At 42.8% G+C, this 1,153,433-nt stretch overlaps 2 protein-coding genes, 2 non-coding genes and 2 pseudogenes across 7 annotated transcripts; 2 read left to right on the top strand and 4 right to left on the bottom strand.

The window, feature by feature from the left end:
* Nucleotides 1–90,861: 90,861 nt before the first annotated feature.
* Nucleotides 90,862–319,975, bottom strand: LOC126253117 (zinc transporter ZIP13 homolog). The gene is made up of 5 exons (XM_049954238.1): nt 319,401–319,975; nt 134,736–134,849; nt 113,555–113,910; nt 101,636–101,912; nt 90,862–92,412 (listed from the first exon to the last, which is right to left on the bottom strand). The coding sequence occupies exons 1-5, from the start codon at nt 319,651–319,653 to the stop codon at nt 92,234–92,236; spliced, it is 1,179 nt and encodes a 392-aa protein (XP_049810195.1). The 5' UTR covers nt 319,654–319,975; the 3' UTR covers nt 90,862–92,233.
* LOC126253751 (5S ribosomal RNA) lies at nt 139,654–139,771 on the bottom strand (annotated as a pseudogene).
* A 626-nt stretch (nt 319,976–320,601) lies between the features above and the next one.
* Trnav-aac (transfer RNA valine (anticodon AAC)) lies at nt 320,602–320,674 on the bottom strand. The gene has a single exon. It is a non-coding gene; the product is annotated as a tRNA-Val (tRNA).
* A 92,959-nt stretch (nt 320,675–413,633) lies between these two features.
* LOC126253116 (F-box/LRR-repeat protein 2) lies at nt 413,634–1,133,223 on the top strand. 4 transcript variants are annotated; one of them, XM_049954234.1, is made up of 11 exons: nt 413,634–413,754; nt 584,609–584,730; nt 988,091–988,290; nt 1,032,992–1,033,148; nt 1,048,648–1,048,765; nt 1,071,771–1,071,931; nt 1,086,653–1,086,758; nt 1,093,970–1,094,136; nt 1,101,160–1,101,362; nt 1,102,905–1,103,108; nt 1,132,058–1,133,223. In XM_049954234.1, the coding sequence occupies exons 2-11, from the start codon at nt 584,620–584,622 to the stop codon at nt 1,132,191–1,132,193; spliced, it is 1,563 nt and encodes a 520-aa protein (XP_049810191.1). In that variant the 5' UTR covers nt 413,634–413,754; nt 584,609–584,619; the 3' UTR covers nt 1,132,194–1,133,223. The 4 variants fall into 4 exon arrangements, with proteins under 4 accessions (XP_049810191.1, XP_049810192.1, XP_049810194.1 ...); XM_049954236.1 differs by lacking the exons at nt 413,634–413,754; nt 584,609–584,730 and adding exons at nt 910,698–910,806; nt 962,820–962,906; XM_049954235.1 differs by lacking the exon at nt 413,634–413,754 and having other exon boundaries at nt 584,605–584,730.
* Trnaa-cgc (transfer RNA alanine (anticodon CGC)) lies at nt 538,450–538,522 on the bottom strand. Its single transcript has one exon. It is a non-coding gene; the product is annotated as a tRNA-Ala (tRNA).
* Nucleotides 815,732–815,849, top strand: LOC126254291 (5S ribosomal RNA; annotated as a pseudogene).
* Nucleotides 1,133,224–1,153,433: the final 20,210 nt, after the last annotated feature.

Raw genomic sequence — 1,153,433 nt, 5'->3', positions numbered from 1 at the left:
CATCATTTGTTGCAGGTCGTGGTTGACGTTCCACATGTGGCTGAACACTTCCTGTTTTCTTAAATAACGTAACTATACGGCGAACGAAACAAATACCGTCTGCACTGGCGGAATGTTACGTGATACCACAAATGGTTCAAATGGCTCTGAGCACTATGGGACTCAACTGCTGTGGTCATTAGTCCCCTAGAACTTAGAACTACTTAAACCTAACTAACCTAAGGACATCACACACATCCATGCCCGAGGCAGGATTCGAACCTGCGACCGTAGCAGTCGCCGTGATACCACATACTTACACGTTTGTGACTATTACAGCGTCATCTTTCACTTGGATGATGTCGTCCGGGATACCGAGCAGCACACATAGCACAAGCCCGCTGGGCATTTTGATCACAATAGCTATACATCAACACGATATCGACCTTTTCCGCAATTGGTAAATAGTCCATTTTAACACGGGTAATGTATCACGAAACAAATACCGTCCGCACAGGCGGAATGTTACGTGATACCACGTACTTACACGTTTGTGACTATTACAGTGCCATCTATCACAAAGCGAAAAAAGTGGTCCAACTAAAACATCCATATTTCTTTACGTACTACACGAATATGTAATAAAAATGGTGTTTCCTATTTTAAAAACCAGTTGATATCCGTTTGACCTATGGCAGCGCCATCTAGCGGGCCAACCATAGCGCCATCTGGTTTCCCCCTTCAAGCTAGACAAGTTTCTTCTTTGTAGTTTTTTTGTTTGATGCTTATTTCGTGAGATATTTGGCCCGGTCACTATCAATGGACCACCCCGTATACAACAGTTTATACATAAACTCATTTCTTTTCTTTCATATTCATTCAGGTCATTCACGCAGAAAGTCTGGCCACCTAGTTGTGGTCAAGAGGTGGATTTTATTTCCGAGGACTCTTATGGGGTTGTTTGGCGACTCCGCGTCTTCTCGTAGAAGTTCTAGGTGACCGTCAGAACCTTCCCGCCAGTAGAGGGACGTCTGTCATGCGCTGAAGTTCTTCCATGGGGAATCGTTGTGGGAGGTGCAGGGTGTGTTTTAGTGGGCGGCTCTGCACAGCTTGTAGTCTTTTGAATGAGATCGGTGAGATGTTTCCACACACAACTGTGGCGTATTCGAGGATAGGGAATACCTGTGTGAGGTATAAGATGACACCAATTCTCGGTGGTAGTGTGGATGAAGCGTTGAGTACTGGGTACAGGGCTTGCAGTTTACCAAGCACCTTCTTCCGTGTCTCCTAGCTGTGAGGATGCCAAGTTAGTCGTCCGTCTAGCGTCACTCCTAGATACTTGGCTCCTCTTGCCCAGGGAACGGGAGTGCCCCTTACTTCCACTTGCCGATAATTTATCAGGACTGGTCTCCTTCCTAGTGGGACGGCTCAGTTCTTCGTTGTGTCGAATGACAGTCTCTATTTCTTTGCCTATTCAGTCAATGCATCGCAGGTGCTTTGTAGTCTTCTCTGGAAAAGGTTGGCATTGGCGCACCAGGACTACAGGGCAGTGTCGTCTGCATATAAGACCAGGTGTGTTGGTGTGTACATGATGTATACGAGTGGTCCCAGGACATTACCCTACCACACTGATGCGTCGTACTGTAGACGTTACATCTTGGACTCTGACGTGGAATGTACTTCCTTCCAGGTAGTTTTTCAGCAGCATTACGTGTTACAGAGTCGAACGCTCGTGAGACGTCCAGGAAAACGGCAGCAAAGTATTTTCTTCGCTCGACGGCATCCAGGGTTTCTTCGATCAGCCTTCGCAGTTGGTAGGTGGTCCCGTGTCCGCTTCTGAATCCGATTGGACGTCTGGAAGCGCTCTCTCGTCTTTAACGTGTCTCATTAGCCTCTTTGCGCATATTCTTTCGAACACCTTTTTATATGGTGGGCAGGGAGCTAATGGGTCTGCAGCTCGCTGGCAGTTTGTGGTCCTTTCCCGGCGTGGGTATGGCCACAGTTTCTGCATATTTCCGTGCTGTTGGATAACGACCGGTTGTGATGATGTTGAATGCAACTGTCAGAAGCGGGATGACGGTTGGCTGCATCTGTTGTATTAATTGGTTTGTTAGTAGGTCTGTTCTTCTTAGTTTTTTGGTGCTGAGGCATCGGACTTTGGATTCCACTTCTGTTGTGGTTATTTCTTCTTTGATATCTTCCTCTGTTCGATTTGCGAGGTACATTGGGCTTTCTGTTACGAGGGAGATGTGTTCTGGGTCTGCTGGATCGTTTATTGGCTACAAGTTTCCTGCGAGCACGTTCACCAACAGGTGACCTTTGCGTTCGATTCGCAGATTACGTCGTTTCCAACTGTTAACGGCGGTATTCCATTCGGTTTGTGCAGCAGATATTTTCTTGTTTTCCATGCAAATCTGCCCTGTAGATTTAGTGTGGCGACTTTATCTACCCACATTCTATTCCTGTCTTCCTGTACTTCGCATTTTATTTCACAATTATGGCTGTTTATTTCCCTCCTCACAGCTGGGGATCTTGTTTCTTCTCATTCTCTTCTCACCAGGGTTTTGCTCCTTATTTTGTCCAGCGGCTCTTGCTGCGTCCAGTGCATGTGATACGTAGCAGTGTCGTGTCTGTTCCTGCCGTTGATGGGTCGGTTGCTGTAGCCAGTGGTTCTGCTAGTGTGTCCTTACAGGTTCTCCAGTGTTTGCTCTTCATATTTATGCGACTATTTTTTTTCCATCCAGATCGATGTCGAAGACCACTGGTACATTGTCCTTCTAAGGAGGTAGCGTTTGTATTGAGGTGGATCCCCTTTATAATGGGAATGGCTATTTTGTTTGGCTGCCCTCTGTTGCGTGGGTGTATCGTGGGTGTATCGTGGGTTTATAGGGCGCAACAGTTACAGCATCATTCATATAATGGTTCTTTCCTGTCTTCTGTGGCTAAGGTTCGTCAGGTGGCTGTTCGAGAACGTGTTTTTTTTTCTTTTTTTTTCGCTGAAATCGCCTCCTAGAAATATGTTGCCTGTTATTGACAGGATGGCTTGAAACTCTTGTGGCTCTGGTCTCCCATTTGGCTGTCTGTACAACGATATGAATTTTATTTTGCCTATCGGTGTGTTGACTGCTGCTCCAGTTGCCTGTGTTGTGGTGAGATCTGACAAGTTTATGAGATGCTGTTTCTGAGATGTATGCACATGTATTGCGGCTCCTCCTCCTTACGTTGGTCTGTCAGTCCTATAGAAACTGTCATTTGTTGCTTTGATGTGTGTTCCTGGCGTCAGGTTGGTTTTCTTGGAATAGGCAAATGTCTATCTTTTCTTCGTGCAGGAATTGCCTAAATTTTCCACCTTGGTGGGTTAACTTAGCTTCAACATTCCATGTGGCTACTATTAGACCGTGTTGTGTAACATACATGTTAGTGCTTGGAGTTTACCTTAAAGGCTACTTGGACTGCAGTGTTGACTTTCTGTGGGTTTGTTTTCATCGTGACTTCCATGGCAAATGCGACAGCTGTAGTAACCGCTCCCTCCAGCATGGCCATGGTCACTGGTGCGTCTTCATCAGTCGGTGCTGTGGGTCTCTTCTTTGTTGGTTTGTCTTCAAGTCTCTGGGTTGTTGTTGCCATTGTCAGTACTGAAGGTGCTGTCCTGTGCGAGACGTTCCTCCTGCGTGGTTTCTCTGATTCTGTGCTTGCGTATGATTTACCTGGTCAACTTTTGGCAGCGGGTCTTGAGGCATTTTGTTGTCTTGCTATGTGTTTCTTCATTGCTTCACAGCCCATATAGTTTGCTAGGTGTTCTTTGAAGTAGTGGGCACAAGTGGTGGCTGTGTTTCTCTCTATGGTGCAGCCGTTTGAGGAATCGTCTCCTGCACATTTTAGACACTTGAGCTGCATGGTGCAGTGCTTCGCTATATGGTGTAGCCCTTGCCATCTGTAGCATCGTCTTTGGCCTCTTTTCTTCTTGGGTGTCTGCTGCCTAACGCTTATGTTTGCTAGTGAGGTGATGTTTCTTAGCCTTGAGTTCTCCGATGTATCTGTGGCCGCTATTTGAAAGAGCGGAGTTTCCTTCTTTGTCTTGGAAGATTTTGTTCTTGTGATTGGGCAGGGGATGATATGGAGTTCTGATAGCTCTAACTTAACCTTTTCGATGCTGATTGTGAAAGAAAGTCCCCTCATTACTAGATGAATGGGTTTGTCTCTGACAGTGGGTAAGTGTAGTATCCTCACTCCTTTGCTTCCAGCTCCTTGGTGACTCTTTCTAAGCCTGGTAGGGACTTGGTGAAGAGTCTGTAGGTGTCTTTCCCTACTGTTTGAAACTAAAAAAGGGAGGAGGTGTCTGATCTGACTGTTTACAGCTTGTTGTCATATTTTCCCTCAAATGGATGACGATGGGGGTTGGTGTTTTTGGTTAATAGGTTGCCTGGGGGGGTGGAGTTCCTGTTGTTCCTTCTGCAGGGTCTAGTGCTAGGTAAGCATTCGCTGTGGATGCTGGTGTGTGGCGTTGTGCAGGTATGTGGGGGAGGGGGGGGGGGTAGAGCTCGGGTGGTTTTGATGAAGCCCTCTTTGTCTACTGCGCCCCTGGTTTGCTTGTCTCTCATGGGGTCGCCTGATATGGAGGCGACTGGTAGTTAATATTCCTTCATCCTTTTCCTCGATTACTTGTCAAGGTCCATTGGTTGGCTGGGTGTTGTGGCGTCCAGCAGCGGTGCTTCTCCCATCACTGCTCTGGCAGTAGCATGGGTGGCTGGTGGGGCATTGTTGTCCTCGGCTGCTTGCATTAGGTTTGGAAAGCAGCCTTGCTCGAACAGGACACGATGTGGTGTCCCAGCTACCACTTCTGTGGTCCTCAAGGCTGTATGGAGTTCCACCTGGTGTTCCAGATAGCTGTCTGGGGAGGGGGCAGGCGGTGAGAAACATATGATGTGTGTGTGTTTTCTGTGCTCCTACTCATTTCCCTACAGTTTGTGGGGTGTAGAAGTTTGGGCGAAAGAAGATAGATTGCTAGCCTAGTGACTGCTGGCTTGTCCCACATAAAGGAGGCCCTGGCTCACAGCGTTCCCTAACAGTCCCTAGGTGCAATACAAATAATTACTGAATGATCTGTATTGCAGTCAGAACAGAGTTGTGTGTGCCTGGCACACGTTGAACCTGCGAGTCTTTCGACTTGACGATTTTACTTTTCCTCCCCTACTAGAGCAGCTATAGCTGTGGTCTCGGAGAAGTTCTTGAAGAATCTTGTAGACTCGGTGGTTTACTTTGTCACCCAGAAGTTCTTGAAGATGGGCTCGTCCTCTCTCCTTAGCTCTATTCGCGACACTAAAAGTCCTCTGGGATACATCCCCTGGAGAGAGGAAAGAAGTGGCTGGGGGCCCACCACTGAACTGGATGCTGTGGTCTCTCGCTGATGTCTGACCCAGCTGTCACTATCGCTGTCGCTTCTTTGGCGAGCTTTCCTTGCTCGGCATGTTGAGTAGTGTAGGCATGAAAATGCTGTTCCCACTGTTCCTGTGGAGAAGAAAATAAAAACCTTACCTATACAAACTGGCCTTATGTGTTGTGGTGATGATTACTCTCGCATAAGGACAGGCTAATGTGTGTTTGGCCAGTGATGTGGTTGATGGCCCAATCCTAGGATAAGCCGGTTGCAGGATTGACCTGCTTCCTCGTAGAACGACCTCGTAATGGTCCCTAACCTGTCCCGCAGGAGTAGGGTGCCTCTCTCTTCATGTAGACGAGTAGACACGAGTGAAATATTCTCTCAGAAGATATGAAGCAGTCTTCAGAGCAAGGTTCTGGATCCTTTGCAGGGTTACGATGAGCGTATCTGCGGCCTTTCTCCACACCAGAGCTGCGTACCCTGACACTGGTTGGACCAGATTTAGATTCAGCGAGATACCCTGTTGCGGCGGCAGCGTTGACTGCCGGGTTGAGCAGTGGGTATAGAGTGCAAAGGGGTCCTATGACTCTGCTTCTGACGTCTCAGATATATGGCGCCCAGGAGAGTCTTTGGTCTAGTGTTACCCCTAGGTAATACGTCGTCTTGCTCCATGGGACAGGAGCTCCCAGGATTTCGACTAGCAGGAGATGTGGCGGCAGCAGTCTTCGAATCTTCGGATGAAGATCACTGCCTGACTCTTCGCTGTGTTGAATGCCAGCCGCCATTTCGTTGGCCATGAATCCAGCGTGTCGCACTCAAGTTTAGTGTCTCGTTGAGCCGGCCGAAGTGGCCGTGCGGTTAAAGGCGCTGCAGTCTGGAAACGCAAGACCGCTACGGTCGCAGGTTCGCATCCTGCCTCGGGCATGGATGTTTGTGATGTCCTTAGGTTAGTTAGGTTTAACTAGTTCTAAGTTCTAGGGGACTAATGACCTCAGCAGTTGAGTCCCATAGTGCTCAGAGCCATTTGAACCATTTGTCTCGTTGACAAGTGAACTGCCATTCAGGGAACAGTCGGTTCATCTCGGTGACAGCTGCCAGGATGTGCGGCGGTAACACGCGAGAAGTATCAGGGCCGCCGCGGTCGTCTCTGAATGGCAGCATTTGCTGCATCGGATATTCTTCAGCTGAAGAAGGTTAGGGCTGCGTCGGTCCCGACAACTTCGGGGTTTTCCGCGCCTTTGAGTGACTCGAGTATTTCTGTGTGGAATTGCTCATGCCAAGTTTTTATAACTCGGACGCTGGTCTAGAAGAGAGGTGCCGATCACATCCATCTTGTAGGTGACTGGGACATGATCAGATGATAGGACGTTTTGCGTTTCACCATAAATGAATTTCCGATGCCTTTAAGGATCGCAAAGTCAATTACGTTCGGTTGGGCTCGAGCAGGGAAGTGAATGTGGTCAAACGGCCTGAGACAGACTGCGCCATTTCAATAATGATGTGAGAGAGAGTCGACGCCCATTCATGTTGGTAAGACGAGTGTTGCATTTCGGGGTTTTCACAATGAAATCCCCTGGAATGAAAAGTCGCCCCTCCAGTGAGAGTAGAGCATTGAAATTTGCTTTGTGTATCAGTCGATTGGGCCACCGACGCAAAGAGAATCTTCCTCGCAGTGGTACTGACGGCCTCACCCGTGGCCTCAAACAGATGTTCTCTGGTTGGACCTTGTAGAGATCGCAGCCTCCACCAAGAACACGGCAGAGTTTGGTAAGGGGAGAGGATCTTCCTGTGGCATGTGTCATAGCGTCCTGAGCACAGGATGGTGATTGCTGGTGGGCAATTCAGTTGTTTCAGCTGTGGCAGTGTCATCCCATCCTCTTCGGCTGTTTCCAGAATGTCACAATACTGGTTTGCTGTCTCCACACCAACTGGTTGCACGTGCTGGAGCTCAACAGCTCTGTTGGTGTTCTTCCAGTTGGGAGCGAAGAAGCTGTCTTTGCCAGGGATGTGCCACCCCTCCTCTTTGCCCTATTCTTTTGCTGCTTCATCCTGCACATGCTCGATTGGGTGGGGGAAGATTCGTCTATGGCTATGGCAGGGCGCTTCCATGAGGTCTGGGACGCCGCCATGTCTTCACCCTCAGTGGGTGGGTTCGACCCACGTTCCTTTGGTGTTTCCTCCCCTGCGGCATTGATCGTGCAGACTGCTGCAATCTCGTGGGGCACGGTTGTGGCCAGTGTCGCTGCTGCTGTCGCATCAGTCACGGTTGCCGCTGGTGTGGCTGGTTTGTTGCCAGTCACTCCACGGGTAGCAATTTGCGCTAGAGTGGCGGCGGTAGTCAGCATGCAAGCGTCACTGCTTGCAGAGTACCTAGCCTTCACTGCGATGAAATCATCATCCCCTGTGAAGTGGAACAGGTTGCCTCCTGTGCTGAGACGACACACCACAACTTCACAATGTTCAGCATTGGCAGCCATGGACACCTCAGGCGCTTGATTGCTCAGAGCAGTCGTCGCCAACTTGACGGGATTCGAAAGGTGGGAAGTGGATGTTGGCAGTGACAGGAAAGTTCCCGTCAAGCGCCCATTCCTCCCATCCTGCATTTTACAAGAGTAACTTTCTCTTTCTAGCTTCTCGGCCATGGGTTTGGGTCGTCTCCCACTGAACAGGACGCTTTACCTCCCGTGAAAGCACAAAACTGGCGCCAGCTTAGAGGCTGCGGCCCTTTATGCTTGCGGCAGCTGTACAATGGCGGATGTTCCTGCAGCACTGTAGTCGGGTGTGATACGGCCACGGCCTGCAGTGCCCATGGTTTATTAAATAGCCGTTCTCCAGGAAGAGACGTGCTGCCTCCTAATAACTCGTGACCGGGGGTAGCTGTGGTCGTGTAACACAGCCAGCGACCCCTTGCTCTTGCCTGGCGAGATACGAGACAGTCCGTAGCGCTCGGTGCACCTCTTGGTAGTCTGGGGGTGTACTTGAAACCCCCGCATGTCTGCTGCAGACCCCATGAGCGTTGTTTTCTGTGACTCGTGCGTTATAGCTGCCATGCGTGCTGCAGCTGGTGCCCCTGGCTACCATAACTAAGGATGTGGCCGGCAGCCGCAACCTGGAGATGATTTCAATGGTGAGGTGTAGGATGGGGCAAGGCCTCCATCCGTCACACACATATGAGCACAAACAAGAGACAATGCCACGTGGGCAGAGGGCCCATCATATGACAGCCCACCCTCTCCCCGATGCTTGCAGCCGCAGCAGGCTTAGCTCTCCACCACACTCTCCCAGTGGCCAGGAGGCAGCTAAGCGAGACGCTACGCCACCGTCCAGTCCTCCAGCCAAGTCTTTATGAGATTGTACATATTGTAATGATTAAAGGAGTAATTGTGGCTATGGCCACATCCTTGAGTAATTGTTTTAAAAATCGTTTTTCACGATACATCTAATACGTAATACATATTAAACAAATAGATATTACAGAGTATCTACCACACGTAATTATTAGCTTCAGAGAAGTTCTGTCACTTCATCTTAACAGAGCACGCTCGACAAGAATTGACGAAAATGTATATGCTAACACGAGATGTGTAATACAGACATAATCCATTCTAACAACTTAAAAGATCGTTGGTATACTATTTTACACCTAACACAACATCAGTTCTACGTGGCACATAGTCTTCATAATTTTCTAGAGATACATGACTTCAAATGTTTATGTAATTCACGCTCGTTTACGATTTTACAGTTGCAGTATTTTTCCATCACTCTGACAGAATGATCATCAATGAATTTATCAATCATTAACTGACGTTCCATTCACGACAGATGGCTCTCCCTGTTTGTTTCACTTTTCTGGCGATCAGAGACACAGGGTGTCACTCGTAAGAGTATTTACGCGTATTTTCCTCCGGTGTTACTACCATCTGTTCCTGTACCATTCGCGAGTGGTGCGTGGAAATAATGTCTGTCGGTAAAACTACGTAATTCCTCGTTGTGTTCATTCTGCGAGATGTGCATGGGACGCTGTAATGGCTCGAAAAGGGATTTTGCAAGCCGCTTCTTCATGGATCATGAATCCCGTTTCCGTAAGATTCTTCCAATGCACCTCAGCATTGCGTCTGATTCATCTACAACTTGCATTATGTAATCATTCTACGTTATCTGGGTCCAAGCTTTCGCTCCAAGGCATTATGTGCTTGTCACTAATCCAATGAAAAGTGCGCGCGTGTACGGCTTCTCATCGGGTAGGCCACTCACCTGGTGCAAGTCTTTTTAACTGACGCTACTTCAGCGACTTGCGTGTCGATGAGCATGAAATGATGATCAAGACAACACAACACCCACCCTCCGAGCGGAGGAAACTACGACTTGGGATGGGAACCGAACCTGGACCCCTCGCTTGGCTTTCTATTGCACTGACTACTTAGCAGGCGAGGCGGACACTGATTCCAATGGCTTACTGCCAGTAGCATAATCGAGCAGTGATGGACCTCTTCGCCTCTGTATATACAGGGTGTATCAAAAAGAATCATCCAATTTAAAGAAAGCATAACTACACTCCTGGAAATTGAAATAAGAACACCGTGAATTCATTGTCCCAGGAAGGGGAAACTTTATTGACACATTCCTGGGGTCAGATACATCACATGATCACACTGACAGAACCACAGGCACATAGACACAGGCAACAGAGCATGCACAATGTCGGCACTAGTACAGTGTATATCCACCTTTCGCAGCAATGCAGGCTGCTATTCTCCCATGGAGACGATCGTAGAGATGCTGGATGTAGTCCTGTGGAACGGCTTGCCATGCCATTTCCACCTGGCGCCTCAGTTGGACCAGCGTTCGTGCCAGACGTGCAGACCGCGTGAGACGACGCTTCATCCAGTCCCAAACATGCTCAATGGGGGACAGATCCGGAGATCTTGCTGGCCGGGGTAGTTGACTTACACCTTCTAGAGCACGTTGGGTGGCACGGGATACATGCGGACGTGCATTGTCCTGTTGGAACAGCAAGTTCCCTTGCCGGTCTAGGAATGGTAGAACGATGGGTTCGATGACGGTTTGGATGTACCGTGCACTATTCAGTGTCCCCTTGACGATCACCAGTGGTGTACGGCCAGTGTAGGAGATCGCTCCCCACACCATGATGCCGGGTGTTGGCCCTGTGTGCCTCGGTCGTATGCAGTCCTGATTGTGGCGCTCACCTGCACGGTGCCAAACACGCATACGACCATCATTGGCACCAAGGCAGAAGCGACTCTCATCGCTGAAGACGACACGTCTCCATTCGTCCCTCCATTCACGCCTGTCGCGACACCACTGGAGGCGGGCTGCACGATGTTGGGGCGTGAGCGGAAGACGGCCTAACGGTGTGCGGGACCGTAGCCCAGCCTCATGGAGACGGTTACGAATGGTCCTCGCCGATACCCCAGGAGCAACAGTGTCCCTAATTTGCTGGGAAGTGGCGGTGCGGTCCCCTACGGCACTGCGTAGGATCCTACGGTCTTGGCGTGCATCCGTGCGTCGCTGCGGTCCGGTCCCAGGTCGACGGGCACGTACACATTCCGCCGACCACTGGCGACAACATCGATGTACTGTGGAGACCTCACGCCCCACGTGTTGAGCAATTCGGCGGTACGTCCACCCGGCCTCCCGCATGCCCACTATACGCCCTCGCTCAAAGTCCGTCAACTGCACATACGGTTCACGTCCACGCTGTCGCGGCATGCTACCAGTGTTAAAGACTGCGATGGAGCTCCGTATGCCACGGCAAACTGGCTGACACTGACGGCGGCGGTGCACAAATGCTGCGCAGCTAGCGCCATTCGACGGCCAACACCGCGGTTCCTGGTGTGTCCGCTGTGCCGTGCGTGTGATCATTGCTTGTACAGCCCTCTCGCAGTGTCCGGAGCAAGTATGGTGGGTCTGACACACCGGTGTCAATGTGTTCTTTTTTCCATTTCCAGGAGTGTATTATGTTATTTGAGATATGTGTGTGAACAATGTACTGTTGGAAAGAGAAAACTCTCGAATTTTGAATGGTTCCTACTAGGTGCACCAGTGTTCGTCCACTTCAATTCAAGTAAAAATAGTGTCGAGACAACAGAAACCGTTTTGTGTTCTACGTTTTGCGCAGTGCGGGTCAGTAATAACCATTCAGCGTATCTCTCGTACTAGGTATGGTGTGGATCCTCCTACAGCACAGAGCATTAGACGATGGCATGAACAATTTCGAGAAACAGGATGTTTTTGTAAAGGCAAATCGCCGGGCTCTCCCCTAATGTCTGACATAGACGTCGAGCGCATCCGCCTTAGTTTCACAAGGAGTCGGCAGATATCCGTTCGCCGTGTATATCGACAGCTTAACATGCCCCCGATGTCCGTTTGGCATGTGTTGAGTTGACGTTTACACATGAAACCATACAAAATTCGGCTACTGCAAGCTCTTCATGAAAGTGACAAACAACAACGTGTGGAGTCCTGTTATTTCGTTCTTGGCAAGATGAGGGATGACAGTTTTCTTCCACGCTTAACATTTAAATGGAAATGTGAACCGTTATAAAGTGAGAATATGGGGTACGTAACAACCACACGAAGTTGTACAACATGAGAGGGACTCTCCAAAATGTGATGTGTTTTGTGGAGTTTCACGGGAAAAGGTGTATGGTCCATTTTTCTTTGCCGAGAACACTGTTACATGAAGTACATATCTCGATATGGCTGAGAACTTCCTTTTCACAGTTAGAGACTGATTCGAACGACTTCATTTACCAACAGGATGAGGCACCTCCACACTGGCATCTGGAAGTGCGGGAATTTTTAAATGAAAGAATTACTGAAAGATGGATCGGTCGTACTGGACCAAATGATTCAGCCTTACATTACTGGCCTCCGAGGTCACCGGACCTGACTGTACGTGATTACGTCTTGAGGGGGTTTATAAAAGACTCTATGTGCCTCCGTTAGCAACAACAATGAATGAACTGCGACATTGCATAGCAGCAGCTGTGGAACCTGTAACTCAAGACATGCTCGCTGCAGTGTGGGAACAATTTGAATACTGCGTTGACACATGTCGTGGATCTCAAGGGGCTATAACATTCCACAAGCCACTGTACTGTGTACGGTGGGGGCTACATCTTAACAGTATTATCAATTTTCTTTCCTATTCCACATATACTGATGGAGTAAAAATGACTTTCTTTATAGCTCTGGATCTATTATGACCGCTACACCAGACATAGTTCTTTTAATGGCAAGAATGTAGAGGAATAGTTCTCCTGAGCAATGATCAAAAACGTCTTACTACTGCACCTTTAACTATACATGATAACGGATTTCGACTAGAGTGTATACCACCCCCACACGGACACTGAGCGTACTCGTACCCTCTCTTCAATTGAATGACAGTGCACTGTGTGATTCATATTATGCGTACACTATATCACAAAAGTGTCTAGACACCTACATTTGGGCCGGCACGTATGGCCGAGCGGTTCTAGGCGCTACAGTCTGGAACCGCGTGACCTCTACGGACGCAGGTTCGAATCCTGCCTGGGGCATGGATGTGTGTGATGTCCTTAGGTTAGTTAGGTTTGAGTAGTTCTAAGTTCTAGGGGACTTATGACCTCAGATGTTAAGCCCCATTGTGCTTATGAAGCATTTGAACCTACATTTGTTTTGTAGGAGCTTAAACAGGAATCCATGAAAAAAAAAATACAATGGTTTTCTGAGCCGATTCTTGCGCCTGTATGGGAACTGTACTGAGAAATCAGATTCGTTATACCCTCATGTCAGATTACAGTATGTGGTGGAGAGTACATTACCACCCATATTCAAGTGGAGTATACCGACCTAACACGATCTTAGCAGCTACATGATGTGGCTGCTTCCCAGGTCAGCCACAACCAAGCACGTAACGTGATTTGATCAATGGTAGTGTTTTGGGAAACCACATTTTTCATGTATGTTTTACATTTCTGTCAGCCCAACAACTGCTTCCGCCATATGTACCCATTCCACTTCAGATCGGTTACGCCTAGGTGTTTTACAAGAGCCACTGTTTTCAGCCATAGTGCAGTGGGACAGTACTGGATTTCTTCCACTATGCACTCACGCTGTGTTACATCAGTTTCAACTTCATTTCTCACTGTACCAATCTTCGATCCTCTGTAATTCCCTGCTGTCTACTGGCATTACCATCTACCATCTTCTCCTTCTTACAGACAACTGCATCATCTACGACCAGCCTTTTGCGTATTGCTCAAATGGTTCAAATGGCTCTAAGCACTATGGGACTTAACATCTGAGGTCATCAGTCCCCATGTATATTGCAAAATCATAGTAAACCACGCCCACTTTATTATTTACCTAGCTTTGCCAACCTCACACTCTCTTCCTTACTTATGGAAAGCAGTTCATGACGTACTTCCAATTCTGCTTTTAGCATATGAGCCACATTTTTCCCGCGACATGATCTCCAACCAGGAAATTCAGAATAGTACCCCTCCCCACCACTCCAGACAACTTGCCCGCCCTGGACCGACAGGTTTCAACTTGATAGCCATCTCCCATCACCCGAGATAGATGTGGACTCTCAAGACTGGTCGACGCCGGTGGCCGACAGCGCCGTTGACCGAGGGAGGTAGCGCACTGGACTCGTTTCGGAAGGACGACAGTTCAAACCCGCATCTGGCCACCCAGATTTAGGTTTCCCTGAATCACTTGAGGCAAATGCCGGGATGGTTTCTTTGAAAGGGCACGGCCGATGCCCTTCCCCATCCTTCCATAGCTTGTGCTCCGTCTCTAATGACCTCGATGTCGACGGGACGTTAAATACTAATTTCCTCCTCCGCTGCCGTTGCCGCCGTCAGTCTCCGCTGCTGCTGACCGCTGCAGACTCGAACTCAGCACGCCTTCTTCTTTATTTCTTGGAGTTCCGCTCCTAATGTTCCCAAACCTAACTTTTTTTACCGATTCTCAACATGCAACTACTGTAAAATCGTATACTCAGAGCCCCCACGCAAACTGCATGCTAGGGAGTTCGCTTGGAGGCTCAGAGAGTAAGATTTTGCAGCAGTTGTGTGTACGTGGATCGGTAGCAAAAGTTAGGTGTGGGGAAAGGAGGAGAGAAACTTCAAGAAAGAAGAAGAAGAGTATGCAGTCAACTCCTGAGTTCGAGTCTGTAGTGCCAGCACCAGCAGACACCTCGAAGACGGCACGGTGTGAGGTGTCGCACCGTATATCGCTCCTAACTAGAGCCTGTGTATCGGGTGAATGACTCATTCGTCCCGGCCGTGGCAATTCTGACAACCGGTGGCGACTTCGTCCATCAGCATCAGCATTGGGAACATCCAGCAGCAGTACAGTAGAAGCAGCAAGCATGACCGATAAGTTAAGTACATACGCCGATAGTGTCAATACATGTGAACCCACAGAGCTATTGTCAGTGATAGAGCTTCAGACGAATAAGCAGTCACACATCATGTGTGGTTCAAATAATGTTAGTGGCCAGTTAGTCTCAATTCTGAATGCAGTGATAGGGAGCTTGATAGGGACAAATTAGAGAGTGGAACATAGTTTTCAAACACTACATCGTCACAATTAATGCAAATTTTCTAGAAATGCAATCTAGTATAAGGCCATTGAGGACAAAGATGGAAAAAGCAAATTCTGATCTGAATTCAAAGGCTGAAAGTGTAAAAGGTGAGGTGGACAAAATTAAATCAGATATTGAAAGGGTTACTGATACAAAAATTAAAAGTTATAATGGCAGACACGGGCAAAATTTCTGAGGAGGTTGGCCTTGATAAAACCAGAGTCGTTACAGTAGAAAAAGATTTCGGGGAAAAGTTGGAGGAGGAGGAGGAGGAGGAGATTAGTGTTTAACGTCCCGTCGACAACGAGGTCATTAGAGATGGAGCACAAGCTCGGATTAGGGAAGGATGGGGAAGGAAATCGGCCGTGCCCTTTCAAAGGAACCATCCCGGCATTTGTCTGAAGCGATTTAGGGAAATCACGGAAAACCTAAATCAGGATGGCCGGACGCGGCTTTGAACCGTGGTCTATCCGAATGAGAGTCCAGTATGGGAAAAGTTGGAAAAGATACGAGACGAACTAGTTAGTGATATTAACAGTTGTATCCTGAGGCAAAATGCGCTTGAGGAAGTGACCACTAAATCGGTTAACAATTTTTCAGGTAGAGTACTAGTATGCGAGAAAGAAGTACCTAAGAGCATTTTGAAGCTGTATTAATTAAAGAAGCTGTGCAGCATGTGCAGCAGTTTGAAGACAGCAGCAAATCAGGCTACTACTGTGTTGTGTGTTCCACGGGGTAGTTCAACAACAAAGTGTTTGGCAAATGTTGTAACACACCATCCAGTTGATTCTCTTGCTGCATGTAAAGATGGTTCTTTTTGTGAGGAATGTCGGAAGAGGCAGAAATTGAGTTCGCGTAAAGGCATGTTGAGGGCAATGCACAGTCGTGGGAAAATTTAGTGAGTGCTTCATTTTATACCTTTGAAATGTTTGAGATTTGATTCCCGGACAAATTCTGGAGTGAAGTGAAACAAACGCGACTCCAGAATGACTCCCTAAACGGAAAAATTTCAAACATGAAAGTGGGTCGATGCGGGATTTTTGTGTGAGTGAACTGGCTAAGCTGACGCATATAAACCGTCAGCTGGGAGAGTGTTGACGGAGATTACGACGCTCAAGAGATTTGACTACCGAAATTTTCACAATGGGATCTCGTCCATAGTCTGACAAATTCCATTGACGAATCTTTAGATTCCACAGAGAAACTTAAACAGGCGTTGAAATTCAAGCCACATAGTTAGAACAGTAGGCAGAGAAATAGGTACCAGAATGGAAATTATAATGATCATAACAGAAATAATTATCACCAATAATAATTTTCACAGGGGAAATGGAAACAGGACCTTTCATTACGAAAATCAAAATAGGGAACGAAGATCTGAAGGGCAACGCCAGAATATAAGAAATTAGGTTGGTTGGTTGGTTTGGGGGATTAAAGGGACCAGACTGCTAGGGTCATCGGTCCCTTGTTCCAAGACTTGAAAACGCCAACACAGAGTAAGAACGAAAAATGGAAAAGATGACAGACGACACAGGACGAGAGAAACTTAGACAAAGACCAGACAAAACGAATTAAAATCACACAGAGTGTGACGGTGGTTGGCCGACCATAGAGAAAAAAAAGGGAAAAGCCAACCACCGAGAAACATATTAAAAACTCAGGCTAAAACTGTAGGCCAGAAGCCAGACTCAATACTAAATAAAAATAGACACTTAGAGCAAATGATAAAAGCCCCCTGCCCGAATAAAACGCAAAACTAAGCCTGTCATGGCAGTGTCATCATGTAAAAAGGCACGGAGCGTATCAGGCAGCGCAAATGTCTGCCTGACCACAGCTAAAAGGGGGCAGGCCAACAAAACGTGGGCCACTGTCAAAGCCGCCCCGCGGCGACAGAGAGGAGGGTCCTCGCGGCGCAGTAAGTAACTGTGCGTCAGCCGGGAGTGACCAATGCGGAGCCGACAAAGGACAGCTGAGTCTCTGCGAGTGGCTCGCATGGATGACCGCCACACAGTAGTCGTCTCCTTGATGGCACGGAGTTTATTAGGGGCGGTCAGACCGCGCCATTCAGCGTCCCATAGCGCGAAAACTTTGCGGTGTAAGACTGCTCGTAAATCAGTCTCCGGGAGGCCAATGTCCAGGTTTGGTTCACTGGTGGCCTGTTTGGCCAGGCGGCCAACATGTTCATTGCCCGGGATACCGATGTGACCGGGGGTCCGCACAAAGACCACAGAGCGGCCGCAACGGGCAAGAGTATGCAGGGACTCCTGGATAGCCATCACCAGACAAGAACGAGGGAAACACTGGTCGAGAGCTCGTAAACCGCTCAGGGAATCGCTACAGATGACAAAGGACTCACCTGAGCAGGATCGGATATACTCTAGGGCACGAAAGATGGCGACCAGCTCAGCAGTGAAAACGCTGCAGCCAGCCGGCAAGGATCGTTGTTCGTAATGGTCCCCTAGAGTTAGAGTATAACCGACACGACCAACAACCATCGAACCGTCAGTGTATACAACGCCAGATACGTGGCTAGCATGGAATAAAAGCGGCGGCGGAAGGCCTCCGGAGGGACTGAGTCCTTCGGGCCTGTGCCAAGTCGAGCCGAAGGCGAGGGCGAGGAACACACCATGGGGGTGTACGCAAAGGGGCCCGGTAAGAGGGTGGAACAAGAAATTAGAGATCGCCGCATCTGAAGTCAGGAGGTAGTGAAATAAACCGGCATTGAAAAGAACACGTTATTTTAAAAATTCTTTGGTGTTGAAAATTCGGCAGGGCTCGGTGTAACAGGAAAACAGTCAGCGCAGGGAAGGCGCGAATGACTGGCCACTCACGGGCTGAGTTGCTTTCTGAATCGTCCGCAGTCTCGTGAGTATCGTGAAGGTTTAATATTCTACGAACAGGGAGTTCTTCATCCTTTACAAAGAAAGATAACCCGCAATGGAAAATAATGGATGTAACACAGTAATGTGAAATACAATAATGAACATAGTACAAGCAACTTTTTATTGGTTTATACAATTCATCCTTTCCTTCTTCCGCTTCTTTCTAAAGCCACCATCTTCCTGAGCTCTTTCACGAAACTTTATCTCTAATTTTGCAATTGAGCTTTTATTACATTTTATCCACAGTTGGAATATCATCTAGGAATATTTCAACATTATCTTTGTACACCCTGCTGTTTACATTGTTCTTCATGTAATGTTCCTGAATCATATTTCACAAACAAGGTCTTTCGCAGGACAATTTTATAATTTTTCGATGTGGTCAGTGGTCCACTCCTCCTTTGACATACTGAAAGCGACTAGATCTTGCTGTCACGTGCAGAAAACTCATTGACGTTTTGAACATGAACTGGCCCCTTGCTGCAGAAATACGCACATGTACGCCCAGATAATAAGGCTGGATTAGTTGTTTCGAGAATTACAGCTGACGGCACCAACGTCTTGTCTCCGCTAATGTACAGGCAAAGACAGCAGGTGTTCTAGAATCCGTCGGAAATATCCGTGTCCCGCCTCTAACAACCGATTGTCTGTGGCCTGTTAATGCAGTCCTACGTAGGCAGTTAAACGCAGGAGACTGTGACCAACCCCTATTGGGATATTATTATTTCTTTCCTTTCTCAGACGTTATGTCTGGTTAAAAATGGGAAGTGACGCGGACCTTGATCAAGCGTGACTTCCTTTTAACATTACGGTATATGTTACATTGCATTTAGGAACTTTCGGGTAATTGAACATGTACCAATAATTAGAGATTTCTGTAGTTGTATATATATGTTTGGATGTAGCTGTATTGCGTTGATGTACTGGTGGATATTGTGTGGTATGACTCCTGTAGCTGATAGTATAATTGGTATAATGTCAACTTTATCCTGATGCCACATGTCTTTGACTTCCTTAGCCAGTTGGACGTATTTTTCAATTTTTTCTCCTGTTATCTTCTGTATGTTTGTTGTATTGGGTATGGATATTTCGATTAGTTGTGTTAATTTCTTCTTTTTATTGGTGAGTATGATGTCAGGTTTATTATGTGGTGGTGTTTTATCTGTTATAATGGTTCTGTTCCAGTATAATTTGTATTCATCATTCTCCAGTACATTTTGTGGTGCATACTTGTATGTGGGAACGTGTTGTTTTATTAGTTTATGTTGTATGGCAAATTGTTGATGTGTTATTTTTGCTACATTGTCATGTCTTCTGGGGTATTCTGTATTTGCTAGTATTGTACATCCGCTTGTGATGTGATCTACTGTTTCTATTTGTTGTTTGCAAAGTCTGCATTTATCTGTTGTGGTATTGGGATCTTTAATAATATGCTTGCTGTAATATCTGGTATTTATTGTTTGATCCTGTATTGCAATCATGAATCCTTCGGTCTCACTGTATATATTGCCTTTTCTTAGCCATGTGTTGGATGCGTCTTGATCGATGTGTGGCTGTGTTAGCTGATACGGGTGCTTGCCATGTAGTGTTTTCCTTTTCCAATTTACTTTCTTTGTATCTGTTGATGTTATGTGATCTAAAGGGTTGTAGAAGTGGTTATGAAATTGCAATGGTGTAGCCGATGTATTTATATGAGTGATTGCTTAGTGTATTTTGCTAGTTTCTGCTCGTTCTATAAAGAATTTTCTTAAATTGTCTACCTGTCCATAACATAGGTTTTTTATATCGATAAATCCCCTTCCTCCTTCCTTTCTGCTTAACGTAAATCTTTCTGTTGCTGAATGTATGTGATGTATTCTATATTTCTATATTCTATATTATTATTATCAGAAATGCAAATCAAGCAGCAAAGATTTTCCAACTTCCAAGAATTAGAAAATTAGAAAATGTCTAAAACATAAAAAAGAACTTTCACTTAAGTTGGAGGAGAGAACTGACACGTATGTGAAGACAGCATGATATGGCAGGATTTCACACAGATCGCAGATACTCAAAATAAGTCTGTAGGTTTTGCAGATTGTAGTGACTGTCTTAAGTTGCTGGCTTTCCGTGATTGCAGTACTAGTAGCCTGCTGCAGTACTTGAATACCTGCAAGTGGCAACCTTCTGGCGTCAGCAAAATCCATTCTCGTGAAAAAGTTTATAACAAGTATGCATAAGAGACCTGCGGCCATTCAACAAAGGAGCACGAGAAAGCCTTCTAGATATTCCATAGACACTGCTAGAAATAGGAGCACGGTAGCCCATTGCAAGTGCAAGAGACGTGCTTCCTCACCCATCAATAATTTCTCGACACGAAAAAGAAATAGCGGACAGGATATGGAGGATGGTACAATTGACACGTGGACAGGTGTGTGCACTAAAAGGCATTATCTTACTTTTACGACGCATCCAGCGTCGTTCGAGTCGCAGTGCGAAAATCGGATTTTGTTTGTTGCAGAGTTATCTCTTGTTGGAAGAAATTGCAACAAATGTGCGGGACGAAACTGTAAGTAACATAAGCAAGTTAGTGATACTTACAAGCAATCTCTTGAAGGTTACGTTCGTCACCAATCAGGAGGCAAATGTGAAAAAGTCACTAGAGCACTGTCGCCGCCTTCCATACGACAACCACTCCCTCAGAACTGTTCTACGCCACACCCTTGAGGAAAAATGGTTGCAGGAATACTGTCCTAACATCCGCCCATCGTTGCAATCAACGAAACATACCGTAACTTATTTAAAAAGGTGTAGCCACATGGAAGACTCACGGTTGTAGTTTAGCGTGAAGCAGTACGGTGAGACTCGCTGGGATACTTAGTATGTCATGCTAAAATCCGTGTCTATGCAGCGTGAACAAATTGTTGAAGTTTTAAGTGAATTCGTAAACTAACGCTTGTGGGGATCTGGCATTACCAGGTAGTTGATAAAGTAATTCATTTCCTCGAAGTATTTCAAGGGGCCACCAAGACTACAGAAGCTGCAGTGATACAATGGTGCAGTTGCTTGTGCCATTGGTGTACCAGGTATAGGAAAACTGCTCAGAATGCGGCGGACAGTACCATAAGCACAACAATATATGTAAAAGAAAGCGTTTATAAACCAATAAAATTTATATTTTGGTTAAATATTTTAAACACCTATAACTGGGTAAGAAACCGTATTTGAAGAAGACGATGTGCCTCAATATTGTCAAACATTTGTGGGGAAATAATGTAACGTTGTTGCTTTAATTTGCTATGAAAGCGGTGCTGACAGACAATAAAAGCGGGTTAAAAGCTGTGAGCTGTCTGGGGAAGTTAACCTTGCATTACTGCGCAACTGTTTCACTAGGTATCCAGTCTAGCTTACCAAATTCTCAACCAGACTAACATTAATTATAATCTTTTAATAGTCGTACGACAACCGGTGATATATATATATATAAAAGAGAATTTAAACAAAAAGAAATAAATCAGTTTATATTTGGAAATTTATTTTAACATTGATCATTGAAATTTCAGCATATTAAACTTGATTCATAACTAAACTGGTGCCTTATTTAGGATTGTAAAAATGTGAGATTGTAATCTTACGGAACATATCAAATATGGAGCCAAGATTGGGAGACTGCATACAACACTGCATTCATAAAATAACACACGAAGAACGTTGAAACATATGCAAGAGGAAATTAACCACAACCAACCGATTCAATTTTCACCCAAAGAAGTTACGTTCGTAGCACAATCATGTCCGTCATGTAATTACCACACACTGGTATACTAAATTCATACTAACTCCCTCTGAAATCTTCCTATAAAGAATACCTGAGGGCTACTTTGATGATTACACCACATGCTTCACGTGGTCAACTTGGTTTACACAAAGAGTGTACTCCACAATAATTTTGATAATTAAAATAAATTAGATCGAAAAGCAATTTACAAAAGAAAAACCTCGAACTGGTTACTATCGTCTTACTATTAACCTGATGGGTCAAACAACTGTATAAACACGTGGTACTGGTCTCACAAAGTACACCCCACGTGGGTTGAACATAAAAGAAAAGTTGCTATATTGAAAAATATTGTCAAGTCGAGACGTTATAATCTCACGCACATTCGCATTTAAGATTGATGATCTTAGTTAGAGTTACTGATCAACACGTGGTTCCACTTTACTCACAAAGTAGTGGCAAAGTAACTACCGGAATATATTCTGAACTTCACACTCGAATTACACTGCATTGCAATTTAAGATAACATTAGATATTTTATAGCTAAACCTGAAATAAAGGTGATTAAATTTTCAGTTAGGCTGAACTTAAGAAATCCATTGTCTTACGGGACTTAGCAGACACGCGCTTAGCCGCAGATCTTACCACTTCAGACGCTCACCGCGGACAGACTGACCTGGGCTCCTACCAAGGGTGCTTCCGTATACAAAACGGAAGTGACCAGAGAGGCAGCTTCCTATACCAACATGACAAGGGACAGACAGGACCATACTAAGGATAGAAACCTCTTTGCTTTTAGAAAGCGTAGCTACCTGTTCCGACGTTGGTCCTACTGTTCTCTAGCAGACAGCATGCAACTAGAAATACATTTGCTCATTCATTCTTTCACACAGAAGGGAAGGGGGATGACAGTATCTTATCATATACAGTATATAAAAGAAAGCGGATGTAGGTTCCGTATGAGACTGTGTGACATGAATTACATATAAACTGTGTTTTAAAGTGTAGTAGTGTGACAGATCGTTCTTGTTTGTGTGTAAAAGTAACACGTTTCACTGCTCAGTCTCTCCCAGATAGTCAGAAACACCACAGTAAATTTAGAAGAGGAATTTATGCTGTAAATGACAACAGATTTAAGAAATTAACATGAAAGGAATCCGACAGAGACCTTTCAATAGCAGTGCTGAATGCGAGTGCTCGATACCTCTTAAGTGTAAACATGGAAATAAAGTCAATGAATTTGCTTCCTTTATTTATAGTACCCTGATGCGTCATCTAAAGCAACTCTCGATAACTGAGACGGAGGAAGTTTATGCCACAGCGCTGCACTACGAGGTAAACGTGATGTTGGTTAGATATTCTAAATAAATATTTTGTCAGTACCAATGTCCTCAATGTTTGATCGTATAGTGGTGGAAAGACGTAAATTCATGTGAGCAATACAACAAATTTATTAGCAGCTACGTGATGTAACATATTTGTCCTCGATGCAGGCATGTTGTATTATTTGCAAAATCTCATACAGAGAACGAAGACTCAGCATCGACGCCTTCAAAACGTGCAGAGAGTGTGGAACGTGAGAACAGTCCTGCCCTGATATAATCTTCAAACTTCCGTGTGTGTCAACAAAAACTTTGAAGTACTTCCCATTTCCTTCAACACTATTACAAAAAAATTCGATAATTATTAGGGCAGCCTTTAATAAAATTAACTACTTTCAATGCATCACAAGGTATGTACTTTTTCACATGCACTTAACAGTAAGTCGGTTTAACAATTACAAGCAATGAGATGTAAATCATCATCTTGTTACTGATGTTGGAGCCATAAGTTATTTTAATGTAACACCCGAGGTGAAGTACTGTGTCGGTAAATACTGTGCGAAGCAAAAAAACCGCTCGCATAAGGGCCGCAGAGATTTCGTTCTGCGCCCGCAGACGTGAGGAGCAGCCGTGCCGCACGGGCGCCCGAGCTGACTCGGGTTCTGTCGGGTCCCGGTGCTCGATCGCACAAGACGAGGTTTTAAACCTCGGCATGTTATGAAGTACTAGCGCCGCTAGGGGCGCTCCACCTTCAGTCTTGAGTGTTTGTGATGGAACTTTCATGAGGGGCTGGGGTATACTTGGGTTGTTTTTTTTTTTTTTTTTGGTAAAGATGAAAAGATAGAGGGACAGTAGAAGAAACGGAAAACGAACGGCCCATTTGGCTGGCCGGGGTATTATTTAATACTGACAGATGAAAGGATAGTAGAAGGGACAGTGAAAGAGAGAAAACGAACGGCCCATTGACTAGCCGGTTGTTTGCAGCTACATGACAGAGTAAAGGAGAGGAGGAGAAACAGTAAGAGATGAGTGAAAGCGAATGGCCATTGTCCTGGCCTCATCTTCGTGGCGGCGTCGGTGACGGCGGTGGCAGACAGTCTTGAAGGGAGGGGATGAAGGGGAGGGGGGGGGGGCGAAAGAGAAGTGAAATGGGAAAGTGGTTAGACCTAGATTGGGGCGGTGAGGGGGGAGGGGGGTGGATGGCATGACGTGGTGATGAAATGAAGCGATGATATCGAAAAGATGAAGTGACATGAAAGTGACCAGCGAATATGGAGTCATGGGGGGCGAAAGAGGTGGTCAGGCCAGCGGGTAGTGGCCAGATGGTGGACATGGGTGCCCAGGGATAGGATTGGGGGATTGGGAGACTGGCGGGTTTGCTGGTAGAAGGAAGCAGGGCCACGGTGCGGCTCGCCCGGCTGAGCGGGTAGCGCGAGTCGAGGCTCGCCCGGCAGTCATAGCTGCGGTCCCGGGCGGGACGCGCATGGTCGATACACGCCTCTGATTGCGGCTATAAAGAGGGTCCAGAGAATATTATACAATGCGTAAAGAAGGTTGACAAAGATTTGGGACTGAAAAATTTATTGTATAAAAGGGAAGCGAATGACGGTGTGAATGTATGTCTGACGGAAAAAGTGAAGTGAATCATGGAATTAATATATGTTCGGTGGAAAAAGTGAAGTGAATGATGGAATGAATGTATTTTTCGTGCAAAATTCTGTGATCAGAAAAGAGGCAGAGTTGGATCTGAATTTGATGAAGGTGGGATGTATGACGAATTCTGATAGCTACTACTCAGTGGCAACAACTATAGTAATGTAGGTGAAAGTAATGGCGATGATTTTGTATCAGGGAAACTAGGTGAAATTATCTGTGAAGGCGACGAGGCAGTGATCTTCGTCAGCTTGAAATGAATTTTGTGGTATATCTTGAAAGGGTCCTGTAGTCCCACTCCATTATCATTTTATTTAGTTTCCAGTGATAAAAAACTCTCTGGCAGGCGTGAGTGAATGAATGTGGGTGTGTTTCATGTTGTTATACGGTGGTTTAGTCTGCTGCTGAGAATCAGCGGTAGTCGCACATAAATGGCCAACCCCTGTCGTTTTCAGGTAGGCAAAGAGGTTTGCTCGACTTGCGTGAAAGTTACCGGTGTTAGGTTGGTGGCGGAAGCCTCATCTCTGGGTTTTCCTGGCCACGGAATCACGTGGGAGACCTTGGAGTGTGTGAGACGGTCAGTCTGCTTCCAGCGCGCTGAGGGTCTGCAGCCGAGCTCTCTTCGAAGGAGGGTGAGTTGGTTTGACCGCGTGGCGCGTTGTCTCGTTGTGAGAGGGGAGCTTCTAGCTTTTGGTCTCGCGTCTCGTCTTATGAAGATTGTTTAACCTTGTCGCAGCAAGGAATGCAAGGATTCTGTAGACTTTCAGTTTGATTCCTGCTGCAGACTTTGATCCGTAAGAACGTAACACAAAGGTGTTGCATATGTAAGAAGTGCGCCCTCGGTTCAGTGGGAATGTTTGTCTGCGTGCAACTGCGTCTGTATACGTTCTAATCGTTACTGAACTTTAATAATTTTGCCTCTTCGTGAATTTTCTTCGTCTCATTTACCTTATGTCCGCTGGAAGCCATCCTCAGGGTTTAATATTAGAGTTTGCTGGCCCACTGCCATCACCCTTTGTCCATTCAAATGTGCGTCCTGAAAAATGTTAATTGTTCGCGGCTGCTTGGTTTAATGTGGTTAAAACTTGGCCACGGTATGTAGAAACTGTCTCCGCAAACCACGTGGGCATACGACTGCGTTGTCAATTGTGTACCGTTTCACAAGAAATTGTACTTAGTTACCAGACAACAGCAGTTGTGTAGATGCATTACATCAATGTTTTATGGAATAAATAATTTTGCTGTGTACCGATGTTACGTCTCTATTACCTACGCCATTTACCTTGTAGTTTCCTTATTAGCCTATTCATAGCATTTCCATGTGAACAGGTCCAATAATTAGTGTTCCCTTTTTATTTAGAATAGATGTTGTTTTCAGGAGTGCTGCTGCAAGCTGCTCTTATGCAGTGTTCACGCATTGTTTACTTTATTTTAATATTTGAATCCCGTGAACAATGCCTGGACCAAACTAGTAATTACATCCCATTCTTTACGAGTGATAGTACAATGAATGTTCTCTTATGAGTCTTTTTTCTCATGATTAAATTAATTAATTTTGCGATTCAGCCGAACCCTTTATTTGGCGTGTGGCTAGAGTTGGTGGCGACCCAATCTTTTATATTGATTTCAATGTCAGATAGCATTTTCTTATTCAAAGTGAGCTTCACATAACGCCAATTTTTTCCACAACTTACACATAGTGACCATGACGCAAGCTAACTTACAATCTACATGCGGATATATTTGTGAAGACGGCATAGCAATAGTCTTGTCAGCTGTTGATGAATTTTATTATACAAGGTGAGTCACTAACTATTGCCACCAAGAATAAGTCCGAAAGTATGATAGCAGATGAAAAGTTTGTAGGACAAATGTTGCATGGGACAATGGGGCCCATAATATGACGTTTGGTTCTTGTTGCTAGGTGGGGTCGCATCAAGAATATGAAGGTCAACTTTTTTTTAAATGGGACGCTATAGTTTGGTACTTATTTTCTGATAGCGGCTATCGAGACGAATCTAGTGATGTATAACAGTAAGCTCTTTGAAGGTCAAAGAGGTGGCATGTACGTCCATTTACTGAAGGTGTTCGAAGTGATGACCATTGATATCAATGCAGTGCTGCAATCATCTTATGGATTGAATGGTATTCCTTATCACTTGGGCACTTATCGAAGCACATGCTAGTAGGGGGACAAGGGTGATGCCACCCCACTCTCCATTGTTGCCAAATTTATTCAAGACGGCGGCGATGACGTCATCCAAGATGGCGGCATGTAGACTTGGCAAAAGTGCATGACGTTCTCCAAGATGGCGGATTTTGGCGGGAAAATAGACCAATTGTGCTACATCCACCTACTAAACCTCAAGAAAAAATGGCGGGAATTTTGAATTTTGGCGGAGAAATAGTCCAATTGTGCTACGTCCACTAACCTAAGCCTCCAGAAGAAAAAATGGCGGGAAGTTTGAATTCCAACAGGATAATGCATGCAAAACCATACTTCTCTTTATTATTATTATTCATTATTATTGATAATCATTTATTAACATTCATTATCATTTATTAACATTCATTATCATTCATGGTCATTTATTATCATTCATTATCATTTATTATTATTGACCTGCCTCCAATAGAAAATTCGCTCAAAATTCAAATTCCTACACCATAATGGCTGCAAAACCTTACTTTTGTTTATTATTATTATTCATCATCATTTATTAACATTCATTATCATTCATTGTCATTTATCATCATTCATTATCATTTATTATCATTCATTATCATTTATTATTATAGGCCTACCTCCACTAGAAAATTGCACCAAATTCAAATTCCAACACGTTATTCTCTCGAAAACTGTACTTCTATGTATTATTATCATTTATTATTTATTCAAGATGTCCGATTTTCTCGGTGAGAAAGCCATTCTCCTTAAATCCATAACAAAAATCTATCACAAGTTCATATCCCCAACACCATGATTGATCACAAGTACAAGCATTCTCCGTCACTTACCTTTTTTCACTGGTAGCCTATCATAATCTCATCAAATAATAAACTGCACTTTTAGTAACGTAATTCACATCCTTTGATTTAGCAGGGGGGAAGGGACTGTAGACTTTATTTCAAGCAGTACGGTCATCACTTGTTCTCCAACACAGTCAGCACACACATCTTTGATATCGCAGTGAAGTCACGACGACGTCCGCACTCCAACTAAATTAGTTCAAATCCTCGCCACCCCCTGGCCAGCACGTGGAGACTCTGCCTACGCCTGTCACGTGAGGCGGCCGGCCACTAGCGCAGGGGCCGAGCCCAGCGATCACTCCCACGTCGTAAACATGTTTTCGCTGGACACGATGGAACTTGTCGAGTTTGACGTCACAGCGGCCCCTTGTCCGCTCACCACGTGTATTCGTCGCCTCCACACGTTTCCCGCCAAAATTGTCTCCCTCGGAGCTGAATCGCACAACGGTCGGCCGTTTCCCTGCAACACTTTCGGCGGCAAAGTTTGCTCGACAGTGGAATCCGCCATGACTATATAACAGCACGTTTGGACCGCACTAGAACGCCCGCTAATTGACTCGCTCTCTCGCGCGCGCGTAATAACTGTACAATCGCTGCGCCGCCGCCCCGCTTACGTCACACACCCTCCATACACGCGACCGGACATAGCCTTCTGTAAGTACCTGGAAAATGACTCTTTATTTCAGACATTACAGTCATGCAGGTGTGTTCCAACTGACTTCTCCATGCTCAGACAGCGAACCTCCAGAGCGCAGCTGGCGTACGCGCGGCCGGCTGAGCCCGCTACATCGGCAGCTCCCTGGCTGTCTGACGTCAAGCACACCCTCACGGCCAGCACGCCAGCTAGGCGGCGAGCGGCGCCTCAGGGCCCCGCTACAAACGGTCAGCCGCGCCCGCGAGCACTTAACGCTGGACACCATGGAACCTCTCGACCGCGTGCTGGACAAAGGATACGTTTGTGCGCCAGAGTTTCACCGATGGTGGAATCCCCCATGACCGTATAACAGCGCATTTACTCGTCGCAGGATGGCTCGCTAATTCACTCTCACCACCTCGCTATATTAAATAATTCAATTTACAATTTCATATACGTATGCAAACGTGTTCAACTCCCTAATTTCAACTACTTTTCGAGGACCAGACCGCCACCTCCTCCTCCTCCTCCTCCTCCTCCTCCTCCTCCTCCTAGGAACCAGCGCCAAGTTTCAAATCTGCCAGTAAACAAAGCTCACTTGCGCTTCCGCCACCAACCTAAGAAAATTGTTTCAAACTAAGCCACCAGCACTCAACCTCCCCCTACACGTTTCTGGTAAAATGGACTCACTCTGCAGTAAGTCCATGGATGGAGGAACGAATTTACTTTATTTAGGAATGGAGTATATCTATGACACCGACATGTCCCACATCATACAGTCCTGCAAAACACTCCTACATAACTCATTTATAATGTTCTACACACACGCTTGCTAATTGTAAACAGTTAAAAACAACTCATAGCACAGCCTACAGACATGCGAACCGCTCGTAAATAATACAAAACATTTACCTCCAAATAGCCAAACAACTGCTAATTTTCGGAAATAATTTCAGTTCATCGGCTGATGGAAGGAGGAACGAGTGTAATTTATTTATTTGCAACATATCTGTTTGAAACTTTTTACTTCTCATAGGTTTCGATATGTAAGGCTGACATAAGGCAGTAGTGCACTACACTTGGAAACACAACCACACCCATCAAGATATTCATTCCAATCCAGGCCTGTAACTCCTCTACAGATAAATTTGTCCAGTTATTTGTCTACTCACTCATATTCTGACCAGACTGCAGATATTGCGCAAAAACAGCTCAGACTGCGGTGTGCTGCTCGGGGAAGTAAGGAAGGGCTGCACTCTATTTATTTGGAGCCCTTTTATTTAGTCGTGGAGTATATTTCTCAGAAAATACCCGCACTGATCCCACTGTGGTCATCTGACACAGGCCACACACACGTAAACAACTCCTAATTTCACCACACAATACCAAACAGCTCTTAAATAATGCAGTACACAATATAAGCAGACGAGCTCTGTACTCTTACACTCTCCAAATAAAGCACCGCACAGTGCACAGACATGCTCGCAAAAGCTGCCAAACCGACCAAAAGTCTCTGCTCGGCCTTCCCCAAACATGACCTCAACACAGTCGCATTTGCACCTACCACCGGAGAAACTGATATCGCCTATGCGCCTTATATTACGCTTCAAGGCAGGCCTCGCGCGCGTGCGGTCGGTGGGGAAGGGGGTTCCAGAGTCTCCAGCCAAGTTCAGCTTCCGAGCGCTCGTGAAAGCCGACACATGTGAAAGCTGCATTGTTCTTCTCATGTAGACCGCCGGCGTCTCGGGTCTGGACCTGCCTTCACGTCTATTCTCAGAATAGCTCATAGCTCGTTGACTCACTCGATTAACGCGACCGGGAAAACATTTACTACTCGCGTGCAGCCGAGATGGTGACGGAAAACCAATCACTCTGATCTGCGCTGCAGCCGCGTGTAATCATTGAGAACACCCTATTTATTTTTTTGAACAACTTTCCCGCGTCGATTATGAACAAAGCCCGCCGCTTAAAGGATCACCTAGCCGCGGTCCGCTGAACAATTCAGCCCCTTCAGAGTGTTTGCCGTTCTCGCTCATTAACCCAAGGTCGACACCTACTTCCTGCTGCACTGCTACGTTCACCACAGAATCACTATTCTCCATGGTGACTACACTTTTCGACTGCGACCTAGTTCCTACGGACATTACGCAAAAAAAAAAATTATACAACGATCTTCCAGCCATGGACTACGTAGCAAGCGATTACATAAAAAAAATTAAAGATCCTCACCAATCCAGAAAGAAATTGCAAACAAAAATAATTTTACTTCTTAGCGCTACCACAATATATTCCATCAAAAAAATCTTAACAGCAAACCCTAACAGCAAAATCCTGGCAGGGTCGAAATTATGAGAGGCACCCACATGCCTTGCTCATACTGTGGCATCAAGCAGTCAGGCCTGCAAGATGAGTGGTCTGCCAAGCGAGTGGATTCATTATTTTATTTATCAAGTAACATGAACTCTAGTACTCACAATTAAGTTACAAATTATTCTTCTGTATGAATATTACGCAACGAAAACGCACATCTGACAATTAGTAATTTACACAACTCTGTTCACTACGCACTGGCAATACCACATTTTCTTTTTTATTTAACGGCTTTGATCAACACGTGGCCATCACACTGAATATGAATGGCGCACACATTATAAATTCTGGATATCATGGCAACATACAATTCGAAGGAAAAGGCCACCAATCTTTTTCTTTTCACTATCTTATTTATTCCGATAAATTCTATAACGTAAACACACAAATTCTATAACCTACAACAATAACACATGAGAAATTCCGCCCAGTGGGCATGGCTTTACATTGGTGATTCTCTATCTTATGGTCTCGTAATTATTTAACGCTACAGTGCACTTTCTGGATAGGATGGTGGATCTTTTGCTATATCTCACACTTCGACTCTCACGACCATCATCACGAAACTTTCCTCAAGACCGAGCGGTACAAAAGGAACATGCATAACCCACTACCTCTGAAACTACCTTGCTACTCTCCCATGCAAACCACACATACTTACATTTCATGAAATACATCACACCGGCAACATACAATACAAAACAAGGAATAGTCACAACGTTATAATCCCATCACCTTCAGCTTTCCCACTTCAATTAAAATTCATCCCATTTTCACACGACACTGCCCCACTTCGTAACTTTTCTTTCCTACTACGAACTCTGGACGATATATGCACGTCTTCCTGTTCAATGCAAGCCAAGTGGCGTTGCTGGATAGACGGCTGACTCACCTTCCTTCTCTCTCAAAGTATTATAGTTTGAATCAAGCGTCACACGAAAACATAACACGCAAAGTAATATTAAGAACATATTCATCACACACGCGAGTCCTCAACTGATACCATGGACGAGTACTTCTCTTTATCCTTTGTCTCATACACAGATTGAGACTCACACAGTACTCACCACGTGGAAGTACTCGTCTCTAATTTCAAGTCCTGCACACGCCATTTCTTAAATATTTCCAACTTATAGTACACGCGCTAGTAATTCAGCTTAACTTAAGCACTCGGAAGTATTTCAACTTATTGCTACACGTGGTTTCATTGTGACCGTTGGTCACTTCCGAAGATTACTACGATCCCATTAATATTACCTGCCTGACATTTAATTCTCCCCACAAAAGTTCCTGAAATAGAGAAACTATTATTCTAAACTACTCTTAAGTATTCCACATGCATACCATGTGTCCACTCTTTTGTCCTTACGGAGCACGCCTAAGACAGGTCTTACCAACACTAGATCCAGCGGCAGAGTGCTGAAACATGGCCGTTCTTCAGGTCATCTCGCACCTCTGTCGAGGTGGGGGAAGACCATGCTACCGTATTGGTCAGCCACATTTCAGGCGCTCAAAGCTCCAGTAAGTTTCATCTCTTTGGTTCCACCAAAGGTGGCCAAAGGATCGTCTCAAAGATGATCATATATTCACATTCACTATCTGCGGTTAGCAGACGACCATACATTCATTCATTTCACAGATCTCACCAAACTGGATGTAGGGATTTATTTTGTGGGAGTGCACATGTGATCAATTAAATAAATAAATTGTCATTCTTTCCCACACTGGCATCCGGCTTTGGTGTATTAATTGAAATTGAGTTATTTTTACAAAAAATATGTTGTTCTGACAAGAATAATGAAGTATGTTGTACCTATTTTCAACGTCGGGCGGTACTGTACCCTTTCAATGTCTTTACCTCCTATGACACTGTAGCACACTGCACATTGCTCCTCACACGACATTACATGGCCCTTTAACTAAACATAACTACACATCCCTGCTCTCGCCTCGTCGCCTGACCAGCCGTCTAAAAACCTTCTCAATATTATTCTTACTTTACAACATTTTAAAAAAAAAATAAGATCTAATTTACACCTCCCACTGCACCTAACCTCACACCCGTCCCACCATCAACATACGCAAACGTCTTCAACTCTATCTTGACACTCATATATCACCCCACAAAGCATGTCTATCAATCAATTTGCCATTCTCATCCCCTCTTTTCGAATTACAAACGTAGCCTCTATCTAAACACCAATCAACTCATCTTTCTCGCACTTTCAACAGTAAAATTAATTTTACACGCACCCAGAAATACCAAACGCAATTAAAGAGTCAAACTTTTATACTGAGCATCAAGCACATACGACAATATTCAAAGCCCAGTCCATATTTACCACCTCCACCTTCAATTAAATATTTTTACCATTGCCCCAACATTCTGCCAGCGCTCGATTTGTACCTATTTTTCCGCTCTTAACTGTTGTCACTAGCAGTCGAATACCACTGTCTATAGATTGCATTAATTTCCACATTTAAAAAAAATCTCGCCCCACTGTTTAGAGACTCCCATATCCGAGCACATAGCATCATTCAACTATCACTTGCTCTTATCTAACAACTCATCCATCAGGTCTGGGGGCAAGGTCATCCCTTTCTTTATTTCTTTTCTTTCTTTCAGCAGCAGACAGCTATTTTTTTTACAGTGGTAGCTAAACTGAGCCATCAACTTAACATCACCATTCCCGAAACATATCTTCAAATACGTAAACACACTTACTCAATTACACAGCGGTCCCACTGAGGACATGACCTTCAATATTACAGTTCTTAATCCAATAACCACCCAAACAAGTACTAAATGCTCAAACTAATCCCATAGCGCCTTACAAAGCGAGTGTCCGAGCGCCGCCGGCGGCATGTCAAAGCCACATAGCTGTCCATCTAAACAGCCGTCCACTCAGCCCCAGGACCAGAATGCTGAAGTGGGCTCTCCCTATACCTGCTCTCCAGCTATTGTCTAACGACATACAGTGCACAAATGGATCCCTGAATAGCGCAGATCTCTATCTCCCCCTTGCATCGCCAACAGGACATGTAAACAGTGTCTCCCCCAGCCAGCAAACCCGACGTCATTCACCCTTCGCTCACAATTTCCACTCGCATATATAATACCATATTCACTCATGCCAAAACTAACTCAATAATAAAAAAGCATTCTTCCTTTCCAATCATATATGAGTATGCATTTATCTTCACCCATCTGATCTCTGCAATTTAAGTCAGAGAAAAACATATCTATTACCTTCTGCAACCTGTCTATAAACAGAACGATCTCAGTTACTACAACAGGACCTTGTTTTGACCATTCGCCAGAAACGCGCGCAATGTTGTACGCCTCAAACTAGATACAAGTACAAAAGATCCTCAACACCCTATCATCTTTATCCTCTACCATCAAACAGTGAAAAAGTGACGAAGGCACCAATGCGATTCACCTCCAGTGCGGACAAACGGAATTCACAATACTCCCCCCGAATAACTCAGAGTGCAGCCATCCAAGAATTCCTAACAGCTCGCCAAATCCAACACCTCAAACTACAAATGCCTATATGAACAAGATCATATTAAATATACACACACGCTGCAGAGACCCCTTTAAAGTTTGATCACCCATACTCTAAGCGAATGAGAAGCTGCCTCTGGCCCTTGTTCAAACAGTGTTTTCTAACACGCTTTTGCACACTGCCAAGCATTTCGTCTTTCTACCACGACTTCGAAGTCACTGACTGATTCTAAACAGACATTAACATGAACTGATGCACGGTCTCTCACAGGAAACTATACCTATCACCTTATAAATAATATTCTTACAGTCGATAGCATAACATTGAATGATTTTAAATAAAGGACACCTACAACACAAGGAAAATAGAAGAGCCTGTTGGCGTTGTAGCCACTTCCCTCGAAAGTGATTGACCACCTCTACATTTAAACTCATGTCGCAGTGATCGAATAGTTTATGACTCTGCATTCAACTTCTAGTGATTGGCCATTTTTGCACACAAGTACAGGATCACCGTTTTCGGTGCTAGCAACCCTGGAAGTTGCGGTCCATCAGCCACAATTTCTCCCCCCACTCAAGCAAGCATTGTCAGTCAATCATTATGTCGTACCCAATGCACAGATGCGATGGATAAGACACCACCGATCTACTGTAATATTATCCATCACAGCTGATACCGCGAAAAATTTTACAGTAAGTCCAACACTGGCCAATCATGTGACAGCTTGTTTTCTTAATTTCAGTATCGTAGCTAAACCATACATCCTCTACTTTGCAAGTATCATTGCGACCATTCATAGATGACTGCTCAGCACGTCCATTCACACTTAATTCTCGAACACATAAAGACGATCAAATTATACCAGACAACGCTATACATATTTCTCAGACCTCGCGCATAGTACTCGATCAATCTCTCTGCGTATGGCGGTCACAGAGCTATCTAGTCCTCTTACGTTAAAAGACCATCCTCACCTCGGCATTGACCTACCTACCCCGCAACATCGCTACCCAATTATTCATCAACCGAGCAGACGAATACAGCTACACTCCACCTCTCTTGACTGAATAGAGCTTTCCTAGTCCTAATCCATCCAAGTGCACCACATTTCTCGAAATGTAACCAAGTCTTGGAGCTTAGCACACCATATCGATCTATAGTAACAGATCTCAAAGTGCCTTAATTTAATAGCATACAGTTCAGAAGAACAGGAACGGAGCGATATTTATACACAACGTAGTTCGATAGATTTTTAAGCAAATCATCCAATCTATCATGTGAAAAGTATTGTTCTAGAGTCCATGATCGGTGCATCGGAGGTTCCCGTAGGAGAGAGAGAGAGAGAGAGAGAGAGAGAGAGAGAGAGAGAGAGAGAGAGAGAACATAAACACACACTCTCCTAAGACTAGAACGTTCAGCACTTAAAAACGGGCAATAACCTTAGATCGCTTACTTTTCCGTCCTGTCACACATACATCCTTCTCCACTGGACTCGCATTCGGGAGGACGACGGTTCAATCCCGTCTCCAGCCATCCTGATTTAGGTTTTCCGTGATTTCCCTAAATCGTTTCAAGCAAATGCCGGGATGGTTCCTTTGAAAGGGCACGGCCGATTTCCTTCCCAATCCTTCCCTAACCCGAGCTTGCGCTCCGTCTCTAATGACCTCGTTGTCGACGGGACGTTAAACACTAACCACCACCACCACCATCCTTCTCCCCGGTCACCTTACGCTGAGCTATCTCTACCCCAATCGTAAACAGAAAACAGAGCAAGCGCTCTCCGAATGTGGAGGTGACTGGATACGCGTTGGTTACATTTAGAGACAATTTTAGAACACAGAACGATAACTTATGTCGTGGTCGCATGGATGGGTCTGACATAAAATCGAAAGAAATGCGAAAACTGATTAGCGCATAGATATAAACTAACCTAATATACACCGAAATGGGGTGAAAATGAGAACGTACTTGCTTATCTTCTGGTTCGGAGGGGGAATTTGTACATGGAGTCAAGTATGCGGCAACAAGAGGAATGCAGGAAAACGATGACGTCGATGCGAGCCGAATAAGGAAGGCAGTCAATTTTTTCTCGTTGAGTTCGTATTATAGTGTATGTCTTCTGAGGTAGCAGTGATACACGCGAGTTGAATACTGTATTTGATGCTTTTCAGGAGGACAGAGAATCATTTCACGTCTAAACTCACATCTGTGTTAAATCATAACAGAGGGTGTACGGGATGATCGATTGAGTCAGAGCTGCAGCTAGGTACGGTTCAAACGTTGACTCATTTATTCTAGAGAAGAACAAGTTGCTGAAGGTAGATTTTTTTTTCGAGTATTCTATTTGGATGCTTTAGTCACGTGATATAGCCAGCGTTCTATTCGTATGCGGCTACGTGCTCGGTATGTGATTTAGAGCGCTGTCTACTTGCGATCGTTAACGGTGAACCCGTCGGTCATCAGAGGACTTCCATCTCATGTGTGATGAAGGATGACACATTCCTCTAAATGCACTTTGATTTACGCGATCCCCACCCTATCGCTTGCTTGGTGTAAAATCGAGACTTTACCGTCATAACTAACAAGGGAACCTCCCCATCGCACTCCCCTCAGATTTAGTTATAAGTTGGCACAGTGGATAGGCCTTGAAAAACTGAACACAGATTAATCGAGAAAACAGGAAGAAGCTGTGCAGAACTATGAAAAAAAGAAGCAAAATATACAAACTGAGTAGTCCATGTGCAAGATAGGCAACATCAAGGATGTTGTAATCCCTGGAGCGCTGTGGTCCCGTGGTTAGTGTGATCAGCTACGGAACGAAAAGTCCTTGGTTCAAGTTTTCCCTCGAGTGAAAATTTTAATTTTTTATTTTCAGACAATTATCAAAGTTCAGACACTCACACGTAATCAACTTCGCTCTCCAAAATTCCAGGACATGTTCAGATTTGCTCAGACATATGCAGTATTTGACGGTCTACACACGGAAACGTTAAAAACAAGTTTTGACAGAGCACAGGGAAAACTGTGCGACTGTGAAACTGTTGCATTCATTTGTTGCAGTTTATGTGACAAAATCTTATGTTTTCATCACCTTTTTGGAAGTGATTATCACATCCACAAGAAAACCTAAATCGGGCAAGGTAGAAGTATCTTTTTACCCAATCGCCAAGTGTACAAGTCAGGTGGGTCGACAACATATTCCTGCCATGTGACGCACATGCAGTCAGCAGTGTCGCATAGAATATATGAGACGTGTTTTCCTGTGGAGGAATCGGTTGACCTATGACCTTGCGATCAAATGTTTTCGGTTCCCATTGGAGGGACACGTCATTTCGTCCACTAATCGCACGGTTTTACGGTGCGGTCGCAAAACACAGACACTAAACTTATTACAGTGAACAGAGACGTCAATGAATGAACGGACAGATCATAACTTTGCGAAGAAAGTAAAACTTTTCACTAGTGGGAAGACTTGAACCAAGGACCTCTCGTTGCGGAGCTGCTCACGCTAACCACAGGACCACGGCGCTCCTCACAAGGGAACCTCCCCATCGCACCCCCCTCAGATTTAGTTATAAGTTGGCACAGTGGATAGGCCTTGAAAAACTGAACACAGATCAACCGAGAAAACAGGAAGAAGTTGTGTGCAACAGTAAAAAAAAAAAAAATTAGTAAAATATACAAACTGAGTAGTCCATGTGCAAGATAGGCAATATCAAAGAAAATGCGAACTCAGGAGCGTCGTGGTCCCGTGGTTAGCGTGAGTAGTTGCTGAGCGAGAGGTCCTTGGCTCAAGTCATCCCTCGTACGAAAATTTTACTTTCTTTATTTTCGCAAAGTTATGATCTGTCCGTTCGTTCATTGACGTCTCTGTTCACTGCAATAAGTTTAGTGTCTGTGTTTTGCGACCGCACCGCAAAACCGTGCGATTAGTAGACGAAAGGACGTGCCTCTCCAATGGGAACCGAAAACATTTGATCGCAAAGTCATAGGTCAACCGATTCCTCCACGGGAAAACACGTCTGATATATTCTATACGACACTGGTGACGGCATGTGCGTCACATGACAGGAATATGTTGTCGACACACCTAACTTGTACATTTAGGGAATGGGTAAAAAGATTCTTCTACCTTGCCCGATTTAGGTTTACTTGGGGACGTGATAATCACTCCCAAAAAAGTGATGAAAAGATAAGAGTTTGTCACATAAACTGAAAATAAAAAATTAAACTTTTCACTGGAGGAAAGACTTGAACCTACGACCTTTCGTTCCGCAGCTGCTCTCGCTAACCACGGGACCACGGCGCTCTATGACTCCTAGTGTTCTTGATGTTGCCTATCTTCGCATGGACTACTCAGTTTGTATATTTTACTAATTTTTTTCATAGTTCCACACAACTTCTTCCTGTTTTTCGATTGATCTCTGTTCAGTTTTTCAAGGCCTATCCACTGTGCCAACTTATAACTAAATCTGAGGGGGGTGCGATGGGGACGTTCCCTTGTAAATTAACTGTGGGTATGTGTGAGGGGCTGTAATCATTGTGTACACACTTACCCGACAGATGGGTGTTTACAGAGTCGGTGACGGGATGACTTTTAATTCTCACATGTTGGACGCTGCTGTTATACGTATCTGTTTGCTCGTAGGATGTACCGGATACTAATAACTATCATTTTTTATATATACCTGATGGAGTAATAGTATTATTTCTGACTCGTGATCTGGTGTGATCATTGGGCACTAGACGTGTCCGCAGGGCTATATTGGGCTCGTATCATAGAAAGGAAAAGTTTTACGATTGGGGTAGAGATAGCTCAGCGTAAGGTGACCGGGGAGAAGGATGTATGTGTGACAGGACGGAAAAGTAAACGATCTAAGGTTATTGCCCGTTTTTAAGTGCTGAACGTTCTAGTCTTAGGAGAGTGTGTGTTTATGTTCTCTCTCTCTCTCTCTCTCTCTCTCTCTCCTACGGGAACCTTCGATGCACCGATCATGGACTCTAGAACAATACTTTTCACATGATAGATTGGATGATTTGCTTAAAAATCTATCGAACTACGTTGTGTATAAATATCGCTCCGCTCCTGTTCTTCTGAACTGTATGCTATTAAATTAAGGCACTTTGAGATCTGTTACTATAGATCGATATGGTGTGCTAAGCTCCAAGACTTGGTTACATTTCGAGAAATGTGGTGCACTTGGATGGATTAGGACTAGGAAAGCTCTATTCAGTCAAGAGAGGTGGAGTGTAGCTGTATTCGTCTGCTCGGTTGATGAATAATTGGGTAGCGATGTTGCGGGGTAGGTAGGTCAATGCCGAGGTGAGGATGGTCTTTTAACGTAAGAGGACTAGATAGCTCTGTGACCGCCATACGCAGAGAGATTGATCGAGTACTATGCGCGAGGTCTGAGAAATATGTACAGCGTTGTCTGGTATAATTTGATCGTCTTTATGTGTTCGAGAATTAAGTGTGAATGGACGTGCTGAGCAGTCATCTATGAATGGTCGCAATGATACTTGCAAAGTAGAGGATGTATGGTTTAGCTATGATACTGAAATTAAGAAAACAAGCTGTCACATGATTGGCCAGTGTTGGACTTACTGTAAAATTTTTCGCGGTATCAGCTGTGATGGATAATATTACAGTAGATCGGTGGTGTCTTATCCATCGCATCTGTGCATTGGGTACGACATAATGATTGACTGACAATGCTTGCTTGAGTTGGGGGAGAAATTGTGGTTGATGGACCGCAACTTCCAGGGTTGCTAGCACCGAAAACGGTGATCCTGTACTTGTGTGCAAAAATGGCCAATCACTAGAAGTTGAATACAGAGTCATAAACTATTCGATCACTGCGACATGAGTTTAAATGTAGAGGTGGTCAATCACTTTCGAGGGAAGTGGCTACAACGCCAACAGGCTCTTCTACACTCCTGGAAATTGAAATAAGAACATCGTGAATTCATTGTCCCAGGAAGGGGAAACTTTATTGACACATTCCTGGGGTCAGATACATCACATGATCACACTGACAGAACCACAGGCACATAGACACAGGCAACAGAGCATGCACAATGTCGGCACTAGTACAGTGTATATCCACCTTTCGCAGCAATGCAGGCTGCTATTCTCCCATGGAGACGATCGTAGAGATGCTGGATGTAGTCCTGTGGAACGGCGTGCCATGCCATTTCCACCTGGCGCCTCAGTTGGACCAGCGTTCGTGCTGGTCGTGCAGACCGTGTGAGACGACGCTTCATCCAGTCCCAAACATGCTCAATGGGGGACAGATCCGGAGATCTTGCTGGCCAGGGTAGTTGACTTACACCTTCTAGAGCACGTTGGGTGGCACGGGATACATGCGGACGTGCATTGTCCTGTTGGAACAGCAAGTTCCCTTGCCGGTCTAGGAATGGTAGAACGATGGGTTCGATGACGGTTTGGATGTACCGTGCACTATTCAGTGTCCCCTCGACGACCACCAGTGGTGTACGGCCAGTGTAGGAGATCGCTCCCCACACCATGATGCCGGGTGTTGGCCCTGTGTGCCTCGGTCGTATGCAGTCCTGATTGTGGCGCTCACCTGCACGGCGCCAAACACGCATACGACCATCATTGGCACCAAGGCAGAAGCGACTCTCATCGCTGAAGACGACACGGCTCCATTCGTCCCTCCATTCACGTCTGTCGCGACACCACCGGAGGCGGGCTGCACGATGTTGGGGCGTGAGCGGAAGACGGCCTAACGGTGTGCGGGACCGTAGCCCAGCTTGGGTGGTTATTGGATTAAGAACTGTAATATTGAAGGTCATGTCCTCAGTGGGACCGCTGTGTAATTGAGTAAGTGTGTTTACGTATTTGAAGATATGTTTCGGGAATGGTGATGTTAAGTTGATGGCTCAGTTTAGCTACCACTGTAAAAAAAATAGCTGTCTGCTGCTGAAAGAAAGAAAAGAAATAAAGAAAGGGATGACCTTGCCCCCAGACCTGATGGATGAGTTGTTAGATAAGAGCAAGTGATAGTTGAATGATGCTATGTGCTCGGATATGGGAGTCTCTAAACAGTGGGGCGAGATTTTTTTTAAATGTGGAAATTAATGCAATCTATAGACAGTGGTATTCGACTGCTAGTGACAACAGTTAAGAGCGGAAAAATAGGTACAAATCGAGCGCTGGCAGAATGTTGGGGCAATGGTAAAAATATTTAATTGAAGGTGGAGGTGGTAAATATGGACTGGGCTTTGAATATTGTCGTATGTGCTTGATGCTCAGTATAAAAGTTTGACTCTTTAATTGCGTTTGGTATTTCTGGGTGCGTGTAAAATTAATTTTACTGTTGAAAGTGCGAGAAAGATGAGTTGATTGGTGTTTAGATAGAGGCTACGTTTGTAATTCGAAAAGAGGGGATGAGAATGGCAAATTGATTGATAGACATGCTTTGTGGGGTGATATATGAGTGTCAAGATAGAGTTGAAGACGTTTGCGTATGTTGATGGTGGGACGGGTGTGAGGTTAGGTGCAGTGGGAGGTGTAAATTAGATCTTATTTTTTTTTTAAAATGTTGTAAAGTAAGAATAATATTGAGAAGGTTTTTAGACGGCTGGTCAGGCGACGAGGCGAGAGCAGGGATGTGTAGTTATGTTTAGTTAAAGGGCCATGTAATGTCGTGTGAGGAGCAATGTGCAGTGTGCTACAGTGTCATAGGAGGTAAAGACATTGAAAGGGTACAGTACCGCCCGACGTTGAAAATAGGTACAACATACTTCATTATTCTTGTCAGAACAACATATTTTTTGTAAAAATAACTCAATTTCAATTAATACACCAAAGCCGGATGCCAGTGTGGGAAAGAATGACAATTTATTTATTTAATTGATCACATGTGCACTCCCACAAAATAAATCCCTACATCCAGTTTGGTGAGATCTGTGAAATGAATGAATGTATGGTCGTCTGCTAACCGCAGATAGTGAATGTGAATATATGATCATCTTTGAGACGATCCTTTGGCCACCTTTGGTGGAACCAAAGAGATGAAACTTACTGGAGCTTTGAGCGCCTGAAATGTGGCTGACCAATACGGTAGCATGGTCTTCCCCCACCTCGACAGAGGTGCGAGATGACCTGAAGAACGGCCATGTTTCAGCACTCTGCCGCTGGATCTAGTGTTGGTAAGACCTGTCTTAGGCGTGCTCCGTAAGGACAAAAGAGTGGACACATGGTATGCATGTGGAATACTTAAGAGTAGTTTAGAATAATAGTTTCTCTATTTCAGGAACTTTTGTGGGGAGAATTAAATGTCAGGCAGGTAATATTAATGGGATCGTAGTAATCTTCGGAAGTGACCAACGGTCACAATGAAACCACGTGTAGCAATAAGTTGAAATACTTCCGAGTGCTTAAGTTAAGCTGAATTACTAGCGCGTGTACTATAAGTTGGAAATATTTAAGAAATGGCGTGTGCAGGACTTGAAATTAGAGACGAGTACTTCCACGTGGTGAGTACTGTGTGAGTCTCAATCTGTGTATGAGACAAAGGATAAAGAGAAGTACTCGTCCATGGTATCAGTTGAGGACTCGCGTGTGTGATGAATATGTTCTTAATATTACTTTGCGTGTTATGTTTTCGTGTGACGCTTGATTCAAACTATAATACTTTGAGAGAGAAGGAAGGTGAGTCAGCCGTCTATCCAGCAACGCCACTTGGCTTGCATTGAACAGGAAGACGTGCATATATCGTCCAGAGTTCGTAGTAGGAAAGAAAAGTTACGAAGTGGGGCAGTGTCGTGTGAAAATGGGATGAATTTTAATTGAAGTGGGAAAGCTGAAGGTGATGGGATTATAACGTTGTGACTATTCCTTGTTTTGTATTGTATGTTGCCGGTGTGATGTATTTCATGAAATGTAAGTATGTGTGGTTTGCATGGGAGAGTAGCAAGGTAGTTTCAGAGGTAGTGGGTTATGCATGTTCCTTTTGTACCGCTCGGTCTTGAGGAAAGTTTCGTGATGATGGTCGTGAGAGTCGAAGTGTGAGATATAGCAAAAGATCCACCATCCTATCCAGAAAGTGCACTGTAGCGTTAAATAATTACGAGACCATAAGATAGAGAATCACCAATGTAAAGCCATGCCCACTGGGCGGAATTTCTCATGTGTTATTGTTGTAGGTTATAGAATTTGTGTGTTTACGTTATAGAATTTATCGGAATAAATAAGATAGTGAAAAGAAAAAGATTGGTGGCCTTTTCCTTCGAATTGTATGTTGCCATGATATCCAGAATTTATAATGTGTGCGCCATTCATATTCAGTGTGATGGCCACGTGTTGATCAAAGCCGTTAAATAAAAAAGAAAATGTGGTATTGCCAGTGCGTAGTGAACAGAGTTGTGTAAATTACTAATTGTCAGATGTGCGTTTTCGTTGCGTAATATTCATACAGAAGAATAATTTGTAACTTAATTGTGAGTACTAGAGTTCATGTTACTTGATAAATAAAATAATGAATCCACTCGCTTGGCAGACCACTCATCTTGCAGGCCTGACTGCTTGATGCCACAGTATGAGCAAGGCATGTGGGTGCCTCTCATAATTTCGACCCTGCCAGGATTTTGCTGTTAGGGTTTGCTGTTAAGATTTTTTTGATGGAATATATTGTGGTAGCGCTAAGAAGTAAAATTATTTTTGTTTGCAATTTCTTTCTGGATTGGTGAGGATCTTTAATTTTTTTTATGTAATCGCTTGCTACGTAGTCCATGGCTGGAAGATCGTTGTATAATTTTTTTTTTTGCGTAATGTCCGTAGGAACTAGGTCGCAGTCGAAAAGTGTAGTCACCATGGAGAATAGTGATTCTGTGGTGAACGTAGCAGTGCAGCAGGAAGTAGGTGTCGACCTTGGGTTAATGAGCGAGAACGGCAAACACTCTGAAGGGGCTGAATTGTTCAGCGGACCGCGGCTAGGTGATCCTTTAAGCGGCGGGCTTTGTTCATAATCGACGCGGGAAAGTTGTTCAAAAAAATAAATAGGGTGTTCTCAATGATTACACGCGGCTGCAGCGCAGATCAGAGTGATTGGTTTTCCGTCACCATCTCGGCTGCACGCGAGTAGTAAATGTTTTCCCGGTCGCGTTAATCGAGTGAGTCAACGAGCTATGAGCTATTCTGAGAATAGACGTGAAGGCAGGTCCAGACCCGAGACGCCGGCGGTCTACATGAGAAGAACAATGCAGCTTTCACATGTGTCGGCTTTCACGAGCGCTCGGAAGCTGAACTTGGCTGGAGACTCTGGAACCCCCTTCCCCACCGACCGCACGCGCGCGAGGCCTGCCTTGAAGCGTAATATAAGGCGCATAGGCGATATCAGTTTCTCCGGTGGTAGGTGCAAATGCGACTGTGTTGAGGTCATGTTTGGGGAAGGCCGAGCAGAGACTTTTGGTCGGTTTGGCAGCTTTTGCGAGCATGTCTGTGCACTGTGCGGTGCTTTATTTGGAGAGTGTAAGAGTACAGAGCTCGTCTGCTTATATTGTGTACTGCATTATTTAAGAGCTGTTTGGTATTGTGTGGTGAAATTAGGAGTTGTTTACGTGTGTGTGGCCTGTGTCAGATGACCACAGTGGGATCAGTGCGGGTATTTTCTGAGAAATATACTCCACGACTAAATAAAAGGGCTCCAAATAAATAGAGTGCAGCCCTTCCTTACTTCCCCGAGCAGCACACCGCAGTCTGAGCTGTTTTTGCGCAATATCTGCAGTCTGGTCAGAATATGAGTGAGTAGACAAATAACTGGACAAATTTATCTGTAGAGGAGTTACAGGCCTGGATTGGAATGAATATCTTGATGGGTGTGGTTGTGTTTCCAAGTGTAGTGCACTACTGCCTTATGTCAGCCTTACATATCGAAACCTATGAGAAGTAAAAAGTTTCAAACAGATATGTTGCAAATAAATAAATTACACTCGTTCCTCCTTCCATCAGCCGATGAACTGAAATTATTTCCGAAAATTAGCAGTTGTTTGGCTATTTGGAGGTAAATGTTTTGTATTATTTACGAGCGGTTCGCATGTCTGTAGGCTGTGCTATGAGTTGTTTTTAACTGTTTACAATTAGCAAGCGTGTGTGTAGAACATTATAAATGAGTTATGTAGGAGTGTTTTGCAGGACTGTATGATGTGGGACATGTCGGTGTCATAGATATACTCCATTCCTAAATAAAGTAAATTCGTTCCTCCATCCATGGACTTACTGCAGAGTGAGTCCATTTTACCAGAAACGTGTAGGGGGAGGTTGAGTGCTGGTGGCTTAGTTTGAAACAATTTTCTTAGGTTGGTGGCGGAAGCGCAAGTGAGCTTTGTTTACTGGCAGATTTGAAACTTGGCGCTGGTTCCTAGGAGGAGGAGGAGGAGGAGGAGGAGGAGGAGGAGGAGGTGGCGGTCTGGTCCTCGAAAAGTAGTTGAAATTAGGGAGTTGAACACGTTTGCATACGTATATGAAATTGTAAATTGAATTATTTAATATAGCGAGGTGGTGAGAGTGAATTAGCGAGCCATCCTGCGACGAGTAAATGCGCTGTTATACGGTCATGGGGGATTCCACCATCGGTGAAACTCTGGCGCACAAACGTATCCTTTGTCCAGCACGCGGTCGAGAGGTTCCATGGTGTCCAGCGTTAAGTGCTCGCGGGCGCGGCTGACCGTTTGTAGCGGGGCCCTGAGGCGCCGCTCGCCGCCTAGCTGGCGTGCTGGCCGTGAGGGTGTGCTTGACGTCAGACAGCCAGGGAGCTGCCGATGTAGCGGGCTCAGCCGGCCGCGCGTACGCCAGCTGCGCTCTGGAGGTTCGCTGTCTGAGCATGGAGAAGTCAGTTGGAACACACCTGCATGACTGTAATGTCTGAAAAGAAGAGTTTTTTTCCAGGTATTTACAGAAGGCTATGTCCGTCGCGTGTATGGAGGTTGTGTGACGTAAGCGGGGCGGCGGCGCAGCGATTGTACAGTTATTACGCGCGCGCGAGAGCGAGTCAATTAGCGGGCGTTCTAGTGCGGTCCAAACGTGCTGTTATATAGTCATGGCGGATTCCACTGTCGAGCAAACTTTGCCGCCGAAGGTGTTGCAGGGAAACGGCCGACCGTTGTGCGATTCAGCTCCGAGGGAGACAATTTTGGCGGGAAACGTGTGGAGGCGACGAATACACGTGGTGAGCGGACAAGGGGCCGCTGTGACGTCAAACTCGACAAGTTCCATCGTGTCCAGCGAAAACATGTTTACGACGTGGGAGTGATCGCTGGGCTCGGCCCCCGCGCTAGTGGCCGGCCGCCTCACGTGACAGGCGTAAGCACAGTCTCCGCGTGCTGGCCAGGATTTGAACTAATTTAGTTGGAGTGCTGACGTCGTGGTGACTTCACTGCGATATCAAAGATGTGTGTGCTGACTGTGTTGGAGAACAAGTGATGACCGTACTGCTTGAAATAAAGTCTTCAGTCCCTTCCCCCCTGCAAAATCAAAGGACGTAAATTACGTTACTAAAAGTGCAGTTTATTATTTGATGCGATTATGATCGGCTACCAGTGAAAAAAGATCTCGTACATGTGATCAATCATGGTGTTGGGGATATGAACTTGTGATAGATTTTTGTTATGGATGTAAGGAGAATGGCTTTCTCACCGAGAAAATCGTACATCTTGAATAAATAATAAATGATAATAATACATAGAAGTACAGTTTTCAAGAGAATATCGTGTTGGAATTTGAATTTGGCGCAGTTTTCTAGTGGAGGTAGGCCTATAATAATAAACGATAATGAATGATGATAAATGACAATGAATGATAGTGAATGTTAATAAATGATAATGAATAATAAACAAAAGTAAGGTTTTGCAGCCATTATCATGTTGGAATTTGAATTTGGAGGGAATTTTCTTGTGGAGGCAGGTCAATAATAATAAATAATAATAAATGATAATAAATAATAATGATTAATAATAATAAAGAGAAGTATGGTTTTGCATGCATTATCCTGTTGGAATTCAAACTTCCTGCTATTTTTTCCTCTGGAGGCTTAGGTTAGTGGACGTAGCACATTGGACTATTTCCCCACCAAAATTCAAAATTCCCGCCATTTTTTCTTGAAGTTAGGTTAGTGGATGTAGCACAATTGGCCTATTTTCCCTCCAAAATCCGCCATCTGAGATGACGTCATGCACTGTTGCCAAGTCTAGGTGCCGCCATCTTGGATGAAGTCATCGCCGCCATCTTGATTAAATTTGGCAACAATGGAGTGTGGGGTGGCACCACTCTTGTCCCCCTACTCATGCTCTGACAATTCTCACTTGTATAGCGTGCAAATAGTAAATATTCGCCGAATACGCTGTATCCATCTAACGAGCCATTGACATGTAAACATCATTCGACGGTTTCGCAATACAACGCTATTAGGCACGGTAAAACTAGTATAGTCGAATCAAGCAAATGTGAATGACGTATTCCTTCGAAGAACAATTCTATATGCTTCTCATTTAATGAGAATGGCAATGAAATTCAGTGAGAGCTCAACGTACTCACCCTAAAAGTCGTACATTTTAACATGTGTGTGATAAATTGAGGACAACTGAATCTTCAATGGTTCGGAAACATATCCGGCAAAGGAAAGTTACTAACGAGGAAACGCAAATTGGAACTCTTGCCACAGTGATTCGAGATCCTTGTGTTACTTCGCGTCAAATCGCAAGGGAATCTGGCATGAGGCAGAGTAGTGTTGTTCGCGTTCTGCATTGCCATAAATATCATCCTCACCATATCAGTCAGAATTAACTGGAACGGACTGTATGCGTCGCATTGAATTCTGCCAATGGGCTCAACTTCAGCTTCAGAGGAATGGTTCAAATGGTCCAAATGGCTCCAAGCACTATGGGACTTAACGTCTCAGGTCATCGGTCCCCTAAACTTAGAACTACTTAAACCTAACTCACCTAAGTACATCACACACATCCATGCCCATGGCAGGACTCGAACCTGCGACAGTAGCAGCTGCGCGGTTCCAGACTGAAGCGCCTAGAACCATTCGGTCACAGCGGCCAGCTCAGAGGGATGACACGTTTATTAATTTGATTTTATTTACTGACAAGGCTACATTCACGAACCATGGAAATGTTACTTTGCATATCATGCATCATTGGGCAACTGAAGATCCATGTTGGCTGCGGTAAGTTGCACATCAAAAACCGTTGTCGGTGAATGTATGGTGTGGGATTCTGGAGGTCAGAATTATAGGCCCCTAAAAAAATCTTAATGGTAGGAAATACACCATATTCCTGCAAGAAACATTATGTCTGTTATTGGAAGAAATACCTTTAGAACAAGGAACAGAATGTGGTATCAACACGATGGGCGTCCAGCACATTTTTCACTGATGGCTAGAAATGAGTTGCAGAGACAATTCCCAAATCTTGGGATTGGACGCGCAGGAGATGTGTCGCGGCCGGCTCGTTCGCCAAACTTGATGCGCCTGGATTTTTTTCTTGTGGGGATTCGTAAAAGGCATTGTTAATAAAAACTTTCCAACAACACCTGAAGATATGCGAGAGGCAATTGTCAGAGCATGTGCTTCGATAAGTGCCGATGTGATAAGGAATACCACTCAATCCATGATAAGAAGATTGCAGCACTGCATTGATATCAATGGTCATCAGTGCGAACGCCTTCTGTAAATGGACGTTCAAGCCACCTTTTTGACCTTCAAAGACCTTACTGTAACACATCATTGGATTCCTCTCGATAGCCGCTATCAGAAAATAAGTACCAAACTATAGCATCCCCTTTAAAAAAACAAAATTTACCTTCATATCTCGGACACGACCCCACATAGCAAACAAAAAACCAACATCATATTATGGCCTCCGTTGTCCCATGAAACGTTCGTCCTACAAGCTTTTCAGCTCCTATCATACTTTCGAAGTTATTCTTGGTGGCAAAATTTAGTGACTCTCCCTGTAGATCGGCGAAAGTGGGTGATTTATTGTTATAAGTAGGTAAAGGTGATGTTTTAGGTGGTGAAGCTGCGAAAATTGAAGCTACTAATCTGGATATCCCGGAGGAAGGAATTCGTGCATTTATTTCTATCGACGGAAGTGAACCGAAGTCTCTTGATGAAAGTATCCATTATGAGTGGATGTGGAAGGATGAGCGTGAAAGTAAGTATTAGATAGTAGACCAGAAAGCAGAGTGCCATAGCAATATGAGAGGAGAGAAAATGTAACGCAGACGAAGGTGAATCCGAGTTTGGCACAAATCGGGTGTCCTGTGAACTATAATTTGGGACGATTTAGTAGCTGCAATTTATGTAGTGTGTCGGCAAGGGATTTAACCAATGTTTCAAGTAAATAAGCTTATGAGTTATCGGTAGATGTTAATGGAGTTAACTGTGATAAATTTTGTACTGTTTCGGCGGAAATAAGTGAGGATTTGTTTAAGAGAGAAGTAGTTTCAAATTGTGTGGTTAAATCGGGGGAAGAGGACAGAATGTTTGATGCTTACCAGGATGGTGTAACGATGGGTTTTGAGGGTGATTTAAATCCTATAGATGAGTTGGAGATAGATCAGGAGCATCTAGAAATGGATAATTAGATCAAGGGTTGTTCTGAAATTAAAATGTATACCAGAAGTAAGGTAAAAAACGAAGGGACGTTAAAAATGATCTTTTGAGAGAATAATGTTAAGAGACAGGTGAAATTAAAAATGTGCAGTCTTTAAGTGAAGTAATCGATGTTGAAAAAACAAAGTGGGCATTTCTCGAACCTAAAAATGGTGATCCAGCTGTGGTCACAAATTTTGTCAGTATAAGTGCGAGTCCATTGGTGGTCGACGAAAGGGGGCTCGAATATGAGCACGTGAAAAAGTGCAAAAAGTTGAGATTCAGAAGATACTCACACTAACGAGCTACATGTTATAAGAGACAGCAGTGGCAGAATTGCTCCTCGTAAATGAAGTACTTAATGTGAAAAAATTTTTGTTTAAAAAAGGCTATTTTCATGCATAGTTTATAAGAGTTTTGGGGGCTATTTCTATTTTGCGTAAGGGGGGATTTGGTAAATTTACAGTGCAAGTGATAAAGTATTCAGGCACAACATAGTGCAAGGAGTGAGTAAATACTGGCCGCAGAAATCTGGTGCTAGGAGGTAGGCAGAACGTAAATAAGTCGCATCATTTACGAAAGAGATAAATATAGATGGTACTGGTACTGTACATAAGACTTGGAAGAAAATTTCAAGGTGTTATTTATATGTGTTACTTGCAGTATTTTGCATGGGTTTTTTGTGTAATGTGTTTAGTTTATTTGTAGTCTTATTCTCACAAAAATTTTGTGTGTGGTGGTCATATGACCCCATTAAAATTTTAGTTGGTTGTGGGATTAAAACTTGTAGCTATGTCCAAAGTATAAGCAAAGTTTTGGAGATATATTCCATCGAAAAAATTCTGTAATATACGTTACTTTGGAACGGTTTTTTAATAGATTTCTATAGGTAAAATTCTCGGGATAACGGTATATTAATGCAAATAAGAGTGAACATTTTCTGAATATATGATGCTGTTTAGCTGCTGAGAAAGAGAGAGTTAAAAGTGCGATTTTTACACAGGGTAGGATTAGTTATAACGTTTCTAATTTTACGAGGTAAAATTGTGATAAGTGATAAAATGTTAGTTGATGTTTGGTGTCGAAAGTTTCATATCAAGAAAGACGTGTTTCCTAGCTGGAAAATGGACAGAGTGTTTGAATTGTCGCGCTAAGTCAATTAAGTTTTGCCTTTGCTATAGATAGCTTTTGCTTGTTTGTGAATGTATCGATCTCACTGGAGAGGGCGTTCAGTGCCTGATCTATGGGGATTTGGGAAGTCAAATGATTACTGATAACTATACCACTGTCTTATTTCGACAGCTATCGTCCTGCACTGACGGTGACTGCGGATTGAGGCATGTTTTGGCGCAGTACATGGCCAAGGGCGTCATGAATTCCGGCAGACTGCTGGACTACGAATCATCCAAACTTCGAGACCATAACATCACTTCTGTGCTGTGTCTGTGAAAGTGAAGCACTACGATGCAGTGGTCCAAGCAAAATATCCCATCAAATGAGCACAAAAGAGCTAAGAACTTCTGGAAAGAACAAAATTGACTCGAGAGTTTATTTAAATTTGTGTGTTTATTTGGCATTTAATTAATATTCCGTAATTTTATAAATTGTGTTACATTTACAAAATTTAAGCTGATAATATGATATACCATAGGAGGTACAAGCTGTTTCATATACCACGAGAAAGATACTTACTCTATTGTTTGGACACGAAAGTATGGTACTCCGTTTATTATGTAATGCACGTATTTATTATGTTATGTGTGTCAAATTTGGTGTCACTTAATGTGCCAAGTTAGCAAGCTAATGTCCCACATTACGTGGAGGTGAGTCACGTTACACTTACACAGGCAACGCAATTCGCCACCTAGAACTGGTACAAGGTAAGGTGATTTGTTTGCGAAGTTGTGCGGTCCAGAGTCGAGAACGCGCCGCAGCTGGGTGGGGCCACCATGGCTGCTGTAGGCGGGCCAGATGCAGAGAGGAGCAAAGGGCTGGATGTGGGGAAAATCCCAGTGGATGAAGCGTCGATTGCTTAAGAGGGCCGGCTATGCTCCTAACATCGGCGGACTTTGAGACAATCTGCAAGATGGCGTCTTACAGCTCTTCCAGAGTCTATAATAGTTCACCAGCAAATATTAATGCAGATCTGAATACATGGACAATCCCAAAAAAATCAGGTGCATCTAATGACACAACAAATATCAACGTCTTTAAAACTACAGAAATCAATTTTTCACTGCGAGTAAACATTTTCACAAAGAACCTTTGAGTTAGCAATTTTTAAACGCCTGATGCGATTTTAACATGTGATATCTAAGATCACCTCTAAGATGACCTTCCCCCATGAACCATGGACCTTGCCGTTGGTGGGGAGGCTTGCGTGCCTCAGCGATACAGATGGCCGTACCGTAGGTGCAACCACAACGGAGGGGTATCTGTTGAGAGGCCAGACAAACATGTGGTTCCTGAAGAGGGGCAGCAGCCTTTTCAGTAGTTGCAGGGGCAACAGTCTGGACGATTGACTGATCTGGCCTTGTAACATTAACCAAAACGGCCTTCCTGTGCTGGTACTGCGAACGGCTGAAAGCAAGGGGAAACTACAGCTGTAATTTTTCCCGAGGATATGCAGCTTTACTGTATGATTAAATGACGATGGCGTCCTCTTGGGTAAAATATTCCGGAGGTAAAATAGTCCCCCATTCGGATCTCCGGGCGGGGACTACTCAAGAGGACGTCGTTATCAGGAGAAAGAAAACTGGCGTTCTACGGATCGGAGCGTGGAATTTCAGATCCCTTAATCGGGCAGGTAGGTTAGAAAATTTAAAAAGGGAAATGGATAGGTTAAAGTTAGATATAGTGGGAATTAGTGAAGTTCGGTGGCAGGAGGAACAAGACTTTTGGTCAGGTGATTACAGGGTTATAAATACAAAATCAGATAGGGATAATGCAGGAGTAGGTTTAATAATGAATAAAAAAATAGGAGTGCGGGTTAGCTACTACAAAAAGCATAGTGAATGCATTATTGTGGCCAAGATAGACACAAAGCCCATGCCTACTACAGTAGTACAAGTTTATATGCCAACTAGCTCTGCAGATGATGAAGAAATTGATGAAATGTATGACGAGATAAAAGAAATTATTCAGGTAGTGAAGGGAGACGAAAATTTAATAGTCATGGGTGACTGGAATTCAAGCGTAGGAAAAGGGAGAGAAGGAAACATAGTAGGTGAATATGGATTGGGGGGAAGAAATGAAAGAGGAAGCCGCCTTGTAGAATTTTGCACAGAGCATAACCTAATCATAGCTAACACCTGGTTCAAGAATCATAAAAGAAGGTTGTATACCTGGAAGAATCCTGGAGATACTAAAATGTATCAGATAGACTATATAATGGTAAGACAGAGATTTAGGAACCAGGTTTTAAATTGTAAGACATTTCCAGGGGCAGATGTGGATTCTGACCACAATCTATTGGTAATGATCTGCAGATTGAAACTGAAAAAACTGCAAAAAGGTGGGAATTTATGGGACCTGGATAAACTGAAAGAACGAGAGGTTGTCGAGAGTTTCAGGGAGAGCATAAGGGAACAATTGACAGGAATGGGGGAAAGAAATACAGTAGAAGAAGAATGGGTAGCTCTGAGGGATGAAGTAGTGAAGGCAGCAGAGGATCAAGTAGGTAAAAAGACGAGGGCTAATAGAAATCCTTGGGTAACAGAAGAAATATTGAATTTAATTGATGAAAGGAGAGAATATAAAAATGCAGTAAATGAAGCAGGCAAAAAGGAATACAGATGTCTCAAAAATGAAATCGACAGGAAGTGCAAAATGGCTAAGCAGGGATGGCTAGAGGACATATGTAAGGATGTAGAGGCTTGTCTCACTAGGGGTAAGATAGATACTGCCTACAGGAAAATTAAAGAGACCTTTGGAGAGAAGAGAACCACTTGTATGAATATCAAGAGCTCAGATGGCAACCCAGTTCTAAGCAAAGAAGGGAAGGCAGAAAGGTGGAAGGAGTATATAGAGGGTTTATACAAGGGCGATGTACTTGAGGACAATATTATGGAAATGGAAGAGGATGTAGATGAAGACGAAATGGGAGATAAGATACTGCGTGAAGAGTTTGACAGAGCACTGAAAGACCTGAGACGAAACAAGGCCCCGGGAGTAGACAACATTCCATTAGAACCACTCATGGCCTTGGGAGAGCCAGTCATGACAAAACTCTACCATCTGGTGAGCAAGATGTATGAGACAGGCGAAATTCCCTCAGACTTCAAGAAGAATATAATAATTCCAATCCCAAAGAAAGCAGGTGTTGACAGATGTGAAAATTACCGAACTATCAGTTTAATAAGTTACAGCTGCAAAATACTAACGCGAATTCTTTACAGACGAATGGAAAAACTGGTAGAAGCGGACCTCGGGGAAGATCAGTTTGGATTCCGCAGAAATGTTGGAACACGTGAGGCAATGCTAACCTTACGACTTATCTTAGAAGAAAGATTAAGAAAAGGCAAACCTACGTTTCTAGCAATTGTACACTTAGAGAAAGCTTTTGACAATGTTAACTGGAATACTCTCTTTCAAATTCTGAAGGTGGCAGGGGTAAAATACAGGGAGCGAAAGGCTATTTACAATTTGTACAGAAACCAGATGGCAGTTGTAAGAGTCGAGGGGCATGAAATGGAAGCAGTGGTTGGGAAAGGAGTGAGACAGGGTTGTAGCCTCTCCCCGATGTTATTCAATCTGTATATTGAGCAAGCGGTAAAGGAAACAAAAGAAAAATTCGGAGTAGGCATTAAAATTCATGGAGAAGAAGTAAAAACTTTGAGGTTCGCCGATGACATTGTAATTCTGTCAGAGACAGCAAAAGACTTGGAAGAGCAGTTGAACGGAATGGACAGTGTCTTGAAAGGAGGATATAAGATGAACATCAACAAAAGCAAAACGAGGATAATGGAATGTAGTCAAATCGGGTGATGCTGAGGGGATTAGATTAGGAAATGAGACACTTAAAGTAGTAAAGGAGTTTTGCTATTTAGCGAGTAAAATAACTGATGATGGTCCAAGTAGAGAGGATATAAAATGTAGACTGGCAATGGCAAGGAAATCGTTTCTGAAGAAGAGAAATTTGTTAACATCGAGTATAGATTTAAGTGTCAGGAAGTCGTTTCTGAAAGTATTTGTATGGAGTGTAGCCATGTATGGAAGTGAAACATGGACGATAAATAGTTTGGACAAGAAGAGAATAGAAGCTTTAGAAATGTGGTGCTACAGAAGAATGCTGAAGATAAGGTGGGTAGATCACGTAACTAATGAGGAGGTATTGAATAGGACTGGGGAGAAGAGAAGTTTGTGGCACAACCTGACTAGAAGAAGGGATCGGTTGGTAGGACATGTTTTGAGGCATCAAGGGATCACAAATTTAGCAGTGGAGGGCAGCGTGGAGGGTAAAAATCGTAGAGGGAGACCAAGAGATGAATACACTAAGCAGATTCAGAAGATGTAGGTTGCAGTACGTACTGGGAGATGAAGAAGCTTGCACAGGATAGAGTAGCATGGAGAGCTGCATCAAACCAGTCTCAGGACTGAAGACCACAACAACAACAACAACAACAACAACAACAATCTAAGATGACAACAATGTACGATAGCTATCGTCCCTGAAAGCCATTACCGGTGTCTATTTTATATATTGACTTATGGCATTCTTTATAACTTTTTATTACACAAATGTTTGTCAGAATGTACGCAACTAATGAGTACAGCCTGAACACCTCACATATTGTCATACTTGTGTAGTTATTTAATGAACTGTTTACTATTTTGCCAGTTCCTTTATTTAAATGTTGATTGCAAGTGCTATTAAAAATTGTCTTAATTTAAAAGTGGACAATAGCAGTAGGGAGATGGCAATATTGGTGCAGTTTTGATATTAAATTGATATGCAAATTAATTAAATTGATCAACTAATTACCCCACTCACCCAACCACGCCCACCCCCACCCCCACCCACCGACATACTCACCTCCATGGATGATGTCATGTCTTTTCCTTAGCCTGCACCTGAGCCCCTGCATCCCCCTTCTTTCCACCCCTCCCCTCCCTCCACCTCCACCATCTACCCTATTACTTGGATATGTCCGAAAGAACAGACACCATTGATGACCTGCAGCCATCTAGAACGAAATTAGAATTAATTTAATACCTTCATCTGCTGATGGGTGTTGATATACATCAGTAGGAACAGGTGAAAATGTGTGCCCTGACCAGGACTCGAACCCGGGATCTCCTGCTTACATGGCAGACGCTCTATCCATCTGAGCCACCGATAGCACAGAGGATAGTGCGACTGCATGGACTATCTCGCACACACCTCCCACGAGACCCACATTCTCATCTTGTATGTCCACACACATGCTGTTTTAACTATTTATTTCTTTCTCCACCTCTGAAAACGTGGCCCGTCCAATTAGTGTGAACTGTGCAGTCACCTCTCCCTTAGGACACCTGAGGCAGTTAGTGCATCTTTGGCCCCCAGAACGAAACAAGCTACGCAATTCTGTCAAGACCTGCACTGCATCCCTTGCAGCCATGATATTTATGATCCATCCCTATACTTTGATAGTCTGAAAAGTGCCTTTTAAAGAAAAATGTTGCATCGTGGCTCATCACCTACTCTCCGTTCCTGGTCTGCATTCCTAGTGAAATGTATATACATGCAAATGGGAAAAGGGATTACTTAGAATCATATTCCGATCAACCAAATACACTTTCATTATCATTTGATATGCAAATTAAGTCTGTTACGCCCAAAGTATGGCATGTGACATTTCATTCGAATCGTCTAGTCGAGGAGATGCCCATTGAAGGTGGTAAAATAGACTGTCACCTTATCTATTGGCCATGAAAGGGTGGTAAAAATGGACTGCTACCTTACAAACCCAAATCTAAAAGGAAGTTGGCATTATTAGCCCACTTATCAGTATGGCGGGGCAGTCCCTCTGGCCTGGATGCTGATTCAACTGGGAAGGCTCTCAAAGCCCGTTGTAAATCCTTCCTGAGGAAAGCTGGTCCACTACTGTTGTAACTGGTCTTTGATATCCTGGAGACTGTCACTGGAACAGAGTTGACATCTCAGCTGGTCCCCCACATTTTCTATTGGGGAAGTATCTGGCCACTATAGTAACTCAACATCATGCAGTCATGTGTGGACAAGCACTAGCCTCTTGAAAAATGGTCCCACAATAGTGCAACATGGGAGGTAACACAGAAGGATCTAGAAGGAGCGTGATGGACAGTTTTGCTGTCAGAGTTCCTTCGGTCACTAACAGATGTAACCTAAATCCATGACATTAGGAGTAACACTGCCATGTCTCTCCAGAACATTGGAAGAATGGGACCTCGCTCCAGGTTGCTGCTGTACTCGTCAATGGTCATCTGGAGTACTACATAACTGTGATTCATCATTGAATACAGTGGACACCATTCATCTGCAGTCCATGCTTCCCAGTCATGGCACTATGACAAATGCAAGCATTTGTATTGTTGTGTTAATATCAGCATGTGCATAGGATGGTAACTTCCTGGATCGGCTGCTACCAATCTCCCATCAGTGGTGTGGGATGACACAGAATGTTACTGGGTACCCATTTATTATTCTTGGATATCAGGCACAGATCCGAAAGGGTTGCAGGGTAACTGGTGCAAAGTATGGTAATCCTCCCTTGTGGTGATCAGACCTGTTCGGTCAGAATCTTGATGATGAGTAGGGCCTATCCATGCTTCACGTTCAACATTGGGCTACCGTCACACATGAAGCCCCAAAAATCTAGATATTGCACAATTTGGCATGCCAGCCAAATGGAAACCCTTGGTGAGACCCTTCAAACTTTTTTTTTATTTCCACGTAACTGTCATCAAAGAATGTGACTGAATGAAATTTAAATTTTCATTTGGTGCCACAAACGGTCGTTACGCCACAGTCACTTAAACAATAAAATTTTTAGAAGGTTACATTACCAGTTTCGATGCACTGATTCGTCATTTTCAAATGTAATCACAAACCAGAAAAACTACATTACTAACTGCAACCACACTTCTTTGAAATATTACGAAAAATACTCTAAAACCAGTAAACTAAAGCAAAGACACTAGAAACGGGTCGCAAAATGTCATGACTGATCAACCAAAAATTGTTGTTTCTTGTAACCCATTTCTGCTGCCATTGCTTTAGTTTACTAGCTTTAGTGTACTTTTCGTAATATTGAAAATGAGTGGTTGAAATTATTAATGCAGTTTTTCATGTTTGCGATTATGTTTGAAACTGACAACTCAGTGCGTCGAAACTAGTAACAGAACCTTTTACAAAATTTTATCTTTATAATGACTAGATTAGATTAGTTTTCGTTCCATAGATCCGTGCTGAGGAGATCCTCGTGGATGTGGAACATGTCAATTTTTTTTAAGCTGAAATAACAATACTAATAGTATGAATATATACAATACATCATTTATTTCTATTAAAAAATTCGTCAATGGAGTAGAAGGAGTTGGCCACTAGTAAGTCTTTCAGGCTCCTTTTAAACTGATCTTTATTTGTAATTAAATTTTTTATGTTTACTGGCAAATTATTGAAGATGAGTGTTCCTGAGTAGTGGACCCCTTTTTGAACTAAAGTAAGTGCTTTTAAGTCCTTGTGCAGATCATTTTTGTTCCTGGTCTTGTATGTATGAACTGAGCTGTTTGTTGGAAAAAGAGATATATTATTTAGAACAAATTTCATTGATGAGTAAATATACTGAGAGGCAGTAGTTAGTATACCCAGTTCTTTGAAGAGGTTTCTACAGGACGTCTGTGAATTTACTCCACAAATAATACGTATTACACGCTTTTGGACTCTGAAAACTTTTGTTTGCTTACCCCAAAATATTATACCATATGACATTATGGAATGAAAGTAGGCAAAGTACGCAAGCTTTTTCATTTTTATGTCGCCTATGTCTGCTAACACCCGAATTGCAAATACAGATTTGTTAAGGCGTTTCTGCAGTTCTGTGGTTGTGTTCTTCCCAACTGAATTTATTATCAAGTTGTAATCCCAGGAATTGAAGACTGTCAACCTCTTCTATCTGCTCTTCTTTGTATTTTATGCATATGCTGGGTGGAAACCTCTTACAGGTTCTGAATTGCATATAGTGAGTCTTTTCGGAGTTTAATGTCAGTGAGTTGGCTTTAAACCATTTATTAATATCCATGAAAATATCATTAGCAGATCTTTCTAGAACTACACTTGACATACTATTTATTGCAATACTTGTGTCATCTGCAAACAAAACGAACTCTGCTTCTGGCAGTGTAACTGATGAGAGATCATTAATGTACACAAGAAAAAGCAATGGCCCTAAGATGGATCCATGTGGGACACCACATGTAATTTCTTCCCATTCTGATGATGACTGATGACTTAATTCACTAGTCCCTTGCACTGACACCCTTTGTTTCCTGTTAGTGAGGTATGACTTGAACCATTTTGCAGCACTGCCCGTGACACCATAGAATTCTAATTTATTTAAAAGGATGTTGTGGTTCACACAATCAAATGCCTTGAATGCCATCAAATGGCTTGATGACTGTTAGTGGTGTCTAATGAACATTTTAAACCTTCAAACTCTCTAAGTTGCTGATAATGCTGTCTCACAAAAGTACACAGTATCTCAGTGACCTTCACAGCGATCTCTGAACATCTGACACATGTTAATGTACCTTACCAGGCCTGGCAAGAATACTTACTACACAATTACGACACCAATCCACTTTGGTGGCCGTTCTACCTGTCACAGAAAAGTGCAAACTTTAATCATTTACATACTTACTGATGCTGTGTATGTGTACAAAGTTACACTGACATCCAACCATGTCTTCTGGGTACTTCATTTTTCTAACAAAATATTCTCTGGGTTCAAGCTGCACCAAGTGGTTAACTGCCCATTTTTTTTCTAGCAGAAATCTCCTTTGCAATTGTCAAGTGATTGACTGTCAGCAGTGCCGTCACTGTGCTTAGTCTCAGTCCTGCACCACATGTAGTAATGTTTTGGAGGCATGACTGTCATGTCTCCAGAATGAGATTTTCACTCTGCAGCAGGAGAGCTTCTGTAAAGTTTGGAAGGTAGGAGACGAGGTACTGGCAGAAGTAAAGCTGTGAGGATGGGGCGTGAGTCGTGATTGGGTAGCTCAGATGGTAGAGCACTTGCCCACGAAAGGCAAAGGTCCCGAGTTCGAGTCTCGGCCCAGAAAACACTTTTAATCTGTCATGTCTGTTTGAGATCCCCAATCATAGGCTGTGCCCAGCTGTAATCCACGTCTTTATTGAGGGTTTTGTCCAATATTTTGATCTCTATTGCTACGGTTATCATGCTATCCCAGAAGGCGTTGGTCCGTTTGATCATAGACATCTTCAAATGCAATTTGGTGTCTGTCTTGACCGCATGTTCCGCTACAGCTGATTTTTCTGGATAGCGTAGGTGGAAACATCTTCCATGTTCTATGCAGCGCTGTTCAATAGCGCAGACAGTCTGACTGACATAAAACTGCTCACACCCACAGGGTATTTTGTATATTGCAGACGTTCTGAGGCCTACGTCGTCTATCAGATGCTTCATTAGTTGCTGGGTTCTTCCTTGCTGGGAGCCTGAAGACTGCGATGATTTCTTGTCTCTTCAGGAGCCGGCTAATCTCTGTTATTGAGCCAAAAATTTCTGAAAACGCGATCTTCTTAAGGTCTTCTTTGAAGGCCTTCTGCTTTCAGGGCTTACACGAAACTGGTTGCAAAATTTGTCTGTTGAAACCATTTTCTTTGAAAACTTTTTGTAAAAGATTCAGGTTCCTCGACAGGTTCTTGGCGTCTGCGATGGTTTCAGCTCAATATACCAAGGTCTGCAGAACTGACCGTTTCAGTGCTGGGTGGTTGTAGCTCGTGGTGTGCAGATACTGAGCTGTGTGGTTGGGCTTGTGGTAAACACTGTGACTGAGACATCAATTAGGTTTGCAGCAGGCAAAGACGTCCAGGAACAGCAAGAAACTATCCCTTTCTATTTCATCATAAATTTTATATGGTCGTGGATGTTGCTGATGTGTTACAGGTACTCTTCCAGCTTCTTAAGTCCATGAGGCCATATGAGGACTGTATCGTTGATAGGGTTTCCAACTTTTTACAGAGAAAATAAGGGTTCAAGAAGGAATCCTACAAAATAAACAATTCAAATAGTGGTGGTGGTGGTGGTTGTTGTTGGGATGTTTAAGGGGGACTAAACAGCGGAGGTCATCAGTCCCTCAAATAGTGTTTTCTACAAAGAAATATATTTAAAATTTGCATACATGTTTTATTCTACATTACTGCTTGTATTTATTTACAGACTTTGCTTCTTTTTGCAGAGGTTCATTCGATTTTACATATGTGAAGAATTCTCCACGGTTAAAATTCACTGCTACTTGAAGTTCTGCTTTTATAAACTCGGTGATACATTTGTTGCACACCTCTGTCCATTTATGGTTCCTTAATGGAAAAATTTTTTCTGCATCAGCATTTGAACCAGAAATGTTTCATACAAACCTAACTACTTTCAAAAAATTGGGAACCTGAACATGTTTGGCTCTGAAGGTACAGAAAACATTAACCCACCTTCTGTTTGCATTGTCTTCCATAGATATGCTTTGCTTCAAAATATTCTTTACCTTACAAAATTTCTCATACAAACAATCTTTATCTACATCATCTATCTGCACTAACTCCCTTATTCCTTGAAGATGCTTAAATTTTAGCACAGAACTTAGATGAAGAAGTATCCAAGACGCAATTTACATTGGCAGTTGGCCTTCAGATTTGAAATTCTTGACCAAATATGTTTTCAATGACACACAAAATTCCGTAAGATTATCTTGAATGTGTTTACTGTTTATGGAACGAGTTAACTTACTTAAAACTTTATATTTGCCGCTACCAAAATATGTCACTCATTCTTAGCTCAATGTTACTGATATAAGTCTTGACTGACTCAAAAGTTTCCATTATAGTAACATCAGAGCGTTCTGAAAACAGAACAATCTAAAACAACTGCACCAACATGGCGAAAAAAAGTTAGATACATCTCCAAAGTTAACCCTTTTTTAACGTCTTCAAAATCATTTAAAAATGTCTTAAGAGCTTTGGGACAATCATCAGTACTTTTCACACTTCTTTAAACAGGTTCCCAATTTGTAACGATTCTATCAACTGCTTATGTTCAAAAGTCATCAGTAGGTACATGTCGAAGGATTTCATTCCATTCTACATCTACAAATTCAAAAAAGTATTTTAGAACTTCCTTTCGCTTTGCAGAAATGGAGAAGTGACCATACAATTTTAGGGCCAAATTTTCAACATCAACATCTATAGTATCCCAGACATGTTTCATCGCATTGTGCAAAATATGCTTCGAAGAGTTTGCCTTGATTATTTGTTTGTTATCATCATTTAATAGTTTACATACTGACTTAAGCTTTCTAAAATTAATGTTGGCATTAGCGGCACAAAAGCAAAACAATCGGAAATATCTTCATATTTTTTATGGTGTGAAGCAGCAGTTGCTAAGAGAGAAAAATTTACTGGATTAATTGCAATCGTTTAATTTTTTTTTTGTACCACTAGAATCACTGAATACATCCTTCGAGATTTTAACATTGCTGTCCAAGCTATTATAACTGAGATTACGTTTCACTGTATGATACACACATGTCAGTTCTGCTGCTGTGTAACCACTTGTGGTAGAGCTACCACTAGCAGAAAGGAAGTTGGAAATCTTGGGAGACTCCTACATGTCTTTCTCCTTGTTTGTATAGCCTAATGGTATTAAAGATATTTATTACTACATTAAATTCCTAGTTACTTCATATTAAGTTGCAACACACAAAGTAAAACTATGGTACTAAAAAATTGACTTATAGCTTACCTGTAGTTTTTGCATCGTGAGAACAGGCGGTATTGCCTCCATGTGCCATGCTACATTCCCGAATGCAGATACAACACAAGGCTTCAAAACAATTAGTCTTCACAGGACGAATCCAAGAATATGTTTCTTCCTAACATGAACGGTAAACACACATAGTCCATTAAATTTCTTCCACTGATATTTCTGCGGCCACCTTCAGAGTAAGTCGCAACACACGTGTTTTTCGTTCTCTTCCTTGTGGGTTATCTCACCCTGTCTTCGTCATTACTCATCTTAAATGAATAAATCTCAAACTCCTAATCTGACCACAACAACGTCACATCCCCTACTAATGTGTTTTGGGCTTCCACGAAAGCAGCTATGTTCACAATTGAAGTAACCAGTTAATAATTGGTGCCATTGAAATTGATAACACTATTAGTACCGCTGCTGACCAGTTAAATAAGGAACAAAACTTTCGGAAAGTACATATCGGCTATCAAAATGAACGCGAAATTAGAAGTACATGTGTAAGTGTCAAAGATGAAGACAATGCAGTCAACACCGATTAATAGTATGCTGTACAGTTGGCAACGAACATCTGTAAATAGCTACGACACGAAATGCACTCCCCCCCCCCCCCCCCCCGACAGCTACCGAGAGCCACCAACCAGAAACTTAAAAGCCCGCGTGCCAAGTTACAGTTCCGCATAAGTGTACGGCCAATAAAGGTGGGCCAAACGGTTATTCTGGAGTAACCGTTATCACTTCCAGTTATTCTTTGATAACCGTTATTTTTAACGGTTATTAATAACTGTCAAGTTATTTTTCGCTAGAGAATACCGATGTACCGAATACTCCGACGTGGCTACAGTTAAATAACTACATAGTTGGAATCCATCATCAGTTTAGTTATCAGTATAACTGCAAGTAGTGTGAAATGGCAGGAATGTCGTATGAATCGTGTCATAACCTCAGCTAATTAACTCTGGGTACATTTTAGTTGATGTTTGAACGATTATTAGTGTTTCATATTCTATGCTTGTAGGCTATTGGTCGCTATCAGAAATATTATCTTCACAGCTGCAACAGAAAGTGCGTGGAACTTCGCCACAGCACTGTTTAAGTAAAATGTTAACAAAGTGCGTTTTTAAGTATGAAGTAATATGTAAAGTGAATACTGTAGGTTAAATTCGAAGCTTAATTTCTTGTGCTGCTAACTAAATAGAATAAATGTACAGCCGTGTAATACAACAAAAAATATATGTAATGTGGCAGATTCGTTTACTCCTGTCCTGGAAAAGATAGTCCTATTGGGGAAAGTGTGAGTACGCTAATCCAAGTTTTATGTGAGATTTGGAAACTGCTCGATTTCTCCAGCTACAGCATGTTTATAACATATGAAGACATGCAGATCGAAAAGGTTGACAGTGTTACATTTCTGGGACTGAAACTCGATAATAAATTCAGTTGGGAAGGGCATACCACAGTACTGATGAAGCGCCTAAACAAGTCTGTATTTACAGTGAGAATGATGTTAGATGTAGGAGACATAAATATAGAAAAGCTTACATATTTTCACTCTGTTATTTCTCATATTCTGTGGTAACTCATCAAACATAGCAAAAGTTTTTCGCATGTAAAAGCATGTAATAAAAATCGTTTGTGGTATAAATTCAAGAACATCATGTAGGAACGTGTTCAAGGAACTTTGTATTCTAACCACTGCTTCCTAGTTTATTTATTCCTTAATGAAATTTGTTACAAGTATTTCCAACCAATAGCTCAATACATAATATCAGTACTAGAAATAGGAACAGCAATCTACATAAAGACCTAAAATCACTTACCTTGCTCCAAAAGGGGTCCAATATCCAGGAACATGCATTTTCAATAAACTGCCAGCAAGTCAGCAACCATTAAAAACTTGATTTCAGATAAAGCACGGTTTACAGTGTATTTGAAAGACTTTTTGATAAAGAAGTGTCTGATTCCACCTGTTGCTTTGACCCAGGAAGTCATCAATATGCCGGAAATGGCTATTTTAAGTGTGTCTATGACGTCAATATATACGCATGGCAAAAAACACGAAGATACATATAAATAATACAATAACATCTCCCACCAAAAATACCAACGAGACAACTGCGGGAAGTTGGGGGTTTTAGGGTGAGGACAATCTAGTAAAAAAAAACACACACCATGATCCCAAAACACTAAATGAAGAACAAAAAGAAAAAAAATACAGCATTCCGCTACACCAACAAAAATCTGCAGGAATCGGACACTTCCCTTGAACAATATGGGTCAACCATAGGTGACCATACCAAAACACCAATACCCACAACTAAAAGTACGATAATTGGAATCGGACATTTCCCTTGACCTACATAGGTCAACCTCAGATGACGATACCAAAACATCAACACCTACAAATATGAAAATGGGAATCGGTCATTTCCGGTGACCTATATAGGTCCACCACAACTACTGATGCCAAAAAACCAACACCTACAACTGCGAAAAATAAAACCACAATCCCAAAAATCCACAAATCAAACATCCCTACATAAATTAAATCACATTCAATACTCCATAAATACACAAAACATCACAACTAGAAACAAAATTAATTACCACCAGCAAATTCCATCACTGCAAACTAGATCGGCCAGCCCCCCCTCCCCCCCCCCCCACACACACAAAAACCAACTAATAAACACCGTGCCGTAATGGCATTCACACGCAACAACAACTTTACGTCAAAGCAGACGGGTGGAATCGGACGCTTCCCTTGGCCCCTACTTCTACTCTGTAGATGAATATCGTAACAGAGACTGATAGACCAGGTTAGGTAAAAATTGTGTTATATTTCAGTTTTAACAGCACTTGGTCGCAACAGTCAAGATCGGGTATTCTGTGTACGATAAATTAAAAGTGCGTAACTGTAATTTATTCTGACAGTGTATCAATTCTGTAAATATTAGCAGTTGCTGTAATATATTCACATATTTTGACACTCTCCTGACAAATGATGAGGATAATAATTATTATATTCAACTTATTATGTTATACTTTCTGACATGTTATTTGTCTTCCGGATGGCCAGCGGTTATTTCCGAAGAAGTAGGTAAATATTTGTTCGCTCCAGTAACTATCGTCTCTGGAAATATCACCCGGGGTCTAAGACTGGAGTCACTGTGTCAGGAACACAGGCAGACAGTTATTCCGTTACGAACTTTCAGGTTACCTGTAATGGTAACCCGATAACTGCTACAGAACGAGAACTGTGAGCCAATAATGATAACTGCCAGAGGAAAATACAGGTCTCTGACAGTTATTTCCATAGTCGCTCGTATTCCTTATGGTAACTCTCTTTATACTACCCGTCCAAGCTAAATTGACATATAAGGCGGTGGCTCAAGTGAACGACTGTACTTGTTAATGCCTGTACTGCAGCTCCTATCAGCCACCGCTCGGACATTAACTTTATTTAATTGTTTGTGCTAAAAGTAACGAAGGCGCACGATATAGTGCACAGTTCTTATCAACAGATGGCGCGCAGTCTCACAGTTATTCCCATGGCCTATAGAACGCCTTCCAAATGGTCTATCCCTCTCCTTCGTTCGTAGCCAGATCTCCGATGAGTTGACGGGAAAGGGTAGTATGATCTTCGGTCAACAGATGGCGCGAGGCACTGTTCACACTAGACAGTTATTGAAATATCTGCCTGTATCAGAGGAACGGTTATCGCAGTAACCGTTACTTTTAAGTAACGGGTTATTTCTATCAGTTACGTTATTTTTTGCCACCTCTAACGGCCAGACGGACGCTTCTCTAATGCAATGTGATTCCCCTCGGCTACGGCGATGAGCGTTCCTTTCACGCGCGTTTTTACGGCAAGTCATGCCGCCAATATAGATAACTATTTGTTTTAGTATTGCTTCGGTGCAAGCTGCGGCAACTTTTACTGCGCGCAGTTGGTATCAGGCGAAATACACTATTGAAATACTACTGCAAAAAGATTGAAAAATACGAGATAAATTCGAAATAATACAGGACACGGAATCTGACAAAAAAGGTAGCAAAAATACGGGATTTCCAGGGAAATACGGGATAGTTGGCAACCCTATTCGTTGACGTTATAAAAACAACTAAGCTTTCCAAGAGCTGTGTTCTAGGCGATGTCCTCGAAATGCTCAACAAAGAGGTTGGTTACAACTGGAGATAATGAGCTCCCTATTACGACGCCGTCCGCACTGAAGTATTCTCCACCATGTAAAACATACACTGTACATTTAAGTAAACCCACATGATGATGTCGTCAAAGAGACGGGACAGTAGGTCTATGGAGTCTGTGATGGGCGCATTCATGGGCAGGGAAACCACATCAAAACTAACCATAACATCTCCTTCAACAAGGTATAGATGTTTCATTGATCAATGAAGTCCAACATACTCTTTATACACTCCTGGAAATGGAAAAAAGAACACATTGACAACGGTGTGTCAGACCCACCATACTTGCTCCAGACACTGCGAGAGGGCTGTACAAGCAATGATCACACGCACGGCACAGCGGACACACCAGGAACCGCGGTGTTGGCCGTCGAATGGCGCTAGCTGCGCAGCATTTGTGCACCGCCGCCGTCAGTGTCAGCCAGTTTGCCGTGGCATACGGAGCTCCATCGCAGTCATAACACTGGTAGCATGCCGTGACAGCGTGGACGTGAACCATATGTGCAGTTGACGGACTTTGAGCGAGGGCGTATAGTGGGCATGCGGGAGGCCGGGTGGACGTACCGCCGAATTGCTCAACACATGGGGCATGAGGTCTCCACAGTACATCGATGTTGTCGCCAGTGGTCGGCGGAAGGTGCAGGTGCCCGTCGACCTGGGACCGGACCGCAGCGACGCACGGATGCACGCCAAGACCGTAGGATCCTACGCAGTGCCGTAGGGGACCGCACCGCCACTTCCCAGCAAATTAGGGACACTGTTGCTCCTGGGGTATCGGCGAGGATCATTCGCAACCGTCTCCATGAAGCTGGGCTACGGTCCCGCACACCGTTAGGCCATCTTCTGCTCACGCCCCAACATCTTGCAGCCCGCCTCCAGTGGTGTCGCGACAGGCGTGAATGGAGGGACGAATGGAGACGTGTCGTCTTCAGCGATGAGAGTCGCTTCTGCCTTGATGCCAATGATGGTCGTATGCGTGTTTGGCGCCGTGCAGGTGAGCGCCACAATCAGGACTGCATACGACCGAGGCACACAGGGCCAACACCCGGCATCATGGTGTGGGGAGCGATCTCCTACACTGGCCGTACACCACTGGTGATCGTCGAGGGGACACTGAATAGTGCACGGTACATCCAAACCGTCATCGAACCCATCGCCTACCATTCCTAGACCGGCAAGGGAACTTGCTGTTCCAACAGGACAATGCACGTCCGCATGTATCCCGTGCCACCCAACGTGCTCTAGAAGGTGTAAGTCAACTACCCTGGCCAGCAATATCTCCGGATCTGTCCCCCATTGAGCATGTTTGGGACTGGATGAAGCGTCGTCTCACGCGGTCTGCACGTCCAGCACGAACGCTGGTCCAACTGAGGCGCCAGGTGGAACTGGCATGGCAAGCCGTTCCACAGGACTACATCCAGCATCTCTACGATCGTCTCCATGGGAGAATAGCAGCCTGCATTGCTGCGAAAGGTGGATACACACTGTACTAGTGCCGACATTGTGCATGCTCTGTTGCCTGTGTCTACGTGCCTGTGGTTCTGTCAGTGTGATCATGTGATGTATCTGACCCCAGGAATGTGTCAATAAAGTTTCCCCTTCCTGGGACAATGAATTCACGGTGTTCTTATTTCAATTTCCAGGAGTGTATGATGCGCACAGTGTGTTGAGAGGAGTCCAGTCATATGTTTTGCAAGTCTACAGTTCGGTGATCTGATGGTGCTCGCTATAGACCTTAAAGGTGTCTCCTTGTGTATCTTGATGGGGTTTGGGTGTCTGAGGGAGGAGATTCTTAACACCACTCTCTTCCAGCGATGACCATTTGAGAAGCTCTGAAGTCTTCCTCACTGTTCTGGGTGTTGCGTTCTGAGACAGTTTTTGGAATGTGTATTCCTCCATCATGTGTCTGATTTTTGTGTCATTAGTTGGCTCGTTCCAGTAGGTTGGCACCATTGTCGTTGTCAGGTGGCGATGAGAGGATCGTTGCAGAGAGCACTGAGACCACTGTGTTCAGCTCTAGTTATGTTCAGTGATAATGTTAGTTGTGACATCGTTGCTGCATCAATCCAGTCCCCATCTAAAGCCAAAAGCAACCACGTCAGTGGCAGGTGAACGGCAAAAGGCTCACAGCCATTTGTGTCCAGCTGTTTTCAGGTGAGGTGTATCCTCTCCCACAGCAGGGCGAAACTGGCATAGCATAATACTCTTCTGGTTACTACAGTGTTAATGTGAAGGTTAATGGCAAAACATAGGCTCACCTTATCATATTGGCAGTGTAGTAGGAAGGCCAGCAAGCTTAATAACCTGGCCTTCTTAACATGCAGCTTCCACATGCATTTGATGCTGCGCCATGTCTCCTCCCTGTAGAGGTATGTTACGTATGAACTCATGTTCTTATAGTGACATCCATCAATAACATATTCTCGAGTTTCAAGTTTTATTAATGCATATCACTGCAACGGAATGAATTCATTCACTTTTTTTGTCAGACAGTACATTTGTACTCTCAGTTAACCACTTGTTTGTACATCGTTTGTTGTCCTAGTGGCTCAATCTATTATGCTGACAGAGTTTAGGAGCATGAAGAATGATACTGTTCTGTGATGCCATCACTTGAGATCTTAAGATTAAGGAAGACAAAGTAAATATGTGTAGATTATTGACTATTTTATTGGACTTGTAAAAAAAATAGTCTTTGCATAGCAGTTTATGTAGTTGTGGCCACTACTCTCTACAACTGACTTGTCCATATTACCTCAGCAGAGTACTACGTCACAATGTCAATTGCCAAACATTTCGTTCGCTTGTCACCAGCAATACGGGACTAATCGTCAAATCTTCTTCTCTGTCGTAAGTAGAAACCTAATTTAATGCATCTTTCAGATAGTGAAATATGTGTATCACTCGACATTCATCCTCAGTATTGCTTTTCCTGTATCTCAAGCAGTTTTTTCAGTATAGAGTGATATATGGGTTAGTTGCTCCTGAAAGGTCATAAGGCATCTCATTACATCAGGATAGGGGACCAAAGGGCAAAATAGCTTCATTTTCATCATCTCCAATGGGAGTTGACATCATAATGGAATCTTCAATTGAAAATCTTTCCAGTATTTTTGTTGTGTGCCTCTCTTGAATTAGCACAATCACTTCACATTGTTTTACCCTTATGCCAAGGAAACTGTTGAGGGCATCTGTCATTATACCAGATTCACAATTTTGAGTGTTCAGAACAACAAAAACTGTTATACAACATCTACCTTGTGTTTGCTATGTAACACAGAAGGATTTGCAACACTCTTTGAAGACCTTCTTTCTTCATGCATCCCATAACACATTCGTTCCAACAGCCTGGTGCTGGAACAAGTACATAAAACCACATATTCAAGAGATAAAGTCAAACTGCACAATCTTCAAAACTTTCTGGTTGTTCTAGATATATTTCATCTTCAAGTTGTTCATTCAAAAAAAGTGGTCATCACACTACAATTTTTTAGCAGAATCTTCTTTGAAGCAGCTATAGCTATCAAAGTTACAAAGGTGTCGTAATGTGTAACAGAACTAAACGTATCTGCATTATCAATTTTTGCTTCCTGACAATAATCTTATGCAAGAAGTGGGGCTTATAGTGAGCAGTTCCTTCAGATGCAATTTTTCAGCTTAGAACCCAGAGATTATACAAACTTTGGCATTCTTAGGATTAGGACATTCAACTAACAAACTTCTGTGATTCAGTTTCTTTACTAATACCTTGCATCTACCTTTCCTTCTCATTTGACGGCAATACTTCAGAAAAATAGCTTGGGTCTGTGTGTTCACAAGAACCAAGTTTTGTTAGAATCAGAAATTTGCTATTTCCCATTAATGTTTGGTTTTATTCATTGCCTTTTGTCTTCCTTCAGAATTTTGGAGAACATCTGCCGTTAAGAACTATGTTGGTTCTCCTATTTTGTTCCAGCACTTGATTCTTGAGTTCCTCCAGACTCAAGAGCGCTGGTGCTGTTCTTTACTTTTGCCTCTTCTGGAAACTTCAAATACCAAGTCCAACCATTTCAGAGCTGGGAATAAATTCATACAGAGACACATGAAATTTAGCATGATAGTTATGAAAAGTAGATACTTTTCATGTCTTTAATTTTGAGTCATGACACAATTATATATATATATATATATATATATATATATATATATATATATATATAACAGAGGGAAACATTCCACGTGGAAAAAATATATCTAAAAAGAAAGATGATGGGACTTACCAAACAAAAGCGCTGGCAGGTCGATAGACACACAAAAAAATATGTCTGCTTGTGTCTGTATGTGTGGATGGATATGTGTGTGTGTGCGAGTGTATACCTGTCCTTTTTTCCCCCTAAGGTAAGTCTTTCCGCTCCCGGGATTGGAATGACTCCTTACCCTCTCCCTTAAAACCCACATCCTTTCATCTTTCCCTCTCCTTCCCTCTTTCCTGACGAAGCAACCGTTGGTTGCGAAAGCTAGAATTTTGTGTATATATATATATATATATATATATATATATATATATATATATATATATATATATATATATATATATATATATATATTTACAGGGACTCCAAGTCTAAATCTATGTCACTGACATACTCTAAAAAGTAATTCAAAAACAGCTTTATCATCAACCTTAGAGTTGAATGGTTGTTTGCCAGTAACATGTACCAAAACCTCTGACGTGGTCAAATGTTCAACTGCTCGTTTGTCGTGAACATCACAAGACATTTGTATGGAACCAAAGAGAAAGATTCTCTCTCTTTGTTTAGAATAATAGAGCTTGCAGCACAATTTAAGATAGAGGCTGCTGCACTGTGAGCTTCTGTCTACAGTCCTTTCATTAGTTTACCCGAGTCCAGCATCAAGAGTGCAGCTTAAGAATTTGTAATCTATTTGGTCCTCCTCCTCTATTTTACTATTTTACATGAATCGGAGTCATTATCTTTTTCATGTCAAACAAAATAAAATACATCTGTATTCTACGAGAGACAATAATGATGGTGTAAACAATATACCACATTTAAACTGCCTATATCAGGAAACTGTAGTCTAACAAGGTGCAGGGCTCTAATGCACAGCAGCCTTACCTTTTCGATTCTGTATCGTCGAAGTCCAACTGCGTCATCGCCCCCCTGTCACATCCACCTGGTCTTACCCAGAGGACAGCTGACAGCATGTTGCACATCAGCATATGAATACAGAGGACGAATGTGCAACAAAAATTTTACTCTGGGGAAGTTATTACACCTATAAATAAATCACAGACACATCTGGCAAAGGTTAATACATTCATGAGGCCCACTGTCCTCCAATTTCTAAGGTGTACATCCATTACAGCAAATGCATAAAGGTCCAGCTGCTTTCATCAGAACTCACAGTGCTCTCACAAATGTAACTATTGATTCTCAGCCCGACATTACCAATATGCCAGTGAAATTTACGTGCACCAACAAGCACAATACTAATCTGGCACAAGTCTACCATGCTTTGAAACCTGAACCTGCCATACAGGTCTCGCTGTCACACTGCCAGCATAGTTTAGGAAATGTAGGCACTGTTGCAACAAACAGAGTAATTGAATTCTTTCCTTGCTGCTACTAAATGGTTATCAATGATAATAAATTTACAACACTGAGGCAGTACACATTAGAATGGGAAAGACAAGCATCTTACCTGCACGCACTGTAGTCATGGCATTGTGACTGGCATAAGCTTTGCACACGGTTTGACATTGTCTAAGTTGGTCAGTTTGTTACCAATCAAAAATACTTATGATCACCAAAAAAATTCACTTCCTATTTAACATGACTTGCAACTGCATTATTCACATACTATGTGCAAAGACAAAGCATAATTTGCCATCTTCTCAACACGTCCGCTCCCTTCAGGCACCAGCTATGTTCTCTCGAACAACGGTGCATCCTCCCCACTGCTGCCCTACCAAGGCGACAATGTTACCATTTTATTTAAGCCATAACACACATAATTTTTCTCAAAAAGAAAATTTGACAAAATTCATTGTAATTATATTTAACACATGTATGGGTACTGAGCTATTACCAAATCATCCCGCAGATCACTGATTCATTGTTATTTATATAATTCAGCAGTAGAGCAATTTACAGATTCAGATGGTATTCTTTGCATCCTGTTTCCTAAAGCACAGTTGTCACAACATTCATCCTTGTCTTCGTGTGTTATTTGTTCTAACTGCCGAATGGCAGTGGTACACTGGCAGTACCAGGCGCTACATATGCTCGATAGGTCCTTTTTGGTACAAAAATGTGCATAGTCAATACTTGCAGGCTATTTTTGACATAGATTACCATTGCAATTTTTACACCACAGTCTTAAAACACACATTTATAATATTCCGGCCCTTTGTTGTTATACTCTGCGACAGTGGGGCTCCAAGTGGACAGTAAGCTACACATCTGAATATGATACGAGTTTGAATAGTACTGTGTATTTGTAGTACAGCAATGTACATTTGTAACACAATTTTTGCAATGGGGAGCGTATGTAGTGCCAAAAAATTTGACAGTAACTAAAAAATTACACCACATCTGTCTTTCCTAAGTTAGGACGCTGATAGGTACGAAATGGTACTTTAGCGAACAATTTACTTACAATCCTCTTGTAATCTACAGATATTTACTGAAGAATGTTTGTTTCTTTTAAGAATAAAAAATTGCAATTAAACAGCAGGAGACTGGACCTTTTGCAGGAAGACGTCATATATCTACTCAACAATGTGAAATTTTGTTCAATATACTTCCAGTCAAATCAGAGAATGTGAACACAGAACATTTGTATGGAATGCAATAGGCCTAACTACCTTATTTAACTTACAAAATAAGCCAACAAAACTATAGCTGAAGGGGAAACCACACAGATGCAATAATAAAATGTCACAACAAATAAAAATGTTTACCAACACAGAAGAAACCAATTCCACAACTTATGCTACATCTGACAAAGCCAAAAATGGCAAGAATCTTCAACAAATTGACTTTTCAAGCAAAATGTATTACTTTTACTGGAATATTCATGCAATGGAAAGTCGAGTGCAGAGAAAGGACATTGGAATCACTAGGCTCAATACAAAATTGTTACGTGTAGAAGGAAGTGTCTATCATAATAAGAACAGACAACAGAAATATTTGCTTCTCATCCATGAAATATTTTTTTCAGCAGAGTAAACTGCAGTTATAATCACATTCGATAGTATTTCTTCATGAACAAACTGTAGCTTATGTCACTGACTCAGTGAGATTTGGCTATTTTTACATTTATTTCGTGATAATTCATGTCTGTTGACAGTTTACGAATGCTTGGAATGCAAAACTATAACAACAATCCAGTTAATTAAGTAGAAGAATAATTAAAAACAAACATTAATCTTACAGCTAGCTTACTCACCACTAGGGACACTGGGTCATTCCAATTGTCAGATGGTAAGAACTTTCACATCAGTGAGTGTCACGACTGTATATGTTAGACTGCGGTTGAAACTCAGGGTTGCCACAAATTTCCCCAAGTGAATTTGTCTGATATTTCCCTGATTTCCAGACAAGTTTTAGCATTTTTCCCTGACAAATTTTGAGATCTCAAGGGTAAGTAAAGGCACAAGTTGACAAAAAGATGTAAGGACTTCTGTATTTCTAAACATGTGAGCAAAAATCTTAAGTCCTAATATCAACATCTTTTGTAATGAAATGTTTTTAGATGGAGAAAGCAAGCCAAGTGGTATATGTGCTTCATTAAGACCACTGATGTTATTTTTGTGGCAAAAATAAGCATTTTGTTGGTGTTGCAAGACAGATTTTAAATACTTTCACTGTTTTCAGAAAAAACCTCAGAAAAAGTAGGCCTCTTGAAAGAAATGCATAAGGTGAGGAAGAGTTGTGTAAACCAAAACTACAGGTGACCGCCAATAAAATGTTGGTTCTACAATGTTTGTTATTGTCAGTTATTACCACTGGGTTATGTCTATTATTCTACAGGTATTGCGTGATATTTCTTTCAAGAAATGCACGTGTACATAGCATACAAATTGCCTGCAACTGCCACAATTTTCATCTTCTTATCGTCCATACTTATCAATAGAAAAACTACTTTTGAAGTACCAAAATGTACTAGAATAAATAAAATATCTATAAAACGTCACACTGTACGATTTACTTGTTGTGAGACAGTCTCAATTCCTCAAATCCATTGCCCATGACCACTGGCCTGCCGAGGAGCACCACAGTCCTGGGTCCATGGATAAACCACGAAAGTCCATCACATTACGCCACACACAAACAGACCTGGCCTGTGGGGTAAATCGGTGTGACTAGATCCGATGGGCAGGGCTTGCACATTAGTGAGAAACTATGGGCTTCAGATAGGCAGGCCCGATCCATTAGAGGTATCCACAGAAATGGCCTTCGGTTTTGGCTAGTCATGGAAGTCCACTCATGTGGCCAGCTATTCACGTGTCACAGACACCATGTTCATGAAATGAGACCGCGGTAATCACCCACACAACAGATAACTTGCTTAAATACTCTGAGAGTCCATACTAATGAGGGCAGGTAGCAACTCACCATAAGGATGGTTTCTGAGCCACAGACAGGCACATAGAAAAGACAAACACCCTCACAACTAAAGGTTATAATGCCCACGTAGTATTAGGAACAGAAAGTTGGTTCAAACCAAAAGTAAATAGAGTAGATGAAAAAAAAATGGGGGTTATGGCTCATTATTCCCAAATTGTCAAAAATCATGAAATCCTCAGAATTTCACAATTTTCTTCCAATTCTGGGAAAAATTATCCAGGATCCCGAATTTTTATCTATTATGCCCAAATATTTGTCATTCTTAGGATCATGGAGGTAAATGAAAGTAAATGAATTTGGCAATTTTGGGCCATTTTTTGTCCAGAACCAGCTAAAATTTACAAAAATGTGGTAAATGATATGAACTATAGGTAAATGATGATGAAATTCATCACTGCGCGATCTCCTGCTTCAGGAGCCACTAGTGAATTCAATATCATGAAATTATTTTCATGAACTTTTTTCATTCCTTTTTATCTCATCATAACACTTCCATCTTCAAAAAATTTGCAGTCCCAAACAGTAACCACGGAATCTCGAAGTCAAACAATTAATGTTATAATACTAAAGCATGAACAGTGCAGTAATCCTCAAAAAATTAGTGAGATATCCTCAGTTAAATTTTTAGGCACTTTGCTTAGGTTCACAAAAAAATGTACATGAGTTTAAAAGTCATCATGAAGTTAGTTTCAAAAATTATAAAATTACACACACTGAGAAAAGTCCATATATATCTTCATTAAGACACTACAGAATGACTATTTTACAAATATAACTAGAATGTCTGCTTACTGACAATGGCACCAACCCAATTAAAAAATTTGGAAACAATTCATGGGAAGAAATAAAATAGCATTTTGCATTATTAACTTACTTCAAATCCAGCACAGTGCATCATAAGAAGAACCAAAAATTTATCAGATTTTGAAAGAGTTGGAATAATGTAATCCATGGAAGTACTGACACACCACTTTGCACAGCATGAGTGTCAAACTCATGTCCTGCAAGCTGCATGTGGCTGTTGACAAATATTTTTGCCTAACCCATGTGTTTTTTGTACTTAAAACAAGGAAAAAGCAGGCAGTCACCTATAACTCACATGTGTGGAACGTAGAAACTCTCAACAGAATACGGTATTTGCACTAGATTTCAAACTCTTGCTCTTTCTCTAGCAAAAGTACACACATTCACATAGCCTGCTGGCTAAGGGGAGACTAACTGTTGATTATTGAGGGCAGATGGAGGTAAGGAGGCAGTAGGGAAGGATGCACGAGGCGAGGAAGGGGTTGCAGGATGGTGTGAGGCAGGTAAGGAGGCAGTAGGGAAGGATGCACGAGGCGAGGAAGGGGTTGCAGGATGGTGTGAGGCAGGTCTTTTGACAGATGAATTACCAGCTGAACAATAAGATAAAAGGAGGAGGAGGAAGGGAGGGGAGGGGAGGGGAAGGGGGAGAGAGGGGGAGGAGAGAGAGGGGCGGGGGTAGGAGGAGGAAAGGAATGGTTTGTGAGGGTGAGGATAAGGAGGGAAGAGGAAAAGAGAGAGGGGTGGAAAAGGAGGAAGGAGGAGGAAGGGAGGGGAGGGGAAGGGGAAGGGGGAGAGAGGGGGAGGAGAGAGAGAGAGAGAGAGAGAGAGAGAGAGAGAGAGAGAGAGAGAGAGAGAGAACATGCCACCATGGGCAGTGGGTGGGGGAGGCAGAGTGATAGGAGAAGGCAGCATATTGTCTGGGGAAAGAGAAATGGTGGGGCAACAGAGAAAGGAAAAGGTATAAGGTGAAGCAGTGAGAAACAGGTTTGTGAATGTTTAGGCCTGGAGGATTGCAAGTGCACTGGATATGCTCGAGAGACAATTTCCACCTGAATTGTTAAGGCTTTCATGGCCGCTTGTTGACAAACTGCCTATTGGCTTCTGTCTCGGGTTCTTCGGCCGACGTTCATCCAATGATTTTTCTGACGTTTCGCCAGCACGAGTGGCTGGCATTGTCAAAGTTTCACCCTCCATTGCCGGTGGTGAACTGGAGCCGAGCTCGCGGGCGCAGACTATATGTACCTGGCGCGTCAACGTCCGAGGGCTTCTCCGCGGTCATTTCCGGTGCAGTTCTCCTCTTCCTACCTGCGACGGTCGTTCGCTGCAGTACGGGAAGCCAGGATCCGTTGACCTTAAGGCTTTCCTCTTTCTTGTTCAAACTGTTCGCGTGTTTTTGTATTTCTACAGCTTCTCTGAACAAGCGCGTGTGATAATGCTTCTCTACAACCAGAACTTTGGTGTCGGCGAATTTTATTACGTGGTCAGTCTCATTCAGTGCGTGCTCTGCCACAGCCGATTTCTCCACCTGCCCCAACCTGCAATGTTGCTTATGCTCTTTGATCCTGGTGTTGATGGATCGTCCAGTCATTCCGACATAAACTTTTCCGCATGTGCATGGTATACGGTATATTCCCGACATTGCAAGTGGGTCTCTTTTCTCCTTCGCCGATCTAAGGCACTCTTTGATCTTTGTTGGCGGGAACCGCACCGGAAATGACAGCGGAGAAGCCCTCGGACGTTGGCGCGCCAGGTACATATAGTCTGCGCCCGGGAGCTCGGCTCCAGTTCACCACCGGCAATGGAGGGTGAAGCTTTGACAATGCCAGCCACTCGTGCTGGCGAAACGTCAGAAAAATCATTAGATGAACGTCAGCCGAAGAACCCGAGACAGAAGCCAATAGGCAGTTTGTCAATTTCCACCTGCATGGTTCAGAGAAACTAGTGTTGAAAGGGACTATCCAAATGGCTCATGTAGTGAAGCAAGTGTTGAAGTCATTTGCATTGCAGTTTGTAGCATGTCTGGCAACTGGATATAGTCAAGTTTGCAGTTTGTCAGAGTTTGGTGGTGGCCATTCATGCTAGCAGACATTTGGTTACTTGTCATATCCACATAAAAGGCTGCACAGTAATTGCAAAAATAACAGATATTAATGTGGTTGCTTTCACATGTGGTCCTGAATTTTATAGGGCAGGAAATGCTATAGATGAACTGCAGTAGGGTGCAGTGCGTCAGTGTATGGGACAGGTCTTGCACCTGGATTGACCAAAAGGGAATGATCAATAGGGTGCAGGATTGGGAGGAATATTGGAGTAGGTATGGACAAGAACATGCAGTAGGCTGTGTGGGCAGACAACTTTGGGTGTCATATTTACGATTTTGGGTAGAATATCCCTCATCTCAAGGCACAACAGGAGTCAGTCAAAGCACTGATGAAGGGAGTTTTTCAAGACCAGGATGATAATGAGTAATCAGAGTAGTACTAATAGGTGGATGCTACAGAAGTTTACTGGTATCTGGGAGGCGATGTGGCATGAGAGATCTGTTTGTGGATGAGCTGGATAAGATACTGTCTGTCAATAAAGGCATTGGTAACGTTATCAGCATATTTCGACAGCTCTTGTTTTCCTTTGCAGATGTGATGTCCTCTTACTTAGAGGGCAATACAAGTAACTTAGGCAGACTACATCGAAAGTCCATAGTGAAGTTCATTCACAAGAATAATCCACAAACTTGTAATCATACCATTAACATCTCACTTGTTATTGTATCATTAACATCTTTCAAATATGACAGAACAGTCTGAAGCTTGCCCCATCAGAAAATTTGTTAGTGCAGTCACAGCAGGGAATCAGATGCTTAAATTCCATCTTATTTATTTTTTAAACAAGAAGTTATATGCAGTGTTTGTGTCAGTTTACCAGAAAAAGAAATACTGCAGGCTGTTATTTCAACTGTAGAAGTGTTGGAAGTGAATGTAATTAAAAGAAATAATTATCCAAAATAATTTAAAGCACATTATACATCTGCAAACTTGCATCTTAACATTTGATACCCAGATCACTCTGAATGAAGTGTACATTCATGAAACTAGATGCTAGGCAACACCATACATACCAGCAGTTACACAGAACTGTTCACATTTCAGGTACGTAAGTACACAAAGCCATAGCCAGGTAAGCTATGCAAAGAATTTACAAATGCAGCAATATGGAGCTTCTGGTTTCATACCTTAAACAAAAGAAGGGGTTCAGAAGTGAGATATGTCAAAGTCTGTAGTGGAACCAAAGATGTCTGAAGTCAAGAGCAAGACAACAGTTGGCAATGCTGAAAATAATGAAGAAGCCAAACAGAAAGGCTTCCTCATTTACAAAGTGAAGGATACACAGGTGAAGCAAACACTGAAATGAGAGAAAAGAAATTAACAGAATGAGTTCTGTAATTTCCTCAACAGGAAGGTATTCATTACTGATATATGGAGCAAAGTTAACAGGTTTCAGAACAGTAAAGTTGATTCTACTGGATACGTGACACCCTCCTGACTAAACGACTTCCTTGATAGAATCACTTCAACTGCAATTAACAAAATTGTATTATTCACAGAAAACCGTAATTATAATAACCACTTTCTACTGCAGCCACTTTCAGTGGAAGAGCTTTATAACACTATGATTTAAACACTACAGCTCATCAGAAAAAGACTACCCAAATATGCAACTTACTGCAACTGCCTCAACTATCTTAGTTAAAATATTTAATTACATAATTATATGCAAGCAAGAAGTATGCAAAGACCTGAAAATACAACTCATCATCCCTAAACATGAACCAAGTAAAGACCTGTTGAAAGTCAGTGGTTTTCCATCCTGATCTGTAAAGACATTGGAGGTGTTAGTAAAACAAAGACTGGAAACATACTAAATGCTTTCACTAATAAAGTATGGATCTAGAAAATGCAGAGGAGCCATTATAACTTAGTGGTGTTATGCTGGAAATCACATTTGCCTTTCACAGGAACCGTTTTGTTGTGGGTACCTTTTTGGCTATTAACAGAGATTATGATAATGTGCAAGAGAATACATTAGCAGAAAACTATAAGCACATTAAATACCTAAAAGATTTATGTGAGAGGCAGAGAGGAAGTCTTTCTTCAGGTATCAGGATAATGTAATGGGCCCTGATACACTCATTCCAGATCACCACAATACTGGGTCACTTCCTTCATATTGTTTATTTGTTTGCATATTGAGTTGTGTGACCCAGTTCCAACCCTCATTCTTCACTATGAAGATGGTGTCAGCATCTGTTCGGCTCACCAGTTGAAAGATCAAGCAGAAGAAGATCTAAACAACGTTCATCAAGGGGACATAAACATCGGCAAAAAGTCATTGGTTGTATTGTTTTCAAAGAGGAGATTTAATACAATACAATCTGTTACACTTCTGGACTTATTTAACTTACACTAAAATCATGAGGATGATTCCTGGAAGTAACACTTGATGCCTGGATACCTCATGTCAGAAACTTAATTGCAAGTTGCAAATAATATACTTAACATTACTTAATCTGTCTCAAGAGTGTGGTGGAAGCACTCCCCAGTCATTTATCATGTACAGAACTCTAATTCTACAGAACAGATTATGGCAGCATTTTATACCACAACAGTCAAAAGTCACATTTGAAAGAATTAGACAATTTCAATATAAATGTAGTAGAACATGTCTAGAAGCTGTGAATAGCACACCTCGAGGCACTAAAGAAACTACAGCACATAAGAAGGCAATGGCTACCTAATAAATATTTCCTTTCTTCATTATCGTAAACTAAATACTCAGCTTGCCTAAAAATGTTCTTTTGTTTTGTTTTAGGGTGCAAAAACAGCTACGGTCATACGCACTTATGTCATAACCCCAGAACGCTAAAACGAAAAAGGAGTTAAAACAATTACACATTAAGCCCAATTGATGGAATGAAAGACAACTAAAAACAAAGAATTCTTCTTGGAGAAAGGTACAAAAAATACGCTGTAGAGACGACAGAGATATGAACTAAAGATTAAATGTCCTTCGCCATTCTTCTCCGATAACTGAAAAATAAAAATCTGGTTGACAGCCAGCACATCATTAGCTAAAACAGCCAGTAACTCTGACGGCAAACATACATTAGAATGTAAGTGGTTAAAAAGGGCATTCTGTCAGGAAATGGTAAACTGTCAAAGGTTGATAACAATGAGCACAAAGTGGTGGGGGATCACCATCTAACAAATGGCGATGGCTGAAAGACAGTGCCCAATATGTAACCTAGCTAAAATGATATCCTTGTGGCAAGAGAGCCAAGAGGAGGACGGCCAAGGAGCCAGGAGAGGTTTAATTCCCCTTGTTCCCATAAAGGGAAGACCAGCATTGATGCCAAAGTGGCACCACTTGCTGACAGATGGCAACATAGTGATCATTGGAAGGATTGGAAGAACTAGCTGGCTGAGGTAGGAGAGCTGCAGCCTTGACAGTAGCATCAGTAGCCTCGTTTCCTGTCCGCCCAATGTGACCAGGGACCCGCATAAACATTACAGTGCCTCCCTCAAGAGTGAGCAAGTGGAATCTTTATTGGACCCGTTGCACTAAAGCATGGACTGTGTACAGCACAGAGAGGCTCTGAAGGGCACAAAGAGAATCTCTGCATATGACACAACTGAGAAGCCTGTGTCACGAAAAGTACAGTGTGGCCTGATAAAGGGTGAAGAGCACTGCTGTAAAGTACTGGGCTGTGATCTGTAAGTCAATACTGAAAATGGTCAGTGCCAATGATGAAGGCACATCTGATACCACAGTCAGTCCGACAGCCATCGCTGATCCATGCAAAGGTTGAGAAACTTATAGCGATAGATCAAATCTAGAGTAGTGTCCCTAGGAAGTGAATGAAGTCCAAGGGGAACATGGGTCGCCACATGAAGCCAAGGCAGTGGAGGATCAGTCCTACCTGGAAAGCGGCAGGTAGCATGAAGTTTTCTGCTGGAGAAACAGGCGAAAGCAGACTCCAGGAAGCAACAGAGAAGAGGGATGCGCCCCATACTGGCAGTCAAAAAGAGTCATTGAAGAAGGAGGCACAGGATGGGTGGCCAGGCATGGCAGACAAATGGCATGCATATCTGCTGAGAAGAACATCACACTGGTATGACAGGTGTAGTTCAGCAGCTTCTGCATATAGACTCTCAACTGGGCTAGTGTAAAAGGTGCCACAGCTTCTGCATATTGATTGAAAATGAAAGATGACTGTCATGTAGAACGTCTTTTGGAGTAAATTCATCTCAGTAGGAAAATTGTTCCAGATTCCTCAATAAACTTTTACATTTATACCCGAAAGCTTCATGATAAAAGAGGCACTGAGGTTTTTTAGAAACTTCCTCAAAACAGAAGTGTTGCTACTATTAGACTATGTCTATAGTGAAAGCACTGGAGGTCTGGAAACATTCTAGGACAGGGAACCACTACATTATTAAAAGAATACAAGAGCTTACAGAATGTAGAAACTGCAATCGGACAATGGTAGTAGTAGTACGGATTTAACTACAGCAGTATAGTGGAACTTCGCTTAATGAGCACTTTCAATAATGCGCAATTTGTGTAACAAGCAAAACAAATTGTATAGAAATGACTTGCTTAATGAGCGATGTTTCACATAAGAAGTGATGACAATTTAGTGAGATCTCACCAGCCATTCAGGTGGGGAAATGTTCAACAATATGAACACTTTTCACTGTCAGCAGCGGCAATTTCTTTAGTATGCACTGCAGTCTGGGTTTAGTGCTCTTTCTGCTACCATTTTTCCAAACTGGTGTTCACACAGTGTTTTTTTGCATGCAAATTTTATAAACTTCATAGAAATGTCCTCGAATATAAAGTTTGAACAAGACCACCATAAGTGGAAGAAAATGACATTAGAAATGAAATGTAAAATCACTGAAAAACGCAAACATGGTGTGAGAATTGCTGAATTAGCACACACATACAATTGGTCTACATCAAATATTTGCACTATCCTTAAGAACAAGGACAAGATTAAAGAGGTAGACGCTTCAAAGGGAATGACAAGACTAAAGAAAAGTTTCAAATTCTGGAGGACACCAAAATATTGCTCCTTATATGGATAAATGGAAAGCAATTGTAAGGTGACACTATTAAAGAGATCATCATTTGTGAGAAGGCAAGAATGATTTTCACCGACCTGATTAAGAAGACACCAGGATCATCAGCGACCGAAGAAGTGTTTAAGGGAAGCCATGTCCGGTTTGAGAATTTTAAGAGAAGAACCAGCATCCACAGCACTGTGAGGTACGGCTATGCAACCAGCTCCAACACAAAGGCAGCAGAGAACTTCATCAGCAACTTCAAGATGCTTGTAGCTTCTGAGGGTAATCTGCCGCAACAGGTTTTTAATTGTGACAAGACATGTCTATTCTGGAAAAAGATGCCGAAGCCTACCTTTCATAACAGCAGAGGAGAGTGCATTCCCTGGTCACAAGCCAAGGAAAGACCATCTCTCACATCTATTCTGAGCCTATGCAAGCAGCAATTTGAAAATTAAACCACTGCTTGTTTATCGTTCAGAAACTCCATGAGCCTTCAAGAAGTGTAAAGTCCAGAAGTGCAGGTTAAATGTATTGTGGAGGTCCAACAACAAGGCTTGGGTGATATGATATTTTTTGTGACTGGATCAATGAATTGTTTGGTCCTTCGGTGAAAAAATATTTGCTTGAGATGAATCTGCCATTCCATGTCTTGCTTATTATGGACAATGCTCCTGCCCATTCTCCAAGACCACCTCCTTGAAGAACTTCAGTTCATCAAGATCCAATTTCTGCCTCCCAACACTACTCCGTTACTCCATTCAATGGACCAGCAGATTATTTTTAACTTTAAGAAGCTCTACACTAAAGCACTCTTTGAGCATTGCTTTGAGTTGATTGAAGCTACCAGTCTCACTCTCCAAGGGTTTTGGAGCATCAGTTTTGGAACACAGTTCAACATCGTTGCCTATGTCAAGATGATCATAAAGGCATGGGAAGAGATTACCAAGAGAACGCTCACTTCTGCTTGGAAGAAGCGTTGGCTGGAGTGCGTTGTTGAATATGACTCCGAGGCATTTGAGTCGGTACCTGTGGCGTCTGTAGTAATTGAGATTGCCTCTTTGGCCAACAGCATACGACTAGAACTGGATAACAATGATATTGATGAGCTTGTGGAAGATCACAGCCAAGAAATGACCACCAAAGAGCTTATATAGCTGCAGCGTGTTTCACAGCAGGAAGCTGTGGAGAGCAGTTCTTCTTCTTCTTCTTCTTCTTCTTCTTCTTCTTCTTCTTCTTCTTCAGAGGAGGAGGAGGAGGAGGAGGAGGAGGAGGAGGAGGAGGCAGCGGTAACAGCAAAGCAGCAATCTTCTGGCACAATAAGAGAAATGGTGAAAGCATGGGAATTGGTTGCATCATACACTGAAAATCATCACCCCAATAAAGCAGTGGCTATGTGCACTACAAATTTATTTGACAATAATGCTGTGTCGCATTTTTGCGGAGTGTTGAAGCATTGGCAGAAACAAATAATTATAGACAGCTTTCTAATAAAAATGAATAATAAAGCACATAATACTGTATGTATAATTTTCTTTGAATTTTCTTTTAGTACTTTTTCTGCATGGAATGCATTATTGTGTTTTACATTAATTTATATGGGACAAATTGTTTCATTTAACAAGTATGGCACTACGAGTAAGATTCTGGAATGAATTATGCTTGCTATGTGAGGTTCCACAGTATAACCAATAAAGAGAAGCAGACCCGTTGGCAAAGGAAGCAATTGATACGATGCTTCTGCCTGGCTTTGAAAGTCATGATCAAGTGGCAAAAACAAAGAATCATTAATGATGTGCACCTGTGTTTTCTGCCAAGTTGTTTCCATTTTCTGCTCAATAGTTCTGCGACTGACCCAGTCACCATGATCTACAGGTGCTGTGAGTTTTGCTGTTACTTGTGCTGACTTCCTTTAGCTCCACCAGGCTGGAGGATAAAATGGAAACAAGAACTCAGCAGAACACCCAGAAGCACACCATTAATCAATCATGGCAAGAAAATGTGAGACATGAAAGATCATGTTTGAAGAAGGTGCTACCCAGATGGACAACCTATCACCCACAAAAAAATCCTGTTTAAAGATCATGATTTGTCAAGACTAATCATCACTATGAGTTGGGTGTTTTCTGCCTCACCTATGTGGAATGAACATCAATGAACGCCTTTTTGTGACTGTGACAATGAGATGGTTGGAGATCTAAGCCACCTGTTGTTTTCTTGTAAGTTTTACTGTACGAATTTGAGAGTAATTAAATTAACAACACCTTGGGAGATTATATTCTGTACTATTTTAACATGTTTCCAATCATCTGTGTTTTAACATGTATTAGTGCCAGTTGAGGATTCTAGCTGATTCGCTGCAAGATGTTTGTTCTGAATGCTTGATATGAAAAATTTATTGTACCTCATTCATAAATGAGCAATTATTATAATGTGCAGCTGTCAACTGCCAAATAGGATGATTGTAAGGTTCTCACTGACCAAATGTCAGTGATATAAAGAAAAGTGATACTGAGTGTTTTTGGTAATGCCAAAGGGTGGGATCAACAGGTTAAGCACATGAGAGGAAAATCATCAGAAAACATATTGCTGAAACCTCCTGCTGAGGTTACTGAAGGCTGCCAATACAAAGTATCATGGAATGCGTGGGCAATTGTACTTTGTCCCCCCCCCCCCCCCCCCCCCCCCCACACACACACAATGTGCTTATGACATGGTGCTTTCTTCCGCTTTCCTCGAGTGGAGAAAACAGTACATGACAGATACTTCCAGAACGATGAGTATGTGATTTTTCAGGTGCAACATTTCCCAAACTGTCAAAATGCAGATTTCTACAACTAAGGTCTCCTCTATCACTGAGAACAATGTGTCTTATTGTAGGGTGAATGCCTAGAGGACAACTAGCCATCAAGTGTCATGGTCTTGACTTTATTTTTTTGCAGTGGTAATTTAAACTTTACGACTATTCCTTCTAGCCAAGCATGTTTATTTGAGTGCTTCTTTTGTATTTGTTAGCTCCAAAGGAGGACATTGTCTGACAGCTTGGAAAACTTTGAATTTTATGTGCCAGCCAGACATTTAGTATTTCAATTATATGATGTGTGGCTGTCTTTACCCATATCATTAATGTATGCAAGGATGTATAGGGTGTACGTCAAGTCCAGGAACACTTTCAATTATTTATTGCACAAGAACCATACATTGTACAGATACCCATACATATGTCATTTTTGAAGAGGAACCCTGAAAGACCCCCCCCCCCCCCCCCATGTATATCGCCACAGCGTGGTTTGGTAATTTGCTGATAGTCAGCACCAGTCACAAAAATGGAGAGTTCAAGTGCGGCGTGAGCTGTTTCACGAAATTGGCTCCCCGATCACCAGATCTCCCTTCGTGTGACTTTTTTCTGTGGGGGCACATTAAAAATCTACCACTTGATGTAGCAGAGCTCCAGGAGAGAATACGGGAAGCGATTGCCACAGTCGACGAAGCCATGGTGGGACAGGTATGGCAAGAATTCGACTACGGTATTGATGTCTGCCATGTCACTCATGGCACCAGGTACCAGGTGGTACCAGGTCGGGAGGGTAGTTGCGGGATGCGAAAGCTGTTGTCAGGTTGTTGGTGTAATGCTTCAGGGATTCCGGACTGGAGCAGATTCGTTTGCCACGAAGACCTAGGCTGTAGGGAAGGGACCGTCTGATGTGGAATGGGTGGCAGCTGTCGTAATGAAGGTACTGTTGCTTGTTGGTGGGTTTGATGTGGACGGATGTGTGAAGCTGGCCATTGGACAGGTGGAGGTCAACATCAAGGAAAGTGGCATGGGATTTGGAGTAGGACCAGGTGAATCTGATGGAACCAAAGGAGTTGAGGTTGGAGAGGAAATTCTGGAGTTCTCCTTCACTGTGAGTCCAGGTCATGAAGATGTCGTCAATAAATCTGTGCCATACAGAAGCAAATAACCAGAGCCACTTCCTCATCCTCTCAAACCCAGAACCTCCCACAGAAGAACCACAAAAGTGCCCCACTTGTGACAGGATACTTTCCGGGACTGGATCAGATTCTGAATGTGGCTCTCCAGCAGGGATACGACTTCCTCAAATCCTGCCCTGAAATGAGATCCATCCTTCATGAAATCCTCCCCACTCCACCAAGAGTGTCTTTCCGCCGTCCACCTAACCTTCGTAACCTCTTAGTTCATCCCTATGAAAGCCCCAAACCACCTTCCCTACCCTCTGGCTCCTACCCTTGTAACCGCCCCCGGTGTAAAACCTGTCCCATGCACCCTCCCACCACCACCTACTCCAGTCCCGTAACCCGGAAAGTGTACACGATCAAAGGCAGAGCCACGTGTGAAAGCACCCACGTGATCTACCAACTGAACTGCCTACACTGTGATGCATTCTATGTGGGAATGACCAGCAACAAACTGTCCATTCGCATGAATGGACACAGGCAGACAGTGTTTGTTGGTAATGAGGATCACCCTGTGGCTAAACATGCCTTTGTGCACGGCCAGCACATCTTGGCACAGTGTTACACCGTCCGGGTTATCTGGATACTTCCCACTAACACCAACCTATCCAAACTCCGGAGATGGGAACTTGCTCTTCAATATATCCTCTCTTCCCGTTATCCACCAGGCCTCAATCTCCGCTAATTTCAAGTTGCCGCCACTCATACCTCACCTGTCAGTCAACAACATCTTTGCCTCTGCACTTCTGCCTCCACTGACATCTCTGCCCAAACTCTTTGTCTTTAAATACGTCTGCTTGTGTCTGTATATGTGTGGATGGATATGTGTGTGTGTGCACGAGTGTATACCCGTCCTTTTTTCCCCCTAAGGTAAGTCTTTCCGCTCCCGGGATTGGAATGACTCCTTACCCTCTCCCTTAAAACCCACATCCTTTTGATTGTGTGTCTGTCGACCTGCCAGCACTTTCATTTGGTAAGTCACATCATCTTTGTTTTTAGATATATTTTTCCTACGTGGAATGTTTCCCTCTATTATAACCATATCATTAATTTGAACCCAACAATTACACACATATATAAAAAATAAATAAATAAAAAATAAAAAAAAAAACACTTTCAGAGTTTCAAAATGCAATATGTATGACATCTGTACAATGTTTAGTTCTTGTGCAATAAATAATTGAAAGTGTTCCCGCAATACTATCACACATGGTGTGAACCCAGATTCATAAAAGTTGCAATGTTGAGTAAAATGTTAGAAGAAAAAAACAATGAAAAGATCTTCATAAAGGAATTACTTAATGTCTGCCATTGTTTTACATATCAGAACAATTATCCAAGTAGTATGAAGACAATAATGTACAAGGTCACCTTCATTCTACAGCTAATAATGTAACAGAGAGAATATTTAGTTCTTAAGTTACTCCAACTTCAATTAGTTTTTTTGAAGAAAATATACCATTATTTTCATTTAATACAAATCAATTTGATGTGGGTTACAGTTGCAGAATGAGAAAAAGGCATATAGTAGTCACACTCAGAAACAAAAGAAGAGACCAGGTGATCAAAAGGAAAGATATGCAAAATGCTTACAAACTCGCTACGCAGAATGCTGATAGTTCCATAGTACTGAATATTGGCTACTTGTATCATATAAAAGGAATCATTTACAACTTGAGAAGCCATTCCCCTCAAGACTGTTGCACCAACTGTATCATTCTGCATAAAAGAATATCTTTCTCGAACTGACTGACATAGTTTTGAGCTGTTTTCTCATATGAAGGAAATTAGTATTACTGTATGTAACATTTACATCTTGTATGAACAGCATGTGGAACATCATTACTCTCTCAGAAAAAGAAATGTACAAAGAATGAAAAGAACATAATCTCACTGGACAAAAAATTAGCCACTCCAGTGCATGCAAGGATGAATCTTTAAAACATTTACAGATGGGGCAGCGGTCACATCACATGCTCAACCGTACATGCAGTGCCTCAATGTGAGCATAAGGCAGCAGTGATCAGTGAGGCATATAGGTTTCACATGGACATTGTATGGAAACATGAGTAAATGTGAGAGGGTGACAGAGCAGCACAAAGGGGCAATTGTGTTTGGCTGCCAATGGCCACACAGTGTGTCAACTTGTTGGATTTGTTGGCTTTTGTGGCAAACTGTTCAACACGATTAAAGCAGCGGTATAACAAATGCGGCCACAAAACACATCAGAACTGTGGCTGTAAAATGACACAGACTGAGGGGTACTGGAGAAATATTCCACAGCTTGTGAATCAAAATCGCTTCCAAGCTTGACAGGAACTGCTGCAGGCAGTGAATGAAGGTCCATCCCAACCCGTTGGCAGAAAACATTGGGGCAGGAATGACATGCAATGAACATTTGGGGTTGGTCACCTTGAAAAAGACCATTGCTCATACAGGCAAGTAAAGACAACAGCACAGGACTGGAAGACTATGTGACTCATTTTTTGAACACTCCCCACTCTATTACATCTTGACTGACCTGCATAGTCACCTGACTTGAACCTCACAGAAGATCTGTGGGGCACGTTGGAACAGCAGGTAAAACACAGCATCCCTGAAATTTGGTGGATTTCTGTTATCAAATCCTCAGCAATACCTGGATGTGGCATACCTGCAGAACCTCCTGGACACTCCCTACCCTAATCCAGCCAGTTATCAAACTACAGGGGTGGAATTACTCAGTATTAAATAATGCTTCTAATGATTTCTCTAGGGGTGACTAATTTTTTGTCCCATGAGCTTATGTACCTCATGTGTTTGAATTATAGTCTCTCCGAATCTGTTTAGTAATAAGTAATTAATACTTGCAAAACAAGTTTTTTAGCTATATCTTCACTACCAAGGCCACTGTAGAAGAAACATTGAGTAGAATGCTGACTAGTAAATACACATGCATTTATTAATCATATTTGAATATCCTGTAAATAAGACATCCTACCAATGGTGTTAAGTCAACAGAAGAAATTTTAATTAATTAGAAGAGCATTTTCTTTGTTTTATGCTGCAAACAAGTTTTGTCTTTCTGGCATATTGTTGTCAGTTACACAATATGATTTCTTTGCAAATAAAGTATATTTGATTGCTAATAGTCCCTGATTACGAAAAGATTTTTAATTATGGAATAACCGATAACAAGACACCAAGCAAGGAAACACACAAAGATAAAATATAATTTCTGGAAGTTTAAGGACAGACAATTAATAGTAATGTGTCCACCTCTAATTCACGTACTGTTAATAGTATATGGCATTGTGCAAAATTGTGTAGTTAAAGGAAGTAGCAAGGTTAATAAAAATAAATCAAAAGGTGTAGGTATAATGTAGACTCAAATATTTTCAATAAAATTTATATATTTTATATCTTACACAAAAATATTTTTTCATTTGTATTTACAATTAACCTGGTCAAAATGTACAAAATTCAAATGGGAGTTTATCTGTGATGTCACTCAGTTTCGAACACATTTGTGACTGGGTGCACATCGTCTACTAATTACAGCTTAACAACATTCTGACTAGTTGATATATCATTTTGTTAAAGCTATAAAGTTTCTGAGGACAGTGTGGAAAACACTGTGCCTTATAGTGAAATATTGTGTGTGTCAGAACATACAAAAATTACACTATCAAAATGAACGTTAACTACTGAGGAAAAAGACATTTAAAAAGACTGAAAAATTAATGTTTTTACATAAATAATCTCTCATGTCCTCATTTAGCTAACACTACTATTATTATTATTATTCATAACATGGTTTTAGAATGGAAGGATTAAAGCATTCTGCTGCAAAATTAATTTGAAATTTAAAACTTATCTACAGTAATGGCAAAAACATATTTTGTAAACAGCAATCACTTCTATTTTAGGAATCTGTAAACATCCTCTATCATTGTCATTCTCCAACAAAAACAAGTAAGTACATTAGCTTTCAAATTTTTCAACGAAAGAAGCTATGACGTAGGTCTACAAAATTTTGAAATCAGAATAAAGTGATTTTAAAAACTGGTAACTGCATCCAACAATGTGTGTATTAGTGCAACAGGAATTTACAGTTACAATACCGTTCATTTATATCAACATTCTCCATCAAATGAGGTATGTTGTGCATTATATAGAACAATGGCATTGTGGTAGACGCTGTCATCATGATGCAGACCACTTTGTCCAAAAAACTGAAATATTATGTGACGGCAGTGAAAATGAAGATTTGTAAATAAATTTTAGTCCAAAAAGCAGCAAATACTTAGTCATAATCAATTATAATTACAGCTTTCTGCACAACTGGAAACAACTAAGTAATGATAATGTTTCAAGGACTTTGTGTTACATTTAACACATTAACGAAAGGAACTTCAAATATTAAGAAGCACCACTTTGTGTAATATGACAATGTTCACATCATCTAATAAAAAATAAACATCAGATAATGAACTGAAAAAAAAATCAGAAGATATTACATCACTTTTTTCCAGTTCCCAAGTCACCTGATATAAAACTTACAGAAAAGGAATTTAACACATTATGGTATCAAATCCAATTAACTCTGTTACGTGAACTTATATTCCGTACTTTCTTTTACTGATATGATGTAGCTGCACCAACAAGCTCTCTTTTTCCTTTTAGTGTCAAAAACCTGCGAAGTCACAATGACATACTTCAAAATAATATTATGTCTTCTGCATTGTGCTGCCAAATGCACTTTTTACTCTTCAACTACTAAGCCTAGAAGTGCCATAATTGCTATACCAAACAGAAGTGACATAAGCTGCATTAAGGAGTCCTTTGGATTCTCTTCTTTCAGTAAATCTGGTAATACTGTTACCAAGGCAATGTGAAGAAACCCTCCTGCAGTGAATGGATGAATCCAAGACGTTTTTGCCTCTGAAAAACAAATATTCACACATTTTACACATGAATAAGAAACAGAGAAATAGTTAGATGACAGGCAGTAATCCTGTATTAAATATATGTTTTGGTGACAACACACACACACACACACACACACACAAAACACAAATTATAATTAAAAAAAACTGTAGTAAGGCACCTTAAGGTGTGTGGCTGACTTGTTTTTCAGGAACCAATATTAATCCCCCTCCCCTGGCTTTTCCCTCTTCCATTCACAAACGGTGTGTGGGAATAACAACTGTTAATTGGTCTTATGAGTTTTTATTTTCTCGTCTTGGTCATTTCACAAGAAGTATATGGAAGGAAATAATATGTTGCCTGACACTTCTTGGAACATATAACCTCATCATGGTGCACACCACCTGTCTCTTAGTGTCTGTTACCGGAGTTTGTTGATCTCTGTAACACCTTTAAACCTACTAAACAATGCCCTGATAAAACAAGACCCTCTTTGTTGGATTTTCCCTATCTCTTCCATTAATCTGACTTTGTAAGTTTCAATACTGATGAGAAAAACTTAAGAACTGGTTGCACCAGTGTTTTGCAAGCCACTTCTTTCATGTATGAATTGCATTTCTTCAAGATTCACCCAAAAAGTCTAGGCCTGCCACTTGCTTATCCTACAAATTGTTCAATTTTGTCATTTCATTTCAGGACACTCCAGACTGTTACTAGGTATTTTACAGCTGTTGCTGTTTCCAGTGACTTCTCACTGGGAGTTTAATCAAACAGTAATGGATCTCTTCATCACTTATATACAATAAATTACATTTCTTTACATTCAGATTCAACTGCCAGTCCCTCCACTAGCTGTCAATATTCTGCACATCTTCTTTCACTTCATTACAGTCACAGACAAAAAAAATCTTTCAAATTACATTTAGTGCTATATCTGATGTATCTTTTCATTAGCATCCCTTAGATGCAACAGTCATAAAAAACAGGTTGTCCTACAATCATATTATCAAACATGGTGACTATACGAGACATTTCAAACATATACTTACATTATTTAAAAAACAAAGATGATGTGACTTACCATACGAAAGCGCTGGCAGGTCGATAGAAAAACAAACAAACACATACATACACACAAACTTCAAGAGGGAAGGAGAGGGAAAGACGAAAGGATGTGGGTTTTAAGGGAGAGGGTAAGGAGTCATTCCAATCCCGGGAGCGGAAAGACTTACCTTAGGGGGAAAAAAGGACAGGTATACACTCGCGCACACACACACACACACACACAGTTTCTGTCTTCTGTATTCAAGCAACCAATGAATTAATAGCAACAAAAACACTAATCACTGAACTTCACTACAGTTTCATTTCTTTGAGTCTGTAGGTGTCCCTTATCTAACTGTGATGATAAATGCTTAACTCTTACTGAAAATTTACCACAAATAAATAGATGGGGGACCTGGGACTAATTAAAGAGTCTGTCATTATACCAAAAATGCAGATGTCAAGCAGTGTGATATACAAACAGTGCTAGGTAAATAGTGAAGTGCTTCGTAATGATGAACTGCAAAAACATATCCCACTCATTCATTTAGCATGTAGGTAACATTTCCTAGCAGGCTTTGAAATCTTTGAAATTTTTTTTTTTTTTTACTTCTAAAAACAGTGTAGAAGAAGAAATTTATGACCCAAGTTGACGAGAGAAATTCTGTCTAAAAGTAAACTAAAATTTCTTATTATTTTTCCATCAGTAACATTTTGATGGAGATTTACTATATCAGCATAAAATCCTCTCCATAACTAGTGTTAATAAACTATGTTTAGCTCCATACTACAAATATTACAATATACATCCTCTTGTTCATAACATTTTCTGCTTATTTTTGATTATCCTTCCATAGCAAAGTTTTCAGACCTGTTGGTTTCTTCCTATGTTTTCTTAACTCCTAAAGAACTAACCATCACTTTTGAAAATGCAATTTCTCATGTATTTCTATCACCCAAAAGCCCAGGGACACCCAAGTATTGTCAGTGATCATAAACTTGACCAAGGCAAAGGGAAAGGCTCCACCTAGAGAAAAGCTCCACACAAGCATTTACATGAAGAACAGAGCCTCTTCTATCAGATAGCCTAATGTAGTACTCTCATGATGATTTCGAAACAAGAAGAACAGAGTTAGATAAAAACTGAATATGCCACAGGATGTACAATGCAACAATATCATGATAGTTTTAAGAGTCTGTGTGCTTACAGAGCAGTGACAAGGTGGGTAAAAACTATCAACTGTCAACACCAAAACATGACAAATGTTTGTTGGCCAGGTCATTTTTGTGTCAGTGAAGTAAAACTGTCTGTTCTTACTGTATTAGTAAGAGCTGTCTTGAAAATCAGGATTAGTGTTTACTATTGTGCTTCACATTATGGAGAAACTCCTGAGCACGAGAGAAACTGCATTACAATGTGTTCCACACAGTTAGACAGGAATAGAGAATTAGCTATGACACACTGTTTGCTCATGCCACTTGAAATATTATGAATATGAAGTAGAGGTTTTCTTTTGCTCTGTCATCGTGCTGGGTGAGTCATGGACCAAATTGTACAAGCCCATAAAATTCCCATAAACCAAATGGCAGCATTACGGATTACCATGACAATCGATAGTTTTACAGAATCCTACAAAATAATGTGAAAATTACAGCTATTCTCATGTGCATTTGTGATTGTGTTACCCCTCACACACACCATTCGTCAAAGGCAGACTGTCATTGCTCCCCACAGATTATACACAATGCTGGTGTCTACTTTTAAGGGATAGTAAAACTATTTTGTACCAGTCGTAAGTGTACAGGGCCGAATATAAAACTGTATGGAAAATGATATGAACAGAGTTCATCTCTGAAGAACTGCACGATTACTGTAAAAGTGCCTTATTTGCCAGACCACGGACTGAAGCAGCAGAAGTTGCTAGTTCCAACTTATATGATGTTGAGCTCATGGGGGAAAAAAACCACATCATTTCAGCATACAAACCACCTAACATACCATTCCAGTTTATTAATCTCAGACCTTTGAATCCACTTGATACCAACATAATGATAACAGACTTCAACAACCACAATGAAGCAGATGGATAATCTGGAACTGATGAGAAGTGCAAAAGCATTTTAAAACGCTAGAAGAAAGTAAATTTGTATTGCTCCATGCTGGTGAATTCCACTTACTCTTAACAGTGCAACATGGAAAACGTTGCTATAACTCTGACTAAATTGTGGTTTCTGATAACTTGCCAACAAATTGCCAAACCAATAGGTGACTCTACCCTAACACACAAAACAGACTCATTATTTGCCATGATGTTGGCTCATTTAAGAATGTCAACTGGTCCATTGACAAGAAGATACAACTTCTAGAAAGTAAATTGGGTTAAGCTTCCTATAGAGCTTGATACCTCTACAACAAATATCAAACAATTTCCACATAACTACAGACATCTTATGAAAGCTGTTCAACAATCAGCATGGCACGACACATTATTCAAACAGGTTGGAGAATGGCATTCTCGCCTAATCTCTTGAAAAATACCATTTTAATCACATAAATTTTAACCTATCAATTGCAGACAAATGGCAGCTCTACACTGTAGCAGAGTAGACAGATGTTTTTTTCCCATTACACTCAATTAAATTTAGATGCCATAAATTTGAACAGCATTAAGCAACAGAGTGATAGTTTACTGTTAATACAGTACACAAATTAATTTTTTTAAATTTCCTTATCATTCATTAATGGATACCATGACTCATCCCACATCCCTAAAGGTTCTCTTTCTTGATTGGATATCCAGAACAAGGCAAATGAATGAAGCTAGAAGGCAAACTAGGCATCACCTTAAATGGATCCATACTACCTTCAAGAACCACAGACAAAATTAACAGAAGGCCCAGACAAGAAACAACTTACTTGCTACACTAGTCAATAACTGATGTGGAGCAGGCACTGCAATCATGTGGACTTCATATTCTTGTGTTGTGTTATTAATTAACTGAGTAATAAAGCAGAAAAGCTTCTTGCCTATTTCTAAAATAGAAACTCATGAAGAACTAATACGGGAAAATGGAGTTGCTGCATATACTATGACAAAACGTAAGTTCAGAAAGACTGAAACAATTAATTTTTGTAGTGATCAGCACATACAATTGTGTGCTTGTGAATTAATACTGATACATAATTCATTTTTAATTGTAGCTGTATATAGAGCCCCACTGCGAACTTATGATTTTTTTATGAGGCACATGAATTCCTTATTATGTTGTCAGACAGCAGCAAGCAGTTAATAGTCTCTGGTGATTTCAATGTAAATTTTCTAAAAGAGTCTCATAAGGAAAATTATCTGGAAACATTTGATCTCCTGCAATTTGATTTAGGTAACTGGCTTTCTAACACAGTTGGATAAAGACAGTAAGTCCCTAATTTACAATGTTTTCTTTGATGAAGCAAGTACACCCAGTACTGTATACCCAGTCACAAATACTCTCTTTGAATATGAAGTGCAGTTAGTCAGCATAAATAAGGCACTGCCTTATGGTAAAGATACTATTTACCGAAAATTAGTTAGAATAACTAATGAGACCAAGACAAACATTTTTCAGAATAGTTTACTAGAGATGACCTCTGATGAAATTTATAATGAACCAAATGTTGACATAAAATTTAATCTCTTCCATGATTAATTCATCTCATTGTTTGAAAACAGCTTCCCCGTAAGCTAACAAAAAGGGCATTAAACAGCCATGTCAGAAAACTGCAGAGTGCTAGATGGATTAAAGTGCCTTGTGGAAGGAAAAGGTAAATATGCACATGGCACAAACAACTCAAATTTGCTAAGATGAGTTATTAAAAAAATAAGGAACATGCACACTGTCTCAGAAATCAATATTTCTACAACAGACTTAAGGCCTTATGGGAAGTAGTAAAATGAGATACAACACAACAAGATACAACACAGAAACATTCTTTCTAAATGAAATGGAAGGGCTATTAATTTTTAGTCTCAGGTAACAGATATGTTAAATCATAATTTCTAAACTGTAGTAAAAGACATAGGTATGAACAGATCAACAGAAAAAGCACAGCGGTGTGTTGAAAAACAACTCTCAAAATTCAATCATATAATGTATCATGAACTTCTCCCTCCGAAATTAAGAACATTATCTATTCTCTCAAAAATAAAGTTTACCTGGATCTGATGGTGTTTCTCGCAGAGTACTGAAGACTTATTCACATCAATAAGTGCTGCCTATTCTGAAATATGCAATGCATTACTAACTCTGAGCATTTTCCCTGAGAGGTTGAAATGTGTCACTGTCAAAACTCTATACAAGAAATGTGATATGAGAGACGTCAATAATTACTGACAGATATCACTACTAATTTCATTTACCAAAATTTTTGGAAATGTCACATATTCTAGAGTAATATCCTCAATAAATCACAGTTTGGGTTTAAAAAAAGTTGCTCAACTGCGAATGCCATTTACACGTTCACTCATCACATTTTAGAATAACTAAATGACAAAAAAAGGGCCAGTTAGTATTTTCTGTAAGCTATCTATGGTATAGCCAACCAATGGATAATGTCATATCTAACCAAAAGAATGCAGAAAGCTATACTTAATACCTCAACCAATGTAAGCAGGCGAGAGTCTTCTGAATGGGGAGGAATCACTTAAGGGATCCTAAAGGTCAAACCAATTTCCACTATTGTTTCTTCTTTATGTAAATACCTTTAGTCTAATATACAACAAGCAGACTTAGCTCTTTTTACTAATTACACTAGCAGTGCGATCAGTTCAAATACATACACAGGAACAAAATAAATGATAAACAACTCTCTTAAAAAGTATTACTGAGTGGTTTTCTGCAAATGTTCCCACTGCCAGTTTCAAAAACACACAATATATTTAGTTCTGCACATTCAGAGGTACTACACCAACGATAATTGTAACATGGCACCAAAAAATATGGGGGCATACTGGAAATGCCTCTGAATTTTGTATGTGAAAACACTTATAACTTTTTAAAAATAAAACAGACTTTATTAACATTCTAAATCTTTTTCTTGAAGCCTTCACATTTATTTCTCAACATAATCACCCTGGCAACAAACACATTTATCCCAATGAGAGACCAGTTTGTTGATACCATCACAGTAGAATGTTTGACACTGTTGATGCATTCACAGCCTCAACTCTGCTTGCACCATATCATCACTATCAAAGTGAAGTCCTCGAAGGTGTTCCTCAAGTTGTGGAAACAGATGAAAATCGGATGGGGCCAAGGGGGGGACAGCATGGAAGATGATCGATGGTGAACCCCAGGAGTCAGATTGCTGTAGATGTCGTAGCGCTTGTGTGTGGTCTGGCATTGTCATGCTGATAGAGAGCCGATTCATGTGTGGATTAACTCTTGAAATTCATGCTTTCAGCTTTCTCATACATGATGCAGTTAATAAAGGCTTGATTATAGCCAGCAGTTCCATGTGAATGTACACTGCAATAGTTATGTAACTAAGAAGAGGCTTGAAGAGGCTTGCAGAGGATAGAGTAGTGAAGAGAACCCAGCTTTTGACAGAACACCACAACAACTATATCACAACTTCAGATATGGAAAAAATATATGACCAACACCCATGAGCTTGCACTATCACAAAAAAAGACCAATGCAAACAAATTTTTGTGGAGATGAGTGACTGGATGAAACCTGCCGAAGACATCACTCCAGGATATTATAACTGCCGTTCCTTAATAAATTGAGGACTGACGTGGGCAGATCAAAATATAATTCAGTTACATGGCGTATACTATGATGTGGAGCCATTGTGAGAATGGGGAAAACTTAATCAATATCAGATGTTTCAAAATGACCTCCAAATGCAGTGAAGTACATTATCAAGATGGACCTACTTCTATTGACTGAAAGAGTTTTAAAGTTAGTGATTGTGCAGCTTAATGTTCTGTTAAATTAAGTTTTTAAGCATACTACTGAAGCTAACAACCAGACCTGAGAAGTGTTATGTCACAGTTACTTTATCTAGCTACGTAGACTTTAGTTTTGATTTTCATTTCGTTGGTAACAGTAAACAATAGCTATGAAAGATTTTTAAGATGGCTGCAACAGCAACTGTTGAAATTCTTCACGATAAAGGATGACAGCCAAAAACAGTTGCAGGATAAAAATTTTATTAAAATTTCTTGACCAAGGTTTCGGTACATATAAACATACCTACATCAGAAGTAAAAAATCCTGAACAGGAAGACACTTTCATTAGAAAAGCCATAGCATCGGAAGTGAGAAACAAAAGCTTAAGTAACAGTGAAATTACCAAAGTAATACAGGCACAAAATCTTAAGTTACTTACTGAAATTACATCATGTAATTAACTGACCAAATTGTTAAGAAAAAAACAGCTGTAAAATGTTCAACTTTAGGAGATAACAGGGCGAAAAAGTATGAGGGTAATAACTTTATTTCTATTCCATTTTTGGGGAACGTTTCATATAAGATAAGAAGACTTTTACAGAAACAATACGGTTACAGAGTTGCCTTTTCCGTAAATAATAGCCTGAAAAAAAGAGTAATTCATAATATTGGAGCACGAGAAGAACTCGGCACTAAGTCTGGTGTATACAAAATTACTTGTAACGACTGCCCAAGCTATTACATTGGACAGACAGGTAGACCCATTAAAGTTAGGTATAAAGAACACATGTTAGGTAAAAATGGGGAAAACGTACATAATTCCATGTTTGCCGAACATCTATGGCTCTTACAGCATACGCCACGTGAACTGGACGACGTAGAGTTGCTTCATGAAGCGAATAAAGGTTACAAACTAGACTTGCTCGAAGAATTAGAGATTTTCAAGCATCTGTCTCTAAAAGATGGTTTTGTTCTTAATGAACAGGTGCAGCTTCGAAACAAAAATTTTTTAGACAGTTTCAAACCCCTCCTTGCCTTAATGTAATATAGTCTGGCTGACTAGAAGTTAATTTTCTTGCTTGTTGATGCCGATGAAATGCGCTTTTCCTGTCTTGTTGGGATTTTACGTATTTTTGATGTTTGTTGGTTGTGATTTTCGATGTGTATGTGTGGGTAATTGACTAGTATGTTTTTATTCACAACGACAGATGGTTTCGTTTTATTGTAACATTTTTGTTGTTTTCGCTAGTATGTATTTCACCGCCTACGTTACGCGAGATTCTCACGCATTACACTAGTGCCCTCTCTCGGTAGATGTTCCATAGCGCAAGCTTTATCTGTTTGACACTAGGACACAGGTAAATTGGTTCTATATTTTCTATTTTACATAAATGTTTTTAAATGGCCTGATACGTTTTATTTATTATGACAGAAAGTTTGAATTAACACAACTTTTAATAATTTTTGATGCGCTTATGTATGTATTCATGGATTTTAATATGCGCGAGTGTCTGGCACATACAAGTGCCCTCTCTCAGCGAAACCATCTGCCCTAGTGCTTTCACACTCTTGTCTCGATAGTTCATAGGCGAAGTAATGGTGCTAAACTGTTCGCTTTGACCCTGTGCCCATAGTCATGTTGTACAAATGGAGAAGATGTCTCAATTATTGACGACGCCTTTGGCACAATTGTTTTATTAATCTCCATTACATGATGTAATTTCAGTAAGTAATAAAGATTTTGTGCCTGTATTACTTTGGTAATTTCACTGTTACTTAAGCTTTTGTTTCTCACTTCTGATGCTATGGCTTTTCTAATGAAAGTGTCTTCCTGTTCAGGATTTTTTACTTCTGATGAAGGTATATTTATATGTACCGAAACCTTGGTCAAGAAATTTTAATAAATTTTTATCCTGCAACTGTTTTTGGCTGTCATCCTTTATCGTGAATAACTATTAAATTAATACAGCAACAGAATGAATTTAAAAAATAGAAATATTTTTTATTCCCACTAGAAGTACCTTCTGCAGATGTCTGCCAAACTTTTATGACATATGACCTAGACACTGCAACACATTTTCTGTTGTCAGACTATGTTGTATGCAACAGATGTTTGAGAAACAGAGGTAAAATGTGTTTTCTTTTGTAACAGTTAAGACTTTCACCAAACGCCCTACCCAACTCACAAGAAATACCTTGCTGTCAGTAATCAAAATACATAAAACAGGTTTATCAATATAATATACAAAAGTGTGCATACCAACTGTGTTTGATGCTCCACTGAGTAATATTGCTGTCATTGACCCAACAACACCAGCACCAGCTGTGTACACCTGGGCTTTTGCAGCATCCCACCGTGAGAAACCCGAACGCAGCAAGATTGCAAAGTCACCCACTTCATGAGGGATTTCATGGAGCAATATTGCAAATGTTGTAAGTGCACCATGAGGTAAGGACACCATGAAGCTACCACCAACTGCTAAGCCATGAGTGAAGTTGTCGAATGCATTAGCCAGCAGATTCAGGTAGCCACTCACCTATTCAAAAGAAAAACAAACAACTTAGACCTATAGAGAGAATAAATTACTATTCATTAACTGGTGGCACAGCAATAAACATGAGCAAAAAAAGCTAGCTTTCACTAACAGGCTACTTCATCCAGCAAGTAGGTGGAAAGAATGTGAGGAAACACAGCTATTCAGAAATAGGAAAGAAATTATAGTTGGAGCACAAGTTATTTTGTTCAAATTTCTTAATTTGCTATCACTTGGTAAATATTTGCTTTTTAAATTTATTTTAGATTTTTTTTTTTTCATTGCAGATGTCATTACAGATCCAGGTTTTTTCTTGTCTCTTGTCATGCAAAATTATCATCACATTCACAGGAACAATTTTAACTTAAATAATGATATAAATATATGTAACTCTGAAAAAGACTTCAGTAACTGAGCAAAAATAAAACTTACTTCAGTATGTATTCCAAGACGAAGCCGCAACAGGCCTTTTGACTACAGTGTTAAGTGAGTGAAGACTCTGTGGTTAAACATAACTTTTGTTTGCTACTACAAACTTCTACATGATATACATACTCCCTCCTTACCTTTCCTATAATAACATATCTTGAAGATTAAGGAGAAAAATGTATGGCAATGAAGACAAAACAAGTAAAAACTTTAGTGAATGTCAGTGACATATTGGAATTTTGAATAGTTTTATGAATTTTGTATCCCACTTAGAGACACTCATTCTCTAGTGCACACAACTTTCCACTTACACTTTACTTTTGTTTGACTTTTCCCTAGCACATGAATCAATTCCTTTCTCCGTCACTCTTCATCAAGAGGAGGAGAAAAAAGGAACAACTACAGCTGTACATTCAACACATAGAGTCTTAAGTGAAGCTAACATGGCTTCTGTAAAATTTTAAGAAACTTTTCCCAGTAAAATCCATTTTGATGCTCTTAAGAAATGTATTGTGACAGCAGCAAGATGAGCACATTGCCCTTGGCCAGTAGCAATTCGGAGACTTTGATTTCACAAAGGTTTTTATGACATGTCTACAAATAAGGTAGTCCAACTTTTTTGAATTTTTTAGACAACCTAACATTAAAAATACTGGGCTTCTGGCCATACTCTATTCATTAGGCGAGAATGGAATCAATGACCACTTTTCTTTCCCGAATTCTTTGTAAACAGGCTTGATGTGAAGGCATCTATGTGACCTTGGTTGTAGACACATTTTGCTTCTGTAAATGTGGCACTGTCCATTCCAATTTCATTTTAATATTGTGCTCTGATCTGGTTATTTGTATTTACTGTGTTCAGAGAGTACATTATTTCCAACTATGTGTCTGCAACATTCACAGGAACTCTTGGCAGAACCATTCATTTTACCTTAAAACTTAATTCACTTAATTTCTTTCCCCAACAGTACATTTTAAGTTCTTATTCTTGTAAGCAATAAAAGGTACTGATACCATAAGTGAATAAATTAGCAGTGTATCTAAACTCATGCTCATAAATTAAGGATAATGCTGATACATAGTGAAACAATGCTCTGGTAGGTGGTTTGCAGGTTTAAATCACCTTGGGGTATGACCATGGGGTGAATTTGACCTGCGGCCGTCGCACGGTGGCGCTGGCAGCAGTCCACATACGAAGAGGTGTGTTGGTGCATGTCAGAGTACGGTACAGCGACTAAGTGTGCAGAAGTTTTCAGATGTGCTAATGGTGACTGTGTTGAAAATGGCTCAAAGAACACATATTGATGACGTTACGAGGGGTGGAATACTTGGGCGACTGGAGGCTGGTCAAACACAGCAGGTCATAGCACGGGACTTCCGTGTGCCACAAAGAGTGTTCTCAAGATTGTGGCAATGATTCCAGCAGACAGGAAACATCTCCAAGCGCTACAGTTCACAGTGTACAACACCACAAGAAGACCAATATCTCACCATCAGTGCCTGCAGACAGCCATGGAGTACTGCAGGTAGCCTTGCTCGGGACCTTACCACAGCCACTGGAAGAGTTGTCTCCAGACACACAGTCTACAGACGACTGAACAGACATGGTTTATTTGCCTGGAGGCCTGCAAGGTGCATTACACTAACCCCTGGTCACACGAGAGCCTGTAAAGCCTGGTGTCAAGAACACAGTACATAGTCATTGGAACAGTGGTCCCAGGTTATGTTCACGGACGAGTCCAGGTGTAGTCTGAACAGTTATTCTTGCTGGGTTTTCATCTGGTGTGAACCAGGAACCAGGTACCAACCCCTTAATGTCCTTCAAAGAAACCTGTATGGAGGTCGTGGTTTGATGGTGTGGGGTGGGATTATGATTGGTACATGTACATCCCTGCATGTCTTTGACAGAGGAACTGCAACAGGTCAGGTGTATCGGGATGCCACTTTGCACCCGTATGTTCGCCTTTTCAGGGATGCAGTGGGTCCCACCTTCCTCCTGATGGATGATAATGCACGGCCTCACCGAGCTGCCATCGTAGAGGAGGACCTTAAAACAGAAGATATCAGGCGAATACCTGTTCTCCAGACCTGAACCCCATCGAGGACATCTGGGATGCTCTCTGTCGACGCAACGCTGCACGTCTTCAAACCCCTAGGACACTTCAGGAGCTCCGACAGGCACTGGTGCAAGAATGGGAGGCTATACCCCAGCAGGGGCTCGACCATCTGATCCAGAGTATGCCAACCCGTTGTGCGGCCTGTGCACATATGCATGGTGATCATATCCCGTATTGATGTCGGGGTACATGCCCAGGAAACAGTGGCATTTTGTAGCATGTGTTTCTGGACGGTTTTCTCAACTTATCACCAATACCGTGGACTTACAGATCTGTGTTGTGTTTGTTCCCTATGTGCCTATGCTATTAGCGCCAGTTTTGTGTAGTGCCACATTGTGTGGCACCACAATCTGCAATTATCCTTAATTTATGAGCATGAGTGTAGTTAACACCAAAGGTAGCTTCACTCTCACTGCACATTGATTTAATAGCAAACGGACTGTTCACATTCCTTTGTGCCACAATTAAAGTTGCTTGTGGCTAATCAACATGCAACCAATGTCTTTTGGCAATGGTTATACATTAATTTAAAAAAATATGCACTTTAGTTCTTTCTTGTTGTGTCTGACTTGCAACTACCAAATTGCTTCACGCTAATGTTATTACGTGAGAAGAAATGCTAATACTTTGACAGTAGTGTAGCATTTCATTTCATACTCTTCTAGCACAAACTCGTTACTTTTCAGCCTTTACATAAACACATTTGTTTGAGTATGATGCTGACAGTTGTCAGCTTGCTGAATTGTGATTTGAACTATTTATGTGAGAATACATATAGTTTTGACATTTACTAAGCACACTACACAACACGAAATTTTGTCCTAAAACATGTCTTCTGTGAATTACTCATAATTTTATTTGTAATTCATTACATTGTCACTTCAAAATCACAATCAAATCCAAATCCCAAAGCAGGATCATCGATGAAATGCAACACTTAGCAGTGAAAGCACATTCACTACTGACACCAACATACTGCTGCAACTGACTGAACTCCTGGACGGAGGTTGCAGCTACTAATACAAACACAGAATATTCCAGAATACACAAACATAAATATTTCATGAAAAATCCAGAAACGATAAATAGTAGATAGCATATAACTGCCAGTAGTTGGGTTTGAACTAGCGACCCACAGCACATCAACCAGCGATGCTAATCACTATGCCACACTGCACGCTCCATCACTCACAACATAATAGGCCCATAGTGGGCAAAAGTAAGCTTCACGTCATGTCCAATGTACATCAACCATGTTATACATTAATGTCAGAATTCATTTGCCCCACTGTCTTGTGACCAATTGGTGCCATCAATGATCAGATATAACAAGTGGTTAATGATTGACAAGTACAGGTTCAAATAAAACCAGGTTCAAAAGGCACAAAGGAGATATACATGAAGTCTGAGAAGGAATTTTAAATATTACAGGATGTGGTAGTACAGACTAATTCAAATAAAACATTCCATCTGGCAACCCAACCCACCTAAAAATGCAAGTCAAAGTCTGGCACTGGCATGGCAATTTATTTGTGGGCAAGGTCAGCCACTATCCCACTATGTGCACTGTACTGGCTAAAAGAGCCACACATTATGTAGCTAGCAGTCACTGCTAAGCCCTGCTCCTGCAGCTGCATGCGACATGGTAGCTCACAGCTGCCATCACTGCCAGGAGATTTCACTCCAAATGCCAATTACAGAGCACGTAACATTTGTGCATTCCAAGTACTTGACTCCAGTGCCAGTCTGGCATGGGTATCAAAATACATGAAAATATGGTGGGAAGCTTTAATCTATAATACAAGGTAAGTCAATTATTATCCAGAATTTAGTTAAATTTTTGGTTTTTTTGGTAGTACTGTCATTTTATGTTGATGACATATTCTTTGTTTATTTGTTGTTATATCTTTGCAATTTTCAAGCTGCTAAGGCAGTTTCGTTATCGCTGCCGTGTTGTTAATCATGGCTGCTGCATTATCTCTTTGCACCAAAGAGGAGCAACGTTCAGCGATCTGTTTTTTTGTGGTTGGAAGACGTATCAGGGGCCGAAATTCGTCAAAGACTTTCCGTACAGTATGGGAACAGTGTTTTCCTACAGCGGAGTGTCTACGAATGGACTGAAAAATTCCAAAATGGTCGCATAAGTGTTACGCATGATGAAGGACTCAGACGACCGTTTACTGCCACAAATGAAGAAACCAATGAGCGTTCACGTAAAATGATTCTCTTAAACAGACGATTACCTATTGACAAAGTGGCACATCGTCTGCAAATTAGTCACGGCACTGCCTACGAAATCATCCACAACAGACTTGGGTTTCATAAAGTTTGTGCAAGGTGGGTTCCAAAACAACTCACATAGTTGCATATACAAACACGCTCGGACATCTGCAAAAAAATTTGGATTGCTATAGTAATGAAGGGGACAACTTTTTAGACAGGATCATTACTGGTGTTGAAACATAGATCCATCATTACACACCAGAGTGAACGGCAGAGTATGGAATGGAAACATGCAAATTTGCTGTGCAAGAAAAAGTTCAAGACCCAACCGTCAAGGAAAACTGATGCTCATAGTTTTTTGGGGCGCACAAGGTCCAGTACTGGAACATTATGGGGAAAGAGGCACAACAATAAACAGTCTACGTTAGAGCGAGATGCTTACTGCGAGGCTAAAGTCAGCCATTCAAAGCAAACGCCGAGGATTGCTGTCAAAAGGTGTTGTGTTGTTACATGACAATGCCCGTTTGCATACTGCTGCCTAAACTGCTGAAACGCTCCAGAAACTGAAATCTGAAGTACTGGATATCCATATAGTCCCGATCTTGCCCCTTCTGACTATCATTTGTTCGGTCCCCTCAAAGAGGCATTAAGGGGCCGTCGATTCGCCTCGGACGCAGCAGTGAAAGAAGCGGTTCATTCCTGGCTCGCAGCTCAACAGAGAACCTTCTTTTATGAGGGCATCAGGAAGCTTGTACAATGATGGACTAAGTGCGTTGAAACTTGAGGAGACTATGTCGATAAATGATCTTGTAAATTTCCTATTTGATTACAATAAAATTTTATAACCCCTTTGCAGATAATAATTGGCTTACCCTTGTATGTGTGGAAGGAAATTATATGGATAGATGTAGAGACTCTAGTTATAATAATGTCATGTGGCTTGAAGACCTAGTGCAAGTCCTTCAGCTGGGCATCACTTCGTCAACTTGAGTGTCCGTCAGTTATCCAACAGGGGAAAGGGGACCTACATTTTAACTTTGAATCCAAGTCATGTCTGATTTCTGTTGTAGGAATTAGGACATGACCCTACAGTGGTGGGTGAAATGGGCTCCTGTTAGGTCACAATGAAGTACAGTTCCCAACTGGGACATGGGCTGTGGTGGTGGTGGTGGTGGTGGTGGTGGTGGTGGTGGTTGATGGTGGACCATTAGTTAAAAGTCCCTGGTTATGTCTTTTATTCATGACAGTTATGAAAAGCAAGAATGTAGACTCGCACTCACTGGTGCTCAATAATAGTGTAGCTGGGAGCTAGCTGGTCCAGGCTCATCAGGGAAGTGGCTGCCGGCAGGAGGAAGTCACCCAGTGGATGACCCAGCAGTGTGAAGACTTGAAGATTACTTCATACAAACTTAACTCAGATGGATACCTGCAGCTATTAACAGTGAAGTTTGTCAGCAGTGGCTGGCTTCTTCATCATGGACTGTGAGCGGTCTTCCTCTCACGGTTATTAGCATAGACTGCTTTGCTGGGCACACTGTACACACCTGGATCCTACTAAGCACAATGAGAATGAGGGTCTCATTTGGGTGGTATAAATGTGAACCAGGCTGGCTGGTGTTTCTCCAAAGGCAGCACTCGTAGCCTGGAAATCATAACAGGCTGAAGTGACTGGGCATCACCAAAGGGCAATGATGGCTTCATTTGCCTGAGTTTGCTGTTGTGGTAGAAGCAGCCCAGTTGTAGCTATAAGATGTCACAACTTTGGCTCTCAGAGCCACCATGTCAGCATATGAATTCGTGTTCTTGTGCTCTTAATGCTCTTTCTTGGGCCGTAGCGGCTGCTAATCAGACTGATGGGCACTATGATGTCATTCTCCTGAATTGACACAAGAGCAGTTCATCCTCCCCACTCGTATCGTCGCCATTCATGACGAGCCATCCTGGCCGCATTCAGCAAGATAATGCCCGCCCATGGTGGAAGTTTCTACTGCTTGTTTCCATCCTTGCTTAAGCCCGACATTGACCAGCAAAAATTCCTTGGAATGATGTAATTTTTAACATTTTTATGCAGCGACAGCAACAGATATTGTTTATATAAGAATATACAGCCTACAGTTGCAGGTTAACTTTATTGTTTACCTAGGTTTGAACGTTAGTAATAACGTCTTCTTCAGAACCTGCAACAAGTTAATATTATAATGCGCTAGTAAGTTATATTAGATATGGTCATCCTACAGGATGCAACGTATAGTACTTACATAAATTATTATTTAAATGTTTGCCTAAAACAGGCCATGTCCTAAGTCAACTTCTTAAAACTTGATGCATAACCGTAAGGTTTTGTCACTTCTATTAAACCAACTGTAGAAATTCACTTTAAGCCCGTTGTATGAGCCTCGTCGTATGACTAGAGACTGCAGACCACGAGGGCTTCGCGGTCTGCCTCACAGAGGGCAGCGCGCATGCGCGAGACGTACAGAGTCAAACTCTTATTACGCATGCGTCAGATAACCTTTTTGCTATGAATTAATTTTATATTTTACTATTGTAAGTTAATTACAATATCCAGCATGACTACGTTTTACATTCTACTACAGAGCTTTCTAAACTGACCAACAAATCTCGTATGAACATCTGTAGGAAAGGATCTATTATTACAGAAACTGTGAGGTCATATGCATTATGAATTATTGTAAACCTAGTATAGGTTGGAAGCCTTCGGAGTATGCCCTATTTTTTAGATACAGTTGATCGTTCAGTAAATTGCCTCTATCTGTAATTAGGTGTGCATAAATTTGTAGTTTCTCAAGCGTGTCGAGTCTATATCTCTTAACTTCATGATGTAGTAGCTCTATGTCACGTAAAGGTGTATGAGCCATTTGCACCAGATGTTCCGCAAAGGCTGACCCCCGTGTTCCTACGCCCTTGGAATGATGTTGCTAGATCTTTTCTTCGCCAGCACATGGTAACCCTTTCCCTTGCAGTATTTCTTTATGAATTCCATTTCTGATTTCTCGTCGTTAACTAACACTAATTCATTAAAGATGCCCACATGACAGTAGCTGTGCATGGTACTATTAATGCAGCAATACACCTATGTCCCTTTTTTGAAAAATTTTGAAGGGCAGGCATAAACAAATATCTTTAGGCAATTTCTTCTAAAATAGGATGCACTCTACTATAAATAAAAAAATTACAATATTGTACAGTATTATAAATCTGTATCAGTACCAATTTTTTCATAATGTAATTCACCGACCTATTCTACACGGAAAGTGTGTTTCACTTAATGAGTGTTAATTATGACTGGAATGAATAATGCTTATCAAGTGAAGTAACACTGTATAGTGAAAAATTTTACAATGCAAATAAATCATGCAAAATATGTACAGTCAGTTTTTATTATTATCATTAATAATAGTAATAATATTAATATTATTATTTCATGACCAATGAAGATACACATTAACTGGCACATACAACTGAAGGACATTTTGAAGCATTCAGCCTCAGCTGTTTTTTTCACAATATTCAATTTATTATACCCTGAAAATGATTGGCCAAATTCGGCCTCACAGGCCATTTTCAAGCACAGTAGGTGTCGATGTGTTATACGCTTCTTATCCTGTCAATAAATGGTGATTAGCTGCTCTGAAAGTTGGCGCATAACGTGCAACCATCAGTATTAAAACTGGGAAGTTTACTGCACGGAGTAATAGTCATGTTTCTCGCTAATGCCACGTCATAGGACAGTACATGGCTCACATTCGTTGTCAAGCTGGTATTTGAAAATGAAAGCATTACGAAAACTTCTTAACTGTACCAAGGAGTTTCGAGCAGTACCAGCGTAACAGACCTCAATAAAACTTGGACAGACTACTCGTATCGTTAGGTATTGGCCCTTGGGGCTTTGTGGAAATGCAAATTTGTCCATAAACTAAAATGATTGGATATCCTTATCTAACACATCAACTGGACAGAATCTGGCCCAATATCCCTTAGAAGGACATCCACCAACTCGACCAATCAATGCCAAGCCAAATAACCATTTGCATATAGGCCAGACATGGGCCAATGCATTACTGACTTACTCTGTACGTGAAGCTCTTTCTTTTGAATAAATCATTCAGTTTTTCTAAAACTGTTATCATTTGTTTGTCTGTACATGCAAATCACATCAACCGATTTCCGTCCCATTCAGATAATTCTTTCATGGCGTGTGTGTGTGTGTACTTGTGCCACATATTAGAATTGCCCAATAAATCACAACAACAGTTAGAAAATTCAAATACCTAAATACACGTAAAATTTCACGACTTCAAAACAAAAATGACAATTGATAATAAACTCACAGCAACTGGAGTACCCATGGTGTCCACTGTTACACACAGTACTCAGCCACAACCACACAAGGTGCCACCAGCGTGGCAGTTTCAAGTGTGACACCACACAGTTGTATTTTCATCCAAGCATAACTTCAAGAGTGTCTGTTTCTTTGTTATAAGACTTTCATTCTTGGATCTAGGTGAATGCGTAATAAAACTGCAGGATCTTGTTCTAACATTGCTAGGGTATTTGCTTTACCACCATTTATTTATTGCATCTTTTCCTAAAAGAAATACATCCTCTTCAATTAGTCCTTCCTGTGATTCAAATTAATCACATTCTGACACATCTTGTCTTATTCCTGAATCATATACGCTTTCATGTACACAATCCTGGTTCTCAGAGTCAGGAATACAATTGTCATGATCTTCATAACTCAGCTCATGACATCATTACAGTCATACATCACGACTTCTGCTGAAAACTTCCCAGATTTTATGACATTTATTAGAAAAACTACATCTACATTTATACTCCGCAAGCCACCCAACGGTGTGTGGCGGAAGACACTTTACAAGCCACTGTCGTTACCTCCCTTTCCTGTTCCAGTCGCGTATGGTTCGCGGGAAGAACGACTGCCGGAAAGCCTCAGTGCGTGCTCGAATTTCTCTAATTTTACATTCGTGATCTCCTCGGGAGGTATAAGTAGGGGGAAGCAATATATTCGATACCTCATCCAGAAACGCACCTTCTCGAAACCTGGCGAGCAAGCTACACAGCGATGCAGAGCGCCTCTCTTGCAGAGTCTGCCACTTGAGTTTGCTAAACATCTCCGCAATGCTATCACTCTTACCAAATAACCCTGTGACGAAATGCGCTGCTCTTCTTTGGATCTTCTCTATCTCCTCCGTCAGCCCGATCTGGTACGGATCCCACAATGATGAGCAATACTCAAGTATAGATCGAACGAGTGCTTTGTAAGCCACCTCCTTTGTTGATGGACTACATTTTCTAAGGACTCACCCAATGAATCTCAACCTGGCACCAGCCTTACCAACAATTAATTTTATATGATCATTCCACTTCAAATCATTCCGCACGCATACTCCCAGATATTTTACAGAAGTAACTCTACCAGTGTTTGTTCCGCTATCATATAATCATACACTAAAGGATCCTTCTTTCTGTGTATTCGCAATACATTTGTCTATGTTAAGGGTCAGTTGCCACTTCCTGCGCCAAGTGCCTATCTGCTGCAGATCTTCCTGCATTTTGCTGCAATGTTCTAATGCTGCAATTTCTCTGTATACTACAGCATCATCCGCGAAAAGCCGCATGGAACTTCCGACACTATCTACTAGGTCATTTATATATATTATGAAAAGCAATGGTCTCGTAACACTCCCCTGTGGCATGCCAGAGGTTACTTTAACGTCTGTAGACGTCTCTCCATTGAGAACAACATGCTGTGTTCTGTTTGCTAAAAACTCTCCAATCCAGCCACACAGCTGGTCTGATATGCCGTAGGGTCTTACTTTGTTTATCAGGCGACAGTGCGGAACTGTATCGAACGCCTTCCGGAAGTCAAGAAAATGGCGTCTATCTGGGAGCCTGTATCAAACATTTTCTGGGTCTCATGAACAAATAATGCGAGTTGGATCTCACACGATCGCTGTTTCCGGAATCCATGTTGATTCCTACAGAGTAGATTCTGGGTTTCCAGAAATGACACGATACCCGAGCAAAAAACATGTTCTAAAATTCTACAACAGATCGACGTCAGAGATATAGGTCTATAGTTTTGCGCATCTGCTCGACGACCCTTCTTTAAGACTAGGACTACCTGTGCTCTTTTCCAATCATTTGGAACCTTCCGTTCCTCTAGGGACTTGTGGTACACGGCTGTTAGAAGGGGCGGGGGGGGGGGGGGGGCAAGTTCTTTCGCGTACTCTGTGTAGAATCGAATTGGTATCCCGTCAGGTCCAGCTGACTTTCCTCTGTTGAGTGATTTCAGTTGCTTTTCTATTCCTTGGACACTTATTTCGATGTCAGCCATTTTTTCGTTTGTGCGAGGATTTAGAGAAGGAACTGCAGTGCGGTCTTCTTCTGTGAAACTAGACGTAAAGAGAATATTTACTTTTCTTACGTTAAGTATTCTAGGCAAAAAGCAAGTTAGCTGTAATTAGTTTTGATATGCCTAAAATTATGCACGCGAAAGTTGGACTGAATCTACGTAAAGAATGAAGTAACAGAGTTACTTTGTTTGAGACTGTAGCAGTACAGCTCACCCGGATGACCAGCATCCTCAAAGCTATATTAATGTCTTATAAACAATTCAACTTAACGTAACTGAAAGCAAATAATAATGGCTGAAGCTAACAGATGGTGAGTTGATGGAAATGTACTGAAAAGCGCACTGAATCAATCCTGTCCAGTCAAACAAAACAGAGCGGGAAAGTCATGTGGATGACAAATGCCAGTCGTGCGAGCGACAGAGGGTTTAGTGGCTGTTGGTAGGGAAGGGAGAGTGTGGTGACGTCGAGCACTCACGTGGATGGTGGGCTCGTCGTCCGGCTGCTTGGCCGCAGCCGCGCACAGCACGGTGCCGATGTCCTCTATCTGCTTGCAGACGCCGTCGGCGATGTTGGCGCACGCGAAGACGACGTCGTCGTCCACGTTGTTGTTGTTGCGCGCGCCGCGCGACAGGCGCTTGCGCAGCCGCTTCTCCAGCATGCACACCTCGGCGCTGCACGCCACCTTGCGCGCCGTCTTCTTCTTGTTCTTGGCGGCGCTCTCGTCCTCGCCGTCCTCTGGCACGAAAGTGAACATCTTCTCCAGCACAATGAACACCAGCAGCCCCGCCAGCACTAGTAGGCCCTTGTCGACGCTCGGATGTCCGCCGTGGTCTGCAACAGCCATTCAACCGTGCGCTGGTAAGTTGGTTCGTATATTTTATGCCTGGTGGGTATAATTAAAGGCCGGCCGCGGTGGTCTCGCGGTTCTAGGCGCGCAGTCCGGAACCGTGCGACTGCTACGGTCGCAGGTTCGAATCCTGCCTCGGGCATGGATGTGTGTGATGTCCTTGGGTTAGTTAGGTTTAAGTAGTTCTAAGTTCTAGGGGACTGATAACCACAGCAGTTGAGTCCCATAGTGCTCAGAGCCATTTGAACCACTTTTTTTATAATTAAAGTGCAGTTAGTCAGGGAGGTGCACTGTGGGCTGTAATTATCGAGAGGCAGCGAAACCTGGTAGATATTCCAACGCGTTAATGTGTAACAGATTTTCTAGTTCCAACTGTGACCGCCAGGTACAAATCTGTCGCTGTACACTGATTTTATGACGGTATGACATCTCTGAACCTTGCCGCTGGTGGGGAGGCTTGCGTACCTCGGCGATACAGATAGCCGTAACGTAGGTGCAACCACAACGGAGGGGTATCTGTTGAGCGACCACACAAACATGTGGTTCCTGAAGAGGGGCAGCATCCTTTTCAGTAGTTGCAAGGGCAACAGTCTGGATGATTGACTGATCTGGCCTTGTAACAATAACCAAATCGGCCTTGCTGTGCTGGTACTGCGAACGGCTGAAAGCAAGGGGAAACTACGGCCGTAATTTTTCCCGAGGGCATGCAGCTTTACTGTATGATTAAATGATGATGGCGTCCTCTTGGGTAAAATATTCCGGAGGTAAAATAGTCCCCCATTCGAATCTCCGGGTGGGGACTACTCAAGAGGACGTCGTCATCAGGAGAAAGAAAACTGGCGTTCTACGGATCGGAGCGCGGAATGTCAGATCCCTTAATCGGGTAGGTAGGTTAGAAAATTTAAAAAGGGAAATGGATAGGTTAAAGTTAGATATAGAGGGAATTAGTGAAGTTTGGTGGCAGGAGGAACAAGACTTCTGGTCAGCTGGATACAGGGTTATAAATACAAAATCAAATAGCGGTAATGCAGGAGTAGGTTTAATAATGAATAAAAGGAGAGCGCGGATAAGCTACTACCAACAGCGTAGTGAACGCATTACTGTAGCCAAGATAGACACGAAGCCCACGCCTATCACAGTAGTTCAAGTTTATATGCCAACTAGCTCTGCAGATGACGAAAAGATTGCAGAAATGTATGATGGAACAAAAGAAATTATTGAGATAGTGAAGGGAGACGAAAATTTAGTAGTCATGGGGGGTTGGAATTCGATAGCAGGAAAAGGAAGAGAAGTAAAAGTTGTAGGCGAATATGGAATGGTGATACGGAATCAAAGAGGAAACAGCCTGGTAGAATTTTGCACAGAGCATAACTTAATCATAGCTAACACTTGGATTAAAAATCATGAAAGAAGGCTGTGTACTTGGAAGAGGTCTGGAGAACTGCAAGGTTTCAGATACATTATATAATGGTAAGACACAGATTTAGGAATCAGGTTTCAAATTGTAAGATATTTCCAGGGGCAGATGTGGCCTCTGGCCACAATCTATTGGTTATGAACTGTAGATCAAAACTGAAGAAACTGCAAAAAGGTGGGAATTTAAGGAGGTGGGATCTGGATAAACTGAAAGAACCAGAGGTAGTTGGGAGTTTCAGAGAGAGCATTAGGGAACAATTCACAATAATGGGGGAAAGAAATACAGTAGAGGAAGAATGGGCAGCTTTGAAATAGAAAATTGTAAAGGCAGCAAAGGATCGAGTAGGTAAAAAGACGACGACAGCTAGTAGAAATCCTTGGGTAACAGACGAGATACTGAACTTAACTAATGAAAGGAGAAAATATAAAAATGTAGAAAATGAAGTAGGTATAAAGGAGTACAAACGTCTCAAAAATTAGATCGACAGGAAGTGCAAAATGGTTAAACAGGGATGGCTAGAGGACAAATTTCAGTTATGTAGAGGCATATACCACAAGGGGTAAGTAGATACTGACTACAGCAAAATTAAATAGACCTTTGGAGAAAAGAGAACCACGTGTGTGAATATCAAGAGCTCAGATGGAAAACCAGTTCTAAGCAAAGAAGGGAAGGCAGAAAGGTGGCCGGCCGTAGTGGCCGAGCGGTTCTAGGCGCTTCAGTCTGTAACCGCGCGACCGATACTGTCGCAGGTTCGAATCCTGCCTCGGACATGGATGTGTGTGATGTCAATAGGTTAGTTAGATTTAAGTAGTTCTAAGTTCTAGGGGACTGATGACCTCAGATGTTAAGTCCCACACTGTTCCGAACCATTTGAACCATTTGAGCAGAAAGGTGGAAGGAGTATATAGAGAGTCTGTACAAGGGCGATGTACTTGAGGGCGGTGTTATGGAAATGGAAGAGGACGTAGATGAAGAGGAAATGGGAGATGTTATTCTGCGTGAAGAGTTTGACAGAGCACTGAAAGACCCAAGTCGAAACAAGGCCCCAGGAGTAGACAAAATTCCACTAGAGCCACTGATAGCCTTGGGAGAGCCAGCCCTGACAAAACTCTATCATCTGATGAGCAAGATGAGACAGGCGAAACCCTCTGACTTAAAGAAGAATATAATAATTCCAATCCCAAAGAAAGCAACAGTTAACAGGTGTGAAAATTACCGAACCATCAGTTTAATAAGTCACAGCTGAAAAATACTAACACGAATTCTTTACAGACGAATGGAAAAACTTGTAGAAGCCGACATCGGGGAAGATCAGTTTGGATTCCGTAGAAATGTTTGAACACGTGAGGCTATACTGAGCCTACGACTTATCTTAGAAGATAGGTTAAGGAAACGCAAACCTACGTTTCTAGCATTTGTAGACTTAGAGAAGGCTTTTGACAATATTGTAACAAATAAGCTCTCGGTCACAAATATGAAGTCAAAATTGACCTGGTTTCGACGCTACTATGAGCGTCGTCTTCAGAATTAGACTAACTGTACTAAAACATTAGGTAAATAGTACATTAATAAAGTACAGTTAGTCTAATTCTGAAGACGACGCTCATAGTAGCGTCGAAACCAGGTCAATTTTGACTTAATATTTTTGTCCGAGGGCTTATTTGTTACAATATAATTCTGACACGGTCACTGAACCTTTGCAGCTATGTTCAAAGTTTTGCTTTTGACAATGTTGATTGGAATATTCTCTTCGAATTCTGAATGTGGCAGGGATCAAATACAGGGAGCGAAATTAACAATTTGTACACAAACCCGATGGCAGTTTTAGGAGTCGAGGGGCACGAGAGGGAAGCAGTGCTCGGTAAGGGAGTGAGACAAGGTTGTAGCCTATTCCCGATGTTATTTAATCTGTAAATTGAGCAAGCAGTAAAGGAAACAAAAGAAGTATTTGGAGTAGGAATTAAAATTCATGGAGAAGAAATAACAACTTTGAGGTTCGCCAATGACATTGTAATTCTGTCAGAGACAGCAAAGGACTTAGAAGAGCAGCTGAGCGGAATTTACAGTGTCTTGAAAGGAGGATATAAGATGAACATCAACAAAAGCAAAACGAGGATAATGGAATGTAGTTTAATTAAATCAGGCGATGCTGAGGGAATTAGATTAGGAAAAGCGACACAAAGTAGTAGCCGAGTTTTGCTATTTGGAGAGCAAAATAACTGATGATGGTCGAAGTAGAGAGAACATAAAATGTAGAGTGGCAATGGCAAGGAAAGGGTTTCTGAAGAAGAGAAATTTGTTAACATCGAGTATAGATTTAAGTGTCAGGAAGTCGTTTCTGAAAGTATTTGTATGGAGTATAGCCATGTATGGAAGTGCAACATGGACGATAACTAGTTTGGACAAGAAGAGAATAGAAGCTTTCGAAATGTTGTTGGTAGATAACGTAACTAATGAGGAGGTATTGAATAGAATTGGGGAGGAGTTTGTGGCACAACTTGACTAGAAGAAGGGTTCGGTTGGTAGGTCACGTTCTGAGGCATCACGGGATCACCAATTTAGTATTAGAGTGCAGTGTGCGGGGTAAAATTCGTAGAGGGAGACCAAGAGATGAACACGCTGAACAGATTCAGAAAGATGTAGGTTGCAATAGTTACTTGGAGATGAAGCAGCTAGCGCAGGATAGAGTAGCATGGAGGGCTGCATCAAACTAGTGTGTGGACTGACGACGACTACGACGACGACGACGACGACGACGACGACGACAATAACAGTCATGAGCTGTTAGTAAACTGTTTTATGTGAACGGCAGCAGTTACAGTCCTGCATGGAGAGAGTATCGCTGACTGAAAGGTCTGAGGGGAGGCCCATATGTCACTGAATAGCTTACAGAAAATGATAACGGAATTTGAAAAGACATGTTACTTTGTGATACACCTGGCAGAGCAAGACGTCCTATCGCGGTGGAGGTCGTCCACGAGGTTGTAACTGACCCTACAGCATGTGGGGCACATTGCTGCACGGTACTAGTACTCCTGCTGTGTCACGACAATTATCCATCCCATGGTCAACAGCACGAGTCTATACGACACTAGTACCTGTACAATATCCAGACAGAGCAGCAACTCAAACCTCATGATCTGCTGCAACGTTCATGAAGGATGACAATTTGCTTTGTCGTATTTGTGATCGAACTGCGCAGCTGTCATTGTCTATTTATATTTCTACATATGTTTATTTATAATGACTTGATTGCAAACAGGTACCTCTAGAAAATGGGATCTGCTCAAAACTAGTAGTGGAAGAATAAAACAACATATGCGAGAATGAATTGCACCTCTGTAGAAACAAATCTGCGACAAACGAAGCTGTGGAACAGCATACTTGAAAATTCGTATTTGATTACGCTGAGTCACTGAACCACATAAATGGGTTCGAGTGTGACAGTGCCACTTGTATGAAGGCTATCGTTCATGATGGGATTTCCGAGACAGGAATGGGGGTAGTGAACTCAACAAATGTGAATTCGAAGCAAAGGTTGTGGTTAGAGATTTGTGTGTGGCGTAGTCTGAAGTCTACACTGATATTGCGTTTAAGACAAACGACAAATAGGTCCTTTTCACTAAGAGGCAAGTACGGTTAAAATAAAGAAAATCATTTTGATAAAACGGTAAAAATCGGTTAAGACACGACAAACGTTTAAAATCCTGAGCTTTTGTTAAAATTTATATAAAAAAGGAACTGTGACGACAGTCAGAATCGCAAAACGGTTAAGATAACCGAGACTAGTGAGCAAAGAAAGGGGGGGAGTCAGTTCAACATATGTCAGTCACTTTTCAGTTGCCTTGTACATTAGTATTTCCAAGGCAATTTTGGGGCCGAGGACTTTAACATATTTTAAGGTATTGAAGCAAATCGAGCCATGTTATCGGGATACAAAATGCAATCGTTTAAAAATATTCTGCAGTGAAACCGATATGTCACACCGTGAGCAAGTGCACCGTAATGCAATGCCCTATCCTTTATAATGCTGTCTTTCCAAAAGAGCGACTGAAGCGATGTAGGTCTTGACCCTATAGCTGGCTTTCCTTGTTTTCGCTTATTAATTAGAATATTCATACACTCGTTCTCCCACTGACACTGGACCCTTCTCTTTAACATGCTCTCATGCATCCGAAAGATCCAAGAATGTCTGAGTAAATTAAGTTCCGTGACTCCTCACTTTACAGTACCACCTTCCTCGTTCCACAGATCAACGCTGATATTTTCTTCACTACCGCGAGCTACGTCGCACGTTGCTGACCCTGAGCACCAAAATGAATGTGAAAACTGGATTGTCCTCTTTACAAACACCTGTACCTGAACACAAGCAGTCTAGGATAGCACACATGAACATCTGACCACTTGTCACCACGTGACGTGAACATCTTGACTTCTCTTCTTGTGGGGTGTGCAACGTCTGGTTCCCTATACGTCCGAAGACATCTGATCTGTCGGTAAAGGCGAGCTTTCTTGCTGACTTGTTATTACAGAAACGTTATTTAAAGATAGCGTAGAGTGCGAGGCCACACACTGAACTGCATAGACGTAATATTCTAGAATAAATGGCGTTATTTAGAGTAAATGTGGTGTTATTAATAATTAAATACCATTTTTAGATGTAACACAAATAAAGTGTCTAAGGAGGTGCAATGACATTAAAAGCTACACCACAATTCCCACAGATACCCACAAAGCAATTCCGACGAAAGGGTGATAACCTCCAAGAGATCCAAGGTCTATGCGAAGCATGTTAGAGGAGAGAACATAATAATAAATAGCAATTTTTAAATATTTGCTAGGAAATGAGCAGATGTATCCAAGAGCGAGACCAAAGTTATATGAAAATCTAATACATAATTTAGTGGGATATATGCAACTCAAAGAAACCTGAAGCGAGCAGAAGATATTCAAGAGAGGAGTAATGAGCTGCTTGAAGAAAATCTGATTAACAGCGCTTTACCAGCGCGTAAGCGATGAGTTGTGTTTGTACAGGTTATTAGTCGAAGTTATCACAAAAATTCAAACTAGTCTAAAGATTTACAGTTACAAAATTATTTCTTCTTTACATATTTCACCTGAAAATAAGTCAAATAAAGCTTTGTTTTTAACGTGCAATGAGACGTCCATTCAGTAAAGTCTGGCCGTCTATCTGGCAACTGTGCGGTGTTGATATTGAAGGCACTGGTTTGTGTGCAATAATCTATAGTTTAACCCCTCGTTCCATCTCGAACGTCTTCGTTACATTCCGCACTTATCCGTCATAACGTCGAAATGATCGTATATTGTAATATGTAAATGACCGCGACACCATTTTTCAACTGTTGAGAAACACTGTTAAGTCACCTCTACTACGAGATTCTCGACGAAGAGAGGGAGCACAGACTGACAGAACAAGGGGCGATCAAAAAGTTTTCATTCGAAGGCCGCACAGTCCGTAATCGGTATGCCAATCAGGCAAAATGGCCGTGAGCACTGAGACAGTCACCCCACCGACGCACCAGGTTGAAGATACCCGTTTGGTAAAACACCGTGTCCTGCTGCGTCAAAAAGTGAATGAACTGCCTGCTGCATATCCTCCTCGAACAGGCCGACCCTTCAAGACCACTTTTAACAGGACATAGGTGAGATAAATGCATGGGGGGAGGAGGGGGGGGGGGAGAGATCAGGACAATAGGGCGGGTGCTAGAGTGTCTCCCATTTGAGTTGGAGGTGACTTCTACGTTACGACCAGCACGAAACCTGACGCACCATTCCACGACGGTAGTTTCCGACAAACATGGTGCCTCATACACATTCTTCACTCGATGGATGCCTACCGCCGTTTGTCCTTTGGCAGCCAAGAAGAGAGAAACAGCAGACTGGTCCTGTTTGGGTGCCTTCAACGTCGCCACAGTTCACGTTTGCACATTCACCGCACACACGTCGGTAAGGCACGAATTCCACAGGACGTGGCCGACTTCCTTTACCAACCTTGTATAAGGTGCGATCAAAGAGTTTCCGTTGCCGGCCGATGTGGCCGAGCGGTTCTAGGCGCCACAGTCTGGAGCCGCGCGACAGCTACGGTCACAGGTTCGAATCCTGCCTCGGGCATGGATGTATGTGATGTCCTTAGGTTAGTTAGGTTTAAGTAGTTCTAAGTTCTAGGGGACTGATGACCTCAGAAGTTAAGTCCCATAGTGCTCAGAGCCATTTGAACCATTTGAGTTTCCGTTAAAGGCATTGCTGCAGCATATATGCAACGTAGCCCGTCTCCGATGCGGGTGAACAGGGTGGTCAGAATCAGTCTCAAAGGCTTGTAAGGGTACTGCAGTGTAGGTTGTGTTGCGAAATAATTGGTTACAAAAAATTCGATACGTTGCGCAGTTTCCGAATTAATTAGCACCAAGTTAGGCAATCAGGTCGTTGCGCGCGCTAATTCTAGCTGCCCGTATATCATTGTTTAATGTCGCATCTGAGATTCCAATCACCGTATGGCATTACGAAAACCACTGATAATATTAAATCTAAGAAAGCAAATTCTGTGCCTGCTAAAAGTATTTTTTATTATTTATTGGATTCCGTAGATAATTCATGCACCCAGTCAGTCACCATGTGTCAGCCGATATATACACGGCTCGAGGCACGAAAAATATTACCATACGGAACAACTTACCGCTGTATGTGTGTTATATCACGTTAACTATATAAAGCGTGATTCTTTCATACGGAATTCTCTTACTGCAACATGTCCAGAATTCATTTTTATATTTGAGCTCCAGTCCTCAGCCCGCGTCCTACGATATTTTGCTACCCAACTCAGCACTGCGATGAGTGTATAGCAAACGAAAATACTGAATTTGGTTTACTAGGGGATCGGAGGGTGTTTGTATCTTACTGATGAAAAGTTCAAAAAATGGTTCAAATGGCTCTGAGCACTATGGGACTTAATTTCTGAGGTCATCAGTCCCCTAGAACTTAGAACTACTTAAACCTAACTAACCTAAGGACATCACACACATCCATGTCCGAGGCAGGATTCGAACCTGCGACGTAGCAGTCGCGCGGTTCCAGACTGAAGCGCCTAGAACCGCTCGGCTCACGACGCTTTCCCGCAAGACGGTTAAGCAATCTTGAGCAGAAGGCGCTGTCAAATAGGGTGCGGGCCACAGGTGGCACAAGCGCATCCAATCTGCGTGGCAATTGCGGAAGCGAATTGCGTGGTATACGGGCCCACAAATGGAATTCTGCTCTCAGCCCAATCTGCCCGATCATGACTAGAAAATCAATTTCACTACATACAGCATAAAACCTACCCGTTTGCAATCGGATACTACAACGTAATTTTACGTGTAAGGACTACTACTCTACAGGGCAAAGTGAAAGCATTGTTCACCCACCCCCAGTCAGAAACCAACTGCCAAATGACGAGATCAGGACGACAGCCAACTATTAACCGTCCGCCTTACTTGGTGATCGCATAATCAAATCGCGCATAAATATACTGTATGTCTATGCCCTCGAGCATGAACTAATGGAACGGCAAGAATTCTAAATTCAGTATTGTAGTGGGAAAGAAAAGGAAATACCATGTCATAACGTTGCCCTGGGGAAATGCTGTCACTTCGTAAATGCAGTACATTCTGTAACGTGATACTTCGCCTGTCTCCAAGATATCGAAGCTAAGTGCACTTCTTCGCCTAAGTGAATATTTTCCCGAAACATAAGGATTTGTGTTGCGAGTTTACACTGTAGGTTACACAAAGATGAGGCAAAACATTATGACAATTAGCTCAGCAACGTGGTGGTCCATATTTGGAACGCAATACAGTAGCGAATCTACGTAGTATCGATTCGACAAGTCGTTGCTAGGTTTCCAAAGGCATGTGGCACCAGATGCTATACACATGTCACACAATGCCCGGAAGTTACGATCTGGTGGTTTATGGGAGCAGGTGCCCCAGAAGTGTTCCACCGTATTCAGTCAGGTAAACTTGGTGACCAACACATCACAGTGAATTCACTATTAACAAGTCTCAAATCACTGTAGGACGATTCTTGCCTTGTTATGCTGCTGGACACAGTGTTCATGGTGCCTTAGATTACTACAGCAGGTCCCACGGTAGCCCAAGTGAATGTCCCCCGCAGCATGATGTTGTCATCACATGCCTGTGTTCGTGGCAAGGTGCAGGTTTCGCGCAGCCGTTACCCTGGATGATGGGATATCTGGTCGCAACCATCGACCTGGTGTAACAAGAAACCTGAGTCATCCGACCACGCGAGACGTTTACATTGATTCACAGTCCAGTGACCATGATTCTGTACCCCTTGCAATCTTAACCGATAATGTCGCTGGGTAAACATGTGAGCACGTAGGGGTCGTCTGCTGCAGAGCCCCAAGTACCTCAATCTGCGCTGTAGGATGTGTTCCGGAACAACTGTGCCTGCTCCAGCATCGCACTGTGTCGTCAGCATTGACACTGGTCGCCGCCTATCCTGTATCCTACATTAATTGGGTAATACAGGTAATACACTACGGACGGAAAAGATCTATAGTGGCTGCTATCTGGCGGTAACACTGGGGACACATGGCACAGTAACACCCCCCCCCCCCCTCCAGCACTAGGCGATTCTTTAAAGCATCAAGTTCCAATGTATGAAACAGCTATGTGATAGAAGTTTAGAAAAGACTTGACATTATGTTTGATGGAAGTCGGTAAGTGCTCTCATTGTCAAACAATGGATGAGTGTCCGAATGTTTATGACGTCCTCATGCATACTGTGTAGTATGTTGATATAATTTTGGGGGCACATTCAGTGACATATGTAGACACTGTCTGCGAAACGTGTTACGAGAAGAGATATCAGTAAATAAGTAATAAATTAAAACATAATGCCTGATTCTACAGTTTTACTGCATGAACAGCGAAAAATTTAGTAAGCTAAGAACTTCGATGGGCAGTGGCCATAATGGGCTTACACATGAGTCTATATATCTGGCGAAAACATCTGAAACGAGAGCATCTGCAGATATAAAATTATTTACAACAGCTTTCATCGCAACGTTCTTACTGTGGCGTCAGGTAAAATAAATGTCATCCTGCGTCAAGTTAATCTATTTTTGAATGTTTTCGTAATCAGCTGCCACGTTTTCTTATTGTCTTGGTCAGTATGACAATGCACAAAGATCGTCAACTTGACACAGTGTTCATGCTGCCTTCGATTACTACTGCAGGTCCCACGGTAGCCCAAGTGAATGTCCCCCGCAGCCTGATTTCAGGATGCTTGAAAATGATCAATGACCGTAGGCGGACGTACTTAAAACATTACTTATAAGTAGATATGCTGGTTTTGAACTGTAACTTAATTTTTGTGGTGGTATCACGAGCAATGCTCCAATCTGAGAATCCAAAGCCTTCAGTTGCTACGTCTCTGCGGTGACTGGAGCCATGTCGGCTCCCACCAAATCTCACTGTGGAGTGACGCACGTGTATCATCGGTAACAGCATTATCACGGGATGTAGTGTGTGTTGAGACTGGGATGCGTCATACTTCACAGAGACGTTGTGTTCTCCGCTCCACACACATCTTTAGAAAATCTGTTAGCTGCTGCGTCGTCAATGCGTTTGTTTTCTAGCTTCACGGATCCAATATTGGAAGAGGTTTTGGGACACTTGGAGGGCAGTTGTGAGTGCATTATCAAGTTCGCCGTGAAGTGGACAAGGAGTGCTTCCTAAGAGTGTAGCATGCTGAAAAGCTGACGGAAAACTTGGTGTGAACGAGAAAGCCAAATCATGCGGCTCTGTATCTGTATAGTCTCAGATACCAGCTCCAAGCACAGACGTAAAATGTCCTGGTGAATTCAGTACGCTGCGAAAGAATCATATTTGTCGCCGAAAACCTGTGCTTAGAACGAATTCACCAGTGTGAAGTATCCAACAGAAAGGTTTACAAACATCAACAAACATCTCATGCTTTATTGACAACAACAGGCGACAGAGCTTGGGTTTCTTCTGTTTTGTAACTAGAACGCTAATGAAGAGAAATGACATTAAAACAGCCTTTCGGTCTTCACAAATAAAAGGGAAATCCTGGGTCTTGTCAATGACTAGCCGTGCAAATGCACACAGGTCTACAGCGGACAGAAAGATCGCACTATAAAGCATTGGCATCGGAAGGTATATGAGAGTTATATACTAACACATTTATTCTTATTAGTACATAATACAATTTATACCAACATGTTTTAGCAATAACAACAACAAGCGAGCAGCAGATACGGAGCACCCGAGACGGATTGTGTTTCGAAACCACTGAGCACCGCGAAGGCCACATTAGTAGAACTCAAACAGTTCCTAGACGATGTAACAAGGGACAGTTATGATTAGAACCAGATAATTCAATTCAATATCTAAATTAGTTCAATAACTCCGTAGAGAGCTTGTTTTCAATTTTTTTTTCTTACAAGTAGGGTGGAGATCCAAACAGTACTCGTTTGGGCCCGCTTATAAGTTGTATGTGAGGGTGGATTATGTCTAGGGATCTTAAACTGTCCCTGACGACAACGAAAACGTCTACATTTACACGAAGTGATAACTAATGTTACTTTAAAGGTCGGGCAACCTCAGCCAAAATTCCACTTGGTTATTAAAACTTCCGGATTGGCTGTCAAAATACTTTCTAGTAAACGACACTACCGGTTGCGCATTAATAAAGATGTATATTCAGGTGATATGGACTGTGGACACCATATCGTTGACCGTGCTAACTACTGTGTCTACGGCGTGGTGCTCCGCTCTTCCAATCAGTTTATTAATGCACTACCGTTTTTAGCGTGCTATCTGTTTCTATCCTGACGATGAACGATGAGACTTGGCTCTACGCAATCACTATGCCGTGCCCTGATTATTTAAAAAGAAACCTATCACCTGAAGGTGCATCTCGCAAATGGTAGCGACTTTTTAATGAATGTTGTAATGTTCCGCCTAAGTCGTTGATATCTTGCTAATTGCTGTAAACGCACTATTTCACTCCAATTTACGGAGCTTGTTAGCACTTGATGTTAGGTTGGCGCCATTACAATGTATTGTATTGTAGTAATCGCTGCTGCTTGCTGGATCGCTGCTGTGTCTCGATGCTGATGCTGGCTCTAAATCTGGTTGTCTAGGGTTAAAAACATGAGGTCCCGTGTTTTTCATGTGCTTTTGATGATAAAGAACGAGCGAAACCAACACGTATGTAAACATCAAATATTTATTACTTTAGTGGCCATATTAATTGCACTGTCCACCAAAGACCATAACACAACACAAAGTAGTACTTCCTTTACATGTTCTTTGCCTTGTTTTGCCAAACAATAACACAGAAACACACTTTACCAAAGTGACATTCCGACTGCCCCTGACTGCCTCCGACTGCCTTTTTGACCTTTCTCGCTGCTTGTATTTATAACATTGTCAAAGAACTACTAAAAAGAGATACAGTTTATGAGTCACATGTACATCTGTTATCATAATTTGTGCAGAAAAGTTATTAATTTGCATCGAGTGACATAATTTAACATGTTATTAAAATGACAGACAGATTTGTTGACGTGACAGAATAATTCTTTGTTACAAAAAGGTCGTTTTTTAGAAGTTTGTCAATTGACTTCTCTAATTTGCATAAATAAGTAAGTAACGTGAATTATGAAGAATTACATTGGTTTTCGTCTAAAATAGGATTGATTACGTGAATACTGAGTGAAAACGCTCCTAGTGAACAAATAGGTTTCACTGGGTGATTTTTATTTAAGGAGATCCAAAATACCTATGTTGGCCACTATTTTTCGTACTTCATACTAATTATTTAAGATGAACTTAGTGTTTTTACATGATGGCATTTGCTGTATCAGTGATCAAGTGATATTAACTTTTGTGTGGGTCAGTTATTCAGTATAATTTAATGGGTTGACTGTTTATGGAGACATGTTGTGCAATCATTGTTAACATACACAATAACTTTTCTATAATCATAAATACTCGTTAAACTCGTTGAATTTGGAAGGGATCACATACTTCATTAAAGTAAAGCCTTTAATATGTTCCGTTACAATACCCCCCTCGGGTAATATCATTTACAGAATGTTAATGATATTAGCCGACTAGGACAAATGTGTCAATTACTATGCATAATGTGTATGTATACAACAACCGTTACACCGTTTCAAAATGACTTTTTCCTGAAAATATTTTAGTTGTGTTGTTTCAAATGCACTTTGTGTTATGTCAATCAGTATGACAGCATAATAAAAATATTTATTAATACATGAAAGTAAAAAAAAATGTTAATCTTTGCTCCCAGTGAGCCACATGGAAAATGATCAAAAAACAGACACAAATATATCACATGCGATTTTAAGATATATAAAAAATATATATGTAAATTATTTCAAAGTCAGCTCTCATTGAGTCACAGATTAGTCAAGATAATAGCAGGAACATAAATATATTACATAGATGGACAGGTCATATGTCCATAAGAAAATATTGCCACTGTCTGTTCCTTTTGAGCCACATAAAAGAAATGAAAACCAAGAACATAATTATAAGTATGGACATGATATATATATAAACACAAACACTAGAGAAGTCACATGTATGAATATAATATGCATTTTAAAAAAAAGAAAATATTTAAAAAACTTGTCTCCCATTGAGACACATAGTCAAGATAGTACAAGAACATATTAATACCAAAATTGCACACTTAATTTGGTCACAACATAACACAAACATCAAACTTGGTGAACATCTGATTAGCTGTAGAAAATTGTACACAAATCTTATGCCTCAAAAAGAATAGTAACAAAATGATGGGTCTTGCACAACAATTTTTTCATTGTCTTTTATATTTGGTGCAAGTATGTCCCATATTCAACAATACAAAAAGAAAGTAATAAATGTTTGTCACCTTCTTGCCCATTGCAAGTAAAGAAGATATCACAATATTTAATATTCAATAGTGACAATGAAAATATAAAAACATTGTCTCAGATATCTGGAACTTCTCCAGGGTCTGTAGTGGTAGTTGCTATTTGACACACCCAGTAAAAATCTTTGCTGGTAAAACACTTTACGGAAAATGGGTAAGTAACTGTATTCAAACAGGGAAATGTGCTTAATCATGTTTATATGGTTTCAATTCAGTGATGTTTCTTAATCCAAATAACCTTCTTGATCTGGGGAAGATAAGTCTATACGCATTAGGATGTGGGCTTTCTTTTATTTCAAATGGACAAATGTCAATGTTTACTTTAACATATGGATAACCTACCTCAACATCTTTGTCTATTTTAGTATTTTCAAACAATAGATCATTTTCAATTTCTTTAGTTCCTAAGTCTAATGTCTCTTTCCTACACTTAGACACATCCCTCTCTGTTTGCAAAGCATTGACATTTAAACATAAACCTTTGTTTTCATCTGTTCCTCTTAACACTGTGTTGCCACTCAACAAATTATTGTTTTCACCCCATTTTTTATAAAGTCCGCTACGGATTCTTATCCACCATATAGGATACAAGGTTGCACTTACCTTTGCTAATTCTTTCCAAAAGGCATCTTTGTTTATACAGTTTCCATAGTTGTTCCACAAAACTTCTAAAAAATTTTCCCCTTTTTCTTGAAAACACACATTTACATTCCATCCGTTTATATTTTCTTTAATATTATTATTATTACCATTCTCATAGATTAGCATTTCATAGTTCCCAATAGGCAATAGCTTGTCCTCAGATACACATTCCCTAGTCTGCATTTCACTTAAATTAACCTCATCATTACCCATGTTTGTCACATCACTTACCTTTACCACATAATCACTTTTCAATTCTACAAATACTTTTATTTCTTCCTCCACACTCTCATCAATAACATCACTTGATTTAGGATCATTATTTAAATGTCCCTCTATTACTACTTCCTCCTCCTCCACAACAACCTCATCTTCAGTTTCCCCCCTATGTATCTGAATCTCAGCAATTGAGTCTTTGGCTCCATTAAACACATCGTCATCCCCCTTCTTATCAAATAAACCCCCCAAAATAGATTCTACTTGTGGTGTGTCTGACTTGTTATTCACACCAGTATCCTTTTCAGCCCAACTATGGAACTCTGCAATACCTTCAACTTCTGCACTTTCACTAACTACCTGTGCTTGAACACAGTTTTTATTAACTGTATCACTTTTACTCATAGTATCCCAAAACCTTTTATTAAATTCTAATTTATTCATTCTAACAACTTCAGTATTTTCATGGTAATTACTCTTTACATTGTATCCTCTCCTTTTCCAGTTTCGGTTATGTGTTGTCCTGTCATAATATTGTCTAGCCCCAAAACTACGGACATCTAGTGGGACTGTCCACCGTTTCCCGGCTGGTTTCCTCGGTCTGTCCGTTTGTAGCTGTCGTTTTGTTCACTAGTTTCAACAAACCCCCTTCTATCTTGTTCTCTTCCCCAATACCTATTTCTATCATTCCTGTTATCTCTCCTCCATCCTCCCTCCTGCGTATTGTTTCTGAAATCATTTTCATATCTCTTATCTCCCCTATTTGGAGCATTATTTCCAGAATTTTCAAAGTCTCTCCTCCAATAATAATCTCTATTTACATTCCTGTTCCACCCCCCATACTGGTTGTTGCCAGAGCCAAAACTTTGGTTATTTTCTCTCTCCAAGGCCCTATCTATCTACAAATTTCAGGAACTCTTCCATTGAATCGTCTGGTCCATGGACCAATTCCCACTGCAGTTTCTCTGGTAATCTTCTTTTTAAAACATCAATTTGTGTCATAATATCAAAAGAGTTATTCAAGTGAGCAAGTTTTTTCAATTGATCTCTGCAAAATTTTTGCATTCCCCCTACTTTCCCTCTATACACTGGTCCATTTAGAAATTCTGACTTTAATCTGGCTTGTATGGACTGTGACCAAAATTTACAAATAAATTTAGCTTCAAACTCTTCAAACGTATTCCAAGAATCATTATTCTCATTTGCCCAGGATAGGGCCTCCCCTTCTAGAAACCGTTTTACTAACTTAATTTTTATGTTATCAGACATTCCTACAACAAACATATCCTTACATTGGTGAATAAAGTCAATAGGGTGCAGATTTTCACCAGGAAAGCATTTCACTTGGATGTGCCCATTCATTGCATTTTGATTGTAAATCGTTTGTTTGGACATCAATGCGTCCTCCAATTGTGTATATTTAGTGTGTATATTTTCTACTTTTGTATCTACATTAGTGGTGTACAGGTTGTATTCCTGTCTAAGGTTTTCTGATGTTTTGTCTATTCTCTGATCTAATCTTTTAGCTTCAGTATCTACTCTGTTGTAGATGACAGCAATGCTGTCTGTGTTCGCTTGTATGTTTTCATTTAAACTTTCAACTTTAACTTGAAATTCTTTTCTGAAGTGTATCAACTGTTCACTAGTGTTCTTACTGAGAGTAGTTTTAAATTCTTCACACTTCTCATTGAGATGAGTACTTAATAGATCAAAATCCAAACTTAACTTATCCAGTCTGTCTGTGTTTTCTTTAAGTTTTAAACTTACTTGTTCATTTGATTGTTTAAAATCCAAACGTACTTGTTCACTTGATTGTTTAAAATCCAAACTTAACTTATTCAGTCTATCTGTGTTTTCTTCACTTGATTGTTTAAGTTGCGAGCTTATTTGAGTTGCAAACTCTGCTAGCCACTCTGTTAAGTTTAATTGTTCACCATCCCCTGGTTCAATTTTTACATTTCCTACGATCTCATCACTCTCAGGTAAAGACATGTTCACTATTAATTTTGTAAATGACAACAATAACAACAAAATACCTTGCTTTATGTAGCTATGCTATGATGTCGTGAGCGGTGTTCTTGTTGGCTTTCTTCACATCTATTCGGTTTTATCGAAGCTGAAGTCTTGATTGATGAATTCCATTGACATAATCCAGACGTTAATCTTCCGAGTGGTGTGATGATAGTTTTTCGTAGTCGCACAAACACACGTTTTTTTTGTTATTCACTTTGACATATTTTCACTGTTGCCACACTGCACAAATAAACTTTTTTGCAGTGCTAAGCACTTACGAAATTTTTCGCTGCACTATTATCATCGATGCACTTAAAGATCCCGGCTGAGCCCCCACTTTTGTAATGTTCCGCCTAAGTCGTTGATATCTTGCTAATTGCTGTAAACGCACTATTTCACTCCAATTTACGGAGCTTGTTAGCACTTGATGTTAGGTTGGCGCCATTACAATGTATTGTATTGTAGTAATCGCTGCTGCTTGCTGGATCGCTGCTGTGTCTCGATGCTGATGCTGGCTCTAAATCTGGTTGTCTAGGGTTAAAAACATGAGGTCCCGTGTTTTTCATGTGCTTTTGATGATAAAGAACGAGCGAAACCAACACGTATGTAAACATCAAATATTTATTACTTTAGTGGCCATATTAATTGCACTGTCCACCAAAGACCATAACACAACACAAAGTAGTACTTCCTTTACATGTTCTTTGCCTTGTTTTGCCAAACAATAACACAGAAACACACTTTACCAAAGTGACATTCCGACTGCCCCTGACTGCCTCCGACTGCCTTTTTGACCTTTCTCGCTGCTTGTATTTATAACATTGTCAAAGAACTACTAAAAAGAGATACAGTTTATGAGTCACATGTACATCTGTTATCATAATTTGTGCAGAAAAGTTATTAATTTGCATCGAGTGACATAATTTAACATGTTATTAAAATGACAGACAGATTTGTTGACGTGACAGAATAATTCTTTGTTACAAAAAGGTCGTTTTTTAGAAGTTTGTCAATTGACTTCTCTAATTTGCATAAATAAGTAAGTAACGTGAATTATGAAGAATTACATTGGTTTTCGTCTAAAATAGGATTGATTACGTGAATACTGAGTGAAAACGCTCCTAGTGAACAAATAGGTTTCACTGGGTGATTTTTATTTAAGGAGATCCAAAATACCTATGTTGGCCACTATTTTTCGTACTTCATACTAATTATTTAAGATGAACTTAGTGTTTTTACATGATGGCATTTGCTGTATCAGTGATCAAGTGATATTAACTTTTGTGTGGGTCAGTTATTCAGTATAATTTAATGGGTTGACTGTTTATGGAGACATGTTGTGCAATCATTGTTAACATACACAATAACTTTTCTATAATCATAAATACTCGTTAAACTCGTTGAATTTGGAAGGGATCGCATACTTCATTAAAGTAAAGCCTTTAATATGTTCCGTTACAATGTGCGCAAGATTTCATTCATCATGATAGCAAAGAGGCACACAATAGAATATGGTAGAAAAGAAATATGTGGCTCAACTTGCCTAACAGAAAAAGATATATTGACTGCGTTTCACCATTTCCTGTTCAAATCGCGAACAATCCGCGGAAAGCATACCTCCGTGTGAGCTCGATTCTCTCTAATTTTACCTTTATTATCTTTTCGCAGGATACACGTTGGCCGAAGCAATTAATTGGTTGACTCTTCTACGAAAGTAGTCTAAAGTTATATAAGCTATCACCTTCGTGTTTGGGTTACACTTCCTGATGATTCTTCTACTGAATCTGTCATGCAACTGCCTTTCTACGATTAGTTATAGTGGTTGTTCCATTTTAAAACACTCTTTACGCCTACCCCTAGATATTTAATGCTCCCAGTGATTATTCTGCAATCGTGTGATCGTACAGTAATGGCCCTTCCTACCTATTTATGTGCTGTGCGATACGTTTGTTTATGTTGAGTGTCAACTGTAAATCACTGCACCAAACTTCGATCCTCTGCAGGCTTTCTGAACTTCGCCACATTTTTCTGAGGGTTGCGACGTCTCTGTTTACAGTGCTGAAAAAAATTTAAACTTTCGTATTAAATCTGTTTTATTCTGCCTTGTTGCGAAACATTATAGGGACAAAAAGTTTCTACCCCACTGGAATTAACTAAATTTTTTGTTTTTTCAAAAGTGACGATTAATCTGCTAATTTTCAGGGAAAAAATGGTCTAGCTCACAAGTGGCTCATCTTGCAACTGTGAGTTTCGGTATAAAACATAAGTTGTTTACTACTGTGTATTACCAAAAACTTGCAAAATTTGTTCACCCCACTGGTTTGGACTTTCTGGTTCTTAAAACTGCCTATTTTTTCTTGAGTTTTGTTTTTTCTCCCAACGTATTTTGAATATCCTGCCTTGACTTTAGGTTGGCAACAGACTCGGATGTTTTACTCTTCTTGTAGTACAAAATTGTTAAGGCTTTCGTGGCCACTTGTTGACAAACTGCCTATTGGCTTCTGTCTCGGGTTCTTCGGCCGACGTTCATCTAATGATTTTTCTGACGTTTCGCCAGCACGAGTGGCTGGCATTGTCAAAGCTTCAGCCTCCACCGGCAATGGAGGCTGAAGCTTTGACAATGCCAGCCACTCGTGCTGGCGAAACGTCAGAAAAATCATTAGATGAACGTCGGCCGAAGAACCCGAGACAGAAGCCAATAGGCAGTTTGTCTTCTTGTAGTGTTGTGGTATACCAGCCTTCTATCATCATGAGTTGTCTGTTTTACGTTGGAATGTTTTCACGTTGAGCAAAAAATCTAAAACAATGGGGTAAAACGAAATTCGTAATTTTTTTGTACTGCACAGTAGTAAACACCTCAAAGTTCTATTTTTGTACTAAATTCTTAGTGGTACAATGATCTGCTTTTGGGCTAGATCATCTTAAACATCAGGTAATTAGTCATCATTTTTGAAACCACATAAAGATTAACAACACCTACACCAACTGAGTTTATATTGCAAAATAGTTTCGCTAACAAGACACAATAAAACAAACTGATATGAAAGTACATAAGAAGTAAGTTAACGGGCAGCTTTGAGGTGACATTACATGTTGCTCTTAATTAGAGAACTGTACCTCACTCGGTAAATACGGAATCGTTATAGGATCACTTTTTTGTCCGTCCGTCATTCCGACTGTTCAAAACCTTTTTTCTTCTTCAGGAGCCTGCAGACGTATCAAAATGAGATTTAAAAAATTTGAAGTCACATATTAAGGCTTGCGGTCCTTTGACGATGCAAAAAAGTAAAGCTTCTAAGTCAATGAAGTCAGAAGATACGACCATATATGCCACATATTTTGGTACTCGCAAACTCATCAAAATCTACAGGGTACTTACGGTTTATCTCTTTCGATATTCTGCATTAAGTACAGATTATTCGACGAATCGATAATTTACATAGAGATGACAAATATCGATTTCTTTACCTATCCCTACTTCGGAATGAATGAAATAACTATAAAAAGCAGTAGAGTAAGTTGGCAACTCACCGAGTCGAAGCGCTTCCCGGCTCCAGATGTCTGGCAGCAGGTGCAGGAACACATCGCCCAGCAGACAGCCCACTGCGAAGCTCAGCAGCACCTTCAGCGTCCGCGAGCCTCCCTCTGCAACAACACACACTGCCAATCACGTCCGTGCTCTCCTAATAAGCATTTCCTTAACTGTTTCATACAGAACAAAGAGATGAAAGTACCAAAAAAACGTAGCTGATTCAAATGCACACACACGCACACACAATATATATCCGCATCCAGTCGTGCCTTTCAACAGAGGATTACACGACTGTTGGTCAGTGCCGTTGGGCCTTCCGAGGCATGAGACAACGTTTGTTAAGTTTTTCTCAGATTTTATATCATCCTATATTCCCCAACGAAATGTTGCATAGTAGCACATTAATGAAATGCTTTTTGCGTACACATTATTCATCTTTCTGACTATCGATATGGGTGATTCACAATCGAGGATACTGTCGTCCTTAGGGGCAGTATTTTCAAAATACCGAGGCAAGTTTTAAGAATTGTACCTGGTGTTAGCTCCAGAACATCCTGCACAGACTTCCTCATAACACTTCGTATTTTGACGACTGCTTCAAACAGATATATTCATTAATGCCCTTTATTGTTGCATTTACATTTTAAAAGAATAAAAAATAAATAAAAAAGAGACAGCGAAAAGCGTGGCTAAATACAATGACCAAAAACAGCCTCTTGACAATTCAATGGTTATAACATTTACAACAACCTGAATTAAAGAACTTTCTGCTGGACAATTCGTACTCCACTGAGGAGCCTTTTCACAGAAACTCTTACAATTAATGTTTTACGTAAAAGTTAAGTAAATTCGTACGGCATGGTTGGCTGGAAGACCCAGAGGGGCAGGTTCAGCCGCCGAACTGTGAAGTTTTTTCCTATCCTTCGCGCACATCGGCACCTTTCCTTCGCAAAGTGTGAGCCTGTTTGTTAAGCGCATATGGAGACGGATCATCATTAACAGTGTCACGTGCCCTCACTTCAGGAGAAACAGCGGCGGAGTTTGGAATTTAATCAGGGCATCGGTGCTACAGCTGTTAATCTGGAACTTAACGCCACTAAGCCTCCTCCCTTTTGACGGAAAGGGAGAGAAACAGCTAACAGCGCGTGAAGTACGCAGGCGGTTACCCACAGCTGGTGTTGCCTAACTTCGATGATCCTGAGGGGGAATCTGTGCATTCAACGAGCCACGAACGTTGGTCGTGTTTGAAGTTATACAATAACTAACATTAGCACTTTAATACAACAATATTTCTTAATGTTGAGTCATTTCGCTACATTGCACTTAACATGTACACCATTAATTTATTTCTACGTTCCGGGGGCCCCCATCTGCGGGTTCCTTGGAATACGACGAAGTAATATTATGGTGTCTACTCTTCCATAAATTTCACGTTATCATTGTCATTTTCAAGCACGTTCCGTCACCTTCTACACTGCCGGTGTCACTTATTTTTCATCAACACCAAAAAGTTTAAAACAAGCCGACTCGTCTGTCTAGACCAAATTTTTTTCGTATTCACTTACCTACTTGCACTGCGAGGTTACATCACGCACTGCTTTGAACTAGAACGTTTATGCATCTGCTCACGCGATCAAGCAGTTTCCCGCTTAAGACAGCTCTACAGTTTACTTCGTCGAGTATATTCAATATATGCACTCGCACTCACGTTTCGCCGAGACGTCAGTGACCTTTCCTCACTTACACATTTGACATACGCGAGACTTAATTGGGCGTCACTCCGGGACAGGCAAAAAATCCTAACAGGGGTTGTCCAACCGTTTATTTTGCTTCTACGGCGATTTAAGTAACTTCTCAGCACGTTGGTAATGAAGTGCCGCGGAATCTCCAGATAAAGCAACGACACTGCGTAACACGAAGCCATGCCGTGGCACAGCCCTTGACAAGTTACGTGCCCCGTGATTCGAATAGCTCACTGTCTATGTATGATTCCGATATTTCTCGAGATTGCTCTTGGCTAAAAACTCGGTGTCACTTCTTAAACAGTGACCAAGTTTCTTCTTCAGAATACGTCGTCGCTGGTGGTTTTGTTGTTCATGCTGCAGAACAGCTCAAGTCATAACGAGACCATACAGGCGGCACTTAGACGCAGAATTTCCCACCTACCTCTTTCCACCTTGCCAGCACGACGAGAAGCCCGGAAGAAAAAAGATAAGTAGTTTCTCCCATTAACAATTTTCCGATTAACAAAATATCGAAGAAAGCAACATCTGAAAAGAAATGCTAGGCAGTCAACGTCTCGAAATAATGTCACAACGTATTGAAATAACATCGGCCTTGAAAATAGAGTGATACGTATACAAGTGCCAGCTAAATCCTTTAAATCAGTTTACCCGCACACTGATATATTTACATTTGTCTCAGCAAAAGATTTTTTTCTTTTTATATGTGCTGTTGGTTACAGTCTTCGGTCATCCAGTTTTGATTTGGCCCACTGCCTCCATGCTGTCTGCAGATCTAACTAGTGGGGCATTCCAGGGGCATGAGACACTTCATACAGCTGCTCCCACTAACTATACTTTGTATTTTTGGCGGCCAGTACAAAAGCAGAAAATGCAGCGGCACGTGTTCACGCTCATTCGTACGTTACCACTTGATTTACGCGGAAGATGTTTCGTAGCAAGAAATGTTTAAGCCAGCTGAAGTGAAACCTAGAGGCAAAGGTAGGAAAATTGTAGCACGATAAGGGATTCGCTGAAGTGCATACAAATATATTGGGTTTGTTATAAATAATGGAATATTTGTATTAGGAATAAGTACACTTTTCGCCGACAGAAATGCTGTAGCGGTCCTAAAGGTATTATCTCTAATCACTTAAATCTGTTGAGCGGCGCAATTGTAAAACAACGTGGACTAGCTGCTAAATGATCTGTGAGCAGGCGAGGCAGATTTTCCCTTACTGGAAGAATAAATGTTGGATCTGTGGACTACTGGCCCATTATACGTCATTAACTCACCAGAAGACTGAAAGTGCAACTTTTTCGATTAAAATAAATTATTCATGAAGTAAACACTGTGTCTTTCTGTGCGTTTCTACGAAGCTTGCATAGTGTTATAGAAGATCTTTATATTGATTTTTATTTTCTTTGAATATTTGGATTCTATTCGTAGTACAGGAGATGAAAAAGGAAACATGTGTATTATGTAAGATAAGCTATGTGGCGGATCCGTTTGCGCTACGGAATCATGTTACCTCCCCGCCTGAGAAATGTAACAGCTTGTCTTTTATAGCAGCAATTTCCACAGTTCTGTTACTTACGAAAGACTTTCCTTAAACTCTTTCTGACTAAGGGTAGGTGGCAGTAAAGCGCAATGTGGCGAATTTGGTACACCGATTCCTCAAGAGCACAGCAAGGTGTGACAGATCTGTTCGAGTATAATGTCCCGTCGACGACGAGGCAATAGTGGTGAAGTGTGGAGTGGATTTAGATGGGGAAGGAAACAGACTAAGGCCTCCTTTTGGAATCATCTGTCATTCGTCTCAAGTGATTAAGGGAAATTAATAAGCATCTAAATCGGGAAGATGTGTGTGCAGTCGGGGAATTGCACCCCTCTCCCCCAAATCAACGCTTCTACGATCGGACAGTGTCCACTTGCATACACTACCACTCCATTTGTACGCCTTACAGCGTGTGACGGAGGGTACTTCCGACACCCACTTCTCTGCTCCATTCGTGAATGATGAGAAAAACTATTAATAGTAAACCTCCTAATGACCTCGAGTTTCTCAGATTTTTTCCGTCTGGATCATTTCATGAGATATTTGAGGAGGAAGTAATATATTATTTTGACTCCCCTTGGAATGTACCCTGTCTGTGGAGCACAACTCTTCAAAATTAAAGAAAATAAGTTTTATTCGAATGCTGACGTCAATTCTTCTTGAAGCATGGATCAAAAATGGTTCAAATGGCTCTGAGCACTATGGGACTTATCAGCTATGGTCATCAGTCCCCTGGAACTTAGGACTACTTAAACCTAACTAACCTAAGGACATCACACAACACTCAGTCATCACGAGGCAGAGAAAATCCCTGACCCCGCCGGGAATCGAACCCGGGAACCCGGGCGCGGGAAGCGAGAACGCTACCGCACGACCACGAGCTGCGGACGAAGCATTCCAGTATTTCTCCTCTGTGTCCATATTCTTGCACACAGTTTCGTTCTTTTCTCTCTGTTCATTAGCCTCTGATTTTGCAGTGCCCGACAACGTTACATCAAATAACGCTAATTTTTATTTTCCTGAACGTCGGAAACTGGAACAGGAAACAAATTACTGCAGACCTTCTATAACGTGGGAGCCACCTGTCCCCATTGCCTACTAGTCCTACAGTCATGAGAGCTGTCGAGTAAACGTACAACTTTTAACTGGATCCGTGTGACATGGACTTAATGCTGTAAGTGGAAATAAAGAGGCTGGGACTAGGGGGAGGGCCAGGCGCGCAATTGGATGAAGACATTCCAGCACACAAAATTCAACATATAACTTTTGACTGGACGAATTCGTGAGATGTGAAAGCAACTACGAGCGCAATCCGAGTGAGAATGTTGGAGGGCTGTTGCTGTTCACATTTAATATATTGCTTAGTGCAGTTGTAATAAATTACATACAGACATCCTCACAGAGATTCAGCCTCTCTATTAGTGAGAAAAAATATACTAAACTACTACCGAACAGGCCGTGAAGGCCAAACGGTACCGACCACCGGCCAGCCGTCGTGTTATCCTCAGCCTAGCGTCACTGGATGCAGATATGGAATGGCATGTGGTCACCACACCGCTCTCCCGGCCGTATGTCGATTTCCGAGACCGGAGCCGCCTCTTCTCAATCAAGTAACTCCTGACTGAGTGCATCTCGCTTGCCAACAGCGCTCGTCAGACCAGGTGGTCACCCATCCAAGTGCTAGCCCAGCCCCACAGCGCTTAACTCCGATGATCTGACAGGAATCGGTGCTACCACAGCGGCAAGGCCGTTGGCATCTATTAGTGAAAACCGTATCAGAATCCTTACAGCACTTCCTGAGATTAGCCTTCACATACAGACAGAAAATTCTGCGACGGATTTTATGTTATAAATTAACATTCAGAGATGGTCTTGTGGATAACGTCGGAAGCTCCGCAAGTCTGTTCGCAGGGAAGCCATAAAGAGAGGAAAAGTGCTTAAAGCCCACAAAGGACCTACGCTTTGTTCTGGTAGTGAACCTAAACATTAACAAACGTAACGTATTGTACACAAGATTCAATTATTACTGGACACACGATTGGCGATTAATCAACGAAAACAGTAATAAACATTTAATATCCAGGAGTATGCTTATGTTGTAAAAAAATACATACGCCAGACAGAATTCGCCGATGACTTAAGTAGATCACAAAACCCTCATTTGACTGATTCCTGATTACTGCTCGTCAGTCTGGGATCCTTAATGGGCTGAATTTATAGAGACGATTCAAAGAAGAGCGGCGCGTTTTGTAACGCGGTCCTTCAATCAGCATCATCGAAATGCTCATCGCAGAATCTAAACACGATTCTTGCCTATATGAATTAATCAAAGCTATATTTTAATTCTTTATTCCCCTATGGAGCCATTCGCTGTACTAAAAAAGCAATGTGGGGTTAAGTTCCAACCAAGAGTCTTTCTAGCGTGGCTGCGCTTTCAGGTTGCGACGTCTGAACCGACGAGACTCCTGATTGGCCAACGCTGACAACATTCAAACAATCTTACAAGGAAAATAGCATTGGATCTTCTTTCCATCACAAAAAAACATGCGAATCTCCCTACAGGCCAATTGCCTAGCAGTCAGCAGCGCCATCGCGCAAACTCGCAGGATACCTCGCTCCGTGTGACACGCGCCCTCGAGTGACGCCGTTCTATCTATACGCTTGCTCCGCGACGGTCAGCTATGGTCGCAATGCGGCCCATCAAGAATAAATAGACTTCGCACTCTCACATTTAAAGCAGGCGAGACACACCGTCGCCTGTATTCCAGTCTGCCCGCCAACTGATTCTAATGGCTCGCAAATCAAAGGTCTCAAACACAAAACCAGTTCCTGATAAAATAATCTCATGTAATTCGGATACAGGTAACGCACGCGGAGAGCAACGGCAGCGTTGCTATGGGTTGCAGGAATCTTGTGTTTAGTGACAACGAAGGGCTGCATAATTACGAACTTCATCAAAGGAGTCTTTAGCTGGCAACGTATTGAGCGTACTGGCTGCACTAAGACAGATCTACCAAAGAAACTTATTCAAACAATGGGAACTCCAGGTAGGAACGTCAACAATGTAAGAAAAGCCAGTTTGTTGCTTACCGTAACGAAGACACGTCAAGCTGCAGACACGCACAATTAAAAGACACTCACATATAGCTTTCGGCCACAGCCTTCGTCAGTAAAACACTCACACACACACACACACACACACACACACACAATATCCGCTGTTGCGACTACGAGTTGTTCTTTCGTTCTTCGATCGTCGAATACTGATGTAGAGAAGAGCCTACATTCTGCATCTGCATACATTATCTGAGCAAAAGTATTAGGTCATCCCTATTAGTGAGGACCTGGCCACTTACATCACGAGAGGCGAACCCGCCAACAGAAAAGGACGCGGGTAGTATTGTGTTTTAACTAGGGAAGCAGGAACAGTAGAGTGAGTCCGTCACGTGGCCTCTTTGGATGCCACCTCAGTCATTTCATCCTTCTAAAGCTGCCCCAGTCGACTGTTGGTGATGTTACTGCGCAGTGAAAATGCGAAGGAACAACTGCAGCTAGAACAAGACCAGACAGATCTCATGTAATAGTGGACAGCGATCTTAGAGCATCGCGCCGGTCGTTATAAAACAAATCGTACTAAATCAGTAAACAGGACCACTCGTGTGAAATCAGTAAACAGGACCACTCGTGTGTTCCGAAGCGCTACTACCAGTCTAGCTAGCACAATGATTGTGGGTGGTGAGTTAAAAAGGATGGCTTGCAATGATCCACCATCTCCCCTCATTCGCTACACATTTCTGTACTCAGTGCTAAACGACGCTTGATGTGGGGTAAAAGTGACGGCAATGGACAATGGATGACTAAAAGGAGTGATTTGAAGTGATGAATCACGCTATATCCTTTGGCAATACGTTGACAGGGTTTGCGTTTGGCTAATGCCTGGAGAACGTTACCTGCCATCATGTGTAGCGCCACAGTGATGTAAGGATGTGATGTTACAGTATGGAGGTGTTTTTCCGTGGTTAGGATGTGGTCCCCTTATTGCTGTTACAAAAGCGAAACTGCAGAACTGAAGTTAACGAGACGTGTGTATTCCAACGAAAGAAACAGAAATGCAAGCGTTGTGTGTCAGAAGATGGATATGGACAAATTAGGGCGCATTTGTAACAGCAGACGTAACATTTCTCCCCAAATGCTAAATACGAAGAAGTTGAACTATATGCTCGATTCAACAACCTACTTTAGCTTTCACAATATAAATTTAAAACCACCATATACTTAATATCAGGCCCATGTTCCGTCGACGAGCCGACGATCAGTTAGCAAAATAAACAGGCAGCCTACAACAATATTGTCGGCATTTGTTTAATTTTAACGTTTAAACATCATAAAGAGATTCAACACTCATTTGAAGTGAAATATATAGGACTGCAACGAAGAGATGGAACAGTACTTAGAAAACTGAAATCGTACTCTCAACTTAAAGTTTGCTCATTTAAAATTATGTTCGCGAGCTGTTCCTTAATTTTCATTTGTCTCGGGGTATGCTCTCTTGATTAAGACAGTGGCTGACACCTTCTCTATCTTTAACACAATGTGTCAGTACTCAGTTTCGAGTGACTTCAGTGACCAACACAATATATGGAAAACAAGGAGAAAAAAATAAAAATAAAAAAGGAACAGAAAACGTCAGGTCGTTTTCTCCCTCCCTAGCCAAGGTAGAAATGAACGAGGAGTGATAATCATGTACCCTGTTGCCTCCTACTCCATCCGAGTCCACTGTCTGTTACTATTAAGGCTCTACGCTCGGATGCTACAACACTGTAGTACGACATATGCAGTAATGGCATTCGAGACAAATACCATTCTGTAGTCTCACAATCGCTGTAGGCTGTATTGCAAATTCTTCGCAGATTAAGGCTGTGGGCCTCATTGAAACTTATAAACCAGACCTTCCCTTTTTATTGGACAAGCTCTTACAGATTTACTCCTCATAAGTACCCGAATACCTCAGCTGGTGTGGGTACTGATTGCGAGGGTCTGAGATAGAGTACTAAGCCGACACACAATATTAACCCTTTGGGTTGGCAGCATGAGAAGATCAACTGCTGAAAGTTCCCTAATGCGATTCTCCTAAGGGATGTAAACGGTCTTCATGGTGGAACAACAGGGCAGTTCTAGAGGGGCACTGTCGGGGAGCAGACGAGTCGTGCTGCCGTCTCCGTGAAGGGCGAGCACTGTTTCCGACGCCGGGTTCGCGCAACACTAACGTTACTGACGCCACAGCAAAACCACGTTTGAGTATTCAGATAAACTCTCCGTGCGCAATTGTTTCTCCGATTTCTCCCACGTTCAACGGCGGTCTCTTATGTTCATCCCACCATAGCCTGTGAACTGAAAGTTATCAAGCATGCAGTTCTTCCCAGGATTCCTGTGCTCACAATTTTTGTTATTAATTAATTTATTTTTTGCATAGCCAGCCCAAATAACAGATTGTGTGTTGCTACCCTCACCAATCTTGTAGCTCTGGAATCGGTGGACATGACACAATGTTATTGTGCAACGCTGCCGTTAGGATACTAGCGATGTCCTTTACTGCAGAGCTCAAGTCTATTTCTGTCATTGTATCTACTCCTTCGAAGGAATCATCTAGTATTATTATCTGACGGCCTTATTTTCCTTCAATTATTTCAACTAGCAATTCAGACAAAGTCTGTCTAAGACTAGGCTAACAAGGAGAGGTCTCCAGGGGTGCGACTGACTTTTTGAAACCATATGTATGGTTGTGTACGTTAGGGTTCCAGCTATGACATCCCGCAGCCATTCCCCATGGTTGTCCCTCGTTTGCAAGTAATCGGCGAAAAAAACTTTCGTAATTTCGTATGATAGTTTAATGCTCTAAAAATAGAAGCATTATACAGGCTAGTTGTATAGCGTAATCGTTCGGATATGTAACTTATATGCAGAAGATTCTGGATACGAATCCCGAAGGGTAGCTTTAAATTTTTTATTTTTAAATCTTTATCGAAATGAATTGCCACATTTTTAAATTTAATTAATTGCTTTAAATTAATTTTTATTTCTAATCAATTGTCACATTATTTTAGTCATAGTTTTAACTTTTTTATTTGCTTTCATTTTTTCTTACTTTCATTCTTCTTTCGTCTGGCATTGTAGATCATATGCCTTTAATTATTATTATGTAGTAATTTTTTTCCGTTTTTATCATCTCATTTTTTTGTCCATATTATTTTATTCATTATTTCTTTTCTTCATTTGGCATGAATTTTGTTTTACTTATAATTCTTTCTTTCCTTTGAATCTTCATCTGCTTTATTGTGTGTGTAGGCAACGGGAATTTATGAGGTAAATGCGAGCGCGACGATTACTATCCAAAGAAGTACATCTTGTAACGAAAAATACATTCTTAACACCATGACACAGTCAATATGAATAGATTATTTCGTATTTTGTTTCTCACCCATAGATCTGTATTGCCAAATTTTTAAATATTATGATAGATAAACAAAAATAGACACATGCGCAAAGATTCAAAATAAAAAAAAGTACTGAAAGGAAGAAAAGCGAGAGGCAATCAAAAAGTCAAAACGATGATTAAAACAATGAGATAAAGGATTAAAAATAAGAAAAATACAATCAACTGAACAAAAAAATGTGGGCATTCATTTCGATAAAGGCTTAAAAATAAAAAATTTAAATATACAGAATCTTCAGCATAAGAGTAATGTACCCCACACCATTACGCTACGCCACTAGGCTACGCAATGCTCCTTGTTTTGACGTTACAGGGCATCACGCGGAATTAAGAGAGGTTTTTTCGTTGATTATTCGCAAACAAGGACCCACCTGGGTGAATGGCTGGAGGCTGTGATACGTGGAACCTAATCTACATAACTATATAGATGGTTTCAAAAACTCGATATCACCCCCGAGTACCTCTCCTTATTAGTAACACATGAGCTATGAGCAATCTCAGGCGGAGACCCACAGAGGGCTACTGCCAAGCAGCATGGCTTGGATTGTGTGAAAAGACTGTGTTAACCCTAGGACGCCTAAGGAGGGGGTTCGTTGAACCCACAATTTTTTTATGTCCCCTGCTTTTGCCCAAGTAACTTTCATACTACATATTCCCTTTGATTTATTGTTTGTTGGCTATTTTATGAAACGTTAGCGTCAATATATTTTATAGAAAATTCCTGCTTTGAAAGAAAAAATAATTAAACTTATTACGGGTCCAACAACCCCCCCCCCCCCCCCCTTAGGCTTCCATGCTATAGAAAATTTCCCTTAGTAGGATGCAAGTTAGTTTCTTGTTGGTTGGTATTCTTGATATTCACAACAATCGGTTTCCTTTCATGGGACGTGATTGTTGATGACAATCAGCTATTATTTATCTTGTAAACTTGTAGTGAGTTAGTGTAGTTCCCAACACGGAGGCCTCCAGTAACTTTGGTGTCCTACACAGCAAAAACGAAACCAAGTAAAAACTTACTGATGTTTTCAACAATGCTCCAAGCTAAAGCCACTGTTGGAGGAGAGAAGAATAAAACCGAAATAAATGCATATTATAATTCCACTAAAGGTGTAATTGATGCAATCGATCAAATGGCGCGTATGTACACCTGCAAGAGGGGAACAAAGAGATGGCCTCTATCTGTATTTTACTCCCTCATCGACATTTTTGCTATCAATGGAACCACCATATTCATCCAGGAACATCCAAGATGGAATGAAAAGAAACACAACAAATGGAAACTTTACCTTCTGCAAGCTGGGATGGAACTAGTGAAATTGCAGGTAGAAGAAAGAAGTGCCAATGCAAGAGGGTTATCTAACCAAATTGTTCAATGTTGACTATTCTACAAAAGAAAATCAAGGAAGTGACAACAAAAGCACGTCAACCTCCTGCAGGGAAAGGTCGGAGGCATATTTGTGTAAGAAAAGCTAAAACAAAGAAGCAGAAGTACAACAATCTAAGTAAACCAAAACAGTATTGTGGACAGTGTCATAAACATGTGTATAACACACATTCAGAAAAAAATTGTGAAGTGTGTCTCTTGCCTTGAAGTTGAGGACTCAAGAGTAGCCTATTGAATATGAACACATCTGTATTTTGTATAGTAATACGTCAATTTTTTATTCACTCAATTCAATGTTTATAACAATTAACAACATTTATAAACCAATGCCTTAGTTAAAATACATAAACCATTTTGAAAGTTGTAATTTTTCGTCAGTAAACTTATTTAATACCTCTGGGCTCGCCGAACCCCCCCCCCCCCCCCTTAGGCATCCAAGTTAGAAAAAAAGGCTTGGGCGCCCTAGGGTTAAAGGTCATGGGCAGTGGACACTATCGGACGATGAGGGCAGCATCGAATAAGAGCCTATAGGTAAGGGGGTGAACGGCTTTGGCACTGATGATGTTTGTGTACAAGATAACGTGGCCCTGTCAAGTGAGGCGACTGTTCAACAGCCAGCCGTTCGTGACGGCTTGTTGATGCCCAGAAGGGCGCGCTCACTGGTCGGGCCGCCCCCGCGACAGAAATAAACGTCAGCGCTTCGACCAGGAGGGCGACGCCGCCGCCGCGGCCGCCGAAGCGCCAGTGACTGCCCAGCACCACGCGCCGCGTCTCCGCACCCGCCTCGACTCCCGCAGCTCGACCAGCCTCCGCTCGCTCGACTCCGTGAGTCGACCGCTGGAAGTCGATCGGTACCGGCGACCACCCCTGCCGCCTAGCAACCACGCCAAGTGAGCAACCTGCTTCTTCTTCTTCTGTCCTAACAGTGACATTGCTAGCGCCAGTACCTAGGCACCGGCAACCCATTACATACAATCCGATCACTGTGAAAGATCTCGTCCCTAGTGTGAGTGAGAGCGTAAAGAAGCGATGTAACTGAAACGAAAGTGACAGGTAACGGTGCATATAACCTTCGAGTCGCACGCACGTCACGACGTGGGCACGCGAGTGACGGATAAAAAGCTTTTATCCACAACTGTTATGGTGTGCTTCGAATTAGTTCGCGTATGAAGTTGCGAATTTTGGAATGTACTGTGCCCAGGTAGCCAAGACAGCGTTCCATTTTCCACGGCGATAAGAGATCGCTTTAATATCTGAAAACTACAAAATTCATGCTGTAAATACGAAATTTACCTATAGTATAGATCTGCAGAACGTATGTAACCCTCCCGGATATCTGTTATTCATTTTCATTAGAATCGGAATTTTTTTCCGTTCGGGAAATAGTTTCAAACTTATCACGTCATATTTCCAAAACCATTGAACGCAACGAAATAATATTTGTTTCTGTGACTACCAAAGTATCTCATTCCACAACGGACTAGGCGAAATTTTCTTATTCCCAGGTAAACTTTCGTAAATGAGAACTGGTCAGCACATTGCTTCGGAAAATGGCCATGGTAACAGAATGGCAGCCGACGATGTCTTCCATTAGCCTATTGCTGGCGGGAGCTGTCCAAGCCGCTCCCTGTCAAGTAAATCGTACTGTAGGAACGCGGAATTAGTCAGTTGTGGTCTTCACAATCTAAGTGTTCACGATAACGTGTATCATTATATTAAGTGTCAAGTACTAACTACAAATACAAATGTCTCTAGTCCGTGAAAAATCCCCTCCACTTCCCATGAAGGCATGAATTCTATCATACAAGATGAAGAAGTCGGAAGTTAGCACAGGCTAAATTAAAATAAAAAACACATAGGACGACGAAAGTCCTACTACAATGATGTAATATGGACTAACGCCATACAATGAAAAGAATACGGATAACAGAGCTCAGTATAATGTATTTGGCGGCGACGTTGTGTTCACGCTTTTCCTCTATTCTGTAAGCGATGTCTTTGCCTCCATTAGCTACTGTAAATAGAGACTGCCTTGAACGTCAATTTCCGGCCAATTTGCTCGCTGCAGTTCGCAGGATAAACTTCCGGCGCAGGAGCGATTGGTTGTCCTGGTGGTTTCCATTTACATTACGTAAGAAATTTCCACACTTAATTTCTAACATTACAGAAAACATGAGATATTCACTCACCGAAAAAAAATTTAATCGCTTGGGAAAATCTTACAATGTACAACACAAAACTCGATCGTTATATATGTAACAACTAGCTGACTCAGCGAACTCTGTTCCGCCTTACAGCCAATAAATAACCATATTTTGGATGTTAAGTTCAATTTTTTATTAGGAAATACAAATAAAAAAATTAAGTATTTTAATGATTCTTTATTCTTTATGTTTTTTGGTGCATAGCTTCCACTCTTCAATTAAGTACCTTGTGATACACATTTTTTGTTTTATTATCAGGCGCAAGAACAAACAACGCAGATGGTCCTTCCGACCCGTGAACATGCCACATATAATTGACCATGTGAAAAACATGGATATTCCAGATTTAAATCACAAACTTTCAAGGATTGGCTTTGTGATTTGTTAATGGTCATGGCGAATGCAAGACGGATCGGAAATTGAAGTCTTTTAAACTCAAACGGCATATCGGTTGGGATCATCGGGATCCTCGGAATGAGAACTTCCTCACCCTCGAATTTTCCTTTGAGAATCGTCACGTAAATAACATTGTGCATCAATTTACTTACCACAAAATGCGTACCGTTGCACAGTTTTGGTTGGTTTATGTTTCGAAGCATGATTACTACGGAGCCAACTTTTATGCGTAAATTGTGCGGTGGTAAGCCAGGCACAGCCAAGGAGTTCCAAAATTCAATAGGATAGTTGGTGGCTTCATCTTCATTTGTTACACAGTCAATAAATAGATTTGAATGAATGCGTTTTACCAATGATCTCATTCTGAATTATGTAGTTTAGGTCATCTATATCTTTATTCTTAGCCGCTAAAATTGCTCGCTCACTCAACCATTCATTACTTTTGTAGTTAGTAATGAAGTTTGGGAATACTTTGTTGATAATTTCGTCTTTCGATGAGACAAAGTTACATAAATTATGAGGAAATGAAATCAATCCGCTCGATTATTCGACAGGTACTCCACCATTACCGATAGTCAGCAATTGCTCAGAGAAATCTTCAGCAGATTTATCATTAAGCAATGCAACTCTCATGTTTGTTGTCAGCTGATGTTTCTTCACATAGCGCCATAGATTCGATGATTTCAGGCAAGCATTTATTTTGTTTGCAGCCGTTAATCTTGGAAGTACTGGCAGTGTTTGGCGGAAATCGCCAGACAGTAAAATCGTTGTTCCTCCAAAGAATCTCGAGTCATTGCGTAGATCTTTCAATGTTCAGTTAAGTGCCTCTAATGCACGTTTATGCCATTGTGCATTCGTCCCAGATGATATATACTGATACTTAACCAAGGCGTTTAGCTGTCATTTGCGTTTTGTTATTCCATGCGTTTTATAGCGGTAGAACGGGATCCTATGTCCGTCTCCTGGATCTAAGCTACCACTCCACCAATTTTCAGCCAAATCGGTCCAGTCGTTCTTGAGTTATAAATAGTGTAACTAACACGACTTTCTTTTATATATATATATATATATATATATATATATATATATATATATATATATATATATATATATATAGAAGATATACAATATGGCTGTCTTTACCGCAACTTTTACGGCTGTAATTGTAGACTGGTTCTTAGAATATCCTCCGCTGATATTTGAAGATTTATACTACACAGCTTGTCAGTGACGCTTATTTGCAAAGTACGATCTGAAAACACAATCATACACAACTATTTTTTCTATCATCAAACCTGTTACAAAGTGCAGTGTTCTTTTTCCATTTACATATACTCCTATCTTTTACGGACTGTTAATGTCACACGCCACTCTGCGTATAGTGAAGCTACTGTTAGCTAAAGAGAGGGTGAAGTCGATGTCGCCCTTTCACAACGTACTCGTGAGTAGCGGGCAAAAGCGATAAAGAGGGCCGGTGTGTGTCATCAACTTCCACAGCAACATGTATACCACGTGTCTCCTTGCAAAAATTTCAGAGGTAATTTCTATTTTTACAGCCTCTCCTAAAAGAAAAATTAAAAATCTGTTCCTTCTTGAATAACCTTACAGGGAATAGACTGTATAATGACGCCAAACCTTCTCAATGCTGTGCTCATTACTTTCGAAGATAACATAGAGCATAAAGGTATTTAGTCCAGTCAAATAGTAGATATACTTTGCAAAAGGTGGGGTAGAAGAGTTTATTTTTTCAACTCGTTCATATGGTCGGAAAGATTAGAAAACCGAGTTTTGCCAACAAAATTTCGCTTGGGAAAACTTTCTGCAGTCAAAAAATTTGGAAAATTTCGGCCGTTTTTCAGTTTTTTCAAAATATCTCAGTTTTTTGCTTCTATCGCTTTAACGTCTATTTTCTTTTTTAAAGAGCACAAAACTCTCTACAAATTTGATTCTTGCCATTTTTTGCTACTCCCAATATCTAAGGCGCTACAGCACCTCAAAAAATACCAATTTTTCAAATTTTGAGCATAGTGGCAAGATACCTTATTTTTGAACACTATTTTTCAGTTTCTGTTTGTGTAGTATAAATACATTACACATCATGTTATATGTTGGAATTTACCACGTCACTTTCAGGTATTCAAGTTCTCTGTGTGCAACATGAGGAATGCTGGGCACCCAACTGTTGTGATTCTTACATCATTACCTGAAGTTCACTATGGGCCACCTCAGCCCTGGTATTTGTAAAACTATAAATATAAAAATACATCATTAAGACACACACACACACACACACACACACACACACACACACACACACACACACACACAAAATAAATTGCCTCAGGAAACTGAACTATTATTAGCTGCAATAGGCAACCTAATTAGGTACGTAATTATTCTTGTATATAAAAGCCACACAGTTGACATTAAAAATAAGTGGCTTTGTTGTTGTTGTTGTTGTTGTTGTCTTCAGTCCTGAGACTGGTTTGATGCAGCTCTCCATGCTACCGTATCCTGTGCAAGCTTCATCATCTCCCAGTACCTCCTACCACAACCTACATCCTTCAGAATCTGCTTAGTGTATTCATCTCTTGGTCTCCCTCTACGATTTTTACCCTCCACGCTGCCCTCCAATACTAAATTGGTGATCCCTTGATGCCTCAGAACATGTCCTACCAACCGATCCCCTCTTCTGGTCAAGTTGTGCCACAAACTCCTCTTCTCCCCAATCCTATTCAATACTTCCTCATTAGTTATGTGATCTACCCATATAATCTTCAGCATTCTTCTGTAGCACCACATTTCGAAAGCTTCTGTTCTATTCATGTCTAAACTATTTATCATTCACGTTTCACTTCCATACATGGCTACACTCCATAAAAATACTTTCAGAAATGACTTCCTGACACTTAAATCTATACTCGATGTTAACAAATTTCTCTTCTTCAGAAGCGCTTTCCTTGCCATTTCCAGTCTACATTTTATATCCTGTCTACTTCGACCATCATCAGTTACTTTGCTCCCCAAATAGCAAAACTCCTTTACTACTTTAAGTGTCTCATTTCCTAATCTAATTCCCTCAGCATCACCCAACTTAATTCGACTACATTCCATTACCCTCGTTTTGCTTTTCTTGATGTTCATCTTATATCCTTCTTTCAAGACACTGTCCATTCCGTTCAACTGCTCTTCCAAGTCCTTTGCTGTCTCTGACAGAATTACAATGTCATCGGCGAACCTCAATGTTTTTACTTCCTCTCCATGAATTTTAATACCTACTCCAAATTTTTCTTTTGTTTCCTTTACTGCTTGCTCAATATACAGATTGAATAACATCGGGGAGAGGCTACAACCCTGTCTTACTCCCTTCCCAACAACTGCTTCCCTTTCGTGTCCCTCGAGTCTTATAACTGCCATCTGGTTTCTGTACAAATTGTAAATAGCCTTTCGCTCCCTGTATTTTACCCCTGCCACCTTTAGAATTTGAAAGAGAGTATTCCAGTCAACACTGTCAAAAGCTTTCTTTAAGTCTACAAATGCTAGAAACGTAGGTTTGCCTTTCCTTAATCTTTCTTCAAAGATAAGTCGTAAGCTCAGTATTGCCTCACGTGTTCCAGTATTTCTACGGAATCCAAACTGATCTTCCCCGAGGTCGGCTTCTACTAGATTTTCCATTTGTCTGTAAAGAATTCGTGTTAGTATTTTGCAGCTGTGGCTTATTAAACTGATTGTTCGGTAATTTTCACATCTGTCAACACCTGCTTTCTTTGGGATTGGAATTATTATATTCTTCTTGAAGTCTAAGGGTATTTCGCCTGTTTCATACATCTTGCTCACCAGATGGTAGCGTTTTGTCAGGAATGGCTCTCCCAAGGCCGTCAGTAGTTCCAATGGAATGTTGTCTACTCCAGGGGCCTTGTTTCGACTCAGGTCTTTCAGTGCTCTGTCAAACTCTTCACGCAGTATCGTTTCGCCCATTTCATCTTCATCTACATCCTCTTCCATTTCCATAATATTGTCCTCAAGTACATCGCCCTTGTATAGACCCTCTATATACTCCTTCCACCTTTCTGCTTTCCCTTCTTTGCTTAGAACTGGGTTTCAATCTGAGCTCTTGATATTCATACAAGTGGTTCTCTTATCTCCAAAGGTCTCTTTAATTTTCCTGTAGGCAGTATCTATCTTACCCCTTCTGAGATAAGCCTCTAAACCCTTACATTTGTCCTCTAGCCATTCCTTTTTGCCTGCTTCATTTACTGCATTTTTATATTTTCTCCTTTCATCACTTAAATTCAATATTTATTCTGTTACCCAAGGATTTCTACTAGCCCTCGTCTTTTTACCTATTGATCCTCTGCTGCCTTCACTACTACATCCCTCAAAGCTACCCATCCTTCTTCTACTGTATTTCTTTCCCCCATTCCTGTCAATTGTTCCCTTATGCTCTCTCTGAAACTCTGTACAACCTCTGGTTCTTTCAGTTTATCCAGGTCCCATCTCCTTAAGTTCCCACCTTTTTGCAGTTTCTTCAGTTTTAATCTACAGGTCATAACCAGTAGATTGTGGTCAGAGTCCACATCTGGCCCTGGAAATGTCTTACGATTTAAAACCTGGTTCCTAAATCTCTGTCTTACCATTATATAATCTATCTGATACCTTTTAGTATCTCCAGGGTTCTTCCATGTATACAACTTTCTTTCATGATTCTTAAACCAAGTGTTAGCTATGATTAAGTTGTGCTCTGTGCAAAATTCTACCAGGCGGCTTCCTCTTTCATTTCTTAGGCCCAATCCATATTCAGCTACTACGTTTCCTTCTCTCCCTTATCCTACTACCGAATTCCAGTCACCCATGACTATTAAATTTTCGTCACCCTTCACTATCTGAATAATTTCTTTTATTTCATCATACATTTCTTCAATTTCTTCGTCATCTGCAGAGCTAGTTGGCATATAAACTTGAACTACTGTGATAGGCGTGGGCTTCGTGTCTATCTTGGCTACAGTAATGCGTTCACTACGCTGTTCGTAGTAGCTTATCCGCGCTCTCCTTTTATTCATTATTAAACCTACTCCTGCATTACCGCTATTTGATTTTGTATTTATAACCCTGTAGTCACCTGACCAGAATTCTTGTTCCTCCTGCCACCGAACTTCACTAATTCCCACTATATCTAACTTTAACCTGTCCATTTCCCTTTTTAAATTTTCTAACCTACCTGCCCGATTAAGTGATCTGACATTCCACGCTCCGATCCGTAGAATGCCAGTTTTCTTTCTCCTGATAACGACGTCCTCTTGAGTAGTCCCCACCCGGAGATTCGAATGGGGGACTATTTTACCTCCGGAATATTTTACCCAAGAGGACGCCATCATCATTTAATCATACAGTAAAGCTGCATGCCCTCGGGAAAAATTACGGCCGTAGTTTCCCCTTGCTTTCAGCCGTTCGCAGTACCAGCACAGCAAGGCCGATTTGGTTATTGTTACAAGGCCAGATCAGTCAATCATCCAGACTGTTGCCCTTGCAACTACTGAAAAGGCTGCTGCCCCTCTTCAGGAACCACACGTTTGTCTGGCCTCTCAACAGATACCCCTCCGTTGTGGTTGCACCTACGGTACGGCTATCTGTATCGCTGAGGCACGCAAGCCTCCCCACCAACGGCAAGGTCCATGGTTCATGGCTTTATTACAATTAAAATGCATTTTCAGTTACTAAAAATGTTGACAGTCCTGGGTGTGTAATACTTGTAATATCGCACTTTAGCGCACTTGAGACAGATATGAGCATCACTTCCAACGTTTTGATGGGCCAGGTTACTCAGTGTCACCAGAAATACTTTGAGTTACGGATTCAGGGTCTGTACATAGAGTTGATCCCAGATTGGCCTCTTCTTTAAACAGCGAGTCAGCCTCAGAAAGTTCGTTGATTTCGTCAGCGGTTTCCTCAACATCCTCCGTAAAATCTTCTTCACTGTCTTCATATAAAAATTTTGGCACGTTTTCACGGTTGACCCCAATACATTTCTTGCAAATTGAAGAACATTTCAAACCCGCTTTTCTGCAGGAGCACGCTCCGCCATAGTTCAGCTTGCATGAGCATGAAACAATGTGAAGAAGTGCTTCAGGTGCTGGATCTTGGCTCATTATAACGGGTATTGGACCGTGGTCACTGTGATTCCAGCCCCATTTCTCAGGAGGTTTCCAGTTTCCCATCCAACTTTGGACTTGTTGGTAAGTCCGCAACGAATGATGTTGTGCAGCATCTTGTGTAGGTTGCAAACGTGCAAAGATTGAGTTTGCTTTTTGTGGCAGACTTGGCGAATAGCTGGTACCGCAAATGGTCTAGTGTGTGGGAATTGCTGACACCTCCACTATACAATGCGATAGTAACCTGTTCTCCAGCTGTTATTATTTCTTCACGGGTAGCATGTGGTTTATTGAACGTGCAAAGCGCTGAGGTTAGGTGTTCATTTTTCGCAACAATATTGCAGCACTTAATTTTTCCTTGACCAAAAAAAGCGGATGTTGTATCATATCCGCTAAAGGCGTGAGTGAACAGAATATATTCACTGTCAAACTTTTAAGATGCAGTGGAAAAACACTTGTCTTCTGCTTTTCCTCTTCCTGGCTTTAAGAAAAATAAGTTTCCAATGCCTTGCCCCAAACCGGTCATGAGCACAAGCAGGTTAACATCTTCTCCTACAACGACAACACTTCCAAAATCTTTGGTTCTTGAAATGGCAGATGTTACAATCATAACGTCAGCATCTTCTTGTGCCTGGTGCACTTCAATGCTACACTCCAGAAATTGCTTTTTAAGAAGTGTGATCAAACGCATCTTGTTTCGTTCGTTGTACAAGAACTTGTCCCGAGAGACTTGGTTCACCATCTCTGATTCAACCACAACGTCAACCGAAGAATGTTTTTTGGACCTACGAATCCTCTCAGCACTATTCGTGCTACATTTGTCTCCCTCACATGGATATCCATCAAATACAATAGCAAATTGAGATCCAAAATGACGTTGCAGGTAAGAAACATAGCTTTGGGCTATTGACTTGAAGCAAACATTTTGAGTCCAAGTCACTTTTTGGATAAGGTACCCTTCATCAATGACAAAAAATTTACTCGGTCCACCTGACTTCACATCTTCCACTGGAACGAAGGCATTGTAGAATCAAGATTTTGTTCCTTTTCACATGCCTTTTTCTGAGAATAGGGACATTGGGTAAGGACCAAGTTCATATTTCAGAAAGGCTTTTACCTCTTCTTCACTTTGTTTCATTAAACAAATCCTTTGGAAAAGATTTAAAGGATCAACAGGAGTAATTTTAGTGCTCCCAGCTTTCACAGAATTGAACGCAGAAAGGAGAGTCACAACTTTATCTTTTCTACGGAACTTTACATCGTGAAAATTGTCACCAACTATTCTTTTCATGCCTTTTTCCCCCCTCTTCGTGACACATGACAATTAACATCCTCCGTTCCGACAACACCATTGCTGATAGACATTATAAAATCACTTTCGGGGAAGGGAGGGTGCACTGAAAACCAATCACGCGGCTTATGCAAGTCTATGCCATCTCGTTCGATGCGACAACTTCTTGCATCTACATGCTGTTCTGATGTTACTGCGCTCACTTCGCAATACGACTCAATTTCTTCACAAATGTTCTGCATGTGAATCATACCCAATGTCCATCTGGTTAATACACTATCCGTAATTCCTCAGCCAGAAGTAAGTCCTCCAGAACTCTTCATGGTTCTCATCAATGTTTGTTCTATAGTCATGTCAGAAGGAACCCTTGACCAATACTTTTCTGATCGCCGGATTCTAAAATGTCCTTTCGTTGTGAACTTCTCATATTCTGATAAATCCATTTTTTCCTCGAGTCTCAACATATCCTGTAAGTAGAGGTGGCCACTTTTAGCGTACATCAAAGTCCAGCTGAATGGAAATAGGGAAGCATTTTTCGCACACTTTCAAGATGAAGTTTCCAATTGCCTGATCGATCCGCTTCAATAAATTCTTTCATGAGAGTGACCATCCTACATACTTTTTCTTATAACTGATCATTAACGTCAATCAACTGTAGAAAATGTACGGCACCTGCATGCAATCGTATTACATATTGTAACACAAACTTCACGCAATCCGACGTGAATGTGTTCGTAGTTACTGAATATGACGCTGTCAGTCCTGACCCTGCAGCAGAGTGAGATGGTAAATTCCAATGAATAACATGATGAGTAATATGTTTATACTACTCAAATAGAAACTGAAATAACAGTGTTCAAAAATTAGGTAATTTGCCACTTTGCTCGAAATTTGAAAAATTGGTATTTTTTGACGCGCTGTAGCGCCTTAGATACTGGGAGTAGAAAAAAATGGTAAGAATAAAATTTGTAGAGAATTTTGTGCTCTTCAAAAAAGAAACTAGACGTCAAAGCGATAAGAGCAAATGAAACTGAGATATTTTGAAAAAACTGAAAGAAGTCCGAAATTTTCGAAGTTTTTTGACTGCAGAAAGTTTTCCCAAGAGAAATTTTGTTGGCAAAACTTGGTTTTCTAACCTTTCCAACAATATGAACGAGTTAATAAAATAAAATCTTCTACCCCACCTTTTGCAAGGTACAGGCTTTTTTACTGACAATTTCACTGGACTAATTTCAAATAAAGGACGTAACGTGCTGGCTCCACTCCTGCGAATTATTTAGCAGGCTTTGCGCTACGATTCCAGGTCTCTGTTAGATGAAGTATTGACAGAATACGCATTTAATACCCTTTACGGTCTCAACGTTCGGACAATGCAAGTACTGCCAATTCACAAGGACAAAAGAGAAAAAACTTGCAGAGGTTACTGAACTTCTGTCAAGTGCTAAAATATTTGTATGGCTGTTTACAGTAACTAGATTTTACGAGCCACCCCCAATCGCCGACTGCCATGAACGACACGACAGTACAAACTAGCTAGGAAACTGATCAACGTGGTGCCAGCACTCGCATCCTGATGGAATGTGATTCAATCTCTACCAGGGCATCGAAATATAGATCTTTTCTCTCCACGTGAATGTCAGGACGCTTACTCTAAGTACTGTAGGTCATAACATATTTCCTTTCACATCCTTTTCCCACTGAAACAAAGATACCGCAACCATAACAGTAGTTTACAACGGTGGTACAAAGAAAAGCTGTCAACATGAAGGTGCTACGAACACCACAAAGTGTTATTTGGCACTGTTCTATTGGCATAAGCGAGCCACTGCCTTACTCCAGTTCACTCAGCTAGCGTTAATGGAACCCTGTCATTTATTACGGTACAAGAACGGCGGCAGAAATTTATTTTTTCACATACACTTTTACCACAGATGATGTTCACTTTAGCTACCATGAACAAAATCATAGGAACAAAACGAGATTCCATTCCAGGCCTCTCCATTTGTAGTCTGACACTTAATATAGCCATGAAGCCATACTGCAGATGAAAACGACGACACGATAATAAGCAGAAACATTCCTAAAAGGCTAGAATCTTTTTTCCAGTCACCACGGCATTATAACCAATTGTGAACTGAGCCAAAATCAACTTCCTCTTTCGTGTAAGATAAAGAAACCACTTTCAATACTTCACAATTCAAAAACATGTGTTTATTGGTGTGACAGTCACTACATCTTTCAAGAAAATACAACAATGGTGATGTTTAAATGTTTGTGAAATCTTAGGGGACTTAAATACTAAGGTCATCAGTCCCTAAGCTTACACACTACTTAACCTAAATTATCCTAAGGATAAACACACACACACCCATGCCCGAGGGAGGACTCGAACCTCCGCCGGGACCAGCTGCACAGTGCATACTGCAGTGCCCCAGACCGCTCGGCTAATCCCGCGCGGCACAACAATGGTGATATTCGGCTCAATGGATATGGGGTGGATTATGTAAAAACATATGTTAGTGTCGTTCCGGATTTCTGTGTCTTAACTTTATCATCATAAAACGAAAAATCTTGTAGATAGGTGTAAGCATTTGTAAATTCAGACCAACAAGGTAAGCGTTAACCTGCTACCAAATTTTTGCGAGTATGAAGTGGAGTAATGTGGTTTTACTGGGAGATTTTTTTCTTCTTTTATCATCTCTTTTCATCGTCATCATCATCAATAGTAGTAATAATAATAATAATAATAATAATAATAATAATAATAATAATAATAATCTTTTGCTGTTCACTTGGTAAGTACCTTAATATTTGTTTTAATTACAAAAATGAGACTAACTTTTAAAAAGTAATAGTGTGTTTTTCTCCTTTGACATATACAACAAACTCTGATGTGCACATATTCCTCTTCAGAATAAGTTAACACATTATATTTGGCATCGAATGGCTGCAGCTTCGGCGACTGCCAGCACTAAATACATTCTTCGCGCTTATTTGCCAATCACGACCGCGTTTAATAACGCCGCCACTACGAATTTCCACAAGTACTGTGGCTTTTTACCCACCACCAAAACAGCTACCAGTAAGGTAAATACATGCAATACATCATTAGATTAGACCTAATTTCAGTTTCAAGACACCTGCGATGTGACGTTCTGCGGGCTGCTGCTGACGTTATACTTCGAATTCGCGGATTTGTATGGCTGAACGAATGACAAGCGAAGAACTACTGCGTCTATCACAAATTTAATTTTGTGGATATTTACGGTGACTTATTTTCTACTATTGAGTCGCCTCCTAAAAAAAAAAAAAAAGTTCAAATGGCTCTGAGCACTATGGGGCTTAACATCTGAGGTCATCAGTCCCCTAGAACTTAGAACTACTTAAGGACATCAGACACATCAATGCCCGAGGCAGGATTCGAACCTGCGACCGTAGCAGTCGCGCGGTTCTGGACTGAAGCGCCTAGAACCACTCGGCCACCGCGGCTGGCCTGAGTCTCCTCTTCAGATCGTGTGCTATTCCATACAAATTCGAAGAATCGCATATTAATAATTTTATAAAAAACTGCACAAACATACTCTCGAAGGGACATGCATCAGTGATGCATCTCGTAAACGACACTGTCCGGAAATCACTGTCCAGATGCACACTTTAAAAAAAAAAAAAAAAAAAAAACTCTTCGACCATGCTAAACACGTGAAGGTAATGATATAGCGGAACGCACAAAACATTAGAAGCTTATGCACGTTACCCCTCTCTTTATGCTCATATGCAAACGTTGCCTACATCTTAGACACAAATTACGAAAGATGTGCCGCTATGCCTCATTTGTTGAAGACCTTGGATAAACTATCTAGAAACGGGTGAATCTGATAGAGGAAAATGCAATAAAGAGGTAACTGGGGCACATACTGAAAAGCAAACGACAGCTATACTGCAAGGTAACAGATTGGCTCAGTGATGTTCAAGTAAGGCCCGCTAAAAACATACGTTAACTACAGAAAAGAGAGAGGGGGAGGGGGGGGGGGAGGTTCCCGTTCAGAATAAGTTATAGTACGATAGACACTAGGCATCAAACAGTTTCGAGAAATTCATGCTAAGTAATATCACTGTGGTAAAATTGATGTCTGAATTTGTTACATTTTCTTTCTTTCTTTTCCTTAGCTTTGTCCTGTCTAGTATGGAGTCTGCAGTTTCAGGATTTGGCAAATTTACTTTCTTATTTAACTTTGTGGCCGGATGGTCTTCCCGACGCCATTGTCGTCGAGGTCTCCCAAGGGAAGTGAGGCCGCGTGCGCCATCTGCCTGTGAGTTGCGTAACGTTTCTCTGTGTGTGATCTATTCTAACTGCTTGTGTGCCATATTCTCTGAGGCGGAATCTGGGGACCAGAACGGCCGTTGCCTAAACGATGGTGGGAAACCGGTTAAAAAATAATAAATAAAAAACACTTTGGCTGTCCGGTGTTCCAGCCCCACGGTTATTAATCCGGCGAGTGGATTCGATCCGGGTTTGGCTCACCTCCCAGCCCCACAAGACAGCGCGCTGCACTTTACGACATCCGAGCAGGTCAAGCTGTTATATTTCTTTCACACACAGAAATCCTTGCAGGGACAAAACCAAACAATCTATCGAAAGTTACATACTGATCACTATAGGGGCGTTTCAACCGTTAGCCAAATCTCACTGCCTTCCTGGAACGTCCTCCCGCTGAAAGGCAGGTACGCAGCCGAATCTGTCGAACAGACCTTTCCTTCGGTAAACGACTACCTGAATGCCACTTTTACATTTTAACAGTCCAGAAGGCTGATAACGGCGCGAATAAAATTTTTTTCGCCGCACTTCCGGTAACGCGCGGGCAGTGATAACCCTCTTTCTGCTGCCGAATCTCAAAGTCTACACATCTGGTAGCGAAATGCTACACTTTGACGTGCCTGTTGACAATCATCCCTCTCGTAACCTTTTACAATGATGGCAGGTACAGCTTTACGCATTTTGCTATCCATTCGCAACGATGCTTCTTCCTAATCTGTCTAATGAATTTTACCAAAAAGTGTACTTTCATGTATGCTTCCACTCTTACCCGAGCACATTTCAGTATTATCTCGGTCTCTGATAAATTGCTTCTTCTCCTTATTAAGGTAACATGTTGCGTACAGCGACATGGCGTGTTGCGTGCGTCATGCTGCGAACTCACTAGCTCATAAACGAAGCAGAGGTTGGAAATTTTTGCATTTTCTATAGACAAGCTATCTTTCCCATTGACTTATGCATCATATGAATAGTTTTAATGAATGAACTTGTCCATTGCTGGAGGCAGGACTTTAGGATTGGGCAAATACACTACTGGCCATTAAAACTGCTACACCAAGAAGAAACGCAGATCATAAACGGGTATTCATTGGACAAATATATTATACCATAACTGACATGTGATTACATTTTCACGCAATTTGGGTGCAAAGATCCTGAGAAATTAGTACCCAGAACACCCACCTCTGGCCGTAATAACGGCCTTGATACGCTTGGGCATCGAGTCAAACAGAGCTTGGATGGCGTGTGCAGGTACAGCGGCCCATGCAGCTTCAACACGATACCACAATTCATCCAGAGTAGTGACTGGCGTATTGTGACGAGCCAGTTGCTCGGCCACCATTGACCAGACGTTTTCAATTGGTGAGAGATCTGGAGAATGTGCTAGCCAGGGCAGCATTCGAACATTTTCTGTATCCAGGAAGGCCCGTACAGGACCTGCAACATGCGGTCGTGCATTATCCTGCTGAAATGTAGGGTTTCGCAGGGATCGAATGAAGGGTAGAGCCACGGGTCTAACTAACCTGAAATGTAATGTCCACTGTTCAAAGTGCCGTCAATGCTAACAAGAGGTGACCGAGACGTGTAACCAATGGCACCCCATACCATCACGCCGGGCGATACGCCAGTATGGCGATGACGAATACGCGCTTCCAATGTGCGTTCACCGCGATGTCGCTAAACACGGATGCGACCATCATGATGCTGTAAACAGAACCTGGATTCATCCGAAAAAAAATGACGTTTTGCGATTCGTGGACTCATGTTCGTCGTTGAGTACACCATCGCAGGCGCTCCCGTCTGCGATGCAGCGCCGGCCGAAGTGGCCGTGCGGTTAAAGGCGCTGCAGTCTGGAACCGCAAGACCGCTACGGTCGCAGGTTCGAATCCTGCCTCGGGCATGGATGTTTGTGATGTCCTTAGGTTAGTTAGGTTTAAGTAGTTCTAAGTTCTAGGGGACTGATGACCATAGATGTTAAGTCCCATAGTGCTCAGAGCCATTTGAACCATTTGTGATGCAGCGTCAAGGGTAACCGCAGCCATGGTTTCCGAGCTTATAGTCCATGCTGCTGCAAACGTCGTAGACCTGTTCGTGCAGATGGTTGTCGTCTTGCAAACGTCCCCATCTGTTGACTCAGGGATCGAGACGTGGCTGCACGATCCCTTACAGCCATGCGGAGAAGATACCTATCATCTCGACTGCTAGTGATACGAGGCCGTTGGGATCCAGCACGGCGTTCGGGATTACCCTCCTGAAACCACAGATTCCATATTCTGCTAACAGTCATTGGATCTCGACCAACGCGAGCAGCAAATGTCGCGATACGATAAACCGCAATCGCGATAGGCTACAATCCGACCTTTATCAAAGTCGGAAACGTGATGGTAAGCGTTTCACCTCCTTACACTAGGCATCACAACAACGTTTCACCAGGCAACGCCGGTTAACTGCTGTTTGTGTATCAGAAATCGGTTGGAAACTTTCCTCATGTCGGCACGTTGTAGGTGTCGCCACCGGCGCCAACCTTGTGTGAATGCTCTGAAAAGCTAATCATTTGCATATCACAGCATCTTCTTCCTGTCGGTTAAATTTCGCGTCTGTAGCACGTCATCCTCATAGTGTAGCAATTTTAATGGCCAGTAGTGTATATTATATAGGGTGAGTCACCTAACGTTACCTCTGGATATATTTCGTAAACCACATCAAATACTGACAAATCGATTCCACAGACCGAACGTGAGGAGAGGGGCTAGTGTAATTGTTTAATACAAACCATACAAAAATGCACGGAAGTATGTTTTTTAACACAAACCTACGTTTTTTTAATGGAACCCCGTTCGTTTTGTTAGCACATCTGAACATATAAACAAATACGTAATCAGTGCCGTTTGTTGCCTAGTAAAATGTTAATTACATCCGGAGATATTGTAACTTAAAGTTGACGCTTGAAACCTCCGACGTTCAGTTGCGTGTTGTAACAAACACGGGCCACGGTCGGCGAGCAGCATCTGCAGGGACATGTTTACGATGACGACCGTGTTTACGAGTGTGGCTGTAGTGCACTGTTGTGGTTTGGTCTAGCTGCCGGAGTGTCCGCATTTAGCGCTTGCTGCTATTGTTATTCTGCATTCGTCTCCGCACGCAGACCAACTGCAGTACACCGTGTTACCAGACGTCTGTGATAGTGTAGTGTTGTAGGAACTGTGACCATGGTGTATTCTAACTCTGAAAAGGCGGAGATGATACTCATCTATGGCGAGTGTCGACGAAATGCAGCTGAAGCCTGCAGGGTGTATGCAGAACGGTACCCGGACAGAGAGCATACAACGTGCCGCACATTGCAAAACATCTACCGCCAACTGTATGCAACAGGTATGGTCGTAGCACGCAAACGGGTCCGTAACAGGCCCGTCACAGGAGAAGCGGGTGCAGTTGGTGTGTTAGCTGCTGTTACCATGGACCCACACATGAGTACACGGGACATTGCGAGAGCCGGTGGACTGAGTCAAAGTAGTGTCATGCGCATACTGCATCGTCACCGCTTTCACCCGTTTCATGTGTCGCTACATCAGCAATTACATGGTGATGACTTTAATAATCGAGTGCAATTCTGTCAATGGGCATTAACAGAGTATGCGTTGCATTTCTACCTGTTTACCGGTGAAGCGGGTTTCACAAACCACGGGGCAGTGAATCTACGGAACATGCATTACTGGTCCGCGGGCAATCCTCGCTGGCTCAGACAGGTAGAGCGACAGCGACCGTGGACTGTAAATGTATGGTGCGGAATCATTGGCGACCATCTCATTGGTCCTCACTTCATTGCAGGGACCCAAACAGCTGCAACATACATCGCGTTTCTACAGAATGATCTGCCAACGTTGCTCGAAAATGTCCCACTGGAAACGCGTCGACCTATGTGGTATCAGCATGATGGTGCACCTGCACATTCCGCAATTAACACTAGGCTGACCCTTGACAGGAAGTTCGATGGGCGTTTCATAGGACGTGGAGGACGCATAACTTGGCCAGCCCGTTCTCCTGATCTTACACCTCTGGACTTCTTTCTGTGGGGTACGTTAAAGGAGAATGTGTACCGTGATGTGCCTACAACCCCAGAGGATATGAAACAACGTATTGTGGCAGCCTGCGGCGACATTACACCAGATGTACTGCGGCGTGTACGACATTCATTACGCCAGAGATTGCAATTGTGTGCAGCAAATGATGGCCACCACATTGAACATCTATTGGCCTGACATGTCGGGACACACTATTCCACTCCTTAATTGAAAACGGAAACCACGTGTGTACGTGTACCTCACCCCTCATGGTAATGTACATGTGCTTTAGTGAAAAAGACGAATAAAAAGGTGTTAGCATGTGGACGTAATGTGCTGTTCCAGTCTCTTCTGTACGTAAGGTCCATCACCGTTCCCTTTGGATCCCTACGTAATTCGGTGCTCTCCGATACACACGATCGAACAGCGGAGGAGTGGTACTCAAGCGTCAACTTTAGGTTACAATATCTCCGGATGTAATTAACATTTTACAATGCAACAAACGGCACTGATTACGTATTTGTTTATATTTTGAGATGTGCAAACAAAACTAACGGGGTTCCATTTAAAAAAACGTAGTTTGTGTTAAAAAACATAGTTCCGTGCATTTTTTATGGTTTGTATTAACCAATTACACTAGCCCCTCTCCTCAAGTTCGGTCTGTGGAATCGATTCGTCAGTATTTGATGTGGTTTACGAAATATTTCCAGTGGTAATGTTAGGTGACTCACCCTGTATATCTTCCAGAAAACTGTAACAGCTCCAAGGTGATTAAAACAAAATATATCAACAGCTTCCCTGGGGTCATTAACGTTTCAGTAGATGGTCTAGATATGATCTAAGACTATTTACGATTAAAGAGGCAGTCGCTAAATCAATCGTCATTATCACTATAGAGTGGACTCTGGTTTGCCGTGTAGCCAAACTTCAGAGTACTCCAATCCTTGAACTGAATTAAATATACTAAGCACAGGTCAAGCAATTCCCCGAAATCATGGGATGACGGTTTACGGGCACGCAGCTGGCACCTGGTGTATGTTCCAATGGGTACAGATCGGGCACATTTGCTGGCCGAGATATGAATGTTGAGTTCACTATAATGCCCCTCAAACCACCGTAGCACGATTCAGCCCTTGAACACGGACCGTTATCCTGATGGAAGATGTCATCACCGTAGGAGGAGACTTCAAGCTTGAAGCGATGCAGGTGATTCGCAATAATGTTCACTTTGTTAACTTACTGCTGGCGCGATGCCTTAGATTACCATCAAAGGTCTCATGGAAGCCTAACTTAATGGATCCCACAGCATTTTTCTGTCCTTATCTGCATGCATCTGTGGCACGGTGCACGTTTCGTGCAGCCATTCGTCTGGATGACGGCGTGCAAGGACCCAACCATCGACTTGGTGTATGAAGAACTGCCATTCATTCGACAGGCAACACGTTTCTATCGATCCACGGTGAAAACTCGTACCCACTGCAATCATAACCGACAATGTCGTAGGGTCAACACAGAAACACGAAGAGGTCGTGTGATATGGAGCTTCATGTTCAACAATAGCCTTTCAACGGTGTGCTCCGTAACACTTGTGCCTGCACCAGGATTGAACTCTGTCGTTATATCTGCCGCAGATCGATGCTTATTCTGGATTACACAGTGGGGGATCCTCCGACCTCCACGCCTTGTGACGAGACGTGGTCGTCCATACCCTAAGGCCTACTCGTTATTCCACCATCCTTCAACCACTTTCGACAGGTGCTCACGACAGTAGTACACCAACAGACATTCTCGTTTCCAGCCGTAGCTCCACACAATGCGCCCTTTGTCAAAACCGCTTGTATCAGTGGATTTCCGCATTTGCGGCCCATGTCTTCGCTATAATGACTGCCAGCTCGACACTCTTCCGCTTACTTTCTTTCCTTACTGCGTCACGTGCCCGCAACACAGCCAGCAGGCATTCAACGCCGCGCGATGGGCAATGGTCATAATGTTTTGGCTCATCAGAGTATTTTAAACCATACATGAACGGAAAACTACTCAAGAATTTCGAAGGCTGCATGCTAACTTACGATACATGTCCACAGATGTCGACAGTGTTTCGAGATTTGTGACACTCCCAAGTTCGAATTAAACACAGCCATAGCAGGCTGTCATCGAAGTGTATGACGCAATCAAGCCTCGAATCGACAAATTACTTGCAATAATCACAAAGGGTGTGAACTTGTGGCTTGGCTAATTGCCAAACTACAGAACCAAAGGTTCAGGAATCGATCGCCAGTCGGTGCTAGGACTTTTTCCCTCATAGCTCCTCTCACCTCGGGGAATGTTTCGTGTATGTGAAAAATGCCAAGTTACATCATGATTTAAAGTACACATGTAACTAAATCCCTCATAAGTAGTTAGGTAAGCCAGTGCAAAGGTCGGAGAAAGGCGGGAACATACCAGCTCCACGAGAACGATGCCTGGAAAAACACTGCTGTTCTAACCAAACTCCCAGCCGAGGACAGCTTTACATACTTAGCCACAAAGAAATAACCGCATAGAATCAATTTCGTCCTGAGACGACGTCCTGGTTTAAACCCATCTTCAGTGATGGTACCCAGACGGAATGCACTTGGAGTCAAACAGTGGTGTCGCGTGCCGGATCTCCAAAGGGCACACCGTCTGGATTGTGGAGTCGCTTAAAATAAGCGGTATCTGGTGACTGCTCAAACGGGAAATGCTGTCCGAGAGAACGCCCGCTTCTGGGCGATGCTGTGCTGTGTTACCACTGTGTGATGTTCAATTGTGAAACCCTCTTCAGTTCAAACAACAGCCCATACATGTCTTACTCCCAAGCAAACATTTATCTAGCCATTACAAATTTCACACCCAGTTCGATCGTCAGATTACTGTTCAAATGCTCTGTTATAATCTCTACGCAGGCAGCCGAAATCTGTTGAATTTCCAAGCCCTATCTAGACCAAGCATAAATTTAAATATTACAAATTGTTTCTGTAAGCATTTGTCCGCGGTGTTTTCTTATGTGGAAGTGAAACGGGGCCGACAAACAGTACAGAAAAACAAGAAAATGAAAAATTCTAAATGTGATGTTACAGAAGAATGCTGAAACTTTTTTGAAATTATGTTCGGGTGATTTAGAGGACCAGTGGAGGTGCGATATGGTGCTTGAGTGATCGTCGATTCAGGAACGTGTGTGTTCACCCATGTGAACAAGACTGTCGTCACCTTAAAAGGCGGGAGTGCCCACAGCATGCTCGTCATGAACATGCAGAAGAAAGGGCTGCACCTGGTCAATGGAAATGTTAATATAAGCATCCTCATTCATGTTCGCAGTAACCAGAATGAGTGGGCCCAAGACAGTTCAAAAATGCCCCAAATACCAAAGCACCACCTCTTGCTTGAACTACACCCCCAGACATTGTGGGTTAAATGCCGCTTTGGACTGTTAGTGCACTAGTCGACCTGGATCACCCATAAGAGGTAAAACTCGCGATTTGTTAGGGCACATAGTAAGCCTCGAGTCAGACACTGTCCAGTTACTGCATTGTTTGGCCCACTGCTTTCTGCGAGGTACTTGATTTCAAACGGCCACTTCATGTAGTTCCTTTCGCAATTTTCTCCAGGAATCTGGCTGAGATGGATCTGCATACACTGACTGTCGAGTTTAAAACCAACTGCAACTTACAAGAGGTGATACTCGACTCTGAAGCCTGATGGTCTGGATCTTTTATGACCGCTGTTCTTACGCAATGTTACATGGCTGTGTGTGGGATACCATTCTTGGTAGACACGTTGGCAGTTCGCACTCACACACCAACGATTTCATTCACAATGTGGTCACAGTTACGTCCCAACAGGATAGCTTCTTTCTGCCATTTTGCCAAGTCTCCACATCAGCCCACATTATTGTGCTTACTCCATAAAACCGACTGGCGCATATCCACCACTTCAATGCAATGACTTGTCGTACCAGTTTCCCGCCATCTACTACTTCCATAGCGACCAATTTTCTTTTACGGAGGTGAATGATATATTGTTCGGTAATTTTATAATAGAATAAAAATAGGAGAAAAAAGCAGAAAAACTACAATAACTCAAAATATTAAAGGTTTCAAAGTGATCAAACATTGTCAGTGGATAGAATAAGTATCACGGGCTAAATAAAACATCAAAATTCCAGAGGTTGAAAATACCGGTTCAGTTGAAAAGTTCTTTTATTATCACACGACCGGTTTCAACCTCTGGATGTTCTTCCAACAGGACTGTTTCACATCAAAATTCATTTCAACACAGGTAACGTATGTACGATCTCATTACCTGTTAGACATGTACAAAACATTCCTATCAGTTTAGTGCAGTAAAACCTATATCAATACCGAGTGCAAAGTATTATGTATATAATGACGTTCACATGAAGAATCGTGCCACGACAGCATTCGAAATACACTGAAGCGCCAAAGAAACTGGAACCGGCAGAATACGGCGCGGCGGACGTCAACGCCTATATAAGACCACAAGTGTGTGACGCAGTTGTTAGATCGGTTACTGCTGCCACCTTGGCAGGTTATCAAGATCTAAGTGAATTTGACTGTGGTGTTATAGTCGGGCCACGAGCGACGGGTCACGCATCTCCGAGATAGCGATGAAGTGGGGATTTTTCCTTACGACCATTTCTTCACGAGTGTACCGTGAATATCAGGAATCCGGTAAAACATCAAATCTGCGACATCGCTGAGGCCGGAAAAAGATCCTGCAAGAACGGGACCGACGATGACTGAGGAGAATCTTTCAACGTGGCAGAAGTGCAACCCATCCGCAAATTGCTGCAGTTTTCAATGCTGGGCCACAAAAACTGTCAGCGTGCAAACCATTCAACGAAACATAATCGATATGGGTTTCGGAGCCGAAGACTCACTCGTGTACCCTTGATGACTGCACGACACAAAAAGTTTTACGCCTCGCCTGGACGCGTCAACATCGACACTGGACTGTTGATGACTGGAAACATGTTGTCTTGTCGGACGAGCCTCGTTTCAAATTATATCGAGCGGGTAGACGTGTTCGGGTATGGAGAGAACCACATGAATCCGTGGACCCTGCATGTCAGCAGGGCACTCTTCAAGATGGTGGAGGCTCTGTAATGATGTGAGGAGTGTGTAGTTGGAGTGATATGTGGCCCCTGATACGTCTAGATACGACTCTGACAGGTGATACGTACTTAAGGATCCTGTCTGTTCACCTGCATCCATTCACGTCTATTGTGCATTCTGACAGATATGGGAAATTCCAGCAGAATTGCTACAGAGTGGCGCCAGGAACTTTCTTCTGGGTTTAAACACTTCCGCTGGCCACCAAACTCCCCAGACATGAACATTATTGAGCAAATGGTTCAAATGGCACTGAGCACTATGGGACTTAACATCTGAGGTCATCAGTCCCTTAGAACTTAGAACTACTTAAACCTAACTAACCTAAGGACATCACACACACCCATGCCCGAGGCAGTATTCGAACCTGCATCGTAGCGGTCGCGCGGTTCCAGACTGTAGCGCCTAGAACCGCTAGGCCACACCGTATTGAGCATATCTGGGATGCCTTGCAACGTACTCTTCAGAACAGATCTTCACCCCGTCTTACTCTTACGGATTTATGGACAGCCCTGTAGGATTCATGGTGTCAGTTCCCTCCTGCACTACTTCATACATTAGTTGAGTCCATACTACGTCTTGTTGCGGCACTTCTGCGTGCTCGCAGTGGGCCCTAGTCGATATGAGGCACGAGTACCAGGTTCTTTGGCTCTTCAGTGTATATTTCGGTGGATTCAGGTCGCGAAATTAACCTGGCTACTCCCATATCTGAACTGTTTGCTGATGCTGCTATTGGTCCACGAAACGAGCCCTGTGAGGGAGAGCATCGTCTTGTAGGATGGTCAAATGACAAAGAACGTCGCGGGAAATGGTTTCAAAAACAATGCGATGATGTCATCTGTTTCACCGGAACGAGGCGCGCAAGGGCATTAGCCTACATCAGACTTGCGCAGTCATAGGTGCGCGTGGAAACACACAAAGGAGTCCACCTTCCAATATACTATACCTATACACGACAGAAATGACACTGCTTGCATTACCAAGAAACTATTTGCGTGGAAGTGCTTCTAGAGGCTAAAATTGTTATAGCGTAAGGGTATATTTCAATAAAAATCGTCGAATTCGGTCGCAATGGAGGCACAGTTCGCTGCACACGTGTTCTTGCGCTTCGCCTTCCGGCAAAACCGGCAGAGCTCTTGAGCAGTGTTTTGGAAGTTTACAAGGCAAGATCGGGAAGCCACGCACAACAATTTTTTTTTCTCCCCTGGTACTGCAGCTGGAATGTTGAAATTTCAGGACGATATATTTTGAAGTTGCTCTACAGAAGTTTGTTTTCATGTGCAGCTCTAGCAAAAGAAGCCTCAACTACGAAGAAAACATGGCGCTCATGTTACTGTCTTCAACGGGTGAGTCTTATTGCACGCTGGTAGTCACAGGTGACATCATTATGATGTGTACACGCTGTATCGACGACACGGAGGCCGCATATCAACTTTTGTGATGATTTGAAACGCTAAACTGTGGTAACCATTTTTACAGACGAATTATTGAATCAGTTCATTATATCTTCAGTTGGTATAATCACTACAATTTTGGAGGCCACTGATTTTCTTTGAAAATGTGATCCTGCCAATTTCTGTGGAAAAAATGACCTCATAATACGCTTTGTAAACGGTAAATTTAGACGATTAATCAACAGTGTCACAGTGGCTAAGTCAGTTTAATGCAGTTCTTCGGTGTCTGAGCTCGAGGGTTCGAAACTAGTAAGGTGGTGGTTTTTTTATGCAAAATTGTTGTACAGAGTCAACGTTGAACTCGACGCAAGTAGCGAACTACCTTCAGAAATGATTCAGTGTTAAAATTAATGACTAAAATGTCTAACGCCAACACAAATCCTCCAGATTATCGACCAGTTACACGTATCAATAAAATCCAAAGTTCTGCTAACATTACTCATCACAATCTAAAAAGCTTATGGGATGCCAAAGGACAATGTACGTAAGGAAAGTAGTCTACAGAAGGGCATAGCAAGCCACAGATTATTTTGCGGGTAGTTTAATATCTTCCCCCCATTTCATTAAAAAATATAATTGTTCAATCCAGTATTCATCATCATTCGGAAACTGCAATGAAAGTACTGAAAATTTTAAAATGTTTTGGAAGTATGTGTCCAATAAGTAATGCTAACAGAACTTAGCATTTTGTTGATATAGAGAACCATTTGCAAATGTTGTCTGTTCAGTACAGTCACTTGAAACTGGTATTTGAGAAAAAAATGCTCTTTGGTCACGTATTTTCTGCAAAAATGCTGTACCTATCATGTACACAGAAACGAAAATAGAAGTTAAATTTAGCATTAGATGTGACGAATGACTTCCCTGATGTCTCACAGTTAATAAGTCAGACTAGGGCATTCTCTCTAAAATGTGTTTGGAGGTCAGATTAAATAATCATTACTAACAAATAACGGTACTCGGACATCATCAAACACAATGATACAGTTCTCCAATGATGTTTGTAACTGGTTGACAATATGGAGGATATGCTTTGGCGTTAGACATTTCAATCTTTAATTGTAACTACTGAATCATTTCTGACGGTAATTCCCTACTTGCGACGAGTTTAACGTGGACTATTACTTGGCGGTAATTTTCGCATGGAAAAAAACCTTTCGGGAGGTATCCAACACTGGACCTCTGCCGATGCATAACTTGATTAAATTGACTGAACCACTCCGACGTTGATTCTATGTCAAAAATTTACGGTTTACAAAGCCTATTATGAGCTTATTTTTTCCAAAAGTTGATAGGTTCACATTTTGCCAGAAAATAAAGACATCAATAGCTTCCAAAACTGCAGTAACTATATCAATTAAAGACATAATGAGTTGTCTCTAAAATTCGTCTGCAAAAACGGCTGCCACAGTTTAGCGTCTCGACCGATCACAGAAGTAGGTACGCGGTCTCTGACGCCATGCGTGACTTTACCAGCGTGCGATAAGACTCACCCGCCGTTCAACTTGTGAACAGCAACAAATCGTTGTTCGATATTTGTGGGCCAAATGGTATAAACCAAGTGAAATTAACAGGGACATGTGTGGCGTGTGTGGGGATGACTGTATGGACCGTAGCAGTACTCTAGGTGGTGTGCATCCTTCCAAGAGGGCCGTGTGAACGTTATTCATTCGCCACGCTCCGGGCGACCGGCAACAGCCTTAATACAGCAGAATGTCGGAACTATTGAGGTAGCAATTTTGAACGGCCGGCGTGTGCAGCTGCGAAACTTATCGCAGGAGTTCAACATTTCCTATGGTGCGGTGTATGATATTGTTCACGACACACTGAAATTTCAAATGATGACCTGCTACGATCACTTAACAAGTTTCGGAGCAGAAGGGCAAGACTTTCTGAAAGCAATCGCGGGCGTACCACGAAACCAAGCAGACCTCTACGGAATGGAAACATGCTGGTTTCGCAGTACGAAAAAAAATTCTACGTGACATCTGCTATAGAAAAGCGCTTATGACAGTGTTCTGGGATATGCATGCATATTTATTATTGGTGGACTTTGCTGAATACGGGACCACTGTGAATGTTGCAGCCTACATTACCACTTCGGTTAAACTGTGTCGTGACCTTCGTGACAAACGCCACAACATTACTGTTCACGGCGTCAAATTTCCTCATGACAATCCTCGCTCCCATGTTGCTGCTCCCGTTCGTGAGAAAATCGCCAAAGGTGAGTATGAAGTGCTCCAGCATCCCACATACAGTCCCGTGAAGAAATTGCTGGCCGGCCAAAGCTTTGAGACAGATGCGGAAGCGAAATCAACAGTCCGCAGATGGCTACACTCCAACCAAACGGTCTTCTATGAATAGGGCATATTGAAATTGGTACCACAATGAGAGAAATGTGTTAAGAACGTTAGTGACTATGTAGAAAAGTAGGTAAAATACGTAAGTCATTTGTGATTTTTTTGTTTTGACACCTATTAAACTTTTTTGTAGTAAAATATTTGTGCGTTACTTTCCGATCTTCCCTCATACCTGCAGTAAGGGTTTAGGAAATGGAAGGAACGAATTCAGACTTCTGTGTGGACTCATAAGGGTCCTACCTTTGAAGGCAATTATCACAAATTCAGTACCTTTACTAGTATTACAATTCTGCAGCATCCGTCTAGTTTTCTTTGTGTCAGTTCTGATATGTGATGTTTTACACGGAACCCGAGAACACGGCTGTAGTAAACTGCTCGTCGACTGCCACTGGGGATATCGATCTTAATGGAACTTATTCCGAAACGAAGGCACAATTCAGAATTTAAAATTACAGTACTTGCGCACAAAAAGGTTGCGGAAAATGGTTTTCTAACAATGCCAACAGTCTCTTTTTGTGCAGAGCACACAAAGCTTCGTTGGAATGCATGTGTTTATGGATGGTAATAGGTTCAGCCTTCTCGTCAAATCGGAAAACAGATGTCACTTTGCAACCTAAACCGGGTGTCATCTGCAAAGAGAACGCTCCTGCAATTGTACATGTTGGCGCACTAGCTGCAGTCGTTTACTTGCCTCACAAGCACCGTGAGGTTCAAAAACGGCTGGACGCCTAATGTACATACAGGTTTGTAAAGTCTTCTGCGTACAGTGCTCGATGACAACGTTCTTCCAGTTTACTTGGCACGTAGCAGCTGTTGCGGCCAAGCCGTACCTTTCCAAGCTACCCATTTCTTGCGGTTAAAACCGTAGTTAGAGCAACCTAAGCAGATGCTGCAGCCCTCATATCCGGACAAGCAGCGAATTGGCCTGCAGTAAATGTCTATTTCACAAAATTCGCTATGGGCGTGTACTCGCGTCCTAGAGGCCATTACTTGTCCACAACTTTCGTTTCTCTTGCGAATCTACCTCTTTTGCAATCTTAAATAAGCACACAAATGCCAACAAATGTTCCTCCTAAAACTTCTGCAGAACAATGCTTACATTGCTAATACGCCCACGCCTCTGCAATTTCCCTCCCCTGCTGGGTAGTGCATTCTCCTGGATTCCCAGACTCGTCCATTGCGCTTTATCGTCTCTGACCCTTCAACAGATACAATGGAGCGTCTTTGTCTGACAGGACATTTTCCACCTGTCATCAGGCATGTCTATGTACAGACATACCACAAATTTCTTTCAACTTTTAGTTATTAACTTCGGATACTTTCTGTTAAAAAAAATTATTAAACATGACGACAATACTGATCAACTTGAAAAAGTATATCAGCAAGTAAATAAGCGTTCCTTTCATGAAGTCAGTAGCAATAATTACTGTAAAATCGGCACAAGAGATACATCACTAGCATCTTAGTATTTAAAAATCATTAACTACTGATTCCTCCCCCCCCCCCCCTCCCCATACCTGAACCACGGACCTTATCAACATGCGATGGCTTGCGTGTGTCAACGAATCGCACAGCCGTTGTACAGTAGATGCACCCCCAACGGAGGGGTATACGCGTATGTGGAGCGACCAGACAAACCTCTTGTTTTCTGAAGACGGGCAGTAACCCTTTCAATAGTTGCACGGGACAACAATCTGGATGACTGACTGATCCGGTATTAAACACTGCCCAACAAGGCCTTGCTGCGCTGCTACTGTGAACGGCTGAAAGCATGGGAAAGCTGTAGCTGTCATTTTTCCCAACGGCATGCAGCTCTAGTGGACGGTTACATGATGGCATCCTCTTGAGTAAAATATTCCGGAGTTAAAATACTCTCCACTCGCATCTCAGGACGATATTGTCATAAGGAAAAACAAAACTGACATTCCATGGGTCATAGCATAGAATGTTAGATCAGTTAATCTCCTAAGTAAGTTGGATAATTTAAAAGGGAACTAGGTAGCTTGAAGTTACGGAAGAAACTAGTGAAGTTCGTAAGTAGGCTGTTTAGGTTTTTATATTGGTAACGCCACGTAGCGCTCTGTATGAAAATCACTGGCTGTGCTGGGTGCAGTCTGTGGCTGGGTGGCATTGTTGTAATACTCGCTATTGCAGTGTTGGGCTGTTGGCTGTTAACAGCGCGTAGCGTTGCGCAGTTGGAGGTGAGCCGCCAGCAGTGGTGGATGTGGGGAAGTGAGATGGCGGATTTTTGAGAGCGGATGATCTGGACGTGTGTCCATCAGAAACAGTACGTTTGTAAGAATGGACGTCATGAACTGCTATATTATATATATATATATATATATATATATATATATATATATATATAATGACCTTTTGAACACTATTAAGGTAAATACATTGTTTGTTCTCTATCAAAATCTTTCATTTGCTAAATATGCCTATCAGTAGTTAGTGCCTTCAGTAATTTGAATCTTTTATTCAGCTGGCAGTAGTGGCGCTCGCTGTATTGCAGTAGTTCGAGTAACGAAGATTTTTGTGAGGTAAGTGATTTGGGAAAGGTATAGGTTAATGTTAGTCAGGGTCATTCTTTTGTAGGGATTATTGAAAGTCAGATTGCGTTGCGCAAAAAATATTGTGTGTCAATTTAGTGTTGATCAGAACAGGTAAAGAGCGAAACGTCTGAGTACGTTCAGTTTTGCTCAGCTGTTTGAAAATCAAATAATGTAAGAGGTTTATCAGCACAGTAATTCAATAATTTTTCTAAGGGGACGTTTCAAGTCTGGTGGCTGAAAGAACAGGACTTTTGGTCAGATGAGTACAGGGCTATACATACAAAATCAAATATATGTTGAAGTAGGTCTAAAAACGAATATGATATTTTGAATGAGGATACGCTGCTATGAACCGCATGATAAACACATTAAGGGGAGTTGGAATGCCGGAAAATGGAAAAAATTCACATTTTCAGTTTTTAACCTTATAACTTAATTTGAAATTTTCTGCTTAAAATGGTGCAAAATTTGTTAAGAAATTCCAATTGGAAGTATTTTTATTTAATTTTTCAAAATTACATGTGCGCCCAGCAAAGTTACCCATCTTGTGATTTGTACACATTTAAATCTTCGCATTTCCGAAAACATTACATATAGAAGGCTGTGGATTTCACTCTTCAGTTGTAGAATCTTTGATCCTTCCATAGGTACCATTGTTTTTACGACTAGCTGTGTTTATTGTTCAGTTTTTGATCTGTGAGTGTTTGTTTTGAGCCTCGAGTTTAGTTTGTCGCTCATTTGGAGTTTGTTATCTGTCTTGTTTTGACTTTCAGTGGTGAGTGCGTAGTTTCTACGATGCCTAGGAGTGCATCATTATTTAAAAAGCGAAAGTTTCGCGGTAATAGATTTACAAATAACGTTTGTTCAAGTGATTCTGCTTCAGCACCTGTTGATGCTGGTGAAAGTTCTGACGTTTGTACAGCTGAGATGTGTGAAGGAGACACGCCCACCAGTGCATCAAAAAAGAAGTTATCAAACTGTGCAAGTGAAATTACAGATGAAGCTTCTAATGAACAATATGTTTTAGTCGACTTTCCTGTTTTTACTGAGTTTATGAAGAAATGTTTGTGTTGTAATCTTTGTGGAGGTTCTTTTGATATGAACATAACAAAATCTATAGGACTTTCCTGCAAAATTGCTATAGTTTGTGCCAGTTGTGAAAATGAGACCTGTTTTTGGAGCTCTAAAACATGCAGTAGCAATTTGTTTGAGAGTAATATCAGGCTAATGTATGCAATGAGAGCAATTGGTAAAGGACATACTGCTGCTCAAACATTTTGTGCCATAATGAATCTTCCACCTCCACCTGCTAAAATTGACAATTACACTGAAGTGATAGGAGATGCTGTTCAGTCTGTAGCAGATTTATCAATGAAAGCTGCTGCCAGTGAAGCAAAATATATAAATGAAGGAAACCCAGATATCCCTGTTGCTTTTGATGGAACCTGGCAGAAAAGGGGTCACACATCCAAAAATGCTGTTGCTACTGTTACTAGTGTGGACAGCGGTAAAGTTTTGGACTATGAAGTGCTCACTAAACATTGTTACCATTGTGCATCTGGTAAGATAGAAGCAGCTCACATATGTAGCAAGAATTATGAAGGTACGAGTGGAGGCATGGAGGCTGCCGCTGCTGTGAAAATGTTTAGCAGATCAGAAAAAGAACGGGGAGTATTTTACACAAAATTCCTTGGAGATGGGGACTCCAAGGCATACAAAAGTGTTACAGAATCCATGCCATATGTCAATAAGACAATAACTAAACTAGAATGTGTCGGTCATGTTCAGAAACGAATGGGCACTCGTCTAAGGAAACTGAAACAGAATCTGAAGGACAAAATTTTGTCAGATGGTAAAACCATTAGAGGTCGCCTGTCAGATAAAATTATAAATGAATTACAACAATACTATGGTATGGCAATAAGAAATAATGCAAATAATTTGCAGGAAATGAGACAAGCTGTATGGGCCACATATTTACATCGATCATCAACTGATGATAATCCTCAACATTTTGCTTGTCCAGATGGTCCTCAGTCATGGTGCAATTATAGAAAATCTCAAGCTACTGGGGATCCTTATCACCATAAAAATTATATTCCATTGGCTGTTATGGAAGTAATTAAACCAATATATAGAGACTTGGGGCATCCTGATCTTCTGCGAAAATGTCTTCATGGTTGTACCCAGAATCAAAACGAGTCGTTCAACAACCTCATTTGGACTCGTGTACCTAAGAATGTATTTGTTGGGATAAAAACATTGAAATGGGGAGTCAGTGATGCTGTTATTTCATTCAATGATGGTCATATGGGTAGGCTAAAGGTCATGGCAAGGCTCGGCATTGCTCCTGGTATCAACACCATCAGAGGTCTTCAGCTTCTGGACAGCGTGCGAGTAAGGAAGGCTCAGTATGCAGCTGAATTTAATACAAAAAAAGCAAGGGCAGCAAGGAGAAGAAAGCTTCTAGGTGAAGAAGAAGAACTAGAAGATGACCCTGATTACTCTGCTGGACACTTTTGATAATAGAATAAAAGGTATTTGTGAATTTTCATAATAAATTACTTTAATCGCATTTTCTGGCATTTGACATTTTTAGTGTTACATGTACCTTTATCTCATAAACCACTCAACCAACAACATTCAAATTTTCAGAAATGCTGCAAAACAGTTCAAAGAGGCCACTGAACTAGAATCATGACAAGAACTGGCTTATTCTCTGAACTAGGGAAGTTTATGTTATACTTTTTCCAATAAAAAATGGCTTAATGGTAAAAAATTCATAAATACTATACCAACAAAAAGAAAACATTGGTTCTAGTTCAGTGGGCTCACAATATATGCTGAAAACCTCTGCCAGAATTTCAAAGTTCTGAAGATAATAGTTCCAAAGAAAAAGGTACACAAAGTTAGCAAATTTAACATTGGCGAGATAGGGCATTCCAACTCCCCTTAACGTAGTCAAGATAGACACGATGACAATACCCATCACACTACAACAAGTTTAAATCCAAACTAGCTCCGAAAATGACGCAGAGACCGAAACAGCGTATGATGAGACAATAGAATGTCTTTAAAAAAAGTTCAAATGTATGTGAAATCTTATGGGACTTAACTGCTAAGGTCATCAGTCCTTAAGCTTACACACTACTTAACCTGAATTATCCTAAGGACAAACACACACACCCATGCCAGAGGGAGGAATCGAAACTCCGCCGGCACCAGCCGCACAGTCCATGACTGCAGCGCCTAAGACTGCTCGGCTAATCCCACGCGGCTGAACGTCTTCAGATAGCTAATCGAGACGAAAATTTAATTGTGATGGGGGACTGGAATTTGACGGTAGGAAAAGGAAGAGAAGGAAAAATAGCAGTAGAACATGGACTGGGAGGAAGGAATTGAAGAGAAAGCAGCCTGGTAGAATTTTACGCAGAGTATAATTTAATCACCACTAATGCAGAGCATAATTTAATCACCACTAATGCTAAGTTAAAAAAAATAATAATGACAGAAGGTTCTATATGTGGAAGTGGACGGAGGAAAACTGCAGACTAATTAAGTAAGATCAAGAAAGAGATTTCGGAACCGTGTTTTAAAATGTAAGACATTTCCAGGGCACATGTCGATTCTTGCCATAATTTATTGATTATGAACTGCAGATTTAACCTGGAGACATTGCAGAGGAGATGGGATCCGCACAATTTAAAAGAGCCAGTGAATGTTGAAGAGTTTCAAAGGGAACATTAGGCATCGATTTACTGAACAGGGACAAGGTACACAAAAAGAAGTTGAATGGGTAGCCCTGAGAGACGAAACAGTGAGAGCAGCAGAGGAGACGAAGCCCTGTAGAAATTCTTTGTTAACGAAGGAGATATTTGATATAATTTACGAAAGAAGAAACTAAGAAAATTCTGCAAATGAAACAGGGAAAATGGAATATAGACATCTAAAAATTGAAATTAACAGGGAGTGAAAACGGCAAAGCAAGAATGGCTAGACGGGAAATGCAAGAATGTAAAAGGATGATAATTAAGGAAAAGGTGAATACCGGCTGTGGGAAAATTAAAAAGATATTTGGAGAAAAGAGGAGCACCTGCATGAATATCAAGAACTCAGAAGGTACGCCAGTACTAAACAAAAAAGAGAAATCCCAAAGAAATATACAGAAGGGCTATACAAGAGAAATGAAATTGTAGGCAATCTTACGGAATTAGAAGAGGAAGTAGATTACGATGAGATGGGAGATTTGACATTGAGAGAAGAATGACAGAGCACTGAAAGACCTAAGTCGAAACAAGCCGCCTGTAGTAGACATTCTCTCAAAAGTACTGACACCCTTGAGAAAGGCAGCAATGACAAACTATCGGTGTGCAGGATATATGAGATAGGCAAAATATCCTCAGACTTCAAGAAGAATGTAATAATTCTCATTCCAAAGGAAGTAGCTATTGACAGGTGTGACTATTACCGAACCACCAGTTTAAAAAATCGTGACTGCAAAATACTGACACGATTTATTTACAGAAAAATGGCAGAAGCCGACCTGGAGGGTTCAAGAGAAATGTAGGAACACGCGAGGCAATACTGATCCTAATACTCGTCTCAGAAGGTAGGTCAAGGAAAGCCAAACCTGCTTTTGTAGTACCATGTTGACTGGAACACATTCACCGAAATTTTGAAGGCAGCAGGGATAAAATACAGCGACCGAAAAGTTATTTATAAGTTGCACAGAAACCAGACTGCAGTTATAAGAGTGGAAGGACATGACGGGTTGTAGCCTATCCCTGATGTTACTGAATCTGCGTGTTAAGTAAGCAGTAAAGGAAACTCTGGAGAAATTTGTAAACAGAATTAACATTCAGAGAGAAGAAACAAAAAGTCTGAGCTTTGCTGATGACATTGTATTTCTCTCAGAGATGGTAAATGACTTTGAAGAGCAGTTGAACTGAATGGGTGTCTTGGAAAGACGTTGCAAGATTTACATCGACAAAGGTAATTAATGGAAGTAGTCGAATTAAAATTGGCGATACTGCAGGGATTTAAATTAGGAAATGGTACACTAAAAGTACTAGCAGAGGTTTGATATTTGGGCAGCAAAATAACTGATGATAGCCGAAGTAGAGAGGGTTTAAAATGCGGACAAGCTGTATAACGGAAAGCTTTTCTGAAAAAGAGAAATCTGTTATCATCTAATACAAATATAAATGTTAGAAAGTGTTTACTGAAGATATTTGCTTGTGTGTAACCTCGTATGGAAGTGAAACGTTGACGATAGGTAAGTCAGACAAGATGAAAACAGGGTCTCTGGAAAAGACGTGCTACACAAGAATGCTGAAGATTAGATGGGTTGATAGAGTAACTGATAGAGGGGTACTAAATCACATTGAGAAGAAATTTATAGCATAACTTGACTAACAGAAAGGATTAATTAGTAGAACACATTCTGATACACGCGGGAAACGTCAATTTGGTAATGGAGGGCTCTATGTTATTCCTGTAAGTTTTCTAATGACCTCACATTCCATTACGTTGTCGTCTCTGTCTTGTCTTTTGGAATCCAACAGAGAACTTCCTTCGCCAATCTTCCATCCAATCGCCTCGCTACACGAAACGCCAACGTGCAACTAATTTTCAATACAATCATAACAAAATCGTCCATACCAGCTAATCAGTTTATTTCTTTTACTGTCTCTCCTAATAATTACCTACTTATCCCTCTGCACTGCTTGCTGAGCGATCACAGACCATGAAATGTTTTCACATTTAAAATCCATGTCTCACGGTCTCTAAATTGGTAATGAATTACCAGCAAATCTGAAGCGCGGTCTTGAAAGCCTTATTTAGTTAACCGAAAAGACTCCAGGCCAATTTGTTCGCATCTCTTTACTTCTTTCACTGTTCATTCAGTCGTCGCATTAACTCCTTAACGTGTTCTATACCTTAACTGTAAATTTGCATGATTTTCTCGTTGACATGTTGACCATTCATTACTCACATTTACTGCATTTTATTTTCAGATCTACTTTCAACCTTACGCTATTAAGTTCCTCCACTTGTTGACATACCATTTCCACTAGAGGAAGACAGCACAATGTTACCAATAAAAACGAAGGTAGCTCAATAACGTTCCGTCAACACGTATCTCTATTTCATTTTGTTAATTTAGGGATCTGAAAACTTCATCCTTGACTACTAAGGACAGTAGCGTTTCCTTGACAGCTATCACTAAACTAATATCTATCGCGAAGTACAGTGCATTTCATTTCATAGACATTAGGATGGCTATTAACGACCGATGTGTCGCTGGCCCGCTAAAAGGGCAGTTTGTCACAAACGTAGACATTTACAGATTTCAGCGATGGAATTCTCTACACAGACGCTCTTTAATCACCCATTTACACAACACATCACTTGCGGCAAACGCAACAAATTTTCTTTTCCAAGACTAAAGGATGTTGTGAGCATTCAACTGGCCCACTTTTTCCAGCAGTGACGTTAATCATCAATAATGCTAAACAGGAATTGAGCGCGCCCTCCCCTCTCCCAACACACACACACACACACACACACACACACACACCTGCCCTTGAGTCTCGCTGCTGCGAGATCGGGTCTTTCCTTTCCGTTTCACATACTGGTAAGAAATAAATAAAGACGTTAAACCACAAGAACCTGTCTATATCAAGATCAACACAGGCGTACTAGCTAAGATTTGGCAAGGATAGGTAAGGAAATCGGGCATAACCCTTTTTAAGAAACCCCCCCAAGTGCCGTAAGAAATTCGAATCAAAATAGTGGGACGATGATTTGAACTGTTCCCCCCCTAAATCAGAGACCAGTGATTTAACAAATAAACCGCTTCGTTTGGTTTCATATGAGAGGTTGTGTGTGCCAGGCATCTCGAAAGAGGGTACAGTAAAGATTCCTCCAGGTTGCCATCACGTGCTTCCTGTTAAGGGAAGAATTTAGCCTTCAGTCTGTTGTAGAGTTGTTACCCTCCGTTCCTTAATCCTTTAGCACGCCCACTGCCAGTAAGGAATCACAGGAAGCGGACTTCTACAAGGTTATTACATCAACTTGTTCTGAGTAATCGCATTCTTTGACAGCACTTGCTTTGGTCAGATTCTTATAAAAATGGAGTAAATTCAAAGCTCATGACTTACTATCCTTCATATTTGTCATTACATGTGGTAATCCTCATCTCTGCTATACAACTGCGTCAGTCAGACGCCGTCAGAGCTGCGATAAAGCACTCCTGTCATACTTACTTCAACACACTTGCTGAGCAACTGCATTTAAAATTAACACCAATGTTTAAGATGTTGTGACTGGTCGATCCCTTTCGCAGAGGTCAACACGCTATCGCGCGTAACCTACTTAGAATTCGCCGTATTCACTGAACAATGGAACTGCTTTTCTCTGTGGCACGCATCTGCAACTCAAGGGGTATGGCAGAGTGACGCACTTCGGACGCAACAAAACAGACTCACATGTTCGTTATGAATGCTCTTTCTCAAAGACGTACTAACACTGCGTCCTTGAAGGCAAATTAGGATGCCTCCTGTTTAGCTGTACCTACGGCGCAAGTAATACAGACTGACATTCCGTATGCCTGAAAGCAAAATAATCGCCTGTTTATTTTAACAACAAGCGATTCTCTCTGATACGAGCAAATGTGAAGCTAACAAATTTTTAACGGGCCACAGCCTAACAAAATAAAAAAAAATACCTTACTAGAAATTGTAATCACTCTTACAATTCCAATCAGCCGAGCTTGTGGAAATATAGATGACCAATCAACTCATCCTTACGTTAAAGAATCCGAAATGCACGAACAAGCTATGGTGCGCAGGAGTTGCAAAAGTAGTTTCGTATTCGGGAGGTCGGATTCCCACTCCCCGTCCGACTATTCACATCAAGGTATTCCGTGATTTCTCTCAACCTCTTACTCCAACAAGGTCACGACCGAGCCCCTCTCCTATCCTCTTTCAACTGAGTACATGCACTGGCTAAAATGAATGGACGTTGACAAAATAAGCTCTAGTCTTCCTTCTGAAGCTCAGGCCAAGCACCAGCCTGACATTGGAGGTTTTTTTAAAGGACTGCATTTTTAACCATCAGTTGTACAAATAAACGTTTATTCTTTAATGGCTTCGGTCTCTCAGACCATCATCATAGGAAGAAAAGACAAAAACATCAGACAGAAAAGCAAGTCTCTTTCTCTTAGATGGTTCGAAAGTTCACAACGTTACAATAAGCACACATGACCATCTAATATGTATCACAACCTTAAGCAGCATCAAATTGATCTTACAACAATAAATGACCATGTGTGTAGTTGCTTCACATATGGTCGCGTATTACTGCAAGACCAATTTTATTCTGTTTAAGGGCATGAAATATGTTAGATAGTCACGTATATCTGTTGTTACGTTGTAGACTTTCGAACCATTATAGAGAAAGACTTTTCTTCCTTTGGTAATGGTCTGAGAGATCGCAGCCGATAGAGAATAAGGGTTTATTTCTACAGCTGATGGTTAAAAATTTAGTTCTTTAAGTATCTGACGTCTTGAGAAAGTCACCCCGCTAAAATATAAAAAAAATATTAATGACACTGCACAGATGGGAATATTTTCTCGATTTCGAAAGTGTGTGCGCTAAAGTTAGCATAAGATGAAACGTAAACAACCCAAAGAATCAGATCTTCGAATAAAGAGGGATTATTGCTTACATATCAATTTATTGCACATTAACGATTGTTGTGAAAGGGGGTAAATATTCGCAACCGTAATACAGGGCGGTCAGAAACAATCTGTAAAACTTGTAAGGGTGTTGCAGCGTAGGTTGTGCTGAGAAATGATATTACATTAACAATCTCTTTATATTCTACTAATTATCCCTGCACAATTCTATGAGTGACTTACGTTTCTTACTTGACCATCTATATACTCGCAGAATCGATGCGCAAAGTAGTACAGTACTATCACTATTCCATGAGCGCATAATTACTCTTTGTAATATTCTCTCTGGTGTGTTGAGGGGACTTCTAGGATCTTCCCCGTGCCGAACAGCCGTATTGAATAATTGTAATTTTGCTATCGAGATTACTCGAAGAAAGAGATTGAAATATTGTATGCTACTCAAGAAAATATATACTGAGCATTTACATTAAAAGTGTGTAAGGGATTTCATTATATATGTATTCTCTAATTGGAGATTTGCACGGAGGTGTCGTTTCGTTGGTAATCAGAAGGGAACTTCCGATGAAGTGGAAACTAACCTGCAATTATTAGATCCAAGAGCTCCATTATTTCATCGGGTAATTAAACTCTATCGAAGCAAACTTTCCGCTTGATCTGAGGTTTCCCGACAGACTACGCAACGCAAGAAAACCAAGACATTTTATTTACACAGGATTGCAGATCGCTTTGAATCATCGAGACTGCGGACAAGGAAATTCATCGTCCGATTCTGATTAAACAAGTAAAGCTTAATTATAACTTTCTTGAGCGACTGTGATGACTGTGATACGGTTGCTTATGAATGAGATCATTAATAAAATACTAATAACTAACTTTCCTCCTCACAAGTAACCAGTGTAAACACAATCTAATTAAAAATTATATTAAACAAAAAATTCGATACGTTGCGCAGTTTCCAAGCAGTTTAGCACTGAAAATACCCCATCAGGCCGTCGTCCGCGCAAATCCAAGCAATCTGCCAGAGGCGGTGTCGCCAAACCTGTTCGTTTTGTTTCCTCAAACCAAACTATCATAGTTTTTGCTCGCCTAGCGTAAATTTATTATTTCCAAAAAAGGGATATTTTAATTGGTAATGTGCATCTGAACAAGTAGTCACTCACGGACCCACAGATGTCAAGGCATTACCCATTTTACCGAGTGCAAGAACTTGAATTTACTCGCGCCACGACCTGGCTGGTTAACTTCAATGCTATATAACTTGGAAATGGCGCAACGTATCGAATGTTTTTCTCCACAATTATTTCTCAGCACAATCTACCCTGCAAGCTATACAGTACGTTTCTCACCACCCTGTATCAAAATTAAAATAACACTCCTTATTTCACCAAGCGTATTTCCCCAAGTGACCAATGGCAAAGATTATTTCCTGTTGACTAACTAACTACATGTGAGTGCGCACAAAACACTTAGCCAATGGCTACTGTGGGACTACTGATTTAGCTGTTATCAGGACGCTAAGAGATGCTATCGTCTGAGCACGTACGCCACTATTTATTTACGCATGTATTTCATATGGCAAGATCACGTCTAACCACATATCCTTGGTTAAGCTGACATTACAAAGTACATGGTCAATGTAACAACAATAACAATAATACAACAACGCTAATACAATGAAATTGTTTTGGAAAGATTTTTTGGAAATTTGTGGTAAGATCCTATGGAACCTACTGCTGAGGTCATAGGTCCCTAAACTTACACACTACTTAAACTAACTTACACTAAGGACAACACAACCACCCATGCCCGAGGGAGGACTCTAACCTCCGACGGGCGGGGTGGAGGGGGGGGGGGAGGCACTCGGACCGTGACAAGGCGCCCTAGACCGCACGGCTACTCCGCGCAAATTGTTTTGCATATGATATTAACATACCAAATTAATGTCGAGAACAGACAAGAGTTTTTAGCAAACAACATTCCAGTATTCATGTTTCAAAGGTATCATCGCCGACTTCTTTTTTAACTGGTTCGCAAAGCTAACAAATAAATCGTAAAACCAGGCGTTTCATGATAATTGCTTATCTGGATTTTATTTTACGTTATGAAGCGGAAGAAGAAAACTACGTCAAAGAATCGTGACCAATGACGAAACATGGGTGTTGTTGTTGTTGTCTTCAGTCCAGAGACTGGTTTGATGCAGCTCTCCATGCATACAGCAAGGCCGTTTTGGTTAGTGTTACAAGGCCAGATCAGTCAATCATCCAGACTGTTGCCCCTACAGTTGCTGAAAAGGCTGCTGCCCCTCGTCAGGAACCACAAGTTTGTCTGGCCTCTCAACAGATACCCCTCTGCTGTGGTTGCACCTGCGGTATGGCTATCTGCATCGCTGAGGCACTCAAGCCTCCCCACCAACGGCAAGGTCCATGGGTGACAGAGGCATAATAGCAGTGAGGGGTCTTACTGTCCCGATCAACAAATCAATAAAGTACGTAAAACTCCGCAAGTCTGAAATTTTACAGCCACCCGTTTGTTTTTTTGTTTTTTGACACTAACGGCATTTTTTTCGTGGATTTTATAGACTGTGGAAAGGACAACGATCCTACTCCCTACTGTGACACATAAGAAACTGAATATCCATGCAAAGTGACGCTATCTCTTGACTAACTGTGACTGTCTTCGCCCACTGCAATGCTCGCGAAACTTTACAAGGTAAACAAGAATTGTTGCCTCACTTTAAATTTGATGTGACTGAAGGTCCTTCATTGCAATTGACTTCCACATCATCATTCACATTAATGAAGTGGTTTGCCTTCCAACATTTCAACGCTGACGAGGAACTTTGTCGACAAGCTGAGAGATGCGATAAATTCTTACATCTAAATGGTGGTCATGTAGAGAAGTAATATGAAGGTGCAATTGTAAGATAATGCTAAAACATTTATATTAGCTGTTCCAGTATTCTATTCATAGCTTAACGGAGGTTTAGTTATTTGTATTTTTCTGCTACCAATCGCATTTATTTATTTTATACTTAACTGAACACAACAGCTCCGCCGGTGTACCAACAATGCAGATGAAGCTTTGGGATGTCTACATCGCTAGTGAACAACCGACATACATAAAAGTATATCACACAGTTGTCATACCATGGCAATTGATGCACAATTATCCGCATCCCGCGCTGGCTAGTGTCAACCACAACAACGAAGAACAGCTCAGCTCCAACAGATGAGAAGATTGGGCATAGATTTCAGGCCACCGTCTGCCCCCCCCCCCTCCCCCGTGGTATCCCAATAGCTACTCCAACACCAGAACAGCGAACAAAAACAGTTCTAGGTTATTTTAGACTAAGACTTTTACCTTCAAGTAACATCTGTATGCCACCTGAACATGAGCTACACATGCTTGAAACACCTTGTAATGTGTTCAATTAAACATAAAACAAATAAACGTGGCTGACAGCCGAAAAAATTATTATTCCAAACAGCCACGGTTCCTAAAATTAACATGCACGGCCACAATTAATTTACTGCGTTTACTTTCCAGTCAGCCATCGTGTAACAAAATTAACAAAAGTGAAATGCTAAAGAATTATTATGTAATAAATGAAACTATTGCGTAATTAAAGAGAAATCAAAATAGACTACAAGATTTAGGAAACGCGACATTTCTGAAGCGTCATCTTCCTGGACTTCGGCCTTGGCCTGGTAAGACCCCGCAAGCTATGATAAAGTCGATGCAGTCTCAGTGCACGATATCACCGCCACACTTCCAGATGGAGGCTAGTACAGAAGGCGGGAATAAAATCTGTACATTGCACCAAATAAACACTGCCTTAGAGTAATTAAATTATCCTCTATCAAATACAGAAAATAAAATGGCATTATTATCGTAATTTATTGAGTATAGTATGCTAATCACCGTCGGGAGAAGAAAAAAAAACTAGAAAAAGGCAACTACGGGCGTGCGTGACATTCCCAATTTAAAAATTGCGCTCTTCTGCCTTTAATTTAGACGATTGGCGAACACACTACTGAAACTATTCAAATTACAAAGCCAGAACGACTGTTAAGGAAATGGCAGCCGTTTCTAGTTACTTTTCAGTGTGGTAGACAGCAGCTGCGGTAGTAGAAAAGATCATAAATCATTTCTAGACTGTGGTAGTGCGCTAGTTGCGTTTCTATTTGCAACTTGATGATTCTATGTTTTTGATCTGGTGTTCTCCAACTGTATTTTGTCGTCATGAGATGACAAACATGATTATGTATGTATTTACTTTTTTATTTTGCTCCGTTCCCCAAAATCAACCAACCAACTTTTTTAATTCCCGTTTTACACACAGTCCAGTACCTTAATAATTGAAGGAGGCCGTAAGATTTTAACATAAGACGTGTTTGCAAGACCAATGTGTGAAAATGTATTTTATTATCGTTCTTCGGTTTCTTGAAGCTTACAATCACTACGCTCTCGTTCCCTGTCGACTGACGACCGTTCCGCCCAGTCTAGGGCACACCTTAATAATATTGCACGATATTATGATATATTGATGTCTAAACGACGCTTAACGTCGAATCTAACTGCAGAGCAGGTTACTTCGGAAGGCGGTCCATTTATGAATCGTTCTGCGTCTCCCCCCCCCCCCCCCCCCCTACATCACACACACACACACACACACACACACACACACACACACATTAATTTCAGGTAGCCAATCGTATTGAGTCTCTTGGAAGACCTCTGCCGTGAATAGTGCTGGATGGCGATACATCTACATCTAATCACATACTCCACAAGCTACTGTCGACTTTCTCTCGTTTGCAACTCTCACGTACTGATAGAGGAAAAAAATGATTGTCTATATGTCTCTGTACGGGTCCTAATGATTTTTACTTTTTTTCTTATGATTGCTACATAAGATATACGATAATATCACAATCTTCACTGAATTCTTATCCTTTAACTTATCCAGTGGCGTTTTGCGAGAAGTACGCATTTGTTTTCTGAGCTTTTCTGCAATATTTTTCGAACGGGGTATAACAACCTGATACGAGCCTAACTATCTTTAGGAGCTTCCGAGACTAGCCACTGGATCATTTATATTGATGTGGCTACTTCGCTTGTTAGCCACAGCCAATCACTTGACGCGGTATCATCGGTAGCAGGATTTGGAAACCACTTAGTTCGTGGATGAATTACATTTTCTTAAGATTTCTCTCAGCCCTGCATGTGATTCTGGTTTATGAGGTCGTTGCACATTTGGTAGCTCCGGTTGCTTGCTCCGAGGTCTTTTACTGTATTTAGTGTTTGCGATAGTAGCGTAATAGAACAGCACTGGATTTCTTCGCCTATGTATGAATAATAATAGATAACATTCACTTGCGTCCCGTGTCTGTAACAATCATCGATACTCTGTAAATCACTAGAGTCAACCGGCTCTGCTACTTTCTTCTTATAGACAATCACATCATCTAAGAGCACTACATATGCTTTGTACACATGCCGTTACTCTCCGGACCAAAATACCTATCTAGAGAGGAAATTAGCGGTGTATATTTATAAAAAGTTATGCTTATATCGCAGCTATCGTCCAGATTACGACGAAGCGATACTTCAGTGTGTGTGTGTGTGTGTGTGTGTGTGTGTTTTGTAGATAATAGTGTTCGGAAATTACCGTTACAATTCTTGTAGATTGGAGTAAGTACATAATATTTTGACCAAGAGTCCATGTCCGTAATCGTACCGTTTCCGTGCTACAGCTAGGTAGGGTATGAAACGGGGTAGTCATGGTAGGGGTTACGTCAGATCGGCTGATGTCATCTGACGTCTACCCTACCTCTCTGACCCGGTTCGGACCTCATTCACGTGTCTGTGAGTGTTAGAGCAACATGGCTGAGTAGATGTTTGCAGAATATATTGACATGATACTTGTAAATGGCGAAGCTCACGGTAATGGAAGAGCTGCTTGTCGCCTTTATCGAGATCGCTTCCCACATAGTCCGACACCATCGCACACTCTTTACGGCACAATTACGCAACGGTTTCGGAAAAGGGGTAACTTCACCGTCAGCAAGCGTGGTGACCTTGGTGCTCCAAGGACACTCCGCACACCAGAACTGAAAGAGGTGGAAAACTGCATCACGGTGAAGAGAACCCATCAACGAGTACACGTGCAACTGCTCGTGTTTCTTTCGTTAGTAATGAGTGGACTTGTAGAACAAGTGATGTACCACTTGTACAAGTGGTCCTGTTAGCAACATGTTTTCAAACGACTGTAGCTCAGAAATGGTACGTTTCCGGACATGGATACCAATTCAAGATCTTATCTACTCACTCCTCTCTACAAGTTGTAGAAGTTTGTAACGGGAATTTCCGAACAGGCTGCATAAAGGTGTGGATGGAGAGGAGGGGACTAAGGAAGCTAGCGATCTGACAGTTGTATGCGTGTGTGTGTGTGCTGCAGGTGCGAGCCAGTATGCTGCACGCCAGCAGCAGCGTCCTGCTGAATGAGGCGACGGCCAAGCAGTTCTTGCTCAGCCGCCGGCCCAAGGGACAGGAGTACAAAGGCACGGCCGTGAGTACCCTGCACGCGCACTGCTTCTGCAGCCGCCTGGCGCGGACACTCGCTACGGAAAAATGACATTCCTACAAGTGCGATCGCCACTCACCAAAGTGCAACCAACGACGTCACGATGTGATACTTTATCTGTAATGCTCATGGCTGAAACATGTCGGCATTGTTTCAAGATTTCAAGCTAGTTATCTGTAATACTTTCTTTTGAGGCTATTATTAGCAACAGTGGTCCAACTCATCCTTTCTTTAGCTTATCTTTTTTCCTTAGCCTGTGAATAATCGACCACAACAACGATTTAACTACATTCGATCTCATGCAAGTAATATGAAATGGACGTCCGAGGTTGACGTTTCAGACTTCAAATTTCACAGTCTCCTAGCTTAGATTTAAGCTTGCAGGTTCCAGTGAGTACTCTAAAATACGAAACTTTTGTAGACTAACTTAAAATGCAGCTAATTATTGTCTCGATTGTATCGATCACTACGATGACATGGACACATTCACGCAGCACATAGTAATTCGTTTTGCTCTAAAAAGAGTCCGATGATACCCGAAAAATTCTATGTAATTATATGTTTGTGGTAATAGAACGTAAATCCTGTTTGTCACTGGTGCTACTGGTACAAATAAAACACCAACCAAGCCCAATAAAACTACAGAAGTCCTCAGACGCTCGTGCAAAATCTAAAATAGCAACTTAATTCAGTCACAAATATGATGTGCTTTCCTGCAGCTATGATACTGGGCTCCCTCATAGCTCCTATTATCAATTCGTGATTATTTAATTTATTCTGGTTGATTCCTCTATTTCCCTCATATGAACGATCCGATGACACCATAGATAGCTGTGAGCAGCAGTCTCAAATCCCCATAAGCAGGTAACAAAACATAGAATTTAAGAAACATCAATTGCTCTCTCATATATATTTTCCACGATATTCACAAGTCTTTCGTTGATATCGTAGACTTTTCACAAACATTTAAAATAAAAGCGGAAATATTAAAGATTGTTACGTTACTGACAGCACTGCGCGTCTGTTTTTCCGTTATACGGTGACCCTTCAGGAAATCTGCGTGAGAGACAAACACAACATTCAAAATCTATAGAGGTGAGGCAATGGATGGAGCACTGAACTAGATTTCGGGAGGCGCGCGGTCCATATCCCCTGCCGACCATCCAGATTTAGGTTTTCCACAGTTTCCCTCAATCACTAACGGCGCCTGCTGTATTCGTTTCTCTGAAAAGGACACGACCAGTTTCCTTCCATATCTATAAACAATAACTAAATGCTCCCTCTCTCAAAGTTTCGATGGGAGCGAATATTAATCTGAAAATTTTCCTCGACTGTGCCATTCCCCCCTATGAATGCAATCTAAAAAAAAAATCTTTTATGCAGAAACTGTATTTAGTAACTTCTATCACGGAATTAGAACATTATGCTATCACAATACTCTGCCAGATGTGTCGAGAGTTTGAGCGATCTTGTTACACAGTTGCGTCCAACGGTGGCGAGATCGTATGACTTGTAAACAACCAGATACAAAATCACGTGGTAAATATTCTGTGCGAAACCATATGTCGGTCACTTAATATCGGGTGCCTGGTGGGCTCATATGAGAACTATTTCTCAATTAGTGTAGCGACAAAATGTACTGGAAATGTAAACAATTTAATTTTTGCCTCTTTTACACGAATGAGCTGATTTTCCTTTCCTTACTTACTGAGCTGTGAGGAATACGTTGCACGATGTTTACAGCAAAATTGTATTTTTCATAAACAGAGAAAAATCCTTCGCACTTTACTGCGTCGTCTGCTGCGCGAAGAAACAGCAGTGACCGTGCGACGTACGCAATTAGGACGACACCAGCAAGGCCGTGAGGCAGGGGCGTGAGTCGTGCTTTGGACAGCATAGACGTTAAGAGCACTGTCAATGAAAGGCAAGATTCTGGGTTCGAGACTCGGTCAGGTATTCAGTTTTAACCTGCCATGCTGTTTCTAAACACACATTCGGATGCAGAGTGAAAACTTCATACATTAAATGCAACAAACATTCAGAAACGTCGCTATCGTACTTGTTCTTGAACTGCATACCCTGGCAAACACAACAGTGCGGACTGCAACCTTGCAGCGAGCGCACACAAACAGCAAAACTCGCAACACCTGGAGAAGACGGCTAAGTCGGTCGTCGAAATACTGTGTTTAAAATGGAATCAACAACTCGGCAGGAACCGGAAGTTCACAATTAATCAATCTCGTCGAGAAAACCTGAGGAATTAAGTGGTAAGTGATAGGAGAGTGTCGGGGAGGGGGGGGGGGGGGGGAGAGAGAGAGAGAGAGAGAGAGAGAGAGAGAGAGAGAGAGAGAGAGAGAGAGCTGGAACCGACCTGGGATTACCTCTGGAGCTTTGGACTTTTAGTCTAACACTCCGAAAGATATTGGCTTTACTCAAGTATTGTTCAGCTCTATGCCTCAACAGTTCCCCAGGTATCGAATGATTGTTCAATTTCGACAGATCATGTGCATCGTATGTGTTACTCTGCCGCCTACGCCTATTCAACGGCTGCGGGTTCTAAGTGACATCGTTACGCCCCACGTAAGAAGGCGGCAACATCTCGCACGATTGTGGACAAGAATATAGAAGTGCCAGTCTTTGCCATACACGATACCATCCAGCTACTTTCTATGATCAAACTGAAATCTTGTCCGCCACACTGAAGAAACGCCACGAGTCCTTTAGCCAACAAGTTTCAATCTTGTGACTGCCTGGATATCTTCATCACAGCAAGGCTTTTTGCGAGTCGAGAACCCAACTATCAAACTCGCGGCTTCAATCTTGCTCATGTCACCTGGTGCGAAACGCAAGTGCGGGGCAAGGGGTACAACTGCTAGTCTCTACACCTGGGGTTGTCGGAACTCCCCAAGCTGTGACAGCAACGAGGTGGCGCATACGTTGCCAAGTACCGTTGAAAACCCCCCTTAGATGCCATCGGCGCATCACTGGCTCTAACGCAACTGAGTGGTTGTAAAATCCAGAAACTCTTTCTTTATGTAATTCGTTATCCAAGAGAATCAAACGCTAAATAAAAAAGTCATACTGCACGGTCACAGTGTTAAACGCTGTGTTACAGGAAGACTGCAACATTTTGCAGCGCTGAGGGGAAATGTGTCATACTGGACGGTGACCGTGGTACACGCTGTATAACGGGACGACTGCAGCGCTGAGGGCAACGTTGCATGATTTGATATGGGCTTTCGAGTCGGGTGCTCGCCCATGGCAGGTAGCGCTGTGCATCGAGACTGCGCTGCTGGCCCAAGACGGCACGATCACTGCCAAGTTGCGACACTACTTGAAACGGACGACACGCCGCCTAATTCATTGTGTCACAACGCTTACTCGCCTTTCATCGCTTTCTGGCCGAGTTCACTTCACGTGCAGCTCACAGCTGCAAACGCCGATCACTGAAAGACAATCCGGAGCAATAGTTTCTCCATCAATCCTGCTTACTGTAAACCTGATATGCGGATCACGGAACTTCACTACTTGCGATCCTATAGAAAGTGGCTCGTCTTTATGTTTCTTTGATCTGTTTAAGCTTCTCACTTACGCTAATTATACTACAAAAACAACGTTTCAGAGAGTGTCAGCGCAATATTCGCCATATTAGGAATGTGGTGTGCCACATCTTTACAGAGGAACGATATGCAGTGGTGACTGAAAAACTTTACACAATTTAATATTCCACTAGGGAAAAGATACGAAAAAATGGGATTAGGGTTAACGTCCCGTCGACATCGAGGTTCTTAGAAACGGAAAATAAGCTCTGATGTTTCAGTGATGGGGAAGGAAAGCCCTTTCAACGGAATGGTCCCTTCATTTCGCTGGAGCGATTTATGGACATTATGTAGAAACTAAATCTGTATGGCTGCCGCGGATTTGAACCGTCGTCCTCCCGAATGCAAGTTCAGTGTGCCAACCACTGTGTCATCTCGCTCTGTGAGAAACATACGAGCGGAACAATGTGATACAAATTTTTTCATACGTGTAGGAAGTTAAATGTTGCCGAGAAAAATCTACTAGATTTATGCCCATTACGGAGTAATTCAATTCCACATTACAATGTCGAGTGATAACATCCGTGTCGTTGGATCAGGTTTCATTCAACCTTTCCTGTGCAAACTGTGCCTCGCACCATGTACAGCCGGAATTCAAGTAACAGACCGGGTAGACAGATTAAGGCTTCCGTGGTCCCTGAATGACGTAACGCGCATGTAACGATGGTTTCTTTGAAAGGCTACGGGCATATTTTCTGCGCCTCACTCTTCCAATTTCACAATGTTTTTGTTCCTAAAGCCACGTGTCACGAAAATTCTTCCTTATTGTAACGTTTTATCTGTCACAAAAATTATACGGTAGCTAATTACTTACCTTCCGCCAATTTATTCAGAATACTTCTGAGAAAAAGTAAAAAGAAATTATACTAAATATTTTTCTTCAAAAGAACACAAAGTCCCGGAAGAGAGAGACAGTATATTACTAACACCTTTTCGGTTCTTACTCTAGAGTTACTGAATTTTCCATTCATAATTGACAATCGTTGGCGCCGTCGTTCAAGGTAGCTTCGTTCGGCAACTCATTCGGCGCGCAATAGGATTTCGCTAATGTCGCAATAAATTATGAAGCGTCGAGTCTATCGAACGTATTTAAACTGTAATATTAATTATATTCCCCACGTCGTGGAAAGGGCAAAGGTTTGGTGTCCTGTTTTCGTTCTACAGGAAGAAACAGGTATTAGAATAAGTTGTACTCTTGTTTTATTATACAGTATATTTCAGCCTCAGGTCACACAACTGATACGACGAACGGTTTTTCGAAGTATTTTCTGATCTGTTGTCATATCTGTTGCCCATGTTTCTTTGATTTCAACCTCTGTTGAGGTTAGTTTCTCCCGGATTGCACTTGCGTAAAAACTGCTTGATTTATCCGTGCTTTCATACTGCGGATCGCTCTGCAGGCGGGGTGTCACCTATCCTGCTTCTTGTGCGTATCTAGCACATCTCCATCAGTAGTTAAGTAATTTTTTACTAGTTTTCATTTTGAAGGGCTTTCTCTCACAACCAATATCACACTGTGAACACTGTTAACCACAAATTTGTTGTTTATAAGTCACCGACTTCAAATTATTACGAGGTCAATTGTAGGCTTCAGTTCCAACTATCAGAGAGCAGATAATGTTGATTGCGAGCGCTTCTCCAGGCCTGTTCAGTTGGCGAGCACGTAGTCAAAGGTTGGGTATGAAAGTTAAATTGATATGCAATTTAGGTTCCTAATATTTTACTATCGCTATTTTCTTTCTTTTTAAACAGATCAACAGATGACTTCGTAGTAAGTCGAAACCAGTAATAATGCCAATTTTATATGTCCTGAGAGTGAAAAACCAATTTTAAAAATTTACGATGTGTCACCCCCTGTGACCGGTCGCTACCCGATCAAGCTTGAAGCATTACACTGAGTTTCCCTAAAGCAGTATACCTAGTCTGTAGTGTGCAAGCGATAGTAAAGTGCTGTGAGTGACATTTGTTAACTAACGTAATAACACAGTTCAGAGCCAGGCCTTGTTTCGGGATGTGGATCATCTTCCCCTGACTATATTGTGTGGCTCGTGGAGACTGTCCACTTCGTATGCAACTTAGCACTTAGCGGGTTTTTTAATCATATCTGCTACTTGGTTACGGATTCAGTAATTACCAGTTACTGGGAATCCATAATCTCCCACTCAAAAAACGCAATAGGTAAATCATAACTTTACATGTCTGTTTATGTGAGAAGGAAAAAGCTTGTCTCTGAACCCAAGTTCCTATTCCAATATCATCTATACGTTGATTCCTGTATGTTTTTTTGAGTGTGTAAGGGGATTTTGCTAACGTTGTGTATATCTGTGCACAATTTAGTGAAGGGCAAAACTAATGGTGATGACTTCATTGTTCGGTTTTCGTTAATCACTCGTGGTGGTGGTTGTGATGATGATGATGATGATTGGTTTGTGGGGCGCTCAACTGCGCGGTCATCATTTGCATAGTCCAATCTAGCCACTGTCACGGATGATGATGGTGATGATGACAACACAAACACTCAGTCCCCGGGCAGAGAAAATCCCCAACCCGCCGAGAATCGAACCTGGGACCCCGTGATCCAGAGGCAGCGACGCTAGCCACTAGACCACGAGCTGTAGGCGATGTTAGTTGTGGAGAAGCGTGTAATTCAGTAAAACGAATCGGAAAAAATGAGCTATTAATCTCATCTCATGTAAGATTATAAGAGATCCCACAGAAAAAAAGTTCCCGTTGTCCTCCTCTTTCTTCTTCTCTGTAGTAGATCCAGGCATTTAATGTTTCAAATACATCTCAATGTAAAACCACGGATGTTTGCAGGAATTCATTCAGAGCATAAGTAACAACTTCGAATAGTACGAGATTGCTGTCGAAATGATTGGTACGCATCTTTCACACAATGGAGATTTATTTCAATGATGCGCACGAATTCTGAATGGTCAGGTTTCTCTCAAATGGCTCCTGTGCCATTTGTCAGGTATGTATTTCTTCAAGTATGCTTCTTGAATGGTATGAGGTTATACCACTATAGCAGCTAGGAAAGAAGCGAAATAACACTCATTTTGATATAGAGATTTCTAGTTATTTTAACATCTTAAACGCTACTGCAGAGTTCCAAGTATTAAGAATCCCCTTGCTTTAGAGTGTGCTGAACGCTGCGTATTCTTTATCAGCCAGCGGTAATGTTGTTCCAGGGACTAGTGAATCTCGTCGATGCATAAAAGGCCTCCCATCACCAAGTTGCAAAGTGTAAACGGCGGCGAACGTATGAACTTCGTAAATATGATTCGATACACTTTGAAACTGAGCCCGTCGTATCGCTACTACAGCCATGTTTATACGGGAGATAGCTCGACGGCGAGTTCCCCGGTAGTGGACAATTAACAATTGCGTCAGAACTGGGTCAGACAATCTTATCTACATGACTGTACAGAATTTGAACCTTGGTTCCATTTTCCTATTCATAATGACATTATTGCTTTATGTTACGTGAACTGGTATGGAAGAAACAGTTGCATAGATTTGGGAAGCACTTATCTCTATCGCCCATTACAAATGCATCATACATTTTTCTTGTCTGCAAAATGAAACGAACGACAAGTCTTCATGGAATGGATAACTACATAGAAATATGAATACCGCTGTTTGGAATGTGTTCAGCGTTTCATCGTTATAACACGAAAAAAGTGCTATTTCAAGAATGTAATAATTCCAATTCCAATAAAGGATGGTGCTGAGAGAATCTTCATTTAAGAAGTCACGGTCGCAAAATACAGATACGAATTATTTACAGAAGAACAGTAGAAGCCGATCGGGTGGGGGGGGGGAGGGGAGGGGAGAGGAGAGACCAGTTTAACTGGGTAGGAATACGCGAGACAATACTTACCCTACGACTTCTCTTAGAGGCTCAGCTGGAGAAAGGCAAACACACGTTTATTATATTTGTAGATTTAACGAAAGATTTTGACGATGTTGACTTGAATAAACTCTTTGAAATTCTGAAGGTAACACGGATAAAACACAGAGCGCGAAAGGTTGTCTACAATTTGTACATAAGCAAGCTGTGGAAGGGAACCAACGAGAAATTAGGAAATGGCATCGGTTCATAGGACACATCCTGAAATGCCAAAGAATCATCAGTTTGGTAATGGAAGGGAACAGGAGGGGTAAAAGTTGTAAAGGCAGACCAAGGATTAACTACCGTAAACTGGTTCAAACTATAGTAGGTTGTAGTAGTTTTGTAGACACCAAAAGGCAAGGCAATGCATTGGACAGACTAGCGTGTACAGCTCCACCAAACCAGCCTTCGGATCGAAGACCACAGTATTCCTAACGAGTTGCAAGGCAGGGCCACAAAAAGTTGTCGTTGTTGGTTTTTATGCCTTGATTGCTATAAAAATTACAGTAATTACGGATCAAAATGGTGTTTCTTTCAAAGACCGCGATCGATCACGGTCTTTTCTAGGGCATTAGATTTTCGCGCTGCTCGCCTCTGAGCTTTATTTGCGCTTCGGCGCCTGCTCGGTGACTGGAAGTGCCTGGCAGCGGGAGATAAGGCGACGCACGGCTTACAGGACATTGCCACGCAGCCTAGTGAGAACGCTCTCCTAAGTTTTCTATCAGTTTCTGACTGATACCCCAAAACGCGACCTTTTGTATCCTGGCATACTTCGATTCTGTAAAAGGCTTCACTGTTACCGGATGTTATCTTTTGAAGCGTGTAACCATTTTCTTGGACATCGGTATTCTCTTACTGATAAATATTCTATTATAAGTAAAATTTCGCTAGTTGAGCCAATGTAAATGGAAAACTGTTTACGATATGAACATCCAACTCTACAGAAATGGTGTTCACACTGCGCTGCAGGATTTAAGCGCCGGTATTGGTACGGCGATGCAAGGGGGCTCTCAAGTACCGAAAGTTCAATTATAACCGCCCTGTACATTGGCACAAGATTTTAGGCACGATTCGAAATCACACTTCATGTCCGATTCATGTAAAAGTAAAATGCAGCCTCTCACGGGTCCTTACTTAGCCCGTTAATGCATAGTGTAGCTGATCAGCTGCAGACTTCATTTCTTCGATGTGTCCTATACTGAGCAACATTTTGTAACAAATTCTTTATATAGTTAAGCGTACACTCTCCACTGCAGCTGCTAAGCTGCTAGTGGTTCTTTATAGCGATCGTAAATGGCAGGATGAACTGAATCAGTTCGACAATCAGCTATGTGGATGTACTGCCGCGCGTGTGTTCTGGCGGAACTTTTTTTGGTGTTTGTGCACTGATTTGTGGGTTTGAAAATTACTTTTTTATTTTGAAAACTTAAGTAGATATGGTGTAGACAGTTAATTCGAGTGTCTTCACGATAGATTTGAAATTAGGTCTGTTTTTGTGTTTGTAGCGATTGTCAACAATAATGCTTTGTTAATTTGATTAAAATTTTTTTTTCAATATTACTTTCGTAATGTAGGCACTATAAACTGAACGTGATAATTTTTACAGCTTGAAATAAAAAATAATGCATTTAAGTGTTAATCTAAAGCCCAATATGTGTTTCCTAATTAGGTTGCCTTCACGAGCGCTCAAAAACTAGTGTGTTGTTTTTTTTCCCCCTAACACGCATAAGATAAGTGTAGAAGAAAAATCGGAATACACTGATTCATGAAGAAAGTAGAATCATAGCGCAACAGAAGCACATACCACTACGGCTATAGATATTACAACAGCTTGTGTGGAACAATGGATATTATAAACAATAGCTCGAACAATATCGTGCGAGAAAAGCGTCTCTGACTTCTCAGAGGCAAACAACGAGAAATCTACAATAAAAGCGTTTCTGCTCGAACACCAAGTATTTATGTCAATGGAATATCTGAAACAGTTATTTTCGTTACATATACGTAAAGAGGCGAACGATCGAAAAATATTCACACAACTACATGAATTAACCCTTAACGTTCAAGGTGCGGCCTCAAAGACCGCTAGCTTTTATTGTCACTCTGCTTCTAATGCATAATGGTGGGTAGGAGATTATAGCGTTCTCTATTGTTCTTTCCTCTGTCAGTAGCCACTTGCATGTGACATGGGCCTATACTACTACTGCTTCTTTCGCGCTACCGGTCTCTGAGACTGCACCTCGGACTTTGCGTTATTTCAGCAGCCAGGTCTTCGTCTGCTGATACTGTGTTAAAATGGTTTGAAGACAGTTTAGGAAACGATGTTGGATCCGACAGTGACATCGAAATTAATAGTGAACAATACAGTAAAGGAACAGTGCGAAATTGAAGACGAATTTATTTTGCCATCTGTTAATTCCTTGAATGAAACAAACAATAAAAGTGATGACAAAAGTGCGAGACTGAATCTTTAGCTAGAGATTTTACCAGAAATGCATTAGGTGAAACAAGTATTGCCGCTCGTCGAAGCCTCTTCCTCACGATGGCCAATGGCACTATTTTTTCTGGATGTTGGACGGAAGTGAGGTGAATGCGTTCGTTATTTACAGTTTCAATAAGTCAACAATCAGGGGAATGCTTTATTTTTTTAACTAGCCTGTGAACTTGTTGGTGACACCACAGACAAAAAGTAGGTCAACAAATTTCACATAACCCGTGAACTTCGTGCTTCCTTCACCATGTTTTGGGTGTAGCAGAAATAAGAGTATCAGTCGTTGTATAAGATATTTGCAAATATGTGTTTTTTTTTCGTAAAAATAAACATTAGCCGGCCGCTGTGGCCGAGCTGTTCTAGGTGCTTCAGTCCGGAACTGCGCTGCTGCTACGGTCGCAGGTTCGAATCTTGCCTCGGGCATGGATTGTGATGTCCTTAGGTTAGTTAGGTTTAAGTAGTTCTAAGTCTAGGGGATTGATGACCTCAGGTGTTAAGTCCCATAGTGCTTAGAGCCATCCGAAGCAAATAATCTTTAAAATTTATTTGAATATATATAATATAACCTTCTACATAAAACTGAACTGTTCCACTGAAATTGCTGAATGCAATTTTTATGACTATTTAAATATAGTGGTCACTTAGACATCACTTGGGGCAATGTGTGACCAAAAAATAACCTGGGCAACTAAGGTTTAATGCGTTTTGAAGACTCTCGTAGCCTTTGAGTTACATGCATAATAATTTGCAATAAAAAGGCAGCAAATATTTGTGCTGAGTGAATAAAGTTCCACAGCAAGTAACGAAATGGATATAGAATAAATAATTTAAAAAGGTCAAAAGACTTATGTTCACGTGTTTTGCTTCCCAGCAGTGTCAGTTTCAATGGCGCTGTGTGTAGCGTGTTATTTCAGGACTGTAGACATTTAGAACTGCTTTTATTATTTATAAGGAATATTGGTTACTACGCAAGTGAAGTAGATGAGAACCAATCAGAAGGAAAGGACAGAGTATCAGTGTTTAAAGTCCCGTCGCCGACGAGGTCATTAGAGACCTAAACAAACTTTGGACTGGAGGAAGAAAATTTGCCGGAACCATCCTGTCATTTCCTTTAAGTTATTTAGCGAGCTCACGGAAAATCTTAACTTGGATATCTGGATGGAGAGTTCAACCAAATCGTCGTCCTCCAGAAGGCGAGTACAGAAGGCGAGTACAGAATGCTAACCACTGAGCCACATCCTTGTAGGCGAATCGGGAAACTTCCATGTAATAATGTGGAAGTCAGACTGGCGATCATTGTGCATTCGTCGCCTCATGAATGGATAACGTGGCTTACCAGATTTTAGTGAAAATTTACCGGTTTGGTGCAGCTGTCCACGCTTGTCTATCCCCTGCAAGCTGCTTCAGCTCTGAAGAATTACTGAACCTGCTTATTGTATTCAAGCCTCTGTCTCTATCTACAATTTCTATACCCCCCACAAAACAAACGCGCACAAACTTACTTTCATTACAAATCTGATGATTTCTTAACGCCTCAAGCCGTGTCCTGTCCCTTCTTGAAGTCCAGATGTGCCTTATAAATTTCTCTGTTCTCCAATACCTTTCAGTAACTCTTCATTGGTTATTCGATCTACCCATTTAATGCTCAGCATTCTACTGCAACACCATATTTAAAAACCTATGCTCTTCTTGTCTGAGCTGCTTAGACCCTGTCGCCAATGTTTCACTTCCCTACAAGACCTCACTCCATATATTACCTTCAGTGAAGACTTTCTAATACCTGAGTTTGTATCAGATGTCAACAAATGTCTTCTTTTCAGAAACACTTTTCTTGCTAATGCCGGTCTGCATCTAATAACCCCTCTACTTTAGCCTTCATCAGTCATTTTGCTGCTCAAATGGTTCAAATGGCTCTGAGCAAAATGGGACTCAACTTCTGAGGTCATTAGTCCCCTAGAACTTAGAACTAGTTAAACCTAACTAACCTAAGGACATCACACACATCCATGCCCGAGGCAGGATTCGAACCTGCGACCGTAGCGGTCTAGCGGTTCCAGACTGCAGCGCCTAGAACCGCACGGCCACTTCGGCCGGCTGCTGCTCAAAAACAAAACTCTTCGATTACTTACGGTGTCTCATTTTCTAATCGAATTCCATCAGCATCGTCTGGTTTAATTCGATTACATTCAGTTACCTTAGTTTTACTTTTGCTGATGCTAATCTTTGAACCTATTTGTAAGACACTGTCCACTCCATTCAGCTTCTCTGTTTTGCCGTCTCTGATAGAATTGCAATGTTTTTATTTATTCTCCCTGTTAATCCCCTTCCCCAATTTCTTAGTTTCCTCTACCGGTTACACAACGTACACACTGAATAATGTTGATAAGACTACAACCCTGACTCATTCCCTTCTAAATTAATGCTTCTCTTTCATGTCCTTCGAATCTCACAACTATATTCTGATATCTGAACAAGTTGTAGATAACTTCTCGTAGTCTGTATTTTATCACTGCTACCTTCATGGCAAGGTGTACTTCATTCCAATATTAGGTATTTTCTGCCCTATGCCTCCGTACGCCTCCTGACCTCTTGTCTTATTCTCACGATCCCTACGCGCAATATGCAATGGTGGCATAATGGATGTCCACTCGTTTTCGATTACAGGATCTCTAGATTTACGTAACAGGGTTTTGCGAAAACTACGTCATTTTCCTTTCAGTGATGGCCGTGTAAGTTCTCGAGCATTTCTGTTACACTTTCATGAGAGCTATAACGTATTATTATGATATTAGCAACTCGCCTCTTTATTTGTACGGTGTCTAATTTCACGCATGCTTGGTAAGGACCTCAAATACTGGAACAATACTCTAGAACTGGTCATACTTAAGTGTCTACGCTATTTTCTCTAAAGATGCTCTGCACTTTCCCAAGATCCTTCCAGCAAATCTAAGCCTTTCATTCGCCCTCCACAATACTAGTTCTACGTGTCTGGACAGATTTTACATTAATTCTTAGCATTATCCCTAAACACTCATACGATAAGCTGTGATCGAGAGCCGGCCAGAGTGGCCGAGCGGTTAAAGGCGCTACAGTCTGGAACCGCACGACCACTACGGTCGCAGGTTCGAATCCTGCCTCGGGCATGGATGTGTGTGATGTCCTTAGGTTAGTTAGGTTTAAGTAGTTCTAAGTTCTAGGGGACTTATGACCACAGCAGTTGAGTCCCATAGTGCTCAGAGCCATTTGAACCATTTTTTTGTGATCGAGACGTTTACCACTAATCTTGAAAACACTGATAAAATATAGCTTCTTCTATAGAATGTGATGAAACGTGACACATATGAAGCGCTATCAGGCAAACCGTTTCTGGAAGACGGTTCACCAAGCTTTTATCTGAAGGCTAGGGACGGTAATTGAACCACTGGCAGCAGGGAAGTGGACATGGTGCATTAAGGAACACCGCCGTTGCGTGTTAAGTTCGCCTCCATACCTTGCTGCGCATTCCTTCCCGCTGTTGTTTCCGGTTGGTGTTTGATTCGGTTGGTTTAGAAATAGCTTCTCCCGAGATGACTAAGTTCCTCTGCGTCAAACAGAGCAAACACGGGCAGACCGTGGCGTGATATGGGCAGCAGTGAATGAGACCTACCAAGTATAAATCTCGAAATTGAAAGTTGTGAGACCACTTCGAAGACTATTTCTGTGAAGTGTAAACATACTATCTTGCATCTACAGATATCTGCTTTTGTGAAACGATTAAATATGACCACAAATTCCTTTATTTTATCGATTTCAAATCTAAGAAACATAAGAACAGCTGAAGCTTTGGAATTGTTTCAGTGGAACTTAGCTTTTCAGATGGACGGTCGAGTTTTCGAACAGAGAGAAATAAGACCGAATCAGAAGTGATACACGTTTAATGACGACGAAACAAATGCCTTCGTCAGTCTAACAGCACACTCATACTTCTCACTGAACGTCACTGCTATTCGAGGAGGAGCTGACTGCTATTCCATTATAGTTTCTCTCGCATTTATCTGTTATTAATACTCCCCGAACGGACGAACGCCTGAAACAAGTAGCCATATATTGATGCCGTGTGCATATTATGACGCTTGAATAGCTCTTTATTAAAAATACAGAACCGGGCAGTGTAGAATTCCAAGTTCGGTCACCGATGTGTGCTTCATTCACCCATGTTGTCTGTATTCATTTACTCATTAAACTGCAAACGATGGCATTCCCAGGTTGTTAGGGATATTCGACACAGTCTACTTATCTCTTCCGGCAATGCGTCACGAAACCGTGAATACCTGATACATAAATATCACCAATTGTATCAGCCCTTTGACTGCGGTGAACTAGCAACTGAAGCGCCCCGCCCCTTCAGCGCGGTCGACTTCTGTGGACATCGTTATCGCTTAGCTATGGCGGGATACCAAGTTCATTAAGATTGCAGCCATTTCGGAGCGACTAGCTTCCTGGGTCATTAATTTCTGCACCACTGGTGGCACTTCTTGGCGTGTTCACCGGATTGCAATAGGTTTTGATGGAGAGTGATTCTGAAAAATAGCTTTGTTCAAAAACACATTATTACGGTCGATTCATTCTGACTCAGTCTTCACGCTATGTAGCTGCTGCAGTGCCTACGAAATCCAGAAGACAAAGGCATCGCCATCGGAAGACTGGCGACCTGAAACTGAGAATGGTATCTGATTCTTACAAATCAGTGTGGATAGTGACCACCAATGTGATGTGCTCACAGAAACTGGAGAGCACGGGGAAATCTTCTAGTGGCCTATGGAATTGTTTCTTCATATTTTGGATATGGCGGTGTTCTACTAATTTTAATTATTCGGAAAATATGAGACGCAAAGAGAAGTACAAAAAACTTCATTCGAATGTATGTTCCAAACCTTACACATCGAGAGAATGAAATCTGATAGTAGCAAACCTCAAGACTGCCCTTTCATCGCTTCGAAGCATATAACAGATCAGCGGGGAAGGCACACGACATGAAAAAAAATTGTGTTGAAAAACCAAAAGTTGTGTCATAATGAATGCAGTGTAATTCTTTTTTGCTTTTCCGTGCTTCAAAAGTGCTGATGTGGCTCCTTTCGTATAAATACATTAAGTTTCCCGACTATATTTATCACATAGTCTAAAACGAAAGGATGTCTTTCAAATGCGTTAAAAAGGGGAAGTTCAACTATTCTGATTTGCACCTGAAATTGTGAACAATGATTATTTTTATTTTTCAAAAAATCGTATTCATTGACCTCATGGGACGAAAGATATTCAGTTTAAGGTGAAAAAGTCATTGTCGGTTAACGCCATGTTTGGCGACCAACGACCATGCATGTAGTTGACATACATAGAAAGGACGTTATTTTGTAAAACGTTACTAGGACTTTGAATTAAGATGCAGTTTCGACTTTTAATAACTGATGACAGAGCGCTATGGCGCTCGACCGTTGCATCATCAAATAAGTCGCATTCAACTTCATGTAAACGGCCAGAGGTCAGTTACACGGTTTGATTAAAACAGGAGAACTGAGAGGTTTATTATTTTCTGAAAAGAAACATGTTTTAAATGTAATATTTCAATTAGTGCTTGCAAAAGACACAGGAATGCCCTTAAATCTCTATCGTGGCGATGCAAGAAAAGCAAGAAGAAAATACAATCTAATGTCGCTTTTTTCACAGAGAGTGTAATTACAACTTCGTAGAACTAAGACTGGTATAATATCAGGGATTATGCATGTTAATTTTCCGAAGACTTTGCTATTTCTTAAGTAGAAGCAAAAGGATTTTTACTGTTCATTCAATATAGTTGCCACAATTTCGCAAATATTTTAACTGAAATAATATTATGAATTGTTACGTGGCAATCCACAAGCATCATGTCTCTTCTGGTCTATTCAATCGGGTACAAGAGTTCACCGTTACGGTTTTGTGAACAGTACTACAAACAACTTATGCAGTAAATAATCTCTTTCAGTCTTGTTTCGAGAGGACGCACGAACATGTCTTGTATATAAACGTGTTTATATACGCCTATATATACGTAACAATTCATAATATTATTTCAGTTAAAATATTTGCGAAATTGTGGCAAATATATTGAATGAACAGTAAAACGTCCTTTTGCTTCTACTTAAGAAACAGCAAAGTCTTCGGAATAAAAATACGACATGAATGTAAATAGCATAAACACTGTAAATAAATATCCCTGTGGCTGCTCCTTGGCCCTATCCAAGTGCCTGTACGAAGGTTGGAACGAAATAACCCTTAGAAATTGCGCGCGCGTCGAAGTATTCAGCACCCGAGGCACAGCCGCAGAGTCACACGCGTAGGAGTCAACTTTTTCAACGACTGGTACTTGGACGTTTCAGCCCAGTCGCAAAATTGTTCTGCCAGTGCAAACACATACTGTAACATGTGAGCGCCCTGAACTGATCAACAACGACCTGTTGAACAAATGCAATTGAAGAATAATGCATTTCGTGTCTCAAATAAGGCAGACGAGCTTAAAGAAGCCGCCACGTGTCGGTCGGCGCATTCTGCGCGCGACTTGCAGCGACACATGAACCGTTCAAGGGTCGACCGGGAAACTGGTGGTGTGCCGCTTATCAGAGTACCAGAAGCCCTCTGCTGTGTCACATGATAGCACACAGCCGAATGCATTCAGACGGTCGGTTGCGCGCAAAATGCCCTAGTTTACATAAACCCTGGTTATGTATGTAGAAGAAGCGTATCCTTCACCTATTTTTATCTTCATTTTTTCTTCTCTCGTTGTGATCTTCAGAGCGCCAAATTTCAGTTCAAATGGTTCAAATGGCTCTGAGCACTATGGGACTCAACTGCTGTGGTCATAAGTCCCCTAGAACTTAGAACTACTTAAACCTAACTAACCTAAGGACAGCACACAACACCCAGCCATCACGAGGCAGAGAAAATCCCTGACCCCGCCGGGAATCGAACCCGGGAACCCGGGCGTGGGAAGCGAGAACGCTACCGCCGGCTTTGCAACCGGCGTTCGGTGCGTCAGTATAAAGTAACTCTCCACAATGTACACCGTACTGAAGTACCTTGGAGCAGTCGCGTGCAAGCCATTGAAACCAAACTTCAAATAAAAGTAATAAATGTTGGCACGGAATTAAATGGAGACAATCCGTGTGAGAAAACAGTTAACACAGATTGTGGCCAAAGGGAAAATAGCTACAAACACAACCGTGACACGCGATATGAGCAAATGTACAAACGAAAACGACTGGATAGATACAAACAACTGTGTGCTTTTGTAATCGGGTAAGAAACAACACTATACAAGCATCTAAAAGACGTAGGGAAATTCGGCTTTCGACTGAAGTTCAGTCAACAGGATATGTGGAAGTAATCGCTGCTTTGAACATTGCTCCATAGCTGATCACTGCGATTGCATTGAGGTGCTATTGACAAAATGAAATACTGTCACGTATTGCTCACAGTAGGCTCCTGCAGTAATGTTTGTATAAATAATATAAAAAGATATCTGTAACAAACGCAAAATACAGTCCCCTGGAGATACAACAGCTACTGACGAGTTAAAACCGACTGAGTCACAGCTGATCAGCCTTAAATTTATGTATGACTTGCTACCAATACCTGAATTTCCAAGAGTATCACAATTGGCCAGTTAATCCTGCAAGAACTTACAATTATTTGTCAGTGATTAAGCATGATCACAAATTTACACGTATATGAAAATAAACCAGTTCTTTAAAAACGATGCATAAAGGTGTGATGTAGTCTAGGGCACTGGTGATTAAGGGTACGTCTTCGCTTCTGCTCGCCTCTCAGGATTAATTTCTTCTTTCATGACGATGATAACCAGTGAAGTCCAGTTAAGGTCTGCAATATTTATCTGCCCGTACATGGAAGCATGTATTATCAGGCGATCACTTAAGGGGCTCCGGAAAGGCTCAAAATCATGAAAAGTTCAATTTTTACTTTTTTGCGTTTTCTGAATCTGCAGACTATTACCTTTTAATAGATATATAATTTATTCAATTCCGAAGACTACAACTATTTTTAAATTTTTTTTGAAATGTGTTCTACATGGGCGTGACCCACTGTGGCGCTGTTAAACTGCTGTCAAATGGTGTTATTATTAACGTCCGTGTTCATCAGGTACATTTTAATGATGTGAGATAAAGTATGTGTTGTGGCTAACCTGTGATGGTTCAATCTATATCGCTGGTGTGATTGTCGATTGTTTCATGTTTATTTACTCTGTCGTTATCTAGAAAATATTCGTAATTAATTCTGTTTCTTGAGTCTCTGTTTTGTTGAAGTATAATAATGAGTAAAAGTAAAGTTATTAGAAATCCTCTGAAGGCTTTTAAGAAAAGGATAAATGTTGGAAAGCCAAAGGTATTTAGAAATATGGGAAATAAGATAGGTTCTAACATGGTACGAGCGATGCTTGCTTAAGACAAGGAACGCCTTCTGGCTGCAGACAGGGCTGTAAAGAGTCTAGAAATACAAGCAAGAGTAAACAGGAGGAGGAACAAGAGGAAGCTGGAGGAGGAGTTTGCAGAGGATGAAGATAATCCATCCTATGGACCTGGAATGCACTAAAAAGTTAATCCAATCTTTGTCGCTCGATTCCCAAAACTTTTATTTTCTCATACTAATTACATTTTTTCTAAGGATCTTCCAAACATATTTGTTTCAAACTTTCAGTAAATGTTACACAGTACCTTCTGCATAATTTAACACAGCCTTTTCCCAAAAAACTGTATATTTTTGAATATATAAATAAAAAATTGCAAAAAAATGTTGTGAATTTTCATTACAATTGAAAAAAAATCATCTTTAATAACTGAACGAAAATTTTGTGAAATGCCTGTGTTAAGTTGTAGCCCATATTCCAATAAATAATCTGTAAAAAGTTCAACTTCCTACCTCAAATACTTTGTGAGGAAAGATGTAATTTATAAGCGTTATTTTAACATTGCAAGTATAGGGCGTTCCGGAGCCCCTTAAACGATACAAACGCTAGTAGGCTTAAAGGGGAAGGATGGGTGGGAAGTAGAAAGAGAGGCATTTAAAGCTTTCTCTTTTATTTTATAATACGTACAAGGGTACCACACATACAGATGAGCGTTAAACGGAAAACAAAAACTGTATCTATGCTAGGTGTTGACGTAGAAAACATTTCTCCAGGTTGTACCTGTTCACCTTTTAAAGAAAACGATTATTTCCATCAAAAAAGCACTAGTCCTAAAATCCACTACCTCATATCAAACACTAGCTACACTAATAATATATGCACTAGCGACCCTAAAACGCGCAATTTACTGTAATACTTACAGTCAGTAATGATTCTACTTTTATATTACAGCATACTGGAAGGACTATTTTCCTACGCTCCTTATTCCTCGGGGTATTTTCACAATCCAACTTTCCATTCTTCTTTCTTTCTTTCTTTTCTTTTCTTTTTTTTTTTTAAATACCAAACCGAGTAAGTGGTATAAATGAGACTATCCAAAACTGTCCACATGTTGCGTGGAATCTAAACGGGCCACTTCTCGTAGACACGACTTAAGTGTCATACGACCGCTCTTAACGCCGACGCCACGATCTGTAAATTTTTATGCCTGCTCTGCTGCACTGAAATTCTATGTACTCGGGTCAATGACGCGACGATCCTACCTTTTAATTAAGCTCTGGCAAGTGACGAAACATCAACGCACACAAAAACGAAAAATTTTGTTTACGTATGAATGTAGCGGGTGCGCTGAGAACGTCCCTACAGTCTTTTCCATTACACCAGACACATAAAGGTACTGGGCCGCCTCCCAGTCTGAAACTACTCCGAGTTATTTGATGTATCAGTTGCAAGCTTATCGGCTACATAATATCCCACAGCACATCTGCAGACAATACGCCATCTGTTTTCGGGCTGAACAACCAGGAGTAGCGACACGTGCACTGATTGCAGGTACTTAGTGGAACGGTAATAGGTACTTCTGATAAATGCTATCGCCTCTTCAGTGTTATCTGCATTTACTTACGTAATTAATTTCATAAATATATCTTAATCCGTTGTTATTTTCTTCGCATTTGACGCTCAAGCGAGTGGCACAGCCAAATGAGCTAAAATAGCCCAGAGACGTTCATCAATTCATGTGGTACATCCGCGACGTCTATCTCTGTCAACGCAACAAACTACACTGCAGTTCAGGCCACGACTTCACTGTCATCAGCCTGGTCTGTTCGAGTCCTGATACTCTGAAATGCATTATTTTACTTGTAGGTCATACATTTCTTCCGTCAGTTACATCAAAGCAGATACGACAGTCACAATAACACGGCGCTTTCTACCAGTTAACGAAACTAGGTTGGTAGGACGAGACATTACAGTCTCTAGTCAACTGAAAACTAATCAATGCTTCTGAAGCTGAGCATGCTAGCGTTCACGCCAAACCAGTTTGAGACGTTGCAGTTCAGCAACGGATGAGAAAGACGGTAGGTGAAGAGCCCATTGCATCATAGATATCGAGATCATTACAGAATGACTACTAGCGTGACAGAACGAGGAAGGAGTGGTGGAAGTTGAGAGAGAGGAGCGGATGGTTAAGGAATTTATCGCAACTATTTCTTTTTTTTTTTTTTTAATATCTCGAATCGCATTATGAATTCCACAGAAATATTATTCAAGAAGGCCAGGCGTTAAGTATAGCGTCACTATTGTCGAATACGATTCCAGAGTGGTAACCACTATCCCACCTGGCCGAGCGGTTCTAGGCGCTACAGTCTGGAACCGCGCGACCGCTACGGTCGCAGGTTCGAATCCTGCTTCGGGCATGGATGTGTGTGATGTCCTTAGGTTAGTTAGGTTTAAGTAGTTCTAAGTTCTAGGGGACTGATGACCTTAGAAAGTAAGTCCCATAGTGCTCAGAGCCATTTGAACCAACTATCCCACCTTGCTCGGCTACATGGATAACACCCAAAAATGATCCGCTTGTATTCTAAGAACTTCAGCTCTTCACATATTAAACATTCATATGCGCAAAACCGACAACAATGCATCTGAGAAAATGTGAAGATTGAGATCGTGTGAGAAGAGAGTCATCTTTATCTGAGGTAACAAATGAAGCAAACATAACACTGACACACGAAGGGGAAATATTCAAGCCACCTGTGTCGCCCGATCACGTGCACACTCACATGCGAATCTTGCTCCAAAAACGCCAGAATCGCACACGGAAGATTGACGGCACAAGGAACTCTGTGTGCACACAAAAAACACAGGCATCATAACAGCTAATGTTTCAGCGTTATACCATTAACCCCCACCTCCAATTCTTTAAACAACTTAACTCCCACGTATAAAACAGCTTCAAACGTCTGATTATTTTCCAAACGAGTTAATGTGTTAAAAGTTTTACATGGATAACGTCACTTATTTAAGGTTGAAGATTCAACATTCCAGTTACGTTGGTTTTACTAGTTTCGGGTTATTCGCCCACAGACTAATGAAAAAGTCAAAACCAAAACTAACCGCTTTATATCCGCATCGATATTTTTTGCAAATAGTGCATAGTGTCAAACTATTTATTTTAGGTTTTATCATAGAAAAGCAAGTTATGAAAATTAAGTCAGGGTAATTAGCGCTCCGTGAGTACGCTTTCTCAAGGCATATACACAGTTTCTAACTTTAACACTTCTTGTGTTTAACCTTTAACGCAAGATTATAGACGGTCCAGTCACATTAATGAGACAACCGCCTATGTTCGACGTGGAGTAAACACTAACAGACGGCATGTGGCAGCACTAGCAGTGAAGGGTATATAAGGCGTGTCAGGGGGACGCGGAAAAACAGAGCACTCGTTGACGTAATGCGGAAACGTGCGATTTATTAGACGTCCAAAAGAGCGTGATCATTGACTTTCAGGCCAAGGGCGGAAGCATTTCCGAAAAGGCTACGTTTGTAAACTGTTCGAGTGCCATCGCCGTTAATGTATACCGTGCATGGCAAAATGGCGCTTTCCAAAACTGGCGCGAGGCATCTGTGTTGTACCAAGGGGCATAAAAGACAAGGGTGAAAGACGCTGCGGAGATGGGTACGGATGAATAGATGTGAAACTGTTGAACAACTGACCGTCCAGATGAACCAAGGGACTACCTGCAATGTCTCCTCAACGATCGCTCAGTGAACGCTGCTTCTGCAGTATGCGCCTGGATGACGCACCCAAGCAGATAGCTCTTCGTCGGCGTCGAAGGCTCGACTTTGCACCCCAGTACTGCAACTGGACGTCCACTGAGTGGCGACACGTTCCGTTTTCAGATGAATCACGTTCAATCGTCTGTCGGACAGATGGTCGTTTGAGTGTACGGCGTGAAACTTCTGAGTGGAAACACCCTGCAACAACCGTCGGAGCGTTATGGTCTGGCTATTGTTTTCGTAGCATTTCCTGGTCGATCTCATCATTCTAGAAGGCACAGTGGATCAACACAAGTATGCATCTGTCCACCCCGGCATGCAGTTCGTTTTTCCTCGGCACCACGCCATCTACTAGCAGGACAATGTAACGTGTCATACAGCTGATGTGTACGTGCGTAGTTCGAAGAGCACCAGGATCAGTTTACCGTGCTCCCCTTACCGTAAAACTCTCCGGATTAAAACCCAATCGAGAATCTGTGGGACCGCATCATCTGATCTCGTCGTGAATCCCCAACAGAGAATCCTACGGCATTTTTTGACACACGTCCTGCACGTCTCGCAGCGGTCCGCGCTGCAAAAGGCTTTGGACACCTGCCCGCCCGGCTAGCCGCCTAGTCAGACGCGCTGCTTCCCGAGCGGGAAGGTGTGCCGGTCTCCGGCGCGAATCCCCGGAGGATCAGTGTCGAGGTCCAGTGTGCCAGCCAGCCTGTGGATGGTTGTTAAGGCAGTTTTCCATCTGCCTCTGCGAATGCGGGCGTGTTTCCCCCTTATTCCTCCTCAGTTACACTATGTCGGCAATTCTGCACAAACACTAAGTACACGTAGACCGTAATTACTCTACCACGCAAACATTTGAGGTTACACTCGTCTGGTATGAGACGTTAAGACGTTCAGGATGGGATGGGATGGGGGGGGGGGGGGAGGAGTCCACTGGGGGCCGAACCGCACAATAACCCTGATTCCGGTGTGGGTCGGCAATCGGGTGGGTGGACTGCTGTGGCGTGTTTTTGTGGGGTTGTGAACCACTGAGGGCTAGGGCGGGACGAAGCCTCTCCGTCGTTTCTAGGTCCCCGGTTCAATACACACAGGCTTTTGACAGGTGATCACATTACTGTGACTGGACAGTGTAGCATTTTTTACTGAAAATCATCTTGTTTTTCAAGACGGGTCATTTCGAATAAAACAGTCGAGCTTTCGAGGGCTATCTCTGCCGCTCTCGTCAGCAGTAAAAACCCACTGACTGCCAATCGAAAGTTTGAGTGTTTTATTCCAAATGTCGCGTTTTAAAATCTGAGAAGATTTTATTCAGGTATGACGCGACGAAAGACTCGGGGGACAACACTTTTGATTTTTATATTCGGGTAATAGCTATACGAAATACTGAAGTTTAATTTTTTTCCCCACTGGAAGCTGTTCGATAAGCAACCTGCAAGTGGAACCGGGCGAACATTTCAGCCGTTTAGCAATATGAATTACTCACAGTATTATTTCAGTTTCTACTGACGAAACGCAGGTCAGTTTGGCGATGCAGGAAACAAGTGGCACGAATCATTTCTGATCAACTCTTCACTCATTATACGAGGGTAATCCCAAAAGTAAAGTCTCCTATTTTTTTATAAGTACATAGACCTGTTCATTTCTACAATGGTTTACATCCGTTTACAGCTTGAGCATTTAGCTATTTTTCGACATAATCACCATTTCTGTCGATGCATTTTTGTAAACGCTGTGGCAGTTTTTGTATGCCCATATCGTACCAGCTCGCCGCCATATGGTTCAGAAAGTCATGACCCTCTTCTTTCACCTCGTCGTCGGAGCTGAATCGCTTTCCGGCCAAATGTTCTTTTCACCTAGGGAACAGGTGATAGTCACTGAGAGCCAAGTCAGGACTATAGGGTGGGTGGGTGGGTGATTATGTTTCACTGAAACTGTTGCAGGAGAGCAACGGTTTGCCGAGCGATGTGTGGGCGAGCGTTGGCATGGAGAATGTGTACCCCCTTGCTCAACATTCCTGAATTGTCCGTTTGAGTTTTTTCAGAGTCTCACAGTACCCGTCAGCTCCGACGACGAGGTGAAAGAAGAGGTTCATAACTTTCTGAACAGCAAGGCGGCGAGCTGGTATGATATGGGCATACAAAAACTGCCACAGCGTCTACAAAAATGCATCGACAGAAATAGTGATTATGTCGAAAAATAGCTATATGTTCAAGCTGTAAACTGATGTAAACCATTGTAGAAATAAACAGGTCTCTGTACTTATAAAAAAAAAAGAGACCTTACTTCTGGGATTACCCTCGTAGTATCAGTACCACGAGCCTGCACGATGCTGATCAATCGACGCTTCAACCTATACAGTGGCATCATTGAAAGGCCATGTGGAGGGGGTAACATGAGCCCTGGTGGGTAATGCCGACTTTCGAAACCGCATCTGCTTTTTATCCTTCGTGTGGTTTTCACTTGTCCTCACAAGGGTTTTGTTGCTCCTGAACCGGAGCACACTGAGAAGCAGTCATATTACGCTGACCGCTGCACTAGGCGTCTCATCGTGCCACTGACAAGCCAAGAGGTCGGTGGTTTGCGTCGTTGTCGGCGTCGTCGTATGTTCAGAAACTAGTGTCTGACTGCGAAGAAAACTCCCCGTTATATCACTTTTCAATTAAAGAGAAATATACGCCTTTTCTAGGGGATGAATGCCGGCGTTTAAACATGGAAAGTACTACGCGCCCGGAAAGCTTTGAAACAGATGAGACTGGACGGCAATGGAAATTTCTGCTTCGATTGATTTAGACTTTTACAGGTAGTTTAGCAGGTTTTACCATCTTATAAAGGTAGGCAACACCACACCACACACAACATCCTTCTCCCGTAGTGAGTAAATATGCGTTGTTCAGTTGCGTTCTGGCCCAAAGGGTCCTGGGGCAGATATCTGGATGGAAAGTTCTCAATAGTCGGAAGAAGTGGTGGTCTTCACTTTTCCTGCCTGCAAATTGGGCACTGTTATGTAATACTTAGCCACTTGTTTCGGTGATACTGTATTACCTGCTGGAGCGCAAGCCTTGGGGAGCCCCAGTTACGGTGAAAGTTGCTTATAATAAGACTGAGAAAACAATAACACAGAGCAGGTGCATATCGTGCGTAGGACTTAAATCAGTTGACGTGAGGAAAGAGATCACAAAATGAGATGCTAGACGTAGTCAACTAGTTCCGCTTTCTGGAGAAGAAAATATGCAAGATATAAAATCTCCAGACTACCAACAGCAAGAAAAGCTTCACTGATACAGAGACCTATATTAAAATCTAATTCAAATTTATCGGTTAGAAAGTTTGTTTCTCAAAGTATTTGTTGCTTCATGTGGAAGTGAACGATAAACAAACAATGTAGACAAGAAGAAAAAGGCTTTAGAAATTTGGTGCATGAAGATTTAATGGGTAGATCCAGCAACTAATGGGAAAGTAATGAATCGAACTGGGGAGGAAAGACGGAACGTAGTGCGAGGGATAAAAATAGTAAAGGGAGACCCAGGCTTGACCACAGATAGCAGTTGCGAATGGATGAAGATTACAACAGTCTTGCAGAGCTTAAGAGACTTACGCGAGTTACACTAGGTTGGAGAGCTGCATCAAATCAGACCAGAATTGAGACAAGAACTACAGGTTGATTCAAAAAGAAAGAACAGATTCCAGCTGTTTATTACAAACTATGAAAGATAGAAACACATTGTCACTGGATCGAGGAAAGTTCAAGATTTTATGTTTGCACAGACACTCAACATGAGCACCATGCGCTGCTGGAGAAACATCGAAACCATAGTCCATTCCATTCCACGCGCGAATCAACAGGTATCTGTTTATTGAATCGACAGCTTCGACGATTAGATTTCTCAGCTCTTTGAGAATAGCTGCCATAGGTGGAACAAAGACATTCATTTATGAAGCTCCACAGAAAAAATCTAAGGGTGTGAATTCTAGTGATCTGGGAGGCCAAAAGCAATGAAAAAGACCTTGTTGTCCACCTCTGCCGTTCCAACGTGGAGGGATGGCGTTGTTAAGATACCGCCGCACCTCAAAGTGAAAGTGAGGTGCGGCGCTGTCATACGTAGAAATGGCATCACTGTAAGCTTTGTGAAGTTGAGGAAGCAACCAATTTTGCAGCAAGCCCAGGTATGACATTCCTGTACAGTTAATAAACAGAAAGGGTACAAAATACATTCAGTTTCGGTGAATATCTTTCATGTTCGACGAGGGCGCCACGATTTTGTGACCCACAAATTCCTACATTGTGGCAGTTTGTTTAAGTTCCTGGCCTGCCCGTCTTGTGGACTCCGTGGACTACGTGTGAACGCGTCTCGGATACGCCCGATATTTTCAACGGACGCACGTGGCCAACCAGTGCTCTTCTCTCTGCATATACAACTAACTTCTAAGAATTTTGTATCCCACTCATAAGTCTGCTTGTGCACAGACGGAACAGACGTCGAAATGCACGTTGCACTTAAACAATGGATTGACTTCGCGCAAATTCCAACATTTAAAATGATTTCTCTTGTGGTCTAGTCGTCATGTTGCTATAATCAAGCAAACAAAACTCTGCACCTTCCCCTATCCAGTGACATGCACGATGTGCTTCTGTCTGAAAGCTGTTCTTTCTTTTTGACTCACTCGTTATAGCATTGGAAGAGTGTGAATTCGAATCGAGAGCGTTCAATTATTCGGGTAGTACTGCTTCCGCAGACCCCGTAAGAGAAAAGAATTGCGGAACCAGAGGCATTAGTGGGATAACGCAGCTTTCTTCAGCAATCTGTTGCAGGGCAAAACTGAACGTAAATAAATGGAACATACTGCGCACAAAAAGGCGAAGGAATCCACCACTGTTCCAATACACTACTGGCAGCGAATCACTGCAAACCTAAAAACCTTTAAATACCTAGCGGTAACCAACCAGAGAGACTTAAAGTGAAATTGCCGTACAAAATCGCAGGAAAAGCAGATGACAGGCGGAGATCCGCTGCAAGAAGCTAAGAAAATAAAATTCATTGACGAAAAAATTGGATTTCAAAAAACTTATTCGAACGCTTCTTGAGTATCGCTCATCGGGCTGGGACCTTAACCATTACGGGTTTGGATTAACACAACAGTTCAAACTTCGCGAGAGTACGCTCCTGGAATAGTCGAGCAACATGTTTACCATTCCCTCGCATACACGTTTCGCGAAATGATCACAAAGAGAAAATAGGAGAAATTAGAGCTCATACGGTTGTGTACCGCCAGTCATCCTTCCCATGAGCTATTCGTAAATGGAACAGGGGAAGCGGGCAAAAGACAGCAGGAGGTACCAGGAGTACCCTCCGCTACAGACCTTTAAAATGGCTTGTGGGGTATAGACGAAGATTCTAAATCTAAGGCATAACATTTAAAAACTACATCATCGTTTGTCGAGATGCTAAAAAGTTGTCTTTGTATTTTACCTCGGCACAACCTCTGTTGCGATGGCAGGCGACAGCCGATGATATGATTTAAGTTGACGTCTGCGACGCACTCTCACAGCACTGATTCAGTCCATTGTAGTCAATGAAAGAGCTGTCTAAACCTTCTATGATTCAATCGGGAGCGGAACTTTATCACGTGAAAGTTCCTGTGATATTCACCAACCGTATCACGGGAGTGATGGTACGTGCAGAGCTTTTTTCCGCATAGCAGGTATAAAAGACTGCAATTTGCTGTTATTACTAATTCTTAATTTACAGCAACACCTGAAGGAGTAGGTCTACGTGTGAAACATGGCACATTTCGTCCTCCCATTGTGCAAACCCTCTCCGCATGCGTAACAGCTTCATTTACTGTAAGCTGCAGTGCCCCTTACTCATATCATAATGGCATTTTTACGTCGAAGATAAAATTCTGCCGTATGTTCCACTATTTGATAGCAAATATGCGGTGTTGTAAACTAGCATGTTCCTTTTAACGCGAGTCTGATAAAATTGTGGTTGTTTTGTCATCCACGTTGATGACGAGGTTAAGTTCTGCTGCTAACGCGCAGCCATCTGTAGGAAGTCTGAACCATCCTTCACACTCTATTTTCATCATCATAGTATACATCAACCATATCTTCAGACACAATCGACCCACAGAGGAGTCATGCATTTCCCCATTCAGAAACAACTTCGTAAAACAATTTTGCATTTTTGTTAGACTCCATGTGTGTCTTTACGTCAAAATTCATTTTGGTATTCCGATAATCTCTAGTGAAGCACGGATGGTGAGCGAATGCTGCCGTTTTCGGACACAATTGTAGCTGTGAAAGAACATACCAGTGGGGAAAGCTTTTTAAAAATCTTTTAACATTTTATTCCGTTAGTTTACAAATCCTCATAAACAAATTGCCGTCTTGAACTGTGCACGCTATAAGCCATACTTGGAACCAACGTATTGCCTCCTGAGGACGAATGGAGTACAGTTCTATTGCACAGAAAGGAATTAGTTGGAACTGACCTCACTGCACCTCACAGCTTCTAATCGCTTTATCGAGCGAGGTGACGCGGTGGCTAGCACACTGCAATAGCATCCGGGAGGATGATGGTTCAAATTCCCGCCCCGACATTCAGATTTAGGTTTTCCGTGATTTGCCTAATCATTTAAGGGAAATGCCCGGTTCCTTCTTTTGAAAGGGCACAGCCGATTTCCTTCCCCATCCTATCGCAATCTGTGCTCTTGCTCACTCTCTAAAATGGTTCAAATGGCTCTAAGCACTATGGGACTTAACATCTGAGGTCATCAGTCCCCTAGACTTAGAACTACTTAAACCTAACTAACCTAAGGACATCACACACATCCATGTCCGAGGCAAGATTCGAACCTGGTACCGTAGCAACAGCGCGGTTCCGGACTGACGCGCCTAGAACCGCTCGGCCACAGCGGCCGGCGCTCACTCTCTGGTAACTATGTTGTCGACGGGACGTTAAACACTAATTTCCCTTTCTTCCAATCGCTTTGTATTGACTTCTACCAACAGTTCGTAATAAAGATTCGGTGGTCGAACCAAAGTAGAAGTTCCCGTAATACATACACGAACATTTTAGCACATGGTCCAGCGTTCTTATACCTTCTTAGGTAGGCAACCCATCAACGCCCAGTAGTTGCAGGTGCATTTTCAACTTATACGTTTTAAATGGAAGTATTGAGTAGGTTTACCGTCAACACATAGTCCAAGGTATCGAACAACGTTTTCTACGGCTATATGAAATGGAGTCTGTAGTATTGGCTACGATTCACGCCCTCTATTTCGAGTATAGTTATACGCAGCCGATTTCACTGGATATACACTGGCGGAAAAAAAATAAAAAATAATCAACGTAGAGTAATGAAATTTCGGGAATGTATTCGTCTAGGTAACATGTTTAAGTGATTAACATTGCAATATCACAAGTTAATGTACGCGCGAGACAAGGCATTGCAAATATGAAATGTTGCTGCATTGATGACCTATGTCACCGACAGAATGTTGTATGCAAACATGTATGAATTGTGTCGTACAGGTGCCTGATGTCAGTTGTGGGATGCCAGTTACATTTGGTCGGTCAAAACAGGGACAGTTAATGCTGTTTGTGGAAGACGCGGGGGTTTTTGTCCGCTGATGTCCCGCATGTGCTAGACTGGAGACAGATCTGGTGATAGGAGCTGGACGAGGCAACATGTCGACACTCAGTAAAGCATGTTGGGTTACAACACTGGTATGGGGGCGAATGTTATGCTGTTGGAAAACACCCCGTGGAATGCTGTTTATGAATGGCAGCGCAACAGGTCGAATTATCAGCCTGACGGCAAATTTGCAGTCAGGGTGCGTGGAGTAACCACGAAACTGCTCCTGCTCTCATACGAAATCGCACCCCAGACCATAACTCCAGGTGCAGATCCAGTGTCAATAGCACACAGACAGGTTGACTGCACGCCCTCAACTGGCCTCCTCCTAACCAACACGCGGCAATCACTTGCACCGAGGCAGAACCAGAAAACAAAACAGACCTCCATCCTGTCCTTCAATGAGCTCTCGCTTGACACCACTGAAGTTGAGAATGGCGGTGGTTTGGGGGTCAGTGGAATACACGTTACAGGGCGCCTGGCTCGGATCTGTCCTTCAAGTAACCGTTGTGTTACTATGGTGCCAACTGCTGCCGAATTACTGCTGCAGACGCAATAGGATGCACCACAGCCATACACCAAAAACGGCGGTGTTCCCTCTCGCTAGTGTCACGTGCCTGTCCGCAGTCCGGTCTTCTTGAGGCCGCACTTTCCCGTGACCACCGCTGCCAGCAAACATGTACATTGGACACATTCCGCCAAAGTCTTTCTGCAATATTGCAGAGGGAACACCCAGCGTCTCGTAGCTGTAATGCACTACCTCGTTCAGACACAGTGAGGTGTCGATAATATTCTTCTCTAACATCAAGTCACCACGTCCAATCTGAAAGGTAACTAACGCTTACGACAGTAACAGAAAGTATTTAAAGCTATTTTGATTTGCATTCTCACAGTGGCGCTACTAGTACCGCTAGTGAAGTTTAAATAGACACCATGTTTCAGATGTAGAAACACGCCCACCAAAATTCGTTTAAATCACACAAATCCTGCTAGGTGTTGCGATTACTTTTGCGTCAGTGTATTTCTACAGAAATTAAAGGTCGTCAAAAGTCGTCGCAGATGCGGATATTTGACGTCAGCATCCCATTAAGCTCTAATTCATGGTACATAAAAAGTAAACATGTGCCTAATGTATCATCTTCGCAGTGCTGTGCTGTGCTGAATGGTCTTTGGGTCATCCAAAGAGAAACGTCAGTCAGTCGCTTTTTCAGTGTAGAAGGATATAGAAAAAAGCCAATGAATCTCTGAAGCTATTATGACGAACTTCTAGCTGGATTAAAAAGTGTGTTTTATACAGGCGCTGATCCAGGAGGATGGGTGTCGTTGGGGAAAGTTCTCCCTCCCCAAGGAAGATTCTGAACATAGGAAACTTTTCAGCTGCTCACTTGTAGTGTAGCCTACTGGGATGTGTTTGTGAACTGACTGGCTGCAGAGAGCATTCCAGGCAGGTAAAAGCGCCCATTCATGGGCTGACCGTACCAGCTGTCAATAGCAGCAAATTTGACACGGCCCCCGCGTCCAAAAGTATACCCGGCAAACCACAGGTAGTTGCTGAGGCAAGACAGAAAGGGAAAAAAATCCCCTACTAAGGAAAAAAAATAACAGACACACTGACTTTCCTGGCTGTAAGCGGAAACGACAGAAGGGACCACCATTCCCCTCATTCAAACGCTCGCACAGCCCTGTCTTTCCCTTCATTTTATTTTAAGTGAATTATTTAAAATGGTAAGTGCATACCTTCATTCTACACCATGTAAATTATGCTACAGTGACATATGAAGCCAGGATGTGAGCAAGTTGTTATAATACCGGGGTAATCTCAAAAGTAAGGTCTCCAAAGCGCTGGGGCCGCAGGGAAACTGTTCACGTGGCTGTTGGCCACACTGTTTTTTTCCTTGCTGCCTCTACTCTCTACAGAAACAATCGCACAAACGCTGGAGCTTTCAGTCTCGGCTTGGCAGCCTGATGTAATAGAGCTCCCGTTAGCCACTACCACCATGTGCCAAGTTCGCACAGTTATTCGGTTTCCGAATGCAAAAGGCGTCAAACCACTTGACATTCATCTACAGACAACTGAAGTGTATGGAGAGTGGTGTATGGATATCAAAAATTTACGCAAGTGGTGCTGTGTGTTTGCAGGTGGGCGAGAAAAGAAGAGGGAAACCGCCGATTTCCAAAGAGGCAATCGCAAAGGTTGAATAAACCGTGCTTCAAAATCGGCGAATCACACTTTACGAGCTATGCAATGTTGTTCCTGAGGTTTCTCGAATCACCAATCACCGGACTTTGACTGAAACTTTGAAATTTCGGAATGTGTGCGCAAGATGGGTCCCAAGAATGCTGGGAGAGGACCACAAACAGCAACGCGTGGAAACTTTCCCTCAATTTCTTCAATGCTATGCAGATGAAAAGGACAACGTTTCGGATTCAATAGTCATGGGTTATGAAACTTGGCCTTTTCATTTCGGGCCGACCATTGTGACCGAGCGGTTCAGTCCGGAACCGCGCGATCGCAACGGTCGCAGGTTCGAATCCTGCCTCGGGCATGGACGTGTATGACGTCCTTAGGTTAGTTAGGTTTACTTAGTTCTATGTTCTAGGGGACTGAAGTCCCATAGTGCTCAGAGCCATTTGAACCATTTTTTCACTTCACACCTGGGACCAAACAACAGTCACATGAGTGGTGGCACTCCGACTCACTCTAGGCGCGAAAATCAAAAGAATACAGAATGCCGGCAAGTCATGGCAACTGTTTTTTTGGGACCGAAAAGTGACAGTGTTGGTCGACTTCATGGTTATGGGGACAACAATAAATGCCGACAGATATCGTGACTCATACGGGCGATCCACAACCGAAGAAGAGGAACGTTGAGCAAAGGTCTTCTTCACGATACTGCTCGCCTGCACATCGCCCGTCAAACCGTGAAACCTCTCCAGTAGTTTGGATGGGACTTCATCACCCGTTCACCCTATAGTCGGGCATTAGCGCCCTGTGACTATCACGTGTTTCCCCAAGTTGAAAGAACACTTGGTTGGAAGGCGCTTTAGTGACGACGACGACGACGACGTGAAAGATGAGGTCCGACGCTACTTCCGTAGCATGGAGGCGGGCTTCTATGTCATGGGCATACAGGAACTGCTAAAGCGTTTACAAAAATGCATCGATCGAAATGGCGATTATGTGAAAAAAACAGAAAAATGTTCAAACTTAAAAATTGCGTACAATTTATTGTAAATAAACGTTTCTGTATTTTTTTTAAAAAACTGGAGATCTTACTTTTGGGATCACCCGCGTATTACAACATTTTATTATTATTAAACCCTAGAAAACTGAAGTATGTTGAAAGTGGGAAAGACGAATATATATGGGGAAAGGCGATGGAGAAAACAAGTGTGAAACTGCTAGCCGTTACAGAACCCAGCCTTGGATGCGTGCCTTGTTTTACAGTGGAGGACAGATCTTTACATAGAACAATCGTATGAGAAATCGATGACTACTAAAGAATGACAACTTGGCGGACTGTAATAGTCACACTTTGAACGAAAAAGTAGATTAATTATATTAGAACAAATAAACCCTCGTTCACAAATATTAAGTCAAAATTGACCAGGTTTCGACGCTACTATGAGCGTCGTCTCCAGAATTAGACTAACTGTTCTATATTAAGTATATAATACATTAATAAAATTAAAGTTTGTACTGACTGGAAAAAAGATGCAGTACTTACAAGTCACATATTAAAAAAGATCTAAGCCGGAAAGACGACGTCATGAATAGTTGTAAGTAAGATGGCGAGCCGCTAAGGGCTGCTCGTACTTTAGTGAATGCACATGTACCGCCATCATTCGTGTGTACTGAAAGCGAGAGAAACACTGAGTAACAGTGGTGAACTCCGTGCATAGTCTAAGAACGTGGGTGGCCCATGCACTACCGCTCCTGTAAAGCATAGCGCAACCCAAGAAGTAAATGACACCATAACGTAGTTCTGCACGCAGTATACTCGGGTATACGCTTCCCCAACGGGTGACCCGGTACGTACGTATGAAATGATAATTAAATCAAGAGCTTACACTGTCGACAGGCGTTGATATCCATCAACGGGGACAGTTGAAAATGTGTACCCCTGCCGGGACTCAAACCCGGGATCTCCTGCTTAAGTGACAGACGCTCTGTCCATCTGAGCTACCGAGGGCACAGAGGATAGTGTGACTGAAGGGACTTATACCTTGCACGCTCCCAGTGAGACCCACATTCCCAACTTAATGTCCACACACTACATTCGCAGTGCCCCTGCCCATTACACTCATTACTCGCGGCAGACAATCTTATCGAGTCCAATAAGAGTTCGGGCAATACGTGTGCATCCGCACAGAAGAAGAAAGTCAATGGCCGGTTAGCCTTAACTATATATGAAGATGGTATCAGTTCTTTCGGAGATCTTCATATACGCTACGTACGTTGTTACGTACCCACATAGTAACGACTGCACTTGGTTGAGAAGGTTGTAATGAGCTCATGCAACAACGGAAGCAAAGTGGCTGGTCAGAAGACGCGCACTTCATGCTATATCACGTCAAGATATGTCTTCTTCCTAAAGAATGACAGAGCATTACAATCTTAACAATTTCAGGGAGTGGGGCACCGATGGTTATACAAGACACACCAAAGGCTGTTTTGTTACTTTCTGTCCCAGATGCAGTCTGACAGAACGCTATATTTAAATATCCATAAAATTTTCATTCGGCAATTTCAGTGAAACAATTCAGCTTTTCACGAAAAAGGTTACATTAATACCACACAAAAATATATGCAAAAAATATTAAAGTTTATTTTTAAGAAAGAAGCGTAAAGAAACAGGAAACTGCACAAAATGAACGTAGTATTACATTCCTTCCAGCACTACCGATGAGATTCAGCTGCTTTTCGTGCCATTGGCTTATAAAAATACTGTCACGGGGTCGTCTTCATATTCTATCGGATCACGGACATACTCTGCAAATCAGTACGCCACGCGCAGCGGAAATGATGGCTGTGTAGTGTTATCGTGTCAAACAGTGGAAAATCTCTTTTACGAGGGTTGTTTTTTAAGTAAGGGCCGTTTTTATTTTTAAAAAAGATACAAATACTTCTGTAAAAAAACTTATTTTCTGATTCTACACACTTTTCCCTATTTTTCTACATAGTTGCCTTGTTTATTTAAGCACTTGTCATACCGTACAACTAAGTTTTTAATTCCCTCTTCAAAGAATTCGGCCGCCTGCTCCGACATCCAAGAGTTCACGGCCGCTTTCACTTCATCGTCGTCATTGAAGCGCTGCCCGCCAAGATGGTGTTTCAGGTACCGGAAAAGGTGAAAATCGCTAGGAGCAAGGTTGGGGCTGTATGGTGCATGGTCCAAAACTTTCCAGCCAAAAGAATCAATCAAATCCCGAGTCTTTTGAGAGGTGTGAGGCCTAGCGTTATCGTGCAGGAGCCAAACTCCTTTTGTCAGCATGCCGCGCCTTTTGTTTTGAATTGCTCTGCGGAGCTTCTTTATAGAGTTGCACAGTAGGCATCTGAGTTGATTGTCGTTCCTCGTGGCATAAAGTCCACTAGCAAAACACCGCGCCGGTCCCAGAACACAGTTGCCATAATCTTGCGCTTTGACAGCGTCTGTTTAGCTTTGACCTTGACGGTGAGGTTGTGTGTCGCCATTCCATCGATTGTCGCTTGCTTTCGGGAGTGATATGGGATACCCATGTTTCATCTCCAGTGACAATTTGACTCAACATGTCATCCCCTTCTTCCTCGTAACGAATCAAAAAGTCCAATGAAGTGGCAAATCTCTTCCCTTTGTGGTCCTCTGTGAGAAGTCTGGGTACCCACCGAGAACACAGTTTCTTAAAGTTTGGGTTTTCAGACACAATTTTGTACAAAACCGATATTGAAACTTGTGGAAATTCCAAAGAAAGAGTGGAAATTGTGAATCTTCTGTCCTCACGAATCTTTGTTTCGACTGCAACCACCAAATCATCAGTGATCACAGAGGGCCGGCCTGAGCGTTCTTCGTCATGGACGTTTTGACGGCCATTTTTAAACTCTCTAACCCATTGACGCACTTTGCACTTTACCTTCACTCATTGCATTCAAGCCATAAACTTCTGTTAACTGACGAAGAATTTCTGCAGCTGATAGGCTTCTCGCGGTCAAAAAACGTATCACTGATCGTATCTCACATGCGGCGGGCGATTCAATAATCGTAAACATTATAAAGTAGCACAGCGATGCGTACACGTCAGCTACATAGCTACAACTTGCATCAGTGTGAACGGGAAGGATGCCGGCAAGTGGCGCGGTGGCTTGTTGCGGCGTCCGCGCGAACTACGGGACTATACGCGCGGACGGCCCTTACTTAAAAAACAACCCTCGTACTTTCCGTATTATTCTAACGTCAGCAGGCCTGGCTTCCAACTTTCGGTGTCAGGGAACCGCTCAGAAGGGCACTGTACAGTGTGCAGTGGCTGCGTGAAAGTTCAGAAAGCCAACAACCATGAAACTGTTGCTACAGACTTCTGTAGCATGCTCAATGATCCGCACAGCAGGTTCCAGCCGAATACAGCGCAACAGGCTTGGACGCTCACTGGGCCACCATGTTTCTAGCATTACATGAAGCCGGCCGAAGTGGCCGTGCGGTTTAAGGCGCTGCAGTCTGGAACCGCAAGACCGCTACGGTCGCAGGTTCGAATCCTGCCTCGGGCATGGATGTTTGTGATGTCCTTAGGTTAGTTAGGTTTAACTAGTTCTAAGTTCTAGGGGGCTAATGACCTCAGCAGTTGAGTCCCATAGTGCTCAGAGCCATTTGAACCAGCCATTACATGAAACGCCATAACAGTTTGTTCAAACTTTGTATTTATTTTCCCATATTTGCAGCGCTTTCAAGAAATTACAATATGGAATATCCAAATATGCCATTGGAGTGAAAACCTTCCAAAGACAGGACGCAGCCAGTTATACTGGGTGGACAGACATTTACAGACAGAAATTTCATGTATGTCCCTAGGGAATGTCGTAGGGAAATACCTCTTTCAGTACGATGTTGGTTCTCATCTTCGCCATATGATCAGTTACCTACGATGAAGTGATACCCTAGAAAAAACAGTTTGATAAGATGCAGTCAGAGGTGCGCCAAACGTCGACCTGGAGCAAAGCCCTCTCTCTCTCGTTAGCCGGATACATAAATTTGGTTTTAAGATTAGTCTGAATCTAATTATCTGAAGAGAGCTTTTCAGTCGATTTAACCCTAATAATAATCCGCAAGCATATGAAATGTACAGAAATTTTTATACATGTTAATGAGATGTACGTGGTTAGTAGGGGGAGGGGGGGCTAGTGGGGAAAAAAACGACTCATGAATTGCACTCTAATCCATGTGGCCCATATTTTTCATCGGAAGTTGTATCAAGATAAAACGCTGAAGGCGTCCGTGTTCGATGCAGAGTTGGAATGAAAAACAAATACACTTTTCATAAAAATAAAATAGTTAAATGTTTTGTTATTTGTGATTCATTTAGAAAAGGACTCCTTGAACGAAGATGAGACATGAGAGAGGAAAAATGTCTGCATTACACCTTTTGAACACAGAATGGAGATCTTTTATTGTGCTGCAATCTCACTGTTCTGTTACTATTAAAAGTGAACGGTGATTGTTTTACGACGTTAGCGTTTCCACGAAGGGGACTGGGCTTAAACCTAGAAACGAAGAAAAAGGAGGAGGAGGAGGAGGAGGAGAGTGATAGATCGCTGATTCTTAACCGATATTTAAGTGGATAAATTAAATATCATGCGTAATTTAATGTTGATCATGGAATATCTAGCGTATACTATGAAGGGCATCTCTAACCGTCACAGGATTCTATGCATCACGGGAATGCATGACAGGATTAACGAGATACCTCCCACTGGCACACACTCTAAGAAACGCAATATGTCGCTAATACCTACTTATAGAGTTCCTAGTAATTGTTCACAGAGTGACTCTGTGAATATTCTGTAGACTCAAACGTCAAGACAAGATCAGACCCATGGCATCGCGCAGAGGAATACAATCATTATGCCCACGATCAAAATGTTAATGAGAGGGAAAACGTCACATTGCCACAACAGAAATTAGTCTTTGACACATTTACTGAAGTACAGATGTAAATGTAGGTGTATATGGATAATCTGCTACATTACAGAAAAAACTGAGCGCTAATTTTTTGCCGCCCGCTTGTTGTTGTTGTTGTGGTCTTCAGTCCTGAGACTGGTTTGATGCAGCTCTCCATGCTACTCTATCCTGTGCAAGCTTCTTCATCTCCCAGTACCTACTGCAACCTACATCCTTCTGAATCTGCTTAGTGTATGCATCTCTTGGTCTCCCCCTACGATTTTTACCCTCCACGCTGCCCTCCAATACTAAATTGGCGATCCCTTGATGCCTCAGAACATGTCCTACCAACCGATCCCTTCTTCTGGTCAAGTTGTGCCACAAACTCCTCTTCTCCCCAATCCTGTTCAGTACCTCCTCATTAGTTATGTGATCTACCCATCTAATCTTCAGCATTCTTCTGTAGCACCACATTTCGAAAGCTTCTATTCTCTTCTTGTCCAAACTACTTATCGTCCATGTTTCACTTCCATACATGGCTACACTCCATACAAATACTTTCAGAAACGACTTCCTGACACTTAAATCTATACTCGATGTTAACAAATTTCTCTTCTTCAGAAACGCTTTCCTTGCCATTGCCAGTCTACATTTTATATCCTCTCTACTTCGACCATCATCAGTTATTTTGCTCCCCAAATAGCAAAACTCCTTTACTACTTTAAGTGTCTCATTTCCTAATCTAATACCCTCAACATCACCCGACTTAATTCGACTACATTCCATTATCCTTGTTTTGCTTTTGTTGATGTTCATCTTATATCCTCCCTTCAAGACACCATCCATTCCATTCAACTGCTCTTCCAAGTCCTTTGCTGTCTCTGACAGAATTACAATGTCATCGGCGAACCTCAAAGTTTTTATTTCTTCTCCATGGATTTTAATACCTACTCCGAATTTTTCTTTTGTTTCCTTTACTGCTTGCTCAATATACAGATTGAATAACATCGGGGAGAGGCTACAACCCTGTCTTACTCCCTTCCCAACCACTGCTTCCCTTTCATATCCCTCGACTCTTATAACTGCCATCTGGTTTCTGTACAAATTGTAAATAGCCTTTCGCTCCCTGTATTTTACCCCTGCCACCTTTAGAATTTGAAAGAGAGTATTCCAGTCAACATTGTCAAAAGCTTTCTCTAAGTCTACAAATGCTAGAAACGTAGGTTTGCCTTTCCTTAATCTTTCTTCTAAGATAAGTCGTAAGGTCAGTATTGCCTCACGTGTTCCAGTATTTCTACGGAATCCAAACTGATCTTCCCCGAGGTCGGCTTCTACTAGTTTTTCCATTCGTCTGTAAAGAATTCGTGTTAGTATTTTGCAGCTGTGGCTTATTAAACTGATTGTTCGGTAATTCTCACATCTGTCAACACCTGCTTTCTTTGGGATTGGAATTATTATATTCTTCTTGAAGTCTGAGGGTATTTCGCCTGTTTCATACATCTTGCTCACCAGATGGTAGAGTTTTGTCAGGACTGGCTCTCCCAAGGCCGTCAGTAGTTCCAATGGAATGTTGTCTACTCCGGGGGCCTTGTTTCGACTCAGGTCTTTCAGTGCTCTGTCAAACTCTTCACGTAGTATCGTATCTCCCATTTCATCTTCATCTACATCCTCTTCCATTTCCATAATATTGTCCTCAAGTACATCGCCCTTGTACAGACCCTCTATATACTCCTTCCACCTTTCTGCTTTCCCTTCTTTGGTTAGAACTGGGTTTCCATCTGAGCTCTTGATGTTCATACAAGTGGTTCTCTTATCTCCAAAGGTCTCTTTAATTTTCCTGTAGGCAGTATCTATCTTACCCCTAGTGAGATAAGCCTCTACATCCTTACATTTGTCCTCTAGCCATCCCTGCTTAGCCATTTTGCACTTCCTGTCGATCTCATTTTTGAGACGTTTGTATTCCTTTTTGCCTGCTTCATTTACTGCATTTTTATATTTTCTCCTTTCATCAATTAAATTCAATATTTCTTCTGTTACCCAAGGATTTCTACTAGCCCTCGTCTTTTTACCTACTTGATCCTCTGCTGCCTTCACTACTTCATCCCTCAAAGCTACCCATTCTTCTTCTACTGTATTTCTTTCCCCCATTCCTGTCAATTGTTCCCTTATGCGCTCCCTGAAACTCTGTACAACCTCTGGTTCTTTCAGTTTATCCAGGTCCCATCTCCTTAAATTCCCACCTTTTTGCAGTTTCTTCAGTTTTAATCTACAGGTCATAACCAATAGATTGTGGTCAGAGTCCACATCTGCCCCTGGAAATGTCTTACAATTTAAAACCTGGTTCCTAAATCTCTGTCTTACCATTATATAATCAATCTGATACCTTTTAGTATCTCCAGGGTTCTTCCATGTATACAACCTTCTATCATGATTCTTAAACCAAGTGTTAGCTATGATTAAATTGTGCTCTGTGCAAAATTCTACCAGGCGGCTTCCTCTTTCATTTCTTAGCCCCAATCCATATTCACCTACTACGTTTCCTTCTCTCCCTTTTCCTACACTCGAATTCCAGTCACCCATGACTATTAAATTTTCGTCTCCCTTCACAATCTGAATAATTTCTTTTATTTCATCATACATTTCTTCAATTTCTTCGTCATCTGCGGAGCTAGTTGGCATATAAACTTGTACTACTGTAGTAGGTGTGGGCTTCGTATCTATCTTGGCCACAATTATGCGTTCACTAAGCTGTTTGTAGTAGCTTACCCGCGTTCCTATTTTCCTATTCATTATTAAACCTACTCCTGCATTACCCCTATTTGACTTTGTGTTTATAACCCTGTAGTCACCTGACCAGAAGTCTTGTTCCTCCTGCCACCGAACTTCACTAATTCCCACTATATCTAACTTTAACCTATCCATTTCCCTTTTCAAATTTTCTAACCTACCTGCCCGATTAAGGGACCTGACATTCCACGCTCCGATCCGTAGAACGCCAGTTTTCTTTCTCCTGATAACGACATCCTCTTGAGTAGTCCCCGCCCGGAGATCCGAATGGGGGACTATTTTACCTCCGGAATATTTTACCCAAGAGGACGCCATCATCATTTAATCATACAGTAAGGCTGCATGCCCTCGGGAAAAATTACGGCCGTAGTTTCCCCTTGCTTTCAGCCGTTCGCAGTACCAGCACAGCAAGGCCGTTTTGGTTATTGTTACAAGGCCAGATCAGTCAATCATCCAGACTGTTGCCCTTGGAACTACTGAAAAGGCTGCTGCCCCTCTTCAGGAACCACACGTTTGTCTGGCCTCTCAACAGATACCCCTCCGTTGTGGTTGTACCTACGGTACGGCTATCTGTATCGATGAGGCACGCAAGCCTCCCCACCAACGGCAAGGTCCATGGTTCATGGACTTATAGTTGCACTTCTGCATGGCGTTTGCGGTCCTCAAGGAGATCTCAAAGAAGTTTTTTCGGTTACTTGAATGCCTTTGCAAATCGCCACCACTGTACCACTGTAGTAAAATCCTTAGAATTACAACGAAATATGATTATTTATATGAAGGATGCATGGTCGACCGGAAGAAACATACAAATATTAAATTCATTTGATTGCTTGGATGCTTATCTTTCTCAACAACTGTTATTTAACTTTTTTTTTTCTTTATGAAGCGCATTATACTTTAAGAGACTGTTACACACGACGCATTCCTCTTTTACTAACAAAGCATCATCAGTGGTGATTACAATTTCTGCTTATGAATGTGGTGTTCCATTTTCTTACGGCGCTAAATGCTCCTTTTTACATCTTTTAAGCCAGCAGACTTTTCCCATCGTTGCACGCAACAGTCAGGGTGAAACCAAGCTCTTTCGACTAAAGGCACCTTTGGTAACGAGGGAAGAAGCTGTTGACTTCAGAAAACAGAAAATGGGGCAATAAATGCAGTTGGAAAATTGCAGACCGCATTCATAAGCAAAAATTGTTTTTAATCCATAAGAATCAAATTGAGAATGCGCTAGGTGACGATCAGTTTGGCTTTAGGAAAAGTAAAGGGACGAGAGAGGCAATTCTGACGCTACGGCTAATAATGGAAGCAAGGCTAAAGAAAAATCAAGACACTTTCATAGGATTTGTAGACCTGGAAAAAGCGTTCGACAATATAAAATGGTGCAAGCTGTTCGAGATTCTGAAAAAAGTAGGGGTAAGCTATAGGGAGAGACGGGTCATATACAATACGTACAACAACCAAGAGGGAATAATAAGAGTGGACGATCAAGAACGAAGTGCTCGTATTAAGAAGGGTGTAAGACAAGGCTGTAGCCTTTCGCCCCTACTCTTCAATCTGTACATCGAGGAAGCAATGATGGAAATAAAAGAAAGGTTCAGGAGTGGAATTAAAATACAAGGTGAAAGGATATCAATGATACGATTCGCTGATGACATTGCTATCCTGAGTGAAAGTGAAGAAGAATTAAATGATCTGCTGAACGGAATGAACAGTCTAATGAGTACACAGTATGGTTTGAGAGTAAATCGGAGAAAGACGAAGGTAATGAGAAGTAGTAGAAATGAGAACAGCGAGTAACTTAACATCAGGATTGATGGTCACGAAGTCAATGAAGTTAAGGAATTCTGCTACCTAGGCAGTAAAATAACCAATGACGGACGGAGCAAGGAGGACATCAAAGGCAGACTCGCTATGGCGAAAAAGGCATTTCTGGCCAAGAGAAGTCTACTAATACCTAATACCGGCCTTAATTTGAGGAAGAAATTTCTGAGCATGTACGTCTGGAGTACAGCATTGTATGGTAGTGTAACATGGACTATGGGAAAACCGGAACAGAAGAGAATCGAAGCATTTGAGATGTGGTGCTATAGACGAATGTTGAAAATTAGGTGGACTGATAAGGTAAGGAATGAGGAGGTTCTACGCAGAATCGGAGAGGAAAGGAATAGGTGGAAAACACTGATAAGGAGAAGGAACAGGATGATAGGACATCTGCTATGACATGAGGGAATGACTTCCATGGTACTAGAGGGAGCTGTAGAGGGCAACAACTGTAGAGGAAGACAGAGATTGGAATACGTCAAGCAAATAATTGAGGACGTAGGTTGCAAGTGCTGCTCTGAGATGAAGAGGTTAGCACAGGAAAGGAAAGGAATTCGTGGCGGGCCGCATCAAACCAGTCAGTAGACTGATGAAAAAAAAAAAAAAAAAAAAAAAAAAAAAAAAAAAAAACTTAGAGAGTTATCAGCGTTCAATATTCACTAACTGCGACTGATGATGCTCTGTCAAAGTGAATCGAGTCGGGTCTTACAGTCCGCTTAAAAAAATGCTATACTAAACGTGATTTTTGAAGGTACGATTCGGCTGGCTGCCTATTGATACAGTTCTGTGCACTGTGAAATACACATAATCTGGTAACATTTGGGAGAGTAACGTAGTCCTTGCCTACTATTCCGCTACAACATGTTTTGACAGAACTAATGGCTCTGAGCACTAATGGGACTCAACTTCTGAGGTCATCAATCCCTTAGAACTTAGAACTACGTAAACCTAATTAACCTAAGGACATCACACACATCCATGCCCAAAGCAGGATTCGAACCTGCGACCGTAGCGGTCTCACGGTTCCAGACTGTAGCGCCTAGAACCGCACGGCCACTCCGGCCGGCTTTGACAGAACTAGTTCCAGTTGCAAGTATACACCTCTTTTAAAAGTAATAAATCTTTTTTTTTCCCATACTGGCGTAAATTCTGCTTTACTGAATAGCTGCTGACATACTATTTGAACATTTCTACTAAATGTAAGTTAGGATAACTTTGCAGTGGTCTAAAGTTTTCGCATGCATTAATTCCGTATTCTTTCGTACTAATACACGCCTGCGAACACAATGGTGTCCACGAGCAATGCAAGGTTCCCAGCGCTGATAGTTCACCGCCGTGCTGACGATGGACGTCGTGCTTAATCACTATGCACAATGGGCGACAAGGCACGGCGCTGATAAGCGTAAATGTGAGCGCTGTCACGCAAGAAACGGGGGCAAAAATCATAAATCGAGTTTTTGCCATATGCGCTAACTTTTCACTATATCATCAAGGTCCATCAACTGATGTATAATTAAAAAAAAAAAATGTTACGACCTGACCAAGAATCGACACAGCACACTCCTGACCAAGAATCGACACAGCATACTTAAGTACGTAAGAAACGTCACGTATGACGACAGAGAACAGGCGTCATCTTACCTGATTAGAATTTTATTTTACTAACTCATATATTTTGCAAACAGCTACTACGATCTGGTAAACTACATGTTCTACGACTGCACTCTAACAGTGACCATCTACTGCGATGACACGATTTTAATACTTCAATTTAAAAAGTGTAGGTGGGTGCTAGAGAGAGAGAGAGAGAGAGAGAGAGAGAGAGAGAGAGAGAGAGAGAGAGCGGGAGGAGCAGCTTTACAGGTCCAGAAATTATACATTTTATCAAAAAAATCTGAGGAACCTTTTCTGAATTTCCGTTTTACGGCAACTACAAAGCAAATACTGCAGGTTGTTCTTTACTGGAATGTTTACAACTGCACAGTAATCAATTATTCGCTTTTATTCCGTTCCTTTAACGGTTTACCTGGAATTACAACTGCGGATAAACCATTTTTGGCAAAATCCACATTTAGCAGGTTTGACCCTAAGAACTGATAATCTACACATGCTTAAATGGTCCATGTCACCTTTCTCTCGGCAAGCGCACAGTATTTGAGAACAATAAATAAAATTTCTTACTTGTTTTTGTCTTTATACGATTTTTAGTTGCAATTCTGTTTCATTGATCTAGTGTACTCTACGGCAATGTGATAGAATCGTTGCAGTTCACCTGGCACACAATTAGCTCTGCGGGGTTGTTATGGCTCTGAGCACTATGGAACTTAACATCTGAAGTCATCAGTCCCCTAGAACTTAGAACTACTTAAACCTAACTAACCTAAGGACAGCACACACATACATGCCCGAGGCAGGATTCGAACCTGCGACGTAGCGGTCGTGCGGTTCTAGACTGAAGCGCCTAGAATCGCTCGGCCACCAACGGTCGGCTGCGGGGCTGTTTTCAGGCGATACAGTTGTATGAAGGGAGATCACGTAGATAAGAAATTGTTACAAAATGCAGAAAAACTTGATAATCAGCGCTTGATGCAAGGATTGGCAGATAAGTAATTGTAATGTAATAAGTTTTAGCCGGAAAAGTCCGATATCGTTTGACAACGTAATCTAAGATCCATTGCTGGATACAGTCACAACCGCCATATAGCTAGGCATACCTGTTCAGAACAACAGAAGGTAAAACGATCATATGAATCTAGGCGTGGGACATAAACAAGTCACACTAGGGTCCATCGGATGATCATTTGCTTAACTTCAACAGCGAATTAGTTCCACTACAAATCCATCGTTCGATCAGTTCTTGAGAAGCTGTCGTCAGTTTGGCGCAGTTGCTACTTTGGACTAACGAAGGGGTATGGGAAAATCAAAGTAGAGTTTCATGGATCGTCCAGACGCCAAACCGTTACATCAGTGCTCTACAAACTGGAATGGGAGACCCTACAGGAGAGGCGCTCAGTATTACAGAGAACTTTTAGTCCTAAAATTCGGTGAACCCAAGTTCATTACTAGTCAAGAAAAATTAGTTTCTTAAGCTTATACACAATCAACAAACGTTTTACATCGAAATTAATGGCACAGAAAACAAAAATCGGCTCTGAGGCATGTGTACATGTTCAGTTACAATTTGTCCATATAACCAAATTTTAAAAAAGAAAAAAAAAACGGTTTGTATAAACATAAAGTTACCTCTTTCTCATTGCGAAGGGGTGGAAGGTGTTTCACAGCACTCGTAAGCAACGTGGTGGAACGTCCCCTTGGTCGGACGCAGGCTTGAATCCGTCGTGAAATACCATCAATGAGATCATCAAGCCAACGCTGGCCAAATTGTCTCACTTTTCAATGATTATTCTGCTTAAATTGCGCAGCTTACGTAGTCGCTGTCGATGGCCAAGAACAGCTCGTTTCAATCTATACCACGTATGTTTGATTTAATTCATGTCCTGGGAACAGGCAGATCACTCCATTCTGGTGACCCCTAGCATGCTGAAGGAACGCGTTCACGAGAACAGGTCGATGAGCACGCAAATTATCATCCATCGTGGTGAAATTGTCACCAACATGTAGGCGATTTGGTCCCATTATTGTCTGCAGAATCTTGTTCCTGTACCTTAGGGCAGTTAGGTTGCCCTCAACCACGACAGCTGTGCAGTGGAACCATGTAATGCCATCCCTGAACCTCACTCTACCACCACCTTGATACACATGTAAGATAGACTGTTGGATGAATTCTACGCTACCGCGTTGTCTCCAAACACGTTTTCTGTAATTAACCGTGCATAAACAGATTCGAGTTTCATCCATAAACACCAGATGCCAATCCTGGAGCATCCATTCTGCACTTTTTCTGCACATATGTAACAGGAGTCCATGGTGGTGTTGTGTACGACATGGTGCCCTACATGGTAGTCAAGAATGGAGATTCACACCAATGCAATCGTCTCCAAACAGATGGATGCAATACCTGACGTCCTGTAGCCGCTCCGAACGTCGAATTCGGTTTTGGAACACTCAGCCCCCGATAACTATGACTCAAAAATCGTAGATATTGATCATTCTGCGTACCTGTCGAAAGTGGACGGCCTGTGTGGTGTAAGACTTCAATATCACCTGTAAATTGGAACTGATCCCATGCACCACATCACTTTGGTGCACACGTCGACCAACTCTCCTGGTTGCCAGGTCTTCTGCGCATAGCTTGATGATGCGGACCCGATCAGTGGTCGCAGCTGTCCTTCGTGGCACGATGGATAATCGTTCTCCTGTTCCAGTCTGAAATGCTTCTCTACTGGTGCTTTACTTTCAACTGAAATGCTGCAATCCAGACGAGTGCGATGTTCTACTCGTAGGTAGCTCTCACGGTAACTGTGAGTTTGTTTATATAGAACGAAATGGTTCAAATGGCTCTGAGCACTATGGGACTCAACTGCTGAGGTCATTAGTCCCCTAGAACTTAGAACTAGTTAAACCTAACTAACCTAAGGACATCACAAACATCCATGCCCGAGGCAGGATTCGAACCTGCGAACGTAGCGGTCTTGCGGTTCCAGACTGCAGCGCCTTTAACCGCACGGCCACTGCGGCCGGCAAATATAGAACGTCTGGGGTGTTCGGTAAAGGAACAATCACAGCTGTTGTAGAAAATGCCGACCTCAAGAACTTGTTGAGTACGAATTACTGCAATTTCAACACCATTAACCAGATTCAGCATCTCCTAATTTTCAGTTACTGTCAAATGTAAAGATATTGTGTGCACGTACAACGTTTAGAGTCCAATGAAATGTTATGGCAGCTGTTGGTTAATGTTCTGCCAATCTTACGGTGTCGGGTTTACGGAATGCAAACTGTTGCCTGGAAAACTAAGCACAAATTGCATGGACATAACAGGTTATCTCGAAAAAAAAGTAGTAAGATCTAATCAACACAACTTTTCACCTATTCCTCGCACAGCATACTTTAAGCTACCGTCCTCTGAACAAACTTAGTTCGTCTTAAAATTTACATGACATTTATGGCAAAACGAAGTATCTTACAAAGAGTTCAACAAGTGTATGGCAATGCAGCTATTTCCACAGTAACATTGGGCGTGCATCTATAACTTTAATAGAAAGCGAGAATTACATTTGTACTCTGCTACTAGGTTCTGAGCACTGCGGAAGAATATCCCCCATATATTTACACAGATACATATTTCTCTTTTATCGCTACAACGTAAACTTTATTCATCCTCGATAAATTACTTCCTCTTGTGCACCCGTTCTGGTCTGGTCCACGACAACTTGAGGGAACATGCAGTATCTGCTGCTGCCCTATTCACCAAGTTAGAAAAGTACAGTGAAATAAAGGAACACCTCCAGAGGATCGAAGCTTGGTGCAGGGATCGGCAATTGTCTCTCAACGTAAATAAATGTTAGATATGTAGTGTCTATTTTCTCTGGTATGTCCGAAAGAAGACACCATATTGATCTTGCTGCCACTATGAGGCAAGACATGAAGAAATTAAAGACATTAGCTGCCAGGGGGGCACTGATTTATATTACAGGGGCGAGTTGAAAACTTTGTGCAGGAGTGGGATTCGAAACCGGGTCTCCTGCTTACTAGGCAGATGCGCTGACAAATATGCTAACCGGACGCAGTTGTCACCACATCCACACGGACTACCCTCACACGCCTCACGCTGGTTCCAGTATGTCAACTTATACCACACACTACTGATGTAATGCACCAACCTCATTACTCGTGGCGTCTCGCCGATTCCCGTAATTGTTCGAACTTAGTGTACATCTGCATTGAAAGGATCATTGGCCGTCATTGCATTAATTAATTACGTATGTGGTGTCTGTTCTTTCAGACATGCCCTTTTCATTCCAGATGCACATCAGGTTCGAACTCTTAGGGGAATCGTCCAGATGCCACGAATAACGAGGCTAATCAGCAAGTGCACTACACCAGTAGCGCGTGGTGGTTGTTGTGGTCTTCAGTGCAACCTACATCCGTCTGAATCTGCTTAATGTATGCACCTCTTGGTCTCCCTCTACGATTTTTACCCCCTACGCTGCCCTCAGATACTAAGCTGGTGATCCTTTGATGCCCCAGAACATGTCCTTCCAACCGATCCCTTCTTCTAGACAAGTTGTGCCACAAATTTCTCTTCTCTCCAATTCTATTCAATACTTTCTCATCAGTTATATGATCTTCCCACTTAATCTTCAGCATTCTTCTGTAGCACCACATTTCGAAAGCTTCTATTCTCTTCTTGTCTAAACTATTTATCGCCCATGTTTCACTTCCATACATGGCTACACTCCATACAAATACTTTCAGAAATGACTTCCTGACACTTAAATCTATACTCGATGTTAACAAATTTCTCTTCTTCAGAAACACTTTCCTTGCCATTGCCAGTCTACATTTTATATCCTCTCTACTTCGAACATCATCAGTTATTTTGCTCCCAAAATAGCAAAACTCCTTTATTACTTTAAGTGTCTCATTTCCTAATCTATTTCCCTCAGTATCACATGATTTAATTAGACTACATACAATTTTCCTCGTTTTAGTTTTGTTGATGTTCATCTTATAGCCACCTTTCAAGAGATGTCAATTCCGTTCAACTGCTCTTCCAGGTCCTTTGCTGTCTCTGACAGAATTACAATGTCATCGGTGAACCTCAAAGTTTTTATTTCTTCCCCATGGATTTTAATTCCCACTCCAAATTTTTCTTTTGTTTCCCTTACTGCTTGCTCAATGTATAGATTGACTTCGGGGTTAGGCTACAACCCTGTCTCACTCCCTTCCCAACCACTGCTTCCCTTTCATACCCCTCGACTCTCATAACTGCCATCTGGTTTCTACACAAATTGTAAATAGCCTTTCGCTCCCTGTATTTTACCCCTGCCACCTTCAGAATTTGAAAGAGATTGTTCCAGTCAACATTGTCAAAAGCTTTCTCAAAGTCTAAAAATGCTAGAAACGTAGGTTTGCCTATCCTTAATCTAGCTTCTAAGCTAAGTCGTAGGGTCAGTATTGCCTCATGTGTTCCAACATTTCTACGAAATCGAAACTGATCCTCCTCGAGGTCGGCTTATATCAGTTTTTCCATTCGTCTGTAAAGAATTCGTGTCAGTATTTTGCAGGCGTGACTTAGTAACCTGATATTTCGGTAATTTTCACACTTGTCAATACCTGCTTTCTTTGAGATTGGAATTATTATATTCTTCTTGAAATCTGAGGGTACGAGTATTTCGCCTGTCTCATACATCTTGCTTACAGATGGTAGAGTTTTGTCAGGGCTGGCTCTCCCAAAGCTACCAGTAGCGTGGTATAAGCTGAGAAATTGCATTTGACGGGAGGCATGATGGGGTAATCCGTGTGATTATGGTGACCACTGTGTCCGGATGTCGTAGTGTCAGCGCATCTGCCAAGTAAGCGGGAGATCCGGATTCGAACCCCGGTCCAGCACAGATATTCAACTTGCCACATTGATATAAACTAATGCCCATTGGCACCTAATGTCATTAATTTCCCTGTGTCTTACAAACAAAAGTAATGCATCGCGCATTAATAGGTGCAAAGATCCATTATTTTATGAACACACCGTTGCAGAACAGTCACTGGAAGCAGTCTTATACAGATGGGTCCAAACAAATGTATCCATTGTTTAACAGTCCATAACTGACAAACTAATTGACGGCGTTGTCTCTTCTTTGGTAGTGTAACAGTTTGTACTTCCGGCAATCGCCACACAAGCCTTGTATTGCCTTTTTTTCGGATGACAGTCGCTAGATAGTGTTTTGTTCTTAGTTGCACCTAGTTACTCGAGTAAACATCGCTGGCGCAAGGCTTACATTCGATGAAAGGAAGTCAGTTTTGAAGTGGCATTTTAAGTACGAAAACATTAATGAGGTTCAACGGCAGAGCCATCGACACGTTTAACGATTCGTCGCATTCGCGACAAATTTGAAGCCGAAGGCTGTGTTAAAGATGTACACAAACAACGATCTGGACGACCTGTACCAGTAACTAGTCCAGCTAACTCCCGTCGTGTGTTACAACAATTCACTCGCTCACCACAGAAGTCTGTGAGACAGTGCCCGTAAAACTGGAGTGAGTCGCTCAAGTGTTCGGCGAATTTTTAAGACAGCAAAGTGGAACTGCTACATCCCACGATTCCTACACGCAATGAACGAATACGACCCAGATCGTAGAATGGAGTACTGCGAGTGGTTTACTAACATGGTGCGCACCGATGAAGAGTTTGCAGAGATGATTGTGTGGTCTGATGAGGCACAGTTCAAACTCAACGGTACAGTAAATCGCCACAATTGCATTTACTGAGCCGCCGAAAATCCGGACGTCCATGTAGACAAAGCCGTGAATTTGCCAGGAGTAAATGTATGGTGTGGGTTGTCTTACCGGGGCTTGATTGGGCCATTCTTCTTTGACGGCACGGTTACCGGTGAGGTGTACCTTCAGACATCCATTTTACCTGCCATCCGAGACTTGTATGGAGACGGGTTTACTTTCAACAAGATGATGCCCCAGTCCACTACCAAAATCGGGTTAGCGCGCATCGCGACGAAAATCTACCAGGAAAATGGATAGGCCGTAGAGGTGCTGTGGAGTATCCACCACGTTCCCCAGACATAACTCCTCTGGACTTTTACCTATGAGCCGGTTGCGGTGGCCGAGCGGTTCTAGGCGCTTCAGTCCGGCACCACGCGGCTGCTAGGTCGCACGTTCGAATCCTGCCTCGGGCATGGATGTGTGTGATGTCCTTAGGTTAGTTAGGTTTAAGTAGTTCTAAATGTAGGGGACTGATGACCTCAGATGTTAAATCCCATAGTGCTTAGAGCCATTTGAACATTTTTACCTGTGGGGAACACAAAAGGACGCCGTTTATCGACAGAAGCCACGCACATTGGATGAACTTCGAGAATCCATCGTACAGTCATGTGCAAATATCCAATTGAACACGTTGCAGTCAGTAGTTCGTGCTGCAGTTCGGCGGCATCGTTTGTGTGTGGATGTTAATGGTGACCATTTCGAACACCTACAGTGATATCTGTAAGTTGGACTTTAAGCTACACTTTCATCAAAAATGAGACATGGATACATTTTTTGACCCCTCCGTATGTTAAATATCTGAGAATATGCGTACGGAGTGATTTACAGTAGAACGGCCACGTGAAACTTACTGCAGGTAAACCAGGTGCCAGACTGAAACTTACAAAACCATCATTCTACCGATAACTTAATACCGCTCGTCAGCCTAGGACCCTTACGAAATAACATTGGTAAAAAAATAAAGATCCATATATCAGCGCATTTTGTCACAAGCTCTTTCAGTAAGTGTAAAACTATCAAGGAAATGAAACTTCCTGGCAGATTAAAACTGTGTGCCCGACTGAGACTCGAACTCGGGACCTTTGCCTTTCGCGGGCAAGTGCTCTATCAACTGAGCTACCGAAGCACGACTCACGCCCGGTACTCACAGCTTTACTTCTACCAGTACCTCGTCTCCTACCTTCCAAACTTTACAGAAGCTCTCCTGCGAAGGAAGTTTCATATCAGCGCACACTCCGCTGCAGAGTGAAAATCTCATTCTGGTGTCAAGGAAATGTTCATCCCACTCCAGTGACAGACGCTAGACGAGAGGTTTTACGCACCACGATGTTGTTTACTTTTAAAATTCTAAGACCCTAGGTTCCTGTAAGAGTTAATCAACCAATATTTTGCTCCCTACTTCAAGAATACAGGGTGTATCAAAGGGTATCATCCTGTTTGGCACGCGTATACTTCTGAAATTAATAAACATAAATAGTGAATTTTGTTTTTTGATGAATGGGAAACCAAAAAAAATTTTCATATCTTTTCACGGGTGTTCAATATGCCCCTTCAGAATTACCGCATATGTCAATACGGTATTGAAATTGTTCCCACATTGCAGCGAGCATGTCTTGAGTTACGTCTCCCACAGATGCTGTTATGCAATGCCTCAGTTCTTTAATTGTTGTTGGTAACGCAGGCACAAAAATAGTCTTTTATAAATTCCCATCCCCACACAAATAAACACATGCAGTCAGGTCCGGTGACCTTGGAGGCCAGTAATGTAAGGCTGAATCATTTGGTCCAGCGCGACCGATCCAGCGTTCAGTAATCCTTTGATTTAAAATTCCTGCATTTCCTGATGCCAGTGTGGTGATGCCCCATCTGTTGGTAAATGAAGGAGTTCAGTCAGCCGGCCAATGTGGGCGAACGGTTCTAGACGCTTTAGTCTGGAATCGCGCGACCGCTTCAGTCGCAGGTTCGAATCCTACCTCGGGTATGGGTGCGTGTGATGTCCTTAGGTTAGTTAGGTTTAAGTAGTTCTAAGTTCTAGGGGACTGATGACCTCAGACGTTAAGTCCCATAGTGCTCAGAGCCATTTGAACCATTTCGTTCGAATCAGTCTCCATCTGTGGGAAAAGGAAGTTCTCAAGCATTTCGAGAAATGTTTATCCTGTAACAGTGTTCTGGGCAAAGAAAAATGGACCATACACATTTTCCCGTGAAACTGCACAAAATATATTAAATTTTGGAGAGTCCCTCTCATGTTGTAAAACTTCATGTGGTTGTTTCGTACCACATATTCTCACATTCTGACGATTCACCTTTCCATTTAAATGGAATACTGCCTCTTCACAGAACACTAGGCGTGGAAGAAAGCTGTCATCAAATGGTTCAAATGGCTCTGAGCACTATGGGACTCAACTGCTGTGGTCGTAAGTCCCCTAGAACTTAGAACTACTTAAACCTAACTAACCTAAGGACAGCACACAACACCCAGCCATCACGAGGCAGAGAAAATCCCTGACCCCGCCGGGAATCGAACCCGGGCGTGGGAAGCGAGAACGCTTCCGCACGACCACGAGATGCGGGCAAAACTGTCATCCTCCAGCTTGACAAGAACGAGTAAAGAGAACTCCGCACGTTGCTGTTGGTCACTTTCATGAACAGCTTGCAGTAGCTGAATTTTGTACGGTTTCGTGTGTAAACGACGATGTAACGCACGCCAGGCGGACATCGGGGGCCTGTTAAGCTGTGGAGCTGCACAGCGAACGGATATGTGTGGACTCCTTGTGAAAGTGTGGTGAATGCATTGGACGTCTGTGTCAGACACTCGGGGACGGCCCGGCGATTTGCCTTTACACCAACAACCTGTTTCTCGAAATTGTTCATGCCATCGTCTAATGCTCTGTGCTGTAGGATGATCCACACCATACCTAGTATTAAAGTCACCCTGAGAGTTATTACTGACCCGCACTGCGCAAAACGTGGAACACAAAACGCTTTGTATTGTCCCGACATCATTTTTAATAAACTGAAATTGACGCATACAGCTGCTACCTAGCAGGAACCATGTAAAACTCGAGAGTTTGCTCTTCCCAACAGTACGTTGTTCAGGCACATATCTCCAGTAACATACTAGTTATGACTTTTTTAAATCTTGTGATTCATTTTGATACACCCTGTTTCTCGCAAAAACTCCATGGGGATTTAGCAACAATCTTTCCTCAAGTTGAAAGGGAGAAAAACAGTAGTACATAAAGTAGCCTCCGCGACACACCGTAAGATGATTGGGTAGTTGTAGGAGTTAAAGGGACCACACAAACGTAGATTAATTTCTTACCGTAACGAGAGATGGCGTCCGCGCACACACTTCCGTAGCTCTTTCATGCAAAATTAATGCTTGTATAACGAACCCAGAGGTTCACGTGTCTTGGGCCAAATATAGACGCTTCACACACAACTTTTCACATTTTCTCTGCTTGAGGATAAATAAATTTTAGATTGTAGCTATAAAGGGGAAATATGCACCAATGTAAATACAAAAACTACTATTTAAAACGAGTATAAATATTTTCAGCCGTTGGGCAGCTGGTAATCTTCTCACTCGCTACGTCTACACAGTCTGATAATCGTTTGCAGATGGCTTCACTAATGAAGCCTCCAAACTCTAAAGAACCGTGGGTGGCACTTTCTTTCGGCGAAATGTTGCAGCCAATGCTTCCCCATTTGACTGTGTTCTCTGCACGGTCCGAAGTGGCCAATAATAGTACTCAAGGAAAGCTATAATTCTGCTGATCTGATCTCTGTGAAAGTAAAGACAGCGTCACTTGGCGATACGGGGAGGAAGTAATGCGCCGTTTATTCCGCGTTAGACAAAGCCGCTGCCGAGGTCTGCTCGGTAGCGAACGCACTGCTGACGTGACGTCACGTGGCCCAGGGCCGCCCGAAACTAGTTTGGGGAAGGTCCGCCTGCACAAGCGCGCACGCTCCAGTCTGCGATCAAGCGAGTAGCGGCGCGGAAAACGAAACAAAAACGTCTGCTAACCGTTTCGCCTTTCACTGTCCACTGTTAGCCGCGCTGAAGAGAGAATTCTTTGCAGCGATACTGTAGTATTATTAAGAAATAAATTGAAAGACGAGAGAATACTTTATCCATTTTCCAATTTTTCTTTTTTTTTTCACTTCATCCTCCCATGCCTGATGTAGGAATCTTATCAATGCACTGGACATAATTTAACTACAAAGTTATTACAAATGACTGATGCGAAGATTTGCTGTAACTATACGACGTATTCTCACAGGGCTTTGCATACACAAAGAAAAACTCGGGTTTTTTTCCCCAAGTGCTCCATATGTGCCTCCCTTACTGGCTCTGCAGATATCAAGTCGATAACCAAGTTCTTCCCACGTCGGCGCAGCATGTCCCTGGCAAGCTGTTCAGAAGCACTGTTTACGCGAGCTCTCGCAGTTCTGATAGTTTTGCTGGTAGAGGAGGCGTCAACACTGAATCATTGAAATGAGCCAGTACAAAAAAAGTCGCGTCGTGTTAGGTGCACGTCGTGTTAGAATGCACGAACATCGTGATGGGAGTGGGATGCAGGACCATCCTGTAGGTAGATGAAGTCCTCACTGTCTATCTACAGTTGTAGCACGAGCCAATTTTCAGCGTGCCATATGCGTCCTGTAACGGTCTTTTTTCAGGAGAAAAAGGGACCGTAAACTTCAAACCGTGAGACTGCACAAAACACACTAACTTTTGGAGAATCTCAAATGCATTCGTTGCACGACAGCGTGGATTTTCTCAGTCTCCCAGATTCGCACACTATTCACTGTGCCATTCACAAAAAATGCTGCGTCGTCACTGAAGAGGAGTTGCTCACAAAACGCATCCTCTTCCATAAGCTTTTGCAACTCTGGCGAACATTCAAAGCGTCTTTGTCATCGGGAGTCAGAGCGCTCAGCAACTGCAAGTGGTAAGGCTTCAGCTTCAGTCGTTTTCTTAAGACCTTCCAAAAGGTCGGTTGTGGAATGCTTACCTCCCTGCTTGTTCTGTTCGTCGATTTCTGTGGGCTGCGTGCGAAACTCGCTCGCAACGCGGTCAGCTATTTCTTCACTCACTGCAAATGGCTCTGAGCACTATGCGACTTAACTTCTGAGGTCATCAGTCGCCTAGAACTTAGAACTAATTAAACCTAACTAACCTAAGGACATCACACACATCCATGCCCGAGGCAGGATTCGAACCTGCGACCGTAGCGGTCACGCGGTTCCAGACTGAAGCGCCTTTAACCGCACGGCCACACCGGCCGGCTTCACTCACTGCAGGCCGAGCCGTTGTTTACCCTCGCATAGGCGTCCTGTTCCTTCAAAATGGGCACACCATCAACGAATGGAGTTGGCAGATCGTGGTAATTAATGTGAATGCATTTCAAGCATAACATTTTCTCAGCGCTTCTCGCCATCTTGCTCAATGCTGCGCTCTCGTGGCAGAAATACGAAGCGCAGCTACAAAAATACAAAACTTCGCGTTTTTTGAGATGAGTGTTGAGTTTTGTGACTGTATCAATTAATGTAGCTACACTGAATTTATGGAATGGCTTCGTCCACTTTTAATGACCTTGTATTTGATGTATTCCACTAGAGTGGTATAAAGAACATTCATAATGAAAAATATTTAACAGACCATTTAGCTCATTTACTTATTTCAGTGTCACAGTTTATCCACAACGTAGTAAAATTACCCTGGTTACGAAATAAGCAGTGATGATAAATTGGTTATAATTTCATTCATTCTTGCATTTAACCTTACCTATCGACGTTAGGGCCTCTCGTGTGATCCCTCATACACTACCTTACTAAAAGTATCCTGAAACACTTGTGTAATGCGGAATTGACCACCAGATGTCAGCAGAGGTGGATCAGCCACTGTAAAGGGAGGCGGGGAGTAAACAGCTTCCAGGAAAGAATGGGCGGCCAGGAGAGCTTCATGACTTCGAAAGCGGACTAGACATTGGACGTCACTTGAGAATAAATCCATCAGGACTTTTCAACCGTTGCAAAGTTGCCCAAGTCCTCATATTCTGGCGGACAGGGACCGCCGAGCACTGCGGAGGTAGCTTGAACAAAATCGCATGAAATCAGTGGACGGAATCCACTTGTGAATTCTGAAGTGTTATCAGCAGTCCAGGCTTTGACTGATGCGGGGAGTTAAAAGAACGTAGTACAATAGTGTCGAGCAGTTCCTCATAAACTGCCTATTGGCTTCTGTCTCGGGTTCTTCGGCCGACGTTCATCTAATGATTTTTCTGACGTTTCGCCAGCACGAGTGGCTGGCATTGTCAAAGCTTCACCCTCCATTGCCGGTGGTGAACTGGAGGTTGAAGCTTTGACAATGCCAGCCACTCGTGCTGGCGAAACGTCAGAAAAATCATTAGATGAATGTCGGCCGAAGAACCCGAGACAGAAGCCAATGGGCAGTTTGTCAACAAGTGGCCACGAAAGCCTTAACAATTTTGTAGTTCCTCATAAGGCACATCGAGCAGTTCCTCAGAAGCCACAAACTTCTCTAGCCAGTAGTAAGAGGCGTTTGTGATGGTGTAAAGAGCGATGCCACTGGAGAGTGGATAATCGGAAACTAGTGACTTTGACTGATGAATCACGCTATACCCTGTAGTAATACGACGTCAGGGTTTAGGTTTCACGAATACGTGGAGAACGTCTTCTGCCATCATGTGTAATGCCAACAATGAAGCACGGAGGAGGAGGAGGAGGAGGAGGAGGACGAGGTGATGGTGGTGATGGTGGTGGCAGTGTTACGGTGTGGGGGCGTTTTTCGTGGTTAAGGCAAGGTTCCCTCAATGCGCGTAAGAAAACGCTAAATGCGGAAGGATATGAGCTAATTTTACAACACTGTGTACTTTGTACGGTAGATGAAGAGTTTCAGGCCGATTGTTTGTATCAGCATTAAGATACACGCTGTCATAACAATCATCTGTGAAGCAATGTTTTGTGGACAATAACGTTCCTGAAATGAACTGACGTATGTGACCTGAACACAACGGAACACCTCTGGGATGATTATAGTTGGAGGTAGTCATGTAGTACTCTGGGGGTCTGGAGCGAAATCAATTCACGAACGCTGTGGGTTAGCGTGAACAGAGGCACAGACAAGATTGCATTGTTTTCCAGTTCCAAACCACAGTCGCTGTAACCGCATGTACATTCTTTGCTCTGGAAAAAATCTTGTATGATGCAAATTATGTCTATCGCTATGGTTGAAGGCCAAGGTAGTAGCTATCCCAAAGCCAGGTAAACCAAGAGATGATGCTAAGAACTATCGTCCAATATCGCTGCTGTGCTGCCCTTTCAAGCTATATGAGCGTCTTATCTTGAATAAAATAGCACCACAACTAGAAAGGCAAATCATTCCACAACAAGCAGGATTCAGACCAGGTAAATCTTGCACCGCCCAGGTCCTCTGCCTAACACAATACATAGAGGACGGTTTTGAGAAGGGAGAAAAAACTGGCGTGGTGTTTGTCGACTTATCAGCAGCTTACGACACGATAAACCACAAAATCCTCCTGGGAAAAATTTTCAAAATGACGGGAAACTACCACCTTTCTGAAGTTGTGAGATCACTGATCTCCAACAGAAGATACTATGTGGAATTTCAAGAACAAAGAAGTCGCTGGAGGAACCAGAAGAACGGGCTCCCACAGGGTAGTATTTTGTCCCCCCTACTTTTTAATCTGTATACACATGACCAACCAGTTGGACCGACGACAAGAAGCTTTATCTATGCTGATGATGTAGCCATTGCATGCCAATCTAGATTAATCAAACAGATTGAGAGAAACCTAACAGATGCCTTAGAAGAACTAACTGAATATTACAACGGGAACCAGCTTCGACCTAATCCAGCAAAGACGCAGACTTGTTTATTTCATCTAAACAACAAGGAAGCAAACAGGGAATTACAACTGGAATGGAACTCAGTTAAACTTCAACACTGCCCAAACCCAGTTTATCTTGGAGTCACGTTAGATCGAACATTGTCTTACAAGAAACACGTAGAGAAAACTAGAGCGAAAGTCAACACACGGAACGGCATAATCCGTAAACTTACCAACTCACACTGGGGAGCAAACCCTGAAATTCTACGTGCATCATCCCTGGCATTGTGCTTTGCTCCAGCTGAATATGCATGCCCCGTCTGGAGAAGATCGACACATGCCCAGAAGCTAGACGCAGCACTGAATGCCTCATGTCGATTAATCACGGGATGCCTGAAGCCTACAAACCGTGATCTCCTTTATATGTGTTCTGGAATAGCCCCCCCCCCCCCCCCCCCCACAGATCAGACGGCAAACGTTGGCGATGGCCGAACGAAGCAGGCAGTGCGAAGATAGAAGACATCCCCTGTACGCACATCAGCCAGCGGAGGCAAGACTTAAATCTAGGGAAGACTTCATAAAAGTTGAACGTCCACTAACCGAAAGTCAGTCTACAACTAGAGAATCAATGTGGAAACAGAAATTGGATAAAGGCAGTCTGAAAAGTTGGAACATCAAAGAAAAACTTCCTGCTGGATCACAGTTGGAATGGAGAGTCTGGAAGAGCCTAAATAGACTTAGATGTCAAATGGGAAGATCACAGGATAACCTGATCAAGTGGGGATACGCCGAAGAAGAGCCCTGCCAATGTGGAGGAAAACAAACCATGACACACCTGCTGACCTGTCCATCTTTGCTGGCCCCATGCAGTTTCCAAGACCTGTGGTTGGCCAACGACGCTGCAGTGAAGTGTGCCGAACACTGGAGAGAGATATGAGTCTTGCTTTAGACAATAATGACGACTTACAATATGTGAAGATCATGAATGTATATATGAATGAATAACTATCATTTACTTGTATTTGTAATCTAGCATATATAGCGTATTAATTAATTACAGATGTAGCTCAGACACGATTAAATAAAAAAGTTGGAGTGACGAACGACGACGGTCGAGTTTAAGTTCGTTCTGCATCTCTTACGCCCAGCATTCTCCAGCACCCAATGAGCGCTCGGTAGTGCTCTGCTCTGAAAGTCGTGGCCAGTGCGAGCATTAAATGCGATTGTAGCGAGTTATTTTGGTGAATTTTATTCAATTTGATGCTAGCTGTCAAGGCTGACGATGGTAAGCACAAAAACATCTGCGTAAGAATGCGATAGAGATAATTTGCATCATACAAGATTTTTTCCAGAGCAAAGAATGTACATGCGGTTACAGCGACTGTGGTTTGGAACTGGAAAACAATGCAATCTTGTCTGTGCCTCTGTTCACGCTAACCCACAGCGTTCGTGAATTGATTTCGCTCCAGACCCCAGAGTCCTACATGACTACCTCATGTGGTTTCGGCCTAGGAAAAGCTGTCTTTCCTCCACTGACGTTAACACAATTATTGAAAGTGTCCTCAATAAAGTTCAAGCTGTCATAAAGACGAAAGGTGGATAAATCTCATTAATTTTCACTAATACGTGTCCTCATACTTTTTATCAAATAGTTTATCTAACCAGGCATACTTAGAGATTCTATTTGTTGTTTATACTGCAACTGTAAACACAACTGGTTACATATAAGGACAACAATAATAATGTTAAATAATAACGATATAATAATGAACATCCATATTACAATATAGTCTGATCTACTAACCGTGAATTAAGTACATACGCCATTATACACCATTACTATCAAATGGGAATAATGGTACAATAACCTATATAGTGTCAGAAAGATTAAGTCAGGAGAAGACCTAGAAACAATACAGTAATCTTAACAGGATGGATGCGGGAGGAGAGAGAGAGAGAGAGAGAGAGAGAGAGAGAGAGAGAGAGAGAGAGGAGGGGGGGGGACTTTTCGGCTTTCTTCTACATCTACATATATATTCCTCAAGCCACCATACGATGCGTGTGAGTGTGTACCCTGTACCTCAGTCGTTCTCATTTCTACTCCACTCGGAAATGGAGGAAATTACGGTTCTCCAAACTTTCTCAACGACATTTCGCGAAAAGAACGTCTTCCCTTCATTCCTATGAGACACATACTGAACCGTTGTTGAGAAGAGGGACAACTCTGGGAGATGCAGACAGGGCTGACAACAAGCGAACCTTTAATGCAACTTGGTTAAGGTTAGGACGTTGACTGTGGATATTGTATCACAGACACAGTCCCTTTGACTGTTCAGAGATGTCACTAAACCCACCAAAAGATGTAAACAACGATGCATGAGCAGCGCCTATTAGACGGAGAGGGTCCGACAGCCGATCAGTTCCAGTCAACCCATCAAGGAGGTGGTGCACGGCTCGGGTTGGCTGTAGTGCCTAGACGGTCAATACCGCGGTTCGATCGCGTCCACATTGTTACTTTGTGCCAGGAAGGGCTCTCAACAAGGGATGTGCCAAGGCGTCTCGGAGTGAACCAAAGCGATGTTGTTCGGACATGGAGGAGATACAGAGAGACAGGAACTGTCGATGACATGCCTCTCTCAGGCCGCCCAAGGGTTACTACTGCAGAGGATGCCAACTACCTACGGATTATGGCTCGGAAGAACCCTGACTTCATGTGTTCCTTCAGAACTCTATGTTAGGTGTCTGACAAGTTCCCAAACAAAAGATCTCATTTTCAATTCATTCAATATTTTCAGTTTCCTTTCAGAGCCGTAGCTCTGCTGCGTTAACACATGGTATCATGCAACACAAATTTGTCTATGGCGACCAAACCTACACTCGAGAGCAGAGGTCGTAGAACAGCGGGCCGAATCAGGTATTCGTGCGGGCCTTCGTTATCAACCCTATTTTATAATAATATGCATCAAGTAATTAACAGCCGAATCCAAAAACGTCAATTAACCTTATAAGAGCCTCTTAAGAGTGTATTTTTCTTGTTCAATAACAAGCAAAAGTACTTGCAGAGACAGTAATACATTAAGATGTGCTTAATTTTAATTGACTTTAGTGAATTCGGCCGTGAGCTAAATAAAGTTTACCGTAGGCAGAGTGATATGCGGCGCAGCCACTGCAGGGTTAATAGAAGTGAGAGGGAGGATATTTTATTGTTTGTCTTCCAATACTAACAACTCACGAGCGTGTGTAATTAGCACTGATCAGCTGCTGCGGTATAACTGTCAAACTGAAGTAACGGATTCGTGAATGCTCTTTACAGAGACTATCGTCTTCAAATGTATAGACGTTTGTAGCAAGTAATATGCAATCAAATTAACTCAATGCAATGAGTAAAAGAAAAATGTTATTCGAAGCATTTGTTATCGTGTATCAAATTTCAATTACTGTTAATAATGTAATATACTAATTAATAGAAGGATCGATAGGGGAAGGTGTGGTTAAGTGACCAGGAAAGCTGCCACTGCATAATTTGTTTTTTGAACAGCACTGCTTCCTGCCCAGAAATGTTCTGACTGGTTCTAATATACATCGCGATTGATATCTGTGAGACTGGCACAGAAAGCTTGTTCCCTTATATTTCAGTAAAAACATTTTTTTTTTTGTCGTCTGATATAGGATGAGTCGTTTACATTATACATGTTACCTCACATGCATGCAGAGTAATAATTTTTTACAATATCAGTCTTTAAACAACGTATTTTGGTCTACAAATGTAGTTCGTTGTTATTTATTTCAGTTTGATAGTTTCTACTGTGAATCACTAACGCCAACATGACGTACGATGGGGAAAAGCGGTTGTTATTTATTTCAGTTTGATAGTTTCTACTGTGAATCACTAATGCCAACATGACGTACGATGGGGAAAAGCGGCCAAATTACTCGTCGGGAAAAGTGACAATGATAGTCACCCCAACAAGAGTTAGTTAATTCACAAAAGACACACGGATAATACGACACATAAAGCTGACTTCTAAACCCTTTTACATACAAAGCTATCACCGCCTTTCTATCTCTTTGAGACAATTTTGAATTAATCAAGCTATATTATTTGAAACCTTCTCTGTTCTATCTCGCCTAATACAAAAGTTATATTGAAAACGGTTGCTGAAGGCGCTCGGTATTCTTTTAGAAACTAGAGCTTGAAGACGACTATAAATGTGCCCGGAAATTACCTTGTTGCGATGGAAATGACCACAGTACCTGCTTCAGGTACGGAAAATTGGACAATACGTAAGCCTGCAGAAAAATGCATGTAGTTCCAATACATTATCTTCTTTTTCACTTAAAAATATTTAGTTTGATACCTTATAAAATTTAGAATCTAAGTGTTGGGAAGCTATCAGCAACCATGGTTTGGAGAAAACTTAGTTTCTCTTTGACGGCCACTTCAATACCACAAACCTATGCGGCCCGAGCAGTCGCTCTACAGTGTCAATATTGTCTCTTCACCAATAAAGTTTGACGACCAATGGGTCTGTTTACTCAGTACCAAACATTTGCAGCCTACGGAAGTGTAAGCAACTTTCATCTACTGTTGCTTGCGTCAGTCTGCGCGCAGTTTTCTGATACGAAGACACAAATCTACAAACAAATTCAGCCGATGGTCTACGCCTAAACTTTAAACTCTTACTGGAAGGAAGGAACTAACAACCGCTGCCTATGAGATTTCGACTCGCCCATAGTCTTCGGGATTTCGCGGAGGACTCGCCCTGACGCGGCACCGTCTCCGCGATGTCAAGCGGGCTACCTGTCAATAGTAGCAGACTGCGTGTGCCCTAGGCTACGATATCTGCCCCTAGTTACCTCTGATAAGGAAGGTATGGTCGGCAAAAGAACTCCTTCCCGTTATTCATCTCCTCGTCTGTATATTATTACTGACGCAATACTTCAGGACTTGCTTCTGAGAGTACAGTAGCGCTCTTCAGCTTGATAGTGGCTGTGCGGTGCTTTGGAACTCCCTTATCAGACACCTGGGCGCCCACGTTCCCGCGGCGTGAAAACACTCGACCGCGTTGCTAAGTGCGGTTCCCTGACCTGCCTCAAGCCGCACGTGGCGCCCAGCCCTCCACCGTAGACACAAGATAGCACTGGGACGCAAACTCACCGACCATCATTTCTGCAACCAGTTCTTTGTCTTATCTACCGTCTGCACCGGATTCACGGGCACCGATGCCAGTTTAATTATCCACATTTCGGCCAAGGTTTGTCAAATCTACGGTCGGTGAAGTCAAGGAATCTACATACCTGTATTTATCTTGTTTGCAGCCGTAGCATCTATATTAGGAGATCAATGGTGCCGCTTCATCTATCTCCTTCCCTTCTGCAGAATACCATTTATACGCTGCGCACGGGAAAACGATTGTCTGTGCTCATTGTTGTCTTTGCCTGGTGTGCACCTAATTCAAAGCAATATAACCTTCAATTTTTTTCTAAGAATATGTTATCGCAATTTTGACGCGCGCGCCTGTGTGTGTGTGTGTGTGTGTGTGTGTGTGTGTGTGTGTGTGTGTGTGTGTGTGAAGCTGTTATCTATAATTTTGCAATACTAATTGAAATTTTCCAAGTTGCATCCGCATTGCAAATACCACTTCTCGGTTTTTTCTACGCCAACGTACCCGTTTCAGACTTTCACATGCAGCATTTCAACCCGTTTTATGTAACGGAAGAACCCTTCTGGGGTTTCCGGCTGCCTTGTGCTAATCTTTCTTATTTGACGCCACTTGGGCGACTTGTGCGTTTTTTGTGGTGGAGATGGGATGAAATAATTAGGACAAAACAAATACCCAATCCCCGAGCGAAGAAAATCTTCGACCCGATCGAGAATGGAACACTTGGACTCCGCGCTCTAGGGGCAGCGATGCTAACTACACTACTGGCCATTAAAATTGCTACACCACGAAGATGACGTGCTACAGACGTGAAATTTAACCGACAGGAAGGAGATGCTGTGATATGCAAATGATTAGCTTTTCAGAGCATTCACACAAGGTTGGCGTCGCCGGAGACACCTACATCGTGCCTGGTGAAACGTTGTTGTGATGGCTCGTGTAAGGAGGAGAAATGCGTATCATCACGTTTCCGACTTTGATAAAGGTCTGATTGTAGCCTACCGCGATTGCGATTTATCGTATCGCGACATTGCTGCCCGCGTTGGTCGAGATCCAATGACTGTGAGCAGAATATGGAATCGGTGAGTTCAGGAGGGTAATACGGAACGCCGTGCTGGATCCCAACGGCCTCGTATCACTAGCAGTCGAGATGACAGGCATCTTATCCGCACGGCTGAAACAGATGGTGCAGCCACGTCTCGATCCCTGGGTCAACAGATGGGGGCGTTTGCAAGACAACAACCATCTGCACGAACAGTTCGACGACGTTTGCAGCAGCATGGGCTATCAGCTCGGAGACCGTGGCCGCGGTTACCCTTGACGCTGCATCACAGACAGAAGCGCCTGCGATGGTGTACTCTACGACGAACCTGGGTGAACGAATGGAAAACGTCATTTTTTCAGATGAATCCAGGTTCTATTTACAGCATCATGACGGTCGCATCCGTGTTTGGCGACATCGCGGTGAACGCACATTGGAAGCGTGTATTCGTCATCGTCATATTGGCGTATCACCCGGCGTTATGGTATGGGGTGCCATTGGTCACACGTCTCGGTCACCTCTTGTTCGCATTGACGGCACTTTGAACAGTGGACGTTACATTTCAGATGTGTTACGACCTGTGGCCCTACCCTTCATTCGATCCCTGCGAAACCCTACATTTCAGCAGGATAATGCACGGCCGCATGTTGCAGGTCCTGTACGGGCCTTTCTGGATACAGAAAATGTTCGACTGCTGCCCTGGTCAGCACATTCTCCAGATCTCTCACCAATTGCAAACGTCTGGTCAATGGTGGCCGAGCAACTGGCTCGTCACAATACGCCAGTCACTACTCTTGATGAACTGTGGTATCGTGTTGAAGCTGCATGGGCAGCTGTACCTGTACACGCCATCCAAGCTCTGTTTGACTCAATGACCGGACGTATCAAGGCCGTTATTACGGCCAGAGGTGGTTGTTCTGGGTACTGATTTCTCATGATCTATGCACCCAAATTGTGTGAGAATGTAATCACAAGTCAGTTCTAGTATAATATATTTGTCCAATGAATACCCGTTTATCATCTGCATTTCTTCTTGGTGTAGCAATTTTAATGGCCAGTAGTGTACTGAACCACGAGTCGTGGACATCTCACCTGATATTTAGATGAAATGCAGCTACAAGTATTACCCTTGATATGTAAACCGCTGACGTGAACGTTACTGAATATTTGTGGTCAACTGCCAAGCATGAATTGATACGGAAAAAAAGAGCTGGAAATTTGGCAGAATGGTAATGGAATAAACCATGCGAAAAGGTCATGTAAACCGCGCCAGACCGTAAAAGAAGTACGAAGATCTGCAAACAAAAATACCAAACACTTAATGTAACACGTGTTCAAACGTAGATTTGCCATAAATGTATAATTTGCAAACAATATTGTATTCTATTCCAAAATTAGCCTAGTGTGCTATTTCTTTTGGCTACGAAAGGCAGAGGGGATTGTTCATGGTAAATGCCAGGTAACCGCCGCTGAAATGGTCACCACACACGGTAGCCCGGTGCGACGACAGCGCTCGACGATGCAACTTGCAGCCCCCAGGCGGGCTGTTTGGCATTTGGCAGCGGCCTGCGATCTCGAGGTCGTCCTTGCCGCAGGACGCGTCTCCCGCATAAGCAGGTCAAAGCCGCATATATACGACTACAGCTTGCTTCACGCTGTATTCGCTAAATGGCAACTTAGTGGCTACGTAGGGGCAGCCACAAAATTTTCTTTTCTTGTGATGCTGGGAACGTGTCAGCGAAGTTTAACGTCCTGCGACAGTTTGGAGCACAGCATTACTTTCAAGTGACACGGCGACAGTGAAGTAACTCAGAAAGAAAGTCTGGAAGTTTTCATAAGAACAGCCAAGTTAGGATGTCAACGGAGAGACATTTGGAGTGGGTGACAAAAACAAAAAGGAAGATCATACATAAGAATTGTAAAAGTATCGACTAAATTTCGTATTTTCGTGACACATACCCGTTACAAAATGTTCGTTACTCGTTACTTTCTTTACTGAAGGTTATTACAGATTTAGCGACCATATAATTTTTTTTTATTTGTCTAGCTGTGCGTAGAGCCGTGTTCGAGACCGCGGCCTTTAAGTGGGATCTCTTTCGTGAACTGATTACCTCTCCTACATACTGATGAACAATCCCTATGGCTGTTCTCACATCACGATGGTTTTAATTTAACCTGACCAAAAAAACATGTTTTTTAAATTTATTTAAAATACTCAAAACTCCACTATATTTAAATACGAAAATTTAATTAACGTACAAAATGTTACATAGTTACCCTTACACAAATTAAAAGGAACCATATTATTTACTGAAGGCAACAACTTACTGTCAAAAGAATTTTTTTTAATACAGTGTTTTAATTTTCCTTGAAATATAAAAAACACAGTTAAACATTTACACTTCTAGAAAAGAAGCTGTAATTTGTCTACAATCTTAACGACTGTAAAATACAATTTAGTTTAAACGCAGATATTTATAAATCTTCACTAATTTCTCGGGTCTGTTTTCCCCTGAATTATTTCTAATTTTTACCACACAAACCCGTAAGTGGAGAAGATTCTCTCAATGGATGCAGTGCTGGCAGGGCAAAAATGAGGCACTAACGAAGTAGTTATATGAATAGATAAGCGTTTCGAATAAATTAATCATAGGAATTTAAACTGAACTATTGGCAATTGTAACGGTTGAAGTGGCAAGAGTTGAACTAGTTGTCAGATCACATCAATTCCAAATTGAATCGTCACGCCACAGCCTCACATAGGTCGCTATCAGCAGGGACAGCCATTCTGCATAGGGCGGTCGGTCTCTGCAGTGGCACGGGACGACGACACACGGTGTTAAACGGCCACTTGCCTTAATCTTGTTACAATCCTGGTTTAACGCTGTGGACTATCGAAAAGTCGGTGATTTGCCTTACGGTGGAAACGGCAGAATACGAGAAGGAACTGGAGGAACAGAATTAGTCCCGACTCCGCCCGAGTCGGACGCGAGATGCAAGCTGGGAAATAAAACACGGCGAGTGACAAAATGTACCTGGTATTCTGCGTAACTAATTGACGCGGTCCGCCGAGAGTAAGATGTACAAAAACGGTCTACATCTACATCTACATTTATACTCCGCAAGCCACCCAACGGTGTGTCGCGGAGGGCACTTTACGTGCCACTGTCATTACCTCCCTTTTCTGTTCCAGTCGCGTATGGTTCGCGGGAAGAACGACTGTCTGAAAGCCTCCGTGCGCGCTCGATCTCTCTAATTTTACATTCGTGATCTCCTCGGGAGGTATAAGTAGGGGGAAGCAATATATACGATACCTCATCCAGAAACGCACCCTCTCGAAACCTGGTGAGCAAGCTACACCGCGATGCAGAGCGCCTCTCTTGCAGAGTCTGCCACTTGAGTTTGCTAAACATCTCCGTAACGCTATCACGCTTACCAAATAACCCTCTGACGAAACGCGCCGCTCTTCTTTGGATCTTCTCTATCTCCTCCGTCAGCCCGATCTGGTACGGATCCCACACTGCTGAGCAATACTCAAGTATAGGTTGAACGAGTGTTTTGTAAGCCACCTCCTTTGTTGATGGACTACATTTTCTAAGGACTCTCCCAATGAATCTCAACCTGGTACCCGCCTTACCAACAATTAATTTTATATGATCATTCCACTTCAAATCGTTCCGCACGCATACTCCCAGATATTTTACAGAAGTAACTGCTACCAGTGTTTGTTCCGTATCATATAATCATACAATAGAGGATCCTTCTTTCTATGTATTCGCAATACATTTGTCTATGTTAAGGGTCAGTTGCCACTCCCTGCACCAAGTGCCTATCCGCTGCAGATCTTCCTGCATTTCGCTACAATTTTCTAATGCTGCAACTTCTCTGTATACTACAGCATCATCCGCGAAAAGCCGCATGGAACTTCCGACACTATCTACTAGGTCATTTATATATATTGTGAAAAGCAATGGTCCCGTAACACTCCCCTGTGGCACGCCAGAGGTTACTTTAACGTCTGTAGACGTCTATCCATTGAGAACAACATGCTGTGTTCTGTTTGCTAAAAACTCTTCAATCCAGCCACACAGCTGGTCTGATATGCCGTAGGCTCTTACTTTGTTTATCAGGCGACAGTGCGGAACTGTATCGAACGCCTTCCGGAAGTCAAGGAAAATAGCATCTACCTGGGAGCCTGTATCTAATATTTTCTGGGTCTCATGAACAAATAAAGCGAGTTGGGTCTCACACGATCGCTGTTTCCGGAATCCATGTTGATTCCTACAGAGTAGATTCTGGGTTTCCAAAAACGACATGATACTCGAGCAAAAAACATGTTCTAAAATTCTACAACAGATCGACGTCAGAGATATAGGTCTATAGTTTTGCGCATCTGCTCGACGACCCTTCTTGAAGACTGGGACTACCTGTGCTCTTTTCAAATCATTTGGAACCTTCCGTTCCTCTAGAGACTCAGGGACTTTGACCACAGTAGGGCATGACGTGTACTGGTCTCATCATTACTGATGATGGAAGTTATCATCGCGGAACCGCAACCGCAGATCAAATTACCCTGTTCGCTAGTCCTAAAGAGGGCGAAGGCTGACAGTCCATCCTGACGTTAAGGCTTTTATATCTCCCGACTTTGGACTGGATTAGAAATACGGAGTCCGACTGCGTAAAATTTGCGGAGTTTTTCAAAATTTCACTGTTGAAGGTTATGGTTAAGTAAGCTGGACACGAATCAGCTGCACTATATGGATCTGCTTGACGGCTAAATCACAGTACCACCGACCGTGCCACAAGGGTGTGAAAATTTATTTGACCAAAAAGAAGACTCGATGGTGTGTACACCCTTCAATAGATTACAAAACCAAGCTACACTTTTCCTTTGCTTGAATCAGGAGCTAATGATAATAGTTTTACATCTCTGGAGTTCATTTTGAAGTAAGTGAAAGCAGATTTCATGACAGTGTGATCGATCAAAGACAGTGAGCTGCTAATCCTTTGGACTCGCATTCTAGAAAAGATGAGTTCAATTTCCAGAGCTGTTAATCTTTTGTAAATTGTTCGCGATTTCCACATCAGTTCACACGAATCTGGGACAGTTTCTTCAAAGAGTCCATCGGTATTCCCTTATCCATAGCTCTATCCCTAATGACATCGACGAGACGCAAGACCAACACGCCTTCCTACACGCACGAGTTCCTTCTGCAAGCTGTGACAGAAAGAGTCTCACACAGGGACATGCCTATTATTTGCGTTCGGTTAATTTTTTTTCTCTGATGACCGTGGGGAAACAAGTGCATGCAAGACGGTGTGTGTTACCAGGATCCAAGATACTCGCCACAACAATTACAATAGTTTCGAAACCAAATGTCACTGACAAGGTGACACACTAGTGTTTGGCACCGATTGGCACATACATATCACGTCACCGGTGGTCACATGACCACCTGGTACCAGTTCTATGTCTTCTACGAACTCTCTTTCAATGGAGAAATTAATATTTTTGTCTGGTGAGCTTATTTAACCAGTGGTAAACACGAAAAACGATATACTTTACACTCTGAAAGTGAGGGTGGTTATAATTAAAATGCAACTACTCACGGAGGTCCAATGTGGGCTGTCATTATCGTATGGCAACAAATCTTGAAAGATATGCCAACCCGTTAATGCGGATCGATTTACTCTGAAAAAATTTAGTTCCGATTTTGGCCACCAACTGCAAATCTAGCGCAGTACACTAGTCTCTTTTATGACAGTATGATATCCACGCTGTCATCTGAAAAGCCATAGAGTCAGTGAACAGTATGGCTGTGGAGAAGAGAGACCGTGCGCGGTTAGTGCAAATTTTCTATACGAATGGTAGCTATTATGGTGCCGCATTGATAAAAGTATTGCCGACTGAAAGGTCTGATGAGAGCCTGATTTCATGAAATGGTTTGAAGAATATGATGATGATGAAATTCGAGAACTCAGGTGAGTGCGGTGTGGCACCTGGAAGAGGAAGCCGTCCTATGCCGGTGGAAGTTAATCGGACCATGCAGCACGTGCCCCAGGGTATGGTAAGTTTTGCGGTTTATATTACACTAATACCTCAACACGATCCAGTTGGTGCAGCAACTGAAACCCAATGATCCTCAGCGGCACGGATCGATATCCTATGGAATGTTTAAGCACATTTTACACTACAGGGTGCTGTGAGTACACAGAATTTCCGAATTTGGGATACTGTTAAATACTGGTTTGTGCACGAAGAGCCAATGAAAGATCTGCATAATGCAACCTTCCACGAGGTTTTCCCGATGCATGGCCTGCAAGTTCGCCCGATATGAATCCGTGTGACTTTTGGCTCAAGGGATATCTAAAACAACGCGTTTTCCTGGGACAAGTTCGGTCTCTACCTGATCTGAAGCCCAGCATACAGATTCCACCGGAACTGCTGCGAGCAACTGTTGTTCACGTCGTTTTAGGGATGCAGCATCTCGTTGACGTCTCCCGTTCTCATACTGAACACAACTGTGTAGGCGGCGGTTGATAATAAAATCAACATTATGTCTCTCTTACTTGTTTGATCTTTTCTGCCCATGTTCCGTTCCTAATCCATTACATATGGAAACATTTCTATTCGCCTTTTTTGCGCTGGATTTCCACCTGGTGGCCAAAATTGGAACCATTTTTTTTTCAGCGTGAATCTGTTCCGCATTAATGCATTAGCATACCTACCAAGTTTCGCTGCTATACGATAATTACAGCTCACAACTCGATATATCGGCTATGGTGTGCGACTGCACTGATGGCCACGCTGTGGTATGCGGCAGTGACAAAATTCAGGCACTAGTTTCACTCTTTTAGCACTCGGGAGTAAAAGACGAAGTAGGAAATATGCCTGACGAAGGATTAATTAACCGAGATATTGGTTTCAAGCCTGGAAAAATCATGGTATCCGGACCTTGCATTGACAGCCATTCAAAGATACCACTAGAGAGCATCAATATCTCCGCACGTTTCGACACTGCAAACAGTTTCTTCCTTGGCCAGTCACAAGAAGTTCATAGTGACTACTGAGAAGTCCCTAACCCTTCCTCGACTTACAGTTCGGGATATGAACAGTTCTTTTATTGATATCCATTTGTTAAATAGCAGATGACCGAGTATTACGGTCTAGAATGCATGGCCATATTAAGAAAGTAATAGGATACAAGAAAGCGCATTTTTCCTGATGCGTTTCGCCTTTTTAAAATGGCGTTTTAATGGATGTTCTGGAATATTACATGATTTTTGTTTTTAGATTTAAGACATTTCTTGGAAATATTTTATAATTCAATGAAAAGGTATTTACAGTACAAAGTCTAATTCAGGGACGCCCAAGATTTTAGCTTACGCGGGCCACACTGGAAGAACAGTATTATTGGGCTGCACATAATGCAGAATGTATCAAAAAGAATCATCCGATTTTAAAAAACTCGTAACTATTATACTACTTGAGATATGTGTGTGAGTAACTTACTGTTGGAAAGAGCAAACTCTCGAGTTTTACGTGGTTCCCACTAGGTAGCAGTGCGCTCACTTCAGTTCTAGTAAAAGTGGTGTTGGGGTAACACAAAGCGATTTGTGGTCTACGTTTTGTGAAGTGCGGGTCAGTAAAAGTGTTCAGTGTGCCTTTCGTATTAGCTTTGTTCTGCTCCTACAGCACAGAGCATTAGACGATGGCATGAACAAAATTCGAGAAACATGTTGTTTGTGTAAAGGCGAAACGCTGGGCCGTCCCCGAGTTTCTGAGACAGACGTCGAATGCATACGCCGTAGTTTCCACAAGGAGTCCGCAGAAATCCGTACGCTGTGCAGCTCGACAGCTCAACATGCCCCCGATGTCCGCCTGGCATGTGTTGCATCGACGTTTAAACATGAAACCATACAAAAGTCAACTACTGCAAGATCTTCGTGAAGGTGACAAACAACAACGTGTGGAGTTTTCTAATTTCGTTCTTGGCAAGATGAAAGATGACAGTTTTCTTCCACGCTTAGTGTTTAGTGACGAGGCAGCATTTCATTTAAATGAAAGGTGAACCGTCATGATGTGAGGCTATAGAGTACGGAACAACCATATGAAGTTTTACAACATGATAGGCAGTCTCCGAAGTTTAATGTGTTTTGTGCAGTTTCGCGAAAAAAGGGGTAAGGTCCATTTTTATTTGCAGAGAACACTGTTACAGGAGAACTTCTTTTTCCCACAGTTGGAGACTGATTCGAACGACTTCACTTACTAACTGGACGGGCACTGTCACACTGGCATCTCAAAGTGCGTGAATTTTTAAATCAAATGATTACTGAACGATGGATCGGTCGCACTGGACCTAATGATTCAGCCTTACATTACTGGCCTCCAAGGCCACCGGACCTGACTGTATGCGATTATTTCTTGTGGTGGTTTATAAAAGACTCTATGTGCCTCCGTTACCAATAACAATGAATGAACTACGACATTGCGTAACAGCAGCTGTGGAAACTGTCTAACTCGAGACATGCTCGCTGCAGTGTGGGAACAATCTGAATACCGCATTGACATTTGCCGTGCATCTCAAGGGGTGAGAGCATGTTGAGCACCTATGAAAAAGTTTGAAAAAAGCTTTATGAGTTTCCCGTTCTTCAAAAAAAAAAAAAATCGTTGTATATGTTTGTTAGTTTCAGAAATATAGGCGCGCCAAATCGAATGATTCTTTTTGATATACTCTATACTTAACACTCCTAACAATAACCGCTGGAAAAATAGAAAGAGAGAGAGAGAGAATAGCATCGCGTGGCGGGAGTTTCAAACTGAAAATTTTCAATTTATCATAATTTTACATAACCTGAGTATTACGCAATATAGTTACTGGTCGACAGGAAGTGAAAAACGGCTAAGCAGGGATGGCTAGAGAACAAATGTAAGGATGTAGAGGCTAATCTCACCAGGGGTAAGATAGATACCGCCAACAGGAAAATTAAAGAGACCTTTGGAGAAAAGAGAACTATTTGTATGAAATATCAAGAGCTCAGATGGAAACCCAGTTCCAAGCAAAGAAGGGAAAGCAGAAAGGTGGAAGGAGTATATAGAGGGTCTATACAAGTTCTTGAGGACAATATTATGGAAATGGAAGAGGAGGTAGATGAAATGGGAGATATGATACTGCGTGAAGAGTTTGTCAGAGCACTGAAAAACCTAAGTCGAAATAAGGCCCCTGGAGTAGACAACATTTTATTAGAACTACTGACAGCCTTGGGAGAGCCAGTCCTGACAAAACTCTACCATCTGGTGAACAAGATGTATGAGACAGGCGAAATTCCCTCAGACTTCAAGAAGAATATAGTAATTCCAATCCCAAAGAAAGCAGGTGTTGACAGATGTGAAAATTACCGAACTATCAGTTTAATAAGTCACAGCTGCAAAATACTAACGCGAATTCTTTACAGACGAATGGAAAAACTGGTAGAAGCGGACCTCGGGGATGATCAGTTTGGATTCCGTAGAAATGTTGGAACACGTGAGGCAATACTAACCTTACGACTTATCTTAGAAGAAAGATTAAGAAAAGGCAAACCTACGTTTCTAGCATTTGTAGACTTAGAGAAAGCTTTTGACAATGTTGATTGGAATACTCTCTTTCAAATTCTGAAGGTGGCAGGGGTAAAATACAGGGAGCGAAAGGCTATTTACAATATGTACAGAAAGCAGATGGCAGTTATAAGAGTCGAGGGACATGAAAGAGAAGCAGTGGTCGGGAAGGGAGTGGGACAGTGTTTGTAGCCTCTCCCCGATGATATTCAATCTGTATATTGAGCAAGCAGTAAAGGAAGCAAAAGAAAAGTTCGGAGTAGGTATTAAAATCCATGGAGAAGAAATAAAAACCTTGAGCTTCGCCGATGACATTGTAATTCTGTCAGAGACAGCAAATGACCTGGAAGAGCAGCTGAACGGAATGGAGAGTGTCTTGAAAGGAAGGTATAAGATGAACATCAACAAAAGCGAAACGAGGATAATGGAATGTAGTCGAATGAACTCGGGTGATGCTGAGGGAATTAGATTAGGAAATGAGACACTTAAAGTAGTAAAGTAGTTTTTCTATTTGGGGAGCAAAATAACTGATGATGGTCGAAGTAGAGAGGATATAAAATGTAGACTGGCAATGGCAAGGAAAGCGTTTCTGAAGAAGAGAAATTTGTTAACATCGAGTATAGATTTAAGTGTCAGGAAGTCATTTCTGAAAGCATTTGTATGGAGTGTAACCATGAATGGAAGTGAAACATGGACGATAAATAGTTTGGACAAGAAGAGAATAGAAGCTTTCGAAATGTGGTGCTACAGAAGAATGCTGACGCTTAGATGGGTACATCACATAACTAATGAGGAGGTATCGAGTAGAATTGGGGAGAAGAGGAGTTTGTGGCACAACTTGACCAGTAGAAGGGATCGGTTGGTAGGCCATGTTCTGAGGCATCAAATGATCACCAATTTAGTACTGGAGGGCAGCGTGGAGGGTAAAAATCGTAGAGGGAGACCAAGAGATGAATACACTAAGCAGATTCAGAAGGATGTAGGCTGCAGTAGGCACTGGGAGATGAAGCTTGCACAGGATAGAGTAGCATGGAGAGCTGCATCAAACCAGCCCCAGGACTGAAGACAACAACAACAACAACAACAACAACAGTTACTGGTCGTGTGATAGATGCTCACTTCTTGGACAGCACTGACGTTCTGGGTCGTGAGTTGGATACCAGTGCTCGAATTCATTATTTAAGAATCCTGTCGTTTTCCCTGATGTGGAAAACCAGTTGAAAGTTCGCACATGTTCTTTGGTCACTGCAATTTTGTAACAAAATTTCAACCGCAATTTTCTCTTTTCCTGCTGAATGCGCGTAAGTTTCTTTTTTATCTTAGCAGGAGAGCAATTGTATTTGTGATTTCTTTCAGCGATATGTGTCCCATTCACTTGTCATTCACTTGTCCCATTCACTTGGTCATTTAATAGAATTTATTAATTGACTCTGCTTTGTATACGCGATAGTTTTCATGTGAAGTCAGCATTTTTCTTACAATTTTCCATGTATTTTTCTCTCTTGTAGTTAGTTTGCCATTAATTTCTCTTAAGCGATCTGCAAGCGGAGACTTTCAGCCGTTTTCCCCATATGGGTCACCAAGGATGAGGTCCCACAGCAAGGTTGGTTCCCTGCGACGGAACTACAAGCAAGCACAGCCGCTGCCTGACGCAACGACGTAGAGGTCGGCGTAGACACGCCCTCAAGAGTTTCCATACGTCACCACTGGAGAATGCTTGCTCACGTCAGAGTGGAGTGTCGCTCACCCCAGTCTGCAATCATCGCCGCAGACATCATCATCTCACTACAGCTGGCACTGCGAGATCTGTGTTAGACAGAACCAGCAATGTTTATAGTAAATTTTACTTTGAGAGAAGATACTACTATCCGGTGCCGTATCAGGTGATGCGTTAGCGTTCAGTGGCAGTAATAAATACAGAGAACATTCCTGTGGCACGGATTGTTACAAAGCTAAGTATATCATCTCGTTCAAGTTATAAGAAAATAATCAAATATTTTGTGTTGCAGTATCAACATGGGCTTCTATACGAGAACCAACCATTGTGCCGACGAGTGTAATTTCGTCCAGCACAACACAAATAGCTGCATGATTTTCAAGAAATGAAATAGACTTGTACTGCAAACACAGTTTGATTTTACTAGAAAATATTTCCGCGAACTGTTTTAAATCTAAATATCAATACGACAAAACGAAAAACGTATGTAATATTCCGAAAAATCCCAATTATGTGCAAGTGTTGGAAATAAAGTTTTATAATACGGGCCGACATGTCATCACGATACCTGTAAGGACCATGTGTTTTCTTTCTTTTTATGGAGGGGGTGGGGACGTGAATGTAAATTCTTATTTATTTAGACACATTGACAACGTTGGTTAATACTTCAGCTCGAACACAAGGGAATCACTAATGTTAAGAGCAAATGTTTTCTGTGCAAAGACATTAAGACAAATGAGGGCAAGAAACCAAACGAAATGCAATTTTTCTCAAACGAACCACCGAAGACCACTGGTCCATTTCACCAAAATACTCAGAAAATATCTCTGAAAAAACCTCATAAATTTTGTCGACGAAGTCGGGCTCAGCCTGTATAATGTTTTGACCAAGGAGTATACGAGGACGTCTATTTCTGTGTGTGAGGATCTGTAGCTGCATGCGTCGACGTGCGTCTCTCGGGTTTAAATGGGCAGACGCACGTGTTCACTCGAAAGGTGGACTTAAGGCCAGGCGCAAATTGAGACGCGTATAGCGCGTGTGGCGCGACGCAGCGCAGCGCGCGTTTTTGTAACATCACAGGCTCAAATGGGACCGCACAAATTGCGACGCGACGCGACTGGGACGCGACACGCGCCTGCGCCAGGTCGCGCGGAGTTGTGGTTGAGGCACAGTTTCTCGCGTCGCGCTTGCCTCGCTAGCACCGTGGGAAATTTGAGGCGGGGAGCGGAAAAGTAGCCCGGCCATATGCTCACATCGGAACGGCGCATATCAGCAGTGGTAGTATTGCCAATACGATAAATTTTGCCTTACTGTGTACTGAATTTTATTGCCTTTGGGTAGTGTTTCGTTTTTCGCCATTTAAACGCTCCAGCTTTCTTCGTTAGCACGTTTTACTTTTCTGTTATTTATATCTGCATAGTTTTGTTTTGTTTATCTTCTGTCAAGAAAAATGTGTACTTCAGTAACTGATGCGCCATTGGCCGCTGGAATTGCACCATATGCCTCCGCGATGTTTTCAGATTGCAAGAAGGGACAGAGGGTAGTGAATAAGGAAGCAACGAATATTACAAAATCATGTGATCAAGAATCAAGTCAGGAAAGTAAAGCAAGGTTATATTCTCGCTGCCTAGTAAGCTAGCGTATCTGTACGATCTGTTACAAAAATTTAGAAAGGGATAATCTCCACAGGTGTGATCCCTTTGTGCTTGTGGTAAAAAGCGTCAAAGATCTGAAGTATAGAAGTTTCACTGTGATTACTCTGATATGTATGTAATAATGTAATACGACACACTGTACTTGCATGTGAACAACATATTTCCACTGCAAGCTAGAAACAGTCGAAAAGCAGTCACAAATAACAATGTTTTAATTGGTTCGCCGTGATGAGAAAAAGCATTTCAATTGTTGCATGGACATTATCAGCATTAATAAACTAATTATACAACAACAGGCTATACAAATGAAGAAAGTGGTCGGTATTATTACGAAAGTAGGAATATCCTAAAAGAGTGTTATGATTAGATATATTTAATTTGTTGAAATGGGCTGCTGACAAAGGCAGATCTACTTTCATGACAATGTTTTTCGAACTCCATCTCACAAGGCACACATCGCTAACTTGTGCATTCCTGTCGCGCGCATTACCCTTCGCTGCTGACAATACACTGATCATTGTGTTGTGCGACAGATCAATTGTTTATTTTTCTCAATAACAACTATTTTATTCGCGATCACGCATTGTCAGTTTGGCAAGCCCTAGGTGAGTAAACATTATCTGGCATGTGCCTATCATTACGCCTGAAGGAACGCTCATCATTACTTTAATACTGCTCAGATCAAGAGAACGAATAAAATCCTTTGGTAAGTTTCCATTCCAGCTCAGTGTTAAAAATACGATGGGTTACGGGGATTCCACCAAAATTCCAACAGAATTGCCAATCTATTTTTGTGTGAGTTGTTAACCTTTTCTCATTCGAAGAAGCATCACCAATTATGAGTAAAGGCCACATTTCTCTTGGTGACTGGTTTAATTGTACTTCCTTTGTCACAATGTAATTTGCCAAACTCATCTCACAGCAGCTATTGAGACAGAATTCCGAAACGGAGGGCCTCATTAAACAAGTAATTGGCAATTACAGAGCTCAATAGCTTACGAAAAACCTCATAGTATCGGTTTGCAGTAACATAAAAGAAGAAATTTCATGTTTATTTTCATACTTGGAAGCTCTTGTTTCGCTAGCTGTCGATAACTCTTAAAAAATTAGTCACTGGAGTGAAATAAATAAGAAGAGAAGTATAAGTAGTGATATATCGCCATAGATAAAGTTCCGTGTGTTTAACAATTGGCAAAACACTGTCCTCCTTGTGTTCTATCATTCGCCAAACTTTCGTTTCGATGTCTCGAGCGGTTTAGGAGATACGAAAGATGTTGAGAGTATTTCATTCTCCCGGGTGAGATCGGAAGTGAGCGCGCTACATGAGATCCATTTTCTCGAGATCGGAGGCAGATAGAGATCTCCTCCCAAGTCCAAACACAAATTCAGCATGTTAGCTAAATTTCATACGCAGCAACATATGGTGTAATACGCACCAAACGCAAAATCATAGCGACCCCTAATTTTCGTTGCAAACTTTTTGAGTTTTGCGTAGTGTCTTACTAAAATGTGCACATCACAATAAGAATGGCCATTAGCAAGGTGATGGACACTTCGTCACGAAGCTGACATATGACGCTACAAGTAAGGCAAAAATCAAATATTTTCAGTGAATAGTTTCTATAAAATCGCTTGAGAAAGATAACAGGGTGAGCGCGCTTCAGTTCTGTCAGCGTAGAGCGTCGCCAGTTGGCGCGTGCGAAGTATGGTGTACGCGTCGCAATATGCGCTGGACCCGTGCGACTCGTGCGTAACGAGCGTGTCGCGGTGTAGTGTCGTATCACGTCGTACGTGCTATACGCGTCTCAATTTGCGCCTAGCCTAAATTATACTGCCTAACAGCTGTTACGGTTCGAAGGCTGCACGCCCGAATCTAAAAGAGGCAGTGGTGTTGGAGAGGCACTTCCGAGTGGGACACTTGCGGGTACTTCGATGTTCAAACCGGCATTACCCCAGTTTCAGAAGATATCTTCCGCAGCGATCTAGGGAACTGCGCGTCCTGGAACCGAAAAAAGCAGGACCGGATAGCTAGTAGAACGGTTTCTCCCAGCTTGGTTTGGACATCGGAATGGTCTGGCTGAGCCGAGCTACGAGACTTGCGAGTTGCCTGGAGTGACGCACCCGCTATGACGGACGGCGGCTTCCTGTGCTTGCGGCGGCGATGGGCGATACCGCCAGGCTTGCAGGGGGAGACGGGAGGGGGTACGACAGAGCCAGCAGACACGCGGCTACCCAGAACCTCGCTGCGTGCGCCTCCTCACACAGCAGCTTGACTCACTCCTCACTGGGAAATTGCCGACCGGCCGCAACAAACGAGCAACCAATCCACATGGCACTATGCAAATGTGAAATGTGTGGTTCCTGTTGTTCCCGCCATGAACAGGGTTGTGCTCTACCAAAATTACGGTTTGTTAGTTTTGTTACTACACATTAATGACGTAGTAAATGATAAGGTAACTCTGGTAGGGAAAGAAAGGTAAATGAGTGTGTGTGAGAAACTGGGAGCCGACAACTTCTCTAAGGTTTTTGTTTGTTTTGCTCGTAACTGAAACCGCACATCGTTCAGAGCGAGCAGTCCGTTGTGTGTTTTATATCCTTACAAAATACAAATTGCAGTTTATAAGTAACCAATGTTAGTTGGCCCCATAACTTCGGCACTTTTATGTAACTAAAGCAAATACTTTTGGTGCATGCACAGTTTACACGTAAAAACATATAAAAGTCTATATAATTATTGCTGTTATTTTGTACTGAATAGAACATTGTTAATCATGATCCAAGCCAAAAGTTTCTTGTTATTACTGGCGAGTGCAAAAGCTGTTTATGAATAAGAGAAACATGTTTTGTATAAGCCAGATCGATATGCAACACACCTAACGTACAGGTAACGCGTTTACGATCGTAAGTGAGCAATGCTACAAGGAAAATTACCGTAGTATACACTTTTGATACTCTACGGTGGCCTCTGGTTGTTTTACAATTCTAGTCGTGAATGCTAAGTTTCGTTTAGTGCAGCTCCAAATTCTTATAGTTTTCCAGCTGTCTCTTCGGTTCATCATAACTACTACATCCCAGACCACCAACAAGCTTTGCATACCGTCAAAGCCACAGTGGTCCCCTACTCAGCAGACGCAAGAATCCTGTATCGCTGCTTCTGGCAATGTCCTTTTCTCTTTAACAGCACTGAGGGGGTCGCCGAGCTTAACGTTCCTATCCGACACCGACAGTGTCCCATGTTCTGGTTTCATCAGACGCTGTGGAGTGGTCTGGAATTTAATCCAGGAGATTTGCGCGAAGAATGGTGGTCAGAAACTTCACGCCACCACATCTCCACCTCTTACGGACCAAATATTGGCAGGGAAATGTTCATCCATCACCAGGATTCGAATGGACTTACCTCCGAGTCGAACGCTACCATACAAACGTGCGTTAATGACCTCGGCTACGAAGATAGGCCTCGCATACTGACACTAGTTGATTACCCAGCGTTGTCCGGATATTTATTCAAATAGGGTGAAATACACTCCGCAACAAACTTAAAGGATAACTTTTTCAAAACCCCAACTGTCTCTCATTGCGACTCTTAAGGTAGAAAGTTGGCTCAGAGGTGGCTACAACCTTTCTCTGTAATGGTGCGGCCCGCATCTCGTGGTCGTGCGGTAGCGTTCTCGCTTCCCACGCCCGGGTTCCCGGGTTCGATTCCCGGCGGGGTCAGGGATTTTCTCTGCCTCGTGATGGCTGGGTGTTGTGTGCTGTCCTTAGGTTAGTTAGGTTTAAGTAGTTCTAAGTTCTAGGGGACTTATGACCACAGCAGTTGAGTCCCATAGTGCTCAGAGCCATTTGAACCATTTTTTTGTAATGGTGCAAAAGCGTGGCGCCCTGCGATAAGGCGGGTTAATGATGTAACACTGGCACCAAATTTTACAGCAAGTCTGCCCAGCCGTGGACATGTAATTCTATGGCAAGGTCGTCAAACGACCCTCTTACCCACACTTCGCCCTTTCTTTCGACACCTCTGCGATGGAGGTGAGAACCGCGATACCAGCGTTGAAATCGCGCAGTTTGTCAAGAACGTCATCCCGTTGCTCACCACACTGCGAACTGTCGTATTCGACCCCGAAAATGTGTGTGAATCAACGCCCCAATGGAAGGGGTGGTTTCATTGACGCCGTCTGTACCACACCCTGCGGCTGTGGCGTATCTGAAATGTTTTCCTTGGCCGACCATAGGAAACCTGCGTGAATTCAACGCTAGGCGTCGCGGTTCTGACCTCCATTTCACAGGCGTTGAAAGAAAGTATGAAACGTGGGTAAGAGTGGGTGCGACGACTTTCCCATATTGTCACACGTCCACGGTGGCTTTGGACAGAATTATGGTGATATTTGAAGCCAATGTGACATCATTAACCCGCCTTACAGTTGACAAGAAATTCTGAGGTATTGCCGTCTTTTCGCATGTGTCGACAGCTTGCTGTTTCAAGCGTCGCCGAACTCGAGAGTGAAGTTGCAGGGTGCCATGCTTTTGCATCATTACACAGAAGGGTTGTAGACAACTTTAGGTCGAATTTCAAACTTATGCATTGCGATGGGAGACAATTACGGTGTTCCGGAAAAGTGAGCCTTTAATTCTGCTGCGCAATGTATAATCATGTCTATCAATGCCCCAAAAATTGTTGAGTTCATATTGATACGGGTTATTTTCGATTATTTCTAATGTCATTCCATTTCTACCCATAACCACATTCCCAGAGGTCAAATGTCACCTATCAGCCAGTTGTTGTCGTTGTCTTCAGTCCAAGGAATGAACCTCTCCACGCTAGACTATCCTATGAAAGCCTCTTCATCTCTGTGTAACTACAGATACGTACATCAGTTTGAACGCGCTTACTGTGAGCAAGCCTTGGTCTCCCTCTCAATTTCACCACTCCACACTTCCCTACATTACCAAATTAACTATCTTTATGTCTCAGGCTGTGTTCTATCAACAGATCCCTCACCACCACGTTCGTTATCTATCTATCCACCTGATCATCGCCGGCCGCGGTGGCCGAGCGGTTCTAGACGCGGAACCGCGCGACTGATACGGTCGCAGGTTCGAATCCTGCCTTGGGCATGGATGTGTGTGATGTCCTTAGGTTAGTTAGGTTTAAGTAGTTCTAAGTTCTAGGGGACTGATGACCTCAGATGCTAAGTCCCATAGTGCTCAGAGCCATTTTTTTTCTGATGATCAGGTTCAAATGGCTCTGAGCGCTATGGGACTTAACATCTGAGGTATTCAGCCCCCTAGAACGTAGAACTACTTAAACCTAACTAACCTAAGGACGTCACACACATCCATGCCCAAGGCAGGATTCGAACCTGCGACCGTAGCGGTCTCGCGGTTGCAGACTGTAGCGCCTAGAACCGCTCGGCCACTCTGGCCGGCCTGATCATCAGAATGCTACTGCTACACTACACTTCTTGTCTCAACTGATTATCGTGTACGTTCCACCTTCGTACAAGGCTACACTCTAAATAAATACCTTCAGAAAAGATTTCCTAGCACTTAAGCTTACATTAGATGTTAACAAATCCCTCTTGTTCAGAAACGCTTTCGTCCTAAAGCCAGTCTGCATCATTTATATCCTCTCTATTTCGGCCAACATCAGTTATTCTTATCCTAAACAGCAATAGTCATTTACCACTTTTAGTGTCTCATTTTCTAATCTAATTCCCTCGGCATCGCGTGATTTAATTCGGCTACATTCCATTATCCTTTGGCTTACGTTTGCTGGTGTTCATCTTACAACCTCTTTTCAAGACGCTATCAACTCCGTTCAACGGCTCTGCCATGTCCTTTGCCGCCCCTGTCAGATTTACAATATTATTCTCAAACCAAAGTTTTATTTCTTCTTCCTGCATTGTAATTCTCATTCCAAACTTTTCCTTGGTTTCCTTCACTGCTTGTTGGACGTTCAGAACAAGTAACATCGGGGACAGTCTACAACCCTGTCCTATTCCATTCTCGAATACTTCTTCCCTTTCACGTCCTTCGACCGCAGTAAGTTTCCTGTATAAACTGTAGATAAATTTTTCACTATCTGTATTTTACGCGTGTCACGTTCTTAGCAACACCGAAAACAACTGATTTAGCAATATTTATCTCGGTGATTATCTTCACAGGAGAGTATAATAAGAAATTTTCTCCACTGGCTTGTTGCATGATTTATTCATTTCTTACTCGACCAGACCCATCTAACTTAAAAAAAAAACCTTACTGTGTTGGGTATGAGAGCACAGCCCTCTAGCGGTTATTGTGAAGGTGGCCACGGGAAGGCTGGGACATTTTAAAATAATTAAAAACAAGTGGTGTCGAATTCAGTTTTCACAGATTCTCGGCTAAATGATGGCAGTCCCGATTTCTTTGTTTGTATGCTTTACTTATTCTTTTAAAACACGAAATTTAAATTACATTCGAATTAACACTTTACACAGATCCGATTTCGTTTGAAGAGTACCGGAAACACATTTCACGGGAGAGCTTCATCTGAATCATCACACAAGAAGAGAACGCGCAGCTTGGCTGTAACCAACAGCACAAAATACTGCATATACAGTCAGAGAGAGTTACGTGAAAGAGAATACACATTATCCTGTAGCTCTGGTTCACTATGGTTACAATCGCTCCCTAGAGCACAAAGTTCTCAAAATCTACATGGAATTTTGAGCTCTGACTTCTTGAGAAGTATCAACATTTCCGGCTGGGTGTGCTTTCTGCAACCGGAGATCATACCATAAAAACACGTCTCCAAGATCTCTAGTGTCATACAACTGAGACTCCTTCAATCACATACGGTAGATGACGTTTATAACCTTCCAAACAAGTCTGAAACTGCTGGAAAAACAAATACCCGAATTAGGTTTCCAGGAGAATTATTTACGGTTTTCGGAAACAAAAAAAAGTGTGTGTGTGTGTGTGTGTGTGTGTGTGTGTGTGTGTGTGTGTGTGTGTGAGAGAGAGAGAGAGAGAGAGAGAGAGAGAGAGAGAGAGAGGGAGGGAGTGGGGGGGGGGAGGGTAGGGGTTCAACAAGGATGTAAAATGTACTCTCTCGCAGATTAACTGATAGAAGATCCGTCATCGTAACTTTATTTAATATTTGCTGTACTGTTAAGAAATTTCAAGTGATTTTCAAGTACCAAGCGTTATTTTCGCAGAAAATACACTTGGTCTAGTCACGTGCGTAACTTGTTTGATAGATATTTGGCAATTAAAGAATAATCAAGAATGATTGTTCCTGTATCCCAATTAAGTTTCCACAATCGTAGTAGAACGTCACATACAGTAATTACAGACAATTAACCAGTGCTAATCTGATCCTAAATTATGCCAACCAAGAAGTTACTGCTACTACTGAACACAGATATCAGCCGAGCGGTCTACGGCGCTGCAGTCGTGGACTGTGCGGCAGACCCCGGCGGAGGTTCGAGCCCTCCCTCGGGCATGGGTGTGTGTGTTTGTCCTTAGGATAATTTAGGTTAAGTAGTGTGTAAGCTTAGGGACTGATGACCTTAGCTACTCAGTCCCTTAAGATTTCACACACATTTGAACATTTTTGAACAGAGATACGACGGCACTGATACACGGAAGAAAATACATGGACTGTGGTCCATACGTCTAAGGATAATGGATGATCTACAGAACTGCGCAACACTCACACATACGTAAAAAAAGACGTCATACACATGCCGACACATAATGGCGAAGAATTTTTATGGCAGAGAAATGTTACTTCTCCTTGAATTTTTGCTTCTAGGGTACGATGACCAAAATAGATGCTTAATCTTTCACATGACATAATTTAGTTGCGGCGAAGAATTCTGTCACGAAAATGTACGGCACGACAACTTCTGTTCATACACTCCATCTTCATCTACATCTGCATAAAGGGTTGGACAAAAAAATAGAAAAACCGCGAGAAGTACATGGTTGAACATAAAAAGCAGAGGCTAGGCAAGCCTGCAGGTAATGCTGTTGTATTTGACCACTAATGGCCCAAGTGCAATGTCCTCAATACGCTGCAAGAGTCAGCTGCGGAGCTACGTGAATTCGAATGTGGGTTGTTGGTTGGTGATCGTATGGTGGGTGTTTGCGTACCGAAAATTTATACCGCATACAAAGAAAGCGGAGAAAACCTCATTTGCTAAGCCACAACGCGGACGAAAGTGAGTGTTGTGTGATCGTAACGGACAGTCACTGAAGAGGATTGTGACGACAAATAAGTGGACGACAGCTGCAATATTCGCTGCATAACTGAAAACCACATTCGCGAACCTCCTCAGCACCAAAATAACAGGAAGGGAGCTCCGTGAGCTGGGAAATGCGGACAAGTTGAAAGCTTATCAGTGATGCAAATGCCCATAATAGGAAAACGTGCTGCCGAAGCCATAAAACCCGGACTTTGGGAGTAATTGAAGAAAGTAATTTGATCGGATGAGTCTTGTTCCATACTGTTTCGAACTTCTGGCCGAGTTTAAGTCCCATGTGCGAAACATGGCGGCGGTTCGGTGACGATTTGGGTAGCCACATCGTGGTATTCCGTGGCTCCCACGGGTACTCTGGAAGGTTGCCAGGGATAATGTGAGCATTCCCGCTGAGCAGTTCAATCCCGTGGAAGAATGTTTGTTTCCCTACGGTTTTCCTGTGTTCCAAGACGACAGGGCCCCTATTCACACTGTTCGCATCGTACGGGACTGGTTTTGTGAGCTCGAAAATGAACTGTCGTACCTCCCCTGGTCACCAGTCACCAGGTCTCAATATTACTGAGCCTTTTTGGTCTACTTTGAACATCGCCACCTAACCTTGCCACTATTTTGCAGGAATAATGGGAAGAGATTCCCTTGAAAACTACATGGGACCTGTATTTATCCTTTCCGATATGATTGGTTCAAATGGCTCTGAGCACTATGGGACTTAACTACTGTGGTCATCAGTCCCCCAGAACTTAGAACTACTTAAACCTAACTAACCTAAGGACAGGACACACATCCATGCCTGAGGCAGGATTCGAACCTGCGACCGAAGCGGTCGCGCGGATCCAAACTGTAGCGCCTAGAACCGCTCGGCCACTCTGGCCGGCCTGATATGATTGGAATCGGTTTTGAGGTACCATGTTAGGCATGGTTGTGTGTTGTGTTTTTGATGCTTCCACATTTTTGTCCAATCCCTATATATACGCCGCAACTCCATTAACACAGCTTGGCGAAGCGTACATCGAAAATTGACTTTCGATTTTCCGTCCTAGTTTACTCGCGTACTGAGCGCAGGATAAATGACTGCCAGTGAAGCTTCTGTAACGTAGTCGAAACAACAGGCACTCCAGCGCTCGAAAAGTCAGGATGACCTTTTTCTTTGACTGCAAGGACACGCTGTACGTTGACTTTCTCGAACACGACGCCATAATTAACATATTGCGGTAGGTGGACATTCTGCAACAAAGCAAGCCATCATATCTAAACTTCTGGGAATGTTGACGGACGCATAATTCTGATGCAGGATAATTCCGGCCACATGTTACCAAGGTTGTTTCAAGTACGGTGCACAAGTTCGGTGGGAAGCCCTTAGACATCCTCCGTTAAGTTCCGATCACTCCTCAGGCGATTTCCATACTTTTGAAGCCCTGAATGAAGACATTCGTTGCCGCCGATTTGCTTTGGACGAAGAGGTGCACGCCTGGGTACAATCATGTCTCCGTAGGCAACCGCAAACATTTTTCCTTAGTGTCTTTCCTCACAGTGGGATAAATGCATCAACAGTTGTGTCGAGTTCTTTTGAAATAATCAACATTTTATTTACTTTTTTCGATCGGTTTCGTTTTCAGTTGAGTCTCCTTTATGTGTCGTAGTGTTGCTGACTCTATAAATCGTTTGACAACATTAGAGGTTCTGTTACGCTTCTTTGGAGAAAGAACGATGTTAGTTTTGTTTTCATGGAACGGTGGAAATGTAGCAATTCTTGGGCTCGAATATTTGGGCTTAGTCACTAAACTGTTCATACCTCACATCACGTGACTTGCATTTGATTCCAAAGCTTCAAGTATACACGTGGGAAAATTTTTGCGTGCTACAATAATGTTCAAAAAGGACTGACAAATGTGATTGATGAAACAGTCGAAACAATTACACGACGTTGGTATCAACAGCTCGAACAAATGAAGATAAAACCTAGAGTCACTTACGGTGACTTTGTGCAAAAGCAGTCACGACATATTCTTAAAAGAGACTGTAATACAGGAGCACAGTGCTTGAAATAATTTTCTGTGTTTTACGCTTAGTTCATATCGTGTTATGCACAAACGATGCGCACGAGGTATCCAAGATTTTTAAAGATGTCCACGGTTATAAAATGCAGCGCAAAGGAGTGCAAATAAATACTTCCATTAACTAACGCTGGTTAGGTGACGAAGCAGTGTTAAGATTCCCTACCCTGTAGTTCCCCATTCGAGTAACGTGCGTAGAAGGAAAGCTTCAGTTATTGTCCGAAGTTGCGACTACATAAAGAACATCTTGAGGATAGAGGCGAATAGCCAGCAGGCAGCTTGCTGCTGTATACACAATTAACAGGGCTATTATACTCCGGCAGACAACGGGCAGTCACCAGATAACAGTCGCCGCCATCAGCATGGGACACCGTGTAGTACTTAACTGTCCCGCAGCTCTTTTATGTATTATGGAACAAAGAACGGACACAGTGCCACCAGCAAACGGGTAGTGACCTCTTTCGGCCTGTCCGACTGTGAACGAAGTTGGTGCGTAAGTTCGTAGCGTTGTTCCATATATTTAAGAAACACACCATAGCCACGTACCAGAGACTTCAGTGATCAATAATATATTCTTTTCACTATTTACATCAGTCTGCCAACGTTCGGGTAACTATTCCCACAACTGTAGAAATCACGTGGTTTTGAGGCGAAGAACTCGTCGAGCCATGTTCGGAGCACATTTTTATCGGAAAGGAAGTTCCTTGAAAGTTGTTCGACAGAGAGCGGAATATATGAAAATCTGAGGGAGCAAGACAAAACGCGGGCTGGTGTTATCTTGGTGTTGCATCACTTCACGCAGTCTTCCTCGTCGTCGGTTTTAGACTGCGTCTGCAAGACGTCTCAGTTGTTGACAGTAAACATCAGCATTGATGTTTACACCCCGAGGAAGCAACTCGCAATACCGTCGCTGTACCCCAGAAGCGTAACATCTTTTGTGCTCGTAGATCTTTGTGCTGGGAGTTGCTGCTTTGTTTGGGTTCAACCATATCCTTCTCTTCCATACAAACACCATTTCTTGCCACCAGTAACAGCACAGGATTGGAATGTTCAGTATTGTTCACAAGACTATTGATGACGAGCAAACAGAGATACATATATGATCACCCACTGATTATTGTGATTTTGACAGAGCATGCGTTACCCACATACCCGATTGTGAACCTTTCCCATTGCATGCAAATGTGGCACATTCGCCAGTTCTCGAGTACACTGACAATAATTGTGAATTAATACTTCAAACGATCTTCATCAAAACCCAAAGGCTTCCTAAACGTGCAGAGTCACTCATGTCAAAACGACCCTCCTTGAAATGAGAAAAACATTTTCTTGTGGTACTCTGTCCAATTATCCTCATCCACGGCGCAAATGTTTCTGGCCGCCTCCGCTACTGTCACCTCAGCATCGAACTCAAAAAGGAGAATATGTCGGAAATGTTCTGATTTTTCCACTTGGCACTCCATTTTCTGGTGTCCACAGCTCTCTAAATGACAAAATGACAATACCTAAACTCAAAAAGCAATCGTGTACTACAAATAAAACATGACAGTCGATAAATAAATCAACAGCAACCAGAGTACCAAGAAGTAAAACTAAAACGCAACGAACTTCTGCACGAACCTAATAATTATCATCAATATAGCAAAAACAATGATTTTAACGAGATCCACACACAGAACCAGTCGTATACGCCCCACCTGCCACTATCCTAACTGAGAATTGTGGCATATATACATCTTTAAAGGAGAAGGAAACAAGAAAGTTTAGGATTCAACGTCTCGTCGACATCGAGGACATTAGAGACGGAGCACACGCTCGGAATGTTGCAAGGATGTTGTGGAAGGAAACCGGCCGTCCCCGTTCAAAGGAACCATCCCAACATTTGCCTGGAGTGGTTTTGGAAAATCACGTAAAACCTAAAACAGTATGGCCGGACACGTATTTTCGAATGCGAGTTCAGTGTGCTTAACCACCGCGCCACTTCACTCGGTGAAGGGAGATGCAGGGACCGAAATTATGTCCTAGGGGTCATTTCGTCAATGAATATAGTTGAACCTGATTTATACGTACAACACGTGGAAGAGAAACAGTTGAATCTGATTTATACGTATAATACGTGAAGAGAAAAGATTGCTTTAACTCAGAATTACTTCTAAGTCAGATAAAAATATACAGTAATACACATCATCTATTTCACAGGGAAAAAAAAAAAAATTACAACGGGCCAACATGGGTAGACTTTACAAACGACGAAGACTGAGTGCAGCATTAAAAGAAAATGTAAGCGTAGGCTTCCGCGGCCGTTGTCTTCTTCAATAAAATTCTTCAGGGTATCAGACCGCATCGTCATAATTTAAAATGCGCCAACGTTTCGGCCAGCGTTGCAGCTAGCCTTCATCAGGGCCTTACGTTAACGTAAGGCCCTGATGAAGGCTAGCTGCAACGCTGGCCGAAACGTTGGCGCATTTTAAATTATGACGATGCGGTCTGATACCCTGAAGAATTTTATTGAAGAATTAAAAGAAAATATTTATTCAGTTCCGCTTTAGAGAAATTAGAGATCGTATTGTAATTTGGTACACCGCACTGTACCAACAACACAGTTTTAATATTAAAGAGAAAAATTATTCTGAACATGATCTTGCTCTAAAGAAATCAGATGATTTGGTTCGTTTCACTTTTCGTGCGTTAAGTGTATATACTTCATTCTGCAAATTTATTAATGAATTCAGAGCTTTTTCACTACAATTTTTCGCACTGAAGTAACGCCTGAAAACATCTATTGGCTGAACACTTCACTCAGTTTAGGTGTATCGAGATTGAAGTCGTCATCTCCACAACTGTAACCCGAAGTAGGTCCACCATCATCTCGCACACGCGGCGAGATTTTCATCAAAATGTACAGAACTGTCGAAATCTGCACGCTCCAGTAGAGCTAGCTCATTACCAGACACGATTTCACAATCGCCACCAATATAATCATCAGCGGCAGTTCATTCCATTACGCCACCAGCTATACACAAACAAGTTGTTGACAGTGGAGGATGACACCAGCTGCCAGGCAGCTGAAATAAATTCCACGACTTGCAGTAAGTTAATGGAGAGATATTCATTTCCTGTATTAGTCAATGCTATCAAATGTTGAACCAGTTTTTTCTATAATGCACTTTGAAATTTGTAATCAAGCGGCTGTAGAACAATGGTACAGTTTAGTGGGGAAAATCCATTCGAACATTTACCAACATTATTTGGGGTTAATGTGCTGCACATCGATCCATATGAAGAAAAGTCCTCTTTTTCCCTTTCATTCGTATGCCTTGATTTTTTTTAACCACTATTCCATTAAAAGCAAAGTCATCTAAGAATTTTTATTGGATTCGTATTCCATAAGTTTCGTCTTTACACCTTTGAAACATCTCGGATTCTTAGGTTTTTCTATCACAAGTTGGCGGAGTTTGTCAGGTCCATCTGCATTCGTGGCGAGGAGAACTGTCATGCGATTTTACTTTTCCTCGATCCATGACATGAGTCACCCTTTTCAGCTAATGTTTTGCTAGGAAGGCTAGACCGGACTCGTCACAGTTGTAGATGTTTTGAGGTTGATAATCCCTTACGATACGCGACAGAACCTCATCCACTCAGTGTTGCCCCGTGACGTCGTCCACAGCTTTCGAATCGCCTGAAGTTATTCTCCCTGTGATTTCATGACGATCTTGGAATCCTTGTAACTATCCTGATGAAACCTTGAAAATCAGCAGTGATGTTCATAGTCCTAGCTGAATCTATCGCCTTTGCTTTCAGCATGTCGCCACTGATCGGTAACGCTGCAGCCTGTTTTCTCCGGAACCATGTAAAAAGTGCCTTTTCCAAATCTACACATTTCCCTTCTTGTTGACTGTGCGTTTTGTTGTTCAGAATACTGTTCTTCTCCTGATGACTGTGCATCGTGTGGTATAGGCATTTCCAGAGTATGAAGCAATTTCAGATTTTGTTTTGTGAGGATTAGCATCCACCTCTCGTATGAATTTTACTTTCTGATCTAGTGTGAAACTTTTCCTTTTTCTGTTCTCCATGGCTAATCGAAAGCGACTGAATTACAGATCCACTGTTCAATAATAAACTTCAGCCTGCAACTTTTCATTTCTCGATTGATTTCTCGTATCGAAAACAACAGTACCAGGAGTGTCTGTTTCCATGCAGGATGCCGCCCGCTTAACCGAGTCTTTGTCTAATGTCACGGCGGCGGCGCCCGTTCGCTGTACTTGCGCAAGTCAACCAAGTTAGGGAAAATATGAAAGGGTGTTTTTTTTTTCCAACCAACAATACTCCTTATACTCGTATTTTGCTGGGACCGACAAAACTTTACGTATAAATAAGTCATACGCAGAACAGAGTTATGTAGAAATCAGGTTCAACTGTATGGAGATTTCAACAAATGAAATGTATAATTTATTAAAGTATAATCTTTGGAAGTACACATTTCAGTTACTTGAATATTTTGATACAAATGTCTGTCCGACACCCCAACTGACAGAATTGTAAATATGAAATAGTTAAAGCCGATGTAGGATTTGTAAAAAGTGGTTGTTATTTAATCTAACGAATATTACCGAGTCAATATACTTTCTTGTGACCCATTAAGAGGTTTACGCATCCGTTGCAAATATTCATATCCTCATACGAAGTGTAAGGGCAGTAGTTCTTGTCTTACATCAAGGTATATCATTCCGTGTAAAAGTACGGCTCTTTTTTCAACCTTCAATAGGTCGCGAAATTAAAACCACAGCGAAAATCCGGTGGAGATTTGCGCATATCTGTTGCGCAGTATCTCTACTACGCGTATCACGTCATGTCGCACTTTTCAGTTCAGAGCGCACAGTGAGCATGTAGCGATACCTAGAACAATTGTGTGTCCCGCCAAGTGTGAAGCGCCTGTTCAGGGTTTCCGCCTAATTGACCCAAATGAAACGCTGGCTTTGAGGACGGCATTTTGGCACAGGCAACGAGCTACAGATCAGCGTCGGGAATTGGCGGAAATCGTAGGCGGCTTCTATGAGGTGGATATTTGAACGATGGTACCACGCCATGAAAAATGTCTAACAGTAAGTCAGAGTGGCAACTATGTAGACAAATAGCTGGAAGGTGTAGCTAAATACTGCAAACAAAACATTTTTTTATTTTTACTGTGGTTTCCTTTTCACGATCGATCGAAGATTACAAAAATAGCCCTCGGATACTATGGTTTGAAGTTCAACTAAGTGTATTTGCATGAAAACTTGGAACATAATGCTGCCGACACTGTCGCTAACACATTTTATGTCCCAAAGGTCATAGTAGCAAACATTTAGGTTTCTTAAATTTGTTGTTAGCTACATTACGCGGAAAAGAAGAAAAGATGGTTTTTAATTCGGAAACACGGGAAATAAACAGCAGTAAGAGTTTCTAACATTAGTAAGATAACTGAAAAAAAAATTATCAACAACGTGCGGGCGACTCCTAACATTCTGTGCAGGATCGCCTTTATGTGGATTTAGTTATCTTTTTAGTGATCGAAACTCATTTGAATTAACCGCAAATTCGGGAAGCATTGATTTGAAATAAAAAGTCAGTAAATTTTAATTTCCGAAACCACTCCGGATTAATTTCGAGGTCGTTCCTAATGCCACTGTGAAAGAAATAATATGAAAAACAGTTACTGTTTATTATTGTTATCGATTGGTTCATTCATTTTACATAGTTACGCTGTCCGAAAACTCGACGAAGTATTCTGCAAGTGTTCAAGCATGCCGCCTTTAACTGCCAGCAGGGTTAAGGATGAGCACTTATGTCCAGTAGAATCTTCATAGTTCGCTTTCGGATCACGCTTTTAGTTCACCTGCTATTCCTATATTTGGTCATCTCCTCACTGAGAATGGTTTGAAAACTGTGTTTATTATCATCATTACTGTTGTTACTGTCGTGAGTTTTTTCATTTCCTGCACGAAATACAGTAGGTTTGTTATCTGTGAATCAAAAGTATAGATCAGGTAAGTGAATTAGATTCCGACTTTGAACAAGTTTAGAAGGTATAAAATGGATGCGTCAGTTTAGTACTGCACAAGTAAAATCCGCAAGGCAAGTTTTCTACGGTTAATTTGAGTTTCTCTGAAGTCCACAGGAAGTCGACGGCGTTCTTCCAGGAAAGCTGCTCTCGACGGAGGCGGCTAGTGAGTAGAACCGTGAATGAGATTAACGCGAAGGTGCTCTATGGGGTTCAGGTGAAGCGACTGAGCTGGCCACTCAATGCGTTTGTTTGCTGAGGCAGACAACGAACTATGTTTACATCAAAATACATCGTTTTTATAGATTTCTGTAGATACACTTCTACTTTGAAAGACAGAACTTACAATAAACGGGTTTGCTTCCATATGAAATAAATGATGCCAATGGTTAGCTGCACAGTGTACAGTATGCGTGTTTCGTGCACTGAACCATTTGCATGGAAACGGTACCAACGTGGCTGGTCCTGTCACAATTCAACAAAACCTCCTGCGTACCTCTACTCTATGATCAGTTCGTTGGCTGCTGCAATGGCAGTAACTGTGATGGAGTTCGTAGTCTTGTTCCTTCGAGAGCTTAGCTGCAAAACTGCAAACTTCGGTTATTGGTTTGCGTAGTATCCGTTGGTCACATGTTCTCCATGATCAAAACACAGAAAGAAACTGTTGTCATCGTCTATTAACAACGGGGAGATGGTCTAACAAACTATTCAATTTTAGGTTTTGTCTGTCTCTAAGCTGCAACGACTCACCAGTGCAGTTCGTCCAGTAAATGAGGGCTGGACTTCATTCGTCCAAGATAGCGGTATTTTCCTTTGCAAATTTCGTCCTGCTCACAAACTTGCAATGGGCTTTTCTGTATATTTGAAAGAACCGGATTGCGGGTCGTTGGTTTGCGAGTTGGTTTACGAAGCTCTACTCTGATACTAACGTCTTTAGTTTTCGTCTAATTGCTTTATGTTTCCCAGAGTTATTGTTATGTTCGTGATTCTTTCTGCAATTTATCAATCTTTGCACAAGCACAATACTGCCTCTGCCCTACTTTTCCGTTGATGAATGAGAAGTCCTCAGTCACACTGAACCACTACATTAGTCTAAGTTTGTGATGTCATGTTTGAAGAGAACACCTAGGCGAATGATAACGGCAGGGGTCTCTATTAAAGATTGCGGTTCACAACTGTAAGCAGATCACAGTAAAGTTGGCAACCTGCTACTAGCGTACTGTGTTTGAAGTTTTGCACAAAAATCAACAGTGGTCCCTTCCGTTGAGGGCTGAAACAGGTGTGCAACGAAATCATTTTACGCTATTGACTACCTTGTTAAACACGCAAAAATCATTTGCGGAAGGGATCGTTCGTATTTTAGTAAACTGCGCCCGAGAGAGTATCAGATGCATCTTTCCAAGCGTAAGAGTTATTTTACAGTACAAAAGCTATCAGTCTTAAGTACACTGTACATTTAAGGTAATTCTCATGTATTATTCCGTCTCAGATGCACATTTTTAATTAGATCAGTTGTTTTGATCACTCTGGATCATCTTCAGATCTAAGTAGTTGCGTCAGCAACCCGTCTTGTCTACTCTGAACCACATATCGGAGTACTGTACATGTCTTAAGCTTATACCATATTCGTTGTCACTGGTTCCTCTGTGGTCAACTGTTCACATTTGGCAAGGATTACGAAATTAGCTGAAAAGGAAGAAAACTGACTACTTCCTGCAGCGATTTAGGAAACTGTGAGAAAGAACTATAATTGTTTACAGCAAATCAGACAAATTCTTATAAAGACGCTATAGAGTGCTTGGTGTTTATGGTTGTGCAACGTACTCTTAACTTTTTTAAATGCAGAAGAAAGGGTTTATGGTTTAATGACACGGCAACAGTGAGGTTATTAGAGATGGAGCGCTAATTCGACTGAACAAGTACACATGAAAAACGCAGCCGCTGCCTTGTCGAGATACTGTACCGAAATTTGCCCGAAGTGATTTAGAAAAACCAAGGGAAATATAAGCCAGGATTGCCGGATACATATTAGAGTCTTATCTCCACCTTCCTGTATACGCGTTCACAATCGTGGCATCTGATCTATGCCACCTATTCCACATGTTACTTTAATCTGGACGGTATTTAGAAGACACGTCGCAGTTCCGTCGACAAAATTACAAATTGCGACAGTAATATCAGAATGATTAGAACAGTAATATCAGAATGATTACTTCGTATGTGCTCCCTGACAGGAACGGTCAGCGCTTCCGGAATAACAAAACCAACGGCTTGTAGGTGATAACAGGGGGACCGGTATTAGAGCGGAATTCAGTCGCCACTTGGGTGCAAACAAGCACCAAGACAAGTGGCTTCCTGCCAACGTCTCGCGGCGAACAAAGAGCGTTTTGCTGATTAAGTCAGTTTGTCAAGGTAACGACGAACGTGGTACGCTAGTGTTTCTTGTCATTCATCCTAACACGTTAACCAGACTGGCGAATGTTCCCCACAAGTAAAAGTAAGACAGTGGACAAGTCAGAGAAAAATGAACGGCGTACTTAGCAACTATTTATTCGTTGACAACTGAATTAGGTATAGTTATTCCCATGGAAGGGAGGGGGGGGAGGGGGAGAGGGACAGAGCTTCTTTCCCTACTGGGAGTGGCTGGATCAGGGTGGCTATGATATTATCAGACCTGTTACCAGCCGCGTCGTAACAGACTACCACAAATCCCACAAGACATGCTATTACAGTGTCTTTGGTGGCGACTGGAGCTTGGATGCTCGATGCATGGGATGATCTCAACTATAACCTTGTCCGGGAATTGGAATCTATAACACGACAATCAAAATCCAGTAGCCCGCATCTCGTGGTCGTGCGGTAGCGTTCTCGCTTCTCACGCCCGGGTTCCCGGGTTCGATTCCCGGCGGGGTCAGGGATTTTCTCTGCCTCGTGATGGCTGGGTGTTGTGTGATGTCCTTAGGTTAGTTAGGTTTAGGTAGTTCTAAGTTCTAGGGGACTGATGACCATAGATGTTAAGTCCCATAGTGCTCAGAGCCATTTGAACCATTTGAACCAAAATCCAGTAACAGTGCTTTGCAGAAAAAAAAATTATAACTTTCCATTACAGATAAGTTTTCATAACGCTGTAGCAACTGACATATAGAAATTACTGTAATTTGTGTCGTCAATGTAGATAAAGGGAAATAGAAAACGCGCTTCACCAATGATAATTATTTCCCGAAACGCGTCGGACGCAAGACAAATTAAACAATAAAAGAGTCACGGCTACCAGTGATGTCCAGAAAGAAAGCTTCAAAATAATCGCAGATTATGTATCTGATCAGTGCTAATAAAAAATTTAAACTAAACTGCACCATATGTGGGAGTCGAAACATGAAAAATAAAAATGACGCATTTTTGAGCAGAATGCAGAGGACTGTCCACTCCCCTAAAGAATGCAATTCTTCGATTAGAAAGACATAAGCTAGTTTTAGAGTTAGCACTATCTACATTTAATTCTCCTTGAACTGTCAACGAAAAAATACAAATCTCATTTTTTTTTCAGGATAAAATTCAGTCGTCAGCTGCAAATATAAATTTATTATGCTCCACCGATTTCGACAAACTGATTCGTCATCTTCAGAAGCTTAGTATTGGTTTAGCAGATGTCAATATCTGCTTCACAGAAGCATAATGCTATGATATGTCCAGAAATGTACATATTGTATGTGATTATTGTAAACACAGATTGACAATTTACAGTAACTAGATCACAGTTATGTATCTGTTGTGCTGCCAGGAACATGTGATTAGTTACTGTAAATCGTAAATCTGTGTTTAGTATAATCATCTACAATATGTACGTTTCTGGACATATCATGGCATTTTGCTTCTATGAAGAAGATTAGGACATCTGCTAAACCAATACCAAGTTCCTGAAAATAAAAATTAATTTGTCGAAATATAAATATGATAATATATTTGCACCTGAGCACTGAATTTTATCCTGAACAAATACGAGGGCCGTTCAGAAAGTAACCTCCGGTTGATTTAAAAAAATACACCAAGTTAAATAAAAATATTTTAATATATACATCTTACAACTACATCTTTGCACTATTTTTCTACATAGTCTCCATAGCGATTGAGGCACTTATCGTATCTCTTCACAAGCTTTGAAATTCCTTCTGCATAAAAATCACCCGCTTGTGCCTGGAGCCAGCCTGTGACCGCATCTTTGAGCTCTTCGTCGTCATCAAACCGCTGTGACCCGAGCCATTTCTTCAAATGCATGAAGAGGTGATAATCACTTGGCGCCAGGTCTGGGCTGTAAGGTGGATGGTTGATAACGTCCCACTTGTAGGACTCAATAAGGGCCGTTGTTCTGCGAGCAGAGTGAGGACGGGCGTTATCGTGCAAAAAAACGATACCGGAAGTCAGCATACCACGGCGTTTGTTCTGTATAGCCCATCGTAACTTTTTTATTGTTTCACAGTACACGTCTTGATTAATGGTCGTACCACGTTCCATGAATTCAACCAACAACACCCCTTTGGCATCCCAAAACACCGTTGCCATCAGTTTTCTGGCAGAAAAATCTTGCGAGGCTTTTCTTCGTTTGGTAGGCGAATTTGAATGTGCCCACATCTTTGATTGTTCTTTTGTCTCAGGATTCACGTACTTAATCCAGGTTTCGTCACCGGTCACGATTCTGTTTAACAATGGTTCTCCTTCGTCCTCATAACATGACAGAGGCCATTCTTTGAGTTTTGTGGTGGTCGGTAAGAATTTTGGGCACCCATAGTGCACAGAACTTACGGTAACCCAATCTTGCTGTCACTATCTCGTACAAGAGGGTCTCAGAAATCTGTGGAAAACCAGTAGACAACTCCGACATTGAGAAACGTCGATTTTCACGAACTTTTGCATCAACTGTCTGAACGAGTTCGTCAGTCACCAATGATGGTCTACCACTCCTCTCTTCATCATGAACGTTTTCTCGTCCACTTTTAAATAAACGTACGCATTCACGGACAACTCCTTCACTCATAACTCTTGGTCCGTACACGGCACAAAGCTCACGATGAATAGCTGCTGCAGAATATCCTTTGGCTGTAAAAAACCTTATGACAGCACGCACTTCACATTTGGCGGGGTTTTCTATTGCAGCACACATTTCAAACTGCCACAAAAACTAAACTAGCGCAGGTACGACGTTCACTCGACCATGGCTTGATGCCGACTGACCTGTTGAGTGCGTGAACGCACAGATGGCGTCGCTACTCCCCCCACAACCCGCACTGTGACCAATCGGAGGTTACTTTCTGAACCGCCCTCGTATGTAGCACAAACAACTGAAAATTACAACCATGAATAAAAAATAACTCACATTGTCTTCTAAAGTACGTGAGGCTTCCTTATACTAGCTTTGTACATATTTTCAGTACAGTTTTTTGTCACACATGTGAACTCCTAGAAAGAATAGGGAGGCGAAAGGAAAAGAAAGGATAGAATAGGACAGGATACGATAGGCGAAATGATGGCAAGGAAAGGATAGGCAAAGACATACCTGTGAAGCAAGAAAACTGCAAAGTAATAACGTTCTAACTGCAGAAAAAAATTGTCCCTATCCTGTCAGTAGGTCTATCGCGTCCACTTACTAAAAAAAGAGCTAACAGCTTCCACTAACATCACTTCAGCGATTTTATAAGGGAGAAAAAAATGGGACAATTTACTCTCCACATAAAGCATCCACATGAAAGTACATAATCACGAATGTACTCTTGAAAAGTAGTTCTCTAACGGTGCATCATAGTATCTGATGAAACTAAGAATTGGCTCATGTTGGAATTTCAGCGTTCTTTACTTTATATATGATCTAGCGAACCTGGCAATGCTGCACAGTTATTACAAATGTATGGGAATTGGATACACATCCTAATTTCTTTTTTACCCCACTCTTTGTCCAATCCCCCCCCCACCCACCATATATATAGCACATGTCTTTTCGAATATTTATTAGAGTAATGTGTAAAAATTTCAAGTAAATTGGCCACGAAGGTGTAGGGATTTCTGGTAACATTTCCCCTTCATATATTAAATACATATTTGGATACTGTATGTATTAAAAAGACATGGCTTATCTCCTTCAGTGTTCCTTAGAGTATCACGTAAAAATCTGAAGTACTTTTCGCGATTTCTGGTAACAACGTTAAGCAACAACTTGTCTTCGTATAGTAGTATAGAAACAAACAAATAGTTACAGTCCAAATCACAATTTCTTTCGGTTCTCATACTCATCAAGTGACCAAAATTAAATTAACCAGGCCCAGTGAGCAGTATGGTACTCGGAGACACAGTTACTACCAAAAGGTAGCAATCATCAGTTAACTAATTTTAACCAGATGAAGTTTGCGACAGCTGAAACCGGTCACCATCAACATAAAAAAAGAAATTTTTCCTGATGCGATGAACTGAGGCTTGAGTATCCATGTGTCGAAGGAAATCGCACAACTGCTGTTGCAAGCCAACGCCAGCATTGCTACGAAGTATGACACAGTCTTGTAACTGCGGTACAGCACAGAAAGGAAGCCAGAAGCGAGCTATCTACAAGCTGCAGGAAATCCTTTTGCAACCAAATGACGTAAAGATGACTCGGCTGTGCAGCTAAAGCGGCGCGAATCAAGTAAAAAAGTCAACTGCAAAGCGCATAAGGTTTATAAGTATAAGGGACAAACAAGAGATTCCCGTTTTAGGGCGTTGCTGCAGCGTATAAGCAACGTTCCGCGAGTCCGCTGCAGGCTCAAATGGTTCAAATGGCTCTGAGTACTATGCGACTTAACATCTATGGTCATCAGTCCCCTAGAACTTAGAACTACTTAAACCTAACTAACCTAAGGACAGCACACAACACCCAGTCATCACGAGGCAGAGAAAATCCCTAACCCCGCCGGGAATCGAACCCGGGAACCCGGGCGCGGGAAGCGAGAACGCTACCGCACGACCACGAGCTGCGGACTCCGCTGCAGGTATACAGGGTGTTACAAAAAGGTACGGCCAAACTTTCAGGAAACATTCCTCCCACACAAATAAAGAAAAGATGTTATGTGGACATGTGTCCGGAAACGCTTAATTTCTATGTTAGAGCTCATTTTAGTTTCGTCAGTATGTACTGTACTTCCTCGATTCACCGCCAGTTGGCCCAATTGAAGGAAGGTAATGTTGAACATGTGCCTTTAGAAGTACGACACAACATGTGGTTCATGCACGATGGAGCTCCTGCACATTTCAGTCGAAGTGTTCGTACGCTTCTCAACAACAGATTCGGTGACCGATGGATTGGTAGAGGCGGACCAATTCCATGGCCTCCTCGCTCTCCTGACCTCAACCCTCTTGACTTTCATTTATGGGGGCATTTGAAAGCTCTTGTCTACGCAACCCCGGTACCAAATGTAGAGACTCTTCGCGCTCGTATTGTGGACGGCTGTGATACAATACGCCATTCTCCAGGGCTGCATCAGCGCATCAGGGATTCCATGCATGTATCCTCGCTAATGGAGGACATTTTGAACATTTCCTGTAACAAAGTGTTTGAAGTCACGCTGGTACGTTCTGTTGCTGTGTATTTCCATTCCACGATTAATGTGATTTGAAGAGAAGTAATAAAATGAGCTCTAACATGGAAAGTAAGCGTTTCCGGAAACATGTCCACATAACATATTTTCTTTCTTTGTGTGTGAGGAATGTTTCCTGAAAGTTTGGCCGTACCTTTTTCTAACACCCTGTATAAGCACCGACATGTAGGCAACGGAGCAGTGTTGCATCGTGTGTTTTCGAAGTGTGTGTGGTAAATGTGGAAATGTGAACTATGACGACGATATTAGCAAATGCGTCCAAACGGGACCGCGTGTGGCTGTTCTTTTCATGGCTGTCGAATGACAAACATTGGTAGACATCCATCGCAGAATGAAGAATGTTTATGGATCAGCATATCTGTCGAAAACCATCGTACTCTAGCACCCGCCCTATAGTCCTAATCTCTCTCCATGCTATTATCACGCCTTCGGTCCCTTAAAAAAGCCTATGAAGGGTCGAAGAGTCCCGTCGAACGAGGAATGTGCCGCAGGCAGTTACGGACTTCATCACGTGGCACGATATAGTATTTTACGAAAGTGGTGTCTTCAACCTGGTGCGTCGGTGGGATGTTCTCGGCGAGCTGGCCTGATTGGCGTACTAATTATACAATTATACACCAAACGGCCTTCGAACGCAAACTTTTTGGTCGCCCCCTTGTATCCCCCCCCCCTTTATGGAACACGAGAGATGGAGCACTAGCTAAGATGGAGTAGGATGGCGACGGGGTGTGGCAAGGTTCGTGGTGCTGCTGGAAAAATCCCGGCAGCTACAACTATAACTTCTTCCTGAATCGTTTACTGAAGCCAGACTAACTGCGACGTGAGATGACCGTGCGAGGCTATTAACCCTAACAACTATCACATTACAGTGTTAATTAAATGTTGGTATGTCACTACATTGTAAGCTCTGGTGAAATCCGTTGCTGCAGTGGTTTTTAATACTCGTGATTACACTTCAGGCAGTGGATCAAAATACCAGAATAGTTTTTCAAATGATGAGAAACGCTGCAGAACCCATGACGTAGAATGGCAAGAAGACGATTGTGACTCAGCTTCAACTAATGTGCTGCTGGTCAGTGACCACTGGACGACTTCCTCGCGCTTGCTCAAGAATGCGGCTGGATGTGTGAGTACCTTCAGACCACGTGCGAGTGTACCTGCTGACCACGTGTGAGCGTACCTGCTGACCAAGTGTGAGTGTACCTGCTGACCACGTTAGCGACTCCAAATTTCTGACATGAAAGCTGCGTTTCAATAAGACAGTACACTTCGGGATGCCGTACATTAATCGTACAATGAACTGTAAGCGACCAGCTTTTCGTCAGATAACATTACAATGGCAAGAAACTTCCTGGCAGATTAAAACTGTGTGCCCGACCGAGACTCGAACTCGGGACCTTTGCCTTTCGCGGGCAAGTGCTCTACCAACTGAGCTACCGAAGCACGACTCAAGCCCGGTACTCACAGCTTTACTTGTCCCAGTATCTCGTCTCCTACCTTCCAAACTTTACAGAAGCTCTTCTGCGAACCTTGCAGAACTAGCACTCCTGAAAGAAAGGATACTGCGGAGACATGGCTTAGCCACAGCCTGGGGGATGTTTCTAGAATAAGATTCTCACTCTGCAGCGGAGTGTGCGCTGATATGAAACTTTACTGGCAGAAGTAAAGCTGTGAGCACCGGGCATGAGTCGTGCTTCGGTAGCTCAGTTGGTAGAGCACTTGCCCGCGAAAGGCAAAGGTCCCGAGTTCGAGTCTCGGTCGGGCACACAGTTTTAATCTGCCAGGAAGTTTCATATCAGCGCACACTCCGCTGCAGAGTGAGAATCTCATTCTGGATTACAATGACAAGTTACGAGATGAAACCATTGTGTAGCTGGCCTTAAGTTTTTCGTTTGAGTTTAATGTATAGGACTTTGATGTAGTTCGGCAAATATGGGAAATTACTTGGCTGGTGCGTAAGTTCGTATCATTTTTGTTTTGCATGCTGGTATTCCGGTTGCTATGGGTTTATTTATCGATTGTAATTTTTTTGATTGTAGTTCACTGTTCCTATTTGCGTTCACATATTCTCATTTTCTCATTTGGAGCTGTGGACGCTAGCAAATGGCAGTGCCAATTGGAAAAATCGGAACATTTCCGACATATTCTTCTGTTTGAGCTCAATGCAGAGTAACAGCAGCGGAGACAACCAGAAACGTTTGCATTGCGCACTGGGATAGTGCCACTGGACAGAACACAGCAACAAAATGGTTTTCTCGTTTTAAGGAGGGTCGTTTTGACATTATTGACTCTTTACTTTCAGGAAGACCTTTGGTGTTCGATGGAGTTCGTCTAAATGTACCAATCCACACTGATCTACATCTCGAGAACTGGCAAATGTGATGAACTGTGATCATCCCACCGTCGTGCGACAGTTGCACGCAATGAAGAAGGTTCAAAAATCGTGTGTATGGGTACCGCGTGCGCTAAGCCAAAATCATAAAAATCTGCGGGTGGCCATACGTGCATCTCTGCTTGATGGTCATCACCTGGCTCGTGAACAATACCGACCATTTGTATCCTGTATCGTTACTGGTGACTATAAATTACGTGTTTATGCTAACATAAGGAAAAAAAGTAATGGTTGAGCCCAAATAAAGCAGCAACTCTCAGAAGAAAGACCTGCACGCATCCACAAAAAATAATGATATGCATCTGGTGGAACAGCGACAGTGCTGTGTCCTAGGAATTGCTTCCCTGCGTGTAACCATCACCGCTAACATTTATTGTCAACGACTGAGGCGTCTGACAGATGCAGTCCAAGAACAATAGCCAAGAACACTGCGTGAAATGATGCTACTCCACGATAACGTCCGCCTACATTCTGCCAGGCTGACAAAAACAGACAAAAAATACTATACAGGAGATGGGTTGGGAAGTCATTCCTTAACCGCCTTATTCACCTAACTTTGCGCTCTCAGATTTTCACCTTTACCGCTCTCTATCGGACAACCTCGAAGGAACTTCCTTTCCCGATGAAAATGCGTTCCGAACATGAGTTCTTCGCATCGAAACCACGTGACTTTTAGTCGCGCAAGCGAAAAGTTGCCCCAGCTTTGGCAGACTGTAGTACATAGTGATGGAGAATATATTACTGACGACCAAAGTTTCTGTTATGTGCATCTGTTGTGCTTTTTGAACGTATGGATAAAGGCTACGAACTTATGTACCAACCCCAATATTTAAGAAGGATCGTCTGTTAGAAACAACCCCAACAGTATCTCTCACTACTTATGTTTTTCTGCTGTTGCCAGCATCCAAAAACAGGCCGTACAAGAACGTGTCGTGTCTGGAGTACTGCGACAACTCGTTTGGTGGTTTGCCAGACGCAGTCGTGTCTGTGACATCAACTACGGTCGCAGGTTCGAATCCTGCCTCGGGCATGGATGTGTGTGATGTCCTTAGGTTAGTTAGGTTTCATTAGTTCTAGGCGACTGATGACCTCAGAAGTTAAGTCGCGTAGTGCTCAGAGCCATTTTGTGACATCAAAACAGGGCTAACAGCGCCCTCACTGTTATTTACTTATTCTACTCATCTAAGTATTTAACTCTCTTACAATAAATCTTTTAATATCTAAGTGATCAAGACATAATTTTCCAAGATATGCATATGAACCTGTACCTAATAATTACTGCAATATATGACATTTCGTCACTATAAATTATAATCGAGTAAATTATGAAAAAATAGAAGAAAACCGCCAGGAGAAAGGGTCTCAATAGAGATGTTTGAAACTGGAGGAACAGTAATAAAAAGGTAACTTGAAATTTACAGAATGTCTACAGAGGGAGGCATTCGTCCCAAATGTGGAATAAACTTATACTGCTACTGCTTAATGATAAATGTGATAGGCGAAATATTTGAAAAGCTGTAGATGTCTTAGCCTCCTCTCAGTCATGTTCAAGTCAACAAAATTATTACCAACCTCACAGAAAATGCTGCTTTCAGATGTGGATACAGCACAAATGGACAAACCGCAAGCTGTGAATGAAATTGCAGAACGGAGCAACGAGTATAATTACTATTTTCCCTGAAATTAAGACACACTGACAAAAAAAGCTAAGTACCAAAAGAGAATGAAATGAAATGAAATGAAACTTCGCGCAGTGGGAGGTTATAAGGTTTTATTCGAGCGATTCAAAACTTACGACTTTACTGCTGGTCCTTTGTCAAAAGGGTATTTACCCCTCGTGAGACCTGATGCACGCAGTGATTTGGTTAGAAAAGATTTCACACAACTACTGCATCCTGTCGTCAGATACATTATCTCACAATTGTTGTAACAGGCCTCTGTACCCTGAATATTCACAATGTGGTGAAATTAGGTTCGAACTGGTCACGTGTTCTACTAGGAGCATCATGCAGACAGTTCATACAGAGACATGCCTAATCACCTCGTTGTCCGCGTGACGTTAATTCCTAATCTTTCCTCCTGTAAAATAATGAGTCTTGGCACAGGCTCTATGGCTCTTCATCGTGCATCCTGTGTTTCACTCAGTACACATCGGTTGTTTGTAATATATGATTCAAAGTGTTTTGGTACCTCAGTGGATGACAGATTTCTATTGTAACAAATGTAAAAAAATAAGTGATGTCTAGTCAGCCGTTATTAACACAGAACACGGGAAGGCAAGTAATTCAAATGAAATCAACATCTCCATCTTGGTATAAAACAAACTATTTCTTCTCTCTGCTTTGTTATTTTGCTTTTGGAGTAAAGTGGCAGTCCAGAGTTCCATCCAAAACAACAAATCTGCATATATAATCAGTTGGATTCTTTACCAGTTGAATTATTTATCTTGTCAGCAATTAAAAAGTACGAGACACAGTTTGCAGAAGCTTTATCAGGCCAATTCTTCAGGCAAAACGTTTCTTCTGATATGATTACAAGGTCTGCCAACAAAATTTAGAATATTGTTCAGGAATATGGCTCTGAGCACTATGGGACTTAACTTCTAAGGTCATCAGTCCCCTAGAACGTAGAACTACTTAAACCTAACTAACCTAAGGACATCACACACATCCATGCCCCAGGCAGGATTCGAACCTGCGACCGTAGCGGTCGCGCGGTTCCAGACTGTAGCGCCTTTAATGTTCAGGAATATTTTCTCAGTATTTTGGCGTAAGAGACCAGAATTCACTAGTGGACAGTTACAGAGTGGTAACGTAATTATGGTTGGTTGGTTGGTTTTGGGGAAGGAGACCAGACAGCGTGGTCATCGGTCTCATCAGATGAGGGAAGGATGGGGAAGGAAGTCGGCCGTGCCCTTTCAGAGGAACCATCCCGGCATTTGCCTGGAGTGATTTAGGGAAATCACGGAAAACCTAAATCAGGATGGCCGGACGCGGGATTGAACCGTCGTCCTCCCGAATGCGAGTCCAGTGTCTTACCACTGCGCCACCTCGCTCGGTACGTAATTATGATTCATTCGGTTTGTTACCACAACTGTTTTCTTTTATCTGAAAGTACTTTCACATCAATGAAAACGTCTGTAATATGCAATCACGGGATGATCTCTTTTCTCATTAGTGGCTGTGTAAAGATGCAAAAATACTGTGATGTGGCTGCCATCCCACTGTCGACATGCACATCGTCAGGAAATATATATCGTGTATCATTGTTATCGTACAATGTAATACTACCAGAAAAACAAAACCGAGACGGAATTGCGCAATACTGAATGACAGCTTGAGAGCGAAGGGTGAAGTGGTCATTACTGTTGTCAACAGAATCTGAATCACAGTTCTACAATTTTGAGTGTATCTCAATTTCTCTTTTAGTATATTTTTTTCCAACCGAGCTTCAGGTTTTTGTTTAGTCAAAATTAACTACCAGAGAACCTGGCAATGCTTCGTAACTGGTAGATATGTATGGGAACTGGATATACTTTAGAGATATCGCTGGGAGTTGTCTAAAAAAGCTTCAAAGATATCGAAATTAATATAAATCATAAAGAATATGAATCACAAAGATTCCTTACTTTCCATTTGTAGTTTTTATTCTTTTAGGTTTCTTTAATGTACACAGTTATTACAATCACAGAACATCAGAATACACAAAAAGTGAATGGAGCAAATTCGTTTCCCAGTAAGACAAGCAGCATCCACGGTCAATATCTGCACTGTTATACGGATATTTTCAGTGTCACACAGACAGAAAGACAATGTGGCGTAAGAAATCATACGAAACGCAGTTATTATGTAACGAGGCAGTGGAGATGGCTGGTCCCTTGCACCAAAATTACAGAAACTATTTCTGAACAACCTCACAGATTTCGTCGTTAAGAGTTCTTGTTGAATCTGCATGGCGCCAGCTATTTAACACGCCGTTAGTCGCCAATGGTACAATATCATACCGTGCATTTCATCGGTGCTGTTGTCTGTTGGAGTTTTACACCGTCGTTCACATCGAACGCCTTTAACATTAAAACACTGAAGGGGCAGAGGGTGACTGCATTGTTATTAAACCATCACAAATTTTACTATTCTATATTTTATTCAAAGGAAGTCATACTTTATAGTTATCCACTATGAACTACAATTACAGGGGGGCACGAAGCTCCAATGGTATGTCACATACAAAACTCCTGTTTTTCACCCTATACTGACAATCTACAAGGGGCACGAAGATTCAATGGGATGTCACATACAAAAGTCCTGTTTTACACACTATACTGACAATCTAAGACTGGTGGGATCCGTGAAATGGTACCATCTGTAATCTTAAATTTTACTAGTGTTTACTAAACTTGGGTTAAGAGAAGTACAGCACGTCTGAATTCGTTCTCCCATATCTTGTCTGCTGAAAATAAATCAGCAAATTTGTTATATTGGTTCAAATGGTTCTGAGCACTATGGGACTCAACTGCTGAGGTCATTAGTCCCCTAGAACGTAGAACTAGTTAAACCTAACTAACCGAATGACATCACAAACATCCATGCCCGAGGCAGGATTCGAACCTGCGACCGTAGCGGTCTCGCGGTTCCAGGCTGCAGCGCCTTTAACCGCACGGCCACTTCGGCCGGCATTGTTATATTACTTAATCAGTTTTGGATGAATTTTTACTAGAGACAAACTGTTCAAAAGGAAGACTTATGACAGCTTGGTATATCACTTTATACTTAAAAAAACTCACAACTGAGCTAATTTGAAAATGCGAACAAAGGAGACTTTTCCTCAGATCGAAATGACGTTTGACTCACATTATTGCGCGAAGCTTACCAAAACGATTAGCAACTTTTCAATGGCATAAACGCCATCTCTGTGCCAGCCAGAGAATTTTACTACTTGCCCTTCTATTTCGCGTCTAAGATTTATAAACGGAGATGTGTTGATCTTACGGAGGCACAAATATAGAGAAGTTCATTCAAAGTTTCTTTTCATCAAAATTTGTCTGCTACTTAAGCCGACCGCGCCAACACAGCTCTCAGTGCATAGGCCCTTGACTGAGTTTGTTACTGGGCGATACCGCGTGTCTATCAGCAACATGTAACTGCACGAGATCGCTTACGCAACATCGGCTGTAGCGCTGCAACTGCCTTGTCTGATCGCACAATCAGAGCGCGATGACCGTCGCAAACAGGTTTGCCGCGCCGGTTCCGAGGACGTGAGCAGCGGCGCATTAAATCTTGGAATGTATACAAACTACGCTCTCGCCAAATGCGTTGATTTCGCACGACTGTTTGCCGCCAAGAAAGTGAAACAACACCGCTTTGGCCCCTTAGTGATCACCACTCGTACGAGAATGGACTACTGTCGGTAAAATGAGCCATCAGCAGATGGAATTACATTAGTCCACTAGAATGTATCTTACTCAGAGGGCGCATTTCCGTTATTGGAAACTACGGAATAGAATTGCAATTTCCAAAAAGAAAGCTTTCACCAAAATCAGAGGAGTCATACAATAAAGAATGTGACATTTGAAGTTGCACTTATCCCATCCTCAAAAGCGCGCCACATTGTCATCACACTTCTGCGGCGACCATAATCTGTGTCAACGAAAGTTTAGCCAACCGTGTGCATATTATACTCATTTATTGAACTGCACTGCAATCGCTTACGGTTGGCCCTGGATGTGTGCAGTATGCACAGGACTTTGAAACTAACGTAACAGGATATCGATTTCTAATGTAACACATCATATCAATTACCGCTGCCTTTGTACTCGACGTCTGCTACTGTCGTTGATAGTTATCACATCTGGGGACGCTTACATCTGAACGCGGTGTCACGCAAAAGAATGTTGGATAGAAGTAGCTAGCCAAGTGCTCTAACAAATATAAATGAAAAATTTGTTCGCAGCAGAAAAATATTGCAGCTCCTCCACCCCACCCTCCCCAATTCATGCACAGCAGTCAGTTTTCAATGTGCGTTCGTCGGTGAAACACTCGGAAGCTATAACGATTAGAAAAACGTTTAGGATAAGTTATTTTCAAGTGCTCATGAATGCCGTCCTAATATACTGCTCTGCAAAACTCAAGGACGAGATACCTAAGTAACGCATTAACTCATCGACCGAAATGAATGAAAGGGCGGGAGTATGTTGCCAAATGTCTCCCAAACGTACACAGAACGTTGGGTATCTTATGGCCTGAGGTCAGCGTGACTATAGCTCCAAATAGTCTGGCCTCGCAACACAAAGTACTTGAAGGAAAGGGAAAAGACAGTATACGTCGACAGTGCACTGTGACGGTGTTCTTCTTAACAACACGGCCCCGAGACAAAATCTGGATGACTTCCTACGGGAAATAATCGTCGGGAAACAGGAAGAAGGACGAAGTGTGACGGGTGTAGCCCAGGAGTTTGGTACTGCTCACAGTTTTTCTCTGCCTCGTGATGGCTGGGTGTTGTGTGCTGTCCTTAGGTTAGTTAGGTTTAAGTAGTTCTAAGTTCTAGGGGACTTATGACCACAGCAGTTGAGTCCCATAGTGCTCAGAGCCATTTGAACCATTTTTTTGCTCACAGTTTTGCTTCACGTGAATGGAGCGCGTTCTGAACCGCAGGGGCTACTGGCCAATGGAGGGAAGGTTGTCGACCGTGGTCAATTGCAGCAGCAAATGACTGCTACATTGTGCAACAGGCAAGACGGGATCCCCACAAGCAATGGGTGCAATTGCAACCACATTTAAAAGGAGTGCAAGGCACGCAATCTCACGTTCTACAGCGGCACGGCTTCTGCATGAGGGTGATCTCTCTGCCCGACGACCAGTACGTCGTGTCCCGTCGACACATCGGCGGCATCGTTTGCGCACGCCTACAGCAAATGGTGAGAAAACGTAATGCATCCATGAACACTGTCGAACTTGATCGTTTTGGTGGTCCGGGTGTCATGGTGGGGCGGGGCGGGGCGGGGGTGGGGGTGGGGGGACGCCCAATGTTGCATGGGCGCACTGACCTTCAGCTCTTTGAACATGATAGAGTCGCCAGTCAACGCTACTGAGACTTCCTACTGTGCATCTTTTCAGTGGTACGTTCCGCCCTGACTACCTCTTTGTGGAAGACAATGCGCAACAGTATCGAACAGCGGAGGAGCTCTAGGAACGGGAAAGTATTCCGCGAATGTACTGGTCCGTCCGTATCCCCGACTTAAATCCCACCGAATATGTGTAAGAAACGTCATCTGCTGCAGCACCTCTACAGGCACTGAGGATCATCCAGCAGTTACCAACCGCATTGGTGGACGTATGGAACGCGCTATCATTACAACTCCTTACCAATCTTATGGCCAGCACTGGGGCAAGTTGCAGAGCACGCAGCACTGTCCATGTTGAATACACATCCTAATAAGAACCATGTCCTGTCTTTTGTAATGTCCAGTGAACTATCATGAATTGCGATGGCTGAGGTGTAATTACGTAAGTTTAAGATGCAGGGGGGAGAAAGGAAAGGAAAGGGAAGAAACTATTGCTATCAGCTGCATCGGGACTTTATGCGGAATCAGCAGCAACAAATGAAAATATGTGCCGGACCGGGATTCGGAGCCGGGACCTCCTGCTCACGAGACAGTTGCGTTAACCATTGCGCCATCCGGACACAGTGTTTATCGCAATTGCGAGGACTATGGCGGCACGCCTCACGGCGGTCCCGCATTCCCACCTACCGCTACCTGTCTGCAGTCCTCGTCCATATTCTCCATGTTCGCTATTTTGAGATACCCGCCAGAGGTCGAACGTAATTGGGCATTCGCACGGAAGGTGGTAGCTTCATTGCCCATCCAGGCGAATTAGTTATCTGAATGTGTGGTGTCTGTTCTTAGAAATAAACACTGCGTCCAGGTGGCGCAGTGGTTAACTCAACTGCCTAGTAAGCAGGATATCTCACGTTTGAGTGCTGGTCCGGCACACATTTTCACTTGTCACTGCTGATTTCGCATAAAGGCCTGATGCAGACACACAGTCTACAGACGACTGAACAGACATAGTTTATTCGCCCGGAGACCTACAAGGTTCATTCCACTGACCCTGGTCACAGGAGAGCCCGTAAACGTAAAGCCTGGTGTCAAGAACACAGTAGATGCTCATTGCAACAGTGGTCCCAATTTAAGTTCACGGACGAGTCCGGGTATAGTCTTAACAGTGATTCTCGCCGGGTTTTCATCTGGCGTGAACCAGGAACCATATACTAACCCCTTAACGTCTATGAAAGGGACCTGTATGGAGGTCGTGGTTTGATGGTGTGGGGTGTGATTATGATTGATGCACGTACACCCCTGCATGTCTTTGACAGAGGAACTGTAACAGGTCAGGTGCATCGGGACGTCATTTTGTACCAGTATGGATGATAACGCACGGCCCCAACGAGCTGCCATCGTGGAGGATTACCTTAAAACAGAAGACATTAGGCGAATGAAGTGGCCTGCCTGTTCTCCAGACCTAAACCCCATCGAGCAAGTCCAGGATGCTCTCTGTCGACGTATCGCTGCACGTCTTCAAACCCCTAGGACACTTCAGGAGCTCCGACAGGCACTGGTGCAAGAATGGGAGGCTATACCCCAGCACCTGCTCGACCACCTGATCCAGAGTATGCCAACCCGTTGTGCGGCCTGTGTACGTGTGCATGGTGATCATATCCCACATTGATGTCGGGATACATACGCAGGAAACAATGGCGTTTAGTAGCACATATGTTTCTGGACGGTTTTCTCAACTTATCACCAATACCGTGGACTCACAGATCTGTGTCGTGTGTGTTCCCTATGTGCCTGTTCTATTAGAGCCAGTTTTGTGTAGTGTCACGTTGTGTGGCACCACATTCTGCAATTATACTTAATTTATGAGCATGAGCGTAGTATCGGGGCCACACTTCCTCTCAAAGCCATCCCACACTCCCCATAGCTGCACAACGTTCCTCTTCTGAAATGCCACTGAGCGAAATTCGAAGCTAATTTCCTGCCGTTCTCCTGCCTCCGTCAGATCTTACGATAAGGGCTTTGTATGCGAAATAAGGAAGGCCATATCAAGGATGTTGAAATACAAAAGTTTATTTTTTCTCTCTATGTTTAAGAACAATCCATACTGGTACTTAAAGCCTTCTACAACTCGCTTCAAAGTTTTTAATCTGTGAAACACTGAAATTTGACACGATTGTTTATCTTTACAGCAAATTCTTACAACGTGTTAATGCAGCCAGAGATTACTATTGATTTTGTAACAGCTCCAAATGCATTTTATGCGCACAGCGTTCACCACAGCCACGATATAAATAAAGCGATTAAAAATTAGAAACTAGATAATAGTCTCGAAATATGATGGACTACTAAAAAAATTAATAAGAAAGCAACGAACGAAATTAATTTACAAGTTTGCTATGAGGCTATCAGAAATTTATCAACGAGAAGCAGCAAAGATACATTTTTTGGTACAGACACATATTTGGCACTGTGAAATACTGAATAAAAGCGTAGGAGTACTAAAATATGTATTTTAATGAGCACACACGCAGAAGAAGGCGTGGGTGCGTACTGAAATGGAATTCCATCAACGTTCTGATAACTGCAATACTGAAGTTATGTCATATTCATACTACCCCGTTTGACAGCAGTCCACAGACTGACGCTTCATGGGATATCTGTCGGCAGCAACTGCTGTATCAAATCCAAAGAAAAAAATAATGTAGCTGACTCAGTCTGCGAAAGGTATTGCCAGGTATTTGCCAGACAAGACCTCAGCACAAATCACAGTATTGCAGTAGCCAGACAGATAAGGTAATTGCGCGATAAATAAAAACAGCCACTGAACAAGTTGCGTAACCATTATATCGACGTCTTATCTTAGCTGATCTCAAAACTGGAGCGTAGCCTTCGGCACGAGTTGTTGACTTCAGACATATCGTACCTCGGTTAGATGGCTTCGATGCACGGAACGTACAAGCTCAGGGGACCGAGATTACTGGGGTGAATGTTGTCTTTTGTTCAACAGGACAATGGTTCATAATTTTGCTTTTAGAAAAGTAGATATAGCTTTCAATGAAACTGACTGTACAAGTTTTAGAGTTCTTTATATAAAAACGTCATACGTCTAACTCGTGCCACACATGCACCACCCGTATATGTCTTACTCTTCAAGTTAAAGCACATCAGTGGCTTCTGAGCACTGCTGTATAGAACACGTAGCGAACATCGAACTCTCGCTGAATTTAGATCTGTACTTTAACAACATATTACCCATCTACCGAATATTTATTTACAATGCTAGAGATTGTTCAATATTCTCATCTAATTATATTATCGTAGTTGTCTGAAATATTTCCACCCGCCTTCCCAGTCGTGATCGCTAACTCGCTACTGAAAGAGGTTATATGGGGGCATTAAGCTGCACATCATAGTCTCACAATGTGAGGGCGTCGACACCGCAGATGGAAACACCTGAGTCGGGGAACTAAGAGTTCGTTATCTGCCTTAGAGCTATTCCAGAAGAGATGACTGACTACCGACAACAGCTTCACCGTCTCTTTGCTTTCGTAACAACCCATAACATACCCAAATCAATAAGGATGCACACCGTCATCTATACAACACAATTACACACAGAATAGGCCTCCCATGTGTTTTCAAGTGCCTTTCTTCCTGTGTTTCCGAAGCAATACTCATTTTTAAAGCGAACTACATAACAGAAGCACAGTAGATTATGCGTTATGTGCTACTGCTTCCGAATCCGCTGAGAGTGTTTTCTATGAACATCTACGACGGTAAGGAAAAAGAGAAAGAGAGAAAATGGATAGAAGACGGTGAAACGAGAAAAAAATTGTGAGCGGCTTGGTCATTTAGGAGTCTTCTAGGAAAAATAATTGTACGAAATATCGCTGCTACGAACGTTTTAACGACTTCGGAAACTATTTCCTATTCTCCGGTAACGCCGTACTTAACGAGACGACGTACCACTTCCGAGTGATGTTTCTAATTGAAAAGATAAATCATTTTCTTCCTTTTACTTCGTTAACGGCTCTGAATGATTCTCGATATGGCGAAGAAAAACATCAGCTAGCGTATTAGCAAGGCAACTTCCCATTCCTAAATCGTGTTCTCGTATACACAGGGTGGTCAGAAAAAAACCTGAAAAGAGTGTTGCCGGGTTGGTTCTTCTGCAAAGTAATTGCTGAGAAAAAAAAAGTTCGATACGCTGCGCCGTTTCCGGGTCAATTACCATTTAAGTTAACCAATCAGGTCGTTACGCGCCTATATTCAAGCGGCCCGCCAGATATAATTAGTGTCAGCTGTTCTCATAGCATAGATGATGGCGCACGAGACAGCTCAGCCTATGATTAGGGTTCGGTCTTTACTACCATCCCCATGTCCAATTTTTGTATCGCGCACAACGGACTGCTTGGCTAACTTAAATGCTAATTAACTCGGAAAGGGAGCAACGTATCTAATCTGTTTCTGGGCATTTATTTCTCAACACAACCTACGCTGCAACATCCTTATAAGCTTTTCAGACTATTTCTGACCAAGCTGTGCTTCCGCCTGAAAATCCAAAATTTAAAAGATACGAAAAGTGTTTTTTTCCCTTATTTACTACGGTTCTACAAGTTAAAAACCTAATGCTATATTTCTGGACTTGTATTATCACAAATAAAACGTTGTACATCAGTATTAATGGCACTTGGAACAAAAGATTCTTCCTGCTATTTCGTCGAAAACTGACATTTTTGATACTGTGGCTGTGTACAAAATACAGCTCTAATCTTGCAAAGACGAAAACAGCAATCAGCCACTGTTAATAATGCTATTAATTACACAATCAGCACCGTTACCGGTTTCGAACCATCAAGTTCACCTTCAATGTGTTGTTCCCGTTTCTATTACATTTGTTGTTGTCTACATCAGTTGTTGGGGGAATAAAACGCCAACAGCTAATGTCAACAACACAAACGTAATGCAGACGTTAGCGACACACTGATGTTAAGCCTGTCGGTTCGAAACCGGTAACGGCGCTATTTTTGTATATAAATAGCAGTATTAAAAGCGGCTGGGTGCCGTTTTCGTCTCTGCAAGAAACAATTTGTAAAAATTTTCTTATTCGCAGTCATGTCCTTAGAATGTTCTTAGTCTTCCGTTTCCAATCTTCAAATGTTAACTATATGAGCAGTCCAGCATACCGACTTAGAAGAAAATTATTTTCTAACCTAAAACTACGTAGACCTATATGATAGTATACAGAAAAGAACTCAAGCGACTTGATAACACATTAAACTTATCCACATCGGAGACAAGGCAAAATTTATTTCCTTAGAGGCAACCAAAATGTACACTAACGTATCGCTTAAAATACTAAAATTATCGAGCACAATTTACACGAAGATGAAAGAAACCACGGAATGGCTCCTAACATCGTGTCGGAGCCTCTCGATTACGCCCCATAAATGGTCGATGTGATCTGGGTGGCAATCATTCTCTCGAATTGTCCAAAATGTTCTTCAAACCAGTCGCGAACAACTGTGACTCAGTTACTTGTTTGGGAACATGAAGTCCGTGATTGGCTGTAAATGATCTCCAAGCAGGCGAACATAACCACTTCCAGTCAATGATCAGTTCTTTTGGACCAGAGCATCCAATCCATTCCATGTAAACACAACCCACACCATTATGGAGCCACCACCTGCATGTAAAGTGTCTTTTTGATAACTTGGGTCCATGGCTTCGTGGGGTCAGCGCCACACTCGAACCCAGCTGAAATCGAGGCTTATCTCACAAGGCCACGGTTTTTCATTCGTCTAGGATCCGATGGTCACGAGCCCAGGAGAGCCGCTGCAGGCGATGCCGTGTTGTTAGCAAGGGAGTCGCGTCGGTCGTCTGCTGCCGTAGCCCATTAACGTCGAATTTCGCTGCACTGTCCTAAAGGATATGTTCGTCGTACGTCCTCCATAGATTTCTGCGATTATTTCAAGAAGTGTTGCTTGTCTGTAAACAATGACAACTCTACGCAAACTCCGCTGCTCTCGGTTGTTAAGTGAAGACCGTCGACCACTGCGTTGTCCGTGGTCAGAGTCGGTTCCTGAGTTTTGGTATTCTCGGCACACTCCCGACACTGCGCATCTCGGAATATTGAATTCCCTGACGATTTCCGAAGTGGAACGTCCCATGCCTCTAGTACCAACTTCGATTCCGCGTTCAAAGTCTATTGATTCCCGTCGTGCAGCCATATCAACTCAGGAACTTTTCCATGTGAATCAACTGAGCACAAATGACAGCTCCGACAATGCACCACTCTTTTATACCTTGTGTACGCGGTACTACCGCCATATGTATATGTGCATGTCCTATCCCATGACTTGTCAACTCAGTGTAGATACACATGGTAACTGAAATAAAAGACTTTATTGCTTTACTAAAAACTGACACCCTCCTGTAACTATTTTAGGTTCAACTACTACAAGAGCGCGGTTTAGTAATGGGAAATTGACTTGCTGTTACACAAGCTAATATTTTCCTTCGCCACATCGAAAACAGTAATTTTAAAACCCATCATGAATCGACTAATAAAATTCGGCTCTGAATGGGTTTGAGTTCCTTTTTTAGTGAAATTTGTAAGTCAATTGAAAGATCACAATACGGTTTCGCATAAAACAACGAGAATGCGACAAGAGATCAACCGAAGGAGGCCATATTTATGCACCAGCTGCTATCCAGCGTCGGAGTGACGACCTCTGCTACGTACAATTCCCGGAAATAAGTTTTTCTGCAGCTATAGTTTACAGAATTACGCAGTGTGTTAGGAAAATTATTCCGTTACTCTTACCTCACCTTGCAGCTTTTTTTTCTCGTCTTTTTCAAACCAGCGGTAAAGAACATGGTACATTAGATGGGGGGGAGGAGGGGGGTGGGAGGGAGGGAGGGAGGGAGGGAGGGAGAGAGAGAGTGTCCAACCAGAAGACTTCGAGGATGTCTCGCAATGTGCATCCTTACAGAGTTATTATCACAATGGATTGTCATTAGAGAGCGGAATTCATGTCCTCGTCCGACCATCCACGTTCAGGTTTTCAGTGGTTTATCTAATGTTGGTGCGGTTCCCTTAAAAATAGTCCGAGCCTGGTTTCCTGCCCCTATCCAATCAACCAGTTTGCGCTCTGTCAGTAATGGCTCAACCTTCCCTTGCAGCATAGACCTTAAGGTTTATAATGCAGCTCGTAGCTGTTTCCCAAATTTCGTCTGCACACTTCCAGGGGCATCCAATAGCATAATAAACAATTTAGCACGAAACTGACGTTTCACCAACGTACAGTCACAATTTGAGTATTTCGTTAGTATAACGTGGTGTCTACTTAGACGCCACTGCAAACAAGACATCTCCAACAAACAGCTTTCATTTTGAGGACTCTTCCAATTGTAATACAGAGCGAATAACTTCATCACGACTGAATGAAAACTAACATTCTCTTGAATAGGGTGACGATCTGAAACACCAAGGAACAGTAGTTGGGCGTAACAACAAATATTTTCAATGAAAGCTAATGACGATGGGAACTGACAAAGACTGATCATATGTCAGTTACCGTTCTCAAAAACTCATGTTAATTATCATACGACATGTTCGATAATAGAAGCCGTCTTCGGCGAGCATTTTGTGGATATTACCAAACATGAAGAGGTTTTTGCTGGAATGAATAACTATGACTGGTGACGTGACAGTTTATTTATGTGCAGAAGTTAACAGGCACAAGAAGTCCAAGTTAAATTTTTTCTTATATGAGAAAGACAAGGTCAAGATGTTTAACCAAAGGTTGAAGTAACACTTCTCCTCAATGAATGTTTCATACTTCGATTTCGTGCCTTGGAATTTCAATGAATACTATGACATAATGGGGAATGTACTACCACAACCGTTGAGCGTATCATATATCTCGAGATAGCTTGTGAAGCTACAACTACTGAAGGGGGACCGTCGTGTAACACGTTAAGTTCATTTACTTCCCTCTAGAGAAGTTGCTAATTCATACCTGCACATTCATATTCATCAACAAAACAAAACTGGCATTATGTAGGATGGAACGTAGAATGTTAGATCCCTTAATCAGGTATGAAAGTTAGATACATTGGGAATTACTGAAGTGCAGGTACAGGAGTTGTCAGGAGAGTACAGGGTTCTCAACTCAGAATCCAACAGGAATGATGCAGGAGTACGCCAAATGAAGAATCAGAAAATACGATTGCAGGAAAGCTGATACGAACAGCATAGTGAAAGTATTATTGTAGGTACAAAGCCAACACATGCCATAGTAGTACAAGTTTATATGCTGACTAGCTGCACAGATGAAGGGACTGTAAGAATATATGATGACGTAAACGAAATTATATAGACAATTAACTGAGCTGAAAATTTAACTGTGATTGGCGACTGGAAAATATGTAGTAGGAAAAGGCAAAAAAGGGCAAATAGTAGGAGAACATGGATTTTGGGAAAGAATGACGGATGCAACAGCCTGGTAGAAATTTGCACAGATCATAATTTTATACTCATTAACACTTGGTTTAAGAATCATGAAAGAGGATTATATATATGTGGAAAAGAGCTGGGGGCCCTGGTAGGTTTCAGATCGATTGTACTGTGGTAAGACAGATTTTGAAATCAGATTTTAAACTGTAAGACATCTCCAGAAGCAGATGTGGACTCTAATCGTAATTTATTGGTTACCAGCCTTTTCTACATGCTATTACTCGCATGTGTGTTTGAAATGTGTATAGCATACACCATCTCCACCCTCTTTTTGTCCACCTCTTCCTCCTTCCGTATCTCTGTCTACCACATTATTTCACCTCTACCTACTTGTCTCTCGTGCCCACTCTTTCTCTCTTCATATCTTCCCCCCCCCTCTTCTTGTCTATTTTCTCCATACCCCTTTCTTCGACCATATCTTCTTCCTCCTCTACCTATCCACATCATCATCCCCCACACCCCCTCTCTATGTGTGTGTTCATCTTCTCCTCCCTCCTCTTCCTATTCCACCAGTACACTTTCCCACTACTCCTTCAACCTGTTCCTGCTTCTCCCCCCTCTCTGACCATCCCCCCCTCCCCTCTCTGTGCAACTCCTCCTTGTCTTCTCTCTGCCCATCTCCTCTGCCTCCCTCTCTATGTCCATCTCCTCTTCCACACTCTCTCTGCCTACCTCCTACTCGCCCCTGCTCCTCTCTGTCTATCCATCCTCTCCTGCCCCCCCCCCCTCTCTCTCTCTGCCCTAGCCGGCCGAAGTGGCCGTGCGGTTAAAGGCGCTGCAGTCTGGAACCGCGAGGCCGCTACGGTTGCAGGTTCGAATCCTGCCTCGGGCATGGATGTTTGTGATGTCCTTAGGTTAGTTAGGTTTAACTAGTTCTAAGTTCTAGGGGACTAATGACCTCAGCAGTTGAGTCCCATAGTGCTCAGAGCCATTTTTTTCTCTCTGCCCCCTCGTCTCTCTCTCTCTCTCTCTCTCTCTCTCCAGCTCTGTCTGCAGCCCCCTCTGTACATCCACTCCTCTATCTGTCACAATCTCCCCAAAGCCGTGCACATCAATATATGTAGTAATTGCAAAACAGGTCAATAATACAGCAGGTCAATATTCCTCAAACAAAATACCTGTCATGTCTGGCAACCTACACATCAGGGGCTTGAAAGCAGTTTTTCTTTTTGTCCCTGAAACATAGGACGCCATGAAAACAAGTGGATTAAGCAGGCCAATAGTACTCCAACACAACACATCCACCGTGTAGAGCAGCCTACATGTCAGGGGCTCGACAACCACTTGGCACCTAAGCTGCACTTCAAAGCAGATCAATAAGACAGGCCATTAGTACTCCCAAGCAACACATCTCTCACACAGGGCAACCTACATACCAGCAGCTGGGAAATTTTTTTGCCCATAAACCCACGTCAACTGGAGCTAGGAGGTTATAAACCTCACAGTGCTAATACTCATGAGGCTTGTTGTTTCAGTGACACACACACACACACACACACACAAAGAGAGAGAGAGAGAGAGAGAGAGAGAGAGAGAGAGAGAGAGAGAAATGAACTGCAGATTGAAACTAAGATACTAAAGACATTGTAAAAAGGTAGGAAACTTAAGAGATGGAGCCTGCATAAATTAAACAAACTAGAGGTTGTAGAGACATTCAGAGAGAGCACCTGGCAATGTCAAGACTGAAACCTGGGAAAATAAAACAATAGAAAACAAATTGGTAGCACAGAGAAGGTAGCAGGCAATTACATAGGTAAAAAGACACAGCCTTGTAGAAATCCCTGGATAACACCTGATATACCGAATTTAACTGATGAAATGAGAAAATACAAAAAAGCAGCAAATGAAGCAAGCAAAAATGAATACAAAGGTCTAAAAATAAGATTGACGGAAAGTGCAAAATGACTAAGTCGGGACGGCTAGAGGACAAATGCAAGGCTGTAGAAGCATGCGTAGCTAGGTGAAAAATATATGCCTCCTATATGAAAATTAATGAGGCTTTATGGAGAAAGGAGAAGCATATGCATTGATATCAAGAGCTTAGATGCCAGGCAGTATGAGGTGAAGAATGGACGGCTGAAAGATGGAAAGAATATATCTAGAAGGGCTATAAAGGTAAAAACCAACTAGAGGACAATGATATGGAAAGAGAAGAGGAAGTAGGTGAAGAGAGATGGGAGATACAATATGCAGGAGTAATTTGACATAGCATTGAAATGCCTACGTAAAAGCATGGTCCATGGTATGCAACATATATGAGACAAGCAAAACATCCTCAGACTTGAGGAAGAATGTAATAATTCCAATTCCAAAAAAGACGGATGTTGGTAAGTGTGAATACTAGCAAACTATCAGTGTAATATGTCATGGTTGAAACATACTGAGATGTATTATTTACTGAGGAATTGAGAAAGTAATAGAAGGTGAACTTGAGAAAGATCAATTTGGGTTCCAGGGAAATGCAGAAACATGCAAGATCATACTGACTCTACAATTTAGCATAGAAGATAGGTTTAAGGAAAGCAAACATACCTTTATAGCACTTTTAGAATTAGATAAAGCTTTTGACAATGTTGACTGGACCAAAGGTAGCAGGGGTCAAATAAATGAACAGAAAAATTGTTTACAACTTGTACAGTAAACAGATGAAAGTTATTCAATCTGTACATTGAGCAAGCAGTACAGGAAAGCAAACGAATATTCAAAGAGACGAAATAAAAACTAAAAGGTTTGCCGATGATGCTGTAATACTGTCAGAGTCAGTAAAGAGTTTGGAAGGCCTGTTGACTGGAATGGATAGTGTTTTGCTAAGAGTATCGATAAGGTTTGCTATTTGGGCAGTAAAATAACAGATGATGGTGGAAAGGACATAAAATGCATATTGGCAATAGCAATAAAAGCATTTCTGAAACTGGGGAGTTTGTTGACATCAAATATCAATTTAAGTGTTGGAGATTTTTTTCTGAAGCAGGTATCTGCCTGGGGTGCAGCCTTGCATTGAAGTGAAAACAGAAGGTGGTTAACAACTGTAGAGGGAGACCAAGGCACGAATACAGAAAGCAGGTTCATTTCGATGTTGCAGTAGTAGAGATTAAGAGGCCTGTGCAGGAGAGACTAGCATGGAGAGCTGGATCTAACCAGTCTACAATCTGAATACAACAACATCATAGCCACTTAATTACGGAGAGTGGTAGTTCTTTGTCATACATTGTAATACAGCCCTGTCTTTTAGTATGAAGGTGGCAACCTGTGTGGTTATGAGCTTTGCCTCAACTTGTTTACTGAGAGTGTTTAATATTTTACAAAATCAATAACTAATGACATTTCTGTATTATCATTTGACACAAGGAAAATTGTTTTAACTTAATGTCCTGTCCTCAATGATAAATGGCATGCCAGTCTGGGAATCTAACAGAACCTGAACCTAATTACTATGATTAACTACAGTACTCTGATAGCACTGCACCCCTTATGAGAAACATTGCAATTGTGCCTACACTCTTACAATACTATTCTGCTGACATAACATAACCCAAATGAATCTGAAATCCAACAATGGAAACTCAAAATTGGAATATCAACAATATTAGGAAAAGGCAATACTGCTACTCACTGTAAAGATGATATTTTCAGTTGCAGACAGGCACAACAAAAACCATTTAGCTTTTGGCCAAACCTCTCTTTCAGAAAAGAAAACACACACATTCACTCAAGCAAGCAAACCTCACACACGTGGCTGTCATCTTCGGCAGCTCCGCTCCGAGTAGCCAGAGATGAGATGACAGTCCTGTATGCATGAGGTGTGTGTGTGTGTGTGTGTGTGTGTGTGTGTGTGTGTGCGCGTGTGTATGTGTGTGTGCGCACGCGCGCGCGTATGTTGCACCTGAGATAAATGTATAACCATCTTTTCATTGTGCCTGTCTGGAACTGAATGTGTCATCTTTGAGGCAAGTAGCAATCTATCCTTTCCCTAAAATTGTTGAATTTGATATCCATTTAGCTAAGGAAATAAAATCATCCAGCAAACACAGTGGACTTTTTGTGGTGTCTGTGACTCTCATGATACAGTCATTTCCTTTTGTTTTGTCAAAGTTGAACCTCCCTTTCCCCACAAAACCATTGGAAGAGTGTTCTCTCACCCTGGTAACAAAGCACCACAACTACCATTTGGTGGCAATATAACAGATTAGATAGAGTGGTTGTTGATCTCTAAACTGAAACAGCATCGAGGGTGACTAGTACAATAAAGCTGGTTAGCTGACAGTATTTACTGCAGACTTACAAATTCCCATGAAATTTTCTGTCTCACAGTGATTGATTTAATATTACAACTGTTTTTGCCCGTCAATAAGCTTGAGATTTGAAGACAGCTTATAAACGGGCAAACCAGCTATGAATTAAAAATAATCTTTGTGATAAAAGACCTACCAGTGTGCTCCATGAAAGAAACAGTCCCTGCAGATTCCCACAATTACTTATTTATTTAGACTATCTTGTAAATTGTTGTGACAAAAGATGGTCGCTTAGACAACTTGTCATCAGGATGATTCTGGTCTGAAGATGGTCACTAACACAAAAACCATTTACCACAATGAATAAATAAATAAATAAATGTTGCATTCTGGACAGATTGATTCTGTAATTATTTATGTTTATATACTGACATTTATGTCAAAACCACGCAACTGCCTCTTGAAACAAATAATTGCATAGCTCACAAAGTTGGTACTGTTGACAAAGGTTTATGGTTTCATAATACTAATCCAATGGGTAGATCCTGTAACTAATAAGGAGGTACTGAACAGAACTGTAGAGAAAAGAAATTTGTGGCATAATCTGACTAGAAGAAGGGATCTGCTGATAGGACATATTCTGAGACATCACCAATTTAGTAATAGAGGGAAGTGTGGTGGCAAATATTGAAGAGGTAGACCAGAAGATGAAAAGTGAGCAGAGTCCTAAGGATGTAGGCTGCAGTATTCACAGATGAAGAGTCTTGTACAGGACAAACCAGTTTTTCAACTGAAGACCACAACAACAAAAACAATACTAATCCAATGTTTACAAACACTGGGGTACGACTCCCAGTATTATTCTCTTTTGTTCAGAGATACTCTGTTTTATCAATAACATGGAAATTATGATAAGACACTTTGTTAAGCAACATAAATTTTTGAATCTAAGAATCAGATCAAATGCTTTGTTTCCTTCACTGAATGTGCTAAGCATGACATAAGGCCATACATATTAACAAAATAGATATTTTGTAATAATTAATTAAATGAGAGTAACTGTGTCACAACTTAGATATGTGAGTTTATGGTTTGGGTTGCTAAATGATAAGGTTATCAGTGCCTGTACACATCTTAGGTATCTTTCACATTACTTGGGAGACTACAGCATTCTGATTATAATATACACATTCTCTGATGCACAAAAATATTTCATTTAACCATTAACGTTGAGTGAAAACTTTTTTCCGTTTTTCTAATGTGTGGGCAATCAAATACTAATGTTTCATTGTTAATTGTTACTGTGTTGTCAGTGGTATGTCTAACTTGGCTTATATACCAACTGCAGCTTTAACTACTCAGAAATAACATAGGGTTTAAATTTTAATTGTGGGAGCTTTATTAAATAGTGCAGTCAATGGTGCAAATTGTAGCATTAGAAAGTTTCCTATGAAGTGGTAAAACATTTTTAAAAAGTTATGCTTTGCTGCTGTGAAGACTGCAATAAGTAGAAAAGGAATTAGTACTCATCACTCCAATGACGATGTAATAATAGAACAAGGAGGAAAATCAGTCGTGTCCTTTTTTAGGAACCATCCCAGCATTTGCATTGAATTCTGAGGTAAACCATGAAAAACCAAAGTCTGGATGCCCAGCTGGGTTTGGAGTCCTGCTCCTCTTGAACCGAGCTCTAGGATCTTAACAACTTTGCATCCTTCTCCACACAATAAGTCAAAAACCTCTGTGGAAACAATGGCAGCTAGTTATTCTGATACCGTCACAGATGAGGTTTACGCGGACTGTGAGATCTGTTATTTCCACTACTCTTCCTTAATGGTGCAACCTGGTATTCTGTCTAACTACATACTGAAGACATATTCTGTCTAAAGATTTGCATGTAGGCCTATATCTCACCATGCCTATGTGCTTCTGCTACAAAATAAGGACATTTCTCTGTCAGTTAATGTGTTACAAGCCTTAGGGTCGCTGATGAAATTTCAATCATGGGAAAAGTCTACTGAATAGAAGATCTCATGCAATTTTTTTTAAAGTTCTTCATATCTTATTTGCCTGACAAGTGTTATCAAATTTCATAACATCGCCTGCTTTAAGTTACTGTCATTATAAAAACTCTATAATCATGTGGTCTTAACATGCAGAATAATAAAAAAAATGGAAACCATTCAAATCTTTGTCAAAGCACGAAAGATGTGCACTCTGAGTATACATGCACACTGGAAAAACCAATGTCGTGTGCATCCATCAACAGTATCAGACCCGCTACACAAATGTTGAACCAAGACTCTTATATTATTATTATTTTTTTTACTACTACATAAAAATACTCTTTAGAACTATTATAACTGCAACAATGAAACAATATTCTGCAATGGTTCACTCAACAACTGCTGCTACGCAGCAGCTCAAGGCCATTGCCTTGATATTGTATATGCCGCTGACCTTGACAAGCAGGCGCACTGACATAAGAAAGAAAGCTGTTAACCAAATACAAGTTCCTTCAGAAAATGAAATAAGCTGACACTTTACAGGCGACTATAACCTCACACTTGTCAACTTAGACAAATAATAAAACGAAGAACACAAAATCACTAAGAACGCTGCTCACTTCCACTGTGTTATTTGGACTACACAAGTTACAAATGATTAGTTTGAAAAGCTGAAACACACACACACACACACACACACACACACACACACACACAGGGTGTGTTATATTTTATAATTTAATCTTATTTAAATATGCCATCAAAAATACAGTTAATTTATCTCATAATTTACTATTATTCAAACATTCCACATTCTTAATGTCTTAGTATTTTGAGTGTCAACTGTAACAAACCAAAAATGAAAAATCGTTTTCACTTCCTTGAGGATACACTGAAAACTATGCATTGTTGTTAAAATAATTCTAAAGGAAACTACATTATCCTTAAAATGTGACAAGTCAGCGGACAGGCAGCAGAACACAGTTGTTGCAACTTTTGACATATTTTTCAAAACTGTGTGGCTACGCTTAAGTACTCTTATGAAATGAGAATTGTTATGCAGTTGTTATTCAACTGATCAAATATTTTGTAATGTTCATTAATTTCTCTTTAGTCCCCGAGACAGGTAAGTTATTTGCTTTTGACAAAATTTACTGAACTATGTTAATGAAACTGCTGAATGTGAAATCAAAATCTCACTTAGCACCTGGTTTAAATTACTAAATTGGACATCATCTCCTGTTTGGACCATGTATAATACATTATCCATTATATTAACATTGGTATATAGTCTTGCAAAGGTTTTAATATACCCAGTCTTGCATGGGGAAAAAGGGAAAACAATATAGCCTACTCAACTAAAGTAACTCTACAACCTGAGGGCTATAATAGTAGCAAACTCTGCCCTAAGAACACAACACACTAAACAGATCAAAAGGAAGCACCCTGTAGGTGTGGGATTAAGAGAATCTTGGAATACAGCACATAAAATATTCATCTAACCAAAATTTATATTGGTGTCAAAAAAGTCAACAAAATGAGAACTAGGATGCAGTGGGCTGTTCATTTTTAGCTGCTACTACTCACAATTACAATGATGGAGAAATACATGCAATTCTGCACATCATGATGTAACGGATAATAAAAAGATAATTGTGCATCACAGCCAATGAGTTATGTAGCTAGTTTGTTTGTGTGGTCATCCTCCGCAGCAAGTATATAAATTCTTGTTTTGTAAATAAAACTGTGTTTTTCTGCTGCAGGAAAAGGCAGTTTTATTTACAAAACAAGTAGTTACTTAGTTTTACTTTCACAGCGTCGTCTTAAATGCAAATAACTGTAGGCTCACAAAAAAGCAATTAAAAACTTCCCACGAGAAACTGAATTAACTGGAGAAAAATGAAAATACAGGCATGTAAATGCTAATCGTTACTATACAATTAATCTGGGAGAATTAAATACATGTAAACAACAGAACGTAAACAACAATGATAGGGGATATACAACTATAAGAAAACAACAAAACAAATCAGAATTTAACAAAATATATATGCTATAATTTTCCAGACACGCAAATCAAATGAAAAATTTGCAGTTGACATACCTTCTGATTTTATGTTGGCTCCTTCTTCGATGGGGATCACAAGAAGAGGAAATATTCCACTAAGTCCAATAAACGTTGATCCGATCAGTGAGAAAACCCATGGATGATACTCAAATCCTGAAATGCCTGAAGATATGGCAAGCAAAAGTGAACTGGGAATTAAATCAGAAACCATGTCCTTATAGGCATACCACAATTCCGCCGAATTATTAGACTGACAACTTATGAGAGACGCACTATCAGTCGAGCACATTGTCTGATACAGTAATTTTTAAAGTTGTCACTTCCTACTAAATGCACGAGACCACTTATTAAGTCCTAACAGCAGAGCTGCCGCTCATGTGATGTGATTAATGTTTGCGTTCTCCTCTAAAAGAGAATGATAGCTTCAGATATGACCACTGGCCATCGACGAACAAAATCAATGACCGATATGAATAAAACAAGCGCTCTTAGATAATGCTAAAGTGTAATCTGATTATGTTATTTGTACACGATTTCAAACTGCTCACACACACTGGTGCACAGCAGTTTGTGAACTGCCGACTGAGATTACATCCCTTGTGTTTACAACGACTACGTAACTCACGAACTCGTCGGTAGATGGCAACAGCAGCCAGCATACTCATTGCAGAGTAAAAGTCGCTCCCGTGAATTTGGACGCGATATTCAGCGACGATAAAGTGAGCGACATGCGCAAATATATTTATATATTTGTCTTAACAGCTTGATGTCAATTGTCCATGCGACATTTCACCATATCTGTTCATAAACAATACACAACTGTTTTACGGTCAAGACAAGGGACAAGATCGCTGTAATGATGTTCACTAATTAAAATTTAGAATTTATTCTAAATGACAGCTCCCCACATATTAGAACTGCACATGTTCTTTACTTTTCAATGCAACGTAATTTTAAAGTTCATTGCGATGTGCAAATGACCACAAGAATTTGGAATATGATACTACTTACACTACCCAAACTCAAGTTCGGTAAAACTAACAAACAAAAATCCTTGGAAAAACAAAGACTAATTTGAAACATACAAAACCTCTGAAGAAAAAAAGAAGACTTTGCCTGAAACATGAATATATGTCTTTACGATCTTTGATTATATGACGCAATCATCACTCTCAAGTTAACGCAGTTAATCACAGAATTGAAGATGGTGAATTTCGAAGAAAGAAAAAAAAAATTATGTTTCCGCCCGGGATCGAACCGGGGACCTTCCGCGTGTTAGGCGGATGTGATAACCACTACACCACGGAAACACCGTACTAGAATCTGCAGTTTTAGTAGTATAAAACACTATGACAGTTTTCTCATGTAATTGGTAGTAAACAGTCTAACATATATTAGACAGTGGAAATAGGACATTGTGTTTGGAATGGGATAATTCTTACCATTTCAATATCTAATCATTCATGTTTTAACCCTCCGTTACTTGCGCGAAAACTCGTGTGACATTGTCACTCGCGCGTATGACAGGTGTCATCCACAAATCAAGCGGTCTATTTGTATACTTTGAACGGTCTTTATGACTGATTTTATGATTTTTTATTCAGTCTGAATATAATACATCTAATATTCGTCCACAGTTCGACCATTCGAAGAACAATATCTTCAGCTGAATTACTGGCATTACATGGTCCGTCTGGTTGCTTACCGACGTACGGTCCTAAATTCAAAGTGTAAGCTGTTTTTACATCAACCAAAGCAAACACTTTTAACCCATACTTTGCTAGTTTGCTAGGTATATAGCGCCTGAATGGAATGGGCAGTTTGCTCTAAATGTCAAAAGCTGTTCGCCAACAGTACGATATTCACTAGGTGAAAAAAAAAATTAAAAAATAGAATAAAATAAAATTGGCAATTGTTCGTGAATAGTACAAGTACCTCTCTGATAGGAGCCAACTTGTCAGTCTCTCTGCGAACACCTCTATCACGGATATTATCAATCCTAAGACATCTCAACAGAAACCTGAATCGGTTTTCACTTATGCATAAATAACATGATTCAAGTCCGTTTCCCTTTGAGTTATCCCACAATTTCGATATGCTCTTCCTGGAACATCTCAAAGATCCACACAGATAACAAACCAATGAAAGCTCTGATATCTATCGCATCTGTTTCTTTAGCACCCCTTTCCCTAGAGAAGTTACCATGAACTTCACTGAAGGATATATTTATTAGTGCATGTTGCGATAATGTTTATTATGTTTTCATTCAAGAACAAATTCAGAATTTCTATTTCTGTCTTTTTTATCCGAGCTTGATTTTTTGGTCCAGGCAAATGCGTAATAATATTACATCATCTGCTTCTAACAATGGTAGGATATTTATTTTTCCTCCATTTAGTTATTCCATCTTTCCCTAAAAGAATTACATCCTCTTAAGTTACTTCTTCCTGTGACACATATTCATCATTCTCTGGCACTTCTTGTTCTGTTCCTGAATCATGACCGCTTTCGTGAACACAGTCCTAGGTCTCTGAGTCAGCGCTATCACTGTGAGCATCTTCATCACTCAGGTCATTGAACCATTCCAACCATACGTTAGGATCTCTACTAAACTCTGTCCGAGGTTTTTTTTGCTTTTGACATTTCTGCCACAATTTAAAAATAAAGAGAATACTAGGTAACACGGAAGGTAACTGCAGTCAGTTTCAATTTACTTTGTTTCAGATTGTGGCAGCAGAGCTCGCGCGGAAGACAGGTGTTCTTCAGACTATAATAATGTTTCATAAACAATGTATCTTTCGTAACTGAAAGCCAACAATTATTGGAGCTAACTGCTGGAGAGTTAACAGAAAGGTACTGAAAATGGCACGATCTCAAACCTACCCTTTCAGACAAATTTGAGCGGGAAAGTCACGTAGATGACGAGTGTCATCCGCGCGAGCGACAGAGGGTTAAGAAAGTCGCACACGAAAAGAACTGTCACATTAGACGAGCAGCTGTGCCACATATTTCTTTTTAAGCAATGTAGAGCTGTACTTGTATTTTAAAGGTTAAACAGCATCGTATGCATGTTATATTATCTATGCTGGATCTTGTGAACTCCGCGGCCGATAATGATTGTTGGTGAACGTCAGGTCAGAAATATTGGCTCTGAGCACTATGGGACTGTACATCTGAGGTCATCAGTTCCCTACAACTTAGAACTACTTAAACCTAACTAACCTAAGGACATCACACACATCCATGCCCGAGGCAGGATTCGAACCTGCGACCGTACCGGTCTCGCGCGGTTCCAGACTGACGCGCTTAGAACCGCTCGGACACACAGGCCGGCGGTCAGAAATATTGTTGGCGAATAACACGACCAGACATCTCTATTCGTATGTTGTTTATCTTTAAAAATACAAACACAGCTGTACCCTGCTTATAAAGGAATATCTAATATATTTTCCCGTCTATATGTCAGTTCCTTCCTGTGCGACTTCTTTAAAACCTCAAGGATAAGATTTTGGCTTGCGTTTTTCTACGAACGTTCGAACAGATGTTAGTTCCACTGATTTTTGTCCTTTTCACACTAAAGAATGAAACTGTTCTACCACGAAAAATCAGAAGAATCCATTATTACGGTATAATTTTGTTACAACAAATCTCGTAAAAACGGGGGTCCAAGGCTTGGCATGTTTCACGTCACAGAACATCACATATTCGCTCTTAATGTAGAAAAAATACTGCTTCTCCCGGTATAAGTAACTCAGTTATTATGTAACAATATTATGAAAAGGAAAGTTGCTACTCACCTTGCAGCGGAGATGCTGAGCAGCAGACGTGTGTGAGTTACGGTCGCGCGTGTGTTTGTGTGTCTGTCATCTATTGTTGACAAAGGTCTTAATCGCCGAAAGCTTTTTTTGTGGTAGTCTTTTTGTTGTGTTTATCTGCGACTCAGCATCTCGGCTGTATGGTGAGGAGCAACTTCCCTTTTCATAATATTGTTACGTTCCATCCTGGATTTTCCATTGTTTAACTCAGATATTAAAACGTTTAGCAGCTTGTAGCATAGAGACTGAAATGCTTATTACTAAAGACAGAATAAAATTTACCGATGTAACACTGTACGTACCAGTATATGTGTAAACGTAAAATGTCTTATTTACAACTTTTAACTCTTATGTTCCAGGAGACACAAAAATTTATTCGAATCTAGTATGTGACGTACTAAAAATTACTTTTTTGAAACGTTCTTGTCTTGCACATTCTCATTACAAAATACTCACTACCACTGCAGTTAAACAGCCTCTGTGTTTGGATATAAATTGTACATTTATACGTCAATATGGGTATTTCATCCTTAACTTCCCAAGTTATTTTTTTTTGTCACATTCTGTCCCTGGTGTGGTCTGACAGACCGCTATGTTTAAATAGCCATAAAAATTGCATTCAGCAATTTCTGCGAAGCAGTTCAATTTTTTATGTGAAAGGTTACATTAACACCAAACAAAAAATGTATCCAGATAAATTTTAAAGTTTATTTTCACAAAATAAATGCATTTAAACAAAATGAACATAATATTTCGTGATAAAGTTAATGCTTGGAACAGTCAAATACATCCCACTCTAAATTTACCTTTTTGCTATATTTTATTGTTTATCACTCATGTAGGAATAAAAGCATAAAAAACCTCCCACAAAACATTAAAAAGAACGCAAATTAACGCCAGTACTTCTCCAGCATTCGCTGGAATTTTTTTGTAGAGAAATCAAGTTAGACTGGCGACTTGCAACAATAAGAAACAGAAGGCGTCCTTCTCTTCTTTTTTGGGTCAGAGGTGGAGCATGGTTTGTGTTTTTCCAGTCTTTCTACAACGACTTTTACTCCTGGTTCTGCTACACCCAAAACACGGGTAACGGTTACGCGAAGTTCACTTGGTATGTGACTGTTGTTGAACCGCTTTTTATCTGCGGTGTCGCCAATGAATTTTTAAGTTTCTTCAAAAAATTAAAGCGGCTCATCTGAGGATCGTGTTTGTAGAAATTGTGAAGGACAAACGCATTCACCTCACTTACGTCCAACATGCGGAAAAATAACATCATTGGCCATCGTTTGAAATGGCTTGGACGACCAGCGATATTTGTTTAACTAAATATATTTGTAGCAGAACCTTAGCTAAAGATTCAGACTCTACACCTCTGTCTTCATTACCCTGAGACTGTGCGGCTGGTCCCGGCGGAGGTTCGACTCCTCCCTCAGGCATGGGTGTGTGTGTTTGTCCTTAGGATAATTTAGGTTAAGTAGTGTGTAAGCTAAGGGACTGATGACCTTAGCAGTGAAGTCCCATAACATTTCACACACATTTGAACATTTTTCATTACCCTGATCGCCTGTTTTTGCACTGTTCCTATTCTGAATTATGCTCACGTTCAATTTCGTTGTCTCCATCTAATCCAACATAACTTCCTAAACTGTCCTCAAACAATTTTAAAACAGTATGCTCAAAGTCAGAAGACAAAGACCTGGCTACTGAATCTATAACGCGTAGTCCCAGGTGCGGTCTCAGAGACCGCAAGCAAGAAAGAAGCACTAATAGTGGTAAGTCCACGTCACATTCGAGTGACTCCTGACAAAGGAAACGACGGTAGCTTCGGTGAAAACTAGACAAGGCTCTAATCTCCTAACCCCAGTGCGTTAGCAATGGAGTAACAAGGGTTAAAAACCAGGGGCACCCTCAAGTTTTCGTGTCAGCAGGGCAAAACATTTTTCCCTATACATGTAGTTTAGGAAATTTTGAGGGCGTTGTTATCTGCTTATCATTTTCTCCTATAGGTTTCCACAGTGCACTTTTAGTGCCTGGCCAATGTTACAAATATAGGAAAGCTAACATTACAGTTACAGTAAATCCAATTTTTACATTCCCAGATTTTACTATTTCCCGCTATTTACGTTATTTTCTGTTAATGCCGTCGTAAACCCTGTTCCCTTAGTTAAACATTTTCCTGCCACTAAAAATTTCGTATGAACATCATTTCCCACATTTTGCGCTTTTGAACCACTACCACATGTTTCAACATCAATTTTAAAATCGATTTATGTGGAAACTACATAGTGTTCCCGCTCAAACACAGCATGTAGGATAATGTGCAACACAAAGCTGTACAGTCTGTTTCATAATCTGAATCATTTTGATTCTATGAGAAATACAAGTGGCTTTTGAGGGCCATTTTCAAAATGTTACCGAGATGTATCGTCAGGGCCTCAACTCTAAACTGCAATAAATCACGAAAAATAGCATTCGAATTTATTTTTCTCTTAAAAGCAAATCATGTAATGCAAGACAAATAGCAAAAAAATCAATTTTTTTTCAACTTACTTAGCGCGATTTGTTTGTACTAATTTCGTAAGGTTTATGCTGATGAGCTCTTCTACACCCTTAGTTTTGTTTGTCATTAAGGAAGTTACCCAACTTTTCAACTGCACCCTTACTACATTGAGGATTCATATCTATTTTTGCAAATTCGCGAAACTTTTTGAAATTGGCGAAAAGACTGCGTATGAATGCACCATGAATGCTATGTGTCATATGAGGCCGGAAAAGCACACACAACTTACAAAGTGCTCCTGCAACTGCTATAGAATAAACCAGGCATGGATATAACGATACCTGGTCCAATAGAAATGTTCTCCTTATGCCATCTATGTCAGTCTTGAAATAATAATTTTTGAAAGTTCGAAAGAGTGTGAAATCTTACGGGACTTAACTGCTAAGGTGCTCAGTCACTAAGCTTACACACTACTTAACCTAAATTATCCTAAGGATAAACACACACAGCCATGCCCGAGGGAGGACTCGAACCTCTGCCGGGACCAACCGCACAGTCCATGACTGCAGTACCTGAGACCGCTCGGCTAATCCCGCGCGGTAATAATTTTTGACACGTTGACATGTATTCAACGTCTTGCACTTTCTGGAATCGGCAATCTCCTGGTTCCCAACGTAATTTCCGAAATCTTAAATGCTGACCGGCACGCTACTATTTTTTTTTTTTTTTCATCAAAGCACATGGAGTCAGTTGAGGTTGGCCAGGTCTATTTTTCTCCACCCGCACAATTACAAGGATTTTTAATAGAGATATTTGACTCTACTTTTTCTTGTAATATTGCCTCTCTTATATTCCGAATTTAATTCGTTTGTGAGGTACAAAAAATTTACGAATATCGTCGTTTTTTCACTCTGTTCACTACACTTTTACACCTCACATTGCACAAAATCCTAAGCAAATCGTATTCATCCACCACTGCCCACTTCCGGCGTCACTGCTGACTGTGGAAAACCGAGAGATAACTTCATTCATTGCCAACGACACTCACGTGCTGCACCCATCAATTGAGTTTCGTGACAGTGCATTACAGAGACGTTCATGCTCAAGTGTGATGCTTATTTGCAGTAGTCATTATGAAATTGATTAAATGAATGCTGTTGTACAACAGTTACTCATTGAGTGCCACCCACTTTTACATCGCATAGATTGGCAATACTTCCGATGGCAACGACTTCCTATTTCTACCGGCAAGAACCCATACGAGGCTGCACAGTACAAATGAACACTCCTACAGCAAATGAAAAGAAATATAACACAATATGCTACTGCAAATTAGTGTCTGTCTGATTTCTGAGGGTACAAGATCTGATCAATAGTATCCGGAGATCGCTATCTAATGCGGAACTGACCACTAGATGTCACGATGGGCGGACCACAAATATACACTCCTGGAAATGGAAAAAAGAACACATTGACACCGGTGTGTCAGACCCACCATACTTGCTCCGGACACTGCGAGAGGGCTGTACAAGCAATGATCACACGCACGGCACAGCGGACACACCAGGACCCGCGGTGTTGGCCGTCGAATGGCGCTAGCTGCGCAGCATTTGTGCACCGCCGCCGTCAGTGTCAGCCAGTTTGCCGTGGCATACGGAGCTCCATCGCAGTCTTTAACACTGGTAGCATGCCGCGACAGCGTGGACGTGGACCGTATGTGCAGTTGACGGACTTTGAGCGAGGGCGTATAGTGAGCATGCGGGAGGCCGGGTGGACGTACCGCCGAATTGCTCAACACGTGGGGCGTGAGGTCTCCACAGTACATCGATGTTGTCGCCAGTGGTCGGCGGAAGGTGCACGTGCTCGTCGACCTGGGACCGGACCGCAGCGACGCACGGATGCACGCCAAGACCGTAGGATCCTACGCAGTGCCGTAGGGGACCGCACCGCCACTTCCCAGCAAATTAGGGACACTGTTGCTCCTTGGGTATCGGCGAGGACCATTCGCAACCGTCTCCATGAAGCTGGGCTACGGTCCCGCACACCGTTAGGCCGTCTTCCGCTCACGCCCAAACATCGTGCAGCCCGCCTCCAGTGGTGTCGCGACAGGCGTGAATGGAGGGACGAATGGAGACGTGTCGTCTTCAGCGATGAGAGTCGCTTCTGCCTTGGTGCCAATGATGGTCGTACGCGTGTTTGGCGCCGTGCAGGTGAGCGCCACAATCAGGACTGCATACGACCGAGGCACACGGGGCCAACACCCGGCATCATGGTGTGAGGAGCGATCTCCTACACTGGCCGTACACCACTGGTGATCGTCGAGGGGACACTGAATAGTGCACGGTACATCCAAACCGTCATCGAACCCATCGTTCTACCATTCCTAGACCGGCAAGGGAACTTGCTGTTCCAACAGGACAATGCACGTCCGCATGTATCCCGTGCCAGCCAACGTGCTCTAGAAGGTGTAAGTCAACTACCCTGGCCAGCAAGATCTCCGGATCTGTCCCCCATTGAGCATGTTTGGGACTGGATGAAGCGTCGTCTCACGCGGTCTGCACGTCCAGCACGAACGCTGGTCCAACTGAGGCGCCAGGTGGAAATGGCATGGCAAGCCGTTCCACAGGACTACATCCAGCATCTCTACGATCGTCTCCATGGGAGAATAGCAGCCTGCATTGCTGCGAAAGGTGGATATACACTGTACTAGTGCCGACATTGTGCATGCTCTGTTGCCTGTGTCTATGTGCCTGTGGTTCTGTCAGTGTGATCATGTGATGTATCTGACCCCAGGAATGTGTCAATAAAGTTTCCCCTTCCTGGGACAATGAATTCACGGTGTTCTTATTTCAATTTCCAGGAGTGTAAAAGGGAGGGAGTATTGTGTTCAGTGTTGCCAGATCAACTTTTTTATAGCTAGCTCTGGCTTCTTTTTAATACCACTTAGCTGGCAAATGAGAGATTAACTCAGTCCGGAAGTATGGCTTTTTTCATAATCATTTGGCTTCTTTTCTACCTTTTTGTTACTTTAACTATAAGTATGCATTAAAATCCATGTTGATTGAAGGAAAATTGTTTTCAAGATTTTAAATCACATTTTAATATCCCATGAAAATGTACTATTAGATTGAATTAAAAAGCACAACAAAGCAGACTAAAACTGTGTTGCGTACGTGTGTCCTGACGAGCCTGGAACACAAGCCAAAACCAAAAAAACTATGAAATATGAATAGTTGAGATTGTTACCGTTAATGTTGCAGCATAGCTGACACCACCGAATTATCGCGGTTTTACAACAATGAAGAAATTGTTTCAAGCAAAGCAGACTTTGATTTATGCACGATGAATCAGAAGCCATACGCTTCACAGTTGTAACAAATGATGTGCCAGCGACTAAATCGAGGAGAGGAACAGCGAACTGCTATTCAGTGTAAGAAATAATGTAATATTTTTATTGTGAGAAAAAGAAAGATGTGAAGAAACTGACTTATGAAGTTTATTTAAATGCATTTTTGCGTCAAAATATCGAGATTTTAATTATGGGCTGACTGTGGCGTACCAACTATTTGTTTAGAGATGGGAGGGGGGGGGGGGCAAGCAAACCCATTTACTGTGATTCTTCAGTTTCTCCCGGCGTATTTCTAGCTCGAACAATCCTCGGGTGTACTGCCGGTCCATAGTGTCCAACGTGCACAATATTTCGGCCATCAGACATGTCGCCGTCGTCAGGTGCGCTGACGAACTGAACTCCTGAGGGTGGCCGGCCGTCTTAAATCCCCTCCCTTCGCAAGGCGTTCTCTCGGCGGTCGTGCCGATCAGGTTGTGCCAAACTTTGCTAAGGTCACGCATCACATCACTTCTGCAGCAGCTATGAGAATTATGAAGCTTGCTAGCCTCGCCTTGGTTCGTGAGAGGGCACACTTTACCAGACGCAGCCTTGAGTACAATTCTCAGGAACTACTTAAACTACATCTACAGCTAGCCAATCATTTTAATTCCGGGACCTGGGAGTGGATTGATGGTGTTACCTCGGTAACCGCAGATTCTGCGCCTAAGAAGACCCCGGGACTTCAGATATCTAAATTCTCTCGTCTCTCTGACAAACCATCGCTGGAGGCTCCACGCAAGACGGCCATCAATCTCACGGACATTGAGCTGACTGGGGATGCAGTTTCTGTTCTGGAGAAGGGACTTAATTTTGCTGCCGGCCGCTGGTGGCCGAGCGGTTCTGGCGCTACAGTCTGGAACCGCGCGACCGCTACGGTCGCAGGTTCGAATCCTGCCTCGGGCATGGATGTGTGTGTTGTCCGTAGGTTAGTTAGGTTTAAGTAGTTCTAAGTTCTAGGGGACTTATGACCTCAGCAGTTGAATCCCATAGTGCTCAGAGCCATTTGAACCATTTTTGAACTTAATTTTGCTCCCACACCCAGGTTCACGCCGGTAAGCAGACGTTGTCAGTGCAGTTCAAATGGTTCAAATGGCTCTGAGCACTATGGGACTTAACGTCTGAGGTCATCAGTCCCCTAGAACTTAGAACTACGTAAACCTAACTAACCTAAGGACATCACACACATCCATGCCCGAGGCAGGATTCGAAACTGCGACCGTAGCGGTCGCGCGGTTCCAGACTGTAGCGCCTAGAACCGCTCGGCCACCTTGGCCCGCATCAGTGCAGTTGAACAGGTTGCTGCGCGACTACCACCTGAAGCAGCTGAAGAAGTGCGCTGGGAAACCTGGCGTGCTCTGACTAGAACTAAACCGATCAAGTCGAATATTACCAGCAGGGAGAGGGCAGCCATTCGAGACCTGAGACAGAGTCCTTCGAGATTGTTGTCTTACTGGCTGTCAAAGGCAATGCCACGGTTATTCTTTGCCATAAGGACTACATTCAGAAGATGCAGAGCCTGCTAAGTGACGAGTCTTACAGGAAGATCAACGCTGACCCCACAAAGAAGGTGGAGAACAAGACTAGAGCTCTTCTCAAGGACGCAGATTTAGCAGAGGGTCGCCAAGAAATTGACACCCCAAGGACCTGTACCGCCAAGACTTTATGGACTCCCTAAAGTCCACAAAGAAGGAGTGCCGTTACGCCCAATTGTCAGCAACATTAGGGCACCTACATATTTGCTGGCCAAATACCTGGCAGAATTACTAACGGACCGCGGAGAGAACGCCTCGCGAGGGGAGGGGATTTAAGACGACCGCCCGCTCTCAGGAGCTCAGTTCGTCAGCGCACCTGACGATGGCGACATGTCTGATCGCCGAAATATTGTGCCCGTTGGACACTATGGACCGGCAGTACACCCGTGGACTGTTCGAGCAAACCCATTTACTGATTTCGTCTTTCAGCAGAACCGTTAAGAATACGTACATACCGGTAGTGTGGGAAGGTATGTCATCGCTATGTTGTTCTACAGGGAGAAACAATCATTAATACTAATATGAAGCCAATTTTGTAGGTCATGCTCTTGAAAACAAATTCATTGCTTTAATTTTTAAAAAGACATCATTTATCTGGGAAGACATTGGTCCTACTTTATTTTGAGAGCATTTACGAAAAGGAGTTTATATTTACTGTTCACTGCAATATCAATCGGCTAAAAAGAAACCTTTTGTTATTATTACTATTTTTTAAACGCTGCACATCACATCTTAACGAAAAGAACAGAAACATAATTTGTTTGAAAAAGAAGAAGGCATTTATATTTTTTATTTAGATTAAACAATTTTACGTACAATTTCCAAATGTTGTTTTCCTTTCGACAGTTCGGAAGCAAATTCTTTCATGACATCCATAAGACTAGTTTTTCCAGCCTTGTCTTGATGAACATGAGGAGGAGTAAATGGGTGAGCCTCGACTGAGTCAGTTTTGTTCCGAGGCAAGTTTTAAGTCATCTCAAGGCGCAGAATGACCTCTCAGAGGATGCTGACTACACTGGTACTGTCAGAATCAGAATGATGAGGCGAATAACTTCCCGAAAGAGTTCTTTAACCTACTAGGTTCAGCAATACGCTTTTTCCTATAGAGGATACATTACATGATTATATACTAGTCGTAATGGTTCGCAGTATTTCGTGCTGTGCATGAAGCCTGTGCAGATTAAGGGGAGTATGCACGTCCTGTGCCTACAGTGTTAAATCTGCAGAACGTTTGAGAGACAGATATCTGAAGTTTTTAGGAAGTATAGTTTCAATTCTTTCCTGATTACTGAACCAGGATCGGAATATACAGACAAATAGTGATGATTTTTCAAAAATTATGTTCAGATGTTCATTCTATAAGTAAAAACCGTTACAAGCAGAGATGTTCTGGTGGTTCAGCATCTGCAGTACACTATGAGGTAACATAGTGTAAAATAAGACATATGTATCTGTAGTAGTTCCTGAGATAATGGGTCAAATATTTTCAAAAATGTCTTTTTCGGGAAATCAAGTTTAAACATTTTATGTGATATCGACTCACATGTGGAGCCATGCCAGCTCCTAGAAACAGCCAGGCCCATAATCAGAATTATCGGGATCGTGTACTTGATCATCCTGAAAAACTAAAAGCTTCCTTCTTTTCCTGCGTCTTGCTTCTTTAGTCATTTCCTCTGCTGTACGCTGCACTCTCATGATCCTGAGACGATCCATTCGCTGGAAGGCTTGCAGTGTGTTGGCTCCTCGAGTGATTCCAAGTTGTTCTAGTACCCTAATTCTTCCCTTATTGCCATCACAGCATCAAAAACCCCCAAGCATAGAGTTTTCATGCCTACAAAGACACTTTTTGGTATGCGGATCCGAATGACATTATTGAAAGACTCATTCGGGTTTTGCGTTCGACCATGTCTCATTTGGAAAGAAGACCATAATGAGCTAACTCTCTATATATTGGCTTAATTACCTGCATCACTGCAGATGATATGCTGTTTTTGTGCCTAAATTGTTCCTCTGTAACCGCTGCCGGAGCTTTGCGGTAGTTGCACCATGAATCAGCACCACGTGGGCAAAGTGGATGATTTGTGGAAGAATGTTGCCCACACCGCTCTTTTCATTCCTTGTAGGTCGTATGTGTTGTTACTTATTGCCATTGCATAATACTGCTGGAGTTCATCAATGTTTTTGTCTGTAAGTCTTCCTTTACCGTTTAGAGTCTTTCCATCCGATAACTTCTCTTTTCCTTTTGTCTGCTTCAATTTTAGAAGGCGTGTTTCCACCCGTTTTTGAACGTGGCCCACACATTCAATCTTCAAAATATGCTTTTCACCATAATGTTGGCTTTCCACGGCTGATTTGAAGGCCTTCGAATCACCATCCCCCAAGCACTCCTTGAAGCACACACCTCTTTCCTGCTGTGAGCGTCTGAACAACTGCACCAGCCTCCATACTTCCACTAGTTCCCTTATAATTCTTGGCAAAATTAGTTTTATGACTTTCACTTGTTTCACTGTCAACTGATTTACACTGATGGCAGTATTTTGTTAGCACTTAGAAGTCTAAGATTTTACCTGTGTCTACACTAGTGACAGTTGTAACTGCATTTTTAGATGTGAGGCCTCTCTTCTGCCATGTACCATCAACTGCCACAGGTAAGTTCGTCGTGTTATTTAATTCTACTGCTTCTTTAGCAGCGGCTTTCATAGAAGCAACAGCAACAGATCTGACACATTCACCAATTACTTCTGTGTACTTACTTGATTACTTCTGTGTACTTACTTGATCCCCCCATGAACCATGGACCTTGCCGTTGGTGGGGAGGCTTGCGTGCCTCAGCGATACAGATGGCCGTACCGTAGGTGCAACCACAACGGAGGGGTATCTGTTGAGAGGCCAGACAAACATGTGGTTCCTGAAGAGGGGCAGCAGCCTTTTCAGTAGTTGCAGGGGCAACAGTCTGGATGATTGACTGATCTGGCCTTGTAACATTAACCAAAACGGCCTTGCTGTGCTGGTACTGCGAACGGCTGAAAGCAAGGGGAAACTACAGCCGTAATTTTTCCCGAGGACATGCAGCTCTACTGTATGATTAAATGATGATGGCGTCCTCTTGGGTAAAATATTCCGGAGGTAAAATAGTCCCCCATTCGGATCTCCGGGCGGGGACTACTCAAGAGGACGTCGTTATCAGGAGAAAGAAAACTGGCGTTCTACGGATCGGAGCGTGGAATGTCAGATCACTTAATCGGGCAGGTAGGTTAGAAAATTTAAAAAGGGAAATGGATAGGTTAAAGTTAGATATAGTGGGAATTAGTGAAGTTCGGTGGCAGGAGGAACAAGACTTTTGGTCAGGTGATTACAGGGTTATAAATACAAAATCAAATAGGGGTAATGCAGGAGTAGGTTTAATAATGAATAAAAAAATAGGAGTGCGGGTTAGCTACTACAAACAGCATAGTGAACGCATTATTGTGGCCAAGATAGACACAAAGCCCATGCCTACTACAGTAGTACAAGTTTATATGCCAACTAGCTCTGCAGATGATGAAGAAATAGATGAAATGTATGACGAGATAAAAGAAATTATTCAGGTAGTGAAGGGAGACGAAAATTTAATAGTCATGGGTGACTGGAATTCGTCAGTAGGAAAAGGGAGAGAAGGAAACATAGTAGGTGAATATGGATTGGGGGGAAGGAATGAAAGAGGAAGCCGCCTTGTAGAATTTTGCACAGAGCATAACTTAATCATAGCTAACACTTGGTTCAAGAATCATGAAAGGAGGCTGTATACATGGAAGAAGCCAGGAGATACTAAAAGGTATCAGATAGATTATATAATGGTAAGACAGAGATTTAGGAACCAGGTTTTAAATTGTAAGACATTTCCTGGGGCAGATGTGGATTCTGACCACAATCTATTGTTTATGAACTGCAGATTGAAACTGAAGAAACTGCAAAAAGGTGGGAATTTAAGGAGATGGGACCTGGATAAACTGAAAGAACCAGAGGTTGTAGAGAGTTTCAGGGAGAGCATAAGGGAACAATTGACAGGAATGGGGGAAAGAAATACAGTAGAAGAAGAATGGGTAGCTCTGAGGGATGAAGTGGTGAAGGCAGCAGACGATCAAGTAGGTAAAAAGACGAGGGCTAATAGAAATCCTTGGGTAACAGAAGAAATATTGAATTTAATTGATGAAAGAAGAAAATATAAAAATGCAGTAAATGAAGCAGGCAAAAAGGAATACAAACGTCTCAAAAATGAGATCGACAGGAAGTGCAAAATGGCTAAGCAGGGATGGCTAGAGGACAAATGTAAGGATGTAGAGGCTTGTCTCACTAGGGGTAAGATAGATACTGCCTACAGGAAAATTAAAGAGACCTTTGGAGAGAAGAGAACCACTTGTATGAATATCAAGAGCTCAGATGGAAACCCAGTTCTAAGCAAAGAAGGGAAGGTAGAAAGGTGGAAGGAGTATATAGAGGGTTTATACAAGGGAGATGTTCTTGAGGACAATATTATGGAAATGGAAGAGGATGTAGATGAAGACGAAATGGGAGATATGATACTGCGTGAAGAGTTTGACAGAGCACTGAAAGACCTGAGTCGAAACAAGGCCCCGGGAGTAGACAACATTCCACTAGAACTACTGATGGCCTCGGGAGAGCCAGTCATGACAAAACTCTACCATCTGGTGAGCACGATGTATGAGACAGGCGAAATACCCTCAGACTTCAAGAAGAATATAATAATTCCAATCCCAAAGAAAGCAGGTGTTGACAGATGTGAAAATTACCGAACTATCAGTTTAATAAGTCACAGCTGCAAAATACTAACGCGAATTCTTTACAGACGAATGGAAAAACTGGTAGAAGCTGACCTCGGGGAAGATCAGTTTGGATTCCGTAGGAATGTTGGAACACGTGAGGCAATACTGACCTTACGACTTATCGTGGAAGAAAGATTAAGAAAAGGCAAACCTACGTTTCTAGCATTTGTAGACTTAGAGAAAGCTTTTGACAATGTTGACTGGAATACTCTCTTTCAAATTCTGAAGGTGGCAGGGGTAAAATACAGGGAGCGAAAGGCTATTTACAATTTGTACAGAAACCAGATGGCAGTTATAAGAGTCGAGGGGCATGAAAGGGAAGCAGTGGTTGGGAAAGGAGTGAGACAGGGTTGTAGCCTCTCCCCGATGTTATTCAATCTGTATATTGAGCAAGCAGTAAAGGAAACAAAAGAAAAATTCGGAGTAGGTATTAAAATTCATGGAGAAGAAGTAAAAACTTTGAGGTTCGCCGATGACATTGTAATTCTGTCAGAGACAGCAAAGGACTTGGAAGAGCAGTTGAACGGAATGGACAGTGTCTTGAAAGGAGGATATAAGATGAACATCAACAAAAGCAAAACGAGGATAATGGAATGTAGTCAAATTAAGTCGGGTGATGCTGAGGGAATTAGATTAGGAAATGAGACACTTAAAGTAGTAAAGGAGTTTTGCTATTTAGGGAGTAAAATAACCGATGATGGTCGAAGTAGAGAGGATATAAAATGTAGACTGGCAATGGCAAGGAAAGCGTTTCTCAAGAAGAGAAATTTGTTAACATCGAGTATAGATTTAGGTGTCAGGAAGTCGTTTCTGAAAGTATTTGTATGGAGTGTAGCCATGTATGGAAGTGAGACATGGACGATAACTAGTTTGGACAAGAAGAGAATAGAAGCTTTCGAAATGTGGTGCTACAGAAGAATGCTGAAGATAAGGTGGGTAGATCACGTAACTAATGAGGAGGTATTGAATAGGATTGGAGAGAAGAGAAGTTTGTGGCACAACTTGACTAGAAGAAGGGATCGGTTGGTAGGACATGTTTTGAGGCATCAAGGGATCACAAATTTAGCATTGGAGGGCAGCGTGGAGGGTAAAAATCGTAGAGGGAGACCAAGAGATCAATACACTAAGCAGATTCAGAAGGATGTAGGTTGCAGTAGGTACTGGGAGATGAAGAAGCTTGCACAGGATAGAGTAGCATGGAGAGCTGCATCAAACCAGTCTCAGGACTGAAGACCACAACAACAACAACTTACTTGATCTGTTTGGTAGGCATGACAAGTTCAGCGTCACACATAATACTTGAGCTGCAGTCAATCCTTTACCTAGGCACCTCATTCCACAGAAGAATCTAACATTGCTCTCAAACAAGTTATTCTTGCACTTTAGAGAAGTCCAAAATGACGTAGAGAGCCTGAAAACTTTGCACTGAACAACAAGTCCCTGCAGACGTGTCCTAAAAATGCTAATTTGCCCACCACAAACCTTACATGATACAGCTTCTTGTAAAAATTGTCCTAACACACTGATATCTAATAAAACATAACGTGAACTGTTTACATGATCTCCTTTCTCAATAAATAAATCCTCATGGTTTCCAAGTTTCCTCCTCGAAGCACTAGTAGACGTGTCCCTTTCGTGTGCCTATGATCAGCACTGGATTCACATCTAGTCGTATACTGATTTCCGTGAAAACGTCGCTTCTTAAAAGAACTTTTTTTTGTCAAATTGAAAAGCGGTAGAAGAACGTGTAATAGTACACCAAACCACTATGTTTACAGTTCAACGCCTATAAAACACTCCACCCACAAAGTGAATCCACAAGATGCATGTGCAAGACTGCCGTTTCTGTTTACACAGTACATCTGACCTCTTAACATGAATTGAAGGAATAAATAGCTGAAAACAACAGCCTTGTAGACTGAATAGTTGCAGAGATAGCAAGTCAATGCTGAAAGACCGGAGTTTTTTTTTACACTTGCAATATTAACTTTGAAATGATAAAAAGTACACTTCCAATTGGAATTGATCGACATATGACGCATCAAATTATTCAGGAGAGATCACATATTATTAAGAGATAATAATCAGGAAATTTCACTTTTTGACCAATTTCACCTTACGTACTCCCCTTAAAGCCTATTATTATATGTACTCAAAGCATTCTTTCAAACGTCGTGTAGAAGGAAAATGTGTTTGGGAAGACGTAATAAATATCTCTTCAAGATGGGATAGTCGCTTTAGATCCTCTTGGTTGAACCTTCGATCAGTCTCATTCAGAAGGAGATCAAGAATTTCAAACAAATCTTTCCTGAATTTTTGTTCTTGAGACAATTCTTTGGGAACAGACGGTGTTTCTGTGCGTTACAAATTCGCAGGTATTTTTCCTGGACGTGAAATACTTGGTTCTTTCATATTTAAGTTTTTAGAATAATCTTTAGATTTCGCTAACAGTATATCAAATGCTTCCGTAGCTCTAAGATTTGCAAGCGCTACTTTCAGAACCTCTACAGATGTTTAACTTCGTCTACATTAAAATTTGTTTTCTATAGAGATCTGAACAGTATCTCACAGAGTCCAACCACTTCAGCTGCTACTGTAATATAAAAAATAGTTTCAAATTTTTCGAGCTCCTTCAAATAGTCCCGCAGCACTGACTTTCTTTCGTCTCTATCTGCGTTAGGTACATTTAATATTTCGGTCACTGTTTTCTGGATTCGCTCATAGTTTCCCATTAATCGCGTCAAAGATTTTACTCTTACAGCCCATCGGGTGGGACACATTGGAATCAGTTGCTGAGCTTTTGGGTTTGGATTCGTCTCATCGACACCAGTGGTAGCACATCTACATACACGTTTTCCCTTTTTGCGGATTCTATAATTATATTTGCGACGTCTTTCACAGTTACCAGTACATCGCACATTGGATCACAGCTTCTTGAAACTTCCCGTGGCGCCAGATCCAAACAATGATCGCTGCAGCGGGTGTAACAACTCTGTGGCTGGTTTTGAAGAATTTCCTTCACGTCTTTGTGCCGCTCAGATATATTAGCTGCACCATCTAAACAGTGGGCGAATAGAAACTCAGTTTCTAGTGACAGCCTTAGAAGGATGTCTTTAATGGTAGTTGCCAGCGTTTGCGTCTTGGATATGAACCCAGAACAAGTTCTTTTATTTCGAGCGTCTCAGGGTCAACACAACGTACACTAAGAGTGAACTACTTCTGGCCAGCAACGTCCGTCGTTGAATCTGCCATAATTCCATAAGACGGGGAATTATTTATTTGGTGCACAATTTCTCGCTGGATCATGTGAGCCACAATTTCCAGTACTTCGTTTTATATTGCTGGAGCCAACCAAGTGTCACGGCGTTTCAGCCATATCATCAGTTCTGGCACATCATTCCGAAAAGTGTCACAAGGTTGTTAGAGACCGTTTCATGACCTCTCAGTGGGTTTCCTGTTCGACCCTGGAACCTGAGTGAACAGATACTACTAGTAAAGCAGCTCTAGCTTTCTCCTGAAGGGTCAGCAGATGTTGCGCGACTTGAGTAATCTGATACTACTAGTAAAGCAGCTCTAGCTTTCTCCTGAAGGGTCAGCAGATGTTGCGCGACTTGAGTAATCTGATACTACTAGTAAAGCAGTTCTAGCTTTCTCCTGAAGGGTCAGCAGATGTGGACCGAATGAAGTAATAGCAGAAAACACTGCCACTCTTTTCTTCGTAATGTAGCCACGGATAAACCACAAACCATTCCTATTTACAAGAGCTTCCATTCCTTGGAGGTAACTTATGCTTCTGTGATGGGTTGAAATTTTGTTTCAAAAACATGTGTCTGCACGCTTTGACAGTCCTATGCCACAACTTTTATGTCCATCACCTCTACCTGAAATTGTTATGCATAAAAACGTGCAACATGATGTACCTACCATACATCACACTAACATAAAAATAGCTTTCGAAAAGCAAAGTATGTTAATGGTGAGCACATAATAGCACAAGCGTAGAAAGAAACACTCATAGCTGACCACAAAATATTTAGCTTGCTAGTATCAATACTTGCGTTTTTCTTGTTAAGTATCTTCGACTAGTATTACTGCTATCAGATTGAGACTGGTCACTGTCATGGGTAACGCTAATAGAAACGATCTGAGATTTTTTAAATAACGAAAAGATAGCCACTTCACTGCCAAGCACGAATGTTCGGCCATAATATATCAATTTTTTTATGGAATCACATGAGAAATCACAGCGAAAAGAAAAACCCCACGCAAATCCAAAAACGCACTTTCTTAATTTTTGTGTCCAAATTGGAAAATGTTTTCCGAACAAACTAATTTCGGAAAGGGGTGTAGCGTTGCCTCACTTACATAAAACACTGATCCATATGACTGAAAATTCGGTTTCCGCTTCTGTTCTTTTCTGTTGCAGGGCGAGAAAGTCTTTTCCACAAACAATCCGCCAACAATAATACCGTGTCTATGCGCGTGGGATAATTAATTGCGATAATGAGTCTAGATAATAAATCAGTGCGTACTAGACTTAAGGATAAAATTATCTATAAGGTCGTAGTAAACTGAGGGCTGTTTTTAATATGAAAGACATTATCTAAGCATAATTGCCACGATTGATTAAGTGCATTGCTTAACTACTATCGCAGGGTTGACTATGTGAAATGTGGCTCCTAAACAAAGCAACGTGAGTGAAATCATAAATGTATTATGTATTCCTATGAGAAATAAATGGAGGATATTTGTAACTAGTCAAATTAATTAAAATTTTCATACTGAAATGTGAATGTAGAATTATGAACTTCATAACAACTTGCTATATAGTAATGTTTCGGAACATATGTCTCACTTTTCTGATCCTCCAGGATGATGTAAGTATACAGTCATGATGCCTAATTTCAGGACAAGCTGCAATGGGTTATGGGGGGGGGGGGGGGATTATCTTGCAATACTACACCTAGGTCAAACACATGCGTCCAAATACTGGTTTTCTTGCAACTTACAAGAATTATTCCATCTTAGTTCCCGATACGATGTTATATTACGTAGTTGCGCCTTTCTGAACAAGTGTAACTTATATTGTTATATAGTGTTTGTCGACATCTTTGTTGATTGAACGTCTACTTACTTTTTTGTAGCGGTAGGGAATGCTTAGTCACCGACCATTGTTCATTTCCGGAACATTTCGCTTTTTTCTGCTTGAATCCTTGGCGCTGACAGTCAAGCGAGTTCTGAGTATTCCAGTGTAGATCCAGGCACTGTTCTGTCGCTTTGGCATTGAGATTTGGTGCACCCTTTAACTCAAATGCATTCCCTCTGTGTTGGAAATAACTGACGCTTTTTCACAAATACTTTCGGGTACGCCATAGCTCCCCCCTTCCCATAAAAGTCTCACTGAGAAGTGTGGGAATATAATTACATTTACGTTCTTCAGTGAACTACTGAGGACAGTCAATAATGAGCTACGAGATTTATGGCAAATAAATGACACAAAATAATTACATACCTTTCACCAGAAAGGTTCACTCATATCACCTCGAAACTGCAGATTAAATGTGTGTCTTTGTCTCTGTATAGAAAACTGGAGAAAAATCACTAGCTATACTGTACACGTTTCACGTTCGTCATTAGGGTAGCAATGCATAGCTATGCAGCTACGACGTGAAGGCACGGTGGTCGTGAAGAGAGGGAAAAGGAGAAAGTGTTACAATACTGCCTCTCCTCACATTTAGGTCATCACGTTGTTTGTATTTTCTTAAATATTGTATTTCTCTTAGAGTGCGGCGAACATTGTCGTATCGACGAACCAGGTTAGGCGTACCGACTGCTGTTTGGGCATTGTTGGCCGGTGTTCGTCATTTTCGATAGGATTGCACGTGGCTTGTGCCTGCGTGACCGCGAGACTAAACTGAACAAAAGAAGTTTTACACCACCTGCAGATCTGCAAACGTGTGTGGACTTTGTTTGATTGGGAATCAGACAAGAAGTAATGAGAGGATAATAGTTATCAACATAAAGAGACAGCAAAAACAGTATTTTACAGTCAAGGTTTCTGACTTAAGTCTGGCGCTCCTCCCCCAAATTCGGTGCACTGGCCACTCTGTAGCTCGACTATACGACATAGCCGGCCCGATCACTCTCAACTACCGTTAGAAAGTGCTATGCAGAATTTGTTACATATGCGTAAATGCATACAGAGGCTGTCCTCCATTGGGAATCACTGTCTGAAAAATGGGACGAAGGGAGAGGGCAGAATATATTAGGTGTTGTGCCGCAAGACGACGAAGCATGGAGTTGACTAATGTCTGAGGTAGTGTTGGAGAGAATTGACACAATGAATCCTGCAGGGTGGAGATCTCTTCGGAACGGCATGTTGCGAGGCGTCCCAGATATGCTCAAAAACGTTCATGTCTGGGGAGTTCGGTGGACAGCGGAAGTTTTTAAACTCAGAAGAGTCATCCTGGAGCCACACTCTGTAGCAGTTCTGGACGTGTGGGGTGTCGCATTGTCCTGCTGAAATTGCTCAAAATGGCTCTGAGCAGTATGGGACTTAACATCTGAGGTCATCAGTCCCCTAGAACTTAGAACTACTTAAATCTAACTAACCTAAGGACATCACACACATCCATGCCCGAGGCAGGATTCGAACCTGCGACCTTAGCGGTCGCGCGGTTCCAGACTGAAGCGCCTAGAACCGCTCGGTCACAGCGGCCAGCACCAGAGGTCCGCAATCGGTCCTGTCGACTATGCTACAAATGGTCAGCTCTGCTTTCATCTTGCAAGCAAGCCTGGCAGCCTTTACCACTTCTGTTAGCCGCTCGAAACCAGAGAGAATCTCTTCTGATCCAAAGTGACACACACCATTGGTACCGACGTGAGCAACCACCTGCAGTTGGCTGCACACTGTGCTCGTCATGGTATCCAGGAGGACCCTTTCCACATCTGGAATGACTCCACCCAGTATGCACACGGAGTGCACATTGGTTTTCTTTCCATTCCGGCGACTGAAATTGCTCAAATCCGTCGGAATAGACAACGGACATGAATGGATGCAGGTGATCAGACAGGAAACTTACGTATGTGCCACCTGTCAGAATCGTATCTAGACGTATCAGGGGTCCCATATCACTCTCAACTGCACACGCCCCATACCATTACAGAGTATGCACCAACTTGAACAGTCCCTTGGTGACATTCAGGGTCCATGGATCGTGAGGTTGTCCCTATGCCCGTACACGTCCGTCTGCTCCATACAACTGAAACGGGACACGACCGACCAGGCAACATGTTTCCAATCATCAACAATCCATTGTCTGTGTTGACAGGCCCAGGCGAGGCGAAAAGGTTTCTGTCGTGCAGTCATCAAGGGTACACGAGTGGACTTTCGGCTCCGAAAGCCCATATCGACGATGCTTCGTTGAATGGTTCGTACGCCGACACTTGTTGATGGCCCAGCATTGAAATCTGCAGAAATTTGCTGAAGGGTTGCACTTTTGTCACGCTGAACGATTCTCTTCTGTCGTCGTTGGTCCCGTTCTTGCAGGATATTTTTCCGGACGCAGTGATGTCAGAGATTTGATGTTTTGCCGGATTAATGATATTCACGGTACACTCATTAAATGATCGCACGGGAAAATCCCCACATCCTCGCTACCTCAGAGATGCTGTGTCCCATTGCTCGCGCGCCGACTATAACACCAAACTCCCTTCAATCTTGATAACGTGCCAAAGTAGCAGCAGTAACCGATCTAACAATTGCGCCAGACACTTGTCTTATATAGGCATTGCCGACCGCAGCGCCGTATTCTGTCTGTTTACATATCTCTGTATTTGAATACGGTTGCCTATACCAGTTTCTGTGGCGCTTTAGTGTAATACGCTTCAGTCAAAATCAAAAATCGGTGCCAACAAAAATATTGGTCCCATATTTCTTGACGGCAGCGTAGTTTACTCACTGGCTCTGCCTATAGATCAAATAAAACACCAAGTAATGTGGGGGGGGGGGGCGACTGCCGCTCTTGACCCCCCCCCCTGCCTGTTGATACGCCGTTGTGGGCTGATATTTGAGATTTTGTATGCACATCGTAGAAACAATGCATTCCAAGCACAAGCGCATCGAGAAATCAATTCTCTAACGTAGTGCACGAGATACGCCTCTAAACTTTTAGTCTTTTGTACTTTCCGGAAGCTTTACATATTCGAATATTTATACATTTTCTAAATGAAAAGTCGTACACGAATTTAAGATATGAAGCAAAATTCTGAGGAACAATTATTTCGTGAAGCTTTTTTTAACTGAATTGCATACCTGATATGAGTCAAACCTGAGTAAATTATTTGTCAAGAACTTGGTTCCATTTTAATCCCAGTAAAAGAATATCAGCATTGAGTCCATTTTGGCTTGTTTGCGTAAAAAATTTAAGTTGTTCTTTATACCGTCGAGTTCTCTAATAATATCTACCTTCCTGAATTTTCGTATATGCGCACCCTCCTCCCTCCCCCCCGTTAAATACCTTACATGGTATAATTATTGCAAAACCAAAACTGCACAACAATACACCTTGCTTTATTTCAGCTTTCTTGTAGACGTATTTAGCTTATTTCGTTTTGTAGAATTGGCAACACTGATTGTGATGTGCGTTGCCACTTGCCAGCAGCGAAGCAGAAACAGCACAACTGGTTGATCAGGAGAGCTAGGTGACTTCGATCGTGGACTACTCATTCGATGTCTCCTGTGTGACAAAATCTATCAGGGATATATCAACCCTAATAAAGATGCCCAGGTCGACTGTTGTTGATGTGATTGTGAAGTGGAAACAATCAGAGCAAAATCAAGACCAGGCAGACCTCATGTACTGAAGGACACGGACCGTCGAGCGTTGTGGAGGGTGTTTGTAAAAGTCGCACGAAATTACTGTGAAGAGTTCCAGAGTGCTACTAGCAGTCCAATTAGCACAATGACTGTACATGGGGAATTAAAAAAAGAATGTGGTATATTGGTCGAGCACCTCCTCATAAGCCAGACATTTCTACAGTCAATACTTAGCGACGCTTTACGCGCCACTGGGGAACACATGAAGGGAAACAAGTGATATGAAATGATGAACCACACTATACCGTATGGCAATCCGATGGAATGGTTTGGGTTTGTTGAATGGCTGGAGCATGTTACCTGCCATCGTGTGTAATGCAAACAGTGCAGTAGGGAGCAGGTCGTGTTACAGCATGGCAGTGTTTCCCTTGATAAGGACGAGTTCCCGTTATTGCGCTTACAGAAATGATAAACGCGGAAGGATATGAACACATTTTACAACATTGTGTGCTGCGTACAGTAGGGGAACAGTTGGGAGATGATGATGATTGTTTGTGTCACCATGACACTGCAGCCCGTCATAAAGCAACATCTGTGAGGCAATGGTTTGTGGACAATAACATTTCTGAAGTGGACTGGCCTGCCCAGAGTCCCGAGCTGGACCCAATGGAACACGTTTGGAGGAGTTAGAACGTCGACTTCTTTCCAGAATCCAGCATCCAACTTTTACTGCTTTCGGCTTTCGAGGGAAAATGGGCTTCATTAACCTTCAAACACCCTTTGAAGGTGTCCCCAGCAATGTTTAAGCCCTCATGCAGGCGAAGGGTGCATGCACCCTATATTAATTTCCACTGATATGCTGAAGGGCCAAGGAAATTGGCACCCCTACCTAATATCGTGTAGGGTCCCCGCGAGCACGCAGAAGTGGCGCAACACGACGTGGCATGAACTCGACTAATGTCTGAAGTAGTGCTGGAGGGAACTGACACCATGAATCCTGCAGGGCTCTCCATAAATCCGTAAGAGTACGAGAGGGTGGAGATCTCTTCTGAACAGCACGTTGCAAGGCATCCCAGCTATGCTCAATAATGTTCAAGTCTGTGGAGTTTGGTGGCCAGAGGAAGTGTTTAAGCTCAGAAGAGCGTTTTCAGAGCCACTCTGTAGCAATTCTGGATGTGTGGGGTGTCACATTGTCCTGCTGGAATTGTCTAATTCCGTCGGAATGCTCAATGGACATGAAGAGATGCAGCTGTCAGGCAGGATGTTTACGTACGTGTCACCTGTCAGACTCGTATCTAGACATATCAGGGGTCCCATATCACTCCAGCGGCACAGGCCCCACACCATTACATAGCCTCCACCAGCTTGAACAGTCCCCTGCTGACATGCAGGGTCCATGGATTCATGAGGTTGTCTCCATACCCGTACGCGTCCATCCGCTCGATGCAATTTGAAACGAGACTCGTCCGACCAAGCATCATGTTTCCAGTCATCAACAGTCCAACGTCGATGCTGATGGGCACAGACGAGGTGTTAAGCTCTGTGTCGTACAGTCATCAAGGGTACACGAGTGGGCCTTCGGCTCCGAAAGTCCATATCGATGATGTTTCGTTGAATGGTTGGTACGCTGACACTTGTTGATGGCGCAGCATTGAAATCTGCAGGAATTTGCGGAAGGGTCTGCACTTCTGTCACGTTGAACGATTCCCTTCAATCGTCGTTGGTCCCGTTCTTGCAGGTTTTTTTTTTTTCGGCCACAGCGATGTCGGAGATTTGATGTTTTACCGGATTCCTAATATTCACGTACACTCGTGAAATGGTCGTACGGGAAAATCCCAATTTCATCGCTACCTCATAGATACTGTATCCCATCGCTCGTGCGCCGACTACAGCACCACGTTGAAACTCACTTAGATCTTTATAACCTACCCCTGTATAAGCAGTAACCGATCAAACGACTGCGCCAGACACTTGTCTTATTAAGGCGTTGCCGATCGCAGCGCCGTATTCTGCCTGTTAACATGTATCTGTATTTGAATACGCATGTCTATACCAGTTTCTTCACTGTAGATGTCCCAATACTTTTGATCAGACAATGCATTAGCTCCTGTCGAACGTGTATTGTGATGCAACTTCTTTGTTGCACGGACTGCCGTTTGAGGTTTACGAGCATGTGCACGCCTAGTGCCTAGTGACGTGAGAAAGGGGACGTCACGTTTTCGTTCCCTAGGAAAGCAACATTTTCGGGACAGAACTCTTACTATAGGTGTTCTTCAGAATGTCTGTCGGTAGCTTCATTACAACCTATTATAGCTTATTAGTAATGCCCAGTTTGTCGTCATGTAATCTTTCTATCCTTATGAGATACGCATTGTTCACAAATACTGACATGCCAAACATTACGCCCACAGAAACGTAAAACTAATTTTGCATTTTGAGTTATGTAGGTACTGTACATGATTGTTCGAGGATGACATCATTTTTAAGATTTTACTTTATTTTTTACATGTTTGCTCTTAACGTCCACTTACGATGCAACAACTCATTATTTTAATTTTTTAGGTGAGAAAAACACACATGTACTTGTAACGACGGAACAAAAATACCGTTAGAAATTCCAAAGCAGCTACGTGCCTCTAGAACGGCTTTCCCAAGCTGTGTGCCGCGGAACACTGGTGTTTCGTAGGAAGTGAATAAGTGCTCCGCGAAAAACAACTAATAACATGGCGTTTTCAGCGACGATGTGACGATAGTAGTTAGTTTTTTAAAATTGTATTATGATTTCTGTTATTAGTTAGGATATAAAACTGAAGCAATCGCGGAATAAAAGAAATTTTTTTCATTTTTAAAAATTTTATTAAACTTCCAAATAAACAAGATGTTCCATTAAAGTACCAGAGAAAAAGTTTGACAGCCGCTGCTCTAGGAATCGCAACAATGTTGCTCAAGAATTTATTCCTAAATGTTGAAAATAAATAAACAGTTCATCTGCTTGTTGTCCTTGTCACGTCAGTTACTGTTCTAACGTGTACCAGATGCGTGCACCGAAACAGAAATATCGCTATTTTGTATCAGTATTGTACCAAACGTAATTCCCAATACTCATATGTTCAAACATTTTGCGTGGTGTCTATTTGTTCTAAGTCGTGTCTCCCTACCACTTTCGCGCAACGACACTCTGAGCGTGTTTTTTAGGGAATTGACTAGTTTGAACCTCGGACCTGTTGCTGGTAAGGAGACGCCAGACCACACATGACATGTAGAGTTCAGAAGAGTTCAGTGAGACTAGCGATGATATAATCAAATACTTAATGATTTCAGCATCAGCTCCACTGCACTCCCTGTAAAAGAATCTTAATACTAACTAAATTTAGTGGAAGGGGTTCAAGGCTTTCCTATTTTTAGTTAGCTGGTAAAATAAAGTCGAAAAAGCAGTTAAGTTTACCATTGGAATTTTTATTCTACTCACAAAACATTGTTTATAAATTGCACTATTGATAAAAGGAAATGTTTTAATACAGGATGATAAAAACCAACTGCATTCAACAAAAATGTGAACGAATATTCCCTGAATGGGTTTTAAAGTTCTATAATGGATCGAACGATGACCTATGCCATATCACATCCATAATCTAGGTTTAAATTAAGTTTCATAAAGGAGAAAACTATCAAAATGGTCTACAGTGACCCTCAATTATCTTTTATTACTTATTTAACTTGTCGTAAATTACAGTGGCTGATGTGGCTTCTCAATAATTATATAACAGAAAAATAATTGCGTTTCAGATTTTAACTTCAAGTAGCAAATGTGAACACCATGAGATTTAATTGACGATAGACACTAGTATTACGTAAAAAGGGGATGTAACAGATGAGACTTCTGCAGTTCTGAGTGAAGCCTTATGCGCTCTTATGCAGCATCGCGTGCATTCATTACCTTGTCGGTGGTTAGTCAGCGTCAGGGGGCGGCGGGTGGCGCAGCTCCACATACCTCGCCGTCTCGGTAGCAACTCGCTCTAACCTCTCTTGGTTTAAGAAAAAGATATCTGGCTGTGTTTTCAACTGACCAATCAGGGTCTCAATGTTAACCTTAAGCTCCGCCTACAAAAATTCTGTCTATCCAATAAGAAACATTATACTTTTCGTGTTGGGGCAATGTTTTTTAATGTTTGCAACGTAACAGAGACGCGTATAGTCTCACGCTAAGACTTGCAGCTGGTGTGGCCCTTTTAGTGTTATCGTAAGCTCTATACTGTTCTTCTGGAGGGCTCTACCTTTTAACATGGGCTGGGGGGTGGTCTTGGCGGTCGACGGGCGATGTGGGTGTCCGTCCCTTATCGTAGGGTCTTCTAGCTTACACGACTCTGCTCTCAGCTTCTCGTTTCTCCCCTCGGAGCTGCGTCTGTTTCACGGTGGGAAGGTATGACATGTATTTAGGCGTTCTTGTGTTAGTCTGAGGTATTCCATTTGCTCACTCGTTGATCGTATGACTTTGGTTAATTTAATGCCGGGATTTATTCGGAGCTATGTGACATACTGCCGGATTTGCTATCATGTCAGGGTTTTCATGGAAGGTGTTGGATTTGCCTGACACCTTACAATGTCGATATGGTAGTTTCGTTTTTGAAACTAAAGGAAAATACTGAATTACTACCCACTTGTTTCGGCAAATGTTGACAGATTTTGCAATTACAAGCATGTACCTTTAGAGAACCTGTACATGCTGACTATTAATATATTGAAAGATGGTTACACAACATCTTCAAAAAATGAGATTTCGTAAAGAAAGATTTTGTGATATTAAATAAATTATCTTATTTGTTATTTGAGTCACAACCTCCTACAATCTTTTTCATTACTGTAGTTCATTTTGTAACTCTTTAAATATGTTTTACATCATTTTTACGTCAGTTCATTGATATCTCCTGGCTGTAGTGACAATTTTGTACTGCACGACCGCTACGGTCGCAGGTTCGAATCCTGCCTCGGGCATGGATGTGTGTGATGTCCTTAGGTTAGTTAGGTTTAAGTAGTTCTAAGTTCTAGGGGACTTATGACCACAGCAGTTGAGTCCCATAGTGCTCAGAGCCATTTGAACCATTTGAACCATTTGACAATTTTGCAGGTATTTTAGGGAATAAAAATCCATGTCCTGCGGTTACAGGTCCTTTTTAATATTCGTAAACTAAATGAATGCTGCTTAGGGGCAGCTGCCCCCAGTGAGTCCCTTCTGTCTCTCTCCCCCGTCCCCCCTCCCCCTTCCGCCGGTGAGTGCAACTCGTAAAAACTTATGGTGGCTGTCAGTTAACTATGTATTAAGGAGAAAGGATATAAGAATTATATAGCCAAAGATATTGTATAGCGAGGAGGAAGATCATCGTGTTGGTCTTAAGGCTCAGGCGCATGTTGCTACATCTGCTGCAGCAATCTGAGCAGCAGTTGGAGTGGCAGTGACACAACGAATTTTTACAGTTCGGTTATTTCAAGGACAGGACGCCCTGTAGCGTGCATTCCACTGACCCCAAACCACCGCCATTTGCGACCTCAGTGGTGTCAAACGACAGTTCACTGTGTGGAGGTCAGTCGCATTTTCTGATGAAAACAGGTTCTGCCTCGGTGCCAGTGATGGCCGTGTGTTGGTTAGAAGGAGGACAGTTGCGGGCCTGCAACCAACCTGTCTGCGTGTTAGACACACTGGACCTACATCTGAAGTTGTGGTATGGGGTGCGATTTCGCGTGACGGCAGGGGCATTCTTATTTTATCCCACGCACCATGACTGCAAATTTGTACTTCAGTCTGGAGAAACGATTTGTTGTGCTGCAGTTCGTGAGCTACATTCCAGGGGGTTATTCGCAATAGGATAACACTTGCTCACATATTGCTATTGTAACCCAACATGCTTTACAGGAAGTCGACACGTTGCTTTGGCCTCCTCGATCGCCAGATATGTCTCCAATCGAGCACATATGGGACATCATCGAACGACAACTTCAGAGTGATCCACAAACAGCATTAAGTGTCCCTGTACTGATCGACCAAGTGCAACAGGCATGGAACTCCATCACACAAACTGACATCCGGCATCTGTACAACACAATGCACGCACGTTTTCATGCTTCCATCCAACATTATGGCGATAACACCGGTAATAACCGGTATGTATCTGTACTTCACATATACAGTGGCTTCTCTTGCGCTTACCTTAATTTGTGTTCCCGCAATGTTAATCACTTGAATAAGTTACCAGGACAAATGTATTGCCGAAATTTTCCTCCTCTTCATTAACTATGTTTTGGTGTCGTGATTCCTTTCCCGTCAATTTATATACCGCAGTGGAAAACTGTAATTCATGAAACCGGAGAGACGAGATTGTTAAGGTTCTTCAGTTAGCTATGTACTTTCTCTCAAATTACTCATTATCTGCAAGCAGGCTACTAAGGTTTACTATTTCAGTCACTTACGAATATTATGCTCAGTGACTGACCTGGTAACATAAAAACACACTGTGCGTCGTAACTTAAATGTTTATTCCAACATGCAAAGAGTCACAGATTAGTAGCTCTACTATCAATATCGCATATTGAATTCACTCCCAAATAATTCCTGCTCCCATCACTTTCAGGAAGGGTTTAAGACCCAAGCGACGCAAGTGAACGCTTGGGGCGCCAAGCTGAGAGAGGCACCAAAGTGAAAAAAATTCAGAGGTCTACCATCTGGCTTTCGAAAAAAACATCATCCACAAACTCCCTAAGTTAGCAAGGACAAATAAGTCTGAGAGCTATCGACAATCGACTTAACGCCTTATGCATCCGAGTTGCTAACAAGAATTGTATACAGAAAATGGGAATGAGGCTTTACGGCTACCAGTTTGTCTTCAGGTTAAGGCTACGCACCAGAGAGGTAATTCTGAGGCAGCACCTGATTTTGGAAGCAACGCTTAGAAAAGTCAAGACACTATAACAGACAAAAGCTTTTAACAGTGTAAAATTGTAATAGATGTTCGAAATTCTGAGGAAAATAGATGTAGGGGAGAGTGACGTACCGTATCTAAAAATGGTTCAAATGGCTCTGAGCACTATGGGACTCAACTGCTGAGGTCATTAGTCCCCTAGAACTTCGAACTACTTAAACCTAACTAACCTAAGGACATCACAAACATTCATGCCCGAGGCAGGATTCGAACCTGCGACCGTAGCGGTCTTGCGGTTCCAGACTGCAGCGCCTTTAACCGCACGGCCACTTCGGCCGGCGTACCGTATCTAGGAAGACATGATTTTTTTTTTTTGGTAGGTATTTCAGTCTAGTGACTGATATTAGAATCACATGAACCAATGCTAACTGGAGACTGCCATAAGCAGTTTTTGCCATTTTCTAAAGTTTTTGTTGTTGTTATACGTGAGGTTGTGCTTGTGCAGCAGAGACTAATCCAAGAGTTTGGTGTTGCAGGGCGGAGGGGTGGGGGGGGGGGTGGGGGGGAGGGAGGACTGACCTCATAGAAATGAAATTTTGTGTCACCGTGCCGTCTCCATATTCCTTAGAGTACGCGGAAGTGTTTACCTACTCTATTATAATACCAACTACAATAGCGAAAACATTTTCGATTTCAAAGCCTGAAAGCTATGTCGCATAGAATCTTTTCGCTCCTTCTTTTTGTAAATATTAGGAATTCCACACATTTAAGAGCAGTGTAATATATTAAAACTACTTGGAATAGATGGTTAATTCCTCAGTTACAGATTTTGTGGCAAGTAAAATTCTATGTGCAGGGCTTTTATAATTAGTTATACAAAAATAGCCTTTAATTGTGAATAGGATAAATAACTTACAGAAACGTTTGATACACCACTTAATGCAGTATATTTCGGGTTTTATTACCACCTACCACTCTTAGTCCCCGACGTTTCCGCTAGGTGGCATGCACGAACGAGTTATTCCAACTACACTCCTGGAAATTGAAATAAGAACACCGTGAATTCATTGTCCCAGGAAGGGGAAACTTTATTGACACATTCCTGGGGTCAGATACATCACATGATCACACTGACAGAACCACAGGCACATAGACACAGGCAACAGAGCATGCACAATGTCGGCACTAGTACGGTGTATATCCACCTTTCGCAGCAATGCAGGCTGCTATTCTCCCATGGAGACGATCGTAGAGATGCTGGATGTAGTCCTGTGGAACGGCTTGCCATGCCATTTCCACCTGGCGCCTCAGTTGGACCAGCGTTCGTGCTGGACGTGCAGACCGCGTGAGACGACGCTTCATCCAGTCCCAAACATGCTCAATGGGGGACAGATCCGGAGATCTTGCTGGCCAGGGTAGTTGACTTACACCTTCTAGAGCACGTTGGGTGGCACGGGATACATGCGGACGTGCATTGTCCTGTTGGAACAGCAAGTTCCCTTGCCGGTCTAGGAATGGTAGAACGATGGGTTCGATGACGGTTTGGATGTACCGTGCACTATTCAGTGTCCCCTCGACGATCACCAGTGGTGTACGGCCAGTGTAGGAGATCGCTCCCCACACCATGATGCCGGGTGTTGGCCCTGTGTGCCTCGGTCGTATGCAGTCCTGATTGTGGCGCTCACCTGCCCGGCGCCAAACACGCATACGACCATCATTGGCACCAAGGCAGAAGCGACTCTCATCGCTGAAGACGACACGTCTCCATTCGTCCCTCCATTCACGCCTGTCGCGACACCACTGGAGGCGGGCTGCACGATGTTGGGGCGTGAGCGGAAGACGGCCTAACGGTGTGCGGGACCGTAGCCCAGCTTCATGGAGACGGTTGCGAATGGTCCTCGCCGATACCCCAGAAGCAACAGTGTCCCTAATTTGCTGGGAAGTGGCGGTGCGGTCCCCTACGGCACTGCGTAGGATCCTACGGTCTTGGCGTGCATCCGTGCATCGCTGCGGTCCGGTCCCAGGTCGACGGGCACGTGCACCTTCCGCCGACCACTGGCGACAACATCGATGTACTGTGGAGACCTCACGCCCCACGTGTTGAGCAATTCGGCGGTACGTCCACCCGGCCTCCCGCATGCCCACTACACGCCCTCGCTCAAAGTCCGTCAACTGCACATACGGTTCACGTCCACGCTGTCGCGGCATGCTACCAGTGTTAAAGACTGCGATGGAGCTCCGTATGCCACGGCAAACTGGCTGACACTGACGGCGGCGGTGCACAAATGCTGCGCAGCTAGCGCCATTCGACGGCCAACACCGCGGTTCCTGGTGTGTCCGCTGTGCCGTGCGTTTGATCATTGCTTGTACAGCCCTCTCGCAGTGTCCGGGTCTGACACACCGGTGTCAATGTGTTCTTTTTTCCATTTCCAGGAGTGTATCATCATCCAGGCGTGCAGAACTTTTGCAGTGTTGTTTATGGTTTCATGAATCTCAAAGAAAAACGTAGGTATTCCAAACTGAACGAAAAAAAAGGAAAACCAAGGCGAAATTCGACCCATCGATGCCTGGGCCGGAGTGGCCGTGCGGTTCTAGGCGCTACAGTCTGGAGCCGAGCGTCCGATACGGTCGCAGGTTCGAATCCTGCCTCGGGCATGGATGTGTGTGATATCCTTAGGTTAGTTAGGTTTAATTAGTTCTAAGTTCTAGGTGACTGATGACCTCAGAAGTTAAGTCGCATAGTGCTCAGAGCCATTTGAACCATTTTTGAACGATGCCTGGATTGCTAGATATCACCATTCAACAACGCTTCCGATTCAGCTGCGCATTCCCGTTTATAAAACGCGTTAATTCTAGTAGTAATGTTCCTCGGAAAACTTATAAGCAGATTTTTTTCTGTAAATTGGTCAAAAACGGTTTTCCATGCACGTGTTTCACTATGGGGCAGGAAGCATCGTCAGCCATTTTCACAGTGTGTGTTAAGAATGCGACAATCGAAGTATAACCGCAGAGATACCGGGACTGTACACAATTTTTGAAATAAAAGCTATATAGTTGAAACAGGTTTAAGAAAAACGTTGATGCCTGTTAATACATTAAAATATCTTAAAGTTTCAGGCAGCATAACTTAGTAAAAAAAATACAGGGTGAAAATTACTGAACTATGTGAAATAAAATCGTCATAACTTCTGAACGGTTTGCGTTAGGACGTGCGAACTGCACAGCTGGCTGCGGGACATGTTGGGATTAATAGGCAGTGTATTGTTTGGTTTAACGATGAAACACACTTTCATACTGATGGGTTCGTCAATAAGCAAAATTGGCGCAGTTGGAGGATTGGGGGACTGAGAATCCCCGCATTTCGCGATCGAGAAGTCTCTTCACCCTCAACTGGTGACTGTGTGGTGTGCAATGTCCAGTCACAGAATAATCGGTGCGATATTCCTTGATGGTACGGTGACTACCGAACGGTACCTGAAGGTTTGGAAGATGATTTCATCCCCATTATCCAAAGTGACCCTGATTTCGACAAGACGTGGTTCATGCAAGACAGAGCTCGAAGCAGGGGAGTGTTTGACGTCGTGGAGGAGCACTTTGGGTACCGCATTCTGGCTCTGGGGAACCCAGAGGCACTGTCATGGGCCTCGATTGGCCGCCATATTCTCCGGATCTGAAAAGATGGGACTCCTTTTTGTGGGCCTATGTTAAAGACAAGGTGTACAGCAATAAACCCAAAACCATTGCTAAGCTGAAAACAGCAATTCGAGAGGTCATCGACGTTCCGAAACTTCAGCGGGTCATGCAGAATTTCGCTATTCGTCTGCGCCGCATCATCGCCAATGATGGCAGGCGTATCGAAAATGTCATAACCTAAATCCGAACATCTATAGCGACGTTTATATATTGAATAAAGTGTGTGCACACCGTGGTTTACATTTTTTTGCATATAGTTCATTAACTGTCAACCTGTATCTAATACATAAGTAGGACCTACTTCCAAGAGCGAAAAAATACCAGTGTACATATGCTACGGCTGCTGAGCAATCATCGCGTTTGTGTTTGTTTACATTAGGTTCATTCTTATGATGAACAAAGTATCGAAGAGGTCGCAGGAAGCTTAACTACGGCCGATGGCAGCTACCTGTCCGCACCCCAGTGTCCACCTTGCGTGCGACCGGAGACATCAGCCAAAAAACCGGCCACAGGGTGCACGCCCGCATCCAATGACGCAGACGCTGTGGCCGGGTTGACAGCAAGCGAAACTCCAGTGGCATCGTACTGGCTGTCCAGGGGCGGCACACCACGCGCACGGCTCAGGCTGCAGGGCAGGCAGCAACGTCTGGGACGACGGCGGCGGTCCGACGTCGATCTTCGTCGCCATCACTCTGGGTGTGTGTCCGCGACGAGCGAAGAGGCAGAGGGGACAGCTGTTACGGCCCCCAGCGGCGTGCTAGTTCTGCGGTCAAAAATTCTGCGGCAGAATCACTGATACAAGAGCGCCGCAGCTGGTTCTGGTGATGCTGATGTAGCCCAGAGGAACTTTGCAAAATGTAAGGGAAGTGACCAAAGATTTTTGTGTCGACACTGTGCATACAATGTTGTTTATTGCTAAAACCTCTAAAGAAAACTTCGTCCTGCAGCTTGGAGTTGGTGGAACTTATTGTTTCCGCATCTGCTGCAGAAGCTGCAACAGATTACGGCGATGACAACTGTCTAAGGCCGTGTCCTACGTGAGCGACAGAAGCGAGCGACAGCTTCAGGCGACAAAACACAACCGCAGGTGTAGTTATGGAAGTGTCCTACCTGAGCGACATCTGTGTCGCTGCCTGTCTCCCGCTGCAACTGGCGACGTTTGAATTCAAACGTTTTCGAATCTTGTCGCTGCAGCACGCGTGACAGAGAGCGACAGCCATGTGTCTTCTTGGTAAAGCAGTGGAGCGGACGCGACGGCAGCTATGAATTACTTAACATCCGATTTTAAGAAAACTATTTGGTGAAAAAATTTGATTCTTCCAAAACCTACAGCTTGATACCTTTAAACGATAAAGGTCTGAATTTATTTTCATTATTCGTCATAGTTACTGTGCTGCACTAAATGGAGTACATGGCTGCAAGAAAACTTTAAGAATTTGCAGAGGTAAAATCACATTGTGTAGACTTTCCTTATAGTTCATTTAAGGCCATACATTATTGCGTATGTAATGTAACCAATATATCTAAATTGTATTTAAAGTTCAGACTGGAATGATATCTCTTTTCATCCTTGAGATATTGGTTGTTATATCTACGGATGGGTCACTCGCTGCACGTCTGAACCTTTCCTGCGTTTCGGGAATCAAGTGGTCGTAAAAATCGTCGTATCTCAAAAGAGGTTCAAGATATCGAAACGACAAATTTTGGAAATGACAGCACGCAGAAAGGACTATTTTATCATATGATTAATACTCGATACGTTTTTTGTAAACGCGTGAGCAGAGCGAAAACATGACTCCCTATAAATTACACCATGACGTTTTGTCCGAATTTTCATAGCCAAACAAAGGAAGAGAAACATGTAAATGGGGTATCAAACTGATCAGCACGAGGTCTAGTTTGGAATGAAAATATTAGCTGCTTGAAAGAAATCAGGGTACTTAACGACAACTTAATTAATAAGCTGAGGAAAAATTGAAATATTTCACCAAAAGCTGCTGCCAAGCTATGTAAATGAAGTGTCAAACATTTCATCTGTTCTACCTATTTTGCACATTAAAAGATACATTCGTGCGGTATTTAAATGTCAAAAAGGCTTTCTTCGAATCAAGTACGTTAGGAAGGCAAACGAGGTGTCAGTAAGATCAGGCTTTCTGAATAAAACTTGAAATTAAAAAATGAAAGAAATCAGTCAAATATTTTATGAAATGATTTTTGTAAAAGAAATAAGTAGATCAGAGAAACGTTCTATGTGCCTTTGAATGATGCTCGAAGTCATGAACAGAAAATGAGGTGCACCAAACGTTTCCATAATATTTTTTATTTCGTACTTTTAGACAAGTCATTACACAAAATGTTTGACTTTCTTTTCGAAAATTTTGTAAGCTTTACTTTTACACACTATTTAGAGTAATTGAAACACTTGACCTTAACACTGACTGCTGATGAATTACGTTCGCAACATCAAATAACTGTAAAATTTCATGGTTCATTGTAATATATTAGGAATTAGATGTGTGTGATATACTGGGATAGGTGTGAAGATCAAGTTCTTTGCAAGACCTTAAAAATATACTTAGCGATGCAGTGCAAACAGTATACATAAAACTCAGTATACAAAACTATAACCAAGTCAGTAGAAATATAAGAACAGACCAGAATCGAACCCACGACCTCTAACATACTCGTAATCACGAACTGTATATGCTAACCCTACACCACAGCTAGCTTTTGCTCCGTTGTATCAATCTGTGTAGTTATCTTTGTATTTATCGTAGTTAGTCATGTAGTAGTCACTATTCCGCATTTAGTGGCTGTTAAAAGTTCTTGATCATGTAAAAAAAAACGTTTGTACTCAATTTATTGATGAGATAGTCGAATGGTCCTCTGCTCATCCATGTGTATTCGAATATTTTGTCTGGTGATCTTCGTAGTTGATGATATTTATGAAATTCTCCATGGAGATTCCTCCCTTTGTAAATTTCATGCACATCATTCGTTTTCGCTTTATTTTCTTAAGTAAACCTAATTCTGTAACCTTACTCTCCAGCTACAGTATTTTACAGGCTAGGGACACCGTTTTATAGAAACAGCTGGTTGGCTCGAAGCAGCCATCTTGTAGCGCGACATGGTCGCTCGCACACAGGACACCAAAGCTTTTCGCCCGATGCTGCTGCTTGTCGCTGGAGTTTCGCGTATCCTGAAGTCGCTCGCTATTGCTCGCTTCTGTCGCTCACGTAGGGGACAGCCTAATAATTTTGCCCGCAGCTCCCGTCATGTGGCAAGGTGCGGTAGGAGGAAAGAAAAAAAATTTAACGTTTGCTCCCATGCGAGTGAGGAACGAAGTTTCTCCATCCGACTTTTGAATGGTCGAACGAACCCTTCAGTTTCACTGTTAGATTAGGATGAGAAGGTGAAGCAGTTATATCATATATGCTGTTGTAAGCACACAAACTGATCAAAATCGACTGACGTGAATTGTGGTCCATTGTCCAAGACGAGAACCTCCGAGAGAACCATCAAGACAAAAAATAGAAGACAAAGCCGATACCGTCCTAGCAGTAGTGGTGGATGTCATGGGGTCTACAAAAGGAAATTTCCTGTATGCATCTACCACCGACAACTATCATGTGTTCCAAAAAAGACCCGTACAATCAATATGGATGCATTGCCACATCCTGGACAGATGTGGCCTCTGAAAAAAGTGTTGTGGTGGTGCCGACTGTTGCTTCACACACACATTATGACAGGCCATTTGCTGGATATGGGTGTCCCTGACCTGCCAAGTACAATGACGTCGGACGAGTTGTTTTGTGCGAACTATGTCCTAGTGACCGTGTTCCAATGACGATAAAACGTCTAAGTAGAGGAAGTGACACGTCACAACCTGTGCATCGTCATTTTCTGCATACAGCAGCAGAATGCCTGACTGCGCAGATAGCACGTGATTATATGAAAAGTAGTGACATGCCACTGGGTGGGGAATTTTTTCCAAACTATGTGATCACCCATGGCAAACATAGTGGAGAATCTACTTAACATCTGGGTCAGAAGCTGTTTCTCCAGCAGTATGCCGGAACTCAAGAGGAAAATTTTTAAGAATTTCAAAAGCCTGAGTGTCAATGTGATACCATAATTTCTCATTGCACCAAACGCTGTGCAGGTACCGACCGGTAATCAAGACAAGAAGTCATCGTTCGACTGTTATGCAGTAGGCCAGTTCAAATGTTCAAATGTGTGTGAATAACTAAAGCACTAAACTGCTTATGTCATCGGTCCCTAGACTTACACAGTACTCAAACTAACTTAAACTACTTATGCTAAGAACAAAATACACCCATGCCCGAGGGAGGACTCGAACCTCCAGCGAGAGGGACCGCGCAGTCCGTGACATAACGCCCTAAACCGCGCGTCCACTCCGCGCTGCGTACCAGTACAACTCTTAATGATAATTAGAAAATAACAGACCCCAACACTGCAATTTTTCCGTGGTGGGACAGGCTTGGAATGATTGAATAAAGCCATTAAAGACTAATGATCTGTAATCAAAAAGAACTTCTCACTGTACAATTATTGGATGAACTTGGTAATACCGTAGATAATGGCGAGAACCTCTTTTTCAAGTTGACTGTAATTGCATTGCACTTTGTTACGAGTTTTTGACCGAAAACCAATACGTCAGTCTATGAGCGAGCAAGCTCCACGAGCTTAAGAAAATGCGACTTCTGTTCACGTTGCTTCTGCATAATCTGTCATTCATTGTATCAATATCCATTTGTATTGTGATAAATTGCGAAATCTCGAACATTCGCGAGTGCCGCGATGAACTAGTACTGCTACCGTCAATTGTAGGCTTAAACTTATTTGTGTACTTTTAAAATTTTTGAGAACAGTAGGTCTATCCTCGGTCAGAATAATCGTACTCTTACTTCCCTGTATAATTATGTGAGAAAAGGTTATTTTCGAGAATTCTTGTACGCTTACAAAACTATATTTTCCCGTTTTGCCGGTATGACTGTTTTGGGTACATAACCTACTTCGTAGCAAATCAGCGTTTGTGGTTCACAGCTACTGCCAAAGGGTAGATTACTCCTGAATTTCATCGTAAATCAACGCAAATAAACGTGCAGTTTTGAGAATTTTCGGAAGCTATCACTCTCCGTTACATAATCTAAGAGCAATCCGTAGCAAATCGGCGTCTGTGATTTAGTTACTTTTGCAGCTATTCCAACTAACTTATTGCGTTACAGCTAGTTTTTATTTAAACTGGAGTATATATTATATACATTTATCGTAAATTAGCTTTATTTTCGAGTTTGCTAATAACAATAATTAACCTCAATAATATGAAGAAATTAGTAATTTTTTCCACAGGTTTTTCTGTTGCCTTAATATAAATCTGGTTTTGTGTATTTGCTTCAATTCTTATAGGGAATTAGCAGCTTTGTAGCTCGGAAAAGATTATCAGCACGCTTCATTTAGAGTTCTCTGTTCGCTGTCGTGTAATACGTTGCACCATTAAAATGCAGCTCCATTGGGGATCTGTTCACGAACACAGAATGAGTTGGTTGCCATTCGTAAGCCTGCCTACCGTCAAACGACTGGCAGCTGCTGCGAGCTGGGAGAGTACATGTGGGGTGGGACGTCAGCACAGCCCTGGGACAAAGAAATTCCTACCAAAATTCGAAATTCCTGCCAAAATTCAAAATACCAACCGAAATTCGAAATTCCCGCCAATAGGGAGGGTGGGGGAGGGGAGGGTGAAGAGGGGGTTGGCAGTCACGTGCAGACTGAGAAAAATACATAACGTCATTCGGGGGTGGGGTTGGGCGTGGTCGGGGACGGGGGTGGTAGTGGTCGGGGTAAGTGGTTAATTGATCAATTTGACATCAAAAGTTCCCTGGGAACGCCACTACCCTACTACTTGAGTGTCCATACGTTCCGACACTGCCAGCCTACATGCTGGAGATTGGACAGGTTTGCGCGTCCCTTTTTCCAATGATGACAGATGCCTCGCCCAACGACTCACCGTGCTTTTATTCAGTGCTGGGCCTCCTTAGACATTACGCAAGCGCCTATGAATATCATAGAGTCCGGGTTCCCGGGTTCGATTCCCGGCGGGGTCAGGGATTTTCTCTGCCTCGTGATGACTGGGTGTTGTGTGCTGTCCTTAGGTTAGTTAGGTTTAAGTAGTTCTAAGTTCTAGGGGACTGATGACCATAGATGTTAAGTCCCATAGTGCTCAGAGCCATTTGAACCATTTTTGAATATCATAGAGTAAATATCTCTGGAGTGAGCATTGCTTTCTGCTCATGTTGTCAACATGAAACCAGGATTGTCACGTGTTTTCGGGACTTCGCTGTGCGTGTGTGCTTTCAAAAATGGCTCTGAGCACTATGGGACTTAACATCTGTGGTCATCAGTCCCCTAGAACGTAGAACTACTTAAACCTAACTAACCTAAGGACATCACACACATCCATGCCCGAGGCAGGATTCGAACCTGCGACCGTAGCAGTTGCGCGGTTCCAGACTGAAGCGCCAAGAAACGGACGGCCAGCGTGTGTGCTTTCCACAGAGTTTGAAGTTTATAATATCAAGAGTTTTTGTTGTGTTTTCACCGTTTGTTGATAGTGCAATAGCAATGGTGAATTACTGTTGTTGTCACGGATGCAAAGAAAAATATGTGAAAGGAGGGATATTAACTTTTCATGGGTACTGTGTTTAAAAATTTCGAGACGCATTATAATTAAGGCTTTATTTTGTAGGCCTATTTTTCTACGATTTTATGACTATATAATAGATATTACGGCTCGTACAAAAGCTTACAAACAATCGCTTCCTCTCGTAAATTTGCTAGTGGAACAGGAAAGGGAATGGTTAGTTGTTTCAGCAAATACTATCCTCCATGCATTTATCATTGACTTGTCGATTATGTATATAGATTTGAAAGACAGGAGACAGATAAATTCAATAGAGTGGGAGTCTGTAATTGTCTTCGTATAATATGTGTGTTCAAACCTTTTTGTTTACTATAAAGTTACAGTAGGAGCCCATGTCAAGTGTGTCTAGGACATGGAGAATGATTATGTGTGATTTATATTTTAGTTTCCCGAAGGATGAACAACGAGTAAAGATGTGGCTCCAGAAAATAAGGAGGGGTAATTTTGTCCCCACAAAATATTCCAAAGTATGTTCAAAACACTTTGAAGAGGAATGTTTAGACAGAGAAAAATTTGGAGGTGTGGGGCTGAAGGTAGATGCTACACCAACTATTTTTAATTTTCCACAGCACCTACTACCAATTTCTGCATTCAGCTTAAATACATTTTCTGCACAAATGAAATAAAAAACACAATAGTGCAGCAAATAAAAGTACACATTCATCTTCTTTGATGTATTTTGTCTTCAATTTATTTTCTTCACCATTTGATTAAGAAGTGTAAATTATTGGTAAACATGTCCCCAAACTCTTTCATTTGTGTCACTTTCCACTTCCCTTAATGGTGTTATATGGGTTGACTGTTACGTGACCAACTGTATTTGCTTTACAGTACATTTATTCTCCGATCTCCTTTTTTCCCCTTCTTACTCAGTCTACTATTTATTTAATAAACTGGGAGCAAGTACGTAAAATGCGTTAAATAAACACTTCAAAGTGTCATCAGTAAGAAAAATTGTGCTTTAGATCGCAAAAACGAGAACATAAATAGGCAGAAATAGCAGAAAAAAAGGACGAATTAGGAGGGATATAATCGCTAATGTATGGAAAGTTCGGTGTTTTTCGGAAACTTGCAAAAGTACTAGCGTACTGTCAAGTCGTTTTGCAAGACTATCACTGCAAAAATGTACGTCAGGCTCTGTAATACTATAAAGTGCCGTATCATACCGAAAACTACATCAAATGGATACTGTTAAAATGTCTGCGAAACATATATAAACAATCCACGACACGTACGTAAAGAATCCGTCTGTACTAGGGATGTAGTGACATTCGAAATATACACGGACAAGCACACGACGTCCCGAGAACACGTGATCAGGCCGGCAATGTATGTTGACAACACAAAATCTGTTCTGCGCATGTGAATGCTCACTCCAGAGATATTTACTCTATGATGAATGTCTGCGATGCTGTGGTTTTCCGCCAAAGAAACTCAATGACAGTTCTCTGCCTGAAACGCACCTCCGTTACAGACGGCATTTTGAAGGCTACGATAGCGCCGTCACCTATCGGAACTTCATGAAACGATAGAGGCAGAAGCGGGAATATTCCACGATGTCCCACAATAAATTCCTCATTTTTGTCAACCGAAGTTGGCCCAGGAACAATGTGTTGCATTACTTATTGAACGGCCGTCGTACGTCCATCCGACTGTCTTCGTTATTTTTCTGATTATTTTTTGGTTACAGATGAAAGAATTCGTACATCCCTCATCGTTACTTTCAGTAACATCTGTTTCAACCAGGCTAGCCTGAGTTGAGTTGTTTACTACAGTTCCCTTAAGAAACTGTAATTGTTCGTAACATACATAATGTCCTTTAAGCATAGTACCTGATCCACTTTGTTTAAGAATTTCTTGCTCGGATGGAAGTGGACAATGAGTGGCCGTGGACAGACGAAGCCCACTTATCTGACGGGATATGTCAGTACACAGAATTGTCGAATATGAGCAACGGAAAATCCACAGGCAAATCAACCAGTACCACTTCATCCTGAAAAGGTCACCGTGTGGTGCGGGTTTACGTCATCATTTTTCGTAGGGCCATATTTTTTCGAAGACAGGTGCTTCCGGTCCTGTTGCTTGTACCGTCACTGGTAAAAGCTATGAGTATCTTTAGCACAACCACGTCATTCCAGGTCTCCAACGGCGTGGATGTGTGGATGGGATTATTTTTGTGCGAGATGGCGCACCTCCGCACATTGCAGATCCAGTTAAGCAGCTGCCGAAGCGCCATTTCGGAAATGCTAGAATTATCAGCCGCAATTTCCCTACAGCCTGGCCGTCGCGATCACCTGATCTTAATCCGTGTTACTTCTGTCTGTGGGGCTATCTGAACGACGTTGTGTTGTGTTCCGATTGCAAACTTAGCTGCATTGAAGGCACGCATTGCGCAACACATTCTGAACGTGACCCCGGAAACACTTAGATCAGTTGTGAAACATGCTGTTTCCCGAATTCAACTTAGGCGCTGCTGTCATGGACTGTGCGGCTGCTCCCGGCGGAGGTTCGAGTCCTCCCTCGGGCATGGGTGTGTGTTTGTCCTTAGGATAATTTAGGTTAAGTAGTGTGTAAGCTTAGGGACTGATGACCTTAGCAGTTAAGTCCCATAAGATTTCACACACATTAGAACATTATTAGAACTTGCTGCAGAAAACGGTGGACTGCATATTTAACATGTTTTGCGCCAGTCACACGGGTGTTAATAATCCGATTTTATTTTGATTGATGCTTTTTATGCGGATTTTGGCCTCAGGACAATTAAAAACCGATGTGAGTGATGCTTTTTATAGGGTTTTTGTCCTCAGGACAGTTAAAAAAAGATGTGAATGATGCTTTTTATGCGGACATTTAAAAACCGATTTTTTCCATTCGATGTGATATGAGCTTGCCGTGGTGGATGGGTTTACGTAACTAACAGTATCACTCCTGTACAGCCGGTCGGGGTGGCCGAGCGGTTCTAGGCGCTACAGTCTGGAACCGCGTGACCGCTACAGTCGTAGGTTCGAATCCTGCCTCGGGCATGGATGTGTGTGATGTCCTTAGGTTAGTTAGGTTTAAGTAATGCTAAGTTCTAGGGGACTGATGATCTCAGATGTTAAGCCCCATAGTGCTCAGAGCCATTTGAACCATTTGAACTCCTGTACACCCATGCACACTGAGTAGTACAGTTTGTTTAACGTCAAACGTACACCTTAGGCATTGTAGTATGATTCATTTGTCATTTGTAGTCGACCACTATTAAATTATGATGCTTACAGCGCCGTCTGTTGCTACATTTTGTAACTATTTATTTTTCTTCTGCCATACGTTTTCCCCTTCTGCGATGGTATTCCATTGTAATTTGACGTCACTCTGAGCAGTGGTGTTATTTCTACAGCGGTTTGAAAGTTTAACTTTAATTATAATCACCCTGTATATATCAATTAGATAATATAATTGTTATCGCTTCCATCTGAATTAGTTTATATCATTGTTAGCAAACAATGAAACAGTCTTCTCCGCTATTATACCTATAAAAATTGTTATTATGTATAATAAATAAAAATGACTTGCCGAATACATTATTTCCATTTTCAGACATATTCCCCTCACACATCGTAATTGTGGTTTTCTCCTATCTTCTATTCACATCTCGATCACTGTATTCTTCGCAAGACACATCCCATTTTGCTTTTCGATTTTCGCTTTCACGGATTAATAAAAACGTGTCGATAGTCAATGCGAAGTTTTCAGGAATGCAGACAGGATCTGGCTGCTTCGACAAATGAAGGCTAAGAAATGGAACAGTACTAAACACAGTAAAGTGCAACAAATTACAGAACAGAGAACAGTGGTACCTCACACGGTACTGTCATCTATCTATTACTGGCCGCAGCCAAAAACGAATGACTTTCGGTCGAAGCCTTTCGACTTTTACCGACTTCTACCGATTCGGGACTATTGGGTGTTAACAGCCATCAGTGTTTTTCTTATTCATATTTTAGCCAAGTAATTTTCATTTCAGAAATCGTGTACAGTTGCAGTCTCTGTAAATGATACTTGTGCTGTAATTGTGGCACTGTTAATATGCACTGTGAAAGTGCCTGACACTGCTTCCTGCTTCGTAGTTTAACATGCGCGTGAAACACCGTTAAAAGTTGGCGAGAAACAAGTTCTTCGCGTCGTGCAAGATTACAGACAAAATCGGTTTTGAAGTTTTCGAGAAATAGTATTTACTAACTATAAGGCTTTATTTGTTATGAAATACGTGACGCAATCGGTTGGGTTTAAGTCTGAAAAGACAGTGTACGGTGGGGCGCCGGGTGTAATCTCGCTGTGGCCATTTTTTTCATTCAGTTTGAATACCTACATCACTTAGATATGAAATTCATTAAGTATATGCTGATTATCATATACTTAATCATCATTTTTGAGAAAAATGCGCGTTTTCTTCTTTCCAATTACATATCGCTTGCAAAATTCCAATTTTCCTTGCTAATCTTAATTCTCAATCGTCGATATTTTACAAAATATTGTTAAAAATTGATTAAGTTAAGTAAACATTACACGGTGACATTTTTGGAGAAAATGAGTTATTCTTAATTTGGATATGTCCATTGTTTTGTACGAGGGCAGTTCAATAAGTAATGCAACACATTTTTTTTCTGAAACAGGGGTTGTTTTATTCAGAATTGAAATACACCAGATTATTCCCCAATCTTTTAGCTACACAACACTATTTTTCAACGTAATCTCCATTCAATGCTACAGCCTTACGCCACCTTGAAATGAGGGCCTGTATGCCTGCACGGTACCATTCCACTGGGCGATGTCGGAGCCAACGTCGTACTGCATCAATAACTTCTTCATCATCCGCGTAGTGCCTCCCACGGATTGCGTCCTTCATTGGGCCAAACATATGGAAATCCGACGGTGCGAGATCGGGGCTGTAGGGTGCATGAGGAAGAACAGTCCACTGAAGTTTTGTGAGCTCCTCTCGGGTGCGAAGACTTGTGTGAGGTCTTGCGTTGTCATGAAGAAGGAGAAGTTCGTTCAGATTTTTGTGCCTACGAACACGCTGAAGTCGTTTCTTCAATTTCTGAAGAGTAGCACAATACACTTCAGAGTTGATCGTTTGACCATGGGGAAGGACATCGAACAGAATAACACCTTCAGCGTCCCAGAAGACTGTAACCATGACTTTACCGGCTGAGGGTATGGCTTTAAACTTTTTCTTGGTAGGGGAGTGGGTGTGGCGCCACTCCATTGATTGCCGTTTTGTTTCAGGTTTGAAGTGATGAACCCATGTTTCATCGCCTGTAACAATCTTTGACAAGAAATTGTCACCCTCAGCCACATGATGAGCAAGCAATTCCGCACAGATGGTTCTCCTTTGCTCTTTATGGTGTTCGGTTAGACAACGAGGGACCCAGCGGGAACAAACCTTTGAATATCCCAACTGGTGAACAATTGTGACAGCACTACCAACAGAGATGTCAAGTTGAGCACTGAGTTGTTTGATGGTGATCCGTCGATCATCTCGAATGAGTCTGTTCGCACGCTCCGCCATTCCAGGAGTCACAGCTGTGCACGGCTGGCCCGCACGCGGGAGATCAGACAGTCTTGCTTGACCTTGCGGCGATGATGACACACGCTTTGCCCAACGACTCACCGTGCTTTTGTCCACTGCCAGATCACCGTAGACATTCTGCAAGCGCCTATGGATATCTGAGATGCCCTGGTTTTCCGCCAAAAGAAACTCGATCACTGCCCGTTGTTTGCAACGCAAATCCGTTACAGACGCCATTTTAACAGCTCCGTACAGCGTTGCCACCTGTCGGAAGTCAATGAAACTATACGAGACGAAGCGGGAATGTTTGAAAATATTCCACAAGAAATTTCCGGTTTTTTCAACCAAAATTGGCCGAGAAAAAAAATGTGTTGCATTACTTATTGAACTGCCCTCGTATTGCAGATGTGGTCTCGCACTAGCCAGAGTGATAAGCGCCGTAGAAATAAGGAAAACAATAATTTTCACGGCATCCAGCACGCTACAAATGCTGCACTTTCTACAGTTGCCAACGCACCACTGCAATATGAACACCATATAATTGATTTTGAGCCAAGTTAGGGGATTGATCGAGAGAAATAACAAGACATTTCAGCTGCCAGACGTATTGGAACTACTGCACAAAGCTTTTTTGTCACACGTCTCTACGGAAATGCAGAACAACACGTCATAAAAGAAGAGGTGAAATTTTTTTTTTCGTGGCTTCGGGAATTATGTTGTTGATCGCCTCGTTATCGATATTGTAGATGACAATTCCAGCTCTGAAATGTATTCCTCGGAATCCGACACGGAAGTATTTCAGAGATTTCCAGAAGACCGACCGTTATACTTTCAGTGACTGCAATATTAAACTATATTTTGAAATCCCTGTAATATTCTTGTATATCACACATAACTCAGGTAGAAAAATTACTCTGGGTTTAATTTAGGACTTTTCATCACTCTTGTTTTTAATGACAATAGTACGAAGCATATTGCCGAGTTTTGCCACATATTTAATTCTGTTTCAAAATTAAACGACATTCGATGCTATATTGTTCCTCTGATAGTCCCTTTTTACATCTTAACTGCAACTGTTCACATCAATGTTTGGATCACTTGGCTGGCCAATGCTGTCCAAGTTAAATGCGGAGATAAAGCTCTTGTTCCATATTATCGCTTAGACGATTTGCGTGTAACGCATAGCATAAAACGTACGCTTATTGTCGTAACTGACTGTACTCGAGACAGCTTGGCTTCCGCGCCACGTGAAACCAAATCCAATGAGGTTCAGGCAAACGTGGAAGAACATATAGTGTAATGTTTAGATCAGGTTTATTCTTACGATGAACGCAGTATGAAAGTTAACCCATTGTACTTTCTCCAAGAGACACCCTGCTCACAACTAGCTGCACAAAGCCAGCTGGCTGCCGTGCAGTCCGAAATGTTCTTAATGGCTGCTGCAGCCAGGAAATTCTGGCTGCCTATAATGCGCAGTAGACTTGGCCACTGTTTCTATGTTTCGATACAGTATATCGATACGTGAAACTGTTTCAGTGTTTCGGAACGGCTGTGGTTCACTGTTTCGAAACAGTGGTGTTTCATTCCGCCCCTGCCTCGGATAACCGGACCAGATTCGATCTCGAGCCAGACACAGAAACTGTATCGTTGTTTCAAAATAAGGCTGTTTCAGTCCACCTGTGCTTGGAACGGACTAATTGTATCGAAACAGTGATGTTTCATTCCGCTCTGTGTCGGACGAGATTCGGGCTCGGTACAGGTACTGAAACACAACATACCACTTCATGAAACACTTTCAAAAGTGTCAAAGTCTTTTTGACAAGCAATAGCATGAAGCTTAAGATATCCGAAAATAAAGCTTCGTTTCTAGCTGACTGTCCTATTCCGAAATGGCGTAACATCTGCTTTATAAACACTAACCAAACAATAAAACAACGCATACTATTCACATTCAAAATAATAAATATGTGAAAATCATTCAGTTAAATTACACTTTTTTTTATAACATACGCTTCTCTGTTCATGTACAGTCATCATATTAAGAAATGCAAGTAAGCCTACAACATTCTGAATAACAAAAGGCGTAGAGTGACAGTTATTAGACATATGCATAAATTTGATGTATGTATAATTGCAAGCAATTTGTTTGACAAATCACTAATAGTGTAATGGTGCACGGGAAGAAGTGGGAAGCATGGTGAATTTATAGTAACGGTTCGAAACACCTTGCAAGACAAAATTTTTTTCTCTTATATTTTGTTGTTTATTCGAATTATTTGGCGTTATTTGTGAGTCTATAGTCACTGTGCCTATTATCCACAATGATTCCCTTTGTGTGCTTGGAAATTAGCAGGATGGGTATATTACCCATACTAACGGAATGTGGGAATCCCAGTAGCATATCCACTGTTTCTGCAGTTTGCTCCCACCTCCAGTTCCGTTCGTGGTGGTTCTTCTGTCTCCAGCTATGGCTGTCCTCAGCCAATTGAAAAGTATGAAAGTCACACGACACGAAAGCAGCGCATTTGCTGCAGGAAATACGAAACTGCCAAGACGCCTAAGTGATAGTTTCATACTTTCTGCGACGTGATTAGCGCTCTCGCACCTCGTTTGTGTTTATATGGACATACTTATATAGTAGACATTCAAGATGATAAAATGTGTAGGTTTATTAGATTACAAAACACAAACTGTTTCACTGTTTCGAAACATCGTATCGAAACATCACATTGCACTGTTTCATTTGTTTCGAAACAGTTACGTGTTTCAGTTTGCCCATCTCTAATGGGCAGGCTACAATGAACCGTGCATTGTTTCATTGGCTGCCGCAGTCAGGCTGTCTATAGCCCGATTAAAATAACTTGAGGGTTGACGTCTGTCAGTTACCGTCACAGTGTTGCCGCATCGGCTGCCGCTCGGTTAAAAGGCGACAGGCGAATACGGGTCACTTTACAAGCGCTGAAGTGCTGTTAGGGCCTTTCCGCACGGGAGGCCGAGCATCTGGATGCAGTGATCCGCTTTCTGCCGCCAGTCCCGTTCACTGCAGCCTGTCTTCGGCTCTCAGAGCCCAAATCTCGTCCACTACAGATGTCACGTGATACCCAAAAAGAATTGATGCCTTTTAGCGTGATGTTTCTAGAGCCAGTTAGTAATAATATGTTTCCTGTAGATGGTTGGTTGGTTTTGGGGAAGGAGACCAGACAGCGTGGTCATCGGTCTCATCGGATTAGGGAAGGATGGGGAAGGAAGTCGGCCGTGCCCTTTCAGAGGAACCATCCCGGCATTTGCCTGGAGTGATTTAGGGAAATCACGGAAAACCCAAATCAGGATGGCCGGACGCGGGATTGAACCGTCGTCCTCCCGAATGCGAGTCCAGTGTCTAACCACTGCGCCACCTCGCTCGGTTTTCCTGTAGAGGAAGAGCAGTTGTTGCTGCTGTAATTGTTATTAAGAAACGCAAAGTACAGAAAAGAAGCCACTGGTGCCACTCAATAACTAGTACTCGACTAAGCTTAGGAGCTTTTCATTGCCTAAAAATTGGGTTGTTTTGAAAATCCGCCTTATGCAAACACAATTAGTTTATTTATTTTGTTAATATTTACCCAGACATGTTTCGACACCTATGTGTCATCTTCTTTGGGTCATTTTTTTTTGTTTCTTAAAATTACATCGCTAAATGAACTGCATTATTACACCCCGGTTTTTTGTGCTTTTTTCGTCGTTTTGTGCAGATGACATGCTGTCAAAAACCGACGAAAAAGAGCACAAAAAACCGCACCCCTTAAAAGAGATGGAGCCCCTCCACGCCCACACCGGGATGATGGCCAACACAAAAGGTCTACTGCCATCCCTGCAAAAGGGTTTGTTTTCACTAGAGGTCTCGCAGGATGTGGGTACTGCGATGTTTGCGTATCTCTGGTTAAGGTTAAATATTAATACGCGCCCATCTGGAGATAGATTGGGTCGAAAGGTGAATGAAGGGTAGCGGTTTGAAGGGAAAAGAGGCGGGGGGGGGGGGAGGGGCAAGGCAAGAACCAAGGGAAAGAAAAAACCTCTGCGATAGTTTGGTCGGGTTGTAATAGAAGTAGAGTTTTCTTGCTGCATGCGACAGGTCATGCAAGGGTAGGCTTTGTTAGTAGGGGGTATCATGCATGACGATACCTCTAACGTTGTGCAGTGCTGTTACTCGGTGGCTGGCTTTGGGAGCCGGTGTTGATCTCTCGGCCAGCGTCATCATACCTGTAACAGTTAGGTTCATCATCGTTTTGCTGTAGCCTGTTGATCGGCTTTAATAGCAGCTGGCATATCCAGCCAACGTTACTGATATGCGGGGACTTGCCGACATTTGTCGCTTGTGGGTGTTTGTTAGCTAGCTGTTGGTGGTTATGCCCTAGCCAGTAGTGTCTTTGGCCGCTTATGCTTCCACCTATGGTTGTGATCATAGTTTCCCAGAGTAAGGATGAAAGGATTGTTCGAGTGTCTCGAGTTCCTGTATAGTCGTGTGGCGTGTTTTTTGAATACTTCCTTGAGGGTTTGAAGGCGGTATATATTGTGAAGATCCACGGTGCGTGTGTAGCGTTGCTAATGATTCGTAGCACTTTGTTCTGTATGATCTGCAGGCGGCGCAGTCGTGTAGGAACTGTGTATCCCCAGACGGGAGCTGCGTACGTCATCAGAGGTCTAAACAGTCTCATGTATATGTACTTCGACACCCTCCTATTCAGTGTACTTTCTCTGTTGATAAAAAACCGGTGTATAATAATGCAGTTCATTTAGAGATGTTGGAAGTAGGCTGTTTAAGTTTTCTTATTGGCAACGTCACGTAGCGCTCTGTATGAAAATTACTGGCTGTGCTGTGTGCAGTCTGTGGCTAGTTTGCATTGTTGTCTGCCATTGTAGTGTTGGGCAGCTGGATGTGAACAGCGCGTAGCGTTGCGCAGTTGGAGGTGAGCCGCCAGCAGTGGTGGATGTGGGGAGAGAGATGGCGGAGTTTTGAAATTTGTAAGACTGGATGTCATGAACTGCTATATATATTATGACTATTAAGGTAAATACATAGTTTGTTCTCTATTAAAATCTTTCATTTACTAACTATGCCTATCAGTAGTTAGTGCCTTCCGTAGTTTGAATCTTTTATTTAGCTGGCAGTAGTAGCGCTCCCTGTATTGCAGTAGTTCAAGTAACGAAGATTTTTGTGAGGTAAGCGATTTGTGAAACGTATAGGTTAATGTTAGTCAGGGCCATTCTTTTGTAGGGATTTTTGGTCAGATTGCGTTGCGCTAAAAATATTGTGTGTGAGGATAAGCACAGTCTTGTATAATTTTTCAAAAGGGGACGTTTCATATGTCGACCGTTAGCCGAGGATATCTCACTGGAATCTTCTGATTTTGTTCTTGTAGTTTGTGTAATTAGTGTAGCCTTTGTTTATTGCTAGCGCGTAGTCATAGAGAGAATTTCTTTTGTAATTGTAGTTTTTCATTGTTGTACAGTTAAACAGTTGTGGCATGCATGTAGATTTGCACCAAGTATTTCGCAGCTGCGCTTGCAATTAACGAGATACTATTTTCAATGTTTTGTCGTGTGAAATATTGAGACAATAATGGCGTGTGAAAAACGTAATACTAGGCTCCAAAGTAAACTGAGAAATGACAGTGAAGACGAAAGCAGTTTCCTTCAATAAAATTCTTCAGTAAGGCCCTGATGAAGGCTAGCTGCAACGCTGGCCGAAACGTTGGCGCATTTTAAATTATGACGATGCGGTCTGATACCCTGAAGAATTTTATTGAAGAAGACAACGGCCGCGGAAGCCTACGCTTACACGAAAGCAGTTTGTTAGCGCCGCCGAGTAATGAATTAACTAATTTTCAAAGTAGTAATTTGGTAATTGTGCATAGGGAAATGGAGCGGGCTGCTAATAATGGTGTAGGCAGTGAAACAATTAGTGAACAGGGTAGCATTATCGATCGATCGCTCGGCAACAACTCGCCTCAGGAATCCGAAATGACAGGACACAATTTTGCAAATACTGTAGATTCAGGTTTTGCGTCCTCACCGTTTTCTCAAATAAATCAAGACACATTAATGCTTGTCAAAATGTGAATGTTGCCGGTGCAAATGCACTGCCGAAAAGCGTAGAGGAACAGATTCCAGACACTAATGCATTGTTATTACAGTTAATGCAACAAATGGGACAAAGGCTACAAAAGTTAGACACAACGCTCGAACAAAATCAGAAACAAATGGGACAAAATCTTCAAAAGTTAGACACAATGGAACAAAATCTTCAAAAGTTAGACACAATGGAACAACACCAGAGACAAACACAGCAACAGTTAGACACAATGGAACAAAATCAGGGACAAACACAACAAAAGCTTCAAAAGTTAGACACAATGGAACAAAATCAGAGACAAACACAGCAAAAGCTTCAAAAGTTAGACACCACACTTGAACAAACACGTGAAGATTTAACTATTGAGTTACATAACATTGAATCGAAATGTCAAAAAGTCTGTAATGACGTAAAAACACAAATTTGTGAGGATTTTCAACCTATTTTTTCGCGGCATGAAAATGCATTACAGAATCGCGAAGCAGCCATAAAAGAACTGCAAACCATTGTTCATGAAAATCACGACACCTTGCAAGCTAAAATTGACTCAGTTGCATCTACCGATTCGGTTACGCAACTTGCAAAAACTCAGGTAAACTTAAAGGACACAGTAGATACTCTGAAACTTGGTTCAGAAAAACGCACTGAGGAAATAAGTACACTATCGGAGAAAGTAGCCGAACTTTCGGATCAGTTCACTAACTTATCTACAAAGGTAGATGATGATCTGAATGACACAAGACCTGTAGCCATCACTGACACAGAAGAGTATGAACAAATTAAGAAATTCAAACAAAATCAGAATCAAATTAATACGCAACACAAAAGAGAAATCCGGGAAGTACAAGATCAGTTGGCACAAGTAATACAAAAATTACATATTTCAGAGGACACTCGCGCTCCAAAACGGGAAGAGGGACTTAGAAATACGGAACAACCACAAAATAATAACACAGGACACTTCGGAAATTATGAAAGAAATTGGCAAGGCACACCGAATTTTGAGATGGAACCGCCGAAACGACGTAACAATGACCGACATGCGACTCGCCGACATGATGATTTTGACTATAAGCTGTTCATTACTACACGTAAATTCAAAACATTTAAGAATTCCGGCAACGACATTCATCCACAAGCGTGGCTTCACCAATTCTCTCATTGTTTTCCTCCCAACTGGTCATTGGAGCACAGATTAGAATTTATGTGTGGCTATTTAGAGAATGAACCAGCTGTAAGAATGCGATCGGTCATTCACGATTGCCACAGTGAAGGTGAATTTTATCATGCCTTCCTCTCAGCATATTGGTCTCAAGCTACACAAGACCGAGTAAAACATAGCATCATCATGATGAAACATTTCGAACAATCTGAATTCTCCAGTCTTGTGAAATATTTTGAAGACATGTTGCACAAGAATCAGTACCTGTCAAACCCATACAGCCCCTCAGAACTCATCCGCATTTGCTTAATCAAACTGCCTGAACATTTACGACATATTATTTTAGCAGGACGTTGCAAAGACGACATTGAAGCTTTTCAGGGACTGTTACAAGAACTGGAAATTGACACTGAGAATCGCGGAACGCGAAAACAGGAGCACAACAATTACAGGTCACATCTGTCACAATTCCGCGATGACAGAAATAATACACGACAAGGCTGTTCTTACACCGTAAATCGTGACCAAAACAGACACCACCCGTATGACAACCGTTGGCAGAGTAGTAATAATTACAGGGAAAGATCACCTCTCCGCGGTAATGACTATCACAGAGACAATCAGAGAAACAGACAATATGGGAACCAAAATAATTATTATCAAGGGAGACAGAATAACTTTAGACGTAACGGTCCAGCGCGCAGTTACGATTCCGGGAGAAATTCTCCACCATGTGACCGACAAGAAAGAAACTATGGAATCTACCGACATGACGACAGAGGATATGATCGTAACGACAGACCTGCATTGCATCAGAACTGGCGAAATTTAAACAGGGCAGGGCCCTATCGACAAGATGAATTTGTAGAAGTTAGGTCTCCAAGTCACAATAACGACGCGCGCCAACAAAGAGACAGACAATGACTCGCACCGCAGGCAGCCACGTGCGCCGGCTGGCTCAAGAGAAAAATAACATAGACGCTAACCTTGAGAAAAAGTCCAATATTCTTTACCGACGTATACCGCATGATAATTGCATTCAAGTTCAAACTCTGAGTACTATGAAGAGTAAAGGATTGCACCACACTTCACATGTAAAACCGCTTATTGAGAGATAATCTGCTTTTTAACTTTGTCTTTACCATAAAACTTTTCACTTCACATTTGTAATACTTTTTGTCACACTTAGAAAGTGTTAACATGCAACTATGTTTTAAAATAAACTATCCAGTCTAGAACCTAGGGAACATATTTAGACAGCATTTACGAGTGCATAGTTATAGTGAACAGACGACACAGTGTTATTATGTGTGTACATTCTTGTATGTTAGTTGCACGATTACGTAATGACTATAAGGCTTACATACTTAGAACATATACTGGTACTGCTAATGAGATTTTAATGCAACATTTTGGTTTACTTGAAAATACATTCTGGGTTTAAAGTACTTTCTGTGAGATACCAGATGACACAGTGGTTAGTTTATGTGACAGCTACACGATTATATCACGACGCTACTAATGAGTGACAATTTACAATGTTGCGGTGTATCTGTTTTATATCTGCACAGTTTTTCTGTATTATTCTGGAAAGTAAAACATGTTTTAGTAGTAAATTTTGTGGTATAGCTACAATGAGACAGCCTTTTCCGTAGCACAACAATACGTTACATTATAGTACTTTCTTGATCACGGTAAGGTATGTAATAACTACGATATCTATACGCAAGGCATTTCACTTTCGTTTATGATGAGGTAAGTACATTGATTTCAGCAGAACTTTGCTTACAGAGGACGATAACTACGACACTTCCACAGAGATTATCTTACAACAAGACGCACAGTTTAGCGCTACAGTACATGTATTTGAGTGATTAATTTTGTACTTAAAACATTTATTTTTAAAGATTTTTGAATTACAAAGATACAAAGGTTTTCCGTGATACATTTCATTCCATTACTGTAATCTGTAACACGTGAGGGTATAATTACATTAATCCTCAGGGGGGTACACGCTTACTTTGTGTACCATGTGTTTGGCAAGCACAAGGAGCCCTAGCTAATATGGTATTTGCTTATACAACTTTACACATCGGTACCATATTCCTGTAACACAGAATTACACAGCTATCTGATTATTTAACAGAGAAACAAACTTTTTTTTTTACTATGTCAGTGACACATGTTTAGGTAATTACACAGTTGTATAACTTCACACTTATGGAATTGTATTTTGTCTGTACTTTGTGAACTGTTCATATTTTTTTCAGAACCATTCTGATATCATGAGAGCTTTGAATGATGTATTTGGTATTGGATCACGATTTTTAAAGTACGTTGGAGGTAGAAGACACTGTTGAAATGAGCAGAGAATTTTTTTTTTAGGTTTTGAAATTATTGGAGGAAGCTACGACGATTTTGAGATTTGGCTGAGGTTTTATGATATTATTACGATGACAATGTGTATTATGCTGTTGAGGTATGTTTATGATCAATAAGCTGATGCTGTATGATAAATTTGATTGTGCTACGTATTTATTATGATGAAATGTTGAAGTGTCGATGAAAGATTGAAGTGTCGTCGAATATGTATATGTATAATAAGGTAAGGAATAATGAGTAGTGCTTAGGGACTCTGACTTGTGGAAAAGGATGTTGGAAACCAAGAATCGTACTTTAAGAGTTATGAAATGTGTGTAAAAGCGTGAATGTATCACAACACCGGCGAAAATTTTTTGGACACTGTTATATTTACAGGATTTAGTTTCTACACATTTGTAACGCAAATTCTCGACCTGTGAAATTTTTATATGAGACTGTCACTGTAGCAGAAACTGATGTCGTAAATATTTCGGTAAGGAAGGCAGGTCACCTTGACGTAATGCGTTTTGGGCGCCCAGCTGAGAGATAGTCGTCTGACAAGAGAAAGCCATTAGGTGGAGAAAAAAAAAAGGCCATTATCCTCGCTATTGACATTTCTTTGTCGAAAGCATCGCAAATACGACACGCTCAAACTTGAGAACATATGATTACACTGTGGAGCTCTTAATTTATGATATTTACTAAAATGCCTAATGAAATGATGAGAAACATTTTACATCTATTGTCTTTCTAGTTGAGAGATTGCTCATTTTGTTTAATATCTGGTTTCCAGCTGTGTTGCAGCATTGGCTTTATAAAATAAAATAAAGTGCATTTGCTAATGTGAACACTTTCTGCCAACAGATCTATTAAATAATATTTTTATGATCTATATTCTTCGAAGAAGGAGTACTTTGAATGGAAAGAAGAATAAGAAGGGATTAATAACAGTAACTGCATACATAATTTTCTTTTCAACTACTTGGTAATGTTTTTGGTAGAGTAAGTTATCGTGATGCATCACTCTAGTATTAAGATGTGACATAGGTATTAAACATGGCCATTTGTACTGTAATATTTTTTCTGCTTGAGCTTTGTCATGTTTAGATATAAGTTATTGCATTTGCTGCAGCTGTTTGACAGGCATAATGTTGCTGAATTTGACTTTGTATTACTCTGTTAAGCCAGTTTTACTACGGATTTATTTTTCTTGTTTGCTGCACATTGCCTTATAGTAATTGTAATATTGCATTTGCTTTGCTAATTTATGCTGCTTGCTTTGACAATTTCCATTTTTTTTTCATTGCTGTTTGTATTAATTGTTTTGTGCTGCTGCATTGCCTCGTCCCTTAGTTTAGCATCTGAGCTCAGTAGATTTAAGTTAGCTTAAGAGGGGTAGACTATATAAGAGAATGAGTTGCGATGAATTGGATGAAATGCATTGAGAAGTTTTACGAAAAAAGTACAGACAGCAGGTATAGATAGGACTTCTTGGAAATAATGAAGAACGAAGGGAGATCTCAGAGAAGTAAAGAAAGTTTTGTTTGCAAAATACTGCAGTACAACAAACCCTGTCCTTTCCTTGTGTTATCCCACTTTATGTTTGTGTACCCTTGTGTATTTGCTTTCTTCCTGTCTCTGTGTAGTTTCATAGAATTTTTTCTTCTTCTAATACTAAGCTACATTCACTATGATGAGGAATACTGTTATCCTCAAATATAATTGGCATTAATAATATGTTATTTACCTTGTAAATATGCTTAGACATTATTTATTCTGTTTTGATTTAATGCTCATGTGTAAAGTTGATGTTTCAAAAGTTATTCTGATCTTTTATGCATTTACTTATGTCATAATTCCTGTAACACTGTTGTATATGTTATTTCGATTCTTTTGTAAAGCCTGTATTACTACAAATGTTATCTGTATTGTTATGTTCTTTAATGATGTATTTTGTACCTTTGTAATTGTATTCTTATGTTATAAAATTGTAATTGACACCAGTTCATCAAATTAAGTAACTTGTAAGTTACATTTCACTGGACACATTTCTGTTGGTCATAGTATATGGACAATATGTGAGAAGTAGGGATTGATAGTGTTTGAACGTGTGTTAATAATTCAGCAAGGGACTGGTTAACAGCATTGCTGGTTCTAAGGACAATTAGAAAAAAAAAACTTTGTGAGTGCACAAGTGGTGGTTTATGGACTTGCTGTATTATCCGCAAGACTCTTCAATGGTGTTTGTGCACCTGCACAGTCAAACAGATGGCTGCTGGCCATCTCTACCAGGACTACCGTGGGTCTGCTCTGTGATGACCAACCTACCAGTATTCTTCAAAATGTCGAATGACTCTGCTGCGGGTTTGCTCTGTTGTGGCCCATTACCTGTCTGCATGTCGAGAGTCAGCACTGTCTATCCGTTGGAAGGACAACACTACTTCTTCAAGACTGCATGGAAATCCTCTACTTCCGTGTGCATTTTCTTTTACTGCTCAGACGTTGAGAAAAACACTGCAATTTTACTGTGATGAATGATCAGGACTGTCTTTATGGACTGTGAGAAAATTTTAGCTTTTGACCAACATTGTATCAATAAGTGTGTGCATTTGATTTCTTTGTTATTGTAAATATGAAAAATTTTATCAAATCATTATTGGCCACTGCCCAAAACAATTTGTAAAATTTTTTGTGGGGAGCATGGGGGGCTATGTAAGTAGGCTGTTTAAGTTTTCTTATTGGCAACGTTACGTAGTGCTCTGTATGAAAATCACTGGCTGTGCTGTGTGCAGTCTGTGGCTAGTTTGCATTGTTGTCTGCCATTGTAGTGTTGGGCAGCTGGATGTGAACAGCGCGTAGTATTGCGCAGTTGGAGGTGAGCCGCCAGCAGTGGTGGATGTGGTGAGAGAGATGGCGGAGTTTTGAAATTTGTAAGACTGGATGTCATGAACTGCTATATATATTATGACTATTAAGGTAAATACATAGTTTGTTCTCTATTAAAATCTTTCATTTGCTAACTATGCCTATCAGTAGTTAGTGCTTTCCGTAGTTTGAATCTTTTATTTAGCTGGCAGTAGTAGCGGTCCCTGTATTGCAGTAGTTCGAGTAACGAAGATTTTTGTGAAGTAAGCGATTTGTGAAACGTATAGGTTAATGTTAGTCGGGGCCATTCTTTTGTAGGGATTTTTGGTCAGATTGCGTTGCGCTAAAAATATTGTGTGTCAGGATAAGCACAGTCTTGTATAATTTTTCAAAAGGGGACGTTACAATGTATATATAAACTAAAGGTCATAAGTCCATAAAACATGATTTTGAGATATTCAAAGAAAACTGTTTTATGCTTCAATGGTAGAAGATATGAAGTACTTGGAATTTTATACTCTGGTGTACCTGGAAACCATTAAATCTAAATCTTCAAATCATCAATTTTAATTTTCATATTTTTCAAATTAATTTTTTTTATCTTTGTCTCATGACCTTTTTGAACCAAATTAAAATAAATAGTAGTAAAACTGTAGAATTTTGAGGTATTAATAAACACACATTACAAATAGTATTTTAACATAATCGTCGTCACAGATAAGCAGTGTTGCAACATTTTCTATAGGTTTCATGCATTTTCATCTTCTTCAGCTAATGTAGGCCAAGTGAATAAATCAATATAAACGTTTTTGTGCTCCTCTGGGATGTACTGTTCCAGTTTTTTTTATATCGTTTATCTTAACGTTGTTTATAGGACATTTCTCTCCATGTGCCAAGGTTGTTGGGAGTCTGATATTTGCTAGGGGTTTTAAAAGTCTGAAAGAGTTTGGAGTCAGTCCATCAATGATGACCGGGCTACTAATACCCCTGGGTTGTGGCTGTCATACTCAAACGTACTGTACTGTGAAGCACTGAAGTTGACTTTCATTGAAGTGACTTTTCCCATTGTTTATAAACTCTGGGAACTGCGTTTAAAAAGATCTGGCCACCAGCCCTTATAGTTCTTAACAATCTTATTATCCTCAAGGTATTTGACAATGAATGCGTTCTTTTTATTGGCAGAATGAAGAATAAGTTCTATATATTCTTTCACAGTGTAAACTCTATCAGTTTATCGTAACTTTCTTCTTATACCCCCAAACACCCTATCACAAGGTAGGAAAGAGCGCCCCCGGATAGGAAAGTACTGAAAAGTTTTACAAACATACCAAGCCCTTCTAATGCCACTAGGAATCGGACTACTGTATGGTTACGGTTTCGTCCTGGGCAACCATCAGAGAAAGTGTGCACCTCCTTAATATTTTTACCAAAGTAATGTTCTTCGAAGAAAGCGAGCAAGAAACTACAAATCTCATTAGCTCCCTTTTTGGCTATTCCTTCATGGAATACAAAGAAATGAGGTTTGCCAGACTTAAGGTCGTAAATACAGGAAGTAAAGACCCAGAGCTGACGTAGGCAAAACACTTCCTGCACTGGAATGCAGGGAAGTGATACGTTCTACATAAAATCTATACATATGCCTTCGACATCGTCGTTTTGCTTTCAGTTTTCATTTTGTTTATAAAACTTTTTGGTTCTTCGAATATGAACCACTTGCTAAGCAACAATCACTCTTTTAGCTGAATCACAAAGATAAGTGTTTTTTAGTTTAGTTTTAAGTTCCTCACAGAAACCACAAACATCTTTTTGAGGTCTACCAAACCTGTAATTATAATTTTCGTGGAAAACCTTTAAATAAAATCCATATTTTACATCAAAATCGGGGAAGGCCTTCAAATATTTAATTATCTATGTTTGCATAGTGAGTAACTTTTACCTCGAACGATTCATTGCGTTCCTTTATTTTATCAATAACATCACCTTTTATAGCTCTGACTCTGCTTACCTTGCTCTTACACCTGTTATCTGCAGGAGATTTTCCTAAAACCGGTAGATCTCCTATCTTCGAATCCTCCTGCCACTCTTCAGGCCATGAATACTAACAAATGCAGTTTTACATACCAGTATTCTCTTTCCATGATCTTGAACATGATATTTGAAGTTCTTCTCCCTACTTTTTGCATTATCCTTCCCTGGGCGTCTGCGGGTAATTTCCGAAATTTCCATAAGACCTAGTAGATATCCATCTTGTGCATCCTTGATCCCGAATTCCTTGAACATTTCCAGGATTTGGGGTCTGTCGATCTCATCAATGGCACAAAAACAGCGAAGCTTACAACTGCAATAGAAGAAAGCAATGTTCAGAATAAACAAGGGAAACAAAGGCTTTATGTTTTAGTATACATATATAAAACACGTATTCAACATTTAATTTTTAAATTTATACTTACTTGCAATTTTTCCCCGTTACAGTTGCAGGAATGTTTTGTCCTTTGTAGTTAATGTACGCTTCTCCTCGTAATCTAGCCTTCTTTATTATCATGTGTTAGTATTTATCATAATTCCGTATGCCTTTCCTCTAGTTAATGGCTGTTACCTTCTTCATTTGAGTCCAGGCTCTCTTTTCTGATTAAATTGCCACTACTAATGAAAAATTAGACAACAACCACACAAGATTTGTCTTACAATGTGCTGCCAATAATAGATCATGAAATCGGTACTGATAAAATCTGATTGTTGTTAATGTAGGGACATAAACCATAGGCTACTTCCGGTGATTTAAAACATGTAACATAAAACTACTGAGAAGATGTAGTATGAAAACGTCACGAGTCCTGGACTCGTGACATTTTCGTACCAACTAAATATTATGGCAACAATTTTCTTGGCTTTAAAGGCAGAAGCTCGTGATGATCTGATCACAGATACATGCGTCTACAGATGGAGAATGCAAAAATACTTAAATCTGAATTTGTGAAAAATTGGACTCATGACCTTTTCATAATAAGTGATTCAATTGTGTTTGCATAAGGCGGATTTTCAAAACGACCCAGTTTTTAAATCGCAAACATGGAAGAACATCAAGAGGAGCATCAAATGTTAGCAAAATGAGTATTTTCATTGCTTTCACGATCCACAGGACACTTCTAACAGATCCTGAGAAAGTCTTCAGCTTCTATTTATGTCATTAACTTCATTGGATGAACTGCGTCCAATACTGAAACTACTTTTCGGTTGGTGGATATCAAAATGAGGAAACATATAACAGTCGAAGCGAGGGTGGCTATGACTCTGAGGTGGGTGTAGAAGAAACTTCTTTGTTGCAAAAACATGGGACATTTTCATAGAATTGCAACAAGTTATTTGTTATAGATACAAATATATCAATCAACATAATAGAATTTAATGTCATGGAAGTTTTTTTTTTCAAATTGTAATGCAACTGAAGTACTGTATGTATTATCGAAGAAAGTTTTTTCAAAGGGTCAGAACTGACGAATTATCAGACAGGTTTTCCATTCTGGATACTGGAGTGGGCTGAGAGTAACGTTGCGTGTAAGCGCTATTTACCATGACTGACGATGAATGGGTGGCGAGAGGGGGAGGGGGAGAGGGTGGTGGGTAATTATTTCAAATATTTTCGTGAAAAACTCCTGGGGTGGGTTAAAAGCAGCTTGGCGAACATCTCATTGTTGTGCCATGTGTGCCGCAAAATTTGCATAATTTAGCTGATGCATAGTCATAGAAGTCTTTTCTTATATTTAGCAACTATTTGCATTATTTCATTGTCTCAACCTTACTGTGTTCTGGAATGGCTGCCAAGTGGTTTAGCAAACACAGTAAAGTTTATCCTCATCAGATGATGCTGTCCTGCACTCTTCTCTACTTATTCTCTTGTTTACACTTTACACAATTTTCCTTTGATTTTGGACCTTCCTCTGTAAATCGTCTTATTTTTGAATCGATCTGTTCTCCGTCACTAATACTAACTTGTAATTCATCGCCATCCCCTTCAGCTCCGTCATTTCTAATGGTGTCATCTTCTTCACATAAGTTAAGAGTATGTTCTGGGAAGAATCGTGTATGTGACAGCAATAAAAAGGAAAGGAATTTGAATGCGTCAGCAATACAGAATAAGATAATATGCGACTACAGTACATTTTGCTTACTTACATTTTGTGTTGAAGAACAGGTGATAAAAATGACAGGAGGTTAGAATAAATACAGTTTTCTTAGTTGCTATACAGGGTGGTCCATTGATAGTGTCCGGGCCAAATATCTCACGAAATAAGCATCAAACGAAAAAACTGCAAAGAACGAAACTCGTCTAGCTTGAAGGGGGAAACCAGATGGTGCTATGGTTGGCCCGCTAGATGGCGCTGCCATAGGTCAAACGGATATCAGCTGCGTTTATTTAAATAGGAACCCCCATTTTTTATTACATATTTCTTCTCCATGGATTTTAATACCTACTCCGAACTTTTCTTTTGTTTCCTTTACTGCTTGCTCAATATACAGATTGAATAGCATTGGGGAGAGGTTACAACCCTGTCTCACTCCCTTCCCAACCACTGCTTCCCTTTCATGCCCCTCAACTCTTACAGCTGCCATCTGGTTTCTGTACAAATTGAAAATAGCCTTTCCCTCCCTGTATTTTACCCTTGCCACCTTCAGAATTTGAAACAGAGTATTCCAATCAACATTGTCAAAAGCTTTCTCTAAGTCTACAAATGCTAGAAACGTAGGTTTGCCTTTCCTTAACCTTTCTTCTAAGATAAGTCGTAGGGTCAGAATTGCCTCACGTGTTCCATCGTTTCTACGGAATCCAAACTGATCTTCCCCGAGGTCGGCTTCTACCAGTTTTTCCATTCGTCTGTAAAGAATTCGCGTTAGTATTTTGCAGCTGTGACTTATTAAACTGATAGTTCGGTAATTTTCACATCTGTCAACACCTGCTTTCTTTGGGATTGGAATTATTATATTCTTCTTGAAGTCTGGGGGAATTCCGCATGTCTCATACATCTTGCTCACCAGATGGTAGAGTTTTGTCAGAACTGGCTCTCCCAAGGCTGTCAGTAGTTCTAATGGAATGTTATCTACTCCCGGGGCCTTGTTTCGACTTAGGTCTTTCAGTGCTCTGTCAAACTCTTCACGCAGTATCATATCTCCCATTTCATCTTCATCTACCTCCTCTCCCATTTCCATAATATTGTCCTCAAGAACATGGCCCTTGTATAGGCCCTCTATATACTCCTTCCACCTTTCTTCTTTCCCTTCTTTGCTTAGAACTGGGTTTCCATCTGAGCTCTTGATATTCATGCAAGTGGTTCTCTTTTCTCCAAAGGTCTCTTTAATTTTCCTGTAGGCAGTATCCATCTTACCCCTAGTGAAATAAGCCTCAACATCCTTGCATTGTCCTCTAGCCATGCCTGCTTAGCCATTTTGCACTTCCTGTAGATCTCATTTTTGAGACGTTTGTATTCTTTTTTGCCTGCTTCACTTATTGCATTTTTGTATTTTCTCCTTTCATCAATTAAATTCAGTATCTCTTCTACTAGCCGTCGTCTTTTTACCTATTTGATCCTTTGCTGCCTTCACTATTTCATTCCTCAAAGTTACCCATTCTTCTTCTACTGTATTTCTTTCCCCCATTCCAGTCAATTGTTCCCTTATGCTCTTCCTCAATCTCTGTACAATCTCTGGTTCTTTCAGTTTATCCAGGTCCCATCTCCTTAAATTCCCACCTTTTTGCAGTTTCTTCAGTTTTAATCTACAGGTCATGATCAATAGATTGTGGTCAGAGTCCACATCTGCCCCTGGAAATGTCTTACAATTTAAAATCTGGTTCCTAAATCTCTGTCTTACCATTATATAATCTATCTGAAACCTTCTAGTATCTCCAGGGTTGTTCCATGTATACAATCTTATTTCATGATTCTTGAACCAAGTGTTAGCTATGATTAAGTTATGCTCTGTGCAAAATTCTACCAGGCGGCTACCTCTTTCATTTCTTAGCCCCAATCCATATTCACCTACTACGTTTCCTTCTCTCCCTTTTGCTACTGTCGAATTCCAGTTATCCATGACTATTAAATTTTCGTCTCCCTTCACTACCTGAATAATTTCTTTTACCTCATCATACATTTCATCAATTTCTTCATCATCTGCAGAGCTAGTTGGCATGTAAACTTGTACTACTGTAGTAGGCGTGGGCTTCGTGTCTATTTTGGCCACAATAATGCGTTCACTATGCTGTTTGTAGTAGCTTACCTGCACTCCTATTTTTTTTTTATTTATTATTAAACCTACTCCTGCATTACCCCTATTTGATTTTGTATTTATAACCGTGTGTTCACCTGACCAAAAGTCTTGTTCCTCCTGCCACCGAACTTCACTAATTCCCACTATATCTAACTTTAACCTATCCATTTCCCTTTTTAAATTTTCTAATCTACTTGCCCGATTAAGTGATCTGACATTCCACGCTCCGATCCGTAGAACGCCAGTTTTCTTTCTCCTGATAACGACGTCCTCTTGAGTAGTCCCCGCCCAGAGATCCGAATGGGGGACTATTTTACCTCCGGAATGTTTACCCAAGAGGACGCCATCACCATTTAATCATACAGTAAAGCTGCATGCCCTCGGGAAAAATTACGGCTGTAGTTTCCCCTTGCTTTCACCCGTTCGCAGTACCACAACAGCAAGGCCGTTTTGGTTAGTGTTACAGAGCCAGATCAGTCAATCATCCAGACTGGTGCCCCTGCAACTACTGAAAAGGCTGCTGTCCCTCTTCAGGAACCACACGTTTGTCTGGCCTCTCAACAGATACCCCTCCGTTGTGGTTGCACCTACGATACGGCTATCTGTATCGTTGCGGCACGCAAGCCTCCCCACCAACGGCAAGGTCCATGGTTCATTTATTGTGCTATTTACATTTAAATAAGACCATGCAAAATTGGAAAAAGTTTGCAATGAAAAATTGGGATCATTATGATTTTGCATTTGGTGCTTAGATAATATGTTCCTGCATATGAAATTTAGCTAATATACTGAATTTTCCTTTAGATTTGTAGAGGTCTCTAGGTGTCACCAATCTCAAGAAGGTTGGTCTTATGTAGCCCACTCATTTGCGGTCGTACGCGCCAGCTATAAAGCCAGAGTGAAATATCCACCTGTGTTATAGCACTTAACTTCAGACTTTATTGATGAAAGAATGTAATTGAGACGTGGGACTTAGGGAAAGCAGGAAAGGTGTGGACGGGGCCTAACTAGTTAACGTTGGTTGCACAGAAAACACATACGCCTTATTTTTAAAAAGCAAACTCTTAAAATCATTTTTATAAGATTTTACTACACTGGCGGCTGAAAGACTTATTAGAAGAATTGCAAGTTATTGTCGGCTGTAGGCCACAAGCAATGTTACACACAATCAACGGCTGAAGACCTGATTAAGAAGGTTCAAAATTATTCGTCGGCTGAAGGCCAGAAGCAATTTCAAAAATACACAACGGCTGAAGGCCTGATTTACGAATAAGGTGGACAATTACACTTTAAAAATACTAAAACTCTTCCAAATAATCTTAATAATTTGTAACAAGCTATAGTGACAGTTGAAGGCCTCACTAAAACAGGATTAAAAATTATTTGCCGGATGAAGACCAAAAGCAATGTTACAAACCATTAATGGCTGAAGGCCTGATCAAGAAACGATTCAAAATTATCGGGGGCTGAAGGCCACAAGCAGTTTTCAGGATACTCAATGGCCGAAGGCTTGAATTACAGGTAAGGAAGGCAGTTGCATGTTGAAATACTAAAACCTTTTTGAAGCAATCTTAACGAATTGTAACAGGCTATAGAGACGGCTGCAGACCTTATTAAGAGAAAATTGAAAATAATTTGTCGGCTGAAGGCCACAAGCAGTGTTACATACAATTAACGACTGAAGGCCGGAATTACAAGTGGGAAGGCAATAACATGTTAAAACATTAGGGTAAATTTTAAACAATTATGACAACTCGTCCAATTAAGACGGAGTAATCCATAGACAGTGCTCCCTGGATCGATCTGAGGAAGATGACTACAGCTGTGTTAAGCGGTGAGACAGGAAGCCAAGAGTTGTACTCACGTAACACGATGGCAACTCACACTAGTGGTAACTTAAGCACCGACCGACCGACTAACCAATCCGCCTAACGTCCGATCACCAGTACAATGATGGAATATTTTTAAGCAAGGGCGAAGAGACAGACAGCACCACATCTTCAGAAACACACTCAAGGCCGAAGGAAACACTAGAACCAAGATAGACCTCCCAAAAATACATGCACAGTACATTTCAAGAGGCTGTCGAACTACACGCCGTGTCGGACAGCATCAACACGACGAGGGAAGGTACACTGACGGAAAAGTACGCTAGCCTGCAGGGCAGGTAACTAGGGCGTTAGTGGCCACAAGCCAGAAAATACCTTTGGTTGCACTTCACTAATAAGAATGATACTAAATGCAAACTAACATCAAGGAGTAGAAGGTGGCTAATAGCTTCTGCCAACTTGACAGACTCCATTTGTTGCGGTTGGTCTCACTGACCCTGGGAGCAGCAACATGCTAACAACAGCGAGATCTCAAACAGAGGAGGTTCCAGTACTGGACACAGTTCACTCAACTTCAAACGCCCTGGGTTTGGTCGTCGGCTACAGCTCCTCAATCTGACGGTGCTTGCACCCCGCCAGCGGTCCCGGCCTGCCCTCACACCGCGGACCTCTTCGCTGCTACGTCCGAAGCCGAACTACCTGACACACACGACGACACGGAATATTACCCATGGCACCAAAGATAGTACCAGAGTACTGGCTATCGATAACCGCTGCTGCTGCCACTCGCAGACAAACAATACTAGCAACTCAGTGGTACCATTAACACAAGAAGGAATCGAGACGCCACTACCGCTACTACATGACGTCAAGTTATGAACGGCAAGAGCGCGAGCCGCACGTGGCTCAGTAATTTTTAAGGGCCATCGATATCTGGTGAAAGAAGAAATGCTGCGAGTTTTGGAACAACATAAATGAAGACATTACACTTTTATTTTTGTGTAACGGAGATGTGCGTTTAGATAAACTATTGATCTTGCTTGTAGTAGTTCTTCACTTAATAAACATGTGTTTCTAAATCCTCTCACAGTAGCATCTGCACGTCATGTTAGTGAGGTGGCATTGTTTAAACTACACCATGTTTTGGCAAAATAAGCAAATTTTTAGATGGCAACAAGAGAAACGCGCGCTTTACTCAAAAATCGCCACTCATGATGCGTCTCTGAAAGTTGCAAATCGTTAACAGGCCGGGAGAAAATAAATTGTTGTTTTTGTTTCATTTTCAGCAGAAGTGCTTTTACACTACTGGCCATTAAAATTGCTACACCACGAAGATGACGTGCTACAGACGCGAAATTAAACCGACAGGAAGAAGATGGTGTGATATGCAAATGATTAGCTTTTCAGAGCTGCCCACAATCCCCACCGCTCTTCCTAAGCATACCTTGCCGACTGCGCATCTACCGGCCACGTTGTTCTATGCGTACTCTAGTTTTGTCATTCTTGCTACCAAGTGGAGAATTTTTGATAGACCTCTGAACGCATCTCCAGTACTTGCTGCAAATGTTATAGAAACAAGCTGTGTCTTACGCAGTTTTGTACGTGTACACACAAGGAAGGTTGGCGCCTAAACCAGTATGACATGAGGAAAGTTTCCAACCGATTTCTCATACACAAACAGCAGTTGACCGGCGTTGCCTGGTGAACGTTGTTGTGATGCCTCGAGTAAGGAGGAGAAATGCGTACCATCACGTTTCCGACTTTGATAAAGGTCGGGATGTAGCCTATCGCGATTGCGGTTTATCGTATCGCGACAGTGCTGCTCGCGTTGGTCGAGATCCAATGACTGTTAGCAGAATATGGAATCGATGGGTTCAGGAAGGTAATACGGAACGCCGTGCTGGATACCAACGACCTCGTATCACTAGCAGTCGAGATGACAGGCATCTTATCCGCTTGGCTGTAACGGATCGTGCAGCCACGTCTCGATCCCTGAGTCAACAGATGGGGACGTTTGCAAGACAACAACCATCTGCACGAACAGTTCGACAACGTTTGCAGCAGCATGGACTATCAGCTCGGAGACCATGGCAGCGGTTACCCTCGACGCTGCATCACAGACAGGAGCGCCTGCGATGGTGTACTCAACGACGAACCTGGGTGCACAAATCGCAAAATGTCATTTTTTCGGATGAATCCTGGTTCTATTTACAGCATCATGATGGTCGCATCCGTGTTTGGCGACATCGGGGTGAACGCACATTGGAAGCGTGTATTCGTCATCGCCATACTGGCGTATCACTCGTCGTGATGGTATGGGGTGTCATTGGTTACACGTCTCGGTCACCTCTTGTTCGCACTGACGGCACTTTGAACAGTGGATGTTACACTTCACATGTGTTACGACGCGTGGCTCTACTCTTCATTCGATCCCTGCGAAACCCTACATTTCAGCAGGATAATGCACGACCGCATGTTGCAGGTCCTGTACGGGCCTTTCTGGAGACAGAAAATGTTCGACTGCTGCCCTGGCCAGCACATTCTCCAGATCTCTCACCAATTGAAAACGTCTGGTGAATGGTGGCCGAGCAACTGGCTCGTCACAATATGCCAGTCGCTACTCTTGATGAACTGTGGTATCGTGTTGAAGCTGCATGGGCAGCTGTACCTGTACACGCCATCCAAGTTCTGTTTGACTCAATGCCCAGGCGTATCAAGGCCGTTTTACGGCCAGAGATGGTTTATCTGGTTACTGATTTCTCAGGATCTATGCACCCAAATTGCGTGAAAATGTAATCACATGTCAGTTCTTGTATAATATATCTGTCCAATGAATAGCCGTTTATCATCTGCATTTCTTCTTGGTGTAGCAATTTTAGTGGCCAGTAGTGTAGATACTAACCAAAACAGGGGTGACAGAAGATCTTTTTGAATACTCATCATGCAAATGTGGGCATCGAGGGGTTCCACTTAATACACATTTACAAAAAATGTGAGTGTATTCGTCAGCTTAGAACGACACCTCCCCTTCAGCGCTCGATATTTCCCCTGCAGACCCTGCCCACAATCCCCACCGCTCTTCCTAAGCATACCTTGCGACTGCGCATCTACCGGCCACGTTGTTCTATGCGTACTCTAGTTTTGTCATTCTTGCTACCAAGTGGAGAATTTTTGATAGACCTCTGAACGAATCTCCAGTACTTGCTGCAAATGTTATAGAAACAAGCTGTGTCTTACGCAGTTTTGTACGTGTTCGAGATGGGTACACATTTATAAGTCCATAGTCAGTTTGCAAAAAATATGTCACCTTGCTCAAAATCTCATTTATTTCAAGAACATTTTGTATGCTCAATAGTTTAATAAAAATGAAAATGCGGAATATCCAAGTTGTTAATTATTTTGTTCTTCTGGCACCAATTGTTATCTTCTCTGCAGCACTTCTGTTTCCGGTGAAAACATGGAAATGCCTGCCTCTCGTGGTTTAATCTTCTCCATGTTATTTCAATAGCCTTCAAACTCCACGTTATATATCGATGGATGTTTTTCAACTCCTCTGTATTCACTTCCATCTCTAGCCAACAGTATGATCCACACGACTATGTTAACAAATAACGGCCAGCAGCACTTCCACCAGGTCACGGGCCGACAGTTAACATGCTGCGTTACCCTCTTTCTCGCCGGTTAGCAGCGGCACAGAGCAGGGTCAAGTGAAGGACGCTACTGTACTTAGGAGATGATTTTTTCTCCTCTTTGATCTAGGCCGCTATTACGGTTGACACAGCACTTACGCTCACACGTATATGGGTAGCAGCTCTCGTTAGCCGGCCGCTGGTGGCCGAGCGGTTCTGGCGCTACAGTCTGGAACCGCGCGACCGCTACGGTCGCAGGTTCGAATCCTGCCTCGGGCATGGATGTGTGTGTTGTCCTTCGGTTAGTTAGGTTTAAGTAGTTCTAAGTTCTAGGGGACTTATGACCTCAGCAGTTGAGTCCCATAGTGCTCAGAGCCATTTTTAGCTCTCGTTAAAGCCGCGACCAACAAGGAAAGACGTTCGTTCAGCGCTGCGCGGCGCGTCTAGTGTCAACATTAAAACCGCCTCGCCCTGCGCAACAACGGACAAGTTCCGCGCAGTGGCGGTACATCAAAGGAAATAATTCATTCCTTTCTTGTTTTCCATTTTTACTGACACGCGCCTGCACACGCTAGAACATTGCTGGGCGCTTACGAATACTGTGGTCCATCGCAGCGGCGCGGTGCGTCCTTTGTGGACACGGCAAGATGGGTACAAAGAATCACATCTCTTTTAAAACTGAGAGATAAGCGATGATTAAGAGTGAAGACCGAAACTTTTTTTACATACGACCGCTAGTTATCGACCGATGAAGATGCATTCCCGCTAGCTAGGTGGTATGCATCAATACTAGAGGCGGGTGTATTCGACAGGTTTTTTGAGCACGGTTATTACACAGAAATTCATATTATTACATCCCACTTTTGTAGGTAAGTGTTATTAACCGTAGGTTCAAGGTCAATCAGTCACTGATTATATGTAGAGTCTGAAGAGCTGCACTCCTCGGCACTCGCCCTTCCTTGCGCCATCTTTTTGTTTACTTATTGGCATTTGAAGCAGGAACGAAGGAAGATTCGGATGTGACATACCGCCGACGAAGAGGTCCTTGGAGATGGAGCTCTCAGGTAGTATTGCGGCATTCACTCAAAGTCTTTTTTAGTCAGCGCTGAAAACAAACGTGTCCATGGCCAGATGGGGTTTTGAACCACCATCCTCCGGAATTCGAGTCCACCATCGTCTGCCACCGTGCCCTCTCGCTTTATACGCTGGCATCCGAAGGGATCTCATACAGCCAACTTTGTTCTGTTGATAACACATGGCCGGCCGGAGTGGCCGTGCGGTTCTAGGCGCTACAGTCTGGAACAGAGCGACCGCGACGGTCGCAGGTTCGAATCCTGCCTCGGGCATGGATGTGTGTGATGTCCTTAGGTTAGTTAGGTTTAATTAGTTCTAAGTTGTAGGCGACTGATGACCTCAGAAGTTAAGTCGCTTAGTGCTCAGAGCCATTTGAACCATTTGATAACACATGGTACAACGCCTATTAAATAATCACTTAACAACTTGTTATTAGTTTTACACCACCCATCTGAAACGTTTCTAGACATATTTTATTAGCGACGTCAGGGCAGTAACTATGATGGCAGGTTGAACTAACAACTGTAAATAACATTTGCGCATTCGACCTCTCAGTTGTGAGCAGAGTTAACTAGAGGAGACGCGAGCGTACTGCGTCAACGTTGCTGTGTCACAAATTGTACTGGAGCACATCTCCAAATCAGCTATTCAAGACATTCTCCAGCATGTTTTCAATAAGAGAAAAGTGTGAGCAAAGTTTGCCACCCACATCTCGACTCCCAAACGAAAACAGTGACGCGTGGACACCTCTCACGACTTGACTGAAATGCAAAACGGGAACAATTCTTTCACGGAAAAAATCATCACGGGTGATGAGACTTAGTGTCATCGACACGGACCTTCCACAAAGTGCAGTAATTTACATGTAGGGCCAATGCTTGGATGACATAACAGACATTCAAGCGAAAGTAAAGAGTGAATTGTACTACATCCCACTGAAGGACTTTTCTGACAGAATGAGATTTTCACTCTGCAGCGGAATGTGCGCTGATATGAATCTTCCTGGTAGATTAAAACTGTGTGCCGTACCGAGATTCGAACTCGGGACCTTGGCCTTTCGCGGGCAAGTGCTCTACTGACTGAGCTACCCAAGCACGATTGGCCCCCCGTCCTCACACCTTCAAATCAAATCCGCCAGTACCTTGTCTCCTACCTTCCAAACTTTACAGAAACTCTTCTGCGAACCTTGCAGAACTATCACTCCTGAAATAAAGGATATTGCGCGGACATGGCTTAGCCACAGGCTGGGGGATGTTTCCAGGTTGAGATTTTCACTCTGCAGCGGAGTGTGCATGGTTCGCAGAAGACCTTCAGTGAAGTTTGGAAGGTAAGAGACGAGGTACTGGCAGATTTGAAGCTGTCTGGACGGGGCGCCAGTCGTGCTTGGGTAGCTCATCGTGTTCCCTCGGAGGGTTGGCCACCAACGACGAACTAAAACGGGTGTCTTGCGGCGTCCGCAACGAACAAAATGAGATACTTTTTTTTAAAAAAAACGAAAAGGTTGTTAGAGCACTTGCCCGGGAGAGGCAAAGGTCCCGAGTTCGAGTCTCGGTGCAGCACACAGTGTTTTAATCGGCCAGGAAGTTTCATATTAGCGCACACTCCGCTGCAGAGTGAAAATCTCATTCTTGAAACATCCCCCAGGTTGTGGCTAAGCCATGTCTCCGGAATATCTTTTCTTCCAGGAGTGTTAGTTCTGCAAGGTTCGCAGAAGAGCTTTTGTGAAGTTTGGAAGGTAGGAGCTGAGGTACTGGCAGATATGAAGCTGTGAGGAGGGTAGCTCAGTCGGTAGAGCACTTGCCTGCGAAAGGCAAAGGTTCCGAGTTCGAGTTTCGGTCCGGCACACAGTTTTAATCTGCCAGAAAGTTTCACTTTTCTGACAGTTTCGCGTGGTTGTATGAACGTTATGACCGTTATAGTCAAGTGAGGGGAAACTATTTAGCACACCTGAAGCATAAAAATCGACATTTTAAGTTTTCTCTCCTCTTTATTAATTCAGTCTCGGAACTTTATGGAATGATGGGGGACGCACAACACTGTTCGCTTCACTATTAAAGCCGGATTTCGAAGTTGACCAGAAATATGTATGACAGCGTTATCTTCTCCGATAAGAAGTACGTTACTGAAGCAGATGCCAATTAATGTGAGCAAAGAAGATTTGATCGGAATCCTCCTCTTCGTAATATCATTAACCGTGGATGATGTAAGACCGATGCGGTACAGAAGTTCCATGAAGCAGTCGTGATTGACGGTCAGAGTTGCAACGATCGTTCTGAAGCTCTCTGAAGTTCGGCAGTTGTCACGCCGATCCATGTATTTATCCTTGAGTCACAAACATACAAACATACGTTCTGACAGTCACATCAGGAAATATAAGGTTCGTGCATAAGGTCATAGCGTTCTTGTTTTTGCCGGCCGCGGTGGTCTAGCGGTTCTACGCGCTCAGTCCGGAACCGCGCGACTGCTACGGTCGCAGGTTCGAATCCTGCCTCGGGCATGGATGTGTGTGATGTCCTTAGGTTAGTTAGGTTTAAGTAGTTCTAAGTTCTAGGGGACTGATGACCACAGATGTTAAGTCCCATAGTGCTCAGAGCCATTTGAACCATTCGTTCTTGTTTTGCAAATTAGTATTGGAGTTGATATAGGTTTATTTATCGACTGTCGTTATTTATGTGTGTTCGCTGTTGTTGTATGAGTTTACAAATTGTTGTCATATGGAGATAGTGAGAGGGGCTGTGGACGATAGATCCTACAAAATAGAGTGCCAAATGGACAAATCGGAACATTTCCGACGTTCTCTTCTGCCTGAGTTCAATACAGGAGTGACAGCAGCAGAGGCAGCCAGAAACATTTGCTCAGTGTATGGGGATAATGCCACTGGACAGAGCACGGAGCGAGGTGGCGCAGTGGCTAGCACACTGGACTCGCATTCGGGAGGACGACGGTTCAGTCCCGCGTCTGGCATTCCTGATTTAAGTTTTCTGTGATTTCCCTAAAACTCTTCAAGCAAACGGTTCCTTTGAAAGGGCACGGCCGACTTCGACTTCCTTCCCCATCGTTCCCTAATCCGATGGGACCGATCACCTCGCTGTTTGGTCCCTTCCCCCAAATCAACCAACCAACTGGACAGAACACGAAAAGTAAATGGTTTTGTGGTTTTAAGGAGGTTCGTTTTGACATTGGTGACTCTCTATGTTCAGTCTGGAACCGCGCGATCGCTACGGTCACAAGTTCGAATCCTGCCTCGGGAATGGATGTGTGTGATGTCTTTAGGTTAGTTAGGTTTATGTAGTTCTAAGTTCTAGGGGACTGATGACCTCAGAAGTTAATTCCCTTAGTGCTCAGAGCCATTTGAACCAACTCTCTATTTTCAGGAAGACCGACTGGGTTTGGTTAAGATCATTTAAGGGGCTCCGGAAAGGCTCAAAATCATGAAAAGTTCAATTTTTACTTTTTTGCGTTTTCTGAATCTGCAGACTATTACCTTTTAATAGATATATAATTTATTCAATTCCGAAGACTACAACTATTTTTAAATTTTTTTTGAAATGTGTTCTACATGGGCGTGACCCACTGTGGCGCTGTTAAACTGCTGTCAAATGGTGTTATTATTAACGTCCGTGTTCATCAGGTACATTTTAGTGATGTGAGATAAAGTATGTGTTGTGGCTAACCTGTGATGGTTCAATATATATCGCTGGTGTGATTGTCGATTGTTTCATGTTTATTTACTCTGTCGTTATCTCGAAAATATTCGTAATTAATTCTGTTTCTTGAGTCTCTGTTTTGTTGAAGTATAATAATGAGTAAAAGTAAAGTTATTAGAAATACTCTGAAGGCTTTTAAGAAAAGGAGAAATGTTGGAAAGCCAAAGGTATGTGTCTTTACTGTAAACAATAAAGAGGATGAAAATCCCCAACATAGCTTGTGTCCCAAAGAAGAAGACAGTTGGTGTAAATATAACAAAGGATTGCTAACTGGTGAAGTGTACACTCATAAGCATAGTCTGCCTCATGCAATAATGGAGGTGATAAAACCTATTTTCAGAGACTTAGCAGCACCTGAACTGTTGAAAAAGTGGATTCACGGAAAAACTCAAAACCCCAATGAAAGTGTAAATAGTGTTATATGGTCGAGAATCCTCAAGACTGTATTTGTTGGAATAGAAACACTTCACTTTGGTGTGTATGATGCTGTTGGGACTTTCAATGATGGCAACATTGTAAGGTGCAAGGTATTTTGAAATATGGGAATGAAGATAGGTTCTAACATGGTACGAGCGATGCTTGCTTTAGACAAGGAACGCCTTCGGGCTGCAGACAGGGCTGTAAAGAGTCTAGAAATACAAGCAAGAGTAAACAGGAGGAGGAACAAGAGGAAGCTGGAGGAGGAGTTTGCAGAGGATGGAGATAATCCATCCTATGGACCTGGAATGCACTAAAAAGTTAATCCAATCTTTGTCGCTCGATTCCCAAAACTTTTATTTTCTCATACTAATTACATGTTTTCTAAGGATCTTCCAAACATACTTGTTTCAAACTTTCAGTAAACGTTACACAGTACCTTCTGCATAATTTAACACAGCCTTTTTCCAAAAAACTGTATATTTTTGAATATATAATTAAAAATTGCAAAAAAATGTTGTGAATTTTCATTACAATTGAAAAAAAATCATCTTTAATAACTGAACTAAAATTTTGTGAAATCCCTGTGTTAAGTTGTAGCCCATATTCCAATAAATAATCTGTAAAAAGTTCAACTTCCTACCTCAAATACTTTGTGAGGAAAGATGTAATTTATAAGCGTTATTTTAACATTGCAAGTATAGGGCGTTCCGGAGCCCCTTAAAGCATTAACCAACAATGGTCCACGTCAGTATCGAGGACTGGCAGATGTGGTGAAATGTGATCATTCCACCATCTGCTACATTTTCGTGCAATGGGAACGTTCAGAAATAGAGTGTATTGGTACCGCACGCTCAAGCCAAAAGCACAAAAATCAGTGGGTGGTCATTTGTGCATCTCTGTTTGCTCATCATCAACTGGCTCGTGGACAACAACGACCATTCCTATCCTGTATCGTTATTGGTGACTGGAAATGATATCTCTATGGTAACATAAGGAAAAGAATGGTTGAGCCCAAACAAAGCAGCGAACCACCGTACAAAGACCTGCGCGCATCCACAAAAGATAATGTTATGCTTCTGATGGAACAGCGACAGTGTGGTGTCCTAGGAATTGCTTCCCCGAGGTGTAACCATTACTGCTGACATTTATTGTCAGCAACTGAGAAATATTGCAGATGCATTCCAAGAACAACGACCAGGGAGACTGCGTGACGTGATGCTGCACCGCGATAACGTCCACCCACATTGTGCTAGACTGACAAAGAACGGGACATAGGAATTGGGATGGGAAGTCATTCCGCGTCCACCTTATTCACCTTTTCCGATTTCTATCGAACAAGGAACTTCCTTTCCGAGCTAAAATGCGCTCTGAACATGACTCGACGAGTTCTTCGCCTCAAAACGACGTGGTTTCTTCAGTAACAGAAGCGAAAAGTTACCTGTTGTGTTTATTAAATTATTTGAAAAACGCTACGAACTTACACAACAACCCAATAGATGCTGCACACACGCATCACGACAATACAACTCATCACATACGCTCAGAACGTCTCAACCCCCAAAACAGTAGGAGTGGCATGAATACTATCCTCTTGTGTGTAGGACATTGGGACCAGAAGACACTGAAATATTCCTGCTTCTGGTTTGATCCTCTCTGCATTCATAGTGCATTTTATCAATATTGAAGCCCCATTTATTCATACTGTCCTTGGATCTTTCCACTCTGGATCGTAAGGCTGCTGTTATTCATCTGTGTAGTTGAGGTGTTCCCTCTTTCCACGGGTTAGCATCGCCTTCTCCGAAGGCACGGTAAGGTTGTTAAACGATTGCAGGAAGCTCTTCTTGGACCACAGCTGCTGAAGAGGAGGAGTATGTATCTACGCGCTGTTCTGCTCCGCTTCAAACCTCACCTTATCAGCAGCCACTTCTCTCTGCAGACGGCGGCGCTTTTGCAGCTACACTACCGGTCAAAAGTTTTCGATCAACTCTCTACCATCTGGTGAGCAAGATGTATGAGACAGGCGAAATACCCTCAGACGTCAAGAAGAATATAATGGTTCCAATCCCAAAGAAAGCAGGTGTTGACAGATGTGAAAATTATCGAACTATCAGTTTAATAAGTCACAGCTGCAAAATACTAACAAGAATTCTTTACAGACGAATGTAAAAACTGGTAGAAGCCGACCTCGGGGAAGATGAGTTTGGATTCCGTAGAAATGTTGGAACACGTGAGGCAATTCTGACCCTACGACTTATCTTAGAAGAAAGGTTAAGGAAAGGCAAACCTACGTTTCTAGCATTTGTAGACTTAGAGAAAGCTTTTGACAATGTTGATTGGAATACTGTGTTTCAAATTCTGAAGGTGGCAAGGGTAAAATACAGAGAGGGAAAGGCTATTTTCAATTTGTACAGAAACCAGATAGCAGCTATAAGAGTCGAGGGGCATGAAAGGGAAGCAGTGGTTGGGAAGGGAGTGAGACAGGTTTGTAGCCTCTCCCCGATGTTATTCAATCTGTATATTGAGCAAGCAGTAAAGGAAACAAAAGAAAAGTTCGGAATAGGTATTAAAATCCATGGAGAAGAAATAAAAACTTTAAGGTTAGCCGATGACATTGTAATTCTGTCAGAGACAGCAAAGGACTTGGAAGAGCAGTTGAACGGAATGGACAGTGTCTTGAAAGGAGAATATGAGATGAACATCAACAAAAGCAAAACGAGGCTAATGGAATGTAGTCTAATTAAGTCGAGTGATGCTGAGGGAATTAGATTAGGAAATGAGACACTGAAAGTGGTAAATGAGTTTTGCTATTTGGGGAGTAAAATAACTGATGGTCGAAGTAGAGAGGATATAAAATGTAGACTGGCAATGGCAAGGAAAGCGTATGTGAAGAAGAAAAATTTGTTAACATCGAGTATAGATTTAAGTGTCAGGAAGTCGTTTCTGAAAGTATTTGTATGGAGTGTAGCCATGTATGGAAGTGAAACATGGACGATAAATAGTTTGGACAAGAAGAGAATAGAAGCTTCCGAATGTGGTGCTACAGAATAACGCTGAAGATTAGATGGGTAGATCACATAACTAATGAGGAGGTATTGAATAGAATTGGGGAGAAGAGGAGTTTGTGGCACAACTTGACAAAAAGAAGGTACCGGTTGGTAGGACATGTTCTGAGGCATCAGAGGATCACAAATTTAGCATTGGAGGGCAGCGTGGAGGGTAAAAATCGTAGAGGGAGTCCAAGAGATGAATACACTAAGCAGATTCAGAAGGATGTAGGTTGCAATAAGTACTAGGAGATGAAGCAGCTTGCACAGGATAGAGTAGCTTGGAGAGCTGCATCAAACCAGTCTCAGGACTGAAGACCACAACAACAACAACAACAATAAACATCACAACATTGTGTTTGTGCTTTAGACAGGGATTTCGTTTTAAATATTCTATCATATCTCCATTCTGATAATAAAACAAGCATAACATTTAAAGGCTAAGAGCGCCTGTTGTGTGTTTGACTGGTTGTTCGCCTAGAGGTGCGCTGACGAGTATCCACAACACTTGAAGCGCCTTTACCTAAGACGGTTCCATTCGAGTAGGCCTCACTCCTTCTGCTATCTATGTAGAAATCAGTTCCCATTAGTTTACAGTACATTGTGTGCAGGGGCGGGTCGACAGTAGATGCTGTATTTATAATTTAACAGTTAATCGAAAAACAGAGAGGTATAATAGGGAAACTCATTTATCACTCATTGATTTTATTAAGGCATTCGATAAAGGTGATAGAGAGAAACTGGAAAATTATGAGGAAAAGAGGACATCCACAACACCCAATAAACTTTTTAAAGTGTTTGAGCACACACACGACTGTAATTCTAGATATAAATGGTACTCTAACATGCCTTATAACCACAAAGGAGTTAGACAAGGGTGCAGCATTACACCCACACTTTCTATCATTTATTTATACTATGCAAACCGCTACGGTCGCAGGTTCGAATCCTGCTTCGGGTATGGATGTGTGTGATGTCTTTTTGGTTAGTTAGGTTTAAGTAGTTCTAAGTTCTAGGGGACTGATGACCACAGATGTTAAGTCCCATGGTGCTCAGAGCCATTTTGAGCCCAAATCCTGTATCATGTCAGTGACACTCTCTCCCCTATTTCGAGATAATACAGTATGTACTGGTGTTCTTTGTAATTTATCGATGTAATACGTTAATCCTATCTTGTAAGGACCTCCCACCGCACAGCAGTACTCCAAACGAGGACGGACAAGCGTAGTGTAAGCAGTCTCTTTAATAGAACTGATGCATCTTCTAAGTGTTCTGCCGATAAAACGCAATCTTTGGTTCGCCTTCCCCACAACATTTTCTGTGTGTTCTTTCCGATTTAAATTGTTTATAAATGTAATTCCCAGGTATTTAGTTGAATTTACAGCCATCAGATTTAACTGATTTATCGTGTAACCGAAGTTTGAAGGATTCCTTTTAGCACTCAAGTGGATGATCTCGCACTTTTCATCATTTAGAGGCAATTGCCAATTTTCGCACCATACAGATATCTTTTGTAAATCGTTCTGCAATTTGTTTTTATCTTCTGATAACTTTACTTGACGATAAGATCATTCTTCTCAAAGTCTGTGCAGCTAGTTAGGCAAAAAAATTGTACCTAAAACAGCTGCTTCACTTAATTATCAATCACGACTGCACCCCAGAACTGCTCTCAGCGGAAAGACCACAAGCAGCATGTACCTGGTCCCCTCGAAACCGAGCTAATTGGGCAACAGTTGTAATACAGGAACTGAAGTGGCCCCAAGACGATTTTGCTATACTAACCGTCGAATTTGACCATTCACGTAATGATAATGGATGCTATAACCCCGCTTCTTGTTGCACAGTTTGGATTGCATTTCTATACAGCTCTGTTTGTCATATTTCTGGTTCTCTTCGAGAGAAATTATGTTTTTAATCTTTGCTGTGTACGAGAAACAAAATAGTGTCTCTTCTGTTTCGGAGGAAAATATAATATATAGCCGATTTATTAGCATTTTTTCCTTTATGATAACTACACATCTTTTTATTCTCATTGTTTACCATGGTACTCACTATAGGTGCACCAGTAGTGTTCATATATTCGTAGCTACGTATTGCAGCGTCCATTTGAGATATGTAGCTGAAGAGTGTTTTTCGATTCCAGCTTCGACTTCTTTGTGATTAATTTCATTTTAGTTCGCGATGTGAATCGTACTCCCCCCTACAGTTGTAGGACTTTCTTAAAGATAATCGATTACTGGTTTTTACGGCGAATGGTTGAAGTTCTTCCCGTGCGATAACCGTTTCGATTTACTTCTGATACATATAAATATTCGAATGTGTGTATTGCAGCATTCACTTGAGTTTTATCGCAAAAGCAATTTTTTTCTTCGATTTGTTTACGATACATGTTTTAATTTAATTCATATTGTCTATCAAGGTCTCCATTACAGCTGTGAAGTGTTCTTCATTATACTAGAGTGGTTTTCTTTCCGATAAATAATTAAAGTTTTCTGTTGATGAAAATCTCGATTTACTGCTGATAAATATATATATATATTCGAAACAGCATATTGCAGTCTACATTTGAGTTATTTAGCCGAAGTATAATTTCCTGTACTGGCTACGATTTATTTATGATAAACAACATTCGTGATTTCCATTGCAGCTATAGAACTTGTTTTTACGATACACAGCTCATTTTCTTTTCAATTTTTACAGTCTTAGTAAATTTTTGTAGTTAAAACTGCCTGTGTTATGCTTCAAAATATCGCCCATGATATGACTTTATAGTCTACGTGTTGTTTACAGCTTTGTCGCATTTTGATATATCACTGATCGAATTCCACACTTAATAACGCAATTTCTTCTTTATTAGAGAAAGTAATCCGTCAAAATTACCATAAATATTCAGATTTAGACATTCCGGCATTCTAAGATTAATCATAATATTTTTAAATGCTAATAACAATTCTGCTAAATGAAATACAGTTATTATATTCTACTCATATGGGAAAATTTCCGCAGTGTGTGGTGCCACAGCTGCCATGCGTTCACAATGCGTAAGAGCTCGAAACTTCCGTTGAAGACAACTGACATGCGCAAGTAACATCTTTGACATATCTACGAATCTCTAGCAGTGCCCTCTGCTATGATTCAAAGATGTTATTGTGATGTTATAACTGCTATTCAGCCATTGTTTGGAGGTGAAGCAAGCGTCCACTAACTTCTCGAGTAAGGTACTCGCTGAAGACATATCTTCCTTTATTTGCACGCACTTCATAAGAAATCGCGCTTATATATCGACTGCTGTCATATATGAAGTGGACGTTCGATGGTAACACGGCGTTTGTTGGCGTGGCTACCATGACGACGACGCAAGCACCGAGTGTTTTGAATGGGAACTTGTTAACACAGCGTAATTTTGAATGAGAACCTGAACCAAAGCGCAGGGAGTCATTATGAAAATGAGTCCGCACTTCTCCACGCTTCCTGACGGTAGTCAGCCACTACAGTTTTTAAGCTGTAAGTCCTGTAAATCCTCATTCATTTTACTCGTAATGAAAACACGCTTCCTTGTATCACTTTCATTGGCATCAACAACTGCATGCAAGATCAAGAAATACTTCCCATTGATTGCAATATGACAACTGAAACCACATTTTCATCGCGAAAACTTGTACAATCATAATCGCAAATATGGACGTACTAGTAAATTACCTATAGAGGATGTGCGTGAAATTGTGCACTCAGCATGCAATATTTCGGATTGTATCAATTCCGATGTTAAAGAAATGATGTCGTCATCATATCAGCCGTTTGACGTCCACTGCTGCCTTAGGACACATCTGAACCAACTTCGTCTGATGATACCGCACTGCTTTTTTTTTAAAATTTTTTTAACCGCAAGTGTACAAATACATCAACACCAAATGGAAGAACAGTAGGAAGTTTGAAATTAGTCCTCAAAATCAATTACAATGAGACTGCATAATGAACACATCGAAGAGCATATAGTGCCAATTAACAATAAAATGGCATAACTAATTGGTGAGTTGCTATATTTCGAGTTGCTGAAGACAGCACTAGATGCATTGCAGAAGAAATAAACCGAGAGTAAAAATGGTCTGAACTGCTTCTGCTAAATTAAACAGAGCTTTCAAAACCAAGCTGCTGATATTTCTGAAGCAGAAAGTCTTCAATAAGTGTGTGTTACCAATTTGACTTAGTCGCTGAGACATGGTCTTTAAAGCGAAAACCAAACAAAAACTGAGGGTTGCTCAGCGTATGATGGAGATGTGCATGTTGTGAATCATTAGGAGAATCCGGAAACAGACTGAAATAGAATATGTAATCCGCACATATTGCAAAAATGGATGTATGTATGGGTGTATGTACGTACTTCCTAAACCACTGGACCGATTTCAACCAAACTTGGTACACATATCCCTTACTGTCAGGCAACAATCGCTGTGGGGGGTAAGAATAACTTACCTATCATAGTTCAGAAGATATGACGTCATACAAAATGAGATGCATGAAAAACTGCCACATTATGTATGATGTTTAAATTTATTATTTCTTTACTAACTATTCGTAACATATTTCGCATACAATATCCACATAAAACGAAACTTCCTGGCAGATTAAAACTGTGTGCCCGACCGAGACTCGAACTCGGGACCTCTGCCTTTCGCGGGCAAGTGCTCTACCATCTGAGCTAGTTCTGCAAGGTTCGCAGGAGAGCTTCTGTAAAGTTTGGAAGGTAGGAGACGAGATACTGGCAGAAGTAAAGCTGTGAGGAGACGACGTGAGTCGTGCTTCGGTAGCTCAGATGGTAGAGCACTTGCCCGCGAAAGGCAAAGGTTCCGAGTTCGAGTCTCGGTCGGGCACACAGTTTTAAACTGCCAGGAAGTTTCATATCAGCGCACACTCCGCTGCACAGCGAAAATCTCATTTTGGAATATCCACATAGCCGCAGAATGTACCTATAGAAATACATCATTGTATGACACATAGTTCGAGAGATAAGACGTCGTAAACACTGAGATGCGTGGAAAAATGCTTCATTGCTTCATCATGCATGAAGTTTTAATCCATTTATTCTTTACTATTAAGACGCTTCTACAGCCGATTTAACTTGGCTGCGGTTTTAACAGATTTCAGGCGTGAAGCGGAAACGACTGTAGGAGAAGTCAATAGTCGTATACAGAGCCATGAAGAAGCGTTGCCGGAGAAATGTTTACAAATTCGCGTTGTAGACATACTAAGTAGCTGCATACAGTGCACAGAAATTCCCGGGATACTGTTTATATACATTTGTTCATTACGCATTTTTCTTCGTACGAGTGTTTTCACGAGTACATGGAAACGAGGTTTTATGGATATTGCTCTACAAACACAGTTCATTTTTTTGTTTTCGTTTGTTATAGAAAAGTGGCAAAATGAACAACCAGTCATTGCTGGGTTTGTCAGCTAGTTGGGATTAAAAAGAAACTGAAACTGAGTGGGCATGTATCTAAGTGAATGAGTGTCAGATGGCCAAAGGAGGTTCTTTGCCGGATTTCTAGACGACCATGACGTCTATTTATGGTAGATGACATTAGAAACCTCGCAAAAGCGTAACAGATCCGTATATTTAAAGAGATGATTACATGGAAGGTGCAAAAAAACTTATGATGATGATCGTGAAATAGCGATTCAAAAGATAACTTGAAAGTGAATACGTCTTGCACTCCACTTGCATTCGCAATCAAGCCTAAGAGGCCACGCATCTGTCTGCTTATGCGATCACCATTTAATGCGTTGTTTGGAAGGCAGAGTGGTTACAAAATCGGCCTCTCTATCGTCGATTTTTCGTAGTAATTCAGTCATCTCCTTAACTGTTTTCACGAGTTTTGATCACCCTTGCAAACTTTTTGCCAATGAAGTGCCTTTATCAGTGCTGGAATTTGAACCTGGGTCGTCTGTATGACTGTGTGAGACATGTTCCCCTACTACTGAGGGCGATCTGTTGACTTCGTTGCTGCTGTCGAAGTCCTCAGTCGGAAGACTGCTTCGATGCAGTTCTCCGCCCTAGCCTGTCCTCTGCAAGTTTCTCCGTCTTTGCATATCTATGGCAACCTACATCTACACCTACATACATACTCCGCAATCCACCATACGGTGCGTGGCGGAGGGTACCTCGTACCACAACTAGCATCTTCTCTCCCTGTTCCACTCCCAAACAGAACGAGGGAAAAATGACTGCCTATATGCCTCTGTACGAGCCCTGATCTCTCTTATCTTAACTTTGTGGTCTTTCCGCGAAATGTAAGTTGGCGGCAGTAAAATTGTACTGCAGTCAGCCTCAAATGCTGGTTCTCTAAATTTCCTCAGCAGTGATTCACGAAAAGAACGCCTCCTTTCCTCTAGAGACTCCCACCCGAGTTCCTGAAGCATTTCCGTAACACTCGTGTGATGATCAAACCTACCAGTAACAAATCTAGCAGCCCGCCTCTGAACTGCTTCTATATCCTCCATCAATCCGACCTGATAGGGATCCCAAACGCTCGAGCAGTACTCAAGAATAGGTTGTATTAGTATTTTATAAGCGGTCTCCTTTACAGATGAACCACATCTTCCCAAAATTCTACCAATGAACCGAACATGACTATCCGCCTTCCCCACAACTGCCATTACATGCTTGTCCCACTTCATATCGCTCTGCAATGTTACGCCCAAATATTTAATCGACGTGACTGTGTCAAGCGCTACACTTCTAATGGAGTATTCAAACATTACGGGATTCTTTTTCCTATTCATCTGCATTAATTTACATTTATCTATATTTAGAGTAAGCTGCCATTCTTTACACCAATCACAAATCCTGTCCAAGTCATCTTGTATCCTAATACAGTCACTCAAGACGACACCTTCCCGTACACCACAGCATCATCAGCAAACAGCCGCACATTGCTACCCACACTATCCAAAAGATCATTTATGTAGATAGAAAACAACAGCGGACCTACCACACTTCCCTGGGACACTCCAAATGATACCATCACCTCCGATGAACACTCACCATCGAGGACAACGTACTGGGTTCTATTACTCAAGAAGTCTTCGAGCCACTCACAAACTTGGGAACCAGCCCCATATGCTCGTACCTTAGTTAGGAGTCTGCAGTGGGGCATCGAGTCAAACGCTTTCCGGAAATCAAGGAGTATGGCATCCGTCTGATACCCTTTATCCATGGTTCGCAAGATATCATGTGAAAGTGAATACGTCTTGCACTCCACTTGCATTCGCAATAGACCTGCTTATTGTACTCACGCCTACCTGTGTCTCTCTCTACAAGTCAACTCTTCCACACCAACCCCCCCCCCCCAATCCTCCCATCCACACACCATACCCTCCTCTCCCCCCCCCCCCCCCCCCCAACGCAAAGCTATGTCATGAATTTTTTTGCCCCCGATTTGATGGAACAGCTCTCCATAATTAGCCGATCTACTCACATAATCTTCAGCATTCTTCTGTAGCACCACATTTCAGAAGCTCCAACTCTCTTCTTGTCTGCGCAATGCCCACGTTCCAGATCCTGCAGACACTTTCAGGAAAGACTACATACAGTTTATATTTATATTAGTTGCTAAAATATTTCTCTTTTTCAGAATTTTTGTTTGCTACTCATTGAGTATTGATTTAAGTCTCAGGAAGTCGTTTCTCAAAGTATTTGTATGGAGTGTAGCCATGTATGGAAGTGAAACATGGACGATAAATAGTTTAGACAAGAAGAGAATAGAAGCTTTTGAAATGTGGTGCTACAGAAGAACGCTGAAGATTAGATGGGTAGATCACGTAACTAATGAGGAGGTATTGAACAGAATTGGGGAGGAGTTTGTGGCAAAACTTGACTAGAAGAAGCGATCGGTTGGTAGTGAAACGTTCCCTTAGAAAAATTTATGAATTACTGTGCTGATAAAACTCTTACGCTATTTGATTTTCAAACAGCTGAGCAAAACTGAACGTACTCAGACATTTCGCTCTTTACCTGTTCTGATCAACACTAAACTGACACACAATATTTTTAGCGCAACGCAATCTGACTTTCAATAATCCCTACAAAAGAAAGGCCCTGACTAACATTAACCTATACCTTTCACAAATCACGACGATAAGAAACTGCTTTATAAAACAGAAGCGTACCCACCTAGACTTTACGGCTTACCCAAAGTGCATAAACCCGAGATTCCGTTGAGGCCAATTGTCAGCGCTATAGGCGGACCAACACACGTTTAGCTAGACACATTGCCTCATTACTGCAACCTTATGTTGGTAGGACGGACAGTCATATTAAAAATTCAGCTCATTTCATTGACAAGTTAAAGGAAACGAGCGCGGGCCCGGATGATATCCTCGTCAGTTTTGATACTGTGTCGTTATTTACCATGATTCCGGTAAAAGAAGCTATCTTATGCATAGCGGATATTTTTCCTACCGATATTGTGGCATTATTCCGACACTGCCTCACCACAACCTATTTCAATACAATAATAACTTTTATGAACAGATTGACGGGGTGGCTATGGGCAGTCCTCTTAGTCCTGCTGTGGCTAACTTATTGATGGAGACTTTTGAACAACGGGCGGTGCAGACTGCCAGTAAGAGACCAGCCAGATGGTAGCGCTATGTCGATGACACGTTCGTAGTGTGGACACATGGAGCAGAGGAGTTGGATGCCTTCCTGACACATTTAAACAGCATTAATCCGAAAATCCAATTTACTATGGAGACGGAAAGGAATGGGCAATAGAATTTCCTGAATGTGTCTGTGATTAAACGACGGGACGGAACGTTGGGCCATAAGGTGTATAAAAAGGCCACACACACTGATCTTTTTCTACATAAAGATTCAAACCACCACCCTAGACAAAAAAGAGGTGTAATAAAAACCTTGGTAGACAGAGCGTACAAAATATGTGAAGCTGTTTATTTAAAAGATGAGACTGAACATCTACGGTCAACTTTCGTGAAGAATGGCTATTCTAGCAAGGATATAGGTCGAGCACTTCGCTCTAGGCAGAGAATCAGGAGCAACGACAAACAACAGTTACCCAAGGGCAAAGTTTTTCTTCCGTTCATTACTAAGGTCACAGATCGCATCGGCAAAGTTTTAAGCAACTATGGGGTGGAAGCTATTTTCAGACCCACCAGGAAAATAAAAGAATATTTAAGATCGGCAAAAGATGCACGACATCCTTTGGCTACACCGGGGGTATATAAAATTCCTTGTAGTTGTGGACAAATTTTTATATCGGTACCACAAAGCGAAGTGTGAACACCCGTCTTGTTGAACATAAGAGGAATTGCCGCCTGGGTCGCACAGATAAATCGGCTGTAGTGGAACATGTTTACCAGAAAGGTGATCATGAAATAAAATTCAGCGAGACAAGCATCATATCAAAAACCTCGCATTATTATGCACGCATGTATAGAGAGGCAGACATTACGTCGTTGCGGACGTCACATGACATCCGGTCAAGTTCGTTTGTTGATCCTTCCACTCAGTTTTTTTATTACAGACGCTAACCAGCCCTCTGACCGAACACGCTGAGCTACCGTGCCGGCACACCACTCACCTGCCGCCGCTTCATGGTAAAAATGGCCACGCACAGGTATATGTTTGACGACCGAAATTATCTTGCGATTTTCTCAATAACGCTTGAGAAGTACGCGCTACTGCTTACACATTTTGTTGTCCTCATGGAGTACTACGAGTGTACGAAATTTGAATAAACACGCGTTCCAAACGTCGTGGCCTCCCCTTGTAAGAGTGTAGTGAATTTCATGGTCACAACTTGGTCCTTTGAAGGTGACGATTAAAACTTTTTGAGTCCCCGTCGTACAGAATGGAGAATAAGTAAAAACTGGCACTTCTGTACTTGGTAAGAGGTCACGAGTTGCCGGGCCATAGACACGGGTCCCCAGGCAGATGCCGTGTTTCTTGACTTCCGCAAGGCGTTCGATACGGTTCCCCACAGTCGTTTAAAAAACAAAGTAAGAGCATATGGACTATCAGACCAATTGTGTGATTGGATTGAAGAGTTCCTAGATAACAGAACGCAGCATGTCATTCTCAATGGAGAGAAGTCTTCCGAAGTAAGAGTGATTTCAGGTGTGCCGCAGGGGAGTGTCGTAGGACCGTTGCTATTCACAATATACATAAATGACCTTGTGGATGACATTGGAAGTTCACTGAAGCTTTTTGCGGATGATGCTGTGGTATATCGAGAGGTTGTAACAACGGAAACTTGTACTGAAATGCAGGAGGATCTGCAGCGAATTGACGCATGTTGCAGGGAATGGCAATTGAATCTCAATGTAGACAAGTGTAATGTGCTGCGAATACATAGAAAGAAAGATCCCATATCATTTAGCTACAATATAGCAGGTCAGCAACTGGAAGCAGTTAATTCCATAAATTATCTGGGAGTAGGCATTAGGAGTGATTTAAAATGGAATGATCATATAAAGTTGATCGTCGGTAAAGCAGATGCCAGACTGTGATTCATTGGAAGAATCCTAAGGAAATGCAATCCGAAAACAAAGGAAGTAGGTTACAGTACGCTTGTTCGCCCACTGCTTGAATACTGTTCAGCAGTGTGGGATCCGTACCAGATAGGGTTCATAGAAGAGATAGAGAAGATCCAACGGAGAGCAGCGCGTTCGTTACATGATCATTTAGTAATCGCGAAAGCGTTACGGAGATGATAGATAATCTCCAGTGGAAGACTTTGCAGGAGAGACGCTCAGTAGCTCTGTACGGTCTTTTGTTGAAGTTTCGAGAACATACCTTCACCGAGGAGTCAAGTAGTAGGCCTATATTGCTCCCTCCTACGTATATCTCGCGAAGGGACCATGAGGATAAAATCAGAGAGATCAGAGCCCACACAGAGGCATACCGACAATCCTTCTTTCCACGAACAATACGAGACTGGAATAGAAGGGAGAACCGATAGAGGTACTCAAGGTACAGACAGACTCTTGTTAGGATCCTGAAGAACTACACAAGAACTCATGAAAAAATTCTGACAGACACAAAAGCAAGGGTGAGATTCAGAGGAGCACTGTCAGAAGAATTTGAGATCAAGACTGGTGTTAAACAGGGAGATGGATTGTCACCGTTGTTGTTCAATATAGCACTGGACGAAGTGATCAGGCAGTGGAGAGCAATAAACGAGGAAACGGGAATACCAAAGACCCATGTGGGGGACAAAAAGGACAACAGGGCTCAAGTGGACTGCCTAGCCTTTGCAGATGACATAGCAATAGTAAGTGAGTCGGAAGAAGACGCAAAGACACAACTCGACAACTTAAGTAAGGTAGCCGGAAAGGTGGGACTGAGGATCGCCTATAACAAGACAAAGACATTAAACACCACTGCAGACTGGGAAACACCGGAAGGCACTGTGCAAATGGTGGACAAATTTAAATACCTGGGAGAATTTATAACAGGAAGGAACAGGAGCAAGGAGGGAATAACAGGGAGGATAAAGAAGATGAGGTCAGCCTTCTGCATGACGAGAGGGGTATACAATAAAAAGAATGTATCCACAGAGGCAAAGATAAGCCACTACAAGGCAACAGTGAGGAATGCAGTATTATATGCTGCTGAGACGATGACACTAGGAAGAAATGGGGCAGAGCAACTAGAGAATGAAGAGAGGAAAATACTGAGAAAAATACTAGGTCCCAAAAGAGGTGGAGAGAGGTGGATGCGAAGACCTAGGGAAGAATTGTACCGGAACATGGGAACAATATCCTGGGAAATCAGACTCAAAAGGGCAAGGTTTGCTGGGCATGTAGTTAGGATGAGTATGGACAGAATGACGAAGAAAGTGTGGGAAACAACAGGGAGGACAAGGGGAAAGACAGGAACCAAGTGGATTGTTGAACTTCGGAAGGACTGGTTGGAATTGGGGATCAAGGTCGAAGGAAAGGAAAATTGGAGGAACAAAAATACACCGACAAATATGCCGGAGATCAGCGACAGAGAAGAATACAGGAAAAGATTAGAATGTCACCAGTGGAGCCGCCAGGAGAAACGGAAACTGAAGATCTCGGAAGAAGAGCGGGAGAGGAGGAGAGAGAGAATGAAGAGGTTCTGGGAGAAGAAGAGGAAAATGCAGTCCACGAAGGGGCTACCCGTGGTCGTACAGAGGCCGTAACGCAAGAAGAAGAAGAAGAAGAAGAAGAAGAAGAAGAAGTACTCAAGGTACCCTCCGCCACACACCGTCAGGTGGCTCGCGGAGTATGGATGTAGATTTAGATGTAGAGCAGGGCCGGCCAGAAATTCTGCACGTGGCGGTGCTCCTGCACATGTGCAACTTCCGGGTCACAGCGTGCACGCCGCAGCCGTCAGCGTTCATGTTTCTACCCGCAGATGTCTCTTTATCCACTTGCTGGGGTACTCTGTACCGGCGCATTCTAGTGCTCTTTCCACAGCTTGCAATCCAACCATGGGAAGGTATTTCGCATATCAAACATTTAAAATACTGTCACAGTCTACTCATTGAGACGTCTACTTTTATGTTAACAGTTTAACCCAGTAAGACAAGTAATACAGTTAACAACAGGCAGCTTTACTAACGGCACGTAAATACGAGTAATGTTTTTGATCTAGTATTAAAGAAGGAGAGTACTTAGCGTCTTCCAACGAACCTTATTCATGATTTCAAATAACATTAAACTAATCCAAGGTTTCCTATAACTAATTCTCGGTGCCCTCAGTTACAAATGGTTCAAATGGCTCTGAGCACTATGGGACTCAACATCTGTGGTCATCAGTCCCGTAAAACTTATAACTACTTAAACCTAACTAACCTAAGGACATCACAAACATCCATGCCCGAGGCAGGATTCGAACCTGCGACCGTAGCAGTCCCGCGGTTCCGGACTGAGTGCCTAGAACCGCTAGACCACCGCGGCCGGCCCCTCAGTTACACCCACATAATTTCTGTCTCACTGACCTCTGAAGAAAATGATAACCGCAGACCTCTCGATGATCACCTGTTATTTAATACCATTATTGCTACATGTTTCATCAGCTCCGTCTGAAATCTGCATAATAACCGACAATTAGATGAATGTTACGTTTTATCGACTTCAGCTGAGCGTAGCCCTTCACACATAAAAAAAACCTTAAATGTAAGTATACATTGGAACAATCGGTTTAATGACCAACTTTCCTGATGATAATGTAACATGGAGCAGAATGAGGCACTAATGCACTGTTAGTAAACAATAATTTTTAATTATGAAAGGAATAAATCCAAACACGTTTATCATTGGTCATGAGAAATGATAATCGAGTTGATGTGTCTCATCCATTTTCTTAAGGACATTTAATTTTGCTTGCCGTTCTTCACTCTCGAGTACACTACACTCGTCTTTGTGATATGTATTGTAGTGTCTTTCAATTGAAACTTCACGCTGGCCGCCTATTATTCGCGGCATAGCAAACACTGTGAGTTTTCACCAGCGGCTACAAAAAAGAATTGCAGTTCCCAGTCATTTTTAAACGACTGAGAACATAGATCACCCGTCCTTTGCTTTTTCACAGTACCTGCCATTTCTCAGTACTTCTCTGTTAAGGTTACGGTTACCAGGGGTAAACGAGACTGGGTATGTTGCGCTCTTGCTTGTAACACATAAACAGGGAAGTGGAGCCGCCGCCGTTCATTTAGGACACATGTCTAATAACAGATGTCGCTGTCGCACACGTGCGCACATGTGCAGCACTTCCGCACGTCTGCACACTGTGCAGCGTTTGTCCGGCCCTGATGTAGAGTGTGTCTGCGGCAACGGGCAGGGCAGACCGAGGTCCCGGCTGCGACACTCGGGAGCCGTCATTCAGCAGGACGCACTGCACAGTGGTCGGTGGGAGCGGCGCTGTAAACAGTGAGTGGGGGCGGCCCGCTATTCCTGGCGTGTCGGAGTGGAGCCGCAGCAGCCCAAGGCGGCCGGCCCGGCGCCGCGGCGGCCCCCGCGTGCAGTGCCGCGGCAGCGACCGCCCCCTGCTGCACGCCGCGGTTCGCTTCGCCTCGCCTCCGACACCTCAGACCCCGGCTGGCGAGCCGTCCGCGCCGCCAACTCTCCTACCACAGGCGGCAGCGCGCTCGGCTGCTAGACTAGCTCTCCGCGCCCGTCCACAGGTGGGTAACGCGCTCGCCACGCCGAGCCGAGTCGCACCGTCGCAGCCACCCCCTCGCCCGTCTCGACGTGCGGTACACGCGGTTCACACGTGCAACTTACGCAGCTTTCTTAAGTGGCATAGTGAGCTACGGTTCACACAGGACGCCACAAATTCTACGTAGTTGCACAGCTTTCAGTATGGTGTTAATTGAAATTTTTGTGTTACCAGAAGAGCCAACACCGTGTTACGAGTGGAGGCCGAAATGCACGAGTTTTAGCTCACGCAGGCTGGCGTGAGGAGGGAAGAACTATACTGACGTGAGGTCTGGAACATGACAGGGAATGAGAATTCAGAAATCCATTAATTTTAATTAAACTACTGCTGCTGAGTAATCTTTCATGGAAGGTGATTTCTTAAAAAAAAGTGCATAATGATCGCTGTATCAGAAATACGTCCAGAATGCACGGTATCTCTACTAACCTTCATGACCAGTAAGAAAGAAAGCTGAAGAATTCAAGTACTACTCATTTTCCATGGTTCATAGTATTGACATAAATGATACTGCGCGGCTTTTAGTTTTCATGATGTAATTGGGAACCACGACCATATTATTGTCAATGTACTGTATTTTTGATAAATGCAGCATTGGTAGTAAAGATTGAAATCCTTTATTTTACAGATCGATTTCGGTCGCAGTGTGACTATCCTCAGTGCAAACTACTCGAACCTTGTACGCCCATATCATAACAACACAACATTTTCTATGAGTTGTGGCAGGTACTACAATGATTACTTCCCAACACATATCTTCACTAGTACTGCATACAACAATTTTATTTAGTTATTCATTTATTTTTGGATCAACAACTGCTAAGGTCACAGGATGGGCCCTTCCTAATTAAGAAAAAAATATATTATATGCAATACAAGTGAAGATACCACTTGAAAGTAATCATCATGGTACATATTACATCTCATAGAAAATGTTGTGTTATTAGGATATGGGCCTACAACGTTCGAATAGTTTCCACTGGAGATGGTCACACAGTGACCGACATCGATCTATAAAATAAAGGATTTCAGTTTTTAGTTTTCATCCATGGTATTGATAACAATTTCAGTACCACGGAAGAACTGGCAGGATCGCGTTCCATGAAAGGTTGAACAACCAGTGGAGACATCTCTAACGAAGTCACCAAGAAAATGGGTTTGACTTTTGAAAATATTGTGGCCATTTGCGTCAATGGAGAACTTTCTGTGTATGGAAACAAGATGGGTGCAGTATCATTACTGGAATAATACGCCACGAATTTCAATATACGAGTATTGTTCATACAGAAATGTTATGCAGCAAAGTTATGGGATACGGCCATATCATGTCAACCGTGGTTTCTGTTATCAGCCACAACCAAGAAGAAGGGCTTAAACACCGATCATTTCGTGGATTTCTTGAAGAAGCAGTGGGATTTATTGTAGTATCCTACGGACGTTCGTTGGCTAATTCGTGGAAAAATATTGCAGCGCGTTTTTGCACTAAGAGAGGAAATAGTCGATTTTATGAAAAACGATACAAAGGATCCTGTATTGAAAAATAAAGCCTAGATCAATGACTGATGTTTTCTCAGTGATATGACGGTTCACTTAAGCGAGCTGAACCAACACCGACTCAAAGGAAGGCCTCGGCGCTTGTTCGTGACGTCACGTCAGCTAGGCACGGCGAACGCCAGGTCTGTTGCAGGCATACTCATAATGGTGGTGTCTCCCTCTCTGACTCAGGAAAATGTGAAACTATTGGCGGTAGTTGACCAACACACATTGTTCTGAGAGATTTCTGCAGTCAGTTAATTGTGTAATTCATTACACTTCGTAACAAATAGTGTACTCCTGAACTTAAATTTCCACCTGTTTTAAGGATTGACATACAAAAACAAGTTCATGGTCCAGTAGCAACAGAATTCGTGCTTCTTTACCTTATTTGTAAATCTGTACAAGAAACTGTGAACATATTGGTACTCTTCTTTAGGTATCTTGGTTGACTATGGCGTGAGGAGCACTGAATGTTAATGAAATATCTTGCGATTGTACACGTTGGTGGAGGGGGTGGGGGACAGAAGAAGAGGCAAAAGAGAGATACTTATTTTATAAAATAAAATTTTTTTATCTTATAAAGTTTCTCCTTTCAGTTGCAAGAGGGGAATATTTATCTTTTCTAATATGCATGTTTAAAAAACTTAAAGCTCATCAGTATTTTCGATGTTGAAGCTATTTTGTTTCCTGTTTAGAATTCCTTTCGTTGAAAACGACTGTAATCTAATGACTGGCAACAGTTGGACATATACACGTGTAAATTAGTTCACATTTCCAGTGACGATGTCAAGCGAAAATAAATAAATAAATAAAAGAAACGAGTGCATTGTAAGGGGGTTGGGGTAAGTTTCGATAGCAAAATGGATCAAGTAAATATAGTTACTTGAATGTATAATTTCCGAAGCTTGCAATGGGGCAAAGCATCTTCTCATATTGACCTATGTTTGTTTCGATAGGATTCATTAATACAGACCTATGATCTTCATTTGCAGCTTTACGATAGTAAGAAAATCTTTCATCTAAGTAAAACTGCAGAATGCAAAACAATACCAAACATTTTGTCCAAAAATAAGAGATTTATAGTGGTAAGCACGCCCAGGGGTTTCTGCCTGCTACAGATCTGGCGTTCGCCGTGCCTAGCGACGTGACGTCATCAACAAGCGCCGAGGCCTTCCTTTGAGTCAGTGTTGGTGCCAGGGAGTCTCTCTAGACTAGACCTGGCGTGTGGCGGCTCGGCTCTCGGTCTGCGATCACTGATAGTGGCGACACGCGGGTCCGACGTATACTGACGGACCGCGGCCGATTTAAAGGCTACCACCTAGCAAGTGTGGTGTCTGGCGGTGACACCACAGAAATCATACGCCCAGGAATGAATGTTATAGTGCAATTATGGCTTAGAACGGTGACAGGAGTTAAATACGAGGTGTGTTTTTTTTAAGTAAGCACCATTTTGAAATTAAAAAAATACGTGCTAATATATCTCAATAATTTTATTATTACATGAAAGCCTGTACCTTAATCTACTTTTCTACATAATTTCCGTCAATACTGAGGCACTTGTCATAACGCTGTACCAGATTTCGAATACCCTTCTCATAGAAGTCTGCCGCCTGACTTGTTAACCACTGCATCACTACTGTTTTGACTTCGTCTTCATCTTGAGCACGCTGACCGCCCAGGTGTTTCTTTAAGTGCAGGAACAGATAGTAGTCACTGGGCGCAAGATCGAGGTTGTAGGGAGGATGATCTAGAGTTTCTCATCGAAAAGATATGGTGAGATCTTTGGTATGATTCGCCACATGCGGACAGGCATTTTCTTGCAGCAAAACGATGCCCTTGCTCAACTTCCATGGACTGTTGCTTTGATTCTGGTGTGACGTAGGCCACCCATGTCTCATCGCCCGTAACAAATTGGCTTAAGAAATCATCACCGTCGTTGTGGTATCGCTCAAGGAAAGTCAATGCACTGTCTAAAAAAATGGTTCAAATGGCTCTGAGCACTATGGGACTTAACATCTGTGGTCATCAGTCCCCTAGAACTTAGTACTTAAACCTAACTAACCTAAGGACATCACACACATCCATGTCCGAGGCAGGATTCGAACCTACGACCGTAGCAGTCGCGCGGTTCCGGACTGAGCGCCTAGAACCGCTAGACCACAGCGGCCGGCTGCACTGCCTAAAAGTTTGGTTTCGTGCACATCCGTCAACATTTTCGGTACCCAACGTACGCACAATTTTCGGTAATTCAAGTGCTCGGTCACAATGCCATACACAACACTACGAGAAACATTAGGAAAGTCATCCCGCAAGGAGGAAATCGTAAAGCGTCTGTTTTCTCTCACCTTATTGTCCACTTTCTGCACAAAACTTTCGTTAACGACCGAAGGACACCCAATCCGTTGTTCATCATGCACATTTGTGCGGCCATCTTTAAATGCTCTCACCCGCTTTCCTACCATTCCATCACTCACAATGTTTTCGCCGTAAACTGCACAGATCTGAAGATGAATATCGATCGCTTTTAGGCCTTTTGCATTAAGAAATATTATAACAGCCCGTACTTCACAGTCGGCGGGACTCACGATTATCGGAGGCATCTTAAACACTCAGTGCACAACGTAAACAAGGAAGAATCGGATTGCAGTGGCGTCAGAGCGTAGATTAAGGTACAGGCTTTCATGTAAAAATAAAACTATCGGGATATCTTAGCACGTCTTTTTTTAATTTCAAAACGGTACTTACTTAAAAAACACGCCTCGTACAAGGAAGCCGAAAACCAAATTTTCGACCCTAAAAAAGATTTCGCACAGGGATAAATGAGAGGCCACCAACAAATTTATAAAAGAAATAACACTCGGAGACGAAAATGCTATCTGCAATGACAAAGTAATCAACAGCTGGCAGGTAAATATGATCTACATACACGTCACTCTTCCAAGATTTTAGAATCTTGTATTCATTGATATAGGCATTTCGGATAACTAATTTTTAGTTTAACAGCTGCCACATCAGATTCGGGAGCTATTTCGTGCATATAACACACAATTTATACAATGCTTCGTCTCACAAAACACAATGTTTATATGACTCTCTTTTTGGTTACTGCCGGCAGGTGTGGCCGACCGGTTCTACGCGCTACAGTCTGGAACCGCGAGACCGCTACGGTCGCAGGTTCGAATTCTGCCTCGGGCGTGGATGTGTGTGATGTCCTTATGTTAGTTAGGTTGAAGTAGTTCTAAGTTCTATGGGACTGATCACCTCAGAAGTTGAGTCCCATAGTGCTCAGAGCCATTTGAACCATTTTTTTTTGTTACTAACATTAAGTTCAAGTATTCATCCAAAAATGTTTTAAGATTGTGGGATACATCATTGGTTTGCAGATATTGCACTCGCGCGCGCACACACACACACACACACACACACACGCACACATTCCCTCTCTCTCTCTCTCTCTCTCTCTCTCACACACACACACACACATACACACACGCAGCCGGCCGGAGTGGCCGAACGGTTCTATGCGCTTCAGTCTGGAACCGCGCGACCGCTACGGTCGCAGGTTCGAATCCTGCCTCGGGCATGGATGTGTGTGATGTCCTTAGGTTAGTTAGGTTTAAGTAGTGCTAAGTTCTAGGGGACTGATGACCTCAGCTGTTAAGTCCCATAGTGCTCAGAGTCCTTTTAACCATCTTTGAACACACACACACACACACACACACACACACACACACACACACACAACTCACACACACTGCTACAGAAAATTAAAGGTAGCTTGTTGTCTTTTCTTTGTGCTCCTTCCAATTTAAGTTGTTCGTAATTGTAATTCCTTGGTATTTAGTTGAAATTATGTCTTTTAGATTTGACTGATTTATCGTGTAACCGAAGTTTAACGAGTTCCATTTAGCAGTCATGTGGATAACCTCACACTTTTCGTTATTTGGGGTCAATTGCCAATTTTCGCACCATACAGATATCATTTCTAAATCGTTTTGCAATTTGTTTCGATCCTCTGATGACTTTACTAGTCGATAAACGACAGCGTTATCAGCAAACAACCCAAGAGGGCTGCTCAGATTGTCTCCCAAATCGTTTATATAGTTAAGGAACAGCAAAGGGCCTGTAACACTACCTTGGGGAACGCGTGAAATCACTTCTGTTTTACTCGATGACTTTCCGTCAATTACTACGAATTGTGACCTGTCTGACAGGAAATCACGAATGTAGTCACATAACTGAGACGGTATTCCATACGCACGCAATTTCACTACAAGCCAGTTGTGTGGTACAGTGTCAAAAGCCCTCCGGAAATCAAGAAATAAGGAATCTTTTTGAGATCCCTTGTCGATAGCACTCAACACTTCATGCCAGTAAGGAGCTAGTTGAGTTTCACAAGAATGATGTTTTCTACATCCGTGTTGATTGTGTGTCAATAGACCGTTTTCTTCGAGGTAATTCATAACGTTCGAACGCATTATATGTTCCAAAATCCTGCTACTTATCGACGTTCATGATACGGGCCTGTAATTTAGTGGATTACTCCTACTACTTTTCTTGAATATTGATGTGACCTGTGCAACTTTCCAGTCAACTTTGTATTTAGTACTGCAGTATACTTCTCTTGAATGTCCTCAACTGCGTAGTAACAGTGCCCTTTCATTGCCAACTTCAATTTGGGGAACACCAGAAGTCGGCTGGGGTCATGTCCGACGATTACGGAAGGTGATCCAGGAATGTGATCCGTTAACTGTCCAAAAACTCCCACACAATCTTTGCTTTTTGCCGTAGAGGAGTGACCAGGAACCTGCCTCTCGGTATGTTGGCCGAACTCGACAAATTCTCGCCCACAGACGATGGAGGACTCAAAAAACTTGATGTTGCCTCACTACTCCACCGTCATTTTGCGAAACGTGTCAGATGCCTATTATTATATTCGCGGCTGCAGCTGTGCTAATACTTTAAGACCTTCTACACAGGTGTTTTCGAAACTTCAAGGAACATAACACAGCAACTTGGAATTTCACACAAGGTGTCCTAACGGAACTGGGACATGTTGTGTACAACCGTCGTGCTTCCCATATGAGAGGATACTGTTCAAATGTAACTTCCTGGCAGATTAAAACTGTGTGCCGGACCGAGACTAGAATCCGGGACCTTTGCCTTTCACGGGCAAGTGCTCTACCATCTGAGCTACCCAAGCACGACTCATGCCCCGTCCTCACAGCTTTACTTCTGCCAGTACCTCGTCTCCTACCTTTCAAACTTTACAGAAGCTCTCCTGCGAACCTTGCAGAACTAGCACTCCCGAAAGAAAGTATATTGCGGAGACATGGCTTAGCCACAGCCTGGGGGATGTTTCCAGAATGAGATTTTCACTCTGCAGCCGAATGTGGGCTGATATGAAACTTCCTGCCAGATTAAAACTGTGTGCGGGACTGAGACTCGAACTCGGGACCTTTGCATTTCGCAGGCAACTGCTCTACCAACTGAGCTACCCAAGCACGACTCACGCCTCGTCCTCACAGCTTTACTTCTGCCAGTACTTCGTCTTCTGCCTTCCAAACTTTTCAGAAGCTCCCCTGCGAACCTGCAGAACTAGCACCCCTGAAAGAAAGGATATTGTGGAGACATGGCTTTACCAAAGTCTAGGGGATGTTTCTTTCAGGAGTGCTAGTTCTGCAAGGTTCGCAGAAGAGCTTCTGTAAAGTTTGAAAGGTAGGAGACGAGGTACTGGCAGAAGTAAAGCTGTGAGGATGGGCGTGAGTCGTGCTTGGGTAGCTCTGACGGTAGAGCACTCGCCCACGAAAGGCAAAGGTCCCGAGTTCGTGTCTCGATCCGGAATACAGTTTTAATCTGGCAGGAAGTTTCATATCAGCGCACACTCCGCTGCAGAGTGAAAATCTCATTCCGGAGACTTTTCAAATGGTTCAAATGGCTCTAAGCACTATAGGACTTAACATCTGAGGTCATCAGTCTAGACTTAGAACTACTTAAACCTAAGTAATCTAAGGAAATCACACACATCCATGCCCGAGGCAGGATTCGAACCTGCGACCGCAGCAGCAGCGCGGTTCCGGACTGAAGCGCCTAGAACCGCTCGGCCACATCGGCCGGTCGGACACTTTTCAGTCTCAGTGGGACAATTTCTGGTTTGAAGTTTCCTACGTGTGTTCCTGTATCCAACGCCATTGCCTAAGATAGTGCAAACCAACCTCTACCGCTTCACCGGAGCTACCACGCTAGGGACGCAGCGGACCACGATCCGTGCGTTAGCAGCGTTTCGCTCGCGCGTTTAACATAATGGTACGGCTGTGGCACAGTCACGAGTGGTGCCTTTTTTTGTGTTCTCCACTCGCGTCGAAGCTGACAACCGAAACGGCCAGCAGCGCCACCGTTCTCTGGCTATGGTTGCGTGTGGAACCGCTCCTATACCTGCAGCATTAGCGATCGTCACCGCTGCTAAGAATCGCTACTAGATGGCTACGTCTGAAGGGCTCCTTATTGCTTTCTTTCTTTGTTAACTGACTGCCTGTCTTTGGCGGTCCCTAAACTGTATTGTTTGATATACTGACTATTGGCGCCAGACAGCCAAATGATATTGCGCAAACTTCATGTCAAGCCTCTGAGGTGCAAACATGCCGGATATGGACTTGGCGCTCGGGCAGGCTTTGCGCTCGCGGAAAGAAAAGAAGTACAGATGGATGAAGGAATGGTATAACAGAGGAAGACTGACACATGAAAACTTGAAAACTTACTGTAAGTGAATTGATGATAGGCACACCAAACGACTACTGGAACTTTCTAACGATGGCCGCTCTGTCATTTGATGTGTTCTTGCAAATGGTTACACCCATAATTAAGAAAAAAGGACACTCATATGAGAGACGTTATTATTGCAGCATAGCGCTTGTCGGATAACTTAGGTTATTCCGATACAGGAAATTCATATGAAGATCTACAATTTGAAAGTGTAATATCACGACAGTCAGAAAGAATAATCGTGATGGAAATGGGCACAGGGAATGTGAAAAGCTTGAGATATTACTAAATGGTAAGATATGGATACGTATTTAAAGCTGAAGTTTTGGTTACTTTTGAATTAGAACGGACTTCTAGCCATTGCAAAAAATCATGTAAACCTAGTTCCCGATTATCCGATTGCGGATTATGCCGCGTGCCGATTATCAGTGCTCCGTTCGGAGATTTTTCAAAAAAGAGACACGTGCCATGCGAGGACGAGCATTGTCCTGCTGAAAAATGCCTTGACACGTAACACATGAGTATGGAGGATATCTGCGATGTATCGCTGTGCCATCAGTTTCCTCAACCATTACCTCTGAAGTCCTGGATCCCCGCAACAAGACGCCAGGAGTAATACATGACGACGCAGGATATCCGCGATGTATCGTTGTGCCATCGGAGTTTCCTCAACCATTACCTCTGAGTCATGGATCTCCACAATATGACGCCAGGAGTAATACATAAGACCGCAGGATATCCGCGATGTATCGTTGTGCCATCGAACTTTCCTCAACCATTACCTCTGAAGTCATGGGTCTCCACAATATGACGCCTGGAGTAATACAGGAGGACGCAGGATATCCGCGATGTATCGTTGTGCCATCAGTTTCCTCAACCACTATCTCTGAAGTTATGGATCCCCACAACATGACGCCAGGAGTAATACATGAGGACGCAGGATATCTGCGATATATCATTGTGGCATCAGTTTCCTCAACCATTACCTCTGAAGTCATGGATCCCCATAACATGACGCCGGGAGTAATACATGAGGACGCAGGATATCCGCGATTTATCATTGTGCCATCAGTTTCCTCAATCATTACCTCTGAAGTCATGGATCCCCAGAACATGACGCCAGGAGTAATACATGAGGACGCAGGATATCCGCGATGTATCGTTGTACCATCGAACTTTCCTCAATCATTACCTCTGAAGTCATGGATCTCCACAATATGACGCCAGGAGTAATACATGAGGACGCAGGATATCCGCGATGTATCGTTGTGCCATCAGTTTCCTCAACCACTATCTCTGAAGTCATGGATCCCCACAACATGACGCCAGGAGTAATACATGAGGACGCAGGATATCTGCGATGTATCATTGTGCCATCAGTTTCCTCAACCATTACCTCTGAAGTCATGGATCCCCACAGCATGACGCCGGGAGTAATACATGAGGACGCAGGATATCCGCCGATGTATTATTGTGCCATCAGTTTCCTCAACCATTACCTCTGAAGTCATGGATCCCCATAACATGACGCCGGGAGTAATACATGAGGACGCAGGATATCCGCGATGTATTATTGTGCCATCAGTTTCCTCAACCATTACCTCTGAAGTTATGGATCCCCAGAACATGACGCCAGGAGTACTACATGAGGACGCAGGATATCCGCAATGTATCGTTGTGCCATCGGAGTTTCCTCAACCATTATCTCTTAGATCATGGGTCCCCACAACGTGACGCCAGGAGTAATACATGAGGACGCAGAATATCCACGATGTATCGTTGTGCCATCGGAGTTTCTTCAACCATTACCTCTGAAGTCATGGATCCCCACAGCATGACGCCAGGACTAACAATACTGCGTCCCTCCAAAACCGTGCAAGAATGAAACTTCTCCCCAGGTCACCACCATACTCGCTGACGACCGTCAGCTGGGGTAGCGCAATACAGCGATTCGTCACTGAATTTAATGCGACGTCCTAGTCGCGGCATCACTCGGAACGCAACAGTTTGTGTTGTGGCGTTAACGGCAATCTACGCATGGGAGTTCGATTGTAATCCCCTAGTCCGGCTGCTGCTAGTCTCCAACCAACGCTGGGGGATGACATAGACTGCAGAAGGGAGTTCGTTACTTGTTCTCGAATGGAAGGTGCAAATATGAGAGCGTTACGACGTGCAACAATACGTCGGTCTTGCCATGTGGCGGCCGGACGTGGTGGGACAGAACCTTGATAACTAGTATAAATATGCTTGCCCTCACGTTCCTATGCAGGCCAGCATCGGGCCACTGTCACAGGCGAATGCCCCAAATATCTGGATACTGCACAATTCATCCAGCCGGCCAAACGGAGAACCACAACGAGGCCCATTTCAAACTACGCTAGGCGCTGATAACACTTTCTCACACGATTACGCGGCAACTCCGTGTCCTTCACATTGATCACTACACATCTGACGCTGTTTACTCCTCTTACATACCCTACCAGACTTGCTAACGACACTAAACACAAACAACACTAATGCTCTTCGGTGGCCGTTCTACCTGTGACAGAGATAGCTCATTTACATGCCTGCCGATGTGTGTACATGTACGAAGTAAAATTGAAATCCGACCACATTTTCCAGGTGCTTCACTTTTTGTCAGGCACTGTGTACAATGAAGAGCCAAAGATACTGATACACCTGCTTAATATTGTGTCGGGCACCCGCGAGCCTGCATAAGTGAAGTGCTGCAACACGACATGGCTTGGACTCGACTAATGCCTGAAGTACTGAGGGAGGGAATTGACACAATGAATCCTGCAGGGCTGTCCATAAATCCATAAGCGTACGAGGGGGTGGAGATCTCTTCTGAATGGCAGGTTGACGGGCATCTCCCATATGCTCAATAATGTTCATGTCTGGGGAATTCGGTGGCCAGTGGAAGTGTTTAAATTCAAAAAAGTGTTCCTGAAGCCACTCTGTAGCAACTCTGGACGTGTGTGGTGTCGTAGTGTTCTGCTGGAATTGCCCAAGTGCGTCGGAATGCACAATGGACATGAGTGGATGCAGGTGATCAGAAAGCATGCTTACGTATGTGTCACGTGTCAGAGTCGTATCTAGATGTATCAGGGGGTCCCATATCATTCCAGCTGCACACGCCCCACACCATTACAGAGCTTCCACCAGACTGAACAGTCCCCATCTGAGATGCCGGGTTCACGGAACGAGAGGCTGTCTCCGTATCCGTACACGTCCATCTGCCCGATACAACTTAAACGAGTCTCGTCCGGCCGGGCAACATGGTTCCAGTCATCAACAGTCCAGTGTCGGTATTGACGGGCGTAAAGCCTTGTGTCGTGCAGTCATCAAGGGTACACGAATGGGCCTTCGGCTCTGAAAGCCCATATCGATGATGCTTCGTTGAAATGTTCGCACGCTGACACTTGTTGATGGCCCATAATTGAAATCTGCTGCAGTCTTCGGAAGGGTTGCATTTCTGTCCCGTTGAACGATTCTCTTCAGTCGTCGTTGGTCCCGTTCTCGTAGGATTTATTTCCAGCCCCAGCGATGTCGGAGATTTAATGTTTTATCTGATTTCTGATAATCACAGTACAGTCCAGAAATGGTCGTACGGGTAAATCCCCACTTCATCGCTACCTCAGAGATCTGGTGTCCCATCGCTCGTGCACCGACTATAACACCACGTTCAAACTCACTTAAATCTTGATGACCTGCCATTTTAGCAGCAGTAACCGATCTAACAACTGCAGCAGACAATTGTTGTCTTATATAGGCGTTGCCGACCGCAGCGCCGTCTTCTGCCTGTTTACATCTCTCTGTATTTGAATACGCATGCCTATACCAGTTTCTTTGGCGTTTCAGTGTACATAGACATGCGATATACATTGCTGGATAAAGTTTTCTTCAGTGTTGTGTAGTATTTTGTCCGATTAGTCGTGTGCGTAGAGTTTTGTGTCAACATACGCACTTCCGAGAGTTCGATTTCGGATGAATGTGTAAAATTTTATGTTATGATCATGGCCTGCCCAACAATTCTGTAGCATATATTGATCCTTAAGCGATACGTATCCTACATCAGGTTCCTTAAAATGACAACTGATCAGACATGTCATAAATATTCATGAAATATTATAATCAGTTAAAAAGTAACTATAAGCGTCAGTGAAATGAAAACGATATAGATGCAAAAAAGTAACTAAACTACTGATTATTTCAAAAGTAAACGCCATATCTGTTAACACATTTGCCCCATTGTTAGAAAAGACGATAAATGACTCCAAGGAAAAATGTTTTTACCCAGGCGCGCACCTCTTCATCCGAAGTAAATCGGCGACTACTAATATCGTTCTTCAGCATTCTAAAAATATGGAAATCGCATGGAGAGAGATCGGGAGAGTGTTGCCAACTTAGTGGATTTTCCACTAAAACTGGTGGTTTCAACTGTCCTTTTAGTGGCGAAATTTTGCTTCTAGTGGCTGGTGGATTTCATAGTGGTTTAGTAGAATTCAGTTTCAGTTACTGAAAATGCGATCTCTCACACTAAGCTATTTATATGTTTCGAAATACGTTATTTCCACTTTATTTGATTTCAAGAGCATTTAAGTTTTACTGCAAAGATAACACTGATGCATTAGAATGTGACGTCAAACGAACGAACGAAAAGGAGCTACACAAAACCGTCAACGATGGACAGAAACCATTAAAAATAGTTCACGCGTGTCAGACAAGGTGGTTATCAATATAATCCGCTGCATCAAGAATATACACGCAATGGTCAAAGCTAAAAACACATTTTTCCGTAGCTAAAGTGCGCGAAAGGTTTCACATGGCAGAGTTATTGCACGCTTTGTATGCGAACGAGATTTATTGTGCATACATTTCATTTATATATTCGATACCAAATGACATAAACAGTCGATAAAATGATCGAGTTGAAAGATACAGGTCACACCAAACTCTTTTTTTGAAACCATTAAAAATAGTTCACGCGTGTCAGACAAGGTGGTTATCAATATAATCCGCTGCATCAAGAATATACACGCAATGGTCAAAGCTAAAAACACATTTTTCCGTAGCTAAAGTGCGCGAAAGGTTTCACATGGCAGAGTTATTGCACGCTTTGTATGCGAACGAGATTTATTGTGCATACATTTCATTTATATATTCGATACCAAATGACATAAACAGTCGATAAAATGTTCGAGTTGAAAGATACAGGTCACACCAAACTCTTTTTTTGAGTTGATCAACCTGTTAGAAATGGTTGTCAGCAAAGTTACGTTACGTGCAAATAAAGTTAAAATTTTTACTCAAAATATTCGTAATTTTTTCGATTTTACCTCGGATTCCGCTTTGAAAAGCAGTTGCTTAATATGAGGTAGAAAGGATTACCACTGGAAGACGAAGAAATGTCGAGTAATCGGTGCATAACATTTATAATAAGTCTGACTGAAGAAATAAAGAAAAGGTAACCAGAAAAGAAAATCTAAGTCATATAATGGCTCAGTTCAGTAAAAGTGTAGAGTGGATGATCAGTGGCAACAAATTCGTTTGTTGATCTGGAACGAGACCGAAGACATAAAAAAAATTTGGAATGAAGTATTGCATTTCAAAGAAGCTTACGGGGAATCCGGATTTGCGATTACTGTCCTAAGACTGCCTGATTCCAATGCCAATGTTGAGAGACTATTTAACAGTATGAACGTAATAAAAAACAAGCATGGGAATAGAATGAAGTTAAATCTTTGAATGATTCATCTGAAGAAGACGAATTCATTTAAGTAATTAGCCGTTGTTATAGAAATTTTTGTATGTTTCTGACCTTGACTTGCTGATTTATTTACTGTATGTTCATTTAATGATTGTGAATATTTTGTTACTCAGTAATAAATGAAATTTATTACTAATATACTTATTGTTTTCTTTCATAATAATTTTTAAAAAATTAGTGGAAATTTTAGTGATAATGAGAATAGGGGCATTTTTGTTAGTGGTTTTTTTGGTGGTTTTTGCACTTGAAACTAGTGGGGAGCTTACTTTAACTGTTGGCAACACTGATCGGGACTTTATGGAGGATATGTCAGGTGCTTTACAACGAAACTTCTGCAACGTAGTCGAAACAACCTTGGGAACATGTAGGCCCACTCTTGAGATAACTTCGCCAGGTTTGTCGAGGTGTTAAACTTGCGGAATGTTCGGCCCTTTTTTGAAGAATTACCGTCACGAATTTCTGTCGCCAGGACTCGGAGGTTGTTGCAACGTCTCATGTCGTAAAGAGCGGGAGACATTATGATCGGTTGGTGCCTAAAAATGGGTGTCAGGGCGTCTTCTTTCCAATTAACGAATCGTGGATTTGCTCGCATTGGTCTTAGCTCCGTAATTTATCGATTGGCTAGTGCATAAATAAACTTGAAGAAAGTCATGTTACTGCCTGAGCTGCCAATAAAATTCTTTATTTAGACACCCAGTTTTGATCGACTAACCATAGATTCCTGTATACCAATTAAAATAATATGTAAGTGCCACTACAGGCTTAAACTGTCACGAATCTGTTAACTAATGTAAATGTTAGCGACGAAACATACGTAATAAATATCACGTACTTACGTAAAAGTGTTCACAGCACCATGTTAGGCCTAACACGATGCTGCGAATACTTTCAAGTGATTACGTGACATTTTATTATGTGTGTGTTACTATTTACCGCCAATTAGCAGATTCGTGACAGTTTACGCCTGTGGTGTTACGTATTATTGTATTTGGTGTACAGGAACCTGATCATGGTCAGTCGGTCAAAATATGTAGCGTAAATAAAGATTTTATCTGCTGCTCAAGGCGGTAACATGACATTTTTCTAATATTTGTAAGCTGTGGGGCACTACCTCCTGAAAATATATTGATAAATAAACGTTTTGGAAGACAAAGGGCATGGTTTGTCCAGCAACAGCCCGTTGGACGCTCGTCTAAGAACTTTGCAGATTGGGAAATAGATTTTGGCGGCTTCCCTCGTAGAGCTCTGAGGAACGTCATTCTTATTTATTAGATCTTGGTCAGGCTCTTCGTGGGGACTCCTGGACAGGCTCTCCTCAGAGACTGCTCGACTGGCTGTTCTGGCAGCACTTCTGTTGTGAGGCACTTCGACTGCAGATTACTTCAAATTCGAAGAAACTTTTTATAGTCAGGATCGCGTTCAAAATTGTTTTTATTGGCCACTTTCGACAGATCCTTAAAACTCCTTTTGGCTGTACGTCATGTACCATCGTGCTTCCAGTACTGATGCCACGTTAACATTTCAGTGGAGAGCCTATTGCACATTACACACATTCTCCACTAAAATTTTGACATGGCATGAGTAACGAACACACAATGCAACATGACGTACAACCAAAAAGGTTTTTAAAGATATGCAGATGATAGTCTTATCTATAGAAGCCGGTCAATAAGAAGCAGTTTTGAAAGCGATGCTGGCAACAAATTTTTTTAAAAGTACACACAGGTCGCTCCTCCTCATTTTTCATCATAAAAAACTTCAATCGACTTTGACTTCGTCCTCTGCAGGTTGCAGTGTTGCTTCTTGTACCGCACCATCAGTGTAAGCTCCACTGCCAGAGCCGGTCGTTGTGACCGAGCGGTTCTAGACGCTTCAGTCTTGAACCGCGCTGCTTCTATGTTCACGGGTTGAATCCTGAATCCTGCCTCGGGCATGGATGTGTGTGATGTCCTTGGGTTAGCTAGGTTTAAGTAGTTCTAAGTCTAGGGGACTGATGACCTCAGATGTTCAGTCCCATAGTGCTTAGAGCCATTTGAACCATTTCCACTGCCAGTGTGACCGCGCGCTGGTACTGCTGTGTCAGTGTTGGGCGCGTTGTTCTTAAGGTGAGGGGATCTTGTTTCGAATTACGTTATGTACGATGGCTCGCTCATGACTCAAGTAGTTGGGGTCCTGCGGTGTTGCAATCACCAAGCCCGATTCGGAAGCGTGTGTTTAATTGATTCCGGTGGAACTCGGGTTTCTTACCTGATGCTTACTCCTTTCATTTTCCAAGGACTTTGGTGCTCATTGCTGTCTTATGTTAACTGGATGTATTGTACGGACTCTGTTGTCCAAATTTCTCTTATCTTTTGGTTTGGAGAAGTTATTCTTTCGTTCATGAACAATGTTTTTTGTTTCCTCTTACATTGTTGTTGTTGTTGTTGTTGTGGTCTTCAGTCCTGAGACTGGTTTGATGCAGCTCTCCATGCTACTCTATCCTGTGCAAGCTTCTTCATCTCCCAGTACCTACTGCAACCTACATCCTTCTGAATATGCTTAGTGTATTCATCTCTTGGTCTCCCTCTACGATTTTTACCCTCCACGCTGCCCTCCAATGCTAAATTTGTGATCCCTTGATGCCTCAAAACATGTCCTACCAACCGATCCCTTCTTCTAGTCAAGTTGTGCCACAAACTTCTCTTCTCCCCAATCCTATTCAATACCTCCTCATTAGTTACACGATCTACCCACCTTATCTTCAGCATTCTTCTGTAGCACCACATTTCGAAAGCTTCTATTCTCTTCTTGTCCAAACTGGTTATCATCCATGTTTCACTTCCATACATGGCTACACTCCATACAAATACATTCAGAAACGACTTCCTGACACTTAAATCTATACTCGATGTTAACAAATTTCTCTACTTCAGAAACGATTTCCTTGCCATTGCCAGTCTACATTTTATATCCTCTCTACTTCGACCATCATCAGTTATTTTACTCCCTAAATAGCAAAACTCCTTTACTACTTTAAGTGTCTCATTTCCTAATCTAATCCCCTCAGCATCACCCGATTTAATTTGACTACATTCCATTATCCTCGTTTTGCTTTTGTTGATGTTCATCTTATATCCTCCTTTCAAGACACTGTCCATTCCGTTCAACTGCTCTTCCAAGTCCTTTGCTGTCTCTGACAGAATTACAATGTCATCGGCGAACCTCAAAGTTTTTACTTCTTCTCCATGAATTTTGATACCTACTCCGAATTTTTCTTTTGTTTCCTTTACTGCTTGCTCAATATACAGATTAAATAACATCGGGGAGAGGCTACAACCCTGTCTCACTTCTTTCCCAACCACTGCTTCCCTTTCATGCCCCTCGACTCTTATAACTGCCATCTGCTTCCTGTACAAATTGTAAATAGCCTTTCGCTCCCTGTATTTTACCCCTGTCAACTTCAGAATTTGAAAGAGAGTATTCCAGTTATCGTTGTCAAAAGCTTTCTCTAAGTCTACAAATGCTAGAAACGTAGGTTTGCCTTTTCTTAATCTTTCTTCTAAGATAAGTGGTAAGGTTAGTATTGCCTCACGTGTTCCAACATTTCTACGGAATCCAAACTGATCTTCCCCGAGGCTTCTACCAGTTTTTCCATTCGTCTGTAAAGAATTCGCGTTAGTATTTTGCAGCTGTGACTTATTAAACTGATAGTTCGGTAATTTTCACATCTGTCAACACCTGATTTCTTTGGGATTGGAATTATTATATTCTTCTTGACGTCTGTGGATATTTCGCCTGTCTCATACATCTTGCTCACCATATGGTAGAGTTTTGTCAGGACTGGCTCTCCCAAAGCTGTCAGTAGTTCTAATGCAATGTTGTCTACTCCCGGGGCCTTGTTTCGACTCAGGTCTTTCAGTGCTCTGTCAAACTCTTCATGCAGTATCGTATCTCCCATTTCATCTTCATCTACATCCTCTTCCATTTCCATAATATTGTCTTCAAGAACATCGCCCTTGTGTAAACCCTCTATATACTCCTTCCACCTTTCTGCCTTCCCTTCTTTGCTTAGAACTGGGTTGCCATCTGAGCTCTTGATATTCATACAAGTGGTTCTCTTCTCTCCAAAGGTCTCTTTCATTTTCCTGTAGGCAATATCTATCTTACCCCTAGTGAGACAAGCCTCTACATCCTTACATTTGTCCTCTAGCCATCCCTGCTTAGCCATTTTGCACTTCCTGTCGATCTCATTTTTGAGACGTTTGTATTCCTTTTTGCCTGCTTCATTTACTGCATTTTTATATTTTCTCCTTTCATCAATTAAATTCAATATTTCTTCTGTTACCCAAGGATTTCTACTAGCCCTCGTCTTTTTACCTACTTGATCCTCTGCTGCCTTCACTACTTCATCCCTCAGAGCTACCCATTCTTCTTCTACTGTATTTCTTTCCCCCATTCCTGTCAATTGTTCCCTTATGCTCTCCCTGAAACTCTCTACAACCTCTGGTTCTTTCAGTTTATCCAGGTCCCATCTCCTTAAATTCCCACCGTTTTGCAGTTTCTTCAGTTTCAATCTGCAGTTCATAACCAATATATTGTGGTCAGAATCCACATCTGCCCCTGGAAATGTCTTACAATTTAAAACCTGGTTCCTAAATCTCTCTCTTACCATTATATAATCTATCTGATACCTTTTAGTATCTCCAGGATTCTTCCAGGTATACAACCCTCTTTTATGATTCTTGAACCAAGTGTTAGCTATGATTAAGTTATGCTCTGTGCAAAATTCTACAAGGCGGCTTCCTCTTTCATTTCTTCCCCCCCAATCCATATTCACCTACTATGTTTCCTTCTCTCCCTTTTCCTACTGACAAATTCCAGTCACCCATGACTATTAAATTTTCTTCTCCCTTCACTACCTGAATAATTTCTTTTATCTCGTCATACATTTCATCAATTTCTTCATCATCTGCAGAGCTAGTTGGCATATAAACTTGTACTACTGTAGTAGGCATGGGCTTTGTGTCTATCTTGGCCACAATAATGCGTTCACTATGCTGTTTGTAGTAGCTAACCCGCACTCCTATTTTTTTATTCATTATTAAACCTACTCCTGCATTACCCCTATTTGATTTTGTATTTATAACCCTGTAATCACCTGACCAAAAGTCTTGTTCCTCCTGCCACCGAACTTCACTAATTCCCACTTTATCTAACTTTAACCTATCCATTTCCCTTTTTAAATTTTCTAACCTACCTGCCCGATTAAGGGATCTGACATTCCACGCTCCGATCCATAGAACGCCAGTTTTCTTTCTCCTGATAACGACGTCCTCTTGAGTAGTCCCCGCCCGGAGATCCAAATGGGGGACTATTTTACCTCCGGAATATTTTACCCAAGAGTATGCCATCATCATTTAATCATACAGTAACGCTGCATGTCCTCGGGAAAAGTTACGGCTGTAGTTTCCCCTTGCTTTCAGCCGTTCGCAGTACCAGCACAGCAAGGCCGTTTTGGTTAGTGTTACAAGGCCAGATCAGTCAATCATCCAGACTGGTGCCCCTGCAACTACTGAAAAGGCTGCTGCCCCTCTTCAGGAACCACATGTTTGTCTGGCCTCTCAACAGATACCCCTCCGTTGTGGTTGCACCTACGGTACGGCCATCTGTATCGCTGAGGCACGCAAGCCTCCCCACCAACGGCAAGGTCCATGGTTCATGGGGTATGGCCTCTTATATTATGTAGTAATAAATATTAGTCAAGGTGGACCCATCTTTGACCTCAGTTGTTAAATGACCCCACAATCCATTCATTTTTATTAATTTTGGCAAGAACTACACCCACGGTCAGGTCACGGGTGCATCTGAAGATGGAAATGAAATCTGTGAAATCAATGATGTAATAAAAAAGTTACATAACTATACTCTAGCCAGAGCTATTTAACTTAAGATTAGCTAGTCATATACGGTTGCGTTCAAACCATTCACTTCGATGGATAATCAGGAAGTCCGAGCAGCTATGTGTGAAAATTTCACTGGAACATGGATTCTTTCATGCCAACATAGATCCATTGATCACATCTAACAATTAAAATTAAACGAGAGAAGTGTATCATTTGTCATGCTCGTGTGCTGTTTTCTACCTGGTTCTATGATGCACGAACTGTTGCAAACGAAATAAAACATTTGTGATGACTGAAAGCATAATAGCCTTACGTCTGTGCTATGACAACCGTTGCAAGAAAAATAAACATGTGCACTTATTGGACAGCTGAGCTGATCTTACTTACCAATTCTAACATCAACTACAAGCGAAATATACATTTATGTTTACTGTCATGATACCGTGATCTTCAGTTTCCTCTGCTAGCGCTGACAATAATGTATCTGTCGTTTCCTGATCAGTCACGAAATTCATTTCTTCAAAGTACCACATGGTGCTTTCATATACCTCTTCCAGCACATTTCCTGGTGTTTTGTCATAATTTTTTTCATTTCTTTGCGGAAATTGGTTCGAACCGAGTTTAATTTCTCTCCATCTCGTCAGGAAGAGACGCGTATTGCGCAAAACCACCCTTACACGGGGCGAAATATTGCACAGTATGTTGAACGAGCGTCAATATTTTTAGTCTTCTTCAGTACATTGCGCAAACCGTAAATGTCGATCGCAGACAGTGTTACTGCGCAACACTGGACGTGTGTGGTTCAAATGGCTCTGAGCACTATGGGACTTAACTTCTGAGGTCATCAGTCCCCTGGAATTTAGAACTACTTAAACCTAGCTAAACTAAGGACATCACACACATCCATGCAGAGGCAGGATTCGAACATGCGACCTTAGCGGTCGCGCGGTTCCAGACTGTAGCGCCTAGAACCGCTCGGCCACTCCGGCCGGCGACGTGTATGGATACGTTTAAAAAAATCAAATGGCTCTGATCACTATGGGACTTAACATCTGAGGTCATCAGTCCCCTAGAACTTAGAACTACTTAAACCTAGCTAAACTAAGGACATCACACACATCCATGCCCGAGGCAGGATTCGATCCTGCGACCGTAGCGGTCTCGGGGTTCCAGACTGTAGCGCCTAGAACCGCTCGGCCACCGCGACCGGCGATACGTGTAAATATCATGTTTGTTTGCTCTTGTAACAAGTGTAAATAGGTGATTACAATTTACGAGCGCTTGTAATTTCTTAAGGGTATATCTTCTTTTCGACATTTATTTTTGAAAGGGTGCGAAACCACAGCATAATTACATTTATACTATTCAGTGAATAAAAATATTTATGTCACTTAAATAAGAACAGCCGATAGTTCAACGAACACGAAATACATTAGTTTACAGAAGCTTAACTACAATTGGAGACTGATTTCTTTAACGTAAAATGTAAAGAAAGTAATATTGACAATTGATAATAATGTATGAAGCTGTACCAGAATTAGCTGAGGTGGGGGCGGACAACACGATCCAGAGCGACAGAATAATCAGTTATCATCTAGAGATACGCCTTACTGTGTAACATCTCAAATCTAAGTGGTATCAACTGTAAATAGATGAAGCGGTTTTGGTTTTCTGTGTTAGTATCAGTTTCTGGTTTTCTGTTTTGATACCGGGCTTTTCGGTTGAGCTACATTGGTTAGTGACGTTTTCGATACCGTGTGTGGTTCATTGCTGAGATTTTTGTATATCTGTATTGGTATTACTTTTTTACCGTCTATACTGGTATCGGTTTATGGATTTTTTGTATTGGTAGCAGTTTTTTACTTTCTGTGTTGGTTGTTCCAAGACCAAAATTGTAGTCTTCTCTAAAAGAAGAATCCAAGCATTCTTGTTAGTAAAAGAACATAAGACAGAACAAGTATCCTCCTCAAAGTAGTTGGATACCGTGATGGATGAGCAGTGTGACCGCAAGAAAGACATCAGATTTATCGTAGAACAGGCTAGGAGAAAAGTTATTAGCATGAAAAAAATTTTTATAAGATTTTATAAGATCTCAGCATGTAACTGTGAAAGCGAATGATTCGTTGCTACGTGTTCTCAATTTCTCGCTATTGATGAGAAAGATGGGCCATTGATCAGTATCTAGAGAAAGGAATTGAGGCTTTTGAACTGTATTTGTATCACCATCTTTTATGCACACCGTGGGTGCTGAAAATTTCAAACGATAAAATCCTTCATGGGATCAAAAAGCAAAAAGAACTAATGCTCGCTTTAAAACAAAGGAAGACTCAATATCTAAGACACATTATAGGAGATGAAAGATGGTATTGATTATAACTGATCATTGAAAGGAAAATACAAAGGAAAAGGCCTGTTGCAAGACGAAGCAAATCGTGGCTGAAGGACGTCGGACATGGCACAATTGCAAGTCAGAAGCTGCAGTCCTCGCTGCAACGTCACACCCAGAGCGGACTGGCTACGTGGACCGCCAACCTCGGTGCCTTAAGAAGATGGGTGCTGCGCTTTCCAGTCGAGCTTTAAGATCAAGTGAAGTTTTGATGCCATTTGTTGGTCAGCGCAACTTTTTAACTTTTTTTGTTTTTCGCGTCTTTGACGTCTTCCTTCGTACTGCGTTTCTTCAGTTTTTGTGGTTTGTAGATTTCAGGGTTTTGTGATTTAGTGGTTGTTATTTAAGATTTTAGTTTACCCCTGCCCAACACCCCAAACTTCACGTGTTAGTTCCTCTAGAAAAAATATTTATTCCTACGAATTTGAACGATTCTATAGTTGATGTTTATATTTTTGGGTATAGGGACGAGGGACGAATGATTCTTATGTCACGGTCGCCATTTTGAAATCATGTTTTCGTTGTATTTCGGGTCCTGTTATGACGTCATAGGCCAAAGTCGACGTGTGGTATCGAAGGCTCTGGTTTATCTCTGTACTCTCAACTGTATTTAGGTGATAAGGATATAGTAAAACAACGCGGCGAGCGTCAGTTTCACGTGTCACCTGCACCCTTCATTACATATACACTATCTCAGCGATAAACAAACAAAACAGAAAAAAGCCAAGAGGGGACACATTCGGTAAACAGATGAATCTTGGAGATCATACCGTTGTTTGTCGTAGGTTCTTCACACTCCACCTTCATCGCTCACGGTCTCGTTATTTATTTCTGTTTTGCAGCTATCTTCCATCACTGCTCACTTTCTGTCTGATCCATGATGAAGACGTTGCCAGCACTTCTTCCAGGAAAGCTATTTCGCGCGCAGCGCGTCAACGGGACGGGTACGGGGGCTTTGCTGTGGCAGAATGCGGAGGTCTGCTCCGCAGCAAGCAGACACCGTCATTAGGCGGGCCGGCCCATGGGAAATAAACAGCGGCACAAGAGCTCTTGGTGCGGTCGTGATCTGCCGCGTAAAACTGCAGGCGGCTGCAGCCCGACGACGTGCGAGGCACGCGCAGCCTGCACTGCAAGCACTGCGTCAGCCGGCGCCAACAGAAACACAGCTCATTCGTTGCCTAGCAACCGCTGTAAACTGATACGTGTCACTCGCAACACTAGTGTTAATACGGGAGTGAATCAAATATAAAAGGGGTTTTACTTCTAAAAATTCTTTTATTGAAAAACAAAAGTTTAAATTTTATTTTTCCATTTAGTTTCCCGCTTTAGAAATATGTTTTTCCCATCGAGAAGGAAGGTTTCTTATTTCAGGATCGCAGAATGAAACTGGTTCTGTCAGGAGCCAGTTGCGCACGAATTCCTCCATGCCCTCGTCGTCTTCAAATCGGTGCCCTGCTAGAGCTTGTTTAAGCTGTCCATACAAATGGAAATCACAACTGGAGTTCCAAAACCACTAACCAGTAATGCAGTTGCCCGAATTACGAAAACTTGGTGCTGAAGCCATAAAACTTGGACCGTGGAGCAATAGAAAAAAGTAATTTGGTTGGATGAGTCATGTTTCACACTGTTTCCAACTTCTCGCCGAGTTTACATCCCCAGAGTGAATCATGGCGTTGGTTCGGTGACAATTTGGCGTTCATATCGCGTTATTCCATGGGCCCCATAGTTACTATGCAAGATCGTGTTACTGTAGCCATGAATCTTGGACCATGGAGCAATGAAATAAAGTAATTTGGTTGGGTCAGTCAAGTTTCACACTGTTTCCAACTTCTCACCGAGTTTACATCCCAAGAGTGAAACATGGCGTTGGTTCAGTGACAATTTGGGCGTTCATATCGTGTTATTCTATGAGCCCCATGGTTACTATTCAAGATCACGTTACTGAAGCCATGAAACTTAGGCCATGGAGCAATGGAAAAAAGTAATTTGGTTGGGTGAGTGATGTTTCATACTGTTTCCAACTTCTCACCAAGTTTACATCCCAAGAGTGAAACATGGCGTTGGTTTGGTGACAATTTGGGCGTTCATATCGCGTAATTCCATGGGCCCCATGCTTACTATGCAACATCGCGTTACTGAAGCCATGAAACGTGGACCATGGAGCAATGGAAAAAAGTAATTTGGTTGGGTGAGTAATGTTTCACACTGTTTCCAACTTCTCACCGGGTTTACATCCCAAGAGTGAAACATGGCGTTGGTTTGGTGACAATTTAGGCTTTCATATCGCGTTATTCCATGGGCCCCATGGTTACTATGCAAGATCGCGTTACTGCCAAGGATTACGCATCTACTTAGGCTGATCAGGTCCACCTCGTGGTATCGTTTTTGTTCCTCAATAGTGATGCTGTGTTTCAGGACGACAGGGCGCCTGTTCACATATCTCGCATCGCGTAGGACTGGTTTTGTGAGCACGAGGATGAATTGTCGCATCTTTCCTGACCACCACAGTCACCCGAGATCAATATCATTGAGCCTTTGGAGGGAAGGGTGCGTGATCGCTATTCATCTCTATCAGCGTTATATATGAAGATAGTAACTGTTCTCGAAAGAACAGATACCAGTGATGACAGTGCAGCTTCTCTAGAATAAATGATAATTAATTGAAACCCTCAGCTGCTGACAGGTGTTGTTGATATACCTCGATGCGGACAGCTGAAAATGTGTGCCCCGACTGGGACTCGAACACGGGATCTCCTGCTTACATGACAGACGCTCTATCCATCTGAGTCACCGAGGACACAGATGAATAGCGCGACTGCAGGGACTTATTCCTTGCACGCTTCCCGTGAGACCCAGATTCCCAACTGTCCACAATCTACATACGTAATATTTCTAATAGATTTTTTACCCATCCACTCATTACTCGCGCACACTAAGGCGACGATTCCCGTAAGAGTTCGGGAAACCTGCGCGCATTCGCACACACGAAGGTCAATGCCCGGGTAGCCATTTAACTATATATGAAGATAGTAACTGTTCTCGAAAGAACAGATACTATTGATGACCGTGCAGCTTCTCTAGACCGGGACTCGAACCCGGGATCTACTGCTTACATGGCAGACGCTCTATCCATCTGAGCCACCGAGGACACAGGTGAATAGCGCGACTGCAGGGATTGTCCCTTGCACGCTTGCCGCGAGTCCCTCATTCCCAACTGTCAACAAGCTACATAGGTCATGTACTTAATAGATATTTGCCCATCCACTCATTACTCGCGCACACTAAGGTGACGATTCCCGTAAGAGTTCGGGCAACCTGTGCGCATTCGCAGAGACGAACGTCAATGGCTGGGTAGCCTTTAACTATATTCCGGGTGATCAAAAAGTCAGTGTAAATTTAAAAACTGAATAAACCACGGAATAATGTAGATATAGAGGTACAAATTGACACACATGCTTGGAATGACATGGGGTTTTATTAGAACCAAAAAAATACAAACGTTCAAAAAATGTCCGACAGATGGCGCTTCATCTCATCAGAATAGCAATAATTACCATAACAAAGTAAGACAAAGCAAGGATGATGTTCTTTACAGGAAATGCTCAATATTTCCACCATCATTCCTCAACAATAGCTGTAGTCGAGGAATAATGTTGTGAATAGCACTGTAAAGCGTGTAAGGAGTTATGGTGAGGCATTGGCGTCTTTCAGCATCCCTGGAGATCTCGGTCGATCACGATACACTTGCGACTTCAGGTAACCCCAAAGCCAATAATCGCACGGACTGAGGTCTGGGAACCTGGGAGGCCAAGCATGACGAAAGTGGCGGCTGAGCACACGATCATCACCTATCGACGCGTGCAAGAGATCTTTCATGCGTCTTTGTTTTTTTTTTTTTTGTTCTAATAAAACCCCATGTCATTCCAAGCATGTGTGTCAATATTTACCTCTCTACTTACATTATTCCGTGGTTTATTAAGTTTTCAAATTTATTCTGACTTTTTGATCGCCCATTATATGAAGATAGTCACTGTTCTCGAAAGAACAGATACCACTGATGACCGTGCAGCTTCTCTAGAATAAATGATGATTAATTGAAACCCTCAGCCGCCGACTATCTTCAGCTATACTGTTAAAGGCTACCTAGCCATTGACCTTCGTGTGTGCGAATGCGCACAGGTTGCCCGAACTCTTACGGGAATCGTCGCCTTAGTGTGCGCGAGTAATGAGTGGATGGGTAAAAAATCTATTAGAAATATTACGTATGTAGATTGTGGACAGTTGGGAATCTGGGTCTCGCGGGAAGCGTGCAAGGAATAAGTCGATGCAGTCACGCTATTCATCTGTGTCCTCGGTGGCTCAGATAGAGCGTCTGCCATGTAAGCAGGAGATCCCGTGTTCGTGTCCCAGTTGGGGCACACATTTTCAGCTGTCCGCATCGGGGTATATCAACAACACCTGTCAGCAGCTGAGGGTTTCAATTAATTATCTATCATCGTTCCCTGAAGCTGCTACTCTTTTCCAGAAAGAATGGTATAAGGTTCCCTTGAAAAGCATACAGGAACTGTATTTATCTATTTAGAGACGACTGGTTCAAAAATGGCTCTGAGCACTATGGGACTTAAGTTCTGAGGTCATCAGTCCCCTAGAACTTAGAACTATTTAAACCTAACTAACCTAAGGACATCACACAAATCCATGCCCGAAGCAGGATTCGAACCTGCGACCGTAGCGGTCTCGCGGTTCCAGACTGTAGCGCCTAGAACCGCTCGGCCACTTCGTCCGGCGAGGCGACTGGAAGCTGTTTCGAATGCGAACGGTTTTCCTACACCGTATTAGGCATGGCAGTGTGTTGTGTGTAGTGTGTTGTGTTTTTGATGTTTCTACACTTTAGTCCATCCCCTGTGCAAAGATCGCAGTCTGAAAAAGAACTGTTAAGTGCTGCCCATGAGGACTGAATCACGCGCGAAGTTCGAAGTCTTCGATCCATGCAGAATGATTACGCTCTTTGTATACGTCGCTGTCTACATCTCATAACTTTGGTCGTAGATGAATCACATTTATAGAATTCATAGTCCTCCCCCGCACCAGCATTTGACAGTAAAGTAGTCAAACAAACCCTTGATTCTTATTTCAAACTTTCCTTAATGATTTTCCTATGTCCTTCAGCAAAACGTGAAAATCTCGTACCCAGAAAAATATCGATGAGAAGAACATTTTGAAAGGTACTGTATATCAGACATTCGTATGAATCACCAGTAATGACGAATCTGGGTGTATCTGATGTCGAGTCTCTCGTCTTGGTATTGCTCTTATTAAGTCTCGAAGCAAGTGCTTTTATGAAATATTCAAAATCGTCTTTAGACGTCAGTGTAATTGTCCAGCATCACTCCACAACTTAAAGTTTCGGAAGCAGTTCGCTTACTTAACAAAGAAGACATCTATCCTTTTCTTGCTAACTTTTTCGCTTGTAGAATAAAAAGTAGGAAAATTACTTTGACTAGTTCGCTTTCCTCTATTTCACAGTAATACTGCGGCCCATGTAAACACTTGTAAAATGTAATCTGGAGCTGGTTATAAGGCTAAAATACACTAACAAGCCACGTTAATGTGAGAACCTGTCGGAGACCTGAATAACCACATTTTGCAGCATGGATAAGGAAGTGAGTCAATGAGATTCTGGAAGGTACCAACTGGGATGTGCTGACTCCAGTGCCATGAGTAGTGGGACAAAGTTAGTACCACCCCAAATTGCATTGTTGCCAAATTTATTCAAGATGGCGGATCAAGATGACGGCGACAGATATGGCAACATCGCACTGAGGTCAGGGCAGGAAGTTCAAATTTTGGTGGGATACTAGGTGAATTGCGCTATCTCCACTAACCTAAGTCGTCCAACCGCTACCACTTCCTTGGAATTGGCAGGAAAAGGACTCAGCCTGTGCTGGGTTGCTGAATAGGATGCAAGTAAGTTTTTATTTTGCATGGAGTGTTCATTTAAACAGTTTGAGGCAGTAGGTCCATCCAGTGTGTCCACCATGAGGTCCAGATTTCAGCTGACCTAGTACACAGTACTGCCATCAAAGGGCACTCTCATCCCATGGCGGTCTGGGGGGAAAATGGCGGGAAAATGACTGAGCCTGCGCTGGGCTGCTGGAGAGAAGAAGGAGTGTACTTTATGTTTTCGGAACAATTTATTTAGGGATGGATTACACGTACTTTATTTATTATACTGATACAAAACACTCCCTCTGACATGCTTGTGGTCACAGTACACAGCCTACAGACCTGCAAACTACTCGTAACTTACCGAAATAATGCTGTACACTGATGTACAGACATGCAAAAAACTCGTGAATTATCAAAATAACGCTGTAAAACGTTCTGCAGACACACTCATTAATTCTAAACTGTCCAGATAATGCAGTACACAGCATGCAGACCTGCAAACTACTCGTAAATTACCGAACTAATGGTGTATAACGCTCTGCCAACACACTCACAATGCTTAAACAGACCTAAATAATGCAGAGCACGAACACTCATTGCACATAAAAAATTCTTTCGAACTATCGTCAACCGTGACATATCAGCAAACTATCCCCAACTAAGGTACCAACACGCACACATGCCGATACCACCGGAGAGATGAACACAGGGGCGCGAGCCATTGCTTTTAGGTCCCTGCTGCCTACAGTCAGGAGGTGAAAGTCATGTTTATTTTTGGGTATACAGTTAGAATTCTTCGAGTGTTATACTGAAATCACATATCCTTATAAATAAGAGCCAGGCCACCCTCTAGACGTGCACGTGTTCACCTAACCACCGTGGCTGAGGCGTATCTGCCAGTCCAGAGCTGAGAGAGATGTTTGCATAGGGGCTCACTCTCGCAGATGCAGCTAAAAGATTCTCAATGTCATACTGCCATCACAGGTTGCGCTATATAAATCTGTTCCAGTGCTTCCCAGAATAGTACAGAATGCATTGTTAATAGCAATCCTAATGGTACATACGAGCTGCGTCTATCTGTGTATGCGTTTTCGTGCCCAGTGTGGCTGACTCATCACCACAAAATGTTCACAGAGTGACTCACCATCGAAGGCACATCTAAAAGGTTCGCAATGTTGTACTGACATCACATGGCTATGTAAATAAGAGCCAAGTCTTCTTCTCGGAAATTGTAAAGTGTCGCAGAAATAGTTAACGGTCGCTTTTGTAGGAGTTTTAGGGACGTCTCAGCTTGTCTGCATGGAAATTCTTGTCCTAACAGAATCTGTTTACGAAAATAGCCAGAATAACGCCGAATGCATTCCTCCTGATGGTCCTAACGTATCACTCCATTAGTCATGTGTTAACCTTCGTGGAAATCATTAAGTCCTGCTTTCAACAAACATCTCCGAAACGCAAACATTCTCACTGCTATGTAGAGGCCCCTGTGTCGTGACACAAAGGATGTCTTGCGAATGAATGGAGCGTTATGATTGGCTCTTACTGAATTTACCTGCCAGATTACTGGTGCCACTGGTGTGGAATCATTGTCAGCCTTTCTCTTTCTGCAAATGAGACTTTCAGTGGCAAAACTGTTCTGTACAGATCGCCATATTACACTGACCGTTAAACCCTGCAAAAGTGGCCTACATATAATCAAATAAAGAAAGACTCTTGTTCAATTACACTGCTCTGGCTCAAGGAACGAAAGCTAGAATATTAGAGTGGGAAACCGATCTCCAACCCAGCGCTACTTCACCGTGTACCGTGTCAATATAGTAAAAACGCAATTCGTTTCCTACGCCATACAAAATCGCCCCTTTTGCATCATGCATATAGCTGTCGACCATCAGACACTTGTACATATACCCCAGACATATAGCATAAGCACATGCACCATAGATATACTCCTCGCCGCACTAGATATTTCCCACGAGGTCAGGCAGTCATCCACCACAGCTGAGGGTCACAACTCATCCGCTCCCGATGCATGACCAGAGCACACACAGTGGACGAAAATTAATCTCGGAACTGTTGTACAAAGTCGGGCTCGTTTCCCCTCGGCACAAAGGCGTTACTGTTTCTGGCCCCGAACTGCTTGTATGCTTGCTTGCTTTCTATGCCTCTCTCCAGACTCTGGGAATACAATAACACATGTATTTTCACATATGGGTAAATATTGCCAGTATATTATAGCATTTATGCGATACTTCTCGATATTAAGCACTTAGCAATATTGCTTGCATAGCACTAGTATCGCTCGCACAGTATAATTCCAAATATATAAACTGGGAATTATTTCTCTAGAAACCTGAAACTTTTAGCGACATGGAACGTGCTGTAAACTACTGAGTAATTTGAAGACCTTTATGTGTAAACTCGAAAAAGAAAAAGAGGAAACTGATATTGCCACTTGCGAATACTGATGTCGGCGATGTAACAGATTCCAAATCATCCTTATAATTTGCAAAGTCAACTAACATGTTTCTCATGTCTAGAGAACCAGCAAACGTGTCTTCTACACATCTTTCAGTTGCTAGATGCACACACCACAATCGATGTCCTCTCATCTAAATAAAGACAGGAAATGTTCATAAGCAGTCAACTGGACAATTTACATGGGAGGGAATATGTTCCAGCGCAAAACACACATCCATATATATATATATATATATATATATATATATATATATATATATATATATATATTGTCAAATTTCTGCGCGATCACGGAAGTTATCCAAAACATACTAAGTATTAGTTCGCGTTTCAGCCGTCTTGAGGACGATTCGGTTAAGTCAGCTACATTCCTTCATCATAAAAGTCTTCTCCTTTCGGACAGATCCTACCGTTAGCCAGGAACGTGACTCATTCCCCGCCACTGGCCTCCGGTGCAGACTAAATCATCCTTGGAAACCGGCAACATATATATTTTATCACTGTACTTACAGTTAAATATTACGATTGCGGTATCAATTGGACGACATTCGACAATGAGCGTAGTATCGAAAATACACGCTGCTGATGGCTGTGGTACTGGAAATATAAATATCTGTACCATTCGTAGGACTTAATATACTTTCCATGTCAAATTCATACCTTCCTTACAACTGGATATAGTCATTCCCTTTGCACATGTCAGAACACACACACATACTTTATAAGCCTGATGCTGAAGGCGAACCTATCACGCACCCCCTACAACTAAGCATAGTACTCTGCCAGTATCTGATTGTTGGCGATATGAAATAATACTGACCGAAAATCAACGATGTGTGGACATGTCTCATAAGTTTTTCTTCTGAGTGGTACCACTGCGTCTTAGAAAGAGAGGCCTAATCGTCTTACAAACCACCAGATGTTAAAAAACCCGGTTTAGTGATCATACTGAAATTGGGAAACATGCTGTCGCATCATTGGTCGGTGTTGAAACTACTGTAAAACTGCTAAAATTGTTCGCACTATGAACTGTGAAGCTTATTATTACAGTACATCGACAGTGTCTTTTCCATTCCATCCGTCCACTGGTACACTGTTGGTTACCACATAATGATTGACTGACGTCGCTTGTTTGAGATGGAGAAAGAGTTTTGGTGGAGGGGAGCACCTTCTGGGGATGGCTAGCACCGAAACAGTGATCGCGTATATGACTGCGATATAAGAAGTCAGTCGAAATGGAACACAGAGCCATCAGCTGTTTCATCACAGTGACAGATGAGTTTAAATGTAGAGGTCGTCGGTCACCTTTGGACAGCAGTCTGGAAACGCTCCACAATGCCGCCAAACTTTTCCAGTTTCCTTATGTTGTAGCTGTCTTTTATTTAAAATCATCCAATATGTTTGGTGTGTTATGTTAGCAGCAGTACCAACAAGATTTACACTGTGCAATGTGTAGTTTTCCGTGAGAAACAATGGATCAGAACTTGTTAATGTCAGTTTAGAACCTGACACAGACCTCGAAGTCGTTGTGGAAAAAGCAAAATGTATGGCAGTGTACAAAGTGCGTTACAGCAGAAAAAACAATGTTTCAAACAACGACACAGGATCACAGGGAGCATCTCTTGTGACTTACTGTATAGTTAGTGCGATTCGGCCATCCTCGTACAGTACAGGCGATTCAACTTTACTCTGATCTGTGCAATGGATCAATGCCTGTATATTTAACCGGATCGTCACAGGTGCTCGATGCAGGAGGTATTTGTTTTCGATATATGAGAGGAGAGAGATGCAGGAAAAATCTTATGCAGTTCGCTATCAGATGAAGTTAGTGAAGTTTTATAGTTCGTAATTTTTCTATGTTGGATGCCGCAGAATAATGATGGTAGGATGTTGGGCTGATAGACGTGAATGGAGCTTGAGGGACTCGCATCTGCTTCGGACTGCAGTATCTGCATGTAGTTTGGGGGCGCAGCACTATGCAGTAGTAAAATCCTCATCCTTCTCCCAGGTCCCATACTGTCTTTCACACTAACTCATGTTGCAGGAGTAGGCTTCTTTTGGCGCTGACCTTACACATCGTACATTGTTGGCAGAGTTATGATAACTTGTTCCCGAGATATGAGAGTACCAGAAATATGATTCGCCATCATATACAACGCAAGTATGTGGTTAAATGGAAAGATTTGATGCCAAATCATAGACATCATTTCTTCTGGAAAGTGTAGCAGTAGAGATCTGGAAAGCTAGTTTATATTTCTTACGACATCAGTCAGCACACCATCTCCTGTTTTTGATCCTTCTCAATCAATCTTCGCCTCTAACCCAGTGGCTATATCGTAGAACCTCTGACATGGCATCGAGACAGAATGCATTACAAATATCTAGCGGCAGTGGCGTGAGGTAGTTGCAAATACCGGTCTCATACCACGTTCCTTAGTCGAATCACTTTCTGAGTTCAGTGATTTTATCACGAGGAAGCATTGTCAGCTACGAGTAACCGCACTGTTGGTCTGATAATATACACTCCATCGATGACTGTCAGTATTCAGTGTCGCAGTATTTATCAGAAAAAAACAGCCGGCCGGAGTGGCCGAGCGGTTCTAGGCGCTACAGTCTGGAACCGCGCGACCGCTACGGTCGCAGGTTCGAATCCTGCCTCGGGCATGGATGTTTGTGATGTCCTTAGGTTAGTTAGGTTTAAGTAGTTCTAAGTTCTAGGGGACTGATGACCTCAGAAGTTAAGTCCCATAGTGCTCAGAGCCATTTGAACCATTTTGAAAAAAACAATTCATTCATAGGTAATGCAACACCTCCGATTCATGAAGCCAGTACAGCTTTTAACACGGATATTTGTATGCACCTGTAGAACCAAGACCGATTGTGATAGTAATATGGTCGTTGCGATCGTGTTTTTTAACATCTGGCGATTTGTAAGACGATTACGCATATCTTTCTAAGACACAGTGGTACCACTCACAAGAAAAACTTATGAGAAATGTCTACCGATCGCTGATTTTCGGTCAGTATTATTTTGTATAGCCACAATCAGCTACTGGCGGAGTATTATACTTAATAGTAGGGGATGTATGACAGATTCGCCTTGAGCATCAAGTTTATAAACTATGTGTGTATGTTCTAACATGTGCAAAGGGAATGACTATGTCCAGTCATAAGGAAAATATGCATTTGATGCAGAAAGTGTATCAAGTCCTAAGAATGGTACAGATATTCCTATTTCCAGGGCCACAGCCGTCTGCAGGTTCAAATGGTTCAAATGGCTCTGAGCACTATGGGACTTAACTGCTGAGGTCATCTGTCCCCTAGAACTTAGAACTACTTAAACCTAACTAACCTAAGGACATCACACACATCCATGCCCGAGGCAGGATTCGAACCTGCGACCGTTGCGGTCGCGCGGTTCCAGACTGTAGCGCTTAGAACCGCTCGGCCACTCCGGCCGGCCCGACTGCAGGATGTGTTTCCTATACTTCGCTCGTTTTCGAATGTCGTGCAGTTGAGACTGCAATCATAATATTTAATCGTAAGTGCAGTGATAAAATATATGTTGCCGGTTTCCTAGGATGATTTTTTCAGTGCCGGTGGCCAGTGGTGGGGAATGAGTCACGTTCCCGGTTAACGGTAGAAACTGTCCGAATGGAGAGGTCTTGTGTGTACAGGAATGTAGCTGACTTAACCATGTTATCGTCTAGATGGCCGAATAGCGAACTAATACTTAGTATGTGTTGGATAACTTTCGTGATCATGTGGATATTTGAGAAGATTCAATGCGGATGTGTGTTTGCACTGGACCATTATTCTCTCCTATGTGAACTGTCTGGTTGACTGCTTCTGTACATTTCCTGTCTTTATTTAGGTGAGAGGACATCGATTGTGATGTGTGCATCTAGCAGGTGAAAGACAGGAGGAACACACGTTTGCTGGTTCTCTAGATATGAGAAACACATTAGTTGACTTTGTAAATTATAAGGATGATTTGCAACCTGTTACAAAACGAACATCCGTATTTGTGAGTGAAAATATCAGTTTCCTTTTTTTTCGAGTTCTCACATAAAAGTCTTCACAGAAGGGATAAGGTTATTGTTACTCAGTGGTTTACAGCACACTCCACCTCCCTAAAGTTTCGGGTTTCCAGAGAAATAATTCCCAGTCTATATCTTCGGAATTATACTGTGCGAGTGAAACTACTGCTATGCAGGTGATATTGCTATGTGCTTAATATCGAGAAGTATCGCATAAATGGTATAATATTCTGGCAATATTTATCCAAATGTAAAAATACATGTGTTCTTGTAATCCCAGAGTCTGGAGAGATGTGTAGAAAGCAAGCACGCATGTAAGCAGGTCAGGGCCAGAAACAGTAACGCCTTTGTGCCGAGGGGGAACGAGCCCGACTTCGAACAACAGTTCTGAGAGTGACTTTGGTCCGCTGTGTGCACTCTGGTCATGCATTGGGAGCAGATGACTTGCGAGCGTCGGCTGCAGTGGCTGACCGCACGACCTCACGGTGCACGTGCTTATGTCGTCTGTCTTCGCGGTGTACGTGCGAGTGTCTGGCGGTCGATAGCTATACGCATGATGCAAAAGAGGCGATTTTGTATGGCACAGAATACGAATTGTATGTTTACTACATCGACGCAGTATGCAGTGATACACATATGTTGGAATTTAAATAGTGGCAACTATATATTCACAACTGATACAAAAGAGTTACATGTTTGCACCTGTTACTGTCCTTAAAAGTAGTCACCAGCGTTGTGTAGAACGCATTGCCAGTGATGTGGAAGGCATAGTATACCGTTATCAGAGCCTGTTCTGTTGATGGTGAAAATGGAGCTGTCTACTGCCTGTCAGATCTCTGGAATAGTTCTGAAATGAATGCCACGGAGTGGTTCCTTAATCTTTGGAAGCAAATCAAAATCACAAGGACTTAAGCCCAGAGAGTATGGTGGATGGTACAGTACTTCCCAGTCCCATCGACTGAACAAAGCAGCCACGGCTTGCGCTGTATGCACCCACGCATTGTCGTACAAAAGATGGGTGGTTTGTGCAAAAAGTGTCGCTTCTTCTTGCGCTAAACTGGTCGTTTTTGGAGCATCACCTGCCACCAGCTTTGCAAAAGAAGCGGCGACACTTTCTGTGCAATCCACCCACCATTTTACACGACAATCGCGGATGCATACAGCGCAAGTTGTGGCTGCTCTGTTCGGTCGATGGGACTGGGAAGTAGTGTACGATCCACCATACTCTCCAGACTTGTGACTTTGATTTGATTCCGAAGATGAAGGAACCACTTCGAGGCATTCGCTTCAGAACTGTTCCAGAGATTCGACAGGCAGTAGACCACTGCATTCGCACCATTGTCAAAAACGGGCTCTGCTAACGGTATACTACGCCTTCCACATCGCTGGCAATGGGTTCTACACAACGCTGGTGACTGCTTTGAAGGACAGTAACAGGTGCAAACATGCAACTCTTTTGTATCGGTTGTGAATAAATAGTTACCACTATTTAAGTTCCAACCCCCATATTGCCGGTTTGGAGATCAGTTTCAGATTCTAATATTCAAGCTTTCTCCCTCAGAGCCAGAGCAGTGTAATTGAGCAAGAGTATTTCTTTATTTGACGATATGTAGGCCACTTTTGCAGGGTTTAATGGGCAGTGTAATATGGCCATCTGTACAAAACAGTTTTGCCGCCAAAAGTCTCATTTGCAGAAAAAAAAGGACTGACAGTGCTTCCACACTGGTGGCACCATTAATTTGGCAGGTAAATTCAGTAAGAGCCAATCATAATGTTCCATACATTCACAAGACATCCTTTGTGCCAGGACATAGGGGCCTCTACATTGTGGTGAGAATGTTTGTGTTTTGGAAATGTTTTTTGAAAGCAGGACTTAATGATTTCCAGGAAGGGAAACACATGATGGATGGGATGCCACGTTTGGACCATCAGGAGGAATGCATTCGGCGTTATTCTGGCTATTTTCGTAAACAGGTTCTGTTAGGACAAGAATTTCCATGCAGACAAGCTGAGATGTCACGAAAGCTCCTACAAAAGCGACTGTTAACTATTTCTGCGACACTTTACAATTTCCGAGAAGAAGACTTGGCTCTTATTTACATAGCCATGTGATGTCAGTGCAACATTGCGAACCTTTTAGATGTGCTTACGATGGTGAGTCACCCTGTGAAGATTTTCTGGCGATGAGTCAGCCACACTCGGCACGAAAACGCATGCACAGCTAGACGCAGCTCTCATGTCCCATTAGGATCGCTAGGAACAATGCACCCTCTATTATTCTGGGAAGCATTGGAACAGATTTCTATAGCGGAACCTGTGATGCCATTGTGACATTGAGAATTGTTTAGCTGGATCTGCGAGGGTTAGCCGCTATGCAAACATCTCTCCCGGCTCTGGACTGGCACGTATGCCTCAGCCAGCATCTAGAGTGTGACTTGGCTCTTATTTACAAGGATATGTGATGTCAGTATAACACTCAAAGAATTCTAACTGTATACCCAAAAATAAACGTGACTTTCACCACCTGGCTGTAGGTGGCAGCAGCCTGAGAACAATGGCTCGCGCCCCTGCATTCGTCTCTCTGGCAGCGTCAGCATGTATGTGCATTGTAACCTGTGTTGGAGACAGTTTGCTGATATGTCGCGGTTGACGATAGTTCGAAAGCCGTTTTTTTTAAGTGCAATGAGTGTTTGTGCACTGCATTATTTTCGGCTGTTTAAGCGTTTTGAGTGTGATGGCAGAGCATTGTACTGCATTTTTTCGGTAATTTTCGAGTAGTTTGCAGGTATGTATGTTGTGTACTGCATTATCTGGACAGTTTAGAATTAGTGAGTGTGTCTGCAGAGCGTTTTACATACCTAATTTTTGATAATTTACGAGTTATTTGCGTGCCTGCACATCAGTGTACAGCATTAATTCGGTGATATACGAGTAGTTTGAAGGTCTGTAGCTGTGTACTGCATTATTTCGGTGATTTAAGCGTAGTTTGCAGGTCTATATGTTGTGCATTTGATTATTTTGGTAATTTACGAGTTGTTTGCATGTCTGTACATCAGTGTACTGCATTATTTCGGTAAGTTACGAGTAGTTTGTAGATCTGTATGCTGTGTATTGTGACCCCAAGCATGTCATAGCGGGTGTTTTGTATCAGTGTAATAAATAAAGTACATGTAACTCGTCCCTAAATAAATTGTTCTGAAAAAATAAAGTACACTCGTTCTTCTCTCCAGCAGCCTAGCGCAGGCTCAGTCATTTTCCCGCCATTTTCCCCAGACCGCCATGGGATGAAAGCGCCCTCTGGTGGCAGTACTGTGTACTAGGTCAGTTGAACTCTGGACCTCACGGTGGACACACTGGATGGCCCTACAGCCTCAAACTGTTTAAATGAACACTGCATGCAAAATAAAAACTTACATGCATCCTGTCCAGCAGCCCAGCACAGGTTGAATCTATTTCCTGCCAACTCTATGGCAGAGGTAGCGGTCGGACGACTTAAGTTAGTGGAGGTAGCCCAAGTGACGTATTTTCCCGCCATTCTCTTAGGTTAGTGGAGGTAGCCCAAGTGCCCTATTTTCCCGCCAAAATTTGAACTTCCCACCATGACATTATTGTGACTATGCAGTGTGGGGTTGTACGATCTTTGTCCAACTACTGCCGTGGGCAGCGTTGCTGGATTTCTCAGTTGAGAATTCGTGGCACGAATATCCCGATCGAGGTGGTCCCACAGATCTGTGACTGGTTTAAATCTGGGAATTATGGTGGCCAGGGGAGAACGGAAAATTCATGTTGGCACTCTTTGAACCACGCACGTATACTGCAAGGTGTGTGACATGTTGGATTGTCCTTCTGGTAGATGCCATCAATGCCGAGGAAAGACAATCGGCTCGCAGGTGTGGGCATGGTGTCCAAGAACAGATGCCTACTTGCACTGATTAATTGTGGCTTGCAGGATGACGACATAAAAATGGTTCAAATGGCTCTAAGCACTATGGGACTTAACATCTGAGATCATCAGTTCCCTACACTTAGAACTACTTAAACGTAACTAACCTAAGGACATCACACACATCCATGCCCGAGGCAGGATTCGAACCTGCGACTGTAGCAGCAGCGCAGTTCTGGACTGAAGCGCCTAGAACCGCTCGGCCACCACGGCCGGCTGATGACGACATTCCCCTAGGATAATGCTGCCTCCTTGTTGCAGGGTGTTTGCTTTTACAAGTTTCGTGACATACGCGTCAACGACCGTGTCTTCGATGGAGCATAAAACGTGATTCAGGTGAAAAGGCCAGCTGTCGCCACTGACTGGAAGTCCACTTGCGGTCCTGACGTCCAAATTCCAGCCTTCGTCGCTGATGAAAAGGTCAGCACGGGTGCATGAACCAGGCATCTGCTGCAGAGTCCCATTCACAGCCATGTTTGCTGAACAATCGATAAGGAGACACTGTTGGTACCCCCTTGAATCATATGGGTGATCAGTTGCTGAACAGTTCATCGTCTATTCGCCAGTATATATCTCCGCAAACGTCATTTACGCCTGTCATCTGTGCCCTGTGGTGCACCACTGTTTCCTTAGCGCCGGTTTCGAATAGCGACAGTTTGCCTTGCACGGTTTACTCTAACCACGGTGGCATGCGAACGGTTTACAAACTTAGCCGCTTTGAAAATGCTTTCACCCTTGCCACGCAAACCAATGATTGTGCCCTTTTAGACGTCAGATAAATACTCTGTTTCATCATTACAATTGTAGTGTTTCCCACGTCTCCACTACACGCTTTATGTGTTGTGCTGCCGCCTGCCGTCTGTGAGTAGTTACTGCACCTTGACGTCGAACGTACTCGGTAATCACATTAACGTGGCTGGACCATTTATGAGTATTGAGTCATTTCATAAGTTTTGTAATTAGTTGTATATTAACTGGTGCATATATAATATGCCTTGCAGACGCTATTTGGAAGGCTACGTATAGCGACACTACAAACGTGAACTTAATGAAAATATAGGAGCTGATATGGGAATATTCCAGGATGTCTCATAACAAATTCTGCAGTTTTTGAAACAAAATTGCCCGAGAAAAAAAGATGCGGTGGCTTATTTACTGAAAGCCCTTCGAATGTAGCGCCGTAACTGGCCGCCCAACAGCATCCTCACGGTAAGTGAATACAATGAAACAATTTTTAAAAGTAGTGTTAGCACGATTCGTTTGCTCATTTTAATGGCACCGAAATGTTGGCCTTTTGGTCAGAGTAGGGAATGGTTATATGACGACGAGTCTTTATCATTCCAGACGAGGTTGGGTAAGTGAACATCGTGGTTCAGTCATTGGCATTTTGGAATCAGTTCAGGTGCCATGGGATATTTTATGAGTTGGTGTTCAATTACGATCAATTATCGAACATAATTTGGGATCTTTTTCAGTTCTGGGCCATAAAAGGCTGTTATAACCTGTAAGGGTTGGCTGTGATTTTTCGGATCTATTGTTGGTCGAGGATAGTTGGGATGTATGTTATTCGGAAACATTAGTGGCTGAGAGTTTGTTTCAGTTAGTGGTTCTAGTGGTCTTGTACAGAACGCTTTTGTGAAGGAGAGTTGTTTCTGGTTATGTTCGTCGGCTGTATGGTTTAGTATTGAGTTCATGGATCAACTCAAGTGCGGACATTCTTTTGCAGGCACTAGATGATTAATTGCTGAACTCACAATTTAGAATACAGCAGTAATAGCCCTTAAGCTGACAAGATAGACAAACGATTTGTCCATTTATTGTGTACATGATGGAACCATTACTTTGAATAACGTTCAGTGTTATTTCGCACCGAAGGAAAATCTGTGGAGAGTGACCAGTTCTTCTGTAACACATTTGGGAAAAGTTCTAGGTTGGACGCCAACCCTTGAACAGGAAGAGCTTTCGTTGTCTCCGTTAAGAGTATGGCCAAAGCGGCAGTGGCAATAGTGTTGTTGTTGCCGGACGGATCTCTGTTAGCATTGTGTGCACAATGGTTCTCGTACACAGTGGCGTACCACTGTATTCACGTGTGATAATTCAAAAGAGAATGGTTGTTTAAAAGGTAAATTTAGTATCTGATCCTGTCATTTTTTGCCCATGTTGATATAGTCCCAATATTTTCTATCCATAAAAAATAAAAAATTAAAAAGTAAATTAAAGAGGATAATTATAATGATTGAAAGTAAATTTTCAGAAGCGCTGTTAAGGAGAAATTATTGGAACAAAAGACAATGTTATTCTACTTAAAGAGTGGCTTTCGTAATAAACTAATTTCAGTGATACCTTTAAGACAAATAACGTTATCTTGCGTAGTGGTAGAGAAATAGTAATCAAAACAGAAACTTATCATTAGGATTGGGTGGACATATCCTATTAAAAGAGAAGTATAAAAGAATTTGTAAGTAGGCTGTTTAGGTTTTTATATTGGTAACGCCACGTAGCGCTCTGTATGAAAATCACTGGCTGTGCTATGTGCAGTCTGTGGATGGTTTGCATTGTTGTTGGCCATTGTAGTGTTGGGCAGTTGGCTGTTAACAGCGCGTAGCGTTGCGCAGTTGGAGGTGAGCCGCCAGCAGTGGTGGTGTGGGGAGAGAGATGGCGGAGTTTTGAAATTTGTAGGACTGGTTGTCATGAACTGCTATATATATTATGACTTTTGAACACTAGTACGGTAAATACATTGATTGTTCTCTATCAAAATCTTTCATTTGCTAACTATGCCTATCAGTAGTTAGTGCCTTCAGTAGTTAGAATCTTTTACTTAGCCTGGCAGTAGTGGCGCTCGCTGTATTGCTGTAGTTCGAGTAACGAAGATTTTTGGTGAGGTAAGTGATTTGTGAAAGGTATAGGTTAATGTTAGTCAGGGCCATTCTTTTGTAGGGATTAATAAAAGTCAGATTGCGTTGCGCTAAAAATATTGTGTGTCAGTTTAAGCACAGTCATGTATAATTGTTCAAAGGGGACGTTTCAAATTGTTCTACTTATAACTGGAGAAAAAAAAAATAAATTTGTCATGATACGCGCTGTTAAACAAACGCGAATGCTACATCATTGAATTTACAATTCGTAGATCTTTCTACTGTGATGAAAATTTCTCAGAACAAAAGACAGTGGGACTTGTAATCAGAAATATGTAAGTAGATTTGTATGATATTAATTTTGTACTGGGAGATTAAAAGTGGTTTTGACAGTTTTGTTACGAGTTTATAAGAGGTATCTTACGCGGAAAAGAAGGGGAGTTAATTTGCTGTGGTAAAGTCGGAGATACGCTGTTTACGAGAAAACGTAAGTCTAAAAGCTGATGCACACCACTTTGGAAAATCCATTGTCGTTAAGTTATTCAATTTTATACATGGAGTTGATATTTGCCCGGTTTTAGCGTACAAATGAAAAGTAATGCTATCGATATTTGGTAAAACCCTATAAATAAACTATAAGAGAGCACTCAAGTTTTTGACGTAGCAAGGGCGTGGTAGTTACGCTTAAGGTGATATTACAAGTCGTTATTAACGATACGGAAACAACTTGCCTGAATAGACGAACGTAAATTTATTAAGAAAGTCGTAGACGCATCAATTCTAAGTTTGAAGTTTATGTTTATATGGTGCACTGCCATTAAGTGGAGTTGCAGATAACGTATGCCACAGGAATATATACAATGAAGAGCCAAAGAAACTGGTACACCTGCCTAATATCGTGTAGGGCCCCCACGAGCACGTAGAAGTACCGCAACACGACGTGGCGTGGACTCGACTAATGTCTGAAGTAGTGTTGAAGGGAACTGACACCATGAATCCTGCAGGGTTGTCCATAGATCCGTAGGGGTACGAGGGAGTGGAGATCTCGTCTGAACAGCTCGTTGCAAGGCATCCCAGATATGCGCAATTATGTTCATATCTCGGGAGTTTGGTGGCGGAAGTGTTTAAACTCAGAAGAGTGCTTATGGAGCCACTCTGTAGTAATTCTGGAGGTGTAGGGTATCGCGTTGTCCTGCTGGAATTGCCCAAGTCTGTCGGAATGAACAATGGACGTGAATGTATGCAGGTGATCAGACAGGATGCTTACGTACGAGTCCCCTGTCAGATTCGCATCTAGACGTATCAGGAGTCCCATACTCCACTTGCACACGGCCCACATCATTACAGAGCCTCCACCAACTTGAACATTCCTTGCTGGCATACAGGATCCATGGATTCATGACGCTGTCTCCATACCCGTACACGCCCACCCGTTCAATACAATTTGAAACGAGACTTGTCCGACCAGGCAACATGGTTCCGGTCATCAACAGTCCACTGTCACTGTTGAGGGGCCCAGGTGATGCGTAAAGCTTTGTGTCGTGCGGTCATCGAGGGTACACTAGTGGGCCTTCGGCTCCAAAAGTCCATATCGATGACGTTTCGTTGAATGGTTGGCACGATGACACTTGTTGATGGGCCAGCATTGAAATCTGGAGCAATTTGCTGAAGGGTTGCAGCCCTGTCACACTGAACGGTTCTCTTCAGTCGTAGTTGGTTCCGCTCTTGCAGGATATTTTTCCGGCCGCCGCAGTGTCGGAGATTTGCTGTTTTAAGGGATTCCTGATATTCACGGTACACTCGTGAAATGGTCGAACAGGAAATCCCCACTGAGATGCTGTGTCCCATCGCTCATGCGCCGACTATAACAGCACGTTCAAACTCACTTACATCTCGATAATCTACCACTGCAGCAGCAGTAACCGATCAAACAAGTGTGCCAGACACTTGTTGTTTTATATAGGCGTTGCCGACCACAACGACGTATTCTGTCTGTTTACATATCTCTGAATTTGAATACGCATGCCTTTTCCAGTTCCTTGGCACTTCAATATACCAGGTGATCAAAAAGTCAGTATAAATTTGAAAACTGAAAAAAATAACGGAATAATGTAGATAGAGATGGGCAAACATCTATTCGGCGCACTACGAATGTAGTGATGTGGACATGTTGGGAATGTGGATCTCACGGGGAGCGTGCAAGGGATAAGTCCCTGCAGACGCACTATCCTCTGTGCCGGCGGTGGCTCAGATGGATAGAGCGTCTGCCATGTAAGCAGGAGATCCCGGGTTCGAGTCCCGGTCGGGGCACACATTTTCAACATGTCCCCAATGAAGTACATCAACGCCTGTTTGCAGCTAGGGTGTCCATTTAATTATCATTTCATTTCTAGCAAAGCTGCATGGTGATCCACGGTAACTGTTCATCCGGGAACAGATACTACCGTCATACATGGGGTTTTATTAGAACCAAAAAAATACAAACGTTCAAAAATGTCCGACAGATGGCGCTTCATCTCATCAGAATAGCAATAATTACCATAACAAAGTAAGACAAAGCAAATATGATGTTCTTTACAGGAAATGCTCAATATGTCCACCATCATTCCTCAACAATAGCTATAGTCGAGGAAGAATGTTGTGAACAGCACTGTAAAGCATGTCCGGAGTTATGGTGAGGCATTGGCGTCGGATGTTGTCTTTCAGCATCCCTAGAAATTTCGGTCGATCACGATACACTTGCGATTTCAGATAACCCAAAAGCCAATAATCGCACGGACTGAGGTCTGGGGGTCTGGGAGGCCAAGCATGACGAATGCGGCGGCTGAGCACACGATCATCACCAAACGACGCGCGCTAGAGATCTTTTACGCGTCTAGCAATATGGGGTGGAGCGCCATCCTGCATAAACGTCGTACGTTCCAGCAGGTGTTTATCAGCCAGGCTGGGGATGATGCGATTCTGTAACATATCGGCGTACCTCTCACCCATCACTGTAGCAGTTACAAAACCAGAATCACGCATTTCCTCGAAGAAAAAAGGCCCGATAACGGTAGATGTGGTAAATCCAACTCATACCGTGACTTTCTCGTCGTGCAATGGAGTTTCCACGACAGTTCTAGGATTTTCGGTAGCCCAAATTCTGCAGTTGTGGGCGTTGACAGACCCTCGGAGCGTGAAATGAACTTCGTCGGTCCACAACACGTTACTCAACCAATCGTCCTCTTCCGCCATATTTTGAAACGTCCGCACTGCAAATGCCCTCCACTTCACTAAATCGCCAGGTAACAGTTCATGATGTCGATGGACTTTGTACGGATAGCATCCGAGGGTACGCCTCAGTGCCAACCAACTAGTAGTGTATGGAATGCCGGTGCGACGTGTGACTGCACGAGCGCTGACTTCCCCGTGCATAGACGAACCCGTTACAGTCTCCATTTCTACCTGAACTGTCTCAGCAGCATTACACCTTGTGCTCGGTCGGCCACTACGGGGTCTGTCGTCTAAACAGCCGGTGGCTTCGAACTTCGAAATCATTCTCGCCACAGCTGCATTTGTCAACGGACCTTTACCCGTTCGAATCCCCTTCCCATGGCGATAGGATCGTAACGCTGAACTAGCACATTCCCCATTCTGATAATACAGCTTCACTAAAAGTACCTTTTCAGGTAACGTCAACATGCTGAGACTGCTGGCGCATCTGATTCTCTCTCTCATTATAGCTCCTTTTATACACGATTGTCATGCGCAGTCACTGACGTTTTACTGTCCAGCGCCATCTGTCGGACATTTTGTGAACTTTGCTTTTTTTTGGTTCTAATAAAACCCCATGTCATTCCAAGCATGTGTGTCAATTTTTACCTCTCTATCAACATTATTCTGTGGTTTATTAAGTTTTCAAATTTATACTGACTTTTTGATCACCCTGTATATACACCATGCACCTATCCCCAACTTGGTAATTACATCTTAGTAGGCATAAATAAAACAGTAAAACGTACTAACAGTCTCATAAGAAACAACGTAGTGGAATCTTTTATTGATTTTTCAGTGGCCAGATATCATAGAAAACTAGATTGATGGCGCCTGTTGTTATTAAGTTCTGTATTGAGAAGAAGGGGATGGTTGTTGCTTGAGTGACGGTGCTTATACTGCTAAAACCCTCCTTCGTCCCTTTGCAAAATCCAACTATAGGATGGCTGATTCGTATTTGCACTAGTCGTCACCAAGATAAAATACTGGACTGAGGCCTGCTACGGTCGCAGGTTCGAATCCTGCCTCGGGCATGGATGTGTGTGATGTCCTTAGGTTAGTTAGGTTTAAGTAGTTCTACGTCCTAGGGGACTGATGACCACAGCAGTTGGGTCCCATAGTGCTTAGAGCCACTGGACTGAGGCAGTGTGCAGCATCCTTTTGTCAGAGATTATTCGTTACTGGAGTACCGACCTCTTGTGGTAAACTAAGAATTGACTATGCACTGGATAACAGTTTTTCAGTTATTTCAAGATATTCGACATATTTGCATTTTAGGTTAATATCCTACACTGTTTTCACTCAGCTGTAGAAATCTACTTCCTTTTTTCTCCCTTTACAATGCTTACGTTATGGAGTCGGTGTAAGTCGTGGAAACGCTCCCCTCATTCGCAACCTGTTGAAGAGAACAAGCGTAGGAAGTGCGATACTGTGCGGCAGCAGCGACGCTCTCCGCCTCGACCTCTGTGGCACTTTTCCAAAAGAGATGGGGCCCCTCCACGCCCGCACCAACGTGGTGACCAAACCAAAAGTTCTACTGTCACCTCCGTAAACATGTTGGTTGTCTAGTAAGTGGATCACAGGATGCTGGGCTGTGATGTTGTCCGTGCGTCTGGGTAAGGCTACGCATTAACACGGTCCATCAAGTGATAGATAGTGGACGAAACGCGAGTGAGGGTAGCGATTTGAAGAGCAGAGGGAAAAAAGTGCCACGGCTCGTGCCGTGGGAAAAAAACCTCTGCGACAGTGGGATGGGTAGTAAGAGCAGTAGTGGCTTACTAGCTGCGATAGTTCATGCAAGGTTGGATTTGTTAGTATAGGTATCATGCATCATTACCGTGACAAGCGATGGCGATGTGTCCCAGTTGCTGCAGCTGCTACATTCCTGGAACAATCAAGATCGTTATACAGTAGTGGGAGATCGGCCATAGATCATCTCACTGTGTGGGGGATGTGTGGAGCTTGTTTGCATGCAGTGTACGGTACGGCTTCCCTGTGTGGTGCCAGTTATTCGGCGGTGTATTTTAGCTGGATATCCAGTAATGGCGTCTGATTAACAGGGGCTCGCCTGTGCCGTTATGTTTGCGTATGATTGGCCATAGATGTTATGTCCTTACAAGTATGTCTTTTGGTCTTTTATGTTTCCATCTATGGTTGTGGTCGTAGTTCCCCAGATTCAGAATAAACGGGTTCTGCGAATGTCTGGAGTTTCTGTATAGTCTTGTGGTGAGTTTGTGGATTACCTCCGTGAGAGTCTCAAGTCGGTATTCCCGGTGAAGGTCCGCGATGCGTGTGTATCGTGGAGCATTGCTTATGATTTTGAGTACTTTGTTTTGTATGAGCTGCAGACGGCGCAGGCGTGTAGGCGCAGCGTATCCCCAGACAGGAGCTGCGTACGTCATCAGGGGTCGGATAAGTGTCATGTACATGGACCTCGACACCCTTCTGTTCAGTGTGCTACGCCTGTTGAGCATAGGATAGAGCTGTTTGAGCCTCGCGCTAGCTCGGTTGGTCATGTGTTGTATGTGGTCCCCCCAGAGTAATTTCCGGTCCAGCCAGACACCGAGGTATTTGACTTTCTCGCGGAAACGTATTGGACGTGCATGTAGAGTTATTGGTCTGCAGTAGCGGTGTTTGCGCAGTTGCTTCGGTCTTCTAGTGAACAGAACGGCTTCGCACTTGTCGACGTTTACTCTAACACGCCATTTCTCCAACCAAGGCTCGGCCACTCTGAGTGCAGTCTGCATTTATGGACCAGGCGTGAGAATAAATCACTTCACTTTATGGCGCTCTGTTCGGTTTGGTTCGTAATCTATTATCTTCAGTCTCCCATCTAATTTTAATCTCAGTGAACCAGAGAAACCTCCTTCTTGTCCGTCGTGTCGGAGCTCCTGTAGCGTTTCATGCTCTTGAAGCTCCACTAGCGGCAGCGGCCAGAGTCCAGCAACTTTTCGCGAGATGCTCTGCGTGAGACAAATCACTCGAAGCACTGCTTTCTGGACTTCCTTCAAAACATGGATAATGCCTATGAACTGCTGCTCATACAGTGAACTCTCAAAAGTCATGGGATAGCGATATGAACTTATACAGATAGCGGCAGTATCGTTGTAAACAAGATATAAAAGGGCAGTGCATTGGCGAAGTTGTCATTGGTACTCAGGTGATTCATGTGAAAAGGTTTCAGACGTGACTATGGTCGCACGAAGGGAATTAACAGACTCTGGACCCGGAACGGTAATTGGAACTAGACGCACGGGATATTCCGTTTCGGAAATCGTTAGGGAATGCCATAATTCGAGATCCACAGAGTCAAGTGTTTGCCGATAGCACCAAATTTCTAGCATTACCTCTTACCGTAGACGACTCATTGGCTGACGGCCTTTACTTCACGACCTTCACTTAACGACCGAGAGCAGCGGCGTTTGCGTAGATTTGTCAGCGCCAACAGACGAGCAACATTACGTGAAATAGCCGCAGAAATCAATGTGGGACGGACGACGAACGTGGCAGCAGACGAGCTACGCGAGTGCCTGTCTCAACAGCACGACATCGCCTACAGAGCCTCTCCTGGGCTCGTGACCACATCGGTTCTACCATAGACGACTGGAAAACCGTGGTCTGGTGACGTAAGTACCTACACTACTGGCCATTAAAATTGCTACACCAAGAAGAAATGCAGATGATAAACGGGTATTCATTGGACAAATATATTATACTAGAACTGACCTGTGATTACATTTACACGCAATTTGGGTGCATAGATCCTGAGAAATCAGTACCCAGAGCAACCACCTCTGGCCGTAATAACGGCCTTCATACGCCTGGGCATTGACTCAAACAAGCTTGGATGGCGTGTACAGGTACAGCTGCCCATGCAGCTTCAACACGATACCACAGTTCATCAAGAGTAGTGACTGTCGTACTGTGACGAGCCAATTGCTCGGCCACCATTCACCAGACGTTTTCAATTGGTGAGAGATCTGGAGAATGTGCTGGCCAGGGTAGCAGTCGAACATTTTCTTTATCCAGAAATGCCCGGACAGGACCTGCAACATGCGGTCGTGCATTATCCTGCTGAAATGTAGGGCTTCGCAGGGATCGAATGAAGGGTAGAGCCACGGGTCGTAATACATCTGAAATGTAGCGTCCACTGTTCAAAGTGCTGTCAATGCGAACAAGAGGTGACCGAGACGTGTAACAGATGGCACCCCATACAATCACGCCGGGTCATACGCCAGTATGGCGATGACGAATATACGCTTCCAATGTGCGTTCACCGCGATGTCGCCAAACACGGATGCGACCATCATGATGCTGTAAACAGAACCTGGATGACGTTTTGCCATTCGTGCACCCAGGTTCGTCGTTGAGTACACCATGGCAGGCGCTCCTATCTGTGATGCAGCGTCAAGGATAACCGGAGCCATGGTCTCCGAGCTGATAGTCCATGTTGCTGAAAACGTCGTCGAACTGTTGTGCAGATGGTTGTTGTCTTGCAAACGTCTCCATCTGTTGACTCAGGGATCGAGACATGGCTGCACGGCCCGTTACAGCCATGCGGATAAGATGCCTGTCATGTCGACTGCTAATGATACGAGGCCGTTGGGATCCAGCACGGCGTTCTGTATTACCCTCCTGAACCCACCGATTCCATATTCCGCTAACAGTCATTGAATCTGGACCAACGCGAGCAGCAATGTCGCGAGACGATAAAGCGCAATAGCGATAGGCTACAATCCGACCTTTATCAACGTCGGAAACGTGATGGTACACATTTCTCCTCCTTACACTAGGCATCACAACAACGTTTCACCAGGCAACTCCGGTAAACTGCTGTTTGTGTATGAGAAATCGGTTGGAAACTTTGCTTATCTCAGTGCGTTGTAGGTGTCGCCACCGGCGCCAACCTTGTGTGAATGCTCTGAAAAGCTAATCATTTGCATATCACAGCATCTTCTTCCTCTCGGTTAAATTTCGCGTCTGTAGCATGTCATCTTCGTGGTAAAGCAATTTTAATGGCCAGTAGCGTATTTAAATTAGTAAGAGCTGTTGGCAGCGTTCGAGTGTGGCGCAGACCCCACTAAGACATGTACCCAAGACGTCAAAAGGCACTGTGTAGTATGGTAATGGCTCCACAATGGTGTGGACCGCCAAATGAAGCAACATGTTTACTATTACCACTCACTGTTTATTTATTTCCACGACACGTTTCAAAGATTTAAATCCTCATCATCAGGTGAATTTACATTTGTTAATATGACATATGTGTGTGTTGTGTTACGATTTTTGGTGAAACTTACGATACTATCTATAGCACTCCTTACTATTATCTATTGCAAGCGCCCCAGTTTTTCGTTTTAAATTTTTTAGTATTGTCATAGCCATTAAAAAATTTACAAGGAAAAATTTTCAGGACTATCTGCATGGGGTCCGGAATCTGTATGGAGCTTGGTGAAATTATTTTATACTTTTTAGTACCTTTCAAAAGTGTGTTCTATTAAAAAGTTTATTATTTACATACTTCTCTTCTATTCTTTAGTCTTCTATGCGTGAAACTTTTCAAGCGATTTCAAAGGTTTTGATAAGATTAGGACACAGGCACGTGGTAAATTTCACGGTTATTTCAGTATCATCTGAATCAAACATTACATTTCTTCCTACTTCGTGTATCTTGCTAAAAGACCGTAGAGATAAAAATGAGAGAAAATCGAACTTACATGGTGGCTTACCAGCAATAGTTCTATGCGCGAAACTTTCGCAACTGGAGCCAGATTAGGGGGAAATGGAAGTGGTACAAAAAATACCCTTCACCATACACCAGACAAGAAAGTGAAGTAATATTGCATTCTCATCCAGTTCTGATATATGTTGGAAATTTCAGTTCTCTAGCTCATCGGGAAGTCATTTTGAAATCAATTGCAAAATATGGACCGAACTGAAAAACAAAAAAACAAATTACCATGCAACACACACCAGGGAGGGAAACGAGTTAACATCGCATTATCATCCAGATCTGAGCCGTGTTGAAAGTTTCAAGTCTCCAGCTCATAAGAAAACTAGTTTATAATCAATTGCAAAATTTGTACTCAAAGGCAGAGAGACAGAAAAACAAAGTACCCTCTGCCACACACACACCAGAAAAGGAAGCGAGATAGTATTGCCCTGTCATCCAGTTATATGTCGAAAATTTCAGGTCTCTAGCTCATCAGGGAGTCAGTTTGAAATCAGCGGCATAATTTGTACCGAAGAAACAAACAGACATGAAAGCGATCTAATAAAAAGATTGTTAAAAACGGCAGCATATAACACGTCTCACCCAATGTATACCCATGCTGTGTTACTACAATCTAGCGGTAGCGTTGTTATAAAAGGGAAACGGTCATCGGAAGACAACACAGAAGCACATGCGGATCTGTTATTGTAGTAGTCTTGAGTTCAAAAAAAGTGGTTCAAGTGGCTCTGAGCACTATGGGACTCAACTGCTGTGGTCATAAGTCCCCTAGAACTTAGAACTACTTAAACCTAACTAACCTAAGGACAGCACACAACACCCAGCCATCACGAGGCAGAGAAAATCCCTGGCCCCGCCGGGAATCGAACCCGGGAACCCGGGCGTGGGAAGCGAGAACGCTACCGCACGACCACGAGATGCGGGCAGTCTTGAGTTCAAAGACTGCTTTGATATAGCTCTCCACGCTACTGTCCCGTGAGTCTTTTCATATCTGCGTAACTACTGCAGCTCACAGCAGTTTGAACCTGTTTACTGTTTTCAGGCCTTGGTCTCCTTCTATTACCCAAATAACTACTCCTTGATGCAGTGCTTGATATGTTCATGAACCTGTTTCTTCGTGTAGTCTCGTATTGCCGTGAAACTATTTTCTCCCCAGTTTTTTTTTCAGTGCCTCTTCATTTTAAAACTTTGTGTTCTGCCTTACGGCAGGTCTTGTCATGGGGGAAGCCTCGTTAGAGAGGTCCACCGCATGAGCATCTAGGGAAGTGATTCCAGAGGTGGTTTCCCATTGCATTCCCCTGATGACGATGAAATTATAATGAGAACAACACAACACCCAGTCCCTGAGCGGAGAAAATCTCCGACCCAGCCGGGAATCGAACCCGGGCCCCTTGTTTCTTCATTAGTCAATCCATCCATCTGATCTTCAGCATTTGTCTGTAGCAGTACACCTGCCATCATAGCTGAGTGGTAAACAGAAAGTGGTCAGCGCGCCTGAATGCCATGCGAGGGGCCCGGCATCTATTCCCGGCCGGGTCGCAGATTTTCCCCGCTCAGGGACTTGTTCTGTTGTCTTCATCATCGTATCACCTTCATCGACATACAAGACACCGGAGTGACGTCAGCTAAAAAGACTTGCACCAGGCGCCAGGTCTACAAGACAAGAGGCCCTGGCCACACGCAAATTTAAATTTTATCTATAGTACCACGGGAAAACTTATATCCTCTTCTTGTGTGTGCTGTTCATTGTCCGCATTTCATTTCCATATAAGGAATTTAAATTTATATATGATGTTAGTACACTCAAGCGCCAAAGAAACTGATATAGGCCGGCCGGTGTGGCCGTGCGGTTCTAGGCGCTTCAGTCTGGAACCGCGAGACCGCTACGGTCGCAGGTTCGAATCCTGCCTGGGGCATGGATGTGTGTGATGTCCTTAGGTTAGTTAGGTTTAAGTAGTTCTATGTTCTAGGGGACTGATGACCACAGATGTTAAGTCCCATAGTGCTCAGAGCCATTTTTGAAGTGTGTGTCACTTCAGGTTTAAAACGAAAGTCCAGATCCAAGCTTCGGTCAAGAAGAATAAAAATTTAACAACTCTTATGGTGTACTCCGCTGAAGAAGTATTGAGAGGCAACACTAATGAAAAATATAAGTTCGGTAAGGACAGAAACTTTCAGTCTTACACTATCGTGCCAGCTAGAAGAACAGTAGCACAACTGTACCAAGTCTCAAGGAGCATTTTGCTAATCACTCAGAGTGTCAGTTGAGGAGGTTGTATACTGTCCAGAAATCGATGGCCCAGCCTTTGGTGTGGTGCAGCGAAGATTTTCATTATATGCTGTGATGGAACTGCTGTCCAGATCTCGCGAACTGGCTTAAATAGCCACCTCTTGGATGGATAATTGTGGGCCTTGTTTCGGCACGTGACATGGTGCATTTATAAAGAAATGAGATTTCTCAACGACCACTATCGTCGCCGTGTGGTGACCTGGCCGCAGTGGCGCCTGACTTCTAGTACGCCATGGCACAGACCTCGTGTATTGATGGACAAGGACCTTCGAGCACTGCAGAGGGCGAAACTTCCTGGCAGATTAAAACTGTGTGCCGGACCGAGACTCGAAATCGGGATCTTGGCCTTTCGCGGGCAAGTGCTCTACCATCTGAGCTAACCAAGCACGACTCACGCCCCGTCCTCACAGCTTTACTTCTGCCAGTACCTCGTCTCCCACCTTCCAAACTTTACAGAAGCTCTCCTGCGAACCTCGCAGAACAAGCACTCCTGAAAGAAAGGATATTGCGGAGACATGGCTTAGCCACAGCCTGGAGGATGTTTCCAGAATGAGATTTTCACTCTGCGGCGGAGTGTGCGCTGATATGCTATACTGCAGAGGGAGGTTGTAAAAAATCAGCAGAAGCAATGACTCGTGATATTCAAAGTACTAGCAGCAATCCAGCTAGCACAGTGACTGCGTGTTATGGGTTAAAAAGAATGGGATATAGTGGTTGGTCAACTACTCATATGCTTCATATTTCTGTAGTGTTAAGCCACGTTTGAGGTGGTGTGAAGAGCGACGTCAGTGGACAGTGTGTGGCGGTTTTTGTGTATCATCAACATGGACAAATGCAATGAATGTGGATGATACGATACTCTGTGGTATTCTGCGGTTTGAATTCAGTCTGGTTTTCTTTTTTTTTTCTTTCTTTTTTTTTTTTTTTTTAGCAGTTGCATTGATTTGATTTTGTAAATGAGACTGACAATATTATACACATGTATAATGCATTATTCATACTACAACTTATCCCGGATAATTATTTTGTTCAAATTGCACAAGAATTCCACCTGATGTAGTGTAATAATGTTGACTGTAAGCTGTGTTCATATCACTAAAATTACAGATCGTACATCAGAGCTTTTATAATTTTTGTCTTCGATGAATTTAATTATTCTTAGCAAATTGATCATGAAAAGGAGACACAGAATACCACCCGCACACAACACTGACGTATGCTACCAAAAATATTTTTCTCCGTGATTCGTGCGTAGTTTAATTTTGGCCACATACATCAGCAATGAAATCTTGTTCAACAATAAATACCATCAGCACTGTTCTTAGAAAATGCAGTCTGATTAGATTAATTTTTTCTTTTATAAATAGAGTTCAGTACCAGCGGTGCACATTTATTTCTTACATATCGGAATATTGTTTGCAGTTTCAAGCAATTTAAATTTGCCGCTGTGCTAAAAGTTAAGATGGCGGCCAACAAAAGATATAAGTTTCAACGCATTTGGCCCTATTTGTTTTTACCAGCAAATGAACATAAAAGTAGAATAATTTTACATTAAATGTTTTTCATTCAAGAGATCTCAAATCGATTCGCGTCTTGCTTTGGCGACGTACATCAGCAGAAGACGACAAAAGGGTACAAAACAAAAGAAAAGAATGACATAGATTAACAAAGAATGTGAAACAAATATTGTCTCTGTTTTACGTAATTATCATCTTTTTAAGAAATAATTACATAATTGAAGGAATATTATCCACACGTTCATATTCCACTCGTAATAAAATATATACAGGGTGTTACAAAAAGGTACGGCCAAACTTTCAGGAAACATTCCTCACACACAAATAAAGAAAAGATGTTATGTGGACATGTGTCCGGAAACGCTTAATTTTCATGTTAGAGCTCATTTTAGTTTCGTCCACCTACGCTCAATGGAGCACGTTATCATGGTTTCATACGGGATAATCTACCTGTGCTGCTAGAACATGTGCCTTTACAAGTACGACACAACATGTGGTTCATGCACGATGGAGCTCCTGCACATTTCAGTCGAAGTGTCCGTACGCTTCTCAACAACAGATTCGGTGACCGATGGATTGGTAGAGGCGGACCAATTCCATGGCCTCCACGGTCTCCTGACCTCAACCCTCTTGACTTTCATTTATGGGGGCATTTGAAAGCTCTTGTCTACGCAACCCCGGTACCAAATGTAGAGACTCTTCGTGCTCGTATTGTGGACGGCTGTGATACAATACGCCATTCTCCAGGGCTGCATCAGCGCATCAAGGATTCCATGCGACGGAGGGTGGATGCATGTATCCTCGCTAACGGAGGACATTTTGAACATTTCCTGCAACCAAGTGTTTGAAGTAACGCTGGTACGTTCTGTTGCTGTGTGTTTCCATTCCACGATTAATGTGATTTGAAGAGAAGTAATAAAATGAGCTAATGAGCTCTAACATGGAAAGTAAGCGTTTCCGGACACATGTCCACATAACATATTTTCTTTCTTTGTGTGTGAGGAATGTTTCCTGAAAGTTTGGCCGTACCTTTTTGGTAACACCCTATATATATATATCGTGGATGTTATAAGTGGATGACTGGAAACCAATGATCTGGAATGATGAATCACACCATATACTGTGGCAATCCGATGGAATAGTTTGGGTCTGGCGAAAGGCTGGAGAACATTACGTGCCACAATGTATGATGCCAATAGTGAAGTGCGGAGGAATTGGTGTTACAGTATGGTTGTGTTTGGGTATAGTCCCCTTATTGCGCTTAAGGAAACGGTGAATGCGGAGGGATATGAATGCATTTTACAGCACAGTGAACTGTGTACAGTAGAGGAACAGTTCTGAGACGGTGATTGTATTGGCATGACAGTGCACCCTGTCATAAAGCAGCATCTGTGAGGCAATGCTTTGCGGACGGTAACGTTTCTGAAATGCTCTGGCTACTCCAGAGTCCTGCTTTGAACACAACAGGACATCTTTGGCATGAGTGAGAACGTCTGTTTTCGTCCAGACCCTAGCGTCCAATAACGCTACTCTGGTTTCAGCTCTTGAGGGAGAATGGGCTGCCATTCGTCGATAACATTCAGCGTCCGCAGCAGAGCTCAAGCCATCATAAACGCGAAGGGTGGACGCTCCTCATATTAATGTCCACTTACAGGTGTTCGGATGCTTTTGATCAGTTAGTGTATACGACATACGTGCCCTCTCCTGACGCCGTGCTGGAGAGGCTGCAGCTGTACTGTGCGTTCGCGGGTAGTGCAGCGCATTCCAGCGTGTCGGCTGTCGCCCCAGCCGTAAAACAGGCCGGAGACGCGGCGGCGCGGCACGGCTAGGGAGCGGGCCGCCCAGAATAGCGGCCCTGGCCCTGCGTTCCGCCGCGGGCTTTGTCACTCCTCTGCTCCGCTGTCGTATCCTCTCCACTACGCTACACACCATCACACTCCCCCGCGATCCGGCCGCGCCACATGCTGACGGCTTGGCCCGATCTCCTCGCTTCCACGGCGCTGGCTATAAATTAAGCAGCCCGGACAGCAGTACCATTAAGTTAGAACAAGTGCTCTTCCAAGAGGGTAGCAGAGGTTCTCTACTTCGTCATCGTCTGACGCCGACTGATAGCTCACCATTCCATTGCGAGAGTTCCGGAACCTGTACAGAAAATTGGAATAGAGATCAACATAAACATCATTTCCGCCCTTTTTATTGCTCATGAAAACCACACATTGCATGTAGTACCACCATACAGCGAGACCTTCAGAGGTGGTGGTCCAGATTGCTGTACAAAGCAGTTCTTCTAATACCCAGTAGCACGTACTCTTGCACTGATGCATGCCTGTATTCGTCGTGGCGTACTATCCACTAGTTCATCAAGGCACTGTTGATCCAGATTGTCCCACTCCTCAATAGCGATTCGGCGTAGATCCCCCACAGTGGTTGGTGGGTCACGTCGTCCATAAACAGCCCTTTTCAATCTATCCCAGGCATGTTCGATGGGGTTCATGTCCGAAGAACATGCTAGCCACTCTAGTCGAACATGTCGTTATCCTGAAGGAAGTCATTCGCAAGATGTGCACGATGGGGGCGTGAATTATCGTCCATGGAGACAAATGCCTTGCCAATATGGTTCAAATGGCTCTGTGCACCATGGGACTTAACATCTGTGGTCATCAGTCCCCTAGAACTTAGAACTACTTAAACCTAGCTAACCTAAGGACATCACACACATCCATGCCCGAGGCAGGATTCGAACCTGCGACCGTAGCAGTCGCGCGGTTCCGGACTGAAGTGCCTAGAACCGCTAGACCACCGCGGCCGGCTTGCCAATATGCTGCCGATATGATTGCACTGTCGGTCGGAGGATAGCATTCACGTATCGTACAGCCGTTACGGAGCCTTCCATGACCGCCAGCTAACCCCACATAATGCCACCCCAAAACAGCAGGGAACCTCGACTTTGCCGGCCGCTGTGGCCGAGCGGTTCTAAGCGCTTCAGTTCGGAACCGCGCGACTGCTACGGTCGCAGGTTCGAATCTTGCCTCGGGAATGGATGTGTGTGATGTCCTTAGGTTAGTTAGGTTTAAGTGGTTCTAAGTTCTAGGTGACTGATGACCTCAGATGTTAAGTCCCATAGTGCTCAGAGCCATTTGAACCATTTTTTGAACCTCCACTTTGCTGCATTCCATGGACAGTGTTTCTAAGGCGTTCAGCCTGACCAGGTTGCCTGTCGAAGGAATATGCGACACTCATCGGTGAAGAGAACGTGATGCCAATCCTGAGCGGTCCATTCGGCATGTTGCTGGGCCCATCTGTACCGTGATGCATGGTGTCGTGGACCTCGCCATGGATGTCGAGAGTGAATTTGCGCATCATGCAGCCTACTGCGCACAATTTGAGTCGTAACACGACGTCCTGTGGCTGCACGAAAAGCATTATTCAACATGGTGGCGTTGCCGTCAGGGTTCTCCGAGCCATAATCCTTAGGTAGCGATCATCCACTGCAGTAGTACCCCTTGGGCAGCCTGAGCGAGGCATGTCATCGACAGTTCCTGTCTCTCTGTATCTCCTCCATGTCCGAACAACATAGCTTTGGTTCACTCCGAGACGCCTGGACACTTCCCTTGTTGAGAGCCCTTCCTGGCCCTAAGTAACAACGCGGACGCGATCGAACCGCGATATTGACCGTCTAGGCTGGTTGAACTACAGACAACATGAGCCATGTACCTCGTTCCCGGTGGAATGACTGGAACTGATCGGCTGTCGGACGCCCTCCGTCTAATTGGCGCTGCTCGTGCATGGTTGTTTACGTCTTTGGACGGGTTTAGTGGCATCTTGAACAGTCAAAGGGACTGCGCCTGTGATTCAATATCTGATGGAACTGCGATTTCCTGGACACATGATGAATCTTTACTTTGTCTTTGATAAGGATAGAAGCTGAAGTAGTGAATTAAAATTTATGCCCAAGGCCGGTATGATTTAAGAAGGGGATAATGAAAATGGGGCGAGGTATGAATTGAAGTTTGTTTTAGGGAGGGCATTGGACTAGAGTAGTCCACGCAGCTGTGTTAGCCACGGTGCCAGGATGATGCAGTGGATACCACATCTGCCAAATTCATTACTTCAGTTTCTATCCTTATTGAAGATTAATCAGTATGTTACTTCAACATTCTCGGTGACCAAGTGCGTTGTTTCTTCTGCATTCTCGTGATGACACAACAGTTGCGTTAACAGGGCTGTACAGATACGTTCTAGTATTGAGAAGCCACTAGACACCACATCACACATCCACTGGCGATGTGAACCACCCGACCTTAATCCAAGAGAAACTGCCTGGGTGTATTTGCAACAACTGTGAAACGTAACAGTCATCATATCCGCATATGGATATGGCATTTCTAAAGAAACTTGAGGAGTCTCTTCCTCGCTAGAGATGGTAGAGAGAGTGTGACACGGTATTAGCCTGATTACTCCAGCGAGTGACCAATTTCGTGCCTGGTGCGCTCATTATTAAAATATGAGAGTGGAAGACCTAGAACGAAGTGCACGGGTAAAAAATGGTGTAAGCCAGGGATGTAGCCTTTCTCCGCTACTGTGCAACCTATACATCGAGGAAGCGACGACGGTAATAAATTAAAGGTTCAACAAAGGGATTAAAATTCGAGCTGAAAGGATATCAGTGATAAGATTCGCTGATGATATTGCTATTCGTCATTGAAAGTGAAAAACAATTACAGGGTGAGTTGAATGGAAAGAACGGTCAAATGAGTACAGATTTTGGATTGAGAGTAAATAGAAGAAAGATGAAAATAATGAAAAAAAATGGTTCAAATGGCTCTAAGCACTATGGGACTTAACGTCTGAGGTCGTCAGCCCCCTAGACTTAGAGCTACTTAAACCTATCTAACCTAAGGACATCACACACATCCATACCCGAAGCAGGATTCGAACCTGCTACCGAAGCAGCTGCGCGGTTCCGGACTGAAGCGCCTAGAACCGGTCGGCCAGAACGACTGGCGGTAATGAGAAGTAGCAGAAATGAGAAGGGCGAGAAACTTAAAATCATAAAAGGTGATTTCAAAATGGATACAGTTAGGGAACCTTGCTACTTAGATAACAAAATAACCCATGACGGATGGAGCAAGGAGGACATAAAAAGCAGCTTAGCACTGGCAAAAAAGGGCTTTCCTGGCCAAGAAGATACTACTATAATCGCACACAGGTCTTAATATGAGGAAAAAATTTCTGAGCCTGTCCGTTTGGTGAACAACGTTGTACGGTAGTGAAACATGGATTGTGGGAAAGCCGGCCGAAGTGGCCGCGCGGTTCTGGCGCTGCAGTCTGGAACCGCGAGACCGCTACGGTCGCAGGTTCGAATCCTGCCTCGGGCATGGATGTGTGTGATGTCCTTAGGTTAGTTAGGTTTAACTAGTTCTAAGTTCTAGGGGACTAATGACCTCAGCAGTTAAGTCCCATAGTGCTCAGAGCCATTTGAGCCATTTGATTGTGGGAAAACCGGAACTGAAGAAAAAAATGGCTCTGAGCGCTATGGGACTTAACATCTGAGGTCGTCAGTCCCCTAGAACTTAGAACTACTTAAACCTAACTAGCCTAAGGACATCACACACATCCATGCCCGAGGCAGGATTCGAACCTGCGACTGTAGCAGTCGCGCAGTTCCGGACTGAAGCGCCTAGAACTTCTCTGCCACCGCGGCCGGAGGAACTGGAGAGACTAAAAACAATTGAGATGTGGTGCTACAGAGGAACGTTAAAAATTAGGTGGATGTTAAGGTAAGGAATGAAGAGTTTCTCCGCAGACTCGCCGAGGAAATGAGTATATGGAAAACACTGACAAGAAGAAGGGACAGTATGATATGACATCTGTTAAGACATCAGGGAATAACTTCCGTGGTACTACAGGGAGCTGTAGAGGATAATAGCTGTAGAGAAAAGAGATTGGGATGCATGCAGAAAATAACTGAGGACATAGATTGCATCTGCTACTCTGAGATGAAAGGTTGGCACAGGAGAGGAGTTTTTTGTTTTGTGGCGGGCCACATCAAACCAGCCAGAAGACTGATAACTCAAAAATAAAAAAAAGGGGAGGGAGGGAGAGGGAAGGAGGGAGACAGAAGAGTAGAAGAAGGAAATGGAAAGAATGATGATCTTCACACAAACCGCTCTGGAAGAGTTTCTACTTGCACGGGGCAGTCTCTGAGCTTCCGCTGGAGCCATCACCAGTCTGTGAGCCGTGCCTTCGAGCTGGCGGGATAGCGGAAAGGTTTGCCGCGAGCCAGCTGCAGCTGGTTTACCTTCGAGACGGCTCGGACAGTTCCTCCCGGCGCTCGCCAACCCAAACGCCGCCTGTTCCAAGACGTCATTAGGCGGCAGCGCGCCCGATGCGTGACGTAACTGGAGTGTACTCCGGCTAGCGGCTGCGACGTCAGGCACAGCACGCGTGGCAGCTCGCCAACAGGTGGAGTGGCCTTTGGATTCCTGAAGCTGTGCAGTATGGAGAGGTAACGATTAAAGACTGGATTTTAATGTGCAGCACCTTTCCAGCAATATAGCTATTTTCACGCAGACGCATCAGTATATGCATTCTGGGACTTGAAATTAAGCAAAATAAACACAGTTTGATGTATCTTTTTGTGAGATTACTACATTTTGGACCTTTTCCCTTCTGTTCCTTGCTTAAGCACCTTTACTCCCATTTTGATCTGCGTTTTGAGTAAATTGGACGGAATATTTTTTCTCTTCTTGAACAAGATTTTAAGATTTTGTTTAATCAGTAGTCGACAATGGTAAATAAATTTTAAAATATAGTTTATGGAAAGCACCAGTAATTATTCATACCCCCCCCCCCCCCCCCAGCAACAATGGCCAACTTCAGCAGCAATAATCAACCTCAGTAACAATGTTCAACCTGCAGCTGTGAATTCAAATAAAATTCAAACAATGATGCTGCAACAGTTTAAACCTGAATTCAATTAGTGCTGGCATGAATTTAACGGTTCCTATCTATCGACTGTGTAGTGTCTTGTTGGCCGTGTTAGAAGTTATGTCCACTTTCAGAAGAATTCAACACTCAGTTTATCGAAACTGACGGCATCACTCTGCGATGTGTAATCTGCGATGACAAGCATGAAAGAAACAGAATAATTAAGCACATCCAGAACAACAATCATTTAAAGAACATTGAACTTCGAAGGTCGAAAACTTAGCAAACGTACTCTGACGCACGGCTTCGCTTCAGGATCTGAAAAGCAGCGGTCACTGAATGAGTTTAGTGCGGACCTAGCCATGGTATTAATCCAGTTTGGAATTCCATTCCACAAAGTAAACAATCCTGAATTATAATCATCGTGCAAAGATCAATACTAGATGAGAGCGCTCTGAGAAAAAGTTACATACAGACAATTTACGAGAATGTTTTAGAGAAAAAAAAGGAGGCGACCGGCAAACATGAAGTGGGATTCGTTTTACATGAAACTACTGATGAGCTTCATAAATATATTTTGAATGTGCTGGTTTTTCCATTACTTGGTGAACGGGTAAAACCTATGATTTTCAGAATATACGAACTCGAGAAGACGACCTTGAAATCAACGATAATGAAATCATTCAACGATTCATGTATGAACCCAGTGGCCAGGGGGCACACAATACGAATAAGTCAGCCGTATGGAGACTGATCAAGCAACCTACATGCTTTATGCTGCTCTGAGGAAGATTCTGGTAAAGGCTTCCGGTCGTCAAGTTTTTGTATCAAGAAATGACAGGGCGCCACCTTTCACAATTTCCTGTCATCACAAGGTGGGGTACTTGGATGAGACGCGCAGTTTTTTTGTGCAAGAACTTCATACGTGCCTTAGGATCAATGGACGTAACAGCTATTAAGCAGGCTCAAAAATTAGTCACTGACAAAGACCTGAAGTTGATACTTTTTCTAGCATATGGCTATAAGTACTTGCCTGAGGTGGTTCAGATTTTGGAAGACGAAAGTGTGAAGGAGGAACACTGGAAGAATTTGATGAGTGTTATTGACACCCTTGACGGATTTACTAAAGACAGATTTCAATTAAGTATAATAACAATTCAGATGTGGAAACCTTTGTAACTTTAACCGAACTTCCTTTTGCATGCTGACAAGATATGCTCCATTGGTTTCATTAAATGTCGAGCGGAGTTTCTGCATGTGTAAATAAGGAGCTATTGAGTTCAAAGTGCCAGCAACCTAGTTTCAAAAACATTTAAATGGTGTGTGTAATCCAGTATAACAGAACCCAGTAAATGGGACAAAGGAAGTTAATGTAACTGGGTTAAACCCAAGTGCATTAATTTCATCAGCACCTCTTTTCCACCTTTTTGTCTGGATTTTCAGAACCTCCCCCCCCCCCCCCCCCCCCCTAACTGTTCTGAGCATAATTTTCAACTTAAAATCCTTCCACTAGTAATGACACTACTTGTAAAGCGTAGCGATAGCTATTCGAGAAGATTATAAAGAATTAGTAAGCAAAATCTTACGTTGCGAATGTCAAAAACACTAAAATCTTTTGATCTACCTAAGTTCTGTCCCAGGACCAAACTTGCACTTTTAGTTGCTCGTTGCTCACGACGAAACCGAAAGGGAAGCTAAAATGATGGCCGAAATATTCAATTATGTTTTCTGAAATTACTTCACGGAAGATCACAATGCTGTTCCGACTTTCGATCGTTGTACAGGTGAAGAAATGGCATGAAATTAAATCAAATCATGTCGGTCGGTAGAAGAAAGAACATCGGATCTCACTGGTTGCCCGTTAAGATTCTGTACCGTCCGTCCAAAAAGTCTGATATTATTCCTGGCGTATAAGCGAGCGTCAACGCAGTAATTACGGCGGCAGCTTGAACTAACAACTGTAGACCAGTGCGGGCCGATGTGGCCGAGCGGTTCTAGGCGCTTCAGTCCGGAACCGCGCTGCTGCTTCGGTCGCAGGTTCGAATCCTGCCACGGGCATGGATGTGTGTGATGTCCTTAGGTTAGTTAGGCCTAAGGAGTTCTAAGTGTAGGGGACTGATGACCTCAGATGTGAAGTCCCATAGTGCTCAGAGCCATTTGAACCGTTTTTGGAAACCAGTCAGTTGTGAGCAGGCACTGTTAAAATAGTGAACGTGAGGCCGTAGATTGTCACGGTATTGTGTTACAAATCGCAATGGAGAATTACCTTTTAATAATGAGTCCAAGTCATATTCTAACGTATCACATGGATGTACGAATTTCTGTGTGTTGTACTCAAGTGGAGGGAGACTATGTAGAACACATGAGGCATTAAGGGCACCGGCTTTACTTCACCCTACTTTTTATTAATCCAGTCTCGAAATTTTTGGATTGACGGGCTACATGTACAAAGTCGTTTCACCTTAAATCATTGTGGAGAGACAGACGTCAATACTTCACTGTTGTGACTGTGTTTCCAGCGACTCATTGCCGATCATTTATTTAAATGGTATAGGGTCATTTTAGTGTACATACGTTACAATTATTTTGGAAATTTGTGCTAAGATCTTATGGGACCAAACTGCTGAGGTCATCGGTCCCTAAGCTTAACCACTACTTAATCCAACTTAAACTAACTTAACGCTAAGGACAACACACACACACACCCATGCCCGAGGGAGGACTCGACCTCCGAAGCGGGTAGCCGCGCGAACCCTGACAAGACGCCTAAGACCGGGTGGCTACAATTATTTCTGTTGATGGTCAACTGCCAATCTTTTCAGTAGTTCCTGATTGTCTTGAAGTCTATCAGCATTACGTAATGATTTCCTAACAATTCCACCTCCCTATACGTAACTGTGACGTATGGTAACAGCCTGAGAGAGGTGAGGACTTTGTTGGCCCATTTTTATTACTCGAAGGAGCTGCCGATGGTTGTGGGATAGGTCCTTCGTACGTGGCTGAGGGTAGATGGCTCTAAATCTCTACAGAGACACAGCTTCACGTCACCGTGATTGATTTAGAATAAGAGCTGGTGGTTTGTGAGAAGTGAGCTAGCGGTCAGATTTTTACAACAGTGCCAATGAGCTGCTAATCTGTCTGCTACACAACTGTTCTTAAGTCCGTTTTTAGCCGGTAAACCATCTGATACGCCAGTCTACAGTCTGCCTGCGTGCGAGCGGAATGTGTCCGGTTGATTGCCGAGCATACAGAACGAACTTCCCAAGCGGGTGATACTGAGTTTGACGGGAGGTATGTGATCCAGAGGCTGCCCCAATGTTCCCAGCCAGGGCATACCATGCTGCTTGTTAGACATCTTCGGGTACTTATTGGGGGACAGCAATCCCAGTGCTGTGTTTTCATATATGGTTGACCTTGTGATGTACGAAGGGCGTTTCTTTTCCTTTTTTTTTTTTTTTTTTTGCAAGAACGCTGGTTTTATTCAGGATTGCAATACACCATATTATTCCCCTCTCGTTTGACTACAAAATACTATTTTTCAACACAGCCTCCGTTCACTGCTACAGCCTTACGCACCCTTACTGGGAGGACCTGTATGTCAGCCTTGTACCACTAAATTACGGGCCCATCTCGTTAACGTCGATATGCAGCAGGATTTTGGAACGTATATTGAGTTCAAACATTATGAATTACCTCGAAGAAAACTGTCTATTGACACACAGTCAACATGGGTTTAGAAAACATCGTTCCTCTGAAACACAACTATCTCTTTATTCACATGAAGTGTTGAGTGCTATTGACAAGGGATTTCAGATCGATTCCTTAATTCTGGATTTCCGGAAGGCTTTTTGACACTGTACCACACAAGAGGCTTGTAGTGAAATCGCGTTCTTATGGAATATTGTCTCAGTTATGTGACTGGATTTGTGATTTTCTGTCAGAGAGGTCACAGTTCGTAGTAATTGACGGAAATTCATAAAGTAAAACAGAAGTGATTTCTGGCGTTCCCCAAGGCAGTGTTATGGCCCTTTGCTGTTCCTTATCTATATAAACGATTTCGGAGAGAATCTGAACAGCCGTCTTCGGTTGTTTGCAGATGAGGCTGTCGTTTATCGACTAATAAATTCATCAGAAGATCAAAACAAATTGCAAAACGATTTAGAAAAGATATCTGAACGGTGCGAAAAGTGGCAGTTGACCCTAAATAACGAAAACTGTGAAGTCATCCACATGAGTGCTAAAAGGAATTCGTTGAAATGCTGTTACACGATAAATCAATCTAATCTAAAAGCCGTAAATTCAACTAAATACCTAGGTATTACAATTACGAACAACTTAAATTGAAAGGAACACATAGAAAATGTTGAGGGGAAGACTAACCAAAGACTGCGTTTTATTGGCAGGACACTTAGAAAATGTAACAGATCTATTAACGAGACTGCCTACACTACGCTTGTCCGTACTCTTTTAGAATACTGCTGCGCGGTGTGGGATCCTTGCCAGATAGGACTGTCGGACTACATGGAAAAAGTTCAAAGAAGGGCAGCACGTTTTGTATTGTCGCGAAATATGGGAGAGAGTGTCACAGAAATGATACAAGATTTGGGCTGGACATCATTAAAAGAAAGGCGTTTTTCGTTGCGACCGAATCTTCTCACGGAATTCCAATCACCAACTTTCTCCTCAGAATACGAAAATATTTTGTTGACACCGACCCACATAGTGAGAAACGATCACCACGATAAAATAAGGGAAATCAGAGCTCGTACGGAAAGATATAGGTGTTCGGTCTTTCCGCACGCTACATCCATGTACATGTAGATGTAGATTTCCATTAACTTGATTTCCTGGCTTTTCAAGATCCTCTTCAAATGAGACAGGCAGAAGTTTCACTTTAATATTCACAACGTGTTATAGGGTACTGAAAGTCTCTTCTTGCGGCAGTGTGGGTGGTATTTGTGTTAACACCCACCTGGCAGCTTCCATTTTCGTTGCCTATCGGCCATTGAATTAAGCACTAACTAGAAATATTTATAAAAACGTTCTATGTATGTATGTATGTATGTATGTATGTATGTACGTAAGTTCATTATGTCCTCCTAAACCGATGGATCGATCTCAACCAAAATTGGTCTCATGTAACTTATTACCTGTAAAGAACCACTACGGGGGTAAGATCCACGTACCTCGCATAGTACAGGGGCAAAAATTGGGGTACATAGAAGCGTATCTCAGGAACGTCTAGAGCAGTTTGTATACGTGATCATCATTTCCGTAAAACTACTGTAGGGATAATATAACTCTACCACCCATAGAGTTGGAGGGTGGAGGTCAACAGCATTGATGTATAAAAATATTCGATTTTAGTATCGAATACGTAGTTTCCGGGATCGCTAAGCTCATTGGTAGCAGTCCCGATGACGTTTCACTCCTAGAGAGGTGTGGGGGGTAGGGAGCGCAAAGACAAAAAAATGGCTCTGAGCACTATGGGACTCAACATCTTAGGTCATAAGTCCCCTAGAACTTAGAACTACTTAAACCTAACTAACCTAAGGACATCACACACACCCATGCCCGAGGCAGGATTCGAACCTGCGACCGTAGCAGTCCCGCGGTTCCGGACTGCAGCGCCAGAACCGCACGGCCACCGCGGCCGGCGCGCAAAGACAGTCACATATCAGCATACTGTATATCTGTATCGCCTGAAGCAATTTCTGCCAAATTTAAGTTTGACTTATGTAGGGAAGAACGATCACCACGATAAAATAAGGGAAATCAGAGCTCGTACGGAAAGATATAGGTGTTCGTTCTTTCCGTGAGCTATACGAGATTGGAATAATAGAGAGTTGTGAAGGTGGTTCGATGAACCTTCTGCCAGGTACTTAAATGTGATTTGCAGAGTATCCATGTAGATGTAGCTGTAGACATACTGTTCGACGTAGGAGCCAACGTATTTCTGCATGCAGAACCTCGCCACTGCTGCCCGCGGAGTGCACCCGTACAGATGGTCCTTCGTTGCTCTTTATTGTAATCTGAAGGCGGCCAGGAGCTCAGTGGACACACATCTTTGAGTACCCCATCTGGTCGACGAGTGTCAGCTCCACCAACCGAGACATCCAGTTGAGCAGCGTGGTGCTCGATTGCGATCCGTTATTCACCTACGGTGAATGTGTCCACACGTTCTAACATTGCAGGAGTCACAGCCGTGTGCAGCCGGTCTGCAAGCGGGTGATGCATCGGTTTGGGCAGTGGTTTTGCGATGTTGACAGACACCTCGCCCAATGACTCACCGTGCTTTTGTTCACTGCCAGGTCTCCGTAGATATTCTGCAAGCGCCTACTGATATCTACGATGCTGTGTTTCCCCGCCTAAAGAAATTCAATGACAGCTCTCTGCATGAAGTGCACTTCCGTTACAGACGCCATTTTGAAGGCTACGTATAGCGCCACTACCAATCGGAACATAGTAAAACTACAGGAGCTGAAGGAGGAATATTCCAAGACGTCACGCAATTTTTCAATCGAAACTGGCCCAGAAAAAAAATGTGTTGCATTACTTATTGAACTCCTTCGTAATTGCATGGCTAGCTGTCGATTGATCTATATATCGATCTGTAGTGTTTTGATTGCAGGAGGTCCATTGTCAAGCTTCGCAGGCTCGTCTGGGGCATGCGTTCTTCCTACTTGCAGCTGTTGCCCTCATTAGTCTTTTATGAAGATTTGAAAGGAGCGATGATTATAATAAACTTTCTAGTTTACTTATCTTTTCTCGTAGATTTGGCTCCAGTTCTTGCCTAGGTGTGTGATTCTTGAAACTGAAATTCTCACATTTTAGGTCCACAGGGTATAATTGGTCTAAATAAATTTGAAGATAGTTGTTGCAGAATTTTTGTTGTTACGTTAATATATTTTGTCACATTTTTAGTATATCATACAGTCTTTTGGTATTTTCACATTAACAAAGCCGAAATTACATTATTCGCACAGAATACAAAAATACGTCCGATCACAAATGAGGCATGCTTACTACTGTCTCACTCTGCGGAAATAACAATATTACAAAGGGTTTACAAGTTTTCTTGACAAATGTATATCTATTAGTTTCGTTTATTATTTCATAAATGAATCCAGAAATAAACATAGTAAACAGTACTAGAATGCATAATTAATAATAGAAATTTTAAGTGTGCCAAATAATTCGTAATTTCAAATGCTTCTAAAAAAATAATTTTAACTGTACAACAGAGCTAATAGTTATAGATTAAAACATCCAAAATAAAGTAATTAATTTTCATAAATTTTAGCTTGAAATATAACATGCTGTGTATGAAATTATATGAAAGTTTTCAGAAAAGCAGCTGAGATAATATTGTTCTGTCCAAAATTCGAAAAATAATACTGGTATCGACAACTACTGTTGAGGAAAAGTAATATTAGAGGAGGATGTCCCGATACAGGTGGCACTAACTTTAAGTACTTTGGAGGTTTCACAGGAATTTGACAGTTCATTTGCACAAATAGATGTTTATGTGGTATACGTTGATGGACAACCATATTTACTGTGATGGTTTAATCAATAAATAAACGTGGAAATATATCACAGCAAATGACCCTCTTCTGTCTAAATGTTGGAAAATGAACAACTGTCAAATAATATCAAGATGCCAACTTACTATCAATTGTGTTTAAAGAAGACTACTGTCACACAAAATATGTCACATTGAGGAATCCAGGTCTGCACAAAATTCGATACGTGTTCTCCAGGGTGACATAAACTGGAACCAATAAATTTAAATATTCATTATTTACGAGTGATGACACTTAAATGAAGTGTACCACAACAGATGCTGCGTATACTGTTTATGGACTATGATGTGTGTGTGAAATCTTATGAGACTTAACCGCTAAGGTCATCACTCCCTAAGCTTACAAACTACTTAACCTAAATTATCCTAAGGACAAACACACACACCCATGCCCGAGGGAGTACTCGAACCTCCGCCAGGACCAGCCGTACATGGACTATGACGAATAAACAGGAATGCGGTGTGAGCGGTACCTCGCTTGTGTTGCTGTAGAATGTTCTCTTCCTCCTGCAATCTTCTCTACAGCTACAGAGTAACTCTATGGACGACATTCATTTCCTGGTCCACATGGCAATGGCTAAGACCAGCACATTTAGAATTACCGTCGCTGCGGTAAATCGCGTAAGACAAACGCTAGGATGGTTCCCATGAAAAAAGCACATGGTCGATTCCTCCACCCCTACCTTCCCCGTCGTCGACGGCGGGACGTTAAGCCCCAGTCTTCCCTCCTCCTGCGAGCGAGCTCTCATCTGCCAAGCCGGCCGGGGTGGCCGAGCGGTTCTAGGCGCTACAGTCTGGAACCGCGCGACTGCTACGGTCGCAGGTTCGAATCCTGCCTCGGGCATGGATGTGTGTGATGTCCTTAGGTTAGTTAGGTTTAAGTAGTTCTAAGTTCTAGGGGACTGATGACCTCAGAAGTTAAGTCCCATAGTGCTCAGAGCCATTTTTTCATCTGCCAATATGCCGTCTGTGGCGCTTGGTTTAAGGTAGGGCCATCAGCGTCGAGTGTTCATGCCGGAATTGATTAATAAAATGCTGTAGAAGAAATTCTCATTATTGTTAGAGTTAAGGGCTCAGTTACATTTTTGTTTTGTGCAGTTTGATCTGTCTAACAAAACCGAGAATAATTCATTACTGCTCACTTAGTTCTTAGTACATCTACACTGCATCTACATGGATACTCTGCAAATCACATTTAAGTGCCAGGCAAAGGGTTCATCGAACCACCTTCACAATAATTCTCAATTATTCCAACCCCGTACAGCGCGCGTAAAAAAACGAACACCTATATCTTTCCGTGCGAGCTCTGTTTTCCGTTATTTTATTATGATGATCGTTTCTCCCTACGTAGGTCGGCATTAACAAAATATTATCGTATTCGGAGGAGAAAACTAGTGATTGAAACCTCGCGAGAAGATTCCCACGCAACGAAAAACGCCTCTGTTTTAATGATGCCCACCCTAAATCCTGTATCATTTCAGTGACACTCTGTCCCCTATTTCGCGTTAATACTAAATGTGCTGCCTTCTTTAAACTTCGTTGAAGTACTCCGTCAATGCTGTCTGGTAAGGACCCCACACCGCGCAGCATTATTCCAAAGAGGATGGACAAGTGTAGCTTAGGCAGTATCTTTAGTAGATCTATTACATTTTCGAAGTGTTCTGCCAATAAAACGCAGTCTTTGGTTAGCCTTTCTCACAATATTTTCTGTGTGTTCCTTAATTTTAAGTTGTTCGTAATTTGTAGTTCCTAGATATTCAGTTGAATTTACGGCCTTTATATTTGACTGATTCATCGCGTAACCGAAGTTTAACGGATTCCTTTGAGCACTCATGTGAATGACCTCACACTTTTCGTGTAAAGGATAGAGATTCATAGTTTGACAGAGACGGTGACACGTAATTTGATCGAAACGGAGGAATGTAACTCTGGCTGCTGCTGGTGGCCATTAGCTTCACTTTGTTTTGGTGCAAAATGCGTGATTTCGATTGATTTTTGATGTAATCGGAGAAGACAGACACGTGATACTTACCTAGATAACAAAATTTAGTGACGAACCTAAAATCAGAAGCTCTGTCGTGACGCTTTACCCCATGACGTCAGGGGAGTTTTATTGCGAAGCTACTTTAAAATTGGGTTTCATTGCAGTAAATCAAAAGCCGCTGACACACTAAAAGCAAACGTATTCGCGTATCTAGCGGGGGCGCGGTATGACTCATCGGTAGTAGCGCCTGCTCAACCGACTGCCGCAACGTGTGACACTGTAGAGTCAACCTTAAATGAAAGGTTGTTTGCTAGTGACAAAAAAAAAAAAAACAGCAAAAAAACTTGCAGATATTATTCTGAAAGCTATCTAACAAGGAAACATTCCCAAGTGTCAAGAAACTACACTGAAGCGCCAAAGAAACTGGTATAGACATGAGTATTCGAATACAGAGGTATGTAAATAGGCAGAATTCGGCGCTGCGGTCGGCAATGCCTGTATAAGACAATAAGTATCTGGCCCCGTTGTTGTATCGGTTACTGCTGCTACAATGGCAGGTTATCAACATTCAAGTGAGTCTGAAAGTGGTGCTATAGTCGGCGCACGAACGATGGGACATTGCATCTCCGAGGTAGCGATGAAGTGGGGGTTTACCTGTACGAGCATTTCACGACAGTACCGTGAATAGCAGGAATCAGGTAAAACAGCAAATCTCCGACAACGCTGCGGTCGGAAAAAGGTGTTGCAATGACGACTGAAGAGAATCGTTCAACGTGGTAGAGGTGCAAACCTTCTACAAATTGCTGTAGATTTCAATGCTGGGCCATAAACAAGTGTCAGCGTGCGAACCATTCAATGAAACATCATCGATATGGGCTTTTGGAGCCTAAGGCCCACTCGTGTACCCTTGATGACTTCACGACATGAATCTTTACGCCTCGCCTGGGCCCGTCAACACCGACATTGGACTGTTGATGACTAGAAACATGTTGCTTGGTCGGACGAGTGTCGTGCGGTGGACATGTACGGGTATGGAGACAACCTCATGAATCCATGGACCCTGCGTGTTAGCAGGGGGCTGTTAAAGCTTGTAGAGGCTGTGTAATGATATGGGGCGTGTGCAGTTGGATTGATATGGGACCCATGACATGTCTAGATACCACTCTGATACGTACGTAAGCGTCCTGTCTGATCACCTGCACCCATTCATGTCCATTGTGCGTTCCGACGGACTTGGACAGTTCCAGAAGGACAATGCGACACCCTACACGTTCAGAATTGCTACAGAGTGGCTTCAGGAACACTCTTCTGAATTTAAACATTTCCGTTGGCCACCAAACTCCCAAGACATGAACACTATTCAGCATATCTGGCATTCCTTATAGCGTGCTGTTCAGAAAAGATCTCAACCTCCTCGTACTCTTACGGGTTTGTGGACAGTCCTGCAGGATTTATGGTGTCAATTCCATCCAGCACTACTTCAGACATTAGTCGACTCGATGCCATATGGTGTTGCGACATTTCTGCGTGCTGCCTACACGATATTACCAGTTTCTTTGCCTCTTCAGTGTACCTTGATGAAACTTGGCGGGTGTGTAGAGGGAACAAAATAGTACAATATTTATTCTTCTGTTTCTGCCTGATTCGCTTTTAAGAGGTGAAGTGCCCCCAGAAAGTTAAATTGAAATCTTACGTTAAGAAAATGGTTCAAATGGCTCTGAGCACTATGCGACTTAACTTCTGAGGTCATCAGTCGCCTAGAACTTAGAACTAATTAAACCTAATTAACCTAGGGACATCACACACATCCATGCCCGAGGCAGGATTCGAACCTGCGACCGTAGCGGTCGCTCGGTTCCAGACTGTAGCGCCTAGAACCGCACGGCCACTCCGGAACGTCTCAACCAGACGAGTGTAACCCCAAATTTTTGTGTGGTAGAGTAATGATGATGTACGCGTACGTGGAGACAGTGTTTGCGCAGCTATCGCCGACATAGTGTAATGAGGCGGAATAAGGGCAACCAGCCTACCTTCGCCGAGGTAGATGGAAAACCGCCTTAAAAACCATCCACGGGCTGGCCGGGACACCGGACCTCGACACTAATCCGCTGGGCGGATTCGTGCTGCGACCGGCACGCCTTCCCGCTCGGGAAGCAGCGCGTGAGACCGCGCGGCTAGCCAGGCGGGCCATTATTTATTATACTTACATTAGTTTTATTTTTAAACTGTTATTTTAAATTTTACGTTCATGGATTTTTTTGGTTTTTAGTTTACCATTACACGTATATGTATTTTGTTAATTGAAAATAGTAAATAACTCGTTATTATGGCAGAAAACAGTCATAATAATGGTTATAATAATGATAATCTGTAAGTAAGTACTTAAAACATAAGATTATTTTTACACCACGCCCATAAAATGAACGAAATTTCTTCATGTAATATACACGACGGAAAAACTACACTACTGGCCATTAAAATTGCCACACCAAGAAGAAATGCAAATGATAAATGGGTGTTCATTGGACAAGTATATTATACTAGAAGTGACATATGATTACATTTTCACGCAATTTGGGTGCATAGATCCTGAGAAATCAGTAACCAGATAAACCACCTCTGGCCGTAAAATGGCCTTGATACGCCTGGGCATTGAGTCAAACAGAACTTGGATGGCGTGTACAGGTACAGCTGCCCATGCAGCTTCAACACGATACCACAGTTCATCAAGAGTAGCGACTGGCATATTGTGACGAGCCAGTTGCTCGGCCACTATTGACCAGACATTTTCGATTGGTGAGAAATCTGGAGAATGTGCTGGCCAGGGCAACAGTCGAACATTTTCTGTATCCAGAAACGCCCGTACAGGACCTGCAACATGCGGTCGTGCATTATCCTGCTGAAATGTAGGGTTTCGCAGGGATCGAATGAAGGATAGAGCCACGGTTCGTAACAAATCTGAAATGTACCGTCCGCTGTTCACAGTACCGTCAATGCGAACAAGAGGTGACCGAGACGTGTAACCAATGGCACCCCATACCATCACGCCGGGTGATACGCCAGTATGGCGATGACTAATACACGCTTCCAATGTGCGTTCACCGCGATGATGCCAAACACGGATGCGACCATCACGATGCTGTAAACAGAATCTGCATTCATCCGAAGAAATTACGTTTTTCCATTCGTGCACCCAGGTTCGTCGGTGGGTACACCGTTGCAGGCGCTCCTATCTGTGATGCAGCGTCAAGGGTAACCGCAGTCATGGTCCTCGAGCTGATAGTCCAGGCTGCTGCCAATGTCGTCGAACTGTTCGTGCATATGGTTGTTGTCTTGCAAACGTCCCCATCTGTTGAGTCAGGGGACGAGACGTGGCTGCGGATAAGATACCTGTCATCTCGACTGCTAGTGGTACGAGGCCTTTGGCATCCAGCACGGCGTTCTGTATTACCCTCCTGAACACACCGATTCCATATTCTGCTAACAGTCATTGGATCTCGACCAACGCGAGCAGCAATGTCGCGATGCGAAAAACAGCAATCACGGTAGGCTACAATCCGACCTTTATCAAAGTCGGAAACGTGATGGTACGCATTTCTCCTCCTTACACGAGGCATCACAACAACGTTTCACCAGGCAACGCCGGTCAACGGCTGTTTGTGTATGAGCAATCGCTTGGAAACTTTCCTCATGTCAGCAAGTTGTAGGTGTTGCCACCGGCGCCAATCTTGTGTGAATGCTTAGAAAAACTAATATTTTGCGTGTCACAGCATCTTCTTCCTGTCGGTTAAATTTCGCGTCTGTAGCACATCATCTTCGTGGTGTAGCAATTTCAATGGCAAGTAGTGTAGTATAAAGCAAAATTCAGCAGGATTACGAATTGTAACAGGGGACTGTCTAAATATGCTGATTTGTATGAAGTATATTTCAGTACTTTGGTAAGCATCGGCGAAGACAACTGATTATGTAGTAGTGACTGCAGACTGAGTCTATCGTTTCCCGGGTGGAGACTGACATCATAATAGTTCAGTAGAATTAGATCTGTAAGTCATCTCAAAGAGCTGTACACGTTCTACGGCTGTACCTGTGTCATCGATCTCTTTCGGATCATCAGATGAAAAAGTTCTTTGTCCTCAGATACGATGCTCTAAACGATTGTTTCACGCCGACCATGCAAGAATCTAAAAATAATACAGGTACTTCTCCCTCACTGGGAAAGGAAACATCTTTCAAATATCTTTCGACCTGGCCAGACGTTTGTTTACCATATTTCGATGCTGTCACAAGAACATCTGGAGCTTCAAAAAGAGATTTTCGAATTCTCGGGCCAGACTCACCATTTGTGTGGCCATGGTCAATGTGAAAAAAAAAAAAAAGCCGTTTGGGCTTCGTACATGAATGTAAGAAACATCTAATTTTAATGTCTCGTTTTCTAATCTAGTTACTTCAGCATTACCCGATTTAATTCGACAAGATTCCATTATTCTTGTTTTGTTTTTGTTGATGTTCATCTTATAACTTCCTTTGAGGACACTATCCATTCCATTTAGTTGATTTTCTGTGAACTTTGCTGTCTTTTGAGAGAATTACATTGTCATCAGCAAACCTGAAAATCTTTATTTCTTCTCCTTGAACTTTAAATCTATTTCGAAATTCTACCTTGGCTTGCTGCTAAAACCTTTCAGTGTATCTAGATCTCTCCCACCTTGTTAAATGATTCTGAAAAAATTAAATTATGCTCTGTGCAAAATTCTACCAGATGATTTCCCCTTTCAACCGTTTCTCACAGTCCGTGTTTTCTTACTATTGTTCCTTGTCTTCCATTTCCTACTATCGGATTCTAGTGCCTCATCACCTCGTCACAATTAAATTTTCTTCTCTCTCAACTCTCTGAAAATCCGCTTATATTTTACCACACATTCTTTCGATATGTTCATCACGTGTGGAGCTGCACTATGTGATCAAAAGTATCCGGACACCTGGCTGAAAATGACTTACAAGTCCATGGCGCCCTCCATCGGTAATGCTGGAATTCAATATGGCGTTGGCCGACCCTTAGCTTTGATGACAGCTTCCACTCTCGCAGGCATACGTTCAATCAGGTGCTGGAAGGTTTCTTGGGGAATGGCAACCCATTCTTCACGGACTGTTGCCCCGAGGAGAGGTGTTGTTATCGGCCGGTGAGGCCTGGCACGAAGTCGATGTTCCAAAACATCCCAAAGGTGTTCTATAGGATTCAGGTCAGGACTCTGTGCAGGATAATCCATTACAGGGATGTTATTGTCATGTAAGTACTCCACCACAGGCCGTGCATTATTAACAGGTGCTCTATCGTGTTGTAAGATGCAATCGACATTCCTCAATTCAACAGTGGGAAGCAAGAAGGTGCTTAAAACATCAATGTAGACCTGTGCTGTGATAGTGCCACGCAAAACAACAAGGGGTGCAAGCCCCCTCCATGAAAAACACGACCACACTATAACACCACCTCCTCCAAATTTTACTGTTGGCACTACAGACTCTGGCAGATGACGTTCACCGGGCATTCGCCATACCCACACCCTGCCATCGGATCGTCACATTGTGGAACGTGATTCGTCACAACGTTTTTCCACTGTTCAATCGTCCAGTGTTTACGCTTCTTACACTAAGCGAGGCGTCGTTTGGCATTTGCCGGCGTGGTGTGTGGCTCGACCATGAAATCCAAGTTTTCTCACCTCCTGCCTAACTGTCATAGTACTTGCAGCGGATCCTGATGCAGTTTGGAATTCCTATATGATGGTCTGGAAAGATGTCTGCCTATTGCATATTACGACCCTCTTCAACTGTCGGTGGTCTCTGTCAGTCAACAGACGAGGTCGGCCTGTACGCTTTTGTGCTGTACGTGTCTCTTCACGGTTCCACATCAGTATCACATCGGAAACAGTGGAACGTGGAAATCTCGCCTACATACATATGACGCAAGCGACACCCAATCACCTGACCACGTTCAAAGTCCGTGAGTTCCGCGGAGTGAACCATTCTGCTCTCTCACGATGTCTAATGACTGTTAAAGTCGATGATATGGAGTACCTGAGTAGGTGGCAGCACAATGCACCTAATACGAAAAACGTATGTTTTTTGGGGTGCCCGGATACTTTTGATCACATAGTGTAGCTAGATTATAAATTGGTAGCAGTGGGTGACGACTTTGCATCTAGTTAGACTTTGATTATGTTTCCATTATGCTGTTCATAGTAGCTTACCCACATTCTTATTTGCTTATTTGTTATTCGACCTACTCCTGCGTTCCTCTCTTTGATTTTGTATTTTTAACTCTCTACTAAAGTAACTGGAAGTCCTATGTTCTTGCCATAGCACTTTAGTAACTCTGATTATTTCTAATTTCAGCCTATCTTTCCGTTTTTTAAGCTATTTAACATACCTGCCCGATCTAACATTCCAAACCGCGACGTCTAGAACGCCAGTTTGTTTCCTAGCGATTCCAATATACTTCTGAATTGTCATCGTCCCATGGTCCGAACTGGGAACCAGTTTACCTTCGAAATATTTTACCCACGAGAATGCCATCATCATTACGGTATACATTGGAGCCGCACGTCCTCGGAAAAATTACTGCAGTAGCTTGCCTTGCCAGCCGTTCGCAGTACCAGCACAGCGAGGCCCTTTGCTTAATGTTATAAGGCCACATTGGTCAATTATCTGTACTGTTACTATCGCAACTACTGAAGAGGGACAGTATATTACTGAGACCTTTCCGCAGCGGATGGGGCATTGTGGTTGCACGTAAGGTACGGCTAACTGCATCGCCGAGGTAGGCAAGCCAGACCACCTGGGGAAGGTCCACGGTTCATGGGGTATTTACAAATGAATAGAATCAGATGGTTTGAGATGACTTCGCTAATCGTATCGCGCCTGTTATGACGAATACATATTTGTTTTTGTGGGGGCAGACAGTTCATTAATTTATTCTGTTAAGCTACTACATGTTGCTAGTGCGTGCTTGGTATTTATGTCAGGATATTAATACTCATTATACTTTAGTAATTAAAGGAAATCAACCGTCTTTGCCGGCCGAGGTGGCCAAGCGGTTAAAGGCGCTACAGTCTGGAACCGCGCGACCGCTACGGTCGCAGGTTCGAATCCTGCCTCGGGCATGGATGTGTGTGATGTCCTTAGGTTAGTTAAGTTTAAGTAGTTCTAAGTTCTAGGGGACTGATGACCTTAGAAGTTAAGTCCCATAGTGCTCAGAGCCATTTGAACCAACCAACCGTCTTTATATGAAATGGACGGCGTCTTATTTTACTGGTAATAATATTCCATTCACATTAAAAGGGACCTAGAGTCTCAAGGTCCAGTTATTAAGATAATATGCACTACACGAAGCGGCTAATAAGCTGAACTCACAGTTTTAATTCCTTTTGTGGAGTTTTAATTAAAGTTTTCTGTTTTGCATCTGATTCAAGACATAAAAAGGCACAACTCCATTTGAACAACAGACAAAGTTTTAAAGTCTATGGCGAAACTTTTTATGCTTTACGATTCCCTATTTCACGATTTTTGAACACTGATACTACAACGAAAATGACAAAGGCTACGTTTATGTTGGACTTGTGATAAATTGGAGTTGTGATAAACTTAAAGAGTGTCGAAGAGTGCAGCGAGCAAAGCGAAACATGGCTCTTAGCTTTTGTGAGGCGTTCAAATGTTCTAATGTGTGTGAAATCTTATGGGAATTAACTGCTAAGGTCATCGGTCTCTAAGCTTAAACACTACTTAACCTAAATTATCCTAAGGACAAACACACACACACCCATGCCCGAGGGAGGACTCGAACCTCCGCCGGGACCAGCCGGAGGCGTTCATGGCAGAGCTTTTATGGCAGGTTGGAGCTGGGTGACAGCAGCGCATTAGTTGTGATCTTGAAATGGAAGCCAATGTAGTCTCAAATTTATCGATTTTCCATTTTTTTCCCCAATGGCATTTGCCGGAAAAATGAAAGATATGTATTAACGAAACTTTACTCTTGATAACCACACTGCGTAACCATAAATACCCAACAAATTAAAAAGAATCATATGTTTCACTGAATTCCATTTTTTCCCGACATTTGGCTACTGGTGAATCTTTTATCAACACTGCTTTTCTTTGCGTGTTGGAGTAGGCGCTGTGCGGAAACCTTAACAGAGGCAGTCATCGGGAAGAGTCTGTAAAGTGGGATTTTCATACCTTCATAATGTCATGAAAATAGTGGGAGACTACTACAGCTCATGGGTTTTGTCGTTGCTTAGGAAGAGTAGACGAAAAACGTATCGAATTATTTGCCCGGCTAATTATGGACCTATAGTGAAAAACTGCAGACATAATGTACCATCGTGTTACAAGGACTAGATGACTCTAATTATAAGAGCATGAATATTAATGTAATTAACAGAAGGCGTCCATTAGATGCTGACCAGTACTCCAATATTAAGTTAATTCTATCATGAAGAGCTGTTGAATTTGCCTTATTCAGGGTCATTATAACTAAAATTAAACTTTCAAACCGTTGTATAAATAACAGCACTGGTCAGAATGACGTCAAATTGCAACAGAATATTATCGGAGAAGGGGGAAAACTTGTGGCAGAAGAAAAATAAATAGTTACAAAATGTAGCAATTGATGGCGCTGTAAGCATCATAATTTAATAGTGGTCGACTACAAATGACAAATGAATCATACTACAATGCCTAAGGTGTGCGTTTGACGTTAAACAAACTGTACCTCACAGTGTGCATGGGTGTACAGGTGTGATACTGTTAGTTACGTAAGCCAATCCACCACGGCAAGCTCATATCACATCCGATGCGAAAAACGGCTTTTTAATTGTCCTCAGGCCAAAAACCGCATAAAGACCATCAATCACATTCGTCTTTAATTGTCCTGAGGCAAAAGCCGCATAAAAAGCATCACTCAAAATCAAATCAGATTATTTATTTCCGGGTGAAGAAGCACTCCGTCGGCAGGCCACAAGTGGCCCATCGGGACCATCCGACCGCCGTGTCATCCTTAGTTGAGGATGCGATTAGGAGGAGCATGGGGTCAGCACACCGCTCTCCCGGTCATTGTGATGGTTTTCTGCGACCGGAACCGCAACTATTCGGTCGAGTAGCTCTTCAATTGGCATCACGAGGCTGAGTGCACCCCGAAAAATGGCAACAGCGCATGGCGGCCTGGATGGTCATCCATCCAAGTGCCGGCCACGCCTGACAGCGCTTAATTTCGGTGATCTCACGCGAACCGGTGTATCCACTGTGGCAATGCCATTGCCCAATTTCCGGGTGACTGACGCAAAACATGTTCAGTATGCTGTCCATTGTTTTCTGCAGCAAGTTGAAATCGAGAAACAGCATGTTCCACAACTGATCGAAATGTTTCTGGGGTCACGTTCAGAATGTGTTACGCAATGTGTGCCTTCAGTGCAGGTAAGTTTGCAATCGGAACACTGAAGACAACATCTTTCAGAGAGCCCCACAGCCAGAAGTCACACGGATTAAAATCAGGTGATCGGGACGAGCAGGCTGTAGGGAAATGGTGGCTGATAATTCTAGTATTTCCGAAATGGCGCTTCAGCAGCTGCTTTAATGGATTTGCAATGGTGCGGAGACGCGACATCTTGCCTAAAAATGATCCCATCCACACACGCACGCTGTTGGAGAGCTGGAATGACGTGGTTGCGCAAAAGACACTTACAGCGTTTACCAGTGACGGTACAGGTAACAGGACCGGAAGCACCTGTGTCTTCGAAAAAATATGGCCCTATGATAAATAATGCCGTAAGCCCGCACCACACAGTGATCTTTGAATATGAAGTGGTACTAGATGATTTGCGTGTGGATTTTCCGTTGCCCATATTCGACAACTCTGTGTATTGACATACCTTGTCAGATGGAAGTGGGCTTCGTCTGTCCACAGAATCTTCCACGCCAATCATTGTCCACTTCCATGAGAGCATGAAATTCTAAAGCAAAGGTCTCTCTTGCTGGCGCCGGCCGAGGTGGCCGAGCGGTTCTAGCACTACCATCTGGAACCGCGCGACCGCTACGGTCACGGGTTCGAATCCTGCCTCGGGCATGGATATTTGTGATGGCCTTAGGTTAGTTAGGTTTATGTAGTTCTAAGTTCTAGGGGACTGATGACCTCAGAAGTTAAGTCCCATAGTGCTCAGAGCCATCTGAACCATTTTTTTTTCTCTTGCTGACAGGTCAACAGGAAGCAACTCGTGCACATGGGTAATTTTGAATGGATAGCAAAGAAGGGTGTTTCGTAAGATTTTACGCACCGTGCTCACGGGTATGTCCAATGTTCGGGTAATTCTCCGTGCACTACACGTTTGCACACCGCCACTCGTCGTTTCCTGCATTGCTGTGGCCACTGCTTCCACTGACGTCGAAACAATTCTTTGTCTCCCTCTACCAGGTTTCACACCAAAAGAACCCGTCTTTTCGAATTTCCAGATCATTTTCTCCAGACCCATGGGAGTCATCGGACCAACGCCTTTTTTCAAACCCTTCGGTGTCCGGAGCTTCTGCATAGCGACCTGTGCACAGTCGTCATTCTTGTAATACAGCTTTACAAGCAGATCGCGATCCTGCATTGAGACAGTCATGGCAAACGTCGCAGACGCGAAAGGAGGAAAAGCCGTGTACCCGGCTTGCTTATACCAGCTTCAATGGGTCGTTCGCATGACATGTGTTTTCATTTACGTATTCTTACACACACAGCGCCATCTATTGATCAATTTTCACACTATTTTTTTTCTTATGCCATACGTTTTCACCCTTCTCCGATAATATTCCGTTGCAATTTGACGTCATTCTGACCAGTGGTGTTATTTCTACAGCGTTTTGAAAGTTTAATTATAATCAACCGGTATAAAGGGAGGTCAGAAACAGTCTGAAATGCTTGTAAGAGTGCTGCAGGGTAGGGTGCGCTGAGAAATAACTGTTAAGGAAAAAATTCGATACATTGCACCGTTTCCGAGTTAATTAGCATTGAGGTCTGTCAATCAGGCCGTTGCGCGCACATTACCAAGTGGCCCACCAGATAGAAGTAGTGTCAGCTGTTCTTAGAGCGAAAAGGATAGCGCACGAGACTGCTCAGCCCTTGGCTCGGGTTCTATTCTTTCTACTGTCCCATGTCCAATATTTGTATCGCTTTTTCGTTCGGGTTTAGGAAACCAGACGAAGGACGCGTTGGGTGACATAGTCTCTGGCGCAGCCGCCTTATTGGCCAGCCTCAGTGCTAATCAACTCGGAAACGGCGCAACTCATCGACTATTTTTTCTTGACAGTTCTCAGTACACCCTACCCTGTGAGAGTCTTCCAAATTTTTCAAACAGTTTCTGACCACGTTGTATATTGTATTCAAAATGGAGAATACTGGGCTCATAACTACAAAATGCTATAGATGAGCTCAACAATATTCTTGACTGCAATTGCTTACATAAAGTGACAACGACTTCACAATCAAAAATTGTGTCTCCTAAGGAAACTTTATCCGGAAAACCGAAGTAATGGGGCGCAAAATTTCTGATCTTTTCAAACAAAACTTATCTTTGTCAGAATCCAGAGTTAGTTATTACACTCATCTATGTTACCACGGAGGTTATAACCTCTTGTGTATTACTAAACGGCTAAAACGGTCACCTGATCCCTGTTGCAGGTTGCCTGTATAACGGGTTCCAGAAGCAACACAAATTTGATTTTCAACATTTCATATAATTATTAACCTAATTTAAAAATTTAAATTCCTGCCACAATATACTCATTAAGAGATATCTTGCGTTCAAGGTGTAATACAATATGAGAAGTATTATAGTTAGAAACTGTGTATACGAGATCTTTGGGCAGTGTACTCATCATGCGCAAATTACCCAAACTGTATTCATCCAGTATTTGATTACGAGGGCACTTAGAGACTTCCAACGAACTCTACACATGATTTCAAACCTTCTCTAATTTTTTCTCGCTGACACCATCCACAAAAAAGTGAAAGGAATAAACATTATCGCTTTCTATATTTTCGCTGTTGATGCAACAAAACTTCAGCATTAGGCGTGACTTTCAATTTATTACTTCTCTAATACTAACTCTATTCGTAACACGTATAGTGGACAGTGTCCACATACTTAATGTACCTGCAAAATTATATCATTATAGGACACATAATCCAGGAGGTATCGCGTCATAAACATTAAGATGCGTGAAATCGTGCTTTTCTTAAAACGGAGAGCAAATAAAAGTACAAAACCGAAACAATTAGGGTTTTACATGTTCGAACATATATGTTTTATACGCTTAAGCAGAAATATTCGACGTGTTACCGGCTCAACGAGAGAGTATCTTTGGCTGTCTGTACAGTCGTGTGTGTGAATGTGTGTAGTTTTGCGAGGAAAAGAAAAAGAGCTTGTGCTCTAAAGGTAGTTGAATACTGTTTTCTGTTACGTGTTTTTGTGGTCTACACATCTGTCCGCTATAGGCGAGTGGTTGCCTTTTCCTTATTTTATGTATTGCTCCATCCAGTAATTTCCAGCAATAAGTAACGCATTAACTGGTTTGCAAAGTAGTCAGGGGCGTTTGATTCTTTAAAAAATCGCCGTTGAGGAGACTGCTGGTCACTGTAAAATAATTTTTTTTTCGAATTTAACTGATTATTCGTAGTATGATGGTTATTGTCTGTCTGGCCCAGCAGTGCAGGTATGACCAACAATTCAGCAATAAAACTTTCGACATTCATTCTCGATGCCACCGAACCAAACTGAAGCAGGCATAAGCGACGCTCTGATCGCTGTCCACACCCTAACCTCCAGATGTCAGACAGTCATATCGATACCAAACGTCGTATATCGATAGAGTATCAACAAAAATACCAAGAGAACTGGCGTAAACGCTAAGTTATAAGTACCATATTACCAACTGAGCACAGGAAAAGCATAAGTCTGAGCGTGTGTCATCTGGGGATTCCGCGAGAGAGGCCAGTAGAGCGTTAGTTCGTCGTAACAAGAATCCCGGTTCGATACCTGGTTATGGCAGTTTTTGTACTGCAGGACATACGACGCTTACAGGGAAAAACATGTTCCTGACATGTAAAAGGACAGCTGTGCAGCCATCTACTAGTCAAATATTATTGCTACTGTTGCTGATATTATTACTACTATTAATATTTCCACACCGGTGATGCACTTGTTTCTTTGTTCTTCTGTGAAACTATAAATGTTCTCTATAGGTTTGCTACTTTCAAATAAACGAAGCGAAAGCAGACTGCCAATAGAACAGTTCTATAAACTCCGAACAGTCTTTTTACCTGTCAGGAACATATCCCGTATCACAGTTTCACCGAGCGGGGTGGCGCAGTGGTTAGACACTGGACTCGCCTTCGGGAGGACGACGGTTCAATCCCGCGTCCGGCCATCCTGATTTAGGTTTTCCGTGATTTCCCTAAATCACTCCAGGCAAATGCCGGGATGGTTCCTCTGAAAGGGCACGGCCGCCTTCCTTCCCAATCCTTCCCTAATCCGATGAGACCGATGACCACGCTGTCTGGTCTCCTTCCCCAAACCAACCAACCAACCAACCATCACAGTTTCACGCGTACTACAGTACATGAACTGTCAGCACGAGGGCTCGAAACTGGCACCCCTCGTACGACAAACTAACGCCATACCAACTTCCCCACGGGCGCTCTACGCGACAGATGCTCACAATTATGATTTTCCTGTGCTGCTCACGCACCTCCTCCTGGACGACAGCACACAGCACAAACTATATCAGAGTTCTGGTTGATACACTATGGTATAAAATGTTTGGTACGGATATCACTGACATCTGGAGGTTTGGTGTTAGTTTCTAAAAGTGGCTCAGAGCGTTGCTTCAGTATAAACACTGCTATGTCACTCTAATATCACCACTTTCGGTCGTTTCTCGCAAGTCCATCACAAGCGTATCCCCTGGTCATGTGTGCACACAACTTAAAATAAAATCACACAATAAATGGAAAAGAGTACCACGATATTACAGTCAAAACACTCAACAGTAAAGATAAAAAAATTGTATATAGACACAAGATAAACTAAGTAATCAAAATAACTTGACACCTGGCTGAAAATGACTTACAAGTTCGTGACACCCTCTATCGGTAATGGTGGAATTCAATATGGTGTTGGCCCACCCTTAGCTTTGATGATAGCTTCCAGTCTCACAGACATACGTTAAATCAGGTGCTGGAAGGTTTCTTGGGAAATGGCAGCCCATTCTTAACGGAGTGCTGTACTGAGGAGAGATATCGATGTCGGTCGGTGAGGCCTGGCAAAAAGTTGGCGTTCTAAAACATCCCAAAGGTGTTCTGTAGGATTCAGGTCAGGGCTCTGTGCAGGCCAGACCATTAAAGGGATGTTACTATCGTGTAACCACTCCGCCACAAGCATTATTAACAGGTGCTCGATTGTGTTGAAAGATGCAATCGCCATCCTCGAATTTCTTCTCAACAGTGGGAAGCAAGAAGGTGCTTAAAACATCAATGTAGATCTGTGCTGTGATGTTGTTGTTGTTGTTGTGGTCTTCAGTCCCGAGACTGGTTTGATGCAGCTCTCTATGCTACTCTATCCTGTGCAATCTTCTTCATCTCCCAGTACCTACTGCAACCTACATTCTTTTGAATCTGCTTAGTGTATTCATCTCTTGGTCTCCCTCTACGATTTTTATCCTCCACGCTGCCCTCCAATACTAAATTGGTGATCCCTTGATGCCTTAGAACATATCCTACCAACCGATCCCTTCTTCTAGTCAAGTTGAGCCACAAACTTCTCTTCTCCCCAATCCTATTCAACACCCCCTATTAGTTATGTGATCTACCCATATAATCTTCATCATTCTTCTATAGCACCACATTTCGAAAGCTCCTATTCTCTTCTTGTCCAAACTATTTATCGTCCATGTTTCACTTCCATACATGGCTACACTCCATACATATACTTTCAGAAACGACTTCCTGACACTTAAATCTATACTCGATGTTAACGAATCTCTCTTCTTCAGAAACGCTGTGATAATGCGACGTAAAACAACAAAGGGTGCAATCCCCCTCCATGAAAAACATGCACACACCATTACACCACCGCCTCCGAATTTTACTGTTGGCACTACACACTCTGGCAGATGACGTTCACCGGGCATTCGCCATACCCACACCCTGCCATCGGATCGTCACATTCTGTACTATGATTCGTACTCCACACGTTTTCCACTGTTCAGTTGCCCAGTGTTTACGCTTCTTACACCCAGCGAGGCGACGTTTGGCATGTACCGGCGTGATGTGTGGCTTATGAGCAGCCGCTCGTCTATGAAATCCAAGTTTTCTCACCTCCCGCCTAACTGTTATAGTACTTGTAGCGGATCCTGATGCAGTTTGGAATTCCTGTGTGATGGTCTGGATAGATGTCTGCCTATTACACATTACGACCTTCTTCAACTGTCGGTTGTACGCTTTTGTGCTGTACGTGCCCCTTCAGGTTTCCACTTCACTATCACATCGGAAACAGTGGACCTAGAGATGTTTAGGAGTGTGGAAATCTCTCGTACAGACGTATGACACAAGTCACAAGTGACATCCAATCACCTGACTACGTTCGAAGTCCGTGAGTTCCGCGGAGCGCCCCATTCTGCTCTCTCACGATGTCTAATGACTACTAAGCTCGCTGATATGGAGTATTTGCCAGTAGGTGGCAGCATAATGCACCTAATATGAAAAACGTATGTTCTTGAGGGTGTCCTGATACTTTTGATCACATAGTGTAGCAGAGTATAACTGAAACCGTGGAATTACATTTTCTTTCCATCCAACCACAGTCAAACAACAGTGGAAAATTGTGGGACAATTAGTTTGTGTAAATTAAGTGTTTTTCTTTTCAGCATACCTTTACCTATACAGTCAAGATGTATTAAGGGAAGATTTAGATGCAGTATACTCTCAAGTTCCACCACAGCATTTTCCTTCACTCCGGCTGCTTTGTTTACTTTGCTTCTGTATCTCTTCTTGTATGTTTCTTATATGTTGCCTGACACAGCACTGTCATCTTAGGAAGTTATTGTTAAGAAAATATATAAAGAAAATATAGCGACGTACTTGCGAATTGCGACTGTGCGTAACACGGACTCCACGTGGGACTAATCAAATATCTCACCGCCATTATTATTTTGTGTGATCTGTTCCCGTTTGAGGAATGGAAGTTCTTGAGTAAGCCAACGCTAACGAGGAGCAAACAGGGAGTGAAAGCTTGTTTGTGCCCCACCCGAAACGCCCCGGCTGCCGCCAGTAATCGCTACTCGAGTTTACCGCTGCGGCAGCCTTTCGAACCACGGACTGCGTGCGCAGTCAAACAGTGGCCGAGAATTCCTCTTTGAGCGGGCAGCAAATGAGTTACGACGAGCGTTCCTGTCCGCGCAAATACACAACCCGAGCGCCGCGCTGACAGGAACATCGCATACCTAGCCAGCCAGCCTCGCTCCCAGACGCGCAGCGCTTGACACAGCTGCCGGCCTCACCCGATTCTATTTCGCTTCTGCTTCTACTCACGTGGCTGCACGTAAGGGTCTCCCTACATCTACATCTACATCTACATTTATACTCCGAAAGCCACCCAACGGCGTGTGGCGGAGGGCACTTTACGTGCCACTGTCATTACCTCCCTTTCCTGTTCCAGTCGCGTATGGTTCTCGGGAAGAACCATTGCCGGAAAGCCTCCGTGCGCGCTCGAATCTCTCTAATTTTACATTCGTGATCTCCTCGGCAGGTATAAGTAGGGGGAAGCAATATAATCGATACCTCATCCAGAAACACACCCTCTCGAAACCTGGACAGCCAGCTACACCGCGATGCAGAGCGCCTCTCTCGCAGAGTCTGCCACTTGAGTTTGCTAAACATCTCCCTAACGCTATCACGCTTACCAAATAACCCTGTGACGAAACGTGCCGCTCTTCTTTGGATCTTATCTATCTCCTCTGTCAACCCCACCTGGTACGGATCCCACACTGATGAGCAATACTCAAGTATAGGTCGAACGAGTGTTCTGTAAGCCACCTCCTTTATTGATGGACTACAATTTCTAAGGACTCTCCCAATGAATCTCAACCTGGCACCCGCCTTACCAACAATTAATTTTATATGATCATTCCACTTCAAATCGTTCCGCACGCATACTCCCAGATATTTTACAGAAGTAACTGCTACCAGTGTTTGTTTCGCTATCATATAATCATACAATAAAGGATCCTTCTTTCTATGTATTCGCAATACATTACATTTGTCCATGTTAAGGGTCAGTTGCCACTCCCTGCACCAAGTGCCTATCCGCTGCAGATCTTCCTGCATTTCGCTGCAATTTTCTAATGCTGCAACGTCTCTGTATACTACAGCATCATCTGCGAAAAGCCGCACGGAACTTCCGACACTATCTACTAGGTCATTGATATATATATTGTGAAAAGCAATGGTCCCATAACACTCCCCTGTGGCACGGCAGAGGTTACTTTAACGTCTGTAGACGTCTCTCCATTGAGAACAACATACTGTGTTCTGTTTGCTAAAAACTCTTCAATCCAGCCACACAGCTGGTATGATATTCCGTAGGCTCTTACTTTGTTTATCAGGCGACAATGCGGAACTGTATCGAACGCCTTCCGGAAGTCAAGGAAAATAGCATCTACCTGGGAGCCTGTATCTAATATTTCCTCGGTCTCATGAACAAATAAAAGCGAGTTGGGTCTCACACGATAGCTGTTTCCGGAATCCATGTTGATTTCTACAGGGTAGATTCTGGGTTTACAGAAATGACATGATACGCGAGCAAAAAACATGTTATAAAATTCTACAACAGATCGATGTCAGAGATATAGACCTATGGTTTTGCGCATCTGTTCGACGACCCTTCTTGAAAACTGGAACTACCTGTGTTCTTTTCCAATGATTTGGAACCTTCCGTTGCTCTAGAGACTTGCGGTACACGGCTGTTAGAAGGGGGGCAAGTTCTTTCGCGTACTCTGTGTAGAATCGAATTGGTATCCCGTCAGGTCCAGTGGACTATCCTCTGTTGAGTGATTTCAGTTGCTTTTCTATTCTTTGGACACTTATCTCGATGTTGTTCGTGCGAGGATTTAGAGAAGGATCCAATTACTGATTTAACGTAAGACCAGAACTTCCTAGGATTTTCTGTCAAATCGGTACATATAATTTTACTTTCGAATCCACTGAACGCTTCACGCATAGCCCTCCTTACGCTAACTTCGACATCGTTTAGCTTCTGTTTGTCTGATAAGTTTTGGCTTCGTTTAAATTTGCGTTTTGCTCTGTTAGGTAGTCTGAAATCTGCCTCCTATTACTCTTGCTAAACAGAAAAAACTTCCTCCATTTTTTAATATTCCTATTTACTTCCATATTGAGGGATGCTCCAACGGACGTTTGATCTCCGATTCCCTGTTCTGCGCTGAGAGAGTCGTAAAGTTCGGGTCTGTTATGATTCCCTGTTCTGCGCTTACAGAGTCGAAAAGTTCGGTTCTGTTTGTTATCAGTAGGTCCAAGATGTTATCTCCATGAGCCGGTTCTCTGTTTAATTGGTTCAAATGGCTCTGAGCACTATGGGACTCAACTGCTGTGGTCATAAGTCCCCTAGAACTTAGAACTACTTAAACCTAACTAACCTAAGGACAGCACACAACACCCAGCCATCACGAGGCAGAGAAAATCCCTGACCCCGCCGGGAATCGAACCCGGGAACCCGGGCGTGGGAAGCGAGAACGCTACCGCACGACCACGAGATGCGGGCTCTCTGTTTAATTGCTCGAGGTAATTTTCGGATAGTGCACTCAATATAATGTCACTCGATGCTCTGTCCCTACCACCAGTCCTAAACATCTGAGTGTCCCAGTCTATATCTGGTAAATTGAAATCTCCACCTAAGACTATAACATGCTGAGGAAATTTATGTGAAATGTATTCCAGATTTTCTCTCAGTTGTTCTGCCACTAATGCTGCTGAGTCGCGAGGTCGGTAAAAGGAGCCAATTATTAACCTAGCTCGGTTGTTGAGTATAACCTCCACCCATAATAATTCACAGGAACTATCCACTTCTATTTCACTACAGGATAATCTACCACTAACAGCGACAAACACGCCACCGCTGTTTGCATGCAATCTGTCCTTTCTAAACACTATCTGTGCCTTTGTAAAAATTTCGGCAGAATTTATCTCTGGCGTCAGCCAGCTTTCTGTACCTATAACGATTTCAGCTTCGGTGCTTTCTATCAGCGCTTGAAGTTCCGGTACTTTACCAACGCAGCTTCGACAGTTTACAATTACAATACCGATTGCTGCTTGGTCCCCGCATGTCCTGACTTTGCCCCGCACCCTTTGAGGCTATTGCCCTTTCTGTACTTGCCCGAGGCCATCTAACCTAAAAAACCGCCCAGTCCACGCTACACAACCCCTGCTACCCGTGGAGCCGCCTGCTGTGTGTAGTGGTCTAATGTTCTGTGTCCCACCACACAGCATATAGTACTAATGGCGAAATGTTTACAACTACACTGATCAACTAAAACATTATGATCGCCCGCTAAATAGTGAGCTGGTCCACCTCTGGAACATAAAATAGCAGCGACTCAGAGTGGCATTGATTCAGCAAGTCCTTGGAATGTAGTATAGTAGATACCGTCTGGTTATAATTAAACTTTCCCCATTTAACACGTTATAACACAGAAACCAATTACTGTACGAGTACCAACCTTGGTAGCATTAATGTCCAGGGTAGGGGGTGCATGGTTTCCATGCGTCACAGTGCCGCCGTCCAGTTCCAACTATGGTCACCGGATGCCGTGATCAGTCATCGTGGTTCACAGCCCCACACACTTGACCAGTCGCAGTGCACTTGTTAACGTATGAACATGAGCTATGCTGTAGCTGCACTTCGAGAATATCGCCGGCTGAAAGGATTACGGAAGAGTTCTCTTTCTCCACCTGCTGTGTGGAGTATGATGAAGAAGTTAGAATCAGCAGGAGAAATGGGCATCGCTCTGGCATAAGGCCGATGACCGGTTGCACAACAGGTGGTTGATGAAGTCGCTGTCGCTATGGCAGACAACGCTGCGAGCAATTCTCAATCGTCAGGCAGTGCGCGTGCTGTGTCACGACAGTTGAACATCCCGTGGACGACTGTACGGAAGGTGCTTCGAACCATTCTCAAATGGTATCTGTACAAGATCCATATCGGTACAGCAGCTTGCATCAGAGGACACACAACGACCGGTTGACTTTGCTCTCCACTTTCTCGCAAGGACTGAAGTTGAGGAGGGCTGGACCTGGACTATCCTATGGACAGACTAAGCTCACTTTTCTCTGACGGGTGAGGTGAACACAGCATTGCCGAGTGTGGGAATCTTCACCTCCAGTCACTGTGCATCATTTCCTATGTATGGTGAACGTGTCACCGTATGACGTGGCTTCAAGGCTACGTTCGTCATTAACCCATTCTTTTCTGAACAGGTTGGCGCTCAAGGACCAAGGACGTGCAGTGTGAATGGCCAGCGTTACTGCGATATGCTTCGCCAGTATGTCATACCCGCCCTACAGGAGAGGAACGCATTGAACTCAACAGTTTTCATGCAAGATGGGGCCCCACCGCACATCGCTTGTGAAGTTCACCTGCTTCTCCGAAACAGATTTGGAAACGATCGAATTATCAGCTGATCGTTTCCAAATGCCTGGCAGGCGCGATCACCTGATCTCACTCCCTGTGGTTTCTGGTTGTGGGGCTACATGAAGGACAGGGTTTACCAACGGAACATTCACACATGCGCTGATCTGAAGCCCAGCATATCAAGAGAGGTAGCAAGCATGTGTACAGACATGCTTCGTTCTGCTCTGCAGAATGCAGCCCTACGCTTCAGACTTTTCTGGACACTTTTGGACGCCATAATGAAAAAAAAAAAATGGCTCTGAGCACTATGGGACTTAACATCTGTGGTCATCAGTCCCCTAGAACTTAGAACTACTTAAATCTAACTAACCTAAGGACATCACACACATCCATGCCCGTGGCAGGATTCTAACCTGCGACCGTAGCGGTCACGCGGTTCCAGACTGAAGCGCCTAGAACCGCACGGCCACACGGGCCGGCGCCATACTGACCCCCTTTTGTAGCAGTAATTGTATTGGTTTATAATGGTATTATGTACCGTGGCGGCACATTAAAAGTGTTTAAAGTGAATTGATTCTGCATTTTTCACTTCCCCATGTCTGTGGCACTAATGCTACCAAGTTTGATCCTCTTACTGTAATTAGTTTCCGTGTTATAACGTGTTACATAGGGAAAGTTTAATTATAACCAACCGATGTTTCAGGAGATGGTACTGTACTCTAATCTGAATAAAACGTTCCATATAATATGCGTCCAATTTTTAGTGTTTACAGACACAGAATCTTAGAATGTAATCCTAAAGAATACTCACAGAGGACGTTGAGAAATGATACATGGTTAAGTTCAAAATTGTTCTTGTTGTTGTGGTCTCCAGTCCTGAAATGGCTCTGAGCACTATGGGACTCAACTTCTGAGGTCATTAGTCCCCTAGAACTTAGAACTAGTTAAACCTAACTAACCTAAGTACATCACAAACATCCATGCCCGAGGCAGGATTCGAACCTGCGACCGTAGCGGTCTTGCGGTTCCAGACTGCAGCGCCTTTAACCGCACGGCCACTTCGGCCGGCGCTTCAGTCCTGAGACTGGTTCGATACAGCTCTCCATGCTATTCTATCTTGTGCAAGCTTCTTCATCTCCCAGTACCTACTGCAGCCTACATCCTTCTGAATCTGCTTATTGTATTCATCTCTTGGTCTCCCTCTACGATTTTTACCCTCCACGCTGCCCTCCAGTACTAAATTGGTGATTCCTTGATGCCTCAGAACATGTCTTACCAACCGATCCATTCTTCTAGTCAAGTTGCGCCACAAACTCCTCTTCTCCCCAATTCTATTCAATACCTCCTCATTATTTATGTGATCTACCCACCTAATCTTCAGCATTCTTCTGTAGCACCACATTTCGAAAGCTTCAAAATTGATTTTTGTAAATCCCGCCTCGGTCTTTTGCATACTTCCAACAGTCTTTGCAACACCACGTGAATAGTGTAGCTGTACTGGTACTGGTGCAGTATGCATTGTTGCAAGATTTCCGATTATGTCATCGATGACCCCATTGTGCAACATTGCCAGTTTTTCGTTTCTCCACTCATTCTTATGATGTAATACGCCAACTGCATCATGTAAGGGTGATTCAGAAAGATAGACCAGATTTCAGTTGTTTATTACAAACTATGAGAGATAGAAACATATTGGGCATGTCACTGGATAGAGGAAGGTTCAAAGTTTCATGTCCGCACAGACACTGTACCATACACTCAACTTTAGCACCATTAATTGATCTAGAAACATCGAATTGGTAGCTCATTTCATTCCACACATGAATCAACAGATCCCTGTTTGTCGAATTGAGAACTTCAACAATTCATTTCTCAGCTCTTGAATAGTAGCAGCCATAGACTCTGTCTTTTACGTACCCACACAGAAAAAATGGCAAGATGTGAGGTCTGGTGACCTGGGAAGCCGAAAACAATGAGCAAGGTCTTGTTGTCCATCTCTTCCAATCCAGCTTTGTCAGATACTGTTGTTAAGATCACGCCGCATCTCGACGTGAATGTGAGGTGGGGTGTCATCGTGCATAAAATGAAATCACTGGAATATTTGTGAAGCTGAGAAAAAACAGTTTTGGTGCATGTCCAGCTGCGGCACTCCTGTCACATTTTCCTCCACAAAAAAGAAAAGTCCATAAACTTTGCGAACAGAAACGACACAGAACAAATTCAGTTTCAGTGAGTCTCTTTCATATTTGACGACAACCCCAGGATTTTGTGATCCCCTTAGTGGCTTACTTCACCCAGTAGATAAAATTTCGATTCGTCTGAAAAGATGAGTTGTTCAGAATAAGTGTCCTTTTCAATATCCGGAACCCGCGCGGGATTAGCCGAGCGGTCTTGGGCGCTGCAGTCGTGGACTGTGCGGCTGGTCCCGGCGGAGGTTCGAGTCCTCCCTCGGGCATAGGTGTGTGTGTTTGTCCTTAGGATAATTTAGGTTAAGTAGTGTGTAAGCTTAGGGACTGATGACCTTAGCAGTTAAGTCCCATAAGATTTCACACAAATTTGAACATTTGAACAATATCCCGCAGAACTGAAATGCAAAATTCGTACCATCTGTTATGGTCACCAGGAAGCAACTGCTGCAGTAGCTGCAACTTGTAAGGATTTATGTGCAAGTGTGGTTTCGAAACATGCCACACCATTGTTTGAGGATGATGAAGGTTCTAGCTTGCCCACCTTGTGGACTTCCTAGGGCGCCATGTGAACTTAACTCGGTTATGCTCGACATTTTTATCAGAGTGTGGAGCTAACGAGTTCTCTGCCCTTTTGGATACACAACCAACTCCCAAGAATTTTGTATATCAGTCATAAAAGTCTGCTTGTGCAGAGGAGGCTTCTTGCTGAATCATTGCCGGAATGCACGTTGCGCTTGAACAATGGGTGACTTCATGAAATTTCCAACACACAAAATGATCTTTCTTGTGGTGTAATCCCATGTTACTACAAACAAACAACATCGCAGACGTGTCAAAACTTTGAACCTCCCTGTATTTAGTGACATGCGCAATGTGTTTCTATCTTTTATAGTCTGTCAGTTACAAACAGCTGAAATCTGTTTTATCTTTATAAAGATTTATGGTGTATTGCGCTTTTATGGCGTCATTGTGTAGTACTTTGCACATGGTTGTGTAATTAGGCCCAATCTTTGTGATTAATTACGTAATTAGGAACGATGTTTGCGTCAGTTTCCCGACCAAAATAAATAAAGTACACTAATCTAACCTTCCTCTCCCGCATCTGGACAGTTTCCATGTATTGGGGGTGCGCTTGGGCTTTCTATCCAGGAGCACCAGAGTTCGAGTTCCAGAAAGGGCACCGTCATTTTTTTAATTTCCCGTCGATTGGAAGAGCCTCTGCTGGTTTAATTGTGGTAGGGGGTACACTTGGGCTTTCCGCCCAAAGGGACCAGTGTTCCAGTCCCGGAAAGGATATCGCCAATTTTAATTTCCGTCAGTTGCTGGTTGGGATGTCAGCACAACCCTCGTACCAAGAAATACCTACGAAAATTCGAAATTCCCATCAAAATTCGAAATTCCTACCAAAATTCGAAATTCCTACCAAAATTTGAAATTCCCGCCAAAATTCGAAATTCCAGCCAATAGTGTAGGTTGGGGGGGTGGGTGGGTAGGGGGGAGGTGGAGGAGGGGGCTGGGCACACATGCAACTGAGAAAACACGTGATATCATCTGGGGGTGGGTGTGGGTGTGGGTGTGGTCTGGGGTGGGGAGTGGGCGGGGGCGTGGGTGGTTAATTTATCAATTTAATTAATTTGCATATCAATTTGAGATCAAAATTATAGTCGTAACCCCACTACCTTCTACTATCCCCAACTGCACCAGACGATATGTATCGTCGAATCACCAGTGCATGCTATACTGTATCAAACACTGTAATTACATTGGTTCATCGTTCTTTCGAACGGTGACTGCAAATGTGCCATTCAGTCCACGGTCAACACATGCTTAAATAAAGGATAAAGTTATTTTTTCGGAAGACGATATTTGTGTTTCGTGATTTCGGTGGTTACTAAATCAATGTTACTGAACTGTTTAATTCATTTACGTGTCTACGAAATTGCATTCCAGTGTCAAATAAGTCAACAATGTGTCTTGCACGTAGCTGGAAACACTGTCATTACGCGCTTAAATTCAGCATGAAACGACGTTTCGTGAAAAATAATATTTATTTTGCGGTGTACAGGTGGTCACCAAAGTATTTTTAATAAAATGTTGAGTTCAACGAATGTATCCCTTGGGATATAATTTAGAGCAGTGCAGGCTGAGACAGTTGTCCGATAGCATGTATTTTACCTCAAGAAGCATACAGTCACGTACAGGAAAAGGTAGGACAAATCTTCCTTCTAACATTTAAATATTTAATTCAGTAGCTGCAGTTACGCAGCGTATAAGACCTCTCTATTTCCGAAGAAAGAACAGTTGATTCCTGTTTTTCAGCTCACGTAAATCTGGGAGGATACACTAACGCGAATTCTTTACAGACGAATGGAAAAACTGGTAGAAGCCGACCTCGGGGAAGATCAGTTTGGATTCCGAAGAATGTTGGAACACGTGAAGCAATACTGACCCTACGACTTATCTTAGAAATTAGATTAAGGAAAGGCAAACCTACGTTTCTAGCATTTGTAGACTTAGAGAAAGCTTTCGACAATGTTGACTGGAATACTCTCTTTCAAATTCTAAAGATGGCAGGGGTAAAATACATGGAGCGAAAGGCTATTTACAATTTGTACAGAAACCAGATGGCAGTTATAAGTGTCGAGGGGCATGAAAGCGAAGCTGCGGTTGGGAAGGGTGTGAGACAGAGTTGTAGCCTGTCCCTGATGTTATTCAATCTGTATATTGAGCAAGCAGTAAAGGAAACAAAATAAAAATTCGGAGTAGGTATTAAAATCCATGGGGAAGAAATAAAAACTTTAAGGTTCGCCGATGACATTGTAATTCTGTCAGAGACAGCAAAGGACTTGGAAGAGCAGTTGAACTGAATGGACAGTGTCTTGTAAGGAGGATATAAGATGAACATCAACAAAAGCAAAACGAGGATAATGGAATGTAGTCGAATTAAATCGGGTGATGCTGAGGGAATTAGATTAGGAAATGAGACACTTAAAGTAGTAGAGGAGTTTTGCTATTTGGGGAGCAAAATAACTGATGATGGTCGAAGTAGAGAGGATATAAAATGTAGACTGGCAATGGCAAGGAAAGCGTTTCTGAAGAAGAGAAATTTGTTAACATCGAGTATTGATTTAAGTGTCAGGAAGTCGTTTCTGAAAGTATTTGTATGGAATGTAGCCATGTATGGAAGTGAAACATGGACGATAAATAGTTTAGACAAGAAGAGAATATAAGCTTTCGAAATGTGGTGCTACAGAAGAATGCTGAAGATTAGATGGGTAGATCACATAACTAATGAGGAGGTATTGAACAGAATTGGGGAGAAGAGACGTTTGTGGCACAACTTGACAAAAAGAAGGGCCCGGTTGGTAGGACATGTTCTGAGGCATCAAGGGATCACAAATTTAGCATTGGAGGGCAGCGTGGTGGGTAAAAATCGTAGAGGGAGACCAAGAGATGAATACACTAAGCAGATTCAGAAGGATGTAGGTTGCAGTAAGTACTGGGAGATGAAGGAGCCTGCGCAGGATAGAGTAGCAGGGAGAGCTGCATCAAACCAGTCTCAGGACTGAAGACAACAACAACAACAAGCCCTTTGTGATACGCTAGATTGTAGCCTATGTCGTACTTCCATATACATCATTCGTAGGTTAACCTGTATCTAGGTCGTAAGTTGGTTCAAGGGGAAATACAGTTTTATTCTCGTAGCGCAGGCTTACCTTACGGTATAGAACTACGCAGCCTGCTCCGAGGCGCCTGGTTGGCAGTGTTTGCACCGCAAATGCCATTTCCGCCCACTGCGCTTTCACATTCTAGGACATTCCTCGCATTTTTACGACAGGTGTTAACATCAACATTAACAAACGCTATATACGGTAATTGTCTTCTCAAGAGTTATCGAATGCAGTTATACAAAGTATACGAACCGCGTATCTTTAAAAAAGATCTGCTTACTTCAGTATCTCAGTTGGTACCAGCGCTAAATGTATTAACCAAACAAAAATATACGTGTCCCTCGACGCTCTAACATTAGTCGAAAACCACGTTTCGATATGTGTAACCGTTTACGGAATAAAAGGGGTGTGACGACTTACGAGACTCACGCTGTGTATACGCACTGTGATAAGTAAGGCATACTATTCCAAATAAACACACACACATTTTCACTGTGCATAAACACATACATCCACTCTTATCACTCAAGTTAATAATTTCCTTACAGGAAGGTCCTAATCTTGTCAGCACAAATGACCTGGTAATCGTCATGGCATGACAGGCCGATTTCAGCTGTGGTGCAGTATGCACCACATGTGTTCTTGACTGAATATTCACTTGGTGCACCATATGTTCAGGATTAGATGGAGAACTGCCGACACCACACTTAAAGTAACTGTCAACCTCGAGAGTCATTGAGACTGTGCGCACACCTGTAGCCTGTGTTCAAATGACTCTGAGCACTATGGGACTTAACTGCTGTGGTCATCAGTCCCCTAGAACTTAGAACTACTTAAACCTAACTAACCTAAGGACATCACACACATCCATGCCCGAGGCAGGATTCGAACCTGCGACCGTAGCAGTCGCGCGGTTCCGGACTGAGCGCCTAGAACCGCTAGACCACCGCGGCCGGCTGTAGCCTGTGTCTCTGTGGCACCTGTCTCTGTATAATATGTGTACATTTTCGAGCAGAGACCTACAAACTCCATAATCTGCAACCCATTGCCCTTATATTGCATGAAGCTGATAAACTTATTGTTAGCCGGCTCCAGTTTGTAATGATTGTCGGCTGCATATACAAATATGTCGAATGCATCAGGGTGACCTTATTACTTTGTAACACCCCACCCGTCACTTAGCTGGTTTTGGCGTGTGTTCACCCCAACTAATTGACTAACCGATCAACAGAGAGTGCAAAACTGCCGCAATATCGGATAACGCAAAAAAGTAATATGGCCCTGTGACTCCTGATTGAACTGTGGTGGCAGTGTTGACATTAACTAGTTCAGAATTGATCCCTTTTTAATTAAAAAGGGGTGCACATTGATGTTATATTCAGCTATTGAACACCAGATGCAAATGTGAACATAAAATTAATTAAGAAAGTGACTTGGGATTTCAACTACTTGACTGAAAAAAGATGCAGTCGATTAGCACAGATTTATTTTAACTCACGACCTTCAGTCATCACATTGCATGACTCTCCTAACAGGTAGTCGTAATAAATTGCGTTTGCGTGGAGCAAAGCTCGATAACTGAAAAGTAATTCCTATCGACAGACCCAGGCGTAATGCGAAGTGCGAGAAGAATTCTACAGTACATGGCCGATGAAACCCTCGTGGAAACTTTGCCGACGTGATCCAACAAATTAATCAGTGGCTGGAGCGGGCGCAATATCACCGAATACAGCGTGGCGGCGCGGCGTCGTTGTGTGGACGTCGGCCGACCTCGTGGTGCTGCAAGGCTGCGCTCGTCTATTCACTCCTAGCTATCTTGCTCAGTACATAGCTGAACCAAAATTTTCTATCTCCAAGCTCAATCGTTCCATTTGCTAAGTCCTAAACTGCAGAGATGCTCACTCTTTCTCAGGCAAGGTGAGTAAAGAACGCCACGTCCGCACTCTAGGCAAGCTGGGAACGGAAGACCTCTACCGAGACTTCTGCCAGTCCGCTCTTTGCCTCGGTTTCCCCTCCAGCAAAATCACTTACGCCAATTGCAGCTCAAGTCGCGTTAATTATGCGTCGCTTCCTAGCGCCGACCAATGCCTGCTCTGGGAAGTGAACAAATTCCCACAAAATTTCCCTTCCTCTCAACTTCTTCTATTTACTTCTATTTAGCTCCCCCCAGGCCACCCATCAAGGTTAGCGTCTGCACAAACACCAAGTTTTCCGGAATTCTGTCTCCCAGGAGAGTACTTCAAATTCCTCGGTCCTACGTTCCCATTGGAGGCTGGCGTATTTCATCCTGTCGCTCTTCACCTGATTTACTTCAGACTCTGCGGACCGTGAATTCAGCGTGAAGTTGCTATAGTCACGAACACTCATATTTTGACCTCTGTTGACCGCTCCACCGTAGCTTTGCGCAGCTTTCTCGCATGTTTCACAGGAAACGGGACGACGGACATTTATCAACAGGCGTACAAGTTCTCCTTCTGTTTCCCGGTACACCAGCATGGAGTCAAGGTCAACCACCCCCTCACTGTTACTCATCTTAAGGCGGCTGGAGGCCGCGCACCGTTACTGCTATCTCAAGAGTTTGAGCCACCCTAAGCTGCCTATTGTCGCTTCCCTTCGCCGCTCCCCTGCCGGCCACGGTGGTCAACTCGAATACTTCCCTGGGGTAAACTAGCCTCCAGTAAATCGACGCGTTTCCACAAAGTTTTCATGTCGTGTGAATTACTTTAAAACCACCACCCGACATTAATTATTCCAATACGTCCACACTATACCCTCTACAAGATGCATTGTGCCTTGTCAGTCATTTTTGTTCAGCCCAACTGTTCGCTCAACGTGAGTTAGGTGATCTTTAATGACTTCTTGTAAGGGGAATAGTTCTTGCCATCTTACAACTTCATATGGATCGCAACCCCGAATTCAACAGATTAAGCTGCCCACGTCCACATAAAGCAACTTTGGGTCAGCAAAACGTGTTTTTGCAATCTCATAATGAAACCGGTACATATTGAGTCTAAATAGGTGTAATACACATATACATACAAAACAGGTTCTGTGAACTCTATCGAAACTTTCGCCATTTCCGGTACGATGAATTCTTTATTTAAGATTGTGAGATGTTTAAAATTTGACCTGGAAATATATTCTGTCACGTCGTAACGTCGCTCCAACGGGTAACCAAGTCAGTTTCGCGGCAGTCTCCAACATTTTCCATAGTTTTGCCCAAAAGTGCATTATTAGTTAATTTATGAACATCTTTCCCAAGACCACACATTGCAGAGGTACTCTTATCGATGTTTATTTATTTAACTTGGTCTGATTACATCAGACTAGAGTTTCAAGTATACAGTACATTTTTTACATCATAGTTACCTAAGAAATAACAATTATAATCTGAGAGCTAGTACTAAAATCATTTGAGTGTCCTGAAGAAAATTATACAAATAATGAACTATTGAAGTTAATACAGGCAGTACTTGTACTATCGGAGCTATTCCCACTAATAGTTATAATAATAATAATAATAATAATAATAATAATACAGACAATAATATGAATAATGATAGTGGCAAATATAAGAAGACTCATAGATTTACAAAATAGATGTATTCTGATATAGCGAGTTCTGTGGAAGGATCGAGGAGAGATATGAAGGACAGTGTTCATTGATAAGACAGTAGAGAAGACAGAGGATATGGAAATCACTGTACTTATCAGCACGCAGCCAGGATAGCTGTACGTATGATGGTGAAAGGCGATCAAAGAATCAAACATCACAGATACGACGAACACACGCATTTAAAGCCAGTTCCAAGCATCGTGAGCTTTCCTAAGAAATGCCTTGCAAGATAACATCGCTGCAATCGATAATTGGAAGTATATGTGTTCATACAATATCTTTTCTACGTCAAGAGGGAAGAGTTTTTTATATTTTTGTTAAGCATGAAGAGATGCTGATGCCTTGCACGCTGCAGTTACGTGCTCCGTCAAACGTAGATTTTCAGCTATCATTACTCCTAAACTCTTTGCTGAAGGAGAGACGTTGATATTTGTCTCATTTAAGGTTAAAGATGGTGGGGACACACGATACTTCGAGCCAATGAGCCTATAAGGACCAACCAATACCGCTATATGGACTGAGCTTTAACCCTACTTCCTGTACCTATTTTTATAGTGCACATAGGTTGGTATTGATTATCGATAGCTGTCTGAGATTTATTGGTTTTTCACTTAGATACAACTGGAGTCATCAGTGTACATGTGATATTTTCAGTAGAACAAAACTGATGACACGTCTGCTACTTAACAGTGAAAAGAGTATAGGACCTAAACCTGAAACCTGGGGGACGTCTTATACTATCTGCCTTTTCAGTGTGACTTTATGGTGCCAAACATGACGCAGTGCTGGCGAGATGTCAAGTATGAGCGAAACCATTGCGCTGCACTTGGCGAGAAATTTTGGCTACTACGTTTGACAAGTAAAATGTCGAAGTAGACATTGTCAAAGGCTTTTCTGAAGGGTAGGAAGCTCATGATAGTCTCCTTTTGTGCATCGATGGCAAGCTACAGGTTATCTGTTGCTTTCATTAAGGCAGATGTTGCGCTGCGAACACAGAAACCTGATTGGTATCTGTCTAGTAGGTTGTTTGTAGTTAGGTGCTTTGTTAACCGGTCATGCATTATATATTCTAAGGCCTTGGACGGTGCAGGAATAATACAAATAAGTCGGTAATCAGAAGGTATTGTGGCAACGTCCTCTTTAGTTAGTGGTTTTAACTAGTCCCTGTTTCCGGGCCTCAGGGGCAACACTTGTGATTATGGAGTGTTTGAAGATACCTGTTACAGTGGACGCTAGTGGATCAACAATAAGCTTCAGCATTTGGATGTGACGCCAAAGTGTCCAGTAGATGCTGATCTGATACGCATGATGGCCTTTTTGACGGTATTGCAAAGTAAAGTGCTTTAGACAGAATTTTTTGTGGCTACAGTCGTTTTCCCCAATGAAGTAATCAATGAGTCAATTTCGTTTGTGGTTGTAGGTAACGTGAAGTATTGCTTCAGGTTATTGATTGGGACAATGGGAAAAGCTACAGCTTTTACTTTGCCTGTATCAAGACCACGCAGACAGCTTGTCTATTTCTGTTGTCAGTTAGTGTATGGGCATGCCTTAGTTTTTTTTCATTTCTCGCAACCTCTGCTTGTAAGTAATAAGGCGTGGCCCATAGTTTTTACTCCGATGCGATTCATGAGCTGTTTAAGTTCTTCGCCGGCCGCTGTGGCCAAGTGGTTCTATGCGCTTCAGTCCGGAACCGGTCGCAGGTTCGAATCCTGCCTCGGGAATGGCTGTGTGTGATGTCCTTAGGTTAGTTAGGTTTAAGTAGTTCTAAGTCTAGGGGACTGATGACCTCAGATGTTAAAGTCCGAAAGTGCTTAGAGCCATTTAAATTCTTCCTTCTTACTTTTCTGAACTTTAAGGGCGCGTATTTGTCATACAGTTGAGTAAGTTTCTTAGTAAAGCTGTGAAGTTTTTCTTTTATGTACGAGACTGGAACAGACGACGTCCCACAAACTATTTCTTGCGCCTCCGTTGCAAGTTCAAGTGAATTAATGCGTTAGAAGTCTCGGTATACCCTCAGTTGCAGTTTCTCTCTGGGACATTCGAGCTAGATTGTCATGAAAATTATGTCTCCAGTTCAGTTTATCCGAACTTGTGGGAATACTTGGTTTGGCTCAGTGAAATGAAAATGGTGTATTGTCTAAGACTTCAAAAGAGAATGTTCAAACAGACTAAACTGGACAAATATACAGCATTACAAAAAATAAAAAAGAAGAAAAAAAAAGAAAAAGAAATGAAGCACCCAGAAGACATGGTCCGATGAAAACTAAGGAATTGTAGAACTTTTGCAAATGGGTCCGTTATATCATAATAAGATTGTCGACTATCAGTCATAAGCTACGACCCAAAGCATAATAGAATTATTTTTGGCAAAACGCAATGCTGATTTCCTCTATAGAAGACACCCAGCAGAGACCCTGCCTCCAGCAGTCGCTCGGTGGCTCGACGAATAGTATGGCCAAGTCACATGTTCGAATCCTGGAAGGGTCATATTTCTAAAACATTTTACACGAAATACGAAAATAGTATTAGCAAGAACTGGTTGTAGCAGCTGTCTCGACTGTGGGATGTATTGTATATACTGTAGCTTCACAGTATTCTTAGTCTGAGAAATGGACAACAGAGGATAAATGCATTTACTTTGCGAACAAACAATTAACTTTTTTTGGAAAGAATTGCTAGTAGTGAAGATATCGCCATACGCTCACAGTAAAACGAGGTGAAGAATGATGAGGTTATAAGAAAAAATACAAAGCATGTAAAACATGTGCGTGACACAAATGTAAGGGCTGTGGTGTTTGTGAGTGTAAACTAACGTTAACGTCTGAGGCAGATTTACTTCATCGTTATGTAAGATGATAAAACTGCAAAAGTTTAAGCAACAAGGATCCTAGCTGGATAGCACGAAGATAAAAAAACATTATTTCCAATAACATAAGAAGTACCTGGTCACATTAACTAGGAAATATCCTTTTGAATGTGACGTGTGTGAACAGTGATCGCAAATGTAAGCGCATGTAAACAGCTAGGAAAACACAGTAGTTTCTGATCGATGTGGCGAAGTTTTGTAGTTGTGATTTGGTTCTCATATGAGAGGATTGTCGAGTCGTTTCACAAATAAGTTAAAATGTTCTTTCGGGTTAGATTCGAACCGGCGATCTATGGACATCATCTTATAAATTCGACGGTCTACCGCTGTAACAATTGGGCAACGAATAATTGAGGTGTGGTTTGGTAAAGCGGCAATTTTCACTAGGAGTTTAATTTCGATGACTGACGGTATCCTTCGTTGTAACAGTGGGAGAGCATATCTCGGAGGTAAGTTAACATTAACTTCACAGTGCAACACATATTTTCATTAAGGTAGTGAACTTGTGCGTCGACGTTGCGGCAATTTACTGGTACAGTGCAACCACATTTTACGCATCTTCTCGTTCCGTGGGACACTCAAAAATAACTTTTCAGGAATTTTTATAGCTGCACTTGTAGCATGGTACTACACACCATTTGTAACCCAGTTTCCGAAACGTAAATTCCAAACCAAGTCATCACTGTGATTTAGCATTATGACAATAGAAGCAGCGAGGTAGCCAGTGACGTCACAGGCATCTCATGACTCGAATGGCGCGTTTTACGGGCTTTTAAATTATTTTAATTTAATTTCCGTTTTTGTAAAAGAGTACTGAAATTAAAGACGATTAAAAAGTATGTTAGGAGCTTAAAATGGCATAATTATTCATTTAAGACATTTTCCAGAAAACAGTCAAATACCCATTCGTGTTTAGTGTTGTTACCAGTCCTGGTAGGGCACATAAGCGACGTGAACAGCCTGAGAAGTTGAGTGATCATTGAGAAGGAAACACAGATGCAGTGTATCGTGTGAGGTAGCGTTATCAGCACTTGACAGAGTTTGAAAGGGGTCACACAGTAGGTCTCCATTTGGCCCGTAGGGCGGATCGCGCAGTATCCAGATTTGTGGGGCATTCGGATGTGACAGCGGCGCCATGGTCGAATGCATGGGAATGTGAAGGCAAGCAAATTTGTCTTCAAAGTTCTGGTCCACCACAACGGAGGATAGCCGTGTTGTGCACCAAGCACATCGTTACCCCTTCACACAAGTGTCTGCCGTCCAGGAAAAAATAACGTACTCCTTGCAATATTCTGTGTCAGCCCGCACCATTTGCTGGAGACTAGCAACAACTGGACTAGGGAATTACAGTCCCATCCGCAGGCTACCGTTAACGCCAAACCCTAACGACTGGGTCTGGAATGTCACCGTGACTGGGAAGAAAGGTCTGCAGATGAATGACGTCGCACTGTCTCCACCGATGACTCTCAGTTCTGCACTACGTCGGATGGCCGTCATTGGCGAGTGTGGGAGAGGGGTTTCATTCTTCCAGTGTTTTGGAGAGGTACAGCGATGTTACTCGTGGTTTTATTGTGTGGGAACCCATCAGGTATGGGTTCTAGTCACGACAGTGAGTGACTGAAGGAACTGTGACAGCACAACGGTACATCTCAGACAACCTGCGTCATCATATGTAACATCTCATGCGACAGTATCGTGGTGTCATTTTTCAGCAGGACAGTGCTCGTCCAGACAATGCACGTGTGTCTATGAACTGTCTACGTGATGTTGAGGTACTCCCGTCTCCAGCAAGATCCCTAGATCTGTCCCCGACACAAGTGTGGGACCAGCTCTGACTTCAGCTCCATCCCAGTGCCGAAATCCACGGTAGCAAAGACAAGCTACAACAGCTGTGGGTCCGCTTGCCTCAGGAAAGAGCACAACGGCTTTATGACACCCTTCCCGACGGGATCAACGCACGCATTCAGTTTAGAGCGGATGCAGCGCCATACTGATAAGAGGGCTCATATTGCCAAGTTCTTCGTAAATCTGACTCGATTTTGTAATCACTGAAATACCGTCATATGCCCTCTCAAACTGTGACGCTAAATTTCATTTCCTCTTTCCCTTCTGCATACTTCACACTTTTTGTCAAACATTGTACGTCGGGAAAATATTTGTGAATAGTAATGGAACAATAACTGTGCAACTCGTAAAGGGAGTCCATCACTGTCTAAACATTATGACTCAAAAGTAGCGCAGAAATAGAAGCAATAGACAGTGGAGTTTAACTACAGAACTTTGTAACGTTTATGTCTAAAGTAAGGTATTATGCCTGACTGGGTATCTGATTACGTGTATCTGCATATTTACCTCACCCTGTTTTAAACAATCTGTCTATTAGCAAGAAAGCAATACCAATAAACCCAAACTAATTTAAACCTGTGCGTGATAATGACAAATTAGAGATAAGTACATTCAGATGTACTCGATCTTAATCTACATCTACATCTACATCTACATTCATACTCCGAAAGCCACCCAACGGCGTGTGCTGGAGGGCACTTTACGTGCCACTGTCATTACCTCCCTTTCCTGTTCCAGTCGCGTATGGTTCTCGGGAAGAACGATTGCCGGAAAGCCTCCGTGCGCGCTCGAATCTCTCTAATTTTACATTCGTGATCTCCTCGGCAGGTATAAGAAGGGGGAAGCAATATATTCGATACCTCATCCAGAAACACACCCTCTCGAAACCTGGACAGCCAGCTACACCGCGATGCAGAGCGCCTCTCTCGCAGAGTCTGCCACTTGAGTTTGCTAAACATCTCCGTAACGCTATCACGCTTACCAAATAACCCTCTGACGAAACGCGCCGCTCTTCTTTGGATCTTCTCTATCTCCTCCGTCAGCCCGATCTGGTACGGATCCCACACTGCTGAGCAATACTCAAGTATAGGTCGAACGAGTGTTTTGTAAGCCACCTCCTTTGTTGCTGGACTACATTTTCTAAGCACTCTCCCAATGAATCTCAAACTGGTACCCGCCTTACCAACAATTAATTTTATATGATCATTCCACTTCAAATCGTTCCGCACGCATACTCCCAGATATTTTACAGAAGTAACTGCTACCAGTGTTTGTTCCGCTATCATATAATCATACAATAAAGGATCCTTCTTTCTACGTATTCGCAATACATTACATTTGTCTATGTTAAGGGACAGTTGCCACTCCCTGCACCAAGTGCCTATCCGCTGCAGATCTTCCTGCATTTCGCTACAATTTTCTAATGCTGCAACTTCTCTGTATACTACAGCGTCATCCGCGAAAAGCCGCATGGAACTTCCGACACTATCTACTAGGTCATTTATTTATATTGTGAAAAGCAATGGTCCCATAACACTCCCCTGTGGCACGCCAGAGGTTACCTTAACGTCTGTAGACGTCTCTCCATTGATAACAACATGCTGTGTTCTGTTTGCTAAAAACTCTTCAATCCAGCCACACAGCTGGTCTGATATTCCGTAGGCTCTTACTTTGTTTATCAGGCGACAGTGCGGAACTGTATCGAACGCCTTCCGGAAGTCAAGAAAAATAGCATCTACCTGGGAGCCTGTATCTAATATTTTCTGGGTCTCATGAACAAATAACGCGAGTTGGGTCTCACACGATCGCTGTTTCCGGAATCCATGTTGATTCCTACATGGTAGATTCTGGGTTTCCAAAAACGACATGATACGCGAGCAAAAAACATGTTCTAAAATTCTACAACAGATCGACGTCAGAGATATAGGTCTATAGTTTTGCGCATCTGCTCGACGACCCTTCTTGAAGACTGGGACTACCTGTGCTCTTTTCCAATCATTTGGAACCCTCCGTTCCTCTAGAGACTTGCGGTACACGGCTGTTAGAAGGGGGGCAAGTTCTTTCGCGTACTCTGTGTAGAATCGAATTGGTATCCCGTCAGGTCCAGTGGACTTTCCTCTGTTGAGTGATTCCAGTTGCTTTTCTATTCCTTGGACACTTATTTCGATGTCAGCCATTTTTTCGTTTGTGCGAGGATTTAGAGAAGGAACTGCAGTGCGGTCTTCCTCTGTGAAACAGCTTTGGAAAAAGGTGTTTAGTATTTCAGCTTTACGCGTGTCATCCTCTGTTTCAATGCCATCATCATCCCGGAGTGTCTGGATATGCTGTTTCGAGCCACTTACTGATTTAACGTAAGACCAGAACTTCCTAGGATTTTCTGTCAAGTCTGTACATAGAATTTTACTTTCGAATTCACTGAACGCTTCTCGCATAGCCCTCCTTACGCTAACTTTGACATCGCTTAGCTTCTGTTTGTCTGAGAGGTTTTGGCTGCGTTTAAACTTGGAGTGAAGCTCTCTTTGCTTTCGCAGTAGTTTCCTAACTTTGTTGTTGTACCACGGTGGGTTTTTCCCGTCCCTCACAGTTTTACTCGGCACGTACCTGTCTAAAACGCATTTTACGATTGCCTTGAACTTTTTCCATAAACACTCAACATTGTCAGTGTCGGAACAGAAATTTTCGTTTTTATCTGTTAGGTGGTCTGAAATCTGCCTTCTATTACTCTTGCTAAACAGATAAACCTTCCTCCCTTTTTTTATATTCCTATTAACTTCCATATTCAGGGATGCTACAACGGCCTTATGATCACTGATTCCCTGTTCTGCACTTACAGAGTCGAAAAGTTCGGGTCTGTTTGTTATCAGTAGGTCCAAGATGTTATCTCCACGAGTCGGTTCTCTGTTTAATTGCTCGAGGTAATTTTCGGATAGTGCACTCAGTATAATGTCACTCGATGCTCTGTCCCTACCACCCGTCCTAAACATCTGAGTGTCCCAGTCTATATCTGGTAAATTGAAATCTCCACCTAAGACTATAACACGGTCCTGTAAATCTGAATAAGTACAAAAGTGATCCATGTGCGAAAATCCAGAAACTGTGTGAAATAAATTTTATTACCTCGTGTTGGTGTCGCCTTGGTTAACGCGTTGCTCTGCTCTCAGCACTACTAAACTAACAACAGTTGAAAAAACCAATGTGTAACATATTTGACTGAGATACATTTAGGATTTGCTTAAATAAAAATGACTTGGAATTGGGAGGCGGAACATAAACAATGAAAAACTTGGGGCTACAAACAAAGCTGGCCTCATTCAAATTCGTTCTACGGCAAAAGCGCATAAATTCATCAATATTGATTGCCTTATTGTAGATCGATGTAACAATATGTAGAACGATTCTCCATCAAAATTTCAGAATACACTACTGGCCACTAAAATTGCTACATCACGATGATGACGTGCTACAGACACGAAATTTAACCGTCAGGAAGAAGATGCTGTGATATACGAATGATTAGCTTTCCAGAGCATTCGCACAAGGTTGGCGCCGGTGGTGACATCTACAGCGTGCTGACATGAGGAAAGTTTCCAACCGAGTTCTCATACACAAACGGCAGTTGACCGGCGCTGCCTGGTGAAACGTTGTTGTCATGCCTCGTGTAAGGAGGAGAAATGCGTACCATAACGTTTCCGACTTTGATAAAGGTCGGATTCTAGCCTATCGCGATTGTGGTTTATCGTATCGCGACATTGCTGCTCACGTTGGTCGAGATCCAATGACTGTTAGCAGAACATGGAATAGGTGGTTTCAGGAGGGTAATACGGAACGCCGTGTTGGATCCCAATGGCTTCTTATCAATAACAGTCGAGATGACAGGCATCTTATGCGCATGGCTGTAATGGATCGTGCAGCCACCACTCGATCCCTGAGTCAATAGGTGGGGACGTTTGCAAGACAACAACCATCTGCACGAACAGTTCGATGACGTTTGCAGCAGCATGGACTATCAGCTCGGAGACCACGGCTGCGGTTACCGTTGACACTGCATCACAGACAAGATCGCCTACGATGGTGTACTCAGTGACGAACCTGGGTGCACGAATGGCAAAACGTCATTTTTTTCGGATGAATCCAGGTTCTGTTTACAGCATCATGATGGTCGCATCGGTGTTTGGCGACATCGCGGTGAACGCACATTGGAAGCGTGTATTCGTCATCGCCATACTGGCGTATCCCCCGGCGTGATGGTATGGGGTGCCACTGGTTACACGTCTCGGTCACCTCTTGTTCGCATTGACGGCACTTTGAACAGTGGACGTTACATTTAAGATGTGTTATGACACGTGGCTCTACCCTTCATTCGATCCCTGCGAAACCCTACATTTCAGCAGGATAATGCACGACCGCATGTTGCAGGTCCCGTACGGGCCTGTGTGGATACAGAAAATGTTCGACTGCTGCCCTGGCCAGCACATTCTCCAGATCTCTCACCAATTGAAAACTTCTGGTCAATGGTGGCCCAGCAACTGGCTCGTCACAATACGCCAGTCACTACTGTAGATGAATTGTGATATCGTGTCCAAGCTGCATGGCAAGCTGAACCTGTACACGCCATCCAAGCTCTGTTTGACTCAATGCCCAGGCGTATCAAGGCTGTTATTACGGCCAGAGGTGGTTTATCTGGGTACTGATTTCTCAGGATCTATGAACCCAAATTGCGTGAAAATGTAAGCACATGTCATTGCTGGTATAATATATTTGTCCAATGAATACCCGTTTATCATCTGTATTTCTTCTCGGTGTAGCAATTTTAATGGCCAGTAGTGTATTTCTTCCACAAATCATTAATACACAACACTTAAATTATTGCAATAATTATTTGATACTAAGCGACTGCCCATTCCGGAGCATCGCAACAGACACTGCCAGCCTCTGGCGCGCTACTCCTGTCGCTCCTGTGCAACAACTGTCTACTACTGCGCGACCTGGATTCTTCGTTACACATACCTTGCCTCAGCGATAGCTGCTCACAGCGTTCTCTCATACGTACATCTTTGTAACCGATATATCGCTTATGCTCTTGGACAATACGTTAAAATTTACGAGTGTCATTATATGTACCCATTTCAACTTTCAACCAGTCTAGGTGTCACGAGTTACACTTGATTGCCCGCCACACGATTGTCCATCATAATGTAAGGATGCATATGCTGTAGTTCCATACCTGCAGTGGACGGTGAGGGGGACGAAAGGGACAATTATAGTAAACAAATAATCCATTATCTAACTTCCCTCAGTAAAAACGGTTGTAATTAAATTTTCACAGGATTTTGGTGTGTTTATAAATGTATGTTTTTGTGGATGAGTAAAAAAGTTTTGTTAATCCTCTATTCTTTAAAGAATCGAAGTCCCACAAGCTTCATTCAAAGAGCTATGTAAGAAAATATCGCGACACATGACTATGAAATGAGCAGGAGCGACTTGGGTGGGTTTATTCGTCGAGCATAATGCGTATAAAATATTTAGAAGAGACCTTTATCCAGCAGTGGAAGCCAGGTGACTAAGTACGGTGATGAATGATGATCTGCTTGTACTTTTCCTGTGCAATCTTTTGAACCTCATTGAACGTAGGAAAGCAGAGTGGCAGGTTTCACTACTTTCAATTAGTACTCTGTCTTAGATTTTTGAGTTTTGAACAAGTTCAAGCGGACTTGACGAAGGAAAGAATTACAACTTTAAACATAGCTGTGTGCAGCAACGGTGAAAATATTTTTTTTTTTTTTTTTGTAGTAATGGATTTTATAGCCAAATTGCCCATGGTTTCGACTCCTAAACTAAGGGAGTCTTCATCAGAATTTATATTACATACGTAAAAAGTTGAGCATTACAGCTCTCGTCATACAATTGTAACACCAAAAAGGCCACTTCACATAATAAAACATCCTACGTAAAAGTTTGACTGTCATTTCTAGTTAAAAATTAAAGGTTGCCGCTAAGGGCTGCTTGTGTATACTGAAACAGGTGGGATCGGACTGGGTATGACGAGAGCTGTAATGCTCAACTTTTTACGTATGTAATATAAATTCTGATGAAGACTCCCTTAGTTTAGGAGTGGAAACCATGGTCAATTCGACTGTAGAATCCATTGCAACCAGTGGGCTGTCTTTAGTAAAAGAAAAAAGAAAAAAAAAAATCTTTCTCAGAAGATGTGCGGTTGGACTGGAACTTACCTTCAAGGCATGAGTTCTGGCACTGCGCTGTTACACAGCTTCGTTTCCCAGACTTAATTAGCTGTCATGGTGTCCAGACCGTTGGGAAATAATGAGCGCTGAGTCCGAGATCCTCATTAAGCGGAGATTTGCGGTGAGCACGTGTCTTGGAGACGGGATTCAGCCACCTCTTGCAGAGTTTGTAAACATCTCTTACAATGATTCATTAGCTTTATTACACTTAATTTGAAAGTTAAAACTTTCCGAATGACAACTCTTTTGCATTAATGACGCCTAACGTTCACTCTTAAAAAGAAACGGAAGAAAGGCGCCTCTTCTCTGCAATTTCACAACGAGGTACGATGTAATCACGTTACAGGCCGTGTTGCTAATAATAACCAACCTAAGAAGTGACTCTTTGACTGCATGGTAACGAGAAGCAGGAAGTTAGTCTCATCAGCGGAGTATTCCTTATTTAACACAGTTGTGGGGAACGATATAGTTCCCTCACCACCGAACTTACAGTGACATTACTGATGTCACTGAGGGCTATGGTTCGATTAGTCACATTGTACATGAAATGTATTCGGAGCGCCGACCGGGGTGGCCGAGCGGTTCTAGACGCTACAGTCTGGAACCGCGCTACCACTACGGTCGCAGGTTCGAATCCTGCATCGGGGATGGATGTGTGTGATGTCCTTAGGTTAGTTAGGTTTAAGTAGTTCTACGTTCTAGGGGACTGATGACCTCAGAAGTTAAGTCCCATGGTGCTCAGAGCCATTTGAACCATTTTTATATTCGGAGCTGCGAATACGAACAACCATCGGTTGTATAAGGGAATGACGACAGCAAAAATTTCTGGCCGAAACCGTATTTTCTCTTTACGCGAGGTGTCGCCTCAACCAGTTTGCCTATTCGTGAGAGACTCAAGGCCAGGTCCAAACTTCCACATGTTGTCGTTCCTGCGTCACAACCTGTACTCTTACATATGTAATTCCCGTACAGGGGACGGCATTTTAATTGGAAGTCGCTACCTAGTATCGGCGGATAAATACGATACATATATGTCCGAAGGAATACTGCATAATTCTTCTTAAAAATACAGGAGCTGCAGTATCGTAATCACACTGTAATAGGTGTCGATTGGCGAACGTCAGTTACCATAAGACTAAACATTATCTTCGCAATAAATGTGTGAAAGTGCCCTAGAGTCTTTCTGAAACAACGTAATAGGGCTATCAGGTATAGTAGGGAGCAATTTCAGGAGACCGAAACAAATATGAGAAATGGAGTGGTTGGATAACACAATGTGATTCGCTACAATTATCCCGACGACGAGGGGTAAACGTTCATTAGTTTGTCACAAAGACTCGCTCCTTTCGCCCTCCGTAAGTATTGTTGAACACCGATTACTTGTTCGGAGAGGCTTCTCGGAACGATATACGAATTTGGACCGTGTATCTGTGTCCGTGTCCCTGTGTCCTGCAGATGAATCAGCAACCTAGGGTGTTGGTGTTGACCGATCCCCCTGTCAGCACGCACGCTTGTCGAATAACACTGATGAGATCACGTAGTTAAATTTCCCCGTCCCACGTACGGATGCCCATCAACAGTTTCACATATCCATACCCGACGAGACTTCGCCGTTTAGGGCTACCCCTCAGAACATCGGTGCACTTTACGCAACGACCTTTCTTGTAACGTCACAAATTTTTAAAGACGCTGGTTCCTGATATGTTAAGAAGAGAGTTTTTGGCTCAAAGAAGTGACTTAGGTGCAGCATGAACTACATCCCATATAAAGATTCACTATACAAGAGAAGGAGGTAGTTCAACAGTGTATTACCTTGATGAAACATGGGTTTATTAGAATGATTCCTCGAAGATCTGCTGGAAAATGAGTGATGCTAGTGGCGGTTTTAAAGTTTTCATAGGAATAGGTCCTCGGATAATTACTCTGCTTGCTGATTCATCTTCTGGTTTTGTTTCTGAGAGTAAACTTGCATTTACGTCTAAGAAAACCGGCAGTGACTACAGTTCGGAAATGAACGCTGTCAGTTTCGTGACGTGATTCACAATTCTTGTCATACATTGCTTCGAAGTCGGTCATTGCCAGTAATGAGAAAACACTAAGTATAATCACCAGAAAAGCGGATATTTTTCCCTGGCTACAAAATAAAAATGTTAAGCACAGTATAAACCAGACTCGTGCCGACCTCCTGTAGTTCGTTAATTTATACTAGTCACGTGACCGAAAGTACAAACTCGACTTCCTTGCACGTGGATGGGGTCTCACAGTTTTGCGTTTACCCACGTCTCAATGTCTGTTTAGCCCTACTGAATTAATTTGGGTAAAGGATAAGACTACGTGGGAGGAAAAAAAGCATTCAAGATAACACTCACTGAATCGCTTGTGCATGAGGCAGTAGACAACATCCCACCTGTAGCGTGGGCACAGTCTGAGCGGCATGCTTAAAAACTTCAGAAAGAATAATTTGACGAGGAAGTGATGATGGATGTAAGCCTTGACCTATCACCGTAAATTTACAATCATATTGTTCGGAAACATATTGAAATAGAAGTGACGGTGGTATTGCGTTGTAGCCTTTGGAACAAAGTAATAATATTTCTTAGTTTTAAAGACTCGTGATTTTAAAAATGTGTTTGTCAACATATCTGTTGCGTGCATAATAATTAGAACTTCCTAGCCTTTTTGGTTAGGACGTTGTACCCTTTGAATTATGCAGACTATAATCTTCAACATATGGCCCAAGGAGAAGTCAAGCTTCTCCCACCGTGTTGTATGATCTAATACCACACGAGAATGAAGCTGGATAAATTCGTCAAAGTGCTATATTTCCACATGTCAACCTCTGTCATTTTGAAGGCACGACCTGGATACGGCCCTATAATGACAGTAACTGTTACTTGTCGAGATATCGGTGGTTTTCGATGTTATCGGTCATCATTCCCTGGAGTTATTCGCAGATGATGGTTAATTGTTTGCTTGTTCAATGGTTTATAAATGCAGCCTCTGACTGTAATGTCGAACGAGTTAGTTTCGCTCATAATGTCCGCTAACAGTTAAAAATATAATAATTTACTGACCATTTTTACGATAGTCTTTTCATTAGTCTTTTCTACCACTAGTTCTTTTTTTTTGTCTGCAGTGATTACACTTAACTACTGTCGAACACATCAACACACACACCTTATACACATTTTTTTAAAAATCATATTGAGTAGTTGAAACTTCCTGGCAGATTAAAACTGTGTGCCCGACCGAGACTCGAACTCGGGACCTTTGCCTTTCGCGGGCAAGTGCTATACCATCTGAGCTACCGAAGCACGACCCACGCCCGGTACTCAGATTTACTTCTGCCAGTATCTCGTCTCCTACCTTCCAAACTTTACAGAAGCTCTCCTGCGAACCTTGCAGAACTAGCACTCCTGAAAGAAAGGATACTGCGGAGACATGGCTTAGCCACAGCCTGGGGGATGTTTCCAGAATGAGATTTTCACTCTGCAGCGGAGTGTGCGCTGATATGAAACTTACTGGCAGATTAAAACTGTGTGCCCGCCCGAGACTCGAACTCGGGACCTTTGCCTTTCGCGGGCAAGTGCTCTACCATCTGAGCTACCGAAGCACGACTCACGCCCGGTACTCACAGCTTTACTTCTGCCAGTATCTCGTCTCCTACCTTCCAAACTTTACAGAAGCTCTCCTGCGAACCTTGCAGAACTAGCACTCCTGAAAGAAAGGATACTGCGGAGACATGGCTTAGCCACAGCCTGGGGGATGTTTCCAGAATGAGATTTTCACTCTGCAGCGGAGTGTGCGCTGATATGAAACTTCCTGGCAGATTAAAACTGTGCCCGACCGAGACCAAGGTTCGCAGGAGAGCTACTGTAAAGTTTGGAAGGTAGGAGACGAGATACTGGCAGAAGTAAAGCTGTGAGTATCGGGTGTGAGTCGTGCTTCGGTATCTCAGTCTACCTTCGGCAGGGCAACAGAGCGGACGCGTACGTGTTGACTTCGATGGCGAACCGTTACCGTAAATCAACACTCCGATTTACTTTTTGCAACGATTATGCCCGACCCAAAGCACTCGAGGTGGAGCGTTTTCTGCGAGAGGAAGTGAAGATCCCGGCGACCGATATTATCGGCATACATTTGTCCATCGTGAGCAGCACGGTCTATGTGAAAATCGTTAACGACGCGGCGTGCGAACGCATACTACGTGAGACCAAACAGAGGCTCCGCTTCTGTCACGCTGATGGCAATGTGGGGGAGGTAACCGTCGACCACGCAGGCTTAGGTATGCGAACGATACGCATTTTCGAATTGCCATTCGAACTTCCTGCTGAGGAAGTCGTCGCGGCACTACGCCCATACGGCACAGTCCATGGCCACACTGCGGAGAAGTGGACACAGTTTCGGACGTATCCTGTCCTAAACGGGGTCCGACAGGTCACCATAGACCTCCGAAGCCACGTCCCGTCCTACTTTCAGATTGGCGGATGCCGTGCAATAATTATATACGACGGCCAGCCTCGGACTTGTTCCGGGTGCGGCAAAGAAGGCCACCTTAGATCAGAATGCCTACAACGGCGTATTACGCAACTTCCAGCTGCCAAAGAACCACCCACGTCGCAACCTACGGTGCTACCGGTGACCTACGCCGCTGCTCTAGCTTCTCCTACCGCTTTGCAACGTCGACCGGACACCACAAACGACGCCACCAACGAGCCCGACCCGACACCGACGGAGAGCGCTTCGGACGACCCGCCGCCTCGGCCGGCCATCGACGCCGCTCCGGAGATGCCGGCGCAACCCGATGCTGACCCTGGCCTCGGAAACACGATGGAGATCGACTTGCTCATCGTTCCTACAGCGGCCTTTCTGCCAGAACGACGCGACTCTCTTGCGTCGTCGGACACGGAGGGTCGCACAAGGAAACAACGTTCCCCGAAACGTCGCAAGCGAAGACGTCGCACCGTTTCCGTCCAAGAGGAGACGTTACAAGTCGAGGAGGACGTAACCATCGACCAGCACGAGGCCTCCGAACCCGCTACTGCTGACGAAGACGTAATGAGCGCGGAGACATCTGTCGGTGTGCCTGCGCCCCGTGCTGACGCTGAACTAAATCATGAACGTAACACAGGTGACACTACACCACGCACAATTACAACATCTTCTGCAAACAAAATGGACGATACACCAGTTTCCGCTTCCACGGCGTGGCACGAGGAGGAGGTCAAGGAGGAGGAGCCGTTACGGGACCCTGCGCCGTCACGGCCGCACCACTAATCATACTCTCCCCAGACTCCCCTGCGGGCCAGCGGGATAACATTCCGCTGCGACGCCCACACCCTTGCGCGGACGGCGGAGTGGACCAGCCTCCAGCGATCCGACTCCAGGCCTACCGGATAGCAACCATCAATACCAACAACATCCGTTCCAGGGTGAAAATCCGCCTTATGCAGGACATGTTCTGGGCTTCGGATATTGATTTCGCCCTTCTGCAGGAAGTTCACTTGGCTGGTCTCCCGGATATCAATGGCTATACCACCCACGCCTCTGCGAGTGATCCTATGGGCTGCGGGGTGGCCATCTACGTCCGCCACGGGATTTCTGTGACCGATGTCGCCTTCCTTCCATCAGCTCGTGGCATGGCACTCACTGCCATGGGGACACGCATCATTAATGTCTAGGCTCCCTCAGGCACCGACCGATGGCATGAAAGAGCCCAGTTTTATTCCGAGGATATCGCTCCCCTGTTTTTAGGGCGTTATGACCATTGCCTACTAGGAGGTGACTTTAACAGCGTTCTGCATCCTAAAGATCAGATTCCCCACTATACTACATGCCAGGAGCTACGTATAGTGGTGCGAGACCTCCTGCTTCACGATACCTGGGAAGCACAACACGGCGACCTTTCTGGCCATACCTTTCTTACAAGTCATTCCGCAAGCCGACTAGACAGGATATATGTCTCACAAACTCTTAGATCTGCGATACGGGGCGCCGAACGCTGGCCGCTGGCCTTTTCCGACCATTGCGCTTACATCTGTACGGTCCTCCTTCCGCCGCAATCAGTATGGCGCAGCCGTGCGCCATGGAAACTCAATACCTCACACTTGCATGACCTGGCTTGTCACCAACAAGTCACTGAAACGTGGACAGCCTGCGAACGACGCCTTCCCCGCTACCACTCGACATTGACAAGGTGGTTGGACTGCGCCAAGCCGGCGATCCGGAGGACACTGATGAGATACGGGAAGGACATGGCCGACTGGCATCGCACCACTATTGACTTCTATTACGCGATTCTCCGAGATCTGGATGCTCAACCGCCAACCCCGGACAACCAGTTGGAACGGCAAACAACTAAGGCGAAGATAATTGCGCTGGCACGCCGGAAACTGCAAGGGGTCGTGATACGGAAGCGGCGCCACGATCACGCGGATTTAGAAATTCCATCCATGCATGATATAGTGTCCGACAAACGAAGGCGTCGTCGGCAGATCATCAGCACTCTGACCACGCCTCATGGAACGCAGGTGACCACTCAGAATGACATCGTCCACGCATTCGTCGAGCACTACCGTCGTACTTACAGTGATGAAGACGCTGAAACTGCAGCAGACGACTCCATTTTGCATTACGTCACGCGCACCCTCCCCCACACGGAGGCGGATGCTTTGACAGTGCCGGTCACGCTAGACGAAGTCAACCACGCCATCGCCAAGGGTGCAGTCAACAGATCGCCCGGCTTTGACGGCTTACCGATTGAGTTTTACCGTACCTTTCGGGATCTCATGGCACCACGGTGGACGACTGTGTATCAAGAACTGATGACATCTGACCAAGCAATCCCACCCGCCTTTGCTGAGGGCATCATTATACCGGTCCACAAACCAGCCCGAGGTTCGATGGTCACGAGTTACAGACCGCTCACCCTACTCAATGCCGATTACAAGATTTTCGCGCGCTTACTGGCAATGCGGCTCCGAACTACACTCCCTCATATCCTCTCGCCAGAGCAAACGACGCCTGGCGGACAGGTTAACATACAGACTGCCACAGGGGAATGCCGCGACTTAATTGCGATAGCGGCGGCCTGCAGACTCCGGGCAGCGGTCGTCGCTATAGACTTCGACAGCGCCTTCGATAAAGTGCATCGTTTCCTGTTTTCGGTGGCAGCCCGAATGGGCATCCCCCCTCCGTTTCTCGACGTCATCCGGCGTCTTTACGACAGTGCCAGTTCACGTGTCCAAGTCAATGGACGTTTAGCAGGGCCGGTACCTATCTGCCGTTCGATACGGCAGGGGTGCCCCCTCTCTACCCTCCTGTATGCCATTGCCCTTAAGCCCCTTATTGGTGGCTTGACGACCAAGCTCTCTGGCCTCACCCTACGCCAACACACTTTTCGCTGTCGGGCCTATGCTGATGACCTCCTCCTCCTCATTCGCTCCGGCTCTGAGATTCGGGAAGTCCTCGAATTGATTACCCGTTATGGGGCTGTCGCTGGCAGTGCCATGAATGTCGCCAAATCTTCTGCAATGCACATTGTACGTGGCCTCCAGGAGGGTGGAGTGGCACCCCTGCCGCTTGTGCGGACTTTCCGGTACCTGGGCATTACCTTTACCCCCACGGTCACACGCACAGCGGCAACGAATTTCCGTCGCCTGTTACACGTCATCCGCAACGACGTCCGCCAGAACCTCTTGCGCCGCCAGGACACACTTCAACGGGTTGAGTTTATTAATCTTTATGTGGCATCAAAATTGGTTCACATCGCGCAAGTTCTCCCTCTGCCAACTGCAATTGGGCGCAACCTTCAGGCGGCTTTTGGCTATTATCTCACGGCTGGTTCAATGTTTAAAGTCCGTTATGAGACACTTACCCTGCCCTCACGGTATGGTAGCGTCGGGCTCGTCAATGTCCGTATGCGAGCTGCAGCCTTATACATGAGTACCATGAGAAAACAGTGGATGGGCCAGGGTACATCTCTAACACGCAGCTTGCTTGAGGTCCTCCTACCTGCTTCCACCTCACCACCGGTGTCTGTCGGCCATATCGTGCCTTATTTGTCCCATATTTCGACCTTTTTCGTCGACTACAGTTACATACATACCAGTCTCCCAGATACACGCCCACCTAGGACTAAGGATTTTTACAGCCTGTTGCTGCGCTGTGTTCCCCGGAATGTGATGGAGACCAAACTTCCCTCCATCCAGTGGCCCATAGTGTGGACTACCGTCCACCAGCCCTTCCTCCCTACGAACGTCCGGGCACTGTGGTATCACACAGTCAACAGGAAATTTGCCACGAAGCAGCGCCTGCACAACATTGGCTTGTCAGAATCCCCTCTTTGTCTCCTTTGCCAGCAACTGGACACTGATGAACACCGTCTGACATGCGCCTCATCGCAAGATGTATGGCGCTTCGTGCAGCAAATCATTGCCTGCTATCTCCGGGTGCCACCAGACACAATCGAACCTCGAATGTTTCTATACCCGGAGAACCGACATTTTCCCGCCGCCAAATGTCATGCTATTACGTGGGTCAAAGGATGGGCGGTCGCTTATCTCTTTCATGAGGGACCTAAATCCCGGCTCGACTTTTGGACCTATTTACGAACAGCCCATGCAGCTCTCGAAAACACGCCACGTTACCGAACATTATTTGCTAACTATATTCGAGCGGTCTTTGTTAGACCTCCACTGAGTTGGGGGGTGCCTGGCTCAGAGGGCACCCACCCCTCCTCCCCCGGCGGTGTCTGAGTTTCAACCGCCTACGATCTATTCTACTTCTGACCTCCGCGGATGGGAGAGCGCGTCGCAGATTGCGCGGATTTTATTTCTTTTTTGCTTTTCCTTTCTTTTTCTTTAACCAGAATTTATATTTCTTTTCTTTTTCGCCGATGTGTTCCCATAATTTCACGATATTAGTGAATCTTACTAAAACACATGCAAATAAATAAATAACAACGCGTTCCTCTACTGTTCATTCCTGTGTCTCCTATTTCCCTAAGCACCACAGGCTCGGTGGTGGTGAGGGGGACACTGTGGCCAGGCCTCAGGTTTTGACCCCTGCCCACTTTGCCCCCCAAGCCCCCACCGTCGCCACTAAAAAAAAAAAAAAGATGGATAGAGGGTCTGTCATTAAAAAGGGGTAGCGTTAAAAAAAAAACGATCGTAGAGCACTTGCCCGCGAAAGGCAAAGGTCCCGAGTTCGAGTCTCGGTCGGGCACACAGTTTTACTCTGCCAGGAAGTTTCATATCAGCGCACACTCCGCTGCAGATTGAAAATCTCATTCTGGATATTGAGTAGTTGTCAAACAAATATGATTTTGGTTTGTGCTTGAAGTTAATTTTGTTGTGTATTAAATGTTTACTTATAATACAGTTCAAATAGCAATAAATGACAATTATTGCAAGCAGTTTCAATCATCGTGTCTTTAGACAATTGTCATTTTGAGAAAAATTGTTCTTCACGTCTTCAAAAAGCTGTGTCATAAGTGATTTTGTTGTCTCAGTAGGAAAACTCATCTACAACTTGTGGTGTCTCGTTTTCTAATACCATTCCTTCAGCATCGCCTAATTTAATTCATTCCATTACCGCTGTTTCAACTTTCTCGGTGTTAATGTTATACTCTCTTTACAAGGCACTACTCATTCAGTTCAAACTTCTGTTCCAAGTATTTTGCGGTCCCTGACAAAATTAGAGCATCATAGGTAAACCACAAAGTTTTTATGCCTTTTCTCTGAACTATATTTCCGTTGCCAAATTTCTCCTTAGTTTCCTTTATTACTCGCTCACTATACAGATTGAGTAGCATTGGGAATAAACTAAAATCCTGTCTCATTTCCTTCTCAGCCAGTGGTTCCCTCTGATGTCCTTCGACTCTTATAACGTCAGTCCGGTTTGTGTACAAGTTGCAAGTTACCATTCGGTACCTTTATATTATCCTTGTTATCTTCAAAATTACGAAGAGTGTAGTCCAGTCAACATCGTGAAAAGCTTTTTCTGCGTATGCAGAGGAGTATACAGATGTCTTATCTTCGAATATAAGTCGTAGGGTCAATTTCTACATTTCTCCGAAACCCAGACTGATCTTCTCTGAGGTGAGCTTCTATATGAGTGATTTAACCAAACTCTACGGCTACACCACACTCTGAAAGTGGAAGGTGCTTCAAGTATCACTAACTGATCCCCCTCCACTGTTTCAGTCGCGAATGGTGCGCTGGAAGGACGACTGTCGGTAACCCTGTGTATTAGCTCTAACTTCTCGAATTATCTCGCCGTGGTCATTTCGCGAGATGTATGTGGGAGGAAGTAATATGTTATCCGACTTTTCCCCGAGTGCTCTCTCGAAAATTGAACATTAAACCTCTGCGATGTACAGTGCCTCTCTTGTGGTGTCTGCCACTAGAGTTTGTTGAACTTCCCTGTAACGCTCTCGCGACGACTGGACGACCCCGTGACAAAACGTGCCGCTCTTCGTTGGATCCCACCTGGCGAGGACCCCACATTGACGAACGATACACCAGAACAGGTCAATAAAGGCCCTGTAAGGCTCTTCCTACTTGGATATGCTACATATCCTGAAAATTACTCTTACGAATCTCCGTCTGGCATCAGCTTTACCTATTACACTACTGGCCATTAAAATTGCTACACCAAGAAGAAATGCAAATGATAAACGGGTATTCATTGGACAAATATATTATACTAGTACTGACATGTGATTACATTTTCACGCAATTTGGGTGCATAGAGCCTGAGAAATCAGTACCCAGATAAACCACCTCTAGCCGTAATAACAGCCTTGATACGACTGGGCATTGAGTCAAACGGAGCTTGGATGGTGTGTACAGGTAGAGCTTGCCATGCAGCTTGGACACGATATCACTGTTCATCTAGAGTAGTGACTGGCGTATTGTGACGAGCCAGTTGCTGGGCCACCATTGACCAGAAGTTTTCAATTGGTGAAAGATCTGGAGAATGTGCTGGCCAGGGCAGCAGTCGAACATTTTCTGTATCCACACAGGCCCGTACAGGACCTGCAACATGCGGTCGTGCATTATCCTGCTGAAATGTAGGGTTTCGCAGGGATCGAATGAAGGGTAGAGCCACGTGTCATAACACATCTTACATGTAACGTCCACAGTTCAAAGTGCCGTCAATGCGAACAAGAGGTGACCGAGACGTGTAACCAATGGCACCCCATACCATCACGCTGGGTGATACGCCAGTATGGCGATGACGAATACACGCTTCCAATGTGCGTTCACTGCGATGTCGCCAAACACCGATGCGACCATCATGATGCTGTAAACAGAATCTGGATTAATCCGAAAAAAATGACGTTTTGCCATTCGTGCACCCAGGTTCGTCATTGAGTACACCATCGCCGGCGATCTTGTCTGTGATGCAGTGTCAACGGTAACCGCAGCCGTGGTCTCCGAGCTGATAGTCCATGCTGCTGCAAACGTCGTCGAACTGTTCGTGCAGATGGTTGTTGTCTTGCAAACGTCCCCATCTGTTGACTCAGGGATCGAGACGTGGCTGCACGATCCATTACAGCCATGTGGATAAGATGCCTGTTGTCTCGACTGCTAGTGATACGAGGCCGTTGGGATTCAGCACGGCGTTCCGTATTACCCTGCTGAACCAACCGATTCCATATTCTGCTAACAGTCATTGGATCTCGACCAGCGTGAGCAGCAATGTTGCGATACGATAAACAGCAATCGCGATAGGCTACAATTCGACCCTTATCAAAGTCGGAAACGTGATGGTACTAATTTCTCCTCGTTACAGGAGGCATCACAACAACGTTTCACCAGGCAACGCCGGTCAACTGCTGTTTGTGTATGAGAAATCGGTTGGAAACTTTCCTCATGTCAGCACGTTGTAGGTGTTGCCACCGGCGCCAACCTTGTGTGAATGCTCTGAAAAGCTAATCATTGGCGTATCACAGCATCTTCTTCCTGTCGGTTACATTTCGCGTCTGTAGCACGTCATCTTCGTGGTGCAGCAATTTTAATGGCCAGTAGTGTATAAAAGGACAGAGCATCGGCGGAGCTGTCATTTGTACTCAGGAGATTCATATGAAAATGTTTCGGTTGTGATTATGGCCTTATGACGCGAATTGATAGACTCTGAACGTAGAACAGTAGTTGCAGTTAAATACATGGGACATTCCATTTCGGAAATCGTTAGAGAATTCAATATTCCGAGATCCACAGTGTCAAGAGTGTGCCGAGAATGCCAGATTCCAGGCATTACTTCTCGCCATGGACAACGCAGTGGTCGGCGGCCATCACTTAATGACGGAGAGCAGCAGTGTTTGCATAGAGTTGTCAGTGCTAACAGACAAGCAACAATGCTTGACATAACCGCAGAAATCAATGTGGGACGTACAACGATCGTATCCGTTAGGTCGGCGCAGCGAAATTTGGCGATGGTGTTGGTGGTGGTTAGTGTTTAACGTCCCGTCGACAACGAGGTCATTAGAGTCGGACCGCAAGCTCGGGTTAGGGAAGGATTGGGAAGGAAATCGGCCGTGCCCTTTCAAAGAAACCATCCCGGCATTTGCCTGTAACGATTTAGGGAAATCACGGAAAACCTAAATCAGGATGGCAGGAGACGGGATTGAACCGTCGTCCTCCCGAATGCGAGTCCAGTGTGCTAACCACTGCGCCACCTCGCTCGGTGAATTTGGCGATAATGGGCTATGTCAGCAGACGGTCGAGTGCCTTTGCTAACTGCACTACATCGGTTGCCGCGCTTCTCCTAGGTTCGTGACTATTTCGGTTGGACGCTAGAAGGCTGGAAGACCGTGGTCTGATCAGATGAGTTTCGAATTCAGTCAGTAAGAGCTGATGGTAGGGTTCGAGTGTGGTGCAGACCCCACGAAGACATCGACCCAAGCTGTCAACAAGGCACCGTGGAAGCTGGTGGTGAATTGTGTGTGCATGGAATGGACTGGGTCCTCCGGTCCAACTGAACCGATCATTGATTGGCAATGGTCATGTTCGGCTACTCGGAGACCATTTCCAGCCATACATGGACTTCATGATTCCAAACCACGATGGAATCTTTGTGGATGACAGTGCGCCATGTCACCGGGCCACAATTGCTCCCGATTGGTTCGAAGAACAGTCTGGACAATTCGAACGAATAATTTGGTCACCCAGATTGGCCGACATGAATCCCATGTCGCTATGGGACGTAATCAAGAGGTCAGTTCGTGCACAGAATCGTGGTCCGGCAACACTTCAGGAGTTATGGGCTGCTAATAGAGGAAGCATGCCTCAGTATTTCTCCAAGGGACTTCCAACGACCTGTTGAGTCCATGCCATGTCGAGCTGCTGGACTACGCCGGGAAAAAGGAGGTCCGACACGCCATAGGAGGTATCCCATGGCTTTTATCACCTCAGTGTGTATCGATGATTTGTCACCACTCGTGACGAGATTGGTGAAATGAAAAGGAGTGATGCAGTCGTTTGCAGACGTACTTTATCTCTTTCAGTCCTCAGTGCAATTTTACAGATAAATTAGCCTTACCTGCAATGCTGCTTGTCTCCTTGAGAGCTCAGCAGCGGAGTTCACAACCGAAAGGAGGTATTTCAGTTGTGGAGCGTTTGATATGTTCAGGAACGGGGCAAGCGCTTCCGACTAGTAACAGAGATGCTACAATCGAATCAGAATCAGTATATTGTTCCTAGAAACAGGGGAAAAGCAAGTCAGCCTTCAGAATGTTGAAAAACCATGGTTCCATAATGCTGGGATATTTCTGGCACAAGCAAGCTGTCCACGGGAGAAGAAAACATAAATTACGCAAGAATATAATAGCGAAAGTTCGTTTCAGCTTATGGGAACATTGCTCTATGTATCCAGAAAGAAGCAATGAGAAGGAAATAGAGAAGCATTTAATGCGCCATAGGCATAATAGAGATGAGAAACGGGGATACCGTGGCGTGAGCGAAATTGCTTACCGCAGATGCACTGACGAGCAGTCGGTGGACTATTTGTAGAACCGGATGTGAGTGCATGTTGTTAGCGCAATTCGCGACCGCAGCGTGTATCTTCTTAAGATGTGACCGGTCTCCTATCGTGAGTTTACTATGAACATCTGGCTTCAAAGTGGTGAAGTCGAGAACGTGTTGCAACTAACAAGTAACATAGCGGCTCACACCCACGCTGCTCTTCCCGATGTACCGAAATCAAGCGTCCGTGATTAGATGCTACTTCGGAGTGGGCTCAGAAGAGCAGGCTCTCGGTTTTAGTGCCTCTGCGGTGGCCCACTAGAGTGGTTACTCTGGAAAAAAGTAGCTCCGTACTGCCGACCAGGAAGACCTCTAAGACACTCCTGTACCGTTTCAGGCGGTGTGGCGGGCCTGACCCGTTGCGTTATTGTTGGACATTCTGCAGTGGCGCCAGGCCTTGGGAAAAATTACGTCTCCTTCCAAGGACGCGTGTCTGCGAAGCGAGTTTGAACGCAACGGCTCAAGTGTTCCTTTTCAACAAACAGGATAGTGTAGAAGCACATTTTTCTACAGTGGTATGATGGAGTGTCAGAAACAACATACTAAAAATCATGAGGGGTGCGGTGTGATCATGGGGGTGTGGGGCCTTTGAAGGTCACTTTTTCATTTTTTCCTTGAATAACTCGAAAACAAGTACAAAATTAAACTACTTTTATTTACCTACACAAACGGTCCTTGATTTTTTTCCTCTATAACTAAGAGTTTCCACTTTGAAGGGAATTGAAAAATCACAGAATATTAAAAATAGTGTTGTAGTGGTATAAAAGTTCTTGTTAAACGAAGTGGGTCAAGAAAACATATGAAAGTGTGTACTATATCTAAGTAGAGTAGAGTCGTATTAAGGGATAAATTTGTTCTGGTCGTGCAACAGGGTGGAGGGTAGAAGTGTGAGGGAAGGCAGGCCGTCAGATTGTGATCATCTAGTTCCCTCCTTCAGTATACAGACATGCCTGTCGGGGAGCGGAGGAATATTTTGCACAAAGTGCGTTAACACTGCATACAGATATGAGTTATTGATAATGCTAACATAAGAACTGGATATAGACAGATTCTACGTAAATCTCTGCACACTGTTCAATACTATTGACGAAATGTGTGGACATGCAGGTTTAAAAAAGTCAACGTGCCGAAATATTGAAGTGGTACTATTTGCATAGAAGCCGTGGATTTGTCGATCTGCGTATGCATATTCACGGAGACACGAAATACGAGTGTCATTCAATAATTTAAAAGACAAGTTGGTCTGGAGAAAAAAGCATTTATTTTTACAAAACAATACTTTTTCTGTAATTCTTCATGCTTTCCCGGCGATCTGTTGACATCTTGGATAGTCGGGAATCCAGCCGGATGTTCGCGTCGTTCTCGCACGATATTTCAACAACGTGCCTCGCTGTCTTCTTCAGGTGATACCTGAGACTGGTCCTTGGGTCGATCGAGTCCAGTATTTATGCCTGGGAGGAGCAAGGTCCAAAAGATAATATAGCCTAGATAGCCATTGCGCACGGTAATGTAAACAAAGTTCATATAAACAGGTACAGTGCCACTTCTGTTTCTGATCTTTCAACTTGTGCACAAGCCTATACTTGGTTTTACCCTGAATAGGAGACCTCACTGAACGTGAGGCCATTTTCTAGGATGGCCTACGGCTGTGTGTCTGAGAAGGACTGTGTGGTTACTATTGAGGTTCTAATATGTGTACCATAAAGGTCTGTATCTTCCCTGCCTAAAATCAAAGTATCTATTAGCACATCTTATACCATTTGGCATAAATACAAATTCCCTGTAGGCTTCTCTAAACTGTTGAATTAATTGTTGTAAATTAGGTTTATAAAACCACAGTTCTTCCAAAACAATAACTGCAGCGCTGCAATTAATCTTGCTGCCGTAGAATGTATAGCAAGCTCGTCGATTCTCTGCTGCGTAGTCGGAACGAGGAACGCCAACCTTAGATCATCAGGGTAATTCCTTATGTGGTCCCAATTTTGATAAAAAAATTCCAACGCAGACATTAGCTGTAAACAATAAACTTTATTCAGAACGTGACAGTTCCCTTCCTTTTACAGAATGTCATGTATACACGATTACGAACAACAAACGTTACATATTTCACCTCACTTTGAATAACATCATCTTTGGCTGGTTCATCGCCAGCAATTTGAACACCAATATAAAATGGATTAACACCCTGAAACAATTTGTTTTTTGCTTTACATTGATTCTCTAAATCGGGCCACCCTTTAACTTTACCAATATCTGCACTCTGTTCCGGTTTAGAATAAGTTACAAACTTAAATCTATTTTTCCTACTATACTTACGCCAAGGAACACCTGAAGAGCGTTCGGGCAATAAACTAAATGCACCAAGTTTGTTAGTACATGCAATTCTTACTTTTTCAAGAGCACCTTGATCTTCAAATATCTTTTTGTTAGCCCTATCATCTAATGTTAGCCTTTCAACTCTGACATTTATTCTATACACGTACGTAACTATTTTATTAATAATAACACCAGCATATTTATTGGCAAAAAACTTAAATTCATCACTAATTTCATAATGCCTAAAGGTTGTAAAGTTCTTAGCAGACTCCTCATGTTTTTCAACATCCGGTCCGCGCCGAGTCGAGTGTTCCATCTGTGGTCCGCGCCCGCCAGACTCGGCTTCAACGGGCGCCGACGGCAGTCGGAACATCCGCGACTGGAGGGTTCCGTTGAAGCCGAGTCTGGCGGGCGCGGACCACAGATGGAACACTCGACTCGGCGCGGACCGATTAGGGAACGCCCAGCTCCTCCCAGGCATAAATACTGGACTCGATCGACCGTGGGACGAGATGTCGCGAGAGGCGGCAACTCGGCGACAGAAGAAGCAGTTTCCCCCGCTCCCGCCCTGTACATCAAGTGCAGGGAGGTCGAGTGGGTGGAACTCTATGATGAGATGGGGCAGAGCTGCGACAAGGAGGTCGTCGTTGAGTCCGTCGACTCCGACGCCACCATCAAGCTCCAGGCCGCTGACTGGGACGACTACAGGGCCCTGAAGGCCCTTGTGGCCGCTCACACGGTGGACGCCCCGGAAAGAGGTGCGATGGGTCAAAAGACTCGTCGCAAAGAAGTCACCAAGGCGCTCCTGAGGGGACTGCCTTGGATCCTCACGGAGCGAGCGGTGAAAGAAGGACTGCGCCGCCAAGGTTTTGTTGAGGCAACCGTCAGGTTGCACAACAAAACCAATAGGAAGAAACCGGCGCTGTTTATTGTTGCCACACCGGCGGCGGACAACGGCGGGGACATTCGCGACATCCGGAAGCTCTTGGGCTTCCACGTGCAGCCGGAGACTCCCCCCCCCCCCCCCCCCACCTGGACACGAAGCCACAGTGCTTCAAGTGCCAGGAGGAAGGGCATGTGGCAAAGCACTGCCGCAACGCCGCCAGGTGCGTCAAGTGCGGACGTCACAATGACACCCGCACCTGTACCAGCACCAAAGACGTCAAACCGACGTGCGCCCGCTGCGGCGGTGAGCAAGTCGCCAACTGGCGCGGATGTCAGGCCTTCAACGGCCGAAATCCCGCCACTGCAAAGGAGACGGCGCCCCAGGCAAAGAGGCGACGCCGCAGAAGAAGGAGACGACAACGTTCTGCAGCCGCGGCGAGCAACGGAGGGACAGAGGAAACAGCGAGAGGAGGAGGCAACGCCGCGGGAACAACGGCGGCACCCGGAGGAGATTCGACGACGGCCACCGCTCACGTGTGGCCGCCTTCCCCCGCCGCCTGTGGCAAGGGCAGTGGAGGGGGGCGGCGGCGCGACGCAGCGAGTGGGAAGACAGCGGCGACAGCTGGTCCCGACGTCGAGTCGGCCCTCCAGGAGGCGGAAACACGATTCCGTATGGTTCTCCATGCAGAGATGGAGGCCGCCTGCCTCACCCTCCGTGAATCCCTCCGCCGCGATACCACCAAGGAGACGCAGGCGCTGCAGACGGATGAGCTGCATAAAGACGACCAGGCCACACAAACGGCCTGGCCGAAGAAGATTACGATAAGTCGGGCCACACAGGCCACATTAGAAGGCAAGGGAGCACGTCAGGACTCATGTGTCCAAACCAAGGAGTTTGTGCATCACAGCCACAACCTTGTGGACAGAGAGATCCTGGACGTCACCAACCCGGACATTGTCGACCGCAGTGAGCATCAAACGAGCTACTTGGTAAGCAAGGAGCTCATAAGAAGCTATGTGCGAGAAGAAAAATACAGAAGAGAGCGAGAGGCGGAACGCGAAAGACAACGCGAAGCCGCCCTTGCCCACCGTGAACGCCAGCGCCAACGACGCTGGCAACTCGGTAAATAAAGAGAAGGAGAGCCATAACAAGCAGTTCTGGCCGGGTTTTGCAGGTTTTCCTTGGCCGCTAAGGTAAATACCGGAACTGTCCCCTACAAACTCCTGCAAATAAATTCCCAATTGGGAGAAATTCCCCCCCCCTTCCTTGCACCCCAGCAAAAAATAAACAGTGCCAAAACAGAACAACTTTAACCCCATGGCTGAAAAGAGCTCAACGCACGCTCTATAACAGCCCGCCCTTCTCCATCTGAGAAGGGAATGAAAAAAAAAAAAAAAAAAAGACCGAAGGACCAGTCCCAGGTAGCACCTGAAGAAGACAGCGAGGCACGCTGTTGAAATATCGTGCGAGAACGACGCGAACATCCGGTTGGATTTCCGAATATCCAAGATGTCAATACTTTTTCTACTTTGCAACATATTCCCCTTGAACATTTATGCACTTGTTCCAACGGGTTACAAGCTTTTTTTATTCCGGCTGAAAGAACTCTTCATCTTGATGTTTGAACCAATTTCCTAGAAACTTTTCCACGTCCTCGTTGTCCTGGAACCTCTTCCCATGTAATGCCTCCTTCAGTGCGCCAAACAAATGGAAATTACTAGGTGCTAAATCAGGACTGTAAGAGGGATGAGGCACCACTTCCTAGCCCACTTTGTCGATTGTTTCACGGGTTAGTTGAGCAATATGAGGACGTGCGTTGTCTTGCTGCAGAATCACACCTCTCCTCTGAGATCCACGAAGGTCTCTCTCTCATGGCTGGCTTCACCTTGTTTAAAAGCAAATTCGAGTAATATTGGCTGTTCATTGTACGCTGCTCTTCGAGAAAATCGCATCGCAAAAAACTGGACCTCAGCATCACAGAGCACCGTCAACATGACTTTTCCTACTAATACTTGGGTTTTGAATTGGTGTGCTTCCACGCCATGCTTTGTCTTTTTGATTCTGGCACATAATAGTGAACCCAAGTTTCATCACAAGTTAAAATTTTGTTGAGGAAGTGCTCACTTTCTCTTTCATAACGTCCCTTTAGCTCCGTGCACACTCTCATCCTCGTTTCCTTGTGTAGCCGCGTCAACTCCTTTGGGACCCATCTTGCACGTGTTTTGCGGTACTTCAGCTTGTAACAGATAATGTTATGAACTTAACCAGTACCAACTTGAACGTTATCCAGTATCATTTCCACAGTCACACAACGGTCGGCGGGAACAATGTCATCATTTCGACTTTCAAATGAGGGAGTTGAAACTGCAATTGGTCGGCCAGAACTGTGTTCGTCAGTCACTAAGTCGCGACCATTTTTGAACTGCTCTGCCCACTTGTAAAAATGTGCATGATTCATACAACCTTAACCATAAACTTAAGACATTTTACAGTATATATTCACTGGTTTCTCGCGATCAGCAAGTAAAAAATGAGTAACAGAGCGTTATTCAATTAATGTGGACCTTTCAAGTGGACTCGCCATCTTGAAATGTATTTTTGAGGTTATAAACAAAACAATGTTGATACATCAGCTGATCAAGGCTCATCCCAGTGATGCCAACTTAAAGCCATAAAAGTATCATGCTTGCCCTAGTGACAGTTTTTTCCCCAGAGCAATTTGTCTCTTTAATTATTGAATGACCCTCGTAATTACCAATAAATTCACAGAACGATATAATTTTCACCCCGTTGTATGGTTAAAATAAGTACTTTATTTAACAGTAATAGTAGCATCATTTTAAAGCACACATATGCAGAAATGTGGCTAGGCTGTGAGAATTTGTGTGTGCGTAGTTCCTGGCTTGCTGATGGCCAGTTGTGCTAAACGAAGGACTTAAAAAAAACTAAAACAAAGAGCCTAGCATGAGTGGTGTACTTGTTTGGATATTTCGAGGCACTGGTGTCCACCAAGTGTTACTTGCTCTGGCTCTGAGCACCATGGGACTTAACATCTGAGGTCATCAGTCCCCTAGAACTTAGAACTACTTAAACCTAACTAACCTAAGGACAGCACACACATCCATGCCCGAGGCAGGATTCGAACCTGCGACTGTAGAGGTCGCGCGGTTCAAGTGTTACTTGCCAATAAACGTTATGTATATCGCAATTGGAGGGAGACTTCGTCTGTGTCTGTAGTTGAGAGAAGATAGCATCCACACAGCCATTTGTGTAGTAGTAACAGTAGTTTTATTCATCTGCAATCACTTTTACAAGGATATTGGAGATGCTATGGCAATAACATTTAAGATCAATAGAAATAAAAAAAAATTCATGTATACAGGCATCTAAAAGGCCTACTTTGACAAGGATGGGACAAATAGTCGGCCGTGGCCATATAGTAGGAACCACCCAGTATTCCCTGAAGCAATTTATGGAAACTACAGAAAATCTAAATCAGGATGGCCGCATGAAGATTGGAGCTACCATACAAGGCGAGTCTGTTTAAAACAGTGCTATCTCATTAGGTTTATCCTTAGTGTAGAATATTGTTTTACAAAGAAGTTATTCTATATAGCAAAAGGCTAGTGCTATACTGTTCATTCGTTTCTCACTTCCAGTCATTGAACACACTACACATCCTACACGCAAGTCTCTTCGTAACGGAACAGTACACACGCTATCAGCAGGGCCATAGATTACCAATATGTCTAACCGAGGACGCCTGCATCTACGACAGGCGGCGTCCTGTTTAGTAATAGCAGTTTCCGATGAGTCTCGCCTCATTTGCCGCTATAGCGATATCCAAATACGCCTGAGACTACTGATGTGCACGTCAGGTTTCGGAGACACTATCCAGCATTGTACCGAACGAATGTCGGACTTGATAACCTGTGGTGTCAACGTTGATAATTCGCTGTTGGCTCAAATTAAATCTATTCACTTCAGCGACCGATTCATCAACGGTCCCTGGAGTCTTGTCAACGCATTAGTGGAGCAGTTTTCTAGTATAGTTTAACCATCACAGCTTCTTCAATGTACAGGGTGTAAAATGTAAAAGTGCAGATGTTTTTATATATGGTATCTTAACATGTATACAGATAGGTGTGCCACAGGTACTAACCAACATAAAAACATACACTACTGGCAATTAAAAGTGCTACACCAAGAAGAAATGCAGATGATAAACACGTATTGATTGGACAAATGCGTTATACTAGAACTGACGTGTGATTACATTTTCACGCAATTTGGGTGCATAGATCCTGAGAAATCAGTATCCAGAACAACCACCTCTGGCCGTTATAACGGCCTTGATACGCCTGGGTATTGAGTCAAACAGAGCTTGGTACAGCTGCCCATGCAGCTTCAACACAATACCACAGTTCATCAAGAGTAGTGACTGCCGTATTGTGACGAGCCAGTTGCTCGGCCGCCATTAACCAGACGTTTTCATTGGTGAGAGATCTGGAGAATGTGTTTGCCAGGGCAGCAGTCGAACATTTTCTGTATCCAGAAAGGCCCGTACAGGACCTGCAACATGCGGTCGTGCATTATCCTGCTGAAATGTAGGGTTTCGCAGGGATCGAATGAAGGGTAGAGCCACTGGTCGTAACACATCTGAAATGTAACGTCCACTGTTCAAAGTGCCGTCAACTCGAACGAATACATGCTTCCAATGTGCGTTCACCGCGATGTCGCCAAACACGGGTGCGACCATCATGATATGATGCTGTAAACAGAACCTGGATTCATCCGAAAATATGACGGTTTGCCATTCGTGCACCCAGGTTCGTCGTTGAGTACAGCATCGCAGGCGCTCCTGTCTGTGATGCAGCGTCAAGGGTAACCGCAGCCATGGTCTCCGAGTTGATAGTCCATGCTGCTGCAAACGTCGTCGAACTGTTCGTGCAGATGGTTGTTGTCTTGCTAACGTCCCCATCTGTTGACTCAGGGATCGAGACGTGGCTGCACGATCCGTTACAGCCATGCGGATAAGATGCCTGTCATCTCGACTGCTAGTGATACGAGGCCGTTGGGATCCAGCACGGCGTTCCGTATTACCCTCCTGAACCCACTGATTCAATATTCTGCTAACAGTCATTGGATCTCGACCAACGCGAGCAGCAATGTCGCGATACGATAAACCGCAATCGCGATAGGCTACAACCCGACCTATATCAAAGTCGGAAACGTGATGGTACGCATTTCTCCTCCTTACACGCGGCATCACAACAACGTTTCACCAGGCAACGACGGTCAACTGCTGTTTGTGTATGAGAAATCGGTTGGAAACTTTCCTCATGCCAGCACGTCGTAGGTGTCGCCACCGGTGCCAACCTTGTGTGACTGCTCTGAAAAGCTAATCATTTGCATATCACAGCATCTTCTTCCTGTTGGTTAAATTTCGCGTATGTAGCACGTCATCTTCGTGGTGTAGCAATTTTAATGGCCAGTAGTGTACTGTTCCTAATACAGTTATAATTATTAGCACGCAAAACTACGTAAATACTGGTGTAATGTTGTTCAGTACACGATCCTCAGACACTACTAGAAATGTCTCATACACCCTGTATGAAAGGTATGACCTGACTGTTTTAATGTATCATCGTCGCCCAGCCCAAACCGCTAGAGACAGAAACTTGAAAATTGAAGAGGATGTGATCTTATACAGTAGGCATCGTTTACGAATGGGTTTTTCAAATTCCACCCCAAGGAGGCGACATAGTGAATGAAAGGTTTCTTGAAAATATGTCACTATTAAGGATAAAACTACGATAATTGATATTTGGTTTCCGGTCATATATAAGAAAAAAACTTGCTTCAGCATTTTTGGAAATTCGATCCCTAAGGGGGTGAAATAGTAGGTGAAAGCTTTTTGAAAATAAATAATAATTAAGGAGCTAGTAAAGCTCCTTTAAAGCTACATCTCTGAAAATTGGTGTCTGACTGCTCGATTCGAAATATAAAATACATTTTTCAGTGTTTGTGGAAATTAAATCCCAAAGGGACGGAAATAGGGGATGAAAAGTTTTATGAAGCCAAATCTATGACATTTTGTCTTTCGCTTCTCGGTCAGAAACAAAAAAAAAACGCGTGTTTAGTATTTTTAGGAAATTCTTCCCATAAGGGAGTGAAATAGGGGATGAAAATTATTATTAAAATGTTTCGTTATACTGAAACCTTTTAAAGCTAAATATTCTCGGTGAGAAATATGTATTGGAAGATGAAAGCTTCTATCGAAACATCTCTTCAATCACTCAAAGGGCAGGATTAACAAAAATCTCCTACTCCAGCTACCAGAATCGTTCTATGGTCAGAAGTACATTCGGAAAAGGTCATGTTTCTATAGCCTCAATTAGCTTCAAAAGTTTAGAAGGTGTTGCAATTTGTGACCTAAATCAAAGAAACCTATTTAACAGTGACAATGAAAAATTAGCTTTGTCAGAACGGCGTGCAAAAAAACGGATTTTTAATACATACATTAATTTTTCAGCAGGCCTAATACACCGACGAAAAAAAAATTAAAATACCAAGAAGAAGCTGTGCGACATAAATGAAAGTTGGTAGGCATGTTTCTATGTCTGAAAGATGATGTCTGTTCAAATTACGCACCAGTCGCATAAGAATGACGATAGTAGCGCCAATGAGGATGCAGATCAGCTTTTGCTTTAAATATACACTGTAATGGTAGTGACCGTTAGTTGCCTTTGAGATTGGAGTGGTGAGTTGATGCTAGTCAACAATGTCTTTAAGGCGACAAGAACGCCATATCAAGACCTCACTGAGTTTGAACGAGGTTGTGCAACAGGGCTACGAGAATATGGATGTCCCTTCTGCAATATTGCAGAAAGACTTGGCAGGAATAAAGCCTCTATACACGACTGCTGGCAGCATTAGTCACGAGCATCTACGATCGCAAGAAGACAGTGACGACGAACTGTTACAAATCGGTTACTTCAAGAACAGCTGCGAGCCAGACGTCCTGTAACGTGCATTCCACTCGGTCCTAACCACTGCCAGTTGCCACTTGAGTGGTGTCAAGCGATAGCTCATAGGAGGGCATGTTGGATGTCTGTTGCGTTTTCTGATGAAAGCTGTCTCTGTCTCGGTGCCACTGATGGCCATTTGTTGGTTAGAAGGAAGGCAGTTGAGCGTTTGCATTCTATACTCACTGGACCTACACCTGGAGTTATGGTCTGGGATGCGATTTCGTATGACAGCAGCAGCACTCTCGTGGCTATCCCACGCACCTAGACTGCAAATCTGTACCTCAATCTGTTGTGCTGGCACTCATGAACAGCATTCCAGAGGGTGTTTTCCAATAGGATAACGCTCACTCACATTCAAACAGCATTAAACCAGTTGCAATAAACATGGAACTCCCTCCCACAGACTGACATCCGGCACCTGTACAACACAATGCATGCACGTTTACATGCCTGCGAACACTTACGTTTGTTACCTAGAGAAATCGTATTCCCAAAATTTGTTTAGTCCACGTTAATTATGTTGCGGTGTTGCTACGTTTTCTCCGTTAGTGCATATGTTTTTAAAATTGATTTTGTTGTAACTACTATCCAAAGGCGAGTGAAGGGACGGGCGCTAAGCTACTCGTATGTAATTTCCATATTATTATAAAGAGTGGTAAGTGCGAGAAGTATCACACAGTCAGCTTAACAGCTCATTCATCAAAGTTTCTGACAAGAATTGTATACGTGGTAACGGAAAAGAAAACAAGATATGAAGACTGTTAAATTAAAGCTTCACACCACAAATTTAATGAGGATGTATATACGAGGTGTGGCTAGAAAAAAACCGGACTAGTACTGGTGAAACAATAAAACGAATGCAATAAGGCTGAAAGTCGCGTGGCCTGTCACGTGACTCTCGCTCCGCCTATTGCTCGAGTTTCATCTGCCTCTTGCACTCAGTCTGCCCGTGGCGTCTGTTTTAAGTAGTTGACGTTTTGTCTGTGCGTCGGAAAATGTTGAGTGTACAGAAAGAACAGCGTGTTAACATCAAATTTTGTTTCAAACTAGGAAAATCTGCAAGTGAAACGTGTGTAATGTTACAACAAGTGTACGGCGATGATTGTTTATCGCGAACACAAGTGTTTGAGTGGTTTAAACGATTTAAAGATGGCCGCGAAGACACCAGTGATGACACTCGCACTGGCAGACCATTGTCAGCAAAAACTGATGCAAACATTGAAAAAATCGGTAAACTTGTTCGACAAGATCGCCGTTTAACAATCAGAGCAGTGTCTGAGTTAACAGGACTTGACAAGGAAAGTGTTAGGCAGATTCTTCATGAAAGTTTCAACATGAACAAAGTGTGTTCAAAAATGGTTCCAAAGTGTCTCACAATTGAACAGAAGGAACGCAGAAGAATGATTTGTTCTGACATCCTGGAAAACATTGAAAGTGATCCCACCTTCTTACAAAATGTTATTACTTGCAATGAATCGTGGTTTTTTACTTACGATCCCGAAACTAAACGCCAATCGATGCATTGGAAAACTCCTGGTTCTCCACGACAAAAAAAAGCACGAATGTCAAAATCGAAATTCAAGGCAATGATGATTGTTTTTTTTTTTGACATCAAAGGGATTGTGCACATTGATTGGGTACCAGAGGGACAAACAGTGAATCAGCATTACTGCATTAGCGTCCTGGCTACCCTACGTGAGCGAGTACGGAGAAAACGGAACGATTTGTGGAGAAAAAAGTCATGGATCCTTCACCAAGACAATGCCCCAGCTCACAGTGTGTTGTCAGTGAAGACGTTTTTGGCAAAACACAACATTCCCATCTTAGATCATCCACCCTACTCACCTGATTTGGCCCCCTGTGACTTTTTTCTTTTCCCTAAAGTCAAGTCAGCTTTGAAAGGAACTAGATTCGAGACTGTTGAAGCAGTAAAAGAAAAAGCGACGGAAGTAATGTATAGACTTATCGAAAATGATCTGCAGCATTGCTATGAACAGTGGAAAATTCGTATGGAGCGGTGTAGAGACCGAGGAGGAGAGTACATTGAAGGAGATAACATGAAATTGTAAATAATTGTAAATAAATGTTTTTCCCAGCATCAGTCCGGTTTTTTTCTAGCCGCACCTCGTATATATCTCAATCCTGCAGGGCTATCCATAAATCTGTTAGAGTACGAGGGGGTGGAGATATCTTCTGAACAGCACGTTGCAAGGCATCCCAGATATGCTCAATAATGTTCATGTCTGGGGAGTTTTGTGGCCATCAGAAGTGTTTAAACTCTGAAGAGTGTTCCTGAAGCCACTCTGTAGCAATTCTGGTCGTGTGGGGTATGGCACCGTCCTGCTGGAATTGCCCAAGTCCGTCGAAATGCGCAGGGACATGAATGGAAGCAGGTGACCAGGCAGAATGCTTACGTACGTGTCCCCCGTCAGAGTCGTATCTAGATGCATCACGGGTCCCGTTTCACTCCAACTGCACACGCCCCATACCATTACAGAGCTTCCACCAGCTTGAACAGAACCCCGCTGACATGCAGAGTCCATGGATTCATGAGATTGTCTCCATGCCTGTACATGTCCACCCGCTCGGAAGAATTTGAAACGAGACTCTTCGACCAGGCAACATGTTTCCAGTCATAAACAGATCAATGTCAGTGTTGACGGGCCCAGGCGAGGCGTATAGCTTTTTGTCGTGGAGTCATCAAGGGTACACGAGTAGGCCTTCGGCCTAGAAAGTTCATATCGATGATGTTTCGTTGAATGGTTCGTACGCTGACACTTGTTGATGGCCCATCATTAAAATCTGCACTAATTTGCAGAAGGGCTGCACTTCTGTCACGTTGAACGATTCAGTCGTCATTAGTCCCGTTCTTGTAGGATCTTTTTCCGGCCACAGCGATATCGGAGATTTGATGTTTTGCCGGATTCGCGATATTCACGGTACACTCGTGAAATGGTCGTACGGGAAAATCCGTACTTCATCGCTATCTCGGAGATGCTGTGTTCTATCGCTCGTGCGCCGACTGTAACACCACGTTCAAACTCACATAAATTTTGATAACCTGCCGTTGTAGCAGCAGTAATAGATGTAACAACTGCGCCAGACACTTTGCATGGGGGCTTAATTATTTGATATGTAAATAATTTTAAATTTTTATTTTTCGTTGATAATCGTCCGATTACACAAGTCTCGTAAACGGTTGGCCCTGACTAGTTTTATTACGCAATCTGACTGCATAGAACAACAACAAAGAATGAAATGGAAATTTTCATTAACACAATTAATTAATTAAGTCCCCAGCAACTATAAAACCTACGAAACCAAAGCACAAGTGTAACTGTTCTGTGTGTGGGAGTATGACTCAACGTACGCATCTGGCACGGTTCTTCTTCAACATACCATAATTACTCAAGAAAACCAGAATTACACTCTAATCCCAGAACACAAGCCAGATGCTTTGTTGACTGAACCTGTAATGAAGCATTATTTACGACATTAAATAATGAAAAATAAATCAAGTTTCGTTACCTTCATATATTGACCAAAATCACTCTAATCATTACAATATATCTCCACACCGACTCGCTATTACCACATCTCAACAAGAACTTTTCAGTATCACATCTCAGCAAGCACTCCCTACTAGCACATCTCAACAAACACTCTCTGCTACGAGTTCTTAACAAGCACTGACTACTACGAGTTCTTAACAACCACTGCCAGTGGAGGCGGCGGAACAATACTCTCTAGCGCGATCTCTGGCGCTGTGGCTCAGTGTAGCCACCTTTCATATGCCCCTCCTCCACAGGCTAGAATTTGATGGTATTTTTGCCAGCATTGGTGGTGAAAATACCACCAAATTCGTCCAAAAAAAAAAAATACAGACAAAAATAAAAGATAATATTAATGCGTAAATATCGTATAACTAGATAAAATTTTGGCTTTGCACTGACCTTTCAATAACCTAATATATAGAATACAGTAAGCAATACAAATTCTTTCATACATGTGACTTTACATAACAGTTTACACAAGTATTATGTGGTTAAACAGTTCAATCAATAGCGTCAGCAATGACGAATATGTGGAGGTAAGAGTCTCATAACTTTTCACAAACAGTAATACACAAAAAATCAGTTTATACAAATATTCACATAAACGCTTTCCATAGCCCAAGAAACAAGTAGTTGACAGTTCCAGCAGTAGCACCCAGCAATGGTCAACAGGTGCAAAAACCAACTAGTGACATTTTTTCAGTAGAAGCAGTCCATCAGTGGCACCCAGCAATGTTGAGCAGGTGCAGACATCAACAGGTGACATCTTTTCAATAGAAGCAGTCCATCAGTGGCACCCAGTAATGTTGAATAGGTGCCGACACCAACAAGTGACATCATTTCGGTAGAAGCAGTCCATCAGTGGCACCCAGTAAAGTTGACCAGGTGCTGACCGCAGTCCATAAAATTCACTATCACTAATCACACTGTTCATCAGCAGAAATTAAACATGTCCTAGTGGCACCAATCATGTAGAAAAAGTGCAAATAACAGTCCATAATATTCCCTATCACTAATCACACAGTTCATCAGCAGAAATTAAACATGTCCTAGTGGCACCAATCATGTAGAAAAAGTACAAGTAACAGTCCATACTATTCACTATCACTAATCAGACAGTTCAGGCATGAACAATAGTTTGAATCCACATACAAATGCTTTTACACTAAACATACAAATCATAACAAACACACAAATGATATCAGGTAGTTGTCATATTAACTATTACAGTACACAATAACAGTAAACCTATAATATTTATGGGTGTCAGTGCAAGCCACAACAAACAAGTAAAATAATATTTAGGAGATAGGTTGGGATCACTTCTCTGGGATTATAAAAGGAAAACACACAAAACACACTCACTCATCTTTCATCCACATTAGTGCTACTGTGTAATTGAATAGTGTTAACTGTGTAAATGTAACTCTGTCCAAATTTGATGTTCGACATGTGTATCAAGTAGTAGTGGCAGCAATGTATAACAGTCAATAATAGTTAAGTCAACGTCATAGTCATCATGTCAAGACCAATGTTTGCCAAGCCATATCAAATGTATGGTTGCTGAACAACTGTCAGTGTGCCAAGATATGCAAATGCTTCCTCTCTTAAAAAAAAAAAGTTTATACTGCTTATTGATTTAACAAAGTGTATGTGTAGACAATCTTCTTTCTACTTGAGTGTTCTAGTCTGCTATCTTCATCCTCCTTGTTCCATATAGACCAACAAAAAAAAAAAAATGCACCTCACTTACTTTACCTCTTATCCACCAAAACTCCAATAATCATCAGCATCACATAATCTCAATACTTCAATAATACCTCTTCAATACGTCGATCATCAATATCATTTACCTTACCTCTTGTCCACGAAAACTCCAATAATCATCAACTTCACATAATCTCAATACCTCAATCATACCTCTTCAATACGTCGATATATATAAACCTCAGCACCAATATCATTTCACTTCCATAACAACTCTTTCCTCTAGTCAGTCTCCTCGAACAAGTACAGACAAAATCCTAGTGCAACTTCAATTCAGCATCCCATACAATCCGAAGACACAGTGTCCACACACAACCTCTGTATAATCCATCTGACCCAAATCTTCTACTCATTATAAATTATAAGATACATTTTGGTTCCTTGTCCATCATTAAATAAAAGAAATGCATACATGACCTCTAACAGACTTAGTTCGAATAACTCTCAGTAATTAAGTACGATTACGGAGTGTGAATGATCATAATATTTCACAGTGTGTACACCACTTCAAAAATTATGGCAAACAGAAGCAAATATGTGGAGTATTTCTTGTGTCAAGTGTCACTTCCTATTTCAATTACTCACGAAAAATGTAGTGTAATAACTGTCAATGGTCTAACCTAGTGTTGGTATGTCATGTCGTTAGCTTCCTTCCTATTAGCATAAATTTATACAGCTTCCATAAAACCTCCAGCTCATGTGACTTCTATGCAGTTTCTTATACCAATGTCGTTCGTAGAATTATAGCAGTTCATTTTCTTATCTTAAAAATATAAGGCACTGAGCGTAAGCAAAACATGCAATAGCGAGTAAATATACCAGTAGAGAACAGAATGTCAACAAGTGGATGCAGCACAATCCCTACAACGAGGCTCTGCCAAGCAAACAATCTGTAATTAATACCACAGTGTAACCTAAACTCTATATTTGTACACAGTATATCAGCATTTCTATATACTAAATTGAAGAGTAGTTGTGACAACAAAACAGAAATGTGTAAATATGCAATACATACGCAAAGCAGCAAATATGTATCTTACATAATAAACAGGTCATTATCATCATATCAGCATAAGCAAATAAATGTTCATATGTAATCTTAATAAGTAAATATGAAGGCGCAAGCAGATAAATCACAAAGTATATCTTACATACATAACCACAGTCAGCACAATTAATCAGTTGTCAATTACAATTTAAATAAATAAGCACAGCAGGCACATAATAAAAAAAATGTGACATCAGTGAAAAAGCAGTGCGGCCAAGCGATGCATAATATATACAAATAACAAGCCTGTTCATTAATCAATCATCGTCAAAATCAGTTAATGTGCGTAAGCACGTCGCTTCACATGTAAATTCATAGAACATGAAATTTGGCACAAAGTATGAGTCACGTAATCGCAAGCAGCAAATTACGTCTAAAGTACGTACCTAAGTGGAAATATGTTACCTGAAAAATAAACTCAATTAATAGTTACCCTTTTTAATTTATGACTTTTTTCTTCGAAATTACATTCTTCCTGAAATTTTCTCCATAGCAAGTCGTCTTAACGTCGGACACGCACAGAATTTACCTGAAGGTCTTAAATATTTTACACAACCGTATCCTGAAAAATACTGAACGTTAATAACATAATTTATAAAGTCACCATAGCTTTATACAGAATTTAGTCGGAGAAATTAGACTGTGTATTTGTTTACGTCTGTCAGTGCATTCGCACTGAGCGCTCGATCAGCTGTAGGCGCGTGACGTAGGAAGTGATTGTTTGCGGTCCACGACTGCCTTGTGCGGCGCGCAGACTTGACTGTTGCTTTGTGTATGTGCCGCCGCCAAAACACAGCGCGGTATCCTTGCACTCTCTGCGTGTTTACGTATAACTGTTGATGTCTCAAAAGTATGTCATTCTACAAAAACTTGAACGTTAGATATGTGATGTATTCCCTTAGAGCGTCGAGATTTAAGAGTTTCTATTTCAACAGTGTTATCATGAATGATTTTGCGAACCCTATATGGACCGTTGTAAAGCAGAAAAAATTTGCGACACAAGCCTTTTCCTTTGTGAGACAAACGATGAGACTTAATTAATACCTTTTGACCAACTGACAAAATTTTTAAACGACCAGGACGTTTAGCTGATTTCTCTCTTCTAGCAGCCGCAGATGCAATATTTCGTAGAGCCAGGTTGACAACTTCAGAATGCCGCAGTTTCCGTGAAGGCGGGAAAGGAACTATTTCAGAAATGCGATTTAACGGTGCTTTGTTTTTTAGTATCAGTATAGGCGGTAAAGAAGTTGAATCATTAGGGAGTTCATTCAGAATGTTTTGAAAAATATGAAGATACTGATCCCATGTTCTGTGATTCTGATGACAATAAAGACGACACAATTTATTGATTTCCTTCATCCATCTCTCTGAAGCATTAGATTGAGGGTGAAAAAGTGAAATAAAAATTGGTTTAATCTTACGACGCCGTAGAGTACGAAGCCAAATTTTAGAGCGAAACTGTGATCCATTATCTGATATAACCTTATCAACATGACCAACTTCTTTAAGAAAATGTTTGATGAAAGCATTAGATACTGAATGAGCTGTTGCTTTGCGTAAAGGTGTAAAACACACATATTTTGATGTCAATTCCACTGCTACGAAAATGTACGCAAAACCATTAGTAGAACGAACCACTGGACCGAACAAATCGACTGCAGCCATGTCCTTTAATTTCGCTGGAATGATAGGAAACAACGGTGCTCTGTGAGAAACAGTTGGCGGCTTAGCCTTTTGACATAATTTGCATTTGGCAAGAACAGATCGAATACGTTTTTCCATATTACTGAAGTAGCAATTTTCTCGTAATTTATAAAAGCATTTTCTGGGACCAAAGTGCGCATAACTGAAATGTGTGTACCAAATCAATTTATTGACCCACTCATCAGGAATACAAACTAACCAAACAGAGTTGTCGACCGATTTTCGTTTGAAAAGAATGTCATTGCGAACTAAATAATACTGTCTGATCGCTACGCTTTCCTTTCTCCTCCACTTCTCCTTAATGTCCTTCCAGATTGGATCCTTATTTTGCTCCTTAGCGATGTCCTGGAGCGAAGACGAAATAAAGTTCTCAAACGCAACACCTTGAATGTACATCAAACAATAATGGTTTTCTTTGCAGTCCTCTTCAGCACTTTGTTTCAAGCCCATAGGTGCACGTGATAAAGCATCAGCAACAATATTTGAAGATCCCTGTATGTAAACAATACTAAAATCAAATTCCTGTAGGTACAACGCCCATCGTGACAATCTGCCATGAGTTAATTTTGTCGACATAAGAAATTCCAAAGCTCGATGATCAGTGTAAACCTTAGTATGTCTGCCGAACAAAAATGTGCGAAATTTTGTGAAAGCCCAAATCGAATAATTCTTTTCGGATTTAGAGGGAACACGACTTCCAAATGCAATAGTCTTCTGTACTACAACGCCGTATTCTTCTATCTCTTGAAATAAGTGTGCACCTAGGCCTTTGTATGATGAGTCCGTCGCCAAACAAAAATCTTTAGATAAATCCGGATGCGAAAGAAGTGGAGCAGCAACTAAAGCATCACGAAGTTGTTCAAATTCTGACTGAGCTTCCTCATCCCAACACCAATTAGAATTTTTTCCAGATAGTTCACATAAACGAGGTGTGGCCAAATTGTCCAATCTAACAAAGAAAATTACAGGCACCAAGGAAACTACGAACATCACGTTTTGTGGTAGGAACAGCATAATTACGAATAGCGTCTAGTTTCTGTAGAAATAATGTGACCGAGGAATTTCACCTGAGAACGACCAAATTCAGATTTTTCCAAGTTCACTGTAATGCCAACTCTTGCAAAAAGACGTAATAATGAATCCAAAATTTTGTTGTGCTCACTCCAAGAATGTTTAGCAATAAGAATATCGTCAACATATGAAGTAATATTGTCACGAAGATAAACAGGTAAAATTTCATTTAAGCTACGAATGAATGCTGCAGAAGATACAGTAAGTCCAAACGGTAATTTCCGAAACTGGTAACAGTTACCAAAGGCTAAAAAGGCAGTATATTTTCTACAATCAGGGTGGAGTTCTATTTGCCAAAAACTTGCGCGCATATCAATCGTGGATAAAACTTTAATTCCATGGAAATGTTGAAGAAGTTCATCTAAATTTTGTGGACGGTCAGTTTCAGGAATAATAATATTATTTATCTGTCTGGAATCCAGAACCAAACGAATTGATCCATCCTTTTTAAGAACGACATGTAATGGGCTGGTATAAGGACTGACTGCTGGCTCAATAATGCCCTGATCTAACATGTATTGAAGTTCATTCTTAACCTTGTCTCTGTAAGCCAAAGGAATAGCGTACGTTTTCCCGCGAAATGGTGTGTGTTCTTTTACTTTAAATAAATATTGTAAGCCTTGTATAGTTCCTGTGTGATGACTAAACACTGTAGCATGTGAAGTCAAAATATGGTGCAGCTCTTCTCTTGCAACGTCATCTGGCACTTCAGCTTTCTTAACCTTTTCATTAATTAATTCTTCGCTACTAATTATATCCTCCATCGCGTCTCTGTATCTATTGTCATTGTCATGAATAAACACACTGTCGTCATAATGCTCAACGAAAACATCAGAAGTAAGAAACCTTAAACATTTTGTATCTGATTCAGATCTTGCTAAACACTCGAAAAATTTCAAACATTTCGGCATTCCGGCAACAGTCAAATTCACACTTCCTTCTTTAAAGTTCAAAATTGCCTTATGTGTGTTAAGAAACTCCATACCTAATATAATCTGTGTACTGAGTAATGGAACAATAATAAAATTAGCAGACAATTCGTATCCTTGACAAATGAAATTTAGGTTGGTCTGTTGTTTAACTTCCACACCTTTTCCAGAAATCGCTCCTCGAATTGTAGTTTTAGAAATAGGTAACACAGGACAGGCAATAGTTCTTTCACATATACGAAAAACTGATTCACTAATGACGTTCAATGGGCTCCCAGAATCTAAAACTGCAGTGAACTTATTCTTACCCACACATACTTCAATAACAGGATGTAAAAATGCGTCTACATTATTTTCCTTTTCGCCTAGCAAAATGTCTCTCATATCTTCCAGGCGTACGTAGTGTAAAGTTGTAGTGTCATTACTTTCTGAACCGTCTATATTGCTGCCAGAAGCCGAAGCTGCAAGTCATGGTCGATTGTTTGCGTCACGTCTTTGATTATTCCCGTCATTTCGCGGATCAATTTCTACTATTTCCACTTGTCTCTCTGAATTTCTGTCACGCGGAGGATGCCAATTAGGTCCTTCCTGTCTGTTAGATGCAAATTCATGGTTGTGTCTGTTATTAAAATTTCTGTTTTCCTGTCTGTCTGCATAACTACTTCTTGTATAATTTCGACTGTCACTTCTGAAATTACTGTTAGACCTACTACCCTGGTTATTTCTGTAGTAAGAGTTTCTATTATTGTATGAATAATTTCTGTCTTGATGATACCGATTACTGTTTCCGTATGATTGATCATTCCGGTACGAATTACCGTTATTATAATTGTCTGTGTAATTTCTGTTAGAACGTCTGTTATTGTCATAAGGCTGGTATCTATTGTCCTGTCTGTTACGTCTGTCATTCTCAAAATTACCCATATAACGCCCGTTCCGATCACTATCCCTTTTCTCTGAAAATCTATTGTAATTACTATTACTGAAAAAGTTACAAGAAGTCCCGTCGTCGTTGTCATACTCAAGTTCTTGCAATAAAGTCTTAAAAGTCTCGATGTCGTCTTTACATCTTCCAGCTAAAGCAATTTGTCTTATGGATTGTGGCAGCTTAGTTAAACAAATGCGAATTAATTCAGTCGGGCTATAAGGGTTGGAAAGGAACTGATTCTTTCGAATCATGTCTTCAAAGTATTCCGCTGGCGTGCGGAACTCAGACTGTTTGAAATTACGCTGCATAATCAGACTATGTTTGACTCTGTCTTGTGTGTTTTCGGACCAATATGCCGATAGAAATGCATGATAAAAATCATTCAGATTATTACAATCTCTAATGAGTGCGCGCATCCGCGTCGCCGGTTCGTTTTCTAAATATCCACACATAAATTCCAGTTTGTGACTTAGTGGCCACGCCACGTGCATGGGGGCTTAATTATTTGATATGTAAATAATTTTAAATTTTTATTTTTCGTTGATAATCGTCCGATTACGCAAGTCTCGTAAACGGTTGGCCCTGACTAGTTTTATTACGCAATCTGACTGCATAGAACAACAACAAAGAATGAAATGGAAATTTTCATTAACACAATTAATTAATTAAGTCCCCAGCAACTATAAAACCTACGAAACCAAAGCACAAGTGTAACTGTTCTGTGTGTGGGAGTATGACTCAACGTACGCATCTGGCACGGTTCTTCTTCAACAACACAAGAAATTTTAAATATCATTTATACTGAATTAATTAAAGGAAATAGAAATACCATAATTACTCAAGAAAACCAGAATTACACTCTAATCCCAGAACACAAGCCAGATGCTTTGTTGACTGAACCTGTAATGAAGCATTATTTACGACATTAAATAATGAAAAATAAATCGAGTTTCGTTACCTTCATATATTGACCAAAATCACTCTAATCATTACAATATATCTCCACACCGACTCGCTATTACCACATCTCAACAAGAACTTTTCAGTATCACATCTCAGCAAGCACTCCCTACTAGCACATCTCAACAAACACTCTCTGCTACGAGTTCTTAACAAGCACTGACTACTACGAGTTCTTAACAACCACTGCCAGTGGAGGCGGCCGAACAATACTCTCTAGCGCGATCTCTGGCGCTGTGGCTCAGTGTAGCCACCTTTCAACTTGTTGTCTTATATATAGGCGTTGCCGACCGCAGCCCAGTATTCTGCCTGTTTACACGTATCTGTATTTAAATACGCATGCCTTTACCAGTTCCTTTGGCGCTTCGGTGTATATATATGTGTGTGTGTGTGTGAGTGTGTGTATATGTACTTAATTGTAAAATTGTATGAATAACGGCAAAAAAAGAGGAGATTACAAAAGAATTGCCATAGACAGTTGCTTAAAAACATCATTTATGTCATCAGTTGTTCGAAATGAGAAGTGTCTACTGCAAACACCTTTGCAGTCGTTGGTGTAATGATTACTGGACGGGCTGATATCATTCCAAACGCTGCAACAATGGATGTCTGAAATCTCCTTGGGTCGTCGAAACTTGTGTACAGACTCCATCTTTGATCTTACCACAACAAAAAAGTCCAGTGCCGTCAAATCAGGCGAACGAGCAGGCCAAATGACAAAGCCTGCGTATTTTATCCAGCGGCCATAAAAGAGCCGGGTGAGCACTTTGGTAGCCATAAGCTAGAACTAAGCCGGGCAACCATCGTGCCGACACCACGCATACACATGGATGTACTTCTAGTAGTACTTCCTCTAGGGGAGCCGGCATCACTTTGTTGGAAGTTGTGATATTTTTTACCGGTTAAGATTTCTTCAGTGAAGCTAGGACCAATCACGTATTCTCCCATAATCCCACACCAACTGTTCACACTCTTCCGTCTCTGATGTTTATCAGCGCGGAAAAAAATGGCTCTGGGCACTACGGTACTTAACATCTGAGGTCATCAGTCCCCTAGAACTTAGAACTATTTAAACCTAACTAACCTGAGGACATCACACACTTCCATGCCCGAGGCAGGATTCGAACCTGCGACCGTAGCGGTCGCGCGGTTCCAGACTGTAGCGCCTAGAGCCGCTCGGCCACCCCGGCCGGCATCAGCGCGGATTCTGAGCTTCCCGTGATATGTGAAAGTAGATTCATCGATAAAGAGAATGCTTTGAAGAAAAAATCATATTGTCCTGATACTGCACATTGCGCGACAAAACTCCGTGCGCCGTCTATAATCCTTCTGGTTAGTCTGGTGGTGGAGTGACATGTGACAAGGGCAGAAGCTGTTTCCCGCAAAACTAGAACTACGCCGGGATTACTTATTGCAGAGGCACCCGAAATTTCTCTGGCGGTAACATGTGGATTATGAGCAGCAGCTGCCAGATCTATTTCGTTCGCCCTGCTATTTGCAGGCTCACTCCTTCCCATCTGCGTAGTGTTCCAGTACCGTTCCAACAACAATTTTTCACACTTTCGTTGAACAGCCAACCTTGTCGGATGCTGTCTGTCGGGATACCTTTGTGCATATAATTCACCAGTTGCTTTTGCATTTTTCTTAAAGAAGTAACATATCTGGTTTCTCTAGGTCTTAAAAAGACATTAATTTTTTGGAACTAATACCCGAAAGATTTTTTGTTTTTGTGTGTGAAATCTTATGGGACTTAACTGCTAAGGTCATCAGTCCCTAAGGTTACACACTACTTAACCTAAATTATCCTAAGGACAAACACACACACCCATGCCCGAGGGAGGATTCGAACCTCCGCCGGGACCAGCCGCACAGTCCATGACTGCAGCGCCCTAGACCGCTCGGCTAATCCCACGCAGCAATACCCGAAAGAACAGACACCATTTGATCCTGCAGCCATTCTCAATCAAGACACAAAGGAATTACGACATGTAGCTGCTAGTGGGTACTGATTTACATCGATGTGGGATGCTGAAAATTTGTGCCGGACCGATGTTCGAACCAGGGTCTCCTGCTTAATAGGCTGTGGTCAGAGCATCTGCCGAGTAAGTAGGAGAACCGGTTTCGAATCCTGGTCCGGCACAAATTTTGAGAATCCCAACACGCCGTTGTGTCCACTTTTGAGGCAAGCTGACCAACAACTGTTGTAATGGATCCTTGATATCCTCTTTTCGGCACTGGGATGAAGTTTACATTGGAGCTGGTCCCACACATACTGCATCCCTATTTGGGACTGTTCTAGAGTCATTGCTGAACAGTGGAGTTCATAGATACACATGTCCTGGAAATTGGAAATTTGTTCCTAGGGGATCAAACTGCTGAGGTCATCGATCCCTAGGCTTATATACTACTTGATCTGACTTAAACTAACATACGTTAAGGACAACACACACACACCCATGCACGAGGGAAGACGCGAACCTCCGACGGGGCGAGCCACACGGACCGTGACAAGGCTTCCGAGACCGTGCGGCTACCACGGGCGCCACAAACGTGTCCTGTCGAAGAAAGATGGCACCATGAGACTGTCGCATGAGAGGTAACACATGAGCATGTAGGATGTCTGTAATATACCGTTATGCAATCACTTTTCTAGCTGTGACTTAAAGTCATCCTCGATGGCTCTCCACAGCATGATGTTAAGAATAACACCACTGTACCACATTGAAAGAATGGGACCTCTTCCCAGGCCGCCGGCAAACTCGCTGATGTTGGTTATCCGTGGTAGTACAGAATCGCGATTTATCGCTGAACACAATGCGATGCCATTCATCAGCAGTCCATGCTTCCTGGTTCAAAATGGTTCAAATGGCTCTGAGCACTATGGGACTTAACATCTGAGGTCATCAGTCCCCCAGAACTTAGAACTACTTAAACCTAACTAACCTAAGGACATCACACACATCCATGCCTGAAGCAGGATTCGAACCTGGAACCGTAGCAGCAGCGCGTTTCTGGACTGAAGCGCCTAGAACCGCTCGGCCACAACGACTGGCTATGCTTCCTGGTCATGACACCAATACAAACACAGCTTACGGCAGTCTACGCATGGGACGGTAATTCCCTAGTCCGGTTGCCACCAGTGTCCGACCAGCTGCGAGAGAGGACACAGAATGTTGCAGGGAGCCCGTTGCTTGTTTTCAGATGGCTGGTGCAGAAGTGAGGGGATTACGGTGGTGTCCTTGGTGTACAATACGGCGATCCTGTCTTGTTGTGGTCAAACGTGATCAGCCAGAACACTGGCGATGAGTATGCCTGCCCTCACGTTCCCATGCAGTCCATCAGTGGGCCAGTGCCACAACCGAATGCCTCACAAATGTTGATACTGAACGATGCGACCAGCTGCCCAACTGGAGACCCACACTGACGCCTCTTTGAAACTTTGTCAGATGCTGATAACGCTGACTCACAGGAGTAAGCGGCATCCGTGTTCTGAACTGTTGTGTCTGTGCCCTCTAGTAATGTTTTGTGGTTCCTGGCTGGATGAGGAGAGGGTGTTATGATAGGCAGGCGGCCGGTTTCCTCTCACTACAACACAAAATGCGCATGTGGTTAAAGTACACTTTATTTACAGGAACCAATTGAATAATTTCAGTGATGTCCAATCTGAAGTTCTGTGGTTAATAGCAATCAAGTAACATGTACTAATCATTGAATCTTGTTCGTGACCACATCACAAATACATATACGATGACTAACGTTCACTCACAGCTAGCTAAAGCGCGAGGCGACTATTATCACTGTGAAAGACTAGAGCACAGTGCGACGTATTGAGGCGCAATGCGAACTGAGTCTCAATGCGACTTACTGAGGTACTGCCCAGGGGGCGTTATGGGCGCGAAAAGTTCAGCACCCGCTATACAATGTTTCCTAGTGCCAACTGGGGGGCTTGCAAAAGCGTACGCCAGCACATGTCCGCAGCTCGTGCTCTAATGGCTAGCGCTGCTGCAGCTGGATCACAGCGTCCTGGGTTCGATTCCCGGCTGGGTTGGGGATTTTCTCTGTCTGCAGACTGATTCAAAATGGTTCAAATGGCTCTGAGCACTATGGGACTTAACTTCTGAGGTCATCAGTCCCCTAGAACTTAGAACTACTTAAACCTAACTGATCTAAGGACATCACACACATCCATGCCCAAGGCAGGATTCGAACCTGCGACCGTAGCGGTCGTGCGGTTCCAGACTGTAGCGCCTAGAACCCCTCGGCTACTCCGTCCGGCCCGTAGACTGGGTGTTCATGTTGTCCTCATTATTTCATCACTAATATCATCATCATTCATGACAGTGACTGGATTGGACTGTGTAAAAATTGGACTGTGTGAAAATTGGGACTTCGTGTGGGCGCTGATGACCGCGCAGTTGAGCGCCCACAAACCAAACATCATAATCATCACGCCAGCACATGCACAATGATCACTTAACATCTGATGCTATTCACGCCTCTTATGTACGATACCAGGCTTCGTAGCCGCACTTGGTAGCTGCGCGGTTTAAGGTGCCTTGCTCTGGTTCACGCGGCTACCCCCGTCGGAGGTTCTAATCCTCCCGAGGGCATGGGTGTGTGTCTTCTCCTTAGCGTAAGTTAGATTAAGTAAGATTAAGTAGTGTGTAAGCCTAGTGTCCGATGACCTCATGAGTTTGGTCCCATCGGAACTTACCACAAATTTTCAATTTACAGGCATGATTACAACACTAAACACGAAAATCATCAATGCGGCCTTCTGGCCGTTCTCCCTTTCACATGTCGCTGCAGCTCCGATCATTTATGTACCCGCTGATGGTGTGTGTGTACGTGTACGAAACTACACTGACATCCAACTGTCTTATGAGTGCCTCATTTTTATTTCAGGCACTATATACCACAGCGTGCTGAAAAGTAATGCTTCCCAATATTTAATGTGGAAACACTTAAAGGCGTTTTAACATTCTACATCTTTATTCTTCATGTCTATATATTTATTTCTCAACCTAGCCACCCTGGCGACGAATACATTTCTCCAAAAGAGAGACTGGTCTGTTCATACCGTCACTGCAGAATGTTTGATTTTTTTGATAGAGCCACAACCTCACTTCTGCTTGCACCACTTCATCTCTACCCAAGTGAAATCTTCGAAGGTATTCTTTGTTTTGGAAATGGATAAAGATCATATAGGGCCAAGCCAGTTCTGTATGGATGATGATCGGTGACAGTGAACCCAAGTCGTCGGATTGTTGCACATGTCGCGGTGTTCGTGCGTGGCATTGTCATACTGAAGAGAGGGTGCGCCATGTGTGGACGAACTCATCCAATTCGAAACACGATTACAGCACGCTGTTTATCACGCATTGACGTAATTAGGTTACACACCGCCACCTTACGCGCTAAAATTCGGAGCCTTCTGGCGGCAGAAGACTGAAAAAAGATAGAAATGAAGAATAAAGACGTAAAATGTTAATAATGTTAGTTTTATTTGAATAGCTTGAAGAGTTTTCACATAAAAACTTAGGATGCATTACTTTTTAGCACAGTCTCTTATAAGGGGCAGTCAAATGAAAACGAGACGCACGGAAGAGAAGTAAATAAATCGTTTATTATTTCATCAATAACTGCCATAGCTGTTAATATATATTTAAGTCACTGTGAGACAAAGCAGTCAACGCCTTCAACGTTTGTGGTTGCCTACAGAAAGATGATTTTACCCAGACGTGCATCTCCTCAACTGAAGCAAACTGACGGCAACAAATGTCTTTCTTCGGCAATCCAGGAACACAGAAAGCGCATGGAATGGAGAGAGATCAAGAATGTATGGACATACTGAAAGCTTCCCTGTTTGGGGACTATATAAATGTTTGAGAAAGAAGCAAAATTTACTAGAGTTCTAACAACATCTATTTTTCAAAATAAAAAAAAAAAACAGGCATAAATTACGCTAAACAAGATATTGATTGAAAACCGTAAACAACTAACAGGTTTTTTAAGACAACAATGGACAAGGATCCTGGGTGGTAGAAGTGAGTCAGGTACTCTGGCCCTAAAAATGTGGATAACGCAATCTGAATTGATCTGACGCTGAGCAGGCTTTGATCGTTCAAATCTACAAAAGTTTCTCTATATAAGTGCCGCTGAGAGCAAGTGGCGATGGAGATCTGTACACTCTGAGAAGGCTGGAACGACAGTACGTTACCCTGTTTGCTTCATGTGGCGATCTAACTTGCAGCTGGTGAGATGGGTGCGGTGGAGGTGAGACGTGAGGCGACACCTGTGAATCGATCGTGGCCCTGAAAGAAATGCAAAAATCTCACGGCTTAGAGATCAGACCCATCGATTTCAATTTACTCTCCACCAGAGCTCTGAAATCATGGTAGATTTCTGTGTGTGACACACCCGTTCGCTGGTCGTACCAAAGACCAATTTGGCTCACTTACACGACAGAGCACACAAGCATACCAAACGTCAAGACTGGTAAACCAAAAACGAATAAATGCGACCTCGGCAAACGAGTAGACCGAGACATTTGAAGTCACACTGTCGATACAGTAACATCGTCACAGACTCTCCAGTCCAACTACTCGCAAGTGAAGTCGGTCTCAGGACGGGCCCCAAGCAGCAACTACACATGTCAGAGCTTCAACCAGAAGTACTCTATCGGACCAAAGTCCAGCACCTGAGTGCTTAGCACTTCTCCAGAAAAAACAATCCGTTTTCCCACAAAGTGCACGAATGACACCGCCTTCGCGCTGTCTTGAGCTAATCACAGGGCTCCAGAGGCGCTAAATCTCCCCTCCCACTCCACAACACAAACTCTTGTCGAACCAGGGCAAGAGTTAAGAAACCTGCATCTCTGGAAAAAAAGAAACCGCCAATTACTGGCTTTGTTAAATTTCCAAGGAGGGGGATGATGGTTTTCTCCAATGCCGTGTTGCTTCCCATGGCAACAAGCGAACAGATGCAATCTTAAAGATCTTTATCTAAATCGCCTGTGCCTTGGAGCTTGTTAGTCCTAGCTATGAGGTGTATTAAAGTAGTGTATTCTACACTACTGGCCATTAAAATTGCTACACCACGAAGACGACGTGCTACAGACGCGAAATTTAACCGACAGGCTGAAGTTGCTGTGATATGCAAATGATTAGCTATTCAGAGCATTCAAACAAGGTTGGGGCCGGTGGCGACACCTACAACGTGCTGACATGAGGAAAGTTTCCAACCGATTTCTTATACACAAACAGCAGTTGACCTGCGTCGCCTGGTGAAACGTTGTTGTGATGCCTCGTGTAAGGAGGAGAATTGCGTACCATCACGTTTCCGACTTTGATAAAGGTCGGATTATATCCTATCGCGATTGCGGTTTATCGTATCGCGACATTGCTGCTCGCGTTGGTCGAGATCCAATGACTGTTAGCAGATTATGGAATCGGTGGGTTCAGGAGGGTAATAAGGAACGGCCTCGTATCACTAGCAGTCGAGATGACAGGCATCTTATCCGCATGGCTGTAACGGATCGTGCAGCCACGCCTCGGTCCCTGAGTCAAGAGAGGGGGACGTTTCCACGACAACAACCATCTGCACGACCAATTCGACGACGTTTGCAGCAGCATGGACTATCAGCTCGGAGACCACGGCAGTGGTTACCCTTGACGCTGCATCACAGACGGGTGCGCCTACGATGGTGTACTCAACGACGAACCTGGGTGCACGAATGGCAAAAAGGCATTTTTTCGGATGAATCCAGGTTCTGCTTACAGCATCATGATGGTCGCATCCGTGTTTGGCGACATCGCGGTGAATGCACATTGGAAACATATAGTCGTCATTGCCATACTGGCATATCACCCGGCGTGATGGTATGGGGTGCCATTGGCTACAAGTCTCGGTCACCTCTTGTTCGCATTGACGGCACTTTGAACAGTGGACTTTACATTTCAGATGTGTTACAACCCATGGCTCTATCCTTCATTCGATCCCTGCGAAATCCTATATTTCAGTAGGATAATGCACGACCGCATGTTGCATGTCCTGTATGGGCCTTTCTCTATACAGAAAATGTTGGACTGCTGCCCTGGCCAGCACATTCTCCAGATCTCTCACCAATTGAAAACGTCTGGTCAATGGTGGCCGAGCAACTGGCCCGTCACAAGACGCTAGTCACTACTCTTGATGCCGGCAAGTGTGGCCGTGCGGTTCTAGGCGCTACAGTCTGGTGCCGCGTGACCGCTAAGGTCGCAGGTTCGAATCCTGCCTCGGGCATGGATCTGTGTGATGTCCTTAGGTTAGTTATGTTTAAGTAGTTCTAAGTTCTAGGGGACTGATGACCGCAGCAGTTAAGTCCCATAGTGCTCAGAGTCACTACTCTTGATGAACTGTGGTATCGTGTTGAAGCTGCATGTGCAGCTGTACCTGTACACGCCATCCAAGCACTGTTTTACTCAATGCCCAGGTATATCAAGGCCGTTATTATAGCCAGAGGTGGTTGTTCTGGGTACTGATTTCTCAGGATCTATGCACCCAAATTGTGTGAAAATGTAATCCTATGTCCGTTCTAGTATAATATATTTGTCGAATGAATACCCATTTATCATCTGCATTTCTTCTTTGTGTAGCAATTTTAATGGCCAGTAGTGTATCTCTAAAAGTTTCTCAGACACCGGTGTTTCTTATACAACCGAGGTGGCCAATGGAGTGGGTCACAGGCCTATTTGCAGTATTGGCAAACACAACAACTTGTGAATTTTTATTACCTATGGCGCTGCACACAATGCCCAGTTTATGACTCAACTGTATAGACGTTTTCCTTCAGTCCATCGCCCCCAGGCCAGGCTTCAGGTAACACCAATCCAGGTATCGCAGCATTGTTCTGCTGGAGACCTGTCTCGACTAGGGGCTGCTCTGTCTGCCCTATACGGCTGTGGACCTGTCCACCAAGATTTACTGAGGGATGGGCTCGTCACCAATTACTTTCAACTTCCGACATGCCATTTCTACGAGCTAAGAGCCATAAAATACCTCATGCTTTTAGCGCCCTAACAGGCTCCAACAGTGTCTGCTCAGACCGTTAACTTTCTAGAGTCTCACTCAAGGTGCGTCAGATTGTAACAAAATCTTTAATAATTTTCCGTATATGGAAAATAGGTGAGAGAGTAATTTTTCCTCTCTCAATACGTAGGGGCTTTTCAGGGAATCTTCCGCTGTCTCTATTCTCCCCCTCCTGCCCCCTCTCCCATGTGATTTTCGTATGTTTGAAGCCCTGAGGAAAGACGTTCGTAGCTGTTGATTTCCTTTGAACAAAGAGGTGACGACTGGGCACAATCACGTTTCCATAAGCAATCGCAGACTTTTCTCCAGGAAGGCACTGACTGTCTTCTCACAATGGGATGAATGTATCAACAGTTATGGCGATTAATTTTGAAACAATTATCAGTTTACTTATTTTTTTTCCTACTGTCTCGTTTCATTTGACCGTCCCTTACTTACACTGCTGGAAAAAAATTTAATGCACCCTTTTAGTGGTTTCCTATTCACTCAAGATTTATTGTTGCAACATTTCATATGGAGTACATGAAATGATTACATTTGCAGATGAATAGCACAATCGGTCCTGAAGTACCAGGTATCGACGCATGCAGAAAAACCCATATTTGTACATGGTGTAGCCTCCATGGGCGGCAGTGTAGACGCTGTCTCTGGCATCCAGTAGATCGTACATGTGGCGAATACTGTCGTGGGATACGTTATACCAATCCTACTTGACCATTCGCATAGTTCTGTAAGAGTTGTTGGTTGACGAGTCGCACGATTCACTTCTCGTCCTATCGCATCTCAGTTGCGCTCGACAGGAGACAACACTGGAGATCATGCTGTCCAGGGAAGTTGCTGCCCGTCTTCCACCGCATGTTGAGTTTGACAGGCAGTGTGTGGGCGAGCATTATTCTTTTGGAACAACACGTAACCTTCCTGTTGCAATAACGGCAAACAAGCGGATCTAACAACATTCTGCACATACCGAGTGCTAGTTAGCATCCCCTACAGAAAAAAAAAAAAAAAAAAGGTTCAAATGGCTCTGAGCACTATGGGACTAAACATCTATGGTCATCAGTCCCCTAGAACTTAGAACTACTTAAACCTAACTAACCTAAGGACATCACACAACACCCAGCCATCACGAAGCAGAGAAAATCCCTGACCCCGCCGGGAATCGAACCCGGGAACCCGAGCGTGGGAAGCGAGAACGCTACCGCACGACCACGAGATGCGGGCCCTACAGAAACTCCAAAGGTGAACGAGACACCGCAGACCATAAGGCCTGGGGCGGGGCCATTGCCTCTTGGACGAATGCACTCTATGAGGCAGCGCTCACCACGTCTAAGTCGTACACACAAACGACCACCATCTGCATGCAGGCAGAATATGTTTCCATCGCTGAAGACAACAGCGCGGCTTTCCAAGTGATTCTCTGACGGCACCAGTCGAGCCATGTACGTCGATCCTTTGGCGTGAGGGGAAGCAGACGGGCTAGAGGTGCGTGCGCCCGTACTCCCACTGCTAATAACCGGCTCGTGTTGACACATGTGGGCTCACAAGCCCTCTTATCTGTCGTGTGGTGGCTGTACAATCTACCACTGCTGCTGTTACAGTACGACGATCCTTGCGGGCGCCTCTGCTGCGTGGACGTCCAGAACCTCGTCGACGTGTGTGAGAGCGTTCACGCGACCACTGACACCAGCATCATTGCACAACTCACGCAGCAGGTCCAACGTGTGTGGCAATTCTCCGAAAGGACCATCGCGTCACTCGGAAGGCCACAATTTGACCCCTTTCAAACTCACTCGGTTGGCTGTAGGAAGCATCTCTGTGGCACGGTTCCCTGCTGATTTCACACGTCTGTACCACAATGAACCTTCTGGCTGCGAGCATTCCCTATTAAAGGGTAGACAGAGACGGTGTTCTGGTAGTTTTGCCACTGCGCTATCTGCAGTCGGACGACGTTGTAATCATTATCAGTACTTATACAGGGTGTTACAAAAAGGTACGGCCAAACTTTCAGGAAACATTCCTCACACACAAAGAAAGAAAATATGTTATGTGGACATCTGTCCGGAAACGCTTACTTTCCATGTTAGAGCTCATTTTATTACTTCTCTTCAAATCACATTAATCGTGGAATGGAAACACACAGCAACAGAACGTACCAGCGTGACTTCAAACACTTTGTTACAGGAAATGTTCAAAATGTCCTCCGTTAGCGAGGATACATGCATCCACCCTCCGTCGCATGGAATCCTTGATGCGCTGATGCAGCCCTGGAGAATGGCGTATTGTATCACAACCGTCCACAATACGAGCCCGAAGAGTCTCTACATTTGGTACCGGGGTTACGTAGACAAGAGCTTTCAAATGGCCCCATAAATGAAAGTCAACAGGGTTGAGGTCAGGAGAGCGTGGAGGCCATGGAATTGGTCCGCCTCTACCAATCCATCGGTCACCGAATCTGTTGTTGAGAAGCGTACAGACACTTCGACTGAAATGTGCAGGAGCTCCATCGTGCATGAACCACATGTTGTGTCGTACTTCTAAAGGCACATGTTCAACATTACCTTCCTTCAATTGGGCCAACTGGCGGTGAATCGAGGAAGTACGGTACATACTGACGAAACTAAAATGAGCTCTAACATAGAAATTAAGCGTTTCCGGACACATGTCCACATAAATCTTTTCTTTATTTGTGTGTGAGGAATGTTTCCTGAACGTTTGGCCGTACCTTTTTGTAACACCGTGTAGAGAACAGCAATCAGTAGTCCATTTTTAGATTTTATTACGCAAATCCAGATTTCGGCCAGTGGCTACCCGTTCTTAATGCACTATTTTCTATTCTAGATGCATGTAAGTCCCTGTTGTTCGGGCATCAGTACACCCGCATATGCCACTATCGGATCAAAATAGACGTCGTCTTTCCAGCTCTACTAATTTTTTTCCTGCTGGGTGTACCTGTGCGTGTGATAAAAAAAAAGGTGCTGCTAGTTTTATCGGTGTTATTTATCGCCCACGGCTTTGACCCACTTCCGGCGCGCGTGATGTGTAGGGCGGTGACTCACCTGTCGCAGTGGACAGTGCAAGTAGGGAGCGGTAAGGCGAGCAGCCGCGCCCCGTACCTCGGGAGTGACGCCTGAGCTGGCAGCTGGCAGCGGGCCGCGGCATGCCCCCCTCAAAGGTCGGCCCGGCCTGCCGTCATACCGCTCAGCGGTGCTCCGGTCTGAATGCACGGCTCGCCAGGGGGCCCTCCGCAGCCACGCTGCAGCTTCCCGATGCCAGCTCCAGAAACGGACCGGCTGCCGGCTCTCGTACAATGCTGCGCGCACTCAAGTCCTGTGTTGTCTCTCCTAGTAAACGACAATGACATGCGGCACCTTGAAATTTACCAAGGAAGTCTTCTATTGTTTATGGAGATCACCGAACAAATAAAAAATTAGCCACCTCTAGAGAAATCATTACAAGCGTCATTTAATACCGGGACTGGGGCATAATAATTAGCGGCTGAGAAGACCCACAACAGGAGAAATCAGCGTAGATGGCGGTGCTCCTCCGGATGAACTAGTAGCGTTTGGATGAGTGCAGGCTGTCTCCTATCAGTCATGTGCGCATACACTACGCAGCACATTTGTATACAAGAATTTTTAACAATGTGCAGCCCTGTGAGTAACTGTGATAACTGAACATATAACACGTCAGCCTCAGTTGCAAATAGAAACCAACCTCTACCCAGGTTTCAGCCAAAATAATTTGGCCTTCTTCAGAAGCCAGTGACTCTAAACTATTGCGAGCCAAAGTTCGGCCATGTCAGGTATAAAACTGTAGCACCGTAGAAACCAGTCATAAATCTACATTAATTGGGCTGAAGAGAAGCAGCAGGCCCCACTGTGCGGACGAGGTCGGTAGGCCGCGAAGGCTGCGTCGGAACAAAACGCGGCGAACAGCTGTCTACCGAGCATCGCTGATGGTCATGCGCATGCGCGCATGGAAATATAGATACATAACAGTAGCTACCTTTACATTGCTAAAACTTTATCTGGTTAATTAATAAAAGTATGTGTGGCTATTTACAGGAATGATCTGTAATATCGTGGAGAGTACATCAGTGTGACTAAGCATCAATAAACGCAACAGTTCCTAAAAACTTAAAAGTAGCTGAATTTGAATTAACATAGCATTAGTAGCAGTAATGAAGACAACATTAACAAAAATTGCGTAGGGTGCTTAGAAACTGGGTAAGCCTGCTAGAACATACAAGTAGTAATTTAACATGATGTAACACGTTAATCGTGGTACTAACAACTATAAAGCTAAGTGTTAGGTTTCCGAGGACCTTTTTATAAATTTGGCTTACAACGCCAGTTGTACATACACGTATATTGTGTCAAATTACATATTCTTAGTAAAACATAATGGTTGAGAGAAAGAAAGGCAGCAGTGACTAAATATTTTGCACTTAAATAATAAGTTACTGTCCAGCTGTGTTACACCGACATTGTCTAACACTGATTAATGAAAGAACAGAAGTTAACCATTAGTATCAGTAAGACCGGGCGTGCAACGCCACAGTCCTCAATTATATAAAAAAAAAATTTGTACTGACATTACAACAAATTTGCATTTAGGCATTTAAACATGAGTTTCTGCTTACGAATAACATTTAACGCCAGTGTGATTGGGCGTGTAACGCCACAGTCATAACAAAAATACAAGGTTACATTTGCAAAATTAAATATACATTTCTGCCAATGAACAGATGAATAATACTGTCTCATTAAGATTACTTAATGGCTAACGGTATGATGAATGGGTATGTATCCCACAGTCATATTCCAGATTGGATACAAGTATCCAGACTGGCTACAAGTGACAGATAATTATAATCTAACAAGTCGGATAAAAGAAATCGTTTCACATAGGAAAGTGTCAGCAAAGTCCGCGCAGTGTGGCCTGGTGTTTATCTTCAGCCCAGGTAATGTAGAATTATGACTGGTTACTACGATGCTACAGTTTTATACCTGACATGGCCGAACTTTGGCTTGCAATAGTTTAGTGTCACTGGCTTCTGAAGAAGGCCAAATTATTTTGGCTGAAACCTGGGTAGAGATTGGTTTCCATTTGCAACTGAGGCTGACGTGTTACATGTTCAGCTATCACAGTTACTGACAGGGCTGCACATTGTTAAAAATTCTTGTATACAATTGTGCTGCGTAGTGTATGCTCACATGACTGATAGGAGACAGCCTGCACTCATCCAAACGCTACTAGTTCATCCGGAGGAGCAGCGCCATTTACGCTGGTTTCTTCTGTTCTGAGTGTTCTCAGCCGCTAATTATTATGCCCCAGTCTAGCTAAACAGCCCTCAATGTCCAAATAATAGACGTTCGCCGAAACAACGCCATGAGAATGACTGCTAGTGTTATCAAATCAATCACAATGGCAGGGGTTCCCAAACCTTTCCCCTGACGGAACACCTTGTTCATTTTGAAGGTTAACAACATTTTAAAAATGAAGAAAACTTGTATTACTCGGCGTTTACTTCAATTTTAAATCATAAGTAGTGATATAGAAACATAATAAAATTTTACAAAGTAGTTACTATCGTCAAAATGTCGAAAAAAGACGCAATGTTATTGATAGTCTTTCGCGGTGGACTTATCCATTTGCCGCGGAATACCATTGTTATGCGAAACACAGTTTGGAAAATCCTGTCCCAAGGAATGGCTGCCAGGACTAAGCCACATCCCACTCCCTCAAATACGAGCAATATGTGCTCTCACGAACGAGTACAAAAGGATCAGGTGTAATAAAAAAAAACACCAATTCATCAAGATATCAGTGATAGAAACCATAACCGACTCCATTCTAGAGGACCATCAACAAAAACAGCAAGGGGCGCTGTGGATAATGAGATAAACCTGATCAACGCATGGACTCAAGAAAGGAGTGGACAACAAAATAATAATATGTCATGTATGACTCATAAATGACCAGGATTTGACTTGCGACCCAAAACGTAGTGAACGTTAAACAAAAGTAGAACCCAATCTGGTAGATGTGCATATTTTGCATAAACGGTTCGAAAGCAACCATCTCCACTTCGTGATTGCGGAGACCATAAATAATCGGACACTTAACGGAAGAACGCTCGACTAGATCACACGATGATACACCAAAAGACTTCCTGCTGCCGACCCCAAAGCCTGCAGGTTACACAAACACCTTAGATGTTTGTTTGTAAGGTTTTTATATTGTATAAATTATAGTCCACATTATATGTGTGTCTAAAAGCCTTAGATAAATAAATAATCAATAGCTCTCAAACCATCTCTATTATAAAAATCAAGTGTGAACACTAAAAAACTGACTGCATGCTTACCAGTGCTGACACGTACTTCCTCTGCCACTTTCACATATAGTTTTCCTTGAACAGCACGGGAATCATACCGACTGTCTTTCATGTCCCATGAAGGTTATTTTGCGCAAACTACACTAATCCACTTTTCACAATTTACATTTATAACGATTGCGACCGCAGCAGCGTGGACACTAGAGACGAGCTGCTATAAGTGACGAATCCCACTCCAGGCGGAACAGCAGTTACTTGCCAATTGTCTATAGTGATGTGTAGTAGGTCCACTTCTTACACGACATTTTATTAAAAAATATTAGGGAACATTCTACTAAGTTCTATGCAAACACGTATTGGTCGAACAAGAAATTATCGCGCTTAGCAGACTTTATTCGATGATTTGCGTTTTCGTGAGTACGTCGCTACTCTCCCAAATTTGAGCTCTTCAGCACGCCCTGCGCTCACACCTTAGTGAAGCTCAACATACAAGACACAGTGATGAAAAAAAAATTAAAATGATAGATTTAGAGCCTGGCCACCCTCGAGAAATATTTACAAAGATGGGTTTAAACAAAAGGACTGTGCCAGAAGCGCATTCGTAACTGGTAAGACTAATCGAGAGCACAAGCTCCTTGAAGTAGCGTCCATACTCACTGCAGAATTAATAGCGACTTTAGGAGGACTTAATTACCAGGAAGAAGTTCAAGAAGAAACAATCATTATTTGATCAGATTCAGCCTGAGCACTGATGCTGTTAAAATGCTACGGTGTCAACAAACCAAAACTTATCCAGTATATTGCATTACACAAGCTTATCAGGTGCTTTCCCGCCGAAATAAGACGATCAATATGTTTTGGGTGGTGGTGCACAGCGGAATAAAGAGAAATGAAGCACCTACTCTGGATAAGGAAACTAAAATGCTTCATTGAAATACGATAAAATGCCACCCGACGATCTTCTTCATACCATAAGGACTAGAGTCCGGGCGCAATGGAGCGAAAACCTCCATCAGTCTTACGAAATTAAAGGGAGACATTAAGTCGCATTGGTGCCCAATCTCCAACCACGTCCTTGACACCAGAATTGCAGGTACAGCGGCAACTTTATAGCGACAATAGCAAGACTACGATTCAGTCACGGGAGATTCCAGCAACACCTCTGCCGCCCCAACATGGCACATCATCTTTATGTGAATGTGGCAGTGAGGAAGATGTTAGCTGCATTTTCCTCGCCTGCAATAGAAGGTACCAAAAAATTAAATTAATGTAGCGCCTGATGTCCTCCGACAATGCTTTACCAGCAAATATTCAGACGCTTTTAACAATAGAAGAATAGGCTCCTACACGATTTTAAAGCACAAGGAGAAATAGGAATATTTGTGTTATCAGTCCTTCTTTCATATTAATTAATGTATTTTAATTTGCTTGGATCATTAACTCAGTTTCAGTTTAACGGATAATTTTTGTCTTTTAACGGTTATACTGTTATATGAAGAGCAGCTAAATGAAAACCTAACACCCGCCACAACGGGACTATGGAATGATTTCATTCAAAAGATATCATCACACGCGTTAAGACATTTCTCCTTCTGGGAGACGAATCGATCAATTCCTGTTGCGTAAAACGGTGTCGGCCGCTGAAGGATCAACAACCACACCCTCTCTTGCACTTCCGTTTCCAACTGAAACCGACCCCAAGTAAGTCTTTCTTTAGATCGCCAAAGATCTGAAAATCATACCGTGAAAGATCCGAGCTAAACGGAGGATGCTGAAATGTATCCCGACCAAACTGCCAAGGTGTGTAGCCTTCGTCCGATTGGAGTGTGGAAGCGGGCGTTATCGTGCAACAGGGTGATTCCGTCCGACAGCATCCCGACAGCCGGAGGGCAAACGGCAAAGCAAACAGTGGTAACATCCCACATTTCTCCCGCCAAAGAAATGCAAATCTGTTCACACTAGTTACGGTAGGGTCACGATGACAGTCTTCGACTTCAGGGGCCCTCTGCTCGTCGAGTTCCTCGAGCGAGGAGTCGCAGTCAACGCAGAAAGGGCAACGCGCCACAAAGTCAAAATGCCCGATAACGCTTGTCCCCACGCTGCCAATCAGACGAAGTCTACACTTCAACGATTTGTTGGGAAACACTGTAACGGCCTCCGTACAGCCCTGATCTTCGACAGTGTGATTTTCACGTCTTTTGGCGACCTGAAAAAGGCATACGTGGACGTCGCTTTCAATGGAACATCCCTTCTCTGCACCTCCAGGCTAAGAATATGTTTTCAGCCTCTGAGAACAAAGCGCTTCCCTCAAGATTTCCAGATAATGTGTTCTCAGAACCCATAGGCGAAGTGTTCTCTTCAGAACCACTAGCCCAAGTGTTCCTTACCAATTATTTCTCTTCACTACCAGTCTGCACAGTTCCCGTGCCACAATGAGAAAAGGATCTGCACAAAGCTGGTCAGTGATATTTTTGTTAACAAAATGGTTAACTCCGCATCTGACAAAAATTTTAAAATGTTAACCAATTTTATCCGACACTCACGTTCACAGTTCTTAATCACTTCACTCTTCAGCTAAGTTTTTTCACTTTAGCCAATACCCTTGTCTCCAAGTCAGAATTTCTCGGAAACTGACATCCTGACTTCGTCTTCTCAGCTACTTTTTAAGTTCAACCACTGAGCTGCGCTCTTACTGCTTTTTGGGTTGTTTTGGGGGAAGAGACCAAACTGCGAGGACATCGGCCTCATAGGGTTAGGGAAGGACGGGGAAGGAAGTCGGCCGTGCCCTTTCAAAGGAACCATGTCGGCAATTGCCTGGAGCGATTTAAGGAAATCACGGAAAACCTAAATCAGGATGCCGGACGCGGGAGTGAACCGTCGTTCTCCCGAATGCAAGTCCACTGCTAACCACTGCGCCACCTTGCTCGGTTCAGCCTTTTTTTTTTTTAATAGGAAAGAGGGTGTTCACCCCGCGTTAACCAGCGGCAGAATGCAGGCCTGTCGCTTTCACAAAGGCAGAAAATAATTTCTGAATAAAATGCAATTGCGTCGTTTCTCAAGGGACACTGAGATCTGCATCTGCAACTGACTTCTCTCTCAACAGCCTTCCTAGGAAGGCGGTCTGTTGGCGAAAACTAAGCTTCTTTTGAAATGTGTTTTGACAGGATGGCACAGCTTGTAAAAAATCACGATTGTCCGCAGGCGCAGCTACTTGTCACGGCGTATTATACGAGTTCTTTGGATAGAGGCCTGGACGACATGTTGCGCAGGGCTCATTGTAAGATGAACTTCCAGAATGCAACTTCCAAACGCCAAAGCTAAACAATGTTTCGAATACAGTTTTGTACCTGCGCGAGTGGACAGTTCTTCCCGTCCTTTCGCTTTCATCTCTGAAAGACGCCCACTGAAGAGCCAAAGAAACTGCCACACCTGTCTAATATCGTGTAGGGCCACCGCGAGCACGCAGAAGTGGCGCAGCACAACGTGGCATAGACTTGCCCAATGTCTGAAGTAGTACTGGAGAGAATTGGCATCATGAATCGTGCAGCGCTGTCCATAAATCCGTAACAGTACGAGAGGGTGGAGGTCTCTTCTTAACAGCACGTTGCAAGGTATTCCAGATATGCTCACTAATGTCCATGTCTGGGGAGTTTGATGGCCAGCGGAAGTGTAGACTCAGAAGAGTGTTCCTGGAGAAACTCTGTAGCAATTCTGGACGTGTGGGGTGTCACATTGTTCTCCTGGAATTGCCCACATCCATCAAAATGTACAATGGGCTTGAATGGGTGCAGATCATCAGACAGGATGCTTACTTTCGTTTCACCTGTCGTATCTAGACGTATCAGGAGTCGCATATCACTCCAACTGCACATACCCCACACCATTACAGAGCCTACACCAGTTAGAACAGTCACCCACTAACATAAAGGGTTTATGGATTCACGAGATTATCTCCATACCTGTACACATCCATCCGCTGGATACAATTTGCAACGAGACTTGTCTGACCAGGTAGCATGTTTCCATTGGCCAAGAGACCAATGTCGGTGCTGACGGGCCTAGGTGAGGCTTAAGTCTTTGTGCTGTGCAGTCATCAGTGGTACTCGAGTGGACCTTCGGCTCCGGAGGCCCATATCGATTTCGTTGAATAGTTCGCACGCTGACTCTTGTTGATGGCCCAGTATTGAAATCTGCAGCAATTTGCGGAAGGGTTGCACTTCTGTCACGTTGAATGATTCTGTCTAGTTGTCGCTGGTCCCTTTCTTCCACGATGTTTTACCGTATTCCTGATATTCACGGTAGGTCGTACGGGAAAAGCCACACTTCATCGCTACCTCGGAGATGCTGTGACCCATCGCTATAACACCGTGGTCGAGCGGTTTTAGGCGCTTCAGAGCGGAACCACGCGGCTGCTACGGTCGCAGGTTCGAATCCTGCTTCGGGCATGGGTGTGTGTGATGTCCTTAGGTTCGTCAGGTTTAAGTAGTTCTAAGTCTAGGGGACTGATGACCTCAGATCCTAAGTCCCATAGTGCTTAGAGCCATTTGAACCATTTTGAGCTATAACACAAAGTTCAAACTAAATCTTGTTAACCTGCCATTGTAACAGCAGTAACCCATCTAAAAACTTCGCCAGACACTTGTCTTATAAAGGCGTTGCCAACCGCAGCTTCGTATTCTTCCTGTTTACATATTTCTGTATTTGAATATGGCGCTCCAGTGTATAAAAATAGATGGCTTAATCCAGGCAATTTCTGAAGTTATTTATTATCAGCGTTAAATATGTATTAATCGACAGGAATTAAACTCAGGTTGTAATGAATTTAAATCAGCCGTGAATAAAACCTGAGACGTGTCAGTCCAACAATGGACTGACTCCTATCAGCTTGTAGCGGTCGCTGTTCCATCACCGTTCCTACCGTACTGGGATCCATGCGACTGCACTCATAACCGCTTATTCTCATAGTCGCTTCCAGTAAACAAAGTGCCTAAGTATTCGCTACAATCTCGCCACGTGTCATGATCAGACGAAACTGCAATCGTTCGGCGATAACACTGGTTTTTAGTTTGCTCTGGGAGATGCCTCATCGTAAGTACAACTTACGAAACATTAGTTCACTTTATTACATAAAAGATAAACAGATTTACTTAACTTGGTACAATCCATTGCCTTAGGAATGCTTGATGGTTTACAATTATCATTGCCTATAAAAGCAATGATGCACTAATTAACAAACTGTTCTCTCTAAGTACAAATCTCAACATTTCCACTACTGGCCATTCAGATTGCTACACCATGAAGAAATGCAGATGATAAACGGGTATTCATTGGAAAAATATATTATACTAGAACTGACATGTGATTACATTTTCACGCAATTTGGGTACATAGATCCTGAGAAATCAGTACCCAGAACAACCACCTGTGGCCGTAATAACGGCCTTGATACGCCTGGACATTGAGTCGAACAGAGCTTGGATGGTGTGTACAGGTACATCTGCCCATGCAGCTTCAACACGATGCCACAGTTCATCAAGAGTAGTGACTGGCGTGTTGTGACGAGCCAGTTGCTCGGCCACCATTCACCAGACGTTTTCAATTGGTGAGAGATCTGGAGAATGTGATGGCCAGGGCAGCAGTCGAACATTTTCTGTATCCAGAAAGGCCAGTACAGGACCTGCAACATGCGGTCGAGCATTATCCTGCTGAAATGTAGGGTTTCGCAGGGATCGAATGAAGGGTAGAGCCACGGGTCGTAACACATCTGAAATATAACGTACACTGTTCAAAGTGTCAATGCGAACAAGAGGTGACCGAGACGTGTAACCAATAGCACCCCATACCATCACTGCGGGTTATACGCCAGTATGGCGATGACGAATACACGCCTCCAATGTGCGTTCACCGCGATGTCACCAAACACGGATACGTCCATCATGATGCTGTAAACAGAACCTGGATTCATCCGAAAAAATGACGTTTTTCCATTCGTGCACCCAGGTTCGTCGTTGAGTACACCATCATAGGCGCTCCTGTCTGTGATGCAGCGTCAAGGGTAACCGCAGCCATGGTTACCGAGGTGATAGTCAATGCTGCTGCAAATGTCGTCGAACTATTGGTGCAGATGGTTGTTGTCTTGCAAACGTCCCTATCTGTTGACTCAGGGATCGAGACGTGGCTGCACGATCCGTTACAGCCATGCGGATAAGATGCCCGTCATCTGGACTGCTAGTGATACGAGGCCGTTGGGATCCAGCACGGCGTTCCGTATTACCCTCCTGAACCCACCGATTCCATATTCTGCTAACAGTCATTGGATCTCGACCAACGCGAGCAGCAATGTCGCGATACGATAAACCGCAATCGCGATAGGCTGCAATCCGACCTTTATCAAAGTCGGAAACGTAATGATAAGCATTTCTCCTCCTTACACGAGGCATGACAACAACGTTTCACCAGGCAATGCCTATCAACTGCTATTTGTGTATGAGAAATCAGTTGGAAACTTTCCTCATGTCAGCACGTTGTAGGTGTCGCCACCGGCGCCAACCTTGTGTGAATGCTCTGAAAAGCTAATCATTTGCATATCACACTACCTTTTCCTGTCGGTTAAATTTCGCGTCTGTAGCACGTCATCTCCGTGGTGTAGCAATTCTAATGGCCAGTAGTGTACAAAAGTACTTTTCCGTCTGAGACTCGAATAACACTTCAATCCTATTCGACGATGCTGAGTGCTTCAGCTGAGGTCACGAACTGGGGGAGAACGCTTTCATGCATGGCTCTATATTTACCTCCGTGCGAGCGCACTGCTGTGCTGAGAGAGAGGGCATACATATATTTAGATGCGCCTCCCATTCGTCGTTGTGGACTGCATTGAGACGTCGGTGACGTCTGTGGTATCGATGAGCGTTCCCGACTGTAATGTGGCGCCTCGATTTCTGCACGATACCAAAGACGAGTAAAATCGGCGATCTGTTGGGTGAACGCTTACCGTGTTGCGTTGTTAAGTTGTACATCTCGCGTCACTAAACACAAGAGCGCACGAGGGCGGAGAGGGTGGCAGCTGTGCGACTAGCGCGCTGCGTTGCGTTTGTGGCCGTACTGCAGGTGTGTGGCCGTGCTGCAGGTGTGGGCTGTGCCGCAGGTGGGGCCGCCATGGGCGACCGGCGCATGTCGACGTGGGACCAGCTGGCCGTGGAGGCGGCGCTGCTGCACATGGCCGGCCACGACTCCAGGACCAGCCGCCGCAGCAGGCGGCCCTCCGCGGTGCGTATCCACACCACTTGTACGTGCCTGCTCGGCGCTGTGCGTCTAGACTTGCCAATATGCGCTGCTGAGGTGCATAGATTAACAGTGATGGGAAGGAGAACTCGAAACCTGGTACTGGCGTGCAGCCTACCGTTACTGGCAAAATCCGCAGAACGTAACATATCCATGCAATGGGTAGATCACCATTACGTCTGACGACTCCACTTCTTTAGGCCGGCCGGAGTGGCCGTGCGGTTCTAGGCGCTACAGTCTGGAACCGCGAGACCGCTACGGTCGCAGGTTCGAATCCTGCCTCGGGCATGGATGTTTGTGATGTCCTTAGGTTAGTTAGGTTTAACTAGTTCTAAGTTCTAGGGGACTAATGACCTCAGCAGTTGAGTCACATAGTGCTCAGAGCCATTTTGAACAGCAGTATAACTATTAAAGATGCTTGTTATTTCCTAAATTCCCTCTGTAGCTTAAATTAGAGGTAGTAACTGACTGACCTGTGTTTTCTATCCTAAGTAACCTAGGCATTTAAAAAACAATCATATTCTATAACTAAACTCGTCATTTGATTTTCGAGATGTGATTCCCCCTATTCCCCCTTCCCCATCCAGATAAAGTTCCTCCAATTTGTTGTAATTGCATCCTTTCGTATGGTCGGTTTTGCGGAAGCAAATGATTTATTAGGCGCCAACTGCTTGCTCCCCTGCTATTTCGATAACGAAATCTAGATTACCATTGTGTCAATTTCCACAATGACTGATAAGAATAATCTGATAACCCACTTTCTTCCTGCCATTAAGATAGTTTAATATCCATTTTGATGTACCTGCTTCATCAAGGTGCCGCTGATGTCAGTGTTACTGGGGCGTTACTCCCAACTTCACATCACACGCGCATTCTGAAAACATAACTACTTAAATGGTAATAGTACAAATATTCCAGAGACATAATTTAGTGAAGACACTCGCTACAAATATGGTGTACAATGAAAGTCCATAACAGTCCTGTCCCCGACTAAATCCAATTTCACAATGCATTATCTATCCTGTTTTAAACGCCACCGAACAGTATCCCACTTTGGTCTCATGCTTAGTGCGGCTGGCGTTGTCGCAGTCGTCTGTGGTCCGACTCGAAGGCTGCGCAGGAATGCATCTCGGCGAACTCTCGGCTTCTGGCTCCAGAACTGTACTTGGGAACTGCCCCTCAGAACTGACGGTCAGCTAAGTCGCAGACCGCAACTTATATCATAGCGCAGAGTGATACAATAGCTCCACATTATTGTTTGCTGGTGAAGAGTGATACCATGTGTCCGTACTATCAGCTGCTAGCACAGAGTGACACCAGATTTTCGCACTATTGGCTGCACGTGACAAATGACGTGCAACGTAGTCCCTGGCAGTTGGCAATCTCTGTGCAGGCCGCCATAATACTGTCACCCTACAGGCGTCGATGAGTTACTACAGCCAGTCGCCTAGTGTTTTAGTCCGCAATTTTTATTTTCCACTACCGTTTGCGAATCGCCTTGTGGTTCATCATCAGATAGTACATATTTATCGCATGTGTTCAGCATTGTGGGGGTCGTGTAGCTGTGGCAAATGTGTGGACGAAACATATAAGCACTGAATGTGGTGAGAATTATTCACAATATGGGATCGATGTAGTTGCATTACTTAATGGTATTAGTATCTGTTGGTTTGTTTTCGGAGTACATATTGTTCTGGAAAACATACAGTATGTTTCACAGTGACGTTAATTTCACAGCACTTCAAACTTTAGCCAGAGGCAACAACTCCCATATGCTTTACAAAATGTAAATTAACCAAAGAGCATGATCTAAGTTGTGTTGTAAGAGTTTGTGTAGGAACAGAGAGTTTTTTTGTTCAGTGCTTGGATTGCGCATTGGCGACAGTGACTATGTATGTATTTATACTACATACATTATTGCAAAAATAACATATAATTGCACTACACTCTTGACTTGTGATATTTACAAAATCTATTAAACAATGATTTTGGAAGGTATTTCAACCACAGGTTTAGTGCTGAAATTACGTTCGACATTTATATTTGAATTTAATAAAAATTGATCGTTACTCATGAAATAAACATTAGAGTTCTGCAAGAAAAAAAAATGTTCAAATGTGTTGAAATCTTATGGGACTTAACTGCCAAGGTCATCAGTCCCTAAGCTTACACACTACTTAACATAAACCATCCTAAGGACAAACAGACACACCAATGCCCGAGGGAGGACTCAAACCTTCGCCGGGACCAGTCGCACAGTCCATGACTGCAGCGCCTTAGACCGCTCGGCTAATCGCTCGCGGCTTCTTCTGCAAGAAGGTTTTTTTGATCTGTGTGTGTGTGTGTGTGTGTGTCTGTAACATTAGAGTGTTGCATTATTGCATTAAGGTTTTTTGCTATGTGTGTGTGTGTGTGTGTGTGTGTGTGTGTGTGTGTGTATGTGTGTGCATTAGAAGAGAGAGAGAGTGACGAGTAGGTTTGCCAATGTGGAAAGGTGTGAATTTATTTTTGTCAGCTACTAGGCCAGCTAAGCTACTGCCTCGTGCTAAACCATAATCCTGAATATAGATTTTGTTATTGAAGGGAAACTAATTGTGAGGTAGCACCTATAACAATAAAAAGCCCACATCACCTTAAATGAGCAAACTGACTTAACAAACAACCAATTTTTTCAAAATTTCAAAGAATCTTTGAATTTGAAAAATTAAACAACCCAGGACAAAAGAAAACTCGCACCTTTCCACATTGGCAAACCTGCTCATTTCTTTTTCTATTCTTCTAGTGCACACACACACACACACACACACACACACACACACACACACACACATGTAGAAAACCTTCATACAGAGTTCTAATGTTTATTTCATAAATAATGATCAACCTTTATTAAACCACTAACACTGTGGTTGAGAGATCATACAAAATCTACATCTACATGACTACTCTGCAATTCACATTTAAGTGCTTGGCAGAGGGTTCATCGAACCACAATCATACTATCTCTCTACCATTCCACTCCCGAACAGCGCGCGGGAAAAACGAACACCTAAACCTTTCTGTTCGAGCTCTGATTTCTCTTATTTTATTTAGATGATCATTCCTACCTATGTAGGTTGGGCTCAACAAAATATTTTCGCATTCGGAAGAGAAAGTTGGTGACTGAAATTTCGTAAATAGATCTCGCCGCGACGAAAAACGTCTTTGCTGTAATGACTTCCATCCCAATTCGCGTAACATATCTGCCACACTCTCTCCCCTACTACGTGATAATACAGAACGAGCTGCCCTTTTTTGCACCCTTTCGATGTCCTCCGTCAATCCCACCTGGTAAGGATCCCACGCCGCGCAGCAATATTCTAACAGAGGACAAACGAGTGTAGTGTAAGCTGTCTCTTTAGTGGACTTGTTGCATCTTCTAAGTGTCCTGCCAATGAAACGCAACCTTTGGCTCGCCTTCCCCACAATATTATCTATGTGGTCTTTCCAACTGAAGTTGTTCGTAAGTTTAACACCCAGGTACTTAGTTGAATTGACAGCCTTGAGAATTGTACTATTTATCGAGTAATCGAATTCCACCGGATTTCTTTTGGAACTCATGTGGATCACCTCACACTTTTCGTTATTTAGCGTCAACTGCCACCTGCCACACCATACAGCAATCTTTTCTAAATCGCTTTGCAACTGATACTGGTCTTCGGATGACCTTACTAGACGGTAAATTACAGCATCATCTGCGAACAACCTAAGAGAACTGCTCAGATTGTCACCCAGGTCATTTATATAGATCAGGAACAGCAGAGGTCCCAGGACGCTTCCCTGGGGAACACCTGATATCACTTCAGTTTTACTCGATGGTTTGCCGTCTATTACTACGAACTGCGACCTTCATGACAGGAAATCACGAATCCAGTCGCACAACTGAGACGATACCCCATAGGCCCGCAGCTTGATTAGAAGTCGCTTGTGAGGAACGGTGTCAAAAGCTTTCCGGAAATCTAGAAATACGGAATCAACTTGAGATACCCTGTCGATAGCGGCCATTACTTCGTGCGAATAAAGAGCTAGCTGCGTTGCACAAGAACGATGTTTTCTGAAACCATGCTGATTACGTATCAATAGATCGTTCCCTTCGAGGTGGTTGTTTAATATATTTTGTAAATAACACAGGTCAGGTTTGTAGTGTAATTACATGTTTTTTTGCAATAATTTATGTAGTATAAATACATACATAGTCAATGTCATCAATGCAAAGTCCAAGCGCTGAGCAAAAGACTCTCTGTTCCTACACACTCTTAGAACATAGCTTTGATCATGCTCTTTGGTTCATTTACATTTTGTAAAGAACATGGAAGTTGTTACCCGTGGCTAAATTTGTGAAGTGCTGTGAAATTAATGTGACTGTAAAACATACCTTATCTTTTCCAAAACAATGTGTGCAGCGAGAACAAACGAACAGATATTAATAATTGTAAGTATTGCAACTAACTCGATCCCTTAATGTGAATAACTCTCGCTACATTCAGTGCTTATATGTTCCGTCCAAACATTTGCCACAGCTACACGACCCTCACAATCCAGAACACATGCGATAAATGTGTACTATCTGATGATGAACCGCTAGGCGATACGAAACCAGCAATGGAAAATAAAAACTGAATAATAAAACAAAGGCTACTGGTTGCAGTAATTTGTTGACTACTGGTTGCAATAATTTGTCGAAACTTTTATTCATCACAGTCGCGGTGTTCCATATTCGTAATGGAGAAAAGTTTTACTGTCGTCCTAGTTACGCCTTGTGCATATGCAGCGCCGATTATTATTTGCGGCTGACAGGTAGACTATGCAATAGGGGCTATGACTTAAGTCACAAGATACAGCGTCATTCCCTGCCCACCACCTTCCCCCACTAAACCCAGGAAGAGTGAAGCAGCTTCATCTACAGCTACTGCTATGGGCGTACGAGGCCCACTGCCATGCTGACCTCCATGCTTTCACAGTTGGGTTATGGTAGGACGTCAGTATCAAATCTCTTTCGTTTTTATTGGGATTCGTTAAAATGATTGACTAAAGTTCCTCAGCAGTGGCATACATTGATGCGTACTGCGTATGATGAAATACAAAGGTGAGGTCCATAATTACAATGTTGTGAAAAAGCACTGCTCGAAAAGGAATAGGTTACTTAGCTTTTCTTTTCAGGGTAGTCTTCTCGAAGTTTCTTTTAACTGGCTGCGCACTGTCTATTTGCTTGTTTCCTAATTAATGCGGAAAAATACAGATTTTTTAAACCATGCATTAAGTTAAGAAATCTTAAGTTGTGGAGCTTTTTTAATCTTAGTTAATTATTGCCTCAGAATACCACAGCACATCAGAGAAAACTACGCCCCCTAAACGACTGCTTTCCCACACTTTGGCGGTCAACAGCCCTCCCAAGTTAAGAACAGAACTTCTACTACAACACAATCCTATTAATATGTACCAAACAAAGATGACCTGCGATGCAAAGCTCGCAGCACGAAGATATTACAATGTGTCGATTACAGGGTGTCCCAGGAATAATCATCAATTTTCAGGGATGTGACAGGAACGATCATTCAAAGCAAAGAAGTCTAGTAAACATGGGCATAAAACGGGTTTCTTAAGAGCTACGAGCACTTGTTCAGTAGAAGAGATGTGTTTCACGGTTGCCAAGCTGAACAAGTGCTTATAGCTCTTAAGACATGCACTTTAGACCCCGTGTTTACCGGCCATTTTTCCTGGTTTTAGTCCACACTACCACCCCTCAGAGTATGGAAAGCAAAGATGTAGCACTAGAAGAGATTTGTTTCACAATATCGAAGATGAGGAAGTGCTCATAGCTTTTCAGGTATGCATTTTAGAGTCCATGTTTACTAAGCTTCTTTGCTTCGAATAATCATTCTGGTCTCAATATTGACCATTCGTCCTGGTATGCCCTGTTTACATCCAAAGAAAGTAGTATGTGATTCGTGCAATTCATATTCACTTTAGGATTATTTTCAAACTGTCGTCCAAGAAAGTTACGGAAATATTAATAATAATAATTTTCGAACATGTTCTCAACATCTGGATAAATTTGTTTATCACAACTTTTCAGTGTTATTCATTTTTAGTTTGAAATAACTACGTATTGCACGTTTTTATTATTGAGCATAAGTAAAACAATCCTTTATTTTTAGTTTAATTATAAATAGAAAAGCAAAACTTCGCGATCCGTAAAGTAGTCACTGGGTTGTTTATCGAGACGTAAATTAAAGAAAAATATGTGTCGCTCACCAGTTTCATTACTAGTACTGGGAGACTGCTACAGTTCTGTGGCTCACTGTTCCCCTTCCAAGGTAGAAGTGAGTCTTCTCCTGTGACTGATAATGGTTTGTAGGCTCTTAAATGAGGAAAGGCACCATACTGTAGCTCGATCTGGCCTATGTGTTCATGAGGGACATCCACTCTGCACTCAGTATGACATACGTTGCGCTTCCCAGTCTGCAGATCAGAGTCGCAGGATACCATTCTTTCTTCCCGTGATGTACCTACGTGTAGGATATTTTGCATCAACGTCAAAATATTGGTTCCTGCTATGAAAAGAAATGGAACACTTGATCATCGGAGCTCAGTTCGAAGCGAGACTAATACCACTGAAGACAATTATACTCCAGTCAATGAGATTCCAAGCCGGAGATGTATCTGGAGATGACCGAGACAGTAGTTGGCTACCAAACTGTCGTTGGTCATACGGCCCAACAACCAGGAGTAATGGTCACGGGTGGCATTTCAGTTCATTGCAGGGTACCTATGGTGGTTACACGCGGCACCTTTACAACACAGCGGTACGTCGACGATGTTCTACGCGCCGTTTTGTTGACCTTCGGAAAGATAATCTGGACATACATCTCAGCAAGATAATGCCCGCCCACACATAGTGAGGGTTTCTGCTGCTTGTCTTCGTGTTTTGCCAAACCCTACCCTGGCCAGGAAGATCGCCGGATCTCTCCCCAACTGAGAACGTTTGGAACATTATGAGCAGAGCCCTCCAACTAGCGATCTAACTCGCAAGTTGCACAGAATTCGGCACGATATTCCCCAGAAGGGCATCCAACAACTCTGTCAATCAGTGCCAAGTGGAATAACAGCTTGCATAAGGACTAAAGGTGGACCAACATGTTATTGCCTTGCTTAATTTGTGAAGCTCTTTCTCTTAAATAAATGATTCAGTTTTTCGGAATTTCTAGTCGTTTGTTTGTCAGTACATTTATATCTAATCTATCTATTTCCGTCCCGTTCAGATAATTCATTCGTGGTGGATCTTTTCTTTTTCTTTTTTTGTCTTAGGGTGTAGTAGGGGCGAAAGACTGCATCCCTCTCTTACATCCTTTCTAACCCGAGCACTTTGTTTTAGATTTCCCAATCTTATGTTCCCTCGCGGTTGTTGTAGGCCTATGTGTTGTACTGTATTTTGGGTGCTGTGACGGTACGTCACATAATTGGACGTTTGGAGAAAGGGAAAGGAAGTTTTTGTTATGAGACGTGTGAATTATAAATTATTTCAAGACTGTGTACGTGTGCGCGATGTATAACAAATACTAAAGAACGTAAGTTATTATTATCAAAACACAAATATCGATGTAATTAACAAAACACAGTTTTTTTTGTATAATCACTGTGTAACATAGGCCATGAAGATCAGAGACAATGCTTTGATTGAACTATCTCTCCTGTTTTGTTTCGTCTAGCGGTAGGCCGCCGTTGTAGTGCTGTCTGATAATTAACGTAAGTTTTTATCTATATTTTTAAAAAATACAATAGGAATTGCTATTGGAAAGTGTGTATTATTGACTTAGTTGTCACCTCGCATGACCGCAGCCATCAATTATAATTAACAAAATTTTTACAGAACTTCATAGTGCAGGGAGCTCATCTCCCCTAGCAGGATTTAGTCGGCCATTATGCTGACTGTATTATTTAATTAAAATTTCATATCATAATATTAAATGTAAATGCGAGAGACTTTTCAGTTTTGATCTTTCATTAATTTAGAAGTTAAAATTAATTTCAGTTACCAAAATTCACAGCACTGAATGAGTTCAGTATGTTTCATTTTGGCCGCCTAACGACAGACGAGATTCTCTCCAGTTTTGCCTTGCAAATAATGAATAAGAAATATTGAAAATCATTACATTCCGCAATGTCTCAGTTAATCTTTATGTAATTTGGTACATAAATAACCAGTAGCCCCTGAGACCCATATTAATAGTTACAGTTTGCGTAAGAATACGCAAATTTTCTTTTCTAAATATCAGCGCTCACGTAAACTATTTATTAGAAGGCGGTGAGTCGCGTTCTGTGTTTAAAAAATATTATATCCTACGTACTTCGGGGCAGCCGATGTCCGTACGAGTGTTATCGCGGTGTAAGTTAATTAGAAGTCTCATGCTAACCCACAATATTTAAAGCCACCCCAACCAAAATCATAAAATATATAATTGTAAAAATAGAAATATACACTTATACCGTGATAGTGCTTGATCTACTAGGTTCACTGTGCGATACTTTCCGCACTTTTCTGCTCTTGCTATCTTCAGAATAGTCTGGATGATATTTTTCCGAAAGACTGATGGTACATCACTAGTCTCATAGATTCTACACACCAACTTGAACAGCCGTTTGGTTGCCACTTTCCACAATTTCAGAAATTCCATTGGAATATTATCTATCCCTTATGTCTAAGCTGACCTCAAGTCGTCCAGTGCTCTTTGAAATTTCCGTGCCATCCATATCTACTCCAATTTCTTCGTCTGTCACGTCGTCACACAAGTCCTCCCGCACATAGAGGCGTCCAATATATCTTTCCACCTATACGCTGTCTTATTCGTTTAACAGTGGAATCCCACTGCACTCTTAACGACCATTTCTGTTTCATTTCTTCACATGTTTCCTGCAGCCTTGGCTGCCCGGCACATGCTGTCTATTTCATTCCTAAGTGATTTATATTGTTGTATTCCTGTCTTTCCCTGAACATTTTTGTACTCCCTTCTTTCATCTGTTACCAAAAGTATCTTCGCAGTTTGTCTCTCCAAGTTCTGTGATTGCCCTTTTTAGAGATGTGCACCCCTCTTCAACTGAACTGCCTATTCCGGTGTCCCTTATCGCAGTATCCACATCCTAGGCGAACATCAAACGCGTCTCGTAAGTCCTCAGTATTTCAATATCCCACTTCCTTCCACACTGATTCTTTCGGACGATTTCCTTAAACTTCAACCTACTCTCCATCATTTCTAAATTGTGATCTGAGTCTACACCTTCAGCTGGGTACGCCTTACAATCTAACATCTCATATCGGAGTCTCTGTCTGACAATGATGAAATCGAGCGGGAACCTTCCCGTGGCTCTGCGTCTTTTCGAAGCATACCTCCCCCACCGAGCGATGTGGTGTAGTGGTTAGCACACTGGACTCGCAGTTGGGAGGACGACGGATCAGACCACCGTCCGGCCAAGTTCCGTGATTTCCCTATATCGCTGCAGCCAAATGCCAGGATGGAACCTTTGAAAGGGCACGGCCGATTTTCTTCCCCATCCTTGACACAATACGATCTCGTGCTCCGACTCTAGTGACCTCGATGTCGACGGGACGTTAAACCAAATCTTCCTTCCTTAAGTATACCTCTTGTGAATTTTGAATTGAGTATTTGTTATTACCTCCCGAACTTTATTGCAGAACTCAGTTAGTCTTTCTCCTCTCTCATTCCAGCTGCCAAACCCATATTCTCCTGTAACCTTATCTTCTATTCCTTCGCCTACAAGCCCATTCTAATCTCCGTTGATTGATACATTTTCATTTCCCTTTACGTACTGAATTACCCGTTCTACTTCCTCATATAGCTTCTCTATCTCTTCATCTACCGCTTGCGACATTGGCATGGCTTCGTACGCTGGATGTCTTCGGCTGACATTGCTCATCAGATTTATTCAAAATGTAAGCAGTAATTGGGTCCGAAACCGAGGCGCAGGGTGTTTTTATTAGCAGTCAAAGACGCTATCCCCCTTTTTTCTTGCCGCGCGGGGTAGCCGGGCGGTCTAGGGCGTCTGGTGAAGGACCTCGCGGCTTCCCCCGTCGGAGGCTCGAGTCCTCCCTCGGGCATGTGTGTGTGTGTGTGTGTGTGTGTGTGTGTGTGTGTGTGTGTGTGTGTGTGTGGTCCGTAGTTCAAGTTAGTTTAAGTTAGATTAAGACCTTACCACCTTTACCTTTTTTCTTCATGTTATTCCTTGTTGTTCTCGGCATTCGATGTATGCGGAAGTCACTTCGCGCCCCTTCAAGCAGAATGTTTCTATTAATTTTTTTACTCTGAAGAGTCAAAGAATCTGATACACCTGCCTAATATCGTGTAGGACCCCGCGAACACGCAAAAGTGCCGCAACACGACGTGACGTGGCTTCGAGTAATGTCTGAAGTAGTGCTGGAGGGAACTGACACCATGAACCCTGCAGGGCTGTCCATAAATCCGTAACAGTACGAGGGCGTGGAGGTCTCTTCTTAACAGCACGTTGCAAGGAATCCCAGATATGCTACCTAATATCCATGTCTGGGGAGTTTGGTGGACAGCTGAAGTATAGACTCAGAAGAGTGATCCTGGAGCCACTCTGTAGCAATTCTGGACGTTTGGGGTGTCGCATAGTTCTCCTGGAATTGTCCACGTCCATCGGAATGTACAATGGGCATGAATGGATGCAAGTGATCAGACAGGATGCTTACCTAATTGTCACCTGTCAGAGTCGTATCTAGACGTATCAGGGATCCAGTATCACTCTTGCTGCATACGCCCCACACCATTACCGAGCCTCCATCAGCTTCAACAGTCCCCTGCTAACATGCAGTGTCCACGGGTTCATGAGGTTGTCTCCATACCCGTACACGTCCATCCGCTCGATAGAATTTGAAACGAGACTCGTCCGACCAGGCAACATATTTCCAGTCATCGACAGTCCAATTTCAGTGTTGACGGGCCCAGGCAAGGCGTAATGCTTTGTGTCGTGCAGTCATCAAGGGTAACGAGTGGGCCTTCGGCTCCGAAGCCCATATCGATGTTGGCCCAGTTTTGAAATCAGCAGAAATTTGCGGAATGATTACACTTCTCTCACGGTGAACGTTTCTGTTCAGTCGTCTTTGGTCCCGTTTTTGTATGATCTTTTTCCGGCCGCAGCGATGTCGAAGATTTGATGTTTTACCGGATTCCTTATATTCACGGTACACTCGTGAAATGGTCGTACGGGAAAATCTCCATTTCATCGCTATCTCGGAGATGCTGCGTCCACCGCTCGTATGCCGACTGTATCGCCAGGTTAAAACTCACTTAAATCTTGATAATCTTCCATTGTAGCAGCAGTAACCGATCTAAAATCGTTCAAATGGCTCTGAGCCCTATGGGACTTAACTTCTGAGGTCATCAGTCCCCTAGAACTTAGAACTACTTAAACCTAACTAACCTAAGGACATCACACATATCCATGCACGAGGCAGGATTCGAACCTGCGACCGTACCGGTCGCGCGGTTCCAGACTAAAGTGCCTAGAACCGCTCGGCCACACCAGCCGGCAGTAACCGATCTAACAACTGCGCCAGACCTTGTTGTGTGATATACGCGTTGCCGACCGCAGCGCGGTATTCTGCCTGTTTACTTGTCACTGTTTTTGAATACGCATGCCTATACTAGTTTCTTTGGCGCTTCAGTGTATTGCAGAGGGTAGCCAGCCCTTTGACCGAACGCGCTGAGCTGCTGTGTTGTCTATGATGCCATATTACTGCTGATGATGCACAGCAGTTACGAATGGGATGAGAGTTTAATTTAACATCCGTAACGTGTTCAACATCACAAAGTTTGACAAATATCGAACTTACGATTCACGGCGTAACGCTTTTCATCTCCCTAAGTGTACGAATCAACATCCCGCCCCGTCAGTCAAACATTTCCAAATAGGTGAGAAGCATAGAAAGGTGTACCAGCAAGTGAACGGATGTGTGTGAGACGCGAGGCGCTGTTACAGGCGGCGCAGTAGATACGAGGCACTCTTGTGACAGAGAAGAAACACGCGGCAGCATGTCGCCGCAAGGAGCTCTCTGACGTTGGAGAACTGTAGCTCACTCAGCAGATGCCGCGTTCCCTGCTCTGGGGCGCACTGTTTGGTAAACACCACGACCTGAGGCCGCTGATTGGCGCGTCACAACCTCCTCTGCCAAAATAACCTCCGCTAACGTGACGGACGAGCACGTTGATCCTGCGACGCGACGTATTCACACTGATCGCTCGCGGAATTATTATTTTTTATCCAGAACGATCTAGTTAGGTTTCTCTAATGATTTTCTCTTACAGGATGGGATCAACACCACTGCAGAGTCGTAATTCTTACTACACAATGAATGTCCATTTTGGTTCCAATGTCGGGTGATGTCAAACTATTTTCGTTCTTCTTTTAGCCTTGTGTGCTATCGCAAATGGTTGTACCGTCCTTTCACATCAGATAGCGCAAGTTATATTTATTACTTACCGACTATCCCGCAACCCGGAAAACAATGCCAGTTGCTGTTTGCCTATCTGTCGGAATGCAGAGACAAAAAATTGATTTTCAATATTTCGCGTAATTATTGAGCGACTTTAAAGATTTAAAATGCCGTCACAATCCACTCATTAAGAGGTACGCTCTTAATGAGTTAACACAATGAGACAGTGTGTTTTTCTTCGGGTAGCATTAATGACGGCATGCAGACATCCGGCCTTTATTTATCCAATATTTGGGAATGAGAGAGCTTAGTGACTAACAAAAAGCTACACAATTTCAAAGATTTAAATCCTCAACAAAACAATGAAAGGAAAAAAGTTTATGCCTAACTACTTTTTCTCAGTTCATGCTGTAAAATAACCGCATCGAGTTTGACGTTTCAGATTGTTACTTCTTTACTAATACGCCTATTCGCAACACATTTTGGAAGCAGAATTCATATATATCACTGAATGTACCTGCAAAATTATATCGTTGTACGAAACATAGCTTAAGCAATACGACGGCACAGACATTTAGTTACGTGAAAAGCTAGCTTCTGCTTAAACTGGCACGCAGTAAAACATCAACATCGGGCATTACGTTTCAGTTTATTATTTCTTTACTACTAATTACATCTGCAACACACCTTAAACGGTCTCTCTTCTAAAACTCGTCAGGCTCATTTTGTGTGGTGTTTTGGCAGATATTCGTAATTTCGTTTTTGCAGTTCGCAGATGGAATCATTCCTAGTAAACAATGCTCATCTCAGGTTTCATGCGACGCATAATGGCAACGCAAGCCGTCGGTTTGTTTCCAGTTACAAAGAAAATGAGTTTCAAACCGGAATATTAAGCGCCCATTTGATAGAACTGTAAGACATGGACAACTCTTGCTAAACATGAACCCCGACTGAACAGTTTCCATCTCCGTTGCCTCCGGAGGATCATTCAGATCTCTTGGAAAGATAGAATACCCAACACTGAAGTATTACGACTCAGAAGCACAACCAGCATTTATGGACTCCTGAGCCACCGACGTGGCTGGGACATGTCAGGCGCATGGATCCTGAGCGAATACCGAAGAAAGTGCTATACGGAGAACATCTTGCCAGTAGCAAGACTGCACGTTCGCTTCAAGGACGACTGCAAGAGAGATCTGACCAAGGCCAATATCGATCCAAGTCAGTGGGAAAATACAAATGGTGACCGTGTCAATTGGCGACAAGGTGTGCGCAATGGGGTTGAGCTTGCAGAGAACGAACGCGTGCAAGAATACATCAGGAAGAGGGCAAGACGGAAGGAGAGAGAGGCCTCATATTTCGAGTGCTCAAACTGCAGTAGAGACGGCCACTCTCGAGTGAGACTTTTCAACCATAGCAGATGTTGCAGAGTCTGAAACAACTTTGCTACGCCATCATCCTTCGAGGATGGACGGATGCTGATGAATGAGATCTGGAAAACGCCTTTGATAATGTTATCTGGAAAGAAATGTTCAAAGTGCTAAAGAAAGCAGGTCTAAAATACGAAGACACCGTGTGTTGCTCAGCTTCTACACTACTGGCCATTAAAATTGCTACACCAAGAAGAAATGCGGATGATAAACGGATGTCCAGTGGACAAATATATTATACTAGAACTGACATGTGATTACATTTTCACGCAGTTTGGGTGCATAGATCCTGAGAAATAAGTACCCAGTACAACCACCTCTGGCCGTAATAACGGCCTTGATAGGCCTGGGCATTGAGTCAAACAGAGCTTGGATGGCGTGTACAGGTACAGCTGCCCATGCAGCTTCAACACGATACCACAGTTCATCAACAGTAGTGACTGGCATATTGTGACGAGCCAGTTGTTCGGCCACCATTGACCAGACGTTTTCAGTTGATGAGAGATCTGGAGAATGTGCTGGCCAGGGCAGCAGTCCAACATTTTCTGTATCCAGAAAGGCCCGTACAGGACCTGCAACATGCGGTCGTGCATTATCCTGCTGAAATATAAGGTTTCGCAGGGATCGAATGAAGGGTAGAGCCACGGGTCGTAAGACATCTGAAATGTAACGTCCACTGTTCAAAGTGGCGTCAATGCGAACAAGAGGTGATCCAGACTTGTAACCAATGGCACCCCATACCATCACGCCGGGTGATACGCCAGTATGGCGATGACGAATACACGCGTCCAATGTGCGTTCACCGCGATGTCACCAAACACGGATGCGACCAACATGATGCTGTAAACAGAACCTGGATTTATCCGAAAAAATGACGTTTTGCCATTCTTGCACCCAGGTTCGTCGTTGAGTAAACCATCGCAGGCGCTCCTGTCTGTGATGCAGCGTCAAGGGTAACCGCAGCCATGGTCTCCGAGCTGATAGTCCATGCTGCTGCAAACGTCGTCGAACTGTTCGTGCAGATGGTTGTTGTCTTGCAAACGTCCCCATCTGTTGACTCAGGAATCGAGACGTGGCTGCGCGATCCGTTACAGCCATGTGGATAAGATGCCTGTCATCTCGACTGCTAGTGATACGAGGCCGTTGGGATCCAGCACGGCGTTCCGTATTACCCTCCTGAACCCACCGATTCCATATTCTGCTAACAGTCATTAGATCTCGACCAACGCAAGCAGCACTGTCGCGATACGATAAACCGCAATCGCGATAGGCTACAATCGGACCTTTATCAAAGTCGGAAACGTGATGGTACGCATTCCTCCTCCTTACACGAGGCATCACAACAACGTTTCACCATCGAACGCCGGTCAACTGCTCTTTGTGAATGAGAAATCGGTTGGAAACTTTCCTCATGTGAGCACGTTGTAGGTGTCGCCACCGGCGCCAACCTTGTGTGAATGCTCGGAAAAGCTAATCATTTGCATATCGCAGCATCTTCTTCCTGTCGGTTAAATTTCGCGTCTGTACCACCTCATCTTTGTGGTGTAGCAATTTTAATGGCCAGTAGTGTATAAGAACGAAGTGACTCTCATTAAGAATTTCCTTAAGGAACAAGAAGTAAAAGAAAATACGCGAGAGAAGGATGTACTCTCTCTCCATTTATATTCCATTCTTATGTCCAAGAAGCTGCCGACCACGTTCGCGAATCAACTCAGGTAGATATCAAGACAGACATGTTGTTTTACGCAGATGATATTGCCGAGCTCACGGGGACGAAAGAAGTTCTTGATAAGGTCCACAGTACAATGGAAAGGATTTTCTATAATGAGTATGGTATGAAAATAAACAAGAGAACGACTGAAGTGCTGGTGTGTAGTGTCTGGACAATAGGAAAACAGGAGAGGAGACGGCTAGAAGCCATGGAGATTTTGAGCTATAGAAGTATGATGAAGGTTAGCTGTAGAAGCTTAGTGTGAATGTCGGGGTGCTGAGAAGAGTACAGAAAACCGGATCTCTCTGGAGGCACATCTAAACAAGAAGAGACGAAGTCATAGGACACAATGTAAGACATGATAAAATCATTGGAGCAATGACAGAAAGAGCTGTTGAGAGAAGAATTCGCTGGGGATGTCGCACATGCAGCAGAAGTCGGTGAGTTATGCATGCAGAAATGAAAGGGAAGAATTGAAATGATCCCCCTTCCGCGGGAGTTCGGCCGCTGAGGTGCGAGTCTTATTGCAGGTGACGCCACGTTGGGCGACTTGCGTGTCGGTGATGGTGAGCGTGATGAGGACAGCACAACACACAGTCCACCAGCGGGGAAAATCTCCAACCCGGCCGGGAATCGAACCGGCCCCGCTACATGGCATGAAAAGGAAACCAGACAGAAGAGTGGAATGGCGTACTGCTACAAACCAACCTCAGGGATTAACACTAAAGAAGAAGAAGAAGACCAAGAGAGATACAATATTTTTGTGTATTGTGAAATATTTAGATTTACATTTTTGAACATTTAAATTAAGCTACCAGTCTCTGTACCACTTTGAATTCCCCTCAACATCTGGACATTTCTGCACAGCTTTTCATATTATACTTCATTGTAGATAACTGTATCATTTTCGAAAAAAATCTGAGATTCGTATTTATGTTGTTTTCCAGATCACTACTGTACAGTAGGATCAGTAAGGCTTCTAACACAGTGCCTTGTGACGCTCCTGATGTGACTTCTTTATCTGTCGAACACTCTGCATCCGAAATTAAAACGCTGCGTCCACCCTGCCAAGAAATTCGTCAGTCCAGCTACAGATTTCGTTGGTATCTTATAGGACTGTGTTTTCGTTGGTAAGTTTTAGTGTGATATTTCGTTGAAAACTTTCCAAAACTTCAGAAATACTGCTTACACATGTTTTTCTTCATCCGTGGCATTCACTATGTCTTTTGAGAAGAGCGCTGGTTAAATTTTGCATGACTAGTGTTTTCGGAATCCATGACGGTTGACACGAAGGAGATTATTTTGTTCTAGTTACATTATTTTGTTTGAGCTCGGATTATGTTATAGGAATCTACGACAGATAGATTTTAATGGTCGTTCTTTTGGAGCCATTTGTGCTACCCTTTGCGCTTGTGATCAGTGCTTTCTTCTATCCACTGTACACAGCGTTCTGTTCGAGGGTTGTACGGTGTGTTGTTGTCACGGTATATCGTCGTTAGGACAGGGGATAACTGAGCTGCACGTCATGTACAGTATTTGACAGGATTTCCGTCAGGGCCTGGGGTATTTTTCAGTTTTAGTACCAACGCACTCAGATTTCTGAAGAGCGTTGGATTTAACTGTAGATTACTCACAAAGAAATTAGAGGCCTATGTAATGTCAAGGCTATGTCTTTGCAGCTTCTGTCCCCATTTTTAATGAACTTTAGATGGCAAAAGCAGCCCATCAGAGACATAGTAATAACTGCTGTGTCATATTATTATGGCCACATGCTAGTATCCTGAGTTACCGATGTATTCAGCTCGCAAAGTAGGCAAAGTGTGTCACTAAGGACCGAATACATTTTCATTTGTACCTGAAGTCTTGCTGTCTGAAGCATTTTCCATAACTAGAGGAGGGGAACACAGCCATTGAGGTGGCTCTACAAATATACGACTCATGCACGATCAGAGAAATGTGAGAAATGGGGAATATTTTGAAGTGCTGGTTGTTTTAATCCAGCTATTTACGCACACTTGTAACCGAGTCAAAAAACGCATTTTATTTCTGATGGCTTTCATCTTCCCTGGGAAAGGCTATCTTCATGCACTGGTGATGTGATATGGACGACTGATAGGTGATCAAAGGTGAAGTTTGTTTTCCAAGATCCTCGAGTTATCGATGGTTATGCCGACGTACTACATAGCTGGAAAATAACCCATTTGTACATTTACAGTATTGTTGCCTTTCTTGCATGTCTTTCATGACTGCTTTTACTTCAGTTACTTAGTAGCAGTGTCATCTATTTTCAGCCTTATGGAAAGATGATTGTATTTTAAATAACTTAATATAGTCAGGATAAGATAACACAATAAAGTAAGGCTTTGGCAGAAACTGAAAGAATTTTCTCTTACAGGACATGAAATCTACACGGTACGGCACACACAGTTACTTACCCACCCATCCACGCACACACACATTTTATGTGTATATATGAAGTGTGTGTGTGTATATATATTATAGGGTGTCCCAGTGAAGTCAAATATCCTTTGAGTTGTTAAGCGCCGTCATATTCCCCTCTTCAAACTTCAACAAACTTCGACTTTTCGACACATCTTTTGGGATCTTCTTCATTAGTCTTCTGGTATCCCCAGGTGGATGAACTGAGTGCATGATGCTGAGGTACTTCATTGTCCATCAAGACCTCCAGTTTTTTCCCCTACAGAACATTTGTTGGCCCACGCCCTACTCCAATTCTATCCCAGATTCAATATCGATGATATTCGGTGCCAGTTATTAGCTCAAGATACGAGGGTCACTCCAAAAGAAATGCACACTATTTTTTTAAAATCCATCTTTTATTCTACATGTTTGAAAGTTTCACAGTGTGTAGGTACATCCTTTAGGAACAATATTTTCATTTCTCCACATAATTTTCATCCCTCTCAACTGCCTTACGCCACCTTGGAACCAGCGCTTGTATACCCGCACGGTAAAATTCTGGACCAACCTGTTGGAGCCACTGTTTGGCAGCGTGCACAATGGAGTCATCATCTTCCAACCTTGTTCCACGAAGAGAGTCTTTCAGTTTCCCAAAGAGATGATAGTCACATGGAGCCAGGTCAGGACTGTAAGGAGGGTGTTTCAGTGTTGTCCATCCGAGTTTTGTGATCGCTTCCATGGTTTTTTGACTGACATGTGGCTGTGCATTGTCGTGCAACAGCAAAACAGCCTGCTTTTGCCGATGTGGTCGAACACGACTCAGTCGAGCTTGAAGTTTCTTCAGTGTCGTCACAGAGGCATCCGAATTTATGGTGGTTCCACTTGGCATGATGTCCACAAGCAAGAGTCCTTCCCCGGCAGAAGGTGTGGTTTTGAATTTTTTTCCTTGGGTGAATTTGCATGATGCCACTCCATTGATTGCCTCTTCGTCTCTGGTGAAAAATGATGGAGCCATGTTTCATCACCTGCCACAATTCTTCCAAGAAATTCATCTCCACCATTCTCGTACTGTTCCAAAAGTTCGCTGCATACCGTTCTTCGTGTTTCTTTGTGAGCCACTGTCAGTATCCTGGGAACCCACCTGGCACAAACCTTTTTTAACGCCAACACTTTCAGTATTCTGCAAACACTTCCTTCCCCTATCCCAACGTAGCGTGACGATTCGTTCTCTGTGATACGTCTGTCAGCAGTCACCAATTCGTTAACTCTCTGCACATTGTCTGGAGTGTGTGCAGTACGAGGCCTGCCGCTGTGAGGACAATTCTCAATATTGTCGTGCCCGCTTTCATTACGTAACCTGCTTCCCCACCGACTAACTGTACTGCGATCGATAGCAGCATCTTCACACACCTTTTTTAACCTCTTGTGGATGTTTCCCACTGTCTCGTTTTCACAGCACAGGAATTCTATGACAGCACGTGGCTTCTGACGAACGTCAAATGTAGCAGCCATCTTGAAGACATGATGTGACGTGCTACTCACGGGAAGGATGTATCTACACACTATAAAACTTTCACACATGCAGAATGAAAAATGTATTTTTACAAAAATAGTGTGCATTTCTTTTGGAGTGACCCTCCTACTTAAGCTTTTTATCAATAGGTTTGATCTTTCAATTTACTTCTGTTTTGTGTTTCTTAAATCAAGAAGAAGCTTTTGAAGTATTTAATCTTAAAATAAGCGTCCCCTGTACTAAATGGAGAGAGTACCTTACTCCGTCTCTTCATATCAGCTAGCAGCTGTGTGTTTATCATCTTATCGGTCGCACTCTCCATAGAAGCCGGTGGTTTTCCTGTCTATGCCATATTGCACCACGCGTATAACCTTCTTCCCAACTTAATCACAAGTAGTTCATTTCTGGTGCTATAAATACTACAATGGCTAAAGGGAAAACAATATTAGGATTTAACGATAATGTTGGTTCAGACAGACACGTCATATTCTGCCAACCATGTGGGAAAGCGATAGAAGCTGAACGACGATCTCAAGTTACACACCTAGAAGGCAAGGAACATACTGCTGCAGTTTCGCGCCTGATCGTAAAACATTCTCTAAGTAGTGATGCAGTTCCGGGTACCTCTGCAGTACCTAAGACATCTTCGACTTATTGTGGGGATGTATGTAGAGCGTTTGATTCAGCCGACATACCTCTTCCTAAGGTAAATAAATCAGAGTAAGGAAATTTTCTCTCTAAATATTCAAATCTTGACACTCCTGAAGAATCAACGTTAAAAAAAAATGTTACCAACAAAATCTACAATAAACTCGTTCCGTGTGTAGAAAGTTGGGTATGTTATTGTTGAGGTATTAATAAACGATGAAGTGATTTCGAAGAAGTTTTCTGCTAACAAGGCAAGAAATGATTATTATGAACCATGTGACGGTTGCAACATTATATAAAGAAGCAGCGCAAATTTTGTGGCGAGATGGTGTGAAGTGTGACAATGTTTGACTGTTAACAACAGATGCTGCAGCATATATGAAGATGGCAGCGGCTGGTCTTGTTAGTTATCCAAAAATGATCCATGTAACATGCAATGCGCATTGTTTACACAGGCTACATGAAGAAATTAGAGCAGTATATCCCAATGAGGATAAACTGATTTCTAATGGGAAAGTGGATACTTTTAAGTCAGCGAGAAGAAATCGCGTATTCAAGATAAACAATCACCACGTCCTACTTGCTATCCACCCCAGTAATAATGTGGTGGGGAACTCGGCTTGCTGCAGTCGAGTATTATCCCGAAAATTTCGATTGTTTTGCCTCAGTATTTAATGTAGTGGACAAAGATGATGCAGCTTCAATTGGAAACCTTCGGGAAATGTTAAGTGACACTGTTAAAAAATGAATTGGCGTAAGAGGATCATTCCATTAGTCAAGGCAACTATGGTATATCGTGCGAACATGTGCCGTCACCATAATCGCAGCAAACACATTCGAAAGCCCACGGTAAACACTCTTGAAATCAACCGACAGATTGCGACCGCATGCGAGGATGGCTCGGTACCAGCGGCTGAAACGCAAGATGGATCCTCCCCCACCAACCTTGCTCACCAGACTTCAGTCCATGCGACTTAGACTCCATTCCACATGAAACCATTGCGTTGGAGGCGCTTTGCAAACAGGACGGATGTCCTCACGGCATTTCGGCGATAGGTGGGACGCGTTGATGGCGATGCGTGATGGCATTCATTGCCCTCTCCATTGTTGGCAATGGTGGGTGTATGTACTGGGGGACTATTTTGAAGCACAGTAGTTGATTTTGATTCATTTTTGTTCCATTTGTACTAGTATGCAATAAATTTACGCAGCGTTTCAACGCATGTGTTTCATTTCGGCGTTTACCGTGATCTCCTGTACTGGAACCTTGTTTTGTGTTGGCATTCATATACACACTGCCGTACCGGTTCAGTGCACATCGTGGGACTCTCATGTTGTCGCATTATGACAAGATACACCGTAGTTGCCATGACTTATGGAAAGACCCTCGTACATAACTGCTAAATTGTGTTTCCTTTGCAGCAGAATTGACAAATATGAAAAGATAGGGATCCTTTTGTCAGAAGAAGTTCAGCACATTCATGACGTCGAAATAAAACTTAACAGTCCTCGTGGATCTACAGAACAAATATTACAAAATAAATTCTGGCATGTGTTTGAGAACAATAGTTGGTTTCAACTATGTGCAGACTTTGAGACGTGTCAGATTTGCCATCAAGAAGAGACTATCGATGTGCGTTTCAACGACATGCCCTGCTATAAATTTGCCAGACTGGCATCTTGTGACGCGGTGCGCTCCTCATCCCAGTGGAAGACAATGTGTCGGGGTAATCGTCAGTCATCTGTGATGGACAACTTGAAGATGTATCTCATTGTGTGTTGTAATTCTTCAGCAATCAGTGGGGCATAGAATAAACAACATTCGTTAATACTACATAGTTTATATTCACACCGATAAAATGAATTACAACTAAATATTTTTACTTTTTTGTCAGACATTTCAAGTATTTTTAAAACATAAAAAATAAATAATTTCCTGATCTTTAGCACCTTAAAATCCGAGCACTAGGTATTATACACGATACCATTTGCTCACTAGAAGATTTTACACCTATAAACATTCAGCAAATTTGAAGCGGCATTCACCTGTCAAGAGCACAATCCTCCATTCATTCCTGGTCAAACACTAAAACCTCAGTGTTGTTGGATGCATAACTCAGGAGCTCGTCATTGCACATCCACTAGTGGGTCACAGACGGCCGGACATCTTAGACAAAGGAGACTAGCTGCTCCGAATTATAACGTAACACATCGTGTGACGGAACCACCCAAGAACGCCACGAGCAGTGACGAGCGCGTGGGTGGCCGCGCAAGGTTGGAAACAAAGATGAGTCGAAAGTAATCAATGAATTTGAAATCGGGTGACAGAGTCGGGACCTTTTGACGAGAAACAAACCGCTGCTCTATCCACAAATATCATATGAATTTTATTTCGAAACATCTAAAGATTCAACCACGAGTTAAAGCATCTAAATAGTTACAGAAACGAAAGAAACCTTGTAATAATAATTCATGGCACTTAGGGGAATCGAAATCTGTAAACGGATCTCGGCTAGCGTCATGCTGAGAGGAGTTAATAAACTGTTCAAAAATGGCGGCGCCCGCCCGTTAAAGATTCAGCTTTAAACGGAGCGTCTTCTTGGTCTTGAGGCCCTTACGAACACAGAACATCCCGCCGTCCCAGCGGCCGAGGCTGCGCCAGGTTAGGAAACTTCTGAGACAAAGAGGAAGCGGCAGGTCTATGGCCCAACAGACGACAGCTAGCCGCTTGATCACCCAGCAAGTTGGCACCGGAACTACTTTTTTCAGCCGTAGACAAGCTAGTGTGAAGTGTGAACCAGCAGACAAAAGCCCTGAGCCTCGCTGCTCCAGCCCATTCTGCAACGTCTTCTTGGAAGCTCCAGTAACTGCCGTCTCGCTCGCGACAGCCTATTGTCCACACGTACGTTTCGCCATCTGACGTTAGAACTTGACGATTCGTGACTTCAGGCACAGTCTAATAACGATGCTCGCATTCGATCGCCGTTCCCTTCGTTTGGCGATCGCGAGTATTTTCGCAGTACTACGGGAGAGCAGCGCTATCCATGCGGGTAAGGATCACCGAATTCTGTCCCCCTCCCTCCCCCCCCTCTACGCTCTTCCTTCGTTGTCGAAACCTACTGTCTCCGAAGGGTTCTCAGTTACATTTGTGTAGCTATAGGTGAAAGATTAGAGTAGCATGGAGAGCTGCATCAAACCAGTCTCAGGACTGAAGACCACAACAACAATAGGTGAAAGCTACACTATTCGCCATTAAAATTGCTACACCACGAAGATGACGTTCTACAGATGCGAAATTTAACCGACAGGAAGAAGATGCTGTGATATGCAAAAGATTAGCTTTTCAGAGCAGTCACACAAGGTTGACGCCGGTGGCGACACCTACAACGTGCTGACATGAGGAAAGTTTCCAACCGATTTCTAATACACAAACAGCAGTTTGCCGGCGTTGCCTGGTGGAACGTTGTTGTGATGCCTCGTGTAAGGAGGAGAAATGCGTACCATCACGTTTCCGACTTTGATGAAGGTCGGATTGTAGCCTGTCGCGATTGCAGTTTATCGTATCGGGACAACGCTGCTCGCTTTGGTCGAGATCCAATGACTGTCAGCAGAATATGGAATCGGTGGGTTCAGGAGGGTAATACGGAACGTCGTGCTGGATCCCAACGGCCTCGTATCACTAGCAGTCGAGATGACAGGCATCTTATCCGCATGGCTGTAACGGATCGTGAAGCCACGTCTCGATCCCTGAGTCAACAGATGGGGACGTTTGCAAGACAACAACCATCTGCACGAACAGTTCGACGACGTTTGCAACAGCATGGACTATCAGCTCGGGGACCATGGCTGCAGTTACCCTTGACGCTGCATCACAGACAGGAGCGCCTGCGATGGTGTACTCAACGACGAACCTGGGTGCACGAATGGCAAAACATCATTTTTTCGGATGAATACAGGTTCTATTTACAGCATCATGATGGTCGCATCCGTGTTTGGCGACATCGCGGTGAACGCACATTGGAAGCGTGTATTCGTCATCGCCATACTGGCGTATCACCAGGCGTGATGGTATGGGGTGCCATTGGTTTCAAGTCTTGGTCACCCTTTGTTCGCATTGACGGCATTTTGAACAGTGGACGCTACATTTCAGATGTGTTACGACTCGTGGCTCTACCCTTCATTCGATCCCTGCGAAACCCTACATTTCAGCAGGATAATGCACAACCGCATGTTGCAGGTCCTGTACGGGCCTTTCTGGATACAGAAAATGTTCGACTGCTGCCCTGGCCAGCACATTCTCCAGATCTCTCACCAACTGAAAACGTCTGGTCAATAGTGTCGGAGCAACTGGCTCGTGACAATACGCGTCACTACTCTTGATGAATTGTGGTATCGTGTTGAAGCTGCATTGGCAGCTGTACCTCTACATGTCATCCAAGCTCGGACTCAATGCCCAGGCGTATCAAGGCCGTTATTACGGCCAGAGGTGGTTGTTATGGATACTGATTTCTCAGGATCTATGCACCCAAATTGCTTGAAAATGTAATCACATGTCAGTTCTAGAATAATATATTTGTCCAATGGATACCCGTTTATCTTCTGCATTTCTTCTTGGTGTAGCAATTTTAATGGCCAGTAGTGTATTTCTATATGTCGTTCTGCGAATGTGTCTATGTCACTGGAGGCTGCCCTTGGTTAATATTACGTTGTTCTGTGCTAATTCCAGAATATATCTCTCTGTACTAGTCTCTATATCTTTTTTTGTGTTGCGTTTTCTACCACCTTCCCTCAATATCCATTTAAATCAATGTCTCCCTGCTTGTAGAGTGTAGTCTGTGCCTTCCCATGGGTAGTATAATAAATCGGGATGGCCTATCAGTATTTATCTCGCCCATTAACTGGGGAAAGCTCTTTTCATTCAGACCTCCTGGGGTACGAATAATGCGATGGTCAGTTTAGGTGTGGAAGCTCGGTATGTCTAGTTTAACTCTTTAGGAAGGTGTGAAGTATGTGGACGGTTGCCTTGCAGACATCATTTTTTCGTCCTGCAGTTTAGGTTAGTATCAGTGCGGAAAGATGGTACTGAGATTGTCGAGGATGCTGTGTAACATTAACTCACAGACAAAAAGATTAGCTCTAGATATGAAAAGGCAGAATATAGAATCAAGCCAGTCGAACGATGAGTTACAGCAAGGTGAATGCCACGCACGAGTGATATTGCGCCAGACCACACACTTATATCCACTGCTGGCGCTCCTGACCGCAAAGAGATAAAACGCACTCTGAAGCAGCTTGGTTGAGAGGGTCTAACAGCATTAAAAGAAAAAAAAAACTGTCACACGGTACGCTGTCTGATAGACGCACCCAGTAATCTAAAGGCGCTTTGGAATCTTTAGGTTCATTCGCCTTACAGTTTAATGTTCCATGTACAACAGGGGCACTATGAAGGAGTGACAATGCGACTATGCTGTACGTTAGGCAAAAGGTGTTTTGCTTTTTTCGCAAAAAAACTATTCCTCTCTAAACTAGGACAGAAAAGACAAAATTATGTGAACTACCATGTTACAACGCAACATTATTCATTAATACTAGGTTCATCTTTCGGTATAGTGACGTAAGCAATACAGTAACGACGACTCCGTGCGGAACTCTGATAACGGAAATACAAACGCAAGTTTGTAAGTAGGAAATGTATAGAACGAAACACAATAAAGTAATAAAGACAGTAAAAATTCCTACAGGTCTTCGGCATTACAGAGTTAGTTTTGTACAGTGTTTGACAGTGAGTTTAAGTTCCGACCTGCAGTTTTAGTATTTGAGCTAAAATTAAGAGGGGACAGAGAGAAGTATCTGGCAGCATTATTTACATTTATAGTGTGTGATCCATGTCATATTTTAATGGACGGCATATCGAACATTACGAACGCTTTCCCTCTCATCTTCCGTTACCGAAGTTGCATTCTTGAAATTATAATGCATTCTATATAAAAAAAAAAATCGACGCACTTCGAAGGAACTGTCCGAATTGGACGTAAATCGGAAGATGTGATGTTCATGTACAGCGAAATGAATGATTACAATTTCACATACATTGGAGGATCTGTTCAAGTGAAAGTGCTTCACAAACTGTGAACGTCAATAACGCGATGGTCCACTACTGACCCTTATGCAAGCAGTTATTCCGATTGGTATTGATTGATATAGTTGTTGGATGCTCTCCTGAGGGATATCGTGCCAAATACTGTCCAATTGGCCAGTTAGATCGTCAAAACCCCGAGCTGGTTGGGGGGCCCTGTCCATAATGCTCCAAACGTTGTCAATTGGAGAGAGGTCCGGCAACCTAGCTGGCCAAGGTAGGGCTTGGCCAGCACGAAGACAAGCAGCAGAAACGCCCGCCATGTGCGGACAGACGTTATCTTGCTGAACTGTAGGCCAAGGATAGCTTGCCATTAAGGGCAACAAAACAGGGCATAGAATATCGTCGACGTCCCGCTCTGATTTAAAGCTACTGCGGATGACAACCAAAGGGGTCCTGCTATGAAAAGAAATGGCACCCCAGATCATCGCTCCTCGTTGTCAGGCTGTATGGTGGGCAACAGTCAGGTTGGTATCCCATCATTGTCTGGGGCATCTAGAGACATCTGGAATCTCTTTGATTGGTATAAAATTGTCTTCAGTGATGATTCCCGCTACAAACTGAGCTCAGATGGTCAGCAGGGACATGCTTGGAGCCTCAGACAGTGGTGGGATACCAAACTGTTTGTCGCCCACCACAAGGCGTCACAGCCTGGAGTGATGGTCTGGGGTGCCATTTCTTTTCATAGCAGGACACCTTCGATTGTCATCCGTGGCAACGTTACATCACAGCGGCACGTCGACGATGTTCTAAGCCCCGTTTTGTTGCCCTCCGTTTCAAGCCATTGTGGACTTATCTTTCAGCAAGACAATGCCCGCTCGCATACGGTGAGACGTTCTATTCCTTGTTTTCGTACTTGCCAAACCCCACCTTCACCAGCTAGGTCGCTGGATCTCTCCCCAATTGACAATGTTTGGAGCATTACGGACAGAACCGTAAAATGCGTTAGGGATTTTGTTGATCTAACTCGCCAATTGGACGGAATTTGGGACCATATCTCTCAGGAGGACTTTCAACAACTCTATCAATCAATGCCTAGCCGAATAACTGCTTGCATATGGGTCAGAGATGGACCAACACGATACTGACTTGCTGAATTTATGAAGCCCTGCCTTTTGAATGAATCGTCCATTTTTCTGAAACTGTAATCCTTTTGTGTCAGTACATGTACATCATATCTACCGATTTTCGTCCTATTCGTGTAATTCCTTTGTAGTGGGCTTTTTTGTGTTAATTTATCTGGCTGCGCTATGTAAATCATAGTCTGCGACCTACGTTACATTTTAGTGGATGGTATCTCGAGTATTACGAACATTTCCCCCCTCATCTTCCTACGTGTAACTTTCATTCTTGGAATTATAGTTCTAAACATTTCCATGATGCTCAACAATTCTCTTGTAGCTTCTTTCCTCGTGCTGCTTAAATGCACCTGTGCTGTAACTTTCAGGTCAACGTTTAATCTTCTCTTTTAGAGCTGTCTTGTAATGGTTCCTGATGTATGCACCAAATGGAAACTACAGTAAGAATCTGATGAAGCTTTGAGCAGATGTGTTGGGAAGTGTCTGTAGTATGCCCTACGATCGCGTCACGTCGCTCTTTTCAGTTCTGAGTGCACACCGAGCACACCTAGAAAATAATGTCTCCTGCCAAGTATCAGGCCCTGGCGAGAGATTTCGCCTGATGTCACACAGCCCCCATAACGTAACTTTCATGCGTTTCCTTCTTCACTACTGTTATTGGCAGCAATCTGCAGGGGCAATGAAGATGCTCCTGCAGCGTTTTCGGTGGGAAGTGTTTGATCACGCACCATACAGCCAGTAACTGCCTCCTCCTAAATTTCATCTTCGCTTACATGAACCGCTGGCTATGAAGACAACATTTTGGCGCAGACAACGAGCACTAAACCAGCTTAGAGATTATCAGACGGCATAGGCGGCGGCCATCAATGCTGACTGCATTGGAAGCTTGTCACAGTCAAAGTCGGAGCGGCGACTAAATAGAGAAGTAGCTAGAAGGTGTAGCTTACTATTCCAAATAAAACATTTTTGATTTTCGCAGTTGCTTCCATTTCGCCACCGATCGGCTCTTACTTTTCGAACAGCCCTCGCACATTTGTTTAGAATACTTTCGTTGCCTCTGTCCAAATGGCTCTGAGCGCTATGCGACTTAACTTCTGAGGTCATCAGTCGCCTAGAACTTAGAACTAATTAAACCTAACTAACCTAAGGACATCACACACATCCATGCCCGAGGCAGGATTCGAACCTGCGACCGTAGCGGTCGCTCGGCTCCAGACTGCAGCGCCTAGAACCGCTCGGCCACAGCGGCCGGCTGCCTCTGTCCGTCACCATCCTTTAACAGAACTTTTTTTATGTGGATGATCCACCTCAATGTACAGCTCCGTTCTTTGTCGTAAATGGTATCTTTCTCTTAAATATTTTTGGCAAACTTTGTCAGCATGATCCATTTGCTGAACAGGAACTAAGTACCTTCCTCCAATTTTCGAAGATTTAGTGTATTCTTGAACAGCTGTCATTAGTTGCCTATTTAGTATTTCAGCAAGTTATAATGAAGTGTTCTCTGCCAGTTAGGCTGATCAGTATTTTGGAGGTAACATCTACAAATATTTCGTTTTGGAAGCCAGTGATATTTCTGAACGTTGTAATAACTGTAACGTTGTTCCTTTATCTTTCTATGAAAGCGGTACTGCTAGACAATAAAAGCGGGTTAAAAGCTGTGAGCTGTCTGGGGAAGTTAACCGTGCATTACTGCGTAACTGTTTCACCAGGTATCTAGTCTAGGTTTACCAAATTCCCAAACAGACTAACATTAATTACAATCTTTTAATAGTCATACAACAACCGGTAATATATATATAAAAAAAGAGAATTTAAATAAAAAGAAAGAAATCAGTTTATATTTGGAAATTTATTTTAAGATTGATCATTGAAATTTCAGCATATTAAACTCGATTCATAACTAAGCTGGTGCCTTATTTAGGATTGTGAAAATGTGAGATTGTAATCTTACGGAACACATCAAATATGGAGCCAAGATTGGGAGACTGCATACAACACTGCATTCATAAAATAACACACGAAGAACGTTGAAACATATGCAAGAGGAAATTAACCACAACCAACCGATTCAATTTTCACCCAAAGAAATTACGTTCGTAGCACAATCCTGTCCGTCATGTAATTACCACACACTGGTATACTAAATTCATACTAACCCTCTGTGAAATCTTCCCAAAAAGAATAGCTGAGGGCTACTTTGATGCTTACACCACATGCTTCACGTGGTCAACTTGGTTTACACAAAGTGTATAACTCCACAATAATTTTGATAATTAAAATAAATTAGATCGAAAAGCAATTTACAAAAGAAAAACCTCGAACTGGTTACTAACGTCTTACTATTAACCTGATGGGTCAAACAGTTATATAAGCACGTGGTACTGGTCTCGCAAAGTACACCCCACGTGGGTTGAACATAAAGAAAAGTTGCTATATTGAAAAATATTGTCAAGACGAGACGTTATAATCACACAAGCATTCGCATTTAAGATTGATCTTAGTTAGAGTTACTGATCAACACGTGGTTCCACTTTACTCACAAAGTAGTGACAAAGCAACTACCGGAAAATAATCTGAACTTCACACGAGAATTACACTGCGCTGCAATTTAAGATAACATTAGATATTTTAGAGCTAAACCTGAAATGAAGGTGATTAAATTTTCAATTAGGCTGAACTTAAGAAATCAATTGTCCTACGGACTTAGCAGACACGCGCTTAGCCGGAGATCTTACCACTTCAGACGCTCGCCACGGACAGACTGCCTGGTCCCTTCCTGAGGGGTGGCTCACAAATACAAACGGAAGTGGCCAGAGGGGCAGCTTCCTATACCAACATGACAACGGACGGACAGGACCATACTAAGGATAGAAACCTCTTAGCTTTTAGAAAGCGTAGCTACCTGTTCCGACGTTGGTCCTACTGTTCTCTAGCAGACAAGCTTGTCTGCTACCCTCAAGCATGCAACTAGAAATACATTTGCTCATTCATCCTCTCACACAGAAGGTAAGGGGGATGACAGTATCTTATCATATACAGTATATAAAAGAAAGCGGATGTAGGTTCTGTATGAGACTGTGTGACATGAATTACATATAAACTGTGTTTTAAATTGTAGTAGTGTGACAGATCGTTCTTGTTTATGTGTAAAAGTAACACATTCCACTACTCAGTCTCCTCCCAGATAGTCAGAAACGCCACAGTAAATTTAGAAGAGGAATTCATGCCGTAAATGACAACAGATTTAAGAAATTAAACATGAAAGGAATCCAACAGAGACCTTTCATAATTCCAAATATTTAAATTCTGAGGGAGATATCAGAAACGATTAGAGACTCACGACCTCTTCAGTGATGTTCAATTTCAGTCTTCCAAACACGTAAGATTTTTATTCGCTATAAATTAAAGCAATAATTTCCTATTTTTATGATTCCGACGGAATATTGTTACGAATATTCCAGTTACCACAAAATTTCGAACTTTATGACAATTACATCGATTGTGCACTGTGTTGTGCCGACTGTGATTGCTATTTAAAATAAAAACGTATACAATTCTGTGTCTGCAACACAAGCACAACATTGTGTGATTGATCTACGGAAAACATATGCGATTTTCCACTTGAGATTGGAGCTGCCATGCTGTTAGTTTTGCACCTGCAAGGCGCAGCTTATCGCTTCGATCAGATGACATGTTGCTACAAAAACTCTCCAAAGTTTTTCACTAAGAACAGCTTTGTAGTATATGCCTCCCACCTGACAATGTTGGTTTAACCGTCAAAACACGTAAGGAATTTGTTTCTGACGCAGATTTATATATTTTAACAGTGGTTTTGTTTATAATAAAATAACATTTGCTGCTGCCAGTCACGATTTCTCTTTAATCATTATCTGCGTGACGCGTTTCTCGCAACATTTTCAATAACTTTTTCCTGTTTTATGACTTTTACAACTATTGTTCGCGATGTGTAAGCTTCTGGTCTTTTCTGGTGCCATTATTGTAATATAAACCTGCGAAATTTTTTTAATTATTGGTGCATCTTCCCCTGCAGACAATAGCGAATATGGAAATAACTTTTATTTAAGAATTTCTTGTTGTGCTCCTATGTAGAACTCACACACGTTATAATTCATTTGCACAGTTCACAGTACACGTAAAACACAGAAACATATAGAAACAAGCAGTCGCAAAAGTATGTTACATACTGTCAACAGGGATATGATGGTCCAGATCGTTGACATAGTATGCAAACTATTCTGTAGTGCAGAGGCTGCCTTTCGTACATAGCATAAATCATTAATTGCTCCCATCACTATTTTATTGACTTATTTAAGAATAGTATCGAAGTATCTGAGAAAATTCTATGAGGCAATTCAAATTTTTTGTGGCGTGAATGTGTCTTCAGTTCTTCCGTCAGACCAATTTTATGACTTTTATTTAGTGAAAGAGTGCTTTAACATTTTGCTCTTCATCTTAATATACTCCACTGACAAGATTTTTTATCAAATTTGTATTATTTACAGATCTGACAAAATATAACTACAATATCTAACGGATAAAATTCCTCGTAGTTAAACACATCATTTGTGGGAGTGTGCGACTGTGGCTAACACTGTCCAGAAAGTCATTAATATACATTTTTACCGTAATGTTCCTATCACACTTCCCTGGGAGGACCTGAAATTAATTATGTGTCTTTCGCTGAGCTCCGTGCTGCTGAACAACATACAGTGTTCTGCATCTCGAGAAGTTTTCTGTTAGGTAGGAATCCTAGCAAGCTATTCCACTCACGCTGATTTTCTTTAGTAGTCATGGAAGCGGTCAATAAATTTCGAAAGCACGTGCTTGGCTCTTTGTATACATCTTAGGACGTGATACCTGATGAACGGGAGCTGATTTTCACATGATTAGTGATTTCATATAGGTCAATATGGAAAACATTTAGTTCAAGGTGAATGTTAATTTCGAAATGAACATTAAATTAGACTGATAAGATAAGACATGAGGAGGTTCTCCGCAGAACCAGTGAGGAGAGGAATATGCGGAAAGCACTGACTAGCAGGGACAGGAAGATTAGGAGATGTATTAGGAATAACTTTATGAAACGTCCCCTTTTTATAATTATACGGGACTGTCCTTAAACTGACACACAATATTTTGTTAGCGCAACGCAATCTGACTTTCAAAAAATCCCTACGAAAGAAAGGCCCTGACTAACATAAAACTATACCTTTTACAAATCACTTACCTCACAAAAATCTTCGCTACTCAAGCTACTGCAATACAGCGAGCGCCACTACTGCCAGCTAAATAAAAGATTCAAACTACTGAAGGCACTAACTACTGATAGGGATAGTTAGCAAATGAAAGATATTAATAGAGAACAAACAATGTATTTACCTTAATATCATCATATATATATATATATATATATATATATATATATATATATATATATAGCAGTTCATGACAAATTTCAAAACTCCGCCATCTCTCTCCCCACATCCACCACTGCTGGCGGCTCACCTCCAACTGCGCAACGCTACGCGCTGTTCCCAGCCAGCTGCCTAACACTACAATGGCGAGTATTACAACAATGCAAAGCAGCCACAGACTGCACACAGCACAGCCAGTGATTTTCATACAGAGGTGGCGTTACCAATAAAAAAACCTAAACAGCCTACTTACAACTTTTACGGTTGCACAACGAGCCATAGAGAGCGAAAACTGTAGGGGAAGGCAGAGACTGGAATATAACCGGCAAATAATTGCTGACATTGGGTATAGGCGCTACGTTAAGATGGAGAGGCTGTCAAAGGAGAGAAAGCCATGGCAGGCCACATCTGGTTAAATCTGTTTTGGCGATCACATTGCAAAGTGTAATTCATGCCTGATGGAAAACGCATAGCATTAGTAAGCGCCGGCCGAAGTGGCCTGCGGTTAAAGGCGCTGCAGTCTGGAACCGCAAGACCGCTACGGCCGCAGGTTCGAATCCTGCCTCGGGCATGGATGTTTGTGATGTCCTTAGGTTAGTTAGGTTTAACTAGTTCTAAGTTCTAGGGGACTAATGACCTCAGCAGTTGAGTCCCATAGTGCTCAGAGCCATTTGAACCATTTGAACCATTTGAACCATTAGTAAGCTATCTTTGTGCCTAGAAGAGCAAAAAATGCATTTGGAACTTTCTGAGATGCTCTATATACATGTTGCATTTGTTTTTTATTCATCAGTGTTGCTTCTTGGGAGAATAGAGAATAATACTGAGCAGTGCAGTTTCATTTGCTTTGAGCGCTCAAACAGCTCAATCGGCTTCTTTCTGTAGCACAACAGGCACAACGCTGCGCTCTTCGTCTGGAGCACATTTGGACTAGTGGTGCTAAGATTTTTAGCTGGAAAATGCCTTATCTTCATTTCGCACTGTGTTTTTTTCTTTTTTTAGGGTTCTGTGCCTAAATAGGTAAAAACGGAACCCTTGTAGGATTACTTTGTTGTCCGTCGGCCTGTGTGTCTGTCTGACTGTTCAGACCCCATTTTTTTTCCAGAAACTCATAAACGTATCAAGTTGAAATTTATGTCACTTACTAAGGTCTGCTGTTTCTAGGTGGTGTAAAAAATTGAAGCTTGTAAATCAATGCAATGAAAAGTTAAGGCCATTTATATCACATATTCCGATATCCGCAAACTCGCTCATCACAATTGTCGGGCACTTCCCATTGGCCTAGAATCGTGAAATTTGACAAGATGCGTGGTTTCGCTGTGAAAGTAGAGGAAGAATTAGAAAATTGTGGATTTCTAATTATATCACACGAAAAAAAATATGTCGTTTTTTAACTATCTGTCCGTCCGTCTGTTACGATCCATTTTTTTCTGGAATAGGTAGACGCATCAAGTTGAAATTTATGTCACACACTAAAGTCTATGGTCCCATTGCGCTGTAAAAAACTAGTGTTTCAAAAGCAATGCAATCAAAATACACGGCTATTTATGTCACTGATTTGATGCTTGCAAACTCAGTCATCAAAAGCTATCTGCATCTACATTTGCATGGTTACTCTACAAGTCAGTGCCTGGCAGACGTTTCATGGTACTTCACGTTCACCAGAATCATAAAGCTTGGCAAGAAGCAAGGTTTCACAGTACAAGTAATTGAAAAACTCCAAAAATTGTTAGCGTATAATTATATTACACGAAAAAAAATATTTCTTTCTTCATTTGTTAGACTTAAAACATTCTCGAAAGTTTTGAAATCCCTACGACCCATAATCTTGCTAGTATCAATGTCGATAACAGACAAAAATTGTCGAAATCCTCGATTCCCTGAATGTATAAACTGTCTATATACGGTAATTAAGTTTTGTCTGGCACCCTTTGTGCGGGAGTCCTGCTCGCATCTGGCCAATATCTTTTTGTAGCTGTACAACACTGTTAGGCAAATTTTAGTCTTTGGTTAAAACAAAATCCAGATCGCAATAACGTTTGTTTTGGCTTATGTTGAAGCCATCGTCAGGTTTTTTTGGGCGCCCTCTGGCTAGTGCTGGCGGATCCTCGGTTTTTCACGTGATACCGTGGAGTCACTAGCACCAGCCATAGGGAACCAAAAATCTGCAGATGGCTTTATCATAAGCCAAAATCGGTCACAATAAACAAATGTTATTGCGACCTCGACTGCTGTTTTAACCAATGTATAACAGTATGTCGCTGCACTTAATGGACAATGTTGTATAAATTTATGAAATTTTGTCTTGTTTCAATTTTGCCTGTCCTTCACATACATTATGGTTACTCTTATTTAATCCCTAATTCATGCCCTCAACGTTTCTTATATTTGTTTGTAACTTCAAGTGTGTTAAGCGAAGAAAAGTGAAGTGGGATAGTAGTTAACGATTAGATAATGTTTCCTGTTGCAACCAGGCTAACTAAAGTTTTTATGGCCTTACAAGGCGGTAAAATGTGCTTTACCTTGAGTTCCACACATTTCTGATTTGATACGAGTTTCACTTGTGCTTTACAATCCGTCAAATGTGATTTATCGGTAAACAGCTACGGTTTTTAACCAGTTATGTGAATTCTATTTAGTTACTGACATCTTGTCATTTCTCCATTAGGGTTACATTTTTATTTAGTTGTTAAACCATTACTAGATGTAACACAGTTTTTTTAAAATCACATTATGTATCTTCTCCCTTTGTGTCAAGCGTACGGAATTAGCAATTCCACTTGCTGTGGCAATTCTCTGGAACTCTCGTAATTTTATAGATAAAAGTTATCTACATACTTCAGACGCCATTTCAAGATTCTTTCCACACTTTAAAGAAGGCAAACAAGTGCGAAAGTGTCTGACATCGACCCTTCCTCGATGGACTTAGAACTGTCCTGAAGGTCTCGTTGCCTTCTCGGTTCTGACGCAGAAAGAAGCACCCACTTAGGTGCCAGGATCTTACATTCAGTTGTAAATGGTTCATACGGTTTTCATGTTTGCTTGATAATCTACTCCTATAAAAATTGGGACTGTCTAGGACTGATCACATTGCATACAAATAGAGCGCGACTTGACCGATAGATACGGAGAGTGTCGGTCTTGCTTTGTCGATTACATTTTGAAATATCGTTTCAGATCTCATTTTTCATACTGAAAAGTTGCGTACGTATTTCGGATGAAATGGGTGATACGATTACACGTATAGCTGCTTGTAGTTTAGAACTCGAACGGGACTCAAGTTTCCCATGAAAGGGTTTAAAGAGTAAATTCTGCTTTTAAATTATATAATGTAAACCTACAAATTGAAAGGAGATTCGATATGACTCTTCGGCGCACGATGCTTCGCTGTCAGCAGAAATATTTACTACACTTTTCCGTATCATGGACCTAAGAGGTGTAGGCGAAACAGGCGTAAGAGAATAATTTATGAACCTCTAAACATTGCACAGGAAGCAGAGATGAAACGTACAAGAAACGTGGTAAATCGTTAACGAAGAATCACTGACATACAGCGGAGGCGTCAAGTATAAAAAATAACTTGAGTAATTTGAATATATTTGAAAATGGTTCAAATGGCTCTGAGCACTATGGGACTTAACTACTGAGGTCATCAGTCCCCTAGAACTTAGAACTACTTAAACCTAACTAACCTAAGGACATCACACACATCCATGCCCGAGGCAGGATTCGAACCTGCGACCGTAGCGGTCACGCGGTTCCAAACTGAAGCGCTTAGAACCACACGGCCACACCGGCCGGCTTGAATATATTTGACATTAACGACGTAAGAGGATGCCAGTTTCCCCTTGGAATGGCCCTGACATGTTGCTCAGGTGTCTGAGGCATTCATTATTCATCATTTAGTGTAATATTTTGAATATGTCCCATAATAATACTTGTTACGGGGTTGTGCAGTGGAAGGAATAATGACCGCTGACGGTTATGACGGAAGGATGGTTAGAGTTTAACGTCCCGTCGACGACGGATCATTAGAGATGGAGCACGAGGTCGGATTTGGGGAGGAGGGCAAGAAAATTTGTCGTACGATTTCAAGCATCCCGGCATCCTCCTTAAACAATTTACCATAATCGCGGGAAATTTAAATCTGAATGATTGATTTTGATCACAATAGCCATACATCAACACGATATCGACCTTTTCCGCAATTGGTAAACGGTCCATTTTAACACGGGTAATGTATCACGAAACAAATACCGTCCGCACTGGCGGAATGTTGCGTGATACCGCGTACTTATACGTTTCTGACTATTACAGCGCCACCTGTCACAATTACTAATTACTTGAACTGCTTCACTGTTCTTGTTTTGTAACACAATGTCTTATCCTGTCGGTTTGTGCATGCCACTTGCCAATTCTCTAACATCTCGTTGTGTTTAGGCAATATTATACATAAACACTAACACTACTATTCGCTGTCCTTAGGATTTTATAATATTGTTTTTATTTTTTACATATTTGATTCTTTCTTAAGCATAAAATGTAGATGTCAGGAGCGATAAACTCCAGTGTTTTATTAAATCACTTCCATGTGTTTGGAGTTGCTATTCCTCTCTTGGTTTCTGCAGCTTTTTTGAAATTTCTTGCCACAATTATACTTTGCGACTTTTATTTTTATAATTCCAAACGTGTTCTTGCAACTGACATAGTTTACGTCTTTTTGTATATTCGTAAATGGTATAAAATATGCTGCGTTGCTTCCATATTATCGTTTCCATTACAAAGCCCCATCCACTTTGACGCACTGGCGTAGAAAAGGGAACAGTTGTTTTGGCAAGGAACAGCGAAATTTTTCCTTACTTGCGGAGATAATTAGCATCAGTTTTAAATGAATTTATAGCGAATCGGATAGGCTCTGATGTGAAAGGGAATATTATGATCAAAATAATGTTGTAGAGCCATAGTTAAACTCTATAAAGAACAACATATGTCTACTAATACCAAGTACAGTTACTCAGAAAGCCTGCAGTCTTAACTGGCATGAAAACAACAGAAAATTTGTCCACAAGATGACAGAGATTACAGTAAAACATAAATAAAGGGTGCGACAACATAACTTCCTGATTTCAAAATGTCATAAAACCAGTTTTATGATTGAGTTTTTTTAGTAATGTTGGTACATATCTAAAACTTTGCTTTACAAAGTTTTGAAAATCATATCAGTTAGCTGACCCTCTCCCTCCCCCTCCCGCCATTGTCCATACAATGAATAAGCCAATTTCTACCGTTTCTCATGACACTTACCAGCATAGCAGCGGATATGCTGGCAATTTCTGCTCGGCTGTTGGACTTCAGGTCTCAGAGGGCCCTTGAACGGTTGATACAAACGCAAGATTTCAAAAAATCTCCGCAAAAAACGTCGCAAGGGGTCAAGCCGCGGGAGCAGGCCGACCACTCCAAATCGTCCCTTATTATTGAGATGAGGCGCCCCGGGAAGTGTTTCCTCAAAACAGCCATTGATGCCGTCGAAGTGAGAGCCGTTGTTCCGTCCTGTTGGAATCAAATGCTCCTTAAGTCCGATTCATCAAGTAGTGGAAAAAAATTTCCTCCAACATGTTCACATAACGATCTGAATTCAGTGTCACTGTGGCCGGCCAGGGTGGCCCTGCGGTTCTAGGCGCTACAGTCTGGAACCGCGAGACCGTTACGGTCGCAGGTTCGAATCCTGCCTCTGGCATGGATGTGTGTGATGTCCTTAGGTTAGTTAGGTTTAAGTAGTTCTAAGTTCTAGGGGACTGATGACCTTAGAAGTTAAGTCCCATAGTGCTCAGAGCCATTTTCACTGTCACTGTGGCCCCATGTTATTCAAGAAATCAAGGACCAACACTTCCATCTGAGGAGACTGCAGACAACACTGAAACTTCAGATGACTGCAGAGGCCTTTGACGCAGTTCTCGGGGACTGGTGTCGGCCCAGTAGCGCGCGCATCCAGTCAAGTGAAAATAGCGATGTTTTTTATGAGATTTTTCGTAATTTTGCGTTTATGTCAATTATGCAAGGACCCTACAAGAGCTGAAGGCCATCATCCGGGCAGAAATTGTCAACATACCCGCCGCTTTGCGGGTAAGGGTCATGAGAATCGCCAGAAACCGTGTATGGGCAAAGGGAGGGGGCACCTGCTGGATATGATTTTCAAAACTGTGTAAAACAAAACCTTAGATATATACTTACATTATTAAAAATGTCATAAAATGGGTTTTACTGCATTTTTAAATCAGGAAGTTACGTTGCCACAGTCTCTATAAGTAAGTGCTTCCTTAATAGTCTTCCACTTTGTCAATGGCAAGAGTTAAATCTAGGCGATGATCAAAAGGTAGGCCGTCACACACTGGAAAAATACGTGGAACACGCAATGAATTGAGAGCAAGCGAAAAATTTAACTAAATTTGAAATGTCAGAGGTGAGAAACGCGTTGGAAAGGTTATCTGGTCAATCAACGAACGCAGCACACGACTTATGCAGGTCACCGAACATCAAATAAGATGTGAACACGTGAGAGGGTGTGGGCCTTGCTAGCCTCTTAAATAAGACCGGGTCGAATCCTGACGAAACACCAGAGACGAACGATGCTACTTTTTACCATCGCCGATTAACTGCCAACCAGAAAAATTGGTTTCTAGGACAGCAACCGCTCTGCAGAAATAGTAAAGCACGCTCAATTTGTTACTCTGTGACTCTCCCACTGGCCAAAAGATTTATTGGCTGTTTTATCCTTACGCAGACGAGAAGACAGTTTACAAAGGGAGTTCATTGTAATGTTCGTCCGACGTCTTAAGGAAATTACTAATTTCCGTGTTTAGAGTGATACCTCAAACGCAGTTGTACTGTAAAGAAGGGAAGAACTCTATGATTTCAGTGGTAGGTATCTCGCTTCATTACGAAACGGACAGAAAACAAATGGAAAGACATATAAAGTATTAAAGTTATCTGTAACTTACGTACCATACATTGCTTCTCATGATAGTGTCTCTCCGAAACTACCATTTACCCCCTTGATAACAGTGTGTCTAAAGAGCACTTCTTCGCCGGTTTTATGGCCACTGAAATGGTTGCTTTCGTGCCACTCATTTAATTTCCAAGACAATATTTTTAAAATTATACATCGCAAGGATCCACTTCAACAGCGGTGGAATAAAAATACTTCAATTACCACATCTGATTAATTATTATAATTCTGATTTTCTTTTAAATTTCCGTTGTAAATTATTTGTAGAATCTTCTTTCACATAAAAGATCAAAGTTACAGGCCGGAAGTCAATGTTAATTGTCGGCATGTTTGGTGACGTATGACCGCTTAGGTAAATTAATATTCTGACACAGTAAAATGTTTTAAAAAAAGATTCTCGGAATTCGTATTAAAATTACAGGCTCACTTTCAATAATAAAATCGCTAACGATAGAGCGCTGACGCCGGTCTAGCGTTGCCTCACAAAACGAACCGCTCCTAACCGTTAAAACGGCTAAAACAATATTTTCTTGAGTCAATTAAAGCAAATGGAATGATAGGTTAATTAGTTTGCTGAAATAAGGCAGTTTTGAACTAAACATGTCATTACTATTCATAAAAATCGTACATAGCGATGAACTTACATCTGTATCATTCAACGCCCAAAAAGGGAAGAAGGAATAAATAAAAACAATCTAACAACGTTTTTTTGTGCAGACAGTTATTACTTGAAAAAAACGTTGTCATAACATCGCTATGTTTTGCATACTTTCCTTTCTCGGTACTGAGTAAAAGAAGTAGGTTCACATCACTTTCAATAAAATGACATCACATTACGAATACTTTGAATAATAATCACTATGCGGTAGCTTATAAATAGGAATTTGTTTAATACTCGTAGTACGGTTCGTAAGGTATAAAGGTCTGGCGGGGAGGGAGATTTGATGAAAGATACGTTATTCTGTCCATCATTTATTTCTTTCTCTGTTCACTCTCTTATATATTATCTCAATAAATGACTTAGTAATGTAAAACCTCTAGTGTACACTTGTTTACTTTGGCAGTGATAGAATAAGGTTCTTGCTAATGTCTTCTCCCTCTCAGATCTAGAACACCAGAGTCTCTATCCCTCGAGTGTCATACTGATTTCAGTAACGGCGAAGGCATTTCGCCAACACCAGTTACATTATTTTAGTTTAAATGTTTTTCTGTCGACGTGCTGAATAGGGATGTATATGTATTTCTTCCGCATCGGCCTTTCTCTCCTTGCTTAACACTAATGCAGAGTTCTTCCCTTTCGAACCAGCGTTAGATGTACTCTTTCTATCTATGTATACAATCTTCTCTACTTAACGATGGTCCTCCACTTACACATCCTGCATTACCAGTATTACATCTCTACGTCGTATTACATCTCTGCGTGCAGACATTTCTTCTTTCTTCCTGTGTGTTGTGGCTGCGTTTCCTAAAACACTCTTAAGGTTTTATAACACTAGTCTCAGAACTACACTTGTTTTGGTTCTTTGAGACTTTATGTTGAGGTCTTTTCCAAATGATCGACAATCCTGGCTGCTCTTCTCACGCTTCACATCCTTGAAATTTGTTCTTTTGCTGGGAATTAACAGTGGTTTTTATTTTTCTCTTAGCTTTGTCTGTAGTGAAGTGTTCACCGTTAATTATTTCCTTTGATATTATGCACTAAAGTTCTTTCACTGAATTATTCTCATTGTATAAGGGGCGATCAAAAAGCTTCCTCCTGGGGGCGTTGCTGCAGCATATATGCAACGTTGCGCGACTTCTAACCAGTGTACAACCACTGACATGTGCGTAAGGGATTGGTGTGGCATTCGTGTGTTTCTGACGTGCGTGCAGCAAATGCGGAAACGTGATCTATGGCGACGTTATCACCAAATGCATCCATATAGGACCAATGTGCTATTATTCTTTTCTTGGCTGCCGAAAGACAAACGCCAGTAGACATACATCGGAGAATGAAGAATGTGTGTGGAACAGCACGTCTGTCGAAAAGTACCCGCCCTATAGTTTTGATCTCTCCACACGCGGTTTCACACCTTCAGTCCCATAAAGATGATCTTGAAGAATCGACGATTGCTGTCGGGCGAGGATATGTAGCACGCAGTCACGGACTTCTTCACGCAGCAGGAAACAACGTTTTACCAAACGGGTATCTTCAACCTGGTACGTCTTCGGGATTATTGCCTCAATTCTCACGACGTGTGTGTGTGTGCATATGTGTGTGTGTGTGTGTGTGTGTGTGTGTGTGTGTGTGTGTGTGTGTGTGAGTGTGTGCGTGCGTGTGCGTGTGTGAAAATAACGTAATCCTTCTGTCTAAGGGCGCTGTGGGCGTCACCGCTGATAGCCATAAAACACTAATCACGTCGCATAACCTTCTATGTAATACTTCCAACGATTTTTATGGAGTCTAAGCATTCTCCTAAGTAGATCTACCGACAAAACGACACACAAGAATTTCGCTTTTCAGTTGCCGCCTCTGCAGTATAAAGAAAGCATACGTTTCAAGCCAAAGTTTGAAGTATTTCCCGTTCCAGGATTACGAAAAATATTTCCAATGCAACTTGCTTTTCAGAGTTACAAAAATGGTTCAAATGGCTCTGAGCACTATGGGACTTAACTTCTGAGGTCATCAGTCCCCTAGAACTTAGAACTACTTAAACCTAACTAAACTAAGGACATCACACACATCCATGCCCGAGGTAGGTTTCGAACCTGCGACCGTAGCGATCGCGCGGTTCCAAACTGTAGCGCCTAGAGCCGCTCGGCCACCCCGGCCGGCTTCAGAGTTACAAATCCTATTACTACTCATTGTTCGCTAAACGATTGTCATATAACACCAAAAGAAAACTGTAAAATAACTGAAAATTTCTCAGGTATTCGGCCGGGTGGCGTCGTTCAACAGGCGCGATATTTCAGCAAGCCGACTTCTTGCCATCTTCAGGCGTTCCTGGACTTTGATTGATCTCTGGTGGTTGCCGGCTTTATGTAATCTTTAACCCTCCCCTCCCGCAGCCTCCGTCTTGGCGCTTCCCTGCGGTAAAATAATTGCCATAATGCAGTGAAATGTACGCTCGGTGGTGTTCTTCGCCTATGTGAACAACTGAGGAGTCGCTAAAGGAACGTAACTCCAAAAACGTTTATTCGCGCCAACATTTTTATTCGTTACCCAAATAGTGTAGTGCCTACAGTATCTATGTGGCGATTCAGACTGAAGTCACAGTTTCTTCAACGTGACTCGAGAGTGGCAGCTAGTCTAGTAGGAGACCGTGAGTGACGTTCTACCTGCTGCAGGTACACAGTTAAACCAGTGAGATGTCCGACGCAGCCGAGTTATTACACGTCCGCTAACGCAGAACTGATGTTCACTTCTTCTCAGCGCCACTTGAGTGGAACACTTGACGACTCACCGCTCTCGTTCATGGTTGCTTTGAAACTGATCTTCCCAATTACATAACCGCATTTGAAGTACGAGGTATGAGCAGCCGCAGCGGCAAACATTGCACTGATTGTGGTGTCACTGAGCGGTTTAAGTGCCCACTCTCCACGATGTTGGGAAACTGAGGCCGTACTCTGTATCAGATGTCCTGCAAGTCGGTAGGACCTTCCTAGTGCTGCTGTAAGCAGCGCGTTGCCATTTTGGCAGAATCTACGGTCCAGATGCAAAAATACAGGGTGACAATTGTTGAACGATATGAAATAAAATCGTCATAACTTCTGAACGGTTTGCGTTAGGACGTTGAAACTGCACGGTGGGCCGCGATGCACGATGCGAACAATTATGCGCATGTGCATTTGGTTCAGCGATAAAGCCTAATTTCATTTTGATGAATTCGTCAATAAGCATAACTGGCGCGTATAGGGTACTGAGAATCCCCATTTCGGCATCGAGAAGTCGCTTCATCCTCAACGGGTGACTGTATGGTGTGTTATGTCCAGTGACGGAATAATCGGTGCGATATTCCTTGATGGCCCAGTGACTACCGAACGATACATGAAGATTATGGAAGATAATTTCATCCCCATTATCCAAAGTAACACTGATTTCGACAAGATGTGGTTTATACAAGAAGGAGCTCTATCTCGTCGAAGAAGGAGAAATTTTTGAAGTGCTGGAGGAGCACTTTGGGGACCGCTTTCGCTCTGAGGTACGCAGGGCCACTGGCATAGGCCTCGACTGGTCGCCATAGTCTCCGGATCTGAACACACGCGACTCCTTTTTGCGGGCTTATATTAAAGACAATGTACAGCAATAATCCCGAAACTATTGTTGAGCTGAAAACAGCCGTTCCGGAGATCATCGACAGCATCGATGTTCCGACATTAGCGAGTCATGCAGAATTTCACTATCCGTCTGCGCCACATCATCACGAATGACGGCAGGCATATCGAACATGTCATAACATAAATCCTAATATCTGTAGTGACGTTTACATGTTGAATAAAGTGTGTGCACGCCGTAGTTTGTAACTCATTTACGTTTTTTTTCCAAATAGTTCAACAATTTCCACCCTGTAGAAAGCCGTGTGTAGCTTCTGAGTGACAACTATACACAACAGGTAAACAGTTGTATTCTGAAACAGGAGACAGCAAAAGATGAACAGTCCACAGCTTTGAAATTTTGGTTCTGTCGACTGAAACCCATTTGGGAATAGAGCATCAGCAAAATGGATGTATTTGGGATGAAAAGTAATTTAATTTTTAATGTCAACCGATGTTTTACTGTATTACAAACTTAGAAACATCTCTTTACATAGGAATAACAAACTGCTTTGGAAAAAAAAAGAGTGACTCACAATGAAGTGAAGGTGAGGAGGAAACGATATGAAACTTACCGAATTCAAAGAGGATGTGATGTTATTGTGGTAATTACAGAAACGAATCCAATTTACAAAGAACTTGGCAGTATTAGTCCGCTTATCAGTATGACGTTGCAGCGCAACTGGCCTGGTTGGTTGGTTGTTTCGAATAAGGGGACCAAACAGCGAGGTCATCGGTACCGTCGGATTAGGGAAGGATGGGGCAGGAAAGCGGCATTTTGTGGAAACCAGCGCGGCATTTGCATGCATCGATTGAGGGAAATCACGGTAAACCTAAATCAGGATGGCCGAACTCGGGTTTGAACCGTCACCCTCCCGAATGCGAGTCCAGAGCGCTAACCACTGCGCCACCTCGCCCGGTCTCTGGCCTGAACGTATGCATTGATTCGGTTGGGAAAGCCGTCATAATGCAGCTGTATCCTCTCCTGAGCCAAGGTGGACAGTTTTGTAACAGACCCTTGACATCCAGGATACTGGCACCGGGACGGAGATTACGCCCGAGCTGATCGCACACATGTTCAATTGGGGGTAGCTCTGGGGATCTTGCTGATCATGGGAGTACCTCAGCATCAAGCAAACAGTTCATAAGACACGTGCCATATGTGGACGACCATTGTCCTGTCAAAAAATGGCGCCACGATACTGTCTTATGACAGGTAACACACGAATGTCCAGTGTTCCGTCAGTCCTTACCGGTTGTGACCTGAAGTCATACTCGATGGCTCCGAATACTATGACGCCAGGTGTAACACCGCTATGTCTCGTCAAAACATTGGGAGCAGGAGACCTTTCTCAAGGTCGTCGCCATACTCGCCGATGATGGCCATTCGAAGTAGTGCAGAACCGCAATTCATGGCTGACAGAATGCGACGTCATTCATCAGCAGTCCATGTTTCTTGGTCAGGGTACCAGTACTTTGTGTTATGGTATTACAGGCAGCCTACGCATTGGGCTGTAAATACTCAAGTCCGCCTGCTGGTATTCTCCGACCAACGGTGGGGGATGACACAGGATATAGCAGGGAGCCCATTACTTCCTCTCGGATGGCCGACGTATAAGGATTACAGTTTGCTTAGTGTACAATAAGGCGATTCTTCCTTGTGGTGCTCAGACGTGGCCGACGAGAATCTTGAAGATGAGTATGCCTGCCCTCACGTTCCCATGCAATCCACCATCGTGCCACGGTCTCTTTAGAATGCCCACCAAATCTGGAGATTGCACGATTCGACCAGCCGGCCAAATGGAGGAAAACAATGAACTCTCTCAGGCGCTGATAGCGCTGTCTCACTCCAGTGCACGTCACCTCCAAGTCCTTCGCAGTGATCGCTCAACGTCTGATGCTGTTTACGCTCCATATGTACCGAGCCAGGACCGGTAACGACCCTAAATACGAGCAAGACTAATGCATTCTGGTAGTCGCTTTACCTGCCATAGATGGTTCAAATGGCTCTAAGCACTATGAGACTTAACATCTGAGGTCATCAGTCCCTTAGAACTTAGAACTACTTAAACCTAACTAACCTAAGGACATCACACACATCCATGCCCGAGGCAGGATTAGAACCTGCGACCGTAGCAGCGGCGTGGTTACGGACTGAACCGCCTAGAACCGCTCGGCCACAGCGGCCGGCCCTGCCATTGAGAGTTAGAGTTCTAATACGCGAGCTATTCTGAAAGTAAGGTCCGATCGGTCGCAAAATGAAAACCAATGTCAAAATAAAAAACTTACTTAAAAGACATCAAAATCGTCGTTGACTGTATGAAATATTTATTATTACGATTGCAATTACGGCCTTATGGCCATTTTCAAATAACACAGCAAACGTTACATTTTGTCAGAATATAAGACTATCTGACATGAGTACATGTCGTCGTCAAAATGCGGCCTTTTGAATGCGAGAGTCCCTCAAGATCTGATGAGTACGACACTTATTACATCGTAAAATGTTGTTAAATATCAACAGCATTTAACAACATTTTACGATGTAATAAGTGTTGTTCTCATCAGATCTTGTGGGACTCTCGCACCAAAAGGCTGTATTTTGACGACGACATGCAGGCGGTCATTGTAGGCAAAACCACCCCTTCCTTCCGTCTCCACAACTTCTATATCACCATTTATGGCTGTCCTATCACCCTCAGTCCCACCCTCAAGTATCTTGGCGTCACCCTTGACCGTCACCTTTCCTGGACCCCCCATCTCCGGACAATCCAAGCCAAGGCATGCTCCCGCCTCCGTCTGCTCAAACTCCTTTCTAGCCGTACATGGGGTCTGGACCCCTCCACCATTCTCCACACCTATAAATCCCTCATCCGCCCTATCCTCTGCTACGCTCATCCCGCCTGGCTCTCCACCCCTTCTACCTTTTACAAATCCCTTCAAATCCTAAAACGCCATCCACTCCGCCTCGACTATCGCATCCGCCTCCCATCCCCCACGCAGATCCTATATGAACTCATCCTGTTCCCGCACCTAGCCTTTTCCTCAAACGGATACAGATCCTCTAAACCTCCTACAAACTTGATCCCCCTCACCTGCTTGTCTCTCCCATCCATTCCCACCCCTGTCCGCCTCTGCACCTGTATTCTCACGTCCCACCTGCTCTCCATCTCTCCACTCTCCATACCCTCGCCCAAGGTGGCTTCCGCCAGCTCCTCCTCCCTGATGATGCCCTCCTCCCCTCCATCTACCCCTCCTACCAACTTTGAAAAGCCCCATCCGCCCATTGTGGTTTTTTGGTTTTTTTTCCCCAAGGGCACCTTCTCTCTCTTCTCTCCCTCCTCCCTTCCTCCCTCCCTCCTCTCCCCCGGCCCTCCCCTACCCCCCTACCTTCTTTCCTCCCCCTCCCATCTCCTCTGTCACTGGCATCTCCTCCCCCACCTTTTCCCCTTTTTGGCAGGTCCCGGACTCGTACACTTATAGTGAACTTTCGCGCGCCAGAGATCATCGCCTAGTGTTCGTGTGTGCCATCGTGTTTGTGTTCCACTGTTCCAGTGTTTCATCGTTTGTGCTCCATAGTTTGCGTGTGTCATCTCTGTCTTCTCTGTGTGTGTCCACGTTTCTGGACGTTTTTATTTTGGACACGTCGCCTGTGAACGACTCCGTGTGTTTTAATTTTGTATGTCTACGTTTGTATATCCACCATGTCTATTCTGCAATTGTCTCCTTTTGTATCATTGGTCATATCTGTGGCCGAAGAGCGGCGTAGTATGCTGCTGCTGGCCTACCTGTATCAGGTGTGAAAATAACAATATAGAGAAAAAAACAACGACTTGTACTCATGTCAGATAGTCTTATATTCTGACAGAATGTAACTTTTGCAGTGTTACTTGGAAATGGCCATAAGGCCGAAATTGCAATCGTAATAATAAATATTTCATACAGTCAACGGGGAATATGATGTCTTTTAAGAAATATTATATGGCTATGAATCCCAACCATGAGAGCCGGCCGAAGTGGCCGTGCGGTTAAAGGCGCTGCAGTCTGGAACCGCCAGACCGCTACGGTCGCAGGTTCGAATCCTGCCTCGGGCATGGATGTTTGTGATGTACTTGGTTAGTTAGGTTTAACTAGTTCTAAGTTCTAGGGGACTAATGACCTCAGCAGTTGAGTCCCATAGTGCTCAGAGCCATTTGAACCCAACCATGAGAAGTTAATCAAAATAGAAAAGTTTTATTTGGAACATTTAGCTACACCTTCCAGCTACTTCTCTGTATAATCGCCGCTCCGATTTAGACATTTGTCGTAGCTTTGTGCCAACCTTTCAATACCCTCGCCATAGAAGACCGCCGCCTGTGCTTCCTGACAATCTCTACGCTGGTCTACAGCTCGTTGTCTGTGCTAAAATGTTGTCTCCGTAGCCAGCGGTTCATGTGAGCAGAGATGAAACTCAGTAGGAGCCAATTACTGGCTATATGGTGCGTGATCAAACATTTACCATCTAAAACGCTGCAGGAGCATCTTCATTTCTCCCACAGTGCTGCCGAGAACCGTCATGAGGAAGGAAACGCTTGACAGTTTCGATATGGGGACTGCATGACATCAGGCGAAATCTGTCACCAGACCCTCCTATTTGGCGGGATAGACTATTTTCTAGGCATCTTTATGTGCTCACTGTGTGATCAGAACCGAAAAGTGCGACGTGACGCGATCTACGGCCATACTAAGGACACTGCCCATCACAACAGCCCATCACTTCTGTGCAAAGATTTATTGGATTTTCGCTGTGGTTTCCATTTCACACTCGATCTGACCTTACTTTCCGAATAACCCTCGTAATTTACATACCTGCCGATAGTGTATACGAGTACAAAGTTGCACTGACATGCGGCAGTAGGCGGTTGGGGTGGCCGAGCGGTTCTAGACGCTACAGAGTGGAACCGCGTGACCGCTTCGGTTGCAGGTTCGAATCCTGCCTCGGGCATGGATGTGTGTAATGTCCTTAGGTTAGTTAGGTTTAAGTAGTTCTAAGTTCTAGGGGACTGATGACCAAAGATGTTAAATCCCATACTGTTCAGAGCCATTTGAACCATTTTGAATATGCGGCAGTATCTTCTCGGTGCTTCACTTTTTTTTGTCAGGCAGTGTACTTCTGTTGTCTAATACTTCCTTTACTTTGGAAACTCATGCAGTACATTACGACAGGAGCTATTTTACAAAATGTGACACATGCGAGGTGGAAATGAACTCTTGTCGCCAACTGTCAGGGACTGAATACGTGGGTGGGTAGGAACTCTGCAACTCGTAAAAAGCCGAGGAAGCGTCCACTAATCCATATAATTGAATTCCGTCACTTGCCTCGAGGTAGAAGAGTGCGTTCCCCGGCAAGCATATGCGCCACGTCACGTCACGTCACGTCTGACGGAAAACTTTGAGAATCCTGATACTCTGATAGAAATGGTTCAAATGGCTCTAAGCACTATACGACTTAACATCTGTGGTCATCAGTCCCCTACACTTTGAACTACTTAAACCTAACTAACCTAAGGACATCACACACATCCAAGCCCGAGGCAGGAATCGAACCTGCGACCCTAGCAGCAGCGCGGTTCCGGACTGAAGCGCCTACAACTGCTCGGCCACAGTGGTTGACACTCTGATAGAACACCTTGTTTATTTTGAAGGTCAATAAAGTTTTAAAAATGAAGAAAAAAATCGTTTCATTCCTTGATTACTTCAATTTTAAATCGTAATTGGTAATACAGAAATTGGAGTAAAAATTAAAAAAAAAGTTAATATCGTCAAAATATCGGAAAAACGCCCTCATATTACCAGTTGTTCGCGGAGCTGTTATTCACTTTCCACGGAACAGCAGTGTTCCGCCGAATACGGTTTGGGAAACCCTGCCTTTGGGCCAGGTAGCTTGTAGCTGGCGGCAGAGCAGGTCGTAGAAGTGTTGAATCTAATGCCGAGAAAATAAGTTACTACTACGTTATGAAAACCATGTATTCAGGCATTACAGGAAAGTGAAATCTGCTGGTGAACAGCGTTGCAGACGTTCGAACAGGAAGAATTATAGGGCCAACATATTTACAATAGAAAGTGATCGTGTTTTAGCATATCGGTAATAAGTGAAATACAAAAGAGAGAAAACGGACTGCGGAAAAGAGAAGTGGCTTCATCACTGTTTCTCTCTAACTTTAAACTGTGAAGAAGTAGGGGACGTCTTTTGCGATTCAATGAGCACCATACCAGAAGATCCATCACTCGCACACTCCGCTGATTATGTAAAACAAATTTATATGATGGAGGAAAAAACATCTTTCTGACCTTGTATTTGAGCAGACGGAGGATTCCATATAAACTTAATTATGTATGTATATAGGCATTTCATCCATCCCGGGAATGTAGGATCCGCACGATTTTTTCCTGTTATCTACAATGTTACCGGAAATATGTCGGTAGTAGAAATTCCAAGACTTTAGAGAAAGTTTTCATCTCAGGTCTGAAGTCGGTTAACAAACGACAAAATAACTATTATTTCGTGTGGTATGATTGTTGTTGTTGTTGCCTTCAGCCCAAAGACTGGTTCGATGCAGCTCTTCATACTACTCCATCCTGTGCAAGTCTCTTCATCTCCGAGTAACTACTGCAACCTACATCCTCCTGAATCTGCTTACTGTATTCATCTTTTGGTCTCCCTCTACGATTTTCAATCCCCACGCTACCCTCCAGTACTAAATTGATGATCCCTCGATGCCTCAGAATATTTCCTACCAATCGATCCCTTCTTTTAGTCGGGTTGTACCACAAACTTCTCTTGTCCCCAATTCTATTCAGTACCATCTCGTTAGTTACGTGATGTATCCATACAATCTTCTGCATTATTCTGTAGCATCACATTTCGAAAGCTTCTATTCTCTTTTTGTCTAAACTTTTTACTGTCCATGTTTCACGATATAATTGCAAATTTAAAAATTTCCTTTACTTGTATTGTGAAACCTTGCTTCTTGCCAAATTTCATGATTCAAGGTCAACAGGAAGTACCCCACAGTTTTCGATCAGTGAATTTGCGAGTATCAAAATATGTGACATAAGTGACTGTACCTTTGATTGGACTGAATTACAATCTTCAATTTTTTACACCGCCAAGGGACCGTAGATCTTAGTATGTGACACAGATATCAACATGATCGTCTACCTGTGCCTGAGGGAAAGGGTTTCTAACAGACAGGCACAGATTGAGGTGTGGAACCCTATAAACGCTCTATTTTGTTTTAAATACTTTGGTGAAGCGAAATATGATCCTAACAAATTTTCCCTGATCCATCCATAACTGAAACAGCTACTCGCCCCGGAATATTGCTCATAAGAAATACTGTGCAGTACCCAAGATTAAATTTCATTAAATACTTTTTAATTAAAAACGTAACTGAACTGCTGTTTATTATGAGAATCTGTATTTAACTAGTAAGACAATTTTTTATGTTAAGAATAAAAATTTAAAAAATAATTAATTAGAACACCGAATAAGGTCAAAAAAGTGAAATAAAATTTAATACTGTACAACAAGACGAAACAAGAACGAACAGATAATTTCGGTGATGTACATAATTCTGAATATTCATGTCAAATGTAAACCGCTAATGAAATATATGTGCTTATTGATCAAAATTCCGGTTTTACTTAAACGTTTATACAATCTAGGCTTTCACGGCCGATAATTGCGTCCTTGTTGATCCTCGTTTTATTGTCATTACGCCGCCGTGAGAAGCATATTTCTGTGCGTGACGCTGGAAGCATCATAAGAGGCTAAAAAGACTCAGATAACAAATTCAAAAAATGAACAAGCTGAACGAACCGAAGTGTTTAAGTTCTCCTCGTGCCGACACGTCCTACGCAGTTTGTAGTGGGGAAGAGTTAGAGCTATTTGTTTTATTTAGTGCTATTTATCAAATTTTGTCTGAAGCACTTTGTGTTGGTAGGCCCAGGAGATGACTGTAATCACTTAGATTAGATTAGATTAGATTTACTTTCACTCCAATTGATCCGTAGTGAGGAGGTCCTCCAGGATGTAAAACATGTCAGAAAAACAACAATACATGACAAATATTTACAACACAAACAAATAAGCTAATGTACCATTCCACAGGTCCCAAGTGGCATGGTCGTCATTATTTAATGAACGCTATATGAAAGAATCAATTTACAAATACTAATGCTTTGAATTTAAAATAAAAATGTTTTTTTTATTTAAAGGGTAATAAACGTGTAATGCAACTACTAAATACTTATTTACAATAAACACATTACTGCACTGAGCTGTTGCAGAAGCTAGATTGTACTTACACACACACACACACACACACACACACACACACACACACACACACATACACACAATTATTTACAATGAACACATTACTGCACTGAAATTGTGAATCAATTGGTTCTACTGAGAAATTCATCAATGGAGTAGAAGGAGTTGGCCACCAATAAATCCTTTAGGCTTCTGTTAAACTGGATTTCATTGGTTGTTAAGCTTTTTATGGCTGCTGGCAAGTTATTGAAAATGTGTGTTCCTGAATAATGCACACCTTTTTGTACGAGACTAAGTGACATTAAATCCTTGTGAAGATTATTCTTATTTCTAGTATTGATTCCATTAATTGAGCTGTTGGTTTGAAAAAGTGATATATTTTTAATGACAAATTTCATTAAGGAATAAATGTATTTGGAAGCAGTAGTTAGTATCCCTAGTTCCCTAAACAGGCTTCTACAAGATGTTCTTGAGTTCACATCACATACAACTCTTACTGCACGTTTTTGTGCCCGGAAAACTTTAGCTTGGCTTGATGTATCCCCCCAAAAAATAATATGACATTATGGAATGAAAGTAAGCATAGTATGCCAGCTTCTTCATTTTTATATCCCCTATGTCCAACAGCATTCGCATTGCAAATAGAGATTTGTTAAGACGCTTCAGCAGTTCTGTGGTGTGCTCCTCCCAGTTGAATTTATTATCAAGCTGTAAACCCAAGAATTTAACACTGTCCACTTCTTCTATCTGCTTGTCATCGTATGTTAGGCATATACTGGTGGGACACCCCTTACAAGTTCTGAACTGCATGTAGTGTGTTTTTTCAAAGTTTAGTGACAAAGAATTGGCTAGGAACCAGCGATTAATGTCCACAAATATTTTATTAGCTGACCTTTCTAAACCTAAACTTGATTTGCTATTTATTGCAATGTTTGTATCATCAGCAAACAAAACGAACTTGGCTTCTGGTAATGTTACTGATGAAAGGTCATTGATATACACAAGAAAAAGTAAGGGCCCTAAAATGGAACCTTGTGGGACCCCACATGTAATTAGTTCCCAGTTGGATGATGCCTGATAGCTTGATACATGTCTCTTTCCTAATAACACCCTTTGTTTCCTGCCAGAGATATAAGATTTGAACCATTTTGCAGCATTTCCTGTTACACTATAATATTTTAATTTACTTAAAAGGATAGTGTGATATACGCAGTCAAATGCCTTTGACAGATCACAAAATATACCAGTTGCCTGCAATTTTTTGTCTAACGAATTAAGCACATTTTCACTGTAAGTGTAGATAGCTTTCTCAATATCAGAATCCTTTAGAAATCCGAACAGTGACTTTGACAGTATGTTATTTGAGATAAGATGGTTATAAAGCCGATTGTACGTTACTTTTTCTAAAATTTTTGAGAATGCTAACAAAAGTGAAATTGGACGGAAATTTGATGCTATTTCTTTATCTCCATTCTTAAACAGTGGCTTAACTTGAGCATATTTCAACCATTCAGGAAATATTCCACTGATAAATGACTGGTTACACAGATAGCTTAATGTGTTACTTAACTCAGAATCACATTCTTTAATTAACTTTGTTGATATTTCATCGTACTCAATAGATGTTTTTGATCGTATGGACATTGTTCGACAAGTCGAGTGTGTCACCGTGGTATCTTGAAACAACGATTACCATGCGCATTTGGTACGGATTTATATATTTTTATAAGATTTATGACGATTGTAGACAAATTTCAAACACTAAGCTGTATTTTTGTCAGGAAACTTATTTACCTTTCAAGTCATAGGTGTCGCCTAACAGGTCGGAACTATCGGCGTTTCTTGCGTGCGACTTTGCCTCCCTCGCTGGCAGAAGTGCCGTTGATGATTCGAAGGGTTATGTGGCTGCAACATGTTGGTGATCCAGCCCACTTCGCCGCTAACGTCCGGATGCCTCTCAGTTATGTCTTCCCTGGTCGATGGATCGGGCGTGGGGGTCCAGTTGCACGGCCTGCTCGTTCACTGGACCTCAACCCGTGCGATTTCTGGTTATGAGGCCATCTCAAAAGTATTGTGTATTCTGAAACTATTCCACATGTGGAGGTACTAGAGCAGCGTATTCGTGCTGCCTTTGACACTGCTCGGATGCAGCCTGGACGATGCGAACGTGCGAGACGTCGTGTACACGCATACGTCGAGGCACAGGGAAACCATTTTCAACACAAATTGTAACCATGGCTGCATGGTGCAGCGCGTATTAGACCACAGTCTCTGTAACAATGTGTGATTGAATAAATGGTCTCTAGTACGGAAATCATGCATTTCCGGACATAACTTCATTAGACTTTTATTGTTCGTATCCTCTCCTCGATCAACCTTTAGAGCTTGTACACGGTGGGAAAAATCACTCTGTATGTCAGGCATTTAATCTCTCGACTTTCCCATTTCTCTGACGCATGTTGGAAAACTCTGCCGCTAGAGGGCTCAGAATTGTAGCGTGTAACATGGCGGTGTGTGAAGTAACTATGTCGGTTAGTGAGGAACAGTGTGCTGCGATCGTGTTCCTAACCACAGAAAAAGAGCCTCTAATTGAAATCCATGGAAGAACGAAAGCTGTGTACAGCGATAACTGTATCGACGTCGGTAACGTGCGCCGTTGGGTTGTTCGTACTGGTAATGAAGGAAACAATTCATACAGTCCAGACTTGGTCCTATCCGATTTTCGTCTGTTTCCAAAACTTAAAGAACACATTGGAGAACTTCACTTTGATAGTGATGAAACGGTGCAAATGGAGATGAGATTTCTGGCTTCGTCTTCAATGACAGCGTCAAGAAACTAGTCTCACGTTGGGAAAAATGTGTTCCACAGGAAGACCATGTTGAGGAATAAAGATGTAGGGATGAACAATAAAGATGTAGAATATTGGCGGCCGATGTGGCCGAGCGGTTCTAGGCGCTTCAGTCTGGAACCGCGCGACCGCTACGGTCGCAGGTTCGAATCCTACCTCGGGCATGGATGTGTGTGATGTCCTTAGGTTAGTTAGGTTTAAGTAGTTCTGAGTTCTAGGGGACTGATGACCTCAGCTGTTAAGTCCTATAGTGTTCAGAGCCATGCAGAATATTAATACAGTTTGTTTTATTTAAAAATCTTTAAACAACTTCAGAGTACACGATGCTTAGAACCAGGTATTTATTTACGAATGAATGCTGTCGATTATTGGACAAAAAAGATATAAGTCCATTTACGAGCTCGGTCTGATCTCGCAAAGCTCATAAAAGTGCCTCTCTACTGCTTTAATTACTCGTACTTAGTTATGCGTTTACACTTAATCCATCTTTCCAGACGTTTTGAAAGTTTCGTCAGTAGTTTGTCGCATGGTCCTTTGATGATAGTTGTTTCTGAGAGCAACGTAGCGATGTGTAAAAAAACTGGAGCCACGTTTGGAGGGATGGCGATTCAAATACCCGTCCGCCCATCGACACTGAGGTTATTTGTGATTTCATCCCATTCCAACATGGAAGGTTGTGAACTACATGAGAACTAACTGCTTTAGATCGTAAATTACGTGTCGAACACTAATTTTCTTCTGGTTATCTATATGTAAAGTTAGGAGAAGAGACTAAAATAATAAGTCTAAGTAATACACTTTCAGTATTTTTCATTGCTGATGCATTGTTAAAGTAGTAATGACTCAGTATTTCCAAACTCAGTATTAATACATAAAATAATACTTGTGGTAAGAGACAGTCGGTGTAAATGCTTGGTATGGTGATAAGAAGCGATGTAAAGCCTGCGCCCAGGTCACGGTCACTTTCGGTCCATGTGACTCCGAATCGCACATTTCGCAGTAGTCTTCACTTTTTCGCAAGAAAATGATAGCTATATCGAAATTATATATGGTTATTTTAAATGAAATAAACTTTATTGTGAACTAGGGGGGAAAAGCCTTCGTGTCTCTAACAGTTTGTTTTCTGAAGTGTCCTTCATCTTTGCATTTTGGTCGTTGATGCGGGTTCCTCTTTGTTGCGGTTCTGCATGTAGAAACCATTGACACGCAGTACGAGCTGACGAGGTCACTCAGTTCCCCTAGGACCACATCTTTATGACGTCTCGTGAGGGGGATTCACTGCGCCCAGAAACACCATGCCATGGGAGTCCTCACGAAGCGTCGCCATCTTGTCGGTGGTCTGCTGCTACTTCTAGTGTTAGTTCCGAACAGCTTCCAAACCAGCTTCTGTGAGATGGGTACCTCGGTTTCTGCCGCAGCTATTCCATTCTTCTTCCATTCCTTCCTTTTGTTGTTACACTGTAGTATATCACTTCCTATACAGGGAAACTTTTGTGTGCTTCCTGCGGCTATTGCGTACTTCGAAACCGGTTTCCAGTATTTGAAGAACGAAGCTTTTTCCTACGTGGGGAGAATAGTCTAGTTGTTACGTAATTCGTCTAATTTGGTGGTGGTCTGGGCTGACTACCGATTTCAAGGGCTAGTGTTTTCTCCAGGACGGCCGTGTTTTTCAGCACCTATTAGGAATTTTTAAAAGACCTGGCACGAAGCAGCTCATTACTGAAGGGCGCTACAGTGTCCCAAAAGTAACGACTCATTTTCATAAAACATATGTTTAACACTGGAAATATGTATATCTGTGATACAACGGCACATAGTAGTCATCAGAGATCATTAAATTTTAACGTGGCACCCTACATGTCAACACGAAAAGACCAGCTTTGCACTCAGCCCGAACACATTCCATAGTTGATCAGGTGTGACACTGTTAACGACCTCCACATTCCGATCTCGAAGCTGACTCAGGGTACTTATTTTAACCCTGTACACATGACATTTTGTATAGCCCCACGTGAAGAAGTAAAACGGGGTAAAGTCAGGTGACATATGGGGACAAGTTCTGGTGGTCCACTGTCCATCACCGAGCAATGTGGCGCAGTGGTTGGAACACTGGATTCGCATTCGATACGACAGCGGTTCAAACCCGGCCATCCTGATATAGATTTTCCGTGATTTCCCTAAATCGATTGCGGCAAATGGCGGGATGCTCTCTTTAAGAAGAATACGGCCGATTCCCTTACTTACCCTTCCCTTATGCGAATTTCTATTCTGACGCTAATGACCTCATCGTCAACGGAACGTTAAATCCTAATCTTCCATATTTTTTTCTGAAAGCACTTTTCTTAAGGAGTCATACGCAGCTGCAAGTACATACTTTGAAAGCAAGTAAATACACTACTGGCCATTAAAATTGCTACACCACAAAGATGACGTGCTACAGACGCGAAATTTAGCCGACAGGAAGAAGATGCTGAGATATGCAAATGATTAGCTTTTCAGAGCATTCAAAAAAAGGTTGGCGCCGGTGGAGACACCTACAATGTGCTGACATGAGGAAAGTTTCCAACCGATTTCTCATACATAAACAGCAGTTGACCGGCGTTGCCTGGTGAAACGTTGTTGTGATGCCTCGTGTAAGGAGGAGAAATGCGTACCATCACGTTTCCGACTTTGATAAAGTTCGGATTGTAGCCTATCGCGATTGCGATTTATTGTAGCGCGACATTGCTGCTCGCGTTGGTCGAGATCCAATGACTGTTAGCAGAATTTGGAATCGGTGGGTTCAGGAGGGTAATACGGAACGCCGTGCTGGATCCCAACGGCCTCGTATCACTAGCAGTCAAGATGAGAGGCATTTTATCCGCATGGCTGTAACGGATCGATCCCTAAGTCAACAGATGGGGACGTTTGCAAGACAACAACCATCTGCACGAACAGTTCGGCGACGTTTGCAGCAGCATGGACTATCAGATCGGAGACCATGGCTGCGGTTACCCTTAACCTGCATCACAGACAGAAGCGCTTGCAATGGTGTACTCAACGACGAACCTGGGTGCACGAATGGCAAAACGTCATTTTTTCGGATGAATCCAGGTTCTATTTACAGCATCATGATGGTCGAATCGGTGTTTGGCGACATCGCGGTGAACGCACACTGGAAGCGTGTATTCGTCATCGCCATTCTGGCGTATCACCCGGGGTGATGGTATGGGGTGCCATTGGTTACACGTCTTGGTCACCTCTTGTTTGCATTGACGGCACTTTGAACAGTGGACGTTACATTTCAGATGCGTTACGACCCGTGTTTTAGGCAAACATTTAAATAATATTTTATGTTCTGAAGAAGACGTTATTACTAACGTGGAAACCTAGGTAAACGATAAAGTTAACCTGCAACTGTAGGCTGTATATTCTTATATAAACAATATCAGTTGCTATCGCTGCATAAAAATGTTAAAAATTACTTTGAAATTAGCACCATTCCGAAGAAGACATATGCAGCTGCAAGTATGTACATACTTTGAAATTAGCACCATTCCGAAGAAGTCCTACGCAGCTACAGGTACATACTTTCAAACTAGCACCATTCCGAAGAAGTTATATGGAGCTGTAACGTATGTACTTTCAGACTGCAAGGCATGAGGTGCAGTATTAATTATTTCTAGTAGTTTATATTGAATCCGAGAAGAATAAGATTACTTTTTTTTAAGACGTATTGCTACTTTTGTTCATTACATTTATTATTCTTGCTATATGTTTTGCCAGAGCGTAAGAAACGTCAGTGCGTATCTCTTTAAGTGTACAAATAGTTTCTTATTTGCCAGCCCACTGCGTTGGATTTGGTATGCTCAGCGTTAAAGGGTAAGTACTCACGGAATTAGTTGGGCATTGCCCCAGTCGTCTCATCCTCGTTACGCCTTTGCTATTATCGTTAGATAATTTCCTAAACTGTGTTGTAATTATTTTCGGCATGTCCTCAACACACATCGCGACATGACGCAGTTCTCAACAATACAGAGATCTTTGTAGCGCCCCGCGCCGTTGCTTAGCATCAGTTTGAGATGAGACGACTGGTGAGCAACATGAGTAGCTCTTTCTCGAGTCAACAAAATTTTAAGAAACCAGTGAGTGAAGTGCAGTAACAGTGTGCAACAACGGTAGCAGCTAGAAGGTAAGCCATTAACGAACATCTGAGTTCCGCCAATCCGTGACACACAAAACACAGGCAGTAAGCTAACTGCATCTTTCTGCGAAGGCATGACATAAAATATCGCTGGCATTTATAGTTAAAGAGTTTGGACATCTTCGACGCACCAGCTATAATCAGTGTAATTTGATTTTGCAAATCAGCCATCTACACTGTTTATGAAAGTTTGTCTGAGGCAGTTTGTGTTGGTAGGCCCAGGAGTGACTGTAATCGCTCGTATAGACATTGTTCGACAAGTCGAGTGTGTCACCGTGATACCTTGAAACACACAGTTACCATGCGCATTTGATTCGTATTTATATATTTTTATAATACTTCTGATGATTGTAGACAAATTTCAGACACTAAGCTGCATTTTTCTCAGGAAACTTATTTACCTTTTAAATCATAGGTGTCTTATAAACAGAAAGAAATACCATTTAAAATTTTAGATCAAGTGTGCGATCCGATTCCAGCCGTCGGCTTTGAATCATGACGCATTATGTGACGTTACGGCGCGTTATTAAACGTTCCCCGTGGTTGTCTTAGTTACTAATGCAATTTGACATTTGTAAAGAATTCTGTGTATTCAAAATATGTCGTGATGTATGACGGTGCAGTTTGAGTGGAACTTAAAGAGCAAAGCTTAAATTATTGATAGAGAAACGAGTAGCGATTAAATTTTTATTTTTTCTTCGCACAAATATTTGAATGTTTCATTCTGTGTTTGGCACGGTTTTCGGGGGTAACATTAGACACAGGTTAAACTGTTCCGAATGAAACGATTAGTGATTATAATTATCAAGTTGTTTCTTACAGTTAATTTTCATTTTATAAAGTGGCAAGTTTTTTAGGGTGAGATCAGGAAGGAATCTTAAGTGCATAGCTGAAACGGTGGTGAGTGAAACGAATAGCTTGTTCTTATAATTTTGATTTTCAGAAATATTTGACTGTTTTTTTTTTTTGGGTATGTGATGTCGTGGAGATGCTGCATATATGAAACAGACTGATTTATAGGAGTCGTTTTGTTATTGCCTTTGGCCCACTCTTGTGGTGGATGGTTATGTTTGTGACGTTGTTTTTTAGTAAGGGTCAGTTGAATGGAATCGAGTCTGTGTTGTTCATTGGTTCTTTATTTGTATTTGGTTTCTGACCTATTAATTTTCGTTTGTAGTGCGATTCTAGCTTTTTTTTATATTTTTTCCTTTTTCTGGCGGGATTTATGTGTGTTATTTTACGATAGGCCGTCGTTTTGTGAGAGTATGTGTGGTATCCCTGTTTTTAGTCATATAGGTCAGGCGAAATAGTCAATTGCAGTTGTGTGCTTTTGGATTTTTTGTCTTTATCTTAGGTTTATTTTAGAGGATTTTAGTCTGTGTCATTTCTCGATTACGGGGTAGATTTTTGGGTGGGTGTCTGAGCTGTATAGATTTAGCGTACGCTGCGATCCCACTTGTGTATTCTGTTATATTTTCTTTCTCTTTATTCTGGAGGGATTTTTGCGTGCTATTTTTCGATTATGTCATTGTTTTGTGATGGTGTGTATGGTATCGCTGCCTTCGTTTGATCTTCACAAGTCAAACGAAATATTCAATTCCAATTCTGGGTTTCTTGCATTTTTTGTTCTTTATTATGGGGGAATTCGCGTGCTTCATTTTTCCGTAATGTGTTTTTTTTTGTGTGGGTGTGTGTGCGTTTATGGGAAGGGGGGGGGGGGTGGGGGTGATTTGCGATTGTTGTCTTCGTTTGAGCTGTATAGGTCCAGCGTACACTGCGATTCCACTTGTGTGTATGTTTTCAACATTTTCATGCATTTATTATGGAGGTATTTCTCTCTGTGTTATTTTTCGATTATGTCGTTGTTTCGTGCGTGTGTATTTGTTCTCACTATTTTCATTTGAGCTGTATACATCAAGCGAAAAATTCAATTCTAATTGTGCGATTTTTCATTTTTTTCGGTATTTTGGAGAAATTCGTTTGTGTCATTTTCTGATTAACTTATTTTGGTGGGAGTTGTCTGATATCGCTATCTTCGTTTGACCTATATAGGTGAATCGAATTATTCTATTCGAGTTTTGTGTTTTCTGTATGTTTTCGTTCGGTTTATTCTAGAGGAATTGGCGTGCGTGATATTTTGATTTTTTGTTGGTTTTGAATGATCTTAGCTTTATTAATTTTTTGTTGGTTTGTTCCCGCAAAAAACCTCTCCATATTCGCGGCTGTCCCGTTAATTTCATTTTATTAGCTGACTGAAATATTCCGCGTGTTTTTTGTTTTCGACCGTAATGGTGCATCTTGTGGTCGCCATGTTGTAGAATATAAGCGCCTTGTTATTAAATGTTATATGCTATTGTCCCGTGTAAACTGTGCTCTTTTCTCGAAATGTGACGTCATGTGTCAAAGTAGACTGGTGGAATGGGATCATACTCTATACCCGAAATTTTTGTTTCGGCTTACGTATAATTAAATGTGGTGGAACAGCTTTCGTCTTCGTGCAAGTGCAACTGGTACCCTCAATCACAGTGCAGTGCAGTCACATTTTCTTGGCTTCTCCCCCTAGTAGTGAATAGGAATTCGAATTCGAGCTGTTAATATGTTGATTCTTCTCGCTGCCAGTTTTGGCGATCAAATTGTACTCTGCGCAATAGCCTTGACGCCAAAGTCACCACTGATGAATGCTGTGTCTCATTTTGGCGATAAGTATTTTGTAGCTGTGAGTACCATTTGTACATGATCTCTTGCACAGTTATATACCTCCTGATCTGGCATAACATGTATTAATTGTTCACTCTACCAATCTTATGTCTTAATACTGTGTGCGAAGAGTATCTTCATTGAAAGTATCGATAATTTAAACCATTTAAAAGTCAATTACATGTAACATTTTTCCTGATGTATAACACCACGTGTTTCATCCGCTCTCGTTTGCGGATACATAGATGCACTGAACACATCGTCGGCTGTTAGCTAATGTTGAATTAATGATTAATGAATAACTTCTTTATGTTAGAATGCTTTCCAAAACCAACTTAAATATTTTAATATAGGGAAAAGTCACATAACTGATCAGCTTAACTCACTTTTTCATTTTTTGTTTTCATTTTAATTTTTACTTTTTTTCGTTTCTTTTCTTCTGCGCCAGGGGCTACCCAACCTTGTGGCCCCGGGGCAATACTGCGGTTGCTCAGCCTAGTTACACCCTTGGCGTCCCCTGCGTTTTGAAAAACGACAAATGCGTGCGAAGAGAGTTAATTCGCGTTGTCACCCTTTGTTTGAATGGGATTACTCTACAACTTACATTATTCTGAGTAACTTGAGAATAGTACAAACAGAACGAGCTAAATAATGTTGGCTTTGGTGCTGTATCAAAAACTCGAGAGAAAACCAAATCTGAATTGTGTTTCGTACGAGGCGTAAATGTTATCGGTATTTTAAAATCCTCCTCTGAATAAAGGTATGTATGTATGTTAACCGGGGACCTAGAAACGACGGAGAGGCTCCGTCCCCGCTGCAGCCGCAGTGGTCCACAACCCCACGACGACTACCGCAGTCCACGTCACCCCTCCGCCGCCCCACTCCTAACCCAGTGTTATTGTGCGGTTCGGCCCCCGGTGGACCCCCCCCCCCCCAGGGAACGTCTCACACCAGACGAGTGTAACCCCTATGTTTGCGTGGTAGAGTAATGGTGATGTACGCGTACGTGGAGAACTTGTTTGTGCAGCAATCGCCTACATAGTGTAGCTGAGACGGAATAAGGGGAACCAGCCCGCATTCGCCGAGGCAGATGGAAAACCGCATAAAAACCACCCACAGAGTGGCCGGCTCACTCGACCTCGACATAAGTCCGCCGGGCGGATTCGTGCCGGCGATCAGGCGCTCCTTCCCACCCCGGAAAGCCGTGCGTTAGACCGCTTGGCTAGCCAGGCAGGCTGAATAAAGGTACTTGCACTGAAGCTAGTTGGTATATAATTTCTTTCCTTTAAATACACTCAAAGACAAAAAAGTGACCATGTACCCGAAGGAATTATCCAACTGGTACAAAAATCGGTAGATGTGATGAACAATTACAGACAAACATATGATTACAATTTTAGGAAAATTGGATCATTTGTTCAAGAGAAAGAGCTTGACAGATTGAGCAAGTCAGTGACGCGCTGGTGCACCTCTGGCCCTTATGTAAACAGTTATTCGGCTTGTCATTGATTGGTAGGGTTGCTGGATGTCCTGAGGGATATCGTAACAAATTGTGTCCAATTGGTACATTAGATCGTCAAAATCCCTAGCTGGTTGGACGTTCCTGCCCACAATGCCAAAAATATTCTCAGCTGAGAAGAGATCCGGCGACCTTGTTGGACAAGGAAGTATTAGACAAGCACGGAAAAAAGCAGTAGAGACTCTCGCCGTGTGCGGGCGGGCATTATCTTGCTGAAATGTAAGCCCAGGGCGGTTTCCCATTAAGGACAACAAAACGGGGCGTAGAATATCATCGACGTACTGCTGTGCTATAAGGGTGCAGCGGACTACAACCAAAGGACTTCTTGATGCAATTATTTACCAACAGCCGTATGTATTGTAGAAATTTATTTTATTTTATGAACTCCTATGTGCTACCAGTTTCGGCATTACATTGATGCCATCATCAGGCCCCACTCGTCATAGTCGTAAAATCGCCATACACGGAAGGAGCTATATAACTGGATCCGTGAATCAATCGTCCTGCAACAGACTCTGTGTCGCCTGACCACCAAGAGCTGTTGAAGGACGATTGATTCACGGATCCAGTTATATGGCGCCTTCCGTGTATAGCGATTTTACGACTATGACGAGTGGGGCCTGAAGATGGTATCGGTGAATTATTGCATCGGGAAGTTCATGCCAGCCGTCGTCCCACGATCCGTAATGGATCAACGAAGATACAACCAAAGGTGTCCTGCTATGAAGAGAAATGGCACCCCAGATCATCACTCATGGTTGGCGGGCTGTATGGCGGGCGGCAGTGAGGTTGGCATGCCACCATTGTCCGGGGCCTTTTCAGACTCCTCTTCGCTGGTCCTTGTGGCTCAATTCAAAGCGGAACTCGTCACTGAAGACCATTCCAGGCCGAAGAAGTGTCTGAAGACGCCCCAGACAGTGATGGAATATCAACTTGACTGTCGCTTGCCATACGGCGCGACAACCAGGAGTAGTGGTATGGGATGCCCTTTCTTTACATAGCAGGACCCCTTTGGTTGTCATATACAGCACCCTTACAGCACAAAATATGCGACGATGTTCTATTCCCCGCTTTGTTGCACTTAAAGCCATCCAGGTCAAGTTAATGCCCGCCCACACAGGACGAGAGTTTGTACTGCATCTTCGTGCTTTCCGAACGCTTCCTTGGCCTACAAGGTCGCCGGATCTCTCCCCAATTGAGAACGTTTAGAGCGTTATGAGCATCTCGGGATTTTGACGATCTAGCTCGCCAATTGGACAGAATTTGACACTATATTCCTCACGACATTCAACAACTCTATCAATCAGTGCCATAACGAATAACCTCTTGCAAACTACTTGTATAAGGGCCAGAGGTGGGTCAACGCTTTAGTAACTTGCTCAATTTGTGAAGCTCATTCTCTTGAATAAATCATCCAGTTTTTCTGAAATGGAAATAATTTGTCTGGTTACACATGTACTCGTACATCCCTTTTTATCAATTTTATAATGAAAACTTAATAGTACCCCTTAGCTTAACATTGCTGCACTCCTTCAGTATCGCATACTGATGCGTTGCGGAGAGTGATCAAGAGAAAATCGTAAGGCTGCCTCTAGTTCAATTGGCTCTGAGCACTATGCGACTTAACTTCTGAGGTCATCAGTCGCCTAGAACTTAAAACTAATTAAACCTAACTAACCTAAGGACATCACACACATCCATGCCCGATGCAGGACTGGAACCTGCGACCGTAGCGGTCGCTCGTCTCCAGACTGTAGCGCCTAGAACCGCACGGCCACTCCGGCCGCCACTTCGGGATTCTGTTGATCGAGATAACTGCGTACGGACATATTCATTACATTGAAATTCAATTTTTTGAGCATTACTTCAGTGATATCATTTCATATCACTGCAGATTTATTGATTTCGTCCCCATTACCTCCAAACAAGCGAAATCCGCCACACGTTGCATGCTGAGTGCTATGATCTGAGAAACCAACAGTGTACGATGGTTCTTTAACAAGTAGTTCCCGGAAGACTAAAGCGACAGTCATGTACTGGTACAGGTCTTAAAGGCTATGGCACCTAATACGACTGTTGTCAGTCTACGTCACCGTCTACAAGGTGATCAGACACAGTCTGAAATCTTGTAAGGGTTTTGCAGGGTAGGTAAGCTGAGAAATAATTGCTAAGAAAAAAATTCGATACGTTGCGCCGTTTCCAAAATTAATTAGCATCGAAGTTAGCCAGTCACGTCGTTACGCGTTGAAATTCAAGCGGCCCGTCAGAGACGATGATGCCAAACGTGTCTCTTTTGTTTCCTAAAATCGAACAAGAGAGCGATACGAAAATTGGACATGGAACTGTAGAAAGGATCGAACCCGAGCCAAAGGCTGAGGAGACTCTACGCTGTCAGAATAAATGACATGATATGCATCTGGCGGGGCGCTTTATTTTGCGTGTGAAACGGTGTGATTAGCTAACTTCAATGCTAATTACTGTAACTCGGAAGTCGCGCAACGTATCGAATTTTTTTGTTAACACTTATTTCTCAGCACAGCCTACCCTGCAACACCCTTACAGGCTTCCCAACATATTTCTGACCACCCTGTATACTGCGCAAACCACCATACGGTGCATGGCGCAGGGTACCTTGTGTCATTGCTGGCCATTCCCGTTCCCATTCCACTCGCAAATGTAGCGAGGGAAAAACGATTGTGCGTACGCTTTGGTACGAGCTCTGATTTCTCTTATCCTGTCTTCGTGGTCGTTACGCGAGATGTATTTTCGTGGCAGCAGGACCGTTCTACAGTCTGTCCCAAATGGTGGCTCCCTAAACTTTCTCAATAGGGTTTCATGAGAAAAGCTTCTCTCCATGGATTCCCGTTTGAGTCCACGGAGCTTTCTAGTAATATTCGCTTGTTGATCGAACCTACCGGTGACAAATTTAGCAGCACGCCTCTGAATTGTTTCGATGTCTCCCTGAAATCCTCGAGCAGTGCTAGAATGGGGCATACAAGTTTTCTGTACGTTGATCTCCTTTACAGATGAGTTGCACCTTCCTAAATTCTTCCAGTAATAGAAGTCGACGTTTCGCCTTCCCTATAATCGACATTATGTGCTGGTTCTACTTCATGTCGCTTTAACCGTTCGACGTGACGCGGTGGTTAGCACACTGGATCGCATTCGGGAGGACGACGGTTCAAACCTCCATACGACCATCCAGATTTGTGTTTTCCGTGATTTCCTAAATCGCTTAATGAAAATGCTGGGATGGTTTCTTTGAAAGGCCACGGCGGATTTCCTTATTCGTCCTTCCCTAATCCGAGCTTGTGTTCCATCTCTAATGGCCTCGTTGTCGACAGGACGGCAAACACTAATTTCTTCCTCATGTCGCTTTACAACGTTATGCCTAGACAAATCGACAAGACTGTGTCGAGCAGCACACGACTACTATTTCATGTGAATATTACAGAAAGTCACTTAACGCTTATACTTTTCTCTACACTACACAGATGACGAGAAAACACTCTCATCTTGGGTATTAAGCTATCCCACAGCCTTTCCAGATAATAATAATTGAAAAGGAGACACCTTCATGCAACAGCATAGTTTTTACCCTAATATATTTCACTACATTTATGCTATCTTTCGAAGTTTCTTCTTTAGTTAGAATTTGTGTATCCTAAGACAGTCTAACCATTCCTATCACAGGTCTGTACTACACTGCTTGACAATTGCTAAGAAGTGGAGAGTTTGGCTCAAATGGCTCTGAGCACTATGGGACTTAACTGCTGTGGTCATCAGTCCCCTAGAACTTAGAACTACTTAAACCTAACTAACTTAAGGACATCACACACATCCATGCCCGAGGCAGGATTCGAACCTGCGACCGTAGCAGCAGCGCGGCTCCGGGTTGGAGCGCCTAGAACCGCACGGCCACCGCGGCCGGCGTGGAGAGTTTGTTTGACAGGAATAATCACAGCCAATGATGGACGACGTGAAACACAGTGGAACGGTAGATCTATAACAAAAGATGGTACGAATTTCACCACACGGGAAATCAATATAGCAAACATAATCAGCTTTCATGTTTGACGTAGGTCGGATTCTCAGCCCTTCTTGGGCTCTAATGCACATTTTGCACCATTTATTCATGCTGGCTACCAAACTATCGTGGATATTGTCCTACTCCTATCTCAGGGCCGGCCGCGGTGGCCGAGCCGTTATAGGCGCTTCAGTCTGGAACCGCGCGACCGCTACGGTCGCAGGTTCGAATCCTGCCTCGGGCATGGATGTGTGTGATGTCCTTAGGTTAGTTAGGTTTAAGTAGTTTTAAGCTCTAGGGGACTGATGACCTCAGATGTTAAGTCCCATAGTGCTCGGCGCCATTTGAACCATTTTCCTATCTCAGGGTTGTTTTCAACTGCTGCATGGTACGGGGAAGGGGTGTCTGTCGAAAAACACATTTGCCAAGAGCACCTCGGGCATACTCCAGAGACTTTAGGTCCGGGGAGCACGTAGGCCATTGCGTACGTTCAATACCTTCACTTTCCAGTGTGTTAGATGCCTCAGCGGTTCTGTGTCGGCTGGGACTGTCGTCCATAAACAGAAAGCTGGGACCTACCACACCCTTAAACAGACGGACATGATCCAGAACATTCTCCGTGCAACGTCGCTGTACTGTAACGGTACCTTGCGCAAAGATATGCAGCGGTGTTGGACCACTCTGCGTAGTACCTTCCCCCACCATAATGCCTAGGCCATACCGACGACGTTCATGAAATTCTGTAACGTGTAACATGTTCCCCTCTCTCTCCACAGTAACTGATGGCCAGAATCAGTTGCCACACTGAAGCGGGATTCGTCGGAGAACATGACTCTGGACCATTGTATCTAACCCCAACTAACATACTCCCAACACCCACGAACTCTTTGTCGACGGTGGCAAGGTTAAAGTGGGATGTCGTATGGCGTTATATTTTGGGGTAACTCTTCCCATTCTAAAAGGATATTTTTGACTCAGAAACGGGAGGTTCGGGCAAAAGTGGTGCATGTTCACGAACCTCTTGTCGACCCCTGTTCACGGGTCTGTGTGTTTTGCCATTGGCCTCTCAATATATATATTTCTTACTGTTATTTCTTGTTAACAGCATTAGCTTATTCCCAAGACTAAGCAGCTTTCACTCAGTTAATACTCGGCAGAAATCAAGCGTGCATTTGGATCGGACTTCCTTAACTCTTGTGCAGAAAGGTGTGCAGTATACTGCTGCATCCATTTTCAATAAGGTACCACAAGAATTCAAAAATCTTAGCCATAATCCACCCAGTTTCAAATCTAAACTGAAGAGTTTTCTTATGGGTCACTCCTTCTATTCTGTGGAGGGGTTTCTCGAAAAATTAAGCTGATTCTTGTTGTATTGTTGATTGCGTTTACTTAAACTTATGGCTTGGCTTGTTTGGGTCCGTAAACATTTTATTTTTATCTGTTATTACTTTTATTTTCATGTACTGACACGTTTCATGACCTTGTAGATTTGCTCCTCAATTTGGTCCTACGGAACTTGACGTGTAAATAAATAAATAAAGCTTTCGATCATACAAATCAGCCTGATTCAACCGCCGCGAAATGGTTCTGTCAGAGACACGTGTATTGGTAGTGGCTGCAAGGACTGCAGCGATCTGCCTAGGAGTGCGATGGCTGTTCGTTTTCGCCAGTAGGGTTACGCGTCGATCCTCTTGCGGTGTGTTGGTCAGTCTATGCTTTCGCATATAATTTCACCTTCAGCCGAATTTCTTAATGGCAAGATGACACTTTTGCACACACATTACTGTGTTTACAGTTGCGGCACGTTGAGCGGCTCTGAGTCGTGCAACTGCTCATTCGCAATCGCTGAAATCATGTCTTGTAGACATGTTGCCGTACCACATGGAATATCGCACTAATCAGTTCCACAACAACCTTCGCAACACACCGTATTACATGAACTGTCGGAAGCGTACAGAGCCTTCGTGCACAGACGTCGCTGCAGTTAACACGTCCAGCACTGAACATTTCCGTTTACTATCATTGGTCGAGTGTTCCATAGCAGTTGCCGGTTGTTCCGTAGCAATCGGCAGTTGTCCCTTAGCAAATATCAGTTGTTTGATAGCAGTTGTCAAGAAGTGTAAATGCTGTATCCATTGTCATTCTCGTGAACTTACTTTGAACCACGATGGACGACTTGTTAAATGTTTATAGTGTGTTTCCATTAGAGTTATATTTTTGGTGAGGTTTTCTTGAACTCATTCGCGGTTCACCCTGTTACGAATTTCAGGCTCGCTTAACCACACTTTGCTTAACTGCTGACAGAACATCTTCGTTCTTGCTACCTTAAGAAGAAATATTAACGGTCCAATAACAATGTTTCTGAATAGGTCATAATAAGTACAATACTGGCCATTAAAATTGCTACAACAAGAAGAAATGCAGATGATAAACGGCTACTCATTGGACAAATATATTATACTAGAACTGACATGTGATTACATTGTCACGCAGTTTGGGTTCATAGATCCTGAGAAATCAGTATCCAGAACAACCACCTCTGGCCGTAATAACGGCCTTGATATGCCTGGGCATTTAGTCAAACAGAGCTTGGATGGCGTGTACAGGTACAGCTGCCCATGCAGCTTCAACACGATACCACAGTTCATCAAGTGTAATGACTGGCGCATTGTGACTAGCCAGTTGCTCAGCCACCAGAGACCAGACGTTTTCAATTGGTGAGAGATCTGGAAATGTGCTGGCCAGGGCAGCAGTCGAACATTTTCTGTATCCAGAAAGGCCCGTACAGGACCTACAACATGCGGTCGCGCATTATCCTGCTGAAATGTAGGGTTTCGCAGGAATCGAATGAAGGGTAGAGCCACGGGTCGTAACACATCAGAAATGTAACGTCCACTGTTCAAAGAGCCGTCAATGCGAACAAGAGGTGACCGAGACGTGTAACCAATGGCACCCAATACCATAATGCCGGGTGATACGCCAGTATAGCGATGATGAATACACGCTTGCAATGTGCGTTCACCGCGATGCTACCAAATACGGCTGCGACCATCATGATGCTGTAAACAGAACCTGGATTCATCCGAAAAAATGACGTTTTCCCATTCGTGCACCCAGGTTCGTCGATGAGTACACCATCGCAGGCGCTCCTGTCTGTGATGCAGTGTCAAGGGTAACCGCAGCCACGGTCTCCGTACTGATAGTCCACGCTGCTGCAACGTCGTCGAACTGTTCGTGCAGATGGTTGTTGTGTTACAAACGTCCCCATCTGTTGACTCAGGAATCGAGACGAGGCTACGCGATCCGTTACAGCCATGCGGATAAGATGCCTGTCATCTCTAGTGATACGAGGCCGTTGGGATCCAGCACGGCGTTCCGTATAAGCCTCCTTAACCCAGTGATTCCATATTCTGCTAACAGTCATTGGATCTCGACCAACGCGAGCAGCAATGTCGCGATACGATAAACCGCAATCGGGATAGGCTACAATCCGACCTTTATCAAAGTCGGAAACTTGATGATACGCATTTCTCCTCCTTACACGAGGCATAACAACAACGTTTCACCTGGCAACGTCGGTCAACTGCTGTTTCTGTATGAGAAATCGGTTGGAAACTTTCCTCATGTCTGCACGTTGTAGGTGTCGCCACCGGCGCCAACCTTGTGTGAATGCTCTGAAAAGCTAATCATTTGCATATCACAGCATCTTCTTCCTGTCGGTTAAATTTCGCGTCTGTAGCACGTCATCTTCGTGGTGTAGCAATTTTAATGGCCAGTAGTGTAACTGCTTGATGCTCGATTTAGTCAGCGAAATAATTTTCAGAGTGTTTAATACCGTTTTACACCACTTCCGACAATCTCCATCCAAATAATAATTCGTTCTATTTACCATTGCGATGTAACATGAGTACGTTCGATGGAAATATACTAGACATTAGTTTTTAAAACTTCAAAAGGGATCTAACGATAGATATTTATTATTTCTTCTTCTCAGGCAAGATGCCGTAGCGATATGTGTAAACAGCTACAGGATACGGCAGCGACTAACTGTTTCTATGAGAGAAGATGTTTACCGTTTGGAGCAATGCGCCAGACTGCTTATTACCTTAAGATATTTCTGCTGCCTCACAACTTGCTTGCCTTCTTTTTCTTGGAAATGTAACAACTACCGGAAATTGAGCAGGGAATGGGCTGTAGTTGTTATTGATGTCTCTTATATGCTCACAGCCGCAGATGTGCGTAAACACCGGGATCTTTGCAGGCACGCTCTGCTTAGCCAGTTATTAATGAACAAGGCAGACGAAGCACAGAAGCAACACTCCAGAGCTATTTCTGAAGGCGCAGGAGGATGACTAAAAACACGAACACAACATTTTTATGGACGAACCAGGCATTTCGGAAGCAATGTGGAGCAGGTAAAGACATCGGTTGCTATTAAACGTTTCGGGGAAGTTTTTCGAACTGCATTGGGGCACCACATTCGATGGAGATGAAAATACGATCGTGGTAAATTGCGAGATGAAGTAACTGCAAACGTTTTAAATGTTGAGCTATGGAGAGATGAAAAGAATTAAATGGACGGTTAAGGTACGAAATGAAGAGAAACTAGAAGCAATAGTAGCGGAAAGAAGTCTACCGAAAGCCCTTGTTAGAAGAAGTTTCAACTTAGAGAATGATTTAATAAAAACATTTGGGAATAATTAATTTTCCAATGGAAGCAACAGTAGAGGTATATAAATGTTAATGAGGCGAATGGTTATGACAGTTTATAGGCACAGATGTACCATAGTTTGTACTGTGAAACAGTACTACTTCAAAAATGGCTCTGAGCACTATGGGACTCAACATCTTAGGTCATAAGTCCCCTAGAACTTAGAACTACTTAAACCTAACTAACCGAAGGACATCACACACACCCATGTCCGAGGCAGGATTCGAACCTGCGACCGTAGCAGTCCCGCGGTTCCGGACTGCAGCGCCAGAACCGCTAGACCACCGCGGCCGGCAGTACTACTTCGAGAGAGCGTTTGTCTGTCTTTAATTTGTTAGAAACTGCTCCTCCATGCGCCGAGATTTTATGTACATACACGTTACAAATGACTGTTGAGGTTTATGCGTTCCAGATATAGCGACATCACTAAGGGCGGGTAGTCATCTAGTTTTGAAAAGCGGGATGTAGCACTCATTTTAGATTTTAGTTTCAGGGAGCTGTGTTACCGAATTAACACTGTCTGTTTATTTTTTTCTAGATTTATTCCAAATAATGAAACAACATGTATTATTAACACCAGTTCAGGCGAGACATTGCAGCTAAGTGTATGATAGCGTAGCAAGCTTAGCCTACATTTGTTCCATTTTGGGGCCCGTATGCTGTGAACCGCATTTTTGTACTGACATATCGGTGTACTACTCCAAAAAGTGTTTTATCGAGTGCGTAAGTTTACACATCATTCGGTATTTCTATAATCTGGTTTGGAAACCTCGTTGACTCTTAGAGTACGGGATGCAGAAATATGACTTCCATTAACTTGAAAGGTTGATGAACTACATGAGAACTAACTGCTTTAGATCATAAACTACGTGTCAAACACTAATTTTCTTCTGGGCATCTATATATAATATTTGGAGAAGAGACTAAAATAGAAAATCTAGGTAATACACATTGAGTACTTTTTATTGCTGACGCGTTGTTAAAGTAGTAGTGGCTCAGTATTTCCATACTCAGTATTAAAACATATATAATAATTGTGGTAAGAGACAGTCGGTCTCCGGTGCGATGATGAGAGAAGCGATGTAAAGCCTGCGCTCAGATCACGGTTACTTTCTGTTCATGTGTCTCCGAATCGCATATTTTGCAGTAGATTTCACTCTTTCGCAAGAAAATGATAGCTATATCGAAATTATATATTGTTAGTTTAACTGAAATAAACTTTATTGTGAACAAGGGGGGAAAAGCCTTCGTGTCTCTAACAGTTTGTTTTCTGCAGAGCCCTTCATCTTTGCATTTTGGCTCTTGATGCGGGTTCCTCTTTGCGGCGGTTCTGCATGTAGAAACCATTGACACGCAGTACGAGCCGACCAGGTCACTCAGTTTTCCTAGGACCACATCTTTATGACGTATCGTGAGGGGGCTTCACTGCAGCCAGAAACACCATGCCATGGGAGCCCTCACGGAACTTCGCCATCTTGCTGGTGGTCTGCCGCTATTTCTACGTCAATTCCAAACAGCATCCAAACCAACAAACTAGCTTCCGCAAGGTGGGTACCTCGGTTTCTGCTGCAGCTGTTCCATTCTTCTTCCATTTCTTCCTTTTGCTGTTACACTGTAGTATATCACTTCCTATAAATACAAACGTTTGTGCGCTTCCTGCGGCTATTGCGTTTCCAGTATTTGGGGAACGAAGCTTTTTCCTACCTGGGGAGAATAGGCCAGTCGTTACGTAATTCGTCTAAGTTGGTGGTGGTCCGGACTGACTACCGATTTCAAGGGCTAGTGTTTTCTCCAGGACGGTCCGTGTTTTCCAGCACCTGTTAGAAATAAATTTTTGAAAGCCAATGCATGAAGCAACTCTTTACTGAAGAGCGCTACAGTGTCCCAAAAGTAACGACTCATTTTCATGAAACACATGTTTAACACTGGAAATATATATATATCTGTGCTACAGAGGCACATAGTAGTCATCAGAGATCATTATAAAGCTAAATGCGGGCACCCTACATGTCAAAACGAAAAGACCAGTCTTGCACTGTAGCCCGGAACACGTTCCACAATTGATCGGGTGTGATGCTGTTAACCACCTCCACAATCCGATCTTGCAGCTGACGCAGGGTACTTATTTTTGTACACATGGCACTTTGTGTGGCCCCACGTGAAGAAGTCTAACGGTATAAAGTCAGGTGACATGGAGACAAGTTCTGATGGTCCACTGTCCATCACCGAGCGAGGTGGCACAGTGGTTAGGTCACGGGACTCGCTTTCGGTAGGACGACGGTTCAGACCCGCGTCCGGCCATTCTGATTTAGATTTTCCGTGATTTCCCTAAGTCACTTCAGGCAAATGCCAGGATGGTTCCTTTGAAAGGGCATTGTTGACTTCTTTCCCTAGTCCGATGGGACCGAGGATGTCGCTATTTGGTCTCCTTCCCCAAATGAACCAACCAACCAATCACTGTCCATTGGACTTGTGGAGATAATTTCGAACAGTGAGCACAAATTGTGGAGGAGCCCCATCCTGCTGGTAGGCAACAGAATTCAGAATTCCAGCAGACCGCAAAAGTACGCGGATCACCAGGGACAGGAGAGTCGGCAGTCATCCTAGAGCCATTTTGCAGAAGGCCTACCAAGGGAGAGGCGAGGTTCACCTGCTCACCAGCCACGGGGCATGCTTTGTATTGCCGCGCTGGGATATCCAGCTTTGTTCTGAACGAACACAGATAGGATCTCCCATGGCGAAGACACCTGGCGAAAAAATTTTACAACCTGGGAATGCAGTGAGAAGGTTCGTTATATAGGACAAGGCACTATTGTGCTCAAATATAAAAAATGATTGTTTCTCCATTGATAGAGCTCCAGAGATATCCAAATCTTACAGACCAGTTTGTCTTTTGAACGTTCCCGGCAAGATAACTAAGGTCGGCGACCACGGAATGAAATAGTGTCCCAAGATCTACATTGCATTGGTGCAAATGATCATGGCAGAGTGGACTTTAGGACGTGACAGCGATGAATGGAATTGTTTGCTTTAGTGGAAACGCTGCTGACGTGCTGCCCAACGTCCAACGAAACCAGCCACCATCCAGCAGACAATGGCTGTTGAGGAGGGTAATATGAGGGTGGATCAAGTAGCGGAAACAACCATCTAAAAGCAAATGCACCAAAATAGATGAACAAACAGAGAACAGATTCTGTAGAGCTTATAGTAGTATTAGTCGTTGGGTAACCGGTTACCGGTTTAATTTTAATTTCGTAGTGGTAGAAGTCGTTGAAGGAAAAATTAACTACCAGAAACAAATATTTAGTATATAAATTCTTTACTGTCCAAGAAAATGTGATTTGTATGGCCTATTTTAGCTTTCCAGATAATAGCGTGTAATTATGAAGAATAAATAAAAAAATTAAAAAATGTTTCTCCATAAAGCACCACATGCCAGAATAACTCGAATACGTAGTGGGCTGTCACAGTTTGCGCCCTTTGAAAACATGAAACACTGCCGAATATATTGGCCGCCAACAAACATTCTCGAGAACGTGTGCGGGGCAGTACATCTCGTGTTTTGTCTCAGGCGCCGCATATGGATCGCTTGGTGTCCGGCCGCGACAGCGAATTTAGACTAACAAGGAAAGATTCCGCAGTGTAAATAAAAGGTCTTGATGAAACTTGGTGAGTGTAAAGAGGAATATCTTCGAAATTACTATACATAAAAAATGTTCCTCATATAAAAATTAAAATGTAATGAACGTTCTTGGACACTGTATAATTATCCTTTGTAATAATTTGAAGTCCGCCGCTCGTTGTCTCGCGGTAGTGTTCTCGCTTCCCGAACACAGCGTCCCGGGTTCGATTCCCGACGGGGTCAGGGTTTTTCACCTGCCCCGAGATGACTGGGTGTTGTTGTTGTTGTCGTCATCATCAGCATTCATCCCCATTACGGTCGGAGGAAGGCAACGGCAAATCACCTCCTTTAGGGCCTCGCCTAGTACGGCGATGCGGGTCCCCGACATCGTTCCCCTACGCTCTGTCAAGAAGCATGGCCGGCCGGGGTGGCCGAGCGGTTCTAGGCGCTTCAGTCTGGAACCGCGCGATCGCTACGGTCGCAAGTTCGAATCCTGCCTCGGGCATGGATGTGTGTGATGTTCTTAGGTTAGGTAGGTTTAAGTAGTTCTAAATTCTCGGGGACTGATGACCTCAGAAGTTAAGTGCCATAGTGCTCAGAGCCATTTTTGAAAGAAGCATGGAACTTCGTTTCCGTTTTCCAATCATTTGAAATTCTGCAAAATATCCCACCACCGTTAATTAATTTTGAAAAATGGAAACTTTTGTCACAACATAAATTAAAGAAACTTCCAAGCCACATACATTTGTATGTAATAAAACTGTTTTCTGGAATACCACATTTTGGAAAATAAGCTGAACCAGTGTGCAGTCGGAATATCTTCAACATACCTAATTAAAATATCTAAACATTTATTATTATTTTTTTATTTTAATGATTTGCTTTATGTTTTAAATTGCTTTTAACGTTATACATTAATTTTTTTAGTTTTCTGTTTCACATACATGTGTTTTGTTGATCGAAAGTAGTAAGTAACTCGTTATTATGATACAAAATCATTACAGTAATGATAATCTGTAAAGAAATGCTTAACACATATAGTTTTTTTTCATAATGCAAGTAAAAATGAACGAAACTTCTTCAAATAATACACAAGATGGAGAAGACAATATAAAACAAAATTCAGCAGTACTTCAAAGCGTCGCGGGTTATCGTTTAAATATCGTGGTTTGTATCAGGCGTATTTCAATACAATGGTAAGCCTTCGCGGAAAAAATTGATTATGTACTAATGGCTGCAAATGGATTATATTGTTCCTCTAGTGGAGGTTAATAGCATAATCATCCAACAGAATAAGATCCGAAAGTCTCTCAAAAACTTCTTCCAATATCGGAAGCCGTATGCGTTCTAATGCTGTACCTGTGTCGTCGAGCCCTTTGGGATCACCACGTGACGAAATTCCTTATCCTCAGCTACAATAATCTAAACAGTTCTTTCATACTGACCACCCCAAGAATCTAACATTAATACAGATTTTTCTTCCTGAATGGAAAAAAAACTTTAAAACTTCTTTCGACCTGGTCAGACGTTTGTTTACCAGATTTAGACGCTGTCACAAGTATATTTCGGGCATCAAAAAGAGATACTCGAATTCTCGGTTCAGACTCACCATTAATTTCTTTTAAAACTATCGAAAGGCGCGTGGTAATTGTGAAAAAACAGTACTGAGCGTCGTACTCGAGAACAAGGAAATTTTTCAACTGGTGATCTCAAAGTGTTGGAGGGCACAGGTACAGCCACGGGATGTATGCTGCTTTCAATGTTGGAAGGACTTTCTGAGAAGATTTTCAGATGTAATTCTGTTGAATGATTACCCTGTCAGTCTCCACTTGAGATATAATATAATCAAGTTGCTGTTAGCAGTATACAATAAAAATTCTCTTTGCCAATGTTTACAGATGCACTGAAATATACGGGGCACAAATCAAGATATTTAGAGGATCGCCAAAGACAGTTTCAAATCCTGCTGAATTGTTCTCCGTTGTGCGTAAAACATAAAATAACAGTTTAAAACATATAACAAATATAATGAAAATAAATAATTAGAATAATAATGAAAGTGGCCGTGCGATTCTAGGCGCTGCAGTCTGGAGCCGCGTGACCACTACGGTCGCAGGTTCGAATCCTGCCTCGGGCATGGATGTGTGTGATGTCCTTAGGTTAGTTAGGTTTAAGTAGTGCTAAGTTCTAGGGGACTAATGACCTGAGAAGTTGAGTCCCATAGTGCTCAGAGCCATTTGAACCATTTGAATAATAATGAATGTTTAGATATTTAAATAGGTTTCTTAAAAAAACTCCGCGAAAACCTTGTGTATACCTCGTTTCCGAAAATTGGTACTTAAGAAAACAGCTTTATTACACATAAATGTATGTGGCCTGGATGTTTCTTAAATTCATGTTGTAACAAAAGTTTTGATTTTTCGAAATTTATTAATGAGCCTGGGATATTTTGCAAAATTTCAAATTATTACAGAAACTGACTATACAGTTTCCAAGAACGTTAATTAATATCAAATTTTATATGAGAAACATTTTTGTAGATCATAGTTTCGAAGATGTTCTCTTTGAACGTAACGTGTCGAATTATGTTTTGAGTTGTGTTTTACCCCATAATAGTGAAATTGGGCGCTGACAAAACATACATATTGCATTATTTCGACCTCCCTACACACGCGCGAAATTTCATCAAGATCGATTATTTTCTCTTGGTAAATGTTCCCTTGTAAGTGTGACGGGTGAAATGAGTGATTCATGACTTACAATTATTTCAAGCAAATCTTTTTTTTATTTCGTTACATTAGCCTTCGTTTTCTCTAAAGTAACGGATTTTTTGATTCTGTATGAAATGCTTATACATTACCTGTCACTACTGATCACTATTGACTCTGTTACACTACCATACCACATGATCTGGGATTTCTTCATAGCTGCACTCGCATGTATTGTTCGGTCTTTGGTTTATTTATTTTTTCAGGTAAGGCGAGTATGGCCAATGACTCGTGTATCGACATTGTACGAAACAACTATGTGTTTTTTGTGTGTAGTGGATAACCGTGTGACCTAGAGGCCCAACCATAGCGCCATCTGGTTTCCCCCTTCAAGCTAGACGAGTTTCATTCTTTGTAGTTTCTTCGTTTGATGCTTATTTCGTGAGATATTTGGCCCGGTCACTATCAATGGACCGCCCTGTATACATAATCAAGTTTTTACGGAATCCTCGGTGCGCCAGTCCTACCCACACCTGGCCAGTTTTCTTAGTGGAGCATCTTTCTCCTTCTCCTTTGACTTCCTTCAGCTGCCGGTGGTCTGCCAGCTCCAATTGTGGACTCACTAACCGTGTCATATTTGTTGTTAGCAGCGAATACGGTCAACTTGTTAGTGGGCGCCTTTACCTGATTGGAATGTTTTCTGCAGCCAGGCCGCAAACCAGCCGACATGGAATAATTTTCAGGAACGCAACTGGAAACTATCTTGTTAGTTTTTCTTTTAGGAACTTCCTATCTTTTTGAGATTGTTAGCTCTCTTTGTGGTGTCACCGCCACACTTGCTAGGTGGTAGCCTTTAAATCGGCCGCGGTCCGTTAGTATACGTCGGACCCGCGTGTCGCCACTATCAGTGATTGCAGACCGAGCGCCGCCACACGGCAGGTCTAGTCTAGAGAGACTCCCTAGTACTCGCCCCCAGTTGTACAGCCGACTTTGCTAGCGATGGTTCACTGTCTACAGACGCTCTTAATTGCAGAGACGACAGTTTAGCATAGCCTTCAGCAATGTCATTGCTACGACCTAGCAAGGCGCCATATTCAGTTACTATAAGTACAATCTCCAAGAATGTCTTCTGAACAGATAATATTGTGACTCACGTACCGTCAAGAGCGACGTTCATCATTAATGGATTAAAGTTAAGTATCAAACTAATTATGTCCGGTTTCTCCGGTTTCTGAATTCTCATTCCTTGTCATGGTCCAGACCTCACGTCAGAATAGGTTTCCTTCCTCACGCCAGCCTACGTGAGCTAAAACGCGTGCATTTCGGCCTCCACTCGTAACACGGTGTTGGCTCTTCTGCTAACACAAAACTCTTTATACTGTATTCTCCGAGAGGCCCTGCCCCGAATTGTCCCGAAACCAGGTAGGTAAGCAGGTAACAGGACCGAATCCTCCCAAACTGACACAATGCGGCAGAGCGTTGTGTGCGCTAATGACCACAGCTGCCTGCGGCCGCTTCGCAGCTCGCGGCAGATCGTTGTAGAGTGAACATGTCCTCAGACGAGCTTACAGTTTCAGTAAGTAGGAAGGGAAGGAAAATGTTGGTTCTGAAAGGTAACACCTTCGCTTTTCAAAAACTGCTGAAAGGTGGTCTAGCGCGATGGACGTGCAACATTAATGGCTGCAGAAGTTTTGTTAAAACTATTTTTGTTGAGAAGCTGGATGTCGTAGAGTGTCCAGAAGAGCACAATCATGAAAAAATCCCTCATAACAAAATTCAGAGGCAAGAAATCATTTCTGACCTAAAGAGAAAAGCCATAGCAGATATTTGTGACAGACCGTCAAAACTAATTTACCTGAAGTTAAAAGGAGAAGATACGGAAGATATAACTACGAGAGATGTCAACCATTTTCGTAAATCTATTTACAAAGCTAGGCGCAAAATTCTGCCAAAACTGCGCGCGAATGCTGCAGATATTCATGATGTTATCAACACGCTGAATGTGGAAAACACAGACGGGACAAAGTGTTTATTAGAAAATAACACCGAGAAAAAAGTGATCATATTTTGTGACTCTGCAAACCTTACAGCATTAACGCAGTGTGAATCTATATACGTTGATGGTACGTTCAAGTGCTGTCCAAAGTATTTTGTCAGCTGTTTACAATACTTGGGTTAGTTAATGGCCATTCCATTCCATTGGTCTTCTCTTTATTGAACGGCAAGAAAATTTCGTCGTATCAGTACGTATTTCAAAGCTTGTAGATAAATGTAGTGATGTAGGTTTGAACTTTTCACCATCAACAATGGTGAACCCCTAGCTACGACACTGGCACCGCGCACGGTCTTATGGTAAAACTGTTATAACTCTGCTTCTAGGCTGCTTATAAAGAAGAAATATGCACCAGGTTTTACATTAGACCCGCAACAATGTAAGTGTCAAAACAGCATCCAACTTCGTGCATTACTTTTGGCATAATGCGAGTACAAACAGTCACGCAGAAGAAATTATAAAAATATTTTTTCCCATCTATTGCGCTTCTATATACCATCCAAATTAAGTTTTCTTAACCATTTCCTATATTCAGACATAGGACACTGAGATAGAATATGTTTTGCGAAATGATGATTTGCTATTTTAATAAATTAATTATGAAGAAATCAAGGCTATAAATGATTCCAGTTTCCAAGAATAAATATCTACATATGATAAAAGATAAAACTTTTAAACGTACAATACAAGCGAAAATTTTTTACATCTTCTACTGTAGCTTCATATGCTTTCCTTTGCCTGCTTGGAGTATTCATAACGTGTAGATCTGCTACCTGCTACAAAGGGTAAATTCGGTTCCATCGTTTTTCAGACCCTTGCGTTCTTGGGAGGATTCTGTACCATTTTTCTGACCGTGGAAGGATTTGGGGCTGCGCCCTCTCCGAGAGCTCGAAATCAATAATGTTGTTTGGGAGGGATGGTTCAAATGGTTCAAATGGTTCAAATGGCTCTGAGCACTATGGGACTCAACTGCTGAGGTCATTAGTCCCCTAGAACTTAGAACTAGTTAAACCTAACTAACCTAAGGACATCACAAACATCCATGCCCGAGGCAGGATTCGAACCTGCGACCGTAGCGGTCTCGCGGTTCCAGACTGCAGCGTCTTTAACCGCACGGCCGCTTCTGGGAGGGATGTCAAAACCCTTATAACCCCTCACCCCCACCCCACCCCCCTTACTTCGATGCTCACCTGTACCACCTTCAGCTGATGATCTGCACTTACTGTAGTAGCTGCTTGAGCGGATCTTGAATGATATTTTTTTCGCACGAGATGACAGAATCAGCGGCGAGGAAGCCTGTGGCTGCCAGGCAGTTGTACCAATCAGCACACAAAAGCGCGCCACCGAGCCGCTGTGTGCTACGTCCGTCGCAGCCTTGGCAGCGCTCGACCTACGTGACCGGGCCGATGTGTCAGCACTTCCGGCGAGACGTTGAGCACCCACAGCAAGTAAATTCGACAGCAGCGAAGTGCTCCACGAGTTTTGGGGATTGCTGCCAGATGTTCTTGCTTCTCATCTCGATGTTTCGGATGACTGACAGCGATTTTCAGGTGCATTCTCCGACAACAATGAGCGTCCAGTAGTGTTCTGAACGCTCTGCTCTGAGTGCCGTAGCTAATGTGAGCATTAAACGTGGTCGTAACGAATTGTTTAGTAAATTTTTATTCCATTTGTTGCGAGTTGTCATCACTGATGGTGGTAGTAAGTGATGCATTCCGCATAAGCAAGGGAGAGACATTATTCGCAGGAAACAGGTTTTCTTCAAGCGGAAACGCGTGCATGCGCGTACCGTAACTGTCGCTTGGAACCGTCGATAATGCGATCCTCGCTCTTGCTAGACATACGCGAGCTGCTATCGTTCGTGGGTCGGACTATAGTCGGCATAGCTAGATTTATAGCAAAAATCTGCGCGGTGGTGTATGGGCTTAGGTCTTTGCTGCATGACTGCCCTCTGTCAAATTTAGTACCCTGTGACGAGTTTTACGCCATCTGAGGCGAGGCGTGGGGCTGAAGGGCTGAAATTCGACAGAAAAATAGATAAAACTAATAGTCACTGGACGAGGCGTTCATTAAATAATGCAACACATTTTTTTCTCGGCCAATTTCGGTTGAAAAAATATGCGGAATTTGTTGTAGGACATCGTGGAATACTCCCTCTTCAGCACCTATAGTTTCATAAAATTCAGATAGGGTCACATGCTACATGAAGTCTTCAAAATGGCGTCTGTAATCGAGGTGCGTACCAAGCAGAGAGATGTCACTGAGTTTTTTTTTTTTTGGTGGAAAACCAGATCGTCTGAGATATTCATAGCACTTGTAGAGTGTCTACGGAGACCTGGCAGTGAAGAAATGCACGGCGAGTCGTTGGGCGAGGCGTCTGGTGTCATCGCAACAAGGTCTTGCAAATCTGTCAGATCTCCCGCGTGATGCTTGGCCGCACACAGCTGTGAGGGTTGGGTTGGGTTGTTTTTGGAGGAGCAGACCAGACAACGAGGTCATCGGCGGTCTCATCGGATTACGGAAGGACGGGAAGGAAGTCGGCCGTGCCCTTTCAAAGGAACCATCTCGGCATTTGCCTGGAGCGATTTAAGGAAATCACGCACACAGCTGTGACTTCTGCAACGCTGGAAAATGAAGAAACGACTTCAACGTGAAAACAAACGTCCAAATGTGTATGTGAAATCTTATGGGACTTAACTGCTAAGGGCATCAGTCCATAAGCTTACATACTACTTAACCTAAATTATCCTAAGGACAAACACACATACCCATGCCCGAGGGAGGACTCGAACCTCCGCCGGGACCAGCCGCACAGTCCATGACTGCAGCGCCTGAGACCGCTCGGCTAAACCCGCGCGGGAACAAACGTCCCCTTCTCCATGTCAGCGCTAGGCCTCATATGAGTCTGCGCACCCGAGAGTAGCTCACAGAACTTCACTAGACTTTCCTTCCTCGTCCACATCGGATCTCGTATCTTCCGACTTCCATCTGTTTGGAGCAATGAAGGATCCTCACCGCAGGAAGCAGTACGTGGATGATAGGGAGGTTGTTGATGCAGCAAGACGCTGGGTCCGACGTCGACCAATAGAGTGGTCCAAGCGGGCATGTAAAGCCTCTCAGTGAGGTAGCGTAAGGCCGTCGCATTGAACGGGGATTATGTTGAAAAATAGGTATTTCTAGCCAAGAAAGTCGGGAATAATATGGTGCATTGAAATCCTGAATAAACCTAAACTGCTTTCAGAAGAAAAAGGTGTTGTTTTAATTATGGAACGCCCCTTGTATCGACACAGCATTTCATCCATAAAACATGTACTTCTGTTGCTAACTGTTTTTATGATTGGTACTTTCTATGGCACGCAACAATTTGGTTCGAAGTCTAAAGATTTTCTCATTATTGCACTTAACTCGACTTTCCGATTCACTAATATTTGTTTAATGTAATCACTTCTTCCTCAAAAGACAACTATGTTGAAAAATTTTGACGTTTCTGACTATGAAGTAGCAACAATTTAGAATTGGTTTCTTTTGAGTCGGGGTACAGGTTTATTGTTCCTCGCTCAATTATGAGTCCTGTGTAGTAGCTTTCTCTTTAGCTGCAGATACGGTGGCTCCTCTGACACGTTAAATACCGTAGGTACTGCAACACATATTAGTCTACTTTTTTTTACACATCCATAAATTGGCTCGTTTAAAAGTGTAGTGAACAAAACTTAAAGTTATTGCAGGTTTACGAATCTTTCAGCTAATTATCACATCTTCTATCTATTCTCTGCCCTTAAAAAAGAAAAGTTATTCGTTTGTAAATGGCTGTAAATTACAAAAAAGGAATCGTAACTAAACAGTTCTGTAATGTTCTGTTCCGCACCTCTTGTGTTACTTAGAAACTTATAGAATAACAAATTCAGTGTCTTCTTCTTGTCGTTGCTGCAATTTACTGCGCTAAGCACACTCTCCTTTGTACAAACCGTGTTACAAATTGAAACAAACAATGCTGTTATTATTCATCGGATATGATGTTCCAAAAGTGTAGCTTACTGTTCACTTGGTGCGCTGCTGTCGCTGTGTATAACAAAAATGAGCACTATCGAAGGAGAATCAGAACAAAGAAATAAAGCTTTTGATGAAAACGAATGGCGACAGTAACGTTAATGAAATGATAATTAAATCAAGACCCTAAGCTGTCGACAGGCGTTGATATACATCAGCGGGGACAGTTGAAAATGTGTGCCCCGACCGGGACTCGAACCCAGGTTCTCCTGCCTATATCGCAGAGGCTCTATCTACCTTTTTTTTTTGTTGTTGACCTCATTTTGTTCTATATTGTTCGTTGAATTTGTTCGGGACGGACGTCCGATGACACCCATTCAAGTTCTTCGTTGATCTCTTCACTCAGTTTTTTATTGCACAATGTAGCTAACCCTCTTACCGAACACGCTGAGCTTGCCATCTTGCCATCTGAGCCACCGAGGGCGCAGGGGATAGTGCGACTGCAGGGATTTATCCCTTGCACGCTCCCCATGAGACCCACATTCCCAACTTAATGTCCACACACTACATCCGTAGTGCCCCTGCTCACTACGCTCATTACTCGCGGCAGACAATCTTACCGAGGCCCGTAAGAGTTTGGGCAATGCGTGTGCATCCGCACAGAAGAAGAAGGTCAATGGCCGGTTAGCCTTAACTATATGGAGATGATATCTGTTCTTTCGAACATGTCCTGCTTACATGTCCGAAAGAACAGATATCATCTTCAGATAGTAACGTTACTGGCCGTAACGGAATTCCGCGGAGCAGTACCCTTAATGGCAACGGAGAACGAAACAAAGAGAACGACCAATCTCGTTCTCTAGTTTGTTGTAGCTGTGGTAGATCTTTCATAAACACTTAATTATTAGGATGCGGGTATATAAGGCGTTCAGCCGGTTATGTGGCTCTCAGCCAATAAAGTAAGTCAGGGCAATGGTGTGTAAATGTCAGTCAGTTCTGTGGAATAGCACAGTAAGATAGGTCAACGTTAAGACATAATGCGATGGGAGGCGCGAGCTGTCACACGTTGACGTGCCCGTGAACACACCCCGAATGAAGCTGCCCTATTTTTTGATCTACACAGAATGTCCAACGTGTCTACAACGTGTCTCAGGCAACCATGTAACACGTCTTAAGAACAGTGGTCGTAATAAGATTCTAACAGCCGCAGAATGGAGACGAGTGTCACACCGTGTCAGTGACAATCGAATTCAAACAAAATACGAAATATTGACGTCAATTAATATGAAAATTAAGTACAAAATAAAACGTGTTGTTACGAGCATTGTGGTATAGGTCGACGTTGCACGTATTAATCTAGTTCAAAAATGGTTCAAATGGCTCTAAGCACTATGGGACTTAACATCTGAGGTCATCAGTCCCCTAGACTTAGAACTACTTAAGCCTATCTAACCTAAGGACATCACACACATCCATGCCCGAGGCAGGATTCGAACCTGCGACCGTAGCAGCAGCGCGGTTCCGGACTGAAGCGCTTAGAACCGCTCGGCCACAGCGTCCGGCTAATTTAGTTCATCTTACTTTTTGTTCTCGATCATCCTATCCTTTGGTTCTTCTCGATTCATGTACTTCTGTACTTTTGTTGCTTTTAAGGAAAGGTATACCACATGTTTAAACTCCCACCAAATACCGTAAGAAGTCCAATATGAATTAACAACTAAAGAAGTGATAAAAGTCTTGGGATAGCGATATGCACATAGGGAGATAGCGCCAGTACCACATGCACAATGTATAAAAGGGGAGTGCACTGGCGGAGCTGTAATTTGTACTCAAGTTTCCGACGTGGACTGCACGATGGGAATTAACAGAATTTGAACGTGGAGTTCGAGATGGAGCTAGACGCATGGGACATTCCATTTCGGAAATTTCAGGGGAATTCAGTGTTCCGAGATTCACAGTCTCAAGAGTGTGCCGAAAATACCAAGCTTCAGGCATTACTTCTCACCACAGGCAAGCCCGCACCTCGTGGTCGTGCGGTAGCGTTCTCGCTTCCCACGCCCGGGTTCCCGGGTTCGATTTCCGGCGGGGTCAGGGATTTTCTCTGCCTCGTGATGGCTGGGTGTTGTGTGATGTCCTTAGGTTAGTTAGGTTTAAGTAGTTCTAAGTTCTAGGGGACTGATGACCATAGATGTTAAGTCCCATAGTGCTCAGAGCCATTTTGAACCACAGGCAACGCAGTGGCTGACGGTCTTCACTTAACGACCGAGACCAGCAGCATATGCGTAGATTTGTCAGTGCTAACAGACAAGCAACGCTGAGTGAAATAAACGCAGAAATCAATGTGGGATGTACGACGAACGCATCCGATAGGGCAGTGCGGCGAAATCTGGCAGCAGACGGCATTCCCTGCAGCGAGTCTCCTGGGCTCGAGACCATATCGGCTGGACCCGTGGCCTGGCCAGATGAGTCCTGATTTCAGTTGGTAAGAGCTGATGGTAGGGTTCGAGTGTGGTGCAGACCACACGAAGGCATGGAACCAAGTTGCCAACGAGGCACTATGGAACCTGGTGGTGGCTCCATAATTGTGTGGGCTGTGTTACTTGGAACAGACTGGATCCTCCAGTCCAACTGAACCGATCATTGAGTGGAAATGATTATGTTCGGCTACTTGGAAAGCATTTGCAGCCGTTCAGGGACTTCATGTTCCCAAATGACGATGGAATTTTTACGGATGGCAATGCTCCATGTTACTGGGCCACAACTGTTCGCGATTGGCCTGAAGAGCGTTCTGGGCAGTTCGAGCGAATCATTTGGCCACCCTGATCGCCCGACAAGGATACCATCGAACATTTGCGGGACATAATCGAGAAGTCAGTTCGTGCACAAAATTTTGCACCAACACTCTCGCAGTTATGGACGGCTATAGAGGTAGTATGGCTCAATATTTCTGCAGGGGACTTCCGACGATTTGTTGAGTTCATGCCACGTCGAGTTGCTGCACTACGCTGAGCAGAACGAGGTCCTACACGATATTAGGAGGTACCCCTTAACTTTTATCATCTGAGCGTACATATAATGTTAGGAATTCTACGCATCTTGAAAGCAGGCTGGCGATCCATGAAACTTTTATTTTCGCGCCAGAGAAGATATTTCAAATGGTTCAAATGGCTCTGAGCACTATGGAACTTAACATCTGTGGTCATCAGTCCCCTAGAACTTAGAACTACTTAAACCTAACTAACCTAAGGACATCACACACATCCATGCCCGAGGCAGGATTCGAACCTGCGACCGTAGCAGTCGCGCGGTTCCGGACTTAGCGCCTAGAGCCGCTAGACCACCGCGGCCGGCGAAGATACACTCCTGGAAATTGAAATAAGAACACCGTGAATTCATTGTCCCAGGAAGGGGAAACTTTATTGACACATTCCTGGGGTCAGATACATCACATGATCACACTGACTGAACCACAGGCACATAGACACAGGCAACAGAGCATGCACAATGTCGGCACTAGTACAGTGTATATCCACCTTTCGCAGCAATGCAGGCTGCTATTCTCCCATGGAGACGATCGTAGAGATGCTGGATGTAGTCCTGTGGAACGGCTTGCCATGCCATTTCCACCTGGCGCCTCAGTTGGACCAGCGTTCGTGCTGGACGTGCAGACCGCGTGAGACGACGCTTCATCCAGTCCCAAACATGCTCAATGGGGGACAGATCCGGAGATCTTGCTGGCCAGGGTAGTTGACTTACACCTTCTAGAGCACGTTGGGTGGCACGGGATGCATGCGGACGTGCATTGTCCTGTTGGAACAGCAAGTTCCCTTGCCGGTCTAGGAATGGTAGAACGATGGGTTCGATGACGGTTTGGATGTACCGTGCACTATTCAGTGTCCCCTCGACGATCACCAGTGGTGTACGGCCAGTGTAGGAGATCGCTCCCCACACCATGATGCCGGGTGTTGGCCCTTTGTGCCTCGGTCGTATGCAGTCCTGATTGTGGCGCTCACCTGCACGGCGCCAAACACGCATGCGACCATCATTGGCACCAAGGCAGAAGCGACTCTCATCGCTGAAGACGACACGTCTCCATTCGTCCCTCCATTCACGCCTGTCGCGACACCACTGGAGGCGGGCTGCACGATGTTGGGGCGTGAGCGGAAGACGGCCTAACGGTGTGCGGGACCGTAGCCCAGCTTCATGGAGACGGTTGCGAATGGTCCTCGCCGATACCCCAGGAGCAACAGTGTCCCTAATTTGCTGGGAAGTGGCGGTGCGGTCCCCTACGGCACTGCGTAGGATCCTACGATCTTGGCGTGCATCCGTGCGTCGCTGCGGTCCGGTCCCAGGTCGACGGGCACGTGCACCTTCCGCCGACCACTGGCGACAACATCGATGTACTGTGGAGGCCTCACGCCCCACGTGTTGAGCAATTCGGCGGTACGTCCACCCGGCCTCCCGCATGCCCACTATACGCCCTCGCTCAAAGTCCGTCAACTGCACATACGGTTCACGTCCACGCTGTCGCGGCATGCTACCAGTGTTAAAGACTGCGATGGAGCTCCGTATGCCACGGCAAACTGGCTGACATTGACGGCGGCGGTGCACAAATGCTGCGCAGCTAGCGCCATTCGACGGCCAACACCGCGGTTCCTGGTGTGTCCACTGTGCCGTGCGTGTGATCATTGCTTGTACAGCCCTCTCGCAGTGTCCGGAGCAAGTATGGTGGGTCTGACACACCGGTGTCAATGTGTTCTTTTTTCCATTTCCAGGAGTGTATTTCCTCTCATGAAGTTGCCGCGATGGCCGTCTCCCTTGACGAGACTCTTCACATGCAAATAAAAATAACTACTCCACTCAATATCTGTGCTTTTTCCTACGACATCTTGTTTTCTAGTTTTTCATTAGCGAGTATGATTCGGCGAGAAGAAGACTTATGCATGCACATCGCTCCTTTGAAGAGGTATGGATCGCCACAACATCTTGAATGTGTACATCTCTCAGTAGACTTAGACTCTAAGATGTTCGCTGTTCAGTTTGTCGTTGCTACCAGGCCACAACAGAGCTTGTTGAATAATAGAATTTATTCGTCATCGACAAATGTTCCGGAGGAATGTGGTCTTTTTACGTAGGCGCCAACGATTGAACAGTTTAGCGACCTTAATCCATAATCATCATCTTCAAAATCTTTCTGCGTCATGTCTGTAGAACTGTCCATTGTGTTGTTTCAATTAGCGTTAATGTTTGAGAGATGCATAAAGATAGTAAAGCCTCAGAAGAATGTATTAGCATATTTGGCAAATTCTTTGAATCGATTACAGTACTAATAGTCAGTTTAACTTTTACAATATCTGAACGAATTATCTTTCAAACCTACTGAGTGGGTTTTGGAAGATGTCACGCCTGGATCAAGACCATCTGTGGCGTCGGACACCAGTTGGGAAGTCAAAAGCCTAGAAATGTGCGTGTAAGCTGCCATTGCTCAAAAGAAGCTGCCAGCCTGTTGTTGTAGTTATCGTCGGGTAGGAATAGTGACGTCACACTGCTATCGATAGTCAGGCCACTCCATAATTATCTTATTAAGAAAGCGCAAACACTTTAGGATTTCAGGGACTCGGTATAAGTACTTACCAAGTCCACCCCAAGATATTTTAACAATTCTCAGAAGTACCGCTGTTCTGCGTCTTTATTAACCTCGAGTAGTAAATGTGTGCAGCATTTCCTTTTAGATCTTTCATAACTTCACCAGAGTTGCATAAATCCAGAAATGAAGACTTGGAGCGGATTTAATTTCTTTTAAATCTAAGTAATTTTGTTATTCTTTCTTTATAATATGTTTTCTGGTATTGTGTTATATTAATTGATACGCGAACTTATTTGATATTATCAAATGGGTATCTACTTTCTAAAATGCTGAGAATTTCCGTTTCTTTTCCAACCATACCACAATTAAAGTATTTTTGAAAGGATCCCTTTAACGCAAATGTTTAGTTTTTTACCTAATATGAAAATTTGTAGCTGTCGTCTTAGAAGCTGAAGTAAAGGAGCCCGGTAGACGGTTTATATTTTGTTGCTTCAGCAAGCATTGTGTTGCGTTTTTCTATAGTTCCTAATAATGCTACGCTCCATAAATCTTATTGTCTTACGGTGACAAGCGTGCAACAGTTTCTTGTAAGAATCGGAGAGAACGTAACCATTTGTGCCGTAGTCAGAGCCTCAAAAATTCTAATGGAATAGTTTGCTTCAGGACGTTTCGGAGTTCCCTTGGTCGACGTATTCAGATTCATCACACACTGGTTGACTGTTGCTAAGGAATAACTGACTCTCCCTAAGGAACAACTGCCAATTGCTGCGGAACAACCGTCAATTGCTACGAAACACCCGACCTGTGATAGTAAAAGGAAATGTAGAGTATGAGACATGTTAGCTGCAATGAAGCCTGCGCACGAATGCTCCGTATGTTTTCGACAGTTCATAGAGTACGGTGTGGGACGATGGGTGTTGTGGAACAGACTAGTGCGACATTCAATGCGGTACGGCAACATGTCTGTAAGACATCATTTAAGTGCTTACGATTGTGATTGAGCAGTTCGATAGTTCAGGGCCGGTCACAGTGTCGCTACTGTAGCCACAGTAATGCGTGTGTCCAAAAGCATCATCTCGCGATTAAAAAAGACCGGTGAAAGCGGAAATGCTATGCGAAAGCATTCCGATGGTCGCAGACTCACAACACACGAGTATCAACGCGTAGACCTAGTGGCGAAAAGGAACAGATATCTCACTCTTAGGCAGATCGCTGCAGGCCTTGCAACGGCTACCACTATACGCGTATTTACCAGAACCATTTCGCGGCAATTAAATCGGGGTGGTTTGTATGTTCAAAAGCATGTTAAATACATCCCACTTCAACCATGCCGTCGTCAAGAAAGAGTTCGTTGGCGTCGGGAGCATGTTGATTCGGGTCAGCAACAGTGGTCCAGAGTGATGTTCTCCGACGAATCCCGCTTCACTGTGGCGAGTGATACTGGCCACCAGCTAGTATGAAGCGAGGGGGTAACACGTTACACAACACAGAATGTCCGCGAACATCGTCGGTATGGCCTAGGCGTTATGGCGTGGGCAGGCATTATGCGCAATGGCCGAACACCGTTGCATATATTTGCACGTGGTACAGTTACAGCGGTGTTGCAGAGAGATTATTCTGGGTCATGTCCGTCTGTTTAGGGGTGTGGTAGGTGGCGACTTTCTTTCTATAGATGACAATGCTCGCCGATACAGGACCGCTGAGGTGTCGGACACTTGGAAAGTGACGATATTGAACGTGCGGAACGGGCTGCGTACACCACGGACCTAAAACCTATAGAGCACGCCTGGGTTGTTCTTTGCAGACCTGTTTCTCAACAAACACAGCCTCCTCGAAACATGCAAGAACTGAAAACCGCTTTGGTGTGACAATATCCCTCAAGGACTCCTTAACAGAATGAGATTTTCACTCTGCAGCGGAGTGTGCTCTGATATGAAACTTCCTGACAGATTAAAACTGTGTGCCGGACCGAGACTCGAATGCGGGACCTTTGCCTTTCGCGGGCAAGTGCTCTACCAATTGAGCTACACAAGCATGACTCACGACCCGTCCTCACAGCTTTACTTCCTCCTTAACAGTTTGGTAGGCAGCAAGAATGACAGGTGCAAAATGTGCCGGGTTATCAAAAAGTCAGTATAAATTTGAAAACTTAATAAACCACGGAATAATGTAGATAGAGAGGTAAAAATTGACACACATGCTTGGAACAAAAAAACATGCTTAGAACAAAAAAAAAAAAACAAAGTTCACAAAATGTCCGACAGATGGCGCATGATAATCGTGTATAAAAGGAGCTGTAATGAGAATCAGATGCGCCAGCAGTCGCAGCATGTTGACGTTACCTGAAAAGGCGCTTTTACTGAAGCTGTATTATCAGAATGGGGAATGTGCTTGTTCAGCGTTACGATCCTATCGCCATAAGAAGGGGATTCGAACGGGCAAAGGTCCGTTGACAAATGCAGCTGTGGCGAGAATGATCTCGAAGTTCGAAGCCACGGGTTGTTTAGACGATAGACCCCGTAGTGGCCGACCGAGCACAAGGCGTGATGCTGCTGAAACAGTTCAGGAAGAAATGGAGACTGTAGCGTGTTCGTCTATGCACGGGGAAGTCAGCGCTCGTGCAGTCGCACGTATAAATTTGAAAACTTAGTAAACCACGGAATAATGTAGATAGAGAGGTAAAAATTGACACACATGCTTGGAACAAAAAAACATGCTTAGAACAAAAAAAAAAAAAACAAAGTTCACAAAATGTCCGACAGATGGCGCATGACAATCGTGTATAAAAGGAGCTGTAATGAGAATCAGATGCGCCAGCAGTCGCAGCATGTTGACGTTACCTGAAAAGGCGCTTTTACTGAAGCTGTATTATCAGAATGGGGAATGTGCTTGTTCAGCGTTACGATCCTATCGCCATAAGAAGGGGATTCGAGCGGGCAAAGGTCCGTTGACAAATGCAGCTGTGGCGAGAATGATCTCGAAGTTCGAAGCCACGGGTTGTTTAGACGATAGACCCCGTAGTGGCCGACCGAGCACAAGGCGTGATGCTGCTGACACAGTTCAGGAAGAAATGGAGACTAGCGTGTTCGTCTATGCACGGGGAAGTCAGCGCTCGTGCAGTCGCACGTCGCACCGGCATTCCATACACTACTGTTTGGTTGGCACTTAGGCGTACCCTCCGATGCTATCCGTACAAAATCCATGAACTGTTACCTGGCGATTTTGTGAAGCGGAGGGCATTTGCGGTGTGGGCGTTTCAAAAGATGGCGGAAGATGACGATTGGTTGAGTAACGTGTTGTGGACCGACGAAGCTCATTTCACGCTCCGAGGGTCTGTCAACGCGCACAACTGCAGAATTTGGGCTACCGAAAATCCTAGAACTGTCGTGGAAACTCCATTGCACGACGAAAAAGTCACGGTATGGGTTGGATTTACCACATCTAACGTTATCGGACCTTTTTTCTTCGAGGAAATGCGTGATTCTGGTTTTGTAACTGCCACCGTGACGGGTGAGAGGTACGCTGATATGTTACAGAATCGCATTATCCCCAGCCTGGCTGGTAAACACCTGCTGGAACGTACGATGTTTATGCAGGATGGCGCTCCACCCCATATTGCTAGAAGCGTGAAAGATCTCTTGCTCGCGTCGTTTGTTGATGATCGTGTGCTCAGCCGCCACTTTCGTCATGCTTGGCCTCCCAGGCACCCAGACCTCACTCCGTGTGATTATTGGCTTTGGGGTTATCTGAAGTCGCAAGTGTATCGTGATCGACCGACATCTCTAGGGATGCTGAAAGACAACATCCGACGCCAATGTCTCACCATAACTCCGGACATGCTTTACAGTGCTGTTCACAACATTATTCCTCGACTACAGCTATTGTTGAGGAGTTATGGAGGACATATTGAGCATTTCCTGTAAAGAACGTCATCTTTGCTTTGTCTTACTTTGTTATGCTAATTATTGCTATTCTGATCGGATGAAGCGCCATCTGTCGGACATTTTTTGAGAGTTTGTACTTTTTTGGTTGTAATAAAACCCCATGTCATTCCAAGCATGTGTGTCAATTTGTACCTCTCTATCTACATTATTCCGTGATTTATTCAGTTTTCAAATTCATACTGTCTTTTTGATCACCCGGTATATTAGTGCCGGAGGACAACATTACTTGTATGTGAGTATGTGTATTGAACCAGGGACCTAGAAACGACTGAGGGCTTCGTCCCCGCCGTAGCCTTCAGTGGTTCACAAACCCACAACAGGCTACAGCAGTCCACTCACCCCACCGCCACGTCACACCGAACCCAGGATTACTGTGCGGTTCGGCCCCCAGTGGACCTCATAGGGAACGCCTCATACCAGACGAGTGTAACACCAAATGTTTCCGTGGTAGAGTAATTATGGTGTACGCGTACGTGGAGACAGTGTTTGCGCAGCAATCGCCGACATAATGTAACTGAAGGGGAATAAAGGGAACCAGCCCGCATTCGCCGAGGCAGATGGAAAACCGTCTCAAAAACCGTCCACAGGCTGGCCGGCACACCGGACCTCGACAGCAATCCGTCGGGCGGATTTGTGCAAGGGACCGGCACGCCTTCCTGCTCGGGAAGCAGCGCGTTAGACCGGGCGGCTAACCGGGCGGGCACATATTACTTGCTGAGAATCGGGTGTCGACCTTTATTTTGGGAGTCTGACCTGTGTCAAATACGAACGTTATTTATTTGTCTTATCCTGCTTTCCCATGTGTGAAATCTCCACTATTTTTCGTTATAAATATAGCACTCCACCTCTATTACTTATGTACAGTGTATTCATGTTGTCCATCATTGCCTTTGATTATTCCTGTCCAACAATTACTCTGTCCGTTTTCAGTTGTTAAGGAGTCTAGTTTCAAATTCGATCCCACTTCATACTATCTCATAGGAATCGATTAAACTGCAAGGCAAAGATTTTGAAAGAGTGTGCCACGTGACAAGTCATATACTCGTACTGCTTTGTGCGTTGTGACCCCTGTTAACGTACGTGGCTCGGCCATTCCATAAACCTATCAACGTTACTTCTCCGCCACTTGAGATTGTTTTCTTGAGTGATACTGCATTTCTTATCTCCATAATACTGTTGCTGTGCAGAACACACAGGTACTCGAATTATTCCCTTCCTGACCTTCACAAGTCCTCATTCTAATTTAGTTCTACCTCACAGGGCTTGCCGCGGCTTACGGTTGCGTAACGTTGTTCAGTTACGTCCAAATAGCGTGTGACAGGAGACTAAACAGTTACGCTAGACACGAGGTTTGTGCATCATTTCTAAAAGGCTACGAGTGAATTACTTTTGTAACACAGTACTTAGCAGAAGCAGAAGCTGAACAAAACCAAAATGGACGTAAGGAGACTAATGCGAGATTTTACAAGACAGATGACAAGGTTCTGTCCACATCTACTGAATTATCACTACCTGTTTTGGTTAATAACTATCATGTCAATGTAAATGTTGATATATTATTTACGTATCGTGTCATGTCATATCACTATGAAATATTGTTAATACAACGCTATCGGAACAGCTGAGCATCAGAAGAACAAAGTATCCGTAACTCGTACGAATAAACGCAGCTCACCGTGTCTAATGCGAGATTTTGCGAGACACATAACAAGCTTCTGTCTACATCTACTGAATTATCACTACCTATTTTGGTTAATAACTATCATGCCAATGTAAATGTTGATATATTATTTACTCATCGTGTCATGTCATATCAGCATGAAATATTGTTAATAAAACGCTATCGGAACAGCTGAGCATCAGAAGAACAAAGTATCCGTAACTCGTACGAGTAAACGCAGCTCACCGTGTCTGTTCAGGAAAACCAGAACACAACAGACAAATTCGCCCAATTTGATGAGGAGTTTCTTGACTTCCATGCGATACAGTTCCACATCGTTGTTTAGTGAAGAAATGCGAGTTTACTGAGAACCTAACTGGATTTGTGACTTATTTTAGGTCTTCCTAACATATAGACTTGAACACATTTTTCTTATCGGGGTGAAATCGACAGATGCAAAGGTAATTTCGGTAATATCCAGAGGAGATGTCATAGGACGATTACTGTTTATAATATACAGGATGTCCATAACTAAAGTTCCATTTTCCAAACGCTGTAATAAGAGAACCACTACTCAGAATGACATTAAAGTTGAACGGAATATTATTGACGCTGGGTAAAACATCATGGAGAAAAAAAAGAAAACTACAAATATTTGACAAATAGATGGCGCTGTAAGCCGGAATATGCAAACCAATGCAAGCGCAGCACACGGGTGTCCCTCAGTTTCGTCCGAGAAGTCCATCATGACTGTATTCACGAAAGGTTACGCGCTGTTAGTAAAGCCATTTTACAAGAACGGTAACTGTGCGCCAGTAGTCCAGCAGAAGCTCCGGGCGGTCAGGGATATGAAAATAGGCACTGGCCCGATGTCTGCTAAGCGTCTGGAGGAAATGATTACACAATTCGAAAAGACGGTTCTTTTAAAGTGATGTACGGATGAGGGGGAAAGCATTTGATCCGACGTCTATCGAAGATGTGGCCAGGGTACTGCAGAAGGGCGCGTGGTGGTGTGCAAACATGCAGTGCATGAGGAATTGCCCGAACGTTGGTCGTGCCTGCGAGCACGATGCATAAAATTCTACGAAACCCCTGCAGTGCTTTCCATAAAAAATTACCAGTCTTCAGCTGTCGCTTACGCAGACCAGCTAGTAAGATAAACGTTCGCTCTGGAATTTCTTGCTCTCGTGGAAGTGGACAGTGAACGACCATGAAACATTCTGTGGACAGACGAATCCCATTTACATCTCCAAGGGCACGTCAATACGCAGAATTGCAGACTGTGGGAAACGGAAAATCCACGCGCTCTTCAAATGCGACCACTTCATTCTGCAAAGGTGACTGTGTAGTGCGGGTTGACGGCATCGTCTACTGTAGGGGCGTGTTTTTTCGCACGTCCTGTTACCTTTACCGCCGGTAGTAAACGCTATAAGAGTGTTTTGCGCACCAAAACCGTTCCAACCCTTCAACAGCGTGGATGTGTGGGTAAGATCATTTCCCTACAGCCTGGCCGACCACATCATCTGATCTTAATCCGTGTGACTTATGGCTGTGGGGTTATCTGAAAGACGCTGTGGTGAGTTTTCATATTGCGAATGTACCTGAATTGAAGGCACACATTGCTGAAGGCATTCTGAAAGTGACCCCCAGACACACTGATCTGTTGTGGAACTTACTGTTTCTCGATTTCAACCTCTAGCAGAAAATCGTGGACACAGTTTTGAACATGTCTTGCGCCAGTCTCACGACAGTTAGAAATTGATATTGTTTTGCTTTTTGTGTGGTTTTTTCCCCCAGGACAGTTAAAAACCGATTTCATTTTGCTTTTTATGCGGTTATGGCCTCAGGACAGTTAAAAACCTATTTTTCCCATCCGATGTGGCCGTTGTGGATGGGCTTACCTGTCTAACGGTACTACGACTGTTGACTGCCAAACTTGTGCAGTCATGCACATTGAACGGTACGAATAGTGTAATGTACAACTCAGACCATAGCCGTCGTATTACGATTCGTCATTTGTAGCCTACCCCGTTTACGTTAAGACGTTTCCAGTGCCATCTATTGGTAAAATTTTTGTTAATTCTTTCTTTTTTGTTGAATGACGTTTTTCCTACCTTACTAACATGCTGTTCAAATTTGACGTCATTTGGAACAGTGGTTATCTTTCTACAGCGTTATGAAAGTGAAACTTTCATTAAGGACACCCCGTAGGTAAATGAGGTAGTAGATAACGTCAGTATATCCATGAGGCTGCCCACAGACGATGTTAGGGCCTACAGGAAGGCTGTAACGTCCGAAGAATGCAGCGAGATGCAAGAAGACCTACGGAGGATACAAGATAAGTGCGGGGACCGGCATTTGACCGTAAATAAGAATAAACGTGACGTGTTGCCCGTAAATGACGGAGAGAAGGGTAACTTGTATTGCACCCCAGAAAATTGTAAATGAGACTAGAGGTTCCGAACTCAGAACTGAGAATCCCCAATTTAGAGCATCTCCAGTCCCGAAGGAAGGAAGGAAGATTACAGGTTAACGTGCCGTCGACAACTAGATCATTAGAGACGGAGCACAAGCTCGTATTGGGGAGGGAAATCGTCCACTGGCATTTCCCTTAAGCGATTTAGAGAAATCACAGCCGAATGGGGATTTCAACCGTCACATTTCGAACGCGAGTCCAGATGCTAACCACTCGTTCGGTTCCAGTACCGAAATTTGTCTTACACTCAAGGGAAACATCCTGAAAATCTCGATCGGAACCTAAGCACTGCTTTACTGAGAAGTTAAAGCACGTAGGTCAGATGTGTTCGTGTCTTTCAGTATGTCCGCAAGAGTGCAGTCGATGATTTATTCGGCAGACGCTGGACTGTACATGACACCGATCACAGATAACCGCCGTCGTCATTACAATACATGATTATCATGTAATTTGACATACGTGTATCAAGGCAGCAGAGGAAGCCCTCTAGGATTTCCTCCTAGGAAAATCCTAGAGGGATCGAGAGAGGTGGTGAAGACATACTAGTCTCATGGTTACGAATCGTCCCAGAATTTCTACACGCATCATCTCTAGTAAAGTCTGTAAATAGTGAATGTGTAAAGCTTAAATGCAATTCTCGTGATAAACGTACACAACTAAGATGCGCGGGGCTGCAGATGTTTCTTCATCGTTTATTTCCCGGTGTAACCCTAACACAGTGCGAGGTGCATTCAAGTTCTAAGGCCTCCGATTTTTTTTCTAATTAACTACTCACCTGAAATCGATGAAACTGGCGTTACTTCTCGACGTAATCGCCCTGCAGACGTACACATTTTTCACAACGCTGACGCCATGATTCCATGGCAGCGGCGAAGGCTTCTTAAGGAGTCTGTTTTGACCACTGGAAAATCGCTGAGGCAATAGCAGCACGGCTGGTGAATGTGCGGCCACGGAGAGTGTCTTTCATTGTTGTAAAAAGCCAAAAGTCACTAGGAGCCAGATCAGATGAGTAGGGAGCATGAGGAATCACTTCAAAGTTGTTATCACGAAGAAACCGTTGCGTAACGTTAGCTCGATGTGCGGGTGCGTTGTCTTGGTGAAACAGCACACGCGCAGCCCTTCCTGGACGTTTTTGTTGCAGTGCAGGAAGGAATTTGTTCTTCAAAACATTTTCGTAGGATGCACCTGTTACCGTAGTACCCTTTGGAACGCAATGGGTAAGGATTACGCCCTCGCTCTCCCAGAACACGGACACCATCATTTCTTCAGCACTGGCGGTTACCTGAAATTTTTTTGGTGGCGGTGAATCTGTGTGCTTCCATTGAGCTGACTGGCGCTTTGTTTCTGGATTGAAAAATGGCATCCACGTCTCATTCATTGTCACAACCGACGAAAAGAAAGTCCCATTCATGCTGTCGTTGTGCGTCAACATTGCTTGGCAACATGCCACACGGGCAGCCGTGTGGTCGTCCGTCAGCATTCGTGGCACCCACCTGGATGACACTTTTCGCATTTTCAGGTCGTCATGCAGGATTGTGTGCACAGAACCCACAGAAATGCCAACTCCGGTGGCGAACTGTTCAACAGTCATTCGGCGATCCCCCCCAAATAATTCTCTCCACTTTCTCGATCATGTCGTCAGACGGGCTTGTGTGAGCCCGAGGTTGTTTCGGTTTGTTGTCACACGATGTTCTGCCTTCATTAAACTGTCGCACCGACGAACGCACTTTCGACACATCCATAACCCCATCACCACATGTCTCCTTCAACTGTCGATGAATTTCAATTGGTTTCACACCATGCAAATTCTGAAACCGAATGATTGCACGCTGTTCAAGTAAGGAAAACGTCGCCATTTTAAGTATTTAAAACAGTTCTCATTCTCGCTGCTGGCGGTAAAATTCCATCTTCCGTACGGTGCTGCCATCTCTGGGACGTATTGACAATGAACGCGGCCTCATTTTAAAACAATGCGCATGTTTCTATCTCTTTCCAGCCCGGAGAAAAAAAATCGGAGGCCTTAGAACTTGAATGCACCTCGTATGTCAACTGTTAAGTACAGTAAATCGTAACTAAGCTTATTATCCACATGTGTCTAATAATACGCCTAATTTTTTCATATTGATGACTTCTGTAAATAAATTATGGTCTATTGTACAATGTGCAGTTGCAGGGTCACTGGTTTGGAACCCTGTGATTGTATCTCATTGCGAAACACAAGTTAGAAATTTGTCTCAAAGGTGGCTATAACCTTGCTCTGCAATGGGCCAGGCGCGTGGCACCCTGCGACGTCACTCTCAGGTTGGGCTACGCTTCAAACAGCAAGCTGCCGACATATGCGAAAAAAAAAAAGACCAGAGCTCTAAAGTTCATGTAAGGTGTAAGGTTCGTTAATGATGTCACATGAGCACCGATTTCACCAAAATTTTGCCCAACTCTACCGTGAATGTGTTGCGAGACGGGGAGGTCTTCGTCACCCCTCCCACCTCCCGTTACCCACATCTCACCCCTCCACATGACGTCTCTGTGACGAAGGTCAGAACCGCGACGCCCAGCGTTTAAATCAAACGACATTCTTATGGGTGGCCGGGGAAAACATTTCAGACACACCGCCTTTCTAAAACGCTTCAGGAGATGGTATAAAGGGCGTAAATGAAACCTTCCCTTCCCTTGGGAGGTTATTTCCCACAAATTTCGGGGTCGAAAACAACGGTTTGCAATGTGATGACCAAAAGGACGACGTTCTTGACGACCTTTGACGCTGCTCAGACCCCCTGGACGATTCAACCCTTCTCTACGCACATCATGGGCTACAGCCCCATTGAATGTGATCTCACTCCTTTAGAGTATACGCCACCGCTGGTTTGGCTCTGGTATACCGAGTGGAACCACTAGGGATGTTTCAAAACCATTCGAGAAAATTTGAACATTATCCGTATCAGAAAAACGTGTTTATGTTCTTTCGTCACTCCTTTTTCGCGTCCTTCTGAGGCGTCTGCACAGGGGAGTGTGACGCTGACACGAGTGGGAATGAAAAGGCAAAGGGTCGCTCTCACAAACCTCCCAATTCGGCAACGCCCTTGAGCACCTTTCTTGGGCACCTTAAAAATGTCCCTGTACAGAGATACCAATTCACAGATTTCTACCCGCTGACAGGAGAGACATCCTGCTCCACACTAGTACCTGAGGGCCGCTTGCCAAACCAGAGGGTTGTCGAAAGGGTTGCGTATCCGCCTGGCAGTTAGGGAGTGGTAAATATAGGGTGACAATTATTAAACTGAGCAGTTTGCGTTAGGACGTTCAAACTGCACGGTTGGCCGCGGGGCATGATGGGAATTAGTATGCGTTGTATGGTTTGGTTTAGTGACGAAGCCCACTTTCACGTGGATGGATTCGTCAACGAGCAAAACTGGCGCGTCTGGGGGACTGAGAGTCCGGATTTCATGACCGAGAAGTCTCTTTATCCTCAACGGGTGACTGTGTGGTGTGCAATGTCCAGTCTGCGAATAATCGTTGGGATATTCCTTGATGGCACGGTGACTACCAAAAGCTACGTGAAGGTTTTGAAAGATGATTTTATCCCCATTATCCAAAGTGACCATGACTGCGACAAGATGTGGTTCATGCAAGACGGAGCTCGACCCCATTGAAGCAGGAGAGTGTTTGATGTCCTGGAGGAGCGCTTTGGGGACCGTATTCTGGCTCTGGGGTATCCAGAGGTCATTGGCATGGGCCTCGATTGGTCGCCATATTCTCCGCATCTGAGCATTCAGCAATAACCCCAAAACCATCGCTGAGCTAAAACAGCCATTCAGATGATCGTTGACAGCAAAAAAATGATTCAAGTGGCTCTGAGCACTATCGGACTTAACATCTGAGGTCATCAGTCCCCTAAAACTTAGAACTACTTAAACCTAACTAACCTAAGGACATCACACACATCCATGCCCGAGACAGGATTCGAACCTGCGACCGTAGCGGTCGCGTGGTTCCAGACTGAAGCGCCTAGAACCGCTCGTCCTCATTGACAGCATCGATGTTCCTACACTTCAGCGGTTTATGCAAAATTTCGCTATTCGTCTACTTTAGGTCATCGCCAATGATAACAGGCATATCGGACGTGTCATAACCTAAATCCGAATATCTGTGGTGACTTTTCATGATGAATAAAGAGTGTGGACGCCGTAGTTTGGAACTAATTTACGTCTTTTTTCAGGTAGTTCAATATTGTCACCGCGTAGGCATCGCTGTACAGAGACATTTTTAAAGAGCCCTTCAAAGGTACGCAGGTAGCACCTGTGGTGTTGCTGAACTGGGAGTTTTAGACACACCCTTTGCCGTTTTATTCACGTGGGTTTCGAGGTCGCATCGCTCTGCGCACACACCACAGGAGATCAGAAAAAAGGAAGCCTGAAGAAGCATAAATACATTTTTCTGCTTTGGTTAACGTCCATACTTCCTCGAATGATTTCGAACCATCTCTAGTGGTTCCACATTGTATACCAGGGCAAAAATTGCGGTCACGCTACACTCCAAAGGTGTGAGATCACATTCAATCGGGCTGCAGCCCATGATGTTCGCAGTGAAGGGTTGAATTGTCCGAGGATTGTCAGCAGTGTCCTATTGCTCGCTGCAATGCAAACTTTCGTTTTCGACCCCGACATGCGTGGGAATCGACGCCGCAAGTGAATGGATGGTTTCATTGATTCCCTTTATGGCACCTCCTGGGACCATTTCGAGTCGATGAGTCGATTCTAAGATGCTGTGTGTCATGTTTTCCTATGCCACTCGTATGGAACCAGCATGTGTTCAGCGCTGGGCGTCGCGGTTCTGACCTCCATCGCAGAGGCTTCGTGTGAACAGGCGAGATGCAAGAGCATGTGTGACGACCTCCCGTCATGAGACTCGTCCGCGGTGGCATTGGGCACAGTTGTGAAATTTGGTGTCAATGTGATATCATAATCCCCTTGCACCTCAGATGAACTTCTGAGCTCTGGTCTTTTTTTCGCATGTGTCGACACATTTCTGTTTGGAGAGTAGCTGAGCCCGAGGGTGAGGTCGCAGGCCGCCAGACTTTTGCACCTTTACAGATAAAGGTTGTAGGCAGCTTTCAGTCAAATTTCAATCTTCTGTGCCGCAACTGCAGACAATTACGGGGTTCCAAAAGCGTGATCCTTTGTGTTGCGCAGTGTATATTCTTGAATTTATAGACAGGTATTGCGAAACTATATATTACAAATTCGGAATTTCTTGGTCCATGTGTAGGAACCGTTAAGCAGAATTGTTCAAATAGGTAGGGAAAAGACAGGGGGCAGTTCCTCCGTAGTACCTAGGCAGAAGAGTAAGAAAGGAAAATGTGGAACGCGCGTGTCAGGAGTGTGCACCAACCAAGTACATTAGAGGAGTCTTACAGCAACCGACAAGCTGCAAGTATGTCTTAGCAGAGCGAGATATCATAGCTGTGGAATGGGACTCACGAGGCCGGCCAGGGTGACCGAGCGGTTCTAGGCGCTACTGTCTGGAACCGCGCGACCGCTGCGGTCGCAGGTTCGAATCCTGCCTCGGGCATGGATGTGTGTGATGTCCTTAGGTTAGTTAGGTTTAAGTAGTTCTAAGTTCTAGGGGACTGATGACCTTAGCAGTGAAGTCCCATAGTGCTCAGAGCCATTTGAACCATTTTTTTTGGGACTTACGAAATCATCCTTTTCCTGAAAGATGGAAAACGCAACGTACGTTCAATGACATACAGTAAATACTCAGAAGAGGTGTGTGTAAGTCGTTTAGGTCTTGCATATCTGTGCGAGATATGACGATCCAACACTTCCATTCATCGCCTCCAGGCAAGGTACTGATTTAGTATTGCGGAGTAGGGGCCTGTCTTAAAATGCTTTTCTACGTCTACATCTACATCTACATGGATACTCTGCAAATAACATTTAAGTGCCTGGCAGAGGTTTCATCGAACCATCTTCACAATCCTCTATTATTCCAATCTCGTATACCTCGCGGAAAGAACGAACACCCATATCTTTCTGTACGAGCTCTGATTTCCCTTATTTTATCGTGGTGATCGTTTCTGCATATGTAGGTCGGTGTCAACAAAATATTTTCACATTCGGAGGAGAAAGTTCGTGATTGGAATTCCGTGAGAAGATTCCGTCGCAACGAAAAACGCCTTTGTTTTAATGATTTCCAGCCCAAATCCTGCATCATTTCTGTGATACTCTCTCCCATATTTCGCGATAATACAAAACGTGCTGCCTTTCTTTGAACTTTTTCGATGTACTCCGTCAGTTCTACCTGGTAAGGATCCCACACCGCGCAGCAGTATTCTAAAAGAGGACGGACAACTGTGGTGTAGGCAGTCTCCTTAGTAGATCCGTTACTTTTTCCAAGTGTCCTGCCAATAAAACTCAGTCTTTGGTTAGCCTTCCCCACAACATTTTCTATGTTTTCCTTCCAATTTAAGTTGTTCGTAATTGTAATACCTGTGTATTTAGTTGAATTTACGGCTTTTAGATTAGACTGATTTATCGTGTAACCGAAGTTTAGCGCGTTCTTTTTAGCACTCATGTGGACGGCCTCACACTTTTCGTTATTTAGGGTCAACTGCCACTTTTCGCACCATTCAGATATCTTTTCTAAATCGTTTTGCAATTTGTTTTGGTCTTCTGATGACTTTATTTGTCGATTAACAACAGCGTCATCTGCAAACAACCTAAGACGGCTGCTCAGATTGTCTCCCAAATCGTTTGTATAGGTAAGGAACAGCAAAGGGCCTATAACACTACCTTGGGGAACACCAGAAATCACTTCTGTTTTACTCGATGACTTTCCGTCAATTACTACGAACTGTGACGTCTCTGACAAAAAATCACAAATCCAGTCACATAACTGAGACAATATTCCATAAGCACGAATTTTCACTACAAGCTGCTTACGTGGCACAGTGTCAAAATCCCTTGTCAATAGCAATCAACACTTCATGTGAATAAAGAGCTAGTTGTGTTTCACAGGAACGATGTGTGTCAATAGACAGTTTTCTTGGAGGTAATTCTTTTCTTTATTTATTTATTTATTTATTTTTTTGGATTCAGTACCTCGTGCCGACTTAAATGGTTTGTGAATAGTGAATCGCCTAGTGCATAGTTGGTGGGACATTTTCTTTCCTCAAATCATTTAATTTTTTCCGTAGTTCTTCATATTAGCTTAGCTGCGGAATATACAGGATATTTCAAAGTTTTCGCATCAACCGTCTAAGTGTGATTTATCACGTTATGGGGGACAACTTTTGTTAGAGACAAAATATTCGCTGACGCTTCCCGGCGACGCTAGGTGTCTTTTATTGTTGGTTATGCCCCTGAGACGAGGCACTCTGCGACGTGCGCATGCAGTGTGTGTTGCCCATACTCAGTCATCTAGTCGACGTGAAAGGGGCCGGGCCAAATGACAGTTCCTGATTCGCTTCCAAAATGTCTTTCTTCGCTTAAAGATACTCACTCTCAAAGTTTTCATGTTCAAATTCATTCTATTTACTGGAGCAGGTAGTATGCATAGGCCACGCACCTGGGTAGCAGATCACGGTAATTCCATTAAATCTCGTCGTCCCGGGTCGTCCTAAGGCTCCTTCGCTCAGGAGCGCCAGCGGAGATAGTGTGTCTAATGGAAGTTGTTCCTCATTACGTGATCTGTAATCCCTAGATGTTTGATATGAAAACTTTGAAATACATTGGATATAAAAACTTATACACTCCTGGAAATTGAAATAAGAACACCGTGAATTCATTGTCCCAGGAAGGGGAAACTTTATTGACACCATTCCTGGGGTCAGATACATCACATGATCACACTGACAGAACCACAGGCACATAGACACAGGCAACAGAGCATGCACAATGTCGGCACTAGTACAGTGTATATCCACCTTTCGCAGCAATGCAGGCTGCTATTCTCCCATGGAGACGATCGTAGAGATGCTGGATGTAGTCCTGTGGAACGGCTTGCCATGCCATTTCCACCTGGCGCCTCAGTTTGACCAGCGTTCGTGCTGGACGTGCTGGACGTGCAGACCGCGTGAGACGACGCTTCATCCAGTCCCAAACATGCTCAATGGGGGACAGATCCGGAGATCTTGCTGGCCAGGGTAGTTGACTTACACCTTCTAGAGCACGTTGGGTGGCACGGGATGCATGCGGACGTGCATTGTCCTGTTGGAACAGCAAGTTCCCTTGCCGGTCTAGGAATGGTAGAACGATGGGTTCGATGACGGTTTGGATGTACCGTGCACTATTCAGTGTCCCCTCGACGATCACCAGTGGTGTACGGCCAGTGTAGGAGATCGCTCCCCACACCATGATGCCGGGTGTTGGCCCTGTGTGCCTCGGTCGTATGCAGTCCTGATTGTGGCGCTCACCTGCACGGCGCCAAACACGCATACGACCATCATTGGCACCAAGGCAGAAGCGACTCTCATCGCTGAAGACGACACGTCTCCATTCGTCCCTCCATTCACGCCTGTCGCGACACCACTGGAGGCGGGCTGCACGATGTTGGGGCGTGAGCGGAAGACGGCCTAACGGTGTGCGGGACCGTAGCCCAGCTTCATGGAGACGGTTGCGAATGGTCCTCGCCGATACCCCAGGAGCAACAGTGTCCCTAATTTGCTGGGAAGTGGCGGTGCGGTCCCCTACGGCACTGCGTAGGATCCTACGGTCTTGGCGTGCATCCGTGCGTCGCTGCGGTCCGGTCCCAGGTCGACGGGCACGTGCACCTTGCGCCGACCACTGGCGACAACATCGATGTACTGTGGAGACCTCACGCCCCACGTGTTGAGCAATTCGGCGGTACGTCCACCCGGCCTCCCGCATGCCCACCATACGCCCTCGCTCAAAGTCCGTCAACTGCACATACGGTTCACGTCCACGCTGTCGCGGCATGCTACCAGTGTTAAAGACTGCGATGGAGCTCCGTATGCCACGGCAAACTGGCTGACACTGACGGCGGCGGTGCACAAATGCTGCGCAGCTAGCGCCATTCGACGGCCAACACCGCGGTTCCTGGTGTGTCCGCTGTGCCGTGCGTGTGATCATTGCTTGTACAGCCCTCTCGCAGTGTCCGGAGCAAGTATGGTGGGTCTGACACACCGGTGTCAATGTGTTCTTTTTTCCATTTCCAGGAGTGTAGATAAGGGTTACATTGGGAGCAAAGTATCTGCTCTAAATATATAATTTGCATCCTGATGATGGAACAAACCTTCTGAAAAGCATCGTAAAAAATTTAGTTTTTTCTTTATATTTACGCGGTCACGGAAACAGCCTACCAAATACTCTGAAGGGCTAAAGAAAATGGTACACCAGCCCAATATCGTGTGGGGTCCCCGTGAGCACGCAGAAGTGCCGCAAAACGACGTGGCATAGACTCGACTAATGCCTGAAGTAGTGCTGGATGGAATTGATACCATGCATCCTGCAGGGCTATCCATAAATCCGTAACAGTACGAGGGTGTGGAGGTCTGTTCTGAACAGCACATTGCAAGGCATCCCAGGTACGCTCAATAATATTCATGTCTTGGGAGTCTGGTGGCCAGCGAAAGTGTTTAAACTCAGAAAAGTGTTCCTGGAGACACCCTGTAGCAATGCTGAACGTGTGGGGTTTCCCATTGTCCTGCTGGAATTGCACAAGTCCGTCGGAACCACAATGGACATGAATGGATGCAGGTGATCAGTCAGAATGCTTACGTATGCGTTACCTGTCAGAATTGTATCTAGACGTATCAGGAGTCCCATATCACTCCAACTGCACAGTAACCACAACATTACAGAGCCTCCATCGGTCTGAACAGACCCCTGCTGACATGCAGGGTCCACGGATTCATGATGATGTCTCCATACCCGTACACGTCCATCCACTCGATACATGTTGAAACGAGACTCGTCCGATCAGGCAACATGTTTCCAGTCATCAACAGTGCAATGTCGGTGTTGACGGGCCCAAGCGAGGCGTAAAGCTTTGTGTCGTGCAGTCATCAAGGGTGCGACACTAGTGGACCTTTGGCTCCGAAAGCTCATATCTGTGATGATGTTTCGTTGAATGGCTCGCACGCTGACACTTCTTGATCGCCCAGCATTGAAATCTGCAAGAATATGCGGAAGGGTTGCACCCCTGTCACGTTGAACGATTCTCTTCAGGCGTCGTTGGTCCCGTTCTTGCAGGATCTTTTTCCGGCCGCAACGATGTCGGAGATTTGATGTTTTACCGATTTTCTGATATTCACGGTGCACTGGGGTCGTACGGGAAAATCCCCACATCATCTCCACTTCGGAGATGCTGTGTCCCAACGCTAGTGCGCCGACTGTAACACCACATTCGAACTCACTTAAATCTTGATGACCTGGCATTGCAACAGCAGCAACCGGTCTAACAACTGCGTCAGACACTTGTTTTCTTATATAGGCGTTGCCGACCGCAGCGCCCTATTCTGCCTGTATTTACATGTCTCTGTATTTGAATACGCATGTCTATACCAGTTTCTTTGTCACTTTAGTGTATTAGGTGCCTGTAAAATTAAGCACTTTTTCTACCCCAAAGTCCTCTCCATAGCCTCTCCGCAGGTGGTCCAACGAACGTTTTTTTTTTTTTTTTTTTTTTAAAAAGTGTAATATGGCTGCGTTTAGGTCGGCACTACAACACCCCAGCCGGCCAATCTGCCTTACTGTTTGTCCACATACTGCTTCACACTACCATGACGTTTAGCATAAAAAATTGGATACTCATACGGCGCCAATGTTTAGATTTTCTTGTTTATGTTGATGTTTACGCTCCTTTCAGAAGAGCTCATCAGTGTTCGTCGTATAGCTTCCTTATGGCCGGGAGCCAACCCGCCGGTAAGCCGGAGTCGTAGCTCGGATTAAAAATATTGATGCGTTTCGTCATCTCTACAGTTTCTCGTACCTCTCTGTATAACACACGAGCCTGTCCACCAGGATCACATCCACATAAACTAGAAAAATGTAAAGAAGAAAATAATTAGTCGAAGAAATGTAGACAACCACATACACAAGCAGACAGTTCGCCTCTTTCTCATTCTAACACTGTCGTCTACTTTGACCAACAGCTGCCATTCTTAGAGTAAGTCTTCGCTTCTTCCTGTCATTTAAGATTCTGGGTGACTTCGTAAATGTGACTTTTTCTAAGTGGGAATTCAGAGCGCTGCCGCTCTATCGACTGAATCTAGTGTACCATAACAAAATGAAAGAATCAAGAATCAGCACCTTCAACAAGTTGTGCTCCTATTGCGCCGAAACAGCGCCCAAGTATTTTTGATTTCAAACCACTGTCTAAAACAAATCTATTACGAAAAAACCACAGTACGCAAAGTGAAAGTGTCTTTACAAGCTAACATATGAATGAGACATTGATTGTAACAATGCACACACCGTGGGTCAAGAATGTATAAAGAAACAGAGGAAAAACTCCGAAGAAAATAGAATATGGCGTTCTGCACGTGATGTGACTTTCGTTGACACTCCGAAAGTGTGTTGCAAATATCACACGTGAAGGCGTGAGAATTGTCCGTACGCTGGAGTAGGAAAATTTGTGTGTGATGTTTGAAAATGGAACACACTGATATTTAGTAGTATTAATTCGCAGCACAATACTCCTTTCACTATATACTATTTAAGGAGAGTATAGAGCAACGTTTCATTAGTTAAAATTGTCTAACACTTTCTAAGAATAAAAATATATTCCATTTTTGTCAGTACTGTTGTCTTGTCCCAAGTACTGCGACAAGAAGACGCTGTTGTTTTATTTTGTAAAATTGGAAATGTAGTGGTGAGTATATCAAAACAATTCTATAACTAGGTAGAATAAAAAAAATCTATTCTATTAATACACGCAAAGAAAATACAACTATTTCAAAAGTGAGAGATAAAAATAGTTAACAGTAACATTGTCAGCTTGCTCCTGTTTCCCTACATATTTGAGGCCCATCACACATTACTATGAATCGACATAGTAACTGTTTTTTCCACCATTCGTTGTGGCTGTCTCGAAATATCAATAAAGATACGTAGTCCATAGGTTCGGGCAAACAGGGTGGTATATGTATGCATAATTTTCTAGATGTCTCATGACAGGATAACAGTGTATGTATTAATGACCAATCTTTTGTAGGTCTTCAGTTTAGTACGGCGAACTATACATGATAAATTATGATTACTGTCTTGTATATGTATTGTATGATGCTGGCAATGGTCGGTATATAAATGATTCCTACTAATGATAATAATAACATATTTGGGAACGGGAGAAATACACGAACATGATTAATAGTGATAGTAAAACATATCCCAGAAAAAAGGCGCATACTGTCCAATGCTAATTGTACATTCTAGCAGACAGAACGCTCCCCATTACTCGTATACGTGAATTATGATTTGCGCAATCCCTGTATATGAGAGACGGATGATGACCCCAGTAAAATCACAATTCAAACAGTGGCATAGGTTACCTACCTGTGGAAGTAACAGCAAAAGGAGGTTCAGTCACCGCACTATTTATTTTACGGTAATATCTATCCACTTGTGAAAACCAACACATAGAAAAAACTTACGTCCAAAAACTATCAAGACGCACTGGAAGCATTAAATTATACAAGTCACAATTGATGTACACATTTCTGGCCCGCAGGGTACTGGAGAACATGACAATTGTTACCTCCAAAGATCGCGCCCATGAACATATTATCATCGGTGTAGCAGAAATAATCGCGTTACCCATATGCTACTCAGACTTGCAGAGCAATTAATACATGCACTAGGCATAGCAATGAGCAGAAACATCGAAGAACAACAGTCACTGTAACAAGAATCCATTCAAGAAACGTGAAAGAAATGAAATAACTAAATAAGAAAATCATGAAAAAAAGTGCTAAGGAAAACCGAATATTACCAAGACGTTCCTAGAAATCAGACGTTGCCTGATGTAGTAGATATTCTCCAGTCGTAGCTAAAGTCAAACACCAGAGCTGGGCCAGGAGACGGGTGTGTAGAACGGCAGTGTCAGACTCAAGTGACGAAAAACTTTGCTTCTCAAGGTTTCTGGCGTCTTCGTTGGAAAATCACGGTTAAATTACAATCGGCCGATCAAAAGCTGGTGATATGTTGTAAGCCACTGAGGTTAGTAGACAGATACAACAATTCCCTTCGCTATGAGGCAATTTGAAGTGGCCGACACATTAAGCGCAGCCCAGTCGCTGCTGGCCTATGTTAAAACAATTCCAAAAATTTAACCGATAACTCGGCCACGCAAACACGAAGAATCATGCCTTTGAGTGTCAGCTGCCAGCCTTGCACCCGTCACGGCCAACCAGGACGAAACACGGAATTGTCCTCTGTATCACCCCACCCCACAGAATTTGTAGATATAACTTACATCTCGGATTTTTTAAAAATAACTAAAGGAACAGCTGCGGGGCGGGAAAGGCGCCTTTGCTGTGAGGGAAGGTGTGGCCATCTCCAGGCCATTTGAGTCGTTGGCTACACTGCGGAATTCCTATTACTTGAGTGAAAATCCAAATTGCCCCTACCTCGATATATTAAGAGGTGCATCAAACTACTAGCCAAGCGAGGTGGCGCAGTGATTAGCTTACTGGACTCGCATTCGGGAGGACGACGGTTCAAAACCCGCGTCCGGCCATCCTGATTTACGTTTTCCGTGACTTCCCTAAATCGTTTCAGACACATGCTGGGATGGTTCCTTTAAAAGGACACGACCGACTTCCTTCCCTATCCTTCCGTAAGCCGATGAGACCGATGACCTCACTGTTTGGTCCCCTCCCCCAAGTCAACCAACCAACCCACACAGAAAAGTATGAATCAGGGTACTATCTACTTGTTAGATCATAATTATTTCTGCTACAACTGATATATTTTTTTGTTCTTTCATCGAAACAACTAGCGGAGAGACGGATTTAGGGATTGATCTACACGAAGCGGATCAGCCAAAAATTCATGTTTCAATGATACACAAAGACTTTACAATTAATTCAGGTTTATTTACGTATTTCTAATTAACTTACAGTTCGTAATTCATCTGAGATACTACATTCACGGAACACTACTTTATAGACTACTGATACCCGTTATCTTTCTTACCTCTTTCTTCTGTACGCTTGGACCCAGTGGTTGAAATTCTGGGGAGCTTCCTTCAGAAGCAGAGAGTTTAAATCTCATATATTATAATCCGCAATACTTTCATCTTTCTTTGGTTTATTCTCAATCTGTATTCTGTGCTGCCCAAGTATATCAGATCCATAACACATTTCAGTCTCGGATCTAGGGGTGGGCCGTCGACGAGAGGGGCAGGGGGGGGGGGTAGTTTTTTGCTGATTCCTCCTACCCCCCCCCTCCCCCGATGATACTAGTTGCCATCAGCCACACTTTTAACGGGTCACAGACGTCACCGATTTAAATAATAATATTAACAATGTAATGTTAAAATGTTTTAACATAATAACATCAGTTAAAGACATGGGTGGAAAAACGGGCTAACATACAGTATTTAGAAATGGAAAAAAATTGAGTTGTGTTAATGAGGTTGGAAAAAAATATATGAAACTATTTTATTCTTATTTTTTAACGGAAATCCATACAGTATGGATACGATATTGTTTCTGATCTGTCATGTTCTTTACACTGGAACGTAATATGATAAATAGTAATTAATAAAGAGGAACGATAGTATGTGAAGATTTATTTTATACATTATCAAACATCCACAACCACAAATTATCATTAATTGTAGTGAAAAGTCCCATAAAAGGGAAAACTGGTGAAAATACATCACATATGGCTCAAGGATATCGAGTCAGTGAGCACTATCATAATCCGACGTCGCAAAAAAAGGTATCCGTTGATCAAAGCAATGACCATAACGGAATTACAAGTTTTTGGAAATTCTGAGTCCGTTTTCAGGTTTTATTAGGCAGTACTAGCCTGTTTGACATGGAAGTTCAGTTTTTCTTCTAGTTCTTTCTTTTTCTGACCATATTTTTCACATGAAATTTGCATCTTAAGGTGATAAAAAGCTTGACACGTGCCAGTAAATGGTTTTGCAAAGACAACATTGAGAAACTGATAAAATACATGCCAACGCTAAGAGGCACCTTGTTGCTATGTTTGCGCTTACCTTAGGAAAAGACTGTACACGTTGGTATTGTTTCGATCTGCACACAGATACGTCATGTTGGGATTCTTTTTCCTGGAATAGTGAACTGACTGCATAGAAGAACTACTTACTCGTACATGACCCCCATGGAAATTCCTGGTTCTCCTTGCTGCATTTATTTGGGTCATTGTTACGTCTCTCCCGCTTATACACCTTAAATAAAATACTTAGATTTTAATGTCATGTTACACACAAATCTATCACTGTCAATGTACGTCTACTGTTTTGTTGCCTAATGAAACACAGAAACTAACTTCATGAGTTTCAGATGTTTTCTTTTGTTGAATATCATGGGATAGGCGTCCGTTACTTACACCGAAGATTGCTAGACAAGCTTTGATACAAACATGAACATCTACTTTGGCTACAGTAACCTTATAGATGTTGGTTGTCTGCCACCTACTCCTCTCTGGATCATCAGTTATCTCCACGTGACAACATTCATATTTACATGTCCAAATATACAGGGTGGTCCATTGATAGTGACCGGGCCAAATATCTCACGAAATAAGCATCAAACGAAAAAACCAGAAAGAACGAAACTCGTCTAACTTGAAGGGGGAAACCAAATGGCGCTATGGTTGGCCCGCTATATGGCGCTGCGATAGGTCAAACGGATATCAACTGCGTTTTTTAAAAATAGGAACCACCATTTTTATTACATATTCGTGTAGTACGTAAAGAAATATGAATGTATTAGTTGGACCACTTTTTTCGCTTTGCAATAATGGCTCTGTAATAGTCACAAACGTATAAGTACGTGGCTTCACGTAACATTCCGCCAGTGCGGACGGTATTTGCTTCGTGATACATTACCCGTATTAAAATGGACCGTTTACCAATTGCGGAAAAGGTCAATGTCGTGTTGCTGTATGGCTATTGTGATCAAAATGCCCAACGGGCGTGTGCTATGTATGCTGCTCGATGTCCTGGACGACATCATCCAAGTGTCCGGACCGTTCGCCGGATACTTACGTTACTTAAGGAAACAGAAGTGTTCAGCCACGTGTGAAACGTCAACAACGACCTGCAACAAATGATGATACCCAAGTAGGTGTTTTAGCTGCTGTCGCGGCTAATACGCACATCAGTAGCAGACAAATTGCGCGAGAATTGGGAATCTCAAAAACGTCGATGTTGAGAATGCTACATCAACATCGATTGCACCCGTACCATATTTCTATGCACCAGGAATTGCATGGCGACGGTGCGGCATTATGGGAGGAAGGATAATTGGCCCCCATTTTATAGATGGCAATCTAAATGGTGCAATGTATGCTGATTTGCTACGTAATGTTGTACCGATGTTACTACAAGATGTTTCACTGCATGACAGAATGGCGATGTACTTCCAACATGATAGATGTCCGGCACATAGCTCGCGTGCTGTTGAAGCGATATTGAATAGCATATTTCATGACAGGTGGCTTGGTCGTCGAAGCACCATACCATGGCCCGCACGTTCACCGGATAAGACGTCCCCGGATTTCTTTCTGTGGGGAAAGTGGGACGAGCGGTCACTGCACGATCTGCAGCTTTACTGTATGAACAGTGAAAATGTAGTAATAAATAGAGTTTTGGTTCAATGTTTTGGGGGACGATGTCAGCGAGAAGAAGTTTCCCTAAGGTTTTGAAATTATGTGTAAAGTTTCTTGGAAGTCGCTAAGCGTTCTCAGTTTCAAATACTCTAGATAATTTGCGCGCCGTCAGTTACGCTGTCTCAAAAATGGTTCAAATGGCTCTGAGCACTACGGGACTTAACTTCTGAGATCATCAGTCCCTAGAACTTAGAACTACTTAAACCTAACTAACCTGAGGACATCACACACATCCATGCCCGAGGCAGCATTCAAACCTGCGACCGTAGCGGTCGCGCGGCTCCGGACTGAAGCGCCTAGAACCGCTCGGCCACTCCAGCCGGCTGCTCGCTGTAAGTTTCGGTTTCATGAAACGAGCTCTGCAACAACTGTTCGGCCTAAATTTTGCATCGAACACTCTAAATAACCTCCAAGCAGGCCTGCAATTACTTTTGGCACAAGAACTTTGTTGAGATGAGTTGTTCACTGTGACATATTAAATCGCCAGGTGGCCCACGTGTTGATACGTCGAACAGGTTAGGGAGAACTTTTCCCTCAGTCCACAAAAATCAATGTGACGTGCGCTTCGCAAGACTGGCCTTCCAAAAAAGACTGTTTGGCGAGTACTGCGTAGACGGTAACACTGGAAACCATGAAGATTCGCAGTGGCACGGTACATTAGTGATGCAGACAAGGTTGTTCGTGGGGAACTCTGCGCGGGAATGTTGCATTGGATAGACGACGACGAGAGATTCTTGAACCCAGTAATCTTCAGCGATGAGTCAACATTTCATATCAGTGGCGTGGTGAACACGCACAATTGCAGAATATGAGGCAGCGAAAATCCACATGCAACCCTGGAACACGTTCGACACAGCGCCATACTTAATCTGCTTTGCGCCCTTAGCAAATGGAAAGTGTACGGTCCTTTCTTCCTCATGGAGAAAACTGTCACTATTATTGTGTATCTGGATATTATAAAGGCACATTTGCATGCCGTGCGTGAGTTTCCTCGGAAACGCGAAATCTTAATTAAATAATTAATCTCTGACAAATAAATAAAGCCTATGTCACAGAACTGCAGCGCTATGTCGCTGATAAAACAAAATACAATTTGGACACTCTTATGTTTGATTAAGAAGAAGTAGGTCTGGAGCGGGAAGCACGTATATTTTATTAACTGGCACACCGCCATATTTGAAGTTATATAGGAACACTGCGAGTTGCAATCTTACTAGGCACTCGATTCTGTAAAGAATTTATATTTATGAAAGTAAGTAGAATTATTTAACTGTAGGCTTATTCGTTGAATATATCTGATTTAACTAACTGTGTAAACTTTTTTATGTTTAGTAGACAGTCACCTCTGTACGACGTATTGACATGGCAGGCAAATTATTCTAATATTGAGATTTAGATTTTGAGTCCGCACCTACCGCAGCAGTCTTTGGAAACGATTTAAATACGAAGTCCGATTATTTGAATCACATTTCACGGTCAACTACGAATAACACTGCATTTACGAAACAGCCATTGTCAAGCGTCTGATACCAAATAATTAAACGTCCACGTTCCAGATAAGCAAATATTAATTACAACCAATCACTATCATAAATATACAATAATTAATATTTTATTTATTTTATAATATGATCGAAAACTTTTTAATTCCACAGATCGATGAAGACGACCGAGATGGAATGGTTTACTGCCAACAAGACGGTGCACCACCTCATTTCCTCACGGAATTTTGAGGTTCCCTCGATAATTGTTTGCTAGTTCGGTGGATTGGCCGTGAAGGGCCAATCGCATGGCCACCTCGCTCCTCAGATATGACACAAAAGTATTTCCTTCTCTGAGGTTTCTTTAAGGACCGTGTGTGTGTTCTTCAACCAAACAATGTAGCCGAACTGAAAAATCGTATCTGCGCTGCACAAGTTGCGCCCCATTTGCTGCAATGAGTGTGGGAAGAAACTGGTTACCGGTGGGATGTTTGCCCGCATTACAAATGCTAGTCACATCGAAGCAAAAAGACACTTGACAGTTTTATGTGAAACTTGATATTCTCTGCTATAAAATGACACACCTACCGATTCAGTAACTTATCTCAATAAATTAATACATCATTCCAAAGTTGTAAAAGTCCTTTTTGACTCACATTATATTGACCATACTCCCTGGTATATCCAGTATAGCCGGCCGTTGTGGCCGAGCGGTTCTAGGCGCTTCAGTCCGGAACCGCGCTGCTGCTACGGTCGCAGGTTCGAATCCTGCCTCGAACATGGGTGTGTGTGATGTCCTTAGGTTAGTTAGGTTTAAGTAGTTCTAAGTCTAGGGGACTGATTACCTCAGATGTTAAGTCCCATAGTGCTTAGAGCCATTTTGAACCATACCCAGTATAACTGTTATAAAATATTCTCCACTAAATGAGGTTGTCATCAAGATTTCTTCTTCTGAAATGTGTATTTTTTGGGGGGTGTTTGGGGGGTGTGGGTGGGTGAGGGAGGGGGGGGGGGAATCTGCGCCTGGCGATTGACAAGCAGAACTAGGCCTGCTACAGACTGGCATGCAGCAACTTGAGGGTTCACACCTTTCTGGATGTTCAAGTAACTACAAGTGCTGCAGTGTGGCTCACTGTCGCACTTTAATTGGAGTACCGCCAGGAGCGAGCTGTGCAGGGCGGCAGAGCATCGTCAAAGCCAGTGGATGCGGCCGGCGCCATGGAGGCTCCAGTCCGTGGCGCCCGCTGCTAAAAATACGGCCGGCGGCGCCTTACATCGAGGCCCCAAATACCGGCCGGTCGAGTGGCTCTCGAGGGCCTCCAGGTGCGAGCCACCCGCCATCGTTTGTAGCCATGCGGGCTTCTCTGCGTGCGTACGTTACAAGCAGCCTACTTCTGCAAGCTTTGCGGGCGGATCTTTCGATCTTAAACCAGGAGACAATCCATCGGTCCGATTTATTGACTCAGGGACGTCTATTCACTCGTCGGTCGAAGTTTCTTGTGTGACGAAGTACGGCCAGAAGTTGAACCGCTAATACACTACTGACCATTAAAATTGCTACACCAAGAAGAAATGCAGATGATAAACGGGTAGTCGTTGGACAAATATATTATACTAGAACTGACATGTGATTACATTTTCACGCAATTTGAGTGCATAGATCCTGAGAAATCAGTACCCAGAACAACCACCTCTGGCCGTAATAACGGCCTTGATACGCTAGGGCATTGAGTCAAACAGAGTTTGGATGGCGTGTACAGGTACAGCTGCCCATGCAGCTTCAACACGATACCACAGTTCATCAAGAGTAGTGACTGGAGTATTGTGACGAGCCAGTTGCTCGGCCACCATTGACCAGACGTTTTCAATTGCTGAGAGATCTGGAGAATGTGCTGGCCAGGGCAGCAGTCGAACATTTTCTGTATCCAGAAAGGCCCGTACAGGACCTGCAACATGCGGTAGTGCATTATCCTGCTGAAATGTAGGGTTTCGCAGGGATCGAATGAAGGGTAGAGCCACGGGTCGCAACAAATCTGAAATGTAACGCCCACTGTTCAAAGTGCCGTCAATGCGAACAAGAGGTGACCGAGACGTGTAACCAATGGCACCCCATACCATCACGGCGGGTGATACGCCAGTATGGCGATCACGAATGCACGCTTCCAATATGCGTTAGCCGCGTCGTCGCCAAACACAGATGCGACCATCATGATGCTGTAAACAGAACCTGGATTCATCCGAAAAAATGACGTTTTGCCATTCGTGCACCCTGGTTAATCGTTGAGTACACCATCGCAGGCGCTCCTGTCTGTGATGCAGCGTCAAGGATAACCGCAGCCATGGTCTCCAAGGTGATAGTCCATGCTACTGCAAACGTCGTCGAACTGTTCGTGCAGATGATTGTTGTCTTGCAAACGTCCCCATCTGTTGATTCAGGGATCGGGACGTGGTTGCACGATCCGTTACAGCCATGCGGATAAGATGCCTGTCATCTCGACTGCTAGTGATACGAGGCCTTGGGATCCAGCACGGCGTTCCGTATTACCCTCCTGAACCCACCGATTCCATATTCTGCTAACAGTCATTGTATCTCGACCAACGCGAGCAACCATGTCGCGATACGATAAACCGCAATCGCGATAGGCTACAATCCGACCTTTATCAAAGTCTGAAACGTGATGGTACGCATTTCTCCTCCTTACACGAGGCATCACAACAACGTTTCACCAGGCAAACCCGGTCAACTGCTGTTTGTGCATGAGAAATCGGTTGGAAACTTTGCTCATGTCAGCACGTTGTAGGTGTCACCACCGACGCTAACCTTTTGTGAATGCTCTGAAAAGCTGATCATTTGCGTATCACAGCATCTTCTTCCTGTCTGTTAAATTTTGCGTCGTGGTGTAGCAACTTTAATGGCCAGTAGTGTACCTATGAGACAAATAACACTTAAAGAATGGTTGAATTCACAGTGGGTAGATCATGTCTGCACGTGTTTGTCCCGCAGTATTTGTTTTGCCTGATACTTCATCGTACCAGTATAGACGCATACGCAAAATTGTTACGAATTACCTCGGTCTAGAGTCATAAATCGATGTAGCGTGGAAACTCACGTTGAAAGGAATCCAAAAAGCGTAAAATGTCGAGTATTTAGTGAATGTGAGAGGCATGGCAGCATCGAAAAGCAAATGGAACACACGGCGCATCGCGATTACATAGCTGGCCCATCATGCATATAACTGCACATTATTACAATGAAGAGCCAAAGAAACTGGCACACCTGCCTATATCGTGTAGGACCCTCGCGAGCACTCAGAAGTGCCGCAACACGACATGGCATGGAGTCTACTAATGTCTGAAGTAGTGCTGGAGGGAACTGACACCACGAATCCTGTAGGCTGTCTATGAATCAGTAAGAGTACGAGGCGGTGGAGATCTTTCTTGAACAACACGTTGCGAGGCATCCCAGATATGTTCAATGCTGTTCATGTTAGGGGAGTTTGGTGGCCAGCGGAAGTGTTTAAACTCAGAAGAGTGTTTCTGAAGCAATTCCGGACGAGTAGGATGTCGCACTGTCCTATTGGAATTACCCATGTCCGTCGGAATGCGCAATGGACATGAGTGGATGAAACTTATCAGACAGGACGCTTAGGTACGTGCTACCTGCCAGATTCGCATCTAGACGTATCACTGGTCTCATATCACTCCAATTGCTGAAGCCCCACACCATTGCAGAGCCTCCACCAACTTGAACAGTCTCCTACTGACATGCAGGGTCCAAGTATTCATCAGATTGTCTCCATACCCATACAGGTCGATCCGCTCGATACAATTTGAAACGAGACTCGTCCGACCAGGCAACGTGTTTCCTGTCATCAACAGTCCAACGTCGGTGTTGACGGGATCAGGCGAGGCGTAAAGCTTTGTGTTGTGCAACCATCAAGTGTACAGGAGTGGGCCTTCGGCTCCGCAAGCCCATATCGATGATATTTCGTTGAATGGATCGCACGCTTACACTTGTTGATGGGCCAGCATTGAACTCTGCAGAAATTTGCGGAAGGGTTGCATTCCTGTCACGTTGAACGATTATTTTCAGTCGTCGTTAGTCGCGTTCTTGTATGATCTTTCTCTGGTCACAGCGGTGTCAGAGATTTGATGTTTTACTGGATTCCTTATATTCACAGTACACTCGTGGAATGGTCGTACGGAAAAATCCCCACAGCATTGCTACTTCCGAGATGCTGTGTTCCATCGCTTGTGTGCTGACTATAACACCACGTTCAGACTCACTTATATCTTGATAGCTTGCCATTGTAGCTGCAGTAACCGATCCAACAACTGCGCTAGACTGGTGTTGCCTTATATAGGCGTTGCCGGCCTCAGCGCCGTGTTCTATCTGTTTACATATCTCTGTATTTGAAAACGTATGCCTGTACCAGTTTCTTTGGCGCTTCATTGTATAACGTGCTCTCTGTAGTTCTGTTATTATTCCTGTGATCTGCTTCAGGCGGTTGTCTATTTCATAAAAGATGCCAATGCTGATCTTACCGATGATGATATTACGCACACTGTTCAACATTCCTCTATGCACTTCTTCGACTTCATGAGCACACATACCCTTATTACATGCGATAAACTTGTGATTTATATATTCTGTAACCACTTCACTGATCTGTGTTACCATTCTATTAAGGAGACTGATAATTAAATTACGTATCAATGCGAAACAATTGTTATGATTTTATTCCGAAGTTTCCACTAAAAATCTACTCACGGACCCAAACTGCGCACACATAACTTTTTATTTATTTTTTATTACCTGAATTCTCGACGATGCACGGCTACCGCTTTGTCACAGAACCTGCGAAACTATTCTAAACGGACTGGGTGGAGGGGGGGGGGGCGGGGATATTTGAACTGGTGCGTCTGTACATAATCCAATGTGTAAAAGTGGTGTACAAGTTCGCAGAGGATATTTTGAATATTCTTATCGGCTTCCATTTTGAGAACTTTGTAAAATACGACAAATCGACGAATATAAGTATGTTCCACCACAATTCTGGTGAGCATCTAGCACTTTCAACCAAAATTGGTATACACACAACTATTTTATAGTAACAGGAGAAAATTACCAAGTGGTTATCCCTAGACGAAAAACTCTCAGACTCTAAGACGAATCTAATAACCATTTTCCCTTTCCAAAGAAGGCAGGTGCCGAGAGGTGTGCATATTGCCGAACCATCAGTCGTGGTTGCAAAATACTGACACAAATTATTTACAGAACAATTTAAACACTGATAGAAAGTGACCCCGGTAGATGCTCAGTACGGGTTTCGGAGAAATGTAGGAAGATGCAAGACAGTACAAGGCATTTGTAGATTTAGAAAAGAAAAACAGTTATTTCCTGTGTGTTACAAATGTCCTGTCATCCTGTCCCTTCTTATTCTCTGCGTCTTTCATATGTTCCTTTCCTCGCCGATTCACCGGAGAACATCTTCATTCCGTACCTTATCAGTCATCTAATTTTCAACGTTCTTCTGTAGACCACATCTCAAATGCTTCGATTCTCTACTGTTACGGTCTTCCTACAGTCCATGTCTCACTGCGATAAAGTGCAGTGCTCCAAAAGTACATCCTCAAAACTTCTTCCTCATATTAAGATCGATATTTGATACTAGCAGAATTCTCTTGGCCAGGAACTTTTGTCAGTGCTGGTCTGCTTCTTACGTCCTCCTTTCTCCGCCCGTCATCAGTTATTTTGCTGCCTAGTTAGCAGAACTCTTTAACTTCATCTACTTCGTGATCATCAGTTATGATGTTAAGTTTCTCGCTGTTCTCACTTAGGCTGCTTCTCATTTCATTCGCCTTTCTCCGATTTACTGTCAGTCCATATGCTGTACTCAATATACTGTTCATTCCATTCAAAGGGTCCTGTAATTCCTCACTTTCACTGAGGGTAGCAGTGTCATGAGCGAGTCCTAACGCTGATATCCTTTCACTTAAAATTTTTACTCCACTAATGAACCTCTCTTTCATTTTCTGTACGTCGCCGGGTTACTTTTTTATTTTAATTTCGTATTGCGAAATAGAACGTAATGTAGCTATAGTGTAAACACAAAGCTAGAATATATACTTAGTTTTAAAGCGGTAAATAAAATATACAAACTATAGGCTAAGATTTTTTCAGATTCATTGTAATTTAAACTGAAGACAAAACATGATTATATACAATAATTGTCACTGCATTTATACTGGTCACATCTCCAGGGTGACATGACATCGGGGCTGTCAGTAATCTATGAAACTATGAATTCGATGTTAATACCGATCGTTTCCGACTAGCTTTACATGCGACCTCCTCTCCGGCCCCTCTCACTATTCTTCTATTCCGTAGAGTGCGCTATCGCCACAGTCGAGTTTGTTGGAAATTGCTCTAAGCGTTTAAGAGTTCTCCTTACATGCCATTCTCTCCTACCAACAGCTACAGATCTTAAATTCCATCATACACAGTCATGTCATCACCAAACAACTTTCGTAGAGATTCTACGACCCCTGATAAAAGCGGAAACAGTGTCATCTTTAGGTAATTTAAACATACGACGAGTACTCTCACACATAGGATTAAAAACTAAAAAAAATTCTGAAATATTGTAACGTTTTATCTTTAATTTTGCTATGCTGATATCGGTACTGATGGATAGTAAAAGCGGGTTGCAAGCTGTGACCTGTCTGGGGAAGTTAACCGTGGATTACTGGGCAACATTAATATTAATGATGATCTTTTAATAGTCGTACAACAACCGGTAATATATATATAAAAAGGAGAATTTAAATAAAAAGAAAGAAATCAGTTTATATTTGGAAATTTATTTTTAAGATTGGTCATGAAATTTCAGCATATTAAATTTTATTCGTAACAAGCTGGTGCCTTATCTAGGATGGTGAAAATCTTACGGAACACGTCAAATATGGAGCCAAGATTGGGAGTCTGCATACAACACTGCATTCATAAAACAACACGCAAAGAACGTTGAAACGCATGCAAGAGAAAGTTAACCACTACAAACAGATTCAAATTTTTACCCAAAGAAATTACGTTCGAAGCACAATCCTGTCCGTCATGTAATTACCACACACTGGTATACTAAATTCATATTAACTCTTTGTGAAATCTTCGCGAAAAGAATAGCTTAGGGCTACTTTGATGATTACACCACATGCTTTCCGTGGTCAACTTGGTTTACACAAAGAGTATAACTCCACAATAATTACGATAATTAAAATAAATTAGATCAAAAAGCAAAAACCTCGAACTGGTTACTAACGTCTTACTGTTAACCTGACGGGTCAAACAGTTATATAAGCACGTGGTACTGGTCTCACAAAGTACACCCCACGTGGGTTGAACATAAAGAAAAGTTGCTATATTGAAAATATTCTCAAGACGAGACGTTATAATCACACAAGCATTTGCATTTAAGATTGATCTTAGTTAGAGTTACTGATCAACACGTGGTTCCACTTTACTCACAAAGTAGTAACAAAGCAACTCCCGGAAAATAATATGAACTTCACACGAGAATTACACTACGCTGCAATTTAAGATAACCTTAGATATCTTAGAGCTAACCCGAAATAAAGGTGATTAAATTCTCAGTTAGGCTGAACTTAACAAATCCATTGTCCTACGGACTTAGCAGACACGCGCTTAGCCGGAGATCTTACCATTTCAGACGCTCGCCACCGCCAGACTGCAACCGCCTACTACCCGACTGCAACTGCCTACTACTCAGCGTGCTTCCTGAGGGTGGCTCACAAAGACAAACGGAAGGGGCCAGAGGGGCAGCTTCCTATACCAACATGACAACGGACGGCCAGGACCATACTAAGAATAGAAACCTCTCTGCTTTTAGGAAGCGTAGCTACCTGTTCCGACGTTGGTCCTACTGTTCTCTAGCAGACAGCCTTGTCTGCTACCCTCAAGCATGCAACTAGAAATACATTTGTTCATTCATCCTCTCACACAGAAGGGAAGGGAGATGACAGTATCTTATCATATACAGTATATAAAAGAAAGCGGATGTAGGTTCCGTATGAGACTGTGTGACATGAATTACATATAAACTGTGTTTTAAAGTGTAGTAGTGTGACAGATCGTTCTTGTTTACGTGTAAAAGTAACACGTTCCACTACTCAGTCTCCTCCCAGATAGTCAGAAACGCCACAGTAAATTTAGAAAAGGAATTTATTCCATAAATGACAACAGATTTAAGAAATCAAACATGAAAGGAATCCAACAGAGACCTTTCAATATCTGCCCTTGTTGAAACTTCAGCTTTCATAAACATAAATGTTCGATATGCAATTAAATCACGAGGAGGGAAATTTTTTAAACTAGTAGCCAACAGACGTAATGCAGAGTCAATACGAGCAATAGCAACACTAAGCCGAGCTTCAGCAGTTTGAAATTCAACATCAGTCAACGCAAAATGATCACAGCTACAACGAAAAACTGATGGATTATGTAGCACATCAATAATCTTATCAGTATCAAGATTCATATTATAGTCAGTACGTACATCTAACAGAGTCTTGCTATTACAGGTGAAGTAGTGAGAAACCTCGAATAATTATGGATTCGACATTAACCCTGGTCGTTTTTGGTTTCTTTACGTGTCAACCCTTTACATACCACACTTAAAGGTGTCAGGTGTGCTTTACCCGAGAATGTTTTCCTTCCAGATAATAATGTGGGAATCAAGTTTGGGTGAAATTTCTGCATGTATTCCAGAGTTTTGTTTTCATGGCACTGCCTTCCACCTTTGCCCTCGCCTCTACCCTATAGGAGTGCTGGTATCTTTTCAGGTATGAAGTCATAACTGGATCTGTTTCATTCATTCTAGATTCATGTCACCTCCTACCACGTTCATACCCGAGCACAACACTTCAGTGTCGTTGGGACTGTCACCGACCGTCTCAAAAGTCCCAAAACCCGTGGGTTCGACACGGCTAGTCCGCTTTCGACCACGATTGTATATAACAAGTTCACACCCTCACACCACCCGAAAGGATGCTGTCTGTCCCATCACAGCAGTATACATTCCCAGATAGTAAGTCGAGTTTTTACCAATAGAAACGCAAATCTGACATCTGCAACCAGTCACTTCTAGATATTTGTTTATTTTCATAAATTAGTTTTTGAAACTTCTCAGACTCATCTTCAGATGGGGCCTGCAGAAGTTACATATTTATTTTCGAAGTGTGATGTGCTGGCATGTGATAGTATGAATGATATAGGTGTTAATATCCACCTGAAAGCTTCCATTACCATTACCTATTAGCCATACAATTAATAAGTTTTCACTGTAAACACTAATTAACAAAACTAATTCCCCACGACCCAGCGTATGATGTATAACCGGTGTATAATACAGAGAAGGAAATAAATTCTTCAGATGTGAGTGCTCACTGTTATCTGTATTTATATTCATTTAATATATACTCTTATGTCCTACAAAACCTAAAATGGATAAGCTTATAATTGTACTATGTTTGGTTGAAATGTTCCAATCCTTATAATACTAACATGTAACCACTTTATCCACACCTGCCGCCACAAACAAGTATGCTGGCGACATGGAACCCATTTGTTAAATTGTCTCCTATTACTATACAACAGAAATATTTGCACCAAGTTTAGTTGAAATTGATCATGGTTTTATATATGTATGCATATACGTAATAAACTCATATTTCACGAAATTCTCCGGACGTAAGCTGGTAACAATATTAAAAGTGCCGTCCACTTGCTTGAACACCACATTTGCTCGTCGGGTTATGGACATCGTACACTTTCAGACTCCCCCCCTCCCCGGACACTTTAGAACAATTTCGCAGTTACCGTAACACTAGATGAAGCGTCTGTGCTTTAGGAAAACGTTCTGCGTATTGTTTTGCGTGACCTCAGAAAATTATCCAAAGATCTGAATCCGTTAGGAGCGAAATCATCCAGTGTATGTAGAACAATGCGAACGAAATGTGATAGTGCCTCTTACGCCGTCATGCCTAAACTATATTCTTGCTTATGCTTGCCGTGAGACATTCTGTAGCGAATCAGGAGCAGTGTTCTCAATAAAATCCTTGTAGACAAAACGTACGGTACGTGCTGCGAGCACTTGTACTCGTATGAGCCACGTCATATTCGTCTTCAAACGTCTTCTATTCTGCTTCAAGTGACGTGTTATTGTAGCAAAGTATATATCGAGGAAACTTGATGGACAACAAAAGGAACTGTTAAAGAGCACGAACGTCATACACGTTGAAGATAAAATGTAAAAACAATGCCAACGAAGCACCTACAAGAATGTGACAAGATTATGGATTTTAAGAACATACGAGTGCTAACGAGATAATGTGATATTTATAGAAGAAATGTCCATGGAGCAGTTGCAGTATCAAGAACAGGTAAAGTTTTTATAGGGGCGGTGGCTATGTAACACCAATATCGATTGTAAGTAATTTATACAGTAAATAAATGTCGTGTGTCTAGGGCCTCCCATCAGGTAGACCGTTCGCCGGGTGCAAGTCTTTCGCTTTGACACCACTTCGGCGAGTTGCACGTCGATGGGGATGAAATGATGATGATTAGGACATCACGACACCCAGGCCCAGAGCGAAGAAAATCTCCGACCCAGCCGGGAACCGAACCCGGGCCCTTAGGATTGACATTCTGCCGCGCTGACCACTTTTTTTTTTAATCTCATTTTGTTCGTTTTAGTTCGTTGCATCTGCTCGGGGCGGACGTCGCAAGACACCCGTTTCAGTTCGTCGTTTATCCATTAACTCAGTTTTTTTTTTTTTTTTTTTTTTATTACGGAGGGCAGCTAACCCTCTGACCGAACACGCTGAGCTACCGTGCCGGCTTCATTTTGTTCGCTTTTGTTCGTTGCATCTGCTCGGGGCGGACGTCGTAAGACATCCGTTTAAGTTCATTGTTGATTGATTAACTCAGTTTTTTTAATACAGAGAGTAGCTAACCCTCTGACCGAACATGCTGAGCTACCGTACCGGCACCACTCAGCGGGGCCGGACGTTTATACGATGTATTTATGTGTACGTGGTCCGGTCGTTGTGGCCGAGCGGTTCTAGGCACTTCAGTCCGGAACCACGCGGCTGCTATGGTCGCAAGTTCACTTCCTGCCTCGGGCATGGATGTGTGTGATGTCCTTAGGTTAGTTAGGTTTAAGTAGTTCAAAGTCTAAGGAACTGATGACCTCATATGTTATGTCCCATAGTGTTTAGAGCCATATGTGTGTGTGACTATGAAGTGGTTGTTCTTTACTAGTTAAGATCTTTGAACTGTCAGAGGGAATTTGAAGTTTGTTCAAAAATGTTCAAATGTGTGTGAAATATTATGGGACTTAACTGCTAAGGTCATCAGTCCCTAAGCCTACACCTACTTAACCTAAATTATCCTAAGGACAAACACACACACGCCCATGCCCGAGAGAGGACTTGAACCTCCGCCGTGACCAGCCGCACAATCCATGACTGCAGCGCCCCAGACCGCTCGGCTGATCCCGCGCGGCTTGAAGTTTGTAATGTACTTATTGTAATAAACTTAATAATGTTTAAAAGTAATGAAACTTTACGAAATATTAATGTTAAGAAAGAGAAATGTGTATGTAAAAAACTGGTTCATGCTTAGGGATCTTGTATTGTATAGTAAAAAAGGTGTAGGGAACCCCCTCCGCTACGGAAGTGGCCTGGCGCGCGCCAGAAGGTGGATTTGGCGGTCGATCTGGACGGCTACAGGGGGAGCACACTACGCAGTCAGTGGGTAGCCGTTGTACGGTTAACATCGAGGGTGCCAAGTGAGGCATTTGAAAGCCAATTTATATTGAAATTGTCTCGGATGTGGTTTCAGCTGTCGGATGATACTCTTGTTATTATGGAATGGCTCTAAAACGAGGATAATACGTCCCAAGAAGAATTTATAAAGAGCATTCAACAGCAAGAGTGTGAGACCAGATAGCCGCCACGTGCTTACCACCACTATTGCGCCACTGCTCCGCCTGCTTCAGGAACTCAGATATGTATCAGTCTGGACCAGTATGTTTGTGTGCGGGGTTTTAAATAATAATTCCAGTGATATAAACATGTGTGTGAACCTTAAAATTGTCCTGATCATGAAACCAATGTAGGGTCCCATCCTAAATGTACAGAAGACCGACTATGCTGTTTCTGAACCTCTTGATTGAGGTTCTGAACCTATTGATTTGTGTCTGAATTAAATGTGCCAAAGTTCAGTGCCAAAGTGTATAAATGTCCTGGGAGCCATCCACGACACATGCACATACACAGACATACAGAAAACAGAGCAGACGCTCTGCAAATGTAGGATATGTGGGGTGGAGGCGACTGTATACAATCGAGTTCAGTACTGTGCTATGCCTCCCGATCAGTGTATTTACGCTAGGTGTTGGCAGCTGTACTACATTTACAAGCGATTTTAGAACACGGAACGAGAGGTTATGTCATGATCGCATTGGTAGAACTGACGTAAACAAATCGATAGAACTGCGGAAAATACGTATAAATTGAGGGAATATACACCGAAATGCGGGTAAATTGAGGAAGTACTTGCGTGTCTTCTGGTTGGCTCAGAACAGTTTGTACATGGGAACAAGTATGCGACAGCAAGAGGAATTCGAGAGAACGTCGACATGGAAGCGAAGAACTCGTCAGTTGCAACTTACGATTAGGCGTTTGGATGACTGGGCGCAGAAGAGTGGTTTTAAGTTTTCCACCGAGAAGTCTGTATGTGTTCTCTTTAACCGTTCTCGTTCGATTTTAACCTTTCCTGAGTTGAGGATGAGGAACACTATTCTTACTTTTAAAGACACGGTGAGATTTCTGGGGCTCATTTTTGACTCGAAGCTCACGTGGTTACCTCATCTTAAAGACTTGAAACGGCGGTCACTTAAGGCTTTAAGTATTTTAAAATGTCTTAGCCACAGTACATGGGGAGCTGACAGGACTTGTCTGCTCCAGTTTTACAGGGCGTTTGTGCGATCTCGGCTCGATTATGGGTGCACGGTGTATGGGTCTGCGAGGCCTTCTTACTTAAAGTTGTTGGACGTTGTGCACCATGAAGGGCTTCGGTTGGCCACTGGGGCATTCCGAACTAGCCCCATACCAAGCCTCTGTGCAGAGGCTGGTGAACCGCCACTTCATATGCGGCGACGGCTACTTACAGTGCGCCAGGCGTATAAAACTTTGTCCACACCATACACCCCTGCATACCATACCGTTGCTCAGCCTCCTCTGGCACGATTGTTTCATAACCGGCAACGTGCGACGCAGCCCTATGGGATTCGCGCACAGGATTGCCTCGGTGCGATGTCTACGGCTGGTCTTCGTGTTTTACGTCGCGGTTGGAGCAGATCTCCACCTTGGCTCCTCCGGAGACCCAAACTTATTTTAGATTTGACTAATTTTAAGAAAGATGGCACACCTGATTTTATGTTTCAATCTCTGTTTTTTTAACATTTTAGATGTGCATCACGGTTTCACTGTCGTTTATACTGATGGCTCCAAACAGGAGACTTTCCTTGGCTGTTCTGTGGTGTTCCCTGATCATGTTACCCGGATTCGCCTCCCTGCTGAATATACCGTTTTCGCAGCGGAGCTCCACGCGATCCTGAAGGCACTGGAGCAGATGAATCGTGTTCGGGGCGATCGATTTCTTCTCTGCTCCGATTCTCTTAGTGCCTTACAATCACTGCAGAACCTATACCCGACTGAGGAGATGGTCCAGCTGATACATGACCAACTGTACTTGCTCCAACAGCGGGGTAAAGAGGTATCCTTCTAGAATGAGATTTTCACTCTGCAGCGGAGTGTGCGCTGATATGAAACTTCCTGGCAGATTAAAACTGTGTGCCCGACCGAGACTCGAACTCGGGACCTTTGCCTTTCGCGGGCAAGTGCTCTACCAACTGAGCTACCGAAGCACGACTCACGCCCGGTCTCACAGCTTTACTTCCGCCAGTATCTCGTCTCCAACCTTCCAAACTTTACAGAAGCTCTCCTGCGAACCTTGCAGAACTAGCACTTCTGAAAGAAAGGATATTGCGGAGACTTGGCTTAGCCACAGCCTGGGGCTAAGCCAAGTCTCCGCAATATCCTTTCTTTCAGGAGTGCTAGTTCTGCAAGGTTCGCAGGAGAGCTTCTGTAAAGTTTGGAAGGTTGGAGACGAGATACTGGCGGAAGTAAAGCTGTGAGACCGGGCGTGAGTCGTGCTTCGGTAGCTCAGTTGGTAGAGCACTTGCCCGCGAAAGGCAAAGGTCCCGAGTTCGAGTCTCGGTCGGGCACGCAGTTTTAATCTGCCAGGAAGTTTCAGGTATCCTTCTGCTGGGTGCCTGGTCATGTCGGCATATGGGGCAATGAACAGGCTGATCGGGCTGCCAAGAAGGCCTGCAGAGAGCAGGATGTGGTCCAGTGTCCTATCCCCTTGCAGTCAGTCATCGCTGCACTCCACAGGAAGTGCATGGAGTTGTGGGAGGACGAATGGCTGGCGGTGACGGCCAATAAACTGCGGTCGGTAAAGTCAACCACTCGGCCGTGGCGTTCCTCCTGCCGGTTGCTCAGGCGGGAAGAGGTGGCCCTCACACGTCTTCGGATCGGGCACTGTCCTCTGACGCATAGCTATTTATTACGGCGGGAGGATCCTCCGTTTTGTGATGCTTGTGGTGTGCACGTCTCTGTCCAGCACATTTTAACAGACTGCATTTTATACCGCGATGCAAGGGCAGAAGCACAAATTGATGGGGATCTGCCTTGTGTTTTAGCTAACGATGAGACGTGTGTGTCTAGGGTTTTTAAGTTTTGTGATGTGTCTGGACTCTGGCCTAAACTTTTAGGCTGGAGGTTTTAGTGTATTGCAGAGTGGCTGACTCCTCCCTTTTTTCCTTGCGGTCAGCCAGCCACTTCCATCTGCTACATTGTTTTAGCTCCCTCTACCATTTTCTTTCTGTGTTGTCCATGTTTTACTGCTGACGCCCTGCTTCATCCCACGCTTCGGTGTGGGTGAGCACCTATTTTTCAATGATTGTTCCCCGTGTTTTATGTTCCGTTTTATGTAAATGTTCTGAGTTTTTTTTTTCTTGACACCCGTCCCACTATGATACTGAACGGGCGCTGAAGACCTTGCTGTCGTGCGCCCACAAAACCCCTCTACTACTACTACTACTACTACTACTATGGAAGCGAAGGGAACCAGGGAAACAGTCACACTTTGTCCGTCAAGGTAGCATTCTACTGTATGTCTATTGAGGTAACAGTGATACATGCGAGTTGACTACTGTATTTGACGCTTTTCAGGAAGACAGAGAGCCATCTGCCTCTAAACTTACATGCATCTGCGTTAAAGGATGACATAGAGTGGATGTATTGGTCAGTTGAGATGGAGTTGTAACGAGGTACGATTTAATGGTAGGCTGATGATGCATTCTAGAGAGAGAGAGAGGGAGAGAGAGAGGGAGAAGTTGCTGCAGTTCATTTGTCTATTTTTTCCTGATGTTCTGTCAGGATGTGTCAGTTGTGTGCCAGATCGTGAGCCCACTCGTGCAACTGCACGAATAATAAATTGTCAATCACTAAGTCACTGTTTATTGGGCCTCCAAAATGCGTGGTTGGATTTTTAGATGATGGCTGCACTACAGTCTAGGGATAAACTAACGTATTTCTCGTATTAATCCTAAAAAAAGTTATTCACAAGTTCAAATAAGTGTAGGCTGGAACTGCAGGCAGAAATGAAAATGGTGTTCATTACTCACAGCGTTTTAAACCTTAAGATAAATGAGTTTATCTCTATTAAAGTAATACTTTTCAAAGTTAATAATCGTTCATCACTGAAACAATCATTATCCGAGCGAAGGCTTAAAAGGAACGAAACAGTATCTCGCATCTGCTTGGACTTTTAAAAAGATACGGAAAATAATCAAACTTCAGAGTTTAAAGTTAACGTTCCACAACTGCAAACTAATATTAAATTCCGACTGCAGAACTCTTAAATAGAACTAAATTCTGACTGTAGATCATTCTCAAAAATAACTGCGGTAAAGTTTTAAAGTTCAGACTACATAGCGTAATGCGAAATATTCGAAGTCCACAAGCTGAAAATATTTCAGTGTGCCCAGTATCGATACATGCGAATATCACAAGTTAACAAGTCAATACCTAGAAATATTATGACTCACTCGAAAACCGGCCGGTGTGGCCGAGCGGTTCTAGGCGCTGAAGTCTGGAACCGCGCGACCGCTACGGTCGCAGGTTCGAATCCTGCCTCGGGCATGGATGTGTGTGATGTCCTTAGGTTAGTTAGGTTTAAGTAGTTGTAAGTTGTAGGGGAATGGTGACCACAGATGTTAAGTCCCATAGTGCTCAGAGCCATTTGAACCATTTTTGAACTCACTCGAAACGCGACCTACTGATGCTCATACGTACTGTCTGTTCCAGATGTGAAACCAGAATGCTCCACGAACCACACGTAGTGTCCCCGAGGCAAAAAGCCTTGCGCAAACGTGGCCACTACTAGTTAAATCCTTGCGTTGACATGACTTTGTTGTTGAACCACGGTGGGTTTTTCCCGTCCCTCACAAATGGTTCAAATGGCTCTGAGCACTATGGGACTCAACTGCTGAGGTCATTAGTCCCCTAGAACTTAGAACTACTTAAACCTAACTAACTTAAGGACATCACAAACATCCATTCCCGAGGCAGGATTCGAACCTGCGACCGTAGCGGTCGTGCGGTTCCAGACTGTAGCGCCTTTAACCGCACGGCTACTTCCCCGTCCCTCACAGTTTTACTCGGCACGTACCTGTCTAAAACGCATTTTACGATTGCCTTGAACTTTTTCCATAAACGCTCAACATTGTCAGTGTCGGAACAGAAATTTTCGTTTTGATCTGTTAGGTAGTCTGAAATCTGCCTCCTATTACTCTTGCTAAACAGATAAACCTTCCTCCCTTTTTTTATATTCCTATTAACTGCCCTGTTCAGGGATGCTGCAACGGCCTTATGATCACTGATTCCCTGTTCTGCACTTACAGAGTCGAAAAGGTCGGGTCTGTTTGTTATCAGTAGGTCCAAGATGTTATCTCCACGAGTCGGTTCTCTGTCTAATTGCTCGAGGTGCTCTTTTCCAATCATTTGGAACCTTCCGTTCCTCTAGAGACTTGCGGTACACGGCTGTTAGAAGGGGGCCAGTTATTTCGCGTTCTCTGTGTAGAATGGAATTAGTATCCGTCAGGTCCAGTGGACTTTCCTCTGTTGAGTGATTCCAGTTGCTTTTCTATTCCTTGGACACTTATTTCGATGTCAGCCATTTTTTCGTTTGTGCGAGGATTTAGAGAAGAAACTGGCGTGCCACAGGGGAGTGTTATGGGACCATTGCTTCTCACAATATATATAAATGACCTAGTAGATAGTGTCGGAAGTTCCATGCGGCTTTTCGCGGATGATGCTGTAGTATACAGAGAAGTTGCAGCATTAGAAAATTGTAGTGAAATGCAGGAAGATATGCAGCGGATAGGCACTTGGTGCAGGGAGTGGCAACTGACCCTTAACATGGACAAATGTAATGTATTGCGAATACATAGAAAGAAGGATCCTTTATTGTATGATTATATGATAGCGGAACAAACACTGGTAGCAGTTACTTCTGTAAAATATCTGGGAGTATGCGTGCGGAACGCTTTGAAGTGGAATGATCATATAAAATTAATTGTTGGTAAGGCGGGTACCAGGTTGAGATTCATTGGGAGAGTCCTTAGAAAATGTAGTCCATCAACAAACGAGGTGGCTTACAAAACACTCGTTCGACCTATACTTGAGTATTGCTCATCAGTGTGGGATCCGTACCAGATCGGGTTGACGGAGGAGATAGAGAAGATCCAAAGAAGAGCGGCGCGTTTCGGCACAGGGTTATTTGGTAACCGTGAGAGCGTTACGGAGATGTTTAGCAAACTCAAGTGGCAGACTCTGCAAGAGAGGCGCTCTGCATCGCGGTGTAGCTTGCTCGCCAGGTTTCGAGAGGGTGCGTTTCTGGATCAGGTATCGAATATATTGCTTCCCCCTACTTATACCTCCCAAGGAGATCACGAATGTGAAATTAGAGAGATTCGAGCGCTCACGGAGGCTTTCAGACAGTCGTTCTTCCCGCGAACCATACGCGACTGGAACAGGAAATGGAGGTAATGACAGTGGCACGTAAAGTGTCCTCCGCCACACACCGTTGGGTGGCTTGCGGAGTATAAATGTAGATGTAGATGTAGTCAAATTCACACATGCGACTTCTGAAACACACACAAAAACTATATATTTAATGTGGCGTACATGTATCATACATGAATTTGCATGTAACTTTCCTCAGTTTTCTGGTGCTGTTCTTAGATTTTCTCTTACTGAAGTAGTTTGTTCATAAATAATGATTTTGTCCAAGTAAACACTACTGTGCATTGTTCTGACGCTAACAAACATATACAATTACAAGTAAGTACAGTAAGTACGTTCATAATTGCATCTGCTTAGTAACGCTGCAGGTAATTCCAGAGTTTCATACCCTATTTATGTGAAAATTCAGATTTTTATTCGCGGAATGTTCATTCCGCCGTGTAATTCCAAATAGTAATGTTTATAACAAATGTTGCATGATGATTCTATAGTGCACACTGAGACCTATTAGTAGACACTTCGTTTGTAAAAATGTCTTAACGCTTTATCGAAATATTCATTTTTAAAGTACATTACATAATAAAACATTTAAAATAAAATAAAAACTACGCTTCGTATCGAGGACGCGTTTCCATCCTTGCGCTCTTCTGTCACTAGTTGAGTTTAGTTTTTATTGGATTTTGTCTTATTTCACGTTTGTTCTGGACACTGAAACTGGACATGGAGGCTACCTGATCTGCAATCTAAAATTCACTTATCGTTACGGACGGCTCAGCCAAAAACGAGAATAACTAATAGCTGAAGTCGGAAAGCGGTCACGTGACGTCCCTCCATTCGGATGAAACTGGAAATTGGTCGCGTGATGCCCCTCGCTCGTTGTGATAAGCGAGCTTTGTCTTGGCCTACAGATTTACGAAAGCGTCGTTAACCATTCGACGGCTGCTAAATATTTGTGACAAGCAAGATAATAAATCTAACTGCTGCTCCTTTCATCCGCAGCAATTTAAGCTGTTCCCTTAAGTTCCTGCCTGTCCACACAGTCGGAAATCATGACATTTTCGGAAATAGCCGGATATATGTGACAGGCAAGAATGTTAATGTCATTTAAGCTGTGCTCTTTGATTCTGGCTAACTACGGCCTCGCAAATCACGACACTCTCGGAGAAAACTATGAGATATTTGTAACACACACACACACACACACACACATATATATATATATATATATATATATATATATATATATATACGTTATTGTTGGTTCTTTCACTCGCAGCAATGTTATCTTTCGTTTTTTAATCAGACTGAAGTCACGAAATGAGAGAAATTCTTTACTGAGAAAGCACGCTCTTGTATACAAGGCGAAAATTAATAAAACCGACAAACCGCAGGGACAGATTCCTGACTGTAAATGGAGGAAGAAAGGTCCAATGAACATGTGTCCGGAACAGGACGGTGTGTGCGAAAAGACAAGAAGTCGTCCCGGAACACAGTACCCCGCAGCATTGCATCCACGTCACAACAAATGTTCAAAGTGGCCTCCATTGGATTGCAGGTGATAGATATAGTAGCGGTTGTCACTCATGATACACATAACTGTACTTTGGCTTACGTAATGTTGGCGGGCCACTTGCCTGGAGCTCCTAGCAGGGTTCGCCTGTAGAACCGGGTTCTCCAAATCTGGTGAACGCACAGTCCGCCGTCTCCCTGCACGTTCGTCTATGATCGTACAAATAGTCAAAAAGGGCTTCAAATGTTGTGTGATGTGGTTGGTGTCTGTGACTGTACTTGTTTTGCTACAGCCGTGCTGCCTCTCGACTGTTTGCATCTCTTTGGCCGTACACAAACACCATCTCAGCTTGTTCCCGACATGGATAACGAGCCATTCAGCTGCTTGCAGTATGCTGCGTCATTTTCACAATCTGAAACACACAACAAACACACGGTGCGTGGTCAGAGGAACTTTCATTCGTCAGCGCCATCCACCGTGGCAACTATACGTTTCCGGACGCATCTTCATAGGACCTGTTTTCCTCCATTTCTAGCGTGGTATCCTTCCCTGAGATTTGTCGATTTTGTTAATGTTCACTTTGTATAAATAACATCGAATTTTGCAGAACATACCACTGTTACATTAATAAGAAGGTCCCAGAGTGTGTTACAATCGCGAGGTTGAAAACAGTAAATAAAATAAAATAGCATGTTGCAGGACGCGAACCTGCATCCCTCAGTTGTAAAACTGCACCTGTCTAAGCGCACGACCACAACGATAGTCCATAAGACATTTACAGCGAAATGACATCAACTGACATTTAATTATAAAAAACCGACGTAGAGTGAAACGTTTGTGCGAAATCTTCACTGCACCGTTGCCTTGAAGCGGCATATTGTCATAGCACGAAATTATACCCCCCCCCCCCCCAAATACTATGCACCTTACATTTCGTCTCATACGCAGCGAACAAGGGGCGTCATTGACCCGAATGCCAGACGCACGCCGTGATATTTCCAAAGCAGTTCTGTTGGCTCTCGCTACCCTGAAATGCTACTGTTTTTTTTGTTTTGTTTCGGACAGCGTTGTCCCTAACGTTAAGTTAAAATTCTCATAATCAGGGCGTCTACCAATCTGCGCAACAAAGGATGCCGCCATCCATCTATGACAGCGTGAAACTTGTGCGACACATCCCGGCCTCCATGCCCTCTTGGCTGTCAAAAACACTCGCCTGAATCGGCCGCGCTAGCTACTAATATCAGAACACCATGCGCGCTCACGACCGCGTCTGTTTTTAAAGTTTCTCGTAAGTTTTTTCCAGGATGTACTGACTCAGAAGAAACGCCTGCCTCATTTGACCGCAAGATTTCCAAAATTCTGTCAGACTCCCATTATGATACTCGATCCCCTGTTGTTGTTGTAGTCTTCAGTCCTGAGACTGGTTTGATGCAGCTCTCCATGCTACTCTATCCTGTGCAAGCTTCTTCATCTCCCCGTACTTACTCCAACCTACATGCTTCTGAATCTCTTAGTGTATTCATCTCTTCGTCTCCCTCTACGATTTTTACCCTCCACACTGCCCTGCAATGCTAAATTTGTGATCCCCTGATGCCTCAAGAGCATGTCCTACCAACCGGTCCCTTCTTCTTGTCAAGTTGTGCCACAAATTTATCTTCTCCCCAATTCTATTCAATATCTCCTCATTAGTTATGTGATCTACCCATCTAATCTTCAGCATTCTCTTGTAGCACCACATTTCGAAAGCTTCTATTCTCTTCTTGTCCAAACTATTTATACATGGCTACACTCCATACAAATACTTTCAGAAACGACTTCCTGACACTTAAATCTATACTCGATGTTAACAAATTTCTCTTCTTCAGAAAAGCTTTCCTTGCCATTGCCAGTCTACATTTTATATCCTCTCTTTGCTCCCCAAATAGCTAAACTTCTTTACTACTTTAAGTGTCTCATTTCCTAATCTAATTCCCTCAGCATCACCAGACCTCATTCGACTACATTCCATTATCATCGTTTTGCTTTTGTTGATGTTCATCTTATATCCTCCTTTCAAGACACTGTCCATTCCGTTCAGCTCCTCGTCCAAGCCCTTTGCTGTCTCTGACAGAATTACAATGTCATCGGCGGACCTCAAAGTTTTTATTTCTTCTCCATGGATTTTAATACCTACTCCGAATTTTTCTTTTGTTTCCTTTACTGCTTGCTCAACATACAGATTGAATAACATTGGGGAGAGGCTACAACCCTGTCTCACTCCCTTACCAACCACTGCTTCCCTTTCGTGCCCCTCGACTCATATAACTGCCATCTGGTTTCTGTACAAATTGTAAATAGCCTTTCGCTCCCTTTATTTTACCCCTGCCACCTTTAGAATTTGAAAGAGAGTATTCCAGTCAACATTGTCAAAAGCTTTCTCTAAGTCTACAAATGCTAGAAACGTAGGTTTGCCATTCCTTAATCTTTCTTCTAAGATAAGTCGTAAAGTCAGTATTGCCTCACGTGTTCCAACATTTCTACGGAATCCAAACTGATCTTTCCCGAGGTCGGCTTCTACTAGTTTTTCCATTCGTCTGTAAAGAATTCGGGTTAGTATTTTGCAGCTGTGACTTATTAAACTGATAGTTCGGTAATTTTAGTTGTGTCAACACCTGCTTTCTTTGGGATTGGAATTATTATATTCTTCTTGAAGTCTGTGGGTATTTCGCCTGTCTCATACATCTTGCTCACCAGATGGTAGAGTTTTGTCAGGACTGACTCTCCCAAGGCCGTCAGTTATTCTAACGGAATGTTGTCTACTCCCGAGCCCTTGTTTCAACTTGGGTCTTTCAGAGCTCTGTCAAACTCTTCCCGCAGTATCGTATCTCCCATTTCATCTTCATCTACATCCTCTTCCATTTCCATAATATTGTCCTCAAGTACATCTCCCTTGTATGGACCCTCTATATACTCCTTCCACATTTCTGCCTTCCCTGCTTTGCTTAGAACTGGGTTTCCATCTGAGCTCTTGATCTTCATACAAGTGGCTCTCTTTTCTCCAAAGGTGTCCCTTACATTTGTCCTCTAGCCATCTCTGCTTAGCCCTTTTGCACTTCCTGTCGATATCATTTTTGAGACGTTTGTATTCCTTTATGCCTGCTTCGTTTACTGCATTTTTATATTTTCTCCTTTCATCAATTAAATTCAATATTTCTTCTGTTACCCAAGGATTTCTACTAGCCCTCGTCTTTTTACCTACTTGATCCTCTGCTGCATTCACTACTTCATCCCTCAAAGCTACCCATTCTTTTTCTACTGTATTTCTTTCCCCCATTCCTGTCAATTGTTCCCTTATGCTCTCCCTGAAACTCTGTACAACCTCTGGTTTAGTCAGTTTATCCAGGTCCCATCTCCTTAAATTCCCATCTTTTTGCAGTTTCTTCAGTTTTAATCTACAGTTCATAACCAATAGATTGTGGTCAGAGTCCACATCTGCCCCTGGAAATGTCTTACAATTTAAAACCTGGTTCCTGAATTTCTGTCTTACCATTATATAATCTATCTGATACTTTCTAGTATCTCCAGGATTCTTCCATGTATACAACCTTCTTTTATGATTCTTGAACTAAGTGTTAGCTATGATTAAGTTATGCTCTGTACAAAATTCTACCAGACGGCTTCCTCTTTCCTTTCTTACCCCCAATCCATATTCACCTACTATGTTTCCTTCTCTCCCTTTTCCTACACTCGAATTCCTGTCACCCATGACTATTAAATTTTCGTCTCCCTTCACTACCTGAATAATGTCTTTTATCTCATCATACATTTCATCAATTTCGTCATCTGCAGAGCTAGTCAGCATATAAACTTATACTACTGTAGGAGGCATGGGCTTCATGTCTATCTTGGCCACTATAATGCGTTCACTATGCTGTTTGTAGTAGCTTACCCGCACTCCTATTTTTTTATTCATTATTGAACCTACTCCTGCATTGCCCCTATTTGATTTTGTATTTATAACCCTGTATTCACCTGACCAAAAGTCTTGTTCCTCCTGCCACCGAATTTCACTAATTCCCACTATATCTAACTTCAACCTATCCATTTCCCTTTTTAAATTTTCTAACCTACCTGCCCGATTAAGGGATATGACATTCCGCCGGCCGAAGTGGCCGTGCGGTTAAAGGCGCTGCAGTCTGGAATCGCAAGACCGCTACGGTCGCAGGTTCGAATCCTGCCTCGGGCATGGATGTTTGTGATGTCCTTAGGTTAGTTAGGTTTAACTAGTTCTAAGTTCTAGGGGACTAATGACCTCAGCAGTTGAGTCCCATAGTGCTCAGAGCCATTTGACCCATTTTTGATCTGACATTCCACGCTCCGATTCGTAGAACGCTAGTTTTCTTTCTCCTGATAACGACGTTCTCTTGAGTAGTCCCCGCCCGGAGATCCGAATGGGGGACTATTTTACCTCCGGAATATTTTACCCAAGAGGACGCCATCATCATTTAACCATACAGTAAAGCTGCATGCCCTCGGGAAAAATTACGGCTGTAGTTTCCCCTTGCTTTCAGCTGTTCGCAGTACCAGCACAGCAAGGCCGTTTTGGATAGTGTTACAAGGCCAGATCAGTCAATCATCCAGACTGTTGCCCCTGCAACTACTGAAAAGGCTGCTGCCCCACTTCAGGAACCACACGTTTGTCTGGCCTCTCAACAGATATCCCTCCGTTGTGGTTGCACCTACGGTACGGCCATCTGTATCGCTGAGGCACGTAAGCCTCCCCACCAAAGGCAAGGTCCATGGTTCCCCTATGTCCGCCAAAACCGCACCCGTTTTATCTTTTTCTGGTTTAACTCTCTGCTTCCTTTCGTAGAGGTGCCCCATATTCTCTTTCCACCGACCCGTTCCCTCCTTTGTGGTTAGCAGGTGATTACTTTTTGCATTCTTAATGGTGATGTGTATGCTTGTAAATACTCCGAAAGTTATTTGGCTCTTCTGTGTTCTGAATCTGTCCTTCCGACAGTTATTTCTTTCTCTATTTCTTCACATTTTCCATGTGGCGGTTTCACTTTAGATTCCCTGCACATCCTACTGATTTTGTTTTCCTGTGACTTGTGGAGCATTCCTATCCTTTTCTGAACATTTTTGTGCCACTTAAAAATTATTCGTAGTTAATTTTCTTATACCAATATTTGTTTTTCTACCTTTTGTGATTGCCCTTTTTACAATTGTCAATTCGTTCTAACTGAACTACTTCCTGTGGTGCTGAATCTCGCAGTACCTACACTCTCAGTGAACTTCGAATGAACGATGTCATTCTTGACTACGTCTGTGTCGCACTTCCTCGTAAGTTTAGTTTTCCTCTCAGTTATTATCAGGCTTCTTTTCATTGTCGTTAGAATTTGATTTGAGTCTACCTCTGCTCTTGCATGTACCTTAGCTGATATTAACCGTTACAATCTCGAACATTCGGCAGATGACTCGGTAGACTGTCATGGAATGTTATATGATAAAAATACCCAGTAAAGGCGACACGAGATCAAACCTCTGACTGGTTTGATGAAGCTTGCCACGACTTGCTCTCCTGTGCCAATCTCTTCATCTCAGTGTAGCACTTACACTCTACATCTTCAATTATTTGTTGGATATATTCCAGTCTCTGTCTTCCCCGATAGTTTCTACCCGCTGCACTTCCCTCTAGTGACACGGAAGCCATTCCTTGAAGCCTTAACGCATATCCCATAATCTTGTCCTTTCTTCGTGTCGAGATTTTCCACACGTTTCCCGCCCTAACGATTATGCGGAGAACCTCATTTCTTATCTTATCAGTCCACCTGATTTTCAACATCTTTCTATAGCACCACAAGCCAAATAGTTCTATCCTCTTCTTTGCCGGTTTCTCCAAAGTCCGTGATTCACTACCATACAGAAGTATATTCTGAAAAATTACTTCCTCAAGATAAAACCTACATTCGATACTGGTAGACTTCTTTTCACCACGAATGCCCTCTTTGTCTGTGCTAGTCTGCTTTTTATGTCCTCCTTGCTTTGTCCAATAATGTGTTATTCTGCTTACAAGGAAACAGAATTTGTTCACTTCGCCATTTTGTGGTCTCCAATTTCAATTTTAAGTTCATCGCTAATCTCATTTCTGCTTCTCCTTATTAGTTCTGTCATTCTTCAGTTTACTCTCAGTCCAAGTTCCATACTAAACATGCTGTTCACTATATTCGACAGGTACTGCAATCATTCTTCGCTTTCATCGAGGACAGTAATATCATCAGCGAATCTTATCACTGGTATGCTTCGCCCTGAATTTTAATCCCACTCCTGAACTGCTTTTTATGTCAGTTATTGTTTCTTCGAAGTACAGGTTGAACAGTAGGGGAGAAAGATTGCGTCTCTGTCTTATACCCTTCTAGCCCCGAATACTTCATTCTTGGTCCTCCTTTCTTATTGTTCATTCTTGGTCCTCCTTTCTTATTGTTCATTCTTGGTTCTTATATATATATATATATATATATATATATATATATATATATATATATATATATATATATCTTTCCCTATAGTTTACACTAGTTTCTCGGAAAATTTCCAACATATTGCGCTATTTTGCATTGTCGAACACTTTATCTAGGTTGATAAATTTTATTACCGTTCCTTGATTTCGTCTTTCTTCCATTATAAAGCGCAACGTCAGTAGTGCCTCTCTTGTGCTTTACCTTTCCTAAAGCCAAACTGGTCGTCGATTAACAGGTCCTCTATTTTCTTTTCCTTTCTTATGTATACTATTCTTGTCAGTAACTAGGATACATGAGCTGTTAAGCTGGCAGTGTGATAATTCTCACATTTACGTGCCCTTGCTATTTGTGGAATTGCGTGGTTGATATTGTTCCGAAAGTCTGATTTGACGTCGCCAGTTTCATAGATTCTACTCACCATCTTGAATAATCATTTGGTTGCCGTTTCCGCCGGTGATCTTAGTAACTGCAAAGTGATGACATGTATCCCTTTGCCTTATTTGATCTCAGTTCTTCCAAAGCTCTATCAAACTGACTCTAATACTGGATCCCTTGTGCCTTCCATTTCTTCTTCTATCACGTAACAGACAGTTACATTCACATATCAGCACTCTACGTTTAAAAACGAAGTTGAGTTCTGCTCTGTATATGTTGAAATCTTTACTTTTAATTTCACCAAAGGTTGTTTTGAGTTTTCTATACGTATGATGAATCTGCACTACGATTTCTCCTTATTTTTCCTGCAGCCGTTTCTCGTCAGCTTCACTATTTATTACATTCTGGCTTCAGTTTCCCTGCTTATTAGATTTTTAAATGACATACATTGCTGAACGTTTTTGTGCTTAATTCTTACGTCGATAAATTGAGTATTTCTTCTGTTGCCCCAGTTTTCCTCTCAGTCACGCTTCTTGCACCTATATTTGTCTGTTCAACTTCTATTATTGCATTTTTAGAGGTGTCTGTTCCTCTTCAGCTAAATTTCCTGCTATGGTATGCTTCATCGCTGCCTCACACAACTTTAATTGAACATCATGATTCCGCAGTACACCAGAATCCCACATCCTTCCACTATTTCCACATTGATTCTTCACGCCGATTCTCTTGAACATCAGCATACTTGTCGTCATTAGTAAACTGTTGTCTGAGACTGTATCTGCTCCTGGATTCACCTGACAATGTTGTTGTTGTTGTCGTCTTCAGTCCCCTCCACACTGCCCTCCAATTCTAAATTGGTGATCCCTTGATGCCTCAGAATATGCCCTACCAACCGATCCCTTCTTCTAGTCGAGTTGTGCCACAAATTTCTCTCCTCTCCAATTCTATTCAATACCTCCTCAATAGTTATGTGATCTACCCATCTAATCTTCAGCATTCTTCTGTAGCACCACATTTCGAAAGCTTCTATTCTCTTCTTGTCTAAACTATTTATCGTCCACGTTTCACTTCCATAGCTACACTCCATACAAATACTTTCAGGAAAGATTTCTAACGCTTAAATCTATACTCGATGTTAACAAATTTCTCTTCTTCAGAAACGCTTTCCTTGTCATTGCCAGTCTACATTTTATATCGTCTCTACTTTGACCATCTACAGTTATTATGCTCCCCAAATAGCAAAACTCGTTTACTACTTCAAGCGTCTCATTTCCTAATCTAATTCCCGCAGCATTACCTGATTTAATTTGACTAAATTCCATTATCCTCGTTTTGGTTTTCTTGATGTTCATCTTATATCCTCCTTTCAAGATACTGTCCATTCCGTTCAGCTGCTCTTCCAGGTCCTTTGCTGTCTATGGCAGAATTACAATGTCATTGGCGAACCTCAAAGTTTTAATTTCTTCTCCATAGATTTTAATTCCCATTCCGAATTTTTCTTTTGTTTCCTTTACTGTTGCTCAATATACAGATTGAATAACATCGGGGAGAGGCTACAACCCTGTTTCACTCCCTCCCCAACCACTGCTTCCCTTTCATGCACCTCGACTCTTATAACTGCCATCTGCTTTCTGTACAAATTGTAAATAGCCTTTCGCTCCCTGTATTTTACCCCTGCCACCTTCAGAATTTGAAAGAGAGTATTCCAGTCAACATTGTCAAAAGCTTTCTCTAAATCTACAAATGCTAGAAACGTAGGTTTGCCTTTCCTTAATCTATTTTCTAAGATAAGTCGTAGGGTCAGTATTGCCTCACGTGTTCCAACATTTCTACGGAATCCAAACTGATCTTCCCCGAGGTCGGCTTCTACCAGTTTTTCACCTTACAATATAATATCTGATTTCGGAATCTCTGTCCATGATGCAATCCCCTTGGAATGTTTCCAAGTATACCTTCCCCTCATGAGAATTTTGAACAGTGTAATCCCAACTCTCAACTGAAGTTTACTACAGAATTCTATTAGCCTTTTTCCTCTCTCATTCCTGCTACAAAGCCCATGTTCTCCCACAACTATGTCTTGTACTCCTCCGCCTACCACAGCGTTCCAGTACCCCGTAACTGTTACATTAGCATCTTCATTTACATACCCAGTTACCCGTTCTGTGCCTTCATATACTCCAACTCGTCGTCTTCTGCTTGTGACGTCTGTGAACTACTGTTGTTTGTGCAGGTTTCCTATAGATTGTAAGGAGAATAGTCCTATCACTGAACTGTTGAAAGTAGCTCTCTCTCTCTCTCTCTGACTTTCCTTCCTATTTATAACGTATTCAGCTCTCGCTATACCATCCTCTACTACTGTTGATTTTACCGAATATTCCCCTGTTCATGAAGCTCGATTCTGGAAGACATGAAAAAAAAAAAAAAAAAAAAAAACTTATCAACCCCTGCCGTAACCAGTCAATCGAGCTCAGTCGTTTTCCGGCTCAAATTAATTAAATGTGGGAATAGACGGAAGGCAGAATGTGCTGAACGTGGTATATAAGGTGAATATTCCAACTGTTCTTACTTCACATATTTCAATTGTGTATTACCGAAGCACCATTTGAAGTGACCACGGAATCGCCCCGCAATCTATTTCTTGTTCTTCTCTTTTTAATTCTGAATATATTACAGAAAACACCAGAAAGATTTGGTTCAGGCTTTACTATGCCGCAGTACTTGCAGATACGTGGAAAACACACACACACACACACTTGCCAAGTACCTAACTTCGCAGAAACGCATCCTACATCTTACAGCGCGGCATCTGGTGACTACGGCAGCAACGAGAACTAGGAGCATCGATAAAGTTAAATCTGTTACCCCCAGGCTGCAGCACACGTCTGATCTCGCGCGCGCTCTACCGCTCCGACGAACAACTGAAATAGATTTCACTACGCAGGTTTTGACTCCGCTCTGCTGTTGTCTTGACACACAGCGCGCTCTTCACAGATCCTAGCAACACTATTACCAAGTGCGGAGGACATTGCGCAACACTACAATTACCGCCAAAAAAATCTATAAAGCTCTCATAAACCCGAAGATAGGTTTGAACACCACGGTGCAGCTACGGTCCTGTTGGAGGTGGTACGCTGTTATCTTTTTGAACTGAATTTAACGAGCCATTTATAGGGGACCTATAGCTTAAAGTGGACTCCAACCACGGTACAACTTAGGATTTTTTCCATTCGACAGTCATATCCTCATCGCAGCCATTTTTTCCATTCGACGGTCATATTCTCATCACAGCCTTACGACCAGCGATAAAATAATTTTTCTTTATCCCAGCTGCAATCTAAAACTCATTTCAAGAGTACGTTTGACCTACTATTGTTGTAGGTTCAGCAAAATGGAAAGTAAAAGGAAGTGTAGTGGTCACACCCGTTTAGGGTTGTCACGTCCAAAAACAGAAAAGCTGTACTCGGCTTTGTATTTCATTGTCCTGAAAGCCAGACTGTCTGAAGTCGAATTGATTGGGTATTTTCAATAGTTTATTAATAATCAATTACAGTCCTTTTTTTACGAGATCAGTCTTAAATGAGTGTAAACAAAAAAAAATCAATAAACAGCTAATATAATTTGGCAATTAGGATAACTACTAAGTGCTCAGTCTTTTTAATTTTTGTCGTCTTCTCAAGATAATTTTGTGTTATAGCAAAGAAGAAGTTCACCGTTAAACAAAATAAACAATTATGTTTTCTTCTGGGACGAATTCGGAAACATATTCAATGACTTCCATCATTTCAATTATACTTATAAATAATGAAAATAATTTGTGGTTAAGTGTTAATATTTCTCATGTGAACCCACTTTATCGAGAGCGTCATTTTTTCCGGTAATCATTTCGTGGAACTCTTGACAGGATAATTTCAAATTACAGGACATTATCATCTTTGTGACTGAGTCATTTTGCAGTTTATTGCGATCCTTTATCCACTCTGCGTTTATGGGAGATAACACCTTCTGGATGTTGGCATTATGGCCTGGAATTGCCAAGTAATATTCTCCCAGTTCCAGTAACTCCGAATAAAATACTTTATTGTGCTGTGATTTGAAATAAACACCCCACTTTTCGTGTGCTTAGATCTTTTTAAATATAGAGTCGTCTTTTTTTGTAACATAAATTTCGTGAAATTTTGCCACTGATCGAAGAATTTATTGTCATCCAACTTTACGTTTTTTCTGTAGGAAATATCTACAGTTTGTACTGTTTCTTCCCAGGTTGGAACATCAGCGAAAGTCATCAACTGAAAGCGCTTTAATTGGATGCTTGATTAACACGTCCAGGATTATAAGTACATTTGTGTACATGTTATTCATAACTGCTTTAAATTCGACCACTGAATTCCGATGTGTCTCTTGGTAATCACCTTGAATTCCGAGCACTTTGATTGGAAACTTACGTCATTAGCTAGGAACAAGGCTTAGTTGTGCCTTCTCTGCGCCATCGTTAGAAAACTAACAAAGCTGGACAGCACGGACTTGTAGAGTATGACCTGGCGATATGGCATCCTTTACATATTATGAGTATCAAAAGTAGTTCGGAGTGTGACTTCTCGTGAACTGTCTCCACGAACCCGAGGTCCATAAATTTGACCGTGCGAGTCCACAATGTTATAATTTCATGTAACAGATTGTATCTTTAACTGTGACGAAACAGAACAACTTTTCGGCTTGTAGTTACTCCCAGTCAGTAGTTCAACAGTAGATTAACGTAAATGGATCCAAGGTGAATTAAAAGGAGATCCATACAAGTTCAGTTTAAATTTTCTGTAAGACCCCTTAGGAAGTGCTTTTTATTCAAAATAAGATATAATAAGCAGCCTTTGAAAAACCTAGAGCACTTTATAATTGCACTGTTCACAAAATATCGGTATATAACGCTGACGACGTGCTTCAGTTATACAGACAGACGCTTTTCTCCGAAACTTTGTGTGACTGCTGTGTACGGATGCAGGAGGAGCTGGCCACTGTTCGCGAACAGCTGAACGTGTTGATGGGCGCGGTCAGCCGTCTTCAGGCTGCTGCCTCGGAGTGTAGCGGCAGTTGGGAGTCTGGTGCGTCGCATGGTGCACCCCAGGTGTTACATGCTTCACCCACGGCCCCTGCTGTCGAGACATCTTCGCGGGTACCGGGCGCGGTTAGGCCACCCTCTCCCCAAGAGGAGTGGCGGGTTCAGCGGTGTTCGCGGCACACGAGGCGGAGGGTCAATGTGGACGCTGGCCGTGTGGCATCGCCCGCTCTGCGTGTGAGTGGACATGTGGCTGCTCCTTCAGCATTGCAGGTTGCTGACGCTGAACGAGGACTCTGTACCAGCACCCAGCGCCAGCCGCCGAGCAGCACAACGTCAAGGTATCGACATGCATGATACCCACTACTAACAAAGCCTATCCTTGCACGACCTATCGCAGGCAGCAAGACAACCGCTACTGCTCTTACCACCCGACCTAACTATCGCAGAGGTTTTTCTCCCTTGGCTCTTGCCTTGGCACTTTTTTTCCTATGCCCTTAAAACCGCTACCCTTCGTCAGATTTCGATCAATCTATCTCCAGATGAGCGCGTATTAATGGTTAATCTTAACCAGACGTACGCAAACATCGCAGTACCCACATCCTGCGACACCTCACTTTAGTGAATACTAACCCTTATGCAGAGATGGCAGTAGACCTTTTGTGTTGGCCATCATGCCGGTGTGGGCGTGGAGGGGCTCCACCTCTATATAAAGCTCCTTCAGCAAGGTCCGAGCAGGCACATGGGGGGGAGGGGTGTATTAGTTATTGGGAGCTCCAACGTTAGGCGGGTGATGGAGCCCCTTAGGGAAATAGCGGAAAGGTCGGGGAAGAAGGCCAGTGTTCACTCTGTCTGCTTGCCGGGGGGTCTCATCCGAGATGTGGAGGAGGCTCTGACGGCGGCGATAGAGAGCACTGGGTGCACCCGACTGCAAATTGTTGCTCGTGTCAGCACCAATGACTCCTGCCGTCAGGGTTCAGAGGTCATCCTCAGTTCGTACAGGCGGTTGGCGGAATTGGTGAAGGTGGAAAGCCTCGCTCGCGGGGTGGAATCTGAGCTAACTATTTGTAGTATCGTTCCCAGAACCGATCGCGGTCCTCTGGTTTGGAGCCGAGTAGAAGGCTTAACCCAGAGGCTCAGACGATTCTGCGGAGATCTGGGGTGCAAATTTCTCGACCTCCGCTATCGGGTGGAGAAATGTAGGGTCCCCCTGAATAGGTCAGGCGTGCACTACACGTCGGAAGCGGCTACAAGAGTAGCGGAGTACGTGTGGAGTGCACATGGGGGTTTTTTAGGTTAGAGAATTCCCTCCCTAGGCTCGACAAGACGCCTCCTGAGACGCGGCAAGGTAGGAGTAGGAAAAATGCAGCAGGGAATAACAATATTAATGTGCTAATAGTAAACTGCAGGAGCGTCTATAGAAAGGTTCCAGAACTGCTCTCATTAATAAACGGTCACAATGCCCATATAGTACTAGGGACAGAAAGTTGGCTGAAACCAGACGTAAACAGTAATGAAATCCTAAACTCAGATTGGAATGTATACCCCAGAGACAGGCTGGACAGTGAAGGGGGAGGCGTGTTTATAGCGATAAGAAGTGCAATATTATCGAAGGAAACTGACGGAGATCCGAAATGTGAAATAATTTGGGTGAAGGTCATGATTCAAATGGTTCAAATGGCTCTGAGCACTATGCGACTTAACTTCTGAGGTCATCAGTCGCCTAGAACTTAGAACTAATTAAACCTAACTAACCTAAGGACATCACACACATCCATGCCCGAGGCAGGATTCGAACCTGCGACCATAGCGGTCGCTCGGTTCCAGACTGTAGCGCCTAGAACCGAAGGCCATGGTTAAAGCAGGCTCAGACATGGTAATTGGATGTCTCTATAGGCCCCCTGGCTCAGCAGCTGTTGTGACTGAGCACCTGAAGGATAATTTGAAAAATATTTCGAGTAGATTTCCCCACCATGTTATAGTTCTGGATGGAGATTTTAATTTGCCGGATATAAACTGGGAGACTCAAACGTTCATAACGGGTGGCAGGGACAAAGAATCCAGTGAAATTTTTTTAAGTGCTCTATCTGAAAACTACCTTGAGCAGTTAATCAGAGAACCGACTCGTGGCGATAACATATTAGAACTCCTGGTGACAAACAGACCCGAACTATTTGAAACAGTTAACGCAGAACAGAGAAATCAGCAATCATAAAGCGGTTACTGCATCGATGATTTCAGCCGTAAATAGAGATATTAAGAAAGGTAGGAAGATTTTTCTGTTTAGCAAAAGTGACAAAAAGCAGGTTACAGAGTACCTGATGGCTCAGCACAAAAGTTTTGTCTCAAGTACAGATAGTGTTGAGGATCAGTGGACAAAGTTCAAAACCATCGTACAATATGCGTTAGATGAGTATGTGCCAAGCAAGATCGTAAGAGATGGAAAAGAGCCACCGTGGTACAACAACCGAGTTAGAAAACTACTGCGGAAGCAAAGGGAACATCACAGCAAATATAAACATAGCCAAAGCCTTGCAGACAAACAAAAATTACGCGAAGCGAAATGTAGTGTGAGGAGGGCTATGCTAGAGGCGTTCAATGAATTCGAAAGTAAAGTTCTATGTACTGACTTGGCAGAAAATCCTAAGAAATTTTGGTCTTATGTCAAAGCGGTAGGTGGATCAAAACAAAATGTCCAGACACTCTGTGACCAAAATAGTACTGAAATAGAGGATGACAGACTAAAGGCCGAAATACTAAATGTCTTTTTCCAAATCTGTTTTACAGAGGAAGACTGCACTGTGGTCCCTTCTCTAGATTGTCGCACAGATGACAAAATAGTAGATATCGAAATAGACGACGGAGGGATAGAGAAACAATTAAAATCGCTCAAAAGAGGAAAGGCCGCTGGACCTGATGGGATACCAGTTCGATTTTACACAGAGTACGCGAAGGAACTTGCCCCCCTTCTTGCAGCGGTGTACCGTAGGTCTCTAGAAGAGCGTAGGGTTCCAAACGACTGGAAAAGGGCACAGGTCATCCCCGTTTTCAAGAAGGGACGTCGAACAGATGTGCAGAACTATAGACCTATATCTCTAACGTCGATCAGTTGTAGAATTTTGGAACACGTATTATGTTTGAGTAAAATGACTTTTCTGGAGACTAGAAATCTACTCTGTAGGAATCAGCATGGGTTTCGAAAAAGACAGTTGTGTGAAACCCAGCTCGCGCTATTCGTCCACGAGACTCAGAGGGCCATAGACACGGGTTCCCAGGTAGATGCCGTGTTTCTTGATTTCCGCAAGGCGTTCGAAACAGTTCCCCACAGTCGTTTAATGAACAAAGTAAGAGCACATGGACTATCAGACCAATTGTGTGATTGGATTGAAGAGTTCCTAGATAACAGAACGCAACATGTCATTCTCAATGGAGAGAAGTCTTCCGAAGTAAGAGTGATTTCAGGTGTGCCGCAGGGGAGTGTCGTAGCACCGTTGCTATTCACAATATACATAAATGACCTTGTGGATGACATCGGAAGTTCACTGAGGTTTTTTGCGGATGATGCTGTGGTATATCGAGTGGTTGTAACAATGAAAAATTGTACTGCAGCGAATTGACGCATGGTGCAGAGAATGGCAATTGAATCTCAATGTAGACAAGTGTAATGTGCTGCGAATACATAGAAAGATAGATCCCTTATCATTTAGCTACAAAATAGCAGGTCAGCAACTGGAAGCAGTTAATTCCATAAATTATCTGGGAGTACGCATTAGGAGTGATTTAAATTGGAATGATCATATAAAGTTGATCGTTGGTAAAGCAGATGCCAGACTGAGATTCATTGGAAGAATCCTAAGGGAGCTTGAATACTGCTCAGCAGTGTGGGATCCGTGCCAGATAGGGTTGATACAAGAGATAGAGAAGATCCAACGGAGAGCAGCGCGCTTCGTTACAGGATCATTTAGTAATCGCGAAAGCGTTACGGAGATGATAGATAAACTCCAGTGGAAGACTCTGCAGGAGAGACGCTCAGTAGCTCGGTACGGGCTTTTGTTGAAGTTTCGAGAATATACCTTCACCGAAGAGTCAAGCAGTATATTGCTCCCTCCTACGTATATCTCGCGAAGAGACCATGAGGATAAAATCAGAGAGATTAGAGGCCACACAGAAGCATACCGACAATCCTTCTTTCCACCAACAATACGAGACTGGAATAGAAGGGAGAACCGATAGAGGTACTCAAGGTACCCTCCGCCACACACCGTCAGGTGGCTTGCGGAGTATGGATGTAGATGTAGATGAACTTGAATGTAAAATAACGGCGTATTTAGCACACAATCTGTTTGATGTAAACATCGCGTGTCGTACTATAACCTCAATGGGAGGTTCACCTAACGCTGTATTTTGGCCCCTTCGTACGATGAGGTTGCTGTGAGGAAAGACTGGCAGTGTTACTGGTGAGAAGGTTCTGCATCGACTGTACTAATGCGCTTATACACCGCAGATTTCTTTCCTGGAGGAACAGCAGTTCTCTAGTGTCCTACCAATGAACTGTCTACAAGTTGCTTTACACACAGCATGAGGCTCGTGTATACTCCTGCATTTGTTGGTCTGAATATTTGTTTGCGTTAACAGATCGTGTTTATGAATCATAAATACTATAGTCAAAGTCTACCACGCGTCACGTCAAGCTATGCTTTACATTACGCTACACATATTGTTAGTATAACAGTGATAATCTCCTGTAAATAACAAAACCACTATCACTGCCTTTGGTGTACATTCGATAAGCATTTTGAAACACGTTTGTAGTACAGATCGAAAGCGCTTGGCCGTTAGTCGTCCTCATAGAAAAATTGCACTTTCCCAGTGTTCTAACTACTAGTTACTGCGTTAAACGACGATAAGCTTTTTGATGTACAGAATGTCTAATAATAAATCAATAGTTAATCACATAGCTTTAAAACCGGTAGTATATTTGCAATGTGCAGCCGATATTTTTAAAAGCCTGTACGTCGTTATTTTCTCCGTCGACATATCAACGTACCTATACGTTTTCTCGATATTTCAAGAGCCGGTAATGATATCCATTGTAAATATCGATATATCGGTTCCCGATATTTTTTTAAATATCTACAGTCCTGCCGCAGCAGATCTGTGTCTGCAGGAAATCTGAAACATATACTCTGTTCTGACTATGCGACACTCATGTTGTGAAGCGGTCTTGTTGTGAATGACATACGTATGTAATACACTCAGAGTCCTGTCATCAGTGTGTAAAAGTCAGTGTCTTTTACACGCTATTCTTACATACATTCAGTTCTTAACTATGGAATTATTTACTGGGATCAGATACATAGAACATGAACACAGTTTTCAAACTGCAGAAAAAGCTGAAAGAATATTAATCAAAAATAGTACAGGAGCTCTTTGTAAAGATCTGTTAAAAACTCTGGGGATTTTAACTGCATTGTGTGAATACAGTTATCAGCTCTAGATATAAAAAAAAGCGTTGGTAATTACTACATAAACAGCTCTGTCTACTACCATCGAACAAGATCTAGACTTAACTTACGTTTACCAAGAAAGAATAAACACAAAACAATGTTTTCTACCAAGGAATAAAACTGTACAATGAAATACCAAAGAAAATTGAAGAAATTGTTAAAATGTAGTCAAAAATTACCAGTTGACTCATACATTCTATGCATTAAAATATTACTTGGATAAGAGAGAGTAGGGGTTTCACAAAAAAATAAAGAAATATAACCCAAATAATAATAATGATAATGTAACATCTAACATTCCACATAGCACTTTCAAACTGTATTTTCTCCTCCTCTTTCGTTTTCTGGAAAACCTTCCTCCCATTTCTATGTAACGTATAATACTAACAACATATCCTTTTTTTTTTTAGCTCAGCGTCTCACTCGTTACAGAGGGTTGCTGACTCAGTTTTTCAGGCTATCAATTAGGAAGTTACGGTGAACAAAATGGTCCTGACATCAGCTGATAGTGTGTGTAGTATAATGAAACAATGTATGTAGCGTGTACAGTGACTGAGAGTGAGAAATGAAGGAACAACGTAGCCTTAGCCTTTTATGATTATTAAATAACTTGCTTGCCGGCCGCTGTGGCCAAGCGGTTCTAGGCGCTTCAGTCTGGAACCGCGCGACCGCTACGATCGCACGTTCGAATCCTGCCTCTGGCATGGATCTGTGTGATGTCCTTAGTTTAGTTAGGTTTAAGTATTTATAAGTTCTAGGGGACTGATGACCTCAGATGTTAAGTCCCACAGTGCTCAGGGCCATTTGAACCAAATAACTTGTTTGTAAAACACTGTTGTACACTAAGGGTAAACCGAAAGAGGTAGCGCTGCTTTAAACGGGGTAGCCTTTGTATTCTGGAGGGAGGAGGCTCCAGTCGTCATACAGCAATCCTCATTCAAGTCTTCCGTGGTTTCCCTAAATTATTTCAGACGAATGCAAGGATGCTTCTAATTATAAGGCCACGGCCGACTACCTACCCCATCCTTGACATACTGGACCTCTAGGTCTGTAAATGTGAATAAGTTTTGTTTTTGTTGTTCTCAAATTGTACAAAACCAAGACATGTCCAATATTCTCGTAAAAGAGATCGACGGATAAATAAAACTACTAATTGTAGCGTAGGTAGAGGTGGAACACTTCATGGGGTAAAAACGCACACCGAATTTTTGAACTGACTGCCATCGATTCAGGAGTTGGCTACCATTTGGCAGGTCTGTCTTATTGTAACTTGTTGTTCTGTAAACGTTCATCCTGGCAGGTCGCTCCAGAGATGAGAAAATGAGGAAGTTCGTTTCTTACTACTTTCATGTAACGTTTCTGATGTTTTACTTGAACGTTGCATAATGTACGGTTTGAAAAGAACGAGCAGTGAATTACCAGCTGTAACTGGAGCATTGAAGCTTCACTTTCACATGGAAATAATTGTCTCAAAATCAACAATGGTGCAAATGCTAGAAAATGGCGAAAAGGGGGAAATTCCTTAATGTGTTTTGGGATAAATCCCCGCAGCTCTAACAATGTGATAACAATTCTTTAATGATAACCCCAGCAAAAATGACATTCAACACACACTGTGTGAAATTATCTCACCTGAAGATATAATCCCACTGTCTAAAACGAAGACTTAGGAGGAAGTTCTTGCAAAGGATTGAAATCCTTGCTTCTAAGGTCGACACCCAATAAAGAACAAATGGAAGATAATGAACTTGAAGGGAAAGCTTGCTACTGAGAAGGAAAGACGTACTAAAGAAAGACAAGATCGTGTTATAGAATCAAAACGACAAAAGGTTGATTTCAATACGTCGATACCAAAAAAGGGAAGAAAACAATCAAACAGCCAGTTGATTATTCATCAGAGTCAGATTCAGACTTTTTACATCATGACAGCTGCTGACATATAGATATTCGCCAGATACAGTAGTAGGTTCTTAAGTATTTCGAGAAGAAGGAGAACGACAGCCTGAGACTTTGCAGAAGATTCACTACTAGGTAACTGGATAGCTTAGCCTCAATAACTCAACTCTGCAGGTTACCTTACTAATCCTCGTTTCGTGGAGAAGGAAATATTTTTTACAAGTATTTTGAACCATTATGTTCAAATCCACGAGACATTTCATTTCAGTATTGTGATGGGTAACTAGGCTACAGTACAGCGATGCTACACAACTGGTCATTAAAATTGCTACACCACGAAGATGACGTGCACAGACGCGAAATTTAACCGACAGGAAGAAGATGCTGTGATATGCAAATGATTAGCTTTTCAGAGCATTCACACAAGGTTGGCGCCGGTGGCTACACCTACAACGTGCTGATATGAGGAAAGTTTCCAACCGATTTCTCATACACGAACAGCAGTTGACCGGCGTTGCCTGGTGAAACGTTGCGATGCCTCGTGTAAGGAGGAGAAATGCGTGCGATCACGTTTCCGACTTTGATAAAGGTCGGATTGTAGCCAATCGCGATTGCGGTTTATCGTATCGCGACATTGCTGGTCGCGTTGGTCGAGATCCAATGACTGTTGGCAGAATATGGAATCGGTGGGTTCCGGAGGGTAATACGGAACGCCGTGCTGGATCCCACTGCCTCGTATCACTAGCTGTCGAAATGACAGGCATCTTATCCGCATGGCTGCAACGGATCGTGCAGCCACGCCTCGATCCCTGAGTCAACAGATTGGGACGTTTGCAAGACAACAACCATCTGCACGAACAGTTCGACGACGTTTGCAGCAACATGGACTATCAGCACGGAGACCGTGGCTGCGGTTACCCTTGACGCTGCATCACAGACGGGAGCACCTGCGATGGTGTACTCTACGACGAACCTGGGTGTACGAAAGGCAAAACGTCAATTTTTCGGATGAATCCAGGTTCTGTTTACAATATCATGATGGTCGCATCCGTGTTTGGCGACATTGCGGTGAACGCACATTGGAAGCGTGTATTCGTCATCGCCATACTGGCGTATCACCCGGCGCGATGGTATGGGGTGCCATTGGTTACACGTCTCTGTCACCTCTTGTTCGCATTGACGGCAATTTGAACAGTGGACGTTACATTTCAGATGTGTTACGACCCGTGGCTCTACCCTTCATTCGATCCCTGCGAAACCCTAGATTTCAGCAGGATAATGCACGACCGCATGTTGCAGGTCCTGTACGGGCCTTTCTGGATACAGAAAATGTTAGACTGCTGCCGTGGCCAGCACATTCTCCAGATCTCTCAGCAACTGAATGCGTCTGGCCAATGGTGGCCGAGCAACTGGCTCGTCACAATACGCCAGTCACTACTCTTGATGAACTGTGGTATCGTGTTGAAGCTGCATGGGCAGCTGTACCTGTACACGCCATCCAAGCTCTGTTTGACTCAATGCCCAGGCGTATCAAGGCCGTTATTACGGCCAGAGGTGTTTGTTTTGGGTACTTATTTCTCAGGATCTATGCACCCAAATTGCGTGAAAATGTAAACACATGTTAGTTCTAGTATAATATACTTGTCCAATGAATACTCGTTTATCATCTGCATTTCTTCTTGGTGTAGCAATTTTAATGGCCAGTAGTGTACAAAGGTTTGTTTCAAATGTTTTAATTTTGCAGTCATCCTTTTTCATCCATGTTTACCACAAATGGGTCAAAGGGCTGCAATGCGAAGCTTTACCCCATTTTGTAGCGTAGAACCCCACAAGTCTTGTTTTAGCTAAATTGTAAATCTCTCTGTAATTAATAACCAGACAGAGCTGGAATTTGGTTGAGTTATAGGTAACAACCCAGCCTATGATTACGATTTGAAAAAGGGGAAATCCATCCCTAACTGACCGAACTATAATAAAAGCTCAAAATTGGGTGGTTTTACCCTCACCTACCTCATTACTACTTTCTGAAGTCTCTACGCTTGCTAGCAACAAATTATCACATTTGACGATGTCATAATTTAACGATATGAAATCGAAGTGTGCCCTCACCGTTATCAGTTTCTCACTAAGCATTATGACGGATCTGCAGACTGTGACTACATGCACTTTGTAAATGAATGGAATATTGTATCTTTCAGTTGCGCCTATCTATGTTCGGAAAATCAGTCTCTCATCTATATTTAGTTCTTACTCGACAGTCTTTTCCTTTCTATTTTGTCTTAATCGTCCTCCTGTGGCTTGCCCGTTCTGACTGTGGACTGACGAGCCGCATCGCTTTTGTTGTTGACAGCATGTGAATGAGCGCCCTTACCTCCCTGGACTGCTACCGGTCAGGCTGTTAGCACAGCCACGTCGATATGGCCTCACGTAAGCAGCTATTCTGCGTTAAACGTAGCTTGTGCGAGGGCTTGCTGAAAAGTAATACTTCTGATTTTTTTTTATTTGAAAACTCTTAAAGATTTCTAAACAAAATAAACGTTGTTAACAGTCTATATCTTTATTCTTCATGTCTACGTATTTATTCGTATTTCTCAGCACGCTCGCCCTGTTAACGAGCACATTTCTTCCAACGCGAGACCGGTTTGTTGATACCGTGTCTGTAGAAAGTTTCTTTCTTGATGAAAGAAAAGTCTCTGCTTTAAGATTTGGAAACATGTAAAATTCGGATGGTGCCAGGTCGAAAGTGTATAGAAGATGATCGATGGCAGTGAACCCAAGTCATCGGACTGTTGCAGATGTCGCAGTGTTCTTGCGTGGTCTGGCATTTTCATTTGAAGGACACGGTGGTCCGTGTGCCGACGAACTCTTCGAACTCGAAACTCGATTACAGCACGCTGTTTCTCACGCACCGCAATAGTTACATTACGCACCTACAATTTGGAACCCACTAGCAGCAGAGGGCTGCGAATATGTAGACGTGAAGGATAAAGACGGAGAATGTTAATAAAGTCAGTTTTATTTTAAAAGTTATAAGAGTTTTCACATAAAAAATTCGGATGCATTACTTTTCACCATGCCCTCGTAGCTTCTAGAATTAATTACCATTTTCGGGACAGAGTTTCCATGCTACTTTATTCTACGAAAGTTAGCTGTGAAATCTGGAAACTGATATACGTAGAAATACCAACGGCTCGACTGAAATCCTTTGCGGGCCCTCCACCCCATTCCGTTGGTCCTCCCCTGACGTGGTGCTGAACGGCCGCTGTCATCCTCTACCAAAGGCGTCATAAGGATCCACCATGGGTTGAAAAGATTGGGGGGGGGGGGGGTGATTCAGCATACCTTTCTATCAGCGTTTGTTGGCTTTCCAAACCTGAGGGCCCCTACCACTCCTACTCACTCAAGCCTTTCTCTGTGGGCTTCCAGAGGTTGTTAACCAGTTCAAATCCTCCTGCCAAGGGAATACCCTGGCAGTACTGCGAATGGAATCCGATTTCTCGACACTTGCCAGACACGATGTTCGCTCAGTTATATAGACAGACTGCAAAGGTAAAATCTTATAAGAATCTGAAAACAGAGACAGGCAGGCCAAAATTATACTTGTTAGGGGTTAGTGAAGTGATCTGACGGCTGTAGCGTAATAACAATGGCAAAAATGAATGGCGTAGCGCGCGCTGGCACCATTATGAGTGGAAAAACGGGTAACAGGATGACTCACTACGAGCAGCTCAGAGAAAAATTTATTCCACTATGAGTTGAAAGCAAGGCAACATCACCCACGACTGTGCAGGTTTACGTACTCACAGCAAAAGCTGCGATGAAGAAATCTGAGAAATATTATCCTAAACAATGAGGGATGGGGTTGTTCGGAGGTGCTTTTTCAATAACCAGATTTAATATATCGTATCAGTGTTAATAGGAATAAAAAACAAAGAAACACTGAACTAAACACTAAAAATTACAAATGTATGTTTTGCATCAATCGCCATACAAATATGTTAGAGAACTGACTACATAATCTACCATGAAAAGCTTAAAATGTTCATTAGCGTAGGCACACAGTTTTGAAGCGCATAAAGCAGCTGGTTATAGCTTTAAAGCCAGTGTTTCCCCTTGTTTCTCATTAATTTCAAAAAGTTTTTCTCAAATCAAGGGACCATTTATTGATTTTCCTTGGCCACCTACCTGCGTGAACCATGTCTTAAATTGCAGTGTCTAAACACAAGTTTTCTTCCATTTTCTTCGTTTTTCCGCGCAAGGTTCCATATTCACGATCAGATATACTCTCAGATCACTGTTCTCTTTAATGTCCGATATTCTTACATTCCCAAACTCTATATTCTCGAACTAAGCTTCATACACAGACACCATTCTTCATGTTTATCGGAGATACTAAGAACATCGCCGTTACATGTAATCGCCATTGTGAACGGCACTACCGACCTGCCTGTCACGAACCAAGGTTCAGACGTCAGCACAGAACAGCAGCAATAACAGTTGGCGCCTGTACTGGTTGCTTAGGAGTAAAATTAAGAGACAGTGTAAACAGTCTTAGTCAAAATGAGTGAGAAAAATATACAATAATAAAGAGAAAGATACGATTGATAAAATTGACACTGTATTCCGGAAGATTAAAAATAACTTCCGAAACGAAAAACGTTGAAGTTTTAGACTATTACATGTCGATACAAAAGCCTTGATTATGTGCAGGAGAAAAGGCAAATAATTTGCAATGGAGTGGAAGCGTCTTGGAGAGGGACAAAAGGGGATGAGGAAATCGATGCGGAAGAAACAGGAGATCCAGTAATGCAGAGTTCAGCAGAGAGCTGGATGATCTAAGCTCATGTCGGTGAGCAGGAGCCAGTGATCTACCTTCGTAATTGCTGAAATCTGTGGGACGTATAGGGACTGGGAGGTTATTTGAGTTGATGTTAAAAATCTATAAAATGGGAGACTTGCCAGCAGATTTTCCGGAAAGTGTCGTATCACCAAATAAGACACTTGTGGATATACGTAAAAATCTTGGATAATTTGCCGGACAAAACTTGTTAACTGCCAATCAGGTTTCAATACAAAGAAAAAAATCTAACACGTACCAGACGGAAGGTAGATGAAAAGCAACTCTTACAAAGCGTTTAGTAACGGAAAACCGACTGAAGAAAAGTCAGGATACATTCCTAGTATTTTTGGACCTAAAGAAGGTCTTCGACATTGTCAGGTAGACTAAGATTTTCACAGTCCTTAGAAGATTAGGGCTAAAGTACAGAGAAAGACGAATAAAAACTACAAAAGTGAAAGAAATAACAAAAGTGAAAAGCCAATACAGGAAAGTTCGTGTCAAGAAGGAAGTAAGGCAGGATTCCAGCTTACATCACTGTTGTTCAACTCGTTCGGCGAAGAACCAATGAAGGAAGCGAACAAAATTTCGAACAGGATTAAAAGCGCAGGGGGAAGAGATAGCAGTGCCAAGGTTCACAGACGATATAGGCATAGTCTTTCTAGCCAGATTTTGTGAAGACTTGAAGACTTGTAGAATGGAAGGTAATACATATAATACATACATAGCAGACAATATACTCATAGCTTCGGAACAAACAGAGTCCAGACGGAGATGATGGAGAGCAGAAGGATGGCTCTGAGCACTATGGGACTGAACTTCTGAGGTCATCAGTCCCCTAGAACTTAGAACTACTTAAACCTAACTAACCTAAGGACATCACACACATACATGCCCGAGGCAGGATTCGAACCTGCGTCCGTAGCGGTCGCGCGGTTCCAGACTGTAGCGCCTAGAACCGCTCGGCCGCCCCGGCCGGCAAGGGCAGAAGGAGAATAACGACTTCTACATCTACATCTACATGAACACTCTGCAATTCAAGTTTAAGTGCTTGGCAGAGGGTTCATCGAACCACAATCATACTATCTCTCTACCATTCCACTCCCGAACAGCACGCGGAAAAAACGAACACCTAAACTTTTCTGTTCGAGCTCTGATTTCCCTTATTTTATTTTGATGATCATTCCTACCTATGTAGGTTGGGCTCAACAAAATATTTTCGCATTCGGAAGAGAAAGTTGGTGACTGAAATTTCGTAAATAGATCTCGCCGCAACGAAAAACGTCTTTGCTTTAATGACTTCCATCCCAACTCGCGTATCATATCTGCCACACTCTCTCCCCTATTACGTGATAATACAAAACGAGCTGCCCTTTTTTGCACCCTTTCGATGTCCTCCGTCAATCCCACCTGGTAAGGATCCTACACCGCGCAGCAATATTCTAACAGAGGACGAACGAGTGTAGTGTAAGCTGTCTCTTTAGTAGACTTGTTGCATCTTCTAAGTGTCCTGCCAATGAAACGCAACCTTTGGCTCGCCTTCCCCACAATATTATCTATGTGGTCTTTCCAACTGAAGTTGTTAGGAATTTTAACACCCAGTTACTTAGTTGAATTGACAGCCTTGAGAGTTGTACTATTTATCGAGTAATCGAATTCCAACGGATTTCTTTTGGAACTCGTGTGGATCACCTCACACTTTTCGTTATTTTGCGTCAACTGCCACCTGCCACACCATACAGCAATCTTTTCTAAATCGCTTTGCAACTGATACTGGTCTTCGGATGACCTTACTAGACGGTAAATTATAGCATCATCTGCGAACAACCTAAGAGAGCTGCTCAGATTGTCACCCAGGTCATTTATATAGATCAGGAACAGCAGAGGTTCCAGGACGCTTCCCTGGGGAACACCTGATATCACTTCAGTTTTACTCGATGATTTGCCGTCTATTACTACGAACTGCGACCTTCCTGACAGGAAATCACGAGTCCAGTGGCACAACTGAGACGATACCCCATAGGCCCGCAGCTTGATTAGAAGTCACTTGCTTATCATCCAACCTGGGAATGCACAGTTATGGAAGAAGTGAAAAAATAGTCCGGTCTAGGAAGTAAGATGACATTGTCGGGTGCATAGAAGGAAGCTGTCAGAAGCACATTATCACAGGTGAGAGGTAATCTAGCAGAGAACGAGCGCAAAATGTGTCATCGATAAGTCATGAGATTTCATCCCAACCGGCACCACCACACACCACGCCGCCCCACCCCATCCTCCCTCCCTCTTTCATGCGACAAAGGCTAATTGCCCTTTGTATAAAATGGCGGGAAATTCAAATTTTGACGGGAAATTCAAAATTGGTGAGGAAATTAAAAAAAAAGAGCGAATTGCACTAGTGTGTTTCCTATGCAAGCAGGTTTGTTGCCCAAAGTATAAATTGGTGGGAAATGAAACAAATTGTAAGCGGGCTGTTTAGGTTTTTATGTTGGTAACGCCACGTACTGCTCTGTATGAAAATCGCTGACTGCGCCGTGGCTGGTTGGATTCATTGTTTGTATATTCGCTTGTGTAGTGTTGGGCAGTTCGATGTTAACAGTGCGTAGCTTTGGGCAGTTGGAGGTGAGCCGCCAGCAATGGTGGATATGGAGAGAGAGATGCCAGAGTTCTGAGATGTTAATATGAGCGGACGATCTGGACGTGTGTCCGTCAGAAAAAGGAAATTTGTAAGACTGGATGTCATGAACTGATATATTATGATTTTTGAACACTATTGACGTAAATGCATTGTTTGTTCACTATCAAAATCTTTCATTTGCTAACTATACCTATCAGTAGTTAATGCCTTCAGTATTCATAATCTTTTATTTAGCTGGCACTATTGGCGCTCGCTGTGTTGCAGTAGTTCGAAAATGGTTCAGATGGCTCTGAGCACTATGGGGCTTAACTTCTGAGGTCATCAGTCCCCTAGAACTTAAAACTACTTAAATCTAACTAACCTAAGGACATCACACACATCCATGCCCGAGGCAGGATTCGAACCTGCGACCGTAGTGGTCGCGCGGTTCCAGACTGTAGCGCCTAGAACCGCTCGGCCACTGCGGCCGGCCGCAGTAGTTCGAGTAACGAAGATTTTTGTGAGGTAAGTGATTCATGAAAGGTATAGGTTATTGTTAGTCAGGGCCATTCTTTTGTAGGGATTATTGAAAGTCAGATTGCGTTGCACTAAAAATATTGTGTGTCAGTTTAGTGATGATCAGCATAAGTAAAGAGAGAACTCTCTGAGTACGTTCAGTTTTGCTCAGCTGTTTGAAAATCAAATAACGTGAGCACAGACAATATTTAATTTAGTTAACTTAGATTATATGTATCGATTTTTAAGACAAGAGAATGCAAAATAAAGCAATTAACACCGCTCTCTTGTCACAGCCAGTAGGCATCAGCACACTCTTATGTCATTCGTTGTCCTAGAAGGGCTTAATATTTTGTGCGGCTCCACAGTAAGCCATTTGAAATTTATTTGCGGAAAAGAGGCGCAGAATTAATAAGTCGCTCTCATTTGTGAATTATCTGCAATTATTTAGATAGAATTTTACGTAAGTGTCATTTATATCGCAATGTATATGTTAAAATGAATATATGTTTTATTTAATCGTATGCTTTTCTTTGTTTTAGTAGTTTTAGTCACTCCATTTTCATGATTGAAGCTGAGGACAGACATGAGACTTTGTCTACAAAAAAAAAAAAAAAAAATACATAATGAGCCCTGGCTACGTTCCGTACATCTTCGGACGTGTGAAGCTCGATAAATTCACGGCGTAAAATTTTAATCCCTCAATTACTTATCCAAACAAACAATTATTATTATTACAAATTATTATTATATTTTATTATTATTTTATTTTATATTTTTTATTTGTTACACTGGCGACCGTGACAGGACGTTACTCTCTGAGTACGTTCAGTTTTGCTCAGCTGTTTGAAAATCAAATAACGTAATAGGTTTTCCAGCACTGTCAGTCTTTACAAACAAAGAGGAAGTTTCAAAATGTAAGGTGGTAGCTGGTGCTCAACCCAGCAGAACAAGCATACATGACGAATCACATTCATGTATAAATAGATTTACATGTATCGAACAGATCGGAATTACAGTATGAACAGTTGAATCACACAAGGTGTTTGTAGCAAGGAGGGGGCCGGGGGGTGGGGTGGGGTGGGGTGGGGGGGTAAGGGTGAACTTGAAACATTTACCTATGAGCAGAAGCATGTAGAAAAACTATAGCTCAATTTTAAGCGAATAGTTGTCCATACAAACTGAGTGTGGAATGCAGTTGCTCAATAACTAAGGTGTGTACAAGAGGTCCATGCAGGATTTCTGTGGCAGGGCTGCGAGGTGCCGGGGCTAGTAGTGTATTTATCACTAAATTCTACTAGAATCCACATGTGTAAATCATGCTCTAAGCCCCCCCTATTCTAACTCCGACTTTTGCTGTTGCACAAGGATAAAAAAAATACGCGAACTGACTCTAATCAACCCTGCTAGTGGAGTAGAAGAGAGTTTGGCACCTGCAGTAATTTAATTTGATACATAAGTTAAATAAACAAAGGTTTCATTAGCATAGTGAGGAATGATAGGGTTGCTCTATTGATTAACAGAATGAAAGTTCTGTTCAAAATAACAATATGATTTATTAAGATTAAACACAGAATAGTAAAAGAAACACAGCAAATTTATAAAACATCAAATTGGCTAAAATTGGAGATTCATACAAACACTATAAAGGTGAAGTTGTCCCTAACTTAGATCGTGAGGTTTAAGACGAAGTGGTATGTGGAGCCAATTCCTTTCCACTCAAATCTCAAGAGAGACACACAGCTAACCCAATGGTAATTGCTGTTACTCGAAACTGAACAAAGTTAGAAAAGGATGAACAGGCGCGCTCTGCTGAGCTCTGATTATCACCTAGGAAAATCCCTATCTGCCAGTGCTGCGGACGTACATTACCAACAGTCTTCTTTTCTCCCAGAACACGATCTGGCGTACCGCAGGCGAGGGCTGGCTGCTTTGACGTCCTCGACCGAAAGGCGACTGCTGACTCCTCCAGAGCACCTGTACAGGCCGAACACACCACCTTCCCGCCCCCACGACAGTGGTCGTGGTTACGTTCCAATCAGCCACACCAAAACCGGCGGAAATTCCACTCCATTGCCGGAGCACTACCATTCCACCAATGGAGATTCTTGGCGCCAATTTCTGTGCTGATTTTGCCCCGTCACGGAGCTATGCCCTTAGCAAGCCAATCACAGTTCCTATTTTGCAGAAAGCGCGGTAATTTTCCCGCCCCAGCTGCCTGGGTACATAAGTCATTCCCACGCCTCGCTGGTAGCCCGCCAGAAAGTGTTTTCGCTAAGCTTCTGCGAAGCAACGGAACCACCAGCCCAGCCGCCACTTCCGGCTTTCGCGGCCGCGTCTCCTGACAATGTCGGCGTCCGGAGAGTATTCACTCGGCCCCCACACCTGTCAGCCTACCCTTTCATAGTGAGAAGAGCCCGCCTGTCACTGGACCACCCGGGTGGCGAGAGACGCTACATGGGAAGTCCGCGTGTGAAGGAACAACGGAACCTCCACCGCATGCAACTAGAGAGGAGAATCGTAAGATAGAAATATGAGAGGGGGCTCATGCCACCTCTCATTGCCCCTACGCCATTTTAGATTGTAATTGGTGAGCGGTTGGCTCACTTAGGAGCAAGGTAGTGAGTCAATCGCCCAAGAACAATCTTACAAAGTGACTCCACATGCCGCACTCTATAAAGAAAATCACTGCAACTGAAAAATGCAGCTCATAGAGGGAGGATTATTTATGATGTAGCCAACTTCACCTTCTTAATATGGAACACTAACACTCACATCACACATCCATACCCAGGGAGCCCCTTCCAAACACCGATTCACGCAGACATTCACGCTCTAAACATGGCCCGGGCATCTGAGCCAAATATGGAGCAGTTTATTCTTTACAATCAGAGTTGGAGTGCTCCGCAATTAAATGCCCAAGATGTTACAACAATTTTAATCATTAAACTAACCTGACCTCACTCACACATGGTAATATTTAAGTTAACAATCTCTTTGTGAGTTTTCCGAATCTAGTTACAACCTCCGATTCATTCTGTCTCCCTGCAGCAAGAATAACCTTTACAAAATGTTCCCTGAACTGATGGTCCATTCACAATGACAGTGGTGGTATCTGCTTCAGTTTATGGGGACTTCAGGCACACTGTTAGCATACACACAACAATAAACACAAAATACAAAAAAAACATGATGTGGAGAACAATACAGTAATCTGTAATAAGAATTACAGTGTAAAACACAAACGCATACAAGGTATAACATACATTACAGAAACAACATAAGAGAAAGAAATTTAAGAAAAACAAAAAAAACAAGGTTCATGGGGCATCAAATTGTGCGTGCACATTGCACAAAGTTCACGACTGTGCTGAGAATGAGGCACTAAATCACATTGTTAGAAATATCCGTGGCACTTCACAAATTCCACCGTACTGACATCACATAAGGCTAAACGTCGGGTGTAGTTGCTACGTTGTGGCAACAGCAATAGGGAGTTCTGGAGTGTCTGCAGTACGCTGTTGAGATTGTAGTCAGACCCACGCATATGATCACGGCAGTACGGTAGGAAGACACAGTGATAGGTTCTCCTCACGTCGATTAATTGTCTCTGAGATCTCCTTGTTGGGATACATCACTAGTCTAGGTCTCTTCTCTCGCTGGACAGAACTTTACGTTTCCCAATATTGCAGTTCGACGAGGGATGATGGCACGTGGAGTGACTCCACAAGTGTGTGAGGTCATCCATACAGGATCGAACTAGGAGCGACTATTGTTAAAAACTGCTCTCTAATAGAGAGGAGAAGTAAGACATGAGACCATACATTTGTTAGTGTGGCACGATGCTGCTTTGTGTATGCAGATCGGCCAATGCTAGTGAGTTGTAAAAACCCAAACAGGTGAGTATAGAGCGTCCCTTTCTGTCCTGAGGCACATGAGGCGCAGGTTCTGACACGATATGTGATCTTCTTCGTGTACTCACGACAACGTGGTCTGCCGCAGGGAATCCCTCCAAGCGGCTGCCGCGTCCGGAGAGCTAGCAGGCTGTCGCGTGTCAGGGTCAACGGCCAGCCCCACTTTCGCTTGTGGCGGGGCGAGGGTCCCGTGTAATCCCTCAGGTAGGCAGCCGGGTGACTGTCAGCGTGTAGGACGGGACGCTCGCCCTCTAGCAGGTAGCCCAAGACCTCTTGTTTTTGCGCTGGCTGGCCTCTGCATTGCCACGATACCCGTCATCTGCACAGTTCTGACAAAAATCTTAAGCCTAACTTTTTCCCATGACCTTCTATGTTATAATAAATTTACATAGTGATACATTGATGGTCTGTCATTTCAGACACTCTTATTTCACTTTTATAGTTATTAATCTATGGCAATCATTATAACATCTAATCTAGACATGGAAATAATTTATTTTGATATATGTGTAGAGACTGATCTCAGTATGTACATGGTGTGTGATAACTGATGCTTTATAATGGATGAACAACTAAATGTGCGGGCCCGCACTAATATTACTATTAATTATATAGATCGACAGTAGACATGCTCAAGAATTAACTACCATATGCCAACGATCTACATTCTAAATAAATTATATTATTATGCAGGCTGAAGTTTTACTGAGCTATAAAGAACATGCAACTTCGCTCGCCGGTCGTCCCTCCATCTCGGGTCTGTGGTTTGGTGACCTGAAAAATAGCATCTCAACAGGCGCGCGCCAAACACAACACTTGTGGTAGAGAACCCCCACAATATTAATCTAGTTATTGTTAAATCCTACAGTTTAACTTATCCTAGTATCGTACTTTCCCTTTTATTTATTTATTTATTTATTTTATTTATTTATTTATTTATTTATTTATTTATTTATTTATTTATTTTTTATTTACCTTATACAATACCCTTACATAGTTCCTGTTACGCTGAGATGTCTTGCTGCTCGCCGCTATTGACGACAGTGATGTGCGCGCCGTACGACATGACCTCCGAGTTTTCATTACGCCTCACTGAAACTCCAGAGACTGGGTTAGCCATGGCTATACACGACAATAAATTTATAGTTGCAACTTCCTTCTCTATGTGAAGCGGTTTTCGTGATCAAAGTACACCTTTCCAGAAGCATTGTAATATGACCAAGCCAGGACTGGTTCCTGTTGAGGATTCAGACACCCAACACACGCCAGCTACACAGTATGTCACGAATATCCAAGTACAATTCCTTGGTGATTCATCTGTGACAAAAACGAGCAGCACGCTAAATCCCCAACCAGCACATTAGCATGGTAGGCTTTTATGCCCTCATTTCTCTCGTCTAGGGCACCATTAGAGTCAAATGCTCACAGGTTCACCCCGACTTGCAAGACAACGATACCGGCGCAGCTCTGCAAAAACTATACTGCCCATATTCACCCTCGAAATCGCGCAATATACCACAATCGTGCAGTGCACTGACGCGTGCCTGCAAGCATTGGTATGAACGTCTCACGAACTGGTTGTGGCCGCTATGGAGCGTATCACGACCTCTCAGAACGCTTCTAAGAGCACGTTCTTGTATGCGCCCGTTTGTGCGACGTCTCGTCACTCATCCTTATCCCTTAACATGGACACCAGATAGGAAAGGACTAAAACATTGCTCATGGAAAGGTAGTGTCTCCTACTCCATCGACATTGGAGATCGCAAACATAAACAAAAAGAGGATAGCAGCAGTAAATTCTTATGCAAGACAACGCAGCGTGTTAACACTTTAGCAATCTTAATCTATTAATGCAACGGTTATTGTTCCCCGAAAAAAGGTTCATATCTTTGCCTATTCTACTATGTACATTTCTTACACTACTACTATTCCACGAACTTCTTTGTGTGAGAGAAGTGGTGGAGTCCTATGGACTAGCGTCAATCCCTTCTTAGACTCCCCCTCCTCTGACGTGTATTAGGATTTGGAGGTCTAATTTCTATCTCCCGGTTCTCCTGTTGTCCTTGATTTCGCTCTCTCCAATTACGGTCGCTTTGCCGTTCGTCATTCCTCCTGTCCCAGATTCCTTGTCTAGATTGACCTTGTTCCCTAACGTTCTCGTTTCCGTGTCTCTGGTTTCCATAACCTTGACTTGCGTAACCTTGATTTCCGTAACCCCGGTTTCCTAACCGACGAGCGCGATTATGCGATCTGTTGTCGTCTGCCCTTGCTGGCCCGTGGTATTTGTTATTTTGCGCCTTCTTCCTGTCCTTTGCGTCTTGTTTATCGAAGACTACTTCGAGTTCGCGCAATAGACTCTTGAATGCTTCTATGTCAGATCCACACTTCCCGACAAGTGCCTGTTGATACCTAATAGGCAATTTGGAAAAGCAAAATTTAATGATTTCTCCGTTGCTATATGGACTATCTAAAAACTGATTCTTCTTGAGTAAATCATCAAAAAATTTGGTTGCGTTCCTATGCCCGGACACTTCCAGTTGGACAAAATATTATTTCCTCTTTAATCCTGTCTTGCGTTTCCTTTGACCAGTAGGTACGCAGGAATGCACCAACAAATTCCTGATAGGTCCGACACGTCGCTGCCACACCCCGAATCTTTTCCGCGGCTTGGCCTTCGATGTGTCCACACATGAATTCTAATTTTGCGTGGGTTGGCCATGATGACGGTAATGAATTAGTGAACTGCGTCACCCAGCTCTTCGGATGCATCGACCCTCCATTATCTCTGAACTTCTGGAATTTTAGTATCGACAGGAAGTGATTGTGATCAAAATCCTGTCTGATCCTCGCACTGGTGTTGTCACTCGTTTCCGATACTTGCACGTCTGCTGAGTGTCCTGTTCTATCTTGCTGATAACTGTGATGTGCTACCTCTGTATCACAGTGGAAGTGGCTCTCAGAATTCACTCTCCTAGGTGGGCTATAATTATTGGAGCTATTACTCGCTGTTTCTGCGTGTGCATTATTAGTTCCGCACTCTGTCACTGGGCTAGAGCACGGCGGGCTTTTCCTCGGAGACACACTCCTGTGTACTCCATCATTGGTATCCGAACGCGCAGTGCTCGTGTGCCCGTTGCGCTCTAGTTTCGCTATCCGACTCACTACTTCTTTCATTCGTTTCGTGATGTTCGTAACCGCAATATTACCTTGAGTTTTTAAGAATGCTAGGGATTTTGAGTGGGATTGTGTTGTACGTCGCAAGCGCCCTGCGAGTTTAGAAGTTGCTTCCGCGACTTTCATTGCCCCTATTGCTGTTGTTTTGGCCAGGCCTGCTACTTTTTGTGCAGCCATTGACATTTGTTTTGCTTCTCTACATTCTTTCTTTATTGTTATTAATTCCCCACGAATTTCCTCTATATGCGAAATTATTGCCTGAGTGTCCTTCTTACGCTGTTCGTCAGCTTCTTCCTTCTCCTTCTTACGTTGTTCGTCAGCTTCTTCTTTCATTGATCGTAGGAAGCTCAGTATTGGGTTAATGTCATCAATTTGATCCTCGTCACACATGGGTGATGTAACTCTGGACACCTGGGCGCTAGAGCTCTGACGTGGCCGAGCTGGCCCCTGTCTGCTCTCGTTCGTTTGATTATAAACTTCTGCTACCGTCTCGACCTGTGTGACTGTCTTTGTTTCATCCTCTACCTCACTATCATAATCACGGCCGCAACGCTGCTCTAAGATCGCGTCCAAATCACCTTCCTCATCAATGACCCTGGCGTCCTGTCCTGCTAAAAATGTGCCCATCTCATCTCCGAACCTATTCCCGTCAGTAAACTGCCACTTATCCATTATGCTATTCTCTTTTGTTTTAGTTTCGCTCGCTGATAGTCGTGCCTTACTTCTCGTGATCATTCATAAAAAAAAACAAATTTATCTAAAATTCACAATAAAATCATCTACTCCCAATATTTTTCGACATAGACACAAAATTTTAACAACGCTGTTGCAACGCTGTAATTACAAGCACAATTTGATGTGGTCCAGAAACCGCACACAAATCCGACAAAGTGCGATGTGGTACGGACACCACATCAACGAAACACAAAAAAACAATGAACAAAAAAAAATATATACACTGAAAACAAAAACTGTAATCATGCGCCGCTACTTAAAACTAAACGCGGAACTACCAGAAAAACTTGGGTATTAATCAATAAAAAAATTAGAGAAAAAAAATTTGAATGTTCGTACTAAGAATACTGTTTGTTAATCAGTGATTCTCAGGAAAGATCCGAGGCTAAGGGTCGCCATATTATGCGAGGTGCCGGGGCTAGTAGTGTATTTATCACTAAATTCTACTAGAATCCACATGTGTAAATCATGCTCTAAGCCCCCCCTATTCTAACTCCGACTTTTGCTGTTGCACAAGGATAAAAAAAATACGCGAACTGACTCTAATCAACCCTGCTAGTGGAGTAGAAGAGAGTTTGGCACCTGCAGTAATTTAATTTGATACATAAGTTAAATAAACAAAGGTTTCATTAGCATAGTGAGGAATGATAGGGTTGCTCTATTGATTAACAGAATGAAAGTTCTGTTCAAAATAACAATATGATTTATTAAGATTAAACACAGAATAGTAAAAGAAACACAGCAAATTTATAAAACATCAAATTGGCTAAAATTGGAGATTCATACAAACACTATAAAGGTGAAGTTGTCCCTAACTTAGATCGTGAGGTTTAAGACGAAGTGGTATGTGGAGCCAATTCCTTTCCACTCAAATCTCAAGAGAGACACACAGCTAACCCAATGGTAATTGCTGTTACTCGAAACTGAACAAAGTTAGAAAAGGATGAACAGGCGCGCTCTGCTGAGCTCTGATTATCACCTAGGAAAATCCCTATCTGCCAGTGCTGCGGACGTACATTACCAACAGTCTTCTTTTCTCCCAGAACACGATCTGGCGTACCGCAGGCGAGGGCTGGCTGCTTTGACGTCCTCGACCGAAAGGCGACTGCTGACTCCTCCAGAGCACCTGTACAGGCCGAACACACCACCTTCCCGCCCCCACGACAGTGGTCGTGGTTACGTTCCAATCAGCCACACCAAAACCGGCGGAAATTCCACTCCATTGCCGGAGCACTACCATTCCACCAATGGAGATTCTTGGCGCCAATTTCTGTGCTGATTTTGCCCCGTCACGGAGCTATGCCCTTAGCAAGCCAATCACAGTTCCTATTTTGCAGAAAGCGCGGTAATTTTCCCGCCCCAGCTGCCTGGGTACATAAGTCATTCCCACGCCTCGCTGGTAGCCCGCCAGAAAGTGTTTTCGCTAAGCTTCTGCGAAGCAACGGAACCACCAGCCCAGCCGCCACTTCCGGCTTTCGCGGCCGCGTCTCCTGACAATGTCGGCGTCCGGAGAGTATTCACTCGGCCCCCACACCTGTCAGCCTACCCTTTCATAGTGAGAAGAGCCCGCCTGTCACTGGACCACCCGGGTGGCGAGAGACGCTACATGGGAAGTCCGCGTGTGAAGGAACAACGGAACCTCCACCGCATGCAACTAGAGAGGAGAATCGTAAGATAGAAATATGAGAGGGGGCTCATGCCACCTCTCAGGGCGGCCGCCTCTCGCGAGTTCCGCCCTGCTTCGCTCTTCGCCCAGTTTCGCGAGCGCGTTGCACGTTGCGCTTTCTATAGATCGTTCGTTCCTCACCTTGACCGGTATCGTGAGCTGGTTGCACCGCAGAGCATAGAAGTAAACAGAGCGGCCTTCGGGCCACGTGAGGTGTGTCATGTTTTCCTCTCCATCTGGGTAGTCACAACCGATAAGGTGCTGGTCGCCCCACGCAAAGGTATTGCAAGTGATATTTCATGTCACCCCATATGCCTTTAAAAATTGTTTTACCTATATGAAGCTAAGCTACATCCGTTTCTGCAGTTAGTTTGTCAGTAAAACTTTTAGTTTTCGACTCAAAAAATAAAATACACTGTTTTGGGATTCGCGCATGTTCTCCGTTATGCGGGCTTTCTGATCCGATTTTGAGGAAACTATTAGTTAAAACAGTATTATTTTTCCGCATCTTATAGCTATACATTGCAGCTTGATAATGAACTTGTTTTCTTTTCGCTATGGACCATAGGTAGTGGAACACTTCGAAGTAAAGCACAGCACCGCGCGTATTTTGAAAAGTTTGCAGTGAAAAATGTAAACGGTGGCCAGTTTACGTTTTGTGGTTTTTACGACACTGGTTATTGCGTACGAAATTTAGGTAACGTATCGAAATTGTTTTTAACGGTGGAAGGTGGGTCATTTCTGTTTCCATTCTCGAGAATATACGTGAGATACGCTGGTGTCCAGAATTACAGCAACAAACCGCTGTTTCCCCGCCCTGCGTCTAATTCACGATTCAATCATACAGACTTTCAACCAGACATCCGTACGATCGTGTTGTGTACGGAAGATGGCATTCCGGTCAACGGACAAACGTGCCAAGAATGACGTAAGGGCACCTATAAAACGAGGTAGTGTTTGTCGGGTAGCCCCACATCCACAATCGCTTTGTACACGGTCACAGACGGTGCAGTATGGCACGAAGAAGATGCCTAGCAGGCTCTCTGCGGTGGAGGACTATAGAACGAACGGAAACAGGACAGTCGCAAACTGATGTGGCCCGATGGGTTAGTGTGGACCGTTCTGTTGTTTCTCGGATGTGGCGACAGTTTATAGAGCCCTAAATTATATCCCTAAGACCAGGGCAGGACCGATCAAGTGTGACTTCAGAAGAGAGGACCGTTATTTGGCTGCAAGGGCACGACAGAACCGCCTTAGTACTGCACGGCAGCTGGCACCGCAGCATCCACTGCACATGTATCGAGGCAATCGGTGCGCAGAAGGCTCCGGCAGATTGGCCTTTATTCTCGGAGACATGGTGTATCTCTACCTCTGACGCATCTTCACAGAAGGGAACGGGTAGAGTGGAGTCATCAACAACCCACCTAGACCATCGAACCGTGGACCAATGTTGTTTTCGCAAATGATTTAGTCTGGAGAGTGATTATCGATGGATTCGCATCTGGATGGAACGTGGAACACGATTTCGCCTTCCAAACATTGTGGAAAGGGACCGTGATCGAGGTGGAGCCTTGATAGTGTGGGCAGGAATTACGTTTGCCTCTCGAACCCCTCTTCACGAAATCGTACGGGTGAAACGGCAAAGTTTAACTGCTGTCGAGTATCGTGGCAAGATCTTCGGATCTCATTTCCTGTTACTACGAGGTGCTGTGGGCCGAGACGTCATATTCATGGACGACAGTGCTCGACCTCGTAGAGCACGGGTGGTTGATGTTTTCTTGGAAACGGAAGATACTGCACACGTGGAGTCGCCTGCTCGCTCTCCCGATTTGAACCCCATAGAGCGTGTGTGGGATGCACTAGTGAGACGGCTTGCGTCACGTCAGCATCCACCAACCACTCTCCAAGACTGCGGCTAGCTCTGCAGGAAGAATGGGTGTTATTGCCTCAATATGAGGCTGATGACGTCATTCACAGCATGCCCCGTCGTTGTCAGGCCTGCATTGCTGCCAGAGGTGGTCACACCCCATAGTGAGCACATTAACCATTTGTCGGAATGTGTGTGCAAATCTGTTAAGTTGGAAAAAACGAAGACCATTTATGTCTATCGTTATGCGTTTTGCGGTCGTTTACGTCATGTATTCTGTACATTGTTTGTATTTTACTATCACCTGTTTACACTGTTTTGTGGCAAAATAAACGCAACCTTGCAAAATTTCATTTTGTTGCTTTAATTTTGGACACCAATGTATGTGGAGATTCTCCGCGACAAGGTTGGCAGCTACGCGCCAAATGCGCGGCTATTTCCGCCTGCTATGCGGAGTGCGAAGCTGCTTTATGGCAAAATAAACGCAACCCTGCAAAATTTCTTTTTGTTGCTTTAATTTTGGACACCAATGTATGTGCAGATATTCAGCGACGAGGTTGGCAGCTACGCGCCACATGCGAGGCTATTGCCGCATGCTATGTGAAGTGCGAAGCTGCCTCGTGTCCCTCTTCTTCGTATGCTGCCGATACAAAGTGAAGCTGGAAATGAAAGAAAACCTTAATGACATAAAAAAACACCGGAAATCATCAGCTCCTGACGTTAACTGTATGTTTTTTAAGTCTATGCTGCCTGGTTTCGGGAAAAATGTTACCTATATCATTGAATTTATTCGCTCATTTATTATAACCAGTTCATCATACAATTGCCGTTTAAGCTCAGCGCGCTGCGTACTGTTGACATGTTATGTTGCCGGCCAGTGTGACCGAGCGGTTCTAGGCGCTACAGTCTGGAACCACGCGACCGCTCCGGTCGCAGGTTCGGATCCTGCCTCGGGCATGGATGTGTGTGATGTCCTCAGGTTAGTTAGGTTTAAGCAGTTCTAAGTTCTAGGGGACTGATAACCAAAGAAGTTATGTCCCACAGTGCTCAGAGCCATTTGAACCATGTTCTATTATTGGTTGTTTCGAATGACGGACGAGCAATGTAACTGCGCTCAGTCAAAACGTTAACACGGTTGCTGAACTGTACGTTCTATAAGTACGGCAAATAAAACAAACATACATCTCTGATTGAGAGGGAGGACATTGTATCGTGGCATGCACACTTTCTTAGAACTATGAGAGAAAACGAGAAAGATGCGAAAAAGCCTAGAACTTTGATTTGAACCCCAACTCCAGTTGTGTTCTTGTTGTGGTCTTCAGTCCAGAGACTGGTTTGATGCAGCTCTCCATGCTACTCTATCCTGTGCAAGCTTCTTCATCTCCCAGTACTTACTGCAACCTACATCCTTCTGAATCTTTAGTTTATTCATCTCTTGGGCTCCCTCTACGATTTTTACGCTCCGCGCTGCCCCCCAATACTAAATTGATGATTCCTCGATGCCTCAGAATATGTCCTACCAACCGATCCCTTCTTCTAGTCAAGTTGTGCCACAAAGTCCTCTTCTCCCCAGTTCTATTCAATAGCTCCTCATTAGTTATGTGATCTACCCATATAATCTTAAGCATTCTTCTGTAGCACCAAATTTCGAAAAATTCTATTCTCGTTTTGTCTAAACTATTTATTGTCCACGTTTCACTTCCATACATGGCTACACTCCATACAAATACTTTCAGGAAATACTTTCTGACACTTAAATCTATACTCGATGTTAACAAATTTCTCTCCTTCAGAAACGCTTTCTTTCCCACTGCCAGTCTACATTTTATGTCCTCTCTACCTCGACCATCATCAGTTATTTTGCTCCCCAAATAGAAAAACTCATTTACTACTTTAAGCGTCTCATTTCCCAATCTAATACCCTCAGCATCACCCGATTTAATTAGACTACATTCCATTATCCTCGTTTAGCTTTTGTTGATGTTCATCTTATATCCTCCTTTCAAGACACTATCCATTCCGTTCAGCTGCTCTTCCAGGTTATTTGCTGTCTCTGACAGAATTACAATGTTATCAGCGAACCTCAAAGTTTTAATTTCTTCTCCATAGATTTTAATTCATAATCCGAATTTTTCTTTTGTTTCCTTTACTGTTGCTCAATATACAGATTGATTAACATCGGGGATAGGCTGCAACCCTATCTCACTCTCTTCCCAACCACTGCTTCCCTTTCATGCCCCTCGATTCTTATAACTGCCATCTGGTTTGTGTACAAATTGTAAATAGCCTTTCGCTCCAGACAACACTGTCAAAAGCTTTCTCTAAATCTACAAATGCTAGAAACGTAGGTTTGCCTTTCCTTAATCTGTTTTCTAAGATTAGTCGTAGGGTCAGTATTGCCTCACGTGTTCCAACATTTCTGCGAAATCTAAACTGATCTTCCCCGAGGTCGGCTTCATAAAACAACAGTTTCATTTCAATTTCGTACACTTCTCTCTAGAAGAATGTATTAATATCATAATACACGATAGCTCCAGTTATTTGTCAGTAACATAATTTTCAATTTTTTTTTTGATTTCCCATTCTTTCCGCTAGAACATATTGAAACTGAAACTATCGTTGTCTGCTACAAGCACAGATACATTGTGCGACCGTAAAATGAATTTTTACGTTTTTTGAAACGAAGTAGACCTTTACGTTTTTCTTCTGGACAGAACTGAACTACGTTATTTATCAGCACCTTTCCATATGATAATACGACACGATAATGTGTACTTGCGTGATGACTAAATATTTTCGCAGGCACTAAGAATACGTAGAAGTAGTATCGCACTGTGACTGTAAAATGCCAAGAAACGTGTGTCAGTAGTGTACTGTCGAGTGTTGACGGACGCCTTTGGTCGTCCCGCCTGTAGGTAAACAAAGTTTGGTTCGCGTTCGGCCGTCGGCAATAACTTGAAAACTAACAAATCCAAGCAAACCCGATAGAAAGGAGAGATGAGGTAGTGAGTGAACAAGCACACACAAGGAAAATAGCAGCGCGATTGGTGCTGCCCTAGGTGCAGTAGGTACCCAAGGGGTTGTGGTTCCGGGCACACGCCCTCCGGTCCTTCGCCAAGGGAAACGACGCTCTTACTTCTATGCTCTACGTTGCGCGTTGCATAGTAGGCCTACGGGTAATCCGAGCCGTGCCGGACTGTAACGCGCTCGTCGCCGCATTCGGCTATTGTATCCAGCTTTCCGCTCCTCACGCTATACAGTCCGCGTATTGCATCCGCAGACCCACACCGCACTTCTCATAATCCGTGTGTAGTGCATCGTACTATGACGGGCATTGCGTCCATCTACAGCGCCGCGTCATACCGCGTACCTCGTCCGTAAGGTGGCGTAGTTTAATTTTTTAACAGCCGTATTCCACACACATTTTACATGGACGACTATTCGCTTAAACTCGAGCTACAGTTCTCCCACATGCCCTTGCCCATAGGTAAATGTTTCAAGTTTATCCTACTCTCACCCCCCTCCCGCCCCCCCTCCCCCTTCCTCTTGCCACAAAAACATTGTTTGGCTCTGCTGTTCATACTTTGAGTACGATCTGTTCGGTACATTTAGTTCCAGTTATTCATGAATGTGATTCTCCATGAGAGATAGCGTCAAGGCCGCAAACCACTTCTCCTACATAGGGGGTGAGAATATAACACGAGCAGGAACACTAACTAAAACTAGCAAGAAAGTATTTAAAAGACCTGCTATCATACCATATAAAGTAGAGATGACTGACGTTAAAATTGGTCTTCTCGTAGAACAACTGTTGCGAATATCGCAGCAGTTCTCAGTTCTTCTATGATGTACATGATTAACTGTACGTTAGTAGAACTGTAACTCTGCCGGCCGTGGTGGCCAAGCGGTTAAAGGCGCTACAGTCTGGAACCGCGCGGCCGCTACGGTCGCAGGTTCGAATCCTGCCTCGGGCATGGATGTGTGTGATGTCCTTAGGTTAGTTAGGTTTAATTAGTTCTAAGTTCTAGGCGACTCATGACCGCAGAAATTAAGTCGCATAGTGCTCAGAGCCCAGCCAACTGTAACTCTGTCTTACTCCTTATCAATCTAACCATCTCGCTCTTGTACTTACGTTCCAAATAGTTTTTCCTACATGTTATACAATACTTTCCTTATAACCTAGATGTTTATTTTTCTTAGGATTTCTAACAACTTTTCGCTGCCTCGTCGGAAAACTACCTTCTCGGCAGTCGAATGTGTTGCAGACTCTTCCCATCACTGTTGAAACATGGTCGGGAGATACCTAATAATGGTCGTATTTTGGAAGAAACTGCCGGCCGCTGTGGAGAGCGGTTCTAGGCGCTTCAGTCTGGAACCGCGCGACCGCTACGGCCGCAGGTTCGAATCCTGCCTCGGGCATGGATGTGTGTGTTGTCCTTAGGTTCAAATGGTTCAAATGGCTCTAAGCACTGTGGGACTTAACATCTGAGGTCATCAGTCCCCTAGAACTTAGAACAACTTAAACCTAACTAACCTAAGGACATCACACACATCCATGCCCGAGGCAGGATTCGAACCTGCGACCGTAGCGGTCACGCGGTTCCAGACTGAATCGCCTAGAACCGCTCGGCCTTGTCCTTAGGTTAGTTAGGTTTAAGTAGCTGTAAGTTCTAGGGGACTGATGACTTCAGATGTTAAGTCCCATAGTGCTCAGAGCCATTGTTTTTGGAAGAAACTGCGAGAACTGTATCAGAAAATTTAATTCTTAGAACTTTCGTTTCATGAGAATGCACGTACTGTGACAGTTTCGGGTATTATTTGTCAAAATACTTACAGATTTGTTGTACAGCATTACAAGGCACACATGGGAGAACTAGTGATATAATTTAGAAGGCGAAGCGCTCTTGTCGACGATTCACTTAGGCTCTCATTTTAGTGGGAATCACAAGACACTTGTGTAAGACAGGTCCGTTGCAGGTTAGCATGTGTAGAGTGACGTCATAGCAATACCACTACCTTGTTACGTAGTTTCGTGCGTTACATTCAGCTGGGTGACAAACGTGGCCGGCCGGTGTGGCCAAGCGGTTCTACGCGCTTCAGTCGGGAACCGCGCGACCGCTACGGTCGCAGGTTCGAATCCTGCCTCGGGCATGGATGTGTGTGTTGTCCTTAGGTTAGTTAGGTTTAAGTAGCTGTAAGTTCTAGGGGACTGATGACTTCAGATGTTAAGTCCCATAGTGCTCAGAGCCATTGTTTTTGGAAGAAACTGCGAGAACTGTATCAGAAAATTTAATTCTCAGTACTTTCGTTTCATGAGAATGCACGTACTGTGACAGTTTCGGGTATTATTTGTCAAAACACTTACAGATTTGTTGTACAGCATTACAAGGCACACATGGGAGAACTAGTGATCTAATTTAGAATGCGGAGCGCTCTTGTCGACGATTCACTTAGGCTCTCATTTTAGTGGGAATCACAAGACAGTTGTATGAGACAGGTCCGTTGCAGGTTAGCATGTGTAGAGTGACGTCATAGCAATACCACTACCTTGTTACGTAGTTTAGTGCGTTACATTCAGCTGGGTGACAAACGTGACCGCCGGTGTGGCCAAGCGGTTCTACGCGCTTCAGTCGGGAACCGCGCGACCGCTACGGTCGCAGGTTCGAATCCTGCCTCGGGGATGGATGTGTGTGTTGTCCTTAGGTTAGTTAGGTTTAAGTAGCTGTAAGTTCTAGGGGACTGATGACTTCAGATGTTAAGTCCCATAGTGCTCAGAGCCATTTGAACCGTTTTATTTCGATAAACGTGTTTGTATACTAGAAATGGAATTGAGGGGGGAGTAGGACAGCTATAAGCAGTTGATGATATGTCCTTCTGGTTTAGACATGCCAGTGCTGATCGCTACCTATAGGGTAACGATACAGGGGAATGTAGACTAGAAATAACGTACTTCCTCGAAGCAAACCCTTGAAACAAGTCTGTGTGTACTGCTCCAGTGTGTCATAGAGCTTGTCTGGAACTAGTTCTACGTCCTGCTCCAATATATCTGGCGCTGCATTTGCCGTGTTGATTTCAAATTTGTAGTTATTCTTTCTATATTATGAGCCTCAGGAACTATGTACGTTGTCGTAACATTAATACCGTACCTCTATATGCTTCTAGCAGATTTGTGACATTTGGCTCCCACGTTTTCCTGCTGCTCAAATATGCTTGATTTCGACTCCACCGTGTTGGGAGCTGCATCAGGGATTGTGTGTGCATGCTGGCTTCAGATCTGCTGGTGCTGCTGACAAGTATCAGGCATTGCATCGTCTGCATCACTGAGCTATTGAACTGAGGAAGTAATAAAAGAAATCCACAAATATTGAGAGAGACAGAGAGAGAGAGAGAGAGAGAGAGGAATGAGTTAATACTTACAATACAGTGTCTGTGTCAGTTTCTTCTGCCTGGAGGTGGTAGATCTCTGGTGACGCTTCATGATGATGAAACTTTCACTATGGTGTACAGGGCACAAGTGGTGGGTCCGTTTGATGGCTTCTAAGCTTGGACGCTGAGGATGAGTGGTGGGTGGTAGACGACGACAGCGCCACGGGAAATGGAACAACTATTTTGTTCTGCACTCATATACACAGGTCAGCCATCTTGGATTCTGACATCATCAATGACATCATGAATTTTAAACTTAGAACCATGGATGTCAGTACTTATAGGGCGACGTAATAGAAATTTACTGGTTTACTTGGTTGAAATGTCATGTGTGAAAAACATGCTAGAAATATATAGCAGAAGGTACTTCTGAAGCTAAATCCAAAGACGCTCCTCAGTCACATTCAGCGATACATACCAGCAATGCAAACTCAGCAATTCATCCCTAGGACAGATTCCATCATCATTTAAAATAATAATGATCATTCACATTAATCCTCCCTTACAAACCCTCCACGTAAACAACCTCAGCGATCTCGCCGACCCTCAACGTTCATGGCAGGGATCAAAACTGGTTAATTTGGAATACACCGACGAAGAGATCGATAGTGGACTCAAGTCGCTACCAAGGATTAATGCGTGCAAAGCACACCGCATTCAATGTGATAATGGACCTAAGTACTCTCAGAATAAACTGACACCACTGACACACTTTTCAAACATGGGGCCTTGCTTTACCACTTGAAGCATCCTATAGAAGCATCTCGACCCACTATCTAGCGTAGAGATGTCAGTGATGCCTCCAAGATAATGATCATCTGAGCAGGAACTCACCTGTCCACTCTGCAGGCAAAACTACCTACACAAACAATACATGAGCCCAAACTCCCCACTTGCCTGCAACACTTGCGACCAAACTCACCCCAGCTACTCCCACAAATGCAAATCCAAACCCTCTCCCCAAAAGCCTGAACTCACCGTCCCATGTACGCATAATTGATACACCATTACACACAAACTACTCCCTCCGTCCTCTGACCATCTCTGAAAATATAGTCAATTTCATAACCTTAATCCTGCAAAACACACATCCTTTTGAAAAATTCTACATCGTACAGAAAATAACCCTCACCACCTTGCACCACCTTCAATCTTAATACCTACGTCACATATTACAAAACTCAAGCCCATTTCATTTTTGACAGTCTCAAAACAGTAGCCTAAATCTACCCCTCAAACACCTCCTTATTTTACTGCCAACAACACAAAATCCATGGCCTCCTCCTCAACAAAACCTTTCTCCAACCCCACCATTCCATACACACGTCTCCTTGCCTACTACCTTGCACTGATAATCCCCATCCTTTTGCCTACAGAGGAGTAGCTACGGCCCACCTCTAAAATATCTCGTCCACTCCCCAACCGCTGCTCATCTTCACCATCCTTCTCCCATAGCTCACATTAACCATTGCCCCTACATACACCTGTCCTAACTGTCCTATCCCCTACTATTTCCTAACACATGTAGACCAACCTTTACCGCTTACATAATCACAGCGGAGCTTAATCTTCCATCCCGACAGAAACACCACCGCCAGTGACATTACTGCCTCCTACAACCTCTTGAGGCGCCCCACAGTAGAAGCCCAAGATCCAAATGGGAGTGATCACCTTTCTCCAGATCTCATACCATGTACCAAATCCAATCTGCCCCACTCCTAATTGTCCAACCTGACAGACCCAGGATTATTCCAGTGCTGACTGGAATGCATACCATGCCCATATCCGTACCCTAATAGAAAGCCATGATTCCAGTCTCCATAACGTGACGACATCCAAAGTGAGGTTGAATTCCTACAACAAACCATCTCGGGTGCGATTTCCGACCACATCACACCCAGAACTCTCTACTATGACTGTCCTACTCTCCACCTATGTGCTCTTGCCCTACTCCAAGAATCCCAAGCCAATAACTTCGCATCCTACCTGGAAGGCACATTCACCTTTCCACATGATCTCAACTTTGATTACTCGATGGACTCCTATATCCATGAATGTACCAACAACTGACCCGCCATTCGCACCAGACTTCTTGTACTTACAAAGCACTCCACGAAGAGGACTAAACACGCCTTTAACAGCTGACAACATTACAAAAACTCTCGCTAAAAAGCGAAACACGTCATCTGCTCACGATACCGTTACCTGTCGGGAAAGTCCAAAGTTCTCCTTTTGCTGAAACCTGGTAAAACAACATTGCAGACCTCATCCCATCGACCTTTTAGCCACAGGTCAGTTATCAGCAAAATCTTTGAAATTATTGTTACCGACGAATCCATCAGCATCTCGCAACCCACCTACCCACTCCCAGTACCCAATGTGGCTTTCGTCCCAACTATTCCATCGACGACCAACTTCCTTATCTTCCTCACCTAGTCTCCCATCATCTGAGTAAAAGGAAGTCCACCTTATTTGTCTCTCTCGATATCCAAAAACCGTCGACAGGGTGTGGCATTCCTGACTACTCTTCAAGCTATAAACCTTTGCACTCCGAATCAAGCTACAAACCTATGCACTCCTAATCAAGCTACAAACCTATGAATTCCGAATCACCTATCTACGACTTATAGCATCCTTTTTTCACCACTGTCCTTCGTACGTCACAATCAAACACGCTTGCTATCGCATATTTCACCCTGCTGCAGGTGTACCTCAAGCTCTGTCGCTTCACCCCTTCTTCACATCCTGTACACTGCAGACATTCCCAAACGACCACTCCCTACCGACCTCCTGCAATATACCGATGGCGCTGTCTAGCTAGCCACTCACCACGTCCTTCAACTCTCACATGCCTCCCGGCAACGCCACTTGAAACTGCTGGTCGAGTGGGGTAATACGTGGAAACTTCAATTAAATCCACAGAAAATCCAAGCCACCATCTTTGGTCGCTCCACTCAACGTTTCCATCGACCAGATTCCATCTCTCCATCTACAACCAGCTCATCCCTCAGACTAACAAAGTTAAGTATTTAGGACTAACTCTCGACAGAAAAGTAACATCAAACGCACATCTCCGTACTATCCAGCACATAGCCTGAAACCAACTGAAACTACTAAAATTACTAACGCGCCGCATCTGGGGTGTACAGCCTTCTACCAATACAGTCACCTATAAATCCCTCATCCGCCCCGTGCTCACCTATGCCTGCGTTGCCTCGATCTCTGTCTGCCTTAAATTCTATAAGTCACTTGATATCCTCAAAAGACGTGCAGTCGTCCTCGCCCTCCGCATCCGCCTACTCTCCCCAACTCGCGTCTCCCCAATGAATCCACCTCCGATGCCTTCTCTTCCTAGAGAACCTTAGGATCCGAAACATTAATTTCTAAACCCATGCCCAACACCTAGTTTTCCACCCACTAATCATCAGTGCAGCCATCCTGCCCCAATACCTTCCAAGCACCTTCATGCCTTACCCAATTCCCACCCTCAACAATGAAATCCGGCCCTCAATACACCCCTCTTTCCAACCCTAATCACAACGCTCCACCTCATAATATCTTTCCATTTTCTCCTTCACCTTTAATCCAACTTGCTGACTTTTAGTGGCTTCCTGCGGTTTCTCAAGGCCCCACAGTCATACTCGTCATTGCGTCCTCATAATAACAACTATTTTCATCTCTCACCAGCCTCACCATCACACCATAGTGTCATTCATATTAATCAGTGACTATATTTTAACTATAATATAATATCATCAAACAAGTTTTAAAAAACCACCAACATTTTCCATTGTTATTTACGAAAACCCTGTTTATTGTAATTAGTTTTTCTGTGAAAATCGCAAATATCGGTCACCAACGCATTTTAGAAAGTCGTCTGTTACTGTCATTTTTATGTATTTCACCATCTTTTAAATTTATGTATTTTAACCATCTTTTTAATACTGTATGTGTAACCTTTGGCTGAGAGCAGTTTTTATCCGCTGCCAGCCTGCCCCCTTTGGGGGGTATTGAAATAACAATAAAGTAAAGAAAAAAAACTGTGTTGTCAGCAGAGAAGCAGTATCAGGAGAATGGATCGGTCAGGAATGCTCCGTGACTTCACACGTGGACTAGACATTTCATATCACCCGAGTAACAGTATCATTTAAACCCTTCTAAAATTGCCGAAGGCGGCTACTGGTGATGCTACTATGAAGTGTAAAAGCGAAGCAACAACCACAACTAAATCAAGTCCAGGGACCGGCCGGTTTGCCGTGCGGTCTAACGCACTGCTTTCCGAGCGGGAAGGCGTGCCGGTCCCTGACACAAATCCGCCCGGCGGATTAGTGTCGAGGTCCGGTGTGCCGGCCACTCTGTGGATGGTTTTTAAGGCGATTTTCCATTTGCCTCGGCGAATGCGGGCTGGTTCCCCTTATTCCGCCTCAGTTACACTATGTCGGCGACTGCTGCGCAAACACTGTCTCCACGTACACATACACCATAATTACCATGTACCACGCAACCATTTGGGGCTACACTCGTCTGGTGTGAGACGTTCCCGGGGGAGGAGGGGGGGGGGGTCCACTGGAGGCAGAAGCGCACAATAACCCTGGGTTCGGTGTGGGGGTGTGGGGCGGCGGTGGGGTGAGCGGACTGCTGTAGCCTTTCTTGGAGATGTGAACCACTGAGGGCTACGGCGAGGACGAAGCCTCTCCGTCGTTTCTAGGTCCCCAGTTCAATATAATACAATACAAATCAAGACCAGGCAGATCCCATGTTCTGACGGACAGGGACCGTCGAGCACTGCGGCGGATAGTCGTAAAAAGTTGTATGAAATGATCGGAAGGAATCATTCATGATTTTCAAAGCACTACCAGCAATCCAGCTAGCACTATGTTTGTGTGTTGGGAGTTAAGAAATAATGGGGGGGAGGGGGGGGGGGAGCAGCTCTTCATCAGACACACAATCCTGTAGTCAATGCTAAGCGATGCTCGAGGTGATGTCAAGAGAAACCCCACTGCACAGTGGATGACTAGATATGATTGATCTGGACTGCGAACCACGCTATAGCCTAAGGCAGTCTGATAGAATGATTTGGGTTTTGACGAATGCATGGAGAACGTTACCTGCTATTATGCGTAGTGTCAACAGTAAAATACGGAGAAGGTACACTCACGCTCATAAATGAAGGATAATTGCAGAATGTGGTGCCGCACAATTTGGCACTACACAAAACTGGCGCTAAAAGCATAGGAACATAGGGAACACACAAGACACAGGTCTGTACGTCCACGGTATTGGTAATAAGTTGAGAAAACTGTCACGAAACACATGTGCTACAAAATTCGCTGTTTCCTGTGCATGTACCCAGACATCAATACGGGATATGATCACCATGCACACGTACACAGGCCGCACAACGGGTTAGCATACTAAGGATCAAAAAATGGTTCAAATGGCTCTGAGCACTATGGGACTTAACATCTGTGGTCATCAGTCCCCTAGAACTTAGAACTACTTAAACCTAACTAACCTAAGGACATCACACACATCCATGCCCGAGGCAGGATTCGAACCTGCGACCGTAGCAGTCGCGCGGTTCCGGACTGAGCGCCTAGAACCGCGAGACCACCGCGGCCGGCAACTAAGGATTAGGTGGTCGAGCAGCTGCTGGGGTATAGCCTCCCATTCTTGCACCAGTGCTTGTCGGAGCACCTGAAGTGTCGTAGGCGTTTGAAGACGTTCAGCGATGCGTCGACCGAGAGCATCCCAGAGGTGCTCGGTGGTGTTTAGGTCTGGAGAACAGCCAGGCCACTCCATTCGCCTGATATCTTCTATTTCAAGGTACTCCTCCACGATGGCAGCTCGGTGGGGCCGTGCGTTATCATCCATCAGGAGGAAGGTGGGACCTACTGCACACCTGAAAAGGCGGACATACTGGTGCAAAATGACGTCCCGATACACCTGACCTTTTACAGTTTCCCTATCAAAGACATGCAGGGGTGTACGTGCACCAATCATAAACCCACCCTACACCATCAAACCACAACCTCCATACAGGCCCCTTTCAAGGTCATTAAGGGGTTGGTATCTGGTTCCTGGTTCACGCCAGATCAAAACCCGGCGATAATCACTGTTCAGACTATACCTGGACTCGTCCGTGAACATAACCTGGGACCACTGTTCCAATGACCATCTAGTGTGTTCTTGACACCAGGCTTTACGGGATCTCCTGTGGCAAGGGGTCAGTGGAATACACCTTGCAAGTCTCTGGGCGAATAAACCATGTCTGTTCAGTCGTCTGTAGACTGCGTGTCTGGAGACAACTGCTCCAGTGGCTGCAGTAAGGTCCCGAGCAAGGCTACCTGCAATACTCTGTGGCCGTCTGCGGACACCGATGGTGAGATATCGGTCTTCTTGTGGCTTTGTACACTGTGGACGTCCCGTACTGCAGCGTCTGGACACGTTTCCTGTCTACTGGAATCGTTGCCATAATCTTGAGGTCACACTTTGTGGCAGGCAGAGGGCCCGTGCTACGACCTACTGTGTTTGACCAGCCTTCAGTCGCCCTAGTATTCTACCCCTCATAACGTCATCAATATGTGTTCTTTGAGCCATTTTCAATACACTGTCACCATTAGCATGTCTGAAAACGTCTGCACACTTAGTCGCTGTACCGTACTCTGACGTGCACCAACACAATTCTGCGTATGTGGACTGCTGCCAGCGCCACAGTGCGACGACCGCAAGTCAAATGCACCGCATGGTAATACCCCGAGGTAATTTAAACCCGCAAACCGCCCACCGGAGCGTTGTTTCACCATGTATCATCATTATCCTTAATTTATGAGCATGAGTGTCTTTTTTATGGTTATGTTGTGGTTCCCTTACGGCGCTTAAGAATACGTGAAATGTGGAAGGAAATGAATACATTTCACAGCATTGTGTACGGCGTACAGTACAGTTCGGAGACGATCACTGTATCAGCATGAAAATGCACCTTGTCGTAAATCAGCTTCTTTGGGGCAATCGTTTGTGGACAATAACGTTCCTGATTTGGACTGGCTTGCCCAGAGTCACGACCTGTACCCTACAGGACATCTCTGGGAGGAGTTAGAACGTCGGCGTCGCTCCAGGCCTCAGCGCTCAACTTCACTAACTTCGCTGGTATTGGCCCTTGAGGGACAATGAGCTGCCATTCCGCCAAAGACAGTCAGACACCTCGCTGAAAGGGTCCCCAGCAGAGTTCAAGTCGTCATGAGGCCGAAGGCTGGACACGCCACATGCTGATATCCACTTATAAGTGTACGGATACTTTCAATCAGGAAGTGATAGTGTAATTACATCCTGTTCACTGAGTGAGTTTATTAGGAACATCATTGTCTCTACATCTGACTGGTTGGCAGGAGGAGGGAGGCGAGGACAGAAATCCTTTTTTCGATAGAAGTTTTTATTTTAATTCCTGGCCGGCCGGGGTGGCCGAGTGGTTCTAGGCGCTACAGTCTGGAACCGCGCGACCGCTACGGTCGCAGGTTCGAATCCTGCCTCGGGCATGGATGTGTGTGCTGTCCTTAGGTTAGTAAGGTTTAAGTAGTTCTAATTTCTAGGGGACTGATGGCCTCAGAAGTTAAGTCCCATAGTGCTCAGAGCCATTTGAAGCATTTTTTAAATTCCTGTTGGCCGCTACGACATCTGCACCCACATGACTACACTGCAATTCATGCACAACTGGCTAGCAGAGGCTTCATCGAACCACTTTTAGACTATTTCTCTACCGTTCCACTCTCCAACAGCCCATAGGAAAAATACTCACTTTAATCTTTCCGTGCGAGCTTTGATTTCTCTTATTTTATTATGATGTATGTTGGCGTCAATAAAATGTTTTCGGGTTCAGAGGAGATAGTGAATGAAATTTCGTGAAAAGATCTGTCCGGAAAGGAAAACGCATTTGTTTTAATGATTGCCACTCCAACTCGCTTATCATATCCTTTACACTCTCTATCCTATTTCGCGATAATACAAAACGAGCTGTCCTTCTTTGGAATTTTTCGATGTCCACTGTTAATCCCATCTGGTAAGGATTGCACAACGCACAGTAGAGCCCCACCAAGCCCACACCGGCATGATGGCCAACTCAAAAGGTCTGCTGCCATCTCTGCATAAGGGTTAGTTTTCACTAAAGTGAGGTGTCACAGGATGTGGGTACTGCGATGTTCTGCGTACGTCTGGTCAAGGTTAACCATTAATACGCTATCATCTAGAGATAGATTGGGTCGAAGTCGAACGAAGGGTGGCGGTTTGAAGGGCAGAGGAAAAAAAGTGCCAAGGCAAGAGCAAAGGGAAGAAAACCTCTGCCATAATTAGGTCGGGTGGTAAGAGCAGTAGCGGATGTCTTGCTGTGCTGCGAAAGGTCGTGCAAGGCTAGGCTTTGTCAGTAGTGGGTATCATGCATGTCGATACCTCTGACGTTGTGCGGTGCTGTTACTCGGCGGCTGCCGCTGGGTGCCGGTGTAGAGCTCTCGTTCAGCGTCAGCAACCTATGACAGTTAGGTTTATCATCGTTTTTGTGTCCGATAGGTCATATATCAGATGCACAGTGTAGGGTGATGTTGGCAATTTGTTTATGCGTCAGTGGGTCAGCTCGTCGGTTTCCCTGCTGTTGCCTGTTGGTCGGCTCTAATACCAGCTGGTAATTTCCAGTCAACGTTACTGATATGAAAGGGCTTACCGACGTTTGTCGCTGGTTGGTGTATGTTAGCTTGCTATAGGTGGTTATGCCCTAGCTAGTAATGTCTTTGGCCGCTTATGCTTCCACCTATAGTTGATAGTTGTGATAGCAGGCTAGCACCCACTGACGCTTTTATACACGTCTTGCTGGGGAAGCGCCTGGCACGGCGTGGTCCAATTCCGCGTACAATTGGCCGCCGTTTCCTCACTGCCTTCTCTGGTCTTGCGTTCCGCATCTTCGTTCCGGCGTTTGTGGTTTCGCCAGAACGGCAGCAGCCCTCTTCTTTGCATTACTGATCGAACATGGTTGTTGAAGATTTGTACCACCATCAGGATACGAACCGTCTAGCTACAGCTGGAGCTGCACAACTTTTCATCCACGGCTGGCTGTTAATCCTTCCAGACCCGATTTTTTTCTGGACGAAGAAAATTTTTCTTCGTGCTGTAATGCTCTTAGACGAATTTTTAATGATTTTAAATGCAAGATTTATACAAAAATATGTACCTATACCTATTTTCAAAACATGCTTTTTACACTTGGCTTCTTTTTATGGGCTAAAATAACTAATTCTGCAATATTCATTGTCGTAATAAATAAACAGGTCATTCTGTAAATACCATGCACTATAACAATAACAATTATATTCGTACACACAGTAGAATATAACTAACCAAACACTTCCGTGTATTCTGGCGGTCACAAGCTGCTGCGTACTTCTACAGTGTCTTTTTGATATTTTATGGTGAAGCCCAACAGTTGGCAGCACTTGTACACGATAAAAAAAATTGAACATTAACAAATGTGTACATGAGATTTTCAGTGGGGAAATATATTTCTGTTCCACGAAAGAGACAGTAAAATTTAATGTACGTAATTGTGGCTAGTGGGTCTGAAAAGGTTAATACTAAAAGTACGCTAGCGAGAGGCAACATGAAAGGAGTAAACTTATTGCTATAAACGAAGTTCCTTGAAGCTGACACGTCACTTTATATATAGTACCTCCACGCCCACATCAGCATGACGGCCATCTCAAAACGTCTACTGCCATCTCTGAATAAGGGTTAGTTTTCACTAGAGTGAGGTGTTGCAGGATGTGGGTACTGCGATGTCTGCGTAGGTCTGGTTAAGGTTAACCATTAATACGCGCTCATCTAGAGATAGATTGGGTCAAAGTCGAACGAAGGGTAGCCGTCTGAAGGGCAGAGGAAAAAAGTGCCCAGGCAAGAGCCAAGGGAAAAAACCTCTGCGATAATTAGGTCGGGTGGTAAGAGCAGTAGCGGATGTCTTGCTGACTGCGATAGGTCATGTAAGGGTAGGCTTTGTTAGTAGTGGGTATCATGTATGTCGATACCTTTGAGGTTGTGCGGTGCTGTTGCTCGGCGGCTGCCGCTGGGTGCAGGAGTTAATCTCTCAGTCAGCGTCAGCAACCTGCAACAGTTAGGTTTATTATCGTTTTTGTGTCCGATAGGTCATATATCAGATGCACAGTGTAGGGTGATGTTGGCGAATTCTTTGTGCGTCTGTGTTCGAGCTCGTCAGTCTCCCTGCTGTGGCCTGTTGGTCGGCTGTAATAGCAGCTGGTAATTTCCAGTCAGTGTTGCTGATATGCAGGGGCTTGCCGACGTTTGTCACTTGTTGATGTATGTTAGTTTACCATAGGTGGCTATGCCCTAGCTAGTAATGTCTTTGGCCGCTTGTGCTTCCACCTGTAGTTGTGATTGTAGTTTCCGAGTGAGGATGAAAGGATTGTTCGAGTGTCTCGAGTTCCTGTATAGTCGTGTGTCGTGTTTTTTGAATACTTATTTGAGGGTTTCAAGGCGGTATTCTTGGTGAAGATCCATGGTGCTTGTGTAGCGTAAAGCGTTACTAATGATTCGTAGCACTTTGTTCTGTATGATCAGGCGGCGCAGTCGTGTAGGAGCTGCATATCCCTAGATGGGAGCTGTGTATGTCATCAGAGAGGTCTAATCAGTGTCATGTGTATGGACCTCCACACCCTCCTATTCAGTGTGCTTTCCCTTTTGAGCATTGGGCATTTAAGCCTCGCGTGCGCTCTGTTGGCAACGTACTCGATATGGTCCTCCCAAGTAAGTTTCCGGTCCAGCCAGACACCTAGGTATCTGACTTTCTTTCGGAAACGTATTGGGCGTGTATGTAGTATTATCTGTCTACTGTGTTGATGGCTCTGAGCACTATGGGACTTAACATCTATGGTCATCAGTTCCCTAGAACTTAGAACTACTTAAACCTAACTAACCTAAGGACATCACACAACACCGAGTCATCACGAGGCAGAGAAATACTGTGTTGATGTTTGCGCAGTAGTTTCGGTCCACGTGTAAACAGTATTGCTTCGCACTTGTCGACGTTTAATTTAACACGCCATCGCTCCAACCAAGGTTCGGCTGTTCAGAGTGCTGTGTGTATTCGTGAATTAATGTTCGAAGGTTTCCAATCTTGCGCAAGGATGGCGGTGTCTTCCGCGTAGATGGCTAACGTCTTGTTTTGTGTTGCTGGGAAGTCGTTAATGTACAGGTTGAACAAGATGGGCTCTAGGATGCTTCCTTGGGGTACTCCAGCTTGGATACCATGTTGTGTTGATTGTTTGTCCTGCACGTTAGTGTTGAAACACCTGTTCGTGAGTTATGACTGTATTAGACGTACGAGTCCGTCCGGGAAACTAGATAGTTTAACTTGTTCGTAATTGCGACTCCTAGGATTTAGATGAATTGACGGCTTTTGGATTTGTGTGAGTATCCTGTAACCGAAATTTAACAGATTTCTTTTAGTACTCATGCGGATGACAACATACTTTTCTTTGCTTAAAGTCAACTGCCATTTTTCGTATCATACAAATATCGTGACTAAGTCATTTTGCAGTTGGTTTTGATCTTCCAATGACTTTGCTATACGGTAAATACAACATCATCTGCAAACAATCTAAGAGGGCTGCTCAGATTATCTCCTTAATCGTTTATGTAGAATAGGACAGCAGAAGGCCTGTAACACTACCATGGGGAACGTCAGATCTCCCCTCTGTTTTACTCGATGACTTTCCGTCAACTACTACGAACTGTAACCTCTCTGACAGAAAATCACGAATCCAGTCGCACAACTGAGACGATATTCCACAGGCAGGCAATTTGATTACAAGTCTCTTTGATGATCGATGCCAAATCCTTCTGTAAATCTACAAATATAGAATACAGAATCCCCTGCCGGTAGCAGTCATTACTTCGTGCGAATAAAGCGCTAGTTGTCTTTTAAAAGAACAATTTTTTCTGAATCTGTGATGACTATGTGTCAATAGACCGTTTCTTCGTCTGGAGCCGAGCGACCGCTACGGTCGCAGGTTCGAATCCTGCCTCGGGCATGGATGTGTGTGATGTCCTTAGGTTAGATAGGTTTAATTAGTTGTAAGTTCTAGGCGACTGATGACCTCAGAAGTTAAGTCGCATAGTGCTCACAGCCATTTGAACCACTTTGAACCGTTTCTTCGAGGTTATTCATAATGTTCAGCACAGTATACGTTCGAAAAACCTACTGGAAATCGACGTTAGCGATATGGGTCTGTAAGTAATCGGACTACTCCTATTTCCTTTTTTGGGTTCAAATGGCTCTGAGCACTATGGGACTTAACATCTGAGGTCATCAGTTCCCCTAGAACTTAGAACTACTTAAACTTAATGACATCCCACACATCCATGGCCGAGGCAGGATTCGAACCTGCGACCGTAGCGGTCGCGCGGTACCAGACCGAAGCGCCTAGAACCGATCGGCCACAACGGCCGGCTCTTTTTTGGGTACACTTGTGCAAGGTTTCAGTCTTTAGGTAGGCATCTGTGGTCGAAGGGGGGGGGGGGGGGGCTTGTACATGATTGCTAAGTATGGAGCTACTGATCAGTATACTCTGAAAGAAACTTAATTGGCATACAATTCCTTTATTAAATGATGTGAACTGGTTCGCTACACCTAGGATATCTACTTGTAAGTTACTCGTCTCAGCAGCTGTTCCTCATTGGAGTTCTGTAATATTTACTTCGTCTTCTTTGGTGAAAGAATTTCGGAAAAAGGGTGTTTAGTAACTTTGCTTTAGTAGCACTGTCATCGGTAATATTAGCATTGTATCACGAAGTGAAGATATTGATTCTGTCTGCCGCTGGTGTATTTTACGTAAGACGAGCATCTCTTTGTATTTTCCGTAATTGTTCGAGGTATGGTTTCGTTGCGGAAGCTGCTAAGAGCATCAAGCACTGGTGTCCATGCTAAGTTTTGAGCTCACCCATCTCAGAGATTTTGCATTCTTTTGAATTTGGCATGCTTTTTTGTTGTTTCTGCAACTGTGCTGTTTTGTGTACCACTGGGTGATCGGTACCGTGTTTCATTGATTTATTTGGTATAAGTCTCTCAATTAGCGCTGATACTATTTCTTAGAATGCAAGCCACATCTGGTCTACACTTATATAGTCTGGAAGGATTGGAGGCTCTCTCTTAGTAAAGCGTCAACGGAATTTTTATGTGCTTCTTTAAATAGTTGTATTGTGCTATAGGCGAATAATGGGCAATTGGAGACAGTAACGAGCAAAATCACCAGTAGGAGCAGCAAGAAGACACTTTGTTACCTGCCTTTCGCCACTATGTTTAGAGACGTGGGAGTTGAGGAAGCTTTGTGCTGTTGGACCATAAGATGGCTTCTACTGGGGAAATTCTCTAACGAGTGGGGGTCAACGTAATATAATAAAGCAACGATCTGTGCTAGGGTTTACTAAGGTTGCAATCAACAGACTACACACGTCCAAACCCTATGAAGTTAGCTACAAGTGCAGAACACTATAGACCTGTGAGATGGACATTTCTGTTAGCAATGTCTAATGGAATCCCAAAAAGGAAAAATGTTTGGACAATACATCACACAGCAGTACTGGAAGATCACAATGAGTTGGGAAAAACTGTACAGTTCCAGGAGGCTCGTGTAATCACACGGTTACCTTCATTTACTTTCAAGAGAAAGTTTCGGAATTTCAGAAGAAGTGTGGAATAGTGGATTGAAATTGTGAAGTAGCCTGTAAAAATAAAACGTATCTACGGATACAGGTTCCCTTTCTCTTTGCTACCAGAGCGACAGCGCTTACTAAGCTGCCCACCACATACCTGCAGTAAACAGCAGATAAGTGCTCTTTGTACACAGCGTTGTCTAGGCCGGTAGAGCACTGTATCTGCGTAGCGAGGTCGCGAGAGGAGTTTTGATCTGTCATTACACGATTTTCGGCTTCACTCGAGTGCCGGCTCTTTCACGCGCCGTCATGGGGGCGAGCACTCGGCAAGAGCAACACTCAAGCTCGATAGCCACCTCAACACGCTGCGCGAGGTGTAGCAGTGGGTATTGTGTTGTTTTGTATTGTATGTTAATCTGGGGCCTAGAAACGACGGAGAGGCTCCGTCCCCGCCGCAGCCGCAGTGGTCCACAACCCCACGACGACTACCGCAGTCCACTTCATCCCACACAGAACCACTCTTTCAGGGTTATTGTGCGGTTCGGCCTCAGATGGACCCACCACCCCTTCCCCCCCCCCCCCTTCCCCCTCCCCCCCCCCAGGAAACGTCTCACACCAGACGAGTGCAATCCCTATGTTTGCGTGGTAGAGTAATGGTGGTGTACGCGTACGTGGAGAACTTGTTTGCGCAGCAATTCCGACATAGTGTAGCTGAGGCGGAATAAGGGGAACCAGCCCACATTCGCCGAGGCAGATGGAAAACCGCCTAAAAACCATCCTCAGAGTGGCCGGCTCACCGGACCTCGACACAAGTCCGCCAGGTGGATTCGTGCCGGGGACCAGGCGCTCCTTCCCAGTCCGGAAAGCCGGGCGTTAGAGCGCACGGCTAACCGGGCGGGCGTAGCAGTGGGTAAAGAAAGCGTTTCGCGCCTCTACGGTCTGCATCCCATACACAAGCAGGCACACATTCTTGAAGTCTGTGTAGCCACACATGCCGAGCACGTGACCGCGAAGTTTATTCACTCTCTCTCGCGCGCGCACCACAGCCGAGTGAAGACCACACGGATCAACCACGTCCCTGCTGCGCTGTATTGGCTGCCACAAGCCACTGTAGGAGAAAAATACTAGGTTCCTGTAATGGCTTGCCCCTCATTAGGCTATACCATTTCTGGAATCGCCTAATGAGGGACAAGCCAGTACATGATAAATGTTTTCAAATGAATTAAAACCACTGAAGTGAAGTCAATGGATAGACATAAAATCAGTTTAGATGCAATGAGGAAATGATATCAGTGCAACTGCCCAGCAGTGCCGAACCTGCGACATGACGAATATATCAGGCGAGAACGTCTAGTAATAGTGTTCAGAAATGAAAGGGTGGAAAGATGCGAGAGAGTGCGTTTCAATCAGGTCAGAAAGTATGCTCATATAGCGTAATGGTTATCATGGGCATCTCACTACAAGCAGGAAAATTACTAGCTGAAGCCCTGGTATGATTCAGTATTCATTTGTCACGACATATTTGAAAGCTACCGTCAATGAAACATTACACTGAGGTGACAAAGTCATGGGATAGCGATATGCACATGTGGATGGCGGCAGCATCAACTACACATGGCGTAAAAGGGCAGTGCATTGGCGGAGCTGTCATTTGTTCTCAGGTGATCCACGTAGAAAGGTTTCCGACGTGATTATGGCCGCACGACGGGAACTAGCAGAGTTTGAACGTGGAATGGTAATTGGAACTAGACGCTTGGGATATTCCATTTAGGAAGAGCGTGCTGAGAATACCAAATTTCAGATGTTACCTCTCACCACGGACAACGCAGTGGCCAACGGCGTCTACTTAGAGTCGTCAACGGTAATAGAGGAGCGACACTGCGTGAAATAGCCACAGAAGTCAATGTGGGACATACGACGAACGTATCCTTTAGAACAGTGCAGTTGGCGTAAATGGCTATGGCAGCAGACGACCGACGCGAGTACCTTTGCTAAGACCTCGGTATCGCCTGCAGCGGCTCTCCTGGGTTCGCGACATCAGTTGGACGCTAGACGACTGGAAAACCGTGGCCTGGTCAGATGACTCCTGATTTCACTTGGTAATAGCTGATGATAGGATTCGAGTGTGGCGCACATCCCATGAAAGCCATGGACCCAAGTTGTCAACAAGGCACTGTGCAAGATGGTGGTGCCTGTGTAATGGTATGGGCTGTGTTTACATGGAGTGACTAGGTCCTCTAGTTGCCTGTGGGACCTTGGAGAGCATTTGTAGCCATTCATGGACTTTATGTTTCCGAACAACCAATTTATTATCATGGATTAAAGTGTACCACGTCACTGCGCCACAATTTTTCGCGATTTGTTTGAAGGACATTCTGGACAATTCGAGTGAATATCAGCCACATCACCCAGACTGCCCGACATGAATGCCACCGAACATTTATGGGACATAATCGAGGGGTCAGTTCGTGCACATAATCCTGCACCGGCATCACTTTCGCAATTATGGACGGCTATAGAGAGAGCATGGCTGAATATGGTATTTCTGCAGGAGACTTCCAATGACTTCTTGTGTCCATGCCTCGTCGGGTTGCTGCACTACACTCGGCAAAAGGATGTCCGACACGATATTAGGAGGTACCCCATGACTTTTGTCACTCAGTGTATATTACGTGCTTCTAAAATCCTGTCATCCGTCTAAATAAACCCAGCTCGCATGCCTGTCTGTCATGGGCGCAGGTGAGCATGGGTGGGCAAACGGGCTGACGGGCGGGCAGTGTTGCATCCGGACTGTAGAGTATGCGATCGTACTCCACTGACCGAGTACATGCGGGGAATTTAGCGCTTGGGCAAAACGCGGGCCATGACAACCTGGCAGGCACCCTGCACTACCTGTGCTTGCCTACGAGTGCGATGAGGGGCAGGCAGGAGCGTTCTTGCCCCATTGGGTAGCGTTGGATAAGCCTAAAGTAAAGAATTCACTGACGTTTATAGTGGTTCGCCTACTTTGTTTCTTCGTTGATTGTCCTCTGTGTCGACGTCCTGCGTTGCTATGCTCGCTGAAAAATGAGATTTGTAATTCCGACACTGACTACCGTAAATAATGTAGCCGACAGGCGCACAGTTCCGTTTCACTGTACTTTAATTTCACAGTTCGCAACCCCCCAATAATACACAGTTATTTGGCCAGTGCACTATTGTTTATCTTTCGATAAGCCTCATTAATAGGTTGCAGGCAAACCTCCACATTCTGCCACAATAGTTTACAATTGAACACCTACGAGCAGTAAAAACCTAACCACAAAGTTCACATTATTAGTTTAAGTCATGAAATTAACATATATGATTACATAAACAATACTTTTGACAAAACTGTTAATTACTTTGGAATTAATTAAGGGCTGGCTTTGCTAACACGTTTTCAAATAGAGCGAAATAGACTCTTTAAGAATACTATTAGTTGTTCCTCCAAATGTTTATAATTAGTACAGAATTTATATTTGTTTATACATCAACAATAGAATTTAAGCTACGAAGCAGTTACTGATCTCGGCCTATAATGAAAGATACTAACTAGGAATAGTCAAAATAAATTAGAAAATCAATTACATACCTAAAACTAAGCACAAAATTAGATCTGGCGTCATATTCTTTACAACTGAAGCCAACCTTTCTCTTTTATGGAAATGCAGATTATATTCACGTATGTTAATGATAATTAGTTCAAAATGAAAATAATTGAATTTAAGGAGGCAGATGGTAAAACAAGACGGAAAGTAAAATTATCCCAGCTTGCTTCGTCACACGTTCTGGAGAAACTGACATTGCACTGTGCAAGACTGACCCAGAAGAAAATAGACCATTCTGATGGAGACCGCTAGCAACAGCAGTCAAACCGTCGCTGTTGAAACAAAATAAAGACGTGGTCAGAAACATGGAAAAGTTTTAAGTTGACAATGGACGCAGAAGCCTATGCTCTTAGAAGGACACATAAGTCTAAAAGTGTTCTTTAAGATTTTCGTATTTGTCCTATAGATATTGGTGTAGGCCTCCATCTGAAGTCTGGTTTGATGCAGCTCTCAACAACTTTCTGTTATGTGAAGTTTTCTTCATCTCTGTATCACAGATGTAACCTGGATTCATTTGAACCTGCTTCTGCAAGCCTTCATCTCCCTCAGCAATTTTACTTGCTACGCTTTCCACCCAAATTGACCAACCCTTAATACCTCAGGAGTCGTCCAATCAATCGATCTCTTCCCTTATTCAAGTTGCATAGTAAATTTCTTTTTTCACTAATTGGAATGCACATCATCATTAGTTATCTGATATACTCATCTACTCTTCAGCATTCTTTTGTAGCCCCACATTTAAAAAGATTCTATTCTCTTCTTGCCTGGACTATTTATCGTACACGTTTCACTTCCGTATAATGCTGTACCCATGACAAACATTTTCAGAAAAGACTTGCTAACACTTCAATTTGCACTACGTATTAACAAATTTATATTTTTTAGAAACGCTTTTTTTGCTGTTTTCGGTCTCCATGTTATATCCTCTCTACTTCGATCATCATCAGATACTTTGCTGCATAAACAGCGCCAGTTTTAGTGTCTTACGTAAATCTTTGAACGTCACCTGAGTTAATTATACTGCAGTACATTACCCCTGTTTAGTCGATGTTCATCTTATAACATCTTAACAAGACACTTTCCATTTGAACTGCTGTTCTAGGTCCTTTACCATTTCAGAAAGAATTGCAATATTACCGGCAGTTCTTATAATTTTTACTTCTGCTCCCTGAATTTTAATCCTCTTTCCAGATTTCTGCATGGTTTCCTTTAGCTCTTGTCGAATGAGCCAATCGAATAAGATGGAGTGTACGGTACGGTTCTATATCACCAGTTGTTCAAGCACTGCTTCCACTTCATATCCTTCTAATCCTAGGGTATCGCCCTGAATGAAAAGAGCCACATTTACATTGCTGGTCATGAAAATTGCGACACCATAATGCGGAATGCAACAGACGTCAAATTGGCAAAGTGTAGTACATACGTGGATATGAAAATGATTGATACTTCAGCTCGATTCGATAAAAAGTAAAGGTACTACGGAAACAAAGAAAGCTTCATCATAGGTTTAAGAGTAGTCGAATCATAGCTGATAAGGAAAAGCTGAACGAAGCGAAAAAGAGCGTAAAGAGAGCAATGAGAGAAGCATTCAACGAATTCGAACATAAAACATTGGCAAACAATCTAAACAAGAACCCTAAAAAGTTTTGGTCATATGTAAAATCGGTAAGCGGATCTAAATCCCCTATTCAGTCACTCGTTGACCACGATGGCACCGAAACAGAGGACGACCAAAGAAAGGCAGAAATACTGAATTCAGTGTTCCGAAACTGTTTCACTGCGGAAAATCGTAACACGGTCCCTGACTTCAGCCGTCGCACGGACGCCAAAATGGAAAATATTGAAATAAACGATATCGGAATTGAAAAACAACTGCTATCACTTAGTAGCGGAAAAGCATCCGGACCAGACGAGATACCCTTAAGATTCTACAGTGATTATGCTAAAGAACTTGCCCCCTTTCTATCAGCAATTTATCGTAGATCGCTGGAAGAACGTAAAGTACCTAGCGACTGGAAGAAAGCGCAGGTCGTTCCCATTTTCAAGAGGGGTCATAAATCAGATGCGAATAATTATAGGCCTATTTCGCTTACTTCAATCTGTTGTAGAATAATGGAACATGTTTTGTGTTCTCGTATTATGACGTTCTTAGATAATACAAATCTCCTTCATCATAACCAACATGGATTCCGCAAACAGAGATCATGTGAAACTCAGCTCGCCCTATTTGCCCAAGAAATTCACAGTGCCGTAGACACTGGCGAGCAGATTGATGCCGTATTCCTGGACTTCAGGAAGGCATTTGATACGGTTCCGCACTTACGTTTAGTGAAAAAAATACGAGCTTACGGAATATCGGACCAGGTTTGTGATTGGATTCAGGATTTCCTAGAAGAAAGAACACAACATGTCATTCTTAACGGTTCAAAATCTGCAGATGTAGAGGTAATTTCGGGAGTACCGCAGGGAAGCGTGATAGGACCTTTATTGTTTACAATTTACATAAATGACTTAGTTGACAACATCGGTAGCTCCGTGAGGCTATTTGCAGATGACACGGTTGTCTACAAGAAAGTAGCAACATCAGAAGACTCGTACGTACTCCAGGAAGACCTGCAGAGGATTAATGAATGGTGCGACAGCTGGCAGCTTTCCCTAAACGTAGATAAATGTAATATAATGCGCATACATAGGGGCAGAAATCCATTCCAGTACGATTATGCCATAGGTGGTAAATCATTGGAAGCGGTAACGACCGTAAAATACTTAGGAGTTACTATCCGGAGCGATCTGAAGTGGAATGATCACATAAAACAAATAGTGGGAAAAGCAGGCGCCAGGTTGAGATTCATAGGAAGAATTCTAAGAAAATGTGACTCATCGACGAAAGAAGTAGCTTACAAAACGCTTGTTCGTCCGATTCTTGAGTATTGCTCATCAGTATGGGACCCTTACCAGGTTGGATTAATAGAAGAGATAGACATGATCCAGCGAAAAGCAGCGCGATTCGTCATGGGGACATTTAGTCAGCGCGAGAGCGTTACGGAGATGCTGAACAAGCTCCAATGGCGGACACTTCAAGAAAGGCGTTACGCAATACGGAGAGGTTTATTATCGAAATTACGAGAGAGCACATTCCGGGAAGAGATGGGCAACATATTACTACCGCCCACATATATCTCGCGTAATGATCACAACGAAAAGATCCGAGAAATTAGAGCAAATACGGAGACTTACAAGCAGTCGTTCTTCCCACGCACAATTCGTGAATGGAACAGGGAAGGGGGGATCAGATAGTGGTACAATAAGTACCCTCCGCCACACACCGTAAGGTGGCTCGCGGAGTATAGATGTAGATGTAGATGTAGATCTATATTCCGTGTGTAGGGAAAGATAATACAGCAGGTTTCTCACTCTGAAATAGAATTTGAATTTTGGTTGTTTGTAAGAAGTTCGTTTTACGCCTCGTGTAAGACAGAGAGCCTTCTAGGAAGACGTGTCTAAATACGACGGCTGCAGGACGATGGTCTATCAAGACTATTGCATCGTTACGAGACACTGCTTCTCTTGTGAGTGGAGACCCTACAACTGTCATGTAAATATTTAATCGAAGGGTTAAGGAGGGCCATACAGAACGCCATACAAATTGGATCGGCCTCACAGAAGTAGCGCTTTGGGAGACAGATATATTGTTTGTTGGAATGTACAAGACCTTACAGGCACGTCGCGTACATAGAGTCAGGAATTGGGTTTGTTTTTGCAGCAAGACAAACGTCCGTATTCGCCGTGGTGCGATGTCTGGAGCACTACAGACTGTCAGGACGGTGACCGTTGTTGTGGCATCCCTCGACCCTGCAATAGAGAGAGGGGCACCTGCTTTGGTGGATTCCACGACAACAGGACAAAACTGGACACATGAGTGAGACTACGGTGCCTTTTCAAACGAGTCCCGGCTTTGCATATACACTCATGCTCATGAATTAAGAATAATTGCGAATGTGGTGCCACACAACGTGGCACTACACAAAACTGCCGCTGATAGCATAAGAACATAGGGAAAACACACGACACAGATCTGTACGTCCACGTTATAGGTGATAAGTTCAGAAAATCGTCCCGAAACACATGTGCTACAAAACGCCACCGTTTCCTGGGCATGTACCCCGACATCAATATTGGATATGATCACCTTGCACACGTACACACGCCGCACAACGGGTTGACATATTCTGGATCAGGTGGTCGAGCATTGGATATGATCACCTTGCACACGTACACACGCCGCACAACGGGTTGACATATTCTGGATCAGGTGGTCGAGCAGCTGCTGGGGTATAGCCTCCCATTCTTGCACCTGTGCCTGTCGGAGCTCCTGAAGTGTCCTAGGGGTTTCAAGACGTGCAGCGATACGTCGACCGAGAGCATCTCAGACGTGCCCGATGGGATTTAAGTCTGGAGAACAGTAGGCCACTCCATTCACCTGATATCTTCTGTTTCAGGGTACTCCTCCACGATGGCAGCTCGGTGGGGCCGTGCGTTATCATACATCAGGAGGAAGATGGGACTCACTGCGCCCCTGAAAAGGCGGATATACTGGTTCAAAATGAAGTCCCTATACACCTGACCTGTTACAGTTCCTCTGTCAAAGACAGGCAGGGGGCTACGTGGTATCTGGTTCCTGGTTCACGCCCGATGAAAAGCCGCCGAAAACCACTATTCAGACTATACCTGGACTCGTCCGTGAACATAACCTGGGACCACTGTTCCAATGACAATGTACTGTGTTCTTGATAACAGGCTTTACGGGCTCTCCTGTGACTAGGGTTCAGTGGAATGCTCCTTGCAGGTCTCTGGGCAAATAAACCATGCCTGTTCAGTCGTCTGTAGACTGTGTGTCTGTAAACAACTGTTCCAGTGGCTGCGGCAAAGTCCCGAGCAAGGCTGCCTGCAGTATTCCGTGACCGTCTGCGGGCACTGATGGTGAGTTATCGGTCTTCTTGTGGTGTTGTACACTGTGCACGTCCCGTACTGTAGCGCCTGGATACGTTTCCTATCTGCTGAAATCGTTGCCATAATCTTGAGATCACACTTCGTGGCACAGGGACGGCCCATGCTACGACCTGCTGTGTTTAACCAGCCTCCAATCGCCCTAGTGTTCTACCCCTCATAACGTCATCAATATTTGTTCTTTGAGCCATTTTCAACACATAGTCACCATTAGCATGTCTGAAAACGTCTGCACACTTAGTCGCTGCACCGTACTCTGACGTGCACCAACACATTTCTGCGTATGTGGACTGCTGCCAGCGTCACCGTGCGACGATCGCAGGTCACATGCACCGCATGGTGATACCCCGAGGTGATTTAAAGCCGCAAACCGCCCACCAGAGCGTTGTTTCACCATGTATCAGCGTTATCCTTAATTTATGGGCATGAGTGTAGAATCACGATGGATGTACCCGTTCCTGGAGCCTCAGAGGAGAACGAACATTGCGACTCAATTCGTCATTGTCTTACGGGTCCAGCACTTCGAAGGTTACAACTGCATATGCAACACGATCACGTCTGGTTCGCATACCCGATAATTTAGACTGCAGCTGTTACATTTCTGATACGTTAAGGCTGGCGACTGTGCCTTATATTCGAGGTGTCAGTGACTTACCTTTCAACAAAATGACGGTAGACCACACGTTGCCGCTGCTGTCCTGACCACCATCGATCAAGCGGGTGTTCGAATGTTGGCCCGACCAGCACGTTCTCGTGCTCTTTCACTTACTGAAAATATCTGGTCTTGGGTTGCTGAGCGGAGGGCACTCCACCATTCTCCAGACACTATAATTGATGAGTTCTGCACCTACATCTTCATTCACATTCATATACTCCGGGCCACCCGCCTGACGGTGTTTGGCAGAGGGTAGTTTGTGTCACTTCCCCCCTTTCTTCTTCTAATAGTGAATGGTACGGGGCAAGAACGATTGCTGGTAAACCCCCGCTTGTGCTCAAATCTCTCTCATTTCACGTTGATGATCTTTTCGTGGGATATAGATAAGGGAAGCAATACGTAGGTTGGCTTTTCTAGGAGTTTACACTCTCGAAATTTTAAGAGTAAACCACACAGTAACCCAGAACGCCTCCCTTGCAGCGTTTGCCATTGGAATGCGCAGAGCTTCTCCGTGACATTTACGCGCTTACTAAATGCATCGATAAAGAATCGTGCTGCTCTTCTGTGGGCCTTATTTTCTGTGCCAGTCTTAACTGGGACAGTGGCAGTCGCAAGAGCTGCTGAAGCGACTGCAGGAGTTGAAATCGGATAAACAGTGTATCTGGATTAGTCAGTGAAGCTCAGTTCTACTCAGTGCTGAGCCGAGCAGAGCCGCTGCTGCTTCCAGAGGTGGCAGCTGTGTGTACTTAATACCACATCCTGTACACCCGTCAATGAACTACAAATTTAATCCTGTATTCTTCCTACTATACTGCTTGTGCCCAAACTGTATTAATCAGCGGCTAACTCAGGCCACAGTACCAGTTGCAGGTAGCCTATCTAACGGCTTTCAGTGGGAAAAAATTGATATTCAGTATTTCATTACGTTTTTGACTCCATATAGAAATTTAAAATGCTGTTCCAGTCTAGTTATTAAGAGGTATAAACTGAGGGGACGAAATTCATGGAACGGCGATATGCACATATACAGATGGCGGCAGTATCGCGTACACAAGGATAAAATGCCAGTGCATCAGCGGAGCTGTCATTTGCACTCAGGTGATTCACGTGAAAAGGTTTTCGACGTGATTTGGCCGCACCACAGGAATTAACAGACTTTCAACCCGGGATGGCAGTTGAAGGTAGACTCCAGGAACATTCCATTTCGGAAATCGTTAGGGAGTTGAATATTCCGAGACGCACAATGTCAGGAGTGTGCCGAAACTACCAAATTTCAGGTCTACGGGCAACTCAGTAGCCGACGGCCTTCACTTCAACAACCGATGGCAGCAGCGTTTACGTTGTCATTGCTAACAGACTTGCAACACTGTATGAAATAACCGCAGAAATCAATGCGCCTCCCCCCGTCGGAGGTTAGAGTCCTCCCTCAGGCATGGGTGCGTCTGTTGGCCTTAGCGTAATGAGTTAGATTAAGCAGTGTGTAAGCCTAGGGTTCGATGACCCATAGGAACTGACCACAAATTTCCAATTTCCAAACCAGTGCGGGACGTACGAGGAACGTATCCGTTACGACAGGGCAGCGATATTTCGTTTAATGGGCTATGACAACAGACAACCGACGCGAATATCTCTGCTAACAGCACGACATCGCCTGAAGCGTCTGTCCTGGACTCATGACTATATCGATTGGACGTTAGTCTATTGGAAAGCCGAGGCCTGGTCACGTGAGTCCCTGTTTGAGTTGAAAAGAGATGAGGGTAGTGCTCAAGTGCAATGCGGACCTCACGAAGCCATGGACCCAAGGCGTCAACAAGGCACTACAATAAATGTCGTGTGACTAGGGCCTCCCGTCGGGTAGACCGTTCGCCGGGTGCACGTCTTTCGATGTGATACCACTTCGGCGACTTGCGCGTCGATGGGGATGAAATGATTAGGACAACACAACACCCAGTCCCTGCGCGGAGAAAATCTCCAACCCAGCCGGGAATCGAACCCGGGCCCTTAGGACTGACATTCTGTCGCTCTGACCATTCAGCTACCGGGGGCGAACAACAAGGCACTGTGCAAGTACATGTAATGGACTCGGCTCTCTGGTCCGACTGAACCAATCATTAACTGGAAGTGGTTATGGTCGGCTACTTGAAGACCATTTGCAGCCATTGATGGACTTTATGTTCTCAAGCGACGATGGAATTTTTGTGGATGACAGTGCCTCATGTTATCAGGCCACAATTGTTTGTGATTTGGTTGAAGACTATTCTCGACAATTCGAGCGAATGATGTGGTCATCTAGATTGCTCGATATGGTTCCGATCGAACATTTGTTGGGCGTAATCGGGAGGTTAGTTCGTGCACGAAAACTTCCAGCGGCAAGACGTTCGCAATTATGGACGGTTATCTACGGAGCATGGCTCAATGTTTGTGCAGGTGACTTCCAACGGCTTGTTGAGTCCATGCGACGTCATGTTGCTGCACCTCGCCGGGCAAAAGGAGGTCCGATGCGATATTAGGCGGTCTTTCGTGACTTTTGTCACCTTACTTTAATCTTACTTTAAAGGCTATACACAATAGGTTAAGTAATACAGTTAGAAACCTTGTATATGTCTTGAGACAGCGTAGGCCAGCCGCGGTGGCCGAGCGGTTCTAGGCGCTAAAGTCTGGAACCGCGCGACCGCTACGGTCGCAGGTTCGAATCCTGCCTCGGGCATGGATGTGTGTGATGTCCTTAGGTTAGTTAGGTTTAAGTAGTTGTAAGTTGTAGGGGACTGAAGACCTCAGATGTTAAGTCCCATAGTGCTCAGAGCCATTTGAACCATTTTTGAGACAGCGTAACTGACGGCGCGCAAATTATCTAGACTATTTGAAACTGAGAACGCTTAGAGACTTCCAAGAAACTTTACACATAATTTCAAAACCTTAGGGAAACTTTTTCTCGCTGACATCGTCCCCAAAACAATGAACCAAAAATCTATCGATTACTCCATACTCCAGCATCGTGCAGTACAGTTTAATATATTACTTTTCTTAGTACTAACTCTATTCGTGACATATTTTGCAGACGATAACTGCGTGTATCACTGAATGTACCTGTAAAATTATATGAGGCATAGTTTGTGAGATATGATGTTTTACACGTGGGAGTTCGATTCTCTAAAAATAGGAGTTGCGGTTCAACGGTAAGCACACTACTGGCCAGTAAAATTGCTACACCAAGAAGAAATGCAGACGATAAAAGGGTATTCATTGGACAAATATATTATTCTAGAACTGACATGTGATTACATTTTCACGGAATTTGGGTGCATAGATCCTGAGACATCAGTACCCAGAACAACCAGCTCTGGCCGTAATAACGGCCTTGATACGCCTGGGCATTGAGCCAACACAGCTTGGATGGCGTGTACAGGTACAGCTGCCCATGCAGCTTCAACACGATACCACAGTTCATCAATAGTAGTGACTGGAGTATTGTGACGAGCCAGTTGCTCGGCCACCATTGACCAGACGTTTTCAATCGGTGAGAGATCTGGAGAATGTGCTGGCCAGGGCAGCAGTCGAACATTTTCTGTATCCAGAAAGGCCCGTACAGAACCTGCAATATGCGGTCGTGCATTATCCTGCTGAAATGTAGGGTTTCGCAGGGATCGAATGAAGGGTAGAGCCACGGGTTGCAACACATCTGAAATGTAACGTCCACTGTTCAGAGTGCAGTCATTGCGAACAAGAGCAGACTGAGACGTGTAACCAATGGCACCCCACACCATCACGCCGGGTGATACTGCAGTATGGCGATGACGAATACGCGCTTCCAATGTGCGTTCACCGCGATGTCGCCAAACACCGATGCGACCATCATGATGCTGTAAACAGAACCTGGATTCTTCCGAAAAAATGACGTTTTGCCATTCGTGTACCCGGGTTCGCCGTTGAGTATTCCATCGCAGGCGCTCCTGTCTGTGATGCAGCGTCAAGGGTAACCGCAGCCATGGTCTCCGAGCTGATAGTCAATGCTGCTGCAAACGTCGTCGAACTGTTCGTGCAGATGGTTGTTGTCTTGCAAACGTCCCCATCTGTTGACTCAGGGATCGAGACGTGGCTGCACAATCCGTTACAGCCATGCGGATAAGATGCCTGTCATCTCGACTGCTAGCGATGCGAGACCGTTGGGATCCAGCACGGCGTTCCGTATTACCCTCCTGAACCCACCGATTCCATATTCCGCTAACAGTAATTGGATCTCGACCAACGCGAGCAGCAATGTCGCGATACGATAAACCGCAATCGCGATAGGCTACAATCCGACCTTTATCATAGTCGGAAACGTGATGGTACGCATTTCTCCTCCTTACACGAGCCATCACAACAACGTTTCACCAGGCAACGCCGGTCAACTGCTGTTTGTGTATGAGAAATCGGTTGGAAACTTTCCTCATGTCAGCAGGTTGTAGGTGTCGCCACCGGCGCCAACCTTGTGTGAATGCTCTGAAAAGCTAATCATTTGCATATCACAGCATCTTCTTCCTTTCGGTAAAATTTCGCGTATGTAGCACGCCATCTTCGTGGTGTAGCCAGTAGTGTAATATTTCGTTATTTGATGTCCTTCCTCCTATTGCGATTTTAATGGCTCCCGTGTAGGATGACTGACAAGTCGCTACTTACATGGGGAGGGGGAGGTACGGGGCTGGCCATTGGGGGACACAACATAATGGCGTCGCGGCGGCGTCGGGCAGGCGTCGCAGCCCGTGGCGGCCAGGGAGGGGACTCGAGCCGGGCGGAGCGAGGCGAACCCTCCGACAATAGCCGCAGCCGGCAGCCGGCGGCCAGTAGCCCGCGCGCCGCCCGCTCGCCAGCATGGACTCGTGGGGGACGCTCTCCGTCAACATCGGCGCCACCGCCGACAGCCTGGCGCGCGACGACGGCGGCAGCGTGCGCCGGGCCGCCAAGACGGTACGGCCCGCCGCTCGCCCCCTGCTGCACCCCACACCTCACCTCACCAGGGCCCCGCATGAACCCGGGAAAAGCCTCCCTTCCTGACCGGCGCATTGGACGCGCCGCGGCGGAAGCCACGCACACCCCGTACTCACGACCTGACGCCAGCTGGAGCCTCTGTGGCTGACTGGAGCCACCACTTCCATCGAGACTGGATCACTCGAGTCAAACACTCAAGTTGCTGTCTATCACGAAGCTGTGCTTAATGGCATCGGTGTAATATCAAGTGACATTTCTGGAACAACTTCTACATCTAAGTGACTACTCTACAATCCACACTTAAGGGACTTGGCAGAGGGTTCCTCGAACCATCTTCAGATTATTTCCCAACCGTTCCACTCTCTAATAGGGTGTGGCAAAAAGGGACTCTTAAATATTTCTGTACAAGCATTCTCTTATTGTATTGTGATAATCACTTCGCCATATGTGAACTGGCGACGATAAAACATTTTCGTATTCAGAGGAGACAGTTAGTGATTGCAATTTCGCGAAAAGATCTCACCGCAACGAAAGACGCCTTTGTCCTAATCATTGCCATCTGAAGTCCCTTATCATATCTGTGACACCCTCTCCCCTATTTCGCGATCATACAAAACCAGCTGCCCTTCTTTGAACTTTTCCGGTATCTTATGTCAATCCTTTCTGGTAAGGATCCTATAGAGCACGCCATAACTCTAAGCAGAGGATAGATAAACACAGTGTAGGCAGTCTCTTTAGTGGACTTGTTGCATCTTCTAGCTGTTCTGGCAATAAAACACTCTTTGGTTCACCTTAACCGCAACATTAGCTATGTGATTGTTTCAACTTAAGTTGCTCGCAGTTGTAATTCCTAGCTATTTAGTCGAATTCACAGCCTTTAAATTTGTGCGCTTTGCCGTGTAATCGAAATTTAACGGATTTCTTCTCTTTCTCATCAGGATGACCTCACATTCTTCCTTAGTGAGACACAATTGCCACTTTTCGCACCATTCAGATATCGAGTCTAAGTCATTTTCCTATTGGTTTTGATCTTCTGATGACTTTACTACGCGGTAAATGTCAGCATCATCTGCAAACAATCTAAGGGCGCTGGTGAGATTATCTCCTAAATCGTTTATGTAATATAGAAAGAGCAGAGGGAATGCCGGTTGTCACTTCTGTTTTACTCGATGATTTTTCGTCAATTACTACGTACTGTGACCTTTCTGAGAGGAAATCTCGGATCCAGTCACACAACTAAAGCGCTACTGTGTCAAAAGCTTTCTGGAAACCTAGATGTATGCAATCAATCCCCCTGTCGGGAGCACTTACTACTTCACGCGGATAAAGAGCTACTTCTTTGACAAGAATGAGCCGCGGGGGATTAGCAGAGAGGTCTAAGGCGCTGCAGTCATGGACTGTGCGGCTGGTCCCGGCGGAGGTTCGAGTCCTCCCTCGGGCATGGGTGTGTGTGTTTGTCCTTAGGATAATTTAGGTTAAGTAGTGTGTAAGCTTTGGGACTGAGCACCTTAGCAGTTAAGTCTCATAAGATTTTACATACATTTGAACATTTTGACAATAATGATATTTTCTGAATCCATGCTGACTGTGTGTCAATAGATCTGTTACCTCCGAGATCATTTATAATGTTCGTACACAGTAATGTTCCAAATTGCTACTTCAAATCTACATTAGCGATACGAGTCTATAATTCAGCAGATTACTCCTATTTCCTTTCTCGAATATTGGTGTGACCTTTGCAGCTTTCCAGTCTTTAAGTACGGATCTTTCTTCAAGCGAGCGGTTGTATATGATTGCAAGTATGGGGCTATCGTATCAGCATAATCTGACAGGATTAAGACAAAGATGGTTTTACGTTGCTTCGAGATCTTTTCACGAAATTTCAATCACTAACTTTCTCTCTGAAAGTGAAAATATATTATCGTTGCCGACCTACTTCCCTTTTAAGTGCTTTAATCTGCTGCGCTACACCGAGGATATATACTTCTAAGACACTCCTGTTGGCAGTTGTTCTCGATTCGAATTCTGGAGTACCTACTTCGACTACTTTGGTGAAACAATTTCACAAAACTGTTTAACAAGTCCTCTTTAGTGGCGCTGTCATTGGTCATCCGTCTGTCATCCATCACGCAGGAGCGACAAAGATACTTGAATCCGTCAGTTATCTGCAGTCTGACTTCATCCATCTCTTACATCAAACCAAAGATACTATCGACCTCTGGTGCACATTTCTTTTAGGGGCCGTGAGCCATGACAGAGATATTTTGTCACAGTCACCATACGTATTACTGCTATTGTCTCAAAGATAGTTGTGTGGTGACTATCGCGAGGTATCGATAGTCGTCTGCTGCTGAGTAAAAAAGTGATCAACAAATTCCTTATAAACAACCAGTAATTTTGTTGTTTATGTACAAATGGGCCTGCCAGCCTATTACAAGTTAATTGCACATCTATGTGAACCACCACGGTTTCCAGTTTGAAATATTATCCTAGTTAGAAGACATTTATTTGAGAAATAGAGTTTTCGATAAAGTCCCCTTCTAAATGAGTTCAAATTTCACTCACAACCTTCGTTAACAAGATAGTGGGTGAGCACAAAAGAACTTAACATTTTTAAAAATTCAGAGAATCGAAACAGTGCAGTATTTTGCAAACACGTTCAATAGGAGCCACACAGCAGTCTCCCTTTATGGCTCGTACGAACAATTTGAGGCGAATGGGTGCATTTCTAAACAAAAGCTTGATCACGTTATAGCAGCATCCCAGCAAAGCCCACAGAAATCAATAAGCTGATCTAGTTGTGAGCGTCAGGTACAACAAACACCCTTATCCGAAATCCTAAGGACACACCAGCGCTTCTGTCGTGGTGTACTTGCCACTTTCTGCGCTGGTACTCTCTGGCGGCGGCAACTTCCAACAAACGAATTGCGCCCATACGTAAAAAAATAAGTTCCAGAGATATTCTATTAACAGCTCAACGTTTGAAGCGAATATGTTGTACCTTTTCGTTTCTTCAAATTTCTGAAAGTGAAAATTTCTTTTGCACTCAACCTGTATACTTGTTCAGCACGCTACACGCCAGAATTTAATGTTTACATGTAGCTGCTGAGGGACGTGTTTGACGTGTCGTCCTCGGACTTGGATAGTTTATTATTAGGGCTCGCTTTCTTTTTAAGTTTAATAAAATCGATTTTAGTCCTTTACTTTCTTGGAATAGCCCTTTTTATGTTTAAGCAAACTTTTGTAGCCTTTTTGGAGTCTTTTAATGAAAAATGCAATAAACGTAGAATAAACATAGAAAATTTTATTATATTTTTGACATAGTTATTCTAGTTCTTCGTTGAAAACAAACGGCTAAATATTCCTTCCATCCGCACTCGAAAAAATAGATTAACAATTGAGACATTTATCTCTGCAACAATTATTTTCTCTTTTATAGTATTTTAAAGAAAAGTATTTTACTGAAAAATCCTTTTCATGTATCAGAAACTTGAGTTATGTACCTATCTATGACCACAATAAGTATCCTAAAGCTATAACTAACATGAAATTTTATAGCTTTTTCGCAAGCAATTTTCAGCAATCGATATATGTTTCAAAAAACTCATGTCACTGAACTGCATTAATTGGTTTTTATTAGTCTACGGATTTCGGTTGTAAGCCATCATCTGGTACGAAAATCACTTAAAACATTTCATTTGTCACGAATATTGAAACACAAAGCATTGAATATTTTAATCCACATGAACGGTCGCAGGTTCTAATCCTGCCTCGGGCATGGATGTGTGTGATGTCTTTAGGTTAGTTAGGTTTAAGTAGTTCTAAGTTCTAGAGGACTGATGACCACAGATGTTAAATCCCATAATGCTCAGAACCGTTTCAACCATTTTTTGAATCCACATGAAACACGTAATAAAAACTTATTTGTAGCAATTACAAGTGCAGCAATCGTCCTATTCATCTGAGATGACAACAACAAACACATTTGTATTTGTTATTGTTTTCCCCTATGCCACTGTACATAACTGATTTGCGTCCAAAAAATTGAACAATATATTCTGATACCACAAAATTATGCCGTTTACTGCAACACCGAAAAAAATGATTAGGCAAATTAGGAAATAAATAGTTTATGAGGAAATTCTAAGTTCCACAGCAAGGAAACTACCTGGTTCTAAGTTCCAAGAAGAAAGTTTCTAGAAGCTGATTCTTGCAGGGAAGAAAACGAGAATCAGCCAGTGTTAAAATGCTATTTACTTGCACAAATGCCGTCGTTAGCGGTTTTGAACCGATACGTTCATCTTCAGTGGCTATTCATGTTTACATTATATTTGTTGTTGTGTACATCAGTTGGTTCAAATGGTTCAAATGGCTCTGAGCACTATGGGACTCAACTGCTGAGGTCATTAGTCCCCTAGAACTTAGAACTAGTTAAACCTAACTAACCTAAGGACATCACAAACATCCATGCCCGAGGCAGGATTCGAACCTGCGACCGTAGCGGTCTTGCGGTTCCAGACTGCAGCGCCTTTAACCGCACGGCCACTTCGGCCGGCTATATACATCAGTTGTACGCGGGTTTTTTCCAGGAAATGATGTAGACAAGTCCACAGCTCTGGACTTCTATTGGGAAGGCTCGGGCTTCAAACCCTCTCAAGAACTTCGGAATCTATGTTTTTCTTTAGGTCAGTTTCTTCAAAAATGTCATTTCTCGCCACAGGTTGGTCCAGTTTCAACCGATGTGCCGTCTCCTATAACTTTCATGGCGACGGGAAGTTTAATGTTCCTTCTTAGAGAGCTTTTGATTATGAGCAGCGTTAGAATAACCAGGTGGCTCTCTCAGCGTAGATATCATGAGATCTGAATTGAACTCGAAGTCCTTTAAGAGAAATGAAACCACTGTCAAAGTAACTATGGAATACATTTCAAAAATGCTTCAAAGTTGCTTATGAATATTCACTGGTTTTTCGTGAATTTTCGTATTGTTTCATGTCAATACGCTTTTCGGGATCATCCCATCTTCTGATGACCATAGAGTACACATGTACGAGTATAACACGACTTTGACATACCGGTCGCGCATCTTCAGTTGAACCTTAAACTCGATCAGTTAAAAGCTTAATGCCAATCTAACAAGCTTAAGGCTAGGTTTGCTCCATTTGAATTGGTGGCCTATTTTGTCCAGCTAAGCGCAATGAAATCTAGCGTTATGCCTGTTATGTTCCTTGTCGGTATTATGTTTTTAACTGATGAAGCTTAAGCTTCAGTTGACGATACACGGTTGGTATGTCAAAGTCGTGTTCTACAAATGTACTCTATGAGATAATCTATGAGATAATCCCGAAAGACGTCATGACAAGAAACAATAAAGAACTTCACAAAAATAAAATAACAGTGAATGTTCATGAGCAACCTTACAGTAGCTGCTGGTAAACCTTTTGGGATGTGAGCTCGTGGTCCAAGAAACTCTTCTGTTCCTGACGTTTCGTCCAGGACTGCGCTGGACATCCTCAGAGGCGCTCGTCCGCTGAGTATTGCTGACTGACCGGTTGGACGTCCGAGATCGATACATATACTGTAGGAAAGGGGGCGTGGTCGAAGGAACACATGATGAGCAGGAATAATTCTTGTTCAAGATAATTAACTATGGATTATCGTTTTGTCAAAGATAAAATTGTCTTGCGATTCTGCAGAGCTACTGTCCATTTGTCGCTAGGTTTCATTGCCTCCTCTTTCGTATTAAAATTATCCTGATGCTTATATCCCGAAAAGTTTACCAGCAGGTGTGTCGTCATCCGGTCGTGAAAGCCTTCGTTCTACAACCTTACAGTAGTTTAAAATTGTTTCATGACATCTTGGGAGTTACAATTAATTTATTAATTACCTACAACTTGACAATATGGGAAACAACGCATTAATTGTCTTACTAGCAGTAAGTACATCGTTTTAAATTTTGAAATTAATCTAGATTAGTAGATCCAAATGTAAACATGTAGGAAAATACTGTGTGAACTGGACTTCCAACGACAAAATTTTAAAGGTTGGTCAGGTATATTTTCAGACGTGAGTGTTTTGGTGTAAGAGCGCCGCGGTCTTCAGTGGTTCGTTTCAGAGAAGTAATGTGATGTTGGTTTATTGGATTTGTTACCCCAGTTACCTTTCTTTATGTGAAGCAGCTTGTAATAAATTATGCAATCACGAAAACGTGCAGCACTAAACAATGAGTAGATGCATATGGACAGATGCAAAGGCACTGCGATGCTGTTGTCGTCCCCGTAGGAAGAAATCAACATAGAGTTGTTATGCCGGTCTTCCGTTGCATTCAAAAATGGTTCAAATGGCTCAGAGCACTATGGGACTCAACATCTGAGGTCATCAGTCCCCTAGAACTTAGAACTACTTATACATAACTAACCTAAGGACAGCACACACATCCATGCCCGAGGCAGGATTCGAACCTGCGGCCGTTTCGGTCTCGCGGTTCCAGACTGAAGCGCCTAGAGCCGCTCGGCCACACAGGCCGGCTCCGTTGCATTCACTGAACTGGTACACGAGACACGAATCGGTCAACTCAATGTCATTAAACCGTTCCATAAGGCTTATGTATCAATGGTATCGTGAAACTAACACTGCCGGGGAAGAACCGAGCAATCCTCACTGCATGTTTGAGGGAGAAGATTAAACTGGGCCTTTCTGTTGTCAGCAGCTTCTTTCTTACTCCCAGCATTACCCCGTGTCTTCACGGTGTCGACATATTAATCTGCTGTTAGTCATAGAGGACAGCCATATGCCCTTCTTGTCACCACTCCTCTACCCCCAGGGACAGAATCTGTGTACTGCATCTGACTGCGTCTAATGTTATCCGTGAGAACGAAATTTTTGCGAATCGTGTAACTGAAACGCGACAGCCCAGCATTCACTTTGTCGGATGTGGTGAACTGCCTAAAACCTTATGCAGGCTGACTGGCACTCAGGCACACCGGCCCTCGTCTTTGATCCGTTGGATCTACGGCTCTGTAGTTTCGGTATGCTGCATAAATGTAGGAATTTTAGGATTATGGGAAGTATTGATAGCATTGGTATGCAGAGAAATAAATGAATGTGTGAGAGCAACTGGGAGCCTATGATTCCTCTTTGTTTTTTGTTTGTTTCTTTTGCACATAATTAGAGCCGCACGTCGTTCAGACTTAGTGCATTACGTATTTTATATCCGTACAGAATATTAATCGCATTTTACAGATAATAAAAATTAGTTTCTCGCGTAAATTCTGTGCTTTTATGTAACCGAAGCAATTGCTTTCGTTGCAAGTACAGTTTGCTTGCGCAGATATAAAAAATGTATATAATAATTATTGTTATTTTGTACTGAGTAGAACGCTCTTCATCATAGTCAAAGGCAAGAGTTTCCTCTTATTACTGATAAGAACAAAAGTTGTTCCACAGAGTACGGAAGCGATGTTTGATGTGCTTCTCTTTTGTGGTGTTCTCACAGTTTCATCTTTTTTTTTTTTTGAGGAAATTGCGTTTCCTAGCGCTGTATAATAAATCTATTGTTTTTTTCTCATTTCTTCTAAAACATCGCTTTATTTCTCATAAAAAATCAACAATTTTCGAATAAAACCTCAATTTAAAATTAACAATTTCAGTTTTGCTATTAATAATAAACAAACACCATCCGAACAGGCCTTGAAGGCTCAGTGGCACCGACCGGCCGCCGTGTCATCCTCAGACCTTAGGCATCACCAAATGTTGATACGGACAGGCACGTGGTCAGCACACCGGCTCTCTCAGCTGTTGTCAGTTTTCGCCAACGGTGCCGCTATTTCTCAATCAAGTAGCTTCTCCACTGGCCTCACAAGGGCTGCAGACCCGGGCTGTGATCCAACCAAGTGCTAGCCAAGCCTGAGAGCGCTTAACTTCGGTGATCTGTCGGGAACCGCAGTTACTACTATGGCAAGCCCGTTGGCTTTCCTATTAATAGTGTTTATTTTTAAGTATGAGACAGGAAGACAACAACGTAGAACAAAAATGTTCCACGGGTTTTGCAGCCCTTTATTTATCCTCACTCAGTTTCTAGACGGTCCACCGCTTTTGGTAGCAAGGGGAATCTAGTAAGATACTGATTGCACATGCAAACAAAGAGATCAAAATGAGGTAACGCCCGATAGGTATGAAACACACCTTATGTCCAGGGAAAGCGGTTCCTTTAACTGACCGCGGCTACTAGAAAAACTATCGTAATCTACGGTATATTGATAATTTTTACTTATGGACCGTCTGACAGCAACTGAATAAAACACAATTTAGTGCCATACGCGTTTCGCCTTTATTTTCTGCAAGGCATCATCAGTGGCAGGTTGCGTGGACAATTTCTTATATATTATGCTCCTGTTGCATTAAAACAAGCGTTCAGTGCATAGTGCTGTGGAATGTGGAAAAACAGAAAATTCGCGCTCATAAGAATGAAGAACAACACCAAAAATGCAACAGGAGCGTAATATATATGAAATTGTCCACGCAACCTGCCACTGATGATGCCTTGCAGAAAATAAAGGCGAAACGCGTGTGGCACTAAAATTGTGTTTTATTCAGTTGCTGTCAGACGGTCCATAAGTAAAAATTATCAATATACCGTAATATTACACGCAACTGAGGAAGACAGGACTACAAAAGTGGAAGATACCGTAAACTACGGTTACGTACGATAGTCTACGGCAGCCTACGGTAGTTTTACAACTCTCTACTGGACGGATTCAGTTCGCGGCTGGCGCGCCTCTCCGAATCCCGGGACGATGTGCCAATGTTTGCGGCTATCTGGGTTGTTCAGCTAATAGCGTGAGCGAATGGGAAAAGTTTGTTTCCAAATAAGAGATACGGCGCATACGTCGATATTTTACTGTCGTGCAGATATTTTCAGTGGAGAATAAATACAAAGATGAAGAGGTAAGAAACCAAAAAAATGCAATTAGTCTGCAGCGAGCCACTGCTAATTACCTCAAAATATTCAAAAAATAACGCAGAACAACTTCCTAAATTTTGTCACTCGAATTCACGTTTACGTTGTACATTAATGTTTAATAAAAAATTTAATTCATTATCTTTCTTTCCAAATGGCGTTTATTACGCTGTGTGATTTTGTTCGTAATCATGGCGTATAAGTCTCGCAGTATCACTTGAGCGTGATGGAGAGCGTTGCCACTCAGCAATATTTGGAAAGGCCGGACTGATGATCATCGAAGTACAGGATGCGAGTCGAGTGCAGAGCACGTGCACATTCCTTGAGATATGGGACGCTGAAGAGCGCGAGCAGTGGATTGGCGGCGCAGGGGGCGCTGTTGGGTGCCAGGCGGGAAAGAGAGACACAGTTGGCACACATACACAGCCGCGGCATCTGCGGCGCTTTTATTCGCGAACAAAGATGGGTAAATTAAGAGCGGCTGCCGCACTCGGCCTTGATTCCTGCCGCGGGAGATGGAGGGCGGCAAAAACCAACCAATAACACAAAGCTCAGACGCAGCTGCAGAAACACTCGGAATTTACGAATTATTCAAGCTTGCAACAGAGGAGTAACTAGGGTGATTGAGGCCCAGGACAAACTTTGAGTTTGCCACCTTCCACCCATGTCATACTGCCAAGAATTCACTTCCTATTTCTGATAAATCCTCATAACCATTTAGATCGACTGTTCGTTTACTGAAATCAACGCGACTTTACAAGGAAGTCAGAGGCACAAATTATAATAACTGTATTTTGTATCTACATATGGATCTACATCTATACTCTGCGAACCACCGTGAAGTGCATGGCAGAGGGTACGTCCAGCTGTATGGGCTATTGAACCTTTTTCCCTTTCCATTCACGTACGAGGTGCGGGAAAAATGATTGTTTAAATGCCTCTGTGCATGCTGTAATTAATCTAATGTTATCCTCATGATCCCTATACGTAGGGGGTTGTATTATATTCCTAGAGTCACCATTTAAAGGCGGTTCTTGAAACTGTTTTCGTAGACTTTCTCGGGGTACTTTCTGTCTATGTTCGAGAGTGTGCCACTTTAGTTCTTACAACATCTCGGTGACATTCTCCCGAGAGTCAAACAAAACTGTGACCATTCGTACTGCCATTCCCTGTTTACGTTCAATACCCCTCCCGATTCCATTTGATATGGGTGCCACAGACTTGAGCAATATTCTAGGATGGGTCTCACGAGTGATATGTAACCGATCTCCTTTGTAGACTGACTGCATTTCCCTAACATTCTACCAAAAAACGGAAGTCTTCTCCCTGCTTTACTCACAACAGAGCCTGAGTGATTGTTCCACATCATGTCCCTACTAAATGTTACATCCAAGTATTTGTATTTTACAAATTCCAACTGTAAAGTACTGATATTATATTCATAGGGTACTACGTCTTTTTTTGTGAAGTGCACAACTTTACATTTTTGAACATTTAAAGCAATCTGCCAATTATTACACCACTTTCAAACCTTATCAAGATCTGACTGAATATTTGTATAACATCGGTATTGCAGATAACTGCATCATCTGCGAAAAGTCTGAGGTTACTATTAATATTGTTCGCAAGTTACAGCAAGAACAGCAAGAGGCCTAACACGTTTTCCTGGAGTATACATCTATCGATAACTCTCCGTCCAAGATAACATGCTGATTCGTCCTACAAAGAATTCCACAATCCAGTCACATATTTCATCTGTGTGCCATAGTGCAAAACAGGAATAGCACAAAGTCAAAATTCTCATTGTTTGAAACAATATCGGGATACTTTTTTCTTTGCTGGTCTGTTCTGAGCCATAACAAACAAAAGAACAACGCAAAATAAAGTCTTTATACTTTAGTTGCGTTGGAGTTCTTAGCATAACGAGAATGGCTCCATCTAGTTACTGAGAACGAGAAAGAAGTGTGTCCATACCAGTGAAAGGAAGGTCTTATGGAACTATTGTTCTACACTGTCCAATGAGAATCTCATCTTGATTCCCTTCATAAATCTGTTCCCCCTTCCCACGTTATAGCCTTCCACTTCGTCCTCTTCTTCTTCTTACGCTACCACTGATACTGCTACTGCTATCACCATTTCCTGTTCTTCGTTCTCTTACTTCGCCTTTCCGCTTCTCATTTTGCTTCATCCTTCTTCATTGTTTTCCCCCATGACAGAACTACGCCCTCACGGGATCGATGCCCAGAGCACGTGGCCCAACTGTCTGGGCCTGTGTAAAGCAGGAAATTAATTCACAGATCTTTATCTCTCAAAGATTCCCAGAACCACCTTTCATTACTTTAACATAGCCAAACATTTCACTTGACGGATGATTTTCCTGTTTTCCTGTTTCTTTGGTTTTTACTTTCTTTTCTTCGTTCACCGTGTCCCTCTTGTCCTCAGGGACCCTGCGGTATTGTTCCACATGCCGTACTGTTACCGCTACATAGTTTCCTTAATTAAGGGCTGATCATTTTCCTTACATCCTCTAAGATAAGAGTACACAAATCGCGACGGGACGAATTTCTCAACAATATAGGGGTTCCTGCAGCGGCCGACGCCGTTACTTAGCAACAGTTTGATAGGAGACGGTCAGAGGGCAACACGAATATGTCCGCCCCCAGTCACAAAACTCTTCAGAAAACAGTGAAATGCAGCAACAGCACGCAGCAACGATAGCGGTCAGAAGGTAAGTCATCAACAGACATGTACGTCCTGCTACTTCGTAGCACCCAAAACATAGGCGTTAGATCGATTGCACCTTTCCGCGAACGCACAAAGTACATTCACAAAGACATACATGTGTAATAAATATGGAGATCTTCGACACGGCAGTTGTATGCAAAATAGCTCTATTTTGTGAAACCAGTTATGCAGACTGTTTATTACAGCTTATCTGAAGCAGTTTGTGCTGGAGAAACCTAAATTTTTTAAATATTGCAATTACACGGGAACTGGTAATGCTACAAATTATTCATCCTTCTAAGAAATTTCCGTGCCAAGTACGTTTCAGCATTAGCTCACATACGCAATATCCAAGTCGAGTGTATCATCATGGCGTCTTGAAATACACGTTTCATTACCTATTTCACTCCCTTAGGGACGGAATTTCCAAAAGCAGTGAAACACATATTTTTTTTTATTTCTAAGAGAGAAGCCAAATACAAATGTTCATATATTTATCTTTGAAAGTGCTTTGATAATGAAATAATTTCGTAAAATGTTTCATCCCTACTTCACACCATTAAGGGTTGAATTTCCAAAAACATTTAAACACGATTTTTTTATTTCTAATCGAGAAGTCAAATACCAGTTTTTATAGATGTAACTTTAAAAATGTTTTAATAGTTTCTTTAATAATGATTTATCTTCAAGAAAAATTATCACCAATTATTTTACTCCCTCAGTGAACTTCCAAAAATGCTTAAACACAATTTTTGGTCTTCTCACTGCGAAACCAAATATCAGTTTTCGTTCTTCTTGCTTCAAAATTGCCTTAATAGCAGCATATTTTCAAAAAACGTTTCATCCCCTATTTCATCCTCTTAAGAATGGAATTTCGAAATATCTCTTCTGAAACGATGCCCACAATATAAGATAAACATCCTCTCCAAATTTCAAGTTTCTGTTCTTGTCGATTTGGGCTGGGTAGTGATGAGTTAGTGAGTCACTCACTCGGGACATTGGCTTTTATGTAACAGTGATAATACGTTTTATAAGATTTCTTCGTGTATTAAGTTCTGCCTGTCAGGAAGCAAAATTATCCTTTAAATCATAGAAGTCTTAAAAAATTTGAGAGTTAACGGAATAAAGGAATCAAAAGCGGTTTGAAACTATTGTTTCTTCTGACGTAGGCCTACATTAAAAAAAGTGGACAATCTTTATCGTCTTTGTGCCAGTGCAGTTTGTGTTCTCAATCCTAGTACCGTACTGTCATATTTACATGCGTTTTTGTCTCCTTTAGATCTGAATTAGTAGAGGTCATTGCGTTTTGTGTCGTTTGCATTATATTGAAAGTACTCATGGAAGTTTTTAAATCCGATCATCGTAACATAATGTAGACAACAATTTTGTGGATGTAGTCCGCTGTTTAGAAATACGGAAACGTTCCTTGATTAGCTTCTACAGCGCTTTTAACGACTAAATTTGGTGACTTGCTTTTTTTCCCTCCACTCACGACGGATTTCCGCCAAAGCATAAGTCGCAATCCTTGCTCGCATCTAGGCCCTTTCGTTTTATACATTCAATTAATTTATGTTCTAATTCTGGGTCAGATTTATCTTTGACTGGGGTAAATGATTCGCATATTAGGATTTCCCGAACTGATAATGAAACTTCACAGACTGAGGGAGTATATCGTGATATATCAGTGATTAAAATATCGAGTCCGGTTTACGAGGAACTCGGCAATATGAGCCCACGTATCTGTATGACACTGTGTCCTCTCTGGCTTGAATCCATGCACTGCTTCGGTTGGCAAGGGGATCAAAACGCCGTTGCCGCGCGGATTGGCCGCGCGGCTTGAGGCGCTATGTGACGGATTGCGCGGCTCCTCCCGCAGAAGTTCGAGTCCTCCCTCGGGCATGGGTGTGTGTGTTGTTATTAGCATAAGTTAATTTAAATAGTGTGTAAGACTAAGAGACCGATGACCTGAGCAATTTGGTCCCATAGAAATTCACACACGTTTGAATGTTTTGAAAAAGCCGTTGTATCCTCTGTCGAGGCAAGCCGACCAGCAACGTTTGTAATCGGTCCTCGATATTGTGGATACTGGTACTGGGACAGAGATGATGTCCGAACTGGTCCCACAAACGCTTTCTGACCGCAGGAGTACCTCAGTATCATGCAGATACACGTGCCAAGTGTGGGCAACATTTTCCTGTTGAAACATGGCAACGTGATACTATCGCATGAGACGTAACACATGAGGACACAAGCTGTCTGTGTTGTAACGTTCCAGCGTCTGAGTTCCATTGAAGGAAGATTATTGTTAATGAAGTAAAAGATCCACACAGTGGACACAAATGAAAAAGCTACTCCTTATATTTCTGATGTAGACTGCCATAAAAATGCGAAGGAACTGTTAATCAGAACTCAGGGAGAGGTTGTAGTCTAATTCAAAATCGATTTATTGATCTTGAACAAGACAAGACAACAAAATTATTAAAGAATCATCATACAAAGAAATATTTATTTAACAAAAGCCTTACTAAAATGGGATCTATGGTGGACAAAGTGATCTGCTGGGGATCGACAAACGACACTAACTAGAACACTACTGGCTTTATCTCACTTCAAACATGTGAATCCAGGTTATGGCATCAAACTACGCCACCACCAAGCATCTATATTCTACCATACAAAAAAAAAGTAAAAATATGGTTCGAAAGAACAGGGTGCTGAGAAATAGATATTATAGCCCTACGTCGCAGGAGCGAATACTGTACTGTCCTACTGGTCAAGGCGGCACACTACGATGCGTTCAGCGACTGAAGTCGTGGATGGCGGAAATCTGTTATTAAATGCGCGTTCCCGAAAAATGCAAGTACACGGTCTCGCGTTTGGTTAATTCAGAATGCAGGTACTTCCCTAAGAGCCTCTGAAACCCCAACCTATTCCAGTGTGCAGGTGGACCCGTTTGCTGGTCTGGCAAACCAATTTGACTCCGTGCCACGACAGTGTGTCGGAATATGTCAAATGTTTGGACGGACGACTCAAGACAAATAAGTACACCCACACGTCACTAGTTGTGACCGTGATGATATAAGCAGTACCTCTGATGGTTCAGAAGGTGACTGGCACAGGCTGTAAGTCGCACCCTAGCAAAGGACACAAGTCTCACTGTTTAGGTAGAGACCTGCAGTTCTTTACTAGCGAAGTGCCAGTACAAGAGACTTGTACAAGAGGCCAATCACCCTTCTCCCCGTTTCCTCGTCAGCTCTGTTCCGAAAGCACATTTCTCTTTTTTGACTTCCCCCATTTTCACACAAGCCTATCACAAGCTGGAGCCCGGCATTCTAAGCTCAGTGAATGGCCTTTGCACTGCAAACCGATTTGACCAATCAGAGACTTTAAAGTTAATTGGCAGAAAATGGAAAAAAAGACCAGCTTCACGGCCTCATTCCCACACGTTTGCCATGTCTTTTGCTAGCACAATACAGGGTGGAAACACAGCCCTCCATAAACAGCTTGTTATCTCCCCTGTTGTGTCCATTTCAAAGTTTGCAAAGAACGGCCATAAACTCTTTGACAAAACATGTTTTGAAACAGAGTCTGCACGTCTGGGCGCCAGTTTTCCTATCCCACGGATTGCAGAACGTCTACATTTCTTTTGGCGGCTTGCTCACTAACAAGGCCTACAATGCGCTATCGGCGACTTTTCGGCGCTAGGCCGTATACCTGGACGGCTGGCGCCAAAGCTTAATGTGTTTCTGCACAATGCGACCGTGGCATGGCCCGTCTGGAAATGTCTCCTCACCATGCTCCAGAAAAAACGCCCTGTGTCGTCCAACCAACGCCGTGCTTTTACTGCAGTCATTTTAAGTCGGCACCCTGTTCCTTTGAACACAGGTAAAGCTTACTGTATTTCTTTCCCTAGAGCATGCAAAGAAGACCATAAACTGCTGCCCACCATTTCATCACAATGTATGAAGTCAAATCGCTGTAGATCATATTCTCTACACCAAATCAGAAGTGAGAGTGCCCTGCAATCTTTCACCATTACTGGCTACCAGTCGCTACCTACAAGCCATACCCGATGGCTCCCCACATGATGCTGGGAGTGAATCTGCTGTACCAATTTAAGACACGTGAAGAGTAGTTCCTGTCTACAGGTCGCTGCCATACACACTCATGATGGTCATCCATGGTAATGCAGAACCACAATTCATTGCTGAATACAATTCGGCACCATTCATTCAGTAGTTCAAGTTTCCCAGTCACAGTACAACTTCAGACACAGCCACTTGTGTATATGTGGTGTCTGGTCTTTCAGAGGAGTCTGAAAGAATGGTCACCATTTTGATTGGTTCAAATGGCTCTGAGCACTATGGGACTCAACTGCTGAGGTCATTAGTCCCCTAGAACTTAGAACTAGTTAAACCTAACTAACCTAAGGACATCACAAACATCCATGCCCGAGGCAGGATTCGAACCTGCGACCGTAGCGGTCTTGCGGTTCCAGACTGCAGCGCCTTTAACCGCACGGCCACTTCGGCCGGCCTCACCATTTTGATCCTGCACCCAGTATGAAGGCACAAAGTCACTGAAGACATTAGCTGCCAGTGGGCATTGATTTATATCAATGGGGCAAGTGAAAATTTGTGCCGGACCGTGATTTGAACAAGAGTCTCCTGTTTACTAGGCAGCTGCGTTTACCAGTATGCTATCCGGACACAGTGGTCACCACAACCACATGCACTACCCTAGCACGCCTCCTGTCAGACCAAATTCTCAACTTACATCACACACTGCTAATGTAGAGCCCCTGCCCATATGCCTGATAAGCAGAAGACCGATTTCGAATTCCGATCTGGCACAAATTTTCAACTTTCCCCAATGACAGCCACTTCTGTTGTGTTAAAGCAATCCGTAGATGGTCAATAAAATTGCCAATATTACCCAGATGTCCAAAAATACACTGAAGCGTTGAGGAAATTGGTATAGGCATGTGTATTCAAAAAATGGTTCAATGGGACTTAACATCTGAAGTCATCAGTCCCCTACAGTTAGAACTACGTAAACCTAACTAATCTAAGGATATCACACACATCCATGCCCAAGGCAAGATTCGAACCTGCGACCGCAGCAGCAGCGCGGTTCCAGACTAAAGCGCCTAGAACGGCTCGGCCACAGCGGCATGCATGCGTATTCAAACACAGAGAGATGTAAACAGGCAGCATACGGCGCTGCGGCCGGCAACGCCTATATAAGACGACAAGAGTCTAGTGCAGTAGTTAGATCGGTTACTGCTGCTACAATGGCAGGTTACCAAGAGGTAAGTGAGTTTGAACTTGGTGTTATAGAAGGCGCATGAGCGATGGGACACAGTATCTCCGAGGTAGCGATGAAGTGGGGATTTTCCCGTACGACCGTTTCACGAATGTACCGCTAATATCAGGAATCCGGTAAAACATCAAATCTCAGACATCACTGCGGCTGTAAAAAGGTCCTTCAAGAATAGGACGAACGACGACTGAAGAGAATCGTTCAATGTGACAAAAATGCAACCGTGTCGCAAATTGCTGCAGATTTCAATGCTGGGTCATCAACAAATGTCAACGAAACATCATCGATATGGGCTTTCGGGGCCGAGTGCCCACTCGTGTATCCTTGATGACTGCACGACAAAGTTTTACGCCTCGCCTGGGCCCGTCAACACAGACACTGGACTGTTGATGAGTGCAAACATGTTGCCTGGTCGGACGAGTCTCTTTTCAGATTGTATTGAGCGGATGGATGTGTACGTGTATGGAGACAACCTCATGAATCCATGGACCCTGCATGTCAGCAGGGGACCCTTCAAGCTGATGGACGCTCTGTAATCGTGTGGGGCGTGCGCAGTCTGAGTGATATGGGACCCCTGATACGTTTAGATACGCATGTACATAAAACCGCACTCTCCATCCCAAACTTCCCTGACCGTGGTGGTACTAGAGCAGTATACTGCTGTGGGCATGCTTCCACCACCACTACCCCAGCTGTCTTTCGTAGGATCTTCTGAATATTACTTTCGTGAAATTTGAGTTTCTCTTAACGTATAAAATGTTCAGACAACTTACAGGAATGCAGGCCAGTGACGTCTTCGATAACCCGCAATATTTCGACTGGTGTATGCCCTGTCATTTTCCAGGCCAAATGCAACAAGAGAGGGCTGGCAAGAAAATCTCAAACCTTGGTATGTGGGGAATATGCCGTAAGACAACACACCGGAAAATGACTAATGCCAGAATTTAACGATAGCGAATATTAATTATCAACAGGTAACATAGCATTAACTTTGATTCCTCTGTTGTGTGACCATGGAGAGAGCAGTTCAGACAACTGAAGGGTAGAGTTAACGCTACGTCACCTGTTGGTAATAAGTATTCACTGTCGATAACTCCTGGCATTTGTCATCTTTGGTTGTGTGGTGGCGCTAGTGTGAACGACATGTATTTCGGCATATGCCCCACATACCGAGGCTGCATTCCTGTAAGTTATCTGAACGTTTTATACAAACTTGACTTTCACAATACTGATATGTCGTCCCATTATGGACTGCTTGTTAAGGGCTGCTACTGTTTAGATACTAACAATTGTTGGTGCACTGGTTCAGTGACTTATTTTTATTCTAATACCAGTACGCGTTTCGGTGGTTATGCCATAATCTCCAGGTGGATTACAGTATTTTACAAAGTAGAATTTGTTTGTGATATACACATGTGTTGTCTAGTTTGCAGACACTGTAACAGGGGGGTTATGTGTTGGCTTCCACTGGTATAGAAACATTATCGTTATTTAAAGTACAAAATAATGTATGCACTTTTCTGTACTCACTGCATATCTGGGCGAATGCATTTGCTGTATGCTGACAGAGAGAAGTTCACGTGTTTGTCACTACACACTTCTCGATGCTGCAATATTTACAGGTCTTACTGCTGTTTGAAGTTTGCTTCCACAAGGAGTCTGGTAATATGGCAAAAGTTGCATCAAGGATAGGAAGATAAATTAATGTTACGAAGTGTTACTTCTACATAATAGTACAGTATTGTGAAGATAATTATTCTAATTTAGAGAATGAAAGAGTGCTGAAAATCTGTAAGCTGGATTCGTTAACTTTGGCAAAATTACCTACTGCATCAAGTACTTAATCCTCTATTATTTCTTGAAAATTACAAATAGAGGTGGGCTACATAACTGTTGTTTGAAAAACTTTTAGAAAATTGATCGAACTGGGATCAGATTTTTCATTTTATATTTGTTGTCCTATCTGCTTGTTGTGTATGAAACTGTCATGTCAAGTCCATCTTATGGCCTTTCTGCAATTTATGCAGTATTTCTAGGCATAAATTAAATATACTGACTGCGGTAGCAGTGAATGCAGCTTCCACATAGTTAGAGAAAATTGTATAACTCCTTTTAGTGCTTTAAATAACACTAACGTTTCTCCAACAGTGCAAAAATGGCCTTCCTGCCACAGCGCTGCCTACAAATACCCAACACATATGTGTGTCACAAACAAATTCTACAGTGTAAAAGTACCCTGTAACACCTGAAGGTTATGACATAATAATCGAAACGCATAGTGGTTTTAGAATAAAAGCAGAAGTGACTGAAGCAGTTTACCAATAACTGTTTGGTTTTAAGATCGAAAATGTTCTCACTGTTATAACTTCCTTGCATGCTGTGTGGTTCTTTAGTGGATTCAGGAACGAGGAACAGATGCTGTTCAAGAACAGAGAATTCAGACTTTGATTTATTCTACATCTAGTATCAAATAGTAAAAATAATACATACCTTTGTTTCTGGAGATGCAGCATCAGTTCCTAACAGTAGCTTTGAATGTTGAAACATATACAGATACTCAGATTACAAATCAGCCAGTGTTCAATACAATAACTATTTCAGCAGACCATGCGCCCAGGCCACGATGAAAGTCTGTAAATATTATTCATCTGGCAAACGCACAAAAATGGGCTCACTGCATGAATGTTTGAACGTGAGTACACCCCCGCTAGAGTTCCGGAGAGGGGATGTTTGCATCTCATTGGTAGCGGCGTAATCGTTCGTGGCAGCGCCCTTGTGCCGCGGTGGTGGTTGAAAGAGACGCAGCAACATAACTGGCGGTGCGTATTTGAAAGTGCGACCGATCGGATAGCGGCCGATGTTGCACTCACTTTCTTAACACGTGGTGACAGATTTCCAGACTTGCTCCATTAGTTCTGATCACCTACGTTTTAAGGAGGGAAATGGAGTGGGAAGAGTACTACAGAACGACTTTTTAGTTATGTCCATGTCTGATGAGGCTTTTCGCCACAAGAGACACCATCTACCAGAATCTCTTGCTGGAATTATACGTCGAATTAGTTGCCCGATTGTCAGTCGCCCACCTAGCTCCATCTAGTGGTGATCTGGAAAAGTGTCAGTCATGTTCTTATCAAAGAGGCAACCTCAGATTCACTGGAATGACATAGCGCAACCACAAGACATATCCAGAATGAGATTTTCATCTTGCAGTGGAGTGTGCGCTGATACGAAGATGGTAGAGCACTTGCCCGCGAAAGGCAAAGGTCCCGAGTTCGAGTCTCGGTCCGGCACACAGTTTTAATCTGCCAAGAAGTTTTACAAGACATATCAATTACCTACCACAAAATGATTAAGCATGTAGCATTGTATCCAAGTATAGTTATTTGTCTGGACTATAGTCGAGTCGCTGTAAGAAGATTCCTGGCATACCTACTGCAAACAGTCGTGCTACGAGATTCTGCAAATGTCTCTATAGCGAAGCGTCAGTGTTATCGGAGCTCCTTAGACGGCTATTGTTTTCGCCTGCAGCCGATTGCGCTTCGTCCCGGCAACAGGGCTGCCAGCTGGCAGGGATTAGTTTACGCCGACTCGGCTGTAGGAGCCGTTGGTTGCCAATATCAATCTGATATTAAATGTTATCACAATGTTAACAATCAACGCCATGTAGTACGACAATAGAGATTAGTATAAAAAAGGAAGTTTGGCAGCACATTAAAAGATAATAGCAACGATGATTGGAGCCCAAAGAAAGCAGAAATCTTCGAGTATATATTGAATAGAATTTAAAATATAATTTTAAAGTGATAAGTGAACTAAAGAATAAATAATGTATTTGAGTTTACATACTGGTTTTGAAGTCTGAAAAAGACAGAAGGAAAGGAAAAAGGGATTTGGAGATACATAAAAACTAAAAGAATGAAGGAGGCAGTGTGGACAGCAGAATGTACAGAAGTTTAGTAAGAAGCGTAGTCGTCATCACGACCACCATCATCATATCATCATCATCCTCATCGTCAACAACAACAGTAACAACAAGAACGAGGGATGACACGCCCACGAGACGACGCGCTGTATTACGTTGGCTCTGTCTAATTTTTCCAGTCTCTTGGAACACCATGTGAACACAATCTGTGTCTGCAGAAGGGACTCGTTTTCTACGCTACTCGCTCAGTCAAGGATCCTGGCGTGGCCGTTTTAGACGTCGTCGTCACATCATTAGCCCATTTGCTTCGCCTACGTCTCACGATGTTTGTAAGCAATTCAGTCACTCATTCTTTATTTAATTGCTGTCTTAAGTCTCTTAAATCTCTGGCGGGTCTAAAAATTTGTCTCAATTTAATTATTCACATCTTATTTGAAGTGAAGGCAACGGCCTTGACGCAGTGGATACACCGGTTCCCGTTAGATCACCGAAGTTAAGCGCTGTCGGGCGTGGCCGGCACTTGGATGGGTGACCATCCGCGCCGCCATGCGCTGTTGCCATTTTTCGGGATGCACTCAGCCTCGTGATGCCAACTGAGGAGCTACTCGACCGAATAGTAGCGGCTCCGGTCAAAGAAAACCATCGTAACGACCGGGAGAGCGGTGTGCTGACCACACGCCCGTCCTATCCGCATCCTCAGCTGAGGATGACACAGCGGTCGGATGGTCCCGATGGGCCACTTGTGGCCTGCAAACGGAGTGCTTTATTTGAAGTAAAAATGTTATGAAACATATCACGCAATGCTTCAAATAAAATAATTACGAATAAACGTCAATCCATGGCTCCCAAATAGCATTAAAAGACAAAAGCATTTTTATTTATAGATATGTGGTTGGTTTTTATTTCGAAAGCAGTCTAGAGGCAAATTATCTAACTAATGAGGGGTAAGTACTTGTCCATTCAGAACGATTTTAAGTTTGTGTGCGGAAGCATTATTACTGTCTTACACCTAATACATAAAATTGAACATTTGTTTCTTCGTCTTCTGTGTGTGTCTGTACCAATGATCCGATTGCACTGAAGTTTTGGTGAATTACTGGTTGCACGCTCTCCAAAGTTTCTGTGACATCAAGAACCACCTACCACCAATAGAGATGGGGATGAAAAGGGAGTGATATAGGAACTGAACTCATGAACGGCGGGTGCAATTTAACGGAATTTTAAATATACATTACTTATTATGTGTACGAAAATCCTGTGGGATACGCTTACTACCGCCGGCTGAATGAGTGAGGATTCGAACAGGTGACATATAGTTCGAGAACAGCCTGTTGGCATTTCTGTCCTGCAGAAGTCAACTACTTAGTTATGCTTTAATATTATGAACCGCGATCTGTATCTTATTAGCGTTGTCCAGTGCTTCAGCCTCATCCTGAGAATACGCACTACAGCTAGCCAATAGTTGTGCCAGTGCGTTTCGGAGCCAAATGCCACGCGAGATGGCTCAATACCACAGATACATTTAACGTCCTCCCTGTAGTCGGATGTTAAACCAGCATGCAACAGAGAATCTGACAGTTGTCAACGACTGTACTACTTCTCGAACCGGCAGTGGATGGATTACAAGTTTCCTCAGAATTCAGATGAAACTTCTGGGCGAAATTCGCTAGAGATGCGGATGAAATATGTGCACAGACATGTGTGATATACACTGAAGCGCCAAATAAGCTGGTATAGGCATGCGTATTCAAATACAGAGGTACATAATCAGCAGAATACGGCGCTGCGGTCAGCAATGCGTATAAGACACAAGTGTCTGGCGAGGTTGCCAGATCTGTTAGTGCTGGCATAGTGGCAGGTTATCAAGATTTAAGTGAGTTTGAACGTGGTGTTATAGTCGGCACACAAGTTATGAGACACAGCATCTCCGTGCTAGCGATGAAGTGGGGATTATCCTGTACGACCATTTCACGAGTGTACTGTGAATATCACGAATCCGGTAAAACATCAAATCTCCGACATCTCCTGGAAGTACAGGACCAACGACTGAAGAGAATCGTTCAACCTGACAGAAGTGCAACCCTTCCGGAAACTCCTGCAGATTTCAGTGCTGGGCCATCAACAAGTGTCAGCGTGCGGACCATTCAACGAAACATCATCGATATGGGCTTTCGGAACCGAAGGCCCACTCGTGTACCCCTGATAACTGCACGACACGACGCTTAACGCCTCGCCTGGGACCGTCAACACTGTCATTGGACTATTGATGACTGGAAACATGTTGCCTGGTCGGACCAGTCCCGTTTCAAATTGTATGGACATGTACGGGTATGGAGACAAGAATCCAGACTCTGCATGTCAGCAGGGGACTCTTCAAGCTGGTGGAGGCTCTGTAATGGTGTGGATTCAAATGGCTCTGAGCACTATGCGACTTAACTTCTGAGGTCATCAGTCCCCTAGAACTTAGAACTACCTAAACCTAACTAACCTAAGGACATCACACACATCCATGCCCGAGGCAGGATTCGAACCTGCGACCGTAGGGGTCGCGCGGTTTCAGACTGTAGCGCCTAGAACCGCTCGGCCACATAGGCCGGCTAATGGTGTGGGGCGTGTTTAGTTGAAATGGTATTGATCTCTGACACGTCTAGATACGACTCTGACAGGTGACACGTACGTAAATGTTCTATCTGATCACCTGCGTCCATTTATGTATATTGTGCATCTCAACGGATTTGTGCAATTCTAGCAGGACAATGTGTCAGACAACACGTGCAGAATCGCTACAGAGTGGCTCTAGGAACACTCTTCTGGGTTTAAACACTTCCACTGGCCACCAATCTCCCAAGACATAAACATTATTGAACATATCTGGGATGCCTTCCGACGTGCTGCCTCTCGTACTCTTACGGATTTATGGACAGCCCTGCAGGATTCGACGTCAATTCCCTGCAGCACTACTTCAGACATTAGTCGAGTCCATGTCACGTAGTTCTGCGGCGCTTCTGCATGCTCGCGGGGCCCTACACGATATTAGGCAGGTGTACAATTTTCTTTCGCTCTTCAGCTTATATTATCCTGACAGCGGATACCGGTATCACTATGAAAGCAATTTTCTGTAACTGATTTCGTTCCATAATCAACAGTGAGCTTATTTTGCTACTTTATTATTGGTTCTTCGTTGTGGACACGCGATCCATTAACATTTCACACAACATTAAAAAAAAGCCTAAAATCTTTTCAAAGTAAGTGGCCAACAAGTCCTTAGAGTAGAAGTAAAAAAAAAAAAAAAAAAAAAAGAAATGGAAAAGAGGGAACGAACATTAATAAGTATTTCACTGGGTAAGTAGCTTACTGTAGGTGTCGAAACAAACTGCCGTTTTGTTCTCGACTCCGTTCCAATCCAGAACGAATGCTAGGTGTAGTGCGCAGCACATCATATAACCCATCAAGTGCAGAGAAGGCTTGCCTGATGTGATTTTTCATCTCGTCGCTGTTTTGACTTTGTTCTTTGTACATATTATCCTTCATTGTAGCTCAGAAACAGAAGTGACGACAGGCAGATCAGGCGGCCTACCTAATCGTTCAACACATATATCTGGCTACTGTTTTACTAGAGAGATGATCCCGAACAGCTTCGCGCACAGATGCGGTGCAGTATGTGGGTGCACCATCCTGTTGCACCCATATCACTTGCATCGCTCTTAAATTAATATCGTCGAGCAGAGCAGGCAGTTCGCCCCGAAGGAAACTGGTGTACATCTTTCCCGTTCCATCTGCTTTAGAAATGGGAACCAATGACACGCTTATCGATCATGTCACCCCAGCAATTGACAGTCCAACAGTGTTGATGATCCGCCTCACGCAACCAGTCGGGGTTCACGGAACCCAGTAGTGTTTGACAGTACGATTTGACGCATATGTACTGCAAAACGTTGACTCGTTTGTGAACAAAGTATCTTCACTAAAGGAAAGAGGATGGCGTAATGCCCACTCACAAAATATTAACCGGTTGGGCTTGTCATCCACTGAAAGCCTTTGGTGCACGTGCCGACAGTATGGGAGCATTTTTGAGTCTTTCAGTATGCGATGCACCGTGCTGCGTGAGATTTGTAATTCTCTCGCGAGCATTCTGGTACTACTGTGTAGATCTGTGTATACCATATCCAAAGCAATGACGTTGATTTTCATTTCGCACAGGCCTGCTTTCACTGTCGTTTCGAGCTCATTGTGCTATAGCCGTGCGGTTATGGGCGCTACAGTCTGGAGCCGAGCGACCGCTACGGTCGCAGGTTCGAATCCTGCCTCGGGCATGGATGTGTGTGATGTCCTTAGGTTAGTTAGGTTTAATTAGTTCTACGTTCTAGGCGACTGATGACCTCAGAAGTTAAGTCGCATAGTGCTCAGAGCCATTTGAACCATATTTGATCAGATTACCTTTCTACGTAGACGTCTCTGGCAACTTCATTACACATGCCGAAACAAATAAAATTGGTATTACGGAATTTTGTGGGAAAGTTCTTGTTTGTAGCTGGCGTCAGTGCAAACAAATGCTGCCGGTCACAACTTAACTTTTTTGCGACGTCTAATGTCAACGGAAAAGCTTGCACAAGAAAATCTTTGTACACTACCTTCGTTTTTATTCTTATCATACTTTGGTACTTTTTATGGAATAAAATCTTACGAGCACTTATCCATTATCAAAATAATGTCTGTTACTTTGCAAGCTGTCGCTTGGTTTAATCATAAATATATGTCTGAGTATTGCTAAATGTTGTTATCTGGACAGAAAGAAAAGTATTACCTTCTCAATAACCTTGAAATTGTGAGTCACACTCTTAATTTTTATTTATGAGTTAGTGAAATTACTCATGGCACTTCTGTTGCCTATGCCTTTGGTCACTTTCAGAATTCTAACTAATAATCAAATTAATTACTTAAAAAGACTGAACCTTGAATTGCTGGTGTACTCATGTACAACCACAATAAAATAAATACAGTGAGTAATTGAGGCAGTTTGAATGAGAACAGTGGCGTATTTAAGTCAACAAAAATAATGACCACTTTTATTAATCCTTTTATAACTACAACGGGTTGATAACTCTTAGCTACACAAAAAATGACAAAATAAATCAGAAAGGGGATGGTACTTGATTGATAAAGCATTCATTGGGGTGGAAGCTACACAAATTCTCCCCTGAATTAATCCCTTTTACAACGCAATCTGACTTTGTTTAAACGAATCCACTGTGAGGCCCAGCTCTATTGAAATGGAATTAGCTACGACCAAGTACACCACAAACTAAGGTTCACTGGAGAATAGGGAGTTACGAATATCATTTAACAACCCTACGCCGGTGCAGCAGTTTCTAACCTTTCACCTTGATTCCGGCGGCAGCGGAAAGCGGCGAGCTGCGGACTGTGGACGAGGAACGGTGCGCTGCGGCAGCTGTAATGTTCTGACGCGTCCGCGAAAATTTGCAAACTACATGGACCGGAAATTTGATTATCAGAACGTGGGAAACTTCCCTATCAGAGTCCCGAAATCATGGCAGATTTCAGTGTGAAGTGCACCAATTCGCTGGTCTGACGAAACCAATGTGACTCACAGCACAATGGTGCATATTGGAACTGTCAAACATCAGACGACTGACTCAGGACGAATAAGTTCACTCTTGTGAAACACACAATATGTCTGAGATGATATGCAGCTCCTTTGTCGATACAGTTGGAAACACACCACAAGTCTCACCCACTAGAGAGAAACTTGAAGTTCTCCAGCAGGGGGGAGGACCAGAAGACGAAGAAGGCAAAGAATCACAACCACTTTCCACAAACCCTTGGTACGGCAGCCTTATTAGCTAAAGAGAAACCACCCCCGCATTGCACAAACCAATCGAACCATCTTCTATTCATTGAATCTCCCTTCTTGACTGTTCTGTTGGCCTAGTAACCAGTCCAGGCACAGCACAGGGGTTCCCAAACAGGAAAGGAGCCAATCAATGACTCCTAATCTCTCTTGTCTGTAAAAAGGAGGTTTCAGGCTAGAGAAGCGTCTTTCTCAAAGTAAGCATGGGCATTTTTTTGGTAAAAAAGAAACATCCACCTAGAAGCGACCACAGTCCCTCATTTACAGAGAGATCTAATCTCTCCAGGCTGACCATTTCCAACTTCTGAAAGAAGGCTGTTAAGCTTACCAGACAGTCATGCCTGTGAAGTATATGTGTTTTCGCCACTCGCTAAAAAACCTGGTGACCTCCTGGCACCAGGTGAGTTACAGTCTTGCCTGCACTGAAAAACGTGCGCCAGCCGCTCTGCCCGTGTCGTCCCAGTTTCTAACATGAGAATGCACAGAGTTTTATAACTTTGCCACTGCTCGCACAAAAGCTCAGTTTACAGCCACCTCTCTTAAATGTGTTCCTCCACCCACTTTCCGCCAACTGCCCGCCTTTGCGACGGGCTGCCTCCTGGCCCAGGCAAAATGTTTTTGCAAACCGGCGCACACCTGCTCTGACCCTAAGTGGGAGAAGGAAGTGCTACGCCCAGGAGTCTTTCTACAGGTACAGAACGCAGCTTCCCAGAATCATTCACACAGCTAGGTAGTTGCACTCAGTATTTATGGCCCTCAATCCGTCTCTTTCCCCATTTTCTGTCACCTCCACTACGGAACCTCGGGTACAAGTCCTCTAAAGGTAACAGATGCAGCTATAAGAACATTCTGCCCACAATTTCCTGATGTAAAAAAGTCGCAAACCAGACATGGCAAATGTAGTTTTGGGAAACACCGACATCCTGACCTAAATTATGAATATTAATTTGATTGACAGTGTTGTTAAAGTGAGAGAGTGGGATGCCACCTCTCAGCTTGTACATGTATTCCGCATTGAGATGAGGCGAAAAGAAAATTTACATGTGTCCACTATTAATTCCAGATTCTCACAGCACTTCTATCGGTAAACATTTTCCCGCCACGTCTTCCTTGTCACCTTGCCCTGTCTAGAGTAATGCCATGCAGCAGCACTACTCGGCCACTGCTGGGGTACTGGTTATTCTTCGCATTTCACAGCCCCTGTTAATACATATCGATAAACCGATTATCTCACTAGACTAACAGGGGTCTTGTCTGTCAAATGGACTTGTTCAATACCACTTTAAAAATAATTTTATTTACAACAGGAAACAAACCGACATTTTCCGTACCGGCCGCGGTGGCCGGCGGGTCTAGGCGCTTCAGTCCGGAACCGCGCTGCTGCTGCGGTCGCAGGTTCGAATCCTGCCTCGGGCATGGGTGTGTGTGATGTCCTTAGGTTAGTTAGGTTTAAGTAGTTGTAAGTTCTAGGGGACTGATGACCTAAGATGTTAAGTCCCATAGTGCTCAGAGCCATTTGAACCATTTTTGACATTTTCCGTTGACATTAGACGTCGCAGCATAAAGATGATGGGCAGCATTTGTTTTGGCTGATTTCAGCTACACATTGCAAAGACGAACCTGCAAATATCTGCCGAAACAACAGTGGAAATGCACCTGACTACTCTTAAGAGAGACAGCCTGTATGTACAGTATGTTAGGGGTACGAGTGCAGATATTACTGTTGATGACTGAGGACAGTGTTCTCAACAACGTTACATCAGTATTTACTTCATTTGCATATTAATAGTAATGATATTACGAGCAGTAATTTTTAGGTTGGTTAGTACCTCCAAATACGTGTGGCACAAGCAAGTCACTAATGTTTCTTTTCCCCTGGGCAGCAGGTCAGGTATTGAAGTGTGGACACAAAACTAATAGTTTATGCTGACAGGTGTAGTCCACTTCTTGGCGTAGTTACGGCTGTGCAGGAAACATCAGTTAGTAAATAATGCAATGTGTTTGCGGGAAGAATGTAAGACGCAGAGAAAAATCAACTAACACACTGAAGTAGATATATATTAAGGTACCATTCACCACAATATTTGTAGCTAGTAGCTACACTACGTGATCAAAAGTATCCGGACAGTCCCAAAAACATACGTTTTTCATATTAGGTGCATTGTGCTGTCACCTGCTGCCAGGTACTCCATATCAGCTACCTCAGTATTCATTAGACATCGTGAGAAAGCAGGGTCAAAGAGTCTGCTGCTAGATGTCAAGATCGACTTCTCTTCAGTTATCGATAATCAATTGTGAAATTATATGACAAACTGGAAGAGAGCTTTACCTTTATCTACCTTAATTACAATTTAATGACTGCCCCTTGCCGTGTTACGTGTTTGTACGGCCTTGACGCGACGTGCCGGAATCCCGCCCGCAGTGTGTGCCGTGAGCGGCGGTCACCTGCGTTGTTGTGGACAGCCAGCGCCCCTGGCGGCGGCGGCGTGGCGCGCCGCTACCCTGTCCGCTTATTTCGGGACGAGACGACACGCGTAATAAAGGGGCCGGCCACCGGCTCCTCACCTCGGAACCTGCCCACCTGAGTCAGCGGCGCGCGGCTGCACGCACCTTGAAAGTGACTGTTTAAAATTTTATTACGCTTCTGCATGTACAGGCTGTAAGCTTTGTGACAGAGGGATTTCCTGTTCTGTTTTTAGTCGTATATTAGGGATTTCATTCTTTCCCCTCTCATATGAAACGTGGGATGAAGGACTGCATGGCGCTGTGCCCGCAATTATTAGTCTTTCTATGACAAACATCAATGGGGCGATATCTGCAGGGGTGAAATCCTTGAAAACTGGGTCTTTGTGCTTTCAGTACAACGTTTCAGAGATACACGCTTACACGAAAGACAGCTCACTTCCTTCCAATAAGAAATTCCGTCTTCCTAGACTTCCTAAGCGCTTTTGACACTTTTGACAATATTGCCAACCAGTAACCAATAACCGATCGTTTGGAGTACCTTGACTGATACGTGACTGGTTCGACGAGTATTTGAGTAACAGAACACAGTACGCTCTACCGCACGATAAACAGGAAGGAAAGTAACATCGCCTACGCACACAGCAAGCGTGATAAAAAAGTTTATACTTGTGGTGCAAGCCTTTGTCCACACTATTGATATGACTGCAAGTGACTGCAGCCTTTCTTCACTTAAAACTTCCGGGCTGACAGGCCGTGGTCGAAGTATAAAACTCTCTCCTGACGTTTCGTCTCCGACTGCGGGAGACATCCTCGGAGGTAAAGCACTTCAGCACCGGGAGGGGCAGGGTGGTGGGCCCATTCCTCCCGGCCGCCTTTTACTGGCAGGAAAGGACCGTGGTACTCGTTCTACAGCATGCTGACTGGACCTCTGCTCGTCCTGGAGGGACTGGAGCTAGCAAAAACCCCCGCCCGTATCCAGAATTGACCCCAAGACATCCAAGTCCGTAGTCTACTGCTCTATCCCCCTTTTTCTAAAATCTCATTTTGTTCGTTATTGTTCGTTGTACTTGTTCGGGGCGGACGTCCCATGGCATCTGTTCAAGTTGTTCGTTGATCCATTCACTCATTTTTGTTATTACTGATGGGAGCTAATCCTCTGACCGAACAAGCTGAGCTATCGTGCCGCCAATCAAGAACTTCAATACAGTGTTGCCCTCTAGACCACCACGGCGCACAGGAAGCGCAATTGGAACGCTAATATTGTCAATGTATAAGGGACAGTCAGATAAGAATGAGACAGTTTGGAAAAAATTAAATAAACTGTTTATTATTTCAAAAGTAATCGCCATCAGTGTTAACAGGTTTATCCTACTGTGAGACAAGATAATCAGTACCGCCACAAAAAAAGGTTTACGGTTGCTTACGGGACCATGATCCTACCTAGGCGTTCATCTCTTCGTCCTAAGTAAATCGACGGCCACGAATATTTTTCTTCATGGTACAAAAATATGGAAATCGCATCAGGAGAGATCAGGACCGTATAGAAGGGTGTGCAAGGGCCTCCCAACAAAACTTCTGCAGCGTACTTGAAACAGCTTCTACAGAGTTCTCGAAAAAACTTCTTCAGAAACAAGCTACCAACAAAATGCTCGCCCACATGCTGTCAAGGTTGTTTCGAGTACGGTGCACAAGTTTTGGTGTGAACGCCTTTCACATCCTCCATCCAATCTCGATTTCTCCCAGTGTGATTTCCATAATTTTGAACCCATGAAGATCGTATCGTCGATTTGCTTTGGAAGAAGAGGTGCACGCTTGGGTAGAATCATGGCTCCGTATACAGCCGCAATCATTTTTACATGAAGGCACTGACCGCCTTTCAGAAATGTATTAAGAGCTATTGTGATTACTTTTGAAATAATAAACAGTTTTCTTACTTTTTCCCATCTGTCTAGTTTTTATTTGACTGCCCCTTACACATACACGATTTATTAACAGCAGCATTACGATCTTCTTTGCTGACGACAATGTAATGAGCCGGAAATGTTTGTATTCTAAGGAAACGCGGGCAACGGCCTTGCTGCAGTGGATACACCGCTTCCCGTCAGATCACCGAAGTTAAGCTCTGTCGGGCGTGGCCGGCACTTGGATGGGTGACCATCCGGGCCGCCATGCGTTGTTGCCATTTTTCGGGGGGCACTCAGCCTAGTGATGCCAATTGAGGAGCTACTCGACCGAATAGTAGCGGCTCCGGCCAAAGAAAACCATCATAACGACCGGGAGAGCGGTGTGCTGAACACACGCCCCTCCTATTCGCATCCTCAGCAGAGGATGACCCGGCGGTCGGATGGTCCCGATGGGCCACTTGTGGCCTGAAGACGGAGTGCTTTAAGGAAACGCAGAGCGACTTGGACGGAATTTCGACATGTTGTAATTAAGGATAGGTCTTATGAAATATGTTTAAGTGGAAAATAATACCCTGCAAAACGAAGAAAGAAACCAGTACAATGTGATTAAAGTGGTTGCGTTTTAGATCGTGTCGTAGCGTTTAAGTCTGTAAGTGTAATACTACAAAGCGATATGAAATGGGACAACGAACGCGTAAAATCGGTAGTAGTGAAGACCAATGAAAAACGATGATTTGTTGCGAGGCTGCTGGAAATGTCGAATGCACCTGCACAAAAAACCACATACAAGACGCCAGAGCCACAACAGTAACTACAACAGCAGACATCAAACAAATTCAGTTGAGCGCTCCTAGCATCAAGTCAGGTCACTGTTATCCAAACTAAAGTGTAATCTTTGGAAGAAAGAGGCACATAGACTGTTATTACTGTCAGTACGCGAGTGTAATATCGATACCATGGATACGAAGTGCCCTCCACGATGCACTGTACAGTGGTTGGCGGAATGTATGTCCATATGTAGGTGTGGATGTGCAGATGTTATATGTCTTTCTCATTTTTTTAACTCTCCCCTGCTCCTCAAACAAGCCTGCCACTATTCATACTGCACTTCTTCATACTGTCTCAAAGTTTTTTGCCATTCCTTTTTGCAGACGATACTACTGTTATAATATGTAATCCCAATGGTAAGAAAGCAACAGAAGAAATTGTTGATACACGTTTTTAAACAATTATTAATTTTCCCTTAATTTTGAGAAAACACTGTTTTCACTTCTCTACAATAAATACAGTCATACCAACGGTTGTCGCTACGCATGGACAGAGGTCTATAAACCGCAAAGAATGTTTAATTTTTTTTTTGTGGGATCTAAAATTTAAAAACCTCTCTCACACCGGCCTGATTTAGCTTCACTGATCAGGATAGTAAAAACATGCGTATGTTAAGGGAATTTTCAATCACAAAGCAGGCTTGTCACATTCACACAGTTCAATACTGTTCTATCCTGATTAAATTGAGCTTAACTTAAATTCCATAAGGCAGTGAAGCAATTTCGAAGTCTCGGTGCGACGAAAATTGTCAGTCGATCTCCTGGAAACATTTGTAATAATTATTAACTTTCGGTGATCACATGGGGAAGACCGGAGATCTGCTGGTAAGACTGTGTTAGCCTATTTATTTGAAGTAACTGGATATCTTGAGCATACAAAACGGCAGGTTCGTCCAGTGTAAATCAGACGTTCCCCACTGATCCCGTGCAACACAGCGTAGTAAGCAGACACTGTCAATAATAGTAATCCGTTAAATAATACGCGAACACACTTACTTTAGTTTAGTTCATGTATTAAATTCCTTCTCATACAGAATCTCATCAAGATGGCGACTAGCTCAACAATACATACATATACATCCTCCTTCTTTCACGACTAATCGTCAAGAATTCCTTCATTCTTTTCATAAGAGAAAACATAGATAGCAGAGAAGCTATTCCATGGAGTAAATGGACGCTCCAAGGAATAATTGGGCTTGAAACTACTTTGCATTGATAATCGGTAAGATAGGAAGAGATATTTCGAGATATGTACTGAGTTACATAATTTATAAAATTTTCTGAAAATATCGCGGAGAGACTGCTGCAAGAGACATTACAAATGGTCCTGATTTTTGGATGTACATGCTGATGAAAATTTGAACTGAATAAAACATACTTACTGAGCTTCTCAAACAATTAAGTTCAGCTACTTTTACTCTTGCTAATAGCTGCAGATCTTGGAAATAAACTAATAATATTTGCACTCAATAATCTCTTATGGAATAATTTGATACGGTAACTGAACACTCACAAACAAAGTATTGACCGCACAAAACCGAGCAGGAAGAATAAGAACAATATGTGGTGTTCACCTTCAGTCATACTGAAAGTACATCTTCCAGGTATTTTAACTGCATTTGACGATACATATACATACAGAGTGAATCAGCTAAAACTTGCACCGCAAATATTGCGGAAATGGAAAGTACTATTGATGTGAGGTTTTCACAGAATGGATTGGTACTCAGGAGCTCGTATTGTTAGCCAGTCATCAGATTCTATTAATACTTAGAATGTGTATTTTTTGTCCAAACATACGCTTTATTAAATGGAACCGTGCTTATTGACATCAACAGAATAAAGGTAGGGTAAACCAGAAAGTTAGTGGTGTTTGTTGCAGAATTCTAGTGCGAGTCGTTTACGAAATATCGTATTTTGAAAAGTTCCTACAGCGATACTTGTACAATATCTTGGTAGCACACAATAAAGAACAACACAAGTGCATACACTAGTTACGTAGCTTCTGCGCACTAACGAGACAACTGACCATCACAGGTTGTGTTCAAAGTGACCACCGGCAGCGGCAATACGCGCTTTCAGTCTGGTATGGAACGACTGCTGAACACGTGCTAGCATTTCTGCGATGTCCGACATGTTACAGTACAACGTCGTTGCATATCATCGGGTGTAGTTGGTGTATCCCTGCAGACGGCATCTTTCAGATTTCCCCGCAGAAAAAAAGTCGACAGGCATCAAATCCGGGGAACGAGTCTACCAAAATTGTAGGTCCTCTGCGTCCAGTCTAACGATGTGGAAACAATTGGTGAAGACATGCTTCGTACACTACGGGCTGGAGAGCCATAATGTTGGTGACACAGGTTCTTTCTAGTATGCGGAGGGCCGTCTTCTAGTATCTGTAGAAGATGGTCTGCTAGGAGCTGCGATACTTGGGCGCGTTCAGTGTTCCGTCTATGGAACACGGTCCTATGAGCTGATGGTTCACTATCCCACACCACACGTTCACACACCATCGTCGCTAACGTTCCACCTCACGAAGCCAACGGGGTTTGTCAACAAACCAATAGCGCGTGTTTCGGCGGATTCCATTTGAAGAGTGTACGTTTGCACAAAAATATACTCCTCCTAAATATTATTACAGTCTGCGTATTGGCTAACAATAAGAGCCCCTTACTACCACTTCATTCTGTGACAACCGCACATCAATAACACTTGCCATTTCCGCAATGTTCGAGGTGCAGGTTTTGGGTGAGTCACTTCAAGTCATCACAAATAAACTATCACAGTTTATGAACAGTAGAGATGTTCACAGCTACAACACTAGAAGAAAGAATTAAACATATTATTACTCTTAATTTAAACTGTCTGTGGCTCAGAAAGGAGTTGAATAAAGATCATCAAAATTTTTTGGTCATTTTCCCAATAACACAAAGCGTACAATTCTTTCCATTTCACAGCCGATTTTTTAAAAGCTGGTATCCTTCAAAACTTCTGTGCCTCTCCATTTTCCCAAACCGAATCAGCAGAAATGGCGTGGTTGCTAATCTCAATAGTAAGCAGTACTGCAACGCAGTAACAACCGAAGTGCTGTTGTTGAACAAGTACCTGTGTATCACAGTTGTCACTAAAGTCATCCACTCTAATAGATAATTTAATCTTCGGCTAGATTACACAGTGAAGATTTTTTTCCTCTCCAGGTCATCTTTAACTCCTAAAGGGGTCTATACGTACAACAGACGATATGACCACTTCCTCTGAAGGCAGTTCACTGTGACCTGAATCCTTCCACACTTCATACCTCTGCCACTCTGCGCATTATACCACGGAAAACAGTAAAGCAATAGGTGCAGATGCTCCTGCCGTCGTGAGGTGTTGCCGTACTCTTCTGCATTCGGCAATTTAATCGTACAGTTCCTATATGAGAACATACTGAACAGCCTCATTGAAAGACAGAAGGTAGTTAGTGCCTTAGATTATATTCACGATAAACGTTATGACGTTAAAAAAATATTGCATGGATAAATGAAGACAATATTATTATTCAAGGGGCTTTGTATTGGCCTTGAACATGTTTTTGTTAATATTATTTCTATTCAAGAAGCCCTTCATGGCATGTGAAGGTCTTTAAGAAACGTTCATTTACGTTTGAAAACATTCATGTGGTCGACCAGACATTTTATTTCCATGTGCATTTTGTCATTGTATTTGTCAATATCGCTAACTGCAATGGATTTTTGACAACAAATATACTTTGAGGCTGTTGTTAATACTACGAATTGCTTGTGGAGATGCTTGCAAGATTTACGTGTCTGATGTTTCAACCAAGTAATTGACCACAGAATATCTCATTAGGCACGCGCTTGGGCAGTTAATTTTGAACTGGACGACTTCTTTCTATACTAAATATTGTTTAATTACAAACGCCATCTTCACTTCGTGTGTACATCTCGTTGTTTTAACGGGACTACATTCATGACACGACGTTGACCAGAACCACGATGTACGACTATTTAATTTCGCCGTAATTGTTGGTCTAATTACTACATTTCATCATATACCGTGCTAGAATGAACGTCAGAAACCAGTGATATGACACTGTACTTCTGTAATCGAACAGATATTATTTTAAAAATATTCACTTGAATGGCAGCTAAGTTCAAAAGTTATAAAGCAGTGGTGATGGGACAACTTCGTGTGTTGCGTTTGAGATAACGCCCCGTCGACTAACTTAGACAATAAACTGCTCACAAAACTATCTTGTTTGAGGGACAACGGCAGCCGTAAGTAGACATCGTGAATAATAACAGCATGGCTGGTCTTGTAAATAATTTATTTCACGGCCGGTTTCGTAGCCTAGAAGACACATCATCAGATTAGATATGTTTAATCACAAAAAGCGCTCGCTATAATTGTGGTCGAATTGTAGTTACAGTCAATAGTGAGAAACAGAAAAAATTACTTGCATGGTGACTCATGACATTAAATTTACAATATGGACGAGATCGAACATTGCTTGTCTATGAATAAATGATTCTTGCATCTCCCTGCATTGCGGTCTGCTGTATTTATGGTACGTCATTTTCACACAAATTTCCCCATTGATTATCGTCTTTGTACTGTTTTTATTACTAAGTGGCTTCTTGTTGATACTTCCCACAATTCATTATTCTTAGGCACTCTGGATAAATTGTGTCCCCATACCTAATGTTTAACCGGTTATGTTCGGAGTACTGTCGTCGGTTTGGATTCATGGTACGTATTTTTAATTTTTGACCGACGTTCTAGCGCATTATCGGTCTTTTATCGCATTAATTTGGGAGGATATTTCTTGACGGTTTTTATAGTTTTTAAATAATTTTTAGACATGCTTGAGAAAGAGTTAGCCCACACTTTCCGCTTACCTGAGGATCCGATAATGGCGTCATTTATTCACCGACAAGGAATGTTCGTTCGGTCACGCCCGTTTTGCAACTTTAATATCATGACTCACCATATTTTTCACTATTGACTGTAACTACAAAAACAAAAAAACAAAAATGATTCAAATGGCTCTGAGCACTATGGGACTTAACATCTGAAGTCATCATTCCCCTAGAACTTAGAACTACTTAAACCTAACGAACCTAAGGACATCACACACATCCATGCCCGAAGCGGTCGCGCGGTTTCAGACTGTAGCGCCTAGAACCGCTCGCCTACTCCGGCCGGCGTTCAGGTATGACGCACTGCAAGTTTCTACTAGTGCCAGGATGCTCAGTATGGTTCACGTTAGCAGATAGCACTGGGTATTCTGTCCGGTTAGTTCCACCCTTTTAGAGTAAGATGTTCATGAGGTGGATGCACTGTGTTCGCACATTAACGTTTGGAAAGACAAAACCATCTTCGTTATGCCGACTGTAGGGCTGGAAAATAGATTTGAGGATCATGTGCCGACAATGCACAGTCCATTGATAGTGACGAGAGGCGCCCGAAATCTGTGGATGATACTGGCCCAGAGTGTCACTGACCCGGACCTGTCGATTCCGTGAGCTGCGCGCCCGAGTCCCGCGTTGGTACCTGGCAGCCTCCACGCTCTTCCATGACGAGAATCTGACATCAGACAAATCCTGTGCTCATCAACGAAGAAAACACGAAGCCATTGACCCAGATTCCATTGCAAGTGTCCCCTTGCCCATTAGTCTGGCCTACCGTCGAGCTGGACGCTTTACGCTGCAGTTGTGTACCGTCAGTCGACACAGCCTTCCAAGTTGGCTCCAAAAATGTAACGCTTGTTTCTGTTCTGTTACGTCCTCCTCTAGGTGCCTAAGAGATCTAATTTGTGCACAGCATTCGTCGGATGATGTTACTGATCCCTTGTCACACTTCCGGGGAAGATCTTCATTGTTTTATGACTCATGATAGCGGTTGTATGTTTGAATTATGTTGTTGTCATGTAGGTCAATTCGGTGGCAATTTTCCTCTGTGACAACGCTTCCTATTGTAAAGTGAAACCGCTCGTGCGGTCTAAGCTTGAAACGGCTGTTCCGGGTACCTTGACTGGCTGAACAGTTGTAAACGAACTGATGTTTTTGTAAATGGACAACGAATGCACATAATAATACTAAATCCTAAGTTAATAAATTAAACCTCGTAATAAACAAGCTCATGAACTAATAGTGTTGTAACGCTATCCGGCTTCGAAAATGAAGAAAGGAAGTTAAGCAAGTAGCTCACACCTACAATAAATGGCGAAAGCAGACATAACATGGATAGTTGAAAACGAGAGAAAGTAAAGTCACTATTAAGATCCTACCATCAAAATTACAAGTGTAGTAGTGCACCACTTACAGCCGAACGCTGTGCAATGGGGATCGTGGCTACTTTTTTTGTAATTACAATACTCAAATTTGAAAGTTGACTAATTGCTGATAATGCTTATCCAAGTCATTTGAATGATGATGCAGATCAAAGAATTGAACAAGCACGAAGTATTATGTCAATCTGAAGACATCAATACAATGCTCTGTGCACTTTATTTCGTGGGACATGAATACACACTGGAGAAATACACTCCTGGAAACTGAAATAAGAACACCGTGAATTCATTGTCCCAGGAAGGGGAAACTTTATTGACAAATTCCTGGGGTCAGATACATCACATGATCACACTGATAGAACCACAGGCACATAGACACAGGCAACAGAGCATGCACAATGTCGGCACTAGTACAGTGTATATCCACCTTTCGCAGCAATGCAGGCTGCTATTCTCCCATGGAGACGATCGTAGAGATGCTGGATGTAGTCCTGTGGAACGGCTTGCCATGCCATTTCCACCTGGCGCCTCAGTTGGACCAGCGTTCGTGCTGGACGTGCAGACCGCGTGAGACGACGCTTCATCCAGTCCCAAACATGCTCAATGGGGGACAGATCCGGAGATCTTGCTGGCCAGGGTAGTTGACTTACACCTTCTAGAGCACGTTGGGTGGCACGGGATACATGCGGACGTGCATTGTCCTGTTGGAACAGCAAGTTCCCTTGCCGGTCTAGGAATGGTAGAACGATGGGTTCGATGACGGTTTGGATGTACCGTGCACTATTCAGTGTCCCCTCGACGATCACCAGTGGTGTACGGCCAGTGTACGAGATCGCTCCCCACACCATGATGCCGGGTGTTGGCCCTGTGTGCCTCGGTCGTATGTAGTCCTGATTGTGGCGCTCACCTGCACGGCGCCAAACACGCATACGACCATCATTGGCACCATCCATTCACGCCTGTCGCGACACTACTGGAGGCGGGCTGCACGATGTTGGGGCGTGAGCGGAAGACGGCCTAACGGTGTGCGGGACCGTAGGCCAGCTTCATGGAGACGGTTGCGAATGGTCCTCGCCGATACCCCAGGAGCAACAGTGTCCCTAATTTGCTGGAAAGTGGCGGTGCGGTCCCCTACGGTACTGCGTAGGATCCTACGGTCTTGGCGTGCATCCGTGCGTCGCTGCGGTCCGGTCCCAGGTCGACGGGCACGTGCACCTTCCGCCGACCACTGGCGACAACATCGATGTACTGTGGAGACCTCACGCCCCACGTGTTGAGCAATTCGGCGGTACGTCCACCCGGCCTCCCGCATGCCCACTATACGCCCTCGCTCAAAGTCCGTCAACTGCACATACGGTTCACGTCCACGCTGTCGCGGCATGCTACCAGTGTTAAAGACTGCGATGGAGCTCCGTATGCCACGGCAAACTGGCTGACACTGACGGCGGCGGTGCACAAATGCTGCGCAGCTAGCGCCATTCGACGGCCAACACCGCGGGTCCTGGTGTGTCCGCTGTGCCGTGCGTGTGATCATTGCTTGTACAGCCCTCTCGCAGTGTCCGGAGCAAGTATGGTGGGTCTGACACACCGGTGTCAATGTGTTCTTTTTTCCATTTCCAGGAGTGTACTTCATTGGTATGGCCGCATTTCAATGAAACGAAACACGTTGATAAAAAAAAAAAATCGCATTTTCTCGTAGTTGCAAACACGGAATTAAAATACCTTCAGTACCACTGTAGAAAATCCGCCATAGCAATTCACTCAACTGCCGACGAAAAACTTACCTTCCCAATTCAAAATTTCCTTGAAAAGAATGGGATATTTTTTACGAAAACTAAGGGTAAACTATCTGAGAACTGAATTACTTCGTATCTTTACCAAGCACCACAGTCAAGTAGACAAATGGGGTGGGATGTAGTCAATAGGAAACGGCGTTAGACCTAGCACACACCAGAAATATTCATAATATCAAAAAGTGACCTAGGATAATATAAATGACGAACGTCAAGTGTAACACAGCGATATATTGACTTCAGATCAACGAAATAGAGGACACAAGCCACTTGGCATTCAAGATACAGGTGTAACCTAAGTCGAAAACTCCACTAATCAAATTTTTAGACGTATGTGCACGACTCTAATAAAAATATAGAATACCTTAAATTCAGGAGGAGGATGAAGAAATTGACTGCGTAATGTTTCTAACTGAATCACTAGAACCCCATCCCGTAACAGGCTCGAAGATAACCGTAAGCACAAAGACTCCAAAATGTGTAACGGATACTCGAATTTCAGCTCATCTTCGCTATTCATCGCAGCGTAAAGATACAAAATTACTGAAAATAAGCCGTGGTATACCAACACCACTCGAATAAATTGCCTTTGAACAATCACTTCTAATAAATGAAACGTTATAATTAATAACTGCAAATACGGCGTTCGGCATCTGTCTTCCTACTGCACATAACAAGCCACCCCCTCAACAAGGGTGCTTTGGTTCAAATGGCTCTGAGCACTATGAGACTTAACATCTTAGGTCATCAGTCCCCTATAACTTAGAACTAGGTAAACCTAACTAACCTAAGGACATCACACACATCCATGCCCGAGGCAGGATTCGAACCTGCGACCGTAGCAGTCGCGCGGTTCCGGACTGCGCGCCTAGAACCGCGAGACCACCGCGGCCGGCTAAGGGTGCTTTGGAAGTCATCGGTAAGCATGCTCCAACTGATTGGTTGAAAGCACAAGGAAGTGATCAAAGGTGACCATTCTTTCGCCATAACACCTCAGAGAGACAACCCGAAGAATCTACCAAGAATATCGTTATACCACGGAAGCGCTATAAAGAATATTTACTTAAAGACAGCACGTGGAATCGTAGTTTGTGGGGTCTTGGTGCTCGGTCCTGTCTGAGCTATAAACATGGCGTAAAAATTTTTTTGATTAATATGCAGCTAACGGCAACATTTTTATGTGCAGTGTTCGAATTTTAATAGCAAAAACAGTCACCCTCGTTCGGATTTGATGGTCAGAATCAGTCACCCTTAAACAATTCCGAAGTGGGGCGAAACTGATGATTCAAATTTGGTCTCCCGGTGTACTGGACCTTGGACTAAGAAAAATTATAACCGTTTGAAAAAATCTTGCTTCGTTTAGAACTTACATCCAAAAAACACTTCTTTCTTAGAAGTTTTTGAAGCGCATCAGTTCTATACTTAAAACTTGTACGAATCGGTTCAAACTTTTTCGGAGGTAAATAAATGGATAATGTCGAAACGAAATTTTTCATCCAATAATTTTTATCCATTGTCGAAATACGATGGTTTAAATTCTTAGGTGAAATGAATGCACGTAAACGGTTTAAAGCGAATCCGATAAATAAAAAATGCATTCTCACGACAAAACTGAAAACTCGCTTTTTATAAAATCTAGGTTCATTCAGATTTTACTTACAAAAGAGACGTTTTTTATGAGTTTTTTACGGGCGCCACTTCTATGTTTCAAAAATGTGCGTATAGGTTCAAATTTTGTAAGAAAGCAGACACATGTAATTAATGGTCGTCCTGTTTTGTGAAAGCTTTATCCATTCCCATAACATAGCGGTCTAAAGTTGCACGTAAATTGAACGTATAATCTGGTTTTACGCGAATCGCATGTGCTGAGACGGTTTAAAGTGATACTTATGATAATAAAATATATATTCTTACGGTTTAATTATAAGAAGCGTTGCAAAAAGTTTTAATTGTTCGAGTTTTACGTGCAAAAAATCACGCGTTTTCACATGAAACTATGTATCTTAGAAATGCGTTGTATTTTAAGTACTGCATTTGGATATAATTAAAAAAAACAGTTTATTGCAGTTGATTATAGTTTCGTTGTTTATAGGTTATAGATTTTATTCAGCAGTGGCTTAAAATCATCGAAAAATCTTTGTACGTGCAAGACAATGCATATGAGAAACAAGTATCATGACCAGCCCTGTGCAAAGTGATACACTGTTTGATCCATATTTAAAGCTTTACCGAAGAGCACGCATAAAATTAAATTAACCCGAAATTTGCTAGAAGAATAGCTGTCAGAAAACGGTCACCTTACTTCCAACCTGCAGAAAGTGTTTCGCTGCGTTTTCTTCAACAACTACTATGCAATCTTGTAGAAAATTTATTTTCGAACTAAACGAGCTGAAGTTCGTCAATTTCCGTACAGGGTTGAAAAGTGTAGCCTATACATTGTTTCGCAATTCCTCTGTTTATTTCAGCGAATCACATTCATACTTCATTCGAACTGGCTGTAGCAACGTTTCGCGCCAGAATTATTCACGTGAGTTTTTCTAGCGATGGTTTCTTAATTTTCAGTTGTTATTATTGCGTACTTTTAATAAACAATGACAAGAATGTTACTATAAGAGGTAATAACAAGATATATGGTTTTCAGAGTTCATTGTTTCTTGCACTAATCGTTCATCTTGCAAAATATGTGAAAAATTTCAAAAATAAAACAAAAACTCTGCCGTCGGCATGTGACCTTGATAGGTGGTGAGGCTTGTGTGCTCTGAGGAGACAGTGAGCTATACTGGACGGTTCCAACGATACCAGGTAGGTAACCGTAGAGGAGCAAGGCGAACAATGGCCTACACAAACAACGTGGTCAGAAGACAATAAACGAACCTATACCGGATCAGTCGTCGCTCGAGCCAACAAAAATCTACATTTATTGCCAAGCTACGGCGGTCTAATACCAAAATTATGGTAACTGGGAACCGGAATGAAAAATGCTACTATCACGGCACAAAACAAGGCGACCGTCTTGTGGGCAGAGTTCGAGATGTAAACGAAGGGAACTAGCTTTTCAACTTATCTGGCAGCTTCAAAGACATTTAAATGAAAAATCTTGACATATTCGCGTTTTTTTACGAGTTAACCCTATTTTGCCAGCGCAGTGGGCTCTCTTAGAAGCAATGCATTGGCACACCTGCATCTTGCAATTTACGGGCTAGAGTCCTTGATCCCGTGCTCAAAACCACAGTAATTAGTATAATAATATCATAAGGCTGAAGAACGTTCGAGTAACAGCTAAAAATGTTTTTCTGAGGGAGAGGGGGGGGGGTGCGATAAAACTTTTTTTTGATTTCTGGGTTCGGAGGGGGGGGGGATTTTTTCCTGGAGGGGACTATTTCTCTCTAAAACCCACCCCCTGTGATACATACGGTGAGGGGTATAAGAATAAATAGATACAAATTGGTGTACTTCTGGGGAGTGGGATGCAGTTACAATAGGAAGTATCCAGAGCGGGGGCTCATCTGTAAGAGGAAGTACCGCGGAGTCGGGGATGCATGCTTCCTAAAGTGTAATGACATGTTGTGTCATATTGCATGACATGATAAATGCCACGTTAGATGAATGGTGGCATGTATCATGTTATATGACATGACAACATGTATCATTTTGCTTTACTTGAAAAGATGCATTATACTTTATGACATGGGTACTAATACTAAGAAGTAAAAATTCGCGAGTTTGTCAAGATGTTTTGACTGAAATGTCTTTGAAGCTGCCCAGCTAGTTCCCTTCTTTTACATCCATAACTCTGTCCAGGACATATTCACATTTTTTTGTGCTATAATAGGAGGATTTTTCTTGTGGTATTCGTATTACTTACAGAAAATATTTGCAAACTATTAGCAAAGACGGTTACACAAATTACTGAAAGAATATTTGTTGCAAAATGGAAAGTCCCGTTTAATAGGCAACAATCACAGTTTACACAAGCCGCATCGCACCGTTCGCCATAGGAATCAAAATGCGCTCTATGAACTGGGCTGAGAAAGCTGCATTAGTTTTACTTCCGTTAAGTACCGATTTGAAATAATCAGTTTACACAAACCAGTTCAAGATTTTACATCTCAGTGATAAACAAAAACTCACGCACTCCATTCATGTTAGCACACGCAAATCAATACATTCCCAAGTCAGAGAAAATAAGACGTTTCGCAGTAAAGAAGTCTACCTCCCCTGGGAGTGATCAGCGCATCTGACTGCCATGTGGAAGACCAGATTCATTCTACAGACTGCCAGGGATTATTTGTGGAGGGTGGACTGGGACGAGATTGCAAGGTTATGGTTCATATACACTACCGTGACAAAAGTCATGAGATGCCTCCTAATATCGGTTCGAACCTCATTTTGCCCGTCTTAGTGTAACAGCTAGACATGGCCTAGACTAAATAAGTCGTTGGAAGTCCTCTGCAGAAATATTGAGCAATACTGCCGCTATAGCCGTCCATAACTGCGAAAGTGTTGCCGGTGCAGGATTTTGCGCACGAACTGACCACTTGATTATGTCCCATAAATGTTCGTGGGATCCATGTCGGGCGATCTGGTGGGGGGGATCGAATCATTCGCTCGAATTGTCGAGAATGTTCTTCGAACCAGTCGGGAACAATTGTGGCTCGGTGACACGGCGCATTGTCATCCAAAAACGTTCCATCGCCGTTTGGGAACATGAAGTCCATGAATGGCTGCAAATGGTCTCCAAGTAGCCGAATATAACCATTTAGAGTCGATGATCGGTTCAGTTGGACCAGAGGTCCCAATCCATTTCATGTAAACACAGCTCACACCATTATGAAGCCACCACTTAGCACAGTGACCTGTTGACAATTTGGGTCCATGGCTTCGTGGGGTCTGCGCCACACTCGAACCCTACCATCAGCCCTCATCAAGTGAAATTGGGACTGATCTACCAGGCCACGGCTTTCCGGTGGTCTAGAGTCCAACCGATATGGTCACGAACCCAGGGCAGGCGCCGCAGACGCTGTCGTGCTGGTAGCAAAGGCACTAGCGTGAGTCGTCTGCTGCAACAGCCCGTTAATGCCAGATTTCGCCGCACTGTCCTAATGGATACGTTCGTCGTACGTTCCACATTGATTTCCGCGGTTATTTCACGCAGTGTTGCTTGTCTGTTAACACTGACAACTCTACACAAACGCCGCTTCTCTCGGTTCTTAAGTGAAGACCGTCGGCCACTGCGTTGTCCAGGATGAAAGGTGATGTCTGAAAATTGGTCTTCTCGGCACATTCTTGACACTGTGGAGCTCGGAGCATGGAATTCTCTAACGATTTCCAAAATGGAGTGTCCCCATGCGTCTAGCTCCAACTCCCTACCATTCGACTTTCAAAATCTGTTAATTTCCTTCGTGCGGCGACAAACACGTGGGAAACTTTTCCCATGAATCACCTGAGTACAAATGACAGCTTCGCCAATGCACTGCCATTTTCTACCTTGTGTACGTGATAGTACCGCCATCTGTACAAGTGCATATCGCTATCCAATGAATTACCTCAGTGTACTTTCCAAATGGTGTTTGCAAGGAAAAAGATCGAACCAAACAATAAGCAGCTTTATGAGAGTTGTTCCTTGAACGAGCGGTTCTAGGCGCTACAGTCTGGAACCGCCCATAGCGCCCAGAGCCATTTGAATCATTTTGTTTTTTGAAATGCTCACGCTGCCAGTAGATACTGCAGCTTTTTCATTATTTATCTAATGCAGTATATAAAAATATTTGTTTGCTGGTCGTCTACGCATTCCTATACCATTAATTTGGTGAGTAGTTGTGTGCACGCCCATTGAGGATTCTGTGGAAGTAAGAACCACCGACACTCAATAGGGATGGTGGCATAAAAGCTTAATTCAGGAATGTCTGGATCAATCCCATTCAAATTTTGTCCTTATAAGAAACAGTCAAATAAAAAAATGGCAGACTATGTAAGGAACATGGCGAGGACGTTGGTAATGCAGGTAGGTGAGTGTACTGGGAATCAGGAAGGAGCAGCGTGGTCGTTCACCGCTGTGCAGTTTGTTTGTACTCTGAGTGAGGTTCAAAATATTCAAATGTGTGTGAAATCTTATGGGACTTAACTACTAAGGCCATCAGTTCCTAAGCGTACACACTACTTAACCTAAATTATCCTAAGGACAAACACACACACCCATGTCCGAGGGAGGACTCGAACCTGCGCCGGGACCAGCCGCATAGTCCATGACTGCAGCGCCTAAGACCGCTCGGCTACGGAGTGAGGTCAGCGAGTTGTTAGTGCGTCCGACTTTATTATGGAGGCCGGAAAGAGGAACAGCGGGATGAAGTGCGGTTTTTGACCGTGCTAGGAGTGTTATGAAGTGAAATTCGTGCCAGAATGTGTGTTGTGTATGGAGAACGCTGTATGTTACGTGCGCGTGTGTCTGGGTGGAATAAACGATCTCGAGGGCGAACGTCAATGAAAGATAGCAGACTGATATTACAAGCTCATCGTATCATTACTTCAGTCATTACTGTGGTGGATGCTGCCGTCAGAAATGACCGACGGAGGACGGTGTAAGACATTCGGCTCGTGGTGGGCATGTCACAGTACTGCTCATGTCATCGTGACATAGCATGTGAGGGTCCGGAAAATCTGTGCGTAGTTGGTTCTCCGCAGCCTGACGGAGGAGCAGACGTTGAACAGAATATCGACATCATTGCAGCACCCGGAACGGTATCGCGATGAACATCATCGTTTCCTGTCAGTTATTGTTGCGGGAGATGAAACATAGTGCCATTTTTTGAGCCGGAGAGCAAGCGTCTGTGACATCAGTGGAAGCATATCGATTCACCCCCCCCCCCCCCCCCCACCGAAAAAATCCAAAGCTGTGCCCCTATCCCCGGGAAAGACATGCTGACCTTTTTCTTTGACTGCAAAGGCCGCTGCACATTGACTTACCGGAACACGGCCCCACACTTAACGCACAGTTATGCATGGACAACTTGCAAAGACTAAAGCGCGCCAAGCCCGTTGTTGACATACAGCATCATTTTATTTAAGTACAATGGTCGCGCCACAGTCTGCCAACGTTGTTTCGACTTCGTTGCAGAACTTTCGCTGGGAACCACTTACACATCCTCCATAGTGCCGACCGCTCTCCATGCGATTTCCATATTTTTGAAGTCATGAAGAGAGACATTTGCGCCCGTCGATTTGCTTTGGCGGAAGAGACGCACACCTGGATACAATCATGGTTCCGTAGGCAACTACAAACATTTTTACATAAAGGCATTGACCATCCCGCCTCACAGTGGGATAAATGTGTTAACAGTTATGGCGATTACTTTTGAAATAATAAACAGGTTACATACTTTTTTCCATGATGTCTGGTTTCCTTTTGACTGCTCCTTATCATGACTCAATATTTGCACAGGAATAATACAGGGGTAATACTTCCCAGCCACCTCATTGTAAGGGCATGGCGGTGAGGAGACATGACATAAGAATATTAGTATTAAATCTATAGCTTTAGGGGTCACTACACTATCTTTCAAATAGTTTGCAAAGCTTGCTTCTCTTCTTCTATTTGCCGACTCACTTGGAAGAGGCCTGTAGTAACCACTTTTCTTGGCACGCATAGCATGTCGATGTCCGTGCGAGAGTGTAGTGCACGATAAATTTTCACGAGTTTTCTTGTTTTCTGCTCTAGATTATCCATCTCTACTTGAGACCATGTGGAGTTTCTCCTGTTGTGAGGCGTATAAAGCCGCCAGAGTGGCGTTCTACCTGTCGTGAAGTGGTCATAACGTAGTTTGAAACTTTTAATTTGCACACGCCAGTACTAGGGTGATGGGGCTCTGAGGACATTTTTGATATCAAATTGATAGGCACATTAATTAACTGAACAATTCATTACACCCCCAGCCCCTCCCGCATCATTTGTTTTCCCCAGTTGGCAAATGGGTCTCCATTACCCTCCCCCTCCTCACCCCGCGTATCACCCCTGCCCCACCTACCCCATTGCGCCTATCTCCTTTCCCCCACCTACCCTATTGGCGGAAATTTCAAATTTTGGCAGGAAAATCAAACAATTCTGGGAATTAAAAAATGATGGGAATTTATTTGTCGCAAGGCTTTGCTGACCTCCCTCCACGCCCTGCCCACCTGGTATTTGGCTGGAAATTTAAAATGACACTTTTCGGGACTCGAACACTGGTCCTTCTGGACAGAAAGTCCAAGTGCACGTCCCAAACACACCTAAACGTTTCAGATGTAGGAGAGGAAGGTTGGGTTAGCGTATTTTATTTATTTTCGTTGAGAAACTGAGGTAAGGATCGGTCCTAACTCCGCAGTTAATGATAAACATCGGTCCTAATCACACATCTATATGATGATTCAAATGGTTCAAATGGCTCTGAGCACTATGGGACTTAACATCTGAGGTCATCAGTCCCCTAGACTTAGAACTACTTAAACCTAACTAACCTAAGGGCATCACACACATCCATGCCCGAGGCAGGATTCGAACCTGCGACCATAGCAGCAGTGCGGTTCCGAACTGAAGCGCCTATAACTGATCGGTCACTACGGCCGGCTCTATATGCATAGCGCAATAGAGCTCAAAAGTTGACGATGTCATACAACTGATCTTATTCTGCTGGGGAAAAATTTCACAATACCACTGGAAATTATAGCAGACACACACAAACTCTACAAAGAATGATCCCTTCACCTACAAGCTGGCAAGCTGGCGGGAAAAATTCTGGAGTGAAAGGTACAATCTCTAATTTTGGCGGGAATGGTCTTCAGTGGACAAGATGCTGGCTTTGGACAGAGAGATTAATAAGTGAGGACTCTATCTATCACTGTTTGAAATCGAAGTTTGCTACAACACCTCCCGTTGCATTGCTCAACAATCACCCTGCAGCCCAGGTGATCGAAATTCAGGAATGCCAATACATGCTACCAGAACTGATGGAAACTGCTTCACTGTTCTAATTTCACACCGAAATTGACTTATAAACAACAGGTCATACTACAAAAATTTGCTGGTGACTGGGAAACATCGTCGTAATAACACAACTACCGCAAAAACCGATTCCAAAAGACTGCACCAGGACAGAGGGGCACAGTTCCATATGTGTTCTGCTCGATGTGTGGTCACGAACTAACCAACTTAGAGTCTGTTTTACCTTCCCCTGCCACCCCTCATCCATTTCTCTTCCCGTCCTATGGGGGGATGCAGGCCTATTCTATCTTGTCACTGATGGTCCACAAAGACATCCATCTGGGGGCAGTGATATACTGTCTTCGGTCTGTGGAAATCAGTCACAGATGGGCGTTTCCTGCACGCCGTTAAACGTATTTCTCAGAAAGACTGATCCCCCGCCCCCTTGGAACAAAATTCCGGAGAACTTTCGAGATCACTTTTCAAACGTCCGCTGGTTGGGAAGCAGACCGCTGCTACCACCTATGGGACTGCAGCCCCTGTCCCCAGCAGACATGTCCGACCATAGCTGGAGGTCCAGGCAGTTGGTCAGCACTAACGATGCCGACATACACAGTAGGCTACAATGGCCACAGAACAAAGCGAGGCAGACGACGGCTGCACTGATCACGACTTGTTTGTCTAAAACTGCAGCTGCGGCAGCACGGCCCCCATGCTCCAGCGTTTCACTCCTACAAGCTTCCGCCATTCTGCGAGCGAAAACACTTCACTGTAATAATTATAATATTTAATGTCAACACATCTCTTACAAGCGAAAGCCTTTTTTTTTAAAAAAAAAAAACAATCGCGACGATAATAAATGTCCATTTCCCACAAGTATAGGCGCATTCCATTTTCTTTTGGTTTTATTAGCAAAATCGGTACACCTTGAGAGCATTCCTCATGTTCAAATCACCAATTGTCATGTACGAGTGCATTACATTCATTTCAGACGATTGAATTGTAAATGTAGAACGATATTTGTCCAGTCATTCTTTTACGTTCAACTGCAGGACACAACTCGCATCTCTCCACCCACCTCCCATTATTTTGCGAAATCCAACGGCGTGAAGACAAAAAACTTACATCAGTCAGCCGCTTATAGATGACTAAACTGCAGAGGTCAGTGCTTATTTCAATACTTATTTCCCTGTGTAAAATAGAAAAATCTTTCACTATTTTGCTGTAGAAATTATCGATCACTGCAAAAATGTCATCGTTATTTGGAAACTTGATCAGAGTAAAGAAAAAGCGAGAATTTTAACTCTGAAGAAAAAAACACATATGTTAGATGATTTATTTAGTTTGATGGACAAAATTACTTGTGTTGAGAGGGTCCCTGGCTTTCAAATCAGTGTCTGAAAATACATTGCCATGCACATGTGTATCAAAAACATTGTAGGCATATGAAATAACATTACAGAATACAGTCTTTCACTCCATTTTCTCACATGTCAGAAAATACACATTCATTTTACATTCAGCAACAACAAGCTATAATTCAAGAGGATGTTATTGTTTTGTATAGTACAGCAGGTCGCATTTTACCAGTGTGATACTATATCACACTGGAATTTTCGAAATGTAAAAAACAAATACTGAGAGCATGCCTTGTAATGGGACCTTCTAATGTCATCTAGTAGAGAACTCTATATAAGATTCCACTGATACATGAAAACAAATACTGTATGTGTGCAGACATCTGACTTTTTGCTCCATAACATGCCTCCAACGATCTCTGTGTAAAGCTTCTGTTACCCAGCAGACCACCGTTCACAACAGCAGCAGATTCCCGTGTTGTAGTTTCATAGGCAACTTGGTCATCTCAGAAGAGCCTGTTTCATACATGTCGGGAAAAACACTATCATTTCCAGGTTCCACAAGAAGCTATATTTCAAGTGGTTGCTGCTTTATAATTAGAGGTTATGAAGTATGAAATAACACAGGACATGTGGTAATACATATTTTTAAACATACAGTCGTTATGATGATAATAAGAACAGTCACAATTCCATGAGAATAGATGCAATCGGTTTCTAGCAGTTTCATGAGCGAAAGTGGTGTAGTTTGTGAGCATTCCATGTGTTCAAATTACAAACTGTCAGGCACTAGGGCATTACATTTATTTCAGACATATGTAACACCGATACAAATCAGCAACTCTACAGTCATTTATTACATTCAACGGCACTCCTCATCGTTATTTTGTAACACCCAGAGCAGGTACAAAAAGGCTATGACCTATATCCATCCAAATTTTAACCAGTCATAGCACTCCTTGTAACAGAACCTCCTAACATCATCCTATAAGATTTTACCATGTCTCTCTATTCCGATATATCAAAAAACAAATACCATCTGTGTGTTGACGTTGAGCATATTACATATACATGTATGGCCCCATTGTAGCAGGCGGCCAGTGATCGAAGTCTCCTACACAGACCTGTGTACAGTTTTGTCGCCTCAACAGGAGGCAGACCATATCCCACACACTGACAATCACAGGAGAGGTTTCCAGTGATTTTCTTCCATAAGTAATCTGATACAATGTTTTTCAGCTGTAACACATCCAAGTAGTGTATGACTACTTTGTACGCAGCCATACTTTTTTCTACCATGACATCGATGTCTGTGTCAGGGCCTAAACTGGCATTAACACGTGTTGAGCCATTTGCTCTCACAAAAAGCTGGACATTGCGTGGTGTAAACTGTGCAGCTCCCACACACACAGGATGGTAGAAATGAAACACAGAGCCGATGTTTCTTATTGAAAAAGTTTGAAACATTGTGGAGCACTGCCAAGAAGCTGTCCGAAGGTGATGACCTATGCAATTAATCTCCTACAGTGATGGATTAGCAGATGTCTTGGCGTTCTGTTTCAAAGACACCAAGAGCATTGTTTCCTTATTTTGCATTCGTGTACATGGTCACTATTCCAGTGTTGACCATCGCTGGAAAGTGCTGTTGACAACATGTGTGGCGTAGTAGAAATTAAAACAGTTATTGTTATCTTATTGGTGAGAAAACAAATTTGTGGATGTGATTGCAGCATATGGAAACTGGATGGGTCTGGAGTATTGAGGAAAGTCTCCAAACAACTGTCTGAAGGTGATGACCTCTTCATTTAATCCCAGGTTCCAGAGTGACAAATAGTTCATGTCAAGGCTCTCTCCATCTCGTGTCAGTCAGTCATTATGTGGAAAAGACCATTAATATGTAATGATGTACTGTAATAAGCACCACATTTGATAATGTGATCAATTTTAGCAATTTTATCAGCTCTTCCATAATTTCGGGACCAGGTAATTACACAGCAGAATGCTTCCTAATTTCTGTATCATTGCTAAAATACCGCTCCACTAATTTGAGAGTTCCATATACTAGACTCCAGATGCAGATAAATGACTGTGCAGTATGTCCATTGAGTCGTGCATACCAAAGTATACCAGGCATTGTCCTATACTGATGCAATTTGGTTATCTACATATTTTTGGCACTTTGATCATAGTTTAGAAATTATGATTATGATTGACCATCTTTGTCTACGTGAATGGGAGTCAGAGTATTCTCCAATTCATAGGGTTAAGTTGGAAATTGAAAGATCCCCCTGCATTTCCTAAACCAACACACCATGCGACACAGTTTCCGATTTAATCGGCAACTGACCAGAAGTAAGAGGGTACTATACTCACAACATTCCACGTTTCGTGATGGAACAGAGCGAGCTGTGTTCACAACTGCTGTTCTGTGGAGATTGTTCCAGACCAGTCTTACTCATGGCACACTTCCAATTGCACAAGATCTCTCCAGATGCGAGCGTGTCAAGAAGGTTAACACCGCTTACCCGTGTATAGTAGACATGAGAGTGTTGTGTTTATACAACAGACGATTAGGAAGAAATGTGTGGTTTATGCAAGATGGAGCTCCAGATGGATGGAAGTTGAAACATTTTATTTACATCAACAGTTCTATAAATTCTGCAGTATTATTCCAGGGTCTGGAGTCAGTACAAAGAAGGTACTGGCGCGAGAGAAATTATCCTTGAGAGTAAACACACACATTCTTAAGGACACATTGTTCTACACTTAAAACAGCTATGTTGTTAAAGCATATGGTTTCTGATGTATTAGTCATGCAGAATGCAACGCTTTTGATACTCTAATGCAGGACATGTGTGTCCAACATCTGACATACAACCACCCACCAAGTTTTCTGCCCCAATCACTATGGTGATAAACTTTAAAATGGTAAAACTAAGTCATTCCACACTATTCTGGTGCCCTTGGAAGTGACAGAGCTGTCCCTCACTCCAAAGGTATCGTCAGTGTAGATCCACCACACTAGCTACTTATAAATCAACTAGAATGAAGTTATGTTCTGTCTCTTAGGAAATTGGCGGATTTTATATGTATTTTTAAGTCAGAAATGTATGTACCCTCAACCACGTTTTGAAAGCCAGTCATGCTTATCAGTAGTGATAGCAGTTTTTACGGATGTGGCTATGCCTCACTAGGAAACATAACGAGGAGAGAGTGACATAAACGTTTTCGATAGTTGATACATTGAGTTACCATCCACGGCCTGCTGCATGAAAATGCACACGAAGAAACAGTGACTCCTTACAAGGGAGTAAGCGCAACGATCAGTAGCCAAAGGAGATGTAACAGTCTTATTGCTATTTACAGTAACATCACCACAGCCCTGATAGCATTCCTCTTGGACACAGAAGTCATGGTCTGATGTTAGACAGTTTTGCTCATGTGTAGGATAATTTAGCAATTTCGTCCTAACACCACATCCCTAGAGTAAACCCTCCTCACACTATTAAGGCATCATTCCATTCTCCTATAGAACATGCTAAGGAATGGCCTAAGTCCACTCTCTTACAGAACACGCTAGGGAATGGCTTAAATCTACACTACTGGCCCTTAAAATTGCTGCACCAAGAGGAAATGCAGATGATAAACGGGTATTCATTGGAAAAATATATTATACTAGAACTGACATATGATTACATTTTCACGCAATTTGGGTGCATAGATCCTGAGAAATCAGTACCCAGAACAAACCACCTCTGACCGTAATAACGGCCTTGATACGCCTGGCCATTGAGTCAAACAGAGTTTGGATGGCGTGTGCAGGTACAGCGGCCCATGCAGCTTCAACACGATACCACAGTTCATCAAGAATAGTGACTGGCGTATTGTGACGAGCCAGCTGCTCGGCCACTATTGACCAGACGTTTTCAATTCGTGAGAGATCTGGAGAATGTGCTGGCCAGGGCAGCAGTCGAACATTTTCTGTATCCAGAAAGGCCCGTACAGGACCTGCAACATGCGGTCGTGCATTATCCTGCTGAAATGTAGGGTTTCGCAGAGATCGAATGAAGGGTAGAGCCACGGGTCGTAACACATCTGAAATGTAACGTCCACTGTTCAAAGTGGCGTCAATGCGAACAAGAGGTGACCGAGACGTGTAACCAACCCATACCATCACGCCGGGTGATACGCTAGTATGACCATGACGAATACACGCTTCCAATGTGCGTTCACCGCGATGTCGCCAACACGGATGCGACTATCATGATGCTGTAAACAGAACCTGGATTCTTCCGAAAAAATGATGTTTTGCCATTCGTGCACCCAGGTTCGTCGTTGAGTACACCATCGCAGGCGCTCCCGTCTGTGATGCAGCGTCAAGGGTAACCGCAGCCATGGTCTCCGAGCTGATAGTCCATGCTGCTGTAAACGTCGTCGAACTGTTCGTGCAGATGGTTGTTGTCTTGCAAACGTCCCCATCTGTTGACTCAGGAATCGAGGCGTGGCTACGCGATCCGTTACAGCCATGTGGATAAGATGCCTGTCATCTCGACTGCTAGTGATACGAGGCCGTTGGGATCCAGCACGGCGCTCCGTATTACCCTCCTGAACCCACCGATTCTATATTCAGCTAACAGTCATTGGATCTCGACCAACGCGAGCAGCAATGTCGCGATACGATAAACCGCAATCGCGATAGGCTACAATCCGACCTTTATAAAAGTCGGAAACGTGATGGTACGCATTTCTCCTCCTTACACGAGGCATCACAACAACGTTTCATCTGGCAACGCCGGACAACTGCTGTTTGTGTATGAGAAATCGGTTGAAAACTTTCCTCATGTCAGCAGGTTGTAGGTGTCGCCACCGGCGCCAACCTTGTGTGAATTCTCTGAAAAGCTAACCATTTGCATATCACGGCATCTTCTTCCTGTCGGTTAAATTTCGAGTCTATAGCACGTCATCGTCATGGTGTAGCAATTTTAATGGCCAGTAGTGTAATTAACACATTGATTCTTTTCTTTAAACTTATGGAATTTTGCTGTGAGAACGAACCGTAATTCGTTAATATCTACGTTCGACCGCATCTGTGAGAACACAATCCTGGATTGGAATAAATAGGTTTCGCCTTCTTTAATATAGTGCTTCTGTGTAATACTGATATCGACTTTGTTGAAGTATGTGTTACGAAAACACAAGTAGTTTTCAGGGGGAGAGGAAGGGTTAAAACTGAATGGAGACAGAGTATAATTATTAAGCTTTTTTCAGTCTTGAGTGTTTGGGTACCCCCAACTCACCTCATTTCCCCGCACTACATAGTACTTCTTCTCTGATTTTATAATTCTTGGTCAATTTACGTAATTTTGCGATTTTACATATTTCGTTATATTTCCCTCAATTTTACGTATTTTACATCAATTTGTTGTAATTATACTAGGTTATCCTCGATTTTTACCTAATTTATGGTATTTTTCATATTTTTTCGATAGTTTTCCGTATGTATATGATCATATTGCTGGCATACCCGTGTTATGCTTGATTTTATACAAGGAAATTTTCGTGCCTTATGCATACTAGAAAATCCCAAGAATTCCCCTCTTCCCATTGATCTAAATGTATGTATTTTGGATAGGACGATCATGAAAAGCTTTGCTTCGTACCTAGATGAGGCTCAATGAATGGTACAGACTGGAAATTCGAAGTCCAGAAAGAGTTTCGTGTACTGCTACGACACATCATAGACCTTCTTTGCGATGCACTTGATAGAAACTCAAAGTCTGGCACAGATCTACATGCTCATTTGACTTCCACTCTACCATGTAGGTATCTGCAACAGAGAGTTGACATGTGGACAGACTTTATTTCTGCTGCTACTCTGATACTTTCCCCAAAAGTATATGCTCTTATTGCTTAGCAGATGAGCTTCGCTACTTTTGTTTGTACCTTCCCACAACCCTGTCAGGACATCTATAAACTGTAGGTTTTGGGTATTTTGATTCTAGTAATAAGTTATTTGTTACTTGACATTTGGTCAACTACACTTAGCATCCTGGGCCGTAAGAGCTCGCTTTCTCCCTACCTCCAGAGGGCACCTCCACAGCAGCGCACTTTATAGACGAACAGTTAGCAAGTTATCCATTTGAACCGCAACTTTCTGCCACAGACAGCTCTACACACCTACATATAGAGACTATGCATGCATTTTTCCAGTCACGAAGTCTCAATTTCAATCAGTTTTACGTTGTTTTCGACAGGGCTACAGCCCTGCAAACAGCGAAATACTCTTTGCAAAAGGGTTCTGTAGGGGATGTAAGCACATTTAAATTCCACCTTCTAAAGAGCATATCATCTTCGATGCAAGTTTCGTTACCAATATTTTGTATTAAGTTTGTCTACATTCTCCAGTAATAACAACAAACCAAGGCATCCTGCTGCGCGTATCACTCCTTTTACACTCTGGCACATGATCATCCCAATTCCGCTGTTTTGTGTTCTAGATGTCCATTGGATGGAGGGAGACAGTCCTCCATGACTATTATTCTTATGTACAAGATAGAACAGCAGATTAGTTTGACGCTATAGTATAGCACTGTACTCAAATACAACCAGCCACTTATAACCACACATTTCGTAGATGCAGTGCATTTGACCTATTTTCTGTACACGTTTAACAGCGTGTAAGAAACGTGCATCTGCAACACCACCAGATGGATCTCTTTGTGGACCATCAGCGACATGACAGTACAGGCCTGTATCCCTACCATTGGTGGGGAGAGGGATGGATGAGGGGTGGTGGGGGGGGGGGGAAGTAAGAGTGGCTCTTTGTTGGTTAGCTTGTCACAACACATCGAAATGAACACTCGTGCAACTGTCGCGCCTCTCTCCTGGTGCAGTCTTTTGGGGGTCAGCTTTTGCAGTAATTGTATTACTGTGGCGAGTTTTTCCAATCTCCTCTAAATGTGTTGCACTATGACCTGTTGTTTACAAGTGCTGGTGTTCACAAGACAATTTCGGCGTGTAATTAGAACAGTGAGGCAATTTCTATCAGTTCTGGTAACGTGTATTGTCATTCCTGAATTTCAATCACCTGGGCTGCAGGGTGATTGTTTAGGAAATCAGCGGAAGGCGTCTGTAGCGAACTTCGATGTCAAACAACGATAGACACAGTCCTCAGCTGCATGCTTACAGGTAATACGCTTATTAAACTCCTATGTGTCCAACACCAGCGTCTCGTCAGTTGAACACAATTCCCACCAAAAATAAAGATCGTACGTTCCACTCCAGGCTTTTTCCCTCCAGCTTGTAGGTGAATGGATCATTCTATGTAGACTTTGAGTATGTCTGCTACTGTTTGAGTGGTATTGTGAAATTTTTTCCCAGCTGGATAATACCAGCTGTTTGACATCGTCAATTTTTGAGCTATACTGTGATTTCAGACGATCCTTGTGTAGCGCTATGCATATAGATGTGTGTATAGTACCGGTTTTTATAATTAATTACATAACTAGGATCGATCTTTACTTCAGTTTCTCAACAAAAATAAATGAAGTACACTAACCTAACCTTCCTCTCCTTCATTTGGACAGTTCGTGTGTGTTTGGGGGGGCGCACTTGGGCTTTCCGTCCCGAAGGACCTGGGTTCAAGTCCCAGAAAGGGCACCATCATTTTGAATTCCGGCTAATTCTTGGTGTGTGGGGGTGGAGTGGGACATCAGCAGAGCCTTGTGACAAAGAAATTCCCACCATTTTTCAAATTCCCACCATTTTTAATTTCTCACCAAAACTTGAAATTCTAGCTAAAATTCAAAATTCCCACCAATAGGGTAGGTGGGAGGAGGGTGAGTGGGCGGGGTGCGGAGGGGGAGGTAGTGGGGACCACGTGCTGGCTGGGAAAAACACATGAAGTCATCCCAGAGTGGAGGTAATTAATTGGTCAGTTTAATTAATTTGCATATCAGTTTGACATCAAAAGTGTCCTGGGAGCACCATCAGCCTACTACTCATGCTCACACAATCCTACATGCTGTAAGGATGTCAAATTCTGGCCCAGGTGAAATGACTTACTATAGGGACCTAATATTAAAATTCTCTTAAAAGTGCAGTGGTTTATTAGATTGATGCTCTTAAGCAAAATGATCTAACTACATTGGTCAAATTTCTTCCCTGTAAACTAAAACTAAAGTTCCAAAACTCACAGAAATTCTAGAGTTTCCAAGGAGTAAACATTACACTTTGTCCGTTAATATTTTATTCACAGCGAAGTGAAACTGTTCAACATGGTAAGCTGAATTCAGAAATTCTACGGAAATACTTCCACTACAATAACTTGCAGCTACAAATCCGAAAGAAGACAAACGCTGTAACGTATTTTCTTGTACATTTTTCAGTTCAATAAATTATAATATCAGCAATATAACTGAAGCCGGTGGCCGGTGTACCGTCGTGCTGTCATCTGGGCCTGATCACGGAGTTAGTTTTATTTTGATTATTATCGTTGATGTGGAACAACGACACACAGAAAATGCTAAACGCGATTGTGCGTTGTACGTATGGGGTTAGGTGGTGCAGTGATTAAGGAGCGGGACTCGGATACAGCAGTGACCTTCTTTCCACCTCCGGACATCAAATTTAAGCTTTCCGTTGTTTCCATAATTCTGTTAGCATGAATGCCGGAATGGTTCCTTTGAAAGAGACAGTGCCGCTTTACTCTCCGTTTATTTCTCGCTCCAAGCTTTAATTCCGTATCTAATGATCGCGTCTTTGGCGACACGTTAAACACTAATCAGTCTTTCTTTTGCACCTAGCAGATATGCAGGATTAATGCCTGCAACGAGTTGCTCGACGTTTGGCTCTGCACAGAATAAATCAGGAGCAGATCCAAATAAAGCCACAGCGTCGGAATAGAAACTGGGTTCAGGTGTCGCTGATGTCTAACCGAAATTGGAAATATCTTATTGTGAGTTTTGTTTTTCACGATTGTATACAGTTTCTAAATTTACTGCTTGATAAGAATTACTCCCAGAATTTCATTCGAAAATAAAGAGGGATTAACAGTGTACTAGAGCAGGGTGGTCAAAAACCGATAAAGTATGAAATATCGGGAATTGTCAGGGAATTCTATGCCAACGGCAAATATAGCGGAAATATTAGGGAATTTCATAAAGTATCAGGCATTTTTTTTGCGACCTCCCAATATTTTTTTATATTACCGCAGAGGGGGGGTTACATTGTGCCAACACGATCTTCACACCGTATCATGGAATCTATGGACTGCAGCCGAAAGTTCATTGTGCATTATTGTTTGGGACAATATCGTAGTTTTTGTTCTGTGGCATAAATTTTGGAAACTTTGAGTCGTGTGGCGTACTGGTAGTGTTCTCCAACTAATACAGAATCCCTACGTTATTTTTTATGTACGATGCATTGGTTCAGCCTTCTAAATCTTAATATACGCTGTACATTTACGAATTGCAGTGCGGCATCTTTACTGTATAGACCCACTACTTTAATTTCATATTTTGTGTTACCGTACAAATAAGTTCAATTTCTGAGAAGAACCGTCTCTAAACACCAGACCCAGACTTGAAGTTTTGGGTGGAAGAAGTTATAAACGATTCTAAGACCGAAAAATACAAGCTTTGTGATGTTACAGTTTCTTTAAGTAATATCGGTATAAAACCTGTTAAAAGCCACGCTAAATGATTATAACATATGAACAGAGTTAAAATCTATAAAAATACAGTCCTTTTCAAATATTTTTAACTTGGCTACAACATACTTGTACTGAGACAGCTAAACATGATGCGTTAGAAAAATTAACCGTTTCTCATCTAGTCATAAATCAACAAAATGAACCACATATTGAGGAATCACGGAATACTGCCAGCTCCTTCTCAAAGCAAAAATTAGCCGTGCAGAAATACTTTGGTGTACTCATATACTGATAAGTCGCAAGCCACTTCGCTCAGCTGGAAGTGACACACAATTATTAAAAAAAAAAAAGTTAAACTATAGTGAAATAGCCAGAAGAATGGAACTGCAGTGAACTAAAATTGCGTACTCAATTCTGTATGGGATTGCTCCTTATTGCAAAGATAGATTGAAGGTACCTATTACTTCTTGCAGTCATTTCGTTACAGGATTTGGTGAGTCTCTCAATAAACTTTGTCAAGAAACTTAAATGGATATAAAATATCATATTTTGGACCAATGAAAAAAGCGATGATTTTACACGAGATTTAACATCTATTTTTCTTCGTCGTAGAAGAGCTTGTGATCTTCTTTTGTCGTTCAAGGAAACGCTTCTGCCTCTTATACGCCTTAATAAAGTTTTACAAATCTGGGTGGATGTCCCAACTGCTAATCACGAATTTTTCAGAGATCTGAAATCTGAGCTGCAGTCTATTAAAGAAAGCAATGATACAGTGATACTTGATATCGGTAGTTGCAGTCTTGATATTACGCATAGCGCATTTAAATGTGGAATCGAAGCCTCTAATTGGAATATTGTTCAATTTTAAGGCAAATTTGGTATCTGTTTAAAGACTACCATCTAATCGTGCACAGATAACAGAGGATTCAGGATCAAATACTTAGCCTAAAACAGATGAAGGTACTGCTCCTCGTGCTATTGAAATTATTCGGAACCTTAAAAAAAATAGTGGAGAGTTTGCAGCGTGACAAAAAAGAACCGACTACAACTTGCTACAGAATTGTAAATGGAGCTCTTTTAGCTCATTTTCAGCCATCGAAGTGGGAATTCTTTCGGTCATTAGCAGCTGACTCACATTTTATGATTTTACAAAAAAATGGCTCTGAGCACTATGGAACTCAACTGCTGTGGTCATAAGTCCCCTAGAACTTAGAACTACTTAAACCTAACTAACCTAAGGACAGCACACAACACCCAGCCATCACGAGGCAGAGAAAATCCCTGACCCCGCCGGGAATCGAACCCGGGAACCCGGACGTGGGAAGCGAGAACGCTACCGCACGACCACGAGATGCGGGCCATGATTTTACAATTTAGAAAACATGTTGCAATTGCTTTCATAGCTTCTAGAGAAAAATTGTTGACGCGATCACCTTCATTACAGAAGCTTACTAAAGGAGTCTCGTGCTTTGAACCAAGTCTTGTACACTTTACTAATCTCAGAAATGGGAGATTCAAAAGTCTACCCACTATTTTGAATGTAAGTAATTGGATCAATCGTACTGCTGATGATGAATTACTCGAGATTCTATCCACGGTCTAACCAACGTTTGGATCATTTTTGGAACGATGTTCAAATGTTTATGAAATCTTATGGGACTTAACTGCTAAGGTCATCAGTCCCTAAGCTTACACAGTACTTAACCTAAATTAGCCGAAGGACAAACACACACACACATGCCCGAGGGAGGACTCGAACCTCCGCCGGGACCAGCCGCACAGTCAATGACTGCAGCGCCTTAGACCGCTTGGCTAATCCCTTTCGGCTCTTTGGAACGACTTAATTCTTACACACACCGATCCACAATCATTAGTAAAATTGTTAAAGATAGTTATAATTTTATCTCATGGATCTCATGGCAATGCTAATATTCAAAGCGGTTTCTCAGTCAATTCTAAATGCTTAGTAGCGAATATGAAAAATTAAACATTAATTGCTAAAGTATTAATATATTACTGTGTGCTAAATGAAACAAATGGAGAGGTTGCAACTCTTGATGTTTCAAAATCTTTAATTAATACTTGCCATAAATCGTGTTCAAACTTGTCAGAAGAAACCGAACGTCACAAAAAAGCTAAAATAAATAAATACGAAGGTTTGAAAAAATAGAAAAAAGTGTAGCAAATGAAAAAAAAGATTTGGCGTCAAAAAAGCTAAACTTTGAATACAAATTTCTACTAGTACGTATTACAAGTCATTAGCTTATTTTTATGTTAGTCATTTTAGGTTTTATACATTTTATAACCCCCCCCCCCCCCCCCCCATGAACCATGGACCTTGCCCCTGGTGGGGAGGCTTGCGTGCCTCAACGATACAGATAGCCGTACCTTAAGTGCAACCACAAGGGGGGCTATCTGTTGAGAGGCCAGACAAACGTGTGGTTCCTGAAGAGGGGCAGCAGCCTTTTCAGTAGTTGCAGGGGCAACAGTCTGGATGATTGACTGACCTGGCCTTGTAACACTAACCAAAACGGCCTTGATGTGCTGGTACTGCGAACGGCTGAAAGCAAGGGGAAACTACAGCCGTAATTTTTCCCGAGGGCATGCAGCTTTACTGCATGACTAAATGATGATGGCGTCCTCTTGGGTAAAATATTCCGGAGGTAAAATAGTCCCCCATTCGGATATCCGGACGGGGACTACTCAGGAGGACGTCATCATCAGGAGAAAGAAAACTGGCGTTCTACGGATTGGAGCGTGGAATGTCAGATCCCTTAATCGGGCAGGTAGGTTAGAAAATTTAAAAAGGGAAATGGATAGGTTAAATTTAGATATAGTGGGAATTAGTGAAGTTCGGTGGTAGGAGGAACAAGACTTTTGGTCAGGTGAATACAAGGTTATAAATACAAAATCAAATAGGGGTAATTCAGGTGTAGGTTTAATAATGAATAAAAAAAATAGGAGTGCGGGTAAGCTACTACAAACAGCATAGTGAACGCATTATAGTGGCCAAGATAGACATGAAGCCCATGCCTCCTACAGTAGTATAAGTTTATATGCCATCTAGCTCTGCAGATGACGAAGAAATTGATGAAATGTATGATGAGATAAAAGAAATTATTCAGGAAGTGAAGGGAGACGAAAATTTAATAGTCATGAGTGACTGGAATTCTGTAGGAAAAGGGAGAGCAGGAAACATAGTAGGTGAATATGGATTGGGGCTAAGAAATGAAAGAGGAAGCCGCCTGGTAGAATTTTGCGCAGAGCATAACTTAATCATAGCTAACACTTGGTTCAAGAATCATGAAAGAAGGTTGTATACGTGGGAGAACCCTGGAGATACTAAAAGGTATCAGATAGATTATATAATGGTAAGACAGAGATTTAGGAACCAGGTTTTAAATTGTAAGACATTTCCAGGGGCAGATGTGGACTCTGACCACAATCTATTGGTTATGAACTGTAGATTAAAACTGAAGAAACTGCAAAAAGGTGGGAATTTAAGGAGATGGGACCTGGATAAACTGAAAGAACCAGAGATTGTACAGAGTTTCAGGGAGAGCATAAGGGAACAATTGTCACAAATGGGGGAAAGAAATACAGTAGAAGAAGAATGGGTAGCTCTGAGGGATGAAGTAGTGAAGGCAGCAGAGGATCAAGTAGGTAAAAAGACGAGGGCTAGTAGAAATCCTTGGGTAACAGAAGAGATATTGAATTTAATTGATGAAAGGAGAAAATATAAAAATGCAGTAAATGAAGCAGGCAAAAAGGAATACAAACGTCTCAAAAATGAGATCGACAGGAAGTGCAAAATGGCTAAGCAGGGATGGCTAGAGGACAAATGTAAGGATGTAGAGGCTTATTTCACAAGGGGTAAGATAGATACTGCTTACAGGAAAATTAAAGAGACCTATGGAGAAAGGAGAACCACTTGCATGAATATCAAGAGCTTCGATGGAAACCCAGTTCTAAGCAAAGAAGGGAAAGCAGAAAGGTGGAAGGAGTATATAGAGGGTCTATACAAGGGCGACGTACTTGAGGACAATATTATGGAAATGGAAGAGGATGTAGGTGAAGATGAAATGGGAGATATGATACTGCGTAAAGAGTTTGACAGAGCAATGAAAGACCTGAGTCGAAACAAGGCCCCCGGAGTAGACAACATTCCATTAGAACTACTGACAGCCTTGGGAGAGCCAGTCCTGACAAAACTCTACCATATGGTGAGCAAGATGTATGAAACAGGCGAAATACCCTCAGACTTCAAGAAGAATATAATAATTCCAATCCCAAAGAAAGCAGGTGTTGACAGATGTGAAAATTACCGAACTATCAGTATAATAAGTCACAGCTGCAAAATACTAACGCGAATTCTTTACAGACAAATGGAAAAACGGATAGAAGCCGACCTCGGGGAAGATCAGTTTGGATTCCGTAGAAATGTTGGAACACGTGAGGCAATACTGACCCTACGCCTTATCTTGGAAGAAAGATTAAGGAAAGGCAAACCTACGTTTGTAGCATTTGTAGACTTAGAGAATGCTTTTGACAATGTTGATTGGAATACTCTCTTTCAAATTCTAAAGGTGGCAGGGGTAAAATACAGGGAGCGAAAGGCTATTTACAACTTGTACAGAAAGCAAATGGCAGTTATAAGAGTCGAGGGGTGTGAAAGGGAAGCAGTGGTTGGGAAGGGAGTGAGACAGGGTTGTAGCCTATCCCCCATGTTATTCAATCTGTATATTGAGCAAGCAATAAAGGAAACGAAAAGTTCGGAGTAGGTATTAAAATCCATGGAGAAGAAATAAAAACTTTGAGGTTCGCCGATGACATTGTAATTCTGTCAGAGACAGCAAAGGACTTGGAAGAGCAGCTGAACGGAATGGACAGTGTCTTGAAAGGAGGGTACAAGATGAACATCAACAAAAGCAAAACGAGGATAATGGAATGTAGTCGAATTAAGTCGGGTGATGCTGAGGGAATTAGATTAGGAAATGAGACACTTACAGTAGTAAAGGAGTTTTGCTATTTGGGGAGCAAAATAACTGACGATGGTCGAAGTAGAGAGGATATAAAATGTAGACTGGCAGTGGCAAGGAAAGCGTTTCTGAAGAAGAGAAATTTGTTAACATCGAGTATAGATTTAAGTGTCAGGAAGTCGTTTCTGAAAGTATTTGTATGGAGTGTAGCCATGTATGGAAGTGAAACATGGACGATAAATAGTTTGGACAAGAAGAGAATAGAAGCTTTCGAAATGTGGTGCTACAGAAGAATGCTGAAGATTAGATGGGTGGATCACATAACTAATGAGGAGGTATTGAATTGAATTGGGGAGAAGAGGAGCTTGTGGCACAACTTGACTAGAAGAAGGGATCGGTTGGTAGGACATGTCTGAGACATCGAGGGATCACCAGTACTGGAGGGCAGCGTGGAGGGTAAAAATCGTAGAGGGAGACCAAGAGATAAATACACTAAGCAGATTCAGAAGGATGTAGGCTGCAGTAGGTACTGGTAGATGAAGAAGCTTGCACAGGATAGAGTAGCATGGAGAGCTGCATCAAACCAGTCTCAGGACTGAAAACAACAACAACATTTTATAAGATTGTTAAATTACTTATGAACCCCAAATTACTGCAATGTACTACAAATGAATAAAATAAAAATAAACTATTTATGTTTAAAATTGTCTTCTTAATTTTTGCGAGTTTTGTACCAGATTTAATTATTGACAGAAAGCAACTAAAACTTTAATTGTCTTTTTAAGACTAATAAAATTTCGAAATCATGGAAAATATTTACAAACTGTACTGGAAAACTCGGAAATATTAGGGAATTTTGAATCATTTCTTTGTGGTCATCCTATAGAGGCAACGAAGAAAGTAGTTCCCGCGCCCATCGCGCGTCTTGTGTTCTCAGGTGCAGCGAGTGGTTGGCTGGTTATTGGCTCTCTGGCTGCACCCGCCCAACACACAGCCACGCCGCTCTGCACGCAATTAATTTTTCGTCTCGACGTGCAGCTGGCACGACCTTCTGCGTTCTTGGCGCCCGCCGCCGCTGTCCGTCGTTCGACGTTTTTAGAACAGTAGCCGGAGCCTTAATTTTAATTTCCTGTAGCCAACAAGCTCTAGATTTTTTTCCTTTAAGTTTCTTCATCATTTATGGACAAGTAAGGCGGGTCATATAGGTTGCATACTTAAAATAGGGTATGTCTTTCCTGATACAGTTTCTCAGGGATGATGGAGAAACTCAGATATATAAATGTGAGATAAAACAACTTAAGTCTGCATTCCCACTGCCGGTCGCGGTGGTCTAGCGGTTCTAGGCGCGCAGTCCGGAACCGCGCGGCTGCTACGATCGCAGGTTCGAATCCTGCCTCGGCCATGGATGTGTGTGATGTCCTTAGGTTAGTTAGGTTTAAGTAGTTCTAAGTTCTAGGGGACTGATGACCACAGATGTTAAGTCCCATAGTGCTCAGAGCCATTTTTTTTTGCATTCCCCCTCTCTTGCTCTGTCCGCTTCGAATCTAGCCACTGATGACGACCAACCAATAGCGGTAGCAGGCATTTCAACCAAAACCCTTCTCCAGCATAAGTGTGAAATAGTGCCTTTCTATCCAATGACGATGGGTCACCAATGGTATCCACAGGAGATGAGCTACCAACGCCCCTTCTTCTGCATCAGAGCGGGAATATTAGCCTATGACTATGGCCCACCAATGGTAGCCATATGAATTTTAATCAGTACTATCACTTCTCCAGCACGAACACCAGAAAACTCCCCCTTTATAAGTGGACGCGACACTCGTCTCTGACAGAGTTCTAGTAGTAGTGGACACCAAAAGATCCTGAGGAAGATCCTAGCAGATGGGTCGAAACGTCGAACATTTTAGAAGAAACATAATATCCCAAGAGATTTTAACTTCACTAAAACAACTTGATCCGGAAACAGTTGAGAAGAAAGTTACTAACTCATTCGGGGATGATTTTTTCACTTGAATACAATTCGTTCATTGTACGAGGTAAAAGTTTGTTTTATTATACATGTAAGGGTTTTAATAACTGACTCCATGCAGTCGCCTTTCATGATGATCTGCTAGCACGTTCACCTGACACGATATCATTTAACTCCTTCCTTAGGGGTGTTGTCAAAAATTGCACGAGACAACTTACAATACTGAAAAGAAACTCCTGGCCGACTGAGACTTTGGTCGCACATCACTGGTACTGTTTGAACGTGCACTGCGTAAGTTTGTGTCACGATGACATTCGTGGCTGTAAACTGGGGAACACTGTTGTGACTAACGAGGAAAGTACTTGGGCTCGAACAAACAGATCTGTATGAACGTTTGGTTACAGGACCATTATGTTCCTCTGAATGTGCTGGTGGGTGTCGTTTTTCTGCAAAACTCTGCAGTCATGCTCTAGATATCACTGTAGATGTAATTGTAGACGCCATACGCAATGCAGCAATCTTAACTATAAATGTAAATGCGGAATGTCAATAAAATGCTCCGAGCAATACGAATGACTGCAAAACGCACAGTGAAGAAATGCAAGTTGATCGCATGGCGTATTTGCACATTCTATAATATCAGTGTTGAACGCCACGTCAATGACACTTTTGTAGTTGTTCATTGGTTCACCAATATCGTAGCCAGCTTCTGTCACGCGTAACGAAGCATTGGTCTGTACACTCCCGCAGATAACTGATTGTAAATGACAGAATGCATGTTCATGATAAAGAATCTGTCGTGCAATTTCGGCTGCATATTACTGGAACGTAGTTTAATGAAGTCTGTTATTCTCTTGGCATATATTTTATATTGCCCGAAGAAATACACATCCAGAGGTTGTGCATATTTTGTAGTTTTAGGCGGAATGATTTTTAAATCTACATGTTTTCCGCCAGATGCTTCCAGTAGTACTCGTTCGTCCTTATGTCCAGACCAGGAGTCACAAAGTACTAATGACTTTCTCGACAAATGTGTATTCAAAACTGACAGAGAAAACGTCTTCAGATGTTGTTTCGTCATCTTCCCACTCACATTTGCATCGACGACGACATTTGGAGGGCACCGCGTTTCTATTTCCGTTGACACGCGGGGTTCAAACTTTCCACTGGATTCTTGGAAGCAAATATAGAGTTTGTCTGCCAATCGTCCTTCCATTGATATAGCAACATCGATCGTTTAACTATGTGTTGCACAGTTAACTGATTGCAACATTGCGACAGTGTTTCTATCCCCTTTCATGGATAGTGTTCTGTCACAAGAAAGTTCATAGTTGAACTGACTCTAATCACAGTTCCATACAGAACTAATATCGATGTTTTCTCTCGTGATATGCTCACTGACGTCAGCAACAAACGTTTGAGTTCTTTCAATCAGCTCTTCTTCGTCATCCTTATATTTTCGTGCTTGGAGCATAGTGATACGGCGTGATGTTATCCTAAACTCCTTTTTCAAATTAGTAATGAATCCTAGTGAAGCTGTGAAGTTTGTACACCCGACATTTCTGGCTATGTCCAATGCCCAATGTTGTAAAATGAACGGCGGAACCGTATTCTCGCGCTTCATCGAATTTCGCCGTTACACGCTCCCTGATGGTGTTGAATAGCAGTGTACGATTTCCTTTGTAAACTGTATTTCCTTCTATTTTCTTTGCCACGTAATCCAGTATGTTTTTAATATTGCTTTTAGACTTCAGTTTAGGGTATCTTTTCAGAAGCTTGTCATATGTGTCGAAACTTCTTACGTAATAATCATCGTACATGTTCTCCAGTGTGTTGTCATCAAACGCCGTGATGATACTTGCAACTTTAACCTTCTTCTTGGGAGACGGTTGGTATTCACTGTCACTGCTTCCATCGCCTCTTCCCGCACTTGCCGTAGCACTACCGTTTGCAATGAGTTGTTCGTCATTATCATCCCTATCATCATCATTACGTGTTAGTGTCAACAACAGTATCTGTTTCTAACTTATGCTCGTATTTCTGCACTATAATAGATACCAGAAAACATGCGAATGATTCGTCTTCTACACCAATACCATCTTCACGAAGAAGGGTTCTTCGTAACTGCATCTCAACCAATCGCAATACATTAGCAGGATTGATTACCAATCGCCGAGCCATCTGACGCTTCAATACACAAATAATGTCACAAAACGCAACTTCAGAGGCACACTGCACCGTCCCTACTGGTCCCGACTGGCGTACCGGCAGGTCAGTGTGCAATGCGGCATGGTATACGCAGAGGCCTCTAACGGACGACTGCAGAATTTTGCAGATGCGGAAGTATCAGTAGTGTAATAAGAGACCTTTACATTATTTCTCACACGATTTTGGTGTATTTGTGTTTGTTCGAGCCCAAGTACTTTCCTTGTAAGTGTTATGAGTGTACCACTTGGAGCAAGTTGTGCAGATCAACAAATTTTTTAATAAAAATGCGTCTATTTAGGTTAATATCATTGTCAGAAGAACAACAGTCAATTTTAAATGTGATTTTCACTAATAACGGTTGTTTCCAGTAAAGGGCCCCCTACTCCAAGCTGATACTTTTGCCTTCTCCATCAGCCGCTATTCTCACTGCGGAACGATCGTGTGCAACTGGAAAGTGTGCTGCGCTCGGTTTCACAATGATGAAATCGAAAACTACTTTTCATTAATACATAAGCTGGCCTAACACAATTTTTCGAGTTTGTCCACGTCATTCAAAAGTGTACCAGTGTTACATCCCTGTCAGTCTCAAACAAGGGAAACACAGGTATGTAAAGTCGATGAAGAGAAGCGCTCTACAAGATGAACCCGACTTCCACTTAAGAACTTCCGGAAGTTCTTCGAGGATATTTTGTATTTCATACGAGGGACCTATGGTTTCCGATGGCTCGTTACATAGTAGTTGCTTTTAGTTTGATTTCTTAACCACATTTATGTTTGCGCCTGTATTACAGTGACAATACACTGAGGTGCAATAGTCATTGGATGGCCACATGCACACTTACAGATGGCGGTAGTATCGCGTACACGAGGAAGAAAAGAGCAATGCGATGGCGGAGCTGTCTTTTGTACTCAGTTGATTCATGTGAAAAGGTTTGCGTGGTGATTGTGGCCACACGTCGGGAATTAATAGACTTTGAAAGCGGAATGGTAGTTGGAGCTAGACGCATGGGACATTCCATTTCGTAAACGGTAGGGAATTACGTATTCCGAGACCCACAGTGTCAAGAGCATACCGATAATACCAGATTTCAGGCATTAGCTATCACCATTGACAACGCAGTGGCCGACGGCCTTCACTTAACGTTTGCGTGGAGTTTCCAGTGCTAGCAGACAAGCAATACTGCGTGAAATAGCAGTAAAAGTCAAAGTGGAACGTACGACGAACGTATCTGCTAGGACAGTGCGGCGAAATCTGGCTTTAATGGGCTGCGGCAGCAGACGACCGATGCGAGTGCCTTTGCTAACAGCACGACATCGGTTCCAGCGTCTCTCCTGGGCTTGTGACCACATCGGTTTGACCCCAGACGACTGGAAAACCGTGGTCTGGTCAGATGAGTCCCGATTTCAGTTGGTAAGAGCTGGCGGCAGGGTTCGAGTCTAGCGTAGAACATTGAATGGAAATGGTAATGTTCGACTATTTGGAGACCATTTGCAGCCATTCGTAGGCTTTATGTTCACTAACGACGATGGAATCTTTATAGACGACAATGTACCATGTCACCGGGGCACAACTGTTTGCGATTGGTTTGAAGAACATTGTGGACACACGAATCCCATCGAGCATTTGTGGGACATAATAACGTGGCCAGTTAATGCATAAAATCCTACACTGGCAACACTTCTGCAATTGTGAGCGGTCATAGAGGCAACATGGCTCAATACGTCTGCAGGGAATTTCCAACGACTTGTTGAATCCATGCCGTGTCGAGTTGCTGCACTACGCCGGATAAAAGGGGGACCGACACGGTATTAGGAGGCATCCCATGATTTTTGTTACCTCAGTGTATCTGCACAACAGCGCAAATGTCGACGTATGTGGTGTGTACCTTGTTTGGAAACAAACATGTTCTATTCAGTCACGGCACCTGCTGTCGACAACGATAATGCCCACTTTATCTCCGCCCTCAAGCTTCTACCCAGCACTGCTCGTTTTTGTATCGGATTTGTTTTTCCGACAGCACTAGCTGTACGTTAACAGTTATACACAGCGGCATGGATAGATTTACTGATAAAGAGTCGGCCGATGTGCACCATGTGAAAGGTTCACAGATCGCAGTGGCATATTGGCACAGCGACGGTATGCTGGGCTGTTCCTGCAGTGACGGCAGCCACATCGCAATACTTCTGCATCTTCAGTAAATCTATTCGTACTGTAGAGTACCACTGTTAACGTGCAGTTCAGGTGAAATATGGAACGGTGCGTATCTACTGAAACAAGTCGATCAGTTAGTGTGTGTCAGTTAAGTGACCGATTGGTTTCATATTGCCAACGGCCTTGCCGCAGTGGTAACACCGGTTCCCGTCAGATCACCGAAGTTAAGCGATGTCGGGCTGGGCTAGCCCTTGGAAGCGTGACCATCCGGTCTGCTGAGCGCTGTTGGCGAGTGGGATTCACTCAGCCCTTGTCAGGCAAACTGAGGAACTACTTGATTGAGAAGTAGCGGCTCCGGTCTCGAAAACTGACATACGGCCGGGAGAGCGGTGTGTTGACCACATGCCCCTCCGTTTCCCCATCCAGTGAACGCCTTTGAGCTGAGGATGACACGGTAGCCGGTCAGTACCGTTGGGCGTTCACGGCCTGTTCGGGAGGAGTTTTGGTTTTACTTGTTTCATATTATTCCTCGTACATCAATCTGGTAGATAAAGGGCGATAATGGTCATCAGAAATGACAACAATTGCACGAGGTCGATGGATAACCCCTACAAGAGCCCATTTTCGTGTAGTTTAGACACATCTCGTATGTGAAGCAATTAGAGCAATTATAATTGTTCATAAAGTAAATAGTTTCTCGCCGTCTTCTTAGAATTTTACATGGACACATCCCGGCTACATGGAGTCGCTTTGTTTCTTTTCATTACAGCCGAAAACAGTCGGGGACCACTTTTGTCACCTGTTCCAAAAAGTTGGTTACTCCTCCAATGCTGGAGGTGCTGACCCGTTAGAAATATAGCGACTTGCACGGCGTGTCGGGCAAGTCAGCGCCACGACAGCGTGAGACGCTGTGATGAAACAGGACCCCTCTTTCATCTCCTGGTGGTGGAGTCACTTACGAATAGGGGGGGGGGGGAGCGTTTTGTGCGGGGCTGTCGGCCGGAGTGGCCGAGCGGTTCTAGGCGCTACAGTCTGGAACCGCGCGACCGCTACGGTCGCATGTTCGAATCCTACCTCGGGCATGGATGTGTGTGATGTCCTTAGATTCTGTGGCTGTTCTTCACGAACAGATTCTCAAAGAGTTCCCTGGGGCCGACCAGAACGTAGGTATCCCTACCCACGCAACGACCGTGTGGCAAGACGATATTAGTGGTCACTTTCATGTGTTGACAAAGTACACTGGCGGGGAAAAAACTTAATACCAATGTGATGTACAGTAAAGGAACTTCGGGAGTACATTTGTCTAGGAAACATATTTAAGTGATTAACGTTGCAAGTTAACAGGTTAGTGTAAGCGCGAGATACGACATTGCAAATATGAACTGCTGGTACAGTAGTAACAGGTGTAACCGCCAAAATATTGAATGCAAGAATGCAACCGTACATGCATTGTGTTGTACAGGTGCTGGACCTCAGTTTGTCGAATGGAGTTCCACGCCTGTTGCGCTTGGTTGTTCAATGCAGGGCCGATTAATACTGTTTGTGGATGACGCTAGAGCTGTCTTCCGATGATTTCTCATATGTGCTCGATTGGAGACAGATCTCGTGATCGTGCAGGCCAAGGCAATATGTCAACGCTCTGTAGAGCATGTTGGCTTACAACAGCGGTATGTGAGCGAGCGTTACGCTACTGGAAAACACCCCCTGGAATGCTGTTCGTGAATGGTAGCCCAACGGGTCGAATCACCAGGCTGACGTATAAATTTGCAGCCAGGGCGCATGGGATAACCACGAGAGAGCTCCCACTGTCGCCCGATATCGCGCCCCAGATCATAGCTCTACATCAGGGCTTAACAACTGGCCGGTTTTGAGCGCGAGTACTCGCGTCTGCTCAGGCACGTACTCGCGAGCAGGTGCAAGGTCGCGGAGTGGGGAGGGAGGGGAGGGAGGGGAAATGCGCGCGCACGTTTGAATGTGATCTCGCGTTCGTAGCAGATTTAACTAGCCATCTGAATGCTTTGAACATTTTACTACAAGGTAAAGATCTGCTAATTACTCATTTCATAGATCGAATACGAGCTTTTAAAATGAAATTGACACTTTGGGTGAGTCAGCTGGAAACAGAAAACCTAGCTCATTTTCCTAAATTATCATCCATGCAAGATGTTCACAAAGACTGTGAACGTTATTCACACAGTTTAGTTGATCAGCGCTTTCAAGATCTGACAGCACTAGACAGTGATTTTGATCTGTTCTCTCCATATGCAGCGAATATTTAAGAGATTCGCCCTGAGCTGCAGCAAGAAATTATTGACCTGCAGTGTGACAGAGAATACAGAGACAAATTTCAGAACAAGAAAAACATTTTGGAATTGTACAGACACTTCCCTCAGGATAGATTTCCTCGTTTGCACAAACTGGTGGCTACAATAATATCAATGTTCAGTTCCACGTATGTTTGTGAACAACTGTTCTCTGCAATGAAATGTAACAAGACGCGCCTGAGAAACGCATCGTCTAATCCAAATTTAAACTGCACGCTGCGCCTAAAATGCACAAGAACAATTACTCCGAACATAGACGCAATTGTAAAGGGCAAAAAGTACAAGATAACCGAGAATCCCACACTTCAGTGACACCTTTTATTGTGTAACAGTTCACAAATTAATGCGAATGTAGAGGCATACACTAAGCTAATAAAATTATGTGGCATGTGTACATTCTCCTTTATTTGTTTAATTTGTCGCAGTAATAATTCGTGAGTGATATGCCTACAGGTGGCCACGGATTTACATTGACTGGCGGCAGCTGTTGTGTGCCCCACGTGACTCTCCCCACTCTCCGCTCTGCTCCGGTAGTGGGGGTAGTGTGCTCGCGCTGCTCTTTGCTCGCGCCTTGCTGCTCACAGCTTGCTCCGCGAGCACGTATGTTGTGAAGCCCTGCTCTAGATGTATGTCCAGTGTGTCTAGCACACGGACAGGTTGGTTGCAAGCGCTCACCTGGTCTCCTCCTTACCAAGGCATGGCCATCACTGGCACAGATGCGGAACCAGCTTTCATCAGAAGTCACAACAGACCTCCACCTTACCTTCCAATGAGCTCTCGCTTGACGGCACTGAATACCAAATGGCGGTCGTTTGGGATCAGTGGAGTGCACGGTAGAGAGCGTCTGGCTCGGAGCTGTCCTTGAAGTAAACGATTTGCAACAGTTCTTTGTGTCACTGTGGTGCCTACTGCTGCTCAAATTGCTGCTGCAGATGCAGTACGACGCGCCAGAGCCACACGCCGAACGGGATGGACGCCCTTACGGCAGTGCCACGTGGCCGTCCGGAGCCCGGTCTTCTTAGAACCATACATTCTTGTGACCGCCGCTGTCATCAATCGTGTACAGTGGCTACATTCCTGCCAAGTGTTTGTGCAATATCGCAGAAGGAACATCCAGCATCTCGTAGCTCTGTTAGTCATATTGCGCGACTTCGGTCAAACTCAGTGAGATGTTGATAATGGGGTACTCGTCGTGTTAAACACATTCTTGACTAAAATTAACTCACCACGTCCAATCTCAAAGATAACTAATACCTACGACCGTTAAAGCGTGTATTTAAAGCAAACCTGATTTGCACTCTCATAGTGGCGCCACAAGCGCCACTCTTATGCGACCGGCGCGAAAATGGAATAGACATCATCTGAAAGATGTAGAAAGACGCCTGCCAACATTTGTTTATGTCGGACAACTCTTTACGTAGCTGCCATTTTTTTCCAGTAGTGTATTTATTGTCACGACAGCCTGGCGCCACACATTTTGGTAAACACCGATCATTCTCACTTAAGAGTGGTGAAATGTGATTGGCCAGTCAGTAAACTTAGCGTGGAACGGATCCAACCTCTCGTTTCCCTCGCCTCTCTGGCGGTGGTTGAAAGGTTTTGACTGGACGAAGCAAGCTATGCGTTTTTCTTAGGAGAGGGTAAGTGAAACGAAGATGGGAAGTATGAAAAACACTGTGGTGCGAAGCTCCGAGTGGTACACGTGATTCTTCACTAATGGCGGCGGATCCGGCGTGGCGCGACTTTGGGCCCCTGACAACGGAGGCCGACGGGTTCTGACGCTGTATGCACTCTACGATTGAGGGCGCTTAATCTGGCAAGGGCAGCATCGCTAACTACCGTGCTAGGCCCGAGATGAGTTTCTCAAGCCTCATGGAACTCATGGAAGCGTGGGGTTTAATTACTTTGATTCCATTAATGGAGTTGACCGCATCTCTTTAACTCATGAATAGACAACAGAATAATGATTGCTTACCATTTTTGAGCAGATGTAATTTCATGCATGTTTAAATAACATTTCTGTGGAACAATATGATCATAGCAATCGTTTTTGTCCCTTCAGGTCGCATAGTTATCGTCGAACTTATTCCACGTGACATCTTTCGTTCATTTTTGCTAGTTTGCCTTGCTGCGCAACCACCACTGTTACATGTCCATCTACTATGTTCTTTTTCATATTCAGATGTCCCTTTGAGATGTAAATATCTTGTGGAATCTTCGCTGCTGTTGTGATACTTATGAGAAATATTGAATAATGTAATATACAGTATAATGGTCTTGTACACTGAAGAGCGAAAGAAATTGGTACAGCTGCCTAATATCGTGTAGGGGCCTCACGAGCACGCAGAAGTGCCGCAACACAACATGGCATGACTCGACTAACGTCTGAAGTAGTGCTGGAGGGAATTCACTACATCAGTCCTCTAGGGCTGTCCATAAATCCGTAAAAATACGAGGGGGTGGAGATCTCTTCTGAACAGTGCGTTGAAAGGCATCCCAGATATGCTCAATAATGTTCACATCTGGGATGGCCAGCGGAAGCGTTTAAACGCAGAAGAGTGTTCCTGGGGCCACTTTGTAGCAATTATGGACGTGTGAGGTGTCACATTCTCCTGCTGGAATTGCACAAGTCGCTCGTAATGCACAATGGACATGAATGGATGCAGGTGATTAGGCAGGATGCTTATGTACGTGTGACGTGTCAGAGTCGTATCTAGACGTATCAGGGGTCCCATATCACTCCAACTGCACACGCCCCACGCCATTAAAGATCCTCCATCAGCCTTAACAGTCCCCTGCTGACATGTAGGGTCCGTGGATTCATGAGATTGACTCCATACCAGTACACATCCATACGCTCGATACAATTTGAAACGAGACTCTTCCGACAAGGCAACATGTTGCCAATTACCAAGAGTCCGGCGTCGGTGTTGACGGACCCAGGTGAGGTGTAAAGATTTGTGTCGTTCAGTCATCATGGGTACACGAATGGGCCTGCGGCTCCGAAAGCCCATATCGATGATGTTCCGTTGAATGGTTCACACGAAGACACTTTTTGATAGACCAGCGCTGAAATCTGCAGTAATTTGTGGAAGGGTTACACTTCTGTCACATTGAACGATTCTCTTCAGTCGTCGTTGGTCCCGTTCTTGCAGCATCTTTCTCCGGCCGCAGCGATGTCTGACATTTGATGTTTTACCGATTTCCTGATATTAACAGTACTCTCGTGAAATGGTCGTACGGGAAAATCCCCAGTTCACCGATACCTCGGAGATGCTGTGACCCATCGCTCGTGCACCGACTATAGCAGCACGTTAAATTCACTTTAATCTTGATAACCTGCCATTGTAGCAGCAGTAACTGATCTACTCGTAACAACTGCGCCAGGCACTTATTTTGTTTTATACGCGTTGGCGACCGCAGCGCCGTATTCTGCCTGTTTAAATATCTCTGTATTTGAATACGCATGCCTATACCAGATTCTTTGGTGGTTCAGCGTAGCTTTGTTTAAGTAGTTAGAATCAGCACATAGACCCATTTCGGTATTTAGGATCAGCCAAAACTGTAGTAACTGCCAAAAACACGAACGTCTTTTACTGCTTGGTAATACATCAACATAGACATGACAGGACTCGACACTCCCACTTCAAGTTAGCAGGCTGTCGTTGCATACTGTAGAAGCGTGCTGGAAGGCCGCTGTGGCCGAGCGGTTCTAGGCGCTTCAGTCCGGAACCGCGCTGCTGCTACGGTCGCAGGCTCGAATCCTGCCTCGGGCGTAGATGTGTGTGATGTCCTTAGGTTAGTTAGGTTTAAATAGTTCTAAGTCTAGGGGACTGATGACCTCAGATGTTAAGTCCCTTAGTGCGCAGAGCCATTTGAACCATTTGAAGCGTGCTGACTAGGAGAAAACATAGCACTCAACAGTGTAACGTGCTGCAAGGGCACAGCAATAGCAATACACGGCCGGCACTCACCATCTCACCGCGCTGTATTCTCGTATCCACATGTTTTTGCAATCTGAATCAAGTTCCGAAAATCCAAGATGTTCTATTCTGGCGTTGCAGGATACACGAAAAATAATGCAGCTCTGAGTGGAAAGAATGAGTCTGATTATGAAAAGTGTAACAACGTAATGGTTATATTCCACGTTTTCAAGACATTAGTGCATGCAAAAACTGTGTCTGTCTTTCTTCCGCGCTGTTTATCCAGTCCTATGGAGTCCGTCAGCTTCACTAGCTGGCAGTTTGCAATTTATTTTATACTCATATTTGGCTAGATGCTCATTCTGACGCCACAGTCGTCTGTTAACTTAAGGGTGGCAAGTCATAAGCGCCATCTCTCTGTGAATCGCGTGAACCTTGTTCGTTGAGCTATGGTATATTAACTGTTAAGGTATACAAGCTGGTTCCCAGCGTAACGAGTATTCCATGAGAAAACGGATGACGCCTGCTTATTACTTCGATATTTCGGGTGACAACTGGGCAGCCATGTTCAAGCGAATTGGCCTGTGGGTTCTTGGCCGAAATATCGATGTAAGAAGTAGACATCATTCGGCTGCTACCCCGCTGTTTGCAGTCTTTGTACGTCGATGTGCTTGTAATCCATTTTGGGATTCAGTGCTAGCAGGGAGTCGAACCCACGTGCTGCCGGTGGGCGGCGGCGATGCCCTCCTCGGCTATTCTCGTCGTCCAGACTGGGCCCTGCTGACGCAAGTTCCCTCTCCATTGTGTACACCTGCAGCCGCGGGCGGGGAGGGGGGGGGGACAGACTTCCGCATGGAGCCTAGGCTTCTTTCTCACACAGACCACTGGTTGTGGCGACCACTCCTGTGTGGCAGTCTTATCACCTGCAAGTAATATTTAAATGAACCACCTGCCTGATTTTCTGCATCATGTTCTTTATTTGATTAATATTCCGCTTTAGGACTCTCAGGCCGTCGTCAGGTGAAGACAGTATCGCAACTGCAGTTTAAGTAACATACGACTGTATGATGAATGAGGACGAATTCGTGACAATATCTGACGCTCACACTGCACTGACAACAGTGGGTATCAAATTTTCACTTTCAGAGCATTACACAATATCTGAGATGTGCCTTAATATATTTCAGGTGTTCTGAATTCGAATATGATCTGCAAACAGTTTCCTACCATCACGTCAGGATTTTTTCCAAACTGAAGATTAGTGTAACAATACACAGATATAATGGTTTTAATACAAATTTGATGATGATGATGAAAAAGGCCCATACTCCTTCACAGAGAATAGGGGAGACCCGAACCGCCGTACTAGGCAAGATCCTAGTGGAGGTGGTTTTCCATTGCCTTCCTCCGACAGTAATGCGGATGAATGATGATGATGAAGACGACACAACAACACCCAGTCATCCTGACCGGAATCGAACCCGGGAGCCCGTGCTCGGGAAGCGAGATCGCTACCGCGAGACGACCACAAGCGGTGGACAATTTTATGATTTTCAAGTAAGATAATAACGCATTCACTGTTATAAATGACTGAATATTGCAGTATCGTGAAGGTATCTCTTACAAGCCACATGTTTATACACAAAAACTGACATGTTGCAAATTAGAAAATTGTGGACTAAACCATCATAAAATACTCGTCCCAGTACATAAACTGAGGTTTTAGAAACAATATATTTGTCATAAAACAAACAGATCAGATAATCAAAGACATAAAATATTGGTGCTTAACGTGATCTTCTTCTTCTTCTTCTGTTTGGCTTTCTTTTATAAACACTTCTAGATGTGTCCTTTTTCATCATCCAACAGTACTCGCCGAGTACTGTGGTGCTCCACCGGCCTTGGTATCTTCTAAGTCCTAGAGATCCTGGTGGAACCTCTCCCCATGTTCTTCACTTTAGTCCCGAAAATACTCGGGAACGTAGTCCGAGTCAGGATGTAGCATACGTACTTTGAGGCTCATGTTACATCCAAGTTCTTTGAATACATTCAACATTTCGTTTACCAAGTTTTCGTACTCTGGGTCCTTCGTATTACCTGGAAACAATGTTACTAAGACTCGGAATGATTGCCATGTTAATAACTCTTTCGAATTCATTTTACTTTCAAAAGTATCATCACGAAGCAGCTTCTTGATATCTGAACCTGTAAATATACCTTCTTTCACCTTAGCATTGCTTAAACCTGAGAACTTCTCACTAATACAGAATGCAAGGCCTTGATGTATTGTTTCATGAGCCCTAACCTAGTATGTCTAACGTTCACAGGACGATATCAAGAGACAGTGTGGTATTGGGTTGCAAGGCACACACGTCTCTCAATTCAGTTAATTTGCACATTGTGTGTAGCCGATCCTCTTCTCTGGTTAATCTGCTACATCGATCTCCCGAAAGCTTCGTCTCCGAAGATATGGTGCTATTTAAAGGAATTTACTAACTACTTTTCCGTTCTTGAAATATTTGTGCACTTGTAGAATACTTTTCAGATCAATCACAATATATTTTCAACGTTCATAAACAATAACTTCGGCAAGCTAACTCATTCTTAGAACGTTAGAATTATTTACACTTCTTCAAAATAGCTTACATGTGTCTCGCTTCGATCGTAATCAAGACGTATAGAGTAATTCGAGAATCTCTAGTCTCAATCGAGTCCAATTCATGAGCGTCCTTAGGACACTACTTTCAACTGTCCACTAGTCTTTTTACAATCATCACAGACATTAAAGAGCACAGAATACTACATAAACTTCTCTTGTTCTTCTTTGCCCGTACGCGAAACTCTGTGGGCCGTACAGCAAGTACTTGCCTGCAGCCGTTCGGCCACCGTGTCCGTCTTTTTCCTCGTGGCTGTTCTTTTTGATCTGCACATACAAACTATGCGCAGCCGGCTGATTCGTTTCTCGTACTCATATCTAAAATAGCGGGTGTTCGAAACGGTGGAAGGCTGAGAGATTCTTGAATTTTCTACGAAATTCTCGAAGAACTACATATGGAAAAGTAAGAAAACATCAGATGTCTCAATAAGACTCTTCTTCTTAATGTTTTTTGAACTAATATTCCATTGTCTTCGAGGCCATTTCTTCTTAATCCAATGCTGCGCCTTTTTCCGACTGTCCCACTCGCAAATGAAACACATATTTTGTATAACCTAATTGCTGACTCAACAAGAATGAGGTAACTTTGAAATCTCTACACACTTGCTGCTTATGTTCTTCATATTTAGTCCGCAGCTCGTGGTCGTGCGGTAGCGTTCTCGCTTCCCACGCCCGGGTTCCCGGGTTCGATTCCAGGCGGGGCAGGGATTTTCTCTGCCTCGTGATGACTGGGTGTTGTGTGATGTCCTTAGGTTAGTTAGGTTTAAGTAGTTCTAAGTTCTAAAGGGACTGATGACCATAGATGTTAAGTCCCATAGTGCTCAGAGCCATTTGAACCATCTTCATATTTAGTCTTAGTCAACGGCAGATTTTCACAAGACTCTTTGTGAATCACTGAATCTCCCACAGAAAGTGAAGCATATAAATTCCCATTATGTGGGAAGTTACTCATCAAACTGCATTTTGAATCATCCATAGAAAATCTCCATTCAGTAGGGTCATCATCAGGTAGTCCCATCCTAAGCATTACTTGTTGAATGTTGATACAAAATACTGTTTTTTCTTCTTCTGAATTATATGGGGAACTTCTAGTTCTCCTTTTCTGTGCCAACTGTCTGAAGTCTCGGTACTGAACTAGTTTTCTTCATTAAGCCTGTAACCCAGTATTCGTGCAGACTTTTTTGAGTGCCCAAGGTCACGAACTAATTCATTCAACTTTGAGTCAAATGCCTGCAGATACTTGAAGCATCGTCTGGTTTGTAGTCACTGCCTATTTCACAACTGCAGATTTCTGATTCAGATGCAGATGCGGAAAAATTGTCTGTTCTTTTTGAGACAGGGACATCTAGACCGTGCAGCGTGGGCAAAAAAAGCAGACGGGATGTTTGGTATGTTATATTGTGCCTGTTTTGCTATTTGGGGAGCAAAATAACTGATGATGGTCGAAGTAGAGAGGATATAAAATGTAGACTGGCAATGGCAAGGAAAGCGTTTCTGAAGAAGAGAAATTTGTTAACATCGAGTATAGATTTAAGTGTCAGGAAGTCGTTTCTGAAAGTATTTGTATGGAGTGTAGCCATGTATGGAAGTGAAACATGGACGATAAATAGTTTGGACAAGAAGAGAATAGAAGCTTTCGAAATGTGGTGCTACAGAAGAATGCTGAAGATTAGATGGGTAGATCACATAACTAATGAGGAGGTATTGAATAGAATTGGGGAGGAGTTTGTGGCACAACTTGACAAGAAGAAGGGACCGGTTGGTAGGACATGTTCTGAGGCATCAAGGGATCACAAATTTAGCATTGGAGGTCAGCGTGGTGGGTAAAAATCGTAGAGGAAGACCAAGAGATGAATACACTAAGTAGATTCAGAAGGATGTAGGTTGCAGTAACTACTGGGAGATGAAGAAGCTTATACAGGATAGAGTAGCATGGAGAGCTGTATCAAACCAGTCTCAGGACTGAAGACAACAACAACAACAACAACATTGTGCCTGTTTCTTGCATTATACCCTGTGAGATTGCAGGAGAAAAATAAGTCTGGTCCATGGTTAGTTTTTTCGCGCCATATTATGGGCAACCCCAGAGAGCAATGCTTTTCTTGTTCCGTTGATTCATTGTTGAAGTTGTTCAGTACACGTCCTGTGTACTTCATGTGAAGCCCACCATTTGTCGCGGTCGTTATGTTGTACGCCGAAATAAGCACAATATGATTTCTTCAGGAATGTGGTTGTGTTCCTCACTGCTTCCTAGGAGTAACTACAGGGTGTTTCAAAAATGACCGGTATATTTGAAACGGCAATAAAAACTAAACGAGCAGCGATAGAAATACACCGTTTGTTGCAATATGCTTGGGACAACAGTACATTTTCAGGCAGACAAACTTTCGAAATTACAGTAGTTACAATTTTCAACAACAGATGGCGCTGCGGTCTGGGAAACTCTATAGTACGATATTTTCCACATATCCACCATGCGTAGCAATAATATGGCGTAGTCTCTGAATGAAATTACCCGAAACCTTTGACAACGTGTCTAGCGGAATGGCTTCACATGCAGATGAGATGTACTGCTTCAGCTGTTCAATTGTTTCTGGATTCTGGAGGTACACCTGGTCTTTCAAGTGTCCCCACAGAAAGAAGTCACAGGGGTTCATGTCTGGCGAATAGGGAGGCCAATCCACGCCGCCTCCTGTATGTTTCGGATAGCCCAAAGCAATCACACGATCATCGAAATATTCATTCAGGAAATTAAAGACGTCGGCCGTGCGATGTGGCCGGGCACCATCTTGCATAAACCACGAGGTGTTCGCAGTGTCGTCTAAGGCAGTTTGTACCGCCACAAATTCACGAAGAATGTCCAGATAGTGTGATGCAGTAATCGTTTCGGATCTGAAAAATGGGCCAATGATTCCTTTGGAAGACATGGCGGCCCAGACCAGTACTTTTTGAGGATGCAGGGACGATGGGACTGCAACATGGGGCTTTTCGGTTCCCCATATGCGCCAGTTCTGTTTATTGACGAAGCCGTCCAGGTAAAAATAAGCTTCGTCAGTAAACCAAATGCTGCCCACATGCATATCGCCGTCATCAATCCTGTGCACTATATCGTTAGCGAATGTCTCTCGTGCAGCAATGGTAGCGGCGCTGAGGGGTTGCCGCGTTTGAATTTTGTATGGATAGAGGTGTAAAGTCTGGCGCATGAGACGATACGTGGACGTTGGCGTCATTTGGACCGCAGCTGCAACACGGCGAACGGAAACCCGAGGCCGCTGTTGGATCACCTGCTGCACTAGCTGTGCGTTGCCCTCTGTGGTTACCGTACGCGGTCGCCCTACCTTTCCAGCACGTTCATCCGTCACGTTCCCAGTCCGTTGAAATTTTTCAAACAGATCCTTTATTGTATCGCTTTTCGGTCCTTTGGTTACATTAAACCTCCGTTGAAAACTTCGTCTTGTTGCAACAACACTGTGTTCTAGGCGGTGGAATTCCAACACCAGAAAAATCCTCTGTTCTAAGGAATAAACCATGTTGTCTACAGCACACTTGCACGTTGTGAACAGCACACGCTTACAGCAGAAAGACGACGTACAGAATGGCGCACCCACAGACTGCGTTGTCTTCTATATCTTTCACATCACTTGCAGCGCCATCTGTTGTTGAAAATTTCGAAAGTTTGTCCGCCTGAAAATGTACTGTTGTCCCAAGCATATTGCAACAAACGGTGTATTTCTATCGCTGCTCGTTTAGTTTTTATTGCCGTTTCAAATATACCGGTCATTTTTGAAACACCCTGTATCTACATACGTATCAGGACTGTTTTTGCACCCTCGATGCGACATTTTGAATTAATCACTGGAACTCACTACTTGAAGGTCGCAAGTATTGTCAAACCTAAGGCAGCAGAACGCACAATATTAGACTTAAAAATAAACATAAATCTGCAAGTATTGTAAACTAAGGGATTTCAGAAAACTGCACATAATGGAAATTCGTAACCTGTAATTTTTGAGGAAACCTGATGTGATAGGATTTTTTTGAGTTCACATCTCGGTTCTGTGGGTAACTGTCACCTTAGAAGCTTTCAGAAGTTCTATACAACAAAATCAGTGTAGCCCAATGTAACGGAAATATAAATTTCCGAAGCGCTGGTCTACGATAAACTACAAGGGTAATCTGTAACTGCTGAACCGACTTCTTCTCTTTCAAAATGGATTATCCAGCTGTGGACCCAGTCCAAGCAAACAGCACGTACAAAGGCATGACGTTCTAGTCCACGGCTGGAGGAAAAGAAGTGGAGCCGCTCCACGTCCGCACTTGGACTCTGACCGTTGTAAAAGGTTTTGATGTCACCTCTGTGAAATTGTTAGGTCGCTATCGTGGAATTCACAAGATGCGAGTCGGCCATTATATCCATATATGTGGGTGTGATCACGCACTAATGTGGCCCCATCTGGGTTGCGGGTGCACAGAAACGTGTGTAGGGTGCACTCTCCGCATCAGCGTAGGCGGGTGGTAAGGCCGCTTGCGTATGCTGCCAACAGCGACATCCGTGCAAAGGTGCAAGGGTTGTTAGACGTGGGGATGTCGCCGTTGTTGCTAGGCACCGACGGTACCTCGTGGATCAGTCGCAGCGGTCACAGTCCAGTAGATTGTACACCAGTTTTATAAGGGAGTTCTGTTTTTAATCCATTAATACCAAAATGTAGATCATATTCTGTATCCACTTTTCCATAATGACCACTTAAGATTCTTTATCAATAAAAGCAAAATGCGGCTCGTGAAAAATACTCTACGTTGACATGGGAAAGACAGTAAGTCATGAAAATCAAATTTTACAGGCGAAGCAGAAAACAGTTTTGACACTACGAAGTAATAAGTCGTGTTTACAGAATGGCTACTGAACCGCCACATTAACTTTGCAAAATGTATTTAAAGCATGTTATCACTACTGTATGAGAAATATAATTATGATGTCTAAAGGTTGCGATAAAATCCATGATATTTGTTATACATTTATTCCAACATCGCTAGGTCTTTTCTCTTAGCATCGCTAATGATGGGACTTTTTCCAAGTGGTGTTGGAGAATATACTGCAGTTATGTTCTTGACAAATTTACTTTTCTTCAAAATCTTACGCTTCTTCCATCGTTCCATTCCGTTCAATGTATCTTTTATTTCTATGATGGGCAGCTTGTCCCTCAGAAGTCTAATCCAAGAATCAGAACTGATCTTCATTGGTGATGTATACAACAATTTATCGCGCACCGTGATGAAATCGTAGACATATTTCTCTGCCGTCTTTAGAGCACTGAATACTTGTATGTAGGTTCTTTGCTTTTCTAATCTTGTCAGCTATTTCTTCAGGAGTCACTGGTTTCGAAATTTTTTTTCTCTTCTCTATAACGCCGATATCTCGCTAGAAATTTCAAATTGTCTTTATCAGCCGCACCGTTTACCACTGCGTAGGTTAAAGCCATTAAAACCATTCGATTTTTATTTTCGCCGGCGCTGTTGTCGCACTATATAGTCGAAGCTTTCCTTTGATTACGTGGACTTATCTGATTTCGGCTCGAAATATCCGAGTGCAGCTTCCTTACTTCTTTCTCCTGCTGTGACAGCAGTTATATTTGGATTTACAAGCACCGTTTACAAAGAAAATGTAGAACAGGTTAGATCATAAAAAACAGGCGTTACCACGGAATGTAATCAAGTAAATTTCATTGAAGACTGGAAAATATGACTTATCAGTTCATATGTAGCAGGTTTGAAGACGACGCCTATTAACGTTACGAAAGAATCAGAATGTAAACACAATAAAGAACGGTTTGTAGCAGAGTAAATAAAAGCTGGTAACTCAGAGGCCTTTAGACATAATCCCATCTCTATGCCAACTCACATTTAGTTACTACCAGTGCAATCCTGTGTCCTTTGTATGAATTCAGCCGCTCTCAGCTTTGACGTAGCGCTATTTCTATGCCATTGGCGACATATCTTACTACCTTTTCGGTGTAAGATCTGAAAAATAATACTTTTTGTCGTACTACCTTTCCCACGTTAACGCCTCAATTATTTTCAGTAAGCTTGAGACACAAAAACCAATAGTAACTGATTCTGTCATTTATTTCTATTACTCCTGAGTTCTGACAAAAATTCATGCTTTTCCGGTGCTTTTCACATTAAGTCCAATTATTCTTGAATATGTGGTGGAGTGTTCTCCTGTAGATCATATCTGTAAAAAACACTCATGAACCCCAATATTACTGACGCATTATGTCAGGTTACTTTTCCTTTGGAGGATGGTACCTGACTTTTCAACTATCTACCTTCCTTGTTATGGCTCCCTTCTGATTTTGTCAGTGCTGATCAATCATCACAAAGCTAACAAGAGCTGTACTACGAAACTCTTTGGCCTTGCCACCAGTAGCGTGTTTTTTCAGTGCGCAAGTAGTGTTTGGTTGTACTGGCAAAGTGTGGCCATTTAGCGTGTTACTGTTGTAACATGCACACACGACGATCTGTGTACCGCAGAAATCAACATCATTTTCAGCACTGAAAAAGATTTCATACTTTACAGAAAGGTCGTCTGATGTGAAAGTGTACAATATATGCCACTCATGATGCGCTATATGCCCGATTACAAATTTGACACATAAGTACTTTTCAAGTGCAGCTCATGATGTACAATAAGATGTCCTTTTTGCAACTCATACATGCTGCAGAACACACAACATGAAAGATTTTCAGATCATCGAAACAGTGAGTGATGGAGCTAGGTACACATGAGCACAGCTTGCATTACTGGCAGATCACCTTCCCACTCCCTCTCCCCCCCCCCCCCCCTATCCCCTTCCGTTCTAGACTAAGTGAGTGATGTAAAACGGCAGAAATTTTTTTAGAAAATTGTGTTCCTGTTGGTTGAGGATATGAGGATACCGTGCATGGTTGCCAGCTTTATCCTCAATCAGTATATGTAACTATTACTATCATCTGTAATTTACTACCCAATTATACACCATGCCCCTCTATAATTCATTACCTAGTTACGACACTTCCAGCGACGATCCTTCTATAATCTATCACTCTAAAATGCCTTGAAAAGGTTTTTCAGTCCTACCAAGGTAAAGTCAAAAATTGGAGTCAGGAAAGCAGGTGCAGCATCCATTGGTGATAAATTTATCTTGTAAAGCTAGTGTAACATGCATGGTTGCCATATTTATCCCCTCTTGATACAAATGACTTTCACCCTTGCCCCTCTATGATTTATTACTCGAAAATGGCTGTCTTATGATCAAAATGTCCTACACACACAAATGACACAATATGCATTTCTGTAATGACTGCAATACCTGGGAGACACTTTGCCAGTAAAACAACTATTCTTTTAGTGGGGAGACGCGTTTAGTGACACTTAGTAAAATCGTTAGAAACATAATAATCGTAAAATATGTGGAAGTAAGCATCTGAAGTGATTTAAAGTGGAATGACTGTACTGAAACACAACGTATGGAATAGCGTATGCACTTCTCAAAGGAACCTTCTAATAAATATAATCACAATTGCCTGGTTTTAACAACCAAATACTTTATAGACGTCACATGTGTCTTGCCTCGTCCAGAGCTAAGACATGAAATAAGTTAAAACTCTCTAGTCCATTATTCGCTTCTCTTTTTCTACAATAAACACTTCCACTAACAAATCAAATAATACTACATAATTATTCCTTGTGCTTTTCATCGCGGTTTCTGTGGCGCTGGCAGCAAACACTTTCCGGGGTCATTGAACCGCCACGCGTACAGTCTTCTCATCACAAACTTCCGACCTGCACACAGAAACAGGTGGCGCAGTAGATACGCTTCCCCTCGCCAACACTCATACTTAAAATATCGGGCGTTCGAGACGGTGAAAGGCCGAGTGTCTCTAGAATTTACACCGAAATTCTCGAGGCATTACAAAAAAAAAAAAAATGGTTCAAATGGCTCTGAGCACTATGGGACTTAACATCTATGGTCATCAGTCCCCTAGAACTTAGAACTACTTAAACCTAACTAACCTAAGGACATCACACAACACCCAGCCATCACGAGGCAGAGAAAATCCCTGACCCCGCCGGGAATCGAACCCGGGAACCCGGGCGTGGGAAGCGAGAACGCTACCGCACGACCACGAGCTGCGGGCAGGCATTACAACCGTAAGGAAATACCCATGAATGAAGTGCCTTAGAAAATAGTTATAAGACCGATTTTGAAAACTGCTGATCACACTTTGACTCTCAGTGGCCTCACATTAATAGAAAAGGAATACAGGAGTGCAAGAGGCGACTGTTGGCGGGCAGAAGTAGAGACGGTTCTCTGTCAGGATGCACTCTGCCAGTTCACTTCTTGCCAGTTATCCTCAGATGGGTGGTGGTCACCTGTTGTCGCTGGTAGGTGCGATGAGAGAAGATACAGAATTAGTTATTTAATTCCGTAACTTACAGCCAGCGTTTTGATTAGCTGTTGACAATGGCTGTCGATTCCCACTGAGGATTCGCGTCTTAAGTGGCATTCAGCCCGCTCAAGGTAGCTGATGCAGCACTCATCGTCTCTGGATGGCTTCTACTATGGCGGTTCGCAGCCCGAGGTGGCTCCAGGACTGACTGTACCGCGATGCCGCGGCAGCGAGTGAACGCGGATTGTGTGTTGGACTTACACACGCCAATCTGGGAAGTGCTCTGACCCCTCCCAGACACTGTCGTTCTTGTTCATTTGTGAACTGGAATTACGGTTGCTGCGTAGCCATGTAACACGACTATCTTGGTCTGCTTGTAATGTCTCTTGCAGCGGGATATTAAATGCTGTTCATGTAGGCCCTGGTCAATCCATCGAATTATCAGAATCGTTGGTGTCCTGACCCAGGACGATAGGGAAGACCCACAGATCCTCTCATCTGCAGCAGCGGTGGGCTGTGGTGTTGAACTGGTGGTTACGGCGAGGTATCCACCTCTCCCAGAAACAGCTGGTGGTGAAATGTCTTTCTTCGCTCCCGCCTCTTGTCGACACCGCTGAATTAGAAGCGAGATAGCTTCTTTCTGAGACTTTGAAAATTTTAGCCGTTTGCTGCCTTGTATAGGGTTGGCATGCAACAAGGAGCCAACATGTAGCGGCATGCATTATGGAGGTAATAAACGAAATTCAGCGACACCCGCTACCAGAGACCCATTGCATATCGTGGGGAGATATGTCGTTGAAAAAAATCTGGGAGATTATGTTCTGGGCAAAATACTTATTTCCCCTGCATATGTATCGCGAAATGATCACAACGAGAAAATCCCAGAATTCGGAACTAGTACATAGGTTTACAGATACTCATTCTTTCAGTACACCATTTGTAAATGGAGCAGGGACGAGGGGTTAAATGACAGTGGTGTTCCACACCACACACCATAAGGAGAATCCGATCTCATATATCGTAAACAGTATCGAATCACAGAACAGGACTTTGACTCGAAATTATGACTAAAATTTCGTACAAATATTGAAGTTCTAAGGCTCGTTTTTTTTGTTCGCTTAACAGTCCAGAGTAGGTATGTACGTCTATGTGGGGAAAAAGATTGTCATCCGAAGTTGCGCAAGATATCCTTGACTATTTCCCGATGATACAGTGATGGAAAGATACAAAGAATATTACACTGCACTTACACAAAACAAAACACTTAAAGTGGACAGAATTCTATTTTATTGATCGGTTGCATATCACTGTTTGTAATATTAACACATTAAAAGTATGGGTTTATGTATATGTGTAATGGAATTATTTATAAAATAATTACTTTCTACTGCCTGTCATGATTTTCCTTTTGAAATGCTGTCTGCATTTCAACAGGTTGATGCTGATAGTGATGCACATCGTCGTCTTTGTATAGAGTTCTCGAAAATTATCTAACATGGCTTTGCAAGAACTACGTTGTCTTCACGCAAGCATCTGTTAGAGTAAATTTTGTTATTAGACATGCTTTTTTCTTAAGCTTTATACAGCGTTTTAGAAGTATGTGTGTTCGTGCAGTATAGATAGCGGCTGACGGCAGCACACATGAACTGTAGTGAAGTGCTGGTTTATAACATTCAGTCACTATCACAGATGACAGTTCAGTATCCACCCTGTTACACGGACGTGGTGGGATCGCTGACAGACCACAGTCACAAGAAGGTGCTGACACATTTCTGGGTGACACGGGGTAGAGGTAGCAATTCACCAGCCCTCCGTCTAGCACAGTGTGCCTGGGATGCTTTGAGGTTAGTGCACTCTCCACTGTTGCGGTCAGGGCCACAGAGTCTGTCTCTGGCACTGCAGGGGCATTGAGAATGTAACAAGTTGGCACACAGCAATTCTACTGATGGTCTGTGCTCATTGGTAGCTGTGACTGTTTCTGATAAAGGTATCGTAATTGCCCCATTCCTTCTTCACACACACGATGGTACAGCATGACCTCATAAATAAGCAACTATGGTAATTATTAAACACACACATCAAAAAAAGTTTTGCATCACCTCGGTTCCAAGAGTTCCGGAACCTGTACAGAAAATTGGAATAGAGATCAACATAAACATCACTTCCTCCCTTTTTATTGCCCATAAGAGCCACACATTACATGTTGTACCACAACACAGCGAGACCTTCAGAGGTGGTGATCGAGACTGCTGTACACCCGGTACCTCTAACACCCAGTAGTATGTCCTCTTGCATTGATGAATCCCTGCATTCGTCGTGGTATATTATCCACAAGTTCATCAAGGCGCTGTTGGTCCAGATTGTCCCACTCCTCAACGGCGATTCGACGTACATCCCTCAGAGTGGTTGATGGGTCACGTCGTCCATAAACAGCACTTTACAATCAATCCCAGGCATGTTAGATAGGGTTCATGTCTGCAGAACATGCTGGCCACTCTAGTCGAGGGATTTCATTATCCTGAAGGAAGTCATTCACAAGATGTGCATGATGGGGGTGCGAATTGTCGTCCATGAAGACGAATGTCTCGCCAATATGCTGCCGACATGATTGCACTATTGGTCCGAGGATGGCATTCACGTATCGTACAGCCGTTTCGGCGCCTTCCATGTCTACCAGCGGCATACGTCGGCCCCACATGATGCCACTCCAAAACAGCAGGGAACCTCCACCTTGCTGCACTCGCTGGACGGTGTGTCTGAGGCGTTAAGCCTGACAAGGTTGCCTCCAAACAAGTCTCCGACGATTGTCTGGTTGAAGGCATATGCAACACTCATGAGTGAACAGAACGTGATGCCAATCCAGAGCGGTCCATGCGGCATGTTCTTGGGCCCATGTGTACCGCGCTGCATGGCGTCGGGTTGCAAAGATGGACCTTGCCATGGATGTTGGGAGTGAAGTTGCGCATCATGCAGCCTATTGCGCACAGTTTGAGTCGTAACGCGACGTCCGGTGGCTGCACGGAAAGCATTATTCAACATGGTGGCGTTGCTGTCAGGGTTCCTCCGAGCCATAATCCGTAGGTAGGGGTCATCCACTGCAGTAGTAGCCCTTGGGTGGCCTGGGCGAGGCATGTCATCGACAGTTCCTGTCTCTCTGTATCTCCTTCTTCTCCGAACAACATCGTTTTGGTTCTCTCCGAGACGCCTGGACACTTCCCTTGTTGAGAGCCCTTCCTGGAACAAAGTAATAATGCGGACGCGATCGAACCGCGGTCTGGTGGAATGACTGGAACTGATCGGCCGTCGACCCCCTCCGTCTAATAGGTGCTGCTCATGCATGGTTTTCTACATCTTTGGGCGTGATTAGTGACATCTCTGAACCGTCAAAGGGACTATGTCTGTGACACAATATCCACAGTCGACGTCTATCTTCAGGAGTTCTGGGAAAACTTTTTTTGATGTGTGTATGTATTCATAGGATATCAGTGTACATTTGTTTAAGCATCTCCACAGAGTAATTTAACAATGTATTTTGTGTGATTTATAGCACGTTTTTAACGTAATACTGGTATGTAGATGTCTTAGATAAACGGACTATGTCAGTTGCATCAGCGGGCTTCCCTTCACTTTAGACTTAGAGTTTTTTAGCCTTTTTTACAAATCAGCTTTAATGTCATAGTGTTCGGAGTATCTTGGGCAGCGATGTTTGATAATTAGTCATAAATTATTGTAATTAGGATAAGGCTAACGAAAAAAAAATTGACAGCCATATTGTGTCATAAATTACTGCTATATACTCATGTTTGTATATAGGACATGAATGCAAAAGAAAGAAAATGCGACTCAGTTCTCAAAATAAAATGCAACAACTTTCTGGGGGTAAGGGAAATAAATCATGGATGGGCACTGCTGAAAGTGACTTATATTATCTGGAGATGAATCTGACTGCTTGTTGCACCAGCTTTACAGGAATAAATCTGACAACTATTTAGGGTGCATCAGCTTTCCTGACCCATAGGATAAAGCTCCAACTCCAATTTTTTAATTTCCAATTGGTGGTGGGGGAATAATCCTTGGCACTTATTTGTGCGTCATAAATCATGGAGGGGGTATAGCTGGAAGTGACATGTAATAATTGGGTAATAAATTACAGTGTGGACATGGTGCATAATAACTGGGTAATAAATTACAGAGGCGATATAGTTGAAAGTAACATACATTAATTGGGGACCAATCTGGCAATCACGTAGGCTGTCCTCATATCCTGAATCAACAGGAATCTCCATTTTTAAATTTCTCGCCATTGTTATTTCATGCAACTGGCCTAAAACAGAGGTGGAGAGGGAATGGGGTAGAGGGTGAGGAAGGAGGGGGAGGACACAGGGCGTCAGTGGGGGCTGTGCTCGTTTGCACCCACCCCGGAACTAATGTGTATAGGAAATATAATTACTTCTTACTGTAGGCATAAGAACTCTAAATGTAGTGGAGTGGCAGATAAGGCCAGTACTACAATGAAGAGCCAAAGAAAGTAGTACACCTGCCTAATATCATCTAGGATCCCCCCGAGCAGGCAGAAGTGCCGCAACACGACGTGGCATAGACTCGACTAATGTCTGAAGTAGTGCTGTAGGGAAGTGACACCATGAATCCTGCAGGGCTGTCCATAAATCCTTAACTGAGTACGAATATGTGGAGATTTCTTCTGAATAGCACGTTGCGAGGCATCGCAGATATGCTCAATAATGTTCATGTCTGGGGAGTCTGGTGGCCAGCGGAAGTGTTTAAACTCAGAAGAGTGTTCCTGGAACCATTCTGTAGCAATTATGGACGTGTGGGGTGTCGCATTGTTCTGCTGGAATTGCTCTAGTCCGTCGGAATGCTCAATGGACTTGAATGGATGCAGGTGATCAGACAGGATGCTTGCATACGTGTCACGTGTCATAGTCGTATCTAGACGTATCACGAGTCCCATATCACTCTAATTGCACACATCCCACGCCGTTACAAAGCCTCCACCATCTTGAACAGTCCCCTCCTGACACGCAGGGTACATGGATTCATGAGGTTGTCTCCAGACCCGTACACGTCCATCCGTTAGATACAATTTGATACGAGACGCGTCCGACCAGTCAACATGTTTCTATCATAACAGTCCAATGTCGGTGTTGACAGGCACAGGCCAGGCGTAAAGTTTTTTAACTTGCAATCATCAAGCGTACACTACACAAGTGGGCCTTCGGCTCCGATAGCCTATATCGATTATGTTTCATTGAATGGTTCTCACGCTGACACTTGTTAATGGACCAGGATTGAAATCTGCAGTAATTTTCCGAAGAGTTGCACTTCTGTCACGCTGAACGATTCCCTTCAGTCGTTGTTGGTCTCGTTCTTGCAGGATCTTTTTCCGGCCGCTGCGATGTTAGAGATATGATATTTTACCGGATTCCTGATATTCACGGTACGCTCATAAGATGGTCGTACGGGAAAATTCCCAGTTCATCGCTACCTCAGAGATGATGTGTCCCATCCCTCGTGCGCTAACTGTAACACAACGTTCAAACTCTTGATAACGTGCCATTGTAGCAATAGTAACCCACCTAACAATTGCGCCAGACACTTGTTGTCTTATATAGGCGTTTCCCACTGCAGCGCTTTATTCTGCCTGTTTACATACAATATGTGATCAAAAGTGTCTGGACACCTGACTGAAAATGACTTACAAAAATTCGTGGCGCCCTCCATCGGTAATGTTGGCATTCAATATGATATTAGGCCACCCTTAGCCTTCATGACACCTTCCACTCTCGCAGGCATACATTCAATCAGGTTCTGGAAGGCTTTTTGTGGAATGGCAGCCCATTCTTCACGGAGTGCTACACTGAGGAGAGGTATCGATGTCGGTCGGTGAGACCCGGCACGAAGTCGGCGTTCCAAAACAACCCAAAGGTGTTCTACAGGATTCAGGTCAGGACCCTGTGCAGACAAGACCACTACAGGGATGTTATTGTCGTGTAACCACTCCACCACAGGCCGTGCATTATGAACAGGTGCTCGATTGTGTTGAAAGATGCAGTCGTCATCCCCGAATTGCTCTTCAACAGTGGGAAGCAAGAAGGTGCTTAAAACATCAGTGTAGACCTGTGCTGTGATGGTGCCACGTAAAACAACAAGGGATGCAAGTCCCCCTCCATGAAAAACACGACCACACCATAACACCAATACCTCCAAATTTTACTGTTGGCACTACACACGCTGGCAGATGACGTTCACCGGGCATTCGCCATACCCACACCCTGCCATCCGATCGCCACATTGTGTATCGTGATTCGTCACTCCACACAACGTTTTCCCACTGTTCAATCGTCCAATTTTTACGCTCCTTGCACCAAGCGAGGCGTCGTTTGGCATTTACCGACGTGATGTGTGGCTTATGAGCAGCCGCTCGACCATGAAACCCTTTAGTGCTGTACCCTTCACGTTTCCACTTCACTATCGCATCGGAAACAGTGGACCTAGAGATGGTTCAAATGGCTCTGAGCACTATGGGACTTAACATCTGAGGTCATCAGTCCCCTAGATCTTAGAACTACTTAAACCTAACCAACCTAAGGACATCAGACACATGCAAGCCCGAGGCAGGATTCGAACCAGCGACCGTAGCAGTCGCGCGGTTCCGGACTGAAGCGCCTAGAACCGCACGGCCACCGCGGCCGGCTCGACGTAGAGATGTTTAGGAGTGTGGGAATCTCGCGTACAGACGTATGACACAAGTGACACCGAGTCACGTGACCACGTTCGAAGTCCGTGAGTTCCGCGGACGCCCCATTCTGCTCCCTCACGATGTCTAATGACTACTGAGGTCGCTGATATGGAGTACCTGCAGTAGGTGGCAGCAGAATGCACCTAATATGAAAAACATATGTTTTGGGAGGTGTCCGGATGCTTTTGATCATATAGTGTATATCTGTATTCGAATACGCATGCCTATACCAGTTTCTTTGGCACTTCACCGTATTACATTTGTACCTTATTTTCATTTTCATACAGCTTGTTTCGAGGAATTCGATGCTAATAAGGCCGCACTCTAGTAACACTTGGAAGAACTATTCGACTTCTAGTGACGCCAAATGTCAGAGTTTGTAAGTAGAGAGACAAAAGCTGCACATTTTAAAAATAACACTCGAAATGAAAGGCAGAGAATTAATACACTAAATCATTTTACTCCGTGATAAAAGTTATTGTAAGATATTAAATCATTTTTATAGAAAGTAATATTTAAGGGTCAACATTTTGTAAGAATGCCTCCTCCTTTTGAGAGTGGTGTCAGAGCAAGTTGGTGTATAGCTAGCGCGTAATTCCTATTTTTGTTTTGTTTTTCTTAGCGGTTAGCTGAGCTGGGATAAGCTGTTCGTTAGCAATTTGGGAAGCAAATAACTGATTTACATGTTAAATATATGAAGCAGAAATAGATAATGTTGAATTGTTTTGTATGTTTTTTGTGACCCATCTGTAAGCTCAGAATATCTGAATTTTGCAGTTGGAGCTGAGTTCGTAGTTTACGGACATATTTCTTTTTAGAAATAATAAATGTATTTTTCAATAATTGTTGACTGTCGCAAGAAACTATTTAAATTGGCAGTCGTCAAACGTTTTTGCTCGAGAGCCCAAAATTTCTATTGTGGGGCGGCGCCGTAGGCCACATATCTCCCGATTTAATTATTGATTGGTAACCTAAAGAAATGAATGAGTTATGAGCCCCAGTAGACTAACTGTACTAAGGACACGGAAAGTGTGCTGCCAGCTTCTAAGTAATCGATGGAAGTCGACACCATTCGGAAAACTTCGTGTCGACTATTCTTCGTTTCAGATAGCTGGCGACCCAAAAGTTGTGACACCGTAATTGTCTTACAAGGTAATGACGAGTTGTCTGCGTGAGTGGAATTATTACTCGATTAATAACAGTACTTGTATTTAAATGTGTTACGCCATATGAAACACGGTCATAGATGTTTACTAAATGTGGTGAATGTCATTTTTCTTCTACTCATTGCACTGTATTGCAAAAGTCTTAATTTAATTTCATATTTGTTACTACAAAGATGTGCCTCATTTGAAGATGATCGTTACTTAGCAATGTTTTCTATAGCAGCTTGTCGGTACGAGCCGCGACGCCCGTGAGTTCTCTATACTGGAAGACAAACAATGGAACATTCCCCCCTCTCACATCCTCTAACCCTGCAGTAACTGTGCCACTTACGTCCCTGCCCCCGAGGCATGTGGCCAAGTTTATGTAACTCACTGCGGAATTCACTAACTTCAATTAAAATTAAACTCGTCTTAAAATGACCGTCCAGGTGCTCAGTGACCCGGTCTTAGTTCCGGGTTACCTATTTCAGAACTTCCAAGTGAAAAAATTGATTTTCAGTATTTCGTATAATTATTGACGAAATTTAAAAATCTAAACTGTTATTATAATTTACACATAATGCGTATAAAATTATGTTAACGGTTTAATAAGATAAGACAGGTATTAAAATTAGAAACTGTGTATATGTTATAAGGCAGTGAAACTCACGGCGCACAAATTACCCACACTATATTCATCCAGTATTTGAGAATGAAGCACATAGCGACTTCCAACAAACTTCACATACACTTTCAAACCTTTACGTAACTTTTTCTCGCTGACACCCTCACAAAATGACGAAAGGAAAAAAAAGTTTATCGATTACTACATTTTCGCTATTCGTATAGTAAAACCTCACTGTCACACATGACGTTTCAATTTATTACTTCTTTAGATCTAACTGTCCAAAACACATTTTATAGACAGTATCCACATATATCACTGAAGATACCTGCAAGATTATATCATCGCACGACACATACCTCAGGAGATATAAAGTCATAAACATTGAGATGCGTGGAAAACTAGCTTTCGCTTAAAATAGAGTGCAAACTGCACATACTATACTCATCCAGTGTTTGTTAATGAGAGCACTTAGCGACTTCAACAAGTTTCATAGATAATTTCAAATCTTTTGTAATCTTTTTCTCGCTTACATGCTTAACGTGAAGTACTTAAGAGATTAACTCGTTTATAAAGTAATGAAAAGTTTTGTGCTGTTTTTCACGTGGGAGTTCCATTTCTTACAGACTCGGTGGTGTACTGGTTCTTATACGGCTGAGAACCGCGGGCCGCACCAACAGCTGATGCGGTCTGTGGAGAACAGTTTGACGACCACTGATTTAAATAGTTGAGTCAGCTTATTTCCTTTTTTTTTAAAAAAAAATTGCTTTTCTCGGCGATCTGGCACGGACAGGCCAATTGGGACCGACCGACCGACCGCCATGTCTTTCTCTAACAGTGGCGTCATTCAGGTGCTGTATGGAGGGGCACGGGATCAACACACCGCTATCCCGGGCCTAGTCGGCTCTCTAGACCGTGGAGCCGCTACTTTTCATTTAGGCAGCTCAATTGGCCTACACGCGGCTGAATGCATCCCGTTCCAGCCCTCCGACCAAGGAAAAATCTCTAGCAGTATCGGGAATCGAACGCGGGTCGAAACATGGCTCTGAGCATTATGGCACTTAACATCTGAGGTCATCAATCCCCTAGAACTTAGAACTACTTAAACCTAACTAACCTAAGGACATCACACACATCCATGCCCGAGGCAGGATTCGAACCTGCGACCGTAGCATCAGCGCGGTTCCGGACTGAAGCGCCTAGAATCGCTCGGCCACAACAGCCGGCGAACGCGGGTCGCCCTCATAGCAGCCAGACACACAGATCACTGAGCTATGGAGGCGGCTTTTTCTTAAATACATTGGCGAGGTCGTTGATGTTATGTTAACAAAGAAGATACGTGGTTTGGTCACGAAAAAGGTTTAATAACTAGTATTTCAGCATATTTACTTGTGTTAGGATGAAAGGTGGCAATTATCCAATTATCTGTGATCTAAAAAATTTCGTTATAGAAAAATTAGTATTTGATTTTTAACTCTTCACTTTAAAAAGTTTCAAGACAAGGTGAGCATAAATTATTTTGGCATTAGCAAAAACTTTTCAGACTGTTACAACAATTTGAAACCACCGACGTGATTAAACCAGACAACTAAAATTTGATATCAGGACGTACTCAAAGACACAAAACTATTTTAACGATATTCTCAACTGCTGATGGAAGCAAAATAAATTATTGTGACAGTTGCTGAGACAACTGAAGCTTGTTTTACTACCTTCTTGGTTAACTCTTTTTTTTGTTTGTACGAACTTCTTCGTTTGCGCAAAGCTGTTGATTTTTCTTTTAATCTGTCCATTAGGATGGGCAGTGGGGGGCGGGGAGGGAGGGGGGGATGTGACGTATGCTCCGTTGGGTTCAATGTTTAGTTAAAATAAATTCATTAAAATTTTGGAACCTAGCAATAATCATAAACAACCTTACAAGTCTAGCTTTTACGCAGTCAGCCTCTTCATACTTCAACTGTTGAACGGACAGCTATCGACTCATCCAAACGTGGTCTGCGCTGACTGTTTCATTTTAATGTCTTGTTATTAAAAATTGATGGAAATGGCTACCCATCAGTGGGTTCAGCTAATTTTAGGCACGAGAAGGACAGAGGGAAGTGTTGGCTGAGTGCCCACACAAAGTTTCGTTTCGTTCTATTAAACAGTCTCCCTGAAACACCGCTAGATGGCAGTACATGTTTCACTTAGACCACACACTAGCTGCCAAGCACGTTAGTTTCGGGGGGGGGGGGAGGAGGGGGGACTATCGCAATGTTATCGTACCAATAAAGGAAGCGGACAAGCATCTTTACAGGAGGAAGGTGGACAAAGTGGTGAGCTGTCGTTGTTTGTACAGTCTGTTCTTCACGGTTACGGCGCTCTGGAAGAAATTTATGCAAAATTCATACAGTTCGACAAAAGGGAGAACTGCTTGATTGCCGAAGAGGCTACATCGAAATCTGCAAGATTTTTTTACAGGTCCATCTACTTAGTGGCGGTTTCTAATTTACTCTCACAAAAGGCATGCCTGGTCCTTATTCAAGATAATTCTGCTATTATGATTACTGCCATAGTCTTCGTAGTAATAATGTTACCCCTCGACACCCCTGCTAGCAGGCACCTGGGACTACTTCACAGTTTGTCTCAGTACAGGCACATTTTTAAAATTCTCAGTAAAGGTGGGCGGGTGCCACCGAGGATGCTATCGAACTGGGGGTCTTAGAGGGACTCTTTGCCGTTTCATTCACGGGTATGTCAATGTCACAATGTCTTTACCCCCATGGTCAGGCCATAGGAGGCCGCGGAAGAGGAGGGCTGAGAATGTATAGGCACCCTTTGCTGCTTCGGATCTCGTCCAAATTTCGCCAAATGGTTGTGAACGCTGCGTATTGGTTCCAACGATACCAAAAATTGTGGTCGCACTGTTCTGCAAAAGGATACGATCATTTTCAGTGGGGATGGAGCCCCATCATGTTCTTAGCAAAGGACTGCACCGTGCAGGAGTGTGAGCAGTGTCAGAGGTTATCAAATACATCGTACTGTTATCACACTGACAACTGTCTTTTTCGACCGGGAAATGTGTGGGAATTAACGTCTCCAAGGGTCTTGAGGTGGTTTCACTTGGGCTCTTTATGACACCCCTATGGCCTGTTCGCGTCGCAGTGGTGTCTCAGACATGTTTTCTACGGCCACTCATAAGAAAAACCGCGTGATTTCGACACTGGGCATCGTGGTTCCGATTTCCATCGCAGAGTTGTCGATAGAAGGGGTGAAATGTGGGTAAGAATGGTCTGACGATCCACCCATCATGTGATACGTCCACGGTGGCGTTGGGCAGAATTGTGGTGAAATTTAGTGCCATGTGACACTATTAACCCACCTTACAGCTCACGTGAACTTCTCAGGTCTGGCCTTTTCTTCGCATGTGTCGACACCTCGCTGTTGGCAGCGTCGTCGAGCATGAGGGAGACGTCGCAAGGCAACACACTTCAGCACATTTACAGAGAAATTTATAGCAATCTTTGAGTCAAATTTCAAACTTCTGCGTGTCAGTGGGAGACAAGGACGGGGTTTCGAAAAAGTTGTCATTTAATTGTGTTGCGAAGTGTATTTTGTCTCCCGATTGGGCTTTTACACGCAGTTTATCGTCTCAGTTTTATCCCTAAGGCCTGTTTTGGTACTTTATTAGTTTGGATTTAGATTTTTTGTGGTCGTAAGATGATTCTTCTGCCTCTGACTCCGCTTCGTGCTGGCACATCACACCACAAGCATCCAGGACAAACCACTGGCAGTAACTCTGCAGGCTACCTGCTGCAATTCTGTTAGTCAACTTACATCCGTTAATTACAGGGGCTGAAGTGTCGTCTGCTGTTCTAGTGGACTGTACCACGGGCAACGTCCACGCCGTCATTCGTTCGCCTGTCTCGGGACACGCCAGCTCAGCGCCGCCGGTCAAACCAGTGCGCGTTTATCCCCTAGCCTTACTACACTGCAGCGCCAAAGAAATTGGTATGGTCATGCGTATTCAAACACAGAGATACGTAACAGGCAAAATACGGCGCTGCGGTCGGTAACACCTATATAAGACAAGTGTCTGGCGCAGTTGTTAGATCGGTTACTGCTGCTACTATCAAGATTTGAGTGAGTTTGAACGTGGTGTTATAGTCAGCGCACGAACAATGGGACACAGCATCTCCGAAGTAGCGATGAAGTGAGGATTGTCCCGTACGACCATTTCACGAGTGTACCGTGAATATCAGGAATCTAGTAAAACAGCAAATCTGCGACATCGCTGCGACCGGAAACAGATCCTGCAAGAACAGAACCGACGACGACTGAAGAGACAGAAGTGCAACTCTTCCTCAAATTGCTGCAGATTTCAGTGCTGGGCCATCAACAGGTGTCAGGGAGCGAACCATTCAACAGAACATCATCAGTATGGACTTTCGGAGCCGAAGACACACTCGTGTACGCTTGACCACTGCACGACACAAAGCTTTACGTCTCGCCTGGGCCCGTCAACACCGATTGGACTGTTCATGATTGGAAACATGTTGTTAGAACCTGGTCGGACGAGTCTCGTTTCAGGACATGTATGGGTATGGAGACAACCTCATGAATCCAAGGACCCTGTATATCAACAGGGGACTGTTCAAGCTGGTGGAGGCTCAGTAGTGGTGTGGGTCCTGTGCAGTTGTAGTGATGTGGGTCTCCTGGTACGTCTAGATACGACTCTGACGTGTGACACGTACGTAAATATCCATTCATGTCCGTTGTGCATTGCGACTCACTTGGGCAATTCCAGCAGGACAATGCGACATCCCACACGTCCAGAATTGCTACAGAGTAGCTCCAGGAACACTCTTCTGAGTTGAAACACTTCTGCTGGCCACAAAGCTCACCACATATGAATATTACGGAGCACATCTGTGATGCCTTGCAACGTGATGTTCAGAAGAGATCTCCACCCCCTCGTACTCTTACGGATTTATGGACAGCCCTGCAGGATTCATGGTGTCAGTTCCCTCCAGCACTACTTCAGACATTAGTCGAGTCACGCCACGTCGTGTTGCGGCACTTCTGCGTGCTCACGGGGGGCACTACCCGGTATTACGCAGATGTACCAGTTTCTTTGTCTCTTCAGTGCAAAAACAAGTAGACCGCTAAATTGCACTAGTGTAGCGTTCTCGTATCAGGTCCCCCATTTGTAGGGCAACGCTGTATTTGCACTTAGTAAATGATGTGAAATATCTGATAAAGCGTAGTATGCACAGTGACCTAAGAGACGCAGATAACGTTCATAAGGACTCTGTAGCCCTGTCAGAAACAACTGCGAAAAATAAATGCCTAATTCAAATTGTCCTGGAGATTAAAATTATTCAAATTCAAATTACGTAAAGGAAGAGTTCGAGGGTAAAAAATTAGCGCAAAGATACACTGATAATGTGCCAAGAAATATTAAACAAGATTCGAAACTGAAAAACTTAGTTAATAGTAAAATAATCTCATTATTTGTTACTTCGTAATTTTCATGCTACTATCTTGAATCAATAGCTTGCCAAAATTTCACTACTACTTGTGAGAAAAGCATCCTCCTTTCTTGAGCAGATACGTATAACTTCGCGCCTTTTGATGTAGGCCTATTACAGAAAACCTGGAAACTATATTCATTTAAGATAGACTCGATTACTCTGTAGGAGTTGCGAAGTAAACAGCCATTTATTTAGCACTTCGATTTCCTTCCCTTCGCTCTCATATCTTGAACAAGACGACTTGAATTCGAGAACAGTTGCCTCACTTCTCCGTTACGGCGTTGTAGGGGATCGGTTTAAGCGTGCCTGTCTGTCATTTCTCACAGCCTATATCTCACCTTAATGAACAAGAATCTCATGAAGAGATGCTAGAATTGAAGAGACTCATGAAGAGCAACTTTTAATGAACAGTAAGCGTACTTTATTACAATTTCTGGTGTATATAATACGTGAAGGATCTGTGTGCTCGCAACATAGTGTAGGCAGGGTGGAAAATAGCTGTAAACTGGAAATAAAAAAGGAGAGCTTTCAAAAGAGCTAGTCCCAATTACGGAAATAGCTGTACAGTACAAGAACCGAGCACGGTTTAATCTGTATTACTAACCATGAAAACAATCTCTCAATAAATACCTTTAAATTTTAGCCAAAACGGTTCTGGATAACCAAGATTTTAGGTCCAGTGTCGATGAGATAGTAAGCAAATTCTGAGTCCCTGTTAGGAGACCACGTGTTGGTCCGATCATCGCTTATTTAGGATGTCGTTGTTGTGATTATCGCATACGCAACGTATTTTTATCATTGCAATACATCGCATTGGCGGAGCTGTTGTTTGTACTCAGTTGACTCATATGAAACGAGTTCGGACGTGATTATGGCCGCACGACGCAACGTAACAGACTTTGAATGCGAAATGGTCGTTAGAGCTAGAGGCATGAGACATTCCATTTCTGAAATCGTTAGGAAATTCAGTATTCCGACATCCACAGTGTCGAGAGTGTGCCGAGAACACCACATTTGAGGCACTACCTCTCACCAAGGACAACGCAGTGGCCGAGGGCCTTCACTTAACGACCTACAGCAGTGACGTTTGCGTAGAGTTGTCAGAGCTAACAGACAATCAACATTGCATGAAATAACTACAGAAATCAGCGTAATGGTTTGATGCAGCACTCCATGCTAGTCTAGCCCCTGCAAGTCACTTCCTCTCTGCATAACTGTAGCTGCCTATATCGGTTTGAACCTGCTTGCCGTAGGTGAGTCTTGGTCTGCCCCTACAATTTTACCCCTCCACACTCCCTCACATTCCCAAATTAACTCTTCGTTTGGCTCAGGCTGTGCTCTATCAACCAATCACTTATTTTAGTTCAATTGTGCCATAAGTTTCATTTTTCCGCAGTTTGATTCACTACTTCCACATTAGTTACTATATCTGCCTGCATAATCTTCAGCAATCTTCTGTAGCACCACGTTTCGAAATCTTCTATTGTCCTCTTTTCAGAATTGCTTATCGTTCACTTTTCACTTCCGTACAAGGCTACACACCAGGCAAATCTTCAGAAAAGACTTCGTAACTCTCAAGTTCTTATTAGATGTTAACAAAATCCCTTTTTTCTTATATGCTACGTACTTCGAACAAATTCATTTATTTTGCTGCCCTAATTCAAAACACACCGAATACTTATAGTTTCTCATTACCTAAACTACACTGTGGTGACAAAAGGCGTGGGATGCCTCCTAATACACTCCTGGAAATGGAAAAAAGAACACATTGACACCGGTGTGTCAGACCCACCATATTTCCTCCGGACACTGCGAGAGGGCTGTACAAGCAATGATCACACGCACGGCACAGCGGACACACCAGGAACCGCGGTGTTGGCCGTCGAATGGCGCTAGCTGCGCAGCATTTGCGCACCGCCGCCGTCAGTGTCAGCCAGTTTGCCGTGGCATACGGAGCTCCATCGCAGTCTTTAACACTGGTAGCATGCCGCGACAGCGTGGACGTGAACCGTATGTGCAGTTGACGGACTTTGAGCGAGGGCGTATAGTGGGCATGCGGGAGGCCGGGTGGACGTACCGCCGAATTGCTCAACACGTGGGGCGTGAGGTCTCCACAGTACATCGATGTTGTCGCCAGTGGTCGGCGGAAGGTGCACGTGCCCGTCGACCTGGGACCGGACCGCAGCGACGCACGGATGCACGCCAAGACCGTAGGATCCTACGCAGTGCCGTAGGGGACCGCACCGCCACTTCCCAGCAAATTAGGGACACTGTTGCTCCTGGGGTATCGGCGAGGACCATTCGCAACCGTCTCCATGAAGCTGGGCTACGGTCCCGCACACCGTTAGGCCGTCTTCCGCTCACGCCCCAACATCGTGCAGCCCGCCTCCAGTGGTGTCGCGACAGGCGTGAATGGAGGGACGAATGGAGACGTGTCGTCTTCAGCGATGAGAGTCGCTTCTGCCTTGGTGCCAATGATGGTCGTATGCGTGTTTGGCGCCGTGCAGGTGAGCGCCACAATCAGGACTGCATACGACCGAGGCACACAGGGCCAACACCCGGCATCATTGTGTGGGGAGCGATCTCCTGCACTGGCCGTACACCACTGGTGATCGTCGAGGGGACACTGAATAGTGCACGGTACATCCAAACCGTCATCGAACCCATCGTTCTACCATTCCTAGACCGGCAAGGGAACTTGCTGTTCCAACAGGACAATGCACGTCCGCATGTATCCCGTGCCACCCAACGTGCTCTAGAAGGTGTAAGTCAACTACCCTGGCCAGCAAGATCTCCGGATCTGTCCCCCATTGAGCATGTTTGGGACTGGATGAAGCGTCGTCTCATGCAGTCTGCACGTCCAGCACGAACGCTGGTCCAACTGAGGCGCCAGGTGGAAATGGCATGGCAAGCCGTTCCACAGGACTACATCCAGCATCTCTACGATTGTCTCCATGGGAGAATAGCAGCCTGCATTGCTGCGAAAGGTGGATATACACTGTACTAGTGCCGACATTGTGCATGCTCTGTTGCCTGTGTCTATGTGCCTGTGGTTCTGTCAGTGTGATCATGTGATGTATCTGACCCCAGGAATGTGTCAATAAAGTTTCCCCTTCCTGGGACAATGAATTCACGGTGTTCTTATTTCAATTTCCAGGAGTGTATTTTGTCGGACCTCCTTTTGCCCGGCGAAGTGCACCAAGTCGACGTGGCATGGAATCAACAAGTGCTGGAAGTTCCTGCAGAGATATTAAACCATGCTGCCCCTATAGTCGTCGATAATTGCGAAAGTACTACCGGTGCAGGATTTTGTGCACGGACTAAGCTCTCGATTATGCCCCATACATGTTAGATGGGATTCATGTCGTGTGCTTTGAGTGACAGAATCATTCGCCCGAATTGTCCAGAATGTTCTTTCAACCAGTCGCATAATGTTGTGGGCTGTGTTTACATGGAATGGACTGGGTCCTCTGGTCCAACTAAACCGTTCATTGACTGCAAATGGTTATGTTCGGCTACTTGGAGACCATTTGCAGCCGTTCATGGACTTCATGTTCCCAAACAACAATGGAATTTTTATGGCTGACGATGGGCCATTTCACTTGGCCACAACTGTTAGTGATTGGTTGGAAGAACATTTTGGACAGTTCGGGCGAATGATCTGGTCACTCACATCACCCGATATGAATCCCATCAAACATGTATGGGACATAATCGAGAGCTCAGTCCGTGCACAACGCCCTGTAGGAAAGTGGGTTCCATGGCTTCGTGGAGTCGGCGACACACTCGAACCCTACCAACTGAAATCGGGACTCATCTGGCCAGGCTACGGTTTTCCAGTCGTCTAGAGTCCAACTGGTATGGTCACGATCGCTGGAGAGGCGCTGCAGGTGATGCCGTACTGTAAGCAAAGTCTTTCACGTCGGGCTTCTGCTGCCACAGACAATCAACGCCAAATATAGACGCACTATCGTAAAGGATACGTTCGTCATACGTCACACATTGATTTCTGCGGTTATTTCACGCAGTATTGTTGTCTGTTTGCACTGGCAACTCTACGCAGACACCACTGCTGCAGGTCGTTATGTGGAGGCCGTCGGGCACTGCGTTGTCAGTGGTGAGAGGTAATGCCTGAAATGTGGTATTCTCGGCACACTCTTGACACTGTGGACGTCGGAATATTGAATTTCCTAACAATTTCCGAAATGTAATGTCTCCTGGTTCTAGCTCCAACTGCCATTTCACATTCAAAGTCTGTTAATTTCCGTCGTGCGGCCATAATCAGATGGGAAACGTTTCACATGAATCACCTGAGTACAAACGACAGCTACAATGGAATACACTGCAATGCACTGCAACGTATAAAAATACGTTGTGTACGCGATGCTACCGTACATGTGCATATGCGCATTTCGCTATACCGTGACGTATGTCACCTCAGTGTAATTCCCTCAGTATCCCCTGACTTAAATCAGTTATATTCCATTACTCAAGTTTTAATTACCTTAGCGTTTCTGTTGTATCCTCTTTTAATGACACTGTCCTGTTCAAGTGCTCTTCCAAGACCTTTACCATTCCTGCAGCTTGCCAGTGACTTTGTAATTCTGTCAGAGTTTTTATTTCCGTATCTCTCCTTGGTTTCCTTCACTGATAGTTCAATGTACGGATCGAATAATATCATGGGAAGGTTAGAACACTATCTCATTCCCTTCTCAACTATGCCTTCTCGTGCAATCTGTTTCCGTACAAACAATAAATAACTCTTCGCTCCTCAGGATATGGAAAAACAAAATCAACATGTGAGAGAGCAACATTATCTGCCAACCACATCCATATTGACCAGAAGGTAAAAGCAAAAAGTAATGTAGTGAGTCGGGGTTCAATGACCGCTAGGGAGGGGTTGAAGAGGCGTTCTTCTGGGGCCAGGACGGCGATGACTTTGCCACCTGGCCACTACGGGGTTGTAGATGGCTTCGGAGACAGGAGTGACATTGTGGGCAGCTCTAGAGAAACAAAGGGTGTAGATAAACAGTTCTTTATTTCTCTATTACACACTACTGGCCATTAAACTTGCTACACCAAGAAGAAATGGAGATGATAAACGGGTATTCATTGGACAAATATATTATAGTAGAACTGACATGTGATTACATTTTCACGCAATTTGGGTGCATAGATCCTGAGAAATCAGTACCCAGAACAACCACCTCTGACCGTAATAACGGCCTTGATACGTCTGGCCATTCAGTCAAACAGAGCTTGGATGGCGTGCACAGGTACAGCTGCCCATGCAGCTTCAACACTATACCACAGTTCATCAAGAGTAGTGACTGGCGTATTGTAACGAGCCAGTTGCTCGGCCACCATTGACCAGACGTTTTCAATTGGTGAGAGATCTGGAGAACGTGCTGGCCAGGGCAGTAGTCGAACATTTTCTGTATCCAGAAAGGCCCGTACAGGACCTGCAACATGCGGTCGTGCATTATCTTGCTGAAATGTAGGGTTTCGCAGGGATCGAATGAAGGGTAGAGCCACGGATCGTAACACATCTGAAATGTGACGTCCACTGTTCAAAGTGGCGTCAATGCGAACAAGAGGTGACCGAGACGTGTAACCAATGGCACCCTATACTGTCACGCCGGGTGTAATGCCAGTATGGCGATGACAAATACACGCTTCCAGTGTGCGTTCACCACGATGTCGCCAAACACGGATGCGACCATCATGATGCTGCAAACAGAATCTGGATTCATCCGAAAAAATGACGTTTTGCCATTCGTGTACCCAGGTTCGTCGTTGAGTGCACCATCGCAGGCGCTCCTGTCTGTGATGCAGCGTCAAGGGTAACCGCAGCCATGGTCTCCGAGCTGATAGTCCATGCTGCTGCAAACGTCGTCGAACTTTTCGTGCAGATGGTTGTTGTCTTGCAAACGTCCCCATCTGTTGACTCAGGGATCGAGACATGGCTGCACAATCCGTTACAGCCATGCGCATAAGATGCCTGTCATCTCGACTGCTAGTGATACGAGTCCGTTGGGATCCAGTACGGCGTTCCGTATTACCCTCCTGAACCCACCGATTCCAAATTCTGCTGACAGTCATTAGATCTCAACCAACGCGAGCAGCAATGTCGCGATACGATAAACCGCAATCGCGATAGGCTACAATCCGACCTTTATCAAAGTCGGAAACGTGATGGTACGCATTTCTCCTCCTTACACGAGGCGTCACAACAACGTTTCACCAGGCAACGCCGATCAACTGCTATTTGTGTATGAGAAATCGGTTGGAAACTTTCCTCATGTCAGCATGCTGTAGGTGTCGCTACCGACACCAACCTTGTGTGAATGCTCTGAAAAGCTAATCATTTGCATATCACAACATCTGCTTCCTGTAAGTTAAATTTCGCGTTTGTAGCACGTCATCTTCATGGTGTAGCAATTTTAATGGTCAGTAGTGTATTTTAGCAGTGATTAAGGCACGCCCTCGTCACTAGTGCGGTTTAGAATGTGCCCATAATGTCCCCACCTGTAGCAGCAGTTAAGGTAGTAAAGCGTGCGTTTAACATGTGCTACTCATGTGGCACCGCGCTGACCCTGTTTAGGCGGCCCGCCCCGAGCTGAGTTGGCAGCCGTGGTCAAGGTAGGATGCGATCTGACTACGGACGCGAGGCAAGGCAACGACGACATAATGAATCGCTAACTGACATCTTTTTTTAATAATTCATATTTTTACTTGCAAAATGCATATGTAATTTCACATACTGCCTACGGTTAGTTAGAAACTGAATTAGCTGTTCACTTCTGCCTGTGAGAAGCTGTATTAATCCGTTTATTCGGCACAGCAGCCTAGCAGAGAGAGACAGCGGAGGGACCCAAGCATTCGACCTTTAAGTGGTATTCATGACCGATGCAGCCACGACCTTCGCTGGCTTCCCCGACTCGTGGCTGGCCATGTTTATGCGGTGGGAGGTAACACGCTGGGTAGGTAGAAAACGTTCGTGCGAAGGCGTGAAGTGTACATGGAGGAACGTACATGGAGGAATGACAGTGCCACTAAAACAGAGTTATTAAACACGATTTTCCGAAACTCCTTCACCAAAGAAGACCAAGTAAATATTCCTGAATTCCAATCAAGAACAACTGCCAAGATGAGAAACGTACAAATAGATATCAAAAATGGTTCAAATGGCTCTGAGCACTATGGGACTTAACAAAAAATGGTTCAAATGGCTCTGAGCACTATGGGACTTATCATCTGAGGTCATCAGTCCCATAGAACTTAGAACTACTTAAACCTAATTAACCTAAGGACATCACACACATCCATGCCTGAGGCAGCATTCGAACCTGCGACCGTAGCGGTCACGCGGTTCCAGACTGAAGCGCCTAGAACCGCTCGGCCACACCGGCCGGCAGAAATAGATATCCTCGGTGTCGCAAAGCAGCTTAAATCACGTAATAAAAGCATTGCTTCCGGTTCAAATTGTATATCAGTCAGGTTCCTCTCAGAGTATGCTGATACAATAGCTCCATATTTAGCAATTATATACAACCGCTCGCTCACAGAAAGATCTGTACCTAAAGACTGGAAAATTGCTCAAGTCACACCAATACCCAAAAAGGGAACTAGGGGTAATCCGTTGAATTACTGACCTATATCACTAACGTCAATTTGCAGAGGGTCTTGGAACATACTGTATTCGAACATCATGAAGTACCTCCAAGAAAACGATTTATTGAAACGTAGTCAGAACGGATTCAGGAAACATCGTTCTTGCGAAACACAACTAGCTCTTTATACTCATGAAGTAATGAGTGCTATCGACAGGTGATGTCAAACTGGTTCCATATATGTAGATTTCCAGAAGGCTTTCGACACCGTTCCTAACAAGGGTCTTCTAACCAAACTGCATGCCTGCGGAATATCGCCTCATTTATGCGGCTGGATTCGTGATTTCCTGTCGGAAAGGTCACAGTTCGTAGTAATAGATGGAAAATCATCGAGTAAAATAGAAATAATATCCGACGTTCCCCAAGAAAGTGTTATAGGCCCTCTATTGTTCCTGATCTATATTAACGACATAGGAGACAATCTCAGTAGCCGTCTTAGATTGTTCGCAGATGATGCTGTCATTTACCGTCTTGTAAAGTCATCAGATGACTAAAACGAATTTGCAAAATGATTTAAATAAGATATTTGCATGGTGCAAAAAGTGGCAATTGACCCTGAACAAAGAAAATTTTGATTACGCGATAAGTCACACAAATCAGAAGGCTGTAAATTCAACTAAACACTCAGGGATTACAATTGCAAATACCCTAAATTGGAACGATCACACAAATAATGTTGTGGATTGCGGGCTTTCAAAATAATAATGAAATGATGGCGTGGTGGCCCTCAACTACGAACCCTCCGACTCAGAGTTGAAATATTTAAAGTTTTGGCTGGTTTCGTTGTCTAGGAGCTGTGATACGTAGTTGCCGCATTACGAGCCAAATACTGCTGAGTCTACAGTATACAATACGAATAGACACTTGAATCGAATGGTTGAAGGTTCCTATCATTCGGCAATTGCGAATTTTGAACGTACATTGACATTTATAAATGTAAGATTGCAATTAAATAAATTCTGCAGGTACTATTTTAACGACTTTAAATGATGAGTACGATAGCAGAAGTACCTTTAAGAATGCCCTTTATTACTGTAAAACACGTATTGGTGTCGAAGGTCCAGCAATTAAATAAAATGTAAGTTGAATAACAGGGTAACAATAGATTCCTACTTCACGTAATTAGTTATGAGCAACAACATAGCTCACGAGATATTCACTTCTAAACGCATACTACGTCTTTACTGCAGAAGCCACGAAAATCTCACAATTGCACAAGTCAGCACTATGAAATACGGGGTGATCAAAAAGTCAGTATAAATTTGAAAACTCAAGAAATGACGGAATAATGTAGATAGAGAGGTACAAATTGACACACATGCTTGGAATGACATGGGGTTTTATTAGAACCAAAAAAATACAAAAGTTCAAAAAAATGTCCGACAGATGGCGCTTCAACTGATCAGAATAGCAATAATTAGCATAACATAGTAAGACAAAGCAACGATGATGTTCTTTACAGGAAATACTCAGTACGTCCACCATCATTCCTCAACAATAGCTGTGTTGTTGTTGTTGTGGTCTTCAGTCCTGAGACTGGTTTGATGCAGCTTTCCATGCTACTCTATACTGTGCAAGCTTCTTCATCTCCCAGTACTTACTGCAACGTACGTCCTTCTAAATGTGCTTTGTGTATTCATCTCTTGGTCTCCATCTATGATTTTTACCCTCCACACTGCCCTCCAAAGCTAAATTTGTGATCCCTTGATGCCTCGGAACATGTCCTGTCAACCCGTCCCTTCTTCTTGTCAAGTTGTGCCACAAACTCCTCTTCTCCCCAATTCTGTTCAATACCTCCTCATTAGTTATGTGATCCACCCATCTAATCTTCAGTATTCTTCTGTAGCACCACATTTCGAAAGCGTCTATTCTCTTCTTGTCCAAACTATTTATCGTCCATGTTTCACTTCCATACATGACTACACTCCATACAAATGCTTTCAGAAACGACTTCCTGACACTTAAATCTATACTCGATGTTAACAAATTTCTCTTCTTCAGAAACGCTTTCCTTGCCATTGCCAGTCTACATATTACACCCTCTCTACTTCGACCATCATCAGTTATTTTGCTCCCCAAATAGCAAAACTCCTTTACTACTTTAAGTGTCGCGTTTCCTAATCTAATTCCCTCAGCATCACCCGAATTAATTCGACTACATTCCATTATCCTCGTTTTGCTTTTGCCGATGTTCATCTTATATCCTCCCTTCAAGACACTGTCCATTCCATTCAACTGCTCTTCCAAGTCCTTTGCTGTCTCTGACAGAATTACAATGTCATCGGCGAACCTCAAAGTTTTTATTTCTTCTCCGTGGATTTTAATACCTACTCCGAAGTTTTCTTTTGTTTCCTTTACTGCTTGCTCAATATACAGATTGAATAACATTGGGGAGAGGCTACAACCCTGTCTCACTCCCTTCCCAACCGCTGCTTCCCTTTCATGTCCCTCGACTCTTATAACTGCCATCTGCTTTCTGTACAAATTGTAAATAGCCTTTCGCTCCCTGTATTTTACCCCTGCCACCTTTAGAATTTGAAAGAGAGTTTTCCAGTCAACATTGTCAAAAGCTTTCTCTAAGTCTACAAATGCTAGAAACGTAGGTTTGCCTTTCCTTAATCTTTCTTCTAAGACAAGTCGTAGGGTCAGTATTGCCTCACGTGTTCCAACTTTTCTACGGAATCCAAACTCATCTTCCCCAAGGTTGGCTTCTACTAATTTTTCCATTCGTCTGTAAATAATTCACGTTAGTATTTTGCAGCTGCGGCTCATTAAACTGATTGTTCGCTAATTTTCACATCTGTCAACACCTGCTTTCTTTGGGATTGGAATTATTATATTCTTCTTGAAGTCTGAGGGTATTTCGCCTGTCTCATACATCTTGCTCACCAGATGGTAGAATTTTGTCAGGACTTGCTCTCCCAAGGCCGTCAGTAGTTCTAATGGAATGTTGTCTACTCCCGGGGCCTTGTTTCGATTCAGGTCTTTCAGTGCTCTGTCAAACTCTTCACGCAGAATTGTATATCCCGTTTCGTCTTCATCTACATCCTCTTCCATTTCCAGAATATTGTCCTCAAGTACGTCGCCCTTGTATAGACCCTCTATATACTCCTTCCACCTTTCTGCTTTCCCTTTTTTGCTTAGAACTGGGTTTCCATTTGAGCTCTTGATATTCATACAAGTGGTTCTCTTTTCTCCAAAGGTCGCTTTAATTTTCCTGTAGGTAGTATCTATCTTACCCCTTGTGAGATAAGCCTCTACATCCTTACATTTGTCCTCTAGCCATCCATGCTTAGCCGTTTTGCACTTCCTGTCGATCTAATTTTTGAGACGTTTGTATTCCTTTTTGCCTGCTTCATTTACTACATTTTTATATTTTCTCCTTTCATCAATTAAATTCAATATCTCTTCTGTTACCCAAGGATTTCTACTAGCCCTCGTCTTTTTACCTACTTGATCCTCTGCTGCCTTCATTACTTCATCCCTCAGAGCTACCCATTCTTCTTCTACTGTATTTCTTTCCCCAATTTGTGACAATTGTTCCCTTATGTTCTCCCTGAAACTCTGTACAATCTCTGCTTTAATCAGTTTGTCCAGATCCCATCTCCTTAAATTCCCACCTTTTTGCAGTTTCTTCAGTTTTAATCTACAGCTCATAACCAGTAGATTGAGGTCAGAGTCCACATCCGCCCCTGGAAATGTCTTACAATTTAAAACCTGGTTCCTAAATCTCTGTCTTACCATTATATAATCTATCTGATACCTTCTAGTATTTCCAGGATTCTTCCAGGTATACAACCTTCTTTTATGATTCTTGAACCAAGTGTTAGCTATGATAAGTTATGCTCTGTGATAAATTCTACCAGGCGGCTTCCTCTTTCATTTCTTAGCCCCAACCCATATTCACCTACTATGTTTCCTTCTCTCCCTTTTCCTACTCTCGAATTCCAGTCACGCATGACTATTAAATTTTCGTCTCCCTTCACTACCTGAATAATTTCTTTTATCTCATCATAAATTTCATCAATTTCTTCATCATCTGCAGAGCTAGTTCGCATATAAACTTGTACTATTGTAGTAGGTGTGGGCTTCATGTCTATCTTGGCTACAATAATGCGTTCACTATGCTGTTTGTAGTAGCTTACCCGCACTCCTATTTTTTTATTCATTATTAAACCTACTCCTGCATTACCCCTATTTGATTTTGTATTTATAACCCTGTATTCACCTGACCAAAAGTCTTGTTCCCCCTGCCACCGAACTTCACTAATCCCACTATATCTAACTTTAACCTATCCATTTCCCTTTTTAAATTTTCTAACCTACCTGCCCGATTAAGGGACGCTCCGATCCGCAGAATGGCAGTTTTCTTTCTCCTGATAAGGACGTCCTCTTGAATAGTCCCCGCCCGGAGATCCGAATGGGGGACAATAGCTGTAGTCAAGGAATAATTTTGTCAACAGCACTGTAAAGCATGTTCGGAGTTATGGTGAGGCATTGGTGTCGGATGTTGTCTTTCAGCATCGCTAGAGATGGCGGTCGATCACGATACACTTGCGACTTCTGGTAACCCCAAAGCCAATAATCGCACGGACTGAGGTCTGGGAACCTGGGAGGCCAAGCATGACGAAAGTGGCGGCTGAGCACACGATCAACACCAAACGACACGCACAAGAGATCTTTCACGCGTCTAGCAATATCGGGTGGAGCGCCATCCTGCATAAACATCGTACGTTCCAGCAGGTGTTTGTCAGCCAGGCTGGGGATGAAGCGATTCCTTAATATATCGGTGTACCTCTCACCCGTCACGATAGCAGTTACAAAACCAGAAACACGCTTTTCCTCGAAGAAAAAAGTCCGGATAACGGTAGATGTGGTAAATCCAACCCATACCGTGACTTTCTCGTCGTGCAATGGAGTTTCCACGACAGTTCTAGGATTTTCGGTAGCCCAAATTCTGCAGTTGTGGGCGTTGACAGACCCTCGTAGCGTGAAATGAGCTTCGTCGGTCCACAACACGTTACTCAACCAATCGTCATCTTACGCCATCTTTTGAAACGCCCACACCGCAAATGCCCTCCGCTTCACTAAATCGCCAGGTAACAGTTCATGATGCCGATGGATTTTGTACAGATAGCATCGGAGGGTACGCTTAAGTGACAACCAAGCAGTAGTGTATGGAATGCCGGTGCGACGTGCGACTGCACGAGCGCTGACTTCCCCGTGGATAGACGAACCGGCTGCAGTCTCCATTTCTTCCTGAACTGTCTCAGCAGCATTACGCCTTGTGCTCGGTCGGCCACTACGGGGTCTATCGTCTAAACAACCCGTGGCTTCGAACTTCGAAATCATTCTCGCCACAGCTGCATTTGTCAACGGGCCTTTGCCCGTTCGAATCCCCTTCTTATGGCGATAGGATCGTAACGCTGAACTAGCACATCCACTATTCTGATAATACAGCTTCACTAAAGGCACCTTTTCAGGTAACGTCAACATTCTGAGACTGCTGGCGCATCTGATTCTCATTACAGCTCCTTTTATACACGATTGTCATGCGCAGTCACTGACGTTTTGGTGTCCAGCGCCATCTGTCGGACATTTTCTGAACTTTGTTTTTTTTTTGTTCTAATAAAACCCCATGTCATTCCAAGCATGTGTGTCAATTTTTACCTCTCTATCTACATTATTCCGTAGTTTATTAAGTTTTCAACTTTTTACTGACTTATATCTCCCGCGAAAGCCTCGATAGACGCTAGTAGCTGAAGCGTTTTGCTTTGAGGAGATCCGAAATTCGTGGCCGTCGTTACAACGGCCGTGAATCGGATGCCCGATCGAGCACGTGGCTGCCAGGGGAGATCCTGCAGAGGACGGGTCGGGCCACCTGGTGGAGGCGGGGGCGGCAGTTGCGGCGGCGGCGGCCTGTCAGCGGGCGTGCCGCGGCGCGGCGTCAGCGTGGGAGTGGCCCTATTTCTGTGCAGCGGGCAGCGGGCGGCCAGTGCAGCCGCAGGAGAGCCGCGAGCCGGACATGGAGGCCAGCGACGTCAGTATGCGCTGCCGCCACGCACAGCACGCCGCCGCAGCCCGCCGTCTCCTCGCCTCGCCTCGCCTCCAGCCTAGGCAATGTCCCGGGCAGCCAGACACTCGCGCACTGCCGCCACACACCGCGGACCGGCTGGTCAATGTGCAGCGAGCGCCACCTGCCGCCGCCGTCTCGATCCTCCTCCTCCTTAGTGTCGAGCACAGCCACACTCCTTAATACTACTAGCCAATGGAGAAATTAGGAACGACGAACTTCATCCACAGCTCCGCTAAATCACTGCACCGAAACCAAAGAGGTGACCTCTGTTATTGTTTAGTTTACTAACAGGTAGAATATAGCTTGCCCGATCAGCGTTACTGCAGTAGGGGAAGGGGAGACGTCCGACACATTGCAGATGATTAGGAGCCCTTTACATCCAGCAACCTCTCATTGCTAATGCTCTGTCCTACACTGTTTACTCGACACAAATTATTGTTTAAACGCTGTTCTGTCTTTGATCTGATACGAGTACCAAACAGTACACGTGGTGAATCCCAACTGCACCAACAAAATTTCAGATTTTTTTCAGGGATATTTTCCGAGTATTTTGTTATAAAAGACACGTTAGCCACTGTTGGATCGTTAAAAAGTAACAGTATTTATTTTGATTCCTTACCCTCATCTGTCTTTCCATCTCTATCGCACTGAAAATATCTGCGCAACAGTGTAAATGTCAACGGTTTGCCCTGTGTGTTTTGTTTCGAAACAAACTTGTACAATTCACTTACGATACTTTCTGTTGACAACAGTAGCGGCCACTTTATTCTTAGACCTCAAGCCTGCATCCAGTACTGTTCTGTTCTGTCCCAGAGTTTGTTTTTCCAGCAGTAATAGCTGTACGTTACGATGCCACACAGCACTACGGATAGGTTTAATGATGGTCGGTTGGCCGAAATGCAGCTCCTGTACGGGTTTACTGAATGGGGTGCAGGAGCAGTATAAAAATGCTGTTCTGACCTGTGGGAAAAGTGTACTAGTTTCATCTAAGGATTGTTCCATTACTTTGTCTTTTGTCTTGTACGTTTCACTGAGTGCACATTACAGAATGTTTCGGAGCTGTCAAGGTATGTTTAAAGAAATAAAGGTAACTACGGTAAGGGGCAAACAAATCATAATTATGAGTACATTATTACCCTCTAACAAACCACCACCAACTGTCGGTCTTATTCAAAAATACTCAGAAAATATCCCTGAACAACCTCCGAAATCTTGTCGGTGGAGTTTGGGTTCATACTGTATAAAGGACCCGAGTCTGGTAGCTTTAAATGGTAAGCAAGTCGACTGTTCTGCTGAGGATGCACTATTGTCCGTATTCAATAACACAAAGTGAGAATGGAGCTACTAACAAGTGGCTGTTGAAAACATCATGGAATCATACTGGCACGATGGAGTTCAAAGATTACCTTCGCACGAGAAACGATTATCTTTAAAATGCGAGTCCCACATCTAGGAAAATAAGAAAGTAACAACACGTACGTTAAGTTCACTCCCACAGCCCTTTACTAGATTTGATCGTGTTGGATTTGGCATACTCGACTTCTTCCATGAAAGCAGTGAAACTGACGTGGAATCTGAATCACATTAAAGATTAGAACGTTTCACTCACGGAAAACAATGTTAGAGGTGAATATCATGCTAACTTCCAGAATGAGAAAAAGTCTAGTGAAAATGCATATCGAATACTAAATCTCTACTGTACAACTCTGGTACTTGCTGTCAAATTACTCCACTATGAACATTCATGAAAGAAAATTATTGTATTAATCCCTAATATACGCAGTTTACTTCTTTTTATGTAGGTGAACCTTTTTTCAAAGATCTTGTTAATAGATAAAAAGGGAATTGAGAAAATGTGCTTTTACTGTGCTCTTAAAACTTTATTTTACGTTTTTTACAGTCTATAAACCTTCAATTACTATTGTACTGTAATATCTTATGTAATACAAACAGATATCTACAACTTTTGTATTCACCTCAACCCCGTAGTCACCTGTGAGTAACATACAACCCTTTTTTTTATTACGTAAGTTGGCGGGTGTAACACAGCAACTACAGTTTGATGAATAACGACGAAAAAGCACGATTTCTGACTTCTGGCTATAAACGTATCTGTTTACTTCTACACGGTCCCTTGATAGAAAATGTTCACTTACGCTTTCCGAAACTTAAATGTAGTCGCGGAAAATAACTCTGAGGAGTGGTATGAGAACTTCTGTCAATTTTTACTCAAGATTTGTAACAAAATGGATCAGTACTTTTTGTTGATATACACATGCTAATCTTACGTAGAATAGAATGAAGTACTCACTGAGACCATACAACAAACTTTCTGTGAAAACGGGAGTAATGGAAAATATGTTTCGTAAAAGGGAGAATTTGCTTGTAGCCTATCATTTTAATGAATTTGAAAATGAAAGATATGCATCACTTTTCAGAAAGCCGGGAGGGGGGGATGGAGAATGACGTAAGAAATGTAACACAGATCCACCAAACACAATCTGTAAAAACCACTGCTCTTAATTATAGATGTTATAAGGTCCATGATGCACTCAATATTGAAGTGAAATGAAATAACAAACGAAAAATCCACTGAACAGAGTTTCTCCTTTCAACTACGCAAAGAAATTCGCTTCAGAAATTCAGGCGATTAACAGAGAAGTTCCCAAAAAAGAGACAAGGTTGCCTTATTAGAAGAATGATCGAAAAATTTTTATGTTCGCACCTGTGGATGCCTAATTGTAAATTTAAGGTTATAGCAGCGAGCTTAAGTTAGCGGGTGAGGCATTAGCCCTCACAATAGGATTTGCTTAGTACTGTGTATTTTGCTTAGTACTGTGTATGTTTTGCAGGATTAAGTCATAGTTTTCGGCCATCATCAGACTTTAACTGACTGTAGTCGTCAAAGAAGTTACAATGTTTGAAAACAACGTTGGGAAAGATGTTACTCATGTAGACTAAAGCACAGACACAGGAAATGTCATCTTTGGCAATGTGAGGATAATGTAATTAAGAAGATAAAAGAATGAACAATAAATAAATATGTAGGGATCAAACTAGGAGAAACATTAACTTTAAAGTCGAAAAACAGTGCCTATGTAACAATTTGGTACTCAGCAAAGCGGAGTGATAATCTCACTACGATGGCAGCAGTGTCGTGCTTACGCCCGTGAAACAGGGAGAGGGAAGTAATACTGTGGACTGTGGTACACTTCAGCTACCTTGCAAGTGGAGCGATGTCACACTTCCCCACCTGTCACCATGTTTACAAGCGACACATTTCGCGGAAGACGAAAATCTACTTCTGAAATCCGAATACTATGTTCTCTGTCGTGTTTACATTTTAGGCCTGTATCTATTTTGCTAATCCGATCAAATATCGGAGTCCGAGCGTCATGGATTATTAAATGTGCTGTTCGGATTAAGTCAACTCTGTGAAGTGACATTACCAGCGCCTGCGCAGTTTTTTTATTTAACGGACAGAGGTGGTTGTTCAAGAAGAGATGCTTAAAAATCTTATCCGTACAAGACTGTTTTATTACTTCCGCCAAATCAAGTGCATTATAAAAAATAATTTCTAAGTGATCATTGACTGAACATAATCGTAATCAAACATTTTGGACTCTTACAATGGCTGCAAAGGGGTAAAGACATTGCGAGTAATCAACAAAAAGAATTTGCATGATGCTCTAGACTCTAGAACATTTAAACCTATGGTACAGGTTTGGGTAGTCGCTTAGCGTATGGGTAAGAAACATTTACTCGACAAGCAACCGATTGTGAGTTAGAATCCATCCGGGTGCTTTGAAATATTTAAATATTTATTGAAATGAGTTTAATCATATTTTTATTCAGTAAATTCTATTTATTTTATTCCTATTTTTTGCCACGTCATTTTGCTCGTTATATTAAGTTTTCTAATTGTCCACCATCTTATAGACTGTTTCAAAAACTCGATCCCACCCATCCCCCTATGAGTTATCGAACATTTTGTCACCAGCAAACCATTGAGAACGAGACCCCTTGCCAGTAAGAGAAGGCGGGCATAACAATTTACAAATTAGCCTGCTACGAAGGGCAGTACGGTTGTAGCCAACTGGTTTTGTTTTATTAATTTAGAAAATATTTGAAATGTGATTCTCCTCAGATAAATAAAGAAAAGATTTCATGGTCCACTTGTGAGCCGGCCGCGGTGGCCGATGGCTCTAGGCGCTTCAGTCCGGAATTACGCGATTGCTACGGTCGCAGGTTCGAATCCTGCCTTGGGCATGAATGTATGTGATGTCCTTAGGTTGGTTAGGTTTAAGTAGTTCTAAATTCTAGGGGACTGATGAGCTCAGATGTTAAGTCCCATAGTGCTCAGAGCCATATGAACCATTTTGAATCCATTTGTGAGTGACAGACCGACGTTCTGGTTTTTGGCTCATATATGAGAAGTGAATACTGAACAATCATCCCAAACCACCACTTGCGTGCACGATAGATAAGAGCTGACCGGCACTTTCATTCGGTAATACTCCTCGAACAGTCACTTTGCCAACATTTATTTACAGTGTAATGTGTGTGGGTCCATGTTTCATCTAAGTAAACCACCGGCCGTTTTTATGAGGCTTCATTCATCTGTAAAATGTAATGTGCTATGCCCTTTTTACAGCTGTGTCTTCTCGTTTGACATAACATGTTTGTTTTGGCATCTCCTAAAAGTAAATCTCATTCACAGAAAAAAATCTCTAAGATTTTCCTTGCTAGACTGTTAAGTTCAGTTATGTCAAAAAAAAAAAAAAAAAAAAAAAAAGCTGTGCAGTTTTCCAGAAGTTAAGGTTTCTTTTATATTGTTCGTAATAGCGTTGAAACTGCTTGCTGATAATACATTTATCTATATCGTCACTGGAATTCTTATTGTGGGCACCTTGCTTGTCCTTCTTTGGCGCAGAAACTTGAATTCTTCTCTGTTCGGCTTCGTGTCTCTTCTCCCGTAATTTGCAAACCACCCTTGGTTGCACGCTCCATCACCTTCTCCGCTGGCACGATAAATCCCTTCTCTTTCTCACTGTTACTAAATTTAATCACGTCAACCGCAAACCGTTGCTCTTGCCCGCGAAGACATTTTCCGCGTCCAACGTCCATGCTTACACTGCGACATAGCTCTACTTTAATCGGAGTGTGACTGTAACTAGTCACGTGACCAAGTTAGTTCCTGCTATTACCGCATTACCACTTCGCCTTGCCGGGTAATACATTAAATTAACAATCCCAATAAACTAAAATTAGTACTTGACAAGACTACTAAAGAATAGCTTGAAGAGGTATTATATATGGAAAGTGATAAACTGAGTAAAATATGGAATAGAAAATTTTAAGTACAGAATATGTGGAAAACACAGGCAGTCACAATAAAACAAATTAAATAAGTACAGAAAAATGGAGCAATAGGAAGAAAAAGTGTGGGAAGTAATGAGAAACAGGGGATTAAGTGAAGTCTAGAAGAGAAGTATTGAGCCGCGTTTGGTCGTTTAACCTTAAATACGATCTGTGGATCAGATGTTTGTTCATTTCCAGGTGCTTCCAACAGATTGAGGTTTTTTATCTTCGTTTTCTAAATGGCCCTCACTCAGTATGTGCTCATCATATGTGAAGTCATTATTCGGCAACCTCCACCTGCGCTCATGTTCAGCCAGCCTACTTGCTCTCTCTCTCTCTCTCTCTCTCTCTCTCTCTCTCTCTCTCTCTGTCTCCCTGTTTCACACTATATAACTTCTCACAATCAAGTAATTTTGTATACTCCACTGTTCGCTACTTGTTTTGCTGTTGGAAGTACACCGAGCTGTGGTACTTTTCTCGTGACAGGAAATCCTGTCGTTGCAAGATTTCAGTGTTTAGGCTGGACTGACCCAGGTATGGTGCTGTGCACCACTTACTGCTGAAAGTGGAAGGGGTAGCAGGAGTAGGATAGAGGAGGAGTATAATTTTCAGTTCTGAGTCCTACGGAAGATATGATCAATCAGGACAGGATTTTAGCCATTGGTTGAGGCAATGAATTTTATTGTAACTAACTCGCTTTGAAATCATCTTAGGACGTGGGAACAGATATGAGACGGTGCACCACTGATTGGAAAGCTGCATGTATGTGTGTTACAGACTGTTGTGAGCCAGAACGTGCTACTGTGCCGGCGGTTGTAGTTTTTCTGTACATTTTAAAACAATGTGTTTGTGTACTGATGTAGTTCTAGGAAGTTTATGGATTTATTGCCAGTCTCATCTGTGAACTGAATATTTTTATGCTGACTCTTTTAAGCAGTGAAAAAAAGTGTTGAGTTGTCTTGTAGTGCCTGTCCAGTTCTTTATTAAAAATATTTTGCTCGAAATGGTGCATGAATAATAAGCCAAGAGCGGACTAAGAGGCTGTAGCTAATCCATGTTTGTACAAAAATCCCTTGAAAGTGGATATCGTTTTATGATAAGCATGTCTGTGTGGCCAGTCTCAAGTAATTCCAGTCCACAAGGCTGACACTAGACCTGTACATCAACTCTGTAAGAATATCGACACAATCGCGTAATGGTACGTTGTTACAAATGTCAGTTCCATCTTTTACTCATTTGCTGTATCACTTTCCACATGTAATACCTCTTCAAGCTATTCCTGAGTAGTCTTATCAAATACTAATTTTGTTTTATTGGGATTAGTAATTTAGTGTAAACTGTTATGTACGCACTGTTTTTAGAGCTATTTTTCCTGGTTTACTCCCTCTATATTCATTTACTGTTCAGTTTTTTTACCTTTTCAATTGAATTACCACTGCATTGTCAAAGATGACGTTTATGTGTTTGTGCCTCATTCTAGATGAGTAACAACATTTTCAATGTTGTTTAGAAATATTGTAACTTCCTTGACGACGATGTCAGTTAAAGCCTGATGACGGCCTCGTAAGCCGAAAACCGGCTAATTAAATAAACTAATCCCGTAGAACATACGCAGTACTGTGCTTCTCACGTATTATTACGTTGTTCTACCATGGAGCGAAGGAAGAAGTTAATGTCTGCAGCAATTCCTCCTTATCTACTACTTCAACGCCGTTTATCTTGTAAGTAGGAATAAATTACTCGGATTTAACAATTACTCCCTTCTAACAACTATTTTTTAATTTTTATTCTTTAATCAAACGCGTTACACCTCATTGTCTTAGGCATCTTCCGTGAAATACGAAGAACTAAAAGATATAATTGTTAGCTTTACTACGAGAAACAGAGTGTTTCATAGCTGAATTTTTACGTTAATATAATATTCACAGGGTTTAACTTGATGTTCACATCCTTCTTTTGTAAATAATGTAAACATTGAGTTACGTAACTGCTGTGAAACATTAAATACGTCACGAGAAAATATTCGTAGTTACAATCATTTCATTTCTTTGCAGACTTCTGTAGGTACCTAAAAAGTAAAGTAAAACATCACTGATCAAAAAGAGTAACAAATTCAATTCCACAACGCGGGTAACAGTTACTATTATCTAGATGATAAAAAATCAGTAATACTTCTGATATGAGTCCGATACATACAGTGTTGACCATTAAAATTGCGACACCAAGGAGGATAGCAATAACTAAGCTGTATGTATACAGCGTAGTAAAAATACATAATTAAATTTCTAGGTGATTTGAGCTACACATGGTACGAAATGTGGCAACAATGTTTCTAACTCAGCTGGGTATCGAGTGCAGCTGAGCATCGATGACAGACACGGGTTTATCATTTCTTGATGCTTCAGCTCTATGCTACAGCACATCAATAGTAGACGCCGGCGAGTGACAATTTGGCAGCCTCTCTGGAGCCCACAACCAGATGTTTTAAATGAGCGTGCGACCTGGAGAATGTGCTGGATAGGGCGACAGTTGAACACCCTCTGTACCGAGGTAGGTCAGTGCAACACGGGCAGCATACGGTCTTGTGTCAACTTATTGCAGTAGGATGTCACGTAGACCTGGAAGATAGGACACAGTTACCGCCTTAACTCGTCATAAATTTAGCGGCTGCTGTCCAGATTACCGGCAACGCGAACCAAAGGTGATCGCATTGGTACCCACTTGCACGCCATGCTGCCATGTCAGTTGTTGAGCACTTATGGCAACGGCGGATGCAATCTGATAACATTCGTTCTCATAGGATGTCCACACTCGTTTAAGTCCATCTTGATACTGTACACAGAACAGGGAGCTGTCAGAAAAAATGAAATACTGCCACTAGTGCGTCCAGTGCTGTTAAATACACCACTGTGACCGCCCCACTCTCTGCTGCCGGAAGTGCTGTTTACAGTTCGTGGTGCTGCAGACGTCGTCGCTCTTTCCGTGTGAGTACTTGTCTTGCTACAAACATGTCCATTTCATGATATAAACGACTTTACATTTCTGCATACCTGAGCAAACAATATCTGTCCTCTCGGGCGCTAGTCTCGTGGGACTGTTGAGTTCCTGCATGACGCTCACAACGAAACCGCACATACTCGTCATCACCGATTTCGTCCAGATTTATGCTACATCAGGGCTTCGCAAGAAATGAAAGTGACAGAAGTGAATCCTCCATATGGCCAATCGTTTAGAAAGAAATAACGTTTTTGGCGCAGGTCGGACGAGGCATGAGTCGTTTATGTTAGCGTAGATACAAGACAGAGGTAAGCGCATCGAAAAGCGTCCAGAACAGTAATCCGTCGGTCGTGGGTTCGAATCTCTAAGCTGCCACTTCTTTATTTTCAGTTTTTATGTTATTTTTCACTGCAGATTAACCAAAAAAATGTTCAAGATTAAAATTTTGTATTTGTGGGGATCCACAGGCTCCAGATAATAAACGCAAACATGGTCCGTATTAGGCTATAACGTGATTTTTTATTTAATTGTGCGATCAGCTAATTTCGACTACTTGTCATTGTCAATCACCTGTAAAACCAACATGGAAAAGCACTACACTGTCTGCATGCATTGCATATACAGGGTGTTACAAAAAGGTACGGCCAAACTTTCAGGAAAAATTCCTCACACACAAATAAAGAAAAGATGTTATGTGGACATGTGTCCGGAAACGCTTAATTTCCATGTTAGAGCTCATTTTAGTTTCGTCAGTATGTACTGTACTTCCTCGATTCACCGCCAGTTGGCCCAATTGAAGGAAGGTAATGTTGACTTCGGTGCTTGTGTTGACATGCGACTCATTGCTCTACAGTACTAGCATCAAGCACATCAGAACGTAGCATCAACAGGTTAGTATTCATCACGAACGTGGTTTTGCAGTCAGTGCAATGTTTACAAATGCGGAGTTGGCAGATGCCCATTTGATGTATGGATTAGCACGGTTCAATAGCCGTGGCGCGGTACATTTGTATCGAGACAGATTTCCGGAACGAAGGTGTCCCGACGGGAAGACGTTCGAAGCAATTGACCGGCGTCTTAGGGAGCACGGAACATTCCAGCCTATGACTCGCGACTGGGGAAGACGTAGAACGATGAGGACACCTGCAATGGATGAAGCAATTCTTCGTGCAGTTGACGATAACCCTAATACCAGCGTCAGAGAAGTTGCTGCTGTACAAGGCAACGTTGACCACGTCACTGTATGGAGAGTGCTGCGGGAGAACCAGTTCTTTCCGTACCATGTACAACGTGTGCAGGCACTATCAGCAGCTGATTGGCCTCCACGGGTACACTTCTGCGAATGGTTCATCCAACAATGTGTCAATCCTCATTTCAGTGCAAATGTTCTCTTTACGGATGAGGCTTCATTCCAATGTGATCAAATTGTAAATTTTCACAATCAACATGTGTGGGCTGACGAGAATCTGCACGCAAGTGTGCAATCACGTCATCAACACAGATTTTCTGTGAACGTTTGGGCAGGCATTGTTCTCAACAACAGATTCGGTGACCGATGGATTGGTAGAGGTGGACCAATTCCGTGGCCTCCACGGTCTCCTGACCTCAACCCTCTTGACTTTCATTTATTGGGGCATTTGAAAGCTCTTGTCTACGCAACCCCGGTACCAAATGTAGAGACTCTTCGTGCTCGTATTGTGGACGGCTGTGATACAATACGCCATTCTCCAGGGCTGCATCAGCGCATCAGGGATTCAATGCGACAGAGGGTGGATGCATCTATCCTCGCTAACGGAGGACATTTTGAACATTTCCTGTAACAAAGTGTTTGAAGTCACGCTGGTACGTTCTGTTGCTGTGTGTTTCCATTCCATGATTAATGTGATTTGAAGAGAAGTAATAAAATGAGCTCTAACATGGAAAGTAAGCGTTTCCGGACACATGTCCACATAACGTATTTTCTTTCTTTGTGTGTGAGGAATGTTTCCTGAAAGTTTGGCCGTACCTTTTTGTAACACCCTGTATAACTAAGTTAGTTAGAATTAAGTTAGTTATACGTGCGATGCATGCAGACAATGTAGTGGTATTCCATGTTGGTTTTAGAAGTGCTTGAGCCGGCCGAAGTGGCCGTGCGGTTAAAGGCGCTGCAGTCTGGAACCGCGAGACCGCTACGGTCGTAGGTTCGAATCCTGCCTCGGGCATGGATGTTTGTCATGTCCTTAGGTTAGATAGGTTTACCTAGTTCTAAGTTCTAGGGGACTAATGACCTCGACAGTTGAGTCCCATAGTGCTCAGAGCCATTTGAACCCATTTTTTTAGAAGTGCTTGAGAATGACAAGTAGTCGAAGTTAGCTAATCGCATGATTAAATAAAAATCACGTTACAGTCTACTAGGACCATATTTACGTTTATTAATGCTCAAGATATCGTATAAATTAATATTTTCATTAAAGGAAAGGCAAATGATAATCCATGATTTCCAGGAAAGGATTCTATGGTGTACACAAGAACTTCGTACGTAAAAGTAGATATCTTTATTATTTTACGGTTCATGATTTGCACGTGCTGGGAGTATACTTATTTTAAAAACAGCGCAAGCACTAATTTCCTCGGGATGTTCCACACGTTATAAACGCCAAATTTTTACAATTACATAGTCGTTTTAAATTTTCTGTAAAAAAATCAACTTGTTTTACGTTCATAAAAGGTTCTCTCTCATCGCACAGTTGCGCAGCAAACCACACGTAACGCATCATTTCGACAAATATTGGCAATAAGTGCTGGTGATGCCGGCCGCTGTGGCCGAGCGGTTCTAGACGCTGCAGTCCGGAACCGCGCTGCTGCTACGGTCGCATGTTCGAATCCTGCCTCGGGAATGGATGTGTGTGATGTCCTTCGGTTAGTTAGGTTTAAGTAGTTCTAAGTCTAGGGGACTGGTGACCTCAGATGTTAAGTCCCATAGTGCTCAGAGCCATTTGAACCAATAGCTGGTGATGTAGAACGGAATGCATTTTGATGCAATCTTCTTTGGACATGATTTCTTTTTCTCTCTATACATAAAAGCAATTCTGAAGCTTTTTATGTGGTGTCGTACGCTATCGATAACACACCAGGTAATCCTCGTCAAGAAGTTGACTGTAACTCATATGACTGCCCCGCCAATACGCGGCTGGCTCCAAGACAACAAGCTTTTTATGTGGTGTCGTACGCTATCGATAACACACCAGGTAATCCTCGTCAAGAAGTTGACTGTAACTCATATGACTGCCCCGCCAATACGCGGCTGGCTCCAAGACAACCCTCTGCAGGAAGCGTGACTAACACCACCACGCAGCCGACTGAAGAAGACTCCGCACCGATGTCAACCAGTCTCTCAGTAGCATTCAAAGCCTTACTATTAGTTAGCTTGTGTTGTTATTATATACGGCGAACCTCCCTGTCTCGCGGATTTGTTTGGGAGTATAATTGTACTTGCTAAACTGCAGTTCAGTAAACCAGAATTACATACATATTACGTGTGTTTTTCATTACTTTTCACTCGTCTCAGCACGCACCTATTCTTTGGCATCCACCCCTGGGTCGACCCAACATTTTGAAGAAATCCTTAAGCCGACGATAAAATTGCACATCGCAGGGCTGCACGAGTGGAGTGGATCTGGGAGGGGAGTGAGAATCACTTTAATACTGTATTATAACCGTCCTTCTTGATCTTGAAAAATTCTCGTCGTGCAGTAGACGATTTGTTTGTCCTCCTCAGGAGCCAAATAAAAGAAGAAATTTTTTCTCCTGCACATTCGGTTTCGATAGCTAAAATACGATGTACTGAGCATTTTCTGTATTTATTTACAATGTAAATAATGTAAAAATTGAAAATAAAAAGTTTTATAAATAATTCAAAAGCCAACATCGCTTAAATACTGTTTACTGGATAACCGGTTTCAACACACTAAAGGTGCCATCATCGGATCTGAATGTAGATTAACATTTATAAACCATTTGGATATAAATGTTAATCTACATTCAGATCCGATGATGGTACCTTTAGTATGTTGAAACCGGTTATACGGTAAACAGTATTTAAGGTTCAAATGGTTCAAATGGCTCTGAGCACTATGCGACTTAACTTCTGAGGTCATCAGTCGCCTAGAACTTAGAACTAATTAAACCTAACTAACCTAAGGACGTCACACACATCCATGCCCGAGGCAGGAGTCGAACCTGCGACCATAGCAGTCACTCGGCTCCAGACGGTAGCGCCTAGAACCGCACGGCCACTCCGGCCGGCAGTATTTAAGCGATCTTGGCTTTTGAATAATTTCTACAACAGAGTGATCACTCCACTACACACTATGTGCTCACTACAATAAAAAAGTTTCCTGACAGGGACTCGATACAACGATCCTCGGATTATCGTTCTGCACAGTTTGTTCTGCAGCAACCACTGCCTGTCTACGATAACAAAAACGGCTCATTCAGCACTCGAACCGCTCCAAGAACGCTATTTTTCCTAAACGCTTGGCCATCCGGAGCTCCCATTCTGTCAGTTTCATTTATGGCCAAGCCATGCACGTAACATAAATGTGGACAAAATCTGTGGTGACGTGTAGGTGCGGTCCCCTGATTAGTATGGCCCTCCAGAACCCATGGATTCCATATCCACATGACATTTGTGATGTTCCTCCGACACGTGCTGGTAAAAATTCCTTCTTTTAGATGAGACCGAACACGGGCTTCTCACAACCAATCAACATTCAGGTGCGAATTTAGAATGAGAAAGGCGCTGAGTGACAGTTCCTTATCTAGAGAATGTAGATGGCGTTACTCGTGCATATGTTGTACCGTTCCACTGAAATGATGAATATTTGAATAGTCAAGCATTTAGTGAACTTCATGTCAGCTGGACGTTAATTGCTAATCGTCTTCATTACGTTTTAATCTTAGTGGCCAGTGGTATATATCTAAGAAATCGAAGAGCTGTCAAAAGGTCAGTACATAACAGTTGTTTTATTTGCTGCTGAAAGAAGATACATGAAGGTAGAGCTTATTTTAATGGAATATATGGTCATTCAGATCAATTATGCTCTACCTGAAACACTGCCCTCCCTTCTTCCTTGCAGTCCTTGCCACCCTCTACAACGTAATCCTTGCCACTGGCTTCTACCCAAACCTGTGGAAAACCTCCCATATCCTGATGTTCTCCAAACCCAACAAGCCTCCATCTGATGCCGATTCCTATCGCCCTATATGTCTCACCTTGGTGTTCAGCAAGCTACTGGAATCCAGCCTTACCTGGAGCATCCACCACCACCTCCGGCGACACCACCTTCACCCCAACACCCAATGTTGCTTTTGACCTTCCTTCTCTGTCAATGACCAACTCATACGCCTCACTCATCTCCTCTCCCTCCAGCTTAACTCCCGTCGCTCCGACATTTTTGCCTCCCTCGACCTCGAAAAGGCCTACGACCGTGTCTGGCATTCCAGTCTCCTGTTTAAACTCCAGACCTACGCTCTACCTACCTACTACGTCCGTCTGATTGCCTCCTTCCTCTCCCACCGCCCCTCCTATGTTACCATCCATAACGCCGATTTCCACACCTTCTACAACTCCGCAGGTGTGCCTCAGGGCTCTGTCCTCTCCCTTCTCCTCTACCTCCTGTACACGGCAGATATGCCTCAACCCCCCCCCCCTCCAGTACACCTCCTGCAGTATGCTGATGACACCGCCTTCCTTGCCCTCGCTCCTACCATTCAAGTCCCAACGCCTCCTCCAGAATCACCTTGACCTTTTTGCTGCATGGTGCAACCAGTGGCTCCTGAAAATCAATCCTTCCAAGACCTAGGCAATCATCGTAGGTCATACCACTTGCTGCTTCCGGCTCTTTAATTTCTCCCTTACCATCTGCGCCCATCCTGTCTGCCTCCCCCCCATCCTCACCTACCTTGGCCTCACCATTGACCGTCACCTCACCTGGATCCCTCATATCCGCTCTCTCCAATCCAAAGCCACAACCGCCTCTGACTCCTCAAACTCCTCTCTGGCCGGACATGGGGGTTGCACCCCTCTACCATCCTCCACGTCTACAAGTCCTTAATCTGTCCCAATCTCTGTTATGCCAGTCCCGCCTGGATACTGGATATCTGCCCCCCCCCCCCCAAATTCTATAAGTTCCTCCAGATCTTCGAGTCCCATGCCATCTGCTTCGCCTTCTGTATACACCTCCTGTCCCCCACGTGGATCCTCTACGACCTGATTCCTTTGCCCCATCTGCTCCTGTTCCTCGAACATTTCTGCACACTCTGCACCTCCTGCCGCCTTGATCCCCCTCACCCCTGGTTGCTCCTCTCCTCTCCAACCCCTGCCATCTGCCCCGCCTTCACTGTTGTGTCCCCCCTACCCTCCATCTCCTTTCCCAAGGTGGCTTCCATCAACTCCCCCTCACAGTTGATGCCCTCTCTCCTTCCATTTAACCCTCCTATCAACTCTGATCCTCACCATCTCTCCTTTGTCCTTTTCCCCGGGCTCCCTCTTCCCTTCCCCCCTGCCCCTTACCATCCTGTTTTTTCTCCGCCTACCCTCTCTCTGCCTCCCTTCTCTCCCCCGAGTCCTTTTGCATTTCCTTCTTCTGCCTTTCCTCATCCCCTCTCGTGTCTGCCCTGCTCCCCCTTCTGAGTCCTCTCCCTTCGTCAGCCCCCCCCCCCACCTCTCGTTCTTTCTCACCACCCCCCTTTTTTTCTCGCTCATCTGTCCAGCCCCCCCCCCCCCATCAAACCTTGCCTGTGGTGTGTCATCTTCGTGCCGACTTTTTAGTGCAGTGTTTCCAGTGATTGTTAAGTGTTGTGCGTCTTTTCCGAAGTGTTGCGAACGGACATCATACTGTCGCAGGGTATGATTTCTATATCTCTTGCGGACAGAATCCAGACTGTCGCCGTGTTTTTTAATTGTCTGTCTACTATTTTCCCTGTTTGCTTCCTGTGTATCTTATTATGATCGCCCACCATTTGTTTTTATTTTACAGTTTTCCGCCGTTTTACATTTTACGTCACCATTTCATCGCCTGCTTTTATTGATTCTTATCTTCTCATGTTTTAAAAATTCTGTAGGCTGAAGAGCGACATACTAAGCTGCTGCCAGCTCGCCTCCTTCGGGGGGGGGGGAGGGGGGAATAGAAATCCAATAAAGGAAAAAAAAGAAGGTAGAGCTTATTTTAATAGAATATATGGTGATTCAGATCAATCGTGCTCATTACAGAAGTAGATTTCTTTTCCGTTGTGCTTTCTGTCAAGACTGGTCGTTAGTAACTGTGTTGTCAAAACAGCTGTTACACCGATTCGTAATTCCAATATTTTCGTCGATATAATTTAGAAATACGGGTGCGATACCAAGGCTGCCTGTAGTTTATTTTCCGTCGTAGTGAGGTGTGATATGATGCTGTTAGCTGGTGAAGCAGCGTGCGGAGAAAGAGAGCCGCGTGTGCTTGGCAGGGCGTTCTCCGCTGTCCCGGCGTCCGCCTGTATCTGCGGATTTGTTTTGGAGCGCCGCCCGCTCTCCGCTGGCCCGGGCTGAGCGCGCCGCGAGATCCAGCAGCACGGCGCCTCAATGGCCCACCAGCCCACCAGTCCGCACTGGGCTGCTTACAAAGCAGTATACACCTACTAGTGGGAACATACTACAAAACGATGAAAAATTGCAAAATATCTACAAAACCCTAAAAATCTCTGTTGCTTTGTTATTACCACTGCTATACGTGTCCACCACTAGCTGGCCAAGTAACTCGTACTGAAAACTGCACTACGCTTCGAAGTGACTCAGATACCTGACACGTTTTTCGACATAGCCACCAAATCTCTGTGAGCAACGTCGGAAACTTCTGGCAGTTGTCCAGTTCCTTGATGGTACTTTGTTCACAGAGCCACTGGAGAACCGCTGAGTAATCCTCCTCGTCGTTGGAAAGTCTCTTTGTCACCCCCCCCCCCTCCCCGGATGTACTTTCAGCTTACCGGAAAAATGCAAATTGTTCGGTGTAAGGTCTGGACTTTATGGATGATCAGAATCACCCACATCTGTGCGGCCTTGATCAAACTTTGACACCATCCCACTACGCCTGGACTCGACATTGCATTTGGTTCACAAATCGCCAGAATTTCACGATCAGTTTAGATGTTTCTCTCACAGGAATCGTACTACTCCTTGTTCTTTAATTTTCGAGTACGTTTGCAGTTGCCGCACCATGTCATCCACGCACTGCGATGGACTTGTTATCCGCACCGCAGCAGAATGGTGACTGCAGGGAACACGGGACATATGCTGTTTTCTGACAATGCGTCACTCTTGAATGAAATTCTCACTCTACAGCGGAGTGTGCGCTGTTATGAAACTTTCTGGCAGATTAAAACTGTGTGCCGGAGCGAGACTCGAACTCGGGACCTATGCCTTTCGCGGTCAAGTGCTCTACCCCTGAGCTACTCAAGCACGACTCACGCCCCGTCCTCACAGCTTTAATTCCGTTAGTATCTCGTCTCCCACCTTCCAAACTTCACAGAAGCTCTCCTGCGAACCTTGCAGAACTAGCACTCCTGGAAGAAAGGATAATGCGGCGACATGGCTTAGCCATAGCCTGGGGGATGTTTCTAGAATGAAATTTTCACTCTACAGCGGAGTGTGCGCTGATATGAAACTTAGCAGTTTTAAAACTTAACAGATTTAATCTGCCAGGAAGTTTCAAAGCGTCACTCTTGTTACGCAATGATCTTAGCATGAAACGACATTTGTTGCTTACTTTCTGAAGTCCCTACGTAAAATCCACCTGTGTAATTAGTTAACATTTTAAAGGCCCAGGAAAGTAAAGATTAAAGTAACAGATACTTCAAATATGAAGAGTAATACATATTAGTTATTGTACGAAAACTTTAAAACTTTTATAACGTACAAGCTTATAGACGACCAGATGAAGCCAGTCGAAACAGGGCAAAAGTTGCAACAATGTTGAGCGTCGAGCATGGCAGTCGCCAACAATATATTGAGCAGACAGGTAGAACCTTTAGCCTTTCACTTAGAAAACCCAGAAGTATATACAGGAAAAATAATTTCGCTAATTGTTCAAATGGCTCTGAGCACTATGGGACTCAACTGCTGAGGTCATAAGTCCCCTAGAACTTAGAACTACTTAAACCTAACTAACCTAAGGACAACACACACATCCATGCCCGAGGCAGGTTTCGAACCTGCGACCGTAGCGGTCGCGCGGTTCCAGACTGTAGCGCCAGAACCGCTCGGCCACCAGCGGCCGGCTCGCTAATTGTTTTCATCGTATACAGTCACATGAACAATGTTTTGTGGCTTTTTTCTAATTTTCATTTTTTTGTTCTGAAAATACAAACTATTTCTTGTAAGGAACATAGAACATTTGAGGTACATGTTCTAACCACACGGCCACAGGAACCAAAGTAGTATTCCAGTCTTCTTTCTCATCGAAATACACAAATACTGATGCTGTACTTCATTTCTAATCATATTAGCAGTCGATGTTATCTTCTAAACTGAAGAGAGATTTGCCTCCCTTAGTATTGCATCCATTATTGTAGAGTCAAAGAACGACTTGAAGTACTGCAGTAGTGCGTCGTTAACAGTCTAACATAGAAATCTGTTGTTGAATTTGAAGGACACTCTAACATAGAAATCTATTGTTGTGTCTGAAGAAACGTCTTCTTGTATCCGATTGTACATATGGATGAATTTTTTTCCCCTGGCTCTAAATCTTGTCATTTTTCGATTATTCAGAATCAACACCGTTAATTTTTTGATCCCGTATTTGATTTTCCTATCACCATAGGAGATTTCCTAGAAGGAATAGGCTCTCTAAAGTCAGGATTATTGTTTCTGTCATACGACGGGATTTCAGTCTCAGAATCTCCTTTTGGATCACCGTGTGACAGATAAAAAGCTTCGAAAAACATTAAAACATACAGCTGTTTCCTTCTGAAGTATAAGGACGGGGAATCCATTTATTTCCGTAAAATTGAGCATAGATTGTCAATTTTCTCCACAAGCAACATGCTTAATATGACCAAAGCCAATAAAAATTGACTATGGATTTGCAATGTTGCCTACAAGCAACACTTTTTTTGTAACAAATTTTATGTACTCTTAGACTGTACAGCGCGATATATTTATCATTACAGCTCAGCTTTAAAAATTCTACTTCTAAATAAATACGAGGATTATTGTGAATCAGAAAACGCACAGAATAAAAAAATACCTTCAAAATGGATCAAATGGCTCTGAGCACTATGGGACTTAACATCTATGGTCATCAGTCCCCTAGAACTTAGAACTACTTAAACCTAACTAACCTAAGGACCGCACACAACAACCAGTCATCACGAGGCAGAGAAAATCCCTGACCCCGCCGGGAATCGAACCCGGGAACCCGGGCGTGGGAAGCGAGAACGCTACCGCACGACCACGAGATGCAAAATACCTTCACACACATGTGGTACTACTTACACAGGCAACCATGCAAAAACTCTGAAGTTAGCCGCTGACAATGTTTGCAACTATGAGTACTAAATCTCTCTTATCACAGAGAGCAAGTGTTGCTTGTATAACCGTACTGGATGCACGTATGTCAACATACACTCATACAATCTCAGACATGTTCATAAACGTGGAGATCCTCCACTAAGCCAACAAGAGGTGGTATCTAGACGTGTTGGAAGAGGTTGAAATACATTTCGCGAAAAGAAAAAATCCATACGAGATTTTCAATTAGGAGAACGAGTTCTCCCTGAATAGATATTTTAGTAAATACGATGACGTTATATACTAAATCGAGAATTCCTGGTACCTCTATGATTCGTAAACGTGACTATGCCTGCCTGTTGTGTGGTCTACGTTACCTGCTGACTGCGACATGCTGACTAGACAAACACCATTGTCACTCTGGACATCCTTCCTGCTGACTGCCTTCATCTGGTTGTCTGCAAGCTGAACGTCTTAAATTCTTTACTGTCATGTATAATAATTATTGTCTATAGATTTTAATCTTTTAATTGTGTGTAATTTAAACTTTACTTTGTTGAGGTTTTTACTTTAAAATGGTAACTCTTTATGAAGGTGGATTTTTTTTTATGTGTATATAATAAAGTTTTGCTTCACCCCGGTTCCCAGAACGCCTGAAGATAGACGTTAATTGTGGATATTGTATCACAGACACATCCCTTTGACTGTTCAGAGATGTCAGTAAACCCGCCCAAAGATGTAAACAACCATGCATGAGCAGCGTCTATTAGACGGAGGGGGTCCGACAGTCGATCAGTTCCAGTCATTTCACCAGGAAGGAGGTACACGTCTCATGTTGTTTGTAGCTCAACCATGCCTAGACGGCTAATACCACAGTTAGATCGCGTCCGCGTTGTTACTTTGTGCCAGGAAGGGCTCTCAACAGAGGAAGTGTCCAGGCGTCTCGGGGTGAACCAAAGCGATGTTGTTCGGACATGGAGGAGACACAGAGAGACAGCAACTGTCGATGACATGCCACGCTCAGGCCGCCCAAAGGCTACTACTGCAGTGGATGACCGCTACCTACGGATTATGGCTCGGAGGAACCCTGATAGCTCGCCACCATGTTGAATAATGCTTTCCGTGCAGCCACAGGACGTCGTGTTACGACTCAAACTGTGCGCAATAGGCTGCATGATGCGCAACTTCACTGCCGACATCTATGGCGAAGTCCATCTTTGTAACCACAACACCATGCAGCGCGGTGCAGATGGGCGCAACAACATGCCGAATGGACCGCTCAGGACTAGCATCAAGTTCTCTTCACCGATGAGTATCGCATATGCCTTCAATCGCACAATCGTCGGAGACGTGTTTTGAGGCAATCCGGTCAGGCTGAACGCCTTAGACACATTGTCCAGCGAGTGCAGCAAGTTGGAGGTTCCCTGCTGTCTTGGGGTGGTATTATGTGCGGTCGACGTATGCTGGTGGTTACGGAAGGCAACGTAACGTAACGGCTGTACGATCCGTGAATGCCATCCTCCGACCAATAGTGCAACCATATCGGCAGCATATTTGCGAGGCATTCGTCTTCATGGACGACAATTCGCTTGCCCATTGTGCACATCTTGTGAATGACTTCCTTCCCTATCGAACATGCCTGGGATAGATTGAAAAGGGCTGTTTACGGACGACGCGAGTAACCAACCACTCTGAGGGATCTACGCCGAATCGCCGTTGAGTAGTGGGTCAATCTGGACCAACAGTGCCTTGATGAACTTGTGGATAGTACGCCACGACGAATACAGGCATGCATCAATGCAAGGGGACGTGCTACTGCGTATTAGAGGTACCGATGTGTACAGCAATTTGGACCATCACCTCTTAAGGTCTCGCTGTATGATGGTACAACATGCTATGTTTGGTTTTCATGAGTGCTGTAAAGGGCGGAAATGATGTTTATGTGGATCTCTATTCCAATACTCTGTACAGGTTCAGGAATTCTCGGAACCGAGGTAAAGTAAAACTGTTTTTGATGTGTGTATGAAGGCTTCGAAGTAGATGTTAGCCATCTCGCATTAACTTAATTCAGAGAAAATACATAACATTTTGTTTTCTATAATTACAGCCGAGCACAGCCATATTAAAATGCCCTTTAGTCTTTATGCCCCCTCTGAACCGAATGCTTTACTCGCGAGTATTACCGGATTCCCCGATTTGAAAAACGTGCTGAACATTTGTCATATTTCGTTCGGATAGTTTCCTGCCATGACGGTCAAAATCACTTCCTGTCAGTCAGTGAGTCAATAGTGAAAAGTCGATGTTAGTGCCTTCAGCATGAGTTTGGATAAACTTTTACAATGCATATGTTAAGCGACATGCCGACAAGTTGAAACAAACGCGCCAGCATGAAGTTAATCGATTGTGAAAGGAAGTTAAGCTGAAGTTCACCGACAAGAAATCTCACAGTAATCATGTAAATGAAGACATAGAAAACTACGTAATCATACGGTTCAAAGGAAGGTACAAACAATGCTGTCCTTCATCTGCAACGTAAGTAAAGGTTGAATGAGGGATAATGTTGTTGTTGTTGTGGTCTTCAGTCAAGAGACTGGTTTGATGCAGCTCTCCATGCTACTCCATCCTGTGCAAGCTTCTTCATCTCGAAGTACCTACTGCAACCTACATCCTTCTGAATCCGTTTAGTGTATTCATCTCTTGGTCTCCCTCTACGATTTTTACCCTCCACGCTGCCCTCCAATACTAAATTGGTGATCCATTGATGCCTCATACCATGCCATACCAATCTAATTAGACCCAGAAGAAGGCCGCTACAACCGTGGCCGAAACGTTGGGTTTTTTCCAGCAGCAGTAGTTTTTTACATTACGACGCGGTACCATACTCAGAAAACTTTTATCTCGACTGACTCTGGCCGCGGAAGCCTACGCAATTATACTGTCTCATTCCCTTCCCAACCACTGCTTCCCTTTCATGCCCCTCGACTCTTTTAACTGCCATATGGTTTCTGTACAAATTGTAAATAGCCTTTCGCTCCCTGTATTTGACCCCTGCCACCTTCAGAATTTGAAAGAGTGTATTCCAGTCAACATTGTCAGAAGCTTTCTCTAAGTCTACAAATGCTAGAAATGTAGGTTTGCCTTTCCTTAATGATTCTTCTAAAATAAGTCGTAAGGTCAGTATTGCCTCACGTGTTCCAGTATTTCTACGGAATCCAAACTGATCTTCCCCGAGGTCGGCTTCTACTAGTTTTTCCATTCGTCTGTAAAGAATTCGTGTTGGTATTTTGCAGCCGTGACTTATTAAGTAGATAGTTCGGTAATTTTCGCACCTGCAACACCTGCTTTCTTTGGGATTCGAATTATTATGTTCTTCTTGAAGTTTGTCTCATACATCTTGCTCACCAAATGATAGAGTTTTGTCAGGGCTGGCTCTCCAAGGCTATCAGTAGTTTTAATGGAATGTTATCTACAGCCGGTGCCTTATTTCGACTTAGTTCTTTCAGTGCTCTGTCAAACTCTTCACACACTCTTCCCATTTCATCTACATGTAAATCCTCTTCCATTTCAATAATATTGCCCTAAAATACATTGCCCTTGTATAGACCATCTAAATACTCTTTCCACCTCTCTGCTTTCCATTTGAGCTCTTGATTTTCATACAAGTGGTTCTTTTTTCTCCAAAGGTCTCTTTAATTTTCCTGCAGGCAGTATTTATCTTACCCCTAGTGATATATGCCTGTACATCCTTCACATTTGTCATCTAGCCATCCCTGCTTCCTGTCGATCTCATTTTTGAGACGTTTGTTTTCCTTTTTGCTTGCTTCATTTATTGCATTTTTATATTTTCTCCTTTCATCAATTAAATTCAATATTTCTTCTGTTACCCAAGGATTTCTACTATCCCTCGTCTTTTTACCTACTTGATCCTCAGCTGCCTTCACTAATTCATCCCTCAGAGCTACCCATTCTTCTTCTACTGTATTTCTTTCCCCCATTCCTGTCAATTGTTCCCTTATGCTCTCCCTGAAACTCTGTACAACCTCTGGTTCTTTCAGTTTATCCAGGTCCCATCTCCTTAAATTCCCAACTTTTTGCAGTTTCTTCAGTTTTAATCTACAGTTCATAGCCAACAGATTGTGGTCAGATTTCACATCTGCCCCTGGAAATGTCTTACAATTGAAAACCTGGCTACTAAATCTCTGTCTTACCATTATATAATCTATCTCAAACCTTCCAATGTCTCCAGGCCTCTTCCACGTATACGATTCTTTTATGATTCTTAAAGCAAGTGTTAGCTATGATTAAGTTATGCTCTGTGCAAAACTCTACCAGGCGGCTTCCTCTTTCATTCCTTACCCCCATTATTCCATATTAACATACTACTTTTACTACTCTACCTTTTCCTACTATCGAATTCCAATCCACCATGACCACTAAATTTTCGTCTCCCTTCACTATCTGAATAATCTCTTTTATCTCGTCATACGTTTCTTCAACCTCTTCGTCATCTTCGGAGTTAGTAGGCATATAAACTTGTACTACTGTGATAGGCGTGGGCTTCGTGTCTATCTTGGCCACAATAATGCGTTCACTATGCTGTTCGTAGTAGCTTACATGTATTTATAACCCTGTATTCACGTGACCAGAAGTCTTGTTCCTCCTGCCACCGAACTTCACTAATTCCCACTGTATCTAACGTTAACCTATCCATTTCGCTTTTTAAATTTTCTAACCTATTTGTCCGATTAAGGGATCTGAAATTCCATGCTCCAATCCGTAGAACACCAGTTTTGTGTCTCCTGATAATGATGTTCTCCTGAGTAGTCCCCGCCCGGAGATCCGAATGGGGGACTATTTAACCTCCAGAATATTTTACCCAAGGGGAAGCCATCATCATTTAACCATAAGTAAAGCTGCATGCCATTGGGAAAAATTAAAGCTGTGGTTTCCCCTTGCTTTCATCCGTTCGCAGTACCAGCACAGCAAAGCCGTTCTGGTTAATGTTACAAGGTCAGATCAGCCAATCATCCAGACTGTTGCCCCTGAAACTACTGGAAAGGCGTCTGCCCCTCTTCAGAAACCACACGTTTGTCTGGTCTCTCAACATATACCCCTCCGTTGTGGTTGCACCTAAGGTACGGCTATCTGTATCGCTGAGGCACGCAAGCCTCCCCACCAACGGCAAGGTCCACGGTTCATGGGGGGACGTATAATGTACACTCCTGGAAATTGAAATAAGAACACCGTGAATTCATTGTCCCAGGAAGGGGAAACTTTATTGACACATTCCTGGGGTCAGATACATCACATGATCACACTGACAGAACCACAGGCACATAGACACAGGCAACAGAGCATGCACAATGTCGGCACTAGTACAATGTATATCCACCTTTCGCAGCAATGCAGGCTGCTATTCTCCCATGGAGACGATCGTAGAGATGCTGGATGTAGTCCTGTGGAACGGCTTGCCATGCCATTTCCACCTGGCGCCTCAGTTGGACCAGCGTTCGTGCTGGACGTGCAGACCGCGTGAGACGACGCTTCATCCAGTCCCAAACATGCTCAATGGGGGACAGATCCGGAGATCTTGCTGGCCAGGGTAGTTGACTTACACCTTCTAGAGCACGTTGGGTGGCACGGGATACATGCGGACGTGCATTGTCCTGTTGGAACAGCAAGTTCCCTTGCCGGTCTAGGAATGGTAGAACGATGGGTTCGATGACGGTTTGGTTGTACCGTGCACTATTCAGTGTTCCCTCGACGATCACCAGTGGTGTACGGCCAGTGTAGGAGATCGCTCCCCACACCATGATGCCGGGTGTTGGCCCTGTGTGCCTCGGTCGTATGCAGTCCTGATTGTGGCGCTCACCTGCACGGCGCCAAACACGCATACGACCATCATTGGCACCAAGGCAGAAGCGACTCTCATCGCTGAAGACGACACGTCTCCATTCGTCCCTCCATTCACGCCTGTCGCGACACCACTGGAGGCGGGCTGCACGATGTTGGGGCGTGAGCGGAAGACGGCCTAACGGTGTGCGGGACCGTAGCCCAGCTTCATGGAGACGGTTGCGAATGGTCCTCGCCGATACCCCAGGAGCAACAGGGTCCCTAATTTGCTGGGAAGTAGCGGTGCGGTCCCCTACGGCACTGCGTAGGATCCTACGGTCTTGGCGTGCATCCGTGCGTCGCTGCGGTCCGGTCCCAGATCGACGGGCACGTGCACCTTCCGCCGACCACTGGCGACAAAATCGATGTACTGTGGAGACCTCACGCCCCACGTGTTGAGCAATTCGGCGGTACGTCCACCCGGCCTCCCGCATGCCCACTATACGCCCTCGCTCAAAGTCCGTCAACTGCACATACGGTTCACGTCCACGCTGTCGCGGCATGCTACCAGTGTTAAAGACTGCGATGGAGCTCCGTATGCCACGGCAAACTGGCTGACACTGACGGCGGCGGTGCACAAATGCTGCGCAGCTAGCGCCATTCGACGGCCAACACCGCGGTTCCTGGTGTGTCCGCTGTGCCGTGCGTGTGATCATTGCTTGTACAGCCCTCTCGCAGTGTCCGGAGCAAGTATGGTGGGTCTGACACACCGGTGTCAATGTGTTCTTTTTTCCATTTCCAGGAGTGTATATATCAATAAAAACTCATATTTTTGGGGACAGGTGAAAGTGGCTATTTTATTTTCGCTTAGCGTTTGTATCATCTGTCGCTGTCTGTGTGTCCATCCGAACACTACTCGAAGTTGGCATGTTCAAAATAAAGTTCTTTTTAATTACTTTTTAGAAACACTGTTTAACACGCTTTCAGAATCTACACTGAAGCGCCAAAGAAACTGATATAGGCATGCGAACTCAAATACAGAGATACACTATGTGATCAAAAGTATCCGGACACCTGGCTGAAAATGACTTACACGTTCGTGGCGCCCTCCACCAGTAATGCTGGAATTCAGTATGGTGTTGGTCCACCCTTAGCCTTGAGGACAGCTTCCAGTCTTGTAGGCATACGTTCAATCAGGTGTTTCAATCAATGACGAAGGTTTCTTGTGGAATGGCAGCTCGTTCTTCACAGAGTGCTGCACTGTGGAGAGGTATCGATGTCGGTCGGTGAGGCCTGGCGTGAAGTCGGCGTTCCAGAACATCCCAAAGGTGTTCTGTAGGATTCAGGTCAGAACTCTCGGCAGGCCAGTCCATTAGAGGGATGTTATTGCCGTGTAGCCACTCCGCCACAGGCCGTGCATTACGAACAGGTGCTCGAACGTGTTGAAAGATGCAGCCGCCATCCACGATTTGTTCTTCAATAGTGGGAAGCAAGAAGGTACTTAAAACATCAATGTTGGTCTGTGCTGTGATATTGCCATGCAAAGCCACAAGGGGTTCAAGCTCCCTCCATGAAAAACACGACCACGCTATAACATCACCGCCTCCGAATTTTACTGTTCGCACTCCACACGTTGGCAGATGACGTTCACCGGGCATTTGCCATACCCACACCCTGCCATCGGATCGCCACATTGTGTTCCGCGATTCGTCACTCCACACAACGTTTTTCCACTGTTCAATCGTCCAATGTTTACGCTCCTACACCAAGCGAGGCGTCGTTTGACATTTACCGGCGTGATGTGTGGCTTATGGGCAGCCGGTCGATCATGAAATCCAAGTTTTCTCACCTCCCGCCTGTCATATTACTTGCAGTGGATCGTGATGCAGTTTGGAATCCCTATGTGATGGTCTGGATAGATGTCTGCTATTACACATTACGGCCCTCTGCAACCGTCGGCAGTCTCTGTCAGCCAACAGACGAGGTCGACCCTTACGCTTTTGTGCTGTACGTGTCCCTTCACGTTTCCACTTCATTATAACATTGGAAACAGTGAACCTAGGGATGTTTAGAAGTGTGGAAATCTCGCATACAGACGTATGACACAAGTGACACCCAATCACCTGACCACGTTCGAAGTCCGTGAGTTCCGCGGATTGCCCCATTCTGCCTAAGGACATCACACACATCCATGCCCGAGGCAGGATTCGAACCTGCGACCGTAGCGGTCACGCGGTTCCAGACTGAAGCGCCTAGCACCGCACGGCCACACCGGCCGGCTCTAATGACTACTGAGGTCGCTTTATGGGGTATCTGGCAGTGGGTGGAAGCACGATGCACCTAATATGAAAAACGTATATTTTTATGGTGTCCGGATACTTTTGTTCACATAGTGTATGTAAACAGGCAGAATACGACGCTGCGGTCGATAACGCCTATATAACACAACTAGTGTCTGGTGCAGTTGTTAGTTCGGTTACTGCTGCTAGAATGGCAGGTCATCAAGATTTTAGTGAGTTTGAACGCGGTGTTATAGTCGGCGCTCGAGCGATGGGACGCAACATCTCCGAGGTAGCGACGAAATGGGAGTTTTCCCGGACGACCATTTCACGAGTGTATGGTGAATATGAGGATTCCGGTAAAATGGTAGTATCAAATCTCCGACATCGCTGCGCCCGGAAAAAGATCCTGCAAGTACGGGACCAACGCCGACTGAAGAGAATCGTTCAACGTGACAGAAGCGCAGCCCTTCCGCAAATCAGTGCAGATTTCAATGGTGGGACATTACGAAGTGTCAGCGTACAAACCATTCAACGACACATCATCAGCTTGAGGACTGCACGACACAAAGCTTTACTCCTCGCCTGTGCCCGTCAACACATTGGACTGTTGATAACTGGAAAGAAGTTGCCTGGTCCGAGTAGTCTCGTTTCAAATTGTTTCTAGCGGATGGACGTGCACGGGTATGGAGACAACCTCATGAATCCATGGACTCTGCATGTCAGCAGATCACCTGCATTCATTTATGTCCATTGTCCATTCCGACGGTGTTGGGCAATTGCTGCAGGACAATGCGATACCCCAAACATCCTGAATTGCTACTGAGTGGCTCCAAGAACACTCTTCTGAGTTTAAACACTTCCGCCGGCCCACACACTCCCCAGATATTATTGAGCTTTGCATCATTCTGTTTAGAAGAGATCTCCACCCCCTCGTACTCTTACAGGTTTATGGACAGCCTTGCAGGATTCATGGCGTCATTTCCCTGCAGCACTGCTTCAGACATTAGTTGAGTCTATGCCACGTCGTTTTGCGGCACTTCTGCGTGCTCGCGGGGGCCTTAAACTATGTCAGGCAGGTGTGCCAGTTTTTTTTGGCTCTTCAGTGTTTGTACTACATCGTCCTGTGAAATTAGAGGTGAAAACGATAACTACGTTTAAGCTACACTGTAACGAGTTTAATTAAATTATTTGGCTTGAAAACTGTCAAATGACAGGGAATATCCAATGTTATAACAGATGGCACTTTGTTTTACAAAATTAACTTCGAGAAACGTAATAGGTATACTTAGTGGTGTGAAGCAAAATCATGAACAAGTCAAATAAATTTAATTATTTAAAAATTATAAGGTAAACGTCATTTGAGTGGGAGGGGGTTCCACCATATCTCATCATATCTCACGAATGGGGGGGGGGGGGGAGGGAGATAAATTTATGAATTTTTAAAAAACGTCTCACGTAATTAATGGTGCCTCCCCCTGAGGGTATCCCTCATGCAGGTAGAATATGGGGAGATGGCACTACAGACATACGCTGTACGTTGTTTTGAAGCCAATGGGCGGGGTCTCCCGCCATCTTGGATCCCCCAAAACATTAGCAGATGCGTGTTTACAATTGCTTCTTGTTCGTTATTTCTGTCGTGTGCACACAATATTTGTTTTATATAGTAAATGTTACACTGGTTTAGTGAACAACACAGCCTAAGGAACGCAACGTCAAACGTTTTTCTGGTCTTAAATGAGTGTTCGATACAGTAATACGTCACGAGAATATGACGCTTCTGGCCTTAGTACTTTATTTCCTTTTTGTTTATACACTTCGAATAACCTAGAAGAGAAGTATGTGCTATGAAGAGCGTGCTTTCGCAATCCATTTCTATTCACTTTCATTGTGTTTGTGTCGATAATTCATAAAGCCATAACTCCAAAAGCAGTGATTGATAGTTTAGAGGCACCGATTTGTATTCGTTGCTTTTTCAAGTCAAATTTTAAATGTTCAAGTGTGCAAGAAACTTACCTTAATTCCTTCGGTGTCCCGTAGATATATGCAGGGATGATATAAACAAGCCAGCTGTCATGTCAACAAAGTGAAAGATTCGTTAAATTACGAAGGAAAAGAGCTGAATTTAAGATTGGCAGGTCCATTGTAGTTTACACATCTGCTTTGTTTTTAAATTTTACCTACCAATTGACATCCAGTGCGGCATATAACAGCAATTTACAGGGTAACACGACAGCATAGTGATTAATGTAATAATCTAAATAGCCTGGACTTAGATAGGGAACTTTGGTTTAACAAATATGTAAAATTTTAAGTACTTATAATTCAGTAACTGTAACAGGCGTTCACCCAGAGAGCTCTTCGCGTTGGATTGATAGGAAATCTAAAGTCAAATCACAGAAATAAAACCATACAGTAAAACTTTATAGTGCATCAGAATTTCAAGTGTATGTAAGAAAATAGCGCTTAAATAAGTCCAATTACGAATGAAATGTTCCCGGGTTCGATTCCCAGCGGGGTCAGGGATTTTCTCTGCCTCGTGATGACTGGGTGTTGTGTGATGTCCTTAGGTTAGTTAGGTTTAAGTAGTTCTAAGTTCTAGGGGACTGATGATCATAGATGTTAAGTCCCATAGTGCTCAGAGCCATTTGAATTTGAACGAATGAAATGTGTTTTGTTAACACTTTAGACTACAATCAGAATGATTAGTACACCCGTAAGCGACTCAAGCCAGCATTTTTTTTTATCAAAACACCTCACGACTACACGGAATCAAACGACCAGAAGCGAATGTTTTGGGGTAGCTAACATGGCGGACCTTCAGTTGGGTCGGCTTCAAGTTAGTGATGTCATGACAACTCCCCTTATTTTTACCTCCATGGTATCCCTACTACCCCGGCGGGGTACAGGCGTAGCTGTAGATACAGAGGCGTGTGCCAGCTGATGACCACGTCACGCACGGCGGACACCTGTCGCTTGCCGCCGGCTGCCTGGCTGGCTGAGATGCCGACCGCCGCCGTGGTGACCCCCGCGGGACGCGAACTGTCAGCCGCCGCTAAATATACCACACTCATTAACTGGGTGCTAATCCTGGACGCCCAGCCCACACTCTGTCGCCTCCTCTGACACACTGCCGCTCTTTGCATCCTTACATCGACTTCATGACTACGCTAGTGACCGGTCTTCTTGTGTGTGAGATAAAGGTGTCATCGGTGTCAACACTGGTTTTAATACCACAGACCCCTGCTATGCATACATGAAAGGTATTCGAAATAGCGAATATGGACAACCACTAGCTTTATAATGGAATGACGACAGTGAAAATTTGTGCGGGACTGGGACCCGTCGTCAGAGTTCCCGCTTATCGCGTGCGGTCGTCGTACCATTACGCTATCTGTGCACCACTCTCAGCCAGATCCAAAATTCCATATGTCGTCAGCAATGTGTCTACCACCTTTGACGCAGTGCCTGTTACTTCGGACACGCATGGTTGTCCTGAGGAATATTGCATCGTGTTTCGGAATAACACAGGCACAGCTGTATCGTATTTATCCGCCGAACACCGGGCAAGCGACTTTCGAGTAAAATGTTTCGGCTGTACCGGAATATACATAATGGATGTAAGGTTGGATTGTTGATTTGGGGGCGAGGTAATCGGTCCCATCGCACTAGGGAAGGATGGGGAAGGAAGTCGACCATGCCCTTTCAAAGGAACCATCCCAGCATTTGCCTGAAGCGATTTAAGTAAATCACGTTAAACCTAAATAAGAATGGCCGGACTCAGGCTTGAACCGTCGTCCCCGCCGAGTGTGCTAACCATTGCACCACTGTAATGGATGTAAGAATACAGTGTGTAGACATACGATTGACGACATGTGGAGGTTAGTCTGGCTGTAGGTTGTGCTCAGATAGCCTAATGGTAAGGCGACCGCTGGTGGTAAGCGGGAAATCCGGGTTCGAGTCCTGAACCGGCACAAATTTTCACTATCGTCATTCCACTATACAACTGATGGTTGTCCATCGCAATTGCGAATACATTTCATGTACTTCACAACGGCTGTAGTCACCGCAGAGTCTGTTCCTTTGGGCATGCGAACATGTCGAAAGGTGCATTGCGTCGTAATTCGGAAAATATTGTATTTAGTACACACGGTCCTGTTCAATAATGGTCCACCGTTCCCTTCATTAGACCTTTTAAATTACTTACCAGGACAGTTGTATGCTGACCTACAGCTTAATATGGACTCCAGACCGCACATTTACACTACTGGCCATTAAAATTGCTACACCATGACGAATTGCAGATGATACAGATGGACAAATATATTATACTAGAACTGACATGTGATTACATTTTCACGCAATTTGGGTGCATAGATCCTAAGAAATCAGTACCCAGAGCTACCACCTCTGGCCGTCATAACGGTCTTGATACGCCTGGGCATTGAGTCAAACAGAGCTTGGATGGCGTGTACAGGTACAGCTCTCTAGTTCGTCATGGGTAGTGACTGGCGTATTGTGACAAGCCAGTTGCTCGGCCACCATTGACCAGACGTTTTCAGTTGGTGAGAGATCTGGAGAATGTGCGGGCCAGGGCAGCAGTCGAACATTTTCTGTATCCAGAAAGGCCCGCACAGGACCTGCAACATGCGGTCGTGCATTATCCTGCTGAAATGTAGGGTTTCGCAGGGCTCGAATGAAGGGTAGAGCCACGGGTCGTAACACATCTGAAATGTAACGTCCACTGTTCAAAGTGCCGTCAATGCGAACGAATACACGCTTCTAATGTGCGTTCACCGCGATGTCGCCAAACACGGATGCGACCATCATGATGCTGTATACAGATCCTGGATTCATCCGAAAAAATGACGTTTTGCCATTCGTGCACCCATGTCTGTCGTTGAGTACACCATCGCAGGCGCTCCTGTGTGTGATGCAGCGTCAAGGGTAACCGCAGCCATGGTCTCCGAGCTGATAGTCCATGCTGCTGCAAACGTTGTCGAACTCTTCGTGCAGATGGTTGTTGTCTCGCAAACGTCCCCATCTGTTGACTCAGGGATCGAGACGAGGCTGCACGATCCGTTACAGCTATGCAGATAAGATGCCTGTCATCTCGACTGCTAGTGATGCGAGGCCGTTGGGACGCAGAACGGCGTTCCGTATTACCCTCCTGAACCCACCGATTCCATATTCTGCTAACAGTAATTGGATCTCGACCAACCCGAGCAGCAAAGTCGCGATACGATAAACCACAAACGCGATAGGCTACAATCCGACGTTTATCAAAGTCGGAAACGTGATGGTACGCATTTATCCTCCTTACACGAGACATCACAACAACGTTTCACCAGGCAACGCCGGTCAACTGCTGTTTGTGTATGAGAAATCGGTTGGAAACTTTCCTCATGTCAGTACGTTGTAGGTGTCGCCACCGGCGCCAACCTTGTGTGAATGCTTTGAAAAGCTAATCATTTGGATATCACAGCATCTTCTTCCTGTCGGTTAAATTTCGCGTCTGTAGCACGTCATCTTCGTGGTGTAGCAATTTTAATGGCCAGTAGTGTACCTGACTGTCGGACGACAATCGCTGTAGGGGTAAGAATCACCTACCTATCAGATTTATTTATCCAGTACTTGAAGACGAGAGCACTTAGCGACTTGCAACAAGCCTTCACATAATTTAAAACGCTTACGAAATTTTTCTCGCTTACAACCCCTACAAAAATGATGAAACCAAAAAAGTTTATCGCTTAGTACTTTTCTGCTATTCATGTAGTAAAAGTACCGCATGCGGCATGACGTTACAGTTTATAACTTCTTTACTATTAACTGTATTCGCGACACATTTTAGAGGCAGTATGCACATATACCACAGAACGTAAGTGGCCAAGTATATCATCGTACGACACATTGTTCAGGAGATATGACGTCATAAACAATGACATGCGTGAAAAACTGCTTCATCATGTCAGGTGTTTAAATTTATTACTTCGTTGTTGATAACTCCAGTCACAAAACATTTTGCAGGCAGTATCGACATGTACCTTCTGAACTTACCTACAAAATTATATCATTTTACGACACGTAGTTCAGGCGATATGACGTCATCAACATCAGGCGTGAGGCCAGACGCTGCGTGGTACGGGCGTGGACGTACAGCTGTAAATAAACACCTGGCCACCGCTCTGTTTCTCCGCTAGTTTTTCTAAAAAAATTAACATAGTCAGAGGTGACAGAATGATAAATCGCAGATTAAAACACCTTCGACAGGACGGGGATCGAACTTGAGACGTTGGAATGCATAATCAAATACTGAGGAACAGAGCCACACTTTCTTGTGTGTAATGCTGTGCAAAGTTCCGGAGTATAGTTTACTACCGTTGTAGCATAATACCAAGTTCACTGCGGGTAAGAAGCTTCTCTATGTAAAAACAATTTCAAGCACCTCCCCTGTGAAGCACGCTCAGTACTTTTCACAGACGGAAAGCAGCAACCCCTGTAAAGTTGGGGAAAGCTGCAACACTCACAAGTAACTTTATACTAAGCTTGTTCATTAAGGTTATTTAAGAACTCCTGAGTGTTTATTCAGTCAAATAGTTTTGTGCCTGGGTGCAGTATTCTGTATTTATATTTAATAACTTTATGGTTTTTTAAATCAAATTTTTAATGGATTTGGAAAGCTCTTGAAAAGTCTGCAGAGTGATATAACCTCCGTGTTTGCGTTGAAAGTTTTCGGGGAAGTATGCAAGAAATGTGCTGAAGTTGAAACGTAAGGTGGCTGTGATCAGTCTCCGGAGTTATATGCAGAAATAACATAGGCCTACGCTACTGAGATTAATCTTGTTTACTCTTGGTCCTGTCTTACACGACATAGTTACAGGATCAGTGCTGTAAATGGACTACATGCTAAACGTTAGCACATCAGAGCGGATCTCTTCTCCTGGGCTAATCCTGTATTTTCGCGGTGTCAGCACCTTAATCTGTATCTGGCAATGTTAGAGGTAAACGGTGACCGTATTCCCTTCCTGTCGTTATTCCTAACCCGCATGTATCCCATCCGTGTCTAGTGTTATCCCACGTGAAAGTGCGAGAACATTCTCGAGATATATGCCATTCCTGTAACTCATCTTTCCGGGGCAGCCGAAAGAATAGAGTTGGTATCATCTTCGGAGTCGCATTCACAGGAGAGAGATGGGAGCATAATAAGTCCGTAAAGGTCTTAGCGGAACCTCGTCTGGTTAAATATGAGGCCCGACATTGTTACTGGGAAATTTCTGTCAACGCGTTTCGAGAGACAATGCAGTCATCAAAAAAATGGTTCAAATGGTTCTGAGCACTATGGGACTTAACATCTGTGGTCATCAGTCCCCTAGAACTTAGAACTACTTAAACCTAACTAACCTAAGGACATCACACACATTCATGCCCGAGGCAGGATTCGAACCTGCGACCGTAGCAGTCGCGCGGTTCCGGACTGCGCGCCTAGAACCGCTAGACCACCGCGGCCGGCAATGTAGTCATCAACAAACTGTCAAACTCAGATCATGAGGTTAAAACACTAAAACGTCTACCAACACATTAGATGCGTTCATAAAATGAAACAGCGTAAAAATATATTGGGCTCTGGGTCCTGGTGCTACATTAACATGGTCGCCGGCCGCTGGTGGCCGAGCGGTTCCGGCGCTACAGTCTGGAACCGCGCGACCGCTACGGTCGCAGGTTCGAATCCTGCCTCGGGCATGGATGTGTGTGTTGTCCTTAGGTTAGTTAGGTTTAAGTAGTTCTAAGTTCTAGGGGACTTATGACCTCAGCAGTTGAGTCCCATAGTGCTCAGAGCCATTTGAACCATTTAACATGGTCGACTTCTGACCGTACTCGTCCCGTCTCACACAGCACCACGCACCAAGCTGCGTTCTCCCGATCAGCCGTGAGCTCCAGGAGTGTCAGGTTGACGATTCTCCAGGTGTACGAGAGTAGTTGTGAACCGACATGTTCCAGGCATTACCGTATAGTCGCAGTGATATCCCTATTCCATTGGTCACCCAGTTTTCCTCATTTCCGAAGATTCTACTTGCGTGTTGTCGTCAGCCTCAGTCTTTTTCGTCAAATAACTATTCCAAATTTATAATTATCCTTCTGTCTTAAAATTATTCTACGAGGGTAATCCCAAAAGTAAGGTCTCCTATTGTTTTATAAGTACATAGACCTGTTTATTTCTACAATGGCTTACATCAGTTTACAGCTTGAACATTTAGCTATTTTTCGACATAATCACCATTTCTGTCGATGCATTTTTGTAGACGCTGCGGAAGTTTTTGTATGCCCATGTCATACCAGCTCGCCGCCATGATGTTCAGAAAGTTGTGAACCTCTTCTTTCACCTCGTCGTTGGAGCTGAATCGCTTTCCGACCAACTGTTCTTTTAACCAAGGGAAAAGGTGATAGTCACTGGGCGCCAGGTCAGGACTATAGGGTGGGTGGGTGATTATGTTCCACTGAAACTATTGCAGGAGATCAACGGTTTTCCGAGCGATGTGTGGGCGAGCGTTGTCATGGAGAATGTGTACGCCCTTGCTCAACATTCCTCTTCTCCGGTTCTGAATTGCACGTTTGACTTTTTTCAGTCTCACAGTAGCTGTCAGCGTTAATTGTGGTCCAAGCGGGCATAAAGTCGACCAACAATACCCGTTTCCGATCCCAAAAAACGGTTGTCATGACTTTACCGGCAGACTGCGTTTGTTTGAATTTCCGTGACTTCGGCGAAGAAGGATGCCGCCACTGGCGTGATTGTTGCTTCGTCTCAGGTGTAAAGCGGTATGCCCAGGTTTCGTCACCCGTGACAATTGAGTCCAGAAAGATGTCCTATTCGGCTGCAAGGCGGCGAAGAAATGCGCGGGAAGCATGAATCCGTCGCCGCATGTGGTCCTCAGTCAGCATGCGTGGCGCCCATCTTGCGCACACATTCCGGTAGTTCAATGTTTCCGTTAAAATTCTGTGAGCGTTGCTTCGGGAAACCTCAGGAACTAACGTGCAGAGATCATCAAGGGTGATCCGCCAATCTTCAAGCATGCTTCGCTCATTTTGTCTCCTCAGAAATTGATGGTCTCCCGCTCCTTTGTTCGTCGTGAATTTCGGTCCGACCAGTTACAAACCCTCTACACCACTTACGAACATTTTTGACATCCATGCACGACTCACCATACCCTTCCGTCAATTGGTGATGGATTTCAATCGGCGCAGTGTCCTTTACGTTCAAAAACTGAATAACTGCGCGCAATTCGCACTTGACAGTAACATCCAAACATTCTCAACAGCTGTCAAGCCAAGACTGAGCGCCTCAGCCCGGCGTGCGCAAGTTTACACACAGCTCGTGACCAACTGCCACACAGAGTTCTGTACTTATAAAAAAATTGAAGGCCTTACTTTTGGGATTACCCTCGTGAAAAGCCGTTAAAGTTCTCGTTCCGTTATCGTTCATTTGCGCTTTAAGAATATTGTCATATTTCTTTTCACGAACGGCAATCTCCGGTTCTTATAGCAAATCAAGTTTACATCCTTTCTTTTCTACGCGCAGGTTATCTACGTCTTCTGTTCTCTTAAGGGGACAGCCTGTTCTGTGCATATGATTCCCAACAGCTTCTTTTGTCGTAGCTACTTAGTCCGAATGCATACTTGTGTTTCTTGCACCTGATCGAAAATGTTCTCTTTGACGGTCCATTTTATAAACGGCGATGAAGAATTTTCGTTAGAAGGCCTTACAGCCCAGATTAAGTATGCGTTTCAGGCACAATCGCCGTGAGCATTGAGGCAATCATCCCACCGAGGCATTGGGTTGAAGATACCTGTTTGGTGAAACGATGTATCCCGCTGCGTGAGTAAGTCCGTAACTGCCTGATGCGCATCCTCGTTTGACAGGAATCGTCGCTTCTTTAAAGGACCGATGACGTGATTTTCGCATGGGAAGAGATCAGGATTATAGCTGTCATAGCTATTGTGTTGTCACATTTGCAATATGGGGCCCTCTTGTGACAAATCGGGACCAGCAAGGAACTTGGCCCACCATTACGCAACAGTGGTCTTTGACAGACATTTTTGAGACATTTTCAGCAGCCAACAAAAGAGTTGTAGTACATTGGTCCTATTTGGACGCATTTGGTAATAAAAAAAATGGCTCTGAGCACTATGGGACTTAACTTATGAGGTCATCAGTCCCCTAGAACTTAGAACTACTTAAACCTAACTAACCTAAGGACATCACACACATTCATGCCCGAGGCGGGATTCGAACCTGCGACCGTAGTGGTCGCGCGGTTCCAGACTGTAGCGCCTAGAACCGCTCGGCCACCCCGGCCGGCATTTGGTAATAACGTCGCCATACTTCACGTTTCCGCTTTTACAGCACACACATCAGAAAGCCACGACTTGTTTATATTTTTACCGACATATTGTTTCTGGTTATACCTCAGTGGATTATTTGCCTGGAAGGCTATTTTGAAATCGTATGGTTTACAAATGTTCGCGATCTTTTGCGAGACTGTTCCACAGTACGGCATAGCGATCGCTTCGATTTGTTCTTCCTTTATTTTCATCTTTCTACTATTATTACTTTTGCGCAGCAATTTATGACCAATATCTATTTTGTAATCGTTGTTGATCGCTATATTCTTAATTATGTTTAATTCTGTATCTGTATTCTTCTTGCTCTTTGCCACGTTGATTTCACTGTAAGCTACGAAAAACAGCAGGAGTGTTAAAGGATCCATTACTGTTCACGTTCTACATAGAGTAATTCTGCGACGTATATGCAAAGTCAAACTACATAGTGATAATGCTGCCAGAAATCAATGTACCATTCAGTGTTTACGGAGTTATTGCTACTTTTCTCTAGTTCACAAACAATAAATCGTAGGAAAAATAATACTAATTCATACGTAAAATGATCACATTACTAAGTAATTGATATGTGGAGTGCCATTGGCCTTGCCACAGTGGTAATACCGGTTCACCTTAGATCACCGAAGTTAAGCGCTCTCGGGATTGGCTAGCACTTGGATGGGTGACCACTTGGGTCTGCTGAGCGCTGTTGTCAAGCGGCGTGCACTCAGCCCTTATGGGGTCAATTGAGGAGCTATTTGAGAGAGAAGTAGCTGCTCCGGTCTAGAAACTGACGACGGCTGGGAAAGCGGTGTGTTGACTGTGTTGTTTGTTGTGGTATTGAGTCTTGAGACTGGTTTGATGCAGCTCTCCATGCTACTCTATCCTGTGCGAGCCTCTTCATCTCCAAATATATCCTTCGGAATCTGCTCACTGTATCCATCCCTTGGTCTCTCTCCCTCTCTTTCTTGGCTGACTGTACGCCCCTCCATATCCGCATCCAGTGACGCCGGCTGAGGAATGCACGGCGGTTGGTCGGTAACGGTGGGTCTTCCGAGGCCAGTTGGGATGGATTTTTTTTTAATGTGAAATACCGCGTTACTAAACGAAGCATGTTGGTTCCAAAATACGCGAAATACTTCATTGGAACAAAGCGAAAGAAGGTCTTAACCTTAAAAACATTGCACTTTCTCTGGGTTCGTCTAGCAGTTCAGATGAAATAGAGCTGTAAATATTCAGTAGTGAAAGATATAGGTGAACATCGTAAAATGAGTGTAACAGAACAGAGTTTTAAATCTCGCGTTTAAGAAATCGTTCACGCAAGAGGATCGTGCAAACATAAGGTTTGTACATCGCACAGAGGAGATAGTAATAAGCATTTCTGGCCAAGAGTAGCAACTGAAAGAGTGGAAAACAAATTTATCGCCAAATCTGTATGGAATTCCAATTCGGTTTTACCAATAGCACATTATGGCGTTGGCCCCTTGCTTAACTTGCATCGATAGGGGATCCCTCCCCCAGCGCAGAGTCCCAGGCTAAAGGAAAAAAGCAGAGTTATTTGTAAGAAAGATAAAAGAGCTGATAAGCACAATTACATCGGTTTTCTACAGAATTCTTGAGCACATATAATAAAGCTCCGTGGGAAGCCCGGCCAGGGTGGCCGAGCGGTTCTAGGCGCTACAGTCTGGAACCGCGCGACCGCTGCGGTCGCGGGTTCGAATCCTGCCTCTGGCATGGATGTATGTGATGTCCTTAGGTTAGTTAGGTTTAAGTTGTTCTAAGTTCTAGGGGACTGATGACCTCAGCAGTTAAGTCCCATAGTGCTCAGAGCCATTTGAACCATTTCTTTCCGTGGGAAGGAAAAGCTTCCGTCCACAAATTAGGATGGTTTTAGAAAGCATCACCAGTGCGAAATTCGGCTTGCCCTTTCCTCACATGACATCCTCCGAACTATGGATAGAGGGCAATAGGAAGATTCCACATTCCTAGATTTCCGAAAACTCTTTGACACGGTGCTCCGCCGTAGACTATTAACGAAGGTACTAGCATACGGAATAGGTTCCCACATATGTGAGTGGTTCGAAGATTTCTTAAGTAATAGGACCCTGTACTTTGTCCTTGAGGGCGAGACTTCATCAAAGAGTAGAATATCGTCAGAGTTCTCCAGGGAAGTGTGACAGGACCGCTCTTATTGTTTATATACATGAATGATCTCACAAACGGTGGGAGTAGCGGTCTGCGGCTGTTTGCTGATGATGCTGTGGTGTACGGGAAGATGTCGAAGTTGAGTGATTGCAGGAGAATACAAAATGACTTAAACAAAATTTCTAATTGGTGCAATGAATGACAGCTAGCTGTAAATGTAAAAAAATGTTAAGTTAATGAGGATGAGTAGGAAAAATAATCCCGTAATGTTCGAACACAGCATTAGTAGCGTGCTACTTGACACTGGCAGGTTAATTAAGTATCTGGGCGTAACGTTGCAAAGCGATATTAAATGGAATGAAGTGGCATCTGAAGTCGATTATAGAACGATGCTACTACCGCCAACGTACATTTCGCGTAAAGACCACGAAAGTAAGATAAGCGATATTAGGGCTGGTACGGAGATATATATGTAGTCGTTTTTCCCGCGCTGTGTTTGCGGGTGAACACGAAGAAAAATTACTAGTAGTGGTATAACGTACCCTCTGCCACGCACCGTACAGTGGCTTGCGGCGGATGTATTTAGATGTAGATGTAGAAGCAGACTGCTTTAAAAAGCATTGTAATAACTTAGTTGGCCCAGATTTTCTCCACTTTAACAGTTTGTTTATCGTTGATACAGTTATTTAGGTTCCGTTACAACTACCAGTCCGCACACAAATCGCTGATCCTGTGCAGATCTTCCTGCACTGCTCTGCAGTCTTTCGGCGTGTCGTGCTCTCTATAGGCACAACTGTGTCAACCAACAGCCTCACGCAGCTCCCCATGTTACTCGCTCGATCATTTATACCGGGTGACGTTTCCATGTGTACGCTTATCTGCAGAATGTAAATTTGCAGATGAAATTTCCTTTTCAGTCTTTTTTTTTTTGCCAACGGTTTTTTCCATAATTAATATCAACACGTTATTCAATAACCAACGTCAAACATTTTTTTTTTTTTGTAGTGGTTCAAATGGCTCTGAGCACTATGGGACTCAACTGCTGAGGTCATTAGTCCCCTAGAACTTAGAACTAGTTAAACCTAACTAACCTAAGGACATCACAAACATCCATGCCCGAGGCAGGATTCGAACCTGCGACCGTAGCGGTCTTGCGGTTCCAGACTGCAGCGCCTTTAACCGCACGGCCACTTCGGCCGGCTTTTTTTTGTAGTAACGACTTACGGAGCAGGTAGCGACACACAGATGACAGATATAGCAACCGTGCGGAAATGTTTATGTGTGCTCATTTCACTTATGAATTTGTTGGTATTACGTTTTTCTGATTCATCGTTTGTAAACCAGAAAATACTGGCGACAGCTTATAAATAATGACTTGCGAGAATATTAGTACTTAATTTTTCGATTCTTTTGAGCATTATCTGCACGTCTTTTGATTTTCCTCACCCATCGGAAGTTACCTTGAATAGAATGTGAACAGTAATGCTCCTCTTAACAGTCCCATGTGGTGCTCCTTAATTGCTTTTACGGCTGACTAGTTCTTCCCATTAAGAACGGCGTGTTGAGTTCTGTCTACTTGGTCCTACTGAGTCTGCGTGGTAACCATATCTCCGCAAACTTTAAGTTATTCAGACTAGGTAGAAGGTCAGTTTTGGTCGCACTATTATCCGTCTTTTCTACTACAGATCTAGATTTCAGCTATTATCAGTGCGTTGTCGGTAGTCGTGTAGGCCCAACGTAATTGTTGCAACACATATTTTGATATAAGTTAGGCATGTACAAGCATTAGTCAACTAACTTTCCTTTCGAAAGCACTATAAGCTGATCAAAGAATTTGTCTTTAGGAAAAGACATAAGTGCAAAAACAGCTTCGTACACTCGCTTAACATATTGACCCTTTCAGATAGATGTATCTTAACTCTTTGGTCCCTATAGGGTTCTGCCTCGAGTCACCATTTTGTTCATTTCTTTCTGAAGTAGTTCTTGTACATGCCTAAGTTATATTGGAATATGTGATATTATAATTATGTTGAGTCTATATGGCTACCTATAACGCTTTGACGATAGCTGCACTGTTAGCTGAAATCTATATCTGCGATAAAACAGACAGACGATAATGCTACCGACGCTGAACTTCTTTCTGACCTTGTTTATATCACAGTCGTGGGGAACAGTCATTCCCATGGAATCGAGCATAACTGGTTGGCTCTGAGCACTATGGGACCTAACATCTGAGGTCATCAGTCCCCTAGAACTTAGAACTATTTAATCCTAACTAACCTAAGGACATCACACACATCCATGTCCGAGGCAGGATTCGAACCTGCGACCGTAGCAGTCGCGCGGTTCCGAACTGCAGCGCCAGAACCGCGTGGCCACCGCGGTCGACCGAGCATAACTAACTTATTGTTGGTACCACCGAGTCAGTTTCAATAGAATACATTAAACGACAGTATAGTAAATACACATAAGTTATTACCTACGAATAAGAAGACAGATTGAAACTTCCCCTTAGTATGTAAACAATGACTGTGCTGGTAAACTACGTTATTTGTTACTGAAACTGCTGAGCAAAACTGAATGTACTCAGACAGTTCTATCTTTACTTATTCTGATCATCATTAAACTGACACACAATATTTTTAGCGCAACGCAGTCTGACTTCCAATATTCCTTACAAAAGAATGGCCCTGACAAACAATAACTTATACTTTTCATGAATATATGAATCACTTACCTCACAAAAATCTGCAATAGGGCGAGCGCGCCAATACTGCCAGCTAAATAAAATGGTTCAAATGGCTCTGAGCACTATGGGACTTAACATCTATGGTCATCAGTCCCCTAGAACTTAGAACTACTTAAACCTAACTAACCTAAGGACATCACACAACACCCAGTCATCACGAGGCATAGAAAATCCCTGACTCCGCCGGGAATCGAACCCGGGAACACGGGCGCGGGAAGCGAGAACGCTAGCGCACGACCACGAGCTGCGGACGCTAAATAAAATATTCTAACTACTGAAGGCGCTAACTACTGATAGGCATAGTTAGCAAATGAAAGATTTTGTAGACAAGAAACAATGTATTTACCTTAATAGTGTTCAACGTTTCGAGCATTTGTAGACTCAGAGAAAGCTTTTGTCAATGTTGACTGGAATACTCTCTTTCAAATTCTTAAGGTGGCACTGGTAAAATACAGGGAGCGAAAGGCTATTTACAATTTGTATAGAAACCAAATGGCAGTTATAAGAGTTGAGGGGCATGAAAGGGAAGCAGTGGTTGGGAAGGGAGTGAGACAGGGTTGTAGCCTCTTCCCGATGTTATTCAATCTGTATATTGAGCAAGCAGTGAAGGAAACAAAAGAAAAATTCGGAATAGGTATTAAAATCCATGGAGAAGAAATAAAAACTTTGAGGTTCGCCGATGACATTGTAATTCTGTCAGAGACAGCAAAGGACTTGGAAGAGCAGTTGAACGGAATGGACAGTGTCTTGAAAGGAGGGTATAACATGAACATCAACAAAAGCAAAACGAGGATAATGGAATGTAGTCGAATTAAGTCGGGTGATGTTGAGGGTATTAGATTAGGAAATGAGACACTTACAGAAGTAAAGGAGTTTTGCTATTTGGGGAGCAAAATAACTGATGATGATGGTCGAAGTAGAGAGGATATAAAATGTAGACTGGCAATGGCAAGGAAAGCGTTTCTGAAGAAGAGAAATTTGTTAACATCGTGTATAGATATAAGTGTCAGGAAGTCGTTTCTGAAAGTATTTGTATGGAGTGTAGCCATGTATGGAAGTGAAACATGGACGATAAATAGTTTAGACAAGAAGAGAATAGAAGCTTTCGAAATGCTACAGAAGAATGCTGAAGATTAGATGGGTAGATCACATAACTAATGAGGAGGTGTTGAATAGGATTGGGGAGAAGAGAAGTTTGTGGCACAACTTGGCTAGAAGAAGGGATCAGTTGGATATATATATATATATATATATATATATATATATATATATATATATATATATATATATATATATATATATATACTGGGTGGCCCAAAAAGGATGGTCGGATTTGAACTGCGTAGTACCATTGAAAGGTGAGGAGGGGGGACCACTGCCGGCCGTCTGCAAGTCGGCCATTACACCCAGTTTGCCACGAGATGGCGCAGTGGACGGTCGAGCATCGTGTTTTTGCTGTGGAACAGTTTTTCAGAAATGATGAATCGTTTATTACTGTGCAACGATTGTTTCGACAACGTTTTGGTGTAGCGCGTGATGGACCCATTCCAGATCGCAGATCCATATCACGTTGGGTGACTGCATTCCGGACAACAGGGTCTGTCAAAAGTGGTAAATCTACAGGGCGTACACGTACGGCAGTTACTCCACAGAACATTGATGATGTTAGAGCGTCAGTGCTGCAAAGCCCGCGTCGTTCCACTAGGCGTCGTGCTCAAACTTTAGGCCTCAGCCGTAGTTCGTTGCAGCGTATTTTAAGCCGTGAGTTACAGTTTCACCCATACAAAATTATGATCACGCAAAAGCTGTATGATCGTGATTTTGAGCAGCGAAGACGATTTTGTGAATCAATGCTTGACATCTTGTACTCTAATAATGATGTTGTGCTTCTTATGTCAGATGAAGCCCATTTCCATTTAGACGGCTATGTCAATAAACAAAACTGCAGGTACTGGGCAGCAGATAATCCCAGAGAATTGCACCAAAAGCCTCTTCATAGTGCTAAGGTAACAGTCTGGTGTGGAATTTCAAGATTGGGGATTGTTGGTCCTTATTTTTTTGAGGAGAACAACGCTACAGTCACAGTGACCTCGAAACGTTACGTTAACATGCTACGTAGCTTTTTGGTGCCGAAACTGCGAGAGTTACATGTAAATCGAGATCGAATTTGGTTTCAACAGGACGGGGCCACGGCCCACACAGCCAATGACTCCATGTGTGTTTTAAGGCGGATGTTCCCCCACCACATCATCTCGCGTTTTGGAGATGTCCACTGGCCCGCGAGATCACCTGACCTCTCAGCCTGTGATTTTTTTCTTTGGGGATACCTAAAGTCAAAAGTCTACGTACAGAAGCCCCGAAACTTAATTGATCTGAAGGAGGCAATCAGTGCGGAAATTATGGCAATTCAAGAAGAAACAGTAGTGAAAGTGATGGAAAATTTCGAGGAAAGACTTGTGGAACGCATCACCGAGGAAGGACACCATTTTCCGGAAGTCATTTTCCGTACATGATTTTTTGTGGTTAGTTCTTGTAATTGGGTGCTTTAGTTACGTAATTGAATAAAATTAATTTGTAAAACTGATGGAGTTATAGTTATTTAAAATGTGACCATTCTTTTTGGGCCACCGTATATATATATATATATATATATATATATATATATATATATATATATATATGACATCCAATTAAACAAATTTCCTTTTTCTGTCGGTCACACGTCCAGATCGTCCGGCCATAGTAGGCCTAACCTCTCAAAACACTGGCATCTCTCTCCCCACATCCACCACTGATGGCGGCTCACCCCCAACAGCCCAACGCTACGCGCTGTTCACACCCAACTGCCCAACGCTACACTAGCGAATATTCTAACAATGAGTCCAACCAGCCACAGACTGCACACAGCGCAGTCAGCGATTTTCATACAGAGCTCTACGTGGCGTCACCAACATAAAAACCTAAACAGCGTACTTACAAGATGCATTACTGCTCGATTACGCTATCTATATATTCAATAACAATCAACAAGGCTCAGGGTCAGAAAGAGGGGGAATGGGAGGTGGATAGAGTGGTGAGAAGAAATGTATAGAAAGCGGAAAGGTGGAGATAGGAGGAAGGAAGCGATAGAGAGAGAGACTAGACGGATCTAATTTCCATTCATATTAGCAAGTGTGCTTTCTCTTTCCTTTCTTTTCCATTTAACCAGATTGAGCCACAGCGACGCGTGGCCGGGAACAGCTAGTTGGCAATAAATCTCTGGAAACAATAATGGTGAAACGCCTAGGACTTGTGTAACCCGGAGACTTTTCGGAGACGTATATAGCGCGTGCAGAAGTCCCAGCAGCTGTGTAGTCCAGTCCCCATACAAAGAAAGTGAGTTGATTAAAATTATAATCTAACTACTGATTCGTATTGCTTATGTAGGCTAATCATGAGTTTCGTTTCAGTAGACGTGGGCCTATAAGTCGGTTAATTACTCAGTGAAATTAATCTGCCAGTTTACGCATTAAAACTAATTTTCCCTGGCCAACTGAAACCACCAACAGCTTTCGCGACTAGAGGACTATCGGAACGTAGGTGTGAAGCTATGTTTGTGGTCGCCAATCATTTCATTCATGAAATGCGGAAGATATCGAAAATCGACAGAAGTTCCAGGGCCTTTATTTTCAAATAGAAGCCACAGCAACGTCGGCGTGTAGGAACGCTGACCCCGCTCACATTTGGAGAAATGGCGCCACTACAGGGCCACTAATATCTCCACTGGGAACCTAAGTGGCCCTCCTCTGTCGAAAGCAGTAGGAACAGTTTGCATTGCCACTCTCAGTCAAGTTGGTTGCGGGGTCATTTTTCTACCGGAGAAGGAACACCGTCATGCTACAGCGGAGGTTACAAAACTATTGAGAGGTGCCCTCTCAGCCCCATTTCGTTGTAGTTCTTAGTTTGCTTCACTTTGCGTCTAGCAGTACTGGGGAGTTGCCTCGATTATGCGATACGAGTGTTCGCTTCCATGATCTTGGAAGCAACCATGTATAATTCCGTCAGATTTTGCGAAGACGTTTCGCGGTAGACTGCCCTTGACAACTTCGTCTGTGAGGAAGATGCAGATATACGATTTGCAAGGGAAGCAACCAACTTTACGGCTCTACCGATGATAGACCGTTAAGCTAGGTCGGGCTGCCACTGCCTGTGTGCTCGTCTTACTTGACTCTTCATGTCTAACTGCATTCGTTCGTGATTCTCAGTTCCCGAGATTAACATTTTTGTTTTTCGATTATTACTCTCTCTCGGGACTCGACGAGTTATCGTTGCGTCTCGTATGATTCTGTATCTGTGTTATGTACAACAGCTCGACTTATAGCAAGCCGCTGGACCGCATCACTTATTTATTTATTTGAGTTATCAGTCTGCTGACTGGTTTGATGCCGCCTTCCACGAGTTCCTGTCCCAACCGTTTCATCTCAGAGTAGCAGCTGCAACCTCCGTCCTCAACTATTTGCTGGACGTATTCCAACCTCTGCCCTTCCCTACAGTTTTTACCTTTTACAGCTTCCTCTAGTACAATGCAAGCTATTTCCTGCTGTCTAAATACATGTCCTGTCCCTTCTTCTGGTCAGTGTTTCCCGTATATTTCTTTCCTCGCCAATTCTGCGGGTGCTTTTCACTACGTGTCTTAAAAACTTATTTTGTCTCAACAAATGTCGAAAAAGTTTTCTTTTCTTGGATGGATATGATATTTTTGTGCTCACAGAATTCTTTTAGAAAATCCTCATTGATTTTTCTTTCTGTGCGGCTATCCCAAATTACCTCTCTCCAAAGCCACGTTTACCTTGCTGCTAAGCGCTTTCCGTCAGTCTCCAACAATGTCCATCTTTTATAGAAACTCAGGAGCTTACTCCTTATAAACGTCTTGACTTGTCAAGTAATAGTTGTCTACTTTCCTTGAGAGCACAATTTGCTATTGCAAATTTTATTACTATTAATTTCTTCCTGCATCTGTTACCATATCTATTTAAAACTGCTGTATAACAGTACTTATCGGCTCTTGCTATTTCATTCTTTTAATTCTGATGTCAAGTGACCCTATCATCTTTCATTTGTTTACTATCACAGTTTTGGTATTTTTTACCATTAATTTTAAACTGCGCAGACTTTATTCATTTACGAAAACAATACGCGGAACGTGTCGATGGCCTGACGAGCCGTATGTAACCTGGCACTATAGTGTAGGTATGAATTTTGCAACGTACTCTTTCGAGTAAGAAGTTCTGAGGTGATGAGATACTGCAGAATTTCTGTGTGCCGCACTGAAAGGGGTTGACGATAGTAGCTTTCAAAACATTGCGTCCGATCGTTCACACCGTATAACGAGTTTCTCGCAATACACTACCTTCCATGCATCTGGTAACTATTGTTGGCAGCTCAGAATAGACAGTTCAGTTTGTCACCATAGCATATTCACGAAACACTTGGTCCCATCGTTCTTGAGGAGAAGTTAGCAGAGTCAGGTTTACTATGAAGCTTTTAAAGTGACCCTTCAAAAGATTGTAAAGTGATCTCTTTGTCCCTTAAGTTTGAATGATTGTGCGAATGGAAGTTTTAAGTCGCCGTGTAATGTTTGCACGAGGATGCTATGACCGAGGCGATCTCAGCTGTCCTACAAAGTGCGCAAACTCAACATTCTCAGGCATTCTCACGTTTTAGTATCTCAGACTGTTGCTCAGTTGATCCACTATATCGATATTGTTCTACTTTTCAGATTACTGCTTTGGGAGAGTAAGTGAGTCCTCGCACTTGTTCACCACCATACCTTGTTCTAAACGAACTTTGGATAGCAACGTCAGATCACCGTTTGACAGTCCCATCTATGCAAAACATTCGTTGTTGTACTGGCAACGTCTTCACGTTTACCAAATCTGCATCTACATCTACACTCCTCCCTAGCCGAGGGTGCTTGGTGTGCTGGTGTCATTTTCCCCTTTCCTGTTCTAGTTGCGAATGGTGCGCGTGGAGAACGAATTTCTCTAATTTTACCTTCACGGCCATTTCGCGAGATATACGTTGGAGGAAAGCAATGTACTGGATGACTTCCACGAATGTATCTTCTCGAAATTTTAACAATAATCTATACCGTGATGCTCAACGCTTCATGTAGCGTCTGCACTGGATTGGATAAGCATCTTCTATCAAGTTCTATGTAGTAAGGGTCCAAGGTCACAAAAGAACAAGGGTATTGTAAGCTACCTCCTTTTTGGCGGACTATATTTCTTGAGGATTCTTCCAGTGACACCTGAGTTTCCTAAACTCAGTTTTATGTGCTCGTTTTAATTTAAAACCCTACGTACGCATCCTCACCGATTTTTAATGACTGATTGTTCGGGGCTCCTGTAACCATACAATAATTCAGAGATTCCAAAATTACAGCGTTTATGTGCATGCGCTACAATTCCTGATAGCTCAAGACGTAGATTAGTGATTGTTACATCGAAAATTATGTTTGTGGCGATAGGCACATGGGATTTTGAATTTTTTACCGTCACAAGATTTAGATGGAAGTCTGAAACAAATCAATATTTTGGTTGTGAAAATATTGAAAGAATAGTAAGAAGAAAATATGCTACTTCGCATTACATTTGCAAAGATAGTTAAAAATGTGAAAGATTGTCTTTAAAATACGATCTGTAAACATCTTATGTCACTGAATCACACATACTCTACATGGAAAAGAGAGAATTCGCAATTCGTGTTCTGACTGCTTGTGTCGCTAGACAATGCGTTTTTATATAATCGCGTTCTTAATTTTACGTTTTGGAAATAGGTTATAAGCATTACTTTTATGTGCCATTATTTTTGCCAGAGGCGACGGCTCTTTATACCTCCAAACCACCCACAAATTCAATCATGTAGTCTTCGTACTATACCGTATACGCACGATAAGCAAAATTGTTTTTGCTAACTGTGACTTACATGGCAGAGTACACTATTCATGGTATAACATTTAGGGGTTTGCTACCAGTTCAACCGCGTATTGAGCGGGCCAAGAATGACTGCTTAAATACTTCTGTGCGCGCTGCAGTGAGTCCAGTTTGTCTTCACGGCCCCTACCTGAGCTATACATATGGGGATGAAGAATGTGTCGATTCTTCCGTTAATCTTCCGCAGTCTGCCAATTTGAGATTTTTCAACACTTCCTTGTCGGTCTCTGGTGAATCAAACAAACCTGTGGTCATTCGTGACTCTCTTCTTTGCATACATTCTATACCCCACATTAGTTCTGATATGGGTCAGACACACACACGTGAACAGTAGTCTAAAAGGTACAGTAAAACGAGAACGAGACAGATGGAAAAAAGTAAGTAAACTGTGTAATATTTCAAAAGTAATCACCATAAATGTTAAAAAACATTTATCTCACTGAGTGGCAAGACGGCCACTGTCTTCGAGGAGAAATGTTTGGGGTTCGTCTACATCAACATACACTACTGGCCATTAAAATTGCTACACCACGAAGATAACGTGCTACAGATGCGAAATTTAACCGACAGGAAGAAGATGCTGTGATATGCAAATGATTAGCTTTTCAAAGCATGAACACAAGGTTGGCGCCGGTGGCGACACCTGCAACGTGCTGACATGACGAAAGTTTCCAACCGATTTCTCATACACAAACAGCAGTTGACCGGTGTTGCCTGGTGAAACGTTGTTGTGATGCCTCGTATAAGGAGGAGAAATGCGTTCCATCACGTTTCCGACTTTGATAATGGTCGGATTGTAGCCTATCGCGTTTGCGGTTTATCGTATCGCGACACTGCTGCTCACGTTGGTCGAGATCCAATGACTGTTAGCAGAATATGGAATCGGTGTGTTCAGGAAGGTAATACGGAACGCCGTGCCGGACAGAAGCGGCCTCGTATCACTAGCAGTCGAGATGACATGCATCTTATCCGCATGGCTGTAACGGATCGTGCAGCCACGTCACGATCCCTGAGTCAACAGATGGTGACGTTTGCAAGACAACAACCATCTGCACGAACAGTTTGACGACGTTTGCAGCATCGTGGACTATCAGCTCGGAGACTATGGCTGCGGTTACCTTTGCCGCTGCATCACAGACAGGAGCGCCTGCGATGGTGTACTCGACGACGAACCTAGGTGCACGAAAGGCAAAACGTCATTTTTTCGGACGAATCCAGGTTCTGTTTACAGCATCATGATGGTCGCATCCGTGTTTGGCGACAACGCGGTGAACGAACATTGGAAGCATGCATTCGTCACCGCCATTCTGGCGTATCACCCGGTGTGATGGTATAGAGTGCCATTGGTTTCTCGTCTCGGTTACCTCTTGTTCGCATTGACGGAACTTTGAACAGTGGACGTTACATTTCAGATGTGTTACGACCCGTGGGTCTACCCTTTATTCGATCCCTGCGAAACCCTACATTTCAGCAGGATAATGCACGACCGCATGTTGCAGGTCCTGTACGGGCCTTTCTGGATACAGAAAATGTTCGACTGCTGCTCTGGCCAGCACATTCTCTAGATGTCTCACCAATTGAAAACGTCTGGTCAATCGTGGCCGAGCAACTGGCTCGTCACAATACGCCAGTCACTACTCTTGATGAACTGTTGTATCGTGTTGAAGCTGCATGGGCAGCTGTACCTGTACACGCCATCCAAGCTCTGTTTGACTCAATGCCCAGGCGTATCGAGGCCGTTATTACGGCCAGAGGTGGTTGTTCTGGGTACTGATTTCTCAGGATCTATGCACCCAAATTGCGTGAAAATGTAATCACATGTCAGTTCTGGTATAATATATTTGTCCAAAGAATACACGTTTATCATCTGCATTTCTTCTTGGTATAGCAATTTTAATGGCCTATAGTGTAGATACTCTTCAAGCCAGCGTACGGTGCGTGGCGGTTGTCTAAGGAACGATCGTTGTAGTCAGGCGTGCACCTCTTCGTCCGATGCAAATCGACGACCACGAATGTGTTTATTTGGAAATCCAAAAATACGGAAATCGCACGGGGAAAGATCGCTACTGTATGGAGGATGTGTAAGGGCTTTCCACCGAAACTTCTCAGCGACTGGTAATCGAAACAGGGACCCCACTGTCTATCGGCAGCGGCGCTAACTACAACAGAACGAGCTACGGATAGTGTTGTCCCACGTTCGAAATGTTTGCGAATCGAACGTGTAACTGAGGAAGGACGTGGATAACAGTCCTGTAGTCATCTAGTCTAATGTGGAAAAAAAAGAGAAAACGTATCCAAGCCGTTAATCCGCCGCGCGAATTAAACCCGCTGCCGAAGAGTGCCCCCCCCCCTTTCCCCTACTTTCCACCCCTCAATAAGGAAGCAGCGTGGTAACACGCTTGGCTTTGCGAGCGAGTTTGTTCCTAACACACATATCTCGAATAATTACGCACTGAGAAATAAAACGGTAGTAACACGTCTAAGAAGTAGATTTTGCCTGGAAAAAGAGAGAATGATATAAATGTTATAAAAGGAGAGAGGCGCGATAGCGACGTGTCTCTGCAACTGGAAACGGCACGTCAGAATGTAAGTTTCGTTGTGGCTCATCTGCTGCGCTGCTGCTACTTGCGCCTGTATGCTCGTAGTTTTGTCCGCTTTGCTCGCATTTGCGGGGCGAGGCGAGGCGAGGAGACAAGGGCGGCGCTGCGCCCCCACAGCCACGCACTGACCGCTGTGCTGTACAGGTGTGGGGTCAGATCGCCCTGGAGGGCGCGCAGGTCTACATCACCGAGGGGTCCGGGGCCACAGTACGCAGCCACTTCCATAACACGGTGAGTAAACTACTACGCCACGGCTTTCCGGACTGCAAAGGAGCGCCTGGTCCCCGGCACGAATCCGCCCGGTGGACTTGTGTCGAGGTCCGGTGAGCCGGCCAGTCTGTGGATGGTTTTTAGGCGGTTTCCCATCTGCCTCGGCGAATGCAGGCTGGTTCCCCTTATTCCGCCTCAACTACACTATGTCGGCGATTGCTGCGCAAACAAGTTCTCCACGAACGCGTACACCACCATTACTCTACCACGCAAAACTGAGCGAGGTGGCGCGGTGGCTAGCACACTGGACTCGCATGCGGGAGGACGACGGTTCAATCCCGCGTCCGGCCATCCTGATTTAGGTTTTTCGTGATTTCCCTAAATCGCTCCAGGCAAATCCCGGGATGCTTCCTTTGAAAGGGCACGGCCGACTTCCTTCCCCATCCTTCCCTAATCCGATGAGACCGATGACCTCGCTGTCTGGTCTCCCACAAAACAAGCCCCCCTCTACCACGCAAACATAGGGATTACACTCGTCTCTTGTGAGACGTTGACGTTCCCTGGGCGAGGGGGGGGGGGGGGGGGGGTAGTCCACCGGGGGCCGAATCGCACAATAACCCTGAAAGAGTGGTAGGGTGTGTGGCGGCGGAGGGGTGAAGTGGACTGCGGTAGTCGTCGGAGGTTGTGGACCACTGCGGCTGCGGCTGGGACGGAGCCCCTCCGATGTTTCTAGGCCCCCAGTTAACATACAGTACAATACAATACAAACTACTACGCCACCAGGCAGCCGGAGCTCTACCGCCAGACTCAAGTGTTGGTCGTCTACCTCATATCCGAATAAATATGGATTTGGTAAGAACGTAAGCACAGCGTTCTTGGGCTTTGAAGGCGCTGATGTTGAAAAGCGGCCACCGGCATCACCACCTCTGTCGATACAACCCTCTACTCGGAAACTATACTACGTCCTGCCCCCACCACTAAAGATATAATCCATGGGGTCACAACCGTCATCCAAAACATCCAACCCTTTCGATGTACCTGATAACTTCCAACAAATTACAGTGTCTGCCCACTCCATAGTTCACCTTAACACCATCGGCACATACTGCTACAACCAGCCCGTTCACTTTCTCCTTCCTGGACAGCCTTGTTTAATCCGATTCCCACACTGCCCTATTAGCATCTCCAAACTTACTGCGTTCTTTTTAAACGTATCAGAATGGAACACGTTGGGCTGAATATAGTCACGGGAGCGCAGCTGTTAGTGGGCAGTGTCTCGAGTAACAACAGAGGTCGACGAATGCATTGGTGTACGTGTCATTATGTGCGAGGGGCGTTTAAAAAGTAATGCAACACATTTTTTCTGGAAGCGGGTTTGTTTTATTCAGGTTAAAATACACCATATTATTCCCCACTCTTTTAGCTACAAAACGCTACTTTTCAACATCATCTCCGTTCAATATTACGTCCTTATGTTACCTTGTATTGTATGTTAACCGTGGGCCTAGAAACTACGGAGAGGCTCCGTCCCCGCCGCAGCCGCAGTGGTTCACAACCTCACGATGACTACCGCAGTCCACTTCAACCCTCCGCCGCCCGACAATGAACCACTCTTTCAGATGATTTTCAATAAAAATACTGTGGTAATTACTCATTAAGCAGTACACTGTCCAGTCACAGTAATGCGACCACCTGTCAAAAGCCTGTGTGTATTGAACGGGGGATCTAGAAACGACGGAGAGGCTTCGTCCCGCCCTAGCCCTTAGTGGTTCACAACTCCACAGCAGTCCACCCACCCCATCGCCGACCCACACACGACTCAAGGTTATTGTGCGGTTCGGCCCCCAGCCCCCCCCCCCCCTTCCCCCCCCCCCCCCCCCCCCCCGGGAACGTTTCACACCAGACCAGTGTAACCCCTCCCTACGTTTGCGTGGTAGAATAATGGTGGTGTACGCGTACGTGGAGAACTTGTTTGCGGAGAAATCGCCGAAATAGTGTGGCTGAGGCGCAATAAGGGGAACCAACCCGCATTCGCCGAGGCAGATGGAAAACCGCCTAAAAACCATGCGGAGACTGGCCGGCTCACCGGACCTCGACACAAGTCCGCCGGGCGGATTCGTGATGGGGACCAGGCGCTCCTTCCCAATCCGGAAAGCCGTGTTATGTTACCTTACTAGGAGGCCCCGTATGCCCGCATGGTACCGCTCTACTGGTCGGCGTCGGAGCCAACGTCTTGCTGCATCAATAGCCTCCCCATCACCCACGTGCTGCTTCCCGCGGAGTGCATCCTTCATTGGGCCAAACACATTGCAGTCGGAAGGTGCGAGAACAAGGCTGTAGTGTGGATGAGGAAGAACAGTCCAATGAAGTTTTGTAAGCTCCTTTCAGGTACGAAGACTTGTTTGACGCCTTGGGTTGTCATGGGTAAGTTCGTTTGCATTTTTGTGGCGACGAACAGGCCGAAGTTTTTTCTTCATTTTCCTTAGGAGAGCACAATACTCTTCAGAGTGGATCGTTGCACCATAAGGGAGGACATCAAACAGAATAATCCCTTCAGAGACCCAAAAGACTGTCCCCGTGATCTGACTGGCAGATGGTGCAGCTTTGAATTATTTCTTGATAGCAGAAGTAAAAATGGAAATGAGCGTTTGGCATCATTGGCCACGAGGCCCCTTGCGAGGCAAGTCCGGCTGCCTTGGTGCAGGTCTTATTACATTCGACGCCACATTGGGCGTCCTGCGCGCCGGATGGGGATAAAATGATGATGAACACAACACAACACCCAGTCCCTGAATGGAGAAAATACGCAACCCAGCCGGGAATCGAACCCGGGCCCGTGGGACGGCAATCCGTCACGCTGACCAATTTTTTTCCATTTTATTCGGTATTTTTAGTTGTGTTTGGTCCGGACGGACGTCACAAGACATCTGCTCAAGTTGATCGTTGATTCCTTTACTCAGTTTTTTTATTATAGAGGGCGAGCATCCCTCTGACCGCTACTCAGCTATCGGGGCGGACATAGGAGTGGTGGTCCGGCGCCACTCCATGGACTGCGGTTTTATTTCCGGTTCGAAATGCTGGACCCATGGTTCATCGCCTGTGATGATCTTCAACAAAAATTGTCACGATCAGCCTCGTAAAGCACAAGCAATTCCGCATTGCTCCTTCATTGTTGTTTATGATCTTCTGTTAGGTGGCGAGGAACCCATTGAGCACACGCCTCACAATACCCCAGCTGGTGGACGAATGTGTCAGCACTACCAGCGGAGACGTCCGGTTGTGGATCGAGTGTCTGATTGTGATCCGCCGATCACCTCGAATGAGTGTGTACGCACGTTCCAACATTGCAGGAGTCACAGCTGTGTGCGGCCGATTGGGACGCGAGAGATCGGACAACTTTGCGCGACCTTGGTTCGATGATGACAGACGCCTCTCCCAGCGACTCATGGTGCTGTTATTCACTGCCAGGTCCCTGTACACATTCTGCAAGCACCTACGAATGTCTGCGAAGCTCTGGGGTCTGGTTTCCCGCCAATAGAAACGTATGGAACGAACCTCCGTTACAGACGCCATTGTGAAGGCTACATGTAGCGCCTCCATCTATCGGCACTTCATGAAACTATAAAGGCTGAAGCGGGTATTTTCCACGATGTCCCACAACAAATTTCGCATTTTTTCAACCGAAAATGGCCGAGACAAAAATGTGTTGCGTTACTTGCTGAACGCCCCACGTATGTCTATAACAGAAGAAGTGTTATGAACTGTACCATTCATTATACGTTCCTTACTGTCATTCATTGTTAACAATATTAGGTTATTCCCAAGAATAAGCAGTTTTCACTCGGTTAATACTCGGTAGAAATCAAACCTGCATTTGGATCGGACCTCCTTAACTCTTGTGCAAAAAGGTGTGCAGTATACTGCTGCATCCATTTTCAATAAGCTACCACTCGAATTCAAAAATCTTAGCAGTAATCCACGCGCCTTCAAATCGAAACTGAAGAGTTTCCTCATAGGTCACTCCTTCTATTCTGTCGAGGAGTTCCTTGAAAAATTAAGCTGATTTCCATTGTATTGTTGATTGCGTTGACTTAAACTTATGGACTGACTTTTTTCGGGTTCATAAACATTTATTTTTATCTGTTATTACTTTTGTTTGTAATTTCATGTACTGACACGTTCCATGACCTTGGAGATTTGCTCCTCAATTTGGTCCTACGGAACTTGAAGTGTAAATAAAAAAAAAAAAAGTAAAGCGTTCCTTGCACTTTTACTGTGACAAACGAAAATATGATGTTATTAAATTTCAGACAGCCTAGATTATTGTGGCGTAGCATGTGTCGTGTGACTGTTGTGTACAATGGACGGATGTAAACAGAATGAAAATTGTACTAGCGCGCTTAAAACCAATTACACTAAGAACTGTCTTTGCGCATACGAGCAAATAACAGTTGATTGTTTGTTGTTACGGTCTTCATTCCCAAGATCTCCATGCTAGTCTCTCCCGTGCTCACCTCTTCATGCCTCCATAACTACAGCAACCTACATCCATTTGAGTCTGCGCACTGTAGTCAAGCTTCAATCTCCTTCTACAACTTTCGTACTCTCACCCAGCCGCACACTTCCTTCCATTAATAAATTAGCGATTCCTTGATGCCTCGGGTTTTGTACTGTCAAACAATCTAGTATTTTAATCAAATTATACCATAAATTTCCTCCTTCCCCGATTCGATTCAGTCCTCTTCATTAGTAATCCCATCTAACTTCCAGCATTCTTCTGCAGCACCATATTACAATAACTTCTGTTCTCTTCTTGTCTGAACTGTCTGAAGTACAAGTTTCGCTTCTGTACAAGACTACACTACAGACAAATACCTTCAGAAAAGACCTCGTATTGCTTAAATTTATATTAGATATTAACAAATTTCTCTCTTTGAGAGGTGGATTTCTTTTTATTGCCAGTTTGAATTCTGCGTCATTTATTCTTCGGCCATCGTCGTTTGTTATTCTCCCAAGATAGCGAAACCCATGTATTAATTTTAGTGTTCGTTTCCCAATATAATTCCCTTGGCATCGCCTGGTTCAATTAAACTGCGTTAAGTTTCCACTGACTTACTTCTCTGGATATTCAACTTATAATCTTCCTTCAAAATACAATGTGTTCGGTTCATCTGCCCTCGCTAGTCCTTCGCTGTCTCTGAAAAAATAAAAACATGGTCGACACATCAGAAAGTTTTTATATCTTCTCTTTAAACGCTAATTTCTTTACCAAATTTCTCCTTAGTTTCCTTTACCACTTGTTCTGTGTAAAGACTGAACGACATGGTGGATAGGTTACCATTTTATCTCAGTCCTTTCTCAGTTCCTGGCTCTTTTTCATGCCATACAACTCTTAATACTGTACTGTGGTTTCTGTATAGGTTGTAGATAACGTACCATCTTTGCATCTTATCCCTGAAAACCCAAAAGTTTGAGAGTGTATTCCAGTCAATACTTTCCAACGATTTTTCTAAACCTACAAACGTTATAAAAGTAGCTTTGTCTTCCTCCAATCTTCTTAGAACATTCATAGAGAACGTATTGCCTCGTATGGTCCGCATTCTCCGGAGCCCAAACTGATCTTCCTCCAAGTCGGCTCTTATCAGTCGTTCCACTCTACTGTTGACGGATGACTAACACGGTTAAATATTACGTGTACATTGATGTTAAGCTCGCGTGTAAATTCAGAAACTTATTTGGTGCGTCAGACGTTTATATTCGATTCTTGCAGGTCAAGTGCTCTTACACCCTTCATTTCGAGATAGTTCTGCCTCATTGCGGTTTCAATGTTCGTTGTCGCAGAAAGTGTCATGACTTCTGTCTCTATGCTGTTCATTTTGGGAACACATCCTACGACCAGCTTAGAGACAGAAGTGATGACATTTTCTGCAGGACCTGTCCATCATTTTGCAGGACAATGCTCAAGAACGTACGGTGCAAGCTGTTACTGATTTGTTTGACTGATGGAGCTGCCAAGTGCTATACCACCTACTGCACTCCCCTGACTTAAGCCCTCGTAAGTTCAACTAGATTTCTAAACTGAAGGAAACACTTCACGGAATTCACTTCAGAACTGCTACAAATTCGTCGGGCAATAGACCGCGCTGCTTGAACTGTCAACACAAGTGGCAATGCTAAGAGTATCCCAGGACTTCCACATCGCTGGCAACGCATTATACACAATGCTGGTGACTGCTCTGAAGGTCAGCAAAACTTTGAAACACGTATCTAGTTTGTACTAGCTGTAAATAAATAGTTACCACTGTTAAAGTTCCAACCCTCGTATAAAAATGAAGTTGCCCCAATCAGCCATGTTGATTTTTTCCAGTGGGTTCCATCCCCAAGGAAGTATCTTCGTATAGCTTTCGTCTTGATCGCTACAATCACTGTTAGTTCTAAATAACGTATCATCTATTCGATACCATTATTTTTGAAATTCGGAGACCCCGGCACGGATTTTATTTCTTTAAGCATCATTTGTATTCTCATGGCCGTAGAGCAGTTCTTAAGACGGAAGAATGCATAAAAGGAAACTGAGACATACTTTAAAAAATAAACAGTTATAATTATGTTTTAGCACTTGCGAGCTGCCTGTGTAATAGGTTGCATTTCAAATTACCTGAAAGTCGGCACTGGTCGCACAGAAATAGCACGCCTAGCTGGCACTGCCCTTCAGTTGTATGTGGTTGGAGCCGAATTTCGACGATCCTCCTCTGTCATTTCAAAACTGGCAACTATTTTGAGAGACTGTGCTAAATCTCTATCAATAGTGCAGACCTTTGTACAGACTGTTGACGAAGTCTAACTACCGACTACTGTGCTTATTTCTTATTAGTGATTGTGTGTTGCGCTGATCTGTTCTATTTAATGACTGTTGTGCAAATCTATACCTTATTCCCGGTAACCAGATACAGCATCCGGGATAAATTTCAGAACTTTCCGCATTCTTTTACGGAGCGAGAGCATGTGGCAGTGTTGACACTGATTTGTCCACCGAATGAAAACAGAGTCTGAATCACGATGTTACACTACACTAGCTGCCACTGGATAGATTAAAAGTTGCTTATACTATCCAGATCAGGAAAATAGCTGCTAATGCTGCATAATTTAAGCCGTACTTGGGCTAGAGTCTACTAATTCATCACACGCGGCGTAAACGTAAGAGGTTGGCCACGCTGCCAGATTTAATTAAAAACATGACAACAAGGTTATCTAGAACACTAGTAATCTAGCGTACCACTTAGGATTGTTTTCAGGTGTTAGAGTCCAGTTTTAGTTGTAGTGTGGTCAACCCCATATGCTTACAACATTATGCGATTTGATGAGCTCTTGGATTCAAGTATGTTCGTTCGATGGGCTGTACTTGTGCAAACATTTGAAAATAGTTACACAACCGAAACATCGCTGGAATGGAAACGAAATAAAGGGCTGTTGTAAGCCATCCAGTGGCAGTCAATGTGATAAAATGGTACCTTCCAGGTAGTTTGTGGTGGAGGTGGACGCTGTTGCTACCAAAATACTGGACAACGTTAAGCGCTGTAAAAACCTTGGTGTTAATAGAGATAAAAAGGCTGTGTGTTGGCTCTCACGTCTCACGCACTCTGCAGAAACAACAAAAATATGGCTCTAAAATGTCGCAAGTGCTTATCACAACCACTGAAGAAAATTGGCAGTGGCATTGGCCATACAGCAGTTCTTAAAAAGGAAGTATGCATAAAAGGAAACTCAGACATAATTTAAAAATAAACAATGATAATGATGTTTTAGGGCTTGCGAACAGTCTGTGTAATAGGTTGCATTTCAAGTTACCCGAAAGACGGCAGCACGCCTAGCTGGCATTGCAATTCATCCATTGGTGCTATTTCACCAAAACTGCTGAAAGGTGGCTACACTGAGCCGCAGCGCCAGAGATTGCGCCAAAGAGTATTATTCAGCCGCCTCCACTGGCTGTTCTTATCGAGAAGTCGTGGTGGAGAGTGCTTGTCGAGATGTGGCAGTAGTGAGTCGGTGTTGAGATGTTGTAGTAGGGAGTGCTTGTTCCATGTTTTATGCAGTTGTTTGATGGGCTAGACAGCAGATGTTGTTCGAATGGAGATATTGTAATGATCAGAGTGCTTTTCGTCAATATATATGAAGGTAAAAAAATTCCCTTTTTTTATTATTTCAATGTCTTAAATAATGCGTCATTACAGGTTCAGTCAACAAAGCATCTGGCTTGTGTTCTTGTATTAGAGTGTAATTCTGGTTTTCTTGCGCAATTATAGTATTTCTATTTTTTTTAATTACTTCAGTATAAATGATATTTAAAATTTCTTGTCTTATTGAAGAAGAACCGTGCCAGATGTGTACGTTGAATCACACTTCCACACACAGAACAGTTACACTTGTGTTTTGGTTTCGTAGGTTTTATAGTTGCTGGGGACTTAATTAATTAATTGTGTTAACGGAAATTTTCTTTCATTCTTTGTTGTTATTCTATGCAGTCAGATTGCGTACAAATACTAGTCAGGGCCAACCGGTTACGAGACTTCGTAATCGGACAGACAGCTACTAAGAAAATTAAAATTATTTGCATTCTTTTTTATAATTAAGCCCCCATGCACTGCTAATAATTTATTGGCTGACTATTTGCGGACTTGGCACATTTTCACAAACCACCTGTTACAGGGAACAAAATTTTATGAGTCGATACACTGATTGTGATGGAACACCTGAGAAAACCAAAATAGAGGCTGGAGAAAAACTGTGTCACGAAATTTTAACCCTGGATAGCTGTCGCCAGTAGGAACCAAAATTACTAATCTCGTGTAGGTCGACAAGGTACCATTTTTAAACTACGGAAACTTGGCGCCACGTGCTCCGATTGGCCGTGGGATTGCCCTGTTGCCGGATGCTCTGGACAACGCATGACCGCGAATGCTTTGCCTACCGGAGATCGCGATGTATCGAAGGCGGTCCGCACGGTCGGCGGTAGCACGCCAGCCCTCAACTTTGGGGGGGGGGGGGGGGGGCTGTGGGCGAATCCGCCGGGGTCCCGACACGTCCATTGTAGTTTGATGATAAGACGTAGCGGGAACAAACCCGCAATAGCTGTTAGTTCGCGTACAGAAAGTCTTTTACAATTGTGTCGGCCCTGGAAAGGGCCTTTTTGAAACCAGAACATTGTTTCCTTAAAGCAGGTGCTCGAACTGGCGACCCTCTGACGCGACACGAGCTTGGTAACGTCGAACGGTGTTTTGCCGTGCTCTTTCAAAGATTCCTGGCATTGCCCTGATGTTACGAAACAGGCTTGTGTTCTATATGAAATAAAAACAAATATGGAATCATTTAGTCCGCTCAAGATTACGGATGTCAGCAGAAATCAAGCAGAATACTAGCAAGATATTTACAAAGCAATTCAAAGATTGCACTACATAGAAAAGACGTAATCACAAACACAATCTGATGTAAACAACTTCTGTCTGATATGAAACGGAAACAAATATGGAAGAAAAGAGATGAAGGACTAATAAACTTGCAGCGCTCGAAATGGCGTGGTAGCGAGCCCAGGTCGTGTTACTGGTAGCTCCTATTAGAGCGCATGCCCGTGTGGAGCACTGTGTCTCGTACTGAACAAGCTCAGTGATATTAATACAATCGCAGGCTAAACTGAATATTTCAGAGATTACTTAAGACCATACAATAAAATTCTTTCCATCAACGTCAGTCAAATTTCCCATAACGCCTGCAAAAATGGGCCAGCGTGACACAGTAAACTCCAATACTTTATGCTAATTCACTGAAATACTACATAAGATATAACTACAGTTGTGACATGTTTTAACGCAGATTTGAGCTACATCTGAAGTGTGTTGACATAAACGTAACAAGTATATCCCAGATACAAAATTCGTAAGTACTTACTATCTGGGCCATATTATTACGTACACCTTTATTACCCACATTCGATGAAACCACTCATAAAATTTTGTTCATTGTAATAATTGTCTTGTGGAAATTGGCAAAGCCCGAAATTAGTCAGCCGATAAATAACTGGCAGGTATGGTTCAAACAATTAAGAATGCCTTTTCCCACTTTTGAGAGCTACAAGACAGTCTGTGCTGAAAATCTTTGTCACAGTCACCTACACTAAAGAGATACAGTCAGTCTGTGTAATTTCTTACCAATCAGGGTATCTCTGTACTGCTTACCACTTTCGTTTCAAATGGCCACTGCTCCACCTACTTGCATTATATTGCACTAAAAGTAACAGTTTTAATACCTCTGTGATTCCTGGTCAATACTTCAATTGTGTTTCGAATTTCCTACAAGCTCTTTTGAAGAATGCCAGGTCGATACCAATACCTTTATATATCTAAGTAAACCTACAGTACTGAATTAACGCTGTTGGTTTTTACTTCTTATTAACAAATGATTTCCTTCCGGCAATATCTAAATCTACCCAGAGCATTACATATAGGAAAAACTCTTTGTTTTTTAAGACTGGTCGAAAGTTATCCTGAATGTCAGTGTAACTTTGTACTAGCAATAAAACTGAAATTTTGCCCTAATAGGGCGTAGTTAGTATAGATTTTCACTTTTCAGGCACTCGGTAACTATAGATGCAGAAAGTTACAATATCTGTTGTGATGTGTAATTTACACTACTGGCCATTAAAATTGCTACACCAAGAAGAATTGCAGGTGATAAACGGGTATTCATTGGACAAATATATTATACTAAAACAACATGTAATTGCATTTTCACGCAATTTGGGTTCATAGATCCTGAGAAATCAGTACCCAGAACAATCACCACTGGCCGTAATAACGGCCTTGATACGCATGGACATTGAGTCAAACAGAGCTTGGGTTGAGTGTACAGGTACAGCTGCCAATGCAGCTTCAACACGATACCACAGTACGTCAACAGTAGTGACTGGCGAATTGTGACGAGCCAGTTGCTCGGCCACCGTTGACCAGACGTTTTCAATTGGAGAGACATCTGGAGAATGTCCTGGCCAGAGCAGCAGTCGAACATTTACTGTATCCAGAAAGGCCCGTACAGGACCTGCAACATGCAGTCGTACATTATCCTGCTGAAATGTAGGATTTCGCAGAGATCGAATGAAGGGTAGAGCCACGGGTCGTAACAAATCTGAAATGTAACGTCCACTGTTCAAAGTGCCGTCAATGCGAACAAGAGGTGACCGAGACGTGTAACAAATGGCACCCCATACCATCACGCCGCGTGATAAGCCAGTATGGCGATGACGAATACACGCTTCCAATGTGCGTTCACCGCGATGTCGCCAAACACGGATGCGACCATCATGATGCTGTAAACAGAACCCGGATTCATCCGAAAAAATGACGTTTTGCCTTTCGTGCACCCAGGTTCGTCGTTGAGTACACCATCGCAGGCGCTCCTGTCTGTGATGCAGCGTCAAGGGTAACCGCAGCCATGGTTGCCAAGCTGATAGTCCATGCTGCTGCAAACGTCGTCGAACTGTTCGTGCAGATGGTTGTTGTCTTGCAAACGTCCCCATCTGTTGACTCAGGGATCGAACCGTTACAGCCATGCGGATAAGATGCCTGTCATCTCGACTGCTAGTGATGCGAGGCCGTTGAGATCCAGCACGGCGTTCCGTATTATAGTCCTGAACCCATCGATTCCATATTCTGCGAACAGTCACTGGATCTCGACCAACGCGAGCAGCAATGTGGCGATACGATAAACCGCAATCTCGATAGGCTACAGTCCGACCTTTATCAAAGTCGGAAACGTGATGGTACGCATTTCTCCTCCTTACACGAGGCAACGCCGGGCAACTGCTGTTTGTGTATGGGAAATCGGTTGGAAACTTTCCTCATGTCAGCACGTTGTAGGTTTCGCCACCGGCGCCAACCTTGTGTGAATGCCCTGAAAAGCTAATCATTTGCATATCACAGCATCTTCTTCCTGTCGGTTAAATTTCGCGTCTGTAGCACGTCAGCTTCGTGGTGTAGCAGTTTTTATTGGCCAGTAGTGTATTTTGTGTTAGTATTTAAAAAAATGGCAAAAGTGGTATAAAGTTACCCCAAATGACTGTACACTTACGACACTCACGAAGGGAAGTTGCAATTGTGCCCAGAAGAAGACAACCTTCCTGCCAAGAGTGTTAGACCAGACAGACGTGCAGGAGACCTTTAGAGATGTTTGAGAAGTAGGAGAGAGAGCTGAAGCTGTGAGGACGGGTCGTGAGTCATGGCCGAGTCGTTAAGAGCATTAGGACGTTTCAAAACAATGCACGTTTCACTGTGAAGTGAAAGATTCGTTAAAGGGCGTTTAAAGTGAATATTAAATAGCCCGCCTCAGAAAAATACTCCCTGTTGCTGATCTTACGTGCCGACCGGTGTGGCCGAGCGGTTCTAGGCTCTTAAGTCTGGAAACGCGGAACCGCTACGGTCGCAGGTTCGATTGCTGCCTCGGGCATGGGTGTGTGTGATGTCCTTAGGTTAATTCTGTTTAAGTAATTCTAACTTCTAGGGGACTGTTGACCTCCGATGTTAAGTCCCATAGAGCTCAGAGCCATTTGAACCATTTGATCTTACTTCAACTATGTAGTGCGGTTAGGAAAGTGTTATCTGGCGGCCTCGCGCTTGCAGTGTGCGGGGCATGCGGCCTCACGGGCTGCAGGTGATCGCGTGGTGCGCGAGGTCGGCTATGCTCGCGTCCCGGCGGATTCCGCACGTGCGGAGCTGGCCAAAGCCTCTAAAAGCGGCCGCCCTGGAACACGGCCAGGTCCCGCGCCGCCTGCTCTGCTGACGCTGCCGGGAGAGAGCTAGCTGGCCGCCGTCTCACTGTGTGTCGGAGGGGGGGGGGGGGGGGGGGGAAGAGGAGAAGGGGTGGATGTCGGAAAGGAGGAGGGAAGAGGGGCGAGAGGCTAAGAGGCAGGAAGAAACAGAAAGCGACGAGACTTTGAGCAATACCTGCAGAAACGAATTTTCCCACTTCATTTCGTCTACCTTTTTTGAAATTCTATTGCTGTGTGCTGATTCAGAACAGCCATTTACGAGGTGCGACAATAAAGTAATGAGACTGATGTGAAAAAAAAATGTTGCTTACCGTTTTAATCAAGTTAAGTGTTGTCTCCTTTAAAGTAGTTCCCTTCTGATTGCACACACTTTTTCCAGCGGTCCTGCCATTGATGGTACCATTTCTGGTACTCATCTTCAATAACATCCTCCAAGACCTTCTTCACAGCTTTTTGGACATCTTGTGTTGTTTGAAAATGGTGTCCCTTGACCGCCGTTTTGACTCTTGGAAATAGAAAAAAGTCGCATGGAGCGATATCTGGTGGCTAAGGTGGCTATGGTAGTACTGAAATTTGTTTTGAGGTTAAAAATTGCTGTACTGACAGAGCAGTATGGGATGGCGCATTATCGTGACGCAGAATCTAATTATCAGCAATGCTGCACGAACACGAAGAACTCTATTATGAAGTCTTTCTAAAATTTCTTCGTAGTGATATTGGTTAACTGTTTGTCCAGGAGGCCCGCACTCTTTATGAACAATTCCCTCGGAATCAAATCCGTCCGTGAGGTTGATGGTCGTCCACTGCGGTCTTCATCTTCAACATTCCTTGTGCCTTCACTAAACATTTTATGCCAACGAAAAACTTGAGCTCTTGACATAACCTCCTCTCCAAAAGCCTTCTGAAGCTTACCGTAAGTTGTCGTGGCGTTTTCACCCAATTTAATGCAAAAAGAAATGGCATACCCTTGCGCAATATTATCTGGTCCCATTTCTGTGACGAAATACACAAACACGTGTTAACTTATTACAGGTCACCTCACGACTGAGCAGTTGCATCGATGTGCCGCTTGGACTCTAAGCAGCTTATAGACCAAGGTCAAAGGTATTATGCATACACAAGCCTACAGCGTTGACACATCTTGCGAAGAAAATCAGTCTCATTACTTTATTGTCACACGTCGTGCATGTGTTTTTAAGCATACTTGTTGTTATGCTCTTCGGTCTGAAGACTGACTTGATGCTCGTCTCCCACGCTAGTCTACCCTGTATAAATCTGATCAGTTCTACGGAAATTAATGTTAAAACCAGCTTAAGCAATCACAAGATCGCAACAGGGTGCCGCTGAGGGCAACAGAGACCTACTCTATATCGACAAATGCATGATCTCAACTCAACTCTGTCCACAGGCCCTGGCCGGCCAATCGGTACTGACCGACCGGCATGTCACCTTTCGCCAGAGGCGTCATTGGATGGGGCATGGAGAGGCGTGAGGTCAGCAGACCACTCTCGCGTCCGTTGTCAGTTTTCGTGACCTGAAGCCGCTTCTACTCGGTCAAATAGATCCTCAGCTGGCATCACGAGGCTGAATGCACTCCGTTCCAGTCCTCCCACCAAGGAAGAGTCCCTGACAGTACCGAGAATCGAAACCGGGTCCTCCGCTTGGCAGTCACCCACGTTGACCACTCAGCTATGGAGGCGGATATTCTGCTAGTATAGCTCTTCGAAACCAAAAAACGATAAGTCCTGTGTACCTAAAGAGAGGCGATCAACAATAAGAACTTAGAAAAACGGAACTGTGCCAGAGCGAAGAAAGGAACACAATATCGCATTACACACCTAGGGATACGTCCAAAACAGCCAGAAGAAAATCTGAATTACTCCCTAATACCAGATAGAGCAGTGTGTATAGGCCCCAGGACAACTGGGAAAAACCTGTGATTTTTTTAGAATTCCGGTAATTTTTCATTGTTTTAGTTTTCATTTAAATTTTTGTAACTTTGACTGGCAAGAACTGATACTCTGACAAAGAATGTTACTGTATCCTGCCACACCGCAGAAAAATATCGCGGCCATAAAACATAAACGAGACAAAAAAATCAAAATAAAACTTAAACGAGAGAAAAAACCAAAATAAAACTTAAGCTGCAAAGGAAATGCGTCTTTTGCAACAATGAAACACAGTGCACACACAAGTGTCTGCCAACAGCAAAACGGGTCAAAGGCTTTAGGACGAAGACTAAGCAATTCTTCATAACAACAAACTGCTTCCGATGAGCGTGACGTCACAACTGTTCACATTAGGTTCGTTTCAACAGCTCTTGCAAATGCACACTTGAGTCGTGTATGAGCAGTATCTTCCGCCGTTTCTGGCCACTTGAAATGTCTGTTAGCTGTATCAGGAGTAACAACAAGCAGCCAGATGCTACCGGGTGAAGTTTTTCTGCCGCGCCCAAGATGCCAGATTCGCACATGCGCAGAGCAGTGCTGAGTTGTAGTGGGGAGGGGGGAGTAGTTTCCAAGTGACCAGTTTTTACTTTGTGATTTTGCTGCTCCTTCTTCGTTTGCAACTCTCACGTCAAATGAAAACAAAATAGAATTCTGTGGCCGGGAGCTATCAAGTGAATTAAAATACATTCACATAATTACAGAAGGCTAAAATATGTTATTAGTTTCAGTTTTCTGATTTTATTTTATTTTCATGTTTTGGTAGTCAAGCAATAATCGCCTTGCAGAACTATGAAGTTATTTCTGTCGATTTGCTAAAGAAATTTGCCTTTTGTTAGTCTTTTCCGCAGAGGCAATTAATTTATTTGAAACGAAGTGTTTCATTCCACTCCATTGTCTAGTTTCAACTGTATGTTGAATTTTAAATGCATGTTTCTATCTTCCGGCACGTGTGGCATCATGCCACAATAAAGAACCAAACATGAGATTATATAGTACTTGTACTCCAAGAAAATTTACATCCAGAAAACGACACTGAACGCTTAATATCAAGTTGGGGCCTACTTATTTGTGAATCTGGACATACAAATGCGAACTTTAAGCCGAATTATGTGTTTCTGTATGATTCACGAAATTCCAATGTTCTCTGAGTATCATATGATGTCCTGTTTCGTTTATGACGTAATGTAAGATCTCTTAATGACATGTAAGATCTCCTAATGCTGTAAACATACAATCATACGGGCTTCCTAAGTCATCGTAGTTGTGCTCGAGCAGTATCGCCTGTTTTCTGGTGCTCTCTGACAGTTGATGAAATGAATTCTAACAGGTCGCGGGAAAATATTGCGAATTTGGTATGGAAAGCGTTACTTTCAAAGTAAATTTCACTTTACGCAAGATGAATTATGTTACGTGCGAGAATGTCCTTCGAATTTCTTAAAACAGAGCGTTTGACTCCCATTTAAAGCTTAACGCTTTGAAGGCCAGCCACTTAGAAGAATCTCGAGCCCAGAAGACCTGACATTTCTGTCATTATTTAAAATTTTACTGGTACATGTGCGTGATATATCTTAAAGTGTAACGCACGAAAAAAAGACCAATATTATATGTGAAAGCTTAGCTTTTCTTGTAGCTACAATATGTATATTAATTTAAACCATTAAATTTTTCTATTTGTGTGTTCGCGCTTCTTAACAGTGATGTTGCTATTGGCTGTCTACATCATGTGTCCTACGCTTTGAAGATATGCCATCATCGCCTGGAGAGATCACGTGACATGAGCTATGACTGGGTTATAAAAGCGCATCGCAATCTCGATTTCAATGTTTCGGAAACTAAGGTGCTGTGTTTGATACGAAAATACGCAGCGTATATGTTGCTGCACATCAAAGATCTTTCCAAAACGCGTTTTTTTTCGGGGTGGGGGGTGTTCGTTTTCGAAAGTGCCTGGAAGTTTTCCGCTGGTGTATAAAACCTTAATTATTCAAAGGATTGGTAAGTTTTACAGTTCCGAGGGAAAATTTACTGTCACTTAGACACGGAAAAATTGTGTTTTCACACGGAAAAAATGTATAATGACCGATTTAATTCCTCATAAATCCCTCGTCTGAGTTTGTCCTCCGTCCTCGAGACGTTAAACCCTAATGTTCCTTCCTTATTCCTTTTTGATCCTCAACCCCTCTACTGTCTGATTCAGTACCTCACAGTTCGTGGCCAGTATGCAACCTACAGGGAGAGCATAAAAATATGGAAAAACAAAAACACAACAATTTACTGTGCCTAACACGGCATTCACAACAGCCTCAGTCGTCTCGGAGGGCGCCGGGCGGTCTGAGGCGCTGCAGTCATAAACTGTGCGGGTGGTCCCGGCGGAGGTTCGAGTCCTCCCTCGGGCATGGTTGTGTGTGTTTGTCCTTAGGACAATTTAGGTTAAGTAGTGTGTAAGCTTAGGGACTGATGACCTTAGCAGTTAAGTCCAATAAGATTTCACACGCATTTGACATTTTTCGTCTCGAAAGGGAGAAATACAGATCCAATTTGATTTTCAAGGGATTCTGATACCAAACTCCCTTTAAAACAGTGGCAACATAAAGTAACGATGATAGAGATGGATAGCGACAACGCACCCTTCTCTGCAAAGCAGACTAAAAAGGCACAAGAATATTAAGATCTGATGATTGTGGTGGCCAGGGGAGATGCAACAACTCCTCGTGCCCACAAAGCCATTCCTGGACGATGCGAGATGTGTGAACAGGGGCTATGTCGTCTTCGATTACTGCATTACCATTGGGGGAGAAACACTGTACAAGGGCAAAGATCTGATCAGCCAAAACGGTCACGCAATCCTTGACAGTGATGCGACCTTGTAAAGTAACCATGGGGCCCATGAAATACCACGATGTGGCTGACCAAGTCATCACCGTACCCCATCCATGTTTCGTTCTTGGGACGTAATCTATGCCAGAAGTGGGAAACAATGTGTAACGAACCTTCATCTTCTCTTTCTTGCGCCTTCGTACCGCATCGTCGCAAGGTCTGCATGATTATGATAGAATTCCACATGGTTAATTTAAGTTTAATGGGTGGCTGCATGCCTTTTAGTCACCACTCCGTTACCCCCTGGGACGTAATATGTGTTTCCCAACAGTCTACGTGTAGTTTTATCCATTTGAAAGTGAACGGAAGATTTATAAATGTTTACGAATCGTGAAATTGAGGCGGGTGTCAGACCGGTATTCACCTAGTGGGATGTGGGAAAAAAATGTTCAAATGTTTGTGAAATCTTATGGGACTTAACTGCTAAGGTCATCAGTCCCTAAGCTTACACACTACTTAACCTAAATTATCCTAAGGACAAACACACACACCCATGTCCGAGGGAGGACTCGAACCTCCGCCGGGACCTGCCGGGATGTGAAAAGTCGCCCAAAAACGACGTCCAGGTTGGCCAGCAAACCGACCCTCGTCGTTAATCCGTCGGGCGGATTCAAATCTGTGTTTTCGCATCTCCCCGTCCCGGAAGTGGCGCTTTAACGTGCACTATTTTCCAGGCGGGTGGTGTGAAACAAGACTATCAGACCAAATAACCGTCTTCCATTTCCCTATAGTCCATGGTTCACCACCATGTTTTCCTGTTACGCGCATTTCTGTCACTGATGAGTGATTTTGGAATTCCAGCTCGCTCTGGAATTTTCTACTTGTGGAACTCCCTATGTGCTGCTTTGGCGCTGGCAGAGTTCGCGAGTGCGACGTTCATTTCCGCAGTGACATTTGCAGCTGTCGTCCCCTTACTTTTCGTCGAATCTTCTTGAGTGGTCGTCCTTTACGACCACTCAGCACACACTTTCGTCCGCGTTGTGATGTCTTTTGAAACACCGAACACTTCAGCTACGCCGGCCGGAGAGGCCGAGCGGTTCTAGGCGCTGCAGTCTGGAACCGCGCGACCGCTACGGTCGCAGGTTCGAATCCTGCCTCGGGCATGGATGTGTGTGATGTCATTAGGTTAGGTAGGTTTAAGTAGTTCTAAGTTCTAGGTGACTGATGACCTCAGCTGTTAATTCCCATAGTGCTCAGAGCCATTTGAACCATTTGAAGCCGGCCGCGGTGGTCTAGCGGTTCTGGCGCTGCAGTCCGGAGCCGCGGGACTGCTACGGTCGCGGGTTCGAATCCCGCCTCGGGCATGGGTGTGTGTGATGTCCTTAGGTTAGTTACGTTTAAGTAGTTCTAAGTTCTAGGGGACTTATGACCTAAGATGTTGAGTCCCATAGTGCTCAGAGCCATTTGAACCATTTGAACCATTTGAACTTCAGCTACGTTGGTTACTGGAGCACCCACCATAGGAGCACCAAGAATTTTCCCACTTCAACATTCACTTAGCTTCGACATAATGTACACCGAACTACACGGAACACTGTCCCGACTTGCATCGTATTGAGGACATTGCACCGGTGCCGTTTGTGGTTAAATACAGTAACACAATCTGCAGGCTTGTACAGCATCCGCTTTTATGTTTAAGCTTGACGTGTGACCTGGTCTTTCCCTATTTTTGTCCAATGCTTGCACTACATATAATCAAAAGACAGACGAGCAATACTTGCGCTTTTAGCAGTTTAGGTACTCTGCAAGACATGTCCTGGAATTGTACACTGAAACAAGGACGCAGTGGGTGATAGGCCACAGAAACTGAAGGCGGTGGACCCCTAAGCAGCTGTGTGTTTGAAATATTCCTTCCGTCCCTTTCTAGGAGCTTCCGTGGATTCTCGCGATGTCCTGTTCTCGCCCGCGGTCTGATATACGCGCTCTTAGCGATGAGCGGCGCACTGTTCCGCTGACTCATTCGCATCTATAGGCGGACCCAGATTAACCGCTTCAGTGCTACAGTTTTTGTAAGGACCGTCAGTGTCGCTTTGCCCCGCGAGACAGAGTTAAAGTTGCCACTACACGTAGATCAATAATAAATGCTCTATAACAAACGCACTACTTTCAAAAGGTTCCCAGATTCGACGAATAGACCGGATAACGAGCGCAGAAAACATTAACAACACCGTCTCCAACTGGTTTCTAGCCACTTACGCCAATAGTCTTCTCCATAAACATAACAGGATAATAGTCTAAAGAATGAGAAGGAGACACACAAAAACGCCACAACTGAAGTTTCCACTTTTATCAAGTCAGACTCGTGCCGGCACGGTAGCTCAGCGTGTTCGGTCAGAGGGCTGCGTGCTCTCTGTAATAAAAAAACTGAGTCAAGGAACCAACGATCACTTTGAACGGATGTCTTGTGACGTCCGCCCCGACCAAACGCAACGAACTATATCGAAAAAAAAAAAAAAAGTGGCCGTGCGGTTCTAGGCGCTGCAGTCTGGAACCGCGAGACCGCTACGGTCGCAGGTTCGAATCCTGCCTCGGGCATGGATGTGTGTGATGTCCTTAGGTTAGTTAGGTTTAAGTAGTTCTAAGTTCTAGGCGACTAATGACCTCAGAAGTTGAGTCCCATAGTGCTCAGAGCCAGCCCCTCTCAAGTCAGACTCGTGCTTTAACATCTCCAACGAGCTAAATGGTCCACGCTCTTCTATGCAGCCTCTTCCTACCACGTCTCTAATGACATTGTTGTCGACAGGCCGTTAAACACTAATCTTCCTTCCTACCGATCTGAATGAAGTGAGTTTCTTGTGGTGGCTGTCATTCGTTTCCATTTTCTTTTTATTTTCTGTACTACGACGTTTCAGATGGATAGCCATTTTGAAGCAACTGCGCGCACATCAGAAAAAAAGCCATTAGAATACAAGGTACAAAGCAACCACCGGTTATTGACATTAGAATAAATACAGAATGGAAAGAGCATTTGCAGTGGTTTAAACAGTTCACTACAGATGGTTTGGGTTAAGTCATATAATTATGTCCGCTATCTGTTGTTAGCCTGATAGCTTTTAGATCTGTAGCCATGATATACGTTTCAGTACAAATGGCAACACGCAGCTAAGCCGTTTACTAGTGTGAGGGAGCGCTTAACTGTAAGCAAAGACATCTGTTGGTAAACAAGTCAAAGATTTCTGGACAGGTACCATCTATGTGTGATTTGTGCTATCTAAGAATGAATTTGGGAAGGGAGGAAAAGAAGTATTATTTTCTCTTTGTTCTACGTGCGAGGATCGTAACTAATACTATAGAGATATAAGTTGTTTTAATGATACAGTTGTTATACCGAGTTGTCAATAACAAAAATGAAGTAGGACAGTATACATACTTCCATCCTCTTTCTCAAAAACAGAGACGTCAGAAACATTGAGATAAGATGATAAACAATATAAGCAAACCTGACACTACTGTCGTGACATTAGTTTGAAAATGTATGTAACAGTAAATACATGTCAAGTTTACGCTCATGCTCCTACACATTTCTTTGACTCAGCAGTCTAGAGAGAACCTCTGGGTTAAAGTATCAGAACTATGAAGCTCAAAATACGAGATACAAAAAAAAAAAAAAAAATAAAAATAAAAAAAAAAAAAATAAAAAAATAAATAAATAAATAAATAAATAAAATAAAACTGGGAGTTTTATACGGTAAGAGGAAGACAGAAGAACAAAGGAGGAAGCATTGAAATTGACGCTCTTTAGATGATCCAGTGTTGTTGTTGTTGTGGTTTTCAGTCCAGAGAATGGTTTAATGCAGCTCTCCATGCTACTATATCCTGTGCAAGCTTCATCTCCCAGTACCTACTGCAACTTACATCGCCGGCCGGAGTGGCCGAGCGGTTCTAGGCGCTACAGTCTGGAAATGCGCGACCGCTACGGTCGCAGGTTCCAATCCTGCCTCGGGCATGGATGTGTGTGATGTCTTTAGGTTAGTGAGGTTTAAGTAGTTCTAAGTTCTAGGGGATTGATGACCTTAGAAGTTAAGTCCCATAGTGTTCAGAGCCATTTGAACCATTTTGCAACCTACATCCTTCTGAATCTGCTTCGTGTATTCATCTCTTGGTCTCCCTCTACTATTCTTACCCTCCACGCTGCCCTCCAATACTAAATTGGTGATCCCTTGATGCCTCAGAATATGTCCTACCAATCGATCCCTTCTTTGAGTCAAGTTGTGCCACAAATTTCTTTTCTCTCCAATTCTATTCAATACCTCCTCATTAGTTACGTATTCTACCCATCAAATCTTCAGCATTCTTCTGTAGCACCACATTTCGAAAGCTTCTATTTTCTTCTTGTCCAAACTATTTATCGTCCATGTTTCACTTCCATACATGGTTACACTCCATACAAATACTTTCAGAAACGTCTTCCTGACACTTAAATCTATACTCGAGGTTAACAAATTTCTCTTCTTTAGAAACGCTTTCCTTGGCATTGCCATTGCTAGTCTACTTCCACCATCATCATTTATTTTTCTCCCCAAATAGCAAAACTCATCTTCTACTTTAAGTGTCTCATTTCCTAATCTAATTCCCTCAGCATCACCCGACTTAATTCGACTATATTCCATTATCCTTTTTCTCCTGATAACGACGTCCTCCTGAGTAGTCCCCGCCAGGAGATCCGAATGGGACACTATTTTACCTCCGGAATATTTCACCCAAGAGGACGCCATCATCATTTAACCATACAGTAAAGCTGCATGCCCTCGGAAAAAATTACGGCTGTAGTTTACCCTCGCTTTCAGCCGTTCGCAGATCCAGCACAGCCAGGCCGTTTTGATTAGTGTTACAAGGCCAGATGAGTCAATCATCCAGACTGTTGCCCCTGCAACAACTGAAAAGGCTGCTGCCCATCTCCGGGAACCACACGTTTGTCTGACCTCTCAACAGATATCCCTCCGTTGTGGTTGCGCCTACGGTAAGGCTATCTGTATCGCTGAGGCACGCAAGCCTCCCCACCAACGGCAAGGTCCATGGTTCATGGATGACCCAAACAGAGAAGAAAACTGGGAGCTTATGCTCTTTTACATCTTGGGCATCTTGTTCGCACATACTGAAGCAACATACATGTCCACACCGATTTCTCTTATCTCATAGTAATTATAGCAGTGGAACCACTACAGAAAGCTAAAAGACGGGAAAAAATAAAATAATTTACTACAATTAGACAGCTCTTCTTCCTACCGACTACGTGTGCGTCCACTAAAGTGCAACACTCGCCAAGAAAACCAACAAATGACGAAGCCAAATGCTATACTCCCTCTCCGCTGCACGGAGAGCGCACGTGCGAACTCTTTCGGAACTTTACCGACAATAGAACAACTGTACTGACTGCGCTCACTGCCGATTCGATACACACAGCAGTCTGGAGACATAACCTCCTCCCACCCACATGCCACCGACCCTACCCCGGGTCCCACAACTCTCTTTCCAGAACCCCGTGGCCTTCCGATCAACTTCTGGATTACATATCGAAACAGTACTTCCGCTCTAGAGAGAAAAAGAAACTTGTCTTCGATACTTCCCGAATGCTACCAGCTGACTTCTCAAAGCGAACTCAAAGCAGCTCCACAAACTTGCTTCGATATGATGCCTTTCATCCTGTCAACATCAGGACAAGGATGCAGACATTTTCGCTGGCAATTTCGTGCTCACGCTAATAACATCTGTCTCTGACGGACAAGGTCAGCTGCCCCTATAGCGTCCACAATAGCTGAAGGATGAGCACATCGACGCGACCAGGAAACGATGCATTCCAGATGGGAATGCAGGCATTTGCGGTGAATTTCATTGATGAAACGTTCTGGAGTTATCAGCCGAGTAATGGCGCCCAGTTGTCTCGTTTCGACAGTTTGCTACACCAACGACGTTTTACACTACTGGCCACTAACGTTGCTACACCAAGAAGAAATGCAGATGATAAAGGGGTATTCAATGGACAAATATATTTTACTGGCACTGGCATGTGATTACATTTTCCCGTAATTTCGGTGCATAGATACTGAGAAATCAGTACCCAGAACAACCATCTCTGGCCGTAATAACGGCCTTGATACGCATGCACATTGAGTCAAACAGAGCTTGGAAGGCGTATACAGGTACAGCTGCCCATGCAGCTTCAACACGATACCACAGTTCATCGAGAGTAGTGACTGGCGTATTGTGACGAGCCAGTTGTTCGGCCACCATTGACCAGACGTTTTCAATTGGTGAGAGATCTGGAGAATGTGCTGGCCAGGGCAGCAATCGAACATTTTCTGTATCCAGAAAGGCCCGTACAGGACCTGTAACATGCGGTCGTGCATTATCGTGCTGAAGTGTAGGGTTTCACAGGGATCGAATGAAGGATAGAGCCACGGGTCGTAACATATCTGAAATGTAACGTCCACTGTTCAAAGTGCCGTCAATGCGAACAAGAGGTGACCGAGACGTGTGACCAATGGCACCCCATACCATCTCGCCGGGTGATACGCCAATATGACGATGACGAATACACACTTCCAATGTGCGTTCACCGCGATGTCGCCAAACACGGATGCGACCATCATGATGCTGTAAACAGAACCTGGATTCGTCCGAAAAAATGACGTTTTGCCATTCGTGCACCCACGTTCGTCGTTGAGTACACCATCGCAGGCGCTCCTGTCTGTGAGGCAGCGTCAAGGGTAACCGCAGCCATGGTCTACGAGCCGATAGTCTATGCTTCTGCAAACGTCGTCGAACTGTTCGTGCAGATGGTTGTTGTCTTGCAAACGTCCCCATCTGTTGACTCAGGGATCGAGACGTGGCTGCACGATCCGTTACAGCCATGCGGATAAGATGCCTGTCATCTCGACTGCTAGTGATACGAGGCCGTTTGGATCCAGCGCGGCGTTCCGTATTACCCTCCTGAACCCACCGATTCCATATTCTGCTAACAGTCATTGGATCTCGACCAACGCGAGCAGCAATGTCGCGATACGATAAACCGCAATCGCTATAGGCTACAATCCGACCTTTATCAAAGTCGGAAACGTGATGGTACGCATTTCTCCTCCTCGCACGAGGCATCACAACAGCGTTTCACCAGGCAACGCCGGTCAACTGCTGTTTGTGTATGAGAAATCAGTTGGAAACTTTCCTCATGTCAGCACGTTGTAGATGTCGCCAACGGCACCAACCTTGTGTGAATGCTCTGAAAAGCTAATCATTTGCATATCACAGCATCCTGTCGGTCAAATTTCGCGTCTGTAGCACTTCATCTTCATGGTGTAGCAATTTTAATGGCCGGTAGTGTACATGTTTAGGCAGCGTCCTGTGTTCTAGACTATGTTTCATTACAATCGTTTCACTTTTTACTTGTCCTACATTGATGAAAATCAATGCTTTGCTATGTACACAACTTAACTTTCTCTCAAAATATATGTGGCTACAAGCAGCCTGGTCTTATTGTGGAGGCGCTCGGGCAATTAATGTCAACGTAGGTATAAAACTGATAATATGTTGGGAATGCAGCCTTATAGTGGGCATATGTGTGTGTGTTCCAGACTATCGAGAAGCTGCCGGACAAGGTGCTGCTGCACATTTTCTCGTACCTGTCGCACCGCGAGATATGCCGCATGGCGCGCGTCTGCCGCAAGTGGCGCATCATCGCCTACGACACGCGGCTCTGGAAGAGCGTCTCGCTGCGGCCAGAGATCTCCGGCCTGCACGTCAGCTCGCTGGAGTCCCTGCTGGCCCTCATCAGGTCAGTCCTCCACTGTTGCCGCAGGCCCACGGCCCACTGCTGAGGACGGCGCGCCACAAGAACGCGGCAGCAGGTCAACTGTGCACTGTCACGTAGTCTAGGGCTTCACTCTAAAAACATTATCGTCAAATCAGGTGCATCAACATTGTTTAACTGAACAGTGTACGGTACATGCAAGCGATATAAATACTTTAAATCATCAACTTATTAACGAACTGCTACAGTGATATTCTGGGATGGTAATAGTTAGATTCTGAACTTTCGGTGCCAAGAATCAGTGGCAGCTGAATAAACTATTCGTTAATTATGGAACTGTATATGTACTGAAGTGACAACAGTCATGGGATGCCTCCTAATATTGTGTCGGACTTCCATTTGCTTGGCGTAGTGGCATGGAATCGAGTTCTTAGAACACGCTTGGAAAGGGTTGCCGGTGCAAGATTTTGTGCACGAACTGATATCTCGATTATGTCCCATACATGTTCGATGGGATTCGTGTGGGGCTATCTGGGGGCGTATGTGGCCGTCCATTACTTGGAAAGGGTTGCCGGTGCAGGATTTTGTGCACGAACTGATATCTCGATTATATCCCATACATGTTCGATGGGATTAATGTGGGGCTATCTGGGTAGCCAAATCATTCGCTCTAACTGTCCAGAGCATTCTTCAAATCAGTCGCCAACAACTGTGGCACAGTGACATGGCGCATTGTCATCCATAAAAATTCCATCTTTGTTTGGGAACATGAAGTCCATGAATGGCTGCAAATGGTCTCCAAGTAGCCGAACATAACCATTTCGAGCCAGTGATCGGTTCCCTTGGACCAGAGCACCCAGTCCATGCCATATAAAGACAGACCATCACCCTTACGGAGTCACCATCAACTTTCACAGTGCCTTGTTAACAACTGGGATCTATGGCCACACTCGAACCCTACTATCAGCTCTTACCACGTGAAATCGGGACTCATCTGACTAGGCCACGTTTTTTAGTCGTCGCTTTTCAACGGATATGGTCACGACCCCAAGAGAGGCAATGGAGGAGATGTCGTGCTGTTAATAAAAGCATTCGCGTCAGTCGTCTGCTGCCATAGACCTTAACGCCAAATTTCGCCGCATTTTCCCAACGTATATACCCATATTGATTTCTGCTATTATTCAAGCAGTGTTGCTTGTCTGTTGGCACTGACAACGCTGCACAAACGCAGCTGCTCTCGGTCGTTAAGTGAAGGCCGCCGGCCACTACGTTGTCCATGGTGAGAGGGAATGCCTGAAATGTGGTATTCTCCACACAAACTTGTCTCTGTGGATGTCGGAATATTGGATTCCCTTAACGATTTCCGAAATGGAATGTCTCACGTGTCTAGCTCCAACTACCATTCCACGTTCAAAGTCCTAATTCCCGTCGAGCGGCCATAATACCGTCGGATACCTTTTCACACGAATTATTACAAATATCCTATCTATAGGAGACAGCAACGATTTGGAAGTGCAGTTGAAAGGAGTGGATAGTGTCTTCCAAAGAGGTTATAAAAGGAGGATCAACAAAAGCAAAACAAGCATAAGGGAATCTAATGAAATAAAATCGGGCGGTGGTGAGGATATTAGATTATGAAACGAGAGACTGAGAGCAGATGAGTTTTGCTATTTCGGTAGCAAAATAACTGATGGTGGCCAAAGTAGAGAGGTTATAAAATGCAGACTGACCATAGCAACGAAAGAATGTCTAAAAAGAGCAATTTGCTAACTTCGGATATAAATTTAGGCGTTACAGAGTCTTTTTTGAAGGTATTTGTCTAGAGTGTAGGTTTGTACGGAATCGGAACGTGGACGGTAAACCGTTCAGACAGGAAGGGAATAGAAGCTTTTGAAATGTGGTGGTACAGAACAAAGCTCAAGATTAGATGGGTGAAGGCGTAACTAATGACGAGGTACTGAATAGAATTGGAGAGAGAAGAAATTCTTGGCACAACTTGACTAAAAGAAGGAATCGGGACATAGGACAGGGCACATTCTGAAGTATCAAGTTATTGTCAATTTGATGTTGGAGGGAAGTATGGGGGGAAAAACATTGTAGAGGGAAATCAAGGGGTGAATACAGTAAGCACGTTCAAATAGGGCGCAGATATTATTCGGAGATGAAGAGGCTTGCACAGGATAGTCCAATGTGGAGAGATGCGTCAAATCTGGCTTCGCACTGAATATGAACAGCAAAAGCAACAATAGCTAATAGATCGTTTGGTCTGATCTGGTTAATAGATCGTGACGGTGGGAAGTGCAAGCGGCTACAGCGAGATCCCATGTCTTTCCTACTTACAGCGAGTATTTGATGCCTGCATGCACTTTTCACAATAATTTTATCTCTGGTACTGATACACAAGAAGAAGAAGAAGAAAAGAAACAAAACCAACGCCAAAGGACATAAATTGTATGAAATGTGCAAGCAGGCAACACATCCCCTGGTAAACGAGGAACGTACGATATAATGCCTACACTGATAAGTTTAATCTGTATAAGGTACGATGTGTACGGTGACAAAACTATGCATTTAAAATACGCATTTTTAGTTGTTGCTTACACAGTTATTAATAATATTCATATCAGTCAGTGTGCACTATGCTCCACTCTTTTATTCATATAACAACTGACTGCAAACGCCACCCGACACAGCGAGTTTGACTACGAAGTCTACTAGCAGGACATCTTCATTTTCGGACGGCTACTACCACTAACTATAGACAGCTACAGGGCGTAAGGGAGCGATGATTCAGCGCACCCCGCCAGAGCACTAGCTGTACCTGACTGACATGGAATGACGACAGCTCGATCAACTAGTAAACAATCCCCTTTCATCTCTCCTTCATCACAAACAAGCACAAGTCGCCCAAGTGGTGTCAAATAGAAAGAGTTCCATCAGGTGGCCGAACGACGCCAATAAGGCCTTACCATGAACTCATTTTTCAGCAGTCTTTTTCCTCTACCGTTAATCGGAACATCGAAGAAAAAATGCCGGAATTAAAAGAAAGATTCAGAAGCGCGATTAAAATTCAAGGTAAACAGGTATCAATGATAAGATTTGTTGACATTGCAGCGTGCAGTGAAGGGGGGGAACTATTACAGTACTTCTGGAACGGAGCGACCAGTCTAATTAGTACACACTGTGAACAAAGAGCAAACGAAAGCAACACGAAAGTAACGAGGAGTCGCAGAAATAAGATCAGCGATAAACTTACATCAACATTGCGGGCCATAAAGTAGACGACGTGAAGTAGGTCTCCAGTGTTTCAAGCAAAATAACACATGACGGAAGAACCAAGTAGGCCAGCAAAGGCAAAGATGGCATTCCTCGCTAAAATACAGCTACTAGTATCAAACATACACTTTAATTTTAGGAAGAAATTTCGGAGAGTGTGCATACGGAATACAGCTCTGTAAGGAAGTGCTCATGGACTCCAGAAACCCGACAAAGAAAAGAATCGAAGTGTTGGGATTTAGTATGATACAAGATGACTTATAGAAAATTTCTAGTTAGTGTGAGGAATGGCAGTTAGCTCTAAGTAATCGTATACATAAATGTAATATGACATAGGTGTGTAGGAAAAACAAGCTCGTAATGTGGTAAAAAAATGGTTCAAATGGCTCTGAGCACTATCGGACTTTAACATCTGAGGTCATCAGTCCCCTAGAACTTAGAACTACTTAAACCTAACTAACCTAAGGACATCACACACATCCATGCCCGAGGCAGGATTCGAACCTGCGACCGCAGCAGTCGCGCGGTTCCGGACTGAAGCGCCAAGAACCGCTGGGCCGCCGTGGCCGGCTCGTAATGTTGCAATATAGCATTATTATTATCAAACAGTCACGTCAAATAAATATCTGGGAGTAAAGCTGCAAAGCGGTATGAAATGGAACGAGCATGTAATGATCGTCGACTTCAATTTATTGGGAGAATTTTAGAAAAATGTTGTTCATCTGTGAAGCAGACGGAGCATAGAGTACTAGTGCGATTCATTATTGAGTTCTGGTCGAGTGTTTGGGATCTCTGCCAGCTCGAATTAAAGGAAGGCATCAAGGGATTCAAAGGCGGGCTGATGGATCCGTTACCGGTAGGTTCGATCAACACGCAAATATTACGGAGATGCTTCGGAAACTCAAATGGGAATCCCTGGAGGGTAGGAGACGTTATTATCAAAGAAAACTGTTGAGAGAATATACAGAACCTGCATTTCAAGCTGATTACCGAACAATTCTTCTACAGCCAACGTAAGTACCTCGAAGGGCTCGTACAGAGGCGTTCTGTTTGGGAGTGAAACGGGATAGGTACTGTGCATTGTACAATGGCTTGCGGAGTATGTTTTTAGATATAGTGTAACAGAAGGATGTTGAAAATTAAATGGGCTGATAACATAAGAGACCAGGATGTTCTCCACAGATTAGGGGAAGAAACGAATATATGGAAAGCACTAACTAGGCCCACGACGATGACAGGACATCAAAGAATAACTTTCGATGTATTGACGGGACACTGCAGGGAAAAATTGTAGAGAAAACACAGAATCGAATACGTACAACAGATAACAGTGGTAAGTGATACTCAGCGAAGAAGAGATTGGCCCAGGCGAGGAAGACATGGCCAGCGCACCAAACCTGTCAGAAGACTAACATCCTGCACCCCCAGAAAAAAGGCAGTCGCACGTAATATGTATAAAGAGCCTCCATTGCTCCATTACGCAGCTGGTGATCAGTCAGTGGAGAAGAGTAAAAACCACAAAACATCTGAAAACATTCGCTTCATGCGAGCTGATGTCGAGCGATCACATGGTGCTAGTTGTAGAAAATGCAGTTGTTACGTTGGGAGTCGTTAGAAGAATACTAATGAGGTAGTTAGCTTTCAAAACAGAAGTTTGATTCTTGAGTACTGCTCAGGGCAAGGCTCTTTGTCAGGTAGGATTAATGCTAGGGATATAGATGATGCTAGCAAGAGCTGCGCATTAAATCACAGCGTAGTTTTGCTAGCGCGAAATTGTCAAGGACATGTTAAAGAAACTCCAGCAGCAGAAACCTCAATAGAGGCGTTGTGCATCACGAAGAGATTTGCTATAAATATCATATGTTCCACAAAGACAAAGACAACACGTTTCGATCCTCCCAAGCACATCGTGCGAAATGACCACGAAGGGTAAGTCGGCTTAATTTGTGCGCTTACGAAGGCTTACCGACAGCCTTTCTACCGCGCACCATTTGCAAATGTAATAGGGCAAGGTGGAACACGATAATGATACCAGAAGTATCTTCTGCCACACTTCTTAAGGTAATTTGCGGAGTACAGGCGTCGAAGTAGATCTAGATTTAATAGATGACAGATGACGAATGTAGGCCACAAGCTGGAGCAAGAGGAATGAATTTAGAATAAGCGGTAGGTATGTACTGCCTATATGTAATCTACATCTATAAGCTACTCAGTTTTCTGTAGTCATCCACGTTATACCACTCCATATGCATAATCCTGGATGCTACATGGTCCCAGAGTTACGTCAGATAGTGCTGTGGGAACACCAGCAGTTATTACTTTGCGAACGTCCAGAAAAACATGCTTTACGATTGTTTCCAGTGACTCTTCCCCACTTACTTTTTTTCCATCAGCCTTCTGTCTGGTTTCAAGCGGCTCACCATAAATTTACTCTCCAGCTCTCAGTCACAAATATAATTTAGGTGGAAGGGTTCTTCTGGAAAGCCTTGATTCTGCGACTTTGTTACAAACGCTTCGGGCACAAACTATTGGACTGCATGTATTGTCAATCTCTGTACATTTTTGGCGAGCCGATTTCATTCATATACATCTACTAGCGAGCAATCATCGAAGAACCTCGAAATTTTGTCAGACGTAAGACAGAAAAACTGTTCACAAATCGACACAGATTTAGAAAGCAATGCGAAGATCCGAGCATACGGCATAGGTTCTCGGATATGTGAGTGGCTCGAAGACTTAAGTAATACAATAGAACCCAATACGCTGTCCTAGACGGCGCGTGTTCAGGGTCAAGGTGTGCAGTCTCCTTTTAGCATGATTCGGCCTACCACGGATGTTACGGAATACATGCGGACCACCATTTACTTTAAAATTGTTCATAGCGCCTAGTGCATCATCGTTAAGATTCAAAGGCAGCCTATTCAGATTCTGAAGATGGACCGACTCATTAACTCTGTTCATGCGGGTTCCTCCAGCACCTCCATTTTGCAAATATAAACCATTATTTCTTAACCTAGCCTCTTCCAGAAGAAGATCTATAGAATAAAGAGCAGACAAAACGTTTCTAAATTCACTTCAGACACTCGGAGCAGTTTTTCCTGTATGTCAAGTGGCAATTTTGCGTTAACGATTATAACAATATCCATATGTGCCATCGGAGCATCCTATTATTTTGCCTTGTTGAGATATTTCTCGAAGTGTCTTCGTAACGTCCCACTATGGAATGAAGAGGACACCGAGTTCTAAACTCCTTTGTGTAGCCGCTCCTGAATCCATTTAGACCAGTACTTGATTAAAAAAGTTTTTTTAACTCCTCGTAACTTGCAGAAGATTCCATGGCATCAACTTCTCATAATGAGTCTTCGCCCTGGATGTATCCGGCAATATATTTCGAAATCCTCTTACTCGTATAAAGACAGCGGGGTTCATACTTCGTCTTTCTGGGATAAAGGACTGATATTACCTAGATCTTAATAACTTCTTCTTCACTAACATTGAGGTATAAAGATTTTGTGGAGATAATGAAGTATGCTCATGATAATTCATAGTCAGTGACATCGGCCAGCTATTTTTGCTGTCGCAATCTGATCCATTGCTCGAGGTCTGTTGTCTGCTTACTGGCACAGTAGCAGAAATTTCATCTGCACCTGCCCTCTTATTTTTTACGTCCTCCTTGGGCACATTTTCGACTCTCTTTTCCTGATTCTCCTTCCACTTAAAAAAATTCGGACCTATTTTCTGTTTCATCTGTGCTATATCTTGTTTACATCATTATCAGAGGATGAGATAATTCTAGGAAGTTTCTGAACAACAGATTTTATGCTTTGCGGAATATGAGGAGAAACCTGTTTGGTTTTGGCCTCAACCCATTCATGAACTTGATCGTGGCAATTCTCGTATGCTGTTCGAGCTTTCCCTTCATTAATCCTTCATGGCCAAAGTTTATTTGAGCTATGTTATATGCTAATTCTCCTACAGTTTGATCAATCTCTCCCTGATGCGTTTCTTTATTTGGTACATTCTCTGGAAGTTTGAAAATTTTGAGGAAAGTACCTGTTGGGACTTCTGAATCTCTTTTACCTCATATTTTATCTTATTTGAGTCTCGTTTGGTTGCTAAGTCTTCGATTTGTCCTAGTATTTCAGTTTGCTGGGTAGCTATGGCATCTATTTTACTGATTTGTGCAGACTTACTGGCTTGCTGAATGGCTGTGCAATAAATTTTACCAATTTTATTAGTTATATTTGTCAGTATACCATCAATTGGGACCTACTGTTATGATCTAATTCATCATTGCTTGTGCTTGGAATTTTCTGAATATCATCCATCAGTGGCATCAGTACTTTCTACATGACTATCAGTCATCCTGGAATTGGATCTCATTTTATTTTGAGATTTAGGACTGCCCTCCATATTATCTAACTATTGCACGTTTGACATTTCCTTGGTATTCATTTTGAACTGCGAGCGAGGTAGCACCATGAAGTTTCCCCTCTGCACTAATCAACTATCTCACGAAGCTCAGAAGGAAATTCCCATAGTATAATACAAAAATGGACACTCAGTATGTTGTAGCACTGAGGAAGAGTGTAGTTCTATCTACAAATCAGGAAGGGATTACTGAAAATAGGATAGATCTACTTACATTAACATAAATTATTCAGTCGGACCTGTGCCAGTGAAATTAGCCACGACATAGAATTAATTTTGATAAAGCATTCACAAACTGACACAGTTTAGTTTATGGCTGCGAGAAGTAGGCTGCGACACGTCCGCACGTCTTCGGGCTGTTTCAGCAGTCATTGTCACCAACAGTTTCAACAGTATGAAACAAAAAACATTTACAGATTAACTTTATACTCCAAGTATCTTTTACAATGTTCAACAATCAACAGAATAACAGTAGTTTATTAAAAAGTGTCTTAATTTTTTATACACATTCACTCATCACATTCGTCTTGTTCTGTGTCGCTACCTACATTATCTCTCTCTCTTTACCGAAATTCGTGTAGATGTATGTGTCTCTTTGTTGGTTTGTTGTTTGGCAATTGAACTGTATGTATCTATAATAAAGTACATGTGATACATAAGGCCAAGCGGTTTGGGTAGCAATTGTTGTAATCTAGTGAATTCGGACTACACAGCACACACACAGACAACACCGTTTAATGCTGAGAAAATTTAAGTTCGAAATAGCTGCATATTTCAACTCTTGAACCAATAGTTCACTACCTGGTATTGGCAATTAATAGAGCTGATCTTTTGTGTATGAACTTGACTTTTAAGCGATAGCAGTCATTGCCATGAATCACGAATAATTACACTAAATGTCCAAAGACAAAATTGGGAACTGATATGAAGATGCAATTATCGATCTTTGATTCTGAGTGATATAATTACTTAATTGCATAATCCTTCGATATAGCTTTAACTCACGATCACTCACTCCACACATGCAGTTTTAGTCTACTTGATGAAGTTCAGTTTCCTTTTACGTTGATCTCAGGAAACTGCTATGCCCCCTGAAATTCTTCATTACGGCACACACAGAAATTATTTTCCCGCCGAGCAGATACAGCACTGGCTCACCTGGGTGCAACGGCGAATTATCATTTATTAATTCAGATTTCATGGAGCGGAGTGAATGTGATTTGCAAGTTAAATTATCCAACGATCACTAGAGGAATATAACAACTGTGGTAGAAATTGAAGATTCTTCCACGGAATCGAATTATGTGCAACCCCAGTCTGTGGCGTAGCAGTAACTCAAGGAAAGCGGTTCTTGGAAAGTCAATAATCAACTTTGAGTACGCACCATAATTTCATACATGTGTTGAGTAATCTTCTCGAAGCACTCTCCACACATTTGACACTATACTTTTATTTCCATTTAACATCTAACATGAAATTCCTCCTATGCGCTTAAGATAGCGCACGATAATTAACAAGAAATCCTCTAGTGCAGAACACGTCTACCGCCATGAACGATTAAAGCCAGACTCCTCATTCTAAGTCTTAAATACACTTAGCAGTTACATAAAAACTAAGAATACTGAAGAAGTCAGCGACAGTATTGCACCAAACGGCGTCTGCGTAAGTATGTCATCTCTGGTGCTTGAGGCTACGCCGTTCAACTGTTAGGTGGGCGCTGGACAAGAGCACGAAATACACTACTTTGCGCCGACAGATCGCTCCTCAGTAGAGCGTTAATTGCACTTGTTATAAGTTTACACACAAAATAAAACGAGATTTCACAAAGAGCATTGTGAGGAATGTCTCGGGGAAATGTGACAGAACCATTCTTGTTATCTACACACATAGCCTATCTGGCAGAAAGGGTGAGTAGCAGTCTCCGACTACTTTCTGATGCTGTAGTTTACGGCCAAGTGTCGTTATTGAGTGATTGTAGGAATATACGCAATGAATTGAACTGGATTTCTATTTCGCGTGATGAATATCAGCTAACTCTGAAAGTAGAAAAATATAAGTTAATGAAGATGAATAAGGAAAACAGTGCTGTAATGTTCGATTACACTACTAGTTGAGCGCTGCTTGACACAGCTGCGTCAATTAAATTTTTAGGTGTAACGTTGCAAAGCGATATGAAATGGAACGAAGATGTAAGGTTGGTAATAGGGGAAGCGAATGGTAGTCTTCGGTTTATAGGGAGAATTCTAGGAAAGTGTAGCTCACTATAAAGGAGACCGCGTAAAGAACACTAGTGTGACCTATTCTTGAGTACTGCTCGAATGCTTGGGATCCAACCAGGTCGCATTAAAAGAAAACGCCGAAGCAATTCAGAGGCGTACTGCTAGATTTGTTAGCAGTAGATTCGATCACCACGCGACTATTACGGAAATGTTCCGTGAACTCAAATGGGAATCCCTGGATGGAAGACGACGCTCTTTTCGCGAAACACTGTTGAGAAAATTTAGAGAACTGACATTTTGCAGCTGACTGCAGAGTGACTCTACTGCCGCCGATGTACATATCCCGTAAGGACTGCGAAAAAGAGGTAAGAGGTACTAGGGATCGGTACAGACAGTCAGATGCTAATAAAACAGTTGCTCTTTGTAATACATTTCTCGAAGCTCACAACACTATATATAAAAGCAATACAGTCATGCTGCCGTTGCACGTAAAATTCAGATGTTTTCTTAAAGAATGCTGTCTTAACGTTGTGCTATGCTAAATACTATGGTAAATAAGATACATAATTCTTTGCGAGTGTTGAATGCAAGTTATTTAGCATATTTTTTTAATGTTTTTTTTGGTTAGTTGGCTTAAAAATATGGTACTGCTGGCATGATACAACGCCAGATTATGTCTGTTTTTTTTTACCTTTTCTTTATAATAATGTTATTAATTAATGTTTTCTGGTGAAGCTCAAAGCTCATCGAAAAATAAAGCCAAATGAAATTAATTTTATTCTACATTATATAAACAACAAAATAAAAAGGAAATCTGAGGAAAATTATATCTGACTGCGATACACCATGTCAATGGAGATGGCTTTGTCACAAATACTACAAGGAATTTAAAGAAAGCATATTACACCGTCTGATTAAAAAAAATCTACCGCTATATGTCGACAAAAGCACAATAAATAACATATATGTTGATGTAGTTAAAATATACAAGGGATTAAAGACAAGAATTAAGGTAGAAAACAAGTGTCTAAAGTAGTACAACAAAACACTGGCTTTACGCAAGGGTGCAGTATAGCATCTACTCTGTTTAAATTTTATTTGAGCAAATTCTTAAACAATGGCGTAAAAGAGTGAAGAAGAAGGCCTAGACATAGATGGGTATTACCTATCGATTTTACTATTCACTGAAGATTAAATTATATTGACTGCAGATAACTATGGTATGGTTACGTGGCGAAGAAAGTTGTAGAAACATACAATAAATCCGGACTAATAATAAATGTTTCTAAAATAAAATAGGAAGTTAACAACAGTACATCATCATAGCTGGAGATACTACAGAGGCATGTAAAAGTGTAAATACCTGGGAGTGATATTCAGGTTTCTAGTAAACAAATAATAAGGCAGAGGAAAACAGAAGTCAAGCAAGCAATGAATAAGCTGAATTTCATCCTTTGGTCAGATAAAATTTAGAAAACACAAAAAGGCAATATGAATCAATAATACAACGCGTTTGTTTATATGGTGCAGAATCCCGGAAACTGGCAGATCACGATAGAAGGGAGCTGAAGCTGTGCAAGAAGATTTCCTGGGAAGAAGTTATAGGGTTTCAAGACGAAAGAAGATTCCAAATAAGGAAACTAGGAAGCGAATAGAAAGCCCCATGATTATCACCGAAGAAATGGGAAAACGACATCTGAAATGGTAACGGCATGCGAAGAGGTTAGGGGACGAACGACTGACGAAAGAAGTAAGTCATACTAAACTCCAGGTAACAATGAGTTTAACGGAAGGGAAACCAAAATGACATGTTTCGGTAAATAATGGAACAATTCTTTTGAAGACAATAAAGAACTGTTTTTAATTTATATTTGCCAACATTATACGAGCCAAGATGTTTTACTGAGCATTACTGTCCGTTTGTCTTGGATTCTATACATCCACACCCTTAGGTCTAGCTGCGTCGAAATTCCTAACAAAAATGAAATAAACACCACGAGGACGACTTGCGACTACAACCAACTACATTTCATCTTCTCCAAATAGAAGTAAACCCCACTTCTGGCGCTTTCTCTGACTAACTTACGTACCCACTACTTACGCAACAATGTACAACACTCCTTCCTTCAGCAAATATTAGTTATTTTCTTGGTTTGAGAAAAGATTTTTCAGTTCGCTCAAAACAGAATTATGGAAAAAAGTGTAAGTAATACACTTACTACCTTTGAACATTACCAGATCAACTATAAGCGAGAACGGAGACTAATTGAGGTGTTCAGACCGTTACAGTATTATCAATAAGAAGCAACACGACACCGGAGTGAGTTTTGGTATTCACCGGCAACGGGCGTGGATCTCCTGTATATTTGCCCATCCATAAATCGACCGTTGTTGGCGGTGCGCTCTCCAGCAGTGCCCGTGTTACACGCAAAGGCCGGCCTTTGTGGCCGAGCCGTTCTAGGTGCTTCAGTCTGGAACCGCACTGCTGCTACGGTCACAGGTTCGAATCCTGCCTCGGGCATGGATGTGTGTGATGTTCTTAGGTTAGTTAGGTTTAAGTAGTTCTAAGTCTAGGGGACTGATGACCTCAGATGTTAAGTCCCATAGTGCTCAGAGCCATTTGAACACGCAATGAATGTGCGAACACATTAAAAGTGGTGCTATGAATCTTCTGCCAGGCACTTAATTGTAATTTGGAGAGTACTCATGTAGATATAGAAGTAGATTCCTTAAACTGGTGGAAAGAGGGGTGTCTTTTAATACGTTTTGGATAGATACCAAGCGTGACTGGACATTTGTTGATGTTATGGTAGGTCACTTAGACTTGTGAAACTTTAATTTTTGTAAATGGGAGACAATTGTAGGTTGAAGGTAATATTTACAATCATATTCGATTCAGTCGTGAGCGACGTCTGTGAGCTGTTACGAAATAAATGCTGCTCTATGAAGATCTGTTTTGATTTTTCAAGATTTACGTTTCATATAATTACAAAAACCTTACAGGAGGAAGAAAAGGAAGATGAGATGGGTGAGAAGAATTTGGCAGACCTCCAACAGATCTAAGCGGAAATAAGGCCCCTGCAGTAAAACGACAAAGCCTAGTGGAATCCAATGAGCCCTCGATTCATTAAAGAACGGAGCTCCGATATGTAAAACAGCTTCATAAGTCTGATTACTTTACAAATGAGTTTTTGTGTTCAGTATTTGATGTTAAGCGTGCAAGGGAGAAAAAGTTAACAAAAAGTTTGAAACAAAGTTTAAAGTTTGTTGTAAGTCGCTAAGCGTTATCATTATCAAACACTGAATGAGTATAAAACTTCCTGGCAGATTAAAACTGTGTGCCGGACCGAGACTCGAACTCGGGACCTTTGCCTTTCACGGGCAAATGCTCTACCACTGAATGAGTATAGTACGGATAATTTGCGCGCCGCCAGTTACGCCGACTCAAGACATACATAGTTTCACTTGTCTTACTGTGTTAAGTCTTCCATATAACATTATGTGTCTTAGTGAGTATATTAAGATTTTTAAATTTTTAAATTCAGGCTATAATTATATGAAATACTGAAAACCTCCTGGAAGCAATCTGGAAGCTGTCCGATAGGCAACCTGCAATTGGAACTATGCGCCATAAACTATGAACCGCGTTAGCCGTTTATATTATAACATAGGTCGTCCTGAATATGATTGAGGAAAGAAGAAAATATAAAATTACAGAAAATGAAGCAGGTAACTGCAAATAAGGAGATCTAAAAAAATCTGATTGACAGGAAACGTGAAAGGACACACTCTAAGCTGTAAGAACATGTACGACTAGGGAAAATAGTTTTCGCCTATACTAAAACCAAAAACAGCTTTGGAGAAAAGAGAAGCAGAGATAGCGATATCAAGAGCTCATAAATTATCTTTTGGATAGGTTTCAGTTTGAGAAAACATAATTTATTCTTCTTTTCTACTCAGACATTTTCGCTGAAGTTACAGCATCAACAATGGCTCCTCCATTTTCTTTTTAATAAGAGGAAAATTTTTCTTTACCATTTGTACATATGAAATTTCAGTTTTTGAGAAAATTTTCACGAATTTGAAAATGGAGAAAAACTCTTTATATACACCTTGTTAATATATGCTGTGGTGTTTTTGGCTTTTGTATTTTGCGTCAGAGCTGTTTTTCTTTCTTAGTCTGTCATCTTCACTCACAGAAAAGCTTATGTAGAAAAATTACTTACATCGATAATTTACGATCGGGCACGTTAGACTGTTGTGGTTAACATTATTTTATTTTATCTGAAAGTGTGTGGGGGTGGGGAGGGGGGAGGGGGGAGGGGGAGGGGTGTAAGTACATGAGATTGTGTGACAGTGACTGTGTGGAGATTTCTTATCTAATTTGTGAGTATGTGTTTATGGGTTTGCGTCGTCTGACAGTACTTTGAGGACAGATAATAGAGTTCCATTGCAGAGAGCTGTGTTTTCGTTTATTACTTCTTTTTCTTCTGCTATGGCTTTTAGTATCTGGTAGCATTCCTCAGTTATTAATTACTGTAGGGGACTGTTGCAGAATTTGAGAATTTTTAGGTAGGTCGTGACGTCTGTTGGTCTGTGGTCCTTATCTATAACGTGTTCTGCGAATGTAAAATGTTACTTCTTAATGCTCTGCCGTGTTACTCTTCAGCCTCAAAGTACTATCACACACACACACACACACACACACACACACACACACCACACACATACATACACACACAAAGTCAGATCCACCTCTCAAGCCTAAGACCGACCAAAACGAGATTGAAAACCCCTGTTCAGAACACATTCAACTGTTCGCCATCTTGTTTTCCTATCTTGTACACAGTGACATAGTGAAAGTTTAAAAGTTTCACACTGAAGATAATGGGGAAACTCTAAAAAGTAAATCACACACACACACACAAAATTTTTCACACAGAACAAAGTAATGTTGACCACAACAGTCTAACATTCCCAGTCGCAAAGTTTCGATGTGAATGATTTTACTATAAGATGTGATCTACAGCTGCAGATGAAAGAATGTGAACATAAACAAACTATAACGCAAAATACCGAAAGCCACAAAAACAACAGCATATGTTAGCAAGGTACCTACAGTAAAAATTTTTCTCTATTTTCAATTTTGCGACCACTTTCATTCAAAACTGAAATATCACAGGTACAGAGAGCAAAGAACGATTTTTCTGTTATTTAAAAGAAAGAAAATAATAATAGCCATTAATGATGCCGTAACTTCAGCGAAGCATTCACAGATGGAATAAAAGGCAAAACTGTATTTTCTCACGCAGAAACTATACAAAATCAGATTTATTTACAAGCAAAGACGGTCAGAAGCGCAAGCTTCAATCTGAAGACGAATATTTCAAGAGCTCAAATGGCAACCAGTACCAAGTAGAGAAGGGAAAAACGGAAGTGGTATACAAGGGAAATGACGACAATATTATAGAAAGGTGAGAGGAATTACGAGGGCGTACTGAGAAGTAATACCTCCGAATTTTTTATGTGGTTGAAGCTTTTTATTCTTCATGTTCACACACTTATTTCTCAGCACAGTCATCCTGACTATGAGCAGATTTATGCCAATGAAAGAGTAATTTATAGACACGTTCACTATAGAATGTTGACTTTGTTGACAGAGCCACCAATGGTGGCCAGTGATCATGTGCTAATGTGCTACAGCACACTGTAAATGTCGCACTTAAATTGCGCCATTTCTTTTCGAATTCAAGCCGGAAATCGCATTAAAAGTAAGCCATTTTTCTTGAAATGGATGCTGGTATGCAAATGAAACTGACAGAAATATGTTTTGTAGGGCCGTCTTCGTGATAACTAGAAACCACAGTCTAGAATGCTGAAATGATCGTCAGCCGCGCTATGACCAGCGCAGAGGAAGGACCCAGCTAGATTGCAAATGTTATGATGAAATTTCATCCCTTCCTGCACTATGAGTGCTACGTTACCCACAACAACAGGTAATTTGTTTCTTTAAAGTGCGTATGAAGTATTGTGCAAGCGTAGGAAATGAGAGATCTTTGAGAAGCAGTTCATTAACGGTGCCGTGGCCCAGCGGTCAAGTCGATTGACAAGTGGTTTGTCGGCTTGGATGCGATTCCTGCTGCTATCGTCATATTTTCCCCATTTTATTTTCTTAATCGAAATGTTAAATATAAATTATAAAATTTAAAAATATTTAAACAGTTCAGCTTATATACGTAAAATTAATGTATTCAGTTAAGTTACGATTTCTACATTTGTAAGTACAGGGCTGTAGATGGTGGTAAAAAAAGGGAGTATATGTGAAAATTTTGTAATAAAGTGTATGAAAAGAGTTGGATCTGTGGGTATGATGTCTGCTATACACATCTTTTTTTGCCTTCCATGTGAGTTACTCGGGAACAGTCATTTATGAGATACAAGGGGAGTGAAAGATCAGAGACACATCAATACATTAATAAAAGAACATAGCGGATATCATAAAAATACCAACAACATACTTGAACTTAGGACATTAAATAAAGCTAATACCGCAACAGTATTCAGTCACGCCTGTCATGACGATATATTACATAACATTACATTAGTACTTGTCCCATAGATCATGAATACGACTTTTTGTATGATGTGGAACGCGTCAATTTAATATAACTTTCCATTACACAATTGTCATTTGCCAAATAGCATTAAAAGTCTGACCGCCAACTAACATTTAAAAGCAAAGAAAGAATTTCTAAATCGCAACTCTTTCTACTCAATAGATGAATTTTTAGATATGAATTAGTAAGATATACATGAATTTTTAGATATGAAGTATTAATATAAATACTACTTCATATCTAAAAATTCATCTATTGAGTAGAAGGAGTTGCTATTTAGAAACTCTTTTAATTTGTTTTTAAATGTTGGTTGGCTATCTGTCGGACTTTTAATGCTATTTGGCAGGTGACCAAAGATTTTTATGGCAACATAATTCATCCCTTTCCGTGCCAAAGTCAGACTTAACCTAGAATAGTGAAGATCATCCTTTCTTCTAGTGTTGCAGCTCTGCACTTCGCTATTATTTGTGAAACATAATCTGTTTATTTTTGTAAAATTGCAACACGATGACTAAATTTTGCACGAGGTCGCCACTAGAGGCGACAACCCCGCCGCTGCTTGCACCGCTTCATCGCTATCTGAGTGTTGTTTAAGTTTTGGAGCCAGATGAAAATCGGATGGGGCCAAGTCAGGACTGTGTGGAGGGTGGTCGATGACAGTGAACCCGAGGCGCCGTTGTCTTATTGAAAGAGAGGGTGCTTCGTGTGTGGACGAACTTTCGAATTCGAAACTCGATTCCAGCACACTGTTTCTCACACATCGACATAGTTACTTTACACATCGCCATGTTACAAGCAACAATTCGGATCCCTCTAGCGGCAGACCGCTGAAATTATTTGTTGTTGTTGTTGTGGTCTTCAGTCCTGAGACTGGTTTGATGCAGCTCTCCATGCTACTCTATCCTGTGCAAGCTTTTTCATCTCCCAGTACCTACTGCAACCTACATCCTTCTGAATCTGCTTAGTGTATTCATCTCTTGGTCTCCCCCTACGATTTTTACCCTCCACGCTGCCCTCCAATACTAAATTGGTGATCCCTTGATGCCTCAGAACATGTCCTACCAACCGATCGCTTCTTCTGGCAAGTTGTGCCACAAACTTCTCTTCTCCCCAATCCTATTCAATACTTCCTCATTAGTTATGTGATCTACCAATCTAATCTTCAGCATTCTTCTGTAGCACCACATTTCGAAAGCTTCTATTCTCTTCTTGTCCAAACTATTTATCGTCCATGTTTCACTTCCATACATGGCTACACTCCATACAAATACTTTCAGAAACGACTTCCTGACACTTAAATCTATACTCGATGTTAACAAATTTCTCTTCTTCAGAAACGCTTTCCTTGCCATTGCCAGTCTACATTTTATATCCTCTCTACTTCGACCATCATCAGTTATTTTGCTCCCTAAATAGCAAAACTCCTTTACTACTTTAAGTGTCTCATTTCCTAATCTAATTCCCTCAGCATCACCCGACTTCATTAGACTACATTCCATTATCCTTGTTTTGCTTTTGTTGATGTTCATCTTATATCCTCCTTTCAAGACACTGTCCATTCCATTCAACTGCTCTTCCAAGTCCTTTGCTGTCTCTGACAGAATTACAATGTCATCGGCGAACCTCAAAGTTTTTATTTCTTCTCCATGAATTTTAATACCTACTCCGAATTTTTCTTTTGTTTCCTTTACTGCTTGCTCAATATACAGATTGAACAACATCGGGGAGAGGCTACAACCCTGTCTTACTCCCTTCCCAACCACTGCTTCCCTTTCATGTCCCTCGACTCTTATAACTGCCATCTGGTTTCTGTACAAATTGTAAATAGCCTTTCGCTCCCTGTATTTTACCCCTGCCACCTTTAGAATTTGAAAGAGAGTATTCCAGTCAATATTGTCAAAAGCTTTCTCTAAGTCTACAAATGCTAGAAACGTAGGTTTGCCTTTCCTTAATCTTTCTTCTAAGATAAGTCTCAAGGTCAGTATTGCCTCACGTGTTCCAATATTTCTACGGAATCCAAACTGATCTTCCCCGAGGTTGGCTTCTACTAGTTTTTCCATTCGTCTGTAAAGAATTCGTGTTAGTATTTTGCATTATTTAACATGAACAATAAAGATGTAAAATGTTAATAATGCTTGTTTTATCTAACGGGTTTTATGAATTTTCATATATAAATTTTGGAGGCATTATTTTTCAGCTTGGCCTCATAGATCACATTCGCCCGGAATTATTGAGATCCTTGAGAGGACCAGTCGTGCCAAAAATATTCCATTTGGCGTGTAAGGTATGATACATAAATACGAGCAGATTTCAACAAGAATGTAATAATTCCAGCTCCGGAGAACGCTGATGCCGACAGGTGTGATACACTGCCGAATCGTCTGTTTACTGAGTCATAGTTGTAAAATGTTGTCACGGATTATTTACAGAGAAATGGAAAACTGTTAGAAGCCAATCTCAGGAAAGGTCAGATAGGTTTCGGGGAAATTTGGAACACTCAAGGCAATACTGACCCTACGACTTACTTAGAAGACAGACTGAATAAATACATGATATATATTAGCAGTTGCAAATATGGACAACCATCAGCTGTAGAATGAAATGAAGACAATGAGAATTTGTGAAGGACCAAGACTAGAATCCGGATTTCTCGGATATCGCGAGCGGTCACCTTACCATTTGGCTATCCGAGCACGACCCACGATCAGACTCGAACTTCCATATGTCGTCAACCTCATGTTTACAACCTGCGCTCGTACAGCCATTAAGTCTATTCCCGTACAGGGGAAAACTTATGAATTTCATCACTTTATTGAGATGAATTTGTCGACTCTGTGTTAAAACGTTGCTTGCAAAACCACTTTGTCTCAAGTCCGAAGACTGGTTTAATGCACCTCTCCCTGCTACTCTATCCTGTGCGAGCCTCTTCATCTTTAAATAACTACTGCAACCTATGTCCTTCTGAATCTGCTTGCTGTATTCATCTCTTAGGCTCCTTCTACGATCCCCCCCCCCCCCCCCCCAACTTCCTTTCAGTACTAAACTGATGGTCCCTAGATGTCTGAGAATGTGTCCCGTCAACCGATCCCTTCTTCTAGTCACGTTGTTCAAAAATGGTTCAAATGGCTCTGAGCACTATGGGACTTAACATCTATGGTCATCAGTCCCCTAGAACTTAGAACTACTTAAACCTAACTCACCTAAGGACAGCACACAACACCCAGCCATCACGAGGCAGAGAAAATCCCTGACCCCGCCGGGAATCGAACCCGGGAACCCGGGCGTGGGAAGCGAGAACGCTACCGCACGACCACGAGATGCGGGCTAGTCACGTTGTTTATTTTATTTATTTATTTATTTATTGTTCCGTGGGACCACATTTAGGAGAAGTCTCCATGGTCATGGAACGAGTCAATACATGAAATTATAACACGATTGTAGAAACAGAATGAAATGAAATATAAGAAACATATTCAGGCGACAAGTCGTTAGTTTAAATAAAGAAAATCAAGAATGTAACACTGGAATTTGCTTAATTTTTTAGCTCTTCCAGGAGCTCCTCGACAGAATAGAAGGAGTAAGCCATGAGGAAACTCTTCAGTTTAGACTTAAAAGTGTTAGGGCTACTGCTAAGGTTTTTGAGTTCTTGTGGTAGCTTATTGAAAATGGATGCAGCAGAATACTGCACTCCTTTCTGCACAAGAGTCAAGGAAGTGCATTCCACATGCAGATTTGATTTCTGCCTAGTATTAACTGAGTGAAAGCTGCTAACTCTTGGGAATAAGCTAATATTGCTAACAACAAACGACATTAAAGAAAATACATACTGTGAGGGCAATGTCAAAATTCCCAGACTATTGAATAGGGGTCGACAAGAGGTTTTCGAACTTACACCACACATAGCTCGAACAGCCCGTTTTTGAGCCAAAAATACCCTTTTTGAATCAGAAGAATTACCCCAAAAAATAATACCATATGACATTAGCGTGTGAAAATATGCGAAGTAGACTACTTTCCGTGTTGAAATGTCACTTATTTCAGATACTGTTCTAATGGTAAATAAAGCGGCATTTAGTTTCTGAACAAGATCCTGAACATGGGCTTTCCACAACAGCTTACTATCTATCCATACGCCTAGGAACTTGAACTGTTCCGTCTCGCTTATAACATGCCCATTCTGTCTGATTAAAATGTCAGTTCTTGTTGAATTGTGAGTTAGAAACTGTAAAAACTGAGTCTTACTGTGATTTAGCATCAAATTATTTTCCACAAGCCACGAACTTATATCATGAACTACATTATTTGATAATGTTTCAATATTACACACAAGATCCTTCACTACCAAGGTGGTGTCATCAGCAAACAGAAATATTTTTGAATCACCTGTAATACTAGAAGGCATATCATTTATATAAATAAGAAACAGCAGTGGCCCCAGCACCGACCCTTGGGGAACGCCCCATTTAACAGTGCCCCATTGGGACTGAACATCATTACCACTCTCAATATTGCGGAGGATTACCTTCTGCTTTCTGTTCTTAAAGTAGGAGGCGAACCAATTGTAAGCTACTCCCCTTACTCCATAATGGTCCAACTTCTGCAGTAATATTTTGTGGTCAACACAGTCAAAAGCCTTCGTTAAATCAAAGAAAACACCTAACGTTCGCAACCTTTTATTTAATCCTTCCAAAACCTCACAGAGAAAAGAGACTATAGCATTTTCAGTTGTTAAGCCATTTCTAAAACCAAACTGTACATTTGACAGCAAATTATGTGAATTTAAATGCTGCAGTAACCTTGTATATACAACCTTCTCGATAACTTTAGCAAACACCGATGGCATAGAAATAGGTCTATAATTGTCAACATTATCCCTGTCTCCCTTTTTATAAAGTGGCTTCACTACCGAGTACTTTAATCGGTCAGGAAACCGACCACTCCTAAAGGAAAAGTTACAGATATGGCTAAGTACTGAGCTAACATACGTGGAACAATACTTCAGTATTCTGCTAGATACCCCGTCATATCCATGAGAGTTCTTGGTCTTTAGTGATTTAATTATTAACTCAATCTCCCTCTTGTCAGTATCATGGAGGAGCATTTCAGGTAACAGTCTCGGAACACTTTTTTCTAAGAGTGCTATATGATTCCCTGTTGGGGCTAGGTTTCTATTTAGTTCACCTGCTATATTCAGAAAGTGATTATTAAGTACTGTACATATATGCGACTTATCAGTAACACGGACATCCCCACTACGCACTGATTCTATATTCTCGACCTGTCTCTGCAGACCAGCCACTTCCTTTACGACTGACCATATGGTTTTAATTTTATCCTGAGACTTAGCTATTCTATCTGCATACCACATACTTTTTGCCTTCCTAATAACATTTTTAAGCACCTTACAATACCGTTTGTAATGGGCTGCTGCATTTAGATTGTGACTGTTTCTAACGTTTTGATATAATTGCCACTTTGTTCTACAAGATATTCTTATCCCTTTAGTCAGCCACCCAGGCTGCCTGTTTGTGCTAGTACCCTGTTTTGAACGTTCTAACGGAAAGCAACTTTCAAAGAGCACGAGAAAAGTCTTGAGGAAAGCATTATATTTATCGTCTACTGTATCAGCACTATAAACATCTTGCCACTCTTGTTCCTTGATAAGGTTTAAAAAAGTCTGTACAGCAACTGGATCAGCTTTCCTAAAAAGTTGGTAACTATATTTAGCATGTGTTGCAGCACAAAAATCTTTTAGACTTAAAATTTGTGCATCATGATCTGAAAGGCCATTCACCTTTTTGCTAACAGAATGCCCTTCTAATAATGACGAATGAACAAAAATATTGTCTATGGTTGTTCTACTGTTCCCTTGCACTCTCGTTGGAAAGAATACGGTTTGCATAAGATTATATGAATTAAGGAGGTCCACCAGCATCCTTTTCCTTGCACAATCACTTATACAATTAATATTGAAGTCACCACATATAACTAACTTTTTGTATTTCCTATAAAGTGAACCAAGAACCTCCTCTAGCTTTAGCAAAAATGTTGTGAAATCGGAGTCTGGGGATCTATAAATAACAACAGTAAGAAGTTTAGCTCCACTAAATTTAACCACACCTGCACAACATTCAAACACCTTTTCAGTGCCACAAATTTCTTTTCTCCCCAATTCTATTAAGTACCTCTTCATTAGTTACATGGTATATCCATCTAGTCTTCAGCATTCTTCTGTTGCACCATATTTCAAAAGCCTCTATTCTCTTCTTCTCCAAACTGTTTATTGTCCATGCTTCACTTCCATGCATGGCTACATTCCATACAAATACTTTTAGAAAAAATTTCCTAACATTTAAATCTATATTCGATGTAAACAAGTTTCTCTTCTACGGAAACGTTTTCTTGCCATTGCAGATTTATATTTTATATCCTCTCTATTTCAGCTCTCAACAGTTATTTTGCTGCCCAAATAGCAAAACTCATATACTACTTTAAGTATCTCGTTGTCCGCCCCCATAGCTGAACGGCCAGCGCGTTGGAATGCCACGCACGGGCGCCCGGCTTCGATTCCCGGTTGGGGTGGGAGATTCTCTCTCCTCAGGCATTGCGTCCTCATCATCATTTCATCCCCACTGTCGACGCGCAGGTCGCCCAATGTGGCGTCGCACCCAGTAAGACCTGCTCCTGACGGCCGAACTTCCCGTCTGGGAACTCCCGGCCACTGACGCCATAGCATCATTTCCATTTTTCCAATATCTCGTTTACTAATCTAATTCCATCAGCATTGCTTAATTTAATTCGACTACATTCCATTATCCTTGCTTTACTTTTGTTTATGTTCATTATAAACACAACTCAAAGTGTTTATTTCTTCTTCCTGGACTTTAATTCCCATTCCATTTTTTTTCTTTTGTTTCCTTTACTGCTTGCTCATTGTACAGATTGAATAACATCGGGCATAGGCTACAACCCATTCTCACTCCCTTTTCAACTACTGCTTTCCTTTCATGCTCCTCGGCCCTCATAACTGCCATCTGTTTTCTGTATAAGTTGTAAATAGCCTTTCGCACCCTGTAGTTCATCCCTCCTACCTTCAGAATTTCGAAGAAAATGTTCCAGTCAACATTGTCAAAATCTTTCTCTAAGTCTACAAATGCTATAAACTCGGGTTTACCTTTTCTTAATCTATTTTCTATCAGAAGTCGTAGGGACAGTATGGCCACGTGTTTTCTTACATTTCTCTGGAATCCAAACTGATCTTTCCCGAGGTCTGCTTCTACCAGTTTTTACACTCTTCTGTAACGAATTCGTGTTAGCATTTAGCAACCATGCTCTATTAAAGTGACAGTTCCACAATATTCACACCTGTTAGCACCTATTTTCTTAGAAATTGGAATTATTATATTCCTCTTGAAGACTGAGGGTATTTCGCCTGGCTTTCAAGTACATCTCCCTTGTATAGAACCTCTATGTACTCCTTCCATCCTTCAGCTTTCTCTTCTTTGCTTAGGACTTGTTCTCCCTGTGAGCTCTTGATATACATAAAGCTGCTTCTCTTTTCTCCAAAGACTTCTTTAATCTTCCTGTAGGCGGTATCTGTCTTTTCAGTAGTGATATATGCTTCTAAACTCTTACATTTGTTCTCTAGCCATTCCTGCTTAGCTATTTGTGCTCCTCCTGTCACTCTCATTTTTTAGTATTTTGTATTCACTTTCGCTTGTTTCATTTAATGCACTGTTACATCTTCTCATTTCATCATTTAAGTTGAAGATCTCCTGTGTATCCAAGTATATCTACCAGGCCTTGTCCTTTTGCCTGTGCTGCCATCACTATTTCATCTCTCAAATCTACCCATTCGTCTTCTACTGCGTTCCTTTACCTTGTTCTTGTCAATCGTTCCCGAATGCTCCCTATGAAACTCTCAATAACCTCTGGTTCTGTCAATTTATCCAGTTCTCAATCTCCTTTTCGCAATTTCTTCAGTCTTAATGTACAGTTCATTTCCAATACATTGGGGGCAGAGTCCACGTCTGCACCTGGAAATGTCTTAAATTTAAAACCTGGTTCCGAAATCTCTGTTTTACCATTATACAATCAATCTCAAACCTTCCGGTGTCTCTAGGTCTCCTCTACGTACACAACCTTCATTCATAATTTTTAAACCAAGTGTTTGCGCTGATTAAACTATGCTCTGCAACATTCTATCAGGCGGCTTCCTTTTTCATTTCTTTCGCCCTTCAATATTATTCTAGTACTTTCTCTTCTCTCTTCTTCTCCCATCACTATTAAATTTTCGTCTCCCTTAACTATCTGAATAATTTCCTGTATCTCACCATACATTTCCTCAATAACTTCTTCATCAGCGGAGCTAGTTGACAATAAACTTGTACTACTGTGGTGGGTATGGGTTTCGTGTCTATGTAGGCTGCGATAATGCGTTCACTATGGTGTTCATAGTAGCGTATCCGCATTCCCGTCTATTTGCTCGTTATTAAACCTACTCCTTCATTAGCCCTATTTGGTTCAGTATTTATAACACTACATTCACCCGACCGGAAGTCCTACTCTTCCCGTCATCGAACTTCAGTAATTCTTACTACACCTACCTTTAACCTATCAATTTTCCTTTCTAAAGTTTCTAACATGCCTTCCCGATTAAGGGTATCTAACATTCCACTTTCCGATCCGTGGAACACCAGTTTTGTTTCTCTTGATGTCGACATCCGCCTGGGTAGTCCCCGTCCGGAGAGGACAGTTTTATCCAAGAGGATGCCAACATCATCCGCCCCCTCGGGAAAAATTACGGCTGCAGTTGTCCTTTGCTTTCAGCCGTTTGCAGTACCAGCATGTGGCTGAAGAGATGGCAGTCACTTGGAGTCAGGCCTGGGCTGAAGGGTGGATACTGAAAACGAAACTACAGGCAAGCACACATACATTGAGTTTTGTGGTTATAAAAGAGGAATTTCGGAAACAGACGTGCACAGAATTTAGTCGTAATCTCATGCAAAACACCGCAAAAAAATCAGCAGTAAACAGTCCGACAGTTGAGCCACCGTGAAACGCTGCGCCAGTTTCCACGAGTTTCTTCGTCAGTTTCTGCATTAGCTGGAAATTGACTTCAGAAAGATAGCTACTTCTGTAATCATCATAAAAATTCATCCTTCCATTTTTTAAAGTCGTCACTGAAGTGCAATACCTTGACGCATCACATTTTGTTCGTATGCAGCACAAATTTCGCGACGAATGTCAAGCGTTAAAGAGTTTTTGCTACTAAAAACCGAATTACAATATGTGTCCAAGCATTGGAGGGTGTTTCAAACGTAACGCTCATTTCGAGCGACTAGTGTCGGTGAGTGCCAGAAAAATGGCTTCCTCGCTATCGCAGATCTTGTAAAAGTGCCACCTGTACTCTTGGTGGGATTCCGTCTGTAGATGTACATGGCTTGGCTAGATTCTGCGAAAAGTGGAAACCCGTCCGAAAACTTCCAGTACAGCCCATGATACCAAAGCACCAGATTCTCTTTCTACTCAGTCTGAATTGACATGATTAAAGCTACGTATAAACTATGGGACAGGAGCCTCATAAACACTAAGCAAAGGGAGGTGGCAGTCGTATTTAGATGAATAAAGCAGATATGTTGCGGGCCTCGAAAACAGAGTATCTGACGCTCACGGATTCATTAATATTAATTGCACTGAAAACGTGCGACACTTCTTAAATTAACAAAGAAGAATATAAGAATGTATCCGGAAGACATTACTCAGGTAATTGGATTAAAAGGCAGTCGAGCGTTTTTACGATACATGAGTGGTAGCATGATTAATCTCGAGGCTCTATTGCGATCGTGTTTCGCTCTATCTTCGGTTAATTAACCAACCAAGGCATCTCGACTCAAGCGCAACAAAACAGTCGAAACTATTGTTTGTTGTAGTTTTTGCTTTCCGTTTGTTTCTACGGCTACACCACTCACAAGAGAAACTCCCCACCGCATCCCTCTCATATTTAATGATAAGAGGGCCCAGAGGACAGCCCTTCAAAAACTGAACAGAGATCAAGCATGAAAGTAGGAAGATGGTGTACTGAACTATGAAAAAAAGTGAAATAGAAACAGTGAACGGTCCAAGCTTATCGAGTGCAATAGTGAGTGTAGTAGAACACCAGCGGCGTTCTTATCAGCCGGTACGGTAGCTCAGCGTGTTCGGTCAGAGGGTTAGGTGCCCTCTGTAATATAAAAACTGAGTTAATAAATCAACTATGAACTTGAACAAGTGTCATACGACATCCACCCCGAACAAATACAGCGATCAGTTACGAACAAAATGAGATGAACAGAAAAAATAGTGGTCACGTTGTTCGACGGCGAAGCGGGCGAGCTGGGTTCAAAGCAACCTTTAGCCATTTTTTATTTTTTTTTTTACGCTGTTCACTGTATTCAAATTTGTGTCTGTGTCGTCGTGCAACGTCCGTTTGCAACAGAGAAGAGTAACGAAGGGACTACAATGAAACCTGATTCTGCACAGTTACTCTAATTAGCAGCTGAAAGGAGGTGGCTATCGAATGGGAATAGCAAACCTTTTATGACGAGGCGACAAGTCAACCGAATCCTGAACAGGAAAACACACCTTGTGTCATACACGGCGCTAGTGACAGAGCGTGTGTCATGTGATAGGAATCACTTATCGACACACCTAATTTGTAAGCCTGGTGAGTGTGTGAGATTGCCTCCTTGCCCGATTTAGGTGTTCGCATGAATGTGAATGTGATCACTCCCAAGGAAATGATGAAAACATAATAGTTTGCCACGTAAGCTGCAACAAATGAACGCGAAAGTTTCTAAATTACACAATGTCTGTGCAGTTGCTTTCCGTTTTGAAAGTTTTGACTCTTGAACTCCTTTATTGTAACGTAGTTCACGTCCGTTTATTTGTTGTTTTCATTTCTGTGAGACGTCTGTGTGGTACCTCGCGTGCTCTTACTATTCGTCGCATTTACTTGGGACAGTAAAGTATTCTTATCATATCACTCATGTTCTATAACCAATGTGTAGTATGACAATTGCCAAGACTTCAGAAGAGAACAAACATTCCAGTGACCGGACGGACAATTTATAATATTACGAAAAAAAATTAAAACAAAAAGCCCGGCTGACCCGCTTGTTAGACCAGTACCGTACCTCTACACCACGACACGTTGGATCTCATACAACTCTAAATGTTGCAGTTGTTAGCTTGGACCGTTCACTGTTCCTACAGTGCTTCTTTCATAGTTCAGTATATCTTCTTCCCGTTCTCATGCTTGATCTGTGTACAGTTATTCACGAGCTATCCGCTGGGCCATCTTACCACACAATCTGAGGGGGGTGCGATGGGGAGGTTTCCTTGCCAGTAAAAATTTCTGGTGACATGGCACCAGAGTTTATGTGGCATGGCTGCAAGCATACCGATCGCTGAAGCAAATGTTGTCTCAAAGTCCAGCCGAAACGTGAGGAAGGACGTTCTACTTGGGTCCAATTTAAAGTATCGTGTCAAGGTTCACTGGAATAGACTCTTTGAAATTCTGAAGGTGGTTGATGTAGTGTGCAGTGGGAAGACTGATTCGATGAAACTCTCCACCTGCTTATTCTAGTCATATCTTGGTCTCCTTCTTCAATTTTTCACCCCCCTCCCTCTATGCTTCCCTCAGTTACTAAAATGTTGACTCTCAATGCCTCAGGATGTGCCCCTCAAACGATACTTCTTTCAATGAAATTGTGTCATAGATTTTTTTCCCAATTCCATCCAGTCCTCCTCTTTAGTTACTCAATCCACGCATCTAATATTAAGGATTGTTTTGCACCACCATTTTTCTAGAGCTTATATTCTCTTCTTGTCTGAACAGCTTAACGTTCGCGTTTCACTTCCGTACCAGGCTGCTCTCCAGATAAATTCTTACCTACAGTCATGGAAATAAGTATTCATACGGTAGGTGGTGACAAACTACAATGGTGTGTTGGGATAGTAAATCACCCTCAGCGCCGATACGAATAAGTACGATGATGTAGCGTCAGATAACCATGTTCTTGGTAATGCCATGCCATGAATCTATTCTGGGAAAATGAAATATGTTACACTCCGCACGGTCTACGACAGGGCAAATTGTATTCATATAGCGGACTACTTTCAACCAAACAAACGGCTGATTCAGCCCCGGAGTGCATGCCACACTTGTGTAGTCGAGTGGCGGCCGTGAAGCAACAGCACGTCGGACGTGGGTACCGTGGAATATCAGAATGGGCCGCAAGGGGAAGGAAACGACCATTGAGGAACGAAACATCGTTGTCGCCCAATATCTTCAACACAAGTCGTATGCCGAAATTGCGAACATCATAGGACGAAGCCGAGCGACTGTGCAATCTATCTTTAAGCGATATAAGGACAGACATGTAATATAAACAGTGAACGACACGGTCGTCCACAGAAGCTTACAACAAAAGAGACCAGAATGCTACTAAGAATCATCAAGAAAAACCCGAAAACGACAGCGTCGGCACTATCTGCATATGTACATGACCACTTCCGAAAGGACACCTCTCCAGGTCAGTTCGTACCATTCTCAATCGTTCGGGCTACAGAGCCAGGGCCCCGAAAGCCCTACATCAGCAAAAAGAACAGGAAGTGGAGGACGGAATTCGCGAAACAGCATGTATCCAAGGCAGCAGACTTCTGGGATACTGTATTGTTTAGTGATGAAAGCAAATTTAATATCGTGCACAATGATGGTAGGATCTTGGTCTGGAGAAAACCGAATACAGACCTCGACCGAAACAACATTCAACCCACGGTGAAGCACGGAAGTGGTGGACTGATGGTGTGGGGCTGTATGTCAGCCTCCGGTGTAGGAAAATTAGTGTTTGTGGAAGGTACCATGGACAGATTTGTGTATATGAACATTCTCAAACAGAGCTTACAACAGAGTGTTGGCGCCTTGGGTCTTCCTAGACATTATTACTTCCAACAGAACAATGATCCCAACCGTACGGCGCAAATTGTTCGGCTGTGGTTGCTCTACAACACTCCACACACTCTTAAAACATCAGCTCAGAGTCCGGACCTGAATCCCATCGAATACTTGTGGAGTCAGCTGGAAACACGAGTGAGAAAACACGACATTCGTAGTAAGGCCTCTTTTAAAGAGGCTCTCCTTCGAGAATGGGAAGGTATCACGTCGGAAACTATAAGAAAATTGGTCCATTCCATGCCACAGAGGTTTCGAGAAGTAATACATCGGAAGGGTATGCATACGAAGTGTTAAACATGTTCTGGCTTTGTTTGATGTGTCATTTTCTGTTGGTGTATGAATACTTAATTCCCAGCGCAGTAGATAACTTGGCAGACGTTTTTGTATTTTGTTTTGTAAAGGCTTGTTCATTCTCGTTCTGTATACCAGCATAGCTGCATTGGCGACTGGCCAATGTGTCTAGTGCATATCCAATCAGTGTTTTTGGTTTCGTATTGTCAATAAAGGCAGTTTACTTTTCCACGCTCTAGTGTATGAATACTTGTTTCCATTACTGTATATGTACAGAAGAGACTTCCCAACACTAAAATTTAAATTCGATGCTAGCCACTAGCCGCGGCTGTGCTCGCATAACAGTATTTTTGTTCTGGTTACTGACGGTTAGTAAGTAAGCTGTTGTACATGCAATAATGGCAGTTACAGTCACGTGTCTGCCTGTCCGGGTAAGTGTTTTCCCGGCAACTGTCCCAACGCAAGACAACGCGGCAAGCGCAGTGTTGCTGGGGCGTGTTGTGTGCAAAGGGGCATGGGCAGGAGCGCGCATCTATGCGTCGTGCTATTGAAGTAACTATACATTATACAGCGTTTACATTATGCAAGAAATTTAATAATTCTTAACGTGGTTTATATTCACTGAATTAAAAAAAATGTTTTCCACTCTCTACATCACCATCCTAGGGGCCGAAGTTCTTTTTTTCCCCTCCTATAGTAGCCTATGTTCTTACGTTCTTCATTGGCGTTCAAGCTATCTCTGTACCAAATGCCATCGAAATCGGTTGAGCGATTTAGTCGTGAAAGAGAAACAGACAGATTTACTCTGATATTCATAATATTAGTATGGATTAGCAAATGCCTCTTTTTCGAAAATGCTTTCCTTGCTATAGCCAGTCCGCATTTTATTTCCTCTATACTTCGGTCATTATTACTTATTTTACTGCTCAAATAACGATACTCATCTACTACTTGTAGCGTCTCATTTTTTAAATAACATTTCATCACCCGTGCTGTACTTTTGTTTATGTTTACCTTATCTTATTACCTTTATTCAAGATACTACCTATTTCGTTCAACTGCTCTTCAAAGTCTTTTGCTGCCTCTGACAGAACTGCAATGTCATCGGCAAACCTCAAAATTTTTTATTTCTTCTCCCTGTACCTTAATTCCCTTTCCAAATTTCCCTTCGTTTCCCTGACAGCTTGCACAATGTACAGCCTTAATACCATCGGGCATATGCTACAACCCTCTACATTTCATGTACCTTGACTCTTTCAACTGCACTCTGGTTAATGTACAAGTTGTTAATAACTTTCCGGTCCCTGTATTTTATTTGTGCCACCTTAAAAAATTTCAAAAAGTGTAATCCAGTCGGCCGGCCGGAGTGGCTGAGCGGTTCTTGGCGCTACAGTCTGGAACCGCGCGACCGCTACGGTCGCAGGTTCGAATCCTGCCTCGGGCATGGATGTTTGTGGTGTCCTTAGGTCAGTTAGGTTTAAGTAGTTCTACGTTCTATGGGGCTGATGACCGCAGCAGTTAAGTCCCATAGTGCTCAGAGCCATTTGAACCATTTTTTGTAATCCAGTCGACATTGTCAAAATTTTCTTTAAATCTACAAACACTATAAACATAGATTTAACTTTTCTTCAGTCTATTTTCTAAGGTAAGTCGTAGGGTCAGTATTGCCTTGTATGTTCCTGAATTTCCCCGAAACCCAAACTGATCTTTCCTAGAATCGGCTTCTACCACATTTTCCATTTCTCTATAAATAATTCGTGTCAATATTTTGCTACGATGACTCGGTAAACTGATTTTCTAGCAGTGTTTCACACCTGTCAGCACCTGCGTTTATTTGAACTGGAGTTATTACATTTTTCTTGAAGTCGATGATATTTCGACTGCCTCATATCTCTCTCGCCATTTGGAATAGTTGTGCTGTGACTGGCCCTCCCAGCGATCTGAATGTTTCTGGGAAAATGTCATCTACTTCCTCTTTCCGTTTTATAATATTGTGTTCAACTTCATTTCCCTTGAACAGTCCTTCTATATGTTCCTTCCACGTTTTAGCTTCCTCTTCATCCCTTGGTACTGACTTGTCATATAAGCTCTTGATATAAATATCGCTGTTTCTCTTTTCTCCAAAGCTCTCTTTGATTTTCGTACAGCGAAAACTTTCTTTCCGCTAGCAGCATTTGTTTTGTAACCATTCTTTATTAGCCATTTTACATTTTCTGTTACTCTATCTTTTTTAGATTCTGTACTTCCTTTTGACTACTTCATTTTCTGAGTTTTTAGATTTTCTCCATTCCTCAGTTAAATTCAATATCTCCAAGAATTTTTATTAGGCCTTGTCTTTTACCTACTTGCTCCTCTCGTGTTTTATCTCTCAAAGATATCCATTCGTCTTCTGTTGTATTTCCTTTCCTTGTTGCCGTTGGCTAACGCTCCATCTGAAACTCTTAACATCCTCTGGTTCCTTCAGTTTATCCAGGTCCACTCTCCTTAACTTTCTATCTTTTTGCATTTTTTCAGTTTTGTACTGAAACTGATAATAAATTAGGGTCAGATTGCACATCTGTCCCTGGAAGTCTCCAACAGTTCAAAATCTCATGTCAAAATCTCTTGTCTTACTACTATACAATCACTTTGAAATCTTCCAGTGACACCAGGACTCTTCCACGCACTGAACGGTTTTACGTAATTCTTTAGCTAAGTGTTAGCGATGATGAAATAATGCTCGGTGTAAAATTCTACCAGATGGCTTCATCTTTCATTCCACACCCCCCCTCCCCTCTCAGTCAGTGTTCTCCTAATATATATTCTTGCTTTCAGTTCCCTACTAACGTATTAAGCTTCCCCATCACAATTAAATTTTCCGTCTCCCTTAATTGTCTGAATAATTTTTTTCATCTCATCACACATTTCTTCAATCTCTTCATCATCTGCAGAACTAGCAGGCATATGAACTTGTGCTGCCGTGGTGGATGTTGGTTGCCACCTCACTTCAGTAGTTCCCACTACATCTAACTTCCAACCTATCCATTTCCGTCTTTATATTCTCTAGGTAGAAATCCGAAGGGTGGACTGTTTCATCTCCGAAATATTTCTGACAAGGAATACGTTAGACCAGTATGCCCTCGAGAAAAAAATGGCTAATTTTAGAAAGCCAGATCAGTCAAGCATCCAGACAGGTTAGTCTGGCCTTTCCACAGATACCCCTCCGTTGTGGTTTCCTGTATGAATAAGGCATGTAACCCACCCGATCTCGCCGAGGTCTTGGGGAGCGGAGAGGGCGCTCAACTCTAGTTTTGTAGGGTTTTCGTGTGATCGCGACTAGACTATGGGTTCACAGTGTGTGAATCAGCGAGGCTTTCTTATTTGAAACGAAATGACGCTGTCCATCTTGAGGGGGCTATGCTGGCCACGGGTGCTCACACGACAAGCCCTAAACAGTCTCTGTGCTGAGGCTAGGGAGCCGTCACTCACCATCCGACGGCAGCTCCTCAGGGTGCGCCAGACATATAAGTTCCTTGCTGCTCCAAATTCACCTGTATTCACACTGTTGCTCATCCATCTCTGGACCGCCTTCTATCGTCCAGGAGCCACACGGCCATTTGGGATCCGCATCCTGCATGTGCTGGAGTCACTTGGTGTTGAGCAAGTACGACTTCAAATCCAAGATTTTAACCGTCTGCCACCCTGTTTGCTGCAGAGGCCCAGACTAATTTTGTATTTAGTGCAGTGCAGGAGAGGTTACACTCTTGCATGTGTTCTTGTTACATTATTTTATGACATTTTAAATGAGCACCATAACCCTATAGCTGTATTTACCGATGGCTCAAAACAGGGGGACCCAACTGGCTGCTCTGGAGTGTTCCCTGATCGTTTCCTCAAGATCAGAATGCCTCAAGACCTTACCATCTTTGATGCGGAAGTATAAGCAACCTTGCGGACATTGAAGCAGATGAGACGTTTCGAGTGCTAATGTCTTGTCTGTTTCGATTCCCTGAGTGCACTTCATTCCCTACAATGGTTGTATCCAGCAGATAAAGTAGTCGAAAATATCCAGGACGCCCACCTCCAACTACACCACTGACCATTAAAATTGCTACACCACGAAGATGACGTGCTACAGACGCGAAATTTAACCGACAGGAAGAAGATGCTGTGATATGCAAATGATTAGCTTTTCAGAGCATTCACACAAGGTTGGCGCCGGTGACGTGCTGACATGAGGAAAGTTTCCAACTGATTTCTCATACACAAACAGCAGTTGACCGGCGTTGCCTGGTGAAACGTTGTTGTGATGCCTCGTGTAAGGACGAGAAATGCGTACCATCACGTTTCCGACTTTGATAAAGGTCGGATTCTAGCCTATCGCGATTACGGTTTATCGTATCGCGACATTGCTGCTCGCGTTGGTCGAGATCCAATGACTGTTAGCAGAATATGGAATCGGTGGGTTCAGGAGGGTAATACGGAACGCCGTGCTGGATCCCAACGTCCTCGTATCACTAGCAGTCGAGATGACATGCATCTTATCCGCATGGCGGTAACGGATCGCGCAGCCACGTCTCGATCCCTGAGTCAACAGATGGGGACGTCTGCAAGACAACAACCATCTGCACGAACAGTTCGACGACTTTTGCAGCAGCATGGACTATCAGCTCGGCGACCATGGCTGCGACTACCCTTGACGCTGCATTACAGACATGAGCACCTGCGATGGTGTACTCAACGACGAACCTGGGTGCACGAATAGCAAAACGTCATTTTTTTTTATGAATCCAGACTCTGTATACAGCATCATGATGGTCACATCCGTTTTTGGCGACATCGCGGTGAACGCACATTGGAAGCGTGTATTCGTCATCGCCATACTGGCGTATCACCTGGCGTGATGGTATGGGATGCCATTGGTTACACGTCTCGGACACCTCTTGTTCGCACTTATGGCACTTTGTACAGTGGACGTTACATTTCAGATGTGTTACGACCCGTGGCTCTACCCTTGATTCGATCCCTGCGAAACCCTACATTTCAGCAGGATAATGCACGACCGCATGTTGCAGGTCCTATATGGGCCTTTGTGGATACAGAAAATGTTCGACTGTTGGCCTGGGCAGCACATTTTCCAGATCTCTCACCAATTGAAAACGTCTGGCCAATGGTGGCCGAGCAACTGCCTCGTCACAATACGCCAGTCTTGATGAACTGTGGAATCGTGTTGAAACTGCATGGGCAGCTGTACCTGTACACGCCATCCAAGCTCTGTTTGACTCAATTCTCAGGCGTATCAAGGCCGTTATTACGGCCAGAGGTGGTTGTTCTGGATTGTGATTTCTCAGGATCTATGCTCCCAAATTGTGTGTAAATGTAATCACAAGTCAGTTCTAGTACAATATATTTGTCCAATGAATACCCGTTTATCATCTGCATTTCTTCTTGGTATAGCAATTTTAATGGCCAGTAGTGTACGAAGGCTGGAGAAGGGAGTGTCTATCTGTTTGGTGGCGGGGCACATGGGTGTTGCGGGGAGCGAAAGGTGGATTAATCAGCCAAGGAAGCGCGTCGCAATCTCAGTTAATTTATGGTGTTGTCCTCTCCTCTGTATGCAGTCGCCTCTCTGTTGAGGCAGAGTCATGCGCCGATGGGACGAAGAGTGGCTGGAAGTGACAGACAATAAGTTGCTCCTAGTAAAGTCCACAACGCGCCCGTGGTGTATCTCCTTTCACCCACGCAGGCGGGATGAGGTCCTCCTTACGCATCTTCGCATAGGCTACAGCCCTATGACGCATGGCTTCCTGCTCCGGTGAGAGGACCGTCCAATGTGTGGTGTTTGTGACGTACAGATCGCAGAGAGCCACATTTCAGAAGACTGTGATTTATTTTCGGACCAAAGGGTGGAAACTCATTTGCCGACAGATTTTCCCCGTATTTTAGCTGACAATCACACAAGGTGGTACGACCTTTAAAATTTAGTGTCTTGTCCGATTTGTTCCCTAAAATTTAAGGGCGACGTTTCTAATATGTTATCAAGATGGTTGTCTCATCCACGTTTTTGGTTAAGTTTAAGTGATCAGCCAGCCACATATTTCTGTGAATCTGTTTTAGTTTTCCTTTTGTCTTACTTGACAGTTTTACAACAACGGATTAGTGTTAACGCTATCTTCCATGAGAGCTAGTGTGATTGTGCGAATGATCATGGGTAGATTGGATGATAGTGAGTCCGGTTTTAGCTTAGACTCATTTTTATCTCTATTCTCGCGTTTTCTCCACATTCGTTGCCACTGATTTCGTAAGGACGCTGAAAACCTCGTCATTGAGCACCCCTAACCCACACACACACACACACACACACACACACACACACACAACTAGAACAGAAGCTAGGCAGTAGTTAGAAGAGAAAGGATATAAAATTCCGACTTGCAACAGCAAGAAAAGAATTTCTAAAAGATGGAGGAATTTGTTAAAAAGGGGCATGAAGTTAAATGTCTGGACGTCTTTTCTGAAGGTATTGGTGTGGAGTGCAAGCTTGTACGGAATTGTAACGTCAACGACATAAAGTTCAGATAAGAAGAGAATTGAAGCGTTTCAAATGTAGTGCTACAGAAGAATGTTGAGGATGGGGTGGATCGAATAACGAATGAGGAGGCACTGAATTGAAGTGGGGAGAACAGCAGAACTTCACTAAGTGAAGGCATCCATTGATAAGGCACATCCTGAGACATCACTGAATAGTCAGTCTGGTGATGGAGAGAATTTGGGTGTCTTGAAGAGGAAGACCATGGTTTAAGCATAGTAAACAGTTTCGCACTGATGCCTTTTGCAGCAGTTATGCAGAGATGGAGAGATTTACAAGGGATGGGCTTCAGAAAATCGGAGTGCGGACTAACAACCAAGGTAACAGTAACACAGAGAAAAACAGGTAATTCATCATTTAAAGCTACCCGCAGAACGATTCTATTGCTGCCAAGAGACATTTCGAATAAGGACCACGAATATAAGATATGAGATATTAGGGCTCATACGGAGACAGTAGACGGTAAGTTTTTTCCTCGCTCCTTTTGCGAGTGGAACAGGAAATGAAATGACTAGTAGTTGTACAGAGTACCCTCCGCCACGCACCACACAGTGGCTTGCGGAATATATATGTAGATGTAGAATACCTACTGAACCACAAATATTGGTTAAACATACTTCTGTGCCTAAGAAACACTATAATGTTATTGTCTCCTCTCGGTCGCCTCGGAAACATACATTAAATTCATTTTCAAATTTTTGCAACTTATAACTGATAAGAATATTGAAATAGTGTTTAACTTTGATCACTTTCTTTGCTTAATTCCAAGTGTTTACCAAATACTAATACATTCTGAAGGTGTGACAAAACACTAAACGCACTGATCTACTACGTGAGTCTATGTAGTGACTCGGTCACCCTTCCCCTACTTCATCACCTTCAGTTACTACAGGTGGAACTCGAAAGCGGAGGCAATTTTTGGGAAAGCATTCATATTTAGTGAGTGTGTGACATAACATGTTGCATATGTTCTGTGTCAACGACAATACTAGTATTAAGCCTAAACAGTGTTTTTCAAACTACACTGCTAATATGGTGCATTAATAATGTTTGGGGTGTAGCACGTTGTAAAAAGTTACATTGTGCTTAACTCGTTAGGAGACGATTTCCGGCCATGACATCTTAATGCACAAATATAGACGCAAATAAAAACGTTTATTCTTCGCTTCAACCTCTATTACAAAATCTGCGCACTGAACATGGGTTGAGAATGTGATAGTAGTAAACCATACCTGTGACTGAACAATTGTGAGATTCGATTGAATTGAAACTTAGCCAAAACTGTGTCTACGATAATACTGAACCGTGTTGTTGGCGTGTCGCCATCATATTAATAATCTTTTAACAATGCATTACGTGCTTTGCTAAGGTCATATTTTACAGTAATATTTATTATGCATAAACAATTTTTCACCCGGTAAAACATGACAACGGAGTGCATTGTTGTGTTAAACTGGATGACAACAAATTATTTTACACAGTTTTTCTCTCTAAATTAAGCATTTGGATTTTCGTGCAATTGGCTGGACACCTATTCTTCTTTCACTTATTTTCAAATTTGTCTCTCAGATTATTAGATTACACTCTAAGACAAAATAAACAAATAAATATATGAATAAGTAAACGACGTACCACGAAGGAACTATCCGAATGTGACGAAAATTGGTAGACGTATCGTACATGTACAGACAAACAAATGATTACGTCAGAAAAATTGGATGATTTATTCGAGAGAAAGAACTTCACAAACTGAGCTATTCGATAAAGCGATTGCCCACCTCTGGCCCTTATCTAAGCAGTTATTCGTCTTGGTGTTGATTGGTGGAGTTGTTCGATGTCCTCCTGCGGGATATCGTGCGAAATTCTGTCTAATTGGCGAGTTACATCGTTAGAATCTTGAGCTGGTTGGAGGACCCTACCCGTAATATCCCAAATGTTCTCAGTAGAGGAGAGATCCGGCGACCTTGTTGGCCAATTTGGGGTATAGCGAAGATGAGCAGTAGAAACTCGATATGTGCGGGCGGGCAGTATCTTGCTGATATGTAAGCCCAACATGGCTTCCCATGAAAACCAACAAAACGAGGAGTAGAATATCGTCGCGCACTGTTGTGCTGTAAGGGTGGCGCGTATGACAACCAAATGGGTGCTGCTACGAAATCAAATCCTAATAAAAGAGCAAGCACGATTTCGGCCTGGCAAATCTTGTACCAGTCAAGCTCTCTGCCTAACCCAGTATATTGAAGATGGGTTTGAGAAAAGACTAGCTACAGGGGTGGTGTTTATAGATTTGACGGCAGCATATGATACCATCAACCTCAGAAATCTCATTGCGAAAGTGCAAAAAATAACAAAAAGCCCTCAACTCACTGCTGTACTCAAATAGAAGATATTTTGTTGAGTTCCAGGGTAACAAGAGCAGATGGCGACTACAAAAAAATGGGCTTCCACAGGGCAGTGTTCTTTTCCCCATGTTATTCAGTATTTATACAAATGACCAGCCTATTAGTCCCCAGTCAAGATCTTTCATTTATGCTGATGATAGGGCAGTAGCAGTTCAGGCATCAAACTACAAGGATACTGAGGAAATACTAGCTGAGAACCTGGAAAATCTCACCAACTTTTACAATAAAAATCAGCTGAAACCCAATCCAAGTGAGACCCAGACTTGCCTATTCCATCTTAACAACAGAGAGACGAAGCGAGAACTGAATGTTTGGTGGAACGACACAAGATTAACACAGTGCTCTTTCCCAGTGTACTTGGGAGTTACTCTTGATAGGACACTGTCATTCAAGCGGCACATTGAGAAGAGCAGGGCAAAAGTCCAATCAGGGAATAACTTACGAGGCAAGCTGACAACATCAAGATGTGAAGCTAATCCAAAAGTTTTACGTGCCACCGCAGTGGCACTGTGTTACTATGCTGCTGAGCTTGCAAGTCCTGTCTGGGGGCGGTCATGCCACTCAAACAAACTGGACACTGTCCTGAACCAGACTGTAGACATATTACTGGATGTCTTAAGCCAACAAAAGTAGAACACCTATACTCCTTATCAGGAATTGCTCCGCCAAATGTCCGACGTTCAATACAGAACAAAATTGACCGAACAAAACAGGTTCAAGATCAACGTCATCCGCTACATGGGTACCAAATTGTTCCAAAACGCCTTAAGTCAAGAAGTAGTTTTCTCCACTCAACCGAACCACTCACAGATCCACCAAAAACTTCTAGAAAAAGACTGTGGCAGGAACAACAAGAATCTGCCCACGATTCGGAGGAAGTGCTGCCACCACGTGCGGAACTTGAGTGGGAGAGATGGAAAATCCTGAACAGGTTACGTTCGGGAATGGGAAAATGTAACAAAAATCTGCACAAATGGGAAATTAGTGAAAGTGCTTTGTGTCCGTGTGGGAACATCCAGAACATGAACCACCTGCTTCAGTGTCCGCTAGTAAAGCATCCAAGAGCGTACACGGCCCAAGACCTGATGGCGTGGACCGAAACAGCGAGGGTATATGTGCACTTCTGGAAGAAGAGATATGAAACAAAGACTGCATAATATTTTATTATACTGTATATAATGTTCCATGTATTTTATTTTATAAATTAGCATTGTAATATCATAAATTATATAGTGGACAAATTATTCTTTAATGTGTGAATTTATTGTAAATTGTTTGTAGTGCGCATACGATATCGTGACCGGGCCAAATATCTCACGAAATAAGCGTCAAACGAAAAAACTACAAAGAACGAAACTTGTCTAGCTTGAAGGGGGAAACCAGATGGCGCTATGGTTGGCCCACTAGATGGCGCTTCCATAGGTCAAACGGATATCAACTGTGTTTTTTAAATGGGAACCCCCATTTTTTATTACATATTCGTGTAGTACGTAAAGAAATATGAATGTTTTAGTTGGACCACTTTTTTCGCTTTGTGATATATGGCGCTGTAGTAGTCACAAACATATGGCTCACCCCGTATAGCGAGCGTCAGTCAGATTGGTATTTCACCACTTCCTGGAGCGTTTCCAGGAACGTCTCCGTCGTCATCAGAGTTCAGTTCGAAGCGGGACTCATTACTGAAGGCGATTCTACTCCAGGTAGTGACATTTCACGTCGAATGCATCCGACACTACTGCAGATGTACTTACTGTTGTACAGTGATCAATAGTAGTCGGTGCAAGGAACACCATGTGCTCGGCTCCCCTTCTAAGGGCCGCATATTAAAGATCCTTTTTTCACTGAGGCGCAGATTGCTTCTCTCACGATTGCCCGGTCCTCACGTTCCGTCGTCTCTCTAGTTCGACTGCTGTCTTCTTGACGCTGTGTTGCTCCACGGTTCACCCATTTGTGACATCGTTGAATACTGGCATTGCTCCTGTTCAAATGTCGAGTGGTTCACCGATTACTCCAATCGCATTCTTGGAGCCCAAGTAAACGTGCGTCCTGAAAATATTCTAAGTTCGGAGGAAGCAATGGTCGCACGGGCGCGGGCCGCTCGGCAGGTCGACCACGTGGTGCTGGACGCTGTTCGAAGCAAGAGGGGTCCAGTCACGTGGCTGGGAATTCCATGGTGACGCTGTGTCAATGAAAGAGACTTGTATGCCGAGAGTGCCAAAGATGGCGGACATTGTGAAACCATCATGGCATACATTTCAGAGTTCGTATATAAATTAATAGTATCCAGATGAATCATGATACCTCAAAAAGAAACATGTACATTACTATTATTTTCACGACGATTCTGATGGTGTAATCAGATTTTCAAAATCTTTATTAGTTTAAAGTTTAGTATCTGACGGTAAATTATACAAGTAACACCCAGCAACGAATTTCCAAAATCTAAAAGGTTCATGCGATTTCTTCGATCTACGTGTCTTCAGAAAGCTATTAGTGTAAACCTAAACAGGTATGACTTACAGGCATGTAACTTGAATAGTACAAGTGGCCGATTACTACTAACTGCGTCAGCCCATGAGTACTCCACAGATGCACGAAAATACGGTAGCAGCATGCTTATACATATTTTTATTCGTCTATGTCTTTGTTTATATCCTATATGTACTATTCATGAAGAAATTGGTTAAATATTGACTGTGTTTTAGAAAGCACAGAGACATTAGGCTACTGGCGTACCTTTTCTTCTATTCCTTTGATATATGTTTATTTAATTTGTTTATGTATTTAATAATGTGTGTTAGAACGTGTTTATGGTCTAGCCGTAGGAATATTTATTTAATTTCAAGTTATTTAAATGTAAATCCAGTACTTCGAATGTGTTTCATTATGTTTATGTGGATGCGTTGGCTTGAAGACATAGCGCGAGCGCTCTAGCCAATCACAGCGCTCGTGAATGGGGAGAGAGGACACGAGAGTGCTGAGCAGTGCGGCCTTAGGGAGAGTCGCACAGGACACGGAATCGGGGACGGTACGGCGCGACGGACGCACGGTCGCGGGAAAGTCTTGGACGGTGGAGCAGTTTGCGCGTGGTCGCGGAGAATAGAAATATTTCAACTGATGACCATAGATGTTAAGTCCTATAGTGCTCAGAGCTCAGAAATATTTCGGAGTGGCGACCTGTGCTCTTGTGAGATTTCCGTGACTTCTGCAGTGGAGACGTAGTATGCGTTCAGAAGTGAATATGTCGCGAGCTATGTTGTTGTTCATAACTAATTACGTGACAGAGTAATCTATTGTTTCCCTGTTATTCAACTTATATCTTATTTAATTGCTGGACCATCGACACCAGTAAGTCTTTTGCAGAAATATACCGCATTCTCAAAAGTACTTCCACTATCGTACTCATCATTTAAAGTCGTCAAGATAGTACCTGTAGATTTTATTTAATTGCAATCTTTCATTTATAAATTTCTATCTTACATTGATATTTCGCAATTGCCGAGTGATAGAAACCTTCGACCATTCTATTCATGTGTGTACTGTTATCGTATACTGTAGACTCAGCAATATTTGGCCTGTGATGCGGCAAGTACGTATCCCAGGCCCCAGACAAAGAAACCAGCCAAAACTGTTAATATTGCAACTCTGAGTCGGAGAGTACGTAGTTGAGGGCCACCACACCATTTCATTCTTATTAGAAAGCCCGCATCCCTCAAATGGTGACATGTACAAAAATTGTTCACGCGCCTGTCTGCGAGGCTTAGTTACGCCCAGCTGAGTACATGGAATGAAATTCGCAAAAACTTTATATGCCTTGGTATCGACATGTCCCCTGTTTACTGTCCTTGCCAGCTGGACGATGAAATTGCTCTGCAGCGTCACACATTCATCGATCGGCCGCCGAAGTCTACAATTTTGCGTTTTCCGTCGATACCTGCACGATTGTCAATTCATGAGCAATTTGCATAACTCCTACGTGGTTCGTTGTTTTTTGTTGTAGAGTGTGTTTCACGTATACATATTATTTGTTAGATAAAATAATTTTAATTCTCTTTTGTATTACACTCATGCTCATAAATTAAGGATAATTGCAGAATGTGGTGCCACACAACGTGGCACTACACAAAACTAGCGCTAATAGCATAGGCACAAAGGGAACACACACGACACAGATCTGTAAATCCACAGTATTGGTGATAAGTTGAGAAAACCGTCCCGAAACACACGTGCTACAAAACGCCACTGTTTCCTGCGCATGTACCCCGACATCAATGTGGGATATGATCACCATGCACACGTACTCAGGCCGCACGAAGGGTTGGCATACTCTGGATCAGGTGGTCGAGCAGGTGCTGGGCTATAGCCTCCCATTCTTACACCAGTGCCTGTCGGAGATCCTGAAGTGTCGTAGGGATTGGAAGACGTGCAGCGATACATCGACCGAGAGCATCCCAGACGTGCTCGATGGGGTTTAGGTCTGGAGAACAGGCAGGCCACTCCATTCGCCTGATCTGTTTCAAGGTACTCTTCCACGATGGCAGCTCGGTGGGGCCGTGCGTTATCATCCATCAGGAGGAAGATGGGACCCACTGCACCCCTGAAAAGTCGGACATTCTGGTGCAAAATGAAGTCCCGATACACCTGACCTGTTACAGTTCCTCTGTCAAAGACATGTAGGGGTGTACTTGCACCAATCATAATCCCACCCCACCCCGTCAAACCACGACCTCCATACAGGTCCCTTTCAAGGACATTAAGGGGTTGGTAACTGGTTCCTGGTTCACGCCAGATGAAAACCCGGCGAGAATCAGTGTTCAGACTATGCCTGGAGTCGTGCGTGAACATAACCTGGGACCACTGTTCCAATGACCATGCACTGTGTTCTTGACACCAGGCTTTACGGGATCTCCTGTGACCAAGGGTCAGTGGAATGCACCTTGCAGGTCTCTGGGCGAATAAACCGTGTCTGTTCAGTCGTCTGTAGACTGTGTGTCTGGAGACAACTGTTCCAGTGGCTCCGGTAAGGTCCCGAGCAAGGCTACGTGCAGTACTCCTTGGCCATCTGCGGGCACCCATGGTTAGATGTTGGTCTTCTTGTGGTTTTGTACACTGTGGACGCCCCATACTGTACCGCCTGGACACGTGTCCTGTCTGCTGGAATGGTTGCCATAATCTTGAGATCACACTGTGGCACACGGAGGGCCCGTGCTACGACCTGCTGTGTTTGACCAGCCTCCAGTCGCCCTAGTTTTCTATCCCTCATAATGTCATCAATATGTGTTCTTTGAGCCATTTTCAACACACAGTCACCATTAGAACGTCTGCATACTTACTCGCTGCACCGTACTCTGACATGCCCCATCACACCTCTCCGTATGTGGACTGCTGCCAGCGCCATCGTGCGACGACCGTAGGTCAAATGCACCGCATGGTCATACCCCGAGGTGATTTAAACCCGCAAACCACCCACCAGAGCGTTGTTTCACCACGTATCAGCATTATCCTTAATTTATGAGCATGAGTGTAATTAACGTACGTTTGCATAACAAAAAGAACCTCCACACGATGTAAAACAGTGAAGTACCCCTCACGCATGTATTATTACTATTAATTGTAAATTACACATTAACTGAGGACAAGAGAAAAATAATCAGATCATTGATCAAAAATGTTAACTGCATATACGTAAGCGTAAGCTATTCTCAGACTCAGCAATAACAACTTATAGGTACAAAATATCGGTAGCTACACTAAAAATTCTAAGCATCCTAGATTACAGTAAATACTTTTGAAAATTATGGTAGTCTCCATTACGATGCTAAGCAGTACTTTCACATACATGAGTTTAGCCACAATGCACTGTGAGTAGCGATGCTACGCTTACACGGAGCGGGGTCTGAGGTGCTGCTGTGTGGTGTTGGCAGCGTGAGGTTCGGGCCGTCGCTGCGCTACATCGAGCTGCCCATCGAGCTGATCACGCACACGGTGCTGCACGAGCTGGCCAACAAGTGCCCCAACCTGACGCACATGCTGCTCGACTTCTCCACCGCCATGCAGCTGCACGACTTCAGCGAGATGCAGGTACGTCGCCCGAGCGCAGCGCCCACGCCGCTCGGAAGTTTGGAGGCTTTGCTAACAAGAGAGCGACGTGAACTTGGTGCCTTCATTCTCAAATATTGCTCTATTCTCATATGGGGTACACACTACTTCCATTTTGTACCATTAGTTTTAGGGAAGACGGGTAAGCAACACAAATGATAAAAACGGATTTACCGGGTGATCAAAAAGTCAGCATAAATTTGAAAACTTAATAAACCACGGAATAATGTAGATAGAGCGGTAAAAATTGACACACATGCTTGGAATGACATGGGGTTTTATTAGAACAACAACAAAAAACTAAGTTCACAAAATGTCCGACAGATGGCGCTGGACAGCAAAACGTCAGTGCTACCTTGACGGGTGAGAGGTACACCGATATGTTACAGAATCTAGATTTCCGGAAAGCTTTTGACACCGTTCCTCACAAGCGACTTCTAATCAAGCTGCTGGCCTACGGGGTATCGTCTCAGTTGTGCGACTGGATTCGTGATTTCCTGTCAGGTCGCAGTTCGTAGAAATAGACGGCAAATCATCGAGTAAAACTGAAGTGATATCAGGTGTTCCCCAGGGAAGCGTCCTGGGACCTCTGCTGTTCCTGATCTATATAAATGGCCTGGGTGACAATCTGAGCAGTTGTCTTAGGTTGTTCGCAGATGATGCTGTAATTTACCGTCTAGTAAGGTCATCCGAAGACCAGTATCAGTTGCAAAGCGATTTAGAAAAGATTGCTGTATGGTGTGTCAGGTGGCAGTTGACGCTAAATAACGAAAAGTGTGAGGTGATCCACATGAGTTCCAAAAGAAATCCGTTGGAATTCGATTACTCGATAAATCAGGGCTTAACAACTGGCCGGTTTTGAGCGCGAGTACTCGCGTCTGCTCAGGCACGTGCTCGCGAGCAGGTGCATGGTCGCGGAGTAGGGAGGGAGGGGAGGGAGGGGAAATGCGCGCGCACGTTTGAATAGGGCCGCAGCTTGCCTATTGAAATCACGCCGACTGTGTAACGTTTAAAGTACTAAGACAGCTCTAACAGTCACTTCGCTGGTTAAGAATCATGTCAAGTCGCCGTTGTGTAACCCCAACCATGCTTTCGCAGTTGGGAGGAATTGTATCTGTTTACAGAAAAAGATGGTGTTGCAAAATGTTTAGTATGTCACAAAACGCAGAATTCTTTTAGGAAATTTAATTTGCAGCGACATTATATGTCGTACCACGCGAAAGACTACGGAAGTGGAAAATGTGATGGACCAGATCGTGCACAGGAAGTTATTAAACTTAAAAGAAAGCTATCCGAAGAAGATCTGGACGACGAAGAAAAATCAACTGAGGCAGCTCTCAGAGTGAGTTACAAAATTGCTTTGCTTTTAGCAAAATCCCTGCGCCCCTTCACTGATGGCGATTTAATAAAAGAATGTTTGGTAGTTGCAGCGGAACATTTGTGTCCATCTCAAGTTGAACAGTTTCGGATTGTGCCATTATCTAACATGACCATTATGCGTCGCATACAGGACATGGCAGACGACGTCCAGAGCCAGCTTGCAAATATCTGTAAAGATTTTATGGCTTATTCTCTAGCTCTGGACGAAAGTGTTGATATCACTGGAACAGCGCAGCTTGCCATATTTATTAGAGGTGTTAAAAGAGATCTTCATGTGAGGGAGGAGCTCCTCGATGTAGTAGCCATGAAGAACACTACAACCGGAGGTATTTTAAGTAGTATTGAAGAAAGTGTTGAAAATATAGGATTGTCGTAGAATTCTTTAGTTACAGTGTCTACAGACGGTGCACCAGCGATGACAGGGAAAAAATCAGGTTTCGTTGCGCTGTTGAAGGAGAAAATGCAAAAACTGACCGTGCCGAATGAAATATGGGGCGTTTACTGTGTGATCCACCAGGAAAACTTATGTGCAAAGAGTATCACTCTAAAAAATGTGATGAGTGTTGTTGTTCGTACAACCAATTATAGAAGGAAGCATGGGCTACAACACAGGCAATTTAAAAGCTTTCTTGAGGATGTAGAAAGTCAGTGTGGTAGCCTACCTTATTACAGCGAGGTCCGCTGGCTTAGTCGTGGCAAATTATTAAATCGATTTTTTTGCCTATTAGATGAGATAAATATGTTCATGGAAATAAATAACATGTGTGTTCCTGAATTGAAAGAGCCTTCATGGAAATGTGATCTCGCATTCTTAGCAGATTTAACTGGCCATCTGAATGCTTTGAACATTTCACTACAAGGTAAAGATCTGCTAATTACTCATTTCATAGATCGAGTACGAGCTTTTAAAATGAAATTGACACTTTGGGTGAGTCAGCTGGAAACAGGAAATCTAGCTCATTTTCCTAAATTATCATCCATGCAAGATGTTCACAAAGACTGTGAACGTTATTCACATAGTTTAGTTGCCCTTAAGGAAGAATTTGATCAACGCTTTCAAGATCTGACAGCACTAGACAGTGATTTTGATCTGTTCTCTCCATATTCAGCGAATATTGAAGAGATTCGTCCTGAGCTGCAACTAGAAATTATTGACCTGCAGTGTGAAGGAGAATTCAGAGACAAATTTCAGAACAAGAAAAACATTTTGGAATTCTACAGACACTTCCCTCAGGATACATTTCCTCGTTTGCACAAACTGGCGGCTACAATAATATCAGTGTTCGGTTCCACGTATGTTTGTGAACAACTGTTCTCTGCAATGAAATGTAACAAGACGCGGCTGAGAAACGCATTGTCTGATCGAAATTTAAACTGCACGCTGCGCCTACGATGCACAAGAACAATTACTCCGAACATAGACGCAATTATAAAGGGCAAAAAGTACAAGATAACCTAGAATCCCACACTTCAGTGACACCTTTTATTGTGTAATAGTTCACAAATTAATACGAATGTAGAGGCATATACTAAGCTAATAAAATTATGTGGCAAGTGTACATTCTCCTTTACTTGTTTCATTTGTCGCAGTAATAATTCGTGAGTGATATCCCTGCAGGCGGTCGCGGATTTACATAGGCTGGCGGCAGCTGTTGTGTGCACCACGTGACTCTCCCCTCTCTCCGCTCTGGTCCGGTAGTGGGGGTAGCGTGCTCGCGCTGCTCCGTGCTCGCGCCTTGCTGCTCACAGCTTGCTCCGCGAGCACGTATGTTGTGAAGCCCTGCGATAAATAGTACAATTCTCACGGCTGTCAATTCAACTAAGTACCTGGGTGTTAAAATTACGAAAAACTTCAGTTGGAAAGACCACATAGATAATATTGTGGGGAAGGCGAGCCAAAGGTTGCGTTTCATTGGCAGGACACTTAGAAGATGCAACAAGTCCACTAAAGAGACAGCTTACACTACACTCGTTCGTCCCCTGTTAGAATATTGCTGCGCGGTGTGGGATCCTTACCAGGTGGGATTGACGGAGGACATCGGAAGGGCAGCTCGTTTTGTATTATCACGTAGTAGGGAGAGAGTATGGCAGATATGATGATTAGATTAGATTAGATTAGATTAGTTTTCGTTCCATAGATCCGTGCTGAGGAGATCCTCGTGGATGTGGAACATGTTGGGATGGAAGTCATTAAAGCAAAGACGTTTTTCGTCGCGGCGAGATCTATTTACGAAATTTCAGTCACCAACTTTCTCTTCCGAATGTGCAAATATTTTGTTGAGCCCATCCTACATAGGTAGGAATGATCATCAAAATAAAATAAGAGAAATCAGAGCTCGAACAGAAAGGTTTAGATGTTCGTTTTTCCCGCGCGCTGTTCGAGAGTGGAATGGTAGAGAGATAGTATGATTGTGGTTCGATGAACCCTCTGCCAAGCACTTAAATGTGAATTGCAGAGTAATCATGTAGATGTAGATGTAGATCCGCAGCCTTACTGATAAACACCTGCTGGAACGTACGATGTTTATGCAGGATGGCGCTCCACCCCATATTGCTAGACGCGTGAAAGATCTCTTGCGCGCGTCGTTTGGTGATGATCGTGTGCTCATCCGCCACTTTCGTCATGCTTGGCCTCCTAGGTCCCCAGACCTCAGTCCGTGCGATTATTGGCTTTGGGGTTACCTGAAGTCGTAAGTGTATCGTGATCGACGGACATCTCTAGGGATGCTGAAAGACAACATCCTACGCCAATGCCTCACCATAACTCCGGACATGCTTTACAGTGCTATTCACAACATTATTCCTCGACTACAGCTATTGTTGAGGAATGATGGTGGACATATTGAGCATTTCCTGTAAAGAACATCATTTGTGATTTGTCTTACTTTGTTATGCTAATTATTGCTATTCTGATCAGATGAAGCGCCATCTGTTGGACATTTTTTGAACGTTTGTATTTTTTTTGTTATAATAAAACCCCATGTCATTCCAAGCATGTGTGTCAATTTGTACCTCTCTCTCTACATTATTCCGTGATTTATTCAGTTTTCAAATTTATACTGACTTTTCGATCACCCAGTACTTACTGTATGTATGTATGCATATTCCATCTTTCCTTTTAAATCACTAGACCAATTTCAACCAAACGTGGTACACACATCATTTACTGTATGGAAAGAATCACTGTGGGGCTAATAACCTCTCACCTATCAAAAGGGTGGGAGTGGGATGAAAAAACAGTGTACCCCCAAGACGCGAGAATACCCATACTTTAGTTATCCAGTATCTGAGAATGATAGCACTTAGAGACTTGCAACAAACTTTACACATAATTTCAAACTTTTATTAAATTTTTTCTCGCTGATGACCCCCCTAAAAAGAGAAAGATTGTCGATTACTAAATTTTCACTGCTCTTGCAGTAAAAGTGCCACATGAAGCATGACGTTTTAGTTTATTACTTCTTTATTACCGCCGGCCGTGGTGGCTGAGCGGTTCTATGCGCTTCAGCCCGGAACCGCGCGACTGCTACAGTCGCAGGTTCGAATCCTGCCTCGGGCATGGATGTGTGTGATGTCCTTACGTTAGTTTGGTTTAAGTACACTCCTGGAAATGGAAAAAAGAACACATTGACACCGGTGTGTCAGACCCACCATACTTGCTCCGGACACTGCGAGAGGGCTGTACAAGCAATGATCACACGCACGGCACAGCGGACACACCAGGAACCGCGGTGTTGGCCGTCGAATGGCGCTAGCTGCGCAGCATTTGTGCACCGCCGCCGTCAGTGTCAGCCAGTTTGCCGTGGCATACGGAGCTCCATCGCAGTCTTTAACACTGGTAGCATGCCGCGACAGCGTGGACGTGAACCGTATGTGCAGTTGACGGACTTTGAGCGAGGGCGTATAGTGGGCATGCGGGAGGCCGGGTGGACGTACCGCCGAGTTGCTCAACACGTGGGGCGTGAAGTCTCCACAGTACATCGATGTTGTCGCCAGTGGTCGGCGTAAGGTGCACGTGCCCGTCGACCTGGGACCGGACCGCAGCGACGCACGGATGCACGCCAAGACCGTAGGATCCTACGCAGTGCCGTAGGGGACCGCACCGCCACTTCCCAGCAAATTAGGTACACTGTTGCTCCTGGGGTATCGCCGAGGACCATTCGCAACCGTCTCCATGAAGCTGGGCTACGGTCCCGCACACCGTTAGGCCGTCTTCCGCTCACGCCCCAACATCGTGCAGCCCGCCTCCAGTGGTGTCGCGACAGGCGTGAATGGAGGGACGAATGGAGACGTGTCGTCTTCAGCGATGAGAGTCGCTTCTGCCTTGGTGCCAATGATGGTCGTATGCGTGTTTGGCGCCGTGCAGGTGAGCGCCACAATCAGAACTGCATACGACCGAGGCACACAGGGCCAACACCCGGCATCATGGTGTGGGGAGCGATCTCCTACACTGGCCGTACACCACTGGTGATCGTCGAGGGGACACTGAATAGTGCACGGTACATCCAAACCGTCATCGAACCCAGCGTTCTACCATTCCTAGACCGGCAAGGGAACTTGCTGTTCCAACAGGACAATGCACGTCCGCATGTATCCCGTGCCACCCAACGTGCTCTAGAAGGTATAAGTCAACTACCCTGGCCAGCAAGATCTCCGGATCTGTCCCCCATTGAGCATGTTTGGGACTGGATGAAGCGTCGTCTCACGCGGTCTGCACGTCCAGCACGAACGCTGGTCCAACTGAGGCGCCAGGTGGAAATGGCATGGCAAGCCGTTCCACAGGACTACATCCAGCATCTCTACGATCGTCTCCATGGGAGAATAGCAGCCTGCATTGCTGCGAAAGGTGGATATACACTGTACTAGTGCCGACATTGTGCATGCTCTGTTGCCTGTGTCTATGTGCCTGTGGTTCTGTCAGTGCGATCATGTGATGTATCTGACCCCAGGAATGTGTCAATAAAGTTTCCCGTTCCTGGGACAATGAATTCACGGTGTTCTTATTTCAATTTCCAGGAGTGTAGGTCTAAGTCTAGGGGACTGATGACCACAGATGTTAAGTCCCATAGTGCTTAGAGCCGTTTGAACCATTTTTTCTTTATTACCAACTCTATTCGCGACACGTTTTGCAGACAGTATTCACATATATCACTGAATGTACCGGAAAAATTGCATCCTTGTACGATATTAATTCAGAAGATACGACATCATAAACACTGAACGCGTGGAAAAACTACCACATCATGTGGGACTTTTAAATTTATTACCTCGTCGCCACTTACTATGTTCGCAACACCTTTAGCAGACAAAATTCACATTTGCCGCCGAATGTATCTACAAAAATATATCACTGAACGACTCTTTGTTCAGGACACATGACATCAAATACTAAGATGCGAAAAAAAACTGCCGTATCATGCATTACGTTTTAATTTATTACTTCTTTTCTACTGATTCTATTCGCAACACATTTCGCAGACGGTATCCGCATATGCCGCTGATTGTATGTACAAAAATATATCAATTTGAGACATATAGTTCAGTATATAACACGTCATGAACACTGATATGCGTGGGAAAGTGCGGCATCATGCATGACGTCTTTTTTTTTTTTAAATTTATTACTTTTTTACTATTAACTCTGTTCGCAATACATTTCGTAGACAGTATACACATATTACATTGAATGTACCTAGAAAAATATATCACTGTATGATACATAGTTCAGGAGATACGACGTCATAAACATTAAGCTGGGTGGAAACCAAACATCAGGGCGAAATTCACTGGGCATACAGGTGAAACATGTGTGCATGAAACCAGTCGGGCATATTACTTTAAAGGTGTACTGAAATATGGGTGTGACATTCCGACTCTGACAATAAAGTAATTCTGATCATAAAAAAATGGACTAGGAACAGAAAATTAATTAATCCTTCCACGAATTTTAAAAGAAATCAGTTCTCAACCATCTGACTGCGAGTGTTAAATAATTCTCTAACGTCTCCTAACAGCTGTTCTGCAATGCTGCTGTACGCTACAGGCAACTTACGTCGTCTTGCCGCTGAAACTGCGTAATTAGCAACATGCTAAAATATTTCAAAAAACGATATTGCGATCCGTGGAGACTGCAATGCATGGATTAATTGCAACAATTACTGCCCTACTTTTATACATAGAAACTGAATGATCAGGAGGGGTTTGGTCAACTAACAAACGATGTAAAGAAATATGAAAGAAACCAATAAAGGCTTTTAATTTACTATATTCAGAAAATTGATGATTTAAATGCTTACAAACGTTGTAAAGACTTTTAATTATTCCAATATGTCTATACTCAATAATCACGTTTCTGGCCTCAACAAAGGTACGAATATGACTCTGAGTGCATGCTTATACAGGGTGTTACAAAAAGCTACGGCCAAACTTTCAGGAAACATTCCTCACACACAAATAAAGAAAAGATGTTATGTGGACATGTGTCCGGAAACGCTTAATTTCCATGTTAGAGCTCATTTTAGTTTTGTCAGTATGTACTGTACTTCCTCGATTCACCGACAGTTGGCCCAATTGAAGGAAGGTAATGATGACTTCGGTGCTTGTGTTGACATGCGACTCATTGCTCTACAGTCGGTCGAAGCAATTGATCGGCGTCTTAGGGAGCACGGAGCATTCCAGCCTATGACTCGCGACTGCGGAAGACCTAGAACGACTAGGACACCTGCAATGGACGAGGCAATTCTTCGTGCAGTTGACGATAACCCTGATGTCAACGTCAGAGAAGCTGCTGCTGTACAAGGTAACGTTGACCACGTCACTGTATGGAGAGTGCTACGGTACAACCAGTTGTTTCCGTACCATGTACAGCGTGTGCAGGCACTATCAGCAGCTGACTGGCCTCCACGGGTACACTTCTGCGAATGGTTCATCCAACAATGTGTCAATCCTCATTTCAGTGCAAATGTTCTCTTTACTGATGAGGTTTCTTTGCAACGTGATCAAATTGTACATTTTCACAATCAACATGTGTGGGCTGACGAGAATCCGCACGCAATTGTGCAATTACGTTATCAACACAGATTTTCTGTGAACGTTTGGGCAGGCATTGTTTGTGATGTCTTGATTGGGCCCCATGTTCTTCCACCTACGCTCAATGGAGCACGTTATCATGATTTCATATGGGATACTCTACCTGTGCTCGTAGAACATGTACCTTTACAAGTACTACACAACATGTCGTTCATGCACGATGGAGTTCCTGCACATTTCAGTCGAAGTGTTCGTATGCTTCTCAACAACAGATTCGGTAACCGATGGATTGGTAGAGGCGGACCATTCCATGGCCTCCACGCTCTCCTGACCTCAACCCTCTTGACTTTCATTTATGGGGGCATTTGAAAGCTCTTGTCTACGCAAACCCGGTACCAAATGTAGAGACTCTTCGTGCTCGTATTGTGGACGGTTGTGATACAATACGCCATTCTTCAGGGCTGCATCAGCGCATCAGGGATTCCATGCGACGGAGGGTGGATGCATGTATCCTCGCTAACGGAGGACATTTTGAACATTTCCTGTAACAAAGTGTTTGAAGTCACGCTGGTACGTTCTGTTGCTGTGTGTTTCCATTCCATGATTAATGTGATTTGAAGAGAAGTAATAAAATGAGCTCTAACATGGGAAGTAAGCGTTTCCGGACACATGTCCACATAACATATTTTCTTTCTTAGTGTGTGAGGAATGTTTCCTGAAAGTTTTGCCGTACCTTTTTGTAACACCCTGTATAAATCTGAGAAAATTCCAACAAGTACGTTCAGTGAAAAGGCAAATTACCAGAAAATCCTCAATTAATACCAGAGTCACCTCCGGCGCTACTAGCACTATCACGGCAGGCTGCGATCTCTCATGTAGCGCGGTTTCTCTCCACCGCACCCTGCGTCCGACCACTTCCGTGTGCCCTCGACAACTGCTCGCTCGCTACTACTCGCGATAATGAGATGTCTGACTCAGAGTTTGTGCATGCACCTAGAAAAATCATAGACCTCCAACTTTCATGCAAATACGAGTGGAATATGTTAAACATGCGTGAAATATGTTTAACATGTACGTATGCGAGCGAAGCCGCGTGTAAAGCCGGCCGCTGTGGCTGAGTGGTTCTAGGCACTTCAGTCTGGAACCGCACTGCTGCTACGGTCGCAGGTTCGAATCCTGCCTCGGGTATGGATGTGTGTGATGTCCTTAGGTTATTTAGGTTTAAGTAGTTCTGAGCCTAGAGCTCTGATGACCTCAGATGTTGAGTCCCATAGTGCTTAGAGTCATTTGAACCGCGGGTAAAAAGTTCATCCTAAGCCCTTGGAACGATTTCAAACAAATTTGGTACATAATTATGTTAGTTACAATCTGGAAATAAATACTGTAGGGGTAAGAGCCACCAGCCTACTATTGGGGTGAGTGTGGTAGGGTGGAGAGAGAACAGAGGATGAGGATATTGACAGACAGCGAAGGGGAAGGAGAAGATAGAACAGACAGTAGGAGGAGGACATAGACAGACCTAGGGGAGCAGGAAATGGGCAGAGAGAGGGGAAAGGAGGAGATGGACAGAGGGAGGAGGGAAGACGAGATGGACTAATAGAAGATTTGAATAAATAAATACCCTGGAAACGTCGGTTTTCTCACCTAGTATAATGCAGAAGAACCACGAGGAAACAATGGGGATGGAGCACCAACAGAGAAGTGCTGGGAGGGCGAAGGGAAGGGGCGCAGTGTTTCTCCTTCACTGTTGAAGTTCTACATCAAAGAAGCAATGACGGCTCTAAGAAAAAAGAATTAGGAATGAGATTAAATCTCAGAGTGGAATGATGTCAATAAAAATATTTGTGAAGACGTTACCATCCCCGGTGAAAGTGAGCAAGAATTATACAATGAAGCGCCGAAGAAATTGGTATAGGCATGCGTATTCAAATATAGAGATATGTAAACAGGCAGAATACGGCACTGCGGTCGGCAACGCCTATGTAAGGGAACAAGTGTCTGGAGCAGTTGTTAGATCGGTTGCTTCTGCTACAATGACAGGTTATCAAGATTTAAGGGAGTTTGAACGTGGTGTTGTAGTTGGAGCACGAGTGATGGGACACACTAATCCGAGGTAGTGATGAAGTGGTGATTTTCCCATACGACCATTTCACGAGCGTACCGTGGATATCACGAATCCGGTAAAACATCAAATCTCCGACATCGCTGCAGCCGGTGAAAGATCCTGCAAGAACGGGATCATCGACGACTGAAGAGAATCGTTTAGCGTGACAGAAGTGCAACCCTTCCGCAAATTGCTGTAGATTTCAATGATGGGCTATCAACAAGTGTCAGCGTGCGAACCATTCAAGGAAATATCATCGAAATGGACTTTCGGAGCCGAAGGCCCACTCGTGTACCCTTGCTGACTGCATGACAAAAATCTTTATGCCTCACCTTCGCCCATCAACACCGACATTGGACTGATGATGATTGGAAACATGTTGCCTGAACGGACGAGTCTCGTTTCCAATTGTTTCGAGCGGATGGACGTGTACGGGTATGGAGACAACCTCAAGAATTCATGGACCCTGCATGTCAGCACGAGACTGTTCAAGCTGGTGGAGGCTCTGCAATGGTGTGGGGCATGTGCAGTTGGAGTGATATGGAACTCCTGATACGTCTAGATACGACTCTGACAGGTGACACGTACGTAAGCATCCTGTCTGGACACCTGCATCCATTCATGACCACTGTGGGTTCCGACGGACTTTGGCAATTCCAGCAGGACAATGCGATACCTCACATGTCCAGAATTGCTACAGAGTGGCTCCAGGAACACTCTTCTAAATTTAAACACCTCCGCTGGCCACCAGACTCCAGAAAAGAACATTATTGAGCATATCTGGGAGGCCTTGCAACTTGCTGTTCAGAAGAGATCTCGACCTCCTCGTACTCTTACAGATTTATAAACCTTGCGTCAAAACTGGCAATTACGTAATAAGTGAACTGAAGGAATTCTGCTAATTTGCAAGTAAAATAACATATAACGGCCAACGGAGAGAGAAGGTTATCAGAAGCAGGAAAAAGAAGACATTTATCACTAAAGGAAATTTACTAGTGTCCGACACAGGCCTTAGGTTGAGGAGGAAGTTTGTGAGAATGTACGTGCGTACCATGGAATGGCACAGCAGTGAACCACGGACTGTGGGGACACCGGAAAAGAAGGAAAAAATGTTCAAATGTGTGTGAAATCTTATGGGACTTAACTGCGAAGGTCATCAGTCCCTAAGCTTACACATTACTTAACCTAAATTATCCTAAGGACAAACACACACAACCATGCCCGAGGGAGGACTCGAACCTCCGCCGGGAAAAGAAGAGAGCCGAAGCCTTTGAGATGTGGTGTTACAGAAGAATGCTCAAAATGAGTGAACTAATAATGACTTTATTCTCCACAGAATAGGCGAGGAAAGAAACATGAGGGCTATTCGGAAAGTAATGTCCGATGACTCGCGAAATGGAAGCCACTGTGAAAATTGAAATATGTTTTATTTACGACAAGTAGCTACACCTTCCAGCTATATCTCTACATAATTGCTGCTCCGACTTAGACATTTGTCGTAGCGTTGTATCAACTTTCCAATACCCTCGTCATAGAAGACAGCCCCCTGTGCTTTCCGCTAATTCTGTACACTGGTCTACAGCTCGTTGTCTGTGCCAAAATGTTGTCTTCATAGCCAGCGATTCATGTAAGCAGAGATAACTCTCAGAGTGAGCCAATTACGGACTGTGTTGTGGGCGATCCAACACTTTCCATCGAAAACGCTGTCCCTTCATTGCCCCTGCAGAGTGCGGCCTAGAATTGTCATGAAGAAGGAAACGCATGAGAGTTATGTTATGTGGGCTCCATGACATCTGGCGAAACCTCTCACCAGGCCCTCATACTTGCTGGGAGACAATATATTCTAGGCACCTTTACGTGTTCACTGTTTGCTCAAAACTGGAAAGCGTGACTTGACGCGATCGACGGGCGCACTTGGGACACTACCCAACACATTTGTGCACAACTTCAATACCGCTTCCGGTTGGATCTTACTTTCCGAATAGCCCTCGTATTTGAAAATACTGGCTAGAGGACGGGACAGAATGAGAGGACTGTGTCTAAACATCATTAAAAATACTTCCACGGTACTAAAGAAAGCCGTAGGTGGCAAAAACAATAGGGGGAGGCAGAGATTCGAATATATCCAATAAATGATTGAGGGCGTTAGTTCAAGTACTGCCCTGAGATGAAGAGATCGGCACATGAGCAAAAGAAATTCTGGGTCGAGACACGAATCCATCAACTGAACCTCCCAAACAGGCTTCACTGCTGAAATAACTGCATGGAGTCCAGTTCATCCCCCATACAGTTCCAGACTCAACAGAGGACCTTTAAATTTACTTCCAAGCTAGCTCTCTTGTAGAAAGGACAATGCAAGGACAGCGCATGTGACTCGGGAGGTTATCTTTCGTACCGAAAGAGTTACTTGGGAAGCATGTAACCCTATATTGATTGCCTGGCAACAGAGTAAAAATACGTTTTTTGCTATTTTTGAAAATACCGTTTTATCGAAGATCTGTATATTTTTAAATCAGGGCCGATGCGACACCTGTGTGATTCTATACTCATTACGCCAAACATTTCGCTCCCGTTTCAGTAATGGTATTTCGTAAGTCGCTGCAACCAGTAAGCACTCCAAGTGGCTGAAAAATGCCGCTTCCAGCAAGGGTCGTTGATCGCACTAGAGACCAACATCGTTGAAACCAAATTGTTCTTTAAAAATTATCGACCACATTTTAAGCTCTCTTATTAGGACGAGTTTGGTGACCAAAAGTCTGTCATATACCCACATAAAAAAAAGTTTTGCGTCACCTCCGTTCCGAGAGATTCGGAACCAGTACAGAAAATTGGAATAGAGATCAACATTAACATCATTCCCGTCCTTTTTATTGCTCATGAATTGCATGTTGTACCACCTGACAACGAGGCCTTCAGAGGTGGTGGTCCAGATTGCTGTGCACACCGGTACCTCTAATACCCATTAGCACGTCCTCTTCCATTGATGCATGCCTGTATTCGTTGGGGCTCACTATCCACAAGTTCATCAAGGCACTGTTGGTTCAGATTGTCCTACTCCTCAACGGTGATTCGGCGTAGATCTCTCAGAGTGGTTGGTGGGTCACGTCGTGCATAAACAGCCCTTTTCAATCTATCCCAGGCATGTTCGACAGGTTACATGTCTGGAGATCATGCTGGCCACTATAGTCGAGCGATGTCGTTATCCTGAAGGAAGTCGTTCACGAGATGTGCACGATGGGGGCGCGAATTGTCGTCCGTTTAGACGAATGTCTCGCCAATATGCTGCCGATATGGTTGCACTATCGTTCGGAGGATGACATTCACGTATCGTACAGCCATTATGGCGCCTTCCATGACCACCAGCGGCGTACGTCGGCCCCACATAATGCAGTCCCGAAACAGAAGGGAACCTCCACCTTACTGCACTGGCTGGACAGTGTGTCTAAGGCGTTCGGCCTGACCGGGTTGCCTCCAAACAAGTCTCCGACGATTGTCTGGTTTAAGGCATATGCGGTACTCATCGGTGAACAGAACTTGATGTCAATCCTGAGCGGTCCATTCGACATGTTGTTGGGCCCATCTGCACCGCGCTGCATGGTGTCGTGGTTGCAAAGATGGACCTCGCCATGGATGTCGGGAGTGAAGATGCGCATCATGCAGCCTATTGTGCACAGTTTGAGTCGTAACACGACGTCCTATGGCTGCACGAATAGCATTATTCAACATGGTGGAGTTCCTGGTTTCTCCGAGCCATAATCCGTAGGTAGCGGTCATTCACTGCAGTAGTAGCCCTTGGGCGGCCTGAGTAAGGCATGTCATCGACAGTTCCCGTCTCTGTATCTCCTCCATGCCGAACAACATCACTTTGGTTCATTTCTAGACGCCTGGACAGTTCCCCTGTTGCGAGCCCTTCCTGGCACAAAGTAACAATGTGGATGCGATCGAACCACGGTATTGACCCTCTAGGTATGGTTGAACTACAGACAACACGAACCATTTACCTCTTTCCTGGTGGAATGACTGGAACTGATCGACTGTCGGACCCTCTCCGTCTAATAGGCACTGTTCATGCATGCTTGTTTACATCTTTGGGCGGGTTTAGTGACATACCTGAACAGTCAAAGGGACTGTGTCTGTGATACAATATCCACAGTCAACGTCTATCTTCAGGAGTTCCGGGAACCGAAGTGATGGAAACATTTTTTGATGTGTGTAGCAATCAACATAAATTTCGTAAACAGTGATACTGTGAATTCTGGCCACTCTGTCCGATCAGTCCAGCCACTTGGCTTAATGCCAAGACATTAGACTCATATTCGGGACGGTAGCGGTTCTGGTCCCCGACCGATCAGATCGAAAAGTGGCTCCTGTTCTACTCTCAATCGAAATGTATTGTCCGTGGAATATGGTGGTGGAGGAAAATTAAAACTGATTCGATTCAATGACATACATCATCCTTGCTGCTACGATAAGTCTACGCCGGCCGGTGTGGCCGTGCGGTTAAAGGCGCTTCAGTCTGGAACCGCGTGACCGCTACGGTCGCAGGTTCGAATCCTGCCTCGGGCTTGGATGTGTGTGATGTCCTTAGGTTAGTTAGGTTTAATTAGTTCTAAGTTCTAGGCGACTGATGACCTCAGAAGTTGAGTCGCATGGTGCTCAGAGCCATTTTTGATAAGTCTACTGCGCTATAATTAATACTGTGTTATTTGTCAATATTTTCGTCTACTGTAGTGCTTCTTTTACTGAGAGCTATTATGGAGGTGGCAATTTCATTTCAGTAATTATTAATAGCACTTTGTGAAAAGATATAGCCCTTTTATGTTGCCGTCGTTATAGGGCCTACTTACTATTTAAAAAAAATATACAAATTCTGACAAACGCATTCAGATGTTTGAAAGATCGGAAGTAATATAGTTGGAAATTTGTCTGAAACTGAAAACTGTTTTAAAATTGTTTTCTCTTTTTTAGGCATTCCCTACAAAACTCAGGTACATGTGCATCTGCCTTTCGGAAGTGATCTTCATGGAGGGTTTCATGAGGAAAATATACAACTTCATCAATGGCTTGGAAATCCTACACCTAATAGGTACGTAAACCAAAGAAAATCACAGTTTTTAGCCTGTCTGATGTTCCTCGTGTCACGTAAAAATATATCGCATTCCTGCTTACTCATTTTGCACTTCCTGTCAATTTCATTTTTTATGCGCCTGTATTCCCTTTCGCCCGCTTTATTTACACCATTTTTATATTTTCTCCTTTCGTCAGTTAAATTCAATATCTCCTGAGTCATCAATGAAACGCGTAGCTGCATATACAGACAGAATTTCTAATACCCAGACCAAAATAGATTATAATTTTAAATTAAAATAGTGAGTGAAAGGAAAATACCTGTTGTTTTCAGAAAGTGAGTCCAAAAAAGGTCGAATATCGGGAATACTTCGAGTAGTAGGAAATTTTTGTGCAGTGATGGGAGGGAGAGCCACGAACTGCATACTAGAAGTCCTGACTGGTGTGGTATGAGAGTGGGGGTAGAGGTAGGTTTGAAGGTCACATTTGTTTGTTTTTCTTGAATAACTGGAAAATCATGGTCTCCATAGAAAACATACCCCTGTACAGACTACAGCTACATTAAATTTCCTATAAAAAGGTCCTGTTCATTTTTTCTGTATGACTAATAGTTCGCGCGTAGCGACCGAGAAAATGTAAAAATCTCGAACGTTGTCTATGAAGACCAGGCATAACATCGCGAACTGCATGAAACGACGTTGTTAGGGGTACCTGAATCACCCTGCAAAAATAATTTGTGTCAATATTTTGCAACTGCGACTTGTGGTTTGGTAATATTCACACCTGTCAGTACCTGCCTCCTTTGGAACTGGAATTATTACTTTTTTCATATAGTCTGAGATCATTTCCGCTGCTTAAGATATCTTGCACGCCGTGAGGAATAGCTTTGTCATGGCTGACTCTCTCAAGGATCTCAGTAATTCTGAGGGAATGTTGTGGACTCCAGGGGCCGTGTTTCCACTGGGGTCTTCCGGTACTCTGTCAAATTCTTTCTCACAGTATCATATCTCCATTCTCAGCTTCACTTACTCTCTTTCCGTAATATTGGCCTCAAGTTTGTTCCCATTATATAGATCCTCTATGTATTCCTCCCCCCTTTCACCTATAACTTTTTTGCTTAGTACTGACTTGCCATCTTAGCTCGTGATTTTCATACAGCAGTTTCTCTTTCCTCAAAAGGTCCCTTTAATTTTGCTATTGGTTGCATCTATCTTTCCACTAATAATGTTAGCTTCTACAGCCTTGAATTTGTCATCTAGCCATTCCTGCTTGCTCATTTTGCCCTTCCTGTCAATCTCATTTTTTATACGTCTGCATTCCCTTTCACCTGCTTCATTTGCACCATTTTTATATTTTCTTCTTTCATCAGTTAAATTCAATATCTCCTGAGCTATCCCTGGATAATAATACTTATGCTTTGTGGTTTTAAAAATGTGATTCTCTGATGCCTTCCATATTTCACCTCGCAAAGCTACCCATTCGTCTTGTTTTGTGTTCCTTTCCCCTTTTTCAGTCCAGCGTTGTCTAATGCTCCCTCTGAAATTCTCAACAACCTCTGTTTCCTTCAATTACTCAAGTCCTATCTCCTCAGCTGCCTACTTCCCATGCAATTTCTTTAGTTTTAGTCTACAGTTCATAACCAATTAATTATCGTCAGAGTCGACATCTGCATCTGGGAATGTCTTAAAGTTTAAAATATGGTTTCTAAATCTGTGTCTTACCGTTATACAAGGTGTTTCAAAAAGGAATATACGTATTACAAAGCATTATATTGTCAAAATTATCGATCGCTGCGCTACAGCTCGGTTATTGGAGCAACAAATACGTTGTCTAGTTTATATTCATTGTCCCTATATGTCAATTATCTTCTGTTTGCTTGCTTAGCGTCACTTGTTGCAAAATGGCTACTCCGGTGCGGAAATCATTTTGTGCTCTGCAGTTTTTGAATTGTAATTCCGTGATTACAGTGGAAAGACGTTTCGGGTTGAGGTACCAAACTGATCCTCCATATGGATGGAACATTCGCAGATGGTATCAACAGTTGTGTAGACACAGGATGTGTATGTAAAGGAAAGAGTCCTTGCCAACCTCGTGTTTCCGACGAAACTGTCGCACGAATTCAAACCGCTTTCCACCGCAGTACTACAAAATCAACTCGTCGTGCAACCGGGAGTTACAAATGTCTACAAAAACAGTTTGGCGTGTTTTGAGACGTCAGTTGGTTATGAAACCATACAAGCTACAGCTGTTACAAGCTCTTCGACATGACGACAAACGCAAACGTGTGGCATTTTCTGACGAGCTTCAGAGTACTATTGACAGTGATAACACTTTCGCACAACTCATCGTGTTCAGTGACGAAGCGACTTTCCACCTTAGCGGGGAAGTAAAGAGTTCGAATTTGGGGTCTACAGAACCGACATGCACACACTGAAAATGTATGAGATTCACCCAAAGGCAATGTCTTTTGAGTATTATCCCAGTTCACAGCCCATTTTTCTTTGATGGAAACACTGTTAACTGGTAGCAATATCTTGCAATGTTACAAAACTGGTTGTTTCCGAGGCTGAATAAGGACAACTTCATTTCACAATAAGACGGGCACCCCGTCATTGGAGTCGCCAAGTGCGTGAATGTCTGAATGAAACTCTACTGAACCGGTGGATTGGTCGTCAGATTATTAACCCTTTTTATAATCTAAACGGTGGTCTGCAAGCATATTCTTAGTGCCTGCTAGGTACTACCGAAAATTTGTATCCAAAGTTAAGCTTCCAAACATTGGTTCAAATGGCTCTGAGCACTATGCGACTTAACATCTGAGGAACTACCTAAACCTAACTAACCTAAGGACATTACCATCATACACATCCATGCCCGAGGCAGGATTCGAACCTACGACTGAAGCGCCTAGAACCGCTCGGCCACACCGGCCGGCTTCCAAACATTACACCAGCCGGTACTGAATTTCGCCGTTTTGGTTGTACGAAGACAACACGGACGCTATGAAATGGAAGTCCCTAACACTGTTCTGCATTTGCTCCCTGTGTATTCACTGAATCTCTGGAGGTGGTTTAGCTCACTAGTGGTCTTCTATATATGTCGTGGATGCCTTTTGTAGATACTGATGTCCCCATTGGATTCTCCTTAGCAAGTCGCGAGTTCGTTGCCCCTATATTGAATGGTGCAAGGACGAAGAGTGGTGCAAAATAAAATTCCTGATTACGACTCGGCTGAAATAAAGGCACGGACACTGACTTACAATGCCACTAATACCTCTCCAAATTTATTCAAACTTTGCCGTGAACAGCCTGCAAACGCACAGAACCAGTAAAAGAAAATTTTGAAACACCGTGAATAACAGTCTCATTGCATGCAGTATACTTTAACATTTAGTCTGTATATCTTCCAGAAATATCACACGGAACATTTCAGTGTCACTCAGTGCCCTATCATTTACAACACACGTCTTACACCGATCGCGACTCCTGCAGACTTGACCACAGTTTCACGCCTATCTGCTCCTGCTCGCTTCTGGCTGGTCTATCTCAACATCTAACAAAACCGAGCGAGGTGACGCTGGTGGCACACTGGACTCTCATTCAGGAGGACGACATTTGAAACCCGCGTCCGGCAATCCTGATATAGGTTTCCCGTGATTTCCCTAAATCGCTTTAGGCAAATGCCGGGGTAGTTCCTTTGAAAGGGCACGGCCGACTTCCTTCCCCATTATTCTATAATCCGATGGGATCGATGTCCTCGTTGTGCCGGCCGCGGTGGCCAAGCGGTTCTAGGCGCTTCAGTCCGGAACCGCGCGACTACTACGGTCGCAGGTTCGAATCCTGCCTCGGGCATGGGAGTGTGTGATGTCCTTAGGTTAGTTAGGTTTAAGTAGTTCTAAGTTCTAGGGGACTGATGACCTCAGATGTTAAGTCCCATAGTGCTCAGAGCCATTTGAACCATTTTTTTTGTCCTCGTTGTTTTGTCCCCTCCTCTCAAATCAACCAATCAACCGTTTAATAAAAGTTCGCATTAATTAAAACATCTAACTTTTCTCATAAAAGTTATTAAAGTTGTTGAAAATATTCAGTGATTGCTCTCAGTACAAGCAAGGCCACCGGTATGGTTGAAAGCTAAAATTTAATAGTAATCTGCAAAAGCAAATTGTGTGTGATATGGGGCTTGGCGTCGTGTCCGAAAGCTAACTCCCCAGTGCTCCCGTATAGGAAGCCTCTCGAACGTTCCGTGTTCCCAACCTACGTGACCCTCTGGTGTCGCGTGGTGTGAGGTCAGCTTGAAAGGCCCTGTACAGCTGTGGGCCTGTCCGGCAAGATTTACTGAGGGATGGGCTCGCCGCCAATTGCTTTCAATTCCCAACATGCCGTTTCTACGAGCTAATAACCATAAAAACACCTCATGCTTTTAGCGTCCTACGAGGCTCCATCAACGTCTGTTCAGGCTGTTAACTTTCTAGAGTCTCACTTAAGGTGCATCTGGTTGTAACAAAATCTTTAATACACTACTGGCCATTAAAATTGCTACACCACGACGATGACGTGCTACAGACGCGAAATTTAACCGACAGTAAGAAGATGATGTGATATGCAAATGATTAGCTTTTCAGAGCACTCACACAAGGTTGGCGCTCCTGGCGACACCTACAACGTGCTGACATGAGGAAAGTTTCCAACCGATTTCTCATACACAAGCAGCAGTTGACCGGCGTTGCCTGGTGAAACGTTGTTGTGATGCCTCGTGTAAGGAGGAGAAATGCGTACCATCACGTTTCCGACTTTAATAAAAGTCGAATTGTAGCCTATCGCGATTGCGGTTTATCGTATCGCGACATTGCTGCTCGCGTTGGTCGAGATCCGATGAATGTTAGCACAATATGGAATCGGTGGGTTCAGGAGGGTAATACGGAACGCCGTGCTGGATCCCAACGGCCTCGTATCACTAGCGGTCGAGATGACAGGCATCTTATCCGCATGGCTGTAACGGATCGTGCAGCCACGTCTCGATCCCTGAGTCAACAGATGGGGATGTTTGCAAGACAACAACCATCTGCACGAACAGTTCGAGGACGTTTGCAGCAGCATGGACTATCAGCTCGGAGACCATGACTGCGGTTACCCTTGACGCTGCATCACAGACAGGAGCGCCTGCGATGGTATACTCAATGACGAACCTGAGTGCACGAATGGCAAAACGTCATTTTTTTTCGGATGAATCCAGACTCTGTATACAGCATCATGTTGGTCGCATCCGTGTTTGGCGACATTGTGTTGAAAGCACATTGGAAGCGTGTATTCGTCATCGCCATACTGGCGTATCACCGGGCGTGATAGTATGGAGTGCCATTGGTTACACGTCTCGGTGACCTCTTGTTCGCATTGACGGCACTTTGAACAGTGGACGTTACATTTCAGATGTGTTACGACCCGTGGCTCTACCCTTCATTCAATCCCTGCGAAACCCTACATTTCAGCAGGATAATGCACGATCGCATGTTGCAGATCCTGTACGGGCCTTTCTGGATACAGAAAACGTTCGACTACTGCACTGGCCAGCGCATTCTCCAGATCTCTCACCAACTGAAAACGTCTGGTCAATGGTGGTCGAGCAACTGGCTCGTCACAATACGCCAGTCACTACTCTTGATGAACTGTGGTATCGTGTTGAAGCTGCATGGGCAGCTGTACCTGTACACGCCATCCAAGCTCTGTTTGACTCAATGCCCAGGCGTATAATGGCCGTTATTACGGCCAGAGGTGGTTGTTCTGGGTACTGATTTCTCAGGATCTAAGTACCCAAACTACGTGAAAATGTAATCACATGCCAGGTGTAGTATAATATATTTGTCCAATGAATACCCGTATATCATCTGCATTTCTTCTTGGTGTAGCAATTTTAATGACCTGTAGTGTAATTTTTTGTATACGAAAAATAGATGAGAGGGTAACTTGCCCTCTCTCAAGCTACCGACTACCGGCTATTGATGCAGCATCACTTTAGACATTGCAGCCTGTAACGTAATGTAGGAATCAAATCGGAGCGGAATGTGGCACAAATGCCACAACCCTGTATAATAAATCTGAAATCTTCCAATTTCCCCAGATCTCTTCATATGTATCATAAACAGATGACAACAGAATGAACATGTAACATGAACATTCCACATTTTAGATCTGCGTATTCGTTGTGTTGTGCTAACTTGTTTTGCTTCAAGTTAAAATTCCTCTCCAAACTATCGACTTGTGGATCAACGATTACAACTTTTTTCCTGGACTCATCAATAGTAGAGATAATATCTTAGTGTACCTTGCCTTACTCTCCATCAGAAGATGAATGGGACACGCACTAGCAAAGTCAGTTATTACATTTGCTACGTCAGTTTTTTGGGTCGTGTGAATTTATAAGGAAAAGATAAAACTCGTCGAATAAATCTGCAATGGCGAATGAAGTACTGATGTCAAAGGCTAAAAGCTTCAAATACAAGATTCACATTGTAATTAACCGCGAGAAAATGATCTTGCAAATGTATGTCATGCAATGTTCTGCTAGTTTCACGACAGGTGGACTGCAATCGACCTTTCAGACACTGATGCTTGACTTAAAATCCCCTATGAAATATTCCCGATAGGGAATCCTCATGCCCCACTGCCAGTTTGCCTGAGGTTTGGCCGCTCTTCCTATAGAATGCAAAAAAGCTGATGTAACTCGAACTAATATGCATACTACACTTTTCCCACTCTGACACACACAGTCAGTTAGTTAGATACGTATTCCATAGATCACGAAAGTTGCGTCTTAGTTCTGGATCAGAGTCAAGGTGCATGAGTGCAATGCTCATTATAAATGAAATCTTTGATCATAAAAACAAGCGACTGCAGTCCTCGCTCTTTTCTCTGAATTCTTAATTCATGGTGTTCCAAGAGGAATGGTCAGTATTTAGGGGTATGACAGGAACGGCCAATAGAAGCAAAAAATTCTAGTAAACATGGGCTCTAAAATGCATACCGCAAGAGCTGTAAGCACTTGTTCGAAAATTAGGTGCCTTTCACTGTAAAGAAGATAAATAAGTGCACGTAACTGTTAAGGTAGTCACTTTAGAGTCCCTGTATTAAACAGACTTTTTTTGTTTTGGTCCATTCTATCACTTCAGAAAATATGTACAGCAAAGAGCTTGCAGCAGAACAGATTCGTTTCACAGTATCGAAGATAAAGAAGTGCTCATAGCTCTTAAGGTATGCTTTTTAGAGACCATGCTTACTAGATTTGTTTCTTCGTATGATTGTTCCTGCCATATCCCTCGACATCGACCATTGACTATTCCTCCTGGAACACCGTATAATTTATCGTTGAGATGGCCACTGTGCGCAGCGCTAACGATGCTACAGTGAGGACAAGAGATAAGCCGGCACCCGCTTATATTTTATTACTAGTGGGTCACCTGGCCATGGAAAAGTTGTAGGACAATGTAAAGGATCTCCGGATCTGTGCCAAGACTGAGATTAACAAGCATTTATTTACTGTAATCACTGACGAAAATCGCCAATAAAAATGGACAGAGAACAAAATGACGCTAACAGTGTGATGAGGTATCAAAAGTGTGGAAAACTGTATGGGGAAAGCGCAACAAGATCTGCTTGTCTAGACAACTTGTGAAATGAGAGTTAACTATACATCGAGATGCCACAAATTATAACCAAATTTATCAGCACAAGTTGCTCACAAAAGTAAGCAAGCGACGAGCTGCGCAGTATATGGATCGCAGTACCGCAACTGTGACATTTAACTCTTCCCAAAAATCAGAAAACCGTGCACCCATTAGCAGCAAACCCAACCAGTAGATGAGTAATGCTCATAGCAGGTGGAGACAGAATGACCACGAAACATAGACCTCCCTCCAAAACTCTCTACTTAGAAAAAAAGAAAAAAAAGAAAAAAGGGACTACTCAGTGTTGTTGTCAATGTGATAGAAGAGAATATCGCTTATTTCATGAAAAAATGTTGGAACGCTGCATAAACTTTACACTCTTGGCGTTCAAAACGTTGTTGTTGTTGTGGTCTTCAGTCCAGAGACTGGTTTGATGCAACTCTCCATAGTACTCTATCCTGTGCAAGCTGCTTCATCTCCCAGTACCTACTGCAGCCTACATCCTTCTGAACCTGCTTAGTGTATTCATCTCTTGGTCTCCCTCTACGATTTTTACCCTCCACGCTGCCCTCCAATACTAAATTGGTGATCCCTTGATGCCTCAGAACATGTCCCACCAACCGATCCCTTCTTCTAGTCAAGTTGTGCCACAAACTCCTCTTCTCCCCAATTCTGTTCAGTACCTCCTCATTAGTTATGTGATCAGCCCATCTAATCTTCAGCATTCTTCTGTAGCACCATATTTCAAAAGCTCCTATTCTCTTCTTGTCCAAACTATTTATCGTCCATGTTTCACTTCCATACATGGCTACACTCCATACAAATACTTTCAGAAACGAATTCCTGACACTTAAATCTATACTCGATGTTAACAAATTTCTCTTCTTCAGAAATGCTTTCCTTGCCATTGCCAGTCTACATTTTGTATCCTCTCTACTTCGACCATCATCGGTTATTTTGCTCCCCAAACAGCAAAACTCCTTTACTACTTTAAGTGTCTCATTTCCTAATCTAATTCCCTTCGACTACATTCCATTATCCTCGTTTTGCTTTTGTTGATGTCCATCTTATATCCTCCTTTCAAGACACTGTCCATTCCGTTCAACTGCTCTTCCCAAGTCCTTTGCTGTCTCTGACAGAATTACAATGTCATCGGCGAACGTTAAAGTTTTTATTTCTTCTCCATGGATTTTAATACCTACTCCGAATTTTTCTTTTGTTTCTTTTAGTGCTTGCTCAATATACAGATTGAATAACATCGGGGAGAGGCTACACCCCTGTCTCACTCCCTTCCCAACCACTGCTTCTCTTTCATGTCCCTCGACTCTTATAACTGCCACCTGGTTTCTGTACAAATTGTAAATAGCCTTTCGCTCCCTGTTAAAAACGTATCTTCACAAAAAAGAGTTTGGTACAGGAATGGAGCACGTCCCATCGATAGGTCGGCTACCTCTCGCCACGCACAGCAGCCGGGACGACTCAATTCAAACGGGTACATAAAATTTTGGAGAGAAAGCAATGTACCTTCAGACGATGGTCGTGTGTCGTCTCGGTGTCTCTCCTTTTGATGTCGGAACAGAATAGGCAAAAAATGTTGTGCTCATTTATTCCCTGGTGATGTCAGTGGCGGGACGTTGCCTTCCACTTATGGCTGGGAGAGACACTGGCTCCACCGATAAAACCATGAAGTAAGTTTCAGCGTTACTTCCGTGAAAACTGCGTAACTGCAAGGGGACCTTCACCCCTCTTAATGAAGTTCATTGACCGCCTCCTGCTGAGAAATAGGACCCAGAGACCACACCGAGAGAACGTATTCCCAGTGAGAATACTGCAAAGCTTTCCTCCTAGCAATTGTGTCCAGCGCACTCTGAATAAAATTAACTACAAAATGATGGCAATAATGAATCAACATTTGTGCAGCGATATGTGATAGAAACGTGACATCAACTCTTCATCCCTCTTTAAAAAATAATAAAAACTCCCCGAATAGCAATCCTTGTTCATCGCCTGATTAAACCATCCTCGAAATTGATTAACTTAAACAATCACCGTAGTCAGAAAAGGTTCCCTAAATGTCATCCATAAGGGTTATTGAAAAAAAGCAAGGCGTGATATTACTTGTTTTATTTGTAATAGTATTATCATCTGAGAACAAATATGGTACCTCAGATTTTTACATAAGTACAATGTCTTAGCAAAATCAAAATATTACGTCGGAAACTCTATTCCTTATAATGTAAATCTGATATTCATGCAATTACCGTTCACCCTGGGTGCACAAGATATTCTTGGTGCTTAACTGACATGATTAATCAAAATTTTTGTGTGTTACGTAATGAAAAATCTGTGTGTAACACGCATATTTCGTGGAGCTGTGTCCACCAATTTCAACTTATGAGACATGATTTCTATAAAAAAAAAAGGGACAATTAGATGTCAAACAGAAATAGACTTCCAGACTGAGATGCCAAAATAACAGTAATAAAATAATTTGTTTGTACGAATGTGTAACAAGGAAGACTAATATCTGGCAAGTTTTTCGTCAAATGGACGTGTTGTGGACCTGACGGCTCATAAGAACTCAACAGCTTACATCATTTAATATAACAGCTAACAAAAAAATGGTTCAAATGGCTCTGAGCACTATGGGACTCAACATCTTAGGTCATAAGTCCCCTAGAAATTAGAACTACTTAAACCTAACTAACCTAAGGACATCACACACACCCATGCCCGAGGCAGGATTCGAACCTGCGACCGTAGCAGTCCCGCGGTAACAGCTAACAACCCCTATGGTACAGGAAGTCTGCTTATTTGTCTTTACTACTAACTGTGAGCAAAAAGACACAAAATAAATGAAGTGATCTCACAATTAAAAATAAAATCTTGTGGCACCTCAATGGGCCAGACGTAATTATTACTTAAAAAGCATGACAGCGAGAGTAGTAAATGTCAGCATCTATCACTTGTTTATACTGAATGCTGAGTGGTAACGAAAAGTTATTTTTAAAATAAATTAATTGTTTTTGTACACCAACCAGTTCTCCACAAAATGGAGTGTTATCGCATGGGGTTCATTTACAGGGCATTATTCAAAATTTTCTTCTTTTGCTATACAGCTCAGAATGTGTAAGGTTAGGCTCGTTTAAAAGCATGAGCAGCTCTGCGGCTTAGAGCTGCCTGATGGCCAGTTTACGTCGGCTCCTGTTTTGTGTCGGCCGACGCGGTGTTGACAAGAGGCGCATGCCAGCGGTTCGTTTGTGGGTTAACACACGGCCGGCCGCTGACCTCCTCTGTACCCGCTGCTTGGGAGGACTTCCCTCACCTCTCTCCACAGCTCGTCAGGTCCAGCAACAGTCGTACGACTCAGTTAGCAAGTTTTGCAATTGTGCACAACACTATCCGGCACACGATAATCCTGCCTTGATGTATCTCAATGATTAAAAGTTAGAATGAATGCGACCATGTAACTAAGGAAAATGTAATATTATAGTTGTTTGGCTTGATCTCTCGATTCAGTTTGTCTACTCACAAATGAAAGCAAATCAAAACATGGTTTCCACTGCAAAAGTTAAGTGCAAATCTTGACATAGTCAGTCTCTTTACTCACATTTTTCTGCCCACGGTTTAACAAACTACTGGTTCTCTACCTTAAATCAGTCTGTGTGATAATCTAAGTGAGACCTGTGCCATCCATAGTAAGTTCAAAGAGAATGTCATGATTAAAATTAGACAGGAAATTCCAGCAACACAGGCTGGTGAACGCACAAAAATGACACAAAGGAAGACAGACTTTATAACATAAGTATGGTCTGGATCGCTCAGCACTCTATTGGCAAAAGATGGCGTCTGACAAATAGTCAAAGCAGCTTGGCAAATACCCCAGGGCGTAATTCGCAACTGGTGGTAAGACAAAAGTCTCACAAAGACGTCGATAATGCACTCACTGATCATGTAGAACAAAAAATTGCTAAATCATTCTCATGCCACACTTAAAAGTGATCTCTGACATCACAGCATGATTCGCTACACCCTTTACAATATTAAACAACTGGCAGAAACTAATGGTTTCCTCAAAGAAAGATACATCACCTCACAACAAAACTTATTACACACGACATGGACAGAAATCCAAAAGAAAATGAAATTAGAATTATACTAATACCTTCAGCTGCTAACGGGCGTTAATATATATCAACAGGGACAGGTGAAAGTGTGTGCCCCGACCGGTACTCGAACCCGGGGTCTCTTGCTTACATGGCAGACGGTCTATCCATCTGAGCCACCGAGGGCACAGATGATAGCGCGACTACAGCGACTATCTCGCGCACGCCTCCGCGAGACTCACATTCTAACCTTGTATGTCCACACACTACATTCGTAGTGTCCCACCCCAACACACTCATTACTCATGGAAGACACTCTTACCAAGTCCCATAAGTGTTCGGGGAATATGTGTGCATCCGCACAGAAGAAGAAGGTCATGGCCGGTGTTTCCAGAACTACATACTTATATGGATATGGTGTCTGTTCTTTCGGACATGTCGCAACTGTTATTGACTGTAGCTGCACTTCATTACCTGGAAATGGAAATGAGCGTACGGCATTGTGGGCCGGGAGTCCCCCATTCGGGGAAGTTCGGCCGCCGAGGGCAAGTACTTATTGCATTCGACGCCGCATTGGGCGACTTTCGCGTCGGAGATGGGGATGAAATGATGATGAGGACAACACAACACCCAGTCCCTGAGCGGAGAAAAGCTCCTGCCCCAGCGAGGAATCGAACCCGGGTCCCTTGGCGTGGTATTCTGCCACGCCGCCCACTCAGCTAACGGGGTGCGGACACTTCATTACCTAAAATATTTGCAAAACAGCTCATGCAACTTGGGATCATTGCGCCATGGGATTTTGAGATTGGCCATTGTGGACATACTGATGCTCACGATTAACAATAAAATATTTTGGCAAGAAGCATCATTATTATACCCCTGATTTTTCCCTGCACAAAGACACAACTGTAGAAACCTGAAGAGTTATGTAAGGATGTTATAAAAATTTATTGCTAAACACAAACAAGAACTTTACCAGTTTTAATATCTATGACAGGACACATTGGTACATCAGTGTTGCCCATCTCGGCCAACAGGTCATCTGTAGCCTTGTCATACTTTAGCACAGAGATAGACTTGGCCCCCAGTTACCTTCATTATCTGCGAAATGCAGGAATGCCAAGATTTTGGGCCGCGAGCCGTGACTGGGCAGGAGTGCCGTAACGCTCGGCCTCGCTGCACATTTCCCCCACCGCCGCGCCACACTGTCTCACCGTGAGGTGGGGGAAGAGAGGAAACTGCAAATGCGCCGCATTTATATGGCACTGCAGCCGCACTGCGTACGACTTGGTTTTGTATTTCACATTTCGCAACAATATAGATCACAAACAAAACAAATTTTCAGTATTTTTGGGAGCGCTGAGGACATAATATACTTCTGATCTGGTACAGACAGACAGCAGAGGACAGACACAGACAATTTCATAGATTTTAGCCATGTAATAATGATTTATTTAGTTTCATAATCGAAAAAAGATCTTTCGCACAAATACGTCGCTCAAAATTTTGTAGCACTTTTGCAATCTCGTTATGGAGACGTGGAAACTCTACCTGAGTAAAATAATATAGATCCCCTTCACAGGTTTAACGTAAAAGTACTTGTCATTAAAACGGGAATTACCTTGCAGGTCAGTCAGTTGCAACTGCACATGCACAGGGGCGCTTTCAGCTGAAACGGTAAATGGTCTCGAAAACAGCTAGAAAACGGATGCAAGATCGGCAATGACCTCAAAACGTTTAGGAAACTATCCTTGTAATTCTTTCAAAGCCACAATGAATTCATCAAACCTTGAGTTTTCATTAACACCACTGACCTTCGAGAAAAGGCGGTGTTTTTTGTTGGAATGTGTCCCATTCACAATGCGGTTTTCTTTTTAAAGGCATCCGCATCAAATCAAAACCCAGTTGCTTCTCACCCTGTGATGTCTTAATGTGGACAATGAGCGGTCTAAGTCCACCTAAAATGTGTGGTCTGCAATCCATTCCAGATGTTCCAAATTTCGTCCCTACACTCATTTCCCCTTCATAGATTCAACAATAGAGAGTTTAAAACCGAAAAATCGTTCCAGCCTTGCCCCTTTACTTAATCAACGTACTTTGCAGTAGTGTATAAAGTTTCCACACTATTTGTTTAGTTCCATCGAATTCTGTTGCAACTGACAGTGGAATAATGCATGCAACATCAGGAATTTTACTATTTGTACCATCAGTTTCTACACGATCTGCAAGCCCGCAAATTTAGCTCAGAGTACCTGTTGATATCCAGAACAATTAACCCCGCCTGTCGTCGTTGTAATTTTGTGCTCTTTCATTGTCAACTAGATCTTTAATTTCTTTCTGCATGGCATTGTAATATCTTTTTATAGCAAAGTTGAAGTAGCTGTCGCTTCTGCAGTTGAATAATAAAAACTGAGAATTCTCATTCCTCTCCTCTGTCTTTTTCATTCGTTTTTAAAGGCGTGTGATGATAGATTGCTAGACTGCCTCTTTTTCTGCAAACAGCCTCTGGAACTGTGAACGTTCTTCATACAGCGAACAAATAGCAAACAGTAAACACGACAGACACCACGACTCTGCCGTACGCAGAGAGTTGTCCTGACCGAATAACTTCACACCGCAATGCTAAAATAAATGTCGCGCTGTATCGAGTACTTCCGGGAATTAAAGAACAAAATCGAGACGGATGAAGACTTGGCCCTCAACGCAGCCTGTACGCTCAGTCCGCGTGAAGTTTAGCATGCTGTGGGCGGCCCAGATATACAGTCACACTTGTGGCTCCCAGTTCGGATCTGGAACTCGAATTTCTAGTATTTCCACTGCTCCATTTTCCTTTTCTCTCGACTGTCCTACTGTACCGTTTCCCGGGACAGGGTTAACCCTCACAGTGTCTGGATAAATGGTTTCGCAAACTAGGCCTCTTTGTGTGTGTGAAATCTTATGCGACTTAACTGATAAGGTCATCAGTCCCTAAGCTTACACACTACTTAACGTAAATTATACTAAGGACAAACACACACGTCCATGCCCGAGGGAGGAATCGAACCTCCGCCGGGACCAACCGTACAGTCCCTGACTGCAGCGCCTTAAACCGCTCGGCTAATCCCGCGCGGAAACTAGGCCTCTGATTTTGAGGCTGGTTGCTGTTACTGCTGTCCTCTATATTACTGTTCGTGCTCTCAATCCCTCAAGAGACTTTGCACTGGTATCTTTCTGTTACAACACCCGCTCTCTTATCTTCCTGCACGTACTCGTCGAGATCTGTGAGCATTAACTTGAATGACTCTATATCATTCTTGTCAACACGAAGCACGGGTCTCTTATGTTGTGTTCGTATTGTGTCAATGAATAACTGAATCAGCTCGTCATTACTGTGTGGGTGGTCAAGATGTTGATTCTGTTTTAGAATCTCGCCGAAGTACACTGAATACTTTTGAAAACGAGTTGCTGCCAGTGTCGGAGCTTTTGTCATGTTTAGACATACCCTCTTTTGTTCGGCTTCGTGAGTATAGCTTCATGATTTTGCGCTTCAAATTTCGTGAAGGCTGAAGGGTGCCTTGTGACCGGTGATACTTTCGCAATTACATCGCTGTTCATGTGGCTGTTCACGAACCTCAGTTTCCTCCGCATTGCCCAAGAGTTCGGCCGGCTGTCCTTAAACTGCCCATTCCATGATTTTATACGTAGGTCTCTGCTTGTGCTATAAGCCAGGAATTTCCTAAGCGAGAAGAAATGCTTGTCATCAAAGACCTGTTTGTTGATGGACGCAACACCTTATGCTGCACATCATTCTCTCGCACTGGCCCTGTCTTGGATTGAGGCGTGTGTGCCATTAAACTGCAAATTTTCACAACTGCTCCACCCATTAGTGCCTCTCTGCCTGCTCTCTGTTAGGGCTATTAATGACGCCGCTCAGTGTCAATATCGAGTTTGAGGGAAGCAAACTCGCCTGATTCTGTGAGTTGAACTGGTTCTGTAGCTACAGATTCCTCAAAAGCCTCCGCTCTTTGAGATATCGAGAAGTTTGTTTCCTCTACAGTCTGCATCCTCTGAGGAAGTGAGATGTTTGGCTCTGAGCACTGTGGTACTAAACATCTGAGGTCATCAGTCCCGTAGAACTTAGAATTACTTAAACGTAACTAACCAAAGGACATGACACACATCCATGCCCGAGGCGGATTCGAACCTGCGACCGTAGCAGTCGCGCAGTTCCGGGCTGAAGCGCCTAGAACCGCTAGGCCACAGCGGACGGCGTGAGGTGTTTGTTTCCTCGTCTTTCTTCAAATTTGACTCAGTCTGGTCTCCTTACTTTCCACAATTTCTGTTACCTTGCCCAGCTGTTCATCTACTGATGTCAATAGGGAATGACTTTTCTCTCTAAGTCTGTCATCTTTTCCCAAAAATTGTTTCCTATCTGTTTCGGCAGTTTCTCTTTCTGCATTCTCTTTCCTACCACTCTCCCGCTCATCTTTTATAACTACTTCGGATTTGCTACCTCTCACTTCTGCTCTCTTGTCGTCGCTTATACACATTCCTTACCGTGTCGTGTGCCCACAGTACCAGCAGGTGGCATTCAATCTTTTGGTGGGCAGTGCTCGTAATGATTTGCTCATTTGAGGGCTGTAGGACACTGATGACTAAGAAAGATTGTAGAGTTCGTAACAAAAGAGCATCTGCCAAGCAATATTCGTGCTTCGATACCGACGAAATTGTTGGAGTTGGTCCTCCGTGGCCTCCCGTTTTAAATGAAAGTAGACGACGAACGGTGCGAACTGTGGCACGTGTACAATCGACAAAGATGGGTACTAGACTGTAGCTGGTGGCTGCACAAGACACACCTGAGAAATATACTTGTAACGTCAGGGTGACTCTTCAAAAGCTGTGGACTAAACGGAGCCCGTCACTGTGCTACAGGTGCCTCTGTGCTGTTTAAAGGGCGCCGACGTGGAGTGCACGTTGAAGCAATGAGAGAGGAAGCCAGAATGGGCCAACAGCCACCACGAGTAAGTCGTGAGTTTCAAATGGCTCTAAGCACTATGGCACTTAACATCTGAGGTCATCAGTCCCATAGACTTAGAACTACTTAAACCTAACTAACCTAAGGACAGCACACACATCCATGCCCGAGGCAGGATTCGAACCTGCGACCGTAGCGGTCGCGCGGTTCCGGATTGAAGCACCTATAGCCGCTCGGCCAGAACGGCCGGCATGAGTTACAGAAAAGCCTCGCTCAGACAGCTACTACGTGTGGTGTGCAAGTTAGAAGCCGGATGTGTCTTGAGTTATACGCAAAAAGAGACAGGAATATTTTGTGACGTGTGTTCTCTATCTCTGTCCCACAGTACATGCAGTAGCTGTTGTCCCCTGACAGCTGGCAACGTTGGGTATGCGCCACAGGGGTACACTATTTCTGTTTTCAATTCACTTCCGAATGATTTATGTACGGAACACTATCGTTATTTCTTATAAATGTAATATACTCTAAGAAAAAAAAAAAAAAAAAGATGCACCACGAAGGAATTTTCTGAATGAGACAGAAATCGGTAGAAGTGATGTACATGTACAGACAAGTAAATGATTTAAATTTGAAAAAAATTGGATGATTTAATCAAGAGAACAAGCTTCCCAGATTGAACATGACGCAACGCGTTGGTCAACCTCTGGCCCTTAGGCAGGCAGTTATTCAGGTAGACACTAATTGATAGAATTTCTAAATGTCCTCCTTAGAGATACTGTACCAAATTCTGTCCAACTGGCGCGTTAGATCATCAAAATTCCAATCTGGTTGAAGGGCTCTGCCCATAATGCTCCAGATTTTCTCAATTAGGGAGAGATCCGATGACTTTGCCGGCCAAGGTACGGTTCAGCAAACACGAAGACAAGCGGTAGAAACTATCGTATTTGCGGTCGGGGATTATCTTGCTTAAACGTAAGCCCAGGATAGCTTCTCATGAAGTGGAACAAAACGGGGCGTAGAATATCGTTGACGTACCGCTGTCCTGCTTCGGTGTGGAATCTCACTGACAGGAGTAGAATTGTCTTGAGTGATGAGTGCTGCTTCGAGTTGAACTCCGATGACCAGCAAAGACGTATCTGCAGACACGACAGACAGCTGTGGTATACCAACCTGAGTGTCGCGCCCCATACGACCTGACACCGAGGAGTGATGGTCTGTGGTGCCATTTCTTTTCATAGCAGGACCCCTGATTGTCGTCCACGGCGCTCTTACAGCACAGCGATACGTCGACGATGTTCTACGCCCCGTTTTGCTGCCCCTCATGGCAAGCCATCCCAGGATTACAATTCAGCAAGATAATGCACGTCTGCTCACGGAGAGAGTTTCTACCGCTTGTCTTCGTGCTTGGTGAACCGTGCCTTGGCCAACAAAGCGGCCAGATCTCTCCCCAATTGAGAACGTATGGAGCATTTTGTGCAAGGCCCTCCAACCATCTCGAGATTTTGACGACCTAACGCGCCAATTGGACAGAATGTGGCACGAATCCCTCAGGAGGACATCCAACAACTCTGTCAACCAATGCGAAGGCGATTAACTGCTTGCATAATGGCCGGAGGTGGATCAACGCGTTATTGACTTGCTCAGTTTGTGAAGCTCCTTTTCTTGACGAGATCACACATCTATCGATTTCCGCTAGATTCGGATAATTCCATCGTGGTACGCCGTTTTTCTTGTCTTGAGTGTATCTGCTATTTTTACTTTATTTTAGCTTTAATAAAAACTGCAGAGGCAAAACGACGGGCGTCATAAGTGCGATTACCACGGTAATCACTTCCAAATTTTCAGTCTGCATTTCTACGCAAAAATGCAGCAGAATGACTCTATTGACTGGAGTGTCACAGGACACACTGCCCGTTGCTACTGCGCATTGCCCCACCACCTGTTTCCTTAAGCATACTGTAGTTTTGCGCCGCCTTCAGCTACGCTGTTCCAGTCTCACTGGAGATCCGTAGTTACCTTCGCGAGATTTAATCTGTGAGCGAGATGCCAAGGCTAACCCTCTGACGGATGTCTTTGTAGGGAATTTGATCCAGCTCTCCTATGTCTGGTGGAGGAGTTTTCAGGGCTGCACAGTGCTCCAGAAGAGGTGGATCACCAACTTGGGCATCTTTGTCAGGTTAATATCTGACAGGCCCAGGCCCTGGCGCTGACCAGCCAACTTTTGAAGCAGCTGTTCTCGACTAGGCCCACTACACAGCAGCCATCTTCAATGACATTCTCTCAATTGGGAACTATGCGGAAGACTGTAAACAAGCCACGGTAGTGACCGTACCAAAGTTGGGCAAAGGTCTGCTCCTCTCAAGGAGCTACTGACTAATAAGTCACCTTCTGCCGACATCAAACCTTTTCGACAGGCTATATTTGCAGAGTCTGACGCAGAACTTGTATGCTGTACATAGTGGCCCCGAGAGAAGTTCACATTTCAGTCCAGGGACTAGACAATCCTTCAGTTTCGCAGTTGGCACAGGCGGCGATGAACGCGATGGTACGTCAGGAATTCTGCGAAGCCGTTTTCCTAAATGTTTGCCATGCGTTCCGCAACTTGTAGTATGACGGCCTCCTCTTCAAACTTTTTAATCAGCGTCCTCTGTGTCTCATGTGCGTCTTCTCCGGACATACCTTCAAGAAAGGACATTCCACGAAATGGTCGAGTGTAGGATCTCTTTGGACTGCAGCATCAAGAGGGTCGGTAATGGAGCTGAACGTCTACACACGACGACATGCCGATCGCAGGCCACAGCAGTCCGCACTGCATGCAGACGGCACGGGGTCTTCGTACGGAATGTGAATGCCAGCCACATTTTCCGACGCCTCTAAGACACCATTGATCGCACAACTATCTGAATCTGTATTGCAGCCTGGCTTTCAACGCAGACAAAAGTCGAGACGTTATTATCAGTCGTCGTAACTTCCTGGGCAACGTAAAATCCACATTTATGGGAACTCAGTGAGAACAGAATATCATTGTGCTTCACTTCGGCGTCAGATTAGACACTCATTCAACATGGTACCAAGACGTACAGAAACTGCGAGGAAAAGCCTTGGCTCGTCTTAACCCTTTCAGACCTGAATATTTTATGGAGGATAGAAAATTTTCCTTTATGTGGAAAGCTCTCATGTGATTTTTAAAATGATTTTAGATGCAAGACTTATACAAAAATATGTAGCCGTTTACAAAACATACTTTGTACACTAGGGTTCATTTTATGAACAAAAGTAACTAATTACGAAATATTTTCTACTGTAATAATAGTAAAATGACTAGTCAATAATTACCATACAAAATAACAACAGTATTCGATTATATTATGGAGTATAGCGAACCTAGCCACATCCGCGTATCCCGGTGATCACGAGCTGCTGCGAACTGCTACACTGACTTGCTGATATTTTCATACTGATGTCCAACGGTTAGCAGCACTTGTTCATGATGAAAAGGTTGATTGGTTGGTTGATTTGAGGGAGGCAACCAAACAACGAGGTCATGTGGATTAGGGAAGGGAAGGGGGGAGAAGGAAATCGGCCGTGCTCTTTCAAAGGAACCATCGCGACATTTTCGTGAAGCGATTTACGTAAATCACAGAAAACCTACAGCAGGATGGCCGGGCGCGGGTTTGAACCAGCCTTCTTCTTAATGCGAGTCCAGTGTACTAACCACTGTGCCACCTCGCTCGGTGAAAAGGCTGAACATTCAGAAACGTGCACCTCAGGTTTGTATTCGGAAAAAATACTTCTGTTGCCGCTAAGACAAAGTAAAAGTTAATGTACGCAATTGTAGCCAGAGGGTCTGAAAGGGTTAAGCAAGTCTACCCGTTACTGAACCCTGTATCAGTGTTACAGCAACAATGTCTCATCCTGTACAAGTCGCTGCTTCGACTGTTGCTGTATTACGCTGACACAGTGTCGGGGAATGGAGCGGACTCGCACATGAAGCGTGTCCAGGACCATGCCTTGCGACTGGACACCATCTGCCACAGATTACATATTTTTATACTTAAACACAAAATCCGTAGTAGTGCCAATAGCAGATAGACATAGCCTATCTACTGACAAGATAATTATCACCTAAGAATGAAGGAGTTAAAAGGTATGATAATGATAGACAACAAAATGCAATTCACAAAAAAGGAGCTAAAAAATCGAAAGTTTGCGGACTTCAACACAATCTGGGAACACAGAGGGAGACCCTTCAAGGATTACTCCGTCCGACTAAAATTCCCAATGATCAGACTTAGCGCCAAAGTCATGGCTCAAAGTCCAAACCTCCTCGCAGTGTCTCGTGAAGTGACGGCAAGTGACAATGCCGACAGTGATTCGCCTGTCGTAAAGGGAAATTCAGCTCAGCGCGCCCCCGTCACCCCTCCCTCCCCCCAGTGCTATTAAAGAGTACTAGGCTATTTTCTAGTGCTGTGTTTCACTGTTGTCACAGATACGACTGAAGGTAAAAACTGAAAGGAAGCTTCTGTAACATTAGCCCTGAGATTTTTATTGATATTGCGTAATACCTAATGAATTATAATTTAATGGGTTTACATATTATGTTCTTTTGTGCCATTAAATATGTAACAACAATTATTTGTATGAGGATCGTACTATAAACTTAAAATTATAGCTAATAATATGTGATGACCCCTTATCCTAGTAATACGATCGTGTCAAGGGTGCATGTATCGCAAAAAAAGTTTAAAAAAGTATTTGTCACCTCTCTCATTTGCTTTACTCTTATAGAACAACAGCACAGATCTGACAAGTTCAAAATCGCTTTTTCACAATCCGAGGCCACTATCTAAATCTTTATGAACGCACATTTGCACAAGTAGGTCACAGAGTTCACGCTTCTCGATGTGGCTGTCATTTCCAGACTTTCTTTCCTTGATCTGTCAACAGCGAACCGTGCCAGAGCTATTTCGGTAGTCCAAGCAACGGAGACGGACGAGAATTGGAGCAATGTGTGCAGGCGCTTGATATCAGCACAAGTCCACAGAAAATCGCGCCTGCTAAATAGATGTTTAGCAGAGCTAATTTGTGCTCCGATGAGATCTGTGTTCAACTCGCCGCCACACTTAGTTCTGCGATCTGTGTAAATCTCTTGAGAGTGGTGTCAGCAAGGCCTATCGTGTGCGACTCTTTATTCTTGTCCGTATGAGTTTAACTCCAACTCTGATATCTCAGATGTAGAGACACCTTTTAAGGTAAGGATGAAAGATTAGGAGCGTGTAAATTAATTTTAATTAACTGAAATTAATAATAAATAAAATTAAATTAATCGAAAACGGAGTAACAAGGACTAGGCTAGAGAACAGAATCAAACATGAATTCTTTTAAGGAAATCACGATAAACTTAAAAATCAGAAGCCATTAAAAGTGTACACAGGACCAAAGCCAACACTCTACGCGACTTCTCAGAATCTCTGTTCTTTTTGCGAACTCTTTTTTTATATCTTAAAAGTTTTAGATAAGCTATATATTCAATAAACTGTTCAGTATCTGTGGAAAATGTTAGAAAATTTTTTAGCGCAGTTCTAAGGTGTTGTCAGCCCATTTTAATATCAGTTCACGTTCCTAGTCAGTTAAGAAATTCTGTAAGTGCCTAAAATCGCCACAACATAGAATCTCTCAGGATCTGTAACCGATTGCTACAAGTTTGAACATACGTGCTTGGTTTAACAATGCATTGGAATTTCACCGAGCCATTCGCCATACCTGTTAACACTTCTAGGCACAATAAGTTGTTGTTGTTGTTGTTATTGTTGGCTTTTCTTTGCAGCGTAAAGTAATTAATTCCATCGTTGTCTTCAAATTAATCTTTTGTTTCATACTACATACACCCATAACCACGAAATCAGAGTCATTGTGTTTCTTCTTAGATGGAGTACGACGTTAAGGCTCTGGATTTTCGATAGAAGTGATTGGTTAGGGTTGCGGTCGTTTTATAATAAAGAGACACGCAGAATTGGTGTTAGCACACATTTAAGATACAGAAACGCTTGTGACCTCTCTGTTTCCAAATTCAGATGAGCCGAATGGAAGAATAATTAGAAAATAGACAACAGAACTTGCTGCTTAACATTATATTTTGTGTGATAAAATATTTCTTTTGATATAGAATATGATAATTTTTTAGTTTAATGTTTGAAATTAGTGTGAATTTCAATCCATAACATTTTGTTGCGCTAGTTTATTCACTAACTTTATGTGTAAGAGGTAAATATGAGTAATACAAATTTTCTTCTCTTTAAAATTATAGGCACGTACGAGAAAGTTGAGGAGGAAGAGGAGGAAATCTATGAAGTCATAAATGTGCACAAACTGAAATCAGCAACCCCGAATCTGCGGGTGATCAACTTGTATGGTATTAACTTTGTAGATGACAGTCACATAGAAGCTTTCAGTTCAAACTGCATACAGGTAAGTCGGCGGCACAACGCTTTTTTGTGTCATTAGAACATGCTATTCAGCAAACTGAGAGCTTTTTGGAACAGTTTATAGGGCGATGCATACCTAAATAATTAAGTAATCACCTCGCGGGGTAGCCGCGTGGTCTAGGGGGTCTTGTTACGGTTCGCGCGGCTGACCGTAACGGAGGTTCGAGTCCTCCCTCAGGCATGGGTGTGTGTGTGTGTTGTTCTTAGCGTAAGTTAGATTAAGTAGTGTGTAAGGTTAGGGACCGATGACCTCAGCAGTTTGGTCCCATAGGATGTTTAAAAAAATAAAAAATAAGTAATTCACAATGAGACAAAGACCACAGTTTCATTGTAATGTCCTCTACAGTAATAACGAAAACAACGGCACGCTACAAGGTGTCTGGGCTGGAGGTATACACAGACAAATGCTTATAACGAAGGAACTCGACATTTTATGTTGTTGGGTAAATACGCAGTCGATAGAGACACTCTCCATGTTGTGATCCTCACTGTTTAATGAACAGCGCTGAGTCGCATGACGCATGCGCACAGATGTTTACTGTGCAGCCGGCAGACGTACTCCTGAAAGTCAACATGTGGACGCCACAAAGAAAGGTGCAGTGTGTGCTAAGGTTAGTAGAGCTGAAGTCTGTAACACGTGTTCAGCAGCATGCAAGAACAGAATGGAACGTGAATTCTCCCACGTGTAAATCCATTTATCTGCAGGATAGTACTTTTCAAGAAATGGGAAGCTTGATTTCAGATGCCCGAAAACATCATGAAAAACATGTAAATGAAGAGGCCGTCGGACGTGTGCGTGAAGCGTTCGCTAGAAGCACGCGTAAACTTTGCGTCACATTACGCCTGAGGATCACCGCAGACGATGTGGTTTTGCTATTGAAATGTTGCATCCTATAGACAGAAACACCTACTACCCCAATGCAGTGTTGCTCAGTGATAAATCTACCTTCCACGTCTGTGGCAAAGTTAGCTGACATAGCTGTCGAATATGGGGAAGTGATTGAGTACGAAAAGGACACGCCAAAATTTAAAGCGTGGCTGAGATTAAATAAACTTGTTGTGAGTGGTTCATTTCTTTTTATGGAGTCTACGGTGACAGGGCCACCTATCTCGATATGTTGGCGAACTATAGAGTTCTACAGATGCCTTCCGGTGTCATTGTGCAGCAGGATGGTGCCCCACCCCTCTGTCATGGGGATGTTACCACATTTCGCCATGAGACGTTCCCTGAGCGTTGAATCGGAAGGGAAGGTCCCATTGCCTGGCCCCCTCGGCCTCCTGATCCAACTCCGCTGGTTTCCAGTGCATGGTGGCTTATCAAGGATATTATTTACAAGACAAAGGTACGAGATCTGGTAGATTTGAGACAACGGATCTACGCTACAGTAGAGCCATAACACCTGTCATGCTTACGAACGTGTGGCGAAAAGTGGAGTTACCAGAATGAGACTTTCATTCTGCAGCGGAGTGTGCGCTGATATGAAACTGCCTGGCAGATTAAAACTGTGTGCCGGACCGAGACTCGAACTCGGGACCTTTGCCTTTCGTGGGCAAGTGCTCTGCTGGAGCAAAGGTAAAGGTCCCGAGTTTGAGTCTCGGTCCGGCACACAGTTTTAATCTGCCAGGAAGATTCAAAAGTGGAGTTAGTTTCCATATCTGCCGAGCTACAAACGTAGCTATATTGAACTGTTCTACCAAGCATACAAATGTTTGAGCTGCTGTGTACAATATTGGACAAATAAAGTTATTAAGCTTAATACCTATTGAAAGACAAAGAAATATTTTTGTATACCTCTAGCCTGGACACTCTGCATTTTATTTCTTTGTGTCTGCGTCAGCACTCCACTGATGTGTACTGTCTTGATATTACTCATTTATTTGTCTCCTGTATGCAAGGGGAAAAAAAAAAACATGAAACGATATATATGAGTTATGTAATGTGCTACCATTCGGCACTGTGATGAAATACGCTCACCAGGCAAAGTACCAGTCCTCTCCCCTTAATAGAGCACACAGGTTGCTTTGGAGCCCTCTAGATTCTAGACGGTGTAGAACCAGTATCAGTCGGGCGTGTGACGCTTCACCACTGACTTAAGTCACGACAGTGAAGTTATGTGTTTGTGCCAGACGGTTATACGGAATCGATGCAGTAAAACGGATCCGTGTGGAGGCGTGGCAGAAAGGACGCCCCCATAACAACACCCTGCATTAAGTCACCGTATTTTTTGGTGTACCAGCACGGACTGTTGAACGCGTCTACAATGAATCGTGTATCAGACGCAGTCATTAATCGCAGCATAAGAACAATGTTCTTAAAAAGATCCTAACCAACAAGGACTGTAGGTCATGTCAATGATAATCGGTTTCAAACCCACCAGCAATTGGTGCTGTCAGTGAAAGCAGATCCATTTCAACCAGTTTCTGAGTAAATACTGCGAAGATAAATTCATGTGATGGACATATGGCGTCAGGTACTTCACAAAAGGCCATTGATGACTGCAACACGTAAAGCTGCATGTCTTCAGTGGACCAAACAACACAGAAACTGGACAGTAGCTGACAAGAGGCGTGTAGCGTCGTCGGACAATTCGCAACATTGCCCGTTTTGGAAAGACGCACCGACTGTCCAATGACTTCTTTATCCACAGTGTCTGGAAGGTGTGTTTCAGTCTGGAGGTGCTACTATGACGCTTTAGGTCCATTCTGAAGATTACCATGATCGTGAAGCAGGATGTTTACTTCAGGATTCTCGGTGTCTTGGTGTTGCTCTTCCACACCATCATGATGAGTTTCTGTGCATTCTTCTGTCTTCCAAGAGCCGGCCGGAGTGGCCGAGCGGTTCTAGGCGCTTCAGTCTGGAACCGCGCGGCCGCTACGGTCGGAGGTTCGAATCCTGCCTCGGGCATGGATGTGTGTGGTGTCCTTAGGTTAGTTAGGTTTAAGTAGTTCTAAGTTCTAGGGGACTGATGACCTCAGATGTTAAGTGCCAAAGTGCTCAGAGCCATTTTTTTCCGTCTTCCAAGGTAACAACAACATGTTTACAGGGCTGCGCACATACGTTCCTGGTTTGGCAAACACTCGGGCATCCTATCACATCTCGCTGGATCACTGGCTTAATCTCACAGAAAATGCCTGGGACTGTTTGGTACTGCTGGTGAATCACACTTATCACCATCCGCCCAATTTTTTCTTTTTCCGCTCTTGTGACTGATGGTCTGCGGGGTCTCGGTCGTCCACATATGTAATAAAATGGAACAACTGCAGCCGTCTTTCTGATGTTACTTCATTATTTTGCAACCAGTTTCAGTGCCTCAGTACACTATTTTCAGGCCAGCCGGTTAACATATGTTGGCCTCTGATGGGATCATGTTTATGATTGGAGTTCAATCCCTCATCGTCAGTTAAGTAAGGCCTGAAGATGGTGTATTAAGTCACCGAAACTAGTTACAATATAACGAAATAACATCAAAACGACGGTTGCAGTTGTTTCATTTTATTAAATTTCCTGTAATTGGGGATCTAATCAGCTCTATATGGCATACCTGTATAAACTCGTGTAGCCTCTTCTTCGCCTAACAGAGGCCATTACCAAGTCTAAGGGCAGTGCTACACATTAGCGTGATATCTCCTGTAGGTGACTAACTTTTTATCCCATGAATTTATAAAACCCCCACTCAGAGAGGTGAGATATGAAATGTACAAGTGGGAATCAATAAGTAATGCAGCACATTTTTCTTCTCAGTCAGTTTCGGTCGAAAAAATAGGGAATTTGTTACGTTAGATCGTAGAATATTCTCGCTTCAGCCCCTATAGTTTCATGAAGTTCCAACGGATGGCGATGCTAAACGTAACTTTCAAAATGGCGTCTGAAACGGAGGTACGTCTCAAACAGAAATCTATCAATGAGCGTCTTCTGGAGGAAAACGAGAGCATATTCGCTTGCAAAATGTCTACAGAGACCTGGCTATGAACAAAAGCAAGGTGAGTCGTTGAGTGAGGCGTATGTCATCATCGGAATAAGAACGCGCAAACCTGTTCGATCTCCCGCTTGCCGGCCGGTTGCACACACCTGTGACTCCTGCAGTGTTGAAACGTTCAGAGCCTCACCTCTCAGCTGGTAAAGTCGTGGCGACGGTCTTGTAGTCATGGCGACGGTCTTCTGGGACTCTGAAGGGCTTATTCTGTTTGATGTCATTCCTCACGGTGTAACGATAAACTTCCAGCTGTTTGGCCCAATGAAGAATGCACTCAGGGGAAGCAGTACGTGGATGATAAGGAGGTTATTGATGCAGGAAAACATTGGGTGCGACGTCAACTAGTAGAGTGGTACCATGCGGGCATACAGGTCCTCAAACTAACGTGGCGTAAGGCCATCACATTGAACGGTGATTATGTTGACAAATTGGGTTTTGTAGACGAAAGAGTAGGGAATAATATGGTGTTTTGGAATACTGAATAAAATCAACCTGTTTCAGGGAAAAAACGTATTGCATTACTTATTGAACGCCCCTCGAATCATCGAGCAAGGTGAAGCTAAATAGTTGTGTGTGTGTATGTGTGTTGGGTAGGAGACTGACATGACGCCCTTGTAGAACAAGGCAACCCCAGTTTTTCAGCGGGAAGCTTAAAACAAGGTATGGCAGGCAAATGATCGAGAGTAAGGCTTTGTCACAGTGAATCTGCCTTATCGCTGTGGGTTTGAAATGAACACTGCTGACACTGAGGTGACAAAAGTTATGGAATAGCACTATGTACATACGAGTGTACAGATGCCAGTAGTATCGTGTACACAATGTATAAAAATATAAATGGGCAGTGCATTGGCGGAGCTGACATTTGTACTTAGGTGACTTATGGGACAAGGTATCCTACGTGTTTGTGGTCGCACGACGGAAATTAGCAGGCTCTGAAGTGGAATGCTTGTTGGAGCTAGAGGCATGTAACATTCCATTTCGGAAATCGTTAGGGAATTCAATATTCCGAGATCAACAATGTGAAGAGTCTGCCAAAAATGCCAAATTTCGGATATTACCTCTCACCATGGACAATGCAGTGACCGACGACCTTCACTTAACGACCGAGAGCAGCAGCTTGTGCGGAGAGTTGTCAATGCGAATAGACAAGCAACACAGCGTGAAATAACCACAGAATACAATTCGTTAGGACAGTGCGACGAAATCTTGCGTTAATGGTCTATGGCAGCAGACGACCGACGAGAGTGCTTTTGCTGACAGCACGACATCGCCTGCTGCCCCTCTCCTGGGCGCCTGACCTCATCGATTGGCCCCTACACGACTGGAAAACCGTGGCCTGGTCAGTTGAGTCCCAGTTTCCGTTGGTAAGAGCTCATGATAGGATTTGAGTGTGGGCCACATTCCATGAAGACGTGGACGCCAGTTGTCAACAAGGCACTATGCAAGCAGGTGGTGGTTCCATAATCGTGTGGGCTGTGTTTACACGGAATAGACTGGGTTCTCTAGTCCGACTGAACCGATCATTGACTGGAAATGGTTATGTTCGGCTCTTTGGAGACCATTTGCAGCCATTCATGGGCTTCATGTTCCCAAACAACGATTGAATTTTTATGGATGACATTGCGCCATATCACCGGGCCACAATTGTTCTCTACTGGTTTGGAGAACATTCTAGACAATTCGAGCGAATGATCTGACCTCGCAGATCGCCCAACATGAAACTCATCGAATATGTATGGGGTTATAATCGAGAGGGCTGTTCGTGTATAAAATCCTATACCGGCAACACTTTCCCAGTCGTGGACGCCTATGGAGGTAGTATGGCTGGGTATTTCTGCAGGGGACTTCCAATGACTTGTTTTGTCCATGCCATGTCGACTTGCTGGACTACGCCGGCCAAAAGGAGGTCCGACACTATATTAGGAGGTATCGCATGACTTTAGTCATCTCAGTATATGTTGCAATTTGTAGGCTACACAGACAAGAGGGTGCATTTGATACGGCAGCCAGCATGAGCTGTATGCTTGGGAAATTTACAATGAGAAACACATCAGACAGTTTGTTTTATGACGTTGGTACGTTTCACACACATACGCACATACACACACACACACACACACACACACACACACACACACACACACACACACACACACACACACATATATATATATATATATATATATATATATATATATATATATATATATATATATTATTTCAAGTGCAGCACAGTATTAGGTGCTCGAACTAAATTAATGCGTTTTTTTAAAAAAATGAAGGAACAGCATTGTTATCGTTGCGACGACGAGGTCATTAGTGATGGAGCTCTAGCATGGAGAGGACAAAGATTAGGAAGAAAAGAGGAAGTATCATTATCTCGGCATGTTTGCTGGTATGGATTTAGGAAAAAGTGCGGTAAATATAGATCTGGATGGTCGGAAGGGGATTTGAAAACCACTCCTCTCGAATGCATGTCTAGTGTCCCTCTTGCGATGCTTACTACAACGTCAACAATGCGGGAGATACGCTGCATTTGGGAGCAAATGTTGGTTAGTGATAGTATGTACGCAACAGTGTACGTAGCTGAGCTGCTCGAAAAATGTTCTGCACCATCTGCGTACTTGCGAAAGTGTCTCGTGTCTGGACTTACATTCAAGTGGAGCAGAAAAAAAGAAAAAAAAAGCCTTTACTGAGGGACAAATGCAAAACGTAAAATTCCAAACTAAAGGCGTTCTGTTCGAAAGTATGAGGACTTGTACAGCTGTGAAATAAACATCTGCTGCTGGGTTGTTGCTCTACCCTGTCCATAGCAACATTTTTCGGTCCACCTTGACACGATGTCGTTAAGGTGGTCGAGACATTGCTAATCAAGCCAAAGCCAATCTTTGATAGTGGTCCTCATGGGGTCATCGAGTGTGCAGCGGGGGGGGGGGGGGGGGGGGTGTTCCTGTTGTTCCTGTTACGGCGTATTGCATGTTTTAACATGTGTCAATCATGCTGAGCGGGTTAATGTCTGCATATACCGTAGGCCGACCGCTCGTTTGATTGTTGCCACCTGGAGGTAGGTGTTCACAAGGTGAACATGCTCTGGTCGTTCATTATCGTCTTGAAAGACGTATCCACCTCCGAAGTGTTGGCTGTAGGATTGGTCATTAGGTGGGAGGACGCTGTTGGTATTTCTACTTCATCAAAAACCAGTTCATAAACTTTCATTATTATAATAAACAATGTGTCCATAATTAAAGTTCCAGTTTCAAAACGCTGTAGAAAGAGAACTACTGCTCAGAATGACGTCCAATTTGAAAAGCGTGTTATCGACGCTGGGGAAACGTGACGGAACAGAAAAATTTAACGAAAATTTGATGAGTATATAGCGCTTAACTTAAATAAGGACGACTACGAATAGCAGATGAATCGCAATACGACGGCTATTGTTTGAGTTACACGTTACACAGTCTGAACTGTTCATTGTGTACGACTGCACAAGTTTGACAGCCAACAGTTGTAGGTCCATCCACCACGGCAAAGTCGTAAGACAAAGGATGGAAAAAATCGGTCTTTGATAGTCCTGAGGCCAAAAACGGCATAAAAAGCAAAATGACATCGATTTATGATTGTCGTGAGACTGGCGCAAGAGATGTTCAATATTCTGTCCACCACTGCCTGCCACATGTTGAAATGGAGTAACAGCACTTTCCGCATCAGATCGGAGTGTCTCTGGGGTCGCGTTCAGAATGCGTTGAGCAATGCGTGTTTTCAATTCAGCGACTTTCGTTATTGTAGCACTAAACACATCTTTCAGATAATCTCACAGCCAGAAGTCACGTCTGTGGTAGCCGTTTCACTGACTGTGCACTGTGCGAAGGGGGGGGGGGGGGGGGGCGGACGCCATCTTGCATAAAAATGACCCTACCGTTACATCCATGCTGTTAAAGAGTAGGAGTGACGTTGGTGCGCAAAAGAGTTTTCCAGTGACGGTGCAGGTAACAGGACCCGCAAGACTCACCTCCTCGAAGAAACACGGCCTGACGATGAACGATGCCACAAACTCGCACCACACAGCCACCTTTGCAGTATCAAGTGGCAGCGGTGGATGTGTGTGCGGATTTTCCATTGCTCATATTCGGCAATTCTGCATATTGACATGTCCTTGGAGATGGAAACGAAATTCATCTGTCCACAGAATTTTCAGTGGCTATTCACAGTCCACTTCCATGCGAGCATCATCTTCCAGTCAGTTCAGCAGAAAGCGACTCCCGAACATGGGTGATTTTGCATGGATAGCAATGCGGGATGTTTCGTGGGATTTTATGCACCGTGCTCACAGTCATGTCCAATGTTCGGGCAATTCCCTGTGCATTGCATCTCTGCACACCACCTCTCCTGCAATGCTGTGATCACATATTCGACAAACGTCGGATCAGCTGCTTTCCTCCCTCTGCCACATTGCACTTCATAAGAACCTATTTTCCAATTTTGTTATCATTTTCTCCAGACCCTTAGCAGGTATCGGACCAATGCATTTTTTAATACCCCTGAGTGTCCGGAACTTCTGCAGACGTTTCCCCCTGCGGCAATAAAGTGATGTTCAAATTTCACGTCATTCTGAGCAGTGGTTCTTTTTCTACAGCATTTTGCAACTGGAATTTTAACTGTGAATGCCCTGTCACCCTGTGCCTCACACTTAGTTTCATTACTTTCCAATAATTTTAGCATAATTTATCGAACCGTAGTACATTCGTTTCGATTGTTAATTTCATTTGATTTTTTTCACGTGAACAATGAAGTAGCCCATTCTTCCGATTTTTTTTACACATTATTAATTTCGCCAATTACAGATGTAGCAAAATCCTCAAAATAGTGACCGAGAGTATCAGTTATCTAGACAAAATTATATGACAACAACAAAACCCGACAAGACAAGCGACAGGTGCGATCGTATTGGCTCATTCACTCCAAAATGTTCAAATATGTGTCAAATCTTATGGGACTTAACTGCTAAGGTCATCAGTCCCTAATCTTACACACTACTTAACCTAAATTATCCTACGGAGAAACACACACACCCATGCCGGAGGGAGGACTCGAACCTCTGCCAGGATCGGCCGCACAGTCCATGACTGCAGCGCCTTAGACCGTTTTTTTTTTTTTTGTTTTTGTTCATTTTGTTTGTTGTTGATCGTTGTGTTTGGTCGTTGCAGACGTCACATGACATCCCTTCAAGTTGTTTTCTTGATCCTTTCATTCAGTTTTTTATTGCAGAGGCCAACCAGCTCTCCGACCGATCACGCTGAGCTACCGTGCCGGCTTTTTTTGTTCGTTTTCGTTCGATGTATGTGCTCGGGGCGGACGTCGCAAGACACCCATTTCAGTTCGTCGTTGATCCATTAAATAAATTTTTTTATTACAGAGGGTAGCTAACCCTCTGACCGAACACGCTGAGTTATCGCGCCGGCCAACCGCTAGGCTAATACCGCGCGGCGCTCATTCACTAAACCGAGGTTCGCATACTGCATTATGACCTGACTGAGGCAATTCATTTCATGTGAAATTGCATGATGTATATGAATACACTACTTGACAACTGCTGAGGAACAACTAATATGTACTTGCTAAGAAACATCTGCCAGTTGCTACAGAATAACTGACAATTGATGCACAACAGTTAACTAGTCATAGTAAAAGAAAATGTAGAGGACAAGGCGTGTTAACTGCAGCGAAGCCTGCGCACAAATGCTTTGCATTCATTTGACAGTTCATGCAGTGCTGTGTTTGACGAAGATTGTTGCAGAATCGATTAGTGTGACATTTCGTGTGGTATGGCAGCATGTCTGCAAGACATCATTTGAATGCTTACGATCATGGTCAAGCAGTTGGGTGGCTTGAAGGCAGTCAAAGTATCGCTACCATGGCCACAGTAATGAACACATCCAAAAGTGTCATCATGCGTTTTAAAAAGGCCTCTGAAAGATGACATACTATGTAAAAGCATAGACAGACTACCACACTGCAAGGGGATCGATACGTAGCCCCAGTGGTGACAAGGGACAGATATCTCACTCTAGGCAGACGCTGCAGACCTTGCAGCAACTACTGGGTATATGTGTCTCCACCAAAACCATTTCATAGTGATTAAATCAGGCTGATTTTTATACTCGGAAGCCTCTTTAATGCATCTCACTCCACCCACACCATTGTCGAGAAAGAGGATGTTGGTGTAGCGAGCATATTGGTTGGGGTCAGCAACAGCTGTCTAGCGTGATGTTCTATGACAAATTTCGCTTCACTGTGGTGAGTGATTCTAGCCAACAGTTAATTTGGAGAGAGAGGAACACGTTACACACTGCAGAATGTTCATGTATGTCATCGGTATGGCCTAGGCTTTATGATGTGGGCAGGCAGTATGACTGATGGCCAAACACCACTGCATATCTTTGCATGAGATAGTGTTACAGCACAGCGGTACTGCAGGGAGATCATTCTAGATCATCTCCCTCTGTTTAGGGGTGCAGTAGGTCCCACCTTTCTATTTATGGATGACAATGCCTGCCCACACAGGATTGCTGTGGTGTCGGACACACTAGAAAGTGAAGATATTGATGGCAGACGCATTTCTCAATGAACACCCCCCCCCCTCAAGCCATGCAAAAACTGGAAACTGCCTCAAGACAGGAGTGGGAGAATATCAGTCAAGGACTCAGAACCAGTTTGATAGCCAACATGAAAATAGGTGCAAAATGTTCATTACTGCCTAAGGAGGGCATATTCCTTACCGGGAGTCAGATATCCACCTTCATGTTGGGAGTCTGACCTGTGTCAAACATGAACACTGTTTATGTTTATTATCTTGGTTTTCCATGGGGTGAAATCTGTACAATTTTTCATTATAAGTAAACAATTCCAGCTCTCTTACTTATGTGCTGTGTTTCATGTTGTCCATCATTGCCTGTGGTTCTTTCCATCCAACAATGACTCTATTCCATAGCAACTATCAAGCAGTAGCCAATATTTTGAGTATCATAATCCCATTATCGAGCTCTCTCTAGAGATCTTGTACAGTTCATCAGTAATCTGATGAACAATGACTTTGATGCAAACATGTTATCAGCTTCCAAGAAAGGATAATTTGTATCAGCTAAGTGTAGGCACAAATTCCAGAAATGCTGTAAAAGTTGGAGTAGATTTGTAGGATGTGATTAGATGAGATGAAATGTATTTTTTGTTCTAATAGATCCATATTGAGGAGATCCTCCAGCATGTAGAACATCCTAAAAATAAATATTTACAAAAATAAATATTTACAAAACAAAGCAGATGTGTTAATGTACTTTCCATAGATCCCAAGTGAAATGGTCCTCATGATTGTGGACTAAGTCAAAAAATTGTGAACATATTTTCATGTAAAACATAATAGCAAACTTGTCACTAAACTTGTCAGTGCTCAATACAGTGACATGTACATGATAACTCTTATGCTATTGTAGCCATGAATCATCAAATAAAAAAAATAGTTTTATCAACAATTATTTAAAGTTATCTCACTGAATTAGTACAGAAGTCAGATTGTACATAATACAGTACAATACTTGACTTTGTAAGCAACAAAGACAGGTGAGTCAGTTCTACTAAGACGTTCATCAGTGGAGTAGAAGGAATTGTCTACCAATAAATCATTTTGGTTTCTTTCAAACTGAACTTTATTAGTAGTTAAACTTTTTATGGCCAAGTTGTTGAAAGGCTGTGTTCCTGAATGATAGATGCCTTTCTGGATCAAAGTAAGTGACTTTAAATCCATGTGAAGATTATTCTTATTTCTAGTATTCATTTCATGAAGTGGACTGTTGGCTTGGAAAAAGATATTTTATTAAGGAATAAATATATTGGGAAGCAGTAGTTACTATCTTTTGTTTCCTAAACAGGCCTCTGCAGGACATTCTTGAGATAACACCACAGACAATTATTAATACATGTTTACGGACTAAAAAAAACTTTATCTTGGTTTAATGAATTATCCCAAGAAATAATCCCATGTTACATTTTGGAATGAAAGTAAGCAAGATACTAGCTTTTTTATTTTTATATGTCCTACATCTGACAATGTTTGCAGTGCAAATAGAGAGTTGTTAAGGTCCTTCAGCACTTGTGCTGTATGCTCCTCCCTGTTGAATTTATTATCAAGATGTAATCCCAAGAATTAAATACTGTCATATTCAGGTATATACTAGCAGGCAGCCTCTTACACATTCTGAACTACATGTAGTGATAAAGACTTGTTAGGAAACATCTATTAATGTACTTGATTAGCTATTTACTGCAATGTTTATCTGGAAACAAAATAAACTATAGCAGAGATTGTATTTGGAGGAGTCAGTGACCCTATCCCAGAAGTCCAATGTAAGCACCAATTTCTACTGGAAACTGTAGGCACATCCCAGAACCTCTCTCCCCATCTCTGTCTCCTGCCTCAACCCAATGACATCCTGCACACTCACCTTCTACATACCCCCAGAAAACTGTAAACCCAACAATCCTGGATGCCCCATTGAATTCATTTATAGTGCTCCTACTGAAAGAATTTCTGCTTCTGTTGACCAACACCTCCAACCAGTTGACTGAAACCTAACCACTCACATCACTTTCTTTGCCAACTCTTAACCATCCCCAATCATTTACATCATGAATCCTTTCTTGTCACTGTTGATGCGACCTCCTAATATACCAAATCCCTCATGCTCATGGCCTTGCCACTATCAAACAGGATCCCTCCCAATTTCTTCAAGCTCCAAACCCACTGACTCATTTTTCATATGCCTTATGAACTATATCCTGACACACAACTACTTCTCCATTGAGGGAAAAATATGTTAACAAAACAGTGGCACAGGCACTTGCATTGCTCCCTCCTTGCTGGTAATTTTATGGGCCATTTAGAATAAACCTTTCTAGCCTCCCACTACCCCAAAGTCGTTGCCTGGTTCAGGTCACTGGCAATTTCTTCATGATCTGGACTCAGAATCAAGACCACTATCCTCGTCCCTTCACAAGGGTCAAGACACACTATCCTCATTCCTTCACAAGAATCAAAACACACTACCCTCATTCCTTCACAAGAATCAAAAGACACTATCCTCATTCCTTTGCAAGTTCAATGCATTCTTTCCCATAAGCTTCACTTGGTCCTCCTTAACCCAACATGTCACATCCTGGACATTGATCTCTTCCTCTCTGATGGCTCCATCCACACTTCTGTCCACATTAAATCCACCAACCACCAACAGTACCTACATTTTGACAATGTCATCGCTTCCACAACAAAAAAATCCCTCCCATCGAGCCTGGCCACCTGGGGATGGCATATCTGCAGTAATCAGAACTCCCTTGCCCAGTATTCTGATGGTCTCACAAAGGCCCTTACAGACAGGCACTATCTCTAGACTTACTCTGAAAACATATTTCTCGTGTCATACCCCCTCACACCCCCAGCCCCCCTCCTCTCAAGAACCAGCTACAAAGGAAAACCCTCTTTGTCACCCAGTACCACCCTGGACTGGAACAACTGAATCAACTGAATCACATCCATCATGAGGGCTTTCATTATCTATCATCATGCCCTCAGAAGAGTGAAATCCTACCCAAGATCCTCCTACTGCTTCCTAGACTTGTGTTCCAATACCCACCACGCCTGCACAACATTCTAATCCATCCCTGTGCCACTTCCATTCCCAACTCCTTGCCACAAGAATCATATCACTGTGGAAGACAGTCCAGCGCTTCCTACTATAATCAGGCTGACCTTGCTGCCTCAGAAGCAGGGCCATTTGTGAAAGCAGCTATGTTATATGCTAACTCTGCTTCAATCACTTTACAGTATTTTATGTCGATATGACATCCAACTAACCGTCCCCCAGAATAAATGGCCACTGTCAAACTGTGGACAAGAACATCCTGTGGCACAAAATGCAAATGAACACAGCATGCTCAATTCCAAAATGACTGCTTCACAACTGAGACCATCTGGATCCTCCCATCCACAACCAGCTTTTCTGAACTACGCAGATGGGATTTACCCTTGAAATACATCCTTCACTCCTAGAACCATCCTGCCCCCAATCTCCATTATCTGACTGTCCCCACACTCTCCACCCAACAGCCTCCCCTTCCTCTGTCCTATCACCCCCTCCCAGCTCACTTGCCCATGTCACCTGTAATGTGTGCTGCTCCCCACTGGCTCTGACACCCATGCATCACAGGCCTAGTCCATGCACCTGCCAACCTTCCCTCCCACATTTGTAGCCAGCAAACTGACCACCTTTCTCCAAACCACTAGCTTCCCAACCCCAAGCCCTCCTCTTTCTTCCCTTTCCCTCTACTCACACACCCTAGTCTTCTTCCTGAAGTGCATTTCTGGCATTGTGCATCCAACCAGCCAGCCAGCATTATGCAGGGTAAAGGCTGCATGTGTGTGCATATGTGTGTGTGTGTGTGTGTGTGTGTGTGTTTATTGTTACATTTGCCTTTTAAGTTAGAAATGGTTTAGTAGCAATAAGATTTATGCCTCTCACAGTTTCTAACATTCTCACTAATATGTAACCATTTGTTTATTTATTGTATAGGATTAATGTGTTTTAATAATTATAAATGCACTTTTGAAACACTGAATTGTTGCTATACTTGGAATTTCACTTCTTTTGCATGAGCGTCTTAAGCAGCTCTCCTAATCATTACAGCTTGAATGCCTGGCGGTGAACTTTTGTGCCAAAGTGACTGGGTCATGTTTGAAAACTTTATTCCAACGCAGCCGCAGGCTTCGATGTTTACTTATGAACCAAACAAGTAAGTTTACTTTATAATACCTGGTCTAATATTTTACAAATACCACACTGTCATGTGACATGATGCTTCAGGATTAAAAATAGTTCTTAAGAGAAATTGTAACTGAATGTAATAATGTTTTGAGAAAAAGCATTTCATTGTCCAACAGATGAAACAGGACACACTGAAACTTCACACAATACAGACAAAAATTTTTGTGTTTTAAGTAAGTTTGTATTTCAGGTCATATCCTTGATCCAGTTTCTTCTGTTTGTATTTCTGACATGCAAGTGCTTCCCATATTGCCTAATATGGCTTTTAGTCTTGTTGTCTCATGCATACATACCTTCTTTTTGGGTATTTGATTAATACAAGACTGAAGTTTTTAAAATATTTAACAAAGAGGGGGAAAAGGAGAGTTTACTTCCTGTTGACATCAAGGTAACTGTAGCTGGAGCACAAGCTCAGATATGGAAAGGATAGGAAAGTAAATTAGCCACATCCTTTTCATAGGAACCACTTTGAGTTATTTAAGGAAACAATGCAAACCTAAATATGGATAACCCATTGCCTTAGCATTGGACCACCTAGCTTGAGTAAAAAAAAATTGCCAGTATTTTCAACTGTTTTCATGCACATTACTCTCAAATTTTGATCTGACATATCATACTGAAATAGTAAAAATTATATTTGAAACTGTTTTTATTATTTCAAACTGACTGGTTTTGGGCAGCACCTGTAGATCATTTGTCATAGTTACAGAGTAACCAGTCTTAACCACACAATCAATTTCACTGTCATACACTCAAATATACCACAGTGAAGTTAATAGTGAAATTAAAACTGGTTACTCTGTAACACCAAGAAATGATATGAAGATGGATAACATTGTTCAAAACTGGTCAGTCTGAAACAACGAAAACAGCAATCAACAAATGAAAATAAGTCTGTATCTAAAATTTTGTCTGTTAAGAAATGAAAAAGTAAGGCTGTTGTCATCCCAAAGATTGATTTGAACACCACAATGCTGTATTAGGTATGTTCATACTAGAGGGATATTCCACTGCTTCCTCTGACCGTTGAACAGACTTATACAGCCAGTTATGGTGGGACCTACAGTTTAATATGAACTCCAAACTATAGTGCAGCTTATCATTTTTCAGATTTAAAAATCATTGCCAGAGGTGAAAGAGGTAATAAGTGACACAAGAAATCCTGGGATTGATCAAGAACCCTTTGGATTTGTAGGCTGACACTTATTCATTAGTCAACAAACCTGTGGAAACAAATGTAATATCCTTATAGATGTCACTTGTAGATTTCATGCTGCATTATTGTTTCCTGTTTAATGACTATTATTGACAGTTAAGGCAGTGGACTAATTTTCTGAAGGTTTCTGCTTTTAATTCCTATCCAGTCATCAAGATTTAGGTTCCTGTGATTTCCCCAGAATTACATAGATCAAATGGTACAATGACTTTTGGGGAAGCCATGGCAAACTTCTTGTCTCATGTATCCCCAACTGGACTATAGTGGTCCATCTTTAATAATCTTTCCATTGTTAAAAAACTCTAACCTTCCCTTCTTTTTTCCAACAGAACTATGATCTTCTGGACACTTCAATGTTAAGGTTTGCACAGTCTAATGTTGATCTAAGAGGAGGCAATGGTACAGAAAAAGTAGCCTAAAATGTTGCAGATTAAGAGACAGAAACTTTTATTAATAACACACACAAAAATAATCTACACTTACTGCAATTTGCTTGTGTTTGTGATTGTGAAATGAAACTTTGGAAATCATGTGAAAATTACATGAGTTAGAGTCCACATTATTGATGTTTTCAGATTCATGTTCGTTTCTGTTTGAGGTATTAACTTCATTTTATCTAAATCATTTAGTTTAGACTCAGTAAATATGCTTTTTGTTACAGAGTTATGATCATGGTGTGTTGTAGAACAGTAACCTTGTTGCTTTATTTACTATTGATTATGTCCTGTGTTCTTTTTGAATTGCTGGAACAGTTGAAGAGCTTATTTCAGTAGTGGTCCATGTCCATTTTTGTTCATTTTGAGATACAGAATCCTAAAGTTAAATGAGTGCTGAAAAATCTGCAGTTGAGATACCAGAAATATTCAAGCGTATGGCTTTTTGCTAGAGATGAGCCTTTCTTTCTGTTTATTTGGATCATTAATTTCGGAAGCATTATAGGCAGAAAAGTGGAGGTAATTGACTTGTACCACTATTGAAATAAGCCGTTCAGTTGTGCACTCATCATATCTGTAGTAAAATTTAGTTAAAGAGTAGCTAATCCACTTACAGTCTTCGTGTACAATATGAAATGGACTCCATGAATCTTCAGGCTTCATTAAGCTTTAGCAGCTTGTGTACAGTGTGACATGAACTCCATGAACCTTCAGGCTTCATTAAGCTTTAGCAGATTTTCTACATTATTGCTAATAGATACATGAATTTGCTTTGCAGTGATACAATAGTTGAATTGTACCAACATTCCTTGATTTGAAAATGTGAAGAAACAGTTGAAAAAGGATTTCTTGTTGTGGTTTTCATTTTGTCATTATCTATTTTGATCCACTGATATCAACAATGGTTGGAATATTGTTGTTTGTTAGTTTATCATCAGAAATAATATGAGCTTTGATAGATATCTCATAAAACAATTTTGCTATGATTATTGTTGAAAATTTAGTATATTACTACTCAAATAGTCATGAATATTTTAATTAATATCTGCCTATCTGTGGTTCTATGCTTTGCTTCCTCCCTCTTGTGTAACATGCAGCATTTGTAAAAAATAAGGTTTCTGGATATTAGTTGTACCTCTGTCAGCTGTAACAATTCTGATTGGGAACTTAGTTTTATCAGTCTGGTCAACTGTTTTTCTGAATTTGAGCCACAGTTTCTCTGTTCTTTGCTTGAGTTTAATGATTGCAGCACATGCCTAAGAAATGTTATATCCTTCTTTTTGTAGGTGTTTTCCTTATTTTAATAACTCTTTGTAGTTTGGTGATCATCATAATTACTGATATTATTCTCCATGTAGATACTGTCAAATAGGTCAGATCTGTTTGTCATTAACATATATTTTGTGCTTCAATAATGAATGGGTTCCTGAACTACCTGTTGCAGATTCTTTTTGAGAGAATTTTTAGTATTTTTTGCAAGAAGTTTTGGATGGAAGAGATGTTCTGCTCACAACATTTACCACCCAACCTACAATGGCATTCCACTGCCAACCCTACTTGTATGATATTCTGGTTATTCTGGTTTATCCCTATGTCACACTCACTCCCAGTCTCATGCCACATTAGTCATATACCTCTGGAACACCCAGGTGCCAGGCCTGTCCGATTCACTCACCATGCATGTCCTACTCCAGTCTCTTAACAGGCATATCTTATCCCATTAGAGGCAGGGCCACCTGTGCAAGTAGCCATCTCATATACCAGTTCTGCTCCAATTTGGATACACACAGCATTTTATGTGGGCATGGCCACCAACCAACTGTGCACCCATATGAATGGCCCCCCCCTAAACTGTGTCTAAGACCAGCCAGTGGTGTAACAAGCAGAACAACATGCATAATTTCAATGACTGCTTCATAACCCTCGTCATTTGGATCCTCCCCCCCCCCCCCCCCAACCTCCACCTTCTCTGAACTATATACATGGGTGTTACCCTAACAACACATCCTCCATTCCCAGTACCAGCCTGGTCTCAAATCTCTGCTAACACACTATTCCCACACCCTATTCCACACAGTCCCTCTTTGCTCTGTTCTGTCACCTCTCCCATTCCACTCCTCCACATCATAATCACATGCTACTCTGGCAGCTGTGTGTTGCATTCCTATGCTGTGCACCTACTGCCCCTCCTGTGTTCCTGTCTTGTGTACCAGATGCCTTTCTCTGTGCCATCAGCCATACTTCCACTCTCCACTTCTTTTCGCCCTTCACCTACTCCAGTCAACAACCCCTCACCCCAACTCACATGCCAAACTGCAGTCTTGACATTGAGCATCAGCCAGTACAAGATAGCTGTAGAGTGTATGATGTGCTACATGAGCACACTGGATACAGCCTCCTAGGTGAATGTGGGGCAGTCAGACAAAGGTGCGGAGGTGTGGTGCACCAAGGTGCTAGTGAGATATCATTCAGTTAACAGTCATTTATTTCAGAGAGTTTTACAATCACTATGCCCTTTACTACTGTGGCCTAACAGTGGCCATGCTGTGCTCATATTGCATCGTGGTGCAGAGTAGCACATCAGCACCCAGCAAGGAATCTACTGGCACAGCCCGTGGTGTAGTCTGAGACCAATGCCATGGCTCTATCACTGGTTGGTGTGGCAGCTGCTGCATCTCTGTAGTCTGGTGCAGCCGTGGACTTCTGTCAGAGCCTGAGTTTTCTTTTTGAGTGTAGCTGCACTCGGCCCCAGAAATCAGCACTCCTCTGTTGTCAGTTGTCATGATGGCATGTGGTCAGAAACCCAACAGCAACATGGAGGACAGCCTGAGAGGTGGTCTCAGCATACAGCCAGCAAGGCAGTATTTGTTCCCCTGGAATGGTGGCACAGGCATCCTGTTCCCAGGCTGAACAATTTGCAGATAGGCAGATCAATTCTTCATTCATATGCTCCTATTTTCCAGGCCTGTCAGAATTCTTGGCTAACCTAATGTGTAGTTTCAGGTCTTCTGAGCTTTCTTTAATGCAAAGTTTGTAGTGTGAAAGGCATTCTCACATTGTCCCTAGGTTTGGTCCCCATTGACAGAATAGTGTTTTGTCTGCTCTGGACTGTTGTCAATGTGCTGAATCAGGCGTTTCTGATACTCTCTCCCACAGCTTGTTTGTATTTCTGCTTTTTGAATGTTGACTCTGGTTTCATCATCTGATATTTGAAATGCATGCTCCATTTACTGTCAGAGTCCCAGTTGGTTTCAACAAAATTTAATTTCTCACTTAATTACTATTCTGCTGTGCAACATTGTATATGAATGTGTGTGTATGTATATTATAACTTGAAAAATGATTTGTGCAAATGCTAGTAAAGTTTTCAGTCTTGTTTGTTGTTTGCTGATGGCTGACTGCCTCTACTATCCAGTGTGTTGTCACCTTTACTCCTAGATTATTTACAGGAAGGTTCATTTCATCTGTCATGAAAGAAATTTTAAGTTTCCCAGTCTATTATGGCATTACAGGACCAAGTGTACCAGCACACTGAAATTTTCTGTTGCATTTGTGGATGGGACTGATTGCTGATAGAATGAGCAAACCACCAGTTTTAAGCTTCATTTGATAATTAATTCTTCCCAGAATATTTCTCATACACTCTGTCTACATCACAGTAAATATTACTTTCCTATCTGCTACTACAAATTAGTCACTTCCCATTAAATATAAACTGAACTTTCAGTATACAAATATGTCCAAAGATTTCACTGCATGTGAGGAGAATTATGGTTTTTGTTAGTTAACATTTTCACATCATATCATGTTTTGCAGTCAATTTATTGCTGCTTTGAAATCTTGTGTGACAATTAACATTAGCAGCAGGGTCTATCAACTACAACCAATGCACTTCACAAAATATCTGCTTGTTATCTTACGATTAATATGTGTAGGATGATTTCCAATTTGGTTACTTCATAACTGGACTGGACTTAATTTTTGAAATACCTTCCATATTTCGCTTCATTTCTCAGTCTATTTGTGGTATTTCTTTCAGCTTCTTTCCTGTATCCATAGTTACTAAAATAATCCTAGGCTTCTTTAGAATTCATCATTTTTATTAACTCCTTTTTCACACCCAATCACATCATTGATTTGCACAATGCCATTGCATTAACTATGTTTTGTTTTCTGTATTTTGGATTTGTTTGTTTTCATTGTGTTTTAACTACCATCAGCCATGGTATTTTCCTATTTTCTGAAGTGCAGCTTTGGTGGAGGCATGATGCACTGCTATGTATGCATTTTCATATACTCTAAGGCATGAGTTTACAGGTAATTTCCATTCAGAGCTAAGACAAAAAAGTCTGGAAAACAGACCATTGACTACACAGAATAAATCTTCACCTGATGTCAGGCTGTGCAGCCAACAGTCAGTAAGTGTGATGATACATTATCTGCCAATCCCCATAAAACTTAACCATATTTCATAAAAGTTGTAAATATTAGTAAATATTATGAACGAGTTCAGCACAAATGTAGTCAGATACATCTGCTCAGCCACTGAACTTTCTTATGACCTCTGAATTAGCAGTTAATTGTTCCCACTCAGATCTATTCACAAATTAAGAAACAGCCAAGTCAAGTTACTACTGTGATATTCTGTTGTAAAATTTACTGCCATTAAAGTACAGGGTGATTCAAAAAGAATACCACAACTTTAGGAATTTAAAACTCTGCAACGACAAAAGGCCGAGCTAAGCACTGTCTGTCGGCGAATTAAGGGAGCTATAAAGTTTCATTTAGTTGTACATTTGTTCGCTTGAGGCGCTGTTGACTAGGCGTCAGCGTCAGTTGATGCTAAGATGGCGACCGCTCAACAGAAAGCTTTTTGTGTTATTGAGTACGGCAGAAGTGAATCGACGACAGTTGTTCAGCGTGCATTTCGAATGAAGTATGGTGTTAAACCTCCTGATAGGTGGTGTATTAAACGTTGGTATAAACCTGAATGTCAACTACCCGAGGCGATGGATCGGCCGCCAGGCAGCCCGTGACAGAGCACTTCATCACTGGCCTCCAAGAAGCCCTGATCAAACCCCCTGCGATTTTTTATTATGGGGGTATGTTAAGGATATGGTGTTTCGGCCACCTCTCCCAGCCACCATTGATGATTTGAAACGAGAAATAACAGCAGCTATCCAAACTGTTACGCCTGATATGCTACAGAGAGTGTGGAACGAATTGGAGTATCGGGTTGATATTGCTCGAGTGTCTGGAGGGGGCCATATTGAACATCTCTGAACTTGTTTTTGAGTGAAAAAAAAAACCTTTTTAAATACTCTTTGTAATGATGTATAACAGAAGGTTATATTATGTTTCTTTCATTAAATACACATTTTTAAAGTTGTGGTATTCTTTTTGAATCACCCTGTATATTATTTACACACAGCTGTTACAATGAAAAATTAGTGGCTTGACATAGTTTGTTTTATTTTAAACATGTTAATGATGACATCAGTAGCATGAGAAATGTTTGTCTGAAAACAGGCTTGCAGAGTGAACATGTGATGCAAGTGGAGTGGGAGAAGGCCAACATTCAAGAGCTTGATATAACAGCAACAGATCTGTCAACTGAGTGCCTCATTGATATGCTCACACGCATTCCTGGACTACGTTTTCTGGCTGCTGGCCAGATCAATGGATTTAATGATTCGGTAAATCACTATAGTTATTTTTCTAGCTACTACTGGATAAAATTTTATTTGAGGCTTCAAAACTGCATAATGTGAACTTTACTGAACTTCATTGTAAACTTTTATTCTTCATTGTAGTTTGAACTGCAATGACTCTTTCTGGAAGACTAAAACTGTGTGCTTCAGAAAGATTCATATCCTGTCACAACATACAGAAACTCCTTTTTCAGCAATCATAGAACAGAATTGTACTCACACAGGCAATGAATCAGATTCATTGTATCATTAAGTTCAACTGTTGAGATATATGACAATAGATGCATTGCAACTGAAACAATTAATATAGATTTATTCAATTCCGTTGACACAGAATATAGGTACCTGTAGTTAAAATGAATGTAATAATAAAGGAGTGGAGATATGTGTACTGCCTTACATCATCAACACTGAGAGCCATTATTTTCCAGCTATAGGGACTTTCCTAATTTGGTACAAATATTTTATGTATCTTTAAATGTGTTACAGGCTCTAAATCTAAACTTGATGATTTGTAATAGTTGTTAGGTTGCAGAAATGCTACTAATCAATTTTTTAATATCTTTTGGAAACTATAAACTATTGAATGTATACACTTTTAAAGAAATTTAAAATAGAAATTTGATTCTTTTCTATAAATAAGAAATATCAGCATATTTATGTAATTTGAATGTTATGAAATTTTTTTAACCACCAGAATACACAATTAATGTGTGTGTGAGAGTCTAGTTCTGGATATAAAAACTGACAATAGCTATGAGAGCAGTGTGCTGACCACTTGCTTCTCTGTATCTGCATCCAGTGACACTTATCAGCTGTGGATGACACAGTGGTTGGTCGGTACCATTGAACCATCCATGGCCTGTTTGAACAGAGTTTAGTTTTTAGTCAGATTCTAATATGATGTAAAACGACTGTTATTTTATAAGAGTAAACCTAATTCAGTAATAGAAACACCAACTGAACTGTTGCATGAAAATCTATCCACAAACCTGTGTATCTTCCCCCCAGATTGCACAAATAGTTTTAGTTTGCATTTTTATTTTGTCATACAGTTTCAAATTGTTTGCAACAATTCTTCTGCAACTTTTGTGACATTGATATTTCCTGTCAAAGATTCACTTTAATTGATGATCTAGACTGAAACACTGCATGCAGTGGCAAGGACAGTTGATCAAGTGACATACACTATAAAAAAGAAGTACCATATATTACATGACCAAACAACCAATAGCATCATTCTGCTAGTTTCACCTGTTTTACCATTGCAGAGTGTGAGTGAAACACACAGCAATGGTTTTTGTAACTGAACATATGTGATGACAATTTTCTAGTTATGTTTCATGTTTGATGCACAATAAACAGTACTTTCAGTAAGAAATTATGTATGATTTAGAGGAAATAAAATTTTGCCATGATCAATCAAAATTAGATCTTGCCTATTTCCAGTTAAACATTTTTCTAATGTGGCTGACAAGTTTAATTATTCACAAGTAATCAGTATGGTTTGTCGCTGTACTAAGAGATTCTGCTTTATTTATATTTATTTGTTTATTGTATTTCATGTTATTACAAACTCCATTGATTCAAATAGGAGGAAGGTTACTTGGATAAAAGATATAGAACCAGTCAGAATTTTCTTTTTCTTTTCTTTTTTGTTTTTTAAAATGATTTCTTATTTCTTTTATTTTAGAATTTATGGTGTAGGATATCTTTAATAATAAAAACATCATCATGATCTGGGAATCTTTCCAGAAAACCAATTGGGATGTCTCTGAACAGTTTGCCTTAATCTGTTTCTGTCCTGGTAAATTTCTTCACTCACCACAGCATCCCATGCCTCTCCTTTCCTTTCAAGGTTTTCTTTAATTTCGTCCAGCCACCTCTTTTGCCCAATTGGTCTTCATCTTGGCAAATTCCTTCCCTATGGGAAATTCTGTTGGGCTGCATCCATCTCACATGCTGAAACCAGTTCAGCCTTGCTCCATTCAGCCCTTTGTCCTTTGTCACTTCCACTGGCAGGTTTCTCCTTACGTGCTCATTTGTGATCTGGTCTCCCTTTTTCTTTTATTGGGCAGATCTAAAGAAATTTACGTCAAAAACTTGCAGTTGTCTTACATGTCATTGATTATGACTACCGTATTTACTCGAATTTAAGCCGCACTCGAATCTAAGCCGCACCTGAAAAATGAGATTCGAAATCGAGGGAAAAAAATTTTTCCCGAATCTAAGCCGCACCAGAAATCTGAGACTCGAAATTCAAGGGGAGAGAAAAGTTTTAGGCCGCACCTCCAAATCGAAACAAAGTTGGTCCATTGTAATATGAGACACAATTTAGGTCAAATGAATGACGATACAGCTATAGTAGTTTGGTTCGAGTCGTAAGCTTAGCAGTTAAGCTTTACCAGGTAGCCGTTGCTATGCGTCAGGCGCTCCGTCCGTATTTATACGGGTACCCTTCCTTTTTCACGTGCTTCGTCTGGTTTGAATTGATTGCTTATTTTTCTTTCATCTGATAAGTGCCGTTCTCTTTTTTATAGGTGTTTACATCACTCAAAGCTGAAAATGCATTACTGTACTGTCATGCATTGTTTGTCGCATTCCGATAATGAGTGTTTACGACCTGTCGCCGCTCGCGGCATGGCTTGCTTTTGTGCGCGCTACCGCTGCTTACAATTTTTTTTTTTTTTAAAAAGAGAGGAATCGTCTCATTAGCGAAACAATGGCAAGAGACTGCTATTTGTTGTTACTTACACTGCCGCTTTCTTTACTAATGATCAACAAGACCCAAATAATAGACTGCGTACGATAAATGTTCTGAACGATAGTTTAGCGAAAATTTTTCTCCTTTTGAAAATCTTTGCAGACGCGTCTTTTGGTACATTACATTCTGCACAGAAATTAGAGTCATCTTAGATTTAAAAATCTAATCAATTGCCGTGCTTCATTTCTGACTGTATCACTATTCGGCATAAGAATAATACGAATATAAACATGCCATGATATGTATATTCTTCCGCGTTTGCTGTTGTCTCACTCTAGTGTCGTAGTTTATTAGGCAGATAGGATTTAAATGAGATAGCAGCAAACACGACAGAATACATGGCAAAATCTTTATATTCTTTATTATTATGCTGAAGAGAATATTGCATGTGATTCACAATTTATAAAAGTACCTATTAGTAACCATCTCTTCTCACAGGTAGGAAAAAATTCAGAACGCAGAGTTGGCCATTTTGACAAACATCCCAAACAGTCTTGCCAGTCGGATTTTCGTAGTGCATTGAAATGCTGCTACATTCGAAGATGAACAATACGGAATTTGTATTTACTTCGTTCGTTAATGTATGAAAATGCAGTGGTCGAAACCCAGGGCGGAGAAAAAAGCTCGTCTTCCACCTTTTTTTTAAATTTATTTACTGACGCAAAGGTTTTGGTGCCAGTATTTATCTTTGTGCCTGCGAAGCGCTACATATATTCGACGACAGAAGTTAGTTGTGGCGGCACCTACCAACTTTTTTCATAACTTCCGCTTTGCACTCGATTCTAAGCCGCAGGCGGTTTTTTGGATTACAAAAACCGGAAAAAAAGTGCGGCTTAGATTCGAGTAAATACGGTAGGCTCTCCAAATTGTAGAATGCAGTGGGTAGAAAAATAAACTCTGAAGATAGTCACTTTAGCTCCTAGAGGAACAATGTTGTCCCAGACAAGACTTTGTACTAAACTGTAGAACTCGGGCCCTTTGGTTACCCTGTTCACAACTTCAAAATGATACTCTCATTATTTGCCACAACACAACCAAGATGTATGAGACTATTCACAATCTTGATCTTGTTCCCTTCCAAAAATACATTGCCATTGTCTTGCTTTTGTTCACAATTAATTCAAACTCTTTGAGTTTGTATTTGGCGGTAAGTTCCTATGGGACCAAACTGCTGAGGTTGTCAGTCCCTAGACTTACACACTACTTAATCTAACTTAAACTAACTTATGCTAAGAGCAGCACACACACCCATGCCCAAAGGAGGACTTGAATCTTTGACAGGGCAAACTCTTTGAATTTGGTGTTTACCACCACAGATCCAATTTCCTTTGCACCTCCATGCTGGCTTTACCCCAAATGGTGATGTCATCTACAACTACAAGGATATTTAGGTCTTCTTTTTCCACTCCTCTGATGTCCTTCATTATAGTATTCACAAGTGTGATGAAGAGTGTTGGGAAAAGGGAACTGGCAAGTTTATTAACATGATTATCAGGGCTTTTCCTTTCTCTCAGTATTTTTCCATTATTTGTTCAAGTGCAATAATAAGGTCAATTGTTCTTTGTGTTATCCTAAATCAAGGCTGCTGTTATTCAAGTTCTAGGATAGCTCTAACCTCTTCCTTAGATTCTTTTCCAAGATCACTCTATAGTTGGTACACCTCATTTTATCCCCTTCTTTAAATACTGGTGTTGTATTTTCCCTTTTGTACTCACTAGGTGCCTAGTTTTTTCACAATCTAAATAATTAAGAATAAAATGTGTTATATTCATGTTAGCAGACTTACTTGAATCATCAGCTGATTTAACATTGTAATATGTGAAATTAGATGTGGTGTATTATGCAACAGAATATAAAACTCTATATTTATGAAAATACTGATGAGAAATTCATGTCATCAGATGTGGTAGGTGGACCAGATCAAATGCTAATCATCATCTTTTGTGCCAATGCCAATAGTCCAAGCCTAGATATCCAAGGCCTGCACCTGAGTAGCAGGAAGAAATACAGACTAGCTGAACTGCTTGCACATTGTGTAAATAATGGGGGGTGGGGGGTGAACTAGGACACAAGAGATTCTTTTTAACTAGTAGAATCAGAGCACACAGTTTTAAGTTATGGACAGAAGCATTCTTGAGAGAGATCGGAATAGCACATGTTCAGGTAGGTAACATATAGCCCTCAGATAGGTAACATACAGTTGTCAGGTAGGTAATGTTAGTTTGTTCCATTAGAACTGTGTGGGACTGGGAGCCATTTATACACAGGTGAGAAAAACTTAAGGATGAAAGTGACTTTCACATGATGTGTTACTGCCAAGTAACATAGCACAATGAAACTTTGATTGTACATAGAAAGAACTGATACAATATAGTGCAGAAGGTAAATGAGAGAAATACACAATGAGATAAACAGAAATGACACTTTTATTCAAAGAAAATCATCACACTGAAGTCTCCATGATCAAATGTTACATTACTTTATCTAGCTTGTCCTTAAGTTTTGCAGAGTAGTGCACTTCCACAAGACTGATAATTGTCTGTCAATATCCTTTGCTTCCTCTATGGACTTTCTTCACTTACCAGTAGCTAGGTCATCTTCAGAATTGAATTTCCTGTTGTCAGTGTGAAGAATACCTGCAGTATATAAATTCAAGAGAGCTGGAGTGAAAGTAGAGATCCCTGTAGCAGTCCATTCTTCAAAACCTTTGGCTACTAATGCCTTGTGTAGAATAACTTGGAGATATCTGTCACAGAGAATATTAATGAATAGTTGAGCTAGAGTTCTACAAGGAATTGTTGTTAGAAACTTCAGAAGGAGTATCTTTCCCCACAATATCAGAAGCTGATATTAAATCAACAGATACTATGGACAATAGAAGAATGATTGCTGGTAATGCCTATAGGAGTTACGTTCAAATTGCCCTTTATGTGTCCTCTGATTGGTGCCAAATAAGCATTAATAACCTGACAGCCATACAACATTTGTTGATCTTCTGGCCATATTATTTGGCTTTTACAATTTGATTTGATTAGTAAATTTTTCAGATGTGTAGCAGTTGTTAAATTTTCTTTAGTTGTTATTCAGGCTGAAAATAACTCATGTTTACCCCTTTGCTAGTGCACTATTTGACCATGATGGACAATTTATTAAAATTGAAGGGCTTCCCACTGACACTTCTGCAGCATCGTCAAAACAACCTTGGCAAAACTACCTTGGGTACATGTGGGCCTACATGCTGCCAAGGTCGTTTTGACTACACAGCAGCAAAAGTTTCGCAGGGCCAGAACACACATTTCCTAAGTTGTTTCGGCTACACAGCAGACATTTTGCTCGGAAGCCCTTATCATCCTCCTTACAGTCTCTATATCTTCCCGTGCAATTCCCATATTTTTGGAGCCCTGAAGAAATACATTTGTGGCCATCGATTTGCTTCAGATGATTAGGAAAATACATGCCTGGGTATAATCATGTTTCTAGAGGCAACCATAAACATTTTTCCATAAAGGCATTGACCATCTTGTCTGACAGTGGCATAAATGTGTTACCAATTAGGGTGACTGCTCTTGAAATAATAAACAGTTAACTTACTTTTTTTCATCTGTCTCATTTTCATTTGAATGCCCCTTATAGCTAATACACTACAACTAAGTAATGTGAGCTGAAGAACAGGAGTGAAAAAATGTCCTTACTTAGTATCTCCTAAGCAGATTGTCATCAATGACAGGTAAAAGTTAGTGCACCATACTGAAGAACTGTTTTTCTAGAGTAATGTTTTTCTTTGTGTATTCAACAACCCATAACATTTTCACTTGTACTGTGAACTAGAGAATAGTATAAGTAAGTTAATGTGAGAAACATTCTTTAGAATCTTGTCACATTGGGTGCCATATTTTATATCCAATGAGTTTTAGACCTGCAGATTTTGCAGGAGAGTCTCTGTGCACTTTGAAGGGAGAAAGGTGAGCAAAAATTGGTCATTGAGATGTAATTGAGACAAACAGCAGAACACTGAGGGCTGCAACAAAAAATCTAATCAGAATTTTGATATATTTGAAAAATATCTACACTATTCCTAAGTATAAGGGACAACAACAGATCTTGTCTGTGGTGTTTTGATTTAAAAGCTCTCTGTCTTTATCTCTGTCTGTCTGTGTCCTTCTGCACATGTGTGTGTGTGTGTGTGTGTGTGTGTGTGTGTGTGTGTGCACATGCTCATTAACAATAGATTCTTTTTTTTCCAGGTTCTGAAGGCATACATGGAACTTGGAAATCCACGCTCACTGATTGCCTTGGACTTGGACAGCTCAGACAATTTGACTGATGATGCTCTCCACAAATTCCTTTCTCGCCATGGACATCAGCTGTGGGGAATAGCTCTCTCTGGAATGCCACACATCACCGATCAACTGTGGATGTCGGTGCTTCCCATTCTCACAAATGCCAAGTAGGTACATTTTCAGTGCTCATTAATATAGCACCTGAAAAATAGTGTATGTATCTATCATATTCATGCATATCTTCTGTTTCACTGTTATTTTATACCGGTACTTTATTTAGAGGCACAAAAGAAGCTAAATCGTGGTTTAAGCCCATATACAGGATATTTTTATATCAGTACTCATCTAAACCTCAGTGGTCGGATTCTGTCCGAAAGTCATATCAGAGGTGACACTGGACAACATATTTTTTTTTTTTTTATAAATAGTATGTTTTTGTTTTTTGGTTAACCACAGCTTTACCCTGTATTCCTGATAAAGTTGCATACATGACTGATAAAAAGCTTTCTAAAGCCAATATCACATAAAAACTTTTTTTATTTTCAACAACCAGTTTCAAAAGACTTTGTTGTCATCCTCAGCTCTTCAAAATTTTTGTTACAAAATGTGTTCATTGTAAGTTGGAACTTCATGCCAAGTTGTCATATTAGTGGGTAAAATGTACACATTATTCATTGACTTGTACCATATGCACTATCTAAGTTGGATCATCACTGACTGGAACATGTCAAGCTAACGTAAACAGGTGTGCTGCTGTGCATTTTATTGTATATTATGATTCTTATGGTGTAACAGTCATCTATGAGTGCTACATATATGTACATGGTCATGTGCACAAGATGCTTTTGATTGTAAATATTTTATTTCTGACAAGAATTTGTATAAAATGCTACATTTTATTCCCTAACATCACAACTTAAGATGGGGTTCGAATTCATGTTTTGTAACACGTTTCAAACACGTTTTGAAACAAGAATTTTGAAGCCCTGGAGAAGACAGCAAAGTCTGCCGAAATTAGTTGTTTGAAACAGAGACATATTTATGCAAACTTGGTTTCAGAAAGTTTTTACCAAGTAAAACCAGTCACTCCTTGACATTTCTGAACATGAGAATATTCAGTGATATGTGATTATCTTGTATGTCTCATTCCTTGACAATATTACATTTCTTCATTATAGCCAAATTTGTTATTCATCATGTGTATGACCTGCAATAAATTTTTATTTAATCAAACACAGATGTTATTCTGTTGATTTAGTTTATTATATTGCCATATTTATATCTTATTCTGAAAAAATAATGGAAACAATAAAAATATAAGAAAAACTATTGATACTATTGTTAGCATTGCATTTCATTTGCCTCAGACAGTGATGTTGTTGTGAAGAACTGTCTGGGGAGAGAGTAATTAAATGAAAAGGAATCCTGAATTTGTTAGTAGGTTCTCAATATGTACATATATGTGTGTTAGCTTTTTTAATTTTTTACAGCCATAAATATTTTAATGTGTAATAATGGCAGCTGTCATAAATAATGGAAACATCCTCATCAGCATACTGCTTTTACTAAGGGAAGCCATTTCTTTCTTTCATATTCACTAATGATAGTGTATGTTATTCCAGAGATCTACTCTGCTTCAGCTTCCCATACATGCATAAATTTTCTTGTGTTCAAATTCACTGTTTATTTTAGCAATCTTATTACTTCAGGATCATTGTTATGGGCACACCTGAGCGCCTAGGAGTAAACATCCATGTTGATCAGTTAATGGATGGTATAGCTAATAACTGTCCGAACTTGGAACGGCTGGAGCTACGCTGGGATCCAGAGAACTTGCGGTTTTCTGACAAGAGCCAAAAAGCCATTGACATCTTGCGTGTTAAATGCCTCAAACTTCGTTGCCTTGTGCTCAGGTGAGATATGTAATACCAGATTATCAGTGCAGCTTCTGTATAATAGCATTAGGGATTTAAGTACCTTCATAGTTTATTGTTTCAACTTGAATACTTTAAAAATCAGTTATAGAGGGTCTTTCAAATAGTTATATTTATTTTTGTTAGTTAATGATACTGTTGTGCACCATTTTTTTCCCAGAAACATTCAAATTATTGCATCTCTCTGAATTTCTCAGCAGCAGTTTATTGTATGGAGCAGTTTACTGTTGCATAGCATGTGCTAATAGTGCAAATATTTTATCAGAATGGAGACAGTTAAACAATAACTGTAAGGTATCTCCATGCAATTCTAGGGCACAGTGAAGCACATAATGAATCCACAGTTTGCAGACTTATTTAAAGTTCAATGAAACAGGTTCAACAGTGAACATTAAGAGTTGTGGGTGCCCTCATTTGGGTTGATATGGGAAGAACATTGTGGTGGTTCATGACAGTGTTGCTATTAATCCAGTGAAATCAGTTCTTCATATTAGGCACAGGACATAAATCAGTACAGCAAATTCTCAGGTGTAATATGCATTGCCAACTTTACAGAATTCAGTAGCTGAAATAAGCTGATCAAGAGTAAAAACAATATTTTGTTGAGTGGTTGGGTGAAGATGATGGGAAGAAAATGGTTTTATCAGGAACCTCATCTTTAATCATGAGGTGCACTTCCACTGAAATGTATTTGTGAATAAAGAGAACTGCTTTATCTAGGGGTCAGAAAATGCTTTTATAATTTAAGAGAGGTGGGTGCATCCACAGAAAATGAAGGTTTGGTGTTACTTTTGGACAGTGGTATCACCAGTCCTTATTTTTTTGAAGTTGAGGCAGGACAAGCTGACAATTAATGGAAACTGATACTGTGTGATGACAAGAGGTTTTTTTATGACCTCATTTCAGTTAGATGGATGTTCATGAGTTATGCTTTCAGCAGGATGGTGCCATGTATACACTTCCTGCAAAGCAATTGAGTTGCTCAATTAGCAGTTTCTGGTTCACCTCATTTCACATAATAGTGACCAACTATGGTCACCAAGCTCATGTGACTTAACTCCTTATGTTTTTTTTTCTTTGGGACTGTTTTAAATCATTGGTGTACATCAAAAAACCCAAAAACATTCACCATGAGTTAAAGGAGGAAATTTGACATGTTGGTGATGAAATGCACCTGGGTCTTGTCTGGCTGTCATAATGAATTTCGTAGACAAAGTTCGTGGATACTAGCACAGTAGGGTAAGTTATATACCAGACATCATTTCCATTTGTGAAATGGGGAGGCATGTAAGAACATGTTTATGCATTTTGATAAACCCTTTACTTTAAGCTCTCAAATATATGCCACCTGTATGTAAAATTTTGATTGAGTCACCTATGTACACAGAGTGAATCATGTAAAACTTGCACCACAAGTATATTGGAAATGGGAAGTGCTATTGATGTGCATTTTCCACTGAATGGATTGGAGGTCAAGGACTCATATTGTTAGCCAACAAATAGATTGTAATAATACTTATAAAGTGTATTTTTTGTGCAAACACACACTTTTTTTAAATCTAACAATGCCTATTGACATTAACAGACTAAAATGAGGGTAAATTAGAATGTTAGTTGTGTTGGTTGCAGGATTCTAGTTTGGGTTGTTTATGAGATAATGTATTTTGAAAAGTTTCCACATCAACACCTGTTTGTGTCATTCAACCTGTGTAGCTGCTAGGTACAATGTTGTTATGTTTGCTTGCATTGAGCTTGGGTGTTCCTTGGGTGCACTGTGACTTACTAGTCAGATAGTATGTGACAGTTCAAGCAGTAGGTCATGAATGGACAACGGGTTTTAAAAATGTAGAAAATGCTAACATCCTCATGGTGTATGGAGAGTGTAGAAGGAATGAAGTTCATTCTTGTACAGTGTATGCAGCAAGATATCCTAATTGATGTCAACCATCATGGCAGTTATTTATCAACCTCTTCAATCAGTTACATGAAAGTGGTAGATAACACCTAGACATCATAACAGAAGGAATTGCATGAGAAGTGGCATGAGTCAGGTGAGGGTCCTACACATTGTGCATTCACATAGATTCCATCCCTATCACATCTCTCACCATCCAGAGGAGCATGGAAACGATTATGAGAATCATGTTAACTTCAGTACATGGGTACTAAAACAGGATACTCCAGATGTACCGTGTATCTTGTATGGTGATGAAGTCACAATTACCAACTGTGGCCAGGTAAACCACTGAAACATGCGCTGTTGACCTGTTGACAACCCCAGCTGGCTTTTTCAGGTGGAACACTGCATCCATGGAGTGTAAATGTGTGGTGCGGAATAGCTATCAGTTCATAGGCCAATATTTAATAAATGGAACACTGAACGTGCACAAGTATCACAGTCTCCTAACAGATGAAGTTCCATAGCTGCTAGAAGATGTTCCTCTGCAGACTAGAGGAACCTGTAGCACCTACATGATGACTATCCAGCCCATAGTGCGTGAAGTACTACAGTATGTCTTCACAAATTGTTTCCAAATCATTGGATTGAACACAGAAGACCTGTACCTGTGTTGGCCCATTCTCAGGATTTGCTGGCAGCAGACTTTTTTATGTGGGGGAATCTTAAAAACACTGTCTATGAGGACATACCAACTACACTCAATTATATGCGGTAATGTATTACTGCAGCCTGTGCTGACACCTCCAATGAAATGTTAGCACTTGTTCAGCATTTGCTCCATACCAGACTAGAAGTGTGTATTTCCACTGCTGTTGTTATTTTGATCACAAGCAGTGATGGTTGGGTCAATTGTTTTGTTACTGATCAGAATACATGTAGCGTGTGCTACCACATGCACTATACAAGTGCTGTTGTGAAAACTTTTAAATATATGATCTTTCATAAATGAGTCACACTAGGATCCTCTGACAAAGATCACTGACATTCTAATTTAACCTAGTTTTAGTTTATTAATGCCAATAGGAATTGTTTTATTTAAAAAAGTGTACATTTGCACAAAAAAGACATTTTATAAGTTTTATTACAATCTATTTATTGACTAATAACATGAGGTCCTGACAACCAATTTGTTCTATGAAAACCACACATCAATAGCACTTTTCATTTCCGTAATATTTGTGGTGCAAGTTTTAGGTGATTCACCTTGTATATAGGCATCATACTAAATGGTGACCCACAAAGAATGTAACTTTTGATATGCACCCCATTTCAGTTCTAGTAACTTGGGAGCATTGAAAGTTGCATGCTTTTCATTTGTTTTCTTTGTCGTAGCAGAGGAGTGCCTCATGATGGAACAGCATGTTATCATAGTGAAAATTTATTATAAATGTGGTGAACGTTGTGACTGTTTGTGAACTTCACAGAGTGTTTGGGTAATGTAATGCACTGAATATATGGACTGTGGTGAGATTTGAATTTGAGAAAACTGATTTTGATTATAGACTTTAAACTCTCAAAGTATTCTTGCATTAGTCATTCTGCAGAAAACATTGCCATCATGAGTCACAATATTGCTGTGACTCCCAGAACTAACATGCAAAGAATTCTGAAAGAAGATATGTACCTTTAAGCCTACAAAATCCAACTGACACAAAAACTGAAGCCAAACAGTTATGAAGAGTGCCAAGCATTTGCTCATGGGTGCTTGCAAAGCAAAGAAAGGAGAACAGTTTCATCAAGAAAATAGTGTTCACTTATGAAATGCACTTCCTCATGAATGGCTTCATCAATGAGCAAAATTACAGGACTTTCAGCACATAAAACCCTTAAGTAATTCTGGAGAAGTCATTACATCAAAAACAAGTGACTGTGAGATGTAGCATTTGGGCTGAGTGTTTAATTGGGCTCTCTTCTTCAGAACTAGAGATGTAAGTATGCTGGAAAGTTATGGAAAATTTCATCGAAAAAGTGACATTGTGGCTGCAGAGTCATGGATAGCATTTGAGTAATGCCATATTTCATGTACAGGGTGATTCAAAAAGAATACCACAACTTTAAAAATGTGTATTTAATGAAAGAAACATAATATAACCTTCTGTTATTCATCATTACAAAGAGTATTTAAAAAGGTTTTTTTTCACTCAAAAACAAGTTCAGAGATGTTCAATATGGCCCCCTCCAGACACTTGAGCAATATCAACCCGATACTCCAACTCGTTCCACACTGTCTGTAGCATATCAGGCGTAACAGTTTGGATAGCTGCTGTTATTTCTCGTTTCAAATCATCAATGGTGGCTGGGAGAGGTGGCTGAAACACCATATCCTTAACATACCCCCATAAGAAAAAATCGCAGGGGGTAAGATCAGGGCTTCTTGGAGGCCAGTGATGAAGTGCTCTGTCATGGGCTGCCTGGCGGCTGATCCATCGCCTCGGGTAGTTGACGTTCAGGTAGTTACGGACAGATAAGTGCCAATATGGTGGCGCTCCATCCTGCTGAAATATGAATTGTTGTGCTTCTTGTTCGAGCTGAGGGAACAGCCAATTTTCTAACATCTCCAGATACTGTAGTCCAGTTACTGCTTGCTGGATGCGTGCTACATTTTCATCACTCGTTCTCGGCCGTCCAGAACTTTTCCCTTTGCACAAACACCCATTCTCTGTAAACTGTTTATACCAACGTTTAATACACCACCTATCAGGAGGTTTAAAACCATACTTCGTTCGAAATGCACGCTGAACAACTGTCGTCGATTCAGTTCTGCCGTACTCAATAACACAAAAAGCTTTCTGTTGAGCGGTCGCCATCTTAGCATCAACTGACACTGACGCCTAGTCAACAGCGCCTCAAGCGAACAAATGTACAACTAAATGAAACTTTATAGCTCCCTTAATTCGCCGACAGATAGTGCTTAGCTCTGCGTTTTGTCGTTGCAGAGTTTTAAATTCCTAAAGTTGTGGTATTCTTTTTGAATCACCCTGTATAATCACAGCTGGCATGCAATGCAATTGTGGTGTCACCACCAGACACCACACTTGCTAGGTGGTAGCCTTTAAATCGGCCGCGGTCCGGTAGTATACGTCAGACCCGCATGTCGCCACTATCAGTGATTGCAGACCGAGTGCCGCCACACGGCAGGTCTAGAGAGACTTTCTAGCACTCGCCCCAGTTGTATAGCAGACTTTGCTAGCGATGGTTCACTGCCTACTTACGTTCTCATTTGCCAAGACGATAGTTTAGCATAGCGTTCAGCTACGTCCTTTGCTACGACCTAGCAAGGTGCCATATTCAGTTACTATTGATATTGTGAATCATGTACCATCAAGAGCGACGTTTATCATTAATGGATTAAAGTTAAGTATTCCACCAGCTACGTCTGTTTTTCTAAATTCTAATTCCCTTATCCTGTTCCAGACCTCATGCCAGCCGGCATGAGCTAACGCGTGCATTTCGGCCTCCTCTAGTAACACGGTGTTGGCTCTCCTGCCAACCACAACAGCAATAACATGTAAATTATTTAATTTCATAAATAAATTTGTATGCTATTAAGCACTAAAAAGTTGCATTCTTTATGGGAGACCCTTTATATTATCTGTAGCCTGAGGAAGCTTTTGGCTTAATGAGACGTATTTGAGAGAGAGAGAGAGAGAGAGAGAGAGAGAGAGAGAAGAAGAAGAAGAAGAATAAGAGAGAAGGGAGAGAGAGATGAAATAAAAAAGACAGTAATTTTTAATTAATTTTATTAATTTGTAGCAGAAATAAATGCACAGCATATATTAGCATTTTCATGATATGAATATGTATATTCTGAGCACATATGAATCTGTCTACATGTTAATCAACTATTACCTCATTCTTATCTTAATATTCATTGAAGACCAGTGACTGTAATTTAATGGTTTACTCTGTGAGCACCAAACAGACATAATTATTAATCAGCTGTACTCTGGTGCTGGTCCCAGAGTATAGGTTTCATAAAATTGTTTGCCTTCTGGTTTCATTATGTTTCATATTGTTTGACACTGCCATCCTTAGCTGAAAATTCTATAGTTTTGAATGGTTTTGCTAATGCTGACTAATCTCAGGAATCATAACTGATTGAAACCTCCAACCAAATAAAATATTAAAAATATTGCATAAAACCATAAAATAAGAAATTTTCAATCTTGTATTTTCATATTTTGGACTTTTACTGATAGATTAGACTTTTAGTTTCATTGATCCATCATATCAAGCAACATTATAAGTTCTCTTGTTCATTTGTCAATAATCACTACAAACCCACTTGGGGATTTTAAAATCTGGGTACTTCTTTTGTGGGATGTGCCTTTCAAGAATCATATGTTAGTTTCCTTGTATTCTTAAAATGTGACTGTATATGCAAAATATTTTCTTCACACATCTGCAGAGTCATTTAATGTTAGGCTACTGAATTGTTGAATTATACCAATTCATTTTTAGTTAGCAATTGGCTGTGGATAAGGCTCATTAAGAAGCATTATAAAGCATTCAAGCAGAAAATAGATAAGGTATGCCAGCTTACTAAGTGTCATGTATAGTATCATAGCTGGGCCGCTAAGTTATTAAATGGTACAATGAGGCTTTTCAGTCAGCAAAGGTGTGTAAAGATGAATTACGTCTTTTTGGTGGTACCGCACTAATATTGGCAAAAGTACTTTAATTGAGAAAGTTTTGTCTCACTGTCAGAATATTTTTATGGCTGACTACAGTGAATTTTGTTTTTATGGGTACAATAGTAAGTCACAATTACATTTCTTTTAATGCATATTAGTGTATCTATAATAAAGGTGCATTATTAAGTAGTAGTTTAGATCACTGCATTAAGTGTACTCCCTGACAGATTCCCAATGAATCTTGGTTGAATTCTGAAAGTGCACTCAGCTGCTGCATGCTGTTTTGACAATAAGAGATAATTTTTACACAACTGTTAAAACTAGGGTGTCCATTCATACCATTTTTGCAGGACAGTCCCTTTTTTTAAATTTCGCATTGTCCCAAACGTTATATTGTTATTTTGAGGATGCTCAAATGTCCCACTTTTTTGTGATTCTGCTTGGCTAGAGTACATTACACTACCAAATGTTTGAGATTTGCAATTTGCTGTGCACTGTTCAAGTATATGGGCCAGGAAGTGCCACTTGTAGGACTTGCTGTACAATCTCTATTTTTTTACTGTTTACGTTTTGACTGTTGATAGTACTGAACCATGTTCACCGTTTCATCACTCCAAAATGAAAGTGTAGTTTTAACATCAATGTAGAAACTGAGTTTACATTTATCATAGGCAGTGGAGAAACTGTAGAATGTGAATTGTGCAGATCAAACTTTGCTGTTGGATGGTGGAAGACCTGGTACTGTGAATCACGTTAAGACAAAGAAACACAATTTGAGTTTTCAAACAAAAATGCACTTGTCATCTTGGAAAATCAGGTTTTCTGCCAGTAATCCACATCACACTTGCATGATATTTCAATCACGTAATCCACTAGATTCATCAGGTGCTCCTTGAGGGCTCAGAGGACACCTGATGAAGACCGTGAGTTACCTGATCAAAATACCATGCTAGTATGATGTGGATTACTTACAGAAATCCCAATTTTCCAAGATGATAACACCTCGCTGGGAAAACCTGAAGGCCTATGAAAATGCGCTTCTTGGTAAAAAGCATAAAAGTGAAAAGTACGGTGATAAGGCAGCAGAACAATTGTAAAAAAAATCATTTGGGATCATCTGGGTGAGTGATGCAAAGACAAACTTCTATTTTTAGAGAAATCAGTTTCAGTAGCAGCTGTGTAATATTTATTTACTTTTGTCTAGATATTTATGCACATTAAGCTTGCCTGTTTTGGCTTACAGTGCCGTTTTCAATTGCATCTGTGGATGTTGTTAATAATGAATCTCATTTACATCTTACTTTTGATCAAGACATAGTTTTATAGATATTTCTACTTAAGTCTAGGTGAAGTTGACAATCATATGGCATCTGCAAGTTTACTATGAGCTTCCTGTTGTGAAATATTGTTACTATAATCACATAGTTGTTATAATATGAATTTTTCAAGATAATAATTGTTTGACAGCAGTTTGACAGTTGGGGTCCTTAGATGCTATATGTTTACAGACCTTTTTATCTTTGGGAGTCCAGGATGGTATGTTAATTGCATGTTATTGTATGGTTAAAATTTGTTGTGAATGTATTAGCTGTGATTTCATATGTTTGTCCTTCCTCATGGTCAGAAATTATGTTTCAGGTCAGTTTGTTCATTGAGTAAGTCATTCAGGAAATTTTTCATATGAGTGTATATCTCCAATTATTCCAAAATGTTAATAGTATGTCCTTTACATATTTTGCATAAAATGTGTAAAGTGTTTTCAACATATTCTGCAGGCCCTACTGAGAAGAAAAGAGCAAACTTGTACATCCATTAAATTTTGTCAATGCATTTTTCCCCTTAATTGTCACAGATTTTTCTCTGAACTTTTTAAAAAGTCCTGTTTTTTAACAAAAATTAAATGGCCACCTTAGTTAAAACATAACATGCGGTTATAATTAAAGTGCAGCTACTCACGGAAGTTGTGGACTGTAATTATCAATGCAGTGAAAATTAGTAGATATGCTAATGTGTTAATGTGGAACCAATTTATGCCAGAAGAAATGCAAGAAAGATGTATAGAAGTGTTTCTATATGTAATGAATTAGGCAAGGGGCGTGGGTAGGAAAGGTCAAACAAGTGAGAAAGGAATAATGTTGATTTTATTATTAACTACCACCTACACAGTTTGTTCAATATGGACACTGGAGACATCAGCAACATGCTGCATCAATGAAGTGATGTGATCAAGAGTTGTTTGCAGCAGTTCCACTGTAATCTAAGCAATGTGCTCCTGTATACTTACCGGCTTTCAGAGTGGATAGAGAGTGAATGTGTACCTGGTCAAAAAAATTCATATAGATATCCCCAGAGTCAAAAGTCAGATGGATTCCAATCAGGTGATCCTGCAGGACATGCAACTGGAAAATCTCTGAAGATAACAAGTTTATGGTAGGTTGCATCAAGCAGAGCTTTCACTGAGCAAGCAATATGAGTTGTTGCCCCATTTTGCATGAAAACAATGGTTTCCACACAGTTGTTTTCTTCCAAATCTGAAGTCACGTGCTGTACAAGGAGGTCTCAATAGTGTGCATGTGTTATAGTATGCCTGACATGTCATCTAAGTGTATTTTCTTCGAAGAATAATAGATTTAGAATAAGGGTGCTTGTGAATCCACACCACACAGTCACATACAGTGAGTACAATGGCTGTTCATGCACAACATGAGGGTTACCAATATCCAAAATGCAGCAGTTCTGTGTATTCACTGCAACCTGTAGTGTAAAATGTGCTTTGACACTCCACAGAATATTTCCCAGCCACATGTCATCAACTTTGATCCAAGCCAGAAACCAAAGAGAAAATTCAGAACATTGTGGTGGATCGTGAGGTTTCATTTGCTGCACTATCTGGATCTTGTACAGGTACTGGTATAACATAGACCATGTAACTTTCCATGCTGTTGACCATGGGACAGACAATTCTTGTGGTACCATAGAAGCACTAACACTACCCGGGCCATATTCTGCATGATCAGTGACAGCAACAGCGACCTCATCAATAACTACCATCAGGATGGGACATCTTCCCATTCCAGGTTCCGCGTAAAGCTCACCTGTGCTTACAGTTTCATTATCATCTTCTTTAAACCACTTAACAATGTTGGGCCTCTCCTCAGACCTTTCAGTCAGCCGTACTCTCTCAATTCAGCACTGTGATTGCTGTTGTTCACATAAAATGCTTTCATGGTCAGCATACGCTCTCTCTTCTTGATAGCCATACTGTTCCCTCATGTTATGACTTGTCAAACAACATTGTGGATGTCATTCTGTCATACAAACAGTATACAGATGATATTTGCAACTGGTTAACAAAATTAGAACTAGTCTTTTCCAGTGTAAATTGGTTCTAATGGCTCTGAGCTCTATGGGACTTAACATCTGAGGTCATCAGTCCCCTAGAACTTAGAACTACTTAAACCTAACTAACCTAAGGATATCACACACATCCATGCCCGAGGCAGGATTCGAACCTGCGACCATAGCAGTCACGCGGTTCCAGACTGAAGCGCCTAGAACCGCTCGGTCACCGCAGCCAGCTATAAATTGGTCCCATATTAATTATTTTAGCATAAATACCAAGTTTCACTGCCATATGATAATTATTGCCCACACTGGACATCTGTGAGTAGATGCACTTTCGTTATAACCTCCTGGTACATGATAAATGTACAATAGCTGTTACTCATTTATGCTGATTTTTAGATTCCTTGAAACATGACAGCTTTTATTCTGCTTAGCACTGATATATTTAATCAGAATGTTTCATTTTAAATCACTTTATAACCATTTTCCTAGGAACTTTGTTGCACCTTTACTTGGATTTTGTTGACTGTTCATGTTGTCACCAGCACCATGTATTTATTTTCTCTACCCAATGATAAAGGTGTGTGGGCACAGTATGTATGAACTCAACATAAAAATCTACAATAAATACTATGAAATATTCAGTTTAACTAAACAAAAGTTGTTTTCTATTTATTTATTTTCCTTTCGCTATGACCATTCACCATCATTCTCTTCTAAGCAGGGGTCAAAAATAGGGCGATGAGAGTAAACTCCTACTTGGTACTATTAAATGCTCCTTTGCAACCTACCAGTGCTACCTTGTGTTGCAGTAGGTGCCTTAAACAGATATTTGGATCCACCAACAGCATTGTAATTCAAGAAAAGAAACCTCTCTATTTATGTGATCTAAAAAATGAGCGTAGATTCACATGTAATGTCCAGTAAACAGATGACAAACACAAATAAAGGTATTTATAGATGAAAGTTAATAACAGTGGTATGGAAAGGATAGATTGCTACGTGCCACAAAGAAGAGGCACTGAGCCACAGACAGACTCAATGTAAAACAATGCTAGAAATATTTCATCTTATGGATGAAGTCCTTCTTCAGAAGTAGGAAACACACATTCACACAAGAAAAATTCACACATAAATGACCACTGTCTCTAGGCACTAAGGCCCAACCAAGGTTGAAGAAAGACAAACCTATGTTTACATTATTTGTATATTCAAAGAGCTTTTAACAGTGATGACTGGAATATTCTCTTTGATCTTCTGAAGGTAGTAGAAATAAGATACAGGGAGTGAAAAGTTATTTGCAACTTTTATCAAAATTAGACTGTGGAGTGGGAAAGTGAAAGGAAAGCACTGGTTGAGAAGAAAGGGAGACAGAGTATTAGCATATCTTGAATGTTATTCAATCTGTACATTGAGGAGGCAGTAAAGGAAACAAAGGAAATATTTGGAAAAGGGATTTAAGTTCAGGGAAAAGAATTAAAAAAATTAGATCTGCAAATGACATACTGCAGTCCTGTCAGAGACACCTCAAGACTTTGAAGAGCAATTGAACAGAATGGATGGTGTATTGAAAAGAGATTATAAGATAAGCATCAGCTGAAGTAAAACAAGAACAATGGAATGGAGCCAAATTAAATCATGTGATTCTGAGGGAATTAGTTTAAAAAGTGAGACACTAAAAGCAGTGGATGAGTTTTGTTATTTGGACTATAAAATAACTGTTGATAGTTGAAGTAGAACTGTTATAAAATGCATACTGGCAACAGCAAGAGAAGAGCTTCTGAAAATGAGGAATTTTTAATATAAAATATAAATTAAATTGTTATAAAGACTATTTTGAAGGTATTTTCCTGGAGTGTAAACTTTTGTGGGTGTGAAACATGGATGTTCAGCAGTTTAAACAAGAAGAGAATGGAAGCATTTGAGTTATGGTGCTACAGAATAATCATGAGGATTAGATGCATAGATCGTATACCTAATGAGGAGGTACTGATCAAATTGGGGAAAAAAAGAAATTTGTGACACAACTTGAATAGCAGAAGGGTAGATTGGACACATCCTAACACCACAAGGAATGTAAGGGGGCTGGGGGGGGGGGGGGGAATTGTAAAGGTAGACCAAGTGATGAATACAATTAGCAGGCTCAATCAAATATAAGTTGCAATATTTATTCAGATATGAAGAAACAACCTGAACATTTTGTAATGGAGTGATCAATTGATAACTGTTTTTTTTGTAGTTGATCAGAATTATATTCAATAGAGTATTTCTACACAATAGTTACACAAACTACTATCTCACAGGATATGAACTGGTATGTCATGGTTGCCTTGTGATCTATGTATCTTAAACTAAATGAAGGTACATTCCAATAATTTCAAGATTCATCACAAATCTAGATGACCTAGTTCTTTTAGATTGAAATTTGGAAAATATTTGCAAATTCATCTTTTGTTTATTATCCTGTGACATTTGTGTATCAGAATGTATTCAGAGATATGTGTATAATTTTGTAAATTTGCTTAATAAAAATAAGGTATGATTTAAAATGTGACTTCAATGAAATGCATTGATGAAAAATATTACACACAACAATTAAAAATATCACTAAAGTAAATAAATTACAAATCATATAAACTTTATAAAAAATAAAAGTAAAACAAAATCTTAATCTTATTGTTCATGGCAGCTAGCGTACACTGGTGTGCTACTATAGGGGACACAGTGTGTGTCAGAATTTCATTCACACCATACCCATAATAACAAGAAAGTACCTGATACAACATTCCAATGATCTTATGACTGCAGATGCTTGAACAGTGCAGCCGATTACCAATTAGACAGGACATACACTTGTTTATGTGAGATTTCTACTTAGATGGACAGAGATTAACTGCTTGTGTGTACAATAACTAACAACTCTTGTAATATTATTCATCAATCATAGGAGATTTCTTTTTAATTTACACAGAAGTTCATACAAAATGAAACTTGGGAGCAGAAAAATTACTGGCAGGAGAGACACATAAATTACATATCTTCACCATCTTTCTTCCTTGCTTCCTTCACTATTGCAGCTTGCTCCAGTCTACAGTCAGCAGAAATCTGAAACTTTTAGCCAAATAGCATATATGCTTCAGCAACTGCTCACTGATCTTTGAAAGTTTACTGTACAGTAACAAAGCAGCAATTTAGGTGGGAGGTATGTGAACCAATGACACTGTTGCCACATAAACTGTATTATGAACACACATATGTTCAGTGACAGTCATTTATTGATGGCGCTATTTGGATAAACTGATACTCCAGAAATGAAATTGTGACAACATTATGCATTTAGAGCTATCAGGGAAAAGTTTCTTCTCATAGGCAGCAGATAGGAACACAGAGGTTCTATAACTTATATACCTCTCCCAGTTGATTCTTAAACCACCTTTTTCTTTTTTCATCAGTTTTTGAGCCCTTTCTACAGCTCCATCTGCAGCTGTATGAAGTCTGTTCAAAAATTTCCAGAACAATCATAATTTCACACTAACTGTATATTGGATGAAATGCGACAGTGTTTAATGTGTAACTGCTGGAAGTTTCATTGTTGTATGTCTGTTAGTCATTGTTCAGTGCTGTACAGAGTAGGACGTTATGTCACACAGTTTGCAAAATTCGAGATGGCAGAGTTAGAGAAGCATTAAATTTTCCATGAAGCTGAAGAAAACCTTTACAGAGACACTCCAAATGATGCAGGAAGCCTATGGTGATGAATGCTTAAGCCTTACTCAGTGTTACAAATGGTTCACATAGTTTAAAAATCACCAGAAGGAAATTAAAGATGACGTACGTTCAGGACATCAGGACATCCTTTGACATCCACTGCCGATGATCTTGTCAGTAACATCAATGAAATTGTGCATACCAATTGAAGACTGAGAGACTGATAGATTTCAGGAGAATATAACGTTTCAGTTGGATCATGTCATGAAATCCTTATGCAGAATCTTGAAATGCATTTTGTTGCCACCAAGTTCACCCCATCGCTTATGAGTCAAGACCAGAAAGACCTTTGCCTCACAATCTGTGAAGAGGTTTTGGATCACACAAACGAAAACAAGATGTCCCTTAAGAGAATCATAACTAGTGATGAGATGTGAATCTATGACTGTGATGTTGAGACCAAGGTTCAATCTTCTCAGTGGGTCGGGAAACATTCTCCAAGACCAAAGAAAGGTTGTTAGGCTTGCTCAAATGTCAAAGCCAATGCTGATAGGTTTCTTTGACTTTTAAGGATTGGTTCATTGTGAATTCATGCCACAGGGACAAACTGTTAATCAATGTTCTTTATGAAATGAGTAACACTGTGCTGCCTGTGAAAAAATTGTAAAATTCATACACTCTGTTGACCAGTGTCTAATCAAGTTGTTCTCTTATTCAATGGTACTGTTGAAACATGTTGTGATGCCTTGTGTACAAAGTTCTGGAAGTTTTTGAACAGACTTTGTACTCTGCAAACCACTGTGAAGTACATGACAGAGGGCACAAGCATTTATACCAGTTATTATGATTTTTGTCTGTTTGACCCATGTGTTGAGCACAGGATTTGTGACTATTTAAATGCCTCTGTGCACACTCTAATTAATGTAGTCTTGTCTTTGGCTCCCTGTGGGTATAATGTGTAATGGAGTGTCATGATATTCCTAGAATCATAGTTAAAGTTGCCTCTTGAAGCACTGTAAACAGGCTTTCTTGAGATAGTTTACATCTACTTTCAAGATTTTGCCAGTTCAGTTTTTTCAGTATCTCTGTGACAGTCTCCCATGGATCAAACAGACTTGTGACCATTTATGTTGCCCTGCTCTGTATACATTCAATATCCTTTGTTTATCCTTCTTTGTATGGGTCCCACACACTTAAGCAATATTCTAGGATGGGTTGCACAAGTCATTTGTAAGTCATCTCCTTTGTAGACTGACTGTATTTCCCTAATATTCTACCAATAAACTGAAGTCTGCTATCTTCTTTACCTACAAGTGATCCTCTGTGAGCACCCCATTTCATATCCCTATGAAGTGTTACATCTAGGTATTTGTATGAGTTGACTGAGTTCAACTATGACACATTGATATTATTGTCATAGTATGCTACATTTTTTTCATTTTGTGGAGTACACAATTTTACATTTCTGAGCATTTAAAGCAAGTTGCCAATCTCTGCATCAATTTGAAATCCTATCAAGAACTGAGTAAATAATTTTGCAGCTTCTTTAGGCAGTTATTCATTATAGATTGCTGTATCACCTTTGAAAAGTCTGAGGTTACTGTTATTATTGTCTTTGAGGTCATTAATATATAACATGAACACCAAAGATCCCAACACACTTAGCTACAGCACAGCAGATGTTAATTCTACATCTGTCGATTACTTTCCAACTGAGATAACTTACTGTGTCATCACTACCATAATATCCTCAGTCCAGTAACACATTTTGCTCAGTATCCCATATGATTGTACTTTTGATAGTAAGCATAGAGTGGTACTGAATCAAATGCTTTTTGTAAATTGGGAAATACTGTTCTATGTGACTGCCTTGACCCAAAGCGTACAGTATGTCATGTGACAAAAGTGCGAGTTGGGTTCCATATGATGGATGTTGTAAGAATCCATGCTGGTTGGCATGGATGAGGTCATTCTGTTGGAGATACATCATTATTTTTGAGCTCAGAATATATTCTAAGATTCTGCTACAAATCATTGTCAAAGATATTACATGTTGGTTTTGTGGCTTACTTCCTCTACTCTTCTTGGAGATGAGTGTTACCCATGCTTTCTTCCAACACCTGTGCACAGATTTCTGTTCAAAAGATCTACAATAAATTACAATTAAAGGAGGAGCTAACTCAGCTGCAAACTCGGTATAGAACTGGATGGGGATTCCATCAGCACCTGGAGCTTTGTTCAGTTTTAATGATTTCTGCTACTTTTCACTGCCACTGACTCTAAAATTTGTTTCACTCATCTTTGCAGTGGTACAAGGATTAAACAGGGCAATTGCCCTGGATTTTCCTTTGTAAAAGAACACTAGCCCATCACGGTTTTGTTTTGCTATCCTCAGTTTCAGTTCTTGTCTCATCGTTAAGTGACTGGACATTAACTTTGGCACCACTGACAGCTTTTCCAGATGACCAGAATTTGTTTGGGTTTTGTGAAATTTTGTTTGACAATATTCTCTCATGATAGTTATTGAAGGCATCATGCACCGTGCTCTTGTCAGCCAAGATGCTGAATGAAAATTTCAGAATCTTTCTATCTATAGTCCTGTGCTTTGTTTTACACCTATTATCACTTATCTGTTTCTTTAGAGTGAATTTATACCATGGAGGTTCCCTCCCATTGTGAACTGTTTTACTGGCCACATACCTATCCAGATAATGGTCAACTATTCTTTTAAACTTGAGCCATAGTACCTCTACATGCTCCTGCCCTGTGCTGAAAGTTTCATGTTCCTCATTGAGGTATGACACTACTGATTTTTTATTTAGTTTACTGAATATATAAATCTTTCCTCTTGTTTTAGTGGACCTTTGTAGTTTAGAAATCATTGTTGCTACAACTGTATCAGGGTCAGGGTGGACATACTCAAAGACATCACATCAGTTTTTTGCCACTGGATCTAATATATTTCCATCAGGAGTAGGCTTCCTGCCTATCTGTTTTAGATAGTTTTCAGAGAAAGTATTTAGTAATGTTTCACAGGATGTGTTGTCATGCCCACCAATAACAAAACTGTAACCACCTCAACAGAAGGATACAGGGAGGAAAAACAGCAGAATCCAAAAGCTGAAATTTTTTGGGGGAAATAAAATAAACTTTCAGATGATTAAATTTATTATAGCTTTTTTTTTCAACAATCTTATTGAACTTTAGTTGATTTTTTGCTTGTGTACCCCTGACAGAAATAATTAATTTAACATATAATGGCTGGTTTGTGTTTTCCTCCTGCAGTTTACAATAAGCAAATGAGAACTGCTTATAAAACTGCTTGGGAGCATGTGGTCTTGTGTTGACAATGTATATTATTTAAGTCTATAAAGATTTTGACTTGTTATTATCAAAGTTCAAAAAATAATCCAAATTCAGGAAATGTGTGAAATAAAAGGGCATTCCCTTTAAAAATCTCTTTCATCATTGGAGGTATCTTGTTGTTCAGATAGCAGTCCAAGCTGATGGACAGCAACAAGTTGGTTTCAGTACTCCCCACAATCCTCATCTTCACAGAATTTCATCAGGATCTGCAAGTACTTGCACTTGTCTTTGGGAAGAAGAATAGGTGAATGGTATAGCTGCTCAGGTTCCTGATGATCTGTTGGCATTGTTGTTGCCTCTGCTTCTTCCACTGATGCTTTATCAGTACTATGAAGACTGGTTCATTATAAGTATCTCTGTATTTTATGGTTTTTGATTTTGCTTGAAGGAATCTTAACAGCTTCACTGACCTAAAAGCAAAAGAAAGCTTTTTTTATGACTTAGAAGAAAGACATTTACTCCAGCTTTTAAACATCTTCTGTTCAAACAAGACATAAATAAAAGGACTTAGGTTGACTCGGGCCTCTGCAATCACTTTTATCTAGCTATCAGGAGTTTCAGCTTTTACATACTTGGGGATCAATACCATACTTTTATCTGGCTCCATGAAAGAATGGCCACATACTGCAAATGCAAAAGTCACCTTCTCAAATCACATTAATTCAACAGTGACATTAGTGTAGGAATTGAATGATGGTGTTGTTTTCATTTTGTTTCCCACATGAGTTGCAAAGACACGAAGCAATTGGTCCTCTCTGTTCAGGTAATTGTAGAAAAATGATGAAGTATTGATACAACATCATTTGATCCCATCTTTGTCCATATCTGGTCATAGGTGTACGTAACTGATGAGCCAGTTGATAAAATATGGCTACTGAAAATTTAGAAAGAAAACAGTCTTATGAATATACCTCACTTGAAGCTGTATTCATTGTATGGAGGTTTTCAACAAAATCTATTCCAATGGTCTCCGTAGTTGGTGATTGTTTAGCCTCTTTTTTGGCAGTTCTCTCTGTAGAACCACTCCCCTTTTTTGAGATGCAATAATCTTTCATTTTCTGCTTCCTATTATCCCCCTGCAGCATTTTCCTGTCTTCTTCTCTTGGTGCATTACAGATTTTTCTCTTGACATCAGTTACTTTGGCTTTCTGTTCAACAGCATGTATTTGTTCAAGGGCAGTTTAAAGTGATGTCAATTTCTGAGACAAAAATGTGTATGATTGTTTCATAAGAAATCTGAATGTTTGGATATTTAGTAAAAAAAAATGAAACAAGTTTCTGCACATTTAAGTCTTTTGGAAACATACATTTTGTGAGGTTTTTTTTTTATATTGTAATGTCATTTTATGCCAATGGCCTTGCTGCAGTGGTAACACTGGTTCATGTGAGATCACTGAAGTTAAGTACTGTTGGCTTTGGCTAGCACTTGGATGGGTCACCATCTGGGTCTGCTGAGTGCTATTGGCAAGCGGGTTGCACTCAGCCCTTGTGAGGCCAATTGAGGAACTACTTGATTGAGAAGTGGTGGCACTAATCATGAAAATTGGCAATGGTCAGGAGAGTAGTGTGCTGACCACACACCCCTCCTTATCTGCATCCAGTGACGCCTTAGGGCTGAGGATGACATGGTGGCTGGATAGTACTGCTGGGCTTTCAATGCCTGCCTGGATGTTGTTTGCTTTTTGTTTTCTCAATGTGCTTTTCTTCCTCTGAAGGCACCAAAAAACTGGATTACTGTTTCATGAGTCCATACAACAAACTTTTGAGGTCAATTATTGTGCTTTCCTCTTTCATCCAATGGTGACTCACCAGTTCTTCTTAAAAATGTTTTAATTGTGTGGAGACAGGAAGTTTTAATACCAAACAGTGGCTGAGATGCTTTAAAACATACTGGTACCTCTACTGCTTCACCATCCCTAATCACCCTAGCTTTGTAGCTATAGGAGCTGTCATTTAACTTAGCATCTTCTTCATTCTACCTAGGTTTTTATTTATATATTTATTTATTTGTTTTATCCTCTTTCAGCATTAATATGCAATCAATGTCAGAAGAATTACAGCTATTTGTATATTAAGTTTTACACAACAAAATATTACACGGTAAAAATATAGCAGTGTTGTACCCTATTAGCTTATAACTGCCTCTACACCCATATCTATACATAACATTACGCCTTAATTTATCAATAAATTAGTTCATCTTTACAACTATTCTGAAATTCTTCTATACTACAGAAAGTCTTTTCCTTCATCCACATTTTGGTTTTAGTTTTGAAAATATCCAGTGAAACAAATTGAGCCTGAACGTGTAAAGTGTTGAGAATTTGCACTGTGCTACAGGATGCACTGAGATAAGGCCTGATAAATAACTGTTTTGTGCACAGTACCACCATCATACCCAATACCATTGAATTGTGTTATTAAATAATGCCATTTATTTTTAGAATTATTCTTGAAACATTCATATCATGTACATTGGAACTCAGCTCCAGTTTCAAATAAAGAAGCTCATAGTTGTTAATGAACATTACTGAGGTGACCATATGTTTTAAATTTTTTCAATGATTTTTCCTCACTAGCACACACATATTTGTCACTTCCTTCACTTAAATTACAGTGAAATTACTCTACAGCATTATTGCAACAAAAATTCAAGCTATAAATTAAGAAAACCTATTAACCAAGAAACACAATACATATAATATGCGAATCATATAAATCAGAAGCTATGATCACAAAATCAGTGACAATAGATCATGAGTCACCACACATAGCATGCATGTGCCAATTGTTGCTTAAACAGTTTGTGCTGTTTATTACCATCATTCAGGTGGATCCTGCTGCTTTTTCCATTGTATAAAAATTCTGTAAACATTTGTAACTTGAACAGTGTTGTGTTTTCCTTTGTACTATTTAACACAATGAAACAGCTGAATGAGAATCAAACAATGATACCAATATCTCATTTTTAATTTTTTTTTTTTTTTTTTTTTTTTGGACAGTGTTAGAACACACAGTCAGCTACTTGGGTAGCAGTCTCTGATGTAAAGTGCACCCCTGACCCATTCAGGTTGACCTTACACTTATCAACCCTATCCTGTAAGTCAGCAAAGTCACATCCTGGCTTGTCACAGAACTTTAACAGCTCCGATTCATGCATACCACTTGACTCAGAACCAGGAGGCCATGATCTGTTCTGGGAACAATGCTGTAGTTCATAAGCTTTGTTGAAATTCGTTGAGCAAGGCTGGTACTCTAAACCTTCTCTATCAGTTACTGGAAAGATCCAAGTATGATCTCGGAGCCCAGATGAGGGGTGTCTTTTGTCCCAACATGTGCCACAAACTGCAGTTTTCCACACCCTGCTTCCTCTATGACTGCTACACTAGCCTTTTCAATCTATTGAATGAAGCTCTCCGGCATATACATTGAATGCACATGGTGCTTTCCCCATCCCTTGCCTACCATTTCCCTAAGGTTTAGCATTATTCACCACATTTCTAAACTGCTTTCCCCATCCCTTGCCTACCATTTCCCTAAGGGGTAGCATTATTCACCATATTTCTGAACTTCTGATGATTAATAGACCCCTATCCTTTAGGATTAGCCTCGCCTTGACATGGAACACAGCACATTTCCCCAAAGAGAAAGTGAATTTCCCTGGTTAAGTTTCATTTTAAGTGGAAGACAGCACCTCAGACTTGTTGGTTGGGGGCTTGGTTGTAACATCTGAATTCTGCCTGGTCCATATCTTCCCTTTTGTGCCTACACCCTTGGTGGAGGCCAATCTTACCATCCTCTCTGTATGGCCCTGATGAGTAAATAATTAGTAGTTTGGTGTCTTGTATGTAATGGTGAACTGGATAACAGCAGTCAGCTGCTCACTTCAGTAAAATGTTATTGAATTGTATTTAGTGTGTGAGCGCAGTAACTGTGGGTTTTAGATGAATCATTGGTATGTCAACTATATACTTGAATATACACAGGGTGTTTGAATAAGAGTTTTTCACATTCTTACCGGAAATAATATTGGTCAAAACTAGAAAATGGTTCTACATACATATGCCCAGTAACAAATACTTGTTGAGATACAAGCCATTTTTACTTACAGTAACTATCAGTCTACTCACACTACAGGAAGTGCCCAATTTGTTTAACTCTCATTCTCATGCATCCTCCAAGCCCTTGTTCTCAAAGAATCATGAGCTCTTATGAACACATTTGGCTACCCTCGGATTTGGTCACACATCTCTGTCATTTGTGTACATTTTTGGTGGGTGAGGAATAAATAAGAGACTTTAAATGTCCCCATAGCAAGGAATCTAAGGGATTATCATCAGGTGAAGGCAGAGGCCATGATACTAGGCCCCCTTGAGTAATACACTGCTCACTAAATATTTACATTGGGTACTGTCGCATCAGGTGTAGATCATTGGGTTGTGCCCCATTATTCAGAAACTGTATATAAGGAGTGATCAAAATGTTTCCATTCAAAGGCCATACTAATCTCTTGCCTACATATCAGGGCTTGTATAGCTGCACTGGAGACACACTGTGTTGTATATATGCTGCTACAATTTCCTCAAACAGAGACTTTTTATCACCCCTTATACATTGTCTTTCTACAAAGGTAACAATTTCAATAATGTGGGTAATTTGCCATGGATAAATTAGTGTCCAGTAAAGTGCATGTGCCTATAATTCTATCATCAATGATTTCTTCCCATAAATGCATGAGAGTTTACATCTGTCTACATATGGTTACTGTGGTAATCTTTTATCCCACTCCATGTTCATCCCACCTCAACTGCAAAATAAAATGTGATCTGTGAACTTTCAGCATTTTGTCTTAGAACCTACTGAAAGTACTGCAATCTGGCATGGTAGTGTTATACTATGTACATTGTAAGTGAGATGGATAAAGTAACTGCTCAGGCAGAAATTATCAGAGAGGAGCACGATGTATGGCTTCAGACGCCACAATTTCTTGCACGCCTTTGTCGGTATTATTGTCTACTTGCTGCAACTCTCACTCCTCCATATACAGCATGAAAACTGTATAACAACTATTGCAAACACTTGTCCTTGTTGCAAATGTTACCATGTCTGATAGTTATGTGAACATTTGGCCAAACATTTTTCAGATGTGATGTGCCATTGAGGGTGTCATTTACCATACATGAGAATTGCCTCTTGATTAATTTCATTGATTGAACCATGGCAGAATGCCATTTCTGCCATTTTCCATGCGAATTCACTTTTTACTTCATTCACACTTCTCAGAATCACTAATCTTGGTCTGATGCCAGTGTAAACTCAAAACAATATGTACGGAATGACTGATGTAGAAGACAATGATAAGCATTGCTTCTGACCACACCATCACAACTAAATGACTAGGTGTAGAAAAAACCCCAACCAACAAGTAATTTGCATTGCATGCAACCTGGGAGACAGCCAACACTACAGAGCACTGACCACAAGTAGCATGTTCCACATTTTAACCAGTATTTATTCCTTGATATCTGTCCATAACACTTTCTTGTAAGAATATGGGACTTCTTTGCATTACTGTTGTCAGTGTGTTTGGTGTGTGTCCCATAGAAGTTTACATTTTTATATTTATGGATATGAACTTATGATGGAACACACTGTATGTTAACATACCTGACTTTTTAGAATTGTGTACATAAATACAATCAGTGATGATATATAAGTAGCAGTAATACTAGTAGTTTTATTTATCCATAGATCTCTCTTACACGGATATTGGAAATGTCTTGGTATCACAATTTAAGAGCAACAAAATGAAAGTAATTCGCAAGCACAAACATTTGCAAACTTACTGGTCTAAAATGACAAGGAAGGAACATGTAGTTGGTAATGACATATTTTTCATTGTCCATTTTGCCTTGCCTTTAGGTAAGATATGTATGCGTATCCAGCTCAACCTGACTGTATTTCATTTTTCTAGTAAACTGAAGCTGGAACAAGGGATAAAAAATTTGCTGTTACTTGTTTATAATAAACATAGTTATTTGTTAATCATTTACTTAGCTGACTTATAACAGAATGTGTTGTAGAACGCTGTTTTACCAATAACATTGTTTTACTAACTAATTAACTACATTTCAGCTTAAATCACTGATATAAGAAAATGGAAATAGTTCTATTACTGACCTTTGAGATGACTGATCCTTCTTCTGACAAATATTCTGAGAATATATATGATTTGCTTTATGCTTACTATTTCTTTATGGTTGCTCTGAAATACATGAATTAGTTCATCTGATAACCTCTTAATGCTTTGTAATAATATTATTATATTTATCAGTTACATTGGACTACTGGAGTTTTTCCACATTGACTTTTTGGTTGAAAGTTGTGAAGTTTCGTTCTTGTGGTTCAATTTCCATCAATTTTGATTGTGATTTACTCAACTTGTCTGTAATCTCTATAGCCCTTCTATGTTTCAATTGTGATGAAAATATGTGTCTTCATTTTGTAAATCTTAATTTTGTCTGTTTTCTCTGCAGCTGATATCTTGACTTCAACTGCTTTGAGATCTTGCTCCATTTCTTGGATCCACTGTCCTCCAATCTTCTTTCTCAAATTTATCATCCTGTTTCTGGCTGCTGCAGGACGTGAAAGATATTTGTTCTTCATTGCACTAGTGTCACAATAGACAATTTCAATGAAGAGGACTCTCCACACTCCTTCCACATGATAATTTATGTTCATTCAAGTTCAGATGGTTCTTCTTACAGTTTTGAGGAGTTGGCTAGTACTTCTTTCAGTTTATATTTCAAACATAGTTTCACAAATGAAGCTATGTTTGTGAATGACTTCCAGATGAGTTACACTTTAGGTTGTTGGATTTTAGTATCAATTGGCAAGCATTTCTTAGTATATGTTGACAAGGTCTTAAATTGTGCTTTTTCACTTTGTTGATTCTATCTGTCCATGTCACTTTCTCGCTTAGATTGTGAATAATGATTTCTCCTGGGTACGGCAACACTGTGTTAATTTTCAGATCATATTTGAGACTTTATTTATAAACATGGATTTCATGAGCATATTCTCAGTTTTCTTAAATGTTACATGTAGTCCAAGTTTTTGAATTATTGTCCCCCTTCACTGGTGGTCTAGACATGAACTTCTACTATATCAAGGCCTAATCAGTTTTTCCTTAGTAAAAGATTTTCACCAATTTTGATTTTAGGTAGCTTTTTATTTTACCAAATCTTCATGATGTAGTGAAGGGTAAGCAGGCTTGTCTGAGGCCAGTCTTTGTTATGAAAGCTTTTACACTCCTCCTCTGCTTTTTACATTGAAATTTGTGCTGATTAAAGTTAGTGTGAGGTTTTTTAGTTATTTTGAATAAAGACTTTATGCTCTGAAGATTTTTAAAAGTGTCAGTCTGTGGATACTATTTTAGTTTCTTTAACCTGTGGATTAGATAAATAATTGTTTACTTCTGTACTTGTAATTTTCCATTGTCAGTTCTGGGTCAAGACATTGACCTGGACAACTTCACTATGGGCAACATTCTCCTTCGCATTCTACAAGTTGCAGTTCCAGACTGTTTTTGATGCTGTTGTAAATGACACTATGGATCAAAAGTATCCGATCACCCCCCAAAAAATATGTTCTTCATATTAGGTGTATTGTGCTGCCACTTACTGTCAGGTACTGCATATCAGCGACCTCAGTAGTCATTAGACGTTGTGAGAGAGCAGAATGGGGCACTCTGTAGAACTCACGGACGTCGACCGTGGTCAGGTGATTGGGTGTCACTTGTCATATGTTTGTATATGAGATTTCCACATTCCTAAATATCCCTAGGTCCATTGTTTCCAATATGATAGTGAAGTGGGAATGTTAATGGACATGTGCAGCACAAAAGCATATAGGCCGACCTTGTCTGTTGATTGGTAGAGAGTGCCGACAGTTGAAGAAGGTCGTAATGTGTAATAGGCAGACACCTATCTAGACCACAACACAGGAATTCCAAACTGCATCAGGATCCATTGCAAGTACTATGACAGTTAGGTGGGAGGTGAGAAAACTTGGATTTCATGCTTGAGTGGCTGCTCATAAGCCACACTTCATGCCAGTAAATGCCAAACAATGCCTCACTTGGAATAAGGAGCATAAGCATTGGATGACTGAACAATGGAAAAATGTTGTGTGGAGTGATGAATCATGGTACGCAATGTGGTGATCCGATGGCAAAGTGTGGGTATGGTGAATGACTGGTGAACATCATCTGCCAGCGTGTGTAGTGCCAACAGTAAAATTCAGAGGCTTTGGTGTTATGCTGTGGTTGTGTTTATCATAGAGGGGGCTTGCACTCCTTGTTGTTTTTAAAGGCACTATCAGAGAATAGGCCTACATTGTTGTTTTAAACACCTTCTTGCTTCTCACTGTTGAAGAGCAATTCGGGGATGGCAATTGCATCTTTCATCATGATTAGGCACATGTTCATGATACACGACCTGATGGCAATAACGTCTATGTAATGGACTGGTCTGCACAGAGTCCTAACCTGAATCCTGTAGAACATCTTCGGGATGTTTCGGAATGCCGTCTTCATCCCAGGCCTCACCAACATACATCGATACCTCTCCTCACTGCAGCATTCCATGAAGAATGGGCTGCCATTCCCCAAGAAACCTTCCAGCACATGACTAAACATATGCCTGCAAGAGCGGAAGCTGTCATCGAGGCTAAGGGTGGATCAACGCCATATTGAATTCCAACATTACCGATGGAGGGCGCCAAAAACTCTTAAGTGATTTTCAACCAGGTGTCTGGATACTTTTGATCACATAATGTGTGTGTAAGAAAATTTTGTATGTGCAGTCCGGAAGGTTATCCTCTTTAATTATCTTGACTGGTTTATATCCTTTTTTAAATATTTGATGTACTATTCCTGATGACCAGAGCTCTGGAATTTTCCATGTGATCGTCATTTGAATTAGATGCTGGTGAAATTCATAATCACAAGATTTCCTTAATTTTTTCAGATTTCTGTACAGACTAGATCTTCATCTATCCACTCTATGGTGTCCTTGAAGTGATTTTGGTTTCCTTGTCTTATTATTTTATGAGTTAATTTTATTTGTTTTAATTTTGATTCTTCTGACCTCTGGGTGTGATACTCTATTCAAGTTTGATCCTTTCTCTGTACCACCCAGTCATTTACTTCATTCCACCATTCAGGTTTCTTTGTGGGATTTATTAGAGCTTATTGTTCTGCTAACAATTTTAATTTGGTGCTCAGTGATTTTAGAATTTTAGTGTTAACAGATTCTTCTTCTATTTTTCCATACTACTCTATTTTTGTTACCAAAGTTGTTGGGTCAGATTTTCTCCTGTTTTAATTTGGAAAGCTTTTCTTCATCATTGGGGTTGTTAAGTTTGTATGTTCCAGTTTAATAGTTTGATCCAGGATCTACTCCCCATGGGATACTGATATTGTGGATTTACCAGTGGTGGAATTTATCAGTGGAGATGTGATTCAGATGCCATTCACTCTTTCTAACACTGAAATGTTTCCAAGTTTTTAATTTGTGGAGTTTAATTTTAAAGCGTGATGACTTTGAGAGAAGATTGTGGTTTATGCCAACTACAATAATTCTTTGACTATTGTTCATGGACATTTAAGAGCTACTCTCTTTTCAGTGATGTCATGGTATCTTTTTTTTATTCCAGTTATAAATTTAAATCGACAAAGAGAATATTAATGTTTGAAGAAAGGACACTTACTGAAGTATAACACAGTAGAGCCCAGAATTTTTCTGTCTTCATGGTGTTATTTTTTTAGCTGCTGAGAGCGAGCACTTTAATATGAGGATGAATTAAATATAAGCCAGAACTTTTTAAGTCAGTTTATTTAAGCTTCAGAAAAATTCATGCACATGAACTAATTTTTCTGTATAGTCTCCTGAATGGGAAACACATATTTCCCAGTAGATAGATCCCTTTTTTGTAAAATGAACATGGCTATGACAGAAGCCAGTTGGGCACTAACTTTAACAGCACCACTGTGTCAGATCTGTGTCCCCCAACTGGTTCCTTGAGTGATTCATACAAATGAAAAGGGGATGATGTTCTAGTGTGGTCCAGAACAATCTCTGATTTGTTGTTGTTGTTGTTGTGCTCAGGCAGCTGTGTGGGTTTGAACATTGTCATGAAGCATGATCACATATCCCACCTTTTCTGGTGAAACGACCATTGTATTTGGTCCAAACATTGGTCCAGACATAGTATGTGGTATTCACAGCACGATGTTTATGGAGAAAATTGATTTGAAAAATTACTTTAAAATCAAAAAAGACTGTTAAATGAGCCTTCCCTTAGGAAATACAGTTTTCAGCTTTGGCGGACAAAGATTCATCCTATTTGCACCATTCCACACTGTTTGTTTTCAATTACAGTTTGTAATGATGCACCCATGCTTCAGCTCAGGTCACAATATGGTGCAGAACATGTTCTCCTTCAGTCTGATAGTGTGTCATTTGCACACCTTGAGATGATCAAATTTCACTAGAAGCTGAACAGTGCCTTTATGCCTTGAAATCCAAGCACTGTAATAAAAAGGAAGAAGAAGAGTTGACCAAGGAAGGATGGTACGACAGGACTTGGAAAAAGCCTGACACAATTACATGAAAGCAATGCCAAACTCAATTTTGGACCCTGTGATGACCATCTGCATACCAAAAATTTGAATCCCCTGGGGGAGAATTATGAATTTGGAATATAAACTTAGGAAGAAAAATTATTTGGTTGACCATCTCAAAAGCTTATATTAGATCCAAAAATGTCTCAGATGTTAACTGTTTCTCATCCATTATTATTAAAAAAGTCAGTATTAAGTGAGAAATCCAGGAATGTACTACGGCACCATCAGTCCATGAAGATGAGATTAGATGGGTCACAGCATGCACAGAAGCATCTGATATTATTGTTTCCATATCCCATATGTGAACAGAACAGTAAGAAACTCTTGTGTTGTGATATGATCGGCAGTAACCTCTGCCATGCACTTTACAGTGGTTTACAGGGTCTGGATGCAGAGCGAGATATGTATGTATGCCATCAGTATCTGCTATGTATGTATTACTTAACTTTAAGATAGCCTTCATTGTTTCTTTCTTGTTTACATTTGAGCAAACAATGACATTCTGTGTGTTGATCTTTTTCCTATTGACTGTTGTTTTTCACTGTAATTTTTTTTTGATTTTTCAGGTGTTTTAGTAAAGAAAATAGCAGATATTTTTGTTGTTTCAGGTCAATGTAAGACATTTTTTATGTCTGGACTTTTTTTTAAAAAATTCTTCCCAGCTTCCCTTTTTTTATGGACTCTCATATAGCTTTTGCTACAACACTATATTATTTCATGCTTTTGTTACTGTCTTTCCTTTTTTGTTTTTAAATGATTTTTCCTGAACGTGGACATTCTTTTTCTTGCAGGGTTAATGCAATACTGTAGTCTCTGTTTGTGACAGGTAGTTCTAATTCCCCTTGTGATCCAGCCATGTGTCTTGTATAGTTTCTAACATTTGCTTTTTAAGGTGTAATGAAATTGGGCTTAAACAACAGTCTAGACTGCAGTAATATTTTATTAATGACTAGTTTCAAGTTCATGTAGAAGTCATGTTAAAAAAAAAAAAAAAAGTGAGCACCATCTGGCTGTTGCTGGCAGCTCCTTGGATGCTCTTGTGGCAACTTGGTCTCTCTTCAAAATAATTCCCTTCATTTGTCTCATAAAGACTGAAATTCCTGCTTTTAACCTTTAGCACATCATTGTTTGAGGACTCTCCTTTAATATAAATGGCAAGCATTAGATCATTAGTTTTTACTGCATTCAGTTATGTTATTTATATTCACATTTTTTTTCTACATTTCAGCGATGGCAGATACTATGAGGTGGTGAAAGCAAACTTTGAACGTGCTGATCGTACTACTGTAGTTCGCACAACCACAAACTGCCGTATCTCCAATTACTACCTACTTCATAACTACAAAGACCTTATATTCAATTGATATTACAGATAAAATAAGTTAATGTCTCAAGTAATTAGTTAAATTTATTACTCATTTATAATGGCAGAAAATATATTTTTGAAACAAGTGTTGACTGATTACAATAATCTTTTCCACCCATTCACCTCATTGACAGATGTACTGATTACAGCTGCCATATGCATGTAACATAATATCAACTGTCTGTATGATTTAGTAGCTGATTCTCATAGTACAAATGCAGGCAATACTAAATAAACCTAGTCTGATAGTTGTGAAAAACTTTAAAAAGAGGTAGAAACAAGCATTTATTATGTGTACTATTAAAGTTAAAATGCTATGGGTGAGTCACAGAAAAAAATTAGCTGAAAATAGATAGTTTGTGACACAAAAAACTGACAAAATGAAAGCCATACATTATAAAGTAGGAAACCGAGTACAAATATTTATATTTGAGCCTTAACAAATGTCTTTTGTACTGAAGTTAATCTGATTTGAAAATACATGAAAAGTGAAACTGTAAACATTTTTCTGACACCTGAAAATGAGGAAAATTGATGTGAAAAATGCAAGTAGATTCTTCGAAGAAATGCAAGCGCTCATAGAAGTGATTTTCTGCTTGGTTTCATCATTTTTTTATAGAATTCAAACCATAAACTATATTTTGTCATCAAAACATACTCATATCTCATAAACTGTTGTTGTGATCACAAATGGAGCAAAATGAGATATCAGAGTAAAGTAACGGAATAAACATTGCTCTCGAACTTGTATAATTGCTCAAGATAAGACTTAAATGTCAAATAAATGCACATTGTTGTACAATAATGTCAATCATTTTATATAAAGTGTGTTTAAGTGGTTGGTATTTGTCAGTGCCTTACCAGTATATTTATATTTTTGGTTGTAAGGTGTAGCCTATACATCAGAAGTTCAGCATTGGTACTGATGTTTTTATATTTTGTTACTCTGATATATGTAACTTTTATGCTAATCCTCCAGGTGAATGGTTGAAATTTTGAAATGCAATAAAATTCAAAATACATTTTCATTAGCTGAGTTTGTTTTCCCACCCCAGCATAAAATGTCTCACTTACATAAACAAAGTATGAACTATTTAAGTAATAAGTACATAATATTGTGACAGAAAAAAATCATATGATCTTGGAAGCAAGATTACCATGCAATAAAGTTACTGTGTTCTGGAAGATGAGGGTTGCTATTATTTTGATAACATACTGTGTATGAAAATGACTTCAATAAATTTTTTGATTTAGTTAGCTAGTTTCATATTCCATGGACCATTTGTATGACACATAGTAATATAGGCAACAAGCCATTTTATACTCACATCACAAATTATTTTGTAATTATGAATATGTGCTAATCATTTACCAGAAAAAAGATATAAACATGTTAGTTAGTATTTCCTACCCATCACCTTTTCCACAGTACTATAACAGAAGTTCTTCTATGGAATAGGAGTTATCAATGAGAAATTTTTTCAGTTTCTTTTCACTTTTACTTTGCTGTCTGTCAGATCTTTTATATCACTGGGTAACAGATCAAAAATTTTGGTTGAAGTACTGTGCTCCCCTTCTTGTGCTAAAGACAATCTTAATCAGTGTAATGAATGTTACTTTTTCTTCTGATATTGTAATTGTGCACAGCGTTGTTACTTTTGTACTGCTGTGGATTATTTACAACAAATTTTATGAGGGAATAAATGTACTGTGAAGCAGTAGTCAGAATGCCCAACTCCTTATACAGATGCCTACATTCTACAAGATGATCATGAATGAGCACCACATGTTATACTTACAGCAGATTTTTGAGCAATGAAGACTTTCTTTCTAAAAGATGAGTTGTCCCAGAACATTATTCTATATGACATTATTGAATGTAATTATACAAAACATGTCAGCTTACTGATTTGTCTCTACCCAAGATCTGTAGTGTTTCTAAATGCAAATGTGGCTCAACAAAGTTGTTTTAGGAGCTCCAGAATATGCTTTTTCCAGTTTAAGTTCTCATAAATATGGACACCTAACAATTCGGAAGTTTTCACCCTGTTTATTATTTCATCATTATGTGTTACAGTTATCATTGGTGTAGCAGAACTGAATACGTTGCGTCTTTTTAAAATTGAGAATAAGACCATTCACAGAGAACCAGTCAGTGATACTTTCAAGAATATTGCTTACCATTTCTTCTGTTTCTGTATGTACTTGATTAAAGTACTAACGTCATTTGCAAAAAAATTCTGCTCGTTGTATATTAGATAGAAAATCATTTATGTATATGAGGAACAATAGTGGATGTAAGATTGGGTCTTGGGGAATTCCATGCATGATTCCTCCCCAGCCAGAGTAAGGTCCCCAAACTATATTGGTTAAATTACTAAGTACAACTTTCAGCAGTCTTTAGGTTAGACATGACATTATCTATTGGTTGGCTATACCACCAATCCCATAAAACATCAATTTATCTAGGAAAATACTGTGATTCACACTATCAAATGCCTTAGATATGTTGTGAAAAATACCAACCAGCTCTATTTTATTATTTTATACCTGTAAAATTTGGTGAGTAAACATGAGAATGGCATTCTCAGTAGAGCAACTCTTCCGAAAGCCAAATTGTGATTTGCTGAGAATATTATTGTTGCTTAAGTGAGATACTGTTCTAGAATACATTACCATCTCAAAAGTTTTGGTAAATGATGTCAGCAGTGAAACAGATTGGTAGTTATCGGCATCTTTCTTAAAGAAGGGGTGGCAAAGGCATATTTCAGTCATTTTGTAGAAATGTGTTGTGTCAGTGATGCACTACGTATTTCAGATAAGATTGGACTTATGGCATGTTTACAAATCTGTAGCACTCTATTGAAAACCCCATCCAAACCCGATGAGCTTTTATTTTTGAGAGAATATGTAATTTTCTTAATTTCAGAAGAAGGCTTTATAGAAACACTGATACTTACCATGCAGTGAACACAATTTTTTGACACCTGTATCTTAGATAATCAGACACATTTTTGATTTGCTTTTGTGTTGTTAGGTATTCACAATTTCTTGCTTTATGTTGAACAAGAGGTGGCTGAAAAGTAAATAACTCCATTCTGAACCCTAGACCAGGAGGCAAAGTCTACCAGGCTGTGTTTTAAATCATGTTATTTGCACTGCTAGTTTTTGGCCCTGCCAATTCTCAAGTTCATCTACAGTGAAGGTGATAGAACAAAAATCATGCCATGCATGTTAGCGCACACTACAATTGTCAATGGTCATATCTTGTAATGTTTACTACAATGGGTAAATAAAATACAATAGTTTAAAACACAGACTGTAGGAATAAAGTCTTTCTTCAAATGTACTGAGGCTGGTGGGTCCACCAAGAAGAAATTGACTCATGAAATTTATTTTTGTGTGACATATTAATTGTTGGTTTTTGTCTTTGGATCTTCAGACCATGTTTGCTTAACAATTTTTCTGATGTTTTTGTTGTTTTTGCAGCAACTGTGTAAATCACAGTTCAGCTGAAACTGATTTTTATTATCAGAAATAAAACCATTACATAGTGAATGTATTGGAATGTGAGTGAAAGAATTCCAAGATTCTTAAAAAAACTTCTTAAAGATGCATAGTTATCTGCTTTATACAATACCCTCACTGCTTGCTTCTTTTGAATAAACACTTTATTTATTTTAAGAGTGCTATCCCTGGGACATAATTATATAAGATAGCTGGAAAAAAAAAGCCAATACTCCAGCCTATAGGTGAACACACTGAGGGATCTTCTAAGGGCATAACATACTGAACTGAATTCCTTGATGGTTCATCCATGTGTTGACTCCACTTTAACTTGTTATCCAGCTTGACTCCAAGGAATTTCGCTGACTGTGCTTCATTTAGTGGATGCTCATTAATCTATAATTCTGATGTTGGAAGGTCATTACTGGCCATTAAAATTGCTACACCAAGAAGAAATGCAGATGATAAATGGGTATTCATTGGACAAATATATTATACTAGAACTGACATGTGATTACATTTTCATGCAATTTGGGTGCATAGATCGTGAGAAATCAGTACCCACAACAACCACCTCTGGCCATAATAACAGCCTTGATTTGTTTATTTTATTTATTTATTTATTTATTGTTCCGTGGGACCAAATTAAGGAGAAGTCTCCATGGTCATGGAGCGAGTCAATACATAAAATTATAACACGATATTAGAAACAGATAAAATGAAATATAAAAAAACATATTCAGGTGACAAGTCGTAAGTTTATATAAAGAAAATCAACAATGTAATACTGGAATTTGCTTAATTTTTTAGCTCTTCCAGGAGCTCCTCGACAGAATAGACGGAGTGAGCCATGAGGAAACTCTTCAGTTTAGACTTAAAAGAGTTTGGGCTACTGCTAAGATTTTTGAGTTCTTGTGGTAGCTTATTGAAAATGGATGCAGCAGAATACTGCACTCCTTTCTGCACAAGAGTCAAGGACGTGCATTCCACATGCAGATTGGATTTCTGCCTAGTATTAACTGAGTGAAAGCTGCTAACTCTTGGGAATAGGCTAACAACAAACGACATTAAAGAAAATATATACTGTGAGGGCAATGTCAGAATTCCCAGACTATTGAATAGGGATCGACAAGAGGTTCTCGAACTTACACCACATATAGCTCGAACAGCCCGTTTTTGAGCCAAAAATACCCTTTTTGAATCAGAAGAATTACCCCAAAAAATAATACCATACGTCATAAGCGTATGAAAATATGCGAACTAGACTAATTTTCATGTTGAAGTGTCACTTATTTCAGATACTGTTCTAATGGTAAATAAAGCAGCATTTAGTTTCTGAACAAGATCCTGGACATGGGCTTTCCACAACAGCTTACTATCTATCCGAATTCCTAGGAACTTGAACTGTTCCGTCTCGCTTATAATATGCCCTTTCTGTCTGATCAAAATATCGGTTCTTGTTAAATTGTGAGTTAGAAACTGTAAAAACTGAGTCTTACTGTGATTTAGCATCAAATTATTTTTCAGAAGCCACGAACTTATTTCATGAACTACATTATTTGTTACTGTTTCAATATTACACACAAGATCCTTCACTATCAAGCTGGTGTCATCAGCAAACAGAAATATTTTTGAATCACCTGTAATACTAGAAGGCATATCATTTATATAAATAAGAAACAGCAGTGGCCCCAGCACCGACCCTTGGGGAATGTCCCACTTAACAGTGCCCCATTGGGACTGAACATCACCACCACTCTCAGTATTGCGGATAATTACCTTCTGCTTTCTGTTCTTAAAGTAAGAGGCGAACCAATTGTAAGCTACTCCCCTTACTCCATAATGGTCCAACTTCTGCAGTAATATTTTGTAGTCAACACAGTCAAAAGCCTTCGTTAAATCAAAGAAAACACCTAGCGTTCGCAACCTTTTATTTAATCCATCCAAAACCTCACAGAGAAAAGAGAATATAGCATTTTCAGTTGTTAAACAATTTCTAAAACCAAACTGAACATTTGACAGCAAATTATGTGAATTTAAATGCTCCAGTAACCTTGTATATACAACCTTCTCGATAACTTTAGCAAACACCAATGGCATAGAAATAGGTCTATAATTGTCAATATTATCCCTGTCTCCCTTTTTATAAAGTGGCTTCACTACCGAGTACTTTAATCGGTCAGGAAACCGACCACTCCTAAAGGAAAAGTTGCAGATATGGCTAAGTACTGGGCTAACATACACAGAACAATACTGCAGTATTCTGCTGGATACCCCGTCATATCCATGAGAGTTCTTGGTCTTTAGTGATTTAATTATTAACTCAATCTCCCTCTTGTCAGTATCATGGAGGAGCATTTCAGGTAACAGTCTCGGAACACTTTTTTCTAAGAGCGCTATATGATTCCCTGTTGGGACTAGGTTTCTATTTCATTCACCTGCTATATTCAGAAAGTGATTATTAAATACTGTACATATATGCAACTTATCAGTAACACGGACATTCCTACTACGCACTGATTCTATATCCTCGACCTGTCTCTGCAGACCAGCCACTTCCTTTATGACTGACCATATGGTTTTAATTTTATCCTGAGTCTTAGCTATTCCATCTGCATACCACATACTTTTTGCCTTCCTAATATCATTTTTAAGCACCTTACAATGCTGTTTGTAATGGGCTGCTGCATTTAGATTCTGACTGTTTCTAACGTTTTGATATAATTGCCACTTTGTTCTACAAGATATTCTTATCCCTCTAGTCAGCCACCCAGGCTGCCTGTTTGTGCTAGTACCCTGTTTTGAACGTTCTAACGGAAAGCAACTTTCAAAGAGCGCGAGAAAAGTCTTGAGAAAAGCACTATATTTATCATCTACTGTATCAGCGCTATAAACATCTTGCCACTCTTGTTCCTTGATAAGGTTTACAAAGGTCTCTACAGCAACTGGATCAGCTTTCCTAAACAGCTGATGACTATATTTAACACATGTTGCAGCACAAAAATCTTTTTGAAGTTAAAATTTGTGCATCATGATCTGAAAGGCCATTCATCTTTTTGCTAACAGAATGCCCTTCTAGTAATGCGGAATGAACAAAAATGTTGTCTATGGTTGTTCTACTGTTCCCTTGAACCCTCATTGGAAAGAATATGGTTTGCATAAGATTATATGAATTAAGGAGGTCTACCAGCATCCTCTTCCTTGCACAATCACTTATACAATTAATATTGAAGTCACCACATATAACTAACTTTTTGTATTTCCTATAAAGTGAACCAAGAACCTCCTCTAGCTTTAGCAAAAATGTTGTGAAATCGGAGTCTGGGGATCTATAAATAACAACAGTTAGAAGTTTAGCTCCATTAAATTTAACCACACCTGCACAACATTCAAACACCTTTTCAGTGCAGTACTTTGAAACATCAATTGACTCAAATGGGATGCCGTTTTTCACATACATGGCTACTCCCCCACACCGCAAAGAGCTCCTCGAAAAGCTGCCAGCCAACCTGTATCCTGGTAAAGGAAGTCTCTGAATTATCTCCTTATTTAAGAAGTGTTCAGATATAGCAATAATTTCAGAGTCAACATCTATAAGCAATTCACTAACTTTATCTCTAATACCTTGTATACTTTGATGAAATATAATAATTCCCTCATTACTCGGATACCTAAGCTTTGTCAAAAGTGGTTCCTTTGTTAGAGAGACTTCCCTTAAGCAGGAATACCTATCAGCTTACTTCAATCTAAAAAAGGTGCAGCTCTAATACCCACTACTGCAGGAATTTTCCCATGAGTGATCCCACCAACCCCACCTATTGTGGGGCGGCGAGTTTAGAATTGATAATTAATCGTTTGCTGTATAAAAGCTTGCATGTTGAATCAGTTTCTGGCTATTAAAATGTTGTTAATGCTGTCTTTCGCCGTTCTCAACACTGGCTCTCTATTTACTTTTTAGGCACCCAAAAAGTGATTTAACAAAACGTGAAGCCTGTAATTAGAGTTCCTAGTGCCCACTTCATCTGAGAGTACCATTATAGCTGCAGCTTATAGCTCTGAGGAATTAGGAGATTGTCCGGGATTTCTAATCAAAAACGATTTTCCAAAATAGTTGAGTATATTCTCAAAGTCACAAATAAAAAAAAAAAAACCACAAGTATCCCTACAACCTAACTAACAGAGCAGTTCAGAGTCTAATGCGCTGATGCAACTATAAATGTCCGAATTAAATGTTAAAAAGAATGCTCGCCATAATTTGATGAGAGTATTTCATCAAACGCCACGCTAAATAATTGGTAGAATGTCTGTCCCGCGACGGCACGTGAAAATACGACAATACGCAAACTGAAGCTAGATAATGAAAATCATCCCAGAATTAACACTTCACTTGAAATGATTTCATGGTTCCGCGTATCTCTAGTAACTTAATACAGCATCCGAGGCTGTTTGTCGCAGTGATACCGACGCGACGCGGCTCCCGACACAGATGGCGTGTTATTCAGCGTCTGGAGAGAACTGGGGCCTTGCTTCCTCGCGCAGCGTTCTTATATATAAAGCCGCGGTGCGGACAGCTAAGGGAACGCCTGATCAAATCGGCTCTCCCGACTAGCCACTGGGCTAGTAACGCACCACTTTAAGATACATAATAAATTATAGCTTCTTTTGCTGATGGCCGATGAAGCTCTTAATTTAAATGTGCATTCAGCACGCAGGTAAGTATTGATAATAAAATTTTGACGTGGCTAAGTTAAATATTTTGGGCGAGAGAATTAATTTAATTGCACTGCACGCAGCAGATGAGCTCTGAACTGTCCCTTTTGAGATACGCTATCGCTATAATTTTATAGGTATTCCAAAGAAACTCTTCACATCTTCATAGTCATAGCGGACCTCCAACCTATTTAAATCTAAACATCCTAGCCTTATTTACTAGCCTACTTAATCTATCTTGCTTCCTTCAGTTTTGAGACAAAAACCAGAAAATCATGAATTTCCACTAAAATCTTAATTTGTGAAATCCAAAGTACTGTTTTTATTAAATCATTATGAAAGATGAATCTAAATATGAATTTTGAAGTCTCTAGCTCTTTTCTGTTGCGCCAATGATTTTTACAGAAAAACGTCCAAATTTCGGAAATGGCTTAAGTTATCGAACTGATATTCAACATACATTAATTTAGCATTATTCCTGACATGCTAGAAAAGTTTTAGGTCATTTGCTTGATTTTTAAGGTATTGCGCAACATTAATGACGTCAGAGCTAGTTGCAGCAGACTGGCTGGCACACAATGGAAAGACTGATGTGAATTTACTACAGCGTGAGTAGGCTGCTTCCCTACATCACCCTCTACTTAAATTTTTTGTTTATGAATGTTAATTAATGAAAAAAAAATTTAATTACAAAAAGGGAAGCAAGAGTACAGTTTAACTCCCTATGAAAATTGAAATGTAAACATATAGACACATTAAAGAAAACTGATTACCTACATTAATTATTTAAATTTTGGGCATGTTCACTGCCTTTTAAACAATGTCATTACTCAAAATTTTAAGCAAAGTCAATGAAATATTTTGGCATACATATTGCCTTAGACAAATAAACACATACAAATTGAAAAATTATGAAAATCTTAGATCCATTAAATACATTTTTACATACACAAATTCAAAGAAAATAACATGATACATAAACAGATGATTATCTCTTAGCAGTCTTTTCTAAACCTGAAAGAAAAGTTCACACATAATTTTTACACACGTGGTTGTAGCCGCTTTGGCTGGCGTCCTACAATTCCATTCACAAGGGTAGAGGAGGGGAAGTTGCTATGGTGTGCGTCCTTCTCGTTCTCTCTAAATTACATGGGGAAAGGGGAGGGGTCAGTGTGAGTTGTGTCCAAGTCACTCCACGCTTTCACACAGCTACCAGGCTGCCATTATCAGGTTTGTCCTGTAGAACAAACAAAAAGAGTGCCTCAGACTCTGTTCACTTAATATCTAAGGGTGGGTCACAATGAAATGGGGATATACATGTTATCCTTCAGTTTTGCTGGAACAAAGTTAACAGAACTTTTTCAGTATTACTCTCGCAGTTACTCAATTGTCATAAAATCGTTAAACAAATGGCTCAAAACGCCTTTAGTCATGTACTAGAGAAAATTTATGCTCCTAAGGCATGCAATCATAAATCATATTTAATCTGAATTTATCATCTCTGGGTCGGAACAGTGAACCAATGCTCGGTACATTCCTGACAAATCTGTATTTTATTCACTTAGCTGACTCATCTTTGAGTACCTTATTCTTAGAGATAGTATGAGTATATTTGATTAGTAGTTGTTTTCTCAGCTTCCTTGTACATGTGAGTAACTTTTGGTAATAGTACAGTTCTGAGTGTTCAAAACACACTACGTTTAGTTGACTACTAACTCCACTTATTGGTCCTCTGCTGTTGTGTCAGTTCCACATCTGCAATTAGTTTCTTACTTTGAAGTGTATTTATGGTGAGCTAAAATAATGTTTCACGTCTGTCATTATGTTATTCAATTATGTTGCTAGTGTATGTACTTATTTAACACTCACTCTATTAAAATTTAAAGCATAGGATAGCACATTTATTTCATATCTTTGTGTATTGCAGCTGATCAGTTTGCTCACGTGGCAATCCATTTCCACTCGATCGGACGCTGAAACCACAGGTAGTCTCTCTCGACCTACCACTAAAATGCATCAAGTAATTATGGACGAGCGTAATGCTAATTTCCTTAAACCTATAGGACACCATGAGCTGCTCTGTCTCATCTAACATAAGGGTACCTATGGTCGCATTCACGCCTCCAACTCATAACCTCAATACGTGTAGGTGTATCCTGTCACACACTACACCAAAATAATGGCCAGCTCCAACCTTATAAATACTTCAGGGACGTGTCCTTCACGTCTCAACCACAAACACTGCTCAATTCTATTACACTGCTATTCCTTGCTACACCAGGTGAGTTTATTCTTACAAATTATCTGCATATTTTTCATAACACTAAGCACTCTCTCTTACTATTTCTTAGTTAGCTCTAATGCATACACTAGGTTTCACTACCACTTCAGTTCCTGCTTGAACACGAATTCGTATATATTTTTTAAAATATTATTGTGGGACCATTTCCAACAAAACAACACTTTGTACTTACTATATTACCAGGGTACTATACATAATTGTTACTCAGATACATTTGTATCTTAATTACGTCATACTTCTCTATTGTTTGTCACTATTAGGTTTGTCACATTAGGTATTTTTCTTCACTAATCGGTGGATAGAATGGTTACATAATTCATGGCTTGATAGTCATAACGGAAGTTTAGTATTTGAAAGAAGAGGTCGAAATTTTTGTAGATAGGAAAGATGAAGAATGAGTGAGACCTGAAAAGGAAAGAAGATCTCACACAGCTGGGACTGCACAGCTGCCACACTGTGTAGAGGTTACAGAACAACCTCCTCCCTACAGCATTCATTGGCTTAATGCTGACTTAATAGTCATACCGGAAGAATTTAGTATTGGAAAGAAGAGGTCGAAATTTTTGGGGACAGGAAATATGAAGAATGAGTGAGATCTGAAACGGGAAAGAAGATCTCACACAGCTGGGACTGCACAGCTGCCACACTGTGTAGAGGTTACAGAACAACCTCCTCCCTACAGCATTCATTGGCTTAATGCTGGCTTGATAACCATAACGGAAAATTTAATTTGTTGGAAAGAAGAGGTCGAAATTTTTGGGGACAGGAAAGATGAAGAATGAGTGAGACCTGAAAGGGAAAGAAGATCTCACACAGCTGGGACTGCACAGCTGCCACACTGTGTAGAGGTTACAGAACAACCTCCTCCCTACAGCATTCATTAGCTTAATAATTGGTTTGCTAGTCATACTGGAAGATTTTGTGTTGGAAAGAAGAGGTCAAAACTTTTGTAGATAGGAAAGATGAAGAATGAGTGAGACCTGAAATGGAAAGAAGATCTCACACAGCTGGGACTGCACAGCTGCCACACTGTGTAGAGGTTACAGAACAACCTCCTCCCTACAGCATTCATTCATAACCTTTGACCACGCCACGTCGACCTGAAAATACTTTATGATGCCTTTTCAGAACCTGTCTCAGTTCTTCCTTCTGATTGGCGGAAATTTTATCGATTTCTTGCAATTTAGCATCTATGTTGTCCAAAATAATTGCTTCTTCTTCTTCTTCTTCTTCTTCTTCTTCTTCTTCTTCTTCTGTGTTTAGCTTACTTGTATTAAGATTAACCTCTTCGTCCAAATATTTCCTATTTTTCAGAACTCGTATAGGCAGTTCCCAAGTTTCATCATCAGTTACTACATGTTTATCACTAAAAGGTACTGCAATTACTCCGGTTATTGGCAAGACCATTTTTAACTGGCTTCTCTCAAAGTCAACAACACTCTGATATTTTGACAAGAAATCTATGCCAATTAAAACCTCAATACTGAGATTGTTTACAACTAAACATGGATGATCAATTAAATTACCATTAATGTTAAAGGGCAGCAACGCTTCTTGCTTTATCGTTTTTGACACTTTGCCAGTAGCACCAATTATTCTTAGTCCTGATACCCTCATTACTGTAAGCTTGTCTTTACCAGGTAATGCATCAAAGAAGGACTGAGATATTGCACTCACCTCACTTCCACTGTCTAAGAGACAACGTACATTGATACCCAACATATTCACTATTATTATAGGGTGGCTTATTCTAGGTTGTACAGGTGGTTCCTCAAATTCATCTAATAGTTCCTTTTGGATTTGTCTCCAACTAAAGTGATCAACATATGTCTTCATTACATTTAGGTCACAGTGTGTAGGGGTTTCCTGAATTACATTTTCAGCTGCCTTTTCCAGTCGGTCTATTAATTTTAAATCGAAACACCGCATGACTTCATTACATTTAGTTTGCTGAACATAACCCAAATTACTGTAGTCTGAGCGATTCTGCGCCAACAGACCGGGCATATCATTAGTTACAGCTAAACCACTTTCATCATTATCGTCGGTTTCCTGCTCAAATGACAACTGGTCACAGCTACTGGGTTCATCTACCCCCAACAGCCTACCCTCTACATTCTCACTTATCTCCTGTCCTAAATCTATTAGTACATTATCAACATCCTGCACAGGCACTTTAGATAAGAGCACATCATCTTCATCGTAAATAGAAGCATGAATTTCTTCTGCTTCTTCACCTGTCAATTCAGTATTTTGTAGCTCCTCCCTATCGTTACACTGCTGCGCCTTCTCTTGCTCTTCCCACTTAGAAAGCGTCTCTAACACGGTATCTATCAAATACTGTGAGTGATCTAATATTTCTGCTGTATTCTTAGGTGCTACCGACTCTTCATCCACATGTTCAGTTTGAGTATTCTGATCTGTCTTACCAATTCCCTTAACTACTGGCTTAGGAAAAGTAACCGCCTGGTGAGCGCCAGTGTCCTCATAGACGGGAACTAGTTTTCCTGCCTCGGCCTACTACTGTTTCCTTTATTTTCATTATAGTTAACTGGCACAGCATTACTTTCCATACTGTTGTTTACATGCATATTTCTGTTTGGAATAAAATTATTATCCCTTGGACGCCATTGTTGGTTCTGATAATTATTTCCCCAATTCCTACCTCCCTTAGGATGGCGAACACCTACTGTTCTGATGTTTACATTGCCATTTTGCTCGTTCCTAAAATTACTACTATTGTTATTAGCATTTCTGTTATTACGTGCTTGCTCCTCATTGGCAGCAACACGTTCTACACGTTCCAGATACTCAATGAAACGATCCAGATTGTCTCTAGGGGCAGATATAATTCTAGTTTGCCAATACCATGGCAGTTTGGCTTCAAGACCTAGTATAATCATTTCAGGTTTCAGCTTTTCGTCCAAATGTGACAAACGTGAGATCCATGACCTAGCAAACTCTTTAATTGATCCAGATTGTCTCTAGGGGCAGATATAATTCTAGTTTGCCAATACCATGGCAGTTTGGCTTCAAGACCTAGTATAATCATTTCAGGTTTCAGCTTTTCGTCCAAATGTGACAAACGTGAGATCCATGACCTAGCAAACTCTTTAATTGATTCCTTGCCTGCATTGAAGCGTTTTCCACTCCAAAATTCTCTCAACACTTCATTTTTCTTGTTGCTAGACCAATACTCATTAATGAAAGCTGTTTTAAATTCCGCTAATGTTTTACACTTTAACATAACATCAGCTGACCAACGCATGGCGTCACCTGCTAAATGGCTTCTAATAAATGAGATTTTCTCTCGTTCAGACCAAGCTGGTGGAATCACATCTTCAAAATCGTTCCAGAAATCTAGCGGGTGGATATTTTTATCTGGATCGAACCGCAAGAACTGCCGACACCCGATAAAAGCGACGTTTGCAGCTACAACTTGTTGTATACTACCATTACCAGAAGTTACTGAAGCTACTTTACTCTCAATGTTAGCAATGTTAGTACTGATATTTTCTACTTTCATTTCAACATTATCAACTCTTTGCACAATATGAGTAGCGTCAGCTTTGATTGCGTCTACTTCTGCTTGACATATGATTACTTTTATATTAACATCTTTAAATCTATCTGAGCACAGTTCAGACTCCGCCTCGATCTTTTCTGTTAACTTGTGCTCCAGCTTCGCATCTTCCATTTGGAAGTCATTGCGAAGCTCAGCAACTTCGGATTTTACTGTTTTATACATTTCTGAAAATTGTTGAGCAACCTTTTTCTTAATATCCTCATGACTGTAATCAATTTTATAATTCAAACTGTCTAGATCCTCTTTCAACTTATTGCAACCAGCCTTGAAGGTATCGTCCATTACCTCCAATCGTTTATTAAAATGTGTTTGGCTGGCCACAATCTCAGACTTTAATTCAGCATTACTGTTTTTGACCTGTTCACTTATTTCAGACTTTAATTCAGCATTATTGGATTCTAATTTATTGTCCATTGCCTCAAACCGTTTATTAAAATTTGTTTGACTGGCCATCATTTCAGACTTTAATTCAGCTGTCATTTGTGCATTACTGGCAGCTATTGCTTGTAATATAACATTTAAATCAACAGCCCCAGTATCTTTGGGTTGCTCACTAGCTGGCTTTTTATCACACTCAGGTGACGAAAACCTAGCTCCAACACCAGAACCATCAAAACTAAATGAAACTTCTGATTGATTAGTCATATCTAACTTTTCCTTCTTAAACTCTACCATCTCTGATGGTTGTTTCATTTTTAATTCATCAGAGAAACTATCATCCAATAAATTAACAATTTCTGGTTTCTGTTTTACTACAGGGGTCTCTATTATTGAATCATTGCCCCTTTTTAAACTACTGTCAGGAGACAATACTTCATATTTCACCTTAACATTACTACTTTCATGCATGTTTACACTTGAACCGTTGTCTGGATTTACAGTTCCCTCAACAGACATGGGTTCTAATTTAAGTTTAAACTCAGTTTCTTTTGGCGGTTCCATCGCCGACAGTCTTTTAGTGCAGGTTAGTAAAATTTTTAACAGCTTTTCACTTAACTTAGTTCCTTCTGCACGACGTTGTCAGCGCGGCGTACCAGGATTACTGATGTGACGTGGCACGTTGAACTGCAGACGGCACTCCGACGGCTGTTGTGTGTTTGCGTGGCCCGCAATTGAAGGCGCGGTTCCGGCTGCTGCGGCTGACGACTGCGGTGCGGCGAAACTGGCTACTCGCGATGCCGGCAGCACCGCTAGACTCAGTGCCAGCTCCGTGAATCCAGATGCGTTGTTAATCCAATTGCGTCGTCCACATGCACACATAACACTTTCACTGTTCTATTACTCAGCTGCGTGTCGCATTCCCCTCGCGAATCCGAATAGTTAAAAATCACTTTCACTTAGTTGATTTCCCAGCCGATGCACCATATGTGGGGCGGCGAGTTTAGAATTGATAATTAATCGTTTGCTGTATAAAAGCTTGCATGTTGAATCAGTTTCTGGCTATTAAAATGTTGTTAATGCTGTCTTTCGCCGTTCTCAACACTGGCTCTCTATTTACTTTTTAGGCATCCAGAAAGAGATGTAACAAAACGTGAAGCCTGTAATTAGAGTTCCTAGTGCCCACTTCATCTGAGAGAACCATTATAGCTGCAGCTTATAGCTCTGAGGAATTAGGAGATTGTCCGGGATTTCTAATCAAAAACGATTTTCCAAAATAGTTGAGTATATTCTCAAAGTCACAAATAAAAAAAACACAAGTATCCCTACAACCTAACTAACAGAGCAGTTCAGAGTCTAATGCGCTGATGCAACTATAAATGTCCGAATTAAATGTTAAAAAGAATGCTCGCCATAATTTGATGAGAGTATTTCATCAAACGCCACGCTAAATAATTGGTAGAATGTCTGTCCCGCGACGGCACGTGAAAATACGACAATACGCAAACTGAAGCTAGATAATGAAAATCATCCCAGAATTAACACTTCACTTGAAATGATTTCATGGTTCCGCGTATCTCTAGTAACTTAATACAGCATCCGAGGCTGTTTGTCGCAGTGATACCGACGCGACGCGGCTCCCGACACAGATGGCGTGTTATTCAGCGTCTGGAGAGAACTGGGGCCTTGCTTCCTCGCGCAGCGTTCTTATATATAAAGCCGCGGTGCGGACAGCTAAGGGAACGCCTGATCAAATCGGCTCTCCCGACTAGCCACTGGGCTAGTAACGCACCACTTTAAGATACATAATAAATTATAGCTTCTTTTGCTGATGGCCGATGAAGCTCTTAATTTAAATGTGCATTCAGCACGCAGGTAAGTATTGATAATAAAATTTTGACGTGGCTAAGTTAAATATTTTGGGCGAGAGAATTAATTTAATTGCACTGCACGCAGCAGATGAGCTCTGAACTGTCCCTTTTGAGATACGCTATCGCTATAATTTTATAGGTATTCCAAAGAAACTCTTCACATCTTCATAGTCATAGCGGACCTCCAACCTATTTAAATCTAAACATCCTAGCCTTATTTACTAGCCTACTTAATCTATCTTGCTTCCTTCAGTTTTGAGACAAAAACCAGAAAATCATGAATTTCCACTAAAATCTTAATTTGTGAAATCCAAAGTACTGTTTTTATTAAATCATTATGAAAGATGAATCTAAATATGAATTTTGAAGTCTCTAGCTCTTTTCTGTTGCGCCAATGATTTTTACAGAAAAACGTCCAAATTTCGGAAATGGCTTAAGTTATCGAACTGATATTCAACATACATTAATTTAGCATTATTCCTGACATGCTAGAAAAGTTTTAGGTCATTTGCTTGATTTTTAAGGTATTGCGCAACATTTATGACGTCAGAGCTAGTTACAGCAGACTGGCTGGCACACAATGGAAAGACTGATGTGAATTTACTACAGCGTGAGTAGGCTGCTTCCCTACACTATGCTGTCACCTATAAGCTTTGCTAACCTCCCCTTCCCATACCTGTTGAGGTGCAGGCCATGTCTAGTGAAACCCGTCCTGCTGATAGACTCCACCGACACCACTGAAATGTGACCCATGCTTTCTGTCATCAGCGCACCCCCAAGTCTAATGTTATTACGCCTGAGGCTGATTGTGACGCTGAAACAGTTCCACGAAATGCACATTCGTGTTGCCAGTCTGAGTGGCTATCTTTTCCAGGTCACCATCTATGTCATACTCCCCATCCCTATCAATACTATTAGCAGCCCCACCCACTATCACTACCTGATCCTCTTTAGTAAAATCCCTACATAACCCCCCTATGTTAACAGTCACCTGAGTCAATCCTGCATTAGGCTTCACAATGCTGGTGACCTGGTACTCACTCCCCAGCACTTCCTGCAACTTGATATGCCTGGGCATTTAGTCAAACAGAGCTTGGATGGCATGTACAGGTACAACTGCCCATGCAGCTTCAACACGATACCATAGTTCATCAACAGTAGTGACTGGCGTATTGTGATGAGCCAGTTGCTTGGCCACTATTGACCAGACATTTTCAATTGGTGAGAGATCTGGAGAATGTGCTGGCCAGGGCAGCAGTCGAACATTTTCTGTATCCAGAAAGGCCCGTACAGGACCTGCAACATGCAATCGTGCATTATCCTGCTGAAATGTAAAGTTTTGCAGGGATCAAATAAAGGGTAGAGCCACGGGTCATAACACAACTGAAATGTAACGTCCACTGTTCAAAGTGCCGTCAATGCGAACAAGAGGTGACCGAGACGTGTAACCAATGGCACCCCATACCATCAAGCCGGGCGATATACCAGTATGGCGGTGACAAATACACACATATAATGTGCGTTCATCGCGATGTCGCCAAACACGGATGCGACCATCATGATGCTGTAAACAGAACCTGGATTCATCTGAAAAAATGACGTTTTGCCATTCGAGCTCCCAGGTTCGTCGTTGAGTACACCATCGCAGTCGCTCCTGTCTGTGATACAGCGTCAAGGGTAACCGCAGCCATGGTCTTCAAGCTGGTAGCCATGCTGCTGCAAACATCATTGAACTGTTTGTGCAGATGGTTGTTGTCTTGCAAACGTCCCCATCTGTTGACTCAGGGATTGAGACATGGCTGCACGATTTGTTACGGCCAAGCAGATTAGATACCTTTTATCTCAACTGCTAATGATACGAGGCCATTGGGATCCAGCACGGCGTTCCGTTTTACCCTCCTGAACCCACCGATTCCATATTCTACTAACAGTCATTGGATCTCGACCAACGCAAGCAGCAATGTTGCGATATGATAAAGTGCAATTGTGATAGGCTACAATCTGATCTTACTACTTACATAGTGCCCCTGCCCATTATTCTCATTATTCATGACATTTAACTAATTCCCATAAGAGTTTGAGTGTGGTGTGCATCTGTGCTGAAGGGATCATTGACCAGCCTCACCTTAATTATATATACGTGGTGTCTGTCCTTTTGGATGTATGCAGCTGTGATGACCACTGGGTCCAGATGGCTTAGTCGTCAGAACATCTGCCCAGCAAACAGGAGACCTAGGTCTGAAGCCCAGTGCAAAGCAAATTTGCAACTTACCTATTGTTGTAGATCAATGCTCACTGGCAACTAAATGTAACTAAGGAAAGTCAAATTAAATGCCTTTCAGCTGTCAGTTTTCAACCTTATTTTATTTGCAGTCAGTTTCAGCATTTTACTACCCCATTTTCAGGCCCCTGACCAATGTGTAGGAAGAATCTAACCCAGTTTGATCAAAAGAGGGGTCAGCAGTGCTTGTAATAGTAGGTATTTGCTACAGTGGATCATTTCAACTATCACCTGCTGACTAAGGTTGAAAATTGATGGCTGAATGGTGTTTAACTTTACTTCCTCTATTGAACAGCCCAGTCCCACAACCATTTCTAAAAAGATGGACATACAGGAACTAAATGTAATTAATTCCTTTGTGTCTTAATTCATAATGGCTGCAGGATCAAAATGGTGTCTATTCTTTCACACACATCCCAATTACCGGACACCACATATGTGTAATGAAGGTGGAGTTGGCCAATGAGCCCTTCAGTGTTGATGCATACCATGCTCAAACTTTTATGGGAACTGGCAAAATGCTGCAAGTAATGAGGGTAATGGGCATGGGAACTATGCCAGTAGTGTGTGAATAAGTTGTGAATTGGGGTTGAGAAGAGGTGTGTTAGGGTAGTTTGTGCAGTTGTGATGAGCAATGTGTCTGGATTGCCTAGAGGTCAAAGCATATGCTTAGTGAGCAGCAGACTGGGGTTGAAATCCCAGTCCAGTACAAATTTTAAACTTCCCCACTGTTGTAAATCAAAAAATTCAAACGGCCCTTTAAAGTCATTTGAAGGTCATCTATGTACTTTAGAAATAAGAGTGTGTCTAGTACGAATCATTGTAGCACTCCAAATGTTTAATACCTCATTTTGAAGTTAGTTTTGTGCTTGGGATCAGTCTGTTGATGAGACACTCTGCTTTGTGTTACAGAGATATAATCCCAACCATAGAAGGAGGATGCAATTAATGCCCTGACACTTCAATTTTCCAAGTAGGATTTTGTGATTCACACAGTCTCCAATTTTGTAGCTAGGTGTTACAACAGCAAATTTAAGTCTCTCAGAAAATATGCCCTTAATCACTGATTGATTATAGAGGTAGCTTATAGGTAATCCTATGAAGTCATCATAAGGTCTTTAAAATTCTTCTAGAAACATCATCACAGCATGCAGAATTACTAGTTTCTAATGACATGATAAAATTTGTAATGTTGTTAGAGGTTGTAATTTTGAAACAAATGTGTGTGGGTTATGTTTGTGAGTGTCTGCACAAGTACATATAATGTCTCTTTATTGGGTTCTTTATTAGGCATTGTGATGTTTTCTGCCATTTTGAGGATGTAATTGCTGAGTTTGGTAGCCAATGATTGAAGAGTGTCACAATTTCTGCTGCAGCTATTTTCTGGGATCTTAGTTTCATGTGGATCAGTTTGTTTGTTTCATTTTTAATAATGTTACAAATATTGTTTTCCTTATTTTGAGTTTTATTTGTCTAGTATATTACATGAATTTTGATTTTTGATGACAAATTGGAGAATTTTTTCAATCTGGCATTGAAAGAGTTTCAAATTTTTTACTACCGAAGTAGAGTAAAAAGGATCCCAAATAAAACAACCTTGCCATATTTAATAGAGACTGAATCTGATCCAACAAAATCGTGTGTCTAAGATAACACATGGCCTGTCTTTGGTTCAGTGACACCAGTAACATTGCACTTTTGAGTCTTTGCATCCTGCACACTGATGCGTTGTTGGCAAGGACCTTTTGGGCTCTCATAAGTAAACAAAATAAACTCAGTGGAATTTAGTTTATTACATGATATGTGCTTTTCAGTGTTCTCATGTCACGGTTACTAATCTAGTGGGATGCTCGAAACATCAAAACTGTCCTGCACTAGACTATGTGCTAAGCAGCATGTGATTACTACTCCACCTACTTCACAGCACTTAGAATTACTGCATGTTCTGGACTACAAAATATTGGTTCTACATGCATGGTGCTTCTGCATCATGCCTTTAGAAATACTGTAGAGTTTTCCTATTGTTCTAATGCATTGCATGTATCTGAATGCCATGTAAATCAGCAGCTTTTTTCCAAGTAGAAGCTGTCTTGATATTCTTGTAAAATGCCAATTTCCATCATTTTGGTATGTAAATGAACAATTAGTACCATTGATACAAGCTTTGCACTAATTGCAATTAGTTGTTAATACAGTCCACAGTAGCAATTTCCTGTATCTGTATCTTTTTTACAATACATATAAATCATTGCATAGTTTTTAAATGAAATAATGAGAGCCCAAATTCCTGCTTATACAAAAAAGAATTAAAAAGCTTATTTTTTTGGCATATTTGATAATTTACATTCCATCAGTAAGTGTCATCATACTTCATTACGTAAAAAATACATGCACCAATCATTTTTTTCCGATGTTTTGTCCATTAAGCAGATTTTCTGCCAATGACCATTGTCTTCTTAGACAGTGTTCTAACAATTTAATTTTTCTCTTTAAAATTTCCTTTAATATTTTTCTTTTTTTTTGCCAATTCTTCTTAATAATTCTTCATTCTTAACTATTTCTCCCCATCTCCCCAGGCTATCCTTTCCATGCTCCTCCATGCC

The sequence above is a fragment of the Schistocerca nitens genome, chromosome 4 (genome assembly GCF_023898315.1).
Source record: "Schistocerca nitens isolate TAMUIC-IGC-003100 chromosome 4, iqSchNite1.1, whole genome shotgun sequence".
In the NCBI taxonomy this organism is placed as follows: Eukaryota; Metazoa; Arthropoda; class Insecta; order Orthoptera; family Acrididae; genus Schistocerca; species Schistocerca nitens.
Note: the sequence above shows the minus strand (reverse complement) of the source record. Positions and strands in the feature narration are given on the sequence as shown.

Coding starts and splice junctions, on each gene's coding strand:
- LOC126253117 (XM_049954238.1), bottom strand. CDS start 319,653: ATGTGCTCGACTGATAGTGCGTCTCTCATAAGTTGTCAGTCTAATAAT. Junction 134,850..319,400: donor AGCCAACATAAAATCAGAAG/GTATGTCAACTG, acceptor GTGTTGTTGCAG/AGGGAGGCTCGCGGACGCTG. Junction 92,413..101,635: donor TGGAGCATCAAACACAGTTG/GTATGCACACTT, acceptor TTTGTTTTTCAG/AGGCAAAAACGTCTTGGATT.
- LOC126253116 (XM_049954234.1), top strand. CDS start 584,620: ATGGGCGACCGGCGCATGTCGACGTGGGACCAGCTGGCCGTGGAGGCG. Junction 1,086,759..1,093,969: donor TTTACTTATGAACCAAACAA/GTAAGTTTACTT, acceptor GTCTGAAAACAG/GCTTGCAGAGTGAACATGTG. Junction 1,101,363..1,102,904: donor CCCATTCTCACAAATGCCAA/GTAGGTACATTT, acceptor TTATTACTTCAG/GATCATTGTTATGGGCACAC.